The sequence below is a fragment of the Mustela lutreola genome, chromosome 3 (genome assembly GCF_030435805.1).
Source record: "Mustela lutreola isolate mMusLut2 chromosome 3, mMusLut2.pri, whole genome shotgun sequence".
Taxonomy (NCBI): Eukaryota; Metazoa; Chordata; class Mammalia; order Carnivora; family Mustelidae; genus Mustela; species Mustela lutreola.
Window position 1 is genome coordinate 147,007,757 of NC_081292.1, and position 1,153,433 is coordinate 148,161,189.

At 36.6% G+C, this 1,153,433-nt stretch overlaps 3 protein-coding genes across 5 annotated transcripts; all 3 read right to left on the reverse strand.

The window, feature by feature from the left end:
- Positions 1 to 82,119: 82,119 nt before the first annotated feature.
- B3GALT1 (beta-1,3-galactosyltransferase 1) lies at positions 82,120 to 616,301 on the reverse strand. The gene is made up of 4 exons (XM_059167119.1): positions 615,980 to 616,301; positions 436,770 to 436,874; positions 122,406 to 122,531; positions 82,120 to 87,726 (listed from the first exon to the last, which is right to left on the reverse strand). The coding sequence occupies exon 4, from the start codon at positions 87,495 to 87,497 to the stop codon at positions 86,517 to 86,519; it is 981 nt and encodes a 326-aa protein (XP_059023102.1). The 5' UTR covers positions 87,498 to 87,726; positions 122,406 to 122,531; positions 436,770 to 436,874; positions 615,980 to 616,301; the 3' UTR covers positions 82,120 to 86,516.
- A 27,188-nt stretch (positions 616,302 to 643,489) lies between these two features.
- Positions 643,490 to 718,544, reverse strand: XIRP2 (xin actin binding repeat containing 2). Of its 3 annotated transcripts, XR_009351901.1 has the most exons (10): positions 718,363 to 718,544; positions 693,318 to 693,478; positions 687,818 to 687,955; positions 665,347 to 665,457; positions 664,886 to 664,958; positions 663,900 to 664,030; positions 653,950 to 663,262; positions 651,925 to 652,058; positions 646,939 to 646,968; positions 646,058 to 646,127 (listed from the first exon to the last, which is right to left on the reverse strand). XR_009351901.1 is itself a non-coding variant. In XM_059167120.1 (9 exons), exons 2-8 carry the CDS (start codon positions 693,372 to 693,374, stop codon positions 651,964 to 651,966), a joined length of 9,918 nt encoding a protein of 3,305 aa, XP_059023103.1. In that variant the 5' UTR covers positions 693,375 to 693,478; positions 718,363 to 718,544; the 3' UTR covers positions 646,043 to 646,127; positions 651,925 to 651,963. The 3 variants fall into 3 exon arrangements, 2 of the variants coding, with proteins under 2 accessions (XP_059023104.1, XP_059023103.1); XM_059167120.1 differs by lacking the exon at positions 646,939 to 646,968 and having other exon boundaries at positions 646,043 to 646,127; XM_059167121.1 differs by lacking the exons at positions 646,939 to 646,968; positions 653,950 to 663,262; positions 718,363 to 718,544 and having other exon boundaries at positions 643,490 to 646,127; positions 693,318 to 693,474.
- A 218,030-nt stretch (positions 718,545 to 936,574) lies between these two features.
- On the reverse strand, positions 936,575 to 957,997 carry LOC131827938 (uncharacterized). Its single transcript, XM_059168875.1, has 4 exons — positions 957,992 to 957,997; positions 944,746 to 945,168; positions 937,305 to 937,395; positions 936,575 to 936,804 (listed from the first exon to the last, which is right to left on the reverse strand). Exons 1-4 carry the CDS (start codon positions 957,995 to 957,997, stop codon positions 936,575 to 936,577), a joined length of 750 nt encoding a protein of 249 aa, XP_059024858.1.
- Between the last annotated feature and the right edge of the window lie 195,436 nt (positions 957,998 to 1,153,433).

A 1,153,433-nucleotide genomic window follows, 5' to 3' on the forward strand; every position in this document is an offset into this window, starting at 1 on the left:
ATAAAAATAAAATCTTAACATTAGCAGCAACATGGATGGACCTAGAGAGTATCATGCTAAGTGAAATAAGTCACACACTAAGAGAGACAAATGCCATATGATTTGTTATATGTGGAATCTGAAAAACAAACCAAACCAGAAACAATCTCAGAAATGCAAGAAGAAATTGGTGGTTGCACATGGAAGGGTGGTGGGAGGATAGGTGAAACAGGTGAAGGAGATAAGAAGTTCCGGTTATAAAATAAATAAGTCACAGAGATGAAAAGTATAATACAATGTAATAAATAATATTTTAATAACTTTTTATGATGAAGAGATAGCAACTATACTTATGTAGGTGAGCATTGTGTAGTGTGTAGAATTGTTGAAACACTGTGTTGTACACCTGAAACCATCTAATATTGTATGTCAACTTTATTTCAATTAAGTAAAATAAGCCAGTCTATTTGAAGAAAAAAACTTGTAACACTTTTAAATCCAAAAGTTCACTATGATTTTTTTTAAAAAAGATTAAGTGATCAGTTTCAAAGAGTAACAGGGAATCAGCTATTTGTTCTCAAAACCAGGAAATGAAGGGACAGAATCAAGCATTTATCATGCATATCTTACATGAACTGTACTAAGGTTAGCCCATAGTAGAGGAAGAAAGTGTGTCTTTATAAACTTATCCCAGTAAATAAAAAAATTGGAACTTCTTTTCTTTTTTCAGATTGATTTATTTGAGAGAGATCACAAGCAGGGGGTAGGGGTAGAGGGAGGAGCAGACTCCCTGCTGAGCAGGGAGCCTGACATGTGACTGGATCTCAGGACTCTGGGACCATGACCTGAGCTGAAGGCAGATGTTTAACTGACTGAGCCACCCAGCTGCCCAGATTGCAACTTATGATGAATTAATGGATCTAGGCCATCTGAATCAGTGGCTGCTGGTATCTTAAAAAGAGAGACAACACATAGTATGTTTCCTGGTGGGAAAATATAAAGCTGCCTAAAATCTTGCCAAAGAGATCAAATACGAGTTTGATCAAGCCTTTGAGTCTAGCTGTCAATTTCAGGAAATATCAAGGACACAAAAGTGCAGAGCCACACCAAGAATTTGAAATCAGAAAAATCTAGACCACATGAAAATTTATATGTCACATATCCTGAATTCATCAACAGATAAGTTATCAGCAAATGAAAGGGAGAGGACTCTATAAACTAGGAGGCACTTAAAAGAAATCTCAAAGTTTTTCTTTAAATAGGCACAGCTAAAATATAATGTTTAGGTTACTAAGCATGATGGAACAATATTACTTTTAAAAATACATTAAAAATAAAACCTTTTGGCAACTGGACTATAAGTGAAGAAAATCCATCTAACCCTAGAACCTCCACCAAATGGTTGGGGAACTTCCAGAGCTTTCTCTAGGGTCAGAGGTGCAGGTCAGTGCCCTTTTTTTTTTTTTTTTTTTTTTTTTTTAACATTCTCCTTGCATCTTGATAGTACAGATGGGAGCAGAGTCCAAGCATTTCAGCTGGCACTTTAGGGCCACTCCAGCCAGTCGCAGGTCCCTTGCCTACAGCAGCTCCCTCTATTCCACCAAGGCTGGCCCAGCATTGTACTTCCTGGGGCTCCCCTGGGCTGCACTCAACCCAGCCATCCTGGCAAGCATGGCATGCCCCAATAACCCCTAGCCCACAGCTATCCAACTCCAGTTGTCCTGCCAGGGTGTCCCCAGGGCAATGAACCTGGGTCAACTCCTGCCTATGCCTGCTCCAGCCCCAGCTGTCCTGCCAAGACAACTCTGAGATGACACATGGCCAAGAACCCCTGTTCTTAACCTCACCCAACTTTCCAGTCATGGTGGCCAAGGTATGCCACACTGGGACCTCTGCACATGCTCCAACCACCTTGTCAATGTGGTTCTGATGAAGTGGACCCTGGGATCCCAGCCTGTGTCCACTCATGCTACAGCCATCCCATCAATGAGGTCCTGGAACAACACATGCAGGGACAACTCATCCCATGTACTCTACCCCAAGTTGTCCCATCAAGGTGGTTCTGGTGTGCATTGCCCCAGACCAGCCTGGCCCATACATGCTCTACCTACAGCTGTCCGGGCAAGCTGGCTGTGATACAACACGGCCTGGGAACTCAATGACCTATACTGCTGACAAAGCTATCAGTCATATGCCATGTACACAGGGAACACTACTACTACACAAAGCCACTCCTTCAGGATTGGGACAGATACCTGTTCTGCCTATTTTTAGGAAAAAAAAAACCATAAAAAGTCAAACAAAAGGAATAGATGGAGGACTATGTTTCAAGAGAAAGAATGAGATAAAACCACGAAGGGAAGGGGGGAACCCTAATGGAGATAAGCAATTTACCTAATAAAGAATTCAAAGTAAGAATCATAAAAATGCTTATTAAACTCAGGAGAAGAACAGAGGAGCACAGTGAGAACATCAACAAGGACTTAGGAAATATAAGAAAGAATCAATGAAAGGATGTAAGTCGATGCAGCCACTGTGGAAAACAATATGGAAGTTTCACAAAAAATTAAAAATATAAGTACCACAGGACCGAGTCATCCTATGACTGGGTATTTATCCTAAACAGAAGGAAACACTAATTCAAAAAGATATATGCATTCCTATGTTTATTGCAGCACTATTTGCAATAGCCAAGAAATAGAAGCAACCAACATGTTCATTGATAGATGAATGAGTAAAGAAGATGTGGTACGTATATACACAATGAACTATTATACAGATATAAGAAAGGATAAGATCTTGCCATTTGAAACAATATGGATGGGTCTAGAGGGTATTATGCTAAGTCAAATAAGTCAGACAGAAAATGACAAATATGATTTCACTTATCTGTAGGATCTTAAAAAAAAAAACACTAATGAAAAGCAGAAACAAACTCATAAATCCAGAGAACAAACTTATGTTTATCAGAAGGGAAAGGTGTGGGAAGTTGGGCAACATGGATGAAAAGGAGTGGGAGGTATAGGCTTCTATTTATGGAATGAATAAGCCATGAGGGTGAAAGGTACAGCATAGGGAATATAGTTAATCGTATTGTAATAGTGTTACATGGTGACAGATAGTAGCTAGACTTGTGGTGAGCATAAACTATAGATTTGCTGAATAACTATTTTGTACACCTAAAACTAATGTAACATTGTGTGCCAATTATACTTCAATAAAAAAGAACCAATCATAGCTATAGAATATGATAACTAAAATGAAAAATATACTACAACGTGTAAATAGGTTTGATGATACAGAAGAACAGATGAATGATCTGGAAGACAAAATAGTGGAAATCACCCAAGCACAGAAACAAAATGAAAAAAGAAGTTTTAAATGAAGATAGTTTAAAGAGACTTCTGGGAAAACATCAAGTATATAAACGTTCATATTACAGAGGTCCAAGAAGGAGAAATAAGAGGGAGAGACAGAGAGAATAGTGAAAAAAACAAAAAACCAAAAAACAGAAAAACAGGGCGCCTGGGTGGCTCAGTGGTTAAAGCCGCTGCCTTCGGCTCAGGTCATGATCTCAGGGTCCTGGGATCGAGTCCCACATCGGGCTCTCTGCTCAGCAGGGAGCCTGCTTCCTCCTCTCTCTCTCTCTGCCTGCCTCTCTACCTACTTGTGATTTCTCTCTGTCAAATAAATAAATAAAGTCTTTAAAAAAAAAAAAAAAACAGAAAAACAAACCTTACTTGGAGAAATAATTCCTGAAAACATCCTTGACCTGGGCAAGAAAACAGACATCCAGGTCCAGGAAATACAGAGTCCCACACAAGAGGAATGCAAAAATATCCATACCAAGACATAATTTAATAGGAATGGCAATACTTAAAGAATCTTAAAAAGGCATCAAGAGACAGAATGACGTGCAAAGGAATCCTCATAAGACTATCAACTGATTTATTTGACACTTTGTAAGCCAGAAACAAGTTGAAGGACATATTTAAAGAGCTGTACAGAAAAAATTCCATTCAAGAATACTCTACCCAGCTAAGTTTTCATTCAGAATTGAAGGAGAGATGGTTTCTTAGACAAGGAAAAGCTAAAGCTGTTCATTACCACTAAATGGTCTTAAAAGAAATGTTAAAGGGTCTTCTTTAACTGGAAAAGAAAAGAGTGTAACTAGAAAACATATAATAAAGGCAGGATCAACCACTTAAAAAGCTAGTAAACAATAATAGAACCAACTGTCACTGCAGTAAGTAGTTAAGGGAAATCTAAAATTTAAAAAATATTAAATATGATGTCAAAAACAAAAAGTGGAGCAGCATAGTGAAAATGTAGTACTTTTAGAAAAAAATCAAACTTATAAGACTATCAGCTTAAAATAGGCATCTTTCTATAGGTCAATATGTATGAACCTTATAGAAAAAACAAAACAAAACAAAACAAAACAAAAAAACAGAACAAACACTTACCAGAAATGTGCAAAAATACAGAGAAAGAACCTAAACATAACATGAAAGAAAATGGTCAAGTCACAAGGGGAGAGATCAAGAAAACAAGAAAGGAACAGAGCACAAGTACAAACAATCAGAAAAGCATTAACAAAATGGCAATAAGTACATGCCTATAAATTATTATCTTAAATGTAAATGATCTAAATGTTCCAAGAACCATAGGGTGGCTAAATGGATATAAGACATGTATATATTGCCAATGAGAGATTCACTCCAGATCTAAAGACACATATACCTGAAATTGAAGAGAGAAAACAATTTCATACATGTAGAGACAAAAAGCAATACTCATATGAGATAAAATAGATTTTAAACAAAGATGGTAACAAGAGATAAAGAAGGACATCACATAATAATAAAGAGATCAACCCAAGAGGATATGAAAATTATAATATTTAGGCACCCAACATAAGAACACTTAAATATGTAAAGCAAATATTGATAGACATAAAGGGAGGAAGACACAGTAATACAGTAATAATAGGGGATCTTAACACACTACTTACATCAATGGATAGATCATCCAGACAGAAGTTAAGGTAACATTGACTTTAACACATTAGATTACATAAATGTAATAGATCTGTATGTAATATTTCATCAAAACCTGCAAATACTTTTTAAAATTTTATTTAAATTCAATTCAGTTAACATATAGTGTATTATTAGTTTCAGGTGTAGAATTTAGGGATTCATCAGTTGCATATAACACCCAGTGCTCATTACATCAAGTGCACTCCTAAATGCCCATCACCCAATTTACCCATTGCCCCACCCACCTCCCCTCCAGAAACCCTTATTTTTTTTTCTATAGTTAAGAGTCTCCTATAGTTTGCCTCCTTCACTATTTTATCTTATTTTCCCTTCCTTGCTCCTATGTTCATCTGTTTTGTATTTTAAGTTTCACTGTTTTGTATTTAAATTCCACATATGAGAGAAATCATATGGTATTTGTCTTTCTCTGACTTATTTCACTTAGAAAAGTACCTTCTAGTTCCATCTATGTTGTTGCAAATGGCAAGATTTTTCTTTTTGATTGTTGAGTAATATTCATGTGTGTGTGTGTGTGTAAAATTTAATATACATATGTATATATGTATGTATATACATATATATACACACATATACATACCAATGTCTATCCATTCAACTGTTGATGGACATCTGAGCTCTTTCCACATTTGGCTATTGTGGACATTTCTTCTATAAACACTGGGGTGTATGTGTACCTTCAAATCACCATGTTTGTATCCATTGGATGAATTCCTAGTGGTGCAATTGTTGGGTCATAGGGTAACTCTGTTTTTAACTTTCTGAAGATATTCCATACTGTTTTCCAGAGCTACTGCACCAGTTTTCATTGCCACCAAGCATAAGAGGATTCCCCTTTATCTGCATCCTCACCAACATCTCTTATTTCCTGAGTTGTTAATTTTAGCCATTCTGACTGGTGTGAGCTGGTATCTCATTGTGGGTTTGGTTTGTATTTTCCTGATGCCAAGTGATGTGGAGCACTTTTTCATGTGTCTGTTGGCCATTTGTGTGTCTTCTTTAGAGAAATGTCTGTTCATGTCTTCTGCCCATTTCCTGACTAGATTTTTGCTTTTGGGGTGTTTACTTTGTTAAGTTCTTTATAGACTTGGATACCAACCCTTTATTTGATATGTCATTTCAGAATATCTTTTCCCCATATTCAGCCATAAAAAGAACGAAATCTTGCCATTTGCAACATGAATAGTTAGAGAACATCATGCTAAGGGAAGGGTGTCTGGATGGCAAAATTGGTTAAGTGTCTATGTTCACCTCAGGTCATAATCCCAGGGTGCCCCACATCAGGCTCAGTGGGGGGTCTGCTTCTCCAGCTCCCCCTACCCCTGTTCATGTAACATACGAGTAAAATCATATAGTTTTTCTGTTTCTCTGACTGACTTATTTCCCTTAGCATTTTTTTTTTTTAAAAGATTGTGTATTTATTTGAGAGAGAGAGCAGAGTGAGAGGCAGCACTTGAGCGGGGCACCCTTCCCTTAGCATTATGTTGTCTAATTCTATCCATGTTGCAAATGGCAAGATTTCATTCTTTTTTATGGCTGAATACTGTTTCATTGTATATCACATCTTCTTTATGTTTTCATTTTCATTTGTCTCAAGGTATTTTTAAAATTTTCTCTTTAATTTCTTCATTGTCTCATTGGTTGTTTAGTAATATGTTTGTAGTTTCTACATGTTCACCTTTCCTCCAGTTTTTAAAAAATTGATTACTAGTTTCATATTGTTTGATTGGAAAAGACACTTGGTGTGGGTTTCAGTCTTCTTAAATATATAAAGACTTGTTTTGTAGTATAACACATGATCTATGCTGGAGAATATTCCAGGTACAGCTGAAAAGAATATGTATTCTGTGTTAAAAAAGAAAACTGAAGCTAGAGATGTCACAATTTTGGACTTCAAGCTGTATTACAAAGAGCAGTAATCATCAAGACAGTATCATTCTGGCACAAAAACAGACACAGATCAATGAAACAGAATAGAGAACCTAGAAGTGGACCCACAACTCTATGGTCAACTAATCTTTGACAAAGCAAGAAAGAATATTTAATGGAAAAAGGACAGTCTCTTCAATAAATGGTGTTGGGAAAATTGGATAGCCACATGTACAAGAATGAAACTGAAACATTCTCTTATGCCATATACAGAGATAAATTCAAAATGGATGAAGGACCTAAATGTGAGACAGGAATCCATCAAATCCTAGGGGAAATAAGTCAGTCAGAGAAAGAGAAATACTATAGGATTTTATTCATATGTGGAATTTAAGGGGAAAAAAAATGAGCAAAGGGGGAAAAGAAAAGACAAACCAAGAAACAGACTCATAGCTACAGAGAACAAACAGATGGTTCCCGGGGTGCAGGGAGGTAGTCAGGGGATAGGTAAAATGGGATGGGGATTAAAGAGTACACTTATCATGCTGAAATAAAATAACAAAATAAAAAAAAGGGAGAAAACTAGCACTTGCATTACTTATAATCAATTTAAACATTTCGACAAAAGAAATGTGAAGTCAAATTTTAATTAATTAAAGATATATTTCAAGTTCCTGAGAGAAATATTTATGGAGTTGATGAAATGATGAGGAGTTCTGCAAGCACAATTTCAAAGGAAATTTTTGAGAATTAAATGAGATAATATCTACACACAATTTAACAAAAAAAAAGAAATATATTTGACATTTAATAAGTTTACTGGGGCTCCAAATAAACATATATTTGTGATTAAAAAAACCCTACAATTTCCCAAATCTATGGGATATAGGAAAAGCAACTCTAAGTGGGAAGTTTATAGTGATACAGGACTAACTAAAGAATCATGAAAAATGCCAAACAATCTAACTTTACACTTAAAGGAACAGAAGAAGAGAACAAATAAAGCCCGAAGTGAGTAGAAAGAAGAAAATAATAAAGATCAGATTGGAAATTAATACAATAGAAACTAAAACAATAATAGAAAAGACCAATGAATCTAAGAGCTGGTTCTTAGAAAAATGAAACTGAAAAACCCTTAGGTGGGCTCATAAAAAAAGAGCAAGAGGCTCAAATAAAACCAGAAATAAAGGAGAAGTTGCAACTGATACTACAGAAATACTGAGAATCATTAAAGGTTACTAAGAACTATAGTATGCCAACAAAATGGGTAACCAAGTAGAAATGGAAGGCTTCAAAGGTGAATTCTATCAAACATTTAAAGAAGAGTTAGTACTTACCCTCAAATTACAATGGACTCATGAATAACATGGAGGTGAGGGGCACCAAGCCCCTGTCCAGTAAAGAATCTGTATGTATTTTTTGACCCTCTAAAAACTTAACTATTTGTAGTCTTTCGTTGACTAGAAGACTTACTGATAACAAAGTCAACATGTATTTTGTATGTTATATGTATTAAATACTATATTCTTACAATGCTAGAAAAAAAGAATATTAAAATCTTAAGGAAGAGAAAATACATCTCTGTACCTTGCAGTACAGTAAAAAGGAAGCACCTCACACACCATTATCTCCACCTGGTTAGGAAATCTGGATCCTGGTGTGACACCCACTCCTTACTTCTCTATCCAGGAATGACGGAAATTTGCTTGCAAGCAAAGTCTGGGAGAAGGGCAAAGATCAGGGGAAAGCAGAGTACCTTTGCCCACCTCTCTAGATCTCCTGTTCTAACTGACCTCCTTGTGTGGTTCTAACACTGTTTGTGCTTATGGAAGGGCTGGCAAGTGGAGAGCTGCCAGTTCTCCAGCAGTATTAGCTTCCTGCTTCGGAAAACTTTTACCACCATTGACAACATCCTTCCCCCATCAGCTCTGTGGCTCAAGCTCCTGCCTGATGCTATCTTGACCGCAGTGTTCTCCTGCACCCCCACCTGGGGGGCAAGTAGTTTATCATTCTGTGGTCCCTGACTAACTTCAGCCAGTAACTGGCCCTAATGCTTTGGCAAGAATCCATCCTCAGAGCCAGTGTCTTTGCATTTCTCAGTACAAGATCTCAATTAATCAAGGTTTGCACAGGTAGTGGGGTGAGGAATGCCAACAGCAGGTAAGAACCCTGCTGTTTCAACCTTTTTTCTTCCACTCTTCCTTTCAATATCTAGTTATTTGGCAACTTCTTTCAATCACAATGTATTAAAAACAAAAATCCACATATAAGTAGATCTATGCAGGTTAAACCCATGTTGTTCAAGGATCAACTATATTCCCAAAAACTGAAGAGGAAGGAATGCTTCTGAATTCATTTTTACAAGTTGAATATGTATTATACAGATAGCAAACCCAGACAAGGGCACACGACAAAAAAGAGAACTGCAGGCCAATATCTCTAATGAACATAATTGCAAAAATCTTTAATCAAATATCAGCAAACTGAATTCAAAAGCACATTAAAAGGATCATGATCAACTGGGATTTATCCCATGGATGCAAGGATAGTTCGACATCAGCAAATCAATCAACAAGATTCATCATATTAACAAAACGAAGGTTAAAAACGCATAATCATCTCAATAGATGCAGAAAAAGTGTATGAAAAAAATTCAACATCCTTTTATGACGAAAACTCTCATCAAAGTGGGTGCAAAGGGAATTATTGACATAATAAAGTCCATTTTTGACAAACTTAGAGCTAACATCACACTCAGTGGTGAAAAGCTTCAAGCTTTTCCTCTAAGATCAGAAACAAAATACCGATGTCCAGTTTTGTGACTGTTGTTCAAAAGAGTATGAGAAGTCCCAGCCAAAGCAATTAAATAAGAAAAGGAAATAAAAGACATCCAAATTGGAAAGGAAAAACTAAAACTCTTACTGTTTGGAGGCGACATGATACCATACACAGAAAACCCTAGAGACTCCACCAAAAAAAACTATTAGAACAAATAAATTCTGTACAGTTGCAAGATACAAAATTAACATACAGAAATCAGTTGCACATCTGTAATAACAAACTATTAGAAAGAAATTAAGAAAACCATCCCTTTTCTAATTATGTCAAAAAGAATAAAATATGTAAGAATAAATTTAATCAAGGAAGTAAAAGATTTGTACTCTGAAATCTATAAGATGATGAAGACAAAACAAATAAATGGAAAGATATATCCTCATGGGTTGGCTGAATTAATATTGTCAAAATGTCCATACCCAAAGCAATCTACACATTCAAAGCTATCTCTATCAAAATGCTATTTTTTTTTTTACACAAAACTAGAACAAATAATCCTCAAATTTGTATGGAGCCACAAGACTTTGAATACCCATAGAAATCTTGATAAAGAGGAAAAGGGCTGGTATATCAAGCTCTCTGATTTCAAAACTATATTAGAAATCTGTAGTAATCAAAACTGTATGGTACTGGTACAAAAATAGCCACATAGATTAACGGCATGGATTAGAGAAACTGGAAATAAACTCACACTTTATATGGTCAGTTAATTTGTAACAAAGGAGGAATTATACAATAATGAAAACATTATACAATAATGAAAACACAGTCTTTTCAACAAATGATGCTGGGAAAACTGGACAGTTACATGCAAAAGAATAAAACTGGACCATTATGTTATACCATATACAAAAATAAATTCAAATAGATTGAAGACTGAATGTGCGACTGAAACTATTAAACTCCTAGATGTTAACATAGGCTGTAAGCTGTTTGACATTAGTCTTAGCAATATTTTTTTTAACCAGTCCTCTCAGGCAAGGGTAATAAAAGTTAAAATAAGCAAAAAAAAGGAAACCATCAACAAAACAAAATGCAACCTATTGAATGAGAGAAGATATTTGCACATCATACACCCAGTAAGGAGAAATATCCAAATACACAAAGAACTTCTACAACTCAATAGCTAATAAACAAAAACCCAGAAATGGGCAGAAGACTTAACTAGACATTTTTCCAAAAAAGACATTTAGAAGGCCAACAGGCACATGAAAGAATGCTGGATATCACTAATCAGGAAAATGCAAATCAAAACCTCAATGAAATATCTCCTCATTCCTATGAGAATGGCACAGTTGTAGGAGAAAGGGAATGCATATACCTTGTTGGTAGGAATATAAATGAGTTAGTCAGTATGGAAACCCTTATGGAGGTTGGGGGGTAGACAAGATAGATAAAGGTGATTAAGAGGTACAAACTTCCAGTTATAAAGTAAGTCAAGAGATTGTAATATACAGCATAGTGAATATACCCAATAACATTGTAGCTTTGTATGATGACAATAACTAGACTTATTGTGGGAATTATTATTATTTTGGAGGGACTTATTTTATAATGTATAAAAATATTTAATTACTATGATATATACCTGAAACTAATGAGATTTGTGTCAATTATACTTTAATTTAAAAAATAAATTAGCAAATCAACCCAACTACCCAGCACTCTTTATTCCCCTAATCCTGCTCTTCTTTTTTCTTTTATCAAAGCAGCTATCACTTTCTAACATTCTATAAAATATATTTATGTCTGGTATGTAGTCTCTCATTCTGTTTCCCCAAAGTTAGAGATCTTTGTTTTGTTTACTGATGGATTTAAACTCCCAGAACAGTGATCACAATATTTTAGTGCCTCAGTAAATACCAGCTGAAGAATTAAACAAATTCTTAAAGAAAAACATGTAAAAAAAAGCTGTGAAACAAAAGCAATAGTTCAGAAAAATCTGATCGGAGCTCCTTTCTGAAACTTTATTTTTTCCTTTTTACTCAGCCTGAAATTTTACCAATTATGAATTACACTTCAGTGATTTCTTTTTTAAAAATGCCAATACTATAGCAGTGGTGCTAAGAACTCAGTTACTAATGCATTATTTGAATTGATTTGAGTTCATTAGTCCCTCCCAGTCTCTAATGGAGAACAGCTTCCTGATGAGAACAGAAAGGGTAGAGAAAAGTTAGGACATTTTGGAACATAGACCACACTAGGGAGTGTGGAAATCCTGGGTTAGAGCCAGAGTGGGGTGGCTTAGGGCACTGTCATATGGTTCCGCCTGGGAGATGGAAATGGTAAAGCCACATTTACATACTAATGGTTAGTTCTATGATGATCTTTTCAAAATCCTTTCCAAAAAGGCTTGTTTAGATCAGTAAGTGCCTCCATTAAATTGATTATATCTGTTGGCCAAGTATAACTTAATTCCCAAAATGTGATCAACAAGAACTTGTTTAAAGGAGTAAATGGAAACAGGAATGGGCTTTGGGTTTCCTAGATCTCTCAGTGCGACTTTTGCCAGGAAACTGAAAATGCTTATCAGATTTACTTCATCTAGAAGGAATGGTTCTGTTTCTCTTTCAGGTCTCTACAGGCCAGTCCATCTGAAGAACTATCCAGATTTCACCACGCAACACTGTGACACTTCCATAATTTAATCGGCTGCCATGAATAACACACAAACATTACTTTATGGCTGTTTTATGACTGTTAGATTGTTGATGGTCAAGCTGTTTTCAGAGTCAACCCATCATCCCTTGATGTCCAGAGATTTCAGATCCATTTAAAGACCTGAACAAAACAACTTTGGGATAATGATGAGATGCTTACAGGGCTGGCATGAGCAGTGGTGCGTTGAAGAACTCAGGCTTAAAAGTTTGTGGCCATTAAAATTATTCATAATCTATGTGGGAGCAGAAGCTTAATGAGATCATATTCCTCCCATCCTTTCTAAAAACCAGATAACTATTTGTAGCATCATTTGAGGTGTTTGAGAAAACAAGATGAGAAACCTATGGACTCATAGGCATTGCATTCCTGTGAGCCAAATGGAGGGATGTCTTTATAGAAAAACTGAAAATTCCTCTAAAAACTCTTTCTGAATTGATAGTCTTCTACAACAAGAATAAGAGCAACTACTATTTACGGAATGCTCACTCCTTGCCAAGCACTACATATACAAAATTGCACTTAATCCTCATAATAGCTCCTAGAGATGTTATCCTTGTCATACATATGAAAAAAGTAAGGTTCAGCTCATTGCATATTTGCTCAGGTGGCGAAACTGAGAAAGGGGCAGAATCAGGGCCCAAACCAGTGGTTAATACCCATATTCTTCTCTACATTGTCTCTACACAGGGATGATGAAGGAGTATACAGGTCTCTTGGTTCTGTCTGTTGAGTGATTATTTTAAGAGATTTATTTTACATCAGAAATTACTATTTGAGCTCAGCATTATATTTTAGAATAAAAAGTCCCTTCATCCTTGTCTTCTCACCAATCCCTCTGACTAAGGGTGGTATGGACTCAGCTTCTTCCTCCCACCTGGCTGCCAGCTGCCCACAGAAAGCATACATTCTCTGCCCTCAGCTACATATGGTGAAGCCTGTGGATCAGATCTAGCAAGCAACATCACCAAGATATGATGTAGGAATTCTCGACATTGCTCCCTTTCAATAAGAGGAACAAACAATGATTCATGATTAAGATACAACCAAAAAAGTCCTAAAATATGGGAGGTGAGGCTGAAGCACACCCCTATACAGAGACAAATACAGACTGAATTAGAAAGAGTTAGAGAAGTGGTTGCACAGTGATTGCATTGCCCATTGAGAGATGTCTCCTCTGAGCTGCTGGTTCCTCCAGTGGGAAAGAGACAACCAGTACCCAGGAGGACAATCAGTGTTCCCCACCCCCATAGCACTGTGGGTTACTATGTAGGAGCCCCTACTCTGGTCTTGTCTTATGGGGATTGCAGAAGTTCTCCAGACTCCATCTGGCCAGCACTGCTTGAATCGAGAGGTGAGCAGGCAGAGCTGAACCCTCCTAGAGTAAAGCCAGTAATAGGCATGGAGAGTTCCCCTGCTACACCTAGGCAGGGGAATAAATTCCTAGCCTCAGCAGAGGCTCTCCTGACCAGAAATCCTGTCTGGGAAAAAGTGGGATAGCCCTGATGTGGTTTCTCCTCATCCTGCACAGAAAAAGGAATTGTACCATAACTTCACCTGCTGTGGAATGTCTCCTGGCACCATGTGACCAGGTGGGCTGGCAATAATACCTGAAATCTGTGTAAGCCCATAACACTTAAGCAGAGAGAGAGGCAGCCATAGCTGATAACCTGTAGATCAAAGCTTGTGGCCCTTTTTGGTCAAAGAACTTGACCCACAGTCAGTTTAAGTTAGAACAATGGGCAAAGAGCTTTACCTGCTTTAGAGCTGTTTCTCCTATTATTCTCTGACGGAAAAACTAAGACATACCTCCCTTCATTGCTGAATATAGCCTTCAGCCTGCCTGACTAGTGAATATAACCAGAGCATTTGGGAAGCTGTGGAGCCCATCCGACAGCCCTGATTACAGTGGCACTTGAGCAAAAAGCACAGCTTGTGACTTCCCCCAACTGCAGATCAAAACTGGCAGTCTCACTTGACCAGAGAATTCAATAAGGCATACATGCCCTGGGTCCCATCCAGGGCAGGGAAGCTAATTCATGACCCCATATATTATTAACCATAGAACCTGGTCCTGACCATCAAGTAAGCCAGAGAATCCAGGGGAACTCCCCTACTACTATGAGCAGATTTCTCAACAGAAACTTTTTAGGCCAGAAGAAAATGGGATGGCACATTTAAAGTACTGAAAGAGAAATCTCTCAATTCAAAATTCTATACTTGGTGAAGCTGTTCTTCAGAAATAAAATATGGGGAAAGACTTTCCTGAGAAAATAAAAGTTTCAAGAAAGATTGAGACAAAAAAAAAAAATGAGAACACAACATAAAATCTTATAGGATGCTGCAGAAGCGGTCCTAAGAAAGAAATTCACAGCAATGAAGGCCTTCATTAAGAAGAATGATCCCATTAAATTTTCCCTCCCTTCCCCTATGATCTTCTAAGCTATTTCTCTGGAAAGCAAACTGAGGGTTTTGGAAGAGGAGCTGGGTGTGGGAATGGGATAACTCAGTGATGAGCATTAAGGAGGGCACATGATGTGATGAACACTGGATGTTCTACACAACTGATGAATCACTGAACACTACATCTGAAACTAATGGTATGCTATATTTTGGCTAACTGAATTTAAATAAAAACCCATATTAGTTGGAATAGAAAAAAGAATGATCTCAAATAAACAACACCCCTTTCCACCTTAAGTAACCAGACAAAGAATGAAGCCCTAAGTTAGCAGAAGAAAGGAAAAAATAAAAATTAGAGTAGAAATAAATGAAATAAAGAACATAAATATAATTTAAAAAACTAACCAAACTAACAGCTGGTTCTTTGGAAAAAAAAATAAAATTGACAAACATACTAACCATAGAAAAAAGATGAACTGAATCAATAAAATAATAAATGAAAAATGAATGAAACAACATATACCACAGAAGTAAGAGATTACTATGACTAACTTTATGCCAGCAAACTGGACAACCTAGTAGAAATAGAAGAATTCTTAGAAACATATAACCTATCAAGATTAAAACAGGAAAAAAACAGATAGTTTGAAGACCCCAGGTACCAGTAAGCAGATTGAATCAATAATCAAAAAATCTCCCAATAAGGGCCCAGTTGGTTAAGTGTCTGACTCTTGATCTCAGCTCAGGTATTGACCTCAGGGTCATGAGTTTATGCCCCCTCATGCTGGGCATGGAGCCTACTAAAAAACAAATAACAACAACAAAACCTCCCAACAAAAAAAGCCCAGATTGGATGGCTTCACTGATGAATTTTCCAAAACACTTAATGAAAAATTTATCCAATCCTTCTCAAGCTCTTTCAAAAAATCTGAGAGAAAGGAATGTAGTCCTCAATTCACTTAACAAAATCAGCATTATCTTGATACCAAATCCAAATACAGATACTCCTAGAAAAGAAAACTAGAGGCTAATATGCTTGATGACTATAAATGCAAAAATTCCCAACAAAATATTAGCAAACTGAGTTTGGCAGCATATTCAAAGGATCATTTGCCATGATTAAATGGAATTTATCCCTGAGATGAAAGAATGGTTCAATGTATGCAAATCAATCAATGTGATTCATCATATTAATAGAATGAAAGAATCATATGATCATCTTAATAGATGCAGAAAAAACATTTGACAAACGTCAACATCCATTCATGATAAATTAATTAACAAATTAGACATAAAAGAAACATATCTCTACATAATGACCACATATGACAAGCCCATAGCTAACTTCACACTCACTGGTGATAGTTTGAAAACATTTCCTCTTAGATCAGGAATAAGACAAGAGTAACCTCTTTCACCACTCTTAGTCAACATTGTTTTCTAAGTCCTAGCTTGAGAAATAGGGAAAGAAAAAAAAGCATTCTTTTCAAAATAGAAAAGGAATCAGCAAAACAGTTTTTATTTGCAGATGACATGATTTCATATGCAGGAAATCCTAAAGATTCAATCCAAAAACTGTTAGAACTAATCAATAAATTCAGTAATGTTGCAGGATACAAAATTAATATACAAAAATCAGGAGTGTTTTTATAACAAAAAATTTTCTAAAGGAGAAATTAAAAAAAATCAATTCCATTCACAATAGCATAAAAACAGTAAAATACTTAAGAATAATTTTAACCAAGGAGGTGAAAGATCTCTACTTTGAAAACCATAAGATATTGATGAAAGAAATTAAAGATGATACAAATAAGTGGAAAGGTATCATGTGTTTACAGATCAGAAGAATATTATTAAAATATCACCACTCACCAAGATACTAGCCAATAGGATCCAACAGTACATTAAAAGGATTATTAACCACCACCAAGTAGGATGCAAGGGTGGTTCAACATTTGTAAATCAATCAACGTGATAGATCACATTAATAAAAGAAAAGACAAAAACCATATGATCCTTTCAACTGATGCAGAAAAAGCATTTGTCAAAATACAACATCCTTTCTTGATTAAAACTCTCCAAAGTGTAGAGATAGAGGGAATATATCTCAATATCATAAAAGCCATCTATGAAAAGCTCACAGAAAATATTATTCTCAATGGCCAAAAACTGTTCCTAAGGTCAGGACCACAACAGGGATGCCCACTCTCACCACTGTTGTTCAACATAGAACTAAAAGTCTTAACCTCAGCAATTAGACAACAAAAAGAAATAAAAGGCATCCAAATTGGTAAAGAAGAAGTCAAACTCTCCCTCTTCGCCAATGACATGATACTTTATGTGGAATACCCAAAAAACTCCATCCAAAAATAGCCAGAACTCATACAGCAATTCAGCAACATGGGAGAATACAAAAATCAATACACAGAAATTAGTTGCATTTCTATGCAGTAACAATGTGATTGAAGAAAGAGAAATTAAGGAATTGATCCCATTTATAATTGCACCAAAACCCATTAAGATACCTAGAAATAAACCTAATCAAAGAAGAAAAAAGATCTGTACTCTAAAAGCTACAGAACACTTATGATAGAAATTGAGGAAGATGCAAAGAGATGGAAAAATATTCCATGCTCATGAATTGGAAGAATAAATATTGTTGAAATGTCTATGCTACCCAGAGCAATCTACACATTGAATGTGATCCCTATCAGAATGCCATTGGCATTTTTCACAGAGCTGGAGCCTACAATCTTAAAATTTGTATGGAACAAGAAAAGATTCTGAATAGCCAAGGGAGTATTGAAAAAGAAAACCAAAGCTGGGGGCATCACAATGCTTGGCTTCAAGCCATGTTACGAAGCTGTGTTTATCAAGACAGCATGGTACTGGCACAAAAATAGACACATAGAACAATGGAACAGAATGGAGAACCCCAAAATGGACCCTCAACTCTAAGGTCAAATAATCTTTGACAAAGCAGGAAAGAATATCTGATGGAAAAAAGATAGTCCTTCAATAAATTGTGTTGGGAAAATTGGACAGCCACATGGACAAGAATGAAACTGAACCTTTCTCTTATACCATTTGGAGATAAACTCAAAATGGATGAAAGGCCTAAATGTGAGACAGGAATCCATCAAAATCCTGGAGGAGAAAACAGGCAGCAACCTCTTTGATCTTGGCTACAGCAACTTTTTGCAAGACCGATCTCTAAAGGCAAGGGAAACAAAAGCAAAAATGAACTATTAGGACCTCATCAGGATAATCTGCACGGCAAAGGAAATAGTCAACCTAATAGAACTGGAGAAGATATTCACAAATGACATATCAGATAAAGAGCTGGTATTCAAGATTTATAAAGAATATATTAGTTCCCAAGAACATACCATTTTCCAAGACTGAATAATGAACAAATAGAAAATTTGAGCAGATATTACTAGTAATGGAATTGAGTTAATGATCAAAAATTTCTCAACAAACCAAATTCCAATGCTAGATGACATCAGAGGTGAATTCTACCAAACAATTAAAGAAGAGTTAATATCTATCTTTCATAAACTATTCTAAAAAATTGAAAAGGAAACAATGTTTCCAAATTCTATGAGGTCAGCATTATTTTGATAGCAAAACCAGTCAAAGATACTATAAAAAAGGGGAAAGTTAAAGGCTAATACCCCTGGCAAACATAGAAACAAAAATCTTCAATAAAATATCAGCAAACCCGTTTCGACAAAACATTAAAAAAATCATACCCCATGATCAAGTGGAACTTATTCTAGAGATATCAGGATGGTTAAATATCCAAAAATCAACCAAAATGATACACCAATTAACAAAATAAAGGATAAAAATCATATAAACATCTCAGTCAAGGCATGAAAAGCATTTGACAGAGTTCAACACCCACTTATGATAAAAACCCTCAATAAAATGGGTGTAAAGGCAATATACCTTAACATAATAAAAACCACATATGACAAAACCCACAGATAAAATCATACTCAATGGGGCACCTAGGTGGCTCAGTGGGTTAAGTATCTGCCTTCTGTTTGGGTTATGATCTTGGGGTCCTGGGATCAAGCCCCATGTTGGGTTCTCTGCTCGGTAGGGAGCCTGCTTCCCTCCCTCTTTCTCTGTCTCCCTCTCTGCCTACTTTTGATCTTTCAAATAAATAAATAAAATCTTTAAGAAAAACATACTCCATGATGAAAATCTATAATCTTTTCTTCTAAGACCTGGAATAAAATAAGGATGGCCAGTCTTTTATTCAACATAATATGGGAAGTCCTAGCCATAGCAATTAGACACAAAAAAAGAATAAAAATCATTCAAAAATTAATTTGATGAAAAAGAAGTAAAACTATCACTGTTTGCAGATGACATGACACTACAAAGGAAATCTTAAAACTCCCACCAAAAGAACTTTTACAACTAATAAATGAATTCAGTAAAGTCGCAGGATGCAAAATTAATATACAGAAACCTGCTGCATTTATTTTTTTTAACATGTTGCATTTCTATACACTAATAACACACTAGCAGAGAGAGAAATTAAGAAAAAATTATCCTATTTACAACTGCATCAAAAAGAATAAAATACTTAGGAATAAATTTAACTAAAAGGTGAAAGACCTGTACTTTGAAAAGTACGAGAGAGTGATAACAGAAACTGAAGACAACACAAATAAGTGGAAAGATATATTATGCTCATGAATTGGAAGAATTAACATCGTTAAAATGTCCATCCTACCCAAAGCAATCTACAGATTCAGTGTAATCCTTATCAAAATATCAATGACATTTTTTGCAGAAATACAACAAATAATCCTAATATTTATATGGAGTTACAAAAGACTGAATAGCCAAAGCAACCCTGAGAAAGAAGAAAAAAGCTGGATTATCAGAATCCTATATTTCAAACTATAGTACAAAAATATAATAATCAATACAGTATGGTACTGCTGTGAAAACAGACACATAGATCAATGGAACAGAATAGAGAGCCCAGAAATAAACCCATGCTTATATGATTAATTAATCTAGGACGTAAGGAGCCCAGATATAAATGGGGAAATGATAGTCTTTTTAATAAATGGTTTTAGGAAAACCATACATCTACATGCAAAAGAATTATATTAGATCACTTTCTTATACCATACACAAAAATAAACTCAAAATAAATTCAAGACCTAAATGTGAAACCTGAAACCATAAGACTCCTAGAGGAAAACATAGACAATAATATTCTTGAACATTAATCTGAGAATATTTTTTGGATTTATCTCCTCAGGCAAAGGTTAACAAAAGCAAAAATAAACACCTGGGACTACATTAAACCAAAAAACTTTTCACAGCAAAGAAAGCCATTCACAAAACAAAGAGGTGACCTACAGAACGGGAGAAGACATTTACAAATGATACATCTGGTAAAGGGTTAATATCCAAACTATATAAAGAATGCATACAACTTAACACCAAAAAAAGAAGGGGGGAAGAAATCCACCCAAATAATCTGATTAAAAATGGGTCAAGAATATGAATGAATAAACATTTTTCCAAAGAAAACATACTGATTGCCAATGAACAGATGAAAAGAAGCTCATTACCACTAATCACTAGGGAAATGCAAATCAAATCCACAATGAGATATTACCTCACACCTGTTTGAATGGCTAGTATCAAAAAGACAAAAAAAATAAGTATTGGTAAAGATGTGGAGAAAGGGAACCCTGTTACAATGTTGATGAAATATAAATTGGTGCAGCCACTGTGGAAAACAGTACAGAGTTTCCTCGAAAAATTAAAAATAGGAATATCCTATAATCCATCAATTTCACTTGCAGTTATTTATCTGAAAAAAAAACCACTACTTTGTAAAGATATATGCAATGTTATATTAACTGTAGCATTATTTATAATAGCCAAGATATGAAAACAACTGTCCATCAATAGATAAATAAATAAAGACAATGTGGTGTGAATCTATGTGATGAAATAGGACTCAGCCACAAAAAAGAATAAAATCTTGCCCTTTCCAACAACATGGATGGACCTAGAGAGTATTATACTAAGTAAAAAAAGCCAGACTAGGAAAGACAAATATCCTATGATTTAACTTACCTATGAAATCTGAAAAACAAATGAACAAACAAAACAGGTACAGACTCATAATTACAGAGAAAAATATGGTAGTTGCCAGGTGGGAGGGTGGGGGATGGGATGTACAAAATAGGTGAAGAGGATTAAGACGAACAAACTTCCAGTTTTAAAATAAATAAGTTATGGGGGGGTAGGGACCTGGGACCTGGGACCTGGAAGAGGCAGTGGGTTAAAGCCTCTGCCTTTGGCTCAGGTCATGATCCCAGGGTCCTGGGATCGAGCCTCACATCGGGCTCTCTGCTCCGCGGGGAGCCTGCTTCCTCCCCTCTCTCTCTCCCTGCCTCTCTGCCTACTTGTGATCTCTGTCTGTCAAATAAATAAATAAAATCTTTAAAAAAAAGTTACGAGGATGTAAATAGGGATAGTTACATGAGGAATGTATTCAATGCTATTGTAATAACCTTGTATGGTGACAGATGGTAACTAGACTTATCTTGGTAATCATTTAATAATATATAAATAACAATTCACTATGTTTTACACCTAAAACTAAAATTATATGTTAACTATACTTCAGTTATTATGCTAAGCAAAATCAGTCAGTCAAAGAAAAATACCATTTTATTTCACTCACATGGAATTTAAGAAACCAAACAAATATTGGGGGGTGAGGTGAGGAGAAAGGAAAACCAAGAAACAGACTCCTAACTATAGAGAACACACTGATGGTTATCATAGGGGAGGTGGGTGGGGGGATGGGGTTTAAGGAGGGCACATGATGAGCACCAGGTATTGTATGTTTCAGTAGTGAATCATTGAGTTCTACACCTGAAATAAATATCATATGTTAACTGGAATTTATTTATTTATTTATTTATTTATTTAATTTTTTATTTTTTTATTTTTTTTTAAAGATTTTATTTATTTATTTGTCAGAGAGAGAGACAGGAAGCACAGGCAGACAGAGTGGCAGGCAGAGTCAGAGGGAGAAGCAGGCTCCCTGCGGAGCAAGGAGCCCGATGTGGGACTTGATCCCAGGACGCTGGGACCATGACCTGAGCCGAAGGCAGCTGCTTAACCAACTGAGCCACCCAGGCGTCCCTGTTAACTGGAATTTAAAACTTAAAAAAGTATTAATGTAAATAAACAAGTAGTAAAATAGTTTTTTTTAAAGAGGGTAAAGGACCTGAAAAGACATTTTCCCAAAGAAGATATATAATGGCCAAGGTGCATGGAAAGTTGTTCAACATCACTAGTCATCAGGAAAATGCAAATCAAGACCACAATGAATGGTCACTTCACACTTGTTAGAATGGTCATCCTCAAAAGGCAAGAGATAACAAATGCTGGTGTGCACTTGTGAAAAAGGGCATTTTGGTCCACTGTGGGTAGAAATATAAATTGGTGTAGCCCTTATGGAAAACAGTATGGAGGTTCCTCAAAAAATTAAAACTACCATATGATCTAGCAATTCTATTTTTAGGAATATATCCAAAGGAAATGAAAGCATTCACTTGAGAAAGTATTACAACCCCATTTTCATAGCGGCATTATTTATAACAGCCGAGGGAAAGAACCCAAGTATCCGTCAGTGGATGAATAAAGAAGTTGTCGTGTGTGTGTGTGTGTGTGCATGTGTGCATGTGTGTGTGTGTATAATGGAATATTAGTCAGCCATAATAAATGAGGAAATGCTACCATTGGCAACAGCATGGATGGAACCTGAAGGCATCACATGAAGTAAAAGAAGTCAGAGAAAGACAAATACTGTATAATCTCATTTATTTGTGGAATCTAAAAAACCAAGAGAAAACAAAAAACAAAAAACCAAAGTCATAGAAAAAGATTAGATTGGTTATTACAGAGGCAAAGTGTGAGGGGGAAGGGGAACTGGAGGAAGCTGAACAAAAGCTATAAACTTCTGGTTATAAGATAAATAAGCACTAGGGATGTAGTATACAACATGAGGACTATAGCTAACGTTGCTGTGCAATATCCAGGAAAGGTAAGAATAGATCCTAAGTGTTCTCCTCACAAAGAGAAATCTTCTATGCTTTTCCTCTTATTGATCTATAGGAGATGATAATAAAACCAGTGCTGTAATCATTGCATGATATATGTAAATCATCATGCTGTACAACTTGAACCTTAGGCAGTGTTGTAGGTCAATTATTTTTCAGTAAAACTGGAAAAAACTTGAGTGGATAAAAAAAAAAGTGGTGTTCTTCGGCAGGGGACAAAGCGGTTCATATAAAAAAATACTGAATTCACAGGAGTGTACATTCCACGAACCTAGGAAGAGTAAGAAGAGGTGTTTTGTTTTTGTTTTTATTTTTTTAAATAAAAAATGTTTACTCTTCATCCAAGATAGACTCTTCATGATCAGGATGGTTTGTCCAGCCTCCCCATCTAGAAATGAAATTCTTTTGTGCATTTCTATAGCTGCCTTTCTATTCCTCTTTAGCAAAGCACCTAACCATTCATCTCTGAGAGCTCTAAGGAATAAAAGGCAAAGCAGATGAGGCAAGGTCTCAGTTTGTTTCCTTCCAAAAATGAACCAAATGTTTTCTCTTCTGAAGCAAGAGCCCAATGAGTTGTCATTAGTTGGTAGCACTGATTTGGGGATTAGGCAACTTCACATAGTCTCAAGTGTTTTCAAAATGGGTTAATGTGAATGAACATTGCATTTCTCTGTTGCCAAATGCCTTCGGGGATGTGAAAATGAATAATCTGGGTAAAAACTGGGAAAATATCTAAGATAAATGCTTCCCTTTGATTGAACAGGGACAGGATGGGAGAGCCCTAGTGTGCTATAATTTGGAAGGGCTTCTGGAGAAGAGCCAGGTCTTTAAAAATTAAGTATATGCTCAGCTGTTACGGTAAACTTTATAAGTACTTATGACATTGGGTATCACAGAAGGAAAGTTGAATTAGAAAGCCTATAAAACAACACATGAGCAAGAGAAAAAATAGTTTTCTCTTAGATTTTTTTTTGACTCATAAAATGCCCTAGATCCATCAGACTTTCCTGAAGAACTTTTCTATATGCTTCTCTTGGCACTACTTACATGGGGATAGCTGCTATGCGATGCTCTTTTACTACTCAAAATTCATGAAAAGACAATCTATGATGAAAACCGCAAAAGCTCACAACTCAGAAATGGATCATATATATTTCCAAGTATATTAATTTTTCTGAAAAGTGAATACATAAATGGCCCATTTCTAAACTCCATCAAATGATCACACTAAACGGATAGTGAAATGTTGTTCTTTAGTGAGGACATTAAGCCCTTTGTCTCTGACAATCCTAAATGGGGAACTTCATCCATTTTTCTCTTTCCTGCAATTGTAGCTTGGAACTAGGTCTATGTATACCCTTATCAATATATATTTTATGCTTACATGACAAAGTGGATAGCCAGTATTTTTATAATAGCACCCAAACTGAGGGCCAGGAATTCTCGATGCTTAAAAAGAAACTGCTCTGTGGGACACTAGGAAATATGGAACACCTAGCCAGCCATGCTTTCCACTTAACTAAGAAGAACATAATAGTTCAGGATTCCATGTTCTGCTTAAAAGAGAAGGAAAAGAGAAAATTCTAAATTGGACATACTTCACCATTGACCTGCTTATCTGTTTAAGGTGTCCAGCTGGAATCCCACATGATCTGAAGCTAGACATCTGCATTCTCCACAATCTCAATTACCCACACAGCACTGGAGCCAACGTTGGATAGGGTATAGAATTTTTTCTTTTTTAAAGATTTTACTTATTTGATAGAGAGAGAGGGAGTGAGAGAAGGAACAGGAGCAGGGGGAGTGGGAGGGGGAGAAGCAGGCCTCCCATTAAGCAGGGAGCCAATGCAGCACTGCATTCCAGGACCCTGACATCATGACCTGCGCCCTAGGATATAGATTCTGTGCATAGTCAGCAATCCAGTTTTCCTGAGTAAACGATGGGCTAAAGGAAACAAGTTGGCACCTAACAAAGATTTGTGAATAAGAGAAGGAAATTGACAAACACAACGATCGTCAAATTAAGCTCTGTAAAATTCGGTCTTTTTCTCATTTCTAATTCTTGAAGCTAATGGACATATCATAATACCTGAAAGCTTAGACTCAGGAGAACATTCTGACTGAAGTAATCAATTTGAGAAATTCTATGTTCCAGTCACATATGAAGAGGGCTGGATCTAGCAAGATGAGCTCACTGCCCCCATCCCACACAACTTTGTAGGGACAGACCTGAGCCTAGAACTCAACTAATTTTACCCCCAGGCTCATGCTCTTCCCCTGTGCCATGCTCCCTGCTATTTACTGTGGCCAGTGTGGCATTCTTATAGCAGTAGTGGTAGTCAATAACTACATTATTATACACATAATTTTTATAGTAGCAATGGTAGTCAATAACTACATTATTCCCCCCATACTATTGCAATGACTTGCTGACTTTCCATAAATGCTAAATCATCTGAGGTATTAATAAAGGGAATACCTCAGTGATACAATGTGTAACATACATCCTGTGAGTAGTGGTTCTTCCAGAATCTTGACTGTCGGACAGGCCAGTGAATGGACCAAATTTGAACACCAGAACCTCATCCGTTTACATTTGACCTGCTTTTTTGTAGCTGATTACACAGTAAAGGTTTTCCTTTTCCAGTTTTACTGAGATATAGTTGGCAAATAAAAATTGTGTTAAAGTGTGCAACTTCATGTTTCGATATATGTATACATTATGAAATAATCAATGCAGTAAATTTTTATGGTGGCTTATAATTTCATAAGGTTCAACCTCAAAGGAAATACTTTGTTGAGGAATATTACTGATCTCAAAACGACAGTGCTAAAGTAGCAAAAGAAACAATTAAGTAGGCACATTTTCATATGGAGAAAGTTGATCCCCCCCCCCCAACTTTGGAAGCTCATTATGCCTATTCACCATACTATGCTTATAGGGACATGGCAGTTAATATATTAGCATGTGTCAGCCATTATATTTCTCTTTTTAAAAAAGATTTTATTTATTTATTTGACAGAAAGAGTGAGAGCACAAGTGGAAGGAATAGTAAAGGGAGAGGGAGGAGCAAGCTCCACGCTGAGCGGGGAGCCCGACGTTGGGCTGGATCCTAGAACCCTGGGATCATGACCTGAGCCAAAGGCAGATGCTTACTCATCTGAGCCACCCAGGTGCCCCAGCCATTATATCTCTGAAAGAGAATGGAGCGCATATAATTGGGACCTTAAGGAAGCTTCTAATTCCTGCATTTATACTTAGACTGGGACCCAGAGAAAAAGCAAAGCAATGCACCTAAGTATCAATATGCATGACTGGTAACGGAGGGATGCTCAGCTGCCTTTTTGGTATCAACAAAGCCAGCTGAACACATGTGGATATTACACACAACTTTTTCTTTTCTTTTCTTTTCTTTTCAACATAGACAGTAGCTCTTTCCTCCAATGTATTTCTGCCACCTACAGTCCTTTTTATTAGTTGAGTGGGTAGGTTTCTTTCTTTTTCTTTTAAATTTATATTCAGTTAATTAACATATAATGTATTATTTGTTTCAGGGGTATAGGCCTATGATTCATCAGTCTTATATAATACCTAGTGTTCATTACATCACATGCCCTCTCCAATGTCCATCACCTAGTCACCCCATCCCTCTACCCCTGACACCCCAGCAACCCTCAGTTCCCTAAGATGAAGAGTCTTGTAGTTGGTCTCCCTCTCTGGTTTTTTCTTGTTTCATTTTTTCTCTCTCTTCCCTATGATCCTCTCCTTGTTTCTTAAATTCCACCCATCAGAGAGACCATATGATAATTGTCTTTCTCTGATTGACTTATTTTGCTTAGCATAATCCCCTCTAGTACCATCCACGCTGTTGCAAATGGCAATATTTCATTTTTGATGGCTGCATAGTATTCCAGTGTGGGTGAGTTTCTTAAGCTGTTTTACCTTCTTTATTAGCTTGGTAGCTTGCCATAGACCATAATCTGATAGCTTAAAACAATGGAAATCTATGTCCTTATAGGTCTGAAGGATGGAAATCCTAGACTAAGGGGTCATCAGGACTGGTTCCTTCCAAGGGCTGTCAGGCAGAGGCTGTTTGGCTCTCCCTGCCACTGGTGCTTGCTGACAATGGTTGCCATTCCTTGGCTGCTGCTGCAATGTTCCACTCTTCTTCTTTGTAGTTCAGAGCCATGGAGGGATAATCTGATTGATGACATGTGAGCATCAACAATGAGGGCAGGTTCTGGGTGACATCCCTGTGAAAGCTCCTTTCCTTCTACTTCCTGTGCACCGCCCCTGCCCTCTGGCTGGAACATGGACATGGTATGAGCCAGCTTTAACCCAAAGAGGAGGGCAATACCTTTGGGCAGGATTCTCAACCTTTATTCTTTCTGGACTCCTTTACAGTCTTCAAATTTATGGGGGACTCCTAAGAGCTTTTATTTATGTGGGTTATATCTATTAGTATTTTATCATATTTGAAGGGAAAAGTGAAAACATTTAAAAATAATTTGAAAACAATGAACCCAGTGTATATTACTCTAAATAGCATATTCTTAATGAAATGTTAAAAAAATTCCATAAAAAGCACTGCATTGTTTCACTTTTTTTTTTTTTTTTTTTGTAAATCTCTTCAAAGTTTGACAACACAAGACAGCTAGATTCTCATGTTTGCTTTTGCATTTAGTTTGTTGTGCTATTACATATCATATAACCCGTGGAATACTTCGCTATATCCTCATGAGAAAATGAAAAAAGGCATAAGTGCTTTAACAGTCTCATAAAAAATAATTTTGATCATGTCAGCTCTTGAACGGGCCTCAGAGACTGCTTAGGAGACCCTGGACCAGACACTGAGAAGCACTGCTGAGGACAAATGGAAGACTGGGTTCCCAATGTGACCACACGGAACTGAACCCTGTCACCCCTCACACCCTAGACCACCTACCAACGTACACCTTTGTATAACTGATAAATAAATCTTCTATCTTAAGCCAATGTGCTTCGATCTCTAAGCAATCAAGACAACATGCTAACTAAGATGATCCTTTGACTGGCAGGGCTGTTTTCCTTCAGAGTTAAGAGTGAAGTGGGATTTCTTGGACCAAGTGTAAACTAAATGTGGGAAACAAATTGTAGATTTAGAAGGCCTCTGCTTTTAGGATAAATGGGGGAAAGTGCATCTCCTTATGGAACTTACAAAGATTTCCAGGCTTTCAGAACCCAAACACGTCTCTTTGACTTTGTTCAACTCACTTTGTTCAGTTAGGACACTTGCTGGCATCTGCAGGTAAAGGAGTCAGGAGAGAACCAGTGGAAATTCTGTGGTAGGAAAGTGATCAGAGCAATGCTTCAGGAATCTCAATCTGAAAGTCCTGGGCAAAGTGGATGGGAAAGGAGAGAGGCTAGTGATAGGAGAGGAGGCAGCCTAGGGAACACTACTGTAAGATTTCCAGGAGAATTAATAAACAATCTGGGTTAGGTCAAAGGAGCATTGGAGAAGCAGAGTGCATTAAAGTTTTAACATCTGAACCTCTCTCACCTACTCTGGAAGAGTTACAGAGAGCCATGAAATAGAGCCTAGCCCAACTCTGCACGTAGACTATTCTTTATCGTGGGTTGTTTTCAGAACACTGCCTGCTGGTCCGCATCCTGCAGGAACATGAAAGGTCCCTCTAGGGCTCTTCCAAGAATGTCCAAAGCTAGACCCTGGATTTCTTTCCCCTGAACCCAATGACCCCCAACCCCAACCCATTCCCCCATGTTGAGGAAATCTGAAAGAGAGGGTACATTTGGCCACATTACACCCATCAGCAGGTGGCAGAAGAAAAAGAGTTGCTCCCTGGAAAAGTTCTGCCTCCCAGTCCTGGGAAGGGAACAAGGGGGTCACTACCCTGGGTGATGGTTCTTACCTGTATTCAGGATGGTTTTTGGAACTTATCCTAGCTACCTCTTTCCTGAAAGCTGAAATGAAATGGGAAAAAGATGATGTGCTAACAGGAAAAATAACAATAGCTAACATACATAGAGGGTTTATAAATGTGCCAGGTACACATGTTTTTTAGATACATTAAGTTGTTTAATTCTTATAACAATGTAAGACCAGTACTAATATCATCCCCAGGTTACCGATGAAGAAACCGAGGCACAGAATGTTAAATAACTTGCCAAGGTCATAGGTCTAATAACTCAAGAAGATGGTCTTTAAACAAGGTCATCTGTCTCCAAAAGTCTGTAGCCTTAACTATACATGGCTTGGCAACTGGCAGCCCTTTCAGGAGCTTCCTGGGTATAATCTGGAACAGCCCCCATATGCAGAGCTCAGGGAGCAACTGAAAAAAAAAAAAAAAAGACCACTCCAGGTTGGTAGGTAGCAGTTCTAATACTCGAAGGGAACTTACATAGGAGGCTTATCTTGGGCAACCATGAGATGAATGGATCTCCACACCCACCTGCTGAATATTAGAAGTTTATAGAGAGGGCTTAACTAGACTCAAGGCAAGTATACCCTGCAGGTGTTTTTAACAGCACATCACTATCTCTAAGGCATGTTCAGAAACAGCCTCTGGGAACAGGAAAGGCAAGCAGAACGCACATTCCAAGGACAGGGGAAGGCATGAAGCTCCTTTAGCTCATATGTAAACTGGCGGTCATGTCTTTTTAATGACCTTCTCTAACACCATAGCAAGGATTGCTTTTTAAAGAATATGAGCAAAAGAGAAGGCAAGGAGGGCTTGATATTGGCGGCACCTGATATCCAAGCAAACAGAACTGGAGAAAAAAATCCATTTGGGGGGGCGCCTGGGTGGCTCAGTGGGTTAAGGCCTCTGCCTTCGGCTCAGGTCATGATCCCAGAGTCTTGGAATCGAGCCCCGCATCGGGCTTTCCACTTCTCGGGGAGCCTGCTTCCTCCTCTCTCTCTGCCTACTTGTGATCTCTGTCTGTCAAATAAATAAATAAAATCTTTAAAAAAAAAAATCCATTTGGTTCTTTCTGTGCCTTTACACCACATGCCTGAATTCATCATGCTCCCCTCGTGCCAAGGAAAGACTGGAATAAAAATCAAGCCTAAAGCGATGAGCCCAGAATGCCGGTCTCTTGGTTTCAATCCAGTCGGGAGCTTTCCTTTATAATCTACTGAAGAGCAGGGACAAGCGTCCCTGATTCTAGGTTACTACTGCCCTTCTAATTACATAAGAAAGAAAAATTTGTCACGAGGGCCCACATCTTGGTGCTTTCAGTCTTACCTGTGGATTTTTTTTTTTTAATTTAATTTATTTATTTGACAGACAGAGATCACAAGTAGGCAGAGAGGCCGGTAGAGAGAGAGAGAGGAGGAAGCGGGCTCCCCGCTGAGCAGGGAGCCCGATGTGGGGCTCGATCCCAGGACCCTGGGATCATGACCTGAGCTGAAGGCAGAGGCCTTAACCCACTGAGCCACCCAGGCGCCCCTTATCTGTGGATTTTGAAGAAGCCGGCAAAGTCCTCTACTCTCTCTTCTTTGGGGAACTGACTGATGGCCAGGGAACTAGCGTCTCCAGGTTTTATCAGGAGATGGGGATAATTTGGCACAGCTGGTCAAGGGCCATCCATGTGTTTTCCTTCCAGAATGATTATCAATTCCTGTTCTGCACCCAAGTTTATGCCCTTTGCAACCAGGCCAATATTTTTTTTTTTTTTTTTTTTACATATTTTGAAAATACCAACTCTAATCTTACCGACTATGTGTGATACCTTTTTCTCCAGCAATAGAGTCTCCTTTCTGGGGTTTTCCTAGCAACTTGACCATAGCTTTACTTACAAAATTGCAGTGTAATTGATTGTTTATATACTCGTTTTTCCATCAGATTATGAGCCTAGACAAGGACCGTGCCTCATTCATCTTTGGGCCTCTGCATTGAGTAGAGTAGCCTATGGTTGATGAAGGAAAAACAAAAAGATGGAAATTGAGAATGAGAGGCAGATAACGGTGTTAGCACCTTTATAATACAATTCAAGATGTCCTGAGAATAGTGCTCTTATCCCCCCAGATCTCCTTCCTGGCCCTGCTTCTGTATGTGACATTCCACCATCATCAGGGAGTTATAAAAATGCAAATAGCATTGGGAAAATAATTAATTCTTCAGTCCATAGCTATTAGTATGGGGTGGGATGATTTTTAAAAAGGTTGAGTTTCAGGGCACCTGGCTGGCTCTGTCGGTTAAGCATCTGCCTTTGGCTCGGGTCATGATCCCAGCATCCTGGGATCAGGTCCCGAGTCAGGCTCCCTGGTCTGTTTCTCCCTCTGCCCCTCCCCCAACGGGTTCTCTCTCTCTCTCTCTCTCTCTCAAACAGATAAATAAAAATCTTGGGGAAAAAAAAAAAGATGAGTTTCAGGGGCACAAGAATCTGGGGAAGATCAGGATGTGATGGTACCCACAATGGGTCATTCTAGGAAGAATGGAAAAAGCCAGGGACACTGAGTGTCTCAGCTGGTAAAGGAGGGAAGGGTAAAGGAAGGGGGTGGAGGACAGGAAAACATCCTTACATCATAATTGTCTCTAGAACTAGTAGCCCAGAAGGGGAAAATATGATTATCCTGCATATCCCCTTGATGTGTTTTGGAATCCTGGTGTTTATTTCAGTATTAAGTTTATGTGTAGATATCACAGTTATACCAACTAGTCTAATTTCTCTTGGCAATGTGAGACTCAATGAGCCAAACTGTTGAAGTATATAATTCAGTGCTTTCAAGGCCAAAGCAAATGCTGCATATTTAGTGTTTTTTTTTTTTTTCTGAATAAACTAATCAATCCACTGGATGACCCCACATTTCCTTTTCACAGCCAAATCCCACGTAACGTGATAATGATTTTCCAGCCCCCAATGGTAATTTAGTCTGGAATGGGTTGTGCTATATGATTTGGTGGCTTATTAAGCATTTTAAGAGACCTCCATGACTGCATTAGACCCAGGAAAACAAAGCACACTGAGCCGCTGTGAACTGTGGATGTGAGGCTGGTTTCCGCAGGGACCCGAGTCTTCCCGCTCCTAACCACCAGCTCCCTTCCACAGTCATTTGCTTCTCCCCCGCCCCCTGCTGCCTACCTTCAGGGTCATTTACTCTTCCAAAGCCACCTGCTCCTCCTTGCCTGTGAGTTCCCAGGTGCCAGCTCTCTAAGATTTGACCTTGGGAACTGCCAACTCAGAGCTGGGATGGTTTTTCCCATCTGCAGCAAAAGCCATTTCAAAAAGCAGGGAGAGAGCTGGGCTTCTCATGTTTTCCTTGCTGGATGTGTTTGTGGCTGCAAAAACCAATTACTGAAGCTCAGCTGTAAGAAATGAAATGTATTTAGTCACAGGTAAAGTTCATGAACACGTTATTAGCTGCAGAATGTGTGTGGTGGCATCTTTTACAAATGAATGCATATCCTAGATCCTGCTCCTTTTACAAATAAGCCATCTCTGGAGCGATATTGATGGCAAAAACAGAAGCAAGTCTAATGGCCTGGCAGCCTCAAAGCAGCTCAGAATAACGAGCTATGGCACGTAGCACTTTATCTTCATCAGATTTTTCCCTCTGCTTGTTTAAAGCATCGGAAATGCCCATATTGCTTTGGGATCAGAGAGGCTTACGAACCCTGCAGGACACACTCTCTCCTCTACACTTTTGGGGTTAACAGTTGAAGCTGTTGCACCACGAGAAACTGGTGCACAGAGAACTCAGCAGGCAGCTGAAGGCACATACGGGTGGCATTTTGGATCTACCAGCACCATTTCTGAGAATGACCATATCCTCCCAAATGGCCAAAAACCATTCGGGAAACAAAGGACCAGCCAACAGATTTAGTCGGCCTGTTTACAAATCATACAAACTTTGGTGCAAATGAATTTTTAACTGAGAGAGCAGTTTGCTTTCGATGATTTGTGGTTCCGTAGAGACCTTAAACCTGGACGACCACCCAGTATCAAATGTTATTCTAGGTGAGAAGCGAGAGCTTTCTAAAACCACAGGTCCGGGGTGCCTGGGTGGCTCAGTGGGTTGAGCCGCTGCCTTCGGCTCAGGTCATGATCCCAGGGTCCTGGGATCGAGTCCCGCATTGGGCTCTCTGCTCAGCAGGGAGCCTGCTTCCCTCTCTCTCTCTGCCTGCCTCTCCATCTACTTGTGATTTCTCTCTGTCAAATAAATAAATAAAATCTTTAAATAAAATAAAATAAAACCACAGGTCCGAAAGGACCTTGAAGAGGTCTTGAGAGGTCAGGCTTTCTAGGCTACTGGCTTATTGTTCAAGCCATCAGATGAGAGGTGTTTGTGGGGTTCACTTAGCTCTTTGTTCTGTGGCCTCTGCTGTAGTTGGTGTGCCTTGGTTTGTCTCCCAACAGGAGGCAAGATGACGTCCAGCTTGGGTGCTGGTCTCCACTATCAGTACTGTTGGGTGGAACAGGTTAATCCTCTAGTAAGATTTCCTGACTGCTCGTAATGCTCCTTTGTTCTTTACTTTCCACTCGGAGCCACACAGGGGTAAAATAGAGTGTGAAGGGGGTGTAAATTTGAAGAGAACAGAATTTGTTATGAAACCTCCGTCCCACTCAGCTCTTCTCACTTTTGGCCAGTGACCTAATCACGTCCTTTACTGGGCGTGACTGTAAGTCCTCAGGTGTCTGTTTTCTGGTTTTCCTCTCGGTTTCTTCAAAACTCCATCTCTGGATGAGGCCTCTTCTCCTTTTTTTTTTTTTTTTTTTTTTTTTTTTTTGTCTCAGATGGTGTGTGCTTTCGCAGGCTAATTAGCCCACCTGAATTCATAAACCCGTACTCTCCTCCTCTTCTCCTCGGTGACTTTGCTCTTTTATAGTTCCTCTTCCCCCAGCTCCTTCAATTTCCATTTCTGCCTTGGCTCCCTTTCTCCGTTGCCTGCAGATACGCACACACCTGCGCCTGGGAAGATTTCCTGAGCTACGCTGCTCATTTACTTTTGCTTCTCCCCACCAAGACTCTTGGCCAAATGCCACCAAGCATCTACTTCCAGTAATAGTAACACTAATAACAAGAAATGATAAATAACATTTGAGTGCCTACTCTGGGCCTACACTGTGTTGAGCGATTTATATGCGCTGCCTTTAAGCCTCCCACCAACCCTATGAGGTGGCTATTATCACCATGATTATCTCCTTTCTATGGATGGGGAAACGGAGGCAGAAAGGGGTTAAGCAGCTCTCAGAAGATCACACAGTAAACTTGTAGCAGAGATAGGACTGAAATCCAGGGTGCCTGGTTCCAGAGCCCACCGTTGACACCACCGTCCCTCGTACTGCTTTTCTCTCTTGTTTTGCCATCAGTCTTCAAGCATTCTGGACTCCTATGCAGGAAGTGCATGACCTCAGAAGAGCTGAGTCCACTGGCATTATCAATTCTTCATATTCATCGAGCTTCCCGAAGGATCTGATAGGGTTGATGTTTGGTAGCCCCCTTCCTTCTCACCAGTACCTCTCCTTTGGCCCTCATACCACCATACTATTGGGGCTCTTATCTATTCTTTCTCGCCATTCTTTCTGTCTTTGTGGCCAGCTGCATTTTCTTCTCTTAATACATATGAGCATGGCCCAAGTTTCAGTCACTGACACATTGCCTCTCTCGATATACAGTGTCTCACCTCATGCCTTCAGTGGTGTATCATCCACCAGGGAGCTTACTGCTCTAGTTCCAGCCCCTCTGGCTATCCTGGCTCCGGGCTTAGATTTCTAGCTGCATGGTGGGCTCTTCCACTAGATTACCTCACCTTCACTTCAAATTCAGTATGAGTCATATGACTCATCTTTTCCCCAGATTGCTAGAGCATTGTTCTCCTCTGCCCTCCATCTCCACTCTAGTTCAATGGTACTTGTCCAGTAACTGAGCTTAAACGGTGGATGTCAATCCTGAAGACTCCCTCATGGTCCCTATTTGGCATTTTCTAGTCAAAATGAGATTCTTTCCTTACATGATTCTCACAACTTTCTTCCCTATTCCATTCTCTGTCCACCACCGGCACCCTGGTAAATGGCCTCATTAGCTAATGCTCAGCCCATCATTGAAGTCAGTCTCTGACCTTCTTGCCTCTCTTGCTGACCCCAAACTGTATGGCAGGCTGCCCGAATGTCATCAGTCTGACACATTGCTTCCATCACCATATTACCCTGCTCATAAATCTGAAGGAGCTTCCTATGAGCCAAACCCAAACTCTGTAGCCTGGCGCTTAATGCTCTCTGACCACAATTTATCTTTCCAGCTCTCTGTCCTCTGTTCCAGGTGGGCTCTTGCCCATATCCAAACATTCTCAGTCACTCTTGTGTCCACATCATTGCTCTTCTTGCCTGGGATGACACCCCCCCATTCTTCTCCACAGACTACTGACTTTTCAGGATCTAGCTTCAGTTCTCTTTTTTCCAATCAATATGTGATGACCACATCCCCCAGAAATGATTTCCTTCCTCTGAGCTCTATAATAATGATCATCTATGCCATCAATTTAGCACTTAGCATTTCCTGCCTATATTTTCATTTGATATGTATTTCCTCCACAACTATGTATATATTTAAACACACTGAGCAGCTGTTAGAGTCTAGGCACTATCTTAAGTGTTCTAAAGTCGCCATATTTTAACAACAATCTTGAGAAGTAGGTGTTTTATCTGTATTTTATAGATAAGACATTTGAGTCTCTGAAAGGTTAATTGGCTAAGGATGCTGAAAGCATGAATCCAAACAGAGATATTACCCAGGGAACGTGACTCTAGGGCCTATTCTTTTTCTGTTGTACCACACCATGTCCTTTCAACTGCCTTGAAGGCAACGATCCAATTTTATATCTCCCAGTCCACCCCGCTGGTACCCAGCTCAGCTCTTGAACATAGTGTTCAAAATGTTATGGTTTGAAAGATGTGCTGCCAAAAAATAACAATTTTGTAACATAACAAGGCATGAATAAAATTTGAAGGCAAATTATAAAATAAAAATTTTATTGTCATGCTGCGAAGAGTAAAAGTTACTGTCAGGAATATAGGGGGAAACACAAAATTTAATTAATCAATCAATTAATTAATTAATTAATTTCAATGTGGGACTTGAACTCACTATCCTGAGATCAAGACCTGAGCTGAGATCAAGAATCAGATACTTAACCACTCAGGCGCTCCCCCAAATTTTTTAAATTTGACATTTATTTAGGTACATATTAATTCTTTTATATAAATGGCCAAAAAAAAAAAAAAGATTTAAATGTTAAAAGAGCACTGTCTGGGTTGGGTTCTGAGAAACAGACTTTTAGACAGAGGTTTAAGAGAGCAAGTCTATTGGGGAGAGCCCTGGTTGTCTACATCAGCGGGAGAATGAAGGAAACCAAGTTGGGCAGAGGGAAAAGCTGAACGGGGATGCAGATAACAGTGTAATCAGCTGAACAGCATATCAGCTCAGCTGAAAACACAATCCCGTGACCCACGAGGAGTCTTGGAGCTGAGATCTTGCTTCAGATTTGCCCTGCCTTGAGGTAAGGGGCCAGTGTTTCTAACTTTCTCTCCCCATCAGTTTCATTAAAGCAGGCTGTCCTGAGCAGCTGAGGCAATTTCCAGAACGGGACTCAACTCAAAACCAGACCCTTTCCAGCAGATGGGGACAGGAGAGCCTCTCCTATGAAGAGGAATCTGGTGGCACCTCATAGCATCCACTACAAATATATAAGAATATGTATAAATATATACCCATGTTCCCTGGACATTAATTTATCTCCTACAGAGGTAACCAATGTTAATCACTTCCTTTTGAATCTTTCCAGAGATGTTTCATAATATTTAAGCAAACACGAATAGGTATTATTTTCCTTCTTTTTACAAAAACAAATGGTAGCATACTATACAGATTGTTCTGCTCTTGCTCTTTCCACTTAAAATACATCGGTTTTCAATCATGCCAGTTTTTTTTTTTTTTAAAGATTTTATTTATTTATTTGACAGACAGAAATCACAAGTAGGCAGAGAGGTGGGCAGAGATGGGGGGTGGGATGCAGGCTCCCTGCTGAGCAAAGAAACCTATGGGGGGCTTGATCCCAGGACCCTGGGATCATGACCTGAGCTGAAGGCAGAGGCTTTAACCCATTGAGCCACCCACGCACCCCTCATGCCAGTTTTTAAAGGAAGCATCTTCATTTTTTTTTTTAAGATTGTATTTATTTATTTGACAGACAGAAATCACAAGTAGGCAGAGAGGCAGGCAGAGAGAGAGGAGAAAGCAGGCTCCCTGCTGAGCAGAGAATCCGATGTGGGGCTTGATCCCAGGACTCTGGGATCATGACCTGAGCCAAAGGCAGAGGCTTTAACCCACTGACACCCAGGCGCCCCTTCATTTTTTTTTTTTTAAGGCAGCATTTCATGTGGGTACATAATGATTTCTTAAACACGTTCCCTACTGGTAAATACGTAGGGTGTTTCCAATCTCTTGTTATTATAAACACTGATATAATGAATAACCTTGTATTTGTCTCACTTCATTCACAGGTGAATATATATGTACAACAAATCCTGAGAGGTAAGATTTGTTCACAAGATTTGTATACCCTGCAATTTTGATGTATCTGGCCAAATTGCCTTCCATGGAGTTTGGTAATGTGTGAGAATGCCTATTTCCTCATACCCTCATCAACACAATGCATTTTCAAATTCTTTAACCTTTGCATATCTGATAGGCAAAACAATGGCATATCATCATGTTTGAATTTATTTAATTTCTATAACATTTATATGGCTCTTAGTATGTGCCAGATATTGTTATAAGCATTTTACAAATACCAACATATTTAATCCTCATAACTTCCCTAAGAGGTAGGTTCTACTACTGTTCCCAATTTGTTGATATGAAAACTGAGGCACATTGAAGTTAAGTAAGTTGCTCATGGTCATAGGATTAGTCAGAGGTGGAACAAGAATTAGAAACCATAGTAGACATTTTAGCTCTACAGTTCTTTTATTATGAGTGAGGTTGAGCGGCTCTGGGTGGCTTAGTAAGTTAATTGTCCAACTCTTGATTGTGGCTCAAGTTATGATCTCAGGGTCATGAGATCGAGCCCCAGGCTGGGCACTGGGCATGGAGCCTGATCAAGATTGTCTCTCCCTCTCTCTTTCCCTTTGTCCTTCCCCTACTACCACACTCTTGTTCCCTCTTAAAAAAAAAAAGTGAGGTTGAGCATCTCTTCATATGCTTAATTTGGGTTTTCTCCTGTGAACTTCCTTTATATTCTTCCTGTGTCTTTTTAAAAGTAATAAATTAATTATTCATCCCTCAAATATATAAATTATTCATCCCCTAAATATGTAATAATATAAAAACATAACAATCAGATTGAATAAAAATATTTAATGGCTTAATAAAATGTTTAAAATACAAAGATATTTTAGATATTATATAAAATATATTCTGACAAAGCCAAATAAATTGTGTAATCTGATTCCCAGATCTCCATACTTTCCCATATCTTTATACCTATGTATCCATATATAAAGCTATTTAAATACTGGAAGATATGCACAAAATATGAACAGTTATTGTCACTGCTTTTAACTTTCTTTTTTGTGCTTTTCTATATTTTCCTAAGTTTAAAGATTTACACATAGTATATTTAAAATCTCTAAAAACTGAGAATTTTTTAAAAAAAGATTTTATTTATTTATTTGGCAGAGAGAGAGAGGGGGAAGCAGGCTTCCTGCTGAGCAGAAAGCCCTATGTGGGGCTTGATCCCAGGACCCTGACATCATGATCTGAGCCGAAGGCAGAGGCTTAACCCACTGAGCTACCCAGGTGCCCCTAAAAATTGTGAATTTTTACCTAAAAATGAAATAGGTGAAAAAAAAAAAAAACTGTCTAATTGTTTGGCACCAAAATCCTAGCAGCAGTTAACAACAGGCCTTCTGATTACCTGTCATACTCACCCAGTATTCGGCAGAGTTCAAAGTACAGAATTCTCCTTGAGGAGAGTCCCTGAGACTCTGGTACCTGAAGGAACTCTGTCACTGTCCTCACTCTCTTCTGGAGGCTTCTGCCTCATTGCCTGGAACACAGAGGGGTGGCTTATTCCCCTTCTAGTGTCCCGGTTTTCCATTAGGCCCAATGTTTATAGCCTCATTTTACCTAGAGGGTTCTGCAGCCCCTCATTCCCAAGAATTCCTCATGGAACAGTTCCCAAGAGAACAGGATGTTCTTTTTCGCCCTTTTATTCCCTCACTTGTCTTTGTTTACTTGAGGGACAGGAACATCTTTTTGGCTAAAATAACCTGTCAATTACGCTTTTCGGCTCCTTCAATGGGTAATTTTAATGTCCCATTAGTTTTTTTATGCCTGGATTTTAAGAGAATTCCTTTGAGTTTTTGTTGTCCTTTTATCAGTTAATGTGGAGACACAAGCTATCATTATAAAGCCTCTTAAGAAATTAAAACCATTTCTCTGAAGCGATCTCCATAAAGAACTCCCAGGATTTGTGTTTTACATCTCAGGCAGGACTTCTCTTTGATTAAATGCTTCATTTGTCAGCTTCGGAGGCTGAAGTTTGCTAGCGCTTTGGTTAGTTTCTGATTTGGGGAGGAATGGCGTGAGAGTGCTTGCAGTGCGTGCTTTTTCTTTCTTTTCAGTTTTTGGTTTGATTTTTGGTTCTGTTTTGTGTGTGTGTGTGTTTTTAAGATTTTATTTATTTATTTGACAGAGGGAGAAGTATATCACAAGTAGGCAGAGAGGCAGGCAGAGAGGTGGGGGAAGCAGGCTCCCCGCTGAGCAGAGAGCCCCATGTGGGGCTCGATCCCAGGACCCTGAGATCATGACCTGAGCCAAAGGCAGAGGCTTAACCCATTGAGCCACCCAGGGGCCCCTGTTTTGTGTTATTTTAATTGTTGTTTCTACAGATGCAGCTATTTCCATAAAGGTTTGGGCAATTGCATAACCACTAAGGGAAAAGAACTGTCTAAAAAAGAAACTAGACAAAACAAAATACAATCCCTCAAACCATTAATTTCAACTTCTCTTGGTGTAATGCGGGGTTGAGGTGATATTCAGAGTAAAAACCTATAATTTTGTTCTAAGTGTATTATACTCTCTCCTCCTGTTAAGTTTCTCTATCCAATTCCCCAGGCTAGTTCTTAAAGCAAGGGTTGTATTGATTAGGTTTTTATATAAAGTCCACTACTAGACTGAGATAAAACTGACCTCGTTGATAAAACCAGATACTTCCTTCTTTTTGTCTGAGAACCAGGGTCAATCCTAGAAAAAAACATCAAGTAGACAGACTGTTATTATCTTGTCTCTTATTTTGCTTCTGCTTGGGGTCCCCAGCAATAAATCTCAAGCATCATGTTGCTTTGGAAGACCCCTAAAGGAAACACTGCCGACAGGTTGCATTTTGTCAGGCAGGTATATTTTGTGAGCCCTCAATGTAGTTAATAATTCATAAATGTCACATCAAAATTCGAGTGGTAGAATCTCTTGGAAAATTGAAAGTTTTGGCCTACAAAACTTAAGAGTCCTGCAGAAGAGCAGGTCACCTCTACTCTTTATTTTCTTTAATTTTTATTTTTGACAAAAATTATAGATACTTAGTGTACACAATGTGATGTTTTGATTCATGTATACATTGTGCAAAGTTTACTACATGAAACAAATTAAACTATCCATCATCTCCCATAGTTGCCTTTTGTGTGGGGTGAGAACACTTGAAATCCACTCTTTTAGCAAATTTCAAGCATACAACTCATTATTAACTATAGACACTATGCTGCATAATTAGGTCTCCAGAACATATTCATCTTATAACTGAAATTTTGTAATCTTTGATCAATATCACTACTTTTCCCATTCTACTTCTATTACTAGGAGTTCAATTTTTTTATTTTTTCAGATTCCATATATAAATGAGACCATGTTGTGTTTGCCTTTCTGTGTCTGGCTTATTTCACATAGAGCCGGTCTTCCATGTTCATCTACATTGTTGCAAATGGCAGAATTTCCTTCTTTTTTTAGACTGAGTAACAGTCTATTCTATTGTATATTTCTTTATTCATCTATTGAGGGACTCTTAGGTTTTTTCCATATCTTGGAATGGGAATATCTTTCTGGGAATAATGCTGCAATAAATATGGGAGTGCAGATATCTCTTCAAGATAGTAATTTCATTTCCCTCAGATATATACACAAAGGTAAGTTTGCTAGATCATATAGTAACTCAATTTTAAATGTTTTGAGGAACCTCAATAATGTTTTCTATAAATGCTATGCAAATTTACATTTCTATGAAGAGTGCACAAGTTCTCCCTTTCCTCTACATTTTTTTTTTTTTTTAAGATTTTATTTGACAGAGAGAGACAAAGAGAGAGAGGGAACACAAGCACAGGGAGTGGGAGAGGGAGAAGCGGGTTCACCACGGAGCAGGGAGCCTCATGCAGGGCTGGATCCCTGGACTCTGGGATCATGACCTGAGCCAAAGGCAGAAGTGTAACCAACTGAACCACCCAGGGGCCCCTTTCAACTCTTTCAACTTTCTGATAATAGCTTTCCTAACAGGTGTGATATAAAACCTTATTGTGGTTTTTATATGTAGTTCCCTGATGATCACTGATGTTGAATGACTTTTTACAAATTGGTTGACCATTTGTAAGTCTTCACTGGAAAAACGTGTATTCAAGTCCTTTGCCTATTTTTAAAATTTTGATTATTTGTTTTTGTGCTATTGGTATGTATAAGTTAGTTATGTAATTTTGGACATTAACTCCTTATCAGATATATGACTTGCAACTCTTTTCTCCCACTTGTTATTTCCTTTGATGGTCAAAAGCTTTTAGTTTGATGGAGTCCCACTAACTTATTTTTGCTTTTGTGGCCTGTGCTTTTGGTGACAATCTAAAAAATCATTGCAAGGCTATTGTCAAGGAGTTTTCCCCTTATGTTTTCTTTTAGGAATTTTATGGTTTCAGGTGTTATGTTTAAGTTTTTAATCCATTTTGACTTGACTTTGCATATGTGTAAGATAGGGGTCCAATTTCATTCTTTCACATGTGACTGTCCAGTTTTCCCAATGCCATTTATTGAAGACACGCTCCTTTTGTGTGTTTGTTGAGAATTGTTGAACATATATGTTTGGATTTACTTCTAGGTTCTTTATTTTGTTCCTCTGATCTGTGTGTCTGTTTTTATGTCAGTACTGTATTGTTTTAATTATTATAGTTTTATAATATAGTTTGAAATCAGGAAGTATAATGACTCTAGCTGTGTTTCTTTCTCAAGATTGCTTTAGGTATTTGGTGTGTTTTGTGGTTCCATATGATTTTTAGGATTGTTTGTTCTGTTTCTGTTTCTTTTCTTTCTTTTTAAGGTTTTTTTTATTTTAGAAAAAGAGAGAGAGAGAGAGAGAGTGTGTGTGTGTGTGTGTGTGTGCAAGTGGGAGGAGGGAAAGTGGGTACAGAGGGAGAGAGGAAAGAATCTCAAGCAGATTCTGCCTTGAGATGGAGCCCAGCATGGGGCTTAACGTGGGGCTCCATCCCTGGACTGTGAGATCATGACCTGAGCTGAAACGAAGAGTTGGATGCTCAACTAGTTGAGCCACCCGGGAGCCCCTGCTTATTCTCTTTCTGTGAAAACAGTCATTGGAATTTTGATAGGGATCACACTGAATATTTAGATATCTTTGGGTGGAATGGACATTTCAATGATGTTAGTTCTTCTAATCCATGAACATGGGCTATCTTTCCATTTATTTGTATCATCTTCAGTTTCTTTCATCAGTGTTTTATAGTTTTCAAAGTACAGATCTTTCATCTCCTAGGTTAGATTTATTCCCAAGTATTTTATTCTTTTTGATGCTATGGTAAATGGAACTTTTTTCTTTATTTTTTTTTTTTGATATTTCACTGTGAATGTATAGAACTGTAACTGGTTTTTGCATGTTGATTTTGTATTTTTCAAATTTATGTAATTTATTTATTAATAGCTTTATTATTTATGAATAATAAATTTTACATTTATTAACATGTGTTAACAGGTTTTTTTTTTTTGCTAAAGTCTTTAGAGAATGGTATATACAAGGTCACAGCATTTGTGAAAAGACAGTTTTACTTGAAAAAGATAACTTCTATTTCTTTATCTTGTCTAATCTCCCTAACTAGGACTTCTAGTACAATAGGAGTGGGTGATCTTGTCTTGTTTCTGATCTTGAAAGAAAATCTTCTAGCATTTTACCATTGAGCATGGTGTCAGTTGTTGGCTTGTCATATATGATCATTATTATCTGAGGTCTGTTCTATTGCCCATTTTGTTGAGAGTTTTTTTTTTTTTTTTATCATGAAAGGATGCTGAACTTAGTTAAACGCTTTTACTGCATCTATTGAAATAATCATATGAGTTTTGACTTTTATTCTATTAAGGTGGTATATCATATTCACTGATTTGCATACATTGAACTATCTTTGCATCTTAAGGATAAATCCCACTCAATCATGGTATATGGTCCTTTTACTATACTGTTGAATTCAGTTTGCTGGTATTTTGCTGCGGATTTTTGCCTTTATGTTCATTAGGGATATTAGCCTATAATTTCTTTTTCCCTCATAGTGTCCCCGTCTGGCTTTAGTAACTTATAAAATGAGTTTGGAACTATTCCCTCCTCATAAATTTTTTGGAAGAGATTGAAAAGGATTAGTATTAATCCTTCTTTAAATGTTTAATAGATTTTCCCATGAAGCAATCTGGCCTGGACTTTTTTTTGTTGGGAGATTTTGATTACTGATTCAATCTTTTTACTTGTTATTAGTTTACAGTACAAATTTGTATTTCTTCATGATTCAGTCCTGGTAGGTTGTATGTTTCTAGGAATATATCCATTTTTTTTAGGTTAACCAATATCTTAGTGTTTAACTGTTCAAAGTAGTGACTTAGTAGTAGTAGTAGTAGTAGTATTTCCATGGTATCAGTTGTAATGTCTCCTGTTTTATTTCTGATTTTATTTATTAGTGTCTTCTATCTTTTTTATAGTTAATCTAGCTAAAGATTTATCATTTCTATTTTTATTTTCAAAACCCGACTCAGTTTTATTGACATTTTTCTATTGTCTTTCTAACCTCTATTTCATTTATTTCAAATTTTTAAATTTCCTTCCTTTTACCAACTTTGGACTTAGAGTGGTCTTATTTTTTCTCCTTAAGGTATAATGTTAGGCTGTTTGAGATCTTTCTTTTTTCTTTTTCTTTTCTTTTTTTTTAAAATTTTATTTATTTATTTGACAGATTACAAGTAGGCAGAGAGGCAGGCAGAGAGAGAGGGGAGGAAGCAGGCTCCCTGCTCAGCAGAGAGCCCGATGTGGGGCTTGATCCCAGGACCCTGAGATCATGACCTGAGCCAAAGGCAGAGGCTTTAACCCACTGAGCCACCCAGACGCCCCTCTTTTTTCTTAATGTAAGCACTTATCACTATAGACTTCCCTCATAGAACTGCTTTTGCTGCATCTCAGAAGTTTTGGTATGTTGTATTTCCATTTTTGTTTGTCTTAAGATGTCTTTAAATACCCCCTCCTATCTTTTTTGACCCATTGGTTGTTCACAAATGTGTTATTCAATCTCAACATATTTGTGACTTCTCCATATTTCTTCCTGTTATTGATTTCTAGTTTCATAGCATTGTGGTAAGAAAAGATATGTGATATGATTTCAATCAAGCTTCTTAAATTTATAAGACTTGTTTTGTGGCCTAACATATGATCTATCCTGGAGAATGTTCTGTGTGCACTTGAGAAAAACATGTTCTTCTGCTGGTCTGCAAAATATGTGCTGGGAAATCTGCTAATAGTCTTACGAAGGACTCTCTTTTATACCATGAACTTCTTTTCTCTTGCTGCTTTCAAATTCTTTGATTTTTGACAGTGCTACTTATAATGTATCGTGGTGAAGTCTTTTTTAGTGTAACTTCATTGGAGACATTTGAGCTTCATGTACTTGGTTGTTGACATCTTTCCTCAGATTTGGGAAGTTCTTAGCTGTTATTTTTTTTTAAATAAGTTATCCGTCCCTTTCTCTCTCTCTTCTCCTTATGGGACTTCCATAATGTGACTTTCGTTTTGATTGTGTCCTATATGTCATATATAGGCTTTCTTTATTCCTTTGCATTCTTTTTCTTTATTTCTCCCCTGACTGGGTAATATAAAATGAACTGTTTCTAAAACAGCTCACTGATTCTTTCTTCTGCTTGACTGGGTTTCCTACTTAATCTCTCAGTTTGGGGGGTTCACTCATTGTGTTCTTCAGCTCCAAAATTTCTGTTTGGTTCCCTTTTCTATTTCTTATTTATTGAACTTCTCATTCGTTCCTGTATTATCCTCCTGATTTTGTTAAATTGTTTATCCATGTTCTCTTGTGGTTCTCCGAGCTTCTTCAGAATAGTTATTTTGAATTCTTTGTTGAGCATTTCATAGATCTCCATTTTTTGTGGTTCCTGTAAGTTTTTTGTTTTTTGTTTTCCTTGATGTGGTGCCACATTATTCTGATTCTTTATGATCTTTGTGCCTTACATAGGAGTTTGCACATTTGAAGAAGCAGTCATCACTCCTAGACATTATAATTGACTTTAGTAAGGAAAGATCTTCAATTGTGTGTATGGGCATGCTGGAGTATGCTGTGGCCTCAGGTCTACTGGTGTGGGGCACCAAGTGTGGGAGCCTGGGTCTAGGGAGAAATGGTGAATTGTTGGCTCAAGCAGCTGGATCTGGGTCATCAACAGCAGATACCTTTGTTGGCAAGAGCTAGAGGGGGTTAAGAACTGTTAAAAGGGGGATAAAAGAACTGTTGGGGTTCTCAGCAGGACCTTCAAATTTCATGCCATGGAACCAGGGCAGGTGGTGTTGGAGGCCAGAGCTGGGAATAAATATAATAACTGTGGGAGCTGGCTTCAGGTGCTTGTATGGGGGCAGGGTAGCAGCAGGCACATGCACAGTGGCAAGGATAGCAGCCAGTGGCAGGCACTGAAGCCAAGTATGAATGCAGCAATGCCCTAGGCTCTCACTGTGTACTCAGGTGCCTGCAAGTACTAACCACAGGTTCATGCATGGCAGTGAGGGCCAGTGATGGGAGTTGGGGCTGGTGGCGTGCTGGTAAGGGGCTTCAGAGTTTAGCTGTAGGCACCTGTTATAGTACAAGTCTGTGACAGGAGTCTGGGCTGGCTCCAGGTACAGAACAGGTGCGTGGTCCTGAGCTGGCCTTGTGCACACACACACTTGCAAAAGCTGTGGCTAGCTGTGGGTGGGGTGGCTTGCTGGATCCCAGACTCAGGCTGTCCAGAGTGGTGTTGACTGGGGTTGCTCTGGGTAGGGTGGAGAACAAGGAGGAACTCAGGCATCTGGAGTCTGCAAACATAAAAAGCTATGGGGCCATCAGCAATGGGCGCCACCAGGGGTCTGCAGCAGCTGTGTTGGCTGTTGGTCTCCTCAGCAACAGAAGTTGGGATTCGCTGCAGAGCAGTCTGCTGGGCTCTCTGACAGGATCCTCAGTGACATAAGCTGTGGGAGTTCACAACATCCATGAGTGCTGTTGAGAGTCTCACAGTGGAGGCTGCTAGAAACCTCTGCAAAGCGGGCCACTGGGAACTATGGTCGCTCCCACCAAGTGGTTGACATCAGTAGCCCCTGCCCTTCTTCTTTGTTCCTAGCCATTTCTCGGCATCTCGGCTATGCCAGTCTCTAAATGGGATGAGACTGAAGTGGGTCCTTCCTTATAGTGCTTCAAATATTGGGGAAGGGTTGCTCACCCCACTTACTTTTCCTAGTGAGAGGAGTTTCCTCTTGGTCGCAACTGTGTTAGCCTAGAGGATGGTCAGATGCAGGCAAAATGAAATAATTTTTACCTGTTTCATGTAGTAATTCTCCTTTTTTGTTTTGTTTGTTGGTTCTGCCCAACTGTGTTCTTGAAGTTTCTTAAGGGGACCCCTGAATTCTCCCAGAGCTATTTTTATTCATGGATACCTAATTGTTGTTCTTTGTTGGAGGAACCGGGTGGGATCTCCTACTTTGCCATGTTGGTGATGTGTCTTGGAGCTCACCTCTTTAGGCGGGGCATGTGCTCTAGCCCTCTGTTTTGCTACAGTTTTCACTTCTCCTTACTGTTTTATACCTGTTCCCTTTATGTCAGTCATTTACGCAACTTTCATGATTTCTTTAGGCATTTGGGTCCATGTTCCCTTCCACAAAGCAAAAAACGAATGAAGACTTTAATTATGTTGTGGTTTGTAAACTTGAGCATATATCAAAATCATCTGAAGGGTTTGTAAAAACACTGAGGGCTGGGCTCAACCCCCATTTTGCAGGTCTGAGGAAGGGTCTGAGAATTTGCATTTCAATAAATTCTTAGATGATGCAGATAACTGCTTTTCCAGGGACCACACTTTGAGAACCACTGCTTTAAAGCATTACTTCTCTGAGGGGGTATCTCTATCTTCATTCATTCATTCACTCATTCACTCATTCATTTGTGTATTCAGTATATATATATTTTTTAACACAGTACTTTGCTTTATATGGAAGATTCATTAATGATCAAGTATCTATGGTTCTCATTTTGATAATCAGGCAAAATTTTAAAATTTTATTCAAGGTATAATGACAGATGTGACAGTGCTATGAAGAGTATTCGGAATGGTCTCCTTAAGGAATGACGTGAAGCCTATTTATAGAGGATAAATAGGACGTGGTCAGACAGATTAGAGAGGATAGGGGAGCTTTCTAGGTCATAGGAAGAGCATGTGTAAAACCAGGCAAAGCCGCCTCTCAGATCTAAATGATAAGCCTCTGATGGGGTTTTCAGAGACCACGGGAACTATTTCAGGTTGGGATACTTCCCAGTCGTCATTCCAAGGAGCCAGGTGCCTGTTCTGATGACTTCTGAGGCTGATTGTTTCCCAAATTGCAGAGTCTGGAGCCAGGAGAGAGGGAGCCGTCAGTCCTGGCAATCTCACGCATCAGTTCTAATGAAGCGGGCTGCATAAAGGAGCAATGGCAAAAGTTATTTTGAAATCCTGTTCTGGGGGAAATCCCAGTGGCATGTTGGCAACTCATTCCAATTTCTCTCTCCTCCGGTTTCTGGGCCTTTGAGCATTGCTAGGAAACACATTTTTAAAAAGATACCAACTGGAAGATCAGATCCTCAAATAGCAGGCTCGGTTCACCTGTGCCTCTGCCTTGGCCCATGGGTCCTTTTATTGCTCCTTGCATAAGCTGTCCATGACACCGTTGTCTCTCATCCCTCTGGGTCTCATCCCCGCCCCCTCACCTGTGTCTGGTGACTCCCATCATCATCTGTGGATTGTCCTTCTGTGCCATCTGAAAGCATTTGTTTTTATTTCTTTGGCTTATAACTCTTTCTCTTTATTCTCAGATGTCCAAATGTAGAAGCATTTGTTTTTGTTTGCCTTCTTTCTGTCTTTCCTTTTCACTTTCCACCAAAATCTATAAACAAGAATGCCTTCTATTTAAAGAATTGTTTCTTCTATATTTCTTCATCTATTTTTTATATTTATACACATAAAATTCATATGCAAATAAGAATATCTGACTCAGCTCTCCAACCCCTTGTTTTCAGTTTTTCCTTTGAGAAACTGGAAGGTTTTTGATGTTGGCAGCCACTGTTGTCTTTTTTAAGGCCAATTTGCTGTCTGCCTCTTCATTATTCCTCATGGATTATCTTACACTTTCGTTTTCTAATATAGCAGTAGAATAGAATGTTCTTTGAGGCTGCCTTTAGTTCTGAAATATTAAGATTATAAGGAATTTGCTCTTCTTCCATATAAATTTTAATTGAATTTCCAGCTTTTAATAAATTAACTTTGCTTATTTTCATAGCATCATAAAAAAAAGAATATGCCTTTCACTTACATTTTGTGACTTTTCTCCTACTTTGCAAATTAATTGCATCAGTGCTACTAGCCAACTTCTTTTTATGTGATTTTATTTTGGACTCTTAAAGTAGATACCTGAAAATATGTCCTTTCCTAAATGTCTTACACACTGATTTTAAATATATTTTTTTAAAGATTTTATTTATTTATTTGACAGAGAAAGATCATAAGTAGGCAGAGAGAGAAAGAGAGGGAAGCAGGCTCCCCGCTGAGTGGAGAGCCAATGCAGGACTCGATCCCAGGACCCTGAGATCGTGACCTGAGCCGAAGGCAGTGGCTTAACCCACTGAACCACCAAGGTGCCCCTGATTTTAAATATTTAACTTTGGAGGTGACTTGTGTTCCTATTTTTCTCAAGGTGGTGAAATCCTTATGCTATCTTTCTTGTATGCAAAAAGCATGTGCAGAGCTTCAGATAATTTTCTTCTTATATACCTTTTGGGTATGTGCATGCATTTTGCAGATCCCGTCTGTGACCTTCCCAGTTCATACCTGTGCATTCTCTTTCCAATACAGATCTCTTGGATCTTCCAGTATCTGACTGATAATCCAAAACTTTATCCAGAAATACACCTTCTAGACTCTTCTTTTCCTTACATACCATTTGGAGTAGATGCAAATCTGTCTCTAGTTTCCTTGTATCCTATAAACTTTTCTGTCTCTGTTGTCAAATATAACATTTGCCACTTTCTTTATTTTATGGTCAGATAGCACTGGCATTTTTGAACTTCCTTATCTTGTTTGTATTATTTTCCCAGTTTAGTTATTTTTATTTATTTAGTTAAGATTTCCTTTGACCTCACTCATTTCTTTTGATTCCTTGGGTTCCAACCTCACCTTCTGAGGGAACTGTTATTCCCTTCTTCTCTATTTGAATTTCTTTTATAGTCTGCCTTATTATTTTCATTTTCTTTGGTATTTTTTTCTCTATGCTCTTGCCTTTTATTCTCCTCTGCCCAAGGATTTTAAGTGGAAAGTGTCATTATTCTCTGATAACTTGTAATGCATTCATCTCATTTTAAATTCTATTACTGGTAATCTTGGGGTGCCTGGGTGGCTCAGTGGATTAAGCTGCTGCCTTCCGCTCAGGTCATGAACTCAGTGTCCTGGGATTGAGCCCCGCATTGGGCTCTCTGCTCAGCAGGGAGCTTGCTTCCCCTTCTCTCTCTGCCTGACTCTCTGCCTACTTGTGATCTCTCTCTCTGTCAAATAAATAAATAAAATCTTTTTTTAAAAAAATTCTATTACTGGTAATCTTTATGTTAAACATGTTTTAGTTCATATTTCCTGAATTTTCTAAAACATAAAAAACATAAAGATCTTTGATACTTGTCTATATAGGTTAAGGAATTTAGCAAATTTTTATTTCCCCTCATCTTTTTATGAAAATGAATCCTAGAGTTATAATATCTAGACTTTCATTCAGATTATTTTTAAATCATTATTAACCTAGTACTGTGTCTTAATTTTTATTCTTAAGACATGTGTTTAGTTATATAGCCATGTTATAAAAATTATCTTACTTAAGCCTTTGTTTAAACACTTTCAATGCTAACTCTCCAGATTTTTCCAGTCCTGAGTTCAATATTTTTATTCACCTCCAGATCAACTCAAATTTATCTTTAACTTTATCAGAGAAATTAAAAATACCTAGGAATCTCTTATTGTTGATGGTTTCTATGAAAGACAACTTGAATATGAATAGATTTTTGAGGATAAAATTTTTCACCTTGAAAACTGCTAAGTGGAAAGGGTACAGATGTTCTTCAATGTATTAACTCTATAGTGGTCCATCAACATAACAAAAAATAAAGAAATGAAAGGCTCTTCATACATAATATGAAAAAAATCTCCAAGTTATAACATTGATAAGATGAAAACATCTTGGTATATTGTACATCCATGTTCATAATAACACTATTCACAATAGCAAACAAGTGGAAGGAATCCCAAGTATCCCCCTACGGATAGATAAACAAAAGGTGGTATATACATAAAATAGAATATTATTCAGCCTTAAAAGGAAAAAAAATTATGACACATACTATAGCATGAATGAGCCTTGAGGGCAGTATACTAAATGAAATAAGCCAGTCACAAAGAAACAAATACCGATTCTATTTAAATGAGATACTTAGAGTGGTCAAATTCATAGAAACAGAAAATAGAGGTAGTTGCCTGGGACTAGAGGAAAAGGAAATGGGTAGTTGTTGTTTAATAGGTATAGAGCCTCAGTTTTGCAAAATAAAAAGTTCTGGACATTGGTTGCACAATAGATTGACTGTACCGAACACTACTGAACTATATACTTAGAAATTGACTAAAATGGTAAATGTTATGTCATATGTTTATCCACAATAAAGAAGATATGGTACAGAGTACAGAAACTTTGAGGTTAAAAAAATGGGTCAAAAATTTAGATGTATTTGTAATTACTTGAATATGCACAAACAAGATAGGATACACAGGAATGCGTCAATGGAGTCGTAAGTGGGTAGAAGTTTGAAACAGACAGATGTGGGAATCAGCATTAGGAGGGATATTTTTCACTAGATACTTTTAAAAATCTCTTTTCCAACTATGAGAATGTATTACTAATTCATTAAAAACAAAACAAAACAAAACAAAACAGTGAGTAAATGATTTTTACATTTATGGCCCCCAAATTAGTCTCTTACTTCTTAGTAGAGGAGGCTATGTATCTAATGGGGGAGGAAGGCCGCTTTTGGAGGCTCCATCCTTTGTATTCAAAATGTTTCTTTTTACTGAATAAAACCTGTTCACTGGCTGTGGTAGGCAGAATAATCCCCCCCACCCACACACCCAAGATGTCTTCATCTTGATATCTGGAGCCTGTGAATATGTTACTTTAGGTGGCAAGGGGGAATTAAGGCTACTAATCAGCTGACTTTAAGATAGGGAGGTTATTCTGGATTACTTAGTGGTTTCGGTATCATCACAAGGGCTCTTAAAAGGGGAAGAGAGAGGCAGGGGAGGAAATTAGAGTGATGTGAGGTCAGAAAGACTATTGCTGGTTTTGAAGAAGGAGGTAGGAGGCCATATTCCAAGGATGCAGGGGGCCTCTAGAAGCTGTAAGAGCAAGGAGACAAATGCTTTAGAATTTGCAGAAGATATGCAGACTTTCCAAAACCTTGATTTTAGCCCAATGAGACCTGGGTAGAACATCTGACCTGTAGAACTGTAAGGTAATAATTTTTATTGCTTTACCCTGCTAGGTTTGTGGTCATTTGTTATAGCACTAGTGGAATAGAATAGTTATGGAGTGGGCTGAGGAGATAACTGGGGTCAAAATAATCAAACTTGAATAGTTTCTCTAAAAATTTAAGTATTTATTCATTTTCTGATTAAATTTGGATAAAAATGAAAAAGGAAAAAGGAAATCCACATGGATATTGGCACATCATCATCTCTTCTTTACTATGGGAAAGGACAGAAATCAGAGAGGCTCTTACTTGAAAGGAACATATTTTTCTATTTTCCTAATTATGGGATTCCTTTTTTCCTTCATCCAGGAAATGAAACAAACAAACAAATAAAAAACAAAACCACAACAACCCCAAACTACCATTACAAATCAGAAAATACAAGAACAAAAGTCCCTCTTGAAATTAAACACAAATCAAGACATGCCTAGGTAGGGATATTTTTTTCTCCACAACTTTAGCTATTTTAGAATTCTTCCTTGGTGTCTGGCACAAAGCTTTAACTCCCCAAACCACATATCAGGTAGGAATGAATGCTGTTTCCATTTCACAGATGATAATGACAAGATTAAAATAATTGAATTTTTTCAAGATAATCAGTTTGACTCTATGTCTGTTGATGCAAGGGCCCATGTTCTTAGCCACCAAGGTTCCCTGCTTTCATGCTCTGCCTCAGTTCCTCCTGGCTATTTTTCAGGAGAACTGTCCTTCATATGTTGCTTCTATATAGTCCTTGGCCTCTCCCTGTTTCTTATCCAAAGACTTCACATTATCTTCTTCCCTCACATTCTTTCTTTGAAATCATTGATTCCTAATTTTCTAATACCACATTTGCTCTTTACTACTTTCATTGCAGATTTTAATATACTCTTATACTTCTAGTGTCCTGGTGTGTGTGTGTGCCCATGCACGTGTGCTTAATATGACCTTTTTTTTAAATGGCTGGTCATGTCAATTAATTCTATATTTGAGCTTATTTTCTCTATCATCTCTTGATTCATAGAAATACACAGAAAAACACGAAGTATAGGCCCACTTAGGAGATACTGCAGATTTAGTTCCAGACCACTGCAATAAAATGAATATTGCAATAAAGGGAGTCAAATAAACTTTTTGGTTCTGTTTACACTGTCCTGTAGGCTATATCTTCCTTTCATGATTTCTCTGTAGCATGTGGTGCTGTTTGATAACATTTTACCCACAGTAGAACTTCTTTCAAATTAGAATCAATCCTCTGAAACCTCGACACTGCTTTATCAAAGAAATTTATGTAATATTCTAAGTCCTCTGTTGTCATTTCCACAATCGTTACAGCATCCTCACCAGGAGTAGGTTCCATCTCAAGAAATCACTTTCTTGGCTCATCCACGAGAAGCAACTCCTCATCATTTCAAGTTATCTTGACTTTGCAGTAATTCTGTCCACCCTCAGGCTATACTTCTAGTCCTCTTGCTAGTTCTACCACATCTGCAGCTACTTATTTCAGTGAAATCTTGAACCTCTCAAAGTCATCCATGGGGGTTGGAATCAGCTTCTTCCAACCTCTTGTTAATGTTGATATTTTGATTGCTTCCCTTGAATCATTCATATTTTTAAAAAAATCTTATTTATTTATTTGAGAGAGAGAGCGAGCGCGTGGGCTGAGGGAGAGAGGTAGATGGAGAAGGGGATGCAGACTCCCCAAGAGCAGGGAACCCAATGCAGTGCTCAATCCCAGGACCCTGGGATCATGACCTGAGCTGAAGGCAGACACTTAACTGACTGAGCCACCAAGGCACCCTGAATAATTTATATTTTTAATGGCATCTAGAATGGTGAAGCTTTCCAGAAGGCTTTCAATTTACTTTGCCCAGATCCATCAGAGGAATCACTATATATGGAAGCTGTAGCCTTATGAAATGTATTTCTTAAATAATAAAACTTTGAAGTTGAATTAACTCCTTGATTCTTGGGCTGTAGAATGGATGCTGTGTTAGGCATGAAAACCACATGAATCTCATTGTCTCATCTCCATCAGAGCTCTCGGGTGACCAAGTACATTGTCAAGGAAGAATATTTTGTCAATGAGTAATATTTTGAAAGATGTCTACTTTTCTAAACAGTAGTTCTCAATAGTAGGCTTAAAATATTCAGTAAACCGTGTTATAAAAGATGTGCTGTCATGTAGGCTTTGTTGTTCCATTTATAGAGCACAAGCAGAGAAAACTGAGCATAATTCTTCAGAGCCCTAGGATTTTCCAACTGGTAAGTAAGTGAGCATTGGCTTTAATTTCAAGTCACCAGCTGCTAACAAGAGTCATCCTGTCCTTTGAAGCTTTGAAGCGAGGCCATGACTATTCCTCTCTAGCTATGAAAGTCCTAGATGGCATCTTCTAACAGAAGGCTGTTTGTCTACATTGAAAATGTGTTGTTTAGTGTAGCCGCCTTCTTTAATTATCTTAGCTAGCATAAGGACCTATTTAGAAACTGTCCCTACTCCCCTTCCCCCAGGGGATTTACTTGGAGACAAGTCCCGGAAACCAGCTTCAGGTTACAAAGCCCAGATACAAAGGTGGCTCAGGCCAGGTGGAGACATCAATCAGTGGGGGGGCAGGGGGATGCATACTGTCTCCCTGGTTACCATAGAATATGAGCCCCACCCTTTGGGAACCTTTTTGGCGCCAATCCCAATCAAGGTGTAATAGGCTGGTTCAAATGTCTACTAGGGTAAATTGTAACTCAATTGGTCACCTAGCATCACTGTGGAGTTTCCTGTGTGTGATACAATCTCATTGGCCACCTGTGAGTGGCCAGGCCCGAGGGCATGGCCTTTGCCCTTAAAAGCTAGTCTGTGAAACAGAGAGGGGTCGCCCTCTCTTGTAAGAGGTGCGGCCCCGAACGTTTGGTTAGATTCTTGATGCTTGGCATGAAATGAAGCTTTGCTTGACCTTTGCTTTGTTTCAGTCTCACTCCTTTAATCATGGACCCATTATTGGGGCATAACACTAGAACCTCTGGATCGCTAGCTGTAGCTTCTAAACCAGTACTAGCTGCTTCACCTTGCTCTTAATATGTTACAGAGCTGGCTTCTTTCCTTAAACCTAGTGAACCAACTCTGCTAGCTTCCAGCTTTTCTTCTGCAACTTGCTTACCTCTCTCAGCCTTCAGAGAATTGAAGAGAGTTGGGTCTTGCTCTGGATTAGGCTTTGGCTTAAGGGACTATGGTGGTTGGTTTGCTCTATCCAGACCACTAAAACTTTCTCCAGATCATCAATAATGCTGTTTCGTTTTCTTATCATTCATGTGTTCACTGGAGTAGCTCCTTTAATTTCCTTCAAGAACTTTTCCTTTGCATTCAGAGTTTGGTATAAGAGGCAAAGCTTTGGGCCTATGACTGCTTTCAACATGCCTTCCTTACTAAGCTTATCATTTCTAGTTTTTGATTAAAGTGAGAGACACGCAACTATTCCTTTCATGTGAACACTTAGAAGCCATTGTAGGGTTATTAGCTGGCCTAATTTCCATATTGTTATGTTTCAGGGAATAGGGAAGCCTGAGGACAGGGAGAGAGACAGGGGAATGTCCAGTGGGTGGGGCAGTCAGATCACACAAAACATTCATCTATTAGATTCACTGTCTTAAGAACCATGAGAGACTGTGCACTCTGAGAAACAAACTGAGGGTTTTAGGAGGGAGGGGGGTGGTGGGGTGGTGGTGAGTATTAAGGAGGGCACAGATTGCAGGGAGCACTGGATGTTATATGTAAACGATGAATCTTTGAACACTACATCAAAAACTAACGATGTATTGTACGGCGACTAACATAACACAATTTTAAAAAGTGAAAAAAGAAAAGATTCACTGTCTTATCAGGGTGTGGTTTGCGGTGCTCCCAACCCAATGCAGTAGTAACATCACTGATCACCATAACAAAGATAATAATAATGAAAAAGTTTGAAAAGTTGTGAGAATTACCAAAATGACACGGAGACAAGAAGTGAGCAAATGCTGTTGGAAAAGTGGTGCCCATAGCATTGACTTGATCAATACAGAGTTGCCACAAACCCTCAATTTGTGAACCAAAGCACAATAAAGGAAGGTATTTTCTAATTTTTTCTTTTGTTTTCTATGAAAGATTTCCCTTCCCTTCTTCAAATCCACGGAACCTTTTCACTTCTTTTCAGTTGTGCATTCCACAGAAGGTAGCTCTATCAGTACAGCAGGCAGGGAGCACATGGGTCCCTCACCTTCCATAGGGAGACTCCCAGCAGATGTTGACTTGCAAGAACTATCCAGTGCCAACTCTGACAAATGTGATCTATCACAGCTCTCTTAAGCTAAGGAAGGGTTGTCTACTCTGTCCTCCTGTTCTGATTTGTAGAAAGCAATTTGTCCTTTCATATTAGAGGTTGTCTGAACATTTACTCTTGAATTTTCTCTGACAGTTCAAGCAGAAACATGACAAATACAATCCCCAGAGTACACTACTCTACGAAGCTTTCTGTTTATATATTTGCTTGAAGCCTGATCACATGTGACAACGTCATCTACCACCTGTCTCCTTTTACCATGTTCTCAGGGCACAATATGGTATCTCTGAATGTGTGGGCAAATAGGTATCCCTGAGCTTCCTACAAACGTGTGTGCATGCGTGCTCTCTTTACTCACCATCTTAGGACTTAAGGTCTTTGTGGTCAGGATCCACACAGGGCAAGAGGGCTGGGGAGGACTCTGTACAGACAAGCTGCTCTATCTTCCATGGTGAAGCCTTTGCTTGCCACTGTAACTTCAACAACATGACTTCATCTAGGCATTGTCTAGTAGAAATTCCTTTCAGACCATCAGATTGTCGATATTTATTTCTGATTTCCAGTGCTGCCACAACTCAATGTAACCCTTTATTGCTACTGCAGTGGGAAATACGAGATGGGTGCATTGGTGCCACCATCACAACCCAGAAGTCCACACGACAAAGGTCTTGTTGCTGCACGATGCTTCTTTTTTCTGTCCTCTGCTGGAGCCCTCATCTCTGCATACCACGTTTCTATCCCTAGCTACTAGCTCGATTTTCCTTTGCCATCTTTTTCTTTACTTCTCTTCATTTCTTTTTGAGCCTCACCTAGGTGATATGCTCTTACGGTGCCAGATACTTCACTTGTTCAGTTAGGCAAACATGTTCTATCATTGCTTGTCGTCTCTAATTGCAAGCCTTTGAAACTGGTGCTGGTTGCCTGTCTCCCATTTGGGGCCTTGAGCACTTTGCTTATATATGGTTCCCTTTCGTCCTAAAGGCTGCAAATGATGTTCTGCCCAGGAGGCCCTACTCAGCCCTTTTATCCATTTACCATGCTTTTCCTGACTGTAGGTTATACTCACATGATTTATTGAGCCTCATCTGTAATATGTCTTTGATTCCCTTATACTCACCGAAAACCTTCTGTGTCCCTAAATGAAAAGCACTTGGCAGGCAGTTAACCTTATCTTCCTTTGCCACAGTTCTATTTCATGCTTGTATCAATGAAACCAACTTCTAAACTGTCTGCTACTTTTACTGAAACCATCCATATGTCACAGTCTCTTCTTAACAAGTCAGAGAATCATTGATCCTTAGGGTTGAAAAGGGCCTTAAAAGTAACTCAATTATATATGATGACATGAGGATAGCACGACATAAAACTAAACAAAATCAAGATATGAAACTATATATACAACATGGCCTTTGTGTATGTGTATATATGTGTGCTGTGTGTGTGTGTGTGTGTGTCCTGGGAAGGTATCCATCACAATATGATAGGGTTATCTTTGGGTAGTAGGATTACCATTGCTTTCAGTCTTTCTTACACTTGCCCACATTTCCCAGATTTTCTTTATTAAGCAATACCAGATTATAGGAAACACTGGAGAACATTGCCTTAAAAAATTTTCAGACTTGAATTCTGTAATAATGTTATTAACAATAGCATGCTAGAATAACAATATGTTAAAAATGAGAGAACTAAAAAGCTTAGCTTTTATTTGTCCTTTCTAGGAGGCTAAGTGAAAATGATTTATTACAAAAACAAGGGAATAAGCCAATGCAGCAAAAGACACGGAGGCGGGAAACAAAACAGCCCCGCTCACCACCACCCCCAAATTTGAAGAAATTCCTAGGATAACAGACATGCAAATAGTCATGAGAAGTAATCCCCTTAGAAAGGAACACAGGCTGAGAGGGCCAGCTCACTTTATCCTTTGGGAGAAATAAAGAATTTAGCTCATTTGTCCATAAATGTCAGTTTCAAAGGCTAGTGTTATTGACACATCCATTCACTCAACACCTATTTCTTGAGCACCCATCAGGTGCCATTGCTATGCTAAGTGCTGGGGACACAATAGTGAGCCAAAAAATCCCGTTTTTATAGAGCGTAAGAAGACAACGACTGTTATCTCTCTTAAACCTCCCCTATCTCCCCCTCATGTTATAAATGAAATCTTTGCTCCTTGTTATAAATTAGGAAGTTCAACGGGTTTGCATAACTTGCTCAAGGCTGCTGATTGGCAAGTGCCAGGGCTAGGATTCAGATTTGGACTTGAAACCTGTGCTTTCTTTGCTCCGCTCAAAGTAGCCTTTTTTTCTTCAGGGGGTAAGTCCTTGCCGAGAAATTTGCTTTCTTAGAATTGTATGCTTAGCAAAAACGGGGAGGAAGATAATTTGGAAAACTCTCCTGGCTGGCTGTTCAGTGGATGATGTGTCCGGGTAAATCTGCACCTGATGGTCTGTGACAATCGGCTCGAGTACAGATGGGCACTCAGCAGAGGATGCCGCGGCCGGCGTCCTGAGTTACAGCTGCGCTTCCCGAAATGTCTGCTCAGCATAAGTGCAAATTGAAAATAAACTTGTAAACCATCGTCAGTGATGTAGCTCAGAGACTTTATGGGCTGAAGTGTTTTTAAAGCAGTTTTCCATTACAGTCTGCCCTTTTTCAATGGGCAGAATTCATTTTCTCCTCTTTAAGTGTGCTCAGTGAGGGGAAAACAGATCTTGAAAGGAAGAGGTAGGTCTGATTTCCTGGTGTCGCACATGAAATGCATCCTATTCTTGAAAGCTGGGATCATCTCTTTCTTTCCCCACCACAGGCCGCGGGGCTTCTCTAAAAGTCGATCATGATCAGGTGAGCTACTCGGAGGTACTCAAACTCTGTATCCAGCCAGGAGAGAGCTGCTGGGAGAGGGGAGTCCACAGCCACCGTGATGGGATGTGTAGTGTAAGCGCCTGAGCCAGCCTCAGCTTTGGTTTACACAGTGGTTTTAGGTTTTTGACTCTGAAACCAGGACTTCTCAGTTTTAATCCTAGCTCATCTCTAACTAGCTCTGGGACCTTTGGTTAACTACGTAATTTCTCTGTGTTTTGACTTCCTGTGAAGTAGGAATATTATCAATAGCCCCTTTGTAGGATTTTAACAGGAACTAAGTGAGATAATCTATGTTCGATTATATACATGGATAGGCCATAACAATGCCTGGCAAAAGGTTTGAGCAATTTGGGGTTTTATGAAACGATTTCCTCCCCAGTGATTTCTTTTCACCATGCCTTCCTATCCTTAAAATAATTTGCTCCAGGATTTCAATACAAGATTTCCCTCTCGAAGGCCAGTATGATCTGTTTTACATGTAATTGACTCTGGATTCTAAAAACAATCAGTTTTCATCCCTAGTCTGGTCTCCCTAGGTCAGACACTGTGTCCTGTCAGGGAGGAAGAATTCCTGTCCCCTCAAAGGTCCTTGTCGTTGGACTAAGAATCAAATTGACACGAGACAGATTAACAGGGGAAAATAAAATTTAATAGCTTATGTACAGGGGATCCACGCCGACATGGAATTTCTAAAGAGAGGCAAAATGAGGTCTATATGCCATCCTGAACTAAGGGGAAGAGGGTAGGATCTGGGACTTTAGAGGAAAGGAACGCACTTCACAGGGTGAAGGGAGAGCCCATGTTTGGTCATCGGATATTTGTCCTGATATATAGATGTCACTCAGATAACATTTATCTCTGCTAATAAACCTTATTTCGAGAAGGACCTCCAATTTGATTCTTCTAAGAGGTTAAGGGAGAGGCAAAGGTTTCTCTTGAGCACATAGGATTTTTGTTTTTGTTTTGTTTTTAAGATTTTATATATTTATTTGAGAGAGAGAGAGAGCACGTACATGACTGGGGAAAGGAGCAGGGGGCAGAAACAGACTTCCTGCTGAGCAAGGAGCCCCATACAGGCTTGATTCCCGGAGTCAGAGTCAGGGATCATGACTTGACCTGAAGGCAGACTGAGCCACGCAGGTGCCCTGAGCTCAGAGGATCTTGATTCCTTGGGCTCAAAATAATCTTCATGTCAAAAGGGCCCATCTTGGGGCAGCCTGCCGTGGGCCTTTCTAGTCCCCTCAGGAAGAGCAGTCAGTCCAGATGCCTCACCTCTGGTAGGCTTCCTCTCCCTGCCCAGGCTAACTCCTTAAACTCAGATGCTTGTGAGGGTGGGTGCCTCTCTCTTCCCACCCCCGCTCTTCCTCTAGCACCTCATAGTACCTGCTAACCTGAAAAACCTGGGTCAAAGATTCTGGCAAGAATTGGTAACTTTCTCAAAGTTTTACATTACTAAGAAGTCTATAATGGCTAAACCAGATGTCAAAAAGGAAAATACTTCCTCTCAAACACAGAAAGTGTAGCTAGTGGTCTATATTAGCTGTAAAGGCTAGTCCATCTCCAGTCTTAGCCCTTATCAAACCTCCTCCATGAGCACCCAGGGCAAGCTCCAGATTCTGGCGGTTCACTCATGAGTAATTAAGAGACAAGCCTGTGTCCAGCCTGCCACTAACCTTAAGAGACTCTGAAAACCAAAGCTAACAAAACCTGTGAAGGAGGAATACCTGGGTTAAGCATCTGCCTTCTGCTCAGGTCATGATCCCAGGGTCCTAGGATCGAGCCCTGCATCAGGCTTCCTGCTCTGTGGCGAATCTGCTTCTCCCCCTCCTTCCTGCTTGTGCTCTCTTGATAATCTCTGTGTCTCTCAAATAAATAAATAAATAAAATATTAAGAAACAAATAAACAATCAACCTGTGAAGGTAAAGAGAGCTCCCATTTAAAAATGGGAGCTCCTCCAGATCTATCCTAGGCCCATTTCTTTCTTTTTCTTTTTTTTTTTTTTTTTTAAAAGATCTTATTTATTTGACAGAGAGAGATCAGAAGTAGGCAGAGCAGCAGGCAGAGAGAGAAGGGGAAGCAGGCTCCCCGCTGAGCAGAGAGGCCCGATGCAGGGCTTCATCCTTGAGATCATGACCTGAGCTGAAGGCAGAGGCTTAACCCACTGAGCCACCCAGGTGCCCCCTACGCCCATTTCTATCTGCTGCTACTTCTCTTTCCTCTCTTCCCCTCACTGTACACACCCCATGCTGGTCGACGTCTGGGAGGGGGTGGCCTCCATTCTCTCTTTATCCCTCTCCAAAGCACAGAAGACTCCTTTGAAGACTGCATATCAAAAGATCAGCTCATGGTGCTGTGCCTCTTTTTACTTGTTTCTTCTTTCTCCTGGCTTGAATACTGGACACCGAGTCTCCATCACTCAAGAGAGGAGGTCTGGCCCCTTGCTCTGTCTCTTCTCTCTCCGCAGCTGCCCTGGTTGGCTGCTCCAGGGCCTGCTGCTTCCAAGTAGACCTGACCACCATCTGCTGTTATGGTGATTTTGCCTGCACTTCCTTCTTTCCCTTCATGGTGGTTGGGATGAGCAGGGTCCCAGGCCCGCTCTGCTTGGGGTAGAGACTCAGCCTTTTACTCTTTGTCTCTCTGCCTCTCCCTCAACCTACTCTCTTTCTCCCACATAGCTTCTGGGTTATGGCGACTGCTGTAGTTGGGCTTTGTTTGCTTAAGCAGAGGGACTTGGGAACAAATGTCCTTTTAAAAGATTGCTCTTGGGGTGCTTGGGTGGCTCAGTGGGTTAAAGCCTCTGCCTTTGGCTCAGGTCATGATCCCCGAGTCCTGGTAATCGAGCCCCGCATTGGGCTCTCTGCTCCATGGAAAGCCTGCTTCCTCCTCTCTCTCTCTGCCTGCCTCTCTGCCTACTTGTGATGTCTGTCTGTCAAATAAATAAATAAAATCTTTAAAAGATTGCTCTTTGTGGTACGTCTGGGTGGCTCAGTCGGTTAAGCATCTGCCTTCAGCTCAGGTCGTGATATCAGGGTCCTGGGGTCGAGGTCGTAGCTCTCTGCTTAACAGAGAGTCTACTTCTCCCTCTGCCTCTGTGATCTCTATCCCTCTCACTCTCTCAAATAAACAAAAATCCTTAAAAAAATGTTCTTTTGTTTCTTTTCTTTCTTTCGTTTGACTGTCAAATACACTTTTTATTGCCATCTCTTTGTCTCTCCCTCTAGATCTGATGGATGTTTTTTAGCTTTATTTTCGCATGAAGCAAGTAGAAATTTATTAGCTTAGAATAAGGTTGCGATGAACCTCTTGCATTTTTACTTCCTAGGACCCATCCACTCTCCTCCTGGAAATAATTACCTTGTCTATGGCTGGGAAGCTACCCTTTCCAATCCTCCATTCATGTTCTTTGGGTGGCACTCCTAACCCCTGAGGCATATGGCTCAGTTCTGGGCAATCAGAGCATTGTTTTGTCCCACTCACAATGCTTGATTTGGGGACCAGATACTAATAATACTTTTTCTAGGACTGTTAAGAAATGTTCTTTTCCACTGGCCTTGAGACAGGGGAATGTGATGTGGGAATTTCTGGAGCCATCTTCAATGTAGGAGGACAGCCTGCCTGAGAACGGGGCCCACACACAGGGATATGTTAAGCCATGGATGGACAGAAATAGAGAGGGTGAGCAACAGGAAAGCACCCCTGAAGCCAGGTCTCTCCTTGAACTTTCATGTCAACCTAATAAATTATCTCTTCTTAAGCCCATTTGAATGAGGTTGTCTGTCACTTAAAATGAAAAAATGCCAATAAAAGAGAGAGGGTTCAGTTCCAGGCTCTCCCCTTTAGTTTACCAGAGTTTTTGTCATTCAGATTTGGGGCCCATTCCCACTTCATCATAAATGATGTTATATGTTGTCTGTTGTTCCATGTGTTTTTATCTTCCCCAGATACTGTGAATGAGGCAGGATTTGAGTGTTCCTGGATTTTCTAGTGGCAATATATTATTCATCCCAATTTGATAATTCTTAGATTCATATTTTCAGACCACACTTTTGGTTTTTATATTTAGGCCCATAAACAATTTTGAGTAAATTTCTGTGTACAGTGTGAAGTGCCAGTCTAAAATCATTTGTTGCATAAAGGTATCCTACTGTTGCAGATCATTTGTAAAAAAAAAAAAAAAGACTTTTTTCCCCTATTGACTTGGCACAATTGTTGACCATCCATGGATCATAAATGTAAGGATTTTTGAACCCTCAATTCCATTGATATATATTTCTACTCTTACACTAGTATCACACCATCTTGATTTATAGTAGGTTTTGGAATTGAGTGATATAAGGTCTTGGGATTTTTTCTTCAAAATTGTCTTGGCTACCCTGAGGTCTTTGTATATCCATGTAACTCTTAGAATCAGGTTGTCAGTTTAAAAAAAAAAAGTCTGCTAGGATTTGGAATATTGAATTTTCTAATCCACATACATGGAGTGACTTTTCATTTATTTATTTTTTATGGTAAGAAATTTTTTTTTATTATGTTTCAATCCACTTATTTAGATCATCTATATTTATCTCAGTAATTCATTGTAATTCTCCAGATCTAGAACTTGCCCTTCTTTTGTTAAATTTATTCCTAATTAGTCCATTCTTTCTGAAAACCACTGTAAACAAATGGTTTTCCAAATTCCATTTTTGAATTGTTCCAACCTTGTTATCATCCAAACTTATTAAGAGAAGAAGAAAATATTTGTATGGGTTGCTAATGGTTTTCATTTCTTTCTGTAGAATCTCCTTAACATCTGGTGTCATTTCCAGAGGACACCAGTTCTTCTGGTTCTAAAGTTCTAAAGAACAACTTTAATGTTCTTACAAGGCTGGACTGCTAGCCACATATCTCAGTCTTTGTTTATCTAGGCATATTTTGCTCCATTTTTAAAAAAGATTTTATTTATTTATTTGGCAGAGAGAGACACACACACACACACAGAGGGAACAAAGCAGGGAGGGCAGGAGATGTGGGCCTCGATCCCAAGACCCTGGGATCATAACCTGAGCTGAAGGCAGCTGTTTAAGGACTGAGCCACCCAGGCATACTGTTTTGCTCCATTTATGAAGAATAGTTTTTCTGGATATAGATTTATTTACTGATTTTTTTTTTTTTTAAAGAATTTTGAAAGTCATTGTACTCCCTTCTGGGCTCCGCGGTTTCAGCTGAGAAATCAGTCACTAATAACACCATTGTTCCAAGAACTCCCTGATGAAGTTCAGGATTATCTCTGGTCACACTATCCTCCCCCACTAGAACTGCAGCTTCAGGCAATCAGAGCTATTGACTGCCTTGGCAGAGCTGCTGATGACCAGTACTGCTACTTTTACTGATAGCCTAAGCAAACAGGAATTTTCATGTTCTGCTCCAAATTAAGTCAACTCCCTCCAGCAGCGAAGCTCTTCCTTTTCAAGGGTAGCCTCCCCCTGGCAAAATTACCTCCCTGACTGAGCTGGGGGAGAAGAGGAATGAATGGGAACCACCCTATGTTCTTAAATAGAGTTCGAGCAGCTTTTTAATGAATAAACATTCCTCGATGTGTTGTTTGCCTTTAGTCCATTTCCAGGACCCAGAAATGGATATTTATGAAAATTTGAACCAGTTTTCTAGTTGCAATTTTGGGAAAAGGATTTGCCAACCTCTTCACTCTACCACAGGCCCTAGTTGGGTGATTTGAATCGCAATAATAATATCCACTTACACATATATTCCTATCTTTTATTTTCTTTGACCATTTTTGAATCAATGTGAAATGATTGTTAGTCAAAATCATTCTGTTGTAATTGTATAAAAGCTTTTAAAGTTTGGTTACTCTCTATAATCCACTCACCATAACACCATACTAAATAGAAAATTGCCTCATTAATGATCCTTAATCCTCACCAAACTGTAAGGTCCATTTTGGTAGGGACTTTGTCTCCTTTGTTCATCAGCTATATTCCTAGGACCTAGCACAGTCTGATATATTACAAGGTACTTAAACTTATTTTTAAATATTTGCTAAGTAAATGAGCAAATTTCTCCAAATGTTCTTCATCTCATGTAGGTGAGATTGTCCTAAGTTAATAGTGAAAGTTCCAGGAAATGTAGAAGGCATTTTAACGAGAATTCTGTACCTAAATAATTAGTCACTGGGGTCTTCTTTATTTAGGAAAGCACTGCTCTGCCCTCAAAATGAGTGATTATTTAGCTTATTCTGGTGAACCCTAACCTTGTTTTAGAAGACACTTAGCTGGTAATCATAGTTTGAGGAAGAAAATGTAATAGCATGGGAAAATCAGGACTTGGAATTTTGATTTGCCTTTGTCAATAATTGGTTGAGTGTTATTCTCTTTAGGCCTCCATTTCCTCATTTAAAGTGAGAAAATTGGACTATATTTTTTTGATTTGCAAATATGGCTAAGCAGAAGAATCACTCATTAAGACTGTCCCAATGTTAGAATTTCCCGTACTTTTAAAAGCTCCAGTGATAAGGGCTTTTTCTTTTTCCCTTTTCCTCTTCCTTTTCCCCTTCCTTTCTTCCGTTCTCTCTCTTTTCTTTTTCTTTCTTTCTTTCTCTTCCTTCCTTCCTTTCTTTTCTTTCTTCTAGTTACCTAGGCTGGCAAATGGATGGCATTTGAGAATCCCTGGACTAGGTGATCTCAAAGTTGCTTTCAGTTTGAAAACTTACCTCTTCCATTCCCCTCAACAAAAGTGCAATTCTCTGGACTGTGTACTTGGGTCATCCCAAACCTCTGTAGGGAGGGTAAGTCATTGAAGATGTAGTTTATTCAGGCAGTACACGATAGGTTCTGACTTGTTTTTGTGGAGTCCCACAGAACCTTGTTTGTGGGAACTGGATAAAGGAAACTTACATCTTTTTTGGCTGACTGGTAATTGATGGAGGTAGAGAACTGCTAATTATCTAATAAAGAAAGCTGGCAGGGTAATTTGATCACTTTTTCCTTTCTGAACCTACAAGTGACTGTCTGCTACTATCATTGTCATGTCTCACCCTTTAGGAAAATAGACCTTCCCAGCATGAGTTTATTTTAAAATAAATTGAATAAGGCTTTACATGTAATGAGGGTGTATTGAGCACTGTGCACAGGTCTCTGCTTGACATATTCCACAGTCTGTGTTCCTGGGAATAAAATAAAATAAACTTTGAGAAAAGTGTGGCAGATAACTGCCTAGTCTAGTAAATGTTTTTTGCTCAAACAGAGGCATTTGATTCCTTTTATTCTGTGAGAAATAAAGACCCACCTAGGTCCCTAAGAGGAAAGCTGAAATCAATGTGATGGTCTAAAATGCTAGTGCTGTGGATGTTGCTAGAAGAGAATGTTTCCCTTACATGCCAAAATCCAGTATTTGCTGAATTAGACTTTCACCAGGCAAACCTATGTGTGTGGTAAAATGCTCCCAAAGTACCAGAGATGTATTCTGTTCTCCAAGTAGAATCCCAGGCTATATTTTCCTATCCATGGATCCTAGTGAACTTGGTGCTTCTTCTAAAAGGTAACAATTCTATTTTGAAAGCAGAAAATTATAAATAATTTTAATATACAATTCTCTGCTTAGTGATCTTGTCTTCTTGGAACAATGAACCACTTTGTTTGACAGAAATGTCTGATAGTGGTAGTCATTTTGATTAAATTATAATATGTGCTCTAGCAGAAATGTAATCTATCCACTAAAAATATCATAAAGAGAAGACTGCATATTGGGCGCCTGGGTGGCTCAGTGGGTTAAGCCGCTGCCTTCGGCTCAGGTCATGATCTCAGGGTCCTGGGATCGAGTCCCGCATCGGGCTCTCTGCTCGGCAGGGAGCCTGCTTCCCTCTCTCTCTCTGCCTGCCTCTCCATCTACTTGTGATTTCTCTCTGTCAAATAAATAAATAAATAAATCTTAAAAAAAAAAAAAAAAAAAGACTGCATATAAAATGTTTATAGCTTTCAGTAATGAAGATCAGATTCAAGATAATATGGAAAATATTGTTAATATGGAAAAAGAAACAGGAAAATTATTTGAAAGGAATGTATAGAGTAAATAAAAACTGCATTACCGTGGTAGGATCTTTTCCTTTCCCATACTTTCTATAAGGTAGTTTTTAAAAATTTAAATATTACGGTGGTTAATTAAAAATGAATGCTGGGGTGCCTGGGTGTCTCTGTCAGTTGGGTGTCTGATCAAGGCATGCATTGGACTCTTTGCTCATTGCAGAGTCTGCCTGAAATTCTTTCCTCTTTCCTCTCCCTCCCTCTCTGCTCCTCCAACCACTTGCTCACTCACCCTCTCACTTTCTCTCTCAAATAAATAAATAAATAAATAAATAAATAAAATCTTAAAAAAAAAAAAAAGGAATGTTAATTCAATGAAGATCATCTAAATGGTCTGAGCACCTCTTCTCTCCTGAGCTCCATTTCCAGACACATTCTTCAACCAAAAGTCACAAAGGGAGGGAACAAGTGCTCATATATGGGGAAAAGAGTTAGGGGGTTGAGCTGATCACAAACTTAATATGGGTCTGGCTGTCCCAAGTTTTGATGATTTAGGGGTAAGGGACACTAAGCACATCTATGCTATTGTACTAAGTATGAGAGCATCTATATTACAAAGGATATTGACCAATGATATTGACAAGGAGGAAAGCTGACAAACGAATGCTGAAAACATTGCTCCATCTGTTCTCTCAATCTTGTACTTAAGTGGTCATCTATACCTATCCCAATCTCCACTGCCACTGCCTTGAATACCCCTTTACCATTACTTACTCTGCTTTAGAACCTTAGAACCTTTTGGTTACTCCCTATATTCTACAGCAAACACTTTCTAATACCATCCTTCAGCCAAATGAACTTTCAAGGCATTTTTTTCTCTTCTGTTCTTTGCTCACACCATTCTGTCTACATAGTGTGCCTGCCCTCTTCTTTGATCATCTTTTACTCCTCTTACTTTATTCAGCTTAGTTGTCACCTATTCTACAGCATTTATCACAGAGTGGTAAAAACTCCACAAAGTGATGTACTTTCTCAACTACCCTTTCAATGTATCCTTTTCATACCACTGTTACATTAGTAATCACACTATTTAATAACAGGATATACTTCCAATGTTTATTTCCTCTGTACCTGCACACTTGACTTGTCTGAGAGAGTGACCCTACCTTATTAATCTTGGTATACTCCTATTTAATAATTTTTGACATTGAATAACAATAAATATTTCTTGAGTGAAAAAAATAACCATTCATCAGTTATTATATGAATGAGTGAATGAATTAATGAACTGTCAACAATTCTTTTCCAGAATAGTAGAATAGGAACCTCTGCAAATCTGCTCCTCCATGAAATCAGTGAAAACACTGGAAAAAACTGTCATAATAAACTTTCTCGAACTCTATAAATGAACTAAAGGCTTGCAATAATCTGAGGGTTTCTTTAAGAAATATAACTGAGCCTTTACAAGTCTGGGATTTTAATTTGCCAATCCCATCCGCCTCTCCCTAGCTCTGCAGTAGTCTTTAAAAATAACATCCCCAGGGCGCCTGGGTGGCTCAGTGGGTTAAGCCGCTGCCTTCGGCTCAGGTCATGATCTCAGGGTCCTGGGATCGAGTCCCGCATTGGGCTCTCTGCTCAGCAGGGAGCCTGCTTCCCTCTCTCTCTCTCCGCCTGCCTCCGACTGCTTGTAATTTCTCTCTGTCAAATAAATAAACAAAATATTTTTTTAAAAAAAATAACATCCCCACAACTATGGTAGCTATGGAAACCAGCAGCCTACAAGCCAATGGAAGAGATGTAATGTTGGATTCAGAGTACCCCCAAATACCAATTCTTTAGGAGAATAGCTCCAAGGAATTGTCACTATTTGACCAGACAACTCACTGAGGGGCTCTATTTTCAGGGCTTGCCTTTATTGAACTTGATACAGATCTCACTGTGAAAACAGCCCTATCCATATAGCATTTGTCAAATACAATCAGCGGCAACTATTTAACATTACAGCTGCCTGAGGCAGTGTTACCAGTTGGGAATAATACGAAATTGGCCAAATTCTTAAAATGAAAACCTGGAGATTGAGATGTCCATAGGAGGTTTTGAAAAGTTCTGGCATTTTCCTCAAATTCTAAAAGGTCACACACATACCAGACTGTGCACAATACCCAGGAATGACCTAAGAAGTTCTGATGGTCATAATTCTGGCTAACTTGGAAGCTCTGTGCAAACAGGAAGTAAAGGTGAGGGTGAAGTTGTAAACTTCACTGAAGCATTAGTGCACTCATGCTCCTGCCTCCTTGCTTCACGGTACCTCTGCAAAGACTGGAAAATACATTGGTTCAAGGCATTTAAAGACATCTCCATCCAATCACTAGCTGACCACTAACATCACTGAGACTTCCATGGTCACACATGATAAAGAATATAGACTTTACAAAGTTACTCCAGAAAAGTCAGTAAACAAAAAAATAGTTAACAACTACCACAACAAACAGCAATAATAATAGACCTAGGGAGGGGACAGAAATTGAATATTCAGAATTGGCAAATTGTATTATTTAAAATGTCCAATTTTCAACATAAAAAGAATATGCAAAGAAACAGGAAAGTATTTCCCATTTAGAGGAACAAAACAGTCAATAGAAACTGTCTTCAAGGAAGCCATGTTGAACTTATTAGATAAAGACTTTAAACTAGCTCTAATAAATACATTAAAAAACTACACCACATAGAGAGTATTAATAGAGAAATTATGACTAAGAAATAAATAGAAATTATTTTCAAGAGTACATGAAGCATTTTCCAGGATAGACAATATACTTGGCTATAAAACAAGAATTTATATAGATTTAAAATAAATGAAATCTTTCAAATTCTATTTGTCAAGGAATGCAGTTTGATTAAAAACCAACAATAGAAAGATATTGAAAATCTTCAAATATTTGAAAATAAAATAATGCTCTTTTAAATGATATAGGAGTCAAAGAAAAATCAAAAGGGACATTAAAAATATTTTGAACTAAATACAAACAAAACCAAAATATATCAAAATTTATGTGATACACCTAATGTAGTGATTTAAGAGAAATATAGAATACAAAAAAGCCTATATTAGAAAAGGAGGATCTAAAATAAATAGTCCAACCCTCACCAAAAAACCAAACCAAACCAAACAAAAAACCTTAAAAAAAAAAAAAAAAAGATGAGATGAAACAAACAAAACTGAACAATGAGCAGACGTATGGAAGTGAAACAGACTAAGGTGGAAATCAGTAAAATAGGGAAATAAAAGCAATAGGGAAAAATCAATGAAGCCAAACTTGGTTCTTTGTAAAGATCAATAAAATTGATGAACCTTTATCTAGGTTGAAAAAGAAAGGGAGAAGACACAAATTACCAAAATCAAAAATAAAAGAAGGGACACCACTACCAAGACGGCAGGAATTAAAAAGGATTGGAGGGAAGAATATGAAAAATTCAGGCAAAAGTAGCACATCCATACAATATCGAGTGTTTATCCAAACACAAGAGTGAAGTTCTTTTTTTTTTTTTTTTAAAGATTTTATTTATTTATTTGACAGAGAGAAATCACAAGTAGATGGAGAGGCAGGTAGAGAGAGGGGGGGGGGGGAAGCAGGCTCCCTGCCGAGCAGAGAGCCCGATGCGGGACTCGATCCCAGGACCCTGAGATCATGACCTGAGCCGAAGGCAGCGGCTTAACCCACTGAGCCACCTAGGCGCCCTAAGAGTGAAGTTCTTATATGTGCTACAACGTAGATGAACCTTGAAAACATTATGCTAAGCAAAAGCTGCCAACGCCAAAGGTTACATACTTCATAACTATATTTATGTAAAATGTCCAGAATAAGTAAATCCACAGAAATAGAAAACACAGTAGTAGTTTCCAATGGCTGAAGGGAGGAGAATGTAAAGTGACTGCTGATAGGTCACTTTTTGGGGGTGATGAAATGTTCTGAAATTAGTATTGGTCAACATACAACTATGTGAGTATACCAAAGGCCCTAAATTGTACATTTTAAAAGAAACAACTTTATTGTATATGAATTACTTGTTAATAAAGAAAAAGTGTCTGTGATTATAACAGAAAACTGGAGAAAATGACCCCACCCCCTAAAAAAGACCCCAAGAGTTTTAAATTTGCTTCTCCTGAGTTTGTTTTCTGCACAAACTATGGTTAAAACTTCAGCCAAGCCATGTTATTGCCCTCCTTAAAGCCCTTTGAAGGCTCTCCCACTGTGGTCTGTGGCATTCTTGGGATTCTTACTAATATTATAGATTCCTGAACAGATTTCTTGCTAAAAATGCAGATTGCTAAATGCTTTTAATGTCTTCATTAGAATCTTTATTTTTCAAAACTCTCTTTCAGTTCTTACACATGGTAAAATTTAAGAACCGTTCAGTTTGATTTTGGTCTAAACTAATTTGGCTTACAGGGATTTGTATGACTTAGTTCTCCCTCCCATTCCAGTGTTCACTCTAATTCCATCTCCAGCTCACCATGCTTTATCCACATCAAATAGCTTTCATTTCCTTATATGGTTCATAGACAATTTATAAGCAAATGGGCATGGCTGTGTTCTAATGAAACTTTATTTATAAAAATGTGGTTGGTCATATGTATGATGGAATATTATGCAGCCATCAAAAGAAATGAAATCTTGCCATTTGCAATGATGTGGATGGAACTAGAGGTTATTATGCTGAGCGAAATAAGATAATCAGAGAAAGACAATTATCATATGATGTCCCTGATATAAGGAATTTGAGAGACAGGGCCGTGGGTTTGGGGGGGTAGGGAAGGAAGAAAATGAAACAAGATAGGATCAGGTGGAAGACAAACCATAAGAGACTCTTTATCTCACAAAATAAACTGAGGGATGCTGGGGGGAGGGAGGGTAGGGAGAGAGTGGTGGGGTTATGGATACTGGGGTAAGTATGTGCTATGGTGTGTGCTGTGAAGTGTGTAAACCTGGCAATTCACAGACCTGTACCCCTGGGGCAAATAATATATGTTAATAAAAATAATTAATAAAAAAATGTGGTGTCTCATATTTTGTTGACCCTGCTCTAGTGAATAAAGAGCTGATACTTCAAAAACAGGGTATGGAATAAATAATCCTCTGAGAAGTAGCTAAAATCTCAGTTTTAAATATATATTTGTATATTATTAGTTTGAAATTTGTCTCCTTTAATGTAACAGAAGCCCTATTAGAATAAAGATTGAGTTTATTTTGTTCAGTAGTATATTTCCTACTCCTAGGGCAGTGCTCAGTGTATATTTGTTGAATTAATAAATGAGTTAAGGAACACATACTATCAGCACTGTTGCAGGAGTTGGCTCTAGAATTACAAACAATGGAAAATCAAAAAGTATAATGATGAGGATTTTTTTATACGTTTTGTTTATTACTACTTTCCCAGGGGTCGGAATCATGCATGGTACATAATAAGTGCCCAATCCACATTTGTTAAATAAATGCAAAACTGATTGGATAAATGAATAAAGGTGGATGCAACCCTTGCCTTCATGGAACTCTGTTTGGGTGGAAGATAGAGATAAGTCAGTGGATAATTACCATGAAGTATGATCATTAGATTTAAAAAGAGTGTTTTAAAAGCAAATAGAATATAGCTCAGAGTTGGTGGAGAGGAGTGTCAGGGAAGGGTTCTAGCATGATGGTCTTCTGAGCTAAGGATAAGAGATTAGGAGCAATTATCCAGATGACAGGTGGAAAAATGGCAGGAGGAAGAGAGGTTCAAGCAGAGAGGATAATGTGGAAAGCCCAGACAAGAGAGAGATTGTACTGAGTATGGCCAGACCACAAAGAAGTGAGACATAATGCTTGAGAGGAAAACAGGATCTGATAAACTTATTTTTAAAGGCATTTTAGCTTTCATTCTGCAGCCTTGGGGAACCTTTGGGTTGGGATGAAATAATATGATCAGATTTGTGTTAGAATGATTACTTATCCAGGCGCCTGGGTGGCTCAGTCAGTTAAGCATCTGCCTTCGGCTCAGGCCATGATTCCAGGGTCCTGGGTTTGAGCCCCACGTTAGGCTCTCTTCTCAGCGGGGAGCCTTCTTCTCCCTCATCCTCTGCCTACCACTCTGCCTATTTGTGCTTTCTCTCTGTCAAATAAATAAATAAAATCTTGAAAAAAAAAAAAAAGATTTCATGTCATAGGAAGAAATTCATGGGAGAAAGAAAGGATGAAGGGACAAAAGCATAATTATTTTCTAATAGCTAAAGGAAGTCCAGTGACCCGTCCAGGATGGGAGTGGGTAGCCTTAGGAATGAATGAGCTCCCTGTATCTGGAGTTAAGTAAAGCAAAGGTGGATGAGCATTCATCTGAACTGAAATTTGTTGAATTAGAACACAAAAGGGTCTTTTGGCTACTTAGATTTTTATGATTTATGACCTTTCTCTTATCGCTATTAAAGAATGAAATAAATGAAAAGAAAAATTAGAATAAGAGGAAAATTAACTTTGTTTTGAGAACTGTTTGAGACCTTAGAATTTTCTTTGAGATAACAGAAACTTTATTTAATTTAGTTATTTAGGAAGTGCTTGCTGAGCTCCTTGTCTGACTCTGTTTTTGGTGCTGAACATACAACATGGACAAAGCAGACACGATGCCTGGCTTCATAGGAACTATGGTCTGGAGCAGGACATAGACTAGAATCAAATGAGGCTGGTTCCCAGATTTCTAAATTGAACTAGGGCTAATGGGCCCAATTATTGAGATAGCAAAATTGGACCAGGAGCAGATTTTGAGAGAAGATAAATAATGTCTGCAAAGTCTAAGGTTGGTAATCATTATTCTGATCCATTCTAAAGGAGCTCATCTACTCTTTAAACATGAAGGACAATGACCCAGAAAATTCTCTTCTTATAACAAGGGACTGACATTAGGAACTATTTGTGACTTAAGAATTATATTTGGTGAACTTCCTATTTAGAGAGACAATATGATATAATCAAATGCATTAGAGAAGGATTTTGTATTTTGAGAAACCCTACAACTCTCATACTATGTCTACCCATACCTGCATGCTTCTTTTGAGTTATGGAAAGGCCATAAAAAATATTGATTAGCAAATGCTGACTTGAGTCTTGAAGGTTGAGTAAGATGGAGGTGTGATGTAGGGAGACTGATCACCCCAGAGTAGCTACCTTGATACAGGAGAGAAGACTTTTTTTTTTTTTTCTTTAGATTTTATTTATTTATTTGACAGACAGAGATCACAAATAGACAGATAGGCAGACAGGGGGAGGGGGGCGGAGCAGGCTCTCTGCCAAGCAGAGAGCCCGATACGGGGCTCGATGTGGGGCTTGATCCCAGGACCCTGAGATCATGACCTGAGCTGAAGGCAGAGGCTTAATCCACTGAGCCACCCTGGCATCCCCAGGAGAGAAGACTTTAAACAAGCCCTTGTTGAACATTTCTGTGAAGTTTAATAAAGTTAAGTGAGAGGTGCCTTCACCCTAGCTGGGCAATTGCTGAATGGTCTGGAGATTTCAAACCATATCCAGTTGCCCATACATAGCTGTAAATACAGATTGGACATGGCTGCTGACTCAGGATAGGGGGCTGGGACAGGTTTGCTTGCTCAAAGCTTTTCAGGAAATTCTATAGCCCATCATTCAATCTACTCTTTTTTTTTTTTTTTAAAGATTCTATTTATTTATTTGACAGAGAGAAATCACAAGTAGATGGAGAGGCAGGCAGAGAGAGAGAGAGAGGGAAGCAGGCTCCCTGCTGAGCAGAGAGCCCGATACGGGACTCGATCCCAGGACCCTGAGATCATGACCTGAGCCGAAGGCAAAGGCTTTAACCCACTGAGCCACCCAGGCGCCCCATTCAATCTACTCTTACTTTCATAGAAATATATTTTAAATTATTAAAACTATTCAGAGTTTTGTATAATCTTCCATTTGTTTTGAAGAACAGAAGTATCAGCATGTAATGTAAGTGAAATTTGCTGGTTCTTACATCAGGTTGGGGCTTAGACACAATTTACATTGCAATGAGAATGGATTTAGTATTTGAGAGACTTAAACATAAGGACTACATATGCATTACTAGGTTTCTTTTCTAGTTAACAGACACTAACCAATGCTCTTCTAATTCATTAGGTTTATTCATGAAAGAACAAAAATGCTGATTCCATGGACGAAGCTATAAATAATGCTGGCTTGATTATCATGGGATCACAAGTTCTTCTATAGTGAACTAGCTTCCACTAAAACCTTCAGGAATTAGGAATTCTAAGAAATATATTATGATTTTGAATAACAAGGAAGCTTGAACTTTTAAGAATATTCAACAATCCACTCCTAAAGTGTATAAACACTTGGTAATAACATTGTGTAATAAACATTGTGACTGATTCCTGGTTAGCCTTCAAGAAATATATACTGAGTTAATGGTTGAATGAATGAATATGTCTTCATGGACTTTCATCAATATTCTGCCATCTACCCAAGAGTAATAAAGCAAAATGATAGTTTTCTCAACTGAAATTGATTTTACAGTTTATTAGAAAGCTAATGTAAATCTTTTTATTTTGATTTTGATTTTAAAGCTGGACTTTAAACCTAGGTTACCTCAATTTGTACCTCCTTCTAATGTAGAGAGAACAGTATCCAACAATCTCTTTCTCCACTGAAAATGTTAGGGATTTCACTTATTACTTAATGTAGGACTGTGGAAATCCAAGCAAGTCCAGTCTCTGGACAGTTATAGCACACCTGCAAAATTTAATGCAAAAGAATGTAGCCTTTCTGGTATGGACATCAGAACCAACTGAGTATAATTATAAAGCAGAAGTAAGTCACAGAAAACAAGTGAAAAATCAAGCTGATATACAAGAAAATGTGAATGGACAAACAGCATTTTCGAAAAAGCACAGTTTGACAACTCCCTCTGGGGGACTCCTCCCTGTTTTAAACTTCTCTACTTAGAAGAAAATTTGATGGAAAGTAGCTTGGTACTTTTCATAATAGCAAAAACCAAGTAACTTTGGTCCACATAATCTGAAAACAGGTGGATTTCTCTTCATCTTCTCCTCACCCTGAATAACTGTTCTGTTCCCTTCCTGCTCTTTGTTCACCGTCTCTTTCAAAGGTTCTCACTGTCTCTATGGCTGATTCTTCCTTTGTTACTGGATTCATTTCCTCCTCCGTTTGCCTTAAAAATAGGAAAGCATGTGCAAAGCCTTTGCCAAGTGTGCTTTGTGTTTTTGTTGAAAAACATTTATTTATGGCTACATCTGATGTAGGTTACTTCTAGATTCAAAGTAGAGGTACAACCCTCCCTCTGAGGATCCTGTAGGCAACCTTGCTTATGGCAGTTAAAAGCATTCTTGGATGAGAGTTTCTGCCTAAAAGAAATCCAGTTCTCATGTTTTGCCATTTAATATTAAGTAATCCTGATGGTTGTTCTAAACCTATTTTTTTTTTTAACCTATGCCTAGATTTTGAGACTGTTGTCCCGGGTATTTGCACGGTCTTTTAACTGCAAATCTGGATTCTGCATCTTTTTTTTTTTTTTTTTTTTTTTTTTTTTTTAAAGATTTTATTTATTTAAGGGAGAGAATGAGAGAGCAAGTGAGAACAGAGGGAGAAGCAGACTCTCCACCAAGCAGCAAGCCTGCTCCAGGGCTTGAACCGAGGACCCTGGGATCATGACCTGAGCTGAAGGCAGAAGCCTAATCAACTGAGCCACCCAGGTGCCCCTCTTTCATTTTGTCCTAATCTTCTACACTCATTTATTACTTCAAGCACTGACTGCCTATTTGGCCTTAGGTATATTGCTAATATAAACCTTTATTTTTTATTTTATTTTATTTTTTTAAAAGATTTTATTTATTTATTTGACAGAGATCGCAAGTAGGCAGAGAGGCAGGCAGAGAGAGAGGAGGAAGCAGGCTCCCTGCTGAGCAGAGAGCCCGATGTAGGGCTCTATCCCAGGACCCTGGGATCATGACTTGAGCCGAAGGCAGAGGCTTTAACCCACTGAGCCACCCAGGTGCCCTGTAATATAAGCCTTTAAATGTATGTATACTTTAAAACCAGAGTTTTCTCTTTTGTTTTCAACACTGTGAATCGTATCAAGAGCAGTAGGATGTAATGGAAAAAAGCACTTGAACTCCAGTCAAAAGACCTAGGATTTGAATACCATCCTTCCAGTCATGAATTTTTGACAATTTCTCTGGCTTTTAGATTCTTCAACCTCAAAATGGTGCCAATAATAAATACTGGGTTTTATTTTGGGGAGGGACCACTTAGCTTCTGATATCATGCCAAAAAGCTTCTTTTCTCTTACCCTGTTCATTGTTCCTTCTCAAGAGGTCAGATTACTAATCTGTATGGTCATATTCTATGACAATGATTAGTCACATTTATGCCTGTGCAGGGGTCACTATTTGTAGAGAGTCGATACAGGTGTTTCTCTCTCGGCTGCTTTCCTTCTGTTCCTGTTACATCCATGATCTAGTACCAGGACTTCTGTAGCCTGTCCATATAGCCTTCCCTTCTCTTCTCTATGTATTATGAAGTCTTCCTACCTTAAGCTTGGTAAGAGTATGTGATTGGTGGAAAGATGAAGCTATCTTTGACCTGGATCTAAGCTATGAGTGCCAACGTTTTGTTTTGTTTCATTTTTAATTTATTTGAGAGGGAGTAGACCACAGAGAAAGAGAGAGTGAGAGACAGACAGAGAAAGAGACAGAGAGAGAGAGAGAGAGAGAGAGCATGAATGGGGATGGTAGAAGGCAGATGGAGAGGGAGAAGCAGGCTCCCCACTGAACAAAGATGCCAACATGGGGCTCCAGCCCAGGACCCTGGGATCATGACCTGAGCCAAAAGCAGATGCTTAACTATCTGAGCCACCCAGGTGCCCTGAATGCCAACTTGTTTTCAAGATAGAATCTTTTATTGGGCTATTAGACACTGTATCACAAAATAATCACGTGATACAACTATACAGTGGCTAACTGAACATAATTTAAAAAAACAGTTTAGACAAAAAAAAAATAATAGCATGATATCTTAAGTAGATTGTTTTGCCTCTCATTGCACTTTTTTTCTTGGGTGTATTTCTTCTTCTAGGACTTTAATCTTTTCCCATAAGGTCTCAGAGAAAAATATAGACGGGAAATCAAAAGAATGAATTTTTAACCTAAGACTGCACTAGAGACTAAAACCTCACCTTAATTCTTAGTACCTTTTAACAAGTTTTTGTGAAGATTTAGAGGCAATAAGTGCAAGCCTGGTCGATAATAGGTGCTTCATGCATGCAAGTATCTTTATCAAGAATCTTCCCTTGAATGCTAGGGTCTTGATGAAAGAGTATCAGCATTGTCTGAGAGCTTATCAGAAAACCAGAACCTTGGGGCGCCTGGGTGGCTCAGTGGGTTGAAGCCTCTGCCTTCAGCTCAGGTCATGATCCTGGGGTCCTGGGATCGAGCCCCATGTTGGACTCTCTGCTCACTAGGGAGCCCATTTCCTCCTCTCTCTCTGCCTGCCTCTCTGCCTACTTGTGATCTGTCTGTCAAATAAATAAATAAAAATTTAAAAAAAAATCAAGAACCTTGGTTGTACCCTGAACTACTAATTTGCATGTTAACAATTTTCCCCTGTAATTACTAGGCATATTATAACCCGGGAAGCATTGCCCTAGAGTGTGTGTGTCCCTCATTCTGTGGGTCCTCCCCCGGCTCCTGTTTGCCCCCACAGCCGTGCTGCTTCTAGCTTGAATTGCCCGCAGGACTGAGGAGGATATTGTTACAAATGGCACGCTTTTCGCATTAACGCAATATTTCGGTCTATAAAGTTTGAAGAGAAACCTGTGGTTGTGAATTTCTCTTCTCCTAAAGGAGATGCGGACTAGCACACACTGAAGAGATCCACAGAAAGAAATCCTGGGCAGACGCAGAAATAGAGAAATAGATTGTGGCTTGAGATCAGTGTAGAGACACCCCCCAGTGTGGAGAGGGCTTGGCTTCTTCATGAGCTAGCAAGTGATGGATGCCTCTCTGGAGGATCCTTTGCTTCCAAGAGGGAAAAAAGTATAATTGAACTTATAGATTGTTCTTTCTACTTTACAGAAATGTGTGTGTGAGTTCTGAAGGATAGGAGGTCTGTTGTAAAGTTCTTCCTGAGCTGGGCTAGACTCGGAGTGAAGGGGGTTATAGATTTTTGACTTGTACTTTCTTATTAATATTCATTAGATTTGGATACTATCTAATCAATACTTGGTTTACTTTAAAATTCTGGAATTTTAATCTGTACTTTCATGTTATTTAACTATTAAAAAAAATTCTTTTTTTTTTGGTCTTCGATTTTCTTCCTTTGTGGGTTTTTCCTTTTCTTTGTACTAAATTGCCATCATGCATTATTGGAAGAAACTTTTTCTAAATATTCAGCATTATATATGATGACCACGGAATAAAATGCAAATCTCATGTAAAAACAGAAGTTTGGAAAGAGATCAGTGACTGCCAGGGGCTGGCGAAGGAGGCTGATCAGAGAGGGGCAAGAGAATTTGAGGTGATGGGATTGCCCTGTGTCTGGATTATGGCGAACGTATCATTTGTCAAAATTCACACACTTAAAAACTTAGGGGTGAAGGTTAAAGTATGTAAATATAACTCAAAGAGAGTGAGAGGGCTTTTTTCCAATCTGAAAGCAAATTGAAATAATTACACAGACTTCCACTGGAACGGGGAAGGGGGTGGGGGTGGTGGGAGTTGGGGTGTCCGTTCTTACCTTCAGAGGCAGCATGCTGCCCTGGTTCTGGACACAGCCTTAAAGCTAGAGGGCCCGGGCTCACTCTGTAAGTTACAGAATTCTCAGTTGCCTCAGTTTCCTAATCTGTCTATTGAGATAACAGTGACATCACCTCATGGAGCTACTGTTAGGATTTAACAACAACAGACCAGAGGAATGGGCCCTGAAAATTTAAGGCTTTGCAAGGGGAGAAAGTCTCTGATGCGTTCTTCTGCCTCACCTCACTCTGGGTGAGGTCATCTCTGTCTCTGCTGAAAAATTGTCTTCATCACAAACCCCCCTGTCGCAGGAAGCCACTGCTGAGTAAACGCTCTGGAATAAACCTCAGAGAGAGAATAAATCACCTTTCACGCCATGCTCCCCCCCAGGTGAGAACTGAGGTCATTGCAAGAGGCATAACAAATAGTCGACATAATGTACCAAACTAATAGATTCTATAAGGAAAACTAAATGGAAAATTTTTCTTGAGTGCTAGGCATCTCTGGCCGAACAGACAGGGAAGCTGGTATTATTATAGATGTAGTTGAATCAATAATACTTTTTCATTCATTTCTTTTTCATTTCACAAAAATGCCTATTTTAACCAGCAAAGAGGTAAGGAGATATGATCAAGGGCAATTTTTCATGCTCACATGGATTATTTTCTGGGACACATCGTTCTTCTAAATAGCCCCATTTTTTTTTTTTTTCCCTCTCAGAAATGTATTCAATTCTCTTCCAGCAGTGTGAATTTATCTGGAAAGCTTTGACAATCAATTAAGTAAATGAGAAAATAGAATGCTTGTAATTATGATAATCAAGCGATATGAAACCCACCCTCTTAGGTCTAATACCCACACATCTTTAAGCAATATATTAATTAAGCTCTGGATAATTGTTACAATTAGAATAAAGTTTTTATAATTTTTAAAAATCACCCAGAGAGAAAAAGGAAATATTTTTTAAATATATGCAGCTGTCGGTTTTTAATGCAATTCATTATCACGACTACATTGTCATTTCCCTGTCTGTGTAGAAACAATTCCAGTATGCTTTAGTGATGTGATTTCTCATTTACAATTGGAGGAAATTTGTATGTAACACCTTTGTCAGATGTCTCCCTCTTTCTGTAAGCCAGAGGTAGGCAAACTTTTCCTGTAAAGGACCAGATAATAAATACTTCAAGCTTATAGGCTAACAGGCAAAACTGAAGATACATAAACTTGCTGAATAACAAGAAACAGATCTCCACAGTTTCTGTATTAATGAAATTAAAATATAGTAAAATAATAATTAAGTACTTTTTTGGCAATACACATCTACTGAGAAGAGAAATTTTTTTTTAAGATTTCATTTAGATAGAGCGAGAGAGAGCACGAGCAAGGCAGAGGAGCAGAGGGAGAAGGAGAAGCAGACTCTCCCTGAGTCGGAAGCCCAATGCAGGGCTAGATCCAGAACTCTGGGATAATGACCTGAGTCCAAGGCAGATGCTTAACCAACTGAGCCACCCAGGTGCCCCGAGAAGAGCAGAATCCTTACCGTTGGGAAACCATGTTGCTTAATTAGGGTTCAATGTTTGTGTCTCCCCTTCTTGAGTCTTTGCAAATGTTCATCCTGAAACCATGCTCAGCCTGGGGGTAGCAGTCCTAGAAGTGGTTTACAGAGGGTAGCTTGCCAGCCTGTGAGCAGCATTTTCAACTTGAGCGTGCTGGAGAATCACCTGACCGGCTTGTTAAAATAGATTGCAGAGCCACACCCCTAAGTTTCTGGTAGGTTCCAGGAATTTGCATTTTGAACCAGTTCTCACTTGGCACGAATGCTCCTGGTCTAAGACCATGCATTGACACCGTTGCTCTGATATTGGTCGTTTAGAAGAATCACACTGAATACAAATCCATGTATGATATGTTTTGTTAACTCGCGTATGTCAGCTCACCTGATGGACTTAATTGCTTGACCTCTGAGGTATAGCGGTAGTAAATCCAGTTAAATTTCCCAAGTGAAGACCTATTTAGGCTAATTCAGGGTTGATAAGAACAGGAAGTTTTGTCTCTCTCTCTCTTAAAGGTGTTATTTATTTATATATTTATTTTGACAGACAGAGACACAGCAAGAGAGGGAACAAAAGCAGGGGGAGTGGGAGAGGGAGAGGGAGAAGGAGAAGCAGGCTTCCCGCTGAGCTTGGAGCTAGATCCCTGGGATCATGACCTGAGCCGAAGGCTAATGCTTAAGGACTGAGCCACCCAGGCGCCCCAGGAGCTTTTGTCTCTTCAATAGCTATTAGTCTCTTGCTTACAAAGTCAGGCTTCAGCAAGGAACACCTATTTGTCTGCTGTAAAGAATGCCTGGAGAGCATTTCCCCAGTCTGAGCAAACTTTTACTATAGTACGCAATATTCCAAGCGATCTATGTGGGTGACGTGTTAAGAAAGACAGTTTCACCTTGAATTTAATATGTCCTAATTCACCAAGCACGTTGTCAGTATAATGCTCTCTGAATTGGAATCTGTTGACATGTTCAATCCATAGAATTTAAAACAGAGAATTTCCTGAGGCCACCAAGGGGTGAGGGAGACACCAGTTTTCTAAATCCTGAGCAGCCCGTGATCTATGGACCGAACACTCTCTTAGTTGAGTGTTTAGCTGCAACGGGCTCTTGGGATGAGGTCTGGACGATGCGAGCTCTGACCTACGTGGAGGTCGAAGAGAAGGTTAGTGATAAACAACAGGGCGTGGGCTCATCTTAATGGTCACAACCCACCAAAGGGATTCCTTCAAAAAAGAAGCCAAGAGGAAAACATGTTCTCCTTCTGTTTATTTGTCCCAATGGTTTAAAAAAAATCAGCTTTATGGAACCATGATCTTCCTCATGACAGATGGGCTTAAACATAGGCATCGTGCTTTCAATCAACAGTTTACATTTCAAGAGGAAGGTGAAGAAACTGAATGTAAAGACATCTTCAGCATCTATTCGTCATTTTTTCAGTTTTATAACATGGATACAAAAAATAGTATTCTGATTAGCAGCTTGATTGGCAACCCATGTAACCCTAAATAGTACTACAAACCTGGAGAGTGCACTTTTACAGACGATTACGTTTGGCGAAATAGTATGTACAATTCTCACAAATAAATACATAAATAAACAATCATTCATATATAACGATATACCTAAATGTCAATTATCATCAACAAGCGTTTCTAGTAAATTACTTCTTTCATTCACAAGTTACTTGGTTGCTTATAAAAACTATCCTCACCTTTACAGAAGACTAAACCCACGTATTAGGAAAGGTAGAAAAAGAATCCCAGAAGCTTTATGTAAATGTTCCATTGTGTTTTGACAGAAGAGATTCGATCGAAAAACTTCTTCCTTAGCTTCTCCATTAAGAGTTTGTTTCCCCGATATCATCACACAAAGGGGTTTTCTGAATTTCATCCAAATCAAAAAATGATCTTCAAGTTTTGATTTTCTTTATTTAAAAATACGATATTATATGTTGAGACTGGCATTTGGTCCAATATAAGAAGACTCAAAGCCACGCAAACTAGCCAGCAAAGATAAAACATTTTTTTCCAAAAATAAATTTAAAAAAGAAATTGTAAGAATACAGATACTAAATATTGATACCTTTTGTTATCCAATGCATAATGAACAAAACAGGTAGGGGGACAGTCAGAAGGTTTTTATAAAAATTGTCTGAATGACTCCTGGTATAATACTGTCTGAAACATTTTATGTAAGAGAAATGAAAATACATTTAAAAATGGCTTAAATAATTGAAACCATAATTTGGCCAGTGCCAGAAAATTAAGAAAAGTAGAAAATTAGAGCTTTTTCTCCTGATCACTTGACTTAAACATTTTTTTTTTGAACATTCAAAAAATGAAGGGCAAACATGCTTTTGGCTATTGAAACACTGGACAAATGGCCCTGCCTTATCAAGCTCCATGCAGAAGAAAATGTACATAGCAAGCAGATTCTAGCTATACATACAGGGGAGAAAAAAAATGCCTTTAAAATATATACATATGGTCTTTGATGACTATTTACACGTTTGTCACATGGGCACTACCTAGCATAAAAAAGTTAGGAAATAGTTCTTTAAGACATATGATTCTCCGATTTTTGCTCCCTTTAAAGATTAGGGCTCTATTTATAATGTACACACACACATACATAGAAAACAATTCATAGATGTACATATATGATGTTTATAATGTGCAATTCCTTGACACGAAGGTGGCTTGGCTGAGCATAAGGTAAATGCAAGATGGTAGTAGAAGACACAAGCTCGATTCGGCTAGGTGCCTGACATGTGAACCAAGTACAAAGTCATGAGATTTTTCCAATGACTGGAACTTACAGCAGTTGAGGGTTGGGGGTTAGAGAGGGGCTCACCTTGTGTTGATCTATCTCTCCCCAGGCTACCTAATGCTGTTTTCCAATCAAACTCGGCAGTCCGGCTGACTATTTGATGAGGATGTATTGAAGGACAGGAAGACCTGTCTCATATTGCATTCTTTTGGGCTGGGGATAAGAGATCCAGTGTTGTCGAGAAAGAGGCCATGACTTCCATGCGTTCATTTTGCTTACTTGTTTGCTATCAACTTCTAGGGGGAGCTTCGAAAGGTCAGGTTAAAAGAAAAGTTATATTCTTTCAGTTGCAGACCTGTCTTTGAATGAAAACAAACAGAAGTTTCCTAATGAATAGAAGATGTGCGATGTGTGGGTTTGCAGGGTGCCTGTTCTCCTTCTGATAGAGAGGGACTAGCTCTACCGGCCCTCAAAGATCTTACTGAGAATTCAGATCAGTGTTTCCTGAGATCTAAGTCGATTGGATATAATACATTTTGCAAAGCATGTGATTCAATTATTGTAATATGCTTCCAGCCAGAGGCTCCTCTCCAAAGAAAGGCAGCTGCCTTCACTTTCAGCACCCTGGGAAATCAAGGCATTGCACCTAAGTAAAAACTTACTCATCGAAACCAGAGGAAATGATAGAGAAATCAAAGCTTCTCCAAACACCTAAGATATCCAGGGAAAAGTCAAAGTTTTAGAAGAGTCAGATGCAGTAATAGTTCAGGTTTGATCTTTATGCTGGCAGAATTTATATTTAAGATGATGTTACTACTACTGATGACCATCGTTGTAACTAATTATTTGAGCATTTGGCATAATGCATGACACATTGCATTAGCACCTTTTAAACTAAGGATCTCAAAATACTTAGCAAATGCAATTTGCTCTCACAGCACCTGTGAGGTAGGTGTTTTTTCCATCCATTTTATAAATGAGCATATTAAAGCACAGCAAGGTTAAGATGTCTGCTCACATGACCCAACACGTATGATGGTATCGAGAGAAACTGATCCCAAGCTTCTCTACCTTTGTTTCCTATGAACTTCAGTCACAGGGCTTCCAGAGCCCCTCCTGGCCCTAACAGCATTGCTGCTAGAGGTACCTGGATGTTGCTGATGTTAGAATATTACATCTATCAACTGTAGGGCTAAAGCATTCAACAACATTGGGGCCCATTGAAAGATTATCTCACAGGCTTTGCAAATGTGTGGGAGAGGCATCTTATACTATTGCTAAGCTTGCTTATGTTAATTATAATGCATACGTAAATTTGTATTGTCTCCTCATAATTTATCGTTTTTCTGCCCTCCTACCAATGTACTTCTACATATGTTGCCTTCCCGAGCCAGAATCTGTAAAATGCACTTAGCAACACTGTTTGGAGGGAAGCAGGTGAGATTACATTTGGCAAAATCTCCTTGGAGGCACCAGATAATGTTTGTTTCAAAAGACCAAAAAAAAAAAAAAAAAAAAAAAATCTTGTTTATTTTTTTAAGTAGCATTTTATATACATTCCACCCGATGACCAGGTTTAATCCTCGGATGAGTAAGCAGAGTTGTCTGAATATTTGATTTTCAAGTTTAAATTTCCATTTATTTAGCTGCAACCTCCCTGCCAGGTCTAAGTTCATTTCTTGGTGGGACGGCAAATACTGCAGACATTACATGGCAAGAGATGTAAAAATTCAATGTAACAGCACACACAGTATTAATAATGACACCGGGCGTGTCTTCCTGACTGTATTATTTCTGAAAAGGTGTTACTTACTTTTATTTTTGCAGAGGTGATATGAAGACGTTACCACAAGTCTTGGTTTCCCAGAACTACATTTTTATCTCAGATGCATGGTATGTAAATTCTAGCCATCGTTAGGATGTTGCTTTTTGAGACAAATGCAATGCCTCAGGACCTGAGACTGAAATCTGGCCCTTTTAACTCATGGATTGTTTCTATGACCAGAGCCCAACATTTGTAAATGGGCAATCCACGAAAGAAATTAGGAGAGGAAAGCAAAAAGCTTTTTACAAAACCCCTACACCGGTTCATTTCCCCTGGTGACACCAGTAAAACACCAACACCTAGGCCCCATTTCTTAAAAAAGAAAAGAACTGTATTTACATCAGTAAAAGTCCTAACATCTGAGATGTTTCTTGCTTGACATGTCATTCCAGATTCTGTGCATTTCTTCTGGAGAGATCTGATGCACGGTGATGACGCGGCGATATCTACACAAACTGTAGGCCATTTTCCAGTGATTGAAGCCACTGTTTTGGAAAGGATGTATGCCCAGTTTTCGAAGACACAGCCCCACATAGACATCTTCCAGGTGAAGCAGCCTTGTATGGAGTGAGGTCTTATAAATGAGTTCAGCCACATCAGCTGAAAAGATATAGCCAGTCCCCGAACAGAACGGTGGGTAGTTACTGTCAGGGTACAAATCCCTGGGCATGTACCACTTACTGCGGACGTCCCGGATTGGCCCACCATTGATGACATAGCCAGTAAAATACCTTCTTCTTGGCTTGGTGGAGGGTTTTAGGAGTTTGTAAATAAGGTTGTCCATGTTTACAAAAATGTCACTGTCTGTTTTCATGACATACTTGGCTTTTGAACAAAAAGTCGCCACCCATCTCATTCCCATTAATGTTTTGAGGGTAAGGTTATGGTAGGAGTCAATGAAATCTTCCACAATGATGTCGTGGAAGATTTGGCTCTCTTGCTCCACCATCTGATTCAGAACCGGATCGGCGTTCTTACCCAGGAGGAAGAGAGTGGCTATCTTGATCCCTTTGAAGTTGTTCTCATCCCCCCACGTCTCTCGGATTGCCTGGCGGGCGTCAAATTCTTTGTGGGTGGTGCTGATGAGGATAACAAGGAAAGGAATGTTTTTCTCACATTTGTTGGGCTCATTTATAAGAAATTCAAAAGAATGTGGGTTTATAGGTCGAGTTCTTATGTTGCCAAAGGTAAAGTTTTTCCTGGCAACTGTTAGGTGGCTGAAAGGCTTGGAGCCAGTGTAGGAAGAAGTGGGACGAGTTATACTCAGATACCAAAGGGCGCTGGCCCAGCACACAACTGTCAAAACGTAGAGACAGGAGACCTTTGAAGCCATTGTCTTGAGAGCACGTCTATTCCAAATATGGAAGAATATGCCTTCTTGGCATTAGTTTGTTTTCTTCTTGCAAAGGCAGCATATTACTAATAAATCCTAAAGTTCGATAGAGAAGTGTGAGTGTGGGATTGTCCATGGGTCTTAGTGGTGGTCTGGCATCTCCGCGCTCCCTTTACTTTCTTCCAAATCTGATAGAAGGTTCCATGATGCATAAATCTTCCTCTTAACTCTGCAAAATCAATAAAGTACAGTTGTCATTCAGATTTATTTAGTCACTTTACATCCTCAAATAAACATAGTAAGAGTGTTAGAATTACCCATGATAACTCAAATCGTAAACGTAATCATTCATTTCCACCACTACTGAAACCTTCCTGACATGACCATTCTCCCTTTCCTTCACGGGATAGAGGTTATTTATGTTTATTCATACCCAATTAATGAGTATTAGATTACAGACTCCAGAGGAACATGAAGTACACTGAACATCACTAATTAGAAAAGACTTTCCCTTCTTCACAAAAGGACCTTTTTGCTGTTAAATATCTTCTGACACTGAAGTCTTCTTTCAAGCAGGAGAGGCTCACACAGGGCCTCCTATCTCTTTTCCATGCTTCTAAGTCTAAGCGTTTGCTTGCTCAACTCTGATGTCCGTTCTCAACATCCCTCTTGTTTCTCTAGCTCTATATTTGAAAATGTGTGCATGACATCTGGAAAATCTCTGCTCAAACGGTCTCTCTGGGCTCTGACTTACAATAATTCCTTACTTTTCATCACTTTTTCCTAACTTTGATTCCCATGAATGTTAGTCCCTAATTCTCAGTTTCCTAGGAGGCTTCATATGAAGAAGACATTTACCCTGGGGCATGGACACCATCACCCAAGGGGCCTTTCAGAGAGCTGGCAGCATTCATTTTGTAGTTGATCTAAATGGTATCATGTTTAGTGGTTTTCAGCAATTCACCCTGATGTTCCTTTGGTGAAATTATGCTGGCCCCTTTCAATCCTTTTTATACAGTTACACTTGTCAGTAACCACAGCAGGAGTATAATAAGAGACACAACTGAGCTTGGGGCCACAGATCCAATGAAGATGGAAAGAATGCTTTAATTGGTTCACATTAAAAAGTTATCTTTTGGAACACTAATTCTTTCTAGAACTTGAGCTGCTCTTATAGCCAGTAAAAAAATATATGCCAGGCTACAAAGTCCATTCATGTTAAAAATTGTCTCTTCCTTCCCAGTTAGAGCAAAACGCAGTAGCCCTAGAAAACAAAGATGGTAGATCATGGATATCAACTTCAACAAAGTCCACTTCAGAGAAAACTATGCACTTAAATGGACAGACTGTGTTGAATGAATTTAATTGGGATTGCAGATTGAAAATAAGGCTTCCAAGCACAATATTCATAATGAAATGAAAAGACATGATGGGCAATAGCAGAGATAACACACATCCTCTCACTGAAGCCAAGAGCTGCCTGTGAATATATGATCCATACGAGACCAGCAATAACTCAGTGTGGTTACGGTTCTAACTAAATGAATATTAGAATGGCTTCAAGCAGCATGACTCTAGGCATAGGCAGGCCTTCATCCGACCCATAATAAGTACTCTCTAAATAGAAGCTCCAGTATCCTTGGCTCTGGAAGGAAATGTCCGCTCTAAGGTGCGCCATAGCTGATAAAAACGACGTGATGTGTGGCAAGCTTTGAAACTTTAAATAGCAAGCGAAACGAAGGGAAAAGCCCGCAGTAGAGTTTAGAAAAGGGCTTCTCAACTTGGAATATATAGACAGCAGCTTGATCTGAATGCCAAAGGTGTGTGAGTGAGTCTCAAGGTAGCACTAGAAGCCAGACTTTCTCTGTCATTGTTCCAGGCTACTTTCTGTTTCTTGTAAGCCTGCCGTTATCATCCTAGAGCCCTTGTCACTTTTCAAACTTTCCTACTAAACTGTGAGTCATCTATTCCTAAGCCGCTATACCGAAAGTACACACTGGAAGGGGCATCCCTCAAGCTCTCTTCTTGAGCCCCTGCTCACATGGGGGCCTGTGAGGTAATGGAAACATGGAAGCAGAGCCCATACTCCTCCTTGAGGAACACATGGTCCAGGAGGAAAGATTTCCTGTAAATGATTAAGACAGAGAGATAGAAAATTTCCTCACGAGGCTTCGGGAGGACACAGGAGAGGTGGGCTGGTGGGCAGGGTGTGGGCGGACCAGATCCTGTCATGCAGACTGCGCACCACATCTCCACGGGGTGCCATTCCCGTAGACTGAGCTGTGAGTCGTACTCCTTCACCCCATCCGGGACCGAGACGACGAGGTGCCTTGGGGAAGACGCCATACAAAAGTTATCCAAGCTGAGTCTTCAAGGACAAGTACAAACTATCTGGACGAAGGCCCGAGTACAAACTATCTAGACGAAGGCCCGACATCTGAGGCCGAGGGAACTACCTATACAAAGACATGAAGTGAGAAGCACGGGGTGTGCCTAGACTGCCAGTTATGGAGGAAGGGAAGAGGGCAGGGTGCCGGGGAGGAGCGTGGTGATGGTGAGCTTTCAGGCTCTCGCGATGAGCAGGGGGTATATGGTGAGTGGTGAGTGGTGAGTGGTGCTCAGAAACTGTTCTGAGCTGATCCCCCATCTTTGCAAGCTAAGGCGTGTAAGGGAGGATGCTTACCATCACCGAGGAGTAAAACATGTCCACTGGTTTCAACAGCAATTTATTTTTCCTTATTAAGGATTTCTTTTTCCCACAGTTCTATGCCCCAGAGGAATAAGTGACAATTTGTTTTCTTTGACACGCTTCTGTGTGATTTTCTGGGGGGAGGGACTCCGTAAATAACAGGTACTTGGGCGATTTAGAAAGATCTAAAAAAGGGAGAAATGTAAGAGAACTAGGGGAGAGCAGGCATAAGGTTTATGTATTTAGGAACACTTTTCATAGAAGAATGAGCATTCTTTCTCAGTCAGCTAATGAGCATGGCACTTCTTCCATTGTTATTTCAGGTCTTATTTTATTTTATTATTTTATTTATTTATTTTTTGTAGGTTTCATTTTAAAAAGCCTGTAGTACGCCAGATACTGAGCTATGCGCTGTGCACGCCATGCCGTGTATTTTATAGAGGACACCCCATCCGGTGTTATAAGAGAGGTACTGTCTCCATTTACGGTTGAGAAAATGGAAACTCAGAGATATTAAGTAGCTTGCTCAAGATCACACAGCTAGCAAGCGACTAAGTGCGTAGTCATCTCGAGCTTCCTAAGGCCCGTTAGGACGATGGGCAAATTCTTGCACGGGTGAGCCCAGGGTGGCAGGGCGCAATGCACGCTGCTTCTCTCCCAGCCACCTACATATTGCCTAGTTCATTCTGGTCCATGACACACTGCATGACACCAGTCCTATGGGGATCCTTGATCATCAAAAAATGATGACTTGTCAAGAGCACATGAAAGCTGGGTGCAGGGAGGGGCAGGGGTGGGGGGAGCTGCAGCTGTCGAAGGGCTTCAGAAACACATTGCAATTCCCTTTCTCGGAAGCCCCGAAACACACGCATGTAATCACACTCACACACTGAAGGAATCACTCTTTCTACCTACTTTTTTCAGACAGGAGGACCAAAATAAGCACAGTATTATTATTACATCCTAGCCCCCAATAAATGCAAGCAATCACCAATAATAACAGAGGATCTGCAATGGGGAAAGGAACCAGCCTAGAATCTGAAGAGCGGACAAAGATAATGTGTACCTACGGGAAGGGGTGCTAGAGAGCATCCTGTTTGCTTACAATGAAATAGATTTCTCAGGTGGCCAGAGAAGAACAAATACATGCCTCTGGAACAGAAATGGCAATGTAAGCAAAGAGAAGAGAGGGTAGCAGCAGGCTGCATTTAATTCTAAAGCATCATTTTTTGTACATTGGTTGAAGAAGTTAGTGTTGGGCAAGATGTCCATGCTTTACTCCTTGAGCAATCTGAACTTGCCACGTGGCTTTCTGTGCCTCTGTAGCCTTAAGTATAAAACAAGAGCAAAAATAACATCTATATTACCGCCAACAGCATTATAGCTATTAGCAATTATCACTGATCCTGCCCTTATTTTATACTGAAGATGAGCTTCTGGGAGATTTGTTGCTAGTCAATTGGTACTATGATATAAAGAATGGCTTCTAATGGCGATGATGGGATTATGTCAGCTGATTAGTTCATGATTTGGGGTCCAGGGCACCTATGTCAATCGATTCTTCTAAATCCATAGGATTGTGGTCAGTTTTTTGGTCTAGCAAATATACTGTACAGATTGCCTACTAGAGAATTCTGTTTTCTTCTTGGAAAAAAACAAAGGCAAAAGCCCACCAAAAAGCAAAGAAAACATCAGCTGACAAGTTCTAGGGAACTTGAATGTCACAAAGCAGAATCCTCTGGAGGGTTCTTTCAGTTTCACGAAACTTAAAAAAGTCCCGTTTAACAGACACACTAATGTATTAAAATACAACGTCGCACATGGTGTATTTGTCATTCCTTTTAGCAGCCCTACTACAACCACAGACGCTGATGACACATTAACTTGTCATCCGTTAAATACAAATACCTCCAAATGGAAACATTCCTCTCTAACACTTGAAAGATTTCCTCCCTGGAGGCCTTGCTGTATCACAGACTACCTCGTTCATGGAACCCGTTAGTAGCTAGCCACCTTCACCTTTCAGGAAGTTAATGGGGCAGAATTTTCGATTTAAGGAGCACATGTTTCCCCTAGAAATCACATTGGGTAAGCTGTTATTTTGAGTAATTTATTTTTTAAAAAGCCCCTAAATGTGCCCAAATTCTTCTCTTGCATGGCCAGAAGTTAGTGCAGAGGAAGTGGGTAGATCTCTTGGGTGAACTGTGCATAGTTTGGGGTGTCAAGTTCATGTCTTTCTCTGTCAAGGTTTAGGCAAGTACAATCAGTACTGATTTCCTATGCCCCGGTTGCCACTGAGTTGGTGTGGCTGTCATTGCAGCTTCCTGGCACCCAAGGGTAAGGCTGCTTGTGCTGCTTCTGTTCCCTGGTGCCACAAGGAGTGTAAGAATAACCCTAAGTTCTGATTTCCCTTGGATTTCCAAATCTACTTCATTTGTTCGCCAGAGACGTACTGAACACCTGTTAGAAACGCCAGGCCTTGTTCTACAATCTGGAAAGACAGATGGTGGCTTACTTTCTAGGAAATGTAGGCAGAAAACAAACGCATGATAAATGAATACAAAAATAGGTTCAGGTAGCCCTAAGTGACGCAAATACGTTGGGCAATGGAATAAAGACTGAGTAGAGGTAGACTGATTAGAGGGAGGGGAGTAACTTTAGATGAACTGGTCACTCTCTGAGACGGTGATATCTGAGCTGAGAACAAAAAGCTTTATGATCTCCAGTCTAGTCATTGAATCTTTAACTAACTTTTTGGCTCTCTGCTTGGCTCTTTGGGATTAGTCCTTCATTAGGAGGATCCTTTTGGTTTTTGATCTCTGCTCTTTTCTTGTCTTTTGGATCTTCTTGGCTTCATCTTTCCCAGTGGTGGCCTTTTTGCCCACTCTTGCAAATACCTTCAGCCTCTAGAGATGTAGTTTATTGGTATTAGTAGGTTATATGTATTAGTTTGCTAAGGTGGCTACAAGGAAGTCCCATAAGTTGGGTAGATTTATTGTTTCATAATTCTTTTTTTAAAATTAATTTTAGGCAGTGAACAGATAGTGCAATATTGGTTTCTAGAATAGGATTCAGTGATTGCTCACTTACACACAACACCCAGTTCTCATCCGAACAAGTGCCCTCTTTAATCCCCCTCACCCATCTCGCCCATTCTCTACTCACCTCCCTTCATCAAGCCTCAGTTTGTTTACTATTGTTAAGAGTCTCTTATGGCTTGTTTCCTTCTTCCCTTTTTATTCTTTCCCCTTTCCCATATGTCCATCTGTTTTCTTTCTTAAATTCCACACATGAGTGACATCATATGGTATTTGTCTTTCTCTGTCTGACTTATTTCACTTAGCATAATATACTCTAGCTGCATCCATGTCATTGCAAATGACAAGGTTTCATTCTTTTTCATGGCTAAGTAATATTCCATTGTGTGTGTGTATTTTTATATATATTATATATATATAATATATATATATAATATATATATGAATAACATCTTCTTTATCCACTCATCAGTTGATGGACATTTAGGCTCTCTCCACAGTTTGGCTAGTGTTGACAATGCTGTTATAAGCCTCAGGGTGCATGTATCCCTTTAAATCTGTATTTTTGTATTCTTTGGGTAAATACTTAGTAGTGTAATTACTGGGTCATAGGGTAGTTCTATTTTTAACTTTTTGAAGAACTTCCTGTTTTCCAGAGTGGCTGCATCAGTTTGCGTTCCTATCAGCAGTGCAAGAGGATTCCCCTTTCTCTACATTCTTACCAACACCTGTTGTTCCTTGTATTGTTTCACAATTCTGAATGCTAGAAGTCTGAGAAGATGTTGGTGGGGTGGTTCCTTCTGAGAGCTATGAGCAAGAATCTGCTCCATATTTCTCTCCTAACTTCTCGTGATTTGCTGCCAATCTCTGGCACTCTTGGCTCATAGATGCACTAACGAGATCTATGCCTCCATCTTTACACAGCATTTTCCTTTCCCAGTGGGTGTCTGTGTGTCCCAGTTTTCCCTTTTTATAAGGACACCATCACATTAGATCAGGGCCTACCCTAATGGTCTCATTTTAATCTGATTACTTCTGTAAAGACCCTATTTCCAGAGAAGGTCACATTCTGAAGTATTGGGGGTTAGGACTTCAATGTGTCTTTTTGGCAGGAGGACACAGATTCATCCATAACATCTGCTTTCCTGGATACCAACAAAATGAAATATTTGGCTCCACACGACTTCATTTCTTCACATTTTATGTTCTTGATTTGAGCAGGTAAAGTTTTGGGTTTTGATAAACTAACTTTTACAGGATGAACAATTTGTAATTAGTATTCAAAGAAGAATGAAACATGAATGTGTAAAGAGACTCAAAATTTGGCTTATTTTTAGGTTAAAGAAAAAGTTAGTTTTTTTTTTTTTTTTTTAATAAGACCAAATAAAGAACATGGCATAGTTTTCAAGAGTCCTGTGCTTCTGCTGCTTTCTCTTTCCTTTAAGGTACCCCCTCCACACACGAAAAAAATCATCCCATAATTAGTTGGAAAGTGAAGCGAGGACGCTGGCTTCTTTCCCAAAAGGTTGGGGTCAACAATTCCCAAGAAACTGACCTGGTTTCTGGAGAATAAGAATGATTCTCCAGCGTCACCTCAAACTACCGGCATTCCTATTATTCAGTAACAATTTTGAATATGCAGAGACCATATGGTACTACAAAAGTGGTTTGAACATTAAAATCCATGTAGTAACTTTAAAACATGGTCCAAAAGAGGATCCCGTTGGAAAAAATCAACCCAGTTTTAACCAGTTAAAAGAGAGGAATAAAAGGAAGACAGAAATTAAAAAAAATAAAAAAGAAAGAAATGAGAAGGCAGGGAGAGAAAGGGATAACTACTCATGTTTATGAAAAGCTCTTGAAATGGACGAGAAGCTGGCCGTATAGCACATGACGATACTGGGGAGGGGAAAAGAGATCCTGTCTGAAAAACGTTTTGATCTCAAACGACTTTCCTCAGAGCTGGCGTATGAGGGAAATCAAAGAATCTTCATTCTGTGGGGAAATACAAGAACTCAGACTGCAACAGAACTAATTGATAAACGAGCCCCAAAGGCCAGAGATTCTACTTGGCTGCATTAATTTGGCGAATGGTTATCTTAATCCCCAACTCCCTCCCTTCCTCTCACTCTCGTAATTATGCTCTAAATAAGCACAGGAGAGGAAGAAATAAAGCACTATTAACACTAGATAATGGTCCTTGAAGGAAGAATTTCATAAACCATTATGTTATACAGCTTGCTAACTTATTATCTCTCCAAATCACGGAGGGCTGGTTTTCTCTCCTACCCTTTCTTTGAAGTCAGTCTCCTTGGCTGTGGAAGGCACTGTGCCCACAGAAGTGGAAATCCCTGAAAGCTCATCGGAGTAAGCGTTCTCACTCCTCTGCCTCAGAAAGACAAAGAGCAAATTTGTTCCTTTAAAAAACTTTAACTGTGATTCCTTTCAGATTCCCCATAATTGAACTTGCCCAACAGATCATTTGCAACAAGGAAACGGCAGAAAGCAAAAGGTAATATTCATCATCTTTTGCCAGTTGTGAAAGCATTTCCCTCTCCAATCTGGAAGAGATTATTTGAACCTTTCTCCTTTCAGTTCAATATACCTTGAAATTTATTGTAAAGGTCTTTATAAGTTCCTGCACTCAAAAGGACGGTGCCAACTTGAAAGAGGAGTGGTCAGGATGAGGATGTCTTTGTGCGGGCTTACGGCTCTTGCTATTCTGAAAGCTACACTCTTTTTCATGGCCGAAAGAGTGCACTTCAAATGAGAGGAGAAGATTATAGCTTTCTTCAAATCAATGTGTTGCCCTAGTTCTAGAATTCAGAGAATTTTTAAACATTGCTGCAGTCCTCTCAGGGAAAAATGAAAATGAGGATGTCTCATTATTTTAAATAAATGCTTGGCTTCCTTTGCAGTGATGGATATGGTGCCTTGATGGCCTTAGATGAGACACATTTTTAAAGATGGGCAGAGCCATCACTTATTTAATCACAGGAGCCTGGGAGCCTGGCAGGGTGGTAGGGCCTTCGGTTGGGCTTCGCTGCCGGGAAAGAGACGCCAGGATGTTTTATTACAGATGTGGAAGAGGATGAGAGGTAAGACATCTTACTCATATAAACGGCAGCTGGGAGATTGTAAAAGTGATGAACTCTGCAATACCAAAAATAAGTATTCATTGGGCCCATTATTTGGGGGAGGGGAAGCCGATATAAATGGATATTACTGGAAACCAGGATGATGTTAGGGTCTTGCTATCTAAAATTTACAATGTCTAAGGAGATATTTCTTAGCCCATTCCACCGAGGTAATATTTTAGGTCATATTCCAAAGAATGATATTAGTGACATGAAGGAACTGATAACATCATATGCAAAAGAACCTGAAATTCTTATTTTCCTTGTGTTTCCTTTTCTAACTCAAATGCCCCTTTAAACAATATCAGTTTCTCAGAATACAGAGTAGCCAAAAATAATCTTGTGTGGCTGCTGCCAATGGAAATTATCTTGTAGGCAGTCAGTCCTTTGGCACTGTGAGAGCTGGATTCTACTCTCAGATGTCTGGTCGTCTGCTCTGGGATCTGAGCATCTTTCTACCTTTGTCTCCCTGTCTATAAAATGAAAATGGTAACATCTGGACATACTTTGCTGGATCACCGTAGGGATCAAATAAGATGCTGTTTGAAAATACCCCAGAAGCTAAATACTGCTACCTGAATGGAGAGTCTTATCGTTATTAATAGAAACATGATAAATAAGAGACAAATCCAGAGAGGATCACCTATAAAATGTCTCATGAGCAACTATCAGTCCAATGCATCTTGACTAACCGGGGCAAAAGCAGTTTCCTTACCTGGCTGATACTCACAAAAGGGAGAAAAAGCTTGGCAGTTGACTGTTTCCATAAGATTCAATTTCATTTTATAATGTGTGTATTAAGAGGTCTTGTACTTCTGTGGAAAGGGGAAGCTAGAGGAAACGTTATGATTCTTAGTAGCACTAATGTGATGAAGAATTAGATTTTTTTCAAATGTAACTTTAGAATATCTAAAATCTACCAGATTTAAATAGCGCTCTGCATAGTGTTTACACAGTCATCATTAACATTCTATGTACATTAAAGTATAGTCTGAAATGGCTATCCCATGACTATTTTAAAGATATTTAAGACAAAACCAATTCAAGATTTATCTTATCTTATCTAATCGAACCTATCCACAATTACTATTACAAGGTATATGGTCACTTCATTACTTAGCTAAGGGGCTTTGCAGTTTTCAGCATTAGAACGGCTTTGTGAATTGCTCTAGAAATGCACCCAAAGGAAAGCCTGGCTGACAAGGAGTTCTGTTTGGCAGAGCAGCTTTTTAACCACACCCTTTTTTGGGAATCTGTGATTGTGTGCATTATTTTCTTAAATTAGTACCTACTGGCCAGTCAGGTGAAAAATACTGCCCTTGATGGCCATTCTCATCCTCAGTCATCCATTTGGGTCTTCACAGTGCTTACCTCTTTCAATTCCCAGCATTTCTCCCCACAAGGTATTGGCCAAACTCGTGCTCAGCTTCACCCCACCGGATGCTATTTGGTTAGAGATTTCCCTCTCTATACACTCCCTTCTTTTTTACAACTTCCTTTTTGCTTAAGATTCTTATTTGCCCAGTGGTTAGAGACCAAGCCTGCCACTGTTGATCCTAATGGCACCTTCAACTCTTCACCACAACCCCACTGTACAAAGCTCTTGAATCTGTGAGGCTGCACTGGACTCCTCTCACTTGGATTCCATGGGCAGGGCTCAAGACATTAATCTCCCCCAACGTCTCTGAGGCTCAATTCCCAATTCTCAATTCCTGTGTCATTTCACCACTCTCCCTTCCCCACTGCACCAGCTCTCCACAGTCATCTGCCATCTTTATTCTTACTCCTGAGCCTTTAAATTTTATGGGTAAGGTCTCGTTGTCAAAGAGACTTAGACAATTTGGTCTCCTGGACAAAGCACAGGATAGACAGTCAACAGAAAAAGAGCCAAGCTGTAGTTCTCTCATGAAGTCTCTGGAAACATTTTCCTCCTTAAAAATTTCTCTTAGTTTCAAAATCACATTAACTTTCACTGATCAGAAATTCTGCACCAGTCCATGATTTTTCAACCCACTTGACGAAGGGCTCTTCTCTGTAGAATTTGGCATTTTCAGTCTTTCCATTTCCACTGGCTCTTTTGTCTCTGGAAGGGCTTAGAAAAAATGATGAGAATAACAATAAAAAACCTCTTGACCCTGGGATCGCTTTCAATTATTGTCATATTTTTCTCTTCCATTTCATATCCAGAGCCCCTAAATAAGTGCTCTCTCCCATGCTTTTCTCCTTTTCCTCACCTATTTACCTCTTGCAATCTATCCATATGGCAAGTGACGCCATTTTGAGGAAAGCCACGAGACCTTCGCTGAAACACTAGTCTCTCTCTTCTTTCATCTCTTGCCTAGGATTCCTCATGTTTCCCTGCTCATATTTCTAGTAGTCTTTGTGCTTTTTCTTCTTCACCTGTCCTCTGTCTGCTCTTCCCATTTTCCACACCAGGACTCAGCCCTCCCTCCAAACTCGTTAGCATGGGGGAACTCACTCTCTAGAGAAAGGCTTCTGCTGTCAGCTTTCCAGCAGTGTTCACCAGAAAGGTGGGTCAGAGACTGATGAACTTCACATCCCTTCCCATTTGGGGTACAGTTCTCTCTCTCAAAAAGGGTATAGATGTAAGTTTATACCAAAGCAGAGAGATATTTGCTTTCCTTTCCCATCAGATAGTTTGAGTTCTATAAAAGTAGAATTTAGGAAAAGGTATTTAAGTATAATCAGAAACAGGTCAGTTGTAAAAGGAAATAGACTTTTTTTTTTTTTTTTTTTAAACACATGAGCCATACAAATATAAAACCATCAGAAATTAGAGGGAGAAAAATCTCACTTGCCATTATTCTCTATCGTATCTGTTCAGCCGAAAGTGTAACCATCCCCATAATGAACCCCCTTGCCTACAGCCTATGAAACAAGGACATGAAAAGGGCCTCCAGGAGGCTCTCGGGGAAAAAGATGGACTTCTAGGACATGGGGCTGTGAGGAGAGGAGAGGAAAAAAATTAATATTCTGGGTGGCCTAAAAAAAAAGTGTAACCATTTTTATGACTGGGTAGATTAGTATAGCATTTCATTTTTCAAATTTGTTAAATCAAGATTGTAGTATTAATTATTTTGAAGTAATATTTTAAGCAATAATTTCTATTTAATCAATACTATTTGCTAGGACTATATAAAATGCCTTACAAATAACTATTTGTACATATAATTTATATTTTTAGAGAATACATCATTGCTTCTCTGCTTCTCCTCACACTTATAATGTTCTCTATAATTTACATAACCTTACTAACAATTTTAAGAAATAGGTATCCTTGTTCCCATTTTACAAAAGAGGAAATAGTCCCAAAGAGTAAGCAACTCGCCCCAGTATCACACAGCTAGTGAGTGATTAAATCTGGAAGTGGGGGTGCCTGGGTGCCTTAGTTGGTTTAGCCTTGGACTCTTGATTTTGGCTCAGGCCCTGGTCTTAGGGTCCTGGGAGTGGGGAATGGCGTCTCTCATAGGGGAGTCTACTTTGCTCTCTCCCTCTGTCTCTCCCCTCTCCATGTCTCCATCCACCCCACTGCCGTTCCACTCCCACGCATGCTCTCTTTTTAAATCAAATAAATCTTTAAAAAAACCCAAACAAACCTGGATATGAACACGAATCTGTTAAACTGTAATGTGTGTGTCTGTATGCCATATCCTACATTTCCTTTATATGCAGTCATATTAAAATTTTTGTTTTTCCTACTTCTGTGAAATAACGTGAAGGTAGGGGAAGTGAACTCATGGCTGCTGTGCATCTCACCATGACTCAAGGGTTGTTTTTGGCCCTGAGATCCTTAGTGCCATAATGTAAATGCATAGTTATTGTTTTTAATGAGAACTTGAGAAAGGATGAAGGATTCAACTCCATTCACAAGGCTACTTCTTTTACAATACAATATTAAGGTATCTAGAAAACCATCCCAATAATGTTGCTTGAAGCTCATATAGCTCTAAGTCAAAAGGAAACTGTTGGTCTTAAGGGATATTTTAATTAAACTTTGAAGGTCAGATGAACTACTTGTCTCTACCATAATGAAGCAGTCATTTTATCTTGGGAAGAGTGTAAGACTTGGCATCTGAGGCTCTGCCACTTCCTTCCTAGATGATTATAGTCAATTCTCCTTTTAGGGCAGATTTGGTAGTTTAGCTATTCCAATCTATTTCTTGTCCAATTCTCCCTTAGCCTTTCTTCCAGGAAATGAACCAGTTTGAAAAGAAGAGCTGAACCCAAACTAAATTTCCCAGATCCCTTTACAACTTGGATAAAGGCATAGGACCTATTTCCACCAATCAGATGCCTCCAGCCTGAGCAACAAAAGATGGCAGCTGCTTTCCAGTGATTTGGATTGACTGGAAAGCACATGGAGTGACAAAAGTCTCTGGTGCTTCTTGAATGGCTGTGACAGAATTTCCATTTTCCAAGTGGGACATAATCGTTTTGAGTAGAGGCAGTGGAAGCAATGCAGCGCCCCCTAAAACAGCTCTAAAAAATTGTCAAGTACCATTCAGGCTGTGTGGTTCATGGCCAAGCTGCTCTGGCTGGTTAGTAACCACATATGGGTCTTGACTCCCAGAGATTCCAGGAACTACCTAATGCCTTCCCATAAATTCCTTTCTTTTTTACCTGGTAAAGTGGCTCCTTTTTTTTTTTTTTTTTTTTTTTGTAACTAAGAACCCCCAAACCACACCATTCTTTCTACTTCTTGAGGTATAAAATTAAATGATGATATCTCATTTTCAGGCTGGTTGTGAGGTACATTATAAGTGGCATATAAACTTGTTATTATAAATTGCTGGACATTTAAGGATATTTAAGGACTGCTTAGGCGAACTACCTACCACCATAAAATGAATGCATCCCTGCTATACTCAGGTTGGGCCATGAAGCAGCCTTTTGAATTGAGGATGATATTTAAAACTATATTTTCTCTCTCAATGCTGTCTAAAATGTATGGCATGTGCCTTTTAGCTGGATGTCACATGGACCTCTTGTTGTGATCTTGTTTAGGGCAAGATGCCCTGGATGACAATTGATTATCTCTTTCAGGAAACCCTTGCACACCTTTCTTCTAGAAGAATTTGCAGAAAACTGTGCAGCCTTCATTTTAAAATAGGCCACCAAAAACACATTCTTAAAAATTTCTGAAAATGCCTTTGGTTCTTTTTTGTGATGTGTTAATTCTGCCTGTATAATTACACATGGTATATCATACATGTGCATAGTCTGAAGACATGTTGACAGTTCATTATTCTCCATTCTTTTTTTTTCCCCTTTGGGAGGGAGGCTTTCTTTTCTTTCTTTCTTTCTTTTTTTTTTTAAGATGTATTTATTCATTTATTTGACAGACCGAGATCACAAGCAGGCAGAGAGGCAGGCAGAGACAGAAGAGGAAGCCGGCTCCCTGCCGAGCAGAGAGCTCAATGTGGGCTCGATCCCAGGACCCCGGGATCATGACCTGAGCCAAAGGCAGAGGCTTTAACCCACTGAGCCACCCAGTTGCCCCCCACCCTTTTTAAAAGATTTCTTTATTTATTTCAGAGAGAGAGAGTGTGTGTGCATGCACATAAGGTAGGGAGGAGCAGAGGGAGAGAGAGAGAGAATCTCTAGCAGACTCCCCTCTGAGCATGGATCCCACCTCAGGGCTTGATCTCATGACCCTGAGATACTAACATGAGCTAAAACCAAGAGTCAGATGTTTAAATGACTGAGCCACCCAGAAGCCCTGGGAGGGAGGATTACTGAAAAGAACCACTATGCTTTTGTTTGCATTTCCTCATTCATTATATTTGATAATCCCATGATCAAAATTTTTACATGTTATAATAAATACGCAAACTAAAATGCAAATTACCTTCCTTTAAGGAGCTTATAGTTGTATTAACTATAATTGGTGTGTGAAGAAATAAGGAACAATTTGAGTTATGGTATTATAACTGAAATAGTTAATTCTTGATATGGATGATTGGGTTACATTCATGGAAGACACAAGTTTCACCCGGATCTCAAATTTTAAAGTGAATAGAGAAATCTCACTGGGGAGAAAAGTTGATTGTGCAGAAGAGACATTCAATGGTAAGAGAAAAAGCATTTGCAAAGAAACAAAGGATTGGATTGACTGTAAATTGATTTACTTGGAGAAGAGGGAGCCATCAGGTAAGACAGAGTGTTGGATCCTTGACAGAAATGTAGTTGAGATTAAGTATGCAGAGGGAGTCACTGCTCATGAATTTATTTTTTCTCTACCATACCTTCATAATTTCTTCATTTTCAATAAACTTCCATAACTTTACCACTGATTGTATTTTGGGTTGATTGTTTCTTTATGTCTTATGGAAAGAAGCTTCAATCACTAGGCTGGTTTTCTCATTGCTTTTAACTGTGTCTACTTGATAAACTGTAACCTCTTTAAGGACAAAGATTCTCTCTGACTTTATCATTATTTTTATTACTCTTATTATTATTTCTAGCTTTATCACTATGATAAGTATAATAGCATGGTGCAGGAAATACTGTAGTTGTACTGTAGTAATAGGAATGGGGCAAACGAACAATTGTTGAGTGAATGGCTTCCAGATAGATAGCCATCAACAGTTATCCAATGAGATGACATCAACAAGAGCCCTTATTGAGGGCTCTTGAGAGCTCAGATATCATCGATAAGTGGAATGTATTCCAGAGCAAGCATTTATGTGATGTGCTAGAAAGACCAAAAGGTGTTGTGTACTCTGAGTGTAGGATATCTTCTTCCATGTCTGGCCCTTTTCACTGTGTCATTCAAGGCAAATTTCTGCCTCTGATTGAATTCCTGAATTCATGACTTTGTTGTAATGACTCTAGATTAAAAATAAAATTTCTGGAAAAAGATACAATTTCTGTGAATGACAATAAACACACACACACACACACACACACACATGATTAGCCTGGCATTAATTAAAAAAGAAATTCAGAAAACATAATATAGAATCTGAACTTTTTCTGGAGTGAATATTTTTAAAAATTTTTCACAAGTTGTCAACTGTCAAATCCTTGAATTATTCTTTCCTGAATGTCTTTCTGAACCAATTTTTTATAAATTATCTGACTTGCTATCGTGGTGGGTCATTTGTGATTACATCCATCTTGTCCAGTTATAGCAGTAACATGTGTAAATTGGATCTCTAAGGGGTGATAAAGTGATGCAAATAGTGCTTTTCACCTTGGGTTACCATAGCCACAGTCATTATTTGCAATAGCTACTGTACTCTGTTCTTCTATGAAATCCCCTAACAAGATGCTTCACCTCATGTCACTTTCAAGCCAAGCTACTGATAAGAGTATAAACATTGAAAAGTTTTGAACCAGCATAACTTCACTTCTAAAAATGCCCTTCCAGGAAATTATTTGCAGAGCTATTATTAGGTTGGTTTTAGCATGCTTGGAATTTCTTTATAGTGACCATATGTTGCCAGATCCAAGAAGGAAATAATACATTTTGGGGTAATAGGAATGGGGCAAAGAATAACCTCCAATAACTGAAAACTATTCAAGGCAAGAAGTGCAGTAGTAATAATGAGCTCTTTGGTTCCTGGGTATATGTCAGTCCCAGAAGACTAATAGAGAAGTGCCAATGCTTCTGGTGCCTGGGGAGCTCTAGGGCACTGCTCCTGGGGCAACTGTCAGAATTTGGATTATTATTTATCTTCCATGTGGATCAGAAAGCTAAGCAGAAAAGTAAATGCTCAATAGGAAATATATTCATGGGCTATGAAAGAAGAAGTTTTTCAAAGTTCTGTCTTGTCAGCAGACTGTGTTCCAATATACTTATTACTTCGGGTTGTGAGATGCTAATGGGCAGAAAACCTGCATTAAATGAAGTTTTCATTAATTTATTGCAGAACTGCTCAGAACCTTTGAAATGATCTATTCCTTTGAGAATCTCAAGACAGACATAAAATGACACACTGAATTTTGTTTTTGCTAGATGCTTCCTAGAAACACAGTTTGAGATGCTGTGTCCTATTGGACAGTTAAGACACTCTGTGACTTCCCTTTTGAAATTGTAAATGACTGTCATCACATTATTGTCACTGTATTTTTTGTTTCTTAAAAAAGGGTCTAAAGAAAGGCAGACTGGTCACAGACTTTTGGGTACTTTATGGAGTAAGCATAACCCTATTAGAATATCTATTTTTAAAAAGTTCTTGTAAGCCTAGCATCTTGATTTTCCTAACTTTCCTAACAGTGTATTTTAAGGCTATATTCCTTTTGAGAAAGCTTTTATTTTAATAGTACAAAATGATACATACTCCAGACTCCCCCAAAAGGTACATACTCAAGACAGAATTTTAGAGGATCAAAATAAGCAAAAAGAAGAAAATAAAAACCACCCATAATCCTACCAAGCAGATACAAGGACCATTGACAAGTAGATGTAGATCTTTTCTTTATTTGCATCTTGTACTTTTTTAGTAATAAAGAGAGGATCATATTGTAAGGACATTTTTTCAGCGTCATCCACACCTTCGCATGCTATTACCCACTCTCATGTTATTTTCAATGACTATTGTATTTTATTTATGTAATCATCCCTCCACTGTCGGATATTTAGTCTAACAGACTTCCTGCATTTCCTAGGTTTATTCTGTTAGCATTCTTGGAGACTCCAGTGGTGTGAATATTAGAACAGATGACACTGTTCTTGGTTCTGTAAGCCTTGTCCTAGAAACTTCACATGTCTCAATTGTGGTGTCAGAGAACAGAGGCACAACAATGATCTGCTGCCCAGAGTCCCTGAAATCATACCCACAGTGCTGCTGACAGTCATAACTTCCCAACCCGGCTCATTAATCTGCAACTACAACTTATTCCCGGACCACTAATATTTCAGAGGAACAATACAAGCAATCGAAACCTGCAATTTATGGGTCAAATCCACAGAAGAGTACTAAGTCAACGCTTCTGGCTCTTGGGAGAAGAATAGTATTGTATCTGGGGGCCTATATGATGGCAGCATGAAACAGTTCCATGTTTTGTTTGAAGTCTTCCAGATTATTTATCCCAAAGCTTATTACTATATATCATATTATTATGATAATATTAACATAATATGATATCATATTATTATTATCATTTTATAATGAATGCCCATATCACTTACATAATATATAGTTTCATCAGCACGGTTAGGGGCAGTTAATAAGAGGTTGAAATTAGCACAACCAGGTAGTCTTTTTTTTTTTCAGATTTTATTTATTTATTTGACAGACAGAGGTCATAAGTAGGCAGAGAAGCAGGCTGAGAGAGAGGAGGAAGCAGGCTCCCTGCTGAGCAAAGAGCCCGATGTGGGGTTCGATCCCAGGACCCTGGGATCATGACCTGAGCCAAAGGCAGAGAGGCTTTAACCCACTGAGCCACCCAGGCGCGCTCAGGTAGTCTGTTTGATGAGAAATTCCAATCATGATTTGAGCTGACTTTCAACTATTGAGGATAGCTATCTGGAGATTCTCCATCAGAATTCTTCTGGGCACCAGGTGATGATACGAGGGAGCCTGGTGGGCTGGATCTCCCTGGTCTAAGTGACACTCCATGCCATGTTGTGAGGATGAGGTCTTGGCTATCTTTCATCCTAGCTGCCCTTACTGCGTACAACCTTGAAGTAATATATCACATAAAGGAAGTCAATTTGGACTAGAAAAACCTTGGCTATCTCTATGTGTCAATTGTGAAAATTTGCAGCTATGAATGTTAGTTTTTTAATTGCCAAGAGTTCTGATTTCATCAGTATTTTGAAAAGGCATTTGGTTATGAGACTTGTACCAGCAGGCAGTATTATGAAGTATTAAAACTACAGATCGTGTAGTCAGACAACTCAAGTTCATATTCTGCTATTTCCTAGCTGTATCACCTCTCTGCAATCATCTCCTCGGTGAGAAAATAGGAAAAGCGTGCCTACTTCAGATTCATGAAAATGAAATGGAATAAATATCGGGAAAGCACTATCAGTCTGGGCACATATTAGTGCTTCATAAACGCTATTGCTAATTTTAATATTTGAAGAAAAATCACACATATATTTAAATATTTTAATACATTTTATGATGAATTAGGATTCTATGGTTAATTTTCTCTCATGAGCAGACACTGTGTTAGCTCTCAGGGGTTCAATAACATAGCGTCCTCTAAAGAGTTGAAGTCAAGCGGCGCTTGGGTGGCTCAGTGGGTTTAAGCCTCTGCCTTCGGCTCAGGTCATGATCCCAGGTCCTGGGATCGAGCCCTGCATTGGGCTCTCTACTCAGCAGGGAGCCTGCTTCCTCCTCTCTCTCTCAGCCTGCTTCTCTGTCTACTTATGACCTCTGTCTGTCAAATAAATAAATAAAATCTGAAAAAAAAAAAAAAAGAGTTGAAGTCAAGTACATCATCACCTGGAGTTAACATAGTGTTGAAAGTTATGAAATAAGTGACGAAAAAGCACATACGAGATGTTGTGAAGGTGCCCTGCTCAGTGTAGATGGATGCGGGGAAGATTTGCTGGAGCCATAAGGCACAGACAATGGCGTTTTACTTGCTGGGCATCAGAACGGGCCACTGAAAAGGGGTTACTGCTTTCCTCCAGGTCTTTCAACGCAGCCTATAATCTAAAGAACTGGAGAGAACTCAAGGGTTTTTGGGTCGGCCACTGTTTTTTATTGCCCTACATGCTATCCTGCATTTCACTGAGATGTGATAAAACAAGTCCCTACTATTCTGTATATAGAGTAACTTTTGTAATACTATGTATCTTTTTATAGCTTTGCTCAAAGAATAAATTTTAATTCATTTGGGTTGTTATTCCAGCTTCTTTAATATTTATGCCAAACTATATTCTATTCAAAGGTCCAAAAACCTGGATCAAATCAACAATTTCTGGTGTTTAAGCAAAAATAAGCAACAAAACAAAAACAAAAGGAAAAAAAACCAGGCACTTGTATTTTAAAGGAAACATATTATGGTATAATACGAACACATATCATCATCGTCATTAAAATGACAAATTTATTAGCCGTCCATCCTTATTTCCTGTGGTCTACCATATTTTCCCTTCTCCTAGAGATATTCTCTTGGCAGCAAATAGAAAATCTCAAAATCTGACTTACTGTGAGGAGTTGGATTTTTTGAATTTTTGTCTGGGATATTTTACTTTCTTAATTAGGAACATGGCTTCAGTGGCTACGGGCAAAAAAACAGCCCAGGATTGCTTCTCACCCCCTGTTAGGAAAAGGGGGAAGGCTGGAACAGGCCTTTGATCCTCATTAGATGGCTGATACATTTTACTTGCACATTCCACAGAAACTGTTCAGACCAGCAGTGGCAATGCCACTGTGGCCAGGTTCACTAACTGGGGAATGTGAAACAGAACCCATATCGTCTCAATATCTTTGGGGGAATTTGCCAAATCGGAGGCTTAATCCCATTGTTTTTCCTATCCTAAAGGCACAGAAAGGTGCTATCTCAAATTTTTGGTTTCCCTTCAGACACAAACGTGGTTCACAATGATCAAATACCAGATGTGAACGAACCATGAAACCCAACTTTTTTTTTGTTTGGTGAAGACCTTGAGCCTGTCCATATTGTGCTACAACACTGGATAGAGGAGATGGCTCTGGAGTAGCTTCTTACAATTTTTTAAAAAATATATATATATTTTAAGTTAAGAAATAGCAATGTACCAGGACAGAGAGTAGCTATACTTGCGGTGAATGCAGCCAAATGTATAAATTTGTTGGATCACTGCATTGCACACCTGAAACTAATGTAAATTGTGGAACAGCTTTAAAAAAACAAAACAAACAAACAAAACAATGCTTAAAAAAAAACTATTGGAGGAGGTTCTAAGTATTACACAGGTACGTATATCAAGTTGTCATTCTCAGTGAAATGCAGGACAGCATGAAAGGCAGCAGCCATTGCTTTACTTGCCTGAAGAGGATTTCAACATGTTTATAAATATGATTGCTTTAGAGACGTCAACACAACATCTTAGAAGGAGAATGTCTGTAGAGCGATTAACCATTTTTTTTTTAAAAGATTTTATTTATTTATTTGACAGAGAGAAATCACAAGTAGATGGAGAGGCAGGCAGAGAGAGAGAGAGAGAGAGGGAAGCAGGCTCTCTGCTCAGCAGAGACCCCGATGCGGGACTTGATCCCAGGACTCTGAGATCATGACCTGAGCTGAAGGCAGCGGCTTAACCCTCTGAGCCACCCAGGCGCCCGCGATTAACCATTTGTAACCAAAGTAAAAGAACCAGTAGAATCTAAAGCTAGAACTCGGGTCTCTGATTCTATTAAGAGACTTGTTATCTTCTGGAAAAGAAACCACAGTGTGCCTTTCAAGGACAGACAAGGTAAGCTGGTCTTTCTCCATCTTCCCATGAGAGGTAGACACTGGGAAGACCATTATTCTGACAGGGATGACTTTTTTTATAAAGAAAAATCTAGACTTTGCTTGTGAGCCCCCTATTTTTTTACTTCAAGTTTAGTTTTCTAGCAGGGGCACGAATGTTTACACAAAAGACAGCTCCATGCACTGAGCCTTCCTGCAAAGATACAAAATGGAGGCTCCTTTTAGTCTCAGTGGATTTAAAGATCCTCTGACCCCCCAGAATGCCATTGCTCTGACCTGATTCTTTTTTACTCTTGAATTCTGACCTGTGTTAGAGAGTGCTTTTGAAATGCAGATCAACACACCAGATTTTGTCCAGTCAAGTTCTCTTTTTAGGTAATAATCTACAGCAGAATTCAACCCTTCACTGATACAGAAGTCCAACATTGCACTTGCTTTTGTTAAAAACTCTGATTTCATCCCTACACCTTAAATTTTGATGTTGGATGTAGTCTTAAGAGATGATTTAAGACAATCATCTACTCCAGGGATAAATGACAGCATTTTAGATATACACATTTCTTAGGAGATATAGGAAGAGACTTTTTAGAATTTCCCTGGGAATTTGTGCTAGGATCTGATCAAGTTCATGTAAAGATGTCATTTTTCATGTATAGACTCATTCCTGTAATTTCAGCACGTATCTTCCAGTTTTACCCTAGGACTTGGTGGGAGATGGTTCAGTCAATTCTCTTTTATAGTACTTATGTAAAGACAGATCAGAACTTTCAGCTTTCCCTTCCCCAGATTAAGACCTGTCCACTTCAGTGATGGCACCAAAAAATTATACCCCTCATAGTCATTCCGTTGTTCCAGTGTCACTTTCCAATGAGCAAATCAGGAAATAGCTACCTTTGGGAATGGTTTTCACCTGACTCATTGGTGCGGAAACATCGTGAGGATCTTTCCGAATTTTGTTTAAAGAACTGAATTTCCCTGAGATCCGTGCTGTCTGATCTGCAAGAGTCATTGGTGCCTCTATTTTTGTTTTTGTTAAATTAATTTCCTAGTCTGGGAGTTCTGAGCTCACAACCTCTGCAAGGAGACATGGCCATCTGCCGTGTAGCTTAGCCTTTGAGCTGTGGGGCTTAGAGGAAGCTCTATTTCAAGGACAAGGAAGCTAAGGAGGGGAAGGGGGGCATGCTTATTTTCAGTTTTCACGGCCAACAATGGGAGTGAATCTAAACTCTGGTGGGAGACTGCAGCAGGTGCCAAGCTGCTACTGTCATTTGCATAATGTGTAATCTAAGGTGTTGATTCCTCTCTGATAGACAGGCATGTTAGCGCGGGGAGGCGAAATTACACATCGCCCCTCTTCCTGCCCCTTAAGAAACCAATCACATTCCTTCTCTCCATCAACTCCACAGAGGCAGGGACCTTTCTGCTCCACTGAACTTGCTTCTTGTCTCCACTTAGCAAATTGACTGATGGCACTGGCTCTTCCCCTGCCGCTGCCTCTGATGCTGCTAAATGCAGCTGCTCCCCCCACCCCCTGCCAAGGAAAGAAACTGATGTAAATGTGACTGGTTGCTTTGGGCTGCATTTTTTTTTTTTTAAAACTTCCTTTTTGTAAAGCTGCATCCCATCCCTCCATAGGACTTACCCTTTGAAGACTGTGGAGGAACATATAGTTTGGAAAGTAGTGTGCTATTAAAATGGAACCACTGGTTGTTAATGTAATTGCAAAATAACCTGATTTTAATAGGTTGTTGGTTGAGGATGGCTCTTTGGCATAGACTTTTGGTTTTAGAGATTGGACGTATAACTGCATGTTTATGAAAATCATCAAATGCCTTTGTTCTAACAAATGGATCCTCTCAATTTAATAAAGTTCCTAACATTAAATAATTAGTGTAATTTTTATTTTGAAAACCCAGAGATCAGAAGGGAGACTCCCACAACTTTGACTTTTGTCTTCACTTTGTTGCTATTCCCATTCTATAGAAATGCCTTTGCTTAGTACATTCTTGGAGGGTGAGCAGGAGGGTAGAACATCCCCTCTATTATAAAGTTTTCTTCTTTAAAAAAAGATTTATTTATTTATTTTGCAGAGAGAGAGCACGCCTGCAAAGGTAATTTGCCTTTGCAGAGAGAGAGAGAGCACACCTGGGTGGGGGGAGGGGCAGAGGGAAAGATGTTGAAGCAGCCCCCCGCTGAGTGCGGAGCCTGAAGTTGGGGCCCATTCCCAGGATCCTGAGCTCATGACCTGAGCGGTAAGCAAGAGTTGGACGCCTAACCAACTGAGCCACCCAGATGTCCCACTATAAACTTTTTCCAAACATTTATATGAATATTTGTTATAAATATAACACATTTTCTCTGATTCTCAAATAATCATCCTTTTTAGCAATTAAAAAGCTAAGACCCAGGGTATTTAAGAGACTTTTTGCCATTCTTTTTGGTTGAACCATATGAAATTGCCACTAGGTAGCTTCAAAGTAGTTCAAATATGTAGCTGCATATGGCTCAATCCAAGAGCTATTCGGGAGTGCCAGGATTCAAACTCCCGTCAGCCATGGTCAAACTCAGCCTTCCCTCCACTATACTGTGGCACTGCCTTATTTACTTATATTCTGTGTTGCTACAAGAATATAGCCTTGTATGCATTACGTACTCAATATATGTGGTTAATATCTGTTCTTTGGCTTTTTAAAAAATGGATTTAGAGGAAGTACCACGGAGCTATGTTTTGTAACCAGTTTGTAAAGTATTAGATCTCAGTTTTTCCTGCTGCAGATCTGGGTGGTTATAAAGGACTATTAGATCCTATCTCTTGTGTCGTTAATTCCTCTACTCTCTACATACGGTACCAACATCCCAACATCCAAACAGTGTCCAAAGAGTGATGGGCTCTTCTCAGAACCGGTGAAATCCTGCATCTCTGGCCTCTTCTGCCTGTGTTTTCTCCTGCCAGCGAGGCTTAGCAATTTCACAGCCCTTAAGAAATGACTGAGAAAGCACTTAGGTAATTTGCCTTCAAAATATCCCGCCCCTTTCTTTTCCACTCTGTTACCATCTCCTTCCACACTTTAATTCCTTTCCGTGCAACACTTTCTCTCTTCTAGAGATAATACTTCAAATTTTTGGCCACAGCTGTTTTGCTTACATCCCTACACTGACCGTTTTAAGAACAGAGCTGCATATTTTGGAAGAACCCAGGTGGTTTTCATATTGAGTATATCCAAAAGATATGAATTTTGAGAGCAAATCAATGACTCCACAATTTATAGTGTAATTACATAGTAATTACTCAATTTGCTTGTGAACACTGACTCCTCTCCCTGGGTTTTAAGCAGATGTCACAGCAGATGCACTTCACTTAAAGGAGAATTTCTATTAACTGCAGCAGTAGTTGGGCTTATTATTGTTAGTGGTGCTGAATTAAAGTGGTAAGAGAGGGCACTACTGAACCCTAGTAGGGCATATGACTCAGACAGGAGAGGGACAGAAGTTGTCACACGTGGGAGGGTTCCCATGAGCAAGTGTATCAAATATAGTGTCAGTCTTTCAAAGGACTGATGGATACTTGGCTTTGGGGTTGTGGGACAGTTATGGATATTAATAACTGAATTTTGTACATAACTTTCTAGTGTGCAAACTTCTTTCTACCCCTGTTCTCTCATTTGATTATCACTGGCATTCAGGACATAGGTATGAGTGTTCTGAAGCTCAGAGGTTCCCCAGAATCTTGTGGGGGTGTGTGTGATGGAGTTCAAAAGGGCGCTGGGGCTGCCGGGCTCCCAAGTCCCTTCCCTTTTCATTACACCGTGCTGCCTTTTCAAGCCAAGAGTCAGTGCAGTCAACAAATCAATTAGATGCTGCATGTGTTTTTAATCAAATTGACTGACGTCTTGACTCGTTAATTTAAAATCAAAGTAACTGAATTGCTTGTTTGTGAAAATACAGGTTAAGAAGCACTTGTTTACTTTTCCTTCAAACTCTTGGTTTTGGTGGTCTAGATTTCCAAAGAGGTACAGCTCGAAATCAACTTTTTGTGCAACCAAGGAGACTGCCAGACATGCACCGGCCTTTTCAACTAAATCCAGACCCACCCAGGGTAATCACCATTGGCAGCATCCTCTCCAAATGTGTAGAACAATGTGCCCATATTGACATGGATGGTTTAAAAGTACGGGCAAGTTTGAAATCAAAGAATGTACAAACGCCTCAATTGAAATCTTGATAGCAAGGAGTTAAGTGCATATATTTTTTATTTTCCTTTCTACCAACATGTTTATTTATTTATTTTTAACATAACCTGATCCCTATGCTACCCCATTTCCAGCTTCGTGTTTGGCCTCATCTAAAACTGGACAGGGGTCCGTTTGGCCCACAGCCTGCCTAGTACTGACCCCTGCTCCTTGCTCTGTAAAAAATGCCCAGCCTTTGTGAGGCTTGTCATTCAAGAGGCTGCTCAAGTGGCAAGGGCTCCAGAGAATTTCCTTTGGCCTAGTCCTGAGGGCATTTCCCTGGGGCAGGACTTCCAGAGGGTGGTTGGTGAGAACAACAGAGAGAAATGATCTGGTTGTCTGTCAACAGGACTCCCACACAAATAGAAAGCTTGGCTGGAAAAATCTGCTTTTTCTTTCTTCGTGCTTCTCCCTCCTCATAAAAAATCGTCAGCGCTCTCTAGAGATTTCTCTCTCCTTTCCTCTCCTCCTCAAAGACTCTGCAGTAGCTAGCCTTTAGGTCTTTCTGCTGCCTTTCTCATTTTCTCACCGGAAGGAGCTGGCTGCCCCACTGTGTTCTCTCCTGGCTCACCTCTCACGTCCTCACCTTCACCTTTCTCCTGCTTGGGATCTGAACCCGCCTATCAAATACTTACCCTCCTAGGGCTTGCTCTTTCTACTGTTTCCTGTCCTCTCCTCTCACCTTCCTCCCTCAGGTCTGAGGATGGTCCTCCTAGACCCATTCTGCAGGGCCCATCAGTAAGCCAAAGGCCGAGTCTCAGCTGGGGGAGTGGTGGCCGTGAGGCCAGTGGAGAAGGGAACAGAGGAGGAGGAAAGGCAGCAAATGAGTCTTGTGGAGAATGGGGATGGAGAAAGGGAGGTCAGAGTGCCCTGTAGCCTGAAAATGAAACTAAGTGGGGCAAGACTTGGCTCTTCTGTTTCGCTCGAACTTCATATGTAATACTTTGTGTGTCGGTTACATTAGAAATCTAGTATTAATATAATATAAATTAATACATTAGAAATATTGTAATTAATCAATATGGGAAATAATTTCTGCAAAGTGTCAGACATAGTGAGTGAAATATAATAGACACTCAAGAAAAGATGGTTATTACATTATTGTTTTTTAAAGACCTAAAATGGCTCAAATAAATGACTTGGTTTCAAACCAGGGGCAAAACGTGGCACTGTACCCTTCGTAAAAGGTTCTGTACTTTATAATAGCTAGATTGAGGCAGTCAGTTGTGAGGGATGTCACAGAAGATGTATAATAATAGTCGCCAAGTGCTGAAGTTTGCATATGATTTTGGAGACCAGAGAGTGTAAATGTAAAGACCTAGATTCCACTCCTGGACATGTACAAGTCTTGAGACGTTCTGTAATCTCTAATAGCTCATTGTTTCCTCACCTGTAAAATGAAGGTGCTACGGAACCAACTGCTCACGGTGTTCTTAGCGCAAATGGGATCAGATGTGCAAAGCTCATGACCCAGTGCTTGGCACACAGTCAACACTCAGTAAAGGCTGTCCATAATTTAACCCATTAAAATAGGGTTTCAGTTTTAAAAATTAGACAGATTTAAGTCCATCCTTGTAAAGACACTGATTTTACTCTCTTGCCCTCTGATTAACTTTCCTGGGAGGCAGAAAGGGGTGTAGCTTATAACCCACCTGGAGTGTGTGACCCATGAGGAATTTCTCTCTTATGAGAACTGTGACAGGAAAAATATTAGGAGCCACTACGCCGCAGAATATCAGAACAAAAATACCAGAACCCACCAAAGTGGGTTTATTATCAACTATATGATCTCTGCCTGTTATAACTCTGGCCATTTCAAATGCCCATAAGCCATTATTCCACAGGGTTGTATTAGGTAATGTATAAGGCACTTTATCATATGCTAGACTTATTTCACTAGAGTATAAGTTATATTTTGTGTTTTTAGGAAAGGTATGAGAAACCATTTGTGGGATCTCAAGTAGATTTTATTAGCGAAGAAGAATTTGTTGATCATATATTATCAGGCATTTTCCAAATGCCTTATTCCTAAATGATTTATGCTAATTCATTTGACCAACATCTACAGAGCATTTGCTACTTTCCCACTCTGGCCTCGGTGTCAGGGAGCCCGAGATGCGTTAGACATGTCACAGCCTGGTGAGAAAGCATGGTGCCTTGCACACAGCTGAATAAATATTTGCTGAGGCAACTGGAAAATACATCCTTACTTAATCGTATTTGCTGTTACAGAGCTAAGAACAAGCCAGCCTAGGAGGAAAGAGGAGGGAGCACTGCTCTGGGTTGCCACACGTTTGCTGCCTGGAGACGTCTTTACTTTGCTTAAAGATCTCTCTGTGCTGTCTCTTCAGGGCTCAGTAAACTTTACTTAGAAAACCTGCCACAAAAGCCCAGGATAGAGCACTGGGGTGTGGCCAACCTGAACCCCAACTCCTGGCCCTGCGGACCCCTCTTTTCTCTTTTCAACCTAGGAATTGTATACCGTTCTGGTTTCCATTCTAGTCTGTTTAGTGGCCGAGGCCCAGCTTGGGAAGGTCTTTGGTTAGAGCACATCCAAGGCCAGGAACAAACAAAGCGTCGGAAAAGCAAACTCGGGCAGCAGCCATGCAATGAAGGTTAACTGCCATGTCTGTGGCCAGAGAGAGGGCAGGGGTGAGTGTCATTTGCAGAGAGCTCGCCTCAGCCCTCCACAGCACACAGCTGGATCTGCTTGGCTCCATCCTGCTCATTCTGTCTCAGCCAGGTCCAGTCTAGGCTGTCCTGGTCCCTATAGCTTTCTAAGGTCACAAGGCAAGTAAACAACAAAGTTAGCACTCAAATCCAGGCTGACCCCCCGGGTTCGCACTGTACGCCACAGTAGAAGCTGTATTCCCAGCACCTAGTACAGGCCCTAGGAAATAGGCTCTCTTTCTAGGCCCTCTTTCTGGTTTTCCTTTTTCTTTTTATGTCTCTACGATGGTTAATTTTACAGGTCAACTTGGCTGGGCCATGGTGCCCAGATATGTGGTCAAACATTATGCTGGATGTTTCTGTGAGGGTGTTTGAGATGAGATTTACATTTAACCCAGTGGACCTTGAGTAAAGCAGATCTCTATCCATAATGTGGTGGGGGTAAGGCGGGGTAGGACTCCTCCAACTAGATGAAAGCCTGAATAGAACAAAAAGTAGATCTTCCCTGAGCAAGGGGGAGTTCTCCAGCCGACTGCTTTTCAGATGAATAGCAATGCCTGCTATTTCTGCTTTCCCAGCAGAACGCCTTTGAACTCCAACTGTAATTCTTTCCTGAGTATTCCATCCTGCTGGCCTCCCCGCTCAAATTTTGGGCTCACTACTATTCCACTAAGACTCCTTAAAATAAAACTCCTTTTGTATATACACCCCTCTTTTCCTCTCAGTCTAAGTTTTGCCTTCCTTCTTTCCTTTCTTCCTCCTTCCCTCCCTCCCTTCCAGAGAAAGTGGCAGGGGGAGGGCAGAGAGAGCAGGTTCCATACCTAGTGCAGAACCCGATGTGGTGTTCGAACTCACGACCCTGAGATCATGACCTGATCAGAAATCAAGAGTCAGATGCTTAACCACGGGGACACTCAGGCACCTCTTGCCTATTTTCTAAGCAAAATTTTCCTGTCCATGGCCTTGAGTGATAACCATATGTCAATAACTCTTAAAATTATACTCTAGCTCAGATGTCTTTATGAAGTTCCAGACCCAGATATCCAACCATGTACTTGGCATGTGTTCTTGGATTTCTTCTTCTTCTTTTTTTTTAAAGATTTTATTTATTTATTTGACAGACAGAGATCACAAGTAGGCAGGGAGGCAGAGAGAGAGGAGGAAGCAGGCTCCCTGCTGAGCAGAGAGCCGGATTCGGGGCTCGATCTCAGGACCCTGGGATCGTAACCTGAGCTGAAGGCAGAGGCTTGACCAGCTGAGCCACCCAGGCGCCCTGTTCCTGGATTTCTGAGGAGCACGTGAATGTAGCACGCACAAAGGTAAGTTCATGATCTTTAATCCCGATCCTTTTTCAGGGTTCCCTGTCTCCGGGCAATGTGCCCACATTGTGAAACCCTGTGAAAGAGCAGGAGCCATCCTGACCAGCACTCTCTCCCTTCTCTCACACTTAATCCATCTCCTAGTCTGGCCGGTTTCACTTCAGAAACTTCTCCTACGTTTCCTTCTCTCCATCCCCACGGCCGCTGCCTGACCTCTCTGTGGGTTTTCTCCAAGTGGCTCCTCCAGTCTTTCCAAGTGGTCCACATGCACATTCTTTGTTTCCCTCTGATCTTTTTTCTTCACAGCCACAACGATCTCTCTAAAAGACAAAGCTGATCATGTCATTCTGTGCTACGACCCGTGCGAAACCATTCAGTGACTTTCTATTGCACTTAGGAAGAGGGTCAGTTCTTAGCATGACTGCAAGTTGGTCCCCAAGGCTCTGCGTGATCTCATTCTGCAGGGCTTCCTCCTTGTTCTCTATACTCCAGCGACTCTTACTCTTTTCCAAATCTTTAAAAATGCTTCCTCACACCACTGGTCTTTTGCACACTCTGTTTTTGTTTTTAAAAATGTGGAACATTATTCTCAGCCCCTCAGTTCTCGTATCAAGAGTCACTGCAAAGGAGAAATTGTGTTCCACAGACCCTCCCTCAGTTCACACAGATTATTATTTTTTTTTTTGGTCCTATATTTTTGGTCCATTATTTACCTAAACTAATACAAATAAAAATAGCTAAGATTTCTTGAGTGATTATCAAACTCAGGTGTCCAGCATGATGCTCTTTTACAATCATTAAATATTATATAATTAAAAAATACAACAAAATCTGAGAAGTATGTAATCTTCTTCTTCTATTTTTACAGATGAGGAACCTGAGAACCTGGGCGGGCAGCTGAGTGCATATGCAGTAGTGTGAAGTAGGTGTTTGGCTGTCCCACTGAGCCATGGACTTGGAGCGAGATGAGGCCCGGTCTGTTATTGATCAGCACTGTTACAAGACTGCCTGGCCTATAGAATATGTTTAATACCTACTTGTTGATTGAAACAGTGTTGAATATTTGAATGAGTAATGAACTAGGACACATTTTAATATGAGAATGGGGTATCCCTTTCATTCTCCACTCTGGTCACAATGAAGTTATTTAGAAAATTCTTGACAGTTGCTTACAAAAGAGGAAATGGCATCCCCAGTGCTTGAGATGTTTTAGAGTACCCTGTACTCTTCATTTTGTTGACCAACTGCTCCTTTTCCAAATGAGGCAGCTATTTGGTTTAATTTTGCACACAGTGAAGGATTTTTTTTTGGGGGGGGTGCCAGTCCTTCTAGGGCTTATGAAACAGAGGGAGTCACACACATAGACTCATGCTTACAAACATCTGTACGCAGTGTTAGGTAAGCCCACAGAGCTGCTATAATGAATAAACCCTAAATTTCCAAGCTTTGTTGATAGTTATTTGTGTAACAATCTATTAAGGGTGTTCCCACTTGGCCAGACAGCCTTCTACCTGGTCATCTAGGAGCCCGGCTTCCTCCATCCCTGGGGGCCCCATACAGCATCAGGGGAGAGTGAGCATGGAGAAGGCACACCTACGTCCTAAAAATCCTAGCTCCCAGATGAAGCACGTCACTTCCACTCATATTCTGTTGTGAGAAAGTCATCATGTGGGCATACCCAATTATAAGGAAGAAAAGGAAATGCTGTCTTGTTTCATGTCCAGGAAGAAAAGAGAGAAAACACATTTGAGTGAGTCAACCGGTTGTCTTTGCCCTACCTCCCATCCCTGTAATACAAAGCAGAGACATGCTTTAAGATTAGTACAAAGTGCTCTGGCAGATGAGAAGATAGAGCTTAATTTTAATTTTAATTTTAATGGTGAATATCTTAAAGATATCAGTAGAGGAGAGGATTTTGAGTTGGTCTTGAAGGAAAAGTAAGTCGTTGATAGAAAGAGATCTTAACAATTATAACTGATGATGTCATAAGCCAGGAGACAATGTGGGTAAGAGAAAAATAAATGCCTATGTCTTGGTCTTTGTGTATATATCTCAGAAATTATTTTAATAACCTCTTTCTTCTGATTTTCCTCCACTCCTTCTATAAGTAATTAAATCACAAACAGAATTACCCCCTTCCACCATGAGTATCTTATCCCTAATGTGAAAATATAAAATAATTAGAGGGTGTGCTATGTAAGAACTCTAATGTCATGGAAAACTTCTATTTTCAAGACTGTGCTAATTATACAGGATGAGGCTAAACAAAGGGAAGATGTACAATTATCAGAGCACAACTTATTACAAGCAGCTCTGTTTAGAGGCTCTTCTGAACCTTGCTATACAATAAGTGAAGGATGATCTAGTATTTATCTTTTATAGGACGGCTCTGGAGATCATAGAAATGAAGGCTAGACTACTTTGGAGAGTAGTAGCACACACTCTAGTCTAAGTGGTAGAGAGGAAAGAGAAGGGTCGTTAGATGGGGAAGACCTCCATCCCTTCCTTGTTTGTTTCACTGGCTCGGTGATCATAACCTCTCTGGGTTACTTCCTCCTGTATGAGGACCATGTCACATAGGAAAACACCGACCCTGGACTATATTAAGGGCCCTGTTTTTATTTTAGATCCATTTCCCTTCCTTTCTCCTACTTTTCTTTTTCTTAAGCAGGATTTCATTCACCTCAATAAAAAATCCTTAAGACTTTAAGAACTGTACAAGAATGACTGATATTACAGTCATTTAGAGGTACTTCCTCTAAATCTACCAAACTTCAATAAAGGCAGTTATAATATCTGTGGCTCTATCTGAGCAGTGTCAAGGATAAAGAAATACCTTAGTTGTCAAATCCCAGGAAGACTGACTCAGCTCTTCTTTTCTTCCAAAGAAGATAAACTGCATCTCATGCAATTTGCTTTTTGCTAGGGGTTTTTGTTTTGTTTTCAAACAAGATCTTCAGTGCAAAAGACAATCTCTCATACATACGCATTAAAGGAGCTCTGGTGAGTCCCACAAAAGTTGGGGCTTTTCCCTCGATTAAGTTGCCAGAATATTAGAAATTGATAGGAAAAGCTGAGAGCTTAAAAATCGCACCATATTACATGTTATTCAATCGCAAAATGCTTTGGGCTTCCCAACCTGAGCCTCAGCTCTGCTGTGAATGGCCTATATACTCAAGTGCATCTTCGTATTGACTGAAAGGATAGAGGCCCTCAGCTCCTGAGAAGGCATTAGGATTGCATTATCATATCAATAGCCCACATGCAAAAGTTCTTGATAAAAAATGATCATAATCCAGAGGCAAGAGATAAAATATGAGAGTTTGATTTGTGTAAACAAATCAAAAGCATTTAAAGTCAGCTACTTAATCTATCTCCAAGCATTGCCAGGAATATAAATATCAGAACAGCCTCAGAGCCAGCACAGGCAAAGAGTTGAGAGAGTAGGAGGAATGCTAAAGATTATTTGCTACTTTTTCCTGACTTACTGTAATCCAGCCATATTGACCTTCTTTCAGTTCTGTGAACCAGCCAAGCTCAAAGTCTCTTAAAGCCGTTGTAAATAAGTCTTCTGGCCTCTTCAGAAATGCCTCTTATAATAGTCAGGATTGTCTCTGTTAAGCTGCATTAATAAAAAGCTTCCATATCTCAGTGGCTGAAGACAATAAAAATTTGTTGTTTGCTCATGCTATATGCTGTGTATATCCAGTGTGGGTTGGTTGAGGGGGCTTTGTTCTTTGAGGTCACACCTGTCTGTCCCAGGTGAAGGAAGCAACCATATCTTGTGTCAGAATGCCATAGGGACAGGGAGCTGGAGTGATGTCAATTAGATGCCCCAGCATGGAAGAGACACATATCATCTCTACACACAATTGATTGGCCAGACCAACTCCCATGGCCTCATGGAATCTCAGTGTGAATAAGGCAGCAGAATCCCGTCACATGCCTGGAAAGGGGAGGGACTGGGAATAGCTCTTTTGCCTCTCACACCTGCCCTGACTACCTTTATGAAGCCAGTTCCAGCTCTTCGCTGTCTAAGCACCCCTTGTATCTTCCATAGTGCTTATCACAATATGTAATTGTATTATTTATTTCCTGCTGTCGTTCTAATCATTTTCTTTCATTGAACTCTAATATCCCCAGGAGGAAGGAGGACTCCATCAGAGGCAAACTCCATGAAACAGTTTCCCCAAGTGGTCACTTTGCCTAATATATTTAAATACTGAATATATTTGTCTTGAGTTTGGACAACCCTTATGGTGTTAGGGTCCTGTCTCTTAGTCGATGTCCTTTTTGGTTGTGCGCTGATGCCTCTCAATGACTCCTTATCAGAGGATCCCCTCCCTACGTAACAGCCAGGGCAAAGGCAAAGACAAAATGGGCCTTCCTTCAAATGCTGTTACGAAGCAAACTGGAAAACTAGCAATGAAAACCTCATCGGAATCTCCAAAGGTGGTAAAACCCAACAAACCCAGTGCGAATTGCTGTGAACCTCGCAAATAATGAAAAGAAGAAAGAAGTTTGGTGAACTGTCATTTTGTTGAAGTTGTTTTAGGCAAATGAATTTGTAGGGAATTAGCTCAAAGCTGCCCTCCTACCCCGACTCACAGAACCTCATCATCCAACAGAGCCTGGTGTTTAGAAGGCAACCTGAAATATCTGCTCATTTCATGGGCAAGGCAACTGTAGTTACTGGCCCAGGTCACAGAGAGGATGGTAAAAGAGATAAAAGTATGATTCAAGTCCCCTGGAGCCAGCCTGGGTTTCCTTTCCTGAGTCACACTCCAGGAAGGCTGCAATCATTTCTATAAACTTATTAACACTCTATTTAGGGCTAAAAGTTAGCGTATGAAGGAATATTCTGAATATTTGTCTTGAGTTTTTATCCCTTTAAGTAAAAATATTTTAACGATTACTTGTTATTTTGGACACTTTTTATAACTATTCCATTATTTTCTATATAAAAAGACTATTATTTCCAAGCGAAATAAGAAATAATTGAAGCACAATTGCCTGTGGGACAAGGTTATTTCAGCAAAGAAGTTTTAAGAATCAATTAGCTATAGCCTTGGAGAAATGGATTTTTAAATAGACATTGTCTCAGGTCACCTAAGGCATATATTTAGTTCCCCGATGTTTCATCTTAAAAGAGGCCACCACTAAAATCAGTCAAAGGTTTTGTAGGCAGTTGTAAATACGAATTTTTAAAAAGGCCATCCTTATTTTTGCTTGCATTTTTTTCCTCCTGGATCATTCAGGAACGAGGGTTGTTTCATGGCTCACGGCAAGGGTTACTTACATGTTATAGCATGTAAATAGTAATGAAAGAAACAAACTAAAATTTTCTCTCCTCATTAGTCCTTAGATATTGATTTCTGCTTTTATAGCATTGCCATTATTTTTCCCCAGTAACGGACTGCGTAACTGAGCAGTGCCTTCTCTTACCTGTTGGGCCAAGCTTGCCGTGGACGACTCCTTACCGCAGCTGCCGGGTGCAATGCATGGTCTCAGTTTGTCTGATTTGCAGCGGCTTGTGCCAGGAGAAGCTGCTGTTTAGCAAACCGCAGGATCCTGTGTAGATAGCCAGAAGGGAGAAAACTTTAGAAGCAATGGAGGTTAATCAGCCTCTGAATTCTGCCCCTTAAGAAACAAAAGACTTGTAATTCAGGCTTTGAGTACAAGACACAAAATGGCATTTAAGTAAGCACTGAATGCAGGTTGATCAACTGAGAAAAATAATGAACACATGAACAAAGGGAGGTTGGAGCTGGTACCAGGACTGCGAACCCATGTGCCTCCAAGACCAGGCGAGGGGCATTGATGGGGATGAGGAGCAGGCTGGGTGTGAGACCACAGGGGAAGAGGGGAGGGCTCTGGCGACCTGGTAGTTCCATGTCTCAGCTTAGAGGGAAGCCAGCTCTCCCATCCAGCTGAGGGTTTCCACTGATGCCATAAAGAAAAACAGAACCGATGATGCTACAACTGGAGATTTTCAAAAAGAAGACAGAAATGAGGATTTTCATGTACAAAATCTCTCGTTTTGTACTGTAGAATTAAATTAAGCAAAACTTTGTGCCAGTCAAACAAGGCTGAAGCCAAAGGCTCCTGGAAGGTCAGGGTTAGCTCATGGGTGGCGGTCTGGTACCTAAGATCTAATGCAACATCTTCAATTTCCAAGTAATGAGGTGGTGTTCCAGGGGCTGACGCAAACGGCTGCTGGCGGGGCAAGGACTCAGCTAGTTAGTGGCAGAGCTGGGGCTTCTGAGCACGAGTACCTTCCCTTTTACCCACAACTTCTCACTTTCTTGGGGCTACCCTGAGACTGGCTGCATCTGAGCAGATCTGTGGACATGACAGACTGGAGGCCAACTAGCAGCAGGCTTCAGTTGATCCGAGCCTTGGGTCTCAAGTTGCATTTGTATAAAACTTCATACCAAGAGGCATAATTTTCTGTTCTCACCAATTAAGTTATATGAGTGCTGGGTAAAGCTGGGTGACTTAAAATAGGATGGTCCCTCATAGGAAATAACACTCTGACTGCAGGTCTGTGTTTGGAGTGGTGTTTAAGCCATGTGGCCAGATGTGAAGAATGGCAATGCTACGGGTATGGGCAGAGGCATGAGGGGGTCCTCCTGAAACTACCTGCTGGCTCCGGTTTCCACTAAAAGGCTGCTCTTTATATGAGATGCAGTGTTGTGTGTCGGCTAAGTGTGTCGGCTAAATACTGACTCAGCTGTTTACTGTGCCTTAAGCGCTCTAGGTCTCATGTATAAAACTGTGATAACACGACCTGAATCATAGAGTTGTACTGAGATGTAAATGAATCAATACAGAGAAAATGCCTAGAAAGGTATTTGCACCAGGTAGGGGCTCAGTAAATGTTAGTATTTGTAACATACACCAACATTTATTGAATGCCTAATGTATACTAATGCCTATATTTATTATCTGTGAGCATCACCACAATCCTTTTTGCTTTATATTATTGTGTTAAGATTAATAATGAGAAAAACCATGACCTTGACAGATGCTGTCTTGTCTAATTTCACCCTGGTGGGTAGCAGAGCCAGTGTTTGAAACGAGGTCTACCTAGCTTAACCATTTGTTTAACCCACCTGTCCAGTGTCTTGTTAGTGATCAACTGAAGATGTTCTTCAGATCTTTGAGGGGAGAAAAAGCCAACTTTGGTCAAACAACAAATACTTATCAAGTCAAACACCAAAGAAAGGGAGTCCTAAAAACAAGCAATCAGAAGCACCGCAATGCTTGATAAACTCTTCTGACTTACGTCAAAATGTACTGTTCTAGAATGGGAGAGTGCCACGTGACTGAGAGTAAGGCAGGAGAGGATGTGGTCAAGTTTTAGTAACCCTCACGCTTACCCTTTAAAACGCTATGGCTCTTCCAAACTATGGAAAGAACCTAGATGTCCATCAACAGATGAATGGATCAAGAAGATGTGGTATATATACACAATGGAATACTATGCAGTCATCAAATGAAATGAAATCTTGCCATTTGCGACAACGTGGATGGAACTAGAGCGTATCATGCTTAGCGAAATAAGTCAAGCAGAGAAAGACAACTAGCATATGATCTCCCTGATATGAGGAAGTGGTGATGCAACATGGTGGCTTAAGTGGGTAGGAGAAGAATCAATGAAACAAGATGGAATTGGGAGGGAGACAAACCATAAGTGACTCTTAATCTCACAAAACAAACTGAGGGTTCCTGGGGGGAGGGGGGTTGGGAGAAGGGGGGTGGGGTTATGGACGTTGGGGAGGGTATGTGCTTTGGTGAGTGCTGTGAAGTGTGTAAACCTGGCGATTCACAGACCTGTACCCCTGGGGATAAAAATATAAGTTTATAAAAAATAAAAAATCTAAAAAAAATAAAAATAAAAAATAAAACGCTATGGCTCTTAATAGATTAATAGTCATAAATCAGGGGCGCCTGGCCGGCTCATTGAGTAGAGCACATTTCTTTTGATCTCGGGGTCGTGAGTTTGAGCCCCACCCTGGGGGTAGAGATTATATAAAAATAGATAAAAATAAAAACAAATCTAAAAAAAATAGTGAGAATTCAAATTCCGTGGAGGTAGCTTTTAGGAATTGAAACACAACTTGGATATGGACATTGGGAAAATGACATCTGGAAGATTTACTTTAGCATCTTAAAAAAATTCCTCATTTTTACAAAATGATTATCTTCTACACAGAGAAAGAATGGACTAAAACATAAACATTTACTAAAGTGTGTGAAGCATGAATATGAAGCATCTTATGTAAAACATTATTGAATGAAGAAAAGGATGCAAGGGATAAAGGGAATGAGCATTTACTGACTGCTAACCTGAGCCAGATCCTATGTCAGGTAACTTTATATACAGTTTAGAATTCACCGAATGAAAAATAACAAAACAGGGCCAAAATAGGTGTAGAAAGTCTGTGTATGGCCAACTCAATTTCTCATGGGTAGATATTTGCATTTATACATTTCATATCTTACTTGGACCTAACTCCTTATCTTGATGGCCCATTCTGTTTAGTTGTTTTTGACACATACAAAAAAGATAAATATAATTAATTTAAGCCAAGCAACCGAAGGGGGGAGTATCCTTTCAACCAAAAGATTAAATTATCATCGGTGCTAGGAGAATACAAACCAGGAATCATATAGATGCAGAATTTCTCTACTTTAGGATGAACATTGCCCTAAGAAATAATATCTGCTTTCAGCAATAATATAGAAAGCAGGAATATATGGTACAAGACAAGATGAAGAATATAAAACACTTTCTTCCATTTGATTTCTAAAGTATAATTTTAATATTTAAATTTGAGGCATAGCAACTTTACAGAATTTAAAGCGCGTCCACATCCAAAAGTTGGTTTTGGAATACAAAACAATATTTCAAAGTCAAACAGAAATGAATTTGCTCATTATCTACTCTTTTGGATAATTGCCATTATTGCTATTTCTCCTTGGGCAGATAATTGAAAATTGACTATATAAATTGTTGTGTTTTTCTGGGGAAATAGCCTAGACTAAAAATTGGTCACCCACCTCTTAATCTAAGTTACAGTTTTACTAGGCCTAAAAATAATAGCTACTCTAGTGCATTATTCTATTATATCTCATTACTATCTTCCCTTCTTTTTAGCTTCATATGGTAAAAAATAATTCTGGGGGTGGCTCAGTTGGTAGAACATGCAACTTTCGATTTCTTATCCTATAGACAAGTTGTGAGTTCAAACCCACTTTGGGTGTGGAGCCTACTCAAAAAAACAAAAAGAATTCTGCCCATGCCACTTTTGTCGAAGGAATCACATTTGTTTTGTGTGTCTCTACATGAGAGTGAGTTATGAAGTATTTTAGTGACAGAATAGGGGAAGGAAGGTAGTGATAATATTTAGACATGAGATTTTGTCTCCCCAGTTTTGCTGCAGCCCACTTTGTGGCAACGGAGGGATTTACACCGTGAACCTCTAGTGTCAAAATCTGGCCACATGCGATCCTGGTTTGTATGTGGTCTATCTGCAACCAAGGACTTGAATAAAGACTGACAGAACAAAAGAGAAAATGGGGCGCCTGGGTAGCTTCTGCCTTTGGCTTGTGTTGTGGTCTCGGGGTCCTGGGATCGGACCCCACATTGGGCTCCCTGCTTGGTGGAGAATCATCTTCTCTCTTTTCCTCTGCCTCCTCCTCCCTGCTCATGCTCTGTGTCTCTCAAATAAATGAATAAAATCTTAAAAAAAAAAAAAAAGAACAAAACAGAAAGAGCTGCTGTGTGGGCTATTTATTAACTTACCAAGGTAAGTTCTGTGAGTTATTAGGAAACCAGGTGGAGGTAGTAGCTGATCTATTTAGTTAAAGAATTGAGCAGACAGAACAGGGTTTTCATCTCTAAGTTTCAATGATCACAGACTTAATTTTCCATTTCTCCTGTCACAGGCTGGATTGCTAGGCAAGAGACCTTGAGCCTCTGAGATATCCACACAGGAAGTTTACTGGGGCATGTACTCGGGGGAGTGACACTCATGCCATGGTGGGAGGGGAAGGGAGAAAGCAAGGGAGAGGTGGAGCTGTGATGTAGTCACAGGGAGGCCCGAGTCCATGCTTGGACTGCTGTAACTTCTGCTGAACTGGGTCTTCCCTATTCTACACAGAGTATTATTCTAATCAGGATTTCCAGCCTTGCTGCTTTGTCAGTGGTCTTTATTGTTGCCTTTCTGAAAGAAGCAATAGAGTTCCTTGGAAACAGAAGGAGCCCTACGAGATACGACTCAACGATTTGACCATCAGGGCCTCAGTGACAAGGTGATCAAAGGAACAGGTAATGACGATGCTCCAGCAACATCTGGGATAAAATACTTAGGAAAAAAAGCCAATGGAAGTTATTTTGTTTAAGTATGTCCATTTCTTTAGGTGTAAACATGGTCATTCATACTAATAAAGTAGAATGATAAAAACAGCACATGTCTTTGTTTCATGAAGTCACTAAATATTTCTGGAGGGAGTTCAAGTTGTATACTGTAAGGTGAGAGAAGATTTTAAGTGTATTAACCCAGCCACACAAAGAATTTCAATTAACATCATTCCAGCTTTTTTTTTTTTTTTTAAGTTAATTCCTAGGAAAGATGAATGAAGCCAATTCCTCCTTACAAATACCAACATCGTTAGGAAAGGAGCTAGTGTGAGAGACTTCACCATTGGCTGGGGTAGAAACCTTCTGGGGGACCATTCTGTACAAGGCTGCATGTCTACTGGAGTTTTTCTTCTGAGTCCTTTACTTCAAAGAAGAAGACAACAGGAAGACCCAAGATTTGACAAACACAGAGAAATTATACGGAAACTCCTCTCAGCTTTGCCCTTTATATCCTACTTGAAATCTTGGCACCGGAGATTTTGCAAAACATCACTTAGGCATCTGATTTCAGAAAAAAAATAGTAGACTTCAACAGAGGAGAACGTGCCATGATTTTAGTGCATGAGGCTAGAATCTTGAAACACAGTAAGAAAAATGTGGATGATTCTAAAATTCAGTGACTCTGTATTGACTATCTCCATTCCATCATCTGCCATGTTTCTGTAACAAGAATCAAAGCAGACAGGAAGTGAGGATTTCTGAATACTGTTCTTTCATGACATAAACCACTGGGCATAAACTCTGTCTTATACATCATAATGTAAGCATGGAGCCTTGTACCTGGTAGGAGCTCAGTCTCTCTTAATATCTTGATCTTAGATGAACTGATATAATATGGCTACAGCCACGCTGTGGATTCTAGAATCAGCTTCTTAATTTCTCTCCTGTAATAGCCACTGTTTTAGTCAACAAAACGATTTTCTATTTTTATGGTATTCTACTAGGAGTTGGAAATACAAAAGAACTCATATCCTTCTTGAGAGAGATAAAAGTCCGACAACAAAGTACAGTAATGAAGATACTGAAATACAAAGGAGAGATCCTGAGCAGTGTGTGTGTGTGTGTGTGTGTGTGTGTGTGTGTGTGCATGTGTGCATGTGTAGGCCTTCCTTGGTGTGTGGTCAAATGCATTTTTCTCTTGAATGAGGTGTTCAGAACACTGAAAATTAGGAGCAGTTGCTCTACTTGTTCTGACTGAAAAATATGAACACAGTTAATGTTTCTGTTAGTGAAATAGGGGATACTGTGAGGATAAAGAAATTTAGCATAGAGTCCCAAATCACATGGCCTGTTTTTCCTGATTTTAGGCTAAAATACATGGGAGCTAGTCTTTTAACAGTTCAACAATATTTTTATGTTCCTTTTAAGAGCAATTCACATACTAGGTCTTGGGGATTTAAAGAAGCATGAAGAAAATCCAAGCTGTTTTCAGTCTTATTAAGAAATTCCAAATATCTAGTACACTATGAGCTTTTTACAAGTTTGATATAACTTTGCGATAATTTCCAGGAATACAAATGTCCTAAGGATTGTTTACTTATAAAAGTTTAGCCTGTGTAAATGAGTTGCTTCACAAATGATTTTGGTACAACATGAATTTACCTTTTTAACAAGCAAACACAGAACAATGAATAGATCCTTGTTTATATTTGGCTGTCAAACTTTTTAGCTATAGTTTTATCTCTGCTTTATTAGATACCAAAGTGGGTTCTGAAAATTAAGACCATTCTAAAGTATGCATGCAAAGAAATTCTGCAAAGCCTGCATATTAACTGAGTCAACTATTGCCTTGCTGGATTTTTCAGGTCATGCTCCACATATCTTGCAAATACCGTTATAGTAAATCATGCCATGTAAGCTCATGGAATTTGAACATGACTGCTGATTTTGAACATGACTGATTTGAACATGACTGTCTGCTCCCAGTTAGTTCCAGTAAAAATTCAGTGTGACCTATCTGTGGGCAGTTGCTTTGCTTTGCTTTTTTTTTTCTTTCTTTTTCTATAGGCATTTTATTCTAGATCGGTCTTCTTAGGAATGGGTATGGCATCTGTCACTAGAGATAATGGGTGAGAGAATAGGCCAGTGTCGGTACAAATATATCACCACCATTTAAAAAAAAATAGCAAAACAAAACCAACAGTCTAAAGTGCATGCCCTATAGACAATCAAAGCAGCCAAAGCACCTTTTAATTCAAAGGGTAGCATCCTGACTTGACATGTAGGTAGAAAGCACTCCTCCTTCTGATTTAAGAGGTTCCCTACCATACCCACGCACATTTAATGCAGATGCCAGCAACCATATTGACCAGAGAGAGGCATGACAGAGAACCCGTAGCAGCTTCTACAGAGGGAGAGAAGTTGGGGAGGTGGTGGGGTGGGGGAACTCACAGAGAGGTCACCTTTGTTTGTAATGGATCATTCTGAATGGAGATGGCTGTATTTCAAGATCAGTGAGACTTGCTGAAGTTGCGGAATGGCAAGCAATAGGTCCATGTGGGAACAGTGCATATTTTCTTCTGAAACATAAAACTCTTCTCTTACCCTAGGTTTGATGGGTACTTAGATGTGCAAAAAGAAAAAAAAAATGCACATCTGTTACTTCCAAACTGGACACATATTCCTCAGTAGACCTTCCAAAGGAATGAGAAGTTAAACCTGCCCCTCTTAAAGTGTTTTCATGCCTTGGCAAATTTGTAAAAGAAATCATTTCTTTTCACTCATGTGAAAAAACACAAGTTCTTTAAATTGGAAAATAAAAATAGGTGAAGCTTATAGACTAATGATCTCATAGAAGGATTAAATTTGAATTTCAGACACTTAAGAAATAGGTTCCTAGAAGAAAGCTTACAAGTTTCACTACAGTTCTGTGACATGAAAGGTTTTATACCTGCTATTTTAGTGCTTTGATTAATGCTATTTTTTTTTTCAAGGTTTGCTATCCAGAATGCCCTGCTCCCTAAAGGTCCTGGAAGTCACCCATACCTCACACCTTTGACAGTAAAGTCATCTGGGCTGCTTACTGCTCTCTTGCCTTGAACTTGTCTAATATTTAAGCCGCCCACTCTGTTGCTGAGAACAGGGTGGGCGAACTACACCCTCACGTTTTCTTCTTGTGTTATCGCCTGATTTCTTTGCAGGAGGAAGCTGTATGCTTTAACTGGACAGATCTAGGAGAAAAACTATTTTTCTCCGAAGATAACAATCAATGACCTTGGGCAATATGTGCAGAGCTCTCCGAACTTCTATTTTAAAAATTATCTGATAAACTTCCTTTGGATCTATGTGGTGTTTTCTTTGTGTGGGGCAAGAAGTGGGACCTACTAAGCTTAGCAAGCTTAGCTGGATGTTACTTAAACGGTAGGCAGTAAACACAGATGTGCTCTGTAGTGCACAGATAGCTAGAATGATCAATTTTACAGTTGAAAGTTACATTAACAATTACCTGGTCCTTATATGCATTAAACTTAGTGCAACTATAGCCCCAAAGATGCAGTCCATCTGTTCCTTCCATTAAAACCTTCTTGGTCTGATTTCTTAAAAACCTAAAAACCAATCCACTCATTTTTCTCTTTTAATGAAAAATAAAAAGAAAAACTTGAGAAAAGTCACAAATCAGGGCAACTGTGTGCGTACTCCTTGTAATACATTTCCCTTGGAAAAAAATGGTAATAAGTACAAAAGGACCTGTGAAATACGCCTCCATTAAAGTAAAATACAGCTCTTGCCCAGGCTAAATGCATACCTAGACCGGCCCACTACTCCATGGGATCATGACATGTATGATGGAATGAGGGCGTAAATAGGTCACTCAGAGTGTACTTTTTTTTTTTTTTAAAGCATTCCTTGGGGATTTTTGGGTAGATGTACTGCATGTTCTTTCATTTCTGTAGGCTTTGTGCAGGAAGCGAATGGAGCTCACTATGCTGAGCAAAACCACCTGCTAAATCTCAGAGATGGGTGAGCTACAGCAAGCCCATTCCTCCCACGCCCCCCAAGGTCCTGCCAGGGGCACAGGCATCAGCCCATTTTCTTCTCTTCCTTACCTGGGAGATGCAGTACCTGAAATCATGCAGAATCAAATAGTGTGTGTTCTGAAATCAATAGAGCTAACTGCATTTGTGAGATCTTGAGGATGATAAAATACCACATATGCTCACACTATACCACCGCAGCAACAGTTTTTATTTTTGTAAGGCAATTATCAACTTATGTATAAATGATTACAGTATTTGAGATCCAAGATCCTTGGAAAATCTGATGTTGCAATCAAAACATAATTGAGCTATTTTGGAATAGAAAGCCTATTTGCTCTTCAAAACACGTAAATATCTAAAAATTAAATGATGACCCATTTAGAACAGTGTTGCTTCACTGCAATCTTTTAAGGGTTTACTTTAAAAGAACTGCCTTGCCTGATGGAAAGTTTCTATAGTCTGATGCTGTTAGTTCCCAACCTGGGGTGTGTGTCTGTGTGTCTGTGTCTCTGAGGGTGTGGAGGGAGTGAGTGGATGTGGTCAGCATTGATGAATTAATTTTCATCATGGGATCTGATCCAAAAATCCATCTGTACACCAATCATTATTTGCAGCCTAAATAAATCATGTCTGGTACATGTAGGTACTATTATATTTTTCAAATGTGTACCTATGCCCTGGTGATAAGAAAAATGTGAATTCATTTTAAAGTGTTGTGGGCTTCCCTGTAGATTTTTGTTTTTCCTATCTTTCAATCCATGGATTATAAAGACAGAGCAATTACCTACAGGCAATCACAACATTTCAAATGTTAAGAAGGAGTTCTTATTCCTGGGTCAGATGCACTGCAGTAATGTATCTCAAGAGTTGCTGATAAAATAGTTACAAGAGGGACGTGCTAGAGATATGTAAAATAATGGGGATATGATGGATATAATTGAATTTTCAACCATGAATGAGTTCTATTAGAAGAATCATTAAACCATTTGGTTATGTTAAGTTTAAATGTTTAGGCCTAACCCCAAAATAAAGCAAGAAACAATGACTAGTCATTATCCCTAGGGATAGAAGTGAATGGTGGGAGCAGCCAGCGCAAAGGCATTTACTCTAGTCTTTCTACCTCTAAATTGCTTCCATGGTTGACAACAGATATGAATCCAACTCCTACTTTATATTTTAAAACATGGTTAAAATACAAACATCCGCATATAATGAGATTAGCAGTCTTTTTGAAGTCCAGGGAGGTGCTGGCTCCTGGGTGCCTCCCGCACAGCCACTCTTTTCCATTAAGCTTGCATTAGAAGGCTGAGAATTATTTCTCTTTCTTTATAACTCTGGAGGCTTCTCCCAACTTGACAGTGATGTGCATCACACATTAAAGCCCTATGCTGGGCACTGGGCTGCACACTTGTATGTCAACACGTCCATGTGTTTGGCGCTACGGGACTTACAGCCAATTCCCATACAACTGTGTCTTGTGCTACAACTGCCTCTGGGTGCAGAGAGAAAAATGATTCTTGACTCCTGCCACCAAATGTGTTGAGACCCCCAGGGAGCATTTATGAAATCCCACTCTGTCCTCTACCAGGAGGAGACTCCAGTTGGCTGCTCCATGGTGTCTTCTCACAAGAACTTTGTTAGAGCTCGTATTGGGTGTAAGGGATGCCCAAGGATCATGGGATATTGAATGCACGCAGACTCAAAAAGCTGTAGCAAATTCCATGCAACCTTCGCTAATATGGCAAATTAATCTAAAATAATTTAAATTATGCCCCAAAAATGCTGTCATGCTGAATTACCCCAGGTTAAGTGTTGTCGTGTTGTATTATGGCATGGAATGGCATTCAGGTAGCTCATTGTAGCAAATAAAAACATTTATTTCCTTCAGGGAGATTTCATGGAAAGCAGATGCACTGTTACTTTTTTCTAAGAACTATAGTCCAATTTTAGTAATGCATATGTGAAGTGGATAAAACATCACAAATATAAGATTCCAGGTTTTTTTTTTTTTTAATGCGTAAGCTAGATAGATCTTTAAATTTTAACTATAGCCTGGGGGAAGTGAATTATTTAAATCTAAGGTTCACATTTCCTCTTCTGTCACCCATGTCTACAATGATTTTCCTTATTCATTCAAAGGGAGGATAAACACGATGGGGTGATTTTCCTAATTGATAGCTTTTTTTGATTTAGGACCAATATGAACCAACTGGCTTTTCCCCCACTATTGTCCTTCAGGACATAATCAGAGCCTCAGGCCCTGATCTTTGCAGTAAGTGTATTGAAAACTGTATTTTATGCTCATATATACATATATGTGTATCCAAAGAATCATATATATATGAGAGCTAACAGAAATTTTATTGAAACTATATTATATAAAGTCTTTATTTTCTACTCTTTCTATTCTATCATATCACATAATATGATTTTTATATATATCATGATATATGTATGATTATATAATCTAACCAAGAGCATGCCGTCCCAAGAGCCAGTACGCTAACTTATTATTCATGTGTTTGGCTGTTTCACCGTTTCATCCTTTGAAATTCTGTCATATAGAAATAACTTGCAACAACTATATTCAGTAAATGGCTCTTTTGAATCAGCTCTTCATGTATAGTTTCTAAATTCAGGTCCAGAGGATGTCTCCTTCCTGCAGATGCTTTCTCTAGACTCCAACACTCAAAGCTCAGTGAAGTGAGGACCCCTAGATTAGGACATAAAAACTGTGTACCTAAATTCTTCCTTGTCTGTGAGGACTCATCAGGGACGGGTCTCATTCACACAATTGCCCAGACTCACGCACAAAGACAAGGTTCAACAGATTTCTTTGACTTCTCAACAGAAGCCTCTCTTCTGTGAAGGTGAAAAGATAAGTTTAAATAGAGTGTGAGGCCAAATTGTTTCTGGAGTTTTTTAATATTAAGAATAATTCTAAAGTTTCAAAATTTATGGTCAGGTAGGGATGCAGAATTGCAGATAATACTTTTAGTGTATTCACCACTCTCATTTCAGTTTGGGACTTGCATTTATATATTTTTATGTTTTGTTTTGTTTTGCTCCCTTGAGAAAGTTTAGGGGGAAGGTTTGAATGAGGATGGGGTGACAGTGGGTTGTAGGGGGAGGATGGTACCGGTGGCAGTTTTCCCTTTCTAAACATTTGATTTACTGGTTAAAAAACCTAGACGCTCCAGAGGTTGTTTAATCATGGGATTCCAAACTTCAGAAGGCACCACACTGGTGCCTGGGTGTCCCAGTTGGTTATGCCTCTGCCATATGGGAGAGGCATATGCCATGACCTCAGTTCAGGTCATGATCTCAGGGTTCTGGCCTCGAGTCCCTCATTGGGCTCTCTGCTCAACAGGGAGTCTGCTTCTCCCTCTGTCTTCATACCTCTCGCTCATGTGCATGTTATCTCTCTCAAATAAATAAATAAAATCTAAAAAAAAAAAAAAAAAAAAAAGAAGGCACCACACAAGAATGTTCACTGCTGACTGTCCTGGGAGGTGCTTGTATGTTCCATATTTTAACTCCTGGGATCCTTGTCTCAATGATTTTATGTAGATGATATCAAATAATGGGAAAAAATTAGTTGGACTGAGATAGAGCTAATAATGAAATGCTATCATTCCCTCAGCATGATATTTTATATTCATTCAACAAATGTCTAATGAGAATAGATATATGTCAGGCATGTATTCTAGGTACCTGGAAATACATCAGTGCACAAAACATAAAAATTCCTCCACTGGGGAAACTTCTGTTCTAGGGGGGAGAATCTATATGTATATATACCTTGTGTGCGTTTGTGTGTGTGTGTGTGTATAAATATGAAATTCATCAATAGAATTCATTTATTCATTTATTGAAACCAGACAGAAATTTTATTAAAACTAAGAACCTTTGTCTGTGGGTCTTGTACACATCTCATATTTCATAAAGTAATTAGATTGCCCTTTAACACTGCTTTAAACCTTTCCCCTCATTTCTTAATGAGATTACAATCTCCTCACAGCTTGACAAGAGCAAGCACCTGACTTAAGGAATATAAAACCACAAAGAAGGATTTAGACTGTTCTAGAAAGTATGACTTCTCAAAACTAAAATCCAGTATAATGATTTGGTTTGAAACAATTTTTCAAATTCTCTTTACATTTGACGGACAGTCATTTTTAGCAAAAGCTGGTGAAGTAAAAAAAAAAAAAAAAAACACCTAAATATATTACATTAATTTTTCTTGGTTTCTAAAAATGATGGTTTGTTTTTGAGAGTTGATTTTGATACATTTCATCAACATTGAGACAAATGCTTGGATGTAGGCTTCTTTTAATGACCCATTCACAGACAAAATGACTGGAGTCAAGACACTGTCTCAAGCATCATATTTAGGAAATGGTATCTATAGCAACATGAATTAAAGCGCGTTCATTGAAATCATAGGATTAGAAAGCACCTTGAAAAGTGTCTTCACACAGTAATGCCACTGAAGAGATGAAAACTCACTTGGCATCCAAAAATATTTTTCGAAGCCCTACTATGGATCAGATATTATACTAAGGACTAAATCATGGTCATATTTAGAAGGACTAAATCATGGGATATATTCTCAAGAAGCCAACAGCTAACAGCAAAGTCAGAAATGCAGACAATCTAAATAGAACTCAGTGTTAAGAAGATGGCATTGTCAAAATAATGAGAAAAAGTTGCCAAAACTGTTCTCTATTTCATGGCCTCTCAAAAATGTTCCTGCAATATTTCTCATCAGCCTCGTTGCTAGAGAAAAACCTTTATTTTTACTAATGATTGCTTAATGTCTACTGCAATCCACCATGTTCTTTTCTGTTTTACCCTGTTTTCAGATGTCTAATTAGTATTTCCTTAATGAAACCTTTCATATATTTTAAAATTAAAATAATTACTATACCCAATAAGAATACTTAAATTGTTGAATTAATTATACACTGTCTCTTTCCAATGAAGATTTTGGGGGCATAAAGCAGAAAATATAATCGCAAGGCAAATAAAAAAAAGAAATGGAAAAAGAGACCCAAGTTATAACAATGAGATAAGTAACCATAAGAGTTATTGTTACTAAGAGCTGGAGGTCTTTTGTTGATTTATATTTGGCTTCCTGGCAGCCAGTGCAAAAATGAGAAATATGTCTAGTTGGTTACATACCTTTTTTAAAAATATGAAAGTAATAAACATTACAGTTTATCATGGGAGATAAAGGTTTTTTTGACATTAAACTCTTTTACATGGAGAGGGGAGATTAAATGTATTATAGTCACCACCCACATGTTGAAACCTATTACATACGACCAGTTAAAACCAAGTCCAATAAAAGGAAAGGACAAGTAATACAATTTAATGAAGGCAGCTCGAGAAGGAAGTAGATCATTATGATATGAACCCATGACCTAGGATATAAATACATGGATAGATAAGTTACTCAATATTTTCCCTCAAATCACTCTCTCACCTGGCAGTAGAAATATCTGCATAATTGACAATTCAAGGGGTAACTCTCTAGAAAAACCAAAAAACCAAAACCAAAACCAAAAATCCACACCACAAAACCATGGGAAGCTGATTTTCTTTTTCTTTTCTAAGATTTTATTTATTTATTTGAGAGAGCAAGAGAACAAGCATGAATGGGGGAAGGGGAAGATGGGGTAGCAAACTCAAATCGGGGCTCCACAGAGGTTCAACTACAGGACCCTGAGATCATGATCTAAGCAGAGTCGGATGCTTAACTGACTGAGCCCCCCAGGTGCCCCAGAAAGATGGTTTTCTAATATGCTGACTGATGGTGAATGGATGGTCTCCAAGCTTTGGAATTTAAATCAATTGTGGGTGGGAAAGTCAGTTTTACTGTTAGAGATGTGAAAACAAGGCAGCATGGATCTCTGCTTGTCCAGAATGCAGGGAACACTGTATCCTAGCACAGAAATGAATGAAAGGAATCAGGATTCTCCTCAGATACAGCTTTGGATTGATTCTAAGTCTTGAATAAATATCCCAAATATTGCCATGGAACAGAGAAGAAAGGGTTTTCTGAAGGAGTTATTTTTAAGACAGATACAAAATAAGCAATTATTTTTGTTAATTCAGGCAAGTAAAAGGGCAATTTTCCCCAAAGAGCAATGATGACTCTAACCAGGTTGAAGAGAAAGCAGCCCATGTGCAAAGGAGAGTTGTTCAGAGGCTTTTCCTTTTTTCCTAATTAAAATTTCAAAGGGGACATTGGTCACAATGGTCTTAGAATTTTCTTTCCATAGGTTTCTGTTCTAGAGCAATATATTAGATTGTTTCTACCTCTTTACAATTTTAGATTTCTTTAAATAATTTTTTAAATTAAACTTTTTATTTTGAGATAAGGACTACATACAGTTGTAATTTTTAATAATCTTTTAATTTTCTTACCTATATATATCTGCTATTTAGGTTCTTGGGAAAATACAAATCATAGTTTGTCAATACATTTTTAATCTAATCCAAAAGCAAAATGAAAGCTGAGTTTATCTTATTTATTTGAAAGACAGAGCTCATAAGCAGTGGGGAGGGTAGAGGGAAAAGCAGACTCTGCTGAGCAGGGAGCCTGATGAGGGACTCAATCCCCGGACCCTAGGAATATGACCTGAGCAGACACTTCATGACTCAGCCACCTAGACACCCGGAAGCTGAGTTTAATAGTAGAAACCTGTCTGGGCTATCCTGGTAGCTCACTGACACTGCCTGGTAACCAGGTTACCTCTGCTCCTTAACCCACTTATTCTTGTTCAGAACCCATTGTTTGTGATCAGAAAGCAAGCAAGTACTTGAGGCTCTGAAATTTATTTTACATCAATCCATATATAATTTCAAAGGTGGAAAAGGAGAGCCATTTCTTTTTTATCTTGATATTGGTAATTGAAGATCTGTGTGACTATGTACCTTCTGTCTTCCATGGAGGCAGTAAGATTAAAGTGAGGTGAGAAATAGCTTAGTCTTTGATCACTTGACTTTGCGGAATTGGGTGACCAAGATGAAAGTCAACAGTTTATCACATTAGCGCATTCCAACTTGAACTTTTTAAGAGGGGGGAAATAAAAAGGATTTGTTCAATAAATAGCACGTTAGAAAAACAGTGACAATGAAGCTGACCTTTCTGTTACAACAAAGGGGCTTTACCAAGTGTTTCATGGATAAGTTTCAAGGTTGAGGAAAATCACCAATACACAGCAAAGCTTTCTGGGCTTTTTTTTTTTTTTTTTTTTTGTCTGTTGACTCATCTAGAGAAGAGTCAAAACCCTAAACTATCAATTAAATTGGATGCCTGCTAAATGAGGGAATTTCCCCCATATAGTTTGTTTATTGAATGCTCTGGTTAATGTTACGCAGAGTACAACAAAAGAGTCGGCACTCTTACTATGGTTCTTCACGCAATGGCGAACCAATAGAAAGAATTTTATTCTTCTACATTATGAACTAAGGCAACGTGTTCCAGCGAGTGTGATTCTGTATAAAGAACATCAAATTCAACCAGACTTATTTGAATAAGACATATATTCATTAGGCTCACCGTAAGGTTTTAGTTTATTCAGTGATAATAAAGCTGACGAATAATTGAGTTGGACTAGTGTTAATCACAGGAGAACACATTTTTGTTTCAAGCAACATTAGCAATATTTCTACGCAGTTAGAGAGAAGTCCCCAGGATGTTAGAACGACTCAGAAGACCGGGGTTTGAAGCTGCAAAAAGTATATAATATGCCCTCGGAATCTCCATTCTACTAAAATATCTAGTGGTAGAGAAGCTTCACAATTTCTACTTTTTGGAAAATCCCATTTGAAAGTGGGCTAGTTTTGAAGTAAAAACTGAATCATTTGACAGGTACAGTTTCAGGTCAGGAAGGGAGTGAAAGGAGTGTATATAAAAGGAATGGAGTTCAGGGGATTTATATAAAGAAACAGTCTATACAGCCTGTGATAGCCTGGTATTAAAAAAAAAAAAAAGGTGAATGACTTTCCATTATTCAGATATTTGATGAGCATCTAGGGCTAGGAACCATGCAGGTCAAACACTGGGCTGGGGGCTGAATTTTTCATTTCTAAAATTTAAAATGATGCAATATGTCTGTTTTATCCTCTGAGTCAGCAAAAACATGGATCCCTTGAGTTTTCTGTATTGGGAAATTCTACTTTCCACCTTACTTTTACAGTTTGTCCGTCCCCCGCATGCCTAGCCTCCACAACTAGACCAGAAGAAAAGCTGCCAAACTAATCATCTTCCCCGTAGCAGACAAGGTTCATTCCTACCTGGTCCTCATTCTTTTCTGACTCTTCCTTAGAGACACAGGATTTCACTCTGGTCTGTACCCTTCCAGCGTTCCAGGAAGGGCAGACACCAGTCCCAGCTGAGTCATACTGACCCAAGCTGCTCCGTGGTGGCCTCGTTTCCTCTATCAGTGATTGGGTTAGGCAAGGGCATTTGCCTCAGGTCTGGTCATGAGACTTGCTGGGAGATCTGAGGGCTTCTGGGAAAGGCTCTCTTCACTCTGAGAGAGAGGCACTCGTGTACATGCTCCCTTTTCATGCTGTGGCATAGTGGTGTGTCCACATGCAATGCTTGCACCTATGAGCCAGCACTCCAGGGTGACTGTGAGCAGTAGGGACAGTGGAAAGATGGAAGAAAAGGAACCTGGATTTTGAGGGACTTGGTTACTTGACCAATCGTGGGCTCACCTGATGTATACACTTGGGCTTATTTGAGATAATAAATCCCCTGAAAACACTTTGATGTATTTGCAGCAGCTACACTAGTGAGTAGTCAGCTTCATTTCTTTCTCTTCCTCATCTACCAATTCTATATCTGTTTATGTATTATCTAAATTCTGTCCTCCATCTTGGTTTTATTCGTGAATGTCTTCCTTGTAGGCTCTTAGAATAATCTCTAATGGACCTCGTTGTCTGTGGCCTTGGTCTCTGGATACATCCTCTGTTATCCATCTGTAATGGATGGCTGTAATCATCCTGCTTTTTCCAAAAGGGAAACTCAATCATATTATTCTTCCACTTAAATTCTTTAATAGTGTCCCACTGTTAGGAATGGTGACTCTAAGTCCAAACTATTTTCATATTTACAAGGTGTTCTATTGTTCTACATTCTGGTCCTTGACAAATCTTCTACACCGAAATACTAATTTTTAGGTAGTGTTCAACTCTCTCCTACTCCTGCTTCAAGGCCTGGCTAAAAAGTGAGAAATCCCCCTCTGAGCTACCGCTGACAGTTCTGGTCCATTGATCAGTCCCCCTTCGTGCTGCCTCAGTCTCTTAGAGATAATTTTACCAATACTTGTCTCACAGTATTCTTTGCATTTGTTTGTAAGTCTGTCTTCTTCAACAAACCACACACTTCTTAAAGCCAGGGGCCATGTCTTATTTTTCTGAATCTCTAATGCTCAATACAGTGCTTTGGGCATATTAGGTATTTAATAAATATATTGTGATTGATTCTAGAAGGAGGTCTGTGGTGCAAAGGTGGGAAACTTGAACTCAGAAGAGCTCAAGTTTCAGTATAGGAAATGTATATAGCATCTCTGCTGTCTTTACCTTAGGCTAGTCATGACTATTATGATATGGGGGAGATCAATATGACAATCAGGATCCCATCAAAAAGATTGGAGTAAATTATTCTTGTCATTTTTTTTCCTTTTCTTTTATTTGCATTTGTTTTGGAAAATCATTTAGGAGGTAGTGATAAATGGCCTCTCAGAAGTCATAAATTGCGAAATAATGATCAAAGTATGAATTGTTCAATAGTCCAGCCCATAAAGAAGCAGTTACTGCTTATCTATTACATGCCAATTTTTAAAAAAAATATTATTTCATTCTAGGAGCAGCTCACATGACTGTCAATCTTTGTGAATTCTTTTGGGAAATATATAAAATAAATACAAGATCCAATGATTCAAAGGTCAAAAATGTAATTTTTATCCTCATTTACAGGGAGAAAATATGATTTCAGTTAAGGGTGTATCACTATGTTCATAAAAATATGGAAACCTTGATCCCTGCTTACTTTATGTGGAGATATTTTATGCCTTTCTCTGTAATTTACAAAATGGACCCCCTTTGGGCACATGTGCTTTGCATTAGAGGCCTGATCAAATGATTGTATTGACTCCAAAGTCAGGTGGGGAAATACAATTCTATAGCCAAAATTCTTTCGTGTTCATCCTTCAGAGACTGAGTAAACACAGGAAAGCAGAAGGCAGTATACTGAACCCAGATTTTGGATTTACAAGACTGCTTTGAATTTAAGACCTGCCTAATTATGACTTGGAAAAGCCACTTGGTTTTTAGAGTCCTGTTTCTTTCTGTATCTAAAAATGATGATAAAAATCACCTACATCAGGAATTTCTTTCGGTAAGAAAAAATGAGGAAAAGGCTTATTAGACACAACCAGACAGGATGAACTATTGGTTAAAACATGGTCCCCAGAGCAAGGCTGCTGGATACGAATCCTGCTACGCACTAGCTGTGCGCCTTTCATTGAATTCCTTACCCTCTCTGTGCTTTCATTTTCCCATGTGTAAGTGGGGATGATAATAATGCCTACCTATAGGGTTGTCATGAGGATTAAATGTGCTAATGTTTATAAAACACTTAGAACACTGTCTGGCACCTAAGAAGTGCTAAGTAAGTGTTTGGTAGATAAACAGTAATTTGTATTCATCTCCTGACACAGTTCCGGCAAATAAAAACCTAAAGTGGAGATCTTTGCATTTATGCCACGTCTACATAAAAGGGCAAGTAGAAGAAAATAATGCAATAATGTAACAGGAGAAAAGGGAGGCACCTTGTTTAAGAACTTAATTAGGTCAAATACGAACAGTAATTTCAAAGCTTCAGCTGGGAGTTTTTGTAGTTAAGGGAACAGCCATTAAAAGGTAAAAAAAAAAAATCACTATTTTAAATAATTCTTCATAGAACAAGGATTGGCATGAATAGAAAGGAAAAAGAGGAGCAGGGAGTTGATGGAAAGAGCTAACCACGTTTTGCACAACACAGACACAGACCCCATTCTGGGGAGTGGTGGAAGAGATGGAGACGGTCAGCCAGAGAAATGCTTTACTTCCTCTGTATCAATTTCAAAGCCCTGTTTCTGAGTTTGTGGTTGGGAAGTATGCAGTTGTATGGATCTGGCACTGTGCTGGGGATAGTGGTGAGGATGAGTGGTCCCACAGCTTTCTGTCAAAGACTCAGAAGAACAGGAAGGCATGGTTACAGTTTACCCAGGTGGAGAGATCTTGAAAGGAGGCCAGTTCAAGTACTTATAGTGACCTAGTAGGCCAGTGGACACAGAATACCCAAGTCTACTCTTATTGTCCTCATTTAGCCCCAGTGGAGTGTTAGTCTAGACTGAACAACTCAGCCTTGGGGAAATATTCCTTCAGAAAAAGGCACTAAAACCTCAAGTAGGTAGATTTATATTTCCCAAAAGGTGGGTTCAAATGTTCTTAGCAGATATGCAAAAATAATGGGCAACGCTGAGTTCTGCAAAGCAAGACTGGGAATTTGACTATGTCTTTAAGGGGACAGTAGAGAAAGGACCGATTTCTTCTGGAGCTTTTATTGTAATAGAGGATAGTTTGATGAAGTATAGTTTAAAAAAATCTCTGTCTCTTTTGTAATTCTCTTTAGTTGTTGCTAAGTCACAGGGAAGTCTGAACTACTTTTTCATTCTTGCATGGTTGTGATTGTGTTGTGTAGGAAAGAAAGGAATAAGGCAAAGGGGAAGTGGGCTTGACCCACATTTACCCTTCTGCTTGCAATTGTGTAGATTTGATAACATCACTTCAAGGTGCCTGAGTCTATAGTTTCCACACTGTAACCACCATGCACGGAGCATTTCCTGTCTATGGTAGAGCTGGGGACTATGGGAGGTGCAGGGGATGTAGAGAACCAATGGAGACGGAAGGAAAACGCTGGAGAGATCTATGACAGTCCTCTTCCCCAAAACAGACTAGAGGAAAGTGACTTTTGGTGTTGAGATAATAATATCTGTTATTACCCAATAATAAATATGGCAGTTTGCTTTCACAATACTTTTTCAATAATAATGATTATTATTAACTCAACACCAAAAACAAATAATCTAATTAAAAATGGACAGAAGACACAAATAGACGTTTTTCCACAGAAGACTTACAGATGGCCAACAGACATATGGAAAGATCGTCAACATCACTCATCATTATGGAAATGCAAATGGAAAACCACAGCGAGATATGACCTCACACCTGTCAGGATGGCTGAAACACATGAAATAGCAAGTGTTGGTGAAGATGTGGAGAAAAAGGAACCCTTGTGTGCTGTTGGTGGGAATGCACACTGGTGTAGCACTGGGGAAAACAGTATGGATGTTCCTCAAAAAATGTAAAAATAGAATTAACATATGATCCAGTAATTTCACTATTGATTACACACACACACACACACACACACACACACACAGAGGAATATTAGCCAGCCATAAAAAGAATAAAATCTTCCCATTTGCAATGACATGGATGGATCTAGAAGGTATAATGATAAGTGAAATAAGTCAGAGAAAGAGAAATACCATATGATTTCCCTCATAAGTGGAATTTAAGAACAAAGAAAAAAGAGATTAAAAAAAAAAAAACCCCAGACTCCTAATATAAAGAATAAATTGGTAGTTGCCAGAGGGGAGGTGAGTGGGAGGCATGGATGAGATAGGGAAGGGGATTAAAAGTGTACTTGTGATGGAGGCGCCTGGGCAGCTCAGTGGTTAAGTGTCTGCATTCGGCTCAGGTCATGATCCTGGGGTCCTGGGATCAAGCTCTGTGTCTGACTTCCTGCTCAGTGGAGAGCCTGCTTCTCCCTCTCCTTCTGCTTGCCGCTCCCTCTGCTTGTGCTCTCTCTCCCTCAAATAAATAAAATCTTAAAAAAAAAAAAAAGTACACTTATGATGAGCACTGTAATGAGTGATGCACAGAATTGTCGAATCACTACTTTGTACACCTGAAACTGACATAACACTGTATATTAACTATACTTGAATTAAAAATAATAATGGTTATTATTGTACTCATCATCATCATCATCATTATTATATTAGAATCTGTCATTATTGAGCTCTTATGCACCAGGCATTGTGCCAAAGGCTTTATTTACATTCTTTCATTTAATTTTTTAAATAATCCTATAAAACAGACATTATGTCCATTTTGTTGATGGAAATCAAGGCCAGAGAGGTTAAGAAACATACTAGCATCTCATAGTCAGTGACAGAGCTAGATCAGTCTAACTGCACCCTCCCACCCCACCCCTGACAAGACTGTGCTCCTAACTTCTCCACCTCAGAACATCAGGCCTACTAGGAGAAATGTGTTATAAGACAAAAATACAAAGTCATGGTGAGATCTTCCTGCCAAGGCTGCTTGGAGGAGAAGTGATTCAATGACCTGTCTCCTGATGCATCCTAAGTCATATGACATGTGAACTAATGGCTGGTACCAACTTAAAAATTGTCAGCACACTCTTGGGTTTGAATGAAATCGAGCTTTTATAGGACTGAAATGGTCTATCAGAAGTCTATCAGAAGAACCTCAATGTCATTTCAAGTCATCTGTGCAGTTAGACTCCAGCACTGGCAAGGGAGCTTTGGACCCTCTGTCCAGGAGGAAATATACATGATAATATGATATGCGTTGGCTTGGGGAGGATGTAGTCATGAAATATTAATAATCTGTCACATCATTTTCCCAAATCTGTTCTATTGGTTCTCCCTTTCTCTCTCTTGATCATTGTCTTGGGTTCATCCTATAGACTTCCAGATCACTGTGAGGCACTATAAGAGCTTCATTTTCAAGTTATTTAAAGATTGAGTGCCATCTAAATCAAAACTCCAAACTCTCATCCAACCTAAAGAAACTTAGCCCAGCTCAGGCTTCGGCAGGTCAGAGATGGCAGGCGTGGTGATGTGGCCTTTCGCTTCAGAACACAGTATGTTGCTAAATACTGCTGGTATATAGAATATACAGCTGCTAAACAGAAATAATATTTCTAATAATATCACTTAGGCCAGTGCATTACGATGTCCATCACTAAGAATTACACTGTTTATTTGGAATTTAGAATCCGCACGCCTTCTTAAACTGCAACACAGCTGAGTGGAATGGTATGTGACCTCTTCCTAAAACCTAAGGTGGGTCTTCTCCACGGGGTTTCTGGGTCAATGTCACCTGAAATCTGAAAACAAGGACTACGGAGAATAAAGGTTGCCTTGGATGATTACGTGGTACGTAAAGCCCACCTTCCTCTTCAACTCTCCTCTCCTTGGCGCCCCACTCACTGTGCTGCCCTTGGCTCCACAGGGGGACAGATGAGAGGAAGACAGCAAGGTCTCACCCAAGTGGGGCTACTGTAATACGGCATCAGTATTCTTTGCAGTGGCAGATGCCCAAATGCTGACTGTCTGGCTCAGTGGGCAAGTTCATGATTTCTTCAAGTCTCTGCCTATCGCTTCATTCCTCAACACCAGGACCCCCTAGCATAGCACTCATTACTGATACAGGTGATTCACTCGCCAGCTGACTTCCTCACTTCCTCTCTGCTCTTGATCTTTGGCCTAAGGGTGCCCTGCCCTCAAGGAAAACTCTTGGGAAAGATCCTTTTAAAGATGACTCTAGCCCAGCAGTAATTAGCAACATGCCCTGTTCTGGACTAGGGATGGGGTAAGGGGTATCAGGATCAAGTTTGCTATCCCTTGGCATGTCTCCAGTTGATGTGGAAGCACTACTCTTTGAAATGTGATGCTACATCATGATTCCTAATGGCGGGCTTTGAAGCGTCAGCAGAGACTCAAGACAATAAGACAAATCCTATTTAATTTCTTGTTATTTCAAGAGAAACATTACTAAATACCAGAGAACCAGAAAGTTTTCATTTGATTTAGCTGGCAGAGCCTACTCCCCAGTTTTAGCATTAAGTTTTCTCACCTTCTGTATTCAGTTTGCTCACTGAGAAAATCGGAGCCTTGTGTGTTGCATTAATTAATTGCTATCATTTTTAGTACCTGCTCTTTGTTCATTTCTTGATATAAACCTCACAGCATCCCTGTATGATAGGTGCTCTTATATTCATGTGGCAGATGAGGACATGGGGGTCAGATCACTCACTGATGGTAACAGGTTGAATGGGGCAAATCCAGATTTGTCTCCATGCTCGTTCCAAAGTCTGTGCTTTTCTCAGTATTTTTCATTGCCTATCCACAGCTGAATTTAGGTAACATGGTGACAATGGTCTTCCAACTGGCCAAAATATGGACTGGCCAGGCCATAATTATGGCCCAAGGATTTCTTTTTCTTTACTTTTCTTTTTCTTTTTTTTTTTTTTTTAAGATTTTTATTTATTTATTTGACAGATACAAGTAGGCAGAGAGGCAGGCAGAGAGAGAGGAGGAAGCAGGCTCCCTGCTGAACAGAGAGCCCGATGTGGGGCTCCATCCCAGGACTCTGGGATCATGACCGGAGCTGAAGGCAGAGACTTAACCCATTGAGCCACCCAGGTGCCCCCTGGCCCAAAGATTTCTTAATTGTAATTCATCAAAATGTAAAACCTGATTCTCAGCCTATTTATGCATCTGAATCACGTGGGAGCTAAAACAAAAAAAAAAAAAAAAAAGGAAAAAAGAAAGAAAAAACAAGAAAAAGGAGGGAAAGATATGCCGAGACTAATCCCCATCAAAGAAATCAGAATCTTTGGGGCCAGAAATGAGCTTATATGTGTATTGTGCCCAAGCTTTCCAGGTGTTTCTATTTGTAGCCAGGGCTGAGAATCACTCATTTATACAAATAGAAAAGTATATGTCTGGGTTATAGGTGAGAATCATGATCTCTAAGAAAGTAGACGGGAGGTTTGAGAAAGAAATACTAGTAAATACTTCTATCTAATCAACAGGGAAGTTACAAAACAGTGCATCCTTGAGATTCCAGTTACAAATATTCCATGTTCCTAAATGCCACTCTATGCTAATATATGCAATAAGGGAATGAAATACAATTCTTGTATTCATTAGTGCTTGCCACTTAGTTTAGTCCAAGTTACCATTTAATTTACTGAAATACTTATAACCTAGAGAGAAGACTAAAAACAGAAGGAAGATTTTTCTGGTGACAATGTGAGGTCATATTATTACATAAGCCCTGAACAAAGTTAATAATAAGGCAGCCGACATAGAAAATGAGCACGTTAACTACCAAAACACCATTTCTTTAAAGAGAGTTGAATAACACTGTGAAGCTTAATTACCATTTCCCCGTTTGTCACCATCTCATCTGACCCTCCTAACATTCCCAGGCAGAGGGGATGCTATGACTCTTGTGTAACAGGTGAGGGTCCCGAGATTCTGTGTATGAACAACTTACCCAAAGGGAAACGAAAACCCAGGTTTCCTGGCTGCAAACTGTCCTTGTTCTACTACCTCACACTAACCCGAAAAATCAGGATTCGACCACTCTTCCGTGATGTCAAAGCTGATCCAAGTTCACAGAGTGAGAGGCAGACCTGCCATTTGCATCTGTGCTGATTTAATAGCTATAGTGATTCAGAAAAGCTGACTAGTGAGAATGATTGGAAATGAGCAGTGGAAATTGCTTTCAGTGTAGCACCCATGAATCAATGGTTCTTGCTGATTTGAACAGTTGAAAAAGTTTACTGATATGAAATCGGAAAAGCAGTTGTAGAAAAGCCCTAAGGGTGAACAGAGCTTTGTCAACGTTTACAGAGGGCTTTTGACTTCTCATTTGACTTCATGAAGAGTGAGCTGAGTGAAAAAGAATACTGTTTGCTAAAGCAGAACACCCCAGCAAGAAAGAATTTGGGGTTTGGTCACTCAATTCATAAGGAAATCCTTACATGAATAATTCTAGATCTGAGCACTCCTATGAAACGCTCCACAAAGCATGACATTCAAGGATTTTATGCGTTTTATTCCAATTAGGTACTTGATTTATCCCAGCAATAGAAAATAAGATATTTCTAACAATATGACTTAGGCCAATGCATTATGGAGTCCATCACTAAAAATTACACTGTTTACTTGGAGTTTAGAATTCGCATGCCTTCTTAACTGCAACACAACTCGAGTAGAATGGTAGGTGACCTCTTTCTGGAAAACCTAAAAAGGGCCTTGTCCATGGGGTTGCTGTGTCACTGTCACCTGAAATCTGAAAACAAGGACTAAGAAGAATAAAGACTGTTGCTGGAGTGATAACCTGGTACATAAGTCCCTTTTTATGATCGGCTTCTCAGTGGATTCTTTCTATCAGTCTGTGCATCTGGCTGTTCTCTCCCTGTTCTGTACTCCTGTGATCCCCACCATCTTCGCACAGATTCCTCACAGGGGCTTCTAGCTCATACCTGGTCCTCTGACTCTGAATCCCCTTCAGTTATGGAATTCTTTTTTTTTTTTTTTTAAGATTTTATTTGTTTACTTGATACAGAGAGAGATCACAAATAGAGAGGCAGGCAGAGAGAAAGGGAGAAGCAGGCTCCCTGCTGAACAGAGAGCCCGATGTGGGGCTCGATCCCAGGACCCTGAGATCATGACCTGAGCTTAAGGCAGAGGCTTAATCCACTGAGACACCCAGGCGCCCCCAGTTATGGAATTCTTTGACCTTGCTCTATATCTTGATTCAAATGATGACCATTACAAAAGCCCAGTTACCACTTTTAGGTGAGGCCAATTACATATTGTTGAAATGCATTGGCTTTTCTACAACCACCAATTTATGTTGACCTTGTGGCACAAGTCACAAACAAGTACACATCGATGAATGGGCATTTTCAATGCTTCTTAAACTAGAGTAATAAATACTGTCTTTAAATATTGTATTCTAAAATATGTTTACTGCTTTATGTTAGAAAGAGCCAACTTTAAAATATCATAAAAATACAAAGTCCTCATTCACTATGAGAACTAATTACATCTAAAAGGGTGGTCTCTTCTCCTCTCATCATTGTTCAGATGTGGTTGTCATGTCATGATACATTTTGTTGTATTGTGCTTGGAATAGAGTGTACTCTCCTTTTTAATATAACACGGTTTTACACGGGCTTCCTAAATATTTATATAGCCCAGATATTCATCATTTTTATTGCCATAGAACTTATCGCCATATTAAAGTTCCAAAGCTTGTTTAATCACTCCATAATTGTTGAGCATTTGGATTGTTTCCAGTTATGTGTTATAACAAATAAGGTACCTGCAATGTCTTTGCACAAGTAGGCTTAAAAGCTATTTTCTTTAGATAATTCTCCAAGATGAGGACTCCAGCTCAAAGGGGACAATCATTTTATTTAGCTCTTGCAGTGCCAGAATGTGCTTTAAAAACAGCTTATTAATTAACAGTGCCACTGTCCACGTAAGAGGGCACCTCTATCCTTTTTTAATCCCTATGAGTGTTTATACCGTCATGAAAAAGCTGACCTGGCCTCCGATCTCTACAAAAATAGGCCTTGAACAACATTTTCTGCAGCCAAGTGCGCCCAGAGGACCCCTGAGAGGCACATACGTCTCCTTGTGGTTGGCCACCAATCTGCTGACTGCTCGACCACAGGCCCTTGGTGAATCCTACCCGATGTGCTGGAATTCAGGACTCTGTGGACAGCTTGGGCACAGAAGTAGGGAGCAATGGCTTGGAGTTTGTGAAGGAAACAGGCTCGATAAGATGTCTTGGAATTCCCCCCATACGCCCAGCTTCAAATCCCTACTGCCCTCTAGGTCAGACGCATTTGCAACGGCCACTGCTCCTTCCTCCCCAGATCCGCCTTCGCACTGTGGCCGTCGAAAACGGTCATGCTCCTCTCTGCTTTATGCAGTCACAAGTCCTGGCTTCTGCCAGAGGTTACCGGCCAAGAAAAACTGCTTTTGCATCTAATGATATGGGTGTTGTCCTTAAGACAAAGGAAGTTAATGACCACAGCAACTTTGCTGAATTCCACTTCACCTGATTACAGGGCCCTGCATTTGAAACCAAGATTAGCTAGGAGGGCACATGGCCTCTTTGACCTCTATTCCTTCCCTCTCCAGAGTCTCTGCGGAGCCGCAGAGACGGGACCACACTTTTTTTTTTTTTTTTAAAGATTTTTATTTATCTATTTGACAGACAGAGATCACAAGTAGGCAGAGAGGCAGGCAGAGAGAGGGGAGGAAGCAGGCACCCTGCGGAGCAGAGAGCCCGATGTGGGGCTCGATCCCAGGACCCTGGGATCATGACCTGAGCCGAAGGCAGAGGCTTTAACCCAGAGTCACCCAGGCGCCCCGGGATCATACTTTCTTTCCCTCCTCACCCACCCCATACTAAGCAGTCACCTTGTTCTTCCTTATTATTTGCTCTTAAAGGCATCCGCCCTGTTGGGTAAGAAAAAAAAAATTCCCAATGAGCGTCATGGTAAGAAAATGTGTGGAAAATGACTATATATATATTTTTTCTTCTAGATTCCAGAAAATAACTCCTACTCTGCTGGTAGCAGCATCACAGAGTGACTCAGAGTCAAGTGTTAGGTAGAGGTGAGAAGGGAATATAATGGACCTTGCACCTGGCCTGGCTCATGGAAATAATAATTGCATGGACTCTCGGTTTTCCCATCTTCTCCCTCACCATCATCAGCTGTAGCTGACACAGAGATAAACAGGAAAGTGCTCCCTGACGGGCCACAGACATCTGACTTTTTTCCCTCCATAGGCTCCTGCTGAGTTTGATAATTAAACCTCATTGAGAGGGGTATTACATTTTTGGTACCCTCTTTATTTTTTCTAAACACTTTTCCTTTTCTTTCAAACTTTGCTTGTTTGGTGTGAGATTGAGGGCATAACAGAAGAAGTGGTAGGTTTAACATTATCTACCTTATTCCCCCATGAGGGCAGACCTGCAGCAGATAGCCTGCTTTCTTGTTCTCTGCCAATCCACCATAAACTAAATGACCTCCAGTCTCCATGACCATACATTTGGGAGAATTCTCCAATGATCAAATGAGTCACACAGTCAGAAGGTATGCATAGTATTTAACCTAAAGTGTTAATTTCTATAATATATTCTTATTACTCTCTCTTTATTCTTACTATTAAGATAACTTTATGGCAATATTAACATAGCTTTCAAAGAGACTTTGGTTGATAATATAATTTTACTCATTCAGTTTTTAGAAGGTTTTGCAATTCCAGAATTTAAAAAATGATATTTAGAAAAAAAGACCTGCATACTTTTCTACTGAGAATCTAAAAGTATAAGCTCTGTTAAAAATAATCTACCCTCTAGAAGTTGAGAAGGGTATAGAATTATCTATTTTATTTATGGAGTACGTGAGATAACATACCACATTCTTTTGGATCAGCAGATCACTTCATTGTGTTGTTGTATTTAAAAGTCTAGAGTTGATCATGTTTATTTATTTTTTATTTTAAGTAGGCTCCTTGCCCACGTGGGGCCTGAACTCAAGACCCTGAGTTCAAGAGTTTCATGCCCTACCGACTGAGCCAGCCAGGTGCCCCTAGAGTTGATCATGTTTAGAAAGGATTAGAAAGGGATGTTTAGAAAGGATGTTTGTAAGGTAGGATGCATATTATGAAAACACATTAACTATTTGGCTAGAATATACAGAGTTGTGCCCCATATATCAGACAGATGCTGACATTTCTTGATGTATACTTAGAAGATACCATGACTTGCCTCCTGGCCTTTTTGCTGGACCTCAGAGTTCCTCAGGTCTATCCTCCTGGGCTCTTTCAATTGAGCCTTGCACACCGACCCAGACACATGCAGGGATGTTAAATAACTCACTAAGGGCATCGCCTTCCTCTTCAGAACTTCCCCTGGCCACCTTCCCTTGCTTGCTCTGCTGTTGCTCTCTCATTGTGCCACCTTCTTACTCAAGCCTGGAATCTGTGTTCATATTCTCTGCCCAGGCCCTGTATCATGTAGAAATAAATTAACACTGGGGTTTGAGCTGAAATCTTTTTGATTTTTCAGGTGCTTTGTATCTTCATCTTCCTTGTTGGTTCCTGAAGCTTTGTACACAGGCATAACATTCATGGGAATAACAGTGTGCCTTATTAAATGGAGTGTTGTACTCATCTGTACAGACTTTAACTTCAAATAGAGATGGGAGACAAATCCCTGGCTTTGAGAAAGAGCCTGCAAAGAAACCCAGTAGATTTTGTGAGAGGAGAGAGGATGCTACCATATCTTCTAGGAGGCGTCATTTTCTAAAATATTTTGAAAAATCTTATTCTTTGCTTGATCCTTCAGACGGTCACATGATCATACTATTTCTTCACCCCTAAATTTAATCACAGTATAGAACCCTGGGTACCAAAAATACTAACAAATCCTTAGTAGCGCTTGTTAACAGTCATTCATTTATTACAGATGACTGATAAACTTTCTGATGCTCACTTATCAGGGGCTCTTAAAACCTTTGTGTGTATAACTTTGATTATTCTGAGAGGTTTTCTTCATTGATTATGTGCTTGACCAGGTAGGCTCTGAGCTCATTCTAATATTGCATTCCTCTGATTCCAAATGTGTGTGTGTTTAATTTTTATTTTTTTAATTGAGGTGAAATCCACACAACATAAAATAAACCATTTTTAAGTGAACAATTCAGTGGCACTTACAACATTTAAGTGCTGGGCACCACCAACCCTATTGACTTCCAAAATATTTTCACCACTCCAAGAGGAAACCTGGGACCCATTAGACAGCCACATGCTACATCTCACCTCCCTCCAGCCCCGGAAACCACCAACTGGCTTTCTGTGTCTATGGAATTACATATTCTAGATATTACTTATAAATCGGATCACACAATATGTGACCATCTGCATCTGGCTTCTTCCACTCAGCACAATGTTTTTGAGGCTCACCCACATTGTAGCACGTGTTACTACCTCATTTCCACACGTGTTTTTAATAGCATATGACCCAAATTCTTTCCAGGCACAACTTGAAAAATAAATGCAAACGTAACAACCCAAGGGGTCCTATTTCATATTCAACTTCCAGAAAACCGAAGTACTGTGCAATACATAGTTTTACCCAAGAGTGGTGGGATGCTTCTCCCCAACATGTGGCATCTGGCATCCCCATTTGCTGGGACATTCCTGGTGTTACTGAAAGAAATGAAGAGCCTACAGCCTGTTGGTGATCTTTGATTTTGAACTTCTTTTGTTTGAAAGAACTTTCTTTCACGGTCTTTAGCTTGGTGATTTACATAAAAGAATACAGCAGGCTTTTGTGGGTAACTTTGTTCCCTTTTGGTATATCCTGTTCATGACCGTACAGTAACACCTCCTACAGTCCCTGGAGCTGCCTGTCTGGTATAGTAACACCTGCACAGCTGAAATCAACTTGGAGTTCTTCACCAAAACTTCAGCATGGATCAGTTCTCCGGTTTCAAAAAAGTGGCATTTTGGTAGTGTCAGGAAACAATGCCAGGGGACAACTGTGCTTCCAAAATATAGCAATCTAGTCAGTAAGTAGGGCTTTCTCAATGACGTGTGCATCTGTGAGAGTATGTCAAAATGGACTAACAAAAAGATGTAAGAAAGTCCCTAGAAGCTTTATGAGCACAGAACTGTTGCTGGAACTGAATGCCTATTTGGAAGTGCTTGGCAATGGACAGCTGTGTATACATGTCATCATAATAACTGCCTTCTCTTTGTTAGTGAGTTCTTAAATTTTAGTGGACCTTGCAGAATACAAAATACTTTTCTTAGAGAATGATTACTATGGTTGATTATTGAAAGCAGCACTCTTAACATTTTCTGTGCCGAGATACACGCAGGAAGTAATGTTAGAGCAGCACAGTGGGGTCATGGTCAAAGCTGATCCGTGTGGAGATGACCGGACCAGAGATTCTGGACATGCTGAGCCCCAAGAGCCACCCATATGGCTCTGAATTCAATATCTCAGCACACCATCTTGAAGACTCTCATCTAAAACATTGTGGGTAAGGCAATGTGGTCCATAAGTATTTGTCATTCAAGATTCTGTTAGTCACAGAAAATCTGTGTTTGCAAAAACGGCTTTGAAATCTCAATTCACTGTCTCAGGGCACCGTCTTGAATATGGCAAAGGTAACACAGTGAAGAAAAAAAACCCTCTTGAATTCCTCTGAAACTCGCCTGAGATTCTTGGTCTGTGCGGCGAGACAGACCTTGGTAGTTAGCAATTGAATAATTTCCCTAACATTCACGTTGTATTTTAATAGAGATTTTAAAATGTGGAATGTTTTTAGGATCTGTGATATTAAATGGAAGGGACAACATTATGTGGTAAATCTTTTAATAGTTTCCCACCGTTCTCTGAACAGATGGATAGGACTCTATCATCCCGTGATTACTGTGAAATTAATAACAGTCATGGGTTTGAGTGGCACTCTGAGAACAATACAATATGTGATGCTCCAGTTCTTACTGTTCTTTTTGATCATTGTTTTCATAAACAGACATTTAGAATTGCCCCTGCCTGCTAAGCACTGAACCACAGAGCCCCTGAATGGCGGAAATGACCAGTGCCCACAAATTAAGGAGAGGCACTAATAGCCCCTCAGAACATGCAAACCAAGAAGTTTATATCTCAAGTCATTCTCAGTGTAGTAGCTTTGATCAATAAATACCAAACAGTGGGAAAGAAAAAAAATGTGCTTATTGATCAGGGCTAACTGCGTCAGAAAAACAGGAAATGACTGTGGATGTATTTTATGCAAGGCAGAGACTTTCTACAATAGGAAGAAAATGGCACCTATCATAGTGGGTATCTTAAAGAAATCTGTTGATTTTAAAATATTTACCAGCCTGAAACATTTCCACTACCTTCCTGATGAGAGTCTGCCTTTCCCTTCTCATCATGCAGATCATTAAATTCAGATTATTTGCACATGGCAAGCAATTCTGAATGCTCCAAATGCCTCTGCATGTGGCTTGTATTAAAAGCCCGAAAAAAAAAAATGTGTAGATGGAGGAGAGGGGGGAGGGAAAGAGAGGGAGACAGAGAGATAGACAGAGAGAAGGTGAGTAAGGGAGAGGGAGAGAGAGGGAAAAAGAGACAGAGAGAGGAAGAAGAGAGAGAGCGAGAAGGAGAGAAAGAACATGACCCAGGAATGGTATCCAAATACTTCGTTTATGACTGATGTGAATATATGAAAAAAGTGAATGAATGAAAAAACATTTCAGACTTGTAAAACCCTTGCAATGCTTACTATAGCCTGAAAATCCAGAAAAGTGAATGTCAGATCTGGAGTATGGACAGGGGTCTTCTAATTCTAAGGTCAGGGGTCTTTCTTGCCTCCAGGTTAATATCCATGGAGGGACGGCTGGGGGAAAGTGGTGCGGAGTGTTTCGCACAGAACACTCCCTCACATAGTTTATAACGCAGAATCTGTGTTCATAGCTATATTCATGTCATGTGATGGACATAAATGCTCAAAGATGGGAGACAGAACATCCAGGTCTGGAGGTGCCAAGAGTGAGCACAGAGGTCAGAAGAGTCTCTTTGAAGGCCAGAGAACATCTTAGATACTTGTAATTATGTGTGTGTGTGTGTGTATACGTACATAATTATCTATTTCTCTAGTTACTTGATACATTTTCTGATGCTCTTTTTGTACTCTGGTTTCTTTCATTTGATTACAGACCCCTGATGGGTAAAGGCTCTGTTAATGGTCTTTCTTGGGTCTTTTGACAGATCAAAAAAGACTAGACTAGACTAGACTACTTATCTTACTCTGTATGTGGCAAGAGCAGATTTCCTCTTATTGCCTGATTTACATAAAGACATTGCTGGTCATGCAAAATAATCAGTTGTGTAGAAACTGGTAATACATGCAATATTAATTCTTCATATATTTGGATATGGGGGCACCTGTTTAAATTCCATAAGAGCCCCATGTATACCATTTAATTAAAAAATCCCAAAGTCGCACAATCTTAAATTCAGGATAGGTAGCGAGAAACTTGGGAGATCTTCAAAATACGCTACTTAAAAATTCTTTTTGTTATAACATTGCTTTACTAGAGTTAGAAATCATACACTGGAGAGAAGACCTTCCTAAAAACTATGATATAATTCTGCTCAATAGTGTATCTTACAGTCTTCCTTTGAATTTGATTATCTTTCTATCTTTGTATTTTGATAATCTTATATTCCATGCCACTCATTTATATAAAGCTGGGGTTACATAAGCTAATTAAAAATAATTATTTTCTGATTCGTTTGTTGCAACTTTACTGTAGAAAATCCAGAAATTATATAGAAGTGTAGGAAAGACAAGTGTATCATCTATATAGTTCAGGGATAACCACTATGACTATCTTGAGTGGTTTGCCCTAGAGTCTGATTCCCGTAAGCATAAGCACATACAATTTTTGTTTCTTTCCCTGTTTCTCAGTCTGTGTGTATATGTGTCTGTGTATGTGTGTGTCTATATACTTTCAGAAATATTTATAATAACACTCTTTACAGTTTCTGTTTTTATATAATATATCATGAGCATTTCATAATTTTTTGTAAACATACCTTTTACTGTATAAAAATATGCTGTCATTTATATGCATTAAAATTTAATTTCATAATGTGAACATTTAACTAGCTTAAATTTTTGTTTCAAAGAACAGAATAAATAATTTCCTTATTCATAAATGTTTGCATCTATATTTATCTTCCTTGTATACATTCTAGAACACAGAGTATTGGTTAAAAAGGCAGAAAGCCTTTTTAAAGAAGGTTAAATTACTACAAATTGTGCATAGGAATGATTATCTAAAGTAAACTCATCAGCATTAAACATTATCATTTAAAAATTAGTCCTTCTGCTCTGAAAGGCAAATGATAAAATCCTATTGCTACTTTAATTTGCATTCCTTTGATAGTGAGTTTGATTTTAATAAGTTTATTAATATAATTAAGAAAACCCAGTTCATTAGTTTAAGTTTTAAGAATAACATAGCGAAGCTACAGAAGCCAATATCCAAAGGTTAGTGGTTTCTCCAGTTTCGTATAGAAAGATAAAACTCTGGGCTCCTGGGTGGTTCAGTTGGTTAAGTGTCTGTTTTTGATTTTGGCTCAGATCATAAACTCAGAGTCATGGGATTGAGACCTGCATAGGGCTTTGGGATCAATGGGAATCTGCTTGAGATTCTTTCTCTCCCTCTGCCTCTGCCCCTTCCCCTGGTTGTGCTTGCTCTCTCTCTCAATAAATAAAATCTTAAGAAAAAAAAAAAAAAGATTAAGCCCTTACAATGACAACAGAAAGGGAAAATGGCTCTTCAATCTTATATATTGTCAGTAATATTCTCATTTTGATATGGGCCCTGGGTACTATACCAGGTAAAGCAATAACAAAGGTAGGGGGCTTTGACCCCTTAATCCATATTTATTCTGATGCTGACTAATAATAAATACTCAAATGATGATTACTATAGAACTGGAACATCCTGGGTCACATAGTGGGTTTATTGTAAAATAGCATTCTTGAAACAAACAGAAATTACCTTCTCGGTGACTACATCATCACCTGTTTAGCAGCTGTATGATGTTTCAACAGGTAAACAAGTGAACAGTAGGATGAAAGAGGTCCTATAAGTTTGGACGTGAAGAGTGATCTTTCATAAAGAAGATGTGGTAAATATATACCATGGAATACTATGCAGCCATCAAAAGAATCGAAATCTTGCCATTTGCAATGATGTGGATAGAACTAGAGGGTATTATGCTGAGTGAAATAAGTCAATCAGAGAAAGACAATTATCATATGATCTCTCTGAGAAGAGGAATTTGAGAGGTAGGGCAGGAGGGTCATGGGAGTAGCGAGGGAAAAAAATGAAACAAGATGGGATCGGGAGGGAGACAAACCGTAAGAGGCTCTTAATCTCATGACACAGAGGGTTGCTGAGGCATGGGGGGGTTAGGGAGAGGGTGGCTGGGTTATGGACATGGGGAGGGTATGTGTTATGGTGAGTGCTGTGAAATGTGTAAGCCCGATGATTCACAGACCTGTACTCCTGGGGCAAATAATACATTATATGTTAATAAAAATAATTTTAAAAAAAAGAGTGATCTTTCAAATGCTTTGAAAAAGTGGGACACCATTTCAATTAGAATATCCAAAGCTTGGATCTTTAAACTGAGCACTCAGAATAGCCAGCTATCAGTTTAACCTTTCAATTAACTCATTAGCAATACATCGGGGCTTGGGGCTGGGCCTCATTTAGATTCAAGAAAATAAGTATCCCCCAGATTAGTAGATAAGTAGGAATGAATGACCCCTTAGACTTGGTTATGGTTGTTCCCACATTGTTTTACTTAGGAACCAGGTAACACATGCAAAATAGAGATGAGAGATCAAAATACATGTGATTGAATGTGGCTTCTCTGCCTTTGAAATTCTTTTCCAGAAACACAAGTATAGCACTTGAGTAGCCTATGTGGAGTAAGAAATCTGCCAAAAGAGCCTAGAATTATGTGCTCACTGACTTCTGTAACATTAGCCTGGGGAAGAATTTATGGTCTGACTACTACTATATAGGCAATGTCTTGCTTGGCTACAGTTAATTTCTTTCTCCTTCTATTTTTTACTTATCATTAGGCCTATAGAAGGCCCCAAACCCAACGAATCTTCTGCTTGTGTCTTCTGTTATTTTTGCATCTTTTATGAGTTTTTTTTGTAGAGGTGATCTAGTTTATAGAAAACCATTTAAAAGTGCCAGTCATTCGGACTCAATGCTCAGCAGGGAGCCTGCTTCTCCCTCTCCCTCTTTCTCTGGGTTCTCTCTCCCTCTCTTGGTCTCTTTCAAGTAAATAAATAAAATCTTAATAAATAAATAAATAAATAAAAGTGCCATCATGAATCATATCCATGAGCTATAATTTTAATATTGTAAAAACGCATAGGAAATTAGAGCAAAGGAAACTTGATATTAATATTTCCTTTGAAAATATGTATACACAGGGGTGCCTGGGTGGCTCAGTGGGTTGGGCCTCTGCCTTCGGCTCAGATCATGGTCTCAGGGTCCTGGTATCGAGCCCCGCATCGGGCTCTCTGCTCTGCAGGGAGCCTGATTCCCCCTCTCTCAGCCTGCCTCTCTGCCTACTTGTGATCTCTGTCTGTCAAATAAATAAAATCTTAAAAAAAAAAAGGGGGTCAGGGGTACTTCCTGACTCTGCAGTCCTCCACCATGAAAAATATGTATACGCAAACACACACACACACACACACACACACACACATAATAGTATATTTGTGTTTATACCTTAGAATATAATATGTACAATATCAAGAATTGTTCTAAGTTATCCAGTTCCAGAATTCATGCTAAGTATACAAAACTATTGCTCTAAGAGCTAACAGATTGATTAATTAACCAATCCTAAAAACATTTGAGTTAATATTTGCTGATAGACCCATTCATTCATTCATCAACACAATAAACATTTACTGATTCTCTCCTCAAAGTAATGCATTGTACCATAGTGAACAAGATATTTTCCTCTTCCTTAAGAAGCACACAGAAATTTTTAATGACAGTTATTTAGAGGCTCCTGATCTTCCCTGCCTAAGGGGCTCAGGGAATGTTTTCTTTTGGCTGGGGAAATTCTGCATTTAGGAAATTAGGAAACATTTGGACAGCTCTATTAAATGATAATTATCTTTTGACAGGTATCCATAACGTTTAATCAGTATCGCTGCATATGTTTAGAAGAGCTTGGGAAGAGTAACATACTTGGTATGTTATGCATTTGAAAGTGCTAAAATGTTCAGAAGATTAATAAGGAAATATAAAACTAAAGTGACCTTTAATCTTGTAATTGGGAACTGAAATACATAGGCACCTAATCAAAGGGCCCTGTACTGCATATCTAAAAGTCAGGAATATTACTCATTCACTGGGTCTTCAAAATATAGACTGCATGTTTTTTTTAAATTATTTTTATTAACATAGAATGTGTTATTTGCCCCAGGGGCACAGGTCTGTGAATCATCAGGCTTACACATGTCACAGCACTCACCATAGCACATACTAGACTGCGTATTTTTTTTTAATTTTTTATTTTTTATAAACATATATTTTTATCCCCAGGGGTACAGGTCTGTGAATCACCAGGTTTACACACTTCACAGCACTCACCAAAGCACATACCCTCCCCAATGTTCATAATCCCACCCCCTTCTCCCAACCCCCCTCCCCCCAGCAACCCTCAGTTTGTTTTGTGAGATTAAGAGTCACTTATGGTTTGTCTCCCTCCCAATCCCATCTTGTTTCATTGATTCTTCTCCTACCCACTTAAGCCCCCATGTTGCATCACCACTTCCTCATATCAGGGAGATCATATGCTAGTTGTCTTTCTCTGCTTGACTTATTTCGCTAAGCATGATACGCTCTAGTTCCATCCATGTTGTCGCAAATGGCAAGATTTCATTTCTTTTGATGGCTGCATAGTATTCCATTGTGTATATATACCACATCTTCTTGATCCATTCATCTGTTGATGGACATCTAGGTTCTTTCCATAGTTTGGCTATTGTGGACATTGCTGCTAGAAACATTCAGGTGCATGGGCCCCTTTGGATCGCTACGTTTGTATCTTTAGGGTAAATACCCAATAGTGCAATTGCTGGGTCATAGGGCAGTTCTATTTTCAACATTTTGAGGAACCTCCATGCTGTTTTCCAGAGTGGCTGCACCAGTTTGCATTCCCACCAACAGTGTAGGAGGGTTCCCCTTTCTCCGCATCCTCGCCAGCATCTGTCATTTCCTGACTTGTTGATTTTAGCCATTCTGACTGGTGTGAGGTGATATCTCATTGTGGTTTTCATTTGTATTTCCCTGATGCTGAGTGATATGGAGCACTTTTTCATATGTCTGTTGGGCATCTGGATGTCTTCTTTGCAGAAATGTCTGTTCATGTCCTCTGCCCATTTCTTGATTGGATTATTTGTTCTTTGGGTGTTGAGTTTGCTAAGTTCTTTATAGATTCTGGACACTAGTCCTTTATCTGATATGTCGTTTGCAAATATCTTCTCCCATTCTGTCAGTTGTCTTTTGATTTTGTTAATCGTTTCCTTTGCTGTGCAAAAGCTTTTGATCTTGATGAAGTCCCAATAGTTCATTTTTGCCCTTGCTTCCCTTGCCTTTGGCGATGTTCCTAGGAAGATGTTGCTGCGGCTGAGGTCGAAGAGGTTGCTGCCTGTGTTCTCCTCAAGGATTTTGATGGATTCCTTTCTCACATTGAGGTCCTTCATCCATTTTGAGTCTATTTTTGTGTGTGGTGTAAGGAAATGGTCCAATTTCATTTTTCTGCATGTGGCTGTCCAATTTTCCCAACACCAACTGAAAGAATTTGCAAACACCAAACCAGCGCTACAGGAAGCAGCTGGTTTTTTTTTAAGATTTTTTTTTTAAGATTTTTTTTTTAAGATTTTATTTGTTTACTTATTTGTCAGAGAGAGAGAGAGAAAGAGAACGAGCACACAAGCAGACAGAATGGCAGGCAGAGGCAGAGAGAGAAGCAGGCCCCCGCCAAGCAAGGAGTTCGATGCGGGACTTGATCCTAGGACCCTGGGATCATGACCCAAGCCAAGGGCAGTGGCTTAACCTACTGAGCCAGCCAGGAGTCCCTAGACTGCATATTTCAAGGAGCATTTCTACAAGTTAGAAACTATCTAGGATAAGGTGATAATGTATAACAGTTAAAAAACAAGGCTCTCCAGTTACACAGACTTGAGTTTAAATTCTGAGGCAGTCATTTATTAGTAGTGTGATCTGGCAGTGGATCTAACTGAAATTCGCGATTTCCTTGTTCATAAAATAAGGAGAAAAATAACACATCACCTTCCCAGGGTTGTTATGAGAATTAAATTAGCTAATGTACAGAAAGCCTTAAGGACAGTGGAATTGAGCAAGTGATTAATTAATAGCAATATTAGAAAAAAAAATCATCATGATTTTCTTTTCAGGTCACTTCCCAAAATTTAAGACCAACTTAAGAGCATGTCAATATATTTCACTAGCCTGTGATTCTGAACCAAGTAAGTAATATGGATGTTTACTCTGTAGCTTATCAATGAAGCAATGATTATGCAGTTTACCAGCTAATGACTGGGACTCGACACTCTTTTTGGTTCCCATTAATGAGCTAGTTCAAAAAAGGTATCCTTTTACTTCAATAAAATTGCAAGATATTAATAAAATGTAGCATAACTTGCATTTGGCAAGTTATTGATAATGATCTGATAAGCAAAACACGAGCAGAACCATTTTTCTCCAGTTTGTATTTAATTATTTGTTAGCATATCGATTGCCAGACTCTGATTAAGACTGCCTTGCCGAATTCCAATACATGTGTGAGGGGACTCCCGCATGAATACTGCCTTCTAGAATTATCTCTGGGCATACTCCCCAGTCCAATCTAGCCTCTTTCATTCCCTCCACTGTGTGCAGGAGAAGAGAAGTTCTAAGGAGAGAACCTGTTGAAAATGTTCACATGAAACCATTTTAGTCATTTTTGCTGACAAGTCAGGCACACGTTCAAAGAGTGTGTTCAGACAGCAGATATGGAAGACACTGATTCACAGCATGTAGAGCTTTCAGTTAGTCAGCCCTGGACCACCTGGCTGTTAAACACATGCATATTTAGGACAGGATGGGAAGGGAAGAAAGAGAGAAAATCCTCCTCACAGAATTCTTAATGTATGTCAGGCACTGTGAAGACACTTCATGTGGCACCACACTTAATCCTCACAAAGAACCGCAAAAGGCATTATTAGTTCATATTTTTAAGTCAGGAAATCCTGCCCAAAGAGCATAAGGAAAATGCCTACGCCAGGCCATGTGGAGCTGTGAGGTAAAAGCAGAGCTGACCCCAAAGCCTATCCTTCTTGTACGACACTACACTGAAGCAAGTAATCACTTCACTTCTCTAGGAAGATTGATCAATTCTTAATAAGGGTTATTGAACACCTAGCTGCTGGCAAGGGTGCGGCTAGGGCAAGGCACAGTGATGTCACCGTGAGATGTAGAGTTTGACTTCACGGGGCTAACAATTTCTCTGGTATCTTAAATTTTCTATATCCATTAACAATACCCAGAATTCACAGGATATGTACTGGCCTCATTAAAAGGGTGTGCCAATAAAAAACAAAAACAAAAACCATAAACCTTTTAGAAGAAAACATAAAAGAAAATCTTCGTGACCTTGGGTTAGGCAAAAATTTCTTAGGTTTAGTACCGATAGCGTGATCTTTGAAAGAAAAAAAGGTGATAAATTGTGGACTTTATCAATATATATACATTTTGCTCTGAGAAAGACATTGCTGAAAGAATGAAAAGGCCAGTCACATTCTGATAGAAACTATCCGTTTCTTGACTTGTATCAAGAATGTCTAAAGAACTCTCAAAATGCAACAACCCAATTAAAAAAAAAAAAAAGATTTGAATGGATACCTTGCCAAAAAGGATATACAAATGGCAGCTAAGTCACGAAAGAATCCTCAATCTCATTAGTCTTTAAGAAAATGAAAATGAGAGGTGCCTGGGTGGCTCAGTGGGTTAAAGTCTCTGCCTTCAGCTCAGGTCATGATCTCAGGGTCCTGGGATCAAGCCCCGTATCGGGCTCTCTGCTCAGCGGGGAGCCTGCTTCCCGGCCCTCCACGCCCCCCCCCCCCCCGCCTGCCTCTCTGCCTACTTGTGATCTCTTGTCTGTCAAATAAATAAATAAAATCTTAAAAAAAATGAAAATTAAACCCACAATGAGCTATCACTATATGACTATTAGAATGGCTAAAATAAACACTAAATAAAACAAACAGGCAAACAAAACAGCTGACAATAACAAGTGCAGGGAAGAATACAGACCCACTGGAACTTTCATACATCACTGGTGGGGATGCCAAATGGTACAGTCCCTCTGGAAAACAGTTTGGCTGTTTCTTACAAAGTTAAATGTATGCTTAGCACATGATCCAGAAATTCCACAATTCCACTTCTAGATATTTCACTGAAATAAAAACCCATGTTTGTAAAACAAACAAACAAACAAACAACAGCAACAACAAATCCCCAATCCCTGCATGTATTATTCATATTTGGTCAAAACTGGGGACAACCCAATGTCCCTCAGCTAAGGAACAGATAAACAGACTGTGGCACATTCACAAAATGAAATACTACTCAGCAATAAAAAAGAATAAATAATTGACAATGTAAGAACGTATATCAATACATATCATCCATAAAGCATTTGGATGAATCTCAAATGCATTTGGGTAAACAAAAGAAGACAGACTCAAAATACTGTATACTGTATGATTCCATCATAAAGTAATCCTGAAACGACAAAATCATAGAGACAGAGTAGTTCAGTTCTCTGTTAAGGATGGGGGGGGGGAAGTTTAACTAAAAATAGATGGCATAATGGATTTTTTTGGTGAGTAAGATGATGGAACTACTTCATGTCTTAATTGTGGTGGTGGTTATATGACTTTATATTTGCCCAAACTCCTAAAAACATAAACCAGAAAATGAATCTTATCATACATAAATTTTTAAAATATGAAAATGAAAATTCAGAATAGCAAAAAAAGAAGGCACTGGGATTTAGGAAATCCAGCAAAAGATTAGATTCTTATCTACCTAGCCTTGCATGAGAGTGGAAGCACCTGGAGGGCCTTGGGATTTGGCTGCAGTCATTTTTTGCAGCAAGCCACATCTTGCACATGCTAGGATTTGTGCAGGCTAGAGTTACAGCTACAAGGTCTCAGAGCTCAGAGGCTTTTCTGCCAATACTGGGTCTGGCCCACAATCTCCAGGGTGGCTGAACTGCCTGTCCATGGACACCAGATACCCCCAGGGGAATCCAACTAATTTGGTGCAGTTTCAAACACATTTTTCTTTCTACTGTCACCTACTTCTTTAGAGCTAGAGTCAATGGAAAAAATTATTATTTTAGTTAATCCTGTAAAAGTGAGAAAATAAGGCAATTCTGGAAATATATTACCTTTTTAAGATGACCAGCATCTTGTTAAGCAATAACTTCCTAAATGAAATAACAAGGGTAACAAGATTCTAATTTAAAACTTTGCAATTTCCAAGTGTCTCTCATGTACTTCAGGCAATGTCAAGTACATTTTAAAATGGGGAAACTTTAGGTGTCTCGTTAAGTTGCTGGTGACAACACCAAGAAAAGATGCATTTTATGAACTTGTCAGAGGCAAATATCGACTTGACACACAGGGAATAACCTTTGTTTTTCTAACTGTCAGTATGAATCTCTAATATTTTAATTTATGTTGTGGTATCTTTGAGAATAAATGTGTTCCTGTCACCAAAATAACCACATCTACTCGGAGTGGAATTTGCAACTGCATCATTGTTTCCTATTGTATAATCTGGAATGCATCTGCTGCACGACTGAGAAGGCTTTCATTAGAAGGGAACGTCACAAATACTAAGCAGGAGGTCTTTTTGCCTACCATTTCTCAGACCATGATGACTTTTATTTTCTTCAAGAAAAAAAGAGAAGAGAAAAGAAAAAAAGAACTCCAGCTAGATGCAAATAAACCCAGTCCTACTGTTCCAGAGTAGAGAAAGATTTTGGTCATTGGGAAACCTAACGGGTATATATGACTACAGTGTCCAGAGGTTTCTTCACATATTTAACAAATGCCTTTTGAGTTCAAGCTGTAAAGATTTATAAACTTTGTCATACAATTCTCCTTTTGAGAAGATAGTTTATAATGAAACTTATTTAATTACATGTAAGTCTAACTACATGGCTCGCTTTTCCCCTCAGCTTTGCAAGTCAACAAATATGTGTGATTTCGCTGCATGACTGAGGTTTCTAGAGAAAGTTTTATTTCTAAGTTTTATCTCATTTCCTAGGAGCAATGAACAGAAGTAATAGTAGGAGACTCATGTACTGTTGGTGTATTCACATCACTGAATTTTAAATGTTCCCTATGTCAATTGCAAATCCCTTCTTTGACACTGGTTCCAACTCTGATTTTCCATTGATAGGTTTGTCAGACCTACTCATGTGTACCTTCCTTCTCTGGATATAAATCAAGTTGTTATATCTTTAGAGCATTAGTCACCCAAGGGGGTCAAGCCACTTTACATCTAGCTTGTGTGGGTGTGCATGTGTGTGTGTGTGGGGGGCGGTAGTTATTTAAAATACCTTAGAATGTTGAGGAGAATCCTACTCAATAATCCCTTGCCCCACTGCCTGTTACTGGGTCAAGGGCGCAAGTGAGCGACCTGGCCGTTAGGTCAAGGAAGTTTGCTTTGACTTGGTCACGGGGTATTATCCATTTCTCATGTATTATGTTAGTAAACAGCAACAGAATTTGGGTGCTCCTAGAAGATCCTTAGCCAGATTGTGAGGAAGGTATCAAGGAGGGATAATATAAATTTATTAGTGCTACAAGGTTTCAGTAAACTATACATTTTAGACTAGAGAGTCAATGTCCTCGATTCATCGGTTCAGTCTTCATTCAGAGAAGAAAAGGCATTTTCTAAGATATATTATCTGAGTTCAAATTTAAGGTTTAAAGCACTTTGAAGTGCATGTACTGTCTAGTCAGATTTGGTATTCTGGTACATTGTCATGAAAATGTATTTGCTCCTTACACAGCCGGTATTTTATTTTATTTTTTTCATTTGTTACAACAGAGGCAAGCCAAATAAGAAAAGAAGAACATTCATTTGGCTAATGGGCAAATTCTAGTTATCAATCCAATTGTTTAGAAATAACAGCTATTCTGAATTACCTTGGACCAAGAACAAGAGATTCGTTGATCATTTCTATTTTCCCTCTAGGAACATGTCTTATATTCCAACCAGCCTTGACAGAGCTTACACCTAAGGGCTCCCACATCCTTTTGAACTCACAGATTTGCCATAGCTCCAAGCAGAACAAGAGAAGAGAACGTTCTCATTAAACTTTCTACCTGGGCTTCTGTTTCCCCTCTGTGTAACTGTTCATCTTACACACACACACACACACACACACAAACAACAGGGATGACACTCAGCCACATTTTAATTCCGTAATGAATTGTGAATCATGAGACAATCTAACTGCAGACAGGAACTGTGCTCACACGGTCACACAGGGTCTTCCACGCTGCGTTTTCAGGTAAGCCACTTCACACGGTCACAGTGATCAGAGGGTGATATAAAACCAAATCTGATGACCTTAGAACTGGATGGGATCCCTATTCCTTTCAAAATGCCAGTGGGAGGTGTTTTCTGAAGTGGGTCAAGGTCCTCGCCACCATATTATCTGGTGATGATTCACTCAAAGCAGGGAGCACCAGCATTACCCAAAGGCAGAGCCCACACAAATACATCCCCCACTTGCTTTCTCTGGCCTTTGCAAACCATGCACTACCAAAGTTTCCCCTGACTCATCCCTGAGCAGTCAGTCTACTTGCACAGACCAAGACCCAGGGCAGAAAACCATTACTTATTTTACCTATTTCCATGTATTCATGTTCTAATAAATCTGGAGCTGAAGGAGAGCAGTATGAGGAGTCTCTCCTGATTTGCATTCATTATTTGCTCTGTTATGTTTTGGGCCCTTTAGGTAATTTGGAATAAATCAGGAAATAATTATTTTTCCTTTTTTTTAATCAAAAAGTATGTTTATCTAGGAATAGAATTATAAAACTCATTAAACTCTCAAACTGTGTTCATTTTACATATTTATAAAAGTGTATTCAAGATGCATAAATAAAAATGAATGTTTTTTTTCTGTATTTATGCCAAGATAAATTAGATATTTATAAAACAATAACAAAATAAGACTATTTGGGGGATGAACCCAGTCATGTCTTTGGGCTTCAGAATGCACCAGCAGTGCCTATACCCGAGTGTGCGTGACTTCCTCGGCTGTGCAGACAACTACCTTACATGCTTCTATTATTCATCACTCTGTTTAGTGAAAGGTACACACTACACCACATAATTGAAAGGGAGAAGCCAACTTTGAAGGACTGTCATCTATTTAGGGTTAATTTATGAATGTGATGATGGAGGTTAATGCTAGTACCCCAGTGAGGTTATTTGGAATTCAACGACTTGAATAGACTGTATTGTAAGGGGCACTTAAGTTTAATGTAGGCTACAGTACTATTTGGAGCTCTTAAACCTAAAAAAAAGAGAATTTTCCATTGTCACAAATCTTGCTGTTGAAATCTGAGGTAATTGTGTACATAAATGCAAGGTATCTCTTCCATGGCACTTAAGAATGGAGCTCTTTCATTCCATATCTTTTAAGCACAGAATGATTTCACTTCCCAAAACATCTCTTATACTTCCATGTAAATTACTCTTGGCTGAGTTTTATCCCAAAATATTGGTCCTGAATGAGAACTCAGCAGCTCTAGGGTTCTTTGTCTTCAAGGATATGTTTGCAGCTCATGCTTTTCTTTGTTCCTTTTAAGACTATTGAGTACTTTTCTTTAAGGGCTAGAGATGATTCCAGTGCTCAAAAGTCTTTCATTTTTTTAGCACAAATACACCAGCTTCTATTTTCACACCTGAATAGTTTACTAGAGTTCTTAAAATGACTCTATTGGACATGGAGCGGGCTACAGAGAAGGAAAAACTGACTATAATTTGTCTCCACAGATGCTGTCCAGTCTATGCTTGATTTAAAATATGCAGCTTTTATACACATTCCAAAATCTTTATTTACTTTTTTATTGATGACCTCACTAAATCAAAGTTGTTCCTTTATGCCCTTCTAATCGTTACTTAAAAAAAGCCAACTAAATATTGAAAGAAAACATTAGTTTCTACAATTTTTACTCTCATGAAGATTTTCAGCATTTGTTTTATATTTCAAGGCAGAGTCTGCACAGTTATCCACTTAATACATTTTCAGAATACTTACTATCTTTCTACATACAACCTAGGTACTTGATAAGTGTTCATTGTTTTCACCATAAACACAGCTTAATTATTATGAAACCTAGAGGTCGCTTACAGAATATATGTCAATACTACTATGAAGAAAAAAAATGCATTTTACTAACAGATGTAATTCTACTGCATGGCTGATGAGTTTCAGGTTAATTCACCCTCTGGGCAAGAGTGATAGCAATTGTTTTAAAATCACAACTCCAACAGAATTCTTTTTGTGCTCTAAAGCCAGCATTTTTGGCAAAAGATTAGTTTTTACAGAAGAAAGAATTTTGCCTTTGGGATAGTATTGGTTTTCTCACTATTTCAACCTTAACTTAGCTAAATTGAGCCACTTTTGAAATCCATCACATAAAATGTTCAACCTTAATTCTTCTCTGGCCTCTCAGGGAAAATTTGGTGGCATTCTTTATTCACAAAGGAGCCTGGACACATCCCAAACTCTAAGTGTGAAGGGGTGTCAGCTCTATCAGCATGTAAATAAGTCATTAACAAGAAACAGCTGTCTTCTTAAATTTTGCCTTTTCACTTCATTAAGCTTCTTTTTTTTTGGGGGGGGGGGTCCAGATTTCCTTTGTATTCACAAAACACTTTCTTTTTTAAAAATTTCTTAAGACCTCCTGGGGCATTTGGTTTCCCTAACTGGCAGGAGTAGCGGTCTCCTCCAGAGGAAGGAGACGCATTTTCTTTCTTTCTTCTTTCCTTCCTTTTTTTTTTTTTTCTTTTTCCTTCTTTCTTTCTTTCCTTTTGAAATTTCTGAAGTTACCTTCTCAGCTTTGTTATGGGGATGGGCACGGTTTCTCTTAAAAGGGAATTGAAACTGCAAAGGAATCAGAGTAGAGGAAAAAGCAGTTCTCTTGAAATGCCATAGTCTTGATCAAGTCATCTGAATTTTATGCACTGATAAGTATTAGTATTGTTTTCACAGATTTACATGAAAATAGTTTTAAGGTTTATTTTCATCTCAATTAATTATCAAGTGATATGTCATTGTGCTACGGACTATAGGGAATAAAAGTAACCCATTTTGAATCCAAAACAAAGAGGTTAAAAACTACTAGGTGGTGGTTATGAGGGTTTCACTTTTTAAAGTTACTTGTTAAACAGTACGTATGTATTTTATGTACCTTTCTCCATGTACTTTTTTTTTTTTTTTTTTTAACTAGAAAAGGGGAAAAGAGAAGTCAGAATCTGATCATTTCCTTTTCGAATGTGGGCTTCTTCACTCCTCAAAGTTCCAAACTGATCCAACTAACATTGAGTGTGCCTACTATATATCCCAGGCATCTTGGAGGAGAGGGGTCATTGCTGAAAAAGAGGCAGATTGCTCAGAATGTGGCTATTGAACAGACGTGAGAGTCTATAATATTTGACTTTGTTCTTAACAATGTGTAGATTAAATGTCTTGGTTGAATGTATTTGTAGGAGTCAGAGATTTTTTTAACCTATGGAGATGTTAGGGGTGAGAAAGATTCAATTTCTTATCTCTATTTCCAGATGCTGGACTTCATTGCTTTGGAAAGACTGAACCTCTGAAGAGAAAACCGTAAGGAGGCTTAGGACAGTACAGGAGTTCCACGCACCCTGGCCAGTTACAAATCTGTGAGGTCCTGATCTACGGCCCTAGGTTAACATATCAGGGTTCTCTCTTAAAAAAAAAAAATAAATAAATAAAAATTATTTATTTGAGAGAGAGGGAGCAGAAGGGAGGGGCAGAGGGAGAGAGAGAGAGAAGCTCAAGCAGACTCCCCACTGAATGGACACCTGTGCGGGGCTCTATCCCACCACCCTGAGGTCACAACCCCAGCCAAAACCAAGAGTCCCATGCTCCACTGAGTGAGCCGTCCAGACACACCCTTTTAAGAGCTCTTTTAAACAATCTCTGCTCTTCTCACACTTCTGCGTCCCCTTAAACATGCAATATATAAATGAAAAAAAAAAAGAGCCTGATTTAGAGTCACCAAACAATAGCTCAAGAATGACTACAATATAAATAAGCACATACATAAAGAAAATGACATGCTTTGAATCCATGGACTTGAGATTCTTCTTTCTGGGAATACCTGTCTAACTCATAATTGTATTTGTAACTTTTTATAAATGGACTCTTTTTTTCATGTGTGCCCTTTCCCCAAGGATGGAGCATAGGGGTGGGGGACAGGGGTCTGATAATGACAGCATTTGGAGGGAAATGGTACTTTGTATTAATCCAGCATCATCTTCTGAAAATCCATCTTCTTCGGCAGAAGAAAAAAACTGCTACTAAAATTCAAACTTGAATTTGTTTTGATTATTACAAAAAGGGTGCTGAAAAGAGGTTAACCAGTCACTAGGGGACCACTATTTCACCATTTCACACTCTTTTGTACACTTTTTCATTTGGAGACGTTATCTAGAGTCTTGGAACAATACGGCCGAGAAATGCCTTGCTGATAAGAGGCTGCCCGCAGGGAGCTGAAGGTCAAATAGGCACACATAACATTGAATTTTAAAGCCCTCTGCTGCACTCTAGGTTCAAGTGCACTGCATCCCAAACCCTGTCCCCAGTGCACACAGTGGTATAAACAGTGAGAATATTATAAACCCTGTAACATGAGTGTCAGAGGCGTGACATTCTTTATCCCCTTTTTCTTCTCTTTATAGGATGTCCAATTATTATCACATATTTCTTAGGCATCTTAATGCACTGATGGTAAGAAATAAGTTCTACTTATGAGGTCGCTTAAGAAGCTACTGGAGAAGCCAGAGGCATGCAAGTGTCAACGGCTGTTCTTTAGATCAGCCTACGTCTTAATAAATTCATAAGGTAAAATTAATCTGGTAATAAAAGATAATTTTCCTTATGTCTGCAAGGAAGAGCATAAGAACTGAAAAAAAGGGGCGCCTGGGTGGCTCAGTGGGTTAAGCCGCTGCCTTCGGCTCAGGTCGTGATCTCGGGGTCCTGGGATCGAGTCCCACGTCAGGCTCTCTGCTCAGCGGGGAGCCTGCTTCCTCCTCTCTCTCTCTCTCTCTGCCTACTTGTGATCTCTCTGTCAAATAAATAAATTTAAAAAAAAAAAAAAAGAACTGAAAAAAAGTTCAGCATTTCATTTTCTGTCAGAACGAGAAGGGTGACTGGGATGCTGCGGCCCGATGTTCAGCTGGTCCTTCTTGTCATTTTAATGCATGGCACTGTTCTTAATTCCCTCCTTGTTCAGCATGTTGCAGGTAGTAGGTTGGCCTGATTATTACTGAGGACAGTGGTTGCTGTGACAGTCAGCTCTCTCCATTCATCAGAGCAATGATTCACTTTCCCGTACCCGTACCCGTACCCGGGGCCCTTCTACTCTCGGTGATTCACAGAAGCGCCCCCGTCATTGTCATTCCAGGCATGCTAATATTACAAATTACGGCCTCTAGTCAAAAATTAGTTCTCTTCATTTAGTATGAAATGGGATCCCTTACTTTAATCAGAAACTTAAACAAGTATAAATTTTCCCCCTCTGGTCTAAAACAATCATGTAGCGGAAACAAATCTTTGTGGTTATTACTTTTGTGTTTAATTTTTCATGTGAAGTAAACTGAGTATGGCTGTATCCTTAAATGAACTCTCCAGTCCTTCTTTAATGACCTTCCTGGCTGTTAATTAGACTTTCAAACTAGTACCTGGGGTTGGACTCCAGCGATGATAGAAAAACGTGAGCTAAATAAATCCAAGAGCGTAGTCATGTATTTTTCATACTAGGCTTTCCCCAGGAACAGTTAAACTTAAGTAAACAAACCCTCAAAATGGTGTCTCTGCGACAATAACATCCTCATAGGTCTCGATGAACACAAAATCAATGCAAATCTATAAAAATTCGGCACTCTCCCATATTAAAAGGATACGTATTTTGCAAGATAACAGAGCAGCCTATGACAGACTGGGCTGCAGATGCCCCTTCGTGCACTGGCATGCCTCAGTCTCCCCCTGTGGGGTTGCCTCCAGCTCCCTGTGGGGACAGAGAGCAAAGCCGCAGCAGCTCGGGCCCTGAAGCAGGTAGAAGCCGCCCCTGTGCTCCTGGGTTGCAGCCATCGCCCTCCAACTTGTGTAGAACAATGAGCTCTCTCCAGGGGCTTCTCTGACCTCCACTTTCTCACCTTTTTGCTTTCCATGGTACATTAGGGATACTTTCCTTTTAATATTTAGGTTGCATTAGAAAATAGATGGCTCCTCTTCAGTCAGGTCTCTCCGTGTGCCAGGCACTATGCTGTGTGATTTATGTGTCATAACATCCCGCAAGTAAAGAATTACTATGCCCCCGCCCCAGTTCTCAACAGAGCACCAGGCTGTGTAGCTGTTGAGCCCATTTCCAGGACGTCTTTCCTTCCCTCTGTCTTCTCAGCACAAAGCGGTACTTTATAAACAAGGAAGCTGACACCTAGGGAAGTTAATTTACTAAGCTAGTAAATCAAACCAAACCAAACCAAACTATAATTTACACTGGTATCTCAAGCCCATACTCTCAGCCATCGTCATATGCTGCTGCTCTTGGCAGCCTACATTCTGTCTTTTGCTACTGGTCTGTGGACACCTTGAGATGGGGCACAGGGTTTTAGTCAATCATTCTCTCTCTTGAGTTCTGCACAATGTTGGATTTTAGCAGTTACACTATACGCGTATGCTCATCTTTTTAAAGGACCTACTATTTCCTAAATGCAAAAGCCCAGCCCCCAGAGCCAGCTGGCCATTTAGAAAACATTTCTGGAGGGCTTCTTCTTCTTCTTAGGGAAAAGGTGCTGCAAGGCTGAGGTCCTTTCACACCTAAAGCTCTCTATCTCCAGACTGTCTGTCCACAAGTATACTATGCTCAGGTGGACATGTTTTGGGGCAGGAAACACACTTATCCTGGCCCACTGCTGACTAAGCCTGGCCATCAGCTGGACTGTGGCCTAAGTGATAAATCAATGTGAGAGGCCTGTATAATAGTTATATGAATCACATCCTCTCCCTGAGAAATCTGAATGTGACACAGAGAAGGGACTCCTACCAAGAGTCATACAATAGAAAAATGCACCAGAAGCAGGGCCGAAGACAACAGAACACGGGAGGGACCTGAAGTCTGGGCAGAGGGGAGAGCCAGGAGTAGAAGCAGCCAAGTAAGTGAGGAGGGTGGGGTCACTGAGTGGACCACCAAGGTGGCTGGAGTGTCCCCAGTGAAGACCCAGGAAGCATCAGCCTGCAGACTGCCGAGTCCGCCTCCTGGGTTTCCTTCCTTCCATTGTATCCCCATCGCTGTCCAAGAGGCAAGGGTGGGCATGGGGGGTAAAAAAATGGTGAAAACCCAAGATCTCAATCTCTAAGGAACTATGATCTAATGAGGCAGATGCTGGTGTTCATAGGTGATTATAATCCAAGACTAAATATGCTTGGAGGGGCTGAACACTATATCAAAGCGCTTTCTAAAAGGGGCTCCTGGGACACTGTCGCATGTTCTCACTACAGGCCTAACTGACCAGGCTGGGGATGGAGGGAAAGGAGAGGAAGAGAAAGGGTGGAAACTGGGAAGACTGAAAAAGCAGAAACCTATGATAATTCCGTTCCCACTTGAATTCACATATTTCAGTAATTGCCTGCAGTGCTAAAAGAGAACCTAAGCTTTTTCTTAATATCATGTTTAATAAAAACTCTCTCTTAGTATATTTTGAGTGAGTCGGGTGCTCATTAGAGTGCGGGACAACTAGCAAATGAGTTACAGCACCACATAATGACGAGGGGCGCTGTGCCGACACGCTCAGTCCTGAGCTGGGGAATTCACTCCTCTCCTTCATCTGAATTACGAGCTGGCTTTCTAATGTGCATGTGCGACGTCCCAGCGCTAGACCTGGTCCTTCATTACAAAGAAAACAGGACATCAAGTCAAATCAACCACAGGCTGCCCTTTGTATACAAGACCTGGATAAGAAGGGGTCCTTCCCTCTTTTTCAGACTGTGGTGAGTCCAGTCCCAAAACTATGATGGAGAAGGCCACATCCTTCCAGAAACTTAACTGGTCATTCATTTCCAGCCCACGATCAAGCTACCTATACAATGCAGGGCAACAAAAGCCAGCTTTGAGCAGCAGTCTATCTTGCCCCTCTAGACTTCTAGGGTCATAGGCTTGCAGAGCTGGCCTATAGTGCAATGATTCTGTCTGGATAGGTAGACTAGATGCTGTTACACACAGCCCATTATTACCCTGAACTAAACGGCCACAAAAGCAAATTATGTCCTTCAGCCTAATAACAGTTTACACTTTGTGAATGCTCATGGAGAGCCAGGCCCCTTGAAGGTATGTCTTCTTCTTTACCACTTCTTCTGAGGTAGTGGGTGATAATAACTATTATTAGTCCCATATTACAGTTGAGAAGAGGGTTACTTGAGAAAATAAGTTACTTGTCCCAAACAACATGGTTGATAAGGGAGGGATTGATGGGATTTGAACCTACTCATTTGGACTTGAGCCGTTGCTCTATTTATGGCTTCAGTACACTGCTTTCTGGCATTCAAAAGAGTATTTCACTCCCTTCCAGAGAGAATGGAGTGAAACCCTTGTCTGCCTCCTGAAGTAAGCCCCAGTAAACAGGCTGGTTCTTCTGGCTGATTTCTACTCAGGACCCAAGATTCTCTTGGATAGCTACATCATTTCTTTCTCTTTCCACCTCTGGAATTCTCCTGCAGTGATTATGGTTTTTTGTTTTTGGCCCCCCCACCCCACCCCAACCTCTGCTGAGGTTTTCTGGTTGAAACTCATTGACAGAGAGCAGTGATGTGAAATGACTTCTTTTGCCTCCCAGAGCTTAGCCCGGTACTAGTTCAGTCCACGAGCAAAGCAAAGCATATTTCAAATTCCATCCCGAGAAGACACAGTCTGCAGTTTGAGCCTGCCGAGCCAAATTAATTAGAGATGAATATCATAATAGAACGGCACTGATCGTAACATATCGCTGAGAAGTGTTGGTCTGTGTTAATTAACGTGATTTGCCTCAGCACTCAGTATATTTAAATACAATCAGCATGGGTATTTGTCCACATAGACGAATACATTTTTCCATAGTGGTAAAACTCACCTCGGGAAATGACCCATATGTTCAAAGGCTTGTCCCTTTTGTCTCTCCCCAACCCCTGCCCACCACACCCACTGATGGCCTAATTGCCTCTACTTGGCTGCTTCAAAACACAATGTGTAACCTTTAGAAAATCTGAATATTTGGTGGTGGAGAAGTGAAAATTGTTGATATAAATGTGGGAACCCTTGTGCTCGCTTCGGCAGCACATATACTAAAATGTGGGAACCCTTCTGGGAGACAGACTAAAAGAAAATTCCTAGGCAAGTCCAGCCTGCCTAGAGTTTCCTTTCCCTGAAAGAATTTGAATATTTCTCTTATGTTCATGTAGTTCTAATACTATGCTACACTGATTGCCATTTCTACCAATTAGCGCTTTATTTAAAAAAAAAAAATTAAACAGCGTCTTTTAAAAGGCAACTATCTCCTGGAAAGCTAGGGGGTTATAGGTCATGTATCTACTTAATCAAATTTGTCCAAATTTCTTTTCATTTAGTTCAGAAAAATTGAGTTGAGGAATGTGAGTTTTAGCTGAGGGGGAGGGAGGTATAAACTTTGTACCACTGGGTCATTCCTGAATGTAGGAAAGAGGGAAATCCATCCTCTCTTCCTCCTCTTCTAGAGAGCTTCAGAGGGGTGGGTGGGGTGGGCATCCTCTCTTGGCAATTCAGTTAGGTGATTTAATCCAGACCCTGCTTTTCACTATGCCATGGATTAAAAAGCCTTCTGTGGACTGGCTTAAGCAGTTAACCAATGCATGTACCATGGTTTCTAGAGAAAATTCTGCCTCAAATGTTGAACACCTAAGTTACAAACCAGCCTTTGGAACAAAATCTACTTGAAAGTGGAGACTGTCTGTGCCTGCCTCCACCCCACGGCACACTCAACACACTCATCGGACATTGACTGCTCACGCATGGAAAAGCACATCGAAGCAGAAGGCTTGAATGCAGTGCATGGCTCTGTTCACAAAGCCGAAACATCTGGATGAGCTGTAGACTAAGGAGGCTATCCAGATGTTTTAAAATCATTAGCAGGGCAGACAGTACATTTGTGTGATTGACGTTTTTACCTTTTACTTGTTTTCTTTTTTTTTTGTGATGAGTAGCCCTAGTCTTTGTAACTGAAGTGTTGCTTGCTAAATCGTGCCTTTATTCCTGAGATGCTGGGGGTGTTGAACTCAGTGGGTGCATTAAAGACTGGGGGGGATTAGCTCTGGGTTGTCTTGTAAGATGTGGATTTGGTGTGGGTCAGGTAAAGGGGAGAAAGGTGAGTGGCCCGGCTATATATATTCCTTTTTATCCTTTCCCTCCCTTTTGGCACTCTACTCTGGATCGGAGGCTTGATCTCAGCTATTTTAAGCCTCTTCACTTTCTGTCCTCCTTCTTATATGTGTCCTGTGAAATCTAATTCAAAAGCAGGATGTACTCTATTACAGTTTTCCCCCCAATACAGTCAGGGCCACAAGCATAGGAATACGTTGGATATTTAGTGTAAATCCTGGTTCATAGGCCTTCTTAGCTCTTCCACCTCAAAAGTTTCTGGAGACTATGTACCGGGAGTCGGTCTTTTAAATATATTCTCTAGGTGAGTCCAGTGCAGACTTAGGAGAGCTGCTGCATTACAACCTTGTTCTCATTACGATGGCTCACGAAACTTTAGCTCTTCAATTTTATTCGTCTATAGAATGTAGGAATCTAAGTGATGGTGGAAAAGTTATAAATCTAAGTATCCGGGTGCTTCTGAAAATGTAATGTAAGCAAGTTAGGAACTTGATAACATTTCATATAGATACTTGCTCTAGAATCTATTCTTAGGTATATTGGGCATTTTTCTGTCTGAAATCTGATTTCCATAGAAGATCAATAGGGGAATATTTACACTGCTAATACGGTAACCATTTATTATTTGATTTTTACAAAATCTTTGCCTCTAAGCAATTGGCATTCAAAACAAATCATTCCTTCTTTAGCCATAATGATACTTTATTGCTTTTGTTCTGAAGTATTCATTTTAGTTCCATTATCCCTATTGTGTAGAGCAGGCACAAAACTAGCCTAAACCCAGTTTATCACAGCAGAAGCTGAACAGAGAGGCTAAATAAAATGCAATCAGATGGGTACCCCCTCCGATTGGCAACCAGAAGAGTTCATCTTCTCTAAGAGCCCCCAAATTGGTCTGTGGGGAAGCAGTTTGAGTGAAGAATGTCTAGACTATAAAGCTATAACTCTTCCAAAATCATTGATAAGCTAATTTATTGCTATTAAACCAATTACCAAGTGAGTTGTTTGGCATCAGGATTAACCACCTGATAAATGAATTTCTCCTATATTTTCCTGGCAAAGGCGGGAGGAGAAATGTGGAGACTGGGGACAGAGTGCATTTCAGAACTTCTCTGAAAGCTAGCTCAGTGGAGACACAGGCACTCCTCGAAATGAAAAAAGGCTTCATGGGGGCGCCTGGGTGGCTCAGTGGGTTAAAGCCTCTGCCGTCAGCTCAGGTCATGATCTCAGCACCCTGGGATCGAGCCCCGCATCGGGCTCTCTGATCAGCGGGGAGCCTGCTTCCTCCTCTCTGTCTGCCTGCCTCTCTGCCTACTTGTGATCTGTCTGTCAAATAAATGATTTAAAAAAAAAAAAAAAAGGCTTCACGAAGGCTTTTTCAGTGTCTGAACTCCACTCTGCATAGAAAATGGAAGGTTAAACAAGTGCCTTTGGGACCAGGAACCTTGAAGCTAGGCACAGATTTTACTTCTCAGCAGGTCACATGGTAGGGTTCCACCTGCTGGTCAGTGATTCCCCTAACCATGCATGGTTTTAGACCAATAGTCCCCATGAGGGACTCGGGACTCACTAGCAGTTTCTGTAGAGGGCTGTGACTCTGGGTATTCCTCTAGTCTGGACATGTGTGAATGGCCTTTGCTATTACCTTAGCTTTCCTATTTTTTTTTTTTTTTCTTTATACAAATGAGTGCTAGTTCACACTCTAGTTTCAAACTCAGGTCTCTAGTTAGATTTTTGGCTCTCAGTTTCCATGAAATGGCCCCCCTCTCTCCAAGGCTCCGTCTGCAGTAGGATCTTCATCAATGCTGGTAGGCCACCATGGTTCTTTTCCAGAATCAGCTTGGGTGCCTAGGAAGGTAGATACTCTAACACGGCTCCAGACCCCACTCTTCACATGTGGATTAATCCTAGGAGTGGAGAGTGCTAAATACAGTTGGTGCTGCTTGCATTTAGCTGTCTCATCTCTTCTGGGTCACTGAGAAAACATCTCAGGTCTGCTCATCTAAAATTCAGCAACTCTACTGTCAAACAGTGGCTTCCCAGATGCGGTTGCTGAAAAGCCATGTGACTAAGGTGTCAGTCTTATTGTTTCCGATTATCGTGAGGTTCTCAACTGGAGTTGTTTTTTGTTTGATGGTTTGTTTTGTTTTGTTTTGTTTGATGGTTTGTTTTGTTCAAGAGATGTTAATTTCTTTCTTTTTTAAAATTATTTTTATTAACATATCATGTATTATTTGCCCCAGGCGTACAGGTCTGTGAATCGTCAGGCTTACACACTTCACAGCATGAGATGTTAATTTCTTAGAACTGAAATGTACTTCCCTCTCAGGCAAACCTGATCTAGAGAAGAAGACACTGAGAAACTAAAAGGTAGCTTTTTCTGGAAATAAAGCTACACAAAAGGTATACAAAATCACATGGGTCTCCTCACGACTATAAAAGCAATATGCTTTACATTTACATTGCCTTTACACGATTAATATCAAGCATTCTTCTTCGCTTTCATCTGTAAGTACATTGAAATTCTTGTCATAAAAAGTAGAAATGTTTTATGAGTGTTTAAATATACACATAAAGGTTAAAAGTATTGCTCCCTTTATTTTAAAAAATTTCTACAATATAATAACCCATCTTAACTTGAAAGGTCTACCGAACATAATACCTATTATGCTATTCTTTGTTTCCACTGTTCATCTTGAAAATGCTTCCATTTTTAAGTAAAATCCTCACTGCATCTTTTAAAATCTTTTTACAATGTAAAAGTTCTTTATATGTTAAAAAAAAAAAAAAGGTAGACAATATGACTTTCAGTAACTAAGACTCTAATGGAACAATACAATGTTAGGCACAGTGTCTGATTTTCCTGCGGAGGTAGAAAACAGACTTCATAAAGAAAGCATCCATTTTTGGACTCTGTAGCTTTTGTCCAATGTAAGCATAATGCCTATGGCCCTAATCCAGTCAGCAGCTGTCTAGTTCCTGGGTCTTGACAATCGCCTTCTCTGGCCTCTGCTGTGCTGTTTGTAGACATCTACCTGATCTGTAGATCAGAAACTTGGTCTCACATTCCCATGGTGTCTTAATTAAATCTTGCAAAATACTCCAGGAATTAAGTTGCTGGGGAAAACCTGGGTGACTAAATGAGCTGCTCAATCACACAAGTTTCTACTTTTCTGAATATCTCATCAAACATTTCTTGCTTCTTCCCTTGCTTTCACCTCCATCGCCTACCCCAACAGCTCCACTCCCACAATACAGGTATCTTTTATCAGTCCAAAGTGGTGCCTACCAAACAGTCCAATATCCCTATTGGGATTGGCTCTTCTCTCTGAACTGACTACTACTGTGGTCTACTAGGTAGGAGCACCATTATATTGAGGACTCCTGCTTTTTAAGCTCTTGGAAGGATTTTTATTTGGAATGGACACAATGTTAAGAACGGTTTTTAGTCTGAACTTTTCCCCTGGCCAGCTTCTCTCCTCTACTCCCACTTCAGCACACCCTTCCCCGCATTATTAATACCTGGGAAAACATACTGGGTGGGTTTGACTGTCAGGTACCTCCACTCAGGTCTCAGATGGTCCTCTCTTGCCCTTTATTCAAGCACTCTACCTAGAGCCCCACAAGTTTGACTAAGGGCTTGCCAGTGTAAAGATACATTTGAAATGACTCATTAGTATCCAAAGGAATTCCAACACTTTCTCTGGATGGACAGGCAGTGCAGATTTTTGTGGTCAGTGGTCACTCTGAAGTCAGGTGCCAAAACACGATCCGCAGGGGGCTGGTACCTTATACCAAGCATTAACAAATTATGGCACATAGACCAACTCTGTCCTTCTCCTTGTTATTTTATTTTATTTTATTTTAAGATTTATTTATTTATTTTAGAGCCAAAGAGACAGAGAGAGCACAAGCAGGAGGGGCTGAGGGAGAGGGACACAAAATCCCAAGCTAACTCCAAGCTGAGCGCCAAGCCCAGCATGAGGCTTGATCTCAGGACACTGAGATTACAACCTAAGCTGAAACCAAGAGTCAGACACTTAACCAACTTTGGAACTTAACCAACTTTGGAATGTCCCCATTCTTTGTTTTTGTAAATAAACTTTTATTTGAACACAACCATGATCGTTGCTTATTACATGATATTTCTACCTGTTTTCCTGCTACTGCAACAGAGCTGAGTAGATATGACAGAGACCGAATGGCTCAAAAAGCCAAAAAAATTTACTATCTGACCCTTTATTAAAAAAAGTTTGCAAACTTCCACCTTATGTTCATCAATTACCTCATCTCTCTGCTTGAATCCTAAATAGAATCCTACCTGAGGGGCAAGTACTGTTTCTCAGGTACCAACTTGGTTGAACTACAAATTATTTTCAACAAAAGGGATGTAACCTATTTTCAAATTAGTGACATCTGGCTAAAGGCATTAGTATATGTAGAGGAAACAAAACAAAACAAAATCAAACCCATAAGTCTTAGCTCAAACACTTCTAGAAGAAATTACTTTGAAAAAATGTTGCCTAGAGAGAGGCAAACTTGAGATAAATTATTAACAGTTATTGCAGTCCATTAGGAATTCAGAAAATACTAGTCCCATTCCTTAGCTGCTGCTCTTTTTGCAGTACATTTCCTCTGACCACACCCCGCTGCTAGACAAATTCAGCCTTACTGTTTTAGAGAGAGAATTAGCATTGATTTTCTACCATTAAATAAAATATTACAAAGGCATGCTTATAAATGATTACATCACCAAGGCTTGCAAATAGACAAGATAAACATTTCTTCTCCCTTAAGCTCATCTGCTAAATTGAATCTGATAGAAAGAAAGCAAATGTAAATCAAATGACTAGAGATGCTGACATTTTGTTTCACAAAGTAGTCTTTCTACAAGGTTATACATATGACTACTAAAATTTAAAATGGCTGAAGGAAAGGAAGGGTTTTACACTCTATTGTGCTAAGTTTTTTTTTTTTTTTTTCCTCTGCATTGATTAAAATAAAGAAGTCGTCATGTCAATGGGCAAAGCCCGTTACATTGCTTTTATCAAATGCAAAGAGGTGTAAATACAAACTGTAAGGTAAAAGAGAAAGATCATGACTCACCGTCTGACAGCAAAGCTATTAAACATAATCAAAGACTCAAAGTGAACTCACGTTGCCTTTCAACACATTGCTAAAAACCCTTTTTGCTGTAAAACTAGCATAAAATGTCACAATCCTGACACTGCTGTTGGAGAAACTTGGTTTAAGGCATTGAAAACAACTTCAAGACTGCGAATGAAGAGGAGTTACTTACCATAGGATAAGTCACGCTGCATTTAGTCTGGACACAGGGCAGCTCAAGCTGTGATCAATAATTTATTAAAAGTTGGTCTTTCAGGGCATTATAATCTATAATCTTAGGACACTTATTTGCAATGAAAACATATAGTTTGTTGAACGAACGCAGGCTCACACATGTTTACAACAAAGTCAATGTTGTCTTTTACAAAATACAAGGACCATGATTTATTCTCAGGAAGTCAGTTGGACCATGAGGTAAGGTACATGGTTCTATATTGAGAAGTGAAAATCCTGCCCATGGTGTAGGATTCCCAGACCTTGAATGAAAGGAACAGATGGGCAGGTGGATGGCATATGTAGGTACAAGAGGACAGATATGACAATCCACAAGTATCCTGAGCATTACCTGAAAAGAGCCCATTTGTTTTCTGCTCATGACTTCTTTAAAGGCATGTGTTCCAAAATTCACTTCTTGCAATACATCCGTTTATGAAAACAGTTGTGAACGTAAGGACTTTTATGAGTTCTGTGGGAAGCTTAATCATGACTATTTAGAAGTTGAAGCTGGTCTTCCAAGGCCAGGCCCTGGCCAGCCTTACAGTTTTGCTCTGTCTGGCTCACCAGTGTTTTATTCATGTTCTTTGGACTTCAGGCTCTGGAGCACCACCTACTTCCACTTGACTCTCCATGTACACTCAGCATGGAGTCTGGAACACAGTTTCTACTTAATAAATGCATGTGGCCTACATGACTGCAAGAATAATTCTCAGCACTTAACTGTTAAGCAGTGTGAAAACACAAAGGTAGAGAGTGACCTGTCCAAGGAAGACAGGCTTTGGTTGCCAATATCCTCTCAACCTCTGGCCCAATAAGTTTGACCTCAAAACTTTCTCCCATATGCTCCATAAAAGTAAGTCACAAACACTGATATTTACTGTAGGGTTCAATGTGACTAGCCTATTACAGAATTCAGGCTTCATACTGACTTCAATACTGCCTCTGGCTCCTTTTAATTTGTTGTCCATTAGGTTTCTTCTTTGGAAATTCTGGATCATACACTTCCACACAGTGGTTCACTTTGAACCTTCCCTTAGCCTTGGTACCTTCTAAGCTCAAAAGTCCCTGCTCTAACATCTAACATTTTGACACCCCCTGACCCCCACCATCCTGGTCAACCACAACAAGGAGGGAACCTGGCCTGAAAGGAATAATCTCAGGAAAAACTTCAACAGATATTTTAATTTCTGTTTTCTTCCTTAAAGCTTTGCTGACCTTTGAAAATTTTTAGCAAAGGCAAGCGCAAAAATTCTTTTTTCAATGATAAAAACCCAGAATTTTCTAGTTAACTCCCATCTTAGTGGATAACCGATGGCTTTTCTTAGGTGATATGCATGAAAAATGTCACTTCCAACTGCCAACCTTTATAGCAATAGGTGAACAGGTTATTTATCACTAAAGTGTTTAGCGTTATTTAACTCTCCATATACCACATTGTGCTTCATCTGTACTTTCCAAAGAGCTCATATCACTGCTCACCTTATGTTATATTTATTGTTTTATTTCTTTCTTGCAGTACTTTGGTAGCTAACTGAGGACAGCTCATTTGTTTTTCTTACTCACTGTATTCCCCAGAACATAAACAACGAAACTTGTATAAATAAGGACACTAGAAATGCCTACTAAATGTAAGATGAGAAAATGAAAGCATATGCAAACATATCCAGTTCTAGTTTGGTGAAATGAATATTTAACTATTAGATTGAAATGAGATTTTGATTAGTTTTTGTGCCTAGTTTTAATAGTCATTATCAGAATTATATATGTGTTCTAAAATCCTGTAGAGGCAACAAATAATATCCACCACCCCTCCTTCCACCCACACTCTTTCACACTTTTGATTATCTACAGGTCAATTTCTGTTGGTGCTTCCCACTTCCATTATACTTCCCTAATGTAATCCCAGATGAAATTATAGGTTCCTAGTCTAGGCTCATAGGGTGTTCATGTGGATGTTTTTTTCTTTATTTAAAAAAAAAAATTATACTTGGTAATAAGGTTGGGCAAAGTAGGAATTAGTTGAATTTCTCTTAAGCTTCTTCAACCTTTAGGTATTCTTTCTCTGCTTGCAATGGCCTTCTACTGCTCTTTGGATGTTCTATGACCTCTTTTAGTCCCAAATCTCAAACTGAATCTCTCTAGACTCTCCTTACAAAATATGTGCTTAGTCTCGTTCTGCTGGAAAGTTTCCAATATATGAATTACTCATATGATGTTAATGAATGATAGCAGCTTAAGGCATTTTTCTGGTCCAGAGGGATTTGCATTTTGATAAGGGGTAATGCCCTAACCCAAAGGATGAAATTGCTAATGGTAGAACTTAAGTCTTCAGAGACAGCATCAAGGGGTCAGAAAACCTTCCAGCCCTATCATATTGGCTGCCAGCTCTAACAGTGCAGAGGACTTCCACTTCCACAATGCAGTCCCCTTTATCACCATGAAAAATCAAGAAATTAAATTCTATGTAAGTCCCAAATGCTGACATTGGCAAATGCTGAACTCATTAAAAAGGGAAAAATGTCAACACAGTGGGTCCAAATAAGTTTTGGATTTGGTAGGAGGAGGAGGGGGAAGAAAGGAAAGCAGGGAGAGAGAAAGGCAGGAGAGGAGAAGTACTGTTAACAGGGAATGAAAGAAGTATCTCTTTAATATGAATGTTAACTATACTATATTACTAGAATGCATGTATTTTTAATACACTTCCAAAATTAAATTGTATGTATTAATCCAATTTTCTGTGAAATAAAAAGAGATTGATTTACCATCGGTGGAGAAGAGGGACTTAAAAGACACAACAGATTTAAGGGCCATTAAATGTAATGTGTTAAAATTTTAAAATGATTTTCATAATTGTAGCTTTGTATCTTAAGCTAGTTTGTAATAAGGAATACTAATTTTGACAAACAGGTGTGTCAGGGCTATTTACCCAATAGTTATTAACTGAAGTGAGTGGTCAATTTGTCATTGGTAAGAATGGTGGAAAAGGAGTTCTGCAGTCTTATATTTGTGAAGAAAATCAGTAAGAAGTGAATTTGCTCGATAGCAAGAGAATTCAGCTGTATTTGTTGAACACATGACTTTATGATCTTTTTGGAAAATAGTAAGTCATACACTTGTAGAACATGGTGTTGGCCTTGTGTTAGCTCATGCACACCCTCTTACAGATGTGGGTAAAAGTCAGGAGAGGGCTTGAGAGATGAACCTACATAAAAGAAATCAATGCAATGGGTTTTCGAGTGTGTTACTGGGCTGACTCCTAGGTTTCCTTAAAAAATTTTTTAAATTTAAATTTAATTTAATTAACATATATTGTATTATTAGTTTGAGAGGTAGAATTTAGTATTCTTCAGTTGTATACAATGCCCAGTGCTCATTCTATCAGCCCTCCTTAATGCCTATCACCCAATTACCCGTTCCTCCCACTGCCCCCAGCAATCCTCAGTTTGTCTCCTATAGTTGAGTCTCTTATGATTTGCCTCCCTCTGTTTTATTTATTTTTAATCATCTTATTTTATTTTTCCTTCCCTTCTCCTATGTTCATCTGTTTTGTTTCTTAAATTCCACATATGAGTGAAATCATATGGCATTTGCCTTTCTCTGACTGACTTGTTTCACTTAGCATAATAGACTCTAGCTCCATTCATATCTACATCACTGCAAATGGCAAGATTTCATTCTTTTTTATGGCTGAGTATTACTTTACATTTTTAACTAAATTTTGAAGCTTTATAAAGATCTCATTTTATTTATCTTTTAAAAAGAAAAATTAATGAAGCAATTGGAAAGATAAGAGTTAGAATTTCCTCTCAAGTGAAAAATTCAGGTAATTGTACAGCATGAGTTTTATAGAAATTCTAAAGCAAACAGAATAATAATAATGATTATTAAGTTATTCAGGAAAAAACTAATCTGTCTCCTGTATCTTTGAAATGACTCTACACTGGGGGCACCTGGGTGGCTCAGTGGGTTAAGCCGCTGCCTTCGGCTCAGGTCATGATCTCAGGGTCCTGGGATCGAGTCCAGCATTGGGCTCTCTGCTCAGCAGGGAGCCTGCTTCCCCCTCTCTCTCTGCCTGCCTCTCTGACTACTTGTGATTTCTCTCTGTCAAATAAATAAATAAAATTTAAAAAAAAAAAAGAAGGTTATGAAATGACTCTACACTTCTTGAATTATCCTTTGCTTCTCCATTTCCATCTGTAAACAGTTTATGAGACTCAGCAGATGAAATGCAGATGAAGACTTAGATCTGATATATATATACATATATATGTAAAATTTCCATCTTCTTGTGTATATACACAGTATATATACAGTATATACACAAGAAGATGGAAATTATTAGAGAGAATTAAATTAAATTAAAGAGAATTAAATTAAATAATTAAATTATTAGAGAGAATTAAAGACATAGAGAATAATATTAGAATATTAATCATATACATATACAATTGTAGTTCAGTTAGACTAGAGATAATGAATATGATACAATAATTAAATTCAATATTTGGTTGAAAAATTTTCAGAACTGATGAAAAAACACGACTGTACATATAAAGGAAACATGGAATATGCCAACAGAATAAATTTAATAAATATACACTTAGACTGATCCAGTGACACTGCAGAATATCAAAGATAAAGAAACAAAAGATAAAGAAACAGTAAGATTCCCAACAATAATGGAACCCATAGGTCAACAGAATAAAATCTTCAAAATGCTGAGAAAAATAATTTTCAATATAAGCATGAAAAATACCTTTTAAGAATGAGGATAAAATAGTTACATTTACATTAAAAAACAAACAACAAAACAAAATTTCTAATAATAGGTGATGATGAGGGGAATATTGAAGTTTTATACTTCTTAGAAGATGGCAAATGATTTCAAAGAGACAGAAATGCAAGGAGCAATGGTGAGAACAGACTATTTAATAAGCAGATAAATCTAAATAAACACTTTATATAAATAACCATAAGCATCATTATGGTTTAACATACTGATTAACATTAGATTTTATTAAGTATGAATGGTAAAATATTTTGGACAGCCACTAAAACAATATAAATAAAATAACTACTAAACCAGTAGATGGAAAACAATGGAATAAGAAAAAAATACTCTGTTAATCCAAAACATAAAGACTGGAAAGGCAGGAGAATAAAGAGGCATAGGAAAAGTGTAAAGTAAAATGATTAAAAAAAAAAGTTCAGGAAAAAACTAAACTAAACTAAACTAAACTAAAACTAAACTATAGTAGTAACTATAATAGATGTAAATGATCTAAGATTTTAAATTAAAAATAGAGATTATTAGATTAAATATGAAAACAAAACTAGCCACCTTCTGTGAATAAGGGACATGCCCATAAGAAAACAGAAAAATTAAAAATGAAAGGATGGAGAAGGCAGACCAGGTAAATAACCAAGAAAAGGCTGGAGAATATAAAATATTCCCAAAGATTAAAAGCCATTGGAAATAGGAAGGGTTACCATATAATGATAAAAAGGGCCAATGCACCACAGAGCTATCATAATAGTTGTAAACTTGTGTGTGAAGACTAGAACTACAGTTCTAGTTAGTGCTACAGTCTTAGAACTACAAAGAGAAATCTATCTTTGTAGCAAAAGATTTCTTTCTTTCTTTCTTTTTTTTTTAATTTTAAGATTTTACTTATTTATTTAACAGAGAGAGAACACAAGTAGGCAAAGGGAGAGGGAGAAGGAGGCTCCCTGCTGAGCTGAGAGCCCAATGTGGGCCTCAATCCCAGGACCCTGGGATCATGAACGGAGCCAAAGGCAGATGCTTACCCAACTGAGCTACCCAGGTACCCTGTAACAAATGATTTCAATGCAATTCTTTAAATTATTAATAGAAAAGCAGATAAGAATAATGAATATATTAAAAAGACGATCAATACAGTTTACAAGCTTTTTAATTTTTTATAATTATTTAAAATTTTAAAAAAGTTTTTATTAAATTCCAGTTAGTTAATATACAGTGTAATATTAGTTCCAGATGCTCAATATAGTGATTCAACACTTTTATTCAACACCCAGTGACAATCTTGATTAAAAATTTAACCCTGTATACACTTAGTGATATTTCATTTTGATGAAGAAACGTGGGGTATTTATTTATTTATTTTAAGAGAGAGAGAGAATGAGAATATGTGAGCAGGGCAGGGAGGTGTAGAGGGAAAGGGAGAGAGAGAATCTTAAGCATGTTCCATGCTTGTGTGGAGCCCAACAAATGGCTTGATCTCACAATCCTGATCATGACCTGAGCCAAAATCAAGAGTCGGGCCTTAACAGACTGAGCCACCCAGGCACCTGAAGAAACATGGGACATTTAAAAACAATTCACACACTAAGCCGTTAGGTGAGTCTAAGTGTTGGCAAGTCAGTACACATAGGCCATTTTTTCTAACTACAATGTAAATAAATTAGAGGCTAATCAAAAAGTTAATGAAAGTCTCCATGTAGCTGAAAATTAAACACATACACACTTGTGGGTAACTCAAAAATCAAGACTTCTAATGTAAATCAAAATATTTAGAAGGAATGATAATGTTATAGTGAAATGGTACTCAATAAAACTGCATCCTTATATGCTGTGGCTAAGCCATCAAATTAAGAAGTTAGGAAAACAGAATAAGTTTCAAGGTAACAGAAAAATAGAGATAACAAAGATTTTTTTTTTTTTAAATAAGCAAAATAAGAACCAGGTTAAAATAGATGGTCAAGAAAGTCAAAGTTATTCCTCTGAAAAACCATTAAATGAGATAAAATGGTGGCCACCTTGATTAAGTGAAAAAGAGAGAAGATGCAAATAAAAATATTTAGAATATAAATGAGGACATAACTACAGATATATTGGAGACTTAAAAAATAATGCAAAGATATTCAGAGAAATTATGGCAATAAGTTGGAAATTTAGACAAAATTGACAGGAAATATATAAAACTGATTTAAAACATATAAAATTGCCAAAGCAGTCTTGAAAAAAAAAAAACAAAACAGAGGTATCACAATTTCAGACTTCAAGTTATATTACAAAGCTCAAATAATAAAAACAGTACAATACTGCCACAGAAATGGACACATAGATTAATGGAGCAGAACGGAAAATCCAGATATAAACCCACAACGGTATGGTCAATTAATCTTTGACTAAAGAGGCAAGAATAGGCAATGGGAAAAAGACAGTCTCTTCAAAAATGGTACTAGGAAAACTAGACAAGGTGCATGCAAAAGAATGAAACTGGATAACTTTCTTATACCAAGCACAAAATAAATTCAAAATGTATTGAGGACCTAAAAATGAGACCTGAAACCATTAAAAATCTTAGAAGAGAGCACAGGTGGTAACCTCTTAGACATTAGCCATAACAACTTTTTTCTTGATATATCTTCTGAGGCAAGGGAAACAAAAGCAAAAATAAACTATTTGGACTACACTAAAACAAAAGCATAGCAAAAGAAACAGCCAACAAAATTAAAAGACAACTTACTGAATAGGAGAAGATATCTGCAAATGATGTATCTTATAAAGGACTGGTTTCCAAAATATATAAAAGAGTTATACAACTCAACACCCAAAAACCAAATAATCCAAATAAAATGGGCAGAAGACATGAACAGACTTTTCTTCAAAGAAGACATACAGATAGCCAACAGACACATTAAAAGAGTCTTGTCATCACTTACTATCATGGAAATGTAAATTAAAACTTCAATGAGATCACCCCACACCTGTTGGAATGGCTAAAATAAAAAACACAAGAAACAAGGATGTGGAGAAAGAGGGAACCTCATGCACTGTTGGTGGGGATGCAAACTGGTGCAATCACTGTGGAAAATGGTTTGGAAATTCTCAAAAAGTTAAAAATAGAATTATCCTATGATCCAGCAATTGCACTACTGGGTATTTACCCCCAAAATACAAAAAGTCTAAAAGGGATACATAAACCTGCATTTTTACTGCAACATTATTTACAATAACTGAACAGTGGAAGCAGCCCAAGTGTCCATTGATAGAGGAATGGATAAAGAAGGCGTGGTATATTTATACAATGGAATATTATGCAGGCATCAAAAAGAATGAAATCTTGCCATTTGCAGTGACATGGATGGAGCTAGAGCGTACAATTATATATTATATTGCTAAAGAAATAAATCAGTCAGAAAGACAAATATCACATGATTTCACTCATATGTGGAATTTAAAAAACAAAACAAATAAGAAAAGAGAAATTAAAAAAGAGAGGGAGAGAGACCAAGGAACAGACTATTACCTAGAGGGAACAAACTGATGGTTATTAGAGGGGAGGTTGGTGGGGGGTAAGTGATGGAGATTAATGATAACACTTGTCATGATGTGCACTGGGTTTTGTTTGGAATTGTTGAATCACTATATTATACATCTGAAATTAATATAACACTGCATGTTAACTAATGGGGTTAAAATAAAAACTTTTTAAAAAGAAGAAAATAAAAAGAACTACTCTACAATCTAGTGATCATACTACTGAGTATTTACCCACAGAATACAAAAACACTAATTTGAGAAGATTTAGGTGCCCTTATGCTTATTGCAGTATTTTTTATAATAGCCAAACAATGGAAGCAGCCTAAGTGTCTGTTGATAAGTGAATGGATAAAGTAGATGTGGATATATACGTACATACACACACACAAACCAAGAAACAGACTCATAACTATAGAGAACAAACCAATGGTTACTATAGGGAAATGGTGGGGGGATGGGTGAAGTGGGTGAAGGGAATTAAGGATTGTGCTTATCATGATGAGCACTGAGGTAATGTCCAAAATATATAAAAATGTATATAACTCAACACCAAAACCCCCAAATAATCCCATTAAAAGTGGACAGAGAACTTAAATAGACATTTTTCAAAAGAAGTCATACTGATGGCAAACAGACACATGAAAATATGCTCAACATAGTCATTTGGGAAATACAAAGCAAAAACACAATGAAATCTTACTTCCCTCCTGTAGAGTGGCTAGAATCAAGACAAGAGATCACAAGTGCTGGCAAAGATACGGAGAAAAAAGAACTCTCGCTCCTTGTTGTATAGCCACTGCGGAAAACAGTGGAGGTTCCTTAAAAAATTAAAAATATTAAAAAATTTAACACTAAACAAGATAATCCAGTAATCCTACAACTGGGTATTTACTTAAAAGAAAACAAAAACAGTTATTCAGAAAGATATATGAATCCCTGTGTTTAGTACAGCATTATTTACAATAGCCAAATTATGAAAGCAACCCAAGGATCCACTGACAGATGAATGGATAAAAAAGATGTATTACACACACAAACACACACACACACACACACACACACACACACACACACACAAATTATCTAGCTATGAAAAAGGATGGGATCTTGTCATTTGTAACAACATGAATGGACCTAGAGGATATTATGCTAAGTGCAATAAATTAGAGAAAGACAAATACCATATGATTTCAGTTATATGTGGAATTTAAACAAAACAAAACAAACAAAAACCAGAAGCAGACCCATAAATACAGAGAATAAACTGATGATTGCCAGAGGTGTATAGAGTGGGAGGATTGACAAAATGGGTGAAGGAGTGTGGGAGATACAGACTTCCAGTTATAGAATGAATAAGTCACCGAAATAAAAGGCACAGTACAGGGAATATAGCCAGTGGTGTTGAAATAGTGCTGTATGGTGACAGATGGTAGCTACACTTGTAGTGAGCATAGCTTAACATATAGACGGTCAAGTCACTGTGTCGTACGTCTGAAACGAATGTATACAACATTGTATGTCAACTATACTTTAATAAAAAATAAATAAAATATAGAAAACCAAAATGTTTTATAGTTATGAAAACATTTCATTTGAAAAACAGGCAAAAGAACAGAAAAGCTTTAAAAGAGACATAACCTTATATAAATATATTAAGCATGCTCAATTTCACTGGTAACCAGGGAAATACAGATTAATACTAAATGTCAAACATTTTGTTATTTCCTCATTTCTCAGAAAGAAGTTTGACTCTACTAAGTGCTACTGCTGCTGATGTCGTTTGGTAGTGACCAGTGTTTAAACTGTTATAACTGCTTTAGAAAAAAAAATACTGGGGGCACCTGGGTGGCTCAGTGGGTTAAAGCCTCTGCCTTCGGCTCAGGTCATGATCTCAGGGTCCTGGGATCGAGCCCCGCATCGGACTCTCTGCTCAGCAGGGAGCCTGCTTCCTCTCTGTCTCTGCCTGCTGCTCTGCCTACTTGTGATCTCTCTCTCTGTCAAATGAATAAATAAAATCTTAAAAAAAAAAAAGAAAAAAAAATACTGGCACTATTTTGTAAAATCAAACCTCAGAAACATAATTTCAGCTATTCCTTTCCTAGGTAGACCAGAGAAAATCTTGCTTAGTGCATCAGAAGGCATTGCTCATAATATCAGAAAATTAGGAATGTTCATTAGCAGAAATATGGATAAAAATATGATATATTCACATTGGCATATTAGAAAATGATGAAAATGAGTGAACTACAGTTGTAATAACAACTATACACTGGTACGTTTAAAAATAATATTCACAGAAAAAGCAAGCAATAAAGACTATTTATAGTATACAATTTCTATAAAACTCAAAACCAAGGAACCAAGCAACGTGTTATTTAGGGATATAACATGCTAAATATTTCTTCCTTTTTAAATGGCAAAAAGTGATAAAACGAAATTCATTACAGTAGAGAATTCTGAGCAGGCAGTAAAAGTAAAAGGCAAAGTACATATGCAATGGTATTAGGATTATTTTAATTATTTAAGTTGGTTGATAGTTTCATAGATATTAGTTATATTGTTATTCATAACTTACATATATATTTCAAAATTTTTTTGAATGTTCAAATAGTATGAGCTAAAAATCAAAACACAGAATTATATCGTCTCTGTGGTCACACTTCTTTTATGCCTCCTTAATGTTTATCAAAGTATCACACAATTATCATGATGTTCTAGATGCAACTTCTCTTTGCTATGTTAGGTCATCTTCCAGCAATGTTAGAACAGATTTCCTTCCCTCACATATACTGCCACATATGCTGCTGCTTTACTTGTCCTTTGATGGAGGTACAATACACTTCATACTCTCATATCTTTTCTTAAACTCTTCCCTCAGCTTTCAATGTTTCTCCCCTGATTATACAAATCTTTCTCATCTGTCAGCATCTAGCTCTTACTCATCTCCTCAGTGAGAACTGATTTAACCAGTGTCATTTCTCCCACTCTGGATTACTTGTACCAACATTATAGTGTAATCTGCATCCATTAGGTAGGAAATAGTCAAACTGTGATGGTGAAGCAACTGTCATACTATAATGGAAAAAGACTTCATTTAAAGCAGTCTTGGAGCAAGCATTCATCAGAAAGTGAGAGTACAAAGCACTGATAGAGTACTAGGACAAGAACAGATTGACAGATTATAGTCAGAATGGGAGATGCACAGAATATTAGTAGATTAAACTACCTTAGTAGGAACTTCTAGAGTCTTTCAGAGTCATGATAGTCTTTTTCGTAACCACACCTGGCTGAGAGATGTCATCAGTTTCTCAGTAGGGACAAACTGGAAGTATATATCAGCTCTCTACTCAGTAGCATTAATATATTGTGGGATATAATTTTCTTTATCCCATTATATACCTTCATATAGTTTCAGTAAGTTCCTAAATTGCCTTCATACAGTAGTGAATTGAACACTCCCTGTTGCCAACACTGTTATAGTCAGATAGCTTTTCTCTGTTATTGTCATTTTGGTTCCCATCAATTCAAGAGCAGCATTCTGTAAAGGGTGAACTTCAAGCTACAAGGTTGATTTAGTTAGTGATTCATCAGTAGTCATTCAACTATGGCATACAAGGTTTGGGGACCTGAGGACAGTGGGAGGAGTGGTCTTCCTGGCAGAGAGGAGAATTTGATCACTGCACTGACATTATTTAGAATTGATAGTGCAGGGTGATCACAAAAAGACTAATGCTTAGTCAATTGTATTATTTTTAAAGTTCCCTTTAAACGTCACACCCCCTTACTTGTCTGCATCTGTGATGAACCACTCTTACCATGTTACCAGCTTCTTTGAAGGTTGTAACTTCTTTGAAGGTATGAAAGTGATCTTAATTGCCCTTGGCAATTATAACTTCTTTGTAGGTGTGAAAGAGATCTTAATTGCCCTTGGATGGCAAAACCCCAACATTTAGTTGATTCTTAGCAGATGTTTGTCAAAGAAAGGAATTTCATTTGTTAGGATGTGCTTGGTGACAAATACCCAATTTACACTGATACTAACAATGAAGCAGATACAGTGACTCATGAGAAAAACTTGGTTTGGTGACTCAACAACGTTGGGTCAAACACCCTCTTTCTTTTTGCTTCTCCAGTCTACCTTCTGGAGTGTCAGATCACTGATACAGATATGATTGAAGAGGCCACAGAAGTCCCTGTCCATGACCAAGAGAAATAAGAAGAGCAACCCAGAAGCATTCTCACAAAAACAAGGAAGCTTCTATTCTCAGTATTGCTCTCCATTCTCATTCCCCTGGCCTGGGTCATATTCTTAGCTCTGGAGCAATGACTTCTAGAGCCAGGGTTTGAGAAGAGAGCTTCTTCCAGAGATGCAAAGGAAAACTAGAATACTGTCCAGGTAAAGAGGGAAATGGAAATTGTGAGGCCATCACAGTGCCTGCTGAAAGAATAAAGTATAATTGGTTGCACAGTGGGGTCTGGAAGAAGGTTTTGACTTGGAAAAGGATTCATGATATTGGGTACAACCTAAAAAATGATCAAATGTATATGAACCATTTCTAGGAAAGTTTCTATTATTTATATGTTTGGTTATTTGCATTGCTAATGTTTTACTTTTCAGAGTATTTGCATAAGGATGATCTTATCTGTACTGTGGTATTATCCTTCAGAGAAGTAACCAGGAAGGATAGTTCTACTCTGGACACTTTTTATTCTAACTTACTATGTGGGCTATTACTGTAATGTTCTTGAAAAGTATCTAAAAACACAATAAGGTTACTCATTAATATGCTATAATAATATTGTTTTACTTGCCAGATTAAAAATAAGTTCACAAAAATTTTATTTAGTATTATTTTGCATCCAAGTCAAGAATGACAGGCCAAAGACATCTTGCCATATGGTGTTTTTGCTGGTGTTCGAAGCAGCATGTACTAACATTCCTAGAAAGAAATGGACCAAAGAACCCTGAACATTTTGTACTTATACATTAAAATATATGCTTCACTTTTTGGCATGCAATAAGAGAGCTGTACGTACCATCCATCTTTCCTTGGTGCAAAAAGTGGACCTCTTGGAGAAGCTATTAAATGTGTTCTATTTACCCTAATCTGACAAGTACCGAACACATTATTTTACGTTTTTCCAATAGAATTGCTTTTAATGTAGTAAAGATTGTAATAAAAAGAATAAATAGGCTAAAATTTTAAAAAATTATAAAAAAAGGCCATCACATATATTTAATGAACTCTTACTTTGGGCTAATCTTTGGAATGATGGGGAGTTTATAGTCTATTGCTATGGAAGTTGATAAAAAACATGTAAATATATACTGTTAAGGGAGAAAATGCTAAATACTTACAAAATATGTGATTGAAGAGAAGACAAATAATTTCCCCATACTTTTCTAGACATGAGACATAAACCCATTTGACCACAATCTCCAACTGCAGCATTTAGGAATAGTCCTTAGTCCATCCCCTGTCTTCCCTCATGCTTTCCTTCTTTGGACCAAGAAAGCTAGTACATCTTATGGACAGCTTTCTGATTTTTTTAAAATTTTAAAGTATTACTTAAATTTTCCATCACTACAAGCTTTCTTATAAGTTATAACAGACCTAATGTGAGACATAAATTTAGAAATTACAGTTGCTTAGGAAAAAAGTTAAAACAACTTAATTTAAAAAACTCCATTTGGTAAAGTAAAATTTAGAATGATAGCTTTTATCCTTCAACACACTTCCTCAGTTGCTACAGCTTAGGCAGCAGAGAAGAAATCAATCCAAGCAAGAGCAAGAACGGCAGGAGAAATGGACTCTGGACTGGAATTAGCCATCATGAAGCTTAAAATTAGGGCAGGTTGAGCTTAAGGAAAAAGAATATTTCACCTATAACCATAAATAAATGACTGCTTTTAATACTGTCTTAAGAATTATACATTTCGGGGCACCTGGGTGGCTCAGTGGTTTGGGCTGCTGCCTTCGGCTCGGGTCATGATCTCAGGGTCCTGGGATCGAGCCCCGCATCGGGCTCCCTGCTCCGCAGGAAGCCTGCTTCCCTCTCTCTCTCTCTCTCTCTCTCTCTCTCTGCCTACTTGTGATCTCTGTCTGTCAAATAAATAAATAAAATCTTAAAAAAAAAAGAATTATACATTTCAATACATCTCAAGGGAAACCTGGAAAGATAGTGAATATAAAAAAATGGAAGATATCAAAGATACATGGAGTTCAAGACAATTGTTTCTTGATTTCAAATATAGACAAGAGTTTGTCTCACATTGGAAAGTACACAAACAACAAGTCAATCAGAAGGGTGATTTTGACTTTTCTCTGAAACTTCTAGCTATTTTGAAAGGCTAAGAAATCTCAAGGTATTATCTGAAATCTTTCTTTTCAAAGGTTTGAATTGTAACCTTGTCTGGAGAGGGATTCTACACTATTTTCTGTGTTTGTGTATCCATGCATGTGTTTCACTTAGAAGATATTAAGGGTATTTGAGATTGGAAGAAGAAAAAATATAGAAAGAACACCACTACAGTGACTTCTTCAGGAAAATATCATTTGGGAAAAGCTTAAGATGAAATTGACCCCAGTTTGAGGATATTTGCTGAATGGGTTCTGTCATTCTCATTATATTCATCATTTAGATTAATTTTTGAGGGAGGGCTTTTTTTTTTTTTTCAAGTTATCTCTACATCAAATGTGGGGTTTGAACTCATGACCCTGAGATCAAGATTGCATGCTCCAATGACTGAGCCAACCAGGCACCCCAACACTGATTTTACTGAATTTGAAAAGTGAATTTGATCTTATCAATTATTTTGAACTTTTCACTCATTAACCCACATTCATATATAGTTGCATGTAACCAGGAAAGATTCCCTATCAATTAGGAATTTTGCCTCTCTAACTTGTTGATATTATTTATAGTCCCTAAAACTCAAATGGAATTTTGTTTTTTTCAAAGCATGTTTTATGACTTATCTCATTATTGCTTACCTGGATTTTCTTTGATTTTTTTATTGTGGTAAAATAAAGCAAATAACATAAAATTTACCATTTTTGCCATTTTTAAGTAAGTGGTAGAGTAGTGTCAAGTATATTCATATTGTTGTGTAACAGATCTCTAGACTTTTTCATCTTGCAAAACTGAAATGCTAACCATTGAATAATAATTCCCCCTCTTCTCAAGAGCTACCTTTAGCCTCTGGTAAACACCATTCTACTTTCTGTTTCTAAGATTTTGACTACTGGAGATGATGCAAACAAATGGAATTATGAAATATTTGTCTTTTAGTGACTGGCTTATTTCACTTAGCATAATGTTCTCAAGTTTCATCCATGCTGTGGCATATGACAAGATTTCATTTAAAAAAAAAAACAATAATATTGCATTGTATATGTACCATGTTTTATTTATCCATTCATCTGTCAGTGAACATTTAGGTTGCTTTTGCCTCTTTGTTATTGTGAATAATTGCATGGATTTTCTTACAACGCTGTCTATGTTTTTTTAGAACTCAGATACAAAACTTGAGATCTGAGGCTACTGTCATTATAAAATTTCTCTAGTCTTCTCTTTCTACTGGAGGCTACTTGAGATGAGCAGGGAAAACATGAGATCTCAGGCTCAGGAAACTTAGCACATTGTTTGGGGGTTTGTAATCATGAAACTTTATGTGTCAGTCATGGATTCTCCAGTCTAGAAAAGACCTCTAGTTTAACCAATCACCCTATATTTAAATTTCCTTTCCAAAAGTCCTGTCAAGTGTTTTTCTATGCTAGAAATCACAGTGATAGGCTAAGTCTAAGGTACTGCTACTGCCATTAGATTGCCCTAGTAGAAAATTCTTCCTCAGCCTACACGAACATGAAATTTCCACCAGCTCTACTCTACTATGGAGTGAGAATGTCTGTGCCCCTTGCAAAATTTCTATGTTGAAACAGTAATGAAATGGTATTGAAAAGTGGAGTTACTGGGAGGTAATTAGGTTTTGAGGATAAAGATCCATGATAAAACTAGCGTCTATATATTTCTGCAAAGAAGACATCCAGATGGCCAACAGACACATGAAAAAGTGCTCCATATCACTCGGCATCAGGGAAATACAAATCAAAACCACAATGAGATATCACCTCACACCAGTCAGAATGGCTAAAATCAACAAGTCAGGAAATGACAGATGCTGGCGAAGATGCGGAGAAAGGGGAACCCTCCTACACTGTTGGTGGGAATGCAAGCTGCTGCAACCTCTCTGGAAAACAGCATGGAGGTTCCTCAAAATGTTGAAAATAAAACTGCCCTATTACCCAGCAATTGCACTATTGGGTATTTACCCTAAAGATACAAACGTAGCGATCCAAAGGGGCCCATGCACCTGAATGTTTCTAGCAGCAATGTCCACAATAGCCAAACTATGGAAAGAACCTAGATGTCCATCAACAGATGAATGGATCAAGAAGATGTGGTATATATACACAATGGAATACTATGCAGCCATCAAAAGAAATGAAATCTTGCCATTTGCGACAACATGGATGGAACTAGAGCGTATCATGCTTAGCGAAATAAGTCAAGCAGAGAAAGACAACTAGCATATGATCTCCCTGATATGAGGAAGTGGTGATGCAACATGGGGGCTTAAGTGGGTAGGAGAAGAATCAATGAAACAAGATGGGATTGGGAGGGAGACAAACCATAAGTGACTCTTAATCTCACAAAACAAACTGAGGGTTGCTGGGGGGAGGGGGGTTGGGAGAAGGGGGGGTGGGATTATGGACATTGGGGAGGGTATGTGCTTTGGTGAGTGCTGATTCACAGACCTGTACCCCTGGGGATAAAAATACATGTTTATAAAAAATAAAAAATTATAAAAAAACAAAAACCAAAAAACTAGTGTCTATATAAGAAGAAGAGAACTATTCCTTTGTTCCCTGCCATGTGAGGATACAAGAAGATGGACTATAGCAAACCAAGAAGAGTGCCATCACCAAATACCAATTCTGCTGTTGCCTTGATCCATGGGAAATAAATGTTTGTTCTTACCTGTATAGTCTATGATATCTTGTTATAGCTGCTTGAAATGACTAAGACATATTCCTTGGATTCATGACTAACATATCATAGAATCACAGAATGTCAAGAAACCTTGCAAACATCTCTTCTGGGCCCCTCCATTCATAGGCTCATTTCACTTCCTTCAGGGCAAGTCCTCAAATATCTGAACACATGACCATACTAAGTCTTCCATTCTCCTGGCTAAACATTGCTGGCTCCTAAGATCCCTTTTTAACTGAAGGGCTTGTGGACCCTCTGCCCTTCAAGTTGCTTTTTTCTGAGCACATATCAATTGATCTGTATTTCTTTTAAACGGTAAGACCCAGAACTGAACAATACACAGCTCTTCTATGCTGACAATGATCTATTAATCTACACTTTTAAGCATGATCACCTGACCACCTATGAATCGACTGAATACTGATTAAGAGCTCAGACTCTGTAGCCAGAAAGACCTGTGTTTGAAGCTGAGCTTTTTCTAGTTATGTGACACAGGAAAATTAATCTAATTAAGCCATTGTTTCCTCATCCATTTAATAGAGATTACATAGTACCAACTCAAATAACAGAATGCATAGTGGCTTGGCACATAGTAAATACTCGACCAGTGTCAGTTCCTATAAATCTATAAATCTATACTTTCCCACCTATTCACAGTTAACAGTGTGAGAGACAATGAGATCTAAAGAGTTAAGGGGGAAAATGATTACTAGAATAATATTTTTTAAAATCTGCATTACTTAGGATAGTTATCAAAGGAAAGGGTAAGCTTCATAAATTGCTTTAACCCTGTAAAAGGGATTTATTACAATGAGTTAATTGGTTTCATTCAGTTTGGAGCCATAACATCTGGAATTTATTCTAGCTGAGTGCATGCAACCCTTTGAATTTATTAATCCAGTTAATCAGCAACCTGCTAATTTTGTATGAGCAATAGAATTAACTGGATGTGCTGACCATATAATTTTTAGACCACTTTCTCCTACCACCAATACTACCTTGAACTCCCAATGGATTCTGAAGAAAGGGTCCTACCTGCATTGCAGTGATGACAAGATGTTGATGAACACTTTACAGACATCCTGAATTATCTTTTGACATAACCCTTTCAGTACTTGGGCTATATTAGCTTGCTATTCACGTTTTATCTAAAACAGTCTTAATTTTTTTAATATATGGCACTAAAATATTTTTGAAGTTGAATTTCCATTTAAAATGTCTTAAAAGACATGGTTATACAGTGAAAAATATGAATTTGGAGTTGGTGGTGAGGGATCTAAAGTCAGTTGGCTATGGTTCAAATCCTGGAGCTTTTACCCTCTAGCTCTGTGACTTGAACAAATTATTTTACCTATGTTACCCTTTCAGATCATATCAATAAAATGGAAGCAGTAATATTATCTACTTCAGAGAGTTGCTGTAAATGAAATAATGTATATGAAATGCTTCTACAGCACAGGGTCTGGCTCAATAAACGTTCCATCTTGTTCTTCTTCCTCTTTATCGTCATCATAATCTGGATTCAAGGATCACATTACCATTTGCTAGGTGACCACTGGCAAGTTACTCTACTCTTTAATGTCTCCATTTTCTTAACTTTTAAAAAACGTATAGTTCTAAGTACTTCATAGGATTGTTGTAAGATTAAATGAAGTAGTATATCTAAAGCACTTGGGATAGAGTAGAGGTTCAAAGAATCATCATGCATTACTTCTTTCTCTTTCTGTTTCCAACTCTCTTTATTATTCAAGAACATATATATCTATATCTGCATTTATTTATATTTGTAGTAATATATTTAGGAGAGATCTATTTGTTTTCCTGCCTTTGCATAACTTGCTTTGAGCCAGGAAACATGTTTCTCAAATATTATGCTACATATTACCAAATATAAGCAGTCTCTGCTAAGATGGCAAGAGTAGAAATAGACTGGAATTTACACTCTCATTGCTTTTGCTCTGTGGATGACCCACTGAGATGTTCAGCTGCCACTGGGGCAAGAGGTCTCTAGACAGTCTATTGGAATTTCATCTGCCAAATGCTGGAGTTAGCAGAGACCAAAAAAATATATTAAAAAGGCATGGCTCCCAGAATTTATTGGCAAGTCCAAGGTAATAAAAAGCAAAATTTGATATAACCAGGGGCTTTTTATACTATCATTTTTCACCTTTGCCACATCCTTTCAAGCTGACCTAAGCTGTTTCTCAGTAAGGTTTTAGAAATCAGAATGGGGATTTAATGCCTTGCTTGAGCATGCTTTCACTTGGCCCAGGCTGATTTATATTTAAGATTGTATTCTTTTCTCCAGAGACAGTTGGAATATTATTGGGGTGATTGTTTAAAAATATAAAAACCGTGTGCAAACTCAGTTACTTGAAGAGAGAATGAGAAGATGATGGTGGCAGAAGCAACAAGGGAAGAGAAATAAAATACTGAACATATTAAAAATGAGAAGGGGCAGAAAAGTGGCAATCATTAATGAGGTATTTGCAAACAGTTGAAAATCAAACAAAGAAAGATGGATGAAAAAACACATGTGAATGAAGAAAAAACTGGAAGAATCGAAGATGCAAAAACAACATGCTGAAAAAAGTCAACTGACTGTGTACATCTTTTGGTCTCTTCTTTATGTTATCTGCTTGATTTAATAGAAAGGATTCCAGGAACTGGATTGTTAAAAAGAAGAAAATTTTAACCCACTGAGCCACCCAGGCGCCCCAAGAGAAGAAAATTTTAAAGAAAGTCTTTCATAATTCATTCTCAGTTCTCAAAGACCCAAGGTTGAGTACATTAAGAGTGACCAGTGTGGCTGTTGGGATTGCCTATAAAACTTGAGTGCCTTCAGGAAAAAATGGATCATGCTGCTGGCTTCTTGGCCAAGGACTCACATGGTGCATGGGACTCTCATTCATATAATTCACTTTGTGATGATGTCTGAATAATCTCTAAATTTTTCAACACATTCAGGCCATGTTGACAGCATCTGGAAAACTGCTATTGCCTTAGAGCAATAATAGCCTGGAAATTGCTTTGACTTGGTGTTACAGTAGCAGCCACAAGCAAAGAAGCTTGTAAACTGGTAGGAAATGAGATCAAAGACCACTGCTACCTTTTCTTTTTTTCCTTTTCTTTATATCCTGGTTGGGTGGTAACTAATGATTGGATCAACATATGTTTACTTTCTTAGTGATTGGGATTGGCTCTAGAAAATATCATTGGGGAGTTTATTCTGCAGATCATTCCCTGGACACATGTTTCTGAATCTTTGTAGTAAAATAATTTTTATAGACCCATAAAATATGGCTCTCATATGTCAGTAAACCGATGTGTGAAATGTTCTGCCTGTGCACAAAAGGGGCAGTGACATGTTGCTTAAGGACTTGAGCAGTCTGGCTCTTCTGTCTGACTCACTCTAACTTATGCTGCCTGCTTCTTATTTTTCCGGTAATATTAATCAGGTTAAACCAAGAAATGGCAAAGTTCCTGGCACTTTCAAGTGAATTTAGTCCAATAACATCACCATGTCCATGACCTTTGTCTAGCACATGGGATAGGAGGGAGCAGAGGGGATGACAAGGTCTCATGGATTCTGTCAATCACCAAAGAAATTCTCCACAAGACCATCAGAAACATGACGAAACATCCCCATCAGCCACACTTGTGGAAACCTAAGCCAAAGATTAATGGCTCTGAAGACTATTAAGTTTAATAGTAGAATGCTCCTGAGTTCTCATACTGAATTTACCAGCAACCAGCTTTGCATTCTTGGCAAGTCAGTTGAAATCCTTGGGCTCTGCTGCTAGTCTGTAAAATGGGAATATTATGTCTTACTGAAATGTCATGGCAGTCAACTTGTAGTAGATTGAAATGGTTTTAGAAAGTTAGGAATTATTTAAATAAATGAGGCACCAAGAGGTAGGTCACTATGATGGTTAAGAGCATACTGGAGCCAAACCTCGTGGATGAGAAACATCCATGATATCACCCATCTAACTGAATTTGTAGGTGCCCATAGACTCCCCTCATGTGCCTCTCTCCAGAAATAATAGACACCCCTCATGTGCCTCTCTCTTGCTAATAAGAAAATCAGGTTCTCCTCCTACCCCACCAACAACTCTCCTAAAATGGTCCTCATGGGCTCACAGATAAGCCTCCTTATGGCAAGATCTAGGTCTTTTTTTCAGTCTAGGTCTACCACATACCAGCTATGTGACCTCCCTTTGCTTTACTCTCTTCAGGTGTAAAATGGAAATACAAATAGTTTCCAGAATTTAAGTATAAGCTGTTATACATTCATCCAAACCCACAGAATGCACAACATGAAAAATGAAGCCTGGATTTTGGATTTTTAACTTGTGTGCCAATGTAGGTTCATTAATTGCAACAAATGTACCACTCTAGTGGGGAATGTTAGTGGGGAAGGCTGTGCTGGTGGGGGGGCAGAGGAGATAGGGGGGATCTCTGAACTTTCTGCTCACTCCTTGTTGTGAATCTAAAACTATTTTTATTTTAAAAAGAGAAGTATTAAAAAGCAATATCTACTTCCTAAGGTGTTATAAAGATTTAAAAACATAGTATCTCTAAGGAGCCTACACAATCTCCAAAACACAATAAACACTTAAAAAGTGTTGGCTGCGGGGTTCCTGGGTGGGTCAGTCGGTTGAGCTCTGCCTTCAGCTTAGGTCATGGTCCTAGGGTCTTGGGACCAAGCCCTGTGTTATCGAGCCCCATTTTATGCTCTCCACTCAGTAGAGAGTCTACTTCACTCTCTTCCTCTTCTCCCCTCCACGCACATGTGTTTTTTTCTCGCTCTCTCAAATAAAAAATAAATAAATAATTAAAAAAAAAATATTGGCTGCTGACACAGCATAAACTCCCAGTGAATATTCTCTGTTCCCTCTTTTCCCTTTCCTTTCATTATCTTCAATGTTTGGCTGTGGTGGATCATGGTTAGGTCCACAGAGCACGAACAGTACATGTTTAAGAGCAATCTCTTCCATTAAAGAACATTCTGATGTGTTCACACAAAGTAACTAATTTAACAGATTCATTCCTCTTCCTTCTCTATCACTTTCCCTACTCTGTTCAGTTATGGGTGTCTCTCCAAACTGACCATTGGTTCAGTCTTACACAGGGACACTAGGACTTTCAATGGAAGCCACCGTCCTGCTGAAATTATAGCCACATCACTAACAGATTCAGCAGTTTCTACCCCACTAGCTTATTTCCAGGTGAAGTTAAATCCTTGCCAGTAGTAGATCTTACTGTATGTCGGCTTCAGTGCTGTGGAAAAGGCTCACCAGGACTTAATTCTGGCCATCTGCTAAAGGTTTAAAACTGTAATTGTATCTAGTGAGTGCTGTGAATCCAAATAGGTTCAACTTCTAATTACGTCAGTGCTGCTCACAACTTTTATTGTTTTTTTTTAATGCGATGCCCCCGAATGAGAAGATTTGACAGAAAGTTTACCATGATATTTTATAATATCAATAAAGCTTTCCACATGTCCAATTTACAATTTTATGCATCTTAATGGATTCTGCTTTTTGTTACATTGGTTGTGCAGACTGAGTTTACAGAAATAGTCAGATCATAAAATGTCTCTTCCAATTAAAGGCATTTTGCATTTGTTTTAGCACAACGGCATCAGATTTGACATTGAGCTTAGAGTTTTTGTTTCTGGACAAATTCATATAGGAAACCATCATATAAGTTGCAATACTGTGTATAAAACATTGCTCTTCTGAGTGAAAGTCTGCCAAGTATCTTCTGTGGGCGGATGAACGGGGAAAACAGTATCTTGGGAAAAGACACTTGATAGTCAGGGCAAAGATGCCCAGAAACAAATCCACTTACGTGTAGAGAACATCAGGCTCTGCTGTTCTGACTCTGTGCATCAGCCTATGATCCAGTCTATAAGCAGAAAACAAAGTGGTGCAAAAGACGGGCCATCAAGATGGAAGCTTTTGATTTTAAATCATGCTGTGGAAATGGGAGATGTCTGTTGCGAAACACACTGGTTTCCTTCATGCACCAGAGAGGGTGTCCTCAAACAGCCCTAGAAAAGAGTCAGACACATGCTGGCAATTTGAAGAAGGAGATAATAGGAGGAGACTGAATGGTAGTACCGGAGCGAAACAGAAGATGCTGGTGTTACAGGCTCAGCTGAAACACTTGAAACAATACCGGGCTCAGCCTGAATTTTCCCAATGCAGCACAGAGGGAAAGGGCCTGGTTAGCCTTGGACATTGGTGATCTTGCGGGTACAGGAGAAACAGAGATTCTAAAAACTGCAGAGAAATAAGAGTCTGGCACACACAGCTGATTTTCCATATATATAATCCTTGATATGATGGTATTTGGAGGTGGGACCTCTGTTAGGTAATTAGGTTTAGATAAAGTCATCAGGGTAGAGCACCGTGATAGGATGTGTCCTTACAAGAAGAGGAAGGGACCTGTCTCCGCCAGGTGAGAAGAGTGCTAGAAGACAGTCATCTGTGAATTAGGAAGACCACCCTCAGCAAGAACCCACGTACTTGCCCTTTCATCTCCGACTTCCAGCCTCCAGAACTGTGAGAAGTACCTTGTTTCAGGCCCCCAGTCTATACTACTCTGTTACAGCATTCTGAGCTAAGACACTAGCACTTTCTTTGTTATGAGAATTAACTGACAGAGTATTTGGAAAGCCCTGAATGTAGGGTATGGTGCGTGGTAAGCACTCAATAAACGTGAGCTATTAAAATCTTTAAAAGCACCAGCTACTGCTTTAAAAGCCCCAGCTACTGCATTACTGGTGAAGTTTTGTAAAATCTTTTAAAAGCACCAGCTACTGCTTTTGTATTGTTTTCATGTTAACAGGCACAAAATGACACATTTTAATCAAAACCTACAGTAGGAACATCTTTCTAGACCCTGAGATTTATTCTACCTGCTAAATAATAATATTTATATTTGCTAGTCATAATTTCTTGGGTGAAAACACACAGGCAGGCACTGGGGAGGCAGCACTGAAGAACAGAAAGGTCATGATGTTTGGAGCCAGAAGACTGACTTCGATTACAACTCTGTTAGTAGGTGTGTAGCCTTTGACAAACCGGTTATAGCTTTAAGCCTTAGTCTCTGCATTGGCAAGACTTCCAAATAATACCTCCCTCTCATGAGATTATGAATTGGAAAGTATTTTGTAAACTGTAAAGCACTGTACAAATATTAATTATTATGTTAGCACAGTGTGAAGCTTTGAAAAAAAGCAAGAAAACAACGCATTACCGGTGAAGTTTGAAGAGCTGTCTAATTTAGGAATTGCTGCAGATAACATTAAGAATGGAGACACAATATATTACATTTAGTTTAAAACAACCAAAAAAGTGAAATGCGATCCAACCTTGAAAAAAATATAACTTGGTATGCGTGAAGAAAAGACTCTGAAACGGATTTCAGAGAAACTTAAGAGAGCAGCACTGTGGCCCAGCCACCCAGTGGTTGTAGGAAGTCAGAAAACAGATTTGAGCTTTTACAGTGTCAGTCAGGATTTAAAAGGGTAGTTCTATTTCAGGCTTTTACCAAGAGACAATGGGCTCCTTTCTTCCTTTTGGAGCCTGTACAGGGCTGGCCGAGCACCCTTCTGGGCACTGCAGGTCAGCTGTCAGGCCAGGATGCCTCATCCACAACACACACACACACACACACACACCACCACCACCACCACCACCACTCCCCGCCCCCGCCTCTCTTGGGATTCTGTCTATGAAGGAAAAGTGGATCTACTTGGAGGAGGAAGACCTGGAAGGGCTTCACCCCCACCTACAGTTCTGTGGATCAGTGGAATGCCCTTTAGCTCTTTTCATGTTTTTTCCACAGGGATCTTGTCCACTTCACCTTGGCATATGATTCCTTTGGATCTGTTTGAATCTGATCTGAGTATAAGCGTATAGGAAGCAGGTAGGAAGGAACACAAACTACATCAGAAAGGGTAGAGGGATGGGGTGATCGATAAAAATAAATCATAACATTTGGTACGTCAACATGCTGAAGAAAAAACCCAGACTTCATTTATTAAAGATTTTTTTTTAAAGCTTTACCTAATAGGGAGAGGGAGAAAATATATGGATCTGACAATATTTCCTCTTAGTAGAAGTTTCCATGGTGGGCCCTGGTGAGGTGTGTCCCTGTGCATAATTCTAGGCTGTCGCTTTCCTCCCGTATTTAGGAATGCAATGACTGAGCCAGTGCGTTCCATTTTTCCAAAGCTCCTCCGTAATCCCCTAACATCATTCTTTTTTTTTTTTTTTTTAAGATTTTATTTATTCATTTGACAGACAAAGATCACAAGTAGTCAGAGAGGCAGGCAGAGAGAGAGGAGGAAGCAGACTCCCGTTGAGCAGAGAGCCCGATGTGGGGCTCGATCCCAGGATCCTGGGATCATGACCTGAGCTGAAGGCAGAGGCTTTAACCCACTGAGCCACCCAGGCGCCCCACCCTAACGTCATTCTTATGTTCACTATTTCCACCTACCATTTTACAACAAGAGAAATGGTAGTGGTTACGTATGTTAAAGCTTGCACCCTGTTCAGTTGAATCCCTAGTGTATATTAAGAAGTAGGCAATATTTGCCTTCCCCCATTCTCCATTGTTCTTGCTGGCACCTGTCACCACCTGCCCATTTAAGAAGGTTATCCCCTAGAGATTCTCAGGTGGCCCTCTGAGTGGGCAAGGCTGACTTCCACTGACACTCACTCATGGTGCAGGCCTTCCCTTTTAATCTCTCCCCTCTCACTGTCACCACTGCCGATCCCTTTCCTTGGGTCTTTCTAGTACGTTAAAACCAATGGAATACATACATAGACAGATGGATAGGTGGGTAGATAAGTATTAATGATTGATAATGACTTAAAGAGCTCCCTAATCAATTGATTCAAACAAGGAATTCACTGAAAAGTTAAAATAAGGGTGAAGAAGAGAACAAACAAGGAATTGAGAAAAGAATGGTATTTTCATTTGCACACGAATCCTTATCAAGGATACCTCCTTAATTCCCACTAAGATACCTTTTGGAAAAAATGTTGAATATCTGAACTCCATTTCAGTACCTGAATATTTATTGTAAACCTCAATTAGAGAAATACCAGAAACAAACTAAGTGGTTATTAATAGGAAGGGCAGATTGTATACATTCATATAATAAAATAATATGAAGCCATTGAAACTGATATTGTAAAAGAATAATTATCAGGAAATAACACATCACCTTAAGTCTAAGATATCATGGCTTGCTTTTTAATATTTTTGAAATTGGGAGGTCTCTCACAAGCAATCTTGAAACAGTTAAACAATTACTAAACAAATGAGTGAGTTGTGACTTAAGATATTGCCTTCATGTGCAAATGTAGTTATACATAAAGAGAAAGGATTTGGTTTATCTATATGTTACCTCAGCTGAGTTATTTGTAATGGTAGGAACATAGACGTTGCATTTAACTTGTTTCTACTTCTATGTCATTTTAATTGTCACTTTAATTGTCTTAAAATACATTTTGATACAGCTTTGACATGAAAAATATTGTGTATGCAAAAGATTGTGTCTGTCATATGCCAGACAATGCAATTAACACACTAGAAATAGCCAAATCTCTAGGAATAGATTACAGGATTTTCAAAGCCAGGAGAAGCTAGTGTGACTGATTCATACATCATGAAAGGCTCTCACCCAGACACCAACATATCAAAAGCTTCTGGCTGCCTTTCAAGAGAAGCTGTTTAACTTTCATCCATTTTTAATATAATTAAGCCAAAAACCCCAAACTGAATCTAGCACTATTGCCTCTGCCCCCTCCAAAACCTCTGAGGCTATTCTGGCCCTTTGATTTGCTTCGAGATTTAAAAAAAACCCCAAAGGTGGGAAGATGTCAAAATAGAGATCCTGTGTTATGAGAAGTGACACGTCCCTAGGAAGCAATGTGCAACTGTTGGTGGCCAGCATGGCAAGCAAAAGCTTATGATTACAAGTGGTAGAGACTGCAGTTTCATTTTTTTTCTTTTGGAATGGGAATACCTGTCCTACCACTTTATTATTTTGGAAATAGATAGCTGTTTTTTTTTTTTTTTCTAGTTTCACAAATCTATAGATGCTAAAAAAAAATCTGTCCCATGATGGAACACACCCAGTCTGACACATACTTGATTTACATGATGGGATTTAGGACTTCCAAACTAGTAATATCGAGATGAGATTTTTGGCTTCAGCTGATAGTCTAAGGGGTTGAGATTTGGAAGGATGCTTGGATGGGAGATACTATGCACATGGGGTGGATGGGAATCTTTAGGAAACCTAAGATGGATTTGGTGGGATAAAAAAATGCCACTCCTTGGGGAGCCTGGGTGGCTCAGTGGGTTAAGCCTCTGCTTTGGGCCCAGGTCATGATCTCAGGATCCTGGGATCGAGCCCCGCATTGGGCTCTCTGCTCTGCTTCACCCCCGCCCTCTCTGCCTACATGTGATCTCTCTCTCTGTCAAATAAACAAAATCTTTGAAAAAAAAAATTGCCACTCCTCCCCAAATTTTATTTTCTTTCAAATCCTCATAACATGTAAATATTATCTTGTAGGGCAAATGGTGTGATTAAATTGAGGATCTTGCATGTCCACATTTAGTCTGGGTTATCTGAGTGGGCCCTAAGTCTAATTATAAGTATGTTTGTAAGAAAGAGGTAGAGGGTGTTTGGAGGTAGACACAGGCTGTAACAGTGGCGAAGGCGAGATGAAGATGGACACAGACGCTGAAGTAATGAAGCCGCAAATGAAGGAGCACCTGTAGCCTCCACGAGCGGGAGGAGGCAAGGGGCAGTTTCAGCCTACAACCTCGGGAGAAAGTGCGGTCTTGCCAAAATCCTGATTTTAGACCTCAGGCCTCTGGAACTGAGAGGAAATAAATTTCTGTTGTTTTAAACTATCAAGTTTGTTGTAATTTGTTTCAGCAGCCCCCCAAAACGTATGCAGAAGACAGAGGCCTGTAATAGTAGAGTATGGCATTACTGGGACTGATAAACTACAAAAGTTTAAAAATACACTGCAGCATAATGCTATTTTAGCGTCAAATCATAATACATGAATAAAAAATAAGATATATCTGGAAGATAATATGTCTTAATCTTCTTGGGCTGCCATCATAAAATACTATAGAATGGGGAGCTTAAGCAACAGATTTTTTTTTCCTCTCACAGTTCTGAAGACTGAAAATGCCAGCATGATTGGGGTGTGGTGAGAGCTATCTCCCTGGCTTGCAGCTTTCTTACTGTGTCTTCACATGGTGAAGAGAGAAAGAGTCTGACCTTTCTTCCTCTTCTTAAGAAGGTATTCATCCCATTAGGGACACCTTACTATCATGACATCAACCAGTCCTAATTACCTCCAAAAGGCCCCGCTTCCTAAGAATATCACATTTGGAGTTAGAGCTGCAACATATCAATTTTGGGGGGACACAGTCAGTCAGTCTATAACACCATCTGTAACATGGTATTTCTGGTAACAGAGTAACTGAGAGAGAGTTTAGGTGATATTTTATCATATTCTGCTATATGTATTTAAGGGGATACAAATCTTTAAGCCATTGTTGATATGAAAAGAACTCTTTCTCTTGAGCTGATCAAGTGGCCCATTTAGAGTGGGAAAGATGACACGCTCCGTCAAAGAACATGGGCAATTCTCTTACTTCGCGTGAATAAAAAAGAAAGACTTCATTGCCCTAAAGAAAAGGAAGTATTTTTTTTTTTTCTGATAGCTTTTTAAATATTTCCAGGTAGCCCAGGAATCAACAGTGGTAAGAGAACAGGACTTTGATAGGAAGGATTGAAGGGATGGAAATATGAACAGAGAGGAAGGCTAAGGAAGAAAGGTAAAGGGAGAAGGAGCCCAGTAAGTGGTATGATGATAGTCACTGTTTTACGGTGCTTGGGGCATTTTAGGTCAGGTCCAGACACCAGACTACAAGATCTTTGGTGGGGGTACTTTACTGTAAGAGTGGGAGCCATGCTCAACAGGCACCAAATGTCCCTCTTCCTCCTACCCTCCAGCAACCACCTCACGTACTTCAAGAGCAAAGAGGCTCTCTGAGTCCTGGGATGGGGAAGACAACTTCTCACTGCTATACTTGGCACTTAAAATGAGGTTCTCAACCTGGGATAGAGGATGCTTCTTTTCACACTTTTTTATAGTAAATGTGCAATACTTTAAGAAAAACAGTACAGGGACGCCTGGGTGGCTCAGTTGGATAGACAACTGCCTTCGGCTCAGGTCATGATCTCGGAGTCGCGGGATCGAGTCCCGCATCGGGCTCCCAGCTCCATGGGGAGTCTGCTTCTCTCTCTGCCCTTCTCCTTACTCATGCTCTCTCTCCCTGTCTCTCTCTCAAATAAATAAATAAAATCTTTAAAAAAAAAAAAAGAAAAGAAAAACAGTACAAAAAAGAAAATAGAAGCCCTCTAAAATGAAGTAAAAGAAGTTTCTATATATATCTACCAAAAACCATTTGTTGAATTTTAACAGAAGGAGGAGGAAAACTCTTCAGTGGTGTCTCTCATGGGTTAAAATACTACCTGACTCATCAAGTGAGTGCTCGGCCTGGAGTTAGTTCTCTGAGGCTTGGGACTGTGGAATTAGAAGAAGCCGACGATTATGTGAAGCTAAAAAAATGAACTCTAAAAGTGGGAACAAAAGCTGATGGAGATAATCACATCTAGCTCCCAAAGGACGAAGCTTAAATCCATCACTTGCAAAACCTTCCTTCATGGGGCTCTGTGGTGTTAATGGTATCTCTAAGCTCAAGAAAAGTACAGCTGTCTTGTGCTGGTCAATGAGCTTCTGGCCTGGAACAAATCACTCTGATTTAATTGCCTGTTACCTAGTACAGAGGAAGGGATTAGATGTTTATGATGATATAGTTTTGTACCTTCACTCAATCAGTTGGTTTGTAAAGAACATAAATTTTCCCTACCCTTCGTCAGGGGTGAATGACCATGTGACATAGAAATGATAAAATGTTTAAATCCAAGAGATATTAAAGGCCAGAAGCTAAATGTTGCTTATATATAAATAAAATGAATTTTAGGATGCCTGAGGTCCTTTTAGACTCAATTCTGCAAGGCAGAATGCACTGAGTGCAGAGTCATACAGACTTAAGCCTGAAACTACCTCTGCTACATACTATTTGTACTAAACTGGATATGGTATTAACTTCTTTGTGTCTTTGATCTCTTAACTGTAAGTTGGGGGATACCTATCTCAAGGGGATGTCATGAATGTTACCACGATAAAGTATCTAAGGTATTTAATCCAGTGCCTTATGTAAAACCAGTTACTATTGTTTTTTGATGCTACATCACCAATGTGAGCTTTGTCACACTGCAAGTCTATAGAGGAGAGATGATTTGGGGCAAGGCAGCTGTTCTCATTATCCTTAAATCATTCTTACTGGTTACTCTTAAGGTGAGTCTTGGCTACTGCTCTGTCTGAGGAAGGGCGATGTACCTGGACCAATGGAGTCCAAGCCAGGAGCAGAGGCAGGTGAGCAGATTCCTGAAAATATAAACCTTTCCAAAAGAGGGAGATGAACATGTAGGGCATAGGTCTGGCAATATTAACTTGCAGTGTAAAGTCTCTGGGTATAAGAAATAACAGCACTGTGTCAATAAATAATCATAGTGGGTCTCACAAAGGAGCTTGGTGTTCCAGAAATACCTGGAAGTCGGGCAGATCTGAGCTGGCAAAGCAGGCTAAAAAGTGATGCTCTGCGATGAGCACTATGGATAGCTCCAAGGGAAGCCATTTCTTCTTCCCTGAAAAGGAGGCCATTATTTAAACCATTTTTATGAAGAAGCCAACATCTCTTCTGCCTTAAAGAACCAAGATCTATTAAGGCATATTGGATCCCCCACACCAGAGGAAATCTTTCTCCATTCAATATTTCTAAATATCGGTCAGCAATAGCATAATATCTGGACAGAACTGTTCAAAACTGGTTCTCCCTGTAGAGAAAAGGAGATCTGATGTGAGCTTAATTGGTTTGTCTTAAGGTTGCTCTTCATTCTTGGTGATGGTTCTATCAGGAAGGTCCTTGCCTCCCTGAACACTAAAGCCATGTTGAAGTTTAGGGTTAGTGGTGGGTCAACTGTAGAATGTTTCAACTATGTGAGGTCATAAGTGTGGGAAAGGGTTCCCAGGAGTATTGCTCTAGGTCCGTATTAATTCTAGTCCATTAGATAGTCTAACCACACTGCTGTTAGAGTCCATAAAGGGGTGGATATAAATTCTGCTCTACTTTCTGTGTACCCTTAGGAAAACCATTTGGCCCTTCTTGGTGTCAGTTTTCTTATCTGAAAGATAAAGAAACTGAACTATAACATCGTTGGTGAAGATAAGAGGTTCCATTATAAAAGACAAAATAATTTTCAGTATTTGGTTTAAAATTATTAGCTCAGAGACTACAGAGATGCAAAATATATCCAAAATAGCTATAAAGGTATGTAGAATTGAGACTCAGCCAAGCCCTCTGTGGCCACAAAAAAATGAAGGGGATAAAGGAACCATAGTGCTTGGCTGCAAAATAATATGGTGTCTTAAAACTGGAACGAGGGTAGAGTAGCCGCTCAAATCTTCTATACCAAGAATTGGTGGAAATAAAGCTTTACATTATAGCTTTGTGGACAGTTTTCCTCCAAGTTTCAAGGCCTCCAGATAACAGAATGCAAGGTTTTATTAATGTCCAAAATGTCTGAAGAGGAGTGGCTCAGAATACAGGAGGGAGCTGTGGGCTAAAATGACTCTTTTGAGACATACAGGATTTGAATTATAGGAGCTCTTCTAATAAAGCAGTGCTTTGTGGATGGGCTTTCATGTTTTCTTGGAAAAAAAGAAGTCTCATTGTCATTTTTGAATAATGAAACTGGGGCTCCTAAGTTGTTGTGTTCTCTAAGTACTAGATGGAATAAAGCCTTGTATTTTCTGGAACTGTGATTCTCAAAAGCATAGCTTTTGGACCCCTGTGTGTCTCTGCTACCATTTTTGGAGGCCTCATATCCTCCCCTTTCCAACTTACGTATCCCCATGAGGCCTGATTTTCTTCTTATATTTCAACCAAAATAATGGATCACCGTGTATTGACTGCAAAAGCAATTATGAGAACCCAGTTGTTTTCTCTTGGGCCAGACAGAAATGAGATTTGCAAAAATAATAAACAGTGCCACTGTTCTCAATAATTTGTTTTGGAAAATGTAGTTATTGTCTTTAAAAAAGATGTTACTTATTTTTAATATATAAAGACTTCATTGCATCTTAAAATTAAACAAAAATGTAAATTTCTTAGCTTTAATCTCTAATATGGTAAATAGTAATATAAATGATCCATATAATAAAAAATTCTTTGGGCATCTTCAGTAATTCTTAAGAGTGTAAAGAGATAAAAATATTTGACAATTATTGTTGCAGAAGCATCAGGATTCAAGTTTTTCTGAATAGTCTTTTAATAACAGAGTAATACTAAGCAAAAACTTGATTTCTGAGTTTTTATGAGATGTTCCAATGTCTCGGAAATAGAGAGGCTCTCCTCAGGACATTTAGATTATTGACCTGGGCTTACGTGGCTTAACCCATGAGAGGTCACCCCTTCATGGCTTTGAGTCTCTCCACCTTGGACTGGCTTTGAGCTTAGCAGATAATATTAATAGGTATCACATTATTCACTTATATTTCATCCTCTAGAATAACCCAGTGATGAAAGAAAGTGTCCTGCAACCAGACATAATTGAACTGATTGAAGAGAAACGAAGCATAAATATAAGGAAAAGCTCTTGATGTTGGGGAGAAATAATTCCATTTGAAAATATTATCTCTAGGTAGCTGGTTGACGTTTCATCACTTAGACAATATCAGATGCAAAATTGTCTCTCAATTTTTCACTGGAGTGTAGCTTACAGAAAACAATAAACTATACTGCTAAGCTTTCCCTTTAGAGCAAAAAGATTTATGACTATGGGCAAACCTCAGTAAACTAGGCTCATTAAAATGAAGTCCAAACAAAATATGTGAAAATAAATTTAGAATGGAAATAATTTCAAATAAAACACTAAAAGATAAAATTTTAATGTTTTGGAATATATGTCATATTCCCACCTAATACACAGTGAAGTTTTAAAAAATACATATATTATTGAGTTTATGTTGAAGAAAGCAAAACTATTCCTTTGTGTTTTTGAGCCAATTATTTATTCTCTAATTTTTTTCACATCTACTAAATATGGAGAGTGTATCAATAATCACTAGCTCTAACATTCATCCATATGTAGGCCATAAACCAAGTAGGTTTCTGAAGCATATTTTGTTCTTTCAGGTAGTAAAACATGTCATCTGCTGTTTTATATTTTTTCTGTTTACCCTATACACGATTTTTACTATAAAGTTCAAAAGCAAAGTTCATCACAACCTTAGATCAATGATCACAAAATAGTAAATGGTGACACTATTTAGTGACACTTTGTAGACCTCAAGACCATCTTCATAGAAAATTATAGTATTTCATATAAGAGTGGAAGAATAAATATTGTGAAAATGTCTATGCTACCTAAAGCAATCTACACATTTAATGCAATTCCTATCAAAATACCATTCATCTTTTTCAAAGAAATGGAACAAATAATCCTAAAATTTAAATGGAACCATAAAAGACCTCGAATAGCCAAAGGAATATTGAAAAAGAAAGCCAACGTTGGTGGCATCACAATTCCAGACTTCAAGCTCTATTACAAAGCTGCCATCATCAAGACAGCATGGTACTGGCACAAAAACAGATACATAGATCAATGGAACAGAATAGAGAGCCCAGAAATAGACCCTCAACTCTATGGTCAACTAATCTTCAACAAAGCAGAAAAGAATGTCCAATGGAAAAAAGAGGGCCTCTTCAATAAATGGTGTTGGGAAAATTGGACAGCCACATGCAGAAAAATGAAATTGGACCATTTCCTTACACCATACAAGAAAATAGACTCAAAATGGATGAAGGACCTCAATATGAGAAAGGAATCCAACAAAATCCTTGAGGAGAACACAGGCAGCAACGTCTTCGACCTCAGCTGCAGCAACATCTTCCTAGGAACAACGCAAAAGGCAAGGGAAGCAAGGGCAAAAATGAATTATTGGGATTTTATCAAGATCAAAAGCTTCTGAACAGCAAAGGAAACAGTTAACAAAACCAAAAGACAACTGACAGAATGGGAGAAGATATTTGCAAACGACATATCAGATAAAGGGTTAGTGTCCAGAATCTATAAAGAACTTAGCAAACTCAACACCCAAAGAACAAATAATCCAATCAAGAAATGGGCAGAAGACATGAACAGACAGTGCTGCAAAGAAGACATCCAGATGCCCAACAGACACATGAAAAAGTGCTCCATATCACTCGCATCAGGGAAATACAAATCAAAACCACAATGAGATATCACCTCACACCAGTCAGAATGGCTAAAATCAACAAGTCAGGAAATGACAGATGCTCGCGAGGATGCGGAGAAAGGGGAACCCTCCTACACTGTTGGTGGGAATGCAAGCTGGTGCAACCTCTCTGGAAAACAACATGGAGGTTCCTCAAAATGTTGAAAATAGAACTACCCAGCAATAGCACTACTGGGTATTTACCCTAAAGATACAAATGTAGTGATCCGAAGGGGCACGTGCACCCGAATGTTTATAGCAGCAATGTCTACAATAGCCAATCTATGGAAAGAACCTAGATGTCCATCAACAGATGAATGGATCAAGAAGATGTGGTATATATACACAATGGAATACTATGCAGCCATCAAAAGAAGTGAAATCTTGCTATTTACGATGACGTGGATGGAACTAGAGGGTATCATGCTTAGTGAAATAAGTCAAGCAGAGAAAGACAACTATCATATGATCTCCCTGATATGAGGAAGTGGAGATGCAACATGGGGGGTTAAGGGGGTAGGAGAAGAATAAATGAAACAAGGTGGGATTGGGAGGGAGACAAACCATAAGTGACTCTTAATCTCACAAAACAAACTGAGGGTTGCTGGGGGGAGGGGAGTTGGAAGAAGTGGGGTGGGGTTATGGACATTGGGGAGGGTATGTGCTATGGTGAGTGCTGTGAAGTGTGTAAACCTGTGGTTCACAGACCTGTACACCTGGGGATAAAAATATATGTTTATTAAAAAAATAAAAAATTAAAAAAAAAAGAGTGGAATTTTTACCCTTAAAGAATTTCAGTAAGATAATTTTGGATTCACTTGATCATTGAGTATATCTTTCCTTTACATGTCTTGCTGATGGTGGGAATGGGGTAGAGATAGAGGTGAAGGCAAAGAATAATCCTTGGGCCAGTTCAGTGATTATTTCTTTGGTTCATTGAAATTTGTGTCACTTGATTTAGGAATTTCAGTTTTTACTACTTATGGATTTTATTCAATTCTAAACAACGTTTTTTTTTTTTTTTTTAAAGTTTATGATTCTCAAGGCAGTGGAATAAAACTCTTATCAAAGACCACACTAATTCAAAGTCATCAGCTTCTAGCTTATCTACCATGCTATTGCATTTTAAGTAACCAATTATTATGTAAAATTCTGACTTCAGTGGCATTAAGAATATGCAGAAGTCATGAACTCTGTATGATTATAAAAACTTGAATGTTCATTAAAGAACATAGAAAGCTAATTAAAGGCTAATTAAAAGGAATGAGGATTTTTGAATATCTGATATTCTCTACTTATCCAATACATCTAGAAAGTTGGAAACCGTGGTCAATGTCAGGTAAAAGACACTAAAGTCTTTCTCTTGGAGTAATTTCAGGCTCTTGACTTTCAGAAGAGGGATCAATTATTTATGTTACACAATCCACTCATATCGAAAAGAAGAAGAAATACTCAGTCTATAAGGTATAGCACAGATTCATTAACTTCAGAGTATTTGTGCAAGGAATTCTCTAATACAAGTAGAATTTATATTTACATTACAGTACATTAATACTAGACTATGTATTTATATAGTATTATTACATTATTACTAGTACATATTATTGTTATTACTAGTATGTATTAATACTGTACTAGTATTAACTAATGTACTACATTAATACGGTAGCCTACGTCAAAGCCTATGATTACTATACGAAGATTCCAAGTAAACGAGTACTGGAACTACAACGAACATTTGAGAAGAGTAATTAGTTGGCTCCTTTATCCTCTTTACATCGAATGGATTTCTTTTTTAACAAAAGCCACAGAGAAAGAATACCACAGCCAAGGGTAACATTCATGAAGAAGACAATCAAAATGAATGAAAAAGATAGGATTTATCATTAGAGAAAGATCAGTGGTACATATGCCTACTCCCAAAGAGAACAAGATGCGACTGGGGAGGGAGAAAAACCATAAGAAACTCTTAATCTCAGGAAACAAACTGAGGGTTGCTGGAGGTGGGGCAGGGGATGATAGGGTGGCTGGGTGATGGACATTGGGGAGGGTATGTGCTATGGAGTGCTGTGAATTGTGTAAGACTGACAATTCACTGACCTGTACCCCTGAAACAAATAACACATTATATGTTAATTAAAAAAACCCAAAAGCCAAAACCAAAAAATAACAACAATAAAAAAGAAATTGAAAAGAAAATAATAGCACTAATATAGCAAATGTTAGTCCCAGCCTACCCTTCACTGCTGGACTGGACTTCATCTCTCTACACCACCAGTCCGGTCCAGATTTAGAGCCATTGATAGCTGATGGCCAATGTGTGTGAGTGTGGAGCCTTGGGCAGCTGAGAGTCCTGAGATGTGTCAGCCTCATGTGGATCCCTGAGATTGTAATTAGATTTCCTCTTCTGTCCTCAGTAGGATCTTTCCTCTTTTGCAACCTTGGCTTGAGCTCTGGCACTCTGCAAAACTATGGCCTTTTCTCCTCCCTTCTCCATTTTAAGGTCTGATTCTTGTCCTACCAACTCCCAGCTGCTACCTGGATTCTTTTTCCCATAGGTTGCTCATCCAGAAAAAAAACACACTGTTCTACTTCTTTTAAAATATATCTGTTGTTCTCTGACAGGGGGAAAACTTCTACTTCCTTTGGTGCTATCTTCTGCTTCTGTCTTTATCTGTCTAAAAGAGGAATTTCTACAATGGAGGATGATCAAAGGCACTACATATAGACCATGAGACAGAAAAACTCTTCTTTTCCTGTATTGCTTTAGCTGCTCACAAATTGTTTGCCTATCTTCTGCTTTAACTGCATGAAGTCCTGCTATTTTTTTTTTTTTCCTGTTGTCCTTAGCTCCTCTTGCTCCAACTAGGAGCTAGGATCAGATACCAAAACTTCCTGGTTGCATTAAATAAATCGTCTGTAACTGTGTATTTGCTCTAGCCCATAAACTAAATTGTCTGTAACATAGTGTATTTTCAATGATGAATAACACCTGCATGCATTTTCTGGTTGAAATGAGAGAGAGGAGGTGAGGGAGAGAGGGAAAGAGAGAGAGGATGCCCAAAAATAAAAACAGCAAAATACAAAGTTAATCCTGCAAGACAGGATGGCTTACATGAAGTTCTCAATACACCCTTCAAGTGCATGATGCACCCTTTGCTCCTGTTCTCTAGATAACTTTTAGAATGATGTATTTATTCTCAGTGCATAAAGTGCAGGAACCTGCCAGTCAGAAAGCCCTATATAATATATTCAGTCAAAAGTTAATCAACCCAAAAGTTCAAAAATGGTAATAAGGAGGGTAAACGTGCAGCAGCAGAACTTTCTCTAAGAGAATATTTAAATGATGACACTCTACTGCATTTCCAAAACCAATGTCTGATTTCAATAGCACTGCATATATTTACTGGATAAGTGAGCAAGTAAGCAAATGAGTGAGTGACTGGGATGAGAGAGCCAAGAATTCATAGAATTCCATGTCCTGTCCCTGTAATTCTTCCTTAGTGATTCTATAACTGTTTAGCAGCTTTTTTCCCCCCTTTTTTTTTATGCTGAACTCCCCAAAAGGGATCCACTTCATGGATGACTTATGAGTTGAATGACCCTAATACTATAATGCAAGTGGTGTCTATTGACAATGATTGAGTTTGGGAGCATTTATAATCATCTGAAGAGAAATCGAGAACAATTTCCAGTGTACAGATACGTGGCATGATGTAGGTGGGCCATTCAGATAATTGAACATTTACCTTCTGTTCAGATGTTTAAGTTGGTATGTGCATCACACACATACCTTCTACCAGCAAAGATCAAATAAATGAGCAAATTAATAAAATAGCCAATATAAAAACCACAAAAATAGACAAGAACAAACAAACAAACAAAAAACCTGAATTTTACTACAAAAACCAATTCCTAAATAGCAAATGTTGAGACAAAACAAATACTAATTTTTTTTAAAGATTTATTTATTTATTTGACAGAGAGATCACAAGTAGACAGAGAGGCAGGCAGAGAGAGAGAGAGAAGCAGGCTCCCTGCTGAGCAGAGAGCCCGATATGGGGCTCGATCCCAGGACCCTGAGATCATGACCTGAGCCGAAGGCAGCGGCTTAACCCACTGAGCCACCCAGGCGCCCCCAAATACTATTTTTATCAAAATGATCTATCCTGCTATATCTCTGGAGGTACATTACCAAGAAAAACCTATTTGAAAAAAAATTACATTTTTTTTTTAATTTTTTATTTTTTATAAACATATATTTTTATCCCCAGGGGTACAGGTCTGTGAATCACCAGGTTTACACACTTCACAGCACTCACCAAAGCACATACCCTCCCCAATGTCCATAATCCCACCCCCTTCTCCCAAACCCCCTCCCCCCGGCAACCCTCAGTTTGTTTTGTGAGATTAAGAGTCACTTATGGTTTGTCTCCCTCCCAATCCCATCTTGTTTCATTGATTCTTCTTCTACCCACTTAAGCCTCCATGTTGTATCACCACTTCCTCATATCAGGGAGATCATATGATAGTTGTCTTTCTCTGTTTGACTTATTTCGCTAAGCATGATACGCTCTAGTTCCATCCATGTTGTTGCAAATGGCAAGATTTCATTTCTTTTGATGGCTGCATAGTATTCCATTGTGTATATATACCACATCTTCTTGATCCATTCATCTGTTGATGGACATCTAGGTTCTTTCCATAGTTTGGCTATTGTGGACATTGCTGCTATAAACATTCGGGTGCATGTGTCCCTTTGGATCACTACATTTGTATCTTTAGGGTAAATACCCAATAGTGCAATTGCTGGGTCATAGGGCAGTTCTATTTTCAACCTTTTGAGGAACCTCCATGCTGTTTTCCAGAGTGGTTGCACCAGCTTGCATTCCCACCAACAGTGTAGGAGGGTTCCCCTTTCTCCGCATCCTCGCGAGCATCTGTCATTTCCTGACTTGTTGATTTTAGCCATTCTGACTGGTGTGAGGTGATATCTCATTGTGGTTTTGATTTGTATTTCCCTGATGCCGAGTGATATGGAGCACTTTTTCATGTGTCTGTTCGCCATCTGGATGTCTTCTTTGCAGAAATGTCTGTTCATGTCCTCTGCCCATTTCTTGATTGGATTATTTGTTCTTTGGGTGTTGAGTTTGCTAAGTTCTTTATAGATTCTGGACACTAGTCCTTTATCTGATATGTCATTTGCAAATATCTTCTCCCATTCTGTCAGTTGTCTTTTGATTTTGTTAACTGTTTCCTTTGCTGTGCAAAAGCTTTTGATCTTGATGAAATCCCAGTAGTTCATTTTTTCCCTTGCTTCCCTTGCCTTTTGCGTTGTTCCTAGGAAGATGTTGCTGCGGCAGAGGTCGAAGAGGTTGCTGCCCGTGTTCTCCTCAAGGATTTTGATGGATTCCTTTCGTACATTGAGGTCCTTCATCCATTTTGAGTCTATTTTTGTGTGTGGTGTAAGGGAATGGTCCAATTTCATTTTTCTGCATGTGGCTGTCCAATTTTCCCAGCACCATTTATTGAAAAGGCTGTCTTTTTTCCATTGGACATTCTTTCCTGCTTTGTCGAAGATTAGTTGACCATAGATTTGAGGGTCTATTTCTGGGCTCTCTATTCTGTTCCATTGATCTATGTGTCTGTTTTTGTGCACATTCTTCTCTAGTGCACATGGAACATTCTCCAGAATAGATCACATCCTCGGTCCTAAATCAGGACTCAACCGGTATCAAAAGATTGGGATCATTCCCTGCATATTTTCAGACCACAATGCTCTAAAGCTAGAACTCAACCACAAAAGGAAGTTTGGAATGAACCCAAATACATGGAGACTAAACAGTATCCTTCTAAAGAATGAATGGGTCAACCGGGAAATTAAAGAAGAACTGAAAAAGATCATGGAAACAAATGATAATGAAAATACAACGGTTCAAAATCTGTGGGACACAACAAAGACAGTCCTGAGAGGAAAATATATAGCGGTACAAGCCTTTCTCAAGAAACAAGAAAGGTCTCAGGTACACAACCTAACCCTACACCTAAAGGAGCTGGAGAAAGAACAAGAAAGAAACCCTAAGCCCAGCAGGAGAAGAGAAATCATAAAGATCAGAGCAGAAATCAATGAAATAGAAACCAAAAAAACAATAGAACAAATCAACGAAACTAGGAGCTGGTTCTTTGAAAGAATTAATAAAATTGATAAACCCCTGGCCCGACTTATCAAAAAGAAAAGAGAAAGGACCCAAATAAATAAAATCATGAATGAAAGAGGAGAGATCACAACTAACACCAAAGAAATACAAACTATTATAAGAACATACTATGAGCAACTCTACGGCAATAAATTTGTCAATCTGGCAGAAATGGATGCATTCCTAGAAACATATAAACTACCACAACTGAGCCAGGAAGAAATAGAAAGCCTGAACAGACCCATAACCAGTAAGGAGATTGAAACAGTCATTAAAAATCTCCAAACAAACAAAAGCCCAGGGCCAGACGGCTTCCCGGGGGAATTCTACCAAACATTTAAAGAAGAACTAATTCCTATTCTCCTGAAACTGTTCCAAAAAATAGAAATGGAAGGAAAACTTCCAAACTCATTTTATGAGGCCAGCATCACCTTGATCCCAAAACCAGACAAGGATCCCACCAAAAAAGAGAGCTATAGACCGATATCCTTGATGAACACAGATGCGAAAATACTCAACAAAATACTAGCCAATAGGATTCAACAGTACATTAAAAGGATTATTCACCACGACCAAGTGGGATTTATTCCAGGGCTGCAAGGTTGGTTCAACATCCGCAAATCAGTCAATGTGATACAACACATCAATAAAAGAAAGAACAAGAACCATATGATACTCTCAATAGATGCTGAAAAAGCATTTGACAAAGTACAACATCCCTTCCTGATCAAAACTCTTCAAAGTGTAGGGATAGAGGGCACATACCTCAATATCATCAAAGCCATCTATGAAAAACCCACCGCAAATATCATTCTCAATGGAGAAAAACTGAAAGCTTTTCCGCTAAGGTCAGGAACACGGCAGGGATGTCCATTATCACCACTGCTATTCAACATCGTACTAGAGGTCCTAGCCTCAGCAATCAGACAACAAAAGGAAATTAAAGGCATCCAAATCGGCAAAGAAGAAGTCAAATTATCACTCCTCGCAGATGATATGATACTATATGTGGAAAACCCAAAAGACTCCACTCCAAAACTGCTAGAACTTATACAGGAATTCAGTAAAGTGTCAGGATATAAAATCAATGCACAGAAATCAGTTGCATTTCTCTACACCAACAGCAAGACAGAAGAAAGAGATATTAAGGAGTCAATCCCATTTACAATTGCATCCAAAACCATAAGATACCTAGGAATAAACCTAACCAAAGAGACACAGAATCTATACTCAGAAAACTATAAAGTACTCATGAAAGAAATTGAGGAAGACACAAAGAAATGGAAAAATGTTCCATGCTCCTGGATTGGAAGAATAAATATTGTGAAAATGTCTATGCTACCTAAAGCAATCTACACATTTAATGCAATTCCTATCAAAGTACCATCCATCTTTTTCAAAGAAATGGAACAAATAATGCTAAAATTTATATGGAACCAGAAAAGACCTCGAATAGCCAAAGGGATATTGAAAAAGAAAGCCAACGTTGGTGGCATCACAATTCCGGACTTCAGGCTCTATTACAAAGCTGTCATCATCAAGACAGCATGGTACTGGCACGAAAAAAAATTACATTTTAACTATAAGATGGACAAAGGAAATAAGGAGTTAGAATTTTAGACATGGGATAATAGTATTGTTTTTGATGCATGACTTTCAATAATACAGTTGTATTGATAGTTGTATTACTGGGCAAAAACCAAGAGCAAAAGTACAACTCATTTTCCTCAAGAGCAATGGCTGCTTCTTCTCAATCACTTAGGAAATTGTCACTAAGCCAGAGTTCTTACACTTTCTTATCACCTTTAACACCCACTGCGCTCTTATAAAGAACCAAGCCTCTCAAACAAAGCAGTGTTAAGTGAATAACAAGTCTTCCCTCTGTGGGTAAGAGGTACTGCCTAGGATTCTGCTGTAACAGATGGTAATCACAGAAATGAATCCTATTTTCTATAGATTTGATAAGCTTATGGTAAATTATATTATATAAACTTGAGTACAAAAAAGTACTTGTAATCATTTAATGTTTATCCTTACTGTTATAGCACATTAAGAGCAAATTCACTGAATCTGCCTGTACATCAAAAGTATTATGTGATAAAATTAATAACCAAAGTAGCAAAGCTTATTTATATGTTATTTAAAAACATCTCAAAACTAACACACACAGACACACAGAGAATGAGAAAACAGAGAGAATGACTAAAATCAAGTTAAAGAATAGACAGATAGCCTGGGATAATTTCAAACTCTCTCTGAGTAGGAGGGCTTTGGTAGTTATATTGAAATGACACTGTTTTATTTGACCTTGATAGCTGTAACCAGTGGTACTATTTTTAAAGTTACTTTGTGTATTGATAATTAATCAACTACAAGGATGACATTGTATTACAAATGCTATATAATTCAGTTTATACTGTCAACTGGAAGCTAGAATTCTTGTCTACTTATCCTACATTTAAATTTTAATGATTGCAGAAACTAACACGGGCATTCTAAAACAATATTTGGTAAGAATACATTTACCATATGCAGAAAGACATGAACATGTTTTTATCACACCTTTGTCCTGGAGACTAAAGAACATAATTAATTGTTTTATGAGTCATGAGGAAACTGGAGATTTATTACTTTTTTGTCGTAATTAATGAACCACTATGGATAAACCCCATTTAAGAACTGTTAATTCACATCTCACACAAATCTACCAAGAAAAGGATACTTAAGTCTTGTTGAGGAAATTGTGTTCCTTTCCCTGACCTCTATGATTCGGTCCCTGCTTGATATATGTCTTGTTTTCTGCCCTGCCCCCTTGTGCACTCTATAATCCAAACAAATCCATGTACTCTGTGTTTATTATGTGCTTGTGCCTTCACCAGTCTGGTTTTCTGTTGAAAAAAAATCTACCTATAAATGGGAAAACTCATTTAAAAACTGTAATAGATCATATGAAAGGGGGAAGACATAATTATTACTTAACATGTTAAAATGATCTCACTAGTAATCAAAGAATGGAGATGAAAGCATGAATAAAATATAATTTTTACCTATTAAATTTCAGAGAGACAAATTGATAGTTATCTCTTTGCTGGTGATGTTGAGGGGAATCTGGAACATTCTTACATGGCTGGAAAAGGATTTTTTGGCTTTTGCCAAATAACTTGATAGTATATTAAGAGTTGTAAAAAAATTTTGGAAGCAGAGATCTGAAAATCCCACTTCTATAAATTTATCTTAAGGAAGGAAACCAGAAGATGAGAAAAAAAAAATCTTACCTGTATAGATATCTACTTCCAGTATTACTTCTTAAAGACTTTATTTATTTGAGAGAGAGACAAAGCAAGAGAGAGAAAGAGCATGAGCAGACTCCCCATTGAGCAGGGAGCCTGATGTAAGGCTCAAACCCAGGATCCTGGGATCCTGGGCCAAAGGCAGATGCTTAACCAACTGAGCCACCCAGGTGCCCCATTCCAATATCATTTTTGATCTTGAAAAGAAATTGAATGTCAAATAATAGTGGAAATATTAATTAAATTCTGGGTAAAGCTACCTTATAGAATATTATGTTGCAATCCAAAAGTGAAAATTATGAGGACAATTATGGCAACAAAGAAAAAGACTTTCAGTAAGTAAGTTTAAAAGTTTTTGAGAAGTATATACATAATATAAATATCAATATATAAAAATCTGCACATGTAAAAACATGCTTGAAAGACATAATGTAGATAATAGGTTTGTAAGGATGATGGAATTATGTGTTTTCCAATATATTTTTCAAACACTCTATAATAGTCTCATGTAATTTTATGATAACAATAACTAGAATTCATTTTTAATCCCCAAGTTCAAATAGACCCCTTCCAAGAAAACTTTCATAGCACCTAATTTACATCTTATTTTTGGAATTTATCTGTATTCTTGCATTATAATATCAATTGACTTGTAATAAGTTAATAAGCTGTATGTCAATTTGGTCCTAGAGTTTGTAAATGGATATTGGGTATCATTATTTGTATGAATTGTGACGAAAATTTGGGGATGTATTTATGCATTTTTATATTCTGGTCAAAAGAGGTAATAATTGCTGTGTGTACACCTGCAAAATTTGTGAGGCCTCCTTCTTCAATGACTAAGTATTATTTAATATTTTCATATGGAGATGCTCTATTCAAAATGATTATGAATTTCACCTCTCGATATGGTTTTTTTTTCTATCAATAGCAGAGAAATTATTCACTGCAGTTATTTAAACAAATCTAACTTTGAACACAGTATTTTCCTAAATCTCTGCTACTAGATATGGGGTCACTCCCAACAGGAAGCAACACTTTTTCCTAGAGTTTGAAATGGAGACAACCCTACCGCTCAACCTATTCAATCTTCCTGGTTCAAAGAAAGGCATATGCAATATAATCTGGATAAATAGGATCTGGAAAACAAAAGGAAAAGGGCTTTGTTTCAAGTCCAGATTTTCCCAAGTAAGCACAGAGTTATCCAATTTCCTGGAGATTTAGTCTAACATGGCTAGTGAATTTGTATTCAGTCACCTTTAGCATAAAAAGGATATTATGCAATGTCTATGTGCAATTTATCTCAGGCATGTAAGGCTGATTCAACATTTGAAATATCAATTAATGTAATCTACATCATCTGCCTAAAAATGAAAAATCACATGATCATATCAATAGATCTTATCTATTGGATAAAATCCAACACCATTCATAAAAAACAGGAAACTAGTAATAGAGTGAAACTTCTTCAGCTTGATAAAGAATAACTACAAAAAAACTACAGTTAACATCATACTTAATGGTGAGAAATTTGAAGGTTTTTTCACTAAGATCAGATACAAGACAAAGATCCTCCCCTCACCACTCATTTTTAACATTATACTGGAAGTTCTAGCTAATACAATAAGAGAAGGAAAAAAAAGGTATATATATTTGAAAGGAAGAGATAAAATTGTCCTTTTTTGCAGATGACATCATCTATACATGGAAACCTGAAAGAACTGACAAAAAACCCCTAGAACTAATAAGTGATTATATCAAAGTTGCAGGATGTAAGGTTACTATACAAAAATCAATTATTAAATACCAACATTGAATGAATGGAATTTGAAATTAAAAACACTATACTATTTACATTAGCACCATAAAAACGAAATACTTAAGGTACAAACATAAAATATGTACAGGATATGAGGAAACTATAATACTCTGAATAAACAAAACCTAAGAACAAAATAAATGAGGAGAAATTCCATGTTCATGGATAGGAAAACAATATTGCCAAGATATCAGTTCTTCCCAATTTAATCTATACATTCAGTAGAATCCCAATCAAAGTCCTAGCAAGTTATTCTGTGGGTATCAACAAAATAAATCTTAAGTTTATAGAGAGAGGCAAAAGACCCAGAAGAGACAATGCAATATTGAGGGAATGACAAAATTGGAGGCCTGACACAACCCAACTTCAAGATTTACTATAAAGCTACAGTGATCAAGGCAGAGTGATATTAGCAGACAACAAACAAATAGATCATGCAACAGAATAGAGAGCCCAGAAATAGACCCATACAAATATAGCCACCTTATCTTTGACAATGAGCAAAGGCAATATATTGGAGCAAAGATAGTCTCTTCAATAAATGGTGCTTGAAGAACTAGAAATTCATGTGAAAAAAAAATGTTTTGAGACACAAACCTTACACCCTTCACAAAAATGAACTCACAAAGAATCAGACCTAAATATAAAATTCAAAACTATAAAACTTCTAGAAGATAACATAGGAGACAATCTAGTCAACCGTGGGGATGATGATGAACTTTTCAGTACAACATCAAAGGCATGATCCGTGAAAGAAGTAATTGATAAGCTGCAGATCAAGAAAATTAAAAACTTCTACTCTGCAAAAGACACTGTTAGGAGACTGAGAAGACACACCATAGATCGTGAGAAATTATTTGCAAAAGACACATCTGTTAAAGAACTGTTCTCCAAAAGATACAAAGAATTCCTAAAACTTAGTAATAAGAACAAACATCCTGATTTTTTAAAAAATGGACCAAAGACCTTAACAGATACCTCACCAAAGAAGATACACAGATGACAAATAAGCATATAAAAAGTTGCTCTCATCATGTCATCAGGAAAAAGCAAATTGAAACAATAGTGAGATATTACTCTATACTTATTAAAATGGCTCAAATCCAGAACACCGATAATACCAAATACTGGTGAGGATGTGGAGCAATAGGAACTCTCATTAGTTGCTGATGGAAATGCAAAATGGTACCGCCACTTTGGAAGACAAGCAGTTTATTAGAAAACTAAATATACTCTTAGCATACGAGTTAGGGATTGTACTCCTTGGTATTTATCCAAAGTTGTTTAAAAAGTTATGTCCACACAAAACCCCACATATGTATGTATGTTTACAGCAGGTTTATTCATGACTGCTCAAACTGGGAAGCAAGCAAGGTATTTTTCAGCATGTGAATAGATCAATAAACTATGGTACACCCAGACAATGGAATATTACTCAGCACTCAAAAGAAATGAGCTGTCAAGCAAAGAAAGGACACAGAGGAATCTTAAGATTTTATTTATTTATTTGACAGACAGAGATCACAAGTAGGCAGAGAGAGAGGAGGAAGCAGGCTCCCCGCTGAGCAGAGAGCCTGATATGATATGTGGCTCGATCCCAGGACCCTGGAATCATGATCTGAAGGCAGAGGCTTTAACACACTGAGCCACCCAGGCGCCCCAGGACACAGAGGAATCTCAAATGCTTATTACTAAGTTGAAAGAAGCTAATCTGGAAAAACTGCATGGTGTGTGATTCCAACTATATCATATCTGCAAAGGCCAAACTATGGACATGATAAAAAGATTAGTAGCTAGCTGCCAGGAGTTCGGGTGAACAGATGAACAGATGGAGCACAGAGCATTTTCAGGGCAGTGAAACTACTCTATGCTTCCATAATAATGGACACATGTCATTAAATATTTGTCCACACCTATAGAATATACAAAACCAAGAGTGAACCATAATGTAAACTATGGACTTTGAATGATTATGATGCGTCAACATAGGTTCATCAATTGTTTAAAAAAAAAAAAAGGTACCACTGTGGTTGGGGATATTGATAATGGAGCAGATCTATGCATGTATAGGGGTGGGGAGTATATGACAAATCTCTGTACCTTCCCCATAATTTTGTTTTGAACTTAAAAGATTTCTTAAAAAACATTAAGTCAATTCTTTAAAAAAAGCAAAAGAAAGTCCCCTACTATTATTGTATTATTGTTGATGTGTTTCTTTGGTTTTGTTATTAATTGGTTTATATAGTTGGCTGCTCCCACGTTGGGGGCATAGATATTTAAAATTGTTAAATCTTCTTGTTGAACAGACCCTTTGAGTATGATATAGTGTCCTTCCTCATCTCTTATTATAGTCTTTGGCTTAAAATCTAATTGATCTGATATAAGGATTGCCACTCCTGCTTTCTTCTGATGTCCATTAGCATGGTAAGTTCTTTTCCACCCCCTCACTTTAAATCTGGAGGTGTCTTCGGGCTTAAAATGAGTTTCTTGGAGGCAACATATAGATGGGTTTTGTTTTTTTATCCATTCTGATACCCTGCGTCTTTTGACAGGGGCATTTAGCCCATTCACATTCAAGGTAACTATTGAGAGATATGAATTTAGTGCCATTGTATTGCCTGTAAGGTGACTGTTACTGTATATGGTCTCTGTTCCTTTCTGATCTACCACTTGTAGGCTCTCTCTTTGCTTAGAGGACCCCTTTCAATATTTCCTGTAGAGCTGGTTTGGTTTTTGCAAATTCTTTCAGTTTTTGTTTGTCCTGGAAGCTTTTAATCTCTCCTTCTATTTTCAATGATAGCCTAGCTGGATATAGTATTCTTGGCTGCATGTTTTTCTCGTTTAGTGCTCTGAAAATATCATGCCAGCTCTTTCTGGCCTGCCAGGTCTCTGTGGATAAGTCAGCTGCCAATCTAATATTTTTACCATTGTATGTTACAGACCTCTTTTCCCGGGCTGCTTTCAGGATTTTCTCTTTGTCACTGAGACTTGTAAATTTTACTATTAGGTGACGGGGTGTGGGCCTATTCTTATTGATTTTGAGGGGCGTTCTCTGAACCTCCTGAATTTTGATGCTCATTCCCTTTGCCATATTGGGGAAATTCTCCCCAATAATTCTCTCCAGTATACCTTCTGCTCCCCTCTCTCTTTCTTCTTCTTCTGGAATCCCAATTATTCTAATGTTGTTTCGTCTTATGGTGTCACTTATCTCTCGAATTCTCCCCTCGTGGTCCAGTAGCTGTTTGTCTCTCTTTTGCTCAGCTTCTTTATTCTCTGTCATTTGGTCTTCTATATCACTAATTCTTTCTTCTGCCTCATTTATCCTAGCAGTTAGAGCCTCCATTTTTGATTGCACCTCATTAATAGCTTTTTTGATTTCAACTTGGTTAGATTTTAGTTCTTTTATTTCTCCAGAAAGGGCTTTTATATCTCTCGAGAGGGTTTCTCTAATATCTTCCATGCCTTTTTCGAGCCCGGCTAGAACCTTGAGAATTGTCATTCTGAACTCTAGATCTGACATATTACCGATGTCTGTATTGATTAGGTCCCTAGCCTTCGGTACTGCCTCTTGTTCTTTTTTTTGTGTTGAATTTTTACGTCTTGTCATTTTGTCCAGATAAGAGTAAATGAAGGGGCAAGTAAAATACTAAAAGGGTGGCAACAACCCCAGGAAAATATGCTTTACCCAAATTAGAAGAGATCCAAAATTGTGAGTGGGGAGAAAGGGGATAAAAAGAGGTTCAAAAAGGAAGAAAGAAAAAAAAAAGAAAAAAGAAAAAGAAAAAAAAGAAAAGAAAAGAAAGGAATTTTTTAACAAAGAAAACACCTAAGAAAAATGTAAAAAAGAAAAAATATATATATTAGATAAACTAGTAAAAAAATCATTAAAAAAGAAAAAGGTAACAGTTAAAAAAAAATTTTTACCCGAAGGCGAGAAGAAAAAGAAAAAATTAAATTAACTGCAAGACTAAAAAAAATCACAGGAAAAAAGCCATGAGTTCCGTGCTTCCGCTAAGGTCAGGAACACGGCAGGGATGTCCATTATCACCACTGCTATTCAACATTGTACTAGAGGTCCTAGCCTCAGCAATCAGACAACAAAAGGAAATTAAAGGCATCCAAATCGGCAAAGAAGAAGTCAAATTATCACTCCTCGCAGATGATATGATACTATATGTGGAAAACCCAAAAGACTCCACTCCAAAACTGCTAGAACTTATACAGGAATTCAGTAAAGTGTCAGGATATAAAATCAATGCACAGAAATCAGTTGCATTTCTCTACACCAACAGCAAGACAGAAGAAAGAGATATTAAAGAGTCAATCCCATTTACAATTGCATCCAAAACCATAAGATACCTAGGAATAAACCTAACCAAAGAGACACAGAATCTATACTCAGAAAACTATAAAGTACTCATGAAAGAAATTGAGGAAGACACAAAGAAATGGAAAAATGTTCCATGCTCCTGGATTGGAAGAATAAATATTGTGAAAATGTCTATGCTACCTAAAGCAATCTACACATTTAATGCAATTCCTATCAAAGTACCATCCATCTTTTTCAAAGAAATGGAACAAATAATGCTAAAATTTATATGGAACCAGAAAAGACCTCGAATAGCCAAAGGGATATTGAAAAAGAAAGCCAACGTTGGTGGCATCACAATTCCGGATTTCAAGCTCTATTACAAAGCTGTCATCATCAAGACAGCATGGTACTGGCACAAAAACAGACACATAGATCAATGGAACAGAATAGAGAGCCCAGAAATAGACCCTCAAATCTATGGTCAACTAATCTTCGACAAAGCAGGAAAGAATGTCCAATGGAAAAAAGACAGCCTTTTCAATAAATGGTGCTGGGAAAATTGGACAGCCACATGCAGAAAAATGAAATTGGACCATTCCCTTACACCACACACAAAAATAGACTCAAAATGGATGAAGGACCTCAATGTGCGAAAGGAATACATCAAAATCCTTGAGGAGAACACAGGCAGCAACCTCTTCGACCTCTGCCGCAGCAACATCTTCCTAGGAACAACGCAAAAGGCAAGGGAAGCAAAGGAAAAAATGAACTATTGGGATTTCATCAAGATCAAAAGCTTTTGCACAGCAAAGGAAACAGTTAACAAAATCAAAAGACAACTGACAGAATGGGAGAAGATATTTGCAAACGACATATCAGATAAAGGACTAGTGTCCAGAATCTATAAAGAACTTAGCAAACTCAACACCCAAAGAATAAATAATCCAATCAAGAAATGGGCAGAGGACATGAACAGACATTTCTGCAAAGAAGACATCCAGATGGCCAACAGACACATGAAAAAGTGCTCCATATCACTCGGCATCAGGGAAATACAAATGAAAACCACAATGAGATATCACCTCACACCAGTCAGAATGGCTAAAATCAACAAGTCAGGAAATGACAGATGCTGGCGAGGATGTGGAGAAAGGGGAACCCTCCTACACTGTTGGTGGGAATGCAAGCTGGTGCAACCACTCTGGAAAACAGCATGGAGGTTCCTCAAAATGTTGAAAATAGAACTGCCCTATGACCCAGCAATTGCACTATTGGGTATTTACCCTAAAGATACAAATGTAGTGATCCAAAGGGGCACATGCACCCGAATGTTTATAGCAGCAATGTCCACAATAGCCAAACTATGGAAAGAACCTAGATGTCCATCAACAGATGAATGGATCAAGAAGATGTGGTATATATACACAATGGAATACTATGCAGCCATCAAAAGAAATGAAATCTTGCCATTTGCGACAACATAGATGGAACTAGAGCGTATCATGCTTAGCGAAATAAGTCAAGCAGAGAAAGACAACTAGCATATGATCTCCCTGATATGAGGAAGTGGTGATGCAACATGGGGGCTTAAGTGGGTAGGAGAAGAATAAATGAAACAAGATGGGATTGGGAGGGAGACAAACCATAAGTGACTCTTAATCTCACAAAACAAACTGAGGGTTGCTGGGGGGAGGGGGTTAGGGAGAAGGGGGTGGGATTATGGACATTGGGGAGGGTATGTGCTTTGGTGAGTGCTGTGAAGTGTGTAAACCTGGTGATTCACAGACCTGTACCCCTGGGGATAAAAATATATGTTTATAAAAAATAAAAATTAAAAAAAAAAAAAAAGCAAAAGAAAAAGGAAACTTGTAAAACTGAAGACTAAAGAAGCATTGTTTTAAGCATGAGCCAAGCCAGGCTTCATGCTTCTCAGAGGAATTGCTAGCAAAAAACCTGTGTTGTGCCTGCACTCTGTGGTAGGGCTGGTTGTTGTGAAATTCTGAATGTGGGGGTACTACTTGCAGGTAGATGGACTCATCGGATTCCTCATCATTTTTATGCCCATTTCTTCATCTCATTTCTTAATTGCATGTGTTGGTTTGTACTTTGGAAACATTCGGTAGGTATCATGGTTATTTACTTATGCAGCATATTGGGAGGCCTTCTTTAAAATACACATACGTTAGGGGCACCTGGGTGGCTCAGTGGGTTAAAGCCTCTGCCTTCGGCTCAGGTCATGATCCCAGGGTCCTGGGATCGAGCCCCACATCGGGCTCTCTGCTCAGCAGGGAGCCTGCCTCCGCCTCCTCTCTCTTTCTGCCTACCTCTCTGCCTACTTGTGATCTCTGTCTGTCAAATAAATAAACAAAATCTTTAAAAAAATATATAAAATATATATATATATATAAATATATATATTTATATATATATATATATATATATAAATATATAAAATAAAATACACATAGGTTAAATATATATAGGTTAAAAATATATAAAATAAAATACACATAGGTTAAACCAAGGAGACAAATCCATGTTTGGGATCCTAGTTCCTGGTCTTTCTCTGTTTTCCCACTACCCCATTATGAAAAGTTTGGATTGAAAGTTGAGAATTGACCCACAATCAAGAGCCATCAATAACCAGAAAGGAATGTTTCTGAAAGGTTTAAAGGAAGGGAGAGATAAAAGCCAACACTGAAAATATAAGCTGAACATTGGGGAAAAAGTTCTGAACGGAAGAGCTAATAGGATTTACATTATATTTCCAATTAAATGTTAAAACTTTAAAAATTATTATTATTATTATTATTTTTTCTTTTTCTTTTAAGTTTTTATTTAATTCTAGGATAGTTAACATACACTATTATATTGATTTCAGGTATACAATACAGTAATTCACCAGTTCCATACATCACTTGGTGCTCATCAAAAGTGTATTCTTCAATCCCCTTCACCTATTTCACCCATCCCTCTGCCCACCTCCCCTCTGGTGACCATCAGTCTCTTCCCTATAATTGAGTCTGTTTCTTTTTTTTTTTTTTGTACCCCTGGGGATAAAAATATATGTTTATAAAAAATAAAAAATTAAAAAAAAATAAATAAAAATTATTATTTTTATTAACAAGATTTAGGCTACTTATCTAGACCTGGTGGTGATAAAATTTCTTGTCACTTGGAAATTTTGTGAGTAGGTTAAACTGCTTAGGAAAGAATATGGAGTGAATTCATTTTAGTCGTTAAATCAGAATACAATTTAGTGCTCCAACTCTTTTTCTCACACACTCTTGTCTGTCTGTAAGCTCCCTTAGTGACTAAGAGGACTTTCACTTACCACCTTTTTCCCTGTACTGCCATTCATTCATTCATCATTCTCTTGCTATTGACTGAACATTGACTGAACATCTGATACTGTCAGATAGTGATGTAGGTGCTGGGATTACAATGATAAGCAAAAAAGATAAATAAAACCTACAGATATCAAATTCTAAAATGACAAGAGACATGGGGCAGAGTCGACTAGGGTCTTGTTTAGGAAAAGGCATCCTTGAGGAGATGACATGTAAAGGAAGACGTGATTGGAAACAAGTAATTAGAGAAGGGAGACTTTGGGAGAACAGCATTCCAAATAGAAGCGCCTAGTACAAGGGCCATAAGGTGGGAATAAGCTGGGGATATTTGAGGAAGAGAGTAAAGGCAAGAATGACTGGAACATAGGACTGACTGCAAGACGGATGCGAGGTGAGTCTGATGAGGGAGATAGGGGCCAGATTACATAGGGAGTAGGCAGTACAGGCAGTGTGGGGTATTTGCATATTTATTGTAAATGCAGAGGGAAACCTTGGAGGGCTTCACACAAGGCCACCAGACCCTGATCTACACCTCTACACTGAGAAGACTGTTGCCATTTTGGAGATGACATGGAAGTAAAGAGAACAGCTGGGAGCCTATTGCCTTAGCCCAGATGACAAATGATGATGTTTTTGATTTGGGTGGCTGATCTCTGAGGACTTGGGAGAAGAGTGGATGGATTTGCCCTGTGTTTGTATGTATGTATGTATGTATGTATGATTTAAACAGCTCGGTTATTTAATTTGTCAGAGAGAATGAGAGAGAGTGAGTGCACAAGCAGGGGCCCTGCAAAACAAGGAGCTAGATGTGGGGCTCCATTCCAGGATCCTGAGATCATGACCTGAGCCAAAGGCAGATGCTTAACTGACTGAGCCACCCTAGCGTCCCTGTTTTTTTCTTTTTTTTTTTTAAGATTTTATTTATTTATTTATTTGACAGACAGAGATCACAAGTAGGCAGAGAGGCAGGCAGAGAGAGGAGGAAGCAGGCTCCCCGCCGAGCAGAGAGCCCGATGCGGGACTTGATCCCAGGACCCTGAGATCATGACCTGAGCCGAAGGCAGCGGCTTAACCCACTGAGCCACCCAGGCACCCTCTGTCATCTGTTTTAAAGACAGATTCAGTGGGGCCTGCTCGTTGATTCGATGGGATGAGAGGCAAAAGGAAGAGGTTCAAGGATGATCATGTTAAGTAAACCTCAAAGAAAATCAGCAAAAATATCCTGGACTTTCCAAAACTAATGAGAAATAGGGAGCTGCACTTGAGGAAATTCTAGCGAAGAGGTATCTGGATCATATTAGGTAATATGCGTTTCATTTTAGACATTAAAGGCCCCGGAGCCTGGTCTGCTGTCTGCTGAGGGGCCTGCAGATAACACTTGGAGCAGTGCAGCCAGTTCGAAAAGGCAGCCGGGCAAGCTCCTAATGGAAACTCCCAGAAGTTTCACCACCTCATGGGTAGCTTTGGTGGATAGCCAGGAGTTAGGTTGCTTCCAATTTAAAATTTCTGTGTTAAAGCCCTGATGGGTCTATTCCAGGGATTTTGAATGTATAAGCCATACACAATAAGTAAATTAGAGTAATAAAGATACTTGAGCTGTTATTTATTGTTTCATTCCTACACTTAATTCTGGGGAAAAAATTGTTTTGGTTTAGTATTTATAGTCCTTCTGAACTGAGAGCAAGTCTAGTTCCTTTTGCTTGAATATTAAGTCTAGCCTTTGTATTTGGGATAAAACTCTACCGAGATAGAGCAAACCTAGTTGGAATGTTTCCCTTTATCCTAGTAAACAATTTCTTTCCCTTATAGGATCAACTCCCGTGAATGGAAAATACTTATTATCTATAATTACACACATATACATGTAACATATATTTGCTATTACTGAGCATGGGCTCTGGGTCACACAGGGCATCGTGCTAAGTGATTTTTTCATGTATGATCTTATTTAATCCTCACAACAAGAAGGGGTCTGTAGATTTATCCCCTTTCACAAATGAGTTAATTGAACCTTGGCACGTGGTAGAAGGAGGATTTCAGGCCAGTTCTGCCAGACTCCTTGGCCCCGGCTCATCCCTCTAAAGCGGGTTTCCCCAGCTGTTTCCAGTTGCATCCTACCGTGCAGCCCTCACTGTGCCTTTTATGCTATTTGAGGCTTCCGTCTTTCTAAGTTCTTCAAATTATTCAAAACTCTGCCCCACTAAAATTTTCTATCAAAGCTGACTACCTCTCCTCAAACAAATATTAACACAATTTTAGCATACGCGCAACGCCAGTGACTTCTTGAGCCCTCTGGCGCCCTTTAGAAGACGGTTTACACTCCACCTGTGGCCTTTGCACAAGGTTTGTTTCTTTCCCTAGCCACCTGTCCTTCTCTCTCTTTCTCACCTTATCCAAAATTCAGCAGAAGTCCACAGGGCACAGAGCTCAGAATGTATTATCTGGTTATTAGTTTTTAATTTTCCTTGGAAAGTCTGAAGTGTTCTGCAGACTCTGGCTTACATCTAGGCTTGTTATCCTTTCCTGCCTTTGGCATCACACTGCTCTGGGCTGAGGCCAGCTCCTGGCAAGAACTCCCCCCTTTGTTTTTCAAGCACACATTACCAAGTACTTTGCCCTGTTGATTAGCAGCCTCCTTGCTTGGCTTGCTTTGCAATTTGGTCTCTGGGTCACAGCAGGGCATGAGGTGGTGAGGATCAAAAAAAGCCAAAACCAAAACCAAAAAACAAACAAAAAACCCACAATAAACAAACAAACAAACAAACAACAAAACCCAGGAAAATAAATTTATCTTGAGATTCCCCAGATCCCTAAATTCACGAGCTTTCCTAAATATCAGTGTTACATAAATATTTCTTTCATGTTCACATAACTAAAGGTTAGGAGGAAATATATTTTAAAGTAAAAGAGACAATAAGCTTTGCAGTCTTCTAAGGGGGTAGAGAGAAAGACTAGTGCAGGCATCTCCTGCTGTTTGCAAGTCTGCTCATATACCATTTTGCTTTTATGAAAGACCTACATTAGGACCTGTTTTTGTTAGCTGAAAGAAATCCAAAGAGGATTTTTGTCCTTTTTTTTCTTTTTTCTTTTTGTAAAAAGGTGAAAAGTGACAATAGCTGTCAACGTTTATTTGCAGGGAGTGGTTAGAGTCTGTGAGTGGTGAGTGGTCCCCCCAAGCTCCTTCCAGGGAACCACACTCAGCCTCTCAGCATCAAGCCACCACAGCTTTGAATTGTGTCTGTGAGCACCTGTGCTTGATCTCTATTTTGTGCATCTGTTAGCATGATGTGTCCTAAGACATCAGAAAAGCCTAAGAAAGCTGATTTGTGTCTACGGCCATACCACCCTGAACGCGCCCAATCTCGTCTGCTCTCGGAAGCTAAGCAGGGTCGGGCCTGGTTAGTACTTGGATGGGAGAAAGCTGATTTGTTGGGTCTGGGAATGCTCATATATTTTTCCCTATCAATTATTGGTAAATGCGTCTTTGCCCTGTTTCAGCTTATAGTGAAGGTTTCATAGGAACACTTTACTTTTGGATGACTGGGAAAACCTGTACTGTTACCCTACTCTGGAAAGAGACTTCTCTCTTTTCCTCTCACAGACATTGATGAGGGAAAGAGAATTGAGAAATGGGGCACATCAATGAACTTCGTGTATATAATAGGAAGCCTGGAGCAGAGCTTGGGGTCAGAGGCTGGAGGGAGTTGCCTCGTTCTGCTTGAAGCAATAAGATGATTAGATCTTCTTTTATTTTGCTCTGGAAGAGAGAGCTGTGCCATGTGGGGAGGCTGACCTGAGTTGGCAGAACTGACATTTGAAGAGAATGTGCAAAGTGTAACTTGAAATTTCTCTTGTGATGTGCACCGCTTCCATCACCTCACACTTTCAGTAAAAATCTTTCTGCATGCTTCACTTTTTTTTTAAACATCATATTTGGTTTGCTTTGCTTTGCTCTTTTGTGACAATCCAGGAAAGGAGGGATGCTGTATCTAAGTAAGATATAGTACAGAGCAGGGACACTATGTGTGGGATGGTGAGAAAATTCATAAACTTGACAAATTTAGGAGCCAAGGGAATATAAAAATAGAGGTGACTATGAACAATGTAAGCCATCCTGTCTTCCACCAGAATTCCTGGCATGATTAGAAAGAATGTGAATCATGTTCAAACATGATGTTTGAACCAACTGCACTTAGATCTCAATGGATGGGGTGCCTCGGCTTTCATCTTCAGAGGCCATTAACCAATGGAATGGTTACTTTAAAACTATAAGGCGGATTTCATCGATTCTTTTTTTTTAATTTCTTATTTTTTTCCAGTTTTATTAAAAAATAATTGTCATACATCACTCTATAAGTTTAAGGTGTCCAGTAGGATGGTTTGATTTACATTATTGTGAAATGATTACCACAATTAACATCCATCATTTCATAGATACAATAGATTTCATGGATTCTTGTCCATACTTGGGGTAGCAGAGTAATGCCCCCGCTGAAGATGCCCACACCCTAATCCCTGGAACCTGTAGATGTGTTGGGTGACACCTGTAGATGTGTTGGGCAAAGGAGTTTAAAGGTTGCAGGTGAAATTAGGTTTGCTAATCGGCCAGCCTTAAAATAAGGAGATTATGCTGGGTTCTCTGGGTGGACCCAATGTAATCACAAGGGTCCTTACATGTGGAAGAGGGGAGCAGAGGCAAGGGTCAGAGTGATGCTCTGAGAGAAGAAATCCATACCATTTCTGGTTTTCAAGATGGGGAAAAGGAGGCATGAGCCAAGGAATATGGCAAGCCTCTAGAGGAGGTAAAAGTCGGAAAATGGATTATCTCCCTGGAGCCTCCAGAAAGGAACTCAGCAGTGTTAACATCCTGATTTTAGCTCAGTGAGACTCATGTTGGATTTCTAACCTAGAGAGGGGGTGAGATAAATTTGTTGTTTTCAGCCATTAAGTTTGCTACGGTAGCAAAAGCATATCTGTATGAGTTGTCTGTTGCCACATAATAAACCACCTGAAAATCAGTGACTTAAACAACAATAATCATTTATTTTGCTTGTGAATCTGCAATTTGGTTAGGCCTGAATAGGGCAGTTTGTCTCAGTTCTATATACCATCAATTTGGTACTTCTTGTGAGGGATGGAAAGTCTGTTTTCAAGATGGCTCACTCCCATGGCTGAGTAAGTATTAGCTGTTAGTTGGGAGTTTGCTAGGGGCTCAGCTGGGGCCGAGAGCTTGGGAACTCATTCCCTTCCCACATGAGTATCTACACAGGCTGTTTGGGCTTCCTCACAGTGTGATACAAGATCAAGCATCCCAAAAGAACGAGGAAGAAGAACAAGGAAGAAGTGCATGCCATTTTCATGACTGAGGCTGGGAGGTTACATCATTTATCTTCTGCCACACTCCATTTTCTTGCTCAGGCTCCATGGAAAAGGGCATAGACTCGCCTCTCTTCTCATGGAGGGGCAAGTTTCTAGTGGTACATGTGAGGCAGAAGATATTAGGGAGGCCCTCCCTGAAAGACATGATGTGCAGTGCTCATTTAGTGTGAAATCTGAGCCCTTTGTGCACTATCTCCCAAAATTATTTCTGGAAAATCACAGCACGTTTCCCATATATGTTTAAAAATAAGCTTTGTATTTACTACCAGATTTTTTCTCCTTCTCTTGCTTCCAACCCTTGTTTCTCAGCATAGCTATGCCTTCTGGATAATGGTTGTTTTTTTGTTATTCCCACTTCACTATCACTCTCGAGGAGCCAAATGTGTATGTTTGGCTGTAGCAGAAGAGGAATGTCAACTTTTGCTCTCTCTGTTTTTGGTGTTCCATATAGGACACTATTTTTTGAAGAAGCTTCTCAGTCTCTTATGCAAATGGAATGCCGCAAGTCAAGACCTAGTTAAACTCAGAAGTATATATGTTAGGCTTGTACTCACAATAGTAGAATTAAGATTTGAATAGCCTTTGGAAATCTGAACTACTCAAGGTACATGATCCCATACCATCTCAGCTGACTGGCACTTACAAAGATTAAGGTCTCTTCTGCCTTCTTTGCTACAAAATCTTTAGTTCTGTCTTTCCTATCTGAAAGACTGTACATGGTTGAATTACAGATAAAATAGGTAAAACGACTGCTGTTACAATCTTTATTATCTATATTATAGTCTATTATAAAAATCAGGTGATTTTTAAAATATCAAATAAAGTAGCTTTCATATGGCGATCCCACACTTTATGGCTGCCCCTTTCTTAGGGCCTACAAAATTTTTGCCCCAATCCCAAATTATTTCAGCCTCCTGACTGTAAAAGATGAGTAGTGAATTGGTCCTCTTGCTTGCAGTTAGTGGTGCCCAATAGATATTTGGTGGTGATGAAAGGGCTCTATATTTGAGCTGTCCAATATGGTAGCCACCAGCCACATGTGGCTATTAGGCACTGAAATGTGACTAGTGTGACTGAGCAACTGAAATTTCATTTAGTTTTATTTAATTTAAAAGTAAATAGCCACACGTGGTTAGCAATAACCATATTGGCTAGTATGACTCTAAATGATGGAATCCTAGTGTGATTTCTAGGTCCTCAGTTTCTATAAGGTCCTCATAGCTGAGGAAGGAGGTCTGAAAAAATCAGAGCCCCAGTAAGATTTGGGAGCATGTAAGGTTTTTACATATGGTTATAACTCTAGTTGTAACACTGAGGAGTTCAACTGGATTCTGGTTTTACCCCTCAATAGTTTTATTTTATAAGGTTAGCTTCATTCACCAAAGACACAGTCATGCCAATTATCTTGTGGTCATGCATATCACGGCTGCTTTTACTAGAAAGAGCATCCTGATTCTTCTCACAAAGCTCCCAAAATCTTGCTCTAACATTGGCAAAGTCTGCCTCAGGTCAGCATCATCTTTCTCCCAATTTTTCCAATAGCTCAGAGAGTCTAAAAGAGTTCTTTGGGGGCTTAAAGCTGAGACAAGTTTTTATTTGGAGTCAATTATAACTACCAATAAATCAATTATTGCAACCATAATGCTGTGTAACAAATTATTACAAAAACTAGGTGGCTTACAATACAAACAAGGATAGGTTGGCTGGGTTCTGCTGATATAGGCTAAGCACAGCTGAGCTTGCCTGCAGGCTACAGGATAGGTGCATGTCTGCTTTATGTATTTTAGAACATGTTCTCATAGAGATGTTAGAAGCTCAAGAGAGAAAGCCCAGCCTTGCGAGCACATTTCAAGTCTTCAATTGGATTACATACGCTAACATTCTATTGGCCAAAACAAGTCACATAAGCAAGCCAAGAGTCAAAAGGTTGGAGGTACACTCATCCCACTAAGAGGCCATGAAGAGGTATGGGTACAATACTACTGTATGAGAGTGAAGAATTAAGACCATTTAATTTACCACATGTACATTAGACTCAGTCTCTCACCTTCTCATTCTCATTCTCTCTCCCCTTCACTCAAACCCTCCACACACACACCCACACCCACACACACCACACACACCACACACACTTTTGTTAGTGATAAAAAAAAAATGCTTTTAAAAAGCCTTTTTCATACCTGGAAAGACAATGTTTGCCTCCTTTCTTTTTACTTCTTTGTTTGGGAAAGTTTTTTAAAATCACATTTTTTATGGCAAATATATCAGCAAATTTCATTATCTGGAAACTAATTTCCTAATTGTGCCTTTAATAACTTATTTGATATTCTATATGTGGTGTGATAGAAGAATTAGTCTCAGTACATCAGTTTTGTTACCTTTTCTCTTTTTCTTAAAGTCTTTGGTGTTCATTCAGTTAAAAGCAAACCAAACAATTTAGTACCCAATCTCTCTGGAGCTATCCCACTTGGAGCTCTATGGCATCTGTCTAATATAACTCCAGCTTGGTCTAAACCATTCGAAATTTTTAGAATCCAAATCTTTAATATTAAAATGTTACTATTTTTAAAAGGAGGTAAGAAAAAAAGAGTGATATTATTTATGTAAAAATATTTGTGTTTATATGTGCTTAGAAGAGATCAGGAAGGCTATGTCACCTCTGGGAAGAGGTGGTGATGTCTCATTTTCACTTTTTACTTCACATACCAGTGTCTGTTAGATTATTATTCAGTAAGCAGGTATTATTTTTATGACAAAAAGTTGTTAAAAATAAAAAACATACCATTGTACTTCAAATATTTTGACAAGCTGTCATAGCTGGCAGGTTAGAAACTAACTTCAAATCTCCATTATTTACAAGTTTCTAATTTTGTTACCTTTTCAGAGGAGGAGAGAAAGAGAGGGGTGCTTTTAAGGGTTCAGTAAGAGTATTTCAGGGTTCAGTAGGAGATTGTATTTTGTATTGCTCTAGTTCTAGTTTTTCTTCAGTATTTCTCTACTCTCTTATATATATCTTACTCTTTCCATAAAGAAATTTCTATATATCTCTTACTCTATATCTATATATTTCTATGTATCTCTTACTCTATTTCTCTATATCTCTCTATATATCCCTTTCTATATATCTCTTATTCTAAAATGATCTGCCCTTGCAGCCATTTCTAAACATTCCAGATTGAGCTCAGCTTCTCTTAAAGAGAAGTCACTTAAAGAAAAGTGACCAAGAGCTTCTGCTTTCTTATGAAAGCTCTGTGGTCTCTGTAGCATCATTTTGTGTCATCTTAAAATGTAGCCAGGCAACACATGTGATATATTCTAACAGTAAAAACTCTTTTTTGCATTGTTCACCTGATTCTTTTTTTACCTTAAAATAATCTCAATCCTTCAGTACCAACTCTCCAACAGAAAAAATTACAAAACACAAATTTTCCAGGAGTAGACTCCTCCTGGGTCACTTGAGCATGTGCCAAGATTTCATAAATCCAATTCATGACCATTCATGGAAGTTAGTCTCGCCACTCCTGCTACTTCTGGGTGTCTAATGGTGAGGACAGTGGTCTGGCAGTTAGAGGACACCCTTTGATTTCCGAGTTTGAAATCTGGCTGTCTCCATTACTCTTTTGTGTAAAGTCACAACTGCTTTATGATACTTCTTTTGTAGGTTTTTCTTATGTCATTATAGAACATAAATGTGACTGAGTAAAAAGGGGTAAAGAATCCTTTGTTTTTAACATGAAAATCCCTTTGAAACTGGAATTAGAAGATTATAAATCTTGTAACATTGTTTCAATTTCATTATAATGTACTTGAGGGAATGGAATTTGATTTTTTAAATATTTCAACAGGAATAGCATCATTTTTCACTTTCCAGGATTCTAGCTATATTGAATTACACATCATCACATAATGTTACCGAATTTTATTTTCATATTATATATTATCCCTCTGAAATCAATATCTGGAACATTTAATTCCTGTAAATGGGGATTTTCTTATTAAAAATGCATAGAATGTAAAACAAACTGATGACTATTTCATCTATATTGTGCAATACCTCCTCCTGCCCTTCAACATATATGCACATTAGTTTAATCACACTCTCCCAGAAACTGACAATGGAAGAATATTGCTTCATTGAGTAGACCATTTCTCAGAATAAATAATATAATACAGAGATAATATACAATATTTGGTGGATAAAGGAATGGAACTGACTTCGGTTTAACAAGGGAAATCTTTTCTCTTCTGCCCTGGTTGCTTTTTCACCGTTGCTTGGTAAGTGACCAAGAAAGGTTTTGGGCTTTTGGCATGTTGGGGTAGTCACTGGGTTAAGAACTCTTCAGGGAGCCACCAAGATGGGGCTTCTGGGAAAAAAGAGGACTGCATTATAGAGAGATTCTTAAAAGCCTCTGCTATGAAGTTCAGTTCAATGAACCATAGGTCCGAATGTTATGAATGTAAATGTTTATTCTGCAAAGAATCCTAAAAGGTCTCAACCCCTTTTCAACTCAGTCATAACTCAGGATGATAGCCGACATGCCAAATTTTAGTGGACATAATTTGAAATGGATGAGAAATTATCATTGGCGTTAGGTCCAAATGTGATGCAATAGTAAAGTACCAATGCTTTCACAAAGGACCGAAAGAGGCTTGGTATGGTGTGTTGGTGCCTGCTGATTAGCACCTGTCCTTCAAATGCCTGGCTGAAACACTTTATGCCAAATTAAAAGTGTATCTGAATTTTAGTCAAAGAAAAAGATAGCCTTGCATACTGCATGTTATTTGCAATGATTAGAATCCATAGAATTATACAGAGGAACATAAAGAAGTCCTAAGATCTTCAAACTCTTTTCAGCTTAACAACCCTTAGGGAAAAAATGAAGTTCATGACATAACTTATTTTTATTGTCATGAAACCCAGCATCCATTACTCTTAGGAAACTTTATGACCATTCATAGAAAGCTGCTAATTGTCTTAAGGAAGATGTTGTTGGCTTTGACTACTATATGCATCAGTGCTTGGTCTCTGTCCCTAGGCTGCTGCACTGGAAACCTTCAGTTAGTCACTCAACCACACCAAAAGATCTCTTTCTCATTCAAGCATCTCTGGCAGCCAGGCTTCTCATTCTCCCACGAGCAACAGTGAGGTTTTAGTGCTTTAGTATTGCTACCTCCATGCTCCCCGGTCCCCAGACACTTCTGAATTTCCACCTAGTCCCAGTCTTATCAGAATTCATCGCACTAGTGGGACCTTGCCAACCAGTGTGACACTTGCTCACTCCTCTCCTTCAAGGTGGTTCTCTGTCCTTTATGTTTGTTTGTTTGTTTGCCATCTACTATCCAAAATCTATAAAGAACTCATCAAACTCAACACCGAAAGAACAAATAATCCAATCAAAAAATGGGAAGAAGATATGAACAGACGTTTCTGCAAAGAAGACATCCAGATGGTCAAAAGACACATGAAAAAGTGCTCAACATCACTTGGCATCAGGAAATTATAAATCAAAACCTCAATGAGATACCATCTCATACCAGTCAGAATGGCTAACATTAACAAGTCAGAAAACGACAGATGTTGGTGAGGATGTAGAGAAAGGGGAACCCTCCTACACTGTTGGTGGGAATGCAAGCTGGTGCAGCCACCCTGGAAAACAGTATGGAGGTTCCTCAAAAGTTGAAAATAGAGCTACCCTATGACCCAGCAATTGCACCACTGGGTATTTGCCCAAAGATACAAATGTAGGGATCCGAAGGGGCATGTGCACCCGAATGTTTATAGCAGCAATGTCCACAATAGCCAAACTATGGAAAGAACCTAGATATCCATCAGCAGAGGAATGGATGAAGAATATGTGGTATATATATACATATACAATGGAATACTATGCAACCATCAAAAGAAATGAAATTTTGCCATTTGCATGACATGGATAGAACTAGAGGGTACTATATTAAGCAAAATAAATTAATCAGAGAAAGACAATTATCATATGATCTCTCTGGTATGAGGAATTTGAGAGGCAGGGTGGGGGGTTGTGGAGGGCAGGGAGGGAAAAAAATGAATCAAGATGGGACTAGCTTCATTCAGGGACACAAACCATGAGACTCTTAATCTCAGGAAAGAAACTGAGATTTGCTAGAGGGGTGGATAGGGTGGCTGGGTTATGGACATTGGGGAAGGTAAGTGCTATGGTATATGTTAAGACTGACAATTCACAGACCTGTACCCCTGAAGAAAATAATACATTATATGTTAATAGAAAATAAATTAATTAAAAAAATAGAAAAATAAAGACAATAGTGTTTGTCTCATTAGGTTGCCAGGAATATTAAATTTATTTAAGTGCAAGGCACAAGCCATGGTACATGGTAAACATTCAATAAGTTACTGTGAAGGCAGGTACTAGGATTTGATTCTAGTTGGATCACAGTGCTGCATGGTGTTTTGCTTCATTTAGAGCTTTTTTCCTGAATCATTTCTGCCACTTCAGCCACTGTACCTTCTAAAATTTATAGTCATCTCAAAAAATAATATGTCAAAATGAGCAGTTAAATAACAGTGTGTGAGGTCAATTGTTTTGCATGACATATGTCATCAAAAAAGTTCTAGTTGTCTATTTCCCAGTAAAGACCATTTTCACGGAAAAACAGATAAACGTAACCCATGTAACTACTAATGCCACACTTTCTTGGAGATGCTTTCTTCTGAGCCTCTCTTTATTCCTACCCCTACCCCTGGGTGAACCCCTGGGATATCAGTGCTAAACTGGACCAGGCTTTGTTCCTGACTGGCCTGTAGATCATGGTCCTTTTGACTCTCTACTAAGAATTCATCATGCTTTTTGAACCTACATGAGTTATGACAGTGAACAAGTGTTCTATTAATTTATTCCCTATGTTTCTCTTTGAATAGATAAATTTTTATGACCCAAATAAATTCTAGTAACTCATCCATTAAGAATTAGATGTTAAATCTTAGAAAAATGCATATTTTTTTCTAAGCACATCAGTTCCCAGAGTTGTTATTTCAGAGATCATATCTTGTACTTGGGTGACAATAAAGATATACTTTTCCTTTTAAATGAAGAGGAGTTATTATTTTTTTTCTAGGTTATTTCTAAGGTGATGAGGAACTAGGAAAACAAAAAGTCTAAATGATCAAAAAAACTAACTTTCCCATATTAATTTTTATGCTGATTAATGTAAGATTTGATAAAATATTAGACAGTAATAACTATATTAAATTCCAGTAACATTTGTCGAAAATACATTGTCTCATAATCTTGCCTAATTTAAGTGGACTGAAGGTTCCCTAATACTTTATTGATTATCAAGATGTTGTAAGTGACAAGAAGCAAATTTTTTGTGAAATTCTATCTTACTTTTAAAGATTTAGATGTAGAAATTTTAGCAGATTAAATGTGTTCTTGTAATGGTATATTTAAGAAATTTAGTAAATTTTTGCAAAAGTTTCCTATTCATCTTTTTTAGTCATTTATCTTCCACTAAAAGCACTTGGATCATATTCTGCTTAAGTGTAGTTTTAGATAATAGAAGTTTTAAAAATTAGGAATAAAACCAAAAACAACAACAACAAAACACCAATGTATTATGCCCATCCTGGCAACAATTTCAGTAAGGCAATATTACATAAGTGATGCTTACAGATTAATCTTTATACACATATGACTCTATTAAGCAGTCATTTGTTTAGTTGTGTGAAAACTAAAAAAAAAATTATTTTAATACCATTAAAAACACAGTGAATGTTTTTATCTAAAAGGAAAAAAAAATCTAGATCTTTGTAAATTCACACTAACTCTATGGTATGTTATTTCCCCCATAACCGAAAATATTAGTGATTCTTTTTGGCTTTGGGTGATTCTTTAAATGCACAATAGAACAATTTAAAATTTATTTTAATGCTAAGAAGAGTCATTTTTTAAAGATTTCTTTACTCTCCATTTTCATTCTGAAAATTGAAGATGGATTCCCTTTGCTATTGGTAATTCCCCAAACAATATCCTCAGAAGATTTATTGTTTATTCAAAGATAAGTGGAGAAAAATATAACCATACTGAATGGGCCCAAATTCCTGCCTTAGACCATGTTATGGGCGTACAGCGTCAAAACTGCAAATACAAAATCTCCAAAGGCCAAAAGATTTATTGACTATCAGTGTTTTCTTTGTTAGTTATTTTATTGTGAATAATCATCCATTAACATTTACATTTTGACAAGATTTTCTTTGAGTGGTTTACCCTTGAATGAACTTGTTAAGGTCCTGTCCTTCATACAGCTTTCAGAAGCTCTAAAACAATAGTCATTTTACTTTATCTTTCCTTCTTAAACAGGAATGATGATTTAGTGCGGAGAAAAAAAAAACCCAGTAGACTGGGAGGCAGTGATCTGTTCAGTTCCTGCCTCTGCCTGGATTGGGTAGGTCCCTTGACTTTGAATTGCTCAAGTAATTTGTAAAATGAGGGACTTAGAGGGACATAATCTCTAATGTCCCATTTTTTTAAGAATATCTTTTTTTAATCTAAATCCATTTATACACTAATGGATTGCAGAATAGGAAGCAGATGACCTTAAAATAAGTGCTTTAAAAATCATTTTCTATTTTTTTCTCACTAACTTTATTTCTCAGAACATTTTTGAACCTGAAAGCATAGCTTAATGAGCCATAAATAAAATTCAAACCAGAAAATTTTAAGTTGCTTACCAACAAAATATCCACAATCATCAAGATGTTTCAAAATACTTTCCTTATTTGCATAACAACTATTAATTTACAAAACCATATGGTTTTATTTTCCCTACAAAGCTGTGAAACTTTCTATGATCAGCCCAGGAACTTCAAAGCAGGAATAACCATGATCTTTTAAAAAATTCAGTTGTGAGGTACAATCATGACCATTCCAGGCAACTAAATATATTTTCAATGTTCTCTGATCTAAAAAGATTTTTTTAAAGCTTTTCCGTACAAGGTAAAGCAAGACTGATGGAACAACATAAGTGCTTCCAAAACATATATTGACAACGTGGCAAAGTTCAGTGGCAAAGTGGTATCTTCCTAATGACCACCAAGCTAACTTCCACTTGGACTGGGGGTAGGGAGGGGGAGTATGTTTGTTTTTCAGTGTCATTCTAATCAATGCCTTGACTTTTCTCCTTCTTGAATCAGGCTCTCCTGGGAAAAATGTGGGGCACCTTGCCTCTGATATTCCTTTTACTTTCTTAACAAGTACCTACCTCTATTACAACATCTGTAAATTCATTGGTGGCAGGAATTAGGTCTTAGCTTTAATGACAAATAGAACCTTTGTAACCAGACATGGAGATCAACTAAGACTCAGTGAGAAATGCACTGTAACACACAGCACTTTGTTATGTTATTTGGAAGAATCAGTCAGTGTTGGGGACTTCATGCATTTCTCAAATAGGAAACCAGGGACAGTGGGTTACCTCACTGAACAGGGCCACAAATGTGATCACCAAGCAGCTATCACACTCCAGTGCAAACAACCATCCCGGCCCAGGTGTGGAGCTCTGCTGCTAGGAGGGAACAGTTAGCTGGTCCTTCACAATGGCATGGCCATTCAAAGCACAGTTTGCTTTCCTCAGATGACTGACTCCTTGCTTACTCATCTCCATCAATCCTTTGATCATGACTTTGATGGTCATAAACTTTGCAAAGGGGCATGTAATTGTCATAACTAATTACATAGTATACTAATTTCCGCTTAATATGTTCAATTCGATTTGAGTGGGGACAATTCGCAGTGTTTTTAGAATCGATCACCCCTGAATCACTCAATTAAGACAGTATCTGTTATGAGAGCAATGCATGGAACACCACCACGGACAGCAATACTTGCTCCATATTATGAAGCCCTTACTGTGTTCAAGACATCATACAAAGTAATTTATGTGCATTATCTCATTTAATCCTGATAATAACCCAGTGCATTAGTAATCAGTATACCTGATTTTGTAGTTTATAAAACAGAGATGCAGAGATATTGGTAACCGTTGTTGCCAAGATTTCTCATCTCTTGATAAAAGAGATGGACAAGCCTTCCTGAAAAGTGTTAATGTCTCTGAAAACCTGTTATACAACATTGTTTTACTTTTGTTCCCATTTACATCATGATGTTGATATGTTTCTCAGTATTTTTTTTTTAAAGATTTTTATTTATTTGAGAAAGAGAGAGTGAGAGAGGAGTGAAGGACAGAGGGGGAAGCAGACTCCCTGCTGAGCAGGAAGCCTGATGTGGAGCCTGATCCCAGGATACTGGGATCATGACCTGAGCTGAAGGCAGACACCCAAACAACTGAGCCACCCAGGTGCCCCTGTTTCTCAGTATTAAATGAAAACCTATAATGTAGAGGATATTCTTGTTCTCTTGATCATAGGTGGTTCAATGTTGACCTTGATTATAAAACAGTTTGGCCCATTATTTTATTATATGTGGGGTTGAGCAATGTGGGGAAAATCTAAGAACAAAAATATTACATGGTGTATGTAAGGATAATATTCTTAGTGAAAAGACAAACACTACATAGGAAACAATGGAAAATCTGTTCGATAGCATGAAAATGGTCACTATCCGTGTGAAACCTAATGTAAGGACAAGAGACGCTCTGAGGACTGAGACATTAGGAAGTTTCAATGAAGGAAGTAGTACAACATAATCACCATAGTAACTGTCATGTATTGAACACCTACCACATTTCAGATACTGTGATAGGTAGGTTTTTTTCATAACTGAAGTATTTTTATGTACAGTGAGTTAGCTTTAAGGTAAGTATCTTGGATACTGCAGTTAAAGGAGGTATCTTGGATGCCCCATTCAAGGAGGTGCACTTAATGCAGTGCAGCCTATATTCTCCGTATCGATGGAAACACTGGCAGCACACACTGAGGCTGTATTTCCTGATCAGACTGTGTGAATCTGAGCAGATGTGGCAAGAATGAGAACCCTGGCCAGATTTCCTTGGATGGCTTCAGTAGAGCTGTTGGTGACCCATATTGCTCTCTCGGATGCAAGGAGGCAAAAGGGTGATATGTATTTTATATGCACAGTCTTCTCACAAGCTTTGACAGGTATATACCATTTTTCACATTTGCCAGTGAGACTAAGAAAGGTTAAATCATTTGCCTGAAGTCATATGACTAGCAAGAGGCAGAGCTGGGATTTGAATGTTGCTCTGTCCTACTCCGGAATATGGCAGGTTTTGAAATATGTAAATAAAAGTGTGGGCAGAGACAAAATTTTTTTTTAATTTTATTTATTTATTTGACAGAGATCACAAGTAGGCAGAGAGGCAGGCAGAGAGAGAGAGAGAGAGAAAGAGAGAGAGAGGGAAGCAGGCTCCCTGCTGAGCAGAGAGCCCGATGCGGGACTTGATCCCAGGACCCTGAGATCATGACCTGAGCCGAAGGCAGCGGCTCAACCCACTGAGCCACCCAGGTGCCCCAGAGACAACTTTTTATTCCTGATATCCATTTTCTCTTGTAGGGATAGAAATCTCAAATTGCAGTTGAACACATGGATACCAGTTAAATTCTACTTTCCTTTGTTTCTTTGCTATGTGCCTGTATTTTATGTTTATGTTTCTTTTGTTTCTTTGCTATGTGCCTGTATTTTAGCCAGTTGGGCATGAGCTAAAGGACGTGTGCAATTTCTTGAATGTGTGCAATTTCTTAAATGAGTAAGTACACAACCTTCACTTCCCCTGCATCCCTTCCCCTGGCTGGAATGCAGATGTGATGGCTGGAGCTAGGGAAGCCATCCTGAGTCATGAAATGAAAGCTTCATGTGGAGAATGGTGGGAAAAAGAGAGGTTTCCAGCACCACCGGTGTTGCAATATCAGCCCTGAAATCATTATGTTTTGTCATTATGTAAGAAAGAAATAGCTTCTTTTAAAGAAATAGCTTGTTTAAGTCACTGTCCTCTCATACTTTCATACTACAGGGACCTGTATCTGAAAGAACTCAATTAGTAGGAGAACCAAGGATAAGAGAAACAACGCTCAATTTGAGACCAAGAGAGTGATTAGGAGTCAATCAGATGAGGAGAGAAGAATTGGAAAGAATATTTTGAGTGGTCATGTGAGATAGCTTGGCTCATTCTGAGAACAAAAGTAATTCAGTTGGGTCAGAATATAGAAAGTATTGGGCAGTACTAGAACAGCCTTCATAGGGCATTCCTCAAATAAAGAAACTTAGAAAAAGAGAAGGGAGAATTAGGTCCAGCTTTTCAGCAATAGGAATACTTACTGATTAGTAACTCAGTGAGGAATAGATGGATGGCTGTATTAAATATATATATATTGTATTATATATATATATTTATGTATATACATTTGCCATTCTTCTCATTAAAAGTTACAGCCCATGGCCCCTTACCTTGAATCTTTGTTTTCCCTTCAATCCAGTGCCTTGCTTTTACTAACAGAATGTGGTGAAAATGTCACTGGAGGATTTTCAGACCTAGACCTTGGAAGGTCTCACTGCTTCCATTTTTGTCATCTTAGAGGCTGACTCCATCACCCTGACACCCTTATGGAAAGAATGGCTTAGCTGGCCTTACTCAGTTTCAGTCATCACAGATGAGATTCTAAGCATGTGAGTAAGGTCAGCTTGGATGTTCCAGTCTCAGCAGAGTTCCTAGTGAAAATAGCCACATAAGGAACCCCAACCAACACCACATGGACAAAAAAACCAAAAAACCAAAAAAAAAAAAAAAAAAAGAAAAAGAAAAAAAAACCCAATCAGCTTAGATCAGCTAACTGACAGTATTGTGAGAAAGAATAAATTCTTGTTTTAAGTCTCTGTGTTTGGGGGTAGCTACTTGATACAATAGAAGAAACTAAAATCTAGGAGAGGTGAACATAAATTGGAATCACATAGTCTTATGGAAGCCAAGGAAAAACACCATTTCAAGTAGGGGTCAATCTGAAGGAGTGACTGTGGGAAAGATACCAGACAGCATCTCACATTTAGAAATGATATACATTAACAAAGTCAAATACGTGAACTTCTCATTACTGTAGTCCATTTGTAAAAGGGGCCTTTTCTTTTTTTCACCTACTGAATGAAGCATCGCTGTGAGAATTTCTTTCTCCCAAATTATAATACTGTTTTCAAAAGAGAATATAGTTAGAACATCCTACAGCAGAAAGTCCTTTTCCTTATTTGCCACTCTTCATAAAGCTGGATGAAGCCTAGAGTTCTATTGATTTCCTTGTCTATTCAAGGTTGCTGAAGTTCACTCCTAGTCTTCCACTACCGGCTTAACCAAGGGATAAGCCCAGGGGTCTGTGCTTTTTAAGTATCAGGTTTCTGCTTCCTCTGCTTATAGACTATCATGCTCATTAGCATCTGGTGCAACATCTACTGATATCTTTTTTGTTTGTTTGTCTCTATCTCCCACTGATTTCAAGTTAGTATTCAACTGTGAGTCTGGCTCTTAAAAAAAAAAAAAAAAAAAAAAAAGCCTCTCGAAATGACGGAGATTAGATAAGCATTTACCCATACTCTCTACGGGATTTTGCACCAGGACCTTGGGCACTCTTGTGCTGTGAATTCTCATTTGGCTTACCAACATCTCAATGTGCCCACTGAGAGCCCCAGACAATTCAATTCCAAGTTCAGCAACCCCGTATGTTGCTCTTGCTTCCTTAAGGGCTATAATTTCACTTATCATGCTGTCAGTCTGAGCTCTTGCAGACTTCCTTCCTTTTCTTGGCTCATCAAACTTGTTGGAAATTGGCCTGAATTGCATATCTAGAAAACCTGAAAGAAGAGCTCATTTCATCAGTTTTCTCTTGGACTACCCAAAGGCTATGATGTCTTTACTAATTTAAAATAGCAGAGCCAAATCATTAAAAAACAACAAAAAACCACCCAAATACCAACAACAAAAAAACCAAGATATTTTCTTTAGTATCATTTATTTATAGTTATATTATCAACCAGATGACACTTGGCATTTGATTTTTATGATTTGGGGTAATTTTAAAGTGCTGGAAAAGTTCTATTATTTTTAAATTTTTACTAATCAGAAATATACCCAAGCCATTAAAGTGAAAATATCTGCTTATGTGCAAAGAAAGACATAAAATTTAAACTACAGGGCACTTAGAAATCTTGTGCCAACTACATTCATAATAAACACACTTTGGTTCTCAAACTGTCTTACTGGGAAGAAAAAGAGGGAATTTTGCTCAGTTCTAAAATTTAAAAAAATGAGTATGCATGCTCTTTTTATTATAGAGTAATACATAGTGATATATACTAATATTCTGAAAATTATGCCATATGGATACGAAGCAAGGTAGATTCTAAGTATGTGATTAAGTAAATTACCCCAAAGACCATGGAACAGAAAGGCTCACAGACCAAAATAGGATGCTCGAATCGCTCTAACCATTAAATCATTTTAAACACATAACAAGAAGAAAGAGACAAAAGATGTGATAGGAAATGTGAAATTACAGCAGGAGTCTTCTGCCTGAATTCTGAATTACATGTTATATACTATCTTTCTCTTGCTGCTGCTGTGGTTATGAAGAGAATAGGTGATGTTTGAGCAAAAGGGCTTGGCAGATGGAAGGTGTCTGTACCAACACATACACGCTTTTATAACAGAAGAAAGTACACCTGGCCACAGTAAAAGGTTACCAATTAGCCTGATGAACAGTAATAGGCTTTATCTGTCAAAATGTATGTCATTGAAAGGTGGCTAACTTAATGCATCTGAATGTTGAGTGCCCCATATATCTCAAGTACATTTACCGTACGATGCCTATTAGATGCTTAGTACATACATGCTTTACTTACTTTATCCATAACCAATTTGTCTCATAGTTAACTATTGTCTATATGCATATCCACAGTCACGTCTGTCTGCTTCTTTTAAGTTCTGCCCATGTTCCATAAGCTACTTGCTTACTCATTCTCTTTGCCTAACACAGTTTATGAATTTTGCCTCTACCTTAAAAGATACTGTTACTGACTATCTATGCTTAATGTGTCCATCCCATTTTCTTGTCTTCCATAGCAGATTAAATAGTCTCAAATACAGGAAACATATATTACACAACATTTATTTAGCAAATGTGTACTGAACAGGTACTATGTACTAGGCAAAATTCAAGTGCTGGTGATATAGCAGAGAACAAAATAAACCAAAAAATCTGCTTGTTTAAGCAGAGAACAAAGAGACAAAAACTTCTAATAAATTTTGAGAATTTTGAGTGGTCAGAACTTCTTATTCATGGCGCTGCTGCAATATATATCTAAAAAATTTTCTTGTAATGATCTTTATTTTGTTTGTCTTAATTTTTACTGAATATGGAAAAATAGGCTTACTCATACAAGTAAGCCTATAATTACATTTTGAGCACATTTGAAAACAAAGTGATGGCACAGTTAAAATAAAATGTGACTGTTCAAAATGACCTGTAGGCAATATAAGAAAATGTAACACTTGCAGATGTATATGTAACTGTGATTAGAAAAAAACCCAAAAAAACAAAAACCCTACCCCACATGGGAAGGATTAAATGGACCTTTCAAAGCCAGTTTAAATTCACTACACTTTAGAACAAAAGTGATACTGATACAAATAAAAAGGTAAACTCTGACTAGCACTGAAGAAGAAATAAAATGAAACAGCAACATATTCTTAAACCACTGTAAGGACTTTAAGATTTTAAAACTTAACTGTAGGGGCACCTGGGTGGCTCAGTGGGTTAAAGCCTCTGCCTTTGGCTCAGGTCATGATCCCAGGGTCCTGGGATCGAGCTCCACATCGGGCTCTTTGCTCAGCAGGGAGCCTGCTTCCTCCTCTCTCTCTCTGTCTGCCTCTCTGCCTACTTGGATCTCTGTCTATCAAATAAATAAAATAAAATAAAATTTAAAAAAGCCTCTACTCACACATGTCATGATCCCAGAGTCCTGGGATTGAGCCTCTCATCAGCCCACATCAAGCCCTGCATCGGGCTTTCCGCTCATTGGGGAGCCTGCTCCCCTTCCTCTCTCTCTGCCTGCCTCTCTGCCTACTTGTGATCTCTGTCTGTCAAATAAATAAATAAAATCTTAAAAAAAAAACTTAACTGTAATTACTTTAAAAGACACTATAACAAAAAGCTATTTATTAAGGAGTTTAAATACCAATTTTCTACATTCAGGTATTCTGGTATTTTATGTCATTTTAAAGAACTGAAATACTTCTATTTTTGTTGGGACGGTTATTTCAGATTTTCTAAACAATCTGAAATTTGAATCATTTCTTTCTTACAATTCAACCAGTTTTAAAATGAATAAAATTTTACATAAACAAGGTATACCTGCTTAGAAAACATTCTTCCATATGCAAATAATTTCCAAAAGGAAGGGAACAATGAAAATTGACACAGCAAAGCTTCTACTGCACAAATAATTCTTCCTTTGGTTCAAAGACTTTCTGAAAAGTAGAATATCCATCTGTAAGTGATAAAACTAAAAGAAGATAAATTGGTAATATATTCTTTGAAACACAAATTGCAACTTTCACTCAATAAAAAATTTCAGCTCTTGCAAATAACAAAAAGTTGTTTAAAAAAGCCTTCAAAAGTATCAAATAAGGCACAGAATTGTTTGAAAATGAAAGAGTCAAAGGAAAATATTTGGAGTTGGTTTATAATTATTAAGTCCTTATATTTTCCAAAACCAAGGCTCAGAGAAACTTTTTTATTTTTGGTAAGAGCTAAAAAATGTGTGCAAAAAGTATACAAAAAGTATACTCAAAACTCACCTAATCAAAGAGGCAAAAGATCTATACTTGAAAACTATAGAACACTTAAAAAAAATTAAGATAACATAAGGAAATGGAAAAATATTCCATGCTCATGGATTGGAAGAACATAAATCATTAAAATGTCTATACTACCTAAAGGAACCTACACATTTAATACAATCCCTATCAAAATACCACCATTATTTTTCACAGAGCTAGAACAAACAATTCCAAAATTTATATGGAACCACAAAAGACCCTGAATAGCCAAAGCAATTCTGAAAAAGAAAAGCAAAGCGGGAGGCATCACAATTCTGGATTTCAGGCTATATTACAAAGCTGTAGTCATGGCACAAAAACAGACACAGATCAGTGGAACAGAATAGAAAACCCAGAAGTGGACCCACAACTATATGGTCAACTAATCATCAACAAATCAGGAAAGAATATCCAATGGGGGTTAAAAAATAAATGGTGTTGGGAAAACTGTACAGCAACATGTAGAAGAATGAAACTGGACCACTTTTTTACACTGCATACAAAAATAAATTCAAAATGGATTAAAGACTTAAATGTGAGACAGGAGCCGTCAAAATCCTAGAGGAGAACATAGGCAGCAACCTCTGTGACCTCAGCCATAGCAACTTCTTACTAGACATGCTACCAGAGGCAAAAGAAACTATTGGGAATTCATCAAGATAAAAAGCTTCTTTCTGCACAATGAAGGAAACAATCAACAAAACTAAAAGGCAGCCTATGGAATGGGACAATATTTGCAAATGACATATCTGATAAAGGGTTAGTAAACAAAATCTATAAATAATTTACCAACTCAACACCCACAAAATAAATAAGAAATGGGCAGAAGATAGTAACAGATATTTTTCAAAAGAAGACATCCAAATGGCCAAGAGACACAAGAAAAGATGCTCAACATCACTTTCATCAGGGAAATACAAATCAAACCATGATGAAATACCACCTCACACCTGTCAGAATAGCTAAATTAACAGCACAAGAAAAAAACTGGTGTTGGCGAGGATGTGGAGGAAGGGGAACCCTCTTACACTGTTGGTGGGAATGCCAACTGGAGCAGTCACTGTGGAAAACAGTCTGGAGGTTCCCCAGAAAGTTAACAATAGAACTACCCTACGATCCAGCAATGGTACTACTGGATATTTACACAAAGGAACAAAAATACTGAACTAAAGGGACACATACACCCTGATATTTATAGCAACATTATCAACAATAGTCAAATTACAGAAAGAGCCCAAATGTCCACTGACTGATAAATGGATAAAGAAAATGTGGTACATGTATACTACACAACGTCACTCAGCCATCAAAAAGAATGAAATCTTGCCATTTGTAATAACATGGGTGTAAGCTAGAATACATTATTCTAAGCAAACTAGGTCAGAAAAAGACAAATACCACATGATTTCACTCATATGTGGAATTTAAGAAACAGAAGAACCCAGGGGAAGGGGGGAAGAAAAAGAGAGGGAAGCAAACCATGAAAAACTTTTACCTATAGAGAACAAACTGAGGGTGATGGAGAGGAAGTGGGAAGGGAATGGGCTAAATGGATGATGGATATTAAGGGAGGCACTTGCTCTGATGAGTTATATGGGTGTTATATGGAAGTGATACTCACAAAATTCTATTCCTAAAACAAATATTACACTATCAGCTAACTAGAATGTAAATAGAAATTAAAAAAAAAAAAAAAACCTCAACAATGGCATCCTTAATATCCTTTGCTTTTTAAGGATTTCACTTTTTGAAACATAAATACTATTTTAGGGGCACCTGGCTGGCTCAGTCGTTAGGTGTCTGCCTTTAGCTCCGGACATGATCCCAGGGTCCTGGGACTGAGCCCCGCATCGGGCTCCCTGCTCAGCTAGAAGCCTGCTTCTCCCTCTCTCACTCTTCCTGCTTGTGTTCACTCTCATTCTGTCTCGCTCTCTGTCAAATAAATAAATCTTAAAAATAAATAAATAAATACTATTTTACTTCCTTTTAAAAAATTATTGGTTGAATTTAATTCATTTTTATACTGTAAATAGTTTGTAATTTTTGAGCACTTTATTGTAATTACTTTTGCTTTAATTATTTTCACTGGAATGTTAATGTATGCTATCATTCATATTTCAGTTAATTTTTACTTGATGTTTCATAAAATTTATAAATTTTCATATTTTAACTGTTTTAAATATTTACTTTCACAGGTTTTTTTTTTTTTTTTTTAAAGATTCTTTTTTATCTATTTGAGAGAGAGAGCCTGAGCAGGGGAAGGAGGAGAGGGAGAGGAAGAATCAGATTCTCCACTGAGAACCTGAGCAGGAAGCCTGTCTCCAGGCTCATTCCCAGGACCCTGGGATCATGACCTGAGCTGAAGGCAGATACTTAACCGGCTGAGCCACTCTGGTGCCCCATACTTCCAATGTTTTAAATTCTAAACACTTTTAAATGCACAGTTTTGTCATTTTTTCTTGTATTGCATCATTGTGTACGTGTTGCTCAAATCATATATGTGATAATTCCAAATCTTCAAATTTAAGGATGGTGCAAATATATACACACAGATAAATGCAGCTTTTGGATTGTTTGTAGAAGATGACCAAGAAGTTAAAGTTTTCTGAAATTTTAATTTTCATTGGCTTATTAGTAAACTCATGATCTTTCCCCACATCTGCTCCACCATCAGCCATTTCTATCAGTTGATAGCAACCTTATGCTTCCAGTTGTTGAGAACAAACATCCTGGTATTGTCCTTGATGAAGGTGTTCCTTCCCTCTTGCTATACAATCATCAGTAGCAAGTCCTGTTGACTGTACTGTCAGAATATTTTCAGATATAGAGCACTTATCATCTTCTCCATAGAGAAGGTCTAAGGTCTAAGGTCTAAGGTCTCCACCATCTCATTCTGTATTACTCTGTTGTCCCTACAGCTCCCAGGAACTTTATCTTTAATTTCAGATCCAATCACATTTCTCATCTGCACCAGACCTTCCAAAAGCTCTCCATCACTTTACAAGTCCAGATGTCCTTACCAGGAGATTCACCCTCCCCCTTTGCTGAAGACTCAAGAGGAATGGGAAAGTCTATTTTATTTACTCATATTTTTGTTTACCACGTTCTTTCTTCCTGATGCTCCCAAACTCTCCCTTTTATTATTATCTTTCTGTTTAGAGAACTTCCTATAATCATTCTGTTTAAGCAGGTCTGTTGGTGACAAGTTTTCTCCCTTTTCCCTCATCTGAGATGCCTCGATTTCCCTTTCCTTCCTGAAGGATATTTTTGCTAGATGTAGGATATTGAGTTAATCTTTTCTTTCAGTACTTTAAAAATGTTGTACCACTTATTTCTGGCTTCTTCGGGTTCTGATAAGTCCCTGTCATTCGAATTGTTTCCCCATGAAAGTAAGGGAACAGTTTGACTATGATGGTTTGTGGTGTAGATTTATTTAAGCTTAACCTATTTGGGACTTGCTTGGTTTCCTAAATTTATATGTCTATAGTGTTTTTGTTGTTGTATGTTTTTTTGTCAAAAGTGGGAAATTTTTGGCCATTGTTTCTTCTAATACTGTTTTAGTACTGACCTCTTTCTTTTCTCCTTCTGAGATTCTGATGATATGGGCATTAGAGATTTTTTGTATTGGTCCTACTTGTCCCTGAGGCTTTGCTCATTTTAATTTTTTTAGCCATTTTCCTCTATGTTCAGAATGAGTAATTGCTATTGTTCCATTTTTTAGGCTTATTGATTTTTTTCCCTCTCTGCCTCCTCTATTCTGTGGCTAAGTCCATCTACTGAGGTTTTAAAAGTTCAGTTATTTTACTTTTTAGTTCTAAAATAAACCAATTTTCCATCTGGTTCTTCTTTATATTTTCTATTTCTTTGCTGAGACTATTTTTTTCCATTAGTTTTATGTTCATAATTGCTTATTAAAGCATTTTTGTGATGGTTGTGTTAAAACCTCTGGCAGAAAATTCTAACATTCTGTCAGATCTGATTTGGCATCTATTGATTGTCTTTTTAAATTCAGTTTGATATCTCCTTGTCCAACAATGGTGCTTTGCTAGAGGTGCTTTGATTATGCCTTTTTTTTTTTTTTTCCATATAAGGGAATTAAGGTTCAGATGGCCCTAAAAGAGAACTTTCAAAATGGGACTGGGAGCTGAAACCAGAGTACAAGTGTGTCTGATATCAAAGCCAGGCTCTTAAGCTCTCAAATTATAGAAAAATATAGAATGAAATTATAGGAAAATATGTATAGTGAAATTCTATTTTTATAAGAAAAAAATGTACAGCTAGATATGAATTTCTGGCATAGAAAAAGGTTAAGAATAGCTTTCAAAATTTTAGCTGGCATTTTTAATGAATATAATATGTAGATGATTTCCATTTTTGTCTTCTGTGTTTTAAATTATCTTCAATAATCTCAATTTAATCACCTGTCCATTTTATGATTTTGAATAAAGCCCTGAATACCTTGCATATTTGTTTTTAAACTAATTTAAAGTTGCGTTTTTTGAGGTTTTGTTTCTCATATGAATCGTCACAAATTGTGTACACTAAAAGCAATTTATTTAAATGTTAGAAAATACAAAATTACTCTTCACTTTTAGACTCTTACTTGCAGGAAGGAGATTTAACGTATTTTTGTTAAGGCAGAAAACTAGTTTTCTGTTTATTTTTCTCATAGTCTTTTATATCAATTTTGTTTAGAATTAAGTTATTTAAAATTTAAATCATATTATTTTCAAACCAGCACTTTTTAATAGTGAAAATAATTGAATATATCCCATGATCCCTCCATTCTCTCATCCTCTCCTTTCCTCCTCTATCATATTTAAAGTAGCAACAAAAACCTTGGGAATGATAATATATTTTTGTCTAATAGACTTGAGTGACATGGTATATTTTCATACCATGTTGCCATGACTACCAAACCCTTGAGCTCATCTTCATTTAAATATGTTCACTGTTAAATTAGAGATGTAGCTTAAGCAATTTGAGATACTCTATAATTTTTGTTTGAAACATTGGTTTTACGGTAAGTCTCAAGTTCATTCTATCGGTGAGAATAATGCTAGCATGTTACTGGCTGGAGAGCATCTATTCTGTTTCATAATTCTTCCAAAGGCAGTTAAAAAGAGAAGGCCAATGCTTGTGTAGGAGAGATTTTCAAGATCTATCTAGGAATTTGCCACCTAGGTACAGAGCAAAATTTATGAATGTTGTGAAATAAATGAGAAAGCTTTTCCTAAATTACAGGATGTCTGCACTGACACCAGAACTTCTTTAAAAATACCCACAACCCCACACCAGAATACTTGAAAACCTTCAAAGGACAACAAAGGTCTTTTCCTGGCTGCTTTAGAAATGCTTGTCTAGATAGAGCCCCTTTCAGCCCCGCTCTGGGTGAAGGTGTGATTTTTGCACATTGGCGAGAGCCCACATGGACTTGCTACTCAGGGGTGAATTTTGCAGAGAAAGAAAGCAGTGGACCTAAGTGAAAAATAGTCCCCGAAAATTTACATTTGGCTATCTCTTTTCCAGAAGCCTTATGTGTTAGATAATGAAGGTACGAATTATTCTGCGCGTGTGTGCATGTGTCAGAATAAGCACGGTATAGGACCAGTACATAATTCTGCATAATTCTGCATGCTCCAGATTGCTTAAATACTATTATTTTTTTGAAAACATGACTAGCTTTGAGGAGGACTCTGATGTTATTGAAATACTGTTCTAACTGAAAACAAAAACAAAATCTTTAAGTAACAGTATAACAAAGAAAAAAATTGGTTGATCCTGATTCTTAGACTTGATCTTTAAAATGATACTTCTTTAAATAATAATAATATATATTATAATATAATATGTAACATATTATATATAATAATGTTATTATTATATATAATAATAAAAATGCAACAAGTATATCTAGATTCTTCTAATGGGTACTCAGATAGTAATTCACAGGAATTACTAAAAATTGCTAAATTTTCTAATATTATGTTTTATTCTCTGACTACTAAAAACCTATTAAGATGAGGTTTTTGCCTAGGTGAAAACTGTAAGATCGAATTCTAAATAACTGTAAAACTATAATGCCCAGTAAATAATTGTGGATAAATATACTGGGAGGGATGACATTCAGCATACGTTTTTATTAGTAAACCTAATTCTGCATAAAGTATTAAAAGTTTTTATTAAAATGAGCTGTTCATAAATCCTAATGCACTGTCTAATCTTCCTGCCTCCAGTTTCTCTCAAAACAGAATACTAAAAATAATTAACAAGTCAAAGCAGGGAAAGAATTCTAATAATCCTTCACTTTGAATTCCAGGGTCACAAACTCACAGTTACTACTTATTGCAAATGACCCCTGGTCTTATTTTGGATTTCAGTAAAGTAAACCAATAACAAATAAATGAAAAGTGACCTTTTCATTTAAGTGAAGCAGGTAGAGGAAAATATTTAACAGGTTTAAGAAAGCAAACAAAAGTGTATGAACTTACTTGGTTTAAATTTCCCTGAGACAATCCTTGTCTGCTTAGCCTTTTCTTCTAAGGAGAAAAATTAGCTTAAGGAGCAGTAGTTTGGAGTACTGAGCACATGCTACATTGCTTTAGAATTTTCCAGTGGTGTTCCACCGTACAGAATAAAATCCAAATTCTTTCTCTGGGCCCCCACCTCTCTGTCTGACTCATATTCCACCTCTTGTGCATCATTTTCTATTTTCTAACCACAGCAGCCTGTTTCTATTTCTCAGATATACTAAGCTCATTCATGCCTCAGGGCCTTTGGATCTGCTTAGGATACTCTTCCTCAGACCTTCACAGCTCTTCAATCAAATGTTACCTTTCAGGTCTTTCCTGAGCTTCCCTGCGAAGGTAGCCTTGTCAGATGCCCTAAAAATTATTTTAATAGTTCATTTGTGTATTTAGTTACATGTTTGTTTTCTGTTGAGGCTATTGTTTTCTGTTTAGTCTAACTAGAATAATGGACAAGCTTTTTTTAGAACCATGCCTAGAACTGTGTCTGACACCTATTATGTGCCCAATAATATTTATGGACCAAATGACCCTTGGGTTTTACAAAGGTAGGTTCTGTGACAGTCTAATTTTGTCTAAGAACTTACATTTGCAGTATCATTTTACAACTTGTGAAGATTTCCATGTACAATATCTCACCATATTCTTAGACCTTTATACAATCTGAGGGAATTAAGGTGAGATGATATTGTCCTCCTTTCCAATTTAGAGTAGAAAGTGGCCACATTATGACTCATATCCAGATTTAAGTGTTGTGGTTGACGCTGATATTATGTCCTGCACTGTCATTTCTCCATTTTTTTGTGAGCCCCAGGTGGCTGGCATTAAAGGATGGGACAGCAACACACGCATCACAGATGGCCACGTGGACTCTGTTCACCAGTCTACCCACATTTGGCTTCAGTGCTACCTGATTTGACCACCAAGCTGTTGCTACCACCATAGGCACAAAGTCACTTTTTCTTCCTTGCATATTAATTCTGCTTAGAATAAAGGAAAATGAATGCTATTGCTTAAAGCCACTGGATCTTTATTGGTGTTTAAAAAAAAAATCACCATGAAAACGTCTATCACACCCCAGGAGAACAATCAAGACTTATACCGGAGAAGGTATTTTGCCTGAAATATGAAGATTTTCTTTTTTGACTCATGGAATCTTTGGACTAGAAGTGAGCTTTTTTAAAAAGGTGAGGAAAATAAAGAACAGAAAGGATAGTGATCCGTAAAAGCTCACTGAACTACTTAGTGGTGGAGCTAGGACTGAACGATGATTGTTGCCCTTCCAGGCCCTGCAGTGTGTAGGATTTATGCCCCTTTTGAAATTAAATCAGACACTGGGTAATTTGCAGGGCTCCATCAGTATGATGATACCCAGGGATGTGTACTGAGTAAATACACGTATATCATTGATATACTTGACAAATGTTTATTCCATGCCCATGTTAGTGTAGGGTCAAGTCTAGACATAAGGAGCCTAATGGAGAATATGAGGGCAAGTCTCTCTTCAAGAGCTCATGGTCAAACAGGAAGATGAGCCCATGTGAAAAGTGCAATTTTGATCCACAGCATTAGGTGCTATCATGAACACAAGCACTGGGGAACACGGAGGTGTGGCAGCTAATCCAGATGGTAGCAGAGGAGAAGAGTTCCTGAAACATAGCTTCCAAGCTAAGATCTAAAGGATGAGAAAGAACTCTTTGTGTGAAGAGGGAAGATGTTCAGGTAGAGAGGAGTGTGCACATCACTGTGGATGCATTAGTGCATCTTCCCATCCACCATGACCAAAACACAAAAATAAAATCACAATTATCCTTATTCCTCTGGATCTTTCGAAACGCATCTCCTTGTGAAGAATCACACACAGTACTCCAATACCTGGATTGCCTCAGATGTGTTTTCATCTGGACAATCACTTTATAACAGATTCAACACCCTGGCAAAGTGGGCTATGGTGAGACCCTACTGGCCGGAAGTGCCGAGGGCCAGGGTTTTATGAGCTTTGAAGAAGGCCAGGTTCACATTTTGTCTAGATCACTTACACCGATCTCGGAAAATCTTCAGTGTCGACCACCACTGTGTAATTTAAAATCAACACATTAAGGTGGCACTGAGCCTGATGATATCAGTACACTGTCACAAATGACCAAGAGAGTTTTATTCTTGGGCTAACTGCCTTGAAGCATTTAAGGATCTATACCTTTGTAAAATCAACAACTCTGAGAATTAAAAGCAAGTGAATTGTTTTCCTAAAAATCTACATGTTTAGAACCATCTTCACAATAATTATAAAAGTCATAAATCAGAATTTCCTCCTCTAAGGATAATCAGAAATAGATGTTAATCAAAACCAAAGCTGAATGCCTTCTTTTAATCTTTGACCAAATCAGGCTCTCATTTCAGATATCTGCCCAAATCTTACATGTTTCTAGTTTTATCAAATCAGACAGAATGATTTTGAGTATACATTGGCTTCTTTCCTTCATTTAAAGGTAAGTATGGAGAGTGATCCATTTCCTAAGTACTCTGCTAGGTACTAGGAACACAGATTCCTATTTTCAAGGAATTTCTAGCAAGAGGGAGAGACTGGAGGAAGGCTTAGAGGTAGAGGAGCTGCCAGTAAGGACACTAGAAAAGAGGGCTCCTGTGCCCAGAACTACTGAAACAGAATCTTGGGAGGGCTTGGCTTCGAGAATTTGCATTAAGAACAAAACAAAATAAAACTGCTCAGGTTATTCCCACACACATTCAATTTTGAGAACCTTTGCTTTGGCAATGGGTGGTCACTGAAGAGTTTTAAGCACACAAGTAGGTACTTCGGTAGCTGTATGGAGGGAAGCAGGGCATTTTACTTTTGTAATGCAAATTAGACCATGTTGATAATATGACACCAGATATGGCAGAGAAGTGTGGGGTCATGCACAGAGATGATATAAAGTTAGGATTTCAATGAAGAATTAGTTTCACATGTTATATAATAATCTTAATTAGTTGAAAGTTTAATATTTCATTTGTCTTTTTGCAAAAGCATATTCCACTTAATCAAAATGCCTTAGTTAAAATATCAGGTGAGGAAGGTGACACTGAATTGGAGCTAAGCAAGCAGAGAGACAGGGAGGCTGCTCTAGGCTAAGCAAGAGATAGAGAAGACAAAAGCTTTGGCTAGAGAAACAGGATGGGGGGCGCCTGGGTGGCTCAGTGTGTTAAGGCCTCTGCTTTCGGCTCGGGTCATGATCCCAGGGTCCTGGGATTGAGCCCCACATCGGGCTCTCTGCTCGGCAGGGAGCCTGCTTCCTCCTCTCTCTCTCTGCCTGCCTCTCTGCCTACTTGTGATCTCTGTCTGTCAAATAAATAAATCTTTAAAAAAAAAAAAAAAAAAAAGAAACAGGATGGGGAGGAGGGAGTCATATCACCACAAGGGCAAAATGAAAGGATCTGGTTTCCAAACGGATGGAAAAGATGAGAAGCAAATAACTGTGACTTAAAAAAAAAAAAAAAATCATTATTTTGTAATTACTGGATATGGAACTGAGTCGATACAATTTACTTTAATGAGTTCACTTTATGGAAGTGGTTTCTGGTGGGATGCGTGGCATCATCCCTCACTGTTGTGAACATAGCTGCATGAGGACAGAGTGTGTGCATCATCTCTGGATTTAAGACTCACTATTCTGCTTTGGGCCTCACCACATGGTGCTCCAATGACGTGCTTATGTCTGCCTCTTGTGCTGTGAGCACGTCACCAGTAGGACTCAGACTCTTCTATTGCTACAGGGACCCACACACAGGAGACCCTTCCTACTTGGTTTTTACTTTTTTATTTTATTTTTTTTTAAGATTTTATTTATTTATTTGTCAGAGAGAGAGAGAGTGAGCACAGCCAGACAGTGGCAGAGGAAGAAGCAGGCTCCTTTTGGAGCAAGGAGCCCGATGCAGGACTCGATCCCAGGATGCTGGGATCATGACCTGAGCCTAAGGCAGCTGTTTAACCAACTGAGCCACCCAGGCATCCTCCTACTTGGTTTTTTTTTTTTTTTTTTTTTAAAGATTTATTTTATTTTATTTTATTTGACAGAGAGAGATCACAGGTAGGTAGAGAGGCTGGCAGAGAGAGAGAGAGGGAAGCAGGCTCCCTGCTGAGCAGAGAGCCCGATGCGGGACTCGATCCCAGGACTCTGAGATCATGACCCGAGCCGAAGGCAGCGGCTTAACCCACTGAGCCACCCAGGCGCCCCCTCCTACTTGGTTTTTAAATACACGAACTGATTAATTGTAGTGCTGACTGCAAGTAACACTTTTTGGCTTAGAAGGACTTCCAGCGAACGGCATCGAACCCATTGAACCCATCGGGTGTGCCTCTCCTCTGCAACAAGCCTACCCTGCCCTCCGGCAGTTTTCCCAAGCCTGGAAAATCCAAATGAAAGGTGTTCCATTCAGTCACAGGGATAGTTTGGAGACTCTATGCCCTAGGAGGGAATAGCCCGAGTCTGAGATCTCTTGCGTGAACCTCAGCAGATGGCTTTCCAGATGTTTTTCCTGGCTAACAGCTACAATCACTTTGACTTTGCAGAGGTGACTAGGGTTTGTCCCTGGTCTTTCAAATAAAATTCTACAAAAATTCTGCATAAAGGAGTAAAAGTACTGCTACTTGTAAATATTACAGTTACAGTTGCTTAATAGAATTTTTTTAAAATGGAATTTTTAAAGCTTTAGATTTGCTTTCCAGACTTTAGTCTTGAAAATGACCCAGTTCAACATTTGACATTCCCCAATTCAAGGCAATTCTTAGAATGTTAGAGCTGAATGGGGCCTGGGAGATGATTTAGTCTAGTCCCTACTTTATAAATGAGGAAACTTAGACCCACACACGCAGGGTGACATTTATAAAGTCTGTGGCTCATTGGCAAAGACTTTATGAATGTCACCCAGGCTTAGAATCCAGTTTTTTTGTGGTAGTTTGATGAATGTATAAGGATTCTGCTTCAAGTTTATTTTGACTAAGTGCTTATTTTACTCTCCCCCTTACACCTATGGTCTATGTCCTCTTAAATTCCTTCTATTTCTTTGGTGCCCCTCTCTCTATATTTTCTCCAGAATTTGTGATTAATGAAGTTCAGTCAAATGGAATAGCCCTAATATAAACCAGAAAATATCATTATTGGTTATTTGATGGATACCAAGTCCATTTCTATGTAAATCAATTACATTCATAGTATATAATGAAATAAAGAAAATCCTATGGTCCAGTGGGTCTGATCTTCAGTTAGTGAAAAGCACTGTGGTTACTGTTTAAATGTTAATACTACTGTGCCAAGGTTTTCACATCTTTGTATTTAATGTTTATGGTGAAGCATAGAGGTAAGTAAGGTTACCCTCACCATACACTGTAATAAACTGATGCTCAGAAATATTAAATAAATTGCTGCAGTTGCACCACTAAAAAGTTGCAGAGCCTGTCTGGAACCACAGCCCTTCATGGAGACTCTTGAGAAGCCCATGAGCTGCCTTGTGAATCTTCTCCCAGAGGGTCAACAAAATTCATGGAATAGTGAGAGGGTTGGGAGGTGTTTTGCAAAAGAGATGGTTTCCCAGACTATTTGGGTCATTAAAACAGAGAGAAAAATCATCTGACTCAAACTCTGCAGCAGAAACTTATCCAGCAGAAAGTGCCAATGTAAAAAACATTTTTGGGATAGTGGGAAAACACTGCACTTGGTGGCTGCAATTTCACTCCTTGAAAGCCAAATGCTGTGTTGGGGTTCATATTTCCACGGCACGTGGCCCGCTCCCCAGCTGTGTGCTTGCCACAGTGCAGGTGTCTAGACCTCCTCTCCTCATTTTCATTCCATTCGCTACTTAACCTCATTTCTGGTTCCTCAGGTCTCTCTTGTTTATGTCATAGCCCTCGGTGTCATGTTTGGTGACTTTAGGTTAAACAACAGTAACAACCTTGCGATTATTAATCTTAAAATTAATTACTTAGCTTTAGAATTTTTATAGGATTGAAAACAATTAGAAAAAAACAATAAAGCACTTTATTTCTACATATTAGATCGGATTTCTGCAAATATGTAAAATTTACAATTTACTTTGCACTGTATTTCATTTTATTTCATATATTTTATTTTACCAGAGGTATAATGAGAAACACTTCTTAACGTTTTCAATTTGTGGAAAGAAGTAACTATGCACCAATAATCAGGGAAGATATGAGAAATGTCTCCACGTGTGCATTCGAGCTCTGCCCCTGACATTTTCTACAGCCTCAGTTTAGGCAAATCCCTTCACCTCTCAAGATACCTATTTCACTCACTAAAAATCACATTCATCAAAAAAATAAAAATCACATGAATCATAAATACCTAGTTCTTTCACAATCCATAAATTTGGAGGATATTGGGAAAAATACATAAACAACATAAAAATGTGTAAGATAAAAATGGAGCAAATAGGCTTTCAATTCCCCCACCTCCCCCCACCCCTTTAAAAATATCCTCATCCTGTGACCCAAATGCTTTGGAGACCTGGTTATTTAGTTATTAAGACAGAAGAAAGGTTGCCTTCCTGCCTGTTCCCAAGCAACATGCAAAGCACTATCAGAGTGTGCTGTGTGCTTCTGAGAGCACACAAAGTGCCATCCCCCTGCAACCCCTCCCTCACCCCCTTTTATTTTCACTCTCTGTGTTTTGAAATATTTATTTCTGAATTGAAACACAAAACATCTGAACAGATTGACTTGTTGTGAATAACTTTTTACACATCAGCCTCCTTAACTGAAGAAACAGAAATACCTTCCTCCTGAGTTTTTTACAATATGGCAACTCTAAATCACGGATGCTTATATATAAATCTATTCTCTGCATTCAAAAAAGGCTTAGCTTCCTATATGATATTTGTCATTTACAAAATATTTATGTAAAACCAATTCTTCATTAAAAGTTTGTATTTGAAATGAATTACCAGAGTGAGAAAAGAAAGCAATTAGCATTTAGAAAATGCCAGGTCCAAGGTTTCACCAAAGAACAGAGGAGAAAAAAAAGGTAATTTGGACATTTATATGGTTTATTGAGTAGAACGAACTCATATGCTTATGAATTAGCAAGACCAATCTCAGAAAATATATTCCATCAATAAAAGGAAACTAAAAAGAAATATATGCTACTTGCCACAACGGAAGTGACAAAGGATACTCAGTTTAATAGAAAGCTGAGATACTTTTAAAAAACAGCTTCTCCCCCCAAGATAAATATGAAAGTTAAAAATAACTAACATTTACTGAGCATTTAACATACATTTACTGAGCCACTCATTGAGTTAAGCATTTTAAAGATCTTGAGTTAGCGACAATTATTATCCGGTTTTACAGGTGAGAAAAGCAGTGCTCAGAGATGATGGGTAACTTTGTTCAGAGTCATCCAGCTATTCAAAGGCAGAATCAGCAGCTGCTGGAGCCTGAGGCCCATGGTCATAACTACAGGAAGATCTGACATTTCAAGCTCAGGAAAACTCTTGAAGAATTCTACAGAGGAGTGGTACCTACGTGGCTCAGTCAGTTAAGTGTCCAAGTCTTGGTTTTGGCTTGCGTCATGATCTCAGTGTCATGGGATCGAGCCCTGCATTGGGCTTCATGTCAGCGTGGAGTCTACTTAAGATTCTCTCACTCTGTCTCCCTCTGCCCCTCCTGCTCATGCTGTTTCTCTGTAAAATAAATAAATAAGATCTTAAAAAATAGTTCTACATAGGCCTCATTTAAGAAGACAGATTGGGAAGAAGGAAGTAATTGCATTAGTGGGTATGTAGAAGAATGAGTAGAAAAAGGCTGGAAATGTTTGAAATGATACACGATAGATAAAAAATTTAAAAATAAGTATTTGGAAAAGCAGAAATGTAATCATTCTTATGAATATATATGCCCATAAGAATATATAAAAATATATATTTTATGAATTCCCATGAGTGAAACTGTTCAAAAGGCACAAACTTCTTAGAAATTGTAAGTTATGGGGATATAATGTACAGCATGGTGACTATAGTTAATAATGCTGTGTTGTATATTTGAAAATTGTTAAGGGACTAGATCTTAACAGTCCTCATCACAAGAAAGGAAGGACTGTAACAAAGTGTGGTGATGGACGTTAACCAGACTCACTGTTGTGATTGTTTCACAATATATACATATATTGAATCATTACATTATACTCCTGAAGCTAATGATATATACCAGTCATATCCCAATTAAAAAAAAAAAGAAATAAAAAAAGATATAGAGAGCCCTGCCCCCCAAAGAGCATTGATTCCTTATTTTACCTTTTTTTTTTTTTAAATTCTTAGCATGGAGCCCAATGCAGGGCTTGAACTCACAACCTCAAAATCAACACCTGAGCAGAGATCAAAAGTTGGATGGTTAACAGACAGCTCCCCAGGGACCCCGATTCCATATTTTAGGATGGGGGAAAAAATCACTTAATATAGCAACACAAAAACTATGTATCACATGAAACACATTCCTTATTTAATGAAGATGCTGAATATATTAACATAAAGTTGGTTCAGGAAACAATTATAAATCTACTAATTGAATTACTTTTAAATATTTTCCATTTCTGCTACCATTTGAGCTGCATGGTGCTGTACTGTGGTCTAACACTGTTAGTTTTAGTCATTTATGAGAAAGTAATGAAAGCAGGGGGAAAAGAGAAATCGTTCTAGGAAGGCCAATAAACAATACATGAATTTTTTAGTTAAACTCTCTCACGTGGAGAAAAAACTCATTTTGATTCTTTCAACAGCGTATTTTGAGGTTTATCGACAGAAGCTTCAGGGAGTTGCTGGTGTAGAAGACAGAGAATGTAAGAAAAATAAAAAAAGGTGTGGTAATCTGACCAAGCTAACTTCCTAAATTCGGATTGTGGTGTTTCCACTTCCTAGCCAGAAACAGACTTGGAAAAGTTGTTTAGTTTTTGGGGGGGTAGGGCTCAGTTTCCTCCTCTGTAAAATGGGGACACTATTAACACTTATATCATCAGGTTATAATAAGAAAGATTTGTGTTCCAACAGGAAAGGGATTAGAAAAGCCCCTGGTCCATTGCAAGCCATCAGCCCATGTCAGCTGCCTTTATGAAAACTGTGATGGGTGGCAGAACAGAGGGCTATGGGGACACCAAGGATGAAGAGGCTGATAATCTTGCTGTGTGAAGGAAACACCTCAGAGAGATGATTGCCCTTAGAAGATGGGGGTCTGGGCACAGTGCCTGGCCCTTGCCTAAGAGCAGAGCAGAACTGCTTTTATCACTTTCTTTCATTGTATTTTCATGTAAGATTTTTGTTTGAAGAAAAAGATCTGCTCCTTAAAAATTATTGGCATTTAAAAAAAAATACTTTATTTATTTTTTAAAGTTTTTATTTATTTATTGGACAGACAGATCACAGGTAGGCAGAGAGGCAGGCAGAAAGAGAGGAAGGGAAGCAGGCTCCATGCTGAGCAGAGCCTGATGCAGGGCTCAATCTCTGGAACCTGGGATCAGGACATGAGGCGAAGGCAGAGGCTTTAACCTACTAAGCCACCTAGGCTCCCCCCAAATTATTGGCATTTTAACAAAAAGATTCACCGAAGCTTCTGATCAGGAAGAAATATGATCGGATCTGACTTTTGGAATAACATTGGGAATACAAAGCTTACACATCACTTACAACATAAATAGAAACTGTTCTAAATATTGTATAGATATTAATTCATGGAAGTTGGGGAGGAGGCTATGAAAAAGCTAGACAAGGTATTTCCCCAACAACTGAGCACCTTTAGCACTGAGAGGCCTCATATGTTCAAGTTGTAAACAAGCTTTTCACTCTCAGTACTATTTGCGTCCTCTAAAAATTACATTTTTTTCTTCACATAGTTGTGAGAACAAACTTTTAAAGAGTTGGGGATAATTTTTTTTTTTTTTTCACTACTTCACATGTTGGGCTTGTTAAGCATTATTCTGCTGGACAGGAAGTCAGTATTGGCATAGTTTAGGAATTCCCAGGATGGGGGTGGGGCAGAAGTACTGAATGATCACTTCCTGTGATGAGAGCCAGGCCCAACCCTCAAAGAGCATCGGTACCACCCCTTAGTGGGTGTTCAGGGAACCTCTGCCAATGCTTTGGGTTGTCATGAAGACAGGGTGCTGCTGGAATTTAGTGGGCGGAGGCCAGGTACGCTAGATACCCTATCATTTACAGAGCAGTTGCCCATCTTACAAGACTGTCATTTATGCATGAACATCAAACACCTGCAAAAGCCTGTAACCCAACACTTTTATACAAGGTAAAACACATAGCATTTTTGGCACAGTTTTAATATACACTGAATTTTATCAGGAACTACTGTGTGTATGGAGGAAAAATGATTTTGTTCAGGTTTTGAATTTGCCAGGAGTTGTTCACTGTTTTGGAAAATAGCATCACAAGGCAGTAACACTGCTCTTGGCATTTGAGTTTCCAATCCACTCACCTGTATCCGTCAGCCTTTGTAGCTGCCACATTCACCATGAGCCCATGGTGAGTCTACCTTGGGAGACATGCAGGTGTTTGATTACTTCATTAAGTCACCCACTGAAGTTGAGCTTCAGGGCATTTATATATTTCCCCTTTATATCTAGGGCATTGTATTTGTTTCTTTGAGAAATAGTCTGTGCGGGGAGGTTATATTGAAATTTCTTTGAAGCAAATAAAGATGTCTCATAAAATATTTGCTATAAAAATGGAGCTTGGAGTATGACAGGGTTGAGGGTCAACGTGTCAGAGTAACACAACAGCATTTTCAAACCACTCAGTTTCTCTTACACTGTACTGGATCGGGAATCAATTTCATTTCTTGATTTGACTTTAACTGTTCCAAGCAGAGGCCATTTTTATTCACATGCTGTAAGGATATAGTGTTCCAAAAGCAAGAAGAGCCTTGTGTGCGTGCCACACAAAGCCCCAGTCATCAAGATGCAGGGGGTTCACCGGGCAGGTCCACACCACCGTCCTGGGCAAGATGCTTGAGGTTATTGCATGTCCGCAATTTGGGAAAATACATTTCCAGCCTCAGCTCCCATACTAAGCTGCTTGTTTTGACATGCAGTCAGAAGTATTTCAGAAAGTGATATAACTCTGCCTTTTAGTATAGGAGGCAGTTGATTCTTAATAATTTCGTAATATATTCTGTGTACATATAATAACAAAAATGCAATGACTCATTATATTCCAAATTTGCCATCACAAACAGTCAAAACACTAAGTCTTCTAAAAAAATGTAATTTCTTAAAAAAAAACCAGACAAATCTTGATTTTCTTCTCTGCTCTTTCATCTCTTTGGGCTGATGTTTTCATCAAATTGTGCCAGTTTATCAGTAATGCATTTGCCAGCATATCATTTACATATGTCCAAAGCAAAATGTCGTAGACTCTTTTGAGTCAACCTGGGTCTATATAACTTTGAAGAAATTGAACTCAGCATGGACTATTTGGTTACTTCATGTGCTTTATAGTTATTATTTGGAAAAAGCTTCTCTAGAGGCTGCCATCAAAATATTTTTTAGTCCAGATGTGGCCCCATGCTAACTGATCATTTTATATTACAAGTACATTTCTAAGTATTAGTCTTTGCTGACATAAAATAAATTGGAATGTTTATTAATTTTTTGTAAAGAAAATGAAGAAAAGATGTGTATTTATAATGGGATAGGAGGGCGAGAGAGAGATATAAGCCATGCTTTCTACTCATTAACTTTCCATTCATAAACTAAGATAAATTCTTACTTTATAACTCTAATGGGTATTTCTGAACAGCTTGTTGGCAGGCACCATCTCAACAACAAGTAAAAATATTTGATTCACAGTTCTAGAGGCCCTGAATATGAATGTAAATTTCCTTCCTCTTTTAATACCAATATTAGTTACATCAATATATACTAAATCCTGGTAATTGGTAGTTCATGTGGATCCTGAGACCACTTATTGCTATTTACTGCAGCTGTGTCTTTAATTAAAACAATAATTTCCATGAATAGGTAGAATAGCAAAGCTTAATTCAGGACTAGTTAATATCTAACTTCTAATTTACCTATTAGGATTAATCATGCAAAGCAAGTGTTACAATAATCTGTCGTTATTTTTTAACTTTTGTTCAGCAGTGCAATATGGGGGACACATTTTCTGATTATTCAGGGGTCCTCAGAAACGGTTCACCCCCAAAAGGCTTTCCTAGATAACTAACTAGATCATGATACCTAATTACATTCTAATTATATTCTAAAAATCTAACTAGATAATTCTGAAGTGGATTATTCTTGTAGCTATTAAGAATTCTAACTGGACAATTTGGTATCTTGAAAAAAAATATTTGCTAGACCCTTTCTGGATTCTCCATACAAGGATTTCTGTCTTGGTTCTAGAAATGTGTATTTAGAAAATATTCATTAACTATGAGAAAGACTGTGCAAGGTGCTAATTTTGTTCAAGAAGATCCCTAAGTGCTGGGCTTATTGGGAGGAAATGGGAGGGATTACAGAACGTCATCTGAGAACAACAGTTCCTCTATCTCAGGATCATAGACTCTAGCAAGTTTTACTCTAATCTCCAATAGGAATTAGTATCAGTTTGTCTTATTTTAAGATCTAATTATTTTCTGCCTGGGATAGCACTTTTTCTATCTTTCAGTTTTCTTTGTACTTCACATTAACACATATTTAACCACTTATGAAAGCCTGCTTTTTTTTTTCATTCATTTCCCTCTTTCCCTTTCATACTAAGTCATCACTTAGTCCATGAAGCATTTTTTTTAAAAGAATTTATTTACTTATTTGACAGAGATCACAAGTAGGCAGCGAAGCAGGCAGAGACAGAGGAGGAAGCAGGCTCCCTGCTGAGCAGAGAGCCCGATGCGGGGCTCGATCCCAGGACCCTGAGACCATGACCTGAGCTGAAGGCAGAGGCTCAACCCACTGAGCCACCAGGCACCCACCATGAAGCATTGTTTGAGGTCTTCCAGTACAAAGGGATCTTTCCCCCTAGATGCTCCAGACATCCTCCCATGTCTCTTTACAGGAATCACCGTATTTGATCTAGTTTTTTAATTCTTTATGTATGTGTATTTCCCAAATGTTAACTGTTATGCTCCTGAGGGCTGGGCTTCTTTTATTGTGTACCTTTATTAGAACGTTTTATAAGAACCAACCAAACATACCAAAGAAAGTGTGACATTTATATAGGCATGATTAAATTAGTAGACATTTTTGGTGCCAACAGCTTCCAAAATTCCACTGAGAACTTCAGGCGCATCCACGGTAGTGACATTTATGGCATGTGTTTTGATTGGTTGGAACCTATGACTTACCAGCTCTTGAGCAGTTTGAATACTGCCACATATAGATCAACTCTTGTTTTAGTGTAAAGTCACAGGTCTCTTTCCCCACTATGATAGTTGAGAAAAATACAGAAAAGAAACTAAGACCCCGTTTTCTCTGTAGGGTTAAATGAATAAAAACAGATTATAATGACTCCAACACCAAGGGATTGCATGAAAAAAATCTCTCAGGAAAAAAAAAAAGAGACAACAACAACAAAAAAACGGACTCTTAACTACAGAGAACAGATGGTTGGTTACCAGAGGGCTGGTAGGTAAAGCAAGGCGTGAATAGGTAACGGGGAATAAGAGGACACTTACCTTGAAGAGCACCGAGTAATATATGGAACTGCTGAGTCACTGTATTGTATACCCAAAACTATACACACACACACACACACACACACACACACACACACACAGTCTGTTAACTGCACTGGAATTTTTAAAAAAGTTGATTAAAGTCAAGAACAGATTAAAAAAAAAAGTAAAAACCTCTCAGTTGAACAAATAGAGCACTGAAGAAAATATGCTCATAGAGAAGTTGAGATTTGTGGAGTTCTGAGAAAATCAGATTTGGGGCAATGTATTTGTTTTGGGGCCATTACATATTTGATGGTCATTCTTACAAGAAGGTAATTCTGAGATCTGTATAATTTCCTTTCCAACACTGTCTAAAAACGAAAATAATGTTTAATATAGAAGCTCCCCTTTGAAAAGAAATGTTACACTTATACCATTTTTTAAATTTTACTTATTTATTTATTTAATTTAAAAAATTTATTTTTTATAAACATATATTTCTATTCCCAGGGGACTTATACCATTTTTTAAAATGAAACAGAAATGACTTATACCATTTTTAAAAAATGAAACAGAAATGTCACAAACCTCCTCTGAATGTACATTCTTCTTTAAATGGGGAGTTTACATTGAGAAAGATTTAGAGATATTTTCAAAAATATTTTTATACTATCTCAAGAAGTTTTTTAACAATTTCTTTCACACAACAACAAAAAAACATATTGCTTTTACCTTTGAGGACAATGAAGACATATATAGTTTGATCCTAAAGTCATTATTAGCAAAAAAATTCTTCAATAAGAAATTTGGAACACAATGTGATAGTCCAGTCTGTGTTAATTTGGCTGATCACAGTGTGTCCAGAGATTTGATCAAACATTATTCTGGCGTGTTTGTGGGGGTAATTTTCGATGAGAACATCATTTAATCTATAGACTAGTAAAGCAGATTGCCTCCCTATTTTGGATGGTACTCAGCCAATCAGCTAAAGGCCTGAATAGAATCAAAAAGACCAACCCTCTCTCAAGTAAGAGGGGACCCCTTCTGCCAGATGGCTTGAGTTGGGACACTTATCTTTTCCTGCATTTGGATCATATTAGTAATAAATTAGCTATCCTCTCACAGTGTGTTTTTCAATAAATAAAATATTTAAAGCAATACATTTTAGCTCCATCCCTTTTTCTCAACTTGATTCAAGTGATAATAATCTAATCATTTGCATTTCTCCACAAAATTTATATCCACTTCAGAAATACGATGATTTAGAAAACATTGAATACATTTCATATTTCATAATGAGAAATTCTTTGAATTATAAATTATTCCTCCCCATGACTGATTGCTGTTTTTTAGGGTAATAAGGTTTAAAAACAGACCATATCAAATATAATTTGAAACTCCATCCTTCAAAAAAAACTGACTGTCAAGAAATTCTGAAACCTCCTGGTCTTCAAATTTATACTTTGAAAATTATTTTTATTTTCATACCTACTACTTATTTTTATAATATAGATCAGACTCATATATATCAACAGCCTTTATTAGGCTTTTGTGATATAATAGGAGATCAAATAGTTAAAAAATCTTTGTCTTCGTTGAATTTTATTTTTGTTCTTGGGAGGAGTGGAGAATACAAACCAAAACAAAAAGAAATTAATATATTAGAAAGACACATGTTATGGGGAAAAACAAACAAATAAAAAACAGAGAAGGAGAAGGGTAGTGGCTTGGGGAGGGACACGAGATAACAAGTTTAAATATTGGAGGAAACCCCACTGGAACAGTGACATTAAAGCAGATTTGAAGGAAATGAGGAAATGCATATATAGTTCTTGGAAAAGGACTGCAGGCAAAAATGCCAGCAGGTATAAAATGCCTGAGACAGAGCTGGTGATTTCAGAACACTGAGGAGACCAATGTAGCTGGAGTGGAGTGACCAAGGTGGAGAGAAAGAGATGAAACCAGAGAGATGGTACCTTTAGTAAGAGGGGAGCCACTGAAGTGCTTTGCACAGAGGATTTCCATAATCTCCATGATGGTTAACAGGATTGCTCTGTTATAATGAAGAGAATGAACATTCAGGGGCAAGACGGAAGCAAGGAGACTAGTAAATGCACTAGTGTAATAATTCATGTGAGAGAGGATTCCATTCCATGTTAGTTAGCATTGACTGTTAGCATTGACTGCTTCAGGGGATGAGTTACTTGGCTTTTCATACTGTAGCTTAGGAACAGTACTTTTCTTAGGCAATGTCTTGGAGATTACTTTCTCTATGTGCAAAATGAATGCAGTTTTTGTTTGGACATATTTTTAAAACAGTTATTTTAAAAAGAAACCATGAGCAATCATGGTATGATAGCGAGGTACTGAATTACTAAAGAATACTAAAGAATAAGGCCATTTATAACAAAGAGATGTATTTCTGGGGAAGCATCTGGGTGACAAATATTTTCATGTGGATGGGAGTGAAACACTAATGGGGTAGGACTAACCTTATTTTAATAACATTTTCATTTGAATAATACGATTTCCTTCTTTGTCTTCACTCTTTATGGAAAAGTTTTAATTTTTTACTGCCTCTTTAAAATATATATATATAGGATCAAAACTGTCTATGATGAGTGACACCGACTTGGTGCACTTTTGTCTGTTTCCTCACATATCTGAAAGTTTCAATTTTTCCCTTACAGAAATTGTGTGTGAGAGAGAAAAATATATGCCATCATCCTGCCTGTCTTCAAACCCACCCTTGAAACTAAATTATCTCATAATGTAGCTTCATGTTGCAATTTTGTATTCACAAGCTGAAAGCATCGGTTTTACTGGTTTTATATAAGTCCTGGCTAGTCCATCCTTTGGTTTTATTTGATCATCATAATTATATGGGTATGAACAAATTCTGAAAATATCTGACATTTTCCTTCCAGAGCATCTCTAGCTTTAAAAAGAGCACTCTAAAACAATCGTTCTCAACCAGCTCAATTTTGGGTCCCAGGGGACCTCTGGCAATGTCAGGAGACATTTTTGACTGTTACTTTTGTAGAGAAGGTACTTCTAGCACCTAGTGGCTAAGATGTTCTACTTCTAGCACCTAGTGGCTAAGATGTTCTGCCAAACATCCTACAGATCACTGGATAGTTCTCGTCGGCATGGTCCCAAATGTCAGCAGCAGGGAGGCTGAGAAATTCTGCTGGAGAACAACAGCTTAGAAGCACCTAAATGGGGTGAGTCTCATTCCAAGCAGACAGTACTTTTCATCCGTTTGAAGAAATCAAACTGTGCAGATTGGTCCTCTTGGGGCTAGAGAGAGTTACCACAGAGGAATTCAAGTAGCAGTTCAGCCCGTGCCATCTTATATTATAGAGAATTGCTTTGGAGTTTAATGAAACACAAAGAGCTATAAAAACATCTGCAATAAAATACTAGTGAGATTTCACACATTGTAATTGAGGGATAAGAGGGTGACAACATTGCTTCCCAGATTTAAAGGAATATTTTCCCACCTATTCAATTAATTTCTTTTGTAGCTTGAGTGATGATGGTAAATGTCCATTCTGCATTGATAATCTAAACTCCATTGCATGATGAGGAAAATCCAGAGATTATAGCCTCTCCTTCTTTCTTTTCCTTCCAGTTGATCAAACACATCTGAAAACTACAAATTGTATTAACAACGACTAACTATCAGGAACAATTCTTCAAAGGCTATTTATCAAATCTGTAAATGTGATGGAGAAATCCAGGAAATTCCCCCTCATTATGTTATTTCATCAATTGTCAGGTGCACATATTTTCACTTTTTAACATTTCTGAAACAAAGTGTACCTTACAAGTGCAAAGCGTCACATTTAGCCGGGTAGTGGTCATGCTTTAGTTACATAAAAATCTTCTGATAAGATAATGTTACCACCAGTGTTTCCTTTTTCAATAAAATAAGGGTAGGTCCCTAGAAGTCTGCTAACAGAGGCATAGCCAACACCTTTTGGCCACACAGAAACTCACATGAATAGTAAAAAGAAGATCCAGACCCTCACAAATTGTATTTTGAAAGATTTTTCATTGCTATTAATTCACACAGTTTCTTTCATGAATTATTCTAGAAATAGTATGCGAGCAATTAGAATATGGAAAGTACTCGGGCTTCTGAGACCAGAAAAGTCAAATCACAATAATAAAATGTTCTCTCAAGATACCACAGGAACTGTAAATAAAGAACAGCAGGCTTGTTCCTTCTACTGAATCTCACTTGAATGTATCTGAATTGTATTAAATTTTTCCCTGACCTACTGGACTGTTTGTGATCCCTCAAAACACAGGCCGGGTATACTCCAGAGTACCCACCGTTACTTCCATATAGTAGAGAACCACACAAGTAAGAGAGAAAACAAAACAACATTAGAGGCAGTGTCCTGTAATAACATCCAGCGTTGGAATCTTTGTTATGACTTAGGAAGAGCTATGAGAAAAGAAAGGTCCAAATGGTCAAGTGACAAAATGCACTTCTCAAAATGCTGCCCAAACTTCAAATTTCCCTGTGGAAGAGCATTGCTCTGTTTATGAAATGTCACTTAGCTTACAAATAGGAGGACCTTCTACCTGGAAATGGGCCAATGATATGGAGGGCAGTGGTGTGCCAAGGACTTTTTCCAAAAAATAACTTTCTTCAGAAAGACCAGACTCAGAGCAAGACAGACTTCCTGATAAAAATTAGAACTGGGTACCACTCACTTCTGGAATTGAAGAACCATCACTACTAGTCATTATTCACAAGAAAGAGCAGCTGACGCTCTGATTCTAGGATAGGACTGAATTTTTTTCTCCACTGAGGGAGAAGAGAGATTATCTTCCTCTGAAATGCCCCAAGACTTAATTATTGGTGATCTGGTAGGCTTATCAGCTCATTAGTGTCTCCTCGTAGAAGAGCCCTCACCTAAGCAATGCACATCAGACTACAGAGGTATTTTCCACTTGGAGAAGTTAAAATGTTCTCTTCAGAAATGATCCTTTGCCTTTACCATAAGCTGGGAAGAGAGCGAGAACACAGACCCGCCACAAGTGCACTTTCCAGTATCTGCATCACTCCTTACAATCCACCAAAAACATTATTTTGCTTTACATTTTTTTCCTGCATCTGTACAATTATGCAAATGTCTATGAAACCAAGGTCTTCTAGATAGTGTTGAAGAAATAAGTAAAATAAATATTCTACAGTTGGTATAAGAAAATTTCTAATATGCATAGTTTCAATTTTTAAATTTTCCCTTGTGGTTTATTTTGACAAAATTCCATTACTTTTATCTCTTATGATTTCACTATTAAAATTTTCGTCTGATTCGTCACTTGTCAAAAGTCTACTTATACATATTGAACTACACTGTAGTACTTGCATTGCACCTTTAAGCCAAAGAACAACAGAACAACTGTTGACAATGGCCAAAAATTTATTAAAATTTATTAAAAAAATAAATTATAGCCAAAAAAACATATGGAATTAGCCTAGGATGCGTTATTAAAAAAAAAAAAGATTTTATTTATGTATTTGAGAGAGAGAGAATGAGAGAGAGAGTATGAGAAGGGGGAGGGTCAGAGGGAGAAGAAGACTCCCTGCCTAGGAGGGAGCCTGATGTGGCACTAGATCCCAGGACTCCAGGATCATGACCTGAGCCGAAGGCACTCAACCAACTGAGCCACCTAAGTGCCCTAGGATCCTTTTCTAATTAAGGCTTTTATACCAGTTTCACAATTTCAAACATTTAGATATACCTTTTGTCCCCATCTCTGATTTGGTTCTTTTGTTCTCCTAAATTGCAATCAAGTTCTAAATCATAGAATTATAGATTTTTCAAAATGAAACATAGCAAGCAATTGAATACTAGTGATAAAAAATAAATAAAATAAGAAAAAATGGTGTGAGTCTTATATCTACAACTCTAGGAGAAAATTTGGAAAACTAGTTTAAAAAGTGAATTAGGAGCACCTGGTGGCTCAGTAGGTTGAGCCTCTGCCTTCGGCTCAGGTCATGGTCTCAGGGTCCTGGGATCAAGCCCTGCGTCAGGCTCTCTGCTCAGCGGAGAGCCTGCTTCTCCCTCTCCCTCTGCCTCCCTCTCTGCCTACTTGTGACCTCTCTCTCTATCAAATAAATAAATAAATGAATTCTTTTTTTTTTTAGTAAATTAGAATTTATTGCTCCTTAGCAACACTTTTATAATATTATAATAGATTTACAGAGCTGGGTGGACTTTCAGGATCATCTCATTCACATTGACAGCAAAATGACAGCAGCCATTCAGGTTTTATTTAAGTGCCTCAAATCTCTGTACCTCTCTGTGGAGGGATCTGCTTCATACTTCACACAGGCAAATGCATTCTCTTAAGATGAAATATATTAGTCTATTCCTACACTTTGTAAGTGATGTGCTGGTAAATGTTTAACAAGCATTAGTCCATGAAAAATAAAACCCTTGATTTATATCATACGTTGACTCCATGGTGTAAATACTAATGCCAGGTCCTATGACAGTGGAGTTCTAAAGAGATGCTCATAATCTATTCTCATAAGCAAAACAGTCGTTCCCTTTGTAACTTTGATGAGGTTATCCTATCAAAGATCAACCCCTCAACTTTAGTTCTAAATCCAATTCCATCTTATTCTCTCAAAACTTCACTTACAGCTAAACCTCCTTTCTCCTAAATCATCAATTTATCCACTTCTGGAGTCAAGTTATTAAAATCATCTAACATGGTATGCATGATCACAACACTCTTTTTTTTTTTTTTTAATTCTTTAAGTAGGACTTCTTACTATTTGGTAGTTTTCCTTGTATGTTTAGATTTTTAATTATATTTATATTCTGTCTCCCTCAATTGGAATGGGAGCCTTACAAGTTTAGGATTCTTTTTTATTTTCTAAATCTTGCCCACAAACTTATCTTCAGGGCCTAAAATAGTTTCAGCCACATTATACAAACTCAAAAAACAGCAATTTATGGAAACAACAGGAAACTTCACTGTATAGCTTTTGGGCTTTGATAGCACTTATTGTTAGAAATTTCCTCTCTGGGGTGCCTGGGTGGCTCAGCGGGTTAATGCCTCTGCCTTCGGCTCAGGTCATGATCCCAGGGTCCTGGGATCGAGCCCCACGTCCGGCTCTCTGATTGGCAGGGAGCCTGCTTCCCCCTCTCTCTCTGCCTGTCTCTCTGCCTACTTGTGATCTCTGTCTGTCAAATAAATAAATAAAATCTTAAAAAAAAAAAAAAAAAGAAAGAAAGAAATTTCCTCTTTATGGGGCACCTGGTTGGCTCAGTGGGTTAGGCATCTGCCTTCGACTCAGGTCATGATCCCAGATCAAGCCCCTCATCGGGCTCCCTTCTCGGCAGGGAAGTCTGCCTCTCTTTCTCCATCTCCCTCTTCACCTGTTCATGCTCTCTCTCACTCTTTCTCTCTCTCAAATAAATAAATAAAATCTTACAAAAAAATTTTTTTTCCTCTTTATGTTGGTGGGGATGAGCCTTCTAATTCTACCTGCTGATCTCAGCTATGTACTGATTATTAAGTTTGTGTGATTGTGTATGCATGGATCATCAAAATATTTTAATCAGTTACCTGAAGGCACCATATCAGTTTGAAAGTAATAAAATATATGCTTACTTATTCTTATACACACATATAAAGTACACCACACTATTTTAAATTGCTATTTATTGGTAAATGTCCTGGCCACTAATGTTAAGGAAGTGTTCTAAAAACCCTGATAGTGTTCCTTGGTTATAACTCTTGGTAAGTGAGTCATAAGATATTTGTCCAAGTTTAATATATATTTTCACACTGTAGACAAAATTTAACTGATAAAAATTTTATATGAATTCTAAGCAGATGGTCTTTCTCCAACCTTTTTGGTAGCAGATGACTATGTAACTCATCAAGATGATCCCTGAAAGATGGCCTGCATCTTTCAGCATCCATACTGCCCCTCTCGGGCTGTTGTGCAGGCTTCCCCACCCTAGACCACCCCTTACAGAATATTGACCTTTCAGGTTTCTTCCCTGGGCTCTCTCCTTTTTTCTCTCTGCATACTCTCTCCTCCTGATCTCAGCCAGTCCTGATGTTTCAAAGATTGAAAACTGACAATTCCCCAAGATTACTCTCCAGCCCAAATGTGTCTCTTGAGCTGTGAAATTTGCAGACTCAGTTGTTCACCCAACATCTCCATTTGAATATTCCAAACTGAACAATCTTCCTCCCGTTCTACCTAAGCATGCTTCTATCTACCAACTTTGGCTATCTCAATGAATGAAACCACCCTCCATCCAGCTGGAAAATCATTTTCGCCCCTATCATAGATCTTTATGGTACTTATTCTGAGTACCCTTTCTTACCTCCTTCATGAGAGGGTGAGCTCCATCCTCTTCACTGTGGTATCTCCAGCACCCAGCGCTGTACTTAACAAATACAGGTTCTCAGTAAGCATTTATCAAAGCTCATTTTTCTTTAAGGTATTAAAGAAAATATCTATGGATTTTAGGCTTCCATCCCTCTCTAAAATCCAGACAGTACATCTATTAGAGAAGTGCCAAAATTGAGTGTTTATTAAGGGAATGTGGTCAAATTCTGTATAGATTAAACACCATAATCAGTTCTCCCTTTGCTGCACCAATAATAAGTGTCAGGATGGCTAATCCAGTATAAGTCACAACTTTTAAATATGCCAGTTCAATGCCTGAATGCCTTGTCATTATTCTCATTTTTGATGCCTTTTTCTTGGCAATTACATGCTTGAAGCACAACACACTGAAGTACAATTCTTTTTCCTTAATATCATAGAGGTTTAAATTTAAGTTCCTTAGAATTTTAAGGGAAATGCATATAGAAGAGGACTGAAAAAGCTGTTAATACTTCACAAGCAAATTCAACTCTGCTGAGTGCAATTCCAAAAGAAAAGAAAAGTCAGACCATGAAAATTTCTCTATTTGACAATGAGCCTTCTACTTACATTTGTTGTGGTTACTTGGCTTGATTTTTCTCTTTGTCATAAGGTCTCCATGGGCCCACTGTGTGATTAGACCTATGTGCTGAACCATGGGCAAGACCTTTGCATGATTACTCTCTCAAATTCAAACTGGGGTCCACTATAACCTGGAGAGGACGCCATTTGGTTGGGGAAATTATGGTAAGTGGATTTTTAGTCTGAAGATCTTTACTGTTTTAGAAAACCCAACCTTCTTCCCTCACATAAATCTAGAAAGCATCTGCGGGATGGGAATAGAGGAAGACAGCAGGGTTATCTAAGTCCACTAGACTGTCATTATCGTATCTAAACTTACAGTGAAATTCACTGTCTGTGTTATCAGGGGGACAGGAGCTCCAGAGTAGCTGTCCCAATATAGGGAATCTTTCTAAAATGAGTAATGTATTTATATGAATGGAAATGTTAATGGTGTGTGAGCATGGATATTTATACACTCAGGCATTTTCATTACTTTGCTGACATTTGATCAGATATTTAGAAGTCTTTTGGAATGACTAACTCACAAACCTACATTGTCGATTTTCACAAGTACTAGACAATATAAAATCAGTCTTAATAACAGCTTTGACAGGATTTAATAAAGCAGGCAAAGAAAACTTGTAATTTGCACAGGCTAATTTACACATATGTATAACTGAGAAATGATTTTGGAAGATGTTAGCTTCCCATCTGTACCACGCAGAGAAAAAAATGGAAAAAAATGATTTACCAACTGTCAATAAACAATTTTAAATGTATTCTCATGTTCTCATCCCAAAATAAAATTTCACTGCCCAAAATATATTTTCTGAGCTCCCTTGCTAAGGTGATATTTTGTTTCCATGTGCTTCTATAATTTCTAGACATGTGTCACAATTATGTTGATTTTTAGGACCTAAATTATTATTTTTTTAAGATTGAATAATCAGATTTAGTCAGTGTAGTTTGTGGTTGAGAAACAAAAGACAGTGATTTGGCCAGGTCAAATGCACGGGATACTTCTCGACTTTCAGTTTTCTTGTGAATTTTTTTTTTATTTATTTGTCGGAGAGAGAGAGAGAGCGCGCACAGGCAGGCAGAGTGGCAGGCAGAGTGGCAGGCAGAGGCAGAGGGAGAAGCAGGCTCCCTGCCGAGCAAGGAGTCTGATGTGGGACTCGATCCCAGGACACTGGGATCATGACCTGAACTGAAGGCAGCCGCTTAACTGACTGAGCCACCCAGGCGTCCCTTCTTGTGAATTTTTGAAGGCTCACCTTCTTCCATTGATTTTATAATTTCTACTCTCCTGAGTTATAGTATGAAATCATAATACACACCAGCCTGCCTTAGGTTTGAATGTTGAGATTTCTAGATTACAGAGCTAAGTAGTCTTTGTTAGTGTTCTTGCTTGTTTTAAACTCTAAGTTAAAAACGTCTATAGAATCAATCATTCAGTAGCATTCAGATGGGACTTGTGTATCTCATTGAGTCTGGTAAAGTTTTTTAGGATTAAGTAAGTTTGAATAAGATATTAGCATAAAGAAATATAGTTCCAGATATATATGACAGAACACTGTTTCCAAGGATAGGAACCAATTTCCTTTGCCTTCCTTTGTTCGTGGAATTTGTTCATCATTCTACTATGGCAGTCTTCTCGTATTCTCCCCAGACAATTAGAGGCACTAATCATTAATTTAGTGGGTAGTTACTTGGGGCTGAAGGAAAATGACAGATGCCATTACAGGACCTGAGAGTAAAAAAAATAACAAAGTCTTAAGTTAAAAAAGGAAAAAAAAGAAGAAAAAAGTTGGTCTAGGTAGAAGAGAGGAAATTGTGATGCAGACTTGTAGAGTCCATTCCCACTAACTCAGTTTTTAGTTCCCAATTCTAGCTCATTCCTGGACTGGGAGAGGTAGGACAGAGAGAGACTAGTAAAGATTTCCCAGGGTCAGACCTCAGAGTTCAGCTGGAAAAGCCAGCATTACAACTTGCCAACAGAGCAGAAGCTGATAATAAGGAGCTATATGGTTTGTTCTTGTCTGTTCTATTTGACGAGGTTAATACAGCTAGTATTGTTATTATTTCTTAAAGGTTATGTAGTCTACATGAGTTATGAGAAGCAAGTCATTTAATCCTCACAAGAATCCTGTAATAAGTACTATTATTATTAATTCCATTTTATGGGGCACCTGGGTGGCTCAGGGGGTTAAGCCACTGCCTTCAGCTCAGGTCATGATCTCAGGGTCCTGGGATCGAGTCCCGCATAGGGCTCTCTGCTCAGCAGGGAGCCTGCTTCCTCCTCTCTCTCTCTGCCTGCCCCTCTGCCTACTTGTGATCTTTCTCTGTCAAATAAAGAAATAAAATCTTAAAAAAAAAAATAATTTCATTTTATGAAAAGGGAAACAGAGGCACAACTTGTGAAATGTCTAAGATCACACAACCAGTAAGTGCTGAAACCAGGATGCCCACCAGCCAAACTAACTCTGGAGACCATATCCTTGACTACCACTTACTGCGCATCCAAGTAACCAGCCCGTGCATCACCTGTTTTTTGTCCAGCAGGAGTGCTACCCAAGAACTTGCCCACCAACCCCACAGACAAATGATTAAGTCTTAAGTTGTATTTACCGTCTATAGATAGCGCTCATTTCAGTGGCTCAGGATAATCACTCAAAAGCCCCCAAGAATGCATGGCGGGGACAGTGGGAAGCTGGGGGTAGTGATGAACTGAGCACGGAGGGACTAGAGGGAGGCAGCTGATGAATCCCACAAGGGCAATGGAAGCAGTGGCACACACAGATTTTGGTTACTCAAATAGTATCAATACTTTCATTCATGTAATTTCAAGGAGACTCTTGCATGGGCTCTCAATACTGCATACAAGTGTTGGTCAGCCACGGGGGACAAAGGAGGCTGAGCCGATCACATCTCCTGTGAATCACCTGGAAAAGCATGTGAGACACTGGGGAGGGAAGCGGAGGCTGCTGACTTATAAAGCCTTTGTATTTCAGAAGCTTGATAACTCTGTAATTCCAGAGAGATATTGCTGTTCTTTCTGTAGTTTCTATCTTTTAATGTTGGCAGCTCAACCAGGTTCTGGGATGCTGCAGTAAAGCTACTTATTAAAAAATAATTAACAGTGAGATCACCATGAGTGAGGCTGGGTTTTAACAAAAGAGCTCATGGAATTTTCAGAGTTTTTAAATTGCTATATGTGAGCCTGAAGACTAAAATTAGCAACAATGAATAGAAAATGAGGCACAATGGTGAATGTCCATATTGGCCACAATTGAGTAACTGTCTGCTGTTTTGAATCCTAATCTTTTTAGACCGACTTGTATTAAATACTTCTCAGGACATAAATACATACATAGTTGCAGAGATTAAATAGCTGCATTTTATTTTTGAAGCATAGCAGTCTTCTTCATATACATTTATACTATTATACCATTTAATATATATATTTGAAGATATTTAAAATGTAATAATATATATAAATATTTTTAAAAAGTTCCATTTGTAGGCATTCCCTTCAATAAATAGAAAAAGTATTCTCTACAAATCCTTAGCATTGCAGACACCCAGCTATTAATGAAGGTGGTGAGGCGGTTTCCCATTTTCCATACACAGAGCCATATATAGGCACGTACATAAATACACATGTTCATATACACACGCACATATAAACTACTTTGCTTTTCTTATAATCTGGCTTTTCAAGTGAAAAATGTATGAAAATATGGCACAAAATGATAGAAGAGAGGCATACATAATATTAAATTGTATCAAGTACCTGCTATGTGTAAGAAGTTTTATATCACTAGGAACAAAGATGAATGAGATATGGGTCTGATTCCAAAGAGCTTCTAGTATGGCGGGGACTGAGATAGAAGATGTGAAGGAGACAGAAAAATATGGCCAATACGTGATAAGGGCATCATCCTCTATACCACATTTAGGCACATTATGCCATTTAAAAAAGGCATCTGCCGTACAGGCATCCATATATGACCTGAAACTCAACAGCAAAAGACCTGTTGGGACTTTAAGAAGAATACCGAGGGATTCATTTGTGATGATTGAATTCACACTTCAAAATAAAAGTAGCCACCACTTACTGAATGCCCTCTTTATATCCATTCTAATTCTCACAATCTTGGAAGCTTGTTTTACAGGCAAAAAATCCAAGCTTCAGGGGGTGTTGTGTAAGCTTCATAAGCTTACACAATGTCACAGCAGGAGAGCAGCAAAGCTGGAATTCAATGCTGGGTCTAGCCACAATTTCACACCACTAAAGCAAGAACAAGCTTGTCCAGCCTTGGCTCTACTGATGTTCTTTTCTGTAGCCCAGGCCACTCTTTTCCCAGGGTGTCTGTTCTGAGATCAGCTGCTTCCTCATTTCTGCATTTTGAGCTGTTGGTAGATTATCTTACACTTGGCTGTGGAGATTGTGTTGGGAAAAGACTGCATCAATGGCTTCACGGTTTTGCTTCCCCCCAATATGCTCAACAAAGTGTTGGCTTCCTACTTTCCTTGTTAACCCCTGGTGTGGCTCTTGTTGGTTTGGTTGGTCTTGCAGGCTTCTTTCTATTGTGAGCATTCAGCATTCTCTGCTGGATCAGTGGTGTGGGGCGTGCTGGGGCAAAGGGAAGGGATTTATTCTAGTCCCTTTGGCAAGAAGAATTGCTTCTTTGTTGAGGTTGGAGTTGCAAACAGATGCCCCTTTGTACAGTGTCATGATACTTCCTGGGTAATACCATTAAATGTTTCCTGGGCAGCAGAAGCTCTGGGGTCATTGCTGAATTACCATTTAACTTCTACTGCGATGTGAGCCTCCAACTGTTTTGTTCAACTGCACTGCTGAACTCTGCACGTGATAAAAGTAGGATTCTCATGAACTGGATCTTTGACAAAAGGAATCATGACCTGAATCTTTGACAAGACAAGCCTGCTGTGTTCAAACTAAGTACTTGTAGTCCCAAACAATATATGCATCACACATAGTAGGTGTTCAATAAATGCTTATTGAGTAATGAACGTGGAGAAGCTGCTGGTATATACACACATGTGCACGTGGTGTGTGTTTCAGCAGTGTTCCTCTTTCCCCGGAAGGGCATAATTATCTGTGCTGACTACCCAGACTAAAAGATAATTTAGGTGATCAGATTATAAGAGGTAATAGTTACATAGAAAAAGCAATAAAGATATAGATTAGATCAGAAGCCATTTTGGGCTGTGGGTAATACTATCTTGACTAAATGCGATCTCCTATCAGCATATCTAATAATCAAAAATAAAGTGACTATTTTACCCTTTCTTCTTACACACACACACCCACACATCTCTTTTTTGCTCTTCTAGTAATATGTTTGAAAATGCATAGAAAGCTGATACACAATCTCCAGGAGAAGTGATATGACAACAGGACAGGACCACTTTTATTATGAGTTTCCTAGCAAAAGTTTACTGGATAAGATGCTGAGTATCCTTCTCACTTTGTCTCAGGGCAATTTACTTTCTAGAAAAGAACAGATCTGGAAAGGGTTTGAGAGGTCAAACCCATCACCTGTTTTCCTTAGGAATTTTGTTTCAAAACATAGGAATATATAATGAAGGGTAATTTATTAGATGGGAGGTCTCATTTAGTTAGTTTTGGTGAGGATTCTGGCTTCACTCTAGTTAATGTATTTCCATTTAGATTTACTTTCAAAAGGGGAACATTTTTCCTCTGCCCTTCAGCTTTATTTAACCTCTGAAGATAGAAGGAAAAATAAATTGTGGTTAAGGAAAGTAAGAGATCCAAGAAACAGGGAAACCACCAACTTAGCTTAAGGAGAAGTAGAAAATCTGAATAGACCTATAACAAATACAGAGATTGAATGTGTAATCAAAAACCTCCCAAGAAAGAAAAAGCCAAGGTCAGATGTCTTCACTGGTGAATATAAGCAGAATGTATGAATTAGTGTGGCTTAAAGATGAGTGAGAATATTTTACCTGGTAAAAGGGATTTATGTTGTATTCTAAGTAATGGGTAGGCACTGGTTACAGATGGGTTGACATTACTTGCAAGTAAGGAGCAGAATGAGATTGGACAGAGCAGAGAGGATAGATGAGACAGTGATGACTTTGTTCGGTGTAATAGTTTATGTTATATGGGGAAAGAGATTAAGACTGGATATCTAGCTTAGGACCAAACAAATGAAGGTCTTAAACGCTGATGTGAAAAGTTTGAATACTACCCTAGATGAGATTCATTAGAGGACAGTGAGTAAGGCTATGACATTAGAAAAGCAGATTTTTAGAAGATAAGTTTAATTGTATTCACAATGAATTGAAAACATGAGAGAACAAAACAGTGATGACTGGTTGTGAGGTTTTGATGGTAATTTAGGCAAGATTATCATGGGGATAGGATGGTTACACTGAGATTGAAAGAAGATGATTATATGGACATGAAACTTAGTGGCCAGTAACTATGAAAGGTGAATTAGAACTGAAAAATTATTAGATGATTCCAAGAAGGATGGTGGAAAAACTGTCAAAATTGGAGTGACTGGGGAAGAAGAATCAAATTTGGGGCATGAACAAGGAGTGTAGCTGGGTACAGAGTTTGAGGTCCCAGGAGCATATCAGGGTGGAGATTTCCTGTAAGGCAAATATCCAGGACAGGATGTTAAGGGAGAATCCAGGTTAGAAGATACAGATTTTGCAAGTCATTTCTTGACCACTGCTAGTACTCCCCCAAAGAGTTTCAGAGAGCTGTAGAGAAATGACTTAAATAGTATTTTAAATCATTATTTAATGGAGGGACTCCTGGCCTTTCCTCTTGTATTTGTGTACACCAACTAGAAGGATGAAGAGAGATGTACAATGAGATGCTGAGGAGGGCTGCCACAGAGTATGACCCAGTGAGTAAGCTGCTTCTTCTCCTGAATGCTTCTCTTCCTCTGCCTCCCTTCCTTCCTGTTCATGCTCAGCTTAGTTCTGAGGACTTGCGAGAGGTCTTCTGTGTAAGACTGTGCTTGGTGCTGTAAGAAATAAGAGTCATGTAGGAAATATAAACTTAAATGCATGTAGTCTAGTTGAATTTTCAAGAAAATTTATGGGTAGATGTGTTTGTGGTCCCTACTTGCCCCATTATTCAAGCTGTGTGGGGTGCCTTCCAGTAGAACATTACCACTTTCTCCCTGAGAGGTACACGTTGAATGTAATTGAGAAGGTTCATGTCCAGTTGTAAGCTGGTTTATCTGGCAGGGGTCTCGAGAAAAATACATTCCATTAAAGGCAGTTTTCCAGTATAACACATGAGGTTAGGACTCTGAGTATCAAAAGCAACACGACAAGACCAACTAATCTAAGACAAATGAACTGTGCAGTTATGCTTTCAAGGAAGAGACCTCTAGAAAATTTCATGACACCCAGTGGTACAACAGCTCCTATCGAGTGAATCAAGAGAAGACAAAAAAATCAAATTTGGAAATTAAGCTCCTATCAACGATGAAAAGGATGCTATACAAATCTGTTGATAAAATCCACTACCTTTCACAATTCACTGTTGGAAAAGTGTGACATTCAGCTAACAAATGATCACTGACCCTCAGTGAAGGAATGGCTTCAAGAACTATGTCAATTCAGATTTGTTTCCTGAATGCAGTTTTACAAGTATCGGATTTTCTACTGCTGTGGTGATAGGTTCAGTTGGATTATGTGTTGGTGGATGAGGTTGAATTGGGAAACAAAGCAAAAAACTCAGAAAATGGGAACTCACAAAAAGGTAGGTTCAGCTGGGTCAGCAACTATACTGGGGGTTAGACAAAGAAAGAGCGGTGGTCAGGGACTAGAAGATGGGGGTTGGGGGGCGGATAGTAATAGTAAAATACTTCCCTCTTGTTCCCTCCACCCGGCAGAAGAGCTCCTCTTCTGAGCAAGAGAACTGATTCAGGCAAGATACCTCAGGTCCTGCCCATGAGATACCCAAGAGTCTGAAGCAAGGAGGCCTTCTATTTCTTTACCCAACCTGCCCGGTCCACTTAGAACTGCTAACAGGGCCTGTGGTGACGCTTGTAGTAGCTTCTCAAAATTTATCCGTGGGAAATTTAATGCACTCTTTTATCAAACCATTTCTTTTCACCAACCCTCAGGTGCCTTTCTGTAATAAGAAGGAGTCAAAAGAGATAATCTCTAAGTTTTCTTCCAACTTTAACATGTCATGACTTCAGAGAAAATACAGAATATTCTTTGCTAGGAATGGAATCCAGGCAGATGCAATTTACCCACAAGACATTTCTGCATTTTCATTTATAGTTTTTGAAGCTATTCTCCGGAGGGCACATCATGCAGATATTTCACAACTGCTACAAGCCCCCAACTATAAATTTTAACTGGTAGTGGCCGAGGGTAGGAAGAGTACAAACACTTCTAAAACCACTGAAGCATTATGAAACTTGTTGACAGCTTAGTTCTCAGTGTAGCAGTGGCTGTTGTTGCTGATAATGTCCACAGCTTTCCTCTTCTGAGCTCACAATTTGATAGTTAAATACTATATCTTGTCTGCATCACCCTGCTTCTCCAAAAAGCTGTTAGTGACTTTCTAGAGAAGAACATATGCAAAACATTGCTAGGAATTTTAAACATTATGTTTCATTATGGTAATCAATCTTTCTTTCTTTCTTCCTTTCTTTCTCTCACCTTTCTCTTTCTTTTTCTTTTTTTGAATATTGCTAGAAAAGATGCAGAAGAACCATGAAAAATAAATGAGGGTGAGGAGCATTCCGTGGTCATTTCTGCAGGCTGCCTTTCCTAAACAGCAATGGTTGGCTGAGTCCAATTCAAGTCAGCCCCTTAAACCTTACCTGCTTCAATAGGAGTTTGCTTAACATAACAAGAAGAGTGGATTATAGCAGAAGATAGTGAAAACTGTTGGCCTACGGCTTTCTGTAGTTCTGTACTCAGAATAAATGAGAAACATATTGGAAAATATTCTGAAAGTGAAGTTTCAAACTTTCTCCTATTAAGTATTCAGTTGCAATTAAGCACTTTAGGTGAACATGGCTCTGATCCTGAATGGTGCTAAGGCTTAGATAACAAAATCAATATGGTAAATTCTAGAAAGAAGGCTCCTGTGTGGAAGTGCAAGGAAAAATCTATTAGGAATATATTAGTCAGAATAAAAGCCAGTAAAAAAAAATTTTTTTTAAGATCGGCCCATTAGGTGATCCTAAAAGATATTTCTTTTAGTTACTCGGGGTACAAGCAGGGTCTTCAGAGAATGATGTAAGTCAAATCAATGGTGGTACTCCTTTCAAGTCTTCTAGAAAATATTCCCCCCTCTCCTTTTATTTAACCAGATAATAGGCCTTTTCGTTTGTTTGGTTTCTACCAATAAGAACTTGTTCTCTCATGTGAAACACTTCAGTTAAACTCATTCATATATATTTTTACTTTAGATCTGACTTTCTGACTTTGGACGGATTCATTCCAAAATTGGCATTCCAATGGCTGCCTCCTCCTGTCAGTATCAAAACAAATGATCAATATGATAAAAAATAATTATTTGATTCAAGGGGGTATAGTGTCACTCCATCTCATTTGCTGAACCAAATCTGGAGAACCCCTGGGTTAAATGGCCCAGGGGATTGTCCCCAGGTAGGTGCAGCAGGGGAGAGAAAATGGTAGCCATTTTTACATTGTTTTGTATGCTATTTATTGACCCAGGAAACAAACACAAAATTCTGAATAAAATAACTTTGAAACTTAAAAAAAAACCGAACAAAATAATAAAAACTATTGCTAACAGTTCTAAAGACCACTTTCAGAACTGTGAACCTTGGACTCCATTGGTTATATTGTGCTCTTTTATTTTATTTTACACTTCAGTTTTAGGTTGTATTTTACTTCTTTCCTCTCTTTCTCCCCGCACAGATAAGCCCACTCAATTTACAGTCATTGGCAGTGTGTATACATGAAAGAGACATGAAGGTAATGACAAGACAATTCAAAACAACTGCTTCAGTCTTCTAGTTCACTTTGCGCTAAGAACTGTAAAAAAGTAAGAAGTTCCTTACTTCTTCTTAAGGAAGAAGTAAAAGTTTTCCTATCTGCAGATGACATGATACTATATATAGAACCATAGATAACTTCTATGATAATACAGACTAGTCTACACATGGCACCTGAGGTTCTCAGAACTATGTAAATATGTTGCCAGTTACCCACACCTTATATACCTGTAAACAGATAAAGTTCAATCATATGAACCTAATGAAAGGGAGAATGTGGTATGTTTGGAAGAGTTGGGTATATGTGGGGATCTCTTTCACGTAGCAAAATAACTATGAAGAATGGCTTGTTTGCATAAAACGTGAGTAATTGGGCATTGTTGGTTTTTTCTTTCTTTCTCTTTTTCTGTCGACACTTGCCTAGGTCAGCATTCCAAATTCAGGTTTCAGTATGATCACCCCATTTCTCCATAGGCGACTTTGATTTTACACTTTTTCTTTTCTTGCCTCTAATGTTTTACAAGAGAAGGGGACATGACATTGCAAGTCATGCCAGTGTACCCCCCGGACCAGCAATGCCAAAAGATGGGCAATGTTATAAACCATGGATATCGTGGATTTGGATCCAATCCCAATTGTATTACATACCACTTATAAATGCAATTAATAGCAGCCAAAATAAAGAAATAATATACCAATAGTATTTTTGTCACCAAGAAGGAGTAGAGGATAAGTTTGAATTTCTTATGCTTAATGTAGATAAATCATTTCTCCTTACATCTCAAAGACAGGTTTAATGTACATTTGTTTTATGTTTTCTTTGTAACTGAGAATTTTAGAAACGGTATATACACAAAGATTATTAGCTAAGGAATTACTTTCATATAACTTAACCCATTCCATGTTTTATAAGACATGTTTAAAATATACTGTAAGTAAATTGCAGCTCCAACCAAGTCTATAATGGAAGGTTCCTTATATCCTGACACATAACTACAGCCCTAGAGTCTTATGTGGAGAAACAATGCAGGATGAGCTCTTTTGGCATCACTCCTTTGGTTATTCACTTTACACATTAATAGCATTCATTCATTTATGTGTTTGTGTATCTACTTATTGCATGCCTAATATATCACGGGAGTACAAAATATGAAGCCCCTTTTCCAGTGGAGCTTCTATTCTTGAGGAAAGTGACAGATAACAACCACCGCCACCACAACTGCAGTGACAAACAGCTCAACAAATCAATATACAATAAATAAGAAGACGAATAAAACAGGGAGAACAAGCACAACGTGGTGAGTGCCATTTCAGATCAGGGGTCAAGGACAGTGGAGACTGGAAAGAAGGTATCAGGAGGACAAGTTTGAGAGTCACCGAAAGAAGGGTGAGCTTCTGATGGGCTACATTCACACCACACTAATCTAACAAGGCAATCAGAAAATAATACTAAATCAACTACTTAGTCTAATAAACACAATCTAACAAGCAATTTGTCTTCTGAATTCCTCACTCTTTACACCAGCTGTTTTTATGGTACATGAATACAAAATAAGATATAGCCTTAGATTCACTAATCCTCAGGGCAAAATAAAATCCCTAGAGCCTCTGATGGTGAATCATCTTTGGTGATTATCACTCTTTTCTTATTCTGGAATTCTGGCAGCAAGTGATAAATCCAGGCAGTAGCTGGAAGCAGTGATTGCTGCTGAATTCTGTCTCCCCGAGTCCGTGGTGAGTAAGTAGCTGTCATACGCCAGCAGGGATGTCAGCAAACTAGACGGTGCTCACAGCAATCAGTCAACCAACAGAGATGCACTGAACGATCTGAACTTAAAAAAAATAAATCATTTTGCTGCTTTATGGAGAATGGACACTCTGGAGAAAGAGTCAAAATGGGAAAACAGATGTGTGCAGGGAATCAAGAGTTCAAGTTGGAGATGCCTGTTAGATATGTTGAGAAGACACTTGGATTATGTAAACTTAGGGACAAAGTCAGGGATGGTGATAAATTCTAGTCATGAGAGCATAGACGGCCTCTAATGCCATGGATTAGATATGACTACAATGGAGAAGCATACATAGAAAAGAGAAGGAGGCCCAAACCAAGCTCCGGAACACTCCAATATTTGCAGGTCTCACAAGGACAAGGAACCAGCAAAGAAAACCAAGGCCAATCACATTACAGGGAAACCAGGAGAGTGTGACCTGAGGAAAGGCAAACCAAGGGAGACGTATTTCAAAGAGAAGGGAGCGCCCATTTGTATCAAATACTGCTGCAAAAATGACTAGCAATTGTAGGAGAGCTGTAATTTAACAGTCATCATCATCATAATAAAAACTAATGTGTTTGTACTCTTATTATCTGCCAAACATTATTTTAAGAGTTTGCCTGGATTTACCCATAGAAGCCTCGCAATATCCCATACAATCCATCCTCACTTGAATGATCGCATACAATCATAAAAGGTGGGTACTGATAGTATCATAATTTTACACATGAGGAGACTGTGAAACAGCATGTTAATGACCTGGCCATATAAGCTGATTAGGAATTGATTGAAGTAGATGGAGTCAGCTGATAGTCTTAAACAGAGTTGTTTCAGTAGAGTAGTGTAGACTCTGGACTGACTGGACTGGGTTGAAGATCAAGTGGCAGTGGCAAAGGAGAGACAGTGGATACGTACACACATGCACGCAGGCAGCATGCCTAGCACTTAGAATATTCCGTAGTTGATGGTTATTATTAAAATAGCACTGATGATATTTTATTGCAATTATTCCTTCGGATGACTGTCTTTTTCTGCTGAACTATGAGCACTCTTTGAGGGCACATCTTGTATTTTTTATCTTTGTATTTCAGCCCTTACTCCAATCTCTCTCATTTGTGAAGTGTTCAATTAGTGTTGATTTGGGTTAGGATAAGGAAGAAGTTATGGGGGAAATTCATTTTGAAATCGCTTTATAGATAGGTAGAATTTGAATAGATAGAAAGGTCAGGTATAATATTACCAAAGAAGTTCAGACTATTGCTGAGTTCATTACATAAAATTTCATGAAATATTAGGTTAATAATTTGTCCAAAATGTTCATTTATGGGATAATAGGTCTGTCTAGATCAGAGGTCCGAAGCTCAAAACCTATGGAGACCATGTTGCAATGGAAATGAGAAAACCAAGTCAGTTGTAAACTTTGGAATAAGAAGATTGGGACACATTGGAAAGAAGACAGAAATCTGGAATTTTTATATGAAATCTCCATTTTCTAATGCAGGCATCTAATTCAATTTTTTTATAATACTCTTAAGTGGGGGTGGGGGAGACATCTGTGGGATGCAACTGGTCCAAAGGGCACTAATTTATGACTTTTGAGACCAAAAGTCTCAATGTCAATCCAGCTAATGAAGAGAGTTGATTCTGGGGGGAAATCAATCAAACTTATAGTAAAACATGTGAATTAAAGACCTTTTTGACATAGTGTATCAGAATTTTGTATAGCAGGACAGCTGATAGTTTAAAAATAAAACCATAGGAGAAAAAATATTTCAAAAATATTTCAAGGCCTTCAATGAGAGTAGAAAAGAAAAGAGTTGGCAACCTGCCATAATTAGTATTTAAAGCAGATCTGCCCCCCAGACTGTGTGATCCAAGGAAGATCTAGATGCACAGGGATGGCTCTGAGGATCCCGGTATGGTGGATCTTTTGTCCAGTTCTGGTGACAGCCGGAGGCAGCATTCACAGAAGTGGAGGGTATAAGGTCAACTTTATCTAAGGGAAAAAATATCTTCTACAGTCAGGTAAATATTTTATAACCTCTTGGCACATCTCATAGCATACTGCTTAGATCAAAAGAATGCATCTACAGAGATATGTGGAACATTATATTGTACAAAACTATTGCCTGTCCAATGGTGACAAATAATATTCTAATCCATCATTTAGTCTTAAATGATTTTCTTAGCAAATCATATTACACTGTCTCCTAGGTAACCTCACAAGAGTTTTCTTTCATTCTTTTTCACATGTCACACGATTTCTCCTAATGTGGTCTTGGGGGTTTGATATGGAGAGAGTGTGGAACTCAAGTATTACATGTAGGGATCAGCTAATTCTTCGCTGATTTGGTTGTCAACTAAATTACTTCTCTTAATCAACAAGGCAGCAGAGCGCTCTGTTGTATGAATCCATAGAATGATATATCATTTTATACACAGTTAGACCAAAGAAAGATTATGTAACATAAATTTTTTTTTAAAAAAAAAAGCAGTACTGGACTTCTAAGGTGTATTAGTACATGAGAATAAGTTAGCGAAAAGCAGAATAACCATAATGCTATCTATTCCTCTGTCTATCTAAATCTACAGTAATTGTTTAATATATATTTCCCAGATTGAATTGAGCCAATAATAGTAGGTGAGCAAGTAAACATGAAATGTCAATTTACTTATAATTTTTATGAATAAATAATGCTTGAAGAAGTTACCCAAAAGAATAAGCTTTCTTTAATATGTTTCTGTTTTGACTGAATAGTTTTTATAGGTTTCTTACTTGATATTGAAAAATAAATTAGTTCAGTAAGCCTCTAAAGTTTAAATTAAAAATTAAAACTTACTATAATATAGATCAATTCTTGTGTCATAGATACGAGGTATTAGATACTTAGTAAGATATTGTGAAAATAAGAAACTTTGCAACATGACATTTCGTAGGTCTAATATTATATACAATGGCCCGTCAAGGTTCACAATATGTAACTTTATATATTATCTCTTCCAGAGATAATATTCTGTCCTGGAAGACAGAATACATACAAACTTTTTATTTGGGTTCCTATGGATACTTCTTGCATCTAATCATTTCAAGCACATGTAAGACTTACGTCTTAATTAGAAATTTAAGCTTGTAAAAATATTAACCAAGCATACCTCCTTGTTCTCACCTCAGGCAGGCCAATGGAATTAAAAAACTATAGAATGTTAGAACACAGTTATCAGGCCATGAAATCAAAGGCCAAAAAGTAACTTGCTTAAGTTTCAATAGCTAATCAATAAGAGGTTTGCAAGTAGACTCTTAGATTGGATTCCTTTACTTTATTAACTGACTCTTTTATAATTAAAAGAATGATATTCAAGGGGTGCCCATGGCTCAGTTGGTTAAGTATCTGCCTTTGACTCAGGTCATGATCTCCGGGTCCTGAGATTGAGCCCCACATTGAGCCCCACATCTGGCCCTCTGCTCAGTGGGGAGGCTGACTTTTCCTCTCCCTTTGCCTCTCCTCCCGACTTGTGCATGCTCTTTCTTTCTCATAAATAAATAAAATCTTTTAAAAAAAATAAATGATATTCAAAAAAGACTTGGGAACTACAAATAAGATTCTAATTTAATTTTTAAATTTGCTATGAACATTAGCCCAACCATTCTTATTAATGAAGGGACAAAAATATAAAATAAAATCATAAAACTTCATGGATCCAGTAATAATTTCAAATTATAGATCAAAAAAGCAAGTGTTTAGGATCTTATAACACCATTATTTTGGAAGATGGGTAAATTATTCTACACTAACCTGTAACAACCACACCATGCCTTTGAGCCATAGGAGCATGTGTCTCCTGCTTTTTTTTTTCTTGTCTCCTTGACTTACGAGGCTTCAAACACAAATCTCGTTGCTTGGTACAGTGAAACATGAAACAAGACAGCTGCTGACTATGGAAAGCCAAAGAGCATGGCAGCTTGCTGTAAATAAGATCACTTAAAAATCAGTTTGCTTTAAGTTCATAAAATGTCATTTCATTAAAATGTGTTTTCATTTATGAAGTATGACTGCCATGTCAATGCTGTTTTCTTTGTGCAGTGAATATATGAAAATGTCTCTTTATTGCAGTAGCACAAAACACATTATATTTACATTGTGCTGAAATATTTATGAAATTATAGATCCCCAAACTTATCTTTGCAATTGATTAAATAAAACCCCAAGCTCTATCTATGTATCCACTTTGGCAGCATATCTACAGGTCTGGAATTTACAGGTATACTAACCACTGCTCTATTCCTGTATCCAGAGAAATATTTCATAGTGTCCAGTGCATCATAAATACTCATCACGGGTTGATAAAGGAAGTAGTTTGCATGATTCCGACTTCTCCTTGGATATTCTTGCTGTGATTATTGGCCCAATGACTATGGGTAGAGATTGTAGAGAGAGACGTATAGAGTAGGCATGCGACCCAGAAACAAATTACAGGGGGAGGCATTTGACTGCTTTGTGCCTCAGTGTGGTGGCGGTAGTGGCTGTAGCCACCAAGATGCTGGTGACAGAAGAATTCCTACAATGTTTCAGTTTCCTGAAAATTTTAGGCCTGTCTCTGCCACTTAATCACTGCGTGCACCACAAACTATCGAAAAGAGAAACAACGGAAATCCTTCTTGATTCAGTATGTGAGTGCATGTCTGGTTATGTTTCCCATGTGATTCCTGCATGGAGGGGGAGTGGCAAATATGGAACAAGCTGCAATAGCCCGAGCACTAACCAATCGGGGTGGGTGAGAGCAGTCAAGAGTGGCATAGTGTTGAATACTCCCTTGCCACAGAGAATGCCTTCAGTTTCGTATGAAGAGGGTCCTCTCCATGTTCCAAGTGGGCTGGACTAAGTTTCTCCAATCTATGGCTCCAGAGGGGCCTGCTCCTGCCCCGTCAAACTCAGAGCAGACAGAAGAACCAGTGAGGACGGAGAGTTAATATTGCCTGGAGAGTCTTGATCTTCTCAGCTGACAAAGCTGCTCTTGGTCTGCCTGCTACTTCACAGCTTAGTCTTCTTTCATTTCGGAAAGGGAGAGGAAGGTAAGGGAAAGGGACACAAAGGCTTAAGAATCCGTGTAAGCTCGCATTCTCTAAACAAAGTGATCTTCAACTTAAACAGCCAAGAGAATATATCCCGAGAGTAATTTTAAAAGTTACATGTTAATAGTGAAAATGACAATCCAAACAATCTGTACTTTTTTTAACGAAGAGGTTTTTTTAGTTTTGTTTTTTTGAGATTATTGTATTTACCATATATTTATTCTTTTTAAAATTAACATAGGATGTATTATTTACCCCAGGGGTACAGGTCTGTGAATCATCAGGCTTACAGCACTCACCATAGCACATACCCTCCCCAATGTCCATAACCCAACCACCCTCCCCATATTCCCCAACCCCCTGGCAACCCTCAGTTTGTTTTGTGAGATTAAGAGTCTCTTACCGTCTGTCTCCCTCCCGATCCCATCTTGTTTCATTTTTTCCTTCCCTACCCCTGAAACTTCGCATGTTGCCTCTCAACTTCCTCATATCAGGGAGATCATATACTTGTCTTTCTATGATTGACTTACTGCGCTCAGCACAACACCCTCTGGTTCTGTCCACACTATTGTAAATGGCAAGATTCTGTTTCTTTTGATGGCTGCATAATATTCCATTGTGTATATATACCACATCTTCTTTATCCATTCATCTGTTGATGGACATCTAGGTTCTTTCCATAGTTTGGCTATTGTGGACATTGCTGCTGTAAACATTCGGGTGCACATGCCCCTTCAGATCACTACATTTGTATCTTTAGGGTAAATACCCAGTAGTGTGACTGCTGTGTCAATCTGTATTTTTAAAGGCAATTTGGAAACAATAAAGAGCAAGTATTTGGATATTTCTTCTATTCAGATCAATGAGAAGTTTGTAAGGCTAACAGATTTTCTTCTTCAGATCTTTGCATCCTGATCAAACCTTCATTTTCTTTATGGCCAAATCACTAACTCCAGCTGGTACACTGCACAGCCACATTGGTTTCAGAATATGGTACACAGACATACTTGAGGGATGATTCTAATTCAGAGAATCACTAATGATCTTGGTTAAATAGATAATAATAATTGCTTAAAAATTTTTGTCTGACTTTATTTAAATATTAGGAAATGAAGTTAAATCAATATATGAATGTGGTAAAAATTCAAACAACTAAAAAATGAAAAGTAAAATCTCCTTTCTTTTATTTCCAATTCTAGTTCTCTTCAGTAAAATAGGTTATGAGGTACAGTTTTTTAAATCTAGTTTTCCAGAATAAGAAGAAAATGGAAAGAAGGAAGGAAGGATGGGAGGAAGGAAGAAATAAGAAAGATATATAGAATGGGGTCATCCTGTATACTCTTTAGCATTTGGCTTTATTTGTTCCATAGTATACCTTGTACCCTTTTCTTATTTAGATCACTTTTAAAAAGTTTTTATTATGGGAATTTTCAATCATTTTATACAGAAGAGTGTATAGTTTGGTACAAGATGGGTACAGCCCCATCAATTAAAATTGCTAACATTTTGCCCAATTTGCTTATTTCATCTTTCAATCATTTCTGTCTCTATTTCTTTGCTGAATCATTTCAAAGTAAACTGCAGGTATCGTAACACTTCATTCCCAACTACTTCAGGACTCATCGCTTAAAATCAAGAACATTATCCTGTATGGCTATGGTTGTTCCTAATAAAATCAGCAATAATTCTCAAATATAATCCAATATCCAGTGACTACTAAAGTATCTCCGATTATTTCCCAAGTGTCATTACTGGATTTTTGGAGGAACTTGTATTTAATTAAAGATCACACTTTGAACGTGGATGTCAAATCTTTTAAATCTCTTATAATCTAAAACAATGCTCCACTCCACGTTAAACAAAGTTAGACTGATCAAAATTGTTTGGTCATTTCTTTAGGGTGTTACTTGTTCCCCTACTCACTCATTCTCTTCATTAGCTAATCAATATGCTGACATTTCGTGAACTGCAATAAGTGCATTTTGTGCATTTAATCTCATTTAATCTTTAAAACAACCCCAAGACATTAATAATACTAGTACATCTATTTGACTGATGAGGAAATGGAAGTTAGAGAGATTAACTCAATTCTCTAAGGTCACATATCATTTGTGTTTTCTTCTCTGTTCTTTATGTGTGTCACAGAGTTTTGTCTAGACCTATACCATCTAGAGTTGAAAAGACTTAATTTTACATAGAAGAAAAGAGCATCAGAGAGACCAGTTGTGTGATATTCCTAGTCATGTAATTATTTAACACATAATTTTCAAATGTTAAAAGCTTTTAATGGGCTGGTGTCACTGAGGAAGGTCAGCGGGATTCTCATGGGGTGGCATTACATTTGTAAATCTGCCAAGGTACAGAGCAGTGTTTATAAAGTGTGATAGTAAGGTAATTTTAGGCCCGTTCGTAAGTAATTTTTATATTTGCAGTTATTTATTTTTATGCATTTTAGGGAAATACTGTAACTAGTACACTAGCCTCAAATATTTCTTAGCCTAAGACGCAGTTAAAAACAAAGGCGTGTTAATTTAAGTAAATTTAAAGAAAAATATTGGGAAAATAATGGGATAGAGGGCATATAGTTAGGGCCAAAAGATCACAATGACGGAGGGGAATGAGTCCAAAGAGGAGCTGTCTTTTAGGGTGAGGTCACATTAACCTAATTCATGTATGAGACCAGAGTGTAAATGTATTAATTCATAATGAGAAATAAAACAGTTGTGTGTATTGAAACACTCATCTATGTGACAAGTAAATTATCTGCCTGTAGGCAGATCTCAAAACTAAAAGAAGGAAAGCTATTTAAATGATTCTTGGGTTTAATAACTTCAGGTCAAATATGTTGGGTTTACTCATCTTCAGAACAGTGTTAGCTTGGTCAATGGGACCTTTACACTGAAGCTTCACTGTCCAAAATTACCTATCTCCTAGATGTTACAAGATGACCAGTTCTCTCTTCTGGCTGTTTAGATATGTTCATTTTTGAAAGGGTTACTGGAAAGCTATGTCTGAAAGTTTATTCTGCCTTTTAAAGGAACTATGAACTATCTCTGCTCCAATCCATCCTCTGTTGGATATATAAAGTAAATCAGAGGTTATTGCTACTTCTCTTATGTCTAATTCATGGTGGGCTCCAAACACTAACAGCTGTTGTTAGCGGTGTTGGCCTAGACTGCTGGCTTCTTGTCTCCTTGCCCATGCATTTTCTTCTACACCTCTTAGCACTCAGTAATTTTCTAGGAACAAATAACATTTCCCACACTAAGGAATCTGAAACCTATAAAATCCCTCACATAAGATCAGCATCTCACTCTGAACACATTTGTAGTAATTAAAATATGTAATAAGTAAAATACAATCTCTTACTGCTTATCATAAATACAGTGAATATAGAAACATGGTAATTTGCTACCAAAGTCCCACAAAGCTTCAATAATTTGTTGCTGGCTATCTTTCCTTTCTCCACTTTTTTGCTACATTTACCTAATTCAGGAATAGAAGTAACAAGAGGATTTCGAGTGATTTCTCATCACTATGTATACTCATTCAATGGACCTAAAAATGAAGGTTATTAAGTCTACTACCGAGTTTGTCTTATTTTTTCCATTCTAGGTAAACGCTGCTGGCTGCTGTGGATCCATATGAAACCTGAAGGTCAGGTACATTCACCTTCAAAGGTTGGCCACATATCCACCCATGTTCAGGGTAGGGGTTAGGAATATATTTGGGGGTTTTGAGTGAATACTACAGCAAGCTAAATTTCCATATAAGGAAGCAATTATCTCAAGTCTGTCCCCCAAAAGTTTATTCTCATAGAATTAAATAAAGTTAAGGTGGAATTGATCAATATGTGTATTGACATATCAAGGGCCACCTTCACTGAAAGAGTTTTGGTTTATTCTCTCCAATTCACAACAGAGTATCATGTTAGGAAAATAATTTAGGACAAAAAGCACAGTGCATATGGTTAAGAAAATAAAAAGTCAAGCTTCAAAATTGGGAGAAAATATTTGTAAAACACCTATATCAAAAGAGCCTGCTCACCAGAATACATACAGAACTATCAAATCTCAGTAATAAGAAAATAGCCATCCTAATTTTTAAAAAGAGGGAGGAGCAAACAAATTAAACAGAAACTTCACCCCAGTGTAGATGCAGATGGAAAATAAGCTTGTGAAAAGTTATTCAAAATTATCAGTCATTAGAGGAACTTCACAAGGTATTACCCCACACCTGTTAGGTCTCAATTAAAAATTTTGACCTTACCAACTTCCGGCAAGGATGCAGAGCAACTAGTATTTTCATGCCTGGCTAGTGGTGGGAATACAAAATGGTAGAGCCACATCAGAAAACAGTTTGTAGGGGTGCCTGGGTGGCTCAGTTGGTTGGACGACTGCCTTCAGCTCAGGTCATGATCCTGGAGTCCCGGGATCGAGTCCCGCATCAGGCTCCCAGCTCCATGGGGAGTCTGCTTCTCCCTCTGACCTTCTCCTCGCTCATGCTCTCTCTCACTATCTCTCTCTCAAATAAATAAATAAAATCTTTAAAAAAAAAAAAAGAAAACAGTTTGTAGTTTAAATTAAGCATACACTTATCATAAGGCCCTGCTATTCCACTTCTGGGTATTAACCCAAGAGAAATGAAGACACAGCCACACAAAATCCATACATAAACGTTAATAGTAGCTTTACTCATAATTGCCTCAAACTGGAAATGACTTACATGTTGTTATCTAGTGAACGGATAAACACATTATGGTACCTTCACTCCACACTAGAAAGGCTAAACTGCTGGTATAGGCAGTAACATGGAGGAGACTCAGGGGCATTATGCAAGAAAAAAGAAGCCAGAAAGGCCACATCCTATCTGAAATTCTATCTTAATGATCCTCTGGAAAAAGGTAAAGTGATAGGGAAAGAAATCAGTTAGTGGTTGTTTGGGCAGTACAATGGAGGAGAGGGGGAGATTCATGATAAAAGAATATGACAGAACTTTTTGGGGTGATGAAAATATTCTATATCTTGTCAAAATTCATACAACTATATATTAAAAAGGGAAGAGTATTATATGTAAAGTATACATTAAAAAACCTGACAAAGGCGGTTTGTCAGACACACACACACACACACACACACACACACACACACACAATATATATACACACATCACAGATAGATAGATTTGCATTATTAAGGCCTGAACATTACTGACTCCAAACCATTACTAGACCAACAGCATCTTATGTTATTTCTGGCCTGAGATTTTACTATTTTCTGGTCGATGGGAGGGCTATTGTTTAATGCTAAAAAAAGGAATTCACATAACGTTACTAATATTTAAGGTTCTTTTTCTTGCCAAATGGATGAAACCTGAGGATGTCTTATTAATTAAACAAATATTTACTGGGACAAACTACATTCTAGGCTTTGCTTTAATGCTAGTTGGAGGAATGAAACTGCAGTCAAAACCCTCTGCTCTTGTTGGCAGAGATTTTCAATTAGAGAAGACAAAAATAAACAATCACCTAGATAAAATATATGCTATATCAGATGGTCACAAGTTTGATAGAGGAAACAGAAAAAGCAGAGAACAGGGGTATGGAGGTAGTGGGTATTGCAAAGTTCTATCATGAAGTTATTAAAAATACATGTGCTCTGTAGTATGCTGGGCACCGAAGATAAAATGATGAGAAAAAACAGACACAGTCTTTGCCTCCCTGGAGCACTCATCTAGTGGAGGAGAGATATTAGCCAAGTAGCTGTATGAATGTAAAAACATACATTGCAATAATTGCTTTATGTTTTGAGCAAAAATTGTATGAAGAAAGTGTTCTGTAATCAAATAAGTCTAGGGGATGTTATATAACATACGCAATCCTTTCTATTCCTCCCTTCTTAATATATTAACATACTAAGAAGCCCAAGAATCTCTGCAGTGACTAGAAGTATGTTTAGTTGAATTTATACCAAATGTATCTGTCTGCGGAATAATTTGTCTATTAGTATCTCACAGGATGTTCTATTGAAAGAGACACAGGAATAAATATTCAAAGTACGTTTTTTTCAAGTATTCTAACTTTCTTCATTAAAGGGATACTAACAGAAAGATGGAAGGTAAACCAAAATCACCAAGGAGGACAAAAATACAATTTTTTCCCACTATTTTGCTGTTTTTCTGTATCTGGGTAGGAGAATGAATCAGGAACTAAAAAGATCTGCTTTCTCCAGATCGATTTCTCACAAAGTCTGCCTGTTTGGCAACATTTTCAGCTTCCAAATATAATATTCACACTAAACTACTTGACAGAGAACTATAAAGGAATACTGACTTTCAGTTACCCGGTTTGTCCTGGTGGTATGTTTCGGGATGGAACAAGTGAGTTAATATATTGATATTTTTGAATACAAATGTTCTTATTGTAAGCTAAAGAAGATTTAAATACTTCATGAGGGAAGGCAGAAAAGATCCATTAGAATCTTTTAAATTAGAATTAGAGCTATCATTATGAATTTATAATAAAAAAAATTCTTGCTATGGCTGGGTAGGGGCCACTGTCACACAAAAAATGGTATTTACTAAAATATTTCTTATTCTATTCATGACCAGCTTTATGTTTCTTTTCAAATCACCTTCTTTTTTCTTTTTCCTAACCCCATTGCTGTAGTTTCAGTTGAGCTGAAAATTGTTCCCTTCAAAGTGAAATTGTTTTTGGAGTTTTCAGCAACCACTGCCATGGCTTGGATTTTGAAATTTCTGAAGTTAAAAAAAAAAAGTATAAAGGCGAGCCTAGATGTTGATTTTTCTGTCATCTGGGTGGTTTCCAATTTATATGACCTGGCTTCAAGCAGAAAGCTAACATTACAAATATCTCTATATTCATTGATTTCTACAGCTTCCCCTTAATTTGTCACACCCAGAGATAATTTTGAAGTCAATAGACAGCCATTACATAAGACAGAGAAATTAAATAGGGAGAAGTAAACAAACCAGTTTCCAAAGATTAAAAAGAAGAAAATTAATTATAAGCAAAGAGCAGAGAAACTATAGTTTGGAATGAATCATGTTATACAGTTAATTATGACACTTCTTTAAAACTTTCCTTTGACATAGAAAATAGACAGGTATTAGTGGATTTTTCCTTCTGAATGTGAAAATACAAAGCAGTATGTGGGTAGGTTTGGTTAATGTTTAATAACCCATTTCTTCTTCTACTATTTAGGCTTTTGGGGTTTTTATTTTACTGATCAAATAAGCATGTTATATAAAAGATATTTGCTTTACAATGTTCCATTAAATACCAGTGTTTGCTTAAAAAAAAGTTTTAGCCTATTGTATAATATTTAAAAGCACTTCAAATAAAGGAATAGCAAAGCTGTTACAAAAGGAATAAACTGGTGAAGGTCAGAATGATTGTTGCCAGGTAGGAACTGTCTCAAAGGTTAGCCATCCATTTTTCTTTCTATGGCATTTGTGGCCTTTAAAGTTGCAGACTGGTCTATATTTAAAAAACAAAGTACACGACTTGGCTTTTGAATTGTTTGAAAGAAAAAAGATGGAAGGTTTCATACTTTTCTATTTCACTCACACTTTAACGTGCAGTACTACAAAATTTTTCCGAAGTGCAAGGCACCTCCATGACAAGTTATTTGTAGAAAATAAAATAAAATCTATATTCCTCATGATTCATGCCTGAGATTTATTCTTCAATTAGGCTTGGCCCTCTATTCCTTATGGAATGAAATTTGGTCCAAGGGAACAGTAAATACTTTAAGCTGATAGAAAATCACTAGCTGGTTGATCAGTTGGGGTTGACCAATCTGTGGACAGCTATTCAGTAATTTTTTTAATGAAATAGGTAATTATAGGTTATTTCCTACTAATAAATACTAGATGTTCCTCATGAACATTCTTCATAAGGTTTAATGCAAACAGCAGACGAAACCAAACAGGACTTTACAGGAAGAATGAATAAACTAAAGAAACAGAAAAAAACCTCTAAAGCCCTAACTAAAAGAGAAAAAAATTCCTCCAACATGACAAACAACAGAGCTAATTTTGCCTAATTAAAGCCATGATTGAAAAGAGATTGGAAGTAAATAAACGTATGGCTTTAGTGAATATAAATTTAAATTTTAGTGTTAGATGGACCTGGAGCCCAATTCTGGCTCTTAATAGCTCTTTGAACTTGAGCAAGGTACTCAAACTCAGTCTTCTCACAAACAAAAGGAAGATCACATCTACGTCACAAGGTTGTTTTGAACACTGAATAATACAAAAGCTGTTTAGCACAGTGCTGGAGAATTTTTCTGAGTTTCATTTTAATTACAATGACTATGAATGTTTAGTCATAATTCCTTTCTGGTTCTGTACTGTACTAAGTTACTTGGGAAAGCCATAAGGAAACATATTAAAGAAAGTTGAAGGCCAGATCTTGTTTTTGAGGAATTCCAATGTAACTGTGAGCAGGAAGGTAGGAACAGTCAGGGGCTGAGATTAGAATTTCATTGGTCAGCCTTTCTAAATGACCTAGGAGAAAGAACTTGGTGATGAACATATATACCTCTACCCTCAGCCTACCTGTTAAACTCTGTCTCCCATTACTCTATCCATTTTAACATTTTATTGGTGGGCCTCACTCTCCCTGGAAAACACTCTAGCCATTGCAGGTACTGTGAGTTTGCTTAGACAAGTTTCTTTGTTTGGAATATTGTTGCCCCACTGCATCCTGACCTATCTAAATTACATGCATATTTCAGAACTGAGCTCAAACGATCCTTCTCCATAAATACTTCTCAATACCATAGTACATATACCTGTTTACTTCATTGGTGTTCAGGTAGTATTTGATATCAAGACTGATACACTGCTGTGTGTTATAGTTACTTGTATGCATGTTTTATCATCCCTAAAGTGTTATGAGTTAGTAGATTCCTTCCCTACCTCCAGTGAAAACCTTCTGTTACATAAGAGTCACTGCTGGTATTCAGTGATTTATGTTCAGTTGTTTTTTTTTCTTTCAGAAACCCCTCTGATCAAGTAGATTAAATTTAAAAATAAATTGTTTGATAACTCATAAATATATAAAAGATGGACACTGCATAAATGTCACAGTTGTAATTAGCATTCACTATTTTGCCTAATATGACAAACCTTCCACTATGGAGAGAAAACCACCTTCAACTATGGTGAAGGGAGATGGGTACCTTTCTGAGGCTCTCTAGATGATGATAAGGTAAAAAAAAAATGCTTTTATAGGCTGGTTACTACCAATACTATAAGTTGAAGAAGATGACATTCCCTTATAGAGAATGATTTGGTAGTAATTAAATATATGTCAAAAGAATAAATTAAGTCCATGCTAATTAAAAAATGATATCAAACATAGTCTTATGAAATGGTCATTACTGGTAACATTCTTTGAAGGATTTTTAGATGAATCATATTTAAATGCAAAATTTAATATTTAGTTAAATAACAGGCATGAATCCAATTAGCTTATAACATAATAGCTATTATTAAATAACGAGAACTTCCTTGAGAGAAAGGGCTGATAGAATCATGAGTATTCCGGGCACCTAAAGAAGAAAAACTGACAAGCTTAAAACAAAACAAAACAAAAAATACAAACTTACCCTGGAACTTTACCTCAAATCAACCTCAGTCTCTCAAATTTATCTCCCTATATCCATATCCACCATAATCCCAGTATATCTCACCTTCATCTTCCACATTAGCTACTGAAATATTCCTTAATAGGGCTTCCTACTTCCACTCTTGTCCATTCTCCATATCCCATACTGCTGTCAGTGTAATCTTTTCAACAAATACAGTCAATTCATCATATCCATAGTAGCTGAGGTCTGTGACATTGCTGGAAACATTGAATTAGCAAATACTGAACAAGTGCTCTTTGAGGACATAAGGTGTTCAGTTACTATGAGCCTCTGGTCACAATTTTTTGTGAATTGAGCAACACGTAACCTTGTTTTATGTGTGTTTCTATTTATTTTTTTTAAGTTGTTTTTTTTTTCTTAAAGATTTTATTTATTTATTTGACAGAGAGAAACACACAACAAGAGAGGGGACACAAGCAGGGAGAAGAGGAGAGGGAGAAGCGGGCTACCCGCTGAGCAGGGAGCCGGATGCGGGGCTCGATCCCAGGAACCCAGGATCATGACCTGAGCTGAAGGCAGACGCTTAACCGACTGAGCCGCCCAGGCACCCCGTGTGTTTCTATTTAAAGACCTCTTGTTTAATATACCTTGCTATCTTATTAACACTGAATTTCTGGTACAGCAATATGACACATGCAGAATGAAACTTACCCAACTCATGTATATTCTCCATAGACACATCATAACCTTCTTGCATTTAGGAATACTACGATTATGTTTAAATATATAATTGAAAATTATAGTAGGTGCTAGAGATTAAAGTAAGACAGCTAAGAGGATGTTCAATGGTGAGGGAATATGGGATACCGAAGTTATCTCTGAGTTGGAGTGGTACTTGTGAGAATCATCAAAATCCAGGTGTGTGTTAAAGCCATGGGAGAAGGTATGTTTTAAATATGTAGGACACTGGGATCATGACCTGAGCCGAAGGCAGCTGCTTAACCAACTGAGCCACCCAGGCGTCCCACCTTTTGATTTTTTTGATGGTTTCCTCTGCTGTGCAAAGCTTTTTAGTTTGATATGGTCCCACATGTTTATTTTTGCTTTTGTTGTTTTGCTTTTGGAGTCACATAAAAAAAAAATCGTCACTATGATTAGTGTCCTGGAATTTACTACCCAAGTTTATTGTTGTTGTTGCTGTTTTTTGTTTGTTTGTTTTTCTTTTTCTTTTTTATTTTATTTTTATTATTTTTTTAATTTTTTATTTTTTATAAACCTATATTTTTATCCCCAGGGGTACAGGTCTGTGAATCACCAGGTTTACACACTTCACAGCACTCACCAAAGCACATACCCTCCCCAATGTCCATAATCCCACCCCCTTCTCCCAAACCCCCTCCCCCCAGCAACCCTCAGTTTGTTTTGTGAGATTAAGAGTCACTTATGGTTTGTCTCCCTCCCAATCCCATCTTGTTTCATTGATTCTTCTCCTACCCACTTAAGTCCCCATGTTGCATTACCACTTCCTCATATCAGGGAGATCATATGATAGTTGTCTTTCTCTGCTTGACTTATTTCGCTAAGCATGATACGCTCTAGTTCCATCCATGTTGTCGCAAATGGCAAGATTTCATTTCTTTTGATGGCTGCATAGTATTCCATTGTGTATATATACCACATCTTCTTGATCCATTCATCTGTTGATGGACATCTAGGTTCTTTCCATAGTTTGGCTATTGTGGACATTGCTGCTATAAACATTCGGGTGCATGTGCCCCTTTGGATCGCTACGTTTGTATCTTTAGGGTAAATACCCAATAGTGCAATTGCTGGGTCATAGGGCAATTCTATTTTCAACATTTTGAGGAACCTCCATGCTGTTTTCCAGAGTGGCTGCACCAGCTTGCATTCCCACCAACAGTGTAGGAGGGTTCCCCTTTCTCCGCATCTTCGCCAGCATCTGTCATTTCCTGACTTGTTGATTTTAGCCATTCTGACTGGTGTGAGGTGATATCCCACATCGGGCTCCTTGCCCTCCGCAGGGAGCCTGCTTCTCCCTCTGACTCTGCCTTCCACTCTGTCTGCCTATGCTCACTCTCGCTCACTTTCTCTCTGACAAATAAATAAATAAAATCTTTTAAATAAATAAATAAATAAATAAATAAATAAATAAATATGTAGGACAGAACAGAATTAAAGAAAAAAAAAATTCTCCAACGTACCCAAGGGAAGATGTTGTTAAACATCCAGCAACTGGATTGCATTATTCTAATACTGTTTTGTTCTAAAACTCTGTACACAAGCACATGGAGAGGAAGAAAAAAAGAATTGATTTGCTCTCTTTAGCTAAATTTTCATTAATCCCCATCTCTTTTTTATAGAAATATCCTTGGTATATAGTAACAATGAAAATGACTGAACATCTACAATGAGTCAAGTTCAAAGCCAGCTCTTTACATGCAATATCTCATGTGGCAGTCCTATTTCAGTTTGGTATTTTGAGACAGTATTACGTGCCATACACATTGAATCATTTTAATAATTTGGATGAAGACTCTGGAGTTTAAAGGAGTTAAGTAATTTACCCCCAGGTTACATAGCCAGCGAAATGTACAGCAGGGACAGGAATCCATCTCCTGCAAATAGCACAACCCACTATCTTCAGTAAGCACAATAAATGATTAATCATCCAAAAATTGAGATTTTCTGTCATTTTCCTATTGGTGTATGTGCATGTGTGTGCATGTGTATGCACATGTGTGCTAACTTACAACCGTCTACATATCATCATCAAGTGTTATGAAATTGAGGTTTTATTAAAAGGTGTCATGGAAGAAGCACTTTTATAGTTACAGTTCAGTACCTCTAAGTTAAAAGATTTCAACAAAATTGCAATGTTGAGAATTCCTAAATCAGTTCTAAAAGATATTACTGTAGAAGTGTCTTTAGGGCGCCTGGGTGGCTGAGTGGGTTGGGCCGCTGCTTTTGGCTCAGGTCATGATCTCAGGGTCCTGGGATCAAGTCCCGCGTCGGGCTCTCTGCTCAGCAGGGAGCCTGCTTCCCTCTCTCACTCTCTCTCTGCCTGCCTCTCTGCCTACTTGTGATCTCTACCAAATAAATAAATGAAATCTTTAAAAAAAAAAAAAAAAAAGAAGTGTCTTTAGAATGAGGACATCTATGTAGGGTGTTCCCCCTACCCATCTCAACTATTCATGAAATTTTATTTTTCCTAATCTTAAACAATAAATATCTAATTATCACATAGGTATATTTTAATTGGTTTGGAATTTAGAGCCTCCTATATTTGAAATCATTGCTAGATCATTTACTGTAATGCAAAGGATAAAAAAAGTTTTTTCATCTGAAGCTCTGGTGCATTTTAACATTAAAGTTTTAAAAACAATTTACTTATCCAATTTTTAGTAATAAAGGGAGGCAGTTCTTTTTTTTTTTTTTTTAAAGATTTTATTTATTTATTTGTCAGAGACAGAGGGAGAGAGAACGAGCAAGCACAGGCAGACAGAGAGGCAGGCAGAGGCAGAGGGAGAAGCAGGCTCCCTGCCGAGCAAGGAACCCGATGTGGGACTCCATCCCAGGACCCTGGGATCATGACCTGAGCCGAAGGCAGCTGCTTAACCAACTGAGCCACCCAGGCGTCCCAAAGGGAGGCAGTTCTAAACCAGCACTGGAAAAGTAGAAAACAAAAGAGGGACATTAAGATAGAAGTTTTATCAGTTTGATCCTCATGCTGGTGAATAAAAGGGAAAGAACTGGAAAATATCTTAAGTTTAGTGCTTGGGATTGAATCAGTAATAATGTTTCCAAACTAAGGCATATAAAACTTATCTGTTCATCCGTCCTATCCATCCATCCATCCATCCATCCATCCATCCATCCATTTATCCTTCTATCCTCTATCCTGTGATTTTATTCGATGGAATTTGTGGAATTCTAAAGTGTTGTGCCATAGAAATGTGTACAAATAAAATTTTGCACATTACTTTTCTCATTTAATTCATTGTGACTTTTGCCCTGAGTACTTTTATTTAAGCATGTATACAATTATAAGAACTTTGGTTGGTTCTCTGTTGGTATGTTATACTTTGAAACTGTACTGTGAGCAACAACTACTGAGCAACAATGAACATACCTACTTAATAGCTATTGGTTTCTAAATACTGCTCTCTACTAAAAGGAATAAGGGTCCTTGACAATAGCTGATTTCGAAGTTGGGAGGGAATATAAAAAGAACTCAGAGAATACTTAAAACACATGGGAAGAATGCAGAATCCAGACTGAAGGGGTTCCCACTTGAAAAAACCTGAGATAATTTGAGTGTTGAATACCTATATATGTATACATAAATATATAAACATATATATATATAAATATACAAACACACACAAATAAATAAATAGGAGCAAAGGGTAAGTTGTTTATTGAAGTAAAACGCCAACTAATAAATGCACTAGGAATAATGCAGTTAGAAAATCATTTGACAACCACTGTAATAACAATTGATTTAGGCAAAAGTAGTGGTTGTGGTAGGCAAAAAACAGTGTTTACCTAGTCTTAAAGTCTCTCCCCTTCATATATTTGTTAATTAGACAAGAAAAAAAAAGTAACTTTGGAGTAGAGAGACCTGGAAAGACACCTTCATTAAATGATCAATGTTATCATCCACAGAGGAAAAAGTTGCTTCCTGATGCACTGGAAAAGATTCAACTTGACTTCTCTAGTATTTCTATAAAAAATGTTTGATTTTATTCTAATCATGAGTAACACAGGCAAACTAAATTTGAAGGATATTCTTCAAAACAAAGGACCTGTAAGCTTCAAAAGCAAAAAGGAAAGAAAGACTAAGGAATCATTCTAGATAAAACAAATTTTTTTCTACTCATAATCAATCCAGGATCACACATTGCATTTGGTTGTCAAGGCTTTTTAATCTTTTTTTATTAGAATTTCAGAATGCATTTTAACAAGCTCATCTACATTAACTGTGTTTTTAAAAATTTTTAACTATTTTGATATTTATTTTGCTGGATGAATTTTAGATATATTTTAAAGAACTCTATATATCTTCACAAGTCTACCAGATGTCCATGAAGATGTCTTTACATTTAAAAGTGGATTCAGGAAGAATTGATACTTCTTAAATACTTAAACTTTCCACCCAGTTTTGTTTTTTAATGTCTGTCCTCAAGATTTTGACATTTCCTTCAAAGAGGCTTTCCTTCTTTTACTATTTTATTTATTTATTTTTCAAAGATTTTTATTTATTTATTTGACAGATAGAGATCACAAGCAGGCAGAGAGGCAGGCCCAGAGAGAGAAGGGGAAGCAGGCTCCCCGCTGAGCAGAAAGCCCAATGCGGGGCTCTATCCCAGGACCCTGGGATCACGACCTGAGCCAAAGGCAGAGGCTTTAACCCACTGAGCCACCCAGGCGCCCCTTCCTTATTCTTTTTTTTTTTTTTTTAAATTTTCTTCCTTGACTTTTCATATATCTAGTAGTTAATTAATTTCAAGCTTTTATTTAAATTCTACTTAGTTGACATATAGTGTAATATTAGTTTCAGGAGTAGAATTTAGTGATTAATCACTTACACACAACATCCAGGGCTCATCACAAGTGCCTTCCTTAACACCCATCACCTATTTAACCCATCTCCCTGTCCACCTCCCCCTTCCGACAACCCTGTTTCTTCTCTATAGTTAAGAGTTGTTCATCTGTTTCTTTTCTTAAATTCCACATATGAGTGAAATCATATGGTATTTAGCTTTCTCTGGCTGACTTATTTCACTAGGATAATACTCTCTAACTCCAGTGTATATATATGTATGTATGTGTGTATATGTATATGTATGTATATATATATATATATATATATATATATATATATATATATATATATATATATACCACTTCTTCTTTATCCATTCATCAGTTGATGGACATTTGAGCTCTTTCTATCATTTGGCTATTGTTGATAATGTTGCTGTAAACATCAGGGTGCATGTGCCACCTCGAGTCAGTATTTTTGTATCCTTCAGGTAAATACCTAGTAGTGAAATTGCTAGATCATAACGTAGTTCTATTTTTAAATTTTTGAGGAATCCCTTACTCTTTTCCACAGTGACTACACCAGTTGACATTCCCACCAACAGTGTAACAGAGTTCCCCTTTCTCCACATCTCCAACATCTGTTATATCCTGTTGTTAATTTTAGCCATTCTGACAGGTGTGAGGTGGTATCTCATTGTGGTTTGAATTGTACTTTACTGATGACATGTAATACTGAGCATCTTTTCATATGTCTGTTGTCCCCATGCTTGTCTTCCTTGGAAAAGTATCTCTTTGTGTCTTCTGCCCATTTTTTTAACTGGATTATTTGGTTTTGGAGTGTTGAATTTTGTAAGTTCTTTATAGATTTTGGATAGAAATCCTTTATAAGATATGTCATTTGCAAATATATTCTCCCATTCTTTAGGCTGCCTTTTAGTTTTAGTAGTTTTGTTTTGTTTTTTTTTTTTTTAAGATTTTATTTGAGAGAGAAAAAGTGAGTGAAAGAGAGAGCATGAGAGGGGTAAGGAGCAGAAGGAGAAGCAGACTTTCTGCTGAGTAAGGAGCCTGATGCAGGGCTCTGATCTCTGGACCTAGGATTGTGACCCAAGCCAAAGGCAGATGCTTAACCAGCTGAACCACCAAAGCACCCATGCCTTTTAGTTACTTTGATTGTTTCCTTCACTGTGCATAAGATTTGTTGTTGTTGTTGTTGTTGTTATCTTGATGAAGTTCCAGTACTTCATGTTTGCTTTTGTTTCTTTTGCCTCTGACAACATGTCTAGTAAGAAGTTGCTATGGCTAAGGTCAAAGAGGTTGCTGCCTGTGTTTGCCTCTAGGATTTTGATGGATTCCTATCTCACATTTAGGTCTTTCATCCATTTTGTCTTTTCATCCATCCATTAGGTCTTTCATCCATTTTTGAATTTATTTTTGTGTGTGGTATAAGAAAGTGGTCCAGTGGCATTCTTCTACATGTTGCTGTCCAGTTTTTCCAGCACCACTTGTTGAAGAAACTGTCTTTTTCTCATTGGAAATTCTTTCCTGCTTTGTAAAATTTCAGTTAACCATATAGTCATCTAGATAATCACCCATATAGTGGGCTTTCTAATCTGTTCTATGGATTTATATACTTGTTTTTGTGTCAGCATCATATTGTCTAGATCACTACAGCTTTGTCCAGAACTATAATGCCTTCAGCTCTGGTTTTCTTTTTCATGATTGCTTTAGTTATTCAGGATCTTTTATTGCTCCAAACAAATTTTAGAATTGTTCTAGCTCTGTGAAAAGTGCAGGTGGTATTTTGATAGTGACTGCACTAAATGTGTAGATTGCTTTGGGTAATACAGACATTTTAGCAATATTTGTTGTTCCAATCTATGAGCGTGGGATGTTTTTCTATTTCTCTGTGTCTCTTCAATGTCTTTCATAAGTTTTCTATAGTTTTTAAAAAATTGATTTTTTACTTCTTTGGTTAGGTTTATTCCTAGGTATCTTGTGATTTTGGGTACAATTGTAAATGGGATAAATTCTTTGATTTTTCTTTCTGCTGCTTCATTATTGATGTATAGAAATGTAACAGATTTCTGTACATTGATTCTGTATCCTGTGACTTAACTGAATTTGTGTATCAGTTCTAGTAATTTTTCAGTGGAGCTTTTCAGGTTTTCTACCTAGAGGTTATGTCATTTACCAAGAGTGAATGTTTGACTTCTTCCTTGACAATTTGGATGTCTTTTATTTCTTTTTGCTGTCTCATTGCTGAGGCTAGAATTTCCAGTACCATATAACAATGTACTAAACAACAATGGTGAGAGTAGAAATCTCTGTCTTGTTACTGACTATAGAGGAAAAGCTCTCAATTTATCCCCACTGAAGATTATATTAGCTGTGGGTTTTTGTATATGGCCTTTATGATGTTGAGATATATTTCCTTTATCTCTACTTTGTTGAGGGTTTGTATAAAGAATGGATGCTATACTTTGTCAACTGCTTTTCCTGCATCTGTTGAGTGGAGAATATGATTTTTATCCTTTTATTAATGTGGTGTATAACATTGATTGATTTGAATATTGAACCACTCTGGTAGTACAGGAATAAATCCCACTTCATGGTGGTGAGTGATTCTTTTCATGTACTGTTGAATTAAATTTGCTAGTATTTTGTTGGGAATTTTTGCATCCATATTCATCAGGGATATTGGCCTGTAATTCTCTTTTCTCCTCGGGTTTTTGTCTGGTTTTGGAATCAAGGTAATGCTGGCTTTGTAAAATGAGTTTGGAAGATTTCCTTCCATTTCTAATTTTTGGAACATTTTCAGAAGAATAAGTATTAAACTCTTCTTTAATATTTGGTAGAATTCCTTTAGGAAGCCATCTGGCCCTGGATTTTCCTTTCTTGGGAGATTTTTGATTACATACTCAGTTTCTTTTCTGGTTATTGGTCTGTTCAAGTTTTTTTTTTTTCCTTTTCAGTTTTGGTAGTTTATATGTTTCTACGAATCCATCCATTTCTTCCAGATTCCCCAATTTGTTGGCATATAATTTTTCACAATAGTCTCTCATAATTACTTGTAATTCTGTAGTGTTGATCGTGATGTCTTCTCTCTTGTTTATGATTTTATTTATTTGGGTCCTTTCTCTTCTCTTATGGTAAGTCTGGCTAGGGGTTTATCAATTCTATTAATTCTTTCAAAGAACCAGCTCCTGGTTTCATTGATCTGTTCTACTGTTTTGTTGTTGTTACTGTTGCTTCTATATCATTGATTTCTGCTCTAATCTTTATTCCTTCTTTTGCTGGCTTTTGATTCATTTGTTGTTCTTTTTCTAGCTCTTTTAGGTGTAAGGTTAGGTTATGTATTTGAGATTTCTCTTGTTTCTTGAGGTAGGCCTGTATTGCTACTATTTCCCTCCTGTGGCTGCTATTGCCACATCCCCAAGGATTTGAACTGTTGTGTTTTCATTATCATTTGTTTCTATGTTTTTTTTTTTGTTTGTTTCTTCTTTAATTTCCTCGTTGATACTCTTTTTTTTTCCTTCTTTTTTTTTTTTTAAGATTTTATTTACTTATTTTACAGAGAGAGAGAGAGATCACAAGTAGGCAGAGAGGCAGGCAGAGAGAGAAGGGGAAGCAGGCTCCCTGCTGAGCAGAGAGTCTGATGCGGGGCTTGATCCCAAGACCCTGAGATCATGACCTGAGCCGAAGGCAGAGGCTTAACCCACTGAGCCACCCAGGCGCCCCCCTCGTTGATACTCTTATTCATAGCATTATGGTTAGAAAATATGCTTGGTATGATCTCAGTTTTTTTGTACTTGTTGAGGCCTGATTTGTCACTCTGTATGTGATCTGTTCTGGAGAATGTTCTGTGTGTACTTGAAAAGAATGTGTATTTTGCTGCTTTAGGATGAAACGTTCTGAATGTATCTGTTAAGTCCATCCAGTTCAGTGTGTCATTTAAAGCCATTGTTTTCTTGGTTGATTTTCTGCTTAGATGATCTGTCCATTGCTGTAAGTGAGTGTTAAAGTACCCTATTATTATTATATTATTATCAAAGAGTTCCTTCATAATTGTTATTAATTGGTTTATATATCTGGGTGCTCCCAAGTTGGGGGCATAAATATTTACAATTTTTATATCATTTTGTTGGGTAGGCCCCTTTATTATGATATAATGCCCTTCTTTGTGTCTTGTTAGTCTTCGGTTCAAAATCTAGTTTGTCTGCTATAAGCATGCCTACTCTGGCTTTCTTTTGATGTCCATTAGCATAATACCAGGTTCTCCATCCCCTCACTTTCAAACTGCAGGTGTCATTAGGTCTAATATGAGTCTCTTTTGGGCAACATATTGATGGGCCTTGTTTTTTTATCCGTTCTGACATCCTATGTCTTTTGATTACAGCATTTAGTCCACTTATATTCAGAGTGATTAGTGATAAATATGAATTTAGTGCCATTGTATTACTTGTTAAGTCATTGTTTCTGAAGATTTTCTGTGTGCCTTTCTAGTCTTTGTCACTTTTGGCTTTTCTTTCCCATTCTAAGAGTCCCCTTTAATATTTCTTGCACGGTGGGTTTAGTGGTCAAAGACTCCTTTGTTTTAGTTCTCTGGGAGAATCTTTATCTCTTCCTAGGAGAGATTTTCTTCCTGCTTTTAGGATTTTTTTCTTTATCTCAATATTTTGCAAATTTAACTTTAATATGTCTTGGTGTTGGCCTGCTTTTGTTAATTTTGACAGGCCTAATGCCTCTTGGATATGGATGCTTGTTTCCTTTCCTAGTAAGGAAGTTTTCACCTATATTTTCCTCCAATAAAACTTCTGTCCCCTTTTCCCTCTCTTCTTCTTCAGGGAGTCCTATGATACAAATATTATTATGCTAATGGAGTCTTTGAGTTCTCTAAGTCTACATTCCTGATCCAATATTTTCTTTTTCTCTTCTTTTCAGCTGCATTATTTTCCATAATTTTATCTTTTGTATCCCTTATTCATTCATCTGCATATTCCATCCTTGTGGTCATTACATCTAGTGCATTTGCATCTCAGTTATAGCATTTTTATTTCAGTTTGACTAGTTTTTAGGTGTTTTATTTCTACAGCGAAGGACTCCTTGGTGTCTTCTATGCTTTTCTCAAGCCCACCTAGTATCCCGACAATTGCTGCTTTAAATTCAGGATCAAAAATATTACTTAATATTACTTATATCTGTTTCAACTAGACCCCTGGCTGTGACCTTTTCTTGTCCTTTCTTTTGAGATGAATTCCTCTGTCTTGACATTTTATCTAGGTCTCTGTCTTCTTCTCTGTGTTAAGAAAGCCTGTTGTGTTTCGTGTTCTTGAGAGCAATGGCTTTACAAAGAAGAGGTCATATACTGTCCAGGGCCTGGTGCCTTAGGAAGTGTCTCTAGGGTATGCTGTGTGCACTCTACTGCTGTGTTTTGGCTCCTCTTTTCCTCAGGTCAGTCCTCTGCAGAGTTTCTCCATGCCTGTAGTAGGGAGTGTTTGGACCTTGGCCGAAGTATGGCAAGTCTTAACTAGGTGGTCTCTGTTGTGCTTTTAAAAGAGGTCTGATGCTACTTCCAGGAGAGCTGAAGCTTGGCAGCACTCTATGGTGAGTAGATCTGCTACACAGGGGTGATGGGCAATGGGGACGTTGTGCTGGTCTTTTGGGGGAGGGGCCTCTTGCTCAGATTCTCAGGCACATTTGCTCTAGAAAAGCAGCACCTGATGAGCACAGGGAGGGCAGGGCTTGGTGGAAGTGATTTAGGCCACCACTGTTGGCACTGTGCTGCTCAGTGAAGCCAGCTTATGCTGAGGGGTGGCAGAGAGAAATAGCACCAGCCCTTTCCCCTTTCCGGAGAGGGAAGTTTATACCCACCATTGTCCAGGAAGTACTCCCAGAAGGGCAAAAAATCTCCCTTTGTGTGTCCCAGGCTTCCCTCGGATTTCTGCCTTCACTCTTCATCCAGGTCATCTGCCATTCCGCCCCCCCGCCAAGGCAGTGCGGTGCACATGTGTTCCATCCCAGGCAGGCCAGGTGAGTTTTAAAACTCCAAACTTTAGGGACCTGGTGTGGTGCAGACTTATGCTGGTCCTCTGGGGAAGGGTCTTGGCACCTGGGACCAATGCAGATTTGTCCCAGAAGGAGTGTCACACCAAAGCGTAAGGGGGTGGATTTTGGAGTAAAGTGCAGCAATGAGCCAGTGTCCAGGTTAGTTGCCCTCAACAGGTGTCTCGGCTTCTATGCTGAGGGGCGGAAGATGGTAATGTTGCCACCCACCTGGCCCTGTTTTCCCTGGAGAGGCAATGCCATCTCTCCCAGATGTGCTCCAAGAAGGGATAACCATTTCTCCGAATGTGTCCCAGGGTATCCTCAGATAGTGCCATCTGCTTCAGAACTATCTGCCCCTCTTCTCTATAGGAGCTCTGCCGTGCACTCAAGGGCTTCACATCTACTGTGCCACAGACATCTGCAACTCCGGTCTTTGAGCCCCACTGGTTGTAAAAACTCATGAAAGTTAGCCCCTCTTGTTTTCCCAGTCAGTTCCTTTGGGGAAGTGTTTTCCGTGTCCGATCTCCATGCACTCCTCTCTCTCACTCACCTCTCTCTTTGGCCAGGGCTCCCTCCCCTCTGAAGCAATCCTTTCTCCCCTAAATTACATCTCTGCACCTCCCACCTTCCACGGTGTGGCTTCTTTTCTCCTTCTAGTTGTGCATTTTGTTCTGTCAGTCCTCAGATTGATTTCTTCGGTATTCAGAATGATTCGATATTTATCCAGTTGTGTTTGAGGGAGGAGGCAAGCCCAGAGTCCTCCGATTATTCTGCCATCTTACCCTCCCCTATGCCCTGGTCTGGTGGTTATTTTAAATGGGATATATATATATTTTTTTTCATTCTTTTTTTTTTTTTTAGATTTTTTATTTATTTGTCAGAGAGAGCGAGCGAGAGCTAGCATAGGCAGACAGAGTGGAAGGCAGAGTCAGACGGAGAAGCAGGCTCCCTGCGGAGCAAGGAGCCCGATATGGGACTCAATCCCAGGACGCTGGGATCATGACCCGAGCCGAAGGCAGCTGCTTAACCAACTGAGCCACCCAGGCGTCCCTATTTTTTTCATTCTTTTTGCTACTGATATTGTGAATAACATGCATAGGGAGGCACTGAATTTTTGTGTAATCAAGTACAGTCAACTTACTTTATAAATAATTTTAGTAAGCATTTATTTGCTGGTATATTTAGGTTTTCTTCAGTGGACATTCATTTCATCTCTAAACAATAATAATTTTGGAAATTCTATATTTTTCAATACTTTGTTTTCAATACTCTTACATTTATCTATCATTATTGTTCTATTTCATTTGTTAAAAGTTTCAGAAAAAAAATGAATGATAATAGTGTTAGTGGAATCTTGGTCTCCTCACCTTTGAAGAACATGATTTCAATATTGCCTTGTTTCTCAGTTTCTGGTGGATTAAAATATTTCTCTTTCTAGTTTACTAAGAAATTTATTGGCAACAAATGTGGATGTTTTAATAATTATTTTAAAATATCCTTGATGATGCAAATTCCTAGAAACATAATCTACCAACAGTGAATCAGGAAGAAATAAAAAATTTAAACGGGCCAATTAACAGCAGTGACATTGAAGCCATAATCAAAAAACTGCCAAAAAAAAAAAAAAAAAAAAAGTCCAGGACAAGACACCTTCACTTTAAGATACTTAAAGAAGAGTTAATACCTATTCTTCTCAAACTATTCCAAAAAATGCAAGCAGAAAGAAAACTTCCAAGTTCATTCTGTAAGGAAAGAATCACCCTGATACCAGAAACCTGTTGCATTAGTTTACCAAGAAATAAACTTAACTGAAGAGGTAAAAGACCTATACTCTGAAAACTATAAAACACTGATAAAGGAAGTTCAAGATGATGCAAAGAAATGGAAAGTCATTAGTGCCCATGGGTTGGAAGAGCAAATATTATTAAAATGTCTATAGTACTCAAAGCAATCTACAGATTTAATGCAATCCCTGTCAAAATACCAAAAGTATTTTTCACATAAGTAGAGAAAAAGAATCCTAAAATTTTCATGGAATTTTGAAAAAGCCAAACAGAACTGGAGTATTAGAATTATAGGCTTCAAGATATATTACAAAGTGGTAGTAATCAAAGCAGTATGGTACTGGCATAAAAACAGACAGATAGATCAATAAAACAGAACAGGAAACCCAGAAATAAACCCACAATTATAAGGTCAATTAATCTCTAACAAAGGAAGAATGACTATACAATGGAAAAAACACAGTCTCTTCAACATATGGTGTTGGAAAAGCTGGACAGCCACATGTAAAAGAATGAAACTGGCCACTTTTATTTTTTAACCATATACAAAACTAAAATCAAAATGGATTAGACCTAAACATGAAACATAAAACCATAAATATCTTTTAAGATAGCACAGGCAGTAATTCTTCTGACATTAGCTTTCTAGATATGTCTCCTGAGGCAAGGGAAATAAAAGCAAAAATAAACTATTGGAACTACATCAAAATAAAAAGTTTCTGCAGAGTGAAGGAAAGAATAAACAAAACTAAAAGGCAACCTTCTCAATGGGAGAAGATATTTGCAAAGGACATACCTGATAAAGGATTAGTATCCAAAATATATAAAGAACTGATAGAACCCAACTCTCCAAAAGCAAATAATCCAATTAAAAAAATGTATAGAAGATATGAACAGTTATTTCTCCAAAGAGGACGTCCAGATGGCCAAAAGACATATGAAAAGATGATCAACAGTACTCATCTCATCAGGGAAATATACATCAAAACTATAATGAGATATCACTTCACACCTATCAGAATAGATAATATATTATAATCGTCATATTAGTTATATAATTATGATAAAGAAGGTGTGGCCTCCACAGGTGCACACATTCACACTCATGCAGACACACACATACATACACACACACACACACGCAAACACACACACACGGGAATATTATTCAGCCATAAAGAAGAATGAAATCTTGATATTTGCAACAACATGGATAAAGCTACAGAGTATAATGCTAAGGGAAACAAGTCAGTCAGAGAAAGACAATTACCATATGATCTCCATATGTGGAATTTAGAAACAAAATAAATGAACAAAGAAAATGAGAGAGAGAGAGAGAAACTAAGAAACAGATCCTTGACTGTAGAGAACAAACTGTTACCAGAGGGGAGGTGGGTGAGGGGTTGACTTTAAAATAGGGGATGGGGATTAAAGAGCACACTTATGCATGATGTAAAAAAAAAAAAGTTAAAAAATTTTTGAAGTTGAACCTTCATGAAGAATATGAAAAATACAAAAAACCTTAAATGTTGAAGTGTAAACATTTTCAAACTCATGTAAGACCTTTTCAATATAGTAAATACTATAAAAAACAAAAACAATATATATATATATATTTTGCAATATCTTGACCTACTTTTATTGTGTTTCCCACAAGATAACACACTGCAAAAATTAGTTAATTGCCAATTACTGGTTTTATCAAATCTGGGCTTCCCTTCCAATGTATCTGAACAGACATCCTCAGAGGAAAAGAGTTTAAAAATGTTTTGTAAAACATTTTTTTTCCTACAAAGTAACATGTCTTCATTATTTTTAATTTACAAATTTAAAGAAGACAAAAGAATATCAAAAGCTCATATGTTCATAAACAGAATATAATTACTAGTCAATATTTGGTATTTATTTTTCACATATTTTCTTTCCTCTAATGTTTAAAATACATTAAAATAGAGTTATAATTTTATGTCCTGCTTTTTAAATAGGATTAAAAATAAGAGTTAGATAGAAAGTACAGAAAGAAGGTTCAGGATTGTTTGAGTTGGTAAATCTTCATAAAATTTCCCATGATCCACTGTTAGTAGCTGGCATTATTATCAATCCTCTTGTTACTCCTTAATTTAAGTAGGATTTTTAAAATTTTCCCGTTGTAAAATTCACATGAAAGTATTACAAAATAACTGAAAAATTGCAAAAAAAATTTAACATTTCTGAAAAGCAAATGAAAAGGATATTTAAATTTTGACTATCAGACTTCAATATCTAAAGAAAACCGGATCACTTACCTTATGCAAATGCAAGCATAGAGCCCAGTGGATTTAATGTTTTACTGGGAATTAAAATATAGAGGATTATCAGAGAACTGATTAGATTGCATTGTGAAATTCTGTGCTGATTCATAATGCAAAAGCACAGTGATCAAGCTATAGTAGGAAGCACACTTCACCACTACAAAAAAAAAAAAACCCACAAAAAACCACCCCAGTAGTCTATTAAAACTATCTGACTCCTGCTTTCAGGCAAAGAGTTTAAAAGGTTAATGTCTCCTTTATTGCAAACATATTACCACAGGGAAGAAAATATTGAATTTTTTTAGGTCCACTATTCATAAATTAACTGTCCAATGATAAAAGCTACAAACAAGATCATTCAAAGAAATTGGTAATTTTCTTAACTGCCCTTTAACAATGAAAGATGGATTTGCATACAGCTTTAGAATGAAGTAAGTTAATTCTTTTGTTTATCCATAGGCTATCACGAACCCCCTAAGAAAGTCCCACTGTTAATGATTATATATAAAGACATTTTTATCAGCCTCTCCCAGTAATGTCAGGAACTAAAGAAATTCATCAACAGTCCACTCATTCCCTTTTTCAAATTAAACAATCTGTTAGATATTCTTTTCCATCAGAGAAGAAATATGATGGATTCTATTTCCTAGACTGTAAATGATTTTTGAGTCTTCTTGTCTGAAATGTTTCTGCTTAAACCTGACAAAGGGGAAAAGAACTTTCATCAGGGAAAGTCATCCGTGAGGTTAAAGTAGATGTGCTACAGGGAGCACAAGCCCAATTCCCCACTGCAGCAATGCAACACGAGAGAGAACCAGGAGATGGATAGTAGATGCTCATTTTGGAAACCCCAAGTTTCAAACATTCAGAGATTAGGCTTTACTAGGTAAAGAAAAGGGCCTCATGGTATATTGTGCATCTGTGATGCTGTCGTTAACTCATTTCCACAGAGCTTTAGATTGTTTGACCAAGACAGAATGTGTGACCCAAGGGCATTCCTCTATCCCCAAATTTGCTTGGTACATTGAAATTCTCACAGAAACCCCTCTTACTGAGCACTGCAGATCCACCCATTTCTTAACTCCAACTTCCCTGGCAATGTCTATTTATAGCATAAATAACCCTTACATATGTGTATTTCTCCAGAAACTAGCTATCTTGCCAGGGCCTTAATGCAAAAATGACTTTTCATGTGACTTTTCAACACTTTCAGAAGTGAAACTCCAACATGCAGCCTGGATTTGGCCAGAAGGAGAATTCTGAGAAAATGAAAGAAAATGATGAAGGGCCAGAAAGGACAGCTTGTTATAACTTAAAAGGAATATGATATGTTATATCATAAAAGCCCAGTTTTTAGAAACAAACATATTTCGAGACATTGTACATATGCTTAGGATTATTCTATATAGGCAATGCAATAGGTAATTTCTTAAGTGCCAACCAATCGACATAAAATCAGATACTTAAGGGCTTAGTACCAGGCTTTCTATTTTTGTACAAATGAACCAGGAAGAGAACTTCCTAAAAAACTTCACCCTAAGGTTGGCTCTATGACCCTCGCTATCTTACAGTTCACTTGGCTTGTGACACAGACTTTGGTCCTTAGATTCCGTCTGGGAATCTGATGCGGTTTCCTCTTCGTTCTCTTTCTTAGCCACAGATACTTGTTCTGAACATAGAGATCTACTCTGTCACCTCGATTCTGAGGTCTGGACTGGTTCAGGATTAAACTTGCTAAAGAGGCAAATATTTTGAAATGATTACCACTACGAGCTGTGGTTTTTATTTCCCACCTGAAATATGATTAGAGGAAACCTACAGTTACCAATATTTCACTATGGCTTAGAAATTCCTTCTTTGGGCAGGGGAATTTGTCAGTCACAGAGGACTATATATTGACAAATTTGGAGAGTTCTACTGTATGTTTTGGAGCTGGTGCCAGCACAGAATTTTGAATATGAAATGGGAAATCTTTCCCTGGAAACAGAAATCCTCGAAAGGATCTAGAGAGAGGCTTCTGTAAAGAACACACATTTTCCAATCTGCACGGGCGAAGGCTCATTACAGCCCATCACAAAGACAAGCCTATCGATTTTAAGTTGAAATTTTCATTATCTATGCTCTGCCGATTTGTAACAAAGCATGCAATATGTCAACCTTTATGTGGTTAAATCTTTCCATATAAACAAAATACAACCATAGAATCAAGATCAATAGGTTAGTCTTTCTCATATGTAACCCTTATCCTAAATCATGAGTTAACATTAAAAGATAGTACTACATCCTTATTTTTCTCTTATCCTCTTTAACTATAGCCTCCTCTTCCTCTAGAAAAATACAATATTGTCTGTTAACAAATATGTGTATTTTTGCAAAAGTTTAGCATCCCCCCTCTTATGAAATAGTTCTCGCCTACTTTAATTTATCATTTCTCCTTCCCATTAACTTCGTTATTTTGCTTGGCTTGTATTATCTATTTCTCTATGGTGAATGGTGGTACCAGTCAGCCTCCACTGTCTTCTTCCCACATCTACTTATTTCCCTTGCACTTATCCCATTGTAGTAAACATTATGGTTTGTCACTCAACACTTTTTCCATTCCTTTCCCATGGGGAAGCAAAAGTACAATGTGGGGAATGAACCTTAGTGTGATTGGCCTTTGGGCATTCCATCCTCTTTGGCAGTAATTAGTTCAAGAACACCATGTGACAAGACTAGAACAAATAGCACTAAAATTTGCATGAAACGGCAAAAGACCCAAAATACTCTAAGCAATCTTGAGAAAGAAGAACAAAGCTAGAGGTTAACATAATTTCAGATTTCAAGATATACTGCAAAACTACAATTTTCAAGATATACTGCCAGTGCCATAGCCAAAACCACTATGGCACTGGCACAAAAACAGACAGATAGATCAATGGAACAGAATAGAAAGCCCAGAAATAAACCCACAACTATATGGTCAATTAATCACTGAAAAAAGAAGCAAGAATATGCAAAGGAAAATAAATATTCTCTTCAACAAATTGTATTGAAAAACCTCGACGGCTACATGCAGAAGACTAAAACTAGACCACTTTATTATACCACACACAAAAATAAACTTAAAATGGATTAAGGACCTAAATGTGAGACCTGAAACCATAAAAATCCTAGATGAGGTCACAGGCAGTAATTTCTTTGACTTCAGCTGTAACATCTTTTTAGATACATCTCCTCAAGCAAGGGAAACAAAATTAAAAATAAATCATTGGAACTGCATCAATATTAAAAGCTTTCTCAAAGTGAGGAAAACCATCAACAAAAGAGAAAAGCAACCTACTGAATAGAAGAAGGTCTTTGCTAATGATATTTCTGATAAGGGGTTAATATCCAAAATATATAAAGAACTTAAACAACACAAATAAAAAAAAATAATAATAATAAATGGACAGAAAATCTGAATAGACATTCTAAAGAATACACACAGATGACCAACAAACACATGAAAAGATGATCAACATTCTAATCATTAAAGAAATGCAAATCAAAATCATAATGAGATATCACCTTATGCATGTCACAATGGCTGAAATAAAAAAGATAGGAAAGAACAAGTGTTGGCAAGGATATGGAGAAAAAGAAACTGTCCTGTGCTGTTGATGGGAATGCAGGCCGGTAAAATAGTATTTTAAAATAGTAAATTTTAAATAAATAAAATTTTAAAATAGTAAAATAGTAAAAATATTTTCTGTGGAAAATAGTAAAATTATTTTTTAAAGTTAAATTAAAATTATTTCTGAGGTTCTTCAAAAAATTAAAAACAGAAATACTATGTAATCCAATAATTATGTTATTGAGTATTTACCCAAAGAAAAAGAAAACATTAGTTCAAAAAGGTATATACACCTCTACTGCAACATTATTTATAATAGCAATGATGTGGAAAACCCAAATGTGTATCAATAGGTGAATGCATAAGGAAGATATATACAACGGAATATTACTTAGGCCATAAACAAAACAAGGATGAGACTTTGCCATTTATAACAAGGCAGATGGATCTAGAGGGTACCATGCTAAGTGAAATAAGTCAGTCAGAGAAAGATAAACACCATATGATTTCAGTTATATGTGGAATCTAAAAAACAAAACAAAGGAATACATAAACAAAAGGTAGAATCCAACCTATAAATACTGAGAACAAATTGAGGATTGCTAGAGGGCAGAGGTATAGCGGAATGGACAAAGAGGAAAAGAGGAGTGGGAGGTACGGCCTTCCAGTTATAGAATGAGTAAGTTCTGGGCATGAAAAGCATAGCATAGGGAATATAGTCGACGGGATTGTAATAGCATTGTAATGGGGACAAAGGATAGCTACAGCTGCCATGAGCATAGCATAAGGTGTACATTTATAAATAAATAAAAAAAAAGAGAACAGTGTGAGACATGATAACAGACAATGAAGTCCAGACAGATGTGTGTTGGGGGCCTCTGAGAACATTCTCCCTCTTAGTAGAGAATAGTTGAAACTAAGCAATTTTCATCTTGACTTTAACATGGAGTATATAGCAGGGATTAGAAGTCATTCTAATCAAAGGGGAACCAGCCTCAGGATAAGTATTATATTCTGGATGGCAGAGCAAAGAGTCCAGAAAAATTCTAGGGCCTGAGACCATTACCGAGCCCCTGGACTCACTCCATCTTCACTCTGCTTTATCATGGTTTAAATCTGCTTGAGTTGGCTTTTCTGCTATTTGTCATCCAAAGGACCCAAACCAACAAACTTTGATCTGTATATTACTAGCTTAACAGTAAAAACTATCACATTGGTAAATATAGCCCTCCAGTGGGAGCTAGGGTTTTACTTCTTCATAGTTTTCCTTTAAATCTAAGCCACACAAAACACAGAAGAGAATAGATTATTATTGGTATCTATGTCTAAACAGCTTGAATATCCAAAAATATTTGTATGATCATGATGATTGGTCAGCTCCTGGTTAGGCTGACACCAACAAAGTAGGCAGTAGCCATGAAGTTATAAAGATGAGTAAGTCATGGGTCCTTTACTCAAGAAGCAACATCTAGGGTCACAACAGATCAGCATCAGTAACTATGTATCTGTTGCTCAAATGAACTACTCTAGGATCCTTAGAAGCCAGTCCTCCAGGGGCTCTCACCTGCTACATGAGATCAAATCCACATAGACTACAGAGGATTACTTATATTTACAAAAGAGACTGTAATAATGGTACAGATATTAGGGGGAAGTTTTTAATCTCAAAATTACGGTCCTTTAAATTTAGTTCTATCATAGATATTTAACATCCTTGGGGCCATGAGGACTATTTCAAATCCAGTCTTCTGGGATTAAGGCAATTTCTTGTCTGTGGATCTGAACACTGCCTAAAATTCTTAACGGCTTTAAATTCAAAAGTAGTAATTTTCAAACCATTTGATTAAGATGGGCCTTTATTCAACTAGCTGATCTTTCCTATCTACCTTTTTATATGTATGTATGTATAACTATGCAGATACAGATACTACATGACTAATATAGAACTCTGCAGAGAATCAAAACATGTCAACCCCAAACGTGCCACTTTGGCATATTGATTCATTTGAGTTGTCATTGAGAAATAGCAGATTCATGACAGGCTCTCTGAACTCTCCCTTTCTACCTAAAGGCAGGGCACAAATTCCCTATGAAAAATATACCCTCCCTGCACCAGCAAGAGGAAAACATTCTTATCACCAGAGACGGGGAGCTGATACCAAGAGGAAGTTGTACAAACAAACCTACTAAAATAACCGTCATTTTCCATTATTTCCCCCATGCATTTCCTAGTCACTTTCCCACAATTTACTGTCCCAGCCCAAATCTTCAATAGAAATTGTCACACCTCCACAACCTTTTGTTCTTTCTTAAAATGCTATATAAACTCTCAGGTCTATCTGCTTCTTTGGGTATTCATTTCTTATACATGAAGGCATCTGTGTACATGTAAAAATTTTAACGAATACAATTTACATGTTTTTCTCCTGCCGATCTGTCTTTTGTCATTAAATAGTAGGCCCAGTCATAGAGCCTAAGAGAGCAGATAGAAATAAATCTTTCCTCCACTCTAACTCTCAGTTTACCAAAACCATGGCTCTTTGTAAATCTAGAAGTTTCTCTTAAAAACTTGAAGTTTCAATATTTCAAATCAAAACTGGGAAGTGTGTGTAAATAAGAACTTCATTCTGTTCATTTTGAGATTTAATGTAGGTCTCTAAGTAATCCAATTTGATGATTTGTTTTCTATTACATTTGATGTTTTCTATCATGTCTATTGTGTGAAGATTGGAAATAAACAGTAAATATGTTACTTAAATAGTTCATCATCACCTCTTAAAGCTTTCACTTCCTTATTCCTTAATGCCAAATGAATAGTTTAATGGTAAAATTCACAGTAATTTCAAAATTGGTGTTAGACATATGAAGAATTTGGAAGGGAATATGTTATACAATCATTGGCAGATTAAACACACTCATTCACATAAAAATAAAATTTAGATATCTAAGCTATTAAAACACTAGTTTAAAAGCAGAAGTTCAACCTCAAATACAAGTTTCAACCCTCTAAAGTAATTAAATTATTTTATAACTCTAACGCCAAATTAATTTAAGTCTCAGCAAATAATAAACTATATTATAAGCCAAATATGCCAGATAGATATTGTGAAAAAACCCCAAACCTTTAAATGCCTCCCATGGGGAAAAATAACTTCCCAAATACCTATTTACCTGTTCCACAATTCTGTACAGTCTCTTACATCCTATCTGCATGAAACAAAACTTCCTCTTCTCTTAGTTCTCCATTTACATTTGTTGAGTTTTGATGGATGAAAAGCCAGTGTTGTTAACTTCTCTTTCTTTTGTCTCAGGTAGCAGGTAATCATAATATTAACAATTTATATATTTTGTTACACCTTATTTAATTTACATGGGCAGTTAGACATATCAGCATGTTGGAATGCCTTCTTTTCATAATTTTGTCTATGGGAACAGTGTTGCATAAATCGTCTGCACTAGAGGTAGCCATGGATGAAATGGCCTTTCTTATTAAATGTCACAAGATTTAATGTCACAGTATAATTGGGATGGAAGGATAATTGCACTAGGCTCAACATGTCTTTTTCTGCTAACACATTATTAATCCACAGGAATGTTAAAATATGTTTAATAAAGGCCCCATTCACATGGAAATTGTTGGCACTTGCTAAAAATTGCACTATTTCATTGCTCAGCCCTAAGAATTTCTAGTGGAAGTCACAGCAAGTTTGATTTTCAAATGAAATTATAATAAGAAACCACACTAAAAAAAAAAATTCAACATTTGTCCTTAAAGTATATTTTTTAAAGGATTAAAAATGGTCTTGTGCTTGAAGCAGTAATGCAGTCTAGTATTACATTTCCAGTACCATAGTTCATGTTAAATAACCTATGAAAGATCTGTTTGGATCTGTTCTTCTCCTGCCTACACACACACACACACACACACACACACACACACACCCTCTGAGCACAAAGCTAAATTATATCGCTAAGTACTAGTCTCCTTTGCAGTAAGGTAGGGCCATATGACCGAGTTCTGACTAATGACAGTGGGCAGAAGCCATCAAAACCTGTTCCACAATTCTGTACAGTCTCTTACATTCTATCTGCATAAAACGAAAGACCCAGGACAAGATTCCAAAACCCGATGCTTGCTGAATATCCATACTGACCAATGAGTGAGAAAAAACAAAACAAAACCCCCAAACTATACTGTTATGTTTCAGAGAATATAGGAGTGATTGCAATGCTGTTAGATTATCCTGACTCTCTTCTTCCTTTATGTCTTCTTTCCTTTTTTTTTTTTTAAGATTTTATTTATTTACTTGACACACACACACACACAGATCACAAACAGACAGAGAGGCAGGTACAGAGAGAGGGGGAAGCAGGCTTCCTTCTGAGTAGACAACCCGATGCAGGGATCGATCCCAGGACCCTGAGATCATGACCTGAGCTGAAGGCCGAGACTTAACCCACTGAGCCACCCAGGCACCCCTTATTCTTTCCTTTCAAAACCTTTCTACAGAGGGTAAAATCTACCTACTGAAGAAAGAGGGAGAAAATCATCTTCTAATACTTGTTTCATTTTCATTCAGTCAATGACTTTAAGCTACTTAACTTAGTTGGGCTTCATATTCTCAATCATTAACTCAAGGCTATATACTCAAGCATTTTATAAAATTATAATCTACAGGACTTTTTGCTGTCAAACTCCAATAGACTACCATCTTCCCGCCTTCATGAAGGATCTTTCCCCTCAATGCTATATACTATATGAGAATTTTAACTATTTTTAAAGGAACTTATGGTAAAATAGTCTGTACCATTATTCCAGAGCTTATATGGCATTTATATTACTATTCTTGGTGAAACTTACTTGTAACAAGTCTAACCACCCATAACTGTTGTTTTAACACATTTGTATTTGTTTTACTTTCAATAGAGCATAATTCTTCTACTTTGTTTTCCCCAATCTTTGCTTTTCTGGGCTAAATTAAATCACACTGGCCTTTTAATCTTTCCTTACAAATGAGTGTCCAAATTTCAAGCAGTTCCAACTCTTCTGTATCTTTTTTCATAACCCACAGTCACATAATTGATCTGTTTGGTGGAAAAGTAAACTGATACAGAGAAGAAATCCATCCAGCCAGATGTTTATACAGAAAAAACTACTTTTGATTGCATGTTCCTTTTTTTCAAATAGTTTTTATAGCCTAAAAGAACAGAATCTGAAATGGACAGAATACTCAAGGAAAACTGTAATAAATGAGCTTAAGGCAATAATTTTTTATGGGTTTAAAGTGTTAGATGTCTATGCATATTTTACAGTACAATTCATTTAGGCTTAATTTAGTTGTAATAATAGCTATTTTCATTTCAGCTAGGCACATCCCCCATAGGTTTCTATCTATTAAGTATATTTGATCAGGCCAGAACTGGACATGATTGAAAAACTTAGACGCATATTTGTCCTAATCTATCTTTGTGACTATCCAAGTGTAATAACCCAACACACTCATTTATTTGTAAGAAACAAGAGAAGAAAAGTGAGTTGGATAGAAAATTGTACCATGGAAATTTTTAGACCATTTAATCAAGTTAGCTTTATAGGCTTAAAAAAATCTTAATGACTTTAAGATAATAGGAATGGGGGAGGGAACCCAACCAACAGTTTAGGATCCACTACTAGAGTAATACAACTTACCTAATAAATGCATAACCAATTGTCATTGCCATACTCCTTCCCTATGGCTTATTGGAGCTTTAGAGACAGATAGACTTGGATCAAAATTCTACCTTCTCCCTTTATTTAACTAATTTCATATCTCTTATCATCAAGTTTCTTAGCTGAAAAACAGGATAATGATATTTCACTGGCTCCATGGTTCTGAGATTTATATAAGATATAAGGGGTACAAAACATTCATCAGAGTGCCTGGAATACAGTAGGTGGTTGTGGTGAACTAAAGATGGCTAAACACTTACTACTCCTACCATCTACCAACAGACTCTGTTTCTTCCTACCTTGAATATGAGTCTTTTCTGAGACTTGCTTTGATCAAAGGAATGCAGCCATAATGTTGCCATATAAATTCCAAAGCTGGACCTGAAGAGATGCAACTTTCCCTATCATGCTAGGAATGCTCCTTCTTTGACCACAGCCACCAAGCCATGAGAAGCTCAAGCCACATACAAAAGCCATATGGAGAAGACCCAAGGCACTTGAGGGTCAGTAAGTCCTATGCACCAACCACATGAGTGAGCCATCTTGGATGCTCTAGGCCAGTCAGAGCTCCAAATAACAGTAGCCCTAGGCAATACTACACAGAAAAAGATAACCACCCAGCCATGCCTAGTCAACCCACAGACTCAAGAGATCATAGTTTTATTTTCCTAAGCCACAAAATTCTAAATTAAGCCACTAAATTCTTAAGTTTGTTACATAGCAATAGATAGCCAAGAGAATGTTCAATAAAGGGAGCAGTTATTATTATTTTTCTCTAATGATGAGGGAAAATAACAAATGCTAGTATTTCATTGTTCTACTTGAAGACTTGAAGGTCAATATATCCCGTACTGCTACCCAATGTCAAAGCACTGGGGAAATAAAATATAGGTGCTTTGCCAAGAAAAAAAAAAAAAAAGGAAAATTTCACTTATATAAAATATTTCTAGAAGGACTAGCATTTTCTCTCCATTTATCCTTGACTATAGTGTGAGCCCTCTCATTTTATCACACACGTGTGAGTTCTTCAGTGACTATAAATGATAGGACAGAGAATATGCTTGTCCTGAAATCAGATGTCACGGCCTGTTTAAAGGGTGCAGCTCTTAAAAGACTCACTCATTGTTCTTTGCCCATGACCTTCCAAGATGTACCTTCTGTTTGCCTCCCTGCTCTCTGTCCCATCTATCTTTTTGGACATCATAGACCTAGCACCTAACTTGCTTATCTGTCCTCATTTCTTACCTTTAAAGACATTCTGTACCTTCTTTATAGAGGTTTTTAAGCTTCTCCCTAGGCTTACTATGTCTTTCTCTCCTCCTACCCTTGACCTTGAATAGTTATCTCCCTAGAGCTATCACATATAATGGACACTACTTTTAGATTTCCAGTCTTGGCCTTTCTTGTCCTACACTGAATCATTATTGCTATGCCCAGTGAGGCACTAGACATGGTATTACCTTAATTGCAGGTATATACATGCACAATGTCTTCTTTCCCCAGGGCACACATGAATGAAAATTATAGTAATCTACAAAACAAAATGGTTATGTGATTCTGGGTAAATTTCCTAATAGAGGTGACAGTATCAAAATATAAAATTGCATATTCAGTGACGAGTCATATTCTTTGCTTTCAATATATAACTAAGCTCCTGAATTCCTTGAAAGTTTCTACTTCCAGGGGAGCAAATTTTTGCCATCTTTGGTGGGATCTGTAATCAAATATAATAACATGGGGGCAGCTGAGCAATTATTATGACATGCTTGGCATGAGTATATTAAAGCTGTCCTGTTTTAAGGAAGCCACCTTTCCTTTACCAGAAAAGGCCACAACCAATTTGAGAACAGAGTATTTACTATGTATTTACAATGTGAAGAAAATGCTTATTGTAGATTAGAGTGATTTAAGATTTTACTATGAATAATATAATTTGTTCAGGAAATTTCCTCTTAAACATAGTAATTATTTTAATAATTTCTTCTCTGGCAATTTTTCCCACTGAAATTTTCTCACTGTGCTGTTATAATTGAGATAACTCAATTAAACCACAGAAATTTGAAAGTATTCAAAATTGCAGCAGTTTTCATTCTATGTGGATTTGAAAAAAAAATTTTCTTCTAAAAACTTCATTTTGAAGAAATGTTTTATATATTTACCCTTTAGCTATGTGTTTCTTGGCTGCCTCGATCTACCTCCATCTACATGGTAACAACCGTTGATATTTCACAAGAGTAGGTCTCCTGGCGAGGATAATTCAGACTGCAAGGGAAGTGGGGATTCATGCTGAGATCGAGAAAGCCAAAAAAGTAAGGATCACACTTAGAAGCACTGCCTGTCCAATATGGACTTGAACAAGAATGTAGAAAAAGCAAATCTAACAACTTATTAGTGGCATGGATAGAAATATTTAGATGACTAGCATGTAAGGATCATGGGCATGATGGGAGGGGCCGCCTAATGAGGTTCCTTTCATTTTTACATTTGTATAGTCATGTTCAATTTACAAAGAAGATCTTCACCCTTTATCTCATTCAGTTCTTACAACAAACATGTGATGGAGGCCTGGATAGTAATGTTTTTCCCTTTTTTACTTAAGGGAAACGAGATTCCAAAAAGATGGAAGACTTTCCTAATATTACTTTCATTAGGTAATCCAAGACAGCTAATAAGACAGAGTTGTCATTATCTGTGTCTTCTGACTGCTGGGCTTGGGTCCTTGACGATATCATTCTATGGCTCAAATTTTGAGACATAAAGTTGTGAGTAGTAATAGATGAGTTTAGAAAGCACATGAAAGATCACATCTTCCCAATGCTGAGGAAGAACTGGAATTAGTTATCTTAATAGGATGTATGTTAAGTACATACTTCTTTATTAAAAATCTTTCTGATATATGCACTGAAACTATATCTGTGTGGAATTCCTGTTTATTGTCATAAGGAAAGCTAAAGAAGCTTTCTAACAGGAAATCAGTAAAAAGTACCATTTTATTTGATATGCTAATTATTCACTAATGTGGTGACCTCACTCATGTGGGTGTGGTGCAGAGCCAAACAAGATTCTAGCTTTAAGAATATTATGTAGAGGTGCTGTTTACCTTATCTGCCTACTTCGTGGAGCTGTCATTTGGGACCTTCCCACCCAGGCAAGCAACCGCTATAAAATACATTTTCTTTTTTTTTAAACTCAGGATTTTGTGAAGGCAACAGAAAAATTGAGATGAACAAATGATTACTATGCCTGCAAACTGTAGTAAAGTGTCAAATATAATCTGAGTCTACAACAAACTATAGGTAATATGTCCATGGTTAGAGCAAAATATTCTCTAGAAATTATGGAAACATTTAAAGAAATGTACTCAAAAGAAATATTTATCATCAAGACTAGTATTCGTATTATGCTTTTATCCTTGAACATTGATCTACTTTCTGCTTATTACGAGCTTAGACTGATCAAGAGTAGAAGGCTATTTCCTCATATTAAGGCCTTTATCACAAATGGCAGATTATCCGGAAATTCTTTGTTTCTCAGTTTGCAGTTATTTGAAAATAGTCTTAGCCATATTCCTAAAGTGGTTTTCTTTCCATAAATATGCTTCACAAATTGCCCATGATTAGTTGTTGATTACTATGGAGCTCTCCATTTGTGTGGCACTACAGCTCTGCCTCTCTGTATGCTCTCTTTGCTGGGAGCTCATTTAGCTCTGAAAATGCTAGCTGTAGCCTCTGTAAACTGCTGTTTCTCCAATCTGCCTCCTGTCTTTTACTCAGCTGCTTCAGGGTCCTACAGCAATGGGAAGGGCTTTCTTCGTTCCTGGCTATTTCCAAGAAAGTGGAGTAACTTTCAGATCAGTCAGTGATAGAAAAATAATCTGCCTCAGTTGCAGATATTCTATGCCAATGTTGTTTAAATTGCGGTTAGAGACCTACAGGTCCTGAAACCGGAATAGAATCTTAAACTGTGAATGAGATTTGTGTTTATAACTGGTAACTGGTAAGTTTTAATATAAGGCATATTTCTTATTTTGGATCATGATTTTAAAAACTTTGAAAGTTACTCTTCTTTGTTGTTTAATGTATAAAAGTAGGTATCTAACTGTTGGCAAATATTTGAGATTTTACTCTTAAGCTTTTCAGGTTCACTGTGGGATACATCTATATTGGACAATTGAAACCATTATATAAGTGTTGTGAAAAAAATTCTTTTATTTGTCACTGGTCAAAGACTTCTCAATATGGGACAGCCTGATATGTGAGAAGAACACAGGCTTCTGAGCTGGATGGCCTTTGGCTTCGAATCTGTTTCTACATCTGCTTAGTTGCAGGTCTTGAGTAAGTCACTTAATTTCTTTCAGCCTCAGTCTCCTCACCTGCAACACTCGGATAATACTTATCTCACATGGCTGTTTTAAGGATTAGAGAAATGCATGTAAAGCACTTGGCATAGAAAGTGCTCAGTATATGGATACTATAATTCTAGCAGTGGAAGGATGGTTTATAAGAAGTATTAAGGAAAATTATGGAGATATTAGAGTAGTTTCAGCTTAAAGTAAATGAGACCACAGCAAATGATTTTTAAAAATCTGAAATATGTAGGGGCCCCTGAGTGGCTCAGTCAGTTAAGTGTCCAACTCTTGGTTTCAGCTCAGGTCATGATCTCATGGGTCCCAGGATCAAGCTGGCAATGGGCTCTGCACTCAGTGGGGGCTTTCTTGAGATTTTCTCCCTTTACCCCTTCCCCCACACACTCACTCTCTCTCTGTCTCTCTAAAATAAATACATCTTTTTTAAAAATCTGAAATATGTAGGGAATTCACTCTGGAATTGAAACAAAATGATAAGAACTTCTATGACCTAAGAGTCAACTATAATCTAGTTGTCCATCATAGAGGTCAAAACAGCTTAATCTGACAGTTAAGAGAATCTAGTTAGATATAAAAATAAATTTTATTTAAAAACTTCAAAGTGGCTAGATAATCCGGCAATTCAAATCCTAGGTATACAAATATTCAAGAAAAATGGAAACATAAGTTGATATAAAAAATTAAACATGAGTGTTTATAACAGCTTTATTTATAATAGCAAAAAGTGGAAACAATACCTTTAGAATGAATAAACAACGGGTTGGATAAACAAAATGTGGTATATCTGCACAAAAGAATATAATTTAGCTACGAACAGGAATGAAATACTGATACATGCTGTCGATCAACCTGGATGAACCTAGAAAGTATTATGCTAAGTAAAAGAAGTCAGTCACAAAAGTTCATGTATTATATGATTCCATTTATATAAAATGATCAGAATAGGCTAATGAGTAGAGATAACAAGTAGATTAGTGACTACTTAGGGCCAGGGAACTGGAGGGATTTGGGTAATACTGAAAGGGTATAGGTATCTTTTTGAGATCAGGAAAATAGTTGAAATTTGATTATGCTGATAGTTGCACAACTCTGTGCATATATTATAAACTACAGAGTACCCTTTAAATGGGTGAATTATATCATTTGTGAATTATATTCTAAGAAAGTTGTAAAATAATGACTAAACATTGAGAAAGGTTATAAAAGCTACGATGCCCTAATACTTCGTGGGCCTGTGCTCTCCCAAATTGATTTTGGGATGTTGCTATTGTGGGTATTTCTTAATTTTTTGCCAAATATTTTCCTACTTTGGTTTTGAAGATCATTGCAGTCTGGATATTTTTAGAATTTTCCTCCTTTAAGGATTTTTGTTATTCTGAGCTGGCTCTCTCAATACAGGGGAGAAATAAATAATGCATCGAGTAACACAAAAGTAGATTGGTAATGTATAACATCAAATGCTTGCAAAAGCATGCATCATACAGAGACACATTTCTGCTACATATAGATAAAAATGAGATAAAATTGTCCCATTTTCTTTTTTTGCTTATTGCTGTCTTTTTCCATATCTATAATTAATGATCAACCACCAAGTATTTAATACCCTAGATACAACTAACTTTTCTACAGAAATAACCTGTCAGAAATGGGAAAAAACACATGTGCAGTTGGTAGTGTATCAGAATTGTTCAATTCTGTAGCAATAACAATTTTAGCCACAAAGCAGTGCACATTGTGATAAAGGATCTGATGTTAGTCTAAATTTATCTAAAGTTAGGAATATGTAAGATGTAAAATGAAATGTTCTACTACAAACTGACACACAGTTTGGTGATACACAACAAAAATATTTAATTTGGGGATATTCTTATGACATGTGGGAAAAAACACCCACAAAATCACAGCTTTCTTCAACACATGCATCTCGAAAAATTGCCTGTCTCTTGCCACCTATGTAATGTGAAGTCTAATTTATAACAAGGCTTGTAATGGGCTCTTAAATGTGCTGTACAGATGGGGATTTTGATAATATCATCGAAAACCAAAAGCAGAAATGCGATCTGTCTGTTTTTTGGATTTGTTATCTTCATAAAATGGAATCTTATTATTTTTCCCTTCTTTGATTATTTTATCTTCTATTATGGATGAGTTATACTCCGGATTCTAAAAGTCATACAAAACATAATGAAAAAGAATGAAATCCGATTCATCATAAAATATTATTAGTTATAATAATTTCTGAATCAGAGAGAACTGAATATTTTGCATCTAATAACTTATCTCGAAAGCCAATGCAGTTACAGGGAACTTGGGATAATAGTGAGAATTGTGAGCTGAGGACCCTAATTGTACCTGCTGTGTGGCTCACATTGAGCAAGCAATCATTCTTTGAGCCTCATTCTTCCCATTTGTAAAGAAAAGGCCTTTGGGACCAGATGACCTCTATCTGTATAACATTTTTTTAAGCTTTGGCAGTTTATGATTGTTTGATATGGGACTGGACAATCTGAAAGACTAACAGAGAAGAGAATGCATATCCTTCTCTATCACATTTTCATTAAGCCACTTCTATAGCAAAGTCTGTCTGCTAAGAGGTTTAAGCAATTATGATTTTAAGTCAATAAAATGGAATGATTGAATCCAGTTCAGATACCGTTACAAGAATGCCTATTATACATGTAATAAACACCTAAAGCTAATAAGGGAAACCTTATTCTACAAGACACTAATAGTGGACATGCCATCTGAGAACGTGTCAGGGAAAAACATTTTACTTTAGTTCTTTGGGGTAGAGTAAGTAGATTATACCTGAGTCTATATCTGATTCTTGCTATAACATTTTTCTAAATGCTGCTTATGAAGTTTTTTGGGGGTAGAACTTTCTCTCCATTTTATGAGTACTGTTCTTTATTTGTGGTAAAATTTCAATTCTGCATAACATCTGGTATGTGAGGCAATTTACACTGAATCTTTTTGCCAGTCATATTTGCTGTCTCCTAACTTTGAAGAACTAATAGTTTATTTAGACAATTTCTTGAAATATTAAAGCAAAGGAATATATTCTACACTATGTAGTATGTAAATTCAAATACATATATATGAGTGTCTATATACATAATATATATACACATATATTCAGATATATATAAATACCTATGTATATGTATTATATATATGTATATATATAGAGAGAGAAGATACGCACAAAAGAGAACTGAGCATTAGAACATAAAGATAAATTACATTAATTGATCTACATTAATTTATTTGGTTATTTTAGCTTTGCCTAAATTTTTCAATAATGGAACAAATGTTATTTCACTGTCAGTATACACCCAAATGATAACTGTTAGAATTGCCTAGTTTGTGTTGACAGCAGAAAACAGAACTATCTTAGATGCTAACGTCTTACCATTACCTAGTCTCTCATATAAATATCAAGAAATCTAATGAGATTTAAGTTTCTGAACATAGTTTGGAGATGCTAACTATTTGGGCGGAGGCAAAATTGTTCCTAATATTCAAAGACGGCATTACTGGACTTTCATTTTTATATGTTTTTCCCCCAGCAGCAGAAAAATGACCTCAACATACACCTAAAAAATGGATGCCTAGATTTGGAATCAAGTTCTTCCACTGAATGAAACTACAGAACATTAAGGTTTTAGCTCCAATAACACCTCGTTCTAGAAAGTAACAGACAATGCCTGGTAATGGTTTTGCAAACTAGAGCTAATTCAGCGAAGACAGGTGATGTGGCAATATATGGAAATCCTACTGGACCAGATCTTCTTCATCGTCAATTGGGGGCTCTATTTCATAGCGATTTTATACCTTTTATACATTCTGCCCCTGAGTGGTAGCTATAGCAATGGCACACTAGAGAAGTAGAAGGGTATTGATGGCCCATTAAAACTTGACAGTAGACACACATTACCAATATTAGTGGATAATACTCTGGAATAGTGGTCACTAAATCTGTAGTCTCACTCTGCCACTCACTACTTGCATGCTCCCGGATAAGTCATACATTCTCTAATTCTTACCATCCTTAAAATAAGAGATCTGGATGGACTCTCAATGCCTTCCATAACCAATTTGACATTTACATAATCTTTTACAACACACAAAATATTTCCACAAATCTTATGACATTTAATTCACACAACTATGTTGGTTATTTATGCCATTCTTATTTTATAAATAATTACAATGAGGCCGCTCCACAAAAAACATGTAATAAATGTGTCAGCCAAGTTCCCTTTAATATTATTCAACTGCTGAGGGCACTAATGCGGTCATTTTAATGCATATTATTTAAGTGTATCATGGTTTTCTACAATATTCCTGTTTTATTTTTAGATTGTCTATTACAGGGGATAAAACTAAAGGGCAGAAAAATTAGGTGAATCTCAATAAACAAGAATTTGATCATTTATTGAACATTTATTATGTGGAATATACTATAATAAGTGTTACATACAGATTATTTCTAATTCAACTATCCTTCAAGTGTGTCACAATATCATCCCTGTTTTGCAGATGAAAATAAATTAGACTTGGAATGTAGGTACATCAAAAATAGTTGTGTAACTAGTAAATGGTAAGAGACATGTTTGGAACTTAGATAAAAGTCACTCCAAAGATGGTTTTTTCTCCACTACAGCACACTGCCTTTCTCTCTCTCTCTTTTTTTTTAAAGACTTAGTTATTTTATTTGAGAGAGAGAGAGTGAGAGAGATCATGCATGTGTGCATGCATGCAAGTGGGGGCAGGGGCAGAGGGAGAGAAAGAGGGAGATAAGCAGACTCCCAGCTGAGCAAGGAGCCCAACTCTGTGTTCAATTCCATGACCCCAAGATCATGACTTGAGCAGAAATAAAAAGTTGGATGCTCAACTGACTGAGCCACCCAGACACTTCCACAATAACCTCTGTCTTTCAATAAAATGAGCAAGTACATAAAAATGCAAATACATATACAGCCCGCTGGTGTTAAATCTAACAGGCACAGTTAAAGAAGACACTTAATATCCTAGGTACTTCCTGTTACAACTGGTATTCTCAGCAAATGACCTGCCATTCTCTGAGTTTAGGTTGTTCTCATTCCATTCCCCTCAATGGATGCTTAAGGCATGGCCTAAATACAATGAGCACATTCACCAGCTACCTATGCTCTTTTCAGCTAAAAGGGAAAAATTTAATTTCCCTCCTCAAGAGACCAAAGTGCAAGTGCACAAACTAATTAACCATTACCAACTGACGTATGTTACACTGCTGAAGGAGACCACGGAGCCCCGCACAATTTTCTCCTAGGAGGGCTCCTAGCACCATTTCCTTCTCTTACAAAACAACAGTATTAGAATGTAAGAAGATAAAAGAAGAATTGAAAAGCCTAAATTGCTCTAGAATTAGTAATAAGCATTATGTGCATATAGCAACACAGAAATAGACAAAACAGCCCTCTTAATCTCTCTCACTTGGTCTTTGATATTTTAGGACCAAGAAATGACTTTCATTTTTATGCTACCAAAATACATAAGCTTACACTTCAATTCACATCAGTATTAAGTTGTGTGCTCCTTACATTTTGGTGGATTAGTGTTAGAAATTATATTTCTAAAGTGATTAATCTCTGTCCCTTTCCTTCAAGGTGAAGTCATCAGTGAAAGCCATTGGCCAGTGCTAAAGAATGTCCATGGTGTTTTGAGTTTGGGAGACTCAGTGACTTTCCAGCTTATTTTTTTAAATATAAAGCAGAATATTTTAATAAATTACATACACATGTGAATGAAGACACAACATTTCAAAATACTCTTAGACAATCTGCAGGTCTTACTTGCCTGTGATTTAACAGGATCATATTTTCTCTAATAGTGTTTAAATAGTGTTTAAAGAAGAATACAATGGTGAAACAAATTAATGAGACAACAGATGATGTCAGTGGATGGTCTAGAACAGACAGCTACACGTGTGACTTACTCGTATACATTTTTTTTTAAAGGTTTTTTAAAAAAATTGATTTATTTGACAGACAGAAATCACAAGTAGGCAGAGAGGCAGGCAGAGAGAGGGGGAGGCAGGCTTCCTGCCGAGCAGAGAGCTCAATCCCAGGACCCTGAGATCATGACCTGAGCTGAAGGCAGAAGCTTTAAACCACTGAGCCACCCAGGCGCCCCTCGTATACATTTTTACTCTATGACCTCTAGGGAGCTTTAAAACCAGTTTTAGTTCCATAGTGTTGATCTTTCATTGTCATCTCCACCATGACTTTTACTCTGCTCCTCACATGTGGCTACCCTGTCCTATTTTCCTGCTCTCTCCCTCTATCTTCCAACCTGCTGCATCCTTTTGTATGCCTGACTTCCAGCTCCACCATTCAAGTTCAGAGTAAGTAGATGCCTACAACTTTGTCCATTGCCCCAATTTTTCATACAAATTTGTAAGGCAGAGCTATGAAGGCAGAGCAGACTAAGTGGCTAAACTTGATAAACCACGCTGAAAAAAAAATGTCTTGATATGACAATAAACCGGGTTCTTGTGAATACATCAAATCATAATTTGATTATGCTATGTTATTGGGAAATATGTGCATTATTTTACTATAAAGTCATGACATTTTGGTCAATCCATTAATCCAGAATATTATTTATAATGATAAAAACCTGATTGAAAAATAAATATATGGAAATACACAATATATATTCAGTAAAAGCCAATAATCTATAATTTACTGAGCATCATGTACTAAGGACGTGCTTTGCCTCCACTAGTCTAATGGTACCTATGTGAGAAGTAGCAAAATCTAAATTTTGACATTTACACTCAAAACCTCTGAAAACAAAGTTTTTTAGCAGTTGACAGGAAACATAAGCCTTGCCATGGACTCTGTGCAGGGGTGGGTACTTTATTTCAGCATCCCCCACCTTCTAAATATTAACATTTTCATTTCACCTGTATTTCTTCAAATAATGGGAATGCCTTTTGGGTCACATGGATTTTTCAAATAGCTTGGTGTCAGGAAATTCATAAAACTACATTCAATGTAGCCACTAATAAGTCACTTTGAATGGTCTAGAACAGTAGTTCTTAATCTTTTTAATCACAGATTTCTTTGAGAATCTATTGAAAGCTTTTACTTACACTTTCAAGTCATTTCCAAAAAAGTCATTTCTCAAGATTAGGTGGTTAGCAGTTAAAAATACAATAGGCAATGGAGACAGAGAGGAAATAAAAATGGGAAGAATGATGAAGTTTAGGGTTGATGCACAAAATGTTTCCCTTAAAGCCCATAGATTTGTTGGAGGTGGACCCAAGCTTTGTTGCTGAGCCGCTAATTATTCAGATCATTATGACTGTCAATGTTAATGAAATAAGAATAAAACATCCCTACACTGTGCTATTAGAAAACTGCCTGTGTTTTATTGTATCTGTAATAAAAATTTAAAGTAGGTTACAATGATTTTTCCCCCAACATAATATATAATTTTAACGTGATCTAATAAAAATCCTAGTGAGTGGTACTAGTGTCAGGATAGGAAGACAGATTAATGGAATGAAATAAAAGTTGAGAAAGAGATCCAATTATATCAGAATTGTGTGATAAAATTGCAATATTACATTTCTGGGCAAAGTGTAGATTATTTAACAAATAATGCTAGAATAAGTAGATTGTTATTTTAAAAATCAAAAATTTTTGATCCCTACCTTACACTTTGTAACAAAATACATTTTAGGTTAAGTTTTGAAAAAAAGTCATAAAACAATTATAAGTAACATGACCTTTTGTCAAAACTTGGAGTAGGGAAGGCTCTCCTAAGCATAACAATGAAGACCAAAACCATAAAAGACTGATAAGTCTAATTGCTTACAGATTTAAAACTTCTATATATCAAAAATATTGTAAAAAGAAAAAAATTTAGGAATTTAGAAAATATTTAGAAAATGGATATATGTATATATATGAATTCATATACAGATGCATATAAATGGATGTGTGTGTGTGTGTATACACAGAAAGAGAGAGAGAGGGAGAAAGAGGGAGATTGGAACTGAAAATGAGTTCAAGGGACGCCTGGGTGGCTGAGTTGGTTGAGCAGCTGCCTTCGGCTTAGGTCATGATCACAGCCTCCTGGGATCGAGTCCTGCATCGGGCTCCTTGCTCAGGAGGGAGCCTGCTTCTCCCTCTGCCTCTGCCTACCACTCTCTCTGCCTGCGCTCACTCTCTGTCAAATAAATAAATAAAATCTTTGGGAGGAAAAAAAAAAGAAAAGAAAAAGAAAATGAGCTTAAAATTAGTAAGAATAACCTGAATAGCATAAAGAGGGTTGAAATGGCATGTAGAAACAATTCTTTCTAAAAGAAATTCAAATGTCAGTGAACACATGGAAACATTCAACTACCAGAGAAATCAAATGAAAGCAAATAAAATATTAAGATGGCAATGAACCTGATAAAAATCGAAAAAATAACAACCATTGTAGGTATAGATCTTGAAAACTGGTGCTCTTATATGCTACTGTGGGAAGTGTAAATTGGTTCAAAATTTCAAGAAAACAATTTAACAGTGTGTATAAAAAAGTCTAAAATAGCATTTGCTCTACGATGTCTTTTACCATTTAATACATACAATACCGGTCGCTTACACAAATACATGTGGAATCTATATTGGTACCTTTTTTTTTCTTTTGGTTTCATTTACATAAAGGTTCATATTTGTTAGGAAGAGTAGATGGGAAACATATACCACAATGTTATCAGTGGCAATTATGGGTTTTTGAGATCACAGGTAATTTAAATTAGTTTTCTATTTGTGTGCCCATGTTTTGACTAGAGGTCCCAATTTGGAAACAAGAAGCATACATCTCTGTGTACCGTCCTGAGATGGTTATTTTCAGAAGCACAGTGGGGTTCCTAAGCACATTTATTATGCAGAAGCAAAGAAGAGCAAAGTGTGTTTAAAGAGGTGCAATGACTTCATCAGGACCAGTGAGCAAATTCTCATCAGTGCCAGTCAATTTCTAATCCTCAAATATTTAACAGTGCACTATACTTCCATCTAATGAGACTTTGTGTAACAACACAGCAGCTATTTGGCTGACTCCACAAAGGGACCTGAATTTTGTTTCCAAAGGACAGTAAAAGAATTAGTTAAGATTCCCTCTTCAATTATACTCACAAGGTTATAGACTTTTTTCTAAGATAACATAAATATATAGCAGTGGACTAGACTGGAGAGTTTGCAAAAAGATTAATTAATGGTAAATGGTTCAACATCAGTTACAGAAATTTAGGACTAAATTTTAATAATATAATTCAAATAGTCTTGTGAAGAAAATACGAATTCAGTATTCAGTGAGAACAGATTTCATGTCCCATAGCTTCTGAGGTAAAGAAAATTTTGTTTTAATTAAGTAGAAGTCAATAATTTATAGAAAATGCTTTAGATTCTGGAAGCACGTTGGAAGCTTTCTTTTTTCTACTGCATTATGCTGGGCCCAATAAACAATGAGGAGATAGTATTAGGTAGACTTTAAAACTTAGGCCAGTAGCTCCTGCATTTACTGTGTGATACCCTATAAACATTTTGTGCACCTCAGTTATCTGACTCATAAAGTAAGGATAATAGCAAGCCCATATGGGTTCTACAAAGAGGAAAGTAGTGAGTGATCCTATTTAATAGTAGCATCTACGAACAAGCCATGTTTTAAAAGGTTGTGACAAATAATAAGTATCCAATAAATAAACTATCAATAAACTGACAATGTTTTATAAATTATAATAAAATAAAACATATTGAATTGTTATATTATTAATTAATATTGCCCAGACATGGCAAGTTTCCCAGGCAGGCAGTGAAATATTTTTAAGAAAAATAACATGGATAGAAGCACAAAAACTGGGGTTGCATAGCATATAATATAATGAAGATCAATCAAGTGATAAAAAATATTAAAGGAATAATTAGAGGTCAAGGCAAGAGTGATAGTTACAGCTGCTTAGGGAAGGTGGGGTTAAAATAAGCTGTAGGGTTCTGGGATTGAGCTCTCTGCTCGGCGGGGAGCCTGCTTCCTCCAATCTCTCTCTGCCTACTTGTGATTTCTGTCTGTTAAATAAATAAATAAAAATCTTAAAAAAAAAATAAGCCCTAGAAATAAAAGTAGGATTAAATTTGCTGGAGAAAAGGTAGGAGTATGAGATGTTTTAACTAAAATTTGTAGCTGAAGCAAACCAAATTTTATTATCCAATTTTGTACATTATTTCTTTTTCTGACTCTACTTTGTCCTCCTCTATGGGAATCCATATGCAATATAATTTGTTTTTTGTTACTGAATAGGCAGACCCTGTATTTTTCTTCTTTAAAAAAACTTCAGGAAAATTTCAAGCTTACACACAAGTAGAAGAATCCCATCTTCCTTAACTCAGCTTCAAACTGGATATCAGTATTCCGAGATTCTTATTCCATGTCATGGATTCATTAGCATATAACTTCAAGCACTGGGCTCTTAGTCATGACCAGCTTTAAATGCGTAGGTGAAGTAACTATGAAAATATGACTTTTTTTCATTATTGTGCTCGATGCCCCCAAGGGGCCTTCTGGACTTTGCTCATTGCTTCCTGGAATAAGGAAGGATTAAAGGATTTTGTTCAAAACAAATAGTCTCCCATAAGTTGAATCACTCTTTTAAGAAAACTTTTAAAAAATTGAATAATAACGTAAATACAGAAAAATGTGCAAATTGAAGATATACACTGAATTGAGGAACACTCCCAGTGAATATGTTTGGGTAACTATCACCCACTTCAAGAAACGGTCTAGAACGTGGATACTTCCCTTGTGCTGTCCTAGGCATTATTTCCCCCAATTTTTACCTCTCACCACAGATCAGTTTTGTTTGTTTTTGAGTTCATGCATACATATATTATGCATTCTTTTGTGCCTCCTCAAGGTGAACAACACCATGTGTTCAAGACAAGCACCCATACTGTTTTTATGATAACATATTCCTCTACAGTATGAATATACCCAAATTTATATACTCTGTTATTGATGGATATTTGAGTTGTTTCTACTTTTTAAAAATATTATAAGGAATGCTGTTATAGTTTTTTACATCTGTCTTTTGGAACTATTCATTGCTATTGGGTAAAAATCTAGGAGTAGAATTATTGGATCATACTGATGGATATTTAGTTTGGTAGATTTGGCAAAAATGGGTTTTCCAAAGTGGATACAAATTATATTTCCATCAGTAGTAAGTGTGCAATTTAAAAAATTTTTTAATTTATTTAGTTGTCAGAGAGAAAAAAAAGAGAGAGAGAGAGCACAGCAGGGGGAACTGCAGAAGGAGAAGGAGAAGTAGGCTCTCTGCTGAGCAGGGAGCCCGATGCGGGACTTGTTCCCAGGACACTGGGATCATGACCTGAGAAGACAGACATGCAATCGACTGAGCCATCCAGGCATCCTGTAAGTAGCAGTTTTTCAGGTTTGTCATTTTCTTAAATTTTAGTCACATTCTGGTAGGTGTAAGTGTATCTAATTTGAAATTAATTTGCAGTTACCCAATGACCAAGGAAGTAATATGAGGAGCGTGCACCTCTGTGTTTGGATAGTCTCTTTTGTGAAGTGCTTAGTCAAATTGGTTGCCAATGTTTAAAGGAGCTTTCTGTTGTTTTTGTTTAATTGATTTATAGGACCTACTAAGATATTTAGGACATGAATTTTCTGTCCATTCTGATTATGGGCCCTGAACCCCAATTTCAGTTTGTTTACAGCCAAAACACTACTAAGAGCAATGCTCAGTTTTTGAGCTTAGTTCACGGCAAATTCCTCAGTGGAACAAGGGCTCATGTCTCTCTTCCCCCTTCCCCAGGAAATCCTGGCATCACTGTTACTCTTAATTCTAATTTTCACCTCCCTAGCCTTATGAAGTTGCTGAAAACTCCAGGTCACCACATTCTTCTTGGCCTCTCAACCCATGTCATTTAAGGAATGGCAAATATTTGGGGCTGAAAGGCAGAATAAATTCCAATTTCACTTCGATGCATTATCCTTTTCTGTAGGATCTCACAGTTGTTACCTCAGACAACTTAGTATTTTTTTAATCATTATTTTGCTATTGTAGCTCTTTTTAGAGATATGGTTAGTTTGATATAAGCTGTTTTGTCATATCTGGGAGCTGACTCTACATGTTGAACTCACCTAGATTTGTTTTTTAAATTTAAGCAGAATTTTGTGTATAAAAATATTTGGCAAGGGGGGAGTGCATGATTTTTTATCATTCTTAAAAATATGACAAAAAAAAAATTCTATCACTGCTGTAATTTCTAGGAGCCCAAAAGAGACTTAAAAATGTTGGGGAGGGGCGCCTGGGTAGCTCACTGGGTTAAAGCTTCTGCCTTCGGCTCAGGTCATGATCCCAGGGTCCTGGGATAGAGCCCCGCATCGGGCTCTCTGCTTGGCCAGGAGCCTGCTTCCCTTCCTCTCTCTCTGCCTGTCTCTCTACCTACTTGTGATCCCTGTCCGTCAAATAAATAAACAAATAAAAATTTTAAAAAAATGTTGGGGATTGGCAAGAGGTAGAAAAAATAAGAATCCACTGTTGTGGATATTTCAAGTGATTCATCAAAATCCAAAAGATTACATATAAATGACCAAAACTGTAGGGGTAGAAAAATTTCCCTTCATTTATTCTTGATTCTTTGGTTGGTCCAATAATTAAATTGATTAAGACAGATTAACAAGAGAAAAGCAAACAAATGTTGCATATATGGGAGCCCCATAAAAATATGAGATGCCAAAACAGCCAGATGATTGAGGCTTATGTAACAACATCCTGAGCCAAGGAAAGAGGTGGGAATCTGGGGACCCAAAGAGGAGGAAGGGAAAGGCCATTCACAGGAAGGCAGAGGACAATGTTTAGAAAACAAAAGTGTGCTGTTATACAGATAAGTTTCTTAGGTAAAACAAAGATTTCTCTTTGTGGGTGAGATTTTTCTCTCTGGGTGGCTCAGTCAGTTGAACCTTTGCTTTCAGCTGGTGGTGGGGGCGGGGAGGGGGGGACAGTTACCAGTCATGATCCCATGATCCTGGGGTTGAGTCCTGCTTTGGGCTCCTTTCTCAGCAGGGAGCCTGCTTTTCCCTCTGCCTGCTCTGCCTCCTGGTTCCCCTGCTTGGGCTTGTGCTCCTCCCCCACCCCACCCCCGACAAATAAATAAATAAAATCTTAAAAAAAAAAAAAAAAAAAAAGAGATTTCTCTAGTAAGAGCTTCCTTCCTAGGACAGACCCCCTTCCCAGTATAAATCTAGGCAGGTGGGTGGTGGGAGAGCGGTGGGGAAGAAGTGTTTTTTCCTGAATCTGCTGAATTTTAAAAACATTTAGATCAAAATAATCTGTATGCCAAAGAGCCATATTTTGGGGTAGCAAAATCTACTCCCCTATAATACTGAAGGAGTTCAGAGTATGTCACCCCAAAATATGCCACTCTGACATAGGGTTATTTTGAGTTGAATGCATTGCAAAGAAGGAAACACACAAAAAACTTGTCCCCCTCCCTCTGTCTACCAGGAGCAACAGGTTGATTCTTCATCACCAGAGACAACTCTAGCCTCCACTACAGATGGCTCCAGCAAAATCAGCCTAACAAAGCTTACTAACTAGCTATTACCTTCCATTAGTTCTTCACATATTTACTTTCTCACAGTCTACCACCCCTAAAAGCCAAAACTTTTCCTTTGTCTCGGCACTTCTCTAAAAAAATGTGTGGTTCTTTATTCCTATACTATAGAAGCTCCGAGTTCTAACTATGCTTTTGAGATACTCATCACTGAGTTCCCCCACATGCATGTGTGATACGCGTGTTAATAGACTATGCTTGTTTTTCTCTTGTTAAGCTGTCTTTCATCACCTTATTCTGAATCCCCAGCTATTGAACCTAAGAGAGTACAGGAATTTTTTTCCTTCTGTAGTTTTGGCAATGCAGATGAGGACACCTGGGACACCCCATTTACCCCAGAGACTACCGTAAATCTTAGGACAACTGATCAAGCAAGCAAAGGTAATAATTCTTACCCAAATCAGCCTTTCCAATTTCTGTCTGTAGGGTCCAGGCAAAAAAGGATGGTAAAAATTTCTCCTTTCCAAATGAAGTTTAACAGGAAAAAATGTTTGTGTGAACTACTTCCTTGGGTATGTGGCATTTTGGCCATTTCTCTCTCAGGTAACCACAATTTCCTTTTGTCTCTGTCTTTTGTGTCATTTGTCATAAGGGAGACAAACTCATAGGGTAAAACACAAGCATACAATTCTATAAGCCTGTTGTTTGAGCTAGCTTCGCTGCCCGGTCAGTTTATAGTTCTCACCAGACCAGAGTCTGTTTGGATGACAAACTTTGCTGTGAGTCACCAATTAAAAAAACCAGATGAGATTCTCCCTCTGTCTTGTTTTGTGTCTTGAGAACTTGGCTTGAATCCAGTGAAAGTGTGCGTTCCCTGATTCTTCTGCTTCCTGGGAGATAGGGGTTCTTGGGCCTGCATCTGCAGACAGCCATCTGTCAAGATGAGGACCTGAGACATGTCCCTGTGGTCTGTGCCAGCTCTCAGAGGAATTTTTCCAAATAAGGGTATCTCAGCCCATAAATACTTTTATCACCTTTTCCCTTCATTGCCTTGTCAAGTGCTAGGAAGATCCCATGCCTAAATAGTCTATTGCATTTCACAGATTAATGGCTCTGTGATTGAGGTATCTCATTTTTGTGGGAGACTGAGGTTTTCTTACTGTCTGAGAGAGTGAAGTCTTTGCTTTCTTTTACTATCTTTGGAAGTGATCTTTTTGAACTACGAGGGCCTACATCATCTGCACCCACTCCAGGGATGCCTCTTGCATCCATGTAAGCATTTGCTCTAAGCCTGGAAAGTTACCTCTGAGTCTTTCCATGGAAAGGGTTTCTGGTTTGTGTTGCAATTAGAATGGGTATAGTCTTGGTGATCCTATGTGTTGAAGGCTTGACAATGGATCTTCAGTTTGGAAAAATATATCTGAAAAAGATCTACAAGGATTTTTAGAGAGCTCTTATCCTTTTTTTTTTTTTTTTTTTTAAAGATTTTATTTACTTATTTGACAGACAGAGATCACAAGTAGGCAGAGAAGCAGGCAGAGAGAGAGAGGAGGAAGCAGGCTCCCTGCTGAGCAGAGAGCTGGATGTGGGGCTAGATCCCAGGATCTTGGGCTCACGACCTGAGCCAAAGGCAGAGACCTTAACCCACTGAGCAACCCAGGCGCCCTGAGAGCTCTCGTCTTAAATAAATCTCCTATTGGTATCTACGGGAAGATCATATTAAACACAAGGGAAAAGAAGAAAGGAAAGAAATGGGAGAGTTCATTTCCTTGCCCTTAGTAGAAAGTGGAATTCAGGTTTAGAGCAAAATAAAACAAAAAGAACACTGCAAAAGATAATCAGGCAATAGTGAGACAAGCCAATACTTATAGCCAGGAAATAGCTTTAGCAAAGGTCCTGGGAACATACAGTAAGCCTATGTTAACTGTCTCTTATTCTATAATCAGACTCCAACAACTTCAGAACTTTTCATACAAAACTCTCGGCAAATATATTTTGGATCTCCCACCACAAAGAATTCACTGGACTGTCTACATTTAGGGGAAAGAAAAACTTCAAAAACAGTTGCCCTAGATTTCTGATAATAAACAAATATGTCCCCGAATTCCTTCTCCTTGTGACTTTTTGTTTAAAAAACATTACTAGTTTAATAAGAATCTGTTCTCCTTGAGACAGGACACCACTGAAAACATTGCCTATATTACCAAAGCTTTAACTGGAATTTCATATTTAAGAATGATGTGCATAGAACCAAATATGACCAGACAGATTTAATAAAGTAAGATTTATTTTATAGAGCCAGTATTTATAAGGCCTCTTGAAAAAACTGGTCTGGTGCCTGACTTACAGGGTTCGCAGATTTACAGGTAAGAATGTTCACTTCCTAGCAGGCCCAGGAATCTTAAAATATTTTGTGGACCTTAGGAAGAGAGAAATTTGCTGAATTTACAATTATTAAAGGAAAAGTCTCATGGCTACTTCTTAGTTTGAGTTCCCAGTCTCAAGAGGCTTTTAAAAGTCTAGTCTGAGATTCCCTATTAAAAGTGCCATTAAAAGAAAATAATATGGAGGTTCCTCGAAAAATTAAAAATAGAATTACCCTATGATCCAGTATTTGCACTACTGGGTATTTACCCAAAGAAGACAAAAACACTAATTTGAAAGGATATGTGCACCCTTATGTTTACTGCGGCATTATTTACAATAACCACATTAGAGAAGTGGCCCAAGTATCCGTTGATGGATGAATGGATAAAGAATATTCAGCCATAAAAAAGAATAAAATCTTACCATTTGCAACAACATAGATAGAGCTAGAGAGTGCAATGCTAAGGGAAATAAGTCAGTCAGAGAAAGACAAATGCCACATGATTTCATTCATGTGTGGAATTTAAGAAACAAAACAAGTGAACAAAGGAAAAAAAGTAGAGACAAACCTAGAAGCAGACCCTTTACTATAGAGAACAAACAGATGATTACCAGAGGTGAGGAAGGTGGGGGAGATGGGTGGAATAGGTAACCGGGATTAAAAAGAGTGTACATATGATGAGCAGTGAGTAATGTACAGAATTGCTGAATCACTATTTGTACAGCTGAAACTACTATAACACTGGATGTTAACTATTTTGGAAAAAAATTAAAAATCTAATAAAAAAAATTCCCAGTAAAGCAAACTTAAAAAAAGAGCCTCTATAGCCAATCACTATTTTCATTGTACTTTTTTTTTTTAAGATTTTATTTATTTATCTGATAGAAAGAGAGATCACAAGTAGGCAGAGAGGCAGGCAGACAGAGAGGGGGAAGCAGGCTCACCGCTGAGCAGAAAGCCTGATGTGGGGCTTGATGCGGGGCTCAATCCCAGGACCCTGAGATCATGACCTGAGCCGAAGGCAGAGACTTAAACCACTGAGCCACCCAGGTGCCCCATGTACTTTTTTTTTTTAACTAAATATTTTATTTCTTTATTTGAGAGAGAGAGAGAGAGCATACACACCAGAGCACAAGCAGAGGAGAGAGGCAGAAGGAGAAGCAGACTCCCCCCTTAGCAGGAAGCCCAATGTGGGGCTCAATCCCAGGACTCTAGGATCATGACCAGAGCCAAAGGCAGACATCCAACCAACTGAGCCACCCAAGGATCCCCTTAATGCACTTTCAGAAATAACCAGACCAAGTTTAATGAGAGGAGGCTCATATAGTAAAAAAAAAAAAAAAAAAAAAACAAAAAACAAAAAACTCTTACTTTGGTTATCTTTGATAGAAATAGGGGGGTGCTTATAGGGAAAAGTTCTGTTTCAGTGAAAAATTATAACCTATCTTTATATATATATTCAGAATATATATACATTCTTTATACCATTTTCATCTCTTTGTAAATTGGACCTTGCATCTTTGTGCATTTTGTCAGTAATTAAGGTTTCTCATTTATCTTTCACCCTTTTGGCTTGGTGTCAGTGAGAACTAAAACTCAGCTGCCCAGATCCTTATCTAAAAAAGGCCTGCAAGCTGAAGCTTCCATGCTCTGCTCTGAAAAAATAACCATGACTGTGACACTGATGTATATGCCATCAGCAGAGACACTCAAACTACAAAATAGGATTCATCTGATGGCCACTGCTTGTTCTCGCTCTGTCATCTAAGGATGTTTCAAGCCCAACATCTAGAAACCTTGATTCACTGACCTCTGGATTAAAACATTGGTTTTATATTGTGTTCTAACCACTAAGCTTTGGTGTTTTGTTTGTTTGTTTGTTTTTGTTTTCACAGAAATGCCCCTCATTAAATGTCTGAATGCTCACACCAAATAGAGGCCTCATTTGCTGGACACCCTCTTTCCTACTGCACCACTGCCTCCAGAAATGAGACACAACTGTTGATCTGGACTGACCTATTCCCAGGACCCAGAGACTGATTCAGGAAGACACAGAGCAATGTACTTCGATTTGTTCTTTTCTGTGTTTTTTCCCCCATATATGTTTTCCTCTTCCTTTACAGATCTCTTATCTTACAACTTTCTAACTCAGATCTCTTTCCCTAGCTACCAACATGATTTTTAATATACAAAGCTTCTTAAATTTTCAAATGGGGGAGTGAAAGAGTTTTAAGTTTCCTACCCCCAAATATGCCACTCTGACGTAAGAATTATTTTGAGTTAAGGGCAAATGAAAAGAAGAAGATACAGAATCTCTCTCTCTCTCTCTCTTTCTCTCTCTCTTGCTCTCCTCTCCTTCTCTACCAGAAAGGGAAGGGTGATTTTTAATCATGGGAGACAATTCTAGGCTCTTATCAGCCTAGAGATAGCACTGAGAGGAATCTCCATGACAAACCTTACTAAAACAACCCTTATCTTCCATTAGTTTCCCTCTGCATTTATCTTCCCACAGTTTGCCACTTTTAAGAGCCTAAGCCCCTTTTCCTTTGTCTTGTCAGTTCTCTAAAAATTTATTCTTTGTTTAGATGTTATATAAAGATCTAACAACCCTGTTGAGTTACTCATCACTTAATTCTTCCACTGTACATGTTAAAAAGATTCTCTTTTTCTCTTGTTAATCTTGCTTTTATCAGTCTAATTTCCAGAGCTTCAGTTGGAGAATCTTGCAGGGTAGAGAGAGAATTTTTCCTCCCCTACAATATCAAACACAGTGTTTCAAGTATACAGATAGCAAGTTTTAAAATATCGAGAAATCTGAGATGATGTTCACACTATCTGGAAAAATGCACAGTAGTTTGAGGTATTGATACATTAAGATGGTTATTGAAAACAGAGTAAGGTGACAGATACAATATTTGTAACATATATTGGTGCACTGCAATTTACCTTTTAAAAAACATCTTTTAGCCTTCTAACGTCTCAGAGAAGAGGCAGCTTTTTGATACTTTTAACAAAAATAATGACCTTGACAAGCAAGAGAGAGAGCAGGGAGAGAGAGGAAAAGGAGGATAGAAAGGAGAGAATACATTTCTAAAATTTCTTTACCATATGAACAAGAATGTCTAATCACGAAAGTGACCATAGAATTTCTTCCTTAATGAAGAGAAGATGTTCCTTTTGCAAATACACCATGAAGCTTGCAGTCTTATTGTAGGAGGAAGAAATGACATAGGGAAATAGAAGTAAAGACTGCTTCTTGTCATTTAAGGGATAGCAAAAAAAAAAAAAAAACAAAACAAAAAAAACAAAACCAAAAACCAAAAACCAAAAAAACAAAACAACAACAACAAAAAAAACATGGACAAAACAATAATAAGATAAAAATGGTAGAGTGTCAGACTCATGAGCCCAAATCTTGCTTCTTTAGCTGAAGCTACAAGTGTGTTACAGATGTTTAAGGCAACACTGAGAGAAGAGGAATTCTTTTTTCTCTCTCTGATGGTGCCCTGAGAAAAGAATGTCATGTGGAATAAACTCTTTCCAACAGGAAGCTGCCACAATCAAGTCATAGGGTGGGATGGAATGGCCAGGCCATTGAACATTGAGAGCGCTCTAGCTTCATGACTCTTTCCATGCCTACAAGGCAGGAAAGCTGGTTGAGAGCCAGTGGGGCACTTTGAAAAAAAAAAAAAAAAAAAAAGGAAAGTTCAACATGAATATGAGACAGAGCTAGCCATCATCTCTGGGCCATGATAACGACAAGAGAGGTTAGATGGAGGGTTACCACTCTAAGCTCTGCAAGAGGTCCCCATATAATATCCAGAGATGACCCCACATGGATGATTTGTTTGTAGCCTTCTTCCTGCTGATGCAAACTTAAGGATCAGCAGGGTGCCTGGAGAACCCCTCCTGGTCCATGTACTAGACCCCTAACCCTTCTATAGCCCAAACACTATCTTAGGAAGGGTCAAAGTAAGAGAGAAAATGAGGAAACTTTTTTTTTTTTTTTTTTTTTTTTAAAGAAGCAGGTAAATCTAGAGACACTAAATTATTGGCTTGGCCATGTTTGGACTAACTTTAGTTTGTCTCTACTTTCTACTACTTAGTATGCAGAGGATAGGGAAAGAGATAAGAGCTGTTTTATAGAATAATGGCACTATATTTTCGGCACATCTGAATATACTGTGAGGACGTCTGTGATGTCACTGCAGTATTAACCACAAAGCCAGTTGCATAACACTTACTACTACTGCTAAAACATACCAACTCTGAAAACGGGTGGTAGGCAGTGGCACTCAGTTTTCAGAACCATTTCAAATTTTCTTGCTTTGGGGTAAGTATGGAGAGAATGAAATCCCCATGTTAGCTAAAAGAAGAGAAATCTAGCCGGATTCCAAAATAATTAAACTGATCAACCAGCTCTAAGATATTAGCAGCTGCTGTTTTAATCACTAATGAGATAGTCAGTTCCTATAATCTGGGAGATGGACCAAAAAACCTGGGCTTGGTTTTCCTTTCATTATAAATCTGTTCACGGGAGAAGAGCTATCCTTCTATCTTAGTGCTGTCACTCTGCAAGCTGCTGATAACCTGTGGCAGAGAGGGAGCCCTGCTGTATCACCATGACACGTAGACACAGAGGAGCAAGCACATTGAGTTTAATGATAATTAACAAACACAACCATAATGCAGACCTAAGAAATTATTTCTGCAGGACTCCCCTGACTCTTAACAGACAAATACATAAATAGGAAGGGAAGCTACCTTCTGGAAATATTTGGAGAACGCTCCTCAAACAATTTACAAACTCCTTTATGGTTTTTCAAAAGCCTCTGTTCCTGAAATTAACGTCCTGATTTAATGGATGTTACATTGGTCTTGCAATACAGTTCTCTGTCATTACTTTGTTACTCATGATTTTCACTTCATATAACTGCATGAATGGCACAGGAGACTTGGCAGGACTGGAATAATAAATACCTGGGTCACGAGAACCATGCAATATAAGGGTGTCTAAATGTATCTGCTTTTAAAGCAACAAACAATGCAGCAAAGGTATTTAGTCTGTTTCAGTTGTATTCAAGGCAAGTGTATTTTTCAGGGGATTAAAAATCTCAAAGATGAATAAAGGAATGATTATAAATTGTTGACTAAATTAATAATAAAATAGTTGGAAAAGTACGATTCTAATGATTACTAGCAATTTACCCTAGCATTTCCAAGGCATAATTTTTTTAAACATTTTATGTACCTTTACTAGAGCAAATACTATATTATATTGAAATTATATATTGCAAAATTGTTTCTATAGGTAAATGTGGGCATGTTTTGGACAGAGACAGCTTTTACAGTCTTATTATAATGCTGTTTGGCACTCAATGCTATTGAATGATAACAAATGAAACTTTGTCAGAATGGAAAACACTGAAGATGAACCAAATCAGAATACTACTGAATAATTCTTTTTAAAGATTTTATTTATTTACTTGACAGCTCAAGTAGGCAGAGTGGCAGGCAGAGGGAGAGGGAGAAGCAGGCTCCCCATGGAGCAGGGAGCCCAATGCCATGTAGGACTCTATCCCAGAACCCTGGGATCATGACCCGAGCTGAAGGCAGATGCTTAACTGACTGAGCCAGGATGGTGCCTCTACTACTGAATAATTTTAAGAGCTTATTAAGATTAAAAAGTTTGGGGATAAATAAAACATAGTATTCTTGGGCTGGAGCCTAGAATGGGATTAACGGAGAAGAGTACAATTTATAAAAAGCGATTTAAGAGACCATTTTGATCACCTCCCCCTTTTAAAAATCAGATCTATAACAGAAACTGTAGTGAACATAACTCAATGTCTACAGACCTTCCTCTGTAGTCCCCTGCAGCCTCCTCCCTCATTTTGCTCCATCATTACAAAGCTAGAAGACGCCTGGAAAGGAAGTCTTCTTTCTACCTTCATCTGGGACCATTACTGCACTCTCCAAACAACACTGCAGAGATTTGAAGGGAAAAATCCAGTCCCTCCCTACCTCCCTCCCTGGATGTTAGGAAGCAAATTTTTTTTTTTTTTTCTTTTTTACCAGTTGAAGTGAAACTGAGGTAATTGAAAAGCAAGGAACTTTTCAAAAGCTTATTAATATGGTGATGTAGAGACAGGTTCAACAAAGGGTACTTTGTGTTTCTACAGGATGGTTGGTAGGAGGCTGCCTGTATTTCTGTCTCTTTTGAGAAGTCAGATATAATTTCTCACTGGGGCTCCAGTGGCTTTCTCCTTGGGGGTCCCAAAGCTGGGGAACAGGGTAAGGGAAGGTAAGGGTGGAGTCTGGCTTTCACTGGAAGACTGAGAGAAAGAAGAAGAACAGATAAACACCCAGTTGGGTAAGAGAAGTAAGTGTTGGATTAACGTGCCACTTTTAACAAGTGGGTTGTTTGAGGAATTAATGCAAAATACGTTTATAAAAGCATTTCTGTTTCAATTTCATCATCTAAAAACATTACACATTTTAGTATCATACTTAATCTAAGTAAAGGCAGAAACCTATTTTAAAAGTTATCTTTTCACGAGCCCGTCTGTGGCTTACCAGAGAACTTGCCCGACCACAGAAGAAAATGCAGTATGATACTGAGAAACTACATCAAACTTTCTTAATTTTATTCAATACTGTGTTTCCCCAAGTTGTGAAGATGCTGCAAAAAATGATCAACGTTTATGAAGTACTAATCTGATACATGCAACAGTCTAAATTTAGTTTTAAAAAGTTGAACTTCACTATTTTTCCATCTCCTATATAAAAGCTAGGCACTTGAAAGAAAATATATATATATATTTTAAAATCCCCTAGCCTCTGCCCTTCAGGAGTTGGTTTTCAACAATGTATTATGTAGAGGCTAGAAACTTGAAAGGCAGAGATGTTGCCCTCTATGAGTGGGAGAAAGACAAAGAAAGCAACAATTATGATAAAATAGGATAAGCACTATGATAAAAGAAGCCCAAGGTATGGTAGCATCAGGGAAGAACGGCTAACCTCCTCTTTTTCTCAGCAGTGTATCAAAATGCCAGTTACTACATCTTGTGTAAAAAGCTTCCTATTTCTGAGGACTTGAACGCAGAGGTTATCAACTCTTTTGAATGTCAGCATCTCTTGAGGATGTTTTGAAAATGTACCTATGTCCAAACTGCTCAGGAGAGGCAGAAATCTAGAGATTTCTAGAAATTTTAATTGTTCTTAGGTGGAGACAAAGAACCAACATTTAAAGGAGAAAAAAAATCTGCCAACTGTTTCTGCTGTGCAGTTAAGGCTCAGAACCAGATCCTTCTCCAGATTTTCCTGATTTTTTAATGCAAAACTGTAAAAGAGAATCATTGAGGGCTAGAGTTGCTTCCTATAAAATTTCGTTTTAAGGGAGGAAAGGATTGAGGAGAGGGTCCTGAAACCAAAATTGGGGTCATGAGGTTAAACAAATTCAGCAAAGGACATGTAACATTAATAGGGAAAGGCAATGTCATGCTGCAACTAAATTCATTCTCTGAAGACTTATTATTAGCAGGCAAAGAAAGTCAATGAGCAATGTAAAAAATGATTTAAGTCTTGCCACTGCCATTCTATCTGGGGGCAAGCTCTGTCAAAGAGTATTTAGTGTTTCGCCCTACTGCCACAAACTTATCACCATCTGTTCCTTTTGTACGTTCCTCTCTTTCTGCTGAAAGGAAATGCTTCCCACTATATTATTAGGTTTCCTATTATACACATCCCATACTGTGGTTTGAATATCAAAATTTTGCAAGAAAAAGGCAGCATATTTGCCCTCCAAATGTCCTCATGACTCTCAATACTTGTTAATTTCCACAGCATCCCTGATTTTCAACTTCTGGGATTTCCGTGAAACACGTGGAAGCAAGAAAAAAAGATTGTGCTAAAGTGCAGGAGCATACCTACATTCTGACCCAGCCTATTTTTGTTTCTTCACCTCTATCAGGACACCTGTTTGGATTTTTAAGAGAACTCTTATAAGAACATCTGTTGCAGTTTCTCTGTTCTGTGGAGAAAATACATTTATTAGAGAAGATATCTATGCTTGATTTTCAAAGCTGAGTTTTTTTCTCCCATAAAACACTGCAAAGAAAATTTTGTTTGAGTATATTGAGGCAAATGGGGAAAATCCTGGCCTCATGCTTATTTAGACATTATTCTGGTGGCACTTTAAAATTCAATTTCTCCTAAGAGAAGTAACACTAACAGAGAGAATGTAGATCTGGGGACCCCACAGTGTGGGGTTACCAGCATTGCATTTTGATTTGTCCTTGGACAAATTTAGAATTTTTCATTAACCAAGCTTCTGCAACTATAATAGGAAAAATTTTCCTTTATTCCACTGAGATGATCTGGGTATCCTCTTCTTGCCAGGAAAGTTGGCTAAGTAATTTCTAAATGGCCCCTTCCATAACTCAATGCTGGGATTTACAAGCATACAAGACAGACTGTTCAATGCCAATATAATGCCGAACACTCATAAGCAGAAAAAAACAATAACAAAATGAATTCACTAACATTTCTGTTGCTTAAGGTTTATGGTAGATAATAAATCCCTGACTAGAATTATGTGAGATAGAGAAAACACTTGACTGCTTCATTTATGCTGGGTTTTTATATACTCATTTTCAAAGGACAGTTTGAAAAGTTAAATGTCTAATAGGGTTATAGGGCAGATTTTTTTGTTGTTGTTCAGTAGGAAACATCTTGTTTGACTTCTCTTAACATTTTTCAGTAAATTACTATGGGGATTCTAAATTAATTTTGCTAATTAAGAATGCTCTTGAGTGAAGTAACCTTATACTGCTGCTTGATATTTCTTTCAAAACATTTCAGGACCTGTAGGAAATTCATTGCAATGTGTGTAATCCCTGAAGCCATATTTAATATGAAAGAAAATCCCTACATTATATACAAATCAGAAATATGATTGAATTAAGAGGTACAGGTGAGTCAGGAAAAGAAATATATTCATTATTAAAGGCATCACAAAATATAGATTAAGTGATCAATTAATGCATATGGACTAATTGAAATCAACGGTTTACTGTTTCCCCAGTCTTAAACTTCAGCATATCATTCTGTCACTTTATACAAAAGCTGATGATCAGAATAAAAATAAAGGTGTTTGTTTTTAATTGATTGATAGACCATTGTTAATCTAGTGTCATCTTTCCTTTTATAAATGAGTATCCTGAGACACAAAGCAAGGACCTTTTCAATGTAACTGAGATCCTGCTGGCACCAGTATTAGAATTCTGGTTCCTTGGTTTCGATTTAGTTGTCTTCCCATCATAAAAGTCTTTTTATGTGCCAGGCATTTACTAAATATTGTGGTGGGGTGAGGAGGATGCAGAAGGTGGTGAAAGTATTATAATCATAAAAAGAGAAGGAGATTTCATAATTATCTTTTGAGGTTATTAAGATTTCATATTCACTGACAGAAAAGAGCCATCGGTTTCACATGCTGTTTATATGACCAAGTGGCTGCCTGTACAAGAAGAGAGGACTCAGTATATGAGGAGAGGAGAGGAAAGGAGAGAGCAGTCACCGACATGGAGAAAGTCCCTACGTACAGTAAGCCTAGTGCTCATGGAGACCTGGGATAGTGGTAGATAGGAAAATCAAATTGGGATTTTTGTTGTCGTTCTCACCAGTAATTTCTCCTTACAAACTGTATGATTTGGAGTTTAAGGATAGGTACCACACATTATACAAGGACAGTAAGGGAGTTTTTATTTATTGGGTTTATTAGAAGTCTAGGAATTTAGAGACAATTATATATGGTTGAAGGGGTAACTGAAAAACCAAAGAGATGTACAGATATATTTCAAAATTAATTAGAAGTTAAAAATGTGAACTCCTGTTTTTAAAACATTCGGGAAGCCATTAAAGTCAAGTTATCATGATGATAATGAATTATTCCATTGGTTCACCCACCTTTGTTCTTTGTACATGGGAGATATAGATAATCTGCACTGAGTGACATAATTGAGTAAGCCCACAGATTGCCTATATAAAACTTCAATTAAGACGTGATTTGGAGATAGGCATTGTTAGCTTTGTAAAAATGTATTTCAGAAAGGCTTTCCACAGTACCTCCCATGATATTCTCATACTCAAAACAGGGATATGTGCACAGAATGATAATATGGTTAAGCAGATGCAAAGCTGGTTGAACTACTGTATAAAGACTGTGAGATTAGTGAATCAGTTTCACCCTGGCAAGAAGACCCCTGTTGGTGTGCCAAAGAGTTCTGTACTCAGCCATGTCTTGCTGAACATTATTATGAAGACTTGTATAAAGATGTAAAGAAAATCCTGTCATATTTGCAGATCTCACAGAACTAAAACCTATAAAACAGCATAAGGGTCATAAAGCAAACAGACAGGCTGGAATGAGCAAACTAACAGGACTGGATTGGTGTCCTGAGGGAGTTCATATCTAGACTGAAGACAAAACTGGATAGTCAGCATTTGACCATCTAATCCCAATATGAAAAGAATACAGTCTATAATAATAGTGACAACTTTTATTTTAGCCCTTCTATGTGTGTACCTGTACATTTGATCCTTAAAATAAGGCTATGAAATAGTTCCTGTCATTCCCATTTTACAGATGAGAAAATGAAAGCAAGGAAGTAAAACTACTTTCTGTAAGTCATAGAACTAGTAATTGCAGAGGAAGTGAGGATGGAGAGCACAAGCCATCTAACCTGAGATGCACTGTATCATAAATGCTGCCCCCAGGTTTCTTTCTTTTTCTTTTTTTTTTTTTTTAGATTTTATTTATTTATTTGACAGGCAGAGATAACAAGTAGGCAGAGAGGCAGAAAGGGAGGAGGAAGCAGGCTCCCCACTGAGCAGAGAGTCCAATGCTGGGCTTGATCCCAGAACCCTGGGATCATGACCTAAGCCAAAGGCAGAGGCTTTAACCCACTGAGCCACCCAGACGCCCCTGCTTTTAGATTTCAAAAGCCAACTACACAAGCACAGGTTGTGAGAGGAGACACTGTTTAACAGTCCATAAGCGAAGATTTCTGTGACAGAGTTCAACATGAGGCATCCGTGTTGCCAGAATGGTTAATGGTATCTCTAGCAGCATTTGTGGAGAAATTTATCTAGATCAAGAGAAATAACATTCTTGTTCTTCCATATGGTGGCTTCCTGCTTCAAAATCATCCATCATCTAATTTTATGCCCTCCGCACTTCCTGCATTTATATTGACACTGATAAAGGTACTTGAGTCATTAACAAAGAAACAGTAATATAAAACAAAATATAGCACAATTTGAGCTCAATAAAAAAATTTTGAGAAAATCTGAGCAATTAGTAAATAAATCAAGTTGATGAAGATAGCAATCTAGATGAGTGAAACGGAAGCCTGTGAACTAGCCCATTCACTCCTTTTTCAGCCATATTAACATGCAAGTACCACATAGTCATTTGGATCAAATGGGATGACCTTCACGTTTCCTAAATAACCAGACTTAACTTACTTACTTATTTTCTTTCTTTCTTCCTTTGACACAGAGAGAGGTCACAAGGAGGCAGAAAAGCAGGCAGAGAGAGGGCGAAGCAGACTCCCTGCCCAGGACCCTGACACCATGACCTGAGCCGAAGGCAGAGACTTAACCCACTGAGCCACCCAGGTGCCCCTAACCAGACTTTAACATTCACTTCATTTGATCATATAGTCACTGTTTTTTTCTTCTTTTTAGTTGAATGCTACTAGTTCAATTATGCTAAGAAAAAGGGAACTGGATCTACATTTAGTTGGCTTCCATCTACTCTAATTATTACAGATTAACAATTTTATCAGATCTTAAATTTGAATTTTAAATTCAGGGCTAGATTTCTAAATTCTCTGTGATCTATTTTTTAAAGATTTTTTTTTAATGTTAAAAATGCCCTTGTAGACTTTTTATAAAATATTTATATTTTATGGCATCAAATTTGAAATGTTATGCTTTCTCTAATAGTCTGAGGATTGATGAAGACTTGGATCCTGTAAACAAAATAATTTTGGAAGCAAATTTAAAAAGATCTGGAAGCAAAATAAAACTGAAGTTTCAAACTTTTTGACAAGAAATTTGTACTACAATCCATTTTGCTACTCTTTTATATATCTTTGGTTTTAGAAACTAATGACAAATATTTATACAATAGGAAAAGAAAACTCAAACATAGATTACTCACAGGATGTACAGAAGCTTCATCTCTCGAATCGTACCTCAAGTTATTTACCTTCGGTCTTTGTTCCCCCCTGATAAGCCAATAGTCATGTTCAGTACACATCTTGCAGATTATTGGAACTGGTTATTTTTGAAGCCCATTCATTTATATAATGAACTTCAGAAACTATACATTAAGTGAAAAAAATCAAGTACAATAGTCTATTTTTAATCATGAAGACAATACTAATTATAATTCTCCAGATAAACATACATAATTACAGTAATTACAACTCAACAATAACTCACTGGTACTTACTATTATAAACTCATAAACTATTATTCAGTACCCTATAAAATTCAAAATCTAATTGAAAGTGCTAGTTTAGCATAATTCCCACAAGCCATCATTCTTTAATATTCTGGAATGAATGAGGTTTTGGTTGAGCTATTAATTGATACTGACAAGCAATAACCATTGGAATGAAACTGCAGTTATGACTGGCAATTAATCACATTTGCTGTCATCTCTGGTGTCAAACAAAATTCAGTACTATTCTAAATAGTTTTTAAAAGTTTATACCTTTTATGTTTCAATTCACTTAATGGAAACCAAAAACAGTTTCCTGGAATAATCAAGTGGTACCTAAAGTGTACCTAGTAAAATATGAATATTGCATTTTCTTAGTATAAAAAGCTTTTGTTTTTCTTCTGAAATTATTTTCAGCATAGGTCTGTGGTTTTTTGCAGACCAGGAAAATCTTCTCATCCCCCACACCCACCTGCATTATCTCAGCACATCTTTTTGACTCACAGATCACCTTTGGACATTGTAGAAATTGCACATGTAGAGAAACTTGGGAGCAGGAACTTTAGTAAGCATCATTAAAGACTTCAGATAATTTGAGAGCGATCTTTTAGAAGCTTCAATTGATCAATGTCTCTTTGAGTCGGGGAAAGGAGGCAGCAGGATTTAATTTCCTTTCCCTCATTTTTTTTCTAATTAACAGGGCAACTTAGCAATGTTCTTTCCCTCTAACCCACTGCATCCATATAGAGCATTGTCTACCCCAACCTGATCTGTTCAAAGTCACTGGAACGTTCCTTTTGGCACCAACATTGTGACCTTAGGACTGAAACACAGTAATGTATTTAGTTGCAAACCAAGCAAGGTCATCTACTAGATAATCACTTCAAGGGCAGTATTAACAACAAAAGATCCAATCCCAGATAAATTAAGCACTTGGGGTGAAGTGGAGGTTGTGACCTCAAAGGCAGGTGTCTACCAGATACTCAAGCAGATACACAGGCTTAATTCAATATTCATGAATCCCAATTCTTGTTTGCTCAGTGAGACATGTCTACAAAGAAAAAGTCTTGTTTCATTTTACATGCTTACAGTTTGTGGCAAGTTTAATGTACTGAGATAGTTAATCCTCAATAAACTAAGAAAAGAAATAAAGCATCTGTTCACTCTAAGCTCCAAATCTGAAAAATGTTTTCTGGAAGGGTCTTCCATAAAGCTGAAAATGCCAACAACTTAAAAATAAAAAAGGATTTATGTGCTATAATTAAAAACTTGAGTAGACAGAGCAAAGTTACTTATTTAGAAATATTTCTAAATGCATAGCATTTATATATGTTTCAGGAAATGTTAGTAAAGTGAAGGAACTTACTAGCAAGCAGACACTTAGAAAAGAACATTATACTAATTACCTACACCTACCTATCTACCTACCTAGAATGAACTTATTTTAATTATTCTGTTTTTTCCTTAATTTCTCTTTCTACTAATTGCTTTTATGCTCGTTATTGATCTATAATAATATAAAGAGGCAATGGCCAAGACTTAGATTCCATGCTGTTTGAAAGCTGCCTCAATATAAAATGACCTTTTCTTCCTTGTTATTTATGGTCCTGACGCTGCTAGGTTTTGGCATCTTTTTGTTCGTTTCTTTCAAAAGTTATTTAAGTTCTACTCTGATTTTGGATTCTCCTCTTTCTCTTCTTCCTTTTCTCCTGTTGTTTTCCTAATTGTAACTTTATAAAATTTCAAGTGTCTATAAAATGTCAAACTACTCAGGGAGTGGGTCAATTATTTTCAGTTGTCTGGAGTTGTATGTTTCGGCTAACTCATGCTGGCAGATTTCCTACAAAAAAAAAAAACTTGCTTAAATTCAGAAGTGCAGCAGGAACAGTACTGGGATTCTTTCAGTTGATTAGAATTGCAATTTGCTCTTGATCCTTGAGAAGTTCAGGTTAAAAATCCTGTTGCATAGCTTGGAGCTTTGGTATCTGAATTGAACCCAGTCTGAGTACATGCTCAGAGCCCATATGCTTCTAGAAGAAACTTTGCAGCACACCTCTGTATGAGGTGCTTTGGGTAAGATCCAAGTGAGATTTCTCTCCTTTCCCATTTAAGTATCAATCCTGTCTTTGTCTGCCTGTTGCCCTTCAGTCAGAAACACAGAACATTCACAGTAGAACATTCTATTTGCTCTCTCCAGACCTATCAAATGCCTGACTGCCAAAAGTGGTATTTAATAAAGAGAGTTAAAGGAAATCCTTTCCCTATCTGGTCTGAGCTCCAGTCTTGTATCAAGTTCCATGACTGGAAAAGTGCACAACTGAGTGACATGTGATTCTCCCACTGTAGAATCACCGATACAGAATTATACTTAAATGTGAACGTACAGCAATAACATAGCAAATACAAGAAATACTACACAAAAGAATTCTTCCATGTTTTCTGTTGAAGTTCTTATCTGCTATGTTGTTTAATGTCTCCTATAAAAGTCTCATTTCCCTCCATGGTAAATTTCTTTTACACTCTGATACCTAGGAGAAATGCCTCTCTTGAAGAAATGGAAAGCTTCCTTTCACCAGAATGAGAATTATGTAACTTAACAGTTTCCAAAATAGTTTTAAAAGAAAATTATTGTGGAGGATGTTATTATGTATGAAAAGTGAAAAAGTCTATGCCTGTGAAACTAAATTTGTTTAACAATTGAACCAAGATTAAAAAATTGAAGAGGTTTCTTTTTAACTGTAGGATGTCCTCAAGACTTTGATTTGCTCCTGTGTACTGCGAGTTTCTAAGAGGGAGATTTAACAGCCACATGGTTCCCAGCTCACTGAAAGATATAACCCTTGTTTTCAGAAGGCTATTAAAAATCTTTTCACATAACCAAAGAACTAAAGAAAAATCTAAAGAACATGTTTTTGAATGCTAGGATAAATTTTTTTTTTTGCGTTCCTTTTGACTTAACTGCTAAGAAGCACAAAGCTAAATATACCAGTCAATCAGAGTATCCAAAACAACTCTTTAGTTAATATAATTCCCCCATCTCATTAAAAATTATAACACTCATCGTTATCCACTACACAATCTTGGAAGCAATAAAGTATAAATGCATGAAACTTTAACACTTATAGCATTATTGAAAACACTGAGAAAAACAAGCATAGTGACAGTGGTTTTCAAAAATCACTTTACTCATCACTGCCACTATCATTTCACTTTATTTAAAATATGAAACTTCAACACCCGATCCCTTTGTTCAAGGGATACAGAGAGCTTCATACATCCTTGAGATGGCCTTGGATTATCAAAACCAAATAAAAATTCCATGCATAATAAAAGACAACTCCTATATTTAAATCACAGGATTACATTCATTTGAACACTATTTGAAAAATAATCAGGTATTATTATCTACAGTCTTGCAGATTAATTCTATTTCTTATTTTTTTAAGTTGTAAAATACAGTTTCCTAATCACCAAAGCCACTGTCTTACTATTGATTTAATATTAGCCACATTTCTCAGTTAAAAAAAAAAAAATCAGATCTTATTCAGGGAAGGGAACATCATTCCCCTTTAACTCAGCTTCTTTAAAAGTACCCTTTCAACAGGGCGCCTGGGTGGCTCAGTGGGTTAAAGCCTCTGCTCAGGTCATGATCCCAGGGTCCTGGGAGGGTCCAGGGATCGCCCTGCATCAGGCTCTCTGCTGAGCAGAGAGCCTGCTTCCCTTCCTCTCTCTCTGCCTGCCTCTCTGCTTACTTGTGATCTCCGTCTGTCAAACAAATAAATAAATAAAATATTCAAAAGTATCCTTTCAAATCTGTGTCCTCATAAATCACCAAAGAGCTTGTTAAAAATGTAGATTCCATGGGCCATTTCCCAGAGTCTGATCCAGTAAGACTGCATGAGTCCTGGAATCTCCATAGTTAATCCCAAGTGATTTAGACGGTGGTCTATGGTCCTATATTTTAAAAATTGCTTTTGAAGAGCATGTTGCCATGAGAGACAAACTTTAGTTGTACTTAAACTCAATTTCCTTCCCAGTCCAAGAGGGCAAAGCCACTAGCACTACTTGGGAAAGGACTTACAGTCACTCAGGGCTTCAGCATAGAAATGCCCACCCTTCCTTGCTTCATAAACCCTCTTAAATCTCATTCCATCCATACTTAAGCAGCACACTTTGTTCAGCATGGACATGTGGGTTCTAGATGCAGCAATGTTGTTAACCAATTACTTGGCTCAATTAGTAAATCCCATAACTTTACTTCATATCATTCAAATAGTACATTACATTGCATTATTCCAAAAATCACAATCAGTTTCAAAGTCCTGTGAATTAGTAAACTTTGATTTTTCTTGTTTATTTTCTCTCCATGTTATTTGATCTCATCTGTTTTTGTTTTTGTTTTTTTAAAAATGAGCTTTAAGGGTAGTTGGGTAATTTTTTTTCCTAATAACCTGACTCGTCTTTTATCAAAATACCACACATTGTCTCCATTCTCTTTCAGAGATAAGATGTAAGAAGAAGTAAAAAATTTGAGAGCACTGTGACTTTATCAGGAGCTCACTAGTAGTCCTTTTGACCCCACCTGGTAAATCCACTGGGCCAGACAAAAAGGTTTGTATGCTGAAGCATCAAACATTTAAAAAAGAAAAAAAAGTGAAAGCATTCAGAATTCCTCCACCCCCACCTTTTTCTTAAACTGGCAAAGTAATTGAATGTAGATATAGACTGAATATAAAACTGTTGTGAAAGTGACAAAAAGGTTTGATTCTTCCTGAACAGAAAATTTCAACACATACTCTTCTTCGTCTCCAGTCAAGCCAGTGATCTCTGTTTTTGTGGAACAGAAAAGTACATAATATTCATTTGGTTTGGTTGAGTTAAAGCAACACACGACCTTTGTCTTCTATACCAGCTATGAAGGGAAAACAACAGGCATCTGTTGCCTGTGGGATGAAGTGTTGTCCGTGATCACCTTGATAATCAGTGCAGGGCTATGGCTAGAACACAGGCTTCTCTACTCCAGTACTCTGCCCTCTAAACCAAATGAAACACAATACAACAAAACAAAAAACCCAACAAACAAACAAAACAGGGGCCACCCTGTGTCCTGCCAAGTATTGGTTTGTTCTTGATATCCAAGATACAATGTTTCTCCATTTAATTAAAATTTTAGAACTAAACAGTTTAGATATTAAATAAAATATAACACATCTAAAATTTCAGTTGGGTAGCCAAATATTCTGTAGCCAAATATATTCTTACTTTGCATTAAGATAGAAGGTAAAAATATCCATAACTTTTTACTAGAAAAGATGAAATTCTTGGTTTACAAAGGACATTTGGTCAATATTTCTAATTCATAAATGTATACAATATAAGGTGTTTAAAATGTCTTTAATCACATAATCCATCTCCAAAGTCACTTTATAATTTACTTTGTATAAAAATAAAATTAGAAAAAAGGAAAAAAAAAGTTACATGTGTCATATAGATAGCTAACTGTATCACCAGTAATTTCGGAAGTAGAGATACAGTGTTTTTCCATAATGTAAAGTTATCTACACTTTATAGCCAGATGGCTCATTTTAAGGGATGAGCTCTGGAATTACAGAGAGGTAGAACTGAACCCTAGATTAACTCAAGAGCGCTTTTCTTCATTTCTCCAAGCCTTTTACCTCTTTAAACTTCACCTGTAAAACTGGCACAATATTACCTACAGAAACCTTGCATGTATTAAGGAGTAAATCAGTTTTGCCACAAGAAAACAATTATTCCTAAGTAGGAGACCGAAGGAAAGCATACCTATAATAGCCATTCCTCATTGAAACTGCAACACAGGAAAACGTCGCAAGTGAGAACATCATGGATTAATGAAGATGAGGATATCCAGTCTACTCACCGTCTATTTCTGTAATGCTTTGATTATTATTCCCCCACTGTCTTACCTCCAAACTTTAATAAAGCAGCAAGGTTTTTCAGTTTAAATATTTTGATCATGATAAAACCATTTTTATTGAAATAAAGGTTTTTAAAGATGGGAATTTATGAAAGATTCTAAAAAGACCTCCTTATGCTACAGTAATCTCCCCATGGCATCCTTATATTACATTTTTAATACTTCCACATGCATGCTTGACAATAATTGCTTCTAAAAAACTGTACATCCCCACTATCATGCACTATAGATAGATAAATTTAGAAGTAGAGCTTTTTCACATCAAAGAATTTTAAGTGTTTTGTTTAGTTCTTGTAAGAGTGTTTAGCCTCTTCTATCCCAATGCCTCATTTGTGCTAAATTTTAAGCCTCATGATTAAACCAGTATTCTTTTTCTCTAACCTCTGAGGAGGTGAATGCTCCATAATGACGATTTAAAATATATTCTAGATAATGTTGCCAAATCCTTCCACCTGGAGAGATTTCTCTTTCCATTACTTGTCCTTCAGATTACCAATGAAAATATAAAAGCTTTTTAAAAAGGGCAATTTTAAATAATCAGGATTTGGCCTTGGTCTCTTCCACACTGTCCCTGGGATCCATGGAATAACCCTTGGAGATCCCATCCTGTTGAATTCCAACCTGTTCAGATTTGACTGATGTGAATAGCTGGAGAATGGCTCAACATGCATTCAGAGTCTGGTATTTGGTTATTGTCATGGAGTCCTTGTGCATGGTGGTATAATCAAAATCCATTCAGACTCAGATGATTAGTCAATACACTTTCGAAGGATTCCTCTCTCTTTTCATCCTTCATACGTTCCCCAAGGAAATAGGATGTATCAACACACCATATGGTAAATGGAATCAGTCACAGCACCACATTGTATCTTCTATCGTATGCTATTTTACAATATGACATGCTCAAGTTCTTTTCTGATGAACACTGTAACTCCTAATATAGATTTGGCAATAGCACTTGCTTCTTCCCCTTTCATAGTCATCCCTGTCATTGCTATTAGCCTATTTTTATGTCTGAATAAAAGCCTGTGTTTCTTCCTGAAATGCAGCTTTTTTATAACAGTGTATAAAAGTAAAATGTAAGCAAAAAGATGAAATAGCTCCAGATGTGGTAATTCAGTGACAAGTAGTTGAGCTATACTCTGGTAAGAAAAAAGTGCCCATAAAAGATTGAATTTGACTTTATCCTAGAAACACAGTGTAGTGGAAACAACAGGGACTTTGCAGTTCTATCTCAGCTTATGACTCATTGTGTGAGTTGGGGGGCCTGGGGGGCGGGTGTTAGTTCTGAAATTAGGGAGATCAGAACACTCACTCCATGACACGGCAGTGAACTTTCTGTAAGACGATGTACGTAAAATTCCCAAAGCACAGAACCATGGCACAAAATGTAAGTTTACCACATTTAAGAGCTGCCTTGTTCTTATACCTTCTAAACCCCCTCATGCTTCCCTGAAATTTCTCAGATAGATCACATATAAACTGTAAAGTTGAAAACCGCAGCTGACACATAAGCCCTTTATGTACTGTCATGGCATAGTGCAGCCAGTTAAAATGTGAGTCTGTCATACAAATAGGAGTTTGTCTGTCACTCAGCCTGTTACGTTATTATCATGTCACCTATGTTAAGGTAGAAGACTCAGAAGATAGGTCCAAGCTTCTTGCCTTATGTTTCCTTGCTCTGTACCATGTGTGTAATTATTTAACCAGAGTCATATGATGAGTTGCATGATGCTTTGTTTGCTGACCAAACGGCAAGACACGTAAAGAAATATTATGAAAGAACACAAGGAATTAGCTCAGTGCACTGAAGGTACTAAGTACCTTGCAAGTAAGTCAAAAGATAATTCGATTAGCAGTATAGTTCTGCATTTTGATGAGCAGAAAATAGAGGCAAGACTTAAAGTCATCTTCAAGTAAATAAACAAAGTCTTCCATGAAAGGTTTGCTGTGAGCTTCATGGATTAGCAATGAGAATCAAGTGCGACATCTAACTTTCTAAAATATGACATATTCTCACTTCATGCACTCATTTTCTTTACACCAGCCTTATAACGGAAGGGAGGGAAAGAGCAAAACTAAGGGTGTTTACACTAAGGAGGCCAACAGTAGGAGGATTATTTGCATTATATCGGTTCCTAAGAGTTCTGGTTTTGACACAGTCCTTGGTGTTATCTTGCTCTGTCATCCAATCAACAAACTCTTGGTTCTTCCCGCCACTACTCGCTGAGCACAGCTTCAGTGAGCTGACGCCATCCAGGCCAGGTGCTTCCCTGCTTAAGGATACTGTCATTCTTCCCAATCACTCCTAGAGACTCATTATAGACAGGGAGACCTATACGAATTATTTAACAACTTGTACCAAGTAGGACATAACTATTCAGAAAGGATGCTTCTTAAGCATTTACTACATGTTAGGAATGATGCTAAATGTTTATAGACATTATCACCATATATTCCCTCAACCATCACAACCTAAGTACTACTCTTTTTCCCATCTCAAATAGGAGAAAACTAAGAGTTAGAGATATACCTTGCTCAAAGTCATATCATTTCCATGTAGAGAGACCAGAATTAGAATCCAGGCCAGTGACATAGATCCCATGGAAGAAAATCTGTACTATGGTGTGTCATGGTACCGCTTTTGCCTGATAGGTGCCCTTACTTTTTGACATTTTTCCTGCATGGTTGTTGACTAAATGTACCATATAATTATGCCTCTCATATCTGTCCTTTTACCTTCTTTTCAATCACTAGGAAAAGTGATTGCAAAATTTGTTTTCTGAATTTCAGAAAATTGCATCAGCTTAAGTGTTCAGAAAAAAGGCTTTGATGATTAAGAGCCTCATATCCATAGTTATAGTTCCAAAATTATAAGTTTAAATTGGGCCTGAGGAAAAGATCTGGTTTATATTACTAAGAAAAATAAACCATGGAAGGGAATTAGAGCAATTTAGGGCCAAGAAAGATGGAAGCCCTTGTTTTGCCCATCCTTATCATTTTACAGATGAGGATGGAAGGTCCAGAGGGTCCTTGATTGTCCCCAGGTCCCAGCGTTAGCAGCGCTCGGAGTGGAACACAGACATAAGATTTTACATGTTTTTCTGAAGATGCAAAAATAAAAGCAAAAAAGTTGACCTGGAGTCGAGGGTCCCCCAAATCCAAGTTCTGCCACTAAATGGCTATGCTCTCTGTGGGCAGTCGTTTATGCTTTTTGAGTCTCAGTTTCCTGAGGGTTTTCTTATTTTTGTGATTTTTCTTTTTTTTTTTAGTTTGTTCCTAACCTTTTATTATCCTGAGTTTTCTTACGGTTCATTATCCACTCGTGTGTCAGTCTACCACCATTCTAATTCCCAATGCAAATACTGCCCTTATTTGCTCCTTTGATATGAAGAGATTTTATGCTAAGATTTTTGTTTTGGGTTTGATTATCCTTGAAGTCTTTAAAAAATATCTACTAGAGTAGTTTAAAAAGTCGTCTCTGTACAGGAACTAAATATCTTAATAATGAAGATACAATAAATATTTGATGATATATTTTGGTCATACAATCAGGGATAAAATGTACATCCCTGAAGATGTTTAACAATACATTCAAGTACTAAAGCTTTGATTAAAATTGCTTTTAGAGGCGCCTGGGTGGCTCCGTGGGTTAAAGCCTCTGCCTTCGGCTCAGGTCATGATCCCAGGGTCCTGGGATCGAGCCCCATATCAGGCTCTCTGCTCAGCCGGGAGCCTGTTTCCTCCTCTCTCTCTGCCTGCCTCTCTGCCTACTTGTGATATCTGTCTGTCAAATAAATAAATAAAATCTTTTTTAAAAATTGCTTTTAAAGAATAAGGAGTGAAGATAAAGGTGATCAATGGAAAAATTCGAGGACTTAAAGCACATTTCAAAAACCAGCAAAATGTGAAATACCATATGACTGAAAAAGAAACAACCTCGCTTGGAAATCCAGGCCATTTTAATATTCTTTGCCATTTTAACTGGCTTTTCCTCAAAAATATTTCAGTAAAGGCTCGTTAGTGTCTTTAAATAAGGCCAAAGCCAACTAGAATAAGAGGGCCTGGAAACACATTCCTAAATTCACTAAAACACAACTTCGATTTTGAAGAATTTTTTTTTTTATTACAATTGGACTACTCATAATATTAATCTCAGTGAGGGAAGAGTGTTGATAACAGTAATAACAAAAATGATAATGACAACATATACTTACATTGTTTACTATGTGACAAATACTGTTCATATAGATATATAAACACATTAAATTTCATGTTATACATTTATTTTACTGTTTATCTGCTTTATAATAGTCCCACTGAGTAGTTTACAAGTTTGAAAAAAAGATATTTAACTTTTGTATTCTAAGTAGTTTTGTTTAATTTCACTACAATTGATAAATGTAACATTGTACATTTCTGGGTTTCTTAAATGTTTATATGAAAATATCTTTGTCTAAACTGTTGTGCTTAATATGTTCCCTAGAATCTAGAAATGTCAGAACTAAAGGAGAAATTGTTAATCATATATTCAAGGAATCATCAGCACAAACAAATGAGAGCGTTTTACAACTGAGATAATGCAGGGTCGAAGATGTGAAAGACTTCCAAGTTCATCCAGTCAGATCCAGTTCTCTTTGCTTCCAGCACTGAAAACTTTCCACTATCAGCAAAATCCATGTAGCTACACACTTAGCAGTAACTAGCAATAAAGGCAAAGTTCTAAGAAGAAAAAAAAAAGCCTTTTACAATAAGTTTTTAAAACCCTAGGACATGACAGAAATGTTCCATAGTCTATTTAAAATACTGGGAAAAAAGTAATTTCAAATACACTAGCAAAGTTTTAATATAAGAACGTGGCTTGGGGAGCTGAGAACCCTTCTCCAGTGTTCCTTCCAGTGTGTTCCAGACCTGCACAGAGGGGAGGCACAGAACTTCTTCTTAGATAGCCAAGACATGATACATACCTCACATATCTGTCCAAGTCACCCCTGATCTTCGTAGGGCCACTGTTAGCTCATACGGTGCTTTGAATGAATTTAGGAAAAAATGCTTCCTCTGGATGATTGAATTAGAAAAAGCTACCTCATATCGGTGGCCTGGGCCCCACAGGAGGATGCAGAAGTCCTGAGAGCACACTGCTTAGAGAGTCAATCAATGGCTCTTCTGCATTTCTTCCTTCTTTTGGGGGGAGGGCACTTCTGCACAATATACAAACTACACAACTCTATGTGGTGGTCTTGCTTTTGGGTCTGCTGTCTCATGAATTCCCCCGGAGGTTAAAATGAAATGTCATGGTTGTAGAGTCCTCCACTGAGTATTTATTAACACACTGTATTCTCTCTAGTCTGAGGATGTGTTCTTCTACCTCTTGTTTAAAGGCCACATCTCTCTCTACCAATGCCTTCCATCATCTCCTCCTAACTCAATCAAGCAGCATATTTTTTGCTTATTTATCTTCACCTTTTTCTACATCTTGACTCCTTTCCTGTTTATAATTATTCCAGCTAGCTGATCACCAAAACTCTCCTTTTCCTCCTGGGCACACTTATAGACCACATATCCCAGGCTTGCTTAAGGTCAGGTATGCTTTATGACTAAGATCTGGCAAATGGGCAAGTGGATGAAAACAAATCAGCTGCAAGTGGGTCTAGCCTATAACACTTCTTATACAATCGTCCATGTTCTCTATCATTTCTCAAGGACAGAAGATGCAGTAGAGGTGTGTGGGCCTTCGGAGGTAGTAGAGTCATTATATCAAAGAAACCTGGTCCCTAAGTAACTATAGAATGGACCATTCGTCGCAATCCTCATTGGACTATAAAGAAATGAATACATTTTTTTTTTTATTAAGTCACTGAGTTTGGCAGTTGTTTTTTATACTAGGCCACCAAAGTCCAAAGCAAAATGTACCACTTTCCATTTGCCAGGCTCTAGTGAAGAATCAGACCATTGCTAGAGGTAGCCATCCTTTATGTGGTACAGGAAATTCAATGATAACATGCCTTCTCACCCTACTTTCAAAGACATCAAACCTTCAGGACAACGGTAAGCCTCCAGTTTACCCAAACTTGTGAGAACATCAATAATTTCTCAGCTTCCAAGCTGATATTACAGACCTGACTCAGATTTTTGGGTTTGACACACCTTCTCTATGATTAAAAAAGAACACATAGAATTTGGTTGTTCTTAGTCATACCACCACAGGCCACTCTTGAAAGAAAAGTAACTTCCCAGAGACTTGCTGCAATTTAGATCACAAAATCCAGTATGTATGTTTTAGCTCTATAAATTTCCCTCCAATACTCAGGCTATCATTTAAAGGATAATAAAGGTCATTAATTATTTTAAAAATGTATGCACCACACAAATTTACCTCATTATCTGAGATTAACTTGCATATTCCATTTGCTTTCTCCTATTCCCTTAGTGGATAGTAATGCAAAGAGATGACAAGGATGTTTACTTTCGAGATTAGAACCACCTGTTATAATTCATTTCAACTTGGTGGTAAGATAAGTAGGTTCACAACAAAGAAGAAAATGGAAGGAAATATTACTATTGATAATCAAAGACTAGGGTAAAAAATTGAGACCTGAAAACCAGAAATCTTAAAAAATATTGTGGCAAATACATCAAATTGCAAGATAGGTCTGGCACAGCTGTTCATCAGAGCACAGCTTAAGAACATAAAGTATTTTTGAGGTACTTCCTCCTTGGAATGACTTCTGTTTTAGAAAAAGCTAATATAAACACTAAAAGGGAAAATGAAATTATAAGCTTTTAACAGTAATACTTTTGAGGCTAAAATTAGATTAGAAGAAGGCAGCAAGTTTCTGTAAGGTTTTTATATTATACAGATTCATATTATCTGACTATATAAAACACTCCCCAATTGACATGTAGGTCAACTGTGAGGTCCCGGAAACCATTTGGTCCCTCAGAGAAATGGAACCCCAATGACAAGATGGCATCATAGGCAGGTAGAGACACTTGTTTCCAGCCTCCAGTGACCACCCCACACTAGGGGAATGGAGCTTGCTTGTTAGGTATAGTTAAGTCACTTCTGCCACCATCCCCAGGGATATAGCTGAAAACAGAGCATAGCAGGGGAAAGAGATAATTCTTTGCTAATTTGAAGGAACTATCTATTAGTAATCCTAAGGGTTAGCTCTTGGATGGCAGGAACACCATCAAAGTATGCAAAACTCACTGAAGAGCATAAAGTAATTTGTGAATTTAAGGCAGCAGGATGCAGTGGAAAGTCTATCTGTGTTCTGAAGGCCAGGGTTGGTTCTAGTTCAATCTCTTCTGAGATGAGCGAACTATGAAGGTTATAATGCAGGTTACAAACTTCTTTTTTTGGAAGATAGTGACACTAATACATGCCTCACAACTTTGTGAGCTACGCATATAAACATACACACATGCACACATACATGTTGGTGGTTTTAATTATTATAAATAACTACATTGATAACAAACACCACTAATTCATTTAATATAGTCCTCTAAGTACTTACTGAGAGGCTTATGTGTTCTCAGCATTGAGTTGGAAACTAGAAGTCATTCTAAGAAGGGATCGGATCTTAGTCTCAAGGAGAATACAACTATTTGGGGAGTCAAGGTATACTCACGAAGCAATAAGCATTAATACAAAATCATACGCTATTAAGAGTAAAAGTGGTTTTTAGGGGATGAATAATACAAAATGAGAGGTAGGCCTTGAACTGGGTTAAATATATTCCTGAATAGGAGAATATTAGTTGTTAAATAGTTTTTAGTTATTATAGTTATTATAGTTAATAGTTATTAACTATTAACTATTATAGTTAATAGTTATTGAATATTAAGTATTAGTTAAGAAGCAAAACACACCAAAAAAAGAGAAAGAAGATCTAATTTTAACACCTTTGAGATTTATCTTAATCCTAGAAATTTAGCTGGATAGGTTTTGCTACATGTGACAGAAAACCAAAATGAGAGTGATTTAATTCCTGATTTAAGTTTATCTCTCTTTCTCTCTCTCCCCCACTTCCCTCACCCCTTCCCCACACATCTGGGTAGACAATCCCAGGCCGCTACAGCATTTTCTGAGTCAGACTTCAGGTTCTTTCTGTCTAAATGCATCTACTCCCATGGTCCTGAGGCTACTAGGACTGCAGCCATATATCTGCCTTACAGGCAGCAGGAAGGGAAGGAGGGCTCACTCCCCTCTTTTAAGAGACATTGTGGGCACCTAGATGGCTCAGTTGGTTAAGCATCTGCCTTCAGCTCAGGTCATGATCCCAGAGGCCTGGGATCGAGTCCCACATCGGGCTTCCCACATCAAGGCTGATTCTCCCTGTGCCTGCTGCTCCCTCTGCTTGTGCTCTCTCTCCTTCTCTCAAATAAAGTCTTTGAGAAAGATAAAGAAGAAGAAGACATTCTAGATATGAACTATGTTTCCTTTCACTTTCCATTTTCAGAACTTGGTCCTGTGGCCATGTTGAGACACAAGGCTTCTGGAAACTGGATTCTAAGCATTTTTTAGAGAAAAAAGAAAGGGCATGGGTGGCAGAGTCAGGGGGAAATAGAGACAGTAAGCCTCTAGTAGGCTTTCTGTTTCTGTTTCCTTTTGCTTCCTTTAGTCAGAGAACTAACATTTGCCCCTAGAAGAAGAGAGGGCAAGGAGTCAACCTATGCTCCCCTTCCAGCACTCTCGCTAACTAGGCAAGTGCGGTACCTCTCTCTCTATTTCCTTTCTCAGCTGTAAAATGAAAGCGAGGTCCTGTAACAGATCTGAAACTCTCTAATTTTATCATGGGTAAAATCAGACTGATGGAGCTGGACCCAGTGACTTCACAAAATGGGAAACATTCAAGAGGTTAACACTTAAAAGATCAGATTAGTTCGCTGAACTAGAAAAAAGGTTTATAGTCTCAGAGTCATAAAAGAAGGGGTTTCCTTCTACAGGGATTTTGGTCCTGGTACACAGAACCAATGGAAATTCTTATTTAAGGGTTGTAGATTTGATACTTCAGGAACCTCAGCAAGCACAAAATTTCATGCAGCAAAGTCTGCTGGATCCAATCTTTTTGGCAGGCAGCCTGAGGAAAGCATGGTAAGAAGTTAGAGAACCGTAATTCTTGTCCTGGCTTGGTCACTCACTACCACTGGGACTTTCAGCCAATCATATAATATCTTTGGGTCTCAGTTTTACTAAATGCAATGTTTTTGTAGGTATTCCAAAAAAATAAGGTAGAGACCCAGAGGTCTTGATCCCTCCCACTCAAAGATTTGACAAAGATGTTAATGTACTAATGTGCCAGTTAAGCTGGCCATGTGAAAAAAAAAAAAAATGACCACCAAATAGTCTGGTGAAACAAATGGCTGCTCCCCAAGTGAAAGGTTCCAGAAAAAGCAGGATGGTGTCTGAAGCAGAGCAATTCTCTATGGCATTGAGACAAGGGATGTGTTGTAATGGTGGGATTGAATGAGTTTAGCTAAGAGCCCCACTTTCTGAGCAAGTGAAGGATCATTTCCAGTAGCTTGTGTGCCCACCTTATGGAGGCTGAGTAGCAGAATCCAGGATGTGATGCTGAATGCTGGGGAGAAACCAGAGGCCATGGCAGGGGGTGGGGGGCGGAACATGAAGAATGAGGATACATCTTGACCTTGAAGAGGTTTGGCTCAATGACATTTGCTTTCTAGTGCTAAGAATGCTTCCTGTATTCTTTGTTTGAGAAGGTTGCTGTTTGAGAAGATATTCACTGGTACCACAGGGAAAATGTGGGTGGCAGAAAAAAATTAAGGTTAAGAAATATTATAGCAGTGATGTGGAAAGGGGTATTCTATATTAAACAGGAATCTAACATTGTAAATTTGTGGTACATCTAGATGCCAGAATTATAGGAGAGCTGAATCAGAGCTGCTTTTTCAATTCCCTATGTGGAAGATTTGTTTCAACCCAAAGAGAAGTCTGGCCATTGTTCTTCGCTACTTGGAGGTTATCTCTAGGCCCCTGGAATGTCCTGCCTAATAGGAGTTTCTTTGCTTGCCTGGGGACTTTGGTCACCAGTCTAACAACATGATATATATGATACTTAGAAACTGCTATATCAGTTTTGGCCTCTGAAGGAACTACAAACGAGGGTATTGTCCCTAATTTCCAGGAGGGGTTGAAACTAAAGGTCAGCCATGTGGTCAGTATGTGATTGAGTCCCAGGAAAAACTCTGGATACCAAAGGCTGCAGCGAGCTTCCCTGGTTGGCAATACTCCGAGCTACTGAGTCTCAACATTGAGTCATGCATCCTAGCTGAGAGAAGGTAACACCATCTATTATTCTACAGGTGAAGATGAGGAAGCTCTATATTTTGACACCTCCTTGGCTTTGCTAGTATCTCTTCCTTTTGGTGGTTTTAATTTGTATCCTTTTACTATAATAAAACTAATGTAAATTGTAGTTTGGTTTATTATTATTATTATTATTATTATTTTTTAGTTCTATAAGTCGTTCTAGTGAATTACTGAACCCAGGGGATTCGGCAAGGAATCCAAACTTGTAGCGAACTGTTCTGGGTAAAGCGAGGGTAGTGTCCCTGAAGATCTCTGAATTTGTGGCTGGTGTCCTACATGAGAGCAATCTTGTGGAGGGCTGTGTCCTCAGACTTGGAGTTTGCCAAACTCATTCCAACTCTTGTCTGATGTCTTCTGTCAAACTGGCAATCTGTGGTCTGTGCCCCTACCCACGAGTTTGAAGAAGTCTGAGTACCGCTCATCTAAAAGCTCCTTTCTCTTTTGGGTCTGCTGGACCCCTCTGATTGGCACCATTGGTTGACCATTCAAAATCTATTGTCCTATTTCTCCTTTTCGTAGGTGTACCAAGGCTAGGCCCTATTCCCCTTACTTCCATCCCAAGCACCTTCCTCAATACTCCTTTATTTCTTGGGGCACCTGAGTGGCTCAGTGGGTTAAGCCTCAGGTCATGATCTCAGGGTCCTGGGATTGAGCCCCACATCAGACTCTCTGCTTGGCAGGGAGCCTGCATCCTCCTCTCTCTCTGCCTGCCTGTCTGCCTACTTGTGATCTCTCTCTATCTAAAAAAAAAAAAAACTCCTTTATTCCCTGTTTTGCCCCTTATCTTATGAATCATAATGAGCTTAATATTCCAAATACTATTCCATATAGTAAATAAAATAACCTAGTTAGAGAAAGTTATTTAAAGTTATATACAGATCAATGTTCCATTATCAGACCTTTAAAACAATAAATTGATGACCAATTTGCTTTTCTCATAATTTTTATTTTCTTATCTTTTTAGTACATCTTCTTTCCCTTGACTTTTACCAACTCCCAATCTCAACTTCCCCAGTGATTTCATTTTTTTTTTAAAGATTTTATTTATTTATTTGACAGACAGAGATCAGAAGTAGGCAGAGACACAGGCAGAGAGGAGGCAGAGAGGAGGAAGCAGGCCCCCTGCCGAGCAGAGAGCCCGATGTGGGGCTTGATCCCAGGACCCTGAGATCATGACCTGAGCCAAAGGCAGAGGATTAACCCACTGAGCAACCCAGGTGCCCCATCCCAGTGATTTCATTTTAAGGGCAGTTAATGTATTCGTCTGGGCCAGGTATTGGATCAAATTTGGTCAAAGTCAATCATGACAATTCTGTTTTCTGCTTTCCATTTAATGTATGACTCTCCATGTGACCCAGTTCTGACCACTGAGCTCTAAAGAGGTTTCTGCTGGGGGTGCTAGTATTCTGGGAGAGAATACTTCCTCTCTCTCATTGCCTTCCTGATGAGAGGGTGCATATAGCTTATTTTCCTGTCTCTGGTTTGTCTCCCTTGCATGTGACATAATGCCGGGGGATGTGGGTCATTAGGCCATATCAACCTACAAGATTAAGAGAGCTGGATTGAGCCTGGAGCACTAATGGTATTTTTGAGTTTCTGCAATCACCTTCAGCTACTTATTTCAGGACTTCTTGCTATGTAAGGAAAATACATTTGTATTTGTTTACAGTCTGTATATATCTGCTTCTCTGTTGTTTGTACCCAAATGCATTTATAAGTTACTGACTCCCATAGAAAGAAGAAGGTGAGTTACCATGTTCAAAGTCATAGGTGCACCAAGGCTATGCCCTATTCCCCTTACTTCCATCCCAAACACCTTCCTCAATACTCCTTTATTCCCTGTTTTGCCCCTTATCTTATGAATCATAATTTAAAGTTATATACAGATCAATGTTCCATTATCAGACCTTAAAAATTGATGACCAATTTGCTTTTCTCATAATTTTTATTTTCTTATCTTTTTAGTACATCTTTTTTCCCTTGACTTTTACCAACTCCCAATCTCAACATCCCCAGTGATTTCATATGTGGTACATAATCATTGTTTATGCATTCATATTAAAACTACTTTATATCCCATCCACCAAGGCATTAATAATTTTAAAGAACTTCAGCTGACTAAAAGCATCTATGTAGTCCTCATTCAAAATAAATTTATCTCTTGCTTGACTTAAATATTAAACATTAAATTCACTGCTTTTCTAAGTAATGACTAAGGAGACCTCTTCAACCATGTTGTTTATTTACAAAAACTAGGACCCCAGTTCTAGAGGATGAGTCCCATGAATAAAAACTTATCTCAGCTATTGACCCAGCTGAGAGCATAATTAGTATATGTTTTCCTTCCAAAATGTCTGAACTAAATAACTAACAAATCAATCACATCTGAGTCTCTCTAATCCTTAATATTAATGTTTAATTAGGAAACCTCCAATGAGACTATTTCCAGTGAGAAAATATGTCTTCACACCGAGAATTTTATTTTTTTAAATGACTTTATCTATTTACTTATTTGAGAGAGAGATCATCAGTGGGGTAAGGGGCCGAGGGAGAAGCAGGCCCCCCCATGAGCAGGAAGCCCAAAATGAGGCTAGATCTCAGGACCCTGAGATTATGACCTGAGCCAAAGGTAGAAGTTAACTGACTGAGCCATGAGGCATTCTGCACACACTGAGAACTTTAAGCTCCCTCTTCAAAATATTCTACTCTAATTAGTTTTCTAAAAGGAGAAAGTAAAAATTAAGACAGTATACATGTAAAGAATGTCACTGTCCGTTTTAGAACCTACCCGACTTTCATCTTACAAAACAAAAAGCATTAATACCAAATCATATACAGATCTCCAGACTACTACAGTACTGAAAGACTCTGCCTACCCTATATAACCCACACATTTTAAAAACAAGATAGGAGAAGCAGAATTCCACTTTGCAGAGTCGATTTTCCATCAACATCCTGGTCACATCTTTGAGAATAAAGTACGTTTATACAAGTAGACCAGTGATTACTGGACTCCTTTCAAATACTCTTCTATTCCTTTGTAAAAGCATTCTGCTGAATTTATATCTCATTTTATGGCATAAAAACAAGTAAAGGCTTCTAAATCACTATATATAGTTTAGTCCATAAGGAAGAAACTGTGCCAGTGCTTTTTCCTTCTTCCAAATATGGAGACATTCAGGTGGAAAGATAGACTCTGACTTGCCCACATCTTAACAGAACAAGCATGCAGCAAAACCACCATCTGGGTTCCCCATCGCAGTTATATGTTTGGTGGGATACCTCACAGCAGAATCGCTTCTTAAGGCTTATTTTAAATCTGAAACTTATCTTAGAAAATTGAACACAACTGAGTTAAATTGTTGAAAACACAGAAAGAATACAGCGAAATTATGAAAGGACAGATCCTTCACTTTCTCTTTTATCGGAGCAGGCAGAAAAATTACGTACATCATTTATACAGGAGAATGAGGGAAATGTATTTGTCTCAGGTTTTAAAAGGGTATAGAGACAAAGGTAAAGAGTTCCGATAAAATCAGTACGACCCAGTGAACAGTTTGGATGTATTAAAACATTAGTTCAGAAGAACTTGGGATTTAAAATAAAAGATTTAATGTGTTTTCAAAACATTCCTCCAAGTTCAGGGTCAGTATTAATACTGTCATTAAATAATGGAGCTCAGTAGCCCCTTCTGGGATATCAGTCAACACACAGCAGATTCAGGACCAAAAGCCTCATGTTGTGACCTCTGAACTCAATTCCATTTCCAGGAGATGATTTGTCTTTTAAGGTAAAAGGTCATATTAAAGAGATTAACCACTATGGAAATACAAAGCATAGGTTAATTAGGAATAATGAGCTATATATTTATGCCTTATAGACCCACAGCTAGAAGTTGGGTGAGCTTGGAGACATTCATGGAGGATGACATAATCATCACATGTAAAAATCTAATAGGACCTCAATAAATGTTCTGCAGGACTCCTGCAGTGATTGTAGAACAATCTGTTAGTAGGGATAGAAAGGAAGTAGCAAACTGAGATGATTTCTGATTAGTTCAGGCTTTCCAAATACCAAAACTACAATATCCAGATTACTCTAAAAACACTTGAGTTCCTTCAAATCTTCATCTACCTCACTATATGTAAATAATTTAAACCCTTTGTGAGACATTTTAAAATACCTCTAAGCACGAGGTGGGACAAGGAAAAGGCTCCTCACAAAATGTTGATGACTTCAAGTTACCTAAAAACTGTGTTTAATTTTGATCTGATAATTGCTTACATATACCTTGGTTGCTATAAAATGAATTAGTACTTCAAGACGAGGAAGAGAATAGAATGGAAGAAACAAGGATTGAGCAAGCAGCGACATCTTTAATCAAAATAAGTCAGAAAATCTAAGAAGTCTATCCTCTTGATCATGTAATCAGAGTAAAATCAGAAAGGGGAATACAGATTTTTTTCTACCTTAAAGGGAGGAGTGCAGGGTAAGAATGCAAAATGAGCAGCAAAATGAGTAGCCATGTGAAAACCAAGGCCTCAGAATTTACTCGTTAGTAAAAAGGCATATGCGTGAAGAGTCTATTTAAAAAAGAAGAGCAAGCCATTAATTATAAAAAATATTTCCATTTGGCAGGAAAAAAATAATTCTGTTTTAAAATAATTTCAGCATCTCACCCAAACAAAGCATAACTAATGCTTTTGTATGGAGTTATTTTAATGACTGATTTGCATGTGCCAAGATTGAAAAGTAATGATTTCAATGATTTTATATTAATATCCATTGTTGCCACTTGGTTGGTAACCTTGTTGGAATGAGATCACTTCATATTATCAATATCTCTGCCTCCTCTCTCTCAAGGTTTGAGAAAGAAAATAATTAAATTTTCCAGAATTAGATGTAATAGGGAGCAAGATAAAATTGAAAAGATCTAATAGTACTTTAGAAATAACAGATATGTGAGCTGAAACACCACTTGTCCACCAAAGACAGCCAGAGGCACAAGGACAATAAAACAACCAGGAAAGCCAGATAGGTTAGTTTAACACTAGCTGCCATCTCTAAAATGTAACCGGAAGTTAGCATTTGATTTTTGGCATAATTTAAATTAAAAAGGCATGATACCTAGTTTCAATACTTAAAACCACTGAGCATTAGGATAATTACCAAAAAGAATACTCGGGCACCAAATGAGTAGGCTAGAGGATCACCTCTCAAACATTAACATGCATGTGAATCATCTACAGATTTTGTCAAAATAATAGATTCTGATTCAATAGGTCTGGGGTGGGGTCTGAAATTTTTGTGTCTCCAACAAGCCTCCAAGAGAGAAGTATGCTGCTGGTTTGGAAATAGCAGGGCACTGCTGCATGTAGTAGGAATAGGTGCAGAGACCTTTCTTGGCCCATGAGTTGAAAGGGTTAACCCAGGACTGAGGCAATTTGGGCAGCTTCTGCCCTAAACCCTTCTCTTCCTTAATGCTATCATCCTAGGGTGACTGGAGCACCACTAGACAAATATAAAATCGGCAGGTTTCTCTTGGAAATGAAAAAATGACTAGTGTTCTATCAAATACAAGACTGGGGAAATGACCATTTCATGATCGCTTTAGATTGCTTTGTTTCAACGGATTTAACTTGTTCCTAATACACAATAACATCTGAGTCATATTCAATATGCCCTTTCTCCTTTAAAGAAAAGAGTTGTTTTTTAATAGTTGGAAGAAAGGAAATTCATTATTAATTTAAGTAGGATCCAAGGTCTGGAAAACAGGAAAATTAAAGGATTTCCAAAAAGCTGTTTGATTTTGACTTAATTTAAAATTATATCCGGGGTGCCTGGGTGCCTCAGTCAGTTTAAGCATCTGACTTGGGTTCAGCTCAGGTAATGATCTCAGGGTCTTAGAACTGAGCCTCCAGTTGGGCTCCCTGCTCATTGGGGAATTTGCTTAGGATCTTTCTCTCCTTCTCCCTCGCCCCTCCCCCACCACTCCCGCTCACTCTCTAAAATAAATAAATAAATAAAATCTTTTAAAAAAGACAAAACCAAAATTATATCTGATGATTTCCTGTTTTGACTAGTATTTTGTATAAACCAAATTATATTATCTCTGTTTCAGTTTACCTTCTGATCACCTCAAAAATAAAGATGTAAAAAACAGAAGGTTATTTTTGTTAACTATGAGCAGAGTTCTAGGAGAAGAGAATGGGTACAGTTCTGCCAGGGATTTCACTATCATTCAGTTTCTGCACGTTTGTATGACCTCCAGTTTATGCTATAATGTCAAAGAATAATCAGCCCTATCCTGTCTTTTCACAAACTTTAGCAGTAACATAAATCATATCAGGTTGAGGTTCAAAATACGTCACTTTGCTTCAAGAGGGCAACCTATCTTTGCAAAGTAATGCATTTTTGTGGTTTATTTGGGATAATGAATAATTTTTGTCTAACCTATGCTTGAAGTGTATACCTGCACTACTCTGGGAAATCACAAATATTTGCATACTTGGATTTTTTTGTTGTTGTTTTGTCCTTGGAGGACTCATTTCTCTACTTTGTATTACAGTACAAAGTATTTTTTCATTGATTAAGCTAACTTTGGTCTAGTCTAAATCTTTTTTAAATAGACAAAGGAATGACTATATTCTACTTAAGCTCTTTTCAAGAATTCCAGTCATGTTTATATTATTGGGGAAAGAATAGAGGCTACCATAATTTATGTGGACTTAAGGAGATTAACCTACTTTCCTTACGTTTATTGGACTGCTTTCATTTGTCATTAATTTTTAGCACAGTGTCTTTAACAATTAACCAAAAAAAGAAAAAACAGAAAAAAAACAACAAACAAACCAAACCTAAAAAGCATATTTATCTTTTCACCATTTTTACATTAACAATTAAAAACTAAGTATAATTAGATCTGTTGCCTTTAGAATCTTCTTAACAATAGTAAGGCAATAATTTGGAGTACAATGCACATTTGTCATGTAGATTTTGAGGTACCAATAGGTCTGATGAATAAACTAGCTTTTCTTCAGTCTAATATCATTTGTATTTTCTATCAGTGCTCTAGAAGCAGGTACAGATTTTTCATGAAAGCTAAGAAAACTCGGGTAAGTATTTTTAAGAAGTCCCTGCTAAAAATCTCTTTAGTTTCACATTTAGTTCAGCGGTTTCTATGATTTACATAATGTTCTAAAATACTATTCGGGTTATACAAGGATGAACTGAAGTTATTTTCTTTTCTCATTTTTCATGTTGGTGAGCATAGCAAACCCAGTTTAGAGAATAATCAAAGCTGCCTTCTGTGAACAGTGTGATAAGATCAGTGCTCCCCCCAGGGTGACTCACTGGGAAGGTGCTCACTGATGTGTTAGTCTTAAGCAGTCAACTCTGTTACAGAAGAGCAGAAGGAGAGACAGCATTTACAAACATGAAAGTGATACCCTTCATGTATTCTCACCAATACTGCAGGTTTTATGTCCTCAACCACCCTACTATTTGCAAGACTGTAAAAACAGATACATGTCTTTAAAACATATGTGTTTACACACACATAGACAAAACGTACACATATACATGCATGTACACACATACATATACACATGTATGCACATACATGTGTGCTTATACATACACGCATGTATGCACATACAGGTATGCATGTGTATACACGCACGTGTGCACATACATGTATATACAGTTTAAAAACATATAGGTATGTATTTATATGCATACATGTATCTCTGTGGTTTACTCAGCTGCACCAAGTCTTTTTATTTACAGTTTTTAAAATCTTTTGTTCGCTCGCTCTCTAGTATACAGATACAGCAGAAATCTTAGTACATCTGAGTTAATACGACATGGGTCGGAGGAAGCATTCACAAGGACAAGCAGCGGGGGGGGCATAGCTGACTTCAGAACAAGCATCCAGGGACTGAAAGAAAAATGTTTGGAAGGGGCTTCCAACTGCTAGAAATCATGGATTTTTGGACCTCGTTGGACCTCCACTAGGAGTAGAACCAGGGAAACAGTTTAGATAGGCGGTGAGAAGAAGTCAGAAAGGTTTTGGGGTAGAACGGAGAAGATTTGTTGATGCTTGGTAATGGGATAGGGGAGGGACCTGAGATTGCAAAGGAGGAATTCCAGGACTGATGTTTTGGTTTCAACCACTGGGTGGATCACTGTTCCATTTACAGAAATGGGGGCAAGGGTAACTGAAGGAGGAATGTATATAATTAACTACCATCTCTTTAGATTTTAAGTCTTTTTTTGATTGAATCTCTTCCTACTATATCTTCATCAGTTCTCTCAGAGACACACTGCATATATAGATATTATAATTTTTTTCCCATCTTCTTCATCATTAAGTCAACCATCAGTTATTTGCATCAGGGATCTGGGACTTTTTCAGGCTTTTGGGAACCCAAGTTTAGCAAGATGGACTCCCCTCTTTTGCTCCCCTGCTTCCTTCCCTTTCTTTCCTCCAATACTTTAGAAACTATGTATCTGGAATGAGTTGCAATATCTAATTGTAATACTGTTACACTGAGCAAATTTTGTCAGGTAAGACACTTTTGAAACTAGACTTTTTGACCTTGTATACTGTTTAAAATACAAATACAAAATACAAATACACTTTGACGTATAATGGCTCTTATTACTCCATTCTATACAATAATAAAAGTTGTCTTATGGAGGTGATATAAGCAACATCCCTTTTTAATATAGAAGAGAAATTCCCTAATATAATTTCTGTGAAAATGTAATTTATGCTAAACATTTTTTCCTGAGAAGTAACATAGCATTAGTTAAATTTGCGGGGACCACAAGGATGTATCTCCTTCATAGCCTTATGCTTTTTGTTTAATCTGTTTCTACGCTCTTCTGAGACTGCAGAAATTCAAAACATAAAGCCACCTCGGGAACCTGGGTGGCTCAGTTGGTTAAGCCTCTGCCTTCAGCTCAGGTCATGATCTCAGGGTCCTGGAATCGAGCCCCGCATCGGGCTCTCTGCTCAGCAGGGAACCTACTTCCCCCTCTCTCTCTCTACCTGTCTCTCTGCCTACTTGTGATCTCTCTCTCTCTCTCAAATAAATAAATAAAATCTTAAAAAAAAAAAAAAAAAAGATAGATCCACCTCTTTCTTTAAGACTGGGCCTGTAAAATGTTCTAGCACTAAATTAATTCACTCAACTGGCCAAACCTGTTTTCCCTGAGCTTCCATATCCCCTGTTCTAATGCTTTCCTAGAATTACATTGCAGGTTGCATGTCACAGCTCTGAAGACCAGATGGTCACAATTTTCCCACAGCGGGCTACTGCACTGTATAGGGTGGAGACCAGAGAACTCAAGGAAGCACCATTTTCATCACATCTCTAGAGATGTACAGAATTCAATCTGTGCAGCCATACTCTGGGGCCAGAGAGCCAATACATCCTTACTGTAAATGGAAGTCTCCTCCAACACAAAAAATATCTATAACTCTATGATTTCCTGTTTTGATTCTTCACACCCTGTAGCTGCTTATTTTGGGAAAATAGGATAATCTTTCCCCCCTTGTTCCTGTGTTTCCTTGATGATGTGTGCAATAGGATGTATGATAAAATAGCATAGTTTTGTGAAAGGTCATGGTCCTTGAAGTCAGACCTGGATTTGAATCTGGCTCTGCCAAATGTTAACTCTGTAATCACAAGTGTCTACGCTGATCTGAGATTCTTTTTCTGTAAAATGAGGATAACAAAACCTCTTCAGAACCATTGTATGTGTTAAGTGTATATGGTGCTTAACACAGACTATCATAAATCCTTAGGAAATATTGATTCCCTGCTTTCTCACATTTGCCAGTTTAGACTTGATAATTAAAAATGTAGGAAAATGAAGCACTAATAACACTTTACAAATTACCCCCAAGATCACCCAATTTAACTGTAGCCCCCCCAAATATAAATATCTAGAAACATATCCATTTTCTCTGTGTGTTTGTGGTCAGAGGAGCCTTGACAGAGACACTGAGAGGGTCCTTAGAGTAGCTCATGACTCAGCTCAGTTACTATCCTGGGGTCTCTCTTTGAACTGTTCCCTATAGTATTCATTCTATTTGTACCTTCTCAATTTAGAACAATGGTTTTAATTTAACCATAGCTTATAAAGGTTTTTTGTTTATTAAAAATGTACACCTACATAAATATTTCCAAATAATGTATTTAATCTTCAAAAAATAAGGCAAATCCTGAAGAAATTCCTTTCTATTCTCCCTAATCCTGCAAAATTTCATTATCTTCATTTTTACTCTTTTTCTCCCCAGAACATAATCTCCTTATTTTAAAAAAGAGCACTACATATATGTATTTTACATATAAGCATAATATACACACAAGTATGAATGTTATTTTAATTTTTCCCCTTTTACAAAACGATAAGTAAATGAATGGGAAATTTATGTGTGTGTTTGTGTATATAAATCAGAACACAGTGTATTAAGAAAATATATAAAATTGTGGACAAAGAACCATGCAGACAAAAAAAAAAAGATTTAAATTTTAGATAAATCTAAATAGATCAGTGTTGCCCATAAATAAAAAAATTCATGATATTTTATTTAGAAAATGTTTGGATAGGGCCCCAAAAGAGGCTATTTTCTTATCCTCTGTTTAGGTGATAATTTGGTACATGGACTCGAACATTTCTTTACCATTCTGTAATGTTAAGATAAAGTGATAAGCAGAAAAATAACATGGATCATGGACTAGTTAGTCTTGTTCTGACTACAGAAACTGTTTACTAAAGAATGTAAATACTAGGCCCAAATAGTAAATTGACATATTATATGAAAAAGATCCCAAAGAAAAAACACAAATGGCTAATAAACTTGAGAAAATGTTCAGTAGTAAGCAAAACTATATGTAAATAAAATAAAATATACATACACACACACACACACACACACACACGAAGATGAAAATAACAATGAGGTGCAATTAGGAATTTAAAATAAAATTATGAAGAATGGATGAGATCAAAACATTCACTTACTGGTTAGAAGATAAGTTTTTATATATTTAGACACGTTTTTAGAACATTTATTCCACATTCTTTAGAAACAAGAACTTATCTCAAAAAGGTAATTTAAAGGTTTTACGCAAGAAAGTATAATATCGAATGTTAGAAGTAATCAACATATTCACAATAAGTAAATGGCTAAGTAAATTAACATACCTTAGTAAGTTATAAGCTATTATTATGTGATCATGAAAATTAGGCATTTGTAAGAAATGGGCATATATTGTAATAGTAATTAAAACTATACTACATAATTATAGGGTATAGTTAATATTATACTCTCATTAGCATATTAAAATATGCATAGAAGAAAGCTAGGAAGTGCAAAAATATTCATAACAGTCCTATCTAGATAGTAGCATCATGGTGTTTTACCTTTTTTTTTTAAATTTTTAAAAAAATTTTTATGGCAACAAATAATATTCTTATTTCAGTGCATTTTTAATTTATTGGAAGTAAGCTATCCACAATTTGAAGATAAAATAATTGCATTAGACTTACATCCTGAAAATATGTCTTTGTGACTGGCTTTAATAATGCAGTCCCCAAAGAGCAACCTTATTCTCACTGTTGGCTTAAATCTTCTATCTTGATGCTTGATCATTTTTTTGGGTTAGTCTTAACATATCATGGAGAAGTAGAAATAAAATGACTGAATTATAAAGAGATTCCACCCTCTGTTAATCTTTTTCAAGGTAACATAGAAAGGGACCATCAATTTCCAGACAGGACCTTTCTTTCTGCTCTGACCCCCTTCATTTTACCTGTCACCTCCATCCCAATTCACCCCAAACATTTAGGGTGAGCACCTCACCAGCCAAATAGAAGAGCTATTACTTAAAACTGTAACAGGACATTGAGAGCCACTATCTTTTTGATATGCAAAACCCTAGGATTGTTGTTTTAAAGTTAATGTTGTTCATTTGCTAGATGAACTTCTGGTGTCCGTGTTTTTAATAAGAGAAGGAAACAGAATGTAAAGCTGAATTACAAAAATAATTAAATGAATAAAAACAGATGCCATGATAAAAACCCTGAAGTACTTAAAATGGCTAAAAAATTCTTTCTTGTTTACATATGATGAATTCAACAACATTCAAGCATTAGCCTTTCCTACTTGTATGCCTACACTGAATAAGTAGGCTAATCTGTTTAAGCATTTTGTATGCAAAATTAATTTTTTATTTTCCCAGAAGATCTCCCCAAAAAAGAGCTTAAACTTTTGTGATCAAATCTGATTTGACTTAAATAATAGATGTTCAATGAAAGAATAATTAAATATTGGAAAAAGTTTCCTACCAAGGTTGTGAAATGCTGAAAAAGTAGTAAAAATAAGACAAACATTCAATAAAGATAGATAGTTGCCTGAGTGCTGTGCAGGCTAGATGGTGGTAGCTGATTCACACGAGTTTTTGGGTTTTCGTCCACCCGTGTTCTCACAATTTTAGTAGCTATTTCATAGCCTCACTTAAAACCAGCATCAGAGAGCAAAGAAAATGGATCAGTCTACTAAAAAAGTTAAAATTTTACTTGAGGAATTATTACAGCAGCATGTATCTTATACATTTGCACAGAGGCCATTCATCCTTCCATTCTTTCCTTTAAAAGGTGTTTTGTAGGCCCCTTTGGGTGCCAGGCACTGATCTAGGAGTTGGGAAGTCCTAGGAATCCTACGTCCTCATGAAATGCACACTCTAGTGGAGCAAACAGCAAAAGAGAAACAAAAATTCATAATATATCAGGTACTGCTAAGTATAGTAAACAAGAGTAAACTCCGATAAGAGACAGAGGGGGACATGAGTACCACTGTAGTCGGCACTGTGCAACAGAGAGGTGCTAGCACCGATCTGAGAGGGGTTACCTGCACAGAGACCCGCCTAAAATGGGAGGGAGCAAGCTAGGCAAAAAAATGAAGGAAGACTATTCTAAGCAGACAAAACGGCAAAATCAACGTCACAGAGACTAGAGGGGCTTTCATGTTCAAGGACAGAATGGACAGGGAGACCAGTAGCAGAAGTAAGGAGGGGTTAGAGCAAATAAACTGTCATGGGCACAGTAAAGATTCTGGGTATCACAGACTCCATTAGAGAGCTGAGAGAAGGAGAGTGACGTAATCTGTTTTGTGATGTAAGAATGCTTCGGCCACTATATGAAGCATGGACTTGGGAGTTTGGGTGGACACGGGGAGTCCGTATAAGAGGCTACTGAAGAGGTGCCTGGGTGGCTCAGTGGGTTAAAGCCTCTGCCTTTGGCTCAGGTCATGATCCCAGGGTCCTGGGATCAAGTCCCACATAGGGCTCTCTGCTCAGTGGGAAGCCTGCTTCCTCCTCTCTCTCTGCCTGCTTCTGTGCCTGCTTGTGATCTTTGTCTGTCAAATAAATAAATAAAATCTTTAAAAAAAAAAAAAAAGGAGGCTACTGAAATAATCCCTATGAGAAATAGTGGTGACTCATACCACAGTAGTAGCAACAAAGTGGAAGAAGTGCTTGGATTCTAGACATATTTTAAGGTATAATCAACTGAATTTATCAAAAGACCAGATAAGAAAAAGAACATCAGGGCTGATTCCAAGATCTGGCTTGAGCTCCCAGGATAGAGTTGCTAGCGAACTGAGATGGGGGGCCCCTCTTGGTGATGCTCATTTGGAAGGAGAGAGATCATGAGTTAAGGTTCGAATCATGAGCTGAGTTTAAATCTTCTATTAGATGTCAAGGAGGCAACTGTTAGAGATGTGGCATCTGTGCATGTTTGGGTTAGAAGTATTAATTCGGGGATTGCCAGTATGTAGGTAGTATTTTAAGATATGTGACAAGGAAATCACCTAGCAAGTAAGCGCAGATACAGATGGAACCAGAAGCTTACCCTTGAGATATGCCAGCATTTAGAGTTAGGGAGATGAGGAAAAGCTAGTAACGAAAATGAAAAAGGAACAGCTTGGGAAAGAGGAGGGAAGCTGTCAGGGTATGTGTCCAGGGGACTTGGGAAAGGACTGGTTTAATAAGTATCAAGTAATCAATGTGTCAAATCCTGTTGACAGGTCAAGCAGCTTGAAAACTGAGCAATGTTATGGGTTTCAAGGAGGCAGAGACCACCTGAGACACTGATTAAAGCAGTTTCAATGGAAGGTAGGAAAGAAAATCCCATTGAAATGGGATCAAGACATAAAGGCAGATAACAGGGCAGTAGACAACTCTTTGGAAACGTTTCACTGTAAAAGGGGTCAGAGAATAGAAAAAAGCAGGTTGAGTCATGAACTCAAGGCTGGAAAACAGGAGACTTCCGAAGAATTGTAGAACTTTATGTTTAGAAAACAAAACAAAACGGTAACAAAAGGTACTCCAACCATTACTACCTTATTTGATAGACTGACGTTTCTCTTTTGTACTCTGCCATTATTCCACAGACCTGCATTAACGAAAGAAGAGTTAACGATGGAAAGAGCTCCACAAGGTGCGTAGTTTTATTTTACACGAGAGTATTTGGTCAAGGACATTTTGTGTGTGAGAAAACTCAGGCATAGAGAGAGTAAGTGACTTGTCTAACGGCATAAGACTCCAAGCAGCAGAGAATTCCAAGTACGTTGTCAGGCTGTAGTGTACACACACCTACCCTTGACACTAATCAATATTGTCTCTGAGAAGGAGTGACCATGGCTCCTCCCCAGCGAATGACAGGAAGCGCTGTGAAGGACAAGAGCAGGGCAATGTGATAGTGAGTAACAAGAGGCAAGAGGAGAGGCTCCCTTAAATAGGGTGGCCAGAGCCTCGGGAGGCACAAAACAGATCTAAGGATAAAAAGGAGCTAAATACATAGGGGCCTGAAGGTAGAGCTCTTTAGATAGGAGAAATGCAAATGCAGAGCCCTAACACAGGAAAAAGTTGATGTTTTCTTTGAATAGAGTGAAGCCAGCTCAGGGAACTTAAAGCAGTGATGGTGCAGTAGGAGTGGAAGGAATCGGGGTAGGGAGACTGGTAAGGGCTGGGTCCCCTCTGGCCTCAGGGACCACAGCAAGCAGTGTGTCCCTGTTGGCAGCACAGGTGAACGATCATGTTTATGTCTTTGAGCAGCCTGCTACAAAGCGGAGAACACAATGTATGGCCCATCTGTCCACAGGATGTAGTATTTTACAACATGCTTTTTCTTTTTCTAAATGGACTTAATCTTATCTTTCATACCCAACCAATTTCCTCCTTAACTTAAAATCAAAAAGGAAAAATTTCTTGAGCTCCTTTCTTTATAAAAACAATTCTGGGAATAACTTACATACACAGAAATCTTTAAAAATATTATTTTTCTGGTTAGAGTGGGCAGACTTCAGGTTCTAAACTTGGTATTGCCACTACATAGGCAACTAATCCTGAAAGCCACTTGACCTTATAATGCCTCGATTTCTTCAATTATTAGTCATGAAAAGCAAAACAGGGTTGTAGGGGTATAGGATGGGTTTTGAATAGAAACTGGTTTTTAAATTATATACAAATGAACACTATTACAATTATTGTGTTATAAAGCATTATGTAATATGGGGTCAAACCAATTTTGTTTGGGTGAGTATGCCTGTAGTTTGGAAATAAAGTTCCATTATTTATGGTTTTGTGAAAAGGAAGTCAATTTAGTTTACCCGTCAAAGAAGTCAATTTAGTTTACCCGTCAAATTCATCTGAATAAATGAATCTTTTATAACTAAATGACAAAACATGATATTCAGTTTTAGTTTGGAAAAGTAATCATAAATTTATTAGCCTTTTCTACTCTTATAAAGTGAAGGTATAAATAAAAAAATGGGGAAACATATCAAGCATAGTGGATGAAGATTTAATATCCTTAATATGAAGAAAAAAGATTAAAATCAACCAAACACTGAAGCCCTAGTAGGAAAAAGTGAGAAAATGTATATTAGATTCCTTCAAGATCATAACATTAAGGGAGTACTGTGAGATGGACAACTTTAAAAACCATTAGTATGGTTCCAAATTGAAATTTTTGGAGGAATAAAATCTTATAGGCTTTATCAAAGGACATAAATCTTTCACATAATTGACTATAGCAATTTACTATAGGAATTTCTCCCCAGGAAACCAGAAATAGAAAAGTAAAAAGAATATAAATATCACATCATAGGATAAGTTCATAAGATATAATAAAATCCAATGTTAAGGAAATATATTAGAAGAAAATAGAGAAGTATTCTTTATTTACCATCAATTAGAAATTTTATAATATAATGAAGAGCATCCAAATGTATATTCAAAGAAAAAATTTTGGAAAGGATTACAATAAAATGTTAATTAATGGCTATCTGTAGGTGTTAGAAATATTAATAATTGGCATTCTCTTTATTTTCTAAAATATCACCATAAATTGTTTGTTGTCTAAGGTAAAAAAGCTTATATCCTTCATATATAAAAGTATGGATTTCATTATTTTGAATAAACTTCATTTATATAAAATTCTATTATAGCTATGGAATGAAAACTGTAGAAGATATATTTGTAATATGTAGTAAGATACTTGTCAAACAAGAAATCTCCCACTGGTTCCACCACAGCTTAGTCCCGTTACAACAAAAATGCAGTGTCATAACAGGTGTAGGACCTGTGCTATAGCGCAGTAACTGCATTATGTGATTGAGGAGCAGCTAGTTTGCAGAAGATACTGTGGTTGGCCCTGAGAATTAAGTAATTATGAGTAGAAGAAAATTTTACAAATGAAGAATGTCAGATGTTTTCCCTGTAGAAATGAGACTATATCATTACATGCCTCGAGTTAGGTTGGTTATATACTGGTGGAAGGTTTCTTTAAAATAGTTCTGCAGTAATTTATACTCTTACTAGGATATATTCTGCTAGGAACAGAGTCAATAAAAAAAACAAAATACAGGCAAATACCAATTCCCAAGTATTTAAGTGAGATTTTTTGACACATACATGAAAATAAAAGATTTGGGTCTACAAAATAGGTGAAAATATCCTTTTATATTATTTGGTTTGAAGAAATAGTATATGCTCAACCATGCAGAGGATTGTGTATAAACTTATCCCCCAAACGGAAATAAAAAAAAAAAGTCAAGTTAAGAAAAAGTTTTTTCCAGAAGGCATTAAAGAAAAGACTGATATATTCATCTTCATAAAATAAAAGCATTTGCATGGATTTATATATATATATATATATATATATATATATATATATATATAATACACAATTATATTCCAATAACAAACTATAAAAGCATTTGAAACTCATACTATGGATCAAAGGCTAATTTCCTTAATGTAAAAAGTAATTACAAATGGCTAAGAATTGTAATAACTCAATTTTCAAATGCATAAAGAATATAACAGGCACTCAAAAGAAAAGCAAAATCAAAGGTTTCTTAAACATATGAAAAGATACTCAATCTTGTGAATAACACAAAAAATGCAGATTGGGACGACAGCAAACATTCTAGTTGGTAAATTTCTGTTTCATATGGATATAAGTTAATAATTCTGAAATTGCTTTACATGTATCCCGGGGCTGAACAAATAAGTAAATAGATGATGGCTAGTGGGAGCCAAAATATTCACACTGTCAGAGAGCGGAGTTATAGACAAACAAGAAAGGAAGACGTGAATGAACCCTTCACTGCCGGAATAGAGTTGGAGACATGAAAACAAACGCATGTTTACCTTAATAGATGTACAGAGAGACAGTTAATAATTAGAGATATATGGACATATATATATTACCTAATAAGGGACACTGGGAGGGCCTTGAAGTATTGAGACTCCAGTAGCAAGGAACACACCCTATGATCAGACCTTTGTTTTTAGATAGTACTCTCTACTGAAGGAACCAAGACTCCCTGAAGAAATGACTGTTTTGAGGCGGGGGCAAGGAAAATACAAGGTGATCACAGAGTACCTTTTGTATCACGCTGGGGCTATGTCAAAAGGACAGAGGAGCCAAACTGAAAAAGCTCCCGATGACTAAATCTGGAATAATTTGAGTAAAAAGCAAATAATGTACTGTTGGGTTACATCCCAAAATATGAAATATACATAACTCTATATCGATATAAACAGATCACTGAATAAATGAATGAGAGACAAAAGAGAAACGTACTATCTTTGCAATGTTTCTGTTAAGTCTAAAATTATTTCAAAATAATAAACTTATCTAAAATGTTTATAAAGAATATTTAATACATTGGAAATGTTCTCATTATTTTGCCAAATAAATAAAAGCAGACTGAAAAACCGAATAAACAATATAATTCCAATACAGAAAATGAAAAGGAAAATATACTGAAACAAACATACAATAGAAAAACAGGATTTCCTTTCTCTAAGACCGACAAAAGTCCAAATATTGATATTCCTCAGTTGTTCTGAGTCTAGAGAATAGACTCTAGACTGTCTGTTCCTAAGTTGTTCTGAGTCTAGAGAAATAGACATGCTCCTAGTTATGTGTGTACATGGAAGTACAATTGACATAGAGTGTCATGGAGGACAACTTGGTAACATATGCCAACTGAAAATGCACCAACTGGTCTACTTATTCTTTGTATGTATTTGTACAAGTGCGAAATGGCATATGCACATGAAAAATCACTGTAGCATTTCTGGTAATATCCAATGTTTGCAAATAGCCTACATATTCATCAATATGTACTAGAACATATTCACACAGTGGAGTATTACACAACTGTCTAAAAAATGATATGACTTCACACATACTAATATGAAAATTTCTCCAAAACACAGGGCCTACAGGAACAAATGCAAGGTGGTGGTAGTGTGTCTGATTTTAGATTCTAAAAATAAGTTTGGGGGCACCTGGGTGGCTCAGTGGGTTAAGCCGCTGCCTTCGGCTCAGGTCATGATCTCAGGGTCCTGGGATCGAGTCCCGCATTGGGCTCTCTGCTCAGCAGGGAGCCTGCTTCCCCCCCCCTCTCTCTCTGCCTGCCTCTCTGCCTACTTGTGATGTCTCTCTGTCAAATAAATTAAAAAAAATTTTTTTTTTAAATCTTTAAAAAAATAAATAAAAATAAGTTTGGTTTCATTTGAAAGAAACTTTAGAAAATTGCTAATTGGCAATATATTTTAATTTGTGAATTTAATACACAAGAAACACTAGAGAACTGGGTAGTCTTTCTTCCTTGATCAAGTATGGCTTTGGATGGTGAAAGATTATCCCAACATTGAAAGTTTTATGGGCATTTTGAGGTGTGACTATGAAAAATTCTAGAGAAATCTGGAAGGTTTGTGAATCCGCTAATTACATATACTTAATGGAGTACACTTTTCACCACAAGAGAGCAAAACTGGCAGTAAAAGAGGCAAACCTGAGAAACGTGATTGACTAACTCTACAAAATAATTTGTACATTTAGTTTGCCCTCTCAAAGAATCTTAATAGATTTTTCAGACCTAGCCTCCAAGAGGCTGAGTATGCTTAATGACTCTATTCTTTAGTAAAAATACCAAAAGTTTATCTCATAAAAGTTAGATTGCTATTTCCTTGCTAGAAATCTTATAGTAGAAATCACATTATAATCTGTCATTTTTGTGGTAAAGGGCCATGTTAATAATACTTAATATATCGTGGTCAACAATTAAACAATTTTACCTTTGAAAACTCTCAGACAAATATCTCATCTGAATAATTTATCCATATTCACCGATTTACATAAATCCAATATTGCTTTGTGGGTAAACTAGATCTTTTTAAATGATACCTGTATTATTTCTGTGCAATGAAATAAATATACCTGAATAATATGCCTCTTAAAAACATAAATTGGCCTACAAATAAAGGAGGATACAGAAAGCAGATTCTAGGAATTACATAAAATTATAATAATTGGTGACTTTAAATTGTAACGGTAGATGTAGTAAGACTATGAAAAATTGGGTGCCCTTGTATTCTGCAGGTGGCAGGATAAATGCGGCAATTTAAGGGGGGAGAGAAAAAATTTGGCAATCTGTGATAAAAGACTTGAAAATATTCAAACCATTTATTAACAACCTCAGTACTAAGACTATCTAAAGAACCAAGGTAGACTATCTCATCTACATTGGCTGGATTTGTAGACAAAAATATTCACTAAAGTTTACTTCTAGTAATGAAAAAATATAAACAACCATACATCCTAAGGTTTGAATAATAGTAAAATTATAATATATACCTAAGAGGGACTGTATAGTCAATAAAGTGGAGCTTTTGTAGAACAACTGATAAAAGACTACAGTTTTGCATGTAGATTTAATTCTGTTTTTCATATTGATACTTTTTTTGTATAAAAAGGAAAAGAAACATAAAAGATAATAATTGTGTTTATTGGTCAGGATTATGAATACTTCATATATTCATTTTATTTGAAATTCTATATATTTTCCAAATTCCCTAAAAATGACCATATATTTCTGTTAAAATAAAACTAAGGATTTTTAACTTAAAAATCCAATAATTGCAAGTTAATTTAAAATATTCATAACAAGCCTAAAATGAGGTTAGGTGTTTCGATTTTACTGTTAATACCCCAAAAGCTGGCTAATACACAGAAAACACATGGCACATATAAAATACACTCCCAATATCCATGTTGATTATCTAAGATTTGCCATATCAGAAACAAACAGGGTAAAATAACATTCAATATAAGTGTTTATCTTAGTATCTATATCTCATGAAAGTACAAGTATTTTTCAGGTTGATATTACTCAGTTTGATAGAACATATTCAGTAATTAACAAATAATTCTCAATAATTATTCTAGTAGGGGGTCATTTCTCAATTATTCTCTGCATTCTGCAGCTCTGATCTGTGCTCAGTATTCCCGTTGATGCTAAGTGATTTCCAGCGGCGTAGAGCCAAAGGAGAAATGAGCTGAGGCCACACTCCATTGAAGTGTCCCTTTAAATGATGATACATAGCCTTATAGAAAATGATGATGCTATTGTTCAGTTGACAAGCTACATGCTCTAAATTATTTTAAGCTTTTCTAAGTCTTTCCTTTTTTTGGAACCCAAACTTGCTTTACCATGAACATTTTACAACTCATATCTTGTTCTTCTTTCATAAGAATGCTGCTGGGGATCAAAATTCTGATCTTAGAATAACTTTCTTTCATAGAAGACTAATTGTCTATATGGGAATCAAACCTGCAATTTTAATCTCATTAGCACTGTATTCTAACCAATTTAGCTGTCTCCTATTTACTTCTTCAAAAACCAGCAAATGGAAAATTATTTTCTTAAGCTTAATGTAAATTCATATTACTCATTTTATCCTTTCCAGCAAAAAGCTTATAATAATGAAAGATACTGAATTTATTAGACCTTTTCACATACAGTTTGGAGTCTTACAAGGATTAAAGGCACAAATTTATTTAAAGAATAACTGAATAAGCAAAGAAAAATCTTTGGGAAATTAGAGTAAAATGTGACAAAGATGAAGCAAGTACTGAGTATTGAATATTTGCTCTGTCTCAGTAACAGAAAGCAAATGATTAGTAACAGCTCAGCATTCAAGAGTTGATACCAACAGCAACTTGAGAACTGTTTTCACAATGTTTTATCTCTATTTGAAAGATGGGTGTCTGTTATATTCAGATGAAAATCCACAACAAAATCTCATGATTTGCAGTCAATCAATTTCTCACTTTCCATTTGTGAGGATTTCCCGGTGTGCCAACATGGTATGATGCACTTAAAAGCAAATAGTTAATGCCTGATTTTTCTCTTCTTACAGACATAACCTTTCTCCCTGCCCCAGGAACTTATCTTTTCCTACAAAATCACTTAGGATCAAAGTTCTATTGATGGAAGCACATTGTATCCTCTGACTGGTAAACCCATGGCAAAAAGAGTTCACAGATATTTGGATCAAATGAGATTATATTGGTACAACAGAATAGTTTTTATAGACTTCAGTGCCACACAATCAGAGGTATGGGTCATAAAATTAGAGAAAATGATTTTCTCCTAAGATTGTTTGGGACTAAGCAATAGACTAACATCTTGAAATGCCTGCCTTGCTTATGTAAATCCAGCCTCTTGGTGTCTGTAGAATTATTCATAAATCTCTGTCAAGGAACATAGAGTGGATAATGATGGTAAATGCCAGAAGCTTGTGTCCACTACAAAGCTAGTTAAGTTTCATTTTTAGTTGCCTGGTGACTATTGAATCTTTAGAGAAATTTCCAGTTCACCTTAATTAAATTAGATAATGTAATTCATGGACTGTTTCTGGACCACTGCTTTTCTCACTATAACGGAAATCAATGAAAAAGTAAGAGGCTTATTTCTAAAAAGAAAATAAAAAGTGCATATGAAACTTCAGAAAAACCATTCTTGATCATATGGGCAGTATACTAACTGGCTGGAATTGGTTAACAGTGGAAATTATTTCAGTATAAAATTTGCAGTATTTTTAACTCCTTCTAGACTGAAAACTATTTTGCTTTAAGAAGATTTTCTTGTAATTCCTATGAACAACTTGTATCTCCTTTAGAAAATACAAAAAAGTTTGTTCTGTAGATGACCAAGGGTTGCTGCTACTCATATGTTAGCTTCGAAGGGAAAAACAGCTTCTGCATGTTGTGTAATTTTATCTATCTATCTATTTATTTATTTATTTTTAAAAGATTTTATTTATTTATTTGACAGATCACAAGTAGGCAGAGAGGCAGGCAGAGAGAGAGGAAGGGAAGCAGGCTCCCCACTGAGCAGGGAGCCTGACTCGGGGCTCGATCCCAGGACCCTGGGTCATGACCTGGGCTGAAGGCAGAGGCTTAACCCACTGAGCCACCCAGGTGCCCCAATTTTATTTATTTTTAAATGCACAGAAAAAACATCAATAATAACATCTCAATGTAGAAAGTGGTAACTTCATGTTTTAACAAAGAGAGGAAGATCCATTTAAGGAGAAATTTCTTCTTTGTCTCTGTTTCACAAAAACAATTATTCAATTATTTATCAAGCACTTAATGTATATTGACCCCTGTCCTATTAGTAGTACGTAGATTTTTTTAAAAATGCAAAACAAACAATTTCTGCCTTCAAAGTATTTATAATCTTGTAGTACAGATAGACAAGAAGAATGAATTTTATATGTATATATATACATGCGGGCACCTGACTGCCTCAGTCAAAAAGAGCACGCCAACTTTTGATCTCGGGGTCTTGAGTTTGAGCCCCACGTTAGGCGTAGTGATTACTCAAAAAATAAACTTAAAAAAACAAATAAATACATCAATGGCATCTAGGACAAGCAGGTAACTCATAGGAGGAGTGGTCACAAAATAAGAAAATGAAATAAACCTTGAAGAGTAAGAGAAAATTATAGATAAAATAGGGTTCAGTGAGTAGGACTCAATCATTTGTGGCTGCAGTCTAACGCTGTTTGTACGTGGCTCTTTAAGGCTGGGATAGGAAAAATAATTTTTTTTTTAAAGATTTTTATTTATTTGAGAGAGAGAGAGCACAAGAGGAGGGAGGTCAGTAGGAGAAGCAGACTCCCCACTGAGCAGGGAGCCAGATGTGGGACTCGATCCCAGGACTCCTGGATCATGACCTGAGCTGAAGACAGTTGCCTAACCAACTGAGCCAAACAGGTGCCCCAGGAAAAATAATTTTAAAAAGTTACAGCAATAACAAAATAATAATAGCTGAAGTTATATAGTTTCTCTTTGTGCCAGACACTGTCCTAATCATTTTATATATGTTAATTCATTTAATCTCTTCAACAACAATAACTTCTCATTGACAGTACTATTATTACCAACATTGCACAAACCAGAAAACAGAGGCCCACAGAGATTAAAAGTCTTGCCACAGGTGACCCAGCTACCCAATTATAAAGCTGGAATTTAAGCTTACTCTGACACTTCGGTTGGAATTCAAGATCAAAGTGGTAAGCATCACCTTATACAGCACAGTAAAGTTTGAAATTAATTTTGAAGGTAATAATTTAAAGCAAAATTTAAACTGAACAATTTAAAGCAAAAAAAAAAAAAAAGTTTAAAAATCAGAGTTATGTTTTAGAGAACTTTCTCAGGCAGAAATGTTGAGGATGACTTGGAAAGAAGCAGGACCCCACCAGGGCAGTCGTTAAAGTTCTTGCATCAGTCCAAACAAGAAGTAAGGGCCCGAGAGAAGGCAGAAGACACAACAAATGTTCTCTGATGGCAGAAAAAGTTCTACTGGGTTTACTGGGTTTTTCAGCATTGTAAAAAGAATCTTCTAGTTCTGCACAGTATCATAGGCAGTTACACAAGGTGGATATAATAACATAAGGAGGGCAAAAGGGAAAAACTATAAATGGGCAAATATGATTAAGATTAACGGTAAATAGAAGATAAAACATGTTCGGCCGAACCTTTGCTTCAGAATAGGAATTGCTAGACTATGTTAAACATATACATGGAAGGGTCTGGGAAATTTATGTTGTCGTCTTTTGACCTAAGAAAGTTGATTTTTAAAAGTCATTTGGGGCACCTGGGTGGTTCAGTTGAGTACGTGGTTGTCTTGGGCTCAGGTAAGGGTCTCTGGGTCCTGATATTGAGCCCCTCTATGTGCTCCCTGCTCAGTGGGATGTCTGCTTCTCCCTCTGCTGCTCCCTCTGCTTATGCTCTCTCGCTCATGCAAATAAGTCTTTAAAATAAATAAATAAAAGTCACTTGTTTGACTAGAATATTCTTTAACCATATAACATAAAAGCTACTTTGTAATTAAAAAAAACCTTGATTGCCCAGAAAAGTTGAAAACATTCACTAGATAAATATATCCTAAAGAATATCCAAAAATCTAAGGCAATTACATCATGTATTTTAGAATAAAATTTTTAGGTGAACTTGCATTATGATGGGTTTAATTTCCCTGGAAAAACAAAGTAATTGAAGGTATAAGATCAAAAATAAAGCCAACATCCTAAGGAACAAAAATGGAGGTGTCTTCACATCCTCCAAACAATGAAGAGCTTCACATCATCTTTGAGACATTAATCTATTTGCAGAGGCACTTTTCAGTATTTTGATTTGTGCTTCACTATCATCTGATGATTGTTCAGATGATGCTTGATCAGTAGGACTGTGTTAACTAACACTATTCAGTGACATGTCACTAAGAATTTATAGTAAACTCCAACATAAATATGAGGACAATCTGAAGTGAGCACCTTCTCCATCTCAAGTGTGTTTCTTTTAGGATGCTTGATTGGCCTTAAGTATAATGACATAATAACCTTTGAAGTAGATATGTACATTAAGTTTAGAGGTATTTAGCCAAAATCCATGCATCTTCTTACCTCTGGAGGAAAAGCTCTAATGCATCTTGAGATTTTCCAATCTATATTAGGTTAGCGCAGGCTGAAGACATTGATAATTTTTATCCTCAGTTATTATTTTGATTAGTAAATGCAATAGCATTAAGAGTGATAACTTGTAAAATGACTGTGTGGATGACAATATCGAAAATACCAAATCAGTTGCTAAATTATCAAAATATTCATGCTCACTTTTAAAAATAGCTTTTGGTGTATTTTAAGTGAAAAACAAAAGTCACAATGATGATAACAATAGCAAGGTGATGATCATTAAAAAATTATAGCACTCTACATTTATTTTCCAGGTACTATGTAGCCAGGCTACTCATTTACATTTCATGAACTTTTTATCACAGAGGGGAAGAAACTACCTTAAGAAGTAGATATGATGATTATTCCCACGTTATGGATGAAAAGATGGTGGCTTGGAGAGTTTCAGTAATTTTACCCACATTTCCACAGGGAGGAGCCGGGGTTTGGCTGCTTTTTATAAGTCTACATTATTAATCATTATTCTATATCATTTATATTATTTGACTACAAATAAAAAAAATAATACAGATTAAACTTTACCACATAAAATAACAGATACTCTGCTGGCCAATTATTGTTATTATAGCTTAGCCTGAAATTTACTCATTTATACTCCACTCTGTGAAGTTGGTGCTGGGACTCTGAACTTACTTTCCCCTTTGCCCCATGGCTTCCAATTAGATTTGTTCAATAGGACACATTAAAGAGAGATTGGAAGGCAGAAAGAAAAGGAAAAAAACAGCCCTTCATCCTATTTCCCACAGGGAATTGTTACTGGCTGACAATCCTCTAATGTTCAAAAACAAATATTTTTTTAAACTGCCATGATTTTACTCATTCAGTTTCAAACATTTTTTCCAAAATTGTATAATTGATACCCTTTTTAAAATGTGGTTAAAATATCTTTAAAAAGTAGCTAGTAAAATACACATGAATTTTGAAAATTTTCTCAAAGTTTAAAATAAACCATGCATAGTAGGAAAGCATATCAGTTTGTAGCAGCAGTAGAACTAAGACTGAAGCAAAAACTATACATTTGTAAGCTAATGGTATCTTTTTAATTCTTTTTTTACAAAAAATATTGAACTCTTGATGATAGACATTTCCAATATACACAATCATAAAAAAAAGATTATTATAATGAGCCTATTCATTACATATAATCTAGTTTCAACAAGTTTGTTAACTTGGGTTCATCTATCCAACTTCTCCTTTTTTTTTACTTTATTTACTTTTTTCTGAAGCTTTTTTATCCCAGATATCACACAATTTCACTTGAAATCACTCAATATGTCTCTCTAAGACACAATCATTTTTTAAAACTATAGTAGCTCTAAAAAATTCTTAAATTCTTAATGCCCTTTAATATCCACTTCATGTTAAAGTTTCAATGTCTCTTGCTGTTCATTTGTTCAGATCAAAACTCAAATACGGCCCATGCCTGCTTTTGTAACTAACTGCTCCTCCCTTCATTCCCCCTTTTCTGTACAAGGTGGTAGAAAGAACAATTTGAAATAAAAGCTGTGACAGCAAGATTTCAGTTTTCACCATTAAATATGATGGAAAAAACCAAGGTCGTTTATCTTTTGAATGTTCTGTTATTTTACACACTGTTAATCACTTCTTCACATGTTATTTAACTTGCTCCTAAATCCCCTAAATTTTCTGTTAACTGGTATTTAGAGCTGAATGGAAATTGAAGTAACCTATTCCTTTCTGATAAGCCATTTTCCCTATTTTTTTCTTTATCAATAATTCAAGAGAAAAGAGGTATCTGTCTGCAGCAAACAGTCCTATAATTTGCCTTCCCATGAAAACCAATCACAGTAATAACAGAAAAAAAAAGTAGGCCTTTAAATTTGAGATGATTTGAAGTCCTGAAAACCGGCTGGTGCTTATCTTCATGGTTGACATATAATTGTACACAATATCTAATGCTGAGCTACCTATAACTAATACTAGGACATGGATTCTAGGCTAGACTTACATCCTTTCCAATTCAATGTTCTACACCATCTCAGACAATGATTACCACTAAATAAATTAGGGAAGCTAAACAATGGCAGACAATCTATGTGTGGGCTTGGAACAGAATTAGAAAACTTCATTATGATTCCAGCATAGCTTCTAAATTCTGATCGTATTTTAACTTCTTCATGATTGGAAGCAATTAATCTGTTATGAAATTGTACCTACTGCATTTTAATCTAGGGAGCCAGAGAGTGCTGGTGATGATTATACAGTAGTTCTTTTACTTGGTATTTATTGCTAAGTCTCTGTTCTTTTTCATCAACACAGCAACATGCATTTATTGAATACTGAATATGGGAAAAGCACCTTGCCTTCAAGGATTTAAAGATAAACTATCATAGAATATAGGACAGTTATGTAAATGGAACCTATGTACAAAATAAAGAAAACAAAGTGCACTTAAAATTTTAACACAAGGGGGGCGCCTGGGTAGCTCAGTGGTTGGGCCTTTGGCTCGGGTCATGATCTCAGGGTCCTGGGATCGAGCCCTGCATCAGGCTCTCTGCTCAGCAGGGAGCCTGCTTCCTCCTCTCTCTCTGCCTGCTGCTCTGCCTGCTTGTGATCTCTCTCTGTCAAATAAATAAATAAAATCTTTAAAAAAAAAATTTTAACACAAGGAACGCAATTACAGCTTTGTAAGTGTTACCAAACAGATAGGCATCCAGGAATATGCAATGTTACTAGGGAATGTGTATAATTTCTAAACTTGGAATTCAAATAAAATAATTCTGGATGAAGTGGTTAGTAATATGAAGATTGAGTAGGCTTTTGCAGAAGAGAAATTGGGGGAGAGACACTTTAAATGGAGGGGATTTCTTAGAAGTGAGATAACTTAGGGTACCTAAGGGGAAAAGTAAATGAACTACTTTGGCCAAAGCATAGAATTTGTGTCGGGAAGTAGGGACATGCTGGAAATGTAGGTTGGAGATCACATTGACTATAAAGAGTTTTTAAAGCTAAGCGACTATATTTTGACATTATCACATAAAATACATCAGCTATTGGAAGCTTTAAATAGTCTAACATAATAAAACTAAGCAGTAAGCTTTTTTTACTTTTTGCAGGTGTTCAGGAACCAGCAGTAGCCTGGGTGGCAGTCAAGTGAAGGGAAACCTTGTGGCAGTAGATACTCTGTAGATCATGACTTGAAGTATACACACCTTTGAATTTTTCACAAATAATCACCCATGAACACACATCAGATCTATTCAGTTCTTGTAAATATTTTTGTAATTGCTGAGTCAATCCATGAGGTTGGGTAGGATGAAGGATTGTGAAGAAAAATTTAAGAAGTTTTAGTGGGCAGGGTCACCTGGTTGGCTCAGTGGGTTAAAGCCTCTGCCTTCAGCTCAGGTCATGATTCCAGGGTCCTGGGATGGAGCCCCACATCAAGCTCTCTGCTCAGCAGGGAGCCTACTCCCCCGTCTCTCTGCCTGCCTCCTCTGCCTACTTGTGATCTCTGTCTGTCAAATAAATAAATAAAATCTTAAAAAAAAAAAAAAAGAAGTTTTAGTGGGCAGTATATCAATAATCTTAACTTTAAAACTATCATAAACTAATCTATATGTTATAAAGTAGATATTAAAATCTTATTTAATTACATTTATGGCCCTACAATTTTGTCCAGTTCTGTCCAGGAAATATCCTAAGGCATATATCCCTAGAATGTTCAGGTTGTTTTTCCTGGGATGTTCCCCCTCTCTTTAACTACCTATCTTCTGGAGATTTATGACCCCTCTGACTATATTAAGCTATTCCATTATATGCATTTGTTTCATTCTGTTCTCTTTGTGCTGTTTCTCATAACTGTATCTACAGATAGATAGGTGAAATGTGTTGTTTAGTGTATATCTCTACTACTAAATTTTAAGCCTTTATCACCATGTTCACTCCTTAACAAAAAAGATTGTCAGTAAATGTTCCTTGAATGAATGAACGAAAACTACCTATAGCCCCTATCTTACGCAACTAGTAAGAAAAATGTAATGTACAAATGATATAAGACAAGTTTATCTCATTAGGACACTTAAAGCTTCAAAGGATTTAACACTTTTAAGAGTTTAGAGAGGAAATGAGACTCTAGAATCTTGCCATAAATGTCATATGTAATTCATTCATGTACTCAACTCAAGCTCAACATTACTTTGAAGGCTAAATGCCAACAAATAAGCAAGCAGTTCAAGGTAAAGTCGAAGGCATGTAATTACTGCAAAAGTAGCACGCTAGTGGCTCAACTTCATTGACATTCTTTTGCTGCTGCGGATGAATGAATTAATACTTCTGAGAGATGTCTTTAGGGGCAAAAGTTTTCCAAATTTGGAAAAGAGCTAATTAATTTTATATTTACATTACAACTAAGGAAACTGTAATCTATTTCACAAATGTTTAAAACATTGGTTTTGTTTTATAAATAAAAAGTATCGGTGTTTTTTATTGCTTTAAAGTATGAACTTCAAAGGAAAATCAGGAAATTTTTTAACATATTTAAAACCTTGATGGAAAAGATGGAGAACTTGAGATTTAAAAGCTAGAAACAGTTATTGGCCCTTATGTATTAATTTTACTAAAATATAATATTAACTATAGCTATAAAGTAATATTAATATAAATATTTTTAAATTTTGAGCTAATAAATAGATATATTATCAGAAAAAAATAAGTCAAAACATCGAGTTTAAGGTGTTTTCCAGTGTTATAAATTCAAAGCCCACTTTCATTTACATCTATGACATAATATCTTATAAAGTTATTTAGAAGGACAATAATTTTATAATCACTGCACTTTAATTTATTAAAATATATCATAAAGTTTTTTACCTCATTGACTCCTTAAATGTTAATTTTTAAAGGGTGTCCTATTTTTATTCTACTTTGGGAATTTCGCAGCAAACTCATGAAACAGTTTCACTATCCCAGATAATATGACAGACCTATACCATCAGAAAAGGACTGTGGTTCAACAATCAACTATCATTAAAGATCATATAATTACCTCATTGAGATCAATGCCTTCCTTTGAATCATTAGTCAAAAGATATTTCTACTCTTACCCCAGGAATAAATTAGGATCAGCAAGTGAATTCAAAGTTCCAATAACATCATCCAAGGGATTGTCAGCCATATTCATCTTTAGATCCATGTATGAGCATTGTATTATAGAATTACGGAAGCTTACAAAAATGAAGTTGTAGACAGACACTCTCACTTTTATACTGCTTTCATACCAAGCACAATATAGACATTTTTCCTCTCTTAAATCAAGTTTTCTCTGGGGTCCTAGTGTGACACAGGACTTCTCAAAATGCTTACAGTCACTCTAGTAATGGGTACAGCCAGATTTTTGAGATAAGATAAAATCAAGAGAAGATTCTACAGCTCATAAAAAAATATAGAGGATGGGAATTTTCTCCAAAGACCCCATCAAGGGCACCCCATGGGAATTTTTTTTTTTTGATTAGCTATCATTTAAAGTGGGGGAATAAAACCGGGCATATTGAAGCCATATTTTAGAAATGCCACTGAAGAAGGTCAACTTGCAATTTTCTGGTCGTTATTTAACTAGCATTTTAACAATTTCTAAAGAATTGTTCTTGCCTTGTATTCTGTACAACTGATGGCTTGGTAATAAATCCATCAAATTCTCAATCTGTTAAATTAAGATTGACAGAGGCTGCAAATGCCTTTGCAAAACTGCCTCTTCTATACTGAGAGTTCTTACAGGCTTTTAGCAGGAACTATTAAATTGTTCCTGCGAGGCTATTGTGACATTAAGTGGATGTTTTTCTCAGAAAAATTCGGATGCAAGAGGTGAAATGATGTTTCCAAAGCAACAAAAGGCATTTCTAGTGTCAAACCATAAACTTGAAAGATAATCAAATATCTTCTTCTGCTTGGAACTCAAATTCTTCCCTCTGAGCTTGCTTCTGTGTCTGTTTCTGGACTGTCTCTCTTAAACACACATAAACACACACGTTTTCTCTCTGTCTCTGTCTCTGTCTCTCTCTCTCCTCCTCTTACTCCTACCCCAGCATCCCCAAAGTTTTATTTAAACTACTCTAGTAGTAGGGCAAATAAATGAATTTTATCAGGGTATCTCTAAGTTCCAACCCAGTCATGCATTCTCACTTGGTTCACTTATTTCTTCTACCCAAATGTTCCTTCGCTGCTCTTTGCTAGGGAAGGGAAAACATAGCTTTTTTCATCTTTTAATGTCAAGTTTTGGAATATTTTAATAAAACGTTGTTTTCTTTCTTACTCCTGTTAAAGTGAGAAACAAATGGAGATCAACCTTGAAAATTCCTTGATCAAACCAAACCAGTTAGTCATATAAGCAAAGCTTAGTTTAGCTTATTTTACAAGACTCCCTTTGACCTGGGTCATTTCTTCCTAATACCTCTGGAAGTCATAAGCAAAATTTAAACTGTTTCTCAAAGTTGGTATGAGGTTACCACTGAAGAATTCCCTATTGTTTAAGAAAATTATAATATTAGAACCAATCACGGTGAAGAAATAAGTCACTGATTTCTCGCTATATAAATTGCTTTACAACAATATTCCCCTGAGTCTTATTCCGTGTTTTGGTTTGAGGGCTTCCAGATTGTCCTTTTGGTATATATACAATAAACCTGTACTAACTACTACTTTGGTGGTTCATTGGTTTTACTTCTGTTATTTCTGAACTTTTGACATTTTATGGCATAAGAAGTGGGATCCAGAGAAGATGCCCAATGACTCCAAGGCCTGTAAGCAAACGGGTGCTGGTACCTCCCTGAGCTCCCTGAGCCCTCTGCTTTCTTACCAACCCTGAAATTTCAGAATAGGTCTCTCTTGGATCCATACTCTGTTTTCTTTGCATTTTGGGCTCTCTGACTTTCTTGTGCATAACTGTGTCTTATTTAATGAAGATTCTTGGTCCTATTCTGTTCAAAATGGGGGAAAAGTAAGTAACTCTCTGTTTTTTGAGAAAACTGATGGAAAACATGGCTTCTCATAGGTGAGGTTTCTTTGGGAATCTAAAGGCAAAGTGAGTTTGACCTGGCCTATAGATCAGCATCTTCTGCCTTTTTGGAAAATGAATGAACTTTTGAAACTGTAGCGGCCACGTTAGAAAAACTTTAACTTAGATAAGTCTACCTTAAGGGGCAGCCTCAAAAGAGAGGATTCCAAACTTCTTTGAGATAATGGAGTGCATTCTTTAATTAGTATTTAGACGCTTCTAATGGAACAATTACTTTGAAAATAGCTTTGAAAAGATTCTTGCTGCATGTAAATAAAAAATCTTAAGTAAAAACTCTTTGGCCATCTGAGCAGGTAACTATAACTTAGTCTACCTGAGGTATGTTGTAAATATATGATTTTTTAAAAGATTTTATTTATTTATTTGACAGAGATCACAAACAGAGGCAGGCAGAGAGAGAGAGGGGGAAACAGGTTTCCTTCTGAGCAGAGAGCCCGATGCGGGGCTCGATCCCAGGACCCTGAGATCATGACCCGAGCCGAAGGCAATGGCTTAACCCACTGAGCCATCCAGGTGCCCCAAAATATATGATATTTTTTGATGTATGTTGTAAATATATGATATTTTTCTACCTCCAGATGATACTGCTGAACTAATTTGTAAAGAGATCCATTTAATTGGCATAAAGGAAAAAGAGAGCACTTTTATAAATTAAGTATTCCTAAAACTTTCAAAAATATAGAAACTAGCCCAAATGTTTTTCAAGTTTAAATGATCTAGGGTAATCTCTGATAAATAAAAACTAGATTAAGTTTGTGGGTTTAATAAACAGGCATGAGTTCAGAGTTGTAAATATTAAATGCAATAGAAACACACAACTTTTTCTACCTAGCTTTTCTAATCAAATAAGCTCAGGCTATCTATGTCTTCAAAATTGGTCAACAAGAAAAACTGCTGAAAATAACAGCTGTTCAATATCTAATCCAAGCAAAACTGTTAAAAGTAGGTAATTTAAATAAATACAAATAAAAGCTTATACTAAATTAAACTAAATAATGAATATTCATTGAATATCTAAATAATTTCCAAGTAAGATAAACATTAAATGATAAACATAAGTACCTCTACTTTTGGCTTTTTAATTTTTTAGATAGCTAAAAGATAGTCGAGTCTATTAATAAACATGTTTTATGCCACATTGAAGAATTTACTAGGTGGTAGAATATAAATTTAGAAATTATGAAATATAATTATAAATTTGTCAATCCACAATTGCTTACTTAAGGGTGAAAGAAAATGAATGTACGTGAAAAGTGGATAAGGCATACTGGGGGGTAAGGAAGATATGAAAGACATGGAATTTTTTTGTTTTTCTTTTGTTTATTTGTAAAGGAAAAAAGAAAGTAATTTTGCCTTAAAGTGATATTGTTGTTCCAGAATAAGAAAAGAAAAAAATAAGACAAAAACTGCAAAGATACAGAAAGTTGTAGGTTTGAGAAAAACAGATCTTCAGAAGGGAATTTATATGTAGTCAAGCTGAGATGGGAATGGATTTAAGTTAAAAAGATAAAAAGGAACAGGGGAGTCTTAGTAACAAAATATACTGATACAAAATTATAATTTGCTTTTCTCTCTGTTAAGATGACAAAGTTTATTTTAGATCATCAGTCTGCTCTTAACAAGAAACTGTAAACAAAAATTTTTCTTTACCTCTAATGTAAACTGCCTAGGAAACAAAGGTACTGTGCCTTATGAAAATAATTTCCTACGCTTCATGTTGCCTTTATTGGCTCTTAGATTCCTTAAAGAACAACATTAAGTCTTCTCGATTAAAAGAGCTAAGTTCTATAGTTGTCCATGTTAGTTATATAACTATGTAAATTTATTTGCCTTTGACATCTTTTAATTTCACTTTGGTGGAATGGATAATGGAAGTATCGTCTCCCAAAGACCTGTGATCCTATTTGAGAAGTATTTTACATCTTTTGACATTTCAAAAAATCATTTGACATTTTAAACAAACTTCCTCAAATCAAATCTGAATGAAATAAAAAAGAAAAGTTAGTTTATTGAAGCTTATTTGATATATTAAATTGCATGAGGAACATTGTCAAATAATAAGTAATGTTTAACTTTCTTAGATCATATTTATATGGGACATATATACCATTAAAATAAGTAATTCAAAATTCTATAAAATTCTTTTAAAAATTTGATGTCATTAGTCACAATTCCAGCTATTACCTTATACTACTGTAAATCACACACAAAAAACAAACTTACTCATAAATTGCATTGTGTGCAATTACACATTGTGTGTGTGTGTGTAAAAGAGAGAGAGAGAGAGAGAGTTTTTACTAGATATAGCTCTTACTAGATATTCAACCATGGCTCTTTAAAAGTCCTTTGTCACTCATAATGAGTTATTGTTTTACTTCTCTGAATACATTTACAATCAACTATTTGGCAAAAGCACTGGGTGTTGTATGCAACTGATGAATTATTGAACACTACATCTGAAACTAATGATGTACTATATGTTGGTAATTGAATTTAAATAGAAAAAAAGAAGTGCTTCATCATCAAGAAGATTCTTAGAAAAGACCCCAGTAAGAACTCTAAATCGCAGGTTTATAACTTTAAGGTCATATTCTCAACTGGTTAAGAATTTCTAAAATTCTAATGAAAACCTGATTGATTCATAAAGCTGCCAGGTCAAGATGAAACAAAACAAAAATTATACAACATTGACTGAACTGATGAAAATGACTGTAAATTTGATGGCCACATTTAAAGTATTACTAGTTCTTTAATATTTTGTTTCCAGATCTGGAAACAAATCAGGTTTTCATTAGGCCTTTTCTACTCCCTGTTAATTTACCCATAACTGACAGCAATTTGGTTAGGTGTATCTTTGTAACAAAGATTGAAAAACATCTTTTTTCCTTACCTGATCCCTCCAGAATTCAGAAACTCTTATTAAATATTCTTATTTTTTACCACAATAGATACATAGACGTAAGTTCAATATGAATCTGTTCTCCTTGTAACGGGGCACAATTGGGCAAATCCTTGGGGTGGCTTCCTAGTCTTGAGAGGATTTGGGATTCCAATCTGAGATAGTCTATGAAAAGTGCTAGCAAAGTACATTTTAAGGCACTATATGGTCAGTCGCTATTCTTGCACCCTAATAATAGTAGCCTGGGCAAGTTTACTGAAATCAGTCTTAATTTGCAAACAAATTAATCTTGGGGCACCTGGATGGCACAGTCCTTTGGCTCAGATCATGATCCCAGGGTCCTGGGACTGAGCCCCACATAGGGCGCCCTGGTCAGCCGGGAGCCTTCTTCTCCCTCTCCCACTTCCCCTGCTTGTGTTCTGCTTTCACTATCTCTCCCTCTGTCAAATAAATAAATAAAATCTTTGGAAAAAAAATTAGTCTTACTATGATTATCTTTAATAGAAATGGGGATGATTATAAAGAGAAAAATTATATTTCAGTAATGCACTTTCATGGATATCAGATTCTACTGCTGTTAATATTTCTTGAGGTTTTGTTTTCTCCTACACACTGGACAGGATCCTGACTTCTAGTTTCCTCCAATATTTGGCTAGAATCTTTCAAACTAACATTTCCAGTTTTCTCCCACTCTTTCAACTTGGAATCACTATGAAACTAAAACTGTCTTTTTCTTGAAGCCATGTAAGCTAAAGCTGGACAACTTGATATAAACTTCTGAGAAATCACCATAACAGCTGAGGTGTGGACAATCTTCACGCCTGTTGCTATGCAGACACTCAGAAAGATCACCAGAGACATTCACACTGCAAACCAGGAAAATCTGTCTGATCGTCCCTGCTTGCTCTCAGCCCATCTGAAGATGCTTTAGGACCACACGTCTAGAAATCTCAACTGGCTGCTCTCCAAACTCAGAAACTGTATTTATAAATTGCTCAGACTATAAAGCTTTTTCTTTTGTTTCCATAAAAAACATCTCTCATTAAAATACCTGATTGCTCCTCTCATATACAGGCCTAATTTAGGCAGAAGCTCACTGCAAAATATCTCCTAAAATTAAGAAACCTTAGTGTTCATCTTGTCCTGAGTAAGCATAAGGAGGCTTGCCAACACATCACATTGTGCCTATACAAATCACTTTTTCAAACATTATAACCCATTTGAGACATTTAATTAGTTAAATCTTATCTGGTGAGAAGCTGTCCTCTGGTGAATGTTTCAATCTTTTGCTATTTTTCTCCTTATACTCACCATACAGAACTCTCTAGAGCATTGTATCACCTTGAGGGTTTTAAATGCCTGTTGGCAGCCCCTCACTTGCCTAATGGCATCCATCAGGATCAGAGAAATAGAGCAAATCAACAAAAGCCACACAAGTGATGAAGCCGGGGACTACAAGGTCTTCCGGCATGATGAATGCAAACAAGGGATGTGTGATTCTTCAATCTGATTACATCAAGGGTAGGTAGTAACAGAGAATAATGCTATGCTGCTTGGTCATGCTCTCAGCCTGCTCAGGGAATAACCAAAAGGGGCAATGGTTCAAGTACAAAAAGGCAGAGATTAATCTTGAAGATTTCCTGAACAGACAAAACCAGTTAGTCATATAAGTAAAGCTTAATTGAGCTTATTTCACAAGACTAACCTGACCTGGGTCCTTTCTTCCTTATATCTTGGGAAATCACAAGCAAAATGTAGACTGTTTCTCAAGGATGTTATGTGGCAAGCATTGACCCATTTTCATTCCCTATTGTTTAAGAAAACTCTGATATGATAACTAATCACAGTGATGAATAAACAGTCAGTGCTTTCTCACTATATAAATTGCTTTATATCCCCCTGAGCCTCATTCCATGTCTTGGTTTGAGGGTTCCCAGTCTGCAGACTGTCTTTTTGGTGTGTTACAATAAACTTGTACTAATTACTACTTTGGTGATTCATTGGTTTTACTTCTGGTGTTTCTGAACTCTTGACACTGCTTCTATAAAGCATATGTCTTAAGTATTTGGGGATATTATATGATTTTTTAAAAAACCTGTATACTTCTGTGCATAAAAAAATTAAGAATTCTGTTATTGATGCAATTACAATAACTAATTTAAGTAAAAAGCTTTAGGAAAACTTTTATTTCTAAGTAACTACGTTTAGTGTTGCCAGATTTGCAGTCAAAGATAGCAATTCAACTCTTTTCCTCTTAACAAAATATGCCAATTTTTTTCTTCAGTGAAGATTTCTTTTTATTGCTAAATCCTTGAGTCTCATAGTACCAAATATACTAGATTACTATCTTACTACTACTCTAAGTGACGTTCTTCTCTTCCAAGAAATGAAGCCAATAGTCCTACCTTTTAAAAAATCATTTCTGGGAAAATGCCTTCAAGGACAAAATGGTGATTTTTATCACAGAATATAAAATGCAGATTTTAAGATTTTTCTAAGGTGAAAATAATGATGGAAGCAACAAACAGCACAAAGCAAAAGCAATATGCAACTAGTGTAGTTACAACTTTTTGTTTGTTAACCAATTTAGCCAAATTAATTGTGGAGTTTAGGGGGGAAACGGCAGGTTAATTAAAAGCAATGAAAATCTCATTATGTTCAATTTTGGGAAACATACAGTTCTTTTGCTATAAAATGCTAACAAAAATATATACAAAAATGCACTGCCAAGTCAAAAAATGACCCATATAATCTCTCAGGTCTTTCATACAGATCCAAGCAGGTTGATTTGTAAATATTTAAAATGGAGACACAGCCTTCCTTTCCTGTTGAAAATGTAAATACACTTGGAAGAAGTAACACACTGATTTAAATTCATATGACGTTATAAAATACTTGACAGGGAGCCCTTTCCTGAGCAGGTTTTATTATTTTTTTAAAAAATTTTAAAAGATTTTATTTATTTATTTGAGAGAAAGAGAGAGAATGCGAAAGAGAGAGCATGAAAGGAGAGAAGTCAGCAGGAGAGCAGGGAGTCTGATGTGGGACTTGATCCTGGGACTCCAGGACCGTGACCTGAGCCAAAGGCAGCTGCTCAACCAACGGAACCACCCATGTGCCTCTCCAGAGCAGGTTTTAATAGGCATAGGATGATGGGACTCTGGAAGGAAGAGGCAAGAAGAGAACAAGGGCAAAGAGACTGACTTTAAATATGAACCTGATGTTCAGAATTCCTTACCATTGACCCTGATATTCCAAATTACTTCCACCACCTATCACATCAACTTTAACACACTTCTTGTTTGTTTTCTGGAATAACAAATCCATCCCTTTTTCTTATATTAAGATGTTTTTCCCATTCTTTAAATGGCTAATCTCCCACTGCTTTCAAAGCACTTTTTCTGATAAGCTCACTATGTAACATAAAAAGATGTCTTAAAGAATGAATTCTAGGTCATAGCACAGGAACCAGGAAGCACGTCTGACCGTACCAATTTTATAAACCCCTGACATCTATACATTTTCATTAACATTTAACATAAGTGTATTGAATCACTATTTATTGCTAAGTTTTAATGCTTATAATCTTTAAATAAATTCCAATAAGGAAGCTACTGAAAAGGCTACCAAATATTGACAGACTCCCCTTTTAACCCTAGGATAACCATATATTTCTGTTAGACTTTTAAAACCACCACATCACTGTGTCCTAGAAAAAGACCTGATGCATTAATAAAATACAAGCTCTGGTGAAGACCTGAGGAAAGCTATACTTCAGACCAGAGAATTTCTGCAAATTGAGAAGTATTGCAGCATCTCCCCAGCAAAGCATGCGAAGACCTCAATTCTTTAACATGTCAATACTGTGCTTTGTTATGAAATCAGAGCAGACTGGAAGAGCAAAGGGGAAGGAGAAGTTACATACATCCTCAGTTTGAAGCCTAACACATTTCCATTTTGCTCTTTCAAACTTGTCAACACTTTTTATCAAAGATAAACTTCAGAACATTATTAAAATATCTTTAATGGATTGTTGAAAATCAGCTCACCTAGGATACTACCAATTCTTAAGAACACAGATTTTCCCTTGTTCTTAGCATAGGAAACATGATCAGTTGGGTATTTTATAACCCCATGCTAACAAAGACGACTGAAACTTCTCCCTCCAAGGTCATCAATGGACTTAGTAACCCCAATACCCCTTCTTTGAACCCCACTATTTTTTGTTTGTTTGTTTGTTTCTGTAGTCTGTATTCTCCTTAATCTTTTTGCAGCATTTATTACCTGGGGGTCTGCTTTTCTTAGCCAATCCCTCTTAATACAACTATAAATGATGTGAGAAACAAAGGCAGAAGAAAAATTATTAAATTTCTTTTCTACCTTTAGCCCATCGACAAGTCCTTGAAATAGGCAGAGTGACATACATACTTTGCTATGTACAAAAGGCAATCCTAGCCTGTACCCCCCACCCCTCCAGGATATTGTAAGTTTACTTTAATGTAAAAATTATTCTGGAAATTTCCTTTATTTCTAAACCCCCAAGATACATGTTAGCAATCGCCTCCCAAGCATATGGCCCACCAATATACATCTGAAGGATTCATGACTAAGGTTTTATTAGACCATAGTAAATGACTTTTCCCAACAATAGCTAGCCCCCTCAAGGTCCCTGAAACCTCACTTCCAAAATTCTTTAGAGACTATGCTATCCCTAACCCCTCCCAACTTGAAAGTATATAAAGGGCCACTCCTCATGACCCCATTGAAACTCTTTCTGCCTAGGGGTCCTGTCCCCTGTGCTTTAATAAAAGAATCACCTTTTTGCAGCAAAGACATCTCAAGAGTTATTTCTTAGCTATCAGTCTTGAACCCTAATGTTCTTTCCTACAACATAAGGACAAACAAGATCCTGGTTTCTCTCTTGACTTCTCCTATCACCTTCTTTTTCTCTCACTGACTTTCACTGTGGGCATGGCCCAAGGCTGACTCCCTAATTCACTCTATTTCTTTTCTCCTTTTGAAACTTAATCCAATTTGGCCTAAAGCAGAACTGCAAAGGATGAAGATACTTTTCCCCAGCAAAATCTTCCTTTTCAGTGCTTGGTGAGTGGTCCAATTGAGCATCTTGCCTTGGGATAGATTTTAAATTCAAAATGTGGCTATTAGTGACATATCCCCACCTTAGGGTATTTGCCTTTCTTTTTCCTTCTACCTGAAAGACTCTTCCCTCAGGGATAGCCTCACCCTCTCACCATCCTCCAACTTAACACTCCTCAGGGAAGCTTTCCCTGACCATCCAATGTAACATCACAAACTCCTGCCCCCCTTACTCTGTTCAAATTTTAATTTTTCTGTAGCATTTAAAATTTCAAATATTATATATACAAATACATGTATATATAAGCTTATTATTTATTATATTTATTTGTTATTGCACCTTATATTCGTTTTCCTGACAGAATATATGCTCTATTTTGTTCACTTGATGTCCCAGTAGCCTAGAACAGTGATTGGCACTTAGTAGGTGATTAATCAATATTACTCTAATTGAGTTGAAAAACTTCACTATTATCTACCTTCTTTTTCTTTTTACTGCCAACAGCCTGATCCAGGTTTCCTTTCATGGTAATTAGCTAATTAACATGCTAATTGCATTTCCTGTTCCTCCTCTCTTTAATCCATCTTCTTTACTGTTGGCTGATTTTCTTCCTCAAAACTCACATTTATCTTCTCATTATCCTTCTCGGAAACCTTCACTGTAAGGCCAAGTCAAAATATCTCATAGTGGGACTTGACGTCCTGCTCAGTATGACTATCAGTCACATCCAGCCTCACCTATGCCCATTCCTCTGTCGACTCTAGTCAAGCTGCTATTGACTTTTTTCTTTTACAAAATATTTGTTGACCTCCTACTCTTAGGTCCCATGTGGAATAAAATGAATTTACTGTCAGTTTAGGAAACATAAAGCTAAAGGAATGTAAGTTTAAACAACAGCATTTGTTCTTAAAGAAGAAATTGAGTCCACAAAAGAAAGACTTAGGTGTATGAGGTCCCCATCACTGAAATGACTCTCATTTGTACCTTTTGTGCCCTGGGAAAGCAAATCATATCTATTTATAACAGTTCAACTTCAACTTACTCTGTGATTGATTCTCTGTCTTTTAAAAGCCACAATTCCTTTTAATAAACGTAAGTAATAAACATTTTGTGTTTGCACAAATATTCTGGTGTGCTTTCCTCACCTTAGGAAACAATGATTTACAGACTTCACGTGACTTCCCACCCTAAAGTGCTGAAAATCTTCTTCAGCCAGGAGTCAGCCCTTGCCTCAAAACCAAGAGCCAGCTTGAGAGGAAAGCCTGACTATCCTGACTAGCCTTTTCCTAGAGGCCCAGGAAAAGGTTGTAGGGCTTATACTTCGGGATTGGTAAAAGAGCTGACATCCTCAACGGGCCAAATGCACTACTGCCATCTCTAAGTGTTCCGCAGTGTCATCACTCCTCATCTTAACATCAAGGTTGCTAAGATGATAACGATTTATCCAGCATTTAGGCTACCTCTCCAATGCTTATGAGATTCTTGTTCAAGAAGTTTTCTGCCAAAAATCCTCTTGTTATTCTTCCCCTCCCCTGAACTTCTACTTTATTTGCTATATCGTATACATTAAACATTCTAGAATTTGACATTATTTTTTACTTGAATTTTCTTGGCCTATATTGATCATTGTAGAAATTCCTGAAGACAAATGGTCTTCCCCCAATAGTGGTCACCAAACTTTGCTAATCAATAAGGCCATCAATATAATATTCAATAATTCAGATTCCAAAGCTAAACTCAGATTTGCAAAACCTTAACTACTTATCTAAGGAATTCATATTTTCAAAAATTCCTTTAAATGATTCTAAGAATTGCCAGATGGGGTATCACTGCTTTACAGTTTACCTGGAGCTTAATAATAACAACAGAATTTCAAAACACCTTTTTACTTAAAAATTATTTAGGTTTTTCTGTGTGTGTGTTCTTAAAAATTGTTGTTGTTGTCACTGTTCTTTGGTCTTAAATATTTCTTTAGGGGAAGGCATACCACACTTCTTCTCAACTAAAAGTAACATTTTTATAGTCCAGGGCCTTTTAATTTTTTTTGTCACTTATCAAGCCATGGAGTCATAGGGAATGGATTCCAGCAGCTTGGTCTTCTTTTTCTTACGAAGTGTATTTTTCTGGATGGAGCAGGCTGGCACTTTAGTTGAACCCAGGAACATTTCTCTTTGACTTCCTTCTTCGCATGATTCAGGAAGCTATCTAGACTGTTAGAGTGCTTAATATGCTCAGGACATACATTAGTTCTCTTGACAAGAATCTTGCCCTTGTGTGTTTACAACATTGCCAACAGTATGCTGGGTAACACATGGTAGCATTTGTATGATGTTCCTTTTTGAACAGTGCTCTTCTCCTATGTCTATAACGCCTTTCTTGCAGATTGGCATCTATATAGCCAAAGGAATGACCCCATGTTTTCTAAAAGACCTAGAGAATATATGGTGCATGTCTCTCCTCTTCCCTCTGTGTTGGTTATTTTGGCAAATTACTGGAAGATGGTGGGTCTGGCAAAAAGGAAAAATTATTCACTCTTAACTATTAAAAATTCATCACCAAAGCATCCAATTCCAGATATTATTGATCTATCTCTTCAAGGTTTCAGATTCTAGTATTTGATTTTGTGAACACCATATTAATATTGACAAAATTTTTAGAATTCAAAACACCTGAAATTTCACCATATATACCTACATATATTATGCAGAAACAGTCATATCATTTCTCATTTTTTATATCACATTATATCAGATACTTTCTAAATAACATCATCCTTTAAAACAGTGAAAATAATATTACATTGGGGTAGTGATACTATTTAACTTAGTCATTCCCCCACTTTTGGACTTCTTGGGTATTTATCACTTCCCCTATGGTTATAAATATCATAACACATATCTTTAAAATAAACAATTCATTGAATATTGATATAGTTATACTATATATTTTATCTATTTAGAAAATATTTACTCTATTTACAAAATATGCATTTCATTCTTTCTTAAAATGTTTTAAGCTTGACTTCAGTTTTTGTGCTGGTCTCTCTGATTTGTTTGCTTTCTCATTTTTAGACTTGTAGGACAATCCTCCTCCAAATACACCACTGTAAGGGGCCATGAAGTTAATCTTGTTGGCATATTCTTTTGATTCGTATATTTGGGTTCATCTCCCTATCACTCTATTCTCAGGGAGTACTTTCTAACATCAACCATACAACAGGGAGGAAAATATAAAGGGTACAGATCAGGGTTCTTTAAAGCATGGTCTACAGATCTCTGTAATAGAACAACCTGGATTACCTGTTAAAAGTGGAAAATCAGGGTGCCTGCGTGGCCTAGTGGGTTAAGCATCTGCCTTCAGCTCAGGTCATGATCTGGGGTCCTGGCATGGAGCCCCACATCAGGCTCTCTGCTCAATAGGGAGCCTGCCCCCCCCCCCCGCCTTCCTCTCTGCCTATGTGTAATCTCTGTCAAATAAATAAATAAATCTTGAAAAAGAAAAGAGGTGGAAAATCACTGATCCTTCAAACTATTCAGATACTGAGGTATAGGGCCCAAGAACATGAAATTTAAACAAGGACTCAAGGTAACTTTTATGCGTGCTCATGTTTAGAAAACCAGGCTTCCCTATACTATGATACTATACAATGAATTTGCAACCTAAAGTTTAGTCCAATTTAAGGTACATCCTAGATTTAAGATACATTTTATTCTATTTCCCTATTAAATTTGTATATATGTTTAATCTCTATCACTAATACAATTCCCCTTCCCTTCTCCCCCAACCCTTTCCCACTAAAGTAACTTGTTTTTAGAAAGTAAGAACATGTCTACTTTATCTCTGCATTTCTGTCATCATTTGAGATTGTTTTGCACTTAGAAACTGTTCATACACATTAGTTGTTTAATTTTTTAACCAAACCCATGCTCTGCTTATAGCTTAGTCTTGAGTATTACACAAAATTATTTACAAGATTTAGAGTAATTTCCCTCTTTTACTTTTTCCTTAAAGACACAATACCTGCCTGTGTCTTTAGGAATATGTTAATAGATTTCTATAGTATCTGGTGGAAATCCACCTATATAATCACATAATATGTGTTGACTAAAATTCTATTGTGTCAGGTGACAATGACTCTCTTCTGGACCAAATCTATGCCAGGCTCCTCTGAATCTTCTTCTCAAGTAAGCTCTGACCTTGGGTTCTTACTTTGGTCTGCTTAGTCCAGTTTTAGCAAGAATTCTGCTGAGTTAGTTTAGGGAAAATCCTCTTTCCTAGGTATATGGTTGTCCTTGATATTCAATCAAATTCTTCATTCTCCACCCTCCATATCTTATCCCCCTGGCCTGCCTTAGTAAGAATCCTGTTGAATCAGTCTAGTGAGAATTCCCCTAGCTCCGGTAATTTTCCATCCACTGATCCCACACCCTGATCCTTGGTTCTAAATCTCTACTTGTCCTTGTTGTATTAGGAGTTGAGCTCTTTCTCTCTTCTGTTCTGAAAAAAAAAAAAAAAAAAAAAAAAAGTCCCTCTCGAATAAAGTCTTCCTTACTTTACAAGTATCATGAGATTTTTTTTTTCTTTAACACAGGCATTGTGGTATGTTTTAAAGTTAGAATTATGAGAGTAGTCCTTATTCTTGAGAAAGTAGCCCTCTAGAATGGAAGTTTATCTCATCATACATATTTAAATAAAGCAATATAATCAAATCTAAAGCAGAAACATGAACCAAGCCTATCGAAAAATTGTAACTTGGAATGATAATGAAGAATTCCTTTCTCTAGCTCTATCTACATGGGTGAATTTAACTGAATACAAAGACTAGGAATACCTGATTTGAAATGGCTTACTCATGCCAGAAAGTTAGACTTATACGACATCAGGCACAGCCTGTTATAATATCAGGATCTATAGAATACTCATATTTCAGTTTTAGAAACAAAAATATCTTTGATTTATTCTGCCTAATTCCATTTCAATGGTGTTATTACTAGAAAAGCCTTTGCCTATTATCTTTGTATAATAGAGAATAGTAGACATACACAGATACACAGACACACATAAATACACACTTAGGCGTACACACACTCTTATCTCATAAAAATGCATTATCACAGTGGATGTTATCATAGGAAAACCCATACTCCTAATCATTTTCATTACCAAGTAAATATTAAAGAAATTTCTAGTGGCTAAGTGTCCAGAGTATTCTGGGCAGTCACAGTCTCTTTTGCAATTGTATTAAAAACCTAAGACAATGAGAAAACACTACCCACCTATTAGAATAGCTAAGATTCAAAACATTGACAAAACCAAATTCTGGTAAGGTTACAAAGCAACAGGAACTCTCATTCATTGAGAATACTAAATGACACAGCCCTTTTGAAAGGCAGTGTGGAGGTTTCTTACAAAACTAAAGGTACTCATACCGATATGATCCAGTAATCACACTCCTGGACATATACCCAAATGAGCTGAAACTTAAGACCATGCAAAGGTCTGTAGAAAAATGTTCAGAGCAGTTCTTTTTTTCATTATTCTCAAACTTGGAAGAAACCAGGATGTCCTTCAATAACAACCTGATAAACAAACGACGGTACACATATACGACGGAGTATTATTCAGCAATAAAAAGAAATGAGCTACCTAGCCACAAAAAAGACATTTGGAAGAAAGTCAAAAGCTAAGTGAAATATTGCTAAGTGGAAGAATCCAGTAGGAACTGGCTATCTTCTGTTTTATTGTAATTATGAGACATCCTTAAAAAGGCAAAATTCTGGAAGTAGCAAAAGGATCCGAAGTGGCCGGGGTTTCAGTGAGCGGAGGGAAGGGCAAATAGGGAAAGTACACAAAATTTTGGGGGTGGTCAAAGTATTCTGCATTTTCCATAAAATGCACTGTACAGTACTATACGTTATACTATATGATATAGCAACAAGGGGAATATGTCATTATACATTTTTCAAAACCCTAAGAATGTGCAATATAAAGAATAAATTCATAAGTAATGGACTTTAATGAATAATAAGGCACCTGCCAATACTGGTTCATTAATTATAACAACTGTACTATACATTTAATACATTTAATACAAGATATTAGTAATAGGGGCAATTATGTTTGTTTCGAGGGAGGATATGTAGGGATTCTCCATAGTTTTCACCTAGTTTTTTTGTAGACCTAAAACTGCTCTTAAAAAATTGTTAACTAAACCTAAGAACCAAGGTCCTAATACCAAGCCAAACCAAAACAAGACAAAAAGCCGGGTAAGATAAGACAACTTCTAGAATTGTGACCAAAGGGTATTTTATGCCAGTCGTTGATGGCATAGAAATGAGCATCCCATCCCTCTTGTTACCAGTTATTCTTAAGGTCATAATTATGTTGGTACCTCTGATATTGGAATAAGGCACAGAAGAAATAACCAGAGAATATCTAGGTCCTATTAGCCGGAAACCTATAATTCTGTAATATTCGGTATGGGTTTGAATCAGGGCCCAAAATCTGTTGAACACTTAATTGCTTTTTTAAATGATAACTAAGACAACTAACTGGATTTACCCAACCTAGACCAAATATTGAAGTCTGACCTAAGCTATGCACACGTCAGACTATGGGGAGCCCTCGTGACTCTTAGGGCAGATTTTGTCTTATGCCAACTTCCTCAGAGCCCTAGGACAACAAGGACCCTTGCCAGAATTGAAATGTAACCGTGGGTTCTCTAGGAGAGAGTTTCTTTATCATTGTACTCATAGAAAGGATGGAGAAGATATTTTAGGTTCAATTTTCTAGATACAAAATCACAGATATTGGTCAATCTTTAGTCAAATTCACTTCATGTGAACATTTGGGACCTAAAGTTTTTTTTGTTTTTTGTTTTTTTTTCCTTTAAGAAAAACTCTTCTAAACCCAGACTCCAATCACTGAGATGCAGACAAAGCTGGGGACAACTTAGCATTTTCAGAAAGGAAAGTTTCTATTGCTCTCCAGCAGAGCTCCCCTGATAACGGGTTAGAGATGTACTAGGATTCAAGCCCTTCAGCCCTGGAGCTGCTCTGCATCTGATTACCAGTGCCAGCGGTCTCTGGTAGTAAACAGCCTCTGTAGTGTATCACGGGAAGATTGTCCTTTTCTATGTGGGTATGATAAGAAAAAGGCCGAGAAGCACCCGACAAGAGAATCTTCACTAAAGATGGTTTAATCCAAAAGGGTCTGATTGGTGCTTTGTAATTTCCATTGTGCCTACATATCGTCCTATTTTAAACATAACGATAATATCTGCCAAGGAATTATTTCTGAACATATTTCACATGAAACATACAAGGCATGGGCTGCTACAAAGCTATAAACAATTCAGAGCATTGGTGGTATTCACATAATATCACCTAATTTTACCTCACAGTTCCGTTAATTTTTAAAGACCACAAAACCAAAAGTAGGAATTGTCTCTTACCCTATAAGGAAAACCTCTGCACCTTGTCTCAGGATAAAGCGTCAGGGTCTTCACACAATCCCTCCACTCCGGAACTGAGCAGTTCTTGAAGTGTCTTTACCGGGTCTGAGGGGAAAGAAAAATACATAAATAACCTTGGTATGCTTCAGCTAACATTAACATTCTTTTTCAAGTTGTTCAGATTACTTTTTGCCTTTTCATTAAATTACCACATATCTTGCATCAAACCATCTTGTACAAAATAATCAGCATTTACAGAACACTTAACTTGAAGAAAGAATTTTCTTCCTTTAAATCATTTATTATCTCCCCCTCATCCACGTCTGAATGAATGGTGTCTTTCCTTGTTACAACATCATATTAACTATTTTTCATGATTCTTTACTTCCTTTCCCTAGATCACAATTTTATTCTTTGGTTTCATTAGTAATAGCAAATCTTTTCTGCGAAAGAAGTTAAAAATTGTTAGGCTTAGCCAGTCCTGTCTGTGGCTTTGCTAAGACTGTTTTATTGCTCTGCTCTTCTATGAAATAAACTAACACATTTGCTTCCTAATCTCCTATGCCTAATTTTTTTTTCTGACCTAAAAATCTCTACCAGAGCCCTAAGTACCCCATCAAGTCTATAAAAATACTGACCTGAGCCAGTGAAAAAGTGTGCTCTGCCAGCATGTTCTATAAGATAGTCTTCCATCACCACAAAGTTTCAGGCATTCTTTTTTTTTTTTTTTTTTGGAACTAGCAAATAAAATAAGCTGGCTCTGGCAGTTGATCATGGACTGCTCTAATTCGATGAATCCATTTTCTACAGGCTTTAGTTGGCAAGCCTTTTTCCACTGCCTGCAAATTGACTACAGTTCTTTGCAAACCTCCTTTGCAATTCTACCCAAACACCACCCTCTACATCACAAAGAGTTATATGTTACTGAAAACACATTTTAAAGAAGATTTTTATTGGAAATATCTAATTTTGGAGCTCTTTCTTAACTTCCCCAATTTGTTACACATAACGTCTGTTTACCCATGGAACTGATAAGTGAAACCAATGGTGTAGTGCTGTGTCAAGCTCAGAGACGCTAGGAAGACAAGGCTGTGTTCCCAACTCTAAAATATGCTGCTCTTGATAGGCTGGACCTGTCCATTGACTGTGTATGGAGGCACACAGTACAAGATAGAAGTTTGATGGTATTTCGGAACTTTACTTCTAAGAATCTTATTCCATATATCTCTGAAATTCCTTTTTTTAAGATTTTATTTATTTATTTAAGAAAGAGAACAAGCACAAGCCGGGGGGGCGGGGGCAGCAAGCAGAGGGAGAGGGAGAAGCAGGGAGCCCCAAGCAGGCCTCCATCCCAGGACCCCGAGATCATGACCTGAGCCGAAGGCAGACGCTTAATTAAGCCACTCAGGCGCCCCCATCTTTGAAATTCTTAAGAGCTCATGGTTAAAGAATGGGGAAGACAGGACAACAAATCCTTCAAGGAGAGGTATACAGCAGTTTTTTAAATAAATATAGTCCTTTCCTATTAATTTCATTATTACAGACAGAACAACTACATACTTTATTTGGTTATGGTTATATTTCTGTGAGGTTCTAGAATTGGTGAAAAAAAAAAGAGGCTATGGTAATAATGAGAACAATGTTGTGAGCGATTAACTGGAAAGTGGCATGAGAGCACTTTCTGGGAAAATGGAAAATTTCTAGATTTTTTTTAAAAAGATTTTATTATTAGAGAGAAAGAGAGAGAGCAAGAGCAGAGGGAGAGGGACAAGCAGACTCTGCACTGAGTGCAGAGCCCAAAGTGGAACTTGTTCTCACAACCCTGAGATCATGACCTGAGGCGAAACTAAGAGTGGGACAGACGCTCAACTGACTGAGCCACCCAGTGCTTCAAAAATTCTGCATCTTGATTGGGACAGTGATTATATAAGTAGACACACTTGAAAAAACTCTGGAACTATGCCCATAAAAAAGTACATTTTATTGTAAGTAAATTCAATTGTGAGTAAATACCTTAATAAAAAAAAATAAAAAATGACTCAAAGAGACTTTTCAGTTTTGGAATGATTTTCAGAAATCACCTAGTCTTTATGAAGGAGCCTTTACCTCCTTCCTGGCCAGTGAAAAATAATTCTTCATTCTTTCATTTATGTATCCACTTAACAAAGACTTATTAAGCACAAATGTATCAAGGATAAACACAGTGATAGCATGCTAGGAAAAAAAATGATGGTTAGCAAAAGAAACACAGCCTCTGTTATGGAGCTCAAAGTCTGTTGGAGGAAAATAGACAATTAAAATGGACAAAAACAAAGAGTTATGTCTGTAGCACTGAGAGAAGACCCACGTTCTAGCTAAGGGTTTGCATCAAAACAGAATGAACTATTTTATGCTAAACCCCAGGCTAAACTGAGCTGAAAATATTGGTGTTCACTGAGTCATTAAAAGCTGTTAGAGTGATCAGACTAAAGAAAACTAAATAACATTTTTCTATTAAACCAAGCCTAAATATTCTCCAAATCAAATGAATAAAAACATCAAAATACTATTCATGTCAAATTTCATTTGAACATTGAAGTCTTTTTTCAAAACAGAATTTAGGTCTTCCACACCCTACGGCAGCTTATATATACAGCTGTCCATGAGGACAACATGGTGTTAAATGACCCTCTTTCCCATGAGCAAATCCCAGCTGGGAAGACAGGTGCATCTACTTCTGGTGACTCTGCTGCCAACGAGGGATTTGCAGGCTTTCCCAACAACAACATTGTGCATATTCACAATAAATCCAAACTTGTGACAGGTACAGTATTTGATATACAAACAAAGCATAACCACGAATGGACCAGCATTCCAATATAAAGTACTTTTAGGTAAATAACAACTCCCTCACTGCCACCCCAACACACTTTTAAATGAAGTCCCTCTGTGGGCAGTCCAATTTCTAAAGCACATGAAAATTGTCCTTTATCTAACTGATATAAAAAAAAAAATCACCTTGTTTCTTTTTATGGCTTTCTAAACTATTTGTCCAAAATTCTTTCCAAAATGGAGGAGGCATTTATAAATCAAAAAGGTGAAAGAATATAATTTAAAAACAAACAAAACATGAACCATATAATTATTGGATTTCTGAGCCTTTTAAAGAGGAATATGCTGTTGTTTATTTTGTGAAACTATCTAGAAGAAAACCAACATGATTTTGTAGATTGCTCTAAGAGGAAATATGTTAGAAATAGTGAGTAGTTAAAAAATTAGCTTGGAATGAGAAGTGTGCTTTAAACCAAGACCATGATGGGTAATGAATGCTTTGTATTTAATCAAACAGACATCTACAACACTGTCTATTAATGACTTCTACTGTCTTTCCTAGTCTCTGACCAGACAATTTAGGGTTTGGGTTGCATTCTTCTGGCAGGACCAAAAATAGCCACTAAAACTCTAAAGTAATTGGAAATCTAATTCTCTCAAACGTGAGAACCATTCCATGTATCAACAGAAAATATTATCAGATTGCAGTTCAAACTGTCAGATGTCACTTTTATTACTTTCTAACTCTGGTCAGTGATAACTTCAAAAGAAATCTATTGTTAGTTAGGAATTACAGTTCCTGTTTATGTAGTTTTAACATATTTAATATTTAAGAAAAATATATATTTTGACCAAATAATACATTTTTTAAATCTCATGTTTTATTTTTATTCCCAACCCAATAGCTGATGATTAGAATAGTTAACACACTGAAACATTTTCCTAGCATTTTACTGTAATCTTTCCTTCCCTAATTTTCACTCTACCAATCTCATTTTAGCTTGGTTTCTGTCCTTTCTTTCTGCCAATGTAAATATCAGCTCCTTGCATTGCCAGTGTCTTAGTCATTCTTTGATATTCCCTGGTATTTTAAGAAATACTCTAAGGAAGAAAGGTGGTGTAGAGTTTGTAAGATTTGAGGAACCTTATAAATACTGGCACTTAAGACTTTCTCAATCTCAATCCATTAAATACATAATTGTGGTAAAATTCTAGATGATTTTTAATGTTTTTTTTTTTAATATTGTCACAGCTTTCTTCCCCACTAACTCTCCTTGTGACATCATGAGATGTCACATCATGACATTCAGTCTGCAAGCTTGTATCTAATGATAGACAAGATTTTTCATGTGTTACCTTTTCTTAAGGTAAATTTTAAGCAGCTCCAAACTCAATGGATTTATTAAGTACTAAAATCTATATAAGAACACTGAAACATTTTGAAAGAGGACATAAAATCTTAGGAATTAGTGATTATGACTGAATTATTCTAGAAGCTCAGTTATAGGAATTAGCTTACCTTTCCATCCCTTAGTTGTATATTTAGCTCCTAGTATATGCCCTTCACTGTGCAAGTCTCTATATGTACTTGAATAAAACACGGTCTGTCTTCAAAAGTAACTCATAGCTTAGCCATTGATAGTAAGAAGACATAAACACATAAACAGATAATTTAATGCCATTTGGCAAGTGCTGTGACAAATGCATACACAGCCCTATGGAAAAAAATGTAAGTTGGACACTCAGTTTCCCAGATGAGGTGGGAAGGAGTAGGGTGTGTCCCATAAATAGTGACTAAGATTCTAACTTTGGGACAACATGTGTCACCTAAGTTCTTAAGAAATTGTCCTAATTATTATTGCAGATCTCATCAAATATACATTTGATTTTGCCCTGTTTTTCTTCTAATAACATTTTCTTGAGTATTTAACATGTGATTAGTTCAGGCAGATTTTTCTCACTCATGAAATACACATACCTATAGGCTTATTGTGATATTTAATGAAATAATATATATAAAATACTTAATGCAGTACCTGGCATACAGTATTGCCCTCCCCTAACAGAAAGAAAGAAAGAAAGAAAGAAAGAAGAGAGGAAGAAAAAAGGAAAAGAAATCTCAATCATTTTTTCTTTTTTTTTTTTTGTTTAAGATTTTATTTATTTATTTGACAGACAGAGTTCACAAGTAAGCAGAGAGGCAGGCAGAGAGAGAGAGGCAGAAGCAGGCTCCCCACTGAGCAGAGAGCTGAATGCGAGGCTCGATCCCAGGACCCTGGGATCATGAGCTGAGCTGAAGGCAGAGTCTTAACCCACTGAGCCACCCAGGCACCCCGAAAGCTCAATCATTCTTACTGAAGATTTGGCTTATCATTGTTAACTTTGCCTTTGGGCAAAGTTTTCATGTGAAAGATTTGGGGTTAGTTATTCACAGTTTTTCATCCTTTAGAAGTCACCCCATTCATCTAAACAGGTTGCTTGGTATTTATATTTGAAGGGAGAACTAAAAATTCCTTTAAGACTAAGGGCTCACATGGGGCATTCATCTGTAGCTAGAAGTCATTTCTCAAAAGAAATGGCTGAGTTAAAGAGATATCCAAGGTTTCCATAGAGATCCAAGGATAAATTCTCTGGATCTGTATATTCCTCTTAATTATATTGGATGGATATTTTATAAAAGACTGAAATGGACCAAAAGGAGACTGAGCAACTTTAATGGAATGGAGATATTAACCAGCACCCACTTCTTGGCTATCTGATTCTTCTGGAGGGCAATTTGAGCTGCATTACAAAGCTATAAATTCTAGATTACTGTTAAAAATTAAAATGATACTTATCCAAAGACCTACAAATTCCTTTTAGTGGAGGAAAAACTAATTTCTCTCGCCATATCTCCCATAAAGGAAAAAGGCCAGTTTTGCATCTATTTGTAGATTCATTTCAACATTCCTGACTCAATTGTGCATGTGTGGTATTTTGACTTCCCTTCTGAGTCAGTTGATAACATCTTATTCCTTTCTTTATTAATAACTGAGTGAAATTATTTAAAAATACCTGGAAATAAAAATACCTAGGAATAAACCTAACCAAAGAGGTAAAGGAGCTGGACTCAAGGATCTACAGAACATTCATAAAAGAAACTGAAGAAGACACAAAGATGGAAAAGCATTCCGTGCTCATGGATCAGAGGAATAAACATTGTTGTTAAATTGTTAAATTATTAAAATGTCTATACTGCTTAGAGCATTCTATGCTTTCAATGCCATCCCAATCAAAATTGCACTGGCATTTTTTCAAACAATCCTAAAATTAGTATGGAACCAAAAGAGACCCCGAATTGCTAAGGAAATGTTGCAAAGAGGAAACAAAACTGGGAGCATCATGTTGCCTGATTTCAAGCTTTACTACAAAGCTGTGATCACCAAGAGAGCATGGTACTGGCACAAAAATAGACACATAGACCTATGGAACAGAATAGAGAGCCCAGATATGTACCCACAACTCTATGGTCAAATAATCTTTGACAAAGCAGGAAAAAATATAGAGTGGAATAAAAACAGTCTCTTCAATAAATGGTGTTGGGAAAATTGAACAGCTATGAATAGAAGAATGAAACTCAACCATTCTCTTACACCATACACAAAGATAAACTCGAAATGGATAAAAGATCTCAACGTGAGGCAGGAATCTATCAAAATCCTAAAGGAGAACATAGGCAGTAACCTCTTCACCATTGGCCACAGCAACTTCTTTCAATATGTCTCCAAAGGAAGGAAACAAAAGCAAAAATGAACTTTTGGGAATTCATCAAGATCAAAAGCTTTTGCACAGCAAAGGAAACAGTCAACAAAACAAAGAGGCAATCCACAGAATGGGAGAAGATATTAGCAAATGACACCACAGACAAAGGGCTGATATCCAAGATCGATAAAGAACTTCTCAAACTCAACACTCAAAAACCATATAATCACGTAAAAAAATGGGCAGAATACATGAACAGACAATTCTCCAAAGAAGACATACAAATGGCTAATAGACACATGAAAAATGTCCATCATCATTAGCCATCTGGGAGATTCAAATCAAAACCACATTGAGATACCACTTTATACCAGGTAGAATGGCCAAAATTAACAAGACAGTAAACAACAAGTGTTGGAGAGGATGTGGAGAAAGCGGAGCCCTCTTACACTGTTGGTGGGAATGCAAGCTGGTGTAGTCACTTTGGAAAACAGTGTGGAAATTCCTTAAGAAATTAAAAATAGAGCTTCCCTATGACCCTGCAATTGCACTACTGGGTATTTACCCCAAAGATACAGTTTTAGTGAAAAGAAGGGCCATCTGTACCCAAAAGTTCATAACAGCAATGACCACAGTTACCAAACTATCGAGAGAGCCAAGATGCCCTTCAAAAGATGAATGGATAAAGAAGATGTGGTCCATATATACAATGGAATAGTATGTCTCCATCAGAAAGGATGAATACCCAACTTTTGTATCAACATGGACGGGACTGGAGGAGAGTATGCTGAGTGAAATAAGAGAAACAGAGAGAGTCAATTATCATATTGTTTCACTTACTTGTGGAGCATAAAGAATAACATGGAGGACATTGGGAGAAGAAGAAGAGAAGTGAGTTGGGGGAAATTGGAGGGGGAGACCAACCATGAGAGACTGTGGACCCTGAGAAATAAACTGAGGGTTTTGGAGCGGAGAGGGGTGGGGGGTTGGGTGAACCTGGTGGCGGGTATAAAGGAGGGCACGTATTGCATGGAGCACTGGGTGTGATGCATGAATAATGACTCTTGGAACACTGAAAAAATAAAATAAAGTTTAAATTTAAAAAATAACTGAGTGAAATAATTTTCTTTTTCTTTTCATACTTAATAATTTTGAGTCCACCCTTCTAAAAATTATCCTTTTACAATTATTTTTTATGTTTTTGTTTTTATTTCCCACAATAATTAAAAAAAAATAACCTAAGTTGTTCCTGGATCTTCTAGACCAGTATTTATAGTCATATACTCTCATATGAACCCAGTGTTCATGTTTGCAAATAGAATGGTACCAGGAAATGTTAAAAATAGAGACTTAGAGGGCACCTGGGTGGCTTAGTCAGTTAAGCATCTGCCTTCGGCTCAGGTCATGATCCCAGAGTCCTGGGGTTGAGTCCATGTCAGGCTCCCTGCTCAGTGGGGAATCTGCCTCTCCTTCTCCCTCTGCCCCTTCCTTCCACTTGTGTTCTCTCTCTCTCAAAATAAATAAGTAAAATCTTAAAAAAGAGAGAGAGAGAGAAAGCCAATGATGATACTCTACCAAGAGAGTTTCCACAAGCAAAACATTAGGAGAATGGTCATTTTACTATACACCATATTGTCATACTAGATACAAGAATCTGTATGTGCCATATTCATATAGTGAACAAATATTTCATTTTAACAAAACTTTACCTGCTACATTAAAAACCAATATTGTGAAATTGAATTTCTCACATTTGTAGATTTGTTTGTATTTTATTTGTAATTACGTTTTGTAAGAGGTATAAGCATAAGACATTTATACTGGTATCATGTTTGCATATTTTTAAGTAACAATGTAATAAAAATGATTTCAAACCTAGGGCTCAAAGAGAAGATTTTTGTCCTTGTTTTTGCTTTTCCCTTAAAAAGATACTATATATTATGCAAGTCTGAGAAAAACTGACCTAAAAGATTGTGGAAAATGTGTATTTCGAATTTTGTATTTGTGGAAATGTATTATCTAAAAGATAAAGCTCTGTGTCCTGAATGAGTTAATTTATTTAAATTTCATGATCATCTTTAATTCATCCTGACTTCCCATCAGATGATGTACTAAAAGAATAAAAAGGCTTAAAATAAACGGCATTGTTTAAAAACAAAAAACAAAACAAAACAAAAAAACAGTCCTCCTGGAGCTTTGAAAGCTCTGATGTATAGCTGCAAAATACCATTCATCTTTTCAGAGTCTGATATATTATTAATTTCAGTTTAGCAATATTAGAATCAGACTATAAGATTATTTGCAAAAGACTGCAAGGAGAGACGAATTTATGCTGTATCCAATTTTAAACCCAAACCGAAAGGAAATATACCAAATTTCTGTTGTTTAAACTGATGGGAGTCATTTCGTAGTCTTCTAAAAACCAGCTGCACCTTGAAAAATTATAGTTATTAAGTGGGAAGGAAGTTTTAATTATTTAAAAAACACATTTCTTTCTGCATATTATTCATTTAAAAGTGCCTTCTTTTTTTAGAAATCAGCCTTAAAATTGTGTACCTGAGTTAACTCTTTTGGGGATCTAACAGTACTCTTGGTAGTGGTGAAGAAAATGCTAAATACACTTAACTCGACCACCAGACAGAGCAAGGGAAGATTCTGGGTGTGGCTTTGAACGCTTTGGCAGGTGTATCGGAGGTTCTACAGTGTGGGATGTAAGCTTGAAGACTTTTGATATTCACTTGGTGACTGAGAAATTCCCAGTATTTAGTAGATCAGGGACACATACATCATTCTTTTTGACTAATTTATCCCTAGTTCCTGGCATACGGTAGTAAATGAAGAACAGTCAGAAGAAAGGCAGGCAGGGAAAACCACACAGCCTCCAGCCCTGCCCTGAGAGGAAACCAACCTTAAAAGGATTCTACAGGACCCTGGAAGGAACCCTCCACCCTTTCCCAAGTGAACAACTATCTGATAGGTAGATGAGGAAGTGGACAAAATTCTAATTGGGTGGCAGGCACATGGAGGATTAATCAAAACCGCCCACCCAAAGAGCCCATAAAAACCCTTTGATTTAAATCCAAATTGGCAACCCTCTTGGGACTCTTCCCTCTTCAGGAGGTTTGTACTTTAGCTCAATAAACTGCTTTGCTGCCCATCACTCTTTGGTCTATCTCTTCATTCTTAGAAGCAGCAGAAAAGAAATTCTGCAACAGTAGGCATTCAGTATATGAATTAATGGTGTTTATAGCTAGAAGTATTCAACCAAGACAGCATGCTCATGTTCAAAGATTTTTAAAAACAGAGTCAGTGATAATATATGCAGCTCAAAGACATTATATATGAAATATGCATATATTTCATACTATATATATAAAAAATACACATATATACATATATATGCATATATATGGTACATTTGTTGTTTTGTTTTTATTTTGTCTTATGGAGCTAGGAAAACACTGATAAATATACCATGCACTAGTACACTTTCTATTTTATTTCTTAGTGGATGTCCTTCTGTAGTAGGGTATTTTGCTATTAAACTAAGTGTTGACTTTTTTCAATTTCTTTTAGTTCTGTTTTTCTACTATATATAAGTAGAAAAGAGTGCTTTCTCTATGCCTCAGGGTATGGTTGATTCAGAGAGAACAAAGAATCACATTTTTGGCCTTTGAGCAATTAATTTGACCTTTGTAAGTCAACAGTGCAGACAATAGTCTTTAAAACCAAGGCTTTGAATTTCAAATACCAGCAGCAAAAAAAAAAAAAAAAAAAAAAGAAGTCCAAAAGCATGGATTTAAATATCAAGAGCCAAATCCTAGAGGACTTGGAACAAGAGTTCGGGGAAAAAAGTGGGGAAGAGTGGGGGAAAAAATAAGTGATGCCCTAGAAGCAATTTTCCTATAAAACAGAGAGAAGATAAAAATCCTTTTTGGACTAGAAAAGGAGAGGTAGGGAAAGGAGAATAAAAAACGTATAGGTGGGCCTCTTCCCTGAACGTATGTGGGAACTGAAACTCTAGAGTTCGGTGACAGAAATTCCCCCAAATATTTAGTAGCTCTTGCACTAGTGACTCCTCCACATCTGCTCTAGAACTTGACAAAAAAACAACACTGGTGGTTGTTATTTACCCTCCATTGAACTAGTTGGCTGCAGTAGGTAGAAGTGTCAGCAGGGTAGATCTAAATAAAGAGAAGGCTGGGGCACCTGGGTGGCTCTGTGGGTTAAGCCTCTGACTCTTGGTTTTGGCTCATGTCATATGATCTGATGGGTCCTGAGATCCAGGTCCCCCTTCTGCAGCCTGTGTTGGGGGTCTGTGCTCAGGGCTCAACAGGGAATCTAAAGATTCTCTTCCTCTGCCCCTCCCCACTCTTGCCTGTGTTTATGCTCTCTCTCTCTCTCTCACTCTTTCTCTCTCTCTTTCTCTAAAATTAATCTTTTAAGAAAATACTTAGAGAGAGAGAGCGAGAAGGCCTGAGGTGAACACCTATCCTACCCAAGCTTTCTTTCGCTCTCATAAGGTCTGGAGGAAATAAAAGAAATTCCCAAGACCATGACTGAGGAACAAACGAGAGTAAAACGTTGAGGATCAGTGAGCCTCGAATGTTACTCCAGCTTGAAGGGAGGGGATTCCGTAGGTAAACAAAAGTCTGCAGGATGGGCAGCTCTATCTAGGGATGGGGTGGAGAGTTCTAAATCGCAGAGGACCACAAAGTCGGTAAAAGCCCAACAGAGTCTAGGTGTTCAGTGGCAGCACTCTGTAGTCCCACAGAACAACTTCCATGTTTTCAATGTCTACAGGACAGAAGTCAAATGACAACCAAGACGGCAGATGACAGAGAGGCAACCACTGATCAGACATCCTGATTCTAGCACAATACGTAAGAATTCAATGGGAAGAAGGCAACGGGTAGAAAAAAAGTGGTTATAGAAAATCCTGAACTGAACCAAAAGTGAATGAGCTTGAGACAAGAGGGGACAAAGTTACCTTCCACTAGCAAGATTAGATTTTCTGCTGCCAATCAAAGAAGGACCAGAGCGTTGACTTATACTTAGTAGTAGACAAATCACAATTATTTTTTTATGTACTTGAATCTGTGACTTGTTACATTTCCTTCTCAGTCATATATTCTTCAGACAAAGCTAATCCATATAAAAATATGCTTTCGTACAAGTGCACAACAGTCCACATTAATAATCAAAAGGTAGGAGAAGAGATTATTCTGCAACTACTAGATGCCCAGTATTTGGCATAATTCTTGACATAAAATACACATGGATATTTTTTAATAAGTAATTGAAGAATAAGTTAATCATTGTCAATACACATCTGGATAAGAATAATAAATGTTAACATTACTGAGCACTTAGTTCCTACTCAACTTTGCCTGTACCACCTTATTGAATCCTCACCTATATAGTCATATCATTATTCTTATTTTAAAAAGTAGATAGTAGGAAACTGTGGCTTATAGGGAGTTACATAATTCACAAAAGGTCCCAGAGCTAGTAAGTAGCAGATCTGGGTATTTAAAGGTATGTAATCCAAAATATTGCAATGCTGAATCTTGATTTAAAAAGTTGTTTTTGATGATTCGAAGCAATTTGGAAAATTGGTTCCACACTACCCTTTGCTTTTATTTGTTATTTACAGTTTTTGTTTTAGTGCCCTCACTTAGCATCATAGCATTGTAGATCTGGAGCAGGGACACTTGACGGATCACCCAGTTTAGTGGTTCAGTCTCCTACTTAAAAAATGATGGAACTGACTCATTCAAGGACATAGAGAAAACCAGTAGCTCTTCCTTTGGGAAAAACCTCTCTTGCTCTACTCCTTTCCCTTGGATGTTTTCTTTTTATTTTTCTCACCCATTTTAATAATTGTTAAAAGAGCTAGAAAGGTGAAGAGCAGTGTATTTAGGAGTATACGGCATTGGGAGCATGAGATCAGTTAATGAAGGCTGAAGTTAAAATCGGTAGAGCAAACCCCTCTGCATAAACACAGTACAATAAACAATATCTAAAGCTATGTTTTTCGGGTGCCTAGAGGCTCAGTCAGTTAAATATCTGCCTTTGGCTCCGGCCATGATCCCAGGGTCCAGGGATCCAGCCCCACATCCAGGATCCGGTCTTAGCGGGGAATCAGCCTCTCCCTCTGCCCGTCCTGCCACTCCTCTCTCTCCCTCTCTCTCAAATAATAAACAAATAAATAAATCTTTAAAGTTAAAATAAAGCTCTGCTTTTAAAGAGCTTGCTAAATCCATCCATTGTAAAGGAATTCTTTATAAAGGCATAAATTTTACTATCTTGGACCTCTAAGCTATTTTATTGCAAAGCAGATTTTCCTATTTTGAAGATCTATTTTGTATATATTCTATTTTAATGTTCTAGGCCAACTTGCATAATACCCAAAATGAAAAAAAAAAAAATCAATTCTGTTTGAAACACTACATAGACCTACCAAATGCCATTCACACAGTTAGTGTTTTCTAGTCTGTCAATCAAAATGTGTTTTTGTTGTTTACTTTTCAATCAGCTTACTGAAAAGGTGTGGGTGGACAAATAGATGTACTCAAAATTGATGATTCAATGGACTGTGCATGAGGAGAAACAATATCTTTAAAATGTTGAATAGGGTTCACAACCACCCATTCTTTAAACCTATTAGACACCAAAGTACATTGACAAATGAGTCTAATAGTCTCTCTGCAGTGGTCACCACAGAGGAATTGGTAATGCACTCTATTATTTTGTTAGACATGCACTTCTAGTGACATTATAGTGCCCATAAAATGGTCTGATAACTTACAATCGGGATAAAGCCAAAGTAATACATTACAGACTTCATAAAAATGTTTCTCTGGACCTTACTCTCACATTATTATAGGATCTCACTGTATCATCCTTCCTTTCTTCTGTCTAATCCTCTCATTTCATTTTTCTTATGATCCTTAAATTGTTCTTGCAACTATTTTTCAGGTAAAGATTCAGGTACCTCCCTCTGTCTCTCTCTCTCTGCCTGCCTCTCCATCTACTTGTGATTTCTCTCTGTCAAATAAATAAATAAAATCTTAAAAAAAAAAAAAAAAAAGACTCAGGTACCATTTTCGTACATGGTCAACGATTGCTTGGCCTGTAGCAACGAATGTGAAGCCAGGCCAAGGATGTGGGCACAATGGGGACAACCTGAGAGTAGTTTCACCAAGGATATCATTTTATCCTCACCTCTAGGTCTACTCCCTGACATGATGACTTTTTAAGCACCTTTAATTTACGTCCTTCTTTCCCTTTTTCCAAAGGGCTAAACTGTCAACCTCCTTACCACATAGAAGGTTAAAATCAGACCAGCATTCAAAAGCACATGTGCTCATAAGTGGGAGAAATCTTAAACATAAAAAGCATTTGCCAGTGTCTTAGCTTTTGCTCCTCCTTTTGAGTTATGCATTAGGATTCTTTGATGAGTCCTAAAGCTTGAATAATTAATGAAAACATGGATGTGATCAAACAGTTTGAAAGTAATTGGCCAATCTGCTCCTTTTATCTTCTGCAGACAGAATTATTTACAGAACTACAATAGTCACTTAAGAGAGGCTTTCTGAAAATTCAGAAGAAAGTCTTTCTCTTTTTTTCTTTTCTTCACATATCGTCATCTCCCTTTATCTTTTTTCTTTTTCTTCTTCGCCTCATCTTAGATTTCCTTCATTTTCCGTAATTCCATTTCATCAATTAAAATTAAATGTGGATTTTAGTGATGAAATAAATTGCTCAACATTGCTCCAAAAACTAAGGATGCCATTATTTCATAAAAGAAGTCCAACATAAAAGTTGGAATTCCAAAATTTTGTTTTGGATGGGATATTTATGTTTTTTTAATGGGGTAGGTAGATTTTTGCATAGAATTTTTTTTTAAGATACCACAACCCTAAAACAGTTCACAGAACTTCAAAACTGTCCATACTATTCCCCCTTTAAAGGAAAAACCCAAAAAGCTGTCAATGTTTAATAGGACAAGAAAGATCATGTTGTGTATCTTTCAACATCAGTGGCTTTTGTAAAGCTGCAGGCCCCAGAATTGATATGTGACTTGAGGCCACCAGCTTATGGGCAAGTTATGATATTTTCTGAACTCTAAACCATAAAAACAACACATAACTTTGTCCACTGACATTAGAAAAATGCTCAATACTTACTTAAGATATTGTGCTTACTCAAGATAAACACCTAGAGCTGATAACTTGAATTCTAAGCACTGTCCAGTAGAAGGAAGCCAGCGGCATAAATGTCAGTATTCTTTGGATTTATTTACTATTATGAATTGTTAGGGGGTAAATTGTGCTCATCCAGAATTCTTCTGTTCAAGTCCTAACTCCCAGTATTTCAGAAACGAATCTTATTGGGAAGTAAGGTTGTTGTTCATGTAATTAGTAAAGAATGAGATCACACTGAGGTAGGGTAGGCCCTTAATCCAAAATGACTGGTGATCTTATAAATGGGGAAATTTGAACACAGAGACACAGACAGGGAGAACCCCATGTGAAGATGAAGGCAGAGGTCAGCACAAGGCAACAGAAGCCAAGGAGCAAGAGATTGCCAGCAAAACCCCAGAAGCTATACGAGAGGCATGGAACAGATTCTTCTTCACAAACTTCTAAAAGAACCAACTCTGCCAACACCTTGATCTCAGACTTTCTAGCCTCCAGAACTGAGACAATGAATTTCAGTTGTTTGAGCCACCCAATTTGTGACTCCCTTTGTTATGCCAGCCCTAGCAAATTAATACAGTTTTAAATAAGAAGGTGTATAAAATCTGATGTGATATGCACAACACATAGCATGTATATTTATTTGTGATTATGAGGAGATAAAATTTTCCATCATCCAGTAATTATATCTGAATTGGCAATTCAAAACTTTTAGAATCACTTTTTTTTTTTTTTTTTTTTTTTAAAGATTTTATTTATTTGACAGACAGAGATCACAAGTAGGCAGAGAGAGAGGAGGAAGCAGGCTCTCCGCGGAGCAGACAGCCCAATGCGGGGCTCGATCCCAAGACTCTGGGATCATGACCTGAGCCGAAGGCAGAGGCTTTAACCCACTGAGCCACCCAGGTGCCCCTAGAATCACTTTTGAATCACATTTATATCCTCCTTTGGAGAGTAAGCCTCATAATGAATAATTTACATTTTAACATCTGGGTCAAAATCACATCAAATTCTAGGAGTCTACCAAACAGTGATAACAAGAACCTTCAACGTAGCTTCAAGAACTGATTAAAGTACTCTTCATGGCCATTTCAACCTGTGCCTCATATTTTGTAGCTGAGATTACTGCAGGAGGAGATCCAGGTTTTATGTGGCCTGCACCTTACAAAAGTTTGGGATCCCTATGTAAGAAAAGAAGACAAGATTACAAATTAAAAATTAGATTCATATGGAATGAGCCCATGTAAGTAATTGGCCCTGAAGCTTGGTCTTGATTCACATCACCTGAAATCCACCTCTGTTGATAAGACAATGACAACAGAACCCCAAAACAATACAATCAGATTCACAGAGATGAAGTGATGCTTATATCAACACCATTTTGCTAGCCTATAACTGTGAAAAAGAAGTAGAAACACAGGGGAAGGACAATGATGCTGAAAGATACTGCAAATGTCCTTGACAGATCAGTCTTGTCTAATTTCCTGTCAGTCTTTCTCTACAAGCAACTGCACTGTATAGACAACGAGTAGGATTTTGTCAATGAAAAGTCAGATTAATAAGCTGGCCATTTTGGCAGTCTAATGCTAGTAGTAAGTCAAAATAGTATTGAAGTATGAACCAACTTACTGATTAGAAATTTTCCGTATTCCAGGGGTAGATCCCATAGACACAGCTTCATATAACGACATCTCCATTCTGTTACATTCCCTTTCCCTCTGCACAGTATTCAGTACCAAGCTTTTTACTATCATCTCAAGAACCTGAGCTATGGCATGTGTTTATGACCCTGTCCACTATAGTTCCTCTGTCTGGTTATCCTCACTCTCTTGTCTTCCCAGTAAATGTCTATGTGGTTTAGCCCTACACCTTAAAATAATGGGCTGAGCATCCATTTCTTTACATTACCCTCTATTACTCCTGGATAGCTATGCTCTTGAACCCATAAGTGTGATACATATTCAAAGAAGAGGCATACTTGTAAAAGTCTCTACCTTTCTCTCCTATTTATTTCCCTCACATACAACAGCAACCTCTATTCATATTCTTTCTAAATTATCTTCAAACATCTCATCCAGTTATGGTGCACTCAGGACTTCTTTCTTCCTTCTCTAGATCTGTATAATCAAATAAATGATCAGCCAAAGGCAGAATCTTTCTAGGAGAACAGTGTGGGGAAAGGAAATTTAAAAACACCTTTACCTCCAGGTAGAAGGGAAGATGGGGAACACTCTAGGTTGAATGAAAGTGAAAATACGTGTTCCTTCTTTTTTCAAAACTCTAATACTCTCAGAGACTCCAGGAAAACCTTCCTAGTGACCCACTAACCCCTATTTTTTTCTTAAAGATTTTATTTATTTACTTACTTACTTATTTCTATTTGAAAAAGAGATAGAGAGAGAGAAAAGGAAACAGAGGAGGGACAGAGGGAGAGAGAGAACCTCAAGTTGATTTTGCGCTGAGTGTGGAGTCCCATGCGGGGCTCAATCCCGCAACCCTGAGATCATAACCTGAGCCGAAATCAAGAGTCAGATGCTCAACCAACTGAGGTACCAAGATGCAACCCTCTCCACTACTAATTCATTAGTCCTCCTTCCTTTTTTTCCCCCCAAACCTCTGTATCTTTAACAAATTGTACTTATGTTTAAGTCTATTTCTGCCAAAGAGTAAAAACTTCTTAAATCAGGGGTTCTAATATTCTCAGTGCTTAGCACAGTAATAGGCACATAATACATTCTCAGGTAATGTTTATAATAAAGTAAAATATCTTTACAGGTTATTCCCAATGTGTTTATTCCTTGGGCCATGTTTCTTTACAACAGGATAACTGGAAATGTGGTATGCTATCTTTTAGAGTGACTGGCATATAGTAGTTTCTCAATAAATGTTAATTGACTGAAAAAATAATTATAAGATTTGAGTTTGTGAAAAATTAACCCCTGTAAATAGGCTTTCTGGTCCTAAGTAGAACTCATTGCAGATTTCTGAACCCAGAAAGTGCCTGACATAGATTTATTAATTAACCGAAAATAACTTAGCCATCCTTCATTTTTTTCACAGAAATTAAGGACATTTAGACCTCCCTCACATATACATATATGTGTGTGTGTGTGTGTGTGTGTGTGTGTGTGTGTGTGTGTATTTATATATATATATAAATATATATATAAATTTGTCACACAGATTTCTAAACAAATGGAAAGACTAACATCACTGTAGATAGTTGCCAGTTTTCACCATGTTTCACTTAACACTTGACAGTTCCATTCCTTTGATGTTACCAGGTAGAGGCTCTACTTCAGTTATGAAAATGAACAGTGAGGAATAGCAAGCGGCAGAGGGAGGAAGAAGGTAAAGGCTTTGAAATAGGAGGTGCTTAGAAAATCCAGAAAAGAGCAAGGATATTTGACAGCTTCCCAGAATATAGAGAGGGTTTGGTGGACAGGGCTAAATCTGTATCAGACCTTTCAGACTATGATAAGAGGTTTGAATTTTATTCTAAAGTTTAATGAGAAGTCATTAAAAGTTCAGGAGGGTGTAAGGCACCAAGCTGGATCCACTAGACCCAAGGAGTGGAGGCTACAGTGAGATTAACTATTATGGGAAACACTAGATTAGACCAATGAGTTGGAAGGGTGCTCAGATAGGTTGGAAAGTTCTAGAGGGTAATAGTCTTTGGCAGAGATTCCTGTTCACTCATGCTAATATCTTCCACCTCCACTCTTACTCCACACCCTTCCAAATGTACACACTGATTAGCAGGACTGAGTAACTGAAAAATATGTATGTATGAATTCTGACTAGAAGTCCCATGGCAGCATCTTATCAGCATCAACATATAAAGATTGCCTAATTTGTATATCCTATAAAATCTACAGCCAGATGTGCAGGAATAGCAGAGTCAAATATGCACTAATTATATTTATACACTGAAAACATACCGAAACACACACTGAAACACTAAACACTCTGAAATTAGGTAGCTAGTACATAGCCAATCATAGCAAGGAAACCAACAGCAAAACCACTAGGAGAACCAATTACAAAAAGCAGTTCCCTACCAAGGAGTATAGGAACCCTGAACTTTTATGGTATGCTTGCACTTTCTCCTACTACGGTGGTCCATACTATCCCTCTGCTCTTCTAACATCTGGCTGAAGACTCTGGACCTCTCTCTGGGACCCCTCAAACTGGATATTAACCACAGGCTTGCCCTAGACAGCCACCATGAAACAAAGACCATTCATAGCTTTATGGTGACTAATGAACCAGGTAAGATGCCCACCAAGGGTTTAAAGTACTATGAACTTTTACTCCTGCTTCAAAAAAAAAAAAAAAAAATATATATATATATATATATATATATATATGCATACATTAATAGCAACAGTAATTCTAAATATATGGAATAATACTACACTGGAAAGTCTTTTGTAGTACTGAATAATTTTTAAGTGATTGGGAAAAACTACCTCTGGTCAGTTTCCATGTGCCACCTTGAAACCAGCTCACTGTAGGTGTTAGACACCCTATAGTTTTGATAGTAATCTATCCAAACACTGCATCAGCTGGATTTCCCCAAAGTTCATTAGTTTCTGACAGAGATGCCAAAATCTCAGTTTCTACATCTGCTCTTTTAAATCTTCAACTCTAAAACCCAACTTCCATTTTCAATGGGAGTAATTTAGAAGATGAGGTTTGATACATTGATTTTTTTTTTCCTTTTCAGCTAACTTCGAAGGGATAAAACTATTCCATCTATGAAAGAATAATTTGTATCTAGGAATATGTCTTCCCACCAAGTCTTAATTCTGTTTATGTGGCAGAAATGAACCAAATATCAGTTTTTATTTTCAAAATGCACAGTCATTTAATATGTGCTAATTAATTATTAGGTCCTGTTTAGAAATAACAGTTTCCACAGGCTTTTTCGGTAAAGAAACCTAAACAAGAAAGGGTGTCTTCACTGTGTTTATCCCACGTTCTGCTTATCTATTTTTAGCAGATTCTTCTTCACTTTTCCCAATTGGACAGGATCAAGGAACTGAAACTACAGCATAATGAATCTCTTCAATCAGCCTGCTCTTTTCTACCTATATAAAGGATAACAAAATATCAAGCTGCCAAAAGCCACAAAGCCTATTTTCTATGTAGAATAATGAATCCTTAGGACAGAGGCTCTGAATGCTCCCTTACAATAGCTAAATGAAATTGGTCAAGCTATAGGGAAAATAGGTACATATTTCAGTTTTAATTGTATATTTCCTCAATGCTTTTCAATGTTGTTTAAATAGAAATAAGCTCCTAGAAACTGGACTTCTGTATCTCACAAAGTAAAATCAAAAGACAGGTGAATACAATCTTGGGCAATATGGTAAAGTCTTCCACAAGGGCTGAATGGAACATGATACTGTGTAGTTAAATGAAATTGGTCAAGCTATTGTGTGGTGGGGGACAATCTCAACTCATAAAGTGGGTTACAATCCCTCTCCAGCTCCTTCTGTTTCCAACTGCTATCTAGGTATCAGCATTAAAAGAAAAGAAAATGGAATACTTAATAACTTGATACTCTATAAGTATTATTTAAAATCCAAATCTTTACAACATTCCAATAAATTGCATTGGATCTACATATCATTTACAATTTAAAATGAAGATGCTAAGACTTAAATGTATTACTCAATAAAAGAAAAGGAAGGTAGAACATATCTATTTCTGTTTAATATTTAAATGCTAGGACCCAGAAAAATGAGTAAACCAATTTTCTTTATTTCTTGGATTGATATGACAGAAGAAAGTGATCAGTGGGTCCATTCTCAGGAATGACCACATCAGTGAACAAGGTGGACCTTCTTAGTATTATGAAACTGATGGTATCAAATAAACTCCCTTTGGGATAGAGCAGGAGTCAAATAAAGAGACACTGGGTTTGAAGTTGGAAGATATACTGCTGAGCCCTTCATTCTGGACTCATGAATATACATCAGGATTATAGTTCAGAGGAAAGCTACTGTGATGGGAGTTTATTTTTGAAAGTGGACAAATTGAGTGTTCAGAAAAAAATAACAGTTTAATTCTCGAGAATCAACACTTTGGGAAGACAATCTTTTGTTGCAAATCTCACAGAAATAATTTTATATAATTTGCGATTAATAAGGAAATAGAGAACACTTGACCGTTTGCATAGGTTTTGGATATATAGAAGGCCAGTCACTTTTTAATGCTAACAATAGATTTTTTCTTACATGTTATGTATTTTTAATGATCAGACATATTAATTAAAATCATGTGTTGAAATCTAAAAATGTGAATGATAATTAGAAATTGCTTTCCAGTCTAGTTTGATGTTTCTAGAAAGACAACTGCAGTTTGACAGTATGTTATCAAAGTCTCTTACAGATAATATTTTTAGCTGTTTTATTTTACCATGATATAAAAGTATCTATAGTGACTGAAATATGCATTTTATTAAGATTTAGAATGTGTTCTTATCGTGGACACATTTGTTCACATGAATTGCTTAATGCTTAAGTATGTATATGTACTGGCATATACAGACTTAGTATAAAGAGAAAACCATGTTAATTCTTTTTTTTTTTAAGATTTTATCTATTTATCTGACAGAAACACAGTGAGAGAGGGAACACAAGGAAGGGAACTGGGAGAGGGAGAAGCAAGCTTCCCACAGGGCAGGGAGCCTGATGTGGGGTTCAATCCCAGGACTCTGGGATCATGACCTGAGCTGAAGGCAGACACTTAATGGACTGAGCCACCCAAGTGCCCCCATTTTAATTCTAAACATGAATTCTCAGATTTCCATAGTTCAAATTTTGTCTTTTTCAAAGATATTATTTATTTAATAAATACAAACTAAATATGCAATAAATATAAAACAAACAAATATACATATTAATACTTAATAAACATATACTAAATAAATACATATTAAATATTCAGGTACTATTAAAATATTTTAGAAGCGTTAACTTATATAATCCTCAAAGCAATCTCCTAAGACAGATAATATCCCTATATCACAGATGAGAAACAGAAGCACAGAAAAGTAAGTTACCCAAAATTACTTGGCTATCAAGTGGTAGATTTAGGCTTTCACACTTTGGTAGGCTGGATCCAGAGTCCACAGTTTTAACAATGATACCATGCTGCTTCTCAGATACTAAGAAGCTTGTCTTTCAGATTTGGCTTCTACATTTCTCTTAGTTGTAGGAGTGTTTCAGACTATTTCAGGAATAGCAGTACCAAACCCATTCTACATCTGAGAGAACTGTATTTCCTCATATCACTCCTTATTTCTTTCTTCCAAACATGTAATTATTGTTCTGACTTCATATACCAGTGATCAGTTTAACTATTCTTTAACTCTAAGTACAGATTTATCATATCTGTCTACCTAACATCTATCTATCTATCTCTTCATTTTTTTTCCTATTTCAACACGTGAATACACCTATTCCAGTATGTGAATGTACCAAGTTTAAAAAAAAAAATCTTACTTTTGATGGATATTTGGGTCATTTCCAAACAATTTAGAAATAACAAATAATACTGATAATAATATTGATATGAACTGCAGTAGTTTCCTAGGGCTGTAACAAAATGCCCAAAATTGGGTGGCGTAAAACAGAAATGTATTATCACACAGTTTTGCAGGCAATCAGTAGGGCCATGCTCCTTCTGAAACCTCTAAGGGAATCCTTCCTTGCCTCTTCCTAGCTTCTGGTGGTTCACAGGCAATCTTTATTGTTCCTCGACTTGTAGATGGGTCACTCAGGTCACATGGAGATCTTCTTGTGTCTCTTCATATTGTCTTCCTCCTGTGCATGTCTGTCTCTGTGTCTAAATTTCCCCTTTCTATGAGAACACCAGTCAGTCATATTGGATTGGGCCCACCCAAGTTAAAGTCACCTCACTTTAACTTGATTATCTGTGCAAAGACCCTATTTCTAAATAAAGTCCCATTCTGAGGTACTAAGGTTAGGACTTAACATATTTTTTATGAGCTATAATTCAACTCATAACAAAATTTTTGAACATGTTATATGTCTTTTGATTTACATGTCAAAATATAAGTATTTGGTCACCTTTTTTTTTTTTAAATCCACCAATGTTGATATGCACAAATACATTTTTTTTTTTTTTTAATGTTAGCTTTAGGTCCAGAGATCTTGCTAAATTCACTTACTAACCTAATAATTTTTCTGTAACATCTTTTGTCCTACTTTCATATATTACCATTTATATATATTATCCTTTTTAAAAATATCTTCACATTCATTTCTTTTCACTTTATTCACTGGAAAGTTTCTGTAATACAATATTGGATAGAAGTGTTTATAGTGCTATCTTTGTCTTGTTCCTGATATTATGGGGTAAATACTAAGCATCTAATCATTAAATTATAATGTCAGAACTACTTTGTCATTCTAGGGAAATCTCATTACTAGTTTAACAGTTTTATTTTTTAATTATGAAGAAATTATTTTTATCAAATTCCTTTTCTGTATTTATTGTAATGAACATTTCATTTCTTTTATTTTGTAAATGTGATTTTATATTGATTTAATTTTCAAATCTTGCATCATTAGTATAAATCCAACTTGATAATTTGTGTTATCCTTTTTATATATTATGGGATTTGGTTTGCTAATATTTTGGGTAAGAGTTTTTATATTTACATTATAAGAAAAAGTAGTTTGTAATTATCATATCTTACCATGTCCCTGGCAGACTTTGATTAGATTTAATTACAAAGCCATCATATAGTCTATACTCAAAAGCAATTTATATTGAAAACTGTTTATCATAGGCCAAATTCCTTAAAATCTTTTTCTATAACATTATAGTCCTTCAACTTGTGAAAATCCATAGTCTCAGAATTTTCCCAGATAGGCATCATTCCAGAAAGCTATAGCCCTTGAATCCTCTACTGAACAAGAAATAACATCACTACTTGTCCCTCTCTACCTCCTTACTAATATTTTATATATCTTCCAAGCACTTATCACCAATTAATCTATTATATGTATATTTGTTTAGATGTTTATTAAATGTCTATTTTCCTCCACTGGATTTTAAAACGTATGAAGTAGATATTTGTTTTACCCCAATGCCATAAACAGTGTCTAACACAAACTAGACACTTAAGATATATTTGTTGAAATAACGGATACATAATATATACTCTAGATTGTCTATATATGCTTATTGTATCAAGTTAATACAGTGTGCTGAATTAATTTGCTTAATTTTTTTCTAGTTGTGTAAAATGAATAATTTTGACAAAATACAAAATACAAATGTACATAAAATGGCATTTTGAGTTAAAAGCCAATGTATTAATCTCCTCATTATCTTTATCTTGGAATGGCCTTCTGCCCCCATCCTTTACAAGAAACACAACCCTGCCAGTCATATGTCATCATGTCAAAACCCTGGATGACAGGACAAAACAAAGACTCACCAGCCATCAGCTTATAATATAGGGTTTATGAACATGCAGGAATAATAACAAAGAAATAAAGATTTTTTCGAGAATCTTAATGAGACATTTTTGTTCTTTACTATTTGCTCTGCTAGGTAATATAGCTCAACATGGTTGCCGAGGACTATATGTTATCAAACACAATGTCTGGGAGAGGCCCTACATTAAGTAGTAAGCCAAGAAAATACCTGGGTTTCTGTACTTTTCTTTTTATTTTTCCCTCCCAGGAGAATAAAGCATAGTTGTAGATTAGCTCAGATAAAGATACATAATATTAATGATGCTTTGAGTGGGCCAGTGGGCTTTACTCCCTTCCTTGCTAAGCATACCCTCCCTTCCCTTCAATTCTGCCTTTTCATCTACGGAATGTGAATATTTCCTATCTCTATTGGTCATTAGATGTACTAAATGGAACTGTAGATGAATTTGCATCCATTCAAAGACCTATTGCCACAACAAAGTGGTATCACTTTTTTAATATAAAGGAACATGACAGTAGTTAATAATTATACAAATAAGACACATAACTTACTGGGACCAAGTTAATAGTTTTTTTAAGATTTTGTAAAATCATCTTACTTAAGATATTTATAAATAACATGCATATTTTAATATATGCTGCATATATCTACATGTAATTATCAAATTTATTGTTTCCTTTTTTGGTATCTTGGCATCATTTTATTTATTTATTTGACAGAGAGAGAGATCACAAGTAGAGAGAGAGGCAGGCAGAGAGAGAGGAAGGGAAGCAGGCTCCCTGCCAAGCAGAGGAGCTTGGGCTCGATCCCAGGACCCTGAGATCATGACCTGAGCCGAAGGCAGTGGCCCAACCCACTGAGCCACCCAGGCGCCCCCCTATTTCTTTTCTAACAACAAAACAAAACAACAAAACCCCCACAGTTCCTTGAATACATCAATGAAACTAGAGCCATAAGTAACATTTCCTTTGAGGAATTTATTGAAATACAAATCTTCCTTGACTTACAATGAGATTATATCCTGATAAACCTTGTGTAAAGTGAAAATATCATAAGTCAAAATGCGTATCACTAGCCTGGGAAAAGATCAAAATTCAAAGTACAATTTCTATGGACTGTGTATATTATTTTTGCACTATCATAATGTCAAAAAAATGCAAGTCAAGCTATATGAAGTTGGGGGCTGTCTGTATATCCGTCTGATTATTAGAGATGGGGTTGCATTTATAGGAAGGTGAGGCTTTCTGAAGATCACACGCTGAGGTGTGATTGAGAGCGTGTTTTCTTGCCTTGAAGCAAAACTTATGACTGACTTCAGAAGCAGCAGTTGATTTCTGCAGGCAAAGTCACTGAGCTTTTTTTCACAAAGGTCATTGTGAGGAAAGGCCTTTAGAGACAGAAAGAATCTCAGTGAAAGGAGGGGGGAAAATCCAGTCACATCTTCATTAAATTGTCCACTGTCCCTTTTGGTGACATGAAGTTATTGTTTAATCCCTGGCTGCCATTCTGTTTACACTTAAATCTCAATTATTGGGAAATGTCTTAGATAATTAAAAATAATGTACATTTGCTTTTTTGGAGTTCTTTTTGAAGCATACTTGAGCAGACCGATCTTTGATCTTCTTATGAACAAACACTTTATGCCACATTAAAAACACCCACAAAGACAAAGTTCAATGGACTTATTTCTTCTCTTAAATACTTTCCCCCTTCTTAATACTTAAATGTTTCTTAAATTCTTTTCTCTTCACATTCCAGAATGGAAAGAAAATCTTAGGTTTATACAAAGGACTAAAATAGAATAGTTAGCCGTTGCCTCCTAAGTAACTGTGGGAATATGTAGTCTGGAAAATACAAGGTCTATCTATGTATGCTTAAAAGACCGTCCCTTTGAAAAACCATTTGAGTACCTTAAAATACTATCTTATTGATGTCAACACATAAAGAATTGAGCAAAATAACCACCATGCCAATTCAAATTTGAAATATGTTCCTGTGATCACTTACACTGTGAATTATGTATGAATGAAAAGCAGAACATTGACTTGTTGACTTGTAACTTCCATTTATTTCACTTAGCACCTTGTGTCTATTAGAGCACCTATTTCCTGCAATGATCCCCTGTACAAATATTTCCATTCATATCCATGTCAGAGATTTGGAAGTGGGGCTTAGGAAAATTAGGTAGCTGAAGGTCACTCAACTAAAATCAGAAAGGCTGAGTTTCTAATTTAAGTTTGCCTGACTCCAGCTCCCACTGCTCCCCGGCACTATCTTGTGTTGCCTTACACTATAATGGATGAGTTCTGATTCTCCTAACAGATAAGGACTGGACATTAATAGCATTCACAAAATTTTTTTTTTTTTTTCAGAAAGAGGTTGGATTATATTTGTCTTCTTATTTGGAATGTCATAGAACTTTCAGATGACCCAATAAAATTTGTGGCAGGAAATGACAATTTTAACTTCTTACAAGAAAAAAATAATTCTAAATAATTATTCTAAGTTATATAAATATTCTAAATTATTCTAAATAATATGTATATAACATATATTAATAATAATATATATGAATATATATAATAATATATGAAAAATAATGGGGTATCTGGGTGTCACAGTTGTTTAAGCATCTGACTCCTGGTTTTGGTTCAGGTTGTGAACTCAGGGTCATGAGATCAAGTCCCACAATGGGCTCTGTGTTCAGTGCAGAGTCTCCTTAAGACCCTCTCTCCCTCTCCCTGCGCCCCTCCACCCCCACTTTGTCTCTAAAATAAAGATAAATAAATATATTTCTTAAACTGATGACTTCATTGAGGTTAAGAATTTGTATTTCTAGTGTCTTTATTTTCAGGTTATCTCCTTTAAGAACTAGCTGAAGCAGTACAATAATGTGTTATATGACTATCACCCTGATCCCTTGGGATTTTCAAATCATTATTTTAAAGTTTTTTTTTTTTTCCCCAAAGATTTTATTTATTTATTTGACAGACAGAGATCACAGGTAGGCAGAGAGGCAGGCAGAGAGAGAGGAGGAAGCAGGCTCCCCGCTGAGCAGAGAGCCCGATGCGGGGCTCGATCCCAGGACCCTGGGATCATGACCCGAGCCGAAGGCAGAGGCTTTAACCCACTGAGCCACCCAGGTGCCCCCCAAATCATTATTTTAAATGAAGAGATATCCTTTCAAAAAAATCACACAAAACTCTTGGTTTCTAGTATTGAATTCCTCATATAAATCATTTAACTATGTTTCAGAAAGCCTCTTTCTTTCAGTTTTTCTTAGAAATTATATTAAAGATTAAAGATAGAATAATTAAGTTTCTCAGACCTGAGTAAGGAAAAGCCTTAAAAGAATTGTCCAACACAAAGCTCAGCGTATCTTAGCTCTAGCTCAGTTCCTCTGGGGGGTTAGGCCTTGCCAAAGACATGAACTGTAGTTCTAAAATGTCACATGCAATCTTACAAATGCTTCCTGTCTTCATAGTAAAGTTTCAATGAATGACCATGAATCTCCTGGTTTTTACTTTCTAAGGAGCTCAGATCAAACTTATTTTATTCTCATACCTACTCATGTATTTGATCTCACACTTGCCATTCTCATATCATTTACTGGATTATACTTAGAGAACTTCCAAAACTTTGAATTTCATTTTGATATAATCTTAAAAGCATTGAAGTCTATCAGTGTTGGAATTTTTGTTGGCAGATTTCTGAATCATGCTGCTTCTGCCTAATCATTTCTATATCTGAGACGGTAGAGTAAATGACTGTGGGTGCAGATTTTAGACCCAAACTTCCTAGATGCTAGTTCTTACACTTTATGATCATGAGATTAATTTTCTTTCTACTACCTAAAGTTTGTGATAAGAATTACATGAATAATCTGTGTAAAATACTTGGAATAGTGTTAGTACTACTAAACACTAAGTAATAATGCTAATATATTATTAATATTATTAGTGGGAGCTGACTGTGTAGACCCATGTGCAGAACCTTACCCTTCTTCCTAATAAACTTTAAAAGGCATTGAATACTACACTACGTTCCTGATGCTGGTAGAGGTTACAACAGGATAAAAATAGAGTAAAAGAGTCTGTTCTCATGGATCTTAAAATTTAATGAAGGTAAGATTGAGGGAACAATAGCTTTCCGATTTTTGCCAGAAAGAAAAATATGTATAACAGATATCAGACAAAGAAAAAGTAAATAAACTGGGGCAAGTCATTAGGAATGATTTTGCAAAGAAGATAGGACTTAAGTTGTGCCCTGAGGAAAAGTCTTACGATGTTTTCCAGCAGCTTAAGTGGAAATTAAATTTCATTCACAAATAAATTTGCATTCATTTTATTACTAACATGCTCAAAAAAACTCCAAGGAAAAGTACTACAGAAAAAACTTATATGGCAATTATTCTGTTGTTCTATTTGAAATTTTGTTTCCTGAATAAGGTACTTCCTTCAATAATCTTTACATGAAATACCAGAGACAATATGGAGGCAGAATGGATTTAATTAGTATTTATTTCTTTATATAACATATCAGCATGAGCTAAAGATTACTAAGAGAGAAGCTGATTTTGAAGGAATCCTTAGAATGGCAAACATGATCCAGCCCACTGAACTTAAATTATTATTATTCCTGTCTCTGCATTGAAATTAATGACACAAAATTACACCAGTCTTTGGAAATGAGATGCTTTTCAACTCCTCTCTTCCCTTCAGTGCCCAAATGCAATTCTTCAGATATATTAGTTTGAAGATAGATACAGTTGCCAATTTTTAGGGAGAAAATAATGTGATCATGGAAAAGAGGAGTGGATGGAAATCAGATTTTCTTCTTTTAATAGAGAAGTTTAGGTAGTCCAGAGAAAGGATAAAAGTTTTGAAATAGCTTATTACATTTGCCATTTTCTCTCAACATTTTGAGTCAGCAGAAAGCATGGGGAATGGCCTAAACCACTGGCTTTCAAATTTTCGGCATGGCCTAATTGTGTACTTGAGATGGCTCCTCTCAGCTCATGAGAGCTCATTATTAACTTTTCAGGAATGTTGTTAAAGATGGCCATTATTAAATTATATAACTTCAAATCAAATATATATTAAAAATAAAGGGAATCAATACTTAAAACTTAAGTTTTAATTTCTAAATACTACATTTTACTACATGCTCATGAGGTTATTTATATGTACCTTTATGGCTGAAATACATTATAATCTTGTGCACTGTGCATCTTGTCCAAATCTACCTTCAGTGGAGTCACACTGATAGCCTGACATCTGTTATGGGCAGGGGGGATAATAATATTTATACTATGCAAACTGGCAAAACTGTAAACCATAGCAATTTGCCTTCAGTTGTTAAATAGCTTATATTACAACCTAGTAGCATATACATATTTATACATGCAGAGATACATTCGAACTAAAATTTCAAATTGCCATACTCTATTTTCTACTATTTTATTCCCTTTATTAAATCTAATACATTAAAGGGGCACCTGGGTGGTTTAGTCAGTTAAGCACGCAACTCTTGATTTCCACTCAGGACCTGATCTCAGGGTTGTGAGACAGAGGCCCGCATTAGGGTCCATGCTGCAAGATTCTCTCTCTCCCTCTTCCTCTGTCTCTCACCCCCCCAAATAAACATTAAATAGAAATATTTATATACACTCCAAGAGATGACATTTTAAAACTTTAATAATAATTTATAGCTTTTGAAAATTTTTAATACCAAATAAATATACTTTATATGTTTTGTGTATGGTTGACTTTATGGCTCTGTCTATAATACATTTAACATTTCTCCAATTAATTAGTAGCTGTGCAGTTTGATGCTTTGACTCCAGTTCTAGATATAGACTCTGATTAGTCAAAAACAGCGGTTCTCAAGTTTAGTTTGCATAGACTCTCCTGGAGGGATCAACAAAATATAAATTGCTGGGGTACTTCCTCAGAGCTTCTAATTCAATTGGTTTAGAATGATGCCCTGAAAATTATACTTCTAATAAATTCTCTGGTGCTACTGACACTGCTTGTTCAGAGATCACACTTTGAGAAGCAATGGACCAAGGTACTCAGGTAACTGCAGTCCACTAGCCCAGTGATTCATTCAAGATGGGCAGCTTATACCAGGGCCATTCCCCTTGTAATAAGAAATAGGTGAATTATTGATTTCAGCCAAAGACATGTAAGAGTAGGTTTGATGATGGCTCCTGCGATGATAGCAGCTTCAATTATGGACCCAACTTTGAAAGTTACTCTTTTTGCCTTTGATCTACTTATAAATGTGAAACAAGGAGTATAGTAGCCATCTTGTAGAGACGGATGATGAAACCAACACACAGAAGAGGCAGATCTGCAGAAAAACAGAGAAATGAACTGGCTTCCTGAACCACCTCTGAATTTATTCTGTTAGTAGTGACGCCATCCAGAACTCTCAATATTGTTTAAAGTGGTTTGAGCTGGATTTTCTTTTCTTTATAATGAAAACCATCTCAATGAATATACCTATATACTTGATGAAGAAAAGTATTTTAAAAATCCCTAAAAATATACCTAAAACCATTATGCCTTTTATAATAATCTCTATGAACTGACATATTGCTGTGGGGACCCTTCATAAATGAATGCAAAACTGACATTTTGTCTTGCTGCCACTAAGAAAAGTGTGCCTATCATGTTCCAATTAGGAATCTGCATTTTGCATTCCAAAAAAAACAGATGAAATCACCCAAATAACGGAAGTCCCTCAAGTAATGAAAACTGAAGTATTTTATACTCTAACAAAACAACTTAACCCTGAATTTTACAATGCTGATTTTTCTTAAGATACGTCCTGTTCTTTGCAGATATGATATTCATTTGAGGGGGAAAATGATACTTTCCCACCATAAACAGACCTGATATAAAATTGGCAACCACAGAAATTTTGAGTTTTGTTTTCCATTGAGATACCTAATGGGCTTGTATTTGATGAGTCAGTCCTTCTGTAGTCTGACTCCTCTAATGGTTTAGTAGGGAAACACCTTTCTTTGACAAAATGCTTCTGTCTCTTAGCCTTCTCTTTCATCGACTTACATTTTTTAGACCAGGGATTAGCACACTACAGCCCACAGCCCAAATAAATAATCTTCTCCCAGTCTGGACCTTACCTTTTCACTTTCTTTGCGATGTACTTTGATGAACCATCTTAATATGGTCCTGTTTATCTTCTTTTATTCTTTAATTATTAGTGCTCTTTGTTTCCAATTTAAGAAATACTTCTCTAGTCTACAGTTAGGGAAACTTTTGTATGTTTTCTTCTGCAAGTTCTGTTGTTTTACTTACCAGATATAGATCCGAAATTATCTGCAGTTTATTTATATATATGGTGTGAGTTAGGGGTCAAATTCATTTCTCTTATATCTAATTGACAATTTATTGAAAATATCAGTTTTTTTCCAATTTATTGTATGGTTGCTTTGCCATAAATCAGGTGATCAAATATCTGTTGTTGGATCATGGTTTTAAGGGAATGATTTAAGAATCATTCTATGATTCTACAGATATTTATTAAGAGTATACCATACAGGGGCACCTGGGTGGTTCAGTGGGTTAAGCCTCTGCCTTCGGCTCAGGTCATGGTCTCACTGTCCTGTGACTGAGCTCCTCATCGGGCTCTCTGCTCAGCAGGGGGCTTACTTCCCCCTCCCCCTCTGCCCGTTTTTCTGACTACTGGTGATCTTTCTCTCTCTGTCTGTCAAATAAATAAATAAAATCTTAAAAAAAAAAAAAGAGTATAGCATACAGTGAACAATCAAAAATACAGGACTAAATTCTGCTTTAAGATGATGGAGAAACAGCATTTTTATTTTGCTCTCCTATCTTAAAACCCACCAAAATCAGCAAATACATATATTTTGTATAAATAAAATAAGAATTTGCCTTATCCTCCAATGATATTATGTATATTTTTCTAAATCTAGTGAAACTCGCATTTTAATTTGGGAAAACACTGAAAGCTAATTTTGATTCAGTTAGAATTTTTCCCTAATAGTGAATGTCACCATTCTGAGAGGTCCAATGTATGAGCATATTTTTTAGATGTTCTCAATCTAAGAGAAACATAGGGCATAGAAAAATTATGGAATGTCCCATACATGGAAACACATGTGAGTTATTGGGGTTTTTTTAAAGATTTTATTTATTTATTTGACAAACAGAGATCAAAAGTAGGCACAGAGGCAGGCAGAGAGGGAGAGGGGAAAGCAGGCTCCCTGCTGAGAAGAGAGCCCGATGCGGGGCTCGATCCCAGGTCCCTGGGATCATGACCTGAGCCGAAGGCAGAGGCTTAACCCACTGAGCCACCCAGGTGCTCCCCCCCATGTGAGTTTTGATCTAAATAAGTTTTGATTGGCAAATGTTAAACTTAGGTACATAAAATTCTTGCAAATGTAGTTAGTAAGTTTTTAAAAAGGCTTGGTATTTTGAAACATGTTCTCCAAGTGGAGATTCCCCAGTCTACTGCTGTTTTTTAATTTGGTTCTAGGTATAGGAATGCATAACCTGCAGGCCCCTATATGTCCCTGTGGATCTCAGGGGTTGGTGAGGCCAGAATACTGACTATAAAGTATCAGGGATTTAGCATATGTATGTTAAGTTGGTTGTTTATAGCACAATAAAAACTAACATTTATTAACCTTGATTTTCTCATATGAAAACTTGGCATTACAGTACCAACTGCTATCTCACTTCAGAGAGATGCTCTGAGTAGTAAATGAGATTAACAGATGGGACTTTTGTTTATTACTATAGAATCCTATTCAAAGAGGTTATTATTTCTAACATTGCTTTCCTGTCTTAGCATATATCGTTTTCTAGGAGAACATGGTTGACACTTAAATAAGCAGATGATATTTACATGAGGCCTAAGTCTGAACCACATCTTTATGCTATATCAATTATATTTGGGAAATTGGTTTCTGAACTTTTAAAGTGTTTTTCCTTCCATATAGCTCCCTAGATTCCTTTTTCTTTTTCTTTCTTTTTTTTTTTTTTTTTTTTTGGTTGTTTGTTTTCTTTTCTTTTTGAAATGATGATGTTGATTTTAGGTTTTCCAGGGCTTAGCAGGTAATGGAAGAACACTGGGGAGGGCTGGGGTAGAAATGGCTGTCATGGCCCATTTTATGTGTCCACTTGACTGGGTCATGAGGCGCCCAGATATTTTTCTAAACAAATTTCTAGATATGTCTGTGAGAGTATTTCCAGATGAGATAAGCATTTGAAACTGGACTGAGTAAAGCATATTGTCCTCCATAGATGGGCATCATTCAATCCACTGAGAACTTGAATAGAAAAAAAAGGAAGAGAAAAGGAGAATTCACTTTCTCAGCCTGACTGCTTGAGCTATGCCATCAGTCTTCTGCCCTCTGACTGGGACTTATGGCATCTTCTCTCCTGTTTCTCAGATCTTTAGACATGGACTGAACCACCCCCACTGACTTTCCTGAACCTTCTGCTCATAGACAGTAGATTGAGAGACTTTTTAGTGTCCATAATCATCAAATGAGCCAATTCCTATACACACACACACACACACATACACACGGTATAAAGATATACATATACATATGATACAAAGATAGATAAGTATATCTATCTATCTATCTATATCTTTACTATGCTAAAACAACCAATGTAACAAACATATATAGAATGCCTGCCACCTTCCAGGCCACATTCAGACTTCACCTCCACTGTCCAATGAGCCATATATTTTAGTTTTGTTGATTCTGAAGGGCCTCAATTTGGGGGGGGGGGGGGCTAAACAGCGTGCCTTGGTGGCTCTGCCGGTTGAACAGCCAGCCAACTGTTGAGTTCGGCTAAGGACATGATCTCAGGTCCTGTGATTGAGCCCCACATTGGGCTCTGTGCTCAACAGGGAATCTGCCTGAGGATTCTCTTTCTGCTTCTTCCCCTGCTCATGCACGTTCCCACTCTCAAATAAGTAAATCTTAAAAAAAAAAAAAAAAAAAAAAAAAAAAAAGATGTGGGGGAAATAGCAATGCCATCACTCCATCATATGTGTATAATATTGGTTCTGTTTTCTGGAGAAGCCTGATTAATACACTATCCATTCTGGGCTATATAGTCATGTTATGGCTTCTCCAGAAAGTCCGGACTGATATCCCATGCCAAACTAACATTCTACTTGCAGATTCCTGGCTTTGTGATTTACACACATACACACACACATATAATATTCCTGCTATTACTCTATCTGATAGCTGAGGTTCATCTGTAGTTGTGTGTCAAGAATATACACATATATCACAGAGACAGATACAAAAATCTTAGATAATTTTGGATAAGAATCCAGTGTAAGCAAAACTCTAACCATGTAAGATTCTAGTCTAGACTGCTTTTTAAAAATCTGTGATTTGTATGCCAAACAAGGAGAAGCTGAAGCTCATTTAAAGTCAAGGTAAATTACATCTGTTACTTCAACTGATAGATCAGTCCTATCATTCTGAAAGAGAGGAAAATTCAATTAGTCTGACAGAACTTCACAAAGAAATTCTGATTATTACCTCTTTCCTTTTGTATGTGTTCAAAATGATGGGCTGTTAAAACTTCCATTGAGTTTAATGGTAGTAAAAGTTTACCCCCTCCCCAAAAGAATCATTCTTGGTCAACCATTTTCCAACTTAAAATAGAAAGTCAAACACGCCGCTGGCACTTGTCCAGTGTTCAGGTTGAAGTACAGGTTGGTAAGAAAGGGCCTTTGTACATATCATTTCACTTTTATGTTAAACACTTTTCCTAAATGACAGAATAATGTAGTACTGTTCAATGACCCTAAACCGAAATATATTCTACTTAATTTATTTCAACTTTTTTTTCAAATATTATAGATTTTCTATCAACATGGTGAAAATCAGCAGAATATATACATTGCATTTCATATATTCATCTAATGGATTCTGAACAAAACATTTAGGCAATATAAAGTGAGCAGCAGTGTCCAATAAGTTAGAAATAAAGTTTACTCTCAAAAGAAGAAACCCAAAAAGAAGGAAATAGAAAACACTTCTCATACTAGTCATATACAAAGAAAATCCACCCTAACTCATGAAACATGGTGGTAATGTTGGAATGTCCACTTTCAATCAAGAAGACTAAAAATTTTGGGGAGCTAGAAAGATATGATAAAGTAAACAGAAAAAAGTAAATAAAGTGTAAGTCTTTGTGTGAGATAATATTGAAAATATGTTTTAAAAGGATGAAGGAAAATAACAGAGGTGGAATTGTCTGCCTTAGTACAGAAAGTAGAAGCTCAGAATGCAAGAATATAGTGATTGGAGAAGGCCACCAAAGGGTCTCCCTGTACACCCTTCCCTTTCTCTCAGGTGTATACTCTCATGAGAGCATACCAAAGACTTGCTGAGGTTAGCTGCTCAGGTGATTTATCCCCTTCCTTTGTGACTTCTACATTCCCCAGGTGAGCCACTAGCTTCATATTAGCTCCTTATGTAGATATTCTTCAGGAAAGAATGTGCTGATCAACGAACATTGGTATTTGATCTACTTGTCTTTATAACTCACAATGTCTATCAGTGATCCTCAATGTGGCTCAATATTAGAATCATCTGGGAAATCTTAACTATGGATATCAGTATCATTCCAGACCAATAAAATCAGAATTCCCTGGAACTGGGTTCAAGCACTGATATTCTTTTTTTTAGAGAGAGAAAGACCACAGGTGGGAGTGGGGTGGGGGTATGGGTGTGGCAGAAGGAGAGAGAGAATCTGAAGCGGACTCCACGTCCAGTGTGGAGCCTGATGCAGGGCTCATTTCAAGCCCTTGAGATCATGACCTGAGCCAAAATTAAGTCAGATACTTAATTCATTGAACCACACAGGTGCCCCCATATATTGGCATTCTCTACCTGAACCTCACAGCACTCAGTGTTAGGAACCAGAGCAATAGTTAAACTGGCAATTTGTCTTATACAGCAGAGATATACATCTCTGTGGTTTTTGTGTGTTGTGATTTCATGATCAAATTCTATGAATTGGCAAAAGTGAGATTTTGGATGTGTGAAGTTAAAGACCAGTTTTTAGACCTTTTGCTACTCTAAGAGTTGTTTTCTGAATCAGCATTGGCATTATCTGGGAGTTCTTCCAGAAATTCAGAATCTCAGAGAAGACCCAAGACCTACTGAATCAGAATTTAGTTGATTCTTTTTCCCAGTTAAGTTAGAGAAGCACTGTGCCTTAACGTTTCTCAAAGTACGATTCTTACACCTTTATATCTGAATAATGTTACAAATGTACATTTCTGAGTCCCACCCAGACTGAATACAATGGGTTTGGACTTTGCAGCTAGGCAGCTTTCCACCCTGACTACTTTGTCACCTCTTTGTCTCTCATCATCAATAAATATTTCAAATACTTCTCAGAGACAGAGATAACCATGAATATGAACTATCTAAAATTAATCTAGTCTAAAAATACTAGGATAGTGGCAATTCTCTCTTTGATAAATCAATGCTGTTACTCAGACACTTAGAAACCAGCATGGCAATAAAAGTAGTTACTAAAAAGGAATAGGAAAAATATTTTTTAAAAATATTTTACACTTAAAAAATTTGTCACTGAGTTATGGTTATTCATGCAGCTGGCAGAGGCTCTATTTAGAAGAAAATAAACCATCCAGCATTCATGTGGAATTGGTCATTCTACCACAGCATTCTGAATAATGTATGAAGGATCCAGGGAAGATTAATTTGAATGAAAGAATATTCTGAATAACTTTCACTTTTTAACTCACATCAAAATTGAAAACAATATTACTGCTAAATCATTCATTCATTTCTGTTTACATTCTGAAGGTTGCATGGCTGGGAGTCTCTCTCAGGAAAAGAATGATATATTATAGAAATTACCCTGTGTACATTTGTTTTTCTTTCTTCTTTAATAATTCTATTACTTAAGGGAAAAGTTAAAGGTGGAAAACACCCAGTTATCAATAAGAGTCCATGATCCTGACCCACAAAGTACCTCAGAAAGAAAAGCCACCACTTGAGAATGACTTGAAAACAAGCTTTGCCAATACGATTGCCCCAAACACAATTGCTTGGTGACAGAATAACTGTGTTTAGGGTGCTGTGCTGTGCCCATTTCCCAGTAGAATACACACCTTAAATCACATCTTTAATGCTTGTTTGTTTTAATAAATTATACGATGCCGATATGAGAAGTCACTGCCATTATTCGTTAATAGTATCCAAAAACCCACATTGATTCTCTCCCCTTATACACCCTGGCAACCTTCTTTGTTTGAGTAGGAGGAAAGCATCTGACTGAATATTTTGATCTGGAATTCAGGAAGCAAAGGCAATGCAGCTGATATTCTTCCTGAGTATTTCTGCTTCTGAATGTGTTATCTTGGCAGATTTTCAATGTCTCCTCAGTAAAAGTTAACAAATGTGAGAATGAGAAGTCATAAATAACAAAACATCTTACTTGAACTATTTGCAAGTAAAATAGTTTAGAGAACTGGATATCAGAATCACAACTGTCCCAAATGATTATACTATAAATATTATACAACACCTTACATTAATATAAAAATGTATCTGTTTTTAATAATCAGATACCCAAATCCAATAACCTGGGTTACTAAAACCAGAATGGTATCTGTATATTTGTTCTTTCCAAACTCCACTGAAATGTTAAAGTATAAAAGAAGGTAAGAATAAATCCAGTATCCAAATGATTACCAAGGAATACTGTCATCAAATCAAATTTTGGAGAATTTCTGAAAAATAACATATGTGTGATATAAGATTGGTGGGAAAACCATGCAGAATTTAAGAAATCACAATACTGTAAAAATGGAACTGCCAAAAAGTGAATTTTTTAAAGACACTTATTATATTATCAGATGAGGCGGCAGGAACTGGGGGTAGGAACTAGGAGCAATCAGTGGACACATTAATAAAAATGTTGTACAAATCTGTTTAATTCCCCTGCTCTCAGAACTGCTGGCTTCAGAGTTTGATCCAGCTAAAAATGAAAGAACAGCCCTCTGTGTAAACAATATAACAATCTGCCACCAGAAATTCATACTCTGAGTATTAGGAACAAAGTCAAAAGTAGAGTCATGCTCCAGGCAACTTTTGGATCTCTTCATAAGCTTTGAAATTCAACTATGTAGAACATATCATACTAGAATCCATTTGACTACATACATCCCAATACAAACCATGACAGCCAGGGATCCTATAATCCTAATCTATGTGTACTATCCTTAAGCCATTTGAGATAAATAAACCCAGTCTAGCAACTAGTATAGATCAATCTAGACTCTATCTTTCATAATATCAATAATAAATCATATTCGATTAGAATTCTCAAAAATTAATCATGATCATTGTTTTCAAAGGATCAATAAGAATGTTGAATAAAATAATAGTTATGGTTGGGAGGGAAAAAATAGAGAAAAAAAGCAAAACAAAAAGATTAAGTTAGGGCTCTGAAAAGGTGAAATGCGAAGTTCTGTCAAAACACAATGCAAAGGGAAAGAAAAAAAGAAAATTGTAAAAGGAAAGCTATGAGATATGGAGAATAGATTTAAGATACCTAATAACTACAAAATGGTCATTCCAGAGGGAGATAACAGAGATAATGGATAAGAAACAATCAGAAAACATAAAGGTCAATATTTTAAAAAAGAGAGAAAAGAAAAGAAAACACCTAAAATTAAGAACCAAATAAAGAAATCATCAAAACCATATATAAATGAAAAAAAAAGTTCTTTCCTAAGGAAAAAAAAAGACATACTTACATTACACTTTTAACTTAAAACATGAAATTTTAGAAAAAAACATAGTGCAATATCTATAAGGTATGAGAAATGATGTGAATACAAATCCCAACTCTTATGTCCAGTACTTTGAATTCATTCATATTCATATTCGTAATGTATTTAAAACCTCAAAATATTATGATTCATGAAACTTTAATAGTTTTTCTTGTTGATACTGATCAAAATAAAACAAAAATCCAAGAGATAAAAGAAAGGTAAGCTATTAATTCCAAATAATTATATTGTAGCTATGAAATATACTGCTTTTATTACAAAAGGATTCATAATGGGAAAACATAGTATAACATACTGCAACTAAAATCATGCACAATTGCTACAAAATCTGAAAGGCTAATAGAAAGGAAAAAGAAATAAAGAATTTACTAAATGTCTTTGCTCATTCACAGGAGAGATTACTGATTAGATGTGTTCTTTGATAACCAAATATATATATATCTAAATATGTCTACTAAAAACTTGAGGGTAGGGGCACTTGGTGGCTCAGTGGGTTGAGCCTCTGCCTTTGGCTCAGGTCATGATCTCAGGGTCCTGGGATTGAGCCCTGCATCAGGCTCTGCTCAGCAGGGAGCCTGCTTCCCCCTCTCTCTCTGCCTGCCTCTCTGCCTGCTTGTGACCCCTCTCTGTCAAATAAATAAATAAAATTTAAAAAAAACATAAAAACAACTAAGGGTAGTTTTTATCACTAGAGAAATAAATAAGAATATGATGGCAGAAACAAGACATATCTGTAATTTTAAATATCAATTCTCAGATTGCAGAAATTATGTATATGTCCAAATCCAACAACCTAAAACAAAATAACATAAACTTGAAAATAAGGAAATGCAAACTAACATGTTAGGAAAATATTTTTTTATTATTATTTATCTGAGAGAGACAGAGCCTGAGAGAGAGAGAGAGAGCATGAGCAGGAGGGAGGGGTAGTGAGAGAGGGAGAAGTAGACTCCCCATGAGCAGGAAGCCTGATATAGGGCTCCATCTCAGGACTCTGGGCTCATGATCTGAGCCAGCTGAAAAGATCACTTTTGTAATTTTACCATAACTCCAGGTTGTACTCTTAGGAATAATCCCAGTAAGACAACCCCACACAACTCTCTCTGTGAATATATCCTCAGGAAACATGCATTTTTAAACAATCTTTGAGAAAGCAGTTATTCTTGAAATCATAGCCTTCTACTGGGCTGCTGCAAGTGATTTCCATTCTTGTCCTTTGTTTTTTTCAGGCATCTGAATGATCTCTTTGAAACCCTCCTCATTCTCTTCCCCTGTCATGCTGTATGTGGGGATATGCCACAGCATTTCAGCAACTTTTTACAAAGACATTTTCTTTGCACTCTCCAATTTCCTTCCATCTTCTCTATCCTCTTCTACAGGTGGTCAATCAGCCAGAAGTTGAAAAACCCTTATGCAAGGCATGTGCAGGTAGTCTAACGATTTACTTTAGAACATGGGAGAAACTGTCATCTATTGTTTTCTATCCTGCCATTTTGGCCTCATTGGACACTACTGCTAACATCCCATTAAACATCCTATTTCACAGTGAGTTGGCATTAAGGACAACGAATCTACCTTTTCAGACTATAATTTTCCAATGTCTATTATGAATCAGGTATCAGCAATAAAGATGTGAATTTCTCTAGCTCAAGTCATGGAAATTGTTTCCTATGAGAGTTAAGGCAATCTGGGATTCAATGGTGGCATACAATACCCTTGAAGAAGAAATGGCTAAGCATTTGAAGATTTAGCTATGGCTGAGAAATGTGTGGCACTAGGAAAATCTACATTGTCTCCATCACGTCAGGTGATAAAGAAGCAGGGCAAAAACTAGTTGAACAGATGGTCCAGGCCTACTTCCAAGCCTTAAAATGTTGTTCATAAATAAAGTGTGGTTCTCTCAGTTCAAGGTCAGAGGATTGAACTGGCCTTACTCCATGAGTATCTCCCTGATTTTGAGAACATCATATGATGACTTTGGATATTTGAATGGAGACATACATTTTAAAACTAATCTAGACAGTTATTTTTCCCTGCAACTGCAGAAGTTACCAGATCCAAATGGAAAATTTGTTCTTGCTTCTAGCAGAATGCCCTACCCACACAGGCAGCTTAACTTAAGGACAATTCAAACACGAAGTGCCAGAATTAGTATTCATAGACCTTTGTGCTTAACGAGGGAATGTACTTGCAATGGCGGAACACTTCATCTTTTAGGCCCAATTTATCCTACCCAAGATCAGAGGGCACCAATGAATACACACTTACAACTGTAGGAGCCAGTGAGTCAAGGGAGGGTTTCCAGAACCCCTTGGCGTGGAAAGTGCTCCACCTAGTGGGAGTTCAGAAATCCAGACCCTTCAAACCCTCAATAAGAGAGACCCTCAATAAGAGATTAAATGAAAATCTACTAAATATCCTGGGGATACATTTCCCAAGAGAAAAGAACATGTACAGTTTTCCTCCATAATCATGGAGAACTATGCCATAATCATGCTAGAACCATGCCATTGTTTCCCCGCATTTTACGTATTAGAGAACATACCTCAGCTGTCTTTATTTCTGCATAGTGTGAGTGATAAAGACTAGATATCCAGGAACAAGCATTCAGCTAATCTCAAGGACAAATTTCAGGAATAATACTTTCAACTATCAATGTGGTAGTTAGGTTACTTAGCCAATAGTACTGAAGAGCGTATGCTCCTGAATAGGATACTGCAAGATAAAAGCAAAATGGATGATGATTATAAGCCCCACTGTATCTCACAGTAGGGTATTGCAGATTTTACCTGTATACAAAGTGAAAGATGACAGTGGGTTACATTCATTAACCAAGTATTCATTGAGTAAATGCACAGCTCTTGGACTCGGGGATACAGCGATGTAGTTTGTATTCCAGTGGAGGGAGACATTTAATAAGCAAATATATTAAATAAATGGCAAATTAATACGTAGATAACACATAAATATATAGTGTTCTGGGTGGTGATTAAGAGCAATGAATAAAATTAAATCAGGGTAGAGAGATGGGAGGCGTTTTTATTTGGTTGGCAAAGGAAGGACTCCTGAATAAGGACACGTGTTAGTAGAGATCTATAAGGAAGAAGAGCACGTCCTACACATGTCTGGGGAACAGTGTAGAAGAAAGGGAGTGGTACAGGCAAACACCTGGGGTTAGATTATTCTTGGCAGGGTGAAGGAAGGGCAAGGAGGCCAGTGTGAGTAGAGCAGTGAGCAAAAGGAGAAAAGAAGCAGGAGAAGTCAGAAGAGTCATCAGGGGCCAGATGGTGTAAGTCATTGTAGGCCTTGTTTGAGCACTTTGAATTTTATTTTGAGTGAGATGAAGGTTTTGAGCAGAGAAGTGACATGACATGAGTCATTTTCAAAAGGATTATTCTGACCGTGTAGAATACAAAGGGTCAAATGTTGGGCCGGGAGCTTAAGTATTATTGCAGGAGTCAAGTTGAAACATAACAGTGGCTTGGACTAAGGGAGCCTGTGTGTGAGTGTGTGAGTGTGAGAGTGTGTGTGTGTGTGTGTGTGTGTGTGTGTAAGAGATTGGGAGAGACAGAAACCAAAATGGAAAAACAAAGTAATTCATATCCTTCAAACAGAGCCTACCTGTTCTTTTTCAAGTACTTATGAGACATTTACAAAAACAAATGATTTAGTAAGATAGCAATTCAAACTCAATCAATCCTAAAAAGTAGACTGAAAACAGGCAACATTCTTCAATCACAATGAAATTAAACTAAATATTAACCATGACAGACTAGACAACAAATCTAACTCACCGGAAATATACTAAAGCTCCGTATAACTTTTAGCTTATTACCTGACATTCTTTATTAAACTGGGATCAATGTGTTGAGTCTTTTTGTTTGCCTAGGCACAGAGTCAGAATGCAACACTGGGAGGCTTACATTTCTAAGATACATGTTTTATTACAATTTTCCCCCAAGAGTCCAGGGATTCTTGTGATTTCTCCCCACACCCTATCTTTCAGTGTTTTAAAAATCATAATCTATTTTTTTTTTGTAAGTACATTTTTAAAGGGCCTATCTCTCAGTAAAGCCCCTCCTGCATTCATTCCAATCTTATATGTTATCATAATTCAGAGTTTTCTTGTGCACACCAAGGCTGGAGTTTAACTGAAGTTCCTCCCATAGTGATTACAGAAAGGGGGTGGCTCTCCCATGTGGATCTGCTCACGGTTTTTAAAGGAAAAATTATGAATGGAGTCCCTTCCAAATGGATTTCAGACATAGAGTTGTTCTACCATGTGTTCTTTGGTATGAATGAAGCTTAGCTCTCTAGCTGACATCTACCCTGCATTCATTATATTTGTGTGTTAATTCTCTGATGTCTATGTAGGTGAGCACTCCAGAAGAAGGCTCTTCCACTTTTATTTATAGGGTTTCTCCCTGCTATAAACTTTCTGATGTTGTCTATGGACAAGTAGGCATTAAAGGCTTTCCTACAGAGACTTGTATGGTTTCCATTCATGAGTGAGTATGAACTTACTTATGGCATTTGAAGAATGAATTACCATGGAAGGCTCCACCACACTGACTACAAAGTTTTTTTGTTGTTGTTGTTGTTTTGTTTTTTTCTCCCATGTGAGTTCTTTTTCCAGGAGAGAGAATCTTCTTGGCAAACAGCATGTATTTCATGAAGCAATTCAGTGAAGTAAACACTGGAAATCTATTACTTCATAAAAGACTCTCCATGTCACCAATCAAGTGTGTCTTTAACGATCACTCATTCTTTAATAAACATTAAAAATCTCACACTGAGGCTATAACATTCCTAAAGTAAAAGGGTAAAAAGTATGGTTGGAGTTCATATCAGAATATTACACTGGGAAGATAATAAATAACTCTTCAGAGTCCAAGTGGGAAGATGGTAGAGTCAGAGGATCCTGAGCTCACCTCATCCCACGGACACTGCGACAACACCTACATCCATTGCAACTGATTCTGAAAACGACCTGAAAACTGGCAGAACAGATCTTCCACAGTTGGTCATACAGAAAAGGTCACATCAAAAGAGGAAGAAGGGCAAAGATGTGGTCAGGAACCAAACCCCAGATATAAAGAACTACAAATGGAAGGGCATTTGTAAGCACAGAGGAGAAAGAAGATTAGACTCCACACAGGGCACCTCTGGCCCTAGGGACCTGCACTGGGAATACAAGTTCCTATAATGTCTAAAATTGAAACCTCACCCTTAAAGAGCATGCTAAATAACGTCACTGAAGACACAGTACAGAAGCAGCAATCTGAAAAGTACCTGGAGTATACTTTAAGGGGATTTATAGATTGATCTTAGATTGTAAACTGGAGGGGCAGGGATTTGCAGGAAATTTCTCTGGGAACAAAAGTGCTGATGAGCACTATTTTTCTGCCTTTCCCCAGCCTAGATAGCCAGATGCTTATGGGAGCTAGTTCTAATGTGCTCCATCTACCCTGTTAGTGAGGTGTGTCCTGCCCCAGCATTCCCCAGCAGATCTGCCCCTTTCAATCTACCTGCCAGGACAGGTATCCCTCCTCCAAAGTGGCTCTTATCCAACCACACCCGATGGGCAGCCCTGGAGAGACCAGTGGCCCTCCAAAGTGACTCCTGTCCTGGAAAGGGACGGGGTAATCTCACATACAAGGTACTGTCATTTCCTGCAGCCAGGCCTCTTAGCTGGATGCTCAGGAAGGAAGCCGAAGCCTTGCCCTTGGGTGCATGTGTAGCTGTTACAAAAACTAACTGCATACAGCTAGGCTGACTGCTGGCCCCAACCACAAGCAAACCAATGGTGGCTGCAGCCATGCCTCTCAATATCATGGGAATAAACCCTGCCCAGTGTATCTAAGCAGGAAAAGTGAGTTATTAGTCAGTTAGGCTAAAGGTCAGTCCCATCAACCAGTGTGCCCACAGCAATCATGGCTCAGCCACAAGGAGAGGGCACATGCAGCCCACACAGGGGTCACATCTGGAGTGCCTGGTTCTGTAATCAGGAGCCTTACACTACAAGGGACAACAGAACCTCTTCTATACAAAGCCAGTACTTTCAAGACCTGAAGAAATGTCTGACTTATCTAATACATAGAAAAAAACACAGAGAACTAAACAAAATGAAAAGACAGAGGACTATGTCCCAAATGAAAGAATAAGACATAATCTCTCCCTCTTTCTCTCTCTCTCTCTCTCTCACACACACACACACAGAATCAAAATGAAATGGAGCTAAGCATTATACCTGATAAAGAATTCAAAGTAATGATCTTGAAGATACTTGACTTGAGAAAAGTGTGAATGAATTTAGTGACAACTTCAACCAAAAGACAAAAAATAAAAACAAAAAACATCAACAACAAAAAAACAACTGGAGGTGAAGAATACAATTACTGAAATGAAAAATACATTAGAAGGTATAAGCAATTTAGAGAATGCAGAAAAATGGATGGATGATCTAGAAGACAACATAGTGAAATGCAAGCTGAACAGCAAAAACAAAAAAATAAAAATAAAAAAGAAGTATAGTTTAAAATGCCTCTGCAATATCAAGCATAATAACACTTGCACTTGCATAATAACACTGTCATCCAGAAGAAGACAGAAAGAAGGATGCAAGACTTATTTAAAGAACTAATAGTTGAAAACTTCCCTCATCTGGGGAATGAAACAGACATACAGGTCCAGGAAACATAGAGAGTCCCAAACAAGATGAACCCAAGGAGATCCAAAACAATAATACTTAAAATTTCAATAATTAATGATAAAGAGATATTCTTAAAAGAATTAAGAGAGAACAGTCATATACAAAGAAAATACCACAAAGTTACCAGCTGATTTTTTAACAGAAATTGTGCAGACCAGAAGGGATTAGAATGATATATTCAAAGTACTAAAGGAAAAAAAAATGCAACCAAGAATATTCACCCACAAGGTTATAATTCAATTGAAGGAGAGCTAAAGAGTTTCACACACAAACAAAAGTGAAATCACCATGACACCATCATTATAAGATACGTTAAAAAGGCCTCTTTAAGTGGGAAGAAAAGAGAACTAGAAGTAAGAAAATTATGAAAAGAAAAACTTTACTGCTAAAAGTAAACATATAGTAATGGTAGTAGATTAATCACTTGTAAAGGTAATATGGAAGTTAAACACAAAAGTTGTAATCAATTATATCTATAAAAATTAGTCAAGGTATATATAAAGTAAAAAGATGTAAAAAACAGACATCATACACATAAAACATGGAGGGTGACTAAAAGTTTAGTGCTTTTAGAATGTATTTGAACTTAAGTGACCATCAACTTAATATAGATTGCAATACACGTAGGTAATTATATATTACCCATGGTAGTCACAAATAGAAAAAATAATAGATACACAAAAAATAAAGATAAATGGGGACACCTGGGTGACTCAGTTGGCTAAGCATCTGCCTTCAGCTGAGGTCATGATTCCAGAGATGTGGGATTGAGTCTCACATCGAGCACCTTGATCAGCAGGGAGCCTGCTTCTCCCTCTGCCTGATACTTTCCCTACTTGGGCCTCTCAGTCTCTGACAAATAAATAAAATCTTGAAAAAATAAAGAAAAAGGAATCCAAGTATAATATTAATGAAAGCCATCAAACCCAAGGGGAGAGAGCAAGAGAAGAAGAAAGGAAGAAAGAAGAACAAAAATAACCATAGAACAATTAACACAATGGCAATAAGTATGTACTCATCAATAATTACTTCAAAGGTAAATGGGGTACATGCTCCAAACAAAAGATACAGGTTAACTGAGTGGATAAGAAAAAAAGAGAGAGAGAGAGAGAGACCCATATACATGCTCCCTATAAGAGACTCACTTCAGACCTAAAGACACAGAGAGACTAAAAGAGAAGGGATAGAAGAAAAGATATTCCATGCAAATGAAAGCAAAAAAAAAAAAAAAAGTCAGGATATTAATATTTAAACAAAATAGACTTTAAAACAAGACTGTAGCCAACAGACACATGAAAAAGTGCTCCATATCACTCGGCATCAGGGAAATACAAATCAAAACCACAATGAGATATCACCTCACACCAGTCAGAATGGCTAAAATCAACAAGTCAGGAAATGACAGATGCTGGCGAGGATGCAGAGAAAGGGGAACCCTCCTACACTGTTGGTGGGAATGCAAGCTGGTGCAGCCACTCTGGAAAACAGCATGGAGGTTCCTCAAAATGTTGAAAATAGAACTGCCCTATGACCCAGCAATTGCACTACTGGGTATTTACCCTAAAGATACAAACGTAGTGATCCAAAGGGGCACGTGCACCCTAATGTTTATAGCAGCAATGTCCACAATAGCCAAACTATGGAAAGAACCTAGATGTCCATCAACAGATGAATGGATCAAGAAGATGTGGTATATATACACAATGGAATACTATGCAGCCATCAAAAGAAATGAAATCTTGCCATTTGCGACAACATGGATGGAACTAGAGCGTATCATGCTTAGCGAAATAAGTCAAGCGGAGAAAGACAACTATCATATAATCTCCCTGATATGAGGAAGTGGTGATGCAACATGGGGACTTAAGTAGGTAGGAGAAGAATCAATGAAACAAGATGGGATTGGGAGGGAGACAAACCATAAGTGACTCTTAATCTTACAAAACAAACTGAGGGTTGCTGGGGGGAGGGGGGTTGGGAGAAGGGGGGTTGGGGTTATGGACATTGGGGAGGGTATGTGCTTTGGTGAGTGCTGTGAAGTGTGTAAACCTGGCAATTCACAGACCTGTACCCCTGGGGATAAAAATACATGTTTATAAAAAATAAAAAATTAAAAAAAAAAAAAAGACTGTAGTAGGGCATCTGAGAGGCTCAGTGGGTTAAGCCTCTGCCTTCAGCTCAGGTCATGATCTCAGGGTCCTGGGATTGAGCCCCACATCATGCTCTCTGCTCAGTGGGGAGCCTGCTTCCCCCTCTCTCTCTCTGCCTGCCTCTCTGCCTACTTGTGATCTCTCTGTCAAATAAATAAATAAAATCTTTAAAAAAAAAAAAAAAAACCTTAAATTTAAAAAGACTGTAGCAAGAGACAAAATAAGGGTATATACATATGATAAAGGTATCAATACAACAAGAGGATATAACAATTTTAAATGCTTATATAACCAACATAGAAGCACCTAAATACATAAAGCAAATATAAACAAACATAAAGGAGAAAGTGACAGTAATAAAATAATAATGGGGCACTTAAACACCTCACTTTTATCAATGGCTAGGTTGTCCACACAGAAAATCAACTGGGAAAAAATGGCTTTGAATGACATATTAGGCCACACGGACTTAATAGATATATGTAGAACATTCCATCCCAAAACAACAGAATGTACGTTCTTTTCAAATGAACCTGGAACAATCTCCAGGACAGATCACATGTTAGACCACAAAACAGGTAATAAATTTAAGAAGATTGAAATCATATCAAACATCTTTTCAAATCATAAGAATACAAAACTAGAAATCAATTACAAGAAAAAATTGGAAGAAACACAAATACATGGAGGCTAAACAACACGCTACTAAACAACCAATGGGTCAAAAAAGAGGAAATCAGAACATATATGGAGAGAAGTGAAAATGGAAACAAAAAAGTCCAAAATCTTTGAGAGACAGTAAAAGCAGTCCTAAGAGGAAAGTTTACAGATAAAGCCCACCTAAAGAAACAAGAAAAATCACATATGAACAATCTATACTTATACCTAAACAAACTATAAAAATAAGAACAAACAAAACTCAAGAGTTTGAAGAAAAAAATAATAAAAATTAAAGATAAATTAAATAGACACTAAAAAAATAGAAAAAAATAATGTAGTCATGAATTGATTATTTGAAAAGATAAATGAAATGGATAAACCTTTAGCCAGGTTCTTTTGAAAAAGAGAGAGGACTGAAATAAAATCAGAAATAAAGAAGTAGAAATGATAAATGACATCACAGACATACAAAGAAGTATGAGAATATTATGAGAAATTATATGCCAACAAATTGGACAACTCAGAAAAACTGATAAATTCCTAGAGCACAATCTTCCAAAATGGAATAAAAAAAAAAAACAAACCAGAAAATTTGAACAAATTACTATAATGAAATTGAACCATTAATCAAAAATCTCCCCACAAACAAAAGTTCAGGGCCAAATGGCTCCATAGTAAATTCTACCAAGCATTTAAAAGAATTAAAACCTTTATTTTAAAATTATTTCAAAAAAAATAGAAGAGGAAGGAAAATTTCTAAATTCCTTCTATGAGGTCAGCATTACCCTCATACCAAAACTAGTTTTCTCTACAAAAAGAGAAAACAAATAAGCAAATGTCCCTGATAAACAGATGCAAAAATCCTCAACAAATTACTGGCAAACTAAATTCAATAGTACAATAAAATGGTCATTTACCACAATTAAGTGGGATTTATTCCAAGGATACAAGGATGGTTCAATGCTCATAAATCAATGTGATAACATCACATTTAAGAAGAGGAAAGATAAAAACCATATGATCATCTAAATGGCTCCAGAAAAAAACATTTGATAAAATGCAACATCTGTTTATGATATAATAAAGTGATGTTAGAGGGAACATACTTCAACACAATGAAGGCTGTAGATGATAAACCCATAGCTAACATCATACTCAATGGAGAGCTTTTCCTCTCAGATGGGGAATAAGACAAGAATATCCATTCCCACCTCTTACATTCAACATAGGACTGGAGATGTTAGCTGCAGCCATCAAACAAGAAATAGAAGGTATCTAAATTGGTAAGGAAGAAGTCAGACTTTCACTATTTGTAGATAACATACTATATAGAGAAAACCCTAAAGACTCAACCAAAAATCATTAAAATGAATGAATTTGGTAAAACTGTAGGGTACAAAATTAATAAACAAAATCTGTTGTTTTCATACATTAATAACAGAGAAGCAGAAAGACAAATTAAGACCAAAAATCCCATTTACAATTTTACCTAAAAGAATAAAATATTAGGAATAAATTTAACCAAAGAGGTGGAAAACCTATACTCTGAAAACAAAAAAACACGGATAGAAGAAATCGAAAATGACACAAACAAATGGTAAGCTAGACTGTGCCCACAGTTTAAAATTGTTAAAATGTCCATACTACCCAAAGCAATCCCTATCAAAATACCAATAGCACAGAGTTATCACAATCCCAGATTTCAAACTATACTACAAACCAATCAAAACAGTATGGTGCTGACACAAAAACAGACAAATAACTCAACAGCTCAGGATAGAAAACCCAGAAATAAATCCAAGTTTATATGGTCAATTAATCCATGACAAAGAAGATGGTCTCTTTAAAAAATAGTGCTGTAAAAATTGGACAGCTACATGGGAAAGAATAAAACCAGACCACTTTCTTCCATCACAGGCAAAAATAAACTCAAAATGGATTAAAGACCTAAATGTGAGGCATGAACTCCTGAAAGAAAACATTAGTGGTAATCCCCTGGACATCAGCCTTAGTAAGTATATTTATGGATATGTCTCCTCAAGACAAGGGAAACAGAAGCAAAAGTAAACTACTGGAACAAACCAAAGTAAAAACTCAGACTTCTGCTGAATGATGTATTATTGAAAAAAAGTGCAGACTAAGATAGGTATTCTTGGAAATGTTGAGTCCACCATTTGGTAAGTAGTAAACAACTAAATAAATCTTCAGTATATTTGTATTTATGAATAGTATCAGGCAAAAGTTTCAAAAACAGGGCGCCTGGGTGGCTCAGTTGGTTAAGTGGCTGCCTTCGGCTCAGGTCAGATCCCAGGGTCTTGGGATCAAGCCCGGCATCTGGCTCTCTGCTTAGCGGGGAGCCTGCTCCCTCCTCTCTTTCTCTGCCTGCCTCTCTGCCTATTTGTGGTCTCTGTCTGTTAAATAAATAAATAAAACCTTTTAAAAAAAAAAGTTTCAAAAACACTTTTTAAAAAGTATCTATCTCTTAAATTTGCTCTTAGTTTCTTAATCTTTGCTTTTCTAATTATCCACTTTAAGCATGAAGGAGAAACATGTTGACTATCTACTACAAAAGAAAAAATCAGTTTAATTCTTTTTTATTGAAATCACCTAGGATTACAGACTCAGACATTACATATCTTTGATTTTAAGAATGAGTCATGACATTTTCATTCTACTTTGTAAGGTACATTTGTAATTTTAAGGCTTAATCCTCTCTCATTGCCAGTTCTATAGCACAACATTTCCAGTTTGAAATTCTTTATTTTCATAGATTTTGTTGGTTGCTTGCATTTTGGGAAAGATACATGGGTGATAAATTTAGAGTTTTCACATCACAGTGTTTTTCCTCTAACTCCATAGAATGGAAAAGTAACTATTTCCTCAACAAATAAATTATAAGGAAAAAAAGAATGGGAGGAGACATTTACAGATTAAATTATACTTTAAAGATTAAACCAAACAATTCTGTGAATGTTTATGATCCTGATTTGAACAAACCAAAAGTAAATATATAAAATTGGGGAAGATTTATACACTGTTTGGCTATTAAATAACACCATAAAGATATTTTTTAAGGTATGGTAATGGTTTGTACTTGTGGTTTTTAAAAAAAGAATACCTATATTTTAGAGATAGGTAATGATGTATTTGTGGACAGTGTTATACAATGTCTTAGAAGTGCATCCAAGATTGAGGAAGGAGGGAATGTGTAGAGATACAGAAACCAGGATGTCATGAGTTGATAAATGCTGAGCTAGAGGAAGGGTATGGATGGGCTTTTATTATATGAATTTCCCACTTTTGTATATATTTGAAAGTTTCCATAATGGAACAAGAAGGAGGAAAAAAAAGGCTAGCTATTGTTTACTCTTTTCTATAAGTGTGGAAGACAGATCTGGATATACTGTTGCCTTGGCAAGAAAAGTGTTATTTATTCACTATTTCTTGCTGGAATGCTTGTTGGATTCCTTTCACTTAAATTTCAATAGTTTTACTATATTCATCTCTTAGTCTTTTAAAACTAATTCTATAAATTTTGTTAACTATCAAATTATATCTTTAGCTCTAAAATATCTTCTTATTCATGTTTTAGTATCATTTTTGTATGTTCTGATTTCTTCAACAATTCTACACTCTTTTCCACATCACTCATCTTTTTTCTTCTCTGTTAAATTGTTTTTATTATTATTTTCCACATTCTGAGATCTGTAATGCTCATTCAGTTGTCTGTTGTATAGTTTCTGCTCTTAATTGGTTTTAAAACAATTTAAAATTCTTCTGCAACTTCATAACCTTCCTTCTATTACTGATCTTTCTTCAAACTTCTGTTTGCCTCTCAGATGGCTCCATTTTAATAGTCTCTCTTCTCTTCCCTTTTATCTCTCACCTTACATAGTCTTTTTTTTCTTCTTTTGTTAAAAGCAAATAGAATCTGAAATATTTTGCTGTATATATAAAATCTTTTTCAAGAATATGGTTTTAGATGCTTATAACAGCTTTACTCATAATTGCCAATAACTAGAAGCAACCAAAAGTGTTCTTCCATAGGTGAATGGATAAATAAACTGTGGTACAACCAGACTATAAAATATTATCCAGCTCTAAAAATAAATCAGCTATCAAGCCAAGAAAATACATGGAGAAATTTAAGTGTATATTACCAAGTGAAAGAAGCCAATCTGAAAAGGCTACATACTATATGGTTCCAACTTTATGACATTCTGGAAAAGGCAAAACTAAGGAGACAGTAAAAGATCAGTGGTTGCCAGGAGATGCTGGGGTGTGGGCAGTGATGAATAGGCAGAACACAGAGGATTTTTAAGGCAGTGGAAATAGTCTGGTATCTTAATGATGGATACACGTTATTCATTATGTATTTCTTCAAGCCCCACAAAATGTACAACACCAAGAATACTGTAAACTATGGTCTTTCAGTGATAATAATGTGTCATTGTAGGCTGACCGAGTGTCACAAATGTACTATTCTAGTGGGGAGTGTTGTTAATGGGGAAGATTATGCATGTGTGGAGGCAGGAAGTATATGGAAAGTTTCTATGCTTTCTGCTCAATTTTACTGCCCTAAAAAATAAAGTCTATTTCATGAATTTTTCTTCTCTTTGCATCTTGAACACTTCATGCTCAATTTTATTATGAAGTCTTTTCATAGGTCTCTCTTCAAATTTCCTTATTTTTCAAAGATGGCAAGACCATCTATGTCTAGCATTTCTTCACAAAAACAGGGCAAGGGGATTTTTTAGGCGTCCTTGTTTTTTACTTGTATGCTATTAGAGAAATTCCTTTTTTCCCAAGATTTTGTTTATTTATTTGAGAGAGAGAGCATCCACACATGAGTAGGGGGAGGGGTAAAGGGAGAGAATCTCAAGTAGAGTCTGTGTTGTGCACAGAGCCAGACCCCAGGCTCAGTCTCACAACCCTGAGATCATGACCTGAGCTGAAACAAGAGTTCAACCAACAGAGCCACCCAGGTGCTCCTTAAGGAAATTCATTTAAAGCTCAAACTGGAGGACATGCTGCTTATGTGTTAACATAGTGTATAAGAGCAGGGAGGCCCACTAGGGCTATGAATGACCTCAACAGGCTAACTTCACCTCTGCATGCTTTCTCTTCTGTTTTTCTTTTTTTTTTTAAGGATATTTATTTATCTGACAGAGAGACCACAAGCAGGGGGGAAGTGAGAGAGAGAGAAGCAGGCTTCCCTCTGAGCAAGGAGCCTGATGCGGGGCTTGATCCCAGGACCCTGGGATCATGACCCAAACCAAAGGCAGATGCTTAACGACTGAGTCACTCAGGCGCTTCTTCTTTTCTGTTTTTAAAGAAGCCTCTGGGTCAGTAGCTAGATTTGTTGAAACCCAGTCTTCTTCCAGGTACAACAACAGTCTTATTATTCTGGACCAGTCAACAAAACCAACGTTCCAGTCACAGAGCCTCTCACTCTGTAACAGGATCCCACTATTCTAGATCAACAGGTCCTGAAACCCCCAATTCAGTTTCATCTTGGAAGTGTCTGGAGTGTTCTGCCAACTCACTGCAGTCATTGTTACTGCAGCTTTTCTGTTCCTTTTACCTTTCTGAGTTCCCAGCTCCAGTGCCATTATGACATACGGGATAAGGCAACCACGTGACTCAATATGGCCCTACATGGGGTTTGATTGCTCAGTTTCTCACCCTGCTTCTCCAAATCCTGAAAGGGCTATGTCCTCCAGGGTATCAACTGCATATTTTCTCTGAGAGAATCCTCTTTAGATCCAGTGATTTACAAATAGATTCTTCTTTAGTCATGCCCTGCCCACACTGATTCTAGCATAAAGTATTTTAAGTTAGTGGCAGTTTTATGGAGCTATTCCTCAGTTTCCAGTTTGGTGCAGATTTCCCTCTATTTTTATATTTTCTAGATATTTTTCTTAGAATAGAAAGGGATACTTCCCCTCCCCAATCCTCAAGCAAACATCCTTTCCAGAAAGAATAGCCACATTTCAGATAATAATTTTAAGTGCTCTGAAAAAGCAGTGTTCTTTACCTGTCTTTTCTTAATAGGTATCCTTGAAACTCCTTTTGATTGATTTCAATGCAAACACCTCTACCACAATAAACAGAAAGTTGCCAGGGATAAGTTTTTATTATCTCAAAGAGCAGCCTCAATAGACAACTAAACATGATGCTCAATTATTGCTAGGAAAAAAATGACTTAAGGACTAGTATTCTAAAAGCAAAACACAAAAAACAAACAAACAAACCTTCATTTGAGTTAGATGTCTTCTAACACTAAACTGTCTTGTAAACAGAACATCTCATAGAAGGTTAGCTCACTTAGCTACTCAGAGAGACACTGTTGCACCTTAATTAGTCTTGCTGAATTCATCAAGAATTCATATTACTTTAAAATTAAAACTCTCGTGGGTCTGTTAATGAAGATTTTCTGTTAGATGATTGGTAATACTGCTTTGAAATTTTGCCAGGTCAAAGTTATTAGAGCAATGTTTCAGAGAAAAGAATTTGAGGGTCTTTATTTTCCAATTTGCTTAGGTTGTTGTCTGATGAAAATGTTGACCCCAACCATTTACTCCTTCACCTTCCTTTTTGTGAAGGTGAGATGATCATCTCTTCAACTACAACTCTTTTTTTCATTTTCATTGTAGATAATTAATTATACTATCCACACAATTGGCCATCAAAGCACATGGGTTTTCTCAAGAACATGGCAGTTTCATAATTTCAAGAATTCTCCGCTGTCCAAATATTATCAACATTACAGTTGTAAGAAATAACTTGGAAGGTTGCCTAAAGAATAAGCAGTTCATTAATTCCTCCTAATATCGCAAATTTTATCCTTGCATTAGTTAGACTATCAAAAAGCTGCACACTTACACTATGTTCTCTCAGATCTTCACTGAAGTGCTTCCTCTGTATTACATTTTGGGGTTATGCCCTCATTTTGCTCCAAGGAAAACAGTGTTGACAATAACAGTGGTAATTTTGATGCCAATATTATTCTTGCTGAGACTGGTACTCCCACAGTCTTCCCCTAGCACCCCTCTGTGTCTTTAACCAGCTGGTATCAGTGCTTCCATTTGCTCAGATCAAAAACTTTGGGGCTATCACTGCCTCCTCTTTTCCTTTGACATTCCACACATAATCCTCCATCACATTTTGTTGCCTCTTCTCTCAAAAAAAAATAATTAAATAAATAAAAAGAGAAAGCCCAGATGATAATTAGTTTTCATCATCTCTACTGCCACCATCATATAAGCTATGATTCCTACTCACCTGGATAAACCCAAAAGCCTCCTGCCAGAAGAATCAGATGACCTCACTAAAAAAAATCTAAGTCAGATCAAATTACTCCTCCAATTCTCCAGTAACCCCCATCACATGCAGAAAGCAACAAAGCATTTACAAGGTTCTTCCCAATCTGGCCCCTCATTAGCTACTGGACCTCACCTGCTGTCACTGTCCTCATTCCTTTGCTTCAGCCAAACTAGTCCCATTGTAATCCCTCAAACATTTATGAATAGCCATTGTGCTCCCTTTGCCTGGCATGCCTTTGTTCACATATACTCATTCTTTCTCACTGACCCATTAGGAGAGAACTCTAACCAGCAATCTTACTGAAAACTGAGACCATCCACATTCATCTTTGACACAGTTTCCCCTCACTCCTACTTTTTCCTTGCACTTATGGTCTCTTACCATACTATACATTTTGCTCCAATATTTTGACTGTTGCCTGCCTCCTCCTAGTTTAATGCAAACTCTCAATAAGTAGGGATTTTGACCTGCTTTGTTCACGGTGTTTGTGAGCCCACATATATGTAAGTTGCTTCATCTCCTTTTGGAACCAGGCCCAGTCCAAACTCACCAAACAACCCAACAAAATACGAATACATAAGCCCGGAAGAAAACATGCAAATAAAGAGATATAAATGAAAGAAAGAATTCAGAGTTAGAATGATACTATGTTCAAGATTTGAAGTATAACCTTTAAATGATATTCAAATGATCTTTCTATTGAATATCCTGAAGGCTGAATTAAAATCTGTTCTATCAAATTTCTCTTTCCTGCAAAATACATTACACATCTTAATGCAGTTGTGAGGAATAACCAATAATTTAATGTGAAGTACTTTATTCATCTAAGTCCTTGGTAAATAGTTGTTACTCTTATTAATTATATATTTTCAGTCCTGTACTCTGAACTTAAAATGTGATCTTCAGGTATTATTTCCCTTCATTTGTTTTCTTTTCTTTTCTTTTAATTTTGAAAAGTAGTTACAGAACATGGGGAACTGAATAATAATAATCACATCATGTTCTCAGTTAATGTGCATTTTACCGTTAAAGTAGTCAAGAAAATATTGTTCATCTAAATGTGTAGAACAAACACATCTTACAAACTCATTAGGACCCTTTTTAGTGCCTTTCCAGCTCCACTTCCAGCATAATTCTGGGATGCTATGTCTTAAATCTGGACCACTTCTATTAAGCAGGAAGAGCATATTCCTTGAATGGAGGTTCACAGATAAAAACCGCTTTTTCCAGTGGTTCTATCAGGATAATCTGCCTTTAGTCCTTGAGCTCCTGTAGGGATTCAAGATTGCAAATTTTAATTTCTATGGTACCATGCACTTACTGGTGCCCATAATTCTCTTTAAAGAAAAATACAAGATCTACTATCTTGTACAGTACTACCAAAATATCCAAATGATTTCCAGTTTGTAAAAAAATGTTAAAATAAATAGGCTCTCAGGTAGTTTACAGTGTCATTTTTTAAAATTTAGTTTTCTTTAGATAGTTGAATTTAAAGATTAATTAATGTTATATAAAGGCTTTATAAAAACTTCCAAAGAGCTTAAAGTTTTAGGCCTCAACTCTTTTATTTATTCACAGACATTCTAAAGGAGCTATTGCAGTAAAAAATGGAATTTTTGTTTATAGTTTCAATGGTATGTGCCTTTTATAAATGTTAACATTTATAATGTCATATATTTTTTGAGATTCAAAAGAAAGTAAAAATTCACACTAAAAAAGAAAAAGCTAAGTTCTTCAGGTTAAGGTCAATCTGTAACCTCATAAAATTTTTTGATACAATTTTCAATTTTAAGAAGTTGTTAAGAAGGATTATTTGTAGGGTCTAATCTCAATCTATTAAATCCAACCTTATCTAATGAGTTTAGTCTAATGGGCTTTCAAGAACTTCTGCATCAAACTCTTAAATCAAAACCTCCATCTGACCCTCTCTGCATGAAATACTAATGATTTATTTTGCACACAATTTAGCTCATATTAGGGTCAGTTAATACTATTAAGCCATGGCCCCATCTTATTCGCTCTACTGCAGCTGACTACAGAGGGTAGGAAGCTAGAAAAATTGAGAAGTATTATGATATGAATAGCCAATGACCTGAAAGAGAAGAAACTTGAAATCAGACCAGGACAGAGGAATGAGCATTTTTCCCTTAACTTTATTGACTGGAGAGAAATTTAGGGATAACATGCCGCAGTATTAGAAAGAAACAAGGCTGGCACTTCTGAGATTTATGTAAACTTAACTAATTCCCTTTGGTTTCAATGGCTTCATCTGGATAATGACATAAAGCAAAGAATCGGACTACTTGACTGTTGATATTAATATTCTGTGATTCCAAAATTAAAGGTGATCATGATGACTTGGTAAGTACTGAATTGGTTATCAGAAGAAAAGTATTAGGAATCTGTTGTGAGTGGTATATTAAAGTTACTAATACCATATAGTATATTTAAAAGTTGCTAAGAGACAAGATCTTAAAAGTTGTCATCACACAGAAAAACGGTAACTATGTGAGGTGACGGGTGCCTCAACTAAACTTATTGTGGTAAACATTTTGCAACATATACACATATCAAATCATTAGGTTGTATACCTTAAACTTATACAATGCTGTATATCAATTATATCTCAATAAAACTGAGGGAAAATGCTACTTTTTGCCAACAGCTCCTTGCACGAGGAGTTTATGATCAATATATTGTCCAACAGTTTTAATGGTAAATATAAGTTGGATTGAAACTTCTACCTGTTTTACCTTTTTATTGTGAACTATATTTATAGAATACAAAAAACTTAATCAATATTTATAAAGTGAGGCATAACAGTCAATCAGGTCAAGAAACAGAACATCATTACACCCAGATGCCCTTCCCAACCCATTTAAATTTTTCGAACCACAGCCCTTTCTTTCACATGGAGGTAACCACTATCCCGACTTTATAGCACTGATTTCCTTATCTTAATCATGTTACCCCTACTTAATTTATCTTTGTCTATCTTTGAGCTTTGTACAAATGGAATTGTATTTTGTGTTCCTTTGTGATTTTCAGGGCTTTTTTTTCTTTAATTAAAAAGAAGTCTTGAGAGTGAATGAGATAGAGAGAGAGCAGGGTGAAGGGCAGAGGGAGAAAGAAAATCTCAAGTAGGCTCCACACTTAGCCAATAATACAAGGCTCAATCTCAAGACCCCGAGTTCATGATCTCAGCTGAAATAAAAAGCCAGACCAACTGAGCCATCCAAAACTGGAATAAAAATTCCAGTTTTATTCAATATAATGTTCAGAAATTTGAACTATGGCAGATTTTTTATTTCAATTGTATAATATTCTATCATACAACTATACCACACTTTTTAAAATCCATTCACTGGTAAAGAACATTGGGTTTGAATCCATTTTGGGGATATATTAAAGAATACCACTATGAACATAATATATATTTATTATGCAGCACATAACCATGCCTTTCTCTTGGAAATTATATATATATATATATCTATGAGTGGAAATCAGGGTCACAGGATATGCATATCTTCAACTTAATTAGATAATGCTACACCATTTTGCAAAGTGGTTTTGCCAATTTACATAATTACCAGCAGTGCTTGAACATCCCTGATAGTTTTGTCACTATCTGATTGAGTAAATTTGTCAAGTTACTTTATTATACTCGTTCACTCATCCATCCATCATTCATTCAATAATTTTCAAGATTTTCTATGTCTTAGTCGGTGTGGCAGACCCTGGGAATTTGAAAATAAATACAAGAGACACACTTCACTGTGTCCATTCCAAACTGAAATAATGATAAACAAATCCCAAGTGCCCCTCAGGATTCAGATTTCCACCAGCACTCCAGTGGGTCAAGGAAACTCTGAACTTGGGGTGCCTGGGTGGCTCAGTTGTTTTAGCATCTACCTTCAGCTGGGGTCATGATCCCAGGGTCCTGGGATTAAGCCCTGCATCAGGACTCCTGCTCTGTGGGGAGCCTTTTTCTCCCTCTCCCTCTGCCTGCTTATGCTCTTCTCTCAATCACTCTGTCAAATAAATAAATGATCTTTAAAAAAAAAAAAAAAACCCACTATGAACATGATTTTTCAATAAAGATCCTACTGCAGAGGTAAAGAACCTAGAGCCTGCATCATCCCAGTAATAGTCAGAGATCATATTTAATAGCAGTTCAAGTTGCTTCACTTCTACTCTACTGGGTTGATATGTGCATTTTATTTGAGGACTACTTTTCTTTCATGTCACAAGAAATAATTTCCTGTATTGTTGCTTTGGAGGTTATAGGTTACATGTCTTAGTTTGACAAATTACTGGTGGAATGAAGAAAAGATGCTTCAAAGCAGCAACAAATGGTATATCGTGCTTCATTTCAGAATAATATTCAATCAGTTCAGTTTTTAAATAGGAACTCTTATTTCATTTGAATTCAATGGACACAATTTTCTGAGTGCCTCTGTTTTTGCACATGCATCTACTGTGCTCATAATTACAAAATCAGTGCATTTAAATCATGTACAAAGTCACTGAATATTACAGCATTGGTACTCAGATACAAATGTACATTTGTGTGCATAAATATAGAAAAGAAAAGAGAAAAAGAACCTGAGAAAATCTGGCATTGAATATCAAGTAAAAGACTGAGCAGCATAGCAATTCTCTTATTCCCACACTAATTTGCCAGAGGAGTTAATTCTGGTGACCCAAGTCTGGCAGTGGTCCACATAGCATGCAACTGGAGAATTATATGTCATCTGTAGATGTATGAAAAAGGGATTTTTCTCAATTATATTACTCTACACTATTCTTAATCCTTTAAAACTCATATGATTTGTAGATAAATGTTTCTTTTAAATAGGTATTGTTTTTGTTTTTGTTTTTGTTTTTGTTTTCTTTTGATGGGATTCACTTAAGTAGTCTTTGGTGGGCATTTAAACCCTTGCAGAATGTCTTGATATTTTATGCAACTTGTCACTGCATTAACTTCAGAAAATATTAAAAAAGCATGAATCACATACAAAACAACAATCAAAGCAATTGTAGCCTTCGTGTAAATGGTAACTGCCAACAGAATATGTAAAGCTCATAGTTTTAGATTTGCGCTCGATACAGGACCCAAACAGCAGGGTTCTTTCTGTCATCAACAAATAAAAGACTGTGCAGACTTTGTCAAGTGCTCATCCTTCAGAGTAGTTGCCAGTACTGTTTACAGTCACAAATGCAAATTATTTACTACAGCATATTAAGTAATAGGGTAGATTTATAGTAGCAGGAGAGGCTTATAAAACCACTGGCAAGATGTAGCTTGTAGAAGTAAACAAATTAACCCAAAGGAGCAGCTGGGGAAAGAAGTGCAGGCATATGTATGTGCATTTGGTTAAAATGCAATGTTGACTTCAAAATGGTGGGAAAAGAATTCTCTTCCTTCTCCTATGCTCACCCCAAGGCACAGAATCTAAACAGGATACTTTCAAATTTCATTGTTGTGTCTGCTGCTGGAAATCAGGTATAGTATATGTAAGTCTTCTATTATTGCTCTAAGTCTACAATCCTTCATAACAACCCCCACGGCTATAAAAGGGAATGGCTGTTACAAAAGTGTGTATTTTCATTGTCGGCTACAGAAAAATGAGCAGGGGATGAGAGAGCCCTAGGACTTACAGACTCGCCTCAATCTAAATATGGCTTGCAAACTATTTTTGCTTTATCATTTTGGAAATCACTACACACACACATGTGTGCCCACATTACTGTAGAGCACACTTCTGAAAGTTTCAAGTTTTAAAAAAAAAAGGCTCTTCCTTGGGTTACATAATTTTAATTATGTCTTCCTTCTGGCATTTTAGCAGGTGGCATTTCAGTGATCAATGAAGCTCTGGCATCTGTGCTTCCTTGTATATTATGCTAGTCTGCCAGTCCACTGATCTAGAATTACATTACTGTCACCATCATTTTTAGATGCCTATAAAAACCAGGTCTTCTGGCACCTTCCCTCATTTTCTAGCATGAGACGTTATTCCAAATTCCAAATTCCTTTATATTATATTCTTAAGGAAACATTTTTGTTCCAAAATTACTTTTCTTTAACCCTTTGCTTCTTTTAAGACCCTTAAACCTATGGCATGTGTAGTACTCAAGACATTGGAATAGACATGTCAGAACAAAAAAACTTAACATTAGAAACTTAATAAACTGTAGTTGAATGATTGGAGATGCCAAGTGTGCCTGGGAAATACGGCATCTGGACATTTCAAATCACTTCCATCCTGCATAATGTCACTGTGTATGCCTTTGGCTTTGGTGTGGTGTTTAAAACATGTCATGTCTACCATTTCATTCGATCTTCACAGTATTCTTGTAAACTAGGCAGGAACGGTATTCATTCAATGTTTACTGAATATCTCTTGTGTGCCGGGCACTGTTCTTGGCACTCGGGATAGCAAAATAAATAAACAATACTTCCCTGTTTAAAGGAAGGGGGATATTATTCTAGAGGTTATCATTGCCAATCTGCAATTGTGGAAACATAAGTTCTAAGAATTAAAGGTTAACCCCGAGTAAGATGTTGGTTTCCAGGTTACTTGTAACACTTCTCCCGATTGGTGCTAATTACTGCAAAGTACGATGATGACAAACCCTGAGTGGAAATATTCAGTTTGTTCATTTGAATATTCAGTTTGTTCAGCTTGTGCTTGACAATATAGGATGTGAACTTTAAATAGGCTCTCTAAAGGATTTGAAATTTTTAATTGCACTGGGGAAAAATACTTTTGTTGTATGTATCAGATTTATTGTGTCAATTGATCCTAGTGACTTGTGAGCAGAAAACAAGAGATTCTTTCTCACTGAGTCCCCTTCAGACAATCACTGTAACATCTTCCTTCCTTTCTTCTTCTTTTTAAAGTTGTTTTTTGGCATTTCAAAGACTAGTCCAGTTTAACATAATCACTCATTCAGTTGAAAATTTCTTTTTTCCAGCTGAAGCCTGGACTCAAGACACCCATATGAGCAGGGGCTAGAGCCAACTTCTTTAATCCTCACTTCACTCTTCTGGGCTTTTCCCCCGTTCACAGTGCTGCCTCTTGATTCATTAGGTTGGACAGAGGAGACAAAGGAGAAGCAAAAAAGTAGACAGGTCTGACTTGACTGGTATAGGTATAACCTAACCCTGGGGCCCTATGGATTCTGGGTAATGATTCTGTGTCTTTCCTCAATCCTTTTTTGCAGTAGTTTACCTCACACAACTTCCAAGTAAATCACCTCATCCTCAAAGGTGATCTATCCCCATGACTCTTGGCTGGTGTCTCCTTCAGACCTAAGCCTGGGACGCGTCTATGGAGTCCACATCAGGTTCATGGGGAAAATGTACCTTTGCACTGACAAGCTCTAGAAGGAGAGGCCATTCCTGGAATGGTGCTCTGACTCTGCTCTCAAAGCTGAGCTCTCCTGCCACCTCCCTGACAGCCACTGACCTTAATATTTTTATAGGCGTGAATCAGATACCCATATACAACCTCATCCTCCAGGAGACTCAAGTGAAGCATGCCCGAGGTTACTTTGGAATTTTCCCTTATTTGGCATGAAGTGAAGGAGAAAGAACCCCTTTCCTCTGCACCGAAGATGGGAAATGCTACATTATTCCATCTAGCTTGTCTCTGAAGAAATCCCATTTATCACACTTCATCAACACATAAGCCAAATGGAGACTGTCTTGGTTCTAATTACCATAATAAAATACTACAGACGAAGTGGCTTAAACAACAAACATTCATTTCTCACAGTTCTAGAGGCTGGGAAGTACAATATCAAGGTACCAGAAGATTTGGTTCTTTTAGTTATTCTTTTTTTTTTTAAAGTAGGTTCCACAACCAATGTGGGGCTTGAACTAAAGACCATGAGATCCAAGAGTCACATGTTCTATCGACTGAGCTAGTCAGGTGCCCCCAAATTTAGTACTTAGTGAGGGCTTTCTTCCTGTCTTACAGATGGCTTGTCCCCTTGCTATGTCTTCACATGAAGTAACGGGGGGTGGGGGTGGAGAGAAAAAGAGAGTGAAAGAGCATACTTCTTTGTATCTCTTAGGTCTCTATTCCCAACATGAGTGCTCCCCCCTTATAATCTAATTACTGTCCAGAAGTTCCATCTCCAAAATCATCACATTGAGGTTAGGGCTTCAATGTATGAATTTTGGGGGAACACAATTCTGTCCATAACAGAGGATGATGTGCCAATTCTCCTCCAAACCATCTTTGGTCACCCCTTTTGAAGATCTGCTTGTAAAATTTAAGGACTCTATTTGTGGTGGGGGTACTTAGGCTCATTTTTATCAGTTTTGTGAATTCCCCAGCCATCCTGAGACAGGAAGAATAACGTCTGAACACCCTTTTAATACATGAATGCTTAAAAAACTAACCTCATTCATTTATAGAGCCTTGTCTTTTCTTTTAAATACTGTTTGTCTCCTATTTGCATTTTTATTGTTTTGTGTTCCCTGTATTTTCACATATAAAAATCATCTAGCTCTAGAATAAATGACCTGTCCAATAGAACCTTTTGTGATGATGGAAAATTCTGCCCTGTCCAATATGGTAGCCAATATCTATCTCTGACTACAGAGTATATGTAACGTGGCTAATGCAACAAAGATGTGAATTTCTAATGTTATTTACTTTAAGTTTTCATTTAAATTAAACTACACTAAATTAGGTTAAAAACTTAATTAACTTTAGATTTAAATAGCCACATACATTTAGGATTTACCTATCAGATAGTATAGTACCAAATGACCAAAATTTTGATCTCTTTTTCTTTTGCCTTATACAGCAAATATCCAGAATGATGTGTCACTGATAGGGCATTATGTTTTTCTACTCAGTATATGCTGAAAGAGTGTTATTTCATTAATTCACATAGCCAAAATTAGGACTTAAATATGTCTAGTTGGTGATATTAGAAAAAGTCACTTACTTGCAATAATATTCCAATACCAAATGATGTCCCTTTCTCTTTGTTACTGCCACTATGCCTATGCCCTTCTCTACTTCATGCATAACGTGATTTTGGAAGGTAGGACTTGACATAGTGTACATCCTTTATTCTTCAAAGAAGCTTTAGAACAATGACTATACAAGATCTAAGACTGAATGCTGCTAGAACAAGGATACAATAGTTCATATGGTTTCCAAGGCCAATCCTCATGGAAAAGATGGACTGCAGTGGCCACGTTGGGAATCAGATAGTTTATATCTATTTCATAACACTTTAAAGGAATAGAGGACATACTTAAGTCATGCAGTGCTCACTACTCATTTCAGGCTAACTCCCTGCGTGCAGTGAATTTTCCTGTTTTATGGATCTGTCCTTGCTTCTTGCAATGTACAATGTCTTTATACAAACAAAACCATACCTCTTTTGGTAACTGTACTCTACATTCAACTGGCTATTCCTGAGATTTACTAGGTGCCTCCATGTTACTTTTAATCTAGATTTACAGTTTTTTTATGTGTGTGTGTGTGTGTGAGTGTGTGTGTGTGTGTGTGTGTGTAGGTTCTACTTGTTAGTCTGCTGAAACATCCCGGATCTATCCACTGTTCACCAGTTTAAGTAGAATATCATTGACATTGAGCTTCAGTGCATATGCTACGAGCACATGCCAAGATTTTGTCAGTTACTAATTCTGTCCTTTGAAACAATGGGTGGCACAGAAGCAATACTGATGCCAATGCATAGAAATCATATGTGTATTCTGAATCATTTGTAAATTTCCAACAACCCTTTAGACTACTGCAAAAACCTTCCATTTGTTCTAGAACTTCACTTTGAAGTTACGTTCTAAGGGATGGAGGGAAACCAGATATCAATTTTCTGGGAATAATCCTATAGGAGGAGATAACCCATCAAGATTTTAAATCCTCAGAACAAATTCTAAAGGAAAAAATATGTTTTGCTCCTGGACACCAACTATTCTGATTGTAGTGGTTTTAATCCACTCCAGTAACTTCATATAGTATTATTGGAATCTGCTGGGAAATAATATTATTATCAGACTCATTGGGGTTTTTTTAATTTTTAATTTTTTATAAACATATATTTTTATCCCCAGGGCTACAGGTCTGTGAATCGCCAGATGTACACACTTCATAGCACTCACCATAGCACATACCCTCCCCAATGTCCATAACCCACCCCCCTCTCCCAGCCCTCCTCCCCCAGCAACCCTCAGTTTGTTTTGTGAGATTAAGAGTCACTTATGGTTTGTCTCCCTCCCAATCTCATCTTGTTTCATTTATTCTTCTCCTACCCCCTTAACCCCCCAATGTTGCATCTCCACTTCCTCATATCAGGGAGATCATATGATAGACTCATTGGTTTTGACATAATCAGGTCCATAGTACTATTTTGGACTAAAGGTGGTGAATGAAGTCAACAGCCACAGAAAATAGTAAATCAATTATCAATGCAGACTTTTAGAGTTGAAGAAGCTATCAGATACACATGTTGGTACATTAAAGCACTTTAATACAGGTATGATTTAAAATTCTTCATTCCTTGAGTATGAATCATGACATGAATAAAAACATTCTGTTCCAACTTCTCCCTAAAGACTATCCCAGCTGCTTTATTTTGTATGTCTTTTACATTTTCCAGAATCTTATGGTACTTGCTGCTATTACCTAATTTGGCTATTTAATTTCTTCTAGTACCACCTTGTGCTTATGGACGAGGACATGACTCAAATATTTTCTAAATTTTTCATAGCACTTAGTATGATGATGGGAATAGAAGACATATAATAAATGTTTGGTTTTTTTTGTTTGTAGTAAGTATAATGCCAACCATTTGGGGCAAGGAGAAACTAGAATTAATTTACTGCAGTGATTAAGCACTAACACCTCATATACTCAGGTAAAGTACTCTGCTTTGTGTTTGGTTTTGTTTGGTTTTGTTTTTGTCTTAAGGTACTCTGTGCTTTAAATAAGTTTGCAATTGTCTTTTTGTGTGATCATATATGAAAGCACACTTGCTCCCAAAAGGTTAAGTTCTGGGGCTCATTTATTAGTTCATTATTTGATAAGACTATGATTCTCCTTTTCTTTTAGATGTATTTTTTCTGAGCTGTGATCAGCCTGGGTTTTTTTCCCCCATTTCATTGTAGTATCCCTAAACCAGAGGGCACAGAATCTCTTTCTTAATTATTATTTTTTTCCTGGAAAAGGAAGAAAATTGTTTAATACACAGAACCATCTTATTCCTACAGTGAAACACTAACAGAGGAAGACACACAGCACCCAGGGGTTAGGTGGGATCTATGCTATTTATCAAAAGCAAACACACAGTACTCTCCAATGGAATAAGAGCCACCACAGCAACTTCACCTCTCCGTCAAGCATCCTGCATCCGTTCGCTCAGATGGGTGGAAAAGAGACAAGGTAGAAGAAAGAAAGACATTGGGAAAATGTTTTCAGCTGTAACCTTTGTTAAAATAACAGCCCTGTTTATGAGGAAAAGCTGGATAATCACTACCAAGTACAAACTACTCCACAACTGCCTTTAAAGTCGTCGGGAGTCTAAGCAAGTTCTGGAGTATCATTTAAGGTATTGGAAGATAATGGAAAATTCTCTATGGCACCGAGGCAATTGGATTCTCTTCTACTAAGTTCCTTTCAACAACATAGAAAAAAAAAATTACCTTTCCTTTTTCATCATCCTTTTCTTTTTTTTTTTTTTTTAAGATTTTATTTATTTATTCGACAGAGAAATCACAAGCAGACGGAGAGGCAGACAGAGAGAGAGAGAGGGAAGCAGGCTCCCTGCCGAGAAGAGAGCCCTACGTGGGACTCGATTCCAGGACCCTGAGATCATGACCTGAGCTGAAGGCAGCAGCTTAACCCACTGAGGCACCCAGGCACCCCATCATCCTTTTCTTATACTCATGTCTTACACCCCTACCTTTGCTCACTTCAGTGTACTGAAGTACATTAGACTTTTGCAACAAGCTGTTTTCATAAGGTAAGTCACTGTTTTTTAACCCACACCCAAGAAAAGAAAATGGGAGTAGTCAGAAAGTTAATTCACAGATACCTGGAGATCTGAGCTTTCCAGAAGTGCTTACTGGGGACTGAGAACTGTGTTCCACCATGGGAGTCAGGGACACAATGGAAATAAATACAAACTTCTAAGACTGCTTTCAATCGAAGCAACATAAAGAGGCCACAAAATGGAGGTTCAAAATGAAAATAAGTCTCTTGCAAAATATTCCCTTAGGAATATTAAACTATGACCAAATATGGAATTTTCAAGAGCTAGGAAACTCTTTTAAATAAACTGTAAAACACAATAGAACTTTTTCAACACACAACATAGTGTTTAACATCAGGAATATGTCCGATTACTATTGTAATACATTGACTACAATCTATGCGATAAAACTATATTGTATAATTATTGGACCAACATCTGTAAAATGTTTATTATAGCACCCATTAACCACTATAATAGGAAAACCATCAATTTTAACAGAAAACATTAGCTTTTTTTTGAGTAATTAATACTTTCAACAACCATGATAGTATGTGATTTACTAGGCCTACTCTGTTAAGTAAAATCATGACTATTCACTTGCAGAATAACCGCTATTCCTAAGGTCACCTTTTAATGGTGGGCCAATGAGTCCTAGAGGTACTCAAGGAAAACTCTAATAATACTACATAGTTTCCTTTAACTACTACTTCAGAGAGCATAAATCTTGACTTAGCAGTTGACCAACCATGTAGATATGGCTGAATGACATAACTCTAAGATGTAGTTTCTACTCTACAAAAGGGAGAATAAAATACATATATATCACTGAGTTATTATAAAATTAAATGAAATAATGCATGTAAGCCATGTAATTAACACTCAGTAAATATGGATTTCCTCCTAAATTTAAAAGCATTAAATTTATATTTGAATAATGTCTGTTAAAGAATGAAACTATGGTTCAAACAGAAGTTTGAACTATTGCATACACCTAAGGAAGCATACCTCAGGATCGACATACCTGTGGCTGTTGAAATGGTTCTACAATATTTGTGAGATCCTGATCAAAGGTGAAATCATATTTGAATGAATCCGTGGCACTGTCAACTTATTAGTGTAATTAAAAGAGGTTGCTGAATGATGGTTTTCAACAGTGATTAAAATGGCCATTACCCTAGGTTCATAAGAGGGAGTATGCATTCATTTCAAATGTAATGAATCTTTAACATAACTCATCTTTTTAAGATTCCACAGTTCGTAGAAATGGCTTTTGTGGAAAAAAAAATTTCTGCATTGAAATCTAAGATTCGGCATCTTTAATTTATTGTGGATCTTATAAAAAGCACTGAACCAAGAAGACACATGGTTAATTATGTGTCACTTTAGAAGAAATGTACCACACAGTGAACAAAAATGACTTCTGTAAAGTGTACTTTATAACCTAATTGGTTACTTGCACCTTATAAATTAGAGCTAATTAGCAAAAAGATACTTTTGCATCTCAGAGTGGTTATGTCGCTTGGCCAGAATTACACAGTCAGTCAATTGCCAAGTCAACATTTAAGCTCAAGTCTTCTCCATTCAAAGTTACTATTTATTCTATTTACTGTGTTCTTTAAAGAATTAGTAAGAAGAAATGAGTGGTATTCAGACTTTTCGTGAAAGTTGCTAGTACACTTATCAACCTAAGTTTGGTCAAAAGGAAATTGTCTTTATTGTTTGTATTACCTTTTGAAAAGTAAGCCTTTTCTTTGTAAACTTGGATCTCTCCTTTTTTCTTTGGTTCCCTTATTTAGTAAATAAATTTTATATTTAACCTATATCATATAGTATTATGAAATTAATTTCTAGAGCCAATTTTACAAAATTCAGATTAATAAAATATTTTATTTTATTATTTTTATAAAGATTTTATTTATTAGACAAAGAGAGAGAGAAAGAGAAACCAGAAGCAGGGGGAGCGGCAGGCAGTGGGAGAAGCAGGCTCCCCGCTGAGCAGGGAGCCCTATGACTCTGGGCTTGATCCTAGGACCTGGGATCATGACCTGAGCCAAAGGCAGACACTTAACTGACTGAGTCACCCAAGCACCCCAATAAAAATATTTTAAATAATGTACAACAAGAATACTGACCAAGCAAAATAGATAATGGCAATACAAAACAAAAAGAGAATGAGTAACAAATTTGTTATCTATCAATAAAAACTTTACTTGTTCGAATTTTTAAATAATGGTCCCAATTCCTAAAGTCAATGAATTTTATATAATGCAATAACTTATTATGTAAAGATAAGGTCTTAAAATGATGTTGCAAAATGAGAAATCAATGTTAAGTATAATGCTTAAGTATCAGTAGTAAGTAGTTCTCATTTTTCCTTCATTGAAACTATTCCCTGGAGGCACCTGGGTGGCTCAGTCAGTTAAGTGTCTACCCAGGATCTCAGCATCCTGGGATCCAGCACCACATCAGGCTCTCTTCTCAGCGGGGAGCCTGCTTCTTCCTATCTGTCTGCCTGCTGCTCCCCCTGCTTGTGCTCTGTCAAATAAATAAATAAAATATTAAAAAGAAAGAAAGAAAGAAAGAAAGAAAGAAAGAAAGAAAGAAAGAAAGAAGCAAACTACTTCCTAATCTGAATGGTTTTTATTAATCATAACTGTTTAGGAGGAGGTTGGCTGTATCTTTTCCACTCTCTCAGATTATCCATACAGATTTATTTTTATTAAAAGAAACATAAAAAGTAAAACCATTTTAATTTTTAATAAATTTTCTTTTCTTCATTTCTTTGTTTTCATTGTTTCTTTTGAAGCCATTTCTCAAGATTAAAATAACTTATTATGCTTGGAATATCTAGAGGTTGGTTAAAGAAATATAAAAGATTGATTGTTGAGACATTCCTAATATAAGTTTTATACCTGAACGCTCTTCAATCATTCAGAGAACCATTTCCTGCTGGGAGTGTGCTGCAATAAATACCTGAGTAAAAATGATCTTGGTAATGCACTAGGGCAGAGAAGTAAACTGAAGACCCAAAAGAACTATGTCAACCTTTTTAAAAAAGAGATTACAGAATAGATTTGTGGCTATTAACATTTTGATCAACAGCTACAATAAGAAATACATCTCATATCTTGATCCAACATGCATATGTATCAATGTTAAATCATCAAACAATACTTTCCCTCAACTATAAAAATGCTTGTCTTATTAGAAGAAAGATAATGACAAATTAAAAACAACAACAGAAGTAAAAAAAAAAAATGAATATAGTTCTTAAATTTACGGCAACTATTACCATAAAGTTAGGATACATAATTTTCAAACCATCAGGAAAATAACTCCTTGAGTTTTTTTGAGCTATTCTAAGATTTGAGCTATTTGAGCTATTCTAAGAAAAGTCAATCAAAATGAAACAAAATGATATATAAAATTGAAAATATGGACAAGAAGACAAAGCTAAGTCCTAATAAAACAACAACTGCAATATATGTACAGAACATAGAAAGACAAAGAACTATGAAATTAATAGTATGGAAAAAGATAAATCAGACAAATATGAGCCCAAGGAAAGTTCCAGTAATACTAACCCTTGAAAGCACAAAATTTAAGGCAAATAAATAAATTAATTAATTACAATAATATTAAAAAATAGAGTACAAAAATGTTATATACTTTTAAAAATAAGCAATAGATAGACAAGATGCATTCATCATAAATACATGTATATCAAACAATAAATCTTTGAAATATATAAAGGATTAACTGACAAAACAAGAGGAAGGAAGTGATATATGAGAAATCTGGATTAAATATTTTGTCATACCCTTTTCAGAAAATGTAAATCATACCAAAAAATGCAATTATGCAGAAAACCTCAACAGCAATAACAACAACAAACAACTTTACAACCATTGCTGGGTTTAAGCCATCATACATATATGAAATTCTCAAATCAGAATGTACAATCTGTTTAAGTACGTATAAACAGTTACAAAATTGGTCATTTATTAGGTCAAAAGAATCTCTTAATAAATTTCAAAGGATCCACACCCTGCTAACGATATTCTGCAATTTTTTTCTGTTCTCATTTATTTTTCCACCTTTCTCTCCACCCCTTCTTTCTTCCCTCCCTCCCCCCACCTCAGGCTCTGTCCCTCACTCCTTTACTCTATCTGTAAGTTTCATTGTGGCACCATCTACATATAGAAAAGTGTACAAATCATAATTGTAGACTTAGTTAATGTTAACAAAGTGAACAAATCAGTATGACCAGTATTACAAAGAATCTAAAAAGCTCCTTTCTTATACTCTTCTAGATGTTATCCCACTACAAGTGATACCTCACTACAAGTGATTTCTAATAGTGGAATCATATAATATGTACTTTTTGTATGATGTCCTTTGTTCAACATTATGCTGTGAGTTTTATCCAGTTAGTAGCTTTTATTTTTTCTTTTATTTTCTTCTTACACTTTTAAGGTATTCAAATATTGCAATGTATTTATGGACACCTTAGTTTTTAAAGATATTTTCAGTTCTTGGGCTTCCACAGAATAAATTTGTACACGTCTTCTTGTGAGGAAATGTACACATTTCTTTTGGTTATATGTAGGTTATAGGTATACATATATTAAATTAAGTTATAAGGTATACATATATTAAACTTTAGTAAATAAAAGTTTCCAAAGTGCTTGTATCGATTTACATACTCATTCTTAATGTACGAGGGGTTTCAATTGTTTTGCATCCTTGCCAACACTTGGAATGGTTTTTCTTTTTTATAGTAGCCATTGGTGATATTTGGTATTTTGTTACAAATTCAATCTTTGTTTCTATAATGAAATTAATTTGTTTTCATATTTCTATTGATCGTTTGGATATTCTCTTACAAAGTGCTTTTTCAAGACCTTTGCTCACTTCTACATTTAACTGTCTTTTGATTATTGATTTGTAGAAATTCTTTATATATTATGGATTCAAGACCTTTGCTAGATGAAAGTATTGTGAATACATTCTCCAATTCTATGGCTGGGTTTTTCCACTACTTGATATCATTCAATGAGTAGAAATTTGTAGTTAAAATGTTACTTTGTTTACTTTATTTTTCTTCATTTTTTCTACATGGTTAGTGCCACTTATATGCTATTTTAGTAATCTTTGTTAACACACCATATCATGAAAAGATTTCCTTAAGATTTTGTTTTTGTTTTTTTTGTTTTTTTTTTTTTTTTAGAAAGCCTTACTGTTTTGCCTTTCACATTTATTTCTACAATGCACCTGGATTTTTTTTTTTTAATTATAGTCAATGCACCTCTTTTTTAAAAATTTATCTTTTCTGAAGTTGGGTCATATCTTTAAATATTATCTTCAGTTTTGAAGCAAATACTGCATAGTACCACCAATGTAAAATAACTTTAAAAAAATAGCTTAATCTAGAAATGTTCTCATAGAATTCAATGTTATTCTCTAAACAATGACATGCTGAAGTGTACAAGACTAGAAATCAGGTGATTTTTCATTGACCACAGCTGCCAGAATAGAAGGAAATCAGTCTCTAGACATCATTCTTCTCAGCCACAACATGTGTGGATTTTAATCCAGGTTCTTACATAAGATCTTTCCTTCCAATTCTAACTTTTTCTCTCCTGAATACTTTTATGCCATCTTGTTTGCTTAAAGGAAGATATTGTAATGGATACCCATTTTATTTGTTTTTAAGATTTTATTTATTTATTTGATAGAGATCACAAGTAGGCACAGAGGCAGGAAGAGAGAGAGAGAGAGAGAGAGAGAGAGGAGGAAGCAGGCTCCCTGCTGAGCAGGGAGCCCGATGCGGGGCTCGATCCCAGAACCTTGGGATCATGACCTGAGCTGAAGGCAGAGGCTTTAGCCCACTGAGCCACCCAGGCTCCCTTGGATACCCATTTTAAATGATTACTTTAAAACATTTCAATTATGTTAAAACTTAACAAAATAAAAGTATTTCCCCAAATACCACCCATCCTTGCACAACAGCTGCTTTATTTTGCAATATTTATTTATTTTTCTTTCTTTCTACTTACTTACCTATACATGTTTACATACTTCATTTATTCAATCATAGTTTGTTTGTTTTGCTTTGTTTTGTGTTTTTGGTTTTGTTTTTGTTTTTGTTTTATAACAAGTAGTCAGCAAGGCAGGCAGAGAGAGGGAGGGGGTAGCAGGTTCCCTGCTGAGCAGAGAGCCTGATGTGGGGCTTGATCCCAGGACCATGGGATCATGACCTGAGCTGAAGGCAGAGGCTTAACCCACTGAGCCATGCAGGCGCCCCTCAATCATAGTTTTTTAATATAAATCCACTATTCGAGTCCTTAGAATGCGTAATTCACCATTGCAGTCTTGAGCTTCTCTGGGTAAAGAGAAGCTTACTTCATGGTCTTTATGGGGAAGTTCAATTTAAGTCACAGCCAAAACAAAGTAAGATTCAAAATAAATGAGACTGAATCAAACCACACAATATATTTAATATCTTACTTTTCACACAAAAAGGGAAGGCATGAAGAATCTAACGATTAAGTAATTCTATAGCTTCAAATATACATACACATGAAAAAAAAAATCCTTTGATAATGTAACAGTCAGATTCTCTTGATTTTGATCTCATCCTGGCCTCTAACATGAACTTGCAAATAACTTCCTTATAAGGAATAATACTTTCCCAGCTTCTGACCCCTTGTGACCCCCAATAATACCACCCCAGGAAACTAGACTCAGTATAATTTAAAAAATGATTACTATAATAAGAATAGTATTTGGAGGGGCGCCTGGGTGGCTCAGTAGGTTAAGCCGCTGCCTTCGGCTCAGGTCATGATCTTGGGGTCCTGAGATCGAGTCCCGCATCGGGCTCTCTGCTCAGCAGGGAGCCTGCTTCCCTCTCTCTCTCTCTCTGCCTGCCTCTCCATCTACTTGTGATTTCTCTCTGTCAAATAAATAAATAAAATCTTTTAAAAAAATAAAATAAAAAAAAGAATAGTATTTAGAAAATAATTATTACACTGTAATAGTTAAAATTAACCACCCTCAGAAATTCAGTATCTTTTAAGCATTCCTAATGTAATAAATTGGAACTATAAGATTATAGTCATTTTAAGTGAGAGTAATTATTTAGTAACACTGACTTAGAATAAAATATTTGCTTCTAATATAAAAGAAAGCAACTTTATACTTCCAGATATTTAAGTAACTGAATTTGTAAACTGCATCCGTAAGAAATCTCAAGAGTTCTTATTCCATAAAAATAGGGCACGTATTGCAGGGAGCACAGGGTGTGGTGCATAAACAGTGAATCTTGGAATACTGAAAAAAATAAAATAAGATTTAATAAATAAAAAAGTTAAGGAGCTCCGCAAAAAAATATTTTTTAAATATGAACCCCCCAAAATTATTGTAGTAATATGATCCTTTTTTATCAAGGCTAAAATGACACAGTCATGAAATGCAGTCACTCAAAGGGTCATCTTTTTTGTGTAAGGAGCAGAACAAATGTGTCTTTAAGACTAGTGGGCGCAAAATGATTGAAACATTGACTTACTGACATTCAGGGGTTTTTTTCCCCTCTGCTCGTAACAGCAAAAATGAGTTTATAAATTACCCGTGTATGCAACACACATGGTTTGAAAGCTGCTCTTTAGCTGCCACAACCCAGTGGAAATAAAAGGACAGCAATTAAACAAGCATCCTAATTAACATAAACTCTGAGGAATACATGAACAGAGTGCCAAGAGGCATTCATTCATTTTCATGCCAGAATGTGCTTTATTTAAACATAGTGCAAATCACCAAAGCATTTGAAATCTATGCGAAGGTAAGACATTCTTGTTAATGGAGATGTCTTTGGGCAAACTACACTGAATGAGGAATGACTGTGCCATCTAACATCAATTTTCACTATGAAAAGAAGACTTACATTATAGTGAACATATTCATACTGACTGTGATGCATCTTCACAATTTCAAAATAATTAGTCAAGTTGGGCATATCAGCCAAAAACTACTAGACATACCAGATGTATTAAATAGTGAAGAAACAAAATAATAAAATAGAACAAACTGTTAATTAACTAAAATTTTTGTAGTTTAATACTTAAATAATCACTATTCTCAAAGTAGTCTTATTTTTGTCAATTCTGTGACAAAAATACTGTGACAAAGTACTTATATTGCTCTGAAACTTTTCATTTATACCTACCCGTCCTTGCCTCTTGAGGTCAAGGGGGAACATAGTCAGTTTTCATGAACAGACCTTAACCTTTATATATTTATAAAATAAATTATGTCTTCCCCTCACATTCTCCTCTTCCTAAGATAATAGTCAACTATTCCTCATTAACTTTTTTTGCACTGACTTGTTTCCCTTATGAATATGTCCAGTTTGTCCATAATGGTGTGCAATATTCCAGTAAGGCCATTGCAGGACAGGTTAAGCAGGGTTTCTACATGCTGGTTCTAGCTACTCTTTACATAGCCATCATCAGATTACATTGGCCACATCATAATACTGATCACATCACTCTATGGCCTCATACAGACTCAACCAAAGCCAATCTGAGTCCTTTTTTTTTCCCCAAAAACATTATTTAGCCACATCCTTCATGTTTATTATTTAGAGTTAAATGTAGTGGGAAGGAGGGCTTCCCGTTATTCCATCCTGTGCTCGTTAGAATACTTTTCATTTCAACTGCAATATCAGAATTGCACTGTTAAATGCTTCCCAATACCTTCAAATTATCTTCTGAAATCCCATGCTATGAAAATGCGACTAACTTTTGTGTAGAGGCCACTTTTAGGAAACAGCTTTGAAAAATGGAAAGCTGAGTAACGAAAAAGGGCCCACAGTGACCACTGGGCTGATTGCAAACAGGCCCTTTAACGATCCACCTGGAAATATCCATAAATCCTAGCTGTCCAATGGCCTACTTTATAATCAGACACAGGCACCAAAAAAGGAAAATTCCTTTTTCTCATATCTCCTCTCCTCCCCCTTAACTATAGCCCCCCTCCACTGCCTCCTGGGGTTAGGAGTTACACAGTTTGGTAGTCAGGGCCAGGGTTCCCAACAAGAAAATATGGAGTCAGGACAACTAAAATAAAACAGCATTGACATCCTGTTTTGTAGCTTAGCCAGGACTGCGCGAACATTCTGCTTTGCAGCCCTTTGCATAAATGACTTCTGCAAAATGTCCTAAAATAAGAGAATTAACCACAAAGCATTGGCCACTATCACAAACATGAGAGAGAGTCAGGACATAAGTCCCTAGATGTCAGCAAAAGAAGACCATCAGCACAGACATTAAGCTAATAGGTAAACAGATAGGTGACTAAAGCCCTGATTGGCACGACTCAGCACACCCTGATTGCTTAAGAAAGTTCTGCAAAAGAGCTCATAATATCCCCAAACTTAGAAACTCCAGGACCTTTATACTCTCGCACAGTAAACTTTGCTTTGCAGCCCACCACTATTTGTCTCGTCCACCACTTAATTCTTCAAAAGCAGCGTGACCAAGAACTGCAGGCACTAAGAGGACAAAAATCCCGTAACACTGGCTAACAGTCTCTCCTTTGCTGTCCTGCCCACTGCTCCCCTTCAGCATATTCAGTAAACTTCTATTTCCTTTGTTCTGCCTTAGGTAAATTCTTCCACTGCCCACACCACCCACCTCTACCTGAAGAGGTTACCCAATATTTGCAAATTCAGAAATCTGACTTTTTGATCCCTATGTATTGTCCAACTTAAACTTCATAATAACTTCTGTTTTCACAAAGGTCTGGTCACTTCCAGTGGCGTAATGACTAAGAACAGAGATCTGGCACCAGATGGCCTCATTTTTAATTCAAATTCTATGCTTCTCAGTTGTGAGGAGTTCAACACTTAATGTCTTATTTCTTTATCTGTACAATGAAAATGATAATAATATCTAACACATAGGGTTTTTGATGAGGATTCTTTTAATAAACTATATTAGCTACTAAGGAAAGCTTCTAGTTCACAGCAAGTCATAGCGGGTGTTAACCTGTTAATTTGCAACCCATTTGTCAGAATTGAGGCCAGAATGGTGACCCAACAACGTATTCTATCAGACAGTAGTTTTTCAGAAATGATTATGCTTATGAATCACCTTCCTTAAATGTGTATTTCCAAGTTCCATCTGATTTGTTGGTTCTTTTGTTTTGTTTTGTTTTGTTTTTAAGTAGGACATATAAGCACTTTAAGACAACTGAGATAAATATTTTTTGTTACTGTATATTTTAAGTTGGTGATTTTCCATTATATATAAATATCAAAATCAAGCATGGTTCTTTATGATCTTTTTCTAGAAATTAAAATTATTTTACCATATCAATGATAAAATTAATTAGTAGGCATTTTAACAATGCCTTCCATTTAGCTCCCCTAATGAAATTGCTTATAAGTATTTTTATTCTTTAATTTACCTCCTAAGTAATTCTTACTCACATTTATGCTGTCAGAATTTCTTAAAAACCAGTACATTCTTAACTTCCACTCAGAACTTTTTGTAACCAAATGAGTGACTCTCTCAAGCCATTTATTGCAACAACTCATTCATTTCCATTTAGTTCATTGCTTTTAATGAGATTCTACTCCAGTTACAAAATTCAAGCCTAAATAATCTTCCTTAGTTCACAGAGTTTCCCAAAAGTCATTCAAACTTGTTCTCAATACTTCATCCAAAGAAGTATTAACCCATGCATAGCACACTATTAAAATGTAACTTTTCCATGTTAAGGTGTAAAGGCCATAGGTGATGCTGGCAAAGAGAATTCTGAGTGATCATTAAGACTGCTGACATTTGAGAGTATTTATTTGAAGAGAACTGGGCGGGTAGTCCATCACATGAGGCAGAAAGGCCAACAAAGTGTTATCCTCTAACCTCAAGCAAAAACAACAGAGAATTCTAAGGATCACTCCAAGAGCTTGACATGCGTGTCCTGCAGTTTTGAATGCAGTGCATAGTGAAGGGGTCATTGTTGAAAGAATCCTGCTAAGGAAGGCAAACTGCCAGGTTAAGATACCCCAATGGTAAGAGTTTGGACCAAGCTGGTAGCTCAGGAGAAGTCTGGCAAAGGAGGGGCAAGGCCCATCTCAAGACAGTTGCAGAGAGAAGAATCCAATAGAGGATTTGTCACAAAATTCACGAAAGTCCCCAAGAGAGTCAACTTTACACATCCGCTAAAGCAGAATATACAGCATCATCCTTCCCTTGCTTTCTTCTAACTCCAGTTGGGCTAAAAATAAGTTATCCTGCTGAGAAAAGAGGGGGAAAAAATGGAAGACTAATTTTAAATAAGGCTTGAAATTCCTTGTATTATCTGGACCAAGCAATTTTAATTATTTAATCAAAACTTGACAACTTAAAGTGAGTTTTGGTTTGGCCTGGGCTTTTCCAGTGATGGAAAAGTCCACCAAGCAGATTTAAGGGGAGAGTAGAAGACAAAAATAATGGTGATTTCTAACTATATCCTATGAGACTTGCCTACTCAAACTGATTGCATATGTATGCATTAAAAAAAAAAACTCTAAAAAATAGACTAAAGCAAAATAAAATTCTCATTCTATATTAGTCATTGGCAAGTCTGCTAGAAATCCTAGCTATTAGATAGAGTAGGAGAATTTCCTATTTAATTCAGGTCTATGGAAGTTCAGGTAGCACTTTCTGTTTCCTGACTGTGATGGCAATCTTTGGGGATAAATTTCCTACACAAAGCCAGATTTTCTAGTAGGCTCTTCATCCAATTAAGATATTGAAAATGTGCATCCTGTTTGGTTCAAGGTGGCCAAACTGCTACTCAAGTTTCCCTCTAGGCCTTTCCAAATCCCACTGAATTGACAGTGAAGATGCTTTAAAAAGAGTATAAATCTAACAACAGGGAAGAAAATAGAATTGAAAAGAAGATGTTTAGTGAATGAGTTGATAATAAATTTCTGAAGGTTTTGTACCTCCAGGGTCTGCCAAGGTATAGCAACCCCAATCCCATTTGAAAAACGCTAACAGAGATTCAACCAATAACTCAAATTAAAACTAGATAGATAAACATATATTTTTTATATACATATATTTTTATCCCCAGGTCTGTGAATCACCAGGTTTACACACTTATAAAAAATAAAAAATTTAAAAAAAAAATAAATAAATAAATTAAAAAAAAAAAAAAAAAAAAACTAGATAGATAAGTTGCTGATGGATACAACATAATGTTAGGATTTTTATCAAGATGTAAAAGGAGCCAGTATACATAAACAAAATATAGAAATACAGACTTCATATAAAAGATCAGATATTTCACTAAAAAGATTTTGGGCAGAAGAAACAGAGGGGGTAGAAGACCCCAAAATTATACAGCACTAACGAAAGCAAGTTGAAATAGCTCACCTATTTGCAAGGACAATAGATGAGGCAAGTTCTGTTCTAATACATATTTATGAAATTTCACAACTCCAAGGAAAAAGAGAAAATTCCAAAATTTACAAAGACTAAAAATTAGATATCCTGTAATAGGATAAGAATCATTTTGGTGTCTGACTTCTGATGAACACAAATAAATGTTAAATACTATTGACCGACATGTTCAGATTTTAAGGGGAAAACTATTTATTTTTAAATATTAAAAATTATCAAGGGGAAAATTATTTTGGAGAGAAAATCTTATTTTCAATGAAGTTATTAATGAAGGATAAAACATAGAGAAAATTTCTGAAATGTAATAATCAAAATTTCATTTTATTTTATTTAATATTGAGTAGATGTGGCAAGAACTACTTGTCTTCTTTTTTTTTAAGATTTTATTTATTTGACAGAGAAAGAGACAGCACAAGTAGGCAGAATGGCAGGCAGAAGGAAAGGGAGAAGCAGGCTGCCCACTGATGGAGATCCCATGTGAGGCATGATCCCAGTATCCTGGGATCATGACCTGAAATGAAGGCAAATGCTTAACCTACTGAGTCACCCAGGAACTTCCTTTAAAAAAGAAAAAAAAAAATATTTATTTGACTATTTGACAGAGAAGAAAGAGAGAGAGAGAGCAAACTTTTATTTCTTTCCTCTTCACCTTCTGCTTCTGAGAAGCTAAATTAAATATGTATTCTAGCAAAATGATGTCCAAATAGATAGAATAAGGAATAAAATCCAAGAGAACAGTGCCTCTAACACAGAAGAACACCTAAAAGAAGTCTCATAATGACATCTGTGAAGCTTACCTAGAAAACAAATAACTCATTATAGAGCAGAAGATCAAGGGCTATGAGAGGGATCTCACTGAGAAGAAAGAGAATCTTATATAGTATAATTGAAAAAGTATACCTGTAGAATAAATAATAGAATATATTGATTCTATGAGCTAGCAAAAACAAAGGCAATAAAAAATCTCAGGAAAAATTGAAAGCAAAACAATAGATGCTAAAATATGAAACAATTATATAACAATTGTAAAACAATTAGAAGTAAAAGATAATAGAATGAAGAAAGAGTAAGAGAATGAATATGAATCACCTGGCCTTGATGCCAGAAATATGTACTTAGTGAAATAGGCACCATTACATTCACCTTACTTTGCTACATTTATACCTTAGAGAGGGGAAAAAATGTCTGAACTTTGTTTTATCCAACTCATTTATACTTATGTTATAAATAAGCAAATACTCTGACTTCTAAGAAATAGAAGACATTTGATTCATTCTAAGGGACACCAGGTACTTGTTTTAAAGATGATTCCTGTTGAGATGCTTTCAACTCAATTACTAGTATGTCCTATTTCTGCTGGCTCATGTGTTTCCAGAGTTTCACAGAGCTGTGGCTGACTGTGTTCTGTAATGTACCTAATGAAATCATCTGTACCATTGCTATTCAGGGCTTCTCAATTAAATGAAAAGCCTGACCTGTGATGGCTATACAAATGCTTCTACCAGTCATGGCCATAGCAGTTCGCCACATCTAGAGTTGTTCAAGCTTCTGGGAGCTATGAACCCTATTGACTGACAACAGTCAGCAAAGTCATAGTATATGAAGGCCTGTGTTGGCAGACGTCACCTTGACATTAGATGTACTGGTTTCAGAACAGAGATTTCTGAAGACAGAGTTCCAGCATGGAAATTCAACACCTATTATAGGGCACAGACTATTGTGGATGAAAACCCACTTTTCTTTGTTTTGTAGGCACAATTATTAGTATTTCTATACAGTAGGGACCCAAGATATGCTTGAACAAGGAGGAGGAGAGATAAATTAAGTAAGTGATTGAGGAAATAATATTCTGACCAGTTAGTTTAGTCAAACCTGTAAACTTAGTGAACTTTTCTCTCATGAATATCCTTAGTGGGTATTCCTTGCATGAGTGGTTAGCACTTTAAAATGCATACTGAAGTTTATTTTTCATAACACTTTAAAGTGTAACAATTGCTTTGCTCTCCATTTTGCCATTCTTCCAAATCTATATAAAATACATGTAAGATTTATACTTTGCCATTCTTCCAAATCTATATAAAATACATGTAAGATTTATATGTGGTGCATATTAAATATTGAATAAAGATTAACTATTAAATATTATCATTTTTTTAAGAGTTAGAGTACAATAGAGAGAAATAGAAATAAAGATTGAGCTAGAGATAGAGCAATATAGCACTAGTAACAGAGGGAGAGAGGTGGAAGAGAGAGGGAAGAGAGAGACTAGAAAGGCAAAATCAAATCAAATATTTCTCTCATTGCCTAAGAATTTATAACTGCTAAGCCTGGACTAATAGTGTGAAGATCTAAAACTTTTGTCATTCCCTGGAACCAAATCCATTCAACTACATAACTACTACTAACTTGAACAACCTTTGATTTCCTCCTCAAAGACTGAACCACGCAAACTTTGTTCAAAATGGTGAATAAAAGATTTTATTTAAAGTGAAAAAACAGGGCAACTGGGTGGCTCAATGGGTTAAAGCCTTTGCCTTTGGCTCAGGTCATGACCTCAGGGTCCTGGGATTGAACCCCACATTGGGCTCTCTGCTCAACAGGGAGCCTGCTTCCTCCTCTCTCTCTCTGCTTGCCTCTCGGCCTACTTGTGATCTCTGTCTGTCAAGTAGATAAATAAAAAATGTTTTAAAAAAATAAATATATAAAAACCAAAGTTATAAACCAGTGGATTGGATTTCAAACACAGAAGTATATCACAATGTTACCCGTTACTATTTTCTATGGCAATAAAGACGAATTATTCCAGAACATTCAAGGTGCAAGAGATATCATATTACTTTGCTTTTGAACAAATCAAAGCTAGGGCTGAAGCCATACAACTAGTTTATCATTAAGTCCAATATCTTCTTTCCTTATTTCTTAGATTGTGGCAGAATTTACAATTATACTGCCCAGAAAATGGGAGAGAAGACATACTGCTCATTGATCTGCTATCTTTAATTAAGATGTTCTTTGATGAAATAAGTATAAGTTCTTTCCACCTATGGGACAACAATATCTAGAACATGAAAACACAAAAGCATGCAGGGGAAAACACCTTATCATTCTTTAGGTGATAAAGCTAAAATATGAAGAAAACATAAGAAAATAAAACATTTCCCAATTCACTTGTTATATACGCAATATGGAACATTTGAGTAGATGATGATAACCACCACCCCCCAATCTTTTTTTTTTTTTTTTTGAAGATTTTATTGATTTGACAGAGGTCACAGGCTGGCAGAGAGGCAGGCAAAGAGAGGTGAGGGGAAAAGGAGGCTCCCTGCTGAGCAGAGAGCCGGATGCGGGGCTTGATCCCAGGACCCTGACAACATGACCTGAGCCAAAGGCAGAGGCCTAACTCATGAGCCACGCAGGAGCCCCACCACCCCCAAATTCCTTTCCAGCCCCTTTCTTAAGTGTCCAAGAGTCTGTTAGCATTGAGAGCTGGTCAGAACAATTACAGAGCCAGTGAGAATAAGATGTTTCAAGAGGTTTTCCCACTATACTAATGACATCTCAATACAGTGCCTTCTAAATTCAGAGGTGAAGATTTTATCCTCACCTCTTCAAGAACTTGAGAATTATTTTAAAAGTTTTTTCATATTTGCCCCTGAAAATGTGCTCAGCATTTTAGATTCAACTTTGATTTTTGCCCTTAGGTAGTAAAAGGAAGGAAGAATAGAAGAAAGGAAAAAAAGGATAGAAGAGAGGTAAGAAGAGAAGAAAGCAAGGGATAGAAGGGCAAAGAAAGAAGGAAAAGAATGGAAGAAGGAAGAGAGGGAGAAAAAAATGGGAGAGGAGGAATAAAAAGAGAGGAATGAAGGAATAAATTTCAGTCTAACTAACTAAAAGATGATTAATGATACAACAACCAGATTTTAGGTACCGTTGTAATAAATATAAATCTTATTCTAAACATCATACTGTCTTTTAAAAAGAGTACAGTTTCAAAGTCTTTCAGGAAGACTTGGCAGATTCTCATTAAGATTGTTTTTATTCAAATTTTACTTTGGCTTCATATCATTAGCAAATATGAAAGCTCTTTATTTGAAAAGGTCCTATAAAATCATTATAGTAATAACCATAAAGATATTGTGGATGACTTTGTTCATTGCATTAAAACATGCCTTTTTTATCAGGATCTTCCGAAGGAATTTCTTTATATCATAGTAACAAGTTGTATTTTACCTTTTTCTCCATATATACTAAATCATGTAAGTAACGATACTACTTTTTTTTGCACTACTTTTTAGAAAGGTCACAGCCAGACCCGTGACCCTTCTTGGGAATGTCTTGGACCTTATGTACACTCATGTTTTACAAATCTCAGCAAGCTTTGCTCTTTACTTCGGCCCAAAGAAATAAGGTCTTATTGCAAGCACAATAATACTAAGGAAAAGTTAATTTATATTACATATGTAATTAAAATCACAAATAATGGGGCACCTGGGTGGCTCAGTGGGTTAAAGCCTCTGCCTTCGGCTCAGGTCATGATCTCAAGGTCCTGGGATCAAGCCCGGCATTGGGCTCTCTGCTTGGTAGGGAGCCTGCTTCCCCCTCTCTTTCTCTGTCTGCCTCTGACTACTTGTGATCTCTGTCAAAAAAATAAATAAAATTTTTAAAAAAGTAAAAATTTTTAAAAAATCACAAATAAGTATGATTTCTATAACTCTTTCAATGATGCTTAAAATTTTAAAAATGCAAATATGTATATATGGCACTAATACATATGTATAGACACTCACACATCTTTATATATATATATATATAAATACATATATATAAAAAATCCACCCCCTCCATCCCAATATTGGCTTTTTGATTAAAAGGAAAGATTCTATCCAGAAAATGTTTCAATCTAGAGCAACTTGTTTTTCTGAAATTTGTAGGTAGTAAAGGTTTTAGACTACTTAATGAAATAAATTATTTTTTCCTCCAAAGGTTCATTTCAATCCAACACATAGAGTAGAGCAAAACAAAAAAATGTACTGCAGAATAAAATATATAATGATATATTAGCTTTAAGGGTGACTCATCTTAAGATGAAGAAACTTTTGGATTCATAATAATCAACCCTGTTTCCATTCAACTGTTTTCCATGAGAAATTCAAATCAAATTATGCTAAATAGCAATTAGTTATAAACTCTTCAGAGGAATTATTTGGTTTTATTTCCAGTAAAAGCCAAGTCTTCATAAAAGCCATTAATTAGTGTATCTTTTGTCTCAGCAGGGAAACTAAGAATTGAAGCCCTTGAACTTCATTTAACCTTCAAAAGTGTCTCTGCGGGTCCAACTTGAAATGCTCTAGAAAAGCGGGGGTGGGTGACAGGAGGGAAAATATCCAGGAAAACCAAAATAAAAATGTTTTTTGATGTAGTTTTTTGGACACTAGTTAATATATCCCTGACAAACTGTAAAATTCCTTTTCTTTATTGCTCAGTAATGAATGGGTGCAGCAGACATTCCTGACTGACTTCATGTCCAACTCCCACTCCCATTACAAAACTATATTTTTTTATTTGTTTGAGTTTTTTAAAGAAGTATGAATTTAATACTCAAGGTATCATCAGTTTTCTACCAGAATCTATCATTATAAAAAGAGATTCACATGGACCCTCAGTATTAGATTCTTAAAGCTATCGTAAGAAATTTTTACAGGGTGGCCTAAACAACATGAACTTATTATCTGTGAAATCTGGAGGTCAGATGTCTGAAATCAGTTTCATGAGGCTGAATTTAAGCTGTAAGCAGGACTGCATTCTTTCTGGAGGCTCTAGGGTGGAATTAGTTGCATTACTTTTTCCAGATTCTTATTGCTACTTGTATTCCTTGGCTTGTGGTCACTTCCTCCATCTTCAAAATGTATTATTCCAATCTCTGCCTCCATCATCACATCATTTTCTCCTCTAACTGTGACTCCTCCTGTGCCCTTGTTATATGGACTCTTGTGATTATATCAGGCCACCCAGATAATCTAAAATAATCTACCAATTTAAAAATTCTTAACTTGATTCCTTCCAAAGTTCCTTTTGCTTTATAAAAAAACCATTACAAGTGTCAGGCACTAGGACCTGACATACCTGACATTATTCAGCCTACTATAGTCCATCCTCTTGTCCCCAAAGATTCACATCTACCCGACATGCAAAACACATTCACCTCATCCCAATATCCCCTAGAGTCTAAACAATTACAACATCAACTCAAAGCAAAAACTTTCACCTAAATACCATCAATTCAAAAGTCCCAAATCTCAACACCTCATTAATCTAAGTCAGGTATGGATGGGGCTCTGAGTATTAGCAATTCCAGGGCAAAATTCCTCTCTATCTGCTGACTAGTTAAATTAGAGAATAAGTGATCTGCTCCCCCAAATAAAATAGTGAGGCAGCATAGGATAAAAGATGTAGACATTCCCATTCCAAAGGAAGAAAACGGAAGGAAGACAGGAATAACTTGTCCTAAGTAATGTCAAATCCAACTGGGTAAACTCTGTTAGGCTTCAATGCCTGGGAATAATCCTCTCTGGTTTATAGTTCAGCCCTCTGGAACCTTATTCTACACTTAAACCACCTCATTCCTAATTTCCATGGTTGATAAGTAGTGAGTATTTGGTGGAAAATATTTACTTTCAAGGTTGGATGCTAAATATCTATTTTGCCTAGCACTTAGTAATGAAATGCTGAAAATAATGATTTTTTTAAAAAAATGTATATTGTATAAGTGTCCCTACATCAAATTGCTCCTAGCAAACAGACTACTTCAAAGTATCCCTAAAATAAAAGAGAGAGAGAGAGAGACACTTGCTTCAGTAGGGCTTCATTAAAGCTGCAGTATCTAAACATCAGGTACACATCTGGAGTAATATGTAAAAAATTCTGTTGCTACAGTTAACTATGCTATTTCAGAAATACAGCAGAGTACACCTTGTGTAATGAAACATTTCATTAGGTTTTAATTCTGTTTCTGAACTAAATGCAGAGATTATTTTGGGATAATCTGGCTTCTGTAGTAACAGATAAAATTTAGAACTGCCAAACCTCTTCTGCATAAGATACAGAAAACAAAGTATATTTGACTTAAAACTATAAATTTTTAAATCAGTAGATGAACTGGTGAGTTCTAATTTTTTTCAAGACCCCAAATTTTTGTCAAATACTTCATTGGAAATCTTTATAATTCAGAGGTAGATGGAGGATGCATTATTAAAAGGTACACACTAAGGCAACATTTTATTTTGCTACTTACTTTGGATTAACTTCAAAGCTAAAATTGAATATTAAGAACAGCTTGTTTGTTTTAGATAAGAAGTCTAACTAGAACAAAGTCCATGATTTCTTTGGAATATGAGCCATCTCTAACACTAATACAAGATAGCTCCAATAATGGAGGGTTAAATTTGGCCGTATGACATATGCAGAGCAATAAGGTATAAAAATTAAATTATTATACTGAAATATAATAATAAAGGACAATATTGTTCACTCTATATCCAATTTAGAATAAATTAGAACAACGTCAGACAAGCAATAAGGGCTCTAAAACATGAGGCGTGTTCTGGTCCATTTATTGCCTTAAACTCCTGCCCTGTATAATGAGAATTAAGAGGCGACATATGTAGGCCTGCAGTTGAAAAAAATACATTATATTGAAAGATTTTGTTGAGATGACCTCCAAATTGTTACACAGCGGATTTGTGTCTCATTGAAAGTAGGGCATCTTCTGAGATAAAATAATCCCCAGTTTCAAAAAGAGAAACGAAGAAAGCTAAATTATTTTCATGATCATGTATTTTTTTAAAAGTCTTATATAGTAGCATTATTTTTAAGAAAAGAAGGAAGGACTATGTAGATTGACCTTTAGTTGTTTTCAGCTATGTCTTTGTTTCATAATGTGTTTCAGTCAGGAGAGAAACATGCAACAGACCCATGCTACTTGTAATGCCCTCCTCCAACTCCAGATCCCCACTCTGGGCACCCATAATCTCCTTGGCTTTGAACATCTTGGTGTTGCTCAAATCTTCTTTAACAAACCTTGGTGCTTAGAAGGGCTTCTACAAGGTCACATATATGATTATAAAGCAAACAGAACACACACACACACACACACACACACACATAACAGAAATATTTATTAACGGTTCACTTTCAGCTCAGAAATGTACGGCTTTTTCAGAAGGGCAAATGAGTGTGTTATCCAGTGTATATCCAGTGTATATTCCATCCATATCACATGGCTTATAAATATTTTCTGGCATGGCTGATTTTTGTTGAATTAAGATAAAAAATAATAAATTGAGTCAAACAAATATACTAAAATACTATCTGTTATCTTAAGTTTTAATGTTCTTTTAGATTATTTTATGCTGTTTTCCCCCCCCAAAAAAACAAAGTTTTTTAAGACTGAGTAGCTACTTAAAAATACTTATTGGCCAAGTAATTTTGATTGTATCCTAGTTGATTTTAAAAATGATTCAACTTTAAAACAGCAATAATACATCTCAATATAAGTTTTAAAAAGTCGTATCTATAATGTTTCTGCTAATGATGACCTTTCGTACCACAGATAATACTAAAGCCCTGACAACCGAAACCACCCTGAGTTGAAGATCAAAATTGCCTGGAACGGTTTGAAATATAATGGACTAAACTCTTGTGCCCAGTGAGTTTACATTCTGAATAAGAGATCAGAAAGAAGCAAAGCTGCGGGTTAAAAAGAAGTATACATCCCTAAAGTGAAAGGCCACCATATTTGGGGGATTTGGGGAGGACAAAGGGAGGCTTGGCCTTTTTTTAGATTCTTCTATATTCTCAACCCTTTTATCCTTGAGAAAAAGCTTCCTAAATCAGGTACTTGTTAAAAATTTGATAGAAGTAATTCGAAAGAACAGCTTGATGAGCAGAAAAGAAGAGAGATTTCTGGTCTAGTTTACTTGTAGGACGAAAGGGGAGAAGAGAAGAGTTAAGATCGCAGGAAAGTAACAACAGTAGTAACAACTGCCTGGACAGTGCCAGGGCCACAGAGGAGCATCACTTGCATAAGACTGATGAAGAACAGGCCATTCTACAGACACCAAAAAGTCAAGTTGGATAAGGCCGTAGGATAGAGTCAATATGTAGTTACTTTTAATATGTATGCACTTGCTAATCAGATTTACCCTCATATTATTCAAAGTAGGATGGAAGTTAAGGTTCCATGATTCAACAGGTATTTATTACAGGATTTCACTGCCCTGGGTTCTGCTTTAGATGCCAGATATCAAAAGTTGAGACGAAGTGGACAACATGTCTTTCTAGTCCATTTACAGTAGGGTAGAAAATAAATTTAAAAACTGGAATTAAAAGGGGTAACAGGGATTAAGTTCTCATAGACAAAGAGCCAAAAAATGTAATGGTAGTTAGAAGGAAACTTTGAAACTCACGTTTGCCATAAAAATGTGTTAGATCAGGTTAATCCAGACTGAGCTTTAGCAAAATTACACCCACCTAATGAAAGCTATCATTAAAGCAAAAAGCAGTGGGTGTAAGAGCATTCATTATTCTTTCATCAGTTATTCCCATGATTCACACAAGTGTTCTTCATCAACTGATTTATTCGGCCTAAAATCCAATATTATAAGGTAATTCCAAGTCTTATCAAAGCAGTGGAACTATTATGTAAAAGTTTCTGAATAATAAGTGAGCTATAATTTTAAAAAAAACAAGAAACAAGTTCCAGAGAGCTCACAAAGTTAAAAAATAATCATAGTACAGTAACCATGGAACTATAAAATTGCCACATAATCTACTGCTATCCAGTTCACTCACTCCTCTGCATAGTATTGCTGTGTTCTGAGGAGACATGACTTTATGATACAGTAAAACTTAGCCATGCTGGTGATGGTGAATAATAGGACAAAGAATATAACTGCCATCTCTGCAAGGCCATCCACCAGATTCCTTCACATTATATCTGTATTCCTCTCCCTTTAATAATTTGAGAGGTGAGAAAGAGGTGAGAAAAAGAGGTGAGAAATTTTTGTCTAAAAGCACATTTTGTAGTATACTTCAGAATACATAAATATAATAAATAGATATATAAATATAGAACTGTTTCATCTTCGTATATCTAAAGTCTTTTAAAATGAGAATAATGATCAAAAAATAACATGATATAAAAATAAATAAAAAGGCTTGGACATTCTCACTGTTAATGATTGTTAAAGCAGGAGGGAAGATCAATGAAATATGTTGAATTAAACATAAATAGACGAGCAAGTGGTTTCTCGTACTCATTTACTTAGATATTTATTAACTGCTTTCTCCACTTCAGAAGCAGATTCCTTCCACATAGATGTCAGGAGCATGGCTCATATCTTCGTAGGGAATACATTAAATACATAACTACAAGTGTCATGAATGACACTGAACAAGGACCTTAAATAGGGAAGATTTCTGCATTTTGTTCATACCTGGGTAGGGAGGATGAGAGATAGAGGGAGAGAACATAATCAGAATTTCCAGAAAAATATAGAGATAAAGAGAAGGTAGTGGTATGTTTAGTTTGAAAAAGCTCCCAAAATGACACATTCCAACTGAAAACCTTTGCTTGGAGTCTAGATCAAAGTCTGAGAGCTTTAAAGAGAACCTTTATCTCCCAATTGCATCCTGTGTCCTGTCTCTATTAGCAAAGAGGAGAAGAGGAGAGGAAAGAAGTGATCATTTTGGTAGGTGACAATGAGTTCATTTTCTTGGTGTACCACTACTGGCAATTTCTGGAGGTGGCAGGATCTGAATCATGTTCACTGGGAGCAACCTTTGATCAGGTATTACCTCATTTCTTCCAGATCTCTGTAGCCCCCAAGACTGAAAACAACCATTTAGTCCAACCTGCACACCAGCCTAGCTCCAGTCCCAAGGAAAAATCCAAGCTGGAGCAACAAGTATTTGAACAGTATTTGAAGGCTGTTCAAATACTTGTTGTTCAAGGCTGTTCAAATACTTGCTGCCTACTGGGGCTTGGAGGCTATGGATGGAGTACACCAATGTCTTAATACTACAGTCTTCCTTAGCTATATTATACCCATTTCCTCCACAATAGCTCAGTCTATAGATCTGGCTTCTGCCTTGATCCTTCCTCAATATGACTAGTATCCCCCTCAGAATGGAGCTATTTCCAGAATCTCCTCTGTTGGGGTTGTTCTCTTGGTATCTCACCTGGTCATTGCCTTTTCCTAGGTGGCTGGACTTTGCTTTTTACACCTCTGATCTCTGACTAGGGTTCTTTGGTAAATAAGCCAATTTCCTACAACTACCCTGAAACTCAGGTTCACTGTACAGTCACCTAGACTTTCCCATTTCTGGGTCTTATTCATGCATGAGATATTTATGTTGCCCCCTCTTATGTCCTAAAGTGTTTGATGGCCCTCACTCAAGGTAGCATCAGCAAGCTGATTAATTCACACCATCTGCAGCAGACACTCTTCATGGTAGTTCTTCTTATCGCTTCCTACAGTCATGACTCTTACTCGAACTGACACTAAAAAAACAAAATCACTTGGGTCCTCTCAGTGGCTGTTCATTGACATTTTTTCCCTCTGCTTTCTGCTGAATAAAACTACTAAGGTCTATACATTTGAATTTGCTCTCTGACTTACAAACAGAAGAACTAGAATGCTTAACAGACAAAATCTCAAATTCCTCGTATTTGATGCTTCTGTGCTAGGAAAAAATAATTTAAGACTTGTCTTCACCATCGAAAATATTCATGGGCACACCAGAATCACAGAATTAAGTCTATGACAAGATGTTCTTATATAATATATTGGCTCTCTCTGTAACCAGATTGTGACTTCTTCCTGCCAGCCAAAAAGCTGATATATTCTTGGAAATGTCTCTTACAGAATTTTTTTTAAAGATAATTTACACTCTAGGAAATTATTTTGTCCACAAAAGAAACAGATGCATTCCCCCTTAAGGGACAAGACACTCCAGTCTTTCTCTTAGATTTACAGACACCAAATTTGCCAAATACCAGTTTATGGTTTTATTAGGGAAATGACTCTGCCTGTTTCTATGGGAAGTATTGCTATTGTATTCCTATTAAGGAACAGAAGTTGTCAAGGCTGGCTGCACATTAAATCACCTGCAGAGTTTTTAACAAACCCGTGTCATGCCTATGAATCACCTCCTCAAGGGCTTTGATTTAAATGACCTAGGAGGGGCCTAAGCAGTGGGATTTCTTTTCTTTTTTCTTTTTTTTTTTTTTTTTTCCCTCCCAAAGCTCCCCAGGCAATTTTATTGTGCAGCCTGGGAACCATGGCTACAGGGTCAGTTTGTCTCTGGTTTCCCTTGTTCCTGAGCCCTGGAATCCTGGTTACCTCAATAAAATATTGATCCCTGGTATTTTCACTTTCTAATTCTGGGTATTACCTTCAAGTCTGTTCTGGATGGATTAGGCACAATAAACTTAACCAAAATTTTGCTATTTTTAATTTGTTTGGTGATTTAAGAGAAGACACTCACCTCATACTTCATAGAAGGCTTCTGTGGCAATCTTAAATCCTACCAAGTAAAGCTTATTCTACCCTCCTCAGTGAATAACTTAGCACCAAGTCCATTCCCTTATTTTGTGTTATCTATTTATTTCATCATTTGCATCTCCCAATAAACGCAGGATTTAGTATTCTAGTATCTCAGAAGTTCTCTTCCATCTAAAATATTCCCTTTAAAAAAATATGTTCAATGCTGGTGACAGGAAAGCTATCTTTCTGCCCAATGTCACCTGCTATTCAAAAATATTCAGTTTTGTATTATTTTGTATTTTTTTATTTGTTTTGTATTTTTATTCAAGTTTTGCTGTTTAGGAAATGCCATTAGTGATGTAATAGGTGGCATCCCATTAAGTTACATACATTCCTTTCAAATATGCTTTAATGCTATCACGAAATAAAGAAAATTGAATTTTGAAATGCAATGTTCTATATTCTGTCACCTGCAGAAAATAAGGCATTATTAGTTTTGGGGGAAGAGTTGGCAGTGGAGATTTTTTTCCTTTTTCAAATAAAATGTCTACATAATTATATGGCTTAGAGTTATTCAACCTAAATAAAATGTATGTAAATCAACACATTCTATGATTAAACTAGTTAATAGGTGTATTTAAAAATGCAATGTGATGGGCGCCTGGGTGGCTCAGTGGGTTAAATAAAATCTTTAAAAAAAAAAATGCAATGTGAAAAAAAATGAAACATGCAGGTTTTGTAACAAATTGAATCCACCTCTCCTAGGAAGTTTTTAAGATAAACGCAGTAGTTGCTAAAGTAAGAAGATCATACTGAGTTAAATCGTTTGTTTTTTATCTACCGCCATAATTTCCTTTTGTAATGCCTCTTAATCTTTTCTTGAGTAGATGGAAAAAGACTCAACTAATTTCTACATTTTGCCGTTGTATGTATAATAGAGAAAACCCCACGAGATTTCATATGATGAGATAATATATCACCTCCTCTACAGGGCCCTATCCGGATCCAATTTTATAATTTTGAAGTTTCATTATTTTACTCTACTTAATTAATATAACATCTGATTTTATTAGATTTTTCCCAACAGACAAAACCAAATGGTTCCTTTAATGGGATAATAAAACTAATTTAATTTTACGCGTATTTTTCCATTTGTTTTAGCAATCATAAGTCCAAGATTAGGAATGGCATTGTTGTTCAAAATGTTAATTAGGATAACAAGAGCCCATATCTTTTTTTTTTAAGATTTTATTTATTTATTTGACAGAGAGAGATCACAAGTAGGCAGAGAGGCAGGCAGAGAGAGAGAGGGGAGGAAGCAGGCTCCCTGCTAAGCAGAGAGCCCAATGCAGGGCTCGATCCCAGGACCCTGGAATCATGACCCGAGCCAAAGACAGAGAGGCTTTAACCCACTGAGCCACCCAGGCGCCCCATATCTCTTAATACTGTCTCCCAGCAAAGTAAATAAATGCAATAATGGAAAGTGCATTCGACTGGCAGTGAGGAGTCACATTCTAACAACGGTTTCCAAGGCAAGGCTCTTCACTTCACTGGTCCTTAGTTTCCTCATCTGTGAAATGTGGTGATTATCCTACCAGTGGTTATAACTATGGAGCCCCAACGGAATCAAGGAAGTCGCACGAACCCAGAGGAAGTGGAAAGCAGTTACGCAGCCCTCACTTCATCCAAGGAGTCTCATCTTTCATCTGTTCTTACAGTCTGGACTACTTTTGTTAGGGGGGGAAAGAGGGTTTCAGTTTCCAAAACTAGTTTGTAACACCATTAAAGTAAAAATTGGCCAAAGTTCATGTTTAATTCCAGAAGGGGAAAAACACTTTATAATAGGATCTAAGCTCCTAGGTCATGTGTCCTAAGCCTCTAACTAGAAATTTGAATTTGCATGTCAGACAGTGATATTTTACTGTATTTTCATATAAGAGGATGAAAAGTTAAGGCTGTGTAAGACTAGTAACATGGTTTGAAACCATCACTCCCACTTATAATTCAGTCTAAGTACATCAGAATTACTTGAAAAGCTTTTGGGGGGAAAAAAAATGACTATCTGGCAACATCGCAGGTGTACTAAGTTAGAATCTGAGGGAAATGGGAAATCTGTCATCATATGTACTTGGCAACCTTTTCCCAAGTTATTCTGCTGCTCACCCTCAGTTAAGAACCATTACTTACACTATTGTTTTCTCTCCTTAGCATTCTATCTGATTTCCCACCATAAAATTAATACCATCAGTTGCAGTAATTTAATCAACAATATCTGGGAAGCAGAATATTCATTTAATACTAAAGAATTTTCCTCATAAAGAGCTGTGCGATCATATACAAAATGGCCTGCCCACGCGTTTAGAGAGTTTTCAAAACCTAGCTGAACTTTATTAGCATCTTCTAAGGAAAAACAGTGTTCATTTTCTGCTGATGAAAAGGTAACTGGACTTCCCACTGTATATCTATTTCAATTCCAGTCTATGTCAATTAGCAGAAGCCACTAAAGGCTTAGTCTCCTTGTAGGAGACCAACCTGTTTGACTTAACAGCTGCATCTGTAAGAGAGAACTAAGAAACTGGGCATCTTTGCTTTACCTGGACTATGTTCCCCAAGAATGCAAATAAACACTTATAAACACTTCCCCTTTCAATTGTTTCTGTGTTTGCAGGATGGAAAATTTGGGAGATGGGCTGATAGAACTCTTTTAAAGGTCATCTTCTAAGGAATCTGAGCCTAGGCTGCAAAGTGCAATGTGTAAGCTGTCTTGGATAAATTTCTAAGCCTGTGCTAGAGGTGTCCATCAAAGCAACTATTTTGATGAAAGAAAAGCTGTGGATGTATGGCCTCATTTTTTATTTCAATTATGTTATTTCCTAGGGCTGTAGCCTTTGGAATCTTCCACACCTCTCTCCCATGAGAAAGGTAGGATTTGGGCAGCATCGTAAGAGATGAGTTGGAAGCTGATAGGTATTAAAGAGGAAAGAGCATGGATGAACAGAAGGTGAGTAAAGGTGCTTGCTCTTCAGGCGAATGTCAAGGAAGTAGCGGTTTAACATTCTGACTCTGAAGTCCCAGGGGTCCCAAGTTGGGTTCCTGCTTCCTACCTATTACTGAGCTTTCTCATGCCTCAATTTTCTCTTTCTCATCACCACCAAACTTAACCGCGATGAAGATGAATTGAGAAGACTCTTGTTCTCAGCACAGGGCTTGGCATGTGGTAAGTCGTTCCTGTGCTGGTGGTGGGAATGACGATGATGAGGATACGGAGCCTTTCGGTATCAATGCTGACGATTTGGAGGAAGACAAGGCTGAAAAACTAAAGAGTTCCTTTTGGGCCAAATAAAGAAAATTGGGCTTTCAATTCCCCAAAACCGGTGAGGTGGAAATTTTCCACACGTGTGCTGGATGTGAAGCACAGTTGATGGCCGAGGAGAAGCCGCTGAGGCAATAGAGCAGGAAAGAGATGTGGAGGGCTGGCCTTCGAGTAGCAGCAGCACACATGGGGGGTGGAGGGGGGAGATAGGAGGACAGACGCTTTCAAGGAACAAGTGACTGGCAGCTCACGGGAGGGAAGGGAGACAGATCGGAGGTTTCTAGGTTGGGCAGCTGACCGGGTAATGGTTTCTGATAGGTAAGTTAGGCCACCTAGGAGTGAGTGTGCACTTGAAGAGTCGGTGGGAGGCAAGAAAGGGTTTCAAAAAAATAAGAGTCTAGACTTGAAACTGCCCCAGCTTCCTACAGGATCCCCTGAGCATCCCCTGAGAGCACATATGTTTACCACATGTTATTCAAGGAAAACTGCAACGTGTCAATAAACAAGGTTTATCAAGCTCATGCATGTACTCTTCAGGGAGGAAGATGCTTTCCAGTACTGTTCTAAATCGTAAAGGATCTAGTAAAGATCATCCAGAGTGCCGTTTTATTAATACTATGTGTGACGGACATTTTCAAACTATTCCAGATTCCTTATTGGAGGCAAGCTCTGTCACATTCCACCCATTAAAGGGACCGAATTTTGTTGCAGCTATTTTAAAACTAAATGGAAAGGTTTGCTTCAGTCCCAATAGCTGGTTACCAAAGGAAATGGTGCTCTTTACATTAATCCATACTGTTTCTAACCATAGCTACATATTTAACATACATGTAAGGATGTACATATAAATACTTTGTATTTTAAATGTATGACATCTATTTTTAAAAATGTTACAGTGGTGTCATATTTTAAAACACTTATTAAACACTTTAGCCATAAAATGTAAAACTTTAATTATAAAACTTGAAACCCGAGAGAAGTTATATTAGAAAAATGTGTAGAAAATCTCTGCCAATGTCAATGACTGATGATTTATACTGCAAAGGGCCATGAAGCGCTTGTCTCTCCAGTACTGAAGCCACCACCAGCAGAGAACTATGGACGATTATACCATGGAGACAAAATATCTGGATACTCATTCATTTGCTTTAAAAAAATTATTGTGCATTTACAATGTGTTTCATACTATATTATACTCTGGTGTTTCAGAGCTGAAAATATGATCCCTGATCCCAGGCCAGTGGAAAACTCAGAAAAATACAAAAGAGATTATTATTGTAATACCATGCATTCCATGTTATGATGGAAGATTCAGAGGAATGGCTCCTAGGGCAGGCTCTAGAGTAAGGCAGGCCTGCAGAGGAAGTGACCTGAGTCTGAAGGATATATAGGAATCAAATAGGATAAAAGCAGGGCAAGTATACTATTAAACAGCGGAAACTGTCAAGGCCTACTCCCCATTCCTTGGAGATGTCCTATTTCCTGGACAGATCTCTGATTTAAACCCCTCATACTGACTTGCTTTAGAATACCTTTCTAGAAGAGCTGTTCCACCTATAATTTAGAAATTACTCAGAATTAAACCATAGTTTCTCCTGTCCTCTGGTGGCAAACCTTGGTAAAGAGGTTACCAAATGAATTGTGGTCTAAACAAGGCCTTGCACATAGCATAACAAATTGCTAGAGCTGAAAGGGAATTGAATTCAATCCTTTTAGTGTACTATATCAGGAACCTAGGAACTTCGGAGGTGTTGATAAATAAGGTCTAGAGTACAGAGTCTAAGACTGGGATAGACGCATCCTCCCCGACGATTTATTAAAAGCCGTATTTGGCGCGCACGCCAAGTCAGGTATGACTCACTTCTCCCTCTCCACCTGCTGGCCTCGCTTTTCCTTCACTTCACCTGAAAAGAAGGTCTGTTAGGTTTCCATATACCATATACCATATACCATATACCATATTGATTTCTAGATATACAGCTTCCTACAGTTTCTTTTGCCTATTGTATTTGAACAGCGATGGTTTTTAAAACTCCCGACTTCCATTCTAAGGTTAAAAAGTCCATTTAACTCTTGAATGATCCTCATCAGAGAGGTTTTAATAAATATTTGAGGGGATGCGAGGAAAGAAGGGAAAGACAGAGGGAACGAGGAAGGAATACAACTCAGATATAATCTTTAACCATAAGCAACATCCTTAATAAGAGAAAAAAAGAATGGAGAAGTAGTGAAGAGGTTAAGAAAGAGATCATTAAATTTTTTTAGGTAAGAAAAAGAAGGGAGAAAAGACTCCCGCAGAGGACAGAATGGAAATGAAGAGTTTTAATGCCACCATTAGGATTAGACCAATTCTAAATAACAGCAATGAAGTTTTGCCATGTGAAAGAAAGATCTTTAATGGTGGAATCACTGACATTATACAAGTGTGACAGTGTGACTTAAAAGGCGACTTGATAAGTCTGTAAATGGAGATAGGAGGAAATGACATCCTGCAACTAAAACGAACAGCCTCAATTTAAGCCCAATAACGTACTCCTGCCACTGCTGTTCCAACAAGCCACCTTTGGCTCACACCATCAACCTCCAATAAAACACAGTTGGCAGCACCAGTTACTGAGGTAATAGGCTATGCCTAAAGTATTTGGTCCAAATTTAAAAGGATCCTGCTGTCTACATCATCAGAGTAAGAAAGATAAATTGATCAAAATGTTAGGTAAATAAACCATTAAATGAGATGCTGGTTGCCAATTTTACAGCCTCAACACCACAAAGGCTTTTCCATGATCCTTAAAACAACAGTCCCTCTCCAGCTAACAGTATTACCTGCTCCCTATGGGCTCCTGTTGCATAACACCTAATAGATGTTCCGAAAGTTGACAGTAGTAAATCAGATTTTCATGGTACAAATTCAGCACAGTTTATGTAAGCTCCTCTCAAACCTAAAGTCAGGGACATAACACATCATGTGTTGGCACATTGGTTCTCGCTCTGAGAGCACATTATAGTCACTCAAAACTTTCTAATAATACCGACATCTATTGGACCCTCACCCCAGTGAGTCCAGTCAGGGAAGCAACCTGAGCACTGGTGTTGTTCAAGGCTCCTAAGTGCTTCTAACATGCAACCAGCATTGAAAATCGTTAGTTTGGATATTTCTAATAATGTATTTTTTGAAAAAAAAATACATCAAAACAAAAGCATTTAGAAATCAACACCTGAATACTAAATTTATCATTTTTCTTCCTCACACCATGATTACATTAATCTCCTTCTTTTACAAAGTATCTGTTCATGTCTTTTGTCCCTTTTTTTATTTGCCTGTTTGCTTTTCTTGGTGATTTATAAGAATTATTTATATATTCGGGATACCAGTCAGCCCTTTGATGTATGTATTGAGTTGTCTGCCTGATATATGCATTGAGAATATTTTTCTACCAGCCTGTGGCTTACTTTTTCATTTTTTTCTTAATGGTGTCTTTCAAAGAGCAGGTGTCATCTAATTTATTAACTATATTCTTGCATGGTTTGTGCTTTGTGTCCAAATATCCCAAACGTTTTAAATACATTCTTCTATATTTTCTTCTAGAAGCTTCAACTCAGTCAGCTTTTAAATTTAGGCCTATCATCCATTTTGAATTCGTGTTTGCATATGATGTGTAGCAGACTTGGGCTTATTTTTTCTCACCCAGTTATCCAATGATTTCAGAACTATTTCTTGGAATGGATGCTCTTTTTTGCAATGGATTTACCTCAGAACCTTGTTCAAATATCAGGTGGTCATACTCGTGTAGGTCTATTTCTGGGTTCCACATTATATTCCATTGATGTATTTGTCTATCTTTATGCCAATACCACTCTGTCTTAATTATTGTAACGTTAGGTCAATCTTGAAATCAGGTAGCATGAATTCTATAACTTTCTTCTTTTACAAAATTGTTTTGGCTAATCTAGGTCAGGTCATTTGGATTTCCAAATAAATTTTAGACTCATAAATTTCTACAAGCAAATCTGCTAAGATAATGCCTGGGACTGTGTTGAGTCTGTAAACTAACTTGGAAAGAACTGACATCTTAACACTCTTTCCAATCATGAATATATTCGATCTTTCTGCTTACTTAGAACTTCCTTAATTCCTCTCAGTGATATTTCATAGCTTTTAGTTTATAGGCCTTTCACATCTTTTGTTAAATCTTTTCTAACCATGTTTTTGCATTTCTATACTAGTGACATTTAAAATTTTTACTTTCAAGTAATATGATATATAGAAATATTGATTTTTGTACATTTACTTATTAATATAATCTCCTTGAATTAATTTTAAAAGTTATTCTTTAGACTCTAAGATATTCTAGCTAAACATTCATGGTTTTGTTACTTGTTCATTTCCATTCTATAAGCCTCTTATTATTATTTCTTCCCTTATTTTACTGGCTTGTGCTTCCACAAAATGTAGAAGTGGTAAAAGTGAGTTTCTTTGCTTTGTTCCCAAACATAGAAAAACCACTTGATATTTCACCATTTTATATGATGTTAGTTTATGGGTTTCTCATAGATTCCCTTTAAAAGATTAAGGACACCTCTACCTAGTCTGTTTTCTAGCAGTTTTGTTTTTGACCCATAAATGGTTATAGAATTCAGTGGAATGCTTCTTACTCACTTATTGAAATGATCATGTATTTTTCTCTTTTATTCCATAAAAACAGTTAACTATAGCAAGCTATTTTTGAATGCTAAATTAGCTTTTCATTTCTAGGATAAATCCCACTCAGTCATAAACTTTTACTTTTTGTGTAATGCTGGATTCAATTTCCTAAGATTTTGTTAAGGGTTTTTCCATCATGAGAGATACTGGCTTATAATTTTCCTTTCTTTTCTTTCTTTTAATGACTTGGTCATGCTTTGTTTTAATGCTGCCCTCATTAAAGAATGAAAGAGTCTGTGTAAAATTGGTATTATTTCCTTTTTAAATGTGGAAGAGAATTAACTGATGAATCTATCCAGACTCAGTAGGAATATTTTTCATTATAAATTAATTTTTAATAGATACCGTTTTATTTTTCAACATTTTACTTTATTTAATCATATCTTTTAACCAGTTTTTACAGACCACCAATTTTGAAAAAAAAATTATTGTAAATATATTTATAACTAAAAGTTAAATCATCAATTCCACTTTATGTTAGCAAATGTTCTAGTTTCTAATTTTCTAAAACTTTCCCCTCTGATTAGAAATTTTAGAATATTACAAAAACATTATTTATTTATTCTATTAGAGATTCAGCATTAAGCCAAAAGAATATGTGAAAAGAAATTATTTCTCCTCTTAAAAATGTGTAATTTAGCAGTTCATAACTTCTATCTTCCTTTTCAGTTTTCTAACTTATGAAATGAAAGGATTGGATTAAACAATCTCTAAGAATTCACTGAGCTACATATCCTATTAATTCCAAATTATGCTATTACCTTCCTCAGATAAGGTGTTAAATGTTTTACCTAAAGGTCAGATAAATTTAGCCTGCCAATAATCTTAATTAAATCTATTTTTAAGAGTTTCTAAAGTATTTCACAGGAACATTTTAGGCAATTTTGGACTTTATCATTATATATGGGGGTACAAAGTCAGTATTATCTATCTAATCACATTGCTATTAGAAGTCAAACAATATCTTCAAGATCTAAATGTTGCCCTTTTAGAAATACACACTCTTTAGTACAGAAACATGTTTTTTTTTTTAATTTTGAAAAAAAAATTAAAGATGTGTGACTTATAAAGACTAAAGAAACTTACGATTTATTATATTACCAGTCAATAAATATTTCCTGAACAAATACTATGTACAAGGCACCACAGATATAGCAGTGAACAAAAATACACAAAAAACCCTCATAAAGCAAATATTCTTATAATGTAAATAAAAACAAAACCAGTGAATTAACTCAGACATTGATTCACAGCAGAAATACTGCAAAGCCCTTTCCATTGATCACTATGCCTTCTCTTTTTTCAATCTCTATTACATTACTGCAAACTCACTGATAAGGATATTTGGAACACAGAATTTATATTTTGTAATTTACAATCGATGATACCATTTCATTATTGTTTCATGAAATTGATCCATTAGATATTTTATTTTATTCAAAAAAATAATAAACACCACAGAGATAGAGCCCATCCCAAATAATTAGAATATTACCAATTTTATCCAGTTGTTTTTCACTCCCTAACTCTACCTTGAAGCCCCTCAACCAGAAGTAGCCATCATTTAATTCCTCCAGCTGACTAATCTTCCCGTCTTAGAAGCACCAAAACAGAGCCTGTGTGTGTGTATGAGCTACTGGAGGGCAAGCTCTCCCAACAGGGCCTGGCTAGCACTGGGTATGTGTTTAGGTAATGTTTGCTGAATGAAAGCATTACAGGAACTCGTTGTTCTGTCATCCATTCCCTCTAGATGTTGCCATTAGAAATAATATATGCCTCTGCAAGAAATATGCTTAACCAAATGAACAATCATGTGCACAGACTCGGCAATTAAATGCATGCAATCTTGGCCTTTTAAGAGACTGAAATCTAAACTAAACTTCCATGTATATACAGTAATGAGGTGTTCTCATAATCACTGTAAAGCATATTAAAATCTCATAATGAAAGCAATGGAAATGCACTAACATTTGTAGAGCAATCGAAACTTTGTTTTTAAAAAAAAAAAAAAAAAAAAAACCTAACACTAACCTGCTTTGCATTTAATTACAGTTAATTTCAAACTTCACTGCATCCATTATGTAAAAAAAAACAATAGAAAACAAAAACAACAACAACAAAAAACCCACAACATAAAACCCATAGAGGATTACCAAGTCTTATTAATGGAACTAAGTCTTCTGGTCTATTTCATTAATTGGACTTGTACAATTAAAAAAAAATCTTTAGAATCACCCAAAAATGAATACATAAATTTTTAAAACTGCTATGAAAGATATTTCTATCTGTACTATGCTAAATTTCACTTTTCTTCAGTGTGATCCTGCTAAGAAACTCTCTAAAACTTGGTTTTTAATTATAACCCTATTATACTTAATATCCCATATTCCTTTCCTTGTTAGCTACAGCATATACAGTATTAAAGCTAAAAGCAATCCTGTTCCAGACCTACAAAATCACCCTAGCCTCATTTCCTCCACTTAATGTACTCTAATCTATGCTTGGGTGGCTAAAATAAAATTGAGTACTACTATCACTACCTTTGTAAAGTATATATTTTTACTCAATTGTTTCACAGCTCAGTTGATTTGGTAGTGAGCAGATATAAAATATTTTCCAATCCCTAGTTTACTCAATGCAATACTTCAAACTTTAATCTTGTCTGTTAGCATTCAAAAGAAAGCATCGATGCTACCACCTTTTCCTAAAAGACCTCTTCATCTTTCACACAACGGGTAAATACAAATATTGCAAACACTATCACTCTTAGGAATTTTTTATTTGATTTTACCACATTGTGGTTCGAAGTCATAGAATATTCTCCTCCTCACTCTTTCCCACGGTTCTATATACAGAGAAAGTAAAAGGCAAGGCCTCCAAAACATCATTACCCCAGCACCATCCAAAATATCAGCACACAAAAGTCCCACTGTGTGCAAGCTAAGCACATACAAAAACAGTCTGCTCTCTCTCCTGTTCAAAGATACTTGAGTACACACACGTACACAGACACACAGACAAATATACACACTCAAAAGATATGTGTTGTATCTATCCGATAAAAAATATTACTTTTGGTTAAAAAAGTAAATTCTGTGATAAAAAGTCAAGATAATTCCTCATAAATAATTGCCTTACTGACTAAATCCCTCATTTTAAACTGCCTGCTTTACATCCCATCTACTATATTAAGAATATTGATGGGGTAAGGCCATCTAGGTGGCTCAGTTGGTTAAGGCTTCAACTGGTGATTTCGGCTCAGGTCATGATCTCAAGGGCTATGGGATGGAGCTCTGCGTGGGGTTCCACACTCAGCAGGGAGTCTGCTTAAAGTTTTCCTCCCTCTGCTCCTTCCCCCACACAAGCACCTACATACAGTCTCTCTCTCTCTCTCTCAAATAATAAATCTTTTTTATTTTTTTTTTAAAGAATACTGATGTATTCTTTGGGGAAATACAATTGGGGAATACAGTTGGGGGAAGCAATAAATAAGGAGTATACTAAAATACTGCAACATTTTTCATTGGGGCCCAGGGGATATCTGCATTCCTAAGATTCAAAAGTCCATGGATTCACAGCAGGATTATCAATAGTGAGGCCAGACAGTAAGGCTAACATTTATTTGAACATACACAAGGTTAAATTTGGAGACTTAATTGTGAATCACATAAAGTCTTAATTAACGCTTCCTCATCAGATGTTTCAGGTAAACGTGATTCGTCTCGGCAAACTGCTTAAATAGCGAGCCACAGAAGTGTCAGACCTTCGCAGAACTGGAAAACGAGGACTGTCTGAGCCAAGTGCAGCAAAGACCGGCTGGGAATTTTATTTTACTTACATAATTTCTGCATAACCATGAAGGGATCATAGCAGTTTTAGCTAATCCTGCCATCTGAGGAACCAGGTAAAGGGAATAGGGATAAGGCACATGGAAATCATGGTGTGGGGACAGTGGGATTCTAGGCTTCCAAAATTTAAATACAACCCTTGGGATTTATTTATGTTTCCACACAAATAATGACTTGACAGAATTTTATTTTTCATTTTAGTAGCTTTGGGGCTTCAACTGCATGTGTTTTAGTGTTAAATAAAGCAATAAGGAAAAAAAAAAAAGTCAGGACAAAACTTCAAGACACCCAAGGATGAAACTGGTGTGAACTTAAGCACTCTGGTCACAGAGTCCAGAAGACAATTTTTCCCTGAAATTAGTTTCCTCTTGGCTCCCGTTTAACTTCTTCCAGCATCTTCACATTTTCTGGTATAGATTACTTGAGATGAAGGTGTCATACTTTCTCATTCTTAGGGGGGGAAAAAAAAGTGTTCCTTATAGCTATTTGGTCCTCTTGCTTTTTTAGTCTGGCTGCTAAAGGCAGGCACATTCACAGCAGAGTGCTACAGCTTGGTGTTAACGGACAGAAAATTCCTTTTCCTGCTCACAAGACTGGGGGGAGAATAAATGGCCAAATTCTTGCTTTTGCAGTCCTGTTATATTTGATTTGCTATGCCTTGAAACACTCCAGAGATTCTTATTTATGATTTAAAGAATGACTAGACCACTGTAAGGGGATGTTAGCAAGGGAGACATGGCATTTGATACATATCCCAGGAAGGAGGCTAGTCTGACTCAGGGGAAAGGAGGGTGGATTTTTATTCAGTTGGCAAATCAATGTTCAAATTCCTGATCAGACTCCTTCATGGCCAGTTTATACGTTTAACCGGAAAGAATTTCATTGCCTTTCCCAGATGTAAAGTTGATGACAATAGTTGATTTTTCAATTCCTATTAAAACTGCAGGTTCCTCTTGCTGAGTAGAGCCAGTTACAATAATGAACAGACCTACATCTCATCTCTAAGATATCTTATTAGCTTATTCTTCAAAAATGTGCCCTCTATAAACTGTAAGTGATTTCTCCAAGGTAGCACAGTAATATGAATGGGAGGTTATCTTCCTGGCTCTATATCCAGTAAATGTTGGACACTCTCCCAAAGAAGATGCAAAACAAAGCAATGAGTAATCCATCACATTCTCACTGGAAACACCTAGTTGAAGGCAGATGACCAAACTGCTAAAAGAAAAAAAAGTGGTGAGATATATTACTTTCGGATCCTTTTCAAATAACAGTGGATTCTTTTATCTGGCTCATGGCAGGAGGTAAAGGATAATTCTCATTAACTAAAACTTACTTTTGTAAATACCTGAATTGGAAATCTTTCAGAAAATGTATACTGTGTCCTTGTTTTTCTTAAGCAGAATATTCTAAACTCTCTATAATGTAAGAGTCAGCTACATCAGTGCCTCCTAATGGACCACACCTCCCATTATTTATGCACTATGTTGTCTCTTCCCTTGAGTCTGGGACTAGTCCTCTGACTGGTTTTAAACAACAGAATGTGGCAAACATGAAACTGTCAGTTCTAGGCCTAAGACTCAGGCAGGTCTGGCAGCTTCTGTTTTTGTCCTCTAGAGGAAGCCATACACCTTAGAAGAAGTCCAGTTACCCTGAGCCTCAAGGAGAACCCACAGTGAGGAGGTCTGAAGACCCTGGCTGACAGCCCCAGGTGAGCTTCCAGCCAGTCACCAAAAACAACCTGCCAGACCCATGAGTGAACCACCTCATAGGGGGCTCTTCCCCAGCTCACCTGAGCTCCCACAGAGCAGAGATGAGCTACCTCCTAGCGTCAAGCCCAAATTTCAGACATATGAGCAAAAAAATAATTACTATTGTCCTAAGCCACTATGTTTTCGGATAACAGACAATTGAAGCACTGTGGTCCATCTTTTCTCAATGGCTCATGGTCATCATATTTTTTTGAAGAACATAACAAGCAGCTATCAAAAGATCCAGAATCTTATTCTAGGTCTTCCTCTTATGGTCTTGTTGCTTGGCTATTCATATGCTTAACGTCCACGTGTATAAATTCTGACCATCGCACACAATTGTGTACAAAGTGAATGACATAAACATACCGTAGTGCTTCCAGAACAGAATCTGTTCACTGTTAGCATGTAACTTTTAAGTCTCAACTCTAATACCTTATGTATTGTAATCTACATAAATGTAAAGTTTTGGAACTAAAGCTGTAGCAATTTTTTTTTTGCATCCATATACTTGATTTTGTACATGATGTCAAGTTGGTGAGCTATAGTTGCCAACATTTTATACAACTTCCAACCAAGGTGTTGCTATACTTGTACTCATAGTGGGCTGACTTTCATTTTAGAGAAGCAATTATGAGGTGTTTAAAAATTATTAGTATCTCAAAAATGTTTCTCGAACTTTATCATTTCTTTGATATTTCCCAATATTGTTCTCTGCAAACAATTCTGCTCTTTCTTCTGATGCTTTCCAAAAAGAACATGGGAATCTTGCATGTGGGTAGCGTTTAGCCAATCAATTAATCATTCTGAGATTCAATTTCATTTTATACAAATTAATGATAACTATTTCTTCCTTGCTGTTTTGTGTAAGTACTTATTCTTAGAGGCACTTCAAAGGCATTCAATAAATGGTAGTCAATAATTACTGTCACTATTATTGCTGAAATCACCCTGATTTCTTTTGTATGCCATATTAGTAGTAGGCCTCATTTTTATGATTTAGAGATTTTTAGGACAATCTGTTGTTTTGTTTTGTTTTAAAGATTTTATTTATTATTTATTCAACAGACAGAGATCACAAGTAGGCAGAGAGGCAGGCAGAAAGAGAGGGGTAAGCAGGCTCCCTGCTGAGCAGAGAGCCCAATGCGGGGCTCAATCCCAGGACCCTGGGATCATGACCTGAGCCGAAGGCAGAGGCTTAACCCACTGAGCCACCCAGGTGCCCACAATCTGTTTTTTTGTATCCCTCCTCTGAAGAAATAAAACAAGAGATTCAAAAATTAGAAAAACAAGCTGAATTTTTTTTCGCTGAGAATTTGGCAGAAAGCATTTTATTTATGCAAGTGTGTGTGTGTGTGTGTGTTTGTATATCTCATACTACGAATATGAGCTACCTAAAGAAAACGATATGATCTTCTTATATCTTCAGCATCTTGCGAACTAGGGGTGATTAAGAAAAATATCATTATGATAGCAGTAGCAGCAACAACAGTAAGATCAGATATGCAAGAGCCTGTGTCTCTGATCTCTTCACAGTGGAATACGCTCTTCATATTTTAGTGAGAATAAATGAAACATAACGTGAAGTCTTATGCCGAGTTTTTGAAGCCAGATTTCCTGGCAGCTTTACCAAATGCTTCAAACTGAAAGGGCAGGAAGAACATAATTCTTTCTGATCTTTTCCCACTCCAAGACTGTTCTCAGACTTCAGCTCCTAATCTATGAAGGGAGGTGTGCTGAGATCCTGATGCCGGCTGGTCTCTGGTTCTAACTCCTGAACCGTCATTCACTCTCTGAAGCCCCCAAAACTACCTGTTGTCAAGAAAGTCCAAAGCTGTTCTGGAGCCTGCTGTTAGGCTAATATCAAAAAGAAGACACAGTGCAACACTCATCAGAAAAGCTAATTCAGGGACACGTGGGAGGTTCCGTCATGAGGCATCTGCCTGCAGCTCAGATTATTATCCCAGTGTTCTGGGATCGAGCCTCGCATGCAGCTCCCTGCTCCTCGGGAAGCCTGCTTTCCCCCTTCCCCTCCCCCATCTTGTATTCTCTCTCTCTCGCTGTGTCTCTCTCTGTCGAATAAATAAATAAATAAAATCTTTAAAAAAGAAAAGAAAAGCTAATTCATACAGCCCACGTTTTATTTTCCTTGTTGTTGACACATTTCAAGCATTTAGAGCCAACGGATGAGGCAGTTTTAAAAAGAACTTTAAGGCCATCTAAATTGTCCATCAAAGTAATACCCAGTACTCCCAGAAATAACAGTGGGTTTTAAGAGGATATCATGCATTTTTTTTTTATTCTGCCTCATCTATTGGTGTACATGGAATATAAGCTGGAAGTGACAAAGGAAAGGATATGAAGAGATGAGTTACATCAACACTTATCCTAAACACCAGGCACAACCGCCGTCCAAGTGTACACACGTATAAAAACAGGAAGAGAGCACCAGCCATGAGCCATTGTCTTTAAGCCCACGCAAACTACATCTCAGTCTCGCTCCACATCACCTTGGGGGAAGGGGCAGAATGGCAGACGTGCCACCAGGGCAGCTGGGTAGATCTGCCTTCAGTTTTCAGAGCAAGCAAATGATGAATCCACTCCATGTTTATTCTTTCTTTTCGTAAAACAGTGGTGATGATGAGGGAGCACGGGGCTGGCTGAAGACAAAGCAAAAGCTGGCGCCTTGCACCCCCCTCTCCATCCGCTCTCCCTCTGTCATACGTGTAGCATCCCTCAGGCAGCCCTGACTGCCATGAACAATAAGCAAATAGTTAACTTGCAGAGCTCACAATTCTGCTAGACCGGAGTCTCCCTTGGCTTACAAATGTTCTAAATCTCACTAACAAAGACGATTGATAGCAGGATTGTGACAACCCACCAAAAGTCTCCCAACTATCTTAATGGTAATGGCTGGTCTAAAGACAACATTGATCCAGCTACAAAGGCAAGGCCTCCGGTAGGCCTGGAACCTCCAGGCACCTTGTAGGCCCTCTTTAGCATATGAAAACTCCATTGAGTTTTCCCTTCCCCTCACCTTCCCCCAACCGCAGGGTACATAACCTGCCACCCCTCACAACCCAGAGCGGCAGCTCTTCCTGCCCAAGGGTCCTGCTTTAATAAACTATCATTTTGCACCAAAGATGTCTCAAGAATTCTTTCTTGGTCATCGGCTCCAGACCTCAGCCCACCGAACCTCACCTAGGTTCTAGAACTTCATCAGTGAGAACTTCTGCTATGTCTTGGATATTAAGATGCTGAGAGTGAGAGATGAAAATCCTGCCCCCAAAAACTGAAAAAAAAAAAAAAAAAAAAAAAAAAAAAAGATCAAGTAAAACATAACTTGACAGTAGTAGGTGCATGGGACAGAGAGGATGGGAGGAAATGTTACGGAGAAAGCGGCTGGAGAAAATGTACTTTAATTTGGTTCCACAAATATTTATTGAGTGCTTATGAGCTAGGTAATAATACAACCCAGGGAAGAAGGTAGGCCACTTCCGGCAAAATAATAGAAAATGGAGTAGGGATACACCCAACTTTAGATGGAATTATGGTTTAGCAAGTGAAGTGTAGGGCTTGAGGAGAGAAAAGGGGAGGGACCTGAAAATCTAAGAAACTGGATCTAATTTTTTTTGTGAATCTGGAGGAAAGGCCATCTTCTAATGGTAGAGGACACTGGGACAGGGCTTCAGGGAAGAAAAGACAAGTGTGAAAATGTTAAGAACGAGTAAAATCGGAGGGCTTAGCCAACCATGGGCAGGATACATTTCAGACACATGCAGACACATGCGCCAGAAGCCTGTGACTGTGGCCTTCTTTGTGAGCAGGAACCCTGCCCTAGTCACCTTGCTAGTCTGAGTATACATTTAGAGCTCTTCATATACAGTATGGCTTTTTTCTCAGAGTATTAACTATTTTATTTAAAAAGAGGGAAACGGAGAAGAAAATGAATAAAAAGAAAAATACTAAGATATAGAGGATGCTCTGAAAGACAAGATCAAGAGACAGATGCGTAAGGCCCGGCAGAATGAGGAGGCTGGGCCATGGCAGAGCGAGTCTAAAGGAGGAGGAAGAAAGAGCAGGGACGGGAATGCAGGACCTGGTGAAAGAGAAAATGAATGTGTGAATGAGCAAATGAGGCGATGAATCGAAAAACTCTTACACTGGAGATTTGGGGGAAATGCTCATTTTAAAACAGGCAAGCTGGAAGATGCAGGATACTGGAGAGAAAATGAAAGAGGATATCCTGGAGTTGCCAGAGGTAAATGTGTGCAAAAAGGCAGATGTGAAGAAAGGGAGAAAAGCACAGAAAAAGAGGCCAAGATATAAAGATATTGCGTGGCACTAATTACATTTTATTCATATTCTTCCAAATGACTACATCTTTCTCAATAGTTCAGTGTCTAAAGGCTTTTTAAGGCCAAAAGTGGAAAAGCAGTTTTTTGGAGGATTTACAATATTTTGCTTCAAAACTGTGGAATACGCATTTATTTATTTTTAAATCCCTGCAACAGTGACAGGTAATTTTTTTAGAGTCTAAAACTCTGATGCGGGACAGAGAAGGTTTCAGGACGAAAAACAAAGGAGGGAGAAAAACAAGGAAACAGGATAAGTGTTGATTGGTGCTGGTTGTCAGCTTGTTGACAAGAAGGAAACAGATGAACAGTCACCGAGAATGCTGAGCAGTAAGAGGCTCTGACAAAGGAAAAGCAGAGAAATTTTTTTTTTCTTTCCATTCGTCCTCTTGGATTGCTGATCATGGATCACAACCTGCCGTGTGTGCATACCCTGTTTAACACCTGACTTTTATCTCTGTTCCATTTGCCTCTTGGGGTTTCCACACTACTGTGCATTGTTAGTTTTTGCTAGATCCCTTGATTTTTTTCCTTAATGATGATTTTTCTCTGCATCAGTCAGGACAGATGATTCATTGAGAATTTTCTTGCTCTCATGGTACAACTTGTCATATACTCCCCACTGTCAGTGACATCTCCGTTTATGCAGATCAGTGGGTTTTCAAACTTTAATATGCATCAGTATCTCCAAGCCCCACCTGCAATTTGTGATTCAGTAGGTGGAAGTGAGGCCTGGGATTTGTATTTCTAAGAAGCTGCAAGGTGATGATGACACTGCTGGTCTAGGGACCACATCTGGGGAACAGCTGATGTAGATCTTTCCTCCTGAAAAAGATTTTCTCAAAGGACTGCTCCTATATCTAGAATGATAGCAATTGAACTTAAAGTCTTTTGATTAGCAACATGTTCTGTACTCATTAATTGAAAGGAATGCATAAAATGCTTCTATTAATAACAAAATAGTGGCTTTCTACATACTTATTTGTATCTGGCAGTATATAACGTTCCTAATTCTGTTCCTAAGTATAAATTCTGTATATCAAAATATGTAAAACCCAACATTTTGCACTTCATAATACATTTCCTCTTATGCAACCCTCTAATACTCCAGTTGATTTGGGCTTAAATAAAAGGGAAAAACTTTTATATATTAGATAAGAATCACTGAATGTTTTTAACTTTTATTTTCAGTTTCTTATAAGAAAAGCAGATATACATGGAGAAGGTATAAACCTTCATGGAAATTTAAAAGATAATTTTGAGGGTTTCCTTATTGTCATCATAACTCACTTCAAGATAGAAGTCTCTATTTTTTCCTAATAAAATTTGAATACTACTTCTTATGTTTTCCAGTTGTGGTAAGTGTTGCTTCTCTTTTTTTATCATTGCAATTAGGAGAATGTAATGTTTAACAACAAGGCAAAGATTATAAAACACAAAAGACAAAAGTTAGATGAACCAACAAATATACTCCTCAAGACGGATTTAGCCAAACTCTTTGCAGATTGTGTGCAAGTGGTATTTCCAAATGGGCCAAAAGAAAGAGGTCCTACAAGTTCAAACTCAAGCTAAATTTTTCTCACTGTCAGTTACCAGGAGATACTCTTCACAAGCAACACCCTAGTTGTTGTCTCTAGCCAGTACTGTGGATGGTCTCAAATGCAGTCTGTGGATCTTCTGTATCAGAATCAGCCAGGGTGTATGGAAACAATGTGTATGTATCCTACCTCAGGAAGGGACTTTTAAAACTGCACCTGAAAGACTATACCCTAAAATTTCAGAATCACTGAAGTTGTGAGTAACGGGAAGAGAAGATTTACTGCAGGTACTCAGAAGGGAGCAGTATGACACTAGTATTCTGTGTTTGAGGAGGGTATTAAATACAAATTCAACAGATGGAGTTTTTGCCTTCACATGTTCTAAAATCTGTTATGCAGACCCAGGATGCATTTGAAGAGGACCCTAATAACGTTAACAAAACTCTTTGAGTTACTTTATTTCATTTACAAGGATGATGTTCTTAATAGATCTTTGTTTGTAAAGTGTGAATTATAGGATCGTTGTTAAATCATTACCTTAATAAGGACTGTAGTGTCTCATTTACTAGGAATTAGCAACCCATATAGGTAAAATTTATTAAAATCCCATCACGTAATAGTATATAAGGTTAATGATTCCGATACCACATCAAAATAAAGGATTGTTAGTGTATGATTTAGTGAATATAAGGGTAGACAATTTCAAATGGAGGCATTTGTAAAATTTTCAGGTCCTTACTGAAGAGAAGTTCACCAACCTGTTCTACAAAATAGGTTAAATTTTCTTAGCTTTATTTATAAATAGAAAACTGTAATGAAAAAATCTGCATATAATATTTCCAGAAACAAAACAAAAGCCACCAAGTTGAATGTGCCCGAGGTTCTGCCATTGTGCCAGCTTATTCTACCCCTGTGTCTCTAATGAGTAGCCTATAAAAATTAGTCCTAAACTTCAATACTGGTTATTAAAATTACCAGAACTCTTCTTCCTTCACACATTTTTTTTAATGTTACTTACTCCTCATGAAGGCATCTTTTTCTAGGACTTCAGGTTTATGGATTTATCTTGGTTCCCCTGCCCTGACCTTGGCTCTTCCTAAAGTAATGGTTCAGGCTTAATTTCTGACCATCTTAGCCCTGGTTCCCAGCATTCATCCAAGTGGTCAGCATTAGATTTTGCTCAACCCTTTGCAAAAACAAAACAAAACAAAAACAAAAATAAAACACAAAAATTTTAATGGCAAATAAGTGGGCTTAAAAAAAAAAGCAGGCATCTACATTTTAAATCCTATTCAAAATACCCACATTTTGAAGATTTCACCAAACAAAAATTTATCATATATTTAAAACGCTCTTAGTCTGGTATCCCATGAGGTCTGCAGATGTTAAAAAATCTATTCTAGATTCAAATTAGTTAATAGTTTTACCTATCATTTATATTGTAGTTTGAAAAGATGAATGTGCAATGTTTTATTAAAAAGCCACGAACTGTGTCCAAACAGATATAAGGAAATGTTGAAATAGGTTCCATGTAGAGAATGTATGGCTTTTATTTTCCAAATAGCAACTTCAATAAATTAAAGTGCTCAATATTGTACCAGCCAGGTGTCAGAAATGAATAGTGAACCTGTCAGCAGAAATGTTTTCAATTTCTTAAGCACCATCCTGGCCCCTGACAGAATTGATTGGCTTTTTGACACAAAGTTGTAGTGGCAGAGATTAAAAAAAAGAAGAAAATTCTTCTTTAACAAACTACCGCTGTGACAAACTGTATCCACATGTAATTCAATACCCCAAATTTCTATTTTAGAGTGAAGCTAAGATAAATACCAGCACTATTATTCTTGGCATTTTAAATAATAATAATAATAATAGCAACAGTAATAGCAATAATATTAAAGTGAAGTTCCAAAAGAAAAGTATGTTTAAAAGTTAACTAAATGTTTGGGATTTTTTAAAACCACACATTTTTCTCCTGGATTTGCATCATTAATTAATTAAACATTCTGTACTTATTCTACTTCATTTTTTTATCATAAGAGAAATGAAGGTTATTTGAATAGGTGTAGAATGTTTAAGTCTCAAGACAAATATTAAAATAGTATTAAATATAAATACGGCTTATTATTCAGTTTTCACATAACTTGTCTGCAAAATTCTAGAAAGCACTACAAAAGTAATTCTGTATACATGTATATTCACAGGTATGTATTTATGATCATACATATGTATATATGCACACAACTTAAACTGGGAAAATTATTTACAACAGTCATTTTAAGCATAAGGTTAACAATGTATCTATTTTGTTGTTATTTTTATGATTTCCTTACTTACATTTAAATTATGAATACATTTTAGAGTCATTTGCTGTGTAATTATAAGTGAACTGCCACCCTAATAACGCTTGATCATATATAAGTTATTATTTGGAAACTAGCAGTAAGTTACTGTCTAAATGTATGTATTTAATGAATACACACATCTATGTAAATTTTATTCAATCCAACCTTTAGCAATTACTTTAGAACCAAGGCTTAAGCAAATCTATTAGAAAAGTCTGATATTCTAGACCATATTAAATAAATTGTGTTTTTTAGATTATCAAAAAGATTCAAACCCAGCTTCCTTTAAATCTAAGACTCCCAATTTTGTGCAGCCATTGATTATACCACCTTCTATTCACAATCTAGCAGACCCAGGAATTTAAAATTAGAATAACAGACGGAGAGAGATAATTGAGCACAATTATATTAATACATTTTTATGTATTAATATAGACGATACTTTTAAACATCAAAAAAAAAAAATGTGAAATACCCGACTCCAGTCTAAATCCTCATCCATCTTTCATTCTCCCAAATTTTGCCCAAAGACCTATATATGAATGAGGGTCTATTTCATGTTTACCAGTTGGCATAGTTGGTATAAAAACAAAGTAACAGTGGGTACTGAGGTATGAGCACAATATCTCCCTTTCAGACACGACTGTTCATAATGTATTATAAAGGAGGCATCGACCTTCCCACTGAATTGAGAATAGTTCCTACAGTGAGCAGGGAGAGGAGTTAACGGTAATAATGCTATGGCTGGAGGAGAGTTCACAAATCTTGGGCTTCACACTCCACTAGTTTTGCTTAGTTTCTCATTTTTCCTTGGAAAACTTGATAACGCTCAGTTTCTATAAACATTCCTGTGGCGCCCCTGGAAACACTGTACTCTATGAATCATTCTCAGTACTAGGACCTGATCTCTTTCTTCCACAATAAAAACAAAAATACTCCACCCACCTATACACCCCAAATACCTGTCTCAGTATATTCACCATGAATTATCCTTTTGGAAAAAAAGGAAAGGTGCGAATGTTAATTTTCTACATTTTATTACATTTAAAATGTCCATCTTTGGTATCTGGAATCTAGTAAAAATGTTCAAACACTGCACCCACTTTAAATTCAGTGGTTGAGGAACACATGAAGGGCTCAGTCACTTAAACGACTGCCTTCAGCTCAGCTCATGATCTCAGGGTCCTGGAATCGAGCCCCACACAGGATTCCCAGCTCAGTGGGGAGTCTGCTCTTCCCTCTCACTCTGCTCATGTTCTCCCATTCACTCTCTCACTTTCAAATAAATAAATAAAATCTAAAATTTAAAAAAAAAAAAAACACAGTGGTTGAGAAAATCACTTGGTCTAAAAAACACAATAGACCAAAAAGACATTATAAGGAGGAAGTGCTCTGAATTTCAGAAATATAAAAAACAAGGACAGAGACTAGTTTTAATCAATATTTTTCATGACAAATTCTAGGCTAACAATGAACAATAAATCTAAGACTGTACATAAAATGGCATCACTTCTTAACATCATATTTAGCTCAGATTACTTGAAAGCAAAAGACTGATATTTCTAGACAATCTCATCTATTTATTGACTCTTTAGAGTTGTTAAATATAACGCATAGGTATGTGTTTGACAATTATTCATCAAATTCAACCTTCTGAGTTATGACCACTCAGCCTCTCGTGAGAGAGCACGAGTCCACTCAGCCCTCCCTTCCTTACCCATGTAATGGCAATGTTAATCCAGTTTCCACTTTTACAGTAACTATAATTTGCAAATTACTTATAGGGTTCTGATAGCCTTTCTAAGCCCTGAGATAATCACCTAGAGGTTAAACTGGAAATTCATCATCATCTTGAGACATTGTAAAAAGAGAGGAGGCAAAGACACATGTTTATTGACCCCATTCTATGTAACAATTTTTTTTTTTTTTTAAAGATTTTATTTATTTATTTATTTGACAGAGAGAAATCACAAGTAGTCGGAGAGGCAGGCAGAGAGAGAGAGACGGAAGCAGGCTCCCTGCTGAGCAGAGAGCCCGATGCGGGACTCGATCCCAGGACCCTGAGATCATGACCCGAGCCGAAGGCAGCGGCCTAACCCACTGAGCCACCCAGGCGCCCTATGTAACAATTTCATCTATTCTCCTATATATATTTTTTTATTTAAAACCCAGACAAATGCAGCTTTTATTGGGCCAGCCCTGATAGATTTAGCAAGATTTTATGGAGAAGGTAAGACTTGAAGTTAGCCATGGAGAATGCAAGGAATTAAGACATCTTAGAAAGAGGAAGAGAGAAAGGTATTGAATGAGCAAAAGCATGGTGACTCTGACTCTGTATGGCATGTTCTAGTCGACCAATTTGCTGGGAATCAGTAGTTGTATAATGTCATTATGAGAGACAGAGGTGGAAAAATAAGTTAGAATTAGACTAGGCAGACAGACAGTAAAGGTAGTACAGGCAATTCAAGACAACTGAAGGATTGTGAAGCAAGGAATAACTTGAATGGAATATGATAAACTGAAGTATAAACCCTGTTAATGGGCTCTTAATAAGGGGAATAGTAGGTTATAAGGGTCTTAGCAAAGGAAGCAGAACAAAAAGGAGAGACACAAAAGATTTAATAAAGGGAAAAACTACTATACTTTTATTACTATGTGAGGGAAGAAAATAAGAAAACTTGCCAATAGCTTGAAGAGGCTTTAGCTATTTTAAAGAGATAATAGCACTATGGTTTGATGATAAGTCAGGAAAAGATGTATACAAAACTGAGAGAGACTATTCAATTTGGCCACTTGGAGAGGGCACTGGTGTAGAATGTGCCTATCAGGCAAAACAACTGACATAAAGATCGGAGAGCCTCCTCATGACTTTTTGCCTCCTGACACAGTATGTCAAGATGGTAGCATCTCTCCAAAACAAGGAAAATACTAGAAAACTGTATTTGTATCCAAATTTCATGCTTTCATGAATTGAATTAGCTCTGTAAGATTTCACTGCTTCGTGATGTACCATATTTATGATTCAATCATCCTTTATTATCACAAGAAATAAAAGGAGAGTTGACATTCCATCACTCAAAACTACAACACTAAATTTCTTCCCCAAACCTATAGGAGGTGTGAGATGAACAACAAAGACAGCACCTATCCGGCAGGTACTTGGCATTCCAATTGACTCAGCCAGGAACAAAACAATAAAAAAACAAGGGATTGAAATACCATGGAAGTCTCCTAAACTGACATACTTCAATATGATTTCAGAATTTAAAATAGACTTCATACTATAAATTATTTATTTGATGTACTCAGATTTTACAATGACATAAGCTGCAGTAATAAAAAATATATTATCCTTCATGATGTTTGTATTTGCTATTAGCTGAGCTGTATAAATAAGTTGAATGGGGAAGATATCCTAAGACCTTAGAAAATATCCTGTCTGGCAACATTTGAGCAATGGTATAAAAATAGCTGAACACCACAAAACAGCCATCTGTCTACCTGAAAAAGTGATTACTGGGGAAAAAAAAAAAAACAGTATTAAGCTTCAACTTCAAGCCATATTTGATAAAGCTGTGAAGCAATAAGTCACAGGTCATCCAATTTGCAGAACGGCTTGAGTTTCAGTGGACACTACTGAACAAATTGTTATCTCTATGCTTGGAACCTTTATCAATAAACTTGTACCTAAAACACACAACCTCAAGACCTCAAATCACCAACCCCAAATTAAATTCTAAGAACTGCTTCCTAGTTCTCTCATATACAATCAGTTTTCTTCCCCAGGTGAGAAAGGAAATAAAGGAGGAGGAACTACTCTTACTATTATTACCATTTGAGTGAAATCCCTAGCCTCTGAAGGAAACCCATTTATTGTCACAGCTTAATCAAGATTGATAAACCAATGAAAATCTGACATACTCATACTCCAGAGATACAACCTCTGTTATTTCTGGTTCTTCACTCTTAGCTTTTCTCTGCAGGACTTTTTTTTTTCAATTTCCATTATCAATAAACACTTGATACCCCAAACCCAATGGGTTTATTATTTATAGCAGTATGCCTCATTATCAAATTATTATAATGATGTTATCCTGGGATTCACTCTCCCCAAAAATGGGAGAGATCTGCTCAATAGTGATTTTCCTTTTGAGGCTTTGGGGTAATCCAACACTTCTGGACATTCTTTTGGATTCTCTATGCCAGTTTACTGAGTGTGACCACTGGTGTTTATCATTCCATTAGTCTTTTCTCTTCGTGCTCTGGTTTGTTGTGCCCTCATAGAGAAACTCTAAAGATGTGTCTGTCCCAGGGGTGCCTGGGTGGCTCAGTGGGTTAAAGCCTCTGCCTTCAGCTCAGGTCATGGTACCAGGGTCCTGGGATAGGGCCCCACATTGGGCTCTCTGTTCGGCAGGGAGTCTGCTTCCTCCTCTCTCTGCCTGCCTCTCTACCTACTTGTGATCTCTGTCAAATAAATAAATAAATAAATAATCTTTTAAAAAAAAAAAAAAAGATGTGTCTGCCCCAAATAGAGAAAAAAAAAAAAACACTACTCATACATTTCTTAAAAAATTATACTGTTGTGGGGCATCTGGGTGGCTCAATAGGTTAAGTGGCTGCCTTCAGCTCAGGTCATGATCCCAGGGTTCTGGGATCAGGCCCCATGTCGGCTACCTATTGAGCGGGAAGTCTGCCTCTCCTACTCATGCCTGCTTGCTCTTTCTTACTCCCTCTCAAATAAATGTATAAAATCTTAAAAAAAAAAATGATACTGTTGAGAAGCAAGTAACAATGGACTTTTCAAATAACTCAGAAAGAGCCTTCTAATTTCACAGTATTGGGAGATTTTACCTGTCACCTCTAGTCATAGCTACTATTACATAACCATATAGGTTTATTAGCTATGTCAAAGGTGAAAATCAAATAGAGTGTTTGCTGTGTATGTCTTTGTACCCATGTTTGTGAACATAAAAAATACTTTTAAACAATGGAGGGAGGCATGGAAAGTAAGGGAGAAATTCAAGTGGATCATTTTATATTCCTCAAAGTTTTCAGTACTCTTGATCACCATCTTTCTTTTCCTAGTATGTCACTCAATACACTTGCAAAATTCAGAAATACAAAAATATTCCTGAATACTAAGCAATCTTTCTATCTTGACCATTCCTCCACACACACTGTTTATTTGGTTTGCCACATCAAATCTCTTTTCACAAAGCCAAGTTCACTTTCCAAGGCAAAATTGTTTTCTATTGTATATGCCATAAATAAAAATTAATACAAAATTACCAAGGTTGAGTTTTATTGTCACAAGATATATTTCATTGTTGCTCCAGAGAAAACTACATAAATATCATCTTTATCTATAAAAACATAAAGTAACAGCCTGTATAAAATTATCTCCACCATGACAATAAAAGTTAAAATAATATTGTTTCACTAAGTGGTCAAGCTATGCCCCAGGATAGAATATGAGTACAGCCAAGGTTAAAAGGCAGGTAAGTGCCACCCAGGGAAAAGACCAGTGCATGCTTTGTGATCCCTCAGAACAGACAACATGCATACCAGGTTCAAGTGGTACAGTGTTTATTTACAGCAAGAGAAATGAGTACACAAGAGCCAGCTCCTTGCAATGTGCTGGTCCCCCATGGCTGGCTTCTCTCTGCAGCTGACATGGTCATTGCAGCTGTATGTACTCCACATCATGCTTCAGCAGAAGAACCCCAATCCTCACTCTGTGGGTCCTATAATACAAAAAAACTGGGGGCATGCCCAAGGTCAATAGCAGCATATATAGATAAACCAAAAAGTTTGCCGGTGCCAGATACAGAGGAAACAGAGATGTGTGTACTGGCTGTGCTCTGAAATCTTTGCATGCAGTGTGATCTGTGAGCTCGCCAGCATGTCCTTTATTAAGTGCAAAGTTCTTCTTGGGAACACAGAGGAGGTGTTCAGCTGAACTTGGATCCTACCCACATCGATATAAACCATTTTTGAAAAAAAAAAAAAAAGACTGTAATAATTGTAATCAATTATAATACTTACATTTTATAAGCAACTCAGAGATTAGAAGTCCTTATATAATCACAGTTGATCTTCTCAACAACCCACAGAATAGGCTGGCCATGTTTAATAATCCTCATTTTCAAATGAAGAATAAACTATAATTTAAAAAGATTTAGGAATCTACCAAAAAGCCCACTGTAAATGAGTGGTGGGATTACTTAACATAATGATTCTGGTTAATTTGGTATGCACTTAATATCTATTTCAACTACCATGTTTTACTAAAGGTTTAAAAGATTGGAAATGATAATGCTTTGCTATCTCTGTGGAAATGCTGATTAGTCCTTATTGGCAATTATAACTATGAAGATATATTTGAAGGTCTTTGCACTGATATCAGATCTTTTTATAAAAAGGATTTTATGATTGGGGTTTTATTTTTATATTTAATTTATGGAATATACTGATTGGAATTTAAGTTTAATTGTAAACTTCAGTTGTTCAGTATCATTTATAGAGGGACATGAAAAGAGTTTTAAACTGCTAGAGATATGGATATGCTCCTTTAAAAATTAATATAAGAATTTGTTACAGGATCCTTCTTTATAGAATGCTAAGTATGCAGTTATTTATCTCATCACTTATCATTTAGTATGATGTTTCAATATCTATATCATGAGCTGAAAACTTAATTATAGCCAGTTCAACAAATATGTATGGTATACCTACTAGAGGTAAAGTCCTCTGCTCACCTACTACAGGGACACAATGATTAATCAAACTTTGATCTCACTTTCTTTTTAATTAAATCTTTTAAAATTTAAATTCAATTAACATATAGCATATTACTAATTTCAGAGATAGAGTTTAGTGATTCATCAGTTGCATGTAACACCCAGTGCTTATTACATCACGTGCCCTCCTTAATGCCTATCACTCAATTACCCCATCTCTCCACCCCCACACCTCCAGCAACCCTCATTTTTTCCTATAGTTTTGTCTTTTGTGGTTTGTCCCCCTTTCTGATTTTGTCTACTTTTATTTTTCCCTCCCTTCCCCTATGGTTATGTTTTGTTTCTTAAATTCCACATATGAGTGAATCCTATGACAATTGTCTTTCTCTGACTGACTTATTTCCCTTACCATAATACCCTCTAGTTCCATCCACAGTGTTGTAAATTATAATATTTCAAATTTTTGATGGCTAAATAATATTCCATTATATATATATATACCACATCTTCTTTATCCACTTGATCCCACTTTCAAGGAGTTTTCACTATTATAAAAGATGAGATATAGGTAATATGATTATATTACGATGTAGAAAGACAGATATATAAAACTTCCATAGAAAAATAACAGTGGGGTTTAGAGGGACAATAATTTAGAGAGACAATAATATATTTAGTAAGGAAGTCTGGGAAGGTTTCCTGGAATAAGACTTTGAGAAAAGCCTTTGAATGAAATGTGAGCATACTAAGTAAGATGGAAATACTTTATATCCTGGGTGAATAAAAAATAATTTGTGAAACCAGAAAGTGGAGTTCAGCCTATATATTAAAAAGTGGTTTCATAGAAAGTAAGTTCAGAACAGAAGGAGCCAGTTCATTGAAGGCTTTGACTGATGGACAAAAAAGTTTGTATTTAGGTAATTAATATGGTCAAGCATACCAGGTTTTATCAATTGCTTAAGTTTTCGGCAAATTATAATCCCTAAGGTCTATTTTTTTTTTCTTAAGGTCTATTTTTTTAAAAGACTTTTATTTACTTATTTGCAGAGAGAGATCACAAGTAGGCAGAGAGGCAGGCAGAGAGAGAGAGGAGGAAGCAGGCTCGCTGCTGAGCAGAGAGCCTGACTCAGGGCTCAATCCCAGGACCCTGGGATCATCACCTGAGCAGAAGGCTGAGGCTTTAACCCACTGAGCCACCCAGGTGCCCCAGCCCTAAGGTCTTAATCAGTAACATTTGTCTTACTGAGGTCTATCTATTCATGAAGATAATTGATGAAACTAAAGGTAGTAGTGTCCATTAAAAATATAAAGAAATAAACTTATTACTAAAACATTGCCTCAGTGTAACATGTTTCATACAATACAGAAGAAACAATATAAACATTATTTTAAAAGCATCATTAAAAAACCTGGCTAAATGTACATGTATTAATGCCAGTATGACTTAAAACTTATATTAAGTGTACAGGAATTTTTGTCTTAAAAAATCAATTACTGTTTCTAGCAATAATAAGAGTTAATCTTTCCTGAATATATATATCAGGTGTTATACAAAAGTTGGGTTTACATACACTATCTTTGACAGCACTTTATAATTTGGGAATTGCTAACACTACTTTACAGATGATGAAATTAAGATTCAGGAATGCCCAAGATCACATAGTAATATAACTTTTGAACACAGGATGATTTCCTAGGTCAGCCAAGCTGCTACACTAGTGGTGTCATTTCTTTTTGCCATCTTTTTTTTTTTTTTAAGATTTTTTATTTTTATTTATTTGACAGAGAGAGATCACAAGTAGGCAGAGAGGTAGGCAGAGAGAGAGAGGAGGAAGCAGGCTCCCTGCTGAGCAGAGAGCCCGATGTGGGACTCGATCCCAGGACCCTGAGATCATGACCTGAGCCGAAGGCAGCGGCTTAACCCACTGAGCCACCCAGGCGCCCTCTTTTTGCCATCTTAAACACCAAACTAGTATCTCTAAAAGTAAACCTGATCTCTGAAGATACTAATACCTTTAGGCTTTCCAGATACTAACTCAACTTTTATAGGATTAAAGAAAAAAAAAGTGAATTGTTTTCTATGTTCTTCTTTTACCTGGTCACAGAAATAAATGATATTTTTAAGGAAAAGCAACAAGCCCAATGAATACTGGAGCAAAGACAAGACAGAATTACTGATTCTGCAGGAATTCATTCTATTCACACTTTTATAGAAACTCTATTGGCACCAAAACTGATGTTTAAAAATGTCAAGTCAATTTCAAGCATAATCAGTTCTTGTGAATCCCAAGTCACACAGAAGTTAAAGGATGATACAGAACACATAAAATTTAATTTTCTTATATTAAAAAAAACTGCTGATGCGGAACCTCCAATACAATTCCTAGAAATCAGTTGGGAAGATGATCTGATAATCAGAGGTGTAACACTGGTGAGAAGCCCCCTCAGCAAAGGACATTTCTCACGGAACTGAATTTGCTTTAGGAATTCCTAATGGTCATTAAGGTAAAAAAGGCTTCATATAATTTCACCCAGTCAGGCTTACCCCTTTCCTCTCTGGGTTCCTAAGTGTATTCGTGATGGTATTTGGTGGTGGGACCTTTGGGAGTTGACTGTGTTATAAGGGTAGATCCCTCATAAATGGGACTAGCGCCTTTACAGGAAGAGACCCCAAAGATCTTCCTCCACCTTTTCCATCTTGTGAAGACACAGCAAGAGGAGAGCTGTCCACAAACTGTTAGACACTAAATCTTCTAGCACCTTGATTTTGGATTTCCTAGTCTCCAGAATTGTTAGAAATAGAAATTAATTTATGTTATTTTCATTTATAGCTGCCCCAATGGACTAAGATATTAGAATAAACTACAGTCAGGATGGCTACATTGTTTAAATTACAACTGGAGGATCCCAAAAGACTTTGACTTAACTGTTTACTCCTGTTTGTGATTTAAATATTGAAGACCTCCTTCAACAAGATTTCTTTTATGCAAAAATTGAATAATAATACTCTTGTTTATATTTTCCAACAACAGAAGAGAGAGATTCAGAATTTTATTTTAGGAACTCAAAGTATCATTTTAAATAGTGTCAATGTTTTAGGAAAAGTCTTTTGTTTAAACCTTAAGGCATGATGGAAAATTTGCATTTTAAAAATTATGTCACATTTCTTATTAAAAGTCAACTACCTTATTATTGAAATCAATGTAAATATTTCACTGAACTTAAACTTCATCTTATCTCTTAATCTCTTCAGGTCCTTCCAAGTAAAATGGCAAGATTTTTATTCCTTTTCCACCCATATTTATTGTTCAAATATGATTTTGGAGGTAACCTCTAAAGTATTCTAATAAATTTCTAACCTCTCATACATTTGTCTTAATCAGTTTTGATATCGTATTTTTATGTCTCCCACTGAGGTTTCACTAAAATTGCTTATAGTTAATGTAGTAAGACTTGATTCCACTTAAAAGGAAATAATAGTTGAAACACAAAGAATGAAGCATTTACTATGACCTAAATGTCTTTCACTTAGTATCAGAGCCTTTTTTTTTTTTTAAGATTTGTTATCCAGAGGATCAAAACATTTCTTTTTTTTTTTTTCTATTAGCATGTTGTTATACACCTAGATAGATTAACATCCCCAAGGAGAGTTTGTCGATTGTCATTGCATTCACCTACCCAAAGCCCCAAGTTTAATTTAATTTCAGAATATGTTTGATTAGTATGAGAAGGAAGAAAAAAAGATGTTGATTATAACCACATGATCAAAATAAAATACTGGTGCAATAAGATGTTAAATGAATTTAAATGATATGTAATAGTTCCTCAATTATACTGCTTTTCATGTCTTTTCTCTTCACTTTTGGAAATAAAGATGAGTTTTTTGGGCATTGAGTAGACAAGTTATTTCTTTTTCTCCAGCTTTATTAAGACATAATTGACATCTAACATTATATGAATTTAATATGTACAGCATATTGATATTGTATATTTTAAATTGCAAAATGATTCCTATCGATAGGAACAAGCTGTGGCTCAAGAGTTTTATTTTTATAGGTTAAATCCTTATTTATTTCAATTACATTAATAGACCATAATTTTGGGGTGCCTGGGTGGCTCAGTATGGAATGTAATGCCTCTGCCTTCAGCTCAGGTATGATCTCAGGGTCCCGAGATCGAGCCCCACATCGGGCTCTCTGCTCAGCAGGGAGCCTGCTTCCCCCTCTCTCTCTCTCTCTGCCTGCTTCTCTGCTTCCTTGTGATTTGTCTGTCAAATAAATAAATAAAATCTTTAAAAAAAAAAAGACCATAATTTTTACCTGTTACACAATTTATTAATCATATTCATCAATTGTAATTTATGTATTACTTCTCTAATGATTTTAAAAATTAAAAAAGAGATGAAAATAACTGAGGGACATTAGAAACTGACCACCAAAAGGCCATCCACTCTTCTCCCTCATCATCTTCCTCTACTCTAAAGGCAAGACTTGGAAATGTGATCCAGCTCTGGCAATGCTATGTAATTAAAAATAATGAGATATATGCAAGGGGAGTTCTTGGGCAGTTGTTTCTAAAAGTATATCCTCTTTAATCCTTTGTTATTTAATTTCTTTCCTCTTCCCCTATCTAATCCAACCTGAAAAAGACAACTGAAACCTGAAGATACAGAAGTCATCTTGCAACCATAATGAAGAAGGCCATAATGTTGACCATATACTCATAAGCCACACATTTTTTTCTTTCTCCTTTCATCACTGAAAGAACATACTGGATTAAATAAAAATTGGGCTTCCTAGTTGATGAATGTGATAACAAACTTTCTTAGGGTATATGAACCATTAGTATATATAGATGAAGTGCAGAACACCATCTTAAGAAGGAGAAGGGAAAAAGCAGTTTTCTTGCCCACCATCATAGAAATGGCTGATCAGAAGATGGAAGGAGCCTGGTTCGTCCTAATATCATTGAGCCATCAAGTTAGTCCTAGACTGCTTAAAATGAATTAATGTTTATCTAAGGCACTGTTGACTGTTTTTCTAATGTTTGTAGCTGTAGACATTCCCTTGGTATTTCAGATTGCTAAATTCAGGAAGAAAAAAAATTCAAACCATTGGATTATGTTTATTTATCATCAATTGTATCACTGGACTGCTTTAGAATAAAAACCACCTAAACTGAGTTTCAACTGACAAAGTCAATCACATGTTTGCAAAAACATGGATATATTAGATACAAACCTGTCTAATGTCATAAAGTAAGTTTGCTCTTTTGATCCTTCCCTGGGATTTCATTTTTCACACAAACTGCTTCACACTTTTCATTTTTCACTCAACCCACTTCACACTTAAAAGTTTTACGATTCAAACATTACCAGAGAAAAGATAGAAAAAAATAGAAAGCTATTTCTTACCACTACAGAATTTTTGAATTTTATAATATTCACAGACACTCAATATAGTAGGCAGGACAAAGAACTTCTTTCAAGAAAGAAAAGATTAATAACTCCTGAATGCCTCTTGAGGTGACATATGTTTGGGCCACCTTAGGAGCTCATTTTCTTTTGTTATTCTTTCTCCTTTGAGAAAATTCTAAGAACCCAGAAGTATAATTTTCTAGATAATAAAAAAGAAAGCAGTAAAAGCAGGTGTTAAGTACTATGACAACAGACACATAAAATGGTGTCCCATGACCAGTCAAACCCTTTATGTGCAGTAACATACCAGGCTAGGTACAGCTGGAAGTAGACTTACCGTTAAAGAAATAAGAAACTCAAAAAAAAAGATTACAATAGGAAAAAAACAAACAAAAAAAGAACTAAATAGCCAGAGAATGTACAATAAGCTCATTTCCAGCAGTATTTTATAAGTTATTTCCTATTGATAAATTCTATCTTATATTAGGAAATATTGATTCCAAGACTTTTCTTCTCTTCTTAGATATTTTCAAGATGTATCTTTTTATTTTTGGCTAATATTTGTTTCATATCATTCTTTTTAATTCTCCTCAGAGACTTAGATTTTTTTAAAAACCTTAAAATTCTTTATTAAATTTAATTTTTTTTATAAACATATAATGTATTTTTATCCCCAGGGGTACAGGTCTATGAATCGCCAGGTTTACACACTTCACAGCACTCACCATAGCATATATCCTCCCCAATGTCCATAACCCCACCACCCTCTCGGGAGGGAGACAAACCGTAAGTGACTCATAATCTTACAATTCTTTATTGATTAAAGCAGTATCTTTCGAATGTTTTCAAAAACTTTAACTTGGATTTTTTTGGTTATTTTGTCTATTGTGTGTTCCTTCTTGTGATCAATAGCATGGTTGTATTTTTAATTTCCATTGTCAGTAATTTTTGTTTGTATGGTAGACATTGCATATTTTTTTTAAAAAATGGTAGAGGTTATGGATGATGATACTTTCAACTAAAGAAGTTTTACTCTTTCTTTTGCTGGACAGTTGGGGTGAGTGAAAGCTGATAATCTTAATGCAGTCTTGGAGAGAATGATGTCAAGGTGAGGTGTCTACTTTGATGGACCCAGGCTACCTCTGGTTTCCTTCCTTCTTACAGGATGGTCTTTCATGACTCTGCTTGGAAATCTTTGTGAATCTTCGTTTCTTCAGTGACCGTTTCACCTTTTTGTAAGATCTTTATGACTTAGCTGTTTAGCTCCTGACTTGTAAAGCTTCATTTCATTTGACAAATGTCTCAATAAAAAGAAATTAAAGGCATCCAAATCAGCAAAGAAGTTAAACTATTGCTCTTTGCAGATGATATAATACTTTATGTGGAAAACCCAAAAGACTCCACTCCAAATCTGCTAGAACTTCAACAGGAATTCAGTAAAGTGTCAGGATATAAAATCAATGCACAGAAATCAGTTGCATTTCTATATACCAACAAGACAGAAGAAAGAGAAATTAAGGAGTCAATCCTATTTACAACTGCACCCAAAACCATAAGATACCTAGGAATAAACCTAACCAAAGAGGCAAAGAATCTGTACTCAGAAAACTATAAAGTACTCATGAAAGAAATTGAGGAAGACACAAAGAAATCGAAAAATATTCCATGCTCATGGATTGGAAGAACAAATATTATGAAAATGTCTATGCTACCTAAAGCAACCTACACATTTAATGCAATCCCTATCAAAATACCATCCATTTTTTTCAAAGAAATGGAACAAATAATCCTAAAATTTATATGGAACAAGAAAAGACATCAAATAGAGAAATGCTGAAAAAGAAAGTCAAACTTGATGGCATCACAATTCCAGACTTCAAGCTCTATTACAAAGCTGTCATCATCATTTGACAAATGTCTTAAGGGAGATTACATGTTTTTGTTTTGTTTGTTTTTAATTTTTATTTTTAAAATTTCTTTTCAGTGTTCCAGAATTCATTGTTTATGCACCAAACCCAGTGCTCCATGCAATGCGTGCCCTCCATAATACCCACCACCAGGCTCACCCAATCTCCCACTCCCCTCCCCTTCAAAACCCTCACTTTATTCCTCACAGTCCACAGTCTTTCATGGTTTATCTTCCCCTCCAATTTCCCCCAACTCCCTTTTCTTCCCCATCTCCCCATGTCCTCCATGTTATCCCTTATGCTCCACAAATAAGTGAAACCATATGATAACTGACTCTCTCTGCTTGACTTATTTCACTCAGCATAATCTCTTCCAGTCCCATCCATGTTGATACAAAAGTTGGGTATTCATCCTTCCTGATGGAGGCATAATACTCCATAGTATATATGGACCACATATATCTTTTTATCCATTTGTCCATTGAAGGGCATCTTGGTTCTTTCCACAGTTTGGTGACTGTGGCCACTGCTGCTATGAACACTGGGGTTCATAGCCCCTTCTTTTCAGATTTCAGATTTCAGAAAAGATTGCCCTTCTTTTCACTAGATTGCATGTTGTTTTGAGGCTCCTTAAGTCCCTGATTTTATAACATCAGCCCTGCTCCACTGTCCAAAAGCTGTGTGTCTGTGTGTGTCTCTGTTTCTGTCTGACATCTGTGGTCTTCCTTCCTTCCTTCCTTCCTTGGGATAAGGAGGTTGAGGAGATCATCAAAGCCACTTTGCCACTCCCTCAAGAGATTTCAACTCTCACCTGGTATTCTCATGTACCTCTCTTTGCATCCACCATCAATAAATCTTTATTTTCCAAATATATACAAATACTAGTAACTCATACTTTTACAAAGTTTTTGCTCAAAGCCTGTATAGCTTAAGAATTTAGGAAATGTCAGAGTTGGAAACTGTACATGTGTTTGAGACTTCCCAAATTCCACTTTTGTTAATCCAGCCCAATAATGTTGTAAAAAGTTCTACTAGTCTGCCTTCCCACCAGTAACCTTCTGTCTGAGCCTCACCCAAATTTGCAATTTACAGCCTCTGTATAGATCCAGTAACTGTCCCCAGTGACCACTGCAGATCCAAAACTCACTTTTGAAAGGTTCTCCCTGTCTTATTTTATTCATTTTAGTTCTCATTGTTTCCACTGCTCACTAATGCCTTTAAATAAATAAATATATATATATATATATATATATATATATATATATATATATAGTAATTATTTGGCTTCTCTGTTTGTTTTAATTAGAGTTTTGGCCTACTATAAACTATTTTATCCTTCTTGGAAATGGATGGCTACTGTTGTTTAGAATTCCCATTATGCAAATAAAACCCTCATTTGCTTATAATTTTAAGGCCAGTAAAAGACACACAGAGAATCCTCCACCCAGCTTAAGAAGTAAATATTTGCAACTCTATCCTCTTCCCAACTTAATAAATTACTGCAAGTACAGTAAGGTCCATGTATACAATTCCTTTCCAAAAAATTATTAACATAAATTTAATATTTATCATTCTTATACACATCTTCATGCCTTTTATTTACACTCACCCACAACCACATCCACAATCCCCAAACCCCCACACATATGCATTCAAATTAATAATTTACTTAGTATTTTTGTAAGTTTCTAAACTTTACATAGTTGGTATCATACATTGATTTGTATAATTTGTATAATTTTGTACAATTTGTTTTAAAAATTCAACATTCTTATTTTGAAATTTGTGTTGACAAAGGTAATTCTTGTTATATGCTTTCCTGAGCATTTCGATTTTTTTGATATTTTGCCATTGCAGTCAATACAGCTATGAAAATCCTTATGCAGTTTCTTCTTTCACATATGTAAGAATTTCTCTGGAGCTTATACCTAAAAGGACAATTGCTGGTCAGATGTTATGTACATCTACAAATTGCACAAATTGCTCTCTAAGGTGACAATATTAATTTAAATGCCATCCACATTTTATAGGAGTTCTGTTTCTCTACATCCTCACTAATACATTATTTGGCCTTTATAGTTTTGCCAATCTGGTGGCATGAATATCTCACTTTGTTACTTTTTAATTTTATATTTTCTTATTTATTGAAGGAATTTTTACATATGCTCAACATTAATGTTTTTTTAATTATATGTATTACAAAACATTTTTTCAATCTATGAGCTTTATTGTTTTTTACTTTATTGAGTCTTTTAATGTACAGACATTTAAAACTTCAATGTATTCACTTAAATGCTCATCTTAAATATTTGGGGCTTTAATTCATCTATAATAGCTGAAAAAGGTATGAAGTAACTATCCAATTTTATTTCTTTCATATACATAGCCCATGCATTCAACATTCCTTCGCTGATTTGCAATGCTACTTTAATCAGCTGCTAACTTTTCAGGTATGCATGTATTATTTTTTGAATGTCCATTCAGTTACATTCATATTTATTCTTTCATCATATATTTATTTGTTTTTAAAATTAGTTGCCTATTCTGGGCATTTTTCCTCTTTGTATAATTCTGGGCATTTTTCCTCTTTGTATAGTTTTGTTAATCTAGATAGGTAAGATTCTGCTCTTTAAGCAAAAAAAAAAAAATCACAAAATTATAATGACTTTTAAAAAAGTGACTCTCCTTCAAATGATGAAACAGGGATCTAGGCTACCTCATCTGTAACTTCTTGGCCATCTCAGTGGCTTCAAGGTCACCTAGATGCATATGATTTCCTCTCCTGTTCCATTGACTAGTGTTAATCACCTGGCTAAACCAACTGTATGGAAAGCTGGGAAATGTAGAGGTGCACAGTTTCTGCTATATGCATAAACATTTATGCACATCTGCTGTAATTTAATTATATTTCATTGCATCCATAGATGAAATTTAAGATAATTAATTTTTTTAAGTTAAAACTTTAATTATTTAGAGCAGTTTTAGGTACACAGCAAAATTGAGGGAAAACTATACAGATTACTCATTTACTCCCTGCCCCTACATATGCATAGTTTTCCTCATGGTAGTTAAGACTATCAACATCCCTTATCAGAGTAGTGCTTTTACTACAATTAATGAACCCAAAATAACACATCATAATCATCCAAAATCCATAGTTTACATTATAGTTCACTCTTCGTATTATACATTCTATGGGTTTGCACAAATATATTAACATATATCAATCATTATTGTGTCATACAGAATATTTTCATGGCCCTAAAAATCCTCTGTATTCTATCAGGTGTGAGTTCTGTGTCTGGATTCATTTTTTTGCCTATCGATGTCTAGTTGTTCCAGTACCATTTGTTAAAAAGACTATGTTTGTTCCATTGTGTTGCCTTTGTTTGTATGGGGGGTTTTTTGGTCAAATATCAGTTGACCATATTTCTGTAGGTTTATTTGTGGGCTTTCTAATTTGACTTGACCTATTTGTCTACTCTTTTGTTAACACCACACTGTCTTGATTTTTGCAGGTTCATAATAAATCTCAAAGTCAGGCAGTGTCAGTCCTCCAACTCTAGTCTTCTTCAAATATTGACTATTCTAGGTCTTTTTGTCTCTTCATATAAACTTTACTATCAGTTGTTGATATCCACAAAATATCTTGCTGGTATTTTGACTGGAATTGCATTGAATCTTTAGATCAATTTTGATAGAACTGAACCTTTATAATATTGAGTCTTTCTATCCATGGATGTGGAATATTTCTCCATTTATTTCATTCTTCTTTGATTTCATTCATCAGCATTTTGGAGTTTTCCTCATATATGAATTATTCCTCACATATTTTGTTAGATTTATACCTAAGAATTTCATTTTGGGGATGCCAATATAAATGATAATATGTTTTTAATTTCAAATTTCACTTGCTTATTGCTGGTATATAGGAAAACAATTGACTATTGTATATTAACCCTATATTCTACAAACTTGCTGTAAACATTCACTAGTTCCAGGAGTTTTTTGGCAAATTCTTTAGTGTTTTTAAATAGATGGTTCTGTTATCAAAAAACACAGTTTTATATCTTCCTTTAAATCTGTGCACTTTTGGTTTCCTTTTCTTGTCTTACTGCATTTGCTAGAACTTCCAATATAATGTTGGAAAGGAGGGGTTAAAGGAAACAAAATTGGTATCTTTCCATTATTGAATATTTCTGCTTATAAATGCAATATGTATCCTCTAATTTATTTAGATTCTTTTTAGAAAACTTCCCACTTATAGAGAAGGGGAACTGGCTACAGTGCTATAGAGACATGTGAGAGTAGGATGACTTAACTTTGCACATTGATGCATTCCCTCCACAAACTTTGGTAGTCCATCTACTACCTGGCTGGCTCTGTGTGCCAAGACCAAAAACTAAGATGACTAAAATCCTATTTACTCTAGCTTAGCACTTTTGATAACTCCTATATACATTCCTTGTGATTTAAGAAATAACAGATTTTACCTACTGTGTATAACCATGTTGGCCTTATTCATTTTCCCTAAGATGAAAATTTAGGTTATTTCTTCCAAAAATCTTGAAAATATGCAATTTTATCACCATCTTGGTCCATAACATTCAGTGTTTCTCTTACACATGTAGAAAAATGCAACAAGAGCTGTTAACCCATTGTCTGCTTAGATTTCAGAGTTTTTTCTATATGGCAGTGAAAAGAAGGCAGTATGCACTTGAGATGCTTCCTCTAATCAGTTCCTGGGAATCCAGAGAATTGGTCCAATGAGGGTAATAACCTTTATTATTCTTTATTAATAGTAACTTGAGAAAATAAATGCATATGAGTGATTGCTTCTTTTAATTACTTTTCATGCTTTTTACATAGTAAATGCTAAAAAGTCATCAAATAGAAAGGTATATTTAGTTTTACACAGCTGTAAGTACCCAAAGTTCAGAATTTAAATACAGATATCCCATGCAGCAACTGTGCACTAACAAAATTGTCTCTAGGAATAAATAACTCAAAGAGAGGACATTTGAAACTAAAAGAGGTGCATTCTTTGTTATTTTTTAAATTGCTAGGATGACAGTTAGCAAATGAATACTCAAGTCTATTTCAGCAGCCTGAAAGAATTAATTATATACCCCAAATGCTAAAGTTATTGCTAGAAAATAAATTATACAGGAGACCCAGCTGGTCAGATGCTTCTTCAGAAAGCAAATGTATTTTGGGAAAAGTTTTATTGTGGTGTGTGTGCATGTATGCATAGGTGTGGTGAGTGAGTGAGAGTGAGTGTGTGTGTGTGTGTGTACGTGCGTGCGTCCTTGAGGAGTGTAGTAAAGAAATGGATAACAGACAGACATTCTCTCTCCAGAAATAATTTTATATACTCCAAACTTCACAGTATATTACCTATATCTCCTGGTAAGCACCTGCATTGTAAGAAGCCACCAAAGTGATATCCTTTGGCTTTTCTGTAGAGGAATATATTTTTCAGTGAAAATTAAAGGACAAGTTTGCCTCTAACTATAGTTTTGAAGTAGCCCTATTGTAATATTTGTATTATTCAACATTCCCATCCTGCCTTAACCAGCCCTAGCTTTTCTACATCTTAAATCCTACCCATTGAAAGGGAGCAAGTAAGGAGGGAGGTAAACCTTGGACAGCTAGAGAAGAGTTATGGAGGTTCAATATTCCCACCTAGCCCTAGTAGATGAAGAAGGGATTTCCAGGTAGATTCTGTGCTCAATCATGGCTACAACTGAAGTTCCAATCAGCTGGGCCAAATTCAGGACAAATTTCAAGATACAGACCCTTGAGGGAAAGGTTTAAAACTTTTAAAATTATTGTAGGGCATTTATTGATTTAAGAAAAAACCAAATCACTACATAGCCTGTATCCATCAGTTTAGAGACTTCATGGAAGACTGCTTAAAAAACAAATAAACAAACAAACAAAAAAAAAAACTTTAAAAAACAAGAATTACTAATAAGTATATTTTAAAGGAGATAAAGAATGGATCTAGGAAATAGAGACATCTAACTTAACTTCTATACTTGTAAAAAGGACTAGAACAAATATAGCACCAAGTACCTAGAAAAGAAGAAATGGAGAAAAACCACCAGACTTGCTAGACAAATCCAACCTGCTTTTATGTAAGAATGACCTAGTGGACCTTACAATGTGCCCACAGTCCAACAGCAGCAACACCTTTCAGAGATTAATTTGAATGCCACCTAATTACTGAGTATGAGCAGCATCTTTGTTGATGACCATTAGAGCAAGTGCTTCTGGATAGTAAGCCCTAAAATACTCACCAAACATGATCCCAATACCTGCTCTCTGAAACTGTGGAGGAAATGTGTATGATTTCTAAGGACTCCATTCATTATGTTTACTTTACCAGTGGTTTTTGATGGCCTGAAACAGTGGGAACCTGGCTGGTATGCAAAAGTTGACTTCAATCTGTAGCCATAAATTTGTGGAAATAGAGTAAACTTTGTCAGGTTTTCCTCTGGGGTTCCCACCAATATAATATTAACAAACAGTTCACTGACTAGCAAATAAGTTGAGGTAAGGGAAAAACAAGCAATAACACATGCAAAATATTTCGGTTTGTTGTTTGTTTTTTAACAAAAGTTTTAAATTCTCCCAACAATATAGTCACCAATAAACTAACGAATTAGTTAGTTAGTTACCATTTAGCTGCGGAACTCTGGTAAAAATCCCAAATTTCCCTAGGTCCTCAATTTCTCATCTCTGAAATGAAGGTGTCAAATTAGGTGATCTCTACAAATCAATGCAGCACTAAAACCTTATGGTTCTTAAAAGTAAACTGGAATTATATGCTTCCCATTATGCCTATCAAAATTATAACTGTAAAGAATGTCTGTTATTTTTAAGGTGCTGAGCTGGAGAAGGTGGATAGTATCCTGTAAGTGGTTATTGTTATACAAATCAGACTTTTATATTAAATGAATAGTCAACCAAAAATATACCTGTTGTTATTAGAAAGACAAAAAGCTAATTCATTTTTTAGAATAAAATAAGCTGTGCTGCCTTTTTTCTTCTTCTTCTTCTTTTGAGAGGTTTTGGAAAAAACAGACCATGAACCAAGCAAGAGCTAAAGAGAAGTAACCTAGGCTTTTAAAGAGAATGGAGCTTCACCTGGAGATCCAGGTATGCATACAAAGACAGAAGTTCCACCTAAAGCTGAAATACAAAAGAGGAAAGGAAGCTTGAATATCCTAGTAAGAGAGCAATAGTAGCAGAGCTTCAGCAGGAAATCCAAGAAATAAAGCAAGGAACAGGAAGGAAGGACCAATACTTTAAAAATAAAGAAAATTACAGAATATAATCCCATGCAATTTAAGAGAAAACAGACCTAAGAAAATTATTTTGCCACCAAGAAAAGCAATCCCCTTTCTATAACATAATTCTAAAGAGATGATTCCAAAATCAGTCTGTGCAAATAAACTTTTGGTTACACTAAAGTATTTCTATTTTTTGTCCCCACCCCCGAGAGAAAGAGAGTGAGGGAAAGTGGAGGGGAGGGGCTAGGAGAGGGAGAGAGAATCTCAGTGGGCTCTAAGCTCAGCACAAAGCCTGAGGAGGGGCTTACTCTCATGACCCTGACATCATGACCTGAGCCAAAATCAAGAGTTGGACACGTAACCAAATGAGCAACCCTGGTGCCCCTAAAGTATTCCCAATTGTTGAAATATATCCGTATTCACCTTATTCACCATATTTCATCTGCTTTTGTAAATAAAATTTAAAACTCCTTATAAAGATACTCTAAAATACTACTGTGAAGGAAGAGAAATTACACTACCATCTTTCACTTAAGGATTGCAAGTTTGTTTTTTTTTTTAATTTGAGATATAGTTATATTTGTGCTTTTTTTTTTTTTTTTAAGATTCCACTTATTTATTTGACAGAGAGAGATCACAAGTAGGCAGAGAGGCAAGCAGTGAGAGAGGGAGAAGCAGGCTCCTGCTGAGCAGAGAGCTGGATGTGGGGCTCCATCCCAGGACCTTGGGATCATGACCTGAGCCGAAGGCAAAGGCTTAACCCACTGAGCAACCCAGGTGCCCTGCAAGTTTCTTTTTATTGGCCATTTCACTTTCCTCTTCTTTCCATAAGTATCTATGTAACAGTGGAGATTATGTTTCAGTACTATTATTATATGTCATATATATATATATATATTATATATATATATCTCCAAACATCTTTGGTTCAAAGCCGGCTTCAGGGGGAATTACAAACCTGAATGAATCAGCTCATGACCTCCTTTAAGACTAACTTCAGAAATGACTGCTTCATGCTTCATCAACTGTCTTTAACATAATGAATTATAAGCCATGGTTAAATCACCTTGCAGGGACTATTTAAAAGTGAATAGAGTCCCTTTACTTTCCAACTTATTACTCCTCTTTGAGGAAGATTAAGAGAAGACACCAGATGGTTAGTTGTCCATCCATACTAATCTTAAAGGCAGTCAAATGTCAAATGATCCATACTACCATTAAGTTCTTTTGTGCATAGTGTGTGAGTCATTTTTGAGGGTCACTAGTAGACTAATCATAGTAAGTAGGTAAAAACAGTTGTTGAATTGCACTGCATCATACTTATTATCCAATATAAGTAGGGTCATATGCTAAACATATATCTAATTATAATATAATAATTGTACTAATTGACATAGGTAATAAAATAAAGATAAGTACCTTAATAAAAGTTTTAGTAAACTATTATTTGGAAACTAAGAAAATAAGAAAAAAGTGCAATGCTCTCACACTACAAAGAAAAAAAAAGCTCCTTAAACCTAGATAGTAAGATTTCTCAGCACCACCAAACGCAACTCTGAGAAGAGAGGGTGTTTTTTAAGTCTTTTAAGTATGTCTTTACCTGTGCATTCCCAGTAACTTTACCATAGTTTGGACTAACCTAGTTAAGTTCTCTGAAATATCGCAAAACTTAAATCAATTCCTTTTGGAGTGGGGGTCGGGGGATGGAGTACTTGGGTGATGGGCATTAAGGAGGGTACATGATGTGACAAGCACTTGTTATATGAAACTGATAAATTATTGAACACTACATCTGAAACGAATGACATACTATAAGCTGGCTAAATGAATTTAAATTTAAAAACTAAAATAAAAAATTTAAAAAGTTACTTCCCTTTATACTATCTAACTCTCATCTGTGCATTCTACAAACCACCAACTAATTATTTCTCATGACATTGCCCAGGTCCAAATCTTGAGTTGCATATACTGTTACCAATAGAATCTACCCACCTCCAAAGCATTCCTTTGCAGAATCATTCTGGGTTATCAGATAGTTTCTGTGTAGGTAGAAAGGAGCTCATAATCCAGTTTTTGTATTCTCAATCACTAGCTATTTGAGCTTGAAGAAGGCACATTAGGCCAATCTAATACTGATCTTCAGATTGTAAAATTCTGCATCTATACAGAACTTTGGCAGGTAGAAAGCAGTTGCAGATCTGAGGACTTCACTTATTCTAAAACAGAATTTTGACCAATTCTCCTGGCTTTCGCCCTGTTTTACACTTACTTCCAAAAATATCTCTTAGCACCCAATGAAGCCTTTGAGAGATCTAGGATATAAGCTCTGTACTTTCTTGGCTTTCTGTGCAATTAACTAAGATTTAACTTTTTTAATACTACTAGATTAGCTATCACCTGTCCATCCACATTTTGGTTTCCAAGATTATGCTGCTATTGTCTTCTCTTCTCTTTTCTGTATGGGTTCATATCTTTAAAAAAGTTACTCTATCCTTTTAACAGAATTTCAGAAGAGTGAAATAAAATGCACATGTCTGATTTGACATCATTACTCAGAATTAAATTTTCTTAAACTTGTTTCAGAAAAGATCTGCTGTGAGGGCTAATTTCAGCAGACCTATAATTGGCCTGAGCTATGTTACTAAAATAAGAAATGTACCTGCACAGCAATGACACCAGGTTAAGGCATGAAATGTACTGATTAATAGTGTTGCTTTATAACCACAGGTCCAAAGAGTTTGGATGAGGTTTGTAACAGTTAGCATTGTTTATTGGTAACAGTGACATTGATGATTTGCATTTGGTCTCCATGAGACCCCTATAGGGCCTGCTGTTAGGGCTGGTTATGTAGCATAAATCTGTCTACATGGACCAGCAGAGTCAGCTCTGGGCTGAGACCCCATTTGGGGTTCTTGCTTCTAAGGAATTTTGTGTACATCTCCATGGTTCCTGATCTGAGAGAGAAAGTGCATTCAGTATGGTCTTTATTAAGGAGGGCAATTGGAGCTGGCCTCTGCCACTTCTTGAGTCCTGACTGTGAAACAGCTGTTGGATGTAATGCTTTTCCTTAATTAAATGCTGTTCCTCTATTTCATCATTTTTCCTGAAATAAATTGTAGGTTTGTATGTATCCTTATTTTGGGTCCGGTGACTCTTCTTAAATAATCCAACATTATTTAACTGCCCTTGTTAGTGCAACAGGTATTCTCATAATTTACATTTTCATAATATTGCTTCAGTAATTTCTGTACAACAAATTAATGTGCTATATTTACTAGGTAAAAATAATTTTTATTGGCTTCAGGTCCTAATAAAATAAAAGCCTCAGGTATGAGTAAATCAAAACATGCCAATAATTAATCTCAAAACAAACAGAGGCTTAAGAAACAAAAAAAACATAAAAAATAAAAAATAAAAACCAGCACCAGGCAGCAAAGTTAAGCACATTTTTCGTGCCATGTGGATAAGGTATAAATAATTGATTACTCATCATTTACACTCTAACACACACCATCATCTGTTATGAAGTAATGCACCTTGTACCGTGAGTTTAATGTCATGAACTAAGGAGTCAGAATATATAGAGAATTCCATAGATATAGATTTTCCATCAACATACCTGAGAATTTTGAACCGAACTGCTGTTGTTAATTTCAGCAGTTAAGCTAATAAAAAGGAAAAGGGATCAGAGTTGTGGTAATTCTGGCCCATATCCATAGGAATTTCAAAACCCACAGTGATCATTTGAAATACATTTTGAATCAAGGTTAGTGTTCACTCTGAAGATACTAGTGTGTTTCTTTTTTTTCCCCCACTAAGATTTTATTTATTTATTTAACAGAGAGAGCAGATCACAAGTAGGAAGAGAGGCAGGCAGAGAGAGAGGGCCAAGCAGGCCCCCCACCTAGCAGAGAGCCCAATGTGGGGCTCAATCCCAGGACCCTGAGATCATGACCTGAGCTGAAGGCAGAGGCTTAACCCACTGAGCCACCCAGGCTCCCCACCAGTGCATTTCTAACCAGAATAACATTGCTAAATCTTGTACTTGCTGAAACACTAATCAATCACAGTTTTATATGAGCCATGGAAGCAATAAGCCCCCATGGAGACTGGTGGTGGCCTGGGTTTCTTCTATCAAGCTCCCCCTATCAAGACGGTATAATTGGCCATATTTCAAAAAGAAATCATGCAACTGAGCCAAAGTTAAATTCTGGATGCAAAGTATAACTTTAGAGCACTAGGTCTGAGGTGTCATAGACAAAGGACGAGTACAATTTCTCACATAAAGCAAGAGCCCTATAGTTTTTGGACATCTACCAAACATGAAGCACGTGATCTAAGAGTTTTATATGTAGAACCTGATGAGAAAAATGTAATTACTCCCATTTTATGAATGAGAAAACTGAGGCTCGGTTGTATGAGTGAGAAAGCATAGAGTTTAAGTAATGGGCTGAGATTCCAGTGTTTGAAATGTCGTAAACAGAACCTGAACATCAGTGTGCGTCACTACAATGTATTTTCTATCAGGCTCTCCTAAAACAGCTCTATTAATCTTCCATCCTCTTTCTCTACATACTCATAGTTAAACCCCCTTTGTATTTTTTTTTTTAAAGATTTTATTTATTTGTCAGAGAGAGGGAGAGAGAGCAAGCACAGGCGGACAGAATGGCAGGCAGAGGCAGAGGGAGAAGCAGGCTCCCCGCCGAGCAAGGAGCCCGATGTGGGACTCAATCCCAGGACGCTGGGATCATGACCTGAGCTGAAGGCAGCTGCTTAACCAACTGAGCCACCCAGGCGTCCCACCCCCCTTTGTATTTAATGTGGCTATCTTGCTCAGTTATTTTCTTAATAATCTGAAATTTCAACAAAGTAGCCATTTATTCAACCATTTAATCATACATACATTAAATAAACAGTTTCTGAGCACCAACATATTCAAAGTGATAAAAAAATGCAGCGACCCATACAAATAAGAATACAGAGACCCTGACCAAGGGATTATCCCCAGAATAGAAACCAATTTGCACTTAGGATATACTTGATCATCTAAAATGAATTTCACATATCCAACATACACATCACACACCATTTTAAGCCTTATTTGCTCACGTTCTTAAATTTCTTCCCCTTGCTAAATTATAACCTTTCTAACTTCAGCTGATGAACAAATATGTCAAGCTACTGAACAGTGGGACTACCTGATCACCAGCTTTGCATGGCTGTGCCGTCACATAAAATGTACTTTGTCTATACAATGACTGTTTGAACAATCATAATAATATTTTATTGCACTTTGCCTTCATTTTATTAAAAAATGACCAGAAAATAGAAAAAGAAGGCATTGTTTTAGAGATAATACAATTGAGACAAGATGAAAATGGTTAGTCATGACAAAAGTGATGAATCCTAAGCTGATTGGCTCTATTTTCAATTGTGAGGAAAATAGCACAATCCAAAATCACGAAAAAGAACTGCCAGACTGCTATCACTGAAGATTTTGTCTGAAAGCCTCCATTTAGTGATAGATAAAATAAATAAGCATTTTAAATGATAAGCTTAAAACTAAAGGTTCAAAAGCTCACCAGTAATTTGGATTCGGAGAGAGTTTTACAGTCCTACAGAAATACAGCGATAGTCATTATAGGCTCCTTTACCAAGAAGAAAACTTGGAGTTCACATTTCTTTTGACAAACTCTTCAAGGAAGTTGATGAGCCATTCCCCCCATACAACACCTTTTGGGTTCCCAGACCCAATTCCAATGTGGAGGAGGGGGTTCTCCGCAACCCCCCCCCCGGCTCCCCACACACAATACCAAACAATTCCCAGATACCTTGCAGATGTCCAAGAATTTAACCCACTTCTGACACTGCCTACCATGAGACAGCACCAGATTCCACAGGTTTAGGGCTCAGTCCTGCAAGATAACCCCTATCTCCCATTTCAGATGCCAGTCACAAGCCTCAAGGCTACATACATCAGAGGTTTCCAAGAAATCCTCTTCAGGTTCTTTAATCTGCTAAATTAGCTCACAAAACTCAAGGAAACACATTTATGGTTTACTAAAGGATGTGATAAAAGACATGAATCAACAACCAGACAGAGAGATACACAAGATAAGCTACGGGGAAACAGTGGTCAACCTGGAAGCTCTCTGAATCCAGTCCTTTGGGGGTCTTATGGAGCCCTCACTGCACACTCATGATTGACCAAGTTAGTTATTGTCTCCTGGAGGATTCAACCTCCTACGCCTCTGGTAGCAAAGAGTGGGGTGCTGAAAGCTCTAACCCTCTAATCACATGGTTGGTCCTCCAGGCAACCAGCCTCCAACCTTGGGTGGGGTCTAAAGTTACCTTCCTTAATAACAAAACATCCATGTCATTTTTGTTGTTGTTGTTGTTGTTCTGAAGCATTCTTCAGGGACTGTGGATGAAGACCAAATATATATATTTCTTACAGATCATTATATTGCAGCCATCAAAGTGAACAGCAGAATCTCCTATTCTTTTTTCCTTGCACAATCATCATTAAATACTTCTCACTATTCAGGTACCTTACCTGAGTTTTTCTAAATGTCATTCAAGGAAGCTGTGAAATTAGCTAATTAAGTTATAGGAAAAATATTGCACATTCATGTGTTTTAAGTAGATCAAGTAAACTCTCCTTTTAGAGATAAATTTGTCTATATTTAGGATATAACCTGGTTTTTAATTTTTAAAATTGCTACAAACCATACATCATTAAAATTCAGTAATTATATAATAATTATAGATTTTATCTCTTTTTAACTTTCTGGAAATGGAACCTCATTTATGAGAGTCTACTGTTTTTCTTTCAGGTATTCAACTACCAAAAACATTTTTTAGAAACGTTTTTACTTGGAGGTAAGTGACACCTTAAACCAGGATAATTCCTTTAAATTATGTTTGGGAAGAACTTTTCATAGAAATTAGTTATAATTTAATAGGAGTATTTCTCCTTGTAGAAATTAAGCAATATTTTAAGTATTAAATTAATGTTTAGATGTTCAAAATAACCAGATTCTAACTTTCTGCAAATATACGTCTTATTTCATATAGGTAATGGACAAGAGAAAGTTTCGCTTTCAGTACCTCACCAGAACAACTAAGACATCAGCTGAATTCTTAGAGCCATTCAAAAGTTATTATTTTAAAAATTAGACTCCCCTGCCTTAGAAATAGTTCATCTCTCAAATGAAATATCCCTGTAATTTGTCCCACTCAATATCAGTGTTCTCTTTTTTATTAAAAACCTTATAAATATTAGATGGCCCATATCTTTGAACTTGTTAAATATATTAAGTTATCCTTAGATAGCTAAATCTAATGGGATTTATTACAGGTCTTTGTTACACTGGAGCCTTTGAAAGACATGCCCAGTTCGTTTTGAAATGTTTTATGCAACCATCTCTTTTTAAGAGCAAACATCTCAGGATACAGAGTGTACTTCTGCTCTTGGGAAGGGAGAGCGGTATTAATTAGGGTTAGATAATTTTTAGTACCATACAACAAAACTTTAAATGGAAATCATTCAATTTAATTTTTGAAAAATAAAAAAGATAGAAGTAATAATTTCCTTGTTATTTTGTTCTAAAAGTGTGTTTCTTTTATTATTTTCAAGTCTATTATAATAAAATAGCTAATAGTTTTGCATGCCATTCCTTTCACAGAAAATGCTAACTTATAAAATAGCATTTTATCATCCTCTAACAATGTAAATGCTTCCATAAAAATACGGAAGGAGAAAAAATGACCATGCCCTTAAAAACACAAGGACACGATTTTAGTTTCTCCATTTTTCGTCCATTATTTTTTCAACCTTCTGCCACCTAGTCAATATTAATGTGAATAGAAAAGCTGTGAAATTGTCTATTACAGGAAAAATACAGCACAGTGATGCATTTTAATTATTTTGAACGTCAGATTTTGAGTCAGAGGCTCTAAGTAAGACATGGCAGAGAAAGAAAGAGAGAAAGAGAAAAAGAAAGAGGGAAAGAAAAGGAAAGGGAAGGAGAAAAGAAAGAAGGAGGAAACAAAAGAATGAGAAAGAGAGAAGAGAAGGTAGAGAAGGGAGGAGACAGGGAGCAAGGAAGGGAGAAGGAGAGAGAGAGGGAAAGGAAGGAAGGAAGAAGGAAAGAAAGAAAAGAAAAGAAAAGAAAGAAGAGAGAGAAAGCAAGAAAGAGAGAGAGAGAAATAAATAAAAGGGAAGGAAGGAAGGAAGGAAGGAAGGAAGGAAGAAATTGTCCTAACATTTTAAAGGTACTTATAGACAACCAAGCCATGGGAGTGCCAGGTTATGAGGTAGATACCTAAATTCCAGCAGAATAAAAGCATGAGTAAGCAAATTAAAATATCACTTCTGTCATTTAAAGAATTGACAGTAGAAAAGAAACTGAGGTTGAGCAACCAAATCCTAGTAAGAACACCAGCATGTTGTAGTGTCTGAAATATCAAGCAACAGTTTCTGAGTAAGGAAGGAGTGGCCAAAGATATTGGGTGATGCCAAGATTTCAAGCAATAAACGGACCAATTGCCCTGCATATTTAGCCCCTTGAATGTTAATAGAACATTAACATTCAGTGGAATGATCTCAAGTGAGTGGTAACTACAAAAGTTGGATTATAATCGGTTGAGAAGTGCATAGGAATTGGGTAACTATTACCATGTTGACATGTTTATAAGCAGAGGGAGAGAGAAACGGTAGCTGTTAAAATGGGACAAAGGATACACCAGCACTTTGTTTCTGTTATTGCTTTAAAGATAGAAAGAAAATCTTTAAACATATAAAGAGAGGCATTAATAAAGCAGGAGGTAAGGTTTCTAATAAAATATGAAGGACACATCTTTTTTTTAATTTTATTTCATTTTTTCAGTGTTCCAAAATTCATTGTTTATGCACCACACTCAGTGTTCCATGCAATATGTGCCCTCCTTAATACCCACCACCAGGCTCACCTAACCCCCCAACCCCCTCCCCTCCAAAACCCTCAGTTTATTTCTCAGAGTCCACAGTCTCTCATGATTTGTCTCCCCCTCCAATTCCCCCCAATTCACTTTTACTTTCCTTCTCCTAATGTCCTCCATGTTATTCCTTGTACTCCATGAGTAAGTGAAACCATACAATAATTGACTTTCTCTGCTTGACTTACTTCACTCAGCATAATCTTCTCCAGTCCCGTTCATGTTGATACAAAAGTTAGGTATTCACCCTTTCTGATGGAGGCATAATATTCCACTGTATAAATGGACCATATCTTCTTTATCCATTCATCTGTTGAAGGGCGTCTTCCACAATTTGGCCACTGTGGCCATTACTGCTATGAACACTGGGATACAGATGGCCCTTCTTTTCACTACATCTGTATCTTTGGGGTAAATATCTTTGTATTTTGGGGTAAATATATCTGTATCTTTGGGGTAAATGTAATTGCAGAGTCATAGGGTAGCTCTATTTTTATAATATAAAGGAAAAAGCTTGACAGCAAAGTAGAAGTATACTTCTTCTACCCTGACCTTATTAAATGATCAATGACTTGGTAAATGTGATGTAAGGGTATTGATTCTGTTCCTAACTTTGTTCCTTTGATTTTCTCTGTGCATTGACAAGAGATGTTAAAGGTTGAGAATGGTGGGGAGATGGGATTCAAAGCTATATAAGCAGAAGATGTAAGAGAAAAAATAGACATCATAGATAGTAAATATTTAGCTACAGTGTTTAATATAGGTACTTTAATAGTTTGCATACTAAAACCAATAACTTTATGTATACTAGAACACTTTTTTCAAAGGTTTTTTTCAGGGATTTTTTTTTTTTTTTTTTTTAAGTAGGCTCCCCACCTACCAAGGAGCCCAATGCAGGAGGGCTTAAACTCATGACACTGAGATCAAGGTCAAAGCTGAAATCAAGAGTTGGACACTTAACTCATTGAGCCACCTACACACTCCTGAGATTTATTTTCTGTAATAGGTTTGTAAGTACTAACTTTTTAGCATTTATTTACTTTACTTCAGTGAATATCCTTTCTTCATTTTTTCTTTAACTTTATAAGTATTGTATACATTAATGGGTATCAAACCATCATATGTTGACTATGACAGAAAATATCACATTTAAAGATAATGCATCAAAAGCTAAAAAATACTTAGGAATAAATTTAATGAAGAAAGTGAAGGATATAATGCTAAAATTTGTGTGTAACCTCAAAAGACCTTGACAGCTAAAGCAATCCAGAGAAAAAACAAAGCTAGAGTCATCACACTTTCTGATTTCAAACTGTAATATAAGCTAGAGTAAAGCAGAATAGAACTGGCATAAAAGTAGATATATGGACAAATGGAATAGAATTGAGAGCCCAAAAATAAAACCCACATATACATACAACTATTTGACAAGGGAACCCACAATATTCAATGAGAACACACAGTCTCTTCAATAAATGGCATTGGGAAAACTGGATAGCCACATACAGAAAAAATGAAATTGGACTTCTATCTTACACCACTCAAAATGAATTAAAGACTTAAATGAGATACTTGAACCATAAAACTCCTGGGAGAAAACATAGGAAAAAAGTTCTTTGACAAAGGTATTGGCAATGATTTTTTGGATATGATACCAAAAATGCAAGCAACAAAGACAACAATGAAAACATCAAACTAAAAATCTTCTGGACAGCATAAGAAACAATCAACAAAATGAAAAGACAACATATGGAATGAGAGAAAATATTTGTGAACTGCATATGTGGAAACAGGCTAATATCCAAAATATATTAGGAACACATACAAATCAATAACAACAACCATACAACAATCTGATTTAAAGATGGGAATAATAATAATAATAAATGGGCTTGATGCCAAAATCCTAAACTGGAAAATTAATTAAAATAAAATTTAATTTAATTTAATTAAAAAAATAAAAATAAGCAGAGGAATTGAACAGAAATTTCCCAGAGAAGAAATACAGGTAGATGGTCAACAGATGCATGAAAAAATATCAGTAATTATTAGGAAAATTCAAATCAAAACTATAATAATCACCCCATATCTGTTAGCATGACTGTCATCAAAAAGACAAGAGAAAAAGTGTTTGTGAGAAAGTGGCAGAGAAGGAACTCTTGTGTACTGGTGGGACTATAAGTTGGTGTAGTTGCTATAGAAAACAGTATAGAGGTTCCTCAAAAAATTAAAAATAGAACTACCATAGGAACCAGTAATCTCACTTCTAGGTATATATCCAAAGGAAATGAAACTAGGATAATGAAGAGTTATCTTCACCCCCATGTTTACTGAAGCATTATTTGTAATAGTCAAGATACGGAACCAACCTAAGTGTCTGTCAATGGATGAATGGATAAAGAAGATGTGTATATGTACACAGACACACACACACACACACACACACCGGAATCTGACCCAGCCATGAGAAAGAAGAAAATCCTAACAATATGGATGGTCCTTGGTGGCATTGTGCTAAGTGAATTAAGTCAAACAGAGAAAGACAAATAATGTTTCATATCACTTATAGGTAGAATCTAGAAAAAAAGTCAAATTCATAGATACAGAAAGTAGAATGGTGGTTACCAGGGGCTGGGGAGTGGGAACAACAGAGAGATGTTGGTCAAAGGGCACGAACTCCCAGTTAGAGAATAAGACCTGAGAATCTAATGCACAGTATTTGATTACAGACAACAGGACTGTGCTCTATCCTTGAAAGCTGCTAACAGAGTGACATGGTGAAGGGGTTAACTAACACTCTCATGGTAATCATATTGCAATACATAAGTGTATCAAATCACACATTGTGCACCTTAAAGTTACACAATGGTATGTATCAATTACCTTTCAAATTCCATTTGATCAGAGAATGATCAAATGAGTTAGAAGACAAATCACAGACTGGGAAAAAATGTTGGCAAAAAACACATCTGATAAAAAACTTATCCAAAATATACAAAGAACTCTTATAACTCAATAATAAGAAAACAAACAATCTAATTAAAAAATGGGCTAGAAACCTTAACAGACATCCCACCAAAAAAGATATACAGATTGCAAATAAGTATATGAAAAGATCCTTCACATCATATGTCTTCAGGGAAATGCAAATTAAAACTGTGAGATACCATTGTACACCAACAGAATGGCCAAAATCCAGAACACTGATACCAAATGTTGATGAAGATGTGGAGTAATATGAACACTCATTCATTGCTGGTGGAAATGCAAAATGCCACTTTGGAAGACAGTTTGGTGGGCTGTTACACAACTAAATGTATCTTACCATATGATCCAGCAATCACATTACTTGGTATTTAACCAAAGGAGTTAAAAACTTATATACATACAAAAACCTGTACACAGATGTTTACAGCAGCTCTATTCACGACCACCAAAACTTGGAAGCAAGCCAAGATGTCCTTCAGTGGGTGAATGAATAAACTGTGGTACAACCAGACAATGAAATATTATTCAGTGCTAAAAAGAAATGAGCTCTCAAGCCATGAAAAGACATGGAGGAAACTTAAATGCACATTACTACGTGAAAGAAGCCAATCTGATAAAGGTTACATACACTACGATTTCAACTATATGCCATTCCAGAAACGGGGGGAAACTATAGAGATAATAAAAAAATCAGAAGTTGCAGGAAAAGGGTTCATAAGAGATGAATAGGCAGAGCATAGAGGATTTGGGGACAGGAAAATATTCTGTATAATATAATAATGATGGGTATATGTCATTATACATTTATCCAAACCCAAAGAATGTACAATACCAAGAGTGAACCATAATGTAAACTTGGATTTGAATGATTATGATGTGTAGGTTTGTCCTTGGTTTGAAAAAATGTACCATTTAGGTGAGTGATGTTAATAATGGAGAAGGCTAGGGCACCTGAGTGGCTCAGTATGTTAAGCAGCTGTCTTCAGCTCAGGTTCCAATCTCAGCATCCTGGAATTGAGCCCCATATTGGGCTCTCTGCTCAGCGACAAGTCTGCTTCTCCCTCTCCCTCTGTGCTCCCTATCCCTTTTGCTCTCTTTCAAATAAATAAAGTCTTAAAAAAAAAAAAAAAAAAAAAACTTGGAGAAGGTGATGCATGGGGGTGGGGGGGTCAGGGGATATGTGGGAAATGTATTTACCATTCTCTCAATTTTGTTATAAGCCTAAAATTGCTCTGAAAAACATAGTCTTTTAAAAAAAGTGATATAAATGCCTTGGCTTAATTTTATTCTCCTGTTTTAGCTTCTTCTCTATTTTTAATGCATACTAGCTTTTCAACTTGGTTTTCTCTTCAATATTTTTAATGATTTGCTTTTTGCCCTGATTATCAAAATTCCTTTAAAAATGTGACTTTACAGGTACCTGGGTGGCTCAGTGGGTTAAATATCTGCCTTCGGCTCAGGTCACAATCCCAGAGTCCTGGGATCAAGTCCCTCATCGGGCTCCCTACTCAGCAAGGATCCTGCTTCTTCCTCAGCCCTTCGCCCCACTTTTGTGCTCGCTCTCTCTCTCAAATAAATAAAATCTTTGGAGTTAACATTTTTCATTGCCTAGGATATTTGAGAGGGAGGGTTCTGTTTTATAATGATTAATGGATTTAAACTTGGATATCTTCCTTTTAACCTAAAAAGCAGATGTTAGATGAACATTTTTCTTAAGGAGCCATTATATAGCTCTAGGGCCCTCTTCTGAATTGCTTGATTCCCACTGATCCACTTAAATATTTTCAATTGATTTTTTAAATATGTTGTTTCCTAAAAAATATAGCTACTTAATTTCAGTTTATAATCTATATAGGAAACATTACTTAAAGTACCCTGAAAATGTTTTTATGCTTGTATGTGTTGGGGTAAGGACATTCTAAAGTGAGGAAATACAAAGAGATGATAATGGAAAGTGGATTTCACTCTTTAACACAGGCATCGCAATGTACAGCTTTAGGAGGAACCTGAAAGCCTAGATCCAGAGCAACAGAGGCAAAATCTTAAAAAATAGGGGCGCCTGGGTGGCTCAGTGGGTTAAGCCGCTGCCTTCGGCTCGGGTCATGATCTGAGAGTCCTGGGATCGAGCCCCGCATCGGGCTCTCTGCTCAGCGGGGGGCCTGCTTCCTCCTCTCTCTCTGCCTGCCTCTCTGCCTGCTTGTGATCTCTGTCAAATAAATAAATAAAATCTTTTAAAAAAAAATCTTAAAAAATAACTCAGGATGTTGAATTTCATAAGTGGAAAAACACTAAAACAGTTCATAATACCAGAACGTTCTTCAGCCTCACTATAAAATGCAAATTTTATTGTGTTTCAAAAAGAGAGCAAGCAAAAGGGTACAAACTTTCAGTTATAAGATAAATAAGGATCTAATGTACAATATGGTGACTATAGTTAATAATACCTATTGCATACTTGAAATTTGCTAAGGGAACAGAGCTTAAGTGTTCTAACTGCACACACACACACACACACACATAACAATATGAGGATATAAGGTGATAGATGCATTAATTAACTTGATGGTGGTAAACATTTCATGATGTATACATATATTAAATCACCACGTTGTACACCTTTAAAAAAGGGGGCAAACAGTATAGGACAGTGATTCATCACACCAATACAGGATTCTAATAGATCTGGATTCAAATCATAACTTGATCACTTCCAAGGTATGGAATATAAAGCATACAAGTAACCAAGTCACTTAACCACAGAGTCACAGTGCCTTCATCTGAAAGGGGAGCTAGGCGGTAGTACCTAGCATGTTGGGATCAAATGGGTGACCATAACAGAGGACTAAAAACAGGGCCTTGGCACACAGGCAATAATTTGGTGGCATTAGGCATAATTATCCCTCATGAACAGACTTTTCTTTATGTATGATTAAGTAACTCTACTTGATGAACTGCAAACACCATCTATACTACGATTTGTTATGCCCCCCTTTTAGATGACACAAAGATAAGTTCCTTTATTTGAACTAGGAGAATGTGCTCTTTTTTTTTTTTGGTCCCTCGTGTAAAAAAGTAATTAGGCCAGTGGTGTGTTATTCTTGTAAAAGAATTCTTAGAAAGTTCAGTGTATGTGACATAGAGATTCTTTATGCTTTTCTATCTTCTCATTACAGTGGCCACTGTTTCAAAAAATCTTTTTTCACAGGTATTTGATAACTGAAAACCACTTTGCTTTTGGTGCATCTGTGCTTGAGTACCCTCTCCATACCTTTAGGTGAGAAGACCCCATTCTAAGCTTCCTGGAAAGAAACTTCAATTCTCAGAGAAGCAAGTTACTAAAGGTAAACTACTCCAGTGAGGAAAACCTGAAAGATTTAGAAAGCTCTCACAAAAGTTCAGAGGTGTTTGCGTGCAGACTTGCCAATTGTAGAAATGAGATCAAGGGCATGGAAATTAATGGGAGCTTCACCCCTAATGTGCTCAAGACAGACATCATGAGCAAAAACAGGTCAACCTTCAGTTTGCTCTAGCTATTATTATTCCTCACAAAGAGTCCTAAAACCCATCACAAAGCAAGATGGTGGCATCTAATGCTGAATTCTCTAACACCAGTTTGACTCATCTAAGGCACCTCTGGAAATCATCCTTCTTCCCAGCTATAAATAGAAGTGGCTCAAGCTCCCTGAGAGCAAAGGTGGCAGAAAAGGTGTTCCTAACAGCGAATGGCACCCTTCAGGCTACAATAGGCTGGACCCTCCGGGCTGCCCAGGGGCCCACTGTCCCATTTGCAGCTGCTTTCTGTGGCTGATTTTTGGCTTGTCAGAGAAACTTTCCTCAGCCTCCATGCACACCAGAGTCTATCTGCCACGGCAGCTGAGCATGTCTCCCAGAGAGGCTGGCGGAAAGCCCAGGTACCTCAGGGATTCCAGGAGGTTGGAGAAGGAATTTTTCCTCTCCTTAGACAGGAGTGCAGTTGGCTTGCAATTCTGAACCCAAACTGGATAATTAAGATCAACAAATGTTAAATTAAATAAATATAAAATCTTAACTGAACATTTAAAAAAATAACATAACCCTTTATAGAAAATAATTGCAGTAACACAAGCTGGCCATTTTTTTTTTTTTTTTTTTTTTGGCCTTCCCGAACTTCAGATTCCTTAATAGGATAAGGAGGATAAGGGCCTTACTGGAGAGAGGAAACTAATGGTAGAAATTGTTTAGAAATTACTAGATTTGAAAGTTGACAAAGAAATTTGTCCTATTAAAGTAAGGAAATCCTATTTTATACCTAGATTTGTTTTAGGAAATGAAACTTGGGTAAATATCAGTTACTATTTGGGTCTCAGCAGGATTTTTTTTTTCAGCAGGATTCTTTAAAATGTAAACCTCAGAATATTAAAATTACAAAAGAATCGAACACATATGATAATAATCTTGGTATTGAATATAACTAACCAACTAATTTTGAGTATATTGGCAAATTTTTATCACGTTTTATTCGGTTTGTAATATTGAATTTTAGGTTTTTATATTGGAACTGAGTCTATTTGCAAGGTGAAAATTCAACTTCCGGAAATTCTGAAAGTTTTTACATTTTTAAATGAAATAATCTCAAATCCAAATTCTGCAATTTGTTTAGGAAAAAAATCCTATCATTTTCCTTATACACAAGCAGTAATCATTTGCATTAAAGTTACAAGATGTATTGATTTCTTTTATTATAATTGCTATGACAAAAACAATCTTTAATTATCTGACTTTTGCTTTTTTAAAAGATTTTATTTATTTATTTGATAGACAGAGATCATAAGTAGGCAGAGAGGCATAGAGAGAGGAGGAAGCAGGCTCCCCGTGGAACAGAGACCCCAATGCGATACAGGGCTTGATCCCAGGACCCCAGGATCATGACCTGAGCTAAAGGAAGGGGCTTTAACCCACTGAGCTACCCAGGTGTCCCATCTGACTTTTGATTTTTTTAACAGGAATTTGTAAATATGCTGGATTATTAAGTATGAAATCTATATCCACCCCAAACCATGGTGATGCTACATAAGGAGAACGTAATGCTTTCTTTTGGAAATTCAAAGAAGAGGGTAGGTTTCCTTATTATGATTTCCTTAGTATGGTTTCCTATTAGTCTGGGTGCTCAAGAGGTTCACATACTATTAAGTGTGTCTTCAAGTCTTCCCCAGCAACAATGTGACTGTACTGTGTTGGAAGAGTTAAAGTACCTTGGCTTTTTCTTCTCCATACCCTCAAGGAACTGGAAATAGGCTGAGTCTTATTAGCAAAAGCTCCCTTTTAAAGCTTGATTTGTCCACTCATTTATCTGTCCTACTGCTATCCCAGGTAGCTGAGCTGATTATCCAGACTCTAACATGTTGCAATGTTCATTTATGTTTTGATCAATACTGGAATAGCACACATGTTTCAAATCTATCCTCTAACACACACACATTATTTATGTAGTCCTCTAAATGCTTATGTTGTTTCACAGTTAAAATAATTATAGCTGTTGTCTTTGATTATTCATCTTATTCTAAGATATCCACCACACGCAATCGTTACTAGCCTGGGGAAATGGAGTAGTTAAGTTACCAAGTCTAAGGGGAATGACATAAACTAGGAATTGGTAAAACAACCAAATAAGGAAAACACTTGACCAGTCTATCCCTTCAGTACCTGTGCTATAATTTTTCCCTTGTTAGTGTTCACAGAATTTTATGGAAGGTACTTATGTTAGTTTGGATTCCGCCAGAATTAGATCCCCCAGAATTAGTGAGGAGAGGTTGAGTGCTAGTATGTAGTTGAAAGCTGATCTCAGGAAGCACCAATAAGGGAGTACAGAAGTGAGATAAAGATAGGTACGTAGCTGAGTAGGTTACCGCCTTAAGCAACTGTCATGCTAGGGAATGCTGGGAGACAAGACAGAATATTCCTCAGACTTATCCCACCTGGCAAACAAGAAGCTGGAAACTTACTTCTAACTTGAATATGTTATTCACTGAGGATGCTCCTGGTCACAGTATCCTCTGGGCACGCCCCACCTGCCCTGCATGAGGTCCAGAAGCCCTCAGCTAGAGAGAGACAAGACTTGCAGCAATGACATGTGGTAGTATGGCCAAGGTTGAGAGGGTTATGGGCAGAAACAAAATAAAGGGTGGGTACCACTCTCTTTTACATAGCAAGTAATGTCAAAATATTTCAAGTTATACTTTAACGGATTTAACAAGACTGCTATTTATGCAACAATAGTTTTTCAATTGCCTATGATGGGCTAGAAAGCATTGTGCTATGCTAGAGTTCTATCACAAAGTTTTTTGCAAATCAAACGCCCATTCTCATTGAGTTTTTTGCTGTTCTTACAGATTTTCACACTTAGGTGTGCATAAAGCATTCCTTACCATTTCCTCCCAGAAACAGAAAAGTCCTAAAGAGGCTGGTAGGGAATCTTTTGTACCAAATACCTTAGTTCTCCCACCCTCCCATCCATCTCTATAAGTTTTCAAATTCTTGATAAAAGCGCAACTATGCTAGAATTTCAGCAGGACTTTTTTCTTTTTATTTCCAAGGCCTAGTACAAAGTGAAAAAAAATCCTGCTCAACAGCCTTATATTTATTCTCAAGCTATTAGGAATTATGGACTAGGTATTGGAAAACCTATAAAAACTTGCAGTTTATGAATAGGTAAAATAATAAATGTATTGTTAAATATGATATAGTACGTAGAAATGCTTCAAAACATACCCTATCTTATCAAGCCAAGTGAAGCATTTCCCTACCACATGGACATTAAACTATCATTACATTTTCAAAATGTTTCAGCGTAAACCTTGGGAGTAAATAGAAAAGCTGTGAAGTCAGGTCTGCAAGGAGTTAATTCTGCTCAACTCACTGAGCTAAAATGGGATTATGTTTGGCAATAGAAGGATAAGGGGGGGGAGGGAACATTTTGAAATTTCACAGCAATTATACAGTATTATGTTAGTCTGAGCTTTCAAGTTACATATATTTCATCCTCATAAAACTTTTCTGAGGTAAAGTGCTGCTTCATTCCATTTTCTAAATAGAAAATTTGGTAGCACTGAAGATTTCTCTGCCAGCCTTGCAAGGAGCTAGAAGGTAGGGGATGATGAAGGTAGCTGCCATGACGCCTCCTACCTTTGTTGCAGAAAACCAAATATCATGCCACAGGCCACTGGCACTCTGAAAGAATCCCTTCTAAGACTGGAAAAGTTCAGTGTTTCTCATCGACATATAAGCAGAAAATAGCAAAACTATAAAAAAAAAAAATCCTCACTTCATTTTGTATGGAGATTACCAACCATTCTAGAAGCCTCTTCACAGTAGATGGATTTATACTTAGTCACTATGATATTAAACTGGGACTTTTAAATATGAGTTGACATACAGCAAAAAAGCATAGTTTATTATTCTGTAGCTTATATTTTATTATGTAGAACAAGCTCTTCATTTTTAAAAGGTTACCTAATATTTCAATTAAGTTTCAAGATTCAATGGATGTATCACTATTACCACTTTAACAGAGTTCTTACTAAATATGCATGATTTGTTTTAATAATGTTTAAGAGATATAATTTATTAAGTATTCCTGCTCTGGAGCTATTTTGCAATCTAACGGACACATTGAACTGAGTCATGAATCAGCTCTTTAATTAGAAATAGATAGTCAATATGTAACAACCCATTTATGTAAATTTAAGAGTTTTATTAGGATATAAGATTATACATCCATATAATTTATGCAAAACATCTCTTATAACCTTTATTTACAAGAAAGGATAGTCCCAAATCTTGAAGGGCTTTAAAATATTAAACAAAAGTATTATTTTAGTTGATATAAGTGTACCAAAATATTTCAATTGCCTAAGTTAACAGTGTTATCACACTCAAGAAAAAAAGAAGTGCCCAAAAAACAAGTATCATATTTGCAAACAAGAAAAAAAATATGTTTTTAATAAAAATAACAATGTATGGGGCACCTGGGTGGCTCAGTGGGTTAAAGCTTCTGCCTTCGGTTCAGGTCACGATCCCAGGGTCCTGAAATCGAGCCCCCCACATCAGGCTCTCTTCTCAGCAGGGAGCCTGCCTCCTCCTCTCTCTCTACCTGCCTCTCTGCCCCTTTGTGATCTCTGTCAAATAAATAAATAAAATTTTAAAAAATGTGTATGTCAATTATGCCTCAATAAAAATGAAATAAAAATGATAATTTAGAATGATAAATAAATCACTATTAATAGTTCTGAATATTTTTAAAACAAAATAACTCTGTAGTTTGATTCTATACAAACAATTTGATAAAACCACAAATGATTCATCAACTCCTGACACAAACTGTGTCTTTACTAGAAGAGCTAGCAAACATATGTGACCAGAAGAACATTTGTTAAAGACACACTGGCAACATACCAATTAGATCGTAATGTTCATACAAGTGAAAGTAAAATTGTATATACTAATCACAGTGACAGACTTGAGTCTGGTGCTGGTAAGAAGCCAGGTTAAATTATTAGGTCAAAGACATCATCTGGTCATTTTTTTCTCCCCTCCCAAAGGACTCTTAGATTCTTCAGCATCTAAGCCAATTTTTCCAAAACCTCTTTTTAAAAAATTTTATTCTTCCACATTTTAAATCTGAAAACCAATGTCAAGCAGGATTTCTACATACTGAGTGGAAGTATTTTAAAAAGTTTACTGCTAAGCTCAGTTCAAAAGCACATCAGGCTAATATTGTTGACAATTTTTTTTGTGAAGGATTGGGACGCTCCAATCTCCTAGGCAGCAGCAATGCTCATAATAGGATATGATCTTATTGAGGATTTTAACCTATTGACAAAGCCACATTATTCTTAATGGGTGCAACATGAGAAGAGATACTCTTAACATACTTCAGGACTGAAGATATGCAATCAAAAGATATAAGCGCACTCTTAATTCATCAAAGGGAAGCGCTAGCAAAGAAAATCTAAGTGACTACAAGTGACCTGGGTTTTGACATGTCTGAAAAAAAGAGAATATTTTTGTTAAGTAGATTAACTTGCTGTATTGTCCATCAAATACACAATTATCCCAACTGTCACCTGATAAGTATCAACAAATCAATTATTTTTGCAAAAACTGACTCAGGGAAATAAGACTGGAGACCAGTTTTCACAGAGAGACAGTCTCAAAGAAATTCTATATGACAGCATCCAAATGCTGGACTAAACAGAGAACTGTTATCTCTCCTTGCCTTAACTGTGGCAAAAAAAAAAAAAAAAAAAAAAAAAAAATTGGATGCTTTGCTTTGGAGGGGAACTTTATCTGACCTCCTACCCTAGGGTTATCAAAGGACCAGAGTTCTTAGAGTCCTTTTGGATTGGGAAATACAACCTAAAAGTTGAAATTTTATCATAAAGAATTTTTCCAGCTTTATTGAGGTACATTGAGGTAAAATTAACATGTAATATTGTGTAAATTTAAGGTACATGTTGATTTGACTCGTGTGCATACTGCAAAATATGGTTACCAAATAAAATTAGTGGACACTTTTATCACCTTACATAATCACCTTGTGTAGTGAGGAGTGAGAACGTGTAAGAGCTAGTCTCTTGGCATCTTTCAAGTATATAATCCAGTATTGTTAAGTATAGCAGACATACATCCTCAGAATTTATACATCTTACAACTGGAAGTTTGTACATTTGACCAACATCTCCCCATTTCTTCCATCCATAGCACCTGGCTACCACAACTCTACTTTCTGTTTGTTTGTTTTTTTAGTTCAGCTTTCGTAGAATCCACATATAAGGAAGATCACACAGTATTTCTCTTTCTCTCTCTACCTTATTTCACTCAGCGTAATGCCCTCAAGTTTCATCCATATTGGTGCAAATGGCAGCATTTCCTCCTTAATTTTTAATGACTGGATTGATGGCCCTGTGTGTGTGCGCACGTGTCTGTGCGTGTGTGTGTGTCTATGTACACCACATTTTCTTTATCCATTCACTCATTTATGAACATTTAGGTTGTTCCCATGTTTGGGTTATTTTAAATAGTGCTGCAATGAACATGGGAGTGCAGATACCTCTTTGAGATCCTGTTTTCATTTCCTTCAAATATATCCCCAGAAGTCAGATTGCTGGATCATAGGATAGTTCAATTTTTAATTTTGGGGAGAATTTCCATACAATTTTCCATAGTGGCTGTACCAATTTACATTCCCATCAACAGTCCACAAAGGTTCTTTTTTTCTCCAAATTCCTGACCAACAGCTGTTATCTCTTTTTTATGACAGTCATTCTAACAGGCGTGCAGTAGTATGTCATTACGGCTTTGATTTGCATTTCTGTGATGATTATATCACAAATAATTTTTAATTATCAATACTGGTATATTTCTCTCAGACGTATAGGTTTGTAATCCTTACCATTAGTTATGCCTGAATTGATGTGCTATCTTTGAAAAAGCCATTACTACCCACACATGAATCAGTCAGTAGTGGTAACTTTTTCTTTCAAACTTTCCACATCCTAATGTTTTGCAGGTTCCTTTGAAAACACTACATTATTATATTTTTTAACACTGTCCAACAGTCTTTGAGATTGAGATAATTTGACCATTTTCCATTTTATGTCATTACCAAAATATTGGTTGTGACCTGGCCATCTCATCCTTTCTATTTGTTCCAACTCTACTCACAATTTTTTTTTTAAGTTTTAATTTTTGGTTTCCTTTTAGACTGACTGTGCTTTTAATTAGCATTTCACTTTTTCGTCCAGTATTATACAGTTTTCTATTCTCCCAGATTTACTCTAGAAATTATAGCACACATTCTCAATTTATCAAAGTCATATGTCCCTCCCTCTTCAGATAATTCAAGGACCAAAAATGCCAATTTAAGTTTATTTAACTTCCCCTTGACTCATATAATTTTTTTGTTTGTGTATTTTAATTCTCTCAACTCAATTTATTAAATTTCATTATTATTTTGTAAAGCCAAATTTCATTTTGATTTATGTACACATTTATCATCCTTTTTGCTCTTTATCGTTTCCTATACCTGTGGGATCATTTTTTTTATCCACAAATTAACTCTTTTAGTGCAGGTTTGCTGGTGATAAAGTAAGATTTTGTTTGGCTTTTCCTTTGTCTGATTTTCCCATTTTTTATACTTTGTTGTTTTATGATTATTTCCATTGAGTATAAATTTATAGATAAGCAATTATTTCCATCCAATACATTGCATAAAACATTTCACTGTCTTCTATCTTCCCCTGGTGTTGCAGATGTTCTATCTAACTTTTGAAGGAAAGCTGTGTTTTCCCTCTTGTATTACTGGTTCTATAATTTTATTGTGATGTGTCCAAATATGGTCTACTTTTAAAAAATTTACTTGGTGGGATGCCTGGGTGGCTCAGCTGGTTGGATGACTGCCTTCGGCTCAGGTCATGATCCCGGAGTCCCGGGATCGAGTCCCGCATCGGGCTCCCAGCTCCACGGGGAGTCTGCTTCTCTCTCTGACCTTCTCCTCACTCATGCTCTCTCTCACTGTCTCTCTCTCAAATAAATAAATAAAATCTTTTTAAAAAAATTTACTTGGGATTGTTTGGACTCCTTAAATCTTTGGATTAAAATTTTTAATCAGTTCTGAAAATTCTGTAGGCATCATCTTATCAAATATTGTTTCTGCTTCCTTCTTTCCTTTCCTTCTAGAACTCTATTATCTATTAAATGCCTGGAAAGTCCTCCCACTATTCTCTTGTCCTCCTTTTCTTTATCTTAACCTGACAATCACAATTGATTCTTCTGCCTCAACTTCCACCTTGGTAAGTACCTCTTCTTTTGTATCTAATTCAGTAAATTCTTAGTTTCAGTTATTGTATTTTCAATTCATAATTTCAATATGATTATTTTTCAATTCTGCTATTTCACCCTTGCATAGATTTTAAAGTATGGGTACTTTTCCTCAATGAAAATACCAAAAATATATTTATTTTTTTATTTAGTGGCATTGCAGTTTGCATCTGATAACTTAGATATCTTAGGTCCTCGTGGGCCTAATATTTCTTTTCAACTTCTCATTTTCATATAATTTCAAAGCTACAATAAATTTCTAAGAGTAAAAGTAATACATAGAACATCCACATAACCTTTCCTTGATTCAATACTGTTAACATTTTGACTCTTTGCTCTACTGTTCTATTTATAAATATATGTAATACATGTAAGTGTCTCTAAATAAATATTATGTGTAATTCTCTTTAAATAAATGCTATGTATAATTCTTCCCTGAACAATTTTAAAGTAAGTTATACACAAAATTCTACTCATAAAATCTTTAGTGTTCAGTTTCTAAGATGAGAATATTATCTTATATAACTACAAGACAGCTACCAATAAGCTAATTTAACATCATTATAATACTGCAATGACTCAATGTTTGTGTCCCTCCAAAATTCCTATCTTGAAATCCCAATTCCAATGTGATGGCATCTGGAGGTGGGTCCTTTGGGAGGTAATTGGGTCATGAGGATAGTACCCTTATGAACAGGTTTAGTGCCCCTATAAAAAGAATTCGTAGAGCTTGCTAGCTCTTTCCATCATGTGAGTGAGGATACAGTGAAAAGTCAGCAGTCTCCAATCTAGAAGAGGTCTCTCCCCAGAACCCAACAATGCTGACACTCTGATCTCAGACTTCTACAGTCCAGAACCAAGAAAAGTAAATTTCTGTTGTTTATAAGTTACCCTTTCTATGGTACTTTGTTATAACAGACCAAACTGACTAAAACAAATATTCTTATCTAGTCCTCCATCCAGGATTCTATTTTATGAATTGAGACAATAATGTCACTTTTTAAAAAAATATTTTATTTATTTATTAGACACACAGAGAGAGATGACAAGTAGGCAGAGAGGCAGGCAGAAAGAGAAGGGGGGAAAGCAGGCCCCCTGCTGAGCAGAGAGCCCAATGGAGGGCTCGATTCCAGAACCCTGAGATCATGACCTGAGCCGAGAGCAGAGGGTAACCCACTGAACCACCCATATGCCCCAATGTCACTTTCTTTTTAAAGATTTATTTATTTGAGAGAGAAAGAGCAGAGAGAGGGGCAAAGGGAGTGGGAGAGAAATCCTCAAGCAGACTCCCCACCAAATGCAGAGCCCGATGTGGGGCTTGATCCCAGGACCCTGAGATCACAACTTGAGCCAAACCAAAAGTCAGTCCCTTACCTAACTGAGCCATCTAGGCACCCCAGTAATGTTACTTTATACCATATTTATCTTTGTGGTACAGAATCTAATTTAAAATCATGTATAGCATTTAGTTGTGATGACTCTTTAGTCTCCTTTAATTTGGGACATTTCCACAACCTCTGTCTTGTTTTATAACACTGACATACTTGAATAACATAGTCTTGCTCTCCCTCTTTTAAATAGAATGACCTTTCATTAAGGCTCATCTGTTGTTTCTCAATGATTAATTTATACATTCTGAACCATCCTATTATATAAATGATACTGTCTCCCTGTCAGAACATTATATCAAGAGGCATGTGATGACCATCTGCCCTTCATCGACAATGTTCATCTTGATGACCTGTCAATGTGTATTTGGTTTGAATGTATACTGAGTATTACACATGAAAAATTATTCACTAAAACATTTCAAGCCTCAAATGATACTTCCTTCAGAGAGGATTTTCATTTTCTTCTGCCACACATTCAGGATGCTACCGGCTTGAACCACCTTAATCTGATTTCAAGGTTTGTGGTTTTCCAGGCTACCTATATAAATACAGGTGGATTGCAAGTTGATGCAAAGAAAAGTTGGCTTCCAATAAACTTACTTTAAGGCTCAGCTTCTTAAAAGTCCAGTCCCAAAAGAGGGATAGTTAGTTATCCCCCTATAGAGGATTCCACCCAGACCCACAAGATCACCAAGATTACAACTCAGTCTCTCATTTTTCTTTTGGATGGTAAAAATATGCTCCAATGGTAGATGCAGCTCTCTCCCAGATTTCAGCACTATAATCCTTCATTACCTTTGTTACTGTTAAGGTTTTCATTTTCTTCTCAATTTCATGCAACTTTTGTTGGTGGTGGAAAATATGGTTCAAATTAATATGTGCATCATCACTGGAAATTATGGTTAACAGAAAATGATCTGTTATCTAATGGCCATTGTTATCTAATGGCCATTGGGCAATTTTTGCATTCGCCCAAATGCTAATGAGATTTGTTCTGTTCCCTTGGAGTCTATACATCTTTTCTCACAAAAATTAACCCAGAAATAAGGAATGGCAGCTTCCAAAAAATTCAGAAAGCTGAAGTTTATTTGTAGCAAGTCAAATGAAGTGGATGCAATTTCTTTTTGTATCCTCAACAGCTTTTGTTAGGCTCATGATCAGTCCTTATATGCAGTTCCAGAGAAGAAATGTATAGGCATGTGAGTCAGTACTCTTTTCTCCTGATCACATTGATTCAGTCACGTCACCCAAATTGTGACCTTTCCCAGAGTTATGGGACAAGAGCTTCATGCTATTTCTTTTTTTCTTTTCCTTTTTCTTTCTTTCTTTCTTTCTTTTTTTTTTTTTTTTTTTTTTACCATTTTTGACATCTTTAATTTGGAGATTGCCAACCTTGGGGTGAGAAAGGGGGGATGTGAGATGTGAGGAGGAGAAAGAGAAACTGCCTGACAATGAAACCAAGGGGAAGCTAGCCATATACAATGAAACAGGGCTACAGAATACCTCCACACCCCTGGTCGGAAAACTTTGATCCTGCCACAAGTGAATTTACCCCTTAGGTCACTCAGTGATACAAACCAATAAATTTTTCTAACCTATTTTGAATTGGAATTCTGCCTCTGGCAACTCATAGCTCAGACTGATTAAAACATTTTAAATTCTATGTCCACAGTAAAATTCTCTGCGTAACTACAGAGTATGTCTCCTCTCAGAAGTTGCAGGTCAGTAAGCAATAACCAAATGAGGAGGAGAAAGCATATAAAATGATAAATTGTATAGTAGGAATTAAATCTAAATGGAAGAAAAGTTGGAAATGCTAATAGCACATTTAGCTTTCACATAGTCAAATCTTTAGGTGTTTTTATTATTGATAAGTTGCCTTAGGAAATATAAAATGCACATACATGATAAGTGTCCAATACTGTTCCCCAGTGAGTCCACAGCACTTTGGTTTCTGCCATTATCCTCATATAGCACGTAAAATCAAAAGCCAGACATTAGCAAACAAGATAATTCATACTCAAAGTGCTTGAACATAGCTGAAGTGTTTCTTCCCTGTTTCCAAGACCACCATTCTCTCTCTGTGGATCTCTGAAATAGCTCTAAATCTTTTCCTACTGGGCCTCCTCTTTCCTATTGTGAGCTCTACACCTGGCAGCCAGAAACCCATCAACCCATCTTCCTAGTCAAAACCCTCCATCTGTTGACACTTCCAAGTGTATAATCCTTTCTACAGACTACAAAGGGCTTATTTTCCTTACCTTTCCAATCTCACCTACCATTCTTCCTTACTCCTTCCCTCTAGTAGCACTAGGTTGACTAAAGTGTTTCTGACACACCAGGCTTATTCCTTCCACAGCATCTCTACCTGGAGGATTTGTTCCCAAATAGTAATGTAGGAACAAGGCATGGTCCTTTTTTAAATTCAGGTCTCTGCTCAATATCACATCTTCTGAAAAACCTTTCTTAACCTTACCTAAAACCTTAACCTTACCTAAAACCTAAAGTTCATACTTCTATTAGTGCCTATGCCCTTCTTCTTTGTTTTTATTATTTTTTAAGGTTCTATTTACTTATTTATTTGAGAGAGAGAGAGAGTGAAGTGAGCAGGAAGAAGAGCAGAGGGAGAGAGACAAGCAGATTTCTGGCTGAGTGTACAGAGCCCAACATGGGGTGTGGCAGGGTCTCCATCCTATGACCTTGATTGAGATCATGATCTGAGCCTAAATCAAAAGTCAGAGACTTAATCAACTGAGCAGCCCAGGAGCTCCTGATTTTGTATTTATTCATAGCACTCACACTTCCTGATATGCTATTCTATTGCTTCTATGTTGCCTCTCTCCTCCTTCCCCTGTCCTGCCTCCTCCCCCAGTCTATTACCTTCCTCACCAAATAAAATGTAAACTCCATGAGAATGTAGAGACTTCGCATTCTCAGCCCTTAGAACAAAATCTGGCACATAAAAGGGACTAAAACTAGAGTTGAATACAGAACTATAATTGAGGCTAAATATTTTTTAGTTTTTTAAGCTAGCCAATACATAAATACATACATACATACTCTGCAATGAAGATATTGGCTCACTAGACAAATATGAGTTGCTCAGTGAAAATAATGCATTCCAATGAAAAAAATTAAATCATAAACAAGGTTGCACATTGCTAAAAAGAAAACAGTTCACTCTTTATGTCTACACAGAAAATTTTGTATATATTCTTGTTCATTGTTTTTGTGGTATGCACATGATTTCTGTTAAAACTAATACTTATTGCATTGTGTATGATATCCAAATATTCATTAATGCACTAGTTATTCATTCAGTTGAATTGTAGTTCACGCTTGTTTTGGACAACAGCATTTGCTGAAAAACAAAATGTGAGTAAAATACATAAATAGAGAAAAGAATCTATATACTTCTTTCTGATTATGGTATACCTATTTGAAAAATGAAAATATAACACTAACTTTGCTATATATGTATTTTCCAAATTAAATTTTTCAAAATCATAAAGTTAAATTGGTTTATAAGGTATTATCTTTTCACCCTTCATTGTTAATGAACTGGGTTCTTGGAATTATAATGTGACTTGAAGATAACATGGATATTCATTATTTTCTAATTCATTAGATGACTAAGATTAGAAAGCAACCTAAATAATTTTTAAAAGGAAGGTCCATGTCACTATGACCACTAGAACATACAATTACACATATAACCTACACTAATTTTGCCACACATAAGAAGTGGTTCATAAATATGAAGTAATATCCAAGACATGGATATATGATTCTAAAGTACATAAACTCTTGAGTCTCCATCTTTCTTATGTTTTCATATTATCTATTTCTTCATTCTGAGGAACTCTGAAAATCTTGCTATTTTGTGGGGGGGAAATCTTAGAATACAATAATTTAGTTTTGAGCTAGCACTGTATGTATAAAAAGTAACTGAAAAAAAAGCAAAACAAATGTGAGGAAAGAAAAACAATAATAATGATTAATGCTGAATCTACCTTTTCTGTTCTGGAGCATCTAGTATCAAATATAGACCAAGTTACACTTAATAGTCTTCAGTCAGAAGCTATGAGAAGTCAGTTTCTTGAAATACAACATTAATATGTTTAATTTTTTTTAAAAAGTCATGATTGTGATTCATGGCCCCTCAGATGTTAAGCTAGGTCCTGCTGGGTAAATTACTTTTGCAAGTGGTAAAGCTGCAGATATAAATGTGACAATGAATATGACTTTAAGAGAGCTAGGAAACAAGGCTTCAGGTGTAAGTCATCAGTTCAAACAGGAGTTAATCACTGAGTTTCTGAATACTAAAATCTTTGCTTTAGATATTTTTGGATATTTTTCAGAATTTTATATACATGAAAATGATCAGCCATCATAAATAGTGATATGAAATACTGAGGGCAAAATATAGATTTGAAATCCTATCTGAGTTATAGGGGAAAATTAAGTAGGGGATATCATTTTCCCATCACCAACTAAAAAAATGAAATAAACTATCACCCTAAAATGAGGCTTTAAAAAAAAAATCTAATAGTAGTAATGCACTCAATTCCTCATTCCCATTCTCCCTCCCCACCAACCAAAGGTTTGGTTAGCAGCCAAATCTCTTAATTTTATTTTTAAACTGACTATCTGGAGGGAATCTTATTGGAGGATTTTTCAAATTTGATTTTTAAATATCCCTCACTTCATTTCTCCATTTTAAATTGCAATGTGAAATAGTAAAACAGCATAGTATACTATATGACAAAGAACATGAATAAGACAGAAATTATAGTCAAAGTTAGAGGAAGATGGACTTGTTTTTCTATTTATTAGACTAACCTGGGCCTGTTTTCTTGAAATCTCATTTCTTGCAATAGATATAAATAGATTTAGATACACATATATTCATATATACATATACATAAGCACATTTATGAACATGTGTGTATGTATGTATATCATAAATTTCACTTCCTTTATTCAGTTTGTTCAGCAGAGGGAAAAGTTGAAAATTCAATCACTTTATGCTAAAAGTCAATTAACAAAAATAGAACACTTTTTGTTCAAAGCTCTGGTGTTGGATCCCTGGCTCTCTCCAAAACACACTTTTAAATCTTAGAAATATTACCTAACCTTTATCTTGTTCTTAGTTTCAACATCTATAAAATGGAAAACCTACCTCCTAAGGTTTTGCTAAGTTTGAAGTCATATTATGTCAATAAAATGATTAACATATAGTAACACTAGTACTAACACATAGTAACACTTCCAAAGTTATTTACTCTGAAAAGCTCTCAGTGAAAAGCTCAATGAGGCAGGAACTATTGTCCCATTTACTAAAATGATATTTTAACTTTATTTTCCAATTTTGTTATGTCACCCCTACTCCTAATCATGGACTAAACATTTAATTATAAATGTTATTTTATTTTAATTTTTATAAACTTAATTTTAAATAAATGTGTTTTTAGAGCCTTCAAGCTATGCAAAGTTTTTTTAATAAAAATACTCACAAGTTGAAGCTATTATCCAGTGTCGGTGGGAAATTTGAAAGTGAAATCTCTGAGTGTGGCTAGGAAAAGACAAGGGAAGAGAAGATCTTGGCAGTGATATGGCTAAAATGTACGATGGAGGAAGGTTTCTGAACTTATAGCAAAACAGAGGGGCACCTGGGCTGCTCAGTCAGTTAGATTAAGAACCTGCCTTCAGGGCGCCTGGGTGGCCCAGTGGGTTAAAGCCTCTGCCCTCGGCTCGGGTCGTGATTCCAGGGTCCTGGGATCGAGTCCCACGTCCGGCTCTCTGCTCAGCAGGGAGCCTGCTTCCTCCTCTCTCTCTCTCTCTCTGCCTGCCTCTCTGCCTACTTGTGATCTCTGTCAAATAAATAAATAAAATCTTTAAGAAACAACAAAAAAAAAAGACTTCAGCTCCAGTCATGATCTCAGGGTCCTGGGATTGAGCCCCACATTGTACTCTCCGCTCAGTGGCATGTCTGCTTCTCCTTCTCCTCCTCTGTGGTCTGTCTTGCTTTTGCTGTCTCTCAAATAAATAAAGTCTTTAAAAAAATTAAGCACAACATGATGTATTCTTTAAAATGTGACCAAGCCTCAGATGATAGTCCTGGCCGGCCGTAGATGGGGCATTGTCCAAAGCAAGTCCTCTAGAAAGCATTTCTTTCCACTGTGACTTCAAAATGATCCCATTATCACTAGTGTACCATCTCAGAAAATAACATCTTTATTATGAAGAAATTCAAAATCAGCTCACTTGACAGGAAAGATAAGTAGACAGAACTGTAAAACAGTGCTTCAAACATGAGATGACACTCTTCTCATTGCAGTCTCCTTGAAATTAACTGTGAGCTTTACACTTTGAAGATAATGTGATAATCAACTGGGCAAAGATAACAAGATAGTCTACAATACAAAATGCACTTCAGTAAAGAGAGATAATGCCACCACATTCATTTTCCAAAGAGCTAGTGGGGGAAAAACATACTTCACATTTTCCCTTCCTACTTCACGTCAACTTAACAAACTAACTCATATGTAAAAAGGGGGGGGGGGTATTTTTCTCATTGTATTTTAGTTATTTGCTTTTTCTTAAAGATACACAACTGTCATGGGCAAGCTTATCTAGTGTCCATCTATTCCACAGGCTAATCCTATGTGCATGATATATTTGCTAGGTTATTAACTTTCCCTGCATATATTTTAATGAAATATGTAGAGTTTAATTAAGAATTAGGAGACAGTCTGATTTGGCTTAGAGTGTTTGATAAGGAGAAAGATCAGCATGATAGAAGCTTAGTGAGCGGAGGGGAGAAAGTTGGGAGATTAAGTCTAAGAAGCAGGTAAAAGGCATGTTCAGGATTGTTCAAAATATCTGAATTTTTCTTCCAAAGAGAAAAAATATCTATCACAAGGAATGAGACTGAAAAGAAGTTCAGTGATTAAGATGTCTTTAGATGTATAGAAGGAAGTGAGAGAGCACTTATGAAGAAAACATGCATTGCACTGCACAGTCCAGGATAAACTCACCTTTATATAAAAGATAAAAAATCACACATCACTGAGTAGTGGTAAAGAACATAACCAAACACTATGATTTATATTCAGTGCAAAATATCAAAGACAAAAGGGAAAAAATCAAGTGTAATTTTTTTAAATTTAAAATGTTGTAAAACATTCTAGAAAATGGAATAAAAAGATAGGGAATGAATTACCTGTTTTCCCACCACTTTACAAGCCATTTGTAATTTCAGCGTTGTTACATGCAGGTTTTATACAGCTATGGTAGGAGTAATATGTAATTTTGTACCATGTTTTATCCAAGAAACATTATAGCATATGTATTTTATTTTATTATAATTCTCATATCTACTTTTAATTGTTGTATGTTATCCTCAATTTTACATGCCTAGATATATTATTGGCCATTTGAGTTGCTTCTGATTTTATATTTTACATAATATATCCATCAACATCTTCAAACACAAGACCTTTTCCATATTTTATACTATTTCCTTAGGATAGATTCCCAGAAGGAATATTAATGGATCAGACAGTATGAATATTTTGTAGTTTTTTTCCCCAATATGCTGCCAAATTGCTTTTCAAAAGGACTGTGCCAATTTTAATTGCAACAAACAGTTTCTGAATGCATCCAGTTCACTGCATCCTTGCCAACATGGGACATGATTATTTTTAATATTGTCATTTAGTAGATGAATATCAAGCACTCACAATGCTCATATAATTTATTAGTCTAGTAGGCCAGAGGATAGGAAAAGAGAAGATTTGAAATTAAGGAACAATCTGACAAAATTTCCCTATTTTCATAGCTATATTTGTGGCCAAGATGGTTAAGCAGATGCTGGAAGATCACCAAACAAAATTAGTTCACAATAAATTGCATACCTACAAAGCATGCTGATAGAGAAGTGTAAACCTGGGCAGGAGTCTCTAGGGAAATAGGATGAATGGAAGTCTTGGGTCCAGTCTCGTTCAGCATTATTTTTTTTTTATTTGTTTATTAGAGAGAGATGACAAGTAGACAGAGAGGAAGACAGAGAGAGGGAGAAGCAGGCTCCCCGCTGAGCAGAGAGCCCGATGCGGGGCTCAATCCCAGGACCCTGAGATCATGACCTGAGCTGAAGGCAGAGTCCTTACCCACTGAGCCACCCAGGCGCCCCTCATTCAGCATTATTAATCATGCAACTGAAGACAAGAAAAGCAAGATAATCGAATAAGAAAACAAACACACATTCGTTTTCAAAGTAAACAAACATATATATCTAAATCCAGTGATTCTATGTCTAGGTCCTACAGATTCTTGCATATGTGAAATAATGTACAGAAAGTTATTAATGACAGCATTGGTTGTGTTAGCCAGAATATTTGAAAAAATGAAACCGTTCATCAGGAGGGGACTGTTTAATAACAAATAAATTACGGTAGTTTCAACAGATGTTATACCATGGAGCTTAAAAATGAGGAAACTTAATGTACCTACTTTGACTGTCGCCCAAGATTGCTGAGTTTAAAAAGCAGGAAGAAAAGTATGTAAAAAAATGTTACCATCTGTATAGAAGCTGAGAAATGGAAAAGAAAGTTTCAAAGTTTAGTGTTTGTATGGGCTTGGCAATCTCTGAAAATACACTAAGCAACAAATGAGTGGTTACCTATTGGGGGGCATGAGGACTGAGTGTAAAGGACAAGGATAGAGGAGAGAGAATTTTTACTGTGTGTTTTTTGTATATATTATCCATTTGGAAACTGTATACATTAATTTAATAAGTGAATAATAACAACAAAATTGGCCCTATCCTATAGCCTGGAATGGAACTAGCTATCAGATTGTTCATCTCCATGAGTCACAAGAAAGTGGTGGCTTTTAGAGGGACCAATGATCAGCCAATTTTCTTTCTCCTCTTCTGTTCTTTTCCAATTAATGCATTACTTGTTCAAGTATAAGTCACAAGATCATCAAAATCATTCTGTATAGAGCTCAGCCAATATGCCAGAGTAAACTGCTATTGAAAAATGTATTATAATAATAGCATACTTATGCTTTTAGGAAAATTCCACCCATTGCTATATCGAGACCCCTTTGTTCTTCAGTATGTGTAATTTCTAAGCGGTAGGTATGAACCAAAAAAAAAAAAACAAAACAAAAAACATTTAGGGGCGCCTGGATGGCTCAGTGGGTTGGGCCTCTCTGCCTTCAGCTCGGGTCGTGGTCTCGGGGTCCTGGATCGAGCCCCGTGTCGGGCTCTTTGCTCAGCGGGGAGTCTGCTTCTCTCTCTCTCTCTCTCTCTACCTGCCTCTCTGCCTACTTGTAATCTCTGTCCGTCAAATAAACAAATAAATAAATCTTTAAAAAAAAATTCAACCATTCAACTATATTTGCTCTCTAGTTTATATAAAGACACCTGGTTTTCCGTCTTGGGATAATGAAATTTAACAGAATACTTAATTGTACTTAACAAATAGCTGGACCAGACTATAATTTATCTTCTTAAGATATAGTAGCTCATATTGCCTCAATTTAAGCATGAGCTAATGAGTATTAGCAGAGTAACTAATGAAAAACACACACATATCAGTACATGTAATCACTTTTATTCTTTTTTTAACTTCTTATGCCAATAAAAATCTTCATTTGAACCATAAAATGCAAACACATTTCCAATTCTATTATACTGAGATAAAGACTTGAAAAGCAAAGTCCAATATGACTCCTGACTTTCAAAGTAGGAAACTTAGTCAAACTTCACTTACAGTAACTTATAATATGGAAAAAAAAAAGGATATTGTATAATTCGCTCCTTTCCTTTCAAAATTAAGTATAGGAGTCCAATGTTTTGCTTCCAACACATTTGTCTGGAAGCCCTAAACCACTATCATTTCTCTAATTATTCTTTTGTTTATTTTAATATAGATTTTTGTGTGATTATTAAAGCAGTGCCTGCTCCTGGCAAAGAATATTTTTCTACACATAAAAGTAAAATTCCCATAATCCCAGTACTTTCCCCAAAACAAACGTTAATATCTTATTCAGGACTTTTTATATACGTAAATGTCAGTTCTTCTTGCATAATAAATTTTGCATTCTGCATTTTTCACAATTATTTCATCAACATTTTCCAATTCAACCTTTCAAATTTATGATTTAATATTATACACCATAACTTAATCATTCCTCTATTATTGGCCAAATAAATTATTTTTACTATTAATCTACTACAAACAAATTTTTAATGACACTGTGTGTATTTCTAGTTAGAAGTGGTATTAATGAAACAAAGGGAACATTTTTAAGGCTTTTGAATCACACAGTGAAAATCTGTTGTTTCCCTTCTCCTGGTAACAGTGTCTTGATTTTCCTTTGAATGTGTTCTTGATAAGACTGCCCAATGATTCACTGACTAAACTGTGGGCATGAAACCTGAGCTAGGTCATATCTCTCATTCCAGGAATTTGGTCCTGAAGCAAACTGACACGTGGGCAGAAAAGGACTGAGGCTGATTCATCCCAGTGATGGTACCTGGCAAAGATTTCATCACCTTCTCCCATGATCTCTGTAGCTATTCTGTTGATATTAATTTGTTTTTCTTTTCTTTTTATTTTGTAACCTACAAAATACCCTCTTTTAGTGTGGATCTTATTCCTTACATTAGTCACAGGTAATTTCTGGAGCATGCAAGGGAAGAATTCTGTAAAAACCAATGAATAATCTTACCAGAAATTTGGGAGAATCTGCAGTTTACCTTCATCTTCAACATCTACATCAACTTTTTTTTTTTTAATGAATCAACCTTCACTTGTAATCTTTGTTGTTTTAATGGACTAAAAAGTACTACCATTTAAAAATCTGTGGTAGTACTCTTCATCATTAACTTAAAATTTTAGATGCATATTAGCCTTATATATTTCTGGGATTTGTAGATTATTTTTCTCTTTTTGTATTGGTATACTTATAATTTTCTAGTAGCCAATAACAAGGCCTCTCACTCCCCAATTATGTTCAAGACACTGGGGAAAATGATGAAAAAAAATCTCTCTTTTTCAAGAAGTTCTCAGATAGTAAAGGGAATGGATATAAATTGGGAATGACAATATTTTGAGATAAGTCCACTAATAGAAGAAAACACTGAAAGGTTTTTGTAACAGTGAATATGAAACTGTTATTAGCAATTTGTGTTGAAAATGTTTCCTTTATTTACTTTTGGCACTTCTGACTTAAAACTGTTAAATTTAATAAGGTCATATCTTTATATTTGTCCCACTGTATTTGTGTTTATGAGGTCTCTATTTTCTTCTAACTTGAATCAGAGTTTCTTTCTATTAACTCTTTGCTTCATCTGACATTTATTTTGGAATGCAATATGAGATAGGGAGTGTATGTTTTTGACAAATAATTACTCAGTTTCCCCAACACCATATATTGATCATTTTTTATTTTCTCACAGACTTTTGATTATTGCGTATTACACTTTATTCTCACATATCTCAGACTTTGTATCTTCTTTGTCTGCATGTTGATACACTGTATTAATTATTGACGTTTTTAATATCTTTTAGTAGTTGATAGCTCAACTCTGTCTCAATGCTTTATTTATTTAAACACTTTTTGCCCATTATAGCTTATTGGTTATTTCATGGGAACTTCAGAATCTCTAAATTTTGCAACAATCTCTTCAGATATAAATTTGGATTGTCTAAGTATATGAATGCCTATATACATGTATGCATGTATGTAATGCTATCATCATTTTACCGATACAGAAACTAAAGTAGTGATGGGCTATGATGGGAACTCACCAGCACTCTGACTGGCACAGACAGATGTAGAGTGGAATCTAGCTATTAGTTCGTATGCTCTATTCATAAAGCCTATTCATAGTGCACTGTGTACATCTAGTGTAATTTTTCTTGTCTAATAGTAAGTAAATTACAAGTAAATGTTAACAACCAAACTCTATTTCTGGCAGTTTTCTGACTGAGTGCTAAAGGCCCTGATGAAATCACCCACAAATTTTATTGTCCCATGAGGAACTGATTCAGTCCTTGATGTCATCTATGTATGTCATGAAAATATTTCATAGTTAAAGACCAAACAAAATGCTAACTACAATAACTCAAAACCAAGTGCAGTTTTATAACTACAAGAACTAAACCATTCCTTCAGTTGCAAGTTTGAATTTTAGGGCAATGAAGCAGCTCTTCCAACCACTGTAGGAGCTGTTTTCTAATGGAATTTAGCAGGAGGGTTTCCTTATCTTTTTCTTTCTTCTTGAGTCAGAAAAGTACTAGTTCTTTAAAGCCCTCTCCCTATCTGTACATGTTCCCCTTTCTGCCTGCTTTTGTGTTTGATTTTTGTTTTTGTTTTAAGCTAACTAAAGCAGTAGCTCTTAAGCTTTTCTGAAAAATTTTTCCTTACAATGGAACATTCAAAAATGCAAAAAGTTTGGAAACAATTTCGGTATTTCTTGGAATCCCTGAAGCTCACCTATTGATTACTTTGAAGTCCAAAGACCTTTGGAAATTAAAAGAAAAAAAACAAAAATTCCTATGTTAGAGACATAAATATTTAACAGCTGAATTAATTATAAGTATTTTACACACAAACTTACCTCCAGCCCTATAAATCTTAGGTGATATTTCTAAATGCATCCCAATTTATCATTTTCTTGATCCCAACGTAATATTAATACAATGCAGTATTATGTTAGTTATTAAAATACTTAGATGTGCAAATTGGTGGATGCAGTTATTTCTTATCATTACTATTTTATAAAATGTAGAGCTGTTTAATAAGCAACTGGAATGGAGTTAACTTACACATTTAGTAGTTGACAAGCAGTGTTTCTAGATCTGGCTCTACTTTCAACTGACTTCGGGCAATTATCAACTTCCAAGAGTAAAGTTCTTCCCTTACACATAGGGAAGGTTGGTCTAAATGACCGAAATTCTTCCCAGGTGTAAATATCTGGCCCCTACATAGCTCTCATCTAACATTTTCATCATCAGCCAGAGCTGACTTTGTATGCAAGGCATGATGATTACTGTTGGTTTACTTGCTTTATTACAACACTGTTTTCCTAAGGTTTTGCATTTGGGACAGAACAAAACAAATAAACAAACAAAAACAGGCAAAAAAATTAAAGGCTTAAGCTGACAGTATATAGATTCTTAAATCTAAATAAATAAAATATTGTGATAGTATTATCAGAAGACTTTTCTCCATCTCCTAAAACTGGATTATAAAGCAGCAATCTTGAAGATTTTTTCTTAAATGATGGAAATCCACTCAGAAATGAATGTTAGCATTGTGTTAGTGTTAATATTTTGTCATAATAGAACTTGTGAATACGTTGGCATTAGTTCATTATATAGTACAGCTTCTTAAGCATACAATTTCAGCTTTCCTCTAATATGAAAATATTGTTCACAAACCAATTATTGGAAGTCAAGCTAGATTCTTGATTTTCTTCATATGAGGGTTTAAAAAAAAAGAACTTTGGAGCTGTAAGCTCAAGCCCCTAAAGGAAATAATGACATGAAAGTACAGAAAGTAAAACTGGAATTATAGTTATACTCTCTTTTATGCATCATAGAACCTGAGAAATTATCACAATGTTTTATCTGTAATTGGACTACCTGGATAACCAAGTTGATTTTGAAATAAAGGCAAAGTTATTTTGAAATATTTGAAATGCTTTGGTATTTTTTTATTAGAGAATTGGATCACGAGTCTTTTTTTCTGATGCATCAACTTTAGGGAAACTTTGACCTCAGATGCTAGAATTTTTGATCAACTTTCACAGAGGTACATGAGTACGTCACTCTCAATGTGAAAGAAGAAAATTTTTCATTAAAATTATGCTTTTGGACCTTTCTACTTCTAATTCACTCATCCTCTTTAAATGACGTTATATAGATTTGAACTTGGATAGTTCAAAATACTGTTAATTTGAAACAAATTTGTTAAAGATAATGTTTCCCATTTCAGTTCCTTTGAAAAATATAATTTGATTTTAAAGCATTTTAAAGGGCAGATATTCGGTTATTTCATTGCTTAATCACCTTTGCGTCCCTCTCTTACCTTTAACCTTCATCTTAGATAGTGCTGTGACTGTTCAGATATATTGCTTCATGAGTAACACGTATTAGATTATCACCATGATTACCTTTCAATTCTTAGACTGAGTACATTTATGGGGGTGTGTGGATAGGTGTATATTACTTGGAAAGAAATGAGATGCAAAGAGATGGGGCCATGGGATGGAGATTTAGAAAAAACTGGTCAGTAAGAGAGATAAATATTCTGTACTTTTTTACTTATTATGTTTCTTGTTTATGATCTATTTCATCCCCAATAAAATATAAGCTTCATGAGGGCAAGGGCCTTTGTGATTTATTCTCTGATATAGTCAAAGCAACCTGAAGAGTGTCTTGTACATCACAGAAACATAGAATTTGTTAAATTTTAAACAAACCAGTATCATAATTAATTAGTAACAGATTACTTAAGATGATGAGCTTTTGCCTTATAAAGTACTTTCATCATTCAGGGTAGGTTGGTGAATTTGTTTCTAATGGAGGGTGTTTACACTCATCCTGAGAGACTTTCCAGTATATGTGTGTATGTTTGCATGAGACAGAGAGACAACACAATGAATTTCTGATACACTAAACTGGCTGAGGTTTTCCAGTCCCCTAAGTGTGTTAGTTTTCAATTAAAAACTGATTTGGTCATTACTTAAATGAAAACAAGCTGCTATTAATAAAATTAAATAAACCTCGCTACCTGACCTAATAATATAGAAACTCTAATCATGGCTATTTGACAAATTAAATGTTTACTTGGTAAGATCATAATATTTTTGTACTATTTATAGTAAAGGTGATATCTTTGGAAAAGTTATTCAGTGTTGAAAGTAAAATCTGGTATAGGTCAAAAAGTGAATTTAGTGGCCTAGAGACTTAACAAGTTGACATTTACTAAAATCCATATAGAAAATATGGCAGTCTGAGCTCTTGGGCTGCCCTGAAGCAAAACAAGTCAAAACTGAAGTGAATTTGCAGAACTGGCAGAACTTGAATTGCTCATATAAACTAAATGGCTGGCACTATTACCTCCTTTAAGCCTGTGCTCCTCCACCACACACACACACACATCCTGCCTCATATCAGCTTTCAGTCATAGATCTTACTGCTTTACCCTAATATTTATGTTCTTTGATGTATTTCATTACATTTGATAAATACATCTGTCCGATATGGTTTTAAAAATGTATTTAATTATTTGAAAAAAAAAAAAAAAACCTCCCCAAGTAAAAGTTTCCCTGGTTAAAAATACCCACACACTCCTTAAAATGAGTACAAAAGCTCTGTTTCTGTTTAAAGACTTGTGGCTTAGCCCAATACATAATGCAGTGGATTTACAAGATGTTACTTTACAGCCATGTGAAAAACCGCTTTCTTTGCTAAGTAGTTAAAATATTCCTCAAAATTTCCACTTTTAACACTGATAACTTGATTTTAACTTAATCTTATCTTTAAATTATTAATTATTGAAACACATTTTAATTTAAATTCCCCATATCAATCCATAGGGGAAAACTATTTTACCATCTCATAGCATTGCACAAATGGAACACAAAACTAAAATCAGCTGCTTAATGTGTTTAATAATCTTAATAAAGTCCTGAAAGTTAGAATGACTAAAATATTGCAACATTAAATTAATCACCTGGCAGCAGGTATTGAAACATAACAACCACAAGCTATACTCTCTTTAATTATATCAGAAAACTCAACTTTTAAGACACATGTGATGACTACTAAAGGAAAAACATTTACTACCAATTTTCTGCCAGCCCGAATGCATAGTGTAAGTGTTCAATTAAAAGAGTATTAAAAATTCCATTTACAGTTCACGAATTAAGTGATGAAAAACGTACAACCATCTTCGGACAAAAAACTAATATCACTGCTAGTTTACCAGTAAGTTATTCATCGCTACAGAATAATTTACATTACAAAATTGGGAGAAAATTGAACCTTTACAATCAAAAACGTGAAAAATGCTGACATTTTGGACAGCTCCCTTCTGATTCCCAACCACCACCACCACCACCACCACCACCACCACCCCCGGATTTCTATTAGGTGTCTCACTTTCATTTCTTTGGCCTTTACCAAATCCAAAATGAGCCTGACCAAAGTGGTTTCTACTGTTTGGGTTTGGGTTTTATTTTTGTTGTGTTGTGTTGTGTTGTATTTGGGGGCGAAAGATTCTTCCAGGGAAAGGAGATTAAGGAGCTACGTAACAGGGAAAGTGCTGTTCTCAGTTCCGGCTCCCTGTACTGAGCCAATTTATGGGTTTCCAAAGATTCTAGCTGGCAAGCTGGGAGCTGCCCTCTCCACTTCCATTTCCCGCTGCCACCCCGTCGTCTCTGTAAAAGACCACAGTCCCTCTCCATCTGCGCCTGAGTAGGGACAGTTCGTTAGTGCCGAGGTATTTCAGGAACTTTCCCTAGCAGAGACTCCTAAGGAGACACAGGTCACATAAAAAAAAAACAACCGCCAAGAGTAAGTTTGTGCGTCCTGAAGAGGGATGGAGAAACTACTCCACTGAGCTACGAGATTCGGACTCAACCCGGCAGCACGATCCATTTACAGCAGCGCATAAAATCCGCCTTCTGCAGAAAGGTTTGCAGCGCGGGTCCAACTCCCAGAGGCTTTACAGGGAAAATAATTTCATACAGAATAAAAGCAGCGTCGGCACTGGAGGAAGCTGGGTACGTAAACCTGGTTCCACTTGGTGGTCAACGTGCCCTAGGTTGGGTTGCCCGGACCCCAGCTGGCAGGAACTTTCTCGGGGAGCAGAGCCGCCCGCAGTCCGCAGCTGCCCCGGGGATGCAGGCCGGGTCCCGACCCCGGAAGATACCCGGGCCGAGGCTGCCCAGAGAGGCAGTGGCTCCACCTGGACGCCCGCTCAAGCCCCGCCCCGCTTCGGCCCCTCGGTCGGGTCGCTGACACGCGTGTCCCACGCCGGCGCGGGCCAGGAGCGGCCTCTGACAGCCCCTCAAGGCGGGACTCTCTATCCCCAAATCTGCGCTCCCGAAAAGTGGAATGAGCTCCCCACCAGGCGCGTCAGACAAAAAGCCGCCACTCCCCAAGCCTAGCTGCACTCCTCCTTTCCTTGAGTCTTTCTCTTCAGCGAGGCGGACTAACCGTTACTTTCCCCTCCCTTCCCTCCTCTCCTCTCCTCTCCGAAGTCCCCGGCGCAAAGTGGGACTTTGGGAAGCCTCGGCGAATGCGCCTGTCCCCTGGCGCGCTGGATGCACAGCTCCGTCTTTTCATTAAAGCAATAAAGTTCCATTTGCCCGGCTCTTCACGAGCCACGGCGGACTTCCCTGGGCTTTCCGCGTGCTCTCGCTCCCGCTGAGCTAAGAGGCAAACCTATTCACTCCAACGCAGCCTGAATCCCTGAAGGACGCCGGCTCACGTCAGAGGGGACCCACCGCGCTCCCTGCGAAGTGCCCCAAGCCGCGCGCCCACACACGCTTATACCCACACAATGCCATCTCCGCGCTATCAAAGTCGGGCAGCGCCGACGGGAGAACGCACGAACAGGAGCGGCTCCGGCGCGGGCATCAGCCTCGCCGTGCGTCCGGACTCGCTGTCCGGGTCCCAAACACCGTTGTCAGGATGCCCCGGGCACAACAAGCCTCGTAACCCCCAAAGACAACACCGGCGGTCCCGGGAGCGCGCGGGCGCCGCCGGGCCGGATCTTACCCGCGGGGCGCGCGGTCTCCCGCCGCTCAGCTGGCCAGCGGGCCACGGGGACGCTGCAGCCGGGGTCCCGGAGATGCTGCTGCTCCGCTGCCGCTGTCCGGATCCCCCGCGCCAGCATCACTTCTCCGCCGCCTCCGCCTCCTCGTGCTCTTCTCTCGGCCGCCCCTCCCCGGCGGCCGCCAGCAAGACCGGCAGCGCCAGCGGCGCGGCGGGGTGGGCAGCAGCGGAGGCGGCGGCGGCGCCGGCGCCCGCACGAGCCCGCCCAGCTGCACCAGCTCGAGCAGCCGCGGCGGCAGCCGGAGCACCCGAGCCCGCCTGCGCTTCCCCGGCGAAGGCTCCGGCCTCGGCGACTGACAACGCCCGGCAGCCAATCGCTGCCTCGCCCCGCGCGGCGGGGGGAGACCAATCAGAGCGGAAGGCCCAAGGTTTTCCTCCGCCTTTGCTCAGCAGGCTTGTTTCCGGGAGCGGCGGCGACGCTGCTGGGGTCTGGGATGGGGGGAGGCGCGGGCGCGGGAGCGGAGCTGGGTGGGGGACTCCCGGCTCAGGAGCCCCAGGTGCGGCGAGACGGCCGGGCCCGCCGAGGTGGGCCTGGGGCGCTTTCTGAATGCCAGGAGCCCGCGGTTTGGCTGCAAAGGGCGCCCCGCGGTGACTCTGTCTCCAGAGCCTCGGCCCGGCGCTTCAGTCTTGGCAGCCCTGTGGAGCGGTCGTGGGTCCCAAGTACGACCCGCGATGTGGAAGAACGGATCCCTGGAGGTGGTCGCCGCCTTGAAGGAATCCTGCGAGCAGTCACCAGACAGCGCCCCCGTCCTTCTCCCTTTGGCAGTTTTGGTAGCGGCAGAGTGGTACTCCAGAGCTGCCGAACCACTCAGTGATCCGCCCAGAAGTGTGTCTGAGCTATAAAGAGGCACATGGAGAAATGTTCTCAAAGTTGTAGGCAGAGTGGACCTTCCTTACCCTCCCTCCAAATAAACTGTCCTCCCTTCACCCCGCTCAACAAAACAAAAACGCCTCAAGAACCAATGCAGAAAGATAGTTTAAGCAGTCAGTCTACCTGGTTTGCTCCCCCCCCTCCACCTTTGGCGAATCACTTCTGAATAATACAGTAGGAGTGTGTGTGTGTGTGCGTGTGTGTGTGACACAAACACCAGATAAGTGATGTCATTTAGATTTAGCAAGGCAAGGAAAAGAAAACAAATGTGGGAAACTTTTTCCACACCAGTTCTCCCAAAACTATGATGATCTTTCTTTGTGAAGCAAATGCATCAGAATGGTCCAGGGTTCGAAATCTATAATTCATGTTGCATTAAAAAAAAAAAAAAAAAAGTAAACTAAGTTCTGCATGAAGACTTAAAAGAGGTGTGGATCTTTCCCAAGTAATCTTTTCTATCTTCTCTTACAAGGTTGTCCTGAAGGTCAAAACCCAAGTACATGAATTAGCTACAGGATTGGGTGACAATTGGAATCAGTATGTATTAGCTATGCTGTTGCTGCTGTTTCTAATTATATTTTAAGTGATCTTTTTTTCTGGCAATAATCACTTCTTTCTTCATTTACCTCCCTTTTAAGATAACTCCTTGCATCCTGTGATATCTAAAATAAATCCTGCCTAAATTTTATGAGCACTGTATGGAAAATTTAATTGCAAATAGAGTTGTGTATTGCCATCTTTTAGTATACCAAAAATGCATGCATATGAGCACAGTTCTTGTGCCTCTTGCCCCCACCTTCAGCCATTTGACCAGTCTAGTTTGGGAGCTAGACTATTTCTTCTTGAGGAACCAATTGTGCTAAAAGAGGTAGTGATGTTTATTTTTTAGGCTAAAACCAGAAATATGTAACATATCACTTTGAATTTTTTTTTTAAGATTCTTTTATTTGTCTGACAGATACAGATCACAGGTAGGCAGAGAGAGATAGGAGGAAGCAGGTTCCCTGCTGAGCAGAGAGCCGGATGTGGGGCTCGATCCCAGGACCCTGGGACCATGACCTGAGCCGAAGGCAGAGGCTTTAACCCACTGAGCCACCCAGGCACCCCTCACTTTGAATTTTTAATGAAGAGAAGATTTTTAGGGGTGGCTGGGTGGCTCAGTGGGTTAAGCCTCTGCTTTCAGCTCAGGTTATCATTTCAGGGTCTTGGCATAGAGCCCCACATTGGGCCCTCCACTCAGCCGGGAGCCTGCTTCTCTCCTCTACCCCTCTGCCTGCCTCTCTGCCTACTTGGGATCTCTTTCTCTGTCAAATAAATTAAAAAATTAAAAATCTTTAAAAAATATGCTTTTAAAAAAGATTTTTGTTGTCATTTAGTTTTTTCTAATTATTATTTATAGTTTATTTTTGTTATTGTGTAACTTATAGTGAATACCCTCATCTACATGAGGTGATCCATAAAGCAATGGAGTTTAAGTGTGGTAGAAAAAAAAATAAAAAATGATTTATCATTCAAACTTCATAGGGAAAAGAGTTGATATTTGAAAAAAGTAGAAATATTAAATAAGTATTAAAATTAGAAAATTATACCATAATGGCAATTTAGATCTCTAATAGAAATTAAGAATTAACTTCAAGCAAAAGAAAAATCTTGACTAAAGAATGTTAAATGTGAAGATGTTATCAAACTCCAGAATGTGGTATGCTACTTAGAAACTGCGATATGCATAGGCAGTGTTTACATAATTTTTCTAACCGCTTCTCCATGCCCTGACAAGTATATTATTTTTCAGATATACTATCTTTTTATGTTATCTGGTATTTTGCAATATTAATCCTGAAAACATATGAGTTCTACATACCATATTCCTTAGTGATTAAGATAATGAAATGACCATATTACAGAAGCAAAAAAAGTTAAAACCAACAGCATGCACACAGATATAAAAGTAATCTATCATATCACTAGTGCTATGAATAAGCAGCTCTGAGTAAAACAAACCTGCACAATTAAGAACCTACTAACAGTGAAAACCATGTAATATTTCAAATCAATAAAGAAAAATTAAGAAAGTCACTTTAAAATTTAAAAATTTTAAAGTTGCTGAAAATATGCATACTATGCTAGTTTATGTATTACTATAAATCTCACGGGATGTATTGGATAGAGAGTCTAGTGTTAATTATATCAGTATTTAATTAGCTAGTTATATTGAATTAAATAAATGATGTTTCTTTTTTTTTTTTTTTTGCTTGCTTACATTTGTGTGTTTTTCTCCCCATGCAATGAGAGAACTCACTCATCTTGTTAGTGGAGAAAGAAATTTGTTTAGGCACTCCTTAAATCAATAACCATTTACCTAATCTTGAAAAATAAAAAAAAAATTATATTAATTGGTGCTGAAATATATATTTATCAATAATAGAAACTGAACACTTCACTGGAATCAGTTCTGAAAAAAGCTAGATCTAGCAGGCAGAAAACTGAAGAAAAGGAAAGAAATCAGTCTAGTTCCAGCTCCGGTTATGACTGGGTGAGTGATTGCAAGTCACTTCAAGTTTCCCAGCATTCCATGTCTGTAAAATAGAGATTAACAATAAAATCAACCCGATAGCTGCTTTTCCCAGATGTGAGGATTAATTTATAATTGGAACAGCAAGCCACAGAAAAGCCCTTCCTGGTAGGTAGAGCACTGGACTTTCATGATGTTATTATCCTCCCTCCAGTGGGGCTGAGCTTCATTCTCATGATGACCTATTCATCGAGGACATGTGATACCTTCTTCTACAAAGAAACATATTAAGTTCCAAAGAGGTTCTTTTATCAATTTTGTGATAAATTGACTATCAGGTACATTCATTTATTTGTTGATGTTGTCCAGCAGAAATGTTTTTCCCATGGTTCTTTCACTATGCCACTTCCAATATGGTTGAAATATGCAAGTTTCAAGTCTGTCACCTTAATTTAAATGAAGGACAAACCATTTCATTTAATATTCGAGGTCAGTTTAGCCTGGGATAAAGCTGTTTCCCCAAATAATATAATTAATTAGACAACTTTGCCACATAAAGCCCGTTTTCATATTTAAATTCTAGAACATCTATCACAATGGATATTGCTCTTACTTATGTTAAAAGATTACTATTTAAGTCTTTTGTGTTAAAAAATTGAACCAAAATCAAGATGCAAAACCACCCAAATGGAATTAGATTCTATTTAGTTCATCATAACTATTTTTTTTTTAAATATACTTCATACCGGAACCAGTGCGTTTTCTCTCATACACACACAGACATACACACATACAGGCACACACACACACACTCATTAAGTGGAATAAAGTCACTCATCAAAATTTTATAGGCAACAGGACGCCATACCAAACAAATGTTCACATTCCTAACCCAACAGTCTTCCCATCATATCATACCTTCCTTTTGAGATTTGGGAGTTATCAACAGAGATGTTGTCATTGAAAACTAAGAGAACATAAAAAGATATTCAAGGATAAAATGTAGACAAATCAACAAGCCTAGGAGACCATTCATAGTTAAAAGAAAATAAGGATTTGGGTTTTTTTCGGTTAGGGGGTGGTGGCAAAATTTAATCTGATATTTAGGAAGACAATAAAAAGTAATTTAGTATCATGGACTCCAATAAAAGGTAAGTTTGTTAAAAGACTGAAAGTTGAATATATCACCTTAACTGTAAACATCGACAAGAGATCATGGATTAATTGAGATCTTTGGTTTCTTTTGAAAGGACAGTTATGGTAGGGTGATTAGGATAAAATCATTTGGTCCACAAAGAATGGGGAAACGGTCATTCAAGTAAATATATTTCTATTACATTATGTGATTTTAAGTTCAGTATTTTGAAATAGCAGTAGAGTTGATTTATGCAGAAGGCTGTATAAAGAAGCGTGATTGACCTAAAGTCTTAAATTATTGAGCCTTTATTGTTATCATTAAAGTCATTTGCAGATTTGCAGCCCTTTCGGGAGTATGTATGTTATAGAATCAAACCATCATCAAAATTGAATAAAAGGTATTTATTTAAATACCCTATAGAGTCCATCTTCAATTATTGTGATTTTGAAGTAGGTTATTTGCTTGAACAAGAGAATCCAACCTCTTTTTTTACTTAAATTCATTTAGCCAACACAGAATACATCATTAGTTTCAGATGTGTTCAGAGACTCATCAGTTGCATATAACACCCAGTGCTCATCCCCTCACACCTCCTCCTTACTGCCTGTCACTCAGTTACCCCATCCCCATCCACCTTCCTCCAGCAATTCTCAGTTTGTTTCCAACCTCTTATCATAATGAGCTTCCTTTTTCTCCTTTGGCCTTAATCACTAAAGAGGAGCTGCCTATTACATTGGTCCGTCATGTAGTAGAAAAGTGGAAAGGAAACAAGTGCATGTGTGTTGAATGTGTGGGGGAGCTATGGTAGGTGGGTGAGGGAGGGACTAGGACAACTAAGGAGAGAAGGAGCAAAGTTTACAAGTAATTTGCAGAGCAGTTCTCCACAGTTTTATTAATCAATCCTTCTTTCAGAAGCCACTTAAAGCAGAGGACACTAAAACATTAATTTTTAAAAATTAATGACTTCTACATCACTACAACAAAATGCTATTTAGGTGCCTAGTGTAGTGCTAGGAGCTCGATAAATGTTTAATCAAGGAAAAATGAATGCATAAATGTTGCATGGGAATTTTTTAGGGGTTAAGGTGGGGTTGCAGCTAACAGTTGAAACCAACTGGTAACATTTAACATTGTCCTTGTGATTATGGCTATTTTAACTTTACATAAGTGAAATTTTAACATGTAATTTTATTTTCCAGGATTTTCCAGGGCTTCTGGTCAGATTGCACAATAGAATGTGTCCTCACACTGAATTTTCATTTTCCCTTAGCATCTCAGTCCCTCCCCATCAGGCTTTTAACTAATTCTCCAGGTGTTTTAAGGTGATTAGGAAGTGTGCCTGGAGAAGGATCCTATCTGCTTGGGAGAAAAAGTGCTAATAAAAGGTCAGAGCTGAGTTCCTAGGGACTGTGGCTGCTGAAGCTAATAGCATGAATCATCATTAGCTTTTACTGATGCCAAGTCATGCAAGTCTGTGAAGTTCATACAGAAAGAGAAATTTCGATCAATAGGACTTTATGCTACCATGCAGCTTGATAATTACTTTCTAGAAATTAAGTTTGTAAAGCTTTTTTCCTTTCTTAAAAAAATTAGTCTTTATTCTGAAAGCCTGCCTTAGTCTTTGTAACTATAGTGTAAGAGAAACCTAAAGTGTTTTCCTTTAGCAATCTTTTTTTTTTTTTTTTGGATTTGCATTACTATGGAGGTTGGCTGCATGCATACTTTATATTCAGTAACCTTTGGTGTGTATTTAACAGTGGGATAATATCTCATAACAGGATTGATATTTTAAATCCACTTCTCTGACTGTCTACAATGCTAAGTCACAAGCATATTTTAGTATTTCGTTTGCAGTCTGCTATTATACTGACTGTTGACCTGGTGATTCTAAGGATAGGTGGGCTATGTTGTTTAGTTGATAAGTGAAGCATGCAAACCAGCCCTATTTCTGTTTTATTGCATGTTGATTACAAAAGACAAGTGAGAACAATGGAACACATTTACATTCACAGGGAAAAATGAAATAGACTTGCATCTCTCAGTGTCAAAGACCTTATAAAAATAGCCAAGAAAATATTTTATGCCCTCACTACGTCAAGATATTTGAGGCTTTATTTTTATTTTTTAAAGATTTTATTTATTTACTTGAGAGAGGGAGAGAGAGGGAGAGTCCAGAGGAAGAATGAGAGGAAGAAGAAGACCACCCTCTGAGCAGAGGGCCCTTGGATCATCACCTGATGAGCCAAAGGCAGCCGCTTAACTGAGTGAGCCACCCAGGTATCCCAATAATTGTTGAGGCTTTGAAAAGTTGGGAGCATGTGTTTGTGTGCTTAACACTACAGAATGTAAGTTAACTTTGCATGTAGACACAGTCATGACCATTTGCCCTTAGCTGCCAGCAGAAAGTACTTTTACATGTGATTAGAGAAAAAAAGTAGAAGTAAATTTTTTTAAGTGTTAAAAAATACACGAATTTCCTTATTGGCATTCATTTAATCATAAAGCAAAACTCTGGTTTCATATGTCAAAATTTTCTTAAAATCTAGCTTACATATATATTAGAAATTCTGTAGTCTCAATTTTTATGTTCCAGGCTTACAATCCTTTCTAAAATACTTACAGCTCTATTCATCTACAGATGACTTTTCTCACCCCAAAAATATGAACTGTGAACAGTTTATGTGAATGTCTCTGAATAAATAACTCTTTTAATTTGAAAAACTTATAATGATAATGGCTTCCACGTTTGTATCCTTTAGTGCTTTGACTTAGATTTTATGTATATACTATGTAGTCAATTTTTTTTTTTTTTACATTAAACTCACCAGTTAGACCAGTCTAGTACTTGACTTGAGGACTTCATTCTTAGAGAAGCAATTCTGATTCTGTATCAAACACTTCTCCACTGAGATATTAATTATAAATATTTATAACAAGGACATTGCCAAACATGGGTGCACAGGGTAACATAAGTCAGATTTCCAACATGATACATTTATAACATCTCCGTTAGCTTTTAGGTACTCTAGAAATATCCTATATTAAATTTAGTGTTAGTATGTCTAAGAAAGATAGATGACAATGTATTTTATTTTGCTTGTATTTAACTATCTCCCCCACCCTCCTGGGTGGTCGACTCTCATAAAGCCACTGACCTATGATTTTTAAGTCTATAGTATAAATCTCCCTGAATAAATCCAGTGCTAAGCCACATGCCATCCTAAACCCTTCTAACAGCACCCAGGGTTACATCCTCTGGTCAAGTATACAAAAGATACTGTAACAGGACAACCTATTAGATGCTATATAAAGTCTCAGCAATTGTAGCAACTTGGAAATCCCTTAACAGAACATTTAAATCAAGTACTTTAATGTAACTAATTAGTGTCTTTTTAGTCTTTGAAAACATTGTTATTTCTGAGAATTAAACAGGAGACCCTGGAATCTAAAAGCGACAGATCGAATTTGAGCTGAAAGATAATTTCCAACAGCTGGTATTGGCACTAGACCATAGATCCTTTTTGTTGGGCTTTAGCCTCTGGGAGAAGAACATCATGATTTTCTGAAGAGTAATAGGATAATTACATGAAACACAATTTTACATCAGCTAAAAGAAGAAAAGAAAGAACAAAAAAAAATGTGCAAGTATCATTCTTTGCTTGACTTTTAATGAAAAACTAATGAATATTAACCATAAAGTCTTTAATACATTATGTCAATATTCACTAGAAGTGAGTGGTTAGTATACAATGATATAAACACAAATAAGTTATAGATTTTTATGGGGGTTTCTGGACATTAAGTAATAGTGGTATGACAAGACAAATGCCAGTTTTGGTGATCAAAGGAAAATGTGTTTAACAAAGCACAGTTCAGATCAGTTTGGAAAACTTAACCATAAAATCTCAATCATCCCATGCACGTTTTCAGTTATATCAAGTGGGTAATGGCAGGGAAATCTGAAGTGTTTTACTTCCTAAGAAATAAAATGAAGCAATTAAGAATGGAGATTTTAGGAGCATAACAACTAACAATGAGTTGAAATTCTAGTTCTACCTCTTATGAAATGTGTTACCCAGGCAAGTTACTTCATATCTCTGTGCCTTAGTTCCCTATTGTATAAACTAAGGATAATAGTAATATCTAGTTCTTAGAGAGACTTTGAAATTTAAATGAGAACAGATTCTGAGCGTTTACTACTGGAAGATAACTGATCAATATATATTAGCTGTACAGATAACTGTCATTATTGATCAGATCCCTAACATGATACATTTGTAACATCCTTATTATTATCAAATCAGCATTATTATCATAAAAGTGAGGTGGTTGACTTACCTCAATTTCCATCCATTCTTTCAAAGATCAATCCAGTCATTCTCTTTGCTCATGCTTTCCCCACTAAAGTAGATCTGTTTCTTCATCGCATATGAATTTCAGGAGCCCTATCAGTTTCTTTCCTTTTTTTTTTTTTTCCTTCTGGGAAGTCTTAAGTAGTCTTTCTTAAAGTATTTGTTAGGATAGTTATTCTGCAACACATAAACCCTCAATATATCAATGGCTTACTATAATAGAAATTTATTTCTTACTCATTCTCATTGTGTTGGTACAGAGAAGAGGAGAAACAAAGGGATTTGCTCCACCCAGTCATTCAGTGTCTTTCCTCTTCAACACATAGTTTTAAAATGCTGTATACAATTTTGGGAATCAACATACAGATGAAAGATAGAATATGAGACAGGAAGGATTATTCAGGTGTAGCACCTGCCATTTCTATAGACATTTTATTTGCCAAAATTCAATACCATGGCCATCAGTTGCAAGGGAGTATGGGAATGGCAATCTAACTATGAACCCAGAGGAAAAAGAAATGCTTTTAGTAAACGGCTCATCAGTTTCTCCCACAGATTGCCCTTCTTTAGTTTTACTCAATCCTCACTATGATCATAAAGATAAATCAATTCCCAACCAGATACTGCATCTGGCTCAAAACCAAGACATATGTGTACTGCATGGTCTTCTCATAAACTATAAACTAAAAGACTGGTTATCTACTATCCCCAAACCCAGTGAACAATGGCACACTTAAAAACTACCTTCTTAGAAATGAGAATTATGGGAGATACTGAGGGGACACAGGTTGATAACAATCAAGAAAACTTTATTGTAGGCTTTGTGAAGACCCACATATTACAATGGCCAAAATCCCCAAACCAACAGCTGGTGAGAATGTGGTGCAACTTAAACTCTCATTTATTACTCATGAAAATAAGGAATGGTTCAACCACTTTGGAAAACAGTGTGGCAAGTTTCTTAGAAAGGTAAACCTTGCTATGCTTTGCTAGATGGTATCGATAAACCACACCATCAACAATTATGCTCCTGGAAATCTACCCAACCGATTTGAAAAGTTACGCTCACACAACATGTTTATACCTACATACAAACATTAATAGTAATTTTTAAATCACAAACATTGGAAGCAACCAAGATGTCCTTCAATAGGTGAGTGAGTAAACTACAGTAACCCATGTAATGGAACATTATTCAGAGAGGAAAAGTAAAAGTAATGAGCTATCAAGATATACAAAGACATTGGTGAATCTTCAATGCATAATGCCAAGTAAAGGAACTCAGTCTGCAAAGGTTAAAATATTGCATTATTCCATTTACATGATATTCTAGAAAAGACAAAATGATGGAGACAATAAGCAGACAGATAAGTGGTTGCCAGCAGTTCAAAGTGGGTGATGTTCAATAGGTGAAGAAATTTAGGTTGCTGAAATTACTTTCTGTGACCCTACAATGGTGGATACATGACAGTATGCTTCTCAAAACTCATAGAACTTTTTAAAAAGTTTTTATTTATTTTTTAAAAGATTTTTATTTATTTATTTGACAGAGAGAAAGATCGCAAGCAGGCAGAGAGGCAGGCAGAGAAAGAGGGGGAAGCGGGCTCCCTGCTGAGCAGAGAGCCCAATGTGGGGCTCAATCCCAGGACCCTGAGACCTGAGCCAAAGGCAGAGGCTTAACCATTGAGCTACCCAGGCGCCCCTAAAGTTCAGTTTAAATTTCAGTTAATTTCAGCTAATATAAAGTATAATATTAGTTTAAGGTGTACAATATAGTGATTCAACACTTATCTGGTGCTCTTCACAAAAGTGCCCTCCTTAATCCCTATCACCTGTTTAATCTATCCCCACACCCACCTCCCCTCTGGTAACCATCAACTTGTCCCCTATAAAAACTCATAGACCTTTATACAAGAAAAAGCAAACCTTAATATATTAAACTAGAAAGAAATCATTTAGGGGGTTGGTGAATCTCAGGATGAAAATTCTATAAATACATAACTGGAAATAACAATTACCTCCTAATTATGAAATTGCATTGACTTTTAAAAGAAATTTAATTATATCAAAATGGGGGAGGTGGCCACCATTATATAAATTCTAAATCTTGTCTTAGGGATTTCTTGGCTCATACACTTCCACTACTCAAAATTCAGGCTCATGGAGTCTTCTCCCAACCCCATTATTACTCAAGTATAGAACTTGGAACACTTCCCTTACTAAGACCAACACATTCCTAGTCAGTTTCCACTATTAGAACCACTGCACACCTCACTCATTTCTGTCTACATCTCCAAAAGTTACACACCAGGAAATGGTCTTCTTACAATTTTCCAACTCTTACCACCTGAGGTCATTGCCATTGTCACTTACACCAAGTGAATTCTTACTAGACTCCTAGCTTGCTTTTTGGTGCATAGCAGCAAACAGCTGTTGCCAAGGTCATCCATGCTTTCCTTGGCACCTGAGCTGCTGGACGTCTCCCTGCTCTGATCTACCCAGACTGCCCAGGAGTTTTGGCAGGGAGGATCCTCACTTAATTCTAAATGTACACTAAGCTTACATTATATAGAATTCACTTGATTTCTCTTTTATTTTGCTCTTATCTCTTAAAAATGATACAATTTGGGGTTGGAATATTACAATACACCCCTACTGTACTGAAGGATTTGTTGTTCCAGAATTGTTTATCCCATCTTTAACACCAAAACATATTTTGGTAAATCTGTCATTTATTTATGAGTATATTTTTAGAAAACTATCAAGAAAAAAATTGCCTTATTTTTGTATCTACATCCTTTTTTCTTTTGGTTGGTTTTGAAATAATCATGAATATTACCAAGAGGGTTTCCATCAATAACATTTAGAAAAGAAGATATGAAGGAGATGCCTTTTTTGGAATGCAAAAAGGGTAATCTATATAATATTCCATTTTTTACTCCCCTGGCCGGCACTCAGTGACTTTTCATCCTTTCATTTCCAAACTCTTTTGGACAGATAAGGCTAGTACTATCAATGTCTTAGGATAGGGCAAACTAGAAATGCACTGTGGACTCTCTTTGGTTTTCATACATGTTTGCTCTGGTCTTTCAGTGTCTTAAAACACCCTAACATTTGGGAGATTCAACATAAAAATTCAAATTTCTGCCTTATCTGTTTTTTTACAGAGGACTATCCACCAACCTGTGCCCACATTCTCCAAAATGGCAGTAGTCTCTCACTGAGAAGAAGCTGCCCCTTCTGATGAACTAAGCACACTCGAGTTGCCACAGGTCCTGCTGCTCCCTTTTCCTTGTCATGGAAGGTGAGTATTAGTTACTACTTATGACTGAGCTTACATTCTAAAATCAACCCTTGTCTTATTTAGAAGTCCTGCTTGACTTGATGGGCATTTGTGTTTGCTACCCCTTATTGTGTATTTTCAGACCTATAGGAGAGAAACACGCAGTATACCAAGTCTACACCAGTTTCTATGTCCTGTGCCTTCTAGACTACTCTGTGCTTCAGTCATAAATCTGGAATTTGAAAGGGATTGAAATGTGTTCAACTTTTGCAGTTTCATTCAAAATGAGCAATATATTTAGGAAAAATTATAATGATGGGTCAACATCTAAATTACTTTTTCCCCCCTGTGAAATGTGAAATGTCTGGTGAATCCAGGAATTATTCTTTATTTTTTTATTCACAAGGAAAAATTACAGAATCATGGAAAGAACACTAGATTTATAGATAGAAAACAAGGATGTGGTATTCACTAGCTGTGTCTCTTTGGACAAGGCATTGAACTCTTATGAACACATGCATAAACTTATCCATAAAATGGATATATTATCTCCCCTATCTTTCAGATAGTTGTTTTAAGGTTCAGGTATGATTATGAGCGTGATAATGCCTCAAAAACCACGAAGCTCTTAATGTAAGGGATTATTTTACAATGAAAAATAGACTCTCAAATGTTAATGAATGAATGAAATTCAGGCATTTGCCCATTTTTTATTGCCTTTCAACTGAGTTAGGCTGATTAATGTCCTCCCAAGGATAAACATATTATCCTCAGTCCCTGTGATTATGTTACATGGCTAAAGGGACTTTACACACGTGAGATGTGAAGATGGCATTATTATCCTGGATTGCTACTCTGCTGACTTACGTGAGCCAAGGGTTCTACGAGGCTCTAGAAGCTGGAAAGGCAAGGAAGCAGATTTTATCCTAGAACCACTAGGAGGAAATCTCTCCTGTGGTTATCTTCATTTGGGGAGTTTGACCTCCAGAAATATAAGATTATAAATTTGTGTTGTCTTAAGCCATTAAGTTTTTGGTTATTTGTTAGAGAAGCAAGAGAAAACTAATGCATCTTCACAATATGCAGAGTCTGAACATTAAAAATGAAAGGGAAGCGTGCCACAAGCAATATCGTATTTCCTGTATTACTTGGAAATAAGATTACTCTTGTCTTAATCCTGGTCCCACATGCCTTGGGCACATTTACCTCAGCATACTTGTTCTTTATGTGATTTCCTATTCCAATTTTCATAATCATATTCTTAGCATTATTTCCCCTCTCCAGTATATTATCTAACTCTCCTCTTCTTGGTATCTAAATATTTCCCCAAATATTACTTCTCATTTTGTTAGAGTGAAACTAGAGCTATAGTATCTGAAAGCTTTGGGGCTGCTCCTATTCTTTTTGACTTATGTTACTTGTTGAGCGTTTATATTCATGCTTCTATTTGATTTAGTTGTGGTGGTTTATTAGGTTGCAGCATCAAATGTTGTCTTATCCTGGGCTCATAGGTACTGCATAAAAATTCAGTCATTTATTTTGAAAACTAAACACACTGTCATGCTCATGTACAATTTGATATTTTCAATTCATCAGTCCTTATATATTCTGCTTAGGCAATTTCACCCATATCCATATCTATATCCATATCCATATCCATATCTATTTTGTGTGGATGAACCCTAAGTCAGTGCCTCTTTTTTTTTTTTTTTTGAGAATACAGACATGATAAAGACACATTTTCCCAGCCTCAGGATGCTTGACAACTTGTTGTATTTCCATGCACAAAGGTAATATGAAGTGTAGAGGACAGTACCTAAGTCAGTCTAGGGTGGTGAAAAGGATCTTTTCAAAATGATATGATGCTAGAATTGATCTTGAGAAACATGTGAGGTATGAATTAACCTAGAGAAATGGTTTCCTGGAAGAAAAGACAGCACAAGTTAAAGAGAAAGAGAAAAATGGGGAGAAAAAGAAAGTGATGAGACAGACAAAGAATAGAGAAAAAAAAAAAATAAGGATGATGACTAGCTTGCTGAATTAAGTCTGTGACCATCCCACTCAATTAACAGATCACAGTATGTGGCACACAAACATACAGAAGGGCAATGCTTGTGGAGAACTTCAACTTGCTGTATTTAAGGTCTTTGTGAAAAAGCAAACAATTAAAAACAAACGGCCAGAGCTTAAGAGGAAGTTCTGGACTCTAGAGCTAGGGACATAGCTGTGGGATTGTTCATACAAGGTGAACATGGAGAATGTTTAAAAACAGAGGGAGAGGGTGCCTGGGTGGCTCAGTGGGTTAAGCCGCTGCCTTCGGCTCAGGTCATGATCTCGGGGTCCTGGGATCGAGTCCTGCATCAGGCACTCTGCTCAGCAGGGAGCCCACTTCCTTCTCTCTCTGCCTGCCTCTCTGCCTACTTGTGATCTCTCTCTCTGTCAAATAAATAAATAAAATCTTTAAACAAAACAAAACAAAACAAAAAAACCAGAAGGAGAGAGGGATAAAAAGAAAAGTGTAAATTCCAGAGAGATAGAGGTGAAGTTGCACATGGAAAAGGCAGAGAATGAACCACTAGAGAGTTGGAAGAGAACTAGGAGAGATGTGTATCAAAAAGGTAAGGTCAAAGATTGTTTTCAAGAAGGGTGTAGTCAACAGTGTCAGATATTGCGAAAAATTGAAGGGAAATGGGCCAGCCCTCTTATTTCAGGGGCCCTTTTGAAGTGACCAGCTTTGGGAAGAGTTTGAGGGTCCACAGTTGGGGGAACAGGTCAGGGTTCCTTGTGTGAAGGAAAGGATCTCCACCACAAAAGAGGAGGTAAAACCAAAGATCATGAAAGGCTCCAAGGTTCCAGAAGCCAAGGGAAGAATAAAAAACATCACCACATCTAGGAAGGTCAATAAAAGTATGAAAATGCAGTTATAGAGCCACAAGGACAAAGAAAAGAATTCATAGGACCTCGAAACAGAGCAGTATTAGAGCTTCAAGGATCAGAGGCAAACAGATTGAAAGTGGTCTTTAGGCTCCCTAAGAGGATGTCACTAGGAATAGCTCGGTGATTCCAGGTTATAGTTGACTGAGCTGCCTATGAAAGATGAGGGAGAATCAACTGCAACTAATATATATATATATATACATATATATATATATATATATATATTAGCATATATATATTAGCATATATATATATGCTTTTGGGAAGCTTTATTGTGAAAGAGAGAAGACACATTGTAACTAATGGAGGATGCATAATTAGAAAGCCTGGTTTCCCCTTAAGATAGAAATGATCAGAACATGGAAAAACAGGCAGGTAGAAGTTTTGGGAAACAGGAAATATAATTATGGAGCAAGATCCTTGAAGAGGCAGAAGGAAGAAATCCAGAAGAGAAGAGGAAAGTTCAACAATAATTTAGCTTCTGAGATTTCTGATATTGGGGAAAATAGAAAAAGAGAAACTTGTGCTTCCTGTATTTTGTCCATAATAATGATGAAGTTAAATAAAATGTAAAAGTGTAGTATGAGAGCCTTGTTGCACCATTTAGAGAAGTATATGCACAACATATTTATACCTATAGATACAGCACCACACACTTTTCAAAAGTCTAAGTTCATTTAGTATGACAGATCAACAGTTTATTTTTAAAATCAGCTTTGAAAAAGCCAACTCTATAATAAGGTGACACCTGAATCTATTAATTATATATCCTATTTAGTGCACCATAAGTCACTTATTTATTTGATGGGGGAAAATAAACAATTCCTCTTTCATAGGCAGAATGTGTTCCTTTGTGTTACCTAAATCCTTTCAACACATTACTCAGTGGGTGCTAGTAATTTCATGTTCAATAGAATTGAATTAACTTGTTAGTTAATATGTTTGAAGTGTATTTCAACAATTAGAATTCAAATAAGCTTTAGAAGACACCTGTGTCTGATTAGGCATCTAAGCCAGGTTTCTCTATAAATATAATTGCATTTCAATACTTGAAAAAAAATAATTTATCCATTTATATATTAACATTATCTATATTCTGCTCAATGCATCTGGGCTCTAAGAGACCACTTTCTTGTCCTCTTATCAAGAACAGAGTATGAATCATCTTTTGACATGTAAGAAGGCCTGGATTGAAAGTAAAGACCATACTTGCCAAAGTATTCCCAGATTTTTGCATCCATAAGCTCAAATAGGCACCCAATTTGAATAAACACAAGAAAAATATGAGGGAACACACAAAGCATACAGAGAAAACTATAGGGCTAAATTAAATAGTTTTAGGTGGCCAAGTACTCAGAAGTATCCTTGCAGGAAGAGGGGGCAGAGCCATGTTATGGGATCCATGGGTGTGTCATATACCATTGCCTGCCTCCCAAAATGTGGAATTTCCCATAATCTTCTCTAGCAAAAAGAAAGAGGTCACAGCTAATGCAAAGCAGTAGCTACTGCCAATACCAAACCATTTGTGTTTGGATTTAGAATGTTTTGTGCCCAGCACATTTATCTAAAAATGCTAATGATCGACTTTTGGAAATTGTCCCCTTTTCCCTCAGAATCTGGCGCTAGAGATATATCTTTGCCAACCCATTGGTAATTTCTATTCTCACCATTTCTCTGCTTTCTACATTCTTGTAGGTTTAGCGGCAGTTCCCCAGTCTCCAGCATGGCATTTTGAAAACCTCCTGCAAACGACTCTGGGAACAGTAACCAAGTCAGCCATATTCGCAGGGCTCTCACTTGGGCTCTCAGCTTGTTCTGAGTTCTCATAGCTGAATCAATATCGAAGCTTCTCTCTGACCACAAGCTTCCCACCTGGGCCTCCTTACCCTTCTATGGTTGGAGGGGGGCTGCTTTGAACTCTCAAGTGTTTCATAGGCTTCAAGTTTGATTGAAATCCCCCAACCTGAATTCTTGAGTTCTGGAATGTGAAGTGTCTGCCTGCTTGGTCTCCACTTTGCCTGATGCTAACTCCTGAGTCTGAGTGCTGCTGGACTTTTGGGATATCCTTGAACTAATTGCTCAACTCCCCAGATATTGCTTACAAATGTGCTTTAACTTAGATTCATTAATACATATAAAAATATCTAGGGAGGCTTTCTAAGTTAAAGGCTTAAACCATACATGTACAAATTTTAAAGAATCATTTCCAATAATAAGCTACGGAAAACCAGATGTGTTCGGGTATCTGAAAGTCTGGATTTCCTTTTCTTTAAGATTTATTTATTTATTTTGGAGAGAGAACAAGTGAGCAGGGGGAGGGGCAAAGGCAAGGGAGAGACAAAATCCAGCCAACTCCACACTGAGCATGGAGCCAGACTCAGGGCTCGATCTCACGACCCTGTGATCATGACCTGAGGCAAAACTAAGAGTCAGCCGCTTAACGACCGAGCCACCCAGGCACCCAAAGTCTGGTCTTCCTTTTATCCTATGGTGGCAGAAGTTCAGTAACATGCATGTTTTCATTTTCTTCCTGGGTCTGAGATTGTCTGCATTTCCCAGGTCCCTTACAGGTTGGCGTGGCCATGCTCCTGAGTTCTGGAAAATGAAGTTTAGGCAAAAGTCACAGACCCCCCCACTGGGAGGCCCAGTCCATAGAAACCTGCTGCTGGGGAGCCTTATTCTCTTCTCTCTCTCTGTCCTCCAGCTGAGGGTATTCCAGGGCTTCAGAGAATGACAAAACTGCCATAAGGAAGGACTGAAATTTTGTACGACTTTATGGAGCAGAGTCCTCACCAACCCACTGCGGATTGTGATATACCAAGAATTAACATTTTCTTGTCTTAAGCCACTAAGGTTTCAGGGTGTATCAGTTACACCTGGAGCTACTGTTACCAATATATTACATTTAAATACTTTCTTTGCTTCTAAATTTTCAGTGCTAGAATCTGAACCAATCTGATTACCGATCCTCACTGACAGAGCACCAGTGATGGTGTTAAGACCTTTATTTTTCCCTCATCCGTTCATTACCGCCTTCATTTAAATGAAAAACAAAACAAACAATCAAAATATCCTTTTAAACTCTTTCTCTGGATAGTTTTCTCCCTTACTCCTTCCCACACAACTCTACTTCTCAAATCCCTGAGATTAATTTAGGCACACTAATTTTTGGCCAGCGTCCCCATGGTCTCTCACAACTTACTGTGATCTGCCACTTTCGAAAGTGGTTTCCTAAGGGTAACCTTGGGAAAGTAGTTAAAGCCCTTCAAAACATAAGTTCTTTACCTAGAGATGACAACATCTCAGAACTATGTTGTCAAACCAGATGAATGTCAGTTAACTCGATTACGAAATCACGACACTAAGAGGTATTTCATATATTTTAATATAAGTATCAAATGGATATTAACTGGTCTTTATTTAAAACAAACAAACAAACAAACAAACAAAAACCCTGAACTTTGGCAAAATGTAGGCATTCTTTTTTAAAAATTTTTATTTATTTTTAAAATTTCTTTTCAGTGCTCCAGAATTCAGTGTTCCAGAATTAATTGTTCATGCACCACACCCAGTGCTCCATGCAATACGTGCCCTCCTTAATACCCACCACCAGGTTCACCCAACCCTTCACCCCCGTCCCCTTCAAAACCCTCAGATTGTTTTTCAGAATCCACAGTCTCTCCCCATCCAATTTCCTCAACTCCCTTCTCCTCTCCATCTCCCCATGTCCTCCGTGTTATTCCTTATGCTCCACAAATAAGCAAAACCACATGATAACTGACTCTCTCTGCTTGACTTATTTCACTCAGCATAATCTCCTCCAGTCCCATCCATGTTGATACAAAAATTGGGTATCCATCCTTTCTGATGGAGGCATAATACTCCATAGTGTATATGGACCACATCTTCCTTATCCATTCGTCCGTTGAAGGGCATCTTGGTTCTTTCCAGTTTGGCAACTGTGGCCATTGCTGCTATGAACATCGGGGTATAAGTTTCTTCTTTCCTTCTTCCTTTTCCCCTAAACCTATATTCTTAGCTATGTTTGGGGACAAAGGACTGAACACGTTTTCTGCAAAGTGCCATCATTTGCCCACAGGAACCTATACATTCATTCATTCATTCAGTCATCAAGTATTCATTGAGTGCCCATCATTTGCTCCCTTAAGGAAGACAGAAGCAGGCTGCCATAGCTAATGAAAAAAAAATCTAGAAAAGCTGGTGGGGGAGTAAGTGTATCCCAGAAGGCGGGAGGGGGATGAAAGGGAGGGCCCCAGGGGCAAGTCTTCAGCTGGATCTTAGTAGAGGATTGCCACTGAAAGCAGGAGCAGCCAAAATTCAGGGTATGCCATTTCTGTTCACAACTCTCTTCCTCCTGCCTTGGAATAAAAATATCAGTGGAAATTATTCTGTAAATGTGGCCATTATGTTTTACTTCTGATATTGAAGTTCGTCCTTGTTCCCTGAGGACACAGGTGAAGGTGGAAGGGAGGCAGTGGTCTGGGTAGGTTGGCGACGCCAGCCTGGAATTTAATATTTTCTGTAGGCAATCTCTTCATGGGTAATTGAAAGTGGGCTCTTTGAAATGCTAGTGATTTAATACTTTTCTTATGAATTAAAAAATAGGCACATGCTCTTCCTTTATTCTTTATAAAGTAGCCATTTAAACATCTTCCAGTGTTGGAAGTATTTCTAGCTTAAATATTTTAGAACTTTGAAAATTAAAAGGTTTAGTATTTAGGGCAAATAGTCCCTGTCCCGTTTCACGTAACCAGAGCTGAACCTTTAATATCCTGACATTTCCTGGCACAGGGACAAATGCTGCCATGTTTTACAGCTACACAGAGAGTGAGGTAATCACTAGCAGCAGAGGCATTGATGTCTTCCTCTAAGTTATTCACAATCTTCAGGTCCCACATGTGCCTATTCCTACCGGACATCTCCTCTCTGCCACATTCAATTGCTTTTGTTAATTTCATCGATTTTAAAAAGAGCAGTTCTGCTTTCTGCTTGCCTTTAAGGTAGGCGGGAGGATTGATGTATTTCCTTCACTTCCATTCCCTGCGGTTGGTGACATTTTCAATAAATAATCTTATTTTTTTATTCTCTACTTTGCATTATAAATGTCTTCGGAATGTACAGGCATAGATACCTGGTTTTACTCACTATTACATGCACACCTGTGTGTCTGTACAAACATACATATACACAGAGATGTACTCACACAGGAAAAATACAATGTGTACAAACATTATAAATATGTAATTTCACAAGGTGGCTCAGTGTGTCAGTCCTTAAGCATCAGCCTTAGGTTTATGTCACGATCCCAGGGTCCTGGGATCAAGCCCAGGGTCAGACTCCCTGCTCGGCAGGAAGCCTGCTTCTCTCTCTCCCACTCCCCTTCTTAACCGACTGAGCCACCCAGGCGCCCCTCTCCCACTCCCCTTCTTATGTTCCCTCTCTTGCTGTCTCTTTCTCTCTCTGTGTCAAATAAATAAATAAAATATCTTTCAAAATATATAATTTCACTATAATATAAAAATGTATATAATCAGGCAAATTACTGATTCATATTTATATGCACACATGTGAACATTTCATGTATATATTTTTAGACACACATTGAAGTGTTGGGAAGCCAGAAGGATGTAGAAAACCATGTTTAATATTTCTGGTCAGTTGGGACTAATTTCAGTCCCTGTCTCCACACCTAAAAGCTGGGTTACTTGGTAAACTCAGTCAAGTAACTTAACTCCTTAACCCACATATTCTTCACCAGAGTTAATAAGAGGTAAGGTTTTATTAATATGCTCATGGGGTATTTGTGAATATTAAATAAAATCAAGGACCACAGTACTCACCCTTGCTGTGAGCTTAGAATACAGCAAAAGATGAATGTTCCCTGCTACTAATTTATATTGTTTTTGTACAGACATGAATAGCCATTCTCTAAGTAATGATAATTGGTTCCCTGCCTAACTCTAATTTCTGGTTAAAGAATGGTTAATCCAGACCTTTTTTTTTTTTCAATTCGTGTTAAGAATCTTCCCAAACCAATGGACTCTACAGATTATCTGAGTTTACTAAAATGATCAATGTGTTAAATTTCTAAATGTATTGAAATTATGCTTGATGTACAAAATCTAATAAATTATATTTTTCAGCCAAATCATGAGTAGGATTTTAATTAAGCAATGGATGTTTCATGTGGTTCTAGAACATATACATGTATATGCACACACATAAATGTACAAATATGCATAAATAAGATATGTGCATATATATACAGTACAATAATATACAATGATAAATGCAAAAGCATAAAGTTAAACCAGAGAATAAGAATTAAATTCATGATAGAAAAATCATAACACTTTCATAGAGGCTGCTTGGGTAGAGAGTAGGGTATGGGACTTAAAACAAAATTTCTTTTTCATGTCTTTGTGTCACAATACTTTAGCATGTGATCTCAGACAACTCAATATCTACAAATCTTGCTTTTAACTATTCAACCTAAATGTTCTATAAAAATTATTGTGCATAAAACTTTAATTTCAAGGTATGGGAAAATGTATATTTTACATTTTAAGGCTAGTAGAGATTTCATGTCCATGTATCTGTGTGTGTTTATATGAATGAATTTATCTATCTTTAGGTACTGGATTCATTTTGGCAATCTTTAAGATAATATGTTTTCCTGTAACATCTGCCTAGCCGTATTTGTAATAATGAAATCTACTCATGAAGCCATTGTTCTAAAGTTCTATCCAACAGTGGTGTCTCTGGCATCTAGATATGCAATTTGGGAGCATAATGGCAGCTCTTGTGAAAGTATTATTTTTACATGGTATAAACATGGTCTGTGGTTGATACTTAGCATATAATCCAAAAATCACTCCAGGATATATCCTTATCAATTTTCACAGGTTACTCCATGTACAGTGGCTCAAGTTTTAGATTTGTATGGTAATTGACTCTTCAGACAAAATTTACCAAATGCCCAACTATGCCAGACTTTGTGCTGGGAACTGGAGAATCTGGAGAGTAGAATCAGACCCAGTTCCTGTCTTTGTAAAGCTTCCAGTCAGTATGGGGAGCAGTACGCGAGAGAGTGCCATGGGCACTCTTCAATAACTTACAAAAATGTGTACAATTGTAAATGTGGTTATGTGTTAGGAAGAAAAGATGAGAGCAATATTTAAGTAGTAAAAATCAACTGGATTTGGAGACAGATTTTAATTGCGAATGGGTTAAAGAAATAAGGATATAAAATATGACTCTTCATTTTCTGGTTTTAGTAACTGGATAGATAATGGTGTCTGAGATATGAACTGCTAGAAGAATACCAAGGTTGAGGTTGGAGGTGAGACGTGAGTGATACTTGGGTTTGGATATGTTGGATTTAAGGTGCCATTGAAACATCCAAGAGAAACTATCAAGCAGGGCAGTTATCTATATGATTCTAGCATTCAGAGGACAGTTCAGGGAAGGTGATATACATTTGGGAGTCACTGGTGTTATGAAGATAAATTGAAACCTTGGGCATGTATAAAATCACTAGGAATAGTATAGACAAGAAAGTAAGAGAGATTAGCAAAACATTTTGAGAAACTGTAAATGGTTATCTATGTCAACAACAACAAATTGACGCAGGTACTAACAAAATTCAGGAGTAAGATGTATAATCTGAATATTACAACTGATAACATAAATATTATCCATTTGATAATTAATATTTATCTACCTAATGTTATTAACTTATGACAACTATGTATTCAGAGTTGGTGATTTTGATGGCATTAAAACTGAACATGTTGGCTTGCTAAAAACAGCCTGAACAGCATTGAAAACTGCTGATATTGATGTTTTCATAATTTGGACATTAACTATTAAACACATATTCACACGCTAACAGTCACACGAACATATGCACTTAGCATATGAAATGTAGAAATTGAGACTTAAAAGAGATCAGTTAATGAGGTAGGGCAGAGCATTTAATAAGTTTTTTCATTATTTGTTCTTAGACATTGCCAGCATTAATTGTGTTTTATATATCATCTCAGTTACAAAATCACTGAAACTTTTATTGAACAATAAATGTTTTAGGTCAGCAAGAGTTCAGGAAATAATAAATTAATTTTAAATTAGCTTTTTAATTAATTTGTTTGGGGAAATACCTATATGGGCAAATAATGATAATGTAGAAAGGTATGTTCAACAGAAATATCCTTTAACTAGTTTGTCCTTCTCCTAAAGGAAATGGTTTAATGGGATGAAAGGAACATCATGATAATTAATAAATAAACATCTGCCACCATCTTATGAAACATGCAGTAAATTAGAGGGTGGACACAGTAGTGGTCATTACCAATTACTTTCTCTTTGAACCTTTTAAATAATCATTCATCAAAAACAGGTTAAGTTGAAATGATAATGAGATGGATGGATCCAAGTATAGCTGGACACCTTCCTTTTGTTCCTGAAAAGAACCTGTGCTTGCTAAAGGACAGGCTGACAAGCTCACAAATCAAAATGCAAAGAGCTCACAGCAAAACCAGTACATCCCTGTTCCCTATGTATCTGGCACATGTAAACTTTTCTTGGAACTGCTTAGCTAAAATGAATAAATGGCTCTTGGGCACTCACCCAGTTTTCTGTGTTCTAGATTCCATGGAGTAAGGGTTGGGGTCCACCTGCAGCATGAAATGGGGCGCCTATAGCCACAATGTCCACATTGGATGGAGTAGATAACTGGCCTTGGAGAGCTTATGCATTACAAGGGGATGGATTTTGTGAACTGGGCTCTTCTTGCTGTAAGTAAACACTATACCACTAGAGCCTTCTGGGAATATTTCTCAATCTAACTCTTTGAATACAAGACTTGCTTTGACCATTAGAAGGAGGCAGAGTTACTGGTGAGCCCAACTCTCCCTTTCTTTTCTTTTACTTCTGTCTTCACCATGAGAAGGGCATGCTCGAAACAGCTAACTGGTCACAGGAAGAGGACAATAATAATCTAATACAGAGCTATTCTAGCTAATGTGCCCCAACCAAGTCTAGAACATAATTCCCAGAATACTTGCTGATGATTGAGTGAGGCCAACCAAGACCATCAAGAACACCCAACTGAGCTGAAGAAAGATGTCTGCATCATTTCTGAGCAAAAGTATGGATACTAACCTTTAATATATAGGAACATCCCACTTCTATAGCCTCAGAGGGCCTGGAGAACTCTGGGGTTTCAACATTCTTGTTGAAAAGTTATTTTCATCCATGCTCTGGATCCCATTCTTTTCCAAACAAGTCCTTGACCCTGGCAAAAATTAACCTTTCATGGGGTGTCAGCTACTTTTAAAATTGTTGATTGACACTTCCAGCTTTGTGTTAATTTTTTTCCTAGAGTGACAGGGGTTAGCAATGAGCACTCAATTCAGTTTTCATTGTGACTGCTATTTCTCCGCCATGTCTCAGATATTTGATACATGGTACCAGCTATGCATTTGCTTCAACCACTATAGGCATCCTTGTTTACTACAGCTGAGAATTTTAGCAACTGCTCGGCCATCTTGTGCCCCTTGTCAGCCAGCAGCAAATAGTTCAGCTTTAAAATATCATCCCAGTGTCTGCTTTCTTGGGCTACTCCTAACATAAGGTTTTCCAGGTTGGGTTCTCAAAGATGTAGATTCTGAGACAGGGATTAATGTTGAGGAGGTTTACCAGGATATTCTCTTGATATCAAAGGAAAGGAAGGGACAAACAAAGCAGGGTTGTGTCAACAAAGCAGGGTTGACATAAGGAGAAGTGGGATGGTGATGGAGGCTCAGTGGAGGCCTCGGCCAACCTTACAGGGTATTTGACACTGGAGTGACCCTTCTGAGTTCTGTGGAGCTTTTCTTCACCGATCACTTATTGAGCATAGCCCATGTGGAGGAAGTGACTCTCCAGCTAAAGCAACCCTGAAAGCTGAAAGTTGAAGGTTTTCTGTGGGCAGCACTTCCAGTATCTGGTGAATACCTTTATTCCTGAAGGAGGATCTTGAGTCTTCAACTACATAATTACATTAAGTAAATTATGACTATGACACATGGAAGACAGTTCAGCTTTTAAACCAAAAATTTTCACCTATTTACTTACTATTATTCTGAAGTCTTCTAATTTAAGAGAACTCTTTGTGGCGATATATTTTCCTGTGTTGATTCCCTCTACATACATAAATATCAACTTCAATTAGTTTTTTTTTTTTTAATGTCCCTTTTTCTAGTCAGAGAGATTGTGTAGAAGATGCCATGAGTTATCCTTAAAAAAATAAAAAGTCACTCTGCCAGCAAATACCAAGGACTCCATTTTGTTGAGCTGCTGTTGACAGGATGATAGATACCACAGTATTTATTTGTCCGACTTTCTAACCATTACTCTACTTTCTACAAAAAGGTAGTATATCAAAAGATAATGAATACACTGTAGATATTCTACTATTACTATTTTTCCTCTACTACTTCATTTGCATACCTAAAGTTTTACAATTTTTCATGATATTTAAGGGAAAAACAGCTACAGTAAATGGACCATGTTAAATAGATTGAATTAGTCTTTCCAAAGGCCTCTATCAAAGCTGAGATTAAGCTACTTTTAGATTATATTTATCTAAAAATTTATTTTATCTTCTATTAGAGTTAATTTCCAGGGGATTGAAGCTCTGCACTGATCACCACCTCTCATATGCTCTCAAAGCTCTTATTTTGAAACTGAGTATCATGTCCATGACCTATTTCTGATCCCCCTGCAAATTTGATTTTTCTAAAATTAGATTTCACATTACTGTTAATACCTGCAGATTTCAAAACTTTTACATTAGATTTGGAAATCACTCTTGGTTCTCAATAACATTTTTCAGACAGAGAGAGAGAGAGAGAAGTATTGCACTTCTCTTTCACTTCAACATCTGTGATTATCTTTCTCTAAGTTCATTTCCTTGGCAATGGGAAAATTTTCTACTCCTCAATTGGATAGTAACCAATAGTCAGTAACTATCAAAACACAGCAGAGAAAGTATTTTTCCTATCTCCCAGTTCCTTAAAAAATTGATGTGCCTTTAGAAATTACTCTAGAGATGTTTACAGAAAATTGTTAGTTTGGGGAAAAATATGCCAGATGCACATGTTGGTTGCACATTAGGGAATGGGTGGTAGGTTTGCATTCCATAGTTTTACTGCACTGTGGGAAAACCATTGTTCTAATCCAAAAAATGTGCTTCCCAGAGCCCCAAATCTGTCACAAGGATTGATTGTGCGGAAGCTGAAAAAGACAATTCAGCACAATTTTCTGGGGGATAAAACATTTTTACAAGATTCATTGGAAGGCCCAGTCTCAAGTAAATAATGCAAAGGCCCTTACATGTCAAGCTCTGCCATCACACAGCTTCCTCTGGTAAAACATTTGGTTTATCATGGACCCATTTTGACTCCTTTGAAAGAGAATTCTCTTCCTGGAAATATTACTTTTTATAGCATAAATATAGATATGATATAGATTTAACCTGTGATTAAATCTCAAGTAAAAAATAATTGAGATGTTGTTTCATAACATTAACATGTAAAAAAAAAAAAAAAAAAACAAAAAACCTAAAGGTAAAATGTGGTTTCTTGATGTTATGGGTTGAATTGTGTTGCCCTAAAATTAATATATTGACATCTGAATCCCAAGCATCTCAGAACATAACTATATTTGGAGTCTTTAAAGAAGTAACTAAAATAAAAAGAGGTCACAACGTGAGCCCTAATCTAATATGACCGGTGTCCTCATAAGAGGAAGAACTTTGGACTCAGACACATACAGAAGGAATGTGCATGGGCAGAGAGAAGCTGACCATCAAAAAGTGAAGTAGATAGGCTTCAGAAGAAACTGACTCGCCAACTTGATCTTGGACATCTAGCCTCCAGTACTGTGAGAAAACAACTTTATTAAACTTTTGTTTAATCCACTCAGTTCAAGGCATTTGATATGGCAGCTCTAAAAACTAGTAGCATGAGTCTTAGATCTATTTGTTGAGAACCTGCTAGCAAGAATTCATTATACTTTCTAAGGAGAAATAGTTTGCAACACTATATTGTGTTTTCAGACTTAATAGAAACTCAGTGGTTTGTATTTATATTAGAGAATAGGAAATAAGATCTGTTTTCATGTATGTACACTCCAAATGAATGAGAAGCCACTCATTTAAATTCACATCATTTTTTCCTTGAAAAACCATCAAATGTATTTGCAAGAAGGCAAACTACAGAAAATTCAGAAGACAAATTTTCTGGACTATTGTTGTAATGGAAAAACTCAATATCCATCAAACACAACAAAAACCTGAAAAATGTAGTAGTAATATAATTCGTAGATTTATTGATTACATATGGTAAGCAGTAAAAATGCAATTTGCCTACTTCATTTAAGTAACTTCCAAAATCTTTGTCATTTAATTTCCGAGTAATTTAATTTACATTATTTTGAAGAAAATTTGATATTTTTCATTTAATGTTAATAGATATATTCCATGATACTTTAATATAGGTTATTATTTTAAAAACATAATAATCATCGTATCTTTAAAAATACAGAACAAATGAGATGCCTGGGTGGCTCAGTAAGTTAACAATCAGGTAGTTAAGCTTCTGCCTTTGGCCAGGTCAAGATCTTGGGAGTCCTGGGATGGAACCCAAGGGTAGTTCCATCTGCTCAGTGGGCAGTCTCCTTCTTCCTCTGGTGCACCTCCCTCTTGTGCTCTCTCTCCCTTACTCCCTCTTTCTCAAATAAATAAATAAAATCTTTAAAAAAATACAGAGCAAAGTGTTATACATAACTAATGAATCACTGAACACTACATCAAAAACTAAGGATGTACTATATAGAGACTAACTGAACATAATAAAAAAGGAAAATTTTATATTTTCTAATAATACCGTGGCTTTGATTTAGTATTTTATTTTTTCCAAGTGTGTGTGTGTGTGTGTGTGTGTGTTAAATACATGCCCCTGAAAAGACAGTTCCTAAATTATGGAAAACATATATACTTAAGATGTCAATATATTTGGAAAAAAGTTACAGAAGTAATTTGGTTGCACCCCAGGTAATTTCATTTTATTTCAACAGAAATTATAGAGAAGGTATAAGAATTGTGATAAATATCAGCAGTACAGAATCTTGCCTGTGTTGTTATCCAGCATGGTGAAAAACAGAGCGATATCCATAAGTGTCATTTGACAGGAAAACAGAGCCATACTGTTTCATCTTTTCATTCCATTCAGAATAAAAGTAGATTCAAACCGATTATGAAAACATTGTATAGCTTAATAAGGAAAATCCTGTTGTGACAGACATGAAATTTCTGAACATCAAGTTTACAACAAGTTCAACAAAATGTTATCAAAATCTCTCATCTTATTTCATGACATCCAGGTTTCTCAGTGCCTGAGTGTGGACTATAAGTGGCCCTCTAGAGATGTTTTACTCAGTGTCACTGTAGCACCTGTTCCTTTTAATTTGCTCTTCCACAGTGAGTTGTTCAGGCTGGACCTCCACTCTGGGAAATGAAGGCTTAGCTGCACATTCACTGCTCTGTGGACCAAAACTTGGATTCCCATTAACGGGGGCTATTCCTATGGCTTCATCATGCCAGTGTTTGACATCCTTCCCCAGTTCTCTTAGATACAAACATGGCATATTTTTCACGTGGTCTACAGAATCTATGAAGTCATGCTCGAAAATATTCTCATCCTTTTTGGAAAAAGCAGTGATTTTCATGGTATTAGAAAAGAAGAAGTGTAGATTTTTGTTATTTGCATGGTTTCTTTTGATTAAGATATTTTTATCAGAAGAGGTTACAGAACTTTCTTCCTTTACTATTAACCTGCCACCGAGGCCCGGTTTGGGAGCAGACTGCACGGGACTGCCCACAGTAGCTCTGTCAGCCTGTTTTCCGAGAGCCATCCCGAGTATGTTCCTCGAGTATGCCTTTTCAGATTCAAATATGCCAAGTAATTTTGAGATTCTAGATGCATTTTCTAAACTTTCAATTTGATATTCATTTGCAGTGTAGTTTGCTTCTCTTGACAGTGGTAATAGATTAGGAAATTCTAAAATAGATGTCTTCTGCCTGCAATTATTCAGACATGAGACGGCCACATAATTGTTGTTATTATTCTTATTCAAATTCTCCTTACGACTTTCTGGTACCACTTCACCATCAGTGTTAGTAACCTGTAAAACTTCTGCACCATCAGGTTCATTAGTTTTCTCATTTTTCTCCTTCTCAGTACTCTGCACAATCACATTATTGTTGTCATTAAGATCCATTTCACTTTTCCTTTTATACTTTGTATCTTCAGCCTCATTCAGCTTATCTTGCACATTCTTATTTCCTTCCTTCTTCTCCTCTTTTCTTGCTTCGTACATTTCCGTTTCTTTGATTCCTACAACATCCTCCTTCTGACATGTATGGATGGACTGCAGACACGGTTGCAGGAAAGAAATGTTATCTTGAGCTGGTCCTTTATTTTCCAGAGTTTTAACGTGTTCTATTAGTGATTGACTTTTGAATTCAGCAGATGTAGCGACGGTCATTTCCGGTGGCCACTTAGGTTTACTCATTTTGAGCTCTTCCTCAAGGGGGCAGGTTTTCTTAGGCATCTCCTTGGAAGGGGGCCAAATGATTTTTAATTTTCCCCTCTCCCTGAATTTTCTCAAATCATCTCTTTGCCTTTTACTAAGACCATCGTCTAAATGTTTATGAGGATCCCCAAGTATGGCAGCATTTTCTGCACTACTTTTACACGTATTTGTTTTTTCATTAGGAGTAAAGTCTACTGAGCTGCTTTGATTTTTGCAATTCCATCGATCTTTATGTTGTTTGTGTCCAAAACCTTCATCATAATTTCCTTTAGATTTGAAAAGTTGGTTAAAGTGAGGTTTACAATATATTTGTCCATGAAGTGATGCATAATTTCCCAAACTGCCAAAAAGAAAAAAAAATGTTTAACATTCCATATATACACTGCAAATTCACAGGGAATTGTGTAATTAATTATTTCAAGAATGAGTCAGAGATTCAGTGCAGTTAACTTACTGGCAATAAGAATGTGCTTATTAATTGAACATCCTTGTTAGGTAACAGTTACCGCGAATACCCCACATGATGCATGTCTTATAGTATTTAGAATTTCATGCTAGATGTCAAGTATTGATATAATAGGTATTATAGTGTAATGTATGTGTGGTTATAGATGGTAAAAAATAATAGGACTAAATCTCTACTAACCCAGTGATTTATGTGAGGGGCTGCAATTTTCAACAAATACTGAATAGCAAATACACACACAGAAATCAACCATTTAAATTTCCTCATTAACAAGATTTTGAATGAATTGGAAAGCTTGCCCATGCAATTGTTTATTTGGCCTCTTTTGGAAAGATTAACAAATAGAGTGCCAGTTAAAATTAAAGTCAGTTTAGTCAAAGGCATCATTTTTAATATCTCGGAATCTCCACATACAATCAGATAGACCAATTAGATAGTAAAACTTAAACCCATGGATAAAATTTATAAACAAATTAAGTGACAAGGTTCCCCTTCCAACCCCAAGACACAAGGAGGAAGGAATAAACTAACAGCTATAGTGGCATCTGTGTGAGTGATAGCAGAGAGAGTAAGGAGGTTGTATGAAAGACCAGCAAATATGAGACCACAAAATAGCCAGCCAGTGTTTCCGGGAAAATATCATACACCAATCAGAGAATAGTAGCTGAACAAGGAGGGATTTTACCTTCTCCATTAGCCAGTGAGTGCAAGGGCCCTGTGGTAGGAAAATATGAAGAGGATAGAGAAGTCAAACTCTCAAAGCTGACAAATTAAGATTCTCCTTTCAGGACAAGACTTTACACTGACCAAAAAAAATGTGGGAGTGGAATCAAAATGTAATTGGATAATGATGACAGCAAAGAAAGACAAGGTCCTGACTAACAGGGGGAGAGGAATCAAGGCAGGAAAACCCAGAAATCAAAACATATATTTTTTTGGACAGTTTATGAAAACTGGAAGAGGTAGTTCTATGAAGTTTGGGAAAACCATCCTTAATTTTGCCTCTTTCTAAGATTTGGAAAAACAAATGCAATAAAAAAATAAGTAACAGGAGAGTGTTGAGGCCAAATATTATATAATGTTATTGTAAGAAAAAAACAGAGTAAGGAGCTTTCATTAATATCCCCACAGACAATGAAAACATGTTCGTGAAACATGTTTTCAATATCAAAATTTTAAAAAATGGACTAAGAGACCTTAACACATGATAGAGACTTGAAAGAACAACATGAATTATAATTAGAAAACATCATAAATGTGGTGCTAGAAATAAGGGGAAAAAAGAAGTAAAAGAGAGAAAGTCAGTAATAAAAACTAAAAGAAATAAAAGAGTAAATAAAGACAAAATAAAGTATTTTAAGAAGAACTAGGGGAATAAAAAGATGAAAATTGACAATCAGAGAAAAGGAGAAGGATTTGAGAGAAAGATAAATATTAAAGATAGGCACAAAATAACCATGTAGGGATAAGAGGAGTTCCTGAAGTAGAAAATAAAACAATGAAATAGGTTTAATATTAAAAAGCTATAATTTAAGGAAAGTTTCCTGATATAAAGTGGTCTGAAACTGCATACTGATAGAGCACACTTGGCAACTAATGTTGTTGACCCACAATGACCAACATCAAGAACTATTCTAGTCAAATTAGTGGACTTTTTATTTTTTATTTTTTTGGACTTTAAATAAAAAGAAAAAAGTTCCTTTGTATTTATCTAAAAAGAAAAAAAGAGAGTATATGATTTATAAGGGAAAGAAAATTAGATTATCAGTCATTTGCAACATTTTATGCCCCCCAAAATGGAATAATGCATTTAAGATATTCAGTGAAAGTAAGTATAAGTCAAAGATTTTACTTTCAGCAAAATGGGCTTCCCATTATCAAGATCACAGGACAGACTTTTCTGAGGGAGATACTAGAAAATAAGCTTGCATAGCCAGATGGGCTGCAGAAACATCTTCATATAGATTGGTGGCAAGCATTGTCTATATTGTCATCTATAAACTGATGAGATGAGGACTATGAGGGAGATGGTGTGACACATGATGGCTGTGTCATATGACACCAAAGACAGAGCACACTTTTTAAAAAAATATGGGGTGTGGATGAGTGGGGAGAAAATGCCACTTTTTAAAGTTTTCATAATCAAATTAGGGATGCTGATAGTTTTGCTATTCCAAAATTTTTATTCAAACAAATATGGGATGTTCTAATTCTGTCATCTCCTTTGTCTTTAAGGACCAGAAGTCCTGACCTGAAAGCAAGGAGACAGACGTGGAATAGAGAAGAGGCTAAAGCAAAAGCAATTTAGTTTTGAATTCAATTTGGAAATATTCCTACAAATTCATGATGTATTTTTTTGGTTATATATAAATATTTGCTAGCTCTTAACACTAAGAGAGCTTCAAAATGGTGACCCACCCAGTTGAAAAGAGCATGGAGATTATAGTCTTCAAATGCGATTTCTCATGTGAAGAAACCGGGGCTTCAGGAAATGACTGATTCCAGGTTTGGGGAAGTAAATGTACCAAATGAACATGTAACATCTGGTCCTATCAGGTAGTGAGGAAACTATCAAAGACTCGGGAAACAACACGAAGAGGCCAAGGATAGAATAATTTGAACTTCAGTAGTAATAACTGCATCCAGTTGGAGCCAGTCAAACATATGCAAATCTATGAAGTTATAAAGATACTACAAATATTTTTAAAATTGGTTACCTCTAGAGGATGATAAGGAACCGTATCATTACATTGTTAAATAAATAACTGAAACATTGGCAAACCAGATAAAGGGAAGAAGTTATGCATTTCTTCTGCCTTTCCTCTACCAAGAATACCACTAAGTAACCAAATAGTAGATGAGGGGAAGCATCTTCTGTAAAAGAACTCAAACTAATAATGAAAAAGGAAGACTAAAGTGAGAATGTCAACATTTTGCAAATGTCAATTAATGGATATGTGTTAAGCTTCAATATCTGCTATGATCACAAACCGAGAAACAAGCAGACACTGTGCTTACTCTCTTTTTGCCAACATTCCCTGTGTTCTTGCAAAACCTATCAAATCTTTACACTAGAATCTAGATTCAGCTGACAGTTTCTCAGAAATGCAAGAGAGAAAGGAGTATGTGAATGGCATGGCTAGTGTGCAACCAGCAAATCCAGACTAGAAAATTCTACAGGTCAGGTATCTTGGGCTCTTCACAAATAAATTGCAAGGAATGAAAGAAATGGACAGGAACCCTTTAAAAGACTTAAAAGAAATGTCAAAGTTTAAAAAACTGAGCAAAACTATAGTATCTATGAGAGTATATTTGGATTAAAAAAAATATAAAAATGTAAGGAAGCAACGATGAAAAAGAATACTGTTCACTCACAGAGAGGTGGTGTTTGCGTGGGGCACATAGAAGGAGCTTCTGAAACTACTAGCAATGTTTATTTCTTGAACTTGGTACAGGTTACAAAATGTTCAATTTCTAATCATTCCTTAAATCATACATTTGCTTTGTTTTTCTGTATTTGTGGCTTTTTGTACAATGATTTTTTAAAAATATCAGTAATAAAATACTTTTGAGTCCCTACTGAAAGTCAGCCTTTACTAGGTGTTGATATGCAAACATGAACACATTTCCTACAGCTGGATAACAATTACATTAGATTGTGTTAAGAATGGGCACACCAGGGGGTGCTCTGGGAGCACACAGGAGGGACTCCTGATCCCTATATGGGGCTCAAAGCAGCCTTCTTCAAAGACATGAACTCTCAGTTGAGGTCAGAAGAATGAGTACATATTAGCTTGGTGGAGAGCTGGAGGAGAGAAACAAGAAAATTCCTACAAGGAGTGGAAATGATACATGGGACCAGCTAAACATGAGAGAGAAAGATAATGATTTTAAGGAACTGAAAGAAATGAAGTCTTCATGAAAAATAACACACAATGGGAGGAAGGGGTGTTGGGAAAGGAGCTGGGACAAGATTCTCTATTGCCTGTTAATTCGTAGTAAGATGCTAATTTGACTTTGATAGAGAAAACCAATATGTTTTAAACACAGCAGTGATCTCAGATTTGCATCTTAGAAAAATCATTTTCACTACAGCATGGACCATGGCATTGGGACAAGTTCTTGTCTGTGGTGATGGAGGTAAGAGATAGTGGAGGCAGGGAGACTAACTTGTTAGAAAGACTATTGCATTAGTACAGGTGAGAGATGACATTTGGAGGATACCTGGTTTGTGGGGATGGAGAAAAGTACATTTATAGGACCTCAATTATAGTACTTGGTCATTGCTTGGACATGGGGAATGAAGAAGAGGAAGGAGTCAAAGGTAACTTCATATTTCTGTCATTGAGTTAAAGTTAATGTTAATTTATTGAGAGAGTATCATATAGATCATGGGTCAAGGAAGGAATTTTGGTAGAGAGAAGATAATGGGGCATGTTGAATTTGGTATTCTTATGAGAAATGTAGTTGGAGATAAATATTAGTAATTAGGAGATAAGCATCTGATAGAGGACAGTACTGGGCGACCCATACAGATTTCAGAGTTAATCCACATGGATGATGATTAAAGTCATGGGAGGGGATGCAATAACCCATATTTTGATAAAGAATATTGACAGTGAGAAGAATAAATGGTCATAACAGAATTCTAAGAAACTCTGTTATGGTATTTCAATAATGGACAGAGAAAGAGTCACCCACATAGGAGTCTGAGAAGGAACACCCAGGAGGTAGGAAGAAACCATTATACTCTGGTGTGATGGAAACCAAGAAAAAACATGTTTCAGTAAGGAGTGTTTGACATTGTCAGTTAAAGCCAGGAAAGATATAGCCTGATACACATTAGATTTATCAAAATAATGACAATTTCAGCATCTCAGGTTCTAGCCACACCAAATGCCACATTCACTAAAATTCATTTGTAACTGTGTTGATATGGTGCTTCTGTGGCACCAGAGTGTTGGGGGAGAGTGTTGGGGGAGAGTCAGGTATTTAACCTGACATTGATAATACTCTAAATTATTATTATTAGTTTTTACTTAGATGGAACATTCAGACCGAGGTAAACTCCAGCACACCACCTGAATGTGTATACACAGTTTAATGGGAATACAGTTGGGCCTGTTAGTTTACAGCCACACTTGTTTGTTTAGTTATCTGTGAAAGTTGTGTAGCAACAGAACTAGTATGGCCTATACAGTAAAAGATATTTACTGCCTGGCCCTTTATAGAAAAAGCTTGCTGACTCCTGATTTAAAATCTAGTTTTTAGGGGTGCCAGGCTGGCTCCATCTGTGGAGCATGCTAATTCTTGATCTCAGGGTCTTGAGTTCAAGTCCCACATTGGGCTTACTTAAAATAACTAAAGTTTAGTCTAAACTTTAGACTAAACTAGTAACTTAAAAATCCTGATCTGCACAGCATTTCTTGATTTTTCTTATCTACGTGATCTCCAGGTTTGGACAAAAGGGACCCTTCTGGATTTAATCAGGAAAGCAAAATTTCAATAGGAAAAAGTCATGGCTATTCTGAAAACACATAACAGAACCTGGCCACACTCCCCTTTATAGTTGTTTTAATGAATGACAAGATCTAGACACATGTGTATCTTCTAGATACATGTGTACATTGCAGATTCCTCCAAGATTTGTGCCCCAGACTACACATTTTACCTCAGCTGACTCTTGCAGTGGTGGCATCGGAAGCAGGACTTATGGAAACTCTGCTTGTCTGCTACTAGGCACTCCATTGGATAAACAGTCTTTTGACAGAGTATACATATTTCCTTGTCTTGGAGTAGCAGCTTCTAAAAATAAAAATTTGCCAAAGTTTACATGATACTATTTTCACTCACATTGCAAAACCAAAACAAAATCACAGCACATCGACTGGCCATGCAGTTAGAGTCAAACCTCAAGACGGTTGTCCTCTTCTCGGGACATAGGCCAATTATCAGATTTGGGGTTTCAGCACAATCAACAACCAAAGTTTTCATTTTTTAAAGCATTCTGGAGAGATTTTTCTACAGTACCTACACATCTTTTAAAGCTGAGGATATTGTATTTATTTAAATACTTCCTCGATGACTTAGTGTTGGCTCTGTGACATCATTTCTGAACTTAAATACATGAGACTCGTGAATACACTGAGATGCTCCAGGTCATTTCCCCCCAGTCTAAATGGCTTTCCATTTTAGGGCGCTTTGGATTCTCATGCTTGCCTTTTACATTTTTCCTACTTCTTCCCTTGATCTGTGGCCCCAGGCTGCTATGCTCAGGTGAAAACTGGCTCCTGGGACTCACAGTGGTTCTATCTATAATCAAGTTTAGACAGTGGTTCCAAACGGACACAGAACTTTTACTTTAGTATTGTTTTGATCCTCACCACAATTCCATGAAACTAATGAACAAGATTTCATATTAGTTATATATAAGAGCATATATGCTCAGGGTTCTTTTTATAAATAAGAATGTCCTTTAGGGCTTTGATGCTTGATTTGAGCTACTAAGTGATCTCCTGGTTCCATTAGGACACATATTTCTATATTTAACACCAGGTGTTTTTGTTTTTGTTTTGTATTTTCTATATGCTTTTAGCCATCTTAACATAAACTGAGCATTTGAAATTAGACAGCTTTGCTTGATTATGCCAGAAGCAAACACATTGTGAAATCATATTAATCTGATAAACTAGACACATATGTTGCAAATATGATAGAGGCAAGATTATTAGATTCAGCAATTTTTATTTTTGAGCTTGATACTTCCTTCAATCTGTTTAGAAGAATGGACTACCCTAAAGGTGCACATTAATTATGTCAAATCCTTTTATTGTAAAGCCTCATTAAGTATAAAAAGTGGGGAAATATAAAGAAATAAACTGTTCTCTGATGTTCAAAAAATACTAAGCTCATGTGTTTTGAATCTCCCTCCTTCTAAATGTATAGTCAAAATTTTTTTAATGTATTGTCCATATTCATCTGTGAATGAGGCCAACTGAGCTATCAATTGGAATTTAAGACAGTTGAAATGAAATTATTTATAGAAAAAAAACCTAGCAGCCTTAGAGAATGCTAACTCCATACGACTTAAAAACAATAATTAAATATACAAAAAATCTAATTCCATACCTATACTTTTGTCAAAGATAGCAATCAATAAAAATCATTAAAGCACCTATGGAGGGTGTAAATTGTTTGTGGGACTATTACCAGGCTGTATTGAATTCAAACACAAACACCACTTAAGTCTGGTAGTTAAATTATGTCAATAGTAGGTCAATAGATGTTATTAAATATTGTCTTAAGTGGATAAAACATTAACTTTTAATAAAAATATTAATGTGCTATGGGTGTACCATTATTAAATATACAGTTAGATACAATTATTAATGCTATTACAATAACAATTATTATATCTGCTGCTTTATCCAATGTCTTATTTAACTTGACAAATCCAGATCTCACTAATCTATGTAATAGCGTTTGTTATTCTCACACAGTGCAGATGAATCCTGTATTAGGTGCTTTTGTAAAAAGCAAGCAGTCAGAGCAAGCATTGTGAAGAGAAGGCTGTAACAGCCAGGGAACGCTGTTAGTTTTCGGTTATTTCCCAACACCCTTTGAACAGCAGATCACCCCAGCTAGGGACCAGGTGCCTTTAAATGGGTTAGTCTTCACACTCCACCAGCTGGTTTACCGCTTATGAATGCAGATTCCTCTTGGAAGGTGGTTCTCATCTCAGTGGCAGAAGCATCTGAGGTTTCAAACCCCAGACTTTGAAACACGCTTTCACTCTCCTGCCATGCCTTCTGAAAGTTCCTCCTGAGCTCTTTAGGTGAATCAGAAATATCTAAACTATGGCCAGCGATGACATCTTCGTAGGTCGGCGGGGCATGTTTGAAGTCAAAGCCGGATTTGCCAGCCTCTGAGCCATGTGACGAAGACACCGTGGTCATCGTCGACCCCACGACGCGATCCTCAAACGCATCCACCCCCGAGAAACATTCACTGACCGACCTCGTTTCGGAGCGGACGCTGGGATGCCTCACGGGAATGCTTTCTTGCAGCTCTCCAGCACGATTGCAAGAAAAGCCCGTAAAACTCGAGTTTTCTACAGACGTCGATCCATATTCCTCCTTACAGAACGAGCGACTTTCTTGCTTAATGCTGTGGTCGGCCTCTCCGTTTGTATAAACTCTCCTGGTCGACTTCGCTTCGAACACCGGGCCAGCCTCGAACTCGCGGAACCACCTGTCTATTTCCTTCTCGCGGTCGCTCAGGAAACTGTCCGCCAGGCCGACCGCGCGGCTGGCGGCGTCGAGCCTCTGCGCATGCTCGGCGCGCCGCGGCCCCTGCACCGTGCGGACGATTTCCACCGAGTCGAAGCTCTCCGCGTCCGGCAGGCGGCGCGGCGCCGAGCTCCCGGCGTCGTGGTGAACGTAGGTCGCCATCTTCTCGACTTGCCTGATTTCCTCTTGAGCTTCCCGGGAGCCTCGGAAGGACCCGCCGTCGACAGGGTTTACACTAATAGGGATGGTGATCGTGGGGGGAGAGTCCCTACCACGAGTGTCTATCTTAATTTGACGCCGAAGTGTTGCAGGAGACGTGATGATCTCAGATCTTCTCTCCACTAGGGGAACCGGGGTCCCTGAAGGACACGGGGCGGCCCCTCTGGCTAGCTTGGCGGTGGTGTCCTTGAGTCTGACGAGCTGCTCGGAGCGGCTCCTGGGTGGAGAAGGGGACGCTTTTGCAGGGCCAGCTCCGGATGTTTGTGGCGCAGGGCTTCTCGGGGAAGCCGGCACAAAACCATCTTTTCTCGGGGACTGAGAGAGCTCGTCCTTAGGAGAGGCTTCTGGCCGCCGGGCAGTGGACTCGATTGTGATAAAAGTTGGCGACGGTGGACGTGTTTTCAAGGACGGAGGAGGGACCTTGCAGTCCTCTAGTCGGATTTCCTGATGGGTTTTCACGTGTTGGCGAGCGGCCGCTTCGTGCTGAGCGGCTCCCCGGCGGGGCTCTGTCTTTGCTACGATTGTATTTTCTCGCCGTTCACGAACGTTCGACCGTTCAGATGACGTTTCATTAAGGCCCGTGGGTTTATTTCTCTGCTTTTCTGCTTGGGAGGACATCATGGCTGTCTGAATTATATTCTCACAGGACCCAAGCATCTCCTCTGCTTGCGTTTTAATATGCGTTATTTCTTCTTTGATTTTTTCTGTGTTGTTCTCCATAGCAATGCACACACCATATTGTCTTTTTTCTTCACTTAATAGCCACCCCGGAATCATATTTAGCAGGGTCTGAAATGTGTTAAAGCCGTTGTTATCTGGCTCCACTTCAAACTGTTTTACCCTAGACAAAATCTGTTGTAGTTCTTCGCGTTTTCTCAAGAATTCCACTATATTTATAGCACACGTTCCATCATCCTGCTGGGATTCTTTCACGGAGGAAAACAGAGATTTGTTCTGTGTAATCTCTTGCTTTGAATCTTTAGTATTAGAAAAGACTTGTTTCTGTGGTATGCCCTTGACTCCCAGACATTTTTCTTCCTGCAGATTATTAGATGGCTGGGGCAATGTTTTATGTTCAGCTTGACTTCCAGAAGTCTGTATTTGCATTTGCTGAAAATTCTGGGTCTGTGAATCAAGATGTACATCAGTAACCTTTTGCTTGACTACCTTCTGTGATGATTTATGCAAATGTTCTTGTTTTCTTTCAACTATTAGTCTCTCTTCCTTTGGACCAATTGTTGATGGTTCCTGATTTGTTCTGCCACTTCCTGGAGGTTTCCCACTCTCAGATTTTCTAAATTCTCTTTGCTTCTCAGAAACTATATTGAGTTTCCTTTCATGGCTTTTCTCTGTGGGTTCCGTAGGTAGTTTTATTGTTACTCTTTTCTCCTTCTTAGGTAATTGATAATATTTTTCAGCTGCAGATTGCTTGTTACTATAGTCAGCACTTGCTTCAGTTTTCTCGGTTTTTTGGTACTGGTCTTTGCTAATGGTTTGAACATCAACGTCGGATTGCTTTCTGTGGCTTTCATAGATGTGGTCTGCTAAATTTGATTTGTGATCTGCAGTAGGAAGCTTGATAGTTTTAACTTTGAAACTTGGGGAAACAGGTTTTCTTTGGGGCAAATGCAAGTCCTCCAGATATTTCTGTTGTGTTTCTTGTGCACTATACTCCTGGTGCTTCTGTTTAATTTCACAAGCTGATATAGATTGTAACGTGTCCCACGAGCTCTGTAAAACTTCCTTTTTCATGGTAGCTTTTTCTTCTGAGGCTGCTAGAACATGTTGGAGCCCCTCGGTGGTGACCGTCCCCGCTTGTGTTGTGGAAAGCTGGTTATCCATACACACTCCTCGGGCTTGAGAATGACTTTGGCAGTCTGGGTTAGGTTGAACCCCTGAATCCAGTCCAGGTAGGGGAGCCTCCTCATTTGTTTTTTGTAACAGTACTTCCTTTTGTAGCTCTGGCATATTTTGATTGGGGCTTTCTCTTTTGACTATGTTGTAGCAAGAACTCCCAAGTTTCTGTTTTTCAAGCTCTTCTCTTTGTTGTCTGTACTTTTCTTCAGCTATCATTAAAGGTGTCTTAAATTTTCTCATATACGGTTTTGGACTTTGTTGTCCTGAATCTGCTGAGAATGAATGAGATTTTATAAGAGGTGCCATTGTTTTTTCCTTGGGTAGTGAAGTTTCTGGAACTGTCTGTGAGAGAGACCTCCTAGTGTCCATAAATAATTTTCTTTCATCTAGACTTCTTCTAGACATGTTCTTCTTCATCTCTGTCTGTTCATAGCTAGTCGCCATTATTACTCTTTCCTGACCCTTTGAGGGAGTAATTTTACATTCCGTATCTGGCAGGGAAGTTTCCAACTCAACTTTTGGGGAACCGCGATTCTTTTTATCTTCTATCTGTTTGGGAAATTTGGGTTTAGGGAGTGTGGGAGGTGGTAAAAGTACTCCTGATTTTCCCATTAAGACTTTAGCCTGAGAATGAGTTTGCTGAGAACTCGAGGCTTCTTGAGAATATTGTATGAATGTTCCCCTGTGCTTTTCTTGAACAGAGGAGGAAAGGAGATGCGCTGGTTTAAGAGATGGAGTTGGAGGAGGGGGAGGTGGTAGAAAGGCTGATAGACATTCTCTTTCAGATTTATCAACTTCTGGTGGTGGAGGAAGAGGGAGGCCCGGGAAACTTTCAAATTCAGCCTTTATCATCTCTGGGGCATTTTTTTCAGACAACATCATTAAAGGAGGTGGAGGAGGAAGAGGAAATTCAATTTCAGATGACGCATTGGAAGGTGGAGGAGGAGGTGGAGATGGAGGTGGAAGAGAGCACTCACTTTCTTTTCCATTATTTGCAGGGTTGCCGTTGATTGAATTAAAGGACATTTCCATTGCCATTTTTAAGTCTGTGGAAGTATTTGTCTTCATTAAAAAGTCCTGGCTCTTCAGATGAACATCAGCCTGCTTCTTGTCAGTTGCCTTAAATTTACTATGACTTTTGGGGGAGACTTTCACTTGTGTTACATCTGATACGTCTTGATCTGTAGGCAAAGTCGGTTGAGGGTTCATGTTCTTTTTCTTTATATATTTATTAGAACATTGTAGTTCTTGCTTTAACAAAGTTTGTGTCTGCAAGTCCTCAGAAGCTTTACAAGTTTCCCCGACTGTCATGTTGACCAGACCCTGGGTTGGGCTGGGCTTAAGGCTTTGTTTATCTGTTGGTATTTTAGTGGTTTTGGTATTTTTAGAACTCTTTACAGAGAAAGATTCAGTCCTCTGGTGGTCATTCCTCAGTTTGCAAGTTTGAGTCTGTTGCTTTTCCACTGTTTTATCGACAGATTGGATAGAGTTAAAGACAGCATTCTTCTGTTCTGTCACAGTCTCTGACTTCTTAGTTTTTAGATTTTCCTTAGCTGACACCGTTGAAGTCAATTGTCTGCTCACATGTTCATCACTAAGACGCTGCTCTGTTGTGGTATCAGTCCAGATGCCTATTTTGTCCCCTGATTCCAGCACATTGTTAATAGCTTTGTGGTGTGAATTAGATAGTTTTCTAAGGCTTTTCTCAAGAGCATCATTGTTCTGTTCACGATCTATGACAATCTTTACAGTGCCTTTGGGGGCTTTGGGGAGAGTAACTTCAGTTCTTTCTTCTATTAAATTCCCATGATAAGATTTGCCTGTAGTTTGATTAGGAACGTCTGCTCTCCCTTGCCACCTGGCTGCTGGCTCAAATGGTCCTGGTCTTGGCTGAAGAACACTTCTTGTGTCCCTCTGGACAGCCACCTGATGAATCTTTGTTTTCTGATCTTCTGAGGATCCTCCCATCACACCTTTCACATTTTCTTTTACTACAGCTCTTTTATCTACCTCTTTGAAAGCTCTCTCTGCTTCTTTCAGATTCCTTAATGATATTTCAAGGTCATCTCGGATAAGCTCCTTTTTCAGGATTTCTGTTCTTGTGTTCGCGGTCTTTTCAAGGCATTCAATCGCTTTTTCAATGTCACCAGGGATGGCGTTGGGCTGTTTAGATTCTTTCCATTGGTGGTTTGATTCCTTAAGTGATTCGAGTGTGGTCAGCATGTCGCCTTTTATAATTTCTTCAGTTTTTGCCACTGTTTTCTGATTTGTGGCCTGGCTGAGGGAATTTAGAGTTGATTTCAAATCACCTTTTATAATTTCTTCTTTGGGGGTCTTGCAACATGTTGTCTGAGGCTCTGTCATAAAAACCTTAACTGTATTCTGCACATCTCCTGGGATGACGTCAGTTTCACAAACAGTACGTTCAACATGAGACTGCCTTTTCTTTAGTAACAGTTTTGTACCCTCCACATCGCCACCAATTATTTCTTCCTCTCTTTCTTGTTTCCTAGCTGTCAGTGTTTCATTTGACTCCATCTGGAGTTGTTTAAGATAATCCAAAGCTCCAATTTCTATGCATGTTGTGAAAAATTGAACATTTCCCCTCTCAGAGGCATCGATTTTAGCCCTTTCAGATATTTTATTGTTTGATATGGAAGATAGCAAATTATGAATGGTACGTTTTATATCACCCCCTATTACTTCTTCACGCTCAACTTTGTCACCAGCATTTTCATGAAGAAGACAATAGATAGTCATATTAATATCTCCTCTTTCATCTTCCTGAATTAAAATGCCTTTCTTTATGGATCTTTCTTCGGAGAACAGGTTTTTTATTGCTTGTTGTACATCACCACTCACTATTTCTTCTTTTTCAGCATGAAATTCCGTTGATCTGTTTAATAATTGAGTTTTGGTCAAATTAACATTTCCCTTCTCTTCTTCACTAACCCAAATTTCCTTTTTTGTACAGTCTCTTTTGGAAAGCAGGTTCACCATTATATTTCTAAGATCAACCCTGATAATGTCTTCTTTCTGTATCTCGGGAGATGCTTGATTCATTAGCTTGTATTTTGCCATTCGAACATCCCCAACTTCATCAGCTTCAATGATGATTCCAGGAGCCGCAATAACTTTTTGAGAGTAGAGTTCTTCTAACGTTTCCTTAATGCTCTTGCCAATAATTTCTACCTTCTCTACCCTACTTTCATTAAATTCATGAAGGGGTGTAGTTTCAAAGAGCCATGTAGTTGTCTTGACATCAGAGGGGGGGATTTCCTCCTTGATAATTTTTGTGGTGTTTTCATCTGCTTCCTTAATAGAATCCAAAGTTTGATTTTCAAAAAGCCACACTGCCTGCTTAACATCACCTTTCTGCGTATCTTCCTGTATGACCGTTTTGATATGTTCAAATTCTGACCCTTCTCCTCTCAGCTCATCTAGGGTATGGGTTTCAAATAGCCAAGTAGATGTTTTAACATTGCCCTTTTGTATTTCGTTGACACTTACTGTTCTTATATAAGTATTCTTACCACAATTTTCAGACTCAAAAAACTGTTTACTTGTCTTTACATCCCCACCTTGAATGTGGTCCACAGTGGACATAGCATCATGTGATTCTTCTGAAATCTGATCCAGCGGCTGGGTTTCAAATTTGTATCTGACAGAACTAACATCTCCCTTCTGAATGTCTTCCTGTGTGACAGACTTAATAACATACACAGTCTCTGACTGATTAATTGAGTCTAGTGGTTTTGTTTCAAAAAGCCACCTAGTTCCTCGTACATCTCCATGAATTACTTCTTCCTTTTTAACTGTTGTCACTTCATGGTAATACCCTTCTCGGTCTTGAATTGCATAGAGTGGCTGGGTTTCAAAGAGCATTCTGTAGCTTTTTACGTCACCCTTCATTACTTCTTCAGTAATTGTTTTCTTGGTGCGGAGACAGTCAGATTCTTCTTTAATCTCGTCTAAAGAAAAGGTCTCAAAAATAAAGCACCCCTTTCTTACATCCCCACCTTGTACATCTGTCACTGTCTTAACTAATTCATCACCTTCTTGGCTCTCTTTTATCATATCAATTGGTTGGTTTTCAAAAAGCCACCTGCAATTTAAAACATTACCTTTCTGAATATCTTCAGTCTTTAGGGCTTTGATCTTTTTCAAAACTTCCTCTGAACTGGAACTTATAGAATCTAAAGATTGATTTTCAAATTTATGCCGCATGCTGGAGACATCCCCAGCTTGGATATCCATTTCCACGGCCTTAATTTCTTTTCCTTCTTCTCCTTGTATGCTGTCCAAATTTTCTGTCTCAAAAAGAAAACACGCTGTACGAACATCTCCACCTTGGATCTCTTCCTGTTTTACAGTTTGCAATTTGACTGTTGCTTCGGAGTCATCTTTTATGGTGTCAAGTGGCTTAGTTTCAAAGAGCCAGGTACAGGCTTTGACATCTCCCTTGTGAATTTCTTCACTGCCAGTCATTAATGAAACTTTTTCATAAAGAGACTCCATTGGTTGGGTTTCAAAAAGCCACCTGCAAGTTTTGACATCCCCTTTAATGATGTCTGTCGCTTGTTCAGTTTTACTTTCTCCTTCTTCCACATTACTAAAATACTTAATCGAATCAAGAGGTTGGGTTTCAAATAGCCATTTAGCAGATTTCACATTTCCGGTCTGTATTTCTTGAGCAGATATTCCTCTGATTATCTGGAATTTATGAATGCTTTCATCAAACTGGTCAATGGGCCTTGTTTCAAAAAGCCACCTACAACTTCTCACATCACCTCTTAGGATTTCTTCTTGTTGGACTGTCTTGACTTGATGATATTTCCCAAGGTGATCTTGAATGGCATATAGTGGTGTTGTTTCAAAGAGTGATTTGTTTAACTCTACAGCACCTCTGGTGACTCCTTCCACCTCTATTTTATGTGATGCATCAAATTTAATTAAATTGTTTGATTCAAAGATATGTGTGTAATTCTTTACATCTCCTCTTTCAACTTCTTCAAGTTTCACTGTTCGTATGTACTCTTTTTTATTTTCTCTAATGTCTTCCAGAGGTTGGGTTTCGAAAATCCATTTTTGGTGCCTAACATCCCCCTTTTCTTCTTCAGAGGCAGTAATTTTTTGAAGTTTTCCTACATCAGGGCTGTCTTTTAAAGCCTCTATTGGAAGTGTTTCAAATAGATGCTTAGTAGTTTGTACATCACCCCCTATTATCTCTTCAGATCTTAGAGGACCTGCATCAGGAACTTCTTTTAGAATGTCTAGTGGCTGAGTTTCAAACATCCAACACTTTCTGGAGACATCTGTACCTATTATTGTCTCCTTTTCAATGATGACCTCTTCTGACTCTTCTTTGATTTTCTCCAAAGGTTGAGTTTCAAATAACCACTTTGCCCTACTCACCCCACCTTTGACATTTTCTTCCATGGATATTCCTCGGACAACTTTAATTTCCGTGATATCCTTGTTAATTGTGTCCAAGGGCTGTGTTTCAAACATCCAGCGTGCTGTTCTCACATCTCCCTTTTCAACATCTTCTCTGTGAACAGTTTTAATTTCTAGCATTTGACCTAAACCATCTCTAATAACATATAATGGTTGGGTTTCAAAACATTTTATACTTCTCCTAACATTTCCCTTAATTTCTTTGAGCTCAGACCTGAGTTGCAATAAGTGAACTTCATCCACTGAATGAAGCTGTCCTAGCTGATCCAGATGTTGAGTTTCAAACATATATCTCACAGTCTTGACATCCCCACCAGTTATGTCCTTTACAGCAGTTACCCCTGATTCTTCCTGATGCATTTTATTCATTGAGTCTAATGGCGTTGTTTCAAACATCCACCGGGCTGTGCGGACATCTCCTCTGGCTAGCTCAGGAATTTTCTCAGCATTTTCTTCAGTGCCAGAAGAATGATCCCTCAGTGTATCTATGGGTTGGGTTTCAAACATCCATGTGGTATATTTCACATCACCACCAGCAATGATTTCTTGATCAGCAATGCCCTTGTTGATATTATTTTCATCTGGAGAGTCGTTATTGATGGAATCTAAAGGCTGGTTCTCAAAGATCCATCTCATGGACTGTACCTCCCCCTTCAGAATTTCATCCCACTCCAAGTGTTCTCTTTCTGAGTTCAGAGCTTTTTGAGAAGTGTCATTCGTATTTTCAAAAACATACCGGACTTGTTGCACATCTGCTGAAACTGAGCTCCCTGGGTTCACTTGACTAGAGACAATTTCAGAAACCTCACTGATATAATCTTTTTCTAAGTTTTTCCTTAACTCAGGATGCATGTGTTTATATAAACGGTTTAATTCGTACAAATTTCTTTGCTTAGAATATAATTCTTTGGGTACTGGTGGTATTCTAGGAGGGTTGGGGAATTCAGGGGACTGGGAAAATGCTGCCATATCTATTGGAGTTTGAAATATATCAGGTGGGGGAGGAGGAAATTCTTCTGTTTTTCCCATAGCAGTGGCATTAACTTGTACCAGAGTTGAAGAAGTGGCACTGTGGTCATTATGTTTTGTGGTTGATGTTTCCTTCCTCTGGCAGGTCGACATGCAGGAAGTGGAAGAGGTATCCACAACTGATGATGCTTTTAAAGTCTCTTCATATTCACTTCCAATCTTTAAGGGAGAGAAAGTCAAATCTTATAAAAATGGGTGTAGTGGTGAAGACTTCCTAGGCATTGCCCCTCACCTGTTCACGTGCTATGATACCTCCATTGGAAACAACAAGTGGCAGACTCCTTTGAGAGACCTACTTAGCAGCAATATTTTGTGTTTGTTACTATCTTTCCTATAATGCATTGCGCTTTCAGAGTTATATTCCCCATTCGAGACATTAGCAGTTCAGTATTTTAACAATCACACATAATCTTGAGTATTCTTCCTCCTTTGCTTAATATGCTATGCTGAGTAATCTAGAGGGAAACAATAAAAGCCTTAAAGTACTTTTGAGGGTTGTTTTGTTTTCCTTGGAATTTTAAGCAAAGTATCTGACATTTAAAATTGACTTTATTATTTTATCTAATGCTAGTTATTAAACTTTAGAGTGCATATAATTTTTCCATTTTTCTCTAGTGAAGAAAGTTTTTAACTCTACTGCTTTTCTCATGTAGATTAATATCCTCCTTCGGAACAGAGGAGTACTGGCTCAGGATTTATTTCAAAAACTGTATCAAACATTCAATAATTTGAAAGTGCTAAGCATCTACATCTGGTTTTACACTTAACATATTTCTATGTAGAGAAATTGTCTTACTTTACTCTGCTTGGCTGGGGTCATCTCTTTGTCAGAATAAAGGACCTTTTCCTGGGCAGACTTTTCAAAGTGCTCTTTTAAAAACTTAGTTGAAACCTTCGGAATCTCTTCGTCCTCAGGTGTATCAATGACTACAAACAGAAAATAATACCAGGGGTGTTACATAACAAATAAACATGACGTTTGAGAAGAAAATTATGATACTATGGGAAGCTTCTCACAATATATGTTAAATAAAAAGGTTCAAGGTATATATGGTTAATATATGTACACAAGTTAATATATGTCAAGAAATATAGGAAGAACAGTGGTGATGGTTATATCTGGATAGGAAGTCATAAGTGATGAAACTGTTACTTATTTTAATTGTATATATTTTTCAAGTTTCAAGACCTACTTCCTTTTAGGAAAACCAAAATAAAGCCAAAATAGATAGAGCCAAGTAATGATTGCGTCACAACTGGCTTAAATCATCCTTTGTAGCTCTTCAAGGCAACAAAGCTTTTCATTCCCCTTTTATAGGCAAGACAAATTGGGTCTTATGCAAACTTGCACAGATTTGTCTGTAGTTTAATGTCATATCTGTAGGTCTCAAAACTGAATTTAGAAGTGTTTAAATCCGTTATTAGAAGCAATACAATCCAGATAACATTTCTGTTCCCAGGGAGCTTGATAAACATTAAGTTTTATTCTAGGTCCTTGAGGCAAAAAGCAATTCAGAGGTGGCTGGCATACCACCTTCTAGGCTTTTAGGATGAATTCATAAGACTGATGGGCAGTGAACTATTTCAGAAGCTTATTGCATCTATTACCACACACAGAACCTAATTATATATAGAAATACTACTCTGTCCCCTTTGGGACCATGAGTCATAGTTACTAAATGTACTCAGTGGGAGGGATTGTGCTTTGGAAGGCTTCCATTCAAACACAGACACATCAGCAGGAGCAAGGTATATTGGGGACCAATAATAACAGATTCTCACCTGTTTCTTGAACATACTGATGGAGCTGAGAAGCTTGGCTTATTTCCTCAGTGTGCTTTTTAAGATGAGAGGCCTATGTTTAAAGATAATTTTAAATCAATAATTGTTTCTAAGAAGTCAGTTATTTTAGTACTATACATATATTCTTCATTTCACAGTGATTTTCTTTCAAGACTTCAGTGAACATTGAGAGATGCTAATTAAACTTCTATTCCTTATTTTTATGCATGGGCACATGCTGTAAAATAATATATATGAATTAACATCTAAAGTGCACTCATATTTTTAGGATGCTCGTTTTATTTTTTAAAAAATGTCAACTCCAAAGTACAGAAATAAACATTGATATATATTGATAATAAACACATAAAGGACATTAAAAGCAATTGCTTACAACAAGGTAAGAATTTCTACACAGCTTTGTAATCTGTTTGGAAAGTATTGTCTTTCTAAGTAGTTACCATTTCTGTTCCAAGAACATCACTTTTGTGTGTTTTGGAAACTTCTTGTTCATTTCTTTCCGTCTCCTGGCTGTTTCTTGAAATGTCGACCTGGCTACTATGGATTACCTCCTGAAAATAAATGAATAAAGAAATATACAATGTTTTAAGAAAAGTCTGAAAATGTTAACTTTTTTAATTAATGGAAAAACTTAATAAAATTAAAATTAATTAAAAAATGGAAGTTCCTCAGTGTATTAGTTTGCTTGGCTGCTGTAACAAATTATCATAAACTTAGTGGCTTATAACTGCACAAACATAATATTTTATGGCTTTGTAGGTCAGAAGCTCTGACTGGGGGTTTTGACAGGTGTTAGTAGGTCTGTATGCCTTTCTGCAGGCTCTAAAGGAGAATCTATTCAATCCTTGTCTTTTGCAGTTTGAAAGATTTCCTGTTTTCCTTGGCTGATGACCCCACTCTATCAGGCTGAGGCTTTCTCTCATTGCCATCTCTGATTCTCTCTTCCAATTCCCTGTTCCACTTTTAAGAACCTTGTGTTTACATGGGGCCAATCTGAATAATCCAGGATTCTCTCCCTGTCAGAAGGTCAGCTGATCAGCAGCTGTAATTTTATTTGCAATCTTAATGCTCCTTTGCCTGTAATTTACATATTCATAGATTTTTGGGAATTAGGACATAAATATCTTTAGGAATCATTATTCACTACCCTTAGTGAGCTGCAATGTAAGAAAGATGAACCTCAAAAATGCAAATCCTTGATGAAAAAAATGTATTTTGTTATTTACAAGCCAACTTTTCAGGTTACAGAAAGACCCTGCAGTCTTCAACTTGGCCATCTAGTTTGATGACACATCCAGAGTTCAAATGAAGACTATAACCAACATAAAGAGACCATATTATGTTAATGTGTATTTCCCTCTCTTCACACATGGGGCTACTTTTGATTTTATTCAAGTTAGTACAGGTGACCCTGGCTGATTTGGATGCTTTGAAGCTCCTCTTTATTTTGGTGATCCAGTCCTGCTGTTACTAGAGACTGTGATCTGATACAAGTATATGAGTGACTGATTGATTGATTGATGTGATGAGTCACTTGGCATATTGTTAAAAATCTTAACATCAAAAAATAAGGATATGAAGAGATTACTCTTCAAGAACCCATGAAACTGAACTTGTTTGAAGTTGGGCATTCACTTTCATCTGCTTTACCATCAAACACTATTTTTGAGATATGATTTTTTAAAAATTTGCCTTTGTAGAGAATAGTCAGGTGAGCAAATGTCCATTATTATTCATCATATAGGAGCACTAATTTTTTTTACACAAAGTTAAAGTTTTGAGCTGTCAAATTCTAGTCCTTTAAACCAACAATAAATTTAAAATTAATTAACAAGACCTTGATTTTTTGTTTTTATTTTATTTTTTTAGTGGGCTTGTAGTGTGTGACTTCCCCCCCTCTAAAAGTATTCAGTATACAGGGTATAATTTCTGGTTAACCAAGCAGCCGTAAAACATCTGCTTAGAGATACATAGTTCGATCTGATCTTATACTTTTCTAGGAAGGAGACTTAAGAAAAACAGTTGGCATCTTCCTAAAAGTTCTACAGAAAATTGAAGGCAAAATGTATGTTTATACTTTAGAAAGTAGATTATATTTCATTGGATGTATTAGTTAACTAGAAATCCTTTCACAATGTATACATATATCAAATCAGCATAATGTATACTTTAAATGTCTTATAATGTTGTTAACTATACCTCAATAAGGCTGAAAAAATGTAGACTGTATTTCATTAAATTGAATACCAGTGTAATTTTTTTCCCCTTGAAGCAGAATGGTTTTCTAGCCTGAGTTAATAATCCACATATATAAAATGATTTTTAATAATATGCTTGGCATACATATGTGCCAAGGAAAAATTTACTTAATTAGTGGATTACTAAATTAGCAAACTTCTATTAATAAATTATTTTCATTGAATCTTCTATTTGTTGGAGAATGTCCTAGAAATGAGATGAAACAATGAGCAAGTCGTGTACTTTACTTTCTCAAGAGGGAGTACAGAAAATAAATAATCCATATCCTTTCCTTTAAGTTCAAATAACCAAAGTTTGATTTAATAGGAAGCTTTGCACAATCAAATTTTACTTAAGGGTATCAGTAACATTAGACTGTAGGGAACAATAACAATCACTGAAAATGCATGAGCACAAATAATAATTCTTTCCGTGACAACTGTTTACAACTGTGAGAAGCCTTTCCATCTATAAAGATATGATGGAAATATTCTATGGCCTTCTTATGATGCTGATTAAACAGACAATGAAAGGACAAAGGGCAGTGGGAACCTGACCAGTATGAAGGTTCTTAATGAAGTGCACCATGATCATTACTACAGAATCATGCCTCTACTTACAGTTCCATGGGACAAGCTATGGCACAGAGACATGCTTATTTGGTCCAGTTGGTGCTTTTAAATTAGAATTTAAATTATAAGTTAAATAAGTTAAATTTAAATAAGTTATTACTTATAAAAATTAAGACTTCTGCCTGCTTTTGTAAACTTTAAAGATCTGACAGTCCTGGGTTCATATTCCAACATGTGAGTCAGTTTCTTGCTGGAACAAAGTAATGGCCAACTTTTTTACCTGGGACATGTACTTTTAAGCTGGTCACTATTCCCATCATTTGCTAAGTAACACAAGTTGGTATTAAAAAAAAGCCTGCCTGGAACCTATAGAAATTCTAGTTTCTTATACTTGCTGCTTATTATCAGACTGAAAGACTAGAGTTAGTGATTTGAATCTGTACATTGAGAAAGACAAATGCAAACGTTGGGAGTAAAAAACAGTAAATAAACGTATTTTTGACATATTTTGAAAGTTATTTTTTGGGCACTTTATACTGAATGTGTATCTACTTCAGTACAAACAATCCATGCCTATCCTATCTAAATATATTTTCTTGTAAGAGATGACACAACATGAACAGTAACAGGGTACATAAATTTAGCTAGCGTTTCTACTTGTGCTATTACTCAATAGAACTGTAATTGCTATGTGAGTTTGGTATGTTAGTGTCAACATATCAATTTTACTGCCCCCAGGTTGCTGTAATTTATATAAAATCTCTCTTAAAATATGCCAAGATTTTATTTCTATTGTTATGGTGTTTCATATTTTGCAACTAGTTGAGCTTGAATATTTTTTTTGAACTTGTGAAAATTTTTATTTTATTTTTTTAAGTTTTTATTTATTTTTTAAATTTCTTTTCAGTGTTCCAGAATTCACTGTTTATGCACCATACCCAGTGCTCCATGCAATATGTGCCCTCCACAATATCCATCACCAGGCTCATCCAACCTCCCACCCCTGTTCCCTCCAAAACCCTCAGATTGTTTTTCAGAGTCCATAGTCTCTCATGGTTCATCTCCCCCCCCAATTTCCCCCAGCTCCCTTCTCCTCTCCATCTCCCCATGTCCTCCATGTTATTTCTTATGCTCCACAAATAAGCAAAACCATATGATGAGTGAGCTTGGATTTTAAATCTGACTTTCACTCTTCTCAGTGGCTGGTGTCTAAAAAGAACAGGGTTAGGTAAAAGGATGGATCATCATAATGCTCAAGAGAAATCAAATTACACAAATAAGATGTAATAAAAATTCTGGCAAGAACACTATACATAAATTCACACAAAAATATTAATAAAATTGGTTCTTGAATATTAAATTCAAATATAGCTCAGGCTGCAAGAGACAAAATGCAGTCTTGTTTACAAGTTGGATCAACCAGGAGTCAGAAACAAGATTTTATATTAACTCGCTCCTCTACGAGGTATGTTGTAATCTTGGGTAAGTCACTAAATCACACTGAAACTTTTTTTTTTTTTCATCTCATTCACCCATTTATAGAAAGAGAAACAGATGATATATGTGCTCTAATATGGAGTCTAACAAAGAGAATGTGGCATAATCTCAAAATAATATGATGCTTATATAGTTCTTACCAATCTGATGTCGGCTCATATGTTAGACAAGTATCTTACAAAAAAAATCTATCCTCGATATATACTTCTTTTTCTTTAAACAATTTTATCTATTTATTCATCAGAGAGAGAGAGCAAGCAGGCAGAGGGAGAAGCAGGTTCCCTGCTGAAGAGGGAGCCTGATTCAGGACTCAATCCCAGGACCCTGGGATCATGATCTGAGCTGAAGACAGATGCTTAACTGACTGAGCCATCCAGGTGTCCTTGACATATACTTCTAAGTAGATTTCTCCAGCACAGAAAAGACTTCATGTTCTGCCTATCCAACTTGTCATTGTTATTATCAGTACCGGAAAAGGCACTGTATATTCCTACCAATAAAAATTCAAACTCATTGTAGCATAACGAGTAAGGAAAGAATAGAACCCTTTTTTTTTTTTTTTTAAAATGGTGACTCACTGTTATTGTGACTTTTGGAAGTATACCCAATAGAAAAAAAAAATATGATAAAAATCTGGTAGAATAGTATGGAGTAATTGCCTCCCTAGAGTGGAAAAAACAGTTCATGCTCAATGCCAATAATTCAGCCATTTTACCTATCACTAATCTCATTTTTAATAAAACTAGGAATAGTTATGATGTTTTAATGCTATTTGCATCTTTGTCAAACAGACATAAACAATACCAAAAATGTGCTATTTACGTTACCAAAACTGTCAGCAGATTCAAGGTTTGAAAGAATAAGCAATTTTTTTAAAGTGATGAACATAACTATTTCTGGTTATTGTATTGTGTTTCTCTAGATTTGGATATATTCAAATTAAAACCTGTTTCTTTGGCCATGGACTTTCTTTATTTTTAAAAAATTTTCTTTAAAAATTTACAATACACAGTCTGATTTCCCTAGGGTTTGAGCTTCAGGTTAAGGCTTTTCTACATTCACTATACATTTTTGAAATCATGGCTCAAAAACTGTTTTCTGTTTAAAACCTTTCCTGAGGGGCGCCTGAGAGGCTCAGTGGGTTAAAACCTCTGCCTTTGGCTTGGATCGTGGTCCCAGGGTCCTGGGATGGAGCCCTGCATTGGGCTCTTTGCTCAGCAGGGAGCCTGCTTCCCTTCCTCTCTCTCTGCCTTCCTCTCTGCCTGCTTGTGATCTCTGTCTGTTAAATAAATAAATAAAATCTTAAAATAAAACCTTTCCTGACTTTTCTAAGTCATCTATTCCTGCTTATTTTGTTGTTGTTGTATTTCCATTCTGTCAGTACAAATCTTTATTACGTACTTATCACATTTCACAGTCATTATTTGACAATATGAATCTCTCATTTAACTGAAGTCATGCATCCTCAAATCTCAGTTTTAGCATCCTGGCAGATACTAGATGACTGCCGCCCCCCCTCCCTGACGCCAGCCTTAAATATCAAGGAGTAAGTGCATGGGCAAATAGTCATATTTTTTTCCAAGAGTATGAACATTTTATAATTTTAAATCTAGTTTAAAAATTGAGAGTCTAAATTTTTCCCGCATAATTCGACGGTTTTTAGTATTTTAGCTAACAGTCTTTGATACTGAACATTTCATAATTGGTTGGTGAAATTACTGAAGCTGATGTGTATAACAATAACATGTCCATCACTTTACAAAGTTCTCAGAAAGAGCCCTCTTGAAGACATTGCTAGGGATCAGGACATCTTTGAATGAATATGAGCAGTGTAGTGATGCTATAAGGAGTAACTGGCATCATTAGAGGGAGGAGAAGCCTGTACCAAGAAACCAAAACATGCACAAAGACAACAAACATACACAAAGGGAAAGAACCTTTCAAAATAGAAAAATATATTTTCAAATAGGCTTTTATAAAAATATCTTCATGGTTCTGGAGTGCCTGGGTGGCTCAGTCAGATAAGCATCTGCTTTCAGCTCAGGTCATGATCCCAAGGTCCTGGAATCGAGGCCTGCTCAACGGGGAGTCTGCTTCTCCCTCTCCCTCTGCTCCTCCTCCCTGCTCCTGCTGTCTCTCTTTCTCAAATAAATAAACAAAATCTTAAAAAACACACACACACACACACAAAAAAACTCTTCATGGTATTAAACAGACTAGTTTGTATTTCTTTTTAGTGAATTAGTATTCATTGAGTTGATGAAATTGAAGTGTTGTCAAGCATCATCTAGAAACAGCAGAATGCATTAAGCAGAATTACTATGACATAAATTAAGTTGAGATATTTATGATGACAATGAAAGACAATACTTTATCTTAATTTTTAATATATACAAATAGGGAAAGATATCAAGTGGAAAGAAGAATCAAGCAATTGTAAGTCCCGATTCTTTGTCTAACTCAATATACTCAGAAGTGAACCCTCCAGTTTCATTTGGCTCAGTAGTAAATCTATGAGCATGTACTAGTTGACTTGTCAGATCCAAAGAGACTGATGGTGCAAAACATTAAAAGAAGCTTAAAAACGTAAGGTGGTGACATTTTCCTTTGAAACCATCGCATCCCTAAACATAAGTGATGCTATACAGCTTCACCTATTCTTTTATTCAACCAACAGCTCCTAAGTACCAAACAACTATCTCCATCACATTGTGTGAGGCATTGTCAGAATTGTTTTAATAAAAGTTTCTACAACTAAATTTCAATCTACTTAAATGCCTATCAGTCATCTCTCTATCCATCTATCTCTGTATTTCTGCAATACAGAAAAATGTATTCATATATATTTAATGGAATAAAAAAGCTCAGCTTGAAATTCTCTTGAGGCAAGACTTGTAATAAATAAGGTACATGAATTATGTAGTTTTATTACATAAATCTCTGGGAGAAGTATTATCATTCAATTAATTACAACTTTTTTTTTCACTGAAAATAATTAGGCTTTGGTCATGTTTAGCTACTAAGAGCAAAACTTATCTTTTCTAATAAAAAATACTTGATTTGAAAGTAGAAATATTTGACTTCAAAGAGAGATTTCTGAATAAACAATGCCAGCTTTAACTGCTAGAACTCTGACTGTCCTCTTCATTTCAAAAAATATTATTTATAGAGCCATATCCCTGCATCCAAAAATGCTGAAGATCCATAAAAAGAACATATAAAAGATGTACTCTCAACTGGGCCATCAAACATATTAGTTATATAAATAACAATATTTATTTGACAAACTAAAAAAGCAGGATACATAAAAACATTCAATTTGCAGTAAAGGATGCCCTCTGGAAGTTTTATGTAGATGTGTGTTAAAGATACACATACGTATACAATATTTCAATCCAACATAGACATAAAGCATCTTAAAACCAAAGTGCCACAAGGATATAAATAAACATAAAAGCACAATAAAAAAGGATAAAACTTTGAGTCTCAAGGAACACTGAAATGACAGATAAAAAGCTTATAAGAAGAATAAAAATATTTTAAAGAAAAAGAAAACCAGAGGCTACATGTATCTTATGTTAATTAATGCAAACCGAAATAGAGAAACAGAAGAATTCTGCCTCTTTATTACCACCCTATATTGCCAATATCCAATAGATTTTTAAGCCCTACTAATTCTATGTTTAATTATCTCTCAAGTCAATGCAGTCTTTACACTAAACTTCTGACCCATGTAAGTCCTTGTATAATCTATTTCAGTAGTCTCCTAACTCTCCTTCTTCCACCTAAATTGACCCCCTTTAGTTCAACACTATAGAGCCAGAAACATCTTTCGTAAGTGCAGATCTATTCATCTTACTCTCTTGTTTAAGTGATTGCCTTCGAATAAAATAACAGTTCTTTAACATAACACAGAGTTTTCTTTATTATCTGGGCTTTGCTTACATCTCCAGCTTCATACCACAGTTTTGCCTCATTGTATTCACAGATATACTATTTACCCATTGTATAAGGTGCTCCTCTTGCCTAGAATGTAATTCTGTATTCATGAAAAATTATTTCAGGTCTCAGCTGGAGCATTCTCTGCGCTTAGATGTCTTCCTTGGCCTTCTTTCATTCAGAGTAAGGTTTATTACTTCCTGGTGTCCCAACAATTCTCATTTATATTTTCTATCATAGAATAATTGCGCTTTAATTATTTGTTATATGTCTATTTCTCTGATATAGTGAGCCCCTTGAGGGCAAAATAATATACACATCACTGAATTTTTGTTCCTGACATCTGGTAGGTGCTTAATGACTATCAGCCGAATTAAAAAAATACAAGGCATAGACTCCAGAAGCAACCTTCTTGAGTTGGGATCATTTCTGCTCACTTTCTTTGGGCAAGTTACTTAACCCTCCAACATGTCCATTTCCCGTCCTCTCCACCCTCCCCCACCAATAAAAAGGATTAATCAGGGAAAAATAATAGTGCCTATGTCAGATGGTTGTTATGAGGAGGAAGTAAGGGAACACCTGACTCATAAGTGTTACATTAGTGTTTGCTATCTTTACGTAACAGATATCCATTGCACACTTACTTTGTGTCAGCTATTTACAAGGTAAGAAAGGCAAAAAAAAAAAAAAAAAAAATTGGATGAAAGTATTTTGTCTATGACTCTGTCTATAAATTTTACTATTGAAATTTTACCATGAATTTTTCATTATAGAACTAAGCCCAGAAACTAAAGAAGAAACAAGCTCTAATATATACTTTTTTTTTTTTTCCACCAGAGATGTAGTGGATTTGGGGGATTTATTCAAAGAGAAAGAAACAAAAAGCTGCCTGTGCACATTAGGACTCTTCCAAATCATTCTGGTTGCTAAGACGTGGAAATACTCTACAGAGACATGGCCAGACTGTGGCTTTGTGATCACCTATTCAGTCCATCTTTCATGAACTCATACCTAGTGAACAGTCAGTTCACAGTGATTTAATCCACAATTATGTGTTTCTTCTCACACTTGCTCTTTCCTAAAGATCCTACTGTATGACTATCATTTAGACAATAAATTAAGAATGTTAAGATTTATGTATTAGCTATATATATATATTTTTTTTTTATCCAGTCACAGCTCCCAGTTTCAAACATCAGAATCTGAGCGATTTAAACAGGAAAGATAATTTGTTAAAGAGAAACTGAGAGGCAGAGGTGGGGAGTGGAATTCATGGAATCTCCAGATTTCAGAAAACAAGACCTGGAGGTTTTGTAGTCAGTAACAGAGCTGAATAATGCTGCAGAGCCATCTGGTGAACGCACCCCACGCTGTTGTCACTGAACACCAGACACATTCATTGCTGAAGTTATCAAAACTACATAAGGATGTTGCTTCTAGAATAGTTACTTCTTGAGATTGGATGCTGTTAATCTCTTGCCACCAGCCATAATTAAGATTAATTCCACATAGTCCCTGCTTCTCATGTCATTTCTTCATTTCTTTATGCAAAGTCTGATTTGGACTAGGAGATTAAGTGTGTGGTATTTGCAGCTTCTCCTCATGGAGGCTGGTTCTGCCTCATTGGTAAGAGGCATTCCCAAGTAAAGAAGGAGTTTCGAATGTCAAAAAGATTGAAAAGTGGCTATTACCCTTGTTATAATAATGTAATTCATGAACACTGAGGTCTTCTTAACCAAACGGAAACCAGCTAAAAATGTTAAGTAAAGGTGTTTATTTTTGACAACAGATAACATAGTAGGAAACACTATTCATGTCTTATAATGGAATTGATTTGGGCCCATTTCTTGGCCATATATGTTCCATGTGATACTACAAGGACATATAGGAAGACTTAGAGATAGTACAATTGGCCTGCCAAGAGGTTGGAAAGAGTTCCTGTTATACAAACTTTCCTTCTCCTTTTATTGTCCCTCTCTGTCTCTGTGAACATCAGTCTTGTTCACTGGGAGGAATGACATTTTAAATCTTTATATAAAATCCAAACAGAGGGAAGAAACACAATAAAGTGGATTTGGCTCCGATGCAAACATTTCAAGATTATCTGTGCAAACAAGGGAGTGTAATTATCAATTACAGCTACAAATGAATTATTCTGATCACTTGGGTTTTCTTCAAAAGGAAAAAGGAAAAATGGGGGAAAATAAAAGGTTAACTAATTGCAGTTTCACTGGTGAATGTATCTACTAGCAACACGGGGAATGAAAAGAGATTGAAGTGGCAGACAGGGATATTAGATTATAGCTGGAGTTTGTCATCAAATCAAGTGAGAAATCAGGTAAATAAGTTACAACTAATTTCAGCCTCACTTAGAATCCTCATTTGTAATTTGCTGCGACAGAAAGTAGGGAAGCACTGAAGGAGATAGAGATGAGGCGCTACCATGGATTGAGTGTTGTACGTGTCAGGAAATGTACAAGGCACTTCACACTTGTATAAAACCTCATTTCCTTAGAACTCTACTGTTCTTAAAATCTACATGCTGATTATACACAAAAGGATGATACACAATTTTAAAAACACCAAACATACACCACGAATATAATGTTTTCATAAGAATTCCATCAGCCAGCTATTTTGAACCAATGTTCTTAACACCTAAAGGCAGTAAATGACATATTCTATGTGCACTTATTATATGCTTAGAGTGTGTTTAAGGTAGAGACAAGAGAAAAGGAAAGCCATTATCCTCAACCAGTTAAATACCTTGAAGAACAGCATAATTCTGAGAGTCCTTCAAAGAAACCCAAAATTAATAATCATGTACACTAATTTGTATTGTATCTTAACTCTTGAAAAATCACTGGGTCTTTCACTACAATATCTTTTTCACTGCTATACCAGGTAACTACACATTTGTTTTCCTTTCTTTTAGGGCTGGTGATTCAGTGAAACATCTTTTCTATCAATTTAATATTGGTCATCAATGCAAAGGTTTGACAAATACAAAAAATCAATGCCAGAAGTTTAAGAGGTCTCAAAATCGCAAAGAGGTTCTTACTAAAAAGGACCAAGGACTATTTGCTTTAAGTACGTGCTTATGTAGTTTCATTTTACATTAAAAAAACAACAATTATTTAAAAAATTGAGCTATTTAACTCCTACAGACTTATAAAAAAAATCAGGTGACATTTAAGGACATACTCTCTGATCTGTAATAGAAGTCCTCCCAAATAAGCTAATAAATACCGGTGCACTGTAAATGACAGAAAACCTACCCACCTGCTGGAGGCTCATAACTGAAGATCAGGTTTGTTTTTAAGGATGGATCAGAGCAGATGAGATTCAAACAGGCATTGATAAAAAGGAATGATAGGTCTTTACAACTTACTTCAAATATTCAGATAAATACTTGATCTCCTATCTCAAGATGATAAGAAGAGAGATTATATTGAACATAAGTGTCAAACACAGAGCCCATGATTATTAAATGATTTAACTTGCATTTTGTGTGAAAAGATATTCTCTGTCTCACCACTGTTTTTATAGGAAGAAATCAACATATTTACGTTTGGCTGGGGCAGTACACCTGTCAAATGGTAACATAGGTGTCCTAAGGCGAGCTCAGGGAGGACAGAAACCTCCCGTGGAGCAGAAGGGTCAAAGCTCTCTTGATTTTGATTTTCAGTACTAATACGAACCATGAAAGTGGGGCCTCGTGATCCTTCTTACTTTTTAGGTTTTAAGCAGGAGGTGTAGAGAAAAGTTACCACAGGGATAACTGCCTTGTGGCAGAAAGTGTTCACAGCGACGTCACATTTTGAAAAACAACAACAACAATACACACACACATACAAACATATTTGCATTTGGTTCTGATATAGAAAAGGTAGATCTGTATGTGTCTGTAATTCTCTCATGTATAGTTTTTTCACATTCCTTCTTCCCTGCAAATTATTGCTTCTTTTCTTTGTCTGTTTTCCATAACCAGACTTGATGGTACACTTTGTCATGATATATCATAACTCCTCCTGTAATGGAAAAGGTCTAGAAAAATAAGAGCATGAAGGAAAAGGAGTTGAGTGGAAAAAAGGAAAACTCCTTTTTTTAATCCTCTAAAAGAAAAAAATAATAAAACAATATAATCGGGGGGAGCTGTTGATATTTGTAGAATAATGGCACAAAATATTTATGATAAAAGGCTCACAAACTGAACCCCAACCTAAAGGGCTGACTTCATCAAAGTTCCCCCAGATCTCCCCAAAATGTGTCTGAATACCATGTGATATGAATTCTAGTATTAAATTTTTGTGATTTGTACTCTGAAGACAGAAATGGATTTCAAATGCAGGATGATGTCTTTAGCACTCTTGGTATTTCCCCCATGGGGAAGGAAGATAGATTGAGCACTTGGCTCCCCCTGTTGGTATCAGTTTGGTGGCTGGTCTACAATGTGTTTTGTCCTGAAGGGGTAGGAAATGAAGTAGCCTCAGCTGGTTCCTACAGAGATAATAACTTGCTCCTTTCCATGGTAGATGACTCTGGACAGAGACGGATAAAGAACGAGGCTGTTGGAAGAAGATGTGATCTTATTCCCTGTGCCGTGATCTTGAGATCTGCATAGAAACTGCAAAAAATAAATTTCCCAAGCAATATCCCAAACAGTTATCTCTGCAATAGAATGGTTCTGAAGACAGAATGTTTTAACATCGCTTCCTTTTCTCAGGCCTTGTTTTTTCCCAGGTTATTGGGGGTGGGGGTGGGGGTGGGGAGGGGAGTATGCTAATTTGTTTGTAATTATGCAAACTAATCAATGAACATTAAAAGAATAGACAAACATATCTCGATCTAATCATATTCAAAGACCCATGAGGATGGGTTTATTTAGAGAAATACTAGATCCAGAAGAAGCAGAAAGAGCTAATATTCTTATGTCAAGTGCTTACAGAAAACACCCATTTTCATAAAACTAACTGTGGAAAAAATATTTTGCCCCTTCTACAAGTTTTATAAGCATAATGATTCTGTTACATTAAGGTTTCTTTTGCTATAATTTTCCTTGCTCCTCAAAAACTAGCAAAGTCTGTGAACTTAAAATCCCGTAGCTTGCCATTCTAACAATTCAAAAATAAAGCACCTTTAATTAGTATAATGTATTGTTTCTATATTTGAGAATTCTATTAAGTATAATTATACAAAGAGCACATTTCCACTTTTAAACTAATATGAGACTTCAAACTGAAGGAGAGGCTGTATCAACACATTCCTTCCTCCAGCTTTCCCTCTGAGGCTCCCACCTCCTGTAAGTACACGATGACCTAAAATTCCATCATGTCCCAATGTCTGTCTTTTACCTCTTCATCAACATCAGATACTTTGGGGGATCCCTGGGAACAGGAAACTCTGGGCAGTGATTTTGTGTTTTGTGGGAAAGGGTTCTGGTGACCCTCTCTCAACATCCCTGGGCCCTGAGATAAGAACAAACAATACCACTCCTTTTCCCCTAAAGCAATCCCAATTCATTTTCCTTGAAAGGAGTGAAGGGTGTATCTGTAAGTGCACTTGTCTTCTGCAAATGAAATTGAAAATGGGTTCTATAAGAACAAATAGGTTTACAGAAACCCACAATACCATTAAGAAGAAAAGCTGTGGTAGTGGTACTCCAATAATTGGGGTAAACATTGCTCCTACAAATTCTATTTCGGAGCACAAGTAAGATGAATCTTAGAAAGAATAGCAACCAGTTCGGGATTTTTTGAAAGCACTTATGTCTGTGCTTGCAACTCAGTCTTACTTAGCGGGTTTTTCTACTAACCCCCAGGCTCTGACAGCCTGAGAAATAGTGCCAGGGCACCCTTTGTAGGATAATATTTTGCATCCCCTCCAAGTCACCAGGCAGATTAGCTCATTTAATTATTAATGGCATAGGAAAGGAGCCCAGGCTGATTGCACACACCAGAAGGACTGCGTTATTTCATCAAGAGGACAGAATTTCCACAAAGGACCAAGGCAAACATTTTGCCAGGGGTTAGAATGAGTTTCCCTTTTTAATGATGCACTGGATTGTCCTGCAGTGCTGTCCAGGGGAGGTAGGAGTGAATCCCTCTCTGCAGTAGCAGGGAGAACTCACATACCAACCGATTCTGCAGAAAGTAGCTGAAATTGGAAGTTGCAAAGGGACCATGACGAAGGCTTTATGGTCACACCTCAGCAGGCAGTTAGTAATTACCATCGACTTCATCTGGGGACAGCCGCCGTTGAGAGTTACAGTGTGTGGCTCCAAAGCAATGCTGTTGATGTCGGTAGATCACAGACATTAGTCTTAATTGTACTTTTTGGGCATACCTCGTGTCTTGGGGGAAGTGGACACATTGCTTTAGTTATGTGAAGGGCCAAATGACTATGAGCCAGTTTACTATGTTATTTAATAAAGTTGATCACTTTGCAATTAAATCCCGTGTCTTTCAGAAAATAATAACTGTATAGAAATATCAAAGGTACAAACTCAAGAGACATTAGGTGTACAGACTGTATAATCCTATAAAATTAAAGCTTTTTTGATAAAAGATTACAATAATAAGAAGTTAAGTATCAGTTTTAGTTAATTATTGGTACATTAGTGTGGCCTAAACTAATAAATTCATTCACTTTTTAGTTTATCTTTGTTCTAATTGGTTTTCCTTAAGAATTTGGATGTATCTTTCCTTAGTTCATTTATACCATTATCTAGTTTAATTTTAATATTGAAATATAACTGTATATATACAAATAACAGTATTTCAATAGTGTCTGAAATTAACAAAGGAGCTAACAGGGTTTGGGTACAGGTAAATTGGTTGTTTGGCTGACTGACATTTATTCTATTCACCATGATTTCCTTATGCTTTTGTTTTCTCTGTTCTCCACAGACCCGAAGAGCAGTACCATTCCCCCATCCCGGACCGCAAGCCAGAACAACTTAATCAGAATGACCTGGGCTGCCTGGGGAGTTCCTTTATTAATTTACACTTAAGGGTCTAACCTTACTGAGGGCCGAAGTGACTCAGGGGACCTGAGCTCCCTCAGAGACTCTGTCCCTGTCTCAGCCTCACAGGGAGAATGGTTTCATTCTAAATCCTTATCTCGTCAGAGAAGAAAGAGGTGGGAGGGGACAAGTCAAGGGCTCTGAAAAGCCATCCTGCTTCAGGTTGGGGGTGATGCAGAAACTGATGGACAGAGGACCCATTGGAGACCCACCACCACTGCATTGCTGCACCCCCAAACAGGAAGCTTCGGGTAGAAGCATGGAATAGGGGCTTCATAAGGAGGGTGGGGCATACTTCTAGATGAACCAGGCTCATGCAGGCCATAATGGAATCAGGGTTTGGGGGGCCCATAGGAAAAGCCTTTCTTTCTTACATCCTGAGAAATACAACTTCTTACAGAGTTTAGTTTGTGTTTTTGCCTTTGTCTTCATTGTAATTGGTGTGAGTAGTACTAACTGTGGTTAATTTACCTTGCAACTTGAGCAAGGAATTGTTTTTACAGAATAGAATTCTTTTCGATTTGGTATCTCTAGAAAAAAGTATGGGCTTCTGTCAAGACCTACAGAACCAGAGGAAGGTAGACATGGATAGAAAGAGAAGAGACAGGTGGAGATTGAGTTAATGGCAGGGTCACAGGTGGCAAGATGGCAAGGCAGCCGCAGCCAGGGCACAGGTGCGGAAAGCAATAATGAAATGTCCAATCATGAACGTAACACAGATAGTTTTGAATGTAAAGGTAGAGGTGAAAAATTCAGTTTATCAAGTGTGCATCTCCGAACCCACAACTGGATCAAAGTTTCCATTTCTACTTCTTGTTGAATTAAAAAGGAAACTGAGTTGTTAGTGTAGGGCAAAGCTGGTTTGCTGTATGGTAACAGGAACTAGGATGTATTGATTAATAAATAACTTGAGTGAACCAAATTCTGCATAAACCAGCTTGTACAGGCCTGATGGTTAGTGGGTTATAGACCTCAGTTGGTCGAGGCCATTGTTTTATTGCTTGCTTTATTTAGCAAACTCTTGGTCTTCTGATTCTAACTCAGCATTCTAAAATTAATCTTATTGTGTTCTTTTCAGTACCAAAGCTCACTCACAATAGGCACTGAGAAAGAGTCGTAGAAGATGGTTTAAATGGTTTGGCCAGTGGGAAATTTATGTGCATTCACTGGAGAAAGGTCAGGCTGATAGCCTGGCTGGTGTCAAGGAAAGAAATGGTTCTCTGGCAAATAGGGGTCCTTATTTCTTATTATTTGTACATATTAGCATTGATGTTGAAAAAAGCACTTACTATATTTTATTCAGACAACTGGTGGAATGTATTTTAACTTCATTGTTTCGAAGCACAAACCAGAAAATGTCACAAGGTAGGTTCTACCCCTTACAAATGTTTTCCTCTCCCTTCCACATATCAACTAAAACGAGCTGAGAGGCTACAGCCCTTGCAGAGATGGAAAAAATCAACACTGCCTCAACTCTTTCTCTTTTCCTCATTTATTCAAGCAGGGTAGGCTCTTTTCTCTCTTGCCTGATTCAATTCATATATTAATTATATTTTCCTCTCAGTACACCATGTCACAATAAAGCAGTGAATAAAGCAGTCTTCAAAAGCGAATGCTATGTTATTCATTTGCTCCCACTTGAAAAAACATGCTTTTACTCATAACGGCATCCCAGGGCGGCAGTGAACCTGTGTAAAGTATGTCCTATGCATATTCCCTTCTTTGGCTTTCCCAGAGATCGCCCTCATCTTGTCATTACCTAGAGTGGGGGATAATCACTTTTTCCTCAGAAGGAGACATGTTATTATAATTTTTAAAATATGCACTAAAGTTACTGACTACTTCAGAACAACAGATGCCCAAAGCATTCAGAGAGATGTTAATTTTAAACTAATCTTTAATTACTTAATGAGCTCCTAGGAAATGATTCTGTCTCCAAGGGCCAAAGAATTAGGAAAAAAAAAAATTGAAGTGTGTGAGTTCTGAGGCATAGAGCAATGTTATCCTTCTTTGTCTTTTTACATATACATAAAATGTTTATGAATCATATTTTCCTTTGAGAATAATTAGCACCTGATTATGCTCTCTTAGCTTTAGCGGAAATATTGCTGATGATAATAGCTGGTGTTTATTGAACAATTCATATATGACAGACATTTTACTAACAACTTTACATGGAGCACCTTATTTTATTCTTAAAACACACTCGCTACTTCATCTCATTTTACAGAGATCAGGAGGCTAACACAGAGGATTCTAACCTGGGCTGTCTGGCTTTGGAGACAGCAGGCCTGCCCATCACTCTGGATTCCTGTTTGCATGATGCTACTTTAAGTTGTAAGAGTCATTAAAAAATACTATTAAAAAATAGCATACACAATTAAAATACAATATGAGACGCACTTTTGATTATAAACTTATCTGTTGATAGAGATTTAGGTTAGATTGGGGCTGTCAATAGAAATCTATGACTTTGAAGAATTACGTACACGGCAGAAAGCTAAAGGTAGGTTTAAAGCACTTATATGAGAAATGCTTTGCAATGTGGACATTTCCCTGATGAAAAATGTTTAGTCTGCTAGAAAATAATGATGGGTCACCTTTAAAGAGTCTAAAACACACAGATGTCAGCTTATATCTGTTACAAGCTGTCAAAAATGTTTTCTATCAACCTAAAATTGTCTAGGGATTGTTTCAAATCCATGTAACTTTACAGAGTGCTAATGTTTGCATTTGGGTTTTTGAGACAGCAGATAGATACAGAAAGATGCGTACTGGCCTGCAGCTTCCTCATGGCCCACGTGAAGGGCAGCCGCAGGAGCGGTCAGGAAGACCTCACATTCTTGAAATGGATTTGGTGTAGCCATTTTCACATAAAAGCAGTCGCCTAAGTGCTGTGTTGCACTGATTACTTCCAAAATTTGGGGGGCTCCATCTGCTCCTTCCCACTTAAGCCACTTAGAAAAGAAAACACCAAACCAAACCAAGCAACCTCAGAAGAGTACAGGCTTCCAGGACTCCAAAATTAAGCAAAGAGCTACTCAGGACGGTTTAAGTATGAAGGAAAGAAAACAAAGACATTCCAGTGAGAAGATGAAGGTCAAATCCTGAGTGTGAAAATATGGCACAAAAAGGAATGTTGGAGACTGCTAATGAGTCCAAGGTTTATCTTGGGGGTGACAGGGAATGTCGTAAAATTGGATAGCAGTGACACTATATGACTTTGTAAAGACACTACACAGCCACCGAATTGTATGCTTAAGATGGGTGGCTTTTACGGTACGCCACTTCTATCTCAATAAGGCTGTTAAAAAAGAAAAAAAGAAGGAAAGGAAAGTCTTGAAAACACGGAAACCATAGTATAGGCAAGTGAAAATGAACTCAGAAAAGAGATGATGGTCGTTTCACATCAATAACACATGCATTCTAATACTTTCTGCAGTGTATTTCAAGGCACCCTTTTAAGAATTCGGGAAAAGGGGACACCTGGGTAGCTCAGTTGGTTAAGCAGCTGCCTTCAGCTCGGGTCATGATCCCAGCATCCTGGGATCGAGTCCCACATCGGGCTCCTTGCTCGCTGGGGAGCCTGCTTCTGTCTCTGCCTGCTACTTGGTCTGCCTGTGCTCAATCTCTCTCTCTCTCTCTGACGAATAAATAAAATCTTAAAAAAAAAAAAAAGAATTCGGGAAAAGATTAAATAACATTTCCTCAACACATTCTTTTAAGAAGCTGAACCCTCGCCCCATGCCTCCCTCACCCAGTGGCTCTGATGGTCCAGAGTGGCCGCTTTTTCTAATTTACATAAGGATTCTCCACAGGCTAGCAGTGGTGAAACTGAAACAGGCAGAACCATGAAGCATGACAAGTCTAGAATACATAAATAGGACATTATCCCAGACGGCATAAATAAAGTTCCTATATTTTATACCTCCCCCCCTCTTTTTTTCTATTTCAGAATCCCTTTTTGAATAAAAGGCAATCTGGTAATATAGTCTGATCAATCAGCAGACAGAGGGATCTTTAACCTGAGAGATAGCTTAATTTCCAAAACTTGTCTAGCCCTGTTGTTCATCTCCTAAACGACTACCAAATAGCTAATTACCCTGAAACATCTGACTTTAGTATATTAGAAAGGAGAGAGGGAGATTGAACTTATTACACCTTGTAAGATTATTAGTAATTGTGACATCAAATACTGTCAGAAATTCAAAACAAATGCTCTTTCTTAAGTCTAATTAAATTTGATATTCAAATTAGTATTAGTTTTCATATGTTAACAATTTTTTTTTTTTTTTTTTTTTTTTTGCCAGGGCAGACTTAGCAGAGAGGTAAATCTCAAGTACTTTCAACAAGCAGACTGAAAATACCATCTGGGTGGACAACATCTTTGGGAAGACAGAATTAACTATCTGCCTTTACCTGTAAAGATCCTCAATCCCCACTGATAAGAGAAGCAATTTTTAGAATACATTAGATAGCTGTAAAAATTTAAGTGAATAGCTAATACATGATTTTCTATGTTTTCCCCTCTATAATCAAATTTGATGTGTGTCTCAAATTTGTAATAAGGATTATAAATTAGTCATTTTATTTTTTAAGTACAGATGACTTTTTTTCTTTCATCTTCCCACAGAGTTCAGCATACAGTTCAATAAAAGATATTTACTAGTTTATTCTAACATGTTTCTTTTATGTATTATTTATATTACATGGCATCATGACCAAGGCTTAGTCGTTCCCCATGGAATTTTTGCGTATTATTAGTATGTCTACAAGTAGATAATGAAACTGAAGTTCAGAGAGGTCACTATTTGCCCAGGGTCCTGCAGATATTCAGACTTCTAGTGCATGGCTTTATTTATTATACTTATAGGCATTAATATTTCATGTTCCAGAGGAGGGACTACCGCATATGATAATAGATTCCATTCTCAAGGAGCTTATAGTATGTGTGTGTGTGTGTATGTGTGTGTCTGTGTGTAACATTTATATGTTGCTGCTGTGGGTTGTGCTTTTACCCAGTATCCATTTATTTTCCCTTGATAACTGAATGCCAAGAACTTCCACTTAGGTCAACAGGTACAGGGGCTTCAGCCAATCAGTGTCCCCCAGCTGTAGCAATTAGTTCTAGGAAGAATGGGAGTGTTCCATTTATAGTCAATTAGATGCAGTAAGGCTTGGTCCCAAAACTTCTGGGAAAAAGATCTCACTTTTTCTCTGCATCTTTTTTACTACTATCTGGGGGAAACCTGGGTGAGAATGGGACCAGCCCAGAAGAAGTGAGGTTAAGAAAAAAAAAAAAAACAGAAAGAAAGAAAAGTAAAGAAATATGTTGAAGGTGATACTTACTATTTTTTAATACACACTGTGTTATGCTTACAATGGGCCAGGCATAGCCTTAAACACTTTACAAATATAATCCATTTAATCCACTTAACAAACTTATGAGGCAGGAACTATTACAATCTTGACTTTATAATTGAGGAAACTGAGGCACAGATAAGCTAAGGAACTTGCCTAATGTCACACAACTAATAGATGAAGGAGTATGGATTTGGACGCAAGTAATCTGGCTCCGGTTTCTATGCTCTTAACTACTATGCTAGGGACATTGTTGAGACCATACATTAATAGTAAGGAAATACATATTTAACAATGGGTTCTTAAGGAAAAAAAGAGATAAAAAGGAGAGAAGGAAAGGAAGAAAGAAAGAGAGAAAGAAAGAATATTCCTGATTTGTTGTATTTGCCAATTTCTCTATTTCAAATACTCTGGCTGTGGCGGATTTCAAGCTATTAACATGACATTATCTGGTTTGCAACATTCCTAAACACTTAATAACCACAGGCTTGGTACAAGCCAGCTGCTCCAATATATCACTGGAGTGGATACCAGATCTCCCTTCCACAAGACTGCATGTTTGTGAATCTATGATGTTCCACTTGGCTTAAGCCAATGTTGATTGGGCTTTCTCTCTCTTGCAATATTAAGGAGTCCTAACTGACTTCAGGTTTCATGGATAATGGAATACTTTATGGAAACTTCTCTTTGTCATATGAGACCTCCACATGACATGGACAAATCCTTCTTCAGATACCCCCATCTTAATCAGAAACAGAGAGTTGAGAGGGGATGAATTTGGTCTATGTGGCACTGACTACATAATTTTCCAGACCTGGAGCAAAATGAGAATGCCAGGCCCAGATCCCTTTTTCTAAAAGTATTAAGAATTTCAAGATGATGATAGCAAAGCATTAGGCTAAGTGCCGCTCGCCTCTGAGAATGCTGCCCTGAGGGACTCCCCAGCGCCATGACGGTGAAGGTGTCCTTGTGTTAGTGTCACTCAGCTGGTAGGTGGCGGGGTGGAGGGGTGCGGCGGGTGGGGGGGGCTCTAAAGTCAGATCTACAAATCCCATAGCTCTTACACTCTTTCACAATGTTTCCTCACAAAACAAAGTATCTGTCCATACACAGATTTCCATCTGGAATTTGTTACTTAAGTTATTAATGATAACTAACAACATTTTGTATTGTTGACCCGTTTTAAGCAAACACACAACTGACTCACTTATAGACTCCTGTGTTGCTGCAACAGCTATATATTAGACCACAAATATATCTAGTCTTAATTTCTTATTTACATTTTGTTTCCTTTAGGCAAAGTTAATTCTTCCCCTAAATTCATTGAGCTATTTATATTGTGCAATTTTTACTTCTCAGACAAAGCCAGAAAAAGAGAACAAATACTATTTCACATATCAGATTTTTAATCGTTCTGCTTGATATATTCTTCCCCTCCCTCCCCCACCCACATTATATGATACAATTGCCTTAATTTTAAAAACATAGGTAACTCCAAATATCCTAAAGATTTTTCTTAAAACAAAAACCAAATGAACAAAAACCCACCTTTTATCTTCCACTACAAAATTTTAGAAGTACCCCAGTTACTCTCTTCCTCATGGAAAACATGGACCTAAATACAGCTGTTTACAGTGCAATTACTATTTTTCAAAGTGCCGAGCTCAGTCTAATGGGTTTTATTACTGAGATTCTCACATTCAAAAATCATTATAACCCATGACAATATTTGGTGATCTATGATAATGGAGGAATGAAATGGGGGAAAATCTTTTATGTAAGATAAAATATAGTAGTTGCATTATGCAGTTTTATGTAACATCTGGGTTCTACTACTCAATTTTTGATGATTTTAAAGAAAACAGAAAACTAACCACAACGATCAGCTAAATAATGCTTCATATTTAATCAATAAAAACAACCAGTGGATAGTTTATCATGAATTATAACCTAGAAGCAGAGGCTCAATATAAACGTGGCCTTCAACATTTCTATTTACCTGTTGACTAACCCAGGCTATTTAATTTTCATTTATGTTTGAAACATGAGAAGTGGAGAAGAAAAATATTCCAGCATGGTTTCCTAGAAATATGAAAAAATGCTCCAAGAAAGCAAATCAATACATTGATATGCTTTAAAGATGATTTTCTAAAGCATCTTAAAATTACAATATTTGTTAATGAGTAATGAAAATAAATGTACCAGCAAACAGGAGTCTTTCTGCTTTGGCACAGAAATGAGAACACAAGTGTTCTATCCATTTACCTGCAGTCACATTACCTGCTCAGATCTGTTGTGGTGCTGGTATTGGTACTGAGACAAGGTATTACAAGAAGAAGCAAATTTGTCCTTCTCAAATTGTTTCTTCACTCTGGCCAAACCACCAGGCACTGTGCACATTCCAGATTCTTCCATCATCTAAGACAATTTAAGAAAAAAGGAAAATTCAGCTTTGTATTTGCTCAAGATGGGACTTATAAGTTATTATTTTTTATAGTTGACAATTATTAATGGGTGGTATATTAAAAAACGTGAACACGCACAATTATTTCAGTAGGACCTTACAGAAAACCTTAATAAAAAATAATCTCACCATGTTGTTTTCTCATTTATCAGTGTTTGATATAAAGTCAGAAGGAACTTCAAAATATTGAGTTAATTCTCCTTATCTCAGATAGATTTTGATATCTGGAGATGAGACCTGTAGGATTGTAGGATGTATTTCTCTAATAATACACAGACTAGAAGAAATTAGAATAATGGATTCAATTTTAACTCACAGTAAGGTTGTCATTAAAATCCCAAACATCTACATAAACAACACATTATTAAGAATATTAAAAAATTTGACTCATTCCAAAATGTATTCAAACCACTAAAGATGAATAAAATAAGCCTCTCTTATGCAAAAATGTCAATATCAGTCATAGTAACAGCTACTTAATACTGAAGCCTGCTTGTCAAAGCTGACTTCCCTGAGCTATAACACGCGAGCCCAGCCAGAGAATCTCCTGTCCCAAGCAGACCTGCGGGTTGGAGACTACCCAGATGTGATTTCCTGGGGTTCCTGCCTGCTGTTCCCTCTCCCTGATTACTCACATTGCTCAGGCTGCCGGGCATGGGCTCCGGCAGCTCCTGGTTTCCTCTGTGGTAAATAAACGCTTTCTGTGACCAAAAAAAAAAAAAAAAAAAAAAAACTAGTGCTTGAGTGGTTTGTATGTGTTTACATATATCTTGTCATTTGATGTTTCTCCATATTCTGTGAGACATGGGCATTTATTCTCATTTTAAAATGGGGAAATTGACATCTGGTTTGAGCATGTAAGGCAGCTTGTTAAGTTCTCATTGCTGGAGTGTGAGTAGAAGCTAGAATTTGAAACCATATCTGTCTTAATGACTGCTGTCTGTCTTAATCCCGAGTACGAAAGGACAGGCAGAAAAACTACTCTGGGAGTGGCATACCGCAGGACTTAGCTTGGAAGGTTTAAGCTTAGAAAGAGTCTAGGCTACTACAGGCATTTTGCAGAACAGAAAGCCTTATTCAACAGACATCATTTGGAGCAACTTGAAAAACACTGAGGAGCCTTGTCAGATCTTATGCCCCTGTGGGAAGTGCGGTAACTTGAGGGCTTTGGTTCTGATGATTCAACACACTCCCCAGCCCAGCAGGCACTCAAGCCCAGATGGAATGACAACTCTCAAGCAAACAGGCCCCATGCCAACCAGCCCTCCTCCAAGAAGCTTCCAGGACCAAACTGGGAAGGGATTCAGCAACCCTTCAAATCCCAGGAGGTTTCCTGAGGTCTGGCCCAGTCCTGACATAACCCTGAACCCTTGAGACCTGGAAGTAACTTGATGTCCGTGAGCTGAAGTTCCCCTACCATGGACTGTGGACTGCTGGGATCCTGAAATCATGACCCCATATGCAGTTTCTCAAACAGATACTAAAAACACAACTGTAATCTTGGGGTTTCCTATATTCCAAAATATCAGAGAATGAATTAATAATAGGCATTATCGGAATTACTAGCAAATCCAAATGGGTGCTTTAACAAATTTATAAGCTTTCTAAGAATATGTATATTTGCTGCACGGGAAGAAGGGATAAAAGAATGCATCCTTCGGTGTTTTAGATACATATTCTGATGAATTCTGCAACGAACTTCAAATAGAAATCCTGGTCAGTTACTGCCATTTGATACATGTTAAGGTCATGAGAAAGTGTGTCATCTATTTTGAAATTTAAGATAAAGAAGGGAAAGGGTGAATTAAGGTCATAATATTTCTTATACCCTTCCCTGACATTTAATGTACATAAGTGGCCTTCCGTGATTGATCAAACATAGATAATATATGAGTATTAAATTATGAAAATTAAGGCAATTATTGTTAAGAAAAAAAATCTACTCTTTCCAACAACTATAAACAAGGTCCAAATCATGTGCAAATTAATCTACTAAGCCTCAGTAATCATGCTAATGACTAAATACTTTCCTAATAAGTGCATTTTCACAAAAATATCAGTTCCTATACTGAACATGTTGCCTCTCATCTACCAAATGGATTAAAAATCCAATATATCCATTCTTTTCTTTAACATTGTGCTTTGGATTCAGACCATATTACAGGTGCAAAAATTCATATAGTTAATGAATTTTATCAGTAGTCCTTCTATTACACTGTTACTGCTGCTCACCCACCTAAGTGAGAAAGTCTTTTGAATTATAATTGAGCAGTGGTGATGTGGTTTCTTTTTTTAGCTCAGCTTGTAAGTGAACATTTATATATGTGATCTGGCTGGACTTGCTCAAGGAGCCGTCTGTGGGCACGAGCTGCAGTGATGCTTTCTTGCTCAGAAGAACATGCCTGTGACTTTGCCTTGTTTAGCCCCGCATGCTACACAGTTCACCTCATCCACGGTATTCTAAGCGACTACCTAACAGGTTGTTTTGTGTTAAACCTTTTTATGCTTATCCTTATGGAATGTTTCTTATTCTTGGACTCGGAAATAAGATTCGGAGTCTAGGGGCACCTGGGTGGCTCAGTGGTTAAGCCGCTGCCTTCGGCTCAGGTCATGATCTCAGGGTCCTGGGATCGAGTCCCGCATCGGGCTCTCTGCTCGGCAGGGAGCCTGCTTCCTCCTCTCTCTCTCTGCCTGCCTCTCTACCTACTTGTGATTTCTCTCTGTCAAATAAATAAATAAAATCTTAAAAAAAAAAAAGATTCGGAGTCTAATGGGTATGCCCATAATAATTAAATCATTTTATTAACCAGTTAATTTAAATACCTACTTAACATTAACTCCTTTCAATAATAGGGTACTTTGGGCGCCTGGGTGGCTCAGTTGGTTAAGCGACTGCCTTCAGCTCAGGTCACGATCCCAGCGTCCTGGGATCGAGTCTCACATTGGGCTCCCAGCTCCACAGGGAGTCTGCTTCTCCCTCTGACCTTCTACCCTCTCATGCTCTCTCTCAAATAAATAAATAAAATCTTAAAAAAAAATAATAGGATACTTTAACTACCTGACACTTACTTGGGTTAATATATTACACAATTATCTATTGTCTTTACAAAGAACTATTGTTGGGTCCTTGGGCATAGTAGAAATAACATAATTTGGGGGTTGGATAAATCCAAGTTCTGACACTTATGATCTCAGACTAGAATTCAAGTTTTATTTCTTATAAACTGAATAACAATATATTTTCCACATATTTCTTGCATTAAAAAAGATAACAGAAATAAAATCTCACAGCACAGAATCTGACATTTTAATTCATCGCTTAACAAATGTCACCTCCCCTTTCTCTTCTGGGACTCTTCCGCAGACCACTGCCTTTCCACAGGCATGACTTTTATTTAGGTTCCACCAAAAGCCATCTGGTTAAGGCAAGGACCAGGAGAAACTGATCTCAGTGTGACTGAAACATAATGGATTCAGTTTGGGGCCAAATCAGAGACCTCCAGATTTTACACATAAAACATTTCAGTTATGTGTATAGACAGAAATGTTGTTAAAGGCAGTTTCCCTGATTTTGTAATTGAACAGACATTTGATATGTCTGACCAGATAAGGCAGTAAGGCAGTTCCTTTGTTTTTCTTTAGATATTTACCAGGATTTCTCTGAGATAATATATGGGCTCTTCCTCCCCAACATCTGCATAATATTAACTTAGGGCCGAACCAAATAACGGCATTTGTTGGGCCACAGGTGCTTTCTTGTGTGAGAGGAGGCAGTTGAATTCAGTTAAAAGAGCACGGGAGTCCACACACCGGGGTTTAGTCTGGCTTTGTCTCTAATGCGTGATCTCCCATAAATCACTTCCCCTCAGTTTGTTTTGCTTATACATGGGCAGAGAAGAAAGGATTATTAAATTCTTTACATGTAGGCTACCTTTACGATATAATTAACGTTTCATTTTTGCATTAAATAGTGGGATAATCAAGTTTTCTTAGTGCCCGATTTAAATATTCTCTTTTGTATAAAAACAAATTTGTCTTACGGTGTATTTTCCTAGCACCTGTAAAGATAAAAGTCTTCCTAAATATATATACATAAAATGTTTACTGAATAACCCTTCTCTCACTGGGTACTTTCAAAATCTGTTTATTTCCCCAAAAGTCTTTTCTCCAATTTCAAACACTAATTTGTAGTAAAGTTTCTTGACGATCCAGCAGGGGGCGCTATCTAAGAAGACTGGCAGGAGGCACTGGTGTGATTCTGCTTATTTTGGAAGAGCTCAAGCTACTTCTGTGATTTCTGTACATTCATTCAAAATCCATGCTGCATCTGAAATGGATTTTAATGACTATGTAGAAACTTAAATGTCATTTGGAATTACAATATTGTTAATGAGTTTGGCACAGTTAGACTTGTCTCTAAATAATTTGTAAAGAAGAATGTTAAGAGTGGCTATTTTAGAACACCACTCTTCTTGGCTATTCTTTCTCTTTCTCTTTTGGTTAAATGAACAACTTTGCTAATTTGGAGATTATGATTATAAAAGAGTATCCTTACATTCCATTAAGCTATAAAGCTGCTACTAATAAAATGACTCATCAAACCCTGTGGATTGAAGGCCACAGATGATGGAACCCAACAAATTCTTTTGAATATGACTTTATTATGCTTTGGCTCTAAAAATTGGTGGTCCTACTGAATCCTGCTGTTTCCTATAATCATAATTGGTTTAGCAGAGTGCCTACATTGCTAATCTCCCTCATTTCTATGTTGATTAAGCTACTCCTAATGGATTTAGTGCATACAGAGAAATGAGAAAAGCAAAAAAAAAAAAAAAAAAAAAAAAAAGATACTGCCAGTGAATTTAAATGAACTATCCATGAGACCGAGGAGGGCAGCATGCAGACCCACATTATTAAAATCTGAAATTAATTTCCAACCTTCCTGAGGAGAATAGCTATAGGTTAAATGATAATGATGGCAATAATAACACATTTCTACCCTGCCTTATGGCTTACATGTAAATTATCTCTTTGACTTCTCTCTAAGACCCTCTGTGCTGGATGGCTAGTCCCATTTTGCAGTTAAAGAAACTGAAGCTCAGAGAGGGGTTAGGATAGTGGCCCAAATTCACAGTGAGGAAGTAGCAGCTCTGAAGCTTAAACTCATTATCTTCTGACTTTGATTCAAACTAGGTCTGCTTTTTCTACTATATCCCACTGCCCTGCCCTATCCTGTACTGCGAAGGCAGGAGGGTGTGTGAAGCGCAGACCTCAGTGAGCCCATTGCCTCGTGCAGAACCACTGGGAGCAGCTTACATTGGCAGAGAAGCTGCGGTAGTCACCCCTGGAAACAGCTGCCTGGTACCTCTCCATCCGCTCCTTCAAGGTTACCACTTCCTGGAGGTCTGACGTGCCCTCGCTCTGTGCACCACCGTCTTCCGCAAATCCACTCGCAGGTTTGTTAGGGCCAACAGTCACTGAAAGCAAATGTAGCGCACTCAGATATGTGTTTCGGGCTTTGAAAAGAAAATAGCAGCACCTTATGAACAGTAAAGGCATTTTAAATATCTGCTCTTATAAAACAGACTGCGACATTTCACAGTACCGTGTTTTCAATGTCCCACAGTCACCCTCTTCAAGCTTTCAAGCAAAGCTACAAAATGCCTATACGGGGCATATGGTCATGCACACGTCAAACAAAAATATTGTCTCCACTCTTACTCTTGTGATTACTTTGATGAAAAACAGTTATTAAGAGTTCCATAATGTTAATAATGAACCTTCCTGAGGCACCGTGTGTTGAATTTAGGTTAAACGCTGTGAAGAGCATGATCTCATTTACTTCTCTAAGAACTTCATGAGGTAGGTGCTATTCTTTTCTGAAATTTATAGATAAGAACGTAGAGAGTCACAGTGGTTAGAAAACTTTCCCATGATCACACAATTAATTAATTTGATGGGTGGACTAAATCTTTAGCAAGTCTAAAATTTGCTTCTCTCTCTCCACCCCTTAACACTCGAGGAGATGGATCTAGCTAATATAAAGGATTGCCATGAGAATTATAGACTGTGGATTTATTTCTTTTATTCACAGAGACATGTGTTACGTGAGAAAGAAATAATAGTACTCTTAGAAAAAGCTTTGTCAGTCACCCATTTCAGATGGTCTGATATTCTCCCATTTATGCCATCTATCTGACAAAAATACAGGGTAACAAGAATTGCATGCCTGGAAACACAGCAAAAGATTGACTGCATGATCACAGAATAACAGTGGTTAGAAACAGAAAGGTCTTCAAGAGCATGCAGTCTAACCTACTCTAACCAGCTCCTTTTAGGCATATGGAAACATGTCTAAGTGTTTCCTTATGTGAAAGGAAGACAAGGACTCTCCATGGTTCTTCAGTTACATGTGCCAGAGCTGGACTCAAAACTTGATTTTCTTCCTAATCTAGTATTCTTCGCTGTTATCACTTTGCTTGATGGTTTGCTGTTCAGTTTCAAAAACCCTAATTCCAATATCATTGAAAGGGCTTTTTCTGGGACCATTCGGTGTATGGTCCCTATCTACATAGAGATACACATGTACATGTGTGCATGCACGCTTGTATCATGAATATTCACTACTCGTTCATGCACCCCCTGCCATTCACCTTTGGACTGGTAATTTCTGGAACTCACAGAGCAGGGCTCTTCAGTGTACTTTGTTATTTGGATAGGTTTAATTTAATCACTGTAAACCAAGACCCAAACAATTCCTGGTAAAAGATAACCAAGCTGTTTCTTCCCTTTCCTGTTCTTCCTACCTCCTTCCCCAGCTCCCACACTGAACCATCTTATAGAATTGTTTGCTTTTTCTATTTTTAGTTTCTTTTAAGGTTTATGTACACAACAGATGAGAACAACTTCTGTGATCCAGAAAAAATGAATAATTATTTGTTTTGGCTCCCTGAGTATCTGATTTTCCATAGGGAGTTCTTATTCAAATAAACATTTTCACATATTTAATTAAAATTGTAAATATATTTTACTTTATATAAGTACAAAATATACGAGAATACGAAGTTGTGATATATGCACACTATGACTGTACAACGCTGATCAACACTGATTTTCTCATAACAAATGTCAGTTATTTGTGAAATTCACCTGACATTCAAAATCTCATATCCATACAAAAGTACATTCCTCCAGTTGATTCTGATAAAAAGACTTTCTCTCATGCTACTGAAAGTCTTTCACATGTAAAGAAAGTATATCCTTATTTTCCCCTGTGGATTATCTATCTACACAGATGAATTCACTTTCTATTCAACTGTACTATGACTTTGTTATGAATGATCACTATATAGATTTTACTGAACTTGACTCCATAAAGTTTTTCCACATTAAAATATAAATTTCATTTTGTATATTATTCATAAAAGATGTCATTCTTTTAGTTATCTTAACAGAAAGTCAGCGATTTATTTTTGTTAAAATTTACAGATGATATTTACTTTTCAGATATTTGACTTTTATCATTTTTCATCCTACAGGGAAAGGCCCAAGATTAATGGTCAGGAAATCAATGGCCTGATTATTAAGAGATTCAGATTCCATTGCCTTGTGGGCTTTCATTTTGATCACAGAAAATACACTACATCTTAATTTCTCTCTCTTTCCCATCAGTATTTGCCTACACAGATAGTCATAGAGTAGAAACCTTACCTTGAGTTAACAAGCTGTGTCCATAGTTTCTTAACCTTCTAACTCAATGTTTATCCTTTCCTCACCTGATAAGTGATTTTTCTTGCCCAGTGTACTATAACACGCTCTATCTATCTGCTCCTATCTTGATTTTGATGACACCTGATATAACTTTTTAAGGTTGATCAGACAGCCCCCTATTTTTAAGATTGTTTATTTGAGAGAGAGAGAGAGAGAGAGAAGAGTTGGGGTAGGTAGAAGCAGAGGGAGAAGGAGAGAGAGAATCTTGAGCAGACTGCATGCTGAGCACAGAACCCTACTTGGGGCTCAATCTCATAACCCTGAGATCATGGCTGGAGCCAAAACCAAGAGTTGGATGCCCAACTGACTGCGTCACCCAAGTACCCCTAGCCAGCCCCTTTCTTAGGGATAGGTGAGGAAGAAGACAGGGACATTGGTCCCCCCACCTCTTACTGTGCCATCTCAGAAGGCTTGAATGCAACTGAGATTGGAGAACACCGTGAAATGAGTTTAGGGAACCTTTAAAGAGAGGGGTGACACAGAAGAACAAGTAAAGATGCTCATAAAATACCTATGGAAAAATAGGGGGAGATTTGCATACCTATAGGTATAGAAATCAGACTGTGAAAGAATATGGGACAAAGCTAAAGTGGTCTGTGAAAAAGGAAGGGAAAACAAACTTTTCAAATGACCATTTCTGCTAGAAATCATTATAAATATTAACAACACAGAATCATTGTACTAGCAGTGACTTGTCTCCGGGGCTTAGTGGCAATTCATTGTTCAGATGAGTAAACGAAAATCCAAAGAAGTTCAGTGAATTCTCCCAAATCTCCAGAATTAATGGCTTAGCTGGACACAGAATCCATTGCACCCTAAATGTCAACTGTTCTCTTTTGTTTGCTGATGAGAAAATAATTGCTAACCCACCCAAAATAGTTCTATGTAGAATAGAATAAATCCTATAAAGCAGAAGGAACATATAAAGCAAGCACTTTGAAAGAAAATAAAACACTAAAAAATACAAGCTGTTACGAAAATGATTATATGCCAAGGATAAGAATGTCTTTTATAAGAATTCTGAGGTTCTTAGGAAAAAGATTTATATTATTATTTTTATATATTTTTTGTAATATACTACACATACATCCAACTTATGTCCACTTATGCATACTTATGTATGTACATATGTATACATATTTATAATATACATACATGTACATACATAAGCATACATAAGTGTACACTTACATGTACTATTTCCTTAAATCATGAGAGATTGTATGACTACAGATCTATTTTTTGGGGCTTGAAATATGTGCTTTTCTTCTGCAGTTTTATAAAACAAGATAACTAAATTAACCAATAAAATCTGCCTAGTTACAAAACTCATACCTTCCTGAATTTTACTTTTTATGGAGAGTCCATGTTTAAACATTTTTTAAAATGCAAAGTAGTATAATAGAAGATAGAATGCTCTTCCTTTCCTGACCAATTAATTATTCACCTGCCTGTAGTCAGTCACAGAAGGACTGCGTAGACATCCTTCTGTGTTTCTATGGAGTAAAATAATAGCTTTAAGAAGTCAGATATGGAAAACAATGAGGAATAGTCAATGTAATTAATACACTCTGGGATTTTCTTCTCATTTCACAACTTCTATTATCAGTGAAAGAATTCTTAGAAATATGCACAGATTAGTATTAACAGACATTTCAAAAAGGTTCATTATTGGGGCGCCTGGGTGGCTCAGTGGGTTAAGCCTCTGCCTTCGGCTCAGATCCTGATCCCAGGGTCCTGGGATCGAGCCCCACATCGGGCTCTCTGCTCAGCGGGGAGCCTGCTCCCTCCCACTCCCCGCCCCCCCACCCCCCACCTCCTTCCTCTCTGCCTACTTGTGATCTCTGTCTGTCAAATAAAAAAAAAAGGTTCATTATTATGAACCATTCTTCTAACCAGCTGTTCAGGAAAATTTAAGTTTGGAATTCAGTGGTCTATAAAAGGATATGTTCTTACAACATTAAGAAATAACATCTCTCTTCATTTTCCATTAAACAAATAATTGTCTAGAAATTTGGAGTAATAAATTATATATATTATCCTAAGATCTTCATAGAGTAAGAATTTGGAAGTCAAGGTCAATGTTTGATATGATAGTGCTGGGGTCAGTGCCTTGCTCAAAAATATGGTCAAAGGCAGAAAAATGTCTCTTTAGAAAATACCCAGTGTGGCACAGTTCACAAAGCCAGGTGCTCTGTCATGATCTTATTTCTAAAGCAAGATTCCACCTCAGCACATTTTCTAAATGTAATTTCTTACTTTCAAAATATGGGAGGCACATTTCTAAACTGTAGTTGAACTTTATAAAGTTTTATGGAAAAGAGGACCATATAACAATACTATAATGGACAAAATTGGATGAAAGGTAGGTATTAAACCCCAGGGCTTCAAAACTGGCTTACACAAATACTGTTTAAATTTTTGTGAGTCACCTTATTTCTTTCCTCTTTTGCCTACCTCATATGGATTATGCGGAAGTCTGTAGAATAAAGTAAGATACTTTGACCTCTACATTTCATTGACAGACCACTTGCTAGTGTTGCAAAGCTGGTATTAGCTGTGTCTGAATTACAGCAGGCACCTGGCTGAGATAAAGTCAGAAGAAAAGAAAGCTGCCAGAGATGAGAAAAGAACTAGGGGTGTTAAAGTTTTTAGAAGAGTTAAAATACCCACTGGGGGGAGTAAATAGTGTAATATATGTTGTGGAAAAGAAAATCACTAACATTAACAGCAATGTGAAAGGCAATGACAGAAAACAGAGAGCAAAATCCAAACTGTAAATTGATAGCATTTCAATGAGAGGCTGGGATGGGGAGAGTGGGAGGCAGAACAAAAAAGATATATTCGAAGAAAAATTACTGAAATAAAATTTGGGCATGGTTTTAAAATATGTACTATAATCCAGAAATAAAATTAAGTTTGAAACATCAGTATAACAGTAAATCCTTTTAAAACATTGCAAGTTTTGCAAGGAAAGAGAAAAATTCTATAATTATTTAAAATTATGAAGCGTTTCTGTGATGAAGAAACAAAATTCAGACATCCTTAGATGCCTTTCTTATAATATTGAAAACCAAAAGGAATTAGAAAACTGGTTACTGGTTACTGGCTACTGTAGCTCAAAGAACTACAGTCTGTATGAATCCAAGTTGGTACTGGTGTGGCGTCAACATCAAACTTAAAAGGCAGTCCATACAACAAAAGACATCCGAAAAGAAAACAAAGGTCCTTACATTTTAAAAACCTAAACAAGAAGGTAGGAATAAGATCAGTTGTAATAGTCATAAAAATAAACACAGGTTAAACTCCACACTGAAAGACAAACAAATAAATCCAACCATATGCCGCTCACAAGACATCAACCTAAAACAAGACACAAAATTCAAAAAGAAAATATTGGGTAAAAATGTTACAGGTAAATATAAAATGAAGAAAAGTCACTGTGGCTATATTCTTTTCATGCAAAATTACATTAAAGACAAAGTGTCCTAAATGAGATAGCAGGGCCATTGACAGTTGGAAGATACTAATCCCACTGTGAAGCTTTAACACTGTAAACCTCTACATGCGGACTAGCATAGTACAGAAACATGTAAACACCATCAATAACAAGAAAAAGGAGAATTGCAGGGTGCCTGGGTGGCTCAGTGGATTAAGCCTCTCCCTTCAACTCAGGTCATGATCTCAGGGTCCTGGGATCGAGCCCCGCATCAGGCTCTCTGCTCAGCAGAGAGCCTGCTTCTCCCTCTCCCTCTGCCTGCCTCTCTGCCTACTTGTGATCTCTCTCTCTCTCTCTGTGTCAAATAAACTCTAAAAAACGAAAAAGGAGAACTCTATGGGAATTTAAATGCTGTGAGTGACATTCATGTATCTCCCTCCATCTTTGCCATATGACATTTCTTTTAAAAAATATTTTATTTATTTCCCTCTCTCTCTCTCTGCCTGCCTCTCCATCTACTTGTGATTTCTCTCTGTCAAATAAATAAATAAAATCTTTAAAAAAAATATTTTATTTATTTATTTGAGAGAGATAGAGATAGTAAGAGAAAGATCCGGGGAGAAGCAGACTCCGCACTGAGCAGAGAGCCCAATGCAGGGCTTCATCCCAGGAACCTGAGATCATGAAGGCAGACCCTTAACTGACTGAGCTGTCCAGGCGCTCTGCTATATGAAATTCAAAAGGAAATGATTCATATTATATAATTAATATGACTTCCTTTAATGTATTTATTCATTACCATTAAACAACTGTGGGTTATCTACGGTAAGCATATGACGCACTCACTATGCTTTCCAGCTTTCAGACTAGTTGGAAAGAAAGAGGCAATTATAACCCAAGAGTTAATGGGTTTGTACCAGGTGAGTGGAGAGCCTCCCAGGGAGGACATAATCCACTCGGGTGTGTCAACGAGCAGGTGTCAGGAAAAGTATCCTGAGAAGTAGGACATCTGCACTGAATCATGAAGGAGCTGGCCACATGAGTATGTAGATGAGCAACAGGACGAGACAGCAGCATTACCAACAAGGCATGTTGGGGAAACTGGGTAATGATTTTGTGGAAAACATCCAACAGTTCCTCACCTCGAAGCACGTTACAGAGTATCAGATGGAGTAAAGAGCTAAATGCTTTTTAAAATGTTGAAAAATCTTCGGAGAAGAAGAAAATGATTTCAGTTGGAGTTCCTAAGCTTAAAAAATAGTGTGAAGTAAGAAACCTTTTAAACAAAAATAATTATAGGACAAAAGGAAAACTGGAGGGGGCAATTGTAATAAATAGGCCGAAAGTATTATGTTTTTAGTAAAGAACATGGACATATCAGAAATAAAACTGCAAACATTACTGAACAATAAAGGACTCAAAAGAATGACTCACAAGTAAAAAAGTAAGAGCCCATATATATGAAGTGTTTTCTGTGTGTCAGACGTTAATCCACTGAGTGCTCTCAACCATCCTATGAGGTAGAGACTATTTTTATTTTTTATCTCCATTTTACAGATAAGGAAACAAAGACACAGAAAGGTTATAATACTTGCTCAAGGACAGGGGGCTGGTGAGCGTCCGAGCTGGGAGGGGAAGCCACGCAGTCTGGCTCCGGGTTCTGTGACATTCCAATTCTGCGCTACTTCTCAAGGAATGCACGTGTCCAAAAACCAAAGCCAAACCCAAATAATCACCTTCCCAGAGTCTTCAAACGACAAACCGGTGCCTTTTTCTGGGGTCAACTGACTCCTATCACGTATACCATAAAAACAGAAAAAATAGTCCTAGATGACTCAAAAGAAATCCCAAGGTTTAATAGTAACTTGAACTCTTGAGCAAATAAATGAGAATGTAATGATTTTTTTCCTTGAACTTTTCTAAAGTCAATCCAAGAAATCTTTATTTAGTCCACACTAAGAACCGGACAGAACGCTGGCATGCCCCCAAGCCCACGAGGCTGAGGCAAACACAGAGAGCAGCTTCAAACGGGCAAACACACTTCTGGTGACACAGCGATAGTCTCGTGATTGTATTTTGGATGGGTTATAAAGAAGTCAACTGCTTAGTACTTGAAAAATTGATTTAGAACTAAATTGGGGAGTGATGAACTAAATTCCATCAAATCGAAATATATGATCTATAACCCAGTTGGAATTTGTGAATCAGGATATCATACTGATGGACATAGCATTGGCTCACAGCCATTAGCATGAATAAGATTTCTAGAATAATTAATATTTTCATATTCCTCAGCTGATAATAAAATTCATCTCTCTTAAACATCTAGAACACTATTGCTAAGTCAAATTTGTAATCAATTTTTAAAAAGATTTTTATTTATTTATTTTAGAGAGAGAGAGCCGTGGGAAGAATGGAGAGAGAGAGAGGGAGAGGGAGAGGATTGCAAGCAGACTCTGTGCCGAGTGCAGAGCCCATGGCGGAGCTTCATCAAATGACCTGCGCTGAAATCAAGGGTCGGGCATTTGACCAACTGAGCCACCCAGGCACCCCTAAGTTTGTAATCAACTTGAGTTTTATATATTTTACTCCATTTGAATATTATAAAATTAAATAGATGGAGACTAAAATTAAAGAGTTAGTATATAGTACAATCTTGCATTTATAGCTCTTAAAAAAACATGGGGAGGAAGGGCAAAAAGTAAAATGAGTGGACGTGTATGCCACACTTCCACACATAAACTTGGCTCTGGCATCCATCCAGCATGTGAGCAGAGTGAATCAGATTCCATTTTTTGAACTAACCTCCCTATAGTCCCATTCCCTCCCAATGCACTGTGTTGTTGTGTGTACGCTTGTCACCTTCCCCCAAATCAATTCTTTCATCTGATTTCATCTGCGCACCATGCTTTCTACATTAACAAAAACAGATACTCTCTCAGGATAATACAAAGAATTAGTTCTTGCCTCCTTACTCACCCTTCCCTAACCAGTCCTCTCCCAGTTCACCAGATACTGGAAGAGATGCTGTATTTCCGATTGCCTGTTAGAGAAAGAGGACAAGATTCAGCAACATTGGAAGCAAAATATCGGTCCTCCAAAGATGTTCACTCCTTCTCAGAATCTGTGACTGTATTATTCCACATGGCAAAGGGACTTTGCAGGTGTGATTAAGTCAAGGGCTCTGAGATGGGGAGATGATCCTGGATTATCTACGTGGGTTCCATGTAATAGTCTCAAGGGTGCTCATAAATGATACAGAGAGGCAGGAGAGTCACAGTTAGAAAGAAAAGGTGGGGACAGAAGCAGAGGTAGGGGTGAAAGAGAGGCGGGTGGGGACAGTACAGATTTTATGTTACTGGCTTTGAAAGTAGAGGAAAGGTCCCACCAGTTAATGAATGCAGGCAGCTTCCAGAGGCTGGAAAAGGCAAGAAAACAAGATTTGCCTCCAGAGCTTCTGGAATGAGCTTGGCCCACCCAATGCCTTGATTTGGTCCAGGGAAACCCATTTTGGATTTTAGACCTCCATACAATACTATAACAAATTGTGTCATTGTAAATGACTACTTTTGTGGTAATTTGCTGGAGAAGCAATAGGAAACTAACACGAACATCCACAGTACACATTCGTGCACATCTCCAAGTCAGAGATCACCACACGGTAGATCCTCTCTAAATCATATTAGTTCCAGCTCCCCCAAATCACTCCAATTTATATATACAAACCACCTTGCAATAGAAACATCCCTGAAGTTATTCTTCATGCTCCCCTAAAGAAATATCCATCTTCTTAAAGATAAGACTGAGTTTAGATGTCTATTTAGATTTTAATCTCTCTGAGTAAGAGAACTGCCATTTCTAATTGTAATGATGTACTAGCAGATAGACTCATCCTGTTTCCTGCAGCTCCTGTCATCTCACAAAAAGTACTTCTTATACTAAAGCAGTTATGAATGAATAGAATTTAGTCAGAAATTAGATAATTATTAGTAAAGTAATATTGCCAGTTTGGGCATATTCAGAAATTTAATCGTATTGCTGTTACAAATTTTTAATTAATTGCTTAATTTAGTTAAAGAATTGCCCAGTTACAAAAATCAATAATTGAATACACTGACTTAAATATTTTTGGAATGGTCAAATAAATTAGAACTATTAAATGCCTATTGATGATTCATATTTTTACCGCCAAGTCCCTTGTTAGACATTTCCCTAGCATAATCAAATTTATATTTCATTATAACAATAACTGTCTGTTAATGAGTACTGATTATGTGTTAAGCATTTTACATGTATACTTTACATCTAATTTTTATAGGAACCATATCTGATAGGTGGTATTATTTCCATTTAGCTAATGAAGAAAGTAGCATTCAAAAGATAAAATCATATAGTAAGTGTCTGAGCCTGGAATTGAGTTCAGGTATTTCCAAACTACCTATTCAACTCTATGGAGTCTCCTATGCAAATATTTTTTTTTTTTTTATTTGACAGAGAGAAATCACAGGTAAGCAGAGAGACAGGCAGAGAGAGGAGGAAGCAGGCTTCTCGTGGAGCAGAGAGCCCGATGCGGGGCTTGATCCCAGGACCCTGAGATCATGACCTGAGCCGAAAGCAGAGGCTTTAACCCAGGCGCCCCTATGCAAATATTTTTAATCAAAATAAAGTGTTTTATTAGAAAGTCCATTTTTAACTGAGGCTGTATAGAATCCTCCTTTCTGCTTCCTAAACATCTGTCCACAAATCCTTTCTGAACATTTATTTGAGTGCATGTAGGGATAAGTCAAAGGGAGACCAATAAAGTTGAATATCTCTGACTCTAATTGGCTCTTTTTTCATCCTCAGAAGCTTGAGTTTAGAACTGGAAATGGAAGCAACTTTTTCAATTACACTTCCTTGGTCACTACAGAGATCAAACTTGAGACAGGATTAGGTAGCCATCTGACCAAGCAGGGAAAGGGACGAACTTCACTCTAAGGGAAGAGAAATGCAAAGCAAGGACCACTGCCCTAATTTTCTCTTGATCTGTTGTGCTCCACGGGGCATAAGAGTTGGTGTCATGCTTCCATCACAGTGTCCTCCTGTTAAATCTGCTTGTCAGATATACAATTAAGGTGTCTGATAATCTCTCTTCTTAAGGCTTCAGTCATGCATTCAGTAAACAGCTATTGCCCTTCCACTGTAGGCCAAGCACAGTGCTCCAGGCTGGGCGCAAATTATATAGAACCCTGGTCTGCTTGAAGAGAGAAGAAAAGGAAAACACCAGAGAAATCCTCAAGAAATACGGTATTCTAAGAAGTGTTGATCTGGTCTTATGTCTAAAAACAGGAATACAACAGGTTGCATCATTTCAACATGCTGACTTCTTTTTTCTTTTTAAAATTTTATTTATTTATTTAACACAGAGACAAAGATCACAAGCAGGCAAAAAGGCAGGCAGAGAGAGGGGGGGGGGAAGCAGGCTCCCCGCTGAGTAGAGAGCCTGATATGGGGCTCGATTCCAGGACCCTGAGATGATGACCTGAGCCAAAGGCAGAGGCTCAACCCACTGAGCCACCCAGGCCCCCCAACATGCTGACTTCTGAATAAAACAGGCTCCCAGATGACTGGTCCTGCAAAGGAAGTTGGCTTGTCTGGAGACACACCAAGTGCAGCCCTTCCTAGAAGGGTATCTTGAGGAAACTGGTGGCACACACTCCATATCTCCACCCCCAAAACCACATTTATTTATATAGTGATGAAATAAATTAAGCTGGATCAAGCCCAATCATATTTGATGGGATTAAAAAGCCCCTTACAGGTAGCCTGCCGTGAGGCTCCATTTCCCTTCAGATTTCCCCCACTTAACCCAGACGGAGAGTAGCTCCCTCTGCTGTGCCCTCCTATCACTTAAAAATTATACTTCTAAAAAAAAAAATTATACTTCTATTTGTATGACATTACTTTGTGGTGTATCTTTGAGTCCCCTCCCCCGCCCTATCCCCACTTCTGTCACCTTCCACCAAAATGCACATCCCTCCAGCCCAGGGCAGAGCTAAGTTAATTTTGTAAACCTGTTCTGCTCCAGCCTCTGTCTTGGGCTGTTATCCAGCAGGATGCAGACCCACATGTGGATTAACTATCTACTCTGGACCCAGAAAGCCCACTATTTAACCTATTTCCAACACTCACTTTTGACTTTAGGCAAATTGCTTAACTTTTCTGAGCCTCTTCCTTCTTCTCTATGTCTTAAGAATGACAACAGAACCTAGGGATTACTGTGAGGACTGAAGGAAATCTTACAAAAGTGGAGTTTACTGAATATCTTGCACATAGTAAATAATAAATGATCACTAGCTTCCAGTCACTCTAGGTGTTATCATCTCTCCCCTGCAAGTGTAATCATCCAGATAATCCGAGCTGATATAAGTCGGGACAATAAAAGTTATGAAATTTCCCAAGGCTCAAAGCTATAAGTGGAAAGGACAGGACTCGACTCTGATCCACCTAAACCTAAAGCTTTCTGTAAGGATAGTCCATTCCTCTTTACAAATCAGGTATCCACCATGTTTCCCGAGAGAAGGAAAACACAACAATAATGAAGGAATGGACAACTACATGTTGAGATTGAGACAAAGAAGTTGGCGTAGTCCTACTCATCTGGCCACAGAGACAAAGAAAATATATGAAGGAGGTGAAATTACTAACTTAATGTTATGATATCCAAAGCATGTCTTGGCGCTAGCTGATGAATCATGAATTTTTCACCAGAAAGCAACAAGGTAGTACTCTGAAAATGTGAAGTTCATGAAAATCACCCTAGTGTATCACGTGATAGGGACAGATTGATTCTCTTCCCCCCTAAAAAAATATTCCTTGTGGTTTCCCCTGTTCTACATAATTTAGGTAAAATCTTGAAACCATCTCTCAGTTAACAGTTTTCATTTCCCTCTGCAGCCTCTGAGCAGTGGGCACAACACGGCAAACCCTGGTCTGGACCAGCCAGATGGGAAGGATGGGGGCCCTCCCTAGTCTCTGCTGTCCTGTGGCTGCCTACCACAGGCAAGAAGGGTCCTAGATTTCCTCATCTGTGATCCATTCCACCTTTGCTCTGTTAAGTACCTATGCACCGCTAAGTACTACTGCTAAATACTTCTACTAAGTACCTTTATTTAGGTGTTAACTAAGTTGTTGCTAAATTCATTTAGTTTTGAATATAGATATTCTTCTTTATTGAGTATTCCTTCAGAATTCCCTGATACTTTCCCTTTGTCCAACTTTTCACCTTAGCAGGTGACAAAGGATATTAAAAGAAAGCCCAAACCATCAGATTCTGACTCTCACCAATTTAGGCAATTGAAGCTGTGGCAGCTTTTCACCTACTAATCACCCTTTTCCTCTGGATAGTAAAATATATTTAATTTAGGCCTTTTGTCTTACAGAAAGTCAGCCCCTGAATTTACACAAACTCTTTTCAAAGACCTTAAGTCTTTGTTTAAAGTGCTTTCTCTGCCCAGATCCTTTGATATCTTTTTTTTCTTTTGAACTTAATGGCTCATAGGCTTGATCAAAGAAGGGAAACCACACTGATTCTACATACTTTCTTTACTGAACGTTTTTTGGAAAAACTAAGCAATTGAGGGGAAAGAGAAAATGCTGAAATAATGTAACATATTGCTCAATAAATACCTGACTCTTCCGGAAGTAAGTTCACCTTTCCACAGCAGTGATGTACTTAGAAAAATTCCACCTAAGAGAATGAATGCTTTCAAAACAATGTGCTCTTTAATCATTTAAGGTAGGAAGACAAAAGTGCTAATGTTCAGGAGAAATGTTAAGAATCTGGTAGAATACTATTTTTCTTACCAAAGCTATAGGTTTTTCTAATGTGCTCTAAAATGAAAGGTAATCGGCATCTTTTTCACATGTTTGTACTCTCCCGTATACTTCCTGGTTATTGTCCCCATTATTGTAGGGGGCACTAGAAAATGCTCTGTACATTTTAAACAGTCTTTTAAGTATAGAACTGGTATGTTTATAAGTTAAAGTGTAATAATGTTAATGTATCAAAACTTAGATTCAGTCAGGTGCTGGGTTATTCTCCCTGTCACCATTACTGTGCCCTCCATGCCCTTTGCATATAAATGCACACTGTAACTTCAAAAGAAAAAGATGATGTCAGTTTCCTAATGAAATGTCGGTACTAGGATTGGTCCAAAGAGTGGACGTAATTTAATAGTCTGCCCTGCTGAAGATACCCATGAAGTACATAGTTAGTCAGTCTCATCATCCTTTAATTTATTTATACTTATTTATCTTTACAAATTTGGCACTGACATTTGTTTCTTTTCTCAGATTCAAAACCTAATCCTGTAAGTGCACCATCACTTTATGCTGCTTATTTCACTCCTGTTTTTAAAGGGTGAAGTGTAAAAATCACCCTTTAAATGTTACTCAGATTAAAACTTGCTCTTTCCATGCACATTAAGACAGTGACAACTGTGAACAACAAAGAATTCAATTAAAACTTGCAAACAAAAGTTTTCTTAGACCAATGGTATTTAAACTCAAGTGTGAAAGAAGGTAAAAAGAGTGAAGTTGGGGGGAGTGAAATGTAAAAAAAGCAATTTAAAAATTAGATATTGGGCTTCATTGTAAAATTCCATATGAAGCTTTAAAATAGAATCACTTCCCTAGACTCTTCATTTTAGGTATCAAAAGCCATGGGCAGAGGGACAATGCATTTCAACTTAGTGTAGCCTGCTACAGTATCAGGACAACTCACCTGAAAGGGAAGAACTCAGATGTAATGTTAAGCATCTCTTTGTCTTCAGATATTATTTTTAAAATTTTAGACACAGAAAGACAATTGCAGGTTATCAGCCACTAGCCAAGAGCTCAGCATCAGTTTCCATCTCTTAAGTTTGTTTGCTTAACCATATCTACCATGATTTCAGTCAAAGAATCTCTTAGCTTCATCAGTTTACAAAATGGCAACACATACATTGTGCATATGGAAGGATGGTCATCACTGAGTGCTCCCCAAAGCTCCTCATGCGCTCTCATTTGAGAGTAGGAAGAATATAAAGCATGTCTAAGAATGATATGCTTGTGCTTTCCCCAACAATGAGAGGCAGAGCCTTTCCTAACATTTTTGCTGAAGCAGTTATTAAATTTTTATTGTCATCTAAAACTAAAATTCTAGATGGACAGTTGAGAGTCAGACAGCCAACTTCATAGTTCCTTAACATTTGACATCATGGCTGATACACAGTGGATGACCATGAAGCATTTATCAAATGAATTTGTCTAGAAATAATAGTGCAAGATCCAAGACCCATCTTTTGATGGTTCCTGTTGACAGATTTTGTTACTTTCTCTCTCCTACTTCTTTTTAAAGGGTAGAAAACAAATTCCAAATTCTGCAACAGAAGTTGTTTAAGCAGCCCGGAGATGTGAAAATTGGGATTAGAGCTTCTCGGAGGGAGCAAAAATAAACTTCTTGCCTGTGAACCTGTGAGTCTCCCACAATGAAATCCAGCTCATCACCAAAAATGCTCCACAGGATACCACATGAGCAAGTGAAAATTAGAACCACACAAAAATGTTTGCTTGAAAAGTGAAACCAGTCAACTTTGGGCTTTCTGCCAAATTAAATCTCTGCCAGAAATTCTCCTGTTATTACATATCTTCAGAAAGCAATTAGAAAAATATTATAGCTAAAAAAATTCCAGATACATTCATGTCTCCATTACAGTTTGGTCCAGAAGAAAATACTAGCCTCCCGAGTCCAGTGGGCCAAGCACAGGAGTATAGGCAGACAATGCAAACACTGACATACACGCATTTTTCCTTGGAGGACCATCTAATCACAAGTAGTATCCCATTTGTTTTGTGAGAGCTAGGAGGAGGGCCTCAGAAAGTTTTCAGGGTGTCCCAGTGCACTTCCGAGTTGGAAGCTTGCCAAGGAAAGCAGATGTGACAGAAAGCCCTAGGTCTCATTCACCAGCAGTGCAGGGCCTGAGGAAAATGTCTTAAACCTGACCAAGCCTGACACTTGCCATTACAGAAAGTATCTCAGAAGGAGGAATTAAAAATGCTGACGCTTTGCAGCACTCTTTGCATTGTTCTTTATAAAAAATCTCAAACCTGATTATGGAGTTGGTGAGTAGCTTAGACCAGATACAAATAACACTCATGTATCATGACGAGTCTCCTGAAAAATTCTCTGACACCCAACCATGTATAATCTCCTGGGCTCCATCCCTAGTCTTCTGTTTTTGTCTTATCACACACACACTATCAGCTCTTGGCTTCATCTATATTATACCCAGTGTCTATCTCTGGTGACTATTTAAGCCCTGATTGTACACTGCCAAACATTTCAAAATTCAACATGGACTTTTTTTTTTTTAAAGTATTACCCACGAACTTGTTTCCATTCTCAAATTTTCCAGTTGTAAATTAGAATAGACAACATCTAGGATTGTCAGGAGTAATGTTGAATGTGATAAGGAGTGTATATAATATATATAAAACATATATAACATATATAATATATATACATATAAAATATATGTGTATATAATATATGTATTATATATATATATTTGAATGGAAGCAAAGATCATACATTAGGGGAAAATGTTGAATTGGTTTTTGTTGAGGTAAATTTAGCTCAAGAACATAGGGACAAATGAAACAGGGGGAGGTGTCAGTGGAAGTTGTACTGTTGTAGCTGACAGTGGGGTCGTGGCTGAGTGGGCATTAGGTCTAGTATGGTTCCCTTAAACTATTATACCCATCCCTGAAGCCTGGATACAGGGTCCCTTAACTTCAGGCCTCCAGTACTCCTGAATTGTTCTTGGTCTTAGTTTGAAAAGCATACCTGGGTCTATCACAGGCTCTAATACTATTTTATTTCTAGTCCTCCTTATTTCTGACCTTGGCATTTATTTTCCTGTTTATAGTTTATCTGTATCCCCCAAATATGATGCATTGCACCTTTCATTGGCTCATGATCTCTTGCTTTTATTTTTTTTTAAAGATTTGTTTATTTATTTGAGAGAGTCGATGTGTGCACGAGTGAAAGGGGCAGAAGGAGAGAGGTTAACCTTGCTGAGTGGGGAGCCTGATGGTGAGGGCTCCATTGCACGACCCTGAGATCATGACCTGAGCTGAAATCAAGAGTTGGATGCTTAACCGACCGAGCCACCCAGGAGTCCCAATTTTTTGCTTTCTTTTCAGTTATTGGATTCTTCTTTGCCTTTGCTGATCAGATTCCCTTTGCTGATCAGATTCCCTACAGCCCCATCTTTCTGTGCCTCCCTCCTGAATGAGTGTTCTTCCATCTTCACTCAGACACTGCAAGGGGACCCAAGATGCAGAGCAATGAGGCAAATAAAAGCAGAGAAGCTGATGGGCAGAATGTGTTGCTGAGGGCCAAGATCAGGTTTAGTAGAAAATAAAGAAAACTGTGGTCTATATGTCAAGAGTCCAAGAACTAAGTCAAAGTAATGACAAGGTCCAATAAGTGGCTGGGAGCAGCTCCATCAGAAAGAAAACAGAGTCATTAGGTTTGAGGGTAGTTGAAGAGTTTGATTCCTTGAAGTAATGTGATGTTGACATCGAGAATAACAGGAAGGTTATTAGTTTCAAGTGTTGAAATTATTATAATAGAAAGAGAGCACTTAATAGCTTTCTACAACTCTGGAGAGGACAGAAATTTAATTTGAGCTGAAAAGTGCATCTCTGCAAGGTAAGGATGCCTTTAACAACAGAAAGTCTTATTAAATCAGGAAGCTGATTTTCTCTCTTCAACAGTTTTTAGTGTGGTAGTTTTTTTGAATGGTCAGTGTCTAGGAAAACTTGGTACTTTATTTTCTTATCTTGTTCTCTGAGAAAGAGATAATGATTATTATGTTGTAAGGCCTCATATATTAATAATAATAACGGCAATAATAGCAAAAGCTTATACAACACTATGTACCAGGATTATTGTTTAAGTCATTTTACAACTATGAATTTATTTAATCCTCCAAACAACATTATGAAATAGATATTAACAGTATCTCCATTATCGGATGAGGAAATAGACACAGAGGTATTAAATAATTTGCCTGAAGTCATTCAGTTGGTAAGTGTAGGAGTCAAATTCAAACCCAGGCAGTTTGGTTCCAAACCAATAAAGTGTTATCTGGAATTCACTTGGAACCTCTTCTGGCCCTAACAGATGGTGTTTTGTGATTCTGATAAACTGAGGACACTGCATATACATTAAGGATAATTTCAGTCTCAAGGTTAAGGAATATATTTCAGAGGTATTTAATAGAAATGAGATAAAAAAGAAGGAAGAGGAAAGACAAGATGGGAGAACATGTTACATCATTTAAGAAATCTTTCTGATTTCAAGAACTATTCAGATGATTAAAATGTAAAGATGATATCGATAGTGAAATTTTATACATCAGCTCCAGGAAATTTTAAAATAAGTCTATCCAAGGGAGAATAATCCCAAAGAAAACGTTTATGTTTATTATTATTATTGCTGCTGTTGTTGTTATTGTAAAAATGTCATTTGGCACTTTCTCAATATAAATGGTTACAAAATTTTGTGTCACATTCTCCACACAATGTTCTGCTAAGAGTAAAAAGAAATGTCATTCTGGATTATATTGTGGTTATTGGCTTTGGTCTGAAGATTACTCTTCTTTAACTGAACATGCAGATGCACTTCAAGAATGTAAAAGAAATGGAAAACAATACAGAGGCATAACACCATTCTTTACAGAAAAGAATATACACATACATATATATGTGTATGTATACACATAGATATATGAGCATAATGGAACATGATGGGAAGAAATGGTAATAACATAATATAATGACATAGTCAAGAAGCTGGGACCAGCGGGTTGAAGTGGTGAGGTAAGTGAAAGAGGTGAGCATTGAAGTGTGCGGTATTTTACAGCTGCTATTTAAAGGATGGAATATTAGAAACTATAAACAGTAGTTTTTAGTCAATAACTGCAATAGTTAGACTAGATCTTTTCAGGAAAAGAAGAGTCTGTAGCTTAAAGACAAACAGATGCCTTTCTTTTCAATTTCACTTCTCTGATATTTTACAGTGTAAAAGGTGGGGCTGTTGTCAGGCTCTGGATGACACATGAGTGTTGAATCCTGAAATTATTCCCATTCCAGGATGAGTCAGGACCTGAAGCAGATATGGACTAATACAGTTACGTTCCTAAGAATACATGGTTTTTCATCTTCTGGGACTCAGGGAGTTAGCATAGTTTCTACTGAAGAAGTCAGGGCGGTGATAAGGTTCTGCTCTCTGAGCATCCCGGGATGGGCCAGAGGACAGAAGGAACTGAGCAAGCTGCTGCTTGCCATCCATTGCTCTTCCACTGGTATCCCCAGCTCTAGCCCCTGTGTTCCAAAGGAAAACTGCTGCCGGGCATCACCCCTGGTAGTGAAACAGCCGACTTCCACTCTATATAGCACTCAGGAAAATGGCTTGGGATCCAACAGAAGAAGGCCCAGTGAATTTTAAATGGCACTCTTAGCTGGAGTTGACAACCTTTAATAATGTGAACTAACTCACTTTATTCTTGTCTCTTTCCCAGAAATATTCCAATTTAGCAATAAATCCCTTGTGTGGACGTCAAAAATTCTAACTTATAAAACAGGTACATTAAAAGGTGACCCCTTGGGACGCCTGGGTGGCTCAGTTGGTTAAGCAGCTGCCTTCGGCTCAGGTCATGATCCCAGCGTCCTGGGATCGAGTCCCACATCGGGCTCCTTGCTCCGCAGGGAGCCTGCTTCTCCCTCTGACTCTGCCTTCCACTCTGCCTGCCTGTGCTTGCTCTCGCTCGTGCTCTCTCTCTGACAAATAAATAAATAAAATCTTTAAAAAAAAAAAAAAAAAAGGTGACCCCTTGGGGCGCCTGGGTGGCTCAGTGGGTTAAGCCGCTGCCTTCGGCTCAGGTCATGATCCCAGGGTCCTGGGATCGAGCCCCACGTCGGCCTCTCTGCTCAGCAGGGAGCCTGCTTCCTCCTCTCTCTCTGCCTGCCTCTCTGCCTGTTTGTGATCTCTCTCTGTCAAAAAAATAAATAAAATCTTTAAAAAAAAAAAAGGTGACCCCTAGTTTTATGAAAAGATTTCTCATTGTTTCCCTGGAGCACTCATTTACTATGTTACCTATGAACCACAAATTATTTGACAGAAAGGCTTACTGGTTAGATAAGGTAAAGCTAAATTATTATGACAGTATTGACTACGTAAAGACAAACAAAATTATCATCAGCAACAGAGATAGTGATAAAGCACCCATGAAGTTAAATGCAATTCAACAGGGAAATGTGATTCTACATATCAAAATTTATATAGTTAAAAAACCCAGTCTCTTTATAATGTAAATTGTACCCACATTTTATTTCAATGCAGTTAAGTTCCTATGAGTTAAAAAATTTTAAAGTAAATGATATTCAGATTCTATTTATTTATTTATTTGACACAGAGAGAAAAAGCAGAAACAGAAGGAGTGGCAGGCAGAGGGAGAGGGAGGACCAGGCTCCCTGAAGGGCCTGATGTGGGGCTTGAACCCAGGACCCTAGGCTCATGACCTGAGCCAAAGGCAGACTCCTGAATACTGAGCCACCCAGGCATCCCAGTAAATGATATTCAAACATTAGTTTAAATTCATTCCGCATGTATTGAACTGTAAATGAAGAATGTGTTTGGAAACCATTTATAATGCTGGACTTTGCTTGTAAAATTAATGTTTTTTTTTTTTTTAGGTTTTCAATGGTAGTAACTACCAAGTTAATGCACTTAGAAATATACATGCTGATATATTCAGATTCTTTAGGAAGATGCTATTGGATATTTTACAAACAGAGAAATTTCCCAAAATAAATTTGCATATTATATTTATTTTAAATCGTGTGTATGCCTAGAGCAAGTTGGCAATTACTTACTTTTGAACAGTCAGATATAGCTAAAGTGTTCAGTTCACCAGGCAGCAGGATATATCCTACATACAAGTAGAAAAATGGAAAAGACAAATCTACTTGAAGGTCTGCCAGAAAAGGTATTGAAAAAGCATGTGCCAATGAGAAGACAGTGGGGGATGGGGAAAGCTCATCTAACACAGAAGATGAGCAAACTTACATGCTTAGTAAAATTAAAAAAAAATAAAGCAATCATCATATTTTTCATTTTAACTGAATACGTGGATCAGGTCTCCTTTTCCACTATTTTTCATCTATTTTTTTAAAGATTTTATTTATTTATTTGACAGACAGAGATCACAAGGAGGCAGAGAGGCAGGCAGAGAGAGAGGAGGAAGCAGGTTTCCTGCTGAGCCCAACTCCAGGGCATGGCCCCAGGACCCTGAGGTCATGATCTGAGCCAAAGGCAGAGGTTTTAACCCACTGAGCCATCCAGATACCCCACACAATTTTTTATAATTTTAAGAGAACAGGACATACACAACGAAAAGTATCAAAAGCCTACTACTGCAAAAAAAAGGACTTTACTAAGGTATACCTAAAAAGGTGTTGTAACTCATGGGAGTAGAATGGGATTGGGTTGATGTCATGGCATAAATCTTTGTAGAATGACATATAGCATTGAAATAGAAGTCAAGAGAGTTGGCTTCTATTTCTCTGTGCTTAGTAAGAGTTACTAGTTAATGTTCCTTTGCCTCGGTTTTCTTATCTAGAACTTAAAAGCGTTATACCAAATAGTCACTGAGGTTTTCTGGGTTATCTATGTAATAAATTCCTTTTATTCTTGGCGATATTTTAAGAAGTCCAGCCACTCTACCAAGAATTTGGATTACCTACTGCACTGCTTACTGGTAGATTATTTTTATGCCACCATTTATGCTAAAAAAACCTCATTAAATATAGCCACACCATCATCTGTTGTATCTAAACTGATACAAATAATTCATTGAATTTGCCGATTTTCATCATTTTTAAGAAAATAAAATCTCTGCTCTTTTTGTCGCCAAATTGTTATTGTCCTTTGTGCTTTTACTAGTTATACTGTACAAATCAAAAATACCCAGGTTAGTTATGTTTGTGAAAGAAGGATTCTAATGATTAGGAAAATAAATAGTATGAAAGTTTTACTCTAGAGTTCCTAGGTAGCATTTCAGAGAAGAGGTTTTGCAGACATATGTGACATATGTGCTCCTGGCACACAGCTCCTACAACTCTTGGAATCTCTTGTTGGGTAGTGTCTATGGTATGTTAATGACACGACTCCTGGTCTCTTGTGGGCATTAAGGAGGAGTAGAAATGGCTTCAGGATGGTGGCTGATTGTCAGAAAAAACAACCTAGTGATTAAAGAGTTAGAACATTCAACCCCACTTCCCACCTTGGAAAGGGAGAGAAGGGCTACAGATTGAATCTAATGACTAGTAGCCAATGATTTTGTCAATCATCCTATGTAATGAAATCTCTATGGAAACCCTAAACAACAGGGTCTGGGAGGCTTCCAGGTTGGTGAACACATTGATAGGTATGGAGCCCAGAGAGAGTGTGGGGGGCTCTGTGCCACTCTCCTCAACCCGCTTTGCCCTATGCATCTCTTCTATTTGGCTGTTCTTGAATTCGTGGCTGAAATGGGGACAATCTGTGCTGTTTGCTCTAACTCTGGGAATGAGTATGAAAATTGAATTAAGTTGTATACCCAACTGGTGTCAGAGAATTGGAGAATTGGTTAGTGCCAGAAAACACCACACATCTGTTGTCAGGAAAAAAAAAATGCAACATATCCCACAGTCCTATAAAAACCATGCACTTGGGTGTCTGGTGCCTGGGTGGCTCAGTGGGTTAAGCCGATGCCTTCGTCTCAGGTCATGATCTCAGGGTCCTGGGATCGAGTCCCGCATCGGGTTCTCTGCTCAGCAGGGAGCCTGCTTCCTTCTCTGCCTGCCTCTCTGCCTACTTGTGATCTCTCTCTGTCAAATAAATAAATAAATAAAATCTTCAAAACAAAACAAAACAAAAAACCATGCACTTATGTGGAATAAATCAATGCTCTAAAAAAGTTATTCCTGAATCAGAAAAGCTGAAGTTACCCTGCCATTCCACAAGGGATGAGCCTGTAATTTGAATGACCAAGTGTCTCTATCAGAAGCAAAACTAACAAACAAAAAACAAATTACAATTTAATTAAATTTCAAAGTGTAACTTGAATGCTTTTAAAATAAGAGGTGGGAAACAAATCAAAAGGACAATGTAATGTCAATTAGGCTCTGTCCCCCATAGATTGTTCAATCAAACATGTTGCAATTACACTGCCAACCATTTTTTGTCTGCCCTGCTCCATAAATTACTGAATCTAGACATAACTCCCGTCTGTGAATCAAGTCTTACAAAATGGTCTTTGGGGTCCAGAATTGTGTGTCTGTGTGAGGCAAAGACAGAGAGAAACAGAGAGGAAAGGCAATAGTTTCCAGGACCAAGATTATAAGGAAAGTCCAACTCCAAATCACCTCAACATAAATAATATTTTACCAAGTGAGTAGAAAGAATACTAATGTACATAAGTTGTTCAGTTGTGGTAAATTTGAGAGACAGAACAAGGGAGCTGGCTTACTAGCGATAGCTCTCAATGGTAGACAACTGGAAATGATCTATTGACTCTGTGGGCTTTTTACCCAAAAATAAACCAAAGGAAAGGCAACCAACCCTCTCTTCCTCTGTATTCACCGAAGACTTGAGGCCTGGGTTGACATTTTTACATGAGCATCTTTTGAAGTAAAACCCTCTGTGATCATTAAAGAATGTTACTTTTATTTTTCAGGAGATGGAGGGAAGCAGTATCTTAAAGATGCCCAACATCGGATGAAAGCAGAAACATTTATTCCAGACTACGTTTTTCCCCAAACACCTGGCATTTTGCTATATTTGCAGACATCCAAAATGCTGCCAAAAAATGGGACTTGTTGTGCATTTACATGTTAATAGTAAGGAGGTAAAATATTCAAAGATTAGGCAGAGCAGTAGAAAATATTTAAGCATAGAATTCAAAACTCCCTCCTTTCTGATCCAATATTTTGCCACTCAATGGTAATATCTTCAAAATTCAAAACAGGTGCTCTTTCATATTAAAATTCATGGCTCTGAATGTAGCTGAGGTAAATATTTTACTCGTCCTTTGGTACTCTGCACATGAAATTTTAAAATAATTTAAACAACCTACAGCTCGTCAGTGACCAAATGGAGCTCTGGTAAAAATAACTATCTTTCAGTTCAGCACCAGCTGGCTATATTTAAACCCTGTATTATGTAATCTTAAAGTGTCCTTGCTTTAGTTGGTGTCTTAAGATATTCTGTTATAATGCCTGTCCCAAATCACTTCAGCCTCTAACATCTAAACACTTCAGGCACAACAGGATCAAATTAAAGTGTTCACAGGCAATCGAAGACAGAAAAAATCCATTTGAAACAGTATATAGGCCATGATACCTTTAAAGTAAAATCTCAGTCTTCTCTCTTTAAGTTTGTAGTTACTATAATTAGGGCTGGCAGATCCAACTGGCGGTGGTTTTCTTAATTCTGCAAAACATCTAAGAACCTGATTCTTTAATCCTTACTCCAGTAATACTCCCAAAGGAGATGAGACTGTGGCTGGGGCAAGAAGTACAAAATCAAACTGAGGCTGGAGAAAGAATCATTTTCAATACATTTTTCTGAGCAGGTTGCGACAGCTGAAGATATTTTAAACTCTTCCTTTCCTTTACCAAATTCCAAGTAACACAACTTGTATTTTTTTTTTTTTTACTATATTCATTGTATATTGTATTAATTTATGGTCAGAGAAGATACAGTAATTTTTTCAGTTTTCTCTTTTAGCTATAAGCTGAAGTATAATTCTCACTCATGGCTTTCTAGCTTAGAGTCTGGTTCATTATTTTTCAACACTGAACACGAAACATGCTAACTATCTCGCAGGGATTAATATACAAAGCTTTACATTTCATAATATAAAGTAATACCAAATATGATTTTAAAAACAAAATCTGATTGGATATTTTCTTTTATAACAATTTTAATTTGATCTATGGTCTTCACTGATTTCAAGCAATCAGTAAGAACACGTTACACCCAGGAAGCAGATATGTCTCAATGACGATCATCACACATACCTTCTGGAAAAGTGAGACCTAACTCCGAGTCAGTGAAGATGTCATATATCTTTATAGTTCTTCACTGGTGAGCTTCCTCCCTGGTTTCATGTACAGCAAATTTCCCAGTCCCCTGAAAACAATCGGCGTGGAGGCCGGCTCCACTGAAGGGTCTATCAAGCAAGTCGATGGGACGGCTGAATTTATTTTAGCCCTGTGTCCAAAGGGTGCAACTTGGCACCTATTTTTAGGAACTGAGCTCTGTATAGGTGGGGCCTGAGTCAACCACTCTTTTCAGAAGTGTGCCTCTGAGGGCATTCTGCCTCATAGTGTCCTCAGTAATGTATGCATGGCCTTAACACATGTGCAGTCAATCAAACCCCTTCTAAAGCCATAACTAACCATCAAGCCAGCGCTCAACTTCGAAAGGAAGCCTAAACGACAACCAGCACTGATAAGGAAAAAAAGGGCTTGAAGGCCTTGAATTTCTCCTATCTCTTTGAAAAACTTCAATCTTTTAAGAGTCAAGAATACGAAGATAAACCACGTAGGAAAGAGTTCTAATGTATCCCGGTGGAATTTGGATTCTCAGAAAGAGGAAGCATTATTTTTATTTAGAAAATGTGCTTAGGTATGGGAAATGTTTGCTTTTTGAGGCTTCACATGCAAAGATTAACATTATTGTAGTGTTTATAAAGTAAAGAGCGAGCTCTGGTTAAAGAAGCGAGGAAAGAAGGGGTTAAGAAGGCATTCTAGCTTAAAATTATTTGACATGAGGAAGAGCAGTCAGGGGAAAAAGTCACCTCACATGCTCCTGGGGTCATAATATTAAATGTCCTGTGCTGCCACCCTACTTACTCAGCATGACCTGACCTAGAAGAAGGTAGACCTCCCTAAGAATTGTTATTTAGCTCCACAATGCCAAGACCTAATACATCCTAAGTAAATAAAAAACAACCAGCTTTCCCTATCTGTCCTCCCTTGTATTATTTTCTTTATGCAGCGTTAGGTGTGTATGCTTATGGCCTCACAGCAAACCCAAATAGGGAACAAGAAAATTGCCCTTTGACATAAGAAAAGACTTGACATATGTTTATACTCTCTTTTGCACAAAATGTTTACAAGCGAGCTCTCTCCCATATCACTTACTAAGAAAGACCAGTAAAATTACATTTTTCCATATACAATATTGAATTCTTTTAAAAGTAGGTCAAGGAGTGATATCCCAGCTGATCAACTCTAAGAAAAACCTTCAAAAATGGTGTTCCTGCACACTTGACGAGATCTTTCAGGGCCAGGAGCCAGTATAGTCTAATTATTTTAGACTGTGAGGTCCAGTGTGGTAGCCACTTGTGGCTATTTAAATTTTAATTGATTACAGTTAAGTAAAGTTAAAAATTCAGTTCCTCATTGTGGCATTTGCTACATTTTAAGTACTCTATTGCCACTTGTGGCTAGTGGCAATGCCTTAGTGCCTATATAGCACGTTTCAGAAGATTCTAGAGACAATGCTGATTGAGAGCACAGCATTTCAACACAGCTTTGATACGAACTAACCTCTTGGATTGGCAAGTTTCCTATGTTCTCTAAGCTTCACTTCACTCATCTGCGATTAAACACAACTAAGTTTAATTACTTTAAATGGTTGCTGTAATATATAGGGACGCCTGGGTGGCTCATTCGGCTAAGCATCTGCCTTGGCTCATGATCCGGGGGTCCTGGGATCCAGCCCTGCATCGGTTCAGGCTCCCTTCTCAGTAGAGAGACTGGTTCCCCATCTGCTCTTCCTTGCCATTCATGCTCTATCTCAAATTAAAAAAAAAACTGTAAATAGAATAAAATAATATATGTAAAATATTCAGTCTAAATCTAGGGCAAAATGTTTATTTTAAAATGATTATTGTTATGTTATCTTGCTATATATTTAAAATGGCACTAGATCTAAAATCACAGTAATTTGATTGAAATTATGAAGATCAATCTTATAATATGTATGCAGTCAACTTTACTCTTATATTTGCATACAGATGCTAATGATGTTTATAGTGGTTTTATTCTTTCTACATATTGTCAATTACTCAAAGATTTGACTGATAGCTCCTTCATTTTCTCTTCTTATTCAAAACTACCTGCTTTCTCATTCCACTGTGTGTTAGATTTCTTCAACTGGTTCTTTAATTTCACTTAAGATAACCTTTCTTCAAACCTCCTGTTTTTACCCTTTCAGGAAGGAAATATATTTGATTTAAATACATATACATAAATAAAATTTTATTTTCATATTTTTTCTCATTATAAATTTTCCAGTGTTCATAATCATCCAAAAATTCAATGATTATACATTGCTAAAAGGAAAATAAAAAACAGATAGGAAAAGAAAACTTGGTGGAACATCATGATATAACTGGTAATGGATTAAGAGCAGTAAATGTCAGCTCTATAGTAGCATGCATAAATTAATTGACCTAAGATAAAGCAAAAGTTTGCAGTTACAGAACTGATTAGCTATCATACAATTTGGTTTACTCATTTTAGTCATGAAGACAATGAAAACATCAGCACCCAGATTTCCTTACCATTTATTATTTTAGTTGTTTCAGACACTGATTTTCATTCTTCATCTGATAGGTGGATGAGTGGATGGATAGTTCGGTAGGTGGATTATAAGATAGATATATAGGTAGGTAGATAGATGATAAATAGGCAGGTAGAAAGATTCATAAGGTGTTTCCTTATATCAAAAATTTTAGAAAGTTGAAGTGGAACATTTGCTCCCTGTCCAATACACAAAAGTACTTTAAATTATCTTCATAGTGCCTGATACCTGTATCTGTTACAACCTTTTGGTACTCAGCTGAAACCTATATAAGACTGTTGCTTCTTAGGATCAGACCAATGCCCTCACTGAGACTAATTTTAAAAGCTGGATCAATTACAAATATGTGTGTGTGTTTATGTCTGTGAGTACATGCATACATATATATGTACATATATACATACATATACATACACATATGTATGTATCATCAGGGATCAGCCAAACAATAAGGACCAGAGGGAGTACAATTCAAGAAAGGCAAGAACTTTGAATGTGAGCGGAGGATCTGAGGCGTCCCTGGCGGTTATTTGTTGATCTGGATGCAGTTAGAGGCTGAGCATCCATGCTTGGCCAGGAAAAGCACTGCTGCTGGGGAACAGGAAAACACAACTTTTGGCAGTTCCATCAAACTGGAATGACAAAATTAGAGAGTAGTGGGACCTCAAATTTGGTTTTCTCTCCTAAATACCTGCTAAATTCCAACATTTCATGGGATAGCACATATCATCATAAGCCCAAATACAGAAAAGAAAAAAAAAAAAGAAGGAATAGTCCACATGTTAACGTTACTTCGGAAACAAGATCTAAGAGGAGAACAAGACAGTTGAAATACCTCAAAGGAAAGAAATGACTAAAGAAATCTGCAATAACTGCTTTGTCCCTGCAGGAGCTTAATAGTATGGAATTACCTAGAGGAGGAATGAGGATTTTTACTGGAAGAGAGGGGATGAAATAGCAAAGATTTTGGAACTTGATCTGGCTTCGGGTGATAAAATTGGTGGCTTGAGTACACTCAAACACAACCAGTCTCCCCCTCGAGACATTTATCAAATTCTGAAGTTTCACAGGGTGTGAGGCTAAATATCCAAGCTGAAGACTTCTGAAAAGTAGAACAAAAATAGGATCTGACAGATTCTCAATGAAACCCTAAATTAAGGTAGTCAGCCTCTTCCCCCCTCTACTCCATCTGCCTAGCAGAGGAAAGGCTGAACCTCTCTGATGAAAATAATATCACCTGGAAATTTTTCATTTTTGTATTTGGAAACACAGTGTCTGATTTTCAATTAAAAAAGCAGGGTAAGCATACAAAGAGAGCACTGTTACTGAAACGGAGAAGAAAAAAAAAACGGAAAAGAAGCAGATGTTGTAGATATATGAGTTTGCAGATAAAAACTTCAAAATAATAATGATGGATACATTTTAGAAAATATAGGAAATAACATATAAGGTATATGAAGGTATTGGGGTGGCTGAATGGCTCAGTGGGTTAAAGCCTCTGCCTTTGGCTCAGGTCATGATCCCAGAGTCCTGGGATGGAGTTCCGCATCAGGCTCTCTGCTCAGCAGGGAGCCTGCTTCCCTCTCTGTCTCTGCCTGCCTCTCTGCCTACTTGTGATCTCTGTCTGTCAAATAAATAAATAAAATCTTAAAGAAATATATGAAGAGATGGACAATTTTATAATTAAATTATATAATTTTATAATTAATATAATACCAATTATATATTATATTAATATAATAAACTATATAAAATTATATAATTTTATAATTAAAAGTTAAAATTCCAAAGTGATATTGAAATGGACATCTGGAATTTAAAAAATACAATTATCAGGAATTAAGAACTCAATGGAAATTTTAACAGTAGATTGGAGACAGGAAAAGACAAGATTAGAAATCTTGAAAACAGATGATTAAGGAATAGAAAGATTTGATTTGTATATTTTATACTGAATATCAAAAAGTGCTCACCAGATTTTCTGCAGCAATATAAGACTGTTGGATCATACAGCTACAGTCCATTAAAATCTAGGTCTTTTTTGCATATGTTACTGAAAGTCACATCCACAGTTTCTTATATTTGTTTAGTTTATGCCTGAGTGAAGGGTAATAGTGCCACCCCCTTATTACAGCTTGCTTCTGCCATCCAGTATTGTTGGTCTCTTCCCAGGTTGCAATATATGTCTTATCTAAGTCTGTGATAAAAGATATTGAACAGAAGAGAGCCTCTAACATATATAAAGTCAGGCTACTCCTAAAGACCTCCCTCTGAGGGGAAACTCATATATGAGTTTAGGTCTACTTATGTGTCTGCATTTGTAGGTGTTCTTGATAACATGAATTAAGACATATCTAGTTAAGGGATTTCAAAATTCTATGTGCTTCTTTACTAGGTCATCAGTCATCTTGAATTTGTTCCCTTTCCTACTTTTTCTGGTACTACCATTTGGGGCTGAAAGCCTATTCTCCTTGACATAAAGTATAGACATCATCTCAGAATTCATTTGGTTTACTTTCTTTTCTTGTTCATTAATATTAAAGCTTTCCAAGAAAAGCTAATGAATATTCTTTTTTTTTTTAATTTTCCCTTAACAATTATATATATACAAGAGTTCTGCCAGGGATTTAAGTAGGTGATTTACATTTGCTCTCTCTTTTGGTCACAGTAATCCCCAAAAGTTGGTGTTATCCCCAATTCATATAAAGAAATGGAGGACGAGTGAAGTTAAACTTTTCAGAGACAAAAGTTGATCATCAGCAAAAATGGGGATTGGACTCAATTCTGTTGCTTCTAAATGTTTGGATTATTTGGGATATATTATATATCATGACCTTAATCTAAAAAAATTCCATCCAATCACTATTATGTATGCTGATTGATATACTTTGAAAGGGATCACCTCTTTTACATATTAATGAATCTTATGGCTAGGCATAGGGTAGATCTAGAGTATATAGGCTCTGATAAGGTCTTTCTTTTACACGGTAACAAAGTGAATGATGAGTGGACACTCTAGAGACAAGACGAATGGATGAATGAGGGCTTTAAAGTTGTGACAACTAAACTTCAGTCATCTGAGATGTAATCCCTGGACCAATGGGGTCAATCTAAGATTTTTTGAAGAACAAAAATTTTAGAGTTTTTAGAATTAAAGAAATTGTATATATAAATATTCAAATCCTACTTTATTATCTAAGTGCCCCCAGGTAGAGTTGAGCAATATGCTTTGGACAGTTAGGGATATAGCCCATTCAGTTGTCATGAAAACAGAATTGGGGTACTAGTAACTGAATTGTAGTTGAATTTAATTAACTGTAATTTTCACCTGCTCAAGTGTAATTCTGTTATAACTGTGTCATGATATTAAGGATACATGAATAAAGCCTTCAGGCATGTAGACTCATATTTAAATCATATCTCATAATCTTATGTAGGGTGATCATATGATTTGTCATGCAAACCAGGTGGTTGTACGAGTGAAAGGAACACTAATAATAATCATCCTAGCACAATCTAGGACAGTCCAGGGAAAACAGGGATGTGGAATCACCCAACAATAAGCCAAACATGGACTCTCTTGACTCACCATTGGTGTCCACATATAGGGAGATTTTCAGTGACCTGGCTTCCAGCATAAAAAAGAAAAAAAGAAAAAAAGTTCTTTCCAAGGTACTTCAATGTTTGGATAACTCCTATTGTTTAAATATAATTTGGATTAAACCTGTCCCTTTTAACAGAGACTGGAGTGAATTAACGAACTCCAGGGAACCTATGAAATTTGATCCAGAAAAAAAAGAGAAGTAAGTTATAATTAGGGAACTACCTGATTTAAAAAATGGACAGAGGACTATATATTCCTGATAGACTTATTATTAAATTTTAATAAAATAAGAAAATAAATAGGAAAAAGCAGGATAAAATAGTATGAATTGCTAATAATGGGAGAGAGAATTTGTATGTTTTTTGTTTGTATAAGAGAGATGAACACAAAGAAGAAAATGAGGAAGAGGAAGGAAAGAAGAGGAGAAAGGGGGGGGGAGGAGAATATATGCTGAAATTTTTACAGAATTTCCAATAGTGGTTATCACTGAGAACAAACATGAATCTCTTTTGGATGACACATTGCACTGAGCACCTTCTGAATCAGAAGGGGGCACAGAGCTTTCCCAAATAACAGAAAAAGACTTTGACTCATGTTACTATGACCAAAACTATGAGGTCTTCCCTCAGTACCATGTGAGATACCATTGGGACCCACCCAAGCTCTAGTCCTAACTCATCTCCACTCCTACCCCTCTCAGTATGTATTCAGCCATGTACCACACCTCTCAGAACAGAAGGGAAAAGATGAGGTGGGCCCTTGGGTTCTTAACAAAGCCCTTTAGAGATACATGGTGGAACTCTGTATAATTTTTAATGCTTCGTACTATACAAAAGATAGTTTACACGTTATATCTGACAACCTAAGTTAATCTTGTAAGGTATGGGTTAGAAGTTTCAAGCTCTACTCAGCAAATTTGGATAAGATCAAAAATTAAAGACTTTAGATGTAGTTCTGAAAAAAAAATTCTTAAAACATTGAGAGAAATTATAAGAGCCAAGTGTTCAGTGATGGTAGAATAAAAAAAAAAAAAAAAGAAAGAAAGAAAAAAGAATGCCTGCCTTATCCAAAAGAAATGCCACACTTGAATCAATTTCAACATAATGCAAGTAAAGTAAATAAGTCAAGATATTATAAAAATGCACTGCTGGAGGATGGTAAGGGGCACTGAATTGATGAGGCAAACTGATAACATAGCTTTTAAAATTAGTTCATTTTTGAAATAGTTGAAAAATTTACGTGTTATATTTCTTGATGTGCGCAAAAAGATTCAGGAAAAGAAACTTCTACAGAACAGTTATAGGTGTTATTAAAGAATGAATAAGATAAAATAAAAGAAAGGGGGAAAAAGGCTAAAATAGGTTGCAAGAAGATATAAAAGTTAAGAGAAACTTAAAATGGAATTTGAGATAGTAACAGGCACTTATGAAAAAAATAAATTCCATCAATGGAGTGGGGGAAAGACCTGAGAAATCTTTCTGTAACACAAGAACAAAATCAAAAGATGAGAACGATGACCTAAATAATGATGGGTATGAAGGATAGAGATATGATCAAAGGAACATAACTGCTTCAAAGGAAGAAAGGGAAAAAGAGCAAGGACATATAAAATTAAACTTAAAAGAAAAGTTTTCAAGCTGAAGAAGGATCTGAGAGGACAAAACCAAAGGCGCATCAAGATACCTGGATGTGCCCTTATAAATTTTTGAATTTTAAAGATAAAAATATAACAAATAATAAAAAAGACAAGCTGATCTCAAAGTTCTTCACCAAGACATTGTATTTGGGATAGAGTAGAATATTCTGTATAAGGTGTTTTACTTTGGTTTGTTTTCATGATGGACATAAATTTGAATGAAGAATTCTCTTTATAGACAAGATTCTATTATTTATGTATGTGGGATTAGAGTCATATTTTTCAACATGAAAAAAAATTCTTAGATAAAAAAATGATTGATATATCCTCACTGGGGAGGAAACTATGATACTATGCCTTTTGCATCTGAATGCAAAAGATGGTTCCAAATTAAGAATAGAATAGGAAATTTATTTTATAAAAAGTCTTATTATTTGAATTAAAACCAAACTAATATCATAAATGTAGTTGCAAAACTGAATGTAAATGCAAAAAAAACTTTAAAAAATGTATATGGAAAAGAATATATTACAGATATTTATGACATTTATCTTATCTTAATAATTGATAATTCAGGGTTCTAATCACAAATTAAAATAGATTATGTAAATGTGGAAAGTGAAGAAAAGCAAGGGAAATAAAACCGAGGGTTTTTTTTTTTTTTTTTTTTTTTGGAGTTTGATGGATTTAAACATTCATACATTCATTCATTGAGTGAATAAGTCATCAAATATTTATGGAGCACCTGTATGTCAAGGTCTGTGCTAGATACAGTCTTAATAAGGTAACATACAACATCGGGGCCCATGAGAATGTTTCTTATTCATGGGCCCAAATAAACACAGAAATATATATAAAGTGGGATAAGTTTATGAAGGAGAAGAAATCAGTGGTACAAAAAGGAAAAGTGAACACTTTAATTTGAGTAGTCAGGGTAAGCACCTTAAGGTGCTGAACAAATTTTAAATTTCATCAGAATAAATAAAAAAAGAAACGAAAAGAATGAGGCAAAGGACTTGATAAACCAATATGGCATACTAACTCTAACAAAAATTATAATTTACAAAGCTACATGAATTCAAATGTAGTGTAATTACCATTGAAATCAACTTTCCTTTTATTGGAATAAAAATAAGCATCCTGAATTAAACAATTAGTGCTTAGTAAATGTAAAAAAATGTTTTTTTTTTTTTCCCCCAGAGTTTGGAAACTCATCTAAATAATTAAGGGAAAAAATCATTTCAAAGGCTCATCTTATACTTCAAAACATATTCCAAGCTAATAAAATGCTTAAGTGTAAATGCAACAAATATCAATAAGAAATAGAAGTATGGCTTTTCAAAGTTATATATAGTCAACATTTCACACAGCATAAGAGTATGCATAAAATAAAAACTTTCTCCTGGTCCAGACATACAATGCTTTTTTCATATGCAAAACAGATTGCTGTTAAATTTTTTATGTATCCTGAAATGTTCTCTGTATATAAAAGCACATGTATGTGTTATATGTACATAAAACATATGTATACATATATGTCTATATATAAAACCATACTTTTCATTTTTATACAAATGGGAGTATTATATACCCAGTGTTAGTTTTTACTGAATAATGATGCAAATCCATTTCTATCACCAAACTGAATAAAGTCATTCACCATAATTAAATATTTAAAAATGTTTAAGTTATTTATCATTTCAATAAGTGAAGCCTGGGTGGCTTCAGCAGGTTAAGCATCTGCCTTGGGCTCAGGTCATGGGATAGAATCTGCATCAGGCTGCCTGCTCTGCGGGGTGCCTGCTTTCCCTCTCCCTCTGCCTGTTGCTCTCCCTGTTGGTGCTCCCTCTCCTTCTCTCTGTCAAGTAAATAAATGAAATCTTTAAAAAAAATAACTGGAGAATATTCAACACCTATTCATGACTAAAAACTTTTGACTAAGAATAAAGGAAACTATAAACTTCGCAAACAGCATGTGCAGAGAATCCTACAGCTAATACCACCCTTAATGATATAAATTGAATGCTTTATCTTTAATAAGAATGATATGGGAGCACCTGGCTGTCTCAGTTCATACAGCATGTGACTTTTGATGGCAGGGTCATGAGTTTGACCCCTGGTTAAACCCCTGGTGTAGAGCTCATTTAAAAAAAAGAAGAAGAAGAAGAAGAAAGGAGGAGGAGGGGGAGGAGGAGGAGGAGGGGGAGGAGGAGGGGGAGGAGGGGGAGGAGGAGGAGGAGGAGGGGGAGGAGGGGAAGGAGGAGGGGGAGGAGGGGGAGGAGGAGGAGGAGAAGACAAAAAGACAAAAATGTCTCCTCTTGCTCCCTATCTTGGCATCGTACTGGAGGGTTCTGCCAGTATAATAGGACAAGAAAAAGAAATAAGAGGCATAATCATGAGAAAGGGAGTACAATTATCATTATTCATAATTAACAAAATTATGTATTTTAAACACTCCCAAAATTACTATAATTAGTAGAAGCACAATCAAATACCACCACACATCTAGTAGAATGTAGAATACTACAACACATTTAGCAGCACACCATTTTTTAAAAATGAGTATTTCTGTATGCTCACATGCAGGTCCATATGTAGAGCAAAAAACTAGGAGGAAAAACACCTGTTTCTCACTAAGTAGGAATATCATTTGCCATCAGACAATATGTATTTATAAGTAGATGAACTTTGTGGCAAGAGACTTTTATGTCTTGTTTTTCTGTTGTCTATATACATAAGAAACAACTAGATTGTTTACAGGATTATTTATTAACAATCTTCTCTCCACCAAACCTGCACATGTCATTCTACTATTTTCTAGCATTTTTATAGGTTGGAGAAGTAGTCTGGGCAGCTAACTTTTGTTGCTTTGTACATGACTGATTTTTCTTTCCAGGATGCTTGTAGATTTTTATTCTCTATCCTAGATATTTCAGATATTTTAATGGAAGAAGTATATAATATATGATAATAACAACAGTAGTCTACAAATAAGTATGTGTAAGTATATGTATAAGTATATGTAAGTATGTGTATGTATGTCAATTAAATTCCAACACATTTCAAACATCCTCCAATGTATTCATAAGAAACATATGAAAAAAGGCCCACTTTTTGATTTTTGATTGGTTTTGTTTATTTTTGAATGAAGAAACAGAGATACAGGGAGGTTAAATATTTTCCCAGCGTACTTTCCTGAACAGTCAGCAATTAGACCCAAACAGTCAGAAATTAGACCCAAACAGTCTGGTGCCAAATTCAGTGCTTTGAATTGCGAGGCTGTAAGTTTTGTTCTCTACAATAATGGGCAAAACATTTAATATCAAAATTCTTTATCTTTTAGAAATAATATTTACAAATAATTCATACAATGTTTTTAAATGACTTCACCCATGATATGAGAATAAAATAGACATCCCCATAGTGTAGTCGTATCAAATAAATGATGTGATATAATTCATCTCAATATTCTTGCTATACCAGTGTGCCATTTATCACTCTATTCCTCTAAGCTGCAGATCTACCCTCTGTGGGCACTGCTTGGGATATGGAACATTTCTCCCTTGCTAGCTGGCAAGACAGTAAGTTTCATCAGTGGAGGACCCTGGAGGGATCCTGGAGGAGAAACTGTTCTTGGTTTCTACGCATCCTCTCTACTGGCAGGCTCCTGTAGTGCTCTGTGGCCAGAAGCACATGGCACCTCTCCACAGGACCTCTCTTAGCACCCGAGAAGGCGATTTCCTGGTCAGTTTTTCAGTGGAGCCCCTCAGTGAATATGTCCGCCATCCAGTGGGCACAGGAATGTCCTCTCCAGTGCAGTCTGACTTTCAGACTTACAGGTTAGGGATCCGTTTCCATATTTGGTTCTTCCTTGGGTACTTGGTGTTTCCCTAGAGGTCATAGCTACTCCCTGTAATCTGCTTCTTGCACATTCCTTACAATTCTATTTAGGTCTTTGTACCCAATCGCATTACTCTTATCTCCTGTTACAGCTAATGATTCTTTAAACATCCCCCTTTAGATTTACTCTATGTTTCTTGTCTCCTCATTGAATTCTTACTGGGAAAAAAAACCACATTAAATTCTATAAAATACAAATGGCTATTTTCGTGGTTGAATATCCTGTATGTGTATTTGTGGTTATTTCTGAACCTCCCAGTCTTAAAATGTCCAAGTTTCAATAATCTTATTTATATGCTAGAAACAGCAACACCTATCTTCAAGGATAGGAGTAGATAATACAAATGTTTGTAAAAATACTTTCCATGGTGTGAAAGCACAATAGAAATGCAAGTTATTATTATGAGAGAGTAACGTCTGTGAGAGTGGGCCCATTTCTATCTTGCCATTTGTTGGTACCCACTGTCTCTCACAGGGCTCGGCACACTGTGGGTACTCACTACATGTTGGTTTGCTAGACAAATGTGTGTATAAACCCATCTCTATTACTTCGTTTCATTTTTGTTAGATCTATTTGAACTGAATTTCAAAAATGTCACATAAAGCAACTGCTTTCAACTTTGCAAAAGGTAAATATTATATCATAAAATATACATAATATTATTCAACTATATCCCAAAGTCTTCTGGAATCTTGCCTCAAACATATATGTTGTTACAAACAAAGATAGAAAATATGGAGCAAACTATGTGATCAGAGACCAAAACTTTCGTGCACTATTTAATTTAATTAGCTATTTTCAGGTGCATTTTGTAATGTTATTCACTCTTTGCAACCTGATAAGACACATATAATTGACTATAATTCTTCTTTTGTTATCTTTAAGTGAAAATGATAGTTTCTGATGGCTAACTGTTTATATTATGGCATACCTTGAAAACTGTTTAAGGTATTTTTTAAGTGGATAAATAACTTCAGATTTGATGCCCTTTATTTTTAGGGAGAAGAGAAATTACTTTCATAAATTGTTTTTCACTCTCAATAGTCTCTCCTACAATATTTTCACCAAAAATTTTAGACAGATATCAAGCTAAAATATGTCACTATGGCCAAGAGGAAGCCATAGTATAATTTTTCCCTCTTTCATCAGTACATGGGCTTGTGTACATATACACTGTTTGTTCCTTCCATTGTAACATTTTTTTCTTAATGATCTCCAGTAGCTTTGTCAAGGATTTTCATTGTTCTTTGTTTTTTCCCTAAGAGTATAGAATTAGTAACATTTCACAAGCTGCACAGATTATAAAGAAGAAAGAAAAGCAAGGATTCTGGATTACAAACACTTTTTCTCAAAGTAATAAAAAATTATTTATTTTTAGGAAACTTCGTGTGTGTGTGTGTCTGTGATGTTTCTAAAAAGAAAGGAGACAAAGGAAAACCTCTGAGCCATTATATGCTTATATTTACACAGTGTACTATATGTGTAGACATTTCCCTTTTGCTTTACATAAATTAAGAACAACATCTGTATAAAGTAGATACTGACTTTGTGATTTAACAACATCCCACTGAATGTTCTAGAATCTCATGCTATCCCGAACAAGAATAATGAATTAAATCAAAAACACACCTGAAACACATATTTGTCTTATGAAATATGTAATAAATAAATAGATAAGGGAATGAATGAATGGATGAATAAATGGAAGCTGAGAGTTTTTGAGGGACAGATTTAGCAGTACACAACTAGGAACATTGGGCCCTCTCATGAATTGACCACTTTTTTCAAGAACGTCACTGCTTTGTGTGTCTATTAAGAATGTTTGCATCCTCCATTACATTTGTTATTATAAATAACAAAGCATAGTCAACATTTCTAAGTAACATTTGGTTTGTTTCTATTGGGAATTGGGAGAATATGTAAGAATGGCTTAGCATAGGCATTTTAGACAGTGAATTGAAAAAATAAGCAAGAAGAAATAAAACTCTAAACAAAAAGTCACTGGGCATGGAAGAGGGAAATCCAGAACAGCTGGTGTCATAGTCTTTGAGGCTTTAACTAAACATCGTTTTCTCATCTGTGTTTATTGACTAGCCAAACAGCTGGTCATGTTTTGCTTCAATTATCATTTTAGGTTGATAGGTCAGTTTCTCTTACTCTTCAAGCCTCAGTCATTTAAAAAAACAATATGCTATTGACAGGTCATAAAAACGTGGGCGTTGGCAGCTCTGTTCAACACAAAATTTCTTCAGAGCTCATCATTTCAGTTGTATTAGAAGCACAGTCCACAGCTGATCACCTTGCCTCAAAGTGGGAAATCATGTATTCGCACAAACAACATTCCTTGCCTGTGTGCTAGGCACAGAGTAGGCAAGTACAACTTGTCTTGCACTTGATGATCTTAAGGTTGTTTACTGATTCAAAGAACCTGGAAAAAAACATTTTTTTTTTTAAGATTTAATTTATTTATTTGACAGAGAGAGAGATCACAAGTAGGCAGAGAGGCAGGCAGAAAGAAAAGAGGAAGCAGGCTCCCCACTGAGCAGAGAGCCTGATGTGGGGCTCAATCCCAGGACCCTGGAATCATGATCCAAGCCGAAGGCAGAGGTTTTAACCCACTGAGTCACCCAGGTGCCCCACCAAAATATATTTTCAAAAATTTTATCACATGAGTCTGTATATGAAAAAGGATACTCTCATATGTTCACAAATTATAGCTGTGTTCAGTGATTCCCAGTATTTCAAAATTAAGTAATGTATTTATTAAGTATTTTGAATGTATACTCCACACAGGGCACATACTGTAATGTAATTGTGAATAACACAGACAATAAATCATAACACAGTGTAGAACATACCAGAATCATCATATAGATATATGTAGAGGATGACGGTGCTATTTTGAAGGAGGGCCTGCATTTGGGGGAGCATCAGAAGGAGATATCCTGGGATCACGTCATCTGTCACTCTAATGCCAGTGGCTTAGGACACCAACTTCCCTTTAAGCCACTCAGCATTTTCTATTTTGTAGAATCCTGTACTTCTCAAAGTGATTACATAGGGGGACATCAAAGAGGTGAAAAATTTTCCACAGACTAATGTCTCTTATTAAAACAGCTACTCACATATCTAGAGCTGAGGTTTCTACCATACTGTTGTTCCAGTCCTGATTAATGATAGTTTGACTTGTCTTGCTTTTCGAGTCCAGGATATGCTGGGCATAGAAGACATACCAAATCTATTGTTGTGAGGAAGTAAACGATTATAAATATATAAATGAAGTGTATAAAAAAAGCAATAATAGCAGGACTAAAAAAAGTAAGCTTGAGCTGAATGAAATAAAAATAGATGGTTGGAACAATTCTATTACAGAAAGAAGTATCAGGCACAGGAGCTTCTTCAGGAACTGCTGTAAATTGATTTACAAATATGCCAACAGGAAAAGAGGATTGATATCACTTCTACAATCATCTGACAGCCTACTAGCACATAAAGAATTCAGAAAATATCTTGCCAGATTCAAGAGCTAACTCTATGGAAACCCAGTTAGAAAATAATTTTAAAAATTATGTTTAAGTGGTTCCCTTGTCCCTAATAATCTCATAGCCACTCAGGGGACCTAGTTTTCTTCCTTTACTCTCACAGTTCATAACTGCCTATTTTGTACAGGATTATGTATTTACTGTCTACCTTCTCCACCAGAATGAAATCCCATTTGGACAGGAGACATGTTTTTGTTCACTATGGTCTAGCAGGTGCCTGATACACAGGGTCTTTCCATGAATTTGCTGCTTGAAAAAAATGAAGAGTGATTTTATAGTTCTATTAATATTTACTCAATATTTTTGTATACATGTCCCTCTTCTCCAAAAGAAGAGAACATCCGTATGAACCAGATTATAATCTTAACTTGTATTTGTGTCTTCTGAAAGAGATACTCAACCATTTAGGGTTTGGTGAGTTAATTCCCCCCGGATGTTGCAACATTGCTTCACTGATGCAGACCATTCCAAGACAAAACTTCATCAAATGACTATAGTGGAGAGAGAGGGAAGATCCTAGGACTTACTGAAAATAGTTTTGTCTATTTCCATCTAAAGAAACTTTTTGTTAATTTGAATTTTTTAGTACTTTTCTGTGTTTATGTGCCTTATATTGTTAGTCACTTCCATGGTGACTGACCTGTACCTAAATCTTGAAATTTTGATCCCACTCCAGCCCCACTCCAGCCTCTCTCCAAACACAGGCTAGATCTTGGTACAAATGAGAATTCAGTGGTATTTTCCCTTAGCAAACAAAAATCCAAGATAATAGCTTACTAGACTATAGTGCAAGAAATCATTGAGGAAGTTTATAAAAATGCACTGATACTCAGAGAGTCTAAATCACTGAGAGTAAGCTACATTTTGCTCTAAACTATAGGTTGCACAGAGAAATCTGAATTTTAATAATCATGCTAGGAGGATGATTTGAGAACCTCTGAGCCAGATCATGAGTTGGGAGTCTAAGAAGGATGTTTTATGCAACCTTGCACTGTCAGTGCCTACGTCTGACACATAATTGGTGTTTACAACCTCCCTTAAAATGTAGATGTCTATGCTCCCTAGGCAATCTGTTTTTTCATGATATATCTTCTTTTGTTAAACTCTTTCCGCCACAGAATTCAGTTCCTATTATTTCTTGCCTTATGCTTTGGCTTGGCCACAATAGAAATTCAACCTATTGACTTATATTTAATGAGAGCCTTCTTTACACCATTAACAACTTCCAATGTCACTTAAGATATCTGAATTGTTTATTGAGAGTCAGTTGAACACATAAACTTAGGCAAAGTCCTATAGCCACTGGGACCCATCCAAACTGCTTAGTAACAAATGAATAAAAATTGAATTCACTCTTTTACAAACCAGAAAAAGAATCTAGATTTTGTTTGTCAGATAATGCAATGTGATAAACTGAAATGTTCTTAAAAATAAATTTTATTTCAAGTTATATGATTTTATATTAACTCTCCTAAAATACTTTATTCACTACTATTTTAAAATTGTGACCCTCTAATAATCTTTCACAAAACTGAACAGAAATTAAAACACTGGTATCTAAAAATATGTGCAATTGAACAACAAAAGGACAGTTTCACTGCCCCAGTGACCATATTTTAATATGATAGTTTTTGTTCATGTTATTATTAAAAAATTTAAACTTAAAATTTTTTTATAGCTTTTTACAGTTCTTAAGCTCATGGATATATAGGCTATAAAATATTTAGTATCATAGTACTTACTTACTTAGAAAGTTGTCACACTCTTAGAGATTTTTCTATTTTAAAATTTGTTAGTAATACATGAACAGTGTTTTCTTGCTGTTAAGAATTATAACAGTACCGCAACCTAAATGATACATCTTAGAAAGTTCTCTATATCAGTACCAACTGAACTATCCCTTTTAAAAAATTCTGTATAATATTTTGTGATATGAACAAACCACAATTTACTCATTCCCCTATTAATAGTTATATAAGTTTTGTCCAATTTTTTCTTATAAAATCAATACTGCAATAAATACCCTCCATCATTGTTGGTTGTACTCATGCATAATGTTTCTTTTACATAAATAGATAAAAGTTGACATGGAAGTTTTTGGCTGATGTTTTGAATTTTAATTAAAACTATTGGGGCACCTGGGTGGCTCAGTGGGTTAAGCCTCTGCCTTCAGCTCAAGTCATGATCCCAGGGTCCTGGGATCAAGCCCTGAATCAGACTCTCTGCTCAGCGGGGAGCCTGCTTCCTCCTCTCTCTCTGCCTGCCTTTCTGCCTACTTGTGATCTCTCTGTCAAATAAATAAATAAAAATCTTTAAATTAAAAAAAAAAACTATTAAATTGTCCCTCCAAGAGCGCATACCATTTCTGTTCTACCACCACCAACATATGACAGGGTCTATTTCTTATATATGATACAAATGTGAATTGTTACACAACTGTTTTCTCATTTTGATGAAAAATATTATGCTTATTATGTTAATTTTATTTTTTCAATTGTTTGTAACGCTTTTCACATTTTCATGTTTATTACCCATTTATAGTTTTGCTTTGGTTTACATACTTTGCTCCAATTTTAAATTTGCTTGTGTCTTCTATATGCTTCCTATATATCCTGGACATTAACGTTTTGTTGCTTATATGTGCTATATTATTTTCTTTCTTTTTTTCTAGTTTTAAAATTAATTAATATATTGTTCATAGAACAGAAGTTTAACTATTTTTGTGATGTCAATCTCATATTTTCTCTTTCCAGTTTCTGTTTTTAGTGTTTCTTACAAATTATTTTTCCCCCTCTGAAGGCTTAATAAATATAACCTTCTATAATTGTTCTAATGTATGTTAGAGTTTTGAGTTTTATGTTTGGCACTTTAAAACATCTAGAAGGGATTTTGTGTATGATGAAATGCAGGATTTTATTTGTCTATTTATTTATTTATTTAGACAGACAATTATCCAAGTCCTATTTCGTGCTAGTCTATCCATTTTCAAGAACTTGAATGCTAAATGTTTTACAAACTAAATTCCATAGGATACAGGATTCCCCTTCTGGAATCTCTGATTCATACCTGATGTCTATGTAGGTATAGTTCTACTTTATTATACTTGTTGGCTCTTTTTTTTTTTTTTAAAGATTTAATTTATTTATATGACAGAGAGACAGATCTCAAGTAGGCAGAGGCAGGGAGAGAGAGAGGGGGAAGCAAGCAGGGAGCCTGATGCGGGACTCAATCCTAGGACCCTGAGATCATGTCCTGAGCAGAAGGCAGAGGCTTAATCCACTAAGCCACCCAGGAGCCCCTACTTGACTCTTACGTAGCCCTGTTTCTTATCTATATTGTGACTTTTGATTGTGAGCTCATGTTCATTGGAACTTTATCTTTTGGATTTTATTGAGGCCACAGTTGAAGCTACATTTCTCCAGAGAGGATTTATATTTTGCTTTTATTAGTCATTTACCAAACTGGATCCATTATAAATTAATATTAAAATTCCTTAATAGTTTCCTGTCTGTAATATATATAAAACTAATGGACTACCTGTTCTAATACCATCTCCCATAGTACAGTATGTCAGCCTTAGGAATGGAGAATGAAGATAGTCAAGCAATGAGTTGAAAGTATTATGACTTGTTGGTATAAAATAAGTTTGAAGGTGGTGTATCAATTCTTCCCTGATGTTTATGAAAAGCAATGGTCCTACCAAGTCACAAGAGAGTGATTATATATCCTCTAATAAGTCTGGACTATCTAGAATTTTAAGTGCTGAAATACTAGACCAAATAACTATTAAACAGAATGAGTTTGGCAAGAAAGGATCTTTTGTTTTTTTAAACAAATGGAACAACTGGTTCTTTATCTTAGGCAATACAAAGTTTATGGTATTCTCTAAGAATTTCCAAGACCCTCTGGCTAGGACTTTGTGTACTCTTCTAATTGAGGCCTCATATACTATTTCATCAGTTTTGTATTGCAAATAAAGAATCCTAACTGTGACCTGCAGAATTTATTCATAGAATATTATTTTAGCTCCATCCCCATATTTATAGATGTGGAAAAAGAGTCAAATATAGAATCATGTATTTCTTCACAAAGAGAAAGTTTCATGTGCTATTATTATTTGTGTTTCACATTTATTATTAATAGGTTGTTATTATTAGAATTCATCATAGACTCTATATATTTTAAAGGGCATATGAATCTGCATTAACCAGGAATAAGAAGTTTTAAGTTAAGTACTGGTAATTAATTTTAAGTTAAAGTAAATAAGGTATTTCTAATATTAAATATCCATACAAATTTTACAGGGAAGATACACATTTTTAATAAATATATTTGGCCCAAAATCTGAAAATACAATTACATCACAAATTTCATATATTTTGAAAAATGGATTTTTAAAAAAAATCATTAATTAGTGAATACTCTTAGTGGCTTTTTGCCTTCTTCACATATCTGGGGATATCTAGAGTTTAGGATTGCCCCTAGAATGTTTCTATCATAATGAAAAATAGCCAAATACTGCACTTCTTTAATTTTGTAACATTTTTAAAAACATGTCAACGAACATTTTAATCAACCCTGAAAGCACAAAAGTTAAGTGTTCCCTTTTCATTTAAACCTGATATCCTTGTTAATCTGACAGCTGAGTATAATTAACCTGAATTGTTTTACTATAAGCTTAGAATCTAAAACTTTCTCTTGCCCTACCTCATGGGGATAGAAAGACATTTATTGAACTGCTATGCATCAAATATATAAAAGCATCCCTATTTCATCTCAGATTTCTTACTTTCAATGCTCCTTCATGATTTTGCTAGATCTACCTGGAATTTTCACCTTTCCTTCTCAGTAAATGTTTCTTGAATTTATGGATATTGCTACTACTTCCTTTCTGTCTTTCTTTCTGACACCACCACCACCCCCAACAATGACAAATAATTCTTTAATAACTGGACTCTAGCTACTTCTCAAAAGATTCATAGAACTGTTTTATTGTTTTTTTTTTCCCATTCTCTTCTGAATTTTTTCTCTCCATTCTTGTTTTGTCTCTCTTTGTTTCTTTCTCTTCCTCCCTCCCTTGTCCTCTCCTCTCTCCCTCTCACTCTTGATTCCTTTCTTTTTTCCTTCTTTCCTTTCATTAAAAACTATTGCACCAATGCATTCTCTTAGTCATGTGCTAATCCTTAGTGACAGAGCTTTTCTTCCTTAAACCCAACTAGGATTGCATCACCAACACCTGTCATCAAATGTGTCCAGTATGGACCTTCTGCATTCATGAACCTCTAACGTTGCCTTTATTTTGGAACACTGATGGTTATTTGAGCTGTGCCAACCTGGATAAACACATTGAATCATAAACTCAATTTAAGATGTTGGGTTCTTGTATTTCACCTTTGCGCTAATATTCTAATTCCAAACTATTAGGTAATTCTCAAGTCCCTTTCCCTAGAATAACCAATTCCTGTTTGGCTCCCATGTATGGACTCCACCTCTTCAAGCCAGCTCTGTGATTCTGCCTGTACTCCTTGCCTCCTATCTGGATCTGTCCTCTGGAGACCACAAGAGAGCAAAAAATACCTCAAATATGCAAGACCTAAACTGAGGATCAAAGGGAGAAGTAGTTCCATACACTTCGCATTGGCAATAGCGATAAAGTATAAGGGTTTTATTGATGTATATCTTTCCTCTGCTTCAAGTTACTAGGTAGAAACTAGCAGTATAGTTGCTCTATTGATGGGAAAGAAGATCACCTAGGGAGGATTCTGCTCCAAATCTTCCTGAATATGATCAAAATAAAACTTTGTATGCTTTTAAGAATGAAAGAAAAGGGAAAATATTTTTTTTTCAAGTCTTAGCTTAAATGTCATCTTTGTGTTATGGCTGATCATAACCATTCCAATAAAAAAATGCAAATCTTCACCATGCCCAGTTCCCTTTATCACAGTTGTATTTTCTATAGAACTTACTATCTTCTGGTGTGTAATTTACTTCTTCATTATTTTATTGTTCAGGGTGTGTCTCTGCCTGTTATAATACAGGTCACACAAAAGCAGGGCTTTTCTTCTTTCTCTCTCTCTTTTTGGTCTGTTTTATTCATTGATGTCCCCAATCACTTAGACTAGTACCTGGGAGATTTAGACAGTCAAAAATTACTTACTGAGTGAAAGAATAAATGGGCAAATGAAAATACCACATCAAAAATGTTCTCTAGGAATAGATATACATTCTGACTCTATAATCAGAATATTTAAAAACAACAGTTCTTTCCAGCTGCAAGGAGGTAAAATGAATGAATGAGTTTTAAGAGGGATATTTATATTTGTTGTTCTCTTTCTTTGGTGGCATCATGTTTTAAAATTAAGTATGAGCATACACAAGCTCAAAATGAGGTCCTGGGATTTTGATTATTAATCAATGGAAATTATCCAGCATTCCAAGGTGCTGATTTATAGCCTCCATGTGAAAGACCTCATGAATAGACCTTTCATTACAATTTCCTCAGAATAGCAAACTCCCAGCTGCCCCTTCCAGCGGAGCCCATGATTTAACTCTGGAATTTGTTTTGACTCACAGACTATAAAAGCAACTGAAAGGAACATGTGGGAGTCATTGAAAAACTGCAGGTAAAACCCACTTTAAGAAAGAGGGGGGTGGGGGAAACCATCTGAATAAACACATGAAACATACCAAATACTTATGATATGACAAAAGGATTCTTCATTTTATAAAGGGTGTTATCTCAGGATTATTTTATTTTATTTAAGATTTTATTTATTTATTTGAGAGAGAGAGAGCTCAAGCAGGGGGAGGGGCAGAGCAAAAGGGAGAAACAAGTCACCCCACTGAGCAGGGAGCCCAACATGGGGCTTGATCCCCAGATTCCAAGATCACAACTTGAGCTGAAGGCAGATGCTCAACCAACTGAGCCACCCAGGCACCCCCTCAGGATTATTTTAAATTATGCTTCACTGACAACATTTTTACTAATGAAAAGTCTCCTATGTGAGTTAAAATGACAAGGGTGTTTTGTAGGAGATTGTCTGGGGCATGAAAGAAGATATGGAGCCTGTGTTGGGAGTCTTGGGTCCACTGTGGTATTTGTATGGAGATTAGGTCTAAACCTGTTGTCTGAGTCTTATTAGACAGAACAAATCAGTCAGAGCCGATGGCCTTCAGTGGAGCTGCTCTATGACTAAATGTCTGATTTATTTATGTTTCCAAACAAAGTCCTTTTTTTAGTAAAGGAATATTTCTGTTAATTTTAAAATATCCTATTACTGCATTTCCTTTAATTTTGTTGACTTTAGGTATTTAGAACATGGTTTGCTTCCTGACCTGAGAGGATTCATATTCCCAAGAAAATTAAGCCCTAGAAAAGACATTACAGAAAAATGCATAACCTCACAGTAGATATTTCTGTTCCAATGGTAAAAACTTATTTTTCAGTATGCTAAAAAGGAAACACAGGTAAAATGGTTTTTTCCTTCATTTTATCACTAGGAAATACTACAGAGAGGAGACCATCACTAGCTCTTGAAGGCAATCTTTTTAATATGTGGATTATTGATACCGATTTATTTTACAAACATGGATTATCGTTACACATATCCACATACATTTTAATTAAGGTAAATCTCAGAGAAAGGGTAACTTAAAATCAACAACTAGCATCTGAATCCCTTCCAATGAAAAGGGTGGACAAGTTCTTTGCAGAAATGACATCTGCAAAGAGCAGGCTGTCCAAAACGGTGACCATTTAAATTAATTAGGATTCAATAAAATCAACAAGTTGCTTTGTTGCACTAGTGATTTTTCAAGCGCTTAATAGCCACAGTGTGCTAGTGGCTAGTGGTTAGCACATATATGACAGCAAACATATGGAGCACTTCTATAATACAAAAGCATTTCTCTAAAATGTCCTTAAATGATTTTAAGTGAAAAGATATATAAATAGTAACAGACATAAACACATATATTGCATATATATCAGTATTTCAGAAACACTGATAACTGAAAGGATCCCACCACCTATAGAGCAGTAGAAAATTAAAAAAAGAAAAACCAGAGCCCTCAGTTTGATTTGTAAAATCTATCAGAGAAGATGAATGGCCATTCTAAGAATAAAGAAAAATGAATCTGCTTTAATGGAGCAGAATAAAAAGAGAAATACAACAGGTAATTTCTAAGGTTTATTACAAAAGCCTTGAAAGAGGGACTTTGTATATTTTATCTGTTAGCATTTTACATGTTGATGACTTAGAAGATTAATATTAAAATTATGGTTTAGGGACTAAAAGTGAAAAGCAGGTAATTATCATATTAAAACATTTAAATTTGATGGACATTACCCAATCACCTATGCTCTTTGAAGCACCCTTTGATTCAGAGTTTTTCTGCAGAAAAAATAAATGTCTCACTCTACATACAGGTAGATCAAACTGAAGTAGATCAAACCATATAAATAAGATAGATACTAAATAAGATAGATACTTATTTATCTAAGACTCCCAATAGTCACTCTCCAACTTACTGGTTTTAAAATATCTAAAAGAAATTTCACAGATAAGATTTTATATCACTGTGGTACAGTTAGTCAAACCATTTATATGAATTTATTGTTTCTCTTGTATCTATTACATCACTCAGATTTGTCAAATTATGGATTTGTCATGCTTGACATTTAATTTCAAGTGAGCTGAGTCTTCCTAGAATCACTGGAACAACTAACAATTAGAGTACATCCCAAAGAAAATGTGAATGGAATGCACCAATGTTCACATGAAGCACTATGATTTTTTTTGACACATGTGTATCTGTAAGGAAAATGGAGCAAACACAATAGAAGGTAGTAGAAGCAATCAAACACAACCTGGGAGTCAATGGATTATCAAGCATAGAAAGAAATCTGGAGGGTTCCCAGTGCCTTTCTGTGCAGCTACCCAGGACCTGTGGTTGAGGATAAGCGGTAGGAACTAATCCAACAGCCATTGCTATTCCTGAGTCCTGAGATGCATCCTTTGAGACATTTGCATTGATTTTACTTAATTCTAAGAACACAGGTCATTAGGTAGCTACATTGTGATGATCTATTGAAGTCCCTTTCTAAGATTCTACTGTTTATGAAGAGCTATAAATAAATATTGCTTTCAAGTATGAAACCCCTGAGACTACTTAAGATGTTTAGCATGTGAGCTATCACAATTACTCATCTGATCCTACATTCTGACATCTTTGTTCCCACTTTTTATTCAGACACACATGTTTATCTTCTTGGAACAAATTCTCTTTGCAGCAGAACAGCAACATCAGTGTACTCTTCAGTTGTGTAGGTTTTGTCAAGCCTGTCAAAGCCTGTCAAAGCTACAAGTATTAAAAGGGCCCATATTTTTGTCCCACCAAAGATAGGAATTTTGGGCACCTTGGAAGAGTAAAAAGGATCCTATAATGAAGGAAGTTTCTTTCTTTTACAAGCAGTGACACGTAGAAATTACAGTGCTTGTGCATTGTGCAGATAAAATAAAAGTTAGCTGCCATATTCATCCCTAGTGCCATTTTCCCACCCAGTGTTTTTCAGTTTAGCTCTTGATATTTTCAATATACTGGGAAATTGAAACCTGAGGTCACTCTTAAATTTAAGTCATATATTGATACTCAATAATGGTTACCTTCCAGAACACCTTTTTAAGTGTGTAAAATAAAGAGGCTTTTGAAAAAAATCTTTGCATGGGATCTAAGAAAACAGAGGAGAGAAGCAAGGCAGGCTGACTCAAGGTGTTTATGTCATGAGACACCGGTCAGTTTGCCAACCTCATCTTTGCCTCCCTATGCTAAGATCTCCACAGGGCAGCATCTGAACATAAATCATTCCTAAAGCTTCCCTTTTTTGGCCTCTTCTAATCTAACTCTATTGCATTCAGCCAAGTACCCATTAAGTTGAATCACAAGCCCGAAATACGTGGAGTAAATTCCTTAAAACTGATACTAATCATATGAGGATATCAAATGGGCATACATAAATGAACTTAAAATGAAAGCTAGAAATTGAGATCCCAAATCACCTGTATTTAGAAATCCATGTCTGTCCAGTTCTTCTTTGGCAAACTCCCCTTTAGTCTTCCCACACCCACCTCCCACTCCAAATTACAATACTCAATCAATTAGCATCAGAATAGGCTGAATAATATATAAAATTATCCAGAAGTGCATAAAGTTCCTCAGACTTGAATGTGCCACATGAATTATCTGAGGATCCTGTTAAGATGCAGATTCTGGTTTGATAGGACTGGTCTGAGGCCCCGAGTTCTGCATTTCTAATATGCCCCCAGGTGATGCTGATATTCTGAATAGCAAATGTTTAAAGCTGAGCATTATTAGCTTTCCCAAATTGTGAACTGCCTGTCCATGCTGATTGGCAACTTGACTTCCTAAAAGTCGTACTGATTAGGACCTTTAACAAATGTCACAAATACTCTAATATGAATTACTTGGCTGAAATGAAAAGAAAGCAAAATGTGATGAATCAGAAATAATAAATGATATAATTTCCAACAAATTATTTGTATTTTGCACTTCTGTCATAGTTGAAAATTTTATTAACAGTGTAATTTCTAACATATGAGCTATTAACTTTTTAACGACATTTGTAAAAGATTAATCAAATTTATGAGGTTTTCTCTTAAATTGTGACACTCTCATGTCACTTTTTATTCCAAATTCATTAGGCACATTTGGTTTAATTGTCTGAAAAAAGAGATGCTGAAGGCATTTTTAATTTTTTTTAATTTTGCCATTGACAGTTGCTTATATTTTATCCTTTTATTATCCCACAAAGAGAGACAAATATGTTTCCTTTCTTTTCACAAAAGAAACAGTCAGATGATGGCCAAATGATTGTTCAAAAAGTCTAATACTGAAAATGCTTATTGTGCTAGTTTAGAATCAATTAAAATATATTTTATTTCGCTTTAAAAATTACAGTAACTATAATAGGGATAGAAGTACTTAAATCTAACTCTATTTTTCCTAAATTGTTTCTTGAGCTATATTCTCTCATTTTTTTCTTCTTAATTTTGAAAACAAAACCTTAAGTATTTTCTTATTAAGCACTCATGTTGTACAATATACAATCCCAAGAAATCACATCAAAATATTGTGCTAACCTTCAAAGATGTGGCTGTGACCACTTTCAGGTGACATCTTGTCAAAGGATGTTTCCTCGCCTTTCTTGTCTGAATCATTCACAGAATCATCGGACTGGCTCCCAGGGTAACTCTTAAATGTTGGTGAACATAAACTTCTCTCAATTTCCACTTCCTGTTAGAAGACATTAAAGGGATGCATATTAAAAGCTATCAGTGGGAAACAGATGTGGTTTTCAAGGGGTTTAGAGGCAGGAATGGGGCGGGGGGGTCCCATGACTGATATTTTCCAATATGCTTCGGGTAAAATTTTTAGAACTTAGCCAAGAATTGCAAACACATATCTGACACTGAGTTTACTTTTCTGCCACTAGTTCCACTTCTGAATTAGCTTTTCTTTCATGTGCCTTTTTTCACTCTCATAAAGGAGAGAAAGTGGAAATAAGGGTCACAATACAATGTAATATATGTTAATAGATGCAACTTCCCAAGACATGAGAAATGTCCATGAGGGACTTCAAAAAAAATAGCAACATATTGACATTAAGTGCTTAGGAGAGAAGGAAATGAGTTTTTTTTTTTTTAAATGTCATGCTCACCATGTAATAATAATCCTAGAAATTACAGAGCTCCCAAATTACAAATCCATTCAGCCACCATATAGTAAGTAAGTAAGTCTGTCAATTCATAAAGATTGCGAAATTACTTCTTCAAGATAGTGGCTTCAAATCCAAGCGATAAAAGTCCCCCCACCCAAAAAGGATAAAGAATATTTCAAATAGAGGGAATCTACTATTCTTTATTTTATAGATTAAGTAATAGAATCTAATAAAACAAACCACATCAATCCAGATTAATCATTTCAAATAAAAAAACTGTAAAAAGCTTGTAAATGAGCTAAGACAGCTTGAAAAGCAAAAGTATGTATATATATTTTTAAAAATCAAGTAATATAGTGAAAATTGTCTCAATAGCTACTCATACATTTTAGATTTTTGTATATGAAGTTATATTTTCTAAACAACAGCAATTCGAACAATGATGTGACAAATTGCTCTTCTCATTCATTATATCTAAAATATACTGGAAGGAATGAGTTAAGTCTAAGAGACTGCTATAAACTCCAGAATATCTCTTAGAATAGATATACACTTTCTATGTCTATGATAGGAGGGAAAGGCAAGGCTTTTGGAATATAACTTCTTAGCATGCTTATGTTTTCTAATTTTCACATCCATTTACATATATCATCATATCAAATGTATATATCAATACATAATTAGAAAATAGTGGTATGCATTTAATCATCTAATCTTCAAATACCCTCCAAATACATGATATATACTATCTTCATTACTGTGAACTTGGTCTGGAACTAAAAACATTTACAGGAGAAAAACAGAGGAAAAGGGGTTTCCGTTTTTTCAGGGCATTGCCCTTAACATTTGTGCTTGCAACTACTATAAAAAACCCAAAGTTCCATAACAGTAGTGACGTTTACGCTGTTGGGACACAATGTCAGACATGCCTGGCATGGGGGTGTGAGCTCTTTAACTAGTGAACATGCAGAATCCTCACCTAGGTTCATTCTGGTATCCTCTCTCCCGGTCATGTAAATTGAGTGCTACGAAATGGATGCAGTATTCATTTGCCTTTGTTTCAGCAATTTAACCCAACTCCTAGCACCAGCAAAAATAAAAGAAGATAAAGAGAAAATGAAGATGCCTAAAAAGCAGTGATTCCTATTCAGAAAATTTTGTTTTGACAAAGGGTGGAATACCAAATATGGTCCCTGGACTTAGTTCTTGACATAAAAAGATCACCTCTCTGTTTAATATAGAAATATGGTAATGTGATTTGGTGAAACTGTTCAAAAAAATATCTCAGCCAGTGATGACACTAACTTACGCTATATTGGTGTTCTCAACTTCAAATTCACAAATGCCAACGATACATCATATACCAACGTGGTAAAAGACCCCATAGTCCACATATGAACATGATAGACCTTTTTTCCAAGCCTTGACCTTCAGATCCAAGTCATTCTGTGGCAAGTTCCTTAGAGTGAATTCCTTAAGTCAAGTAGGAGGGAAGGTTTGTGCAGGGACAGAAAGGATCTTAGATAAGGTTGAACTGGGTTGTCTCTAATTACAGCAGCAATCTGCTTTAATCTCTTTTAATCTGTTTTACATACTGTTTCCACAAAAAGACTTACTTCAAGTAAAAATCTACACGCTTAAACAAATGCACAAAACACCAGTTTAGAGGGAAAATATACAGCACTTGATGATGAGAAATTTGGATTCAAGCCCTCTCAATATTTATGAAGCTGTGTGACCTTGTTTGGGTTCCTTGATGTATCTGGAACTAAGTTGTCTCATATGCTTTGTAAAGAGATTTAGTGACTAAATATCTAACATTCATCAACCAACCATTTGTAGTGCATTTTTATCTGAAATAAACAAAATAAAAGGTTATTGTTCATCTTTTGTAGCTTCTACTCTAGTGAGGGAGACAGTAATATAGCACATTAATCAATGTAAATATGCAATTATGTACAGATCAGAAAAAAGAGGTATATAAACAGTAAATGTCTATACTGGGGGAACTAACCTATTGAGAAAGGTCATGTAAAACTCCCTTGGGGAAAATATCTGCAGCTGATATTTGAAGAAGTGGGGCTTAACTAAGTGAAGAACTTTTCAGGTGGAGAGAACAAAATGTGCAAATGTCCTGGGTGGGAGGAAGCTCAGTGGCTAGAGATGAGACTGAAGCAAGGAGCCTGAAAGAGACCAAGACACGGGATGACCTGCAGTGGTGGGTAGAGGTTAGAGTATGATCTGGAGGGCCAAATTAACTATTGTGGTCCTAATCAAATGGGGAATTACTGAAGAATTTTAAACAAGTATGTGCATGCACACATGTGTGTGTTCATGCATGCACACATGCATATGCACACATGAAATAATTAAGTTTGCATTGTGAAAAGTTCAGTCTTTTCCTAGAGTAGGTTTTTTCAACATTGGCATCATTGACATTTTGAAACAAACAATTCTTTGTTATGGGAGCCTATTTTGCGCATTGCAGTATATTTAACAGCATTTCCTGTTCTACCTACTAGATGCCAGTAGCATTACCCCTCACAGTCATACCAAATCTTCTGCAGGGAGCAAAATCACTCCTGTCTGAGGATAGTGCTAGAGTAGGATAGACTGGAGGAAGGTCAAATTATACATGGGAAGATCAGTGAGGAGCCTGACAGTGCTCCAGGCAAGTGATACCCATCTTGGACAGAGTAGTGATAAAAATAGAGGGGAGTGAACTAAGTGGAAAGCTATGATGCAAAACTGACAAGGTTAGCTAATGGATTAAGTCTGAGGGGAAAGAATTTCATTTTTCTTTCTGGCAAATACAATGAAAGGGATTCTAGTATTATTAAACAACTCAAAGCACCGGAAGAAGGCTGGTTTGGGATAAAAGACAGATCATGAAATGGGCATCAAGAGGTCCAAATGGCATCTGGATGTATAGCCTTGGAGCTTAGAGGTAAGGTCCTAACTGAACAAGCGGTTTGTGAGTTGTCTGCCTCTTAGTGGTAATGGAAACACCAGATATGGATGAACTTGCTTTGAGTGTGTGTGATGAGAAACAAGACCAGGACCAAGCCCTGAAAACTGCTGACATAAAATTTTATAGTAGAGGAGCAAAAGCAGACAAGAAGAAACAAGAAAATCAGAAGGAAAGGATATCTTTAACAATATTGAACTCTTATTAAGAGTGTAAATTCAGTAAGGACTTAAATATGTCCTTTGCATTTTTTTTTTATTTTTTTTTTTTTAAAAGATTTTATTTATTTATTTGAGAGAGAAACAGTGAGAGAGAGCATGAGCTAGGAGAAGGTCAGAGAGCGAAGCAGACTTCCCATGGAGCTGGGAGCCTGATGCGGGACTCGATCCCAGGACTCCGGGATCATGACCCGAGCCGAAGGCAGTCGTCCAACCAACTGAGCCACCCAGGCGTCCCATGTCCTTTGCATTTAACAACTTGGATATAAACTTTTGAGCAAAATGATTTTGGGGAAGTAAAAAGGTTGGAGGGCAGATTGCAGTGGGTGAAGGATTCACTGGGAGATAGTGAGTGTAGATAAGCTCTTGAATAAATTAGTGTTAAAGTGGAAAGGAGAAATAGAGCAATAACTTGAAAGACATATTTTGTATAGTTTCATTTTCAAGGGAGAGGCTGTATATGTTGAAAAACCAACTGGAAGGATTTGCTGAGACTAAATTTTAACAGACTTCTGGCTATACAGAAGAAAGATGGAAAAATAATAATGTAAAACTCCTGAGAGGGGCAAGAAGATGGAACCCAAAGCACAGATGGACATATAACCCAAAGATAGAGAACATAAGGCATTCTCGTTATCACTGAGGGGAAGGAAAGTTACATTAATGTATATATATAATCTGTATGCTTAGTAGCCTCAAGATAAGTACACTCCTGTCTGACATTACTTATTTTCTCTGATAGGGTGTGAGGTCTGATGAAAGTGGGAGGAGTATTTGTAAAGAATAAAGAAAGTTTAATTTCATTGCTGTGGGGAATGGAGAAGTGAGATGAGCAGACAGAGATGACCATGGGTAAAGCTGCACTGGGAACTCATTTGGAGTTGATGATATTAAAATTACAGGGCTACATGAAGATCCTGTTGAGTGACTTTGTCTGAAAATTCTCCACAGTTTTACTTCAGGGGATGACGAAGTAGGGAGCTGACTTCAGCCAGGTAGAGGTTTTGTGAGGAAAAAATGAAAAGAAAATGTGTGCTGCAGGGTAGGCTAAGGTCCACATGGGAGGACAGGCACAAGAGAATGTAGGTTCCTGTTAAGACAATTGAGAGACTGACTGGGAATGATACACCACGGAATGTAAGATGGATTAAAAGGGAAGAAAGTAAAGGAAGGGTAGATTGGAAGACAGTAAAAGGATCAACAGGGTGAAATCATGGTGAATTTAAAGACTGCTGGTACTGTGAATACTTGGCAAAGCAAATTGGAAAGAGAGGAAACCAAGATGTCTGCTTTGGTGACTTGAGTAGTAGAACAGTTATAATGGCTAGGATCTGGTTGTGACCACTAAAATGGAAGCAGAGAGGATAGAGGAGAAAGTCATTAAATAGGAGAAAAGCTAAAAACTCAGAGGACAATGGTCTCAAATAACATGAGGATTCAGGGATAGTGAGGTTTTTAGGGATAGCCATGTTTCTCTTAAGCATGAAGGTAGAAGAAGCACTTAGAAAAGAATTGGAGGGTACAAAAGAAGTTGCTGATTATGGAGAAGTAATACCAGAAGCACTGGTAGAAGCTCTGGCTTGAATAATATCTAAATAAATACAATTTCTCAATAATGTCTATAATTTTTTCTAGCTTTAAGACATCTTGAATCCAGGAAGATATGGAAAACTTAAGCTGAAAGGAGAATGAGATACCTTTTTTTTTTGTTATTTATGTACATTTCTCTCTTTAACATAATGTATAATTATAATCTTAGAAGATAAATTATGTGGTTTTTTTTGTAAAATGAGAATGGAAAATGACAACCTTTAATTATGAGCTACCATTTACTTCACAAGAGATCAGGGTGCTATGTAGGATCATCTAAAATATTCAGAACATCTTACCAGGAATTACAAAAGAAAACGGTTTGCCTTATTACCTTATATTTTTTTCATCTTAGATTGGATCCTTGAGTGAAGAAGTCACTGAGGAGGGAGGAGGTGAAAGATGAACACAGACTAATAAAATGAAACTTTTTGCACTTGTCTATACTTAAAATGCTGAGCTAGTTCATGCACATTCCCAAACTCAGTGCATTCTTGCCTTTAGAGAAATAAAAATGTTGAACGAGGCAAATGCAGGAAGTTTTATGCTGATATAAAGAGAAGGGCAGAAAGAAAGACAGAAAGAAAGGGAAATTACCAAAATACAAGGTACAAGAAAAGAGATCTTTTCATAATGAATTCTGTTACACTGTGGGGAAAAGGAGGACTCCAATCATGGCTTGAACAATGCATGAACGACAAGAAGATTGTTGTTGTTGTCTTTAATACTTTATTTACTTATTTGAGATAGAGTGTGTGGGCGAGAGAGAGCAGATGCAGACATGCTGAGCAGGGAGCCCAATTCAGGGCTCGGTCCCAGGACCCTGGGGTCATGACCCGAGCCCAAGGCAGATGCTGAACTGACAGCCATCCAGGCACCCCAAGAAGACTTTTATATTTCCTTCTTCCCAGTCCCTTTCCTGGAAGACTTTGCCTCCTCCCTCTTCGTACTCAAAGTATCCCTTCTTTCATAACCCAGTGCAGCCTCCTCTATGAAGCTCTTCCAATCATTTCATTCTATAATCATCTTTCATTCATTCAAAAAATATATATACATATTTAAAGATTTTATTTACTTATTTGACAGACAGAGATCACAAGTAGGCAGAGAGGCAGGCAGGGAGGGGGGGAAGCAGGCTCCCCATGGAGCAGAGAGCTCGCTTGAAGTGGGGCTCGATCCCAGGACCCTGGGATCATGACCTGAGCCGAAGGCAGAGGCTTTAGCCCACTGAGCAACCCAGGCACCCCCAAAATATATTTTTTTAACATTTAATATGTCTCAAGCACTGCTTGAGGCACCATGAATACAAAGATAATTAAGGTGCACGTTGGGTCCTCAAGAAGCTCATAGTCTAGTGGCAGAGACAGATGTACCGACGGAACCTTATAGTACAAAAATGAGTGTGTAATAATAAGGAAACATAGGCACATAATAAGGAAACATGGACATACATACAATAATGAGACACGGACACACAGAAGGAGGATTTCTGGGTCAGAGAAAACTTCCCGAGGAAAGTTGTATCAGAGCTGAATCATGGGCTAGAGTTGAACTCCATCCTGTAACTGGAAACCTTGAACATGAATTAAATAGGGGTGACAGGGTTATGTTTATACTTTAGATAGATATATTTGTCAGCAATACGAAAACTATATACTAATGGGATAAGATGGCAAATCGTATAGAGGTAAGTGTAGTAAGGAATTTATTAAAATTTCCAATGAAGAAACAGAAAAAGCCTACAACAAATACTGAGTAGGGAAAGGAAGAGAGAATAAGAGTGAAAGAGAGAGAGAGAACACATTAAAAAATATGTGAGCAAAAATTAGTAATTTGTAGGATAAAGTAATTTGTAGGAGGAGTAGAAAAATTCTAACATAACTCATAGATGTTCTAATTTGGTGATTCTTTGAAATTAATATATAAAGATGAATCTCTTCCCTCAAACAATCAGAGCCTCAGTCAGTGAAGTCAATTTCAGGTTCCCTTTTAGACCTATGACAATGCACGAGGTGATCTAGCAGGGACCCTGGGACATCAGTCTTGTGACAGTACTGCTCTGGTTGAGAGTCACAGGGGGAGGAGTCTCACAAACATATAGTCCTCTGTTCCTCCCAATATACATTTCACACATGAAGGTGAAGCTGAACCTTTTTCTGGAAACACTGATAAAGAACAACACATTCTCTTGGTTTAAAAATGATGCCTGGGTTTCACTGTTGAGGGTCTGGCAGTAAATGAAGTTTTCAACACGTTGAATATGAGTTTTCCATGAGACATCTAGATGAAGACACCCAGGAGGCAGTTAGATTTCTCAAAAGAGAAGTCTGTGTCAGAGTGAAAGATTTGGGACTCATTAGCAAGAAGGTGATAGTTATAATAGTAAGAGTCTATTAAATTACGCAATTAGAGCATTTAAAATAAGTGCAGTGAGCTGAGAAAAGCAGCTCAATGGCATTCAAGGGACAGGCAGAGGAAGAGTATCTGGGGAGGCAATGAGGAGGAAGAGTCAGAAACAGGACCACTCCCAGCCCACACGGTACCCCTGTGTGAATTAGTAAAAAGATGCCTCTTCCTCAAGACTATTTACTCTTGTCTTTCAGAAAGTTGTCACAATAGACTGATTTTGTTAGATCAGAACATGTTACTGCCACCTGCTGGAGATTGCTCTAATAGAAGTGCCACTACTTATTTTTGACACGCACCTCTTTCCCTCAGATGTGTGATCTTGGGTAGTTTACAATCCGCACAACTGTATATGTACCCTCTTCAAGGAAGAGTAAACACCACGAACACCAAGGATGTAGAGCATTTTAAAGACAGCAGGGAGTTTAGAGGAAAATAATCAATGAACCAACCATATCCCCTGGTTTGGGCAATTATGAGGTGACCTAGGTAAAAACCATAGAAGGAAAACTAGATAAGGTAGTTCGTCTAGAAAGGACTGATAATGAACAGAAACAATGATATAAATAATCCTAATCCAGTGGAATTTGAATTTTCATAATAATAATAATAGCAGGAGAATATTGAATACTTGTTACATATCAGGCACTGTTTTAAGCACTTTTCATGTATTACACTCACGTAATCATTTCAACTCTACAAGAAGGTCTTATTACCCCATTTTAAAGTTGATGACACTCAGGCTCACAGAAGGGGATGGACAAAGGCATAGAAGGTGAAGGCGATATGGAGATGTGTACGGAGTGGGAACGAGATCAGTGCTATGAGCCTTAGTGGTCTTTCTCATTTCTGAGGAAAGCTCAAGATGAGTCATGTGAGGAAAGGTAGAGGGTAGTTTTCCCATAAGACCCAGTTTGGATTCAGAAGGCCAGAGTTCAAGGTGAAGCTACTCCATTTAATAACAAATTCACCTTGGCCAACTCTTAACATCCTTGAGACTCCGGTTCCTCATCAGAAGAATGAAGACAACCACTGTCTACTCCTGTTTACAGACTTTTACAGGAATTGCTGCAAAGCAACAACAGTAGTCCTCACTCACATGCTCACGTGCAATGTCACCTTCCACTCCCCTGTGGAGAAGTAGTCTAGTACTCTACCTCTTTGAATCAGGGTAGTCCCTCTGGCAGCTTTCCCTAATGAGTACAGCAGGTGTGCTTACAACTGGCTACCATGGAGTAAAGGCCCTGAAGAAGGGGAGGAGAGGAGAAGTGAGGAGAGAAATCTGGCAGCACATGTGATATGCAAGTGAAGAATTCTTGTAGCTTCCAGCCAAGTCTCGTGGAATGCTCCCTTTCAGAAACACCACTGTGCTTTGAAAAGCTCAAACCACTTGGACAGATCATTTGTGGGTGCTTCATTCTATAGTCCCAACTGATTTCCCAGGTGAAAGGAGCATCAAAACCTCAGGGTGTGTGAGCCACTTTGGCTGTTCAGTCCTGTAGAGTCTTCAGATAACTATGAACTATGGCCCTAGCTCACATTAGATGGAAACTGCAGGGAAGATCCCCAGGAAGAACTGTCCAGTTGAGTCAAGGCAACCCACACAACCAGGAGAAATACAAATAAATTGTATTAGGTCACCAAATTTTGGGAGTGACCTGTTATGTAATTAAAAAATAGCCAGAAAATATTATCCTTACACAGTTCATATCCTATTGTTCAGCTTGTGTGGCCCTCATTTTTTTACTCGGACATAAGAAAATGAAGAAAAAATATTCCTTGAAGAAACCATAAAGGATAGCATTTCTTTCTTTTCTCTTTCCTTCCTTCCTTCCCTCCCTCCTTCCTTCCCTCCCTCCTTCCTTCCTTCCCTCCCTCCTTCCTTTCTCTTTCTTTCTTTCTTTTTCTTTCTTTCTTTCTTTCTTTCTTTCTTTCTTTCTTTCTTTCTTTCTTTCTTTCAATATTTACATATTTATTTGAGAGAAAGAGAGAACACGAGGGAGGGGCAATGGGATAGGGAGCAGACTCCCTGTTAAGCACAGAGCTAGACATGGGGTTACATCCCAGGACTCTGAAATCTTGACCTGAGCCAAAATCAAAAGTTGTCCGCTTAACCGACTGAGCCACCCAGGTGCCCCAAGGCAGGCATTTCTTTAATGTTACTTTGTGGCGATTGCTCTGCTCTACGTACATTGTTTTTATTTAATACTTCTAACTGTACCTTGAGGCAGTTACCTCCGTTTTATAGTGAAGAAACTAAGGTTGGAGAGCTAAGTGACTTGCCAAAGGCCATATAATAGAAAAAGATAAACCTAGGTCTCAAAAGCTGGCCTGGCTCTAAATCAGTATTTTTCATTGCCACATCAGTATGTCTTGCTAGTGTAATTTATTGATTTATCTAGTGTAATTTGTCCTGGAAACTGAAGTAATATGGGTTAAAATTGGATGGCAGGTGAAGTATCAGCTCCGTAACTGTTGTAAGTGTGTCTTCTTCCTCTTCATAACTCTCAGCATTATGCCTTATACACAGTGAGCATTTAAGAAACATTGAGCTAAATTTTCAAAATCTCATGACATTTTATATTTGCATAGCATCCAGGACCAGAAGCAAGGAAATAGGCCAATACAATAACTAGATTGGGAGATCATAATGATTGTCACAAATATGATCACACTCTAGGTGCATGTCACCCAAGAAGGGGCAAGAGAAACCACTCCCTCATTTTAACCACACTTGATAAAGAATTTTGATGTGGGGTTTAGCTGCTGGGTTAACTGGGCTGCCTCATTTCCCAGGAACTTCTCAATAACTTGACATTTAGAACCTTTTAGCCTGGCTCTGCCAGGTCCCACTGGTGTGAGGGACCATCCCTCTGGCTGTTCTCAAACAACACCTAGTGTTTCCTGAATCATCTCTGCACTTTCTGTTCCTCCTGTGCTCATGTGTACTTGTCTAAAGAGCACTCTCCAATGACCCCACTTGCCATGATTTTCTACAGAAATTACCACTGTCTTTTCCCATGAGGCTCAAGGGCCACTTGCTTTAGGAAGCCTGCCTGTAATGCCACAGCTAAGAGTAATCAATCCCTCCTATGTCAAAACTCCTCAAGCATTTGCAGGCTCCTTAGTGCATTTTTTCCATTCTGCTTTGTATTCTAGTCATTTTTGACACATCTTGTTTTTCCCATTACACTGTCAGCTCATTAAGGACATGCTTTATTCATCTTTATAGCCCACATGGAATCTAACATATTGCTTTCCTTGAACACTGCAGATACTTACTAAATGTTTGTTGAATGGACTCAAGTAACTTGGATTCTATATTCACATAAAGCATTCAGAAGAAAATACAATCTAAAAATGTCCAAAGATGGGGAAGACATGTCTCAAAGAGTGAAAGGGGCAGACATAAAAGAAACAGGCTAACTCCCTTGGGTAGAGAAGGAAAACAAAATTTACACATGATGAACCGAAACTTTACTGCCAATACTTTTAAATGTCCCTTCAGATAGAACTTAGCACCTGAAATACAAAATAACTACCGTAATTTTTAAATGTTTAAACAAACAAAAATCCATGATATACAGGAGAAATAATAGGAATACTAAAGTTATCTATAAATGAGAAAAATATGCATTTTTTGTAAAGCATTATATAACAATTCCTTTTTTAAAAAATATTGATTCATTAGTTCTCATGATATTTCTATTACCCCTTCCAGAATGGGTTTAAATATTGAATAAAAAATAGAAGCTACCATTTTCTAGGGAAGAAAATATATCAACAATTTTTATGATTTTCATATTGCTTTTATCAATCCTTATTTACTCTGTGGCCATAAAATCAACACCATACATGTCACTCCAAGAGGCACTTTCCCCAAGTAGTTTCCTGTTTCTATTCCCACGTGCTCAGCATATCCAGCCATGTTAATTAATTCATTTCACTTACTACTGTAATGCACTGAATGGTGTGTCTCTCCCTAAATTTGTATATTGGAGCTCTAATACCAGGAACCTCAGAACGTGACTGTATTTGGAAATAGGACCTTTAAAGAAGTGATTAAGTTAAAACAAGGCGATTTCAGCAGGCCTAATCCAATCTGACTGGTATCCTTACAAGAAGAGGAAATTGAGACCCACAAAGAGATGCCAGGGGAGCACATGCACAGAGGGATGACCATGCGAAGGGGTAGCAAGCCAGTGGTCATCTTCAGGCCAATGAGAGAGGCCTCAGAGGAAACCAGTGCTGCTGATACACTGATCTTGGACTTGTGGACTTCAGAACCGTGAGAAAATAAACTCTTCTTAAAACCCACTCACTGGTGGTATTTTGTTATGGCAGCCCCACCAAACTAATATGCTCCACTCAGACTGGAGGGACTAATTATATAAACCAGCACGGAATATATCTACTAAATTATAAGTTCCTCAGTAGCTTTAAATCAATAGATATATTTAACTGATTGTATCTCATCAGCAAGACTAAAAACTCCTTGCTAACTGCTACTGATTCTGCTGCACATTACTAGATGAAAATAACAAAACAACAAAATCAAAGTGGTTGCACACTCATATGAATGCACATTTGTCCCACCATGTTTATTCTGCATTGGGTTTAAGGCTCACGTGTGCTAAAAGGTGTGCAGGCTGTAGATTCTGAGACAAAGCCACAGGCAAAGGTAGCCTAGCTATTTTATAACCTCCTGATCAAAGTGAGATACAGTCTTACAATGCTGAATTTTTCAAACACATTCTCACTGTAACTCTGCCTGCATTCTAGTCAACTTTATTAAATTTTGACAGATTTTTAGGTCCTCGGGTGAAATGAATACAAGTACCATCTGGCCCTTGACAAGCCAGCACAAATTAAGGCACAGTGTCTCATAGAATTTCCTGGCGTAAAGACCGAAAACAAAAAAAGTATGAATGCATAAATAGCATTGACCATCAAGGTCATTCTATGTTTTATTTTGTGCTACATTTAATTTCTTGTCATTTAATTCTTGACTCACCACTTAAGGTCATTCTTCACCCGACTTTGGTTCCAGAATGATATAAAGACATCCTGAATTTTATCACTCTGGCATACGATCCCTAAACCTGAGATGTGCACTACAATCCACACCCCCACCCCACCCCATCATTTCTTCTGTAGGACTCTTAGAATGGATGCCATAGTCCTCAGGAACCAGGCTACATCTCCTCTGTCTTGGACCTTTCCCACATAGGAAAGGGGGTTAGGGATGGAGAAGGCATGCACTCAAAAGTGTTCTCAAAATAAGACAGTTTCTTGAGTTTCTTCAGATCATCCAGTTTGATGCACCAATCAATCCTTACGATATTGTCAAGGCATTTGATAGACATATTATTTTTAAAAAAGAGCCTTTTGCTCGCAAATGCAGCTACTGGGCAGCCATGTGGCTGCAGACTCCGGGGAACTCAGCCACAGGGACCTCTGATCCCCACAGAGGCAGAACCAGGGGCTTTCAGAGGATGTTCTCTGGTGCCAGTGCCATAGCCAGGGAGGCCAGTGAGCCCAAATATCCAGGCCAACACCGTCACACAAACCTCACTTCTGGGGCTGGAAACAATGTCACTATTATCTATGGGGAGTCCTCCAACCCTTCAGACTCCTGTTACCCTATTTCCCTGCAGAACGAGCCTGTTCCTCCTCACTTTTAGAATGTGCAGGTGGGTTAAAACCATTCAGCGCATGGTCACCTGCAAAACCTTGTAGTGTGTCCTTTATGGTGAGATGTCATCATCTCTATTTCCTAGGTCGAGGATATTAAAGGCAAAGGTGTCATAATTAGCATCCAGGCTCACAACCCATTTTTAGTTGGGTCCAAAATTATAATTTATACGTCCTAATTTTTTGAAAGAAGATTTTCTGCATGTGTGCATGCAACATTATTTAATATTCTCAGAAGAAAAACTTAAAGGAGAAGAAAAGCTGATTCAAGTCACATGTGCACATTCCCTAATTTCTTTAGATTAACTGGTCTCATTTAGAAGCTGGGCATGTACACCATCATTTTGCTATCTGCTCTTGACCTAACAGAAAGAATGCTGCAAAACTGAAAGAGGTATGTTTTCAAGTTCACTGAGGTTTCCCATGTACGATGATAAATCACGTTGCTATTTGAGCTTTGAGTGGCTGAGTGTATCGTTATGCTCTTTTGTTTTTCACTTCTTCAGAGATCACGTTCCTCTGACTTGCTGTGTGCCAAAGAAAGCCTGTGCCATTTTATGCTCAGGGAGAACTGAACACAAATTCCCCATAAGATGCAGATTTTTACTGCTCTGTGCTCTTATTTTCATGCTGGCATCACAATTGGACAGTTAATTTTCCATATAAAGCAGAAATAATGCCTTCTTTCCCTCCTCAGTCAAGAATAAAATCTGCAACTTGCCCTACTCACTCCCATTTTCTTAAATAGGGCCCTAAAGTATTTTATGATTATCTTTATTAGTTGGAGACTATATCCAGGCTTGAAATAATTCTAATGAAAAGAAAACTTCTATTAAAATATTCTAACTAGTTTCAATTGACCATATTACTGGCAATGGAAAAAATCCCTAATGGCTGAACCTTTTAAAGCTAATCTACTTTAACACATTTTCAAACTGATGTGCCATTTGAGATTTAGGTGTTAGCTTGCAAAGTGTTTTCTTTTCCTATTCTTACACTCATTTGTTATTTCATTTCCCCTTAACTTTTTGAAAATGAGATAACCCAGTGATACTCCCTAGAGTGGCATGAATGAGTTAAAAACAAATTTCTGCATTCAAGCTCTCATACTAAAGATGCAAAAGTGAAAAATGTGTATTTGTGTGGGTGGTGATCTAACAATTCTCACACTGACTCAGTTCTGTTTATCTGAGGATTACAGGTAAAACATTCACATAATTGTGCTGAGTCAGGGTGACATATTGGCAAATGTGTGGAAGTCAGTCAGACCTGGGTTTAAATCCCACGTTCACCACTTTCCATCTTAGTGAACTTGAGAAAATTACTTCATTTCTGTCAGCTTCTATTTCTTCATCTGTAATATTATGATAATATCACTCACTTTGCCATACTAAATATGGCATTTGGTACAGTAGGCATTCAATACTTGATGGCTACTCCATCGACATTTCAATACAAAATTGTAACAATTACCAGTGAAATGCGAAGCAGAAAACTAAATCTTCTAAATTCAAAGAGACACTTAAGAGATTTCTTGAGGATTTTATTTGATTTCTGGCTGTGAACTCTCTTCTGACACTAAATTGAATATCCAAGAAAAATGTGATCCTTATAAGGTATATATATTTATATTCATGGGCTAATTATGCCATGTTGAGATTTTGTAAGAAAAGAGCCTGATATACATGCTTTTATGAAACTTTTGGCTGTCCATATTTTATAGAAGACAGAGTCTTCTAATTATCAAAAAAAAAAAAAAAAGAGATGGGTTTTTATCTTCTTTCATTTCTTAAGAGCAATTGGGAACTTAAACTCCCTTTAACTCTTTTTCTTTACTGTAAAATGAGGGCAATGAGTATCATTACCTGCTGTAGTAATAATGAGAATAATTACTTAAAACAACATTTATAAAATGCCTTACATGCCTTGGAGGCAGTGTGCTCTCATTCAGAGTTAGAATTGTACTGAATCAAGGCATAGAAATTTTGAGACTCATGAAATAAAGTATTGCCCACTCTAACACAGTTATTTGCTGTTCTTAGGAAACATAACACTCAGCACCAAGGAGGAACAGATGGCAGAGAAAGCTTTCTGAAGTCCTTCCCTCCTTGGGGACTGTGCTCTCTGCTAGAAATAACAATGTGGAGCTCGAGGAAGCCAGATATGGCCCCTGAGAGAAAGGGTTCATGGAGTGGCACTGAAGAAGTACAGAAAGGACCTCATCTTTTCTAAAGCTTTTCCTGAGAGAGTTCCTGTTTCCACATTACTGGACTACAGATGGTCACAAAATGTCAAGGGAAATCAGCCCCACAGCGACTGAGGTAAATCCTTTTAAAGGCTCAGTAGAAAGTGAAAAGCACCCTAGCACTCAATGATTTCTCATTTCCCAGAAACTCATTTTATAAATCCCCATGAACAATACGACAAGCTATTTTAAATATAGTAGCACAGAATGGGAGGCTCTGAGTGGATTATCCATATCACGTCTTTATGATGCTGAAAGAGAACACAGTGCTCTTATAGGCCAATTAGATCAGTACTTTGCATGGGTGACAGACTGATGTTTAACATTTACAGCAATGTGGGAGACAAGAGAAACAAAATTGTCCTATAAATAAACTGCTGAACTTTAGCATGTGCCATATTAAGAAATTTTCAATCTTCTTAACTCTGAACCTGTGTGCTTTGAATTGTAATGATTTCTGTAGACATTGCAACAATTGTGGACATCATAACCATAATACATTTGTTCACTCAGCAAATATTATTGGGCACCTAACAAATGCCAGAACTTTGTCAAATACTGAGATTTTACAAAGAACAGTCAAGAGCTTGTCCTTCAAGAGCTCACAGCCTGGCAAAAGCACCAATGGGCCAGGGCAATGGTCTGCGGACACGGTGAGTCGTAAGTGTTGAACTCTGCAAGTGGGCAACGTATACTCCACCTTCACTCTGTTTCAACAGAGAAAGGGTACAAGTCCAAACACTGCAGCAAAAAACAAAACAAAAAACAAAAAAACAAAAAACCCACCAAAAACCATGAGTTTTTCACTTAGGAAAAAGCATCATTGTTATGACTACCATCTATCATATGCATTTAGAAATGAGGCCATGGAGACTACTTAGTCTCACATCAAGAGTTGAAAGAGTCATTTGTCATTGGGTTTTTGCTTTCAAAAGTGGTTCTTATTTAGGAAATCACACTTGTGGGGTGCCTGGCTGGCTCAGTCAACAGATCATGCGAATTTCAATCTCAGGCAATGAGTTCAAGCCCTTTGTTGGGCATGGAGCTTATTTAATTTAAAAAAAATTAAAAATTAAATTGTTCAAAATAAAAAAAAGAAAAGAAAAGAAATCACATTTGTAAATGGAGAACACCTAAGAAGCTAAGTTAAACAGGGTGAATTTAACAACTAATATTCTATGAAGACCGTTAAATTTACCTTAAAATGTTCTTTCTGTCCGTGCACATAGGAAATTAGAGAGGTGACTCTATTTGACCCAATTAAAATTTTGCTCCATTTCAAAGAAATTGTATCTGCTTTCGCACTGAGATGAAACAAAACAGCCATGATTTTTTTCCTCCAAATCTATGAACTTGCATCAACAGTCCACCCTTGTTTCTTTCCTATAGATGATAGCATCCTTTTCTCTAAGGTCATTTCTCTCACAAGCACTCTTATTAGCACACCTTCTGCCACTGTTCATCTTTGGCTTTTGTAGGACTCTATTCTATACAAATTAAATCAGAATCCCTCAGTATGGAATCAGGGTTTAACTACTTTTTAAAACTTTTTTTAGGAGAGGGATACCTGGGTAGCTCAGTCAGTCAGGCACCTGCCTTCGGCTCAGGTCATGATTCCAGGGTTCTGGGATCGAGTCCTACATCTGGCTCCTTGCTCAGTGGGGAGCCTGCTCCTCCCTCCGCTTGCCTCTCCTTCTCTGCCTGCTGCTCCACATGCATGTGCTCTCTCTCTCTCTCTCTCTCTGACAAATAAATAAATAAAATCTTCAAAAAAAAAAAAAAAACTTTTTTAGGAGATTCCAATGTGCCGCCAAGTTCAGAACACTGTCCTCTTGTTATCTCGGGCATCTTACTTTATAGTTATCTGGCATTTCTAATGTATCTTATCAAAAAAATTATCTAAGAGGTAAAATCAGTGTGGAATGCATTTAATCCACCTTGTGCCTTTACTACTCATCAAAAGTCCAAAGACCCGGATGCCTGGGTGGCTCAGTTGGTTAAGCAGCTGCCTTCGGCTCAGGTCATGATCCCAGCATCCTGGGATCGAGTCCCACATCGGGCTCTTTGCTGGGCTGGGAGCCTGCTTCTCCCTCTGCCTCTGCCTGCCATTCTGTCTGCCTGTGCTCGCTCTCTCTTCCTCTCTCTCTCTCTCTCTGATAAATAAATAAATAAAAATCTTTAAAAAAAAAAAAGTCCAAAGACCAAGATTTAGAGACATATCTTAATATGTGTATTTTTGTTGGATAGAGATGCAAATAATTTCTGGCTGGTAGAACAGATAACCATAGGGATTTCTGGCCTATTGCACATAAACAAGTTTTACATCTAACCTAGTAATCTTATCCTAACGCATTTTTGTTGTATTGCTTCTAAATATCTTAGCTTCTTGGATGGCGCAGGAACAGGTCATAATATCTCACTGCTGTCTTTATTAATTAATGAGTTATATAAAAATTTTTGACTTCATGTTTTCATTTGTTATGATTTTGTCTTTTTAAAAATTATATTTTAAATACTTATAATTTCTCTCCAGTTTTTAGATTCTTCCCAGAGAACATTCCAGCAGGGTAATGTTTATCTAATGTTAAAATTTAAATAAGAAAACCCCAATCATCTCCTGGGTTTTTTGTTTTTGTTTTTGTTTTTTTCGGTTCTCAAATACAATTTTTTTTTATTACGTTCAATTAGTCAACATATAATACATCATTATTTTTTGACATAGTGTCCTGGTTCTTTTTTAAGATCTCTCTATCTTATTCCTCCTCTGTAAAAGCCCTTGAAAGAACTGTCTACTGCCACAACCTCCCTGTCATTACTTCTCATTTGCACCTCAGTCCTCCCCAATTCAGCCTCTGCTTCTACTGATTCATAGTATTGATCTTCCCATGGTGTCAATCCCATCAGTATCCTCCTTGCTGTTTAAATCAATGGACATGTCTCAGTCTTTAACTCACTTAACACTCTGGGGTCTTTCTTACTTTTGAAATTATCTTCTTCCCTGGGCTTTTCTGACACTATACTCTTGATTTTTCTCCTATCTCTCTGGCCACTCTGTCTGATTTCTTTCTTGTTCCATCATAGCTCTCTTCTCTCTAAACATATAAGTAATCTCATCTTTGTGATTTCCATCTATGTATTTGTAACTCCTTATCAACCTTGTGGACATCAGTCGGATAAGAAAGAAATATTCTATGTTCATCTTTCCTTACATAATATGACAGTTTAAATGAAAGGTACTAACTCCTTGAAATTCACTAAATACCCAATCTACCCAGCATGAAATATATATGTTTTTCATGACTCTGTACTTATTAAGGAAATTGAATTTGTAATTCAAAAATCCTCCCAAAGAAATATGTAAATTCAAAATGGTTTCACTGAAGAATTTTACCAAATGTTTCTACAAGAATTAGTACAAATCATACAGAATCTCTTCTAGAAAGTAAAAGAGAAGGGAACATTTCTCAATTCATTTTATGAAGCTGTTACTATAGTGACATCAAAACCAGACAAAGGTAGTAACAAGAAAAACAAAACAAAACAACTGCAAACCAACAATCCTCATAAATATGTTTTATCAAAATTCCTGAAATATTTTCAAATACAATTTATTGTAAATAGAAGAATTTTATATCACAAACAAGTGAAGTTTATTACAGGGATGCAAGGTTGATTTGGTATTCTAAAATCAATCTATGAAACCTACCATATTAATAGGTAGAAGAAGAAAAATCTTAGAATCATAAGATTTAAAGCAGAAAAGTTTTTGACAAAATTAAGCATGAATTCATGATTAAAAATCTTAAGAAGTAAATATAAAGTGGGAACTTCCCCAACTTGACAAAAAGCATCTATGAAAAACCTAGAACTGACATGAAACTAATGGTGAACACAGTAATGATGTTTACTATCACTGGCCTGGCTCAAGATAATACTAGAAATTATAACCAATACAAAAGGCAAATAAAGGAAATAGAAGCATACACATCGGAAAGGGAAAAATAAAACTGTTCTTATTTGCGGATGACATGGTTGTCTACATAATATATCCCCAGTTACCTACCAAAAATCTCTCAGAATTAGAAAGTGAGTTCAGCAAAGTCACAGTATATGAGATACACATGCACAAAAATATTGAATTTATTTATACTAGCAATGAACACTTGGACAATAAAGTAAAAAAAAAGAGTAGATTTATAATTGTTCAAAAATGAAATATTCAGGTATAAATGTAACAAACTACATGCAGTACTTAGACACTTAAAACTACAAAACACTGATGAAAGAGCTAAAAGAAGAGCTAAGTAAATGGAAAGACATATTGTGCTCAGAATTTAGAAGACTTAGCCAAGATGCCAGTTCTGCTTAAAATAATGGACAGGTTTAACAAATTCCTATGAAAATAGAGCATTTTTTGTAGTTATAGACAAGATTATTCTTGGGTAGGGAAATAAAAGAAATCAGAATAGCTAAAGCAATTTTGTTAAAAAAAAAATAAAGTGGGGCCAAGCAATCGACCTGATTTTAAGAGTTATTATACAGCTACAGTAATCAATACAGTTAGACACACAGATTTATGGAACAGAGTATACAACTAGAAAAAGGTTCATACAAACATGCCCACATAATTTTTGACAAAAGTCCAAAAGCAATTTAATGGAGGAAGGATAGCTTTTAGCTTTTTCAACAATTACTGGAGCCAACTGGATGTCAGTAGGCAAAAACGAAGAAATGAACAACAATAAAAACCCCAAGGTAAACCTCACACCTTACATGAAAATTAAATCAAAATGAATCATGGACTTAAATGTAAAATGTACAATCTATAAGACATTTAGGAAAAAATATAGGGCACCCCTGGGGCTAATAATACATTATATGTTAATTAAAAAAAAAGAAAAAAAAATAGGGGAAATTCTTTAGGATCTAGAATTAGTTGAAGAGTCCTTAGACTTGTCACAAAATAATGAACCACACAAGAAACACTGATAAGTTAGACTATATCAATATTAAAAACTTTTGTTCAACTAAAGACCTTGTTAGGAGGGTGAAAAGACAAACAACACATGGAAGAAAACATTTGCAAATCACATGCCAAGCGACTGGTATCTAATATATAAAGAACTCTTTAAATCCAACAGCAATTAAAAAAAAAACCCCAAAATTCAGTGAGAAAATGGGTGAAAGTCACAAAGAGCTATTTCACCTCAGAAAATATACAGATGATAACAAGTACATGAAAATATGTTCAATGTCATTAGCCATCAGGGAACTGTAAGCCAAAACTCCTTAACTATCACAACCCATTATCAGAAGGGTCAAAATAAAGATAGTATTAACAGCAAAAGGGCAGGCAAGGATGTCAAAAAACTGGATCCTTTATACATTGTTAGTGGGAATAAAATAGTGCAACCATTCTCAAAAATATTTGTCAGTTGTGGTTTTTTTGTTTTGTTTTGTTTTGTTTTGTTTTTCCCCCCATATGAAACTACCATACAACCCAACATTTGCACTTTTGGACATTTGTCCTAGAAAAATTAAAATATATGTTCACACAAGAACCTGCACATGAAATGTTTGTAGTGCCTGTATTTGTAATAGGCCAACACTGCAATCAACACACATCCTTTAACTTGTGAATGGTTAAACAAACAGGTAGATCCACATCATGGAACAGTTTTCAGCAATAAAAAGAAACAAACTATTTACACATATATTCAATAACTTGAATGGATCACCAGAAAGTTATGCTGAATGAAAAAGCCAATTGCAGGTTACAAACTGCATGATTCCTTTTATAGAACATTCCTGAAATGACATTATAGAAATGGAGAACAGATCAGTATTAGTCAAGGGCTGAGGAGGTAGAAGTAGATGTGACTATGAATAGGAAGGATCTATGTAGTGAAGGTGATAATTTGTATCTTTTGCCAATGTGAATAACCCGATTGTGATATTGTACTAGAGTCTTTGCAAGATTTCACTGTTAGGGTGAAACACGGTAAAGGGTGAGAAGGTTCTCTATGATTTCTTCCAAATGTGTATAAATTTATAATTTTCTCAAAATAAAGCCTAATTAAAAATGAATTTACTAAATCATTTGTGGTAATTAGTTATTAATAAAATGTAGATTTTGCTAAGAGTCTATTTGCTCCTCCTTCTCTTTTTGTCCTTTTGTTCATTTGTTTTATTTCTTAAATTCCACATATGAGTGAAATCATATGGTATTTGTCTTTCTCTGACTGACTTATTTCATGTAGCATAATACTTTCTAGTTCCATCCATGGTGTTGCAAATGACAAGATTTCATTCTTTTTCATGGTTGAGTAATATCCCTTAGTGGTTTTATATATATATATATATATATATATATATATATATATATATATATATATGGCTGTCTTCTTCCCATTGCATATTCTTTCCTGCTGTGTCAAACATCAATTGACCATGCAGTCATGGATTCATTTCTACATTTTTCTATCCTGTCCTACTGACCTATGGGCCTGTAACATACTGTCTTGATCACTACAGCTTTGTTACACAACTGGAAATCCAGAGTTGTGATGCCTCCAACTTTGCTTTTCTTTTTCAAGGCTGTTTTGGCTCTTCTGGTATTCTTATATCAATGCGGTGCATCACATTGATTGATTTGCAGATTGAGCCCCTTTGGCATCGCAGGAATAAATCCCACTTAATCCTTGTGAATGATTCTTTTCATGTGTTGTTGGATTTGGTTTGCTGGTATTTTTTGAAAATTCTGCATCCACGTTCATCAAGGATATTAGCCTATAGTTCCTTTTTAAGTGGAGTCTTTATCTGGTTTTGGTATCAGGGTAATGCTAGTCTCCCAGAATGAATTTTTGAGTTTTCTTTCCATTTATACTTTTTGGAATAGTTGGGATGAATAGGTATCAAACTTTAAACGTTTGGTGGAATTCACCTGTGAAGCCATCTGGCCCTGGACTTTGGTGTGTTGGGAGTTTTTTGATAACTGATTGCTGGTTTTCAATCTTGCTTTTGGTTTTGTTCCTGTTTCACTTTTTGTAGTTTATATGTTTGTTGGAATTTATCCATTTCTTCTAGGGTGTCCAATTTGTTGGCATATAGTTTTTCATAATATTCTCTTACAATTGTTTGTATTTCTGTGGTGTTGGTTTTGATTTCTCCTCTCTCTTTTTCTGTGATTTTATTTACTTTGGGTCTTTTCTCTTTTCTTTTTGATAAGCCTGGCTAGAGGTTTATCCCTTTTATTAATTTTTTTCAAAGAATAAGCTCCTGGTGTTATTGACCTGTTCTAGTGATCTTTTTCCCCCCAGTTGCTTTGGCTGGTTTTATGTGTCTTTGTTTCTTAGTATTTTTCTAGCTCCTTTGCGTGTAAGATTAGGTAATTTATTTAGGATTTCTTTTGCTTCTTGAGATAGGCCTATATTGCTATATGCTTCCCTCTTAGGACTGCTTTTGGTGCATCCCAACGGTTTGACACTGTTGTGTTTTCAATTTCATTTCTTTCTAGGTATTTTTAATTTCTTTGATTTCCCAGTTGACTCATTCATCATTTAGTAGCGTGTTATTTAACCTGCATGTATTTGTGTTCGTTCCAACTTAACTATAGAGAACAAACAAATGGTTACCAGAGGGGAGGTTGGTGGAAGAACTGGTAAAATAAGTGGTAAGATTAAGGAGTGCACTTACTGTGATAAGCACAGGGTTTTGTGTGGAAATGATAATCACTCTATTGTACACGTGAAACTAATATTATACTGTATGCTAATTAACTGGAGTTTAAATTTAAAAAAGACAAAACAATAGTGATGCATTTGAAATGAACCTTGTATAGATCATATATTGCTCATCAAATATATTTCCCTAATTAAAATAATTTAATTTTTAAAAAAGTAGATTTTGCTATACAAATATATTAACATTTCATAGATCAATTTAGCAAAAAATAGTTGAGGAACTTACTTTTACAGTTAGTAAACAGTTATAGTGGATGATTTCATCATTTGGACTATAGGTTTAAATGAGCTAAAAGGTAGGTGCAGAATAAGGACAATAGAATGTTATTATAAAGAGGCATTTTGAGTGATCAAGAAATCCAATTGAAGGTAGCTGTGCTGCTATAAATCCATCATGACTATGACTGTGGGTCAACTGACTTGATTCATACATATGCCTAACACTACTGATAACAAAAACTCAATTTCAAGTAGGAAGAAATAAAATAAGCAACACTAAAATAAAACCACAAAAACACAGTATTTACCCAGCAGTTACTTAATTGGCAACTACAATTATTAAGAACTCAGAAAGGCACATAAAAACAAATAAATATTTCTAAGAAACCAAGAAATGTCACTAAGTTCAAACAATATAGCACAAGCATTTGATTCAGGTCATTACTTTATTCATTTAATTTTACTTCAGAAAAAAATTTCAAATAGCTTGGTTATTTGATGTGTTAGAAGTGGAAAATTAGAATCTGTAAGAGTATATAAATGTAAATTGAGAATATTCTGCAAGGATAGTGGCTATATTGGGGGAAGGAATAAAATTGTTATGTAGAGTTAGTAAAAGTGTGAAGGGGAACTTATAATTTTTATTCTATATGCACCGGTATTTTTTTTAAACTTTTTGCCAGGACATTTTTTCTTCACTAATTTTAAAATGAATGAAGTGGAAAATAAAAATGATACATGAAAAATACTCAGGTAAATTCTATAGCAAAAATTAAGATGATTATCAAAACAAGTAAAAATACTAAAAACTTTCATGAGAAAAACTATGAGAATAAATGACAATTTGTTTTAAGAACTAATCATAGAAGAGTATCATTTCATGTCAGCTGGTGGGCTGGTAACTTAGTTTTTGTTCTCATGCAAAACCCAAATGAACACTTTATAAGAGAAATTCTAAAGGATCCCTAACAATAGCTATAGCATTCAAGGTTTTACTAGGAGTATAGGCTGGCCCAAAAGGGGAATACAGATGAGGGGAGAAAAACAATAATTTGTGCTAGTAATAATGCAGCAGCTTAATAGAGTCTAGTGATAAGGGTCGCTACATTTAAAGTTAGCTACATTTTGGCCTTGGCATTTAATTTTTTTTTTCTTAAAAGTGAAGTCATAAGCATGAGTTTTTATATGGCTAGGCAAGGACACAGCTAGTGTTTGACACCATTTAGCTAAAGTGTTTTCTGACAAATGAATTTCTGTATTTCCTTAGGTATAACTATGTTATGAAAGGTTTCTGTAGAACCAAAATATAAAGAGTAATCTGTTTTTCTACTCTGTAATAACATCTGGTCAAATAACAGCTTTCCTGTAGCCCAGAGCATTCTGTAATATTGGCTAAGTCTGTTTGCTGGCTTTGGGCAACATAAATTCCTGGAAGCAGCAGTGACTTCCTAAATCTCGAGATTTGTTGGAAAATCCTGTTTGGGTAAGAAATATAGAAAGATTTTACTGTGCAAATCCAGAAGAGGCCAATAGCACAGAGCAACTGCAAAGAAAAAAAGAAAAGCTAAAACAAGTTTTGTCTGTGATAGACCATTATCCTCTTCAGATAGTATAGCTAATGATTTTCAATTTGGAAAAGAAAAAAAAAAAGCCAATTCTCCAAGTACTGTGCCAAAATAAGATACAATTCTTTCTTTGAAAGTAATAATAATAAAAAGTTAATCTGGTAGACTGCAGTAGGCAAAATCCAATGGGTATTATTCTTTTTATTTATAGGAATTAATCTTTTGTCTGACAGGCCAGTTATAAAAAATATATATATTGAAATAAAATGGCTCAGGAGGTAAAGAATAAGACCTCAATCTCAAAGGAAAAAATAATTCACTTGAAAACCAAATAGTGGCTGAGCACAAAATCTACTTAAACGAAGTCTGCTATATCCTGTGGAGAGACAGGAATTGGGGGTGGGGGGAATTTGACACTGTACATCAAGTCCAAACCAGAGAAGGTGTGTAATGAAAACTGAGTTGGTAGTCTCTTTGTCTTCCTGATTTTTCTGAAGACGGCTTTTTTTTTTTAAATGGAGATTAAAGGAGAGCATATATTACAAATTTATTCTATCTAAAAAAAATTGGTATCTTCACCATTTTAAATGATAGATTTACAATGAAATTGTTCATAGTAATATATCTAGGTTAGTGATAGAGTAAGTGTAATTTTCACACATAGCATGTTTTCAAGCTTTAGCTCTAATTCTTAGCTATCTTGAAGCTAATTGCTTCTTTATAATGTTTATTTGTATGTTAAGTAGTTTATATGCACACCAGCATGCCTGCTATTGTAGTTATTTTTGACAGAAAGTTGTTCACACATTGCCATGTTAAGGTACATAAAGGTGGCCAGTGAAAAAGGATGATCTCAGTCTCAAAGGATTTCTCTGCGGTAGGATTCTGATTATTTCATCTAGCATCTATGCTTTGTTTTTTTGCTTTAAGATTTTATTTATTTATTTGACAGGCAGAAATCATAAGTAGGCAGAGAGACAGAGAGGAAGCAGGCTCCCTGCTGAGTAGAGAGCCCAATGCAGGGCTTGATCCCAGGACCTTGAGATTGTGACCTGAGCTGAAGGCTGAGGCTTTAACCCACTGAGCCACCCAGGTGCCCCTAGCAGCTACGCTTTGTAATGCCACTCCATGTCTCACAACTCTATTTCCACAATCTCTAGTTTGCTCCCTGTGAACTGGTGTCCTAGCTAATTCAATCAAACAGTTACTACCAAGGTTCAACAAGCTCTCCATTACTTCCCAACATGAGCGATTAAACCCTTCAGCTGAGACAACTAATGAGCACTGGGAAAACCTGGACACAGACTGTGAAATTCGCCTTGACCAGACAAGCATTCATTTTTAACTTCCAGAAATGCTGATACCACCCCTCTGCTTGTGTCCTGGAGGCACATTGACTCCCCTTCTTCCTACTCTGCTCCTCCCCAAACAACTCAAGTTTGAAAGGTAGCACATTATGGAGATTTAATAAGTGGTTTTTGAACGGATAGATGGATGTGTTATAGTCTATATAATCATATTTTGAAAGCTCTTGAATTGTGTCACTTTATTAACTTTTTTTGAGTTGAAATTACCTTGAGCATTTCATAAAAAAATTTGAATGGTACAAAAAAGTGTACGAGTAAAAGGTAAGTCTCCATTTTTATCACAGAACTCAGAAACTACTCTCAAGTAAGTCTACTCATAGTTAATGCATATAAAAGTATCTATGTACATACTCAAATAATTTTGCCATACTTTTCAAATGAGATTAAACTCTTCACACAGTCCTTTTTAGTTAACAATGAAACATGTAAATTATTTATATTATCACATATAGACCTTCTTCATGTTTTTTGCAACTAGATACCATTCTGATATGTGAAATGCATAATAGTTTTTAGTTGTACCTATAGAATTAGAATACAGGGAAGAAATGACTAAATCTCAGGTTTGCAAAGTTACAAACTTGAAGAATCAGGGTTTTTTTCCTTAGCCTCCAAGTGACCTTGAAGTGACCTCAAGTGAGCCTCTAAGTAAAGATTAAAAAGAAAAAAAAAAAAGAATGATGACTAAGTGTAAAAACAAAAAAGAAAAGTAGCACAAAAAGATCCTTTTTTATTTGAACTTGTAAGAAATAAACTTCTGCTTTATTTTCTCCATAACTTATTTTTCTTGCAAGGAATGAAGAGATGTGTTAAGACATGATGCTATCCAGGACAAGGGAGCAGGGAATTACTAATGATAGAAGGAGTAAGGGAAGGATACAGGTCGGAAGATCAAAGTAGCACGCACAGATCTGACAAGAGGGAGCTCTTTGATTTCTCATCAACCAGTATCCTGAGTGATTATTGCAGGCAAGATACTTGCTTTTAATCTAGAAAGACAAATGACAATTCGGCACAACATATGCTCAGTCCCAGGTGAGTGATTATAGACCGTAATTGCTAAAGGAGTCTGCTGAAAATATTAACACTACATGTAGCTTTCTTCTCAGGCCAATGGAAAAGTACTATAGTTTTTACTGGTCTGTTTCCCTGGGGGATAGTTTAGAGCTACTAAATGGGAGAGCCTGTTCTCAGGATAATAATCTAAGCAGGCTAGCATCTCAGATATGGTTCAATAATTTTCATGCAACGATTGTGTTATTTATCATTCATATAAATCTTGAATTTAAGAGATTTTATGCACCTTGACAAAATATGAAATTTGAAAAAAATTCAAAGAAGTGACTATTTCCTAAGGAAGTTTTTACAATTTACCATCCCAGTCATAACCAGAATTCTTTGCACAATATTTCATAGATTATATATGTTTGTAAACAAATATCTGACTCTACAGTTTTTTCCTCCTACTTTTACACTATGATGTAGTGGGAAAAGCATGGTTTGAAGAATCATATAAGCCTGGGTTCATATCTCATTTCAACTATTCACTGGCTGAATCATTTCTGTAAAGAGTCTCCTGATCTCAGTTCTCTATGGTGGTGAGGCATGAATGAGGTAATCTGTACAAGAATTTTATTGAATTAAAAAAATATGCATTCATATATACATATCAATACACATTTATTTAGATATGTAGTTATTAAATATATTTTACATATTATATTGCTATATAAATTATATTTTCTTAGTATTATTTAATATATTGTTATATATCATGGCATTATGAAACTAATTAATATAACTAATTATACATATATATTACATCATTATTTCCAAGTGTTTAAGTTTAACAACTGTGGTACAAGTTAAAGCTAGAATACTATAGAATAAGAAATAAATTTTCATTTTTAGATCTATTTGCACAAATATGTTTTTCTTTAGCTTCCATTTTACAATCATGTTATCATAGAGCTTAATAAAGCATTTAGTTCTGGTTACTTCTCTAGGGAATATATATACCAGATTTTTAAATTTTAATTTGCTGTTACAGTCTTTTTATACTTCAATTAAAATTCACTTTTCTTCACTAAAATTCTTCACTATTCTTCACCTTCCAGATCAGTATCTGGTGTGTAATTTGCTTAAATCTCTTTCTACAACTCACAAATAATCATCAACATAATAATCATCCTGTAACTATGTTTTTTCTTATAGCCAATCCTTAGATAAACCACAATGGGTCCATGGCATTGGTATATTTAATTGTGTAATCTGTACATGACGTAGTCAAGAAGGCAAAAAAATTATTGAAGATAACTGGCAAGAATTATTATGGAGTCCAAGAAATACTGCTTGATTAGGCATGTTTTTTAGATTCAACATAGAAACTAAATCCAGAATGCAATCCAGGGACAAATCATAATAAATTGTAATGCCACAAAGAGAAAAATACTTTTCCTCAAAAAGCACATTATTTGATGGAATGTCTTTTATAAACTGCTTTTTTATTATTGGGCAATTCTGTGTGATTAAGATTAGAATATAATTGAGACATAGAAGTGCAATGATAAGGTCTTTCTTCAAGCATGAAAATATCACTTCCAGATGGAAAGTTAAGAAAACTTTGCTATTGTTATTGAAATCCACGATACTAAAAATTAAACATATCATAATATTATATGATATGACCTATGTATTACTCCAGAGAAAAAAATGTATAAAAAAATGAGGTAATGAAGAGTGATATGAGGAATAGGCAATCACAGAGATGTTCTCTTTTATTTTTCTTTTTTTAAGATTTTATTTATTTTACAGAGAGAGACACAGTGAGAGAGGGAACACAGGCAGGGGGAGTAGGAGAGGGAGAAGCATGCTTCCTGCTGAGCATGGAGCTTGATCCCAGGACCCTGGGATCATGACCTGAGCCCAAAGCAGATACTTAATGACTGAGTCACCCAGGCGCCCCTTGTAGAGATGTCCTAATCCAGAATTTACTTCCAGTGATGGTAGACTAATTGACTGAAAACTGGACCAATATTTAAAAGTTTTTGAAGGCACTGGAAAGCCAAGTAGTCTCTGTCTCAATTGCTAAACTCTGCAGCTGAAGAGCAAAATCACCAGCAGATGATATATAAATAAATGGGCATGGCTGTATTCCCATAAAATGCTATCTTTAAAAGAGTAGTTGTGGGTTAGGTTTGACTTGTGGGCTATAGTTTGCTGACCTCTATTCTATGACACATTTCCAGTAAAAACAACACACACACACACACACACACACACACACACACAGGTCTACTTAAAAATGTCCTTCTTGGAGCACCTGGGTGGCTCAGTGGGTGAAGCATCTGCTTTTGGCTTAGATCATGGTGCCAGGGTCTTGGGATTGAGTTCCAGGTTGGAATCCCTGCCCAGTGGGGAGTCTGCTTCTCTCTCTCCCTCTGTCTCTCCCCCAAATCATGCTCTCTCTCTCTCTCCCACTCTCTGTTTCTCAAAACAAGTAAATAAAATCTTTTTTTTTTTTTAAAGAATGTCCTTCTTGAAGCAGAAGAAATTATTGATTTTATTAAAGCTCGATATTTGAGTACACATCTTTTTAGTATTCTTTGTGACATAATGGGAATCAAGCATAAAGCATTTTGCCTGCATGCTGAAGTAGGATGATTGTCTGGAGGAAAAGTATTTAGGTGATTGTATCATTTGGGAGATGAACTAATTGCTTCTTTATGGAATGCCATTGCTACTTGAAAAAACAATTAATGGATGAGCTACAGTTATTTAGATTTTGAAATTTGATAGTCTAGCCGATGAGAAATGAAGGGAAGTCTTATAATAGGTTTTGGGGGAAAATGCTTTGCTATAAAAAAAGACACCTGTAAAAAAATAGTTGCTGTATTAAAAAAAAAAAATAGTTGCTTTTCCTCCACTGGACGTTATCCTCTCTGCATGTGATGCCCAGAACTATGATAACCATTTTGTAAGGTAGAAAGAGGCTTATCTGAAGACAAAGCCAATAGCATCCTAAGTGACATACTGCTAGTATCCTGAGATAGGATTATAGTATAAGGGTTACTACTCTACTTTTATCGGGTCATTAGTTTATTCATTTATTCACCAAGCATTTATTGAATGCTAATTATAGTCTAGGTACGAAGGGAAAATGGCAGAATCTCCCACTTCCTAGAAATTCTAATACAAAAGATAGAGAATGAACTTATAATTAGATGCATGAGAAGAATTCAGAGTGCTGTGGAAGTGTGACCTAGTCTTGGGTGAAGGGAAGGCTTTTCTGAGAGAATGTAAACTATAAGCTAAACCTGAATGAGGAGCAAGTGTTGATTAGGATAAAAGATAGGAAAGGTTTCCAGAAAGAAAACAAATGCACTTAAATGATGAAAGAGCAGGGAATACATGCTATGAAGTTAAGAGAAGTCAATATGCAAAAAGAAAAGGGGTGGCAGCCATGGTGGCTAAAGAAGTGATTGGTCACCCTGAAATCTTGTAATATTATGGACGTAATTAGAGATTTTGAACTTTATCCCAGAAGATAGATTTACTGATGGCTTAAAGTTGGACCTTAATATGGTCCAAATAGAATGTTTTAAAAATGGGGGGGGGGGTGTTAAGATGGTAGCCAAGTAGAAGGGGATTCTTTGAGTGGAGAGGATATATCAAAAGTGACAAAGACAAGAATGGAAGGGAGAAACAATGTCAAAATCAGTAATAAAATGGCTAAATACATATCTATGAATAATTACTCTGAATGTAAATGCACTAAGTATTCCAATTAAAAGACATAAAATATCAGAATGGATAAAAAAACAAGGCCCATCTATATGCTGCCTATAAAAGACTCATTTTAGACTTACAGACACTTGCAGATTGAAAGTGAGGAGATGGGGAAACATTTATCATGCTAGTGGGCATCAAAAGAAACCTAGAATACTTATATAGGACAAACTAGACTCGAAACTAAAGAATGTAACAAAAGATGAAGAAGGCCACTATATCATAATAAAGGGGACAATCCAACAAGAAGATCTAACAATTAGAAATATTTATGTGCCAACACAAGAGTAAATATATATACATACATACCTTTTTATATATATACATATGTGTGTGTGTGTGTAAGTGTGTGTGTGTGTGTGTATAAACACTCCACTTACATCTATGGACAGATCATGTAAACAGGAAATCAAGAAGGAAACAATAGCTTTGAATGACATACTGGACCAGGTGGACTTAATAGTTATATTCAGAACATTCATCTGAAAGCAGTAAAAAATACATTCTTTTTAGGTACACAAGGGATATTTTCTAGAATATATCACATACTAGGTCACAAATCAGGCCTTAACACATCCTGGAAGACTGAAATCTATTCATGTATATTTTTTTATCACAACAGTGTGAAGCTTGAAGTCAAAAACAAGAAAAAATTTGGAAAGACCACAAGGACATGGAAGTTGAAGAACACGGTACTAAACAATGAGTGAGTCAACTAGGAAATCAAAGAAATATAAAGATACATGGAAAGAAATTAAAATGAGAACACAACAGTCTCAAACCTTTAGGATGCAGCAAAAGCAGTCCTAAGAGAGAACCATATACCAATACATGCCTTCCCCTGAGAAGTAAGAAAAATCCCGTATTACACCCAAAGGAACTAGAAAAAAGAACAAGAAACAAAGACACATAAAGCCAGCCAAAGGAAGAAATTAATAAAGATTAGAGCAGAAACAAATGATGTAGGAACTGGAAAAAAAAAAAAGATCACCAGGAGCTGATTCTTTGAAAAAACTTAATAAAAGTGATAAACCTCTAGCCAGGCTTATCAAGAAAAAAGACCCAAAGTAAATAAAATCACAAAAAAGAGAGAGGAGAAATCACAACCAACACCACAGAAATACAAACAATTGTAAGAGAATATTATGAAAAACTATATGCCAACAAATTGGACACCCTAGAAGAAATGGATAAATTCCTACAAACATATAAACTACAAAAACTGAAACGAACAAAACCAAAAGCAAGACTGAAAACCAGCAATCAGTAACCAAAAACTCCCAACACACCAAAGTCCAGGACCAGATGGCTTCACAGGTGAATTCTACTAAACATTTAAAGTTTGATACCTATTCTTCCCAACTATTCCAAAAGATATAAATGGAAAGAAAACTTACAAATTCATTCTGGGAGGCTAGCATTACCCTAATACCAAAACCAGATAAAGATTCCACTTAAAAAGGGAACTATAGGCTAATATCCCTGATGAACATGGATGAAGAATTCTCAAAAAATATCAACAAACCAAATCCAACAACACATGAAAAGAATCACTCACAAGGATTAAGTGGGATTTATTCCTGGGATGCCAAAGGGGCTCAATCTGCAAATCAATCAATGTGATGCACCGCATTGATATAAGAATACCAGAAGAGCCAAAACAGCCTTGAAAAAGAAAAGCAAAGTTGGAGGCATCACAACTCTGGATTTCCAGTTGTGTAACAAAGCTGTAGTGATCAAGACAGTATGTTACAGGCCCATAGGTCAGTAGGACAGGATAGAAAAATGCAGACTGAATCCATGACTCAATGGCCAATTAACGTTTGACACAGCAGGAAAGAATATGCAAGGGGAACAGTCTCTTCAACAAATGGTGTTGGGAAAACTGTATATCAACATGCAAAAGAACAAAACTGGACCACTTTCTCACACCAAACACAAAAATAAATTAAAAATGAGTTAAAGATGTAAATGTGAGACAGGAAACTATTAAAATCCTAGTGGAGAACACTCTTTGACATTGGCCAAAGTACTTCTTTCTAGGTATGTGTCCTAAGGAAAGGGAAACAAAAGCAAACATAAATTATTGGGACTACGTAAAATCATAAACCTCTGCATTGTGAAGGAAAAAATCAACAAAACTAAAAAGCAATTTATAGAATGAAAGAAGATATTTGCAAATGACATATTTGAGAAAGGTTTATTATCAAAAACATGTGAAAAAACTTTGGAATCTCAATATCCCCAAAGAAATAATTCAGTTAAAAAATGGGCAGAAGACATCCAGATGGCCAAGAGATACAGAAAAGATGCTCAGCTTCACTCATCAGGGAAATACAAATCAAAATGACAATGAGCTATCACTTCGCACCTGTCAGAATGGCTAAAATCAACAACACAAGAGACAACAGGTGTTGGTGAGGATGTGGAGAAAGAGGGACCCTCTTATACTGTTGGTGGGAATGCAAGCTGGTGCAGCCACTCTGAAAAACAGCATATAGTTTCCTCAAACTGTTAAAAATAGAACTACTCTATGATCTAGTAATTGCATTACTAGGTATTTACACAAAGAACACAAAAACACTATTTCAAAGAGATACATGTACCTTGATGTTTAAAGATTTTATTTTATTTATTTTTTTATTTGACAGACAGAGATCACAAGTAGGCAGAGAGGCAGGCAGAGAGAGAGGGGAGGAAGCAGGCTCCCTGCTGAGCATAGAGCCTGATGCGGGGCTTGATTCCAGGACCCTGGGATCATGACTCCAGCCGAAAGCAGAGGCTTTAACCCACTGAGCCACCCAGGTGCCCCCACCTTGATGTTTATATTAGCATTAACAACAATAGTTAAATTATGGAAGAGCCCAAATATTCATTGATAAATACATAAAACAATGTGGTGTATATACACAATGGAATATTATTCAGCCATAGAACAATGAAATTTTACCATTTTTAACAATGTGGATGGAGTTAAAGAGTATTGTACTAAGCAAAATAAGTCAGTCACAGAAAGATAAATACCATATGATTTCACTCATTGATGACGTCAAGAAAACAAAACATTAATCATAGGGGAAAAAAGAGGAAGACCAAGAAAGAGCTGTTAACTATAGACAAAACATAATGGTTACAGAGGGTTTGTGTGTAGGGGGATGGGGTAAATAGGTGATGGGGATTAAGGAGTATACTTGTTATGTGCACAGAGTCTTTTATGTAAGTGTTGCATTGCTAAATTGTATACCTGAAACTAATACTCCACAGTATGTTAACTCACTGGAATTTAAAGAAAATCTTAAAGAAAATCAACAGAAGAAAAAAATGAATATCCATTTAAAGATTGTTTAGGGCACAAAACCCCCTTTACCCGAGACTGATGGATGGGTGTCATGTTTATTCTCACCAAAACAGAAGTGAGGGGTTTTATTTGATGAAGAGATCTCCAAACTGCAGGTTGGGAAGCATAAAACATAACCCTAACCCTAACCCTGACCCTAAAACTAACAATACCGCTAACTAGTGACACTTAACTCTACCTCTAACCCTAACTCTAACCCTATTCCTAACCTCTGGAGTAGTCTCTGAACTGCAGGATATGAGAAACAAACTCTCACCCCAACCCTAACGCTATCTTTAAACCTCATCCTAACCCACATTCTAACCTTAACACCAAAACACTAACCATAAGCCCCTAACCCTAACCCCAGCATAACCCTGACATGAAACTTATCCCTCAGGAGAGGATTCTGATCTAAAGGATAGTAAGCAAACACCCTCACCCTGGCCTTATCTTAAACCCACGCCTAACCCTTATTCAACCCTTAAAATGAACCCTAATCCAGGAGCTGGAAAAAAATGAACATTTGTTATATATAAATAATGGAATATTAGTGAGAAAGAAGAATGAAATCTTGGAATTTGCACTGGCGTGGCTGTAGGTAGAGAGTATTATTCCAGGTGAATACCTATTCCTAACCCAAACAAAACCCCTAACTCCTAACAACTAAGCCCTAACCCTAAGCCAAACCATAACATAAGCCCTAATCTCATCCCTCTGGAGAGGTCTCTGAAATGGAAGACATTAAGCACATACCATCACCTTAGCCTTAACACTAACCCCAATCCTTATTCTGGCCCTAAACCAAACCCTAATGCTACATGTGAGAGGAAACAATGATTTGGTATAAATATGCAATGGAATATTTCCTAGCTATAAAAAAGAATGAAATTTACTATTTGCGAAGAAGACTGCATGGGCCAGAGAGTATCATTCCAAGCAAAATAGGTTAGTCAGAGAAAGACAAATAACTTACGACTTCAACTCATATATGAAATTTAAGAAACGAAATAAATCAGCAAACAGAAAAAAAAGAAACAGAGGCAAACCAAGAAAAGTCTTAACCTAAATAACACAGTTTTGGTTACCAGAGAGGAAGTGGTTGGGGGATGGGTTAAATAGGTGATGGGGATTAAGGGGTGCACGGGTGATGAGCACTGGATGTTGTACGAAGTACTGTATTACTACATTGCACACTAGAATTTAATATTACTCTATAGGTTAACTAAGTAGAATTAAAATAAAAACCTTAAAAAAAAGAGAGAGAGAGAGAGAGAGAGAGAGAGACTTCTGGCTATAGTGTGGAAAATGAATCCAGGACCTCAGGAAAAAGTCAGGAGAGAGATGACATGCAGTGGTAGTGGTGTTGAAAGACGGAAATGTAACCTAGGATACGTGTCAGTGAATGGTGAACGTGAGGTGTGAACACCCGAAGGATACCTAAGAGATGGGTGGGATAAAGAATAGTAGGAATTTTTGACAGACTTCCTGTTTTTGGGTTGAGGCAGGAAGAGAGTATAACTAAAATGTTGTATAAGTCCCAGATAAACATTTCTCAAATTTTTGCCCAGTTTTACAGTTTGATAGTTCTATATATCCTAGATTCTGCCCATCTAAACCCGCTATTATTTCCAAAGGAAAAGTTTAAGATCCCTATTGCCAGAAACGTAATAGCTGCCCAGTGAAATATTCTCACATGATTTATATATTTTGATAGGCTTCTATTTGAATACATTTAATTGATTACAATACATGGTGAAATTGATATAACTGCATGATTCCACTAGTCCTAAATATTCTTTCTCACAGAAGACACCAAATTTGATATCCCTTCAGTATTTGTAAAAAATTTAAAAGGAAGTCATACATCAAAGCCAGCTATACATTTTCGTGTGCTTATTTTTGTTAAGTCTTGAATAGCTTCATTCTAGTCATAAGTTAAGGGATCCATATTTAAATAATTTCTGACTTCCAACTCAGAGGTTTATCAATAAATTTACTCCTGAAACTAATATTACACTGTATGTTAACTGGAATTTAAATAAAATCTGAAGGAAAAAAAGGAAGAGAGGAAAATCTTCATTTTAGATAAATAACAAAAGATAACATAGATTTTCAGAAATTGAAAATGCTTTATGTAAGAACAGTCTTCAGTTCATCTATTTTCTTAATAAAAGACAATTTCTTATTGAAAGTAACCATGTAATATATATTTTGATTCCTTCTCATGGAAGGAATGAAGGTTCTTTGGCTCCTTTGGAAGCTATAATACTATGAAGTGATCTATGCAGTTGTTTCATTTAGCAATATAAATATATGTATAAATTTTAAAAGTAGACTTAAAACAATTCTTCCAGTATTTCTTGGTCAAATCATTTTATTTTCATTTTTATTTTTAAAAGATTTTATTTATTTATGAGAGAGAGCAGGGGAGGGGCAGAAGGAGATGGAGAAGCCGATTTCCCTCTAAGCAGGGAGCCAGATGCTGGGCTCAATCCCAGGACCTGGAGATCATGACCTGAGACCATGACACTTAACCAACTGAGCCACCTAGGATCCCTCATTTTATCACAGAAGTTATACAGATCAGAAAGTTGTTTCAAATCCTTCGAAGTTGCGGTGCCTGGGTGGCTCAGTTGGTTAAGCCATTGCCTTTGGCTTAGGCCATGATCCTGGGGTTCTGGAATCCAGCCCTGCATTGGGCTCCCTGCTCAGTGGGAAGCCTACTTCTTCTCCCACTCGCTCTGCTTATTTTCTCTCTCTCACTGGCTCTCTCTCTGTCAAACGAATAAAATCTTAAAAAAAAAAAAACCTTCAAATTTTTCATATCTAATATTTTGGAAATTATACAATATTTCCTTAGTTCAATCTTAAACATCACATTTATGAAACTTCTATAAAAACATGGCTAAAAAAACAAACTGTGATCATGGAAATGTTATATTTCTCTCCAGAAATGGTTCTTTCATGTAAGGAAAGGTTCCTTTGGAATCTTTATTTACAGACAGAAATGCTCTTATTTCACAACTCCAAAGCACAAACTAACGTTCATACAGTAAACTAACTCCTGAGTTAATTCATTTAGTCAAAAATATATATTTGTTTCCAAACCCCTCTAGTGAGACGGAGCTGTTTCCACCTCTATTCTTTCTACCTCTTTGCTCTTCTCTTCATCCCCCAGAGGGTGAGTGGGACTGACTTTACTTCTGGTATTCCTCACCCTGCTCTGGCTCTTCCCGTTCATCATTGCACATTAGTGCATATGGTGTCACATTGGATACTTGCGCTTTGGTACCCCCTGGCATTAATTTCTGCTACCTCCTTTGAAAATCCATCACAGTAGCTATTGTAGCAGTACCAGCAAATATTCTGGGCCTGTGACTCTTAAGAGTCCTGTTTTATCTCTGGAATTTGGCTTTGTTTAAGGATTTATTCGGAGATTTCTTGCTATCTGGTTAGTTCCTTGTCTCCCTGCAGCTTTATTTTAGACTTAATCTAAGTAACGAAGGTCATCATTGCAGCAAACAGTACCAGAGTCAAAATCAAATCATTTTTTAAATTTTTTTTAAAAAATATTTTATTTATTTATTTGACAGAGAGAGATCACAAGTAGGCAGAGAGGCAGGCAGGGGGTGGGGGAGGGGAAGCAGGCTCCCCACTGAGCAGAGAGCCGGATGTGGGCTTCGATCCCAGGACTCTGAGATCATGACCTGAACAGTAGGCAGAGACTTAACCCACTGAGCCACCCAGGCGCCCAAAATCAAATCATTTTTTGATTTTTTTTTTTTTTTTTATTGCTACTCCTTGGGTCCAAGTCACTATTGTATCTTGCCTGGATTATTGCAATACCTCTTAACTGGTCACTGTTTTCATTGTTCTTACATACCAACAGACTATTTTTAAAGGACAACCAATATAATCTTGTACAAACCTGAAACAGATAGTGTTGCTTCTCTGCTTAAAACCTTCCACAGATTCTCCATTTCACAGCCAGACCCTTAAAAGCAGCTTATATGTCTTTCCTTTGACATTCTCAACAGGCCCTTGCCTTGGGGTCCTACTGCTTGCTGTTCTGTGAGGCTGAACCAGTTTCCCCAGGGTTTCCATATAGCTTATTTCTTTATGGCTTTTGGATATTTATTTAGATGTATTTCAGTGACTTGGTTGGACTATTTAAAATCCTAATCTACCCCTCACCTCTGCAATTGCTGTGCCCTTACTATTCATTATTCTTTTTCTCTAGCACTTAGGGCATACTGTGTATGTATTCATTTATCTTATGTTCTCTCACCTGAAAATCAGCTGTGAAATGGAGAAAATTCTGCTTATTTTTTTCTTTTAACTCTTCCATCTTCAGTGTGTAAACTAACACCTGCCACATAATAACACTCAACAATTATTTTTTGAATAAATGTCTCATTATAGATACCAAGAAAGCATGGCAATGAGTGTAATATCAGAGAAGCATACTCTTCCATTAAAATGATTGTAGGGGTGCCTGGGTGGCTCAGTGGGTTAAGCCTCTCCCTTCGACTCTGGTCATGATCTCAGGGTCCTGGGATGAAGCCCCGCATCAGGCTCTCTGCTCGGCAGGGAGCCTGCGTCCCCTTCTCTCTCTGCCTCTCTGCCTACTTGTGATCTCTCTCTCTGTCAAATAAATAAATAAAATCTTTAGAAAATATAAAATAAAATAAAATAAAATAAAATAAAATGATTGTAACACCAGTTTCTAACTATAATCTGACAAAGCTCACCAAACTACTCTATTCACTGTCACAAAGGTTCTCCATCATTAAATAATTGCTTTTCTTTCCCTCAAAATAATTCATAAAAACAAAGCAAAACCAAATAAGTAATCACAGTAGCTGTTACCTTAAACTCGAAAAATATTTTCTTAGAATTTCCTCCCTGCCAAATGAATACATTTGTACGTTCAATGCTTATCAACACAGTGAATCCTCCATTTCAAAAATAGTTTTCACAACTTGAACATGTAAATTCACCTAGACTGAAGCCTAACAAATGACTGCTAAAAGGCAAGGAGAATATTTCTAGAGCTTACAAACTGTAATTAAGGAAGAAGTTTCTGTCCTTGTTTTTCTTTAATAAAATTATTTCCCTCTTCAGTCTGTATTCATTTTTCTGTATATCAACCATCTTTTATTTCTTGATTCATTTTGCAAGTTCATTTTTCCTCTTCCATGGGCTTCTTCTTGCATATAATAGACAATGTTTTCTGAACATTCATCATGTATTTTATAACAGTTTACTCACCTCCCTCTGTTGTGTTATTTTAACTTCAACAGTAACTGAAAGACTTTCAGCTTGAAATGTCAGCATTAAAATAAAAGATTGAGTATACTCTAAGGCAGAAATTGCTTGGATGCCATATAAATCGCTTCTAAATTTCTTTGGAAATGTTACCCTAACTTTCACCTATCATTTGAATACCTAATAATTTAAGATCATTTACATTTCAGAAAAATAGAAGCTAGGGAAGTGAGCCACCATTTTCTATCATAATTAGTACACATCTGTCGCTCACTCTCATGATACCATCCTCCGCATATTATGAAGGTTATACTCCAGGAATCCATTTTCCCTTCAAAGAGAACAATAAAGAAGGGCCTGTTTTGCAGGATTGGCAAAGGGCACACTCATTAGACCTTGTTGAAAGACAAATCTTACTAAAGGAGACAAAGAGGATTCTTAACTCTCTTCTAAAATATCGGTTCTGAATGGAAATGATGTCTCCAAAAAATGGACAGAGAAAATAAAACCCAGAGACACTCAGAAGCAAAGTTTTAATAATCTAATAAAATTGTCTCTTATTAGGAAATGATGACAAGACCTAGATAGAGCAGCTGTGAAACTTAAAAATGATGCACCTGAGTGTGAGTTAACGGTCATTCCAGAAGTGGGGGAAGGGCTCAAATGTAAAAAGCAAGTAACTCTCCACATCTTTTCTTGATATTGTTTGACCAAGTTGAAAAGTCTACTAAATAGGCAATGATTATTTTTTATGCCACATTTTAAAACACTCCTTTCTTCCTTCTCTCCTTCTTTCCTCCCTCGGTCCCTTCTTTTCTTCCTTCCTGCTCATCTCTGTTCTGTTTTTTCTTCCTTCTTCCTCTCAGCGAAAAAAAATAATAAAACAAAAACCAAAAACATGCAGTACCAGTAGGGACCAGACAGTGTTATATGTGTGTGGAGATAAAAATAATTAACATGATTTATACTGATAAAACACACACACACATACACATTGTAGATATTGAAGCTGGGAATAAATGCTAAGATAAGTCATCCAATCCCCATTTTACATCTGATGATTTTGAGCTGCTTTTAAGTAGATGCTTACTAAGATCACTTTTCTAATTAAATGGTGAAAACATGGTGCTAGAAACAAGGATTTCTGATGTGGGGTCCAGTTCATTTTCTCCTAAAGCATGTTGTCAGGGAAAACCAAATATACAAATGAAAAAATATTTAAAACTGCTAAGCTGAACTATACTATTAAAAATTTAAAGGGTGGCTCAGATGGTTAAGTGCCTGACTTCTGCTCAAGTCATGATCGCAGGGTCCTAGGATGGAGTCCTGTATCTGGCTCTCTATACACAGGGGAGTCTGCATCTCCCTCTCCCTCTGTCCACCCCCAATAGTGTGCACACACGATCCCCCCCACTCAGATAAATTCAAGAGATCTTACAAAAAAAAAAAAAAACAAAACCTAAACTTGATTTGACATTCAAAGATGAGGTTATAAATCTAAAATGTTTACTATTCAAGTCTGTATATGTTTTTCCTGCTTAACGCAAAGGGCACAATTTAGTTTTAGAAATAATAAACGGAAAAGTGGCCCCAGTATAGTTAGGGTCATATATACATGAAAATATTCCATAGTTATGAGAACAGAGAATTTTTGACTGATACATTTAAGGAAACTTTTTAAAATAATTTATCTATTTGTTCCTTACTCAAGCCTCTAATTTTACCTGTAGGTTTAGACAAGTAGACATTTGCTACAAAAGAAGGATTGAACCTTAATGAGGCACTACATAATGAACGTGATGACACTCATATCTGGTTGCCATGAAAGCTCAATGCAAGACTGAAATAAAGTTAAGTGGCAGATCTTATAAAGTTGGTTGAAAGGATGCAGTAATATATGCTGGCTAATTGAACATAATAATAATAACAAAAAAATAATAAGAAAGAAAGGAAAAAAAGAAAAAAGACAGACAGACTGGCTGCAGTAGATTAATGGAAATACCAATAACGTACTATAGAATTCTCTTATAAAACAGGAACATGGATCATATATAGATAAAAATTTATTTAATGTTTTCACTATGTAATAAAGGACAAAATAAATATTTATATTACAAAGGAATTTATTCACATTTTAAAAAATGGATATCTTCAGGGCGCCTGGGTGGCTCAGTGGGTTAGAGCCTCTGCCTTCGGCTCGGGTCATGATTCCAGGGTCCTGGGATCGAGCCCCGCGTCAGGCTCTCTGCTCGATGGGGAGCCTGCTTCCCCCTCTCTCTGTCTCTGCCTGCGTCTCTGCCTACTTGTGATTTCTGTCAGATAAATAAATTAAAAAAAAAATGGATATCTTCTTCAAGGCACTTGAGTACTGCTTTACTAATTGTTAGAGCAAATGTTGGACAAAACTAAAAGATCAAAGGCCAACTTTTACAGATAATGGAAGGTGATTCAGAGAAAAAGATAAGCCATTTTGAAATAATAATTCAAAGCTGGGAGATTTAATTAATGATCATTTAATGTGTGTTTAAATGAATTGTTGTAATGATTTTCAATTCCTCTTTAAAATCATTATTTATGGGATACCTGGGTGGATCAGTTGGTTGAGCCGCTGCCTTCGGCTCAGGTCGTGATCCCAGAGTCCTGGGATGGAGCCCCGCATCGGGCTCCTTGCTCGGCAGGGAGCCTGCTTCTCTCACTGCTTCTGCCTGCCTCTCTGCCTGCTTGTGTGTACTCTCTCTCTCTATCTCTGGCAAGTAAATAAAAAATCTTAAAAAAAATCATTATTTATGGCTTACTGAATGAATCATGGTTTTTGAAATTTTAAAAATCTTTTATTTTTTGGTAACCAGTCGAATAAGACTAAACTGGAAAATGTACAATGCTTTAAAAAAATCCATATTTAAAATTATGCTATTAAAAAAAGAAAATTGTGCTATGCCATGTTGTAAATATACTTTATGCATAGCATGTAGCCCTCTCTGTGATTGGATTTAGGAGGCTAGGGAAGACCCTTCTGAACCCTCAAATGCTTCCCATCTGCCTTGTAGGATGGGAAAATCTAACTTGAACATAATATTTTTACTTAAACTATGATGTCTACAGCGTAAATATTGATTGTAAAGGTGACCCAATAATAAATCAGGTTTAGCGTAAAAGCCTGATAAATACTCATTTGAGGGAAGCTTTTATTTGGGAGAACATATAGTTCAAATGAACTTTTTTGTGAAGTGCCTGGCACTCTACTTGGGTTGAGGATTAGAATAATACATAATTAGTCTATATATGCTGAATAATAGGACATAGGTATTGTCATATCAAAGAAGTATAATCAGTGCTATGACAAAGGTAGTCAGGGTACAAGATGATCCTACAGCAGAGCAATCTAACCTAGAATGAAAAGCAAAGACCACCTTATCAAGTAAAGGAAAAGTAGAGTCTGCTTGGCAGAAAGTGGTGAAAAGAGCAATCCAGTCAAGGATTACGTGTTTACTAATTTAATATGTTCAAATTTTTGCCTAGTATTATGTAAAACATATGAAATCACTGTTTTCTATGTACATTTGCCCATAAAATAAAAAATAAATATCACCTGAGAGGTGAAATACTCATACATGCTTACAGTTATGTATGCATAAATGTAAACATATGTAAATATATATATTTACATCTATGTATGTACATACATATAGTATTTACATACCACACAAACATGCACACATATCTGATACACATGCCTATATATGTACATTTTATCTGCATATGTATATTATATCCATATTACATATTAATAAATATTTACCCAATTGTGATGCTCTATTAAATAACCATTATTTTAAATACTCTATTCTATGTGTGATATGTAATAATTTAGTGCTAAGTTCCTGTTAATTATTTCTTAAGTATAATGCCTCACATTATACTCTCTCTCATCAAATATGATGTTGATAGTGACCACATGTATTCCCTGTCTGGGCTCTTGATTCTCCACCTGTATACCTCTGAACCTTGTGAATGGCTGATGCTGTTTCCTCACAGAAGATATGCCACATTTATCAGAGGTTGAACCAACAATGTGCCTCGTTCTCAAGAGCACCCCTTCCTCGAAGGCCTGTTGGCTTTCAGTAGACATAAAAGTTAATAATACTGTCTCGCTTTTCTTATTTCTCATGTTTTGATATGCTGTCTTACATAGTTTAATAGCTTCTTTTTTCCCTTTGCAGATAAGAATAGGGGAGAAAATGAGCCAGGAGATAAATCTGGGTGACAGACCCCACTGTATATTTAGAATCCCCTTTCCCTTCAGAAAAGTATGGTTTTAATATGAGATCAAGCTTCTTTTATAAGTTTGCTCCCATAAGATATTTTAGTCCTAAATAAAATAGACTTCTGACAACTGTCCTCTCTAGTTCCTCAGGTATGCACGCTCAGATATGTAGGAACTACGACAGTGTACACATCTTAGGCTTCTCTTGGAATTTTTGTATTTGTGACATATTATTTCCTAATGATGGACACCTTTTGGTAGAGATTATTTCAGGAGTCTGTTTCTAATTTATTAAATCATAAAATTTTGTAGACAAAATGTTGTCCTTCATACCGGTTTAATAGTAAAAATTCATTTATAGTCTGTTAACACAATCTAGGTCAACTTGAAATCACATTTGTTCATACTGCATTGTTTTAATTGGACTCTTTCCCTAATAAATCATTATTGGTGACTTTCTATGTCATGGTAGAGAGCTAATAACCCATATATGTTAAAGATAAAGATTTCAATTTCACTAGCCTGTTCAGTTACTAAAATTCATTTAGATATCAGATTTTCTGTACATGTGGTTCTATGTGGCTAACCTGAAGGTCAGTGAGCTAGAAATGTGATGCTTTCACCAGGGGGGAAAAAAACAAAAAATCAAATAGCTAATAAAAGACTTATCTGAAACTGAACTTTCCTAGATTAGGAGGTCATAGAAAGAAAGGCCAAAGGGTGTCAAAACACTAAATAAAGGATACTCAACAAAGATCATCAAATATTTATTGAGTTCCTGCTATGTGCAAAGCTCTGAGCTGTTAGACACCAGGGAATCCAAATATAAGCAAGACCCAATCTCTAACTTCAAGGAGTATGTGACTATGGAAAGGAGTTAAGTGTACATGACTTCTACAGGCCAAGACCCAGAGAGGTTAGGTTAAGGAATTCCAGTCAAGAATATTTAGAGATATGGACATTAGGGAAGGTATGTGCTATGGTGAGTGTTGTGAAGTGTGTAAACCTGGCGATTCACAGACCTGTATCCCTGGGGCTAATAATACATTATATGTTAATAAAAATAAAAAATTATAGTAAAAAAAGAATATTTTCTTTGCATACCTGAAAAAAAAAGAATATTTGGAGAGTATATGGAACATTCAGCAAGTTAGGACTGAATCATTACATTCAGGCATATGGTAGATATGTAGACACATGATTGTAATATAGGTTGAGGTCAGAATGTAGAAGGCTAAGCTGATGATTTTTTGCTTAGATATTAAGCCATCTTGGGGCACCTGGGTGGCTCAGTGGGTTAAGCCGCTGCCTTCGGCTCAGGTCATGATCTCAGGGTCCTGGGATCAAGTCCCACATCCGGCTCTCTGCTCAATGGGGAGCCTGCTTCCTCCTCTCTCTCTCTCTGCCTGCCTCTCTGCCTACTTGTGATCTCTCTCTGTCAAATAAATAAATAAAATCTTAAAAAAAATATTAAGCAATCTTAAATTTCTTTGCCTCCAACAAGGTATAGTAGCTCATGGCAGGACAGCACTCCTTCCTAGAAAAGCTAGGAAAACCAACTCAAATAAAGACATCATCTGTTGGAAGGAAGTGGAAAATTACAGAAGCAATGAAAAATAGACTAAGATGACAAAGAGGGAACCAACTAGAGAACCCCAACCTAGGGGCATATGACAATTCTGGGAATGGGCAGAAAATTGAAAATCCAGATTAAGTTTGGTGGGAATCCTTGGAGGAAGGCCACTGTGGTGTGGATGGTTCAAGGTGGACAACAGAGGCTTGGCAGTTTTCAAGTATAGGGCCATTTTTGCCCTCAGGATATCTTCCAAATATTGAGATGCATAGGGTAGGAGATTAAAAATTTGAGCAGAAAGCCTTTAGAAAGCAGAGTGGAAATGTTAGAATTCTGACAAGAGGGTGATTAGAACTGATGACACAGTAGAGGGAGGGATTTGGAGATTACACCACATTCTTAATAAAAAATGCTGAAGGGTCATAGTATGGCAGAGGTAGACAGAACATTATCAGGCTTTTAATCAGCTTCAGTTCAGCACGGTCCCTGCTTATATTAAGGTGATCAACCACCATTCTAGGTGGCAACCAGAAGGAAGATTCTATAATGGAAGTTAAGAATCTTTAGAGTAAGGCAATAAAATAATATTTTATAATAGTATTCGATGCCAAAATGTTTTATAAACAATTGCTAAATATTAATCAGAACTTCTATATAAGAAAAATAAAGACTTTTTCTCTCTGTATATATTCAAGATTAGATTAAAAAATAATCTATGTAAGGTATTATGGATATTGGTAGAAGATCATGGTGGGAAAGTAACGTTATTTGGTCTATTAAAGAAAACAGCTATTTATTACAGAATGTGTAGTTATGGACTTTTGAATATTACTATTTACTTAGTAGTCTATAATGACCTTGAATAGTCCTCTATGCAAGGGTATACTTAGTCATTTCAAAAAATGCACACAATTATTTGGCTGATTTTGTACCAAAGTATGTTAAAAGAGCACTATTTTCTCAGTACTGTTCTGAGGTCACATGGGGTATTCACATGTAGTAAGCTTCAAACATATTACTATTCTGCAGTTAAAAATTTATTTAAAAAATATGATTTGCTCCCCCAATATATATTCTATAGAAGTTTTTTTCAGATATATTTTTCTAAGAAATAACAACAAAAACCCTGATTCCCATTTTGCTCAACCCTACCTGTAACTTTGACCTTGATTTAGACTATCTTCTTGAAAAAGATAGTCTTATCTTATCTTGATAGCAATCTATTACTTAATGCTGCCTCATTTCCTGTCTTCCCTTTAACTCTGTTTTCAGAAAGATGTTTATACCTGTACAACTAGCATCCTATTACCTACATAATAGTTGGTTTCCATCTCTGAAAGTCCAGCCTTCTGATATTTCACAGTATTGAACTAGTGCCAATCATCGTGGGCTTGGTAAACTATGGTCACTGAGACAAATCTGCTTTGGGCAGTTTTTATAAGGCCACAGGTGAAAGTGTTTTTCATTGGTAAAATGTTGTTCCCAAAAATAAAGAAAAAGAAAAAGAAAAAATATATATGTGAGATAGAGACCCAAAGTATGTAGCCTTCAAAACAATGATTGCTATCCTTTTTTCTGAAGCTTCTGCAATTATTTATGCAAACTGTTTGTCACTCAATTAAATAAAACTATTCTTGTTAAAGGAAGGACCACATGACTGAAAAGCCAAGAGAAAAAATACACAAATGGAAAAGATATAAAGATGATTTAGATACTGGTATTATTTGAGGGAGATTTTAAAATTACTATGTTAATATGGTTGAAGAGTTAGAAAAAAAGATGAAAATATAGAAGGTAAATTGGAGATTTTCATAATAGAAAAAATCTAAGGAAAATTCTTTATGAAGAATATTTTTGGTAAATAACATTCAGCCAGGATTAGTAAAATGTAATAATACAGGACATTAGAAAAATGGTTATTGAGTCATAAAGGAAAAAAAGGGGAAATGTAGAGAGGTATTTATGACATGTAGAATAGAATTATTATAATTAAATTAGCTTAATTTGGAGTCCCTCACTGAGTAAAGAGAATGAGCAGAAGCAAACATCAAGAAAGAATGGCTGAGAATCTTTCAAATCTTAGGAAAAGTGTGGAGCTCTAGAGAACACATAAAAAAAGAGTCCCAGCAATGTGCAGAAAGGGTCTTTCAAGGCTTTGGCTGAGTTATGATCTGTACATGAATAAAGAAAGCTAAAAACTACGTGAGGCTTGAGAAAAAGCCTTCAGAAAAGAATAGGACAAACAATTCCCAGACATTAAAGCAGCAATTATAAATACCTTCATAGTTTCAAAGTATTTATTATAAATATATCTATACTAGGTATAGTAGGTATAAAAATACAACATATGAAATTGAAAATTAATCCCAACACTGATTGGGATTAAAAGCACATTAAACATTGCAGAATAAAATCTCAGTGAATTTGAGGACATAGTAATAGAAAATGTTGAAATTAAGCATGGATAAAAAAAAGACAAAAATTAAATAGGTCATCAAGGAACCAGGACGTACTATCAAGTGATCAAAGATACATGCTAACTGACGTCTCAGGAAAGAACATAGAGAAGTGAGGCAAAACATATTTGAAGAAATAATAACTGAGAAATGTCCAATCATGTAAAATTAATTAATTAATTAATTAATTAATTTATATTAGAGATGAAGAAAGGGGGAAGGGCAGAAGGAGAGAATCTTAAGCAGACTACACCCAGAGCAGAGCTTCAAGCAGGACTTGATCTTATGACCCTGGGATCATGACTTCAGCCAAAATCAGGAGTCAGAAGCTTAATGAACTGAGCAAGCCAGGTGCCCCTAAATTTCTGAAATTTATTATGCCATAGATTCAATTCAAGATCATCACTGACTCCTAGCAGGATAAAGATAATAAAACTACCCCAAATTATATCTTAATCAAATTGCCTAAAACTTAGAGTAATTAAGAATAAAAAAAGCCAGAGGTAAAAAGCTAGCCTCTATACACATTATGTATAGAGATCAAAGATAAGAATTATCACAGATTTTTCATTAGAAACTATGTATGTGAAAGGAGAATGGAAGGATATTATTAACATACTGAAAGAAAACAAACATAACACATACACAGACACACACACACACACACACACACACAACCCTGTTGGCCCTGAATTCTTTAACCAGTGTAAAATTCTTTTGGAAATGAAGAAAAATAAAGACTTATGAGCTAAACAAAAGCTGAGAAAATGCATCCCTGGGGGTACACAAAACAAAAATTATTACAGAAATTTCTTCAGACAGAAAAAGAAATAACACACGGAAATTTGAATATAGACAAAGAAATTAAATAAGTCAGAAGTAGTAAATATGTAGGTAAACACTTAAAAAAATTTTCGTCCTTTAATTTTTTTTTAAAGTTTATTTATCTAACCATTGGATTTGGCACTGATTCTGGGATATGACACCAAAAGCACAGGCAACAAAAGAAATGCAGATTAATTGATCTAGATCAGAATAAAAAATTTCACTGTTCATGGAAATGTAAAATAGTACAGCCATTATGAAAATCAGTATAGGCATTCCTTAATATTTTAAAAAATGTAATTACCATAATATCTATCAAATCCCCATCTGGTATATACCTTCCCAGAAATTAAGGTTCTGTAACCTAGGCCCATAAAAGTGTTATTTGGTGTAGTCTAAAGGTAGAAGCATTACAAATGACTATAAACAGGTGAATGGATAAACAAAATATGGTATAGGCATACAATGAAATATTATTAAGCTTTAAAATGACAGGAGATTCTGACACATACTACAACATAGATAACTCTTGAGAACATCATGCTAAGCAAAAGAAGCCAGACACAAAAGGACAAATGTTATGTAATTCCACAAATATGAGGTAACTAGAGTAATCAAATTCATAAAGATATAAAGTAGAATGGTGGTTGCTGGGACTGGAAGAAGAATTGGGGGATTTGTTGTTTTACTTTTTTTTTTTTTTTTAAGATTTTTATTTGTTTTTTTGAGAGAGAGAAAGAGAACGTGAGTGGGGGAGAGGCAGAGGGAGAAGCAGACTTCCCGCTGAGCAGGGAGCCCAATGCAGGTCCTTGATCCCAGGACCCTGAGATCATGACCTGAGCTGAAGGCAAATGCCTAACTGACTGACCCACCCAGGTGCCCTACAGAGCTTTAGTTTTGCAGGATGAAAATGTTCTGAAGATTGGTTGCATAATAACATGAATGCACTCAATACTACTAAACTGTATACTTAAAAAATGCCCAAGACTATAAATTTTAGGTTATAAAATTTATAACTAAAAATAAAATTAATGAGGTGGTAAGGTGTTTAAGGGTACAAACTTATATTAAGTAGTAAATAAGTCACAGAGATCTAATGCACAGTATAATAAATACAGACAATAATATTGTGCTACAATTATATAATGTGACAAATATCACTGTATCAGAAATCACATTAGAATATATATATAGCAAAGTAATAAGCTGTGCACCTTAAACTTACACAGTGTTACACATCAAATTTACTCTATAAAAAATTTGAAAAAATAAATTAAAAGATCATTTATAGTTCAAAGAAAAAATAACAATGTATTTGGTGTTTAGATTATACACAGGTAATATGAATAACAATCACACAGAGGACAGGTAGAAGAGAATAGAGGTATACTGCTATAGGTTTCTTATTCTATATATAATGTGGTATAATCATTTGAATGAAAAGTGTGATAAGCTGGAGATATATATTATAACTTCTAGCGCAACCACTATAAAATAAAACAAAGTTAGCAAACTGGGAGCTAAAATAAAATCTTTAAAAAAGACAAGGGAACAGAAAAAAAAAAGAACAAATAGGAAAAATTGAAAGAAATAGGTTGATCATATATTTAAATCTAACCCAATCAATAATTATACTAAATGTAAATTGTCTAGATATTGTATTTAAAAGGTAAAAAGTCAGGAACCCTGGGTGGCACAGTTCTTGGTTTTGCTCAGGTTGTGATCTCAAGGTCTTGAGATTAAGCCCAACATCAGGGCTCCACACTGAGCCCAGAGTTTGCTTGAGACTCTCTCTTCCCCTCCCCTCTGCTCAGACTCTCTCAAATAAATAAATAAATCTTTAAAAGGTAAAAAGTCAGACTGAATCTAAAAGCAAGATCTGGAGGGGTGCCTGGGTGGCTCAGTCAAGTGTCTTCTTTTGGCTCAGGTCATGATCCCAGGGTTCTGGAATCTAGCCCTCATTGTACTCCCTGCTCAGCAGAAAGCCTGCTTCTCCCTCTCTCTGCCTGCTGCTCTCCCAGTTTGTATTTTCTCTCCATCAAATCTATAAATAAAATCTTAAAAAAAAAAGCAAGACCTGGAGATATGTTATCTATAAGAAGCCCACTTAAAATAGATACATATATTAAAAGTAGAATAATGATTAAATATAAACTTAGAAAACACACATTTAAAAAAAGCTGAAATGACTATATTAATATCAGTCAGTCAATTTTAGAATGAGGAATATTACTAGGAGTAAAGTAAAACATTTTATAATTAAAGGGTATCAATTTATTAAGACATAATGAACTTAAATATGTATATGCCGATTAATGGAGTTTCAAAATATCTGAAACAAAAACAGATAGCACTGAAAGAAGAAATAGATAAAGCATATCACATTCACACATACACACACACACACACACACTACAGTTATATTGGGAAGTTCAACGTATATGTTTTTCTATAACTGATAGAACAAGTACAAAGAATATCAGGAAGAATATAAATACTTGGATAACAATAACAACCCACTTGGATAAATTGACATTCACAGCGTGTTCCAACCCAAATCAGAAGACATGTTCTTTTCAAGTACATACACAACACTCTCCAAGATAGACTATATCATAGATCATTAACCAAGTTTCAAAATACATAAAAGGATTGAAATTATATAAAACATAGCCTCTGAACACAAATTAAATTGGAGATCAACAAGAAAAATATTTTTGGAAAATATGCAAATATTTGGAAATTAATAGACTTTTTTTTTAAGATTTTATTTATTTATTGGACAGAGAGAGATCACAAGTAGGCAGAGAGGCAGGCAGAGAGAGAGGAAGGGAAACAGGCTCCCCGCTAAGCAGAGAGCCAGATGTGGGGCTTGATCCCAGGACCCTGGAATCATGACCTGAGCAGAAGGCAGAGGCTTTAACCCACTGAGCCACCCAGGCGCCCCGGAAATTAATAAACTTTTAAAGAAAGAAGAATTCACAGGAAGAATGAGAAAATATTTTGAAGACTGAAAATAACAATATTTAAAGGACATTGCTAAAGAAGTTCTTGGAGGGAAACTGAGAGTAAATAACACTTCATTTTAGAAAGTAAGAAAGGTCTCAAATCGATGTTAGAAGCTTCTACCTTCTACAGAAAACGGAAGATAAAATTAAACTTCAGCAAAATGAAAAAAATAATAAAGACAAAAATTAATAACATACAAATAAGAATATTGATAAAATGAATAAATCCAAAAGCTGGCTCTTTGAAAAGATCAATAAAATTGATAGACTTCAGTCACACTGATGAAGGAAAAGAGGGAAGACACCAATTATAAATACCAGAATGAAAGGGAGATATCACTCTTTTAAGGCACTGAAAACATTACACAGGAATTTTATAAGCAACCGTAGGCACACAAACTCAACAGATTAGATGAAATGGGCAGTTCAATGATGAGATGTCAGCTACTACCAGACTTGCCTAAGAGGAAAAGATAACCTGAATAGCCTTACATCTATTAAAGACATAGACATCACAGTAAAAAACTTTTCCACAGAGAAAATTTGAGGCCCAGGTATCTCACTAGAGAATTCTGCCAAACACTGAGGCAGAAATACCAATTTTACACAATATTCTCCAGAAGTAGAAGAGAAGCCATCATTTTATGATGGCTATATCACCTGTTATCAAAACCACACAATAACTTAACAAGAATACTTGACTCTAATGGCCCTTATAAACAAGAAAACAAAGAAATAACACTCCCTTTTTTAGATTTTTAATTTTTTTGCAAATAAATAAAACTCCTTAAAAAATTTTAGCAAACCAATTCCAAAAAAATACAAAAAATTATATATGGAGACTAGCAGATTTATTAGTGCGTCTAAGTTGCTTTAACAGAGTGATGTGCTTTTATTTTACTGAGTGTGGAGTTTGAAAAAATGTGCACAATCAACATACCACTGGTTTAACACTTAAAAATCAATTCAAATAATTTATCATATTAACATGCTATGAAATTTTAAAAAAAATATGGAAATTTCTTTAAAAAACTGAGTGTATTAGTTTCCTAGGGCTGCCAGAACAAGTTACCACAAACTTGGATTTTTATTTTTAAATAGATTATTTATTTATTTATTTGACAGAATGAGAGATCACAAGTAGGCAGAGAGGCAGGCAGAGAGAGAGGGGGAAGCAGGCTTCCCGCTGAGCAGAGAGCCCGATGAGGGGCTCAATCCCAGGACTCTGGGATCATGACCTAAGCCGAAGGCAGAGGCTTTAACCCACTGAGCCATCCAGGCACCCCAAACTTGGATGTTTTAAAATAACAAAGATTTACTGTGTCATGGTCCTGTAAGCTAGAAATCCAAAATCAAGTTGTTAGTAGGGCACAATTTCTCTGGAGCCTTGAAGGAAATCTATAGCTTGTCTTTTGTTAGCTTTTGGTGGTTGCTAGCAACCCATGGTTTATCTCTGCCTCCATCTTTAATGGCCTTTCCTGCTTCTGTCTCTGTCTTCTCTTCTTATAAGGACAATAGTCATATTGGAGTAAGGCCCATACAGACCCAATAAAACTCATCTTAACTTGATTATATCTGTAAAGACCCAAAGACCCTACTTCCAAATGATGTCATATTCACATTCTCTGTGGGTTATAATTTTAACATGCCTTTTGGGGAGCACAATTCCATCTGTAATACTGAGTAAACATGGGTCCATTTATACAGAATCTGCCACTAACATCAGACTTAGAAGACCACATGTTTTTACTCTAAGATTTATTTTAAAATGCAGTTTTCTGGTCACACCACTTTTATTCAATATTTTACTACAGGTTCAGACTCGTACAGTAAGGCAAAATACAGAAATGAAAGAATATAGATAATAAAAAATAATAAAATTGTGCTTATTCACAGATAACTTGATTGCACATGTAGAAAATCTTAAGTAATGTACAAATTAGCTATTAAAGCTAATTTATAAATTTAATATTGTCACAAGTATACAAAAGTCAATTGTACTCCTACATATTGGCATCAAATGGAACTTGACATGAAAGAATTCAATTTTTAATTATATAAAACATGATATAATTGGGGATAAATTTAGTAATATATATTCAATATTGTATGCTTAAAAACTGCAAAATATTGCCGTGACAAAGAACACCTTGATAATTAAAAGAATACATGAATATAGATCAGAAGGCTTAGCACTCTTCAAATGTAAATTCTTCATAAAGTGGTCTAAAAATTTAATGAAATCTCAACCAAAATTCTTTCATGTTTTTCTAAAGTTTATATGAAATTGGGAAGAACTTGGATAACCAAGGCAAATTTGGAAAAAGAAGAGAAAATAAATTTGGAAGACTTGTACTATTTGATTTCAAGACTAACTATAACTCTAAAGAAATTAAGATGATAGTATTAAATTATTTCCCTGACAATGAAACCTAACCACAATGAGTTATCACCTCTCAACTGTCAGAATGGCTAAAATTAACAACACCAGAAACAACAGGTGTTGACAAGGATGTGGAGAAAGGGAAACATTCTTGTACTGTTGATGGGAATGCAAGCTGATGTAGCCACTCTGGAAGAGAGAATTAAGGTTCCTCAAAAAGTTAAAAATAGAACCTTATGATCCAACAACGGCACTACTATGGATTTACCCAAGGGATGCAAAAATAGAGATTCAAAGAGGTAAATGCACTCTAATGTTTATAGCAGCATTATCAACAATAGCTAAATCATGGAGAGAGCCCACATGCCTGTCAACTGATGACTGAATAAAGAAGATGTGGTGTGTAGGTATAAAACAAAATATTATTCATTTATCAAAAGAATGAAATCTTGTCATTTGCAACAACATGGATGGAGCTAGAGTGTATCATGCTAAGCAAAATGAGTCAGTTAGAGAAAGACAAATACCATATGGTTTCATTCAGATGTGGAATTTAAGAAACAAAACAGATGAACATATGGGAGGGGCAAAAGAAGAGACAAGGAAACAAGCCATAAGAGACTCTTAATGATAGAACAAACTGAGGAATGATGGAGGGAGTTTGGCTAGTAGATGGGTGATGGGTATTGAGGAGGGCACTCGTTATGATGAGTATTGGGTGTTACATGTAAGTGTTGAATCACTGAATCACTGAATTCTACTCCTGAAACCAATATTGCACTGTATGTTAACTAATTAGAATTCAAATACATTTTTTAAAAAGATAGTGTTAAATTAGCATGAAGATAAACATATAGATCAATGAAACAGAATAGATCCATAATAGGCCCACACATATATTATCAATGATGTTTGAAAAGTTTCAAGGAACTAGTTGTGGAATTTCAACAAATGGGCCTTGGTCAATTGGGTATTTACATGCAGAGAATGAAACTTAGTCCTTCTTTTATACTCTACATGCCAGAAATACCTCAAAACAAATCATAAACACAGGAGCTAAAAGAAGGAAACTTATAGAAGAAAAGTTAGGGGGAAAATACTTTCCATTTTTGTAGGCTTTGTTGTCAGTGGGAAGGAAATATTTACAGGAAGAATTTGATATAGCTGTATCTTCTCATGAACATACTACTCCCACCAAATTGCCATACTAAGGAGGAGTGATGGAGATTTTAGTGTTTTTAATGGATGTAAATTGCCATTTCTTCTTTTTCCTTTATATTCTGCCTCATGTTTATTATATATGGAATTACATAGCATTTCAGGTTCCCCCCCCCCCCACTATCGGTTTTTGTTTTCATATTCTATTATTGCATGACAAGTCATCCAAAACCTTAGTTGTTTATATAAAAAAGCACCTATTTACTCAAAATTCTGCAATTTTGAGAGAATTTGTTAGAATCTGGTTGCCTCAACTTCATGTGACATCAGGTGGGGCTGCTCACGTGGGTACATTCTGCTAGCAGCTCAGCTGAGATAGAAATGTCCAAGATATCCATCAGTTCTTCAGGGCTTCTCTCCAAGTACTCTCTTATGATTTGACACTCACAGCCAGAGCTCTATAATGATATAAGGATAGGGCAGCAGGATGCTAATAAACACTTCCCATGTGGCTACACCTCATTGGGTCAGCTGTTGTAAATGTCTGTTAGTACCATGCTTGTTGATGGCTTATTGACAAAGCAAGTAACACAGACAAGGCCAAATTTAATGCTGGAGAAGAAGATACTAGATGTGTAATCTGGAGATGCATTTCACTGGGGACCTCCAAAATAACTGTCACACAACTAGGTGCTGGGAGTAGGTAGTTCTCTTTTATCAGACTATTCTAGTTTTTCTAAAGTGACAGTTTCCTTTGCAGAGATATTTTATAAGGCTTTTTTTGAGCAATTTTCTTTACACGTTAACCTAAAAGACATTATAGCTAAGTCTTCTAATGATATCTACCAACTTTTAAATTTACAATTATTTTTCCTTTTTGTGATGAATTAAATTTTCCTCAAATATCTTTTCCATCCTTTCTCTGGGTTTTATGGTTTAAAGTAAAGTCGACATGTAGGCTCTGTCTACCATACAGTTCTGTGGTGATGAGATGACCCTAGTTGGTTCCATCTTTGGATCCTTTGTACTGGAACTGCCAACTTCTCCCATTCTCAGTATACCCACAGTCTTATCTTCCAATATTCATACCTTTATGTATTTCTCACATTCGCCCCAGAGGCTCATTTACATGACTTGCTTTCGTCAAGGGGGTTTTAACAACCATGATTCAAGCGGAGGCATATCTGCCTTTTCGCACTGGGAGTTATCCTTTTGAAATGTCTCTCATGGAACCCACTAGCCATGCTACAAAGGCTATTCTGCTGGAGAGAGGTTACATGGAGGCGAGGTACCCTGGTTGAAGATACTTCATGGAATGAGAGAAACGTTATGTCAAGGAGAACTAAGACACTCCAGCATGACACCTGGCTAGCTGAATGTAGCCACATGAGTGATCACAGCCTCAGCCGTTTGGATCAGATCTGACTGGTCAACCCCAGAATCACAAGAAATAACAAATCACTGTTTTAAGCCACTAAATTTTGGGATGTTTTGCTATGCAGCAATAAATAACCAAAACATACACAAGGGAAAAACTGTCCTTAGACAAGTTGGGCTACTCACTTTCCCTTAAATTCTTTTTCATTTTGCTCTTGTTTTTACTTCCTTCTAGAATGTGCCTATTGAAATCCTACACATGCTTCAAGATGTTGAGATATTAAGTATTAAACAAAGTGATAAAGGTATCCTGTATTTCTAATATGTTTTGGCTTATCTTTCTTTACTTCTCACCAAGCAGAAAATCCCCCCAGGATTTATGGCTGTCTCTATTTTCATTAACCAGCTGAAACTACAATACTGTATCATTATTTTAAACCCAAGCAATTGTAAACTGTTGCCATGCCAAGAAAACTGCTATTGTAGATAACTAAAGCTGTTTAGGAGTTCATTTTCTTCAGCTATCTAGCTCCTGTAATAAATGGAAAATAGACCTAATGACAATAATTATCGCAGTCATTTTCTGAATGCTTGCTGCAGTGTTAAGACCTTTACCTATGTAATCTAGGTGTCCCAAATCTCAACATGCTGTGTTTCCTGAAGGTGGTCATCATCTAAAAACTATGATACTATTCTCCTGTTCTGGTTCCACTTATTTATGTCTCTGCTCACAAATCTACCTGATGAAATCTCATAATGTTATTTCCCATCATGAAAATCCAGTCCACACTAAGATTGCAGTGTCCTTATATTCCCCCAAATTTGGGACACTTTGGTTTGAGACGCAAGTGGATGGCTGGGAAAGATAGACCCCTGCACAATTCTTTCTCTGCTTATTATTTGGGCCCCTAACCAGATCAGCTTGTACAAAGAGTCTCATAGACAATAAAAGCAATAGTAGTAATGATTAGATATTTACTTTAGATATTTACTAAATGTTAGGGTCAGTAATCAAAGGAGCAAGATCCACACAATGCGAAAGTCAAAAGCAAAGCTTTATTTCATGCCAAGCATCGAGAATCAAACTGACAGGTCGGGCCTGTGTCTTACAAAGAGGTGATGATGACCCTGACAATGATGCTACCCCAGCCTCACAGACTAATTTTTATAGAGGTGGTTGAGCCTGGCTTATACACAGGTGGCCAATGGGATTGCAATACACAGGGAAAACTGCACAGTCATGCTAGGTGGGCAATACGGGTGGCCAATTGAATTTCAACTTACCATAGTAAATATATGTGTGCCCCACTGATTGGATGTCTCCATCCGACCTGGCCTGAGCTTGTATCTGGGCCCTGCAAGTAAGTTCCTCTGGGAGGGGTAGGGTCAATCCAAGTTTACAACGAAATGGTTTCCTCTGGCTAACCAGGCCCTTACACTAATCATTGGCTAATCATTTTCCTTCTTTATCCACAGTCTCTTTTAATGCACCCAGCACCTCCATGAACAGTTCACTATCATCACCAGTTCACAGACAGGAATGAAGACTTAGAAAGATTAAATTGCCCCCAATTAAACAAATTTCCAAGAAATTACATCAGTTTTTTTCATGACTCCTATTCTCCTATTTTTTTCATGTCCTATTCCATTCTATGTGCTCACGTAGGTCTGACTGACACTAGGCACTTTCAACACATCCCTAAAACCACCTGCTCAATTTTGTAACCAAAGCTCCCTTATTAGAGAATAAAAACAAATATGGAAGGAAGCAAGATGTAGAGGAGCTGCTCACATTAACATGTGTATGTAATTTATCCAAAATGGCCTATTATACCTGCACTATCTCTCACTATTCTTTTTTTTTTAATTTATTTTATTTTATTTATTTATTTATTTTAATTTTTTATTTTTTATAAACATATATTTTTATCCCCAGGGGTACAGGTCTGTGAATCACCAGGTTTACACACTTCACAGCACTCACCAAAGCACATACCCTCCCCAATGTCCATAATCCCACCCCCTTCTCCCAAACCCACTCCCCCCAGCAACCCTCAGTTTGTTTTGTGAGATTAAGAGTCACTTATGGTTTGTCTCCCTCCCAATCCCATCTTGTTTCATTTATTCTTCTCGTACCCACTTAAGCCCCCATGTTGCATCACCACTTCCTCATATCAGGGAGATCATATGATAGTTGTCTTTCTCCGCTTGACTTATTTCGCTAAGCATAATACCCTCTAGTTCCATCCATGTTGTCGCAAATGGCAAGATTTCATTTCTTTTGATGGCTGCATAGTATTCCATTGTGTATATATACCACATCTTCTTGATCCATTCATCTGTTGATGGACATCTAGGTTCTTTCCATAGTTTGGCTATTGTGGACATTGCTGCTATAAACATTCGGGTGCACGTGCCCCTTTGGATCACTACGTTTGTATCTTTAGGGTAAATACCCAGTAGTGCAATTGCTGGGTCATAGGGCAGTTCTATTTTCAACATTTTGAGGAACCTCCATGCTGTTTTCCAGAGTGGCTGCACCAGCTTGCAAACAAAGTGCATATGATTGTTATCCTTGTTCCTATCTGATAGTTGAAACTAACTTTCAGCAATGCTAACTAATATGCCCACACTCAAAAAAATATCAAGTGATTATGAGCAGAGCAATTAAGAGTAGAGACTGAGCTTATAATCTGCCACACTATCTCCTCAAAAGGCCTTAGGGAAAGGGAAATATAAAGAAACGGTTTACATAAACTGGGGATTTCCAATATTTATTTTAAATAAAATTTCACATTTCTTGCTTTTTGAACAGAAGGACTTTCAATAATTAGAGTTATGTGTCGAGACTTTTAATATATAAAGAGATAACATGCAGAAATGGACAAGAAACCACTTTAATCAATCAGCAGAAATGTATCCATAAAAGAAAAAGTAATTTCACATTTATATTACATTGATTTTATAATTTCAGTCTTCTAGCTGGAAATTAGAGGAATACCCTCTTATTTTCCCTCAGTGACTCAGAAGCCTATGTCCATCAGCAAATAATAGATGTACTCAGTTTCCTCAGTAAATGCCAACCTAGCTGCTGCTTCTAATCCAGGTGAGGTTTGTGTTCTAAAGACAATTGGCTTAATTTTTATTATATACTTATTAAGGAACATCTTTACTTTCTAAAATGAAAACTAATGAGGAAGGAAATAAATTCAGATGAAATAGGAAGTATTTACTAGACCTGGTATATTTATGAACAAAGGCCTGTGGTATCCCACCTAATTATGAAATTAGGCTTCATTTAAATTTGCAAATGTTTTTATATTAGCTCATTTCAGCTAAAATTAAATTGTACAGCACACAGTCCAAAGTAGTAGATAAAATTTTATTCTATGCCCCTAAAAATACATAAATGAAGATGAATAAGATGGTAGCAACCTAGTTGGAGATCAGCTTGCAATTTTTAGATAACAATAAACCCCATTTTAGAATTTTTATTAAAAGCATTCCTTACTTTCCTAATATATTCTTTCATATACAAGGCTAGTATTATAAATATGTTCATTTACCTGAGTTTCTTATTGAGTAAAATAAGCATATTCAGAGATGAGTCTACATTATCATTTCATAGTTTTGATCAGGAGGGGTACAATTGACTGAATATTTGTGTCCCTTCCAAAATTCATCAGTTGAAATCCTAACTCCCATTGTGATGATACTAGGCAGTAGGGCCTTTAAGAAGTGGGCAGGTCATAAAAGTTGAGCCCTGCTGAATGAGATTAATGCTCTTATAAAAGGGACCCAAGAGAGTTTTCTTGACCTCCTTCTACCCCATGAGAATACAAGGAGTAGTTAGCAATTTGAAGCCAGAAGAGGATTCTCAGTAGAACTTGACACTGCTGGCACCCTGCTTTCAGACTTGCAGCTCCAGAAATGTGTGAAATAAATTCCTTTTGTTTATAAGTCACCTAGACTATGTTCCATTGTTATTGCATCCCAAACTAAAACAAGTCACATGTTTTAGAATCACTGACGAGAAAGGCATAGATTTCTGATAGTCTCCAGCAAATGACATATATGTTCTTTCATATTTATTCCTATAGTATAGAATTTATAGATTATAATTTTATTAGAGGAAGTGTTCTACACGATATCCTCAATGAAAAATACCTTCTGGTAAGGGATCTCCTCCTTAATTAAATTAAAAACATAAATCCTCAATGTTTTACTACTAGAATGATAATCACTAGCTGCTGAGAAGCAGTTAGATTGAAGTTAGATTGAGTTACTCCACATCAGTTGTTCTTGAATTGTATTTTCTCTATCCTTACTTAGTCTGCTTTGTCCTCAAATATACACTGTATTTTGTTTGTTTGTTTGTTTTTTGTTTTTTTCCCCTTTTCCTTTCTTTTTCAATTCCTCTTCAAGCACGGGCACAGAATCTTTCTTTTTGTTGTGCTTAGCATGTTTAAAAAAAAGGAATTTTCAACATTTTCACAAAATACTGAGATACAATAAAAAGGACACAGAAATAGAAAGTATCTGAAGCTTAGGTGGGTTTCTGATTTTACCATAACTAGTAGACCTTCAGTTTACCACAGATGGATGAGTCAGTCCAGCTGAGCTCAGACTTTAAAAGAACCCTAGGTTAGGTTGAAATTTTGATCCATTGACTTGTGAGCTAAATAAATAACTGTTTTAAGAACCAAGGTTTGAAATGAGTTTTTTGTTTTGTTTTGTTTTATGTAAAAAAAAGAAACTAATGTGTTATGGTTCAAAATGATCTATTTTAATTTGGAAGGTAAATTCAAATGTCAGTATCATCTTTTAGGTTCTATGAGCACATGGATGGAGAGACAGAGACAGACAGGCACACACATACAGAGAGAGAGCAAGAGCAAGTGAGAGAGAAAGAGAGGAGCAAAGACAGAGACAATGATGACTAAGATAACTTTCAGTCAGGCCTGGAAAATCACATACACTATCTTGCCAGTAAAGGTTAATTCAAGGGTGGTAAGTTAAGAGTAAGATAAAACATGATCCTGATTACTATCAACCTCAGAACCATGTTAATTACTACAGAGTTGGCTTTACTATCTTTTTTTTTTTTTAAGATTTATTTATTTATTTGAAAGACAGAGATCACAAGTAGGCAGAGAGGCAGGCAGACAGAGAGAGAGGGAGAAGCAGGCTCTCTGCTGAGCAGATAGCCCTATGCGGGCTCAATCCCAAGACCCTGAGATCATGACCAGAGCCAAAGGCAGAGGCTTTAACCCACTGAGCCACCCAGGCACCCCTTGGTTTTACTATCTTATAACTGTTTTTGCTAAAGCATTAATCAAAGATATTAAGTATCCTCTATCATAGAACAGATCATGAATGATCAAAACCTGCAAAGCATCTATTATAGCTGGTGTGAAAACTCTGTTGAAAATAGAGATACAGTAAGGATATTTTTCCATTCATTTTTCATTTTTTAGTTGAAATTGTGATAAAAACTATGTTAGTACATTTTTTTAAGGCAATCAATGCAAAGTATTATGCTGACCATCTGTTCGAATATTAAGTGGTCATACCATTACTGAAGTTTAGTCTGTCAAATTTAGTTGTGGAAACTATTGCAATTACATTCTCAATATGTTTAGGAAAATTTCAAGGGCAAATACAAGGTAATTCTTCAGCTATCATGTAAATAATTTCCCTGAACTATTATTTAACTATTCAAAATGTCACAATTTTTAGTGTCTATTTGTTCAGCCTGCTTCTTACCAAGAACATCTGACTCTCCTCCATTGTTATTATCATGAACATTTACTGAGCAATGTGCTTTTGTTGTTTGATCTCTTAAGAGCTAAGAGGAATGTAAGATGTCAAAAGTGAGCAATTACAAGTTTCAGATTAAATATTTAATGACACTATTAATATAAAAGATTACTTAAAGTAAAACTGCCTTAAAATCTGATTTGTCTGATATAAGGATTGCTGCTCCAGCTTTCTTTTGATGTTCATTAGCATGATGAATGTTACTCCATCCCTCACATTCAATCTGGAGGTCTCTTTAGATTAGGTCTACAATGAGTTTCTTGTAGAAAGCATATTGATAGGTCTTGTTTTTGTTTTGTTTTGTTTTTTTATCCAACCTGATATGGTGTCTTTTGATTGGAGCATTTAGTCCATTTGCATTCAGAGTAATTATTGAAAGATATGAACCTAGTGCCATTGTATTACCTCTAATGTCAGTGTTTCCGTAGATTGTCTCTGTTCTTTTCTGGTCTTTATTACTTTTGGGTTCTCTTTGCTCACAGGACCCCTTTAATATTTCTTGCAGGGCTAGTTTAGTGTTCATGAATTTCTTTAGTTTTTGTTTGCCCTGGAAACTCTTTATTCTCCTTCTATTCTGAATGACAACACTGCTGGATAAAGTAATCTTTGATGCATGTTTTCCATTTAGCACAGTGAATATATCATTTCAGTCCTTTCTGGCCTGCCAGGTCTCTGAGTACCGGTCTGATACTACCCTTATGTTTCTACCCTTGTTAGTTAAGGACCTCTTTTCCTGAGCCACTTTCCGGGTTTTCTCTTTATCTCAACATTTCCAAGCTTCATTATTACATGTTGAGGTGCTGACTGATTTTTATTGATTTTGAAGGGGGTTCTCTGTTCCTCCTGATCTTGAACACTTTTTCCTCCCCCAGAATAGGGAAGTTCTCAGCTACAATTTGTTCAAATAAACCTTCTGTTCACCTCTCCTTCCTCTTCTGGGACCCCTATTATTTAAGCATTATTTCACTTTATAATATTGTTGATTTCTCAAAATTTCCTTTCACGATCAAGTAGTTGTTTTCTTGCTTTTTCTCAGCTTCCTTCTCCATCATTTTCATCTCTATCACTGACTCTTCTGCCTTGTTTATCACAAAAGTTAGAGCCTCCATTTTGGACAGCATCTCAGTAATAGCATTTTTAATTTTGGCTTGATTAGATTTTAGTTCTTTTATTTCTACAGTAAGGGATTCTCTACTATTGTCTATGCTTTTTTTCAAGCCCAGCTAGTATTTTTATAGTCATTGTTTTGAATTCTAGTTCTGACATCTTACTTATATCCACATTGATTAAATCCTTGGCAGGGAATACTGCCTCCTGTTCTTTCTTTTGGGGAATGTTTCTCTATATTATCATATATCCACAGAAGAATAGATGAAAGAGAGAGAAAAGACAAAAATAGCAACAACACCACCACCAGCAAAATACAAACAAAACAAACCAGAAGAAAACAGAAGCAAAATAAAATAAGAAAAAAATCAAACACCAAGTAAAATAGGATAAAATAATAAACTAGACCCTGGGTGTAATTTGGTTTGTTTGTTAAAGAAAATTGGATCTCAAAATAGGAAAGAAAGAAAAAACCTATACATCTATAAAGATAAAACACAATGAAAGGAAACCAAAAGTAAATAAATAAATAAATAAGCACACACATAACATATGTAAAAAATAAAAACTAAAGAGTTTTAAAGAAGAGAATATTCAGTAAGAAAATAGCTGAAAAAAAGACAAAAGAATAATAATAATAATAAACAAGGAATGCTATATACTGTTTTCCCCAAGAGCTAAAGTTTTTTTTTTTTAAAGATTTTATTTATTTATTAGACAGACAGAGATCACAAGTAGGCAGAGAGGCAGGCAGAGAGAGAGAAAGGGAAGCAGGCTCCCCGCTAAGCAGAGAGCCCGATGTGGGGCTCGATCCCAGGACCCTGAGACCATGACCTGAGCTAAAGGCAGAGGCTTTAACCCACTGAGCCACCCAAGCGCCCCACCAAGAGCTAAAGTTTTAAAGTTCTCTGTGATCAATAAACTGGTGTCAGCCAGTTGTTCCTTCTGGTCTTCTTTGGGAGGGGCCTATTGCACTGATTCTCAGGTGTCTTTGCCATGGTGGAATTGTACTAGGTGGCTGGACTAAGTGTAAGCAGACTCAGATTGCTGTAGGTGGTGCTGTTTTGCACCCTGAAGGCTTTCAGCATGGGTAAGAGGAAGAAAATGGTGGTCTGGTGCCCTGATTTCTAGCCCTGGAACTGAAAGTTCATGCCCCTCACTCTTTAGTGCACCCTCAGGGAAAATCACCCAATCACTCTTGCCTTCCTGGTCTCCTGTAACATAAGCCCCTGTTGCTCTTCCCCTGGGGAGGTCTCAACTCTCTTCTGCCTTTTCCTGGTCCCCTGCGTGGAGAGCAGTCACCCAGCTATCCAATGGTTTGTGGTTTATGGTAACACAGAGGTGAAAGCCGGTGCTTAGACTCTCTGTTTGCAGCCAGCTTCCCTACTCCAAAGCTTGGGAACTCTGCCACACTCGGGCACCCCCATTCTTTTTGTGACACCATGGATCCTGAGATCACACTGTCTCACCTGTGATTCTGCCCCACTTTGCCATCCGAGTGCCTTTAAGCCAGGGATGTCCCCAACTAGAGCAGAACTCTGAATGTTCCAGTTTCCCACTCCGCTGTTTATACTATTTTCTGGTAGCCTGATTAGGGGCTCCCTCCTCTCTGTGGTTTATCTTCCAGTGTATCACCCCAGATTCATATCTCCATACCACCTACCTCACAAAATGTGGTCGCTTTTCTCTTTGTAGAACTGCAGCAATTCTTTTCTCAGATCTCCTATTGATTTCACAGGTGTTCAGAATGATTTGATAACTATCTAACTGAATTCCAGGGACCAGAGAAAATTAGGGTCCCCTACTCCTCCATCACCTTAACTCCTACTCAAGGAGAAATGTTACGTTAGGTTTTTAAAAAAGATCAGTACTTCATCTCTATTAATCAGGTTATTGGGTAACAGTGTAGAAATGATTTTGTCTTTGGGGCCTCATAAAACAATGAGCCTAATGTTTCCACCATCAATTGTTTTAAAATGCCATTTGATCAGAGTGTTTATTTTATTCTATGTCTTCTTTGTATATGTCTCAATTTATCCTGATTTCCTTTCTAGCCCCACTATCCATAAATAAATGACTATCATTTTACAAATTAAAAAGGACTATTAAATAGATTCATGGAAGAAAATCATAGGTATTTTATACCAAATGTGATCTTGTAGACTAACTGGTTTAAGGTAATACTTTTGTATCATGGATAGGATCAGATGTTGAGTCAACTACCTACATCATACTGTGAATTAATGGTATAAAAGCTATCTTCATTCCTACCCTATCATGGGTATCATGCTATTAAGGCAAGGCAATGCATTAAATAAAATGAAATATCATAAATTGAGGGCACCTGGGTGGCTCAGTGGGTTAAAGCTTCTGCCTTCGGCTCAGGTCATGATCCCCGGGTCCTGGGATTGAGCCCCATATCGGGCTCTCTGCTCAGTGGAGAGCCTGCTTCCCTCCTCTCTCTCTGCCTGCCTCCCTGCCTACTTGTAATCTCTGTCTGTAAATAAATAAATAAAATCTTAAAAAAATATATCATAAATTGATATTTTAATTGGATTAGGCAGAGTTTAGATACCATCTTCCCTTTGCTTATAAATTATCCATTTAAATTTCTTATATAATAATAACTTAATATAAAAGAAACTCTAAATATTGGTAATCTTGTTGTAGAGTAAAGCAGCAATTACTTTAGGCTTCAGTTTTCTTATTCATATAAAAAAAGAAAAGAGCATTTACTCTCCAAGGCTATTTTAAGGATTATATCTGTTATTACATTGTGCTGTAATTTATTTTTTCCTACTCAAAGGTAGTATCCTTGAAGGTAGGGTTTATCTCTTATCTTTTTTTCTGAAGTGCTTTTATATTGTTAGCTTATGGCAGTCATTCTAGTTTTCATTTCTTAGCAACAAAATAACAAACCCAAAGTTTTTATCTTAAAGACAAAAGAAGCAAATTTATAAAATCATATTTATAGTAATTACTATGTAATCAAATTCATACTAAGAAGTTGCAGTGACAACTTTTTAAGAAGTGGGTGTTCACTTGATAGTTCAAATTTTATGTCACCAGTTGCTTACTAAAGGCAAGTTCAGTTAGAGAAAGACTATATAATTTAGTTAATGATTCATATTGTCATCACTGAAAATTTCTTCTAAAGCATTTGCCAAAGTTTTTATGTAAACTATCTTTATGTGTATTAAAATATTTTATTATGAAAGACTTTGACCAAATAGATAAAAATAGATCATTCATAACATACTCAAAATAATATAACAACATGATTTATCCAGATATTAACATTTTGCTATACTGCTTTAAGGATTTTAAGAATGGATATGTTGCCTTAAAATGAATACATTTCATGGGCAAAAGACATGAACAGACATTTCTGCAAAGAAGACATCCAAATGACCAACAGACACATGAAAAAGCGCTCAACATCACTCAGCATCAGATAAATACAAACTCAAAACCACAGTGAGCTACCACCTTATACTAGTCAGAATGACCAAAATTAACAAGTCAGGAAGTGACAGACATTGGCAAGGGTGCAGAGAAAGGGGAACCCTGCTACACTGTTGGTGGGAATGCAAGCTGGTGCAGCCACTCTGGAAAACAGTATGGAGGTTCCTCAAAAAGTTGAAAGTAGAGCTACCCTATGACCCAGCAATCACACTACTGGTTATTTACTCTAAAGATACAAATGTGATGATCCGAAGGGGCATCCGCACCTCAATTTTTATAGCAGCAATGTCCACAATAGCTAAACTATGGGAAGAACCTAGATGTCCATCAACAGATGAATGGATAAAGAAGATGTGGTGTGCGCGCGCGCGCGCACACATACACACACACACACACACACATACACACACAAAATGGAATATTATGCAGCCATCAAAAAATGAAATTGTGCCATTTGCAACAACATGGATGGAACTAGAGGGTATTATGCTAAACAAAATGAATCAATCAGAGAAAGACAATTATCATATTTCAAACAATGATCATATTTGTTTGATCATTTCATTGTTTGATCATATACATAACAATGATCTTTTTGATATGAGGAATTTGAGAGGAAGGGTAGGGGGTCGTGGGGGATTGGGGTTAGGTCATGGGGGATAGGAAAAAAATGAAACAAGATGGGACTGGGGAGGAGAGCAAACCATAAAAGACTCTTAATCTCAGGAAACAAACTGAGGATTGCTGGGTGGGGAGGGCTAGGGTGGCTGGGTGATGGACATTTGGGAGGGTATGCGCTATGGTAAATGCTGTGAATTGTGTAATACTAATGATTCACAGACCTGTACCCCTAAAGCAAATATTACATGTTAATAAAAAATTTTTTTAAAAAAGGACACATTTCAAAAATGTTTAGTAGAAGTTATAAAATGATATGTAAACTAAACTCTTTAAAAACCCATAATAAAATAGTTGATCATGTTTAAATGATCTAACTGTACATCGTTCATGTGTTGAATATCATTTTTTTTTGTTTAGTGTCCACTATGTTCAAGTTATTTTTATAAGTACTGTGGAAAACGCAAAACATATAATCCATAGTGTCTGTCACCAAATAAATTAGAATAAATTAAGGTAGGTAATGCATACACTATTAATGTTAAGGCAATTAAAAAAAATATGGACATAAAGACACAAGTGTCTTACAGTTTTAGAATCCGATGGATCCCATCATTTCTGGCTAGTGTGAGATGCAGAAGGCCTCATAAAATTCTCACACTACCTGGTAGAAAAGATTAGATTTTGGTTGGGATTCAAAGGAGGTCTGGAAAGTGTACATATGAGGAGGAAGGGCAATGACCAGTATGAAAGGTGGCTCTAAGGAAAGAAGGCACTAGGTGTTTTCCTTGAACAGAGAGGAGTGTGGTTTGTTGGTGCCTAAAGTGCCTGAAGAGGAATTATGAGAATGTAGAAAAACAGAACTTTGCATATGTATTATGGAAGTTTAAATTTCAGGAGAGAATGTTTAAACTCATTACAACAGACAACAGAGCATCATTTCAGTGGTGTTGTGCATCTCCTTTAAGCCTCTTCCCTGCTGTCCAACAAGGCAGTCAGAGCAATAATATAAGAAATGTGCTGGCAGGTGCTCAATATTTACAGTGTCAGTTCTGAACCATTCTATTTTTTCCACTTACATCCGCTTGTTGCTGTCTTCTTCCTTTTCTGTTTCACCCCCCCACTTAACCCTCTGGTTCCATTAATAACCTGATTTTACCAGATTCTAATCTTTTGATCAATTCTCTTAGTTTCAAAAAGTTTTCACTTTGGTGATACGATCTTTGAGAAAAATTTAAGGACTTCTTTTCCATTAAATTGCTCTTTCTAGCATTCCCTGTTTGGTGCTATCAGGTCCAGTGCATATGTTCCATTTTAACAACTCTGTGTCCAAGTATCATTTCATTTACATTATTTTGTCTCATAGTGACTTTCCAGGTATACAGTCCCTTGTCATACCATCACTTTGGTTTCACTTAGCTAATGAAATAAACTATATATATATACACACACACACATACATTTCTCAAATGTGTTCATTAGAGCTCCTGTTTTCACAGATTTCTTATGACCATCATGTACATTTGTGATAACCAAGTAGTCTGGAGAGACTTGTAAATTAAATTGAATCACTGTTAAAATCCTATCTATATCACAGGAGTATGCTTTTCCATATGTAAACAGCTGAAAGGCAACTTGTACTTCAGAACAATAGCTCAGGTTTGTGGCAATTACTCTATCACTAGTCACATTAGGAACAATAAGAAAAGCAAAAAATCAAGTAAACTGGCAACTGGCTTTCAAAGCACATAGAACACTATTCTGCATAGATAAGACAGATGCTGTTCAAATTCCAAGTATTGAAGTGGAAAAAAAGTTCCATACCATAATGTGTGGCAACTCAGCTAGCATCTAAAACTCATTCCTGAAATAGCTTCTTCCAAATCAAAGCCTGAGGGAATGTGAAATCTTAAATCCTTCATCTTGTAAATAGCCGCAGTTGCTGAGAGGAAACAAAGACTACTATGTTCATCACTGGCTCCTGGCAGGAAACTTCCTACCACATAGTTCACATTACTACTTTTTACTTTATCTCACACTATCATTTTTCATTTATCTTCTAATTTTGGTTTTCTCTCCATTTGAAATTAATTGACACTTGAAAATAATTAATGTTTCCCAAAAAATGTCCAGCAAAAATAGCAGAAATAAAGATAAAAGCTAATTCAAACATTCTAATGTTTTTATTGTGGATGTGGAAAGATAATTCCTGTGCTAAAAATTTTCAATAGATAGACACAAAAGATATAAATTTAGGATTCATTAAAGGGTTTTAACAGATTATGAACTGAGGAAAGAGTAAGTTGAACTGTGCATTTCTTAATTATGTGATTTTTCTGTGTAGAGTCTCCATTATTTGTAAAATATATCTCTGAAATACACAATAACTAGTTAAGAAATAGAAACTATGACATTCTGTCCTGTTAACACTATATATATATATTTTTTTTAATATAATTTTTTATTTTTTATAAACATATATTTTTATCCCCAGGGGTACAGGTCTGTGAATCACCAGGTTTACACACTTCACAGCACTCACCAAAGCACATACCCTCCCCAATGTCCATAATCCCACCCCCTTCTCCCAAACCCCCTCCCCCCAGCAACCCTCAGTTTGTTTTGTGAGATTAAGAGTCACTTATGGTTTGTCTCCCTCCCAATCCCATCTTCTTTCATTTATTCTTCTCCTACCCACTTAAGCCCCTATGTTGCATCACCACTTCCTCATATAAACAAAGCAAATGTAATATCATTCATCAGCTACATATCATGTTGGTTTTCATTTGGTAGTAAACAAAAGACAGACAAAATTTTAAAATAAAAGCAAATTGAAAAATCAAAGGTAGTTCAATTTCTGGCCAAGGGGGCAAAGCTTGCACCAGACCAATAATGACACTGAGAACAACTAACAAAGACCAATAATAAATCAATCTGTTTGAAGACATCTTAGAGTCAGACATCAAAAGAGCCAGAAATAGAGAAAAACAATGAGAGAGAGAAAGAGACAGAAGTATGGGGGGGGAAATGTTTAGAAAGTAACTCACTAATGTAAGCCCAAATCTTTGCATACTAATTTTCGTTTCCATGCATTAGACTACTTTTAGTTTAGGAGAGGAACCTAGAAGCTGGACAGAGAGAAGCAGCCGAGAGGCTGAAAGACCAGTAGGGCTTTCAACAATCCCACAGTTTTGGGGAAGATAAAAACAGAATTCACAGATATGAAAGCAGCCAGAATGTCATGCACAGATCCTGGAGGAAAAGAGCAGGCACACAGAAAGAAGACTCTTTTCCAGTGTGTACATCAATATAAAGAAGTAGAATATAATCTGGAGTACAGAAAATACAAATAAATTTCAGAAAAAATATATAAGAGACATATCAATCACAGTAAATATGTATGTGGCTTGTATAATTAGGCCAACTAGGGAGATGAGAAGGAATGGATTAGAAGCAATATTTGGAGAGAAGTTGTTAAGAATTTTACCAAGATTTTAAAAAAAAAGCTCCCCTCCCCCACATAAAACCACAGGTTGAAGAAATTCTAGACCCTCAAGTGGTATTAATCAAAGAAAACCATACCTAGAAAAGTCAGAGTAAAAATACTTAAAAACAAAGATAAATATTTAAAACAAACTAGAAAAAAGACAAGTTAATTATAAAAGATCATCATTAGATTTACTACTGATCTTCTACAGAACAATGAAAACTAGATGGCAATGGAATAGTAAATTAAAGGTGATTAGAGAAAATAATTGCCACTCAAAAATTCAATATACAGGGAAAATATTCAATACTAAAAGCAACTGAAAAATATCTCTAGACACACTATTTTTCAAAGCCCCACCAAAACCCCAAGAATTTATCACCCTCAATCAAATTCTTCAATAGGAAGAAGAATACCTATTGTAGAGAGAAATATGAGAATGCAGTAAAGTAGAAAGAAAAGAAATGAGGTTAGTGTCTGAAGGGAGAAAAAGAATGTTAAATGATTACATCAATGAAAACAGTGACTTGTGAGGTTTAAAATACATGTTAAAAAACATAATAAAAAATAATTCATGAATAAAAGTTTATTCCAGGGATTATATGGTTGACTAAAGTAATAATTTTAAAAGGAAAATTTTGTGATAAAATATGTCAGCTCTGGGGCATTTGGGTGGCTCAGTTGGTTAAGCAGCTAATTGTAGATTTCAGCTCAGGTCACAATCTCAGGTTCATGAGCTCAAGCCCCATTTGAGGCTCTGCATTGGGCATGGAGCTGGCTTAAGATTCTCTCTTTCCCGCTCCCTCTGCCACAGCCCAACCTAAAAAAATTCAAGCCCCATTTATGATTAAAAAAAAATCTTAACAAAATTGAATGATCAAACAGCATAAATTAATCATAAGTACTTAACAAAAACCTATAGCAAACATCACATTTAATGGTGAAATATTTAAAGCCTTCCTCTTGAGATCAGGAATGAGATAAGAATGCCAGTTATTACTTCCATATAATATTGTACTAGAGGTTCTAGCCAGGGCCTTATGGCAAGAAAAAATTTACAGAGATGGGAAAAAAAGAAAATGGTAATTTTCATAGAGAACATATTTGTTGTATACAGAAAAATTTTAGAATCGATAGATGAATTAGAATTCTAATATGAATTAGAATATGCAAAATATACCCCCAAATCAATATAGTACATAATAGTAATTTCTAAAAAAATTTACAAAAAGAAATTTAAATAAACCTATCATTTATAATAACATTAAAAATGCCAAATACCAAACAATAATTTTACCAAAAGATGTGGAAGATGGAGAAAACTGTAGAATTATTGCAAAAAAAATTAAAGATGACTCAAATGAAAGATGTATACCATATTTGTAATATGGAAGATTTAATATTATAAAGATGTATATTCTCACTAAATTGATATAATTTGAATGCAATACTCAAAACACTTCTAGCAGTGTGTGTGTGTGTGTGTGTGTGTGTGTGTAAGATGGAGAGAGACAGAAAATATTTCTCTTTTTGTTTAATCACTGTGTATTTAGGTATTTTGTTACAGCACGATAGGTAACTAATATAGCAACCTCATTCAAGTTTTATCACTTAATACTTGTGTGAATTTGAGAAAATCATGTAAATTTTCTGAGCCTTCATTATCTAAAAAATGATATATCTAAAGTCCTTCAGACCTAAAATCATTACACGAGTTTTAGGTAAGTGTTTCAAAACTATGAGGAATTATCCAAATGAATTGATGATCCCTATGTATTATTGAGATGTCTTTTTCTCTAAGCTATTTATTTATTTATTATAAAGATTTTATTTATTTGACAGACAGAGATCACAAGTAAGCAGAGAGGCAGGCAGAGGGAGAAGGGGAGGCAGGCTCCCCGAGCAGAGAGTCTGAACAGGGCTCGATCCCAGGACCTGGATCATGACCTGAGCCAAAGTCAGAGGCTTTAACCCCACTGAGCCACCCAAGCACCCTAAGCTTTTTTTTTTTTTTTAAATAAACATCTTAAAATGAATGTCTTTGTAGGCAGACAGGTCATATAAGAAGTTACTCTGTTTCAGTACCTATTTGCATACTTTTTATAGTCCTAATTCTGTTTTAATGATAAAGCAAGGTCATTAGTGTTTCAAGTGTTCTATCTTCAAAGTAAATATATTGCACAGCATAGTGTCCTCAGTGAAATGATTCAAGGATTAATTTTCTAGGATAACGTATTACTATAATGATCAGTGTTTTCCTTTGTCTCATCTATTCCCCCGAAACACTTTGGCATACCAAAAAAAAAAAAAAAAAAACGAAAGAAAGAAAGAAAACCAACCGCCCCCCCCCAAAAAAAACCTTTCTCCAATAAACTCACAGGATTTATTAAATATATGGTTCATTCAAATTGTATGATCTATAGAGACTAAAGTCCAAATTTTACATGATTTTGTATCTTTCATAACACCTAACAAAGTGTTATTATGTAGAAGTTGCTCAATAAAAATATTTAATGATAAATTAATTTTTCACTAATGCTTAAGTAATAAGCCTTGAAAGCTTGTTAGTGGAAGTACCAGCTTCTCCACTTAACTTCCATTTGTTCTATTTGTTCTATTAAAATATGCATTTTTTGGTAAGGAAATAGTGCTAAGGTATTTGTATCACTAACTATAACAAAAAATTCCATTTCTGGAACTTAAGAGCTGCTAATTTTATAATTAAAAAAGGGTAAGTTAATGTCTTTCATAAATGTTAGCATTCACAGCCATAATATTAAACAATATTATAAATTGATAATTATGATAAAATTTATTTTTATTTTGAGAGAGAGAGAGAGAGAGTACAAGCAGGGAGGGGCAGAGGGAGAGGGAGAGAGAATCCCAAGCAGCCTCCACCATTCAGTATGGAGCCCGGATTCCAAGGCGAGGCTCCATCTCATGACCCCCATTATGACCTGAGCAAATTAAAAGTCCACTGCTTAATAGATTGTGCTGCCCAGGTGCCCTGACAAAATATTTAGGTAGGTTTCGTTAGGTTACATAGTGATAGTAAAGTTAAGCTAACCTTAAACAACTACTAAACAAAAGGACACATCTAGTCAGGATAGATTTATAAGTTTGTATTTATGCATTCCTTTAAATTTACTCTGCCTCATTGCTTTCATTACTGAACCCTGTAGAACTATTTTCACAATAGTTCAAAAGTGCTTTTGTATGGCCATAGACTAACAAAATAAATGTCTGGCATATCAGAACTGACATTAACCATAAGTAAGTGGTGATTGTGACTGTCAGCTCTGTTTTGTAATTAATATTAATGTCTAAAATTTCATTGAATTATTTTATTAGTTGTATTAGTCTATTTATTATTTCTTTTGATTATTTTAGATAGATGTACATACCAACAGGAAAACCATCAGGAAATGAGTTTTTCATTTCCTTTCTAATTTTTACCCTTCTGTTTTTCTTTACAACAATATTAATCAAAATCTGTAATACTATGGTAAACAGTAGTTGAAGTAGTAGATGTCCGTATTTTTTCCCTATTACAGGGATTTCACTTAATATTTTTTTCATTAACTATTGAGTTTCTTCATTAATTAGAAAATTTCTTTCTATTCACATTTTGCTGATTTTTAAAAATACTAAATACGTGTTGAACATTATACAATGCTTTTAGAAATGTATTGAGATAATCATATGATTATCTCCTTTCAGTATATTTCATTGCTATTCATTTTATAGAACATACCACATTTTAGGGGTTCCTAGGTGGCTCAGTTGTGAAGTGTCTGCCTTTGGCTCTGGTCATGATTCCAGGATCCTGGGATTAAGCCCTGCATTGGGCTCCCTGTAATTATCAGCAGGAAGCCTGCTTCTCCCTCTCCTACTCCCCCTGCTTGTGATCCCTCTCTCATTGTATCTCTCTCTGTCAAATAAATAAATAAAATTTTTAAAAAATTATAGAACATACCACATTTTATCGTTTACTTACTAATAAATATTTGTTTTTTTCTGTTTCTGTAATACAGAGGGTGCCATAGTTAACAATGATACAAGTTATCCTTTTTTTTTTTTTTTTTGGCTTATGTGTGAGATTTTTTTAGTGAGTATTTATCTGCAGGTGAAATTGTTCAGTTATGAGTCTCTTCAAACTAAACACAAAGTATCAAATTGTTCTCCAATACATTGTTACAACTTAAAATTAGCCAAGCATTGAATTAGAATATAATGTAAATGTTTATACTTCTTTGTAGCTCCTATCACCTACAGGAGAAAGCACAAATAATCTGTGTGATGTACAAGGTCATTTCCCCTAGTGTACCAACCTTGGCATTCACTATCTCTACTCCTCCCCTTCCACACATTCCCACCATACCACTTTTTCGTGGACTCTTTCATATTGTTCTATCTTTTGGAATCCTCTTCTCTCAACCACATAGCAATAGGAATGAGAAGTTATCTTTAACTCCCTCCAGACAGACTTGTTCTTTTCCCTGCAATTTACTCTTGACCTTGCTTCATAATTGTTTCCTTGACCTTGTTTTCTCTCACACCTGAATTCTGAGGTTCTACAACTTTTTACTGTGTATTTTCCTAGCAATGACTTTCAGTGTCTGGCATATAGCAAATACTGTTGAATAAATGAGCAGATAATTGAATAAATGGATGGATGAATATAGGAAAATTAGAGGTCTTTATAAACAAGGACAGTAAAACCAGTGAAAGAAATGTATTTTTCTCACAAAGGTTGGGACTTGCCAAAGTTAGATTTATTGTTGCTCTTTAGAATTGTCTTTATTTTGTGACAAGCCCTTCTTCTATTGAAATTAGGTATACTTATGTGTATGTGTATCTTCCATATTGAGTTTTTGTCAAGATCAAATCGAATAATACAGTGAATGTTCCTTGGAAAGGTATTACATGACAGTGATTCAAGGAATTAATATTTTTATGTTGAAAATAAATTTTGTTAGGAAAATTTGGTGTGTTCAACTATTTTGAGAAAAGAAATTTAACTGAACATGTCAGTACATTTTTTTTGGTTTGGTTTTGTTTCTTAGTGATTTGACTAACTTGAGTGGTTCCCTGTAGACTTACTCTGTGCCTACACACAACCACACACACAATTCTTAAATCCTTATCAATGCTTTAATATTCTGAGTTTTACAACCAGATTAGTCAAAGTTTCCAAGGTCATGAGTACTGTGCCACTAACAATTATCCCTAAATCACTGAGATTACATTTCAAGCTATTAGTATGAATATAATGAAGACTCTATTTTTAAAAATTAAATAATAAATATTAGCATTTATTGTTCTAGGTTTACTATTTATACAATGGAAAATGAAAGAAAAACAAGAAAGGGATTTGTCTCATTAATTTTATAATTTATTTCAATAACAAAGATAAAAAATTCAAAAACTAAGATTGCTCTAAATAGAATTTCTGGGACAAGAGCTTAATCTTATTACGTAGGATAATGTTTACATCCACTATTCACGGATTTTAATGATCATTTAATGCACAATAATCTTTATGGATACTGACTGGAACAAGATGAAAATAAAGTATGTTATAAAAAGTTTGTACTTATAGGTAAGTATGGCATACTTGACCGATTTTTAGGGCCTTTTTGAGCTTCATTGACAATTGAGAAGATGATGTAAATAATAAAGTTAGTAAATTTTACATAATCCTAAATCAAGATAGTTATAAACAGTAGCAACTCTGAGCTATAAAGATAGCAGTGCAAGAAATTTAAATTTTTCATTTTAAAATTCTTACAACGCCAAAGGAAATACAGTCATATATTATAGAGCTGATGTTGAATTATGTGAAATTTCTTAAATAAAATAAAAATATTTGTATCAAAAATATATTTTAGAAGATTTTATTTATTTATTTGACAGAGATCACAAGCAGACAGAGAGAGGAGGAAGCAGGCTCCCTGCTGAGCAGAGAGCTCGCTGCAGGGCTCCATGCGGGGCTCCATCATAGGACCCTGGAATCATGACCTGAGCTGAAGGCAGAGGCTTTAACCCACTAAACCACGCAGGTGCCCCTGTCTTGAAATTACTTCTATACACAAATTGAAACACTTTGGCAAACTTCTCTTTTCTCTATGTTTGCAAAGATTAGGTTTCATCCAATGTGTTACTTTAATTTAATTTACCTTGTTATTTTTCTGCCTCAAAAAAGATATATCTGATTGAAGGAAAATTTAAAATATAGAAAAAGCTTTTGAAAAAAAGAAAAATCATCAGAAACATTTAGAAATTTAGAAATAACAATGCTTGCTTTTTTTATATAATTGCAAATTTGGCTTATTGCAATCATAGATTTTTCCCATATTTTCATAGAGTTAAGATAATTTTCTACATGCAGTCTTTTATCTTGATTCCTTATTTAGTATTTATAACATTTCTTATGTCACTGATCATGTAATACATAATATCGTGTGGTTTTAGGTTTTTTACCTATAATTGTAGTTAGTAGGTCATATATGTTTGTGAGAAATAAATGAAATATGCAAATAAAGTACTTAATAAAATGCCTGGCATAGAGTAAATACTACCATAATTTAAATCAACAATTTCCTTATTGTCTAACATTTGTAATTGGAAAATGTTTAATATTTTAATAAAACTATATTGAATAGGTTTTATCATAATGTGAACTATGCTTGTAGAGTTAATGTAAGAAAGAACAAAATGTTTTTTAAAGTATCAAATCACTTTCCAAAAAAGTTATAACAGTTTATTCTCCTCCTACCATTAGTGTGTGAAATCTCATTTTACTATACCTTTACCATCACTTTTAATATTTACTAGACAATTATTACAGGAACAAGAACCTGGTGTTTTAACTTGCAATTATTTGTTTAGAAGTAAAGTTTGGATTTTTTTCAAATTGGATTGTCACTAGTTCATTTGTTTTAGATTTATCTGCTTATGGTTTTTTATACTTGCCTCTAGAGGAGTATCTGTGACTCCTGACCCTTGTGGAAGAGTGGTGTGATTAAGAACCCAATGATTGAAACCAATATATGTTGGTACAAACTCCAGCTCTGTCACTTACTAATTAAATAATTTTGTGGTGTTCATTTTGTGGGTGTTTTTAACATTTTCATACCTCTGTTTTCTTGACTATAAGAATGGACACATAATATATGATGGGTATGCTTTAGGGAAATTAAATAAATTAATGGAATAATATCCAGCAATATGCACTCAATAAATATAGGGTAGTATTGATTAAATAAACTACTCATATTTAATGTATTTTACAAAGCTTTATTTTCAGGTTATCTGCCATTAAATTTTTATAATGTTGATTTTTTGTTCTATTTGGAAAGTTTTGATGTTTCCATAGGATTTGGTGTTGTCTCAGGAACCCAAATTCTGCTACCACCATAAGTTTAGATACTATTACTCTATCATCTATTAGAATATTCCATCTTAACCTTTGTACATTTGTGTGTATGTGTATGGTCTAGGAGAAAAAAATTAAAAGGTTCATATTACAATCTTGATTATGGGATTTTAGGGCTGCTTTGAAAAGTTCTTCAAGTACAGCAAACTATTGTGGTGGTCATTAACATATAAGATGTGAATAAGTTATTAACATTTCATTTTTATCCTGTATTTTGGACCTTTACTTCTATAACTTTTAAAATTAAAAGAACTAATATGATGAGACAAAATAAATCTAAAAAAAAATAAGGAAGTTGATACCAATTTTGCAGATTTTTCATATAATAATGAATCATTTTTATAATAGCAATTAAAAAAAAAGATTTTATTTATTTATTAAGAGTGAGAGAGAGAGAGCATGAATGAAGGGGGGACAGTGGCAGAGGGAGAGAGAGGAGACTCCCTGCTAAGCAGGAAGCACAACTTGGGGCTCAATCCCAGGACCCTGGGATCATGACTTGAGCTGAAGGCAGACACTTAACCAACTGAGACACCTAGGCACCCTATAATGGCAATTTTTTTTTTAAAGATTTTATTTATTTATTTGTCAGAGAGAGAGAGGGGGAGAGTGAGCACAGGCAGACAGAGTGGAAGGCAGAGGCAGAGGGAGAAGCAGGCTCCCTGCGGAGCAAGGAGCCCGATGTGGGACTCGATCCCAGGACGCTGGGATCATGACCTGAGCCCAGCTGCTTAACCAACTGAGCCACCCAGGTGTCCCTATAATGGCAATTTTTAAAAGAAAAGTGTCCAACAAATTTTAGAAACTACCAATTAAAAAAAAAGGGAATAGGGAGCTTGAAAGGACTATTTCAAAAGTAAGAGCTTTAACAAAGTTCAGTATTACTAATAATAAATTTTCAACTTCCACAATACAATAAAAATAATATACTTTGGGAACAGAAATATCAGAATATAATTAGTAAATAGTTACATATCCATAGAACTTTTCCTGCAAAAATTATTGAAGTCATTGGCAAAAGAACTACATTGCAGATAGAGCAATAAAGCATAACATGGAAACTTTTGCAGTGGGATGATTTATTCAAACAAGATTGTGCCAGGAATCACACTGCAAAAAAATCTGAAAGCACAGCTTCTCTGGCATGATGGGTGTCAAAATGATTTTATGTGAGAATCATCTAGGAAGTTTTAAAAGCATGGAAAGCAGATTTGCTCATGGACAATTAAAAATAATAGGGGTGCCTGGGGACTCCTTCAGTTAAGTGTCCGACTCTTGATTTTAGCTCAGATCATGGTCTCTAGGTCCTGAGATCAAGCCCTGCATGTGCTCCTGGCTAAGCACAGTCTGCCTGAGATTCTCTCTCACCTTTTCCCTCTGCCCCTTCCCCCACTTTCCCACACTCTCGGTCTCTTCCTCAAATAAATAAATAAAATCTTTTAAAAAAATAAAAATAATAATCCTTTTAAGTGATTCTAACATGCATCCAGGGGTGACAATGAGGCTCTGGAAGAATTAGAAAGTGATTTGGAGACACATTTACTTGGACCACCCTTGTCAACATAAAAATCTGAGAAATAAACTTTGAAGACCACTGGATTAGTGGGTTGGTTCTACTCAACAACAAGTAAATAAATTATACTTACTTGTGCTTTTTCTCTGTCAAATAAATAAATAACAAATCTTTTTTTTTTTTTTAAGATTTTATTCATCTACTTGACAGAGAGAGAGATCACAAGTAGGCAGAGAGGCAGGCAGAGAGAGAGGGGGAAGTAGGCTCCCCGCTAAACAGAAAGCCTCATGTGGGGCTTGATCCCAGAACCCTGAGATTGTGACCTGAGCCGAAGGCAGAGACCTTAACCCACTGAGCCACCCCAGCGCCCCTAAAAAATCTTTTTTTAAAGTTTTTTTTATTTATTTGACCAACAGAGATCACAAGTAGGCACAGAGAAAGGCAGAGAGAGGAAGGGAAGCAGGCTCCCTGCTGAGCAGAGAGCCCAATGTGGGGCTTGACCCCAGGACCCTGGAATCATGACCTGAGCTGAAGGCAGAGACTTTAACCCACTGAGCCACCCAGGTGCCCCAATAAAGAAAAAATCCTAAAAAAAAAAAAAACAAGACATGGTGTTATATATTATATACCATAGTATGTGTGTGTGTGTATAATATGATATGTAATAATATATAATAATATATATAATATACTCTATACACCTACATATACACTCATGTGAGTTCATTTTAAAAAGATTAAATAACTTTGGCCTTTGGTGACAGGAACTTGTAGGTTATTATGTATGTTTGACTATTAACAAATGTTATGTTTAAATATTATATAAATATATTTTTAGCAATTATTTAAGTAACTAAAAACTTCGTTAATGAACTTTTGCCTGATAGATGACATAAAAATGAAGGTTGTAGTGTTAATTTTTAGGATCATCTACATGTTCTTTCATCCTGGATTTCTTTTTTCACTTTTAATTTTGGTTGAATACAGCCTATGAAAATTGAAACACAATTTCTAAATATAGATGGACAATATCATCAGAGGACATACTTTGATTATGCTTCAAAGAATGAGTGATATTAGAATCTATTCCCTAAAAGCTAATAATGCATTTTTTTTTGTGAGCCACACAATAAGTTTTTTGAAAAACAGAAAGTAAAAATACAAGCTTTAAAAAAAAAAATCATCTCACTACAAATAGAAACATTTAGACTGGCAATAGAAATGACTGATATAAAATGTATCTCATTTTTATGTATTAATAAAAATGTGATATTTTTCTCAGATGGGGAAAGTATAATAACTTTAGGAATCCATAACCTCTGAAGTATATAACTCATTTCCTGATATTTTTGTCAAATGTCTTACTAATAAAAACTCAAGGTTATGAAAATAGTTTAAAAATTAAATTTGCTTTAATCAATGGAAAAATCTTCTGAACATATTGCCACTTCTCAGTTAAAAAAAAAAAAAATGAATGCAAACACTGCAAATCTGAGTTTAATTCAAGACTGAAGGTCTTAACCCTGGCTGGCTAATTGGGGATGTTTGACATTTGCTTTATTGCCTTGTTCTTTTTCACTTTGAATTTCTTCTTTAATGAAGACAAAATTCCTGACAATCACACTGCCCCAGAGATTAGATTTGTAGCAAAGAGGTCAAGTCTCTCTATATTTATATTTCTCCCAAATTCTCATTCTTTTTAATAATATTATCCATTCTTACCCTCTCCATGGTAACTTATTTCCTCTAACCTTTGTCATTCATGGTATTATTATTGGGGTCACTATTGCAGTCAGAGTGTGTATTTTGTTATTAGTTTAAAATACAAACTTTTAACTTTTTCTTTATAGGTTGCCTCTCAGACGTTGATAACAGCAAGGAGTGAATGGTGCCTTAAGGAGTCATCTACTTCTTAAATTATTTCAAAGTTTTAAGTCTAAACCATCGCAGGAAGTTAAAAATATTTCACTGTTTACAGGGAGATTTTAGAGTTTACTTGGTACTTTGTCTTCATCACTGTGGTATTCAGGTTTTTCAACACCTAACCTAAGTAGACCTCCTTTGGTCCCTTGTGCATGTATTTATTCATTCAGCAAATACTTGTTTAGCATTTACCAATCCTAAGAACTATGGTAGACTGTAAGAATGCAAAAATTAAAAAAGGAAAAAAAAAAAAAAAAAGAAAAGAAAACCCTTGCCTTCCAGGCGTTCACATCAAAGATCAAAGCAAGCTGACTTTGGTGTACATTGGGATCCTGGGGGACTTATGAAAAGTTTTGTAACTTTGTAAGGAAACAGAGAAAGAGAAGGGAAGAGAGAAGCAAAATTTCCCCAGTGGAAATAAATAGCAAGTCAATTTTTGAATTATTGGTAAATGTCAGCAGTGGTAGGAAATGGTGCTTCATGTCTCTGCTGGCCAAGAAAACACACTGTTCACATCTTGCACTGCAGGGAGCAGAGCTGACTGAGAGCCCCAGCTGGACTCATGACTCTATTTAAAAAGAAACCATGTTTTTCTTGGCCTCTTCAAAGTCCAAAACTGAGAGCCGTGGGGACCTTGTTCAGGTCCATTCCTGTGGGATTTGTGATTCTTCTAAGGGATGACTTTGGCTCCATTTCTCTTAGAAATCTAAGCTTTCTTAGAATGGTGCCAAAGACAGAATCTTCCAGGTCCTCCTTCCTCCCCACTCTCTTTTCTCAGGGCAGACCTCTCGCCATGTACTGAATTGTTTTTCATTTCTTCTTTCTCCCCTTTAATTTTTCGTATTTTTTACCCTCAAAATATTTCTTTTATGACTATCCTCTATTGGAAACTGCTTGGAAAATCTGAATGAACACAAGTGACACTGAGAGTGGTCAAGGAAAATGGGGTTTGGGGACGGGCTCACTCGTAGCATGGTAAGTAAAGAGGACACCATCCTGAGTGGTATTCGGGTATGGTTAGCCCTTGGCAAATGAAGTGGCCTAACTGCTGATGATTTCACTGAAGGTAACCTGAGAGAATGCCCTGGTACAAGGGAAGCCCCATGAAGGTGCAAAGACTGAAAAGTTTAAAAAGTATGGAGGCAACAGTTCCTACAAGAACCTCAGAGTTGGCTGGTTAATGCTACACTGAGTTGACTTCTTGCATGGGAATGATGAGAAACCAAGGAATGTTAGCAAGCAGTAACAGTCTACATGTGAGGTCTAGAGGCTGCAAAGAGCTTTGTCTCCTGAAGTGCAACTATGGACCCAGCTGGATCCAGTCATGACTTGATATTTAGATTTATAGAATTCCATGGATGTCCAAATGTTCAGGCAAGGTCGATCCTTTACGCTGAATTCACAACTCTTGTTAGGATGGTTTGGGGGATAAAAGAATGTCCCTGGGTATGCTGGCATGAAGAATCCCCTGATCTAGCAGAGTTTGCAACAGGGGTTCTCCTCTTCCTAGTAAGGGGTAGGACATCTTCTGTGCTAGAAGATGCTATGGTGGCTTCTCCCCTTCAAGACAACAAGGCATCCTTCAGGAGCTGTACCTACTTTCTTCCCTGGCTACCAGGGTGATAACTAGGGTTAAATCCCAACACTTAAGGGAGGAAAAATAGAACACAATGAAGGAAATGTGAGTATTAGCACACACTGGGATTCAATTTTGAACACATCTTATTAATGGGGTGAGATGTAAGGATAAGTAATCAAGAACTTATTTACTTGGAGAGCACTTTTGGGGGGTGCAGGATTTAACACCCTGCATTACCCTAGGGTATGAGGCAAATTTTTTGCTTGGGTGGTTCTTACAGGCCTGAAGAGGTTATTCCCCATGCGGACCAAAATAGAAATGCTTGATTTGCACTGGCGGATGGTAGAGGAATGAACAGAAGTGAGGGAATTGTGCATACTAGAATAAATATATTGTATGAGGCCAGAAGACTTCCTAGGGCATTATGTTCTACAGGAGGGCCCAGAGAACACAGAATTCACCATGGCCATTGAGAATGCACTGGAGAGAGAATGCATTGGCATCATTAAGGAGCTTAGTGGTGATGCTCCTCTGTAGGCCAGGGATGATGCTAGGAAAGGCAGCCACAGAGCTAAAGTGATTAACATCCATGGGGATAACACCTCCATCTCAGTATTAGGGACGAGGTGGCATTGCTTAACTGTCAGGATTCAGGAGACGATAATGAATGTAATAACCTAAAAATCAGAGGTAGCTGAATGACAACATGGTTTGCCAGCCTGTTGGAACCACCACCATCTAACAGGCTGGCAACCAAGTTACATCTCCTCTGTCTTACTCCCAGCCAGTGACTGAGCATGATGGGGGTGCCAGTGTACTTTCATTTGGAAGGATCACTGGACTCCTTTAATGGGTAATTTTGGTTCAAGGACTCCCCATTAGCTTGGCTGAAACCTGCTTGAACTGTGTTGTGGGCTGGGAATGCTTCTCTCCTTTCATCTACAGATGCCAGACCTGAATGCGCTCCTTGCCTACTACATCTGCTTTCTCCCTTTCATTCATCACAGACATTTCCTCCAGTAAACATCATCTAATCTAATTCTACCTGGGAAGCTGTTTCTCAGAGGAATAAAGAGGCAAAAGTACAACTTGTTTGAATAAATCAATGTTTTCTCTGATTGTAACACTGGGTACATATGGGTATGTATCCAGTATGAATTTTAAAAAGATACAGCAAAATGGTGGGACGTAACTGAATTATGATATTTTGTTTTGTCTTGTCTTGCCACATTGAGGAGTTTTGTCTTTCTTTAGGGGGTTAGGGAGCCATCAAAGGAGACTTCTAGGTAAGACTTGTATTTTATTAGATTCACTCAGCTTTGTCCAGAAAGGAACATAGGTATATCTGATTTAGGAAAGAGGACAGACTACATCTAGTAAAACTGACTGTAGGAATGGAGAGTAATAGACAAAGTTAAGAGAGATTATATGATAATCAACTAAGACTGGTTTGACTGATTACAGACTAAGTTTGATAAGGAGGAAATTGACAAAGATAAATTATAGCTTCACTTGAACAAAGGGTAGTGAAGATAGTGAGCATGGAGTCTTGGAACAGAACATAAAAGGCATCAGATGTCATGAGTTTGGGTACATGGGGAGAACGGAAGTGGTGTTACCTGTTCAATATGTGGGTTGACGGTCAGGAGAGAGAATCGGTATGACAAAGATATTATAAGCATTAACATATATAATAAATGTTCTCCAAGTGGTTAAGATTACCCAGGGTGGCTATCCGGAGTGAAGAAAGATGATAGCTGATGATAGCTGAGAAATGGAAGAAGTTATATAATCATTTCCACTTAAAAACACCTACAAATATACATATATATGACTGACTCTAGAATATTGAAGACAGCTCAAAGTAGGGGGAAATGGCATCCTTTACTGATTTAAATTGGCTGACTAACAATAATACATACTATAAAAATTGCTACAAAGATTCTCACACTATGTCTAAAAACTACGCAACTGTTACAGGTATCAATCAAAAGGAAAAAAAGAAATTTATTCAGATTTGAGTCTACAATGACTTTAGTTGATGAGGTGGGCGGTGTCTGGTGGCCTCTTTATGACCAATTTATGTATGGACTCAGGAGGGTCTTGTGAAAGAATTCGTTTTCACAGGAAAAGAAGCCAGGCATGCTCTGCCTATATGAGCATTTTAGTGTGAACTAAAATGAATATTTTAGTCTTCAAAGAAGATTGGTGGAAGTGCAAAATTATGGTTGAACTGGACAATCTACACAAGTAGGTGAGATCAGGTGGCAATAAAGAAAGCTCTATTGCTGTTGTGTTAGAGTGGGGAGATTAATGTCTAGACCTAGCTCCACTACTTATTAGCCAAGTAACTTTGAGCAAATGATTTAACCTCTGTAAGTCTTCATTTTCCTAACTACAAAAGAGGGCTAAACATTGGGCACAGAAAATGGCACACAATAAACAGTAAGGAATGCTAGTTATTATTGTTACTATTACATCATGCTGTCTGCTCAACAAAAGCACAACTTGTTTGAATAAATCAATGTTTCATGGGTCCTTTTATTCTGAAGATATTTCCTCTCTTTGGCTCTGGGAAATTAACTTCTATAATGTCCTTCCTTTTGTTTCACTATTTACTTTTTGACCTTCTGTTGGTCTGATACTCTATTAAATTGTTCTGTGTTTCATCTTTCCTTTTATATTTTCTACTTTGTATTTTTGCTCTATGCTCTGAAAGATTCCATCAGATTTTATCCTCAAGCCCTCTCAGAGATTTTTAAAATATGTAATCATGTTTCAAATGTCTGAGAGCTTTATTTTTCTGTAATCTTTCCTTTTTATAGAATCATATTCTTGTTTTGTGGAAGCAATATATTCTTGATTTTCCCTGGTGTTATATCTAGATCTTTTTATATCTAGCCAGCTAGCTTGTTAGATATTGACATAGTCCTTGAAACATCTGTTTCTTTTCTGTTTGGATGGTCTTTCATTTATTTTGGCCTTTTTCAATTCTATATAGGTTTTCCTCAGATGTCTAGTGACCCTTTTATCTCTTTTGTTTTTGCCACCATGCATTGGTCTGTCTCTTCCTTGAAAGGGGAAGTCTGTATGAACTACCAGTAGGCAAGACATGGTAAATCAATTAAAATTGAGAAAGAGAGAGAGAATGAGTTATTATTTCTATGTAAATTTCAACAACAGATAATTACTAAAAATCATTACTGCTGGATTAATTATAAGCAAGGCAATGATAAAACTGCTTAAATGCTGTACTTCTAGAATATTTTCATTTAATTTATTTCACGAGTGTCTTAAGTACTCATACCCCTTTTAAAAAAAACTGATATTAGTTATTTAGTCAATACCTTAGTTATTTACTCAATTACCCTACAGTAGGGTAAGATCAATAAGTGTATACTCACCTTGGGTCTAAGTGAAAAGATTGTGTCTAAATGTACATTCATAATTTTAAAGCTTAAATGAACTATATAAGATATCCAGGTATCATTTGATAATATATGGCTTTTTAATCTACTGGCTGAATACTAATAGTATCACATTAGAAGTGTGTACTAAAATGGCAGACATATTTGTCTTTAACAAATACAAAAAAGAATAATGTTGCAGCTACTATATGAATACTATATTATTATACTACTATATAATAGTATTTATTCTACTATAAATAGTATATAAATATACTACTATATTTATAGTAGTATAAATACTACTATATTTTCACATATGTACTCTTTATATTATTTTAGGGCTTCTTGTATAATCAATGTATTTGATATACATTTTTTAACATGAGGAAGAGCTCTGCTATACACTAACCAGAAGTATCACTATCACCTGGAAGCTTGTTAGAAATGTAGATTTTTAAGCCTGTCCCAGACCTACTGAATCAGAATCTGCATTTTAACATGGTCCCCAGGTGATTCTTATGCTCATTAAAGTCTGCATCAGCAGATAGGAAAGAGGATCAAATTGAGTGTCATTATTCCTCATTCTAGAACTAGTTGTTCCTTTTGATATATTTAATGTTGAAAATCATACTTCAAAATCTTGCAAGATTTGGTATAACATATTCATAAAAACGTTAAAGGAAGAACAATGAGGAGCATTTTAGTTCATTTATTTGCATGAAAATTCATGTACTTGGGAACAGACATGCACTGGAAAACTCTGGTGGAAAATAAAGGCAAAAAGAAGTAACTGGCTTGGTCTTCTTAGAAATGACAAAACTGAATCAAAGATAAGATAGAGTAATGTTGGACTTTTTAACTAGGCAGACAGTTTCTGGATGATTCAGTGTAAAAATAGGATGGCTGATCAATTTTTCACTTTAATTGATGCCAATGTTGATTTTACCACTGAGAAGGAAGAACAAGTGACAAGAAATTTTACTACTGTTGTACTAATTTTTACCATCATGGAAGAACCAACTGATGAATTAGAAATAATAAGATGTTGGTGAAGCAGTTAGCTGTTTCAGTCTGTGATAACAAGGGAAATCAAGAAATAGCCAGACTGACAGGCTAGATTAGGGGAAGTAAACTTAAAGAAAGAAAGAAAGAAAGAAAGAATGTTGGATATGATCCCTTCGCCTGAGTCTCTAAAAGAAATGTGGTCAGAAGAGAAGCACTCCAAAAAGAATTCACTTAAAATTCCAATGGAGAAAAAAAAAAAAAAAAGAAATGGTAGCTGAAAGAACCACTGGAGCTGAACAATAAGCTTTACAAGGACATAGACTGACATGAGAAGATGTAAAAAATGAACACATGGGTTAGTTATTTCAGAATAATGACAGGAAATTTCATCCCTGGAAAGACATTGGCCCACTCCACTACATAGTGGAGATTGTGATATAATCTTATTAGCCATGAGAAGGAAGCCAGATTTCTCAAATCCTACTTTCCGTCTTTTCACTTGTATTATAATTACTTGCTCGCATTTGTCTCCCTCACTAAACTGAGGACAGAAACCTAGTCTGATTGATTTTATATTACCAAGATACAGAATAGAGTAAAAACTCATTAAAGTAGAAACTCATTCAACTCTGTTAAATGGATAAGAAGAATAAACATTGGTAACTGGGAGTTACAACAACTGTTATTATAAGAGTACTTCTCTCTTAAAATATTATTATATGTATTTTAAAAAGCTGTGATGATGACGAATCTTTTTAGAATTTTGTAAAATTCTAAATTAGGTAAAAAGGAGTTTCTCCTGAACTCAGAGAGGAGGAAAATTAAATACAGTACCCTAGTCTTGATTAAAGAGATCCAAAATGATTAAGAAGACATGAAGAATAAAACCCCAAATTATCATTTTCTATGGATTTTGCTTAGATGAAGAGATGTTACCTGGACACAGTTAAGATATCAGAATATGCCAAGGTACATTATTAATTGTGTGCTTCTTTAATTTCATATCAATTATGCTTAGTTTTCAGTTTTCATAATGATATGTGTAAACAACTTAGTTTACTTTTATTTATCTGTGTGATGTAAATGAGTTCACATTATGCTTAAATTCTTCCCCTGTTCACTTCTATAGCTACTCACTTCTATTATTCTCTTATGTAACCTTTCATAGCTTCTCTATGTTTTGATACACAAACATGAATCTACATTTAATTTATTTTCCTCTTTTTTGTAAAAATATTAACAAATACATACAATTAGTATACACAATCATTTCCAAATTATGTTTGGCAATTGTTCCACTTACATATATAAAGATATTTCCATTTCCACTTCTTTTTCTTTTTCTTTTTTTTTTTCAGAGAAAGAGAAAGAGAGTGAGTGTGAGGGTAAGGGTGTGGTGGAGGGGAAGAGAGAGAGAGAGGAAGAGAGAGAATCTTAAGCAGGCTCCACGCCTAGCACAGAGCCTGACACATGGCTTGATTTCATAACTCTGAGATCATGACCTGAGCTGAAATCAAGAGTCTGATACTTAACCAACTAAGCCACCAAGGTACCCTTGTACCTTTTATTATGGAAACTTTAAAAACAAATATAGGTAAAAAGAATAATATAATGAAGTTCCAGGGCTAATTATCAGTACTCTACTCATCTTGCTTTATCTACTTTCCATTTCTATTTTTTTCTTGGAGTATTTTAAAACAGATTTCACTTATTTATTTCATCAATGAATACTTCAGAACATGGGTTGGAAGAACAAATATGTTAAAATGTCTATATCATCCAAAGCAATCAACACATTCAATGTGATCTTTATCACAGATAAAGACATTTGTTTACTTGCATAACCACAAAGCTACTATCACACTCAGCTAAATCAGTAATATCTCATTGATGTAACCCAAATATCAGACTGTGTTCAAGTCCCTCCCCATCTTTGCTCAAATCCATTTTGACAAATGGTTTAATTGAATCTCTATTCAAACAAATTTGTAGATTGCATTTGGTTGATACGTCTCAAAGTCTCTTCTAATCTATATTTCTCTTTCTTTTTTTCTTTCTTTCTGGCTTCCTCCCCCTCCTTTTTTTAAATGTAAGGATCACTGTCTTGTAAAATTTCCCATATTCAAAATTAGTTGTTTCGACATTCAAGTGTGGATGACTGTAACCTCTTGGAATTTAACATGGTCCTCTACCTACTCTACTTCCTATAAAGGAATAGTTAGAACTGGGGGCTTTTTTACCAGGTGCTTTATTAGATTCAAGTGTAAATATTTACAAACATCCTTCATAAGTGATTCTATCTTCTTCCTGATGCATCTTGGCAGGATACATTATCATGGGATAGTTACACTTGTAGTGGTTAATCAGCACATTTAGGTGGTATTGGCCTAGTTCATTCAGTATAAAATTCCCCGTAAGTCTCCCATAATGCTTTTAGCAGCCATTGATGATGGTTGCTTAGATCCATTATCTCATAAGGAGTCGTAAAATGACAATTTAATAATTCTATTATCCTTCTTGCTTTAGCTTGCTGTAATTTTTGATAAAGAACTTTTACTCACCAACTTCTGGATTACTATGAAATACCTAGAGGAAAGACAGGATATTTAACATATTTTGGGAATGAAGAATTGGTTTTCCAGCATCCTGTAATAGTGGCTGATGGGGTACTTTTTTTTTTTTTTTGTCATTTTGAACTCATGAATTTTTATATATTTAATATATTTTAATCTGCTGTAATCGTAATTCCGTTGAAGCTTCAATTGCCCTAGTTCATCATTCAGTTGCATTGCCTTTTTTTTTTAACTGATGCATATTATCGTGTTGTATGGAAAAATGCTTATTTATTTAACTAATCCTCTATTGATGGACATCTAGGTTATTTCTGATCTTTTGCTATAACATGTAATACTGTAATAAATAACCATATATAAGTTGTTTCACACATGTATGAATATATATTAAGGATAAATTCCCCAAAGAGGAACTGGTCAAGTGATACACACATTTAAAATTTTGTACTGGAAGTACTAGCCACAACAATAAGACAACAAAAAGGAATAAAAGGCATCCAAATTGGTAAGGAAGAAGTAAAATTGCCATTATTTGCAGAAGACATGATAAGATACAGAGAAAACCTGGAAGACTCTGCCAAAAAAACTATTAGAACTGATAAATAAATTCAGTAAAGTCACAGCCTACAAAATCAATTTGCAAAAATCTGTTGTAATGAAGCAGCAGAAAGAGAATTAAGAAAATAATCTTATTTAAAATTGTACCAAAAATAGTAAGATACCTATGAATAAAACTAACTAACAAGGCAAAAGACCTGTAATCTGAAAACTGTAAAACACTGATGAAAGCAACTGAAGATGACAGAGAAAAATGGAAAGATATTCCATGCTCATGGAACGGAAGAACATGGGTTGGAAGAACAAATATGTTAAAATGTCTATATCATCCAAAGCAATCAACACATTCAATGTGATCTTTACCAAAATACCATTGACATTGACAGAGCTGGAATAAATAATTCTAAAATTTGTATGGAACCAGAAAAGACCTCCATATAGCCGAAGGAATGCTGAAAAAGAAAACCAAAACTGGTGACATCACAATGCAGACTTCAAGTGATACTACAAAACTTAATCATCAAGACAGTATGCTACTAGCAAAAAAACAGACACATAGATCAGTGGAATAGAATAGAGAGCCCAGAAATGGACTTTCAACTCTATGGTCAAGTAACCTTCAACAAAGAAGGAAAGGATATCCAAGGAAAAAGGACAGTTTGTTAAACAAATGGTGTTGGGGAAATTGGACAGCCACATGCAGAATGAATCTAGATCATTTTTTTATACCATGCACAAAGATAAACTCAAAATGGGTAAAAGACCTAAATGTGAGACAGGAAAAATCCTAAAGAAGAACATAGGCAGCAACCTCTTTGACCTTAGCTGCAGCAACTTCTTGCTAGACATATCTCCAAAGGCAATAGAAACAAAACCAAGAATGAACTATTTGGACTTCATCAAGATAAAAAGTTTCTGCACAGCAAAGGAAACAGTCAACAAAACTAAAAGGCAATCTATGGAATGGGAGAAGATATTTGCAAATGTCTTATCAGATAAAAGGATAGTATCCAAAATCTATAAAGAACTTGTCAAACTCTATACCCAAAAATCAAATAACCCAGTCAAGAAATGGGCACAAGACATGAATAGATATTTCTCCAAAGAAGGCAAACAAATTGCCAACAGACACAAGGAAAAATGCTCCATATCACTTAGCGTCAGGGAAATACAACTTAAAACCACAATGAGATAACCCTTCACACCAGTCAGAATGGCTAAAATTAACAAGTCAGGAAATGAAAGATGTTGGTGAGGATATAGGGAAAGGGAAAAAGGGGAACTCTTACACTGTTGGTGCGAATGCAAGCTGGTGCAGACACTCTGGAAAACAGTGTGGAAGTTCCTCAAGATGTTAAAAATAGAGCTATCCTATGACCCAGAAATTGCACTACTGTGTGTTTACCCAAGATACAAATGTAATGATCCAAAGGGGCACATGCACCCCAAAGTTTATAGCAGCAATGTCCACAAGAGCCAAACTATGGAAGGAGCCCAGATGTCCACAGATGGATGAATGGATAAAGAAGGTTTGGTGAATGTATACAGTGGACTATTACTCAACCCTCAGAAAGGATGAATACTGACCATTAACATCAATGTGAATGGAACTGGAGATTATTACATTGAGAAAATAAGTCAGTCAGGGAAAGACAATTATATGGTTTGACTCACTTGTGGAATATAAGAAACAGTAGAGAGGATCATAGGGGAAGGGAGGGAAAACTGGGAAGACATCAGAGAGGGAGAAAAACCATGAGAGACTCTTAACTACAGGAAACAAACTGAAGGTTGCTGGAGAGGAGGTGAGTTGGGGGATGGGGTAATTGGGTGATAGGGATTAAGGAGGGCACATAATGCGATGAATTGAATTTAAATTAAAACTGTGCAGAAAAAGAAAAAAATAAAAGCTTCCTTATAGCAAAGAAAACAATCAATAAAATGAAAAGACAGCCTTGGGAATAGAAGAAAATATTTGCAAATTACATCTATAATATATTAATATATTTCCAAAGTTCAGTGTAGGTCATTCTTTTTCAAATGTTCTTCTGGAATGTTTAAAGTTTTCTTCACATAAGACTTGTAGAGTGTTAGGTATTCGTAGATAACCTACCTTGTTTGTATTCTAAAAAATAATTTTTTCTTTTATACCTTTATCTGGATGTTGTATGTGTATAACAATATTTATGTTAATTTTAGACTATGGTATCTTATCAAGTTATTATGTTTTGCTGCTCTTTCCTTACATTTACATCATTTCATGAGTTAGGTTTTTCTAATGTATGTTAGGGAAATAGGGGTAGTCTAGTCTTATAGTCTTTTTAATTAATTAATTTATTTATTTAGTCTTATAGTCTTATTCTTTCCTACAATCGAGTGGTTTTCTCTGCTGCCACATAGAGAACTTCTTGAATATACTACCTTTCTGGATGATTACTTAGGTACTGCCACCTCCTCAAAACCAAACTTGGTTCACAGAGGCTTCTGTTGCCATACTAATTCATTATCAAATTCTTGTACCAGTGTTCAAAACATAAAATGCATAATATATACTAATTGTGCTTCACATTTCCCTTTTAGGGAAAGTACTTTCACTGAGATGTCCTGCTGCTAGGCTGTCTCATCATTCTCCTTGGCTCTTCATTTTTGCCCCATAGGACTTCTGCTTACTCTTTGCAGTTTTTACATGTATTCTGGAGGCTTTAATTACATGAGTCTCCTACTTCTACCAAAAATGAAAATTAAACCTTCATTTTAAAATTTTTCTTGTTGTATTTGGGTGGCTCCAAGAGAAAGAGAAAGTATTAACTAATGCCACAATTTTATGCCAGAATTCTACCAATTGCCATTATTAAACTCTCTCAGAAATTGTGAAATGAGGGTGAAGAGAAAAAGATGAGGAAATAGTCTGTCACAAACTTTAAAGGGTCTGAGATTTGACCTACTCACAAACTGGTAAGTGAGCCAGCCACAGTGTCATTCCTGGTGCCAGAAGACATTAATTTCCTGGGTCAGAGACAAAAAGCTATTATATCAAAAGGTGTATACAGATGCATGTTTATGTCAGTTTCTAGAGCCCCATTTCCAATAAAAGTGATGCAAATGGGCCTACATGAGTATCTGTACACATAGTGAATTATGTTACACAAGAACAACTCTGAGTCTAAGAAACTTACTACCTTATTATACCAATAAACAAGCATGCTCTTTGTCCCAGAAAAAAGACATTATTTCATCCTTAAAAGTTGTTTCCTGCAAACACAATCCTGAGATATTAACTAAGTAAAAGCAGTTAGGATACTGTCTTACATACCCAGCCTTAGCAAGAGATCCTAAGAGATACTACAGGATCTCTCCTGTAGGAGAGATTCATGAAGGATTGTATGACATTCTTCCAAATATCATTTTGATATTCAAAACATGGAGGAAGCAAGTTCTGTTAAAGCCAAAAAATATAAACATTCTAGTTAAAGTTACATATTGTATTACTAAAATATATTTTGTGAGTCCTTGAAAAAAGTAGATTACTGAAGAAATGAGTTTATTCTTCTCAGAAAAAGCTTTATTTTTTTTTTCAGAGCAAAGAAATTTGGCAGGCATAAAATATTTGAATTTTAGAAGACTTCCTTGTGGAAAATTGAACAATATATAATGGTAGATTTATACCTGATTTAATGAGAATAATATTACTTAAAAAATGATGTTGCTTAATTAGATAAATTAACCCTGGAGGGAGGCTAATTGTGAGCATACCTGTCACCAACAGGTGATTTTTCTTTAAGTTACATTATAAATAGCATCTAAAATGGAATAACAGAAATACTGTTGTATTATAACACTATTTTATGGCTTTATTGTAAATTCATACTATCATGTATCGCTTATTTTTAAGAGTAACATGAAGCATAGACAGAAAATAGAGATTGGTTTACTATTTTCATATGAAAAGCACTTGAAGGAACTGAGCATACTTTCTGTCATAAATAAGACAGACAATAAGGAGAATAATAGGTCTATTTTGGAAAAAAAAATTAAGGTTGTTTTATTTGGTCACTGAGGATTGAGCCTTGGTTCACAAGTAAAAGATAATGGGCTGACAGGTTTGAATTCAGTGTAAAGAAAAAAGATCTAGCAACATGTCCTATGATAAAGTAAATTTAATCCAAGGATGTCTCCTGGCTTTGTGGCATCTGAGATTTTTGCAATTTGAGGGGCATTCTTTAAAAAAAAACAAGCAGAAATACACAGCTGAAATATAAAATAGGTACAGAAGTAATTATTTTAAAAAAATTTAATGTATCCATTTGAGATAGAGAGAGCAAGAAAGAAAGAAAGAGAACACAGGGGTGAGGGGAGGGGCCCAGGGAGAGAGAGAAACAGGACCCCTCCCCCAAACAGGGATCCTGATGTGGGGCTTAGGACCCTGAGATCATGACCTTAGCCAAAGGCAGATGCTTAACTGACTGAGCCACCCAGGTGCCCCCCAGAAGTCATTATTTTTTAGAATGAGAAAATACCCAACAAAGTACGCTTCTGAAAGATGTCAAATATGACAAACATCATAAAATCCAAAATATTGCCCAATATTTTAATTAGTTAAACATCCGATATACTTCTATAATATTCCCAACACCCTATATTTTTGACTATATACACTCTGAATCTTTTTTGGATAATATTCTTATTATTATATTAGGTATTAGAAAGATAACAGTTCTTTCTCTGGCATGGTTGGCTGATTTACCTTACAATTATAATTTAGAAATGTTTCTTTCAGCTTCATATCTCATTTTTGGTAAGGCTATATTTTTTCTAAATTAGATTTCTGAATCTGTGACTAAATCACTTCTAATCTCATTTTAGCTCCTACTCTTTAGTACAGTCTCCAGGTGGATCTTTAACTTAGGTTAAAAAAAAAGAAGATCAGCCTTTTTGGATATAATTAGGTACCTCTAATAACATAGAGATTATTGCCACCATCTTTGAAGAATCAAAATAGCCACAAATTAAAGAAAGTGTTATTTTTTATAAAACATTTCTGCTCATTTTAAGTTACACTGTTTTAGGACATCTTCCTTTGGTGTATTACACTAATACACTAATTATTTTGATTCTGTATCCATAGAAGTCTTCTTTGTTGTTCCTATAGATTGTCATATGACTTTTCTAGATTACCCTAGTGAAACATGAATGGCTTTAAAGAAAACAGGTCAGAGAAGAATGGAAAAGGTGAGAGTATGAAAGGATGAGAAAGGTAAAGCACATAAGATAAATCCTTACGATGGTCAGAACATTATTCAAAGAAAGTAAAGTATTATAAACAGAAAGAGATTTACTGATAAGATAGAATTTTAACAGTGCTTTCAATTCACCCAAAGCATTTTTAATTCAGCTACTGACAGAAAACCTGTATGCATTTTTCACAGATGCTTGGTCTCCTTTGTACCCAAAGGAGTTTAAGTATTCAGCTGAGCTTTGGCTCTAACACAGTATCATTTCCACCTCAGAAGGGGCTGTCTTGTGTACCAGCTAGTTCAACACCCCATGGTAATATTATGTAGTCCACTTTAAAAGCAGAAATGATACACATGCTTTCCACAGAAGAATATTCCTCATCTGTGAATAAGTGACAAGGGTCTTTAAAAAAAAAAAAAAGTATAGTTCAGATACAAGATGTAGCTTACTTTTCCCACTTGGGCAATTCCAGAATTTTTTCCCCTCATTTTTGTCAAAGAATTTGGTTCTTTTATACCTCCCGTTCTTTTTTTTTCATGGAACTGTGTGTTCCTTTACCATCTACACTCTCCTTTATGACTCCCAGGGGGGAAAGACTCTTGACAGCTTCTAACATCACATGAAGTTTGTAGAAAACAAAAGTAGCAATTTCTCAACATTTTTATTTCCAGATATCTTACACCTCCTCAAAATGTTTTTTGTGACTTCTTTTTAACACAGCATCATCCTGATTGATTGATTGATTCATTCATTCATTCAAAAGTAACATCAAACATCTAAGACATACCAAACATAGCATCATGGTTCTGGAATACAGTGAGAAATAAAATTAACACAGTACATAGGCTCATGAATTTTACATTCTTAAGGGAAGACAGATGTTATGGGTGGAATTGTATCTCCCCCCTTCCCCCGCCACACCTAAATTCATACATTGAAACCCTAACTTTCAGTACCTCACAAATTACTATATTTGGAGATGGGGGGCCATTAAAGAGGTGATTAAGTTAAAATGAGTGCATGAGGATTCATTAATCCAATCTTACTGGGTGTCCATAGAAGAAAAGTAAATTTGGACACACAGAGAGATGTCAGGATTGTGTACACACAGAGGAAAGACCATTTGAAATCATAGTGAGAAGGTGACCACCTGCAATCCAAGGGGAGCGCCTTAGAATAAACCAAACCTGGCAATACTTTGATCTTGGACTTCTAGCTGCCAGAACTAAGAGAAAATAAATTACTGTTTTTTAAGCCACACTGTCAGTGGTGTATTGTTACGCTAGCCCTAGAAAACTAATAAAACCAACCTTAAATCATCACATAAATACTTTAAATCTATAAATAAGACAAGAGTTATGGTTCGGATGTGATATGCACCAGACTAAATAGATTTGGAACAATGCTACCACCCTCACACACACACTAAACTCAAAGCTAGAGGAATGTCAAGAATTAAGGTGATTCTAGTCTTGGCTCAGCAAATAGTAGTGTAATTGGTCAGTTCTTTCAATAAAGTAATTTTTCCTGACATATATAATAGTTTCCAGAACCTCTTCTTTGTCTTTCCCCACATCCCCACTATGGAAGAATTTAATTCATCCCACCCTATGCTAAACTACAGATAAACCTATGACAGCTACATGTTCTCCTACTGAGTAATCTCTATAATGGGAGGTTACTTATGGGATCATTCATTCTACAGCCTTCTCAATTGTACTTTGAATAATCTCCAAAACTTTATAATTGTTCTAGAAATATATAATTATTCTAAATGATTCTTAGCCTAAATGATTCTCATTTTCTCAACATTTTCATCACCACTAATTCCCTGGGTGACCTTAATTTCTCTGCATCTCAGTTTCCTCATCTGCATGATGGACTTGAGATATCTCAAAAGTCTCCTGCAGCTGGACCATCCCATGATTCCTCACTGGTAGTTACTGCACTGACAAAACAAACAAACAAACAAACACAAAAACAAAAAACAGATAAAAGAGAGTGCCTTGCTCTAGGCTAATCTACTCTGGAGAAGAATGCTAAAAAATTCACTCTTCTTTCTTCTTCTAAAAAGTAAGTGGGAGAGTATATCTATTTTACTCAGGATGGAAAGTAACTTTCTTTCTTATCATATTATATACTCAGAAAAATGGGAAGAACCTCAAACTGGTTCTAAATTATTATCTTCAAATGTACCATGCCAAAGAGTTAAAATAAAAATATGGTGGGGTTATGGACATTGGGGAGGGTGTGCTATGGTGAGTGCTGTGAAGTATGTAAACCGGGCAATTCACAGACCTATACCCTGGGGATAAAAATACATTATATGTTTATAAAAAATTTAAAAAGATATATTTCCCGCCCCGCCACATGGTACTTTCTAAAATATTTTAGTTGTTTTCTTTTTTTAGTTTATCATTTCTTGCCAGTAGATAGTTCGATTGTCTGCTACATCGAAAACCTATAGATGCCAGGCAATATAACAGAAGTCACTTTGGTGACTCTTGTATCATTGTATGGTTGGAACATTGTATCAAATGTTAGTCATAAATGGAGATTACACATGCCAGGATTGTCCATTCTTTTACTTTTGTGAGAATATATACATTTTATTCTAAATAATGGACATTTTTCTTTTACAAATTGCACTGTACTTCTATCCAGTTTGAGAACTAGTATCTTGCCATTATAAATGCTTTAGTTATATTTACATGTAGGAAATGAAATTCACTAATAGAATATCTTGAAGATAACTGTTACTTAGAATTTTTTTTTTTAAGTCAAATGGCTCTGCCCCCATTATTATGATGAACTCGGGAAGGTGCTAAACTTCTCTTGGCCTCAGATTCCACATCTATACATCTCACAGGGCTAAATAAAAATCAATGGACACATGTACATAAATGCAACCCAAAAAGGTGACTGAGACATAATATGCAATTAAAATCAATGGTGGTCTCTGCCCTCTATTGCTCATAATATCCTCATGGACAAAATTTTTGGTTTTTTCTATAATGCTTCAAAAACAAAATATTCCATGGACTTTTAATTTTTTTATATGAACTTTGAAATGAGGAATTTAACACATTTATCAGAATGGAGAACATAGAAGTTATTTCCTGCCCTGACTAGAAAATCATAATTAAAAACCTTCCATCCTCAAAAAGGGACATCCTAATTTAGGCACTTCTATCCCAGTAATCAAATGTTTTGTAATTCATTTGATTTCAGTTTTCCAGTGTAGATGAAGCTTTTATAGCAGAAACATAATTTATTAGGACAAAGTCCAAAAAATATGCTTAAATATATTTTGTATTTTTTAAACTTTTAATTGTAACATCAACTGGAGTTATTGGTTTAAATATCAAGTTCATTATTTTACTTACCACCTAAAAACCTCCAACAGATTTCCATTGCCTTGAGGATAAAGTCTAACATTTAGACACTCTTTTAAAGCCCTTTTTCTGATACCATTCTAAGCCACTTCCTTTAGGAGTAAACTCTTCAGCTACTCCAAAATATTCATTTAATAGATATCCAACCATACCCAATTACATCCTAGTCCAAAATCTTTCACACTTCTTCATCCTTCATTAAATTGAACTTCTGCTGTCTGTATCTGAAATACCTCTCACTGCCTCTCTCCACACAGATACTTGAAGAATAAAATGTATTGTACACTCTGAAAATCAGTTTAAATGCCACCTCTCTTTTGAAGTTTCCTGACTACCTCCAGCCCCCTCCCCCAAAACCTTTTTTTTTTTTTTACCTGCCTCTGTACTTCTCAGTGTTCCTTTAGCACTTTTCAGTTACCTCTTTACAGAACTTAATTCATCATTTTGTACTTAGGTTTTTATATTTCTATATTCTATCTTAATGGGGAATTCTTCAAGGGAAATGATCTGGGTTTTTTTTTTTTTTTCATCATTTCTCTCTAACTATTCCAGTCTTTCCCAAGAATTTGTTGACTGAATAGATGAGACTCATTTGTATGCAATGTCCACCTGCAACTAATGAATATTATATATGTCTTTTATTTTTAAGTTATATCTCTATTTTCCTCTCTTTCTAATGTAGACATGTTTCATTGTCTCTCAGTATTTCTACTTTAAAACAATTTGTTTATTTTATGAATTATTCAGTAGGAGAAAGATAAGAAATAATGGTTTAGAGAACTATGCAAATATGACTAGTGACTTTTCTTTTTCAACTTTCATAAGCTACAGGGTTAATAAGCCATGAGCATTTGACAATCCAAGCATCAAATAGGAAACACATGTCTTGAAATACATTAACACCACATTTATTGCATTTGAATATTTAAAGGGCTGTTTACCAGATAAAGATAACATTATCATCTTTTATTTTGCTGAAACAATACATTAATTAATTTTTGATTCATTCAAACAAATATTTAGTGAAAGCTATTATATAGCAGACATTAGATTTGATGCTCAGGGAAATATTTCTTACTCTCAAAGAATTTAAATTTAGGAAGATATACCATGCATATAAATAAGCCATTGACAAATGACATGAAGTAATAATGAAATACAATAAAAGTTCAAAGTAAGGAAAGATAATTCCCTTTTAGAAATAGAAAACTTTTGAATTGTACCTTAAAACATTAACAGTATTTGGACATGTGATGATAGAAAATTACCAATATTTCAACCCTTTTATATTTGTCCATTTTAAATTCTAGTGAAGAAAAGTGCATAGATATTTAAAAACTATCATAAGCCCTTTAGGTATACTTAAATTACAGTAAGAACAACATTATGAGTGACATCATGATGATAATAACTATATGTATATTGGATATTGAGTCAAAGCCTAACTGATTTCTCTAATGATGTACTGTTAAGATTAGATTTTTAACAGATTTACCTAGGTTTGTGACTGACTCTCCTTTCTAGCTGGGCTATTCAATTATTTTAATCTGCATATTTTAGATAACTGGAATCTAACAAAAATCCCAGGAAAATAATATTGTCATGTAGTCATCTAATTATATTTGAGCCACATTCAACCTGGAAAATGTCATGTAAATCTTTTTTTCTTAATTTTATTTATTTATTTGACAGAGAATGAGAGAAATCATGTAGCCAGAGAGGCAGGCAAAGGAAGAGGGGGAAGCAGGCTACCTGCTGAGCAGAGAGCCTGATGTGGGGCTGGATCCCAAGACCCTGAGATCATGACCTGAGCCGGAGGCAGAGGCTTAACCTTCTGAGCCACCCAAGCCAACCATACCATGTAAATCTTTTGAGAATTATTTGTATTGCTCTCTAAAAAATTATTTCATTTTGCAAAGAATTAGAGTCTTACTTTAGTGAGGAATATATATTTTTCAAAAGTGTTTTACTTCTAGTGAAAATAAAGTATTTTAAATGAAGTAGTTGGAATTAAATAATATTTTCTACTATGGCTGATTGACATAAAAGGTAAAATGAAGACAATAAGAATGCCAATTAAAGTGTTGCATAACATTTTACAAATATCAAAACGAATGGACATATTCTCCACTTATCTCTCATTTAGGGTTCTTTTAGTTTTTTAGGAAATTATAAAGTTTCAAGAAGAAGATGATTCTCACAAACATAATAAATTAAAGCCAAGTGAACATATAGATATCTGAAAATCAAAAAAAAAAAAGATATGTTTCTATACTAGGGACACTTATAAAATCCTAGGTCGCAGTTCTCCAAAGAAGACACACAAGTGGCTAACAGACACATGAAAAAATGTTCACCATCATTAGCCATCAGGGAGATTCAAACCAAAAGCACATTGAGATACCACCTTACACCAGTTAGAATGACCAAAATCAACAAGACAGTAAACAACAAATGTTGGAAAGGATGTGGAGAAAGGGGAACCCTCTTACACTGTTTGTGAAAATGCAAGGTGGTACAGCCACTTTGGAAAACAGTGTGGAGATTCCTTAAGAAATTTAAAATAGAGCTACACTATGACCCTGCAATTGCACTACTGGGTATTTACCCAAAAGATACAGATGTAGTGAAAAGAAGGGCCATCTCTACCCCAATGTTCATAGCAGCAATGGCCACAATCACCAAACTATGGAAAGAACCAAGGCGCCTTTCAACAGATGAATGAATAAAGAAGATCTGGTCCATATACACAATGGAGTATTATGCCTCCATCAGAAAGGATGAATACCCAACTTTTGTATCAACATGGATGGGACTGGAGGAGATTATGCTGAGTGAAATAAATCAAGTGGAAAGAGTCAATTATCATATGGTTTCACTTACTTGTGGAACATGAGGAATAACACGGAGGACATTAGGAGAGGGAAAGGAAAAGTGAATTGGGGGAAATCGGAGTGGGGAGATGAACCATGAGATACTATGGACTCTGAGAAACAAACTGAGGGTTTTGGAGGGGAGGAGAGTGGGCGGTTAGGTGAGTCTTGTGGTGGGTACTAAGAAGGGCACATATAGCACTGGGTGTGGTGCATAAACAATGAATCTTGGAACACTGAAAAAAATAAAATAAAATGAAAGAAAATCCTAGGTCTTACAGGATATATTTCATTTCCTTGTTAAAGAGTTGACTAATAATGGGTTATTTGCAATAGAAAAACATTTTATTGGTGAAATTTTCATTGGCAGTATTAATTAGGTGACCAGCAGATTATGGTATTATTCCCAATATCATATTTTTTATAGTTTTATAGTTTACCTTATACAAAAAATGATAATTCTATATTCAGAGGATAAGATTTACTGTATATGTGGAAATCATAAGAAAAGATGTTGAGAATATTATTTATTATAAACATAACTGAGTTGAAATGAGGTACTGCATATCAAATATGATCCCTGACCCTTAGCCCAATTGCTAGACTCTTTTTGAATCAGCAAAGTTTCCTTTCATTTTAGAAATTATTCAGGAAGGTGAGGTATGGGATGTCATGGGGAACATAGGCTATTATGTTTCTCAAGGAAATGTGGAACTGGCAGTGCTATTGATGATACCCTTTTGGCATGTATAGTGCTTTGTGTTTGAGTTATTTAATGAATAGGCACAGAAAAGCAGTGCAGGATATTTGCAAAACTAAGTCATTGACCCCACTAAAATATTTTTTATAATCAGTATACAATTTTAAATCACATAGTTGGATTCAAATATTACTACTTCAAAATATTGAAGTAGTAACTACAGAAAATAATTAAAACTTGTCTAGACTCCTTATACCCATTTCATTCTTTATTATTTCTGTTAACTGAACAAGATAAAGGACTGATCATAACTTGTTGAGTGTTAGACTATCAAAGACCATTAAAATTATGTCAAAGGACACAAAAATTAATATGAAGATTTTTGGAATGTCCAACTTTGAGCCAATTGTAACTTAATTTAAGAAAATAATTGCAAATGATTGAAACACATATGTGTTCAAACCCACAAGTCCTTAATGTACTGAAAAAACAAAAAATAGAAACAAAAAAACAATTGGTGAGCTTATTAGTTAGTTGTTGCCACAAAAATACTGCAGTTTCACTCATATGTGGAATATAAGAAACAACACAGAGGACCATAGGGGAAGAGAGGAAAAACTGAATGGGAAGTCATCAGAGAGGGAAAAAACCAAGAGAGACTCTTCACTATAGGAAACAAACTGAGGGTTGTGGGAATGGGGGGATGGGATAATAGGCTGATAAGTTTTAAGGGCAGCACATGATGTGATGAACACTTGGTGTTATAAGTAACTGATGATTTATAACTGAACTCTATATCTGAAATTAATGATGTATGTTGGCTAACTGAATCTAAAAGATGCAACACAATGAGATAGAAACCCTACACAAACAGTGGAATAAAATAATAATTATTTAAATGATCTAGGTTGGGTTTATCTGGGCTTAGTTCCACGTTGCAGGTTGGGTTATGGTTTTTTCACATCTTTCACAGCTTATATAGGTAGGTAGGTTTCTTAGAGCATGTTCTTCTCATGGTAAAGACAAATGCAGAAAAGAAAGTTCAACCACAGAAAAGAAAGTTCAACATACAAACGTATTTCATGTCTCTGCTTGTTTTAAATTTGCTAATAGGCCACTGGCCAAGAGAAATCACATAGTTGGATTCAAAGTCAAGGGGTCATAGAATACATCTTTTGCTTTGATTGGGAGAATCTGCAAAGTCACATAGCAAAAAGCATAAGGAAGAAAACCAGAGGTCAATAAAAAATTGGGTCCAATAATAATATCTATTGTAATGAAAATTGAAGGATGCTAAGAAAACATTTTTTTAAAATAATAAAGAATCAAGTTTTATTCAGCTTTCTTATAGAAACTGTATCTTTGGGTAAACAAATAGCTGAGGAGATGTTGTCTCTTTATACTCAATTTTCAACCCCTAAGTAACTCATAAATCCGAATATCCCTGGTCATTAACATAACAAAGAGACACATGTTTCTCTTCTTGGAAAAAAACAACAGAAACATAGCACTTATGAAGTGGTCTTGGCCATAAAACAAACAAGCAAATAAATAACAACAGAGAAAAAAACATCAAACTCAACTAAACAAACTTTAGACCCAATTACTAAAGGACATTTGGAAATCAGAGGAACTTAGATTTACAACTGGAAAAGATACAGATAGGAAACTCTGCAGGAAATTGTCTAAATTTCTTCAATAGATAATTAAGAAAAAAGAATGATTAAAAGTGTCTCATGAGGGGTGCCTGGGTAGCTCAGTGGGTTAAAGTCTCTGCCTCGGGCTCGGGTTGTGATCTCAGGGTCCTGGGATTGAGACCCACATTGGGCATTGGGTTCTCTGCGCAGCAGGGAGCCTGCTTCCCTTCCTCTCTCTCTACCTGCCTCTCTGCCTACTTGTGAACTCTGTCAAATAAATCAATAAAAATCTTAAAAAAAAATGTCTTATGAAACCCACTAAATAATCACATGTGGAGTTTTTAAAAATCTTGAATCAATAAGAAACTGAAATTTCCTTTTTTTCTTTTCTGAAAAGAACCAATGAGCAAAGGCACAAAAGCAATGCTTTCAAAATCATCATGATGTTTCTCTAATATATTCTCTAATAGTCCCCAGCAAATATTATATTTAACTTCCCATAAATGAAATACTTTCATATTTATGACAAGAAACCCAGTGGGCAACTTAAGTTTTACAGTATTTTCAGGGTTGGAATTTTTGTAATACACATTTAAAATGAGAATTAATTACTCCAGACACATGTTTACTTTATAGCAAACATTTTAGGTTAATGTAAAATAATGTATAGCTCTACTTGAAATCTCTATACAACAAATATTTTTTTCTTAAAAATAATTTCCTTCCAGCTAACCAGGAAGAATATAATAATTTTAAGAACAGCAGTAAATTCTATGAATACAGTTGCTTTTCCATATAGAATCTCATCAAGAATGACTTGAAATGCCTGAATTTTCAGCTGTCTATGGTTGGAAAATAAAATACTATTGATAACATAATCATCTCTTATAGTTTATAAAGAGTTATAAAGTTATAAAGAAGTTTATAAAAATACTTTGTATTTCCTTATAAGACAATAGATTTGAAATGAAGTCATTTATTTTAATTGAGAATCAAATCTGGAGTAACAGTCTAAAATACTAGATTAGATAGAAATAGAAGTGTCCTTTGAATGAACTATAGAAGTATATAAAAGTATATAGTCAGTAGGTCTTCCAACATAAAATTTACAAGTGAAATTATATATGAGAACTTGCATATACATTGTCTATATTTTGACAATGGTGTCTTTGCTTTTGGTCACAATTAAAGGAAACCAGTGCTCAAACACAACAAATTATAGGCTACCACTCTTTATTTTCCCTTTCTAAATATTTTCTTGATTTCTTAAATTAAAAAATCTTAGGGTGTATGATTTTATTTTTGTGACATATTTTATTTATTCTTGTCAATTATTTTTTTATAATGATTAGCTTTTGCTCTACTTATTACACTATTGTTTCTATATTCTAGATTTTTTTCAGAAAAATCTGTTTTTATTCCAGCCATTAAGTTCATTTTTTCTGAAAATATTTATATATAAATATGTTACATATAATTATTTCTCTATTTCCTTCTTTAAAAATAGCTATGTTCCATCTCTTCTTATTTGAAAATAAATTAGTATCCATCTTCCTTCTTGCTTCCCCAATTTTTTATTTTATATATGGTGTTTTAAAAATTATTTTGTCATTTTACATTATTTGTGTTGACTATAAATTTGACTATGTTTGAAACTATATTTATGATAATTAGCAAGGTAATTCTGCAAGTCTATGCTTAATGTAAGTGTCAATACTGACATCACTTCTTTATGTTAATCAGTCTCCTGCTAGGCTAGAGTGGTTTCTCCACTAAGGGTGGAAAGTTATGTGGTTTCTAGATAGACTTGTTCTTTAAAATGTATTTCTCCTGTTTTCTCTATGAATGACAACTTGGCTGGGTATAAAAATCTTGAGTCTCAAGCTTTTCACCTCAAAACACTATATATTTTCCCATCTACTTTATGTTTATTCTGAGGTCAACTTGATTTTTCTTTCTTTTTTTTAAAGTTAGCTCATTTTTATACTTGTCTGAATGGTCAGAGACATTGTTGATTTGGGCACTAACACCTCACATTCTTCATACTTGGACAGAATTTCACCTTCTATGAGTTTTAGTGGAAGAAAAGCATCCATGTCTCCTTATGGAAGCTGCACATCCGTATATTTCCTCTCTCTTCTTGAAAGGTCGAATCCCTATTTTCCAAGTATGGTTCTGCAGCATTTTTACAACTCCTATAAACTACATAATAGCCTTTAAAAACACTAAACCTGGGGTGCCTGGGTGGCTCAGAGGGTTAAGTCTCTGCCTTCGGCTCAGGTCATGGTCCCAGTGTCCTGGGATCGAGTCCCACTTCTGGGATCGGGCTCTCTGCTCAGCGGGAGTCTGGTTCTTTCTCTCCCTCTGCCTGTCATTTCCTCTGTTTGTGCTCTCTCTCTGCCAAATAAATAAATGAAATCTTAAAAAAATAAAAATAAAAATAAAAATAAAAATAAATAAATAAATAAAAACACTAAACCTTTTCTCTCAGTTAGCCAGAGAGAATTTCTGTTTCATTCAACTAAGAAACTAACATGCTGAGAATTTTTCCTTTCCTTTACATGCACAATTTTTTGTGTTAACTATATATGTAAACATTTATATATGCATGTATGTGTATATGTAAACATTTATATGCATATGTATATGTGTGTATATAAGTAAATATTTATATATGCATGTATATATGTAAACATTTATATATATCATGTGTATATAAAAGTTTATACATAACATATATATATAAATATATGTATAGATATATAAACACTTGTTTATTCTTGCTTTCAGAGTATTTATTATTTCAGGTATCCTTTCAGATACCTCATCCTAAATTGAGATTATGAAAGGTTATAGCTATATTACAGAAATGGAGCATTGCCTTCCTCCACCCATGGTTTAAACTGGTTTAGAGATCTCTTAGTAATCCAGACTCAGAGATATTTGTTAGTTCTGAAATCTAGTTTTCAAAATGAAGTATACATTAGGCAAATCATGAGTAAACTTATGGTATAAATTCACCTTTGCATATTTTCTTGTCTTCATTAGGTGAAGCCATTCTCCAAAGTGCCAAACACAATTTAACACATTTTTCGTACTTTAAAAGTAATAGTCTTCTACATTTTATCCAATGTTGCCAGATTCCAAGCAACAAATAGTTTCAGTGCTTCAGAAGACTGCTTACAAGTGGGCAACAGTTGTACTCTGACCTATAGAAAGTCCATGGCCCACTGCCAGATTTAGATAAAGTAACAATTTACTGTTTATTCCAGTAGTCTCTGCTTATGTCTACCAACCTAATCTACTATTAACAGAATCCACTTTCACTCTCAAAAATGCTCCCATTTAGTTGATACACAAGGTGCAGGGCCTGTATGCAGTGTCCAAGCCCAGTTTTACAAAGCAGTCAATAACAGTATCATGAAAAATGAACAATTCCCAAAGACAGTATTCCTCTAGAGCTTCTGTCATCACAGCAACCAACCAAACCTCTTCCTGCCACAAATACTGTATTCAGTATTAGTTTCAGTGATCAGCATTGGTTTCTAGCCAACTGGAACTCTTTAATCAAGAAGTCAAATGAATTATAAAAACAAAAACAAAAACAAAACAAAAAAACCCCTTTTCTATTTCAGAGGAAAATCCATCCTAAACTATCATAATGGCCACCAGTTTCCCTGCTCATTAGTGTTTTCTGGTTGCTGACTCTTGTCCCGTGACTAAGAATTTACAGTAACAAAAATGATTTAAATTGAGCTTTCTCAGCAAGCCTCATGAATCACTCTTCACCCCAACTCTAGCTATTGTATGGGATCAAGTTTTGCCACTGCAAGATATGTTTCTTTGGCACATCGTTTATTCTAAGCTGGATATTTTTAAGAAACTGTGGACACAAGAGAAGCTCTGAAAACCAGTAGAAGTCACCCTTTTGTAAGAGACGTTTACATGTATAAGTGAGATCTTCATTTGTTAGGCTGCCTCCCTTAGTTCCAGGAAGAGAGGAATGACTAAGTATTTAGAGACAGTTACCAGTGGAGAGACATGGTCTTAAGTCTACATAATAACCTTACCCTTGTTTACTGTATTTTTCCTGGTAACCGCTCATAACTGATTCCTTGTTCTAATGTCTTTTGTTTTTAGCTGGGAATGGTATTTAACATGATGGTTTACACTATTTCAGTGAGTTACTCTGTTTTTATGGGCCTCTCCCATGTATAAAAGAGGTCTACATGTTATCAAACTTTGTTTTTTCCTTCTTTCTTTCTTTCTTTCTTTCTTTTTTTTTTTATTAATCTGTCTCATGTCAAGTTAATTCTGAGACCAGGAAGAAGAATCTTGAATGGCAGAGAAATATTTTTTCCTCCCCAACACTATTAATATTTCTTTTATCTTTTTCATTTCTTTTAAAAAGATTTTATATATTTATATGACAGAGACAGACACAGGGAGTGAGGGAGCACAAGCAAGGGGAGTGGGAGAGGGAGAAGCAGGCTTCCCGCTGAGCAGGTAGCCCAAGGCAGAGGTCCATCCCAGGACCCTGGATCATGACCTGAGCCAAAGGCAGACTCTTAAAAACTGAACTACCCAGGTGCCCCAACACTTGATATTTCAAGTTCAGTATTGTACAAATGGTCCATGATTTCACTGATATATTTCCATTTTAACAGTGATCTAATAGGTGATTTTTAAATTGACCATGTACTTCTATGATCTAATGTAATCTATCCTGTAACAAAGAGAAATGTCTGAAATTTGGGGATATTTTTATGACTATCTTCCTTAGTTTAGAGGGGGGACTGGAATTCCCCCTTTATGCGCATGCTCTGGATTAGTTATATTGTAATGGTGACGGTGGGGATGAGGAGAGTTGCATTTTGAAAGCAATATGTGGGGGCGCCTGAGTGGCTCAGTGGTTTAAAGCCTCTGCCTTCAGCTTAGGTCATGATCCCAGGGTTCTGGGATCAAGCCCCACATCGTGCTCTCTGCTTGGTGGGGAGCCTGCTTCCTCCCCTCTCTCTGCCTGCCTGTCTACTTGTGATCTCTGAGTGTCAAATAAATAAATAAAATCTTTTGAAAGCAGTATGTGTTCACAAACCACATTAAGATTTTTTTTTAATTTTTTTTTAAAGATTTTATTTATTTATTAGTCAGAGAGAGAGAGAGAGCATAGGCAGACAGAGTGGCAGGCAGAGGCAGAGGGCAAAGCAGGCTCCCTGCCAAGCAAGGAGCCTGATGTGGGACTCGATTCCAGGACACTGGAATCATGACCTGACCCAAAGGCAGCCACTTAACCAGCTGAGCCACCCAAGCGTCCCAAGATATTTTAAATGTTTAAAAACTTACAACTAAATATTTTCAAAACACTTTTCTCTAACTTCTTCTAATTCTGTAAAGCATATGACTTTGCCTAAGGAAGCAAATATAGCACTTGAGTGGGACTCATATATATTTAGAGTAGTTACTGCAAACCTGTTATGTCCAGAGCATAGCAAAAGAATCCACAGGTTTTTACTTTGAGTTTGTAATGAAACGAAATCATGCATTTTTTGTTGTTTTTGTTTTTGATGTGTATGTGTATATGTGCATGTATAGTTTTATACCATGACATAAGTTAAAAATAATATGTAATTTAAAATCTAGAATAGATGCTTATTTTCTCAAAAATTCATTGAAATGTAAAAATATTTAAGTAAATTTTGAGTAAAATTTTAGAGATTTTAAAGTTTTCTAAAAATTAAACATCTCATATTTTAACTTTTAAGTTAATTCTACTGGATAGAGCTCAGAGTCACATGCACTTGATGGGTATGATCAAGGAATTGTAAGGAATGTCTTAAGCCATTAGTGAACTTCACAACAACACACATTTTTTTTCTCTCCCTACTCTCAAGTTGAAGCTCTTTAAGTAAACAAAAAATTTTTAAAAATGCCTATAAGGTGCAAGACACAGTTCAAAGAGTGATGCAAGAAATAAGATTAACAATGTGGTAAAGAATAATAGGTACTTTGGAAAACCAGAAATTATTAAATTATTTAAAATCCTATGACAATAACTTCTCATATTCTTAAGAACTATCAGTGCTAAATATATTCTGATCATCACCAAAGATGTAGGGATGATCCTGTATTTAGGGTAAGCAGACATCTTCCTTCTTAGTACAAACAAAGCAAAGCAAACTTATCTTTATTCATTTTTCTGTCATATTTAGGTATTTTTCATCTTAGTCATGTTTTTATTTAAATTTAGTTGTATTTTTATTTATGGTCTCTCTATTAAGGTAGAAATGTCATTTAGAAAGGACAAGTATTACTCCTTCTTGAAGTAATTTAATTAGTCTTTTGGAAATAAGAAAAGGCAAAGTTAATTTTGAAATGGAGATGGAGGCCAGCATTGCAGATTGAATGAATGCCTAAATTTTACTTTATTTTTAAAAAGATTTTATTTAGCTTTTTGGCAGAGAGAGACACAGTGAGAGAGGGAAAACAAGCAGGGGAACTAGGAGAGGGATAAACAGGCTTCCCATAAGCAGGGATCCCAATGTGGGGCTCAATCCCAGGACCCTGGAATCATGACCTGAGCTGAAGGCAGGTGCTTAATGACTGAGTCACCCAGGTGAATTCCTAAATTTTAGAGGTAAGTCTATGTATGTTTGTGTATGTGTACATGTGTGTGCCACATGACTTTCTGTGAATTGGTGTGGTGGTAGGAAGAAGGGATACCAAGTTGAGAATAACTATGTTGCATTTTGGCTTAGGCACACTATATCTTATTGCATCACACTAAATACCTGGAGTTCTGAAATATACTAAAATCTATGACCAAATATACATTTTAGAATATTGCTTAGGTTGACAAATTTTATGAGTTTGTAACTTGGGCTTGGTTTATTTTTTCTGAATTTGAATAATTTTCTGTCTTTTCTTTCTTTTTTAAAGTTATTTCTTATATAAAGCAGGACAGATTTTATTTTTTCAGCTTTACTGAGGTATAAGTGACAAATTAAAACTATATATATTTCAAGCATACAATGTGATTTTTTGATATATTTATACATTGTGAAGAGACTATCATGATTAAGCTGATACATCCATCAACTCACATAGTTACCATTTATCTTCTTTTCTCCTAAGTCATTTACTCACTTGCTTTTTCCTCTGTCAACTAATTCCTGCATTCCTACCAAGTACCAGGCACCCTCCAAAGGACAGGATATATGGGAGTAATAAGACTTGGTAATAATAAGATTTAGCATTTGAATAAGATTCAAGGAGCCTACACCTTAGTGAGGGAACCTGAGAAATGAAAGAATTCTAAATCACTGAGATTGACTCCTTAACCATCCTGTTCAGGGGGCATATAAAAAGTGTGGTGGGGGGGAGAAGATAGAGAGAAGGGACGATATCAAGGATTAGTTAGAAAGTGATGAGGGAAAATAAATGATGATTCAAGTTAGGTTGGTGAAGAAGGAAAAGTAAGCCTCAGGAAGGTGGAGGCATTAAGTTCTGAGATAGGAAGTAGCATTTGATGGCTTGGCATGAAGGCCAAAACAATCTTCTTCAAGGAAACCGCCAAGGGCAAAGAATTTTCCTAAATTTTCAATCTGCTACAAATTTCATACCATCCTAAAAGGTCAGTAATGTGGTCCACCTTCTAAGAAATGCATATTTGAAAATCACTTTCATAACAAAACTGCTCTATGGAAACTGTTTTTATTTCCCCCCCTTTTTTAAATCTCCACATTATAAGGGGTGGAGAAACTAATCTTGCTCTAATTTTAAAATAGACTCAGACTTTTTCTCATTTTCTTTAAGGTTAACAGCAATAGAAGAAATATGACTAGGAAACTGGTAGATGATGTGACAAATTTTACAGAAAAAAAAGATAATTATTGACTACATCACAACTGATTATCAAATGGCCAAGAGTTCTTGAGAATATATACAGCAATTCTGAGAGGCAACACTTATGGTAAAGCATCACTTAGAGCACTGATGTTTTTGCCTTGAAAATTAAACAAAACTTAATCAACAAGCTATATATGAAATGGTAATTTCAAGCATTGTGCATATACTAGCCATTTCCTAGAACCAATCAATAGAGTTTTGCTTTTAAAAAAATCAAAGCAGACATTTTCTCATTTGTAACTTTTTATTTTGTAATATTTATAAACTTAGAAAAAAGTTGCAAATACAGTGCAAAATTCCAATAAGCCCTTAACCAGTTTTCTCTGATGGTAGTATCATTTATATAACCATATTAAATGACTGAAACCAGGAAATTAATAGTGATACATCATCAGTAACCAGTCTACTGATCTTACTCAAATTTTAACAATTCTCCCATTGATGCTCTTTTTCTGATACAGGATCTATTCTAGCATCCCGCATTGTAGTTAGTTATCATGTCCTTGTGTCTCTTCCAATCTGTGACAGCTCCTCAGTCTTTCCTTGTCTTTTGGGACCTGGCATTTTGAAGAATACTGGCAGTTATTTTGTACTATGTCCCTCTAGTTGGGTTTGTGTGATGTCTTCTCATTTTTGGATTGAGTTGTATGTATAACTGGCAAGAACACAGGAGAGAAGATGTTGTGTCCTTTTTAGTGTGCCATAGCAGGAAGCTCATGATGTTCATGTGTCTCATTATGTCTGATGCAGTTATTCTTTTTCTGTTGTAATTAGTGTCTTTATGGGAAGATGCTTTGAGACTAAGCAAACCTAGTATTTTTCATCATACTTTTGCTTGCTAGCTTTAGAATCCATCAGTATTTTTTGCCTGCCACAATTGTTATGGAGTTTACCTAATAGTTGTTTTATATTTCCACCATGAGTTAATTGGAATTGTATTGTATGGAAGAATGTATTCTTTCCCATTTTATATTCAATTGCTTGTATTAATACGAACTCATGCATGGATATTTGGTTTATTATATTGGTTGTAACCTGTTAATATTACTACTTATTTTGTTGTTTATGTTGTCCTCTGTTTGGACGTTGGGAACTCCTTCAGATAGAACCCTACTTGCTTTATATATTCCTCCATCATTTTTTGAGTACTTCTTTACTTCCCTGCACATCAAAATGTTTCGAGAACAGCTATTTTCCCTTCCCAATCACTGAAACCAACCACTTCTACAAGACACCCTACTCCTTTAACTGGATAATGAATTTTAGAAATCAAGACCTGGGTGCTAGTTGAAATGCATACTTTTGAAAAGTTTTATAAAGATTTGTTATGTTTACAATCTTATTCACTGATAAGTTTGCCAATATTCACTGATGCTATGGATAACTTAACCTTAATGAACACATCATCAATACCATTTTCTTAATATTTACCCCAGGTCATGTCATTGTGTGAGTAGATGTCAGAAATCCAAGATTCTATGTAGAGATGTCCAGTGGGGTGGTTGTCAGTGGTTGCCAGGCTGCTTGCTATTTACTTGGTCTTCCTGTTAAACTTTAGACGATCTTCTTCTTGTTGCCATCTACCTCCCCAGAGTCTTTAAAATCGAGATTGATTATCTTTGGGTCTTTTTTTCTTAAGTTTCTCCATACAAAGTCCAACCTCTTAGGCAGACACTGTACTTGTGCTGTCTCCTGACTACTCAGAACTAACATAAAGGAGACTTGGGTTAGCTTATCTTGCCTTGCAGGGGTCTATATTAATCTATTTTTTTCTTCTCTCTGTACCAGTTAAAACTCCTGGATCTTCAGAATTGCTGATATGGATTAGATGTCGAGAGAAAAGCAATGGATTTAAACATGGTTATAGTAGGATAAATATCACTGAACTACTCTCCATTCAGATTTTCAAGTTTTATTTGATGTCTAAATGAGACTGTTAACTCAGTGAATTCCAAGGCTGGTAATACATTGAGGTAAAACATTTGGGAAGGATGGAATGTATTTTGGATTATAGAATTCCTGTAAATCCTCAAAATGCATAAAGCCAACTCCAGACAATCCTACTTATTTTTCAGCATGTGAAAAGAAAGGTCAGAATCTCCATAGAACGTATTTATGGCATACAGCCTCTAGCATCACCTCGTTTATCTAAATGCATGCTATATGACACCATTTCACTGTACAAAAAAGTTAAAGTAAGGAAGTACAAAGAATTACACTTTTGACATATACCTACCAATCCTGGATAAGTGACTGACAGCAAAATGAATGCCATACAATATGTAAATATTTCATAGTAAATGTTTCCGTTGAAATGAGCATTGATATTTTATGCACACTTGAAAGAACTACACATATTTTATAAAAATCCTCTGTCAGGTAGCAACATCAGTGACATAGGGGTTTTGAGGTATTGGCTATGTTGAACATGGTTTGAGGACACTGGGAGAATATTTTCAAAACCACAGGGACTGTTAGAATGTTCCATACTATGGGAGCAATCTCAAAGCATTCCTTTGGCCACATAATAAAACACCTAGTAAATTTAAACAAATGAAGATGTGTCTCCTAGTCTCAAAACATCTCCTATCAGATACAGACATTGCCAATACAGCTGGGTGGCATGTAGATTATATGTTCTTTCCCTGGTACAGCCTAGAGCTCCTCTCCTCCCGCCCCTATAGGAGACATGGGTACGGCTTCCCAGCTCCATCTGTGCCCTTCTCTCAGTTTAGAGCCCTGCTTTCCCAGTCCTGGTCACGATTCTTCTCCTTCCACATGACTAGATCATTTGATCTTAGAAATACGAGGCTTCCCGCTCGGGGGTACTAAACCCTGAGAGTATTATCACTATTGTTTTCAGAGCTGAATGATCACAAATTCCTAACATTACTTCACATTCAGACCAATAGTAACAACAATTGTTAGAAAGATTTTGAAGTAAAGGTATTAAAGTAATTATGCAATTAAAAACAGTACTCATAAAAAATATTTTGGCAATGCTAACCAGTAAGTGAAAAACAACTAAATGTTTGAAAAAATACACATGGTTACAAGTTCTTATAACTATAAAGATTTGTTTTTTTCTTATCTCTCTCTCTCTCTTTCTGACCTGCCTGTTAGCTGGGGTCACTTTGGTGTACTTGTAATTGGTTTAATTGCTATTTTAATTGATTTCCATTCTTAATGAAGACAAAGGGGGGGGGAATAATTATAGCATGTGTTTAGTATTAATCCAGCCACTATTAAGGACCAAACTTTGTACAAGATGTGAAAACAAAGAATTATATAACATACCCAGCAAAAAGAATTCTGAAGGGTACATGGCACATATGCAAACAATTACAACTTAATGCTAAGCAGTGAATTAGAAGAAGTGAATTTATAAGAGCACTAGGATTGTGGGGTTAGGTAAGGGCATTGTAACTGAAGCTGAATTCAAAGAAACAGTGAAGTTTGAGTTGAGTCTTATAATGTGAATAACTCACTAGCATATGCACGTGAATGACTTGGCCTTGGCCTGATTCTCTCACCTCAATGTCATAACTCCTGTTTGAGTTGCAGAAACTCAACTCTGATACATTTTATGAAACAATTTTATTCAAATACTTTACATGCATCTTTGACATATGTCTCCATAACCATAGAATGACATTTTACTTTAAAATAGAATTCCCTAATACATCATCAGTACGCTCTGAATTGTTTTAAATACAGCACATTTAAAAAATATGTTTCTGATGTTTAAATACTCAAAAAAAAAATCCTTAGGATAACATCTGTCAAATGGAAGTATTTTTTTCTATTCATTTGTATTTATGATTCCTATCTTATCTTATGGTGTCAAACTATACTTTAATAAGATGGCTATAGAACAAAGTGCAGAAATAGGGTAGTAGGTAGAGGGAGACATGTGATTTTAAGGACTGTGTTTGTTAGCTTCCTTTGGGACGAGATACTATAATTTTTTTAAATATTTTATTTATTTATTTATCTAAATTTATTTATTTATTTACTTGAAAGAGAGAGAGAGAGCCTGAGCAGGGGGGAGGGACAGAGGACGATGAGAGAAAAGTAGGCTCCCCACCGAACAGGGAGCCCAATGTGGGACTCTATATATCCCAGAACTGTGGGATCATGGCCAAAAGCAGATGCTTACCTGTCTGGGCCAACCAGTTGCCCTGAGATACGATAATATTGATGTAAAAAACTAGTAGGAAAAGAAGATAGGGACTTCTTCATCTGGCCATAATTAACAGTAGAGTACCCTCCTATCATATACAATTATAAACTTGTACAAAATATATAATCAACACAATCTATTATAGACAACATGTGGCATAATAGTGCACTATCTGTGAAAAGACAATTGAGGAGTCAAGCCATGTCCACCCTGGCTCTTTGTCTTGGGACAGACAATCTACAAGTTTTTCCACAAAAAAAGACAGAATTTGGAGTGAATCTCATCAAGTTCAGGGAGACTGGTACACACTTTGGTATATCCACAGAAAAGGCATTTAAGTGAAGAGTACAGAAATTCAAAGGGACCAGCCGCCAACTGACTTCACGAAAGAATAAAAATTGACACTCTTCAGAAGAAGACAACAAAATTAAGTCTCTACAGTATACTAACTAAAATGTTTAATTATATAAATTACTAGATACACAATAAATGAATAGATAAATAAGTGAATACATACACATATCCATACATACATAAAGATGGCCTGGATGTTGGATTTAACTGACAAAGAATTTAAAGCAACTATTAAAAGTATGATCAAGATCTCAAGTGAAGTAAAGTCCGAATGAATGACAATCTACAAAATGGAATCTACAAAAACAACTAAAGGTAAATTTTTGAATGGAAAAGTATAATAAGTGATATAAAATTTCTCCAGGTAGCTTTAAAACTCATGTTGGAAATAGAACAAAAGATTAGCAAATTTAAAGATAGATCAGTAGAATGATCTAATCTGAACAACTGGGAAATAAAAACTGAAACAAAAACCTGACCTTTAACTATGGGCAAGTAGCTCGGATTGAGTGAAACTCCCCATAGATAACAAATTACAAGCTCTGGAGAAATACAAACACAAAACAAATTAACAATAACACTACCAACAAACCCAACTGAAGGCACTAGAGAGTGACTCAAAACAAACAGAAACTTGAGGTAACTTGGCATTTAGTAGAAGGGATAGAAATCTGAGGTAGTTTGACATTTTAATGGCAGTTACTGAGACAGAAAATACTAACCTGTGCTGTGCAGGAAGACTAAAAGTCCAATGGAAATTTATAGTCTTGTCTTGCAAATGACAAGATAGACTCTGGGAAGGGAAAAGGAAGATGATATAGCTGTTGGAATTAGCACAATTTTTTTTATTTTTTTATTTTTTGAGAGAGCCTGCTGGGGGTAAGGAAAGGTAGGGTCAGAGAGAAAGGGAGGAGGAGAGAGAATCTAAGCAGACAGCACACTCAGTGCAGAACCCCACGCGTGCCTTGATCTTAAGACCCTGAGATCATGACCTGAGCTGAAATCAAGAATCAGATGCTTAACAGACTGAGACATCCAGGCACCCCCGAATTAGCAAAGATTTTAAAGCAGCCATTTTAACTGTGTTCAAAAACCAAAAAGAAAATAACCTTGTAAATAGTGAAATGATAGTATAAGCAAACTAAAATCTTGAGGGAGGAATGGAGAATCCCAGAAACGGTGTACATGTATACATATATATATGTATACACACACACACACACACACACACACACACATACATGCGCACATGCATACATACATTTTTTTTTACCCTCTTAAATTTCTTACAAGGAAAATTACCGTTAAAAAAAAAAGAGTAACACTAAGATGGGGGCTATGATATGGAGAAACCAAAGATAAAACAACAATAGCACAAAGTATGGGAGGTCATATGTGGAGCTACACTATCATAAATGTCTTATATTTGTGAAGTGGGACGTGAAAAGTGTCAGGTACCAAGTGGGAAGTAGAAGGTAGTATGATATTAATTCTAAATATAATGTGGTGATTTTAAGTTTTCATCAAGATTTCTATAACAGAGTGCCACAGAGAGGGTGGCTTATAAACATGAGAAATTTATTTCTAACATTTCTGGAAGCTAGAAATCTGAGATCTGGGTGACAGCATGGGTGGGTTTTGGTGAGAGCTATTTCCTGGGCTCCAGACTGCAAATTTCCTGTTGTGTCCTCACATGGAGGAAAGAGCAAGCTGGCTCTCCAGCCTCTTTCTTCTAAGGGTAATAATCCTATTCATGAGATCTCATGTTTATGACTTAATTACCTCCCAAAGACCCCCACTTCAAAATATCTACACACTGGGATTAGAATTTCAACATAGGAATTTGGTGGGGGGAGAGGAGCACAAACATTCAGTCCATTGTAAAGTTACATTTTGTAACTATTCCAGCAAACACTAAAAACATATTTTAAAGAACTATATCTATTAAGAGAAAAGCTACTAATAGAAAACATTTATTACTACCCTCCACCAAAGAGACATAAAAGTAGCAACCAATTAAGTAAGATTCAGAATACATAAATTTAAGCCAATAACACAAAATGTGAGAGTGGAAGAAATGCCACACAGCTGGAGAAGCTGGCCTTGGATAAAATAGACTTGTCTTTGTATCAAGGATATACAAACAATGATAGCACTGGGACACTGATTTGTCTTATGTGATAGGAAACATCTTATTATTGCAGCCATGGGCCAAGTGGGTTTGGGAGGTACTTATATACTTAGATGAAGCAAGGTCATTTTTAGCCCAAGCAGCTGTAAATGGGAGATCAAAACAAAGGTGGTATTTATTTGATGATCTAGGAAAATCTCTTTCATATTTAGCCATGTCTTCATTAGGATGAAGTGGGGCTTTCAAAGCAACAACTGGATGTTATTAATTATGTATATCAGTATGTTATATTAATTATATTATATTGTATCAGGAAAACTGTTTCTCTCAGGACAGGTTAAGAAATACAAGTTGTATGCTAAAGAGAAAACTTGATAATTTCCTGTAGTATTTAAGATATATCTTGTAGTATTTAAGATAAATAAATAATAAATAAATAAAATAAATAAATCAATACTAAATAAATTCCTTGTAGTATTTAAGATAAATCTTGATAACTTCCTGTAGTATTTAAGAAGTTATATAACCAAACTATTGACCCCTTTTCCTTATTTTCTAAGGAACCTGAATATAAATTACTAGACTTATATTGTGGCAAGAGACTTCGTTTAGCCATTAGAATGTCCAAATTACAGAAGATGGCTACCAAAGAATATCTGTGTCGGGGTATTTAAGACTCCGTCTACAATAATCATGGAAGGATACTTCTGCATATACATTGAAATGCATAGATATTAGGTGTATAATTCACAGAGTTTTAATAAAAACACAGCCCTATGCAACCACCAGTTATGAATTTAGAACATCTCTTAACATTTCTATTACTCTAGAAAATTCATTGTTCCAATCTATTCTCATCCCACAAGGGCAACAACAGTTGTGATTTCTATCACCATAGCTTTATTTTGCCTATCCTTAAACTTCATATCAAAGAATATGCATTCTTTGTAATCTTCCTTCTATTGCCTAGGATAAGAATTATATGACTTATTTATGTTGCTGTGTGCATTAGTACTTTCTTTTAATTGCTGAGTAGCATTCAATTATATGGATATACCGTAATTTGTTTATGCATTCTCTTGTTGATGCATATTTAAGTAATTCCCCAAATGGGACTCTTTTGAATAAAGCTTCCATTAACATCCTTGTGGTCATGTTTTCATTTATCTTAGGTAAATACCTGGGAGTGAAATTCCTGTTTGATAGTGAAAATGTATGGTTAACTTTGTGTATGTCAGTGACTAAGTTGCTATATATCCCCAACAACATTCAGTGTTATCAGTCATATTAATTTTAGCTATTCAAGTAAGTACATAGTGATATTGCGATATTTTGGTATCTCATAGTTTTAATTTGGCCTTCCTTGATTAATAATGGTAAACATAATTTTGTAAGTATGTGTTAAAATCTTCTACAAATTCTTAATGAGTTTTTTTTTTCTTTTAAAGATTTTATGTATTTATTTGACAGAGAGAAATCACAAGTAGATGGAGAGGCAGGCAGAGAGAGAGAGAGGGAAGCAGGCTCCCTGCTGAGCAGAGAGCCCCATGCGGGACTTGATCCCAGGACCCTGAGATCATGACCTGAGCCGAAGGCAGTGGCTTAACCCACTGAGCCACCCAGGCACACCCTTAATGAGTTGTTTTGCTTTAATTATTGCTTTATGCAAGTCCTTCTTCTATTCTCTATACAAGTCCTAGGTCAGCTTCAGATATTTGCATCTGTTTTTTACTTTTATTTCACCTACACCAAGAGAGAAGGAAAAAAAAAAAAAACTGGACTTAATCAAAATGAAGAACTTCTGGTTTTCAAAAGATACAAGGGAACAAAAAAGAAAGCCACAGACTGAAGAAAATATCAGCAAGCGAATTACCTAAGCAAAGGTTTATATCAAGAATTTACAAAAAAAACTCTCAAAATTCAGTAACAAAACAACTCAACTTAAAATTGAGCAAATGACTTGAACAAATAATTCATCAAAGAAAATAGATAAATGGTAAATAAGCACATGAAAAGATGTTCAACATCTTTAATCATCAGGGAAATTAGGCACTATGTAATACCACTACCCATCAATTACAATATCTAAATTTAAAAAGACTGACCATACCAAGTGTTGGTAAGGTTGTGGAGGAACTGGAATTCTCATATACCACTGGTGGGAACATAAAATGGTATAATTACTTTGGAAAAACAGTTGTAATTTCCTTTAAAACAAACACCTAACTTATGATCTAACTATTCTATTCCTAGTTATTTACCCAAAAGGGTGAAAGATTATATCCATACAGAGACTTCTACATAAATGTTCATAGCAGCTTTATTTGTAATAGTTTTAAAAAAAAAAAGGGAAAATATCTAAATGTTTATCAACAGGTGAAAAAATAAGCAAATTGTGGTCTATCTATATGATGGAATATTACTCACCAATAGAAAGGAATGAATTGTTACTCTAAACAGCAATATGGGTGTATACCAGACAAAGCATGCTGAAAGAAAAAGAGTACATTCTGTATGATTCTATTTATATATAACTCTAGAAGATGCAAACATATAGTGACAAAAAGCTAATGTGTGCTTGCATGGAGTGACATAGTGGGGGATTATTGAAGGTCTGTGGGAAAGATCACAAAGGATCAATTTATACACACACACACACACTTCAAAATTAATCAAATTGGGCTCCTGGATGGCTCAGTTGGTTAAGCATCCAACTTTTGGTTTTGGCTCAGTTCATGATTTCAGGGTTGTGAGATCAAACTCCATATCAGGCTCCCTGTGGAGTCTGCTTCAGAGTCTCTCCCTCCCCCCAAGACCTCCCACTTATATTCACTCTCTCACTCTTTCTAAAATCAATAAAATCTTTTAAAAAGTTATTAAAGCATACACTTTAACTGTATGTGGTATTTGTATATCACCCAGCTGCCCAATTGTATGACAAAAAATAATAAAAAATAAAAAAACAACAAAAAAGATTATCCAGGCTTTATAAAATGAATGTTCCCTCTTCCTCTGTTTTGTAAAATTGTTTGTATAAGACTGATGTTGTTTCCTCTTTAAATGTTTGACAAAATTTAGAAATGAAAACATCTCAAAGTTTTATTTATGAAAGGGTTAATACAAATTAAATTCTATGCATATAATATATATAGAGTGATTCATATTTTCTCATTCTTTTGAATCAGTTTTGGTAAGTTAAGTGTGTAAGGAATTTGTCATTTTATCAAAATTATCAAATTTATTGTAAAATGTTTCTCATGATACACTGTTATACTTTCAATATTGTCAGATCTGTAATAATATGTTCTGTCATTCTTGATATAGTGTATTCTCTCCTTTATTTTCTTGATCAATCATCTTAAGTTTCATCAACTTTACTAATATTTTCAAAAAAAACCACTTTGCTTTTTAACTTTTTTCTGTTTGTGTATTTTCTTTCATTGATATCTGTTCTAGTTGTAGAATTTCCTACCTGCTACTCACTCTTGTTTTGTTTATTCTATTCTAGCTTTTTAGGGTGGTACAGTAGACAATTTACTTTAGATGTTTCTTCTAACATAAGAATTTAAAGCCTATAATATCCTCTAAAAACTACATTATTTATATCCCACAATTTTTCTGTGTATGTTTCTATTTTGATTCAGTTTGAAATAATTTTTATTTTGCTTTGGGATTTCTTCTAAGAAGAAGATTTCTTCTTCTTATATCTGTTTTTCAGGGGTGTGTGTCTTAATTTCTAAATATTTAACATTATTCTAGCATTCTAAATTGCCTCGTTTTCTAGCTTAAATCAGCTGAGTCACAGAATATGTTCTATTGGGTTTCAATTTTGTAAGTTATTTAGATTTAAATTTTGCCTCACTATATGGTGTATCTTGGCGAACATACCACATCCAATCTTTAAGAATGTTTATCCTATACTTGATGATTGTTCCACAACATCAATTGGGTTAAGTTGTTCAGCAGTGTTGTTTAATCTTAAATCCTAATTTTTTTCTAGTTTTTCATCAGTTTCTGAGAAAAATGTGTTAAAAAATGTGACCATTATTCATCTATTTCTTCTTTTAATTCTGTCAGTCTCTCCTTCACATACTAGATGCATAAATATTTATGCATCTATTGACCTTTAATCATTATGAAACTGTACTTCTGATCTCTCAAAACACATCCTGTCTTGAAGTCCTGTCTGATATTAATATAGTTATACCAACTTTCTTGAGTCTAAAGTTTGCCTGGTGACTCTTTTCAGTACTTTTACTTTCAACCTATGGTTTCCATTTTAAGATATGATTCAGTTGGACAGTATATTGTTAGAGTTTGCATTTTTATTTATCTATTTTGATTTCTTGTTTTTTGGAATGTTTAGCCCATTTGCACTTGATGTTATTATTGATATATTTGGATTTAGGAGTACCATATTGGCAATATTTTTGTATTTGTCCAATCTGTTCCTCTGTTCTTCCTTTGTTATTCTTATACTGCTTTATTTTGATATAATCACATTGTAGGCAGCATGTTTTAATTCTTTTTAACTTTAACTCTTTAATTATTACTTTTTATTTAGCAACCGTGCTACTGTTTACAATATTTTCCTTATATCAGTTTATTTAGGGTTAGGCTACCATGGTACCACTTTGTGTAAAATGTAGGAACTTGGACAGCATAATTCCATATATACACAGAGTTTTTAAACCCCACATTAAGAGGTTTTATTTTTGCTTATTTTTTTTAAAGAAAGAGAAAAATTAATTGTCCTGTTTAGAATCCACATAGTATTATTTCTAATGTTCCTCTTTTCTCTCTAGAGCAGAGTTTCCTTTTGGTATCATTTTTCTTCATCCTGAAGGATTTCCTTTTTATTTTTCTTCCAAAAACCCTGTCCTTGAAATCTCAAACCAGTAAGGATGCAGTTTTTCTTGTAGCTAGCCAACTTGCACTGAGCAGACCAGAGAATGATCTCAGGGAAAAGGCCACATAAACGCAGGTTGCTCTCAGTGCCTATTTTTTTTTCTCAGTGGAAACATATCTTCCAGTTTCTACCTACATTTGTTACTCTGATGGTCCTTTACATAGTTGTCTTTCATAATTTATCCTAAGTTAAGTTTTATCTGGCATAGATTTGTCTTCTATGAGACATTCCGCCATTACTGACACTAGCAATCCTTCATTTGCTCAATTTTAAAATTCAGTTTTATAACATTATAAGCTTCTGTATTACAAATAACCACTACCTATAGATAGATCCACAACTTAGTGGACAGTTAATGGAATCATTAGACAAAATGATTTCATGTCTGACAATCCAAGTATATATAAGGTTAGACATGCGGTGGTATCTTCATATTTTTTCCCTACCCCATTCATAGAAAATAACTGAGACACTGTATTATTAGGGTGAAGTTTTGTCATTAATGGCACAAATGATCTACCAAAAGCACCACTTTCTAAGCTTAAATGAAAAAATTTAAGACTGTAAGGACCTATTTAGCCAGAGGCTTCCATCAAGGTTAAGACAATAATGTTTAACCCTTAAACTGTCCCTGATCCCCTTCCCCCAGGGGACTTACTTAAAAACAAGTCCCGGAAACCAGCCTCAGGTAACAAAGCTCAAACAAGCATGGGTCAGGCCAGGTGGAGACATCTGATCACTGGGGGGTTGCATACTGTCTCCCTAGCTACCTGGGCCCTGCCCTTTGGGAGCCTTTTGGGCACCAGTTCTAACCAAGGTGATAGGCTGGGTCAAATGTCTACTATAGGGTAAACTGTAATTCAGTTGGTCACCTAGCATCACTGAGCAGCTTTCTCTGTGTGTTACAATTTCATTGGCCACCTGTGTGTGGCCAGGCCCAACTGCATGGCCTTTGCCCTTAAAAGCTAATCCGTAAAGGAGAGGGAGGTCGCCCTCTCTGTAAGAGGCACAGCACTGGCTGGTCAATTTGATTCTTGATGCTTGGCGCGAAATAAAGCTTTGCTTGACCTTCGCTTTGTATCAGTCTCACTCCTTTAATCATGGACCCAATATTGGGGCATAGCATATGGGGGCTCATCCGGGATTAAAAGACGAGAACTGAGCCAGCATCAGAATTTCTGGGAAAAGCCTCCAGAGGTAAGAGGTAAGATCTGGGGATCCCGTTTGTAGGAGGCTGGGAAATCCCTGCCAGTGTCAGGCTCTGGGTGAGGGCTGCGGGGCCTGGTTCTGTTCTGTGGCTTATCCCGGCAAGCATCTGTGGCTCTTTCTGGTGAGCATCTGTATGGGGCTGGGAAACCCCTACCAGCAGTAGGGTCTGGGTGAGGGCCACTGGGTCTGGTTCTGTCTGTCTGGTTGCAAAGCTCCGGGTATAGCCCATCAGGGAGAAGCTGGATGCAGCCATGCTCCCCAGGGCTGGAGAGGATGTGGGGATGCCCCTTCCCTCCACTGGTAGATTGCCTGGGGGTTCAAGTCTCCCTAGACAGTTGGGGGGTTCGAGTCCCCCTAGGCGGTCACGATCAGGGGTTCGAGTCCCCCTAGGCGGTCACCTCTGGTTCTGAACCGTTGGGCCTGCGGTTTTCTTTGTTTTGTCTTTTCGTTGTCTGTTCTATTGTTCATTCTGTTTGCAGGGCTTGGAGAAAATTCCCTCCAGCAGCAGGTTCTGGGTAAGAACCGCTGGGCCTGTGGTTGTCTTTGTCTTGTCTTTTTGTTGTCTGTTGTGCTGTTTGTTGTGTTTGAAGGAATGGGGCAAGCAGAGAGTAAGAAGACTCTGACTTTCGTCTCTCCATTCCTCCTAATAGATGTGGGGCTTCTCCCTCATTCATTTTGTGTGTAAGGGCTATAACTGGAGCCAACTGGGGTTAGTCTAACTCGAGACAGAGACTTTAAGGAATATTCCCAAGCAGCTGCTGAAACAAACTTTGTTTCAGGTATATTTCTTGCTTTCTCTGGTAGGACGTGGACTGCCTAGCCCCTCCAGGAAAGCATAGTGTGTGCTCCTCTCTTGGAGCTGATAAGCCTTAGAACTGGGAACCCTTTCTCTGCCTTCTGGTGGCACTTTGTTCTCTTCTTCACTGTCGGGAAACAGAAGAGTGCCCCCTGGACCCAACACCCCCCACTCTGGACCTTCCCACCTGGGTCTCAGATAAACATTCCAAATGGAGTGGGCCCAGGTGGAATGTAAATCAGTATTTAAACTAAGTTAAATTTGTTGGGTTAATTAGGATGAACATGTCTTTTGAGTTAACAATAGTAAATGTGAAACTTCAGAATTTTTACTTCAGGTCAAATAAGCTCATGTTATTTGTTAAAATCTGTTAAAAATCTGTTGAAATCTATTAGCAAAGAGATGACTAAACTGATGGTTAATTGTCTGTCTCAAAGTTTTAATGGGTAATTGTTAAAGAAGCTTTCAAAGTCTTTGCTAACCTGAAACTTTAATCAAATGGGATAAAATGCTAAAGTGCTGGTTGCTAGAACTAGGTTTGTGCATTTGAAATCTGTTAGTAAACATGTTTTGTGCTTAATAGATTGATAAATTTGCCATCTAAAGAATTCTGTTGTAACAGTTCACAATTGGTTTATATTTAGTCTTCAGTAGAGGTTAAGGTATTTCTAAGAGTACAAAATTCTGCTAAATGTAACTAAGACTGATAGAAATAAGTGAAGCAACTCTGTATGTAAAAAAGTAGGAGATAAGTTAAAAGAGAGAAAAAACCTGATGCCTGATCCTGTTTGAATAAGAAAGAAAGAAAAACAGCCCCGAGGCCACTGTCGGAGCTAGATCCATTCATAAAGAATGGAAGGGGAGACTGATCGCCTCCCATTAGTCAGGGATACCCAGAGGAGGGTGTCCAACCTGTTAGAATGCAGAGTGCCTGACTGTGTGACTCTATCTGTATCACTCCACCTCTTCGGCTACGGAGTCTGAGTGGGCTCCCTGAGTCTCGCGGGGCGTCATATGGCATAATGGTCATCTACTCCACAGAGTAGCCTGGTCCGGGGCTTATATGGACAGACCTTAGCTAAGACACTCCTAAGTTCCCCCGAGGGATGCAAGCAGGACAGCATCTGGAAGATCCCCCTCCCTTTGTTTGAGATATCATTCATGATGGGAGGGAAACCCAGAAAACTCTCAAGACTGCATGCTTAAGAAAAAAAAGAGGAAAGTCGCTGGTATAGAAAAGCTGGTTTTCTCTCTGTTTAAAAGGACAAGGTTTTCTTAGGTTAATTGAAATGTAAATGGTTTTCTCTTTGCCTGCCCAGAGTTGTAAATGAGATCTCTTTGACTCATAAGGTTTTTTTTTTTTTTTTTTGATATGCTAAGTTACTCAGGGAGTACTGCTAAACCAATGATAAACCTTGGGTTACATTTGGGTAAATTCTGTAACTACTCTAGAGTTCCTATACATTTTCTAGAGTTTAATGTTTTGATAAGAGTCATCACTTGATATTTAACCATATCTATTCTGAGTTTTTGTCATTTATAATTGTTTTAATTCTCTTGTAAGATGACTTACACCTTAAAAGAAATTCATATGGGAAGACTTTCGGGACAAATACAGGTCTTTGATATGTTAAAATCCTGGGAACTGAAATGGGTAAAAATTTACAGAAGTAGGGGCTACATTCGGACTAAACCAGAATTAGTAACATGGGACTAGATGAACTGAAAGGTTGTAATGTTGCGTCTCTTAATGTTTTAAACATTATTGTTCTGTAATGTTTACTCCTCTAGACTAGGGAAACTTTTTCTTAAATTATCTATAACTTACAGAGATGTAAAAGTACTTATTAGTAAACAAATTCAACTTTTCTCCCTATCTGAACCCTCTGAACCCAAAAGGTCTCAGTTTTCTTCCTTGGCAATCAGTCATTTGCATAAGTTCAATAAGAATCTGTTCTGGTAACAGGACACCATTGGAAACATGGTTATTTTACCCAAGCTTTGACTGGAATGTCATATTTGAAAGGACTCAGGTATGACCAGACAGCTTAAAGGAACTAAGGTTGACTTTATAAAACCTGCAGACGTAAAGCGCTTTGGAACTGTTGGCCTGATACCTTGCTTACAGAGTTCCCAGCAGCCTCACTAGGTGAGTAAAGAATGTCACTCCCTTAGGAGGAGGAGCTTCAGGATACTTTCGGTATCTCAGGGAGAGGAATTTGCCCAAGTCAACAGGTATTGCAAGCATGTTTGATGGCAACTACGTGGCTTGGCTTCTGGCCCGGAGAGGCTACTAAAAGTTCAACCTAGAGATTCCTTATTAGACATTCCAGCAAAGCAGATTCTAAAAGATCTATATGATTACTTACTGTTCTTGCTGAGTTTATGTAAGTAATTAGGCCAAGTTTGTTAAAACTGGACTTGTTTTTCAAATGAATTAGTCCTGATTTGGATATCTCTGGGAATGGTTATTTTAGAGAGACATGTAACATGCTTCAAAACGTGCCTTTATGGGTGTCAAATTCTAGATTAGATTGTTATTAAATGTTTGTTTACCTAAGCTAGACAGCTTAAGGTAAACTACAGAGAAGTTGCACAATAACTCATGTAGACGATCTTGCCTTTGCCAGTCAGTCAGCCCCAGATATAGGGAAGAAACTTCAGAAAATTGAAGGATTTGAATGGAAGAATCTGACTGAGTTAGTGGGAATAATGGAAATAGCTGCTGAGGACTAAGGGTTATGCTTGCAGGGGTGACTGAAAGAGTTTTGACTCAGACTCTGAGGCCTTGGCACAGGCCAGTAGCCTATCTTAGCAAGAAACTAGATCCAGTAGCAGCTGGGTTCTCCTTGTCTCCGCATAATTGCTGCCATGGCCCCCCTGGTCAAGGATGCAGGTATATTTGCCGAAATGGACTAAATTAGACTATAAAGGGGATTAGGCTAAGACTAGAACGGGAAAGTTAATTCTTTCTAGAAGACTAGGAAGAAAATTAGTAAGCCAAATACATCAGGGCACTCATTTGGGGACACGCAAGCTTAAAGAGCTAATGGTCAAGCAGTTCCTGGTTTCTAAATTAGGGTGTCTGGCTCAAGATATGGTTGATAGATGTACTCAATGTCAGGCGGTAAATGCGGGAAGAACTAAAATGGGAAGAGGGAAAAGAGATAGACAATGACCCTGCATTTGTGAGTTCAGTCTACCAGGTATTGGACAAAGCCATGAGCACTAAGTGGAAACTACATTGTGCCTACTGGCGCCGGAGGGCAAGTAGAAAGAATGAATCGGACTCTTAAAGAGACCTTGACAAAGTTAATTCTGGACACTGGCAGTGGATGGGTAGATCTCCTTCCCTTCGCCCTCCTCAGGGTGCGATGTACACCCTACTTAAATAAGGTGACCCCATTTAAAATAATGTTTGGGAGACACACCCCCCCCGCCCTCGATTACATGAGGTTGCTATAGCAGAAATGACTGATCGGTCTGTACTCCAGTCACTGCAGGCATTACAGTTTGTCTTAAAAAGAGCCCATGCAGGGATCTGGACTGCCCACACTGGGACAGAGGTGGGAGACAAACCCACATCCTTACCAACCCGGAGACTTGGTTTGGATGCGACGCCACCAAGTGGGAAACCTGGAGCCTCGCTGGAAGGGACCGTTTACTGTCATCTTGACCACCCCCATGGCAATAAAAGTAGAAGGCATCAGGGCCTGGATTCACGTGGGTCACATCAAATGAGCTGAGGATGAAAACACCCCCCAGAGGTGGATGCCACTGCCGATGGACCCCGCCAATTGTGGACTAAAACTAAGACTCAAAACAGGGCCACTGTTATTAAGATATAGTGGGAGGTATAAGCAATTGCAAAATAAGAAAAGGGAGGGCTCTGCATAACCCCAGGAGATAAATACTGTTTCTGGGTAAATCACACTGGACTCATTAAAACAGTTTAGCAGCCGTTAAAAGGAGGATATAGAACTGACTGAAAAGTCAAAGATTTGACTAATCTCCAAAGAAAAGGGGGGAATGCAGGGACCTATTTAGCTGGAGGCTTCCACCAAGGTTAAGACAATAACGTTGTTAACTCTCTTTTTTTTCTTTTAAAGATTTTATTTATTTGTCAGAGAGAGGAGAGAGAGCGAGCACAGGCAGACAGAATGGCAGGCAGAGGCAGAGGGAGAAGCAGGCTCCCTGCTGAGCAAGGAGCCCGATGTGGGACTTGATCCCAGGGTTTTGGGATCATGACCTGAGCCGAAGGCAGCTGCTTAACCAACTGAGCCACCCAGGTGTCCCACGTTGTTAACTCTTAAACTTTCCCCTTCTCCCAGGGGTCTAACTTAAAAACAAATCCTGGAAACCAGCTGCAGGTAACAAAGCTCAAATGCAAGCAAGCGTGGGTCAGGCCAGGTGGAGACATCTGATCACTGGGGGGTTGCATACTGTCTCCCTAGCTACCAAGGAGTATGGGTCCTGCCCTTTGGGAGCTTTTTGGGTGCCAGTTCTGACCAAGGTGATAGGCTGGGCCAAATGTCTACTAGGGTAAATTGTAATTCAGTTGGTCACCTAGCATCACTGTGCAGCTTTCTCTGCGTGTTACAATTTCATTGGCCACCTGTGTGTGGCCAGGCCCAACTACATGGTCTTTGCCCTTAAAAGCTAGTCTGTAAAGGAGAGGGGGGTTGCCCTCTCTGTAAGAGGCATGGCCCTGGCCAGTCAGTTTGATTCTTGATGCTTGGCATGAAATAAAGCTTTGCTTGACCTTCACTTTGTATCACTCTCGCTCCTTTAATCACGGACCCATTATTGACTACCTTAGCTTTATATATTTGATGTCAGAAACAAAGGCAGAAGAAAAAATATTAAATTTCTTTACTGCCTACAGCCATTGACAAGTCCTTGAAACAGGTGGAGTGACAGTCCTCTAGGGACTCAACTGCCTCGATATTAATACTTTGCTAAGAGTAAAAGGCAATCTTAGCCTGCCCCCACCTTTCCAGGATCCAATAAGCCTAATTTAAAATATAAAATTTCCTTTGGAAACTTATCTCTAAATCCCCCAAGATATGTGTTGGCAGTCATCCCTCAAGCATATGACCCACTGATTTACATCTGAAGGGTCTCATGACTTAGGTTTTATTAGATGGTAATAAATGACATTTTACCAATAATAGCTAGCCCCCTCAAGGTCCTGGAAACCTTGCTTTCAAAATTCCTTAGAGACTTATGCTACCCCAAACCTCCTCCCAACGTGAAAGTACATAATGGGCCACTCCTCATGACACCAGTTCAGCAATTTCTGCCCACAGGTCCTGTCCCTATGCTTTAATAAAAATCATCTTTTTGCCCCGAAGACATTGCAAGAATTCTTTCTTGGCTGTCAGCTTCAAACCCTATCATCTTTCCTACATCATACTCATCTGGAAAGATAGGATAATTACACCTACTTGGCAAAACTGTTGCCACATTTATGTCTTCAATGTTTGTAAAGTACTTGGAACACAGCCTAAAGTTAAAAAAACAATAACAGAAGCTCTTACTAGTTGAATAGAAAATCTTGTTGTGCCTAGAGAAAATATATTTCCCACGATTTTCTAATAAGGAAACATCACATTTCCATATAAGCAGTTACTTCTTACTTAATAGTTCTTTCTTAAAATACTCTATTCCTTGTCAAATTCATAAATCACATCTCTCTTTTCTAAAGAAATTTTTCATTTGACAAAATATGGTAAACTTACAGAAGAGGAAAATGGCCTACAAAATGCAAGAGGTGTGATATGAAGCAATTAATTATTCAAGCCAGACACACTCAGCCCTTTAAAGAATTTACAAAAAAAAAGATAAGCTAAAACAAAAAGTTGTGTAAAGCCTTTCTGGAACATGAAATGTGCTTTCAAAATTCACATCATGTCAGACAAGTTGATGATAAATTTAGAAAGCATTATTAAGGTATCTGGAACATGAAATATTTGATTTACAAAAATTGCCACTCTCCTTTTGACAAGTCCCCTTTTAGTCTAGGATATATCCCTCCCCCCTTATCACTAGCTACACCCTAAGTCTGAATGACAATAAAGAGGAATAAAGATTAAAACAGTTCCTGTCTCCTGGAGACAGGAGACCAATTCTTATATTTCCCACTCACAATGAGGGTGCCTGATCTGCATACGCAGAAACCTCTTCTGACTGTATAAATCCTTTATGTTGCCTGTCAGGGAATACCCATTTGTTTTAATAGTTAAATAAAGTTTCAAGATGCCTTCATTTTACTACAATGTATATTTTTTATTCAAAGGGATATCTTATGGGTGGGAGTTGCAGAATGTGAACTGTGTTTTAAAGCACATTCCCCAGTGCCCCACCAAAATGTATTTTTCCCTTTTCCTTCCTATATAGAACTTTCCACAGCAAAACAAGATCCAGTAACAGGTACAGATCCTGATTAGATTAAGCCAATCATTTAGCTGGTGGCTGCTTCCGCATCAACATCACTGAGCTGCTTATTATTCATATGCATATGGAGATCATTCTACCCTACAGAAAGGTGTTGTATTAAGTCAGTTTGAGTGGCTATAACAAACTATCATAGACTGGGAGACTTCAACAGCTAACATTCATTTCTCACAGTTCTGGAGGTTGGTAAGTCTAATGTCAAGGTTCTGGCAGATTCAGTGTCTGGTAAGAGCCTTCTTCCTCATTTGTAGACAGGAGTCTTCCTGCCATAATCTCACTCCACAGAGACTCTTTCTCTTCTTTGAAGGACACTAATCTCAGCATGGTGGCTCTAACCCTCCTCACCTGATCTAAAATTAATTACCTATTAAGAGCCCCACCCACTTCCAAATACCATCATGCCTAGGGTGTTAGCATATGAATTTGGGTAAACACAGCCGGTGCATAGCAAGTGTCCTGTATTTTTACATCCATTTATATTATGTATTTTTCTGTTTCTTGTATTAAAAATGTAATGCAATCCTATGCTAATTACAGGCACTCTTTTGTACAGAAGCAATGCCCTTCACCCAAGCTGTTAACTATTTTTGCCATACTGTGTATGCCATGTTGTTTAAATACTGTCCCTGTCAGAATCTAATAATTAAAAATGATTTTCCTAAGGATATCTGAGATTGTTAAAAAATAGTTTTCATTAAGTTTTCTAACATAGTCCTATATTCAATCTGTAGGTCAATGTCTGATTTTGTAGAATTACTTAGAGAAGATATTGCAAAATGGCCACCTTGAAAAAAAGTCATGATATTAATATAGTCTAATATATTTAAAGGGGACTAACTATGTCTAGCAAGTAAATTTTTTTTTTTTCATTTACTGCCTCATAAATCACAAGCTTGTGGGACAAAGTGGGTGAGTAGGAAGTCTAAGATATCAGAAGTAATGACTACTTTAATGAAACAAAATATTTGCATTTTAAGAATCTCCCCAAATTAATATTAGAGCCCACTAAATTGCTTAAATTTATACCCTTTATTTTTCCTCTCCTCAAACTATCTCCTAGAAGTAATTGGATTTTTCATATTAGTTTCATTTATTCAACAAATATTTAGCAACTCCTACTATGAATTAGGCAGCATATTAGGGTCTAAAAAACAATTAGCAAAATCATCCTTAGTTTCTTCCCTGATGCAGCATATATTCCAGGAGAAGAAAGAGATTGGTTGAAACTATAAAACAAAGTAAAATTATAATTGCATTCAATGCTAAAAAGGTATAGATTGCATTAGGGACATTGGGGGGTATATGCTATGGTGAGTGCTGTGAAGTGTGTAAGCCTGATGGTTCACAAACCTGTACCCTGAGGCAAATAATACATTATATGTTAATAAAAATAATTTAAAAGAATGAAAAGCAGAAATTATAATAAGTAATGCATTTTAAATCGATTGGAGTAATTATTTAAAAAAAACGTGATATGGAAAAATAATCTCAATAGAATTAACTCATTTAATGATCCCCTTAGTTCTTTACTCATTCAGGCTATTGAATTTAGGTGGCCATGGCATTGCCCTAACACTTATATTAAATGATCTGTCATCTGCCTAAAAACTGGGATGACACTTTACCATATACTTGTATATGTACATGGTTCTGTTTCTAGACTTTCTGCATTTTCATTTCTCCATTTATGAGCTGTTTTGAAGGCCTTATAATATTTTGGTAGTACATTTATTTTAAAAATGAACTTCAAATCAGTTTGGTAAAATATAAAAGGAAAACAGTGTTGATATTTTTACTGGAATCAATTTTAATTTATATGTTAGCTTGAAAGAATTGACTTTGTCCCCAATTAAATATTCCTATCAAAGATCATGATGTGTCTTTTCCCTTAGTCATGTCTTCCGTTAGCTCCTCAGGTGCATATCATTTGCTGAGGCTATAACTAATGTGTTACACACCAATAAAGTCCAGAAGTGTACCTCATTATTTCAGAAAATAGTGACTACAGAATGAAATACTACGTTCAGCTATTACTGTTATGTTATTACTTTGTTGATTACCAACATTCAACTGAATTCAACTGGAAAAGAAACGACAACAAAACCTCCAAAAACACAACAAGAAGTTTTCTTGCCAAGAAATGACAAAATTTTAGGCATAAAATTCAGGTAAAATTACAGTGATTTCCATACTTAGAAAAGATGTAAAGTTACAAGAAATGCATACTATAACCTAGTACGAAAAGGTAAAGCAAATCACTTTAGATTATTCATGCCTCCCTCATCAAGACTTTTTCAGATCCCAAAGGGTAAAAAAAGTTTAACCTAGGAGTATATATACATACAGTATGCAAAGGATTTTATGTAAAATATAGATGCTTTTCATAATACAAGTTTTTAAAATCTGCCATTAACAGTACTCCCCTAATATTCAGGTTCATGTTATCTGTGAACATTTCACATTATGTGAATAGACAATGTCCCTTCCCATCTAGAACCACAAATGAAAAGCAAAAATGATCCAAATGCTAACAGTTCATGAAACCGACCTACCAGGGTTTTTTTAGTCTCTACTTTTAATTCGCTGTCCTGAATGTGTACAAATGTTTCTTGGGAGAGGTTTTAAGGGAACAGGGGGAGTTGCTGCTTATTTAAACAATTTTAATGAAGGACTAACCTTTTACATTTAACATTTGTTCCCTTCATTTTGCTTTCTGGCAGCAGTTCATACTTTTTCTTTTTTTCTCCCAAAGGACATAGCATAATGAACATACACGAGATTATTTAAATGAATGGTTTTAATGAGTTCTTTGAATAGATTCTTTAAAAAGCAAGCATGAAATTGCTTTCCCAGTTGAGACACTTTGAAATACTTTTAGAAAAATTCATATATAAAGCCTTAAAATTCTAACTCTTTTTAAAGGAATAATAATTGAAAGTTGTTTCTTCCTTTCTTTTTCTTTCTTTCTTTCTTTTTTTTTGGTAATGTGATTTATTTTCATTCATACTGCTGCAGAAGACATTACAAAACCCAGTAGGATTTCTGAATTATTTTAATGGATTATCACATTTCATATTAATAAGTCACTATTTGTTAAACTTAAAGGCTGCAGCTCTTTCATGCTACTTTCATGCATGGAAACATGTAACCTCTGTGGTTGGAAAATATTGGCTAGACATGAGTAAGTTTACTTTATCTGGTGAATATTGTGCCCTCAACCCCTTTGAATTTTTGCTCAAGGTGTCATTGTCTTGGGGTGGGTGAAGTTGATCCCATTCCCTCCTCTTGCCACTGTGATTGTTTCCAAAGTTGGCATGTACTTCATTTGTTCTCATCAAAGTGAGGTTCAAACTTCTGCTCAATGATTTTATTCAATCGAGGAATTAACTGGGAATGAGGAAAAGTGTAAACCCAGGAAATTCTGGAAACTTAATCCACCATGAGAACTAAGGATAAAACAGGTACATGGAACAAGAATGTGTAATAGTGAGAGTTATAGACAAGAGTAATCGAAATTTGTTAAAACTCCTCTTGACACTTGCTATGGCCTCAAGCTTTTCTGTTATGTGAAGAAATAAATTCTCTATTATTTAAGCCCCTCTGCAAATAAGAATATGGAACCCAAGAGTGGCATAAACTGCCTTTGGCAAATAACATTGCCTTAATTCTGAAACCATTTATCCATCTGAAAGCATAAATTGTTTGATTGTCTCTGCTTGGATTCAAATAAACTACTAAGATAGCTAAGACCCTTAAAACTGACATTTAAAAAATTAAACTACTTTGCTAACTAAAAACTAAAAGTTACATGTTGATCAGTCTTAAATTATTATTCTAACACTTTGTGTACTCTGTTTCTGTCAAAAATATTCACATGCTATTGCACCAGCTTCTGTAAAAAAATTAGAAAATATTAAATTCAAATTTTTCATCTTTAAATGTTAGCTGTCTAGCATGATATACACATATTTTTGAAAACAGAGAACACTTAATGTAAAAGAACATGGTGACAATATAGACCAGTTTCCAGATTATTTCTTCTTATGTAAAAAGACTTTGTAACCTGATGAGCAAATTTCCTTCCAGCTTTATTGTCCTGATTCTATGCAAATGAAATATCAGGGGCCAGAGGGGGAAGTGGTTGAGGCATGCAGCCCATGAAGATCAACAGGAAACTGGAATCTTCTTGTCCTTTAAAAATTGGTTATTGTTTTTCTACTTTATGTTCTTAAAGAACAAATTCTGTGACTGTTTCTTGTATGGTTTTCACAAAATATGCTTTGATGATAATATTTAATTTTTTGTGATCAGATTTTTCTTCTTAAGTGTCTTTTCATAGCAGTTATATACATAAAAGAACATCGATTTGATGTTAAAGATTTAAAAAAACTTAGAATCTAAAAGGCTCAACACTGGAGAGTTTTTCTCATATTGGGAGAAGCCTTCCAGCATGTTTTCCATGTTGTACCTCTTTGGGAATTCCTTTGTTGGTAAAAGACTCATTAGCCTCTAAAAAGCTCATTCTACTTTCATATATTTCATATAGTTAGTACCTCCATCTACATATTTGGTTAATGTCTATTCCTTAGAATTCTAGATACTCATCTAACAAACTACTACAATGGTAGCTACATATATTCCTCTGGAGAAATCTGCTATCCTAAATCATCAGATTGTGCTTTTTTGTGTCAGACTTTCTTAAAACATGTAATTATTTATAGAGAAGTGCAATGGCTTATCACCAAAGAAGAATTTCGCCAGTATAGATTCAGTGACTTAAAAATCACCACTGTCATTTTTAAAAAATCATGTAAATGAAATTCTTTCCTACTTCCTATTATAGTTATGTGGGGCATGATTGAAAGAGTAAAACTATTCTCTTTGTAAATGAACTGTTTCACTGATTATAGTCACAATCCTAGTTAGAATATTTAATATGGTTATTAGTAGAAAATTGCATGCTTAAACATTTTGTGTGAGCACAAGACGTCTGTCCTCCTTGCATAGGATAAAGGGGTCTCTCTTTATCATTTATTTTTTCATATCAGTTTTCAGATAATGTAGTACCACTATGTTAAAGCAATAAAAGTATACCTTCTATACTCCTTCAGAGAAGCCTCAACTATTTTGTGCTGGAAAACAGGATCAGCATCTACATCAATATGAGTTAGCAGTATGTCATTTGTGCTTTATGGACTTTACATGTAATAAGTGGTTCATCAAAGTTGCTTTGAATTACTTTCATGTCATTCAAGAAAAGTTAGCTTCCCAACTAAATAAGACTTCAAATTTGTGAAAGTAATCTATTTTTCCTTAACTTGGGAAAAGTTTGACTCTTAAGAGTAGGTCTGTCTTATAAAAACAAAACAAAACAAAACGAAACCAAACAAAAAACTTGTTACAGGGTTTCTGCAAACATTTTATTATTTTTTTAATGGTTTCTTAACTGGGTGATGAAATGAGTTTTTTCTTCCTCCTTATTTATCAGGCTCCTGTAACTAAAAAAGGCAAGGCAATGGAAAGTGGCATTTTGTTTAACTCAAAACTGGAAAGGAGAGAGACACATGGCATGGTAATATATTGTCTATAAGCCAGGTTTCTCAAACTTTGGAGTACATACACATTGTACAAGGACTGTCAAAAAGCAGCATCTGATTTAGTACATTTGAGATGGGTCTGAGATTTTAACAGGATTCTAGGTATTGCTGATGCTGCTAGTCCAAACACCTTACCCTGAGTGGCAAGGTGCTAGAATATATGCTAAATGGAATATGCACAAACTGTAGGTTGACTTTGTTTATAATTGCTCATATTATCTATAGTTTACTCTGATATCAGAACATTATGAGAGCCTTTACTCTTTCCCATAACCTACCTTCATGATCTAAATCTATACATCTGTCTCTTTATAATAGCAGAATTGGATGGAACAAATGAAGACCAATAACCCATTCAAGAGGTAGGCTCAAAGTGGAGACGAACTGTGAAGGATGAAAAATACCAAAACGTTAGATGTGAGGAAGGGGGAAGAAATCAAATAAAAGGGATGTATACATATTGGCAGAAGTGCCTAAGGAACGACATGACCTTTGGTGTCTGATATCTGAGTGTATGACTAGATCTAAGGTAAGGATACAGCCCTGAACCTCTGCTATGCTCTATAAATCACAATATAGGACTTGGAAGTAAAGGACTGGATGAACAAGTCTCACCCCTAGAAGAATCTTTCTCTTATAAAATGTGCCTTATCTCCCTTGCTTAATTAAGTACCATACTCCTGTGGTTATGCCAGTTTAAAATGTACTTCAGAAAAAAATACTCAAATCTGCAAATACCAAATATTAATAAATCAGATATCTCTAATCCATTCATCCGTAATGCTGTTAAACAGTTTTGTGTAGAATTGAAAATAATAAATTTCTGGGGATATAGAGAATTTTATACAAATCTATCATTGTTGAGTATCCATGAAGCCCTGTACTGCCTTTTATTTTTACTGCTGATATCTTGTAGAAATCCTAACTTATTCATTTATGCCTATGTGAAATTATAAAGGTAAAAAACCACTGGAGTACAAGTGATAGACATTTAGTGACAAGCAAAAATCAGGCATATTCTGGTATAATTACTGTGTAATAATAAGCTAATATATAATAGAAGGTATTATGGTTCTCTTTCTAGATAGGTAGATAGATATCTGTATCTATAGCATCAGTAATATTTGGTAAATGACTGACATACCTCCTGACCCGCAACACCAACATCAACATAGCAAATATATAGACATAGATATATATAGAGAGATCTATATCCATATCGATATCTAAACCCATCTCCTATCAGGATGCAGGCAGGTTAGTAGTTAGTAGGTTAGTCATTCACTAAATATTACTGACTTTGTCTTCTAAGCACATGTTAGAATGATCTCATGTATGATTGGTTGAAATGCAAGACTATTTCTGTTTACTGAGTGTAAAAAGAAGTGATATTCATCAAATTTGAGTTACAGTACTTAATGACATATGTAGAATTCTCCCTCCTGCTCTTTCCCTCTGGTGGTGAACTGACAATGATCAGGGGGGTTACTGCTCTGCAGACCATGTTGCTTAATGACTACAATGAACAAAACCTCCCAAGTGACCAAGGGTGGATGTATATAGCATGAGTATGAACATGAACAAAAACCAAACCTTCTGCTTACAGATACTGTTTGCTGCTGTGACATAATTAAGTCTAACCTGCATGACTTAGGTGGACAAGATATGGATCATTGAGAGCTACTAGAAGAAGAGGTGGGAATCATGGAGGTCATAATGGGTGTCTGAAGCAAACTCAACTTACCCCAAAATATTGTCCAACATTTCTGAAATGTATATATAAGCTAAATACATACACAAACAGAGCTAAATCAGAGGTGACCAAAGTATTCACTTGGTCAAATTGGTTTATGAAGATGGACATGAGAGAAACAAACTGATAGTTCTACAGCCACAGGTATGTAGGTGGACAAATGGTAAAAGGAGATCAAGACCAAACTTACTATCAACTCACTTGTCAATGTGTTTTAGCAGATAAGTGTTACTTTTTATTAAAAGTCATTTCAAATCTTCAGGGACATCTCGGTGGCTCAGTCAGTTAAGCATTTGACTCTTGATTTTGGCACAGGTCATGATCTGAGTCCTGAGATTAAGTCCTGTGTCAGGCTCCACACTCAGCAGGGCGTCTGCATATCCCCCTCTCCCTTTGCACCTGCCCCCATCCCACCAGTGTTGCTCACACACTCTCTCTTTCTCTCTATAAGATAAATAAATAAATCGTTTTTTTAAAAAGTCATTTAAAATCTTCTATTTGTGATAATCAAATTAAAAATACTTTAAGGTGATAAAATCACATATTCATATTTGAACCTATAGCACTGACATTTCTTTAAAGAAAAGTATGGTTTAGATAGCCTTACAATTACGTCAAACACAATTTCAACTTTTTAACTTTCACTGATTGTACTGTCCTTCTACATTACTTTACAAGAAAAATGACTTGCTTATACATTAACAGAATGACAGTATGATTAATACAATTAAATATTTGAAAGTGTCAACAATATAATTTTAAATATTGATCTAAAAGAGCTGCTGTAGTAAAAACTTCAAGCTTTAATTGATTTTTATACATACGTGTAGATTTAGCATATCTGTAGACTCAAATTATAATGCCTAACACAATGACCATCCTTACCCTAACCTACTTATGTCCTCTAACAAGAACCTATCAGTTACCTTTACTTCTTTTCCTTTGGTTTCTATATTCACTTCATTTGCAAGTCCTGTCAGATCTACTTTAAAAACATATCCTGAGTCCAACCACTTCTTGTTACTCTTACCCCCACTAGCTTTAGAACACACCATCTCTTCACCTGGACAATTATAACTGCTTCCCAACATTGTTGTTTCCATTTTCCTTAGATTAGCCATAATCATCATGAACTTCCTCTGCCTAAAAGTTCTTAAGGACTTTCCACTGATTTTAAAATAAAGTAAAAAATCCTCACCATTGATTACAAAATCCTACATGATGTAGATGTTGCTTTCCTCGCTGACTTCTTTTTTGTTCCATGAGTACTCTCCCCTCTTCTATGCTTACGCCCAGCTGGCCTTCCTTCCATCAGGTTCATAAAACCATCCCACATATGCCTTAGTTCCTTTCTGTAACTTATTTCTCTACTTGAAATTCTCTTAACCAAAATCTTTGCATTGATGACTCATTTATCTTTGAGACATCTGTTTGAATATTTCTTCCTTAGACATGCCATGTCTGATTACCCCTTGCAAGACATTTTCTCCTCCCCCATATCTTTATCCTTAATACTATTTTATTGCTGTCATTAACAATTGATGCTACCTATTTAAAATTATCTTATTTACTTATTTTTGTCTACCCTGCCCTGACCATATAACTCTATGGAAGTAACAGATTTGTCATCTCTGAATCTCCTGCAGCTTGAAAGAATGAATGGAGAGGAAAGTGTTGAAATGAAATACAAAAAACCAAAGATGAATTCAGTGCTAGTTTGGCTCTCACTGTTTATAAATTATTCAACAAATTTTATTTTTTTAAAGATTTTATTTATTTATTTGACACAGAGAGAGAAAGAGAGACAGAGATAGAGACAGAGTGCGCAAGTAGGCAGAGCAGCCCCAGAGGAAGAAGGAGAAGCCTACTTCCTGCTAAGCAGAGATTCCCAGGACCCTGGGATCATGACCGGAGGTGAAGGTAGATGCTTGACCAACTGAGCTACCCAGGCACCCCTCAGTAAATTTTATTTATCTTTTTTTATTACATTTTTATTTTTGAGTAGTTGGCATTAGAATATTAAGATATGAGAAAGAAAATTGGCCTGTACTGGCTCTGAGATAGGAATTTGGAAGTTACTTTAATTTACAACTCCTAAAAAATAACAAATATTCTTGATAAAACACTTGAGCAACGTTTAGTGGAATTTCATCAGACTAAGCAACCCATTTGGGAGGCAAAAATATACAATACTGAAGAGTCTCTTTAATAAATGGTGCTGGGAAAACTGGACAGCTGCATGTTAAAGAATGAAACTGACCCCTTTCTCACACTATACACAAAAGTAATCTCAAAATGGCTTGAAGACCCAAATGTGAGACATGAAACCATAGAACTCCTAAAAGAAAATATAAGCAGTAATCTCTTGAACTTGTCCTCAGCAACATATTTATAGGTATGTTTCCTTAGGCAAGGGAAACAAAAGCAAATAAATATTCAGGACTACATCAAAATAAAAACCTTTTGCCTGGCAAAGGAACCATCAACAAACAAAAAAGTAACCTATCGAATGGGAGAAAGATATTTGCAAATGAAATATCTGATAAGAGGTTAATATCCAAATATAAAAAGAACTTATACAAATTCGAAAAAACATAAATAATCTAATTAAAACGGGCAGAGGACCTGAATAGACATTCTTCTAAAGAAGACATCCAGATGGCCAACAGACACAAGACGCTCAACATTGCTCTTCATCAGAGAAATGAGCATCAAAACTACAATTAGATATTAACACACACCATTCAGAATGGCTACTATTAAAAAGACGAGAAATAAGATTTGGCAAGGACGTAGAGAAAAAGGAATCCTCGTGTACTATTGGTGGTAATATAAAATGGTGCAGCCACTGTGGAAAGAGTATAGAGTTTCCTCAAACAATTAAAGACAGAAGTATCATATGATACAGCAATTTCACTTTCGGCATTTACCTGAAGAAAATGCAAATACTAATTCAGAAAGATATCTGCATCCCTATGTTTACTGAAGCATTTATTTATAATAAATAAAATATGGAAGCAATGCAAGTATCCACCAATAGATGAATGGATAAAGAAGATGTATGATATAGTATACCCATACACACACAAACATGCATCCATCATGGACTATTACTCAGCCATTAAAAAAAAAAAAAAAGAATGAGATTTTGCCATTTGGGACAACATGGGTAAACCTAGAGGGTATCATGTTAGGTGACATAAGTCAGTCAGAGAAAGACAAATACAATTTTACATATATGTGAAATGTAAACAATGCAAAGCAAAGCAAACAGACAGAAACAGATTCATAAATATGTAGAATAAACTGGTGGTTGCCAGAGAGGAGAGGGCTGGAGGAAGGGCAAAACAGGTGAAGGGGATTAACAGGTATAAACTTCTGTTACAAAATAAGTTGCAGAAATGAAAAGGACAGGGAATAGTCAATAAAATTATAATAATATTCTGTAATGACACATGGTGACTACACTTCCTGTGGTGAGCACTGAATAATGTATAGAATTGTTGAATCTATGCAGTATACTGAAATCAATATAACACTGTAAGTCAACTATTCCAATAAAAAAATAAGTAGGAGACTCTTTAAAAAAATCCCATGTAGTAAGTTAGAATAACTCCCCTTCCCATAAATTACTGACCTTGGATCATCCCTGTGACAAATTAACTTAAACAAAGTATGCCTTTATTATATCACCATTTTTCTTTATCTAGTCCAAGAAAAATCTTTGCATTGCTTTTTCCTAGATTATTTTTGCTTTTGAAGTAAGTCTGGAGTAAATTTTTAACATGATTATAATCCATTGGTTTAAGAATTTCCTGTTATATATTTATGAGGTATTGTTTCTGACTCCCCAAATAATTTAGATTACATATGTTGAAAAAAAGTCCCAGTGAGATAAATTTGCCCTGAGTACATCCTAAAGCGATACAATGCTATTCTCCTTTAAGCTTTTGTACAGACCACCCACCGTTTTATAGATACAGTTCCTGCGGTTTTACTCATGCAGTTCCCCAGACTTAGATGGATTTGCCATCCCATTTTTTGCATGCTAAGAACATCTTTAGTCTCAAAGGCACAGTCCAAGATCTAGGTCTTCCAAGAAATCTCCTTTGAATCTTCTACCAATAGTTGATTTTCCACAATGGCAATTCATGCTGTTTGGATGGCTTATGGAAATACGTGACTATTTTAACTTTTCAATCTTTACAAGATGGGTGGGTGATAGGAGCTAGGGATTCTAAACGTATTATTCTGCCCAAGATGCTGATAGCATCCCCATAAAGAAACTGGAAAAAGGCTACAACCCCCCAAAAAACCTCATCCTTTTAAAAACTGCCATTACCTTCATTAATCCCTTTTTAGCCTCTCATCATCCTTTAGGTACATATTCAAATCCTTCTCCTATCTAAAGATTCCTTGACTACCTCCTGGGTTTATTCCCCATTCATCCTTATTTTCCATACCAGGCAAGTGTTCAATGAAAGTCTTTTTTGAAAAAGTAGATGATTGTATGTATTTTAATGTGCTCCATTAGCTATAGTACATGCATATTTGTTAACCTATCCCAAAATAGTAAAATTAATGGTAGAAATTTCAGGTATGCTGAATTGGGAGTTCTGCTCCATGGGAGAAAGCAGAGAATTTTTTTAGGAGATGGGGAAAGAAGATGGCCATCTGGTACACTATAAATAGAAACATTTCAAGGTAGATGTTTTGTCCGCTTTGCAATCCCTTACTTCAGAAGCTTATACAGTAAAATTCTCATAACTATTCCTGACAAAACTGGGGAAAAAAGAAACATACTTGATCAAGATTATTGCTACATTTCCTTATTACGTACAGCATATTTCATTTCATTTCATGGTTTTCTAAATAGAATACAAAATAAGTGAACAGATATATAAGCTGTTTGGAGGCTAATTCAACTGTCAGAGCTGAAATTATTCTTGATTGCTTTTCTTTTTTTTTTTAAGTAACTGATAATGCAAACTTGGATTTATCGAGACAATTTAAAGCAACCCCATGGCCCTGAAATTTACTGGACATCAATTCTGAAGTCTTCAAGAAATATACTGAGGGTTTAATTTGATGCCATCCTAATGAATTTAGATGAGGTCTGTTCCAGTGTTCTCTGGAATAGCTCTCTTTGATGCTGGGCAGGTCACTTTCTGTCCAAGGGAAGAAACACTCTAAACGATAATTAATACAAAATAACACAATCGTCGTTTTTAATGGCTCTGATCCCCTCACATAGAAGTGAGGGTTAACTTTGCTCTCTGCAAAGGAGTCTACTCTTATCTGGAAGCTTGCTAGCAAATCCATGCGATACCATCCAGAACCCCAGAGAAGGGGACTGTGAGGGGCAATTTATGTTAACAGCACTCTTCATATTCATGTTATGCTAATTAAGCCAGCCCAGCAATCCAATGCAACGATGGTACTTATACTGAGCTTTCTAATAGCAATACTATGTATGCCTCAAAGGGCACAAGTCAGTGTCCTGCCGATGAGTATATTCCATGCTTGGAGAAGATAAAGGTCAAGTTATGATGTGCCAGTAAGTGCTTTCAAAGTAGGGAGCTTGAATTGAACCCAATTCTAGTCTCTCTAATAAAGTCCTTAGAAAAGCCCCTGACTTGACTTTCATTATCAAGTCTTTTGCAAATATTAAATATGCTTATGTCTGTTGCTATTGGGATAAATGATATTGATCCCAATTCTCTGATTTATAGGTGGTGCAAATGACCTTAGTCTAAGAGTAAGCTGTGATCTCATACTAAATTAATCCCCAATAAGACATGCTGTTTTTAATCTGAGATTCAAAAGGACGTGTCAAGCAAATTCTTATAAACTGACCCTCTTTAGAGCAGTGTAAGGATTCAAAAAAAATCTTTGCAAAGTCCCTTGCCTTTGTGAAAACATCCAGTAATATGGCCATGAAAATCATCAAAGCAGAGGGTTGCAAAAGGGGGTCCACACTGAACTTGATGGGAGACCGAGGACCCTTAATTTTGAAACATTCACCTGCTCTTGTCATAAATAGAGGCTAAATGACACGCTCATATGTTCCCTCTTTTCTTCCTTCCTTCCCCTTTTCTTCTTCTTGTGCTATTTGCTCTGTGAACTCTAAATGAGACAAATTTTGTTGTTGGTCCTTTCCCACTCATTTTTCATGGCTTTTCTCTCATCATTCAACTAATATATTCGCTTTCCACCAACAGCTGAATCTTCCAAGGCTGCCATTTCCTTAAAAACAACCCCATTTTGAGTACAGTGTTCTCACAATGTATAGATATTCTGCAGAACAAAATGGATTTTCTTTTGTTTGTTAATAACCTCATTTTTTAAACAGTAAGTCTAGCTACACTGAAACATTCTTAAATTACAGACCGTGAGACATGAAACTGGCAGGGTAGAAATAAATGAAGCGCGATTATAATTGTGATTTAAAATTATTTTTAATTTACTCAATTATGCTTTCCTATTTTCCTAAACCTCAGCTACAATTCATCTCCATTTCCTTAAAGCAATTGTGTTTATCAGTTCCACTAGGTCAGCTTCTTGTTTAATAGACCTTGCTTGGAATCACAGAGACAGTCACTAGAATGCGTCCTGTGAAATGGAAGATGTTTTAACCTCTAAGCCTCACTGTCTTCAGTGCAGTAATTTGTGGGCAAACTATCAAAAGCACAATAACGGTGTCAAAGTCCAACCCCAAGGAAGGAACAGCAGGGAAATGAGCCTTCTTACACTGAAACTTCGGGGCAGTCAGGAAGACTTCTGTATCTGAAAGCCTATCTAATCATCGTAAATGGTTGTTAAAAACCTGCCAGCATTTCTCCAGAACTTGTTGCCTATGTGTTGTTTTCCTCGCTTTTCGATTTTCCATCCAGAATGAAGGAAATATTTCATCACTTTCCCTTTCCCCTGCGTTTCTAAAACCAGGCACATACTGTAAGTATACAGCTTCTGAGAAGCAATTAGAGTTAATGGGATTAAAAATCTAATCACACTACTGCTCTTGGCTTGTATGTGCAGGACGGCATAGTAAAGCTTAGCATTGCAAATGCACAAAAATGAATTATTACACTAGTCCGTGGAAGGTCTCCATAGCCCTTGTTTTATCGGGCTCCCTCCAGGGGCAACGTTCATGGTTTGATCAGAGAAAATGGCTCAGATTTATTTCTTACAATAGGGACATTTGCACTTTCTTGCTTTTAAATTGCTTTTGATAAATGTTAAAGAGGACAGTGCAAAAAGAAACAGGGGTACAACCAGCACTAAAATACATTATAAAATAGCTAGAGTCCAGAGTGAAGACAATCCCCACAGAGACTCCCCACTTTCTTTCAGGAATGTTTCTAACTTTAAGAAGTTGAAAGATACAGAGATGTTACTGCCAAAGCATTATGGAAAGTGGAGCCATCACTGTAATACTCAGAGGGCCTGGGCTGAAGTCCTCCTGACCCTCTGTGACAAAAAGGGGATTGGAAGAGATGTCCTCTAAAATACTTTTTGCCATTGAAATTCCATGAGCATTTGATGTGAATGGAAGGCTGGTAATACACTTATCATGAAGATAATTTAATTTTTAAGGTACCAGAACAAGAAGATATACTTTGGAAGAGAAAGACATGACAAGAAGCAATTCCACCACGGATAGACAGATGGCTTATTCATGATGTTTTCCTGCTCAATAAAATAAAAATGAATAATAATAATGATGGTGATGATAGTAATAACAATTTTAACACACACTGAGTACTTCCAACTCCATGGTCCTATCCTGAACATTTTCTATATATTCTCATTTAATTTCACAACTCTATTAGGCAGCTACTTTTTTTTTTTTTTTTTTTCACAAAAAAAGAAATTAAGGCATGAGTTTGGTAATTCAACAAGGTAACATACTGTGCTGAGGCCAAGACTGGGTGGCTGTTAACTACCATGTATAAGTGAGAAGGTCTGCTTGAAAATCATCAATCTGATTTTGCTCATATGCAGAGAACTCTTAAATGCCCTTCATAAACAGTTAAAAGTCTATGCACAGAGAAAAACAAAACCTGCCCTCAGTTTCTTTTTCTTTAAATCTGAATGCGTTGCCATGCCATTGAGTCAGCTTTGTTATTGCTGTATATATATGTATTTAATTTATACAATTCCTCAAGCATTTTTAATGATCACCTCCCACAACTGTCTGGTATACATCTAACCATCTTACCCAGAATCAGCAGGTCTTGTCTGTCAGTGCATTGCTGGGGAACACCCAGACAGCAAATTGAAATTTATTATTATTTTAATGGAAGAAGAATACAACTTGCTAAGTTGCCTGTATTTTAGGAGCAAATATAAGCAACACTTAGATTTCAATATCACCAATAATATTGGATTCTTAAGATTTTCCCCCTTCATTAGCTTGTAATTATACTCAACTATCATCAACATTCGGCAAGTAGGGAGCAATTCCAGCCAGCAAAGGACGTATCACAGGAAGTTCATAACACAGTTTCAAAAGGAAATCAGCTGTATATAATGCAGAATATTTACTGAAATCACATCTTTTTTTTTTTTTTTTTTTAAGATTTTATTTATTTACCTGATAGAGAGAAAGAGAGCATGACAGGGGATAGGTTCAGAGGGAAACGCAGACTCTCTGCTGAGCAGGGAGCCTGTGGAGCCATATCTTACATAAAGTTAAGCTATAAAGCCAATGATTATTGTGAAAATCAGTTAAACAAGAAATTGTCCTAAAAGAGAACCTAAATCATTCATATGGGTTTGTCTACATGGTTTGTTCAACACAGAACTGTCTCTTGATAGGGTCTATATACGCAGAATAGACCACAGTTCTTCCACTGAGCAGAAGATTCAACACTTCTACATTTAGGAATCATACTGTGTTAAAAAGAAAAAAAAGAAAAGTCCTACCCCCCCCCCCCCCATCTTGCAAGCCATATATAAACTTGCAAGCAAAAAATATACAATTTATGCAGCATCCAGAAATTCCATAGAAACAAAGATAATTGTTAATGTTAAGCCCTAGGTTAGTCCATCTATTGAATCATAAATGTAAATTAATGTGTATTTGCCTAGGGAAATAGTATGAAATGAAACTTTTCAAGTTCTAACAACTAAAACAGCAATATAAAATGGAATAAAAAGATATTTTTACCTTAAATGTCGATGTTTGAAGGAAGTTAATTTAACCAAAGGACTAAGAAAAGGTAGATACAAATTTTGGGAGGACCATTTTCTACATTTTTTTCCTTATTCAATTTTAATGGAGAATGACTTTTCCAAATTGATATTTTTATTAAGAACATAAAATGTTAATATCCTTTGAACACCATTAAGGGAGCTCTTCAAATAAAGGGAGAAAATCAACAACATACGGTACTCAACAAAATGAAAATATATGTGATTAATGATACCTATCTTTGATCAAATATTATACGATATTCTGGCACAAGGCTTTTAAAGATAGGTAACAGTATAAAAGCCTTAAAGTGAAATTACAAAATGCTCCATGTGCAAATATCATTAGTTGCCTATTCAATTCTATTCTAACCTCCTTTTTTCTTAATTAAGAGAATTCCAATTTCTAAAGAGTAACAATATAACTAGATTCAAAATAGACAAACATTGGCTCGACTGCTATGCAGCCAGAGCTGGTCATGTGATACATTTCTGGCCTTTGTGATAAAAGTGGGAGTCAATCTTCTAGGGAAGCTCTTTCAAAAAGGGTTGGAATCTGTATATATTCTGCCCTTGGCCCTTCCCTTTCTTTCTGCAGTGTCATGCTCCACATAGAGCAGCCATCTTGAAACCATGAAACAACGTAGGAGAACAAAAGCTACCTTGTAAGGATGGTTGACTTTATAAATAGACAGAGCCTGGGTTCCTGATAGCTATCTACCCTGGATTTCTTTTTTATGTGAAAACAAAATGAAACAAAAACCAGAAGCAAAAAACACCTAGTATGTTTAAACCACTCTTTCTCAGGTTTTCTTGGGATTTGTTACTTGAATCTGAATGCAAATTTCAACTGATATAACAAATGATATGAAACACACACACACACACACACACACACACACACACACCCACAATGTAGGCAGTCCTTTGCTTTGCATAGTCTCAATATGAATATATTTTAGTTACTATAATTTAATTAAATGCTCACAAATATTTCACAATATTCACAGTGCAATGGATAAAATCCTGGAAGCTGAATCCTACTTAGAAAAAGGAGAATGACAATTTACTAAGGCATAGGAAAAAATGATCACTCCATATCATAAATTATATGGGTGTGAAGAAGATAATCACTATTCAAACTCTACTCGATAAGTTTTTTAGATATTGAGGCATATTTTGCATGTCATACGATTTTTCATGTGCATAATTCAGTAATTTTTCTCTTAGTAAATTCATTAAGCTGTATCATCATTACTATTCAAAGATTTAAGAACATCTCCTTCACCCCAATAAAATCCGTCATGTTCATTTACTGTTAATCTTGTTCTCCACTTCCACCCGAGGCAACCAATAATCTTTCTATCTCTATAGATTTGCCTTTTTTGGACATTTTATGTAAATGGAATTATACAATATATGGTCTCTAAACTTTTGCTTTCTTTCATTTAACATAGCGGTTTTTAGATTTATCCATTTTGTAACATGTTTCAGTAATTTATTTATTTTATTTATTTTATTTTTTATTGATTTTCAATTTTTTATTGCCAAATAATATTCCATTATGTCCACAATTTGTCTATACATTTACCAACTGATGGACATTAAAGTTGTTTCCAATTTTTGACTCTTATGAATAATACCAGTAAGAACATTTGTGCATTTTGATAAATTTTACAAAGATAGAAACACTTTAATTCTCAATATTTCTAGTGCTTTAAGTGATAGCTTACTAAACATATATATGTTTTATTAATTTTAAGTTTCCATATGCATTTATAATTGATAGGAAAGTTTTTAATATTTTGACAATAATTTTAGATTATGGTACATTTATAAATTTTCCCATTGATCATTAAGATCACTTTGTACATTTAGCTTAAATGTTTTTTTTTCTTTTAATGGTCTTTTATATGGTCCCACACTACCATGGAACGTGAAGCCAGCCTCTACACACATACATAAGATTAATAGGATTGCACAATATATTAGTTGTCTAGGATGATGGGCTTTTAAAGCATTTTTCTAATCTTAATATTACTAAAAAATAAAATATGAAAATTAATTATTGAGAGAAATTTTCTTTATATCTGAATATAGGGATATCATAGTGCTTTTAAACCTGTCAGCATAACAAAAATCACATTTTGCCTTTATAAAAATGAAGGCAAAATGAAGGAGAGAAAGACCAATTAACGATCACCATGCAAAAATTAGATAGAGGAAGGAAGGAAGGAAGGAAGGAAGGAAGGAGAACATTAGAGAGACTATAAGAATACCTTACTAATGTCCTGTAATAGAAAGAAGCTGTGGGTGGAATAAGGGTCTCTGGGGAGGTGGTGCACATTCTGAGTCCTCACTTCAGAATCTACTGGCTTCAGAGCTGATGGAACATTCTACTTCCTTTCCTAAGGCAAGGCCAGACTAATAAAATCTGACAGTGACAATTGTAATCTGTTGCTGCTACTTTAATTTAACCAAATAAAAAATTCAGACATGTTTCTATGCCTGGTCACATCATAGGAATACCCAGTAAGACTACATCTTCAAGACTTCTTCTAGATTTCTGTTGATATACTATTGAATTTTCTTTTAAAGAGGCAAGAGTCTTAACCTAAGCTCTGCAAGTGGCAATCTGAGGTACACTGTGCATTTGCCATTGAGAGTATTGAACACAAGAGTGTCATTCTGCATGACAGAATGGAACACATTGCAGTATGGTCCCACAGTGCCCTAGCTGGCTGCAGACCCAGTAGGATATTGTAAGAAACAAAACAAAAAAATGTTAGTTCCTGTAAAATCTTGCATGTGTTGCTTGACATCGCTCTATCAACATGTGTAATCATAAAAATGTTTATGGGAATACTTAATTTTAGAGCTGAATTTGACATTATCTATATCTATACAATATAACTGAGGTAGCCACAATGAAATCAAGAGCCTTTTTTTTTTTATTTTTATTTTTTTTATAAACGTAATGAATTTTTATCCCCAGGTGTACAGGTCTGTGAATCGCCAGATTTACACACTTCACAGCACTCACCAAAGCACATACCCTCCCCAATGTCCATAATCCCACCACCCTCTCTGACCCCATTCCCCACTCAGTTTGTTTTGTGAGATTAAGAGTCACTTATGGTTTGTCTCCCTCCTGATCCCATCTTGTTTCATTTATTCTTTTCCTTCCCCCCAAACCCCCCTCAAGAGCTTTTCTTAATCATTTATTACGACACCTATACTGACTGTGAAGTTAGTTGAGAGTATAAAATTACAGTCCTTTTTAACAGTTGCTGAAACATTGCTATTGTCTTGAATTCAAATTTTATTTGAAATGAGACTTTAGAACCAAATTCATGGATAGTTTGAATAAAAAACACAGAGTAAAGTTGAATAAAATTGGCTCTTTTATATTTTAAAATATGATTAACTGATCAAAATTGCTATAGCAAAAAGCTAAGCCTTTAGAAGACTAGTAGCAATTTATTATTTAAGAATTCATGTGGGAATATTAATATTAATCACCAAAGAGAATTGGTGTTCGTGGTGATAAAAAGCTACTCTCTGGATGTGGAGAGGTGTGAAATTTGTATAATTCTAGACATGTTTGTCCTAATTGCAAAAATCACAGAAGAATGGACTTTCTTATTTCTCCCTGGGGTATTCCTTCAATCTATTACTTTAAGAAGTTAAATACTGGCATGTTAAAAACCTCGGCACTTCAGATATTACCTAAATTGAAATGTGTTATAATGTGAATTTTGTTCATTTTTAAGTGAGTGAACATTAACAGTGCAAAGAGGTTTGGTTTGAAAGATAAGAGTTTTTAAAAGATAAGGGATTGGCAGGAAATGGAGACTTTATAAATGGTTTAGTGGTGTAGGCTTTTTGTAGAACAATGAATTGGAACAGCAAATAATTTTTGACTATTTTTAAAAATTATGTCTCCATAAAATTAGGTCTGGAAGCCCATATCTTTGACACTGTAGGTCCCATTCCAGAAACAGCTTAGGTTCAAAACATCATTGTTCAAAGGAATAAAATGTTCAGGGAATAAAATGTTTAGGGCATAAAATTGTTCGGGAATAAAATGAACAAACTATAAAGTTTAACTTCTCAAATCAGCCCATCCATACCAAAAACATGTTTCAATTCAAGTTCTAGAGAACATAATCAACATTTCTATGTTTACGGGAGACATCGTTTCATAAAACCACTTTTTTTTTTTTTTTTTTTAATGAGACACAAGTTCCTCTCATATGTCTCTCTCTTTATAAAGAGGAAAGACTAAGGAGGACCTGGAGCTTGAAACACTCTGAGGGTTCAGGGAGGAAAGGAGGAGAGGGAGCCTCTCCTTACTGCAGTGCCCCTGTTCTGGGATCATGTGCTGAGATGACCCATTGTGGCAGCAGCTTCCAAAATACAGTCGAGGCGAGAATCCTTTATAAGTAACAATCCTTAGTAGGATCTCAACGACAACAATGGCAGTGCCTTTCATCTTTTAGTTTTTTCATTTAATCCTTACAGAGTCTGACAGGGTAGAAAGCATTAACTCCATTTTAGAAATAGTCCTAACTAAACTCTATGATGTGTTGTGCTATTTTATCTGCATAGGTGGTTGTCCATGATTTCTCCCATTCTTATGTTAAGTGTGACATTCCTCTTATCAAGAGGCCAAGTCTAGGGGCGCCTGGGTGGCTCAATGGGTTAAGCCTCTGCCTTCAGCTCGGGTCATGATCTCAGGGTCCTGAGATCGAGCCCTGCATCTGGCTCTCTGCTCGGCAGGGAGCCTGCTTCCCCCGCCCCCCCGCCTGCCTCTTTGCCTACTTGTGACTTCTCTCTCTCTCTCTCTCTGTGAAATAAAGACATTTTTAAAAATCTTAAAAAAAAGGGGGGCACCTGGGTGGCTTGGGGCACCTGGGTGGCTCAGTGGGTTAAAGCCACTGCCTTCGGCTCAGGTCATGGTCCCAGGGTCCTGGGATCAAGCCCCGCATCTGGCTCCCTGCTCGGCAGGGAGCCTGCTTCCTCCTGTCTCTCTATCTGCCTGCCTCTCTGCCTACTTGTAATCTGTCTGGCAAACAAATAAATAAAAAAATTTTTTAAAAATAAAAAATAAATAAATAAAAATCTTAAAAAAAAAAAAAATAAAGAGGCCAAATCTATTCCACTTTCCTTCAGTGACTTGCATTTACCAACTGAATGCAGCAGAGGTGAAGTTTGCCAGTTTAGGCTTAGCCCTTCTGCTTTTGACTCCTTGGAATACAGTTGTCATGTTGTTTGGAAGTCCAGGATATCCTCCAAGAGTGGGAAAAGCAGGATAAGAAATCACATGAGGGAGGGACAGTAGGAAAAAGAATAAGAGGGGCCATCTGACTGCCAGGAGGTGTGAGAGATGACTTCTGGGACCTTGCAGCGTGGTTCATCAGCAGCTGAATGCCGCTCCAGGTGTGATCCTAAGTGATATACTAGAGCAGAAGAATTGCCCAGTCAACCTCAGGATCAGGGTTTTATGCCATTAAATTTTGGGGTAGTTTTGTGATGCAGCAATAGAAAACTGAAAAATGTGCTTACACATTGGAAGGTCCCTATATCAGTTCATTTAATCCACACAATCCAATGGGGCAGGCAATGTTACTACTGTCCTCATAATATGGGTGAGGAAACCGAAGTACTGAAGATAAAGTGGTTTTCCTCATATTGCTCTGCCAACTGCCGGGACCTGAGAACCAAGCCGGATCCCACGATCACGCTCTGCCTCTCCTGTGAGCACAGAAAGAGGAAGGACGTGAAGCAGCTCTCAGTGGGAGCAGATGTCAAGTCTGCGTGTGCCAAAGAATGTGGTCTTTTGGGGTGTGACAAGCAGTTCGGTGTAGCTGAAACTTAGAACTCATGGGTAAAATTTGCAGGAGATAAGAGTAGAAAGGTAGGTTGGAGCTACACTGAGAAAGGCACATTCATCATACTTTAACCTCTGGTCCAGTGATTCATAAACCTTAGTCAATAATAGAATTTTGTCTGATCCATGACAAAATGACAAAACAATACAAAAGTATAACACATTCATAGGTGATGTTTATTTTAACCCCCTTAAAAGGACTCTCCCTTCATTTGTAACAGTGTCCTTCCTGGTTAAAAAAAAATAAAAAACAAAACAAAAAAAAAACCACTTTATTTTGTAAAATAATGGGGAAAACAAAGTTACAGTTGTTTTCTTAATCTTATTACTTAGCCAGATTTTATGTGTGTGTGTGTGTGTGTGTTTTGTTTTTCGGTTGCCCTGTGACATCTAAAAGCTAGAAGCCACAACTACAGAATGACAGACCTCCAGGAACTCTGGAAGGCTACCTAATAAGTTTGTCAAGGAATCAAACTTAATTAATTAGGACATTATGAATGCTTAAATACATGGATATTTGTGCTTAAAACTGTTTGTGTGGTAATAATTCACGGTTTTTAGTTATCTTCCATTCTCTACTCTTTCTTTTGTTCTTATATCCCTGGTTATTCATGCCTCTTTGGAGAATGTTTGGGACCAAAGAAAGGAGAGACAAAAAAAATCTAAGCATCATTTTTAGCTCTTCCTAGCATCCCTGGTTATACCAAGTGTGCTGCTGAGCGTATACAATTAATTACTTACTTATTGATCAAATGACCTTTTAAGGAGGGAGCTTTGTATTATCTGTACATTTTAATAATTACTGATATCACCGGCCTTGGAAATGACTGGACAGCTTCCACCATATACAACAGGAAGATACAATTGTATGGCTCTAAAATGCTTTAGAAAATCATTCCAAACTCAGCTAAACAAAAAGAATGGTGGCAACAAGATTTTATTTTAGCACTCAGTTTTAATTTATGAAATTCAATGATGGGCAGTAATTTAGAGAAATTGCTTGTAGTGTAAATCATGTTTTTTCTATCTTCAAATCAGTTGAAAAAATATTTTAATACAATTTAGATTTCCTTCTACAATAGCTCCCTGTAATTATGCTTCCACTAATTAAGGCTTTTATATTTTGGGTTTAATTCAGCCTTCAACCTATTTTCTATCATTTGGTTTTTTTTTTTTTAATCTGTGAGCTGTCAAAAGTAACAACTGTACTCTCATTTTTCCTTGTATAAAAGTCAGAAATTACTCCCAAGACCTTACCACAATTAAATACACAAATGGAAAGGCAGATATTATAATGGGAAGCAAATTAGTTTTTGCCTCAGTGACAACAAGTACTTGAGATTCTATGAAGATTTTTCAAATAGCAAAACAACCAGGGAGGGCACTTCAGTTGCTGAATAAACAAATACTACATGCAGATATTCTAATCAAGAACACTGCCAAATGTTACCTTTAGCATTTGGCTTGCATTTCTAACTTAAATTATTGAATGTGGAGTAATATCTTGGAATTGTAAGGGACTGCTGGCCATCAGGTTTGTAAACTATTTGTAGGTAATTCAAACTATCATTTGTGCTGATGACATATCCTTTTATAACCAAATGTGAAGTCTGATATTCAGTTTCTACTCCTTCAAAGACATTAAGCTGGAAAAGATTAATAAAATGGAAAAGGGAAAAAAAAGCATGAATTTGAGACAAGACCATCCAGATTTTTAAAGTACACACTTCGGATGAAGTCATTTTATAGTTTTAAGGTCAGTGAAGAAACTGTAGAAATGCCATTGTTACAAATACAATGTAGAATACATTTTTATATGAAATTCAAAGAACTTTACATATGCTGGTGCATTGGTTCTGCAAACAATCTTGGGCAATCCTTGATTAATGACCTAGTCCTAGAATCATGAATATGTTTATTCTACTTGATGTAGCTTTAGTCATACTTGCTGTTCGACTAACATGAACCACAACCACAAATAAATTTAACCAAGTGGAAACATGGTTAATAAAATTTAATAGCATTAGGTGCAACATGGTATTGACATAGTGAAATAAAAGCAAGGTAATGAAGGAATGTCTCTAACAACAAAGTGAGTTAAAACAACAACAACAAAAACAGAGTAAAACCCCCCAGCTGTAACTGCTGAGGCCCACCGTGTAACAGCAATTTAAAAGACTAAAATGAAGCCAAGCTTCAATAGTCAACCTTGACCAGTTAATTATTTGCCACATACAAGGTACCTTTAACTTCTATAACACTGTAAGGTACATTTCATGATTATATTCCTCATTTTAAGAATTAGGGGAAAAAGGCACAGAGAATGTGAGTAAGCTGGTTAAGTACACAGAGCTGGTGGGGGGAGATAGAATTTGCTCCAAAGCCTCTAATCTCAAATCACTATATTCTGTAAAATAATAGTGCATTTCAAAATTGAAAAGAAAGCAAACTGGTAAATCTTTGATTTGTTAATATCATGCTGAAGTACTTGCTAATAAACCTGTTTAACTCTCATCTAACTCTCTTGGAGAATGTAATTCTATTTTACTAACAAGGGCCCAGGTGTTTTTCATGTCTTTACAGTTTGAGATTAATCTGAAAACAAAACAAAACAAAACAAACTGATGAGGTATGCTTTTAGACGCGGAGCATCAGTAGGAAAAATAACTCCAAAAGTTTTAATTTTATTACCCGGCAGGATAACAACCAGTTTTGTATCTAACAATCTTTACACTGGTATTTCTTTCCTTGTTGGCTAAACAAAACTATGCTTTTCAAGTACTCTTGGAACCTGCTCTCTTGTCTTGCTATTGGTTTCCTAATTAATTAATTAGATGAATCTTTGATATATGGTCACTACTGATCTTTCTTTTCTTTTTTTTATAACTTTCTCTTGGCAGATCAGAGTAGGGAAAGTTTGAAATAAAGAGGCATCATGGTGTAGTAGTAAAAGTGTACAGATACTAGAATTAGAAAACCTGTGGAGGGGCGCCTGGGTGGCTCGGTGGGTTAAGCCGCTGCCTTCGGCTCGGGTCGTGATCTCAGGGTCCTGGGATCGAGTCCCGCGTCGGGCTCTCTGCTCAGCGGGGAGCCTGCTTCCCTCTCTCTCTCTCTGCCTGCCTCTCCATCTACTTGTGATTTCTCTCTGTCAAATAAATGAATAAAATCTTTAAAAAAAAAAAAAAAAAAAAAAAAGAAAACCTGTGGAACAAGAACTGATAAGGCAAACGTGTAACCCCTCTGGGCCTCAATATCATTATCTATGAAAGGAGGATAATAATTCTTAGCACATAAGAATTGTTGAAAGAATTATAAAGAATTACACTCCAGAGGTAGCAAAACTGTGGTTGGCCCATTCTCTAAAATTCTTAGCTCTTTTACCCTCATTTTTTACAGCTGAGATAGTCAGGTGAAACAATGTTCTGGCACCACACAATAATCTTTTAAACAGCACATTTAAATAAGGGTGTGTTGGGGCCCCCAGGGCAAAATTGAAAAAAAGTAAAAATAACAGAAAAGTAACCAAAATGAACATAAATGTCAAAATTAAATATGATAAAAATTAAAATATTTTTTCTTTTTGAAAATAAGATTCTGTTTTCTAGTATATGAAGAAATTTCATACTGAAGTAGAATTATTATATATTTTACATTTCAAGAAGTATTTAAATAAATGAGTTCATATTCCAAAACTGTCTTCCAAAGGATTTGTTTTAAAGTACTGTGTGTCAAACAGTTTTAGACTTTGATGAAAGCAAATGATTTTTTCCCATGGAAAATTCATAAATGCTGCCCATAAATCCCAGGCAAAGAACCCTTGTTTTAAGGGAACTATGAAAAATGAGGTGATAATTGTTGCCAAAAGCAGAAATGCTTTAGATGTCACCTATTTTATATTTAAAATTAATTTGACATTGACATTTGACATTTGACATTTGGCTTTGAATATATCCATTCCTTTATCTATATCTATTTAATGACAGATTCTTGTTTTTAATAAAAAATATAAAATAATTGATATGGACCAATGGAAACAAGGTATCTAGCATACCCTTCAGTGTTACTAGATTCTGTGGGGAGGCTGTGTTTTCAACATTTTTGAGCTATTTTTCAACTTTATAAGTTGTCCAGAAGTGATAGCATTGAAAATGAAATTTTCCATAGAGATGCAAATTGTGTTCAGTGGAATCTGGTAATTGTTCTTTGAATATTGACCTGTTTTGCAGTTTTGCATATATTTGTAAATTAACTTAAGTACTTTTTAATCTATTAATATGTGGTACTTTGAATTCTTCTTTGCACTTGTTGAAATTTCTTATTGATTCCCTCTTCAATTAATGAGTTCAATAAAATCTTTGGCACACATACTTTTGTATTTGTATGAAAATCATGATCTTTACCCTTTCTGGAAAGTCATTCCTTATCTATCAATCTATGTCCATAAATATTTATGAGTCTGTATATTTAAAAACTTCCCAAATCTTTGGGATTCTTGTCTAGGTGAACTACAAAATGATTTGTCTTAGTGGCCGAAGGTGCTCTTAGAACTTACATCCAAACACTAAGGCCAAGTCCTCATTTTCAATATTAGTCTTTACTTGAACAGTGCAGACTATTCTAAGTTCAACCACAATAATCAAGAAATTTTGTTCTTAGTTCGAGATCTTTCATTTGAAAAAACACAAATATATTTATTTTTTAAGATTTATTTTATTTTATTTTATTATTTATTTATTTATTTTTTTTGAAAGAGACAGTGAGAGAGGGAAACACAAGCAGGGAGAGTGGGAGAGGGAGCAGGGAGCCTGACAGTGCAGGGCTCGATCCCAAGACCCTGGGATCATGACCTGAGCTGAAGGCAGATGCTTAACAACTGAGCCACCCAGGTGCCCCAAAACACAAATATATTTAATAGCTCTAGAAATTGTTAATTATCATTTAACAATTGATAATTCATCCTGTGAGCCAAGAGAGGATGAAGAGTTTCTCATTGTGGGAGATCTGACAGAAATCTTTGAAAAGGTAACCAAAGTTTAAATAGCTACATTTGTTTTAAGGTGATATGGGCAAATGAAATTCACTGGATGGTGACAAAATTCACTTTTTTCCTGACCTGTTTGGGTACTGTGGTGCCATGTTAAGTCCTGCAGAGGCTCTACACCCTCTTACTTTTGGAGAACTTACCCTCTTTATACCAAACCTACTAAAATCCACCTGAATATAAGTTGATTTGGGTTACCAATATCTTTTCAATATATTACTTTTATAAACATTTAATTAGATATTTACATATTTTGGGTTTCTTTTTTTCCCAGCCATTATTTTTTAACCTCTTAGAACTTTTAACCAACCTTAAGAAATTCATAGATCCTGAACCATGTACCTAGAGTAACAAATTCTTAAAATGTCCTTTAATGGATTTGGAAATCCACATCAGATACAGAGTCCTATCTTTACACTTTCTTATAAAAACAGAGCAAAACCACTTACCTTGTGTCAGTGGGAGCTTGAGGGGAATGTGGAGGTGTTTTGCTTTTGTCTGTTCAGTAGGCTGTCCAGTTCTCCTGCCTTGGGAAACTTGCTTCACTTCAAATTATGGAAGTGAGTGGATGACCCAACTCCAAACAGTCTTTTATCACCTGGTGTCAGTAATATAAGCCTGCTGGAGGTCAGAGTCTTTGCTAGATTGAAAGGCCAGTATAAGTAGAAGGGGATATAATCAACATAATGACAGAAGCAGAAATAGGCAGAGTTGACTGGATGAAGCACAGGAGCCGTGATGTCAGGTATTTCCTTGGTAGCAGCTCCCACGTTTCCCAGGATCTACCTCAGGACCCAACAGCATTTGAGTCATCCTAGTCTGATGACTCAAGACGTGTTCTCAGCAGCCCAGGTGGCATGCAATCAAATCCCAGCTCTGCTACTTATTACCTGTTATGTCCCCATTTACTAATGTCTCTATGGCTTGATTTCTTCAACACTGAAAGGATAATGATGATGATGATGCTGAGGAGGAGGACCTAGGTCATAGGGATTTTATAAAAATAAAATGAGATAATACATAAAGTGTTTATACTTCTCCAAAGAAGATATACAAATGGCTAATAGACACATGAAAAAATGTTCATCATCACTAACCCTCAAGGAAATACAAATTAAAGCCACAATGAAATGCCACTTACTCTAGTTAGAATGGTAAAAAATTAACAAGACAGGAAACAACAAGTGTTGGCAAGGATGTGGAAAAATGGGAACTCTCTTACACTGTTGGTGGGAATGCAAGCTAGTACAGCCACTCTGGAAAACAGCATGGAGTTTCCTCAAGATGTTAAAAATAGAGCTACGCTATGATCCAGCAATTGCACTAGTAGGTATTTACCCCAAAGATACAAACGCAGTGAAAAGAAGGGACACATGCTCCCCAATGTTCACAGCAGCAATGTCCACAATAGCCAAACTATGGAAGGAGGTGAGATGCCCTTCGACAGATGAATGGATAAAGATATGGTATATATCTACAATGGAATATTACTCAGCCATTAGAAAGGATGAATGCCCACCATTTGCATTAACATGGATGGAACTGGAAGAGATTATGCTAAGTGAAATAAGTCAAACAAAGAAAGACAATTATCATATGGTTTCATTCATACATGCAACATAAGAAATAGGAAGGAGGACCATAGGGGATGTGAGGGAAAGCTGAATGGGAAGGAATCAGAGAGGGAGACAAACCATGAGAGACTCTGGACTCAGGGAACCAAAGTGAGGGTTTATTTTTGCTTTTGTTTCCCTCACTTTAGGAGACATATTTAGTGTTAATACTATTTGTGATCCCCATTATATAAATAAATACATTGTTTTTCTTAAGCTATTTCTTAAGTTAGGCTCCTATAACGTGCAATTGATATAGCCATGATTATTAAAGGCACCTCTTGGTCCCTCCTCTCCTATGACATAGATATTAACTCCCACAATCTCTCCTAAAAAGCATCTCTTTCTGAGAAGGAATGCAGCATAGTGACTATCCCAGATTTCAGAATGGCTATGGTGTCAAATAAACAAATACACACACACATTTTTTTTTAAGTTTTTTGTTCGTTTGTTTTTGATAAAGAGAGACAGCAAGAGAAGGAACACAAGCAGGGGGAGTGGTAGAGGAAGAAGCAGGCCTACTGCTGAGCAAGGAGCCCAAAGCAGGGCTAGATCCCAGGACCCTGGGATCAAGACCTGAATGGAAGGCAGATGCTTAACCGAATGAGTCACCCAGGTGACCCAAAAATACATAAACTCTAAATAAAATAATCATTAATGGGATACATTAATATGAACTAAGAGAGAAAATAAGGCATACTGAGATAAACTATAAGATTCCAGTAAAGAAAATGTAAGCATTAAAATGTGGTTTAAAAAAACTATTAGGTTTCATGCCAACCTTAATTGTACCAATTATTCAATTTTTTGTTGGAAAAAAATTCAAAGGGTCAAAGAGAAAAGGATGCCATTATCCATATTTCACTTCTCATTACTTCCAATTTTACCTAATTATATGCACCAAGGCATTTAGTGTGTAAGGATTCCTGCTCAGGAGTTTTTCTAAACTGGAAATAATTGAACTGGACATGAAATCAAGCCCTGGATGGAACAAAAATCTCTACTCTAGAGGAAAATCACCTTGGTAGAAAAACCCAGGCTGAAAATCACATCAATGACCCAGCTCTTCTCTTGGAGTATCAGGAGAAAGGGTGAAAAGAAAGAGATGAAAATGAAAGGCTTTCAAAAATTCTAATTTGAATTGCTTCCGTATAGGACATACATCATTTTGGTAGACCTGCAGAGGGCCAGTCATACACCTACCATCAGCCAGTCACTGTGACATAGGACAACCGACTGAGTCACCTGCCCCAATCCTGAAGTAGGGTGGTATTCTACACACCTTAACATGAACGGAAATAGAAGGATGTTGTTTGCTCTAAGAAGTCAAGAGTATATAGGATAGATGGTTACATTTGGTCACATGTTAAAAACAATCCAAAAAGGTCCACTTTTATAAAGAATCAATATTTCTGCCTGATCCTATGAAGGAAGTAATATTTCTAAGTAGGCTTTAAAGTGAGACCAAAGGAATTCTCTGATCAAAGCAAAGACAGAGTAAAGAGAGAGCCAGAACCATTTCATGACAGCCACCTCTGAGTGTTCTCTTAATTTTTCATGTATTGAGTTACTATATTTAAAATTAAAAATAAATTATGTAACATTTGAATTATCTTTCCTTTACCTTTTAAAATAAATTAGGAGAAAATGATACAAATATATAGGAATTACAATAGTCCTATGGTAATGATATATAGTTGGTTATTTACTTGTCACTTTTTCTCCTGTGAATCCTGAAGAAAAAATGTTTTCGTTCTGAATAACAAAGAAAACAATGTTTCTCATAGAAATGTTTCAGTTAAAAATATTTAATTGTTCTGATAGCCATCTATTCGTATTTGATGGGTGTTGAATTCACATTTAATAAAAGCAGATTTAAGTTAATTCATCTTTCCTTAGATATTATTCCAAATGATTCACATATATTTTGATGTTTTTTCTTACCAACACAAGAGATGCTATTTGAAAATTTCAATTTAATTGGTAATATTTTGATCCTGTTAATTATTTTTAACACTTATGTCAGCAATTTGGTTGATGCTCTAGAGCTTAACATTCAAAACAGTCCCTCTTCAAGCATTTATTTTGCATTTTAAAAATACCTGACACTGATACATCTTTTCTAATGAGAGGCTGTGAAAAGCAGAACTTTTCAATAGAAAGACTTGTTTTGAAAATAATAATTTTAACATTTCCTGCCTCCTCTTAGGAATTGTTTATCAGTACCGGTTTATGAAATATGCATAATCACAATGGTCTTTAAATAATACATAGAATTTGATGCTTGTGGCTATATCCAATATTTTTATGGAAAGAGCATAACAAACAATCTTGGACTTGGCAGTTTATTTGAGTGCTGGCTCTACCACTTACTAGATGCATGTCCTTGGACTGACTATAATTGCAAAGGGCATCATTTTGCTTATATAGAAGATGGAAAGAATAATATCAAGCAATGCATTTTAATGTCTACAAAAGTTTTTCACAGAAATAAAGTGAGATAATATCTGTGAAAGTACGCTGTTTATCTTCAAGGTCTATACAAATTGAAGGTTATATTGTTGCAAGGGTCTTTGCATGACTCCTAAAGTTATGTTTCTCCAAGAATTCCAAAATGCAATCGGGTCAATGGGCTTTTAAAGCTTGAACTGGGTCATGATGGTTTCATGTAGAATGGAAATGACAGTAAGAGGGATTTGGCTCTGCCACCTCCATGGGGCTTTCTGGCAACTTCAGAAGATTTGCTGGGGCATGGGTGCTTACAGAGTCTTATAGTAGCATTGGTTGCCTCATTTGCTGACGTAGTTACAGCAAGGTGAGGAAGGTAGTGCATACTAACCACTGAAGACAATAAATACATTCTTTTTGGAAAATTTCAGAATTAACTAGCAGGAACTTGAAGTGCTAGAAATCCAGAAAGAACAGAGAGCACAACCAGAGAAATATATCTTATTATTGTCCCTTTATTATTATATAATATATAATATGTAATATTATATATTATTATATCTTTATCATAAGGTTAGTGTCATGTAATTAGTGGACTTCCTGCAAAGATTGGTATCAGCAGGAAATAATATTTGGAGAATTTTCTATTCAAAGGAAAATATATAATTGTCCTGAAATAACCTAATGTGTTTTCATGATTTCCTCTTTTATAGAATATTTTTTCTGATGATCATTTCTTTTTCAGATACTTTTTACTTTGGGATACAAGATATACATGCAGAAATTTTTTAAAAAGATAGAGGGGCATAAAGAATAATATAAAAATCTCTAAAAAATTGCCATTGTTAGCATTTTGATTCTCTTCTCTATAATCCACCTATCTGTCTAGCAATCTGTATTTCTATCTGTCATTTATATATTTATCTATTGGCTTAATAAATTTTGTATAGCTAAAAATATATTTTAGATATGATTTTTGACACCGTACTTTCTTCTTATAGTATTATATAATCACTTCTTATAGTATTATAGTATTCTTATAGTATTATATAATCACTATTTCCCCACATCATAGATTCATTTCCTGGAATCCATAGTTGCTGCTACCATCAATAGATATTTCTTAACATCTCACTTACTTCAATAGATAGATTAGGCAGAGAGAAAAATCAATAAGGAAAATTCAGCCTTAAATGACCCATCAGACCAGATGGACTTAGCATGTCTTTCTAGAACGCTTACCATCCGAAAGCAATAGAATACACAATCTTCTTAAGTACACATGGAATATTTTCTGAGATAGATCACATGTTAGGTCACAAAAGAAGTCTTATTAAATTTAAGAGGTATAAAATCATATCAAGCATATCTATGACCACAATGGCATGAAGTTATAAATTAATTACATGAAGAAAACTGGAAATTTCTCACTCATTCCAAAGTGTCTCTTTTTGAACAGGAAGGTTCTGAGCTAATACAACGTTATTTGTAATGTCTGGAGTGGAAGAAAAGAGAGTAGCAGTAGTATTAGAAAACCAGAAGAACTTCTACAGAAATTTTGGAGAATCATCATTTTAGAGATATGGAAACTGACATCTGAAAGTTAAAATGAATTGCTAATATCATCAATAAGTCATATTAGTGTTAGTCAAAAAGTGCATCAGATACTATTTTTCCAACTTTCTAATTCAAATGGATTTATACAAACAAGAAAATAATACATACAAGGTTACCTTACGGAATCAAGTGTCTTTCCCTCAAAATGATTTCAATATTGACATGTATCAACCATTAAACTACTCCTGCAACAATTTATTGCTTATCTATTATGTACCTTCCATGAACTTACTGAAATATATGCTATAAATAGAAATCCAAGACATCTGCAATTGACTTTCATTCTCAGTAGTAATATAATATTTGCAAGGACAATAAAAAAGAAAAGCTCTTTTGTGATCAATACCCTGTTTCAGGAGGGTTGCTTATTATGTGTGAGGGAGGAAGGGGATCTCGCCAGCTAAATGCCAGATTTGAGACCAGTGGTAAATGGCGTGTTTGATGTTGTGGTCAGAAGATTGCCCGCACTTCTGAAATACGCCATAGGAGAAATTGATGGGAACCATTATGCATCAAGTTAAAAATAAGTGGAAGCACCTTACATTAATCATAATCTAGATCTTACCCACATTGCTGATATCATCCATATCTCCAAAATATCCATTAGCAACACACACAAAACATAGTATCTAGTATAGCAGCTTGGAAACAATGTTCTGAAGAATGAAGAACTTGGATCTGAAGGAAAATACGTCCTTGGGATATTCAATCTTAGCTATACATTGTCATCATTTGAGCATTGTTAAATAAGAATAATTCTCAATAATAATATCCCAACAACTAATTATTCTAATTTAATTTGATCTTGAGAGAGGACTAGATATTTCTACATACTTAAAAATTTTCAGAGTGCCTAGGTGGCACAGTCAGTTAAGTTATGATCTCAGGGTGGGATTGGGTTGCACCTCACTCAGCGCAGTCTGTTTAAGACGTTTTTCCCCCTCTCTGTCTGCCCTTTCTCCTTGAACCCTCTCTCTTTCTCTCTCTCAAATAAATAAATAAATCTTAAAAACTGTCCTATGCCGGAACACCTGGGTGGCTCAGTGGGTTAAAGCCTCTGCCTTCAGCTCAGGTCATGATCTCAGGGTCCTGGGATTGAGCCCCGAATCAGGCTCTCTGCTCAGCAGGGAGCCGGCTTCCCTTCCTCATTCTCTGCCTGCCTCTCTGCCTACTTGTGATCTCTGTCAAATAAATAAATAAAATCTAAAACAAAACAAAAACTGTCCTATGCCAACACTGAGAATCACTTATTCATTTGAGAAGAATGAATACAGATTTTTAAATAACTAAGGAAATCATCTGAAGTATGAAACCAAATGAAAGAGAAGAACCAATGAAATACATATTCCAAAATGTCTAAAACACCATTTCTTTCTAAAAATCAGTATGAACAGAAGAAATTAAATACAAAGATGTAATGACAAATTTTGATTTAAAAACTGTCAAATAGGGGCACCTGGGTGGCTCAGTGGATTAAAGCTCTGCTTTTAGCTCTGGTCATGATCCTAGGGCCCTGGGATGGAGCCCCGCATGGGGCTCTCTGCTCAGCAGGGAGCCTGCTTCCTCCTCTCTCTCTCTCTGCCTGCCTCTCTGCCTACTTGTGATCTCTCTCTCTGTCAAATAAATAAATATGATCTTTTTTAAAAAGAACTAGTCAAATATACAATAAAACAATGAAAAAAACACAAAACAGCACTGGTTTCAAGGAAGAAGTAGGCAGAAATATTCCTCAATATTATTTTGACAATACTACAATAACCATAAGCTAATAATACTATAGTAAAATACTATAAAGATTCAGTCACAATAATACTCCAAATAATACTGCAATCCCCAATAATGGACACCTGTCAATCTAAAAAAAGAATTAAATAGGGGCTACTTAAGTTTTTGACTTGTTTTTCAAAGGTATCATAAAAAAGTAAAATTTAAATTTAGGAGATAATCTTTGTATGCCAGAATTCTTATCAATGTGACTGGAAGCAGGGTGTTGAGAATAGCAAATAAACATGGAAAGATCCCAAAATACTATATACTAAGGACCTCACTTCTCAAGAAGATATATTCTAGTGGTAAATATGTCTTACCTAGTCTAATTATAGACTTATAGAGCAGTGGTTCCCAAATGTTAGCCCACATCAGAATTTGCTGGAGTGTTTGTTGTAACACATTGCCTACCCCACCCCAGAGTTCCTGATTTAGTAGGCCATGGAGAGGGTTCCCCCATTTTGCATTTCTAATAAGTACATATGTGATGCTGAAACTGCTGACTGGGGTACCACTCTTTGAGAATCACTGATACAGAGTATTTACATAGGTCTTATGGTTATCCCTAGTATTTGAGAACTAGGGCAAAATTTTTCACTGTCTATTACACTGAATAGTAGAAATTCTAAGGAACTTCCACAATATTAATTCCACACTGTTAAGGAATTCGTGGTGAGATAATAAAATAGCCCAAGGGTGACATTTGCTTTGGACATTTACTTTATGCTAGCCATCCCAAGAAACCCCTCTTCATGAAGAGACCTACTGAGCATAACCACATTTGGCTGGAAGATGAAAGGTGTGGAATGTTCACCACCATTCTATCCCATCAGCTGTTTCTATTTTTCATGTAAATAGGATGTTTGAGTTAAACACTTTGGGGAAGCAAAGGTTTCAAAAGGTCTTTTAATTCCATGAGGGAACTGGGACCAAGAACATCCAAATTTTTAAATGATGGCAAGTAATCTTATGTTAACTTCTCTAACAGCGATGTTCCCTTCTCTGGGATTGGTTCCACGTTACAGGAATGCATTCCTGATAGCCATACTTTTATTTGGCTCTTCCCCTTGCTAAATTTTAAATGCAGTGGATATTTAATCAAAGCCAGACCAGGAGATATTTTCTAGAATTTTAAGTGGAACTAGGAATCAGTATTGCTTTGTGGAAGATGTTATAAAATATAAAACTCAGCTGCTGAGTAAAGGAGGTTGTTTCCCAGCATGAGGATCGTGATGAACGGGATAGATGTCATATTCACCAGCATGTGGTGGAAGACGGTTCACACTCATAAAGAATTGAACCATTACTGGGAAGGAAAAATATATGGCTAGAAAAGGAGAGAAAATGAGCGAGAAGAAGACCTGGCAGAGTTCGGCGATCTCTTTAGAGTAGCTTAGGATGTTCAACTGCATACTTTGCCATCCTATTAGCTGATGGTTTAACTTTTCTCTGTGTACCAAGTTTTTTTACTTTTTTTTGAGTTAGTTGTTATTAACTGCAATTTAATTTGAGACTCTTCTCGCTATTAAGCTTAAGTCAAGAGGATGCTGCTTGAAAAAAGAAAGCCATTGAAGTTAGGGACTCTTAGGGACTCTTAGGGACAGTGAGAAAAAGAAAGGTAACAGAATAAGGATAAATGGAGTAGTTAGATGTGTATTCTTATTCCCACCATCTAGGAATCTTGTGGGTGAATATAAGATATGTGAAGAAAAACCCAAGAGCAGAAAACCCTTTCTTGATTGATATTTAAAGACTTCAGAGAATACTTTTATGGAGTGCATTGTGTAACAACTTGATGCACATCAAACAAATTAAGGAGCAGGACAGCATGGCCGGGAACAGAAGGCTGTGGCTAGCACTCCTGAACTTCCCTTCATTCCAATGGGATATAGGTATTTAATTGAAAGCCAGTGAAATTACCCACTGTGCCTACTGCAATGGGAAAAACATGACCCTTTCATAGATACTGGGGTTCTGGCTCTAGAGTCTCAAGGAAAGGGACTCAGGTATCTGTGAACAATACAATCTGAGGGGTAAGGTGGGATCAGGAAGAGAGGTGGTTATTGGCTCCCCTGAGCACTGTTTTAGCCAAGACTATGAAGTGCAAAGTGGCCAAGAAGAGTGCATAGCATCAGAGGCCAGCAGGCCACCCTTCAGTCAGAGAAAATGGGCTGTTTCCCTGGAGAACAGAGAAGCAAGCACAACAAATTCTTCCTTTCCCTCTAGAGCAGACATGATCTTGAAAAGAAGTTGAGAAAGGAAATTAAGGATTATAAAATGAGAGCACAGAGGGGCAGAATTTTATTCTCCAGAGAGACACTGCTTATATTATTAAAGCAGGATAAGTTTTAACAAACAGATCTAAAATTAAGTTGTCTTATCCTTGGCCTACCTCTCTTCCCAACAACCAGCAGAGAGAGATTTGGGATAAGAACTATACCAGTTCTAGAGATTTAAAGGGGTTACATTTTTCTCTGTATATCTAAATGCAAAGTGATCAGAAATCTAATTGTTATTGTTTTGTTCCTAACTAATGTGATAATTTATGATAAGCTCCAAATGATCTTTAGTATTGTTTAATTTAAAACACAGATTGTTATGATAATCCAATTAATCCTTTTGTGTAAGGCTCAGTCTCCTCTGGATAAGATGCTCAGTTTCATTACCTTCCTCTTCTCTCCTTCACTTTGATGGTATTAAGTGTACAGGGAAGGTGTGTCTCACAAAATCTCCTTTCAGAGCAGAGCCCTTAAGCATGATATGCCTTAGCTACTCTGGCCACTGGGCCAGGTCCCCTGACCATCTGGAGCTGATGTCATCCAAATTCATGTTTTTCTCAAGAGCTCAGTGATGCTTGTAGCTGATGACACTTGACTTTGGCTCCCTATACCTCCCTCTGTGACTTCATGCCATCTTCTCTCCACATTTTTGCATCCTATCTTTTCCTTTCTTCTTTCCAACATCACCTGAGTCTGGGAAATGAGAAATATTTCTTAGACTTCTCCTATTTTATAGATTTCTACTCTATAGCAATACACCCATGGCTTTTCTGCAGTAGAGAGAAGGAATATCTTCTCTGTAATATGAGAGAACACTTTGGGGGTAGTTCTTCTAGACTTGGACCTTGATATACTAAGGGCAGAGTTAAATTTTTTTTCTACAAATTCTTTTCAAGAGTTCCAACTTTGAATGTCAGAAGGGGTATTTTTAGAAAGCCATTCTTTAACCTTCTTTAGAATTTCTAATTTCCTCTATAGCTAGATGAAAGCTAGGGTCCATCTAGTGAAAAGATAATATATTAGAAAAGATAAAAATAAAAAGCACATGTATAGTTTGAAATGTGATCTTTATTTTATTATTAAGGTAGCTAAAATAATGGACCCCAAATCCATGTGCTAATCCTTAGAACCTGTGAATATGTTAGGCTACAGGGCAGAGGGAAATCAAGGTTGCAGATGGAATTAAGGTTGCTAAACAGATGATCTTAAAATAGAGAGAGTATCTTGGGGAATTTGGGTGTCCCAATGTAATCAAGAATTCTTAAAAGTGGAAAGGTGGACAGAAGAGGTCAGATTGATACTACCCGATAAAGATTCCGCCCGCTATTGTTGGCTTTAAAGATAGAGGAAAGGGCCATGGGCCTAGTAATAAAGGCTGCTTCTAGAGGCTGAAAAAGGCAAAGAAACTCCACTAAAGCCTCTAATAAGGAATGTAATCTTGCCAATACTGATTTTATCCCAGTAAGACTCATATAGGACTTCTGACTTCTAGAATTATAAGATAATTTTTTTATTAAGACAATAATTATAAGGTAATTTGTTAGAACAGCAATAAAAAACTAATGCCATTATTTAATAATTTTTTAAAATTTATTTGACAGACAGAGATCACAAGTAGGCAGAGAGAAAGAGAGGAAGAAGCAGGCTTCCTGCTGAGCAGGGAGCCCGATGTGGGACTCGATCCCAGGATCCTGAGATGACGAAGGCATGAGCCGAAGGCAGAAGCCTAACCCACTGAGCCACCTAGGCACCCGAAACTAATGCCATTATTGAAACTGGAAACTGGCTTGATAAACCTAAAATGAGGCTCATAATTTCTTTTTTTAATTATTTATTTATTTATTATTATTATTATTTTATAAACATATAATGTATTTTTATCCCCAGGGGTACAGGTCTGTGAATCACCAGGTTTACACACTTCACAGCACTCACCATAGCACATAACCTCCCCAATGTCCATAACCCCACCCACCTCTTCCGACCCCCCTCCCCCCAGCAACCCTCAGTTTGTTTTGTGAGATTAAGAGGCACTTATGGTTTGTCTCCCTCCCAATCCCATCTTGTTTAATTTATTCTTCTCCTACCCTCCAAACCACCCATGTTGCATCTCCACTTCCTCATATCAGGGAGATAATTTGATAGTTGTCTTTCTCTGATTGACTTACTTCACTAAGCATGATACCCTCTAGTTCCATCCATGTCGTCGCAAATGGCAAGATTTTATTTCTTTTGATGGATGCATAGTATTCCATTGTGTATATATACCACATCTTCTTTATCCATTCACTGTTGATGGACATCTAGGTTCTTTCCATAGTTTGGCTATTGTAGACATTGCTGCTATAAACATTTGGGTGCATGTGCCCCTTCGAATCACTACATTTGTATCTTTAGGGTAAATACCCAGTAGTGCAATTGCTGGGTCATAGGTAAGCTCTATTTTCAACTTTCTGAGGAACCACCATGCTGTTTTCCAGAGTGGCTACACCAGCTTGCAGAGGGTTACCCTTTCTCTACATCCTCGCCAGCATCTGTAACTTCCTGACTTGTTAATTTTAGCCATTCTGACTGGTGTGAGGTGATATCTCATTGTGGTTTTGATTTGTATTTCCCTGATGCCGAGAGATGTGGAGCACATTTTCATGTGTCTGTTGGCCATCTGGATGTTTTCTTTGGAGAAATGTCTGTTCATGTCTTCTGCCCATTTCTAGATTGGATTATTTGTTCTTTGGGTGTTGAGTTTGCTAAGTTCTTTATAGATTTTGGACACTAGCCCATTATCTGATATGTCATTTGCAAATATCTTCTCCCATTCTGTGAGCTGTCTTTTGGTTAACTGTTTCCTTTGCTGTGCAAAAGCTTTAGATCTTGATGAAACCCCAATAGGTCGTTTTTGCCCTTGCTTCCCTTGCCTTTGGCGATGTTCCTAGGAAGAAGTTGCTGCGGCTGAGGTCGAAGAGGTTGCTGCCTGTGTTCTCCTCAAGGATTTTGATGGATTCCTTTCTCACATTGAGGTCCTTCATCCATTTTGAGTCTATTTTCATGTGTGGTGAAAGGAAATGGTCCAATTTCATTTTTCTGCATGTGTCTGTCCAATTTTCCCAATACCATTTATTGAAGAGGCTGTCTTTTTTCCATTGGACATTCTTTCCTGCTTTGTCAAAGATTAGTTGAACATAGAGTTGTGGGTCTATTTCTGGGCTCTCTATTCTGTTCCATTGATCTATGTGTCTGTTTTTGTGCCATTACAATGTTGTCTTGATGATGACAAATTTGCAACAGAACTTGAAGTCCAGAATTGTGATGCCACCAACTTTGGCTTTCTTTTTCAATATTTCTTTGGCTTTCTTTTTCAATATTCCTTTGGCTATTCAAGGTCTTTTCTGGTTCCATATAAATTTTAGGATTATTTGTTCCATTTCTTTGAAAAAAATGGGTGGGATTTTGATAGGACTTGCATTAAATGTGTAGACTGCTTTAGGTAGCATAGACATTTGCACAATATTTGTTCTTCCAATCCAGGAGCATGGAACATTTTTCCATTTCTTTGTGTCTTCCTCAATTACTTTCATGAGTACTTTATAGTTTTCGGAGTATAGATTCTTAGCCTCTTTGGTTAGGTTTATCCCTAGGTATCTTATAGTTTTGGGTGCAATTGTAAATGGGATTGGCTCCTTAATTTCTCTTTCTTCTGTATTGTTGTTGGTGTAGAGAAATGCAACTGATTTCTGTGCATTGATTATATATCCTGACACTTTACTAAATTCCTGTACAAGTTCTAGCAGTTTTGGAGTGGAGTCTTTTGGGTTTTCCACATATAGTATCATATCATCTGCAAAGAGTGATAGTTTGACTTCTTTGCCAATTTGGATGCCTTTAATTTCCTTTTGTTGTCTGATTGTTGAGGCTAGGACTTCTAGAACTATGTTGAATAGCAATGGTGACAATGGATATCCCTGCCATGTTCCTGACCTTAGTGGAAAACCTTTCAGTTTTTCTTCATTGAGGATGGTATTTATGGTGGGTTTTTCATAAATGGCTTTGATAATATTGAGGTATGTGCCCTCTCTCCCTACACTTTGAAGAGTTTTGATCAGGAAGGGATGCTCTACTTTGTCAAATGCTTTTTCAGCATCTATTGAGAGCATCATATGGCTCTTGTTCTTTCTTTTATTAATGTGTTGTATCACATTGGTTGATTTACAGATGCTGAACCAACCTTGTAGCCCTGGAATAAATCCCACTTGGTCGTGGTGAATAATCCTTTTAATGTGCTGTTGAATCCTATTGGCTAGAATCTTATTGGTGAGAATTTTCACATCTGTGTTCATCAAGGATATTGGTCTGTAGTTCTCTTTTTTGATGGGATCCTTGCCTGGTTTTGGGATCAAGGTGATGCTGGCCTCATAAAATGAGTTTGGAAGTTTTCCTTCCATTTCTATTTTTTGGAACAGTTTCAGGAGAATAGGAATTAGTTCTTTAAATGTTTGGTGGAATTCTCCTGGGAATCCATCTGGCCGTGGGCTTTTGTTTGTTTGGAGATTTTTGATGACTGTTTCAATCTTCTTACTGGTTATGGGTCTGTTCAGGTTTTCTATTTCTTCCTGGTTCAGTTGTTGTAGTTTATATGTCTCTAGGGATGCATCCATTTCTTTCTGATTGTCAAATTTGTTGGCGTAGAGTTGCTCATAGTATGTTCTTATAGTGGTCTGTATTTCTTTGGTGTTAGTTGTGATCTCTCCTCTTTCATTCATGATTTTATTTATTTGGGTCCTTTCTCTTTTCTTTTTGATAAGTCGGGCCAGGGGTTTATCAATTTTATTAATTCTTTCAAAGAACCAGCTCCTAGTTTCGTTGATTTGTTCTATTGTTTTTTTGGTTTCTATTTCATTGATTTCTGCTCTGATCTTTATGATTTCTCTTCTCCTGCTGGGCTTAGGGTTTCTTTCTTGTTCTTTCTCCAGCTCCTTTAGGTGTAGGGTTAGGTTGTGTACCTGAGACCTTTCTTGTTTCTTGAGAAAGGCTTGTACCGCTATATATTTTCCTCTCAGGACTGCCTTTGTTGTGTCCCACAGATTTTGAACCGTTGTATTTTCATTATCATTTGTTTCCATGATTTTTTTCAATTCTTCTTTAATTTCCCGGTTGACCCATTCATTCTTTAGAAGGATACTGTTTAGTCTCCATGTATTTGGGTTCTTTCCAAACTTCCTTTTGTGGTTGAGTTCTAGCTTTAGAGCATTGTGGTCTGAAAATATGCAGGGAATGATCCCAATCTTTTGATACCGGTTGAGTCCTGATTTAGGACCGAGGATGTGATCTATTCTGGAGAATGTTCCATGTGCACTAGAGAAGAATGTGTATTCTGTTGCTTTGGGATGAAATATTCTGAATATATCTGTGATGTCCATCTGGTCCAGTGTGTCGTTTAAGGCCTTTATTTCCTTGCTGATCTTTTGCTTGGATGACCTGTCCATTTCAGTGAGGGGAGTGTTAAAGTCCCCTACTATTATTGTATTATTGTTGATGTGTTTCTTTGATTTTGTTATTAATTGGTTTATATAGTTGGCTGTTCCCACATTGGGGGCATAGATATTTAAAATTGTTAAATCTTCTTGTTGGACAGACCCTTTGAGTATGATATAGTGTCCTTCCTCATCTCTTATTATAGTCTTTGGCTTAAAATCTAATTGATCTGATATAAGGATTGCCACTCCTGCTTTCTTCTGATGTCCATTAGCATGGTAAATTGTTTTCCACCCCCTCACTTTAAATCTGGAGGTGTCTTCGGGTCTGAAATGAGTTTCTTGTAGGCAATATATCGATGGGTTTTGTTTTTTCATCCATTCTGATACCCTATGTCTTTTGATTGGGGCATTTAGCCCATTAACATTCAGGGTAACTATTGAGAGATATGAATTTAGTGCCATTTTATTGCCTGTAAGTTGACTGTTACTGTATATTGTCTCTGTTCCTTTCTGGTCTATTACGTTTAGGCTCTCTCTTTGCTTAGAAAACTCCTTTCAATATTTCCTGTAGAGCTGGTTTGGTGTTTGCAAATTCTTTCAGTTTTTGTTTGTCCTGGAAGCTTTTAATCTCTCCTTCTATTTTGAATGATAGCCTAGCTGGATATAGTATTCTTGGCTGCATGTTTTTCTCGTTTAGTGCTCTGAATGTATCATGACAGCTTTTTCTGGTCTGCCAGGTCTCCGTGGATAAGTCCGCTGCCAATCTAATATTTTTACCATTGTATGTTACAGACTTCTTTTCCCAGGCTGCTTTCAGGATTTTCTCTTTGTCACTAAGACTTGTAAATTTTACTATTAGGTGACGGGGTGTGGACCTATTCTTACTGATTTTGTGGGGGGTTCTCTGCACCTCCTGGATTGATGCTTGTTCTCTTTGCCATATTAGGGAAATTCTCTACAATAATTCTCTCCAATATACCCTCTGCTCCCCTCTCTCTTTCTTCTTCTTCAGGAATCCCAATTATTCTAATGTTGTTTCATCTTATGGTGTCACTTATCTCTTGAATTCTCCCCTCATGGTCCAGTACCTGTTTGTCCCTCTTTTGCTCAGCTTCTTTTTCTTTGTCATTTGGTCTTCTATATCACTAATTCTTTCTTCTGCTTCATTTATCCTAGCAGTAAGAGCCTCCATTTTTATTTCACCTCATTAATAGCTTTTTTTATTTCAACTTTGTTAGATTTTAGTTCTTTTATTTCTCCTGAAAGAGCTTTTATATTTCCCGAGAGGATTTCTCTAATATATTCCATGCCTTTCTTGAGCCCAGCTAGAATCTTGAGAATCGTCATTCTGAACTCTAGGTCTGACATATTACCAATGTCTGTATTGATTAGGTCCCTAGCCTTCGGTACTGCCTCTTATTCTTTTTTTTTTTTTTTTGTGGTGAGTTTTTCTCCTTTGTCATTTTGTCCAGATAAGAGTATATGAAGGAGCAAATAAAATACTAAAAGTGTGGCAAAGACCCCAGGAAAATGCGCTTTAACCAAATCAGAAGAGACCCCACCAAATCATGGCGGGGAGAAAGGGGATGAAAAGAATTTCAGAAAAGAAAAAATAAATAAAGAAAGAAAACAAAGAAAAAATATAAAAAAGAAATATATATACATATATATATACATATATACATATATATATATATATATATATATATATTAGATAAACTAGTTAGAAAACATTAAAAAAGAAAAGGGTAAAAGTTAAAAAAAATTTAGCAGAACAAAAACAATTAAATAAAAAAAATTAAATTAACCACAAGACTAAAGAATCATGGGGAGAAAGCCTTGAGTTCTGTGCTTTGCTTTCTCCTCCTCTGGAATTCTGCTGCTCTCCTTGGTAGGTGAACTTGGTCTTGGCTGGATTTCTTGTTGATCTTCTAGGGAGGGGCCTCTTGTAGTGATCCTCCAGTGTCTTTACCAGGTGGAATTGCACCGCCCTTACCAGGGGCCAGGCTAAGTAATCCGCTCGGGTTTGCTTTTGGGAGCTTTTGTCCCCTGAACGCTTTCCGTAGAGTTCTGGAGGACTGGAATGAAAATGGCGGCCTCCCAGTCTCCGGCCTGGAGGAGCTGAGAGCTGGGGTCCCCAGTCCTCAGTGTGCCTTCAGAGAAAAGAGCCCAATCCCTCCCGTCTCCCTGGCCTCTGGCCACGCTCAGAGCTCACCCAGCCTGCGACCAGTTCAAGGTAACTCTGACCTGAGAGCTCACTCTTTGGCTCTGTCTCTGTAGCCGGCTTCCCCACTCTAATACCTGCGAGCTCTGTGACGCTCAGACACCCCCTGATCCTTCCATGACCCCACGGGACCTGGGGCCATGCTGCCTGTGTGTGGGCTTCACCCCGGTTTAGCCTCTGGAGTGATGTCCCTCCATGGAGCAGACTTTTAAAAGTCCTGATTTTGTGCTCTGTTGCTCCACCCCTTGCTGGGAGCCGGCCCCTCCCCCCATGGAAATTGCTGTTCTTTTTGTCTTCCATCTCCCATTGGATTTGTAGGTGTTTGCAATGGTTTGATAAGCTATCTAGCTGATCTCCTGCTACCTGAGGTAGTCTCAGCCTGCTACTTCTCCACCATCTTGACTCCTCCCCCAAATGAGGCTCATCTTAACTGTCAATTGCCATTGCTTTCCTCTGCTGTTACTACTCTGACCACTTCTATAGGTATTCATTTTGAGCCTTAGATTTGAAGTCTTTAGCAGTGAAGAGAAACACAAAAACTAAAATATAAGTTTCCCCATTTGAAAATAACTGCAGAAAAATAATACAGTAGGAGCACATTTCAAACTAATGGAAAACATGTATCTTTTAACCTTTTATTCTCAACTCAGTGGGCCATGTTTCTCTTTGCCTCCCATTACTGGGAACAATGGAGAGTTAACTATTTAAAATAAACAATATTTTCAAGATTTTGAGCTATTGCTGACTATATTATGACTGGTGCACTCTGCCTGCTGGGTCAGTGGACAGCTGCTGTTTTATTTATTTGTAGAATCCTTAAAATGCTACATTTTAAGCATGAAAAATATTGTACGAGGCTGATGTTTCCTCTGCTCTCTAGTCTGTCCACTGAGTAAATTCTGAGACAACGAGATTATGTTTCTTTGGCAGGAAGTAAACATTCAAGATAACTCATGTCAGGAATAAATTCTTCACAGAGCTTGAATAGTAAAATGATGCCATCTGAACATGGACTCTGTTCTGTCAAATGTAACACTAAAGTTCATATGGCGCTAGAAGACAGAGTTGTCCCTAAGTAAGAGGATTTTATTATATAAGGTAGGTTCATCTGGATATTTGTTATAAAAGCAATGATTATTCCAGATGGCCTCTTGCACCTTTTGAATACCACAAAATAGACACTAGTGCTCCAAGACTCTTTTTAGCAGCAATTATGAAAATGATTGGATTGGCAGCGGATTGGAATGGGAGCTATTTTAAATAAAGACAGATAGCTTTCTACGTTTTAGGTGGGAATGAATGTATAGATTATTCTGGCCAGATTTCAAAAATGACAGATTATTTACAGTTATCATAATAATGGAGGAAGGAAGGTAGGACAGGAAAAATATTTTATAAAGAAATTTGGGAATTGTCTCTCAATATGAAAGAAACAAATACATAACCCCTCAAATAAATGGGATAATAGAAGACTGCTTCAGAAAACCAAAAAGTTCAGGCTATTATCCTTAAATCTAATATATATAATTGTCAAAGGCACAGGACTGCTTCAAAATGGATTGGTTTATTCAACAAACATCAACTGCATGCTTACCTCTGCCTATAACTCTGCTACACACTGGGGACACCAAGAAAAATGTTGACATGGTCTTTAACCATGGGGGAGGTATAAGTCATATACATAATACTTTTGGTATGATACTGGTATGTATTTACTTAAAGATACCCAGTTGCAGAAAGTGAGTTGAGCTAGTTATTATGCTTCAAGCATCTATTAAATCCAAATAGATGAGAAATTTTAAATATGCTATAAACTAAAAAATAGATAAATTTCCTTTTTGATCACAATCTCCAGAATAAACCTAGCAATGGAAAAGATATTCCTGAATGTGTATTTGGTCATCTAGTAACTACAGAAGCTTAAAGAATGCATAATGTAAAAAAAAATAAAATTCTAACTTAGAAACAGAATTAAATGGCTCAGTGAAAACCATAAAAACATTTTATCTTTTATACCAAAGTATTAAATATCTATGTCAAGTCATCCTTCGGATGTTTCACAGAATAATACTGAATGCAGGCTGACAGCTGTTTAACTGGAGAGTTAACAAGATTTTTGATAAATATAGCTACTACCTATTATATGTGAAAGTATAGCCTATAATCCTTTTATTTTATTTTTTTAAAAATTTTATTTATTTGACAGAGAGAGATCACAAGTAGAGAGAGAGAGAGAGAGAAGGAGGGGGAGGAGGAAGCAGGCTCCCTGCCTAGCAGAGAGCCCGATGCGGGACTCGATCCCAGGACACTGAGATCATGACCTGAGCTGAAGGCAGAGGCTTAACCCACTGAGCCACCCAGGAAGCCCAACCTATAATCCTTTTAATATAGAGAAAAACACACAGAGTAGAGCAGGTCTAACACAGGTAGAAGCAGGTCTAACAAGTAGAAAAGAGGAGAGAAAAGCCTACATGCTATTATAGTTTTAACAATATCTAATACTAAAACATAGACTGAAAGCTTCATTTGCTGATCAAGAAACAGAATATAAAGTGTTCCTGCCTTTGGTTTAAGGATAAAATAAATCAACATTTAAATGTTAGCTCTACAGCCTCCTCAAAAATTTCTGAACTAAAATGGCTTATTTAAATCCTCCAGTGATCTTATTCTCCCATCACTCTTGAACTTGGCATCATAAATCTTAATTTAGATTGAAAGTTATCTATAGATTCAATGAAGTCTCTATCAAAATTTCAATGGCATTTTTCACAGAAATAAAAAGAATTCTAAAATTTGTATGGAACCACAAAAGATCACAAATAACCAAAGCAATATTGAGAAAGAAGAATAAAACTGAAGGCATCACACTTCCTGATTTTAAACTATATTACAAAGTTATAGTAATCAAAATAATATAGTACTGCCCCCAAACAGACATATACACCAATGAACAAAATAGAAAACTCAGAAATAATCCCATGCATGCATAGTCAATTAATTTTTGACAAAGGAGCCAAGAATATACATTGGAGAAAGGAGAGTCTCTTCAATAAACAGTTTTGGGAAAATTGGATTGCCATGTGCAAAAGAATGAAACTGGACTACTATCTTACCCAACACACAGAAATCAAGTCAAAGGGATTAAAGACATGAATGTAAGGACTGAAATCATAAAACTCCTTGAAGAAAATTTGGGGAGTAAGATCCTTGACATTGGTTTTGTGATGATTTTTTGGATTTAACACCAAAAGCAAAGATAGCAGAGGAAAAAGTAAACAAGTAGGACCACATCAAACTAAAAAGGTTCTGCTCGGCAAAGGAATCCATGAGCAGAATGAAAGGACAACATATTGTATATTTGCAAAACACATATCCAATTAGGGTTAATATCTAAAATCACAAGGAACTCACACAAGTTAATAGCAAAAACAACCCAATTAAAAACACAGGCAAGGAACTTGTATAGACATTTCTCCAAAGGAGACATGCAAATAGTCAACATGTACCTAAGAAGGCGTTCAATGTCACTAGTCATCAGAAATCACCAGAAAGGGGGCACCTTTGTGGCTGGGTGGGTTAAAGCCTTTGCCTTCATCAGGTCATGATCTCAGGATCCTGGGATCAAGCCTCGCATGGGGCTCTCTGCTCAGCTGGGAGACTGCTCCCCCCCCCCCCACCCCGCCTGCCTCTCTGCCTACTTGTGATCTCTGTCTGTCAAATAAATAAATAAAATCTTTAAAAAAAAAAGAAAAGAAAAGAAAAGAAAAAAGAAATCAGAAAAACTCAAAGCAAAACCACAGTGAAATATCATCTTACCTCCAATAGGATGGGTATTTTCAAAAAGACAAGACATAACCAATGCTCACAAGGATATGGAGGAAAAGGAACTCTTGTAATATGTTGGTGGAAATGTAAACAAGTACAACTACTATGAACAACAGCAGGGAGGTTCCTCAAGAAGTTAAAAATAGAATTACCATATGATCCAACAATATCAATTTTGGATCTATATCCCCAAAGGAAGTAAAACTGTTACTTTGAAGAAGTATCTGCACTACCATTCTCATTGACTGCATCCTTATTCACAATGGCCAAGGTATGGAAACAATCTAAGTGCCCACCAATGGATAAATGAAACATGAAAACATGACATGGAAAATTATTCACCTTTGAAAGAAGGAAATTCTGTCATTTGTAAAAACATGGATAAATTTTGAGAGCATTATGCTAAGGAAAATATGTTAGACAAAGACAAATACTCCATAATATCACTTAAACATGGAGTCTTAAAAACAAACAAAAAAAAACACCTCAAAGAAACAGTAGAAAAGTGGTTGCCAGGGATTGGGCTTGGAGAAAATAGAGATTAGCAAGAGTACAAATTTTCAGTTATCAAATGAATAATGCCTAAGGATCTAACATTTGACACGGTGACTATAGTTGAAAACAGTGTATTACATAATTGAAATTTGCTGAGAGTAGAATTTAAATGCTCTCCCACATATACAAAGGGTAAATGTGTAAGGTGATGGATATGTTAATTAACGTCCTTGATGTTAATTAAGGATCAAGTTAATTGATCCTTTCACAATATACACATATATCAAACCAAGTTGTACATGTTAAGTATCTTAAAGTTTTGTTTGTCAGTAAACCTGGAAAAAGAAGTATCACAGTGCTAGATGCGGAGAAACAGAGCTGGGTGTGTGGACGGTTGGAGTGGATTGAAAGAAAGGTTATGTTCTGTTATTTGGCATCCTACAAAAAGAGTTTTAGCAGCAGAAACACTTAGGAAGCCTCTTATCCTTCACCTCGGGTCCTTAATCTGCCTGTAATGATAGAGAAGATAATTGCCATGGGAAGGAAGCGGCTATGATATGTGCAAGCACAATCAGTCCAAAACAAAACAAAAGCTAGTATACATATGCTTGTGAGTGAAGTTGTAATTGTAAAATATTTTTTTTTCAAAAAAGAGTAGCAGTAAAAAAAGACAAAAATGCTACATTTGGCATCTATCTATGCAAATAAAGCTGCTACACAGCCTTGGTTTGAAGCCTAGCCAGAAAAACCAAAGCCTTAACAGGGACATATTATGTCAGCACCACAGGGTTCTAACAGTTCTGAAAAGTAGGAACTGCACTGAAGAAAGGTAATAAAAAATGCTGATGGAACCCACAGTTGTCAAATCCTCTACCTTTCTAATAACCCAAGTGCTTCCTGAAACTCTTGGACGAAAAAACAGTCAATGACATCTGTCTCTGTCATAGCTGCTGGCATTCCCAAATGGGTCTACTAATGTATTTCTTTTTTTCTTTTTTTTTCAAGATTTTATTTATTTATTTGACAGAGATCACAGGTAGGCAGAGAAGCAGGCAGAGAGAGAGGGAAGCAGGCTCCCTGCTGAGCAGAGAGCCCGAGGCGGGGCTCGATCCCAGGGTTCCGGGATCATGACCTGAGCTGAAGGCAGAGGCTTAGCCCACTGAGCCACCCAGGCACCCCTACTAAGGTATTTCTTATATATCTACCAACAACAACAACAAAAAAACATAAAACCACAAAACAATTTTTAAAACATCTACAAAGGAAGATAAATGTATTGGCTGACCTATCCAGCGCAGACTTCTTAATTAATGGCCAACCTTTATTGGAGGGAGGGATGATTTCAGAGCATCTGTCTTTCCTCAGTGAGAACCTGCTGAGTCATATCATGCCCTTGTCACGTGTAGCTTTAGCCTGGACTCTTCCTAAATCACTCAGGAATATCCCGGCCTCACCTCCTACTGCTAAGTTGTGTCCTGAGCCCTCAAGATGAGACACAACCTGTCATTTCCCACAGTAACAAATGGAAAATATTCTGTACTGCTTCAAAGGGCAAAACCTTACTCAAAACGTGTATGTTCCCAGGAGACACATTCTCTTCAGCATGAGGATTAACTTTCTAAGAAAGAGAGCCATTTGACAATAGAGAGAACTGCTTTGCTGAAACATGAATTCTTTGAAAACTGGAAGTGTTTAAAGGACTAGGCTGCCATCTCTCTGGGATATAATATAGATTCCAACCTTGGGAGGAAAGTTGACTCAATGACATCTAAGGGCAGTTTTCTCCTTTGAGATTCTTATCATTCTACAACAGTCACTTTAACTGCCATATCTTTTTGGAAATGGATTGTCTCTGGTTTTTTAATGATTAGCTACTTTGGAACCACATTTGCTAGTTAAAAGTCAGTATAATCTTCCCATGCTGGGAGAAGACTTATTAGTAATGTTCAGATTGGAATGGGAATAATTTCTTTGGAAGAATTTATACTTCCCAATTTCTCTCAGTAGAAAATGATGAACGGGAAAGATCTCACTCGGTATGTTCTTTTGAGATATTTCTGAGCAATATGCCGAAAAACTCCAGGGAGAACTCTGGCAAAATATGTTGCTATGGAGAATTTGTTTATGGTAAACTGATTTTAACGTTGCAGTTACTTTTACCTTTCAAGCATTAAAAACCATTTGGTATAGATTTATTTTTGCTTATACAGCATCTATACTCTAGCTACTACTTCTAAGTTATTATTAGTGGCATTATAAGAAAATAGGATCTGTGCTTCCTAACAGTACTTTCTTCCTTCATTTCCACCCCCTCATTCTCTTTGGAATGATAGGAACGTTACCTATATATGTTTTCATTTGGCAGCAAAGAAATTCAGATGCTGAACATCCTTGAGGACCAAAACTTTGGTTTTATTCTCTGATGAAGTATGAGAAAGAAAATACGATGATTCAGCACAACTATATCTATGAATGTTTCACTTTGAGTATTAGAAACCATTTACTTAGGTATATATGCTGTAAACCTTTGGTTTCCTTTCTCAAAAACAACAAGAAAAGAAAACAGAAAGGAAGTAGCTGGTTTTCTAATTGGCTTATTTATTGCGTATGTTGTAGGGGCAGCATGTATTTATTATTTATTCGGAGTCTTGCATCTGTTGAGTTTATCTTCTGTTTTATGCAGAAATCTTCAAATACTATTGAAAAGGGGGAATTTGGACATTAGCACAAGATGAAGCTTTTTGCTAGCCAAAAAAATCTTTCAATTCCATGGTGGCCTATACAAAAATGATCTCAATGCCCGAGAGTCTTTATAAGCTCACCACTGAATTTTTGATGCAGAGCTACAAGAAGATGCAGCATATATTTTTAGACTTTTCTCTATAGCTGAAATATTTTGTAATTTAAAAAGAGTAGGAAATAATTGATTATTACTTAATGTTTTCTAGAGGAGGAAAAAAAGGTCAAATAACAGCTCCAATACATTATAAAAGGGCTTCCTGAGCAGGCAGTGGCAGTGGGTGGGTGGAAGGGAGGATCATGAGGTAGGCTCTACCGTAAGTCTTTGCAACATAGAGATGAAAGCACCTTCTACCTGCATATATAGGGCATTGTCTAATAATGCACCAGAAAAAATGGAAGAAATAGGAATTGTGAGACAGTTTATCCTTTGGGAAGCTGGTAGACACAGCTTGACGGCAAAGTAAGGTCAGACTTCAGACTAAGAATGGGCAATAATTTTTTCATGTCTATTTCTTGCACAATTTCACTAGTGTCATCTATAAGGCATATAGAATGGTAAGATAGGATGTCCAAACTAGAGAAGCTGGTATATAACCATCGACAAAATTGCTTAGGTTGGAATGACCATCTGCAAGGGATGGAGGACATGAGGTTATCAGATCCCTGCCATCAAATGAGAAGAAGGAATCCAACTACAAGTAATGTAGGCTTAAAAATTTCTTGAAGCTGAATCCTAAGAAAGGAATGCTAATTCACATGAGCCGGATAATGGACAGTGAAAGAGCTCATTTTAATGGAAGATTTTCATCCACCTATTCCCAAGGTACTTAGAAATCCCACCCTGTGCTTAGCACTCTGTTAAAAACCATGGGGAGGGAAAGTAAAGAAAGAGACCAACAAACATGCCTATCGGCCCAAAGGGGTCAAGATAGCACCACTGGCAAAGCGTCTGCATGAAATCAAGAGCTAGAAGGAAACAGATTTTTAAAATATTTTCACTGAATAAAAAATTCCAACAAACACTCTTGCGAAGCTTCTTTTGGATCAAATGGAGGCTTACAACTAGTCCCAGTAGCATGCTCAGCATTCACGCCAAATAAATCACTGTAAGTAGACTCATGTTGCATTACCTTCTCCATCTCTTGGCACTGCGACCTGGATAGCTTCCAACAATACAATGTCTCTGAGCATTTGGGGGCAAAATGAAAAAGAGAAAGTTAGGCATCCTCCACCTGGGCATTAGTATGAAGTGGGAAGGCAGAGATATAGACTGGAACAAGCAGAAAGAGTTCTAGAACACTTAGAATCTATGAAGAGCATTTCAGATGGAGAGGCTGGAATGCCAACAAGTAGCAAGTAGAGCATACTGCCCAATAGATTTTCTTCCATGATGGAAATGCTTTGTATCATGCTGTCTCAGTAACTGCTAGCCATGTGCAGCTATTAAAAACTTGAAATACAGCTAGTGCGACAAAGCAAATGAATTTTTAATTTGATTTAACTGTAATTAATTAAAATTTAATTTAAAGTGACCACATGTGGCTAGTGACTCTATAGTGGACAATACAGCATTAAAAAGAACACACATATATAACATATGTAAGTATATGATATGGTACACAAGTCCACAGCTGTGGGAATTAGAAGATTAAGCTTTGACAAAAGGGGTTTACTCTAGAAGGACTAAGATACTAGAAAGGAAGAACTTTTGGGTTCCTAGACCCAATTCTAATATATGTGCAATTCTAATACATGAACATCGGTTGGGTATCTTACAATTAAACTCAATTCTGACACCATCCACCTGGAGAGAGCATCAGATCCCATGGGTTAAGGGTTCAATCTAGAAGACAGCCCCCCTACCCCCTGCCTCCCTGTTTCAGATGTCAATCATAAGCTCATGTTGTTACCTATACTTCTGACTGACTGATTATAAATCAGAGGTTTCCATGACCTCTTTCTTTTTTTGGTTCCAATTATTTGCTAGAGCAGTTCACAGAACTCAAAGAAACATTTTACTTATTAGATTACTGGTTATTATAGAAGAAGATAACTCAGGAGAAGCCAGATGAAGAGATGCATAGGGCAAGATGTATGGGAAGGGACATGGAGCTTCTATGCCCTCTCCAAACATGCCATTCTCCCAGAATTTCCATGTGTTCATCAACCCAGAAGCTCCTTGAATCCTGTACTTTTCGGTTTTTATGGAGGCTTCATTACATAATGATGATTGGCTAAATCACTGGCCATTGGCAATTGATTTCACCTCTCCAGTCCCCCTAAATTGGTAGGGGAGTACTTAAAGTTCTAACCCTCTACTCATATAGTTTGCTCCCCTACCAATTACCCATCAACCTGAGGACTTTCCAAAAGTCACCACATTGATATAAGAAAAGACATCTTTATCACGCTTACTATAGGAAATCCCAAGGGCTTTAGAAGATTTGTGCCAGCAATAGGGTCAAAGACCAAACATATACCTCTTGTTATAAATCATGGCATCAGAGAAGGTATTGCAATAAGCCAGGTGTGAGGTAATAAGGGACAGGTGGTAAATGAAAAGTGAAAAGAGAAATTGAGAAATGGGAATTGAAGACAAATGAGCAGGATAAATTAAACTAGCAGAGAGGACTCTCAGTCACTGCGTACAAGGTGTTGTCATTGTAAATAGAGGGCTTTGGGTAAGAAGTTGATTTAGCTGGAGGATAATGAACTCAGACTTAGGTAGTTGAAGAATGTCTAGGTGCAAGTTTTCAGGATAGGTTGAAAAACTGAGGACAGAATTCAATTAAAAAAATAAAATTTGAGATAAATAAGTCAGTACTGCCTATATAGAGTAAAAAAACATATGCCACAGCAAATGTAAGGGAATTTAAGTACTGTAGTAGTAAGAAATTCAGAGGATTAAAAAGGAGCACACAAAACAGAAAAAAGATTACATTCTTGTTCATTAAATTTACATTTTTTGCTTGGTCTTGATCTGCTCTCTCCCTCCTCTCTGGGTCCCTTTTCTAGCAGCTTTTAGGTTTCAAAAAAAATCTCAAACTTTTTGTCTAGACTTGGTTTTATCAACTGGATAATTAATTTTGGGCTTCTAACAGGTATTAAACTTCTAAGGCTCTTTTTCCCCCCCTTTAAAAGAAATTCTTTCTCTCTTTTTCTTCAAATATCTCTAAATATCTTTCTTTGGGTCATGTTGCACTATATTAATCTCTGCTTGCACTCTCGGTCCCTAAAAGAAGAAAGAGATAAGTTCAATATAACACTTATTCTTCCTACCAAATAAGTCACCAATTGTTTTCACTTCTTTGTAAAGCTCCTTGTTAGTGTGAAAGTTATTTTGCACATGAATATTTATTAAGCTATTCAAAGATGTTCAAAAGTATGAAAAAGTAAGCACCTTAGAATTGAGAATATGTGGTTTGTGGCACTCATAATTGAAATGCTACTGTGATTTCTATGACCATCAAGGATGTATTCATACCAGAAACAGCTGTGAGATCCTGTATGGAAATGGACAACATGAATCCAGACAGCATTCAGAGCAGTATTTTAGTATTGTGGATTCTGGAATGAGATACTTGGGTTTAAATCCCTGTTCTATTATGTACCAATGGTACATTTAACTTCTTCACCCTGTAGCTGTAAAATGGGAATTATGATAGTTCTTATGTTCTAAGATGGCTGTGGGTATTAAATGACAGTAATGTCTTTGGAGCTCTCAGCACAGTGCTTGGCTAGTACTCAGTGCTCCATAATACTATTTGCTTGCCAGTAGCAGCAGCCTGGGGCCTCTTGCTCTAGTCCAAGGGCAGACCAATGTTAGGACAAGGGGAGGCATTCAGGGACAACCTCAGAAATGAATAAGTCCTACAAAAAGACTATAGTTATAAACCGAAGAGCAGAATTCAAACATGTCTCAGTAAAAACACAATTGCTGTTTGCTGTTCCTGGATATATAGATCTTTTTAGAGACAATGACACATATATATCCCACAAATTTTCAATTTTACTTTTGAACATGAAATATTTTAAAAGCCTGTGTGTGTGTGTTTGTGTGTGTGTGTGTGTGAGAGAGAGAGAGAGAGAGAGAGAGAATGGGAGAAAGAGAGTATCTGTGAAACCCCTGGTTTTTGTTTTTTCTTTTATTGGGCATAACTTGAATTTCCTCTCCTATTAGAATTTCAAATATATTTCAAGACACAAGGAAAAAAAATTCTCCTAACACTTAAAATAAAGGTAAATGGAAAAGAGATTAGATCTTAAATCATAAAATCAGCTTGATCAGAAATAGGAATATTTTATATCACCTTTATCATTAATAAAAAAATTCTGACATCTAATCAAGGTTGGAATCAGAACATTTTGATTAATTTAAATGTTTGCTCCTGACATGTTTTCTCAAATGGGGGGAGGGGAAGAGGACTGCATGTATTATGATGCATTACCATGCTTTAGAGCAATTTGTCTCATAGCATCCAATAAATGACTTACATTGACATAAAACAAGTTAGTGCACTATTAAGTACCATAAATCATCATATTTGGTAGTTGGTATAGATGAGAAACATTAATGGAGCTTGAATTTGTTTCAGGTGTTTGAAACTCATTGCATTCACTCACCACTACACATTAAACAGACAGAGAAATATCTTTCCAAATAGGAAAATGCATTAACTATTGGGTTTCCATACATAATATAGTGAGTACTAAGCAGGTTCTAAAATAAGGGTAGATTTCCGTGTCTAAAAGTTGGTTGATGTCCAGGATGAGAGGACTAGGATAGCTGTAACTATTATGATAACCATATCCATTTTGGATTGTCAGGGCCTGACTTTTCTCCATGCTAAATATCCTGAATTTGAACTCTGACAAGTCTCCAGACTTCTAAGTTCAGATGAAGGACTCTGAGGAATAAAAAAGGGCAATTATATTAAAGAGGGTGTTGCTGTATCAGTCCCGAGGCTCAGTTCACAGCGAAGAAGACCGGAAAGGAGAGCCTAGGGAGTTGAGGAAGTTAGCTACCAAAAGGCCTAGTCCAAAACAGAAGGAAAACACACACACACACACACACACACAAACACAAAACTTCCTAAGTAATTGAGAAATCCATCAAAAGACTATATCCCCTGAAAAGAGGGTGACCATTTTGAAAGGGCTCATAATGTATCATAGAGATCGAATTTTGCTGTCAAATCAGCATCAAAAATGCAAAGATAACTATAGTTCATGGAGTTTGCATTCAAGACAAGAGATAATTTGAGTTTCTTGAATTTGAGATAATTAGTTGAAGGAATATAGGTCAAGATAAAAGTAAGGGTCTAGAGGCGCCTGGGTGGCTCAGTTGGTTTAAGCATCTGTTTTTGGCTCAGGTCATGGTCCCAGGGTCCTGGGATCCTCCCTCTCCCACTCCCCTTGCTTGTGTTCCCTCTCTCGCTGTGTCTCTGTCAAATAAACAAAAATCTTAAAAAAACAAAAACAAACAAACAGACAAAAAACTAAAGGTCTAAACAACAGCAGCTTTGACTACAGTAAAAACAAGACAGTGACTCTACTCTCTACCCTGAAAATGTAGTGAAACTCGGTGAGTGAAAATGAGATATAAATTTAATCCAAACCTAACTGTAAGGCTGTCTACATACTCAAATTCTGAACTACTGATTAGGCTTCTTAAATTCTCCTTGCCAAGAAAATAATTAACTGCAGAGAACCCGAGATTATAGGCAGAGAGAAATGACTGAAACATTCAAGGTTTTAGAAGTATAAGGGTGTGAAGCTAAGGACTACATTCTACAAGCGAATATAAAATAATAATCTGTTAGGTTTGGAAAAACTCAAACAAAAGAGACCATGATCCTCCACTCCACAGTGCTAAGGCCTCAACAAAGATCAAAACAATTATTTAACTTTTTATTTTGAAGTAACTTTAGACTTATTGAAATGTTATAATACTACAGAGAATTCTCATATACCAATTGTCCAGCTTTCTCTAATGTTAATATCTTTTTTTTAAAAAAGATTTTATTTATTTACTTGACAGAGAAAGAGAGAGATCACAAGTAATCAGAGAGAGGGGGAGAAGCAGGCTGAGATCCATCAGAGATGGGCAGAGAGTCTGATGTGGGGCTCGATCCCAGGACCCTGAGATCATGACCTGAGCCGAAGGCAGAGGTTTAACCCACTGAGCCACCCAGACCCCCTTTAAACACAGTACGATTTTGAAATCGGGAAGTAATCAGACCTTATTAGAATTTTACCTACTTTCCCTCTAATGCCCTCTTTGATGGTCCAATTTTCAATGGGCAACCTTATCCTCCCTTCAGTTGTGATGTCTATTAGGTCATCTCCAGTCTATGGCAGTTTCTCAGTACTTTTCCAACAAGGCCTTATACTTTTGAAGTCATGACCAGCTGTTTTATAGAATCCCCTCTCATGGATCTATCTGATGTTTTTTTCATGATTAAATTAAAATCATAATGTTGACAAGGACACCACAGGGGTGATGCTTTGCCCTGCACAGTTTATCACATCAGGAGGTACATGATATCAGGATGTCTTGTTACTGGTGATACTGACTCTAATCTCTTGTTAAGTCGGTTTCTTCCAGGTTTCTCCACAGTAAATGGAAGTTTATCTCTCAGGGTATTGTCAAAGGAATTCCTATGCTGACTTATTTCAGGATAGCCCTTGGGTTGCTGGTGGACTTTCAGGACAGGAACATCATCTTCATGGCTCTTGATGGAGTTCAAAGGCTCTGAAGAAAGTCCAAAATTCTTTTAATCATCCTTTTTAATGAGTTTTATCAATTTATTTTCTTTATTTCCCCTTTAACTTATCCTTATAGTGAGAGGATTCTCCACAAGAATATGATCACGTATGAAAATCAGCACAGGGAGAACAGGGAAGGGCAAAGAGAATCATACATGGGGCTCATTGAATTAATTCAGTCAGTAAATAGAAATGTTGGGTAAATATCTGGAGATATTTAGGATGAGCAAAAAAATAGTGGGTTCACAACACAGGCAGCAGAGCTAACATCAATATTCCTATAACACAAGGGTGAAAACTCTCACTAGTCATCCAAGTAAAATGTCAAAGAATGCCACCCATAAACCGACAAAAGTTTTCCCAGATGAAGGTGAGTCAATATTGTTTACCAACTTACTGTGGTTACTGGAACTATTTTTTTTAACAATGTCATATTGTGACCACCTAAATCACTGTGAGACAAGAATGAGAAGACATGGCGATTACTTCTAGACATCTTTAAGGCCAGCTTTAAATTTACCATCAGATCACAGAGCTGCCTGCTCCCCCCAGCTAACATAAAGCACTGGACAACAGACTGTAAGATAATAAACGTAAAAATGGGTAAAAAGAACAAAGTACTAATATTATTTCAAATGAAAGCAAATTACACCACTGAGAAAAAATTGCATGAAATGAAACATTCCTATCCTCGTGGTAACTTTGAAGTTTCTTCTTTGTGTGTGTGTGTGGATGTAAATACAATAAACACTTTTATAACATGTAAGCTTCATCTCTCTTGGATTTGGATTTGGATTCCCTAAATGGCAGTAACTGTCTCTATTAACTGGAAAGGACACTGTGTCTCTGTTTAGCGTTTCAACAAAGCTTTCAAAACTATAATTTAACAGATTATTGTCCTTTGTCTCATCATCTCAAAATGAGGTTATAACTCAAAATGAGGTTGGAAAGTTTCATTAGCATTTGCTGTACTGAATATTCAATGAAAACCCTTCTGTGTGGGGTCTGTGTAAAAGACTAGGGTGTTATCAGAAACCCTAGTGTCTGAAATAAAAACTTCTTTGCCCAAAGCACCTTTTTATTTTTACAAACCATAGAGTGTAAGCCTCTACCTTTCTAGGTAAGAAAACAGAAGTCACTGAGATTAAATAATTTCCCAAAGGCATGTGTTAAGTTACAGAAGTGATGCTAGAGAAGACAAAATAGAAAAAATACCCGTGGTGCTACAGTGGTACAATTTCTGAAATTTTATGTGGTGCTACCACTTAAATACCTCTTCTCCATCAGGTAGTATATAACTTTATCTTCAGAAAAATCTTGTGCTGTATTAATTTCCTCATTTTATAGATGTGAAAATTAAGGATTAATGAGGTGAAATAATTCACTCAAGTTTATATGATGGAGAAGTAGCTGAGCCAAGGCTTTCAGCTGATGCTTTGTCACCAAATATTATGTTCCTATATTCTATGCGGAAATGAAAATTATGATTCCATATATTCCCAATAAAAAAAGTAATGATCTTTTTCATTAAAACATTTACTTCAGTTCTACAAAATAAACTACTTGCCCATTTTTCAGGCAAAGAAAAAATACTTTATTTCTTCAAGGACCTTTAAAATGTTTCCCATAGGAAAAAAAAAATATTTAGCTATTTTTAGTTTGGTGGACAGATTTTTTTTCAGTAATACTTTTCAAAACTGTAAAAACCTCTGTCCTGTTAAGTGATTTTACAAAAAAAGTCAAGCTTGACAGAAATTATCTCAGGAACACTGATTAGAGAGGAGGGTGGGAGATAGTCAGAAGGCTGTGACAGGGAACTGCTTGAAAAGAAACTTTCCTGCTCTGAGATTCGATTCGATTCGATTCGATTAATCCCATAGTCCCCACATGCCTGGCTTTCTGGAGCAAATGAAACTTTAAGCATCTCATGGGGTGATTTTGTAGTGGGAGCCAAACTGCAATCATGATTCACCTGTACTTTCAAAGGTCTGATTTTATGCAAAACTAAAAGTAGGAAATGACAAACTAGCCATTAAATGAAAAGCCAGAGGCTTTGATTATTGGAGGGAATGAAAATAACATACTCTAGAAACTATACCATATTTAATGATTTATATCCTGTTTCGTCACTGATGCCCATGTAGTTCCATAGTCCCTTAGCCTTGTGTCTTCGTATTCTCATCCAAGCCTTCAATTATACAATAGATTGGACCAATGCATTATGAAACAGCACAACTAAAATGTAGTAATTATGCTTTTGTTTTGTTTTTTTTTTTAGTCCATGTCATGTATGAATGGTCTTTGTCAACCGGAGGGGCTTAAGTAAAAGATAGAAATATTTTCTTTGGGCATTAGGTAAATTCAACATGATTGCACAAGTGAGTGGGGTTTTTGAGAAAGATTACAACTGTGCATAAAAAACATGTGACCATATGACCTAATGACCACATGAGTCATTTAAGTAACCTACTGTGAAAAATCAGATCATTAACCATTTGGAGTCTAAAGACATGAATAGGAAAAGTCAAAATTAATTAATTGAATCAAGAAATTCCTGATTTCTGTGGGATCCCTTGAGGGCAGCTTATTCACTGGTCTCACTGTCCCAGTTCTATGGACAACTGGGAGCTTGGAAGAAAAAAGGAGGAACTTATACCATCTTTTTCCACTCTAAGTTAATCTAAATGATGTTCTGAACTGACTAGGTAGAGCTTAATTGGTTTTATTTAAAAATTGCACATATACTCCACAGAAACTTTATCAGCCACAGAAGTAACAAGAATGGAAACAAGTGTATCCCACAAAGTTTTAGTGTTTATTTGTTCCTTTATAATATTTTTTCTCTTTCTCCCTCTCTTTCCCTCCTTTGCCAAACTCCTTCTTCTTCTGGTCAATTCACCTTTTAAGTGATGAGGTATTCCTATCAAATACAGATCACCCCAAATTAAAATATATTGATGTTTCTGATAACATCACAAGCATTCATATCATCAACTACAAATAGAATGACATCAAAGATCTAATTTTGAAATATGGGAATATATTCATTGGAGAAGAACAGAAAAAAGTCCAAAATCACATATGAACTAACCATTTTTAACAATGTTTGAGGATCCTATAAAATAATTGTATTAGTTTTCTAATTATTCTGTAACAAATTTTCACAAACTTACTTATTTAAAACTATACAAATTATCTTATAATTCTGGTGATCAAAGTCTGAAATAAGTTTCACTGTACTAAGGTCAAGGTGTCTGTAGGTCTACGTTCCTTATGGATGCCCTAGAGGGGAGCTGATTTCCTTGCCTTTTCCAATTTCTAGAGGTTGCCCACACTCCTTGAGTCATGGCCTTGCATCCTTCCTACCTCTCTCTAGCATCATAACTCCTTCTCTGACTCTCTTTCACTCTGACATTCCTGCCTCCCTCTTATAAAGACCCTGTTTTCACCTGGGATAATTCAGAAAAATCTTTGCAGCTCAAGTTCCTTAACTTAATCTCATTTTCAAAGTCCCTTTGGCCACATCAGGTAAAACATTCACAGATTCTGGGGATTAAGAGAAGTGGACATCTTTGGGAGGCCAGTATTCTACCTTGAACAGTAACTACTATCAGTCTAGTGGATTGACTCAAAGAGAAGAGAAAGACAGAAGTTTTGTTGGCAACTAGTTGTCAACATCAATCTTTTTTGCGTTAGACTCTCCTCCTGATATTTGCATTAATTCATGATATATTAAAACGTTTTGATTCTTGAATGGATTTAAATAAACTTGCCAATGGCCGACTGTCTGCAAAGTGGCCATAATTATTTCTTTTCTTATATCCATTTACCTTGTAGTGTGAGTTTGCAATTCCTCCCATCATGTCTACTTTAGCACATTGTTAATCCCGTGACTATTTTGACAAATAGAATATAGAGAAGCGATGTGTAAGTTCTGAATACAGGCTTCCAGAGGCCTTATGCTGTTCTACTTTCTTTCTTGAAACTCCTATGGCATGTACATAAATCTGGGCAACCCACTGAAGCAAGATGGACCACAGGAGGCAGAGCTGAGTTGTCCCAGCTCTATAGCCATCCTAAAGAGTCAGACCCCAGATGACTTGGCAACTGACCATAGATGCAGGAGAGACTTGTAAACAATATTAAAGGCTTACTGTTTCAAGCTGCTAATGTTGGGGTAATTTGTTACATGGTAAGTGCTAACTGATACACTGTCTTATATAATAACAATTTCTTAGTGTTGCAAGGTATGTCATTCATTCCAAGATTAATGATCTTAAAATTCTACTGTTCTTCAAAACTCTTTTAAAATCCTGTTCTATAACATTTATTTGGAATAATACCTATGTGAATTCATTTCTGTGTGAATTACAGTCTGCCTTATGAGCATAAAAACCTTCAGTTTAAAAATTCATTTCAAGTTAGTTTTAAAGGGTGTTTTAGAAATGGTAACAAAAGGTTATGTCTCTTTGGAATTTATAAAATGTCATCAGACAAAATTATTTTAAGAATTTCTCATTCATTTTCTACTGCAATCATATTATGATAAATTATTTTTTTAAAAAGCTCTGGATACTCTGAATATATGAGGGATTGATACCATTTTTAAATGAGCTTGACCACTTCAAGAAAAAAATATTGACTCTTATGGTTTTCTTTTTCTCAATTAACAAATATTTTTCTGGGCGCCTGGGTGGCTCAGTGGGTTAAGCCGCTGCCTTCGGCTCAGGTCATGATCTCAGAGTCCTGGGATCGAGTCCCACATCGGGCTCCCTGCTCAGCAGAGAGCCTGCTTCCCTCTCTCTCTCTTTGCCTGCCTCTTCATCTACTTGTGATTTCTCTCTGCCAAATAAATAAAATCTTTAAAACAAACAAACAAACAAAAAAAACCCAAATATTTTTCTAAACAGAACAATCCTTAAATGAACAGTTATAAATAAATATAAGCATATCTCGGAGATATAGCTGGCTTGGTTCCAGACCACTGCAACAAAATGAGAATTGCAATAAAGCAAGTCAAATAATTTTTTTGATTCTCCAGTGCATATAAAAGTTATATTAATACCATACTATAGTTTTCAAAGCATGCAATAGCACTATGCCTAAAATAATACCTTAATTAAAAATTAATATCTTAATTAAAAATACTTTCTTCCTAAAAAACACTAACCATTGTCTCAGCAAGCCCATAATCCCTGACCACAGATAACCCTGACAAAATAACAATGAAAAAGTTTACAATATTTCAAAAATTACCAAAATGTGATATAGAGACATGAGCAAATGCTGTTGGAAAAATGGTACTTATAGACTTGTTTAATCCCAGGTTGCCATCAACTTTCAATTTGTAAAAAAAAAAAAAAAAAAAGAAAAAAATGCAGTATTTGCAAAGGGCTATTAAGTAAAGAACTATGAAACTAGGATATACTGAAAAGATGGACTTTGATTTTTGTTGAAGACACTTTAAACAAATATATGTGTATATCTGCAAATACACATCCATATATAAAAATATTCCACATTTTAAACAATTCCACATTTCTACACTGAACCCCAATAATTTCATACAATTTTTCTTAAAAAGTACCTATTGCTGAAGAGTTTCCTTCTACAGCAGCATTGAAATGTACTATTTGTTATTGAGATGATTTACTAAATTGCAAGAACTTTTCTGTCCTTGCTTTTAATATCATAAACACTGAATAACTTTCTCCACATCACCAAAATCTAAACAAAGAGCCTTATAAGTATCATAGCTAAAAAGTAACTAAAATATTTTTGCATATTCATGCAAATAAATATTACCTCATTACTTTATAATAATAACAAAATTGAACTAAAAAGGAAGAAAAAGATCTATAGAAACAAATGGTTGATTTGTACATAATTACTATGTTTTGGTGTGAAATATACAATTTCAAATTGAGTTGAACTAGGATTCTTTTCACATGTCTAATGACGTACAAAATAATCCATTAGAAGAAAGCCAGGTAATTCCTCACTGCCCTCTCTCTCTCTTTCTATTTTTTTTTGGGGGGGGGGGCTTGTTAAGAAGTCATATGAAATTTATATATAATTCTTTTTGAAATTCATATAGGATTTTGTGGACATTCATAATACTCATTTATGTAAACAGATTCTAAAAATCATGTGTATCTGTTGTCGATGAGAAATTTCTAAATGTACAATCCATGTTTCATACATTTAAAGAAATAACATTTTATCACATAGTATCATAGAATACCTAGAATAAAGTATATTAAACATGCTAACCAAATTTCATTTTTACTTAAGTGTTCATTTTCATATATCAGTTAATTTCCACGATTATTTTTGTGGACACTAGATCCAAAATCACATACCATATCAATAGAAATAACCTCACATGTCAAACAGAAACCCTTATTAATACTTCATTTTTTTACTCTTACATTTACCTCTACTCCAGATGAGATAAGTTATATTACATAATTTATAAAGATTATTTTTTCTACTTTTGGCCATTTCTTTTATCAATTATCTTAAGTTAATGTCCAAAATTGTTACACTAAAATCAATAGGTGTTCAATAGAAACCCTTTCTATGGCTTTACTTTCTTTAATTTGTTAATGCAAAAAATAAGTGACATTGTAAATATCTATGTCAGGTAAACCCCAATCCCTAGGCATCCAACTAAAAGATATTATAAAACTACAAGCGAAAAGGATTTTGCTTGTATAATAAAAAGGAAGTCAAGAAAGTTCTCAAATTAGGGATTGGCAAGTAGTTGCATTTTTGAGAAATGCTCTAGTTTTAACACAACCTCATTCATAAATATAACTTCATATTCTATATTTACAATAAATCAAGTAGGGTTATTTGAGGTACAAGAATAGTCTCATTGTAAATACTAAATATATCCCAATAGGAAAACTGGGAACAAGTATTAGCAAAATAATTTATTTTGGAAAATTTTCTATTTCTGTGAATCCTGTGAGTGCTAATTATCTATTAAGAAGGGTAGGACTGTACCTTTCTGATTAGTGTCACTAGATAAAAAATATTAACAAAGATAGAGTTTGCTTCCAATCGGAAAACCTGAGATCATTTAGTAATTCTTTATTAAATTAACTATAATCTCTTACATAAGGGCCCTGATGGGTGCAATAAATTAAAGCACTTCCAGTTTAAACAGTAGCTACTTTTAATTGAAAACAGAAGCACAAATGTGGTCTTCATTAATAATGTTGCTAATCTTCCTGCATTTGATTAAATGTCTTCTTTAGTTAATAGATTTGTTTCCTATGTGACATGATGGCACACCACCATCACTGAACCATGATCATCACCTCCCACAAAACATTCCAGACTCCATGCCTAGTAGTTTAAATATAGTATCAATAATCCTCACAATATCCCTGAAAAGCAGCAGATTAAGACATGTGTATTCTCAAGGTTAAGTGTCATGCAACTACAGAAGTAAATGGCAGGTTTTAGGATTAAAATCTGGTTCACTGTGGTTCCAAAGCCCTCACTTGTTCCATTTCAACACCATTATTGATAATCCTCTCTGAGCTCCAGCTAAACACAGCACCATTTGTTAGATGTCTGAAATACAAAGAGTGGTTAGAAATTGCCCCTGCCTCTAAGGAACTTATAACCTAGTTATGGAAACAAGGCATGTACGAAAAGAAATAGCCCATCAAAGCTGTTTTCGTGGGACTGAAAGGAGGTCGAGCCCCTACTGGAACAGACCATAGAGGAAGTCAATGATAGAGGAAGCCATATTTCACACAGCATTACACGGTTGCTTCAAGACATGTCTAGAGTACAGGTGAGGAGAAACACACACGCACACACACACACTCCAGTACATGCTTAGAAGTAAGTGGCAGGATAGGCAAGCTGCCTAGCTTGTCAACTATAAATTTCAACTCTCAATTCTTACCTTTTGGCAGTACTCAGCTGGTCTGTTCACACTCCTGGGAGCCTCAAACACACTTCTCAGCTCATCAAGGGCAATGGAGAAGCGCTCGATCCTGCGCCGACCAGTCAAGGAATCCTCCTTCAGCACTTCAGGCCAGCCAGATTCCCTGGAGTTGTCACTCTTGTCATCGGGGTCCTTCCCATCAGGCTCCGCATTCAAGGCCTCTTCTACACCGTGGGGCAGACTAGGGGGATCTGCAGGTCCATATGCTGACACTACTTCTCCTTTGGGTTCAAGCAATTTTTTTTCTGGAGGCTGGAAGAGCCTGCAACGACTGCCCCCAGGGCAACATTCACTTTTCTGGTAATCACTGGATTCCCATTTCTGCCTCAGGAGGATCAGGGAGCCCTTCTGTATGGGGAACATGGATGGCTCCAGGTTGTCCTGCAATATCAAAAGTATCTTTCATCAAAGATACACTCAGACATGGGAGTCATTTTCAAAATGAGTGCCAACTCTTGGGGTTTGTAGGAGAGTGGAGAAATCCAGCTTTGCTATATAATTTCTGGCTCTTGACTTGACCAAAGTATGTCGGTTAACTTAGGTTACAGAGAGGACTGATTTGTACAGCCATGGACATTTGAAAATAAAGAGACAAAAACTAGGAAGACATGATTTCATTCTCTTTTCTATGTAAAATCACCCCACACTTATTTACATAATGTTCATTCATTGTTTAGTATATTCTGAGAAAAGAGCAATTTAACAAGTCTAATATGAAATAAAAAGGTTCATTTCCTGCCTCTAACAGTTCAGGACTTCTTTTGAAATTACTGGTTTCCGCAAATGTCTTAACTTGAGAAGTAATAGACTAATAGCTAACAGTTATTAAGTTTTTGTTATAATGCCTTTGATAATAATTACATATATATATATATGTAATTTTAATCTCAACATCACCACAATGAATAGGTTGCTACTATGATGATTATTTTCCAGGTAAGGAAACTGAGAAGTAATTTGTCCAGTGTTCTGAGTGACAGAGTCTGGATTTGAAATGCATCTGTGTGACTCCAGACCCACCCTTTTAACCACCGGAACCTAATTTTCGCATTCAATTCACATCTCATTGTGAACCTGATTAGAATTTCACCTTGTTTTAGAGTTCCATGGTGAATTAGGGGAAAAAAAAAATCAAATGGCAAAATACACCCTTACCAGAAACAAACCTACACATACAAATACAAATCCCAGAGAAAGAATTACACGGTAGCATAAATTTTTGCCATAGTAACAGCTACTTTCCATTCTAATCCAGAGATTCTACACTACAAATTTGAGGCTTTAAAAAATAAAATTTTTAATAAACAAATAAATTTTGCTCTTGAGGGATGATGAATTTTCCTGGAAAAGTATTAACAGAATCCCACTTAGATGAAGGCCTGGAAACCTCTCAAAAAGTCACCTAATACAATGGCTCCAGACTTCTTTGACTGTAAACCACATTATAAAACATATTCTGTGCATTAGGACTCAGCACATATACAATATAAATTAAAAAAAATCAGAAACAAATTTATGCTTTCATTAAATACTGTCTTTTTTACTATGTGAACTATCTGGTGATGTATTCCTCTCTGAAATCCTTTACTTTAAAAAAACAAAACAAAACTTGCTACCCACTAAATTGATCTAATGGTCTCCTAATGGTTCATGGACTGCTGGCTAGCTCTACTTACAGCAGGAGTTCAAACTCAAGTTGGGTTTCATGAATAGTGAGACTTTGCAAAAGTGAGTGCTGTGAAGTGTGTAAACCTGGTGATTCACAGACCTGTACCTCTGGGGATAAAAATATATGTTTATAAAAAATAAAAAATTAAAAAAAAAAGAAAGAAAAATACATTAGATAATGTATATAAAACTTCCAGGGTATATTAGACACTCTCACCCAATAGCTCTTAATTCCATTCTGTGCCCTATCTTTTGCTAAAACATCATTTGAATCTCTCAGATATTTATGCTACACATGAGCCTCCCACAAAGGAGTGCTTGGAAAAAGGATGAAGATATTTTAAGCCACAAACCCACAGACTGAACAGACTGGAAAATTTGGCTTTAGTAATATTGCTAGTTAATAAGTTTGGATTAGTCATTTGTTATAAAAAAAATTTCAAAAAACAGTAGCATTCAACAAGACCTGAATATCTGTTTGGAAAACTGATCAGCATATGCTGAGAATCTAATCAACATATGCTGGAAATGTCTGTGACTCATGTGTAAATGGACTTCGGAAAAGAGTTTATTAGCAAGGGAATGACTGAGACATTGTCACAGCTGGTGATGGTGACCTTGTGAGGTTATTTAATGAAAGAATTGTTCCTGAGCCAACCTTGCAGAATTAGGAACAGAAATCCAGGAAGAAAAAAAAAATTGCCAAGTAGGGAGGAAAACCAATTTTTTCCTCCTATAGGAGAAAAATCTTATATTTAAAACTGATTGGGAACTTCTGATTCTGGATAAAGATGGAATAGACATAATTTTCTCTTCCTTCCTACTAAATATGGCTAAAACCCCTGGAAATTATATATAAAACACAACATAAGAGGACTTTGAAAGATAGAGAGAAGGCAGACTGCCTAGATACTTTGAGGTTTTGTTTTGTTTTGTTTGTTTGTTTGTTTAATTTGACAGACAGATCAAAAGGAGGCAGAGAGGCAGGCAGAGAGAGAGAGAGAAAGGAAGGGAAATAGACCCCCTGCTGAGCAGACAGCCCAATGTGGGGCTCCATCCCAGGACCCCAGCACAATGACCTGAGCCAAAGGCAGAGGCCTTAACCCACTGAGCCACCAAGGTGCCCAGTACTTTGAGATTTAAGGAGCAATATTGTGGTGAATTCCATGAGTTTTCTTTCAGCCTTATATAGCCAGAACTAGTTGCTAAAAGAGACAGTAACTCAATAACTCCTTATGGAAACAGAGGAACTTCCCCAAGAAAAACCTCACTATCCAAAGAAACAGGAAATGAGGCAACTTAGCACGACAAAAAATTTTAGACCATGATTGCCATACCCCAGGTAACTATAGAGCTATTTTTGCTCATGACACATGCGTATGTGTGAGGTTTTCTTTCCCTGCATCAACCAATTGTCCAGCTCTCTGGATTCTAAGTAGGTGTCCTGTGACTAGCCACCTGGCATTAGCCCAGATTTTAAATATGAAGATCTCAGGCTCCTGACATGGACCCCACCTCAGGGACCAGTCACAAGGCCCCAGGTTGCCACTAATACTTCTGACCAATTGGCTAACAGTTGAGGGTTCCTATGATCCCTCTATCAGGTTGGATTTGTTAAAATGATTCACAGAATTAGGATGGCACTTTACTTACCCATTCATTATAAGGGATGTAACTTAGGAATAGTGAAGTGGAAGATATACGTTGTGTAAGATATGAGGTGGGTAGTACAGGACTTCCATGCCCTCTCCTAGAGCACCGCTCTCTCAGAACCCTGATGTGTTCACCAACCCAGAACTTCTGGGTTAGATTTTATGGAGGGGTTTTATGGAGGTTATTAGGGGATTTTATGGAGGTTTCATTATAGGCATGATTGATTAAATCATTGGCCATTGGCAATTAACGCAATCTCCAGCTCCTTTCCCCTCCTTAGAGGTCAGGGCTGTGGTTAAAAGTTCTAACTCTCTAACCATTTTTTTGTCTTTCTGGTAAACAATCCCTATCATAAAGCAATATAGGATCCCATCTACCAGTCATCTCATTACCATACGAAAGACACTCTTCTCACTCCAGAGATTCCAAGAGTTTTAGGAGTTATGTGCCAGGCACTAGAGACAAAGATCATTATATATTTATCACAAACACCCTGAAAAAGACCAACTTTGCTCCTTGTTGTCTCCTCCAACCTCCTACCACTATAATGGTGTCAGAGAAGACTGAGTGAGGAGGCAGGATTTTCATCCCTGCTCCACGATAGTAAGAACTCTCTCCAGTGTGTCAGTGAAGGCCTTGTGAGGATCATGTAGTTTGGCACTACAAAGAGGTCATGAGATATTTCTCCTTCTTCCCTTCTTTGCTTATATCAGAGAGCACAGAGTTGGCAGCTACAGCTTTCACCATCATGTTGGTAAGGTTTCTCTTCCAACAATGGTGTTGGTGGAACACTCAAAGAGAGCAATAATGCTGGGGTTGAGGGTGGGGAGTGGAAACCAGGTTGATATCAGTGAAATCTCAGTGCCACCTAACAGTAATGGATCACTCTTCTCCTAGGAGTCAAAGGAGATTAACTGGGGAAACTGGACTTCTACTCCCACTTGAAAATAATAAACCTCCCTTCATAAGTAAGATTCAAAGTTTATAACATAACTTGCCAAATGTCCAGGATATAACTGAACATCACTGGTCATATTAAGGACCAGGAAAACCCAATTCGAAGGCGAAAAACATTCAAAAACATCAACACTGACATGACTCGGATATCTGGAAACCCCTGAATTTTAAATTGGTCATCATAAAATCATTGCCATGAGTAATTACAAACATTCTTGAAATTTTTTTTAACTATGGAAAAATCTTAGGAGATATAAAGATTAATCAAATGGAAATTTTACAGTTGAGATATATGCATAACCAGTAACAAAATTCACTGGATGGTGAATGGAAAGGACAAAAGAAAAATATCAATGAATTTGAATATAGAATGTTAGAAATTACCCAGTGTAAACAACATAAAGAAAATACATTGAAAAAAAGAAAAAAATAATAGGACTTTAAGAGCCAGAGATCATAACATAGATCTAACATTCATGTCACTGAAGTCCCAGAAGAAGAAGAGAAAGATGGTGGTACTAACAAACTAGTCAAAGAAATCCTGTCTGGAAATTACCCAAATTTGGCAAAAGACATGAACCTATGGATTAAAAAAGCTGAGCTAACCACCAAGACACATCAAAATACAATTTCAGGAAACAAAATTTAAAAAAAAAAATTTGAAGGCAGTATGAAGGAAATGACACCTTACCTGGGTTGGGTGGGGGGTACAATTTAAATAGCAGTGGACGTCTCATCAGAAATTGTGGAGGCCAAGAGAAAGAGTCACAGTATTTTTCAGGTGCTAAAAGAAAATAACTACCAACCCTAAATTCCATTTTTATGAAAATTATCCTTCTAGGAATGAAAGAAAAATGACATTCAGCTGAAGAAAAACTAAAAGAATTCATTACCACCAAATTTGCCCTAAAAGAATGGTTAAAGGAGTTCTTAAAATACAAAGAAAATTATAAAAGAATTTTGGGACATGAGGAAGAAAGAAAAATAAAAAGATTTTAAAAATCATGTTTAAATACACTAGACTTTCTCTTCTTAAATTTCCTAGTCTATGGTTGATGGCTGAAGCAAAAGCACAACATTGTTCAATATGGTTCAGTATATGTAGAGGAGTTATTTAAACAATATCATTATAAATTAGGAACAGTAAAGGAATAAGAGGTAAAGTTTCTACATTTCACTCCAACTGGCAAAACACTGACACCAACAGACTGTGATAAGTTATACATAAACAACGTGGTATCTCAGAAATCACTAAAAAATTCCAGCATGTGTGTGATATGTTAAAAAGAAAAAAAAAAACCATAAATCAAAATGGATTCTAAGAAATAGTCAAGTAACTCACAGAAATCAGAGAAAAGGAAACAAACAAATAAAAACCCAGGGAAAACTAAGGTAAAACAAACTGAAATGTCACGGTTATCAATTAAAAATAATAATAATATCAAATTTTTAAAATTTTTATTTATTTATTTTTTTAAAGATTTTATTTATTTGACAGAGAGAGACAGTGAGAGAGGGAACACAAGCAGGGGGAGTGTGAGAGGGAGAAGCAGGCTCCCTACTGAGCCGGGAGCCCGATGTGGGGCTCGATCCCAAGACTCTGGGATCATGACCTGAGCCAAAGGCAGACACTTAACAACTGAGCCACCCAGGCGCCCCAATAATATCAATTATTACAGAAAATTTAAATGATCTAAAAACATCAGTGAAAAGCTAGCGATTTCAAAGAACATAAGAACCATTTTCCAACTGTATATGAAATGATACTACGCTGAGAAAAAAAGCCAAGCTCAGAAGATCATATACTATTGAATAGGGGCATAGAGATGTACCCACCTATGGGTCAATATTGGTCAGTTGGAGAATGTATAGGGGAGTTACAAATGGGAGAGGCAGCTTGGGATGCCTGAGTGGCTCAGTTGGTTAAGCCGGTGCCTTCTGCTTAGGTCATGATCCCAGGTTCCTGGGATCAAGTCCTGCATTGGGCTCCTTGCTCAGCAGGGAGCTTGCTTCTCTCTTTGCCTCTGCCTGCCTCTCTGCCTATTTGTGTTCTCTCTCTCTCAATCTCTGACAAGTTAAAAAAAAAAAAAAAAGGTGGTGGGGGAGGCAGCTGAATCCAATGTGGTCAACACAGATAAACTTTGAGTAGAAAGGATCATCTGTTAGTTGACTTACCAATCTACAAGAACAATTTCTATCAAATAACCTAGTCTCCAGAAGGAAATGCAGATACAATTAAATGCTATTAGAACCTGCAGCTCATTGACAGATATTTGAAGCGGGCAGAGTGTAATGTTTTTCCAGGAAGCTCCCAGCTACCTTCATGTTAATGCCTTGCTGGATGGAAAACAACCTTAACTTGACAATGCCAAGGCCTCCTGTATCCAGTATTGTGTGAGTCTTCTTTAACGTATGAAAATCCTTTTGAAAAACTCCCTTTTCTTTACCAGCCCCAACCACATAGTATATATAACCAGCCACCCCTCACAATCGTGGGGGCAGCAGCTCTTTTTGCCCACAGGTCCTGTCCCTGTGCTATAAATAAAACCACTTCTGTACCACCTCCCACCTGCAAAAATCACATACTACTTGATTTCCTTTATATAACATTCTTGAAATATTTACATAACAATCTTGAATGACAGTTTATAGATATGCTGAACAAGGATTGTGAATGTGGAAGGCGAGGTAGTTATGACTATGAAGAGGTAGCACAAGGGAGACCTTTGGGGAAGTGGGCTTGGCAATGTTCTGCTCTCCACTGCTATGACTATAAAGAATTAAGAATTAACAACTACAGTAAAAATGTAACAACTACAGAGGATAAAATGCCCTATATATACATATATAAACTATATATACATATCATGTCAAATGTTAATTTCCTAGTGTTGATGCTATACTATACAGTCATATAAGATGTCACATTTGAAGGAAACTAAGTAGTGATTGCTAGGTCGCTCTGCACAGCCTTGGCAACTTTCTGTAAATCTAGATTACTTAAAAATAAGATGTTATAAAACATGCAAGTCATTTGATAATCACTCCAAGTTTTATTCTACTTAGAGGGCCTAGTGAGACACATAAACAGCAGTACCAGCACACAGGGCTGTGAGTCACGCTGCTGCAGAGGCCACCATTATGAATGATTAAATGACATCTGTGTCAGTTGTCAAATGATTGCCTCTCAGCTCCCCCAGTGTAGTCTTCGACACATGCTCCTCAATAAAATGCTGAATTCCTTTAACTATTTCTCCTTTATTTTTTTTTTATTTTTATTTTTTTTTAAAGATTTTATTTATTTGTCAGAGAGAGCGAGCGAGAGCGAGCACAGGCAGACAGAGTGGAAGGCAGAGTCAGACTGAGAAGCAGGCTCCCTGCGGAGCAAGGAGCCCGATGTGGGACTCGATCCCAGGACGCTGGGATCATGACCTGAGCCGAAGGCAGCTGCTTAACCAACTGAGCCACCCAGGCGTCCCAACTATTTCTCCTTTAAAGTGTGTACAATATTCACCTTTCTCAGTAGAGGGCGCTGGAGGGTCAGTGCAGGAGGAATAGGCTTTCTGCAACTTCCTGCGAGGAAATGTATCAGGGATTGTATGATGTGAGAACATCCAGTGGAGCCCGCCCAGTCACAGGGATAGAATGCCACCCTATAATCTTACAGCCTTGGTCTGGGGTTAATCTTTCCTAGCTTTCTCAACATGGAATAAATCCTATACTGTCATTGACCTGGAGGGTGTCACAGAAAGCAGAGGTTGCTTCTTCAAGCCTGCCTGTGGCCCAGGAAATAAACACAGATCTGCTACTCCCTCTGTCATCCTCTGCATAGCCCCCATGCTCTGAATGCCTCTTGCTGAGATAGTTGCTATGACTTCCAGTGCATGGAAGTTGCAGATCCCCTGTTCAGTGTGCACCCTGGAGGGTGGCCTCCTGCTTTCTAGAAACTCTAGAGGACCTCCAGCCTGTCTAAATCAGCAAGGTGCTCTGCCCTTTGGGGGCTGCACCACACCTTCTCCAGCAAAGTCTGAACCCTTTGTAAATTTGTCCTTCCTTGGTTACTCTTCCTTAGCCCTAGGATACCATAAAATGTTTTCTTATATATTATGGTTACACTTTTTTGTAATGGTTATATTTTCATATTAAATTTCCCCTGTCTAACCTGTTGTGTGGTTATATTTCTTGACTGGACGCACCCTGCTATAACATGCTTGCTTAATAAGAGAGAGATACTATCTAATTCCAACAGTAGATCATAAGGATACATATCTTTAATATTGTCATGACAATGCATGCTACTGTTCCCCTTATTACCAAGTGTGCTGATGTGTAATGTGCAGTTGGCAAAAACTCTTTTTCTCAAAGTCCTTTGGGAATGACAACCAATGTGACATTAGTTTTTCCCAAAAGTGTCCCGTTGAAGCATTTTCCTAAGTGTCCTGTTGAACTTGTCTTCCATATGGTCTTCAAAAAACATTACAGCAAGAATTATTTAGACAAGTGAAACTTAAAAATGTAATATCCATCCCCTTCTGAAGAGAACTACACTGTGAACTTCCACATTTAAAGTTGGGAAAAATCAGAGAAAAAGAAGCCCAAATAATTCAGTGTTGTTCTAAATTTACTTAATGAGAGACTCTTTTATCATAAATTGTCTTTAACATCCTCAGATGTTTTTTCCCACTGGAGTCATTTTGATAAACGTTAACATAAAGCAAAGCCAAAGCCTCAGATTCCTTCCTAGTATGTGTGTGTATATATATGTATATGTATAGTATGTATATATACATATATCTATATCAGTAAAAATGATTATTCGTCTCACCTAGTCATGAATTTGACAAGTTTTTAATTAAAAAACAACAACAACAAAAACAAAACTGAGTTGAAATAGAGATGCCAAGGGGCCGCACAGGTGATCTCGCTGTGATCATGCTGCAAAGGTCACCAGTTGGTTACAGCATCTTCTTTCACACATCATGAGACAGATGTGGATTCATGCAGGATTTACTTCTGTTCACATAACCAGAGGCCTGCTGCCGGGCGTGCAGGGTCGGGCCCACCACCTCAGGTAGCCACCCAGGTGAGGAGTGCTCAAGAATGACGGGAGTACAAGAATTCTGGACTGTCACTTTTCTCTGTCAAGTGAGTGTCTTTTCTAAGTTAGGATATCACTACGTCAAATCATTGGGACTGAGGTTGTAGCACGGTAGGCCGAGGTTGGGTAAGACTGAAAAATGTCCATAGAGACTACTGGACTCATTGATGACTTAGGAAAAAAAAAGATCATCAGAGCTTTACACAACCAATGTTGGCCTTTCTCCAGAAATTCATGCTGTTTCACACTGTCACAAATAGCACACAAAATGTTTTGGTTTAACCTAAGTAAATGAGCTCTGCATTTTTCCTTCCTTAGGGGATGGTTTTGGTAATGTAAGTGAATCTCAAAGAAGATTCCCCTCCATCGTTCCTCTGTCTCTAGGGTTTAATCCCTCTGTCCTTTTAGTCTCATGCATTCCTTATTTCCTCTCCTCCCACAGGACCTTTGCAAACACTTTTCCTTCTGCCTCAGTTCTCTTCCCTCTCCTGTTCCACAATCTCTTACTGCTAATGACTCAGAGAAGCATTCCTGACTTTATCAAAGTTGTGATAGCTTATTATTTAATAAATGTCCAAGGTAATTTTGAGGAAGGTGATATGAAACCTATACTTTGAGAATAGAGAGAATAAATAGAAATAAAATAATAAATAAATAAATAAATAAATAGAATAAAGAGACCAACTGTTTGCATGCACTGACAGGAAAAAAAACCAACCAAGATTTTGTATGTATGTATGTACTGATATTCACATTAGGATTCCAAGACCAGGAGTTAATGTCACTGCCAGGTGATCTGCTAGGTCTTTTGGAAGATTATCAGGTATGTAGAGGGAAATGTTTTCAGATGGAAAGAAAAGCCTTATCTAAAGGCTAACAAATTTGTGTTAAGTTGCTGTATTAAAAACTGGATTCTCACAAAGTTGTTCTTATATGGTGTGATCTCTGTTATTTTAAGAATTACCTCTTGCCTCTATGATTGTAGCAGTTAGCCTCTTTCTAATTATAATAATAATGTAAGTTTTGTGGTCCACATCATAAAACAATAAGAACAGCAATGATTTTGCATGTCAAGTGACCAATGTGCTCAAAGAAAAATTAAGTCTTTGAGTGACTCCTGGTGCAAAGAAAAATTACCAAATGCTTTCCTGTTCTACTGAATTTCCCTTAAGTCAAATTTTAAACAAGCTTTGTAAATAGTCTCATCTGACTGATTTATTAAGGATTCTTATAAGTCATAAGTCTTGTTTCTTGTATTTGAAGACATGCTTTGGTAGACGTTTCTACTAAGAGTGCCTCAAGTTTAAAGCAGAGTTATTTATCAACTTGAAACACATTCCCAAATAGAAGAAGTAGGATTATTACAGATGATAGCAAGTAGAAAGTTTTAAACTGCCTGATTGATGGCAAGAGTGACAAAAGTGCTGACATCTTTGGCCTACATTTCCAAAAAGGGAAATTTATCCTAAAGTAAAAATTTAATAGAAGAACATTCTTTCTATGCAAATATACCATGCAGCATTCTTAAAGTCATTAAAAAAAAAAAAAGGAAAACCCTAAAATTAAAAGCAAGAGGGATGCTTTATTACATTATAGGATCACCCCCCAATGAATTTATGAAGCCATCTGAACTAGCAAGTCTGAAGCACACACAGAAAGGTCAAAATAAATTTACAACATAACCTTAAGCACAGAAATGCACAGAGGGGAATGCATTTCATTATTTCAAAATATATGCATGTGCTTAAGAACTGGAAACATTTGAAAAAATGAAAATAATCGCATTTTTGTATTGGGATTTGAGGCAACTGACTTTTCCACACATTCAAAGAATGAAAAAAATACCATTTGCAGCAGCATTGAACTGTTAACCAACTTTCATGGAAGAAAAATATTGTGCCTTTTACAACCATTATGGATGTTTTTGTGGTATTTTTAAATTTCTCACCCATTACTCTAATATTTATAGCATCAAATTCCAATATTCTCAGTTTTCACTAAGCAGAGAATGACCACTGAAGGTAATTGAAACCTAAGAGTCAGTTTACTACAGTCATCTCTGTTTTAAATTACAGCACCACCAACCCCTCCCCAGAATCAGCATGTGATCCATTTTTTCCCCTCCAGTGGTTTCTGTATGAAAAAAATATATATATATATATATATTCATATTTTATGTACATATATATAAAAAATACCTGAAACTGACTGCAAGTGATATCGTTTTTCTTGCTTCCTTTGCTTTAAAATCCAATAACTAGTCAAAAGTCATTTCAGAAAAGAATACAAACTCAGCTCCAAAATTTGAGAAGTCTCCTCAATGTATTCCCTGTAGCGACCTGCATGGAAAGCCTTTCGCCAGATGCAGGCAGGTAGAGAGCTCTCCAGGGGCTTACTTAAAGCTGTTTCACACTTATCTGATCATTTACTATTTATTTTGAAGTTCTGAAAGCACAGCACGCTGCAGAGGGTCTAGGATCCACGACAGAGATGTTTTGGACTATTATTTCAGTTATAAATCAATTTATTTTGTGTGTGTGAGAAATCACCAGATGCCTGTCTCCTGCCTGTCTCCATTCACATGATTTCTATCAGTTTCTATGCGTACTCTCTTTCCCAACACCCAGTGTCCTCTTAAACATTGCATCTCAGTGATGAGAGTATTTTCTGAAAGCCTTTTAAACATGACTATAATGTGCAAAAAAAATCAGGTATAATTTAACAATTTTCATACCAACTAAAGCTATGAAACTTTTGTTAATCAAAATGAAGGCTCTATCAACTTAGGAATAAAAGAGATATCAGAGTAAAATAAAAATGTATTGTGGGACAGAAGTGTTTTTAGTGGGCTTCTCATCTTTGGTAACTACAGCTATATGCCTGGAAGCGAAAAAATATTTTGAAATATAATGCTAGCTTCCTTTAAAACAGTACCTAATGACCCCAACAAAATGACAGAACATAAAAAGATTGTGGGGCGTATCAACATCAGCAAGCTGCAGTTTCAAACTACAAAACAAAAGGTTTCCAGGAACCTGCCAAATTTGTGTTGTCACTGAGCCAGATTCTCTGCCAAGGAAATCCTCAGTCTTACAACCACAGAAAGCAGGTTAAGGTTAAGGAAATCATTAAACTAGCACCTTTCTGAAAGAGTAAGTATCTCAAATGTTAAAATTATAACACTAATATTATTGTGATTTAATTTTTCTGTTTTGCTTACTTTTTCAATTATAAAGCATTTAGTATTTTTGTTGTCACTGAAAAATATTCTCAGACAACACTCCTTTTTTTTTTTTTTTTTTTTTTCCAGAGAAAAATCCTAAAGGTAGTGACTAAAAATGTTTGGGGAAAAAAAAAATGATCTTTTTTGGGAAGAAAATTGTAAATTAGCTTTGGCAGACAGTTGCTGAACATCTATCTACACGATAAGAACATGAAAGAAATGAGTCAAGAATTTCAAAGGGATGGCATTTTCAACATTAAAAAAACAAAACAAAACAAAACAAAACAAAAACAAAAAAACCTAACCAAAGCTTTAACTGTAAATGTTGCCAATTCCATTAATTTTTCTGGCTAATGTAACCTCCTCAAAACAGATTTTCCATTAGTTTTTTTTTCTGAAAATACATCCAAAATTAGTACATTAATTTCCCACTAAGAAGATGTATGCATAATTCATATACATGGAGAAAAATATAGGAATAATGCATTTGGTTTTTTTTTTATCTCCTCATCCACATTTTTTTAAGCAAACTGACAAAGCACCTCACTAAGACAAATCATTACAAGAATTTATGAAGTCGTATATTTGCAATAAGCTTTTCTTACCGCCATGTCCTTTTCTGTCAAGTTCCTGTCCTGTGACTCGGCTACCACAGTTACATATCATTAAAGGAAAACACAAATTTAACAGTTCTTTAACTCACTGATCTCATCTAACTAATGAACATCAAGCATGATGGACATACGCTGCTAGATAGCTGTTACAAGACACCAAATCTCTCATAGCTAGCTCTGGGAGCTACATTATTTAGTAAGTCATGCAGGAGAGAAGTGCACTTTCGACCATAACCCCTGCTTGTACTCAGCTTACAAGTTTTACCAGGTAAAGGCTGACTGAAATGACTTTTGTTTACAAATTCTGTAGAACAAAATCCCGTGCTCAAAGGACTGATCTTGCAGCATCCCAGGAAACTGTCTGCAGGATGTAGATAATTAGTATGCAGTAAAAGAAGATCGTCATTAAATGTTTTATGGATCATCCCAAGCAGCCTGGGTACCAGGCAATATCTGTCATTTAGCACAAAGCCGATGAGCTGTCACATAGGTAAGCATCTAACACTCTCATACACAGGATACATCTACGGGAAAACATTCATCCAAAACTTGCTCTTGTGAGGTTGAATTCAATGTCAGAAGCGAAAAAAAAAAAAAGGAAACTTTTATAGTTTATCACAGGAAGTTGCCAGAGACTTAGAAAAGAGAAATCCTGCCTTTTTACAGCCTGTCAAAAGCACTGCTTCTTACTTTATTGCACATCAACATCACTGGAGATGCCATTACCGCCATAGATTCCCCAGGGCCTGACTGGGGAATTCCAATGGAATTGGAATATGGCCTGGGAATCTGACTTCTTACAAGCCCTACAAGTGATTCTGATACCTGAAGTCCATGAGCCCCACACTTTAAAATTATTCTGCTGGGGCACTTGGGTGCCTCAGTCAGTTGAGCATCGAACTCTTGATTCCAATTCAGGTCAGGATCTCAGGGTCGTAAAATTAAGCCCCACGTCAGGCTCCACATTCAGCAGGAAGTCTGCTTGGGATTCTCTCCCTACCCCTCTGCTTCTGCCCATCCCTCTGCTTATACTCATATGTGCTCTCTCTCTAACAGAAATAAATCTTTAAAAACACTCTGTTACATCAACAGAAATATCAATGAACTGAAGAAGGTACAATAGCATTCATGAATTCAATAAATGCTTATGATAGCTTACTATGGGAGAGGTACTAAGCTAAATACTTACAACATATTTATAAAACTAACAAAGAAGATACAGAAAATAAGTGTTAGTGAAGTTATGGGCAAATTGGAACCCTTGTGCATTGCTAGAAGTATGTAAAACGGCACAGCTGGTCTGGAAGACAATACGGTGCTTCCCCCAAAATTAAATGTACAACTACCATGTGATCCAAAGATTCCACTTCAGAGTATATACCTGAAAGAACTGAGAGTAGTAATTCAAACAGATATTTGTCTTCCTATGTTCATAGCAGCATACTCACAATAGTCAAAAGGGTAAAAGCAGTCCAAGTGTCCATCAATGAATTAATGAATGAAGAAAACGTGGCATATACACATAATGGTATATCATTCAGCCTTGAAAAGGAAGGATATTGGAGGAGGAGCAAGATGGCGGAGGAGTAGACCTAATATCATCCATCAGGTCCCAGGAGTTCAGCTACATAGTTATCAAATCATTCTGAGCACCTACAAACCCAACAGGAGATTGAAAAGAAGAAGAGCAGCAATTCTAGGAAAAGAAAAGTGACCACTTTCTAGACCGTAGGACGTGCAGAGAAGTGAATCTGAGGCAATATACGGGAACATAGACCATGGGGCAGGGGCTGGTTCCCAGCAAATGGCAAAGCAGCAGAGCACAAAATAAGAACTTTTAGAAGTCTGCTCCACTGAGGGACATCAATCCAGAGGCTATGAGGGGGGCTGGAGCCCTTGCTGAGACAATGTGGTCTCAGGACCCGTGGGGTCACAAAAAGACCAGCGGTGTTGGAGTATGGCAGAGTCCTCAGGTACTGAAGCAGGGAAGCCGGCTGCAGAGACAGAGAGGAGGAGTGGGCTCTCAGCTCAGGGTTACCTCAAACCATGATCCAAGACACATTCAGGCCACTGCTCTTCAAGCAGTGACCCCATCAGTGGTAGATCTGAGGATAACCCCTCCTTCCTCCTTTAGGAGGAGTGATGCAGGAGTGTGCTCCAGGAATCTGTGGGGTTTGGAGACTCCAAATGGAGCCGTGCACCAGAGATAGAAATGCTTGGCCGTAGGCTGGGTGAGCATGAAGTGCAGCCAGAGACAAGGGAGACGGGAGTGATTGGTGGCTTTTTTCTGAGGGCACATTGAGGAGTGGGGACCCAAGCTCTTGGCTCCTATGGGGCTGGAGACTGTGAGGCCACCATCTTTATTCTCCATCTCCAAAGCTGTATGGAAACCATTAAGGGAACAAAAGCTCCCCGAGAGTGAACCCAAGCAGATTACTCAGCCTTGCCTCTGGCAAGGGTCGTGCAACTTTGCCTCCAGCAAAGAAATTTGAGAATCAATGCAACAGTCCCCATCCCCAGAAGATCAACAAGAACATCCAGCCAAGACCAAGTTCACCGATCAAGGAGAACTGCAAAAAACCTCAGAAATATGGGAATATAGCATATGGAATTTGTGGCCTTTTCCCCCTGATTCTTTAGACTTTCAAAGTTAAATTTTTTTTATTTTATTTTTTTATTCTATTTAAAAAATTTTTTCCTCTTTCCTATTCTAATGTTTTTTTAACTATTTTATCTTATCAATGCCTTTTTAAAAAAATATTTTATTTGTTTATTTGACAGAGATCACAAGTAGGCAGAGAGACAGGCAGAGAGAGAGAGAGAGAGGAGGAAGCAGGCTCCCTGCCGAGCAGATAGCCCAATGTGGGGCTCGATCCCTTGACCCTGGGATCATGACCTGAGCCAAAGGCAGAGGCTTTAACCCACTGAGCCACCCAGGTGCCCCTTATCAATGTCTTTTTAAAAACCTTTTAAAATTTTCATTGTTATAGTCATATAGTCATATTCTATCCCTTCAATGTATTTAGCCTTCTTTTTTATATACATATAAGTTTTTATTTCTTTAAAATTTTGGGATACAGTTTCTTCTAAAGGATCAAAATATACCCTAAATCTAGCACATGGTTTTGTTCTAGTCCCCAGCCTGATCACATTCTTTCCTTTCCTTTTTCTTTTTTCAACCAATTTATTATCAAATTCCATTTTAAGAATCTTTCTTAATTTTCATCTTCACAGTCACATTCCATCCCTTCATCGTGTTTACCTTTATTTTTGATTTGCATATTGTGTATATATATATATATATATATATATATATATATATATATATATAAATTTTACTTTCTTTAATATTTTGAGAGCCAGTTTCTTCTAACAGACCAAAATACAACCAAAAATCAAGTGTGTGGCTCTCTTCTATTCACCAGTCTAATATATATATATTTCTTTTCTTTCTCCTTTCTTCTCCCCCTGATTTCAGGTATCTTCTGATTTGATTAGTGTATATTTTTCTGGGATCATTGCTACCCTTTTAGTATTTTGTTCTCTCATGCATCTATTTTTAACTGGATAAAATGACAATGTGGAAAAACTCACCTCAAAAAAAGAACAATAGGCAGTACCAACGGCTAGGGACTTAATCAATATGAATATTAGTAAGATGTCAGATCTAGAGTTCAGAATGACAATTATCAAGTTGCTAGCTGGGCTTGGAAAAAGCATAGAAGATACTAGAGAATCCCTTTCTGGAGAAATAAAATCCATTTCTAGAGAAATAAAAGAACTAAAATCTAACCAAGTTGAAATAAAAAAAGCTATTAATGAGTTGCAATAAAAAATGGAGGCTCTTACTGCTAGGATAAATGAGGCAGAAGAGAGAATTAGTGATATAGAAGACCGAATGACAGAGAATAAAGAAGCTGAGCAAAAAAGACACAAACAATTACTGGACTGCAAAGGGAGAATTTGAGAGATAAGTGATACCATACGATTAAACAACATTAGAATAATTGGGATTCCAGAAGAAGAAGAAAGAGAGAGAGGAGCAGAAGGTATATTGGAGAGAATTATTGTAGAGAATTTCCCTAATATGGTAAAGGGAACAAGCATCAAAATCCAGGAGGTGCAGAGAACCCCCCTCAAAATCAATAAGAATAGGTCCACACCCCCATCATCTGATAGTAGAATTTACAAGTCTTAGTGACAAAGAGAAAATCCTAAAAGCAGCACGGGACAAGTCTGTAACATACAATGGTAAAAATATTAGATTGGCAGCGGACTTATCCACAGAGGCCTGGCAGACCAGAAAGAACTGGCATGATATATTCAGAGCACTAAATGAGAAAAACATGCAGCTAAGAATACTATATCCAGCAAGGCTATCATTGAAAATAGAAGGAGAGATAAAAAGCTTCCAGGACAAAAAACTAAAAGAATTTGTAAACAGCAAACTAGCTCTACAGGAAATACTGAAAGGGGTCCTCTAAGCAAAGACAGAGCCGAAAAGTAGTAGACCAGAAAGGAACAGAGACAATATACAATAACAGTCACCTTATAGGCAATACAATGGCACTAATTTCATATCTCTCAATAGTTACCCTGATTGTAAATGGGCTAAATGCTCCAATCAAAAGACACAGGGTATCAGAATGGATAAAAAAACAAAACCCATCAATGTGCTGTCTACAAGAAACTCATTTAGACCCAAGGACACCTCCAGATTTAAAGTAAGAGGGTAGAAAATAATTTACCATGCTAATAGACATCAAAAGAAAGCTGGGGTGGCAATCTTTATATCAGATCAATTATATTTTAAGTCAAAGACTATTAATAAGAGATGAGGAAAGACACTATATCAAACTCAAAGGGTCTGTCCAACAAGAAGATCTAACAATTTTTAAATATTTATGCCCCTAATATGGGAGCAGCCAACTATATAAACCAATTAATAACAAAATCAAAGAAAGACATCGACAATAACACAGTAATAGTAGGGGACTTTAACACCCCCCTCACTGAAATGGACAGATCATCCAAGCAAAAGATCAACAAAGAAATAAAGGCCTTAAATGACACACTGGACCAGATGGACATCACAGATATATTCAGAACATTCCATCCCAAAGCAACAGAATACACATTCTTCTCCAGTGAACATGGCACATTCTCCAGAATAGATCACATCCTGGGTCCTAAATCAGGTCTCAACTGGTATCAAAAGATTGGGATCATTCCCTGTGTATTTTCAGACCACAATGCTCTGAAGCTAGAACTCAATCACAAGAGGAAATTTGGAAAGAACCCAATAACATGGAGACTAAACAGCATCCTTCTAAAGAACAAATGGGTCAACCAAGAAATTAAAGAAAAATTTAAAAATTCATGGAAACAAACGATAATGAAAACACAATGGTTCAAAATATGTGGGACACAGCAAAGGCAGTCCTGAGAGGAAAATATACAGTGATACAAGACTTTCTCAAGAAACAAGAACGTCTCAAGTACACAACCTAACCCTATACCTAAAGGAACTGGAGAAATAATAGCAAAGAAAGCCTAAACCCAGCAGGAGAAGAGATATAATAAAGATCAGAGCAGAAGTCAATGAAATAGAAACCAAAAGAGCAGTAGAACAGATCCATGAAACTAGGAGGTGGTTCTTTGAAAGAATTAATAATATTGATAAACCCCTGGCCAGATTTATCAAAAAAAAAAAGTACTCATATTCATAAAATCATGAATGAAAGATGAGAGATCATAACCAACACCAAAGAAATACAAACAATTACAAGAACATATTATGAGCAACTATAGACCAGCAAATTTGACAATCTGGAAGAAATGGGTGCATTCCTAGAGACATATAAACCACCAAAACTGAATCCGGAAGAAATAGAAAACCTGAAGAAACACATAACCAGAAAGGAAACTGAAGCAGTCATCAAAAATCTCCCAACAAATCAGAGCCCAGGGCCAGATGGCTTCCCAGGGGTATTCTACCAAACATTTAAAGAAGAATTAATACCTATTCTCCTGAAACTGTTCCAAAAAAAACAGAAATGGAAGGAATACTTCCAAACTCATTTTATGAGGACAGCATTACCTTGATCCCAAAACCAGACAAAGACCCCATCAAAAAGGAGAATAATAGGCCAATATCCTTGATGAATATGGATGCAAAAATTCTCACCATAATACTAGCCAAAACGATCCAACAGTACATTAAAATGATTATTCACCACAACCAAGTGGGATTTATTCCTGGGCTACAAGTTCGGTTCAACATTCACAAATCAATCAGTTTGATACATACATTAATAAAAGAAAGAACATGAACCATATGATACTCTTAACAGATGCAGAAAAAGCATTTGACAAAATACAGTGTCCTTTCTTGATCTTCACAGTGTAGGGATAGAAGGTAATATCTCAATATAATAAAAGCCATCTATGGAAAACCCACAGAGAAATCATTACCAATGAGGAAAAACAGCTTTTCCCCTAAGATCATGAACACAGCAGGGCTGTCCACTATCACCACTGCTATTCAACATAGTACTAAATGTCCTTACCTCAGCAGTCAGACAACAAAAAGAAATAAAAGGCATCCAAATCATCAAGGAAGACATTAAACTCTCACTCTTTGCAGATAATATGATACTTGATTTGGAAAACCCAAAAGACTCTACCCCAAAACTTCTAGAACTCATATAGGAATTCAGTGAAGTGTCAGGATATAAAATCAGTGCACAGAAATCAGATGCATTTCTATACACCAACAGCAAAACAGAAGAAAGAGAAATTAAGGAGTTGATCTCATTTACAATTGCACCCAAATATCTAAATACCTAAATACCATAAATACCTAGGAATAAACCTAATCAAAAAGGCAAAAATCTGTACTCAGGGGGTGCCTGGGTGGCTCAGTGGTTTGGGCTGCTGCCTTCGGCTTGGGTCATGATCTCAGGGTCCTGGGATCGAGCCCCGTATCGGGCTCTCTGCTCCGCAGGAAGCCTGCTTCCCTCTCTCTCTCTGCCTGCCTCTCTGCCTACTTGTGATCTCTGTCTGTCAAATAAATAAATAAAATCTTAAAAAAAAATAAATAAAAAAATAAAAATAAAAATCTGTACTCAGAAAACTATAAAGTACTCATGAAAGAAACTGAGGAAGACACAAATAAATGGAAAATGTTCCGTGCTCCTGGATTGGAAGAACCAATACTGTGAAAATGTCTATACTACCTAAAGCAATCTACACATTTAATGTAATCCCTATCAAAATACCATCAGTTTTTTTCAAAGAAATGGAACAAATAATCCTAAAAGTTATATGCAACCTGAAAAAAAACCTAAATAGCCAGAAGACTGTTGAAAAAGAAAACCAAAGTTGGTGGCATCACAATTCCAGACTTCAAGCTCTATTACAAAGCTGTCATCATCAAGACAGCAGGATACTGGCACAAAAAATAGACACATAGATCAATGGAACAGAATAAAGAGCCCAGAAATGGACCTTCAACTCTATGGTCAACTAATCTTTGACAAAACAGGAAAGAATATCCAATGGAAAAAGGACAGTCTCTTCAACAAATGATGTTGGGAAAACTGGACAGCCACATGCATAAGAATGAAACTGGACAATTTCCTTATTTCACACACAAAAATAGACTCAAAATGGATGAAAGACCTCAGTGTGAGATAGGAATCCATCAAAATCCTTGAGGAGAACACAGGCAACAACTTCCCCCTAAAACATCAACAAAGATAAGGGAAGCAAGGGCAAAAATGAACTATTGGGACTTCATCAAGATCAAAAGCTTTTGCACAACAAAGCAGTCAACAAAACTAAAAGACATTTGACAGAATGGGAGAAGATATTTGCAAATGACTTATCAGATAAAGGGCTAATATCCAAAATCTACAAAGAACTTATCAAACTCAACACCCCAAGAACAAATAATCCAATCAAGAAATGGACAGAAGACACGAACAGATATTTCTGCAAAGAAGACATCCAGATGGCCAACAGACATATGAAAAAGTGCTCAGAATCACTCAGCATGAGAGAAATACAAATCAAAACCACAGTGAGATACCACCTCACACCAGTCAGAATGGCTAAAATCAACAAGTCAGGAAATGATAGATGTTGGTGAGGATGTGGAGAAAAGGGAACTCTCCTAAACTGTTAGTGGGAGTGCGAGCTGGTGCAGCTACTCTGTAAAACAGCATGAAAGTTCCTCAAAAAGTTGAAAATAGAGCTACCTTACTACCCAGCAATAGCACTACTGAGTATTTACCCTAAGGATACAAACGTAGTGATCCAAGGGGGCACGTGCACCCGAATGTTTATAGCAGCAATGTCCACAATAGCCAAACTATGGAAAGAACCTAGATGTCCAAGAGATGAATGGATAAAGAAGATGTGGGTGTTGTGCATGCATGTGAACACAAACACACACACAATTGAATACTATGCATCCATCCAAAAACCCCAAATCCTGCCATTTGCAACGATGTGGATGGAACTGGAGTGTATTATGCTAAGTGAAATAAGACAATCAGAGAAAGACAATTATCATATGATCTCACTGATATGAGGAATTTGAGAGGCGGTGGGGGAGTTATGGGGGGCAGGGAGGGAAAAATGAAACAAGATGGGCCCAGGGAGGGAGACAAACCATAAGAGACTCTTAATCCCAGGAAACAAACTGAGGGTTGTTGCGGGGTTGGGAAGGGAGGGATAGGGTGGCTGGGTTATAGACACTGGGGAGGGTATGTGCTATGGTGAGTGCTATGAATTGAGTAAGACTGATGATTCACCAACCTATTCCCCTGAAGCAAATAATACATTATAAGTTAACTTAAAAAAAGGATGGAAATTTTGGCACATGCTATTAAATGGGTGAAACTTGAATATGTTATACTCAGTGAAATTAGCAGTCATGAAAGGACAAATATTGTACAACTTTATATGAGATACCTCAAATAGTCCAATTCACAGAGACAGAATATTAAATAGTTGTTACAGGAGCTATGAGGGGAGGAGAAGAGAGAGTTAATGTTTAATGAGCCCAGAGTCTCAGTTTGGGAAAATGAAACAATCCTGGAGATGGATGGGGGTGATGCCTGCATTATAATGTGAATGCATTCTTAGAAAAAAAAAATTTTTTTTAAGATTTTTTTCTTTCATTCAGGATGGTCCTTTATTTCTTTTTTTAAAGATTTTATTTATTTATTTATTTGACAGAGAGAAATCACAAGTAGATGGAGAGGCAGGCAGAGAGAGAGAGAGGGAAGCAGGCTCCCCGCTGAGCAGAGAGCCTGATGCGGGGCTCGATCCCAGGACCCTGAGATCATGACCTGAGCAGAAGGCAGCGTCTTAACCACTGAGCCACCCAGGCGCCCCCTTAGAAAAATTTTTAAAGATTTACTTATTTTTTTGACTGAGAGAGAGAGAGAGAGTGCATAACAGGGGGAGTGGCGAGGGAGAAGGAAAAGCAGGCTCCTCACCAAAGAGCCTGATGTGGGGCACGATCTCAGTACACTAAGATCATAACCTGAGTCAAGGGCAGATGCTTAACTGACTGAACCACTCAGGCAGCCCCAACTTTTTTTTTTTTTTTAAGCAGACCGCATGTCCAGTGTGGAGTCCGATGCAGGGCTTGAAATTAAGACCCTGAAATCAAGAGTCAGATGTTTAACTGTCCAAGTTACCCAGGCACCCCAATATGAATGTGCTTAATGACACAGAACTGCACACTTAAAAACAGTTTAAATGATAATTTTTATGTATATTATTTTAAAAAGGTATTGAAAATTCTGCAAAGAGCAATTATCAAGTGTAGAAAGTTCACATAAAAATTTATTGTGATAAAATAAAATAGCCTTCCTGGTGATGAGAATTTTTGTCTGTGGTATTGAAGGCCGAGGGACCGGATCCCCAGTGCCTCCACCAATCTGACAACCGCCCTCTAAAGCAAACACACACAAATCAAGGGGAAATGGAAACTTGGTAAATCATGATATAATACAAATATTAGCCCATCTCAAACACTTAGAATCAGATGCCACTTAAATTCTGTCAGTAAGGACACAAATGGATACATAAAGAACTTATGTATTTAAAGAAGCATTTTCAAAACTAAATGGGATGACTCACTTTGAACTCCAGATTCTACTGACATAGGTCTTCGACCTTCCCAAGGTTCTTACTTGCTGAGGGAGGGTGTTCTCAATGAGCTCTTCACCTACACTGTCGTGAACACGGCAATTCTCTAGCTAACAAGGAAAACAGGTTGTATCTGTGACAGGACACCCCTCTAGTCAGATCTGCCATGACTCATTCAGTAAAACAGTAATTTACAAATTGTCTTCTGTGGGGAACTGGGTGTCCCATGGTGGGGCCTGTGGGACCTGGAGAAGAGGATAATGGTAAGATATTAGCGTCTGCATAATAAGACAGCATGACATGTCAGTAAAGAAGAAAGAGTCATAGCAAGTGAGTGAGGCTTTCATGTGTTGTCAGGAAAACACAAAAACCCCTTTCAAATGTATTTTATTAGAACCTCTTTCAGCCCTTTTGAAGATTGCTAACCTAGAACTAGAAGTTGAATGCTTCCCTCTGTACCGAGTATCCTGAGCTCCTGTCAGTCCCAGCTGGGTTTCGGCAGGCCTCTCTTCCCACAAGATTGTCTTCATTTATAAGAGAAGCTGAAATTCTGATACGTTTAGAGTGTGGCCGTCTTCAGTCTCTGGCTGATGAGCATCCTACCCTTTCTGCCTACAACTCAAACCTTAGTAAACAGCAGAGTCTTATTCTGAGTCTCTTATTTAATTTTTCCTGAAATACAACAGTCATTTGTGCTTAGAATATTTTTATATATTTGTATATATACTCATATGTGAATTTTAAAAACTCATATTGTGACTATAATATTTAGAAATAACTACCTCTTAACATTTGGGAATCCACTGACATTTCATGTGATTACAAATTTCAGAAATTCCTGCCTCAGTGGCTTAAACTGAAAACCATACAATGGCAGTTTCACAAACAAATGAATTCAAGTAGTCTAGGATAAGTTATGACACCAGCCTTTCCTCACCAGCCTTAGCACGTGACTTCCATCTGTAAGTGTACAAGAAAGCTGCCACACTCCTAAAAATCACAACTATGTTCTAACAAAAAATGTGGAAAACCCAAAAGACTCCACTCCAAAACTGCTAGAACTTATACAGGAATTCAGTAAAGTGTCAGGATATAAAATCAATGCACAGAAATCAGTTGCATTTCTCTACACCAACAGCAAGACAGAAGAAAGAGAAATTAAGGAGTCCATCCCATTTTCAATTGCACCCAAAACCATAAGATACTTAGGAATAAACCTAACCAAAGAGGCACAGAATCTATACTCAGAAAACTATAAAGTACTCATGAAAGAAATTGAGGAAGACACAAAGAAATGGAAAAATGTTCCATGCTCCTGGATTGGAAGAATAAATATTGTGAAAATGTCTATGCTACCTAAAGCAATCTATACATTTAATGCAATTCCTATCAAAGTACCATCCATCTTTTTCAAAGAAATGGAACAAATAATCCTAAAATTTATATGGAACCAGAAAAGACCTCGAATAGCCAAAGGGATATTGAAAAAGAAAGCCAACGTTGGTGGCATCACAATTCCGGACTTCAAGCTCTATTACAAAGCTGTCATCATCAAGACAGCATGGTACTGGCACAAAAACAGACACATAGATCAATGGAACAGAATAGAGAGCCCAGAAATAGACCTCAACTCTACGGTCAACTAATCTTTGACAAAGCAGGAAAGAATGTCCAATGGAAAAAAGACAGCCTCTTCAATAAATGGTGCTGGGAAAATTGGACAGCCACATGCAGAAAAATGAAATTGGACCATTTCCTTACACCACACACAAAAATAGACTCAAAATGGATGAAGGACCTCAATGTGCGAAAGGAATCCATCAAAATCCTTGAGGAGAACACGGGCAGCAACCTCTTCGACCTCAGCTGCAGCAACATCTTCCTAAGAACAACACCAAAGGCAAGAGAAGCAAGGGCAAAAATGAACTATTGGGATTTCATCAAGATCAAAAGTTTTTGCACAGCAAAGGAAACAGTTAACAAAATCAAAAGACAACTGACAGAATGGGAGAAGATATTTGCAAACGACATATCAGATAAAGGACTAGTGTCCAGAATCTATAAAGAACTTAGCAAACTCAACACCCAAAGAACAAATAATCCAATCAAGAAATGGGCAGAGGACATGAACAGACATTTCTGCAAAGAAGACATCCAGATGGCCAACAGACACATGAAAAAGTGCTCCATATCACTCGGCATCAGGGAAATACAAATCAAAACCACAATGAGATATCACCTCACACCAGTCAGAATGGCTAAAATTAACAAGTCAGGAAATGACAGATGCTGGCGAGGATGCGGAGAAAGGGGAACCCTCCTCCACTGTTGGTGGGAATGCAAGCTGGTGCAGCCACTCTGGAAAACAGCATGGAGGTTCCTCAAAATGTTGAAAATAGAACTGCCCTATGACCCAGCAATTGCACTACTGGGTATTTACCCTAAAGATACAAACGTAGTGATCCAAAGGGGCACATGCACCCGAATGTTTATAGCAGCAATGTCCACAATAGCCAAACTATGGAAAGAACCTAGATGTCCTTCAACAGATGAATGGATCAAGAAGATGTGGTATATATACACAATGGAATACTATGCAGTCATCAAAAGAAATGAAATCTTGCCATTTGCGACAACATGGATGGAACTAGAGCGTATCATGCTTAGTGAAATAAGTCAAGCAGAGAAAGACAACTATCATATGATCTCCCTGATATGAGGAAGTGGTGATGCAACATGGGGGCTTAAGTGGGTAGGAGAAGAATCAATGAAACAAGATGGAATTGGGAGGGAGACAAACCATAAGTGACAAACCGAGGGTTGCTGGGGGGAGGGGGGTTGGGAGAAGGGGGTGGGATTATGGACATTGGGGAGGGTATGTGCTTTGGTGAGTGCTGTGAAGTGTGTAAACCTGGTGATTCACAGACCTGTACCCCTGGGGATAAAAATATATGTTTATAAAAAATAAAAAATTAAAAAAAAATGGAAAAGTGGAAAAGCCAAAAGTTTTCTCTTGGTGAGGATATTTTCTATTTGTTTCCTCCCCAGAAACCCCTGACTATATCCCAGTGGCTAGAACAGTGTCCCACAGTCATTTCTACCTGCAAGGGAACCTGGGAGATTAAGTCTTTTTTGTGGGCACATTGTCACCTCAAGTAAAACTGTGTTTCTCTTAGTAAGAAAGATAAATGATTGCATAATCTTGAAGCAGTGTCTGTCACAATTTTTTAGTACAAATACATCTATGATGCTATAATTCTATGCTTTATATATTATATAAAAGAAAAAAAAGTAGTGTCCTGTCAGAAGTATCTAAGAAGAAGTTTGGTGTTGCCTGGGTGGCTCAGTGGGTTAAGCCTCTGCCTTCGACTCAGGTCATAATCTCAGGGTCCTGGGATCAAGCCACACATCGGGCTCTCTGCTCAGCAGGGAGCCTGCTTCCTCCTCTCTCTCTCTGCCTGCCTCTCTGTCTACTTGTGATCTCTGTCAAATGAATAAACAAAATCTTTTTTTTTTTTTTTTAAAGAGAAGTTTGTGTAGGAAATCTATGGAAGAGACAAGGTTTCTTAAGAAGATCTTACCTTTTTTTAGATGCTCCAGTTTTGTAAATGTTCCCTCTTGGCTGCCTAGGGACCTGCTGGAATTCTCCAAATAATCTTGATTTCCTGGTTACACAGAGAGATTGAGTTCTAGAAGAATTTGTCTGCACTGTGCCCTATCAAATCCAGATTCTGCTTATTATTTTGGAACTAATAAATTAATCTGCTCCAGATGCATTAATGGGTGCTATTAAGTTAGTTATTATCATTTTTTTTCTACAGATTTCTTAAGATATGTTTTAACTTAAAGACTGAATTTGAAACTGGGTATGATATTTCTGAGTTCAATGACTAAAATAGACACTAAACATCACTGAACCTGGGTTCCATATGTATAAAAATGAACATAAGATCTAATTCAAGGTCATTTGTGAGAGTCATTTGACTTTTTTTTTTTTAAGATTTTATTTATTTGACAGAGAGATAAACAGCGAGAAAGGGAACACAGGCAGGAGGAGTGGCAGAAGGAGAAGGGGGCCTCCCTGTCAGCAGGGAGCCTGAGATGTGAGGTTCAATCCCAGGACCATGGGATCATGACTTGAGCAGAAAGCAGACACTTCATGACTGAGCCACCTTATGAAGGGATCAAGTAAACAGAGTCCAAATTCAGACTAACTGGCTTCAAACTCCTGTTCAACCACCAGCATTTATATGACATTAGATGTATTATTTAAGCAGCTGAGTATTAATTTCCTCACCTAAAAATTGGATGATAATAATATCTCCCAATGGAAATCTTATGAAGAGAATGAAGTAAGTGAAATCATGTCTATTAAGAACTTAATAGTATCTGGTGTGGTACTAAAAGTTCAGTGCATGTTAGCTGTCATTAGCAGTATTTAAATGTAGTGACCAGCATCCAAAAAGTGCTTTAAAATATCAGTGATCTTCTTCTATAAACTATAAAGGACCACAATATTGGGGATAATTTAATTTTATATATTGTAAGCTAGATATTATTTTGAGTTTATTAGGAATCTTTCTCCTCAGAGATTGTAATCACAATATCCTACTAACCATGAGACTTTTATGCACCAGTCTAGAGATTTTCACATGTTATTGTTACAATGACATATTATTCAGGACAATGTTGCTTTTTTTGTTTGTTTGCTTGTTATTGTTTTTTTTGGATAAATGAATCCAATGGCAGAAATGTACTGTAGCATAATATCTTAAATCTTCCATGTTTAAGCAATGAATTTTATTACATAAAAAGTACTATAAATTGTATAAACAGATGCAGTTTACCAGTCTTCAAATGGTAAGTTTCATAAGACTTATTTGAAATCTTAAAATACAGGATAATTGTGATATATGGAAAAGATACAGGGTGTGATATAAGGATTCTATTATAAAACTAATTTATAAACTGGTTATATTGAACTTCAAGTTCTGGTGAATCAAAACATTTTTTCCCCCAAGAATCTGCCTATTCAATGAAGAACAATTAACAGCTCAACATCTTTTAATTTAAAAAGGACTTGGGGATTCAACTACATTAGAAAGACTAAATGCAGTACTTATCTTAGTGTGTTTCTTTTTCCCACCCTGGGAAGATTAAAAAACAAAACAAAACAAACCTAAAAATTACCAGACCTGTCATCATCACTACTTACTTGGAAACATACTGAAACCCATCATCAAAAAATCAATTTGCAAGCACCTAGAAAATCATGGTACCAGGTAAAATCCGCTTGGCACTGTAAAAAATAAATCCGGTCAAATCAACTTAATTTCCATCTATGACAGAGTGACAAGAACAGTAGGTACAGAGAACTTGATAGACAAAATAGTTCCTGTCTTGGTCAGAAAGCAGAGGCAGCTCCACATTATATATAGAAAAGATACAGTTTGGGTGTCACTTGATCTTTTTAATCTCCTATTAACCATGGTGCTTATATCTGGGAATGATACTCAATTGGTATATTGACAAACAGAGTAACTGGTAAGATCAAGACCAAATAATTGCAGGGCTGATTCTGATAGTTTTCTTATTAAAAAAACATGAAATATTAAAATACATTAGGAGGTATTAGAATTAAAACCGAGCAGGAATCACTACAGCTTTGCTGCTTCTGCTTATATCATACCTTTTGCAATCACCATTGCTCTCCTCTTGACTTCATACATAGCTTTAATAAATTATAAGGTCAAACTAAAGATTTGCAAGTAGACTTGATATACAGAATGATATGTCCATGTAATGTTGGAATGGGATCATTCTTAGAGCTTCTGGGTTTTGGAGAACAGTTCAATGGCATGGAAAGGTGTCACTGAACTACTGCTTCCGCCCAGTGGGGAATCCATGTTTACATGTGATCCCAATAGTTTCTTTCCACAAGAAGAATTTAATACATCCCTTTGATCTCCAAAGACTTAGGACATTTAACAAAATGAAAACAGCATGCTCAAACCCAAAAAATTGTCCTACTTTTGTGAAACAGTAGTTCCTAAGCAGTAAGTTAGAAGTCTGAGTATGTATTAAAATATCAAACCACTTAATAAAAGTATTAAAGTGAATTTTGAGGAATCATATTAGCAGATATTATTTGGAAACAGTGCTAAAGCACCTGATTTCAGTACTAGACATCCCAGCTTGGACAATTTAAGTTCCTAAGAGTGAAGACAGATGAACACAGCAAGGCTTGAAAGAACAGCGCATACCAGGCAAATGATAGAGTACTTCCTTAGACACAGACTTGAAAATAATTTTCATCTTATATACCAGCTCTAATGTGTAGTGGCTAGACCTACTATAAAGAGTGTTATAAGCAGCAAGTAAACCAGAAGCACACTGACTCTTCAACTTGATTGGGTGGGAGACTTTGCCCTCTTCCCATAATGAGTAAATTTATATCAGAGCCTAACTATAATATTTATATTTGTATAATAAGTCCAGAGGCAGTAATCATTCTTAAACATCAATTTATTCATTTTCAACTAGGCATCTATATTTTCCTTAGGATTTAAAGGCTTTCTTCAGGTATTGTTGTGCATACTTGATTTGTACAAACCAATCTAAATGCTGAATTCCAGATTTTAATATGCAGAATGTGCAACCAGGACCTTTTAGAGAACTATGTTTTAACAAGACTAATTTTGGTTTGGCTGTGATAATTCATCTCATCTAGACAAATATTTATGCCTGAACATCTCCTATATCTATGAATGGGCCCTTCAGGCTGGGCCGGAATATTACAAAAAATGATTCACTTTATTAATTCATTCATTCATTTGACACAATCTGATACTCAGTTATGTCCTAGGAAAAGATACCAGACATTGGATCAAAACCCATTCTGTCTTTGCTCAGGATTTTATAGTTTGGTGAGAAATTCTATTGAATTAATCTTTAACTTAATTCATTGACATTAATTCCAAAGCTCTAGCCGTGATGCTCTAGCAGTACAGAATAGAAATTTACATTAGCTCTGATTTTAAAAATGATTTCTTGCATCAACCCTAAATATCCCTGTAATTTCCCCCTACTGAGAATGTTCTAAGCCTTAGGGCCATTAAGAAGAAGTCCATCTTCCCCTTGAGAAACCTTTAAAAATTTGAAGAAAACTCTACTAGGTCCCCTAAATCATCTTCTATCCAAGCAATCATACCCAAATGTATCTTATTAGAAATGGTCTTAATTCTCCCAAACACCTCAGCTGTAACCTATCACTTATAATTAGAATTAATCATACATTCGCCTAGCATTTGGTAGGTAAGTCATTTATCTCTATTGCTTTAGTAGACTAAGAAATCTTCAAAGAAAGTTAATATTTTGATTCATTTGTGGTCTCCTGCACACTTTGTGCAAGGCCAAATTCAATAGATTTTTAATTGAACATAAAAGGAAAAATTCAATGTCTAGAAAGTGAATATAGACTATCAGGGACTTTTTACAAGTGTAAAGGATTACAGTGGCTAGTAAGATTCTTTGAGATATATGATATATTGAAATCTTAGGAATTCTTTATTTTATTTTATTTTATTTTTGCTAGAGTCATTTTCTGACTTACTGTAGACTATAGCATAAAGAAGTGATATTCAAAATATTTAACAACTAATATCACATTTCTTAGTATTGAAGCAAGATCTCGGAAGCCCTGACTGTATTTTAGAAAGTTGTTGGAGTCTCAGGGAAAGCCAGTGGCTATTTAAAAACAATTTCTAAATTATTTCAATATTTTAAAAATCATTAAGGCAATAATAGTGCACAGTGTTTAAATAACAGCCTTTGAAACACAGACTTTTAGCATTAGAGGTTTTAATGGAAACCCTATAATCAAGTGCCCTCATTGTCCTGGTCGTGAGAGGAAAATAGCCTGTTCACATTCATAGAGTTAGTGAGACACAGTGGTGTAACAGATCAAGAACAGCCCTGATGTTTCCTTCAGCTTATAATCATCAAGAAAGATAATGCATCTATTTCCCATTCTCTGCGGGATAGTAGTAGCCTAAATTCAATAACTGCTTATTAGTAAACAAAGATGGTCTAATCGCACTGACCAACGTCTCCACTAATGCCCACGCCCCCACCCTGTACATTTCAACTAGCTCACACCAGTGCCTAAAACTCCTCCACACCTTTGTTTCAGTGGAATTAAGTCTAATCTCGCTCCCCCACTGCTATGGTCTTAAACATTTAAGGAAAATTGTATTCAACTTTTCCCAGTGCAATTTTCTTTGACAGAACCTGTATCTTCAAAATCTTGATCTCTTTCTCCTACATCATACTCCTTCCAGCTGGTAGTTGTAGTTACCATATAATCAACAGAAGAAAGATAGCCACCACTTTCCCTTGACGATAATATAAATAATATTCCATGGAAACTCCTTTTTAGAATATTGGTGTTAAACTTCAGTGTGCCTAAGAATTTCTCAGGCTAGAGCACCTGGGTGGCTCAGTCAGTTAAGCATCTGCCTTCAGCTCAGGTCATGATCCCAGTGTCCTGGGATCCTAGGCTACCTGCTCAGGGGGAAGTCTGCTTCTCTCTCTCCCCCTCTTCCCCTCCTGCCCTGCTTGTGCTCTCTTGTTCTCTCATGTGCTCTCTCTCTCTCAAATAAATAAATAAAACATTTAAAAATTTAAAAAATTAAAAAAAATTTTTCTCAGGCTGCTCTTAGACAACATAGATTCTCAAGTTCTGATTCAGTAGATCTAAGGTAGGGCCAGAAATATATATTTTAATATGCATCAAATGATCCCTGTCCTATAAAGATTGCTTTAGATTTTAAGTTTGTGGAGGAAAAGGGTCATTTCTATCTTGGTCACCATTCTATCTCCAGTATAGCACTAGCATTCTGTAAATACTTGAGTAGGTGACTGCTTTTGCTTGAATATTTTCCAATATAGATACATATTTTCCTTCATGGAAGTCTGATGCTTAGGACTAGCATCTTATATATTATCCACTTGATGAATTTGTAAATGCCTGAACTTTTTTTTTTTTAGAAAGTAATAAATGCCCTAATAACAGTAGTACATTGTTTCAATTGCAATTTGCAAAGTTTTCTTTATTTTTTTAAAAGATTTTATTTATTTATTTGACAGACAGAGATCTCAAGTAGGCAGAGAGGCAGGCAGAGAGAGAGGAGGAAACAGGCTCCCTGCTGAGCAGAGAGCCCGAAGTGTGACTCAATCCCAGGACCCTGAGATCATGACCTAAGCTGAAGGCAGAGGTTTAACACACTGAGCCACCCAGGTGCCCCTATATTTTCTTATTAGATCCTCATAGCCACACTTTTAGGGACACATGTTATCTTCACATTTTGCAGATGAGAACACTGTTTCAGAAAGAATTAGTAATTACTAATTAAAGCACACAAGTTGACAGAGAATAGGGCATAGTTCATAGTTCTTTTGACTCAATATAGGGCCATAGAGAAAGTCTGGCAAAGAACTCTTTTAAATTCTGTATTCTATTACTTTAGATCTATGAATGTTAAAATTTTTTTAAATGTATGTTACATGGTTTATTAATAGGGCTATATTTTGCATCTTAATCTTTAAATGAATGTTATAAATTTAAAATTATATTAAAAATAGGCTTTGCTTAAATAAATTTGTGTGTTTTTTTAAGTTTTTCAGAATCTTCAGAAGTGTGAGCAATTCCTAGTTTTAATTTTATTTTTATTATCTCCTTGTTATCTTTTACAATTAGACATCAAAAAGAAAAATATGAAAAAAATAGTACTTCTCATTGCCCTATGTACTGTAAAAAGGTTCTAAGGCTTAAAAAATACACAGTTGCATCTAACTGATGCTGTAGATTGAATAAGGTGAAAAAATAATCTACTTTCCTCTAATTAAGAATCAAAAAGAGTTTTAGACACTACAATTTTCAACAATCCTATCAGCAAAAAGGGTTTCTTCCTTTGAGCACTCAATTCTTTTATTCTATGTTTCCTCGAACCTCTTCCTTTGCAAATCTGGGCAGACTTCAAGGCCTCTTGATATGACACTTTCCCCATGAAGTCTTACTAAGTCCCGCCATGCAGACTCCTTCCTTTTCCCGTGATCTTAGAACATCATTTGGAACCACTGTTAGAACCCTCTTTTTGTTCTCATCCATAAACATGCCTCTCTGCCTACCGGTGATCTCTGTCTGTCAAATAAATAAATAAAATCTTACAAAAAAAAAAAAAAAGAGTTTTAGAAACACTCAAGTTCTACTGTGTTGCTCTTTGGAATTTTAGGTCCATTAACAATCTTTTCCCTATGGATACACTTAATAACAGTTTCAATTTCTAATAAGTACCACATTTTTGTTGTACAAAATTTAAGTTTAGACAAAGCTGATCTATAAAGTGGTTCCATATTTAGTGGAGGAAAGAATATTGCTGGTGTATATGATACTTAATTTTGTTAACTATTATTTCAGAGAATAGTCAAATATATTTCTGAGATTTCAATATAAACTTTCTGTGGAGGGCTTAGATATCTTCTCTATTCCTGAATGTAGCCACTGTATAAAGCAATTTGCATAATTTCTAAGCTTATGAGTATCGCACATAACATTGTTGAAATATGTGCAAATATCGGTCTCAAGAAAAACATGAAAACTTTAGATGAAGGTAGGGAGAAATCCTTCACCAAACTGGAATCAACGGCAATCTTCTCAGCATATCAAATACAGTGATATTTGTGATATTAATGATACAGTGATATTAATGATTTCAAACAGAGTTAAAATTTTATTTTATTAAAAAAATGTCCCCATTGTATGCCTCATTCAACCAAATATTCTGAAGTCTGATTGTAAAAATATCCTCTCCTGTAGTTCTAGCTGAGTTCACCAAAAAGGCAGTGTGGCCCCCTGTCTACAGTTACTTTGGCACTTTCTCACTAGCTCTCCATAATCTGGAGTCCAGTCTTGCCACATCACAGAACTGACACACAAATTCAAAATCACTTCCATACTATAGGATTATATGGACACATTATAATCTTCATCTCATTGAAGCTTTCAGTACTTAAATTTTTCTACTTCTTTGCTTTACTTAAAACCATGAGAACTATTTTGTGATAAGACCTAATTGCTTTTATTTCGAAAATCTTTTTGAAAACTGGAGCACTAAGTATTCCACACAAACAATGAATCATGACACACTACATCAAAAACTAATGATGTACTGTATGGTGACTAACATAATTAAAAAAAATAAAAAAGAAAACTGATCTGTAAATTACCAAGCATTTGAATCATTCATGCTAATTACTAAGCAGAGCAAAGTATCTATGCTTAAAATAAACATCTTAACAAATAGTCCTGATGTGAAGAACAGGATGGTATTTACTAATTTCTATGAAAAATCTTTGCATTGGGCCACTCTGGAAAACAGCACAGAAGTTCCTCAAAAAGTTGAAAATAGAGCTACCCTACAACCCAGCAATCACACTATTGGGTATTTACCTTAAAGATACAAATGTAGTGATCCGAAGAGGCACATATGCCCAAATGTTTATAGCAGCAATGTCTACAATAGCCAAACAATGGAAAGAACCTAGATGTCTATCAACAGATGAATGGATAAAGAAGATATGGTATATATACACAATGGAATACTATGCAGCCATCAAAAGAAATCTTTCCATTTGCAATGGCAGGTATGGAACTAGAGGGTATTATGCTTAGTGAAATAAGTCAAACATAGAAAGACAATTATCATATGACCTCTCTGATATGAAGAATTTGAGAGGAAACATGAGGGGTTTAGGGGATAGGGAAGGAAAAAATAAACAAGATTGGATCAGGAGGGAGACAAACCATAAGAGACTCTTAATCTCACAAAACAAACAGGGTTGCTGAGGTGAGGAAAGTAGGGAGAGGGTGATTGGGTTATAGACATGTGGGAGGGTATATGCTACGGTGAGTGCTATGAAGTGTGTAAACCTGGCAATTCACAGACCTGTACCCCTGGGGCTAATAAGACATTATATGTTAACAAAACATTAATTTTTTTTTAATTTTAAAAAATCTTTGCATTGGAAGGGTCAACATGTAGTAGGCATAGCTTTGTGATAGATCAATATTCCCTCAAACTTTTCCAGCAATTGTTCAACTTTACTTGTTTATTATATTTATACTGTATATCTTCACTCCGAAAAACTTGCTTTTAGTAGGCTGTGGAGGAGGATAAGAGGTCTTGCTTAAAATATTTTAAAGAACACACCCTGCCCAACCTCTTTTTCCCCACACTGCACCCCTTAGGCCATACCCACAAGCTTCTGGACATCTAGCCTAGGACTAGCAGCTTAGTGTGAATATTGATAACACTGCATATACACTGTGCCCAGCCACCCTGCACACAGATGCCAAGAGCCCCCAGGCCGCCACCACCACCACTGTTGCTGCTGAGGACAACAACATGGCAATCAACAAGCTGTAGGGGATCTGCTTAGGACTACTCATTCAGCGCAAATTTTGCTAACACCATCACCCTGCTTCTGAGCCCTTCTGCAATCAAGCCCCTCGGAGCTGGCCTGCCTGGGTCTCGCTAACATCACAGAGAATAAGCACAACCCATAACATGCAGAGTCATGGCAGACTTCTGGACTGAAAGGAAAAACTAGACACAATAACAGGATGGAAGCAACACACATAGGAGACTCCTGTGATACTCCTCACTGGCATTTCAGGGGAGTCTGGTGAAAGGGGACAGCACACTGCAGGGCACTACAGCGTCTCTTCTTTACAAAGCCACTACTTTTAAGAATAGATGTAGCTGACTTCCTTAACACAGAGAAACAGACACAGAGAGGTGGACAAAATGAAGGGACAGGGAAATATGTTCCAAATGAAAGTACAGGACAAAATCACAGCAGGAGAGCTAAGTGAAAGAGAAATAAGTAATACGCTTGATACAGATGTTAAAGTAATGATCATAAAAATACTCATTGGGTTTCAGAAAAGGGCAGAAGATAGAAGTGAGATCCTTAACAAAGAGATAAAAAATAACATAGCAGAGATAAGGAACTCAATAAATGAAATAAAAAATACAATAAATGGAATAAATAGTAAGCTACAGGAAGCAGAGGCACATATCAGTGACCTGGAGGATAGAATAATGGAGAGCAATCAAGCTGAACAGGAGACAAACAAATACTGCATAATGAGAACAGACTAAGAGAATTCAGTGACTCCATCAAGCGTAGTAACATTCACATTATAGGAATCCCAGGAGGACAAGAGAGAGAAAGAAGGGCAGAAAATCTGTTTAAAGAAAGAGTATGTGCAAACTCCCCGAATCTGGGCTAGGGAAACACAGATCAGATTTAGGAGGCAGAGAGAGATCCCCCAACAAATTTAACCCAAGGAAATCCACACCAAGACACAAAGTAATTAAAATGGAAAAAGCAGTGATTAAGAAAGAATTTTAAAAGTTGCATTGGAAAAGAAGACAGTTAAACGCAAAGGAAACCCCATATGGCTAAGAACTGCCTTTTTAGTAGAGATTTTGCAGGCCAGACAGGCATTCAAAGTGCTAAAAGGGACAAACTTGCAACCTTTGCTGCATTCAACTTTGTTTGCATGCAACTTTGATGTATTCAAAGTGCTAACAGGGGCAAACATGCAACCAGGAATACTTTATCCAACAAGGTTGTCATTCCGAATAGAAGGAGAGATGAATAGTTCCCCAGACAGTCAAGAGTTAAAAGAATTCATGATCACTAAAATAGCCTTAAAAGAAATGTTAAGGGGGACTCTGTGAGTGATAAAAACCATAAATAAGAATAAAAAAATAAGACCCACAAAGGAAAGGGGAAAAAAAGCGCATATATATATATATATATATATATATATATATATATATATATATGAATAGTTCAAGAAAAGCACAAAATAAAAGGATATAAAATATGATACAAAATACCTAATAGTGTCAGAGACGACTTGAATTGTAGGGCACCCAGCTGGTGTCAGAGAATTACTAGTTGGGGTGGGGGAAATAACTCTCCTCCACACACTGAAATTAGGTACAATATCCCGAAAGAACTACATATATGGTCTCTAAAGACACTCCCACCCTAGTTCCCAGAATTGGTTAATGTTACCTTATGTGCGACTTTGCCAATTTAATCAATAAACTTGAGATGGAAATATTTTTCTAGGTTACCTGGGTGGGCCCTAAATGCAATCCCAAGTATTATAAGAGGGCAGCACAAGGAGACTTACCAGAGAGTATAAGGCAAAGTGAAGATGGAGAGAAGAGAGGTTTAAAGATGTACTGCTGGACTTGAGAATGGAGGGATGCAAGGAAATCAACTCTAGAATCTAGGCTAGTCAAGGAAATAAACTCTCAGAGAACCTGAGAGGGAGAGCAGTCCTGGGTTTTGGCTCTCTAAAATTCATTTTGCACTTCTGGTATCCAGACTGTAAAATAAATAAATCTCTGTCATTTTAAGCCACAAGGTTTATGGTAATTTGTTTCAGCAGTGATACTAATACACCCCCCCCCCCACCTCTGCTTCCTGGTAAGAGTTCAAAAATTGTGGAAGACTTTAAGCAAGATTTGACTGCTAATGTGGAATGTTGGGGGAATTTTTTAAGGAACATTCATCTAGAGCTTTGATAGTCTGAGGAGTCTGGATATCAGGCTGTGAGTCAAGAAGGAGCACTAATGGCTTTCACAGAGAGAATTAATGCCAAAGAATGTTCTAGAACATATTTTTTCCTGATAGTAGAAGGAAAACAAAGAATGATCATGGTATCTTCGGTAGGTAGTTGGATGAATCCATATGTGACATGATAAGGATTTAGACAGTAGTAAAGAAAGTTTAAAATGACTTAAAAAATGTTAAAAACTTGAGACTAGAAGAATGGTGCTCTTAGCAGAATTAGTAATTACTGGGGAGGGGAGACTGTTATTGTGAGGAAGACCAAATGATCCAGGAGGGTTTTTTGTTTGTTTGTTTGTTTGTTTGTTTTTACATTCCACTTGGAAAGATCCAGTAGAAACAGAAGTCCCTGAAGTCACAATTTTGATGCATAAATTAAAGCTGCAGATGGAGCTCCCTCAATGGATGAAACCCTGAGAGCAGATGAGTTGTGTGAGACTAAAGAAACAAAGGTTGAAAAGTTGATGTAGAAGGTGAGTGGTGAAGGAAAGAACTAAAGACACTGAGGTATATCACTTATAGCAGAAACATTTTCAGCTGTATGACTTCCACCTTAGCCTAACAATCTGGATATACATCAGATTTCACAGGGTAAGGAACAAGCAAGTGAGAAGAGACAGGTTAAATCTGTATGTCTCCTCTTTATGATTTTTATCCCCCCATTTAGGTCACAGACATCTTTAAGACTTCTTTACTGCAGGAAATCCACACCTGTATTTCCTTCTCCAAGCAGAGTCCCTGAAGAACTACTTTTGTTAATAAAGAACTTTAGGGCATGGCCCTGTCAATATTGTGAGCTATAATGTTGGTGTTTAATGGTCCTAATTTTATCACCTGCATCTTGGGAGACCAAAGGACTTATGCATTTTGTCTGGTTCCCTTTATGCAAAAGCTTTAGGCAAAAATTATTATTAAGGCTGTGTTGTTTCTCCTATATCTTTGCATTTTGTTTGGAACAAGGCACTCATTGAACTTAATTTTGGAATCCAGGCATTACTATACAGACTGTCATAAAAGATTTAGTTCCCTTCATTTCCTCTTTCCATTGTCTTTGTTTTCTGTTCTTCTCTTTTCCTTTCTTCCTAATGGGAGAAAAAAGCAGCACCCCAACTTGCTAAAACAATATTTCATGTTTGGCCAAATCAGGTAGCTCTAGTAAGGTTAATTGCAGATCTTCTGGAGTCCACAGAAGATGGAGTGATGCTTCATTGACCATCATTCCATCTACCCACATAACAATTTCATTTTAATTGTGAAACTGCCAGTTTTGAGTAAGGTGCAAAACGAATCACCATGAAGTTTAATGCATTTTTGCATTCTTCTGTTCTAGCAAAAATAGAACAACAGATGGCCATAAATTCAGGAAAGCTTAATGAATTGGCAAGTTATGACAAAGTAACTTGGAAGGGAGTAACTTCAGTGTCTATTAACAAAGGAGAAAAAATCTTCAAACATTATTTTGGAAAATAGAACAAGTTATGATTTATGATTTCTGTTTTCTTTATTATTTCCTTGATATGATTAATTTAAGAAAATCAGACACAGATACGTAAAACTCTTTAAAAAATTACGCCATGGTGAATTTTGGCCAAAACTGTTGGTATTCAATTATACTCAGACTCCTGAACTCTCCAGTTTCACCTTTCCATTTCCCCTAGAAAGTTCAAGATTCTCTAATAAACCTAAGACTGACAAGGAAAGTCTCTGAGACAGATGATAAATTCTCTAGGATGGGACTGAATCATATAAATTCCTTATTGAAGTTTGTTCTATATCCCAAATACTTATAAAACATAATCTTATATGTAAATGTCAAGGACACAGAAAAGAAGATGAGAGAGCACTCTTTGAAGACTGGATGATTTGTGGGTAGTGGATTTTAGTCTCTTTTACCATATATATTTTTCAATTACATTAAACATGTACAGTACTTTTATTTACAGACCTCAATGAATACATACTGAAACTAGGAAAAAGCATGTGATATTCTTTAAAATACTTAAATTTTTAAAAAAATCTCAAAATTTTAATTCCATGATATTAATATAATATTATATTAGTTTTAGATGTATGAGACAATGATTAAACCATTCCATCCATCGCCCAGTGCTCATCACCAGTGGACCGCGTAATCTGCATCACCTATTTCACCATCCCCGCAACAACCTCTCCTTGGCAACTATCAGGTTGTTCTCTATAGATAAGAGTCTGTTTCTTGTTTTGTGTGTGTGTGTGTGTTTCTTTTCATTTGCTCATTTTTGTTTCTTAAATTCCACATATAAGTGAAATCATATGGTATTTGTCTTTCTCTGACTTATTTCACTTAGGATGACACTTTCTGGCTCCATCCATATCATTAAAATGGCAAGATTTCATCCTTTTTTATGGCTAAATAATACTCCATTGTAGATATATACTATACCTTCGTCCATTCATCTACTAATAAACATTTGGGCTGCTTCTAATTTGGCTATTTTAAGTAATGTTGCTATAAACAGAGAGGTGCATATATCTCTTTGAACCAATGTTTTTGTTTTTTCAGGTAAATACCCAACAGTGTGATAGCTGGATCATAGGGTAGTTATATCTTTAACTTTTGGGGGAACCTCCATATTATTTTCCAGAGTGGCTGCACCAGTTTGCATTCCCATGAACAGTAGAAGAGGTTCCTTTTTCTCCACATCCTTGCCAACACCTGTTGTTTTCAATTTTAGCCATTCTGACAGGTGTGAGGTGATATATCACTGTAGTTTTGACCTGCAATTCCCTGATGATGAGTGATGTTAAGCATCTTCTTAAGTGTTTGTTGGCCATATATGGATGTCTTTAGAGAAATGTCTGTTCATGTCTTCTGTTCATTTTTTAATTGGATTATTCATTTTGGGGGGTGTCGAGTTTTATAAGTTACTTATATATTTGGATACTAACCCTTACTGTATTTGTCATCTGCAAATATCTTCTCCCATTCAGTAGGTTGCCTTTTAGTTTTGCTGGTTGTTTCCTTCACCATGCAGAAGCTTTACATTTTGATGTAGTCCTAATAGTTTATATATGCTTTTGTTTCCCTTGCATCAGGAGACTTATCTGGAAAAAATGTTGCTTTGCTGATCTCAGAGACATTACTTCTTTTGCTCTCTGAGGATTTTTATGGTTTCAGGTCTCCTATTTAGGCCTATAATCCATTTTGAGTTTTTTTGTATATTTTGTATATGTTGCAAGAAAGTTCCATTCTTTTGCATGTAGCTGTTCAGTTTTCTCAGCGCTATTAAAGAGACTGTCTTTTCCCCATTAGATAGTCCTTCCTGCTTTGTCAAAAATAAACTGACTACATAATTGTGGATTTATTTCTGGGTTTTGTATTCTGTTCCATTGATCTAGATATTTGTGCCAGTAACACAGTGTTTTATTACTATAGCTTTGTACTATAACTTGAAGCTGGAATGGTGACACCTCCAGCTTTACTTCTATTTTCCAAATTTGCTTTAGCTATGGGGTCTTTTGTGGTTCCATACAAGTTTTAGAAGTTTTTGTTCTTTTTCTGTGAAAAATGCTATTGATGTTTTTGGGTTTTTTTTTTTTTTTAAGATTTTATTATTTGAGAGAGAGCATAAGAAGGCAAGGGTCAGAGGGAGAAGCAGACTCCATGCTGGGCAGAGAACCCAATGTGGGACTTGATGCTAGGACTCCAGGATCATGATTTGAGCCGAAGGCAGCTGCCTAACCAACTGAGCCACCCAGGTGCCTGCTGTTGATGTTTTGATATGGATTGCATTACCTCTGTAGACAGCTTTGGGTAGTATAGACATTTTAACAATATTTGTTCTTTCATTCCTGAGCATGGAATGCCTTTCCATTTCTTTGTGTTATCTTCAATTTCTTTCAGCAATGTTTTATAGTTTTCAGAGTACAGGTCTTTCACCACTTTGGTTAGGTTTTTTTCCTAGGAATTGTATCATTTTGAGTGCAATTGTATCCTTTGATTTTATTGAATTAATTTATCAGTTCTAGACATTTTCTGGTGGAGTCTTTAGGATTTTCTCTATATAGTATCATGTCATCTGCAAATAGTGAAAGTTTTACTTCTTCTTTACCAATTTGGATGCTTTTTACTTCTTTTTGTTGTCTAATTGGTGTTGCTAGGACTTCTAGTACTGTGTTGAATAAAGGTGGGGAAAGCGGACGACTTTGTCTTCTTTCTGACCTTGGGGGAAAATCTCTCAGTTTTCCCTATTGAGAATGATGTTCATTGTGGGTTTTTCATATATGGCCTTTATTATGTTGAGGTTTGTTCCCACTATACTTACTTTGTTGAGTTTTTATCATAGATGGATGTTATAGTTTGTTGAAAGCTTCTTCTGCATCTATTGATATGATCATATAGCTTTTCTCCTTTCTCTTATTGATGAGATGTATTACATTGAGTGATTTGCAAATATTGAACCACTCTTGCATCCCAGGAATAAATCCCACTTGATCATGGCGAATGACTATCTCAATATCTTTAACTTAATCACATCTGAAAAGTTCCTTGTACCATGTAAATTAACACATTCATAGGTCTGGGGATTAAAACTTGAACATTTTTAGGGGTTGGGACATTAGTCTGGCTATCACACAAAATATAGCTGAATTTTAAAAAATCAATTAGGCAATTTTCACCTTTAACTGATGTTTTCTCCATTGATTAGAGAATCTTGATAATTCAGGTCTTGTATCTATCACCTTACATTTCCTTTACTTTCTTCCTGTTTCTTTCTTTTTTCATATTTTTCATATTTTAGATTTTGTTATCTAATTCCATTTGCTATCTATTATATTAGGATTTATGAATTTTTATATCAGATTTATGAATTTTTTAACATGGGGAAAAAACTGCAATTAATGTATCAGAGAAAAATATAAGTACCATAGTGTTAAATTAAGTGAAAATATCAATATGAAGCACACATTTAAAGTAAATCAAATGTGTTTATTCTATTCCTTTGTATACTGATAGGATCTAGGAGCACTGTTACCCCAGCAGCATGAACTTCCTATGCAACCCCAGCACCTCAATTATGACCTCTAACACAATTCTCAAATAAAAAGATCCAAGGTGATTTCAATCAATGGAATTTTCATACCTGTGTCAGTAAAGATACAAGATAGATTTTGGATATATTAGTATGCCCTAAATAAAGCAAACTTTCACTGACTAATGACATATTTTCAAGAGGACACAGGAATCCTAATAAACTAATGAAACTACTGAATTAAGTTCAAGTTTTCTTATATAGATCTATTTCTAGTATGCATCATAATAGGCATATGTGTGGAAATTACTTTGTTTTAGAATCATTCATAACTCACCCTGAATGGCTACAGAAGTATTTACTTGATATATGATTTGTTGCAGTTTATTTCAAATTCATGGTGCTATCATTTCAACAGATGACAGTTCTTTATTTTTCAAGAATGGCATTTTTAGATGTTGATATTTAGGTTCTGGTAGAGTAGTAGAAATCAGTTCTATTGGTCTACTTTATGAAATGTAGGAAAAAGAAAAACTAGCAATTTTATCTCTGAAACCCTGTATAACTGTTTCATTTAGCCATCATCTGGTTTATCTGCCATGGTTAAATATATGTTTATATGCATAAGATTCATATGTATGACTTTAGGCTGGGCAAAACAGTTCTATCTTCTATGTTCAGTTTCAAACAATATTAAAATCTACATGTTTTCACATATTCAATTAAATTGACTTTGCAAAATCCTGTTTTATTTTACTAACTTCTTTACTTTAATAAGCTTAAACTCATTTTTTAAATAAAACATAATATTCTCTTACAGGCTTAATACATTTTGTTTTGTGCTATTATGTCCAGGCTTACAAATGTATCTATGCAGTTTCCAGTTACCATTATCACTTAGTACCACTAAATTCCTTTTTTTTTTGTTTTGGTTACAGGAGGATTTTGAGGAAGAGATCTAGTATATTAGAATTCCCTATTATTGCTCAATTAGTATACACACAAAATGTTTTTTGAGAATTTGTCTGAGATCTTTTTATATCTCAAAATTTTGAATACATAAAACTTGAATTTTTAAATTATAGAAAGTCTAATGAAGAATTCCAATATATCCATTATTAAAATACCATGTTTAAATTTCTTAGTCAACTAAAATATTAGAAAAACAAAATTTATTAAGAACTAAGTAATTAATTTACTAAAATATTGTCACAAAAAATGCTTAAGACTCATACCTTGAAACTTTCCTAAATATCTGAAATAAAATTTTTCTATAGAATCATAAAAACTTAGATTATCTGGTTCATTAAAACATTAATAGAAAACACTAAATTTTACAATTGTTACACAGTTTAATAACCACACTCTCTCTTTTAATTACTATGTTATACTTTACACTTCTATAAAAGTTTAGCTATTAATTTACTCAGAAGGGAAGGATGCCATGCTACCAACTGACTATTTTGTGTTTGGAGTAACCACATTTATCAATATAGAAGAAAGCAATAGAGTTATTACTTTTAAAATTAATATTAAGCATCAATTCTTAGTTATAGAATACTTTACATCTTTTTTTAAGGCTACATAAATTTTCCTCTTTATTTTTTTTTAAAGATTTTATTTATTTATTTGACAGAGAGAGAGATCCTAAGTAGGCAGAGAGGCAGGCAGAAAGGGAGTAGGAGGCAGGCTCCCTGCTGAGCAGAAAGCCTGCAGGGCTCCATCCAGGACCGTGAGACCATGACCCAAGCCGAAGGCAGAGACTTAACCCTGTGAGCCACCCAGGTGCCCCAAATTTTCCTCTTTAAATACAATCCTTATTTTTAAGAAAAATAATTGGCAAACATTGAAATTACTAAATAATTTTTTAAGTCATCTAGCCTCAGGCACCTAAGCCTTTTATTTCCTACCTGTGTTTTATCAAGAATAATGAGTTAATTTACGAGCTTCACACAATCCAAAAAGAAATAATTACTGGTTTACAAATAGGTAATTTCCAGGATTTTTAGTTACATTATTCACAGAGTCATTCTGTCCTTGTAGCTAGGAATGTACACTGCAGCAAATTATTCAGACTTGTTTTTGTTTCATTTTGCTTTTTACTTTTACAATAAAACAGTGTTTACAGTAAAGTTTTAAAATTTTTGCTTATTTGTAGGTCTCATCCCCTATAACCGTTTTTCAGACCCTGAGATATGTGAATATATTTCAAGATCTATTAAGTTTATATAATATGGTTTTATGAATAATAGTAACCAGAACTTCTTTTCAAGGGAATTGATCTTTTTATCATCAGAGCAATTATCTAACATGTAAAAACAGAGTTGTTTACAGATATTCATAATTGAAATCTCAGAGTCCACTCAATGTCTCTTGATAGACTAGGGCTCCCAATTTCAAGTATGTGTCCTCTGCCTTCTTATCTTGTGTTTTGTCTAGGCTTACTCCAAATACAGAATTATTCTATTTTGACCAATTTCCAATTACTTGAATGTCTGTCTTAACAGCTAAATGGTCTCCTGGGTGTTCTGAGTTTTTTATTTTTAGAGACTGCTTATCACAAAACTCAAGGTCTTTGGTGATGGTGCCTTAAAGACTCAGTCTTACTCTTGGGCAATTTGAATGGTTCCTGGAAATCCCAGAAACAGGGATTCAAGTGGCATGTGGAAACATGAGACAAATGTGGACTTAGGTAACTCCAGGAAGAGAGGTAGAGGAGGAACTTGACCCTCTAGAAGGTTATTATCTTCTGATAGGAAGAGAGACCAGAACAGAGTTTCAGAAGCTCATACTTCGGTAATAGCAGTGATGAATGAATACTCAGTAGAGTTTTCTTAACCTATGTAAAAATGCCACTTCTTTAGTTTTATGTCAATATATTTTTACATATTTTGTGATTTTTCTGAGTATTTGAGTGGTAAAATTCATTTCCCCACACATACCATTAGGCCAATTGGCTAGAAAGTATTTCTTTCATGTCTTAGGATTTCTTAGATGTCTCAGGATATCATGGTGTCTAGAGTCATCAGTAGGAAACAGTAATTTTGAATGATCTCTGATAGATATAGATAGATATAGATATAGATATAGATATAGATGAAATTTTACAGATTGGGAGCCATAATTGTTTACTGTTTTCTAAATAGGATAAGAATGTTCATTCTGTTCTTGAAACAAGGAAACACTTATGGGGGCTTGATCTGAATTTGAGACAAAAACAAGCACTTGCTACTTTCATGGTGTCTTATAGTAAAGATAAGGAAGTGGAGAAGTATGACATAGAAGCTAAACAAAGATTCAGTTATGACTCCTCACTAAAACAAAAAAAAAGTCCCTTGAACTTTAACCGTTTGGGATCTACAATATCACTCTCAGACAGCGGAGGGCAGACAGGGAAGAAGAGCCAAAAGAAAAAGTATCATTTATTAAATAATTAAGCTCTAGCAACTGCCTATTATTTATAGAAAAGGGCAATTTTTACCAAACTTCACTTTCTTCAAGATACTTTATGCAAAACAACACTGGGAGTTTTGTCAAAGGTTTCTTCATTGCAATACACTCTTTTTCAATTCAGTCAACTAATCTAATTGCAGATTTGTTATCAGTCTTTAGTTCCTTGTCCAAACAATGCCATTCTTTTTTCCAGCATTATTCACATTATGTGCATATGTGGGTGGTAGCCTGGTGGTGGGTATTAAGGAGGGCATGGATTGCATGGAGCACTGGGTGTTATATGTAAACAATGAATCTTGGAACATTGCATCATAAACTAATGATGTATTATATAGTGACTAACATATCACAATAAAAAAGTAAAATTTTAAAAAATTTTAGGTAAATAAATAAAATGGAGAGTAGCCTGAGATGAATGCCAGCAACATACGTCTGCACCAAAAATATCAATTGTCATCTATCTGAATTTCAGTCTTAACTGTGTATCTTATATTTTTGTTTAATCTGTAAACTTCAACATGGAAGAACCATGGGATTTGCAATAATATGTTTCTGAAATGGAATAGTAAAAAAAAAAAAAAAAATCTATAGATGAATCCAGAGAGTTTGGAATGCACAGGAGAATTGTGTTTTGAGACATTAGGAACTTAAGAATGCACATCTGAGAGGTGCCTGGGTGGCTCAGTGGGTTAATTAAGCCTCTGCCTTCAGCTCAGGTCATGATCTCAGGATCCTGGGATCAAGCCCCACATCTGGCTCTTTGCTCGGCAGGGAGCCTGCTTTTCTCTCTCTCTCTGCCTGCCTCTCTGCCTACTTGTGATCTCTCTCTCTGTCCAATAAATAAATAAAATCTTAAAAAAAAAAAAAGAATGCACGTCTGAGCATTTACTATGAAAAATGACAACCAGAACTCAAGGAATAAATCTGAGATTTCATGCCAGATAAGTTGTTCCTACCTGAATTTTAAAACAAATCATCTAGATTAAGAAACCATATTTTAAGAAGCCACTATGTCTGATTTTTTTCTTTGATGGGTCTTTTGTATATTCTTGCATTTCATTAACAATGTGAATTTAGGATGTCTTGGTTTTCAAATCACATTGCATAAAGTCTTGTTCTTTTGTAGCCCCAGAGTACCTATAGTAGGGGTTTAATTAATTTTGGTATTATTTTCATAGGGGAAAAATGCACCCTATTAAATGTGGAGGAAACTGTGTCTATTCCCAGAACATAAAGCAAACACAATATTATAATCAGATCTCACCCAATGAGGTATGTGACCAGTTTATAAAAATGGTATTTTTAGCTCTGGAAGACACTGAAGAGACAAGAACATCCATTTTTTTACCTTACCATTTCCTCAGCGATTATACAAAATTAAGGTGATTCTTCTCCATCAAATATGATCTGCTACTTGAACTATACTGAAATTTTAGAGAATGGCCTAGAAAACTATATGTACCATATTTATATATCTTTGTATCTTAAGATAAAAGGATTGGGAAATTGATCATTTATAAAATCATACATTGACCCCAAATTTATTTTTTCTACAAAACATAGCATTGTTTGATATAGGACCTACATATGAACACATTCTGGCTTCTAGGCACCGTGCTAGAACTAGATCTACTGTGGGTGACAAGACACTACACCCGACTTCAAGATTATTTTAAATTTATACATGCAGTTGTGATATGTTTAAAATACAAAATACAAAACAATCTAAGTGCAGAGTGTTTTAAATGACTTGTGCCAAATCATTGACCCCATTTCTTTTGATATTTTTTAAAGGTTTTGTTTATTCATTGAGAGAAAGTGATCAGGAGGGAAAGGGAGAGAGAATCTGAAGCAGACTCCACACTAAGCTCAGAGTCAGAGGCTGGGCTCAATCCCAGTATCCCACAACAATGAGATCATGACCTGAACCAAAACCAAGAATTAGATGTTTAACTGAGCCACACAGGTGCCCCTTTCCTGGCATTTTTATAATGGACTATGATGTCCCAGCATAAGCAAATGAACTCTTCTCTGCTTTAAAAACATGTTTTCCTGTTTTCTACACTTACATAAACAATTAAGAAAGCATTAGAGTTAAATATTTTAACATATGAATATACCGTAAATTTTAAATCCAGTGATAACTAATTTCGTAATTGAGAATCTAATTACTTCCTCAGCAGTGAAGATGTTACTTTCACTAAAGGGGAATGTGCAGGAAGACATAAGGAAAAGTGTTTTCAAGTAGGCGAGACTGGGTAAGTGTGCTCCCCTCATCAGGTCATTTTGTTCAGAGAGCAGGAGAGACGACTTGGATTGGCACATTAAAGAACTGATCCATCCAATTAACAGATAGAAGTCGCTCTTGAAAACCAACTTTGACATGCAAATATTATCAGAAATCACAAACACCAGTAAGCCTAAATTCAAATGGAGCATATGGTATCAAAATTTCTCTCAACGTCACATTTCCTCCCAGTTTTGCATTGCTGGAGATTGCTTTCATCACTTGATTAAAACAGTTTCAGTTCCTACTCAAGTACTAAAATACAGATCTTGAATGCATTAAAATTGCTTTTCTCCTTATTATTTAGAGTATCAAGTGTGCCTTGAGAAGATCTTAAAATCCCAGAGTTTCAGAAAATCTCTGGCAGTTGACTTCTGGTTAATTTGTCTCTCTCCCTTCTGAACCATCTTCAAAAGTAGACACTGACAATATGATTTACAACTTCAGCCCCACCAAAATCCTTCAGTCTGAACTGTTTCCTTCATCTGAAACATTCTCTTCATCTGAAATATTTCTTTCTCAGTTTAATCATTTAAACTACACCTGCTATACTGACTCCCTTCACCTAGCTTACAAAGGAAACTACCTCATTTTTTTCCCACCATTCTACACTAAAAAAACCAAAAGTTCCCAATTTTAAGAAAGTCTGTTCATTCATACATAGTATATCTGCCCCAGACACATACTTTTTCGTGTCAGCCATGAAAGGTTTTCCTGCCTGCTTTTTAGTCAAGAAAATAACAACTAGAAACACACCTTTCGGGACATCTCCTGGCATTAAAAACCACAAATTTGAGTACTCCAGCCAGATGTCACCTGTCCAACATATTTTACATATTTTTAGTTGCTGCAGAACTACACTGGCCCAAAGAATGAATTCTTCCTAAAGCAGGAAAAAGAATAGTGAACCTATGTTGAAAAAAAAAAATGAGTTTCTTAGGAGGTTTCCTAGCTCTTAGTGAAACAAAGCAGTTGAAAAACAACACTGTATGAAAACAACTTGTTTTATTAGTTTTTTTTTTCCTTTTCACCAAATACCAGGAACTGGTATAACTTCACACCAGAAGAGTTAACATATATGAAATCATCTTGTGACTCTAAACATGCACTGAATTTCCAGGATCACTGCCCTTTTTTCAAATCTTGCTCACATGAGCTAGCGTGCTTAGGTTTGCTATTTCTCCTTCCTAGGAAACAGAAAATTGATACAAATGATGTGTTTTCCCCTGCGTCTCCAAGTAATTTTCACTGTTTATAACAAATTATACAAGCATTTTTGTGATTCTTTTCCAAATTCTCAATTCATAAAGAAACGTTATACTCCAATTAATTACTAAAGCCACATGCCGTGTATATATAAATATGAATTGTTTGTCAGTTTTGTTTGTAGTTTGATTCCTTGAAAATGCCTAAGAATTTAAGCTGAAAACCAAGATGGAGAAAAGCATGCCAGATTTGTCAGTCTGTCTAATGTTCCTCCTAGCTTGTGTGGTCTCTCCATATGGTTGGCACATCTTAACTTAGTTGCATCATGTAAACCACACCTGCTCTCCTGACCACCCCTAAGTTATTTATTCGCTGTGAGGTACTCATTGTGCTTATTAATATACCACGTACTCTGATTCCTTTATCAGTCTTCCTTTTCCAGGTCACAATTACAAATATGCACAATTCCTCTCAAGTACAGTGACTGTAGGTACAGTTTTTCAGGCCCTATACTAGAATCATGAATGAATTTGGTTGAATGAATTACATAAGTGGTCTTTTGCTATTTTCTAAGTTATAAAATGGGAGAAGTAGGCAGTATTAGTAGAAAAACTGGTGACGCTGTAGGGCAAACTACATCCATAGACACTTCATCCATTTCTATGCCATGTATTTTTCTCCTAATGTGAATTTTCACTCCTTGAAATAAAGAAGATTTCTTCAGGTTATCATAGAACCTAATCTCGTCTCTTAGAGCAAGTTCAGTTCACACATTTACAACCTGCCTGGTCCCTGTGGGCATCTAAGTTTGCAGCTCTGAGCTCAAAGAGGTCTAAGGTTCCATAGAGTCTTAAGAAGGTAATAAACTGAAGGATTTTTTTAAACAGTACATTCAATTTCGTTACTGATTTGTTATTAAACATTAGACCATGAAACCAAGATATTAGGACATTAAATGTGGACAAACAATATAAGAACCATCAGCCTACAGGGAAAGCAATGAATGATCTCATTTAATTCGTGGAAAGTTGGATGGCAGAAATTCTGCAAATGAAATTAAGTGCCATGCCTCATTGAATGAGCTCAGAGCTCTCCAAGGGGAGATCTGAGTTCCAGTATACAGCAAATAATAGGCAGTGTCTTTAATTTAGCTGTAATTCTGAAATGGTTAGTTGGCAAAAGATATTGAGAAGAAGGATGTAAATGATCCAACTCCAGCAGGAAGATGCGAAGTACCCATGGCAATGAAGCTCTCAAGGTTTTCAACTGAAATAAAGATACGCTAGATTTCTATTTGTACTGTCCACTGATCAAATAATAGCCAGTTTTCCAATTCATTCCCATACCCCTCCAAAGAAGCTGGATCTAAATTTTGGTGAGATTCTTAATCAGACCTTTCCTCTCAACAAGTTCAATGACCATTTTTTTATAACCATTTTAATCATTATTTGACATTTTCTGCTCTATTGCCACTTGGGTACATTTGTTGATTTCTGTGAATCATAAATTCTGGGACACACTGAAATGTCTGCCACTTTCACTTAGCTTATTTTGAAAATCTATCTTAAAAATGTATGCAGGTGAAAGGGAGGTTGTAATGCAGAGGAGGTATATGGAGCAAAGTGAAGGCAGTGCGTGGCAGTTCAGTGCAGGAGCAAACTGTAGTCTACAGCACACATGCTTCAGTGTAATTAACTCTCTGTCTAATAAAACCATTATAGATAGCAGATGTTTTATTTGGTACAGACTTTTTATTGAAGTCATCTAGAAGTTTCTTCAAATATTTCATTAATCTATAACTTAAGACATGGGAACTAACTCAACCCTATTGCAGCAGAGATTTTCTCATTTCTCTTTCTGCTTTTAAGAACTCATCAAGAAATAACTTTTTTTTTCTTCTACTACTCAGCTCTTGTTTATTGGATAGAGCACCAAGGGCAAAAACAGAAGATCTGATTTCGAATCCTGACTGATACTTGATAGCCTAACATTTTTTTTAAAGTCCCTTAACCTTGATGACTGCCCATTTTCACATCAGTCAACAGGGATAAACCTACCTCATCAAGTTGCTGATCTACCCGATGGAGTTGCTGAAGAGTTCTAAAGTAACAGGTGTGAAAAAATTTTGTAAATTGTTGACCACAATTTTAGGCATTAAAATTAGGTATTAGATACCAATACTATTAATTTCTGCTAGAAATTAAATTGAGATTTAGCAAATGCTTAAATGGCACTTTATGTTAACTGGGCTCATTTGTATTAGCTCAAATGACCTAATTAATTATAATAAGGCAAGAAATAAAGTTATTCTTCTAGGTTCAAATAACAAAGTAGCTTCTCTAGACAGGCTGATGGGGGGACCATTTCAGGCTCTTCTAGTAACCTCAATGTGTCCAACTTCCAAAGAAATGGCTAATGATCCTAAAGTTCACTTTTAAAACAAACTGATTAACAGTATTCTGATAAAATTTTTCTGTAATTATATTTTTTAGAAGAGCTTGACATGACAACAAAGTAAAATGGTATAAATCATTCAGCTCTCCTACAAAATCCCTAACAGCATGTTTTTAATTAAAATGTAATCCACATGTAACGAATTGCACAGAACGAAAGTGTGGAAGTTGATTAGATTTCCAAATGCATATGACTATGTAACCCACATCTTATAAAAACAGAGAATATTTCCATTACTTCAGAAAGCTCCCCATGCCTTCTTCCAGTCAATAATCCCATATATGATCATGTGATTATTGTCATTATAATAGATGATTTTGTTTATTTCAGTTTCATAAAAGTGGAATCATTAAATATGTACCTTTAAAAAAATAAATAAATATGTACCTTTTTGTGTCTGGCTTCTTTTGCTTAACAAAATGCTTCAGTGTTTCACTAACGTAGTTTTATAAAACTGTTGTTTATTCATTTTTTTCATTGCTGAGTACTATTTTACCAACTGAACATATCATCATTTGTTTACTCATTTCCATGTTAATTGGACATCGCATTCTTCCCAATTTGGCAATGTTAAGAATAAAATTGTCTTAGTGGACATACACTTCATATCTCTAGAAGTGGTATTACTAGGTCATAGGATAAGTACATATTTCATTTTGAAAGAAACTGCCAAAATATTGTTCAAGATAGTTATATTATTATACACCTCTGCCATTGATGAATGTTTCAGATGCTCTGTACCTTCATCAAAAATTTTTATTTAAATTCAATTAGCCAGCATACAGTACATCATTAGCTTCAGATGTAGAATTCAGTTATTCATCGGTTGCCTATAATACCCAGGGCACATCACACCACATGCTTTCCTTAATGCCCATCATCTAGTTACCCCATTCCCCTACCCACCTCCCCTCCAATGAAACTGTTTGTTTCCTATAGTTAAAAGTCTCTCATGGTTTATCTCCCTTCGATTTCTTCCCTTTGCACTGTTTCTTATATTCCATGTATGAGTGAAACCACATAATTGTCTCTCTTCTCTGATTGACTTATTTCACTCAGCATAATACCCTCCAATTCTATTCACGTCAATATAAATGGTAAAATTTTATCCTTTCTGATGACTATATTCCATTGTGTGTGTGTGTGTGTGTGTGTGTGTGTGTGTGTGTATACCACATCTTCTTTAGCCATACCTCTGTCAATGGACATCTGACCATAGTTTGGTTATGGTGGACATTGCTACTATAAACGGTGGGGTGCAGGTACCCCTTTGGATCGTTACATTTGTATCTTTGGGGTAAATACCTAGTAGTGCAATTGCTGGGTCATAGGGTGGCTTTATTTTTAATGTCTTGAAGAACCTCCATACTGTTTTCCAGAGTGGCTATAGCAACTTGCATTACCACCAAGAGTGTTAGAGGGTTCCAAAATTTGATATAGTCTTGGATATTTTAATTTTAGACATGCAATATGGTGTCTCCTTTTGGTTTTGTTATTTACAATGATGATTTTGAACCCATTTTCATATGATTAATTTTGAACACTTTTTTAAAAAAGATTTTATTTGTTTATTTGACAGAGATCACAAGTAGGCAGAGAGGCAGGCAGAGAGAGGGGAGGAAGCAGGCTCCCCATTGAGCAGAGAGCCTGATGTGGGGCTTGATCCCAGAACCCCGAGATCATGACCCAAGCCAAAGGCAGAGGCCTAACCCACTGAGCCACCCAGGTGCCCCTGATTTTGAACACATTTTATAGGATTCGTACATCTTTGTGAAGTTTGTTTATTTGACCATTTTTAAAATTTATTTGTTTGCCTTTCTGTTGCAGATTTATAGAAATTCAAAATACAAGACCTTTGTCAAATATATGTAATGGGAATACTATCTCCTAATCTGTACTGCCTTTTCATTCTCTTAATAATGGTTCTGGTAAGTTAAATATTTAATTTTGATGGACTCCTGTTTCTCATATTTCATTTTATGAGTGGTACTTCTTGTGTGCTCTCTGAAAAAGTCTTGCCTAACTTAGGTCACAAAGATATTGCCCAATATATTTTCTAATAGGCATTACAGTTTCAGCATTTACCTTTGGGTCTATGATCCATCTCAAATTAATTTGTTGACAGAGGTAGAGATTCATTTTTACCTTGCTCATCCTTTTTATTCACATTATTTATTGAAAAGACTATCCTTTCTTATTCAGTTGTCTTGGCATCTTTGTTGAAAGTCATCTATGTCTTGGTCAGGTTGTCAGATCATCTTTTCCATCCCCTGATCTTTTTGTTTATACTTAAACCCATGGCACATTATTTTAAATAGTCATTCTATATCAAGCTTGAAATCAGGTAGTGTGAGCCCTCCAAATTTTTTTCAGGATTGTTTTGACCGCTCTCAGTCCTTTGCATACCAAAGTAAGTTTAAAATAAACTTGTCAAATTCTCCCCAAAGTAATTTTGTTGAAATTTGAATCAGGGTCACATTGAAACTATAGCTTAATTTTGAGGGGATTGACACTTCATATTCTCAAAATTCGTGAATACGATATAGATGGTGCCATTTATTTAGTCTTTGCTTTCTCTCAGCAATATTTTGCTATTATTAGTTTAGAGGTCTTACACTTGCTGATACTATTAGAAAATGGAATTCCCCCAGCCCTCATTTCATTCTCCAATTATTTGCTTCCAGCATCCCTTAAATATTGTATCAGTCTACTATTGCTGTGTAAAAAAAATTAGTCTTAGTGATTTAAAATAATACTCATTTGTTCTATCTCAGTTCTCTAGGTAAGAAGTGCAGGCACAACTTAGAAATTCCTGTTCTCAGGGTCTTCTAAGGTTGAAATCAAGAAAGCAGCTATGGTTTGGAGCCTTAAGAATCCACATCTAAGATCATTTCGGTTGCTGGCATAGTTCGGTTCATTGTATTTGTAAGACTGAAGTTCTATTTCCTTGTTGACTCTCAGAGGACATGATTCCAAGTTCTTATACAATGCCCACATTCCTTGCTACATGGTCCTATCCATTTTCAAAATGGAGACTCCCCCATGTCAAATCACTTTCTTGCTTCAAAATCTGTCTCACCAGCAAGAGCCCTGTCCTACTTAACAGCTTACCAGATCCACTAAGGATAATCTCTCTTTTAAAGACAACTAATTTGGGATCTTAATTATATCTGTGAAATTCCTTCACTACAGCACTGGGCTCAGGGTTTCCATTAAACTGGGAGAAAGTACTAATACACCCAATGAATAGAAGCTTGAGATCTTAGAACTCATCCTACATATAAACTGACATTATATTCAGCAATGTCACTTTATTCTCTTATTGGTTCTAATACTTACCTTATAGATTTCTCAGAATTCTTTATGTAAACAATCAAACAGTGATCATTTTACTTCTCACCTATCACTATTTTCTTCCTTCCTCTCTCTTTCTTTCTTCCTTTCTCCCTCTCTCTCTCTCTCTCTCTCATTTTATTGAACTGGTGATGACTTCAGTTCATTGTTGAAAAAAGTGAAAATGGATATCCTTGCCCTATCTAATGCTGTCTGTTTTTATCACAAAGCCTGCAACATATGATCAAATTATTCCTGAATGATAGTTTATGGTTACATATTCGATTTCTTTAATAGCTATATATAGTTAGATTTTCTGCTTCTTGTTTGTTCTGGCTGTGAACAGATGTTCTTTTTTTTTTTTTTCTTTTTCCTGAAAGGTGTTGAAACTTATTTTATAGCCTGCTATCTGTTCCACATTGTGACTTGTTTATGTGCCTTTTAAAAGAATGTCTTTTCTCTTCTACAGGGTATCTATTGTTGTTCACAGTGTTCTATAAATATCAAATAGATCAAATAGGTCAAAGTAGTTGATAATGTCAGTGAAAACTTTTATAATTTATTGATGTTTTGTCTATCACTCTATCAATTATTAGCAATACAGGGGCATAAATATCTCCAACTCTCATTATAAATTTTTCTATTTCTACCTCTAAATTTGTCAGTTTTTTTTTGGCTTCACATACTTTGTATATCTTTATTTAGGTATATAAAAATTTATGATTTTATTGTCTTCCTGATTAATTTTTATCATCAAATAGCCTCAATCATTGGGAATATAACATATCTTCATGTCTACTTTATTCGATATTAACATAGCCACACTGCCCTTCTTATGCTGTTTGCATGGTATATCTATGTTCATTTTTGTATTTCAACCTCTCTTAATCTTTATTTAAGATTTTATTTATTTGAGAGAAAGAGAGCAGAAGAGGTGGGGCAGAGAGGGGAGGGGCAGAGGGAGAGGCAAAGAATCTCCAGCAGACTGCACTGAGAGTAGAGCTCAACACAGGACTTGATCCCACAACCCTGAGATCACGACCTGAGACAAAACCAACAGCTGGATGGTTAGCCAACCGAGCCATCCAGGTGCCCCTCAAACTCTCTCTTATCTTTAAATTTAAAGTGTATTTCATGTAGACAGCATATATTTAGATCTTGCTTTTTATAATTTTCTCTCTATATTTCCATAGCCATCCTGCCTCTCCATTTTTTGTGCTATTGATTTCATATACTTATATCTACATGTTATAAATCCCATACCCCAGTATAATTTTTGTCATTAAGCAACAATATCCTGTTTTAGCATTTAAAAAAAATGTTACTTCTGCTCTCCTTTTTCTTAACCACTGGGCATAATTTTAAAATAAATTTTCTGCTCCTTTAAAATAAATCTATTTCTTTTTTTAAATTTCTTTTTGAAAACCTTTCTTTTTAGAATTTTTTCCTTTCCCCTCAGCCACCAAGATATTGTTTTCTTTTTAAATATTTTATTTATATATTTGACAGAGAGAGGGAGAGAGATCACAAGTAGGCAGAGAGGCAGGCAGAGAGAGAGAAGGAAGCAGGCTCCCTGCCGAGCAGAGAGCCAGATGTGGAACTTGATCCCAGGACCCTGAGATCATGACCTGAGCTGAAGGCAGAGGCTTAACCCACTGAGCCACCCAGGCTCCCCCACCAAGATATTCTTAACTTCTCATGACTTTTTAATCCTAGATTTAAAAAGATTTTTAAAAATCCGGTTATGTCTGACAAAAGAAGTTAAAAAAAAAAAAAAGAGTATCCAGTAAGGCTTCACTCTCCAGAAAGGGTAGGTAGGTACTCCCTAGAATCCATGAAAAATATAATAACTGTAAATGTCTTCTAGAAATCATAGGGACTAGATGCTAGAATATCTACTTTCCTAGTTAATAGTTTTACCCAAATGTAATTTCACCTAGCCATACATATCATGTTCAAAGATGTGAATGATGACTCTACCCAACTAGGAAAAATATATTCCCAATTCCCTCAACACTACCAATTTTATCTTAAGTAAATACTATTTGTTACAGTTGACTGTACTGAACCAATGTTTATTTATTATTAGAAATAATTATAATAAGTCTAACTTTTTTGTCTTTTTAATCTAAAAGATAGTCTTAGGCATACTTTTAGGCATAAAAGCTAAGTAGTTTTCTTCATTTTTCCTACAAATTGAGAATCCTAGAGGTGTGTGATGATTAAAGGGGACAAAAAAACCTCTTAAGACTCTCTTTTATCCACAGAGAAAAAATTGTTGGAAAACTGTTTAATGGTATTCCTTAAGTGAAAAAGGATCTTTTGCTCTTCTCAGATGTACTCATCATTTCTTTAGAATCATGCACCACCTACCCACATTGGCTCCACATTTGTATGTCAGTGACACGTGACTAATGCCTGGAATACATATATATCAGGACTAACTAGATCTTCCTGTTAACAGTTCAAGTTTCTCCCTATTGCTATTTAATAGTTCATTACTACTGCCAAAGTTGTGTAAGATTCTATTTTAGCATCCTTTTCTACACTACACTGAGCTACTCCCACATGTTCACATACATGTACACACAACGTCCCTCAATTCTAGTCATTCCGAGAAGTATAAATTACTACATCTATGAATATTTATCTCTAAAGTTTAGATAAATTACAGTAAAAATTACAGTAACAATATCTTAAAATCTAAAGATCTGATTCCAAGAATAGATGACAGCTATGTTTTTAACACTTAAGTAGACAATAATTGGTACTGGCCAGTTATTTACATACTTTCTTTTCTAATCATCACAATTATCCCTTAAAATAATATTATCCCTGCTTTATAAATAAAAGAATTTAAACTTAGAGTAATTATGTAACATAGCCAAAATCACAAAGTTAGTAAGTGTCAAATTCAAGAAATATTATCTTAAACATGATTTAATGAGAGAATGGTTTTGAAAGCACATTTTGTGGGGCAAAATCTTTCTTAACCGCATCAGTCTTATAGATAGGTTGGGATTCCTTTTGCTTACCTTCTTACAATGCTGTACTGCTTCAATGGCTTATCTTAGCTGTAATGAATAAATCACTTATTATTGTCTCCTTTCCTTGCTGGATTATAAATTTCATGCTTGGCCTAATAAGTCCTTGATATATTTGTTATATAAACAATTGAATGATTATGCAGTGAGTCTCTAATAAAAAGAAAGATTTCTTAGGATGTATCACAATTTTCACAGTTCAGACAATGCTGAGTTATAATTATGTAACATGGCCCTCACATAAAAGAATGTGTGTGGTCACAATCAAGTGTCAGTTTGATGTCACTATTTCTCACTAACATTTCACCTAAAGTTTTTAAGAAATGATGACAGTTGTTATTGACTGCTTAGCCTTTGTGGAACAGAGGTGAACACCTTTAATCGGCACATTAACATAGGAAACAGTTTTGTTAGGTCTCTCACACAACATACTACATAAGTAGCCACACATTATATGCCATCATGATTATATAATTATATTAGCTAACGATTATGTTCAGAGTTCTGGTGCATCTGAAACTGTGTTCAACATATCTCACTTAGTCCTCATGACAAATACAATACTATATAATATGTCTTAGTCATTCATCCATTTTGCAGATACAGACACTAAAGCTCAGAGAGGATATCAACACAATAGTGACTGTAGGCTAGTCTTTAAATTCATGTTGCTTGCCTGTACAGAGGGCTCCTAGCTACAATAAGTTACCATTATTAACCAGCATAAAATTCCATAATGTACTAGATTCTGTGAATTACTTCTCACTGATAACATTGAAAAATAGATTGCCTCAGAATTAATTTTAAGAAAATGAAAATTGAAATTTTCCCCTTCGCTTAAAGGAAAAGACTGGCCATATGCTGATATATTCTGGCTATTCCTTTCCAAAAAGATAATGTTAAATATTGTAATTGTTGGACATTTTGTAGTTTGACCTCTAAAGGATCAGACTGTAGTGTTGGCATTTTACTGATATACAATAAGGAATTATACTGAGAAGTGTTGTCACAGGAAAAAAAAAATTAAAAACCTTGTTTTACTCAATTTATCTTCTTTTTTTGAAGAGGAATTTTGAACTTTCCCTCAAGTGGTGGATTCCCTTTCTTCATAGAACTCTAAATTTAGCAACAATCTGGTGGGTTGAAGATTTGAGTAAATAACAGAATAAAGGCATCTCTTTCTCTCACCTCATAGAGTAATTATTGGGTAGAGCTACGTACACCAATTAAATTCAAAATGTATTAAGAAAGGTCTTAGACCTAACTCTCAAGTGCTGAGAAACAGTATTTTTTTTTTCTTCCGTGCTCTGCAACCCCAAATTGATAAAGTGGTCAGAACTAAGAAAACTGATAGAAAATATCTCTGCACTATAAATACCTCAGGGCTTGGAGTGTGACCTGGGAAGGGTAAGAAATATAGGGAAGAACAAGAGTAAGGAGGGAAAGTGGAGGAAGGTATAATCTTCTTGGCATTTTTTTATCTTTATAATTGACACATCGTATTGCATATACTTAAAGCAGGCAATCCGATAAGTTTCACCACACAGACATGCCCAGGAAATGATCTCAACAAGCTAGATAATGAACATATCCACCATCACCAAAAAAATCCCTCATTCCCTTCATAACTCCTCTACTGCATTTGGTATCTTTTATTCCACATCATTTTTCTGAGGTTCACTTGATAGTTCTTTCCTTTTTATTGCTGAATGTATTCCACTGTATGTGCTTTCCACAATTGTTTATCCACTTATTGCTGATGGAAATTCGGATTGTTTCCAGTTTGAGATATTAGAAATGAAATTACTACGAACATTCCTGTTTTAAGGCTTTGTATGGATATATGACTTCATTTCCCTTGGGTGAGTATCGAGAAGTGGAGTGGTTAAGTCATGGAGATGTACATTTAAATTTTCTTTAATAGATTTTTGTGGTTGGTTTTAAATCTACATAAAAACAACTGAGTGAAATATACAAACTCCCATACACATCACCAGCCTCTCCAATTACCCCTGTTGTCAACATCTTGTAATTAGTGTAGTCCATTTGTTACAACTGATGAGCCAATATTGATGCATTATTGATAATTAAATCAAATTAAATGGTTTATATCAGGGTTCACTCTTTGTATTGTACATCCTATGGGTTTTGACAAATGCATGATGATACATATCCATCACTACAGTATCATATAGAATAATGGTCTTGCTGCCCTAAAAAATGCCCTGTGCTCTACCTATTCATCTCTTTCAAATGCATTTTTAAAAACTGACAGAGAAATATTCCAAATGGAAGAAGATACATTCTCCCTCTGAAAGAGAAAGTAAAGGTGAGCAGGAAGAGGACAGAGATGAAAGAGATGGAGTTAAAATCGTTCCAGGGATCATCCTTTGCTGAGAGAATGGCAAATTGCAAAGCAACTAACATCTCTTTTTCCCTTTTCATGACAGAATGGAAAACTGAGGTCAAATTGCTGAGCATTACTCTCCCAACACTGACTAGGCAGGACTCAAGCACAGAATTTGTTATTCCTTTTAGGAACTATACCATGAGGAAAACTGGGACACAGGGATCATTTTTAAATGAACAATTACCATTTTAGAAGCTTAGGCTCACCAGGGTGCCCTGCTGGAATATAATAATATTTTACAAAGAAAAGAGCTAAAATGGCCTTTTCCGGATTTTTCTGCAATGAAGAGCATCAGAGCCTGCATTTTACTCCGGAAATTCTGGCTTAGGTCATCTTCAGAGATCAGAATATGGAACTAGACAGAATCAGATTTGAGTGTATGAGTTATGGTTTCCTGGGGGGCATTTTGAGAGGTTCTGGAACAACTTCTGCTTTCCAGACTATCTCCTCCCTTGGCTTGTCACATTGCTTTCATACAGTGTGAGAGGGACTTGCTTTGAGCTAATTTGCAGATGTTTGGTGTTAATGTAGCCTCCTGTTTATGTGTACTTCAGTATCCCTCAGTTTGTTCCATCCTTTCTTAGCTGAGGACACACAGACAATAAGGGATTAGACCAAAAGGAAGAAGGTTTGCCATCGTAATTTTAGAACACTGGGAATTTTTGACATGATCAGGTTGGTGGAAAGAAGTTTACAGCAACCAGAGAACAGTCTGAGGGCATTAGGTACCGAGGAGTCAGGTGAAGAGGGTCTCCAGCAGTGGAAGGACAAAACCAAAGGGAAAAGAAGAAAGCAGTAAACCACAAACTGCATCTGTCAGAGGACTGCAGAGGTCCTATCCTGGGCTTATGAGTCACACGAAGTTCAGTTCTAACGTGCCAAGAAGAAAGATAAAAGAAAGTAAGATGGGTATATTTGCCAACAATCTTCCAATGCATCCACTCACTAGCATTCATCTCTGTTTCTACCCTAACATGTTCTTTTCAAATGTATCATGTTCCCAGAAAAGCGGGAGAAAGTAGGGTGGAGCTGATAGAGCAAGATATAATTAAAAGTTTTTTCACTTTGCCCACACGATTCTGATCTTTCAGTATGAGTGATACTGACAGTATCTTCATCTGTACCTGAGGGTTGTTTTTTTTTCTTCCTGAAACTGCAAAAGTCAAGGAATTAATGTTTCTTCCTCTTACCTAGCATTCCTCAACCAATGACTGTCTGACTCCTTGGCTGGGATAATTCTGAGGCAAGTGTTTTGCACATTTCCCAGAATTTTCCCATGAGTTTTAAGCTCCTCTAGCCCCCTATGGTAGCTGACTCAACAGAACACCCTTTATCGACTGCCTTCCCATTCCAGGACCACTTCCACACCTTCCTACCAGTCACACGTAGTTCCCAAATAGGTTATTGTTCACTCAAATCTCTCTCTCTCATTCTTTCCCAAGAACACAAGTCACATAGTAAACAAAGAAGAAATTATTGTATTACTAACATCTGAAGGTAATTATAGGTAATTTTTTTCTTTTCTTGTTAAGATCTTTTTATTAGGGTTACCTTTTTTCAAGAAACACGGAACCAAGGCTTCAGTTAGATTCAATGGACATTTTAGGAGTAGTTATCCTATGGCAGACATTTAACTAGGTTTGTTAGTGTGTTATCTTCTTCTTATAGTCTGATTACAGTTTAATTTCACTAGCCGCTAACTATGATTTTCATCCACTCAATTCATGACCTTTGTTTTTCTAGGGTTCAAAAGCCAAGAGATAAATGACAACAGCACAATAACAGCCAGTAAAAAAATATCTTTTTGTTTATGCCCAGATTTTTGGGTGGACTTCCAAATGCCCCTTTTGAAAATCCCTATACCAAAGCAAAAATATGGGGGAGGGGGGATAATCTTGATTGTTTTCACAGAGTCATCTTCTTTATCATGTGGCATAAGCCATTTACATTCCCCTCTACCCTCACTTTGCTTCCTGAAACATCCATTGTCCATGTTATTGATTGAAGTTGAAGTTGCTTATTTCTACTACCATGCCTCAGCAATGCTTTGGAAGTTAACAGAATACTTGGCTCACAGTAGCTCCAGCACTAGAGACACTGAATTATCGCATATAACCAAAGTCTGGAAGTCAACAACTTCAGAACTGATGCAGTGGCTTGATGCTACCTTCAAGGACCTATTTTGTTTTTTTCACTTTGTCAACTCAATGTGTTGAAATATTATTCCTCACGGTTACAGAATGACTACTACTAGCGCACCTCACATTACAACATTCTAAGTGGTAAGGAAAGGTAAGACACACTCAGACAAAAAGGTACTTTTCCTTTGTTTTATTAGAGAGGAAATTTTTTGCATAAATACGAGGAGAGTTTTCTTTATGTCGCATGGACTAGAACTGAATCACATGGCCAGGTTATCTCCTTGCTAACACGATATACTGATTGACTTAGCTCACTGATGATTTATCCTCCTAGCTTGGTCAGAGTTCCAACTAAAAAAGAACAGGCATTCTGCTGACAAATATAATGAAGGGATGGCTGAGAGATGTAGTAAGTGGTGCCTGTCTGCCAGGCTACAGTGCCTATTGATATCCACCAAAGTACTTCTCTACAAAAAGCCAGCATCACAGTCTTGGTTAATGAGAATTCCTCTCTTTACTTTCTAAACTACTTTAGTAAGGCATGATCGACATTACAAAATGCTGTACATGTTTAATGTATACAACTTAAGTTTAGAGGTAATTATACCTCCATGAAACCAAGAACACAATCTTTGCTATAAACATAACCATTAACTCCCCAAATTTCCTTCTGCCCTATTATTATTATTATTATTACTATAAGAACACATAGCATAAGATTTGCCCTCTTGAAGTAGACAATACAGTATTATTAGCTATAGGCTCTATGCTGTGCAGTATATCGTTAGGATTTATTCATTTTGCATCAATGAAATTTTGTATCCTTTGTATCGTTACCTCCCATCTCACCCTCCCCCAGTTCCCAGCAACCATCATTCTATTCTCTGTTCTATAAGTCTGACTGCTTTAGCTTCCTCATATAAATGGTATCACACAGGATTTGTCACTTACTTTTGGATTGCTCTTTTAAATATTCTATAAAGCTGCGCATCCCTTATTTATAACGTTTTTACAGATTTTTTGGGGGGGAAGAGAAATTTTTATTTTTAGTCCTCTTCCCTTATTAAACAGAGTATTAACATGATGATGAGTTGAAGGACCAAGAATGATAAGCTCTGTATTATGATCCTCCTTGTTATCAGTATGGAGATTCTATTACTGCAAAAACCCTACATGTCTACCTCCTTCTATACTTGGGATTTCTTTCATTCCCACAACCCTTGCCAATGCTATATGAAACAGACCCCTGGTGATACTACAGTCTCCAAAGAAATATATAAATCCTAGTGTGAGTATAACTTTCTCTCTGCATGAGACCTTCAAATACACACACACACCTGGATTCTACTCTTCTGCTTCTCTTATGGGTCTATCTTTTCTCTTTCAGGATTTTTAAACTACTCATATAAATTTCTTATCAGAGTTATGAAGACAAAAGTTGAAAAGAGTGAAACTTTTTAGTCTCTGCTTTCCTGACATGAATTACCTTCAATTTTTCCTAATACCCATATTAATTATTTAAGTGCAAAGTAGAAAAACAAAATGTGAAAAACAATTTAAAGGGTAAGTTCCCTAATATACCAAATTCAACCATTAAGCTCAGAGAGGCATCATTTATCCTGTAACAATAATATGATATTCAAGTGTAAAGTGTTCTTATAATTTATGTTTATTTCTGTCCTAGATTCATTTTAAGTGCATAGATAAGAACAAAAAACCGCATGGCCTTTAATTATCTGCTGGGTGATTAAAGATCTATAAAATAAAGTATGATGACATCTTTCAGACTGACATGGTTATTAATTCTAGAAATCTTTTCCACTGGCCCATCTTTTGCCTCCCAATGGATTATCTTGTCTGCAGAATTCTTTGTTACACACTGTCTTCCTTGACAATCATATTTACTCACTGCAGGATATCTATATGATGATAACTACCAAATCTTTATCTTTAGGCCAAGACGTCTCTTTTGAGTATGAATTGGCTATAAGACATTTTTACTTATCTTTAATTATCCTATAGGTACCTTAACCACAGATCCGAAATTGAATATACCATTTTTTCTGCTAAATCTACTCCCTATTGTTGTTCTCTCTATTTCAGGGCTTTAAACAATGAAGCCACCCAATTTTTCAAGTCAAGAATCTTACAAGTTCTATTTGATTGCCTCCTCTCCTTAATCTCCCACTTTGACAAGTAATTATTAGTCCTATCAATATTAACTCTTAGTTACGTGCTGGTTCTATCCACCTACCTCCAAACTTTTACCCTAGTTTAAATCACCTTGAAATTATATCATCTTTTTCACTTTCACTTTGAAATTATATCATCTTTTTAATTTTTTTTTTTTATTTTAGGGTGCCTGGGTGTTTCATTAGGCTCTCTGCTCAGCAGAGATCTATACTTGTGATCTCTCTCTGTCAAATAAATAAATAAAATCTTTTAAAAAATTATTTTATTTAAATTCAATTAATTATCATATAATGTATCATTAGTTTCAGAGGTAGAGGTCAGTAATTCATCAGTTGCATAGGACAGCCAGTGCTCACTACATCATGTGCCCTCCTTAAGGCCCATCACCCAGTTACCAATCCTCTACCCACCTCCCCTCCACAAACCCTCAGTTTCCTATAGTTACCAGTCTCTTGTGATTTGTCTCCCTCTCTGATTTCATCTTATTTTATTTTCCCCTCCTTTCCCCTATGATCCTCTGTGGCGTTTCTCCACATAGGAGTGAAATCATATGATAGTTGCCTTTCTCTGATGACTTATTTCGCTTAGCAAAATGGATGGAACTAGAGGGTATTATGCTAAGGAAAATTATTATATCATCTTAAAAGTGATATTTTATCTACCAATAAGATCTACTCTCCTATGTTCTGATTCATACTCTGTCAGCCAGAGATTTTTCTAAGACATAATTCTGTCCTGCTTTCTTACAACAATCATTTCTTCCTTTTACTCACAAGTTAAGCCCCCAATTCTCGGTAGGCTAACAAGTTTCCTTATTATTTATTACACTTTGGTCTTATCACACTTCACACCCTATTCTAATGTCACATTCCAGAAATACCAAAGTGCCTAGGATTTTATGAATTGTCTATGACTTTGTTCCTTTTGCAGGTGTTCCAACAAAAAGAAATTCTATAATTCTTTTCCTCATTCTCCCTACATTACCATTCCCATGTAATGTCTAGCATGAGAATTTTAATGACATTTTTGCTCATCCACTTAAGAAAACCACCCCCTCATTGCCATCGCTGAAGCTAGTATACCTTTTTATTATAGACCTGGGTTATCTGGGTCTTCCTTTTAGACTGAATATTCCTTGGGGCAAGGGAGAATGTGTCATTTACCTTGGGATGCTCCAGGCACTACTCAAGTTCTAGCATAAGTAGGATCTCAATAAAATAGTTGTTGAATGGACAAGTAAGCCTAGATTGTACATTTTTCTGCCTACATTATTTTCTTCCTAAATCATTAGGAATAATTGCCTACCCCTGCCCAGTTTTACATGCTTATATTCTCATGCTTATTCCAAACAGATTTTAGAGAACATAATCTTGAAAACAAATCTGTAATCTATTTGAAGATTTAAAAAAAAAAAAAAAGAAGAAGAAGAAAAAAAGAAGAAAAGAAAGCTAGGAAGAGGAAAGAATAAAGTGAAAAAGGAAATGGACCTCTTGTATCTTGTTCTTTATACTGCTCCAGAGAACTGAGCTCACGGAAAGGGCATCGACGTGGTACTTCCACTCCCTCAGATCTTCACACTGTCTCTATCTTAACTTTGATACTTTTACAAGTCTCCACATACCAAGTTGACATTTTTCTGACTCTACAGTTTTCACTGATAATGCTTTATGTTAAAACAGATATACTTGGGGCACCTGGGTGGCTCAGTGGGTTAAAGCCTCTGCCTTTGGCACCGGTCATGATCCCAGGGTCCTGGAATGGAGCCCCGCAAGGAGCCTGCTTCCCCCCACCCCCTCTCTCTGCCTGCCTCTCTGCCTACTTGTGATCTCTCTCTCTGTCAAATAAATAAATAAAATCTTAAAAAAAAAAACAGGTATACTTTTTAGGAAATCGAAGTTATAAACTTGGGTTCATAAACTTCATTCTAAAATTGTTACATTTTTTGTGGAAATAACACTACTGAACATTTTAACGCTCTGTATTGTATGCACCTCTTGAATGTACAACTAAAAAAAAAAAAAATGTAGCTCCAAAGATATTTAACAAGTAGTTCCAGTTTGTGAATGTCTCAATTGTTCTAGGCATGATTAGGAGCATTTTTAATTTGTTGGGGGTGCTGACTGCTGAAGCCAAGGGGACAAAGACAAAGCAGTTTCTGAAGGAAGCTGAGACTAGCCAAATCCATTCTCTTAGAAGGGATTAAATCAACAAATTGTAATATTTGGAATTAAGGCTGGAAAGGAGAATTTCTTTCTTTCTTTCTTTTTTTTTTTAATTAACATATAATGCATTACTAGCCCCAGGGGTACAGGTTTGTGAATCACCAGGTTTACACACTTCACAGCACTCACCATAGCACCTACCCTCCCCGATGTCCATAACCCAACCACCCTCTCCCTGCCCACCCCCGGCCCCTGCAACCCTCAGTTTGTTTTGTGAGATTAAGAGTCTCTTATGGTTTGTCTCCCTCCCGATCCCATCTTGTTTCATTAATTCTTTTTGGAAAGGGGAATTTTTAAGTTTTAGAGATTCAAATTCAGAAGTAGATTCAGTAGGGAGGGGGAATGATATGCACTTTTAATTAACTGAAAAGAGAACTCAAACTTGCTGACCAAATTCAAAATTTAAGGTGTCAAAAGCAGTTACCAAGAATGAGGACACAGAGTGGAGAAATTAAAATCAAGAAGGACAAGTACAAGAAGAACTGGTGTCAAATTAGTTTCAATTTAGGATAACTGCCTCTAGCTTGGTGTGTACAGTTACCTCAAGCATGTCAGTTATGATATTCTATGTGGCTAAAATATTTACCCTTAAAGGCAAGAGATAAGATAAAAGGGAATTTGTATTCCCTTATTCTTCAATACTCTTTGGGCCAGGGTCATTGTTTAGGAAATAGTACAAAAATACGGCCAGCCCTGGAAGGAAAAGTCTGTGATTAACAATAATAAAACATAGATTCCATACTTCCCAGGTTCTTCAGAGTAAATCTTTTAACATTCTGGGAAACAGAATGCCAAGATCTTAGCTGATAGAATAATAGTTCACCAAACTCATTCTTGCAGTGGTTATTCAAAATGACCTCAATCCAATAATGTCACCCAGCCCTTACAATTGGAGAGGAAAGATTTAGTTATCGTAAATCTTTTCCAGATATTCCAGAACCTTTCATAAGGCCTTAGAAAGTTTTCTTTTTGTGACCCCTGCATAGACAGGCTCCAAGCATCCCCACGTAAGTGCTGAAGACAGTTTATATAAAGCAGTCTGGAGCCAGAAACACATAGAGACCTTAAGAAAACTGATATTGAGTAGGATTTCATTTCCTATAAAACTACTTTCAGGGTTTGGCAAATATTAGATAATAAAGATTTTTGAAGCAAGTTAAATCCTTTGAATTTGTGAAGAAATGTATTTTATATAATCTGTGGATTAAGTATATGTACCATTTTGACAACGGGACAAAGGGGAGTTCTTAGAATAATAAAACCAAGAGACAAGTGTAGGATGAGAATGAGCCAATACCATATGCCAAAAAGGGAATTAGCATAGAAGAGATGCAATTTCATAGGATTTGTAGAAAAGCTTTGCCATCAGCAGTCAAAGGTCTACTGTGGGAGGAACTCGATACTTCACGTGTTTGTGATAGCTGTTGTAGAAGCAGAATAAATTTATGGAGTTTTCCTTTAGGGGAAAAAAAAAAGATAAAAAGCAGATTTTAAAAAGCCGTATGGGCAAACTATAGCATGGAAGCTTTGGTCTGAGAGCTATCAATTCATCCCAGACAATAATGTGTAATTGGACATAACCTGGACTAAGTGTTCTGATCTCAGACCCACCACTAATGAGCTGCACAACCTCAGACAAGTCTCTTGACAGCTCTGGGTCTCACTCAGCATCTGCATTTGTAAAAGGAGGCAGCAGCATTATATGCTTCCTGTAGTTCCTTCTTGTTCTGTGATTCAGTGAAATGCTAAAGAATCTAGAAACTTGACATTTCAAACGGCCTCTAACTTTGTACCAACAAACCAAAAAAAGCCATGATTTAGATAATGTAATAGAGCCAACATTCGATCCCGATATTTTTTCAGCCTCATTGCCAACTCTGTGTACAATCTAAGCTAGAATGTACTTGAAAATTAAATGTCTATACTGTGTTAGGGGCCAACACAGGCTGCACATTGGTTGACAGAGTCATCCTTTCTGTTTTGGATGAGACAATTTGACACGGTCATAAAAGAACTCTACTAGAGGAAGATCGAAAAAAGGCAGAGTACATTATTACTCTAAAAATGGCTTAATATATGGCTACACTAATACTATTTCTAACAAAATGTTTACATATGCCCTAGAACATTTCTGAAAGGAGATATTCCATTTTCTTTTGGGGACAGAGGGCAGGAAAGGAAAGGGGGTCATTTTTACCTTTTTCACATACCTCAACTATATGAAACTGGTAGGCAATATTTCTATAGTCTCACAAAACAACATAAGATATATAGTAGGAGGTCAGTTGTGGTCTTTGTGTGTGTGTGTGGGGGGGGTAACTTGTCAGTATTTGTGGTGCGTGTCCTCAATCTGACAAAGGGACACAAACAAAAAAAAAGAGATGGGGCCCCTATCTTATGCCCAGTCTATGTTCTTGGTTACTTCTTTAAAGAAAATCCCTAAGTAGAGAATGCTAGGTGAAGCTGGCTTCTTCTGGTATCTTCCCCAATGTCTTCAAGATGAAGAGAAAAAGATTTTGGTAAAGTGTGGGTGCCCATAAGGTCATGCACTTGAAGATGAAGACTGGATTGATTTTATTGCCAGATGTAGTCAACCTCTACAGGCTGATTTACTAATAGAACGTCATGAAATGTTTCTGTCACAAACTGGCAAATTATATAGTTTCAAGAAGTAACATCCCCCATGACCAAACTACTGGGGGGCTATGCCCACCTAGCATATTTTTTTCATATACTATCCCCCCCCAAGTAAGCCAGTGCAGGTGATATGGCCCCAAAATGAACTCTGATATTATGAAGTAACTAACTCACATTTGCTTGTTTTGGCAATTTGGCAGGGACAAAGACCCCTATTTCAGTGAACTATCTGCAATAGTATAATTAAGGATAGGAGGCACGATGGGAAGACAGAATATGGGGTAGAGTCATATTTGATTATTCACTTTCTAAATATATTGTGCCAAAAACAATGCTGTGGTAAAGTTGGCTGCCTAATAGAGTGTGTTTAAAAGCATGTACATGCCTTAACAGAAAATAATGGAAAACAACAGTATAGTGAAATGAAGAATTACATACCTGTACAAGTCCCTAGCCTTCATTAGCATCATTTATCAAAATAAAACACGGTAGCTTCAGTTTGCTAAGAAAAATTGAGAGTTGTTTTGGTGCTTTGTGTTTCCCCCCACTGAAAAATATAAGGCTATTTGCAAACAATGTTTCTTTTTGTTAATGCAAAAAGGCACAAATCTGCATCCCTAGCAAGATAAAATATTTCACTATGGTGAGTGACAAACATTCCCGGATTTAGTATGACAACTAACACAAAGCAACAGCCTGCCCTGCATAAAGCTGCAAAAACAAGTCAACTGTGAGAAGCAGCCAAGGGTATCTATTTCCTATTTCTATTCCACTTCTTTACATTGTCCAATGTAAAGAGACAATTATGCAATGCTTTATGAAGACTACATAAATGTGCTATTTGGATGGTCTAGTTATCTGAGGGATTCTGGGTTCGTTGCTGTCTAGGTTCAGATGAAGAAAGGAAATGTGGAGTCATCAGATCCTAAAACCAAAAGTGAATAAAAAGCAATTTTATACAAACACAAAAATTAATAACTCCCATCAACTAAATTCCGGTACCTCTGATTAGTAGGATGCTGTACCACAAAACAAAACACAGAATTTGAAAAAAAAAAAAAATTAACCATAAAATAAATGATGTGATGTTAAAAGAGCGATTCCTCACAGAGCCTTCAAGTAGATTTCTCTCCGTAATTCAACACGTTTCAAATGACAGGACTTGCATTGTATTCCTTAGGGCATGAATCCACCACCATGGAGATCTCATTACAGCATCACAAAATGTTTTCTGATATCCAATTCCATCCCCCTTTTTAAAGCTCCCTGGACACTTTAAATATACCTGCTCTCCCACTGGAGTTCAGGTTTCCCTGGAGCCAGGGTAATTCTAAGAGTTACCTGATGCTCTCCTCTTTGCCTCCTACTCCCCTGACCTTACCCCTCCCTCTATGCTGCTCAGGCTGCAACTGACCATGTCAGACAGACCTCTGTTTTCCCGGGTTCTTTTCTTGCTTTACTGTCCTTACTCGCCTCCTCCCCAAGTTTCTTCTTTTTCTCTCTGTCTTTCTCTCTCTCTTTTTTGAACTTCCACCTCAGGGTGTCCTTTACCTCTTCCTCATGCTTTTCCAGACCTATGTGCTTTTCATGACATTACTGTCTATATATTTTCTTTACCACCTGTGAAAAACGATGAATTAAATTTCCCCTGTAGTTCTGACCATGCCAAACTGTAGTTTTAAATTTTAATCTGCTGATTTTTCTGTTAAAGAAGAAAGCTCTCAGAATTTCAAGGTTTATAATAATTCAGCTTTTAAGTATTCATAATTAGGTATATACTGAATTTATTCAAGTCAATGCTTTTTTAGTCTTTAGGTACAATTATTAGGGCCAAGTGATAGTTGACTTAAATGACTTGAAGATGAAAAGATTTATTCTCTTTGGTTTTGTTAGCTTTTTAAAAAAATCTTTGACCCTGCTCCCACATGATCATTCTAATAACTACCTGCTCATAGAAACACAGTGTGGGGATGTTTTAAAGAGATATTTAGCCTGAACATGAAATTCCAATGCATTTCCTAACCTTCCAGAAGTATGCTATTCACATCTTTCCTTATAGGGTATACATTTTCTTTAGAGAATGTAAAATTATATTACTTCCTCAACCACCAAATACGCCTTATAGGTAAGGAAGCTACTATTCCCTATTTTCCTCCATCTTTTGTCTGTTAGGAGCTTGGTCAAAATCTTTCACATGCTTCATCTTGCTTAAACATCACACATCACACATCTCACATGCCATATCCCCATTTTCTCACATGAAGAAACTCAAGTTGAAAGAAGTAAATTTAGTTGCCTAGGTCACACCAAAAGTTTGTGACAGAGGTCCTGTTATATGTTGACTAATAAATATCAACCTGAAACAAATTATTTGTCAAAAACCAAGTCTTAAAAAACAAAAACAAAAACAAAAACAAAACCCAAGTCTTAACAACAAATATTATTAAGTATGAGAAGTGTGACTGTTCAAAAACCTTGTCCAGTTCTGCTCCCTTTTTCTTCCATATCAATTAGATAATAGGTACATTATTTATTCTTCTCCATTATCAGTCATGTAAGTTATCCGGAAGATTCAATAACCTATGAGACTTCCATCTTTTGCATACGTTCATAGTTTCAGAGAGTCTTCTCTTGTTTAAAAATCAATATTATGAAAGATCCTTTTCATCTAATTATTCAAAAGACAAATTGGATTAAATTTTTATCCACTGACATTGGTTCAACAGTTTATGACATTTCTCTTGAATTAAAAGGACTACTTCAGTCTCAGAAATATTTTTTCATTTCTTCAGGACTGAAAGTTTTGTTCCTATAATTTTATTGAGTTTATCTCACTAATCCAATAAGGAAGAAAAGAATTTCCTTTTTTTCTGGCTTCCTATTGCCATATAATTATTTTTCTCTTCATTTATGCACAGGTTTTTCCATGTAACACCTGTCCTTTGCAAATTACTTTGTATATGACCAGGTATAAAAGACATATTCATTTCCAAATAATTACACATTTTATAAAAGGAAAAATTTACTCTTTGAAAACCATTCTGATTTGAATTAAGTTATGTGAATTAAGTAATTATAAAGTAATTGCTTCAAATAATTCTAAAAACACATGGTTTGGCAAAATAACCTGACTATTAAATATCCTTGAAAATGATTGCTACAGCACTATTCACTTAATTTTTTCTTTGCTTACAAAAGAGATGCCTTGGTAGAGATTTAAAATAGACTTTTAAAACTATATGAAAATGCACAAGACATGCATATATATTCAATTTCTAAAATTTTAAGTGAATAAGTGAAACTAAAAATGAATTTCCACCTCAAATTTAAGGTTTTCTTAGAAATAATACACCTAATGCTTGTTAAAAATCTATGAATATTTGTATCAAAAAGAATGCCTAAGAATAAACTTAACTAAAGATTAAAAGATCTTACTCCAAAACTATAAAATAATGATGAAAGAAATTGAAGGTGACACAAACAAATGGAAAGACATTCTATGGATTGGAAGAATCTTATTAAATGTCAATATTACCCAAAGGAATCTATAGATTAAATAGGATTCCTACCAAAACACCAATAGTTCAAGTTTTTCACAAAACTTGAACAAATTATACTAAAGTTTGTATGGAACCAAAAAAGACTCTGAATAGCCTAAGCAACCCTAATAAAGAAGAACAAAGCTGGAGTGGTATCACAATCCCAGATTTCAAGATATACTACAAAGCTGTAGTAATCCAAACAGTACAGTACTACCACAAAACTTACAGATCAATGCAACAGAATAAAAACCCCAGAAATAAACCCATGATTATATGGCCAATTAATCTATGGCAAAGAGGCAAGAATACACAATGAGGAAAAGACAATCTTTTCAATAAAAGTTTCTGGAAAAACAGAACTACATGCCAAAAATGAAAGTGGATCCCACCCCACCCACTCACACCCACACACAAAAATAAACTCAAAAGAGATTAAAGACCTAAATTTGAGACCTGAAACCATAAAAATCCTAGAAAAGAGCACAGATAATAATTTCTCTGATATTGGCGGTAGCAATGTATTCCTAGATACATCTCTTGAGGCAAAGGAAACAAAAGCAAACATAAATTATTGGGACTATATTAAAATTAAAAGCTTCTGCACAGCAAAAGAAATTGTAAAAAAAAAGAAAACAAAACAAAAAAACACAACCTACTGAATGGAGAAGGCATTTGCAAATGATCTACCCAATAAGGGGTTAACATACACATATATAAATAACTTATGCAACTCAACACCAAAAAAACAAATAATCCAATTAAAAAATGTGCAAAAGACCTGGAGATATTCAAATGGCCAACAGACTCATGAAAAGATGTTCAATATCACTGATCATTAGGGAAATGGAAATTAAAGCCACAAAGAAGTATCACATCACATCTCTCAGATTGGCTAAAATAAAAATGATAAGGAATAACAAGTGTTGACAAGAATGTGGATAAAGAGGAAACTTTAGGCACTATTGGTGGAGAGGTAAATTGGTATAGTCACTGTAGAACTCAGTATGGAGCTTCCAGAAAAATTTTTAAATGGCAATACCATATGATGCAGTAATTCCATTATTGGTATTTACCCAAAGGAAATGAAAACACTAATTTGAAAGATATAAGAAGCCCTATGTTTACTGCAACATTATTTACAATAGCCAGGACACAGAAACCATCAATAGAAGAAAAAATAGCATGCACACGTACGTGCACACACACACACACACACACACACACACACAGTGGAATATGACACAGTCATAAAAAAAGAATGAGATTGTGTCATTTGAAAGAACATGTATGAACTTAGAGGGTATTATGCTAAGTAAGATAAGTCAGACTGAGAAAGACAAACACCATATGATTTCCACACATAAGTGGAGGGTAAAACAAACAAATGAACAAAAAACAGAATCAGACATATAAATACAGAGAACGAACTGGTGGTTGCAAGAGGGGAAGCATATAGGGGGCTGGGGAAAATGGGTGAAGGGAGAGGGAGACAGGCTTCCAGATATGGAATGAATAAATCATAGGAATAAAAGGCACAACATAAGGAATACAGACAATGATACTGTAGTAGCGATGTAACAGGGCAGATGGTAGCCACACTGTGGTGAGCATAGCATAATGCATAAACTTGTCAAATCACTAAGTTGTACATCTGAAAGTGCACCTGAATGTAGCAGTGCATGTCAACTATACTTAAAAAAAATCGAAAAATGCTATTTACAATGGTTAAATTGAAAGTCTAGGGTATTTTTAATTTTTTTATTAAAGTAATATTAAATTCTGAATTGAAATTCATATTTCCACATCATAGAAACACATGGATTTTATTCTTTAGCTGTTTCTGAAGCCAGAACAGTTGAATTAAGTGTGCAGTGAAATTTAGCATTGAAATGAAAGTGAGAAAAAAGTGGAGAATGCCATCATTATATTATGTTCAATTAAGCAAGAAAATTTAGTTGAAGATGTATGTTTCTATTAATCCTAACAATTTTAGAGACCATGATCTTGAGCATTTTAACATTCTAAAATTTGCAGATATTCCGATATAGATCATTGTAACATAGACCCACTTATTTCAAGTAATTCCAGTCATTTATTCAAAGCAAATTAAAGAAATTTTCACTTAACTTTTTCTTAGACAATTGATATCATTTTAAGTCTGCTATGGGAATGGAAAGACCTAGAGAGACAGACAACTATTCTATTGTTTTTATATCATTTTTTTTTTTTCCTGGAAGGGCTGACCATTTCCCACGCATGTATTTTAAATGTCTAAAACATTGATTTGTAAAATACTATAAAGATGATGCCAATAATTTCAGCAAAGATATTAACTTTTCTCTAGTTTGGGAAAAAGTGTATTGGAAAACATGAATTTTTAAAATAGATATAAAAATTTGAGAAGCAACCCTTTTAATACAGGCAAGTGGTACTAATTTGCATTGAATTACAAAATATTAACTTGATTGAAAATGTAACATTTATGATATTCTTTTATCAAAAGTCTAATGTCCTATAGAAAGTAAAACAAGTAGTAGGTTTTTGGTTTGTTTGGGTTTTTTTGGTAGTGCTTTGATTTTTAAACCATCTTCCTTGTATGTTTCCTTAGAAACTGTTTTTATGACCTCTGAGTTATATCAACTTTTCACACCATTCTTCATTACATTATTCATAGAAAGCAAGTATTAAGTCATTTAATACGGGTGGCTCAGTCAATTAAGCATGTAACTCTTGATTTCAGTGCTGGTCATGATCTCAGGGTCACAAGATCAAGTTCCATGCTGGCTGCGGAGCCTGCTTAAGATTCTCTCTCTCCCTCTCCCTCTGTCCCCTCCTCCTGCATGTGTGCACATGTGCTCTTTTAAACAAAACAAAACTCTCTTTCCAAAAAAAAATTAATATAAGTTCTGCCAGACATTTTTAGGACATATGTAATAATTTTTTTGTATGATGCTGTAATTTTTTCAAAAACAAAATCATATTAAATGCACTTGCATTTTTTAAAGGATTTTTATTTTATTTATTTGACAGACAGAGATCACAAGTAGGCAGAGAGGCAGGCAGAGAGGTGCTGAGCAGAGAGCCTGATAAGGACCCTGGGATCATGACCTAAGCCGAAGGCAAAGCCTTTAACCCACTGAGCCACGCAGGTGCCCCTGCACTTGCATTTTTAAGTAACAATATATAACAAGACATTTTATATATGTGAATATATAAATAAATCTTTTTAAAGAACATTGACATTTTGGATGTATGGCTCATACAAGAAAACAATATTATTTTAAAGTTCACCGTACTTTTAAAAAGCCATATTCATTTTCAATCATTTTACTGGTTTCTCTTATTATTTTCATAATAATTTAGATGTTTCCTTTAGCGTTTTAGACATAAAAATATACAATATATGAAAATGATAACTCTCCCGACTTTATAATACTGATACCATTTTTCTCACATTTATTACATTGCCTAATATTTATAGATAGAGCAAGGTGAAATTAATTTTCATGAGTAATCTTTGTTTAGTCCTGATTTTAATAAGAGTAATTGATATTTTTTACTGTTAACAATGTACTGATACTAGTTTCAGGAAATTTCCTACCCTAATCCTAAATCTTACCCTAACCCTGATAAGCTTAAACCTTAATTATGTTCAGAATTTTTCTATCTAGTTCTGGTTTTACAGGAGTTTATCAGAAGTATACCTTATGTATCATCCTAATTTTTTTAAAGATTTTATTTATTTATTTGACAGAGAGAGATCACAAGTTGGCAGAGAGGCAGAGAGAGAGAGAGAGGGAAGCAGACTCCCTGCTGAGCAGAGAGCCCTATGCAGGGCTGGATCCCAGGACCCTGACACCAGGACCTGAGCTGAAGGTAGAGGCTTAAACCACTGAGCCACTCAGGCACCCTCTAATTTTTTTTTTTTAATTGAAATTGTTTTTGGAGAATTTTTAAGTCATTTAATTGCAGTTCACATTAATCTTCGATAGAACAGCTCTATTTGGATCTTCTAATTATACAACCTTAAAGTGGATTCTCCTTGACACCTTTCTATTTTTCATGAGCTCTGTTTCCTCCAACATACACTGGTCCCATTCCCTGAAGAAACAACTTCATGTAGGTATATAGGTTCCCAGACTGGCTGCCAGAATTCTACTTTGCCAGTGATTCAAAGATGTAACTCGATTACTAATAGTATGATTTCAGCTCTTTACTGTAGTTAGAACTCATAAATTTAAGCTCTAGACAGATCCCAGCTGTTCTTTTGGCACATGTGAGTGTTAGCAATATGGAGGGTCAATATATTTCCAACATTTCTTAGATCTCAGCAGGATTTTAAATTAATAATGCCTGTCTTCTAAGCAGTCACCAAAGCTATAGCTGTCCGGTCTGCCAAGCAGACCTATGTCATTCCTGGCCCCATGGGTCTAAGGTCTTCCCTAATGCTTTCGGCATACTGACCTACCACAGGATCTGTCCATCTGCCAACACTTCTCATCAACACTGCCCTCATCCTTGCCACTATCAACTCTAGCTTAGACAAATGCTATTATATTTCCACTCTTGACCTTTTCATTTCCCTTCTGTCCAGTTCCTTAAAGCAACCCGAAGGATATCAATAAAATATACATCATCAGATCATATTACTTTCTCTTTCAAAACTTCAAATGGTTTTTGCTTGCATAGAGGATAAAACATCACATTTTACCATGATCTACAAGGTCCGCCAGGACGGACCTACCTTACCATCCTCATGACATAAAACTCTTATTCACAACACTGAAGGCTGTCTGTACTTCCCTTGTTTCTGACAACGTTGCCAGCTTTTTTTTTTTTTTTTTTTTTAAACTCTGGAGCTGTTCAACTTGTTATTCTCTTCACATGGGAGGCCCTTCTCCCGACTAACTGTCTAAATAATTCCATCTCCAGGTCTCAGTTTCAATGACACTCTCTTAAGGAAACTTTTCCTCATTCCTTAGGCTAAATTCCCATCACCTATTATAGTATCTCAGAGCACACAATTTTTCTTTTCCTATTACATGAAACAATTGCATATTTCTAATAATTCCCTTCTATAAAATCCCATGTGTTTTTCTCTCTCTGTATTTTCAGGAACTATATACAGAAAGATACGGTATTCAATAGGTATTATCAGAATTAGTGAATAATGAGTAAATTAATGGATGAAATAAATGTGTTTCACTGGCACTAAAAGATTTGCTGATTATCTGTATTTGACAACTCTGGTCAGCATCCAGAAAAGTGTGTGCCATCATGATTTCCTACCCTGCTCTTTGTTTCAAAACCAGTCCTAAGGAAAATCCATTCTTAGCTTACTACTTCAGACTCTCAACTGTATTTGAGACAAGGTGACATACATCCACCAGCCTTTTAAGTTCATGGCCTATTGAATTTTTCACATCTGCCTTTACCTCCTTTCAACCAAGATCCAGATCTAGACATCCATACTCAACAATGACTTTTGTTACCACCATAAATTTTGAGTACATATTATCATATAAATGATCTAGGTCTTTCCTCAAAAATTCTTCACACTGTTTTGTATATACCTTACTATTTATAGAATTTAAAGCATTTTAAAAATCCTTTCATTGTGTGATAGCATGGACTTTTTAAATTTAATTAAGTATTTTAACCCAGTCTTTGCACCTCTAAAAATTATGGCAGCTATGCCATTCTGGAGATATGATTATCCCTTCATATATAAAGTGTTCTATTTCAGTGATCCAGTCAGAACATCCAAGGACATACTGGGACCTCTACACAGAAGACAAACAATAATAAGAGGAACAAAGTGTAAAACACTACATTTTACCTGAACTTCATAAAAAGAATTAGTAATAATTACATTTAGGAAATAGGGTTTGGGAGGTAAGCTGTGCATTCCTGACATTATTTGACTTGATTTATCCCTCCTACTAGGCTTTTATCTTTGAAATTGATGATCTAGATGATGCCTAGGATTTGAGTGAGTGAGCCACAAAGCCAGACGAAAACATTTATCTTGCTTAAAAATCACTGAGTCCTTTCTTCCTTTTCAATCAATTTCTAGGATGAAAATGTTATATTTTGATTTAAATGAATACTGAGAACTATCTGCTATAGAAGATCAAGGTGACACTTGTCCAGAAACTTGGCACATCAGAAAAAAGTAGGACAGTAGAGTCAATGACAATAATCCCACCTGCATTAAGTATTTCCTGAACTATATATGATGCCATATTCTAAATACATTTTAGTAAATTAGTTTTCTCTAGTTTACCCAGATGAGCATTAAAAACTTTCTTTGGTGTCTGTGTATTTTCTCAGGAAGCTATTACCTCATGCAAAGTTCATTCTTCCTGTTTGCTAATATACTCATCAGCTGATATGGTCATTATATGTATATTAATATACATAGACACACATAGTATTAGAATATGCAGAAAAAATTTTAGAAGGATTTACACTCTTTTAGCACTTCCTTTATTATCCTTCTGTTAAGTTTGAAAAACTACATTAGTATATTTATGAACATGTATCCCTTTTTTAAAAAAAATTTTATTTATTTGATAGAGAGAAGGAGAGATCACAAGTAGGCAGAGAGGCAGGCAGAGAGAGGAGGAAGCAGGTTCCCTGCTGAGCAGAGAGCCCGAAGCAGAACTCAATCCCAGAACCCTGAGATCATGACCTGAGCTGAAGGCAGAGGCTTAACCCACTGAGCTACCCAGGCACCCCAAATATGTATCCCTTTTTTAAAAATTAAAAATCAGAAGAGCTTAAAAATCTAACATTACAGTAGACTCTTAAAGTAAATAAACTAGGGATGCCTGGGTGGCTCAGTCATTAAGAGTCTGCCTTCAGCTCAGGTCATGAACCCAAAGTCCTGGGATCAAGCCCCACATCAGGCTCTCTGCTCTGTGGGAAGCCTGCTTCTCCCTCTTCCACTCCCCCTGCTTGTGTGCTTGTGTTGCCGCTCTCACTGTGTCTCTTTTTGTCAAATAAATAAATAAAATATTTTTTAAGAAAGAAAATAAATTTAACATCTGTGTTTATGACAATTAACTCCTGGTTTTGAAGGTGATATACAAAAACAGATCATTCTCTTGAAACATACATTTAAATTGTATACACTCTGAAAGCAGGGAGCAGGAAAAGGTCTCTCAGCTGGTACCTGAGATGGGAAGACTTCATCGCATATCCATTTCAACAGGACTTTGTTGTTCTCTATTTCATGTTGCATATCTAGTGATAAGTCTTTGTCTCTTGGTGAGAAATAGTCCCTAAGAAAAATTGGCTAGCAGTGCTACATGTGGAAATGAGAGGGCAAACAGGCCTAAAGTATGATCTTACTAGAAAATGGGAATTTGGGGGCGCCTGGGTGGCTCAGTGGGTTACAGCCTCTGCCTTTGGCTCGGGTCATGATCTCAGGGTCTTGGGATCAAGACACACGTCAGGTTCTTTGCTCAGTGGGGAGCCTGCTTCCTTCTCTCTCTCTGCCTGCCTCTCTGCCTACTTGTGATCTGTCAAACAAATAATAAAAAATAAAATAAAATAAAATAAAATGGGAATTTGGAAGAAAGCTCAGAATATATTATTAATTTATGACTTCAATATAATTAATTCTGTGTAATTCTCCTTGAACATCAATTCCATGCCAAGTACTGTTCAAGATAAAAGAGATATAATGATGACCAAAATGGACATGTAGGCTGACCACATGGAGCCTATAGTCTAGCCGTGCACTGTACACTTTAAACTGTTATGTATACATATATCTGTGTGTTTACATATATAGGCTTTTCTTTGCTTATTTCAACAAGGCAACATTTATATAACTTTTACTGTCTGCCATATACTTTTTAAAAAATATTTTATTTATTTATTTGATAGAGATCACAAGTAGGCAGAGAGGCAGGCAGAGAGAGAGGAGGCAGCAGGCTCCCCGCTGAGCAGAGAGCTCGATGTGGGGCTCAATCCCAGGACCCTGAGACCATGACCTGAGCCAAAAACAGAGGCTTTAACCCACTGAGCCACCCAGGCACCCCATGCCATATAGTTTTTAACACTTGATAAATCTAACTCATTTTATCCTTCTTCAACCTGCAGGGTAGGTTCTATCTTCATATTCATTTTCCAGATAAAGAAAATGAACAACCTGATAATGATCACACAAATAATAAGTGATGGAGTCAGGCTATGAATCTCAGTGGTCTGGTTTTAATCATTTCCTTTTCCCTCTAAGAAAAAAGAAAAAAGGTGAGAGATGGAAACAGTTAAAACCATGGCTCCAAACAGGGAGGGCAAAGGTTTAGACAAATGGAAAATATTATCAACTTTTTTCCTAAACATGTGAAAAAAAATATGATTCAATTGAATACTGATTCACATAAAATTGTGGGTTAAGAGAGGAAAAGGCAGTAGTTTTGTAACTGATTGACTTTATGATAAATGAAGATTTCTCTGAAAATGTTAAGAAACACGTTTTCTTTTATAAGTTAAAGTTACAGATTGGATCACTTCTGCTGACCATGTTATTGCAGAAATGTTCCTCTCAAGCTGAACAAGAATATGGAAGAGGACATTTACAAGCTAAAGAATGTATATAGTACAGGCAGTATAGGATCATGATGGAAGAAAAGGACATCGTAAACATGCACTTCCAAGGAGGAGAAAATATGAAACACTGGTGAACAGGAGCTGGTTGACTATACTACATCATAGGATAGTCAGTGCTACCCAATCAATTATTGAGACAGGCTGCCTCTACTGTCTTTATAAACCCTACCAATGAAGAAAAATAAGAACTTCTGACATTAAAGCTAGCTATTTAATAAAAAGTTTGGGTCATGGTTCAACTCTATAAAGAGCTGCAGAAAGTCTTTGAAGAAAGAAATGTCGGCACACCTGGGCGGCTCAGTTGGTTAAGTGGCTGCCTTTTGCTCAGGTCATGATTCCAGCGTCCTGGGATTGAGTCCCACATCGGGCTCCTTGCTTGGCAGGGAGCCTGCTTCTCCCTCTGCCTCTGCCTGCCACTCTGTCTGCTTGTGCTCTCTCTCTCTCTGACAAATAAATAAATAAAATCTTAAAAAAAAGAAAAGAAAAAGATTCTATTAAAACGAAAAGAAAAGGAAAAAGAAATGTCTTCTCTCCCAGAAACTTGACTCATCCTGGACCATAAAGTCTGCCATTTTTGTATCTGACTATTCATTTTATATATCATTCTTTGATATTATTTAGCCCTCGTCTTTCCAATGAGGGTTTACAAATTATTTCATTGTATATGAGATGTTATATTTTTAATTATACCATAAAAATCAGGATAAAGATCTCAACATTAATATGAACCCATGCTGGAGAGAGTAAAAATTTGATAACTATGTAATGACCACTAATAAGAAGATAAGAAAAAACAAGTCAGAAGCAGTGAACAATTCCATTAAGGGCATTAAAGAAGGAGGAAATCACAAGTCTCCTCCAGAAGACTTATCTCTGGAGAAAACAAAGTGAAGCCTGTCATATTTTATAGAAAATAGGTGGCAAAAATAGTTAAACTGATATGGAAAGGCTGACTAATGAGATTTGGAACAATAATATAGCTCCTATTTATTGATTTATATTGGTGTATCAGTCAGGGATTAGCCAGAACAATAGAAGCTATTCTGCATCTTCTGAATGAAAATTGTCCTAAAAATATTTAGTTGAAGTATAATGTGCATCCGTAAAATATACATAATTTTACAGCTCTATGAATTTTCTTAGAAGGAACATACCCATGTCACATGACCCAGATTTAAAAATAGAACCTTATCAGCACCTCAAAAGCCCAATCATGCTCTTTCTGTCACTTCTTTACCTAAGGACATTTATGTAAGATTTATAGAGTAATTGGGAGGGTTGAGAAACAAAGGTCACTGAGGCCACTTCTAGCCTTCAGGAAATCTGTAAATATAGAGAACAGAGGGATGTCACCATAAATGATCTGAGGTTTTCGCAGCACTAAGTTGGTGCCTTGGAAAGAAATCTGTCTTGCCACTTGCCTTTGCCCAAAAATCTGTCCACAGTTGCTACCAGAAAATAATAGTTTCTTTTTTGCCTTCCAAATATTTTGCCACTGACTTTCACTGGTTCAACATTTCTTCATGAGAATTTTAGAAATGTCATACTGTTAGCAATCTCTATGGCTGACAGAAAATCTTAGAAAGGTAAAGATGGTACTGAGCATCAACTGAAAATACCTAGTTTTCTCTATCAGTTTAGCTTCTGAGCATCTGTACACACACTTCTATGCATATCTAAATTACCATATCATAACAGGATGCTATCACTAATCATACAAATGGGGATAAAAAATGGGAAAAAGAAGTTTCATAAATAATTCCATCCATTTTTAGCTGTACTTACTTCTTGATCAGTTATAATTATCCAATGATTTTATGTAACTTAAATACCAATATAACACCTTGCATAAACTACTGAAGGAAGGAAAGAGAGAGGGAGAGATGATGGATGATCAGTGATAGATATGTTCAAATACTACTGTTCTTGTTTTTGTAAATAACCAATGCTACCATAAACACCTTACAATGCCTTTCTTCTGCCACTACCCTTGTTATGCTCCTTTCCCTCAGTAAGAATAAAACCAATAATGGTTCTCATTTATTGGGGGAACAAAATCTTCATTCATCGTGTCTGGGATAACTGTGCCCCTGCCTGTATAAGATTGTTATAGTTCTCCACGAACAATTACACTAGAAATGGAAGAAATACTACCTGCTTGAAAGAACCCCTTGATTCCAGACATACTCTTCCTTGCCCCTGGTTAGAGCAGACACCGTAATTCCCCTTGATGGTTAGGATTCATCATCCCAGGCAGCAAAGTAGCCCTTCCTTGTTACTGGTTCAGACCAGAAAGTACTTACTGTGTTCATATTTAAGCCTCAACTTGCAATTCAATTTGGTGATAGCCGTGTCTCCTACAAAAGCATAGCTCCCTTGGAAACTAAGACTCACAACTTTCCCACAGTTTCCAGGGCACATGCTTTCTTCTGGCCATGGGACAAACATCTTTGTATGTTTTTACAGGTCATATGTTAAAATTCATATAGCACCACGCAAGCATTAAGATTTGTCATTGCCCAGCTTTGCCATAATTGAATATGCAGTAGCCATTTCACTGTCAGTCTTATTTTATGAGAGTGATGTGATGAGAATATGGTGAGGTCAATAAATCCCATGGCTGTGAGCACCTTATCCCACTTATTCTGCTTTCAAATTAATTATAACAAAGTCTCAATCCAAATCATACCAGATTATTCTGAAAAAATGGATAAACTGATTGTAAAATATCTATGGACATGCAAAAAATCTAGAAATAGCCAAACCATTTTTTAAAAGAATTTTTATTTCAAAACTTACTATAGAACTATAGCAACCAAGATAGTGTGGCTTTGACAAAAAGAGATATGGATAAATGAAAAGGAAAAGAAAATCCAGAAATACCCCATGTCTATATATAAGTTAATTTTTGAAAAAGATACCAGGATAATGCAATAAAGAGAAACTATTTTCAACAAAAGGTGCTAGAGCAACTGGATATTCATGTGAAACAGAAGTGAAACTCTACTCCTATTTCTCACTGGAAACAATAACTTAAAGTAAATACATCTAACATGAAAACTATAATTATAAAATATATTATATTATAGAAGAAACATGAACTCTTTGCAATTGTAGAGTAGGTAAAAATTTCTTAGATACAGAGCAAAAGCCATAAAAAGATAAAATTATCATAAAAACTAAAACTTTGTTCTCTGAAAGACATCATTAACTAAAATGAGAATGCAAGAAATAGGCTGGGAGAAAATATTTGCAAAACATGTCTGTCAATGGAACTCCATCCAAAACATACAAAGAACTCTTACAATTGCAGCCCAACAACCCAATTTTTTAAATGGGCAAATGAAGGCATATTCCAATAAGCACATGAAAAGATGCTCAGTGTCATCAGTCATTAGAGAATGATTCAAAAAACAACATGATGAAATATTATATCTTCTATACTGGCTGATAATAAAAATATTGACAAAATCAATTATTGATGAAAATGTGTTAACAACCAGACCTTTCCTTGCCTTATATGTGGAAAGGTAAAAATGGTTACTACCACTTTGTGGAAAAAGTTTTGGCAGTTTCTTGTAAATTAAACATGACTTAATCTCTAACCTAGCAATGCCATGTCTATGTAAGGCACATGAGAAAAAAAAATCTACAAAATGCACAAAAATGTCTATTGCAATTTTGTTCATAAGAGCCAAAACCACTGGAAACAACCTAATTATTTGCCAGTTGGAGAATGGGTAAACAAATTGTGGATTATCTACACAATGGAACCCCACTCAGCAACATAAACTAATGAGTTACAGACACATTTCACAATGTGGGTGAATCTCAAAAAATCCATTATGCTAAATGTAAAGAACAAGAAGCAAAACACTATATACTGTATGATTCCATTTATATGCAACTCTAGAAAATCCAAATGCAATATATAGTCATAGAAATCAGAACAGTGTTTGCTTAGGGCCAAGGTAGAGGATGGGGGTGTAAGAAAGACAAGTGGGGACTTTGGGGAATGATGGAAGTAGTCCAGACGTTAAGTATGGTAGTGGTTAAAGAAGCATATGCATTTGTCTAATCTCATTAAAGTGTACATTTAAAATGTAGGTGTTTTATGGCATACAAACTAAAACAATATAGTTAATTCAGAAAATTTGTTCTTGATCAGAAGCAATATTTGAGCTGTAGTAGTATGTGGTGTATACATGATGAGATTCAACATGATTATGGACAAGGTCTTCAGGAAGTCCATTGAGTGTGGTACTGGTACAAGCACCGTGGTGAGGGGGGTCAAGCCCAAATGTAGAATCAGTGTCCAGAATATTGGGAAAAAATGGGTAGGCAGAAAGATTCAAAACTACAAATGATCCTCTAAGAACTGAATTTATGATGCTGCATAAGAAAGAGCCTGTCATTTACAAATATCACTATATCCCTCACTTTTATTTTTCAGCACTTGAATTTTGGTGAGGTTTTTGCTGAGAGCCACAAAAATGTCTAGAGGAAATTTCTCAATTTTTGTAAACTGACTTCATACTACTAAACTAAACATGTCCTCATCATTGTCATACATCAAGTGCATCTTATTGCCTAAACAATACAGCTTCATTTGTTATCATTATTTTAATTTGACAGATTCAGTTAAGCTCTAAGTTAATGTTAATAAGGAAAAAATGATTGTCACATGGTATGGAATTTTTGTAAAATAGTAGTAGTTTTATAAATGCATTTATTAGTATGCCATAGAAATTATCAAAGGCAAAAAAAAAACCATTTAAGATGGTCAATCATATTTTATTGGATGTTAAGGGGAAATTATGTTAAAATTGCATTATTGATTTGGGAATTCACAAATATCTTGATATGTATCCCATGTGAGTATAACGAGTGGTCTCTTAGACTTTGCCCCTGAGTCTCATTGCAGTAAAAATTTAAGCCAAACATTACTTTTTGCACTCACAGCTTGAGGGGAATATATGCAAACTGATCTGTATTCTGCCACTTCTAATTTTCACTGACATCCCCAAGAAGTGCATTTTGATTTTTTTATTTCTTCATTAAGCAAAACCTTATTTTCTACTATAGCATCACATTAAGTTTCACTACTTTGTGAACCATATTTTATACTAATGTTTATTTTAATGTTGGAATATTGTAACCTATAAAGAAATATAACAACAAAGGAGCTTGGAAAGGACTTAAAGGGCATGTTTATATATGATGTGTCCAAATTATATTACCATATTCATATCAAAAGGTAGTTTTTTCAAACTATGAATAATATCTATCAAGTAATTTAGAATATAAAATATTAGAGTTGGGGACGATTTCATAAATGAACTATTTTATTCACTCAGAAAACTGAGGACCAGATGAATTAAATAATCTATAATAGCTTGTGCTGTTCCAAGGCCTGAAACTTTGATTTAATCCAGTACAGGTTTCCACTCAAAATTTGCATCTAAACATACTGTAAATGAGGAGTAAATATAAAACAAATATATAAAATCCTGTCAAAACATATAATTCAGGATATAAACATTTTTCTTCCAAGCAACTTTTGCAATTTCTAAGTGACTTTTTCTGAGCTATTACTTATCTATAGGCTTACATATATACATCTTTTTACTGCAGACTACCTTAGGAAGGTTTTTTTTTTCTTAATCAAAGACAGTTTTTAATTTTTATTTATTTTTTAAAGACTTATTTGAGAGAGAGAGAGATAACGTGAGCACCCACATGCCTGTGTGAGCGGGAAGAAGGGCAGAGGGAGAGAATCTTCAAGAAGACTCCTTGGTGAACATGGAGCCCAACCTGGGTCTTCATCCTCTGACCCATGAGATCAGACCCAAGACAAAACCAAAAGTCAGAGGCTTAACCAACTGAGCTACCCATGTGCTACCCACAGACAGTTTCTTAAAACACTTCCAGATTTCCAGACAAAAAGAGAAAGAGAGAGAAAATAGTATAAACAGCATCCATATACCTCTGCACCTAGTTTTTGCCATTATGAACATCTTAATATTAGTACAGTGCACTTCTTATAGTTAATGAACCAAGGCTGATACATTATTATCAACTAAAGTACATGTTTTATGCAAATTTCCTTAATTTTTACCAATGTCCTTTTTCTATTCCAGGATTTCACCCAGGATACCACATTTACATATCATGTCTCCTTTGGCTTCATGACCTGAGCCGAAGGCAGAGGCTTTAACCCACTGAGCCACCCAGGTGCCCCTCTTTCAGGTTTTCTATACATCGTATCACATCACCTGCAAATAGTGAAAGTTTTACTTTTTCATTGCTGATTTGGATTCCTTTTATTTCTTTATGTTGTCTGATTGCTGTGGCTAGGACTTCAGTACAATGTTAAATAACAGTGACGAGAGTAGATATCTCTGTTTTGTTCTTGACCATAGAGGAAAAGCTCTCAGTTTTTCCCACAGAGGATGATGTTATAGCTGTGGGTTTTTCATAGGTGGCCTTTGTGATGTTGAGGTATGTTCCCACTAAACCTACCTTGTTGAGGGTTTTTATCATGAATGGGCATTGTGATGTCAGATGCTTTTTCTGTGTCTATTGAAAGGATCATAATGCTCTTGTCCTTTCTTTTATGTGGTGTATCGCATTGATTGATTTACAGATATTAAACCACTCTTGCAATACAGGAATAAATCCCACTTGATTGGGGTGAGTGATTTTTTAATGTATTGTTGGATTTGGTTTGCTAGTATTTTCTGAGAATTTTTGCACCCATGTTCTTTGAAGACATGGGATTGTAGTTTTCTTTTTTAGTAGTGTATTTATCTAGTTTTGGTATCAGGGTAATGTTGGCCTTATAGAATGAATTTGGAAGTTTTCTTCCTTTTCTGTTTTTTTCGAATAGTTTGAGAATAGGTATTAACACTTCTTTAAATGTTTGAGAGACACATAAATTAATGGCACATAATAAAAAACCCAGAAATGAACTCAAAACTAAAAAGTCAATTAATCTTTAACAAAGCAGGAAAGACTATCCAATGGGAAAAAGTCTCCTCAACATATAGTGTTGGGAAAACTGGAGAGCAACATTCAAAAAAATGAAACTGGGCCACTCTTTCTTTCTTTTTTTTTTTTTTTTAAGATTTTATTTATTTTATTTGACAGACAGAGATTACAAGTAGGCAGAGAGGCAGGCAGAGAGAGAGGGGAGGAAGCAGGCTCACTGCTGAGCAAAGAGCCCGATGTGGGGCTCGATCCCAGGAACTGGGATCATGACCTGAGCCGAAGGCAGAGGCTTTAACCCACTGAGCCACCCAGGCGCCCCCTGGGCCACTCTTTCAAACCATATAAAAATAAATTTAAAATGGATTCAAGACCTAAATGTGAGACATGTAAAAATCCTAGAAGAGAGCACAGGCAGTAACCTCTTTGACATCAGCCATAGCAACTTCTTCCTAGATAGGTCTCCTGAGGCAAGGAAAACAAAAGCAAAACCAAACTACTGGGACTTCATCAAAATAAGAATCTTCTGTACAGTGAAGGAAACAATCAATAAAGCTAAAAGACAACCTATGGAATGGGAGAAGATATTTGCAAATAACATATCTGATAAAGGGTTAGTATCCAAAATCTACAAAGAACTTATACAACTCAACACCCAAAAAACAAATAATCCAGTTAAAAAATGAGCAAAAGACCTAGACATTTTTTTCCAAGAATGACATCCATATGGCCAATATACACATAAAACAATGCTGGACATTACTGATCATCAGGGAAATACAAATCAAAATAATAGCTTCACACTTGTCAGAATGGCTAAGGTCAAAAACACAAGAGACAATAGGTGCTGGTGAGGATATGGAGAAAGGGGAATCCTATTGCACTGTTGGTAGGAATGCAAACTAGGTGCAGCCACTCTGGAAAACAGTATGATGTTTCCTCAAACAGTTAAGAATAAAACTACACTACAACCCAGCAATTGCATTACTAGGTATTTACCCAAAGATTACAAAAATACTAATTCAAAGGGATACCTGCACTCTATTGTTTATTGCAGCATTATAGAAACAGCCAGAAATGAATAACCAAATTATGAAAACAGCCCTAGTGTCTATCAACTGATGAATGGATAGAAAAGATGTGGAATACATACAATGGAATACTACTCAGCCATTAAAATGGAATATTGCCATTTGTAGCGATGTGGATGAAGCAACAGACATGCTAAGTAAAGTAAGTTCGAGAAAGACAAATACCGTAGTATTGCACTCATGTGGAATTGAAGAAACAAAACAAATGAACAAACAGGAAAAGAGAGAGAGAGAGACAAACAAAGAAACAGACTCTTACCTGTAGAGAACAGACTAAAGGGGAGGTTACTAAAGGGGAGGTGGGTGGAGAGGATGGGTGAGATGAGTGCACTTGTAGTGAGGACCACTGGGTGTTACATGGATAAAGTAATGAATCACTATATTGTATACCTGAAACTAATATTACACTGTATGTTAACTAACTGGAATTTAGATAAACCTTTAAAAAATTAAATTAAATGCTAGGTTATTGATTTTCTCTGGAGATTTCCTACATGAAAAAATGTACTGTAAAATGTACTGTAAAAATGTGAATAGTATTCAATGTTAAAATATTTGTTCTTGGGGCACCTGGCTGGCTCAATCGGTAGAGCATGCCACTCTTGATCTCAGGGTTGTGAACTGAAGCCCAGGTTGGACATAGAGATTACTTTTTTTAAAAAAAGGTAAAAAAAAATTTGTTCTCCCTCTATGTTTATATGAAATTATTCATGTTTGTGATCTATTCAGTGTATTATTCTGGACTTTCATCCCTCTTTCACATGTTAAACCTATTTGATGCACTTAAGTCACAAGAGAAGATAGCTACAAAAACAAGAGTTCTGACAGAGGTATGTCGGCTTTATTCTTTTAAGCTAAAGGCTTATAGGAAAAACACTAAAGTGCAATTTTATTTTTAATTTAATCTGCTTCACAATTGATATTTTTAGATGGTGCTTCCTAAGTGCCAAACTTAAATGCTATAGGTATTTTAAATATAGTAGAATACTCATTTCATTTTGAAGGAATTTAATTCCTAAAAAAAGATAATAGCCATAGTATAAGAATTTACCTAATTCTATGCATATATATGTATGTGCATATCTATTAACCTATTTATTCATTTATCATCAATTAATTAATAATATGTTATTGGAAAAAATACATATCCACATGTATTCCAAATATAATTGATTTTTTAACTATCCCCTAAAATATAATTAATTAGGATGTTTTAGGTTTTTAGTATTCCTGATAGTGCCACAGGCTACCATTTCTAAATAGGATGAACAAATCTTTCAGTTTTTTTTTTTTTTTACTAAAATGAATTCTGAGATATAATGTAGTCCACTTCCAACTTCATCAGTATTTACTCGTTGTCCTTAGCCAGCAACTAACTATAATTTTACCTTAGTATCCTCAATCTGATATCAAAGAACTGTATAGGTGATGTCTGAGTCCTTTAGAGTACCAGCATTCTATGATCAGGTTTGGTTCTTTGATTCTATTTTCTCCATGAACAGAATCAATGAACAGGAAAAATGGTCCTTTAACAAATAATTATCTCATGTCCTTTCCTATTCATGCAATGTTTCAATAATAATTTTCTTCACAAATGGGTATAAATAGGCATGACCAAGAATAAGAAACTGAAAAATCAAGCCTTTTAAATTGGAAGGTTTAGATTTTTCCCTCAGTGCATGCAACAACTTAGGAAACAGTTATTTTTGTAAGGAAAAATGATTATATCCTTTGCCTAACTTTATTCCATTCATGTATTCTGGGAATAGCATTCCTTAATATTTTAGAAGCAATCAATAGCAGATGATACCTCTTAGCAACTCTACTCAGGAGAACCAACTTTCTCTTCATTTTATGCAGAGTCAGTGCTCTATTTAACTCTAAATTATTTATTATGTACCGTTCGGGATATAGGAGAAGCTGTGTTTTAGAAAATGATGGTCATGTAAAATAAATTAATTCTAAATTATTATTCATGTATGTCTTGTATAGGCTTTGGATTTACTCTGAAAAACCACTGAGCAGCAAACAAAACCAAGTGCTTCTTTGGAGTGAACTTTCTAAGAAGATTTTTGAAACTGAGACACAAGAGTATGACCACACTAGCCTCTCTTTTTGTAGGTTCATCTACAATCCAAGGAGAATTTTGTGTTTGATCAAGGTAGAACAGACCATTGAGTATATTCTGACTGTGATCATGAAAATTTAACATGGTGCTTGAAACATAGCCAACACTCAAAATATTTTTGTTGAGGGAATAGATACACACAAAATAAATAAATAAATGAATCACTTCATCCTCCTTGGTTAGAAATTGTTTTGTAATGTTACCACTCTTGATAGATGTAAGACATATTAATATCTATATGAAACCCAAAACTTCATTTCTATGATTAGTATTTTGTTTGGTAGTAGGTTTTTGCCAACCACATTGACAAAATGCTTTGAACTTCCTCAAGGCAATGTGCTATGTAGTCATACACATTAATTATAAAACCACTGCCATAGTGAAATAGATTATTACTAATTTTCTCTGAAACTTAAAACTTCCTCTAAAATTTTCCTTCTTTATTCTATAAACAAAGTCATAGAAATCATGTATACCAGAGGAGGTCATGATTAGAACCGTGCTTTTACCAAGGCATCCGTGGATGACATAGCCTGCTGACCACAGAAAGAAGAACATTTCAAAAGGGAATCTGATTCAGTTACAAAGCAATGAAGTTAAAAAAAAATATTCATCAAGCAGCCCATAATATATAAAACTAAGAAACCAGAATTATTACAATACTATTCTCTAAAGCAGAGACTTATTTGGATTTTACCTTTTAAACTCACATCCCTTCTCTCTTCCAGGAGCCCAAGATACAAATTGCATTTTGTCATTATCTTATTATAGAATCCTCCAGGCTTTTATGGTTTCTCAGTCTTTCCTGGTTTTTATAACCTTGACAGTTCTAAAGAGGACTGGTTAGATATTTTGCAAAGGGTCTTTTGTTTGACTGTATCTTTTATATTCTCATGATTAGAATAGAGTAATTCATTTGGGAGAAGAATGCCGCAGAAGTGAAGGGCCCTTCTCAACATATCAGAGAGTATCTGATACTAAGGTGACCTTTTCTGTGGTGATGTTACCTAGAGAACTTGGCAAAGGTGTTATCTGCCAGGTTTACCCACTACACACTTCTCATTTTTCTCTTGCCATGCTTCCTTCTTTGGAAGTTAGTCACCAAGTCTAGCTCACAGTCAAAGAGAAGAAAATTCATTTCCTTTTCTTTGAAGGAGCATCTTATTGTATTTTTTGACATTCCTCTGTATCTCTGTATCTCCTCCCCATTTAGACTTACGTATTCATTCATTCATCTCACTATGTACTACTGATCAATAATGCCCCCCTCACTACTGTTAAGACCACCAGCTGTCCTCCCTTCTTCTAGACTTGAAATCTTTAAATACGCTCTTTGCACTGTGGTTAGAGTGATTACTACAAGCCAAAGGTGTAACTTTGATATTCTTCTGCTCTTATTATTCCATAGCTCTCATCCTTTCCCCACTAACACATCACTGTCACAACTGGATACAAAAGTTTGGCACAAAAGATCTTTAATTGCTTAGCCCTGCCTACTTTTCTAGTCCCATCTCCCCATGCCCACTGCTTTAACCTTTATATTCTGGCAGTATACACTTTTTCCCTAAATGCATTGTCAGTTTTATGCTTACATAAATTGGTTAATGCAGAAACACTCTTCCTATCTTTCTTCACCCTGGCCTATGTTTATTCAGACTTGAGCTTAATACCCACGTCATTTCCTCCCAGAAACTTTCTTCAAGTCCCTACATGGGGCAAATATCTTCCTGCTGGGCTCGCCTAGCTCTCAGGCCATGCAACTCTCATAGCAATTGCCTGGTTGTATAAAATGATATGATTATATGTCTGCTTCCCTTAGCAAACCATGAGCTGCCTGAGGGCAGAGGACATGTTCCCATTCTTCATCTTTATTATCTGAGTGCCTGGCACAGCCCTTACCCATTGAAGGCATTTAGCAAGTGTTTACACAGTTGATGAAAAGGAAAATCTAATTTCAAATCCACTTTCTGACCCTTAAACTTTACTATTCCCATTATGCCATTTTTTCTTTCTTTTTTTTTTTTTCAAAGATTTTATTTATTTATTTGAAAGAGAGAGGCTCCTGGGTGGCTCAGTAGGTTGGACCTCTGCCTTCGGCTCGGGTCATGATCTTGGGGGCCTGGGATTGAGCCCCGCATCAGGCCTCTCTGCTCGGCAGGGAGCCTGCTTCCCCTTCTCTCTCTGCCTACCTCTTTGCCTACTTGTGATCTCTCTCTGTGTCAAATAAATAAAATCTTCAAAAAAAAATAATTTATTTTAAAGAGAGAGAGAAATAGAGAGAGGGAGCACAAGCCGAGGGGAGAGGGAGAAACGGGCTCCATGATAAGCAGGGAACCTGATGTGGGACTTAATCCCAGGACCCTGCAATCATGACCTGAGCCGAAGGCAGACACTTAACTGACTGAGGCACCAAGACTCCCCCTATTATGCCATTTTTATCTTCTGTCAGTAATATTATATTAGGTGATTTGTTTAATAAAAAATATTGTGGAAATAATTACAATGCTTCACTACTTGATACACTGGCTTTCCATTGGTTTATAAGGAGCAATCACCTATTCTGTTCAGTAGGATAACTATAGCTAAGGTTTTTGTAAATAAACATAGATTAGGGTTTGAGTCTTTCATTTTCAACCTATATAACTTTGACAAGATAACTTATTCATTTTTTATAGCTGATGGGACTGAAGATTTGGCATCAAATGAAATAAATACTGTTGACCCTTAAACAACACAAAGGTTATGGGTGCTGACCATCATGCAGATGAAAATCTGTAAATGACTTTTGAGTCACCACTCAACTACTAATAGCCTATTGTTGACCAAAAGCCTTACCAATAACATAAACAGTCACTTAACACACATTTTGTATGTTACATTTATTATATACTGTATTATTAAAGTAAGTAGGAGAAAAGAAAATGTTCAGAAAATTATAGGGAAGAAAAAATATATTAAGTACAATACTGTAAAAAATCAGCATATAAATAGACCTACCTACACAGTTCATACCAGTGTTGTTTAAGGGTCAACTATATTGAGAAAATCCAATAGAAACTAAGATTTTCATTGGTAAAAGAAGTGTTTATTTTTATTATTAGTACTCAAATAACTTATACAGCAATATTGAGTAATGTCTTATTTTAGCTAAAGTATAAAGGTACCTATCATAGTATACAATTTTTAAAGAAAATAAATACAGATATGAATCTTTCTGGAGAAAACCATCACCTCTTTTAGGGAAGTGCTGTGAGAATCTCAAAAGACTATTTGTGTTCTGTTTCATTTTATTTTACTTTTTGGCAGGGTCTTAGAGATTCTTTGTGAAGATTCACTGAAAGAAAATATTCTATGGATAAAATTATCATAGCACAACACCGTTCCTTCTAGACTCTCAATCACTTACATTTTTCTGTAAATTATATAGCAAAGCATTTTAGGGACCCCAAATGCATAAAGCATTAAGATTTTAATGGTATGAACATAAATCTACATAAGTTGAAATGACCAGAAGAATAATGATACAGGATCTTTGACCATAATTGAATAAATAAGTCCAAATGTGGTAAAAGTTAAAATGCATAGAACATATATTATGGTAAATATTTCATATTGTTTCACTTTAAGCTTATAATAACTTTGAGAAATTTCTATTCTTCTATCAATGTGAAAATTAAGCTGAGAGAAATCGGGTAACTTGACTGGAGTGATAGACAGCAAATAATGGTGGTATCAGGGTTTGAATCTGTCTCCAGAGTCCATGTTCTCAAATTGCTGTATTTTTATACTCTGTTGGATGTCAAGATTACAAACTTGAAAACATCACAGTGATCTATACATTTCTATATGGGGTGTGGGGAGTGGGGTGAGGCTTTTATCTTGAATATCTATTAAAGTGAAGACATTGGAACTTCCAGGGAAGATGGCAGAGTAGAAGGATCCTAAGCTTACCTCTCTCCACAGATACATCTAGGTACACACACCCATATCAATGTAAATAACCCAGAAATGACTTGAACACTGGGAGAACAGACTTTCCACAGCTAGATTTAAAGAAAAGGCCACATGAAAGAGGATAGGAAGGGTGGAGAGAGGTGGACAGGAGACAAACAAAACCCTAAGACTGTCCACTGCAGAGAAGGATATCATAGATGCAGAGAGGGGAAAGAAAGAGACCCTCACACCAGGCACCCCCGGCATGGGAGACTTGCATAGGGGTTATAAATCTCTATACTATTTGGCTTTGAAAATAAGAGAGGTCCAACTTAAAGAGTTCTTATATCTTTGGGGCTTAAAATTTAGAACTTTAAATATCAGTGAGCTTTGTTCTGGGAGAGCTGAGAGGGCAATAGGAAGCTGAGTGTCTGCCTTTAATGAGACAGCACAACAAACAGGCCCATTGAAATACAGCATAGAAGCAACAGTTTGAAAAATACTTGGTGTATAGGGGAGGGATATTTGTTTACTAATCTCTGAGTATGTATTGGAGGGGCAGAAATCTTGGGAGTCTTCCTCAAGAACAAAAGACTAGCAATTAGCATTTCCCTCCCTCACCCAGCCTAGATACACAGATACTTGTGGGAACCTGTGCAGTGCCCAAACTCACTGCCTAGCTTGCTAACAGTGCACCCTACCTCCATGCACTTCTCCTGATCTGCCCCCTCCAACCCTGTGGGCCTCCAAAGGAGACTTTCCAGGCAGCAGCAGGTCCCCTGCCACAGCAATAGCACAGACCTGGTTAGTACTACACATCCCAATGTTCTCTTGCGGACCGACCCCTCCAATATATCCTTGGCCAGATGCCATCCACGGGGTGCCACAAAACTGGCAATGGGGAAGCAACCCCAACAGAAGCTAGCACAATTCGAAAGTAAGTCCTGCCCTAGGAAGAGGGGAAGAAAAACCACACTAACCAGTCCCACTGTAGTCCCAGCAATGAGCTGCGGGCAGCCATCAGGTCTGGCTGCAGACCCCACCCACAACGAGAGCTTCTCAGAGAACAAAACAAAAAAAGTGTCTGTAGTTTCATGCTACCACATCGCCAACAAACACCTGTCTGAATCAACTAAAGCCCAAGGTGGCTTAAGACTGACCTAACCCCACAGGGACAAAACCCTGCCCACAACAGGCAAAGAAAGCCACTGCAGATGACTGGACTAAAGTCAAAAGTCAAAAGTAGTTCATCCACAAGGGTAAGCTGCATAAAACACACATAGGAGACTCCCCTGAGCACGAGGTTCTGGTGAACAGAGGATATTGGACTGCAGGGCACTCTAGGGACCTCCTTTCCATAAGGTCACTACTTTCAAGAGCAGGAGACATTGCTGACTTTCCTAACACAGAAGCAAACACAGAGTCTTAAACAAAATGAGGAGACAGATTAATGAGTCCCAAATAAAAGAACAGGACAAAAATCACACCAAGAGAGAAAAAAAGTAAATAAATAATATGACTGATAAAGAATTTAAAGAAACGGTCATAAAGATAACTCACTGGACTTGAGAAAAGAGTAGAAGACCTCAATGAGACCCCCAACAAAGAGAAAGAAAACAAAATAGAACTAATCAGAAATGAAGAACTCAGGAAATGAAATTAAAAATATATTAGATAGAATAAATAATATCTAGAGGAAGCAGAAGAATAGATCAGGCACCTACAGGGTAGAATAATGCAAAGCAATCAATATGAACAAGAGAGAGAAAAATAATAATAAATCAAATAGACTAAGGGAAATCAGGAACACCATCAAGTGTGATAATATTCACATTATAGGGGTCCCAGAAGAAAAGCAGGAAAAGAGGTCAGAAAATATATTTGAAGAAATAGTAGCTGAAAACTTCCTGAATCTGAGGGAGGAAGCAGAAATCCAGATCCAGGCAGCACAGAGAGATTCCAACAAAATCAACCCAAGGAAGTCTACACCAAGATACATAGTCATTAAAATGGCAAAAGTAGGGGCACCTGGGTGGCTCAGTGAGTTAAAGCCTCTGCCTTTGGCTCAGGTCATGATCCCAGGGTCCTGGGATCGAGCCCCACATCTGGCTCTCTCCTCCGCAGGGAGCCTGCTTCCTCCTCTCTCTCTTCCTGCCTTTCTGCCTACTTGTGATCTCTGTCAAATAAATACATAAAATCTTAAAAAAAAAAAAAAGGCAAAAGTAGGGATAAAGAGAGAATTTTAAAAGCAGCAAGAGAAAAGAAAACAGTTACATATGAGGGAAACTGTGTAAGGCTCTCAGCTGACTTTCCATTAGCTTTGCAGGCCACAAAAGAGTAGCATGATATATTAAACGTTCTGAAAAAATAAAAACCTGAAACCAAGACTATTCTTTCCAGAAAGGCTATCATTCAGAATAGAAGGAAAGCTAAAGAGTTTCCTAAAGAAGGAAAGCTAAAGAGACAAACAAACATTAAAGGAATTCATCTCTATTCAACCAGTCCTCTAAGAAATGTTAAAAGGTCCTCTATGAGTGGAAAGACCATAAGAAGAAGTAAGGAAAGTAGGAGCCATAAAAGCAGTAAAATTAAGTATATCTATAAAAATCAGTCAAGGGATTCACAAAATAAAAATATATAAATTATGATACCATATATAAAAATGTAGGGGGGCAAGAGAGGGATAAAGGGTAGGTTCAAACTTCAGCGATCATCAACTTAATATAGATGACTATATGCATAATATGTTATAAGTAAATCTAATGGTAACCACAAATCAAAAACTGATAGTAAATATGCAAAAAAATAAAGACAAAGAAATCCAAGTGTATCACTGAAGAAGCCAGCAAACCATGAGAAAAGAGGGTAAGAGAAGGAAGAAAGAAAAACCATAAAAACAACAATAAAACAAATAATAAAATGCCAAAAAATACAAACCTATCAGGAATTACTTTGAATCTAAATGGACTAAATGCTCCAATCAAAAGATGTAAGATGATGAAATGGATTAAAAAAACAAAACCTCCTCCCAAAAAACAAACAAACCAAAAAAGACCCAGTTATATGCTTCCGAAAAGAGGCTAATTTCAGTCCTAATGACAAATGGTGAATGAAACTAAAAAGAAGGGGAAAAAAAAATTTATTAAACAAATGGAAGGGAAAAGAAAGCCAAGATACCAATACTTATATTGAAGGGAAGAGACTTTAAAACTGACTGTAATAAGAACAACAAAAAAAACACTATATAATCATAAAGGCAACTGGATTGTTATCCAGTAAGAATACATAAAAATTGAAAATATTTATACACCCAGCATGAGAGCACCCAACTATATAAAGCAGCTAATAACAACATAAATGAAGTAATTGATGCTAATATAATAATAGTAGGGGACTTTAACACTCCACTTACATCAATGGGTAAATCATCCAAATGAAAATCAACAATGAACAAGTATTGGATAAGACGGATCTAATAGACCATTCCATCCTAAAACAGCAGCAAATACATCCTTTTCAAGTGGGGGATTAAAGACCTAAATGTGAGACATGAAACCATAAATACACTGGAAGAGTGCACAGACAGCAATGTCTCTGACATCAGCTATAGCTGTATTTTTCTAGACAAGTCTCCTTGTCTAGAAATAAAAGGGAAATAAAAGCAAACATAAACTACTGGGACTACATCAAAATTAAAAGTTTCTGCACAGTGAAGGAAACAAACAAAACTAGGAAACAACCTACTGAATGACCGTAGATATTTAAATGCAAATGACATATCCAACAAGAGTTAATATCCAAAATATATAAAGAACTTGTAAAATTCAACACCCCCAAAACAGAGAATCCAATTAAACAATGGGCAGATGACATGAACAGGCATGTCTCCAAAGAAGACCACCCAGATGGCCAACAGACACATGAAAAGATGCTCAACATCACCCATCAACAAGGAATTGCAAATCAAAACTACAATGAGCTATCACCTCACGTCTGTCAGCATGGCTAAAATCAAAACCACAAGAAACAGCAGGTGTTGATGAGGAGGTAGACAAAAAGGAACCCTCATGCTCTATCGGTGGGAATGCAAACTGGTACAGCCACTGTGGAAAACAGTATGGAGGTTCCTCAAAAAAAAAAAAAAAAAAAAAAAAGAATTACCACATGATTCAGTAATTCCACTACTGAGTAACTGAGTATTTACCTGGGAAAATATGAAAACACTAATTTAAGATGATATATTCACCCTTATGTTTATTGCAGCATTTTTTGGTAATAGACAATAATAGAAGTAGCCCATGTATCTATCCCCTGATAGATAAATGGATAAAGAAGAGGTGGGGTGTGTGTGTGTGTATGTGTGTGTGTGTGTGTGTGTATGTGTGTGTGTGTGTGTGTGTGTAAAGGATTTTAAGAAGAGGTGGTACACTTACATATATAATGGAGTATTAATCAGCCATAAAAACAAAATCTTGCCAATTGCAACAACATGGATAGAGCTAGAGAGTATAAAGTTAATTACCACTCAGAGAAAGACAAAAACCATTTGATTTCATTCATATGTGTAATTTAGGAAATGGAAAAAATGAGCAAAGAGGAAAAAAAGAGAGAAAGAGAGAAAGGGGAACAAACTGAGAAATACTTAACCATAGAGAACAAACTGATGATTACCAGAAGGGAGGTGGGTGGGGGATGAGTAAAATACGAGATGGGGATTAAGGAGGGCACTGGTTGTGATGAGCACCGAGTGATGTATGGAATTGCTGAATCACTATATTGAATGTCTGAAAATAATAATACACTGTATGTTAACTCTACTGGACTTAAAATAAAATAATAATAAAGTGACTGAATTGCTTCCTTATGGGCAGCTTCTTGGCATTCTGTTGACACTGAACAAGAACATATTTATTCTGCACATGATTATTGTATTAACATTAAACTACCTGGAGGCTGTACTTCCCTTTGTTTCTTCATAACTTTAATGTCCACTTGCACTTCAAACCTAGAAGACCATTAAGTATCAAGTTTTCCTCAATAACACCTAGCTGGAAAATACATACTTTATGAGGATGAAATTATTTAACAGTACTGTATTCTCATTTAAATGTCTCATGGGACTATAAATTTGAGCCCTGTACCACACTAGATGTATAATATTGTAAAAGCTGTCTCTGTAGAAATTTCTAAACAATGCTCTTGATGTATGGACAACTTTACAAAAAGAGAATACATTCATATCCTCAACAATTTGATAACTAAAACATTAATTATAACTAAATATGAACAATGTCCATGTTAAGAAATTGTAATTAAATAACTAAGTATCAATCAATGTAGAGCCTAATTCAATGTAAGACCAAAAAATGTAAGATTTCTAGACCCTGAAAAATCTCTAGTGAACCATTTAAAAAAAGGAAGCATGAAGACACTGTAGACTCATTGGGGAAACTGAGAAGAAGAGGAGAGTGGAAAAATAAGATTTAAAAAAGTGAACTTAAAGAATATTTCTTCATAGTTAACCATTGAACAAAATATATTTTTAAGTTGCATGAAATTATCACAGCTAATCTAAACAAAGAACAGCTAGTCTAAACAAAGAACATGGAAAAGCCATCTTTTATCATTGACATGTTCTTTTTTCCAAATGATCAACCTCCACCTGTCAACCAAAATTTAATGTGAGTTATATACTTTTTTTGTTGTTATTTGTCTTCCTTTGTTTTGGGAGGAGAGGTTTGTTTTTAATTTGAGAAAGGGAGAATAGGAGCAGGGAGAGGGGCAGAGGGAGGAGAAGCAGACTCCCCGATGAGCAGGGAGCCAGATGTGGGGCTCAATCCCAAGACCCTGAGATCAGATGCCCCACAAACTGAGCCTCCCATGTGCCCCTATTTCTCTTACTTTGTAAGAGAACACTGATATTAGGCATATAGAATCACATGATCTTAGGTATATATTGATATTAGGCATATAGAATCACATGTTGTTTTAAGAGAAGACCATTAACTCTCCTGGGTCTCCATCTTGTTAACCATATCAGCCAATTCTTTATGTGAAATCTCTTTCCACTCATTCTACCAATTCTATCAGTTCTTTCCATTCATTTTACCAATTCTATTGGTTCTCTTTCTGTGAAAAAACCCTAACTAATACAGAGAATAAGTTAACCAGAGTAGATGCCCATGTTAGGTAACTGCGTGCTAATTTTTTTTAAAAAAAGATAAAAAGATAAAACTTATAAGCAATTCTTAAAGATATAATGGTTTCCCTGGGTGTGACTATTTCTCAGATTTTTCAATAATTTTGAGGACTTTTGATGAGGTATATAATAGGATGCTCCCTAACTGAAATTTGTCTCATCGGTTTCTCTTGATATGCCTGGAGTTTCAGGTTTGGGGGAGGATGATCACAGTAGCAAAGAATCATTCTCGTCACATTATATCAAAGGTACATACTATCAACAAAACTTGACTGTTGATATTGACCTTAATCATTTGGCTGAGGCAATGTTTGTCAAAATTTTCCACTGTGAAATTACTCTTTCACCTTTTCCATACTGCACTCTTTGCAAGGAAGCCAATATTTGTAACCTACACTTATGAAGTAGGGAGCTATACTCCTCCCCCTCCTTCAAGGCTGAGTATCTACATAAATTATTGGAAATTTTCTACATTGGATATTTGTCTTTTCTCTCCTATTTAGTCAGTCATTTTTTTCTATCACTATGCATTCACGGATATTTTACACTTTGGATAATAATCCAATACTGCTTAATTGACTTCGATACTTTGTCAAGTTTTTGTTTCCTTTGCTTGTTTTAGTGTTTCTTTAATTTCTGGTACTACAAGATGCTCTAGGCTCTTCTTGTCGGTTTCCTACCTCAGTCCTAAAATCAGTCATTTCACCAAGAAGCTTTTTAAGTGCTAGTTTATCTGACGATAATAGTACTAATCCCAGTTTCTTTATGGGGGGAAAGGAAAGGGGTGGTGGCATAGGATTTTATTGATACCTATTAATTTTCTAGTTTTAAGTTTCACCTTTACTGAGTCATTAGATTTAGGTGTATCAGATTTGTTTTTTCTAAATGTAGAATGTCTCTTTGTAGGGTAAAAATAATCAACTTGTATTATATACATTTATTTATATGTTTTCACTTACCTTTAACTTTAACTTGCTTTTACAATTCGTATTTCCTTCTATATTTCATTCCTTTCCTTGGATTAAGTGAATTTATTTTCTTTTCCCCACTTCTTGTTTATATTCCAAAAGATATTTGAAGTTTTAGTGGTTACCCTCAAATTTTTAGCAGGTATACTTGTCTTAATGAAGTCTATAGTTATTCTCTCTTCCTTCTTTCTACATAATTACAAAACATTAACATAATATTATCCAAGTTTGATCACCTTTGTACTTTTTATATTATGCTGTCTTATATTTAAGTTTTATGTATCTTACAAATTTGGGTTGTATTGGCAATAATTTCTTATTCTTTTGAAAAACTTAGAACATTCTAGTGGTAACTGCCTTGACAATAATAACCACAAATCTTATTCAAACCATAATTTGAGAAAGCAGTGTAAGTTGGGAAGCGAGGAAAAATTTAAAGCACACACACACACACACACACACACAAATATGAAAAAATCAGCTCATGGGAAAGATTCAAGCAGTCGGAATAATCACTCACCATCTAATTAGCAAGTGAAGAATTTGTTTCCTTAAATGTAATAATCAAAATTGCTATTCAACTTCTATCTTAATATCAATAATTCTGTTAAATAAATAGGTGTGATTCTTGTTTTTCTGAAGGAATAGTATAGCAATAGTGGATTTCAAGACTTTATTTCTACAGATACAGAAGATGTTTAGTTGTACAACATGTGGAAAATGTGCACCTTTGGCACAGGCAAGTTTGAAATTATTCTCTTTCAACAGACACACAGGTGCCAGATAGCTTATTACCAACTCTTTAGAAACAATCAGAGGAATATGAGAAAAATAAAACTGCAGAGGTGAAAAAAAAAAGTATGAGAATTACACAGAGCTGCCAACCAGCTTTACAGTTTCAGCTTAGCAAACAACTTGATTATTGACTAAGGTTAGCAGAAATGAAAAACATATTTGAAGACTCAAGTCAGAAAGATAAATATGGAATACCCATCTGGCAGGCAAGCAGCATTTTCTTGTGGAATGGGGGAATCATCTCTAGGGAGAAGATTGGGTTTATTCAGAGTTATATAATCCAATTGCATAGACTTAAAGAGAAGGAAATAGAATTGAGAAAATCTCCCTGCAATTATTTTACAGACCACTAATTTGAATCTCATACTACAAAACTTTAATTGTTTAAAATAAACTAGGAAATTAACAACAAAGTCCAACACAAATATTAACAACTATTGTGGTGAAGAAACCAGCCATGATCCGGACCTCCTTGTAACTCCATCTTTGTGTAATCCCCTGTTTATTCAGTCTGTCTGCGCTTCAGCACTGGGCTGAGTCCAGAGCTAAACCAGGGTTTACAGCCTAATGGACCAGACACTCGCTCTATTGTGCAAGAATTTGGAGGAAATAGAGGATTCAACTGGAGCTACAGGATGTTTTCTGTAAAAAAAAAAAAAAAGAAAAAACTATATATATATAATATAAAATCTGAAATATAAATTTTCTAGGGGAAAAGAATGTGAAGACAAGAATGTTTCAGAAAGAGACAATTCACATAATGCTCAGGATGAAACTGAAAATAGATCAGCCTCGCAGTTTAGATGTGTGTGTTTGTGTGTGTTTGGTAGAGGTGGGAGGTAGCAAAAGATTGAATAAAGAAGTACATTTATGCAGGTTTATTCTTGTAAATCGTGTTACAGAGTTTGGGCCATACTAATAAACTACTATTTTCCTTTAGGTGTGTGTATCATATGCTATTTTGTCTTCACTTATTAAAGTTTCCAGATCATGAAAGACAGAGCAGTTTTGTTTTGTTTTGTTTTCATCATTCTGGCCTCCGTTCACTCCATCTCCAACTTTCTTATATGAAGTAAACACTGATATTTGGTTGGAGAAAATGACTAAGAGAGCATCGCAGAACCTGCCCCTAACATCAAGGCTGCTGTGTACAGCCATGCAAGCGGAAATAGTAAGAACTCCAGGAGATTTCAGTCACATAGAACAATGTTTCTCAAACAGCACTATGCATAAAAATTACCCAGGGATCTTTTTGAAAGTGCGGGTTCCCATTCACTAGGTCTGGAAAGGGCCTCAGATTCTGAATTAACAGGATCTTAGGTGATGCTGATGGCTGCTGCTCTAAAGAGCACACTTGCAATAGCACAGAAAGAAATGAGATAAATCACAATTTACATATAATATAAATCATAATGAGTCCTCCAGACTTTGTTATTTACAACTAGTAGCACAGTAGGGGCATCATGAATTTCAGAAATCTCAGGCATGGCTAGGGCTATGTGATAAGACTCAATTATAGTGAGAGATTTTTTAAATATGAAAGGATTTTTTGAGCTCTTTTGAATAAAATATAGTTTTAGTGTGCCTGATTCTAGTTCCTTAGGTTATGTACTATGATTAAAATCGAGTTTAGGGCTTTATGAGCATTTTATATCTAGTTCAGTATTGAGCCCCCCTACCAGCTCTGAAATCCCAGGCAGAATTCTACAATGGGAAAATGGGAGTTGTAGTTGAATTTGTGAATACATAGAGAGGAAAGGTTATCCCTGGTGATGAAAAAAGATAATGTATACAGTATATATATAACATACATACTATATTTAGTATGTAACATATAGTACATAGTGTCCCTTCCCATATCAAGCAAGGGCACATATCCTTCTGCTACTGCTCCTTTCAACTCTTGCCCCAGGAGACCCGGCTCTCAGATAAGCCCCTCTACCAGACAGCCCTGCACCCCCCAGAATCACTCTCCAGACTCGGTTTCCCATGATCTCATGGCCTTATTCTCTATTAAGCCTATCCTGATGAATGAAAACATATCTCAACAAATCATCGTGACACATGTCGAAGCTTGGTTCTGCCAGAGAGTAGTTCTGAGGTAGAAATTTGCATGCAGGAAGTTTTTTTGGAAAGCGCTGTTGAGATCAATAGCTGTGAGAATGTTAAGAGCAGACTGAGTTGAGGAAAAGGTTGGCAGTGATAAAGTCCTAACAGAGGCCTGAGCTGATCTCCTGGGAGGTCTGGCAGTGGGACAGTCCCAAAACATGACCACAAATTGAGGCACAGGGACAGCCTATTCTACCCCCCCCCCCCCCCGCAGAAAAAAGAATCATTGTATGTAGATGGCCACTGGAAGGGGGGCTTGGTATTTCCAGGCCAAAGCAAACATCAGGAGGGAATACTCAACTTTTCCAGCCATCAACCATCAAAATTCCCAGAAGCTGGGGAGAAAAAAGGTCTCTATACCTGAATGAGGGATTATACAAACTTCACAACAGAATATCTACTATGACCCCTTCCTAACTAAGGTGTTTTAAGACTTAAATGCCTTAATACAAGAATGCAAAAGAGCAAGTAATGTAGCCATGCCGTGCTGTATTATAGAAGTCCTTTAGAATATGGACATTTCTCAGATCATCCAAGTCAATGTGAAGGACCAGGGTTTTTTCCCTATTATTTCAAATTGGCCATAAATAGACCCCTGGTCTTATCACACATGACCAGGGCACACTCTGCCCCAGGAGAGTTGAGCAACATCTGAAAGATGAACTCTTCAACGAGATATGTATACTGGCCACAATCTTAAGTGTTGCAGCAATGCCAAATCACTACAAACATTTGTAGAAGTCATTCTCTCTACATTTTTGTACTTACAAAGGACTAGCACAGTCCACCTGGGGTGGGGGGGCGGTTTTGTGTACTATTCAGATGCATAGTTTCTGAAACCTTGTTTCAAGTGCTCACCTGACGACCATCTCTAAAAGAATTAAAAAACAATCTAAAAAACAAACAATCACAACAATAAAAACTACAGCAATAATACCATCGATTACATCCTGCTTGGGAAAATAGCTATGTAAGACTTTTCTTGTTTCTTAGCTTGGATTCAAGGCTCAAGTGAATCGAAGTTCCCCTGTCTTTAAGTCTAACCTTTTTCTAGGTTATTTTAACTTCAGTCTCTATCAGGAAAGGACATTTGTCAGTCAATGCCCCTGTTTCATGGAGGTGATATTCCTTTAGCTGCTTTTTAAATTTGTATCCCCTTTCATACTTATGGGACATTTTCAGACCACACTGTTTTGTTTCTGAATCAAACACCGACAGAAAAGGTCTGTTTTCAAAGCTTATTCCTGCTGAATTTGAGTCAGCCTCCTGTCACAGTGTCATTCTAAAGTTTAAGCGGCTGTAAGTTCAAAAAGATGTGAAAAGAGAATGAGACAGGACCCTTCATTGGGTAGTGCAGTTCCTATTAGGTCTTCTGAATACCAGAACTGCTTTGACAATACACTTGGACTTGAGCTGAGAGGCAATATTGTTCTTACGTGCTGGGAAGCAGCTGCCCACTACAGGCAGAACTTCTTAGAAAGTACAGCTTTTTCTGTTACCATTAGATTCCCAAAATAGCATGTCCTTTATAGACATTCTTCTATTCCCTCCTGCCCCAAAACACAAAGAGAATAGAATTCCATTTCTGCTTTGGACTCTGATCATCACAACACCAAAACAGAGACTATATAATAACTAACTGACCTTGAAAACTTAAAAACCTTCTAGATTAGGAAAAAAGATTCTAGATTAGGGAGAAAGATTCCTGGAAATTCCTACCATGTCAAAGCCTAGACCATAGGGAATGGCTTCTGACAGAAAAGAATACCAAATAGGGATCCCCTAAATTGAGAGGGAGGGGGAGTAACAGTAAAGCTGCTCTATATTTGTAAGGTTGTTAAACATATTCTTATATCACGAACTAGTGATTATTGTAGTTTCACATATATTTAAATAGAACAGAATTTGATCTTGAAAAAACAAAACAAAGATTGCTATGAATCAACTAAAAAATTATATCTCAAAGCATCATCACCATCATTATAATCATTGTAGGGGCTTTTACCATGTGCCAATTACTGTACAAGGTGTTCTAACTTGGACGCATCTAAGCTTCCTAATAAACCTATGATATAGGTAGCTATTAACACAATTATCATACATATATATATATACATATACATATATATGTGTGTATATATATATATATATATATATATATATATACCTCAACATTTTTTCTTAATGTGAAAGATACACGTTTGGCTGTTATTTTAATGCCAAATAACTTAATCATCTAAGTAGTTGGTTTTTAATGGGAACTCAATATAGTTCTCAGTAAAATTTTTTAAAGATTTTAATCATTTTTCGAGAGAGAGAAAGAAAGAGAACAGGGAGAGAGGAAGAGGGAGAAGGAGAAGCAGACTCCTGGTCTAGGGCTAATCTCGGGACCCTGAGATCATGACCTGAGCCAGACACTGTATGTGTGTGTATATATATATATATATATATATATATATATATATACACATATAATATAGATATACATATGTATATACATATGTATAATATATATGTACATGTATGTATATATATGTTTGTGTGTGTGTGTGTGTATATATATATACACATAATAAACCACACGTGTATCTTTCACATTAGGAAAAAATGTTGAGGTGACAGGATGGCTTCAGTCAGTTAAGCGTCTGGCTCAGGTCATGATCTCAGGGTCCCGAGATTAGCCCTAGACCAGGAGTCTGCTTCTCCTTCTCCCTCTTCCTCTCTCCCTGTTCTCTTTCTTTCTCTCTCTCGAAAAATGATTAAAATCTTTAAAAAATTTTACTGAGAACTATATTGAGTTCCCATTAAAAGCCAACTACTTAGATGATTAAGTTATTTGGCATTAAAATAACAGCCTTATATTAAGGGAATTTTAAAGAGAGAGGAATGTCTTTTAAGCCAGTGTACCAGTGTAAGATGTAGTGATGGCCATTTGCTTTAGCTTCAACACCAGCCAGACAGCAAAGTATGATGAATTTTATTCAAATTCTGTACATACACAGTCTTGGACTTTCTAAGGAAAAACACCATTAAGTTGCATGCTGTGAGCTTCCTACTGTAACTTTCAGGTATGCTTAGAAAAATTTAGCAAACCATTGTTATGAATATGTTTTCCAAAGTTGATTAAAGAAATATTCACTTTCATTTCTAGAATATGTAACCATCCTATAGGAATTACTGAAACAGATTTGCTCATTCTATATATAGACCAAGGTAAAAATAAAATAAAATAAAGTCTTACTATCCAGGTATCTGAAGCTCAGAGGAGAGAACATAATGACCCTTTTTTGACCTCTCCTTTCATTCTTTTCTCTTTGGTCTCCTTTTCTTCTGTCCTATATCTAAGTAATTCTCAATAAATCCACCCTTAAGAACTCAATTTCAGGTTTTAGAGGGCAGTGTACAGTTTCATTCTATAGTGATCAAAAATGAGCAAGGTAGAGCTTCATTTTCAATCCACTTGACCTATTTTTTTTTTTCCAATTTATAGCGTCAAAGTGTTTCTAGAATCACACTCCAGTGCTGAAACTCGGGGGCCGATTCAGCTCTTTTCTATTCTTACACATGCCCAGCACCATCTGAAGAAGCAGGGATCCTGATGTGCTTCCCCTGGGGATCACCAGAGCTACATACAGCAGCTAGACTTATGGAGAAGCTTCAGCTCAAGAATGAATCAAACTGAAGCATCATCCACTGGGAGGTGACTGAGCTACACCAGTGCACTAAATTCTTTATCAGAGCAATATGATCGTAAGACAAGGAATAAAACTCGAATTGCTTCTACATTTACTTCACAGATTGCACCTGCCACTCCTACTCATCTTCAGAAATGTGTAATAGAAAATGCAGTAAAAGATCACAGTAATTTTTAGGCTGAAAAACCATCTTTAGGAATAGATTTTCCTGGCTATGTTGTTACATGTGCCAATGGGGCTCTACCGGCTGAACGGATTTGCTGATTTAACCCTAATTTGCTTCCTTGATCATTCAATCAATAGATGTTTATTAATCTCTGGACTAGTCAACAATATTCAAGGTACCCTGATAAATATAAAAGCCAATAAAATGGATCTGTGATATCATTATTAGGTGCTAAATTACATGGTGTATGTGTAAAGCACAAGAGAAGAATGGATAAAGAAATTATGGATGTAATGATAAATTCATTGAGGAATTCGTATTTAGGTTTGTCCTTAGAAACAGGATTTTAGTAAACAAAGATAAGGGAAGAGAGGGGTATGAGAATACTGGGCAAGTATTTTTGAACTAGAATTTGAATATTTATTTTTGAACTAGAATCTAAATATCTCTTATTCTAAAATCAGAAGATTTTAATATTAATTTTTTTTAAATCCGATTTCTAAAATTTGGGGATTATGCTCCCTCTATTTGAAAAATATGAGGGACAGAGTCAAGTGAAGTCTGGACATATCATGATATGCATTTGAGACATTTTAGAACACTGTTACTAAACATTTACATTGTTATATGTGTACCCTTCTTTGTGTAGGGAGGGAGAGATGGAGGGAAAGAGAGAGCGAAATTCATTTCAACATACTACTTTGAGCATGAATAAAAGCAAAGTACACAGAAGTCCATACAAGCCTGCTTGTATAATCTAAAATTACTTATACAAACACTCACATGTGTTTGTCTATACATAAACATGTTCCAGGAAAAAAAGAAGAACAACAGCAAATCCAAAACCCCAATAATGTTATTATCTTTGGGAAGAGAAACTAGTAAGCACAGGAAGGGAAAAATAGATTTCCAATTTTGTACTCTTCTGGACTATTTGCTTTGGGTGACATGTTCATATATTGTTTTTGTAATTAAAAATGTAGTCTAAAATTTGATACTAACATTTGTACAATAACAAAAGCACACAAAAATATGTTGGCTGTAAAGATCACATGATAATGTACTTTCAAGTGTCAGTGGAAATCATTTTAAGTTAATTTCCTGTGCAATTTGAAAATGATCCAGTCATCAGAGTTCCAAAATGAAATAGCTGAGCGTCTTTCTCTTCCTGTTTAATTCCTCCTTCTCTGGGAACATTTGCCACATGGTTGTGACTGATGACAATGCAACTTCTAGACTTCAGCAGGAAGGAATGATTTCCATTTGCTTTCTCTTATGATTATGAGTTCCTGGAGAGTTACAAAGTACAGAATGAAGGGAAAGTATTCTGTTTGACAGGAGTTAGTAGTAATAAGCTGTCATCCTTTAAAAGGAATTCAGTAAATATTTCTTTAAAGCAGCTTCTCTAATAACTTACACAGTAGTGGAAAGCAACATGATGCCTCAACTTATTGCTACCCTTCAACCAAGTGACAATAGGTCTGACAGTTAAAGATAGGCCTTTCCCACTAGCCCAGAGAATTAAAGAAATTGTTCATTGATTTCTTCTATTCTATTCTGCAGAAGACTTGAACTCCCTGACTACTCTATTTATATATATATCATCTGTAGACCATTCAAAGTGCAAAGGCATTTGGATAAATTTTTAGTTTACAAATATTACTGTGCTTTTGAGTTTTTCATTTTCTCCCTCTGCCATAATACTGGGCAATGTGAATATTTTCTTTGAGATTAAAGCAAGTTATACATTTATGGGACTGATCTGTGCCTAGAAGTTGGGATAAATATCATTAAAGTCAAGGGGAGAGATTAACAAATTATAAATGTGAAATTTCACCTGAAAGATGCAAACTATTTATAATAAATTTCAGTTAGACTTATATAAAAGAACAATAGAAGCTATTTGAAAGGTTGGCTCATTTTCCCAATTTTTGTCAAAATAAAATAAAATAAAAGTCTGTAGACATTTAACTTCCTTGTCTTAATTAGAAGGGACTAGAGTAAAAAGATATGTTGCAAAATATATTCTATCACACTGATCTGAGAAAATACAAAGAAATGATCCCCCTGCTTCTAATTATTGAAATAATTATTGAAATAAATAAACTATAAGGAGACCAGAGTAACTGACTTGACTATATACATTCAGCATCATTCTATTTTTCAGATTTTCACTTGTTTGCCAGGTTTTGTATTTGTCAGCTTCGAGATTAGCACAGAGGGTTAAAATCTCTCAAACTGCCTAAGATTAATGAATTCTGTGCCCTGAAAAAATGACCAATTATCTCAGTGAGCTGTTCAAAGTTGCACTTGAAGGGGAAAATGTACTATTTTTGAAAAAGAAAAGTAATGGAAAAATGTAAGTAGTGAAGTTCCTTTATCAGTAATGCTACCTCATTGAGCTGTCACTATGGGTGTTTTGAATAAAAGTCAGTTTTTCTATTATCTGTAGGGCTTTTTTTAAATAAAGGCACACCACAGTTTATAAAACCATGTGAGTCAGTTTTTCCTTATTTCAAGGACTATTCTGAAGGACATAATTAATCATTCTTTAAAAATAGTTAATGTGCAGCAAACTAATAACCCAATTTAAAAATGGACAGAGGAACTGAATAGAGTGTTTCCAAAGAAGACATACAGATGGTCAACAGACACATGAAAACATGCTGAACATCATTAATCATCAGAGAATTGTAAAATAAAACCACAATGAGATATCACCTTAAACCTGTCAGAATGGCTAGAATCTAAAAAACATGAAGTAACAAATGCTAACGAGGGAATGTGGGGAAAAAGAAACCCTCACCCACTTTTAGTAGGAATGTAAATTGGGGCAGCACTATAGAAAACATTCTGGGGTTTCCTCAAATACTTAAAAATAAAAATACCATATGATCCAGTAATTCTACTAGTAGGTATTTACCTAAGGAAACAAAAACATAAAATTGAAAAGATGTATATCCCCCTATGTTTATTGTAGAATTATTTACAATATCAAGATATGGAAACAACCCAAGTGTCCATCGACAGATGAATGGATAAAGAAGAGGTGATTTACACACATACACACACATATACACACACACACACACACACACCAAAATAGTATTCAGCCATTAAAAAGAATGAACTCTTGTCATTTGCAAGAACATGGGTGAACCTAGAGGGTATCATATAAGTGAAATAAATCACAGAGAGAAAAACAAATACCATATACTGTCACTTATATGTAGAATCTAAAAGAATAAAACAAATGAATAAACAAAAAGCAGAAACAGATCCATAAATACAGAGCAAAGAGGAGGAAGAGAGTGAGGGGTATAGGTAAAACAGGCAAAGGGGAGTGGGAAATACAGGTTTCCAGATACAGATTAAGTAAATCAAGGAGATAAATTTAGAGTATAAGGAAAATAGCCAATGATACTGTGATAGTGTTGTATGGTGAAAGATGAGAGTTACATTTATGGTGACTACAGCATAATGTAGAGACTTGTTGAATCATTATGTTGCATACCTGAAACTAATATCAACAACAACAAAAAATCGTTAATGTGTTCTAAATAATGCTGATCACTTAAAAGTAGAAAGGATTAAGCATACAAAACTGTATCAAGTTCATAAGTGTCAAAGGTAACAAACTTGAAAATTTTTAAAAGGAATTAATGAGTGTGAAGTTGAGCCAATTTAGCTCTATCAGACATACATCCATTTTTGTACTCATTGCAACTACTCATAATACACACAGAAAACCCATACTTCAAGCAACAACATCATGTCTTTCTGTGGTTTTTTCTTTTGTGACATAAGCATTAAAAAGTTGAGCAAACCTTTTCTCCCCCTTAGCTGAAAAATTTATTTGGGGAACCCTCCAATAATTCAAAAGTAGTGAAATCAATTTCACTCCAACTTTTAAAAGAAATAAATGTTATAAAAGTGCAGGGTAGAAGCAATAGTGTAAAAGAGTAACAATTTCCTGGCGCCATCTCTTGGATAAAGAAGTACTACTTTCTTATTGATTTGAGAGCAGATTTATATATGGATGCACTAATGACATAGATATTGGTCCTTTAGAAAAAAAGCTAGCTCCAATGAGTGAACTTGCATCCCAGACAGCTCTGTTTGGATTTTTTTTAAAATTTTAATTAATAGCAGTAAACATATGCCCCTAGAAAATTACTGGAAATTTACTTTGTGTTTTACAAATTTAAAGGGGGGGGTTGTGGCACATCAGTACATACCAATGGCAAATCCTGTAGTGTCCTTGCATTAAAATACAAAGATGCATGTTGATACAATGCAGTATCTCACCCTATAATGTTAGAACAGGAAGGAATGGCCTAGATCAACTGATCCATTACCTTCACTGCAGAACGAGGCAACTCCAGTCCTACAAGGTAAGGTGACCTGTGCCTACTACCCAGAGAGTCAGTGCTAAACCTGGCCAGAGAGTACAGAATTACTAACCATTGCACCATCACTCTTCCCATTTAAATTAGGACAATGCTAATAGCTGGATTTCCAAGGTCCAAAAATGTAAAGGTAAAAATACAACAGAAGTACACTTATGGTGGATGCAACAGACCTGGGGGGATGCATCCCGTCAGTGGAAGTTGGCTCAGTTACAAAGTTATTTTGGTATCTAGACAGCCTACAACTCTGAGGCTCTTTTTTTTCCCCCTTCTTTTGAGGCTTTTTAATGAATAGCTCCCAAACTTGTCCAAGAAGGTCATGTCCTTCCTATTTGGCTGGAAGAAGGAAGTAGCACGCAGGAGAATATTGAAGAGGAAGTTTTGGGGATCATGGCCAGAAATGACAATCATTACTTCTGATAGCATTCCACTGACTAGCACCTAGTCCTCTGATCACAAGAGAGGCTCAGGAACGTAGACTTACTATTTGCCTACAAGAAAAGAAAGCAAATTTCAGTGACCATCTAATAGTCTTTACATCATAGTACATGATATTAATCTGCATGGATAATTTAGAAAAGGCATCCTGCATCCCAACCCCAGGCTCTGCAAATCAAAGCGATAACCAGGTAAATGAATAAACATCTAGTAATCTCTACCACAACACTGGACTATTTTATGGTAGGTGGTCCTCATCTGTGAGAGGGCCTCAGTAAAGGGGCACCCTGCATCCCAGCGCTGACTTCAATACCAGAAAGATTTGGGGTGGCTGCCCCATAGTTTAAATCACTGGCCTTATCACTAAAAGCGGCTTCTCCTACACGCCCAGTTTGAATGCGGGAGCTCATTCTTCCATTGCATGCTGACTTCACATCTGTCTCCACTTGTAGTTTAACACACAAGTCCTAGGGGAAATAAGATGTTACATCCACTTTAAAAATAAATTATTTTATTCAGAGTAAACATCTATTTATATGCTGTGTATATATTTTACAAATGAAAATATACATTGGAGAATCATTTGACCTAGGATCACAGGGACATTTAATCTGAAATTCAAAAAATAAAAGCTTCTCTTTTTTGTGAATGGATTTTTTAATTCACAATTTTATTTATTTACTTATTTACTTACTTACTTACTTACTTTAAGTAGGCTCAGTACCAAACACAGGGCTTGAACTCACACCCCTGAGATTGAGAGTCGTATATTCCGCTGACTGAGCCAGCCAGGCACTGCTGTTAATGAGATTTGTTTTGTTTTGTTTTGTTTAACGAATGGTCAATTTATGCAGACAAAGTGGATAAATTCTTTAATATTTATATACTAGGACCCATACTTAAAACATTTATACTTTTTATATATTAAAAGTAAAAAGATGTGAGAAAAAAGCAAAGAAATAAAGGCTTAATTTCTAATTTTTGAAGTTAGAAACTGGAAAAATTAAAAGCACTCAAATCATAGGCAATAGATTTGGAGGAACCACACACAGTAAAAAATGGATTATCACATAGAGTCTATAAACCAAATCCCCTGTCTGAAGCAAGGGGAGGGGGAGAAGGAAATAGCATAGATGTCCCTGAATGAAAAATACAGACAATAGCAAGAGACTTGTCTGTGTGTTTTACTTTAGCCTTTCTGTCTGGGGTGTAAGTGCATCTCACCGTCATTTTATTTATTTTTATTTATTTTTTATTTATTTTCAGCATAACAGTATTCATTATTTTTGCACCACACCCAGTGCTCCATGCAATTCGTGCCCTCTATAATACCCACCACCTGGTACCCCAACCTTTCAATTTGCATCTTACTGATGAATAGTGATGTTCACCCCAATTTCAAAAACTTAGTAGTGATTTAGATATCCTATTTTGGGAATTACTTCTTAAAGTCTTTTGCTTATTTTTTAATTTTTTTTTATTAATCTGTAGGAGTTTTTTCTTTTAGTTTTACTAAGATAAAACTGACAAACAGCATTGTGTAAGTATATAGCACAATAATTTTATTCACAGATATTGCAAAATGGTTACCATTTTAAGTTTAGTTAGCATCTATCATCTCATCTAGATGCCAAAAAAAAGTCTCCCTTGTGATGAAGACTTTTAGCATCTTACTTAACAACTTTAAATATACCACATAGCAGAGTTATATTTTAGAGTTGTCATGTTGTACATGACATCCCCACTATTTAAAACTGGAAGTTTGAACACTTCCATCCAATGTCATATTTTTTCAATATATTGTATATGTTTTTTTAAATATATCATGTGTATTTATATTAATATATTCTGTATGTATGTTTTCCATATTGTATATAATAGATGAAATATATAAATTATATGTAAATAACAATATATAAATATATTTCATATATATGAAATATACATATATATCCATATATATATGGATAAGATTCTTTGTCAAATATACGTATTGTGACTATTTCTCCCTATCTGTAGCTTGCCTCTTTACTCAAAATGCTGTCTTTTGTTAAATAGAAGTGAATAATTTTAATGAGGTCTGAATTTTATTTTATTTTATGGCCAGTGTTTTTTCTATCCTATTTAAAAAATTATTTTTTTCAACATAATAAAGCCCATATATAAAAACTCACAGCCCCAGTGCCTGGGTGGTTCAGTAGGCTAAGCATCTGCCTTCAGCTCTAGTCATAATCATGGGGTCCTGGACATCCCACAGTGGGCAAGCTTCCTGCTCAGCAGGGAATCTGCTTCTTCTTCTATCCCACCTCCCCTGCTCATGATCAATCTCTCTCTCCCTCTCTCTCTTTCTCTCAAATAAATAAAATCTTAAAAAAATTAAAAATTAAAAAAATTAAAACCCACATCTAACAGCATATTTGATGATGAAAAGATGAGAGTTTTTCCCTAAGATCAGAAATAAAACAAGAATGTCCATTCTCACCACTTTTATTCAATATAATAACGTAAGTGCTAGACAGAGAAATCAAACAAAAAACACTCAGACTGATAAGAAGGAAAAGTCACTATTTGTAGATGATGTGATACAATATATAGAAAACCCAAAAGATTCCCTCAAAAAAGAAAAAAAAATACTGGAAATGATAAGTGAACTCAGTAAAGTCACAAGATACAAAATCAATATAAAGAAATCTGTTGCATTTATATAACTTAATAATAAAGTTGAAGAAAGAGAAATTAAGAAAATAGCCCCATGTACAATTGTGCTGAAAATAATAAAATGTCTAGGAATAAACTTAATCAAAAATGCAGAAGACCTGTACTCTGAAACATCAGAACACTAATGACAGAAACTGGGAGATGACACACAAACAAATGGATGAAAAGATATTCCATGCTCATGGATTGGGAGAACAAATACTGTTAAAAAGTCTACCCAAAGCAATCTACATATATAATATAATCTCTATCAAATACTAATGGTGTTTTTCACAGAACTAGAACAAATAATCCTAAAATTTGTATGGAACCACAGAAGACCCAAAAGAGTCAAAGCAATTCTGAGCTAGAATAACAAATCTGGAGTTATCAATCCCAGATTTCAAAATATATATAAAGGTCAGTAATCAAAGGAATATGGTAAAAGCACAAAAATAGACCCATAGGTCAATGACACAGAATAAGAGTGAAGAAATAAACTCAAAATTATATGATCAATTAATCTACAACAAAGGAGGCAAGAATACGCAATAGGAAAAGGACAGTCTCTTCAACAGTCGGTGTTGGGAAAACTGGACATCTACAGGCAAAAGAATGAAACTGGGCCACTTTCTTACACCACCCACAAAAATAAACTCAAAATGAATTAAAGATCTTAATGTGAGACATGAAACCATAAAAACCCTGGAAGAGAGCATAGGCCATAATGTCTGACATCAGCTGTAGCAACATTTTTCTAGATATGTCTCCTGAGGCAAGGGAAATAAAAGTATCCCCTTCTTTTCCTCTTCCTCCCCTTCCTTCTCCTCCTCTGAGATTGTCTTAACTATTCCATATATAGTTCCATATAAAAGCATTCTATAATATGAGATAATATTCCACAATAAATTTCCACTTATTTCCCATCTAAAATTCCATATAAATTTCTGACTAACCTGGCCAATTTTAACAAGAACCCTGTGATTTTGACTGCAACAGCGTCATCCCCTGAAACCTCAAAGTCTGTTAAGTCTGTTCTTTTGTCCTGAGAGGCAAATTGAGTCATATCTGAGGTAGGAAACTCCTTCAAATGGGGCTTTTTTTTTTCCCCCTTAAACACAGGAAACAATGGGAGATAAGGTTCTGACTTTAAGGAGTCCTCAAGCCCAGGGCCCCTGATCCTCAGAACTCAGCAAACGTCCCAACGTGGAAGATACCTCTGATTTGGGGACTCCAAGTTTCCATCTGTCATGTGAGGTCCACTTAATTCTCAAATCTCACAGGTCTCTCTCTACTGCCAATAATGTCTCTTGAAGTGCAAACTTTGGTCTTACACTCTGACAAATAGCCACAGGTAGAAAAGAGCCAGCAATCATTTGCTTACCTCACAAAGACCCTCTTTCAGAATTAGAGTTCATCATTGCTTCCTCAACTTTCATTTAAGAAAAAATTTTTTGTGGGATGCCTGGCTGGCTCAGTTGTTAAGTGTCTGCCTTCAGCTCAGGTCATGATGCCAGGATCCTGGGTTTGAGCCCGCATTGGGCTCCCTGCTCCACAGGAAGCCTGCTTCTCCCTCTTCCGTGCCCCCTGCTTATGTTCCTTTTCTCACTGTGTATCTCTGTTAAATAAATAAATAAAATCTTTAAAAAATAAAATAAAGTAAAATAAAACATTTTGTAATATATCTAGCCTTTTCTTACTTTTGTAGCAGGAATACTGGCTTGATGAAATCTACTTCATTCAAGTTAAAAATGAATGACTATTTTTATATGTATTCTTGTGGAAAATATGCTATCTTGAAAAAGACCCCAATTTTATCTTCATTTCCCACCTCTATACACTTAACATTATATAAATAATAGACTGTGAATAAGAAGATACCTCAGATTGATTTTAACAGGTTTTTGTTCCCCATGTGAGAGAGATATTTGAGATAGAAGTTGAGTTACAGAAAAGAGTAAAATTATATTTCTTTTTAACTTGAAATTTTTTGAATAATACAGGTATTCATTACTCAAAATTTGGAAACTGATTTGAGTCAATTTGAAACAAAAACTTTGAAAATATTTCAGAACGTATTTTTTCCTTATAAAAGAAATTTCCCTCAGAAAGATTCTTTAGTGATTTAGATGGATAGGTGATATGACATCAGCTACCAGGTTTGTATGTATTTATATAGTTTATAGGTCAGATTATGATTTTATTACTTGAAAATGACACAGAGAAAAACTTAGTAAGCTAATAAGTATGTCCCAGGCACAACAAAAATAATGAAGTAAGGAAATATTAAGTGAGTTAAGTTTGAGGCCAATCTCTGGGTGAGAAACAGACAATCATATTTTAAATGCATACCCTTATACTTAACTGTAGCCTCAATATTTCTCATATAAATTTCCCTATTCTTCTGATTTATATAGTGCCCAGCTAGGCATATGAGAAATAAAGAGGCGTTTTATAGGACTAACTCACAGAATAATGTTTAATAAATATCTGAGGGTATATTAGACCTTAGACATCTTTGAAAAACGAGAAAAGTATACAATGTCCAGTCCCTGATAGAGCTGATTTACAGGTTCGATGGAGAGACTGGAGGAACATACATGAAAAGAAAACTTTTAATATAACAGTATAACAAAGCAGTACCTGATATTGATAATTGAAGTCTTTTTATTGTTGCTTTGTACCATCAGATTATTAATACTAACACTATACTGGCTTTTTTTTGGAGGAACCATAGCTATAATGAGGGCTCTTGGTTCCTAGTAATCCTTTGGCAGATTATCAACTGAAAATATCCACATAGGTTCAGAAAATTGTGTTTTGTTTTGTTTTGTTTTTAATTTATTTGATAGACAGAGATCACAAGTAGGCAGAGAAGCAGGCAGAGAGGGTGGGGTAGCAGGCTCCCTGCTGAGCAGAGAGCCCAATGCGGGGCTTGATTACAGGACCCTGGGATCATGACCTGAGCCGAAGGCAGAGGCTTTAACCCACTGAGCCACCCAGGCGCCCCAGAAAATTGTGTTTTAATAGATTCTCTTGAATTTCGTGTTTTCTTTTTCCCTCTTATGCTCTTAAAATCATTTCCAGAGATTTTAAATAGTTTAGTTCTCTCCTTTTTTTTGTTGTTGTTTTCTTTTATTTTAAATCAGTTTTGTGGGAGAGCAGGTCTGTATAGCACTGTGGTCATGCTGAAGTAAAACTCTGCACATCTTTTATTGGTAACACTTAAGAACTTTGGAGGGGTTGTTGGCACCGAATAACTCATTCTGCTAGGCGACTGCCTTTGTCTCAGGTCATGATCCCAGAGTCCTGGGACTGAGTCCCTCATTGGGCTCCTTGCTCAGTGGGGAGCCTGCTTCTCCCTCTGCCTACTCTGTCTGCTGTTCTCCCTGCTTATGCTCTCTCTGATAAATAAGTGGGTCAAATCTTAAAAAAGAAAGAAAGAAAAAAAGAAAGAAAGAAAGGACACAAAACGTTTACACTAATATGTTTAAAAAATGAAAAAAGAACTTTAGGCTTTGCTTAATTTAGACATAAAAAGTACATTATGGAGTGCCTGGGTGGATCAGTTGGTTAAGCATCCGACTCTTGACTTTGGCTCAGGTCACAGTCTCAGGAGATTGAGTCCCACGTCAAGCTCCATGCTCCGTGGGGAATCTGTTTGAGAGTCTCCCTCTCCCTCTTCCTCAGCCCCTCCCCCCACTCTCATGTTCTCTAAAATAAATAAATAAATCTTTTTAAAAAAGTGTATTATAGAGGTCATTTCTTCACTTACTACAAGCCGAGGAACTGAAGATCAATATTTCCAATAGAAAGGAGGTATTTTGGGGCCATTTTCCAGTAGTAGCAGTTCTTTCTCTAAATAAATACACTTTACATTTCCCTTCTTGGCTCTAGCTCAGGACACAGCTGATAAAGCGATGGTGGTGAGGGAGCATGTGAGAGCCAACAGTCTATGCTTTCCCCTGACTCATAATTTTTTAAGTAACAAAATAAAATTTCCCTGGAATGTCTATATTTTACACATCAGGCACATCGAGACATGTTGTCAGTTCCCATTTTTAATTACTTGTCTAATTGGTTTTCATTTTAAATGCTACCATAAACCTCCTTCACGCCACCTGCTTACTCACAGTAGAATGGGAAGGGAATGGAGAGAAAGAGAGCAGGCAGAAATTATGGCTCAAATAAATTCTTTTTAATCTTAGGCACTCAAGAATGTGCTGCAAATGAGAATGCTGCCTTGACTACTAGAGGGCATGAAATAATGTAATCAATAGATAGCGTGAATTCTTTGTCATCTAAATCAGCTTGTGTTTTACACATGGAATTCTAGACACATAGGTGTAAAACTTACCCAATTTGTGTCTCTGATATGCTCAAATACCATAGGTTCCAGCCTATTTTGTAAACTACTAAAGATGTGGGATACACTTCTCTATATCAGAATTCTACATTGTGTGATTTTCTACTTGTCACAGAATACCCAGAAGAATTCATTTAAAATGCCAATTCTATTTCTTATTCAAGTCATTATCTTTAGAGATTGAGAACATAATGATGCATTTTTAACAAGCCCTCCAGGTGATTTCAATGCACACTAAAGTTTGAGAGCCTGGTTTTACATGAGGGTCTCATTGACATGCTTTGCTGGAGGAACTAATGTTGAATGTAGGGACGGACATCAGGAAGAGGCGGCTCTGACACTCACGAGCTGATGACAGCTGAGTGGCTTGTTCTTTCTGAGCACTGAGCACTGTCTCTTCATTTATAAATGGGAATAATATCTCAGTTCCCTTCTTAGGGCAAATGTGACTATCAGGCAAGATGGATCAATTCAGCAAAACCACTTTGCAAAATGGGATACTCTCTACAAACAAAGGGAACCTAAGATAGAGGTTTTCTTGTTTGTTTGGTTTTTGTCCTTTTCTTTTTCCTTTTTTTTTTAAAGTTTATATTTAAATTCCAGTTAACATATAGTATAATGTTATTTTCAGGTATACAATATAGAGATTCAACACTATCAGACAGAACACATTGCTCATCACAGCAAGTGCACTTTTTTTTTTTAAGGTTTTATTTATTTATTTGACAGACAGCACAAGTAGGCAGAGAGGCAGGCAGAGGGAGAGGGGGAAGCAGGCTTCCCACTGAGCAGGGAGCCTAATGTGGGGCTTAATCCCAGGACCCCGAGATCATGTTTCTTGGTTTGTCTTTTTTTTTTCTTTTGCTCTTTTGTTTCTTAACATTTTGTTTCTTAAATTCCACATATGAGTGAAATCATATGGTATTTGTCCTACTCTGACTTACTTACTTAACATTATACTCTCTAGCTCCACCCAGGTCATTGCGAATGGCAAGATTTCATTCTTATTTATGGCTGAGTAACATTTCACTGTGTATATATACCGTATCTTCTTTACCCATTCATCAATCAGTGGACAGTTGGGCTGTTTCTATAATTTGGCTACTGTAGGCCATACTTCTATAAACATCAGGTACATGTATCCCAATGAATTAGTACTTTTGTACTAATTCATTGGTAAATACCTAGTAGTACAATTGCTGAATCATAGGGTAGTTCCAGATTTAGATTTTTGAGGAACTGTCATACTGTTTTCCAGAGTGGTTTGTACCACTTTGCATTCTCATCAAAAGCACAAGAGGGTGCCCCTTTCTCCATATCATGATTTTCTTTTATCTTTGCAATGACTAAGATGTATTTTACAACTTTACTGGTATGGAAAGCAAAAAATACATATTTTAGAAAATTATAGTTACAGAAAGAAAAAGATATATGAGAAAGCCTTCTTTCAGTTTTTTTTAACAATTGATGCAGGAGCTAGAAAATGTACATACATCAAAATATGCCCAAAGCTTACATTTTGATGGGCACCTTAAATAAATTTGGTGAGTCAGAATAAGTTATGGGTGACATGCCATGATTAATAATGAGGATACTAATTATATTCTTGAATTGTGGCACCTACATTTAGTCTCCAAAGAATAAAATGACGGTCACAGCTAGCAATATTTATCAAAGTGACACCAAAGTCACAATATATGAATTTACTCTTCACCTCCTGAAATTTACAGACTTTGATTAAGTCATGTGATAATACAGGCAGGACATCCAGGATCTACTCTATATCAAAAGGGCAACACTACTGACAGCTTCCCCTTGAAACATCTGCAAGTGACCAAATTCCAGAGAGCATATGTCTGAGAATGGTACCAATGACATACTCTTAATAGATGAATCACTTATCTGCCAAAAGTCTTCCAACTCTCTACTAACATTCTGTTCCTATTAGAAGTCACTGATTATTTTTATTCAAGGATAAAGGGACATTTACATTCGCTAGAGTTTTTCCTGTACAACATCTAAAGCCCATGTTAAGAAAAATCAATCTAGAAATTTACAGGGGAAACTGTCATCATGACTATAATTGGACAGGGCTAACATATATTCTTAGTAATATAGCTAGAACAAGTGGGTCAAGTTTCAGACAACCATAATCTTGTTTCTTTCATGTATATTTCTTGATGAGGCTAGTTTAATCACATTGATGCATATATGGACATTTAAAATAGAGTTACAGTTTAGAAAGAGACTACTGAAATAATACACCTAAAGAACTCCAACTCAAATATTTTTAGAATAATTAGCTAAGGTAAGTACATAGAGACTGATGGTTTCTGCATGGACAGACATTTGGATTCACATGCATGAAAAACAGATGACTGTTCTGTCAACTGATTCACCTACCTCTCATTTCTGAGTGAGGAAAGAGCCAGAACCATAAAAATCATGCAGCATTTTAGTAGGAAGGCCCAGATTACAACCCAATTCTACTAATGTATTCAATTTTGGTATGATTTATAATCAAAGCTAAGGCTAACCCAAATTTGAAATACAGAAGATTTATATATTTTATTTTAAAGCATCCAATTTATGACTTCCATTCATATCTTGGCAGCATAATTCTGAATATCCTAAAGTTCTTTGAGTGCTTGATTTATATCACTAATTTATATAATACTTAATTTTTTCTTATTTTCTTAACTGTGCTTATCATGATGTGCTATACTTTATGTCTATAACTACACTCCCTTCCAACAAGAAATATATATATACATACTTGTACAGGCACTTAAATTGTTTTCTGATACATCTAGGGCCTAAGTGGCCAATAGATAAATTTTATACAATCTACTTCTTTAAAAGATTAGCCAGTAAAATTTATTTCTTCAGCATCATGATACTTAATGGATTATTAACCAACTAAATTGCAGAATTTTATTTAAATGAATAATTGAACAGCAACTAGGAATCCAGATGGCTGGTATATTTAATAGGCAATATGGAAAAAGAAAGTAGGTGAGGAGAGCTGTCTTAAAAAATATTAAACAACTTTTAAAGCTTTTTGGCATTCTGGTAATACTGCTTACACATTACAAAATGCCTTTATATGTTAAATACCACTAACAAATGCGTTAAGCTCATAAGCATATGTTCTCACTTTTAAACAGCGGACATAACACACATAAATACAAGGTCCTAAATAAATTATAAATTTATACCCAGATGCTATAAGGGTAGACAAAAATACGCTCTCAAAAACCTAATAGCCAGCTCATTAAGGACATAGTCACCTACTCTTCTAATAGTTTTATTGTAAATGAACACCACAGAAAACAGATATTGTGAACAAAGTAGACACAAGTTAAGAGCGCAAAGGTAAACACAGAAAGAAAAATGGACAATTTGAGAACTTACTCCCAAGGATTTTGGCCTATGTATTAGATGCCAAAAAGTAAAAATGCACATTTCTTAAACCATAACCAAAGCCAATATTCTATTTTATAAAATAAAAAAGTTGAAATATTCGCTTTTAAGAAACACATTGGAATTAATATTTAGTTCTTAATAATAAGTAAAGATTTATATTTAGAGTACACATACTTTAAAAGTTTATATTTCTAGAGAAGAACAGATCTTCCTGAGTAATAAAAGGGAAGAAAGGGGAAGGAGATGTTGAATACACCACGTGTCAAGGGTCAATGGAAATGTTGGGACAAGGGCTGGAGGTTGAATTTTAAAATACCTACTGAAAATTATAGCTAGAAGAAAGAGTAAATAGGTAACTGATGAAAATAATGTACAAAGAAAGAACTAAAGCTCTAACTGTCTAAGTTTCGAACTCAGAATAGAAGACCTTGAAGAGAGAAAGGGACATGGCATTAAGAGGAAAGAAAATTACAATGATAAGGATGTTTCATCAAAGCCACAACATAGTTTGATTTTAAGAAGAGCTAGAGATGCAAACAGAATGGACTACCCACACTCCTGAGCCACAACTTCCTCACCTACTGAGAGAAAGTACTTAGAAATTCCCAAAGGTTGCTTCAGTACAAGCAAAATTCTGTCAATTGGAAATTAAGTAGTTGCCTGCTTTACAGCAATTTCAAGGTACTGGGGGAAATGAAATTCAGATTTCAAGGGCTTATTTATAAATAACAAAAAAAAAATGCTTTTATATTTATCTATATTTTTAACGTTTCAAGTTTTTATTTAAATTCTAATTAGTTAACATTTAGTGTAACATTAGTTTCAGGAGAATTTAGTAATTCATCAGTTATATATAACACTCAGTGCTCATCACAACTGCACTCCTTAATAGCCATTACTCACTTAGACCATACACCACCCACCTCCCTCCAACACCCTCAGTTTGTTCTCTATAATTAAGAGTCTCTTTCAAGGTCTTGTTTAAAAAGTGGGTGGCTGGACAATGGTTAATCTCTGATGGAATCAACTTTGTCAATGACTTTCAAAATATTCTAAATGTATAAAATGTTACAAATATTTGTTTATTTAACATTTATTTAATCTGCAGAATTGGCTATTCCAGATATAACTATAGCTATTTTTTTATTTTCATGAAGTTCTTATCCTTATAGAAAACTTTAAGGTTAAAATGTTGCTATTAATCACTAAGACATTCCTGAAACTAGCTTTGATCTTAATATTAACTGGGAAAGACCAGTGAATACGTAAAGAATGAACAAGAAACTGTAGCAACAAAATCACCTATGATAACTAGGAAAAGGCAGAGACACATCTTTCCAAGTAAGAAAGCTCTGCCTCTGCTCTCTGTAGATGATGGTTACATTTACAGATTAAAGGAGAAATATTTAAATACCAACTAAAAGAAAGTATTTGGCGGAATACTAATAAGAGGACAGTATTACTTGTGCCAAACTATTTAGAGAGATAAAGAGGGAAGGAACCCACCAAAAAGACGTAACATTTATGAACTTGCATGCACTAATAAATTTTCTAGAAAGAGATAAACCACATACTGATATGATAACAAAGATGAAAAAAAACACTGATAGAGGATGAATGTAATATACTTTTATTAGAAACTGATAAACAGCATGAACAGAAATGTAAGAAACATAATGAATTGATTTTATGTGAGATTATGCCCATGTGTCTGTATTTATAGAACCCTATATTCTAAAAAGAGACAAAATACAAAATACATAATTGAGACATATGGAATAGAACATATAGAACATGTATAAAATTTTCATTAGGTACTAGGTCTCAAAATAATTGTTTTTTTAATTATCATGTTGGACCCCATTCTGTAAATAAATGAAATATAATTTCTTTACAGTTTGTGTGTTTATATGACTGAGTTCTTGCAAATAAAAGGGGGTATCAGTGACAAGTACAACTTCTGTATCCCTGGTTACAAGGGACTTAGTTGCCTTAGATTTGCTTGTTTTCTTCTTTTCTATAAGGGGGACTTCAGATAGGCATTAACTAGCTTTTACTCTCCAGGTAAGGAAAGCACTCAGGAGAAAGCAGAACAACTAAGGAAGAAGGCTGGTTACCTGAACCACATTGTGGAGCAGAGCTGTCCTACTGGTCTGGACCAGGTAGACTGATAAAGTGAGACAGAAGACACATTCTCAATCATTGTTATAGCAACTTAGAATTGATGTTTAAAAGTATGTTCCAAGGATTTAAAACCTCTGGGAAGCTTCAGCTCTTCCTAGTAATGCAGCCATGTCTATATAGGATTTCAATCACTTTGGTGTTATAAAATATCTCATGCTCTCATTAACACATGCAACTCTATTGCAGCCAAGTTGTTGTCAGGACTATCTAAATCCTTTTATCTACAGTACATTGTTCTCTATTTTCAGCTTTCCCACAATTCAAGATTGCACTCAAATGTTTAATGAGAAAACTGTTGTTTCAAACAAAGGCTAACATTTTGCATATCATAAAAATTATGTGTCCATATAATAAAACTAACAAAAGGATCAGATTCTACTCAGCATTTAGATTAATAGACAGTTTTGTGCATTTCTACCTTAAATAAAAACTCATAAGTTTAAGAGTTTTCTTCTGGGAGATAATGATCTGCAACTTGGGCTTATAAAAAAGTATTTGCTACAGTCATGGGGATATAATGTACAGCATGGTGACTACAGTTAGTAATACTGTATTGCATACTTGAAAGGTGCTATGACAGTGAATCTTAAAAGTCTCATCACAAGAAAAAGAATTGTAACTGTGTACGGTGACAGATATGATTATGGTCATTTTACAATGTTTATAAACATCGAATCATGATGCTGTCCGCTTGAAGCTAATACAATGGAATATGTCACCTATGCCTCAATTACAAAGAAAAGGTTAAACATACACTTCAGCAAATATGTGATTTTTGACTATCAACTATGTGTTTGGCAGTGTGCTTTTATCACATGCCTGAATATAAATAATAATCTCCATGTGTTTAACTGATTTTGTAGTTTTTCATTTTATCATTAAAAGAAAACATCCCTAAAAGAAATTATCATTAAATATATTTATCAGATGAGAATACTCTGAGGCAGGTGATTTAAGTCATTGGCTAGAGATCACAGTGCTGAAATAGTTGCTGTGTTAATATGGACAAAGACCTCTCAAACCACTGGAATGTTTAAGCAAGAAATTGAATAACCCCTGAGGACTAGAAATAATATTTTAAATTCTCAAATACTTTTTCTTGTGTAAAAATTATGACCTTAACTTTTTATTTGTCTAGGTATTGGGGCTTAGATATCCCACTCATGAGAAACTTTTATAATGCTTGAGTTGACATCCCAGTTCTACTGTGAACTATCCATATGACCTGGGGCATATTTTCTTATATATAAAGTAGAAATATTAATTTTTAATCAAGTTAAGTAAAATACAGATAAGTAAGCACTTGCTTGATCTTATCTCAAGTTTGAAACATTATGTACATTTATAAAAAAATATAAATCTCTCAGTAACTCAAATATTTGTAATTCTATCATTCACCAAATATTCATTAAATGCTGAATTTGGTAATTAGCAAATACTTGGCAATATATTTTTCACAATAATTCAGCAAATTCTTTTTACTAAATTACATCAACAATCTGTAATCTAATTGTCAATATTTTTTAGTCCTTTCCTCTTATTTTACCTTCTGCCACTACCATATTCCTTTTCCCTGCCTGCTTTAAAAGAAATATTTTTTATAAATATAAATAGAGCATTCAGGAATAATTTGTCAACAATTACTTGTCAAATAATCTTTTATTTCAAAACAGTGGTGCAGAGCACATTGATAGATAAAAAAAAGGAAAGGATTAATTATTCACAAGAACCTTGCAATCTTATTTAGAAGAAAAAAGTGATACAGCATAAATAATACATATAAGAACTATCAAATTTGTGACCAGAATATATAAAACAAATACACATTCAGAGAAAGGGGTGATTAATGAAGGTTAGAAGTTTTCTCTGAACAAGGGAAGACATCAGAGATTGGCTCATTGCCATCTCATTTATTATGCCTATTTTGGAGTTCCTTTTAAAGAGACTGTCATTATGGACATGTGTTTTAAGACCAGTATGTAGTACTCCAAACACATTTGAAAATCATCAACATATAATACAAACTTAATAGGACCTATCTTTTGGCCTTATGTCCTCCTTTATTACAGATTTAAAGTTCTTCCCAAGTAAATTATTCTATTGCTATATACCAGCGAAAAATCAAGGTAGGAAAATAGAAACTAAAGCAGTTGTTTTTTTTTTTAATTTTACTTTTTTAAAGATTTTATTATTTATTTATTTGACAGAGAGAGAGAGATCACAAGTAGGCAGAAGAGGCACGCAGAGACAAGGAAATAGGCTCCCTGTTGAGCAGAGAGCCCGATGTGAGGCTGCATCCCAGGACCGTGAGATCATGACCTGAGCTGAAGCTTAACCCACTGAGCCACCCAGGCACCCCTAAAGCAGTAATTTTTAAAAAGAGAATTTTACACAGAGAATTAGTTAAGCTGATATTAGAAAGTCAAGGGAACAAATACTGAGATGAAAAGAGGTAACAACTGCAAGAAGTAGCTAATATAATTAAGGCTCAAAGTCCAAAGAGAAGAGGTAGATAATCAGAAGCCAGCAGTTTAGAGGAACTGGAACCAAAGATCTAGAACCAGAGCCTGTGAGGAGCAGACACTGCACGGCTAATGCCAGTATCTCTGGAACCTGAAAGAGGACCCTTGTGCAGCTTGGCCTAAACCCTGAGGGAAGGAGGGAAGCTGACTATGCTGGCATTGCTGCCCAGGCTGCTTCTGACAATAAAGAAGCTGGCAAGTGGACACACCTGCCTTTGCCCAACATGAAGAGCAACACTGGAGCAATGCCAACAAAACAACATGCCAACAGGAAGGGGAAATCCCTTTCTTCCATCTTCCACACTTGTTCCAGTGTCCCTATTGGTAGAACATACAGGGGAATCAGTTGGCAAAGAAAACACGTCGTTGGCAGTACACCAGCTCCAGCATCAAAATGCCCCAGTATGGAGGGTGAGTTCATAGCTGAGAAACAACAGCTTAATAAAAGTAACAAGCTTATGTTGTAAGATGATGAATAAAATGTAAACATTTCATAATAAATTCACCATTTTGTTATGAAATTGAAATCCTTTCACATAATTCCATGGTCCTGCATGGAGCTTTCGCTATTGCTGAATGTGCATCTCTCAGTGGGAAAGAGAAAGGAAAAATTCTTGAAAGGTGAAAGTAATATAATAATCACAACTATTCAAAGACTATTACTGTATGTGCTATGGTGAGTGCTGTGAAGTGTGTAAGCCTGACGATTCACAGACCTGTACCCCTGGAGCAAATAATACATTATATGTTTATTAAAAAAATTTAAAAAATAAAGACTATTACTGAAAGAAGAACAAGATATCCTACTTTCATTACAATTGTGTTTAGTGCAAGCAAAATTTTAACAGGCAAATTAATGTAGATAAGCGGGAATTAGAGACCAAAGGATATCTGTAGGTGTGCTGATGAATAACCACCACACACCAAATAAGATTGACTAAAAGATGACTAAGTCGTGAAAAGTGACACTAATGAGCGGCAGCTGGGTAACATTTTCCATCATTTCCCTGCTTTTGTATGTGAAGCAGAAATCCCTGTCTGCAATCACGGTGTTGTCTGGATTGCAATCATTTTGAGGCTCTAGTAGGGGAGATCTGTTTCAGGCTCAGCCTTTTAAGTTAGGAAGGGCTCAGATCCTTGCAGGCCATTGGCCAGAAACATAGGTTCTTGGCTAAGTAGGCATTCCTGAGGGCAGCTGTGAAATCATACGAAATATATACACTGGTCTTTGGCCCCTGGTTCCTGACATAGAGCTCCTAGAACCCTTGTAAATAGAATTGCTAGGAGAACTTTTTGTTCTAACATTTAGTCTCTGACTCCAGTTGGCTCCATTTCTGACACAGAATGCCTAAGATCTTTGTAATTATCTTAGTGATAGGAATATCTGATCCCAAACTCCTAAGCCCCTGAATTCCCTGAGTGATGGAAATGGGTTTTGTTCCAAAGAGATGAATCTTTTGTGGGATCCTCAATGGGGATTGGATACCACGAAGACATATTAGAAGTTTGGGACTTTCAGTCCCACCTCTCCATTCTCTGGAGAGGGAAAGAGGCTAGAAATGGAAGAAAGGATCCATCATGCCCACATGACGAAATCTTCATAAAACCTGCAAGACTACATGGTTCAGGGGGAGCTTTCGACTTGGTGAACACATCCATGGATCACGAAGGTGGCACAACCCAGCTCCAGGGGAACCAAAGCTCCTGCACTAAACACACACTGGACACCTCACCCTATTTTATCTCTTTATCTGACTGTTCATTTCCGTCCTTTATCACATCCTTTATTTTATAATAAACTGGTACATGTACGTAAGTGTCTCACTGAGCTTTGTGGACTATTCTAGCAAATGACCAAATCCGAGGAATGGGTCATGAGACCTCTGATTTATAACCACGTGAGACAGAAGTTGTGAGCAATCTGGGGCCTACTACTTGTGATTGACATCTAAAGTACGTTGGAGATGGGTGGGAGATGAGGGTCAGTTTTGTGGAACGGAGTCTTTAACCTATAGCATCTGTGCAAACCAGTTAGGGTCAGAATTGAACTGAATTGTAGAACACTGAGCCGGTATTTCAGAAAATTGCTTGTGGGAACCTGACTCCATCGACTCCCCTGGCAAAAAAAAAAAAAAAAAAAAAAAAAAATCTGGTGTCAGCAATGTTATGAGTGAGGTAGTAGTATAAAAGTAAAAGAGAAACCCCAAAGAAGTGCTTTTCCTAGCATAGCACAGGGAGTGATTAAGATAGCCAGAGAGATCAACCAAGATGCATGCCACAGTCTTTCTGTAACCTTAGCTCAGAAATGACCACCCGTCACTCCTATTATATTCTATTCTCTCCAAGCAAATTCACTAAATCCAGCCCATACTCAAGGGAAAGAATTATACACGGCCATGAATACAATCCCAGAAGTCAAGGATCATGGGGGACCACGATATAGGCTGCCAGGGTGCTTCAATATTGAAAACAACAGGGTGCTCTGTGTCCTGTGTTCTGACAGAATCATGCAAAGAGGGTTGGCATCAAGTTTTTGAAAACTATGGAATCCTCTACTTGAAATATTTACCTCATAGACCTGCCAATATTATATACTTGAGTAAGGTAATGTGTCAAATCAGGAGAAAACACAAGAGTATACCACAGAGCCACTTTCAGTTCCACAATGATTCTTCCCTCAAAGCTATAGTTCTGTGGGCATATAGTGATGGATTAAGTGGATCAGTATTATTATCTATGTGACAACAATGATCATTTTGTGATCTTTAGGGCTTTTCTCTAGAGTGCAAGTTGGCTGCCACAACTCCAGGTATCACACCTTAGTTTGAGACAGAAAGGAAGGAGAAGAAATGGCACCAGCAAGCACTCTTCTCCTTTCCTGGAAGAAGGACATCTGAGCAGCTCTCTGGCAGATTCTGCTGGCATTACAATGCTCCTCCAGAGACCAAATAAAGAAACTGAGAGAACACTGACAGGTTTAGACTGATCATGATTTGACCCCTGGGGCTGGGAAAAATAGTGCATCTCTATCTGTTGGAAATTCAGGTCTTAGCAGATCAGATTTTGGAAATATAGCGAACAATCTGCCACATCTACAGTGAGTAATACCAAGTGTCTCCCCCTGTCTTGCATATTTTAAATTTAAAAAACTGTTAAGATTCTAATTTATTTCCACCTTCTATCTTATCATATTAAATTATTAGCTGCAGAAAACAAATGATGCCAGATAAAGTCAGATGAGTCAAGAGCCTTAAGGCAAAAAACTTTAGCTTTAATTTTTGAGTTGTTAACTTGTCTTACTTTTAAACAAAAATATATTAGAACAATATGAAACTATAGAAGCAATATACATGAGACATTAATAGCAAACTTTTTTCTTTTTATAAAGAAATCTTTACCTTCTAGACAGTCTGTTATCTGGTGTATTGCTTCAGCCCTTTTTTCTTTATGTTTTAATACTTTATGTTTTAAAGTATTATTTTAAACAATCAGAGGACTATAAAGTTGTTGCTGTTTTAATTTGTGCTTTAAAACTGCATTGGGGCTTGGGACACCTGGGTGGCTCAGTGGGTTAATCCTCTGCCTTCAGCTCAGATCATGGTCTCAGGGTCCTGGGATTGAGCCCCACATCAGGCTCTCTGCTCAGCAGGGAGCTTGCTTCCCTCTTTCTCTGCCTACTTGTGATCTCTCTCTGTCTGTGAAATAAATAAATAAAAATCTTTAAGACTGCATTGAAACTTAAGATTATTTAATACATTTGTAATTGTAAGGGGTTTAGACTTTTTAAAACTTAAATATGGCATTGTAGAGACTGGCTATTACAAAAGATTGTTAAATTTTTAAAAAATGGCAAAAACTGGGGCACCTGGGTGGCTCAGTTGGTTGGGCAGCTGCGTTCGGTTCAGGTCATGATCCCGGAGTCTCAGCATCGGGTCCCGCATCAGGCTCCCGGCGCCATGGGGAGTCTGCCTCTCCTTCTGACCTTCCCCATTCTCATGGACTCTCTCACTATCCCTCTTTCAAATAAATAAATAAAAATCTTTAAAAATAATAACGTATAGGGGTGCCTAGGTAGCTCAGTGGATTAAAGCCTCTGCCTTCAGCTCAGGTCATGATCCCAGGGTCCTGGGATCGAGCCCCGCATCGGGCTCTCTGCTCAATGAGGAGCCTGCTTCCTCCTTTCTCCTCTCTCTCTCTGCCTGCCTCTCTGCCTACTTGTGATCTCTGTCTGTCAAATAAATAAATAAAATCTTTAAAAAAAAAAAAGATTCAGATGATCTCTGTTATGTATACCTACATAATGAACAGTTAAATTTTAAAAAAAATAACATATAATATGATAAAGATTATATTTCAAATTCATTCTCAGAACATTCATGGTTTAATAAATGGTATTGGGATAACTTGATAATCATATTTTACACAAAAGAAAATATTTACATAAGAAATATAGAGAAATATGGGGCATCTGCGTGGCTCAGTGTGTTAAAGCTTCTGCCTTCAGCTCAGGTCACGATCTCAGGGCTCTGGGATCGAGCCAGGTGGGGCTCTGTGTTCAGCAAGAAGCCTGCTTCCCCCTCTCTCTCTGCCTGCCTCTCTGCCTACTTGTTATCTCTGTCTGTCAAATAAATAAATAAAACCTTAAAAAAAAAAAAAAGGAAAGAAAGAAATACAGAGAAATAAAAACAATAGGAGAAAACATGAGAGCATTTCTAAGCCATGAAGTGAACAAAATTTTTAAGGCTAGAAAGATTGGAAACTCTAACAATGTATAAATCAGTCTACATTGCAACACATATACACGCAAAGAAAAATATCAGTGATCACCCAGCACGAGGCTATTTAATATAGGAAATACTCCTCTAACAATTAAAATAACTGATTAAGATAAAGTAGAAAATATACAGAGGATATGAGAATAACCTACGTAGAAGTAAATTCAAGTATTCTGTAAGTATTCAAGACCATTTCTGAAAAAATGGTCTACCTCATTCATAAAAAGATAATGAAAATAAAAATGATAATACTATTTTCTCCTATAAGATTGCCAAAGAACAAAAATGTTTGAAAATAGAACAGTAAAATGCACATGAATGCACTGATGTCTGTAAACTCATTAATTTTCAGAAAATACTTAAGGAACAAATAATGACTATCTAGAGAGATGAATAGAATGGCTATTGGGAAACATTTGGCTGCAAGCCCTTTTGTGTTATTTGTAATTTGAATTGAAATAATCTATTCCAATTTTTTAAAAAATGAAGTATTTAAAATGTAAAGACTACTTCAAAATTTTTCAACTAATTGCAATGTAATTACATAAAATATTACCTAACAACTCTGCTTCTCATTCATCCTGGACCAAATGCCAACTTCCAACTGCCAGAGTTCTCTAATTATTGAAGCCTACTTTGTCTGCCTGTGCAATAGGCCAGAAGGACCTATAAATTAGTGCCCTATAGGAATAGTACCTAGCCAATGACTGACAGAAGTAGATATATAAATAAACTTGACCATCCCTTCAATGAGCTCTCTGAGAGATGTGTCCTTTGCGGGCTATCAGAGTTTCTCCAGTGGGTTTAAACTCAAATTATATGGTGGAGATTTGGGGGGATTGGACCCAAGAAGTTCCAGATTGCACAGGTCATTTCCAATAACAAAGGGTCCAAGAAACTCAAGTGATAAACCTCTACTGTACTACATATCCACAGGTCTCCTTTAGATTATACCTTTTAAGGAGTTTCCTGTGATCAGCTGAGCAAGAAACAAAATCACCAAGGTCTTGTTCAGGATGGGTTGCCTCCTTATGTTGGAATGAATAAAAAAATAGATTGCTGCTAAAATCTAGCTTTACCAGAAGCAGCCCTGAAATAAAACAATGAGAAAAAATCTTCTTGGTCAATTATGTGAGCTATACACTTGATTTTTGGCTTGATATAAAGGGACAAGTGGATGAAAATATGGAGGGCCAAGAAATTCTGAGAAGTATTAAGTGACTTAACTAGTCGGTCAAGGCCCTCCCTGAAAACCCTAAGCTAGAAAACAAGAGAAAAATGTTTTAGGAACTCAACAAAAAGGTGGATTTTGAGACTGGGTACAAAGTGTGCAAATTTTATATTGCTGCTTAGTGCTCATCAGAGACATTCACCTCCATCACAGAGGAAACATGTAACAACCAGATAGAGAGGGTCTTCTAAAAAGCAGCCAACTTCTCTCCCAGCCCTCCAGCCCTAGGTTGTCTGATAGGCCAATGACAGGCCCAGAAGGGTAAGAATAGACACTATGCATGGGCCCCAAAGCATGGGCTTCTTCGCGATGATAACATACAAGGACAGGTCCCAAGTATCTTTGACAGGATGACAATAAATCATGAGTCATGGGAGAATTCCACACATCAATAAACTTTCTTTGATAAAGCCTTTATTCTGCACCCCTTACTATCCTATCCTACTTTGCCCCTACAGAGGCTGACACTTCCCAATTCCTTTTGATACCTATTAATCAGGTCCTTCAGATCTTTTGGTAAAATAAACAAAAACTGGTCAAATAAATAAATAAAACCTTAACAGGTTTAGTAATTTCTAACAGGAATAGTAATTTCCTGACAGTGACATGTTGATAGTTTACCATTGTTGTTAACTTAAAAGCAATGAGTAGAGAAGATTCAGTATTTACATACAATGCACTATTCTCAGCCATAAAAAAAAAATTAAAAATTTTTTAAAAAGATGAGATCTTGCCATTTCCAACAACACGGATGGACCTAAAGGGTATTATGCTAAGTGAAATGAGTTTAGACAAATACCATATGATTTCACCTGTATGTGGAATCTTTAAAAAAAGAAAGAAAATGGTTACCAGAGGGGAAGGTAGTAGGGGGATGGGCAAAATGGGTTAAGTAGAATGTATAGAATGAATAAGTCATGGGGGTAAAAGGTACAGCATACAGAATATCATCAATGGTATTGTAATAGTGTTGTATGATGACAATGGGAATTACACTTGTGCTGAGTATACTACAATGCATAAACTCATCAAATCACTATTTGTGGGGCACCTGGGTGGCTCAGTGTTTTAAGCCTCTGCCTTCAGCTCAGGTCATGATCTCAGGGTCCTGGGATCAAGTCCCGCATCAGGCTCTCTGCTCAGCAGGGAGCCTGCTTCCCCCTCTCTCTCTGCCTACCTCTCTGCCTACTTGTGATCTCTCTCTGTCTATCAAATAAATAAATAAAAATCTTTAAAAAAATCACTATTTGTACACATGAAATTAAGGTAACATTGTGTGCCAATTATACTTCAATAAAAAGATAAAAATATAAAAGCAATGAGAGGGCACCTGGGTGGCTCAGTGGGTTAAGCCTCTGCCTTCGGCTCAGGTCATGATCTCAGGGTCCTGGGATCAAGTCCCGCATCAGGCTCTCTGCTCAGCAGGGAGCCTGCTTCCCTCTCTCTCTCTGCCTACCTCTCTGTCTGCTTGTGATCTCTCTCTGTCAAATAAATAAAATCTTAAAAAAAAAAAATCAATGAGAAAAATAACCCACAGATCAAAGAAAAGGTCACCAGAAAGCAGGAAATATCCTGTAGGAAATGATAATAAAAACAAAACTAAAAAATCTGTGGGATATAGTTAAAGCAGGACTTGGAAGGAAATTTGTAACTTTAGATACCTATATTTGAAAAGAAAGATTTACAAAAAATTATCAAAGTTTACAACTTAAAAAGTTACATTAAAAAACTAAACAAATCCAGAGTAAGTAAGAATAAATAACAAACATAATAGGAAAAATAAATAAATACAAAGTAAAGGTTAGAATTAATATAAGTCAAAATCTTGTTCTATGGCAAGAGTAATAAAATTGATAAACATCGGGTGCCTCGGTGGCTCAGTGGGTTAAGCCTCTGCCTTCAGCTCAGGTCATGATCTCAGGATCCTGGGATCAAGTTCTACATTGGGCTCTCTGCTCAGCAGGGAGCCTGCTTTTCCTTCTCTGCCTGCCTCTCTGCCTACTTGTGATCTCCCTCTCTGTCAAATAAATTTAAATTAAAAAATGATAAACATCTAAGCAAATCAAATCAAGAAACAAGATAAGAACACAAAATACCAATAATAGGAATAAAAATTGTGTTATCACTAGAACCTACAATTTTTAAAAAGGACTACTATAAATATCATTAGGCCTACATTAAAATTTTTATATGAAAAGAACAATTCTTTGAAAAATAAGTTATTAAAATGGACTCAAAATAAAAGAGATCATCAAAATTACATTAACCTATAAAAATAATCAAATTCATAACTAAAAAGTCAACCTCAACAGAAGCTCCAGCGGCAGAGATTTGCATTGTTAAGTTTGTCAGACTTTAAGGAAAAAATAACACTAAACTTACAAAACCCCTTATAGACAACTGACTAGAGGGTACTTTCCAAGATACTGTATGATTCCAGCATAATCCTGAAACCAAAATCTGATCAAGACATCACAAGAAAATTATAAGCCAACAGCCCTTATAAACATACATGTAAAATATAAAATCAAATACAGAGCTATATAATTGGAAAATACATTGTGGTCAACTAGGAACTATAGGAATAAAAAATTCAGTGAAATCAATAATATAATTCACCACTAAAAGAATAAAGGGGAAAACTTATGACCAGCTTAATAAAGAGAAAGCCTCTGACAAAATTCAACATCCATGCATTAGAAAAAGTTCTCAGAACACTTGCAAAACAAGAGAATTTCCTTAATTTGACACGGCAGTTACAAAAAACCTACACTAATACAATACTTGGTGGTATAACTGACTTACTATCTGTAAGATCAGGATCCATGCAAACCTGTCCACTCCATCTCCTTATAGGTATTGTACTGAGGGTTTTAGGCAGTGAAATACAGCAACAATAATGGGAAAGAAGGAATAAATGTCTTCATTCATAGACAGCATACTTGCTTACACAGAAAGTTCTAAGGACCCTACAAGAAATATTCTGGAATAAGTAAAGTTAGCATGACCACAGGGTATGGAGCAAACATATAATAATTTATTGCATTTCTTTACACTAAGAAAATGAAATTTTAAAATGATATTTATGATAGTATAAAACATGGTATTTCTTTAAAAATTATATTTTTAGGAATAGAGTTAATAAAAGATGCTTAAGATTCTGAGCCTAAAAACCATAAAATATTATTGATATAAATTAACAACAATTTAAATAAATAGAAAACTAAACCACATTCATAAATTAGAAGATTCAATATTATTAAGATATTTACTCTCTGCAAATTGATCTATAGATTCATTGTAATATCAATCATAAGTCTCACTAGGTATTTTTGTACAAATTGATAAGCTGATTTGATAATTTCTATAAGAATCCAAAGGACCTAGGATAGCTTTAACAATTTTTTACATTAATTTTTATTTTTTTCAAAGTTGTTTATATATGTCAAATCAGTAAGGTAAGTCACCTGTTTATAAATGGGGAATAATACATATAAGAGGTGTTTCCAAAATTGTGTTTTGTGGAACACCAGTACCTTCAAGATCCCAGTATGTGTTCTACAAATCTAATAAAATTAGTGAAATATTGCAAGCAAAATGTTCATCTTAAAGGTTTTAACATTTTATAGTCTGTGAGCGATTCTTAAGCCAATGTAGCTATTTAGGTTTATTTAACTTATCATTTCCCAAACTTTTTGAACTAGAACCATTCTAAAACATTTCATCCTTTAATTTGGTATCTTCTAACATCTTTACCTGGGTGTAACACAACGTGGGCAACACACACTAGCAGTTTCTCCTCAGCACCCTTTGTAGCAGGGGGATAAAAACACATGTGTTGACATCACAAAAGGAGACAGAAAAACTATTTCACTAGAAAAAATATAATAATAGAAAAATTGTACAGAATATTCTATCTAGAAAGTCTATCCTCTTTTATACATGGCTTTCATTTAAATGTTTATATTAAACATAATTGCCATTTCAATACTTCAGTTAGCTAGAAATTTTTTTAAGTGAAAGAGCTTATATCAATAATTGAAGATAACAGGGTATTTTCAGAGTTTCCACATTATGAATATATCATTATTACATATGCCCTTTATGTTAATTCATTCTATGTTCATATTTAATCATAGATTCTTTGCAGGGCCAGAATATCCTTTGTACTTTTCCCTAAATACAATTAAGTGCTACCTATGTATTCACTAAGAGTTCCATAAATGTTTTTAATCACTATCTCATAGGAAGTATTTAGATTAAATATCTCCAGATTTCTCCATTTTTTAACCAGGACTTAGGCTAATTGTCTATTTGTTCCTGCATATATTTAGCCTAAAGAATATACATATATCTGCATTTAAGTTCAAGTTTTTTAGACTATTCTTACCTAATGGGTTATATTGCTAGAAGTCATATTACTACTTAATAATTATCCTGATTCATTCATTTCATTATGAACAATTTCATATTTTTCTTGTATTACCTGTTTGTGTATCAACAAGACATTTATTCTGATAAATGTATTGAACTAACTGCTATCTCACAAATGGGTTATAATCTTAGCTAGAAGGACATGCTCTATAGACTTACATTTAAAATAGTATATCCTAATCCTGCCACCTTAAATCCATTTAAATATGTTCACTCAAGTGATTGAGATAAATGACTAGAAGACACAATCTACTACACTGGATCAATAAATTAGGCTTTGATTGTAAATAATGGAAAGCATTCGTGAAATAATATTCATATAAGCAAGTGGAGGTGGTCATTGATCAAAATCAGAAATATTATACAGGAAGATGGTGAGATTCCTGACCCACTTATATACTTAAAAGCATTTTAATGTCCCCAAATCATTTTATTTAAAAAGCTGTCAAAATCTATTAGTATAAGAGTACCTAATTTTTTGTTATGTACTTTATCCTATACTAAATAGGAGATTGGCTAAACTAAGACAGCTAGAATAGATACATAAATATTTATAAGAAGGATCCATATTTTACATGTACTAGTTTCAGAGGAGAGATGGTTAGTGAAACATCTATTTGAAAAGAGCAGCTATTAAATCAAATAATCTCGCTACATCTGAATGTATCAACATAGACAAATTTTCAAAGCATAGCGAGTGAAAACAGCAAGAATAGGTTTATTGAACAATGATAGCTTTATGATTTTATTTATGTAAGTTCAAAAAAAAATCCCCTTCTCTGGGATGATAAACTTCAGAAGAGAGAGAAGGGGAACACATGATGGGAAATGGGTTTAGCCATATCTACACTGCCTAATTTATTTGCAAGAGAGAAAGGAAGGAAGAAGAGAGACAGAGTTCTAAAGCAAAACTAAGCAAACAGAAAGTGTGCTTAATGTCATTCATAACCAAATAATCCATAATCTCAATGTATGTGTTCTCAAACTTCCTTTAAGTATTTAGAAACAGAGGAGCAAACAAAGAGATGAAATTTTGGAGTTCATTATGATCAATCCCCCCGTGCTTATGCATGGAGGAAAGAAGTGGTTTCAGAGAAGCACATCTATTCACAATGATGCTCTGTTACCTGAGTGCTATAACAATAATTAAAGCTCAAAGGAACATAGTTGGTAGTGTTCCTTGGGAATGGCAATTGAATAGCAAATTTTAGAAATTTAAAATTTTTCCCTTTACTGCATGCTTATATTAAGACCAGTTTCTGTTAATTAAATTGAAGGAGAGACTTCAACAATACATTAAAAGCCTCATACGCAACTAATCTAGTATACTAGTCATTTCCTATGTATGTAAGTGTTGAATATGTATGTTGTACCCCTGAAATTAATACAAGATTGTATGTCAACTAGACTTCATTTAAAAAAAAAAAAAAAGAACCTGAAAGAATGAATTCATACCAACTCTATTTACAACTTACATTTTCTGTATCCATTCACAAGTTACAGTAACTTCTCCCTTTCTCATCATCTTCAAAAGAAGTATAAACCAAATAAATGCCCACAGGGACAGACTTATTTGGAGGCATCTTTTGGAATATATATTTGGAATATAAGGCATCTGCAGCATACGTTGTCAAGGACCACTCATAATTCCTTGGCAGTCAACATTCACACTGACAACCTCTTGCTCCAAGCCAGAGTGAGTTTCTGAAAATATTTTGGCAACATTTGTGGGAGGCCGTCTTATTATTTACATTTTACATTTGAGATACTGTTGACCCAATCGAGCTAGTAATTTTTTTAAAGATTTTATTTATTTATTTGACACAGAGAGAGAGCACATGCACACAAGCAGGGGGAGCAGCCGGCAGAGGAAGTGGCAAGCAGAGGGAGAGGGAGAGAAGCAGGCTCCCCCTGAGTGGAAAGCCCAGCATGGTGTTGGATCCCAGGACCCTGAGGATCATGACCTGAGCCAAAGGCAGATGTTTATCTGACTGACTGAGCCACTCCGGTACCCCTGGTAATTCTTTTTAAAGACAAATTTAATATTTTCGTTTTAAAGTATATGAGAAGTTTTAAAATATGAAAGTATCTTTTCAAGTAGCCACCCATTTCAAATTTAACTACTATTCACTTTTGTATTATCGTCCCCTCCCCTCTTCCCACTCTCCTTCCAAGAATGCAAATTGCTTTCCTGTATCATTCTCCCCTTATGTCTTATCTGAACAAGTTACAGTGATACATCCCTCAGTATCCCTAGCATCCAGAGGTACTTTACAAGTAAATTGGGCTAATTACTAATTATTAATTACAACTAATGAGGCTGTAACAAAGATTTGTGTGCACCCCTATAAGGGATAAAGACATGTTGTTACAGGTACAATCCCAATCTCCTGCTACTGGTTAAGAATGCAAAAGTGACAGCTAACACTCCAAAAACCATTTTGGATCATGAGTTGATATAAGAATTTTGGGAATGGTTGAGAAGAAAATTAAGTAGGTGGGTGCTTGATGACATCATCACATCACAATACTAGCCCCGATAACTTAACTCTACCATGTAATTGAGAAAGCAACTTCTACTTTCTTCAAACTACAATAATTTGGGGGTAGGGGGCGCTAACAGAACGTGAAGGTCACTTCACATTCAATTCCAGTCTATTTGACTCCCGTTCTCATAAGGAGTCATTCGACTCCTGTACTCATGACGGTCATGCTTATCATTTATCCTACCATTCTCTTTCTTAAACTCTACATACATAGCCAAAATAAATGTTCAGTTTTGTCCTGTGTATTTTTATTAATTAAGGTGAAGGATAAGATCCTTTTTCTGCAACTCACTTCTTTTTTAGTATGTTTTAAAGATGTTTGCACACTGATCTATATAGATATAGTTAATTTTCATGTGCAATATTTTAAAAATATATGTGTATACATATTTTTATTATTTCTCTACCCATGGACATATATATTGTTTCAAATATTTCACTGTCGCTCACCAGTCTGACGTGAACATGTTTGAACCTATTTCTTTCAGAATATGATTAAATATATTCTAGAGTTGTTTCCTAGATATGGAGGCATAGGCCACAAAATTGCACATTTTCAATTCCCATAGATGTTTCAGGTGGTCTCATAATGAAAGATTCTGTTAAAAACATTTTTATACAAAGACAATCTTGATCATCTTTATAGTTTCACTGTTAGGAGGAATTCCTAGATAGGCCTGGCTTTTTATTCATATCTATACATACTTATTACTAAAAACCAACATTGAAAAATTTAAAAATAATGAGTATAATCCTCCAGTTTCCTACCTGGTATTTGAGAAAAATGATGGAGGGAAATAAAAAGGATTAAGAGGACCAACAGCCAAGAGAAATTTAATAGTAACAAAATAAAATAATCAGTATGCTGAAAACAACATTTTCCCTGCTTCCATTACTTATCAATTGATGGGCAGAGAAAGATAAATGGCAATGTGAAAAAGATAAGTTTTTCTTTGAATAATAATTCTTTCCTGTCCCATGGCACCTTCCTATTTGACTTTTGTTCAAAGGTCTAGGAGTTGTATATCTACAGATAAGCTCTAGTTTAAAAATTCAGAAAATAAGGTACTGTGAGACTTGTTCAAAGTCTTTAGGAAGGCCAGTGGTGTCCCCGATTATAAATCTTCTATTGCATCCATTCACCTTAATAAACCCCCTCTGTCTTAGAAATTGTGACCATGTGCCCTTAAACAGTCAGCAATGTCTAAAATGCTTACTTTCTTCAAAGTTACATTTTAAATGTTAATTTATGGGGAGCAGAGCTGTGCGGAATTATCATTTACAATATGTCAATCTCTTACTTTGAAGTCCGGGGAATGATGTTTGTAAACAGTGAAAGCTCAGCTTTATTTTTTTTTTTTCTTTTGCAATCATTTAGCTTTCAAAATGCATCAAAATATACCTCAAAGATAGAAAAATCAAATTATAAACTTTGACATGTTTTTCAAAGATGAGTGCTTTCTTGTATTTATAAGACATTTTTGCATAGCTTCCCCTAATTTTAATGACATAATTTAAAATTATAATACATATCCCCAATACAGGAGAAGGTTCATTTTAAATATAAAATCAACTTAAAAATACTTTCTCAGCATTTCTCCTGTTAATTAGAGAAATAACAAGCAATTATTTAATTGTATAACTAATTATTTAGATTTCAAAAAATATATATGCATCCCAAAGTGAATGTATTATTTTAGGACTTCCTTTGTAACTTTCAAAATAACTAACCTAATGCCAAAAAGTGATTACCAAAAGCTTAAAAGTCTCACGTAAAAAACTAAGAGTTTCTTTTACAAAAACCTTACTTCCCAGTACCATTACTAAATCTGAAAACAAATGGAATCATTGATAAATTTCAAAAAATACTTCTATAGACTTAACAAGTTCTCCTCAATAGTCAAACAAAAATAGACTGTTAATATTTTACATTATGATTAGTTCAGTGCTGGTCTTATGTAAATGAAAGGTGTCTTACTGGCAGCTGTATGAAAAATGATTATTACTATAGTATCTCATACCTCCTATTAAAGGAAAGTGTGTGGACGAGTTGAGCTCTAAAATAAATTCTAACAATTCAATTTTTATACATCTTATTTGTACTGAGATTACTCAGCATCCTCAAAAATTTAGTCATTCTGAAAACTTTATTAACTGGGACTTAGATTACCACCATGGGAAGTAACAGTCCCTTGGTACAAATAAAACTAGTGGGTTTGTTTTTTTTTCCTGCACTTAGATACAGAATCATACATCAAATACAAAATGTTAATTCAGATAACTTTGACAAATGATAAAATGCTTAAGAGATTATGTACATTAATCCATTTATCTAACTTGTTTGCCATTATGCGTTTCACCCTCATCCATAACACCTTTGACAAGCAACCCTCTTCTGATTTGCTGGAAAGAAATTTGAGAAGCTGAACTAGTTTTATTTTAACAGCACCAGAAATAAATGTAAAGGGTACCATGTCCTTTCCGAGTTTGTGAAACAAGAAGGCCTGGTCTGCTAGACTTGATGACTTGGCATCCTCATATCAGACTTAATAAAGTACATTTGAGTACATCCCCAAACATTTTTCATTTTTCACAGTGCCTTCTAACCTTTCCTCTGATGGGAGTCTGTTTCCATTGAGCTAAGATTTTCTCTTAGAAAATATCTCAAAGTTATTTTGTAAAACACAGTATCTGGTACCTTTTAATAGTTGTTTTCATAACAGCAGATGTACAAACATTCAGTGAAATGTACGCTCAAGGTTAGAGTTTTCTCTTTTTCAAAGAAGAAAAGAAGAAGGTTCAAAAAGAAACCGCAACGTTTTGAAGTTGTTATCTCTATTCACTATTCAGCATCCTGTGATTTTTCCCTAAAGGACTATTCTGAAAATCATTTTTAGATGTAATCAAAATAGCTTCATACAGACCTCTCAAGCCAGTACTTTGACAAGACTAGTCAAGAAATGGATGTGAGAGCATCTACCAATTACCTGCATAGAATAAGACACTCTGTAGAATATAGGGAAATAGAGGTCCTTGCCTTTGTACTGTTATTTCTTTTTACTGAAAATTACCTCTCTAAGCAGGTCTAGACAACTGATAATTATCTGTTCCATATGAATTATTTAAGTCTCCACAACTAAAATATTTTGAAGAGATATAAGTTAGCCATAATTCTTACAACATTAAAAGGACCTTAAATTTTATTGGTGCCCTCTTTACAGCACCTTAAAGGGCATGGTTATTCCTATCAATTTGATAAGTAAATAAAAAGTCAGTTTTCACAGTTTATATGATAGTATTATTATATTATTAAACAACCTTTGTTTTTTAATCACCATTTTTGTGAAGGAGCATTGGCCACAAATATAGACTTCTGTTTATTTAAGACTCTACTGAATATGGTTTTTTTCTCTGCCAGGTCATCAAGATGAAGGAATGGTTACAGCTTTTTCCTCTCAATTACAACCTGATAACTTAAACCATTTCCTTTATTTCATCTTTATGTTATCTGTCTTCTCCTAGAGCATGCAATGAGATTTTTTTTTGTACAAAACAAATTACTGTATTTACAGGGCCTCACACACAATTTAGAATGGCCAGCACAATCCAAGCCATTATCACTGAGATATGTTATACTGGCTTTCCAATTTACCTCCACTTTCCAAGTAGTGTCAAATACCTAGGTGGAAGCAAGCTAAAGTTCTCTCAGATTTTTTATCCCTAATCTGTTTTCCCCACAGAAAGGTAAATACAAGGTAGAAGAAAAGGAAAAAAAAATAGTAGAGCTGGAGAGTATAGGAAAGCTCAGGTAGAAATTAGTCTGCATTTTTATAGCTTTATTTATATTTTTGTCTCCATTATTGCCTTTACTCATTTATTTATGCATCCCAGAATTAGAAGAAACAAGATTGATGTAGCATACCCAACTGATTAATGTTGCAAATAGTAGGTAAAGACAGTATCTATAAGCTGGAGATAAACTGGATTTTCATTTTCAAAGAATAATTGTATCGAGTGCCTTCTTTGGAGACCAGCAACAGAATCCAACTCTGGCTAATTTACTAAAAATGAAATACATGGAAAAGGTATAAAATTGTTGACAGGGGAAGGGGAAGCTAAAGGATTCGGATATAGAAATGACAGGAAAAAGAACTATTCAGAGTTGAGGACTAAAGAGCAAGAAGTAAAGACCAGTCTCTTTAGGGCAGAACTTCGGAAACATATATTCCAATTGTTTTCTCATGTTCTATTTTTAATCACTGTTCAATGTTAAAGTTCCTGGATGCGTGTCCCATGGCCAATCTTAAATCACATGTTTAACCCTCAGCCAAGGGGATATGGATTCTCTTTACAGATGGTGTAATGAACACTGCATCTACGGGGGAAGAGAGAATTTCCCAGAACAGATTCAGGATCAGCCACTGGATGATGGGAATGGATGTTCAGCTGGCAGAACAGATCTCTACTATGATAATTATTAACAGATTTATGAGTAAAATTCATACTTTCACACTTATTGTAACAAAATATGGATGTATGTTAGTTTATTATAGAGATGACTCTTACCAGTAAATTAATTTAGTTCAATACAGCACGCGCGCGCACACACACACACACACACACAGTTACCCTTTTCATATATAAATTGTTTTGCTCTACCCTATCTTGTATATTTGACAGAGAGGGAAAAAAAAAAACAAACAGATTCAAAGAGAGTAAAGGATATTGCCATGGTTAAATGACAATGATAAAAAGGGCCAGAGACCAGAACTCTACCATTTTTTGGTTTTGTTTTATAAATTTTAAGTGCTTAAGTGTTCAAGTGTTCTGTTCTCATTCTGTATTGTAAGAATGAAGAAGGCTCGACTCCAATCAATATTTTTATATGATAATTTCAATATTTTTTCTATAAAGGTGTTTCAAATAAAATTTTGCTTTCTTTGACAATGATGATTTTGCTAAATGCATAATTTAGCAAATGCATAATTTGCTAGCCTACTTATGAATCTTTAGTTAAAGTTGGTCTGTAACACATATAATCCTATTATCCTAACATCCCAAACTTATACCTTCTTTCCTAATAAAAAGTCTTTTTTCTGGGCACCTGGGTGGCTCAGTGGGTTAAGCCGCTGCCTTCAGCTCAGGTCATGATCTCAGGGTTCTGGGATGGAGTCCCGCATCGGGCACTCTGCTTGGCAGGGAGCCTGCTTCCCTTCCTCTCTCTCTGTCTGCCTCGCTGCCTTGTGATCTGTCTGTCAAATAAATAAATAAAATCATTAAAAAAAAGTCTTTCTTCACTCATTTATACTATGACACTTTTTATGATTTCACTTCTTCCTTTCTCCATGTTGTATCCCTGTAATTTTTAATTGAAAGTATTATTATGAACTTTGCTGAAATTAATTCTATTTTTTTATGATTGACAATTTTGCCATTGTCTAAATTTGTCTTCCCTTTAGTTTAGGTATGTGTGCTTGAGACAAAGAGAAAATGTATTCTATTGATAATCCTGATACAAACACAAACAAAAAAAAGGATTTGCATATTCTCTTCCTGTTGCTTATACTTTTTTTTTCATTTGTTCTTTCTCTCGATCTCAAACGCTCTTCATTTTTTCTTCATTTATTTAAATCTTAATTTGGGCAGGGGATTTTGAGAGTGCTTTCACAGATTTAACCCGACCAGACTTAACCAAAAGTTCAACTGATCAACCTCAAGTCCCAACTTCAACTGAAGCTGGGAACTATGCTCAGAATTGAAAAAGAGACAGGCAGAAACTACCAAGATTCAGGAATTTGGGAGATACTTTCTTCCTTGACCTCTTATTGCTCCATTTGTGGGAGTAACGTTGGCCTTTCTCTGGGAATGGTTTTCGTTTGCTCATACGTTGTATTGTGTTTAAGTAGTTTTTGAACATACAGAAACTTAATATAAAAGGCACCTATACAACCATTCAAAGATAACTGATGTCAAAGTTTACATCTTTGCCTTGTGTCTCTTCTAAAAAATTAGTATGTTATATACACTGCAAATAACTGTCCCACTGCATTGTGATGTAGGAGAGACGTTAGGGTTCAAAGCTGATGGCCAAGAAAGAATTCTTGAGTCGTCTTTGACCAAAAAGTGGTTTTATTAAAGCACAGGGACAGGACCCGTGGGCAGAAAGAGCTGCACTGGGGTCATGAGGAGTGGCCCATTATATACTTTCAAGTTGGGAGAGGGTTAGGGATAGTGTAGGCCTCTCATGTATCTTGGAAACAAGGTTTTCAGAATCCTGAAGGAGCCAGTTACTGTTAGGAAATGTAATTTATCACTGTTTGGTACAAACTCAGTCATGAGACCCTTCAGATATGTGTCAGTGGGTCCTATACTTGGGGGATGATTGCCAATATGTATCTTGGGGGGGTAGAGATGAAGTTTCCAAAGGAATTTTTTAATATGTTCAAGTGGATTTACAGGATTCCAGGGGGTCAGACTAAGATTGTCTTCTGCCCTTAGCAAAGCATTAACATTGAGGCACCTGAGTGCCTAGAGGAATGTCACTCTGCCTGTTTCAAAGACTTGTCAGTGGGCTGTAGAGGGTAAGGAAATTAAATCATTATTCTTCTGCCTTCATTTCCCACATCACATTCCTTCATTGTATATGTATATAATACACGCATGTATGCACACATATATTCCTGTATTTATATATTATAGTCTATGTTTATAATGTGGGGCAACCCGATCAGGTAAAGGCCAGTGGCACAGGTGACAAAAGAAGTCACCCAAGACAGAACAAAGAAGATAGAAGTTTATTGAAGACACTGCAAGGGAGCAGTGGGCAGGAGAGCAAAGGAGACAGTGTCTGCCAGGAGGTAGTGGGGGACAGGGGCAGCAGTTATGGGGGAAATAAGGTATGGGAATGGATGGAATTTTACTTTTTTGAAAAGACAGTAGGTAGGCATGTTGTTAAGGAATGAAATCAGAATACAAGTTTCTTTTCTATAATGTAATCATCATGGAGGTAATATTATATCCACACATTACTATAGCCCTTTATATCTGGCACAGTTGACTTAAACATTTTAATCAATGAAATAAACAATGATTGTACGCTGCTTAGTGAAAATGGTCCATTTTTATTTTTTCTTCAGAGTTAAGCTTTAGCTATCTGGGGACTTGCATTCTTACTTTAAATCTAATAAGTAGAGACGCATTTTTTCTGTATATTGCAACTAAATTCTTTTCAGTCTTTATGAGGTCTATGAATTATTACAGCATATTCAATTCCTAAATACACTAGATCTCCTTTAATGTGTATCAACTTCTTATAACATAATATTCATTTTGTTTGCCTAGTCAACTGAGTCTTCTACCCTCTGATTAGAATTGTCACTCATTTTACAAGTCTGATTAAACATAAATTCACTATAAAAACGAACCTAAAATGCACTGAAATCACAAATGCAGATCAATTTCTCTGTCTAAAATTGAAAAAGAGGAAACATTTTTCTTGGTCTTCCTGCCTTTGTAACATTGAGAGTATTTTCTTTTCATTTTTAATTTTGCATAAGAATTGCACTATTAACCACAGAGTGGTTAACCACCCCACTCCCATTTTTGTTATTTACACTTCTATGTCCTTTCTTAGTTATTAAGTTGTATTTCCATTTCGGAGTCATGGCAGTGTGGGCCTAGAACCATTGACATCTTGCTATTTTAATTTCTTTCCCATGTTCTTTATGTTAAGAACTAAAGCAAATATTTGAAAAAGTGGATGGGATGACAGAATGAGAGGGAACAACAGGAGGTAGGAGTTAGAGGTAGTGAATTTTGACATAATATGCAGATCCTGTGGCCTGAGATTTAAAAGAGATCTTACCACTAAGGTATCTTACAACTAATGTTCTTCAAATTTATTTTTAAAAAAAATATCTTAACTGATTGATTTCTTGCCCCCTCAACCCACTCCCTCTTCCCCAACATTTCTGTAGAATTCTTTTTTTTTTTTAAGATTTTATTTATTTATTTGTCAGAGAGAGAGGAGCGAGAGTGAGCACAGGCAGAGTGACAGACGGAGGCAGAGGAAGAAGCAGGCTCCCCGCCAAGCAAGGAGCCTGATGTGGGACTCGATCCCAGGACGCTGCGATAATGACCTGAGCTGAAGGCAGCTGCTTAACCAACTGAGCCACCCAGGCGTCCCTCTGTAGAATTCTTTTTTTTTTTTCTGTATAACAAGGGACAGAGACCACCTCCAAATTCCCATGCATTCAGGATTCTAGGATTCTCAGGTCCCAGAAAGCAGCTTGGAGCCTAAACCAGGTTGTGACCTCCCAGGAGGCTGTCCAGAGAGAGGTAGAGACAAAAGCTTTGGTGCTGTGGGGTTGAACTGTCTGTAAGAATCGTGTGGAACAGCGTTCCTCTCTAGTGAGACCTAGAAAATTCCTAGGGACCCAGATCAGTCCTAGTGCCACTTAAAAGAGTTCATAGAAGAGCACTCTTGTCCAGAGCCAAGCATAGCTATCAACCAGTGAATGGGCCCAAGTATTCAAAACTAAAATGCAGAAGTGGATTTTCCCTTCCATTTTCAGCAAAGTAACCCTAACTTTCCTAACTTTCTTCATGATCCCTTCTTCCCTGTTACTTCTGAGTAACAATACAAGACAAGCCCGTGAAATTAGAAATGAGACCAGGACATGGAGAAGCAATAATGCCTAAAAAGAGGAAAATAATCAAGAAGGGAATTGCGATTAGTGATTGAACATAAATACTTGAACTTGGTGAAATTACATGAAAGCATGTTTCAAGTGTTCTCTACAGGAATAGGAACACACGGAGGAAATTAAGATTAAACTGTACTGGAAAATTAGATTATTTATTTCCTATCTCTTTTTTTTTATGCTTAAGTAATTGATGAAGCATTTATTAAACACCCACTATGTTTAAGGTCCTACTCTAGTTCCTCAAAGACAGGACAAAATAGACAAAGATGCACAAAGCAATGAGAACTTAAAAGACAATCCCTGCATATAAAGGCCAAGTTCTATCCCTGCTCTGCCCCTTATTAGCCATGTAGCTCCAGATAGGATCCTTGACGCTCTTGCATCTCATTTTCCTGCATTCTAATTTAAAGAAGAACAGGATTTGGATGGCCCCTAATTGGACTGTTGTGAGACTCCACTGAGAGGCAGTCAACTACAAAGCAGTATAAACATGTAAGGGATCAGTATTCTCACCATTCTTGAGAAACTTGTAGCACAACTGCGGTATCTTAGCACAAGAAGGAATCTTGGAAAAATTCTAATCCAATTCCATTTAAGGAAGAAGAAAAAAAATCAGGGGTGAATCACAGATTACAGAGATTATATCAATTACTATATCAGGCAAAACTATATTATTTTTTCATGTTCATCTATTGTAGTTATAAATTGTGTCAGCTTCTAAGGAATTGTTTTTCTTTTAGGAAGAAAAAAAGATAATTGAATAATTTACCCCTAGGATATTTCAGAATTTTTAACCTCTCAAATTAGCATATTCCCAAAATAAATTTGCATTCAATTGCACTATTCTAATACAATATGCATAGCTATTATCTCTCCATATTAAAGTTAAATATACAAAGGTACAAATATACATACCTTTTGTTATTCTCTTTTAAGCCACCATATGCATATCCTAACTGCTACTCTTTTTTTTTTTAAATATTCCCCACAATTTTTTAAAAGACTTTATTTATTTATTTGACAGAGAGAGAGATCACAAGTAGGCAGAGCAGCAGGCAGAGAGAGAAGTGGAAGCAGGCTCCCAGTTGAGCAGAGAGCCCGATGCAGGACTTGATCCCAGGACCCTGAGATCATGACCCGAGTTGAAGACAGAGGCTTAATGTACTGAGCCACCCAGGTGCCCTACCTAACTGCTACTCTTTTTTTTTTTTTTTTTAAAGATTTTATTTATTTATTTGACAGGCAGAGATCACAAGGAGGCAGAGAGGCAGGCAGAGAGAGAGAGAGAGGGAAGCAGGCTCCCTGCTGAGCAGAGAGCCTGATGCGGGACTCGATCCCAGGATCCTGAGATCATGACCTAAGCCGAAGGCAGCGGCTTAACCCACTGAGCCACCCGGCGCCCCCCTAACTGCTACTCTTAACTGGACCTATCAACAATCTATAATGGATTATGTAGCCCCCTGCAATGACCTTACAAGGCAGATCCCCAGGGGTACAGGTCTGTGAATCACCAGGTTTACACACTTCACAGCACTCACCAAAGCACATACCCTCCCCAATGTCCATAATCCCACCCCCTTCTCCCAAACCTCCTTTTGTTGTTAATAATACTGTTATAATTTTCAAAAGATAACTGAGGCTTAATGATATTTATTATCTTATTTCACTTTAAAAATTTCATCAATGAAAAGGCCAGGTTTAGAACTCAGCTCAAGTCTCTCCTTTTAACTCAGACATAATCCTACCTCTCTCTTCAATTCCCCAGCAGCTTTGATCTACTCTGCTTTCAAATATATAAAAGCATTCCACTTTCTTTGACAAACTGGGAGAGATACAAAAGTAACATCAAATATAAATATATATTCAAGGAATGAAACAGAAACCCAATAAGTCAGTGCGAAAGTTACCAAATTCTGAATGCTGCCGGTTCATCCAGAAAGTCAGAATGCAGATGGCCTATTTATTGCAACGAGAGAAAACTACTGAAGTACTCACGTAAGAGTTATTAACATTGTGTTTGTCTCACTTATTGATACGAATCATAAAATGCTAGTATCCAAAACACAGAAAACTTAAAGAACAAGCAATCCATATACTATTATCCCATTTTAGTTGTACAGATTGTATATTACCAGAACCTTGCTCCATTTAACTGTAATTTATATTTAAAATAAGGTTGTTAGGATTCAGTTCCTGTCAGTTACTGCACCATTTCCTTTATTTTTTCCCCTCAGAGACTGAAAGCATTATACAAAATAAAGTTATCTTCAGATTGTGCTAGAATATATATAAGATTGCAGGTGGCAATCCAATATATTATTCATCAAGTTCTTAAATAATTACACTTTTTCATTGATCTTTACCCAATTCTCTTCAATATCTCTTTGAATTAAGGAGTATGGCTTGAAAATGTTTTCTGGAGAGCCAAGATCAACAATTTCTAGTTACAAAATAGATGTACATACACTGTTCTCTGGGAATAGGTTTTGTAATGCATTCATTTTTATGAATAATTTAAAACTTTCACTCTTTTTGTTTCTCTTTGCAGTGTTTTTTTTTTTTTTCTTTTGCATAGACACAAAGATGACCTTGATTTGCTTTCCATAAATCCTCAGCACATTTCAGGGATTGTCTTTGAAACATATGTCTCACCTAGCTTCTTCTCTACATAGTATTTTTACAAATTGAACAATGTGCCACCTTGAAAACCCTGAACAAAGCACCTTGTATGATTTACTACTGCTTATTCTTAGAGCTCACTACAACTGGCCAAAATCAAAAACTACTCTGTTTAATTCTAACTCAGATAATGAACAGATGACATCTAATAATTCATGTAATCCTTCTATAGCACCTATTAGAGTTTACTGCAGTAAGATACTTCTAGAATTATATTCTTTTCCTAGGTCTATTTTTTCTTGAATTTTGGTTCTTCCTGTAAGCCCAACAAAATGCAACTATCTCATAAAAAGAAATTAAACATAAACATGTTACTTTTCTTTCGATATTATTTCGACCCTGAATCATTTTCTCTAAGCTTATCTATTTCCTCTCTGTTATAATAATTATCAGTATGCAAATTGCATTTTGAGTCACGTCTTTCATAATCCAAACTTCACAACTTTGCCCTGTGTGACTATTGTCAAATGTTTCTGTAAGCTGGAACTTCCTTGTGATATGTTAAAAACGGTTTCTTTCTTTCGTACTAAATATGATTCAGAGAATTGTATGGATGTTAAGTCTTCATTTAGGGGTAGGCAATAATGAGTTTTAGTGTTGCTTTTATCCATAAATTGTAGCAATTTATTACTTTGCTTTTTTTCCTCATAGTTAACTTATCTTATACTCTGGTTTCTTATAGCATTGTTTTACAATGGCATTTCAATAGGATAAATACATCTGATTATGATAGCAAATAATATCTATTAGTTTCTTGTAATTCCTTCATAACAACAGAATGAAAGACATTATTGGAATGTGAGAAGACATCACACCTGTTCTATGGTGAGGTTCAACATGGTAACTTAGGTAGCAAGATAAATCAGTAAGAAAAATTGATGTGAGGATTAGGTTTCAGATAAAGTATGCTGCAGATGAAGAATGTCAGTATCCTTTAAACTGAGTTAAATAATCTGAAACTAAGTTACAAACTGATCTGCTTTTAAATACAGCTTACTACAATATTTTATACATAGGCAATAATCCCTATTCCTTTGTTTAGTAGACTTTGTAATCGCTAGAAAAGTTTGCTTAGAAATCAGTTCTCTAATTCCACAATAAAAGAGGCTGTATATTAAAATTTACTTATAATTTCTGAGTGTTCAATTATTAATACTAATCTGCTGACACTATTTGCACCATAGTCAACACTAAAGGATTTTAATACTACAAACTCCTGAGCTCATAGTAAGACTTTCTACAAAGTATTTTCCTTCATGTTTCAAATCTTATTAAAACCCAGTTTAGAAAGAGTTGAAATCAACTGAATTGTTCTTTTTATTTCATTCAAATAGAATTATGTAATTTTCCCCTCAAAATGTAACTTCTCAGACATTTTACCTATTGGTTGTTTCTGTAAAATAAATTTTTTAAAAAGCTTTCCACTCCTCTTACTGTACTCACTGTGGGTCATAAATAACAATTTACCATTAATAACTCCAGTATCTCTCTACATATACTTCTTCATGACTCTCAAAGCAAAAGAATCAATGCAAACATAATGGCAAAAATTGAAAACTAGTTAAGATAGTTCACTGCAAAATGAGATAAATGAAGGGATAATGACAATCAAATAAGCCAAGAAATTAAGCTTGTATTTTTAAATGAATATTTAATTTTATTATTGTTTTAGATTTACATAAAAGTTACAAAGATAACACAGAGTTCTCTTATCCACTTTCCCATATTGTTAATATTTTATACTACATAGCACACTTGCCAGAACCAGGAAGCCAGCCTTAACACATTCCTTTTAACTAAGCACTATTTGTAATTTAGATTTCACTATATTTTCTACTGATGTCTCCCCTCCCCCCACACCTAATAGAATCCTATTTAATATCAAGGATCCCATCCAGAATGTTACATTCTACTTAGTCATCATATCACTTCATCCCCATCTGATTGGAGATAGTTTCCCAGCCACCATATATCACCAATAATTTGATATTATTATCAAATTAATAATTTGATATTAATCAAATCTTTAATAAGATTTGAAACATGAAGGAAAATACTTTGTAGAAAGTCTTACTATGAGCTCAGGAGTTTGTAGTATTAAAATCCTTTAGTGTTGACTATGGTGCAAATAGTGTCAGCAGATTAGTATTAATAATTGAACACTCAGAAATTATAAGTAAATTTTAATATACAGCCTCTTTTATTGTGGAATTAGAGAACTGGTTTCTAAGCAAACTTTTCTAGCTATTACAAAGTCTACTAAACAAAGGAATAGGGATTATTGCCTATATATCTGTTTTGTTTTTAATAGGACGCGGACAATTTCAAGGCATACTCGTCAATTATTTCGTAGAATGCTCTCAGTTTGAGTTTATGTGATGTCTTCCTCATGATTAGAATGGCATTAGGGATTTGGAGAAGGAATGCCTCACAGGGGTGAAATGCTCTTCTCATCCTATCCTATCACCATTGCATGTTATCAACATAAGGTATCACTGGTAATGTTAACCTTGGTCACTTAGCGCACATAGTGTTTACCCGGCTTTTCCACTATAAAGATCATCTTTATTTCCATACTCTATTTCTCGGAAACAAGCTACCAGATGCAGCCCACACTCAAGTAGGCAGGGGGTTAAGTTCTAAATATTGGTTGGGGCCGTATCTCAAAAATTACTTGGGATTCTTCCACAAAGACTTATCTTTTCTCCCTCATTTAACCATAAATCCTGTTTTTCATGGAGCAAAATGCTAACCTGGCAAAATAAGGAGAAAGAGAAGAACATTTCAGATAACCTTCCTTTGATTAAGGAAGAGACCTTAGAAAGTATGTTTTTTCCTTTAAAATTCTCAACAGGTACAAAAACGACCTGAAAACTAGATTCTAACACTTTGTAATAATGGCATAGGAGAAGAAGAAAAAAAGAGGACAGGACATTAAGATCACCATCATAGTTCTTAAACATCCATGTGTATACCAACTCTGGCCTTTAAGTATTTTTATAGAAGGATAAAAGAACTTCATGTCAAAATACTTCAAAAATATTATATTTTCAGGTCAATTTCTCTATGAAAAATGTGAGCATTCAGTCATCCATCAGCTTCCAGTAACATCTGGTATGCGCCCTAATGCACACTGTTGAGTACTCCATCTTCCCTCTACGAACCTTTGCCGAGACAGACTGCTTAACTATCCTTATCTATTCCAAACTCCACATCCTTTGGAGGATTTATTGTGTTCACCGTCCTATCCCAAACTCCAAAATGTCATCTAACATTATCTCAGAATCGAGGGGAACACATATAAGACAGAGGATATCAAATACTTCATTTACTTCTAGATCAGTTATAGAACCAAATAGGACAAAGCTTTTTGTGTCTTTGGCACCTACTTTTTTCAAGGAAAAACAGTTGGAGAGAATTAGTAGCAGGAAACAAAGCATCGATTATGCATGCTGGACTCTCATTTTACAGAGTGGGAGCTGAGTTTGAGACAAGGGACTGTGACTAGCAAAGATGTAGTAGAACCAAGATTAGAAAACAACAACGCACAATTCTTAAACAGAATAAAAGTGTTTAAAAAAATACTTTTATTATATCAAACAATTAGAGCACTACAATAGGCAATGTTTTATCAGCCACTATGAGAATTTCTCCAATTAGTGATGCAGAAGAAAATAACTTATGTACTTTGGTGATGTTTGCAAATATTTTCAATTGTCTTTTAGTTCAAAAGAACTGGGGATTAAATTAAATGGTGCCTAGCAGCCTGAAAGGATTTAACACTCTCTACAAAGTGAGAAAATCACAGATTCAAAATACCTGCCTGAAGAGGAACAAATTCAGTATAATAATGATTATTATACTCAGCCCTTTGCTTCAAATCAGGCTCAGCTGCTTTGGCTTTATTTTTTGCACTACATTTTTATTGTGTAATAAAATAAATTTTCATTTGCATATTTCCCCAAACTTTTTCACTGCAGTGAAGGTTCCTTTCTCTTTCTCCTATCAAGTAATCATGTTCAGTCAACAGCAAAAGACATCAGAAAACTCAACTTCTCAACCTCAAAGACCTTCAGCAAGAATTAAAGGTTATACATTAATTCCAGGAGAGGCAAATTGATTTTAAGGTCCTTATTAACCAGGTGAAACAGGAAATACATTATTCTTGGTGACAAATGCATAATGCTTTAGGATCTCATCCTACAGTATGCTTTGGGCATTCTTCCACAGAATTACACAAACTGAAAATTTTACTCCTATTTATTCATCAGTCACAAAAAACCATTACTCAACCAAATGAGAATTTAAACATATAATTTAGGTTTAACCTTTAAGGTCCTTCTGCCTTCTTTCTTTCCAGTCATGTTTTTAAGCTACAGGGTTTTTATAGGCATTTATAACTTGCCCTAAGAAGGTCTTCCTATCTTTATGGGTGTGGTACGGATTTTAATGTCAGGAGGAATCCTGAGCAAGATCTGATACATGCAGAAAACAAAAAAAGTCCATCCAGGTGCAATTGAGTGAGCCAAGGGACCAGCCATACCATGCCGCCATTCACAGTGTGGAGGCCGGGGTCTGTGTCTCTGAACACATTCTATGGAAGATAAGAGGGATAAGGACAGTATGCCAATCCTGTAAAATTAGGAGGAAATCCCATGCCCTTGTTCAACTGTCTACACTTGAGCAGGGCTGGGGAAAGAAAAAAAAAGATTGAGGAAGAGTTGAGAAATGGGTTCTAGTCAGAAAATGCCCAGAAAGGCAATTAGGCAAAAAGTATTCCATTCTTGGCTTGGCTGACCTAATAAAAAAATAGTGGGATAGTCAAAAAAAGGTAGCATGTGTAGCATTGAACAGGGACGGGCGTTAACAGGCGAGTTAACAGGCACTTAACCATCAGTGACCAGTCATCAGTCTCAACAGGCTTGTAGGCTGCATCTACTATTTCTTTAGTTCTTTGCCTAAGAGAAACCCCACATTACACTGAAGGGTGAAGTTGGTGAGTAATCATTCATTCAGCAATCATTCATTCAGCAAAGCATTTTCTAGTCTCCTTGCATTTGAGGTAGGCAGAAATGAGGATATAATCGTAACAGTATCCACCATGCACTCTGGTCAGTGGCTCACTGATTCATCTTGGCACCACCCAATGAACTGAAACAAAAAGCCTAATGAATCACCTGACTGCATTTTAAACACACTGTGCTATCCTACATGGAAAGTGTTCAGGTTAAACTGCTCTCCCAATGTTATCTTCAAGGAATGCATAAATCTATTTTCCTCCTATGCTTGAAATTGATTAATGTTGAAATACAGCCATTCATCTTTAAGACTGAGCATACTTAGAAACTGAAAGCTTTTTAAGTTAAGATTCAAAACTTAATGGGGGGCGTTTTCTGCTCTAACGGTGTATCCAATTTTCCTGGCTATAGCTTTATCATCATCAAAACTGCCTATACTCAAGTGAATATTTTACAAAGAAAGTTAGCCATTCGCATAATTTCTGCCTTCAAGAGATGGTGAAATAGAAACAATAGAAAATGTGCACGTGAACAAATTACTATGGCAATTCATTTTAGATTTATTTATGTATTTGTTTATTCACTTATTTATTTATCTGACAGAGAGAGATCACAAGTAAGTGGAGAGGCAGGTAGAGAGGGGGAAGCAGGCTCCCTGCTGAGCAGAGAGCTGGAGTTGGGGCTCGATCCCAGGACCCTGAGATCATGACCTGTGCCAAAGGCAGAGGCTTAACCCACTGAGCCACGAGGCGCCCCTACTATGGCAATTCAAACAACACACTATGTGCCAGTTATTTCAAAGTGACTCTTAAGAATATACATTTGTATCATTCACAGACTTCTCCAAAGCTTAGCACATTTTCTGGCATTCTAGTTATCAGCACATCTCTCTACTCCAGAGTTTCCTTCTTTAACCTCTTATATTCATATTAACTGTGCCTAATTGACTGCACTGCCTAGAAATTGTTTCGACCATCTTAACTTCTACTCTATTGTCATAGCCCATGCCTTTATTTCTGTCCTGGTGTTCTTTAATATCTTTCTACTTTCCCTAGCTCCCTACACTCAATCTATGTACAGTACAACCGGAGTAACATTTCTAAAATAAGTAATAATTATTTGACTTCTCAGCTTAAAATCCTCCAATGGTACACCACCACCTCGAGAGCGAAGCCTAAACAGCTTTCATGGAAAATCATCCTTGCTCCTTCCTAGCTTCCCTCTCCTATCATCCTATCACCACCTTTCCACCAGCACCAAGATTCCCAGGCATACCAAACTGTCTGCAGTGCCTTAAATGTCCACACAGTTTTCTTCCTATCTTTACCTATACTTTCTCTGTTGCCTAAATTATCTCTCATTTCTTACTTCTCCAATAAATGCACTCCTAACAAAACATACCTTCATGTTCATGAAAAACCTTTACTCTTTGTTCAGTACTGAATTCAAATGTGTCCTTTTCCAGAAGCATTCCATGATAACTGCAGGGGACCTTTTATATGTTCCCTTAAATCACTGTTGCTACCTGTTCTTCATCACATACTACATTATGGTAACCAGACAGTCTCACGGCTGTCTCTGTCCCCTGCTTTGTTCCACTTATCTTTGTATCAACAGCACATCATTGGTACCTAACTCATCCCTAATAAATGAATATATGAGTGAATAAGTGGAGGGAGGGATCTTGCTGGGCTATGTAATAGGAAATACTTATTGGTTAAATATTCTAGGATTTTTGTTAGAATACAATGTAACACTAAAATTATTACTTATTGGGGCACCTGGGTGGCTCAGTGGTTAAGCCTCTGCCTTCCACTTGGGTCATGGTCTCAGGGTCCTGGGAGCGAGCCTCGCATCGGGCGGGCTCTCTGCTCAGCAGGGAGTCTGATTCCCCCCACCCCCCACCTCCTGCCTCTCTGCCTACTTGTGATCTCTCTCTCTGTCAAATAAATAAATAAAATCTTTAAAAAATAAATAAATAAAAATAAATAAAAAATAAAAATATTATTTATATTATTTATGAAATCTATTAGCATGGAATTATTAAATATCTGTTAATTAGATAAACACTGGTAAATAGTCCAAGAACTCTCCATCACACTGCCATAGCATCTGGCTCTAAATGCTTACTCTATTTAAATATCTGTTTGATTCCAATTTTAGACTTATTAAAGACAAGATAATACTTTCCTATAAAAAAAAAAAAAGTGCTTCTCATGTAAAAATGTGTCCTTTTTTATTTTGTAGTGAAATATAATCCCACTTCATAAACCCCCCCTAATCTTGTCCATCTGGACATCTTCTTCTAGGAAAAATTCCTCTCTTTATTGAGAAAACTAGAGCTCTGTATTTGCACAGCTTCCCAACCTATAATTAAGGATGGAAAGCTGCAAAGGCATACTTGATCAGAGAGGGACCAGAGGATAGGAGGTGTCTGAAGGTAGATCAGGCTGCATGTGAGGGAAGAGAGGTGGTGGAAAAATTAAGTAAGAACCAAAAGTAAAGGGCACCCCCTTAGCACAATTCTGGGGCACCACTTAATTACTGTGCGTGATCTGCATACAGGTGACTAGGAGCTGGTTTGTTTATGCTTTCCTTCCATGGATCTCCACATTCTAAATATCCTCAAAAATTCTTTACTTACAGGTATCAAGGACAAAAAAAAAAAAAAAAATCCTAGATTTCTAAAATTTACCAGGTAGTAATTTTTAAAATGTGGTAGATAGCACTTTTAATTTTTCTAAGTAAAAACATTAAGAAGAAAATAACTTCCATCTATTATCAGCAACAATTCCTAAAATGCTTTAACACATAAAAGGATTTAATGCAAAATGTCTTAGGGAGGATGACTAGAATGAAATTAATTTTATGAACAATGAAGTACATTTCTCATAGATGAGTGAGGACTTCATCCTAAAGACTGATGTATGCCTTTAATGATGAAAACAGGCAGAGTCCACCTCTAAAGAAAGACAAGTTAAAGATTAATCAATTACTCAAGATGACAGAGGGAAATATAAGGGGATCCAAATATAGAAGTCATGTTCTTCGGTTTACTAATGATGATGTTTTGTTAAGTGTCAAGAAGATCTCTTCTGATAAATGGGGTCCAAAAGAAGACGTATAATAAACAGAGTAATACCATAAGGTTAATATTTATAAATACCCATTTTGCTTTTAAGAACTCTATAATCAACACTCCCACTTTGCTTTACCAGCTACACTTTCTCAGTCTATCATTGCTTACTTTCCTTTGAGGACGTTTATTTCAAATCCTATCTTTCAATGAAGCTTGTGTGAACTCTACCTCCCCAGGTAACACTTACCCTCACCTTCCATTTCTTTTCTTTTCTTTTTTTTAAGATTTTATTTATTTATTTGACAGACAGAGATCAAAAATAGGCAGAGAGGCAGGCAGAGAGAGAGGAAGGAAAGCAGGCTCCCTGCTGAGAAGAGAGCCCGATGTGGGGCTCCATCCCAGGACCCTAGAATCATGATCTGAGCAGAAAGCAGAGGCTTTAACCCACTGAGCCACCCAGGCACCCCAAAGAGACTTTATTTATCTATTTGACAGAGAGCAAGCACAAGCAGGGGGAGTAGCAGGCAGGAGAGGGATTAGCAGGCTCTCCGCAGAGCAAGGAGCCTGATGTGGGACTGGATCCTAGAACACTGAGATCATGACCTGAGCCAAAGGTAGCCACTCAACAGAGTGAGCCACCCAGCACTCCTCACCTTCATTTTCTTAAAGATGAAATCAAAACTCCCTCTTCCCCTTTCAGGTAGACACCCAAACAAACCACCAGCATTATGATAATTTAAGACTCAACTAACACAGTAATTTAGAAATAACAACTTCTCTGAACTCTGCAATTCAATCTGATTTGCAATCCAAATTGTTTATAATGTCAAAGATAGAGTCTTCTTAATGCTATGTATACGACACCCTTAGAATAATGCCTCTACTGTCAACATATATACTTTTTAAAAGATGTCAACTACTAGTATCATGCTAAATAGAACGTAAGTTTTTTTTGTAGTAGAGTTTTTTTTTTAAGATTTTATTTATTTATTTGACAGAGACACACAGGGAGAGAGGGAACACGAGCAGAGGGGAGTGGGAGAGGGAGAAGCAGCCTTCTCACGGAGCAGGGAGCCCCATGTGGGGCTTGATAAGGGGCTCGATCCCAGGATCCTGGGATCATGACCTGAGCCCATGGAAAATGCTTAATGACTGAGCCACCCAGGCGCCCCAAAACATGAATTGTTAAATCTGCAGTTTAATTGTTTACTTACCATTTTGTTATAGAACTTTATGTGGACTAAGCACTAACATGTTTATCACAGGTTTACTATTTTTTATTCTAAGATAAGCATTACCACAACCTAAAGAGAACGGAGAGCTACTAAGATCATATGCCTGAGGCACTCATTCAGTATAATTCTGTACTCTCAAAAGGATTCTCTGAACCTTAGCTTTACTCTGCTCCTGAATTTGCCCACTTCTATCATCTCACATGCATATATCTTAATTAATCCATCTAGATCTAAAAGTAAAATTTAAAAAATGGATAATAAATGTTAGCTTTGAAATAAAAAAGAATAGCTTCAAAACCTGGAATCAGTTTAACTTGGGTGAGCATCGGTCTTCTCAAACTTAATTGGGAGTATCTTCTGTGTCTCTCTATAGGATTGCTTTGCAGCTTGAAAGGGATGATACATATGCTAGCATTATAGAATGTTTCTTTCCATCCTTCTTCCAGTTTTGGGAATTTCAGATCCTTTTGATGGAGAGATCTGATTCACTGGAAAGCAAAAGCCTGAGGACTAGACATCATTTATAACATCATTCTTTGGCTGAATATTATGCAGTATGAAATACAGTAGTAAGAAAAACAACTGGGTCACTGAAAAAAAAAAAAAACACCCAGGTTCATTCTAAGTTCTGTACAGTATTTCTGAGAAATGGTAGCAAAAATTCTGAGTAATCCCAAGGAGAGCAGGTTTCTTGGTAAAGCAGCGACATACAGGGTGACATGAGTTTACCAAACATAGTGTTCTTGTCTTAGGTCAGGATACCTTAGCTTCAAAGGCTAACAACCCTGATTTTATCTATCCGTAACCTGAATCCATCTCTAGGAATAGACTCCCATAAACCCAAGAGATTTGAGATTAAAACCAGAATGCCAAATCATTTTAGAGGAGAATTACCTTTGTTGAGATAAAAGATCCTGGGCTTTTCTCTTTCTCATGTACTTACCACCCCTATAGGCAATTCTAGAGAATGTCAAGTTAGAACTTGGATATGTTTGTTAATTTAACATGAAAACTCTAATCTATAACTGCCAAAAGGCACTGGACAAGCGGAATTCTGCAAGTCAATATGTTATCTCTTGGTGAGCCAGCTTCAGGGAAAGCTACATTATGAATGGTAGATTGCCTGGTGAGTAGGTGATCAGAATAGTTAAGTGTGTGACCCAATGCCATTAAACCTTTGAACCATAAAGAGAAAGTTTATACTTTTTCACTCCTTCTAGAGTCATAACTGCCACCTGGACCAAATAGATGGCATGTTCTTAAGTAATGTACTCTTGCTCTATGGGCAGTTTTAGCTAGTGTTTGCCTCTTCCTTTGACTCCATGACTGATGAATCTCTCTGCTGTCTATTACAGCCTTTTAGGAAGGTACATTAACACCTTCCATCGAGTACAGGCAGATCTTACAGCCTGAGACCTGTTGCCTCCATCCTGCGACAGCACTACTCTGTTTTTAAACACGGTTTTTAAAGTTTAACAAGACAATTGTTTTCTCACTTTGAATTCTTGGGAAACACATGGAGCCCTCATCTTCTGAAAAGAACAGGTCCAGAATGTATGATATGATGAAAATGAGGAGTCAGGAAAATACCTTTATATTTAGATAGGATCCTGCACAGAAAAGAGAGGTAGGGGAAAGAGAAGAACAACAGGAAGTTTTCTAACCATGGAAGCTGTCAGATTTGGGTTTGCAGTGTTCTACAGTACAGATTTACAGAAAACAATTTCTAGCTCATAACAGCAAACTTCTAATTAGCTTGGATCTCAGTCTTTCCACTCTGAGGTTACACAGGCAGGGAGAGGAAATACTCAAATTTTATTTTGATTAAATATGTCATCCTTCCTGGTCAGTTTATAGATTAAAATCTCCTCAGGACAACTCAACAGGGCAAATTGGAGAAGCAGCGGACATAGTACTTCTCCTTCCTTCCTTCTGTCCCTTTTCATAGAAAAATTGAATGTGTATAGGAACTATCACACACTGCAGGAAATCTCCCAATTATAGAATTCAATAAAAGGATTGTCCTGTAGGGCCTCCTGAACATAGTAAGTCATCTTGATGACTTGTTTGAATTCTCTTTTCATTTGTAACTCTTACGGCTCTTTTGATCACCACTGTCTACTCTGCAGTGGTTCAATACTTGTAAGATGCCAGAGGAATAGAAATCTCTAAGTCCTGTAGTGTATTTGCTTAAAAGAAATGTGTTCTCAGATTGCCAAGAAAAATGATCACACCTCTCTATTAATAGTAATAAATTCCATCAAAAAATGCTTCTGTGATGCAATATGATGCTTTCTGTGAATATATAAGAAGACTATCACTATTTCTCAACCTGACCAACTTTCTGAGCCACTGGAACAATGACATCACGTTGGATATTTGGTAGCTTTATTTCTATGTCTCCATTCACTCTCTGACCTTTCCCATCATCATTCTGAAAGTGAAGAAAGTCTATAGTACTCAGCAAAAGAGACATATATTTATTTTCTCAGAGGCACGGCTTACCATTTTTGTTACTTTACAAACCATTCTGTTTGTCTGCGATGTGAACTCCTTCTATGGTTATTGTCAGATAGAATAAATTGGTAAGTAGAATAAAAGAACCAAAAGTAACTGCTTGCTTTTACTATCTTTATCCTATCCATGTAGAAGAGGATCTGAAATATAAAAATGGAAAAAAAGAATCTAAAGAAGATGAGAAGGGAACCCCTAGGACTTAGATGAAGAAATACATGTCTGGACGTCATCAAACCAACAGAATAGGACATACAGAACAATGGCTTCCCCGTCTGCACTTAGCCTGTGGATAAAGGTCATATACGTGATCACCTCCAGGCTGCTGAATAAGCTTGGAGTTAGACTCCATGCTCTCACCTCGTTGTAATTCCAGCCCTTTCTCTCTCATTCTGAAAAGCAAACGCAAGTGAGTGAACATGACATTATTATAGGGATAACCTTGAATCCACTATAATTTATAAGACAGCTAATCTTTCAAACACTTGAACACCTGACACTACAGCTGATCCCCATGTGCTCCTATACCATAGTTAAACCTTAGGAGTTAAACCTGTAACAGGAATTATTATTCACAACACGTGGGATAGAGATTGCATGACATAAAAGGCCTGACTTGTAACTTAAGAGACCTTTAGAGTCTGCAGTGAGTTCTGCTTTTGCTTTTCTTAGGTGGGTAGCAAGGAGGACAGTTATACAGGAACAGGGAAGGAGAAGCTGAAAAAAAGAACGATCAATCTGTCTATAATACAGAATGATGGATTTAATGCATTTGGGAGAGAGGAGACAGGGGAGAAAAAAATTATTCAGTAATCAAGCATTTCCTTTTCAATTGTTTGATGAGTTTGCATTGGTTGTCATTTTTTGCCTAGACCGGGATAATGCTTCATGAATACTATCCCCTTGGGTTTCTCTACAAATGCAAGATGTGTTTCTTATGAGATTATTCCCCAGAGCCTCATTCTGAAATAAACAGTTCATTGCTTATAAGGTTTTTATGGAGCAAGTTCTCTTTCAATAGATATATGACTCAAAAAAATGGAACTGTATAAAAACTGTTCCTACACTCTCATCCCCCAAACCGTGGGATTTCTAACTTGCTCCTTTTTCTCTGGTGAGTCCTGAGGCTCCTTTCCCCCTTCTTTTCAAAAAGCAGCATACTATAAGTATGCAAATTGTTTGGCTCCCAAATGCAAATGGCTGCCTATCTAGAATATTTCACAGTCTTTTCTCAACACTGCATAATAAAGTAAGCCAGCACATAAATCATACAGCAAAGCTCTATGTGCCATAGGTAAGTTCTTAGAATTTTTAACTACCTAGAAAATTGATTATAACACATGGTATCTCCAGTTTTGGCCTTTAAATTCAGTTTTAAACTCTCTGCTTTTGAAGATCTCATCTTATAAATGAAATGGATGTCTGGTTAGTGTGCTTGGAAATGCCTTAAAGGATAAAGCAAGAAGTACAGATTCCTAACATTTATTTTTATGAGCAATGTGTTCAGTACTTTTCACCATGCTATTTATCTTTTAAGTGCTTTGTTAATATGCTGTAAAAACCAATTAATAGTCCCAAGGCACCAGTAACCAAGTAGTATTAACCACTTACTCAGACATTCAAAATGATTTAAAAAGGTTAAAAGTTGCTTCCACTACAGAAAAAAAAAAGAGTAAACCTAGATTAATAATGAACTGTCCCCACCTATAGCCCAGACTTGAACACATTACGTTCCATTGCCTGAGCTGAGAATTGTAGCATGCATATAGCCAAGATAAAAGGCCATTTGGTCATTTACCTTGACAACCTAAAATCTGTTCAGTTGTTCTAGGTGAGAATCCATTGGAAGGAACTTAGGCAGGCAGGATCAAAAGCAGGTAGGTGAGACCTTTCTTGCTCTAGCACATTCTGGCACAGCACACAAAAATTCAAGAGGGTTGAACATCAGATTCCAGTACAAGGTCTTCCTGAGTTATGGGAATTTTTAAACCGCATTATTAGGGATGCATTGATCCTTCCCTATTGAAATTAGAAACCAGGGTTCAATAGCAATAGCACATGTTAGTAATATGGCTCCTACCCTCTCTCGTCAGCTCAGCACTGACAGCTTGGGCAAGGGGCCACCTGTGAAATAGTAAGCCAGCAGCAGGGTGTACCAAATGAGCACTTATGACTGGCGAAGTAGCAAACCCACTCTGGCATGATCTCATAGTTAACCAGGTTTGATTTCCTTAAGTACTCTACCATAGCCTTTTTCCACTGAAATTCGAAGAGAACCATTTATTTTTCTGGCAAAGCTAACCTACAGTCAGTCTTAGAGTCTCTCAATTCATCCCTGATTCCAAATGAGGGACCATACTCTATATCATTGAAACTGTAAGAGCTATGAGGCCAGTTACTGAAACTGACAGAGGAGATCCAGAAGGTGATTGAGAAAAGTCAGCTAACCACCACAAGAAGAATGTTATGTTCTCCCAAAGTAAACTAGAAGGTCCTTTGGTAGTAACAGCCCAAAAGATATAGCATATCCATTCCAGAAAGTATAAGAAAGCTGCCACCCATAGCAGCAGCATGGAGAAGGAGAAATGGCCGGCTTTCAAGTCTCCCCCAGCAAAGACTAGAGGAGGAAAAGTCATCAGCCCAGCTCAGCTCGGGCTTCAGATGCATTGTTAATAGATTATTTGGCAGATATGGGGTGCTATAACTCAGTGATACTTTACAGGAATCTGGGAGGCCCCAGGAACATAACTGCATTATTAGTAGACTCTGGAATGGCGCCTAACTATCTACTTGGTAAGTCAGTTCTCCATAGCAAGCATAACATCACAACAGAGTAGCTCAGTGCTACTCTAAATTCAGTGCTGCCAGGTGACACTTCTCTTAGAAGACTTCCAGTGCAAAATCATTTAATATGGATTCTCTTCTCACCTTCCATAACCTCAAGTACTTCTTTCTGGGCAGGAAAAGTTTTAGCTCCACAGAACCAGTTGCTCGAAACGGACTAAGTCCCAAGAAAGCTTTATCTTCAAGCCTGACTCTTAGCCAGCTCCTGGAAAATAACCTTTGAGCCCTGGGAATATTTTGCAAGATTCAAGTCTTTTTGTGTGCTTGAGGCCATAGGCCATGATATACCAGTCTGACCAGAAAAGTTTATGCTAAAACATGTCTTACGGCAAAGGTCTGCTTTTGCCTCAGGGGTATGTGGTGTGTGTGTGTGTGTGTGTGTGTGTGTGTGTGTGTGTGTTATGCTGGACTCTGAGTAGCTGAAGTCAGTCATGCAACTTACACAACTGACTCCTAATAAAACCCCTAAATGCCAGGGTGCCTGAGTGGCTCAGTGGGTTAGAGCCTCTGCCTTCGGCTCAGGTCATGATCCCAGGGTCCTGGGATCGAGCCCCGCATCGGGCTCTCTTCTCGGCGGGAAGTGCCTCCTCCTCTCTCTCTGCCTGCTTGTGATCTCTGTCAAATGAATAAATAAAAATCTTAAAAAACACACAAAAAAACCAAAAAAACCTAAATGCCGAGGTGCACATGAGCGTCCCTGGTGGCAACACTTTGAAAGTTCTGTCTCATTTCATATTGTTGCTGAGACAATTAAGTGTGACCCTGCGTGACTTAGCTGGGAGGAGGTATCTTGCTCCTGGTTCTCGTGGACTCCACCTCATGCCACCTGTTACCTTTGCTGGTTTTAATCTATGTCTTTTCCCTGTAATAATATCCTTTCACTGTAACTGTGAGTGTAACAGCTTTTCTGAGCCATAGAATCCTTCCAGAGAATCACTCAGCCTGGGACACGTGGGGGTCCTGACTTATGTACCTGGCACACTAGGGCCGTTTTGCTTGCTCAGAGATCATGCCATTACCGCCACACATTACACATCCATGACCCTGTGGCAGCTGAGCGCCCTGATCTGCAGGAACAACCCAGGCAAGGACGGCCAGCATAGAATGTTCAGCATACGATGTTTAGACTGAAGCTGCTCCATCCCATGAGTAGGGTACAAGATAACAGCTGCAGCCACAGGTGGTTGGGTTAGGACAGCCAGGCAGTCACAGCAGTGCCTTCCAAGTTGGGGTTTGCTCATTCCTCGGTATAGGGTGCTGTTCAGATTTGCCAATCATTTGAGGAAGTCTGAGTACGGCAGGGGACAAAAAAAGATGGGACCGTTTATATGGATCAGGTCCCTACATGCATTTGTGGAACTCTGGGAATTTCCTATCACCCTGCAGCTTGTGGGTCTCTAAGTGATAGGTCAGAGCAAATAGACTCCTACAAGAAAAAGCTGTCCTTAGGACAACATTAAGAAGTCCAGCCAGTCTCCCAGGAAAAGCAAGGGAAGTGCTAGTTCAGTTTGTCTCTGTCTCTCTCAATATACAGAATAGATACATGTCTATTGCATATTTCATCTATCTCATATTAAGAGCTAGATACATGTGGAATATTATATATATACAATGTTTAGATGTAGAATATAATATATATATAATGTTTAGATATGGAATATAATATATATAATGTTTAGATGTGGAATATATATATATATATATATATATATATATATAGTTTAGATTTGGAGCATATATATATCCACACACACTTTGGGACTGCCCAGTGTCAAAATGACTAAATTGTGAAGAGTTATCTGAAGGAATGATTCTGGATATCCTAATAGGAAAGGACCATCTATCCCAGTCCATTCAGTGATTAAATCATAGAGTCATCTGCATTAGGACAGTAAAAGGTTTTGCCTAGCTTTTAAAAAATTAGGTGATTCTGAGGTTTGAGGAGATCAGTTGTGACCCACCCTGGAACCACTCCATCAGACTGACCACTTTGCTCTCTAAACTCAGAGGAAAGAGCTGATCTTTATCCATTTCTTCTGAATGGACAGTGCCCACCTCTAATATTCCCCCATCTTATGTACTGAACAATTGTAACCATCCTTCTAAGGGTGGGGGATCACTCATTTTCTCATACTGTATGGTTATTAAGCTGATTAGGGAAGTAATCCCTCAAACGCCTGGGTGGCTTAGTTGGTTAAGCGTCAGCCTTCAGCTCAGGTCATGATCCCTGGATCTTAGGATAGAGTCCCAGATCTGCCTCCCTGCTCAGAGGGGAGTCTGCTTTTCCCTGCCCCCCCTCCACCCTAGGCTTGTTTACTCTCTCTCTCTCTCTCTTTCTCTAGTTCACTCTTCTCTGAAATGAATAAATAAAATCTTGAAAAAAAGAAAAGAAAAGCAATCCCCCATCCCCTGCTGTGGTCAAGAACTATGGCAAACTATCAATATGATGATATGGGCTTCCAGTCCCATCTGGTGGCTTAGCTCTGGAATATTCAAGTGTTGGGGTCCAAACTTTGTGGTTGCAGTCTTATATGTTACAGAAAGAAGCAGAATTAGCTATATCACCAATCTTGAGTAGTATAGAAACAGCCCATCCTCTTGGCATCATCTGAAAACTGGAGTCCAAGTCTTGTCCTTGACCTTAATTGTCTCAAGCACCAGCCATAGCTAATTTCATAGAGCTTTGCAGAGAGGTCAACTCCTTTCTTGGGAGACCAGCCTGCAGATGATGAGTGCTGGGACAAGTTAATCCTTTGCTCTTAACAGGCATAACAATGTATAAACTATTAAAAGCTTTATAAGACATCATTTCTGTCCTAGAAAATCTTACAGATCTACAGTGTGAAAGCTAGCAAGATCAAGAGAGTTTTAGCATCAGTAAAGAATATTCACTGCAGAGGGGCATTGCTTGGAGTCACGCAGTTTCAAATTTGAGAGTTACCTCATTTAGCTTGGTCACAGAGCATGAGGAACCAAATCTACATCTATTGTTCTCTGATCTTCATCCTTAATATGAAAGACTTTTTAAAAGCCTAAATGATTTCATATGTTTTAGCTGATATTTAATAAAACCATCAATATTGTTTTTATTGAAGTTTTACTAACTCCCCCTTTTACAACTTTAAGATGGGCAAGAGAAAAAAAATTGAAGCAAAGTATATTCAAATACTATCCCTAACTCATAATACTTTGAGCCCTAGACTAATCACTTAATCTCCACACACCCTGATTGCCTTATTTACAAAATGAGAAAAGTAGAAGAGCTTACTCATCAGAATGCCAGAAAGCATATAGAGTGATGAGTATTTTTATTTAACCAACTGAAGATATGTAAATTATAACAGGCAGCAAGTTAGAGTGTTTTCCGATACATATCTTTGCCTGAAGAATTTTCTTTCCTCTCCTAAGCATCAAGCAGATTCATTTAGTGCCTAAATCACACTTCCTTTCTGACAGGAATCCCTTCAACCTAGCATTTAAGTTGTGTTGCATTTTTGTATTTCTATAAACCTCCTCTCCACAATAAGGCTATATAAGCTTCAAAAGGGCAAATGACATGCCTAATGCTTCTCAGTGTCCCCATAATACCTAATGCATTCCCAAGATCATAGAAGAAACTCATTAGGTATTTGTTGGGTTGAATAACATCGCCGCTAGACAGCTAGGGAGATAGCACAACATGCTTCCTCATACTTAATTCTCACACAGTTGCTTTATCAGGTACAAAACCTCCAAGTCTTCAGCCTCTCACTGCTTGAGCCAAAACATTGCTCCTTTATTTTAGATGGGTGGCTGATGTCAGCAGGATAATAATCACAACCCTCTGAGCCAAACATCAGGAGGTTAATAGAAGCTGTTGTTGGAGAGAAAAACATCCTGTTGTTCTTTGTCTCCAAAATTTCCCAGCAGGCTCAAGGACCTCCTACTACATGAAGAGCTAAAAAAGAAAGTCCCATTTGCAAAACAATTATCTCATAACCATAGTTTTTTGTTACCCCCAGGGGTTTGATGAATGGATAGAGGAGGGCACTTCTAAGTATGCCTTTATTTGCGTCTAAGCTCTAAAAACACAAGGTCCCCAATATCACCAATGACAGAAGAAAATAGTTTCATCCCCTGTGGCCATTAGCCTTTTTAAGATGTTATTTCAACAGTTAAATAAACCTTGAGATAATGAACATTTTACTAAGCTAGAGGTATAGAAATAGCGAGTGCAGTATTTATTTCATAAAGTACTCAATGCGATAATGGATTTTTCCCCAATAAAACAATACTACCAATTTTGCCAACTATACCTTATAGATAGCGTCTCCTGTTCCTAGGGAACAAAATCACACACCTTTACCTGCAAAACTCTAGAATGTCTGCAGACTGTCCCAATTTAGTTTTGCTGAAGAGGCTAAATGATAGGCATTACCTTGGTTAGGATCTGTGAGAGGGAGACAGATGACAGGCAAGGACACAACTAAGAACAGATAAGTTCCCAAAAGAAGAAAAAGTCATGGGCTATCCATCACTCACATTGTTCCATTCGCTATGCTCAACATTTATTTTTTTCTTTCTGATCCTTCTAAATCTACTAAATCAATTTAAATCTTAAACTGTTTACTCAATAGACGTTCATTCAAAAAAAACCTGAGTGAACCGTTTCTTCACAAACTTAAGGAGCTGCTCAGTTTGTGTTGAATAAATACAGTTATCTAGTGTTTTGAGGTTCTAAAGCTCTCTCCATTGTCCAGAAGAATTGCCCTCTGCTCCACACATCCCATTCAAGCCAAATCAGTCTGCATGTATTTTTCATCTTCCGCTCTTCAGGTAACAGAGTTAGTGTTAACATCTAGGCTTTGCTGCCCTCTGCTGGGCCTTAGGGAAGCAGCGACTCCTTAAAAATTAAATGGTTAACTCACTTGTTGGGTTTAGGATTCCAACTCAAAGGAAGAAATGGGTTTACTTATAGTCTGATATTAAAACTAAGATTTAAAAACAAGGAAAAAACAAAATTTTATTCTTCCCTCACAATAAATGGAATTCTGTAATCTGCTTAATTACTAAATTTATTTTGCTGAAATACTGCAGTCGTTCGTAAAAACAGTGAGTGCAGTTCTGCCTTCTCTGTACCAACGAATGCTCCATTGGCAATAAACACATTTTTCAGAGTAAATACAAAAAAAATGTCCTGTTCCCTCTTCTGAAAACTTTTAACCCCTCTCTCTTTACACATAAATTGTAGAAACACAAGACAGAGCAAACATTGTATATTTCTAACATTTCCAAAATGTATGGACACACTGCATTTATTTCTAAGCATAAACATGAAATAAAATTGCATAATAGAATCCTTGTAGAGACCCTTGTATATATCCACATATATACAAGTTTAAATATTTTCAAATTTACACTTTTGTTATTGTCTAGAGCATTCTTCTTGAATCATAATTATGAAATATCAGATGAATTTCCCTATACTCCATGCTACTTGAGTGATTAGGATAGAACCTATACTGCAACAATTCATTTTAATAAGAAGGATATAAAATTCAATGATAGAAAATCATAGCAATCTCTGAAAAGATTTTTTGTCATCTTAATACGTTGAATTGTTTGATGTAAAAAAGAGACTAAGTTATAAAACTCCTTACAGATTGAATTATCAAACTAGGGAAAATTATTTCTATCATGTGCAGCCTACACAAGCAATTTCTTTGAAAAGCCTGATAGGTTGGAATTCATACCAAATGCCCAGAAGCAGCTGTTTGTGTGTTCTGCATATTACCTAATTATGCATATAGGCAGAAATGAGGTTTGTGATCACTTTCCCCAAGACTAATACAAAAAGAAAACATCATTATTAACATAATCACCATCAGTATAGTTACCATGTATTAAGCATATCCTATATACTAAATCAAGGATGCAATGCTTTACCTTTATAATTCCATTTAATATAATACTAATAGGTATTTATTACCACCTCCACTCTACAGATGAGAATGTATGGCTCCGAAAAGGTAGGTTCCTTGCCCTAGACTATACCCTAAGAGTTAGAACAGATCTAGGTTTCTAACCCAAAGCTGTCTCTGAGGTTCATATTTTTGTAAGTGATGGTTTTGTATGTTTAAATATTTTATCTTCACCAATACAAAATGCCAAATACTGAAAATAAGTTGAATCATTAATATGTTAGGAGACGTGAGTGTGTGTGTGTGTGTGTGTGTGTGTGTGTGTGTAAATTCTGAAGAGTGGACACACTCAAAGTCAACTTTGATAATTTTAATTACATTATTATATACTTTGCCAAATAACTCTAATATATAAATATGAAAAGCCTTTTATTGTTTTAAGAACAAAATGCTGTCTAAGCAACAACCAGAGGCACCCAGTAGTTCAGCTAAGCCACTCGAAATATTTTTGATCCTTAAAGACCTCATTTTGAGGGAGCCTGGGTGGCTCAGTTGGTTGAGCGCCTTCGGCTCAGGTCATGATCCTGGACTTCCAGGATTGAGTCCCACATCGGGCTCCCAGCTCCTTGGGGAGTCTGCTTCTCCCTCTCTCCCTCTGACCTTCTCCTCTCTCATGCTCTCTCTCACTCATTCTCTCAAATAAATAAATAAAATCTTTTTTTTTCCCAAAAAAAAGACCTCATTTTTAGGGTCATTAGTTCTATGTTTAAAAAGAAATGGTTTTTGAAAAAACTTCAAAACTCTGAAACATGAATCCTTCTGCAAAAAAGAGGCACTGTTGAGGATTTTTTTGAAAATCTATTATTCTCTTAGAAAACCCAAAAGACCACAAAAAATTCCCAGAATTGATAAATTCAGTAAAGCAAGCTATAAATCTATATACAGAAATCTGTTGCATTCCTATACACCAATAATGAAGCAGCTGAAGGAAAAATTAAGGAATTAATCCCATTTATAATTGTACAAAAAATAATAAGATACCTAGGAATAAACCTAACTAAAGAAGTAAAAGACCTGTACTGTGAAAACTATAATAAACACTGCTGAAAGAAATTAAAGATAAGACAAAGAAAGACATTCCATGCTCATGGATTAGAAGAACAAATTTTGTTAAAATGTCTAAATCACCTAAAGCAATCTACATTTTTAGTGCAATCCCTATCAATATACCATCAGCATTTTTCACAGAGCTAGAACAAACTATATCAAAATTTGTATGGAACCACAAAAGACCTTGAATAGCCAAAGCAACCATGGAAGAAAAAAAAAAAAAGCAAAGCTGAAGATACCACATTTCCAAGCTTCACATTATATTACAAAGCTGTACCAATCAAAACAGTATGTTACTGGCACAATAACTGACACAGATCAAAGGAAAAGAATAGAAAACCCAGAAAAGAACCCACAACTACATGATCAATTAATCTTGGACAAAACAGGAAAGAATATTCAATGAGAAAAACAGTCCCTTCCACAAATGGGGTTGGGGAAAATGGACAGCAACATGCAAAAGAATGAAATCGGGCCACTTTCTTACACCATACACAAAAATAAACTCAAAATGGATTAACGACCCGCATACAGGACATGAAACCATAAAAGTTCTAAGAGAAAGCACAGGCAGTAACCTCTTTGATATCAGCGCAAGCACTTATTTCTAGAAAAGCCTGCTGAGGCAAAGGAAACAAAAGCAAAAATAAACTATTAGGATGACATCAAAATAAAAAACTTCTACACAGTGAAGGAAACAATCAACAAAGAGGCAACTTATAGAATGGCAGAATAAATTTGCAAATGACATATCTGATAAAGGGTCAGTACCCAAAATATATGAAGAACTTACCAAATTCAACACCCAAAAACCAAATAATCCAGTCAAGAAATGGGCAGAAGACATGAATAGATATTTTTCCAAGGAAGACATCTAGATGGTCAACAGACACATGAGGAGATGCTCATCATCACTTGCCATCATGGAAATGCAAATCAAAAGTGCAAGGTGATAATCACCTCACACCTGTCAGAATGACTACAATCAACAACACAAGAAACAATAGGTGTCCACGAGGATGTGGAGAAAGGGGAGTCCTCTTGGACTGTTGGTGGGAATGTAAGCTGGATGTAGACACTGTGGAAAACAACATGGAGATGCCTCAAAAAGTTAAAATAGAACTACTCTATGATCCAGCAATCAAACTACTAATTCAAAGGGATCCTTGCACCCCAATGTTTATAGCAGCATTATCTACAATAGCCAAATTATGGAAGCAGCCCAAGTGTCCATAAACCGATGAATGAAATAAAGATGTTGTGTACACAAACCCACATGCACACACACACTCCAGACAATGGGATATTACTCAGCCATAAAAAGGAATGAAATCTTGCCCTTTGCTATGACATGGATGGAGCTAGTGAAGTAAGTCAGGAAGACAAGTACCATATGATTTCACCCATATGTGAATTGAAGATATGAAACAAATGAGCAAAGGAAGGGTGGAAGAGAGGGGGAGACAAACCAAGAAACAGACTCTTAACTGTAGAGAAAAAACTGATGGTTACCTGAAGGGACGTGGGTGGGGAATCGGTGAAACGGGGATGGGGAGTAAAAAGTACACTTGTGATGAGCACCTGTGTTGTACAGAAGCGCTGAATCACTCTATTGTACACCTGAAACTAAAATTATACTTTATGTTAACTGGAAACTTAAAAAATCTGTCCTATTCGGAAAAAAAAAAAAAGTTGAAAACAAACGTAACCATAAGTTATATGTACATTCAAATTAAGTTCTTGCATTTTCCCCTGAATAAGGAAGCACATGAAGTATAATGAGATGCATCAGTTGGAGCCTGAATCTGTAAACCCCCATGTTCTCGTTCAAGTCTTAAAAAAGAGAATAACACTCTCCTTTGTTCAACTGTCGAGAAAAAAGTCAATTTATAAAGAGTTAACTGGATGGGACTTCAACTACTTCTTTTTTTTTTTTTAAAGATTTTATTTATTTATTTGACAGACAGAGATCACAAGTAGGCAGAGAGGCAGGCAGAGAGAGGAGGAAGCAGGCTCCCTGCAGAGCAGAAAGCCCGATGCGGGACCCTGGGATCATGACCTGAGCTGAAGGCAGAGGCTTAACCCACTGAGCCACCCAGGCGCCCCAGGGACCTGAACTTCTGCTAAGAACTTATTAGATCTAAAAATGTGATGAATTCAGCCATAAAGAATGAAATCTTGCCATTTGTAATGACATGGATGGAGCCATTTGCTTATGCTAAGTGAATTAAGTCAGTTAGAGAAAGACAATACCATAAGATTTCACTCATATGTGGAATTTAAGAAACAAAACAAATGAGCAAAGGAAAAGAGACAAGCCCAGAAGCAGACTCTTATCAGAGAATGGACGGTTACCAGAGGGGAAGTGGGCGGGGGATGGGTGAAAGAGGTGATGGGGATTAATGGGTGCACCTGTGGGGAGCACTGGTGATATATGGAAGTGCTGAATCACTATATTGTATACTTGAAACTAACATAACACTGTGTGTTAACTACCCTGGAATCAAAAGAAAAAAAAAAAGGAAAAAAAGTATGATTAAATACAAAATGGGCTTTCCATTGCGGCTGGTCTTGGACGCACCTTCTAAGGGTATATAATGGGTTCTCTTTGTTCTGGTACACTCTGTGAAGAACTGATCTGTATTTGTAGCTAATCAAGATGCTTTGTTTCACCTCCCTTTTGTCAGCATACAAAACCTTATGTCAGGAAAGCTCTCAGAGGTAATCAATCCTAAGGAAATAAATGGATCAAGAAGAGAATATCATGAATAAATACTTTATTGGACTATTTAAATTCACGGTTTTTAACACTGCCATATCCGCAAAGGCAATATTACCCCCATCCTGTTTTATAGTAATTGATTTTTAATTACAAAACAACTATGATTAAATCAATCCATCATCTAAAATTATGTTTTACTATCTGTTCCATCATGTTTAAACTATTTATTATCAGCTTCCCATGGCCTGTAATTAACTAAAGTTTCTCTATGTCCCCATTAACTTCAGCTAATTGAGGTTATCCTCTGCTTATTATTCACTTTTTAAAACTCATTTCTTAGCCATGAATCATAATGAGGGAGCAAATGATAGCTGAAATGTATCTTTTTGGAAGATACATAGAGATGACAATAACCTTTATCTAAAATACCAGAATGTTGGGGTGCCTGGGTGGCTCAGTGGGTTAAAACCTCTGCCTTTGGCTCAGGTCATGATCTCAGGGTTCTGGGATCGAGCCCCACGTTGGGCTCTCTGCTTGGCAGGGAACCTGCTTCCCCTCCGCCACCCCCGCCTGTCTCTCTGCCTACTTGTGATCTCTGTCTGTCAAATAAATAAATAAAATCTTTTTAAAAAAAATATCAAAATGTTGTTTCATAAATAAGCTCTAGCTTGAGCAGAAATAAGCTCTAACCTTATGTTAATAATGAGTGCTAACTTTTATTAGTGCTCACTATGTTTTCAGAAGGGCTCTTGGCTAAGCACTATACATGCAAAGATACATTCTTCACAAGAATGCACACAAAAATCAAACTTATGTAATATGTTTTAAATCACTTAGCTAGTAACAGACAATGCCAAGACTTGTCTAATGTGAGTGACTGTGGAAATTTAATCACTCTATTCCTCTGCTATAGACAATTATTTTAAGATTCTCTCTTATAGCTGTCCTCAGCTCATGGAATAGTGTTTTATCTGGAATAAGTGAAGTATATGTGTGCCTACACAAGAATGTGTTTAATTTAGGATTTCCATAGTTCATCTTTATTCTACAGGAATCCCACAGTTTTCATAATGTAATTTACTTTTTAACTGTCAACTTTTCTAATTTACCAATCCAACTTTAAAAACTAACTACAGTGACAGGGTGATAGGTACAAATTCATCTGAAGGACCATAGTTTATTCGGGCCAGTTAGGTGACAAACAACAGAAATCCACTTCCCACTGGCTTAAGAAAACAGGAAAATATATTGATGCATATAACCAAGCTACAGGAATCACAAAGACGGAATACAAGACAACCAGAAATTTAAACTCTGTGAGCATTCCTGCTCAACATCTGGCATCTCATCTCTGTCTAGTTTCTCTTGTCGAAACTATCAGTGAGGTAGGATTGGGCTATCAGAACTTCTAGTTCTCTGACATCTTTATAGACAGAGAAGTGAACTCTTTGCCATCACCTCTAAGTTTAAAAATACTGTGAAAGATAACTATAGAACACTCATGAAAGAAACTGAGGAATATACAAGAAATGTAAAATATTCCATGCTCATGGATTGGAAGACCAAATGTTGTTACAATGTCTATACTATGTACAGCAATCTATACATTCAATGCAATCCCTATCAAAATACCATCAATTTTTTTCACAAAACTGGAACAAATAATCCTAAAATTTGTATGGAACCAGAAAAGACCCTGAATAGTCACAGGAACGTTGAAAAGGAAAACCAAAGTTGGTGGCATCACAATTCCGGACTTCAAGCTCTATTACAAATCTATAATCATGAAGACCATATGGTACTTGCACAAAAACAGACACACAGATCAATGGAACAAAGTGGAGAACCCAGAAATGGACCCTCAACTTTATGACCAGCTAGCTTTGACAAAGCAGGAAAGAATGGAAGAAAGACAGTCTCTTAAACAAATGGTGTTGGGAAAATTAGACAGCCACATGCAGAAGAATGAAACTGGCCATTTCTTACACCATACACAAAAATGGACTTAAAATGGATGAAAGACCTCAATGTGAGACAGGAATCCATCAAGATCCTAGAGAAGAGCACCAGCAGCAACCTCTTCAACCTTGGCCACAACTTCTTGCCACACAGGTCTCCACAGGGAAGGGAAACAAAGGCAAAAATGAATATTGAGACTTCACTGAGATTTCATTTGCACAGCAAAGGAAATAGTCAACAAAACCAAATGACAACCTAAAGAATGTGAGAAGATATTTGCAAATGTTTTATCAGACAAAAGGCTAGTATCCAAAATCTATAAAGAATTTATCAAACTCAACACCCAAGAACAAATAATCCAATCAAGAAACAGGCAGAGGACATGAACAGACATTTCTCCAAAGATGACATCCAAATGGCCAACAGACACATGAAAAAAATACTCAATATCTTTCAGCATCATGGAAATACAAATCAAAACTGCAATGAGATATCACCTCACAGTGGTCAGAATGGCTAAAATTAACAAGTTAGGAAATGACAGATGTTGACAAGGATGCAGAGAAAGGGGAACCCTCTTACACTGTTGGAGGTAATGCAAGCTGGTACAGCCACTCTGGAAAATAATATGGAGGTCCTTCAAAAAGTTGAAAATAGAACTACCTTCCAATCCAGCAATTGTACTACTGGGTATTTACCCCAAAGATACAATGTAGTGATCTAAAGAGGCATGTGTACCCCAATGGTGATAGCAGTAAGGTCCACAATAGCCAAACTGTGAAAGAGCCAAGATGTCCATCAACAGATGAGCGCATAAAAAAGATGTGGTATATATATGCAGTAGAATATTACTCAGCCATCAGAAAAGATGAATACTTACCATTTACATCAAGGTGGGTGGAACAGGAGGATATTATGCTAAGTGAGATAAGCCAATCAGACAAAGACAATTATCTTATGATTTTACTCATATGTGAAACTGAAGAAACAAAACAGAGGATCCTAGGAGAAGAGAGGGGAAAAATAAAAAAAGACAAAGTCAGAGAGGGAGACAAACCATTAGAAACTCTTAATCATAGGAAACAAACTGAGGGTTGCTGGAGGGGAGACGGTGGGGGAATCGGGTAACTGGGTAAAAGACATTAAGGAGGGAATGTGATGTAATGAGCTCTGGGTATAAGAATGATGAATCACTGAACTCTATCTCTGAAACTAATAATACACTATGTTAATTAAATGAATTTAAGTTTTAAAAACACAATAAAAATTAAAAAAAAAAAATCCTGAAGCCACTCACTGTGGATCTCATGCCACCCAGGAGAACATAGGGATATGGTCAGTCAGATTTGGGTCATTTTTCACTGCCTTTGCTAAGGAGGCATCCTAGATTTAATGGCACTGGATTTAAATAAATTTGCTTGGTTAGCTTTCAACTAAAAAAAAAAAAAAAATACATAAATCTTTTGCTAGGATCTTAGTCACCCTATCATGTGTACTTATACTTAAATGGTTTCTAACTACCCTTGTGTTTCTATTACCCCCTGAAATGGAAATTTTGCAAGTCTCATATGGGAGCATCTGATAGGTTGAAAGAGGTCACGTGTTTTCATGTTGGTTTTAAAGGAAAGAGGAAGAGGGAAGATCTCCTACTAAGGATTTTGTAAAGTTAAATGTGGACTATTGGCCCAATAATTCTATATAATGACATATTCCACTCAAAAAAGAATGTGATTTGCATGGTGAAGAATAAAGGGAAAATATTACTTCATGTGATTAAGCCTATTAGTCACTAACAGTTCTTTGAGGTTTTCAACTTATTTAATATTAAACATATGTATAACAATTGATCTAATCCCTTCTCATATCTGGCATAACAATGCTTACTGTGTGATCATGGTATCACAATATGTTTGGGGCAAATTCCTTTGTCAAATAATGATGCACATTCACAGTAGGGTAATTTGTAGAAACTGCTTCCAAAAGCAGTGAGGATTTTTTTTTAAATGGAAATAATCAATTTAAAAAATGTTCAAGACCAGTGTTGTTACTCTTGAACTTTGCAAAAAGATAGCAATTATAAAAGGAGTTCTCAGGAGTAGGTGGAAGATTATAAAGAGGGAATTTTGGAGAGGATCTCTTTGTAGAAGCATTTCTATAAGCACCACTCCTTCATGCCTTATTATTAGATGAGGGGGAGTAGAGAAACCCATTGGCTAACCATAAGCTTAGTTGACTGGGCCTTCACTGAGATTACATGGAGAGATCTCTAGTGTATAAAAGGTTGCATTTGGAAGGAAAGATATTGTACTGGGCTCAGTATAAACTTTAAGAACTTATCAGAGTTAAGGATGCATGAATGTTTCCCATACATCCCTATCTGCAAGAAATGCAGATAACAGGAATGTGAGCTTACTCCTGTTCGAGAAGACAGGGATGGGACTCCACTTGTAGAGGGTGGCAGCCAGGAAGCCAGAGACTGAGGGGGATGTGGCCACCACAAGACAGTTCATACTCAAGATATAGGAGCTGTGCATAGAAAACCCTAGCAGGGAAGTCCTGAGGAGAGCACAAGAGAAAGAATTGGATTTTTTTTTAAGCTTTTATTTATTTGAAGAAAGATAGTGCAGGAAAGTGCATAAGCAGGGGGAGCAGAAGGCAGAGAAAGAAGCAGACTACCCACTGAGCAGGAATCCCATTGTAGGGCTAAATCTCAGGGACCTGGCATCGTGACCTGAGCTGAAGGCAGACACTTAACCGAATGAACCATCCAGGTGCCCCTGGCTCTAAACTTCTGCCAGGTATAAAGTACCAAAGTCTCTAGAGCAGACAGATCTGTTGCTAAAAGTTAACAGTCATCTAATGGCTATTTTCGATTCACCTAAACACAGGCCACTGGACAACTTGATTGGCAGGGAAGTGAATTGTCCAATAGAGTCCAACAAATGCTAAATTCTTGCTGTTTTTGAAATGAACACTAGAAATTAGACCTTGTGGGACCAGTTCTAATTTGTATTCTGGAAACTTATTTCAGCTTGAGTCAAATTACCACAGAAGATTTGATAGAACGTGATGATTATTTTCTTAATGTTATGTATAGACTGCTAAGGTTTATACTCCAGAGTGCTAATATCTAGGATTCTATTTTCATACTTTTTATCAGACTGAATTGTTTACAAAAGCAAGAAAACCTAAACTCTCATACCCACAAATCTCTCCCTTTTTGATCCGCATGGCTCTCTTTGAACCCCTCTTCACAGTGAGAATTAGGACAGTCGAAACATCTTCTTTTAAAGACCTGTCCCAGCATGATTCAATATTCTGGCCTTTCCAGAAAGATACCTGAGCTGCCTCACTAAGATTCCATGAAAGGATTAAGCCCAATATCCTAAGGATCTATTATAAGCAATAAATCACCATATCTACTCTAAATCTAGAATAATACTAGTCACATACTGCCGCTGGGAGAACTAACGGAAGTCATTCCAGGATTTTCTATGTTCTGTGACTGAGAGGAAGAACCCACATTAAAAAATGCAAACCTCTGCTGTGTTGGACATCTCAAGAGGTCTTTTCTCTCGGGTAAGAAGTTAAAAAAAAAAACAAAACACTGGAGTACAGATGGCCCTTTTCACTACATCTGTATCTTTGGGGTAAATACCCAGTAGTGCAATGGCAGGGTCATAGGGAAGCTCTATTTTTAATTTCTTGAGGAATCTCCACACTGTTCTCCAAAGTGGCTGCACCAACAGTGTAAGAGGGTTCCCCTTTTTCCACATCCTCTCCAACACATGTTGTTTCCTGTCTTGCTAATTTTGGTGGTATCTCAATGTGGTTTTAATTTGAATCTCCCTGATGGCTAGTGATGATGAACATTTTTTCATGTGTCTGACAGCCATTTGTATGTCTTCAATGGAGAAGTCTCTGTTCATATCTTCTGCCCATTTTTTGATATGGTCACCAAACTGTGGAAAGAACCAAGATGCCCTTCAACGGGCGAATGGATAAGGAAGATGTGGTTCATATACACTATGGAGTATTATGCCTCCATCAGAAAGAATGAATACCCAACTTTTGTAGCAACATGGACAGGACTGGAAGAGATTATGCTGAGTGAAATAAGTCAAGCAGAAAAAGTCAATTATCATATGGTTTCACTTATTTGTGGAGCATAACAAATAGCATGGAGGACAAAGGGAGATGGAGAAAAGAAGGGAGTTGAGGGAAGTTGGAAGGGGAGGTGAACCATGAGAGACTATGGACTCTAAAAAACAATCTGAGGGTTTTGAAGGGGCAGGGGGTGCGTGGGAGGTTGGGGGATCCAGGTGGTGAGTATTGGAGAAGGCACACATTGCATGGAGCACTGGGTGTGGTGCAAAAATAATGAATACTGTTATGCTGAAAAAATTAAAAATTTAAAAAAAAGTTAAAAAAAAATAAAAATAAGACTGTTTAATCATCATCTGGATTTTTTTTTTTTAAATGTCCCATAGTATGGCAATGCTTGTGTTACTCTAAGCTAAGTTAAGTTTGTTATCTCCCCCACTGGTCGTGAGCTCCACCAAGGTAAGAACTGCTTCTTTATTCTTCAATATCTAGCAAAACAACAACAACAAAACAAAACCATCAATGTTGGTGAAAAAATGACAGTTCACTTAGAATTTCTCTAATATTTTAGAATAAAGAAAAGTTACGGAATGAGAATGATGCTTGCTCACTCTGATTTGTAAGTTTTGTCTGTTGGTACAAACATGGTGTATTGTAAAGCATCCAGTGTTGCCAAAAGGAAAAACAAAGCACTGAGAAGATAAAAAGAAGGAACAGTCTATGCTCCACAGAAACACGAAAGGTTCTGTGGTAAAACACAAATTAGCATTTGCAGATCTGCTTTAACAAAACACAGGTATCTATAAAATTGCCATGATTTTTATTATCTTGTCGTTGGTTAAGTCTCTTGTAAATGAGAAGGATGGAAATGACATCAAGGCTCAGCTGCCAGTAAAGTGAGCACACTGGGTCAAAGAATGAATGGCAGAGAAAATCTGATGCTGATTTATGTTCATAAACCATCTAGAACTATCTGTAAGTCAGAATTTGAAATACAAAGGAAAAAGGGAAAGTTTGTGTTTTTTTAGACTGAATATATTTTCTTACATTAAAATGAAACTCATGTAATTAAGTGTCATTGGGAAATAGGTTTCAATATGTGAGTCACCGAGGCAACAAAGCAAAAGAGAAATAATTAATTCTAGTCCCAACTTAGACATCCAAAAGCTGTGCAAATTTGGAAAAATTCATTTACTCTTTCTGACACTTAGTTTCCCCTTCAGTAAAACAAGTAACTTCATGAGATACAATCTCTTTCTTCTCATCCTAAAAACTCTGTAACCTTAAAAATGCCTATTCTAAAATATTGGAGAAATTCTAAGTGAACTGTCATTTTTTCACCAACATTGAAAACCTCAACTAGTATTGTCCTGATTTTGTCAGGAAATACATATTTAAAACAAAACAAAAATATCACTATTTCTAAGAGTAAAAAAGAGGACAGAATAGTGCTGTCTTGGCAGACTTTGTCTCCCTCCTATACAAGCAGTCCTGACAGATTGTATAGATGCACCTGCATCTCAAGGGATCACACTTGCTGGTAGGGAAGAAAGAAAGTATGCACAGTGGCTTATACATTGAATATAGAAAAAGACCTTGGTAACAATGTGATTACACAAAAATGCATAATAACATCACAATCCAATACTCAGAATACTCAAAAAATTTTTGAGAGATGCAACTTTCATAAAGGTATGAGATTTTAGTTTGGAGGAACATAGAAAGCAGCATCAAAATGGTTACATGGTAGGACAAATCCTATTAAAGAAATAAAATATGTTAGATGAGATGTGTATATTATGACATTTATATATGAGGTATAACATATATAAAGGTTCTTGTATATAAGTCCATTGATACATACATATGAGAAGTGAAAAATATATAATTATATAAAGCTATAAAATCTAAATAAGATACACTTTTACATGTGTGACTATAAGAATATATTATAATATAAAATTTTTTTTAGGCCTTCTTCAATTTTACTCTGACAAACTTTTTTATCAGAAAATTCAAGAAATAGGAACATGGGTTCACAGAAGATATTCTTTATCTTTTTACTTAGAGTTATTAAATGTGGTACAAGAGAAAGGCAGCTTTCTCCTAGGAAAAGAAATACATTCTAAAGAAATGAAACTGTAGTATAAATAATACTATACGATTTAAATTTATCCAAAATATGGGATGCATTTTTAATTTATTCTAGAGATAATGACAATATTCCTGCTATTAAAAAGTCTTCTAGGGATGCCTGGGTGGCTCAGTCAGTTGAGAGTCTACCTTCACCTCAGGTCATGATCCTAGGGTCCTGGGATTGAGTTCTGCATTGGGTTCCTCACTCGGTAGGGAGTCTGCTTCTCCCTCTCCCTCTGTCCCTTACCTCTGCTGGTGTTCTCTTTCTGACAAAAAAATAAAAATTCTTAAAAAAAAAAGTCTTCTAGAGGCATCTGGGTAGCACAATCAGTTAAATGTGTGACTTTCACTAAGGTCATAATCTCGAGGTCATGAGATTGAGCCCTACCTCCAGCTCCCCACTCAGCACAGAGTCTGCTTAAGTATCTCTCTCCCTCACCCTCTGCTTCTGCCCCTCCCTGCTGCATGATCACACTCAAATATGGAAAATGTGTCTTTCACATAGGAAGAATGCAATAACCACTTGTAGAAAAATGTACCACTATCATCGTACCCTCATGTATTTCAGTATGCCATTGTTTATGGTGTTTCTAAACACTTGACTCTTGAATTAATATATATGTGGTAATAATACAATGCAGAGATGAATGTATAATATTACTTGCTCTCTTTTGAACAATTTATCTATCATTTGCTTATGAATACATTATAGTATTTATGAATCAGGTAAATGATTTACTGTGCTTATAAAAACACCTCAGATTGGTCTAACTTCTTTTTTTTAAGACTTTATTTACTTATTTGACAGGCAGAGATGACAGGTAGGCAGAGAGGCAGGCAGAGAGATAGAGAGGAGGAAGCAGGCTCCCTGCTGAGCAGAGAGCCTGAGGTAGGACTCGATCCCAGAACCCTGAGATCATGACCTGAGCCCAAGGCAGAGGCTTTAACTCACTGAGCCACCCAGGCATCCCTAGATTGGTCTAACTTCTGCTTGAACTTTTCTTATAAGAATTTCAGTCTTTTCCTTAGTCTATTAGATTTAACAAATGTGCATTCCAAGTTCACAAAGGGTGTGTGTGTATGATTTTGCAAAGCCACAGGGTGGATTTTTATGTAATTTTTTAAAAATTATGCTCCATTAGCCAATATATAGTACATCATTAGTTTTTGATTAGTTGCATATAAACCAAGTACTCATCACAACACGAACCCTCCTGAATACCCATCACCCAGCTACACCTTCCCCCTACCCACCTCCCTTCTGTAACCCTCAGTTTGTTTCCTGGAGTCTCTCATGGTTTGTCTTTCCCTCTGATTTCTTCCCATTCAGTTTTCCCTCCCTTCCCTTATGGTCCTCTGCACTATTCCTTATGTTCCACCTATGAATGAAACCATATCATAATAGCCTTTCTCCGCTTGACATATTTCACTTAATATAATCCCCTCCAGTTCCATACATGTCGATGTAAATGGTAGGAATTCATTCTTTCTGACAGCTGAGTAATATTCCACTGCATATATATATATATATATATAGATATATACAGATACATATATATAGATATATACAGATAATGGGTAGAGAAGACGTGTGTGTGCAGACACACACACACACACACACACACACACACACACACACACACATCTTCTCTATCCATTCATCTGTTGAAGGACATCTCGATTCCTTTCATAGTTTGGCTATTATGGACATTACTTAATGAAGGAACAAAAGCTTGGCTGAGGACAAAGCAAAAGCTGACACCCTCCAACCTTCCCCCACCCCACTCCTGGGTGGGATATCTGTGACATTCTTTAGGAATCTCCCCCCCATCCTAATGTTAACGACCTTGGCAATGGCAAGACCTCTGCTATGTATCTTATAGGACCTCTTTAGCATATGAAAGTTCTATTGAAACCTCCCTTTTCCTTACTTACCTCACCCCCATGGTACATAACCTGCCACGCCTCACAACTCCAGGGCAGCAGCCCTTTCTGCCCATGGGTCCTGTCCCCATGCTTCAATAAACCACCATTTTGCACCAAAGATGTCTCAAGAATTCTTTCTTGATCATCAGCTCCAGACCTCACCCTACTGAACCTCACCTATATTCTAGAACTTCATCAACTGCTATCACCATTAGGGTGCACATGACCCTTCTTTTCACTACATCTGTACCTTTGGTGTGAATACCTTGTAGTGTGATTTCTGGGTCATAGAGTAGCTCTATTTTTAATGTCTTGAGGAAATTCCATATTGTTTTCCAGAGTGGCTGTACCACCTTGCATTCCACCAACAGTGTAACAGGGTTCCCCTTTCTCCACATCCTCATAGTTTTTAAAAAAATATTAAGCATGGTTTGGTAAAGAAGAGACTACTTCCAAGTTCTGTATATTGGTTATATTAGTTTCCTAGGGCTGCCATAACAAAGTATCACAAACTTGGTGGCTTAAGACAACACCAATTTATTGTTTCATGATATTTAAGGCTAGAGGCCCAAAATCAACATGTCAGGAAAGCCATGCTTCCTCTGAAGTCTATATGGAAAAGTCTTTCCTTTCTCGTCTGTTCTAGTGATGACTGCCAATCCTTGGCATTCCTTGTTTTATGGCTGCATCAGTCTAGTCTCTGCATATTATCACAGAATGTTTTCCCTGTGTCTTCACATGGTGTTTTCTTCTTAAAAGAATACTAAACAGGACACCTGGGTGGCTCAGTTAATTAAGCCACTGGCTTTGACTCAGGTCATGACCCTGGAGTCCTGGGATCAAGTCCCACATCAGGCTCCCAGCTATGCAGGGAGTCAGCTTCTCCCTCTGAACTTCTCCCATTTTATGCTCTCTCTCACTCTCTCTCTCTCTCAAATGAATAAATCTTAAAAAAAAAAAAAAACAGAATACTAAACATATTGGATTAGGGACTACAGTAGTGACATCAACTTTATATATCTGCAAAGCTCCTATACACAAATAAGATCTCATTCACAGGTAGCATGGTAAAGACTCTGGCATATCTTTTTGGGGACACAATTCAACTCATAACACTTGAAAAAGTCCGGAACACGTCACTGTGGCATAAAATTCATTTTAAATGGAAGACTCTTCAATTTCTGGAATCCTTTATCTAAGAAAGCCTCCCAAAAGGTTTCAGAAAGAATGCCTCATGAACTCTGTTGGAGAACAGTTCTAATCCTCTAATCCTCTTTGAGTTAAGAAGCTGGAACCACATCAAAACAGACATTGTCTCAGAACTACCCTATCTCCCATCCATTCTCTGAAGGGCACTATTTTTCTTTCCAAAAAGTTGTTTTCCTTATAAGTGCCCTTTGTCCCCCTCCCTTCCCTTCACCTAGTAAGAGGGCATAGAAGCCCCAAATCCTAATTCCCCCTTTGAGTCTTTTTTTTTTTTTTTACATAAACTCCCATACTATAGATGTGATTAAATCTACTTACCCATGCTAACTAGTTTTTTGTTAGGTTCTATCTTGGGGGCAGGGGCTGCAAATTAAACTAAGAGCAGAGAAGTTTTTTATCTTCTCAGACACATTGGTGAACTCAATTTATCAAATATCTCACTAATGAAAAGCTACTTGGAGTTTTTTCTTAGATCTTCTGGCCATGGAGTTGAAGGGTCACCAAGAGGTCCAATGTCTAAGACTTTGTCACGTTCCTAGAAATGCCTTTTCTCTACACATTTGCCAGTTAAGAACATGGCAGTGTGGTAGTGCCAACATCTAATTTACATGATGCAAAAATAATCCTGATAAAAGGTAAAGATTATCTGGTAGTTTTGAAATAATTAGACATTTCTAGTGCATACTAGGAGAACAGAACACTATAGGAAATAGATAAATGTACTAACATGAAATCTGGGAATGCCATATAGTCTCTTAGCAGTAAAAGGGCTGAGCTGGGCTAGTTCAGGTGTTCCGATTATTCTAGTGCATGAATTAAAGCTAACATTCTTTAAAGAAATATTTAAAATAGGTATATTTTAAAATTTATTTATTTACTTGATAAAGAGACACAAGAGAGGGAACACAAGCGGTAGTGGGGGTGGTGAGAGAGGAAGAACGAGGCTTCCCGATGAGCAGGGAGCCCAATACGAGGTTCAATCCCAGGATCCTGGGACCATGACCCAAGCCAAAGATAGACGCTTAATGACTGAGCCACCCAAGCACCCTACTAAAAATATTTTAAAAACTAACATCAGGATGTGCCAGAGAATAGACACCAGGACCACACCACACTATTCCATTTCTTCTCAGATTCTTTCTTCAATGCCAGAAAGATGTATTCCTTAAACTTGAAAAAAGGGGGGGGGCATATTTAGAGTATGGTACTTTGTAGAATCACAATAGAGGCAAGGATTCCACTCTTGAGTTTAATCTCAGTCTTCCTCATTCATTGTGTATCCTTGTTACAACCAGTTAATGTTGCTTCATTGTTTTACCTTAAACAAATGCACTACTAATTTTCCCAGAAATTACTTGAAGTTGCATCTTCATTAAGATTCTCAAGTGAAATTTCTAGAACAAGAAACAGTATGTGCATTAATGTCATTCTTATTGTAGGGTAAATCTTTATTGAGGGGAAAACACCTCAGAGCAAAAATGGCTTTTATTAAGTCAATTATTCATTGTTTGTGCTAGCTGCTTAACATGCACTGCTTTTCATAGTCCTTACCGCATGTCATAGTTATTTTTATCTGCATTTTAAAATTTTTATTTTATTATGTTCATTTAGCCAACATATAGTACATCATTAGTTTTTTTTTTTGTTGTTGTTTTTTTTAAAGATTTTATTTATTTATTTGACAGAGATCACAAGTAGGCAGAGAGGCAGGCAGAGAAAGAGAGGAGGAAGCAGGCTCCCCACTGAGCAGAGAGCCCGACGTGGGGCTCGATCCCAGGACCCTGAGATCATGACCTGAGCCGAAGGCAGCGGCTTAACCCACTGAGCCACCCAGGCACCCCACATCATTAGTTTTTGATGTCTTGTTCAACAATTCATTAGTTGCGTATAACACCCTGTGCTCATCACAACATGTGTCCTCCTTAATACGCATCACCCAGTTACCCTACCTGCTCATCCCTCTCCTTTCTCTAACCCTCAGTTAGAGTATCCATAGTACGATAACTTACTTTTTTAATACTACTAAGTACTATTTGAATGTTGAAAGAATTACGGGTTTAGGGCGCCTGGGTGGCTCAGTGGGTTGGGCCGCTGCCTTCGGCTCAGGTCATGATCTCAGGGTCCTGGGATCGAGTCCCGCATCGGGCTCTCTGCTCCGCAGGGAGCCTGCTTCCCTCTCTCTCTCTCTGCCTGCCTCTCCATCTACTTGTGATTTCTCTCTGTCAAATACATAAATAAAATCTTTAAAAAAAAAAAAAAAAAAAAAAAAGAATTACGGGTTTAAGGCAATTTGTTTTCTAGTATAAAAGATTAATCTCTATCAAAAAAGCAGGGATAACCTGATTTATGATAGTTGCTAAGGGAGTTGTTCCATATATATTACAAAAATTAGCAGACAGATTTTGGTGGTTTTAGAGAGGAGGAAGGCCAGTTTCTTTTACACAATATAAGCAAATAAAACAAATATCTTGATGAACTACTGGTGACAATTATTGTGCTAGCATATATAATTCACGATCTATAAATAATTGTTTAAGTACATAAAATAAAAACTAAATTTCCACTACTCATTTACAGCATAATTCATTTCACAATTAAAAACTTAATAATTTAACTATAAATGATTTATGCAAAAGGTATCTATACTGTGTCTGTATAGTATACTGTATCTATACAGTGTCTTTGAAAACTAACTTGTAGTAGTAGTTGATATATGTTTTAATGGGACCTTCACCTAGAATCCAATCTTTAAGTTATGACAGTCTTCCTATGTAAAATAACCAATCTTCTGTGTCATGCAAATCAACAGAAATTCAGGAATTTCTCTCTCCTAATTATTGCAATTCCATCAGAATAAATTCTAAATCAAATCTAATAATCTTAAACTGTATTATGAAGCATAAGCATTTATGTAGTTTCCCCAAATTTTGTTAGATAATAATTTAAAAAAACAAGATCACTGGGGTACCTGGGTGGCTCAGTTGATTAAGCGGCTGCCTTCAGCTCAGGTCATGATCCTGGAGTCCCAGGATCAAGTTCCACATCGGGCTCCCAGATCCATGGGGAGTCTGCTTCTCTCTCTGACCTTCTCCTCACTTGTGCTCTCTCTCACTGTCTCTTTCTCAAATAAATAAATAAATAAAATACTACTAATAAAAAAAAAAAGTCCATACCCTTGTCTGTTAAATAAAGGATTATTCTTATTGACATGTTATAGATGCTTTAATGAGTTCTTAAAGTCATCAGTAAGTCACATCAGTTGATCTTAATATTAATAGAATGAAAACCAAATATCTCAACCAACTGCTGTATATATTATGGCATCTGTCTCTCCTTGACAATTTAATTAATAAATTCTACCATTTCTATTTAGATGTCACATTTATTCTGTATTTTTTTCTAAATCATTTGACACAAAGGTAATACAGAATGATGGTTAAGAATGCAGCTTCCTGGGCACCTGGGTGGCTCAGTTGGTTGGGTGTCTGCCTTCAGCTTAGGTGATGATCCCAGGATCCTAGGATGGAGCCCCATATCAGGCTCCCTGTTCCATGGGGAGCCTGCTTCTCCCACTTCCCTTTGCTCTTGCTCTCTCTCTTGCTGTCAAATAAATAAAATCTAAAAAAAAAAAAAAAAAGAATGTAGACTCTTGATTGAGAATTCAAATCTTGGTTCTATTATTTATATTTATAATTAGACAACTTGCTTAACTTACACACTTTGATTTTCTCATATTTAAAATAGAAATACACACAGTGGTGTTAAAGGGTAGTTTTAAGTATTCAAAAAGTAATAAAAATAAGTGTTTAGAATATACTTTGGCCAATGAATATGATTAATAAACATTAAATACAAATTATCCAAGGGTGCCTGGGTGGCTCAGTCAGTTAAGCATCTGCCTTCAGCTCAAGTCATGATCACTGGGGTCCTGAGAGCAAATCCTACATCTGACTTCTTGCTTGGTGGGGAGCCAGTTTCTCCCTTTGCTCTGCTCTTGCTCTCTCACACTTTTTCAAAAAACAAAATCTTTAAAAAAAATTATTTGTAAAAATTATAAACTTTCATTTATAAGAGAGAACTTACAAAGAACTTTGGGTTGTTAAGATCATATATGAAAAGGTCTAATTAAATTTACATTAATTGATCTAAATCTAAAAGACAGTGACTTGTCCAGGACATAGCTTATTCTTTTGATTTTAAATTAGAAATACTTTTGTAAAAAGGATATAAAGCATCCATTCAAGTTTTTGATTTTATGATTATATAACCCCTTTCTCTGTTTCATTCAATCCCCAAACTCTTCCCACAAGTTGAGCCTATATCACAACGAATTACAGTTTTGGAAGAACATGATAAATAAAAGCAACTGATAGTTATGTAGCCTGTAATAATGAACAAAATGTTTTACCTACAACGTCTCTTCCTTTTGATTCTTAGAGATCCTTAGTATTCTCACGTTGAGGAGGAAGAATTTAAGTTAATAAAAAGTAAGTGAGGGTTTTATTAAAATATGTCTTTTCTGACTTTCATAATCTCATCTCTTCACTTTGCTCTTTTTTAGGAGTAAATAGCAGTTTGACTGGCCAGCAGGTACCTTGATGGATTTATGACTGCTCTTTTGCTTAAATTCAATCAATACATGGGATTTCTACTTCTTACTAGTAATGGTGAATTAGTATATAACAAACAACTGACCTGCTGAAATGGGAAATTTAAAAGCTGGATAAAATCTTCAACTAAGTAAACAAAATCAACTCAGTGACATCAGAGAGCCACTGAGACATCAAGGGCCTGAAGGCCCAAAATCAAGAAAAGGAACACCTAGAGTGGGCATCTTTTTTGAGACATCTTTTCATCTATTTGCAGCTGGCAACTAAGAGACTGCGAAGCTAAAAAAGGGTGAGTAGAAAGGGTAATTAAAGAAGCCGAGAAGGTTAATGACCTTTTTTTTTTTTTGAGAGAGAGAGAGAGCAAGTGTTCATGAGGTTCAGGGGATGCAGAAAGAAAAGGAGTGATCAAATTTTTTTTTTTTTTAAAGATTTTATTTATTTATTTGACAGAGAGAGATCACAAGTAGGCAGAGAAGCAGGCAGAGAGAGAGAGAAGGAAGCAGGCTCCCTGCTGAGCAGAGAGCCCGATGCGGGGCTCGATCCCAGGACCCCGAGATCATGACCTGAGCCGAAGGCAGTGGCTTAACCCACTGAGCCACCCAGGCGCCCCGAGAGAATCAAATTTTAAGCAGGCTCCACACCCCTGGCAGAGCCCACCAAGGGGCCCCATCTCAATACCCTGAGATTAGGACCTGAACGGAAATCAAGAGTCAGATGCTTAACCAAGTCAGTCACCCAGGCGCCCCTAACCTTTTGTTAATACAGAGCAGAGGAGAAGAAATTTGTTGTTCACAGACCCTGCAGAGATGGGTCACTGATAAATACCAACAGCTTATAGTTTGAACCTTAACAATTAATAAGGATAAACTAGAAATGAACCTGTAGATCTTTCCTTACAAAGATTAAAATCTAGCTGCAAATCAGTAGAATTCTTTTTTTTTTTTTTAACGATTTTATTTATTTATTTGACAGGGAGAAATCACAAGTAGGCAGAGAGACAGGCAGAGAGAGAGAGAGAGAGAGGAGGAAGCAGGCTCCCTGCTGAGCAGAGAGCCCAATGCGGGGCTCGATCCCAGGACCCTGAGATCATGACCTGAGCCGAAGGCAGCGGCTTAACCACTGAGCCACCCAGGCGCCCCTAAAATTCTTGATTGAATTAGGTGATCACCCCTTACAGGAACTCCTTGCCAAAAGCAAAACTAATTCTCTTTGTAGAAAGGTAACATCTTAGGATGTAGATAATTGTATCATTGTCGGTGCCTTAAGCTTTTGGAGTTTCCTGCAAGATATAACACTACTGAGATTAATTTAAAGAAACACTTCAAAAAGCTTGTTTTTGCCTATTCTAGAGATATTCAAGTAGGATTATGAGAAACAAACAGCAAATAAATATACATAGTTCTTACAGAACAAAGCCAACTGTTGTTTGGACAGTAGATTTAGCAGTAAGGAAAAATCATGAGATATAATGACAACCACTCTTCCATTTTGAAGCATTTTTGTTATCATAGCTTTCATAATCCTCTTTGTCCCAGGCAAAGTAAGGCCATTCCAAAAAGAAAGCTTAAAAAGCTTTTTAACAATAGACCTTCTCATTGTCAACACTTCTTGGTATGGAAGGTTTTCTTCCTAAGTTAATACTGAGTTTACTCAGATAAAATAACACCACTAAGAAGCAGCCACCATCCCAAAGCCTGGGGGAACAGAAGACAGAGAGGTGAAGCTACAGGATATCGAAGGAGGGTCCCACAGAGCTGTTTCCAGAAGTTCTAAGGAGCCAGAGCCTCTTCAGCCACTGCTTTAGCAGGCTGCTGCTGCTAACTCTTATGGGATCCTGTAAGGCTGACTGAATGAAGCTGGAGGGAGGGAGAGACACAGCAGGGGGTGGGGAGGCTGATATTTCAAAAGCAAAAATGAAACTGTGAAGCCATTATCTAAATGAATCAAGTCTTCCTGGGAAGACAGACCCTAGCCAATAAACAGGGATTGGGTTTCCCAGACCTTGACCACATTGGTAAAGTTCATTTTACTGTTGCCTTTCCTTCCTCCACTTCATAATCTACTAGTATAAATTGTCTATGCTACATATATATACAAACCGTCAAATGTCTATAGATCCCCATTTTATGTCTATGTACCATAAACACTTACTTCAAACACTTAAATCAAAAGAAAAAAATTCAACATCTTCTATTTGTATTGATAGAAAAGTGTTTATCTAACAATTTCAACCATTAGAGGTATGGCATAATCAATGAGAAGCAATTAGAAAAGCACAATCAAAGGCAGCCCAGTTTTCAGAACATCAATAGACCCCTCTCACATAGAGCTATTTAATGTTGATTTTTCAAACTCTATAGAACACAAAAAATACAATGTTTCGCACTTTTTTAATGACAAGATACAGTTTTATTTCCTAAAACTAATTTCTAGACAGTAGGAATACTTATGTATCATTAAAAGCACAGTTCAGAGTTGACAGACTTGAAAATTGGAATGGGTCAAAATACATTCTATATAGGCCCTTACCACACATTATTAATGGGTAAGACCAAAAAAATGGATGTATCTCCATCATGTAGCAGATCTGATAGAAGTAGGCTATCAATAAATATTGGCAAACAGATGATTCACTGTATTATACACTGAAAATAATATTATCCTATATTTAAACTAACTGGAATTTAAATTAAAAACTTAATATATTGGCAAATAGGTAAGTAACAGTGACAATTGTCTTTTATTTTTTATGGTATCCTAAATATTTTTCAGAAATATATGGAAATTTTTGACAGAAAAGACTTAAATTCATGACTGTAATTTTTACATTTATAAGAATAAGATTTTCATCTTTGTTAAAAACAAAATTTACCGAGAAAAGTACAAAATAAATAATAAACATAATTTTTAAAAATTTCAGAGATCCATGAAGGATAAGGCAGAAAATAAAATACTCATTTTCTAGAATTATTTTATATTATAGCTATCTTGTCAATAAAAACTAAAGATATCTTTAGCCTAGCAGAAACTTTACCAGAACTAGCATCTCAGCCAAAGATGAAAACAACATAGAAGTATTTTAAGAAAATGAATTCAGGGAGGCTGGACCCAAAGGAAAAGTTCCCCATTATCACTCATCATTTAGCATCAGGAATTCCAATACTTAAGCTGCCCTTCTAGAATATGCAGATTCAGGACTATTCTGATTTGAGAAGGTGTGAAAGCTATACCAGTACAGATGTTGAGGCAATTTAGTCAAGAGTTTGAGAAAAACTCACTATAACCAATGTTTGGATCTATAGAAAAATAAATCACAATAAATATTCATTTGATCTATGCAATCACAGTTCTACTTCTTTAGTAAAAAAATGGGAAAGATACAGTAAAACCCAGATTTTCAGAATTTTGAAAAGGACACTGGAGTTCATTTTGTACAACTCCTTTATTTATAGGTAAGTACATTAGGCTCAGGCTTGACACGACTAGCTCACATTCATTAAATAATTTTGCAGAGGAAATACAAAAAAAAATATGTGACTTTTAACTACTAGTCTTGTATTAATATTTGTTTTTAAATAAATATTGGATTTAACACTGTTTTAGTAACACTCCAGAGAAAAAGAACCAATATTAGATGAAGATATAGATATAAATGCAAAGATATAGCTCGCAGGAACTTCACCACAAACAATGTTCACATGATTATGGAAGTTAAGCAATCCCACCGTCTGCCATCTCCAAGTTGGAAAGCCAGTGGTGTTGAACACCTTAGAACCAGGTGTGCCAATGGTGTCAAGTCCAAAGGCCCAAGAACTGGGGGTCAATGGTTTAAGTTCTGGCTTAAGTCAGAAGGCTCAGGAAGCAGAAGTACTCACGTTTGACAGCAGAAGAAGACAGGTGTCTCAGCTTAAACAGATAGAGCAAATTTGTACTTTCTCTATTTTTCATTCTATTCAAGCCTTCAGCAAACTAGGTCTACAAAGTTAAATGTTAATCTCTTCCTGAAACTAGACATACCCCAAAATAAAGTTTTACCGGCTATCTGGGGATTCCTTAGTTTGGTCAAGTTAACACACAATCAATATGAACACCAACTCTTCTTATTTATAATATGCAAATAACCAAATCATTCATCCCACCTGATCTAGAACTTTTCATCATAGCATATTCAATAAGATGACTGAATCACAATGTGAACTCTTCAAATATTCCAGGAAAACGTCAACAAAACAAAACAAAACCAAGTGGACTACCCAAAGGAGCTTTGAGTATAGCTTCCTGTACTCTCCCCCTGCCTCCAAAGAGAAAAGATAAATTTAAATGGTCTTCATGACCAAATATTTTTGTAGAAGGAATATCCACTCACTTTATAGAAAAGCAGCCATTGTATAAAATGACTAGACACACCCATAATCCGAACAGTTAAAAGAACTGTGGAAACACACAAGTAAAGGGTATGAGAGAAGTCATCAAATGATTCAGAATAGTTTTCTGAAGAAAAATCATTAGGTGTTTGTTTTGGGTTTTTTGTTTGTTTGTTCTGCTTACAGTTTCACCTAGAAGAAAACCCATCAGAATCTTCAGAGTGGTTTTAAAAAGAAGGGCTGGCTGGGGCAGCTTGAAAAGGTTCTGTAAGTGAATCTGATATGCCCAATTGGATGGTAGCCAGAGTTGGAATAGAAGACTATTTCCTTTATTCTGACAGATGTCCAGACCCCTCATTCCATCAAACTACAGTAAGGCCTGTAGTGAAGCAATCTGACGTATCAGATACCATATTAGATCCTTTACATCTTTACCTCATTTAACTTTCATCCACTTCCCTCAAAAAAACCTCAGAAGTAGTAAGTAGATTTTATTTAGGGAAATCATTCATTTGCTTTATCTTAAGTTCTGTCTACAGTAGTTTAATACTTATTCTTTCTTATCGAAGATGTGTATGATCTTCTTTTAAATATATTTTCAAAAGTTGCTCACTGTTCTTAAATCATTAATTACTGAATTATATACGCATATTTCTCTAACATCACATCGGAGACCCACAAACTATATATAGTTCTTGAGTGTGGCGGTCTAGTCCCCAAACTGTAATGGTAGTTGTAATTCAAGAGACACCAACAATAGAAATTACATGAAGCCAATAAGTTACAGTAATATTATTTTGTGATACTGCTAGCAGAGTTTTCACACAGAGAAACCCTGTCCATGGTTTCAAAATTCTGGTTACAGTTACTAAAAGGAAACTTTTAGTTTAGAGTTACTAAAAGGGGAAAAAAAATAATAATAAAACAAAACAGAACACAAAACAGTTCTGCACTACTGCACCTCACCCAGGGTTAATTAGAATGCTCTCCCTTGATCCTCTGAGGCTTAAGGTTGTGACAAACAGAATGCATCCCAAGCAACAAACACCAAATATTAACATGCCCTCTGTAAAGGCATTAGCTTTAAATGAAGTCAACCATAATCAGATGTTTGCAGCAAATCATGCACCTACAAATGTTATTAACATTGCAACCTGCTTGACACATCTAGTCATTGTGTTTACAACCTAAAGAAAATAAAACATAAAATGAAAACGTTTTCTTGTCAGGGTCAGGCTATGGTCATTAATTTCATTCTTCACTACTGTGGGATTTTTGTTTTGTTTTCTTTTATTGCAGATTTTTCCCCCCTCATATAAGGCTGTCAATAGTTAACTCTCCACTTACTCTACTGATATGTAGAGAACAAGAAAATTTTAAACTAAAATTTTAAACTAGACAAAATAAACTAAAGACTTATTTCAATAATGGCAATTAAAGACACTATAAGTGCACCTGTGTCAGTTAAATGTCCAGCTCTTGGTTCCAGCTCAGGTTGTGTCCTGAGAGTCTGAAGATGGAGACCCGCTTTGGGCTCTGTGCTCAGCAGGGAATCTGCTTGAGTTTCTCTCTCTCCCCCAACTTGTGTTCTCTGTGCTACCTTGTGCACACTGTCTAAAATAAATAAATCTTTTAAAAAATAACAAAAATTAGGGTGCCTGGGTGGCTCAGTGGGTTAAAGCCTCTGTCTTCAGCTTGTGTCATGATCCCAGGGTCCTGGGATCAAGCCCCACATCAGGCTCTCTGCTTAGCAGGGAGCCTGCCTCCCCCACTCTCTCTGCCTGCCCCTCTGCCTACTTGTGATCTCTATCTGTCAAATAAATAAATAAAATCTTAAATAAAAAAAAAAAAGAAAAACCAATTAAAAAATAAGAAAAATTAAAAGACGCTATAAAGCTGTGTTGGTATTACGTACTTAAAACCAATACTCAAAAGAACACACAAAAGGAGACAACCTCTAGTGACTTGCATTCCCTAAGGAAACTACCCATTCTTTTGGAAAATTTATCTGAACAGGTATTTCTGAAGGTAAAGAAATAGTCTTGGAGCCAGTGTTTTTTAAGAGACTGCTATGCCAAAGATAGATCCAATCATTTTAAAATACAGAAAGATGCTGTTTAAATGCTGAGATCAAGAATAACCTGAAACATTTATAAGAACATTTTCTATCATTAATTATTTAATGCATAAATGTGTGTCAAATCTCTTCTTTAACTTCCTTTAAATTTTAAAAATAAAACAGCTTTATCAAGAAATGTCACCTGAATAATACAATGCTGAATTATACAAGCAATGCTTCACCACTGCCTTAGATGCCATTCTGCAGGTCGTAGGCACATACAGCATGGAAGAAAACCTCTGCACTGGAGGGGAGAAGAGATACAGGTGGAGCATTGAAGGGGATGGCTGCTCACTACTGTCCAAGCTGCAGTGTGGGACACACAGCAATCTGTCTGAGAAGCAAACCCCAGTGGAAAGGATTCAGGAAACAAAACCTCAGCAGAAATTAGGCACTGAGTGGGAAACCCCAATGTGAGCAGACACAGAGGAGAGTAGAGATTCTCTGAGGGTATTTTTTTTTATTGTTCATCTGGTTATATATACAAATATATATACATATATTTATATATGTACATTTACACACACACACACACACACACTTTTCATCTTTTTTGTAGTGTTAAAAAGAAAATCAGAGACCCCAATTGGTGTCATTTGGGCCAGGCCAAGTCACTAAACCAGGGTTTAATACCTATTCTAACTGTAGTTTCAACTCCCCCCAGAAATATGAAGTCTTAATCCATCAGAAATTTTCTGATCAGCACCAATGAGGTAATCTGTCACATGGGCCTTCTCCATCCCTCAAAGGAATATGTGGTCATCTACCTTGTAAAACCCCTCGCCCCTGCACACCACACCCCCACCAAAGAAAGGTGGCTTTGCCTGGCTTTTCCTTCCTTCTCCCTTGCCAGTCACTTTCATGCCCTGCCCTCCTTCATATTAAAATCTCATATTTGGGGGCACCTGGGTGGCTCAATGGGTTAAGCCTCTGCCTTCGGCTTAGGTCATGAACTCAGGGTCCTGGGATCGAGCCCCACATCAGGCTTTCTGCTTAGCAGGGAGCCTGCTTTCCCTTCTCTCTCTGTGTGCCTCTCTGCCTACTTGTGATCTCTCTCTCTCTGTCAAATAAATAAATAAAATCTTAAATAAATAAATAAAATCTCATATCTTGCACAACTCCTCAGAGCTCCTCTCTACTTGCTACATGGGAAACTGCCTGATTTATGAATAATTTAATAAAGCCAATTAGAACTTCAAGTTTACTCAGTTGATCATTTGTTCTTTAACAGTAGTCAGATGGGAGTCAGAAAAGTCACCTTGGAATCACTAAAAACAGCCCCTCTGAAAGAGATTATACAGACCTTGAAATGACTCAAGAAGGACAAATCATGTGCAGCCACACAAGCTTCCCAAAAGAATGGGTATAGAGTAAATACAATCATCTCCTCAGAAGAAGAGATCCTTTAGAGAGGAAGAGAGAAGTGATTTTGGATGTGTGCTATAACCTATTCCTGAACCAGTCTTTGTTTCTGGTCAGACTTTATCCTTAGTAGGCTTTACATGGGAGTAAACTGAGCTCTGCCATTTTGGGAGCGCCTGCTCAGTGCAAGCCTAGTCACTTGAACACAAAGGAGTCCGATCATTCTGGTCCACCAAAGAATGAGGTTTGTGAAGTTCTGGATAGGATAGGACAATGATATGATGTGATTAAAAACAGAAAAAATAAATAAATAAATAAACATGCATTGCAAATTCAAGTGTAAAAATTGTTTCTTGTAACTAAAGGGAAACAGAATTTGCCACCCAAAATAGCTCTCTTTGGCCAAAGGATTGTTTTAAGCTGATTATTTTTAATAAACAGCATATATAGAAAAGCTCTTATAAACTGAGTGGACGTTACACTTTTTAAAAGAAACATTTACATTTATAAGGGAAATCTCAATTTGTTAGGATGCCCATCTCCCTCCCCACACTGTACCAGAAAGAGAAGGATGACAATCTCTAAAAACTCTTCTTAATGGAGAAGTCAACCACTAAAATTTGTATAACAACCTTGCCTTTGTTTACTCGCCTTTTCTAATAACCTCTCCAAAATAGCCTCCCGTACTCACAAAATCTTTTGTCCTTAGCTAGAGAGGTTAACTGTTATCTTGGGCCATTTCAAGGAGTTATTCAGTTTTCCTGGGTCTCTACCACGCATATAGAAGATATGCATTATTAAACTTCTGTGGGCCTCCCCCCCCACCGTTAATCTTTTATAGGGATGTCTCAACCAGGAACTTAGAAGGGTAGAGGGAAAATTATTTTTCCTCCCTCACAAAGCTTCTGTATTAGCTTATATATGTCCATGCAGAAATGACAAAAAGTATAAAAAATGCTGGATATAGTGAGAAGCAGAATTGCTGGATATTTATTTACATATACAGTTTTACTGCAGAACACAAAATTGTTCTTCAAAGCTATATTCTTACATGCTTTTTTCTTCCTCCTCTATCAGTACTGCACAAGAGATTTGATTTCCCCATTTCCCTGCATACACTTGGAATTATCAGACTTCTTTAGATTTGGCAAACAGACTGGTGTTAGTTTTTAGTTGTTTTGTGTTTCCTGTGATTTTTGAAAATGTTGAGTAGTTTTTCATGTCAATACCAACAATATGTGATTTTTCTTTTTGAAGTGCTTGTTTACATTTTCACCCATTTTTGTATCAATTTTTTTGCCTTAATGGTATGCAGATGTTTTAAAATGTTATATTCTTGATACATGCACTGAAACACCCTCTCAATCTAGTCTCTTTTCACTTGGTTGATAGTGTCTCCTGTCACACAGATCTTATTTAATATATTAATCCATCTTTTACAATTTGCTCACATTGTGTCACTCTTTAGCTGGGTATTAAAAATTTTTTTTTAAGAAAAACCTACATTCTTATTATTTCAGCTGTGAATTTTCCTATTTTTTGTCTTTTTATAGCATTTAGTTTGTTCATGATTTGAGATTGAGATCTGATTTTAGTTATTATGTGGATAGCCAATGGTCACAGCAGCATATATTGACTAACCATCCTTTCTCTGTTTCCACTTCTACCATTGATTAAGTTTTCATACATGTGAGCCTATTCGTGGATTCAGTGTTAACACATGGAACTAAAAAGAATTATCTTTATGTTTCAACCTGGCTATCAGCAGCAGCAGGACTTGACTTACCACCACCAATCTGATGAAGTCCAAGTTTCCAAATTATGGCCACTTTCTCCTGAAAGGTATGAGGGATCCTGGTAGCCCAGTTGATTCTATAGTTTGGAAGAACTCTAGTCCTAGAACATTATATTATTGTGAAAAGGCAAGGATGCTTTTAGGACTTAAGAGGTGGCAGTAAATAAAAACGAAACAAACCATACAACTTAATGGGATGAACACTGCTCCAGTTATAACAATTTGAGCCACTATAATCACAATCTTCAATATTATGAATAATAAGAATACATTGAGCTTGTGAAAGGTTCTTCATTTATTATTATATTGAAAGAAAATAACTAATATAAATTACAAAAACTTTTAGCTATGCAAAACATGGAGATATATTAAAGGATATGTTTTAGATTTTAGTCATTTCAGTAAACATGGCCAATGCTAATGCACATCATTAATAGCACTGTTAATGATGTCAATTAATAACATCAGTGTTAATACACATAGACATCTTGCTTCTACTAAGTAGGTCTTTTTCAGGTAGTCTCCATGCCCAGCCAGTGGGGAGCACAACTTGGGGCTTGAATTCACAACCCTGAGATTGAGACCTGAGTTGAGATCAAGAGTCAGATGCTTAACTGAATGAGACATCCAAGTACTCCCAAGTGTATGTCTTTATTTTATTTTATCTTTAAAAATTTTATTTATTTGAGAGAGAGAGAGAGAGAGATTATGAGCTGGTGGAGGAAGGGGAGGCAGAGGCAAGAACAGACTCCCCGCTGAGCAGGGTGCCCAATGTGGAACTCAATCCCAGGACCCTGGGATCGTGACCTGAGCCAAAGGTAGACATGTAACTGACTGGACCACCCAGGTACTTGTGTATGTCTTTTCATAAGGTATGGGTTTTCTGTGTATAAATAAGAGTAAACACAATAAACTATGTGTAAGGCAAAGTATCCTGCAAAACTAGAAACTGGTCATCACCAAACGTCTCTCATTCTAGCCAGGTGGAAAGAGTTCATTATATTATAAAATTATTAATTAGATAAATATTTTTAATAGATAGGACACAAGACAATACTTCTGAGAAGTTAACCTAAGACATTAATTCTGTGGATGACCACCAACCTATAATGACAATAATGCATTCCTAACGTTTTAATAATGTTAAGAAAGTGAACCAGTATCATATAATAATAATTCCATAGGATATGTAATGTGGGATAATTAAATCATACATATGCAATGGTCACTCTAGAGAAAATATAGTAAGTTAAAATATGTAATAATACAGATAAAAATAAAGAAGTCTTACCAATATACACAGGAAGCCATATCTGAACAGAGGTAAAGATCTAACTCACTGTCAAAAAAGCAACCAGGTACCAAAACTCAAAGAATCTATCGGTTGATAATCCAGATATTCTAACTTAGATGGGTCTGAGTGCTTTTTATTTTTTGTTTTTCCTTTTTGGTCTGAAAAGATTATTTGAATATGTGAACTATATTAAAGTATTTCTGCTCTGAAACCATAAAACAATATCAAAATAAGTATTGCCATAACCCTAAGAAAGCATAAAAACTGAGTATAGAAAAATAAGTAAAAGGTATCCAAATTGTGGGGCGCCTGTGTGACTCAGTGGGTTGAAGTATTTTATACCACATATAAAGATCAACTCAAAATGGATTAAAGACTTGAATGTAAGTCCTGGGAATACAGGCACTAATCTCCTTGACATAAGTCTTGATAATTTTTTTAATATGACACTAAAAGCAGAAGCAACAAAACCAAAAATAAATAGGATTATATAAACTAAAAAGTTGCTGCTCAGTAAAGGAAACCATCAACAAAGGAGAAGACAATCTACTGAGTAGGAGAAGGTATTTGCAAATCATGTATCTTTTATAAGAAAATAAAATCTAAAACACATGAACACATTCAGGATTCAAAAAAATTTCAATAGGACAGAAGAAAAAAATGTATTTTGTTTTTTTTTCTTTAGGCCAAAAGAAAAAGGCTATAAATTTGACAGAAAATATAACTTATAACTGACTGTTCTTTTCCTTGCTTGGTAGGTATAATTAAATCATCATCCAAAAATGCTATGTCAGTTTATACTTTCACCAGTGGTGTAGGATATTCTTCCCCACCTCTGAAAAACCACAGATGCTTCAGTTTTTACATTTAAATATATCTACTTATAATACTTACTAGCAGTATTGTATATTTTATATTCCTTGATGTAATAAGTCCTTATACCAAGGAGATAATTATGGATATCCAATAAATCTATATACAACATTGTTGGATGCAATACCATTAAGTTCAGAATGAATTATAAATAACCCACATTTCAAATTGTTGACTGGTTAAGTAAATTGTGTTAAATTATTCTATACCTATACAGTATATTCTATTATTCTATTCTATATTATTATAGAATATTATAATATTATAATATTCTATATAGAATATTCTATTCTATTACTATACAGTAAAATATTACACTATTTACTAAGAATATCTGCTGAAAATGTACAGTAAGAATAATTCAGTTTAAAGAATGTGAATTATGATCTCATTTTAGTAAAAAGTAGATATACAAATGAGAAGTCTAGAAAATTAGGTATTAATCTGCCACATGAATACAAGGGTAACTGAGTAATTATCTTTATCATCTCAATATTAACAATAAATATGAGCTATTTTTTAATTAAAAATACAAGTTACTTGTCAAGGGGAAAATGGTCAAAGACTTCATCTGACAGCATTTCATGAGAAAAGTTCTAGAAATCATAGTTAATCACACACAATTTTCATTTAGTCAACTAAGTTAAAAAATACATAGAAATAAACATTAAATATGTATTGCCAAAGATTTTTAATACAATATCATTCCATTAATGCTTATGTTTATGTATATTTTGCCTGCTCTCTAAAAAGTCTGAAACACTCAGTGGAATTATAGTTTCAGCAGTTCAATAGATTTCATTAAGCATTTGAACAAGAATAAAAATGCAAGAAAATTTTCAAACTTTTATAAAATATGTTTTATAAATTTAGTATTAAGCTAGGTACATAAATGCAGTAGTGCAGGTTCATCAATATACAGTTCTTTGTATATTAAAGAGAAAATTAACAAATACCACCAGTTTAGATTTCTACATCTAATTTGATGTTTTTCAAATTCCGAAATGAATGTATACATTAAGTCAAATGAAAAATTTCAGGATTGGGTAGAACAAGAGATTATCATTTCTTCCAATCCACTCACCAAGGCCTGTTGGCCTTGCAAAGTCTCTACTAGCAGCCTGGCACATGCCCTTTCACTTTTCTCTTGCTCAACCAAACACACACCCAAATATATACACCACACAGGTGTTTGTTTTCAGAACTGACTCACACATAACTTCATCTAACCTGTCTTTTCATGTTTTGTTTTGTTTTTTTAATTTATTATTTTATTTATTTATTCGACAGCAGAGATCACAAGTAGGCAGAGAAGCAGGCAGTTGGGAGGGCGGGGGGGACA

What these genes read in the sequence shown, in the direction of transcription:
- LOC131827938 (XM_059168875.1), bottom strand. An exon ending in CAGCTGAGTACTGCCAAAAG is followed by an intron (nt 937,396 to 944,745) that starts GTAAGAATTGAG and finishes ATTATCTTACAG; the next exon opens with TCTGTTGTCCAGTGCTTTAT. An exon ending in GGCCTTAAAGATGTCTAGAA is followed by an intron (nt 936,805 to 937,304) that starts GTAATCGCCATG and finishes GACTTTCTTCAG; the next exon opens with AGCCTTTGAACTCCATCAAG.
- XIRP2 (XM_059167120.1), bottom strand. Translation starts at nt 693,374, where the DNA reads ATGGAGAGGTACCAGGCAGCTGTTTCCAGGGGTGACTACCGCAGCTTC. An exon ending in ATGTTCTTGGAACAGAAATG is followed by an intron (nt 664,959 to 665,346) that starts GTAACTACTTAG and finishes CTTTAAACATAG; the next exon opens with GCCTCTCATCTTAAAAAGCA. An exon ending in GGAATCTGCATTCATAAGCG is followed by an intron (nt 652,059 to 653,949) that starts GTAAACCAGCTG and finishes TTTTATTTTTAG; the next exon opens with AAGCTGCTACTCCAAGACAA.
- B3GALT1 (XM_059167119.1), bottom strand. Translation starts at nt 87,497, where the DNA reads ATGGCTTCAAAGGTCTCCTGTCTCTACGTTTTGACAGTTGTGTGCTGG.